The sequence below is a fragment of the Andrena cerasifolii genome, chromosome 4, assembly GCF_050908995.1.
Source record: "Andrena cerasifolii isolate SP2316 chromosome 4, iyAndCera1_principal, whole genome shotgun sequence".
Classification (NCBI taxonomy): domain Eukaryota; kingdom Metazoa; phylum Arthropoda; class Insecta; order Hymenoptera; family Andrenidae; genus Andrena; species Andrena cerasifolii.
Genome location: NC_135121.1, coordinates 10,969,749 through 12,077,637, shown reverse-complemented (window position 1 = coordinate 12,077,637; position 1,107,889 = coordinate 10,969,749). Strand labels below are relative to the sequence as shown.

At 47.8% G+C, this 1,107,889-nt stretch overlaps 43 protein-coding genes and 1 long non-coding RNA gene across 97 annotated transcripts; 24 read left to right on the top strand and 20 right to left on the bottom strand.

The window, feature by feature from the left end:
• Window positions 1-8,248: 8,248 nt before the first annotated feature.
• Window positions 8,249-16,092, top strand: LOC143367975 (maltase 2). 3 transcript variants are annotated; one of them, XM_076810265.1, is made up of 10 exons: window positions 8,249-8,442; window positions 11,735-12,046; window positions 13,674-13,853; window positions 13,928-14,085; window positions 14,150-14,284; window positions 14,371-14,576; window positions 14,658-14,853; window positions 14,933-15,384; window positions 15,452-15,592; window positions 15,733-16,092. In XM_076810265.1, exons 2-10 carry the CDS (start codon window positions 11,881-11,883, stop codon window positions 16,049-16,051), a joined length of 1,953 nt encoding a protein of 650 aa, XP_076666380.1. In that variant the 5' UTR covers window positions 8,249-8,442; window positions 11,735-11,880; the 3' UTR covers window positions 16,052-16,092. The 3 variants fall into 3 exon arrangements, with proteins under 3 accessions (XP_076666380.1, XP_076666379.1, XP_076666381.1); XM_076810264.1 differs by lacking the exon at window positions 8,249-8,442 and adding an exon at window positions 11,105-11,610; XM_076810266.1 differs by lacking the exons at window positions 8,249-8,442; window positions 11,735-12,046 and adding an exon at window positions 13,466-13,599.
• A 174-nt stretch (window positions 16,093-16,266) lies between these two features.
• On the top strand, window positions 16,267-18,095 carry LOC143367978 (uncharacterized). 2 transcript variants are annotated; one of them, XM_076810271.1, is made up of 4 exons: window positions 16,285-16,811; window positions 16,934-17,148; window positions 17,492-17,682; window positions 17,771-18,094. In XM_076810271.1, exons 2-4 carry the CDS (start codon window positions 17,055-17,057, stop codon window positions 17,783-17,785), a joined length of 300 nt encoding a protein of 99 aa, XP_076666386.1. In that variant the 5' UTR covers window positions 16,285-16,811; window positions 16,934-17,054; the 3' UTR covers window positions 17,786-18,094. The 2 variants fall into 2 exon arrangements, with proteins under 2 accessions (XP_076666385.1, XP_076666386.1); XM_076810270.1 differs by having other exon boundaries at window positions 16,267-17,148; window positions 17,771-18,095.
• Window positions 18,096-18,675: 580 nt separating this feature from the next.
• On the top strand, window positions 18,676-23,112 carry Cd98hc (CD98 heavy chain). The gene is made up of 9 exons (XM_076810267.1): window positions 18,676-19,094; window positions 19,585-19,963; window positions 20,045-20,289; window positions 20,362-20,487; window positions 20,977-21,203; window positions 21,290-21,473; window positions 21,547-21,773; window positions 22,297-22,446; window positions 22,893-23,112. Exons 1-9 carry the CDS (start codon window positions 18,867-18,869, stop codon window positions 22,966-22,968), a joined length of 1,842 nt encoding a protein of 613 aa, XP_076666382.1. The 5' UTR covers window positions 18,676-18,866; the 3' UTR covers window positions 22,969-23,112.
• Window positions 22,835-24,607, bottom strand: LOC143367977 (JNK1/MAPK8-associated membrane protein). Its single transcript, XM_076810269.1, has 4 exons — window positions 23,889-24,607; window positions 23,644-23,813; window positions 23,493-23,569; window positions 22,835-23,403 (listed from the first exon to the last, which is right to left on the bottom strand). The coding sequence occupies exons 1-4, from the start codon at window positions 24,359-24,361 to the stop codon at window positions 23,188-23,190; spliced, it is 936 nt and encodes a 311-aa protein (XP_076666384.1). The 5' UTR covers window positions 24,362-24,607; the 3' UTR covers window positions 22,835-23,187.
• A 1,447-nt stretch (window positions 24,608-26,054) lies between these two features.
• Wdb (serine/threonine-protein phosphatase regulatory subunit widerborst) lies at window positions 26,055-64,901 on the top strand. Its single transcript, XM_076810252.1, has 10 exons — window positions 26,055-26,599; window positions 27,063-27,449; window positions 58,688-58,884; window positions 59,375-59,569; window positions 59,657-59,787; window positions 61,111-61,228; window positions 61,310-61,585; window positions 61,677-61,906; window positions 62,042-62,187; window positions 63,332-64,901. Exons 2-9 carry the CDS (start codon window positions 27,311-27,313, stop codon window positions 62,181-62,183), a joined length of 1,428 nt encoding a protein of 475 aa, XP_076666367.1. The 5' UTR covers window positions 26,055-26,599; window positions 27,063-27,310; the 3' UTR covers window positions 62,184-62,187; window positions 63,332-64,901.
• LOC143367973 (uncharacterized) lies at window positions 27,136-28,518 on the bottom strand. Its single transcript, XR_013085120.1, has 2 exons — window positions 28,166-28,518; window positions 27,136-28,078 (listed from the first exon to the last, which is right to left on the bottom strand). It is a non-coding gene; the product is annotated as an uncharacterized LOC143367973 (long non-coding RNA).
• Window positions 64,902-66,876: 1,975 nt separating the features above from the next.
• Window positions 66,877-69,830, top strand: LOC143367969 (protein salvador homolog 1). Of its 4 annotated transcripts, none has more exons than XM_076810255.1 (8): window positions 66,877-67,585; window positions 67,800-68,102; window positions 68,224-68,297; window positions 68,358-68,482; window positions 68,557-68,790; window positions 68,860-69,081; window positions 69,154-69,459; window positions 69,531-69,830. In XM_076810255.1, exons 2-8 carry the CDS (start codon window positions 68,012-68,014, stop codon window positions 69,631-69,633), a joined length of 1,155 nt encoding a protein of 384 aa, XP_076666370.1. In that variant the 5' UTR covers window positions 66,877-67,585; window positions 67,800-68,011; the 3' UTR covers window positions 69,634-69,830. The 4 variants fall into 4 exon arrangements, with proteins under 4 accessions (XP_076666370.1, XP_076666369.1, XP_076666368.1 ...); XM_076810254.1 differs by having other exon boundaries at window positions 66,877-67,712; XM_076810253.1 differs by having other exon boundaries at window positions 66,877-68,102.
• LOC143367972 (uncharacterized) lies at window positions 69,510-71,698 on the bottom strand. 5 transcript variants are annotated; one of them, XR_013085119.1, is made up of 5 exons: window positions 70,363-70,893; window positions 70,081-70,259; window positions 69,829-69,993; window positions 69,672-69,740; window positions 69,510-69,612 (listed from the first exon to the last, which is right to left on the bottom strand). XR_013085119.1 is itself a non-coding variant. In XM_076810261.1 (4 exons), exons 2-3 carry the CDS (start codon window positions 70,247-70,249, stop codon window positions 69,848-69,850), a joined length of 315 nt encoding a protein of 104 aa, XP_076666376.1. In that variant the 5' UTR covers window positions 70,250-70,362; window positions 71,441-71,698; the 3' UTR covers window positions 69,510-69,740; window positions 69,829-69,847. The 5 variants fall into 5 exon arrangements, 4 of the variants coding, with proteins under 4 accessions (XP_076666376.1, XP_076666378.1, XP_076666377.1 ...); XM_076810261.1 differs by lacking the exon at window positions 70,363-70,893 and adding an exon at window positions 71,441-71,698 and having other exon boundaries at window positions 69,510-69,740; window positions 70,081-70,362; XM_076810263.1 differs by having other exon boundaries at window positions 69,510-69,740; window positions 70,336-70,904.
• Window positions 71,180-77,036, top strand: LOC143367971 (putative maleylacetoacetate isomerase 2). Its single transcript, XM_076810259.1, has 5 exons — window positions 71,180-71,384; window positions 71,714-71,765; window positions 71,894-72,042; window positions 72,119-72,323; window positions 72,388-77,036. The coding sequence occupies exons 1-5, from the start codon at window positions 71,367-71,369 to the stop codon at window positions 72,615-72,617; spliced, it is 654 nt and encodes a 217-aa protein (XP_076666374.1). The 5' UTR covers window positions 71,180-71,366; the 3' UTR covers window positions 72,618-77,036.
• Pasilla (RNA-binding protein Nova-1-like protein passilla) lies at window positions 73,090-94,836 on the bottom strand. 8 transcript variants are annotated; one of them, XM_076810250.1, is made up of 6 exons: window positions 91,297-91,956; window positions 89,215-89,361; window positions 88,977-89,134; window positions 88,392-88,743; window positions 87,866-88,320; window positions 73,090-73,731 (listed from the first exon to the last, which is right to left on the bottom strand). In XM_076810250.1, exons 1-6 carry the CDS (start codon window positions 91,640-91,642, stop codon window positions 73,726-73,728), a joined length of 1,464 nt encoding a protein of 487 aa, XP_076666365.1. In that variant the 5' UTR covers window positions 91,643-91,956; the 3' UTR covers window positions 73,090-73,725. The 8 variants fall into 8 exon arrangements, 6 of the variants coding, with proteins under 6 accessions (XP_076666365.1, XP_076666362.1, XP_076666363.1 ...); XR_013085117.1 differs by lacking the exon at window positions 73,090-73,731 and adding an exon at window positions 81,594-85,147 and having other exon boundaries at window positions 85,204-88,320; window positions 91,297-91,958; XR_013085118.1 differs by lacking the exon at window positions 73,090-73,731 and adding an exon at window positions 81,594-85,147 and having other exon boundaries at window positions 85,210-88,320; window positions 91,297-91,958.
• Window positions 94,837-95,718: 882 nt separating this feature from the next.
• On the top strand, window positions 95,719-98,418 carry Mocs2b (Molybdenum cofactor synthesis 2B). Its single transcript, XM_076810258.1, has 8 exons — window positions 95,719-95,860; window positions 95,962-96,108; window positions 96,177-96,480; window positions 96,673-96,922; window positions 97,070-97,155; window positions 97,795-98,039; window positions 98,122-98,175; window positions 98,244-98,418. The coding sequence occupies exons 2-8, from the start codon at window positions 95,968-95,970 to the stop codon at window positions 98,313-98,315; spliced, it is 1,152 nt and encodes a 383-aa protein (XP_076666373.1). The 5' UTR covers window positions 95,719-95,860; window positions 95,962-95,967; the 3' UTR covers window positions 98,316-98,418.
• A 341-nt stretch (window positions 98,419-98,759) lies between these two features.
• On the top strand, window positions 98,760-138,963 carry Ttll5 (Tubulin tyrosine ligase-like 5). Its single transcript, XM_076811247.1, has 15 exons — window positions 98,760-98,970; window positions 113,803-113,976; window positions 115,026-115,106; window positions 115,227-115,350; window positions 131,817-131,923; window positions 132,090-132,303; window positions 133,226-133,482; window positions 133,569-133,768; window positions 133,843-134,072; window positions 134,129-134,324; window positions 134,398-134,563; window positions 134,640-134,780; window positions 134,870-135,020; window positions 135,081-135,247; window positions 135,331-138,963. The coding sequence occupies exons 2-15, from the start codon at window positions 113,810-113,812 to the stop codon at window positions 135,548-135,550; spliced, it is 2,421 nt and encodes an 806-aa protein (XP_076667362.1). The 5' UTR covers window positions 98,760-98,970; window positions 113,803-113,809; the 3' UTR covers window positions 135,551-138,963.
• LOC143368481 (uncharacterized) lies at window positions 107,528-111,257 on the bottom strand. Its single transcript, XM_076811249.1, has 3 exons — window positions 110,669-111,257; window positions 109,758-109,923; window positions 107,528-108,404 (listed from the first exon to the last, which is right to left on the bottom strand). The coding sequence occupies exons 1-3, from the start codon at window positions 110,906-110,908 to the stop codon at window positions 108,028-108,030; spliced, it is 783 nt and encodes a 260-aa protein (XP_076667364.1). The 5' UTR covers window positions 110,909-111,257; the 3' UTR covers window positions 107,528-108,027.
• LOC143368480 (uncharacterized) lies at window positions 115,413-120,409 on the bottom strand. Its single transcript, XM_076811248.1, has 2 exons — window positions 120,367-120,409; window positions 115,413-117,885 (listed from the first exon to the last, which is right to left on the bottom strand). The coding sequence occupies exons 1-2, from the start codon at window positions 120,392-120,394 to the stop codon at window positions 116,126-116,128; spliced, it is 1,788 nt and encodes a 595-aa protein (XP_076667363.1). The 5' UTR covers window positions 120,395-120,409; the 3' UTR covers window positions 115,413-116,125.
• Window positions 138,964-142,111: 3,148 nt separating the features above from the next.
• On the top strand, window positions 142,112-148,692 carry LOC143367827 (uncharacterized). Of its 5 annotated transcripts, XM_076810035.1 has the most exons (7): window positions 142,112-142,675; window positions 142,758-143,095; window positions 143,175-143,315; window positions 143,386-143,448; window positions 143,514-143,578; window positions 144,045-145,042; window positions 145,143-145,282. In XM_076810035.1, the coding sequence occupies exons 2-6, from the start codon at window positions 142,763-142,765 to the stop codon at window positions 145,039-145,041; spliced, it is 1,599 nt and encodes a 532-aa protein (XP_076666150.1). In that variant the 5' UTR covers window positions 142,112-142,675; window positions 142,758-142,762; the 3' UTR covers window position 145,042; window positions 145,143-145,282. The 5 variants fall into 5 exon arrangements, with proteins under 5 accessions (XP_076666150.1, XP_076666149.1, XP_076666147.1 ...); XM_076810034.1 differs by having other exon boundaries at window positions 144,045-145,208; XM_076810032.1 differs by lacking the exon at window positions 144,045-145,042 and having other exon boundaries at window positions 142,113-142,675; window positions 145,143-146,603.
• Window positions 148,693-149,804: 1,112 nt separating this feature from the next.
• Window positions 149,805-151,700, bottom strand: LOC143367860 (uncharacterized). Of its 2 annotated transcripts, none has more exons than XM_076810100.1 (5): window positions 151,004-151,700; window positions 150,585-150,722; window positions 150,340-150,528; window positions 150,082-150,255; window positions 149,805-150,020 (listed from the first exon to the last, which is right to left on the bottom strand). In XM_076810100.1, exons 1-5 carry the CDS (start codon window positions 151,169-151,171, stop codon window positions 149,973-149,975), a joined length of 717 nt encoding a protein of 238 aa, XP_076666215.1. In that variant the 5' UTR covers window positions 151,172-151,700; the 3' UTR covers window positions 149,805-149,972. The 2 variants fall into 2 exon arrangements, with proteins under 2 accessions (XP_076666215.1, XP_076666216.1); XM_076810101.1 differs by having other exon boundaries at window positions 150,340-150,510; window positions 151,004-151,664.
• Window positions 151,701-152,206: 506 nt separating this feature from the next.
• On the bottom strand, window positions 152,207-156,797 carry Saysd1 (SAYSVFN motif domain containing 1). Of its 2 annotated transcripts, XR_013085107.1 has the most exons (3): window positions 156,633-156,797; window positions 153,467-156,418; window positions 152,207-153,364 (listed from the first exon to the last, which is right to left on the bottom strand). XR_013085107.1 is itself a non-coding variant. In XM_076810112.1 (2 exons), exons 1-2 carry the CDS (start codon window positions 156,795-156,797, stop codon window positions 156,086-156,088), a joined length of 498 nt encoding a protein of 165 aa, XP_076666227.1. In that variant the 3' UTR covers window positions 152,207-156,085. The 2 variants fall into 2 exon arrangements, 1 of the variants encoding a protein (XP_076666227.1); XM_076810112.1 differs by having other exon boundaries at window positions 152,207-156,418.
• LOC143367840 (uncharacterized) lies at window positions 153,563-156,489 on the top strand. Of its 2 annotated transcripts, XM_076810062.1 has the most exons (7): window positions 153,563-153,840; window positions 153,917-154,053; window positions 154,124-154,345; window positions 154,416-154,597; window positions 154,667-154,859; window positions 154,928-155,009; window positions 155,106-156,489. In XM_076810062.1, exons 1-7 carry the CDS (start codon window positions 153,563-153,565, stop codon window positions 155,293-155,295), a joined length of 1,284 nt encoding a protein of 427 aa, XP_076666177.1. In that variant the 3' UTR covers window positions 155,296-156,489. The 2 variants fall into 2 exon arrangements, with proteins under 2 accessions (XP_076666177.1, XP_076666176.1); XM_076810061.1 differs by having other exon boundaries at window positions 154,928-156,489.
• Window positions 156,798-156,848: 51 nt separating the features above from the next.
• Window positions 156,849-164,242, top strand: LOC143367826 (L-asparaginase 1). Of its 2 annotated transcripts, none has more exons than XM_076810031.1 (9): window positions 156,849-156,990; window positions 160,134-160,370; window positions 160,530-160,641; window positions 160,757-160,871; window positions 160,932-161,268; window positions 161,695-162,009; window positions 162,113-162,417; window positions 162,510-162,683; window positions 162,778-164,242. In XM_076810031.1, the coding sequence occupies exons 2-9, from the start codon at window positions 160,181-160,183 to the stop codon at window positions 163,141-163,143; spliced, it is 1,914 nt and encodes a 637-aa protein (XP_076666146.1). In that variant the 5' UTR covers window positions 156,849-156,990; window positions 160,134-160,180; the 3' UTR covers window positions 163,144-164,242. The 2 variants fall into 2 exon arrangements, with proteins under 2 accessions (XP_076666146.1, XP_076666145.1); XM_076810030.1 differs by lacking the exon at window positions 156,849-156,990 and adding an exon at window positions 158,513-158,652.
• On the top strand, window positions 156,960-160,106 carry LOC143367844 (ADP/ATP translocase 4). The gene is made up of 5 exons (XM_076810068.1): window positions 156,960-157,101; window positions 157,191-157,561; window positions 157,680-157,939; window positions 158,200-158,425; window positions 158,509-160,106. Exons 1-5 carry the CDS (start codon window positions 157,059-157,061, stop codon window positions 158,731-158,733), a joined length of 1,125 nt encoding a protein of 374 aa, XP_076666183.1. The 5' UTR covers window positions 156,960-157,058; the 3' UTR covers window positions 158,734-160,106.
• LOC143367861 (uncharacterized) lies at window positions 163,790-164,709 on the bottom strand. The gene is made up of 4 exons (XM_076810102.1): window positions 164,533-164,709; window positions 164,266-164,452; window positions 164,023-164,194; window positions 163,790-163,946 (listed from the first exon to the last, which is right to left on the bottom strand). Exons 1-4 carry the CDS (start codon window positions 164,707-164,709, stop codon window positions 163,790-163,792), a joined length of 693 nt encoding a protein of 230 aa, XP_076666217.1.
• Window positions 164,710-165,961: 1,252 nt separating this feature from the next.
• On the top strand, window positions 165,962-167,584 carry LOC143367857 (uncharacterized). Its single transcript, XM_076810096.1, has 5 exons — window positions 165,962-166,102; window positions 166,172-166,257; window positions 166,356-166,542; window positions 166,613-166,754; window positions 166,877-167,584. The coding sequence occupies exons 2-5, from the start codon at window positions 166,172-166,174 to the stop codon at window positions 167,278-167,280; spliced, it is 819 nt and encodes a 272-aa protein (XP_076666211.1). The 5' UTR covers window positions 165,962-166,102; the 3' UTR covers window positions 167,281-167,584.
• Window positions 167,585-167,593: 9 nt separating this feature from the next.
• On the bottom strand, window positions 167,594-173,562 carry LOC143367824 (transmembrane protein 8B). Of its 6 annotated transcripts, none has more exons than XM_076810020.1 (7): window positions 173,040-173,562; window positions 172,455-172,588; window positions 170,784-171,041; window positions 170,426-170,703; window positions 169,725-170,354; window positions 168,811-169,663; window positions 167,594-168,730 (listed from the first exon to the last, which is right to left on the bottom strand). In XM_076810020.1, the coding sequence occupies exons 3-7, from the start codon at window positions 170,957-170,959 to the stop codon at window positions 168,568-168,570; spliced, it is 2,100 nt and encodes a 699-aa protein (XP_076666135.1). In that variant the 5' UTR covers window positions 170,960-171,041; window positions 172,455-172,588; window positions 173,040-173,562; the 3' UTR covers window positions 167,594-168,567. The 6 variants fall into 6 exon arrangements, with proteins under 6 accessions (XP_076666135.1, XP_076666141.1, XP_076666136.1 ...); XM_076810026.1 differs by lacking the exons at window positions 172,455-172,588; window positions 173,040-173,562 and adding exons at window positions 171,334-171,825; window positions 171,888-172,076; XM_076810021.1 differs by lacking the exon at window positions 172,455-172,588.
• A 148-nt stretch (window positions 173,563-173,710) lies between these two features.
• Twisted (Protein O-mannosyl-transferase 2) lies at window positions 173,711-177,126 on the bottom strand. Of its 2 annotated transcripts, XM_076810016.1 has the most exons (14): window positions 176,814-177,126; window positions 176,657-176,740; window positions 176,487-176,571; window positions 176,315-176,419; window positions 176,138-176,246; window positions 175,796-176,064; window positions 175,617-175,723; window positions 175,345-175,537; window positions 175,074-175,277; window positions 174,859-175,010; window positions 174,695-174,783; window positions 174,481-174,629; window positions 174,009-174,418; window positions 173,711-173,935 (listed from the first exon to the last, which is right to left on the bottom strand). In XM_076810016.1, the coding sequence occupies exons 1-14, from the start codon at window positions 176,912-176,914 to the stop codon at window positions 173,830-173,832; spliced, it is 2,163 nt and encodes a 720-aa protein (XP_076666131.1). In that variant the 5' UTR covers window positions 176,915-177,126; the 3' UTR covers window positions 173,711-173,829. The 2 variants fall into 2 exon arrangements, with proteins under 2 accessions (XP_076666131.1, XP_076666132.1); XM_076810017.1 differs by lacking the exon at window positions 176,814-177,126 and having other exon boundaries at window positions 176,315-176,426; window positions 176,657-176,709.
• A 281-nt stretch (window positions 177,127-177,407) lies between these two features.
• Window positions 177,408-182,987, top strand: Spn-e (tudor domain containing 9 protein spindle E). Its single transcript, XM_076809999.1, has 10 exons — window positions 177,408-177,537; window positions 177,635-177,835; window positions 177,905-178,205; window positions 178,278-178,735; window positions 178,830-179,199; window positions 179,271-179,437; window positions 179,519-180,703; window positions 180,769-181,905; window positions 181,981-182,315; window positions 182,397-182,987. The coding sequence occupies exons 2-10, from the start codon at window positions 177,641-177,643 to the stop codon at window positions 182,533-182,535; spliced, it is 4,287 nt and encodes a 1,428-aa protein (XP_076666114.1). The 5' UTR covers window positions 177,408-177,537; window positions 177,635-177,640; the 3' UTR covers window positions 182,536-182,987.
• LOC143367846 (uncharacterized) lies at window positions 182,782-185,351 on the bottom strand. Its single transcript, XM_076810070.1, has 9 exons — window positions 185,102-185,351; window positions 184,661-184,874; window positions 184,435-184,585; window positions 184,254-184,368; window positions 184,117-184,170; window positions 183,850-184,008; window positions 183,645-183,769; window positions 183,236-183,577; window positions 182,782-183,030 (listed from the first exon to the last, which is right to left on the bottom strand). Exons 1-8 carry the CDS (start codon window positions 185,196-185,198, stop codon window positions 183,404-183,406), a joined length of 1,089 nt encoding a protein of 362 aa, XP_076666185.1. The 5' UTR covers window positions 185,199-185,351; the 3' UTR covers window positions 182,782-183,030; window positions 183,236-183,403.
• A 36-nt stretch (window positions 185,352-185,387) lies between these two features.
• Window positions 185,388-188,577, top strand: LOC143367852 (protein FAM50 homolog). 3 transcript variants are annotated; one of them, XM_076810083.1, is made up of 5 exons: window positions 185,388-185,677; window positions 185,915-186,623; window positions 186,733-186,887; window positions 186,967-187,079; window positions 187,154-188,577. In XM_076810083.1, the coding sequence occupies exons 2-5, from the start codon at window positions 185,978-185,980 to the stop codon at window positions 187,272-187,274; spliced, it is 1,035 nt and encodes a 344-aa protein (XP_076666198.1). In that variant the 5' UTR covers window positions 185,388-185,677; window positions 185,915-185,977; the 3' UTR covers window positions 187,275-188,577. The 3 variants fall into 3 exon arrangements, with proteins under 3 accessions (XP_076666198.1, XP_076666200.1, XP_076666199.1); XM_076810085.1 differs by having other exon boundaries at window positions 185,388-185,691; XM_076810084.1 differs by having other exon boundaries at window positions 185,388-185,762.
• A 284-nt stretch (window positions 188,578-188,861) lies between these two features.
• LOC143367862 (uncharacterized) lies at window positions 188,862-196,752 on the bottom strand. Of its 4 annotated transcripts, none has more exons than XM_076810103.1 (3): window positions 196,544-196,752; window positions 190,311-190,410; window positions 188,862-189,654 (listed from the first exon to the last, which is right to left on the bottom strand). In XM_076810103.1, the coding sequence occupies exons 1-3, from the start codon at window positions 196,624-196,626 to the stop codon at window positions 189,172-189,174; spliced, it is 666 nt and encodes a 221-aa protein (XP_076666218.1). In that variant the 5' UTR covers window positions 196,627-196,752; the 3' UTR covers window positions 188,862-189,171. The 4 variants fall into 4 exon arrangements, with proteins under 4 accessions (XP_076666218.1, XP_076666221.1, XP_076666220.1 ...); XM_076810106.1 differs by lacking the exon at window positions 196,544-196,752 and adding an exon at window positions 191,361-191,588; XM_076810105.1 differs by lacking the exon at window positions 196,544-196,752 and adding an exon at window positions 191,184-191,587.
• On the top strand, window positions 193,136-195,856 carry LOC143367831 (uncharacterized). Of its 3 annotated transcripts, XM_076810043.1 has the most exons (3): window positions 193,136-193,503; window positions 193,581-195,034; window positions 195,133-195,297. In XM_076810043.1, the coding sequence occupies exons 1-3, from the start codon at window positions 193,428-193,430 to the stop codon at window positions 195,154-195,156; spliced, it is 1,554 nt and encodes a 517-aa protein (XP_076666158.1). In that variant the 5' UTR covers window positions 193,136-193,427; the 3' UTR covers window positions 195,157-195,297. The 3 variants fall into 3 exon arrangements, with proteins under 3 accessions (XP_076666158.1, XP_076666157.1, XP_076666156.1); XM_076810042.1 differs by having other exon boundaries at window positions 193,137-193,503; window positions 193,595-195,856; XM_076810041.1 differs by having other exon boundaries at window positions 193,137-193,503; window positions 193,581-195,856.
• On the top strand, window positions 196,675-236,207 carry Amon (prohormone processing protease amontillado). Its single transcript, XM_076810019.1, has 12 exons — window positions 196,675-197,296; window positions 207,380-207,484; window positions 208,253-208,511; window positions 212,595-212,632; window positions 215,676-215,752; window positions 218,619-218,883; window positions 222,719-222,931; window positions 229,276-229,376; window positions 231,251-231,484; window positions 231,926-232,090; window positions 232,176-232,293; window positions 233,383-236,207. The coding sequence occupies exons 1-12, from the start codon at window positions 196,934-196,936 to the stop codon at window positions 233,545-233,547; spliced, it is 2,103 nt and encodes a 700-aa protein (XP_076666134.1). The 5' UTR covers window positions 196,675-196,933; the 3' UTR covers window positions 233,548-236,207.
• Window positions 236,208-240,348: 4,141 nt separating this feature from the next.
• On the top strand, window positions 240,349-318,239 carry LOC143367818 (neprilysin-1). Of its 2 annotated transcripts, XM_076810010.1 has the most exons (19): window positions 240,349-240,583; window positions 244,325-244,803; window positions 246,188-246,388; window positions 254,123-254,342; window positions 268,571-268,678; window positions 283,958-284,172; window positions 291,319-291,414; window positions 306,891-307,022; window positions 307,310-307,408; window positions 307,497-307,669; window positions 314,428-314,614; window positions 314,699-314,875; window positions 314,958-315,058; window positions 315,200-315,255; window positions 315,323-315,609; window positions 315,697-315,855; window positions 315,935-316,011; window positions 316,087-316,363; window positions 316,442-318,239. In XM_076810010.1, the coding sequence occupies exons 2-18, from the start codon at window positions 244,801-244,803 to the stop codon at window positions 316,184-316,186; spliced, it is 2,391 nt and encodes a 796-aa protein (XP_076666125.1). In that variant the 5' UTR covers window positions 240,349-240,583; window positions 244,325-244,800; the 3' UTR covers window positions 316,187-316,363; window positions 316,442-318,239. The 2 variants fall into 2 exon arrangements, with proteins under 2 accessions (XP_076666125.1, XP_076666127.1); XM_076810012.1 differs by lacking the exon at window positions 291,319-291,414.
• Window positions 318,240-336,900: 18,661 nt separating this feature from the next.
• LOC143367812 (uncharacterized) lies at window positions 336,901-513,402 on the top strand. Of its 4 annotated transcripts, none has more exons than XM_076809990.1 (11): window positions 336,901-337,091; window positions 354,992-358,435; window positions 459,860-460,050; window positions 461,724-461,913; window positions 472,128-472,736; window positions 473,341-474,254; window positions 481,954-482,237; window positions 492,566-492,920; window positions 500,757-501,069; window positions 509,514-509,723; window positions 510,994-513,402. In XM_076809990.1, the coding sequence occupies exons 1-11, from the start codon at window positions 336,990-336,992 to the stop codon at window positions 511,630-511,632; spliced, it is 7,251 nt and encodes a 2,416-aa protein (XP_076666105.1). In that variant the 5' UTR covers window positions 336,901-336,989; the 3' UTR covers window positions 511,633-513,402. The 4 variants fall into 4 exon arrangements, with proteins under 4 accessions (XP_076666105.1, XP_076666104.1, XP_076666108.1 ...); XM_076809989.1 differs by having other exon boundaries at window positions 481,954-482,243; XM_076809993.1 differs by lacking the exon at window positions 336,901-337,091 and adding an exon at window positions 345,495-345,705 and having other exon boundaries at window positions 354,995-358,435; window positions 481,954-482,243.
• Window positions 513,403-513,584: 182 nt separating this feature from the next.
• Window positions 513,585-517,619, bottom strand: Znt86d (solute carrier family 30 member 7). Of its 4 annotated transcripts, none has more exons than XM_076810076.1 (3): window positions 517,600-517,619; window positions 515,100-517,003; window positions 513,585-514,351 (listed from the first exon to the last, which is right to left on the bottom strand). In XM_076810076.1, the coding sequence occupies exon 2, from the start codon at window positions 516,959-516,961 to the stop codon at window positions 515,909-515,911; it is 1,053 nt and encodes a 350-aa protein (XP_076666191.1). In that variant the 5' UTR covers window positions 516,962-517,003; window positions 517,600-517,619; the 3' UTR covers window positions 513,585-514,351; window positions 515,100-515,908. The 4 variants fall into 4 exon arrangements, with proteins under 4 accessions (XP_076666191.1, XP_076666187.1, XP_076666189.1 ...); XM_076810072.1 differs by lacking the exon at window positions 517,600-517,619 and adding an exon at window positions 517,443-517,593; XM_076810074.1 differs by lacking the exon at window positions 517,600-517,619 and adding an exon at window positions 517,443-517,593 and having other exon boundaries at window positions 513,585-514,348; window positions 515,114-517,003.
• A 342-nt stretch (window positions 517,620-517,961) lies between these two features.
• Rps25 (ribosomal protein S25) lies at window positions 517,962-519,198 on the top strand. The gene is made up of 3 exons (XM_076810116.1): window positions 517,962-518,028; window positions 518,598-518,690; window positions 518,880-519,198. The coding sequence occupies exons 1-3, from the start codon at window positions 518,026-518,028 to the stop codon at window positions 519,141-519,143; spliced, it is 360 nt and encodes a 119-aa protein (XP_076666231.1). The 5' UTR covers window positions 517,962-518,025; the 3' UTR covers window positions 519,144-519,198.
• Tssk (Testis-specific serine/threonine kinase) lies at window positions 519,193-521,899 on the top strand. 2 transcript variants are annotated; one of them, XM_076810094.1, is made up of 3 exons: window positions 519,193-520,084; window positions 520,752-521,417; window positions 521,589-521,899. In XM_076810094.1, exons 1-3 carry the CDS (start codon window positions 520,001-520,003, stop codon window positions 521,760-521,762), a joined length of 924 nt encoding a protein of 307 aa, XP_076666209.1. In that variant the 5' UTR covers window positions 519,193-520,000; the 3' UTR covers window positions 521,763-521,899. The 2 variants fall into 2 exon arrangements, with proteins under 2 accessions (XP_076666209.1, XP_076666210.1); XM_076810095.1 differs by having other exon boundaries at window positions 519,194-520,033.
• A 157-nt stretch (window positions 521,900-522,056) lies between these two features.
• LOC143367821 (unc-112-related protein) lies at window positions 522,057-571,046 on the bottom strand. The gene is made up of 8 exons (XM_076810018.1): window positions 570,455-571,046; window positions 528,094-528,327; window positions 526,806-527,074; window positions 526,036-526,452; window positions 524,204-524,632; window positions 523,352-523,564; window positions 523,041-523,277; window positions 522,057-522,966 (listed from the first exon to the last, which is right to left on the bottom strand). Exons 1-8 carry the CDS (start codon window positions 570,591-570,593, stop codon window positions 522,766-522,768), a joined length of 2,139 nt encoding a protein of 712 aa, XP_076666133.1. The 5' UTR covers window positions 570,594-571,046; the 3' UTR covers window positions 522,057-522,765.
• A 796-nt stretch (window positions 571,047-571,842) lies between these two features.
• On the top strand, window positions 571,843-573,347 carry LOC143367845 (iron-sulfur cluster assembly factor IBA57, mitochondrial). The gene is made up of 2 exons (XM_076810069.1): window positions 571,843-572,010; window positions 572,118-573,347. The coding sequence occupies exon 2, from the start codon at window positions 572,156-572,158 to the stop codon at window positions 573,251-573,253; it is 1,098 nt and encodes a 365-aa protein (XP_076666184.1). The 5' UTR covers window positions 571,843-572,010; window positions 572,118-572,155; the 3' UTR covers window positions 573,254-573,347.
• Window positions 573,348-573,786: 439 nt separating this feature from the next.
• LOC143367833 (uncharacterized) lies at window positions 573,787-576,039 on the bottom strand. The gene is made up of 3 exons (XM_076810045.1): window positions 574,673-576,039; window positions 574,302-574,612; window positions 573,787-574,226 (listed from the first exon to the last, which is right to left on the bottom strand). Exons 1-3 carry the CDS (start codon window positions 576,000-576,002, stop codon window positions 574,026-574,028), a joined length of 1,842 nt encoding a protein of 613 aa, XP_076666160.1. The 5' UTR covers window positions 576,003-576,039; the 3' UTR covers window positions 573,787-574,025.
• Window positions 576,040-576,542: 503 nt separating this feature from the next.
• On the top strand, window positions 576,543-579,270 carry Ttll12 (Tubulin tyrosine ligase-like 12). The gene is made up of 2 exons (XM_076810044.1): window positions 576,543-576,704; window positions 576,861-579,270. Exon 2 carries the CDS (start codon window positions 576,883-576,885, stop codon window positions 578,737-578,739), a length of 1,857 nt encoding a protein of 618 aa, XP_076666159.1. The 5' UTR covers window positions 576,543-576,704; window positions 576,861-576,882; the 3' UTR covers window positions 578,740-579,270.
• Window positions 579,271-588,253: 8,983 nt separating this feature from the next.
• Pxb (putative Hedgehog signaling attenuator pxb) lies at window positions 588,254-874,048 on the bottom strand. 4 transcript variants are annotated; one of them, XM_076810053.1, is made up of 7 exons: window positions 872,190-874,048; window positions 663,504-663,681; window positions 633,543-633,655; window positions 606,379-606,616; window positions 596,545-596,656; window positions 592,715-593,056; window positions 588,254-592,615 (listed from the first exon to the last, which is right to left on the bottom strand). In XM_076810053.1, the coding sequence occupies exons 2-7, from the start codon at window positions 663,663-663,665 to the stop codon at window positions 592,029-592,031; spliced, it is 1,554 nt and encodes a 517-aa protein (XP_076666168.1). In that variant the 5' UTR covers window positions 663,666-663,681; window positions 872,190-874,048; the 3' UTR covers window positions 588,254-592,028. The 4 variants fall into 4 exon arrangements, with proteins under 4 accessions (XP_076666168.1, XP_076666166.1, XP_076666167.1 ...); XM_076810051.1 differs by lacking the exon at window positions 872,190-874,048 and adding an exon at window positions 804,108-804,464; XM_076810052.1 differs by lacking the exon at window positions 872,190-874,048 and adding an exon at window positions 679,681-680,349.
• Window positions 718,311-761,782, top strand: LOC143367955 (uncharacterized). The gene is made up of 3 exons (XM_076810231.1): window positions 718,311-718,361; window positions 718,718-718,879; window positions 761,204-761,782. Exons 1-3 carry the CDS (start codon window positions 718,311-718,313, stop codon window positions 761,780-761,782), a joined length of 792 nt encoding a protein of 263 aa, XP_076666346.1.
• A 187,685-nt stretch (window positions 874,049-1,061,733) lies between the features above and the next one.
• On the bottom strand, window positions 1,061,734-1,067,538 carry LOC143367672 (L-threonine ammonia-lyase-like). Of its 2 annotated transcripts, XM_076809746.1 has the most exons (6): window positions 1,067,335-1,067,538; window positions 1,064,608-1,064,727; window positions 1,064,174-1,064,532; window positions 1,063,941-1,064,103; window positions 1,063,297-1,063,589; window positions 1,061,734-1,063,186 (listed from the first exon to the last, which is right to left on the bottom strand). In XM_076809746.1, exons 1-6 carry the CDS (start codon window positions 1,067,335-1,067,337, stop codon window positions 1,062,829-1,062,831), a joined length of 1,296 nt encoding a protein of 431 aa, XP_076665861.1. In that variant the 5' UTR covers window positions 1,067,338-1,067,538; the 3' UTR covers window positions 1,061,734-1,062,828. The 2 variants fall into 2 exon arrangements, with proteins under 2 accessions (XP_076665861.1, XP_076665860.1); XM_076809745.1 differs by lacking the exon at window positions 1,067,335-1,067,538 and having other exon boundaries at window positions 1,064,608-1,064,954.
• A 2,099-nt stretch (window positions 1,067,539-1,069,637) lies between these two features.
• LOC143367813 (uncharacterized) lies at window positions 1,069,638-1,098,608 on the bottom strand. Of its 3 annotated transcripts, XM_076809994.1 has the most exons (9): window positions 1,098,087-1,098,608; window positions 1,094,693-1,094,993; window positions 1,093,195-1,093,289; window positions 1,081,216-1,081,322; window positions 1,080,737-1,081,032; window positions 1,080,177-1,080,354; window positions 1,077,711-1,077,880; window positions 1,072,539-1,076,044; window positions 1,069,638-1,071,049 (listed from the first exon to the last, which is right to left on the bottom strand). In XM_076809994.1, exons 1-9 carry the CDS (start codon window positions 1,098,131-1,098,133, stop codon window positions 1,069,843-1,069,845), a joined length of 5,907 nt encoding a protein of 1,968 aa, XP_076666109.1. In that variant the 5' UTR covers window positions 1,098,134-1,098,608; the 3' UTR covers window positions 1,069,638-1,069,842. The 3 variants fall into 3 exon arrangements, with proteins under 3 accessions (XP_076666109.1, XP_076666110.1, XP_076666111.1); XM_076809995.1 differs by lacking the exons at window positions 1,093,195-1,093,289; window positions 1,094,693-1,094,993; window positions 1,098,087-1,098,608 and adding an exon at window positions 1,092,101-1,092,457; XM_076809996.1 differs by lacking the exons at window positions 1,093,195-1,093,289; window positions 1,094,693-1,094,993; window positions 1,098,087-1,098,608 and adding an exon at window positions 1,092,226-1,092,280.
• An 802-nt stretch (window positions 1,098,609-1,099,410) lies between these two features.
• LOC143367843 (odorant receptor 13a) lies at window positions 1,099,411-1,103,395 on the bottom strand. 2 transcript variants are annotated; one of them, XM_076810067.1, is made up of 7 exons: window positions 1,102,660-1,103,395; window positions 1,102,109-1,102,417; window positions 1,101,548-1,101,831; window positions 1,100,811-1,100,910; window positions 1,100,644-1,100,748; window positions 1,099,805-1,099,954; window positions 1,099,411-1,099,649 (listed from the first exon to the last, which is right to left on the bottom strand). In XM_076810067.1, exons 1-7 carry the CDS (start codon window positions 1,102,813-1,102,815, stop codon window positions 1,099,593-1,099,595), a joined length of 1,161 nt encoding a protein of 386 aa, XP_076666182.1. In that variant the 5' UTR covers window positions 1,102,816-1,103,395; the 3' UTR covers window positions 1,099,411-1,099,592. The 2 variants fall into 2 exon arrangements, with proteins under 2 accessions (XP_076666182.1, XP_076666181.1); XM_076810066.1 differs by lacking the exon at window positions 1,099,411-1,099,649 and having other exon boundaries at window positions 1,099,715-1,099,954.
• Window positions 1,103,396-1,107,889: the final 4,494 nt, after the last annotated feature.

Below are 1,107,889 nucleotides of genomic sequence, written 5' to 3'. Positions count from 1 at the left end.
GTACCTCGGCGATCGAAGTGCGCAGCGATATTATCGGCGGGAATTCACGGAAGCGGACGATCCCTCTTCGTGCATTTACTCCAACTTACTCTTCATCCACGCGAGTCCTTTCAAATCCCGCTAAGCGTTTCCTGCAACAAAACCACTTCAACCGTTCAATGTTTATAGCCACGAATAGCCGTTCCAACACCCCCTCTCTCCCGTGGACCGTCGTTCCTCCTTTTTTACCTCCATCTTCGAACCACGCTGCCTCTTTTTTTTTCGATCATTCGCAAACGTGACAGACTCTCCTCGAGAGACTCCATTTTCGTTCGCGCGGTCTACCTCCCTTTCCCTTCGTCCCCTTTTCTCAATTTTTAATAGCAATCCCCCAGACTCGCGTCATCACGAACGGCAGCTCGAGGATAGACATTTCCACTCGTTAGAATTAAGACGACGCGGATTAAACGGGACACTCGAGGCGCTTGATTATAAACTAAACCTCCGGAGTTAGCATTTATCCTCGCACGAAATTCTGATTAATTCTCCGTTGTGAATCTCCAGGCCCAGAGACTTCGGGGAATCGAAGGATTGATTTGCCGATTGAAATAGTTTTATATTCAACAATCAAGTCACTGCGAAACACAGGCGAGAGCGAACCAGATCGAAGGCACTCGAGGGTTCCGTTTAATCGGTCGGTGCACTTACTGTTACCGTAGGGTACGTAGGAAGAAATGGCAGCGAGCGGGGAGCGCGATACCCGCTGCTGCGATGAACATTCTGTTCGCTCGAACCTAAGAAGGTCTTTACGCGTGGCCACCCCCTATCGATATCAAGCACCGCGGTATTTCAAACAGTCGCGAGAATCTCGCGACGCGAACCAACGTCCCTTTCCTTTACCCTTTACGTGACCTGGACCGCTCGGTGGGTCCAGTTCAGAAAAAAAAACGAGCGAGCTCCAGCCTCTCGATCGAAAGGACCGAATTTACACGAGAATAGGGAGGAATTAGAAACGTGTCGCGTAGGTTGATTAAATTCTGTAGCCAGGTACCTTTGTTAAGCCCGAGGCCAACGGATATTTGTACGTTTTGTATTTTCTACGGGAGATATCAAGCAAAAGGCGATTAGCTAAATAGACACAGGACATAGGGTTTTAGTTTAGAATTGGCGATTATGATAGATTTCATAACGTAGAGTTTAGTTGCCGATGGCTGGAATTAAACCAGTCGTGCCAATTACGGTAGATGCGGATTCTTCAAAATTACGAGACTCGAATGAGCGAAAGACTTAAAAGTGGGGATCGTCGTTTCGTCTGTTATCAAAGTTTCAGACCAATTCACTTGCCATCACCGTGCATATCGGCGAGCGACGTTTCCGTTCTTATCACGGCTATGAATTCTGCGAAAGTCTCGATTTAATGGGAATTCAGTTGTTTCTTAATGACAATCAAGCAAGGATCAATCTTTACGCGTTATTCTTCTATTCGTAGGAGAGAACTCTGTCTCTCTGTGGGGCTAACTCGAAATAGATTACCACCACTGGTTTAGTTATCTTCAGTGTTTCCACTCCATCGAATTCTTTGCAAACAGACCAAAGTACTGTGGGATCAGGAAGCCCCATAAAAGGGAGCTCGGAGTAAGATACCTCGGAGGATTGGCTTTGGCGACGCTGGTAAGACGGCTGACCAGTAAGCAGAGGATCCGCAAGATCGCAGGTTCGAGTCCCGTCGCCCGAGGTTCATTTTTTCCGAGACTCCCAAACACAGGAATTACAAGACCTCTATTCCTACAGTACGTACTGAATTTTTCACCCTTTAGCTAATTCAATTTCGCTGTCCAGTTAAAAGTAAATAATTACTAACAGAAATCGAATGGTGAATAAATCGGGTTGCTCTCTGGTTAAATTCAAAGAGTAATCTGCATCGAATAAAAATCTAATCAAATCCAGGATCAAAAGTTACGGTCATACGCACACCCAGGACCAGCACGCGAAAACCAAGAAACATCGATGACGTTTTCAAAGCGACATAAATCAAGTAGCTTCAGTTGACGATTTAGAAATTCGTCTGTTCTTCTCAGTACAAGTTTATTCGGTATACACGCTAGTTTCGTCTACGATTAGAGTCAACTGTATACGCGAAACGACCAAAACGTTAGAGGAAACATTCAATCCGGACCAAAACCGAAGGAAAACATTTAACGATCTCGCGTCCAAGCGTCGTCAGTTTAATCCTCTCTGCGCGCGGGATATATCGGAGAGAAACAATTCGACGCCTCGATATATTCCCAATTGTCCTCTCGCGTATCGTTTCGCGCGCAGCAAGGGGAAGAGGAGAGGAAATTCTTTCTTTCGTCCCGCGTACAATTCTCGACGCTGCTCTACCCAGCTTCTTCTCCAAACTGCGTCGTCCTTCTCGAGGCGTTTACGTTCGGTTACATCGACCACGGGGGGCTGGCCACGCGACTCTCTGTAAATACACAGCGTGCTAACGCGTCGTGGTTTCTTATTCGATTTTACCGAGGCTCCTCTATACATATACACTTTTTCGTCTCTCTTTCTCTAAGCTATACACGATTAACTGTACGATTCTACTCCTAATCTATACACCTTAATAATACGTCACTCTCTATCTCTCCGATCTAACGTTCTGATCTTTGTCTTTACTCACGACTCCGACGGACCGCGCGGCTGCTCGGCTAGCGAGCCAGGCGGGGCCGTCGATTAAGTAATAAACGTAGGACCATTTCGAAATTGCGCGCGATCGATTAGGGTGCAGCGCGCGTAGCGTGACGCCTCGAGCGCCCGGCAAGCAAGCCGACCTCCGGGGATTTTGCTTATCGACGGGGCAGAGGTGGTGCGAGCGGGGGCGCGGAGGGGGCGGGGGGCGTTTTTCTAGGGACTTTTTCGACAACTAACGTTACACTGTAAGATAGCTAGAAACGGGGAAGTTTTGTAAAGTACGCGGGAGAAGATGGGCCGCGAGGTAAGGAGACAAGGCAAAACGGATGATGCACACTGAGATCCGAGTTTTGTACCGTCACGCGAAACATACACAACTAGTTCGCTCCGCCAGTAGATAATACACACGTGTATATATTGTATTGTTGCGTAATTGCCTAACGTTAAACGATAGATAGGTTACTAGGAGGAGAGTATCGCGAACCTTCTTCTTCCTTGCCATCAGGAGCATCTGTCCGACGACTTAGGGTGAGTGTAGACTATACTATACATATATATATCAGATTACCCCCGTTGTAAATAGATAATGAAGATCGCTGATTTTTGTGAAATAGCGCGACGTCGACGCGAAATCGGAGCCCCAGCTCTTTCGTTCAACGATCAATTTGGGATCTTCTCTCGCTGACTTGGCTCATTGAAACAATTATAAAACTTCCCCTGCTTTCCCGTCGACGTCGCCATGGTTCTTCGTTTCGTTGACCGTTTCCTCGCAGGTCGCTCAGAGGCCTCGAATATTCTCGCTGTTCGATCGTTTGCTAAGATCCACGGTGGACAACCAAGTGTCCCGTTAGCTCGTAAGGAACTCCGTTAGAACATAAGCCGTAAGCGAAGATAAATCGAAAAGTCGAACGATTGCGTGAGAGGCGAGAAGGACGGGAGAGAGTGTCCGCGGTGATTAAAAGCAGAAGAGAATCGCGAAGGCGGGATACACTGGTCCCCTGAACACTCGACGGACACCATTCTTTCCGCTCTATCTTCGTGCTCCTTTTATCCAAGCTTTCCTAGTCCTCTGATCGTTATTAAATCTGTACAAACGATTACTCCTCTCCTCCTGTTGCTTCTTTTTCTTCTCCCCTGCTCTCCTTTCCCGGCGGAGGCGTTTCGACCTTCTCGCGCACCGACTTCCATTACCCGCCACATTTGCGCCATACAACGAAATGCGATTACGTTTACGTTCTGCACCAAATGTTCGACTAACCCAGGAGGCAGAGGCCGCGGAAAGATCGACGCTCGTCGCGGAGTGTCTCGTTGCTGAAGAAATCTCGCGAGTCGCTGCGCAACCTTCTGTCACGAGTGGTTCCTTCCTTTGCGTAGTGGAATGGCTCTGCGAGTGAAATACGGCGGAACCTCGATCGTGGAATTGCTGGAAATAATTCCTACTCCAAGGATCCGAGGCTCCACTGTATTGGAGACGAATCGACGGGAAGCTGTGTCAATGTTGTTGCAACGATTCACTTCACCTGCCATTTTAATCGGGGGTAAAATCGAGGAACATTTGGTTAATAAGAGGGCATTCCACTGGAGGGACGTTTTAAGATAGTAACGCGGGTTTGCAGCGCGAATTCAGCGAGCTGGAAGGAACAGCGGGCCATTACGCGAGAGTATCGATCCTTCTGCCCGGTTCCTCAGCCACGACGAAGCTTTATCTTCCATCTTCCGTGTATAATTCCCACTGTACAGAAGAGCAAGAATGGACCGGAGGGGGTCCCTCGTAAAATCGTTGTAAGACGTTAAGCCGTTTTATGCCTACGCTCATTATTATTGGCATTATTATACTGTCGGTTCGCCTGTTCGTCGCTGGACGCGCGGACGACGAGCGGGACGGGCAGCGTGTTAATTGTTGATGTACGATCTCGTTGCGAACCCCGTAAGAGAACGAAGCGGAGCCGGTGGTGTGCTCCTCACGAGGGATCGATGGGAGTGCGAGCGATGGGAAGACCACTTGCCCTCGGCGCGACGAAACGGGAGAGAAGGAGATCGTTTGGTCGAGGAACGGCGAACCGGACGCTCGCTGGCAAGCAAATAGTAATATCCGAAGTCGATGATAGGGGACATTATTTTAGGAAGACGCTCGATTGTTCCGCGAGACGTCGTTAATCTGTTGTTGTTAGGTCTCGGCGGATTATCGATCACGCTGAACGGTGCGTGGTCGCGTCGCCTCGTTGCTCGATCGCAAGTGGCCCAGGCGCAGGACACAGAAACATTTACGCGACCGACTAAGAATCAATTAATTGTAATTGAGTCGAAAGTGCAAAATATACATGACATTAAATGTTATTTACACCGGCGTGGCTGTTTATTCCGAACCAGTTTCGGGCCTCCCCTGCAGATCCACCCCCGTGCTTAAGGGGGGAACCCGACAAGCTGAAAGGAAGCTGAAAATCGAGGCATTTTTCGGGAATTTTTTTTTGAAGAAAGTATTTAATCGATCTTTCTGAAACTTTCAGGATATTGTATTGTTAGATTAAGGTAGATAAAAAAAAATCTAATTAAAAAAAATCCGTTTATGCCGACGGTCTACAACTCCACGGAGTGGCGAACTTTCGGATGGGGTAACCGGATGAAGGACTCGCGTCGGGTCGGTCGTATCATTAATTGACGGGTGAATTTTTAATCTACTTTCGCGGGGCACCGGATCAACCCCTGACCGGAACCACGCGCTGTTTAATCACCTTCGTGCCCTCCAGCGGGGCTGAATGTTTAATGAGTCGCGACAGCTCGAAAACAGAAGTTGTTTCCTTGTTTCGGGTTGTTACGATGCGAGGAAGCACGAGTGTTACAACTAACAAGGGAAGATGCCCAACCCGGGAATTCAAAAAATTATGAAACTTTGAGGGTATGTAGAGGAGATATAGGTATGTACCGCGCAAATTTTTTTTGCTGATAAAATTCACTCTGAGGGGGTGAAATTGATCCCTGAAAATCCGCATATTTTCCAATTTTGTGTTATAACTCGCGAACTGTAAGAACTGTAAGTTACAAGATGATAGTCCTGATTAGAAGAAGTAACTTTTGTCTAAAAATTGTCTTCCTATATCTTACAGTTCCCGAGTTATAACACAAAATCGTTTAATAATAATAGTAGTAGTAGTAGTAGTAATAGTAGTAATAATAATAATAATTATAATAATAATAATAATAATAATAATAAAATCGGAAAATTAGCGGATTTTCAGGGTTCAATTTCACCCCCTTAGAGTGAATTCGGGAAGCAAAAAAATTGCGCAATACATATCTACATATCCTCTACATCTACACGTACCCAAAGTCTCATAATTTCCTGAATTGCCGGTTTGGGGATCTCCCCTTGTAAGTAACAAAGTTTACTTTAAATATGTGACACGTTTTTACGCGTGGGAGGAAAAGACCCGAGTAATAGGGTTATGATGTAGCAACACCGCAAGTCGGAATCTAAGTGCCTTTTGGGTTTATCGGGGCCTTATTTACGTGACCAAATGGTAGTTCCATGTGCGCTAGGAATTTTCAAAAGTATTCCAATTATAATAATTCTCCTACATTGGCCAGCAGATAAGCTTAGTCTACGAGGAAACAGTTGGGTTTTCAACCCTTTTTGGGGGAACGCCAGTGAAGACACATCCTTGTTGACACAACTGAGAACAAGGACCCCTCGAATCCTTCTTCGAACTGCTCGATACAGATGCGCACTCAAGAGGCCCTGACACCCCGAAAGTAGATGCTTTGTAAAAAGAAAAGCAAACTAGATTTTATTCTTTAAATAAATTCTTATAATCACCTAATGAATTTCGATGAAATAGTATTAAATAAATTTTTCTTAAAAATATTTTTATCCGTTCAGCTGGGGTCCGCCCAAGATTAAATCCCGAGTGCGCCACTGACAAATTTAGTCAGTTCTTCGTTGACAAATTTAATCGTACAGTTTAAAGTCGCTAAATTGTCATTCCCCTAGCGACCGTTTCGCGCAGCGATTCCAATGTACAAACTCGCCAGCCACTGTGTCGACGCGAAAGTAGGTACTAATTGTTTTTCAGAAAGGGCCGATCGGCGCGGAAATGGCCCTATTGTGTGGCCGGAACAATGGGCGGCTGGTTACTGAATCGCTGCATTCCCTCTATTCAACGACGCTTTCGAAGGGTTTGAGGAGTGTCGACGCGTTTAACTGGCACGATTCACCTGTTGTGCCGTCGCGTAGCCTACTCCTCGATAAATAATAAGGAAGGGAACTGCGGCTCGGGCTCGAAGAATGTCGCTCGTTTATCGCTAAGTAGTTTCCTGTGTTGCAAGAATAATAGCCGAGATATCGCGGCAAAGTATCGCGCGTTCGATCTTTATTCGGCGCTCACTAAAGCGCGTTTCTCCCTTTTCGTTTTACCGAGAATCCGCCCGAAATGTGTGCCGCGGCCGATCCTACGGGCCGATAGAGCCGCCAGCGCGATAACTTATTACAAATAAATAAAAGCGAGATAAGGGGACACGTAACGAGCAATTATTCACTCTAGATCCACCCAACGTGCTCGTTTTTTCCAGCTCGAATGACGACTCCAACGATCATCATTGCACTCTATCTCTATCTCTCCGCCTCCACGCTTCCTCCTACTCGGGTTAATGTTGTTCCCCGATAATTCCGCTTTATCGCGCGTTAAACGAAAGAGCAAAGCCTCGTACCTTTCCCAAGACATTGCGACTCCTAGCTGACCAAGAAACCGTGATTTCTTATCAAGTTCAGCGAAACCCAAGGTCGTCGAATGAAAGGTGAGTAAGCAATTCAATCGATGAAAGACCCATCTCTTCGATCTCTCCCACGGAAAGAAAAAACTCCGCGCGTTTACACGATTGAGAAATGCCCCCAGAAAAAAAATTCCACCGCGAGAATAAATTTCCATCGCTGGAAACAGGCTCGAGCGAGGGTGTATAGAGAAGTCGATCAGTTTCCATTGCGTTAGCGGCGATAATGCACCCGTTAATGGCGTTCACCGCCGCTAACTTGGTTAATTTAAAAGCGAGTCCCGCGAGCGATTGGTTTGTCAGCGATTCATCGCGGTCGTACGAGGCAACGTTCGGTGCGATTTCGTTTCGACGTTTCCCCGTTCCACCTCGATCTGTGGCCGGGAGCAAACAAAATTTCTCGCGATTCGCTGGTTAATTAACGACCGCACCGCGACAAGATATCGGCACCGTCGTTCCGATTGCCAGGCACGAGGAGCGACGGAAAAACAGATAAATGCAGTGTTTTCGCGGCCGGAGATAGCGCGCGAATTAACCCCTGACTTAAAATCCAGCGAGCCTCGGTGGCGCGATTAAGCGCTCTTGTAGTCGGCTACTTGGGCCGAGGTCGGGTATGTATAACTTTTTCAATTGAACGCGCACTTCTCAGAGTATTATTCGCGTGTTGATCGAGAGTGTATACGCAGTTTCTGGCGGGCAGATAGAAAGCAACTACGAGGCATCGATCGTCTGCTGGGTCATCGCTATCTGGCGGCGCTATGCAAATTTTACAGCGTTATTTTTCTCGCCTCCCTTGTCAGGAGTCGGACGATACCGCGGCTGGCACTGTCCACCGAGCGGCAGTGGACATAAAGAATCGTTGCATCGGAGACTACCAACCTCGGGAACGCGACGTTCCATTGTAAGAGTCGAATCTCGCGGTACCGTCGTCAACCGAACGCGATCGGGCGCTCCAAGTGGACACAGTGAACTGATATTTGAGATCGAGGATCTGAAGGCATACTGGAAATCGTTTCTCAGGTGAGTAAGTACGGTCAGAACTTGCAAGGAACGCATCGAACCCGCAAATGCCGATTTTGAGGAGACTCGGCAGATTTTCGGGACAATGAAAGATATTTGGCGTGTACTTTTAAACGATTCTGAAGTAGCTTCGCTCGATTATCCGTTTATTTGTTTGGTTTAATGTTGAAAATTAATTTTAACCAACCTCCAAGATTCCAAAAGACTTGGAACTTTGCAAGCGTATGTAGTTGTGATGGCAATACAAAATTAAAAAAAAATCATCCTCTGGGGGTGGAAATTGCATCCCCTATAATAAACACGCATAACCACAAATCCAAACCACTTGAAATCGGCCTATAACCACAAATCAAAACGTAGAAAAATAAATAAATAAAAAGTATGTAATAAACAAAATTTAAGTTAAAGGATTTTATTTAATTTGATAAAAAATGCACTAAAAACTAAAAACTAATTTAAATAAAATCGTGGGGCAGAATATTTTATAACGGGATATGAACCAATTCCATACAGAATCAAGCGACGAAATATCCTGTCTCACGATTTTATTTAAATTAGATTTTAGTGCATTTTTTATCAAATTAAATAAAATTGTTTAACTTAAAAAAAATTTATATATATATATTGTTTGTCATCGGTAATTATCCATGTTGAGGGGTGAAAAGAGCCCCCAAAGTTGGAGTCGAAAACATATTTTCTGAAGTTTTCTAAAAACTGAGCAGGGGGGTCTATCTGTAAGACACTCACGCTTTCAAAAAAAATTCGTTCTACGCCTAATAATTCTCGAGACACTCTGCTTTCACCCCTGCAACATAGTCGATTGCTGATAACAAAAAAGGTGTCAAATATTTTTCACTACTCTGCAAAGTGGATTCGATATGTTCCCTTGTTAGCTTAGAAGCGAGACGAGAAGGAAACGAGAAATTAGAATAAGTGCGCGCAGTCCCTGACAATATCTCCAAGAAATCACGTTCGAATGGTGAAGCTCGCGGTCGCTATCGATCCGTCGTGGGTCGATTTACAGCGACTAGCATCTCGCGCAATAAAGTTGGCTCTCACCGCGAAGCAGCCGAGCTTCCCAGCGAATTGCGACAGAAAGTGTTCGCGGCGGCGTCGATCGATTATTTTCCAATTTACAATAACTCCCATCGGACGGGATAAATAACGTTGCCGCGGCCGGGAATAATGGAACACACCCGCGAGAGGTTTACGGGGTGAGTTACGCGATGCAATAAGGTATTCGGCGCGCGGCGGAAGCTGCCGCGAAAGGGCCCTTCCGCCCCTGACCGAAGGATTCGCCGCGAAGAGGATGAATCATAGCTGAGGCGCAGGCGATACCGGGGAACCGTGTTTTTTGAAACGCTCCAAGCGGCCGTGTGATACTGCAAGGCGAATTAAAAGAGTGGAGCGTCGTTTTTACGGTGGCGCGCGGAATTTTAATTAAGCGGGAGCGGAGGGAATTAATTACAGTGGACGGCCGCGATGTTTCGAGTCGAAGGGGGCTGGTCGCGAATGAACGCGAAAGGGGGCACCCTTAATTCATTACCGCGGACGCTGATGCTCTAGGTGCATACGTTCGCAAGTCGCTTTCGTTCTAACAAGAGGGTTCGGTTGTGGGAGTAGAGTGGCCCTTATTTTTCAACCTCCGATTTCCTTTGCTCCTGTGAAAAAGTTTGTTGCAATCGGATGTTAAGAAAGGGTGCTGAATTAAAGTTTAGAAATCTATTTCTCAAAAATGGTAAGCGCTACCGAAATTTTGTTCGAATAATATTAAAAGAGCATTCAATTTTCTACAATTATTGTAGATATCATTTTTTCGTGCTTCCAACCATTTTTCAGATAATAGCGTTTGAATAGGAAGGCCTTCGCTACCCTCTACGGCGTGGCGTATTGCCTGTTGCGTTGTTATCTGAAAAATGGTTGGAAATACGAAATAATAATATACAGTGTGTCCCAAAAATGGTGGAGGACCTTGAAAGGGTCTCATGGGGTGATTTGCCCACGCTAGCATGACCGCACGCCGCGCTGCGACTACGAACAGCGTTGCCGGGAAATGGGTTCCTGCAAACTATTCGTGGTGGAGGAGGAACACCTATAGGAGTGGTGGTAATGTGTGCGTGTGGCGACGCCAACGCGAAGCCACCACGAAATGTAGGTATTTCCACTACATTGATAAAGTTTGTTGATCAAAAAAAGTTTCCTGGCAACCCTGCCGATGAAGTCCACTACAAGGCCCGGGACAAAAAACACAACAACTTTCCTTTCGACACCACTTTTTTCGTGGGCATCGTGGACACTTAAAGGGTGGCGGCTCGCGGATATCTCGCCCGGTTTAGCTACGGTTTCAGGGTCAAGGTCCTCCACCATTTTCGGGACATCCTGTATACAGTAATTGTAGAAAAACGAATGCTCTTTTAACATTATGTGAACAAAAATTCGATAAGGCTTACCATTTTTGAGAGATTCTTTAAATCCAAACCATTAATGAATTCTAAATTTTAAGGCCTGGTCGGCACCCGTCCCTGTTATCCGAACGCAATAACCATTTTCAGGGATTATTTTCTCATGAAATGCACCATTCTAGGGGGTGAGAGCAAAAAAATGCAGAAACAAATTCGAGACGTATCAATAACCTCTCCAATTGAGGGGGCACAGGAATATTTGAGATTCAAAGGGAGTGTTCGTTCTCTACCGAAACGATGCTATCTGCCCACGGCCGATCGTTTGAGCTCGCGTCAAAAGTACTTAGGATACAAGCCAGCATCTAGCATGCCAGACGATCTTTCTCTTGGCAACGGGCGCGAGTCTTTGCTCTCGGTCGCCCCCTTGACCAGTTTCTGCGGTGCCATTGCGCGGATAGGTGCTCGGGACGGAACCTACCGCCGAGATTCGTGAATCTCGCAGCGGAAAGGAAACTGTAGAGTGTTAACGGGCATGAACGTGGACAGATGAGACCGCTGCGAAGAACACGCTTCGCTGGGACTGGCGCTGGTGAAGATAACCCGAATGTCCGCGACACTCTGACCACAAGCGCTTTTAAACCGTCTCACGATCAGGCCTCTCTTTCGAACGCCTTTCGGAGAAGCTCCCTCGGGGAGATTAATTAAGAAACAGCCAAGCTTTTCCCCCGCGCTCCTTTTACCATACCGTCGCTACCGTCCCGAGCAGGTAATCGATTGCACGACTTCCCCCCAATTCTTTGCTCAAACAAGACCGTCGCTCTATCACGAGCGAAGAAGGTTTAATGAAAGCTTTCTGTTCTCGGTGAACGTAAACAATGGCGCGGTTCCAGCGTTCTTCTGGGGACAAGAAATCGCGGCGATAAGGGCACGGGAGTACGCCGCGATAGCGGAGATAACGCGACAACCCGCTTTCTGGCGAAAATATATAACAGGACCAGGCAACGGCTGGGCGGCAAGTTCCTTTGAAATCGCCGATATGGCTCTGTTCCGCGGCACCTTGCTGTTGGCTCTGCAACTTCTGGCCACCGGGGCGAACTGCGCCGAGCTCGCCGACAAACAGTGGTGGGAAACCGCCCTGGTTTATCAAATCTGGCCGAGGGGATTCCAGGACAGCGACGGCGACGGCGAGGGTGACTTAAAGGGTACGTTCTCAGCTGGCCAGGTGAATCCACAGGTGTGTTGGTGGCGGGGAGTGTCCAGTTGTAAACGGTCCGAATCCTTTCGGGGAGAACACTGGCGGATATTTGTGACGTAAGGTCCATGGGGGTAGAACTCGCAGCATGGGAGTGCAGGGTGAATCCGGGTGAGTCGGTGGGACAGGAGAGTTGGTGGAGTCGCTGTATTTCAGACTCTATATGGATAGAGAAGGATAGCTTCTCTAGGAGGCAAACAGTTAAATGAACAACGTCATTTCGCTTCCTTCTGTGCTCTTCTCGATTTATAAGCTGCACAAGGTAAGTTGAGGTTTCGATTAATGTTTTGGATAATAAGATAGTAGGGGTATTGAGAGACAATACAGCCAAAGTATTTCCCTTGCTTTCAAAGTTAACGAGAGGGCCATCTCTCCCTGCAGAAAGGAGAGATGGTGGAGTGGAGTTATGATTGGGATAAATGGTTCACTTTCAAATTGTGGGTGCGAGATGATTCACTTTCTAAACTTTTATTCTATCAGTTAAATTTACAATATTTTGCGAGGATTTTTTTTTTATTATTTTTGTTTATTTATTTTATTTATTCACTGGTGTATTCATTTGCTTTGCTAATCGCCAGTAGGTACTTCACTTTTTGTTTCATGTGTTCTCTACTTGCTTAGAGTAAACAAATTAAATATCAATAAGTCTGTAGTTGTAGTATTCACTCATAAATAATTTTTCTTTCCTCCTTGTTGTCTTTTTAATAAATAATTATGCGAGTGGTCTCTCCCAACGACGAGAACCATCTTTCCCGATTTTCAGGAAATATCGTCTCAAAGCCAATGTCGACGAGTTTTTCTGAATCAGCATAAAATTCCCAACATACTAGGTTTATTCTGATAAAATAAGTAATACCGGTATTAGTTTTAATAGCTATTCTATATTAGGTTAATCGACTGTCCTGGACTTACTCTATGTGGGATTAATCGCTGTCGATTACTTTTTAATCGCCCAGAGTGGAATGCATGGAGTAGACGTGATTATTTTAAAAGCATTGATCGAGAAACGCGACCCTTTAGCCTTGGACTATCGAAATCTTTGGTAGAATATAGATGCATTGCACCCTGGCATCAATGTTTCAAAGGAGCACTGCTGGCCGTGGGGGTCTATTTTTAAAAAGTATCGAGAGCGCTTAGCAAATGTCCACCGCGTTAAGAATGAGCTTCTCGATCAGGGTTGCCCGCGTGACTGCTCCCGTTTATCGTTCGCTGGTTAAGATACCAACCGAAGTTACTTCAGATCCCCATTTGCAGCAGTGATAACAGAAGATCGATACATTATCATACGATGGGAATAATTATCCAATTCCACACCCGTGTTATAATCGGTCGATTCTGATGGGAATTAATTAACTTCAGAGCTGAATTTATAGCCATGTCCGTAAGGGATGAGACGCACGTGGAGAAACGAGCGTCATGTAGATTGGAAACACTTCGCACTGTTTTGCATGGGACTTGATTTATGGGCTTGCTCGAACACCCGACGTTGATGCATTGGGAAATGTGGGAAACATATTATGCGACAAAATATTTACATTATCGATTTACAAGTGAAACGAGTGTATTCTTATGCTTAGGCATCATCAGTCGCCTCGATTATCTCCAGGACCTTGGGATCGACGCGATTTGGCTGAATCCTGTTTACCCATCCCCAATGGTCGATTCTGGATTCGATGTTTCCAACTACACCGACATAAACCCCCTGTTCGGTAGCCTAGGTCAATTCGATGAGTTCATAGAAGGAGCACATGACCGCGGTACATACTAATAGGCAAATTACATTAACTCAGCACGAACGTAGCAGGATTGACAGCAGGATGAAATGTTCCAGATCTCAAAGTCATTTTGGATATAGTACCGAATCATTCGAGCGACAAACACGAATGGTTCTCGATGTCTACCAAAGGCGTCGATCCATACAAGGACTACTACGTTTGGTCGAATGGCTCTGTCGACGACAAAGGCAATAGTCTACCCCCTAATAACTGGGTAAGCGACTCGTCATTACCAAAGTACCTTCGGGGAACCTAACGCAACGCTAGCTTTTATTCAGGCGAGTACCTATAGCGACGAGGAGGGATCTGCGTGGACGTGGCACGACTCGAGGAAGCAGTGGTATTACCATAAATTTCACAAATCCCAACCTGACCTCAATTTGAGAAATGAAAATGTGTCGCAAGAATTACTGGTAGGATATTAGCATTACGGCGATGTTACGTCTTGTAATTCAATGAGAAATTAGCATACATTTATGGATCTATTTTTATATCCCAGGACGTGTTCGACTTCTGGCTGAAGAGAGGCGTCGATGGTTTTCGAATCAACGCTGTATCGTATCTGTACGAAGATGAGGATCTAAGGAACGAACCTGTTGCTGGGAATGGAACTTATACGTCTGGATTGCCTGAGAATACAGCTCTGCTGTACAAGTTCCGCATGTTTATCGATGACTGGGTAGACACGAATAATGCCTCCTCAAAGTGCGTGCACAAAGATTAGAAACATCAAGGCAGCTTATTTTTCGATGATTATGTGACGACGATGTAATCGCTCATTTGCAGATTGCTCATCGCCGAGTCTTACGACTCTGATCAAGTACTGATAGACCTTTATGGCAATGAAACGTACAAAGGTATTCCGCCATTTAATTTCCGCTTCATCACTTGTGTTCAAAATACGAGTACAGCTGAAAATATTAGAAATGTTCTGGAGGAATGGCTGGACCTGCTTCCCAGTAATACGAGTACAAATTGGGTGGTAAGCAGTCACCCGTTAAATCACGCAGTGGTTAAGAGTATCCAAGCTAAAAAGACCAATATTTTTCACCCAATTTCAGCTCTCCAATCATGATAATTCAAGAACAGCTACAAGAATTGGATTGAACCGTGTGGATGGCCTTCATATGGTTAGCATGTTGTTGCCTGGTCAAGCGTTTACTTATTACGGAGAAGAGATTGCGATGCTGGACAGAAATATGTCGTGGAATGAAACAATAGACCCTATGGGTTGTGCCAGATCAAACGAAACGTACGCCAAATACTCTAGAGACCCTGCCAGAACACCTATGCAATGGAATTGTAACGTATCGTCAGGATTTTCGACCAACGCAACCACCTACCTCCCCCTTCACCCAGATTATGTACAGAGAAACGTTGAAACGCAACAGGAAGGAAAGAGTAACTTGAACACGTATAAGCTACTCACTGCTCTGAGGAAAGACAAGGTTTTCACCCACGGGGGTCATGAGTTTGCAGGCTTAAACAACGATCGTGTATTTGTTTTGAAGAGGTATGTACGCGGTGAATAAGTATTCAATGCGAGTACTCAATAATCACCTATCTTCCTTTATTATCAGATTTCTGGAAAACTACTCCACGTATATAGTTGTCGTTAACCTGGGCCTGCGTCACGAAATTGTTAATTTAACTTCGTTGTACCCTAACTTGGAAGATTCTATGGAAATTATTGTGGCTTCCAGTAATGCTGTTTATGCTACGTAAGTGTACATTCATGCCTTACATCGTAAATAATTAAATTAACATTAATTTTGTATACAGAATAATACTTAATGTCATAATATTTTTCTATTTTAAAGAAATCTTTGCGAATAATTAAACTTGTAACATTCTCGTGTAGGGATACTGTTTCGGGAGAAAGTCTTACGCTAACAGCCAATGCAGCGTTTCTATTAAAAGCAGAGGAAATACAGGAAAGCACAACAGAATCGAGTACCGAATCAAGCACAGAGCCGAGCACAGAATCAAGCACTGAATCAAGTACGGAAAGCAGCACTGAGACATCTACGTCAAGCGAATCAACTACTCCAGCAGAAACATCTACAATTCCTATCTCGACTTCAACGGAGCCGGCTCCTGGCGCAGCTGCTAAGTCCATATCGACATTACACTTGATAATAAGTACAAGCTTTACTGTGATACTGTTATTCAGACTCTGAGCATTTCTATAAATAAGACTTTAAAGAATAAAAGTTTTAGTTGTGTAAAAATTGAAGTGATTATACCGCTCATTTAGACGAAGTGTTCTCGCGCCGCAACCTTCTAGCTATAAAAAGGACAAACAGATCCATAGCGACGGTTTACCCTACTTGATCTCTACAGATGTCGACAGTGTCCTGCAGTTATTTATAGCGAGAAAGACATTGGTCCCAGGTGTTAACGTTCTGTTCCTGGATCGTCGCTCTAATTTATATTAATGACGATACGAATACTCTCGCTGTCCAAGTACGTTGATAAAGCAATGAACCTGTCTAATGACTCATAATAATCTACATAACGTAGCTGCAGGTGTCAGCGCGTGGCACTTGGAGGCCAGTTGCATGCATGCTAAGATCATGGGTAGCAAGAGTACTTCAGTCTCAACATCCAAGCTAGCAGCGTCGGCAGTTTATCATGGTTCATTCGTAAAGCGAATGGGAGTAGCATAAAAGCAGGAGTGATTAACATATCGAGTACTTGTGCTTTTATTACTTAAATAGATTTTAAGAAATCGCGAGTCGCGAATAATACGTTGCTGTGCGCTAGCAATGTTGTGCATCAAAGTTATCAGTCACATGCGCCGACTGTTTTCTAATTAAAGCGGCAACGAATTTAAATAGACGTAAATACGCTGAACGGTCTCTAACGTATCTCCCCGCGCGATAAGGAGAAAAGGAAAACAATAATAGGGGCGGCGGAGGCAATTTCGCCATTGAATCGGTATCTATTTCTGTCTATATCTATCTCGCGTAATAAATGCCACGTTCGTCTCTGTTGAGCCGTGCCGTGACACAAATCGTTGGCGGTCAACCTAAATCGTGTCACCATTTTGTAAATACCAGTACCCCCGCCGTATCGGGCAGCAAACCAGTGCGCAACGGAAAAAACGATGAGTCGAGGAGACCGTTAGTCGGCTACTCCGATAGCGAAGTGTACGAGCAACAAGGAAAGGACTATGAAATAATGGGATCCGAGGAGACTACTCACCTATTCTGCGGCAAGTCGTTCTACGAGGCCATACGCATCAACGAGTCCAAAGGGAGACAAAAGGACACAGGTTTGACCACAAAACTAAGCACAAAACAAGAGAAGCACGCGCGCGACCGACCCGAACAAACGACACGCGTCTTGAATTCGAATTCGGCCAATCACCGTGTCTCCCGCAATTGCCCACACATCCATGCGCACTGCGCAGTATGCGCTCCTAGACCGGAAGTGCCGAAATTGCGATTCTCGAATCCGGGTTCGATCGATCGATGTCCTTAGATACCGCGGGAAACTGAGTGATACGAACTACGAGTGCATTATCCTGAATAAAAGAAGCATTAAAGTTTTGTCGAATTAGGACGCAATGCTTGGGGGAAGAAAGTCATGAAAAGTGGAAAAAAATTTATTTTCAGAATCGATAAACGATGATCTTAGATACAGCACGGTTGACCCGGTATGGATGAACGTCCGCCTGTGTATATTTTGGTTCTTATGGGCAACGTTGATAGTGGTGATTATTGGATCCATTTTGTCCTACTGTTGCCTTTTACCGCAGACATGTATCAATACAGAGAAGGTACCTAATTTAAATGCTACACCTGCGGTGAGTATTCGAACGAGTTTCACTATAACTTTAATCTGCATGTTACGATCTTCGTATTTTTAATATTTATTCGTTTTAAATATTTTAGGTCACTGCAAAATAATTCGCACTCCTTGTTCCTAATTTGGCGTTACGCAAATAAGAGTGCAAATGGAAAGTCTGTGTGTTGATAGAGATAGCACATTCCCTGTGCTATCAGCAAGACGCAAGATAAGCAATTTAATTCCATGCTGGCGTTGGCAAGGCTACGGTCCAACGTACATATATAAATGAAATTAACCGTGTAACTTTATTAGGGCTGGTAAACTGTAGTAGAATAAATGAAAGTATGGCGGTAAATTAAGGTAGACTTGTATATCGTAATAATAAACATTTCTCTTTATTCTATATAAATACATGTCGTGCATTAATCATGTAACAATAAATATCTTGAAACGCCCGCGGTTGTAACGTTACAACTAGTCAATAAGCACAAGTTCAATGAGCAGGATGCGCACAAACGCCGAAGAACGGTTTGCGCCGCTTCCTTTGTGTGAGTGCCCTATTCATCGTTCGAATCGATTGAATCGGAATCAGAGCATTTACATCAGTTCTGGACTATGACAACACGGAACCCCGCGCAAGACAATTTTTAACCACTTTGTCTATCTCAACGTCCTCTCAAGAAACCTCTCAAGAGCTCCCCGAAAATTGGAAACCTTTTACCCCACGTCGTAACCCTGAACAGTGCTAACTGCGTCATAGAAACGCAAAACTCCACTGCGACCTTCGGACCCTCAAATATTTACGCTCGTTCCCATGAAAAATGTCTCTCATCTGTACTAGAGAGCTCTGCGAGCGTTGTTTCACTCTCGCAACAATGGGTCTCGGTGTTCAGGGCCCTTCCAGTCATGAAACCTTTCAGGGACAAGGGTCGTCCCTGATTGTCTCCTACAATGCGTCTGTGGTAGTAAAAGTAAATAGGTCCAGGGGACAAAAAGGGGGCCGAGAACCCAGCTACGTGTCTTGGAGGGGTGAAACGCGTTTGTCCATTCTTGCAGCTGGAGCGTTAAGGGACGAAGCCGCGGAGCAGTGTTTCGGAGTTATCGCAAAAAGGAGAGGATTTTCTCTGCGATATATCTCGCGCATCCCCCGTCGCATAAGATCGTTGGAGCACGCCCTTGAATCCGTTCAAAGGCCGTAACATGGAGAGTGGGAGGTTGGATTTAGATAGCGCAGAGGCGAACGGTAACGTGAAGAAGACGCCAGTTGCCACGTACAAGGCGCTACCGGACGACGACTCTGCCAGGCAAGACGTAGCGGAAACTGTCGCGATGGGAAAGCCGAACAACGAGAATGAGATCGACGATGGGGTCCACGAGAAAATGCTCAAGGACGAGAGTAAAATCTCTCCCACGAAAGACACAACCGAGGTACTTATGATAATGGCACGTTTTTTTTTCGAGGCACGCCTACTCGCCTGATCTTACGCGCCGATCGATCAAACGCGATCATCCTCGCTCACAGCGGAACTGATTTCTTTTGTCCTGCGAATATTCTTAATATTTTTATTGCCGTCTTGTCCCATGGTAAACAGTTGATCGATTACTTTTGTTCCGCGTGGGAGTTGTTGCTTCAGTATAAAGGCCACTCTGTCTGGCCGATAATGAGCGATTGATCCACTATAAAAAGACTCTCCCTTGCTTTCTGTTCGATCATCGCGAGCGTTTAAATTTATCCCATGTCGGAATGAATGCACTGTAGGGAAGTAAGAATTCCCCTTTCTTGCATCATCTTGAAGTAGAAGGACGGGTCTTGGAATAGATGCTGGGGGAATAACTCTGATTCATTCAGTAATCGAGTGAAACAAGAAAGGTACGTTTGCGCTAGATTGTTACGTTAATGGATGATTCGCATTGCTAGGTGAAATTCATATCCGAGAATGGGGATGCCAAGATTGACATTGAAACGGTTAAGCAGGCTCTCTGCGGAATGGGCAAGGAGGAGCTAATGAAATTCGCTACCGACCCATTCTGGGTTCGATTGAGATGGTTCTTGTTCATCGCCTTTTGGCTACTGTGGCTAGCCATGTTGGGAGGCGCCGTGGCCATTGTCGTAATGGCGCCGAAATGTTCAGCGCCTAAACCAAAGGAATGGTGGGAGAAGAGTCCTATCGTACAATTAGATCCTGTTGAAACGAGTACCCACGACTTGAAAGGAGTAGAAGCTCTGTTGCAGACTTTGAAAGAGCAACATATAGATGCAATTTCGCTTACATCTGTAGTCAAAGAGAGTGCGACAGGTATATACGTTCATATTCTTCTTGCGCACAGTTTCGTTGACTGTGGACTGGCAATGATACGCATCGCGTCTTGACTTACAGGAGGAATAGAAGACTTCAAAGACATTAAGCCTGAATTGGGAACGTTGAGCGATCTAGAGGCTCTTATAAAGGCTGCGAAGGATAAAGATCAGCATGTTATCTTGGAACTAGATCCTACTCGCACTTCAGCCGAGCATCCATGGTTCAGACGCTCTTTGGAGGAAGAGGAACCATTTACGTCTTATTACGTATGGGCAGATGGGAAGACAACATCGGAGGGCAGGCAAACTCCTCCGAACAATTGGGTTGGTTATATTTCTTTTTATACCGCGACCTCTGCATCGTACGAAACTTTTAATAATATATATTACTTTTAGTTGAGCGTATATGGAGGGTCAGCGTGGGAGTGGAACGAACAAAGAGCGCAGTATTACCTTCATCAGTTCAATACAACCGAGCCTGAATTGAACTACAATAACTCAGCAGTAATTGCAGAATTTGCTGTAAGCTACATGCCTTTTAACCTTTAGAGGGCCAGGCTGGCCACTATAGTGGCCACCTAAGAATTTTGATACTTTGCCGGCCATTTCGGTGATATATATGCATAAATTTTAAGTAAATAAATTCAGGCTTTTTTTCTCAGTGAATACAATGAATAACAATGTCATACTTTTTTTTTTCGTTTATTAAGCTACTTGTTGTTTCAGATGAGTCTGTGAGCTGAAATCACTTCCGCCGTCTTTTCAAAGGCGCAATTTTGAACTCCAGATAACATTGAAAAAACACAATTAAACGTGTATTTAAAAAATTGTTCCGTATACATTACAAGTAGCTTAATAATTGAAAAAAAAAGTTTGACATTGTTATTCATTGTATTCACTGAGAAAAAAAGCCTGAATGATGCCGATTTTTGCGGCGTGATTATCAGAATGACCCCTTAACGTATCGCGCCGATAGACAAGACACTGAATAATACGTGATCTTTTATACAGGATGTTTTGAGTCACTGGATAAAATTGGGAATCAGTGGCTTCCGTTTAGCTAACACTGGATACTTAATCGCAGATCCAAAGCTTCGTGACGAGTTCAGGAGCACTATCCCCACAGAAACGGATAATTACGATTCCTTAGTGCACGCTTATACGAGAGATCGCCCAGAAAATGCTGCGGTCTTGTCGAAATGGCAGGAAAGAGTTTACAATGAAACAGAGAATAAGGGGTGAGTTATCTCGTACATTAAGGAAAACTTCCGCAGATATCTCGTGCATTCAATAATAAACACACGAGTTGAAATAATTTTTTCAGATTGTTCGCCCTTCAAGACGACATTGGAAAAGATATTCTGCAAGTCTACAACGAGAAGAGAAGACTGATCGATATCCCGCAGAGTTCGCAATTCCTTGCAGCTGCCGATGCTAATATAAATGCCACTGCTTTGCATAAAGGTATCTCGCAGTGGTTGGAGTTTACTTCCTGGCCTGCTTGGGATGTAAGTTTCTGCAGCGTTGATCGATATATTCTTAACTACGGTATTCACCCACGGTGTCCTGTGTATCTTTCAGCTGACTGGTAAAAAGCGTGGCTTGAGGCAAAGATTGCCTGCGGATATAGCAGACAGCTTGACACTTATGACGCTACTTTTACCGGGAACTCCTATACTCACGCTAAACGACACATTATCTGCGAAGGATGCATTCGCAGCTTTGTCCAAAGCGCGGCACAGTTCGACCTTCCTTTACGGAGATACAGTATTTAAGACTGCCAATGGAAGTGTATTTGTGTACACAAGGTAATGGAATTATCATTAAAAATGTATTATTAACATACAAATAATTTCCCCCGTACCATCGCGATAGAAAGTATCAGTTGAAGATCCTGTAGATAACATTGACAGTTTTCAACAAGCAGAATCGACTAATTGATGCTGTGTATAAGACTCTATGTTAAAGAAACTTGCTGCACTTTAGGTCTCAATTGCTATAAATCGTCTGAATCATCCTTTGAGGCAATGCCCAAAGCTCGAATAACATACACTCCACACAACTCACACATGTGTACTATGTAATTTACTAACTGAAGATTAATTTGCCCTGCTCCACGCTTCCTTCCATGCAACGCAGGAGCTGGTGAGTCCTCTCACTAACATATTGCATGAAACCTCTCGTCCGTAGAAGTAACTTTGTGTGATAAATCGTTATTGTCTTGACTAACTCGAAATGTGTATATTAGTCTACTTGATTGAGCCTGTTTCTCTCGATCTTTCGAACTAACTTTCGAAATAATTGCATTTAAACTGTACATAAATTATCTAGGTTAAAGAGTGGAAATCCTGGCTACTTGGTAGCATACCAATCAGCAGAAGAGCCCACTGCAGTGGACTTATCCACGATACCGCATATTTCGGAAGAAGTTAGCGTGGTTGCGCATAGCCCTAATTATGTGCAAGACGGTGACACGATACGGTAAAGTCGTCTATTTTTTTTCTTAAAGGGCTCATCCTTAAATTACGTAAGGCTTTTTTTTGGGGGGGGGGGAGTCGCGAATTTCTTACGTTTCCTTACAAGGTGGGGAGTCAGGTAGCGTCTTACATAATATTGTTTAACCTAATTTTAAATAAATACAAATTCTATCATTAATGTTCCAGAAAAGTAGTTTTAGTTTAAATTTCACGAAACTGAGTTAAATGAATTATATAAACCTTTAAAAGAATTTTAATAACTAAAAAAATTAAGTGTAAAAAATATTACGTAAGGAGGGGGTTGGAATATCAAATCTTACGAATTCTTATACTAGCGGAGGGAGGGGGTAAGAATTCGTAAAAATTACCCCTACGTAATTTAAGGACGCCCCAAACATGGAAACATTGAAAGAGGATTACTTGATTAATGCAACGTTCTTTCCATCGCAGGACCAAGCTGGCTACTAATAAGGTCCCTATATCGGCAAAGAGTACAGTTGTGTTAACGTTCGTGCCGAAGAATTAATCGCAGCGTGAAGAAACATTCTACTTAGTCAAGCTAATCCCTTGCTTACTGCCCTCAAATAATGGCATTTACCGAATGAAATTGTATATTACCTCTGCGTGCTGAAAACGTGTGTAATAAAATATGCTGCAGCAAACGATGGAATATTGTTATAAGCTCATTGTTTCTCCCGAGGGAAGGGTGTTCATTTCATTAGAATTCTGTCTAGAATAATAAACTTTATTCAATATGAAGTTTATGTGGATCTGTAAACCTTACTGTAACGATATAAAATAACGCGGGTAGAGGAACTAAAGCAATCATCCCTGGGTGAAAGCTGAGCTCGCGAAGAGTTGTTACAGCAACTATGCCATATGCATGTAAGAGCCAATGACCTAAAATAACTATTATATTCTTCAGATCCGACACAGAACTCAGTAATAACGATTTCATTGTCTGAAACAAGATGAAATACATATTGGCAAAAGCTGTAAGAATTGAAATACTCGAATGGTACCTTGATGCAAACATTACAAAGATTTTACCTGATTTAGTTTAAACGCAAAGTGTACCGCATTGGACAGGACGGATAACGTTATTATTATATACGGAAACGAATAATCTACAAAAGAATTCGGGATGTTTAGAAGAACGAATTAGAGATATTCCTTTTAAAATGTAAATTGGTTTACTCACATATTATACCACCGCCGACCGCGTGAATTAATGCCAGACTCGGATAGAAATAAAGAGCGGCATAAATGGAAAACTTCCCTTGCCTCGGTAAACATTTATTCGCTATCAATGGCCTTATCAATAACATAATAACCGTTCCTGAAGCATAAAAAGCAAATACCATAGTGTACCTAGAAATGCAATGATTCATTATCCTTCGACGCAAGGGATCAATTCGATACTTTCATGATTACGCGAGTACTAACAGCGGATAAACAGCTTCCTGAGTGCAATGTAAAGTTTCCTCGTACTTAGGACGAGGATTGTGCAGCAGAGTGTACCAGTCCGAAAGCTTGGTGGTTTTGCACAATTTAATTCCAAAGGAGCCTATGGGATCGGTTAATTGTAAAGTGATGAGAGCTGCGGCGACCACTTCGAACAAAGCAGATAGGTGCAACGCGATCACTTCCTTGGGTATGTTACGCCTCATCGATACCATGTCGATAAAAAACCAATGTAATAGCAACGCTAGCAATGCCATGAATCCGAGGTAGAGCCAGTCATAAACCATTGGGTCGGCGTCGCAGAGGATGCACGCCGAGGACGCGTTGGCCCTAAACCCTCTGGGGCAAGCACCGCATTCGCTCCAATTCCCATCGGGCAATAGCTCTCTTCCACAATACAGACCAGGGCACCCCATGAATAAACTTAAAGCGTTCGCTTTTGATACTAAGCACATGGATAATAAAGTAAGAGGAACGTAATGCTCGCAAAAGTTTCAAATATCTGTATACTTGTCCCCTATCAACACAGTGGAGGTTCCTCTATCAATATAGTTAAGCAGTAGCCGTAATAAGGAATGATACAATAACATGGTTTCGTGAGCATTCACATAACATACCATAAAGATTATAATTTCGCACTGCGAATACACAGCTTAAGGAAGTACTGGGAAGCACTTTGTTTTGAGAATCTGGCAGGACGATTTTGTACCTGCCTAACCACCAAAAGAGGTCACGACAGCGGTTGGTAATGTGTTACCCAGCCGGTGTCGGTATGTAGGAAATGTCAAGATAAAATATTGCTACACGCATGTATCTAAAATAAATAAAGAAAACAGTTCCAGATAATATTTAAACATCCTTTTGAATCAAGATATTTGAATTTTTGCACTTCGGGGCTACTTTTCTTACGCGATCTGGCGGCTCGACATTAAAGCCATCTAACAACCCTGAAATGCCGATTCGGCACTACGAAATTCGTCGCTCGCGTCACAACGCGACCGAGAACACCGATAATAACAGGGCGGCTTTTAGGCATAGAGCGAGACGAAACTAGCGCTCACAGATCACACTCGCTGGTCAATATTAAAACGCACGATGCCAGATCCTACAAAACGTGGCTATCCACAATAATGGATCGAAACGGAAGTGTCTCTCAAAAACCGCGCTCTTCTTTTATTCTCTACGTAACGTCATCTGACGGTCAAATATAGTACGGAGAACATATACGATATAGATCGGTAATATCACATGTTCAATACGAAGCTGAATTAAGGCATGTTCATAAAAGAAAAAGCAGTGGGGCATTATGGGTCGCGTTGGCGAATCGCGCAACCTATGTTGGTAACAATGCGTTTCTCCCTATAGGAGAGATTCGAAAGCAGTATTTTTACGGGGTTGCCTGCCATGTTTAAACGAGTTAAAGAACTTAAAGAGTTGATTCAAATTATCAAAAACGTTGAACCTATAGAGTTATAAATAGGAATAGATAAGATACGTGCAAAAATAAATGTTATAATTATTACTATACCGCGTCATATATTAATCATAGCCGTGATATTAAATACTCGGTCAGAAACAACTGAGAGACAAGTATCATTATTGTAGAATTCTATTTTTCTCGTCTGATGTAGTGTAACCCACTCGATGCTATGTAAATAGAAAGAAATATATTAATTACCGTAGAAACGTAAAACGACAAATGAGGCATACATCGTAAATTCGTTGGAAATTTATAATTGAGTTGACAATTTTGTCCGACGGAATAAAGTTAAATTGAAATTATAAATAAATGAATAAATAAAAGAAGCAGAATGTTTATTTGAACGTTGGCGCATTACCGTGCATTAGCGAGCATGATGGCGGTGAACACTACACGAGCACCAACCCAGCTCTAAAAAATCTGAAATTCGCTGGATAACACGTAACAGCGATAAATGTTAATGAAAGAGCATTAATTAGATACGTAGTGGGATGATTTTCGACCAATAGTTTGGAAGGATATTAAGTGGCGCGATTGGTTAAACGTGCATAGATCCGTGGGTTCCTAGTGAGAAAGCGACGGCGAGCGAGTGAGCGAGGTAAACGACGGTGCATTGGGCGAGGGGATAAAGATTCGTAAAGTGGCGCGATCTGGGGCGTTCGTGCGGGCTCGTGTGGGATCGGGAATCTCCGGCCGACGATTGCCGAGCGCACATTACTATTTTCAGGCACACAAGGCACCTCTTGACGGGTTTTCAATAAGTGAAGAGGGCGACGGTGCGAGGAGCCTGGTTTTTATTCTTTTTTTCATTGAAATTTTACGTGCGGTAGATGCGGGAATAATAGTTGGCCGGTGGGTGCGCGCGATAAAAACGTACGATGTTGGAAGACGTCTCGGTGGGGCTCAACGCCTGACGGTCTGTCGGTCGGTTCCGGCAAAAATGAAAGAAGCTCGTCGGTCCGAGCAGCTGATGGCGGCCGAGTGCTGTTCGAGCCTCTGTGTCGTCCCCCATCGCGGCGTTTAAGTGAGTGTGTGCGTTTCGCTGCGCGTACGGAGTGCGGCCACCGCGTGCGGCGGAAGAAAGATAATCCCCTGTGGAAGATAGATTTCGCGCGGTGAGAGACCGCCTCCTAGAGCCGAGCTACGCGAGCTATTTCGTAACGGTGCTTCTTCTCTCGCGGCTCTCGCCACCCGACACGCAGGCACGACCACGGTAAGCCTGGCCTTTGCTACGGCCGTTCCACGGCCCTCGGCGCCGTCATCCCGAATATCCCCGTACAGGGGGGAATCGAGCGTTAGAGCGAGCCCACCGGGTCTGGCTTTCAGGTAACGCGTAATCCACGTACAACGATCGAGCCAGAGGGACACGGTGCCGTGCCTGCCGCTTCTGTGTTCCGCACGGTGTAGATCCGAGATCCGACGTACGACGACGGGGCGTGCGTTCGCGTGTGACAACGCCTAACAAGCAACCGATCGCGCCCCTTTTCTCTCTCGGCCGATACCGGACCAGCCGCCGGCCGCGGCCGATTCCCTTTACCAATTTTCCGTCGAACTATGAACTTGATGGATCCACTCGATTGACAACCCACCTCGGTTATCGCGCTCCCCTCTTACGCGGATATAGATCCTCGTGCTATGTACGCACTGCAATCAATTCTTACCCCTTTCTGGTTCAGGAACGCCTGAACAGTAGGTTACCGTGCCCAGATACACGCCACGTGCGGTCCTCGTAATTTCGTGCAGTGCTGCTTTGCCCGTTGTGAGTGTAGTGAGTTCATCCCCGTCAACGCGGAATGCGGCCTCCTCGGGGTGGACGCAATCCACTTTAGTCGCGTCCAATGCCGGATAAGTACAACTGAGGCACCAACGTACCTCCAGCGTTCCACACTCATCCAGCTCTCATAGTGCCTCTGTTAATATCAACATGTCGTCTGGCAATTTTGTGGACCGGATAGACCCCTTCGCCAAGAGGTCTCTCAAGAAGAAGTCCAAGAAGTCGCAGGGCTCGTCCCGCTATCGTAACTCCCAAGACGTCGAGCTTCAACAGTTGCCGCAGCTCAGAGGTTAGTCGATGCTCCGCACTCTGCCTCTCTTACCAAGCGCGTCCTGCGTTTACATTTTCATACTAATGTCATCGAGGTGCAGCGAACACGCCAGTCGTTCAAAAGCATCTGCGCGTCGTAGATGATTCCTTTCGAGTAATATTACATTTCTAAATATAACTAAGACTATTTAGTAGCAGCAGAAGTTTAGCGTTTCCTCCAAACGTACAATCTATTGAAAACGATGTCGCGTCGCTTTAATTTTCTTATTCTCTATCATTTACACGCCTTTATTTAAACAGCTACCGTAGTTACATAAATCGCGTACTAGCAAAAGCTTGTCACTTGTGCTTCGATGCAAGATTTTCGAATACCAATGAAATTAAACCTGTTCGAAGTGACATTAAGATATGAAAATGTAAAGTGTGTACTCCTTCTGATAACACTGAATATCGATGCTCTTTTTTTCTGTCTTGGAACTCGTATAAAATGCACGTTCAATGCCATGTATTTAGTAAGAGTTATCATATTGTTGCGTCAGCAAGGTAGGCTGCACTTTGTTTTCACTTTTGACAAGCGTAAAGTTCAAACATCCTTGAACTTGTACAATTGGCAGCGCATCTGCCGCTTCAACATTGAGCAACCATAATCTACGGACAGAATGGAATTACATTCCGGTAGTAAACAAAGTTAATAGTCGGCGCATTAATGATTTCAACATATATTTCCAGAAATACCTCCCTCTTTGATCTTTCTTTCTATGGAACTGTCGGTGTTCGCATCGCGACATATTTCTATGCTTTGGGGGATTGAAAGCTACGTGTGTCATATTGGAATGGTTGAATGACTTCTAGTTACAGTTAACGGATAGATTTATTTCCGTACTTGTAAGAAGTTTGAGAAGTTTATCAAACATGATAGAATTTATTACTAAGGCTTTCAGCTTGATATTAAAAGGAGTGTATAAATAATGTAGATCCGATACTATTTTAACGATCGTGCATTCCGTTGCTGCATATATTGATACGCGAGATTACCGAAGCTAACCTCAAAGCTTGCGAGGAGTAGTACTATTACGAGATGAGAAGAAGCAAGACTACCCACAAGCTGAAATGTTACAGGGGCAAGGGGAATCGCCCGCTCGCTCCACCTTATCCCCTCCAAGAAGTCCTGCTTTTCGGTTCTTAGCGGCTGTCCATATCCGCGGATTGTTGCGATTGGTTTCGTTTGCGTTCTTCGTCACGGGACGAACTGTGTTGGAGGGGATACGTTGACGCGAGCGGGCGATTCCCCTTGCCCCTGTGACATTTCAGCTTGGCGGTAGTCTTGCTTCTTCTCATCTCGCAAAGTACGTTCGCGCTGAGAGCAAAAGTTTCTTTCATGTTTCTAAATAATCGATATTATCTAGCGCAGATGAGAGGAACTCAGATTAATTGACCGTTTTGAGGAATAGCTTTCGATTCCGTGAATACGTGTTTGGCGTACTTAGTATTGACGTATGTTCCTGAAAATCGATGAGGAGCGGCAAACCAGAGGCCAGTTCGCGTTACTCGACCGATTTTCCTGCGATATATATTTCCAAACGCTGTCAGCGATTGTGCGCTGAGAAATTGAAGGATTCGGATTGCACGGCAACGACGTGTAAGAAACTTTGATCGAAAAAAGGCGATTTTATCGCGTCGGTGTGTGACGCACTGTACAAATGGGAAGTGTGCGAGCGTCTGCCTGCATGCATACGTTTTGTTGCTCGCAAATTTCTGTCGCGTCATGTGCGCGTGTTGCCTTATGTCATGTATATATATATATATATATATATATAGTGTTTGTGTGGATTTAGCTTTCGCTGATACCACGGAGTTATATCTTTTCCTTCCCTTTTTGTCTTTTATATCTTGTTTGTTATCGCAGTAATTCTTTTTCCTTCTGGATTTCTGTGTTTCTTGCTTGCAATCTAAAATTTTTATTTGTTTTTAGTTTGTTTAAATGTTTATAATTGTGTTTCCATGCTAGCAAAGGCCTGTACTATGTTGGTTATGATTTCTGTGTCGTCACTAAAAGCTAATGCCCTAATGTCATATGGAGCTTGTATCCCTTTCGTCTGTATGAATTTTGTGAGAGTGTCTGTGATTTCTTTATTTAGAAGACATGAGAAAATCATGTGATTAAGGTTTTCTTCTTCGTAGCCGCATTTACATTTGGGTTCTGGTATGATGGAGAGTTTGTGTAGATGTGAATTGGTTCTATGGTGGTTGCTTCTAATTCTATTTATTGTCGTTATTGTCTTCCTAGTTGGTTTTTTCTGTGAAATTTTTAAACCAATATGTATTCAATTTTAGATCATCATTTGATAGTTTGAAGTAACTATTGTTGCTTATTTGTGATATTGTCTCTAGCTCGTTTTTCTATTTTAGGATGGATGTGGATTTAAGGATATTTCTGACTTCTTTGCTTGTGAGCTTCGTTGAAACCTGTCTTCCTTCGTTTCTTCCCTCTTTTGCCAGTTTGTCTACTTTGTCATTATTTTCTACGCCTATGTGGCTTGGACACCATATGAATAGTATTTTTTTATTTATAGATTGACATTTGTACGATAGAAATTTTATTTCCATTATGTGTTGATTTTCTTGTATGTTGCGATTTAGTTGGTTTAGTTTATTGATGAGATGTTTAGCGTCCGATATTATCCTACAGGATTCATAGGTGCTAGATTCTAAAGTTTCTGGTGAGTATTCGTTTGGTAGGCTGAATGATTCACATTTATTAATTTGATGGACGTAAAATGCAGCGCCTGCTTTTGTAATAACCTCGTTGTCTACATTTCCTGTTTTTTTTTGTATCCTGATCCATCTGTGTATATGTCTATGTCATAATGAGAGAGTTCATTTAATTTTTTGTTGAATGTTTCATTTGGTTTTTCTGCTTGTTTTGTAATTTCTCCAATTTCTATATTTATTTCAATCTTGTTAAATTGAACTTGTATAGGATATTCATGTAGTATCGGTAGGTTTGTGTGATTAATTTTTTCCAGTGTAGGTTTTATACTATTCCATCTTCTTAGTATCGAAAAGTCAACTCTATGGTTTGATGATTTCTTGAGTAAATTGTTAACATATTTTAACTTTGTTTTTAGTTTATGTGATGTTTGTGTATAGCAATTTACTAGGTAGTTGTTTGTTAGCATTTCTGCTCTCTGATAAATGTTCATTTCTTTAGACATGTGCCATACTATTGCGTTTGGAGTAGATTGCGTTAGTCCTAAACATTTTTTTAAAGCTGATTGTGTTAAAGAGTTAATACTTTTTAAATTTGTGTTTGACGCATTGATATATTGTGGTAGTCCCCATTCTATCATAGATCTTATTGTTGCTTTATATATTAGTAATAGGGTTTCTGGATGAGCTCCCCAATAAACTTCCGATAGCCATTTTAGTATAGTTGTCGCTTTAATGATTCTTTCTTTGAGGTATTTAATATGTGGTAGCCAGTTTAACTTGCTATCCATCATTAGTCCTAGGAATTTAGCCTCCTTTGTTGGTGAAATTGTTTTCCCTTCAATGTCAATATTAAAATCTTGGGTATTCCTTTTCCTAGAGAATATTACTAGTTTTGTTTTTTCTGAAGATATATTTAGATTTATAGATGTAAGCCATTCTTGGAGGGTATTTATTGAAACTGTTAGATTTCTTTTTAATATAAGTTTGTCTGCATTCTTACAATAGATCACTATATCGTCTGCAAATTGGAGAATAGAACAGTTGTCTCCTGAGTGACTTAATATTTTGTGTATATATATATTAAATAGAAGAGGACTTAAGATAGATCCTTGAGGGAGACCTTTTCTGCATATTCTTGTATCTATATGAGTTCCGTTTAAGTAAAAGTGGACCGTTCTTTCTGTTATTGCGTTGAGGCTGTCCTGACACGACTTGTTTTTTCTGAATCCGAATTGTATGCTTGGTATTATAAGGTCATTTTCTATATAGTGATCAAGTCTATTTTTAATGATTTTTTCTGTTAATTTTAAGATATTTGAGGCTAGTGAAATTGGTCTATAACTGTTTTTGTTTTGTTTTGGTATCAAAGTGGTGTTGTATATTTTCCAGTCTGATGGTATTTCTCCTTCCTCGATGATTAGTGCTATAATATCCTTCAGTCTATCAATTATGTTATCTGGTAAGGTTTTTAATATTTTGTTTGAGATATTGTCAGCCCCTGGTGCCATGTGTGGTTTTAAGGTTTTAATTATTTCTTTAATTTCTTCTACTGTGACTTCTTGTCTCCATATTGATGGAAGGTCCGTTGAATTGTTATTTATGTGAACGTGGTTTGTTGTTGACGGTGGAGCAAACTTTTCTGTATATATTTTTGCTGCTTTTATTTGTTCTTCTGGTGTATAATTGTTCGGTGCTTTCCATACCTTGCTGTTTTTAAATGATTTTATAATATTCCATATGTCTTTTAGTTTAGTATTTGGGTTGATTTTCTCTATTGTTTCTTTGAAGCTGGTGGTTTTTGTATTTTAAGTATGCTGTTTTTCTGTTGATTGTTGCTTCCTGGCATTCGTCATTCCACCATCTAAGCGCAGGTCTAGTATTCTTATTTTTTTTCGTTGTTCCTGTATTACTGTTGTAAGTAGTGTTGTGGTTTTGTTGCTGGTTGTTTATCTGTTTAGCACCATTGTTAATTAAAATGTCTTGAATAGTATTGACTAGAGCCTTGTATTCTTCTAGATGGTTTGTTTTAAGTATTTTATTTTTGAAGGTTGTTTTCTTTAGATCATCTTGTGTTTCGATCCAATCCACTTTCGTTGTAGTCAATTTCGGTCTATTGCTTGTCAATTCCTGTGGTTGAAAGTTGGTTTCGATAACCATAGGGTGGTGGTCGCTATTCATAGGGTCTATTATGTTATTCACTATGACATTGCTAATTAAGTCTAATGATACTATCTGTAAATCAGGTGCTGTTGGTCTGTAGTTGATTTTAGGAATCATTGTTGGTTCACTCTTTGGTACTATTTCTAGGTCTAGTTTGTTTATTGCAAATATTAAGTTTTTATATCGTAGTCCTGTGCTATGTTTCTTAGATCCTCGATTTTGTTTTTGATGTGACCGTATCTCAAACAGTTGTAACATTTTTTAATGCTCTTCTTTATTGGCACTGCCTTACATTTAACATACCATATGGTTATTGATTGAGGGAGTAAATCTCCTTTGATTACCATTTTTATGGCGTTTGTTGGAGTCAGATTGTCATTTTCTTTATCGTATCTCATTAATCTTTCGATTTCTAGAACTTCTGGGTTAGATTCATGTTCATCTATACCCTGCTTAATGTCATCTATCTTCATTTCCTTGGGAATGTCGTAAACTACTATACGTCTATGTACCTTATAGTCCGGGATGTATGTATACCACTCTGCTAGTTTAGTTTTAGCTTTTTCTACGAACTCGTTTGCGTATATGTAATTGTTAAATGTTAGCTGAACTTTGTCTTTTCCTAACTTATTAATTTTTTGTAGTTGATTTGTGAGAGGTGCAATCTTTTTGCCTATTTGTAAAGGATGTAAGTTTCCTAAGTTTTGCTGCTCGTCTCTTGCAGTCATTTGGACTATGAACGGTCCCGATATGTTGATATCATATTTATTATTCTCCTGCATTTCATAGAATTTATTTTGTTTTATTTTTTTATTTGTTAAATTATTGTTTGTATTGTCAGTTATTGGTGTACTAGTTTCCTCCTGAATTGCTCTTTTTAGTTTATTCTTTGGTTGTGTGTGAGAATTCTGGTATGGTATTAATTCCTACTCAAATTTGAGTAAGGTTTTATAATTTTTAAACTTTTTAGACTTTTTAATTGATATTAATTTTTCGCCACTTAACTTGCCGTGTTCACTCGTTATTGTACCAACCGGAAGTCTTATGTCATGTATTCTTATCTGCCGATCGGGGATCCGATTTTGTCAGAATAGCGTCAGTTCGCTGCGAACTCCGATTCCGCTCTTGTTGATTAGGCCGTTCCCCTGCTATTCGTCCTTCGAATCGTTCTTACATAACCTGCACAACCTTGTTAGCTCTCGCAGTTGGATGCTGCGTACACCAGCGATTGTTCCACGAATGCTACCGTTGCACGTTTAATAGAGAAAACTGCGTTGAAGTAATTAAACAAGATCCAACGAAATACGAGGTGTTTAATCATAAGAAAGTAAATAAGATATCGTGGAATACAGTTGGTTTTCTCCACAACAGTATACCAGAACAAATATTGTATATATTTAACGATAGAGTTCTTCTGATATTGCTCCACGACGATTACATGTTCGTAAAAATTCCGTGATAGAGCTGAAACGTTGAAAAAGGAGGATGACCCTTCGATGGCTCCTCGACGCGGACCCCTTCCAAGCTCGAAGAGAGCCCACACTATTTTCGCGCGAAGGTACTTGAAAACAGTATGTAGTGACCCATAAACTGGTGGCACGTTCCAACGACGAGCGGTTATGCGAAATACAGGCATCCACCTTGCAGTAGGCAGTGTCGTTCACCTCTGCCAATAAAACGGTAGTAGTCCTTAGTATCTCCCCCTCTCTCTCTCTTTCTCTCGTTCGCTTGCACACCGTCTCCTCCGCCTCTCTGCTTCTCCTCACGCACTTGTTCCTGTCTCTTTGCCATCTCTCTCTCTCGCGTGCCCACCGCGCTCGCACATAACCTATACGCACGTGTTTTCCACTCGGGCGTCGTGCACGCACGTTTACGCATCGACGCGAGATGCCACGCGTTTCGCAAACCGAACAATTCTCGTTCGTGAACGCGCGCCTCTCCCGAAACGAAAAGCCCAAGTGCACGTGCGTATCGACAATTCCGATTCGTTTCGAATTACATACGATCCTCAATACCTCGGGCTGCAATCATATTTCGCGGTTTAATTGGAATACCTGAAAGGTTTCGAATGATCGCCGCGGATTCGACGTTGGTAAAACGGTTTATCCAACTAAGCTTGCAGCCGCGTTTCTGAAACGCCCTGTACAACATTCTCCTCGTATTTTTAACCGTAGAACACGGTGCCAATGCGCGGCCAGAAAACCGTCAGACAAGCCAGTGTGCCCGGTCGCGTTGGTCTTTTTATTAATTCAGAATTATACGTGTCGCGGCAGACGTCCTCCGCCACACGGACGCTCGTAATGCCTGGCGGTGCGGTAGGGTCGCTGGCGTAGTAAGCCAGGCTCCGTGCGGGATTTATGGACTGCATAGAGTCTGTGGCGTAAGACCAAAGCGGGGAAATGTGTTTCGGACCGGTTAGGCACTCGGGGGAGCTCGGTGTCGGCGATCGCAGTGCTCGGAAGGATTTTCGGAGAGACAGAGCGGCATCGTCCCGCTGCGGGGAGCCTTGCGTTGCGCGTTAAGCGCGTAGGACTCCGTGGACGGTGAAAAGTGTTAACTGGCTAAGCGTAACCGATTATATTTCCCGCTCGTAGGCGTAGAGAACATCGCGAAAGGAGGGAGCACGTTAGATTTCAGCGGACGATACCGTCGACGGACAGTCCCTCCAGCGACGCCCAGACAAATATCGGCTATTATATCGCGCCGGAGATTCTCGCATTAAGATAATACCGAACGAGTGGTTCACCAGGAGGAAAGATGAGGGAGAGATAGGCGTTTCGGCGCTGCCGGTTGCAGCTCAGCCTACGAACACGACTTATTTAGAAACACGTAGGTGTGCGGGCCCGGTGTCTGCCTACGTCCCGCGACGGCCAGCAGCCGAGGGCGCTTTGAAGTTCGGATAGACGGTAGCGTCGGGCCACGGGGAAACTTTCCTGCGTTCCCGATCGAAGCCCGCCTTAATTAAATCTGACTCGACCGGTCGCCTGGAGTTTGCTTCGAGCCCCGCGCATCTCGCTGGGGTCGCGCGGCTCCAACGGAACGCTCGAAGGATTCCCTGGACGCGTGCTTCCTTTTTAACGATGCGATCAGCTATGTATTACAGAAAGTTGCCTCGACACGCCGCAGAGTGACTGTGGGAGAGAGCGGTGCGGCTTATTGATTTATATGTTTCAGTTATTTACGATGACGCGCCAGTCCCGCGTGTTATCAAAGTAGCCGCGCGAATAACGTTCATGAATCTAGATCGTTCAGGGAATAACGAAGCCCGCTCTAATTCGAGCGTCTGCCGATCGACGCGCAGCCGATCGCGAGTGGAATTCGTAGGCGTCGCCGTCGTTTCAGGCCCCGCTAGATACGTTCGACGTCTTCTTGCCGCCGTATCGTCGCTGTTACAACATCGCTCAGCGATCGCATTTAATCACCCGCCGACAGATAAGAAGCCGTGGATTTATCATCGCGGCTCGGAGCGCTCACTTCTGCTGGCCTTCGCAGTGATTTCGGCTGCTCGTTCAGCGAGCCCTGGCGCGCTGTTGTATTCGGCTTCTGCATCGAGGCCAACGGGGATAATCGATCCCGATTCTTTGGATCAGCGGCGAGCGACTCACCGGCGGATCAGTCGAGGAGGAGGGATCGTTAGAGGAGCCGCAGCGTACACGTGGAAGATGGAGAGCTGATTGCGAAATCAGTTTAAGCTCGATGACGCGCCGAGGGTATTACCTGTTATTAGGCTTTCCAGCAGACTAATCGGGGTTTAAGCAGCGAACACGTACACGCTGGCTGGCCCTCCTAGCGGATTCCCGTGGCGGCACGCGTGTGCCCTCGAGCACCGGCTAGCGGCCGCCGCCGTTTTTCCACTTGTCGCGCACGAAATTGGACTAATTTCGTACACTTCCGGTTTCCTGTAGGGTTCTCACGCGCCCAAGCTCCTTTACCCCTCGGCGATCGGTCGTGCGCTTTTTTTCCCTCACTGTTATCGGAATAAAGCTCGCGCGCAACACACTCGGTGGGGAGCTCTTCAACTCTTCGACGTGACTGGGAATTCTGCTGGATCCCGACAGAGTTTTAAAGATATATTCGCGATGTATAGACAACGAGATATAGTCACTTTCGATGCTGCACATGCTGCACCCCTTTAATGTAATTCGTCGTTTACAGATTCGCAATATTGCTCGCCTGTCGCGTCTCAAGGACCCTCGCGGAGGCGACATAAAACTCGACTCTCGATGCATTAACATTATTACGTCAGGTGAAACGAACTGGAAGCGGTCAGGTATCGCGATGCGTGGCTACAGTCGAGACAAAATTACCTGGCCACTGACCTGCTGCCCGCAATTGTTTCAGTTGTAAATCTATGTCGGAATTAACAAATTCACCCTGTAAATGAAAATTCTTTGATTAATATATTCAAGCATTTGATGTTGCCGCCCGCGTAGAATATCAGGTTCCCACTTTTGGCCCACTACGGGCGAAGGAATCCTCATCGCTGATGACCATCTACTGACTCAAAATGCAACGGCTTCTACTTTAAATCTTCAGACTAACTTACAAGGGAAGATGCCGAAAATTCAAAAAATTCTGAAACTTTCTGAACATATAGGGGATTTCTTCCTGATTACAACGGAATTTTTCTTTGCTGCCCAGATTCACTCGAAGGGAGTGAAATTAACCCCTGAAAATCCGGTTATCTTCCGATGTTGTGTTATAATTTTCTCTTGCTCCGTGGTTAGGCATAAACAGGCGGACTGTTATATGTATTATTAGTAGTATCTAAAAAGTTTATGTTATGTTATGTTTTTGTTATCTATTATTATCTCATCTTAATTTATCTTTGTTATTTTATTTTATATTATATTATTTTATTTTATGTTATTATTTTATATATATATATTTTATTTCTTTCTCTTATTTTTATCTTTCTATGTAGTAATGGTAATAATTTTGTATCTCTGTATACTAAAGGGTTTCCCTTTAATAATAATAATAATAATAATAATAATAATAATAATAACTCGCGAACTGTAAGAGATAGAAAGAAAGTTTCAAGACAAAAGTTACTTCTTTTAATTAGATCTATCATTTGATAAAAGCAATTATTTTACAGTTCACGAGTTGTAACACAAAGTCGAGAAATAACCGAATTTCCAGGGGTCAATTGCACCCCCTTAGAGTGAATTTGGGTAGCAAGCAAAAGTTGCGTTGTAATCAGGAGGAAATTCCCTACGTATTCACAAAGTTTCAGAATTTTTTGAATTTCCGAGTTCGGGATCTTCCCTTGTTAGCCGTCCCTTTGTCGCGAGTTTCTATCTGCATTTTCTGTATCTCGCGCGTATTCCTTTTGCTCCAGCGGAAGAGGGAAAACGATCTCCGCCGAGGAGCGTGAAAATCTCCTTCGGATATGTCCAAGCGGCCGAACGGAGCCGAGAGGCGTACAAACTAGCCCGGTTCATATATTTTCACGGTTGCACGTGGTTCGCCGTCCTCGGCCACTCCGATACACACTGGCTACCGAGCCGTAAACGCGCGAGTACGCGATTCGCCTAATTGACGGCGCCATTGATCGCCACGGTCACTGTCAAGATCATCGCGGTGGCTGAAGAATGATAGCGCAGCTTTCCGCCCGATGAAGAGAGTGGGCGAGAGAGCCGCCGCTTGCCTGCCGATCGTTAAGCCGCGTTCGCAACGATCCTTTCGCGGTGGTATCCTGCTAGCTGCTCCGGCAGCCGGGATTTGCTTCGCTTTTCCCAAGCACTCGCGTCTTCTCCTCTCGTTTCCCACCCATTGATCCGCGAACGTGGCCAAGGCACCCGCGAATCCGTTGCCATCATTTCTGCACACGATCCGTCCGAGCGCGCTTGCGTTTAATCCTCTAACCGCCATCACTGTGCTTACGACGTTTTCTTTCCCGATTTCTCTTCTTTGGCTTCCATGGGCGTGTTTAGTAGCTCCTCCTTTCATCGGCGATAGAGGAACACTGTGTACACTAGAGGACATTATCGTTCGCTCTGACTGAACATATTTGAGAAGCACATTCTTCCTTGACTTCCTTGAATATTACTTGACACACAGCGAAACTTGTTGTGGCTCAAATAATGTCAGAGAAGTAAGTAATATTTTCGTAAAAAAAACTGTTGCTGTAACTGTAATAGTTTTCGCGTAATCGTATTCCAAAGTCAAAGTGTTACTACCGCCCCCGGTCTACCATACTTATATACATATTTATGTATATTTCTTTTCTTACTCAATCTATGCACGCATAAAGTGTTATGTACTCTTGTTACGTAATGGGTTCAAACCCGTTTACGAATAATAATAATAAATAGCAGGTAATACATGTATGAACGTAGTATCAAACTTATAGAATTGTTTTCAAATCACCCATATAATTACTAAATTTTTTATAAAACAAAAGGCTGTTGTTATTCAACACATACCTACAAATACTTTCACTCACTGTCATAAATTATATTTCGAGAATATAATAAAAAATCATTCTTGGGCCGAAATCGGGCCCTGCTCCTATCAGTTGAAACACTTCTTAAGACTCACCCCGTACATCGAGCTGTCCGAGTAAATAATTAATCGACTGATCTATTTGCAATCTGTTTACGATCGGTAATCCGGCATCGTTTGCATCGAGCGTTACGCGCCGAGCGTAATCCCCCCCTCCTGCTCGATAATTATGCTAATCGAGTGGTTTTTCGATCGTAAACAAACGTTCGCAGGTGAAACCGCGCGAGCCTCCGGGCTCCGCAGCGTTTCTGCCATTGACATTGACGCGAATCATTAAGGGAGAGAGGCGTCGCGCTAATAACAGCCACGGGCGTCGCGAGGGGAAGGCGGCGGGCGCGTGCATCCGCGAGCAGAGGCGCATCGACGGGATCACCTGAATAGAGACGCGACGAATGGCGTCGCGGCGCTTAACGTTCTTCGCTGTTCCGCTAATTGGGCTCAATCCGTTCCACATTCTGTTCGCGTTTCTGCGAGGCGAACCTTGTGTCCCTTGGTATCAAACATCCGAGAATAAAGGCGTCCGCGAGGAATCGCGACGAAGACGAAAGTGAACGTTGTCCGGATTGAAATGTTTCCTTAGCGCGGGGGTCGGCAACTCGGGACTTAAGAAGGGGCAAAAAGTCATGAAATACACGTTCTTTACTTAATAAGGTATCGTTTGGCATAAAATTCAGTTCCAAAATCGTGGGACCAAAAAGAGGCGATTTCTTGGGTCAGTCTTTGTCCATTCCTTCAAGTATCAAAGGTGCCCAGTGCCGGATTAAGACCTCCTTCAGAGGGCCGAGCACTAAAAAGAGATTTGGAGGCCTCCTTATATAGGGTGATCACTTCAACGCAATGTTCGTTTCTATAGTTCAATTTTAATTATTCTTCGATTGTCAATTTTCCCTCTCTCTCTCTCTCTCTCTCTCTCTCTCTCTACTGATTCTCACCCTTCCACTGTTTTCTTTCTTTCCTTTCGCACAAACATTTAGCAATATTATTACCACGTAAAAGATGTTAAAATTCAGAATATTTCTATGCGGTCCTCCTTCACCTGATGCCCTAAGCACGTGCTTATTTTGTGTATTAGTTAATCCAGCACTGATAGAGCCACAACCTAGCTCGCGAGCCATATGTTACCGACCCCAGCCGTAGCAATCCAGCGTTTGTCGCGGGACCTTGTTTCTCGATGTTCGATTTCTTCGGGAGTGGTGGTTGCTCAAGGATCGACAGTGGGGCCCGTCTCGCATTCTTTCGCTCTTATCACCCTCCCTCGCGCGACGATAATAGCTGCGTCTTATCGCGTTCATTCCTAAGTCCCTGGCTTCCGTACACAAACGCTTTCCTATTTCTTGACGGTGCTGTTGACGTGACTATCGACCGTAACCAGCGCTATGGATTAACATTTTTCAGACTTCCTAGTGGTCGAGGCTCGTAAATAGCATTCGGCGTGGGCAGGGCGATCCCACTCGCATCTAGTTGCTCCTGAACACGCGGGCTGTTGTTTCTTCCTGAATATTGACCTAGTTTCGAACAGGCCAAGACCCTGCGAAGGTAGCTGGGCCAGTAAGCCACCTGGAAGTCGAAAGGCCGTCGCGCATTTTGGCGAAGCACGGAGATACGAAGAGAAAAGTTTATAAACAATTGACGACCGAAGCGCAGCGACAATTACTTTCTTCGATTCGCTTCGCCAAAATGCGCGACGGCGGGGAGGTTCCTGTATGGAGCCCATAGAAATAGGTGATCTTTAGGAATTAATTAAAGAAAAACTAACACAGTTAATGTAACGAGACTTCTAGCATTGTATTAAGAATGTCTTAAACTATAGAAATATATTTTTTTCCCTGTAATTAATAATTGCGAATGGCACTGAGGATTTATTGAAGTGGAGGCGTCAAAAAATTCCTGCAAAACGGTGGAACTTAATTATTAATGGACATGAAATTCCCTAGTGGACACAGCTATAAAAATGACAAAAAGGACATTTTTGACAAGATAACGGCACTTGAAATTTGAAATCACTTTCAAAACTTAAAAAAACACAAATTTTCAATTTTTTTAAAAAATGTTAGTACTTTCTCCACTGCACAGAAGTGTATTCTTCAAAACAAACAGAGTTTCAATCGAATCGGATAATAACTTCGGCAATTTTTCGAATTTCAAAGAATCCTCTTAAACACTTATTCTTAAACGTTTGAGCATTCGAAAAATGAAGTAAAAAAATCGATTTTTAGACCGGAACCTCCCCTTAACGTTTCGCGGAGGAAGCTGGACTGGGAGCGTGGGAAGTAAGAATATCAGGAGTATCCACCGTATCAGGCGTTAGTAGCTACTTATTTTTACAAAGCAACTTTAGTAGATTTCCTCGCGATTCAGTTCCTCTGGATCACTGAAACGCCTCACCTACGATCGACGTCGTTAAGAAAATGAAAACAACCGACGCGCGGGGTCGGGAATTAGTGGAAAACGATCCGCGATATGTATCGGTATTTATAGCCAGAAAAACAAACAATCGCGATGATTCACTGTGAATCTTGATACCGCGGCCGGTGGTTTGCCTGCTCGATAGTTCGATCCTTCCGCTTCCCGAGTTGGGCAACCGCGAGCTTGCCCGAGGCGAGGTTTCGATGAAAGCTGGATGCCGTGGATTATCGTAGACCGTCTCGATAAAAATTGTTACAAATTAGTAGCGAGCCAGTGATTCGGAAGTCCCGGTGGAACTAGGAGAGAGAAGTAGACAGGGCGGGGTGATCGATAGAGTTTCGACGGTGGCGGGTTGGGTGTGCGCGTCGAAGAAGGTCCTAGGTGAAAGAGGAACGGTCAGCACGGTGACCTATGAGTCATTGCCGAGGTCAAGTCGATATCCAACAGTTGCTGGTCGAGTGGAGGTGTAAGCTGCGACTGCTCGTTGAGCTCTCGTGTAGGCAGAATCTGCTTGCATCTATGCGCCATCGTCAGCAGAATCTCGCGCCACAAGCCGCCGAGGGTAAACTTACGATATGGTAATATCTCACGATCGGGTTTAACCTTGAATCGGTGGGGCGAGATCGAGGCGCGAACAAAAGTCTCCTACTGGAAGCCTTTTTCGCTTCGTCTTCAGTCTCTCGCTAAATCTGTCTTCCTAGCGCTCCTCCGTGAGTTCGATCGGCATAATACGCCTGGGAAATTCGGTGAAATGCAGCGGGGACACCCTGTACGGCCAGGTAGCCAGGGGAGGCAATTAAACGTCCGCTTGCCTGCTCCGTCGCGCGACCAACAAAGCCGTAGCTTGGACGTTAATTGTGTTACTTCCGTAATTAACGGTACACGTGACTCGCGACAGAAAGTGGGCAAGAAAGGACTCTGATTTACGGAGTCAATCATAATCTCGGAAGCATTCGAAGCAGTCATGCGATTCCACATAGACACTAAAGCCGGGTCCACGTTTGTTACCGCACCTCTCTCTCTGTTACGGCGACCTGTTAGCTCGCTAACCGGTCATGGTAACAAACGTAGACAATGTCGGACGAATTAGCGTATACAGTAACAGAACATCGTTAGCTAGGAAACAGGTCGCGGTAACAAATGTGGACCCGGCTTAACATCTCTGCTGCAAAGAAGTCGTCACCCGCAGTCGGTTAATGCAGCGAGTGGTGGTAATTAGGGCGTCGAGACTTGCGACGCATTTGTCAATAACGAAGTGAAGCCTTGCTAAGTCGCCTCATTTTTATTACCCACCCACGTTAAAAAAACTGGAGCAGCATGCCGCGACCAAGACTCCACGCGAAGGTCCCTTGATCCTCGTACCGCGGAATTGGCCCCGGCGTGGATCTTCTCCTTCCGCAATCACGCCCCATTGTAGTCGCGAGCGTCCCCCGCGCTTGGAAGCAGTCCATTCCGCGAAACACAGTTCGCCCAGGATCGAGACTTTTCCCCCCTTAATCAGAGATTGGATTCGCGCCAAGCGTATTGGCCGAGCAACACGGTCGATCGGGGGGGCATGTGCGGCGGTTGCAGGGTCAAGGATCTGCGTCTCGGCGGTGATCGTAAAGCGCTGAGGAACGAGGGTGCAGGATAAGGGCTCGATTTAACGGCCCCGGTCGTTACGAAATCGTAGACACAGCGGTGTCCACGCGGGAGATACCGCTGCTGCTGACGGACGCGCTCAGCCGGGGGTGGTAGTAAGTCGCTCCTAAAGCCGGGTCCAGACCTGAATGAGTATACGCTGAGCAGGCTGAGCGCGCACGAATATTTTGATGTGGACAAAGAAAAAGTGTATAAATGTAAATAATAAAAAAATCTTTATCGCTCGTAATTTTTGTAAGTGCTGTTTTTCGGATAATTTAGTTTCTCATGTATTAGAACGTAAAAGTGCCGAATTTTATATATTAAAAATAAGTTTTGAGCTTCTGACCACGAAAATGGATATAGTTCTTCAATTGGCATTTGTATTAAATTTGTAAAATTAAAAAATTTCACTTCTGTAGTTTTGGCCATAAAATCGCAAAATTTCCCCACTGTGCGTTGTCGGTTTTCTGCCGCACATCAAAGGGAGTTTGGAGTGCATTGCGTTAAGCGTGGAAGACAGAAGCAGATGTGATACTTTTCTAAAATCCTCGATGCCTCGGATTTTCATGATATTGAAATATATGGTAGTTCATATGAAATTAGGGAGGGTTAAGTCCTAATTTTTGCAGATTCGAAACTGTTTAAAAAATACCAATCTTCAAAGTTACCTGCTTTCAGCGATTTTTACGAAACCCGCCTACAGAAATTAATTTTAATGACCTAAATTATTGAAGGTATGGACTTGCGTCCTTTTTTTTGTTAATCATGAAGGATGGATCTATGTGAATGAATTTAACCCATTGTTAATATTGCCATAAACAGTTAATCAAAAATCTAAAAATGACATTTTCAACAATATAATGCAATTACCATATGATAGACTTTAAAGCTCTATTTTACTGAATAATTTGTCTTTCTTTTCTTCACTACACCCTGCATTGTTCTTAATTCGTACAGCCTGATCGACTCGCTGTTGTGTTAAAAAATCACGCGAAACTATTCTTAACGAATTCACCTTGAAATGATATAAATCAATTTTTCACGAAATTTCCTTCATTATGTTCCGAATTACTTCGCTCTTGATGTTAGTTTCATCGGCGAAACATAAGGAATCAATTGAATCGTCGTTTTCGCAAAGATCTGATGAGAAATGCGGAACTCTTGGACACTTCTGACTTTTTAATGGTATTCCAACCGTTTCGAGGGTTGAAACCCATAAAATTCGGTGGCACTGGGGTTGTCCTCGCCACGGGGTACCAGGTGGCACCTCTTTGACAGGCGTCACTGTAGAATCACCCTGTATTGGTAAACAGGATGACTCGGAGGGCTGAGCTGTATGTTTATTTCCCTAATCACACCATCTTTACGACTGCGAAGTGGGCTAAGCTAAGCACAGAAGTTGGCGAAGAAAGTCACTTTCGATCCCACCGCATGCGTCATTCGTGCGCACTCAGCCTGCTCAGCATATACGCATTCAGGTCTGAACCCGGCTTAAGGTGGGAATCCTGATGTAGGAACCTATCCCAGAAGGAGCGCTTTGCTCGAAGGGACAGCTTGCGATCCGGAGACAGATAGACGCAAATGAGACGTATGTAGAACTCCCTGTTGGTCCCTGTCGATCGTCCTTGCGAAGTGGCGATAAAAAGTGATCGGCTATCTGGGTAGAGGATCGAGGACCTCTGGCAGGAAACAAGCCTCCTCGCCTGGCTGCCAAGAGCCTGATACTCGGTGATTACACGATACCATCATAAATTCAATTACTGCGGTTAACTGCTATCTGCGGCGGATCTACATGGCGCTTTGCTCGCGCAACGCGCTCCAAGGATGGCCAAGCGCAGCCGGGGAGGGCGATTTTCATTTGGCGCGGAGTGTTGGTCGCGGTCGAGTGTCGGTTGAATCGGTTTAGAGGTGCCTAATGATTCAGGGATCGGTAATTAGTCAGGTGGTGGTGAGCTTTTGGGTGCTGCCGGTCCTCTCGACCAGTGTTCCGTGGCGGTGGCTGGGAGGTCGATGGTCTTGAAGTGGAGCCCGTGAAACACGAGGTGGCACCTTCGATGAAGGCGAAAGTGGCGGTAGGCTTGGACTACCGAGTCCTAAACAGCCATTTACACAAAAGTTAGATTAGATTCTAAATATTAGAAACCTGCATTCTTGTGTAACCTAAGTGAAACAATGGGGATGATGAGCTCAAGCATTTAGCAAACAAGGAACGCGAATCTTTTCCCCTTTTCGAGACCCAGGAATTACACAATCGCAAGGTTGGTCACAGGGTGAAGGGAAACGGTCGAGGGCAACGTCTCAGCGATGACGCGCGTTACGAAAGCAAAAGGAACTTCCTTTCAGCGGGGACTCCCCTTCGGTGTGCAACGATGGGGAGGACGTTACACCTTAGCGATTATGCAGGAGCCAGCGTAAACCCTATTACCGCGGTTGACCGTTCTTTGAAGAGTAGCGTAACCAGCAGGGGTAGAATAATATACAGGGTGAAGCACTTGAAACTGTAACTTCCAGCGTCTGGTCAGTCTTACGGTCATCCTTGGGAAGGACAGAATCCAGATGGCCCTTTGCCACGGGATGAAGCATCGCTGCAGCTCGAGGCTTTCAGGTGTAAACCGCGATCCTCTCGACAGGGTGTTCTCTAGTGTTACCGCGAAGGGTCGGAAGACACAATCGTGTAGGATTATTTATAGACCACCGAGCTGTACTCCGAAAACTTTGCTCCACTCGCCTCTCCCCTTGGAAGCGCGCGATTTCAGGTGCCTCACCCTGTATAAATAGGTCGTTGCACGAGCCTCGTTCGATCGACCTCCCCTCGCTGAGTGGTGTCGGTCGTTCCGAGTAAATAAAACGCGATCTAGCAAACAATTCTGTTACCCTTTCGGTCGTTCCCGTTGAGAAACGCGCCCCCCCCCCTACCGTCGGGAACTGTGTCAGCTGCTTTAGCTTCGCGTCCGGCGATGCGGTAATTAATTAACATCGCTGAGCGGGCGTTCGGGTGGCGAGTGAAATTAATATGTATAACTGTCGGCGAACGGAGAACAATGCGGGGGCTCGTTAACGGGCGAACGAGGTGAGAGGTGACGTTCTTCCATTACGGTATCACCGTGCCAGCAATTATCGAGAGTAGATCAGAGCCGACGTGGGCTGAAGGAAACCGTTCGATTCTCTCAGCGACAAATTACGCCGGGCGCGTTTACAGAGACGGCGGTTAATTGTCCTCGAGAAAAATAGAGGGAGGGGAGGTTGATAGACGAGAATCTTAATAGAGTGATCCACGGTCTCGTTGCACGCCACGTTCCACGGCGGGTCGTCCCCTGTTGGCGGTGGGCCGGGGCTCGTTAATTCGCGCCCGTTAACTTTGTCGTTGCTTTCCTAATTGAAGAAGGTCAGGGATTTCCCTCTTCGCCGCGGCGATCCTCCAGAAACTTGCAGCTCGTTTGCAGAAGTGGCGGCAGCGTCGCGGCGTCCTCCTTAGTTTAGCATTCTTCGGGATTGATCCCTTAACCGTGGGACCCAGTGGCGGGTTTAGGGAAAAAGGTGGCGAACGTTCTGGGACACCCTGTACATGGGACATTCCATGCGAACTCTCGGACAGATTTCGGAGTAAGTTTTCGTAGATTGCTGAAATTTGAATATGTTGTAGTCTTTAGTGATATTTAAACGTACCTCCAAGGATTTTTCGAAATTTTGAAAAATGTCGATTTTATAGCTGTTTGAAGTTCAGTGCTCACTTTTTTTCAATATATTATAGCTATGAAAGTAGTAAACGGATGGAGATGAGCTTTATGGTGCTTATAGAGAAGACATTGATGTTTTAAGAAAAAATTATTTCAGTTTAAAATTTTTTTTTTTAACCATTTTTGTGCAATTATTTTAAACAAATGCAGGTTTTTAACATCGGGCGCGACTTTAAAAATCTGAAAAAAGGAGAATATTGTTATATCCTTCCCCTTGATGGACAAATTTTCAAAAATATGAACATTTTAAAATTGTTATGAAACTTGTGGGAAAGAAAAAGGATAGTGTTTGGAGAAAATCATAATTTCATTTGGAAGATGGAGCCCGGAGCCTTTTGGGAAGTGGCCCAGGCGGCAACTGCTCATCGGAGACCCGTTAAATCCTCCACTGGTGGGACCCATTTAAAGTAGTGCTTCCTATACGCGACTGGGCGCAACGTGAAGAATTTCAGTCGATTTTCTCGAAAACGAAGCGCAATATCAAAAAATTGTATTCCTTTTTCTCGACTTATTTACTTCTTATAGGTCGAAAAGAAAGAGTAACTTTTTTTAATATCGCGCTTCATTTTCGAGGAAATCGACTTTGAAACTCTTCACGTTGCGTCCAGTCGCGTGTATGAAAACCCTACCTTTACTCCGCGGAATATGCCCATAATATTCAAGCTTCTGTTTGAACCGTCAGAAGTACAGGAAATCCGAGTCCACGAGTAGAACCCCTATCGAAGCCCGGTTTACCTTTCACTTGCGAGCTCATAGGCATTGGGACGTGTCTGAAGAGCGCCCAGAAAATGATGAAAGAGGAATTCTCGGCGCAGGACATTATTCGACGGTGGTATCCATCCATGCACTGGAAACGTCGCGCGATCGGCGTGCGACCGGCCCGAGAATCACTGTGCATAGGTGGGTCGCGAAAGCGAATGGAAAACTCTTGACGGTGGTTCGTTTCGGGGATGCTCGGGGTGGGTCACGTTCCGCGCAAACGAGAGAGGAGTTAACTGTGCCGGGAAAATAAAACCGGTAAACCCAGATCCTCCGGCGTGCAGGGGGTTGAATCGCGGAATCGATCGACGAGCGTGTGCGGGTGCACGCGGAAGGGGAAAGAGAGAGCGCACGGTGACATCATCGGAACGTCGACCTTCCTGCGCGATCTTGGAGACAGTCTCGCGTTGCGCCGTCTCGTCCTGCTAATGAGAATTACGTAACAGACACGTGTGGAGTCGCGGAGACCGTCGGGCGCGTTCTCGGAAGGAATAAAGGCGAACTCACGTACAGGGTGTTACTCTACCTACAGGGTGATTATACAGGCAAAAATCAGACGAAAATCAAGAGTGACGAAATTCCGGTAAAGGCCTTCGTTTTCGAGAAAATTCACTTCGAATTTCAGGTAAACACGCTTGCACCGTAGGCGCCTTAAGGTATGCTTTCAAAGTCGATTTTCTCGAGAATGAAGCGCGATATTAAAAAAAGTTACTCTTTCTTTTCGACTTATAAGAAGTGAATAAGTCGAGAAAAAGGAATACAAATTTTTGATATTGCGCTTCCTTTTCGAGAAAATCGACTTCGAAATTCTTGACGTCGCGTATAGGAAAACCTACCTTGAAATTCAATTTTCTTGAAAACGAAGCTTTTCCTGCAATATCGTCCCTCTTGATTTTCGCCTTATTTTTGTCTGTATAATCACCCCCCGTATCCGTTAAGTAGAGTAACACCCTGTATATCAGTTCCGTGACGTTTCAGCGCGAGTAACCGACACGGACGATATTTCTCACCACTGACATCAACGGCAAGTAGCCCATAAACAGTGAATCCACCTCAAAGAAGATTTGTATTTTCAAGCGAAATTGACCCCGTCGGTTCGCGCCACGTGTTCTCGACCACCCCGTACATCGATCAGCCGGCGGGGAGGAGAACGGGTGGCAGAGGTCCCGGAAAGACGGCAAAAAGCCCGAAGAAGTCGAACGAGACAGATTCACGGATGTACGCGTTCACAGGGGAGAAGAAAGCGGAAAGCGGGCGTGAAAGAGGGAGAAAGGCGAAGGGAGAGAAAGAGAAAGAGCCGGGACACCCGACGAACCCCCAGAGAAGCGGCGGTGGGAGTATTGATCCGGAATGCCGGCGTCCGCCTGCCTGGAACACTCCTCTACTCCTTCGCATTCTCTTCTGCTCCCTCTCTCTGTCTCCCTCTGCGCCCACCCTTCTGCCCTGTCTATCCTCCCGCTTTTCCTTTCCCACTGCTCTTCGTCCTCTTCCTCCGAGCGCCCCGCGAACACCTTCCTCCCGCAGCCCTAACTAGAACCACGAATTACTCGTTTGCCCCTTGCCTCGTCCTCGACGTCAAACCTACGATCATCGTCCCGCCTCGCCTTTCACACCCCCTCGCGACGGGGGCATTAAAACGCGCCCGTGATGATTGCCCTCTGTTTCGTTCCTCTCAATCGTCGCGGTCGTCGCGACGCTCCGTTTCCCCTCGATCCTCCGCAGCCCCTCCCGAGAATCCCGCGTATGTATCTGGGGAACAGTCGATTAAGGGTTAAGCCTGATCTACCTGCGTGCTACTCGAAATGTGCTACTACGCGCCTCTGTGCCACGCTGGTCGGCCGGGTTTTTCCTCCCAGATAGTGGACAACATCGTTAACTGCCCTCGTTGTAGGAGTAGCGTAAAGTAGCTGTACCTAATCGAGCTGGAAGGCAGTTGAAGAGTTTCCGTGGAAGCTTCAGTAATTGGTATGTCGAAGCTTAACTGTATCTCTGTAATGATTCCATCCACGTTAAGACGACTCGAGCGAGTTTCTGCTCCCTGCTGGAAGGCCGTCGCTTCCGGTCCGTAGCGCCGTCGACTGCTCCCCTGATATTGATCGGCAGGGAGGATCGTTCGATTGAGGAGGAACGAGGATCGAGTAAATGGTTTCTCTCGAACCGTCGCCAGTGTTTGCCCCCTGTCTCCTTCGCCCTGTGGCCGAGCTAACGAAGATCATCTTTGCTCTTCCTGTTCGATAAACTTACACTCGGGCGGGTGACGTTTAACTGGGGGGAAAGCGCGGCCACGCAAGGCTGCTCCTCTGTTCTTCCTCGGTCCTCGACGTTTCCCCGGCGCAATCGAAGGATCGCGCGCCGAGGAAACGGGCGTACAGGCGGCATTCACGACGCAAGGCCGCGGAGCTCGTACTACGGGGCGGTAAGAGTATGTGAAAGTACCCGGTCGCAGTTATGAATGAAATTATAAATACGTGCATGCTAGATGATCGTGCACGTAACTCGGGAACGACCCGGCGCGTAACTCTATTTCTGGAATCCTTTCGCGACCAACCGATTATTGTTACCCGACGCTCCTGTCCTCGCCGACTTGTCACCGAGTTTTCCAACCCGCTTTGGAGTCGCTCGGGTTCCTTTCCATTCGGCAGTATTTGAGCGCGAGAATAACTTAAATAACTGTGTCTCTCGCCACGTTGGCCTTCCGACTGGTACAAAATTATCCTGAAATGAATCAGGAATAGTGACGATAATCGGGGTCGATTTAGGTCTCGATCGTCCACCGAGCTTCAAAGACGGAATTATTCGTCCCCTGCGATGCGGAAGATGGTTTCTGATTCGTCGGCCACAGAGCACGAGGCGGCGCGACCCTGATACCGCGACGTAAACCCGATCCGTTAATAACCGATAATAAAATCCCGCTTCCGACATGCGACACCGCGTGCCGCAGCCAACGTGGCGTTGGCGAAATTCTAATTATGTTTTGGACGAGTCGCCAAGCGCTCATTCCGGGCACGGTGTCAATTTGCGAGCCGCGAACGTCGTCAGCCGGGGGATGACGTTCGATCTTGACAATCGGTTCCCTTCCTCCTTTCTTCCGCTCGTGGCGCGTGCCCGTTCTCCGCAGGCGGCTACTGCACGCGGTTGTGCTTTATACATGAGGCTCTCGCGTGGGGGCGCAGTTAACTAGAGGCATGGGGGATATTTCTATGGGAGAATGTTCCTTAACTCTTTGGTTGCTGATAATTAGAATGCTGCGCTTTCACCGCGTGCGGGGCAATTCTAGTTGCATTTCTTATGCATAGTCGCTGAACGCCTAAGAGCGTTCTTCGCACAGAACGTATTCACTGAACGAACGCACATATGAGATAGTATATAAATATAAAATATGAAATATGAAATATAAAATATAAAATATAAAATATAAAATATAAAATATAAAATATAAAATATAAAATATAAAATATAAAATATAAAATATAAAATATAAAATATAAAATATAAAATATAAAATATAAAATATAAAATATAAAATATAAAATATAAAATATAAAATATAAAATATAAAATATAAAATATAAAATATAAAATATAAAATATAAAATATAAAATATAAAATATAAAATATAAAATATAAAATATAAAATTTGAAATATAAAATTTGAAATATAAAATTTGAAATATAAAATTTGAAATATAAAATTTGAAATATAAAATTTGAAATATAAAATTTGAAATATAAAATTTGAAATATAAAATTTGAAATATAAAATTTGAAATATAAAATTTGAAATATAAAATTTGAAATATAAAATTTGAAATATAAATTTTGAAATATAAATTTTGAAATATAAATTTTGAAATATAAATTTTGAAATATAAATTTTGAAATATAAAATTTGAAATATAAAATTTGAAATATAAAATTTGAAATATAAAATTTGAAATATAAAATTTGAAATATAAAATTTGAAATATAAAATTTGAAATATAAAATTTGAAATATAAAATTTGAAATATAAAATTTGAAATATAAAATTTGAAATATAAAATTTGAAATATAAAATTTGAAATATAAAATTTGAAATATAAAATTTGAAATATAAAATTTGAAATATAAAATTTGAAATATAAAATTTGAAATATAAAATTTGAAATATAAAATTTGAAATATAAAATATAAAATAAATAATTTTATTATATTTATATTCACCCCCAAATAAATAGGAAAAAGGAGATTATTATAACCACGACTGAAGTAATTCAAGAGCTTTGTAAAAAGAAAATAAAACTGGATATCATTTTATAAATAAATGTTTATAGCCAACTAGTGAATTTTATTGAATTTGCATTAAAAATATTTTTCTCCCTTCAACTCGGCTCCCCCAAGATTAAATCCCGAGTTCGCCACTGCTAATACACGTAAGCAGAAACACAAAAAATAGCGAAATAAAGAAAGAAAAGAATATTACCTAAATAAAAAACAAAAAAAAAACATTTTCAGAGTAAAGGAATAAAGAATTCACTGAAATAACAACGCTACCGCGAAAAGACAGATTTCTGCAAGGTTGACGTACAACGGCGGGAGAAGGCCACCCTCTCTGTCCCTCAGCGTCTATTACCTCAGACAAGAGAAGTCGCATAATTCGATAAATTCACCGAGGCCGCGGCGCAGCCTCGCAGAAAGCAAAGTTACTTCGGGCCACGGTCCATTTCCCTCGAGATGATAATTATGCGCCGTCGATGCATCGATGAAGTGAAACCAATTAATCGGCGAACGAGGGCCTCGCAATTATTTCAACGCGCCGCCTGAGCGTTGCAAGCCCGTTCTGCAAAATCTCGCCGTATTTCTTTTTTAATTACAACCAGAGAATGTCGGCCACTGCAGCGGCGTGCGACGAGACAGAAAATAAATGAGGCGAAGCAACCGGAGGTCCTGGCTGCGGATGGAAACGCGCGAAATTATCGAGGCTGCACGATCTCGCGAGGAGGAGAAAAAAAAAATCGACTGTTTTCCGCGGCCCGTTGACCGACCTGAAAATAAACCAAAGGAACCGCCTCTCCCGCTGCCTTCCCTCCTCTTTTTGCATTCGCATCGCCGTGGCCTCTATCGACCGTGAAAAGAGCGGAGCACGAGAGGGAGGATAATTTAGACGAACAGCCGTCGATCGACCAGACGTCGAATGCGCTTCAATATTTCAGAAATCTGAGCGACGATTCCTCGTACACGTCTCGGCTCTCCGCTGTGCAAGGTCACTGTAGCTGGAATGCTCGCTCCCCGATTCCATCTAGATACCCCTGCACGGAGTGTCTATACTTACGCGATAAGTATCTGATTTCATTCGGCGCAACAAAGACGAGCTATTCACCAGCCCGTGAACGTGACTCTCGATATCGTTCCGCTCGATCCGGCCTGCAAAAAGGCGGGCAATTATCGCGATCGAGTTAATTCGCAGCTTTGTGGAAACGCGCACCGTACGTCCCCGATACGAAATGCCATTAACCCGGTCCCTCGGCGAGTATTTTAATTACGTGCGCCCACGCGCGCGTCGCCCTCCGTTTTTTTACCACCCCTAGCCTGCACAGTTTCGAAGGAGCCCGGCGCACTCGAAGCGAAAGGGGAAACAGCTTTCCCACCCGCGGAATCATATTCGGGCTAATATTCGGACGGGGCTCCACGGGTTCGTACTCCGAGTGGCCGTCTATCGACTATTTTCGCCGGCCGCTTTAACGGCATTCTGACGTCGTGATTGCAGCCGAAATTGCGGGCTGGAAATTTCATTCACTCGCTGATATGGCGGAGCTTTCTCTGCTCCCTCACCTGTGTCACGGTACGGTTACGCAAATCTCGCGGTGCCGGAGGTATTATGGTGGAAGGGATTAAAGGTGCCGAGGGAGAGAGATCTACATTTCTCCTGCAAGCTTCTCCATTTCGTGGTCCAGTATTTTAATGACTCGTTACTTGGCTGTATGTGCGCGCGTACCGCGCTAGTAGTGGCGCGTGCACCCACGCTTCCGCAAAGTTGCCCTCGCGGGGCTTCACGCAACAGCCCCGACCTGTGCGCGCCTCGTAATTCCCCGCATTCACCTCCGAGCGTCCCTTTCAACCCTAATGGTCGTCGCGCCGCACAGTGGTACACGATGAAATTTTTTGTCGGATCATTTTTTTTTTTTTTTAAATTCTGCGCAGGGTAAACCAACCAGTAATTGACCGCATACCAGTGAATGACCATTAGGCAGAGAAATGTCAATTATAAATTTAAACATTATTATATGTTTATAAATGCAGTGTAGTCGCACTTTTAATATCCTACATTTTTAGTTACGCGTATTAAGCAAACATTAATAAGTACAATTCTTATTAAAAGTATGCGGTCATTTACTGGGCTTCTACGCGTTTTGCATTTTATAATTGTCTTCCTTTTGAATTACGATAAGAATAAGTAATTATTTTTATAGGAATTTCAAGAAAAATAAATTTATATAATTTAGGGTATTTTATTTTATCCGGTGCGCGGAGGTTTTGTACGTACGACCCTTAAAACGAGGTTACTTGACTAAGCATAGGAATAGCACTAAAAATTGCACTTTTTATCCTCAAGATGCAGTCGAGGCAAAGAGTTTAGCTGCTCAAATCCACTTCCCCCACCACAAATTCCTCCAAACTCACCCCTACCAGTTTTACACCCTATCCTCCCTTCAAACTCTCAGACCTGCCAAATAGACCATAACAAACAAGTAGAAAATTACATTATTTAACACCATGATACTTAATAAAAAAAAATAACAGTGTGAAGGAGTGAAAAAAAAAATTGTTGGTCGTAGGATATATATGTACGCCTTTCGTATACTATTGATGGAATTGAGTGCGTATATATACGCCTTTCGCAGGCAAAGGGTTAAAACTGAAAAGTAAATGTCAATTCAACTAACCCCATCATATTTGTCAACTAACCCCACAGCCGGGGTTTGTTGACTTATTCGTCTCACTACTCTAAATATAATACGACGCAGACTCAATTAAAACAATTTTAAACAATTAAGCCTGTGTACCTAATGAAATTTGTAAACTTCTGGTGTGCAACAAGTCAACAAAATACCAATGGTCTATTTATAAAAATTAGAAATGTTAAAAACTTGTCAACTAGCCCCGGTAATCCCCTACCACTGCGCGCCGGTCGTCAAGGTTCTGCTCCCGTTCCCTTTTCTTTATCTCCTTCTTCCTTCTACCTGTGCGTCTCTTTATTCCCGTGCCTTTTTGCCCATCCGCCCAAGTACCCACGACTTTTTACCGTCTTCCGTTCTTCCAGCAGGACGACTGAAAGGCCACGTTAATAACGTCTCCGTCGTGGACGCTCGGTACGAGTTTCAATTACTGCGCGGACCCTTCGGCGGATAAGGATCTTACGTGTAACAATCGTCGAACGGGAGAAACTGGAGCGCGTCCCTTTTTTTTTTTACGCCCGACGGCGCGTTATACGGTCGATTTGTTGCACCGCGGCGCCTACCGATTTCTAGAGCTCAGGCTCGTATGGAAAGAGGCACGCGAGCCTGCACACTTTGTGCGGAAGCGACGGGTCGAATTTAAGCGATCCTCAAAAAACGCGCCCGATCTCTTTCCGCTCTGCCGAGAGTCACGGATTCCGCGTCGGTAATAAACGCCCGGGGCACAGAGTGTCGGAGCGCGGAAGTCCGCTTTAACGAGCAAATAGCGACGTTGCTTTAACGCCGCGGCCTTCCACGTTAATTATCTTGCGCGATAGCGCAATCTGCTATTCAAAAGCGCGAAGGGACGTATCTGCGCGAAGATACGATTATCGAACTGTGATTACAGGTTCGATATGGCAGGCAGTTCGCTGTCGGGGCCTAATCTGCTGCAGGCGGTCGAATAGCAAAGTCGAGAAATCAAGCCGCGTAAGGACGCCGTAAATTTATATACTTCCATCGATTCGGCCTCTCCTCCGCCGTGGAATTTAATCTCCCGCCGTAACGAGGAATATTATTACGCTCTTGCCTCGCGCGACTTCGCGGAGATCTGACCGCGTTAAGCCGGCCAATCTGTCGCGGCGCGGATCCCATTTTCTTTGCGCTCCGATCAATGGATTAAGGCTTAAGATGAATGGGGGAGAACGAGAGTGGAGATGCGAGTTTAAAGTTCACCAGCCGGTTAATCAATACGCCAGGAGCAAAAAGGAGATAGGGACCAGGAAGTGGCAGAGCGGCACCGACGAGTGGGGAAAGGAGGAGAGAAAAACGAGAAAACAGTCTTGTTCGCTCTGTCCTCTGCACCCCATTCGCCGCCCGGCGTGAATGAAAACTTGGAGCCGATGGAACGATCGACCCCTCAAGTACAGCCACGTTAATAGACCAGGGTAATTTATACCGCGGCAGCTATTTTACCGTAAAACATTCTCAATAACACGCCGCCCGGTGCTATTGAGAAAATAAACCATTCCCCAGCCTTTTACGATAGTTGCTTGGCGAGCGTCGAACACTCGAAAGCATTTCTCCGGCGTGCCAATTCGATCCCTCTTGCTGTGGGTTTCCCTTTATCTGCGATAAATAAATATTCGAAACTCAGTACCGCAATTTCCATGTCGAGCGAATTCATTGAAGTATAATAGGATTGTACGTCTGTTTCCCAAAGCAATGTCCAAACGTCCGAACCTCGGACGGTGTTGTGCTTTTTTTCCTAATCACGTTCGGGGAACGGTCGTTTCTCGAAACACACTCGCGCACGCATCCGTGCGAATGTTCGGTCGGTAGTGTCGGTGCGCTCTGCGAGAAAGAATTTAAAAATAAACGCTGACTTACGCACGAGGCGAACGAATCCCCAAGGCGCAGCGAATTAGCGAGAACCGCTTAAATCAACGAACGGACAATTAACGATCAGAGCGAATGTTGCCGAGGAGCCGAGCGTGTGGAAGAAAATCGTTAATTTACACGGCGAATAGAATCGATTGGCCGCAGCTCGCTGCGAAGCGAGCTCCGAGCGTGCGACACCACTAACTACACGATTATTATTGAATGCGGAATTTGCAATTGGGCGGCGCATCTCCTCGGCGTGGTGAAGCAGGCGAAAGGAAGGGAGGAATGCGAAAGAAATCACAAAGCCCCGCGCAATCCCTCTCGAATGGAATGCACCACGCCACAGTACTGCCAATGATCAAGCTACACGCACGCCACATGGCGCGCGCGTGCCGTTCGTACCATAACCTCACCCGACATAACCTCAAATAGGATATTCGATATATTTCGCCGGCACGGTATCAAAACATTATGAAACGAGCATTATATCTGCATAAGTTTATATATGCACCTGCTGGGCCACATTTTCGTAATAGGTTAAGCGAAATTCAATGCGCGCAGTTGTATTTTACATTGGGAGAATAAACGGAATCAGTTGGATACAACAGTCACTGGAACGGTGTTCGCGATTGGCAGAATAGTGAATAATGATTTGAGGAGATCAAACTGCAAGCTGCGTTAAAAAGTGGAACGGAGGAGCTGCGACAACGTTTGTACGCTTTCTGAAAACCACCTCCGCCATTGTTCACGCCTACGAGTGCATTCCTCTCGTATCCACACGAATTTGTGCCAAGATAAGACTCGTCGCTCGGTCCATTACGCTCAAATTAGGCGGATCATTGCCGCGTTGGACAAATGTTTTACAATAACAAGATCGGTATCGCGCGAATCAGATTAAATTGGAGCGATCGTTATCTCGCGCAACTTATTTTCAAGCTGCCTATTACATAATATATTCGACCACGCGGCGATGCTCCCCGAATGTACGTTCGCCGACGCGAGATAGAATTGTAAGCCTGCAAGGGGCCGTCCTTAAATTACGTAAGGGTAATTTTGCCGATTTTTTACCCCCTCCCTCCCCCAGTACAAGAATTCGTAAGATTTGATATTGCAACCCCCTTCTTACGTAATATTTTTTACATTTAATTTTTTCAGTTATTAAAATTCTTTTAAAGGTTTATATCATTCATTGAACTCGGTTTCGGGAAATTTAAACTGAAACTACTTTTCTGGAACATTAATGATAGAATTTGTATTTATTGAAAATTAGATTAAAAAATATTATGTAAAACACTACCTGACCCCTCCCTCCCGTAAGAAAACTTAAGAAATTCGCGACCCCCTCCAAAAGCCTTACGTAATTTAAGGACGACCCCCAAGTCTGCGAGAAAGGATTCCTCGCCGTATTCTAACGGCTGGAAATATAAATATAACTATGATGATGCGGTACACGTGAATTGTACGTGGGCGTCGTCTACTTTTACACTTGCATCCAAGTGTCCGCAACTCTTGGACTTTTCCAAAGCAATATCTAGCCTGCACGTTTCGTCTGTCAACGAGAAATAGGTAAAAGTATTTCCAGAAATACATTTCAATAGGAATTCCAAGCTCTTCGTCATGGAACCAATATACTTTCTCTCATAATACTAAAGCTTCTGATTAAATCTGGCAAAGTAAGAGGCGCGAACCAAGCACGTGCTCTGCGAGATTCATGTAATTAAAGGATCTGGAGTCTGCAGGATTAAAAGTCATATAGAGCATCGGGAATGATTGTGTTGTGGCATTGAGCCGCGGAAGAGAAAGAAAGGGGGCATAGTTGACGACCGTCCGCATTATCGGTCACGTCGATCCGCTTGATAATTGCGGCGTAGGTCTCGGTACAGGGTGTACAGATTCCTATCTGGCCCGAGTGCTCGCGAACCGATCCCGAGGATGTTACGCTGCAGTCCATAGGCGAACCGAAAATAACTCCACAGCCTTCCGATCCCAACTACGCCGGGATTGACGCACCTCGTAGGTGGCACGACGAGTGATTAATATCATGAACGACATAATGACGATACTAATCACAGCGCGGCGCGCTTATCCAGGCTGCTTCTAGCGGCGTTGTTAAATCAACGGTGGCGATAGGCCTCTGTTTAAAGAATCTACTTAAAAATCACTGTTGTTAATTATTAGCAACACGATTAACACACGGGGAGCGTATTTTCCATTAAAAGAGACAGTGGCGCATCCACAGGGGTGGGGGGTAAAGGGGCCTGGCAGCCCAAATAGAAAGGAAAAATGAGATTATTGTAATCACGACTGAAGTAATTCCAAAGCTTTGTAAACAGAAAAGACAACTGAATTTTATTGTTTAAATAAATTTCTGTAATCACCTAATGAATTTTATTGAATTTGCATTGAATGTATTTTAATCCTGAGAGTCCGCCACTGGAAAGAAATTATTGTGCGGTAGTAGTTACTAGGTTCCGCGTTGGTTCTGCTCTTTAATCTAATTACCGTGGAACTAGTTACACGAAGTTTACACGAGATCGTTGGCGTGTTACAGATGCGTTGCTACCGGAACAAGAAGATTTGTTCATCAGAAAACTCCGGCAATGTTGCGTGACCTTCGACTTTATGGACCCGATGGCTGATCTTAAGGGCAAGGAAATTAAACGAAGCACGCTCAATGAACTGGTCGAATACATCACGGTCGGACGCCTTGTTCTTACTGAGCCTGTGTATCCGGAAATCATTAAGATGGTAGGTAGATGGTGAAGATAATACAGTTTCGGGCAAAAATATTGGGACGCCCTTTAAAATAAAATAACTTTTTTAAAATTGGTCCAAACGACTTGAGTTTCTTTTTTCAGAAGCTAGATGGATTAGTTCACTAGGACGTTTTTGCCGTTTTCAAAAAAAAAAGTTGCAATTGGTCGGAACTGCGAAGAAAATAGCGAAGGTCGCTTTTCCAACCTTTTTGAAAATTGATCCTGAGCCTGTCATGAAAACCTGATAATCCCGTGTGTAGACTTAAGCATGCTGTATGCATGCTGAAAATTTTCATAAAGAGTTGAAAAAGGGACCTTCACTATTTCCTTCGCATACCCAGACCAACTGCGTTTTTTTTTCAAAACCATTTTTAAAAATTTATTTCTGTTTTAAAGGGTGTCCCAATACTTTTGTCCCCCACTGTACGCCCGCTTATAATTTGGCAACGGTACGTTTTGCATATAACTATAATTTGTTGCAGATCTCCGCAAACCTGTTTCGCACATTGCCACCTAGTGAAAATCCAGATTTTGATCCAGAAGAGGATGATCCAACACTGGAGGCGAGCTGGCCCCACCTACAGCTAGTTTATGAGTTCTTTCTACGTTTTCTTGAATCTTCAGATTTCCAGCCCACGATCGGCAAAAGAGTTATTGACCAAAAATTTGTTTTACAGGTAAAGCTTGTAGTATAAGTCACGCGGCGTGGCACTACGTGTGCCTCTTTGCCACTCGCTGCCATTTTTATTCGTTTTCTTTCGCAGTTGTTGGAGTTGTTTGATTCAGAAGATCCCAGGGAAAGAGATTTTCTGAAAACTGTCTTGCACCGTATTTATGGGAAGTTCCTTGGCCTTAGAGCCTTCATACGCAAACAAATCAACAACATTTTTTTGAGGTATTTATACAGGACAATTGGAGAGCCGAGATTCATAGAGGTGTGAGTCACTCGCATGGAGGTTCTCGTAAAATAATGTTTTGCGTTTACTGTTATAAAACAACTCTACATTATATATTGCAGTTGTGGAACACATCTGAAGGCTTAAAATACTACCGTAATAAATATGTGTATACTTAAAAATTTTAAAATAATTTAATAATATCAGCACAACGCATGAACAGCATCAGCACATTCGTTATATTAATTTATAAGAGCGACGACACTTGCAAGGAGAGGTTCCCAGGTGTCCGCCTCCGATTGCTTTGGTTTTTGGGATATGTTTTAGAGGACCGAAAGATAAGATATACATGTTTTTTTTATAGCAGCCCGTTTTCATATTTAGAGGGTGAAACCACTTCTCAAAGTTCATAAGGGGTACAAATTGTGTTGAATAAAACTGGATATAAATTTAATTTGCGTTCCATAACTTGCTGTATGGATGATGTTCTTTTCGCCAGTCACCGTTATTAGGGGGTAAACTACCCGTAATCGTTTAACTGCGCATTTGAGAGACTTGAAACGTGTAAAAAAATTCTTAAAAAACCTTGGACATAATTTATTTTAGGATGACATATCAGTGAATTTATGATCTCCCATCGCTACTGACAATGAGAGGCGAACCACCCCTTGAATAGTTTATCCCCTAATAACGGTGACTGACGACAAGAACATCATCCATACAGCAAGTATGGCGCAAATGAAATTTATATCAAGTTTTATTCAACACAACTGTGTACTTCTTATGAACTATGAGGAGTGGTTTCACCCCCTAAACCTGCAAGTGGGCCAAAATAGAAAACGCATTTCTTCTTTTTCGGCCCTCTAAAACATATCCAAAAACCGAAGCAACCTCTTCTTGTTAATCAGACTCGCCAGTATGTTTCGATTCTCGAAACGTTCTGCTCTTGTTAGTTAAGTGCTAAAGAGAAATGATCTTATTTCTTAGTCAAGAATGAAGTTGTAACTTAATTCACTATGAAAGTAAACAGATTGAGCCTTTAAGACTTAAAAGCTTTTAACTGCATTACTTCATTTTTTTCTTTACGGCTTGATGTATTGTTTTTATTATTTTTTTTTATTTTCCTCTTTTCTTTCTTGTACGTATGCCACTGTCTTCTTTATTATACAAATTGGGCTTGTCCCGTAATAAATAAATAAATAAATGAACTCAAATTATCAAAATTTAGACTCATACCAATATGATTCTCAGCCTTGCAATTGCAGCGCGTCTGTATAGATGTCACGCGTGCGATGTATTAAAATTGTTCGCTACTGTTACAGGTTTGTATATGAGACGGAGCATTTCAACGGAGTCGGTGAGCTCCTTGAAATTCTGGGTAGCATTATCAATGGATTTGCTCTTCCCTTGAAAGTCGAGCACAAGCAATTCTTGGTGAAGGTAAGGAAACTTTGCACAAGCGGGAATTACGACCCATCAGATGTCTTTCGAAGTTATAATTCATGATATTTTGTTCCGCAGGTGCTGCTACCATTACATAAAGTGAAGTGCTTATCATTATATCATGCACAGCTAGCTTATTGTGTGGTACAGTTTCTTGAGAAAGACGCGACTCTAACAGAACCAGTTATACGAGGCCTCCTGAAATTCTGGCCTAAAACATGTAGCCAGAAGGAGGTAATGTTCCTGGGTGAGATCGAAGAAATCTTGGACGTCATAGAACCTAGCCAATTTGTTAAAATTCAAGAACCCTTGTTCAGGCAAATCGCGCGTTGTGTATCTTCGCCACACTTTCAGGTACTCGAGACACGAGTCTCGCATTATAATTCCCCGAAGCACGAAAGATTCGCTCGTTCTTACATGAATGAACCTATTTCTCTTTGTACAGGTCGCCGAAAGAGCACTGTTCTTTTGGAATAACGAATACATAATGTCTCTAATCGAAGAAAACAATCATGTAATAATGGGAATTATGTTCCCAGCATTGTATAGAATTAGCAAGGAACACTGGAATCATACGATCGTAGCTCTTGTTTATAACGTTCTAAAAACATTTATGGAAATGAATAGCAAGCTCTTCGACGAACTTACTGCCAGCTATAAGTCTGAAAGGCAAAAGTAAGTAGTGTTTGATTTTAAGAGAGAAGTTCAGGGGACCGGACACGGCCGCCGTTTGTTTCCCTCGGAGCGGCCCGCGATAAGAACCCGTCAATAAGTTTACGCATTGCCTATAGAAATATTTTCTAATGTCAGAGAAAAGAAGAGAGAAAAGGAAAGAGACGAACTGTGGAAGAAACTGAACGAATTGGAGGTAGAACGACGTAACACTCTCACAGGTACCTCCAACAATCCAGTTCCTGCCACTAATGCACCTGCGACGCGAGCCCGCCCCTGAGCTGGTAAGTGAACGATCCTGGCGATCCTTGCGCGGCCATAGCCCACACTCAGATACGAAGGGTAAGGGGAAGAAACTGGGAATGTCCATTTTTCGTGATTTTGCGATTTATAGCATATTTTGTTGGTAGCTACACAGAACTGTCGAGTCACAAAGGGTTGTAAAGTTCAAATAAACCCGTAAGATAACGTTAAAGATTTGGTGTACCGGTTAAAAACAGGAAATGTCCCCACTCTTTGCCCAAGCACAAGCTTCTGTCGTCAAAGTAAAAAAAGAAACTATTTAAGGGTTCATTCCAGTTAGACGGGTTGAAAAAATAGATTTTTTTAAAAACATTTTTCGAAAGTACATATTCTCAAGAATGTACTGTTAAATTTTCATGGAAAAATTCCGATTATTTTAACTTCTACAGAGGCATTTTGTAGGGAGCGCAGAGGCTCGGCCTCTATAGATGAAAACTTTAAACGCGTTTGTCTCGAAACGTCATTTGTCCACATCGTGAAGATAAAATCTCAAAATCTATCGAACCTATTGTTTTATAAATTTTCCTGCTTATTCTGCACACCTGGGACTCTCGCGGGGACTACAACCAAGTATTTTCATTGAGTCTAAACTACTTTTAAAATAAAAAATAGCAAAAGAAAAAAGCGGAAAAAACATTTTTCTTGCATTTAGCCCGCTATTTTGCTAATTTTTAAGATAAATCACTAATTATAGTCGGAACGATAGCGACAGACATACTGATCAAGAGTCTGATTGGATTGTTGGGTTCAGATAAGTCTAACAGCTGAAATCGCCTTCACGAGCGAGGCATGAATTTTTAAACATGTCATCAAGACCACTTTCAAAAGCATTTGAAATGCAATAATTTTATTACTTTTATATTTTTTATTTACTGTAGAAATGTAGTTTAATGAATAGAAAAGAATTTTTCGGCGCGCTAGCCGGCATGACTGCTTAAGAAGAAAATTAAATTCATTGATCCTTGTTTCTTCACTGGTAGAGTAACGTATTGAAACTTAATTTACTCGATAAAGCTGCTTTATGACATTCCCTGTTTCTCCCCCTTACCCTTCGTATAAAGAAAGCGACGCTTCGAACGATGATAATAAACAAGTAACGCGCGCTACAGTGAGTTTTAATTTTAGGTGGAAGTACAGTACCACGCTGCCCGATCATTAGTCCTTAGTTTACGTCGATTGTCCATACACTACCTGCAAAAAATTACTGTTGTTAGTGAAGCAAAGTGTCTCACAAATGGCATTCTTGACGTAATGTAATTCCTTTCATTAGTTACGCCGCCGCGCCTGAACGGCGGAGTGGAGAAGAAAAAGAAGAGAAAAGAAACGAGGGAAGCAGTAATCACACAATTTTATTCTTGGTGATAATTGATGAGTTCTAATATTTTTATTGTGTACATTAATTTCCACTTTTCTTTCTCCCCCTGCCCCCCCCCCTTCTTTTTCTTTGATCAGCAATGATTTAAGTTGTACAATGTACTCAGTGTCAGCACATAATACGAGGATGTTAGTCCCTTCTTAACTAAGGTTTAGCTGTGCTCGGTAGGAGGAGATGATCAAGGTGTAAATTCGAATAGATAATGTATATCGTTATTAAGATTGATTTCTGCATGTGACATTCGCTTCTGTTTCTAAATGGCCGATGTCCTCTTTCGCGACTGACCCACCTTACTCTGATCCTCGCCTCCGACGGAGCCAGCGGGGGCGTTGTTTGAAATGTATCATATATTCGTATTAATGATAATGATAACTATAACAAAACATAATAAAATTAGGTAAATATATAAATATATATATATATACGCAAAATATATATATATATATATAATACAATATATTATAAAAATATAGTAATATTGATGATACAAGTCACACATTCACACATGTACACGAGAATACACCGAGTTGTGGTAAACACGTGTATAACGTACAGACCGATGTGCTACGGATACTAACATTGTGCTGACTGCATGCCCGCAGCGAATGAAAGAAATTTTTTCAAGGAAGGAGAGAGCCGTGACGATACGCCACAAGCGTATCAATGAATAATATTATCGAATGATAAGGTTCAATTCATTGAAGCAAGAAAAAAAAACGTAAAAAATATATGTTGTTTTTTAAATAAAAATGGAGAAAAAATAAAATAAAAAAATAAACGAAGCGAGGGGCAAGTATACAATAAATAAATAAAAAAAAATTTAATTGTACCAAAATATCCATTGCTTATAAATATAATAAATAATAGAGATACAATGCATAAGATTTATTCGGAGCTGTGCTCCCACAGGCCACCGCAAAGACGTGGGATCGTTTTTAAAGTTTCTTACCATTGCATAATAATAATAAACAATAGTAGCTCTTAATAAATAGATGGTTAACAAACAAAAAAAAAAATGAGTGACTGCTTGCTCATATTTTCATGAAGTAGCCGAGAAACACATCCCGACACAATGTTTGTTATAATTTTATTTCTCCATCGTTCCTTTCGTTCTGTTCGTGTCGAATATGTTTCTACCTCATGTCTCATAGTACACATTCGTTTACATTGTACACACTGTTTATCTCCACTTCATGAAAATTAGTTGACAAAGATAAAATTGAAGTATATGATTATTGTAAATGCTGTAATGTGACTCGAGGAGAACAACATAGATAAATTCATAAGAGTTCTATACGCATAAATAGACACTTTATTAAACGAACGTCTAATTTATTTCTACTCTCTGAATTTTGTTTCGACGTTGCTCGGCGCGCAACAACAATAACGACGCCCATGGCGGAATCGTTGCTTACACGTCGCGGCCTATTTTCGCTTAGGTTCTCGCAATTACCCTTCTCCTCCCCCCGTTCGCGCCGATACGAACGTTCTCAGGATCGTTGCGCTTCGGCTGACTTTAGCGTTTCGGCGCAGTTTCAAGTGTACTACGAATAAGGAACTCTGATAATATATTTAGTATTTTTTTATATCGCGAAAACTGCATTTGTACGACAGGCATTGATTATCGCAATCGGGCACGGCACGTTGCTGCCGGGGCGAGTGGTTCCACGAATCTGCGGGAAAAGGAACATAATCAAAAGATTGATACAATAGACATCCTACGGACACAAACGCGAGCTACGCTGTGATAGTCTATTATCGTATGTACTTCATCGTCGGAACGCAATCATTAGCGATTATATTAGTTTCCCCCATTTTTCTTATGCAAAACTGAAGAGCCAGCAACCTCAATATATGCGGCGTTAGCCCGAATTATAGTGACGATCTATGATTTCATTGTATATATAGATTTAATAGATATACTATAGTTCTGATACACGTATTAATCACTGTTAGGGAGCCAACAGTTGTACAGTTGATTTTAGAATGTAAAAAGAGTAACATAAACGAAGGTTCATTAATTTATCCTTGTCATGTTAAACATAAGAATGGCTAGCTATTCGCATAATAAATCTAAGTGCAGTAATTGAATAAGATTCTTAATTCTTTAATTGTACACTCTGGCACAGCTCTGGAATCTTATCTCTGAATCGCTACATCCACGAAAGAATAATTTAATTTTGCCTGAAGTGTAAAAAAATATCCTTCCATTCGAACATTCAATAAATGAGTAGGTACACGGAGTCAGTCGTCTGTTTCGTTTCACAGTGCGCTAAGTAGTGAAACAGTATGCAGGTAAGCTAAAAGAAAAAAAGAACATTATTTTTCTCCATCTACAGAGCCACTCGCAGATAGTTCCATGCTGTATTCGTCGGGATCTATTCAATTGAAACTAACGTAACCAAACAGTTCAATAATGCAACAAAATACACAACGTACAACTCACAAAACAGTTAAAAGCTTTAGCGATGGCGCTCGGGTACTAAAGAAATTGCTCGTTCCAAGTGTCTCCGTACTTCTCTAAACAGCATGCTCTCTCATTCAAGCAGCCACTTCCTCGCATCGTGCTACCCTGCTATCCGGAGCCGAGAAATACAAAGCGAGCATAACAAAATTTGGTAGCACGTACACTATATTTATCCTTGTCGCATATGCTTCCTCTCTCTCTCTCGCTCCTGTCCCTGCCACCTCCGCCAGCATTAAGGTGTTCCTACTAACTTCGCAGAATATCAGCCCCGGTTTGAACGAAACGTCTGTATCGTATGATGTTTTGAATGCGACAGAAATATTACCGCTTTGAAAGATTACATTTGTGTAAGCCGTAACTAGTGTTACTGAAAATTCTTAATTCTTGCCGTTGCAGATTTGCAAAAATTACCGACGAAAACTTAATAAATTAATTACCGAATAATACGAGTTTGAATGTGAGTAAGAACGACACAGGGAGTATCGGATATTTATTAATAATTCAATATTTATACATGAAGTCTGCATAAAAATCATTGCTGATAGTTAGCGGAATGTAAATTTATTCCCAGAAAATTACGCTTTTTGCATCGATGTCCGCGAACTGTTGATAATTAATTACAGGGAAAATAACTGTAAATTTCATATGGAAAAGTAGTCGGTGGTCTATATATATTTTAAGATCCAATTTCAAAGGTAGGTACATAAATTAGTCGCAGGAAATGAGAAATCGTGAATTTCCTAAGCTTGTTCAGTGTTCCTAATGGCGGTGTCTCTTTCCTTGTCGCACATACTATTTCTCTCTAGCATTCAACTACCTGCTACCTCTTGCAACATTCTGTGTTCCTATTAACTTGAGCGAATTTCCTGATCCAAACGTACGTGACGCGTTTAGTTAGCAACGTCGTCGGTAAATTAAACAACTGCCTCAAATACCTTTTTGCAGTACAAACACGGACGATGAGTCCCTACAGACGAGCGTCTGTGACGAAAGTGACAAGTTTGCGCGGCAACCAAGTCTATCTACTTTTAGATTTTGAACTTTAAATTCTGAAGATGTGAATACTGTTCTTGCATTATTAACTTTACCGACTTCACTCATTCAGCCGAATTAGTTCCCAGAGTCACGGCTGCCTGATGTAGAGTGCGCGTGAAAACCACTGATTTTTAACGAAGTCGGTATTTCAGTTCGCGTGACACAAGAAGATCGGATAATAACTAATTAATTATAACCAAAATATATACAAAAGTTATTTTCCGCAATAGTTCACTTCGCTGAAAGGGATTATAGGAAAGCGCGCACGATTGTGTATTATTTAATTTCCTCGGCTTGTAGGCTCCTAAATCTCTTATAGGCTCGTTAACAGATCATCGAGCAATCATATTTATTGACATAATTGCTATCTTTCTACATAAAATATTTGCTTGTTTTGTGATCCAAGGAACGGTGACACCTACGAAGTAAAGCCCCACGAAAACACGCCGATGCCAGGTGGCAGATGGATACTTTAATTCGAAAAGTCATCATCGTCAAACAAGTAAATGAGCTCGCGCTTAAAGTTTTTGAAAAGCCTGTTAAAACGAGCGCGACAAAGCCCTTAGAGTCCTTAGATAGTTTCACTGTTCGAAATTATTGATGTACACGGTATCGCGAGTTTCTCATCGGTACTGCTCACCGTTCACGAATTATTTGCAACATGAAAGCAAGGATACGCGCATACGAGTGCTGTCTAATTTGAACGTTCTTCGTAGGCTTGACATATTCGCCATGGACGTGGTACGTTCGCGGTGACGGTCCCCGTGAAAATGTAAAGAGCAACATTTACCCTTGCGGAGTAAATCTCGCGTTCAAGCGCGCTTGAAATCGCTGTTGCGCTCGCCGTGTCTGTAAACACACATAGGTTACAAGCCCCAAACATCAAAGTCTCATCGATTTGACGTTCGATCGAATATCTGTCGCCACTATGTTGTCGCGAAAGAGCAAGGACTCGAGAACTATCAAAGAAGGTGTCGTTGGGAAATACGTTAAGAAAGAAACTCCCCCAGAAATGCCAAGTAAGTTGCAATCAATTCCACACGCTTGACAGTGAATTCATTCCACTGGATACGCGCTCAGAGTACTCCGCTACCTCTCGCGCGAGTGTACTCTTCGTTCCAAATTATCGTCTGCTTTTAGTTATCAATGTCTGGACCACAGAACCGAATAGAAGACCAAGGAACCGTAATAATCAGGCTATTTCAACATCCATGGTAAATAGTAAATGTGCGAATGGTATGTTGCTAAGGAAGTAAGAATGAATTTTTATGTAGTCCGCTCCACAACCCAGCGTGGTACAGAAATTTGGGAACACTAAAACGACGACGAGCGCCGTGGGCCTAGGTAGTCACGAAGGGAAGTATACTCCTAACAGTTCCGTACCGGATCTAGCTCAGAGGTAATTCAACAGCGCACGAACGTCCGTCTATGATCATTTAACTCCAAAGAATTCCTTTAAACGTGTTTCCTTAGATTCGCCAGCCTTTCCGTTAATACCAACACGAGAGACGCGTTGCCATCTCGCACCGTGACTCCGCTGTACCATTCTGGTCTCTCGCCTGCTATATCCCACACTTACGTTAACCAGTACGCTGGATCCGAGTTTCAGTTAGATAGGGTTCAAACGCCACAGATGCCTTACAAGCCTTTCGATATCGATTCAGGCTACGAGGAGTATAATCATTCCGTGTATCGTCAGAATACGGGGTATAAAGCTAATCGTCAATTTAACGTTTCTAAAAGTGCGCACGCGTGGTTTATACTTATATTTTGAAGACGTAATAGGTGCCAGTCGGAGAGGTCAAGTTCTAGGAACGAGCAACAAGAAGAGCTTCCTTTACCACCTGGGTGGTCCGTCGATTTCACTCTCAGGGGCAGAAAATATTACATAGATCATAACACGAAAACCACTCACTGGTCTCACCCTCTCGAGAAAGAAGGCTTGCCTACGGGTTGGGAAAGGATAGAGTCGCCAGAATACGGGGTTTATTATGTTAAGTACGTATGATGGAAGCGGAGGTGTTGAAATAGAAGACCATTGGTTTCACGAGGATTATTGATCGCTTTCAGTCACATTACACGGCAAGCACAGTACGAGCATCCGTGTTATCCCCACGAAATACAGGCAGTGCGTGTCGTCTCGCCTCCACGTCATACGCACTTTCATTCTCACAGCGTCTTAGTCCCAGCCAATCCCTATCTGAACGAAGAAATACCTCACTGGTTGTATGTATATAGTAGAGCGTCAGTGGCGTTAGATCGTAAGCTACGATGGGAGCTCTTTCGCTTGCCCGAACTCGACTGTTTCAACGCTATGCTCACAAGATTGTACAAACAAGAGCTGGAGGAGGTAGTCATGCGCTACGAAGAGTACAGGTTTGTTGAAAGTCTCGCTCGACGAATAGTTGGATGCTTACACACATTACTCTCCAACGTTGCTCGTCTAGATCAGCTTTATTATGCGAAATGGAACAGAGGTTAAAGGAACTAAATCCAGAAATGCTGAATTCCTCTTCGGAAGCGAGCGCCCTACAACAGTCCCTCCCTTGAATGAGATTTAACAGGAGAAGCGTCTTAAAATATTTTACCTCTTGCATGTCGAGCAGTGTTCCCGCAGTGAGTGGACAAAGTTGACCAAGATATTCTTATAGCTGTATCTGTGAATAGTGTAAGCTTAGCGAAATTCTATTTTTTTAATCTATTTTATTAACTATTACTCAATAAAGTAGTATAAGTTTTAAATACTATATCGTCGCTGCGTTCTCTATTCTCCCATTGTGTCTGCCTGCAAGTTTGGCGGCGTGAGGCTCTTGCCCTGTACATTGCTCTTGCTTGGCATCAGAGTTAATCCGTCCACGTGAAACGTATAACACTTTTGACCCTTGCTCAATCTCTCCAATATCAGAGCTTCTGCAAAAGATTTCACACAGCATAGTATTGCTCGTCAAGGTATAATGAAAGGACCGTGATACGGATTATTAAGCTTGCATCGAATACTTCGTTCCTGTGGATCCGTTGGTTTGTCTTTCATAAACGTTAAGTAAAATAGATATATAAAACTGTTCCATCCGAAGAAGGCGTAGACCATGGCTATCCGATGTTTAATCACCGAGGCCTCCGCAGCATTTTTTGGTCGTAACCATTCGAACAGATACTTCAATTTCATTTTTCAGCTTCTGCGAGGAAATTTGTAAACAATATGACGAGAGCGCAAAAGACTTTTCCGCGGAAGTGGGCGTTTATTAACTTTACGCTGCGATTTCTGAGCGACAGTCGTACCTGAAAAGGGAGTACAATTATCGTCGCCACTACTACAAAGTTTCATAACACGATGTGTTTTTTCGGGACAGCAGAGTAGTCGTGTAATCGGCCTGCCGCCATTAAAGATGCTGCGCGATCACTAAGAAACAACGTGAAAATAAAAGTTGCCCTGTAATTGGTCAGACATCGTCAGGACTGTACACACTAGGTACGTCTGATAACATTTCGATTTCGGTTTAGATGCACTGGAATCTAATAACAGCTATAACGATTTCCGAGATCCACCTACAATTTCAAGATACCCGCATTTTTTAGCATTTCACTTAATTACTCTTTTCTGAAAGTAATTTCAATTGTTATTCTGTATAAGACATGAAAGAAAATTATTATGGAAAGGGGCTAACTATTTAAATCCCATATCTCGCAAATGCAAATGAATTTTCAACGCTCCCTCCGCGTCAAAGAATATTTAACTAGGTTTTTATCTATGGATATCAGTTTTTATACAGCTTATCGGAGATCTCTGCGCAAAAAGCGACTGGTTGCGCGAAAACAAAATTAGAATTTCTAATGATTATGAAAAGGTGTGTCCTCGCTGGCGTTCGCGATTACGAATGTAAAAAATACGAAGCTACGTTGAAGCGTATAGTCCGGGTAATAAAATACAATTGCACGCTATCGCGAAGGAGAATTAACAGATTAATTGTTCGTTCGACTGCTACAGAAATCGTGGGACGCGAATTCGCGATAATTCGTTATAGGATATGAACCTCGAATGTTATACGTATCTTACAGCACTGCTTCCTATCGGAAAGCGGATGGTGATTGGTTGCGCGAACCCCAGGCCAGAATGAAGCATTGGAACGGGACGTCTGGCAATCGAATAAAAGGGGAGGGAGGAGTGATTTCGCGCGTTGAACGGATTCCGAATAATTTCCAAGAGATTCACGAGCCACGGCGTCGTCTCGAGCGATCGAGCAGATAATCGAGCAGGCGAATCCGTCCCGTGAAAGCCTGACGATATGTCCGTCATGGGAAAGGTGAGAGCGAATTAATACTCCTAATAAGTCGAAGTAGACGTCGTTACAAATCTTGCCTTTATTCTTAGCAGCCCTTTATCTCCGGCGAGACCGTTCCTTCCACCGTCCCGTTACAACTCCCCGTATCTCGAGCAATTCTCAATCTCAATCATTCGCGTTGTTTACGAGCCTCTATCGCCGGTGTTTCATCGTTTCTGGGACTCGAGCCGAGTTCCGCTGAACCGGCCTCGAGCGAACCACTGTGTACCTTTGTCAACGTGCTGGCTCGGGGCCGGTAAACATTCGCGAATTTTCATCCAACACTTATTTTTCCTTTCTTTCGCCTACAGCCGGTTCTCTACTCCTATTGGCGGAGCTCTTGCTCGTGGAGAGTGCGAATCGGTGAGTTTTATCTAATCGCAAGATACAATTGCTCTGACCTCTTGGATAAAGCATGCTCAACTGTTATCTCAGCTTTCTTTTTTAAACTTCACTTCGCAAATTACCAATCGATACACACTTTTGAACAGCACTGAATTTGAAAGAAATCCCATACGACATAAAGCCCGTGAGCTTGATAAAGGGCGGAGGGGAGCAGCACTCCAATGAGTTTCGTGAAATTAATCCGATGGAGCAGGTGCCCGCCCTACACATTGACAATCACACGTTAATAGAATCTGTGAGTACATCGATAGCACGTATTCTGGTACCTGCGCCGTTCTAATCTAACCACAGAAGTATCTCGTTCGTCGCAGTTGAATATCCTGCAATACTTGGAAGAGACCAGACCGCATCGGCCTCTGATGCCTGCGGATCCAGTGAAGAGAGCTAGAGTTAGGGAGATTTGCGAAGTCATCGCTAGTGGCATACAACCGCTGCAGAATCTGGTCGTGTTGATCTATGTGGGAGAAGAACGGAAGAAAGAGTGGGCCCAGCATTGGATTACCAGGGGTTTGACGGGTACGTTGACGGTGAAATTGAAAAGATACGACGTTAAGAAATGACCAAGATAATTATCTTTCAGCTGTAGAAAAATTGTTGTCGTCCAGTGCGGGAAAGTACTGCGTCGGGGATGAGATCACATTAGCGGACTGTTGCTTGATACCACAGATATTTAACGCGAGGAGGTTTCTCGTCGATCTGAGACCGTTCCCGACAATCCTGAGGGTGGATCGTCATTTAGAGAATCACCCCGCTTTCACCGCTGCTCACCCAAACAATCAGCCTGATTGTCCTCCAGAGGCGACCAAGTAGCAAGCAAGGCAGACCACCCTCTTCCTCTTCTAATTCTCTAGGAGCCGGAAGGGAGGTGGTCCAATATTTTGTGGTTCCATAGTGACAAAAGGTGTCGCAACCTTGCTTTTATTAAAATTAGTAACATACGATTGCGTTGCACATTTCGATTGTTCGAAGTTAAAAGTGTCGTTGATTTCCTGACGATTCCGTTACACATTCGTAAGTTCATTGAACTTATTATCTGACGCGGCAAGTGACATCGTGTTTTAATCATTTTTATCGATTGCGGTCTACTTTTGTTGTACGAGTATACACCTTTTATCACTTGCGAACTACGTTTAGGTGCTGAAATGGTAAACAGTGCAGGGTAGGGTATTTCCACTCTAATCTTGGAGCGCACGCGACGTCGAATTACGTGCTGTGCGATCTATTCCCCGCGGCGAGGGGCGCACCGTGCCATTTCTGTACTTATTCTCACAGGATAGGAATGTTGGCCTATTTGCTTTTTATTTTTGTTACGTTTTTCCATTGGTTTATACGCACAATCAAAATTAACAAAAAATTTGTCTTCGTACGGTACTTACATATTACTTTATAAAGTGTATTGACCTATTATAAATAGGTTCTGTTGTCTGAAATCAAAAGTTTACTTTTTATACTTATAATATAATTTTTCGGTTACTTTTAGCTTACATAGATTAAGGAGAAGTGTTGCTATTAAATAATAATTAGGTAATAACTTTAAATTCACCAGCGAATCGTAAAGTAGCAGATTCGAACGTCGCAACAGACACGCATACTCACATACACCGAGCGAACAGTAAAGGAAACGTGTAATAACGGGGGATGCGATCTGCTGAAGCTCCGTAAGAAATACCGAGGAATGAAAAGTACAAATCCAGATTCCTTCTCTAAAGCATTTATCATCGGGTACGTTTCATTTCTCCCTGTAAGCTGTATCGGTCCATGAGTAAGTGTTAGATATATTAGACACACCGTAACCTCGGAGTTGGCATATTTTTTAGCTTTAAAAGATAGGTAGGTGTGCTCGATGTTGGCCGCGACACAGACTTGTGATATGTACCTTAGCAAGGGCATACTTCATTTCTCCGGAGCATTCCACGCACTACGACTAGAAACAGAAAAGAAATGGTGGAAGAGAACTGTGACTAATAGTTTGTACTTGAAAACTTATTAGAATGTTTTCGAGCTTCAATCTTGAGCACACTTCGATACTTTTCCAATGTATTTTTTGCAAGACATAATCTTATATAGAGATACATTTTTTATTGTATCGCCTACATTGTATAACTTCTATATATTTTGTAGTTTTATACATGGAATAATACGTTATATCGTGCGACAATGACGACAGGCGTCGGGACGAAACTGAATCATGTGTCAGGCATTGCCAATAACTCGATCTACATGTTGGCATTGTTCCTTATTGCCGGGTTCCTTCTTGCCCGTTACTTTCCACGAAAGTAAAGACTAAGTAACTTCACTCGTAACGGCATCGTGCTATCGAAATTGAAAGTCCGCGACTCGTCCTTGTAATCATCGTTACGAATCGGTTTCATTTTAAGGCATTCGTAACTAAGAACGGAGGGGTATTTGTTTGCATGCTTCGTCAACTAGGCGGCTAGGAATTGTTATAATTTATATTATAACGAAGAAGAATGACAGAGATATACATTTCATACTTAGGCGTGTGCATCATGCAAGTGAGTGGCTAGATAATAATGTATATAATTTTTATACAAGAGGTTCGAATGTTGCATCTAGAAAAACACTGTCAAAAAGTCTGTCCCCATACTGTTTCAGTATCGCATGATGTCTACATACACGATAGTGTTTATAGTGGACACAGGAAGGGATGCAAACAAAGCGACGCCCTTCGGCTGCAAACGCACATTTTCTTCCGTCAGCCTCCATTACGAAACGTAGCCTAGAGTGAAAAGTTGATTAACACGGTGTAAGATTATTAACAAGCTGTTGTGATCGCGACGAAGAGAGCCGAAACCTTTCGTTCTCACCTCCCGTGATACTCGTTACTCTTATAAGCGAATAACGCCAAGAGAAATGGATAATTCTCGCGCGAAGTATTTCAATTCCAAGATACCAATACACTGCTGCGGAATCTTTACTCGATGAAACAAATTCTCCATTTCTCTCCACAATGCTTTCTCGTTTTCTTTTTTAAACGAAGATCCGGCGACTACTTTCAGCGTTACGCTGCTCCTTCAAACTATCAGCTTGTTCGCGGAAAGCGCGTAGGAAACAGGAAATTACGCGATGCGAAAGAAAGCACTCAGTTGTGGGCGCGACACGGAATAACGAACAATAGAGTATCATTGTACGGTCCTGGCGAGACAAGGGCAATAAAAAGTGAACCGTTTTAGAGCCTCATTTACTGACGGTCCTAAGTAGAGTTTAGTTTAGGTAGCGCCGCGTACTATTTGTAAAAGGATGCGTGAGGAAGACTTGTAGGAGCAAATGCGAGTGTGTATAAATAAGGCGAACACAACAATAAAACGGTACGTAGAGGCGTGAGAACTTAAGCAAACGAACGAACCGGTATGATATGCATAGATATTTTGTAAGTGAAATTGAATTATGTACGTTCACTGCTTATGAAGAATAATAAATTCTGTGTCATAGTGTATGCATGTTGATTTGTAGACGCCGAAGGTAAACGTTAACGGGAGCTATAAGTACACTTGTGAATGTGCACTTGTCACTCGAATAAAGATACGTTTTCAATGTAGCCGTACGAATTATATCAACGAAAGGACACGTGTATTTGTAATATGGGCTTGGAGGGGAGGAAGGTGCGTTGAGTCAATCGCAACTAAATCCGTTTCAGGTTAAGATGGACGATTAAGCCTGAAAATCAAAGAGGAACTTAAGATTACACTTAAACATAATGTAACTTACCCGGTAAAAGAGATTTTGGTAGCATACTCTCCCACCGCGGAGCGTTCCGAACAATTTCGAACTGAAGGAACTTTAACCTCGCAGCAATTGGAGAAAGAAATTCGGATTGGTTGACGGAGAAGCGTAAGATGGAAAGCGAAAGTGCCGATCCACAACTCGAGAAACTTTATCGACCAAGTTATTCCCTTCTCTCTTTCCTTGGCCACCATCCGTCTGAACTCGACATACTATTTCGTTTTCAATCGTCTTTATTACAAATCCGTCGTGTAAAAAAATACATTCCCTTATCCTCTATTGACTAGTTAGATAGCACCTTTTTGTACGGAGAATTTGCACGCCGATGGAATGCTTGAGAGTATACCATGTGTTCCGCGTGATATGCTATTCCTGAACGCGAGGTACATACATGCAACAACAACAACAACAGCAACAGACTACTACAGACAGTTTCGTACTAAAGATAGGTGGCGACGAGTAATAATAAAATATCAATCGGACTCCAAATGTACCTCGGCGTCCCACGTTCGTCGTTCGGGGGTATACTTAAAAAATACTGCGCGCGAGAGATTAACCGGCACTATCGTGGTTCCGTTCGACGAACGGAAGGGCACGATAGCCGTTGCGCGTCGCACGCGAGACGCATCCGTTTCTCTCTCGACTTTCTCGTATAGGCGATATAAAAAAGAGAGCTTACAGACTAATCGACTCGTCGCATCGTCGGTATTTACAGGTACATACAACGCCACCGTCAAAGAACGTTCAGCTTTTCGGCGAGCTTTCTATCAAAATTTGGAAGGCTTGAATATCTCTCGGCTGACCGAGCCCGACCATCTGAATGCGATTTACTCGTCTGCCGCGAAGCTAAACGTGATCGCGGGCCAACAGAGGCATTTCCTGAACCCTCCCAAATTTCGACAAAATTACATATTGCACAGGATCCACCCGGACGCCGTGCACCGCCGTACCAGCGAGATCGCGAGGCGGAGAGAGAGAAAAAAAGAAAAGAAAAGAGATGTTCGAAGGGGGGGGGGGCGGGGGGTGGTTGGCTGCGGCGCGACAGTCCCGTGAAGCTCGAGTTTTGTCGGTGAATGAAAGATAGATAGATAAAGAGAATTATGCGTATGGTGATCATACAGCGACACTGAGAATGGACTTTAATGGATGGATCGATGGAGCAGATGGATGGACACGTGTGGCCAGGTCATGAAATGAAGAACAACAGAATGCATTTAATGAGCGATTGTTTATTATGCTCTTATGGTCACTTGTCATACAGGTAACGATGCTTTCTCATGAGTGAAAATAGTTAATATATTATTATGTTCGTAATTATTTTATAATTATTCTTTTCTTTTTTCTTTTTTTTCTTTGTTTTAACATTGAAATGGAATAACTTTGATGATGAAAGAATAACAATTCATGGATGCAAATAAATGTTGGTTAGAGTGTAACGTAATTAATTAAGAGTAAAATTCAAATGCTCTGTGAACTAATCATATATGTATGCGTGTGTGTATATATATATGCTGTGGATATATATATATATACCTCATCGATAACAATAATAGTGGTGCCCAAAGATAGGTCAACGGCTTAGGGGTGGCGGGCGGTCCACCCATGACCCTGCGAACGTTTTTGTTTCAACAAGCGAGAGAAGTTTCGTCGAATGAGAAATAAGAGAAAAACAAAAAAGGAAAGAAAAAGAACGTATCGTTTCGCGCCGTTTCAATGAACAGAGAAGACCTTTCTTTCGCGGGAGGCTTCCTCCGTTAGGCTCGCAAGCCGTGCGACGCGCGCTCGCTTCGTCTAACTGATCTGCACATCTCGGGGTACCATTCGATTATTTATCACTCTGCATAGATAGAATTTCGCGTCGAATCGAGGGGTCGAGGGGGGGGGGGGGGGTTTACATAATTGTCTAAGGGCGACGTTGGAGGGTGAGTGCCCGTCGCGTCGACAGGGAACACGAGAAAAGGCGATAGGTTTCCCTGTCGATTCGAGCGGGAGGTCGAAAGATTTCGATGGCAAGGTGCCATTTAACGTGCGCGCTATCGGATCGAACGATCGGACAACACCATCGGGGAGCTCACGCTCGATCCGCGGTGACGGAGATCGGATCGACCCGCGGGGATACAATTGAACGCCGGCAATTACGTGTGTAGAAAGAAAGAAAAAGGCGACGCGGCTTTTGCGCCCCGTTACAACAACGTACACTCGCCGAAGGAAGCGGTTCGAACGCGTCAGGGAAAGCGGCGCAGAGCCACGCGACATTTCCCTTTGTTTTTTTTCTTCTTCTTTTGCTAAAACGATCGTGAGAAAATAAACGCACGGATGGATCACGATCGATCCGTCCTTCCCTTTTTCGCGGGCAATCGACACACGTATTATCCAAGAATTATTTTTCCTAAACCGACTCGCTCGTGGAACGATCCTCAGTAATTAACAGCCCTAATGGTAGTTTCTTATCCGTCGAGAGAGTCTTACTCGTCTATAGGTATGTATGCGTTAATGTTAACATGTATACACGTATATATATGTATATATAATATGCGGCATATTATATATAGACACATATAGATATACATCCATCTCCGGAAACGTGCTACTCTTTTCTTCGCTGTCAACTTAGCAATTAATCAATGGAGAGCTTCCTGAATTAGATTCCTAGAATTCCTTGTGACCGTTCGAAGCTGAATCGCAATACCCTTTTCGGAGGCGAGACCCTCGGAATATAATCATTTATATGTATATGTATGTATGCATGTATATATATATATATATTAAAAAATACAATTTTGCTCGCTGCTCTTTATGCACCGTATGTATATCCTGACGAAACGAAACAGAAAAAAAAAACGAACAAACAAAGAAACGAAATGACGACCGACCGTGCGGCAGCGTGCGCTCATCGGCTCGCGATGGAGTTGAAAACGCGTTGACCGGAAGGGGGCGAACAATGGGGGGAGCCGTCCTCATACTCCGCTGTTACTAGTGGCACCGTCGCCTAGCTCTGTTGCCATTTAAGCGATCGGAGAAGAGACGCACGGCGCGCACGGTCGTCCTCTGCCCCTCCTATTATATTTATTTACTTTATAGCCAAAGGAATGTAAAGGTACAATACTTGATCGTGTATCCATCATCGATGAACGAGTTCTCTCTATGGTACCTTTTTTTTGTTTTGTATTCTCCCTTTCATACGCAGCCAGCTGCTTATCGAAATTCGAAAACACTCGTGGAAGATAACGCTATTATAGTTTCACCCTAAACGTAACCGGCATGCATCGTGAGGTCGGATGCGATCCTTGAACAAAGGGTAAAGCACAGACGCGCGGCACTGCGCCTCGCGTGAAAGTCCTCTATTTCCTTATCTGCTCTTTTCCCCCATCTTCCGCGCTCTTTCGCGTAAAGTAGGCATGTAACATTTCGCGTTCGACAACTGTATAATAATGTTCTTCTGTGTACGTGTATTGGCGGATGGATGGGTGGGTGGCGGGTGTGTAAGATGATGTCGAGTAGTCTGGATGAACATGAATGTGCAACACAACGCGCGGCACCTCCGCCGAGGCGCGGGCATTACTCTCCTCCTCGCGACTTGGCGATTATTAGTCTACTTATACTCAACAAGGTACTTAATAGTTTTTTTTTTTTGTTTCTTTCTTCGCCCTCCTCCCCGTCGTCTTTATAATTCCCCGAGCTGCTATGTGCTACTTCTACCTCAACAACAACGATCCCGTCCAAGTTCTCTGGTTACTCTTAATAATTTTTTCTCTCTCTCCCCTTTAAATCGTTTTTTTTTTGTTTCCTCTTTCTTATACATACGCTTACCCAAAATAATGTACCGTGTATTAACAGTTCTAACTCTATAGTTTCAATAAAATAACGTTACGCACGCTTTTTGTACAACCCTCTTCTTAATTACTCGTTAACGAACACACTCTAAGTCGTTTCTTTAAATATGCTCTCTTATTACATCCCATCTGTCCGGTCTCCCTCTAAATAGATCTCTCTCGGATAAGTTCCCTCGGTTCTCTCTCTCTCTCTCTTTTTTTTATAGATATTCTGAAGCTTCGAGACGTCGGCGTTCAGCGACCAGGTGATTCCAGTGTTTGTTTCTTTCTCGGGCGTCGGTATGCACTGCTGTCTCGAATACACCGACGCGGGGACTACTAACTCGTTCTCCTTCCACTCCAGCTTTCGAACTCTTGCGCGTGAACACACGCCACAGTGCTTCGCGTCGGCTAATGCCACGCACGAAAGTCGACCAAAGTCAGGATATATTCCCTCGCCCAATTATAGTATCTCTTTCCCCCCGATCTCTGGTCTCGATTATCATCCACCTTCCCTCATCGTTCTCCTTTTAGACAAAAATAAAAGCCTCTCTTTTCGTTTTAATTCCACGCGTATCTCTATAATAGATAGATTCTCTCTTTCTCTATATATTTCTTTGTCTTTTTTTTTTTTTTACTTTATATAAAATATTTACAGCCACGTGATTTTCTCCGCCTCCACCATCTCAATTTTTTGTATATCCCTTTCTATTTCTCTGGCTCATTGTAAGGGCATTGCAATGCAGGCGTATCGTGAAAACGAACGAGACGAAGCTTCGACGAAGAAAATAGAACAAGTATTTCAGAACCAATCAATAAGAATTCTTCTCTACCCTTCTCTCTTTCTTCCTCTCTCTCTGTCTCTCCCCCCTCTCCCTCTCTCTCTGTCTCTCTCTCTCTCTCTTCCTTTTGAAATTGGAGACTCAGAAACGCGACACGGCCGTACGCAAAATGGCAATGCACGGTGGTTAAAAATTCTACGTACGGTGTGTCTAAATGGAAACATCCGGCGAACGAGTTTAGCGATTAAGACAATTTGTTGCTGTTCCTGTTCCTCTATATATAATAATTAGTTTCTCTGCTCTATTGTCGATCAATGCAATGCAATCAATCACTATTTCATCTCATCGTCTTCTTTCCTTTTTCTGTTTTTTTTTTGTTGCCTCGGTTTTCCAGTTTTCCCTCTTTAAACATCTCTGCGACATCTATCGTATCTCTTAATATATATTAATACTTCTTAATGTAACAGTTACGATTTACACGTCAATCTTCCTCCGTGTCATTCCTTTCCCTTCGCCAGCCTCGATTAATGTCAGCTCCTTCTCCATTCGTTTAAACCTTTGATTATGGCGATCGGAAAAAGTGGCAGTAAATGAATGTCTGGAGAATGATGATCGTCCGAATGCCACGTTCCCTCGGGAACAATGGTTCGAAAGCCCTCGCGAAGAAAAAAACGATACTCTCCCGTTTGATAGGCCAACCCTCGCAGCCTCTGCTATCCGGCCTCTCGTTTAACGTCGCGCCGAGCAAGTACTTCGAAGTTCGATTCGAGAAAAGAAAAGAAGAAAGTACGCGTGCATATCCGTCCATCCGTCTGCTAACTCGAGAGACTCTTGCCTTCCTTTTACAAAAATTCCTTCGCACGTTCGTGTGGGTAAGAAGCTCGAGAACTTAGGACTCGCTAATCGAACGGCTCTGTCTCGTCATCGTGGTAATAGTATTATATCTTTTTTTTTCTTTGCTTGCGTTTTGAAATCTCTTCGCAACTGTGAAACAATTCTTTGTACACTGCGAGAACCTAAGCAAGCATATACAGATGTATCGTTTCGTTTCCTTCGTATAATACTTCGTAACGATTTTACATACATATATGTATATATATGTATGTATATATATATATGTATATATATATATGTATATATATGTATATATATATGTATATATGTATATATATATGTATATATGTATATATGTATATATATATATGTATATATATATATTGTAATGAGAAATAAACATATCCCGACTTTATTCAAAACAACCTGCTTATACGCAGAATATACACATCTTTAACAACACGTTCTACCGTCAAAACATCAACAAGTGTGGCTGATGGGATATATCAATATGGCACTAAAGTGATATTGGGTGGAGGGTGTGTATGCGTGTGTGAATGTCGCGCTGAAAGATTTTTGCTCTTTGCCTCCTGTAGTGTCCCTTATTCCCCCCCCCCCCGTTTCTGTCCTCATTTTGCTCGCGGTAACGAATATTCCTGCCGACCCTCTCCTCTCGTCAGCCGTTTCCTTCTCCCTTCCTCCCCGCGGATATCTTTGTACGCGCGTAACACGACGAATGATCGTTACTCTCCTTTCCTTCCCCCTATCGCTCTGTACAAGGTGAAATGGAGTCTATGCGAGTGTGGAGTGATGGATGATGGAACATGAATTATACGATGTAGCCTAGCACACACAGCCAAGTAACGTGACACGCAAGCCACCCCGCGTGGCCACGTGTGTCAAATTCAATTATAGTTACTGTTAACAATAGTCATAATTAGAATTGAGGCGAGTCAATGCAATTCCTACAGTTTCCCTGATTACTACACTCTACATCTCCACGTGCGAGAGTATAATTACATTGTATGTATATGTATATATATATATATATATATATATATATATATATATCTTCTTTTTTTCATCTTTTACCCATTCTGTTAATATTTCGACCTCGATTAATTGGATTAAAATGTTGAACCTGTAATGACGACTTTATAAGAGATTTTTAAGACACTATCTACACATCTACACTTATTAACCGTGTACACAACTATTACACGGCGCGGAACGACCGTGGCCGCGCCCGCAACCATTTACTTAGAGGATGAGTGAACGAAATGTTATCTGAGACTGTACAAAAAAAAAAAAACACAAAAACAAAGCGACGTACGAAACAAGGATCCGTAAAATTGTAAGTATGTTGGCGACTGCCGGCTTAAATTAGTCTAGCACAGTGTCCTCTCGTTAAACAACTCGTAGGTAACATTGACTGGCCAACCAATACTGTCTTGCCACATCGCGCAGAGGTATATATACGTGGGTAATCGCCGTGAAGTTCAACCGAATGCCATTTACGCATAGACTCTGGAAAGGAATTCCGAGAAACGTGAGACGATCTTTTTTTGGGGGGGGAGCCGCGCGACCGATCGCGCCCGCCCCCCCCCCCCTGAAAATCACGATCCAACGTTCCCCGTGCGGCGACCGCCTGTCTAACGCGCATTCGCCACCTAATCAATGAACACTCGTGATCATTTGCTTCATAATATTTACGATTATTCATAGAACACTAACAATTGTACAGATGCATAAATCGCTAAAGGAAATACTTATGTTTAGACTGGCTGATCGCTATGGCTTGTACAATATATTTTTTTCCCTCTGCTCGTTTCTTACCGACAGTACAAGGAGAGTTTCTTGTTTTTTTAGCGTCCCGGGAGGGGGTGGGGGGCGAGAACATTTGGAAAATGGATATTTGCGAATATCATCCGTGGCGTCATTGGTAAAATTCGATCGTACCCGATATTCACTGTGCACAAAATTTGATTTCGTATATATTTTTTTTTTCCTTTTTTTCATACTGTAACACTAACACTATCAGATTATGCAGAAAGTACATCCATTCTTGGCTTCTCCTTGCCGGTGAACTTTCGTGCGCCATCAAGTTTCTTTTCCTGCGCAAATAAATTCTATAATTTTACACACTATCAATGTATCGTGGCATCTTTCACGTACTGGCAGCTGATGAACATATCCCTTTCTCTCTCTCTCTTTCTCTCACTCTCTCTCTTTCTCTCACTCTCTCTTTCTCTCACTCTCTTTTTCTCTCTCTCTCTCTCACTCTCTCTCTCTCTCTCTCTCTCTCTCAAAACTCCATCACAGCTAGTCTTATACATAATCTGTTCTACTAAGGAATGTGTTTACTGAGAAAACCGTAACCTAGGCTAATTATCTTGTGCTACCTACAAGTTGTTTGGCATAGAGATTTACTTGAAAGATATAGCATTTCATTATTCCCACTTGTTTTCTTCGTATCTTTTTCTTTTTCCTTTTTTTTCTGCGGCTAAACAGTGCGCACACTATGACTTGACACTTACGTACTAATCGACTCGAACGAAGGTAATTGATTTGATTTCAGTTACGAGAGATGAGATGAAAAACGAATTTATTGCGACGACTCATCCGGTGTACGGTCGATATCAGAAACATTGTGATTCTAATGGCGCAACGTCAAGTGTGTTAGTCCGTTAACTAAACGCATAACCTCTTTTCACATGCTGTAAAAACGTTTGGAAGAAAAACAAAGAGAAATACATAAATCGTTATGCGATAAGAATCTAGTTGCTCCACTTCACTGTAATAAGAGCGATGTTGCTTGCCGGGTATTCGTCTGAGCATCGCAAGAGCATCGACGAGCGAGCAAACGTTTCGTGGACGGTGAGTCGAGCGCGGACTGAGCGCGAACCGAGCATTCGCCAAGCGGCTCGGGCCAATTCGTTCGCAGTCGGTACATCGAAGGGACCACGTTATCGGTTCGCGCTCAGTGTAGACGTGTTCGGAAGACTGCGTATGACGTAAGAATCTTTCGTTCGAACTTATTGAAATGTACGGTGATCATAATAATATACGAAAGTTAGATTCACGTTGTGGAACAGATAAAAAGGAATATAGAAGATTGCAAAAAGGAAATCGATAGTTTAAAAGGTTCATATAGAACTAGCTCTACCACAGTATTTTTCTTCGTGATTTTTGTTCTCGTTCGGACCGGTGCTCGTGCGGACACTTCTCGGATCGGTGCCCACGAGGACTGTGAACGAATCCTGCACGAGCATCGCACGAGCAGATCGGCGCTCATGCGACGCTGATTCGGGGCCAATGCTCAAACGACTACGCGGTTCGACAACCGCTAAACATATAAAAGATTTTTGTTAATGTGAGAGTGTGCGCCTTTAATCTACCGCGTAATGTAGAAATTTAGTGCGATTTAGGTACGCCAGTACAAGTATCGATGAGCGTTACGAGTGAGGAAAACACGAATTCCGTGTAGAAACGAGTGAGACGCGAAATGTTTTGGTAAGCCTAGACCCGTGGAAATTATGTAGAACGTACCTGCCTACCGGCAGTCGATAGGTGCGAAGTTATGAAGTAGAAATAGAAAGAACGCGATGATAGGACAAGATGGAGATTAGCCAATAATAGATGTTAATGTGATGATGCGAGTAACTCGCGTTAAATTACTGTACGTAACTAAAGTAGAGAAATATTATGCTGCCGTTAGTGATAATAGCGCGGCGGCTATTAAAATAGATTGATTTATAAATTAAATTAATGCTATATGTGACATTCATAACGTGTTCTATTAAAATTCTTTACAATAGATCTATCTACAGCAACCTAATAATAGTTTGCATTCTCTATCGTAAATCTGTGACTTTTCAATGCATTTGGGCAACACAGTGAAGTTTAATTGATAATAGTTCACATAGAATTTATGAATAAACTTAAAACCATGTTTCACGTACGCGGACGCAAAAATATTTTGTCAACAATGTTTATAATATCATTCCATTCCATGTGTATATAATATATACACATATAGTAAATATATATGTGTATATATACATATATAAATATACACATATATGTCATTTATTTTCCTTTCAGATAATATGAATTCTCTTTTTATAATAGTCTAATTCAAACTTCTCATGTATATATATATATGCATCTTTATATATATATATATATATTTAAGAGTATATGTATGTATATATATATATATACATATACATATATATATATACATATACTCTTCTCTCCCTCTCCCTCTCTGTTCAATATATTATTATTACTCATGTTATGCGATATTTATAAATATACAAGTTATTATTTTAAAGAGCGGTGAGCCAGCGCCTCCAGCCGTTAATTGTACTCATGTACATTTATATATTTCATTTGACGCTACAGCTAACGTTTCCAGTTACTTTAACTAAACCCATTATTGATTACCGCCTATCCCTTTATATCACCCCTTCCTAATACCTACCCCCTCCCTCCCTCCCCCCCAAAAAACAATGATTCGAAACGCCTGTTTGTTAATAGATGATAGTAAGGGGATATCCCCTTTATCTAGCAATGAAATATAAGCTTGTATTTCATATCGACGATTATCAACAGAAACAAGACTATCTAAAATCCATTTCACTATCTAACGATTTGATTCAATGTCCAAGTGCGACTGTTAAAGACGTGTCAAAGATTCGCAATGGTTGGCTTAAATAGAATCCCATGTAAAGCAGCATCATACAGAACCCAAGGATGCATGACATGACTGCTGATCGTGGCAGACACTTCGTGTACGACTTGTAAACACGCGTAATAAAATAATCTCAATTTTCTTTTTTCTCATGCTCCGCTTAAGGTACTTGATCATTGCATAGTAAGCGAATATCTGCTAAATAAAAGCGGGACGTTTCCCTTCCTACGTTTCAGACAGCGGTGTCTGTATATGTGTCGATAAAACTGCGCGCGAAGGCTTTCGCGGAAGTAAAGAAAGCTGAAAACGAGCATCTGGCGAGGAAGAAAGATTTGTTCTACGATTCCAACTATCGAAAGCACACGTATATAAATATAAACATTTCAACGCGATAATAAAAATTGTATCTGTGCAACTATAACGTAAAGGAATGACGAGAACGAGGTTTCTATGTCACAGCCCCTTGCCTCCCAGCAAGAGTGTCGACGAAATGTACAACTGCGTTAAATTCGAATTGTATTCAACTGATGTACCTTGGAACTAAAAATAATTAGACGCGAGTTTTAATATACGAAGATTGTGGCTACAGTGTCTGTATCGTGACCGCACTGAATTTAGTACTCGAGGAATCTTCTCTAAACGAATCGAATATGATTCTTATCCTATAGCATCCTATCGTAATGAATTCCCCACTCCTAAGGCATATGTAAGAAAGAATGAGACTCGATGCTATCATATTTCTGTGTACATTAATCTAAACGCTATAAGGTATAGTTGGATGAAGTTCATTTTTTTTCCATTTTCTTTTCCTTTTATATATATAATAATATTTTCTTGAGAAATAAAGGCTTTGGGATTATGAATGAAACTTGGCAATAAGGTATTATGTTACTCGTTTAGCTGGGCCAGCCAGCGTCGTAAATATATAAATATATGTTTATACGTAGAATAGCTCTCCCTTTGTATGTATATTTATCTTCCAGCCAAGTTATTTCTGCTTTATATATGTAAGATCTTTGGTTTTGCCAAGGTATTACTCTGTACTTAAGAGACTGCTTTCGAATAGTATGTTAAGCAAGAGTAAGGTCGCTTAAACAGCCTAATCATTTCATAGTTCAAGGAACAGTTCAATACAATAATCCATGGAATCTCTCTCGTAAAAACGATTGGAAACAGATTTACGGGATATACGTTAAACTACTAATTCCTCAGATCGAAGTCATTCAATTGTGAGTTCTGTATGACCTTGTAACTAAGAGTGTCGTCTCGTATCGATAGTTAAGATTATGCTACTATATATGTATACTATTTTTTAAAAAAAAAAACTCGCTTTGATGAATCGAAACAATTGCCCCGCATATAATATAACATCTCCACCTCGATCTTTCAAGAACAACATCATGGCCGAATTGTGCCATTTCATTTCTAATATAACAATAGACTTCATCATGCCATCTTTCAATATGCTATACCATATACAACTAGATATATTATGTGACTCTGATGTGGTACGTGTGTGTTATTCGTGATAAAGCCCCGTAACGTGGTGTATCACAGAACAATTGTAGTAGTTATCATATATAACATATATATATAAATATATATATCTATATATATATGTATATGTATCATAATAATCTTAAAAGATAGATAAATGTTGACGAGCCATGATGGATGCATGAAACAGTGATGTGAGAATGCAAGCGCTATAGTGATGTAGCGATAGATGACAACGGGTGGTAGGTGGTGGTGGTGGTGGTGGACGAGTGTTTCAAAGAAGGGAAAAAAGAGAGCTACCGCGGCATCATCTCAAGATGCGAAGAGGTGAATAACGGAGCTCAATAATGGGGATGAACAAAAGTGCCGTACTTGAAATCAATGGATCATACTGGCGAGGACATTTTGACGTGCTCGTTTCGCCTCCTCTTCGCTGATCCTCTGCTCAATTAAATATTGAGCAGTACCGATCGCATTAGGATAACCCGTGATAGTCACTATGCGGTTCCTGGTACCAGGAGCGAACATGCCCTTCTTAGAGATTTGTATGTTGGCGCCACTTAGGTGCTGAATCTCAATGAGGGCACGACCGCCGGGTCCCAGAATAGCTCCCACTATAACCTCTGCAATTTCTATGTCTACTTTCTTGGTCTCCTTGTTGTTGGCGTCTACCTGTGTAGGACTCTTACTTACAAGTGATAACTGGTTAGTGCCCAGGCCGAACGAATTGTTGTTTAGATGAATAGCACTGGCGGCTGTGTTGTTTTGCCTGAACGGATCGAACGGCTCGTATCTGTCGAGTGTATTGCGGGGCGTGGGAGACGTGGATCCAAGAGCGGGGACCGTCCCGATCGGCCCAAACACGCCGCCGTTATTGTTCGAGCCGTTCGCGGTGGTGGTGCTATCCATTGGGTTTCCAAGGTAACTCATGCTGGACGGCATCCCGATACCCATCCCGAGGATGTTATACTTAGCGAGAGTGGCGATAGCGGAGAGAATCTCGGTAGCGGCGGGCTCCGAGAAGCCCGATGTCCGTAGATTTAGCTTTATGTGCTCTAACAATTGCGTCGTAACTGGCGCTGTACCCGCCGTTATCGCAGCTCCTAAGTTCAAGTTCAAACTGAGACCAGCACCGTTCAACAGGCTCACTGTAAGCAAAAATCAATGGCAATGTGACAATTATATTCACCTGGCGGCGCGATCTTATTAGCGATCATACCTGTGTTAATTCCAGCTGTAGATGTGTACGTGGGAGTACTCGTGGGAGCTTGAGCGTAAGGGCTGCCTGTGGGATTGTAATTAGCTACAGGACCACTTACATCGGCATAACTAACGTTAGGGCATGTACCACTCTGTGGATCGTCCGCTACTTTCGCTAATATCATCATCAATGCATCGCGGTTATTCTCCTTTTCACCAATCACCGTTATGCACCGCTCTTGCAAAGACACGTCCTTCGCTTTCTGACTTATTTGAACATACGAGCCGGACTCTTCTTTAATTTGCTTAATGTAATTTCCAGCTTTGCCTATTATCATTCCTGCGGTGCTATTGGGCACCAAAATCTTCACCTGAAAAAGTAGGTCAATCATTTTCTGCGAGCGGCAAACCATTCTCTTCTTTCTAGCTACGCGATAAGAGTATTATATCGCGCGCTGCTAGTGTATTAGAATTGTTAATGTTAAAACACTTAATAACTAGGTCATTGCTAACAAGAACAAGTCACACCGTGATACTACCGATTTCTATCGACGCATGCATGGCCTAACGATATTCCCGCACATTATGTGGACTAAACTTTTACCTGCTTGTCCCTTTCTGCCGTAGTTTTCCCGGATTCGAAGTCAACGGTCGTCTTTAACGTGAGATCGGGCTTCTCACGGATCTTGTCCATAATGAAGTCCATGACCGCCATTATGGCTTCCAAACTGCCCGTTATTAAACATACCCTCTCTGTTGTTCCTGTCAAACGTGTAAAAAGAATGTGTACACATGCTGTTACCTTCTGTGAATCGTTACCTGCATAAATCTCTGCAACATACCTGGGTAGAAGTCGTGCGATTTAGACATTTTGACTCTGGCTCCTGTGTCTTTTTGCAATTGGGCAATCGTGTCCCCGCCTTTTCCAATAATGGCTCCCGCAGCCACTCCAGGAACCAATACTTTGAGATGATATGTTCCATCTCCTCCTACAAAACACCAAGTTTGCACGGCGATTAGTAATCCCATGGGAAAGGAAGCCACGTAGGGCAGAAATAAATTGCACGGTCTAAGGAACGGCCTATTATTAGTTGCTATGATCCTAGTGTCGCAAGAATGAAGATATTTATAGACAACAATTGAGAAAGTATCTAGTCCAGAGGAATTTCCAAACATTGCATCTCGAACACTCATCTCTACACAGCTACGGTACTCGTGACATGTATCTCTATGCAGAATCTGACAGATGCACAAGTGACATAAATGACAGCTAATGCTGTATGAAAGTTTCGTCGGTGATAGTGTTTAACAGGGTAGCATCATTGAGAATTATGCATTGCACGAGACACTACGCAATTATGCTTGTTAAATTGAAGTAAACAGAATGGAAACTAGAATGTAGACATCAGATAGTTGGAATTAGAGGTGTCTGAGAGGTGAAAGACAGAGAGGGCATTTAAATACAGCTGTCCCATGAGTTAATAACATACTATTTGCGGGAAATAACGCATTGCTCCAATTAGTGGGTATTCCAACGGGGTGTTGAATCGAGGGTGCGCAGGAGTCACGCGTACGGGCGGGCACGCGGGCGCAGCGGGCCGACGGCAACTAATACGCGTAGGGTACAGGCTGGAGCGAATTGTCGCGTAATCGGCGAACGGAGGATAGGGTGTGCGTGACACGGAACGACACGAAGTTTCTTCTGCGTGGAGGGCAAACAGCTGTTTGACAGATGGAAGCCCTGTATGCGCTCGCTCGCTCGCTTGCTTCGCTTCGTCGACCTTGACCCGCAACCTCGGGCAGCGGAACGGTGCGCCCGCCTGACAACTCACCGATACGCCACATCCTAGTAACCGCCACTCGAAACGGCCGGCAGAGAAGCGCGTTCCTCTGGAGTACGCCGCTTTCGCGACACACACAACAGTGGGCACTGCACTACAGCGGGAATATGGTGGCGGCGGAATGTACACGACGATACGCGTACGGACGGGACGCTCTGTACAGACACTTCCGACAGTCTTGTCGCGAAGTTAGCGGCCCGATGAAACGGCAGGTACAAAGTTGCAGAGTCACGGAGCTTGATCGACAGCCACCGCCGTGGCAGCGATTCTCCATTAACGATGTCCACAAAGGCACGACCGCCCACGCAGGAACAACAAGCGACGGCAACGGCGACGATGGTCACGATGATAGCGAAACGTCGGGGCGAGGAACACGACGAGGAGAAAGAGGACGGTGTTGACGATGACGGTGGCTAGGAGTAGGAGAGGGGGAGGGAGGGAGGTGTAGTGGGCGACGACGATGACAACGGTGACGTTGACGCGACAACCGAAATGAACGTCAACGTAAAAGAAAAAAAAACCACCATCACAGGTGCCCCGCGTAGACGAGACGGCGGTCAGCAGATATCAGAGCTGGCGGATAGGGAACAGATCGAGGGGAAAAAAAAAGGGGGTGACGAGAGTCAGAGGAAAAGAGAAGGAGACGTGGCACGAGAGGATGCGCGAACCGCTGTGCGGTGCACCGTGTTCGCGTTCGCGTTCGCCAGGCGCGTTCGAGAAGTGGGAAACGAAAGGGAACGGCCTAGCTAGCTAGCCAGCGGGCGAGAGCGAGCGAGCGAGCAAGCGATCGCTGTGTCAACAGCAGCACCAGCCAGACGTAAGATTGTCAAAGGCGCGCGAGAGAGTAAAGAGCGCGCGACCAAGTCAGGGGAACGGAGCAGGATGAGAGATACGCGTTGCACTGGGCAAGGAGAGGGACAGAGCGAATTCGTTCTATACGTACATACGCGCATGGGTGTGTGCGTGCGCTCTATCGGTTGCGTGCGAGTGTGTAGAAGGAGGGAACCATGGGACGACGTTACCGTACAGAGAATAATTCGCGACGGCGATGGGAAAGCGACTGACAACGCGCATATGAAATACCTGATCCGTAATGTGACCTCTTCGTCGCGCCATTTTCCGTGTCGCAATCGAGCGGCCGTTTCCTGGAGTCTGCAATCTCCGGGGAGGGACACGTCTCCATTCCTGAGTCGGCGGCCATCTTGGCTGGTTCGGTACGCGCACACACAGGAGAAAGAGAGAGAGCGAGAGTGAGAGAGAACGGCGGAGAGGACGATAGTGCGAGAGAGAGAGAGACAGAGATGATGTACTTGGTCGACACAGAGAGAGAGACGATGGCCGCGACCGGGGGGCAAGTGTCGTCCAAAGTAGCAGAGGCAAGCGGAGGAGACGCACCACTCACAGACCGGACGAACGAACGAACGAACATACGCACGACCCACGATTACTGTTTCTTGGCGGAAGGGAGACCGACCACGGACGTACGTACGCACGTACGGACGAACAAACGACGGACGCTCTCTCGCGGGGTGCCGCGTCTCACTGGCGACTGCTCGCGGCTCCCTTGCCAACCAGCTGGTTGATACTCGATGGTGTGGTGTGTGCCTCTGCCTCTGCCTCGGCCCTCGCGTTCCTCTCTCGCCCTCTCTGTCTCCGTCCTGCCTCTATCACCTCCGATCGCTAGCCCGCGCCTCTCTCTTTCCCACTAGCCCTCGCGGGATCCGTGCACCAGGGACGTATCGTTCGACCTGCACCAGGGGCGTCTTACCTTGGGCCCTCGAGCCTCCACTCGCACCGATTTTTTCCTATTTCAACGGAATATTCCAAACGCTTCGCAATTCTCTCTCGCCGCCACGATCGTTTTTCGTTATCGATTCGAGGTTAGGGGCAAGATTCTCTTCGCCAATTTACTTCGCTCTCACGATCGCCAGTTAACCCGACGTTTTATTATATAATTTATTGTATCGCTACGCCTGCTGTCGTAAGCCCGCCGAGCAGATTTACTGTTCTACCACCAACGATTTAAGGACTTTGCCGTCGACCATGTATCGTCAACTACGGCTTGATCGACGAATCGCTATCGATTGATTTCACTTCTAACGCGCTTGCCAGTTACTGTGGCTCTCTATGGTGTACGGGAGAAAACATGTTTCATAGTGCTGTGAAGACTAATTTCTGGTTTACAGTTCGCTATTCTACTGGGTAATACTCGGTACGTAAGAGGAAGCTGTCTGCGCTGTGAAAACTATTTTCCCCGCCAAGGACGTTAATCTCGCGTTGTCGTTGGTGCGCACTGCGGTATGACATCATGGTTCATGTGCAAACGAACATAGGATGCGTTTGATTTCCTAGCGACCGTTCGAAAAAGTACAATCGTAGGCGCGTTTGTTAGGCGTGCGATGTTTGGGTCGCTTTTTTATCGCTGCGGGTAGTCGGGTGTTATGATAACTTCGCTCGGACGCGCCCGTTGTTGCACTATTCTAACTTCTAACGTGGATAAGTAGGTAATTATCGAGCGTCCGCGACTAAGTTCCGTTATAAATGCGACACTGCCGAAAGTAACGCATTCCGTCGGTCAAAGTATATCCTTTAACTGTAAGTTCACTGGCTACCCCGATTCCTTATCTTTCGACCAGCCCGAATAGATAGACAGCCATTTTTTTCGAGCGCGACAATCGTCGAACGCTTCACTCGTGCAACGATTGTGCACGTGTTGCTGACGAACAATTTCGATGCGCGCATGTAATTAGAATGAAGGAGAACAAATTACTTTTGAAAGCCTTATCAGAGGAAGGAGCATAGATAGCGTACGCTATTGGCACGTAACGAATCACGTGGCTCGAGAATGAGATTACTTTTGCGTTACTGTTCGTGCAATTTCGCTTGCCGCGTATTACGCGCGTTAGAAAATGAACGCTGTCGTTTATGATCGTGTATCAAGCCTCCGAGCAAGCGTGGAAACGAGGAAGATTGAAAGCGATTACGCGTTATCGGTGTTTACAATCGAGTTACGCCCGATACGGCACAATAGATTCGTTTTTAAACAAGCAGAAAGAATGCAGTATTGTCTTCTAAGATCACTAACGCACACCCCTGATCGACGTTTCTGTTAGTCTTCGAGTCACAAAATCTCCTCTCCAGTTAGTACACGTAATTTCCCCTGTGTACAACTGTCGGCCGATTTCACTATCGATTGGAGTAAAGTTCGAAGTTGCAGCGATGTCAAGCGATGCGTAATTACGTAGATAAAAATTTATTTCGCATTACAAATGGTGGTACAAATCCGTGTAAGCGGCCGAGGCCATGTACACACGCATACACGCGGCGCGCACGGGCGTTCGGTAAACAGTGGCGTGTCGCAATGCTGTTACTTGTTAGTCGTGAATGCAGCACGTCGGTTGGACCGACAACAGCGACAATTCGTGAATCGCGCGGGCTCTTCCCACCCGAAAGGTTGCCTTTGAGCCACGAGGTGGCTCCTGAGTGCTATTAAACGTTCACCTGATATAATACGGGACCCACCGTTCGTACACGTGCGCGCACGTCCGCATCCCGGGATCATCCTCGTCTCACCTGTGCGAACAGATTTGTCCATTCCGTCACACTACTTCCCGTCCAGGCCCGTCGTGTCTGTTTCGAACTGGAGGCGCGAACGCGAGCGCCGACTGTCCCTACTCGTGTGCCACGACGTCTGTCCTCACGGATTTCGATTCTGCATAGGTGTACGTAGCGCACGTATATGCTGTCATGAATTTTTCGAGCGATGGCAGGCTACACAGCGTTGCTCGGTATATAATCACCGCACGACCTCGCTCGATTGCACTTCTCTCCTGTATGACGTGCACTGTGCTTCGCTGCCGATTACACTCGTTTCGAACTTCTAACGCCAGATACACATACACATGCGTGTATACGTGTGGCGCACGAGTCCATAGCCATTGCGGGCGTATACTTTGCTGGGCGCTATTCTTGCCGACACGTATATGGGATCTAATCGTTCCTATGACTGGATCCAGTAAATCGCCGCGTTATTCGTCGAGGAACGATAATGGAAAAGGTTACGATCCGAAAGCGTTAGGTCCTCGAATTTTTTGGTCTTTTGAGCCCGACGCTTGAGTAACGATCTTGGAATTTTTTTTCCCCCCCGCTTCCCCCGTTGCGTCACGCGTCCAGCGCCTGGATGAGGTAGCGCCTCTAAATAAATATATATATATCTCCGTAGAACTATTCCCAACCGGTTTATCGTGCGATATCCAGATGGTTCTCAGGAGAGTTACCTAACAGCTGAAGGAATAAGTTCCTTTAACGTATATTGTCCTTGTCCCACAGCGACTCAAGTGACCGAGCTAGATCCCTTGCACTCTTTTAGACTCCGGGTTAGCAGGCTATCCATCTATACTTAAGCGTGAGCGCATATTGTGCTGCACGCACGATGCATACATTTAAATGCTTCTTCAAGGCCGTTGCTTACTTACACGCCCCGGCACTGTGCCGTTAATACATTACTCATAAAATCGTGGGTCATGCGTCTTAATAACTCCCTCATCTCTAATCACGATAAGATTAGATTTCTACACACTCTGTAGCTCACTACTACACGCGGCCGGTATTTGTCTATGCTAATGCGGGCACGTATTATTTCGACGCGCGGGGCGGATCAATGTACTCCGAAACGAAGCATTCTTTAGAAAATATAATTATTCCGAGATAATTCAACAAATACAGCAGCTTCCGCGCATCGAATATTATGCAAGCGGAACAGTACGATTCCTTGCTACGTTGACCTCATTTCTCGTTTGACCTTAATATCGTGCAAGATACTCCAAGTCGATCTATATACACAGTACCTTCGTTCTGTCAGGTTTTTAGGAAACTATTTTACATGCGGGTGTAATGCAAGCGTGAATGGTATCGTTTCCGGACACGTGAAAAAACGGGAATATAAATAAATCACGTATTTCTGCGTGGTTCGTAATTAGGTGTTCGATTATTTTATGTCGCACTACTTAAAAGCGAGCGGCTTATATTACGCGTTGCAGGGCAGTCATATTTTACGCTTATTTACGAAAGCAACTAAAACTGTCAGTGGGATAATAAGCATACGACAAGCGTGGAATATTTCATTTCTATCTTAACAGAGACGTATTATTCTACAAACACAGATTTTCTCGCGAGTCTTCTTGAACCTGTGTAAACGCTATTTTGACTAGTGAGTAACTCGAGGGAAACATAACCTTGTTCCAAGCCTTGCATTACATAGCCTTTAGATAATAATTTAATTATATAACGCGGCGTCTTGATATTATACGTTTCAAGCACTCGCGTCGAAAATGTTGAAGTACTTTACGAGTACATGTCATCACTTTACGCAGACATTCCGTAATGGGTGATAGTGCCGCTGAAGCGCAGGTGAAGATCTTATTTTTCGCCAAAGCGAGGGAATTGACAGGAAAGAAGGAATGCAGGATCACTGTACCGCGGAGATTATCATACGTTGATTTAATAGATGAAGTAATTGGCAAGTTCGAGCTGGAACGTATACGCGACACTTTAATTCTGGCTGTAAACGAGGAGTTCGTTCCTTCGGACGCTACGCTGTCGCTTTCGGAGAAAGACGAGATCGCTGTTATTCCGCCGCTTAGTGGAGGTTCGTCGAATTTCTAGCACAAGTAGTTTAATAAATATACAGACGACGCAGAATAATAGTTTCGTTATGTCACTGGAGAAAAGTACAAATTAAATTTTTAGGTTAAAATGGGCGCGCCGAATGATATTGTTAAATTGCAAGAGGAGGAGCTAAACGCTGGCGAAATAATTGACTTAGTGACATCTCCCAATTGCGGAGCTATATCCAATTTTATCGGTGTCACTCGGGATAATTTTGATGACAAGAAGGTACCTGTACTTTCTTAAAACATTAAGCACGAGTTCGTGTGCGTTACTCATACAAATGTGTTTTCCAGGTCATACGGTTAGAATACGAGGCGTACGAACCGATGGCTTTGAAAGAAATGAACAGTATTTGCGCTAAAATTCGTTCTCAATGGAACGTTCATCGTATCGCTATATATCATCGCCTCGGAGAGGTGCCAGTATCCAAAGCCAGCGTGGTAATTGCTGTTTCGTCTCCTCATAGAGAAGAGTCGTTGAAAGCCGTCGAGTACGCTATCAATTCGTTAAAAGCTTCAGTTCCAATTTGGAAAAAAGAAGTGTACGACACGCAGGAGACTCAATGGAAGGAGAATCAAGAATGCACCTGGTCAAATAGTAAATAACAATTTCACGTTGTTGCAATATTTCGGGGGTGAAATGAATTTATTTTATGTTAAAATCTGGGAATTACTTTTTATATAGATCATATATATGAATGTTAATAAATTGTTGATAAAACCTGTGTAGTTCTGCAACCATTCTCCCGTTTCATAATTGTGTCTTTATCGCAATGCTTACTTTGTATAGCCGACGATGCAAGACATCTACAGGGATCGGAAGATATGATTGCGGTGCCGAATGAGGCAGTAGAAACCGTTGTAGAAAGTATCGGCGTGTGCGAAGAGGAAGAAGAAGAAGAGCCGAGAGTTATAATTGATCCGAGTCTTGTTCAAATTCGCGCCACGAATGAAGAACTGAATAATAGAATAGCGTCTTTCATCGAAAGAAAACGTCAGCAAGTAAATATCGTGAATGTACAAGAGTTCTGTTGCCACAGGTTGGTTCACCATTATTGCTGAAAACGACAAAACTATCGAGTATGTAAACATGCTTAAGGAGTAATATCTATCGTCTGCTACACGTTTATAAAGAAATGTTGCCGAGTTTCTTATGTTGTTCATTAAAGAATTCTTGTATGCTCTAGGGAACAAAATGACGAAACCGAGGATTCCTGTGCAAGAGTAGACGCCATTCTTATTAGAAGAAAGGATTCTAAAAGTCATGTTAAAGGTAAGTTAGATCGTAAATCGCTAGTTAGATCACAATTACAGTACTGACAAAGGGAGGGCACCATGTGGTAGACACCGATTTTGATTAGCCTTGGCATGTAGGATCTATTTCCAAAATAAGTAAATAGGTGTCCGAGCGTTTCAGCCAATAGGCCTTAATAATACAGATATTTACATGGAAATTATTAAAAATTTCATAGTGGCCATGGGGTTTTAGAGGGTAAAAATCCCACACTACCCTGACGCCCGCGGCAGATTCCCTTCTGAAAGCGTCGGGGTGCCTTTTGAAGATGTCTTCACGTTAAAAAAACACTTTACAAATATTTTTTATAAATTTTTTTTTAACTTGGGGAAATCTTCAAAAGGCACCCCGACTCCTTCAGAGGGGAATCCCCCGGGTTCGCCAGGGTAGTGTGGGATTTTTACCCATTCAAACCCCACGGCCACTATGAAATTTTTAATAATTTCCATGTAAATATCTCTATTATTAAGGCCCATTGGCAGAAACGCTCGGACACCTATTTACTTATTTTCGACATAGATCCATCGTGCCACGGCTTATCAAAATCGGTGTCTACCAGATGGTGTTCTCCCCATATGAGTGGAGAGAATTTAAGTTTACAGCTATGGGTTTCTTTAGTGCATAGAGTACTCAATACATGGGGACCGCAAACGGTTGATCACTTCACTTTACGCAAGGCTGCGATGTCAGGAACGAATCAAACGAACAGTTATTCGTCTGTATTAGACGACAGAATCTCAACTACTGAAAAGATTCTCGGAGTAAATCGACCCGTTCCCAAAGATGTGTACGCAAGACTGAAAAAGATCGAAGATCGGATATTGTACTTAGAGGGCATATCTCCAGAATATAAGGACTTTTGGGTAAAATTTTGAAGAACCGTTACGAAATTTTACAATCTGATTAAACATTTCTATGTATTTCGCCAATTCCATCTGTTTTTAGAAGTCGGAAGACATTAACAGCCTTAAAGGAACCTTCAAACCGAGTCGAAAACGAGTAAGTATACTTTTTTTCAAAATTATCTATTTTATACAGGACGCCAGTACGAAATAAATAAATTTCAGACGTATTCCATGGCAGAGCTTGACTCGAAGCTGCACGAACTAGAAGATAAATACGCCAAAAGAGTAAATTAATTTAAAAAGAGAACAGTATGCGTCTGTAAATCGATTTGTACATTATTGATGCACTGTAATTATGTTTAATGCACATTAAACACATGATATACAATTTTAAAAACAGTTGTCCTAAAACCTATTATATAAATCGAACAAGAAAAAGTAACGCTTATTGTATATAACTTTATTAAAAGTTTCCTTGAAGACCGTCGCGCATTTTGGCGAAGCGCGGCAAATCGAATCGAAAAAATTAATAATAATTCTCGCTGCGCTTCGGTTATCAATTGTTTTTAAATTTTTCTCTTCGTATCGCCGCGCTTTGCCAAAATGCGCGACAGTCTTAATGCAATAACGAAAATATAACAAACCACGTTAAAAATACGCGGTAAGCCATTTAAACACGTTTTTGCCATCGAAGCGCCAGCAGTGTACGGGCACAATGAAAGGTGGGGCTACGCTTTCCACAGCAAGGTCAGAACTTTTGTTCGGGCATGTACTTAGCATTAGTTCGTGTTTCGGTTGATAGAGGCAGTCTTCGTCGTGCTGCCATACGGTATGGCTGCGGTTTGTCGGAGTTTTCACCTCGTTCCGATATAATTTCAAGTGAATCGTTGATAGTGATGTTTTACTTGGCCGGGAGTTCAATAAAATATCATCGCCCCACCTATTGCTGGTGAGTACTGTCACGCGATTTATTTAACCACATCCATCTCATTATGTTTACCGAGCACGCGGCCAGCACGTCGTCTGCCAGGGTGACAAGCATCATCCTTTTTCCTCTCAGCTGAGTTGATGGACCGTTCGGTTTGATCGGTTCCTCTATTTTTCGATTGCTTTCATTCCCTGCCGGGCCACCTTACCTTAACGCTTTCCCCGTAATTCAAAAATACCTGCCGCCCGTCCGATCGGCGACGTTTAATCGAATTACGATTGCAGTAAGAAACGGGGCACGCTTATTTTTCAATGGATTTTGACTTTTAGCCATCTTGAAGGTTTTCGGCTCGCGGGGCGATCCTTGTATTCGTGACGTTTTGGGGGGGAGCGAGCCGACCGTTTAAATGCCCGACAACGATACCCGCTTTCGTTCTTACCGACATGTTCATCGTTTATTTTTACGCGTTCTATATTTGTCCCTGGCGCATGGGTTTCTTCTAATAGTTTTCTTAAATGCTAGGGAAATAGGGTGATACGCGTCTGCGACGAATTTCGTGTACCGGCGGCGGGGTTTCTTCGGAGAAACTTCTTGTTCCCTCGTTCGTTCATAAAACAAGGACGTTCATGTTTTGTCACGAAGTCGAGTCGTAGAAGTGAGAAAAGGAAGAGTAATGTCGATATCAGGATAACCGAGACACCCGTGTGTATACAAACACGAAGTGCAGCGAAAGCAAAGACAGTTTCTCTTTGCAATCCCTCTATAAATAATGAAGACACACATCGGAACTGTTTTAGTCTTCCATCAGTAACATATACATTATAGTACTCGCTGGTACTTAAATTCTGCATTTATCTGAGGCAGGGGTTCTCAACTCTCCCAATATAGACTTCATCCTCCGAATTCTTTTGCAATTCAACGCCAATCAAGGGTAAATAAAGAATCGTGGTTAAGATTGCATATTTAGCGAGCTCGGCGATACATCAACTCCTACGTAAGTCGACTGACCACACGGAGGTCAATAACGGCCACGTTGAGAGCCCCTGATCTGAAATAAAATAAAAATGCCCGTTAGCCTCGTTCAGAAGGACCTTTTCCCGGCTCCTGTATCGATTAAAGCCGATATCTTGGGCGATAATGCCTGATTCAAGGAAACGAAGTGCACGCGTGCCGTTTCTATTGCGACACGCCAATAATTGGATCTTCCACTGACGGCCCAGGAAACACGATTACAGATCCATACACGGTAGCGAGATCTCTATCTTGATTAACGAGCGCGCAGCGACTAAAAGAGAAAATCGTGTCGGTGGCGTTACCAGAACAGAAAAGAACGCAATTCGGAAATGTGAAACTAGGCGTCGACGGAGTAAGAGGCCCCCGCGCGGCGCGCATACACGGCTCGAAATTCGCCCGTAAAACGAATTACCGTGTAATTTAGAACGCGTTTCACGGCTCACGCGAGGAAACCCTTCGGCGGGGACGCGTTACGTGGCGCGGTTAAAGCGACAAACGCGTCGTTACGACCTCTTAAGACACCTGAAACACTGAACTCTATATCGAGGACGCTGCATACGTGCGCGAGGGAAGTCTGTGAGCGATCCGTTCCACGCGGTTAATCTATTCTAATTGAACCGAGCCGTCGCTAAATTATGGTTCGCGCAATAGGAGTCCACCTCGGTTCTTATGCGTCCCTCGAATATCGCGCGTATAAAATCGCAACCAGTCGATTTCGTCCTTTCAACCCGGCTCGTTAAACATCGAATTCCCGAGAATTTCCCTGGGCTTTGGCGCGCGGCGCACGGCTTCCCCGAAGACTCCGCTGTGGCAGAAGTAAACGGCCCCGGGGCCGGCAGGGACCTCGTTGAACTTTTTAAATTTTAAAGCGGCCCGGTATTCGTTGCGCCGTAAAACTCCTTACGTATATTGACCGTTCCATATTGGCATGAATCCGTAAATGGGTGAATACATCGGGACGTTGTTCCATACCAGGTGGCCCATATTTGGCGCGTGGCCCCTGTGAACACAGTTTGAATCGCAAACGCGTTCGTAGGGTACCCATTGTGTTTTCTAATGGCGCGCCGCGTGGCAAACATGATTTCTCTTAATCACGGCACGCAACAGCGTGTACAAGTGGCGTAACTCGTTCCGCCTAGCTGATGTAAACAGAATTTCAATAACAACGCTGGAACAGCAGAGGGTACCAAGTACTCCCGAGCCTTGCAGAGCTCTTCGTTATCTGATACGAGCGTAAAATGCGCAACAGCGGTGGGGGGACGACCACTCTTATTTTTCCTCCTGGCGATGGCGGATTAATTTACTTTTTCTTTAATCCCCACACGAACTTGCTCTCGCCTGGTAATTGGGCCCGTTAAGCGAGGATAGTGGGAAGAAAGTTACACGCTTCCGCGGTAACTAGCTGCTCCGCGATCGGAATACGTGATTGCTCGTTATCCGCGAGCTTTTCATCCACCCATTTGTCCACTGTATTCTTCGACCTTGTCCTAGCAACTTTAAGTAGACTACACTTCGCATCGACGGACAGTTGTCGACAGGCTGTTACAAAGAAACTGACGTTGAATTACACCGCAGTGCGTGGATCGACTTTCAAGCTCGAGACCGCTACATTTTTAATACCCTGTACAGTTCGAGTTAAGCGAAAGTTTGAAGAAAAGGTGAATGTAGAGGTAACCACCCCCGTCGAAGCCTACTTACTCAAGGTCTAAATCATTACAGGAAAGATCGCACGTACTTGCGTTCCCGGGACTCGAATCCTCGGACAGTTTAACGGACACGCGTGATCTATCGTGGCTGCGTATACTCGGAAATGAAATGGCTGAATAACTGATCGAGCGGAACAGCGTACAGTTAATTGTCCACCGTGAGAAGCATCGATTCACGATGATGTAACCAAGCAGGAGGGTACCGTTCGTTACGTCCGGGGGCCACTGGATGGGCGACGAGTTAGAGAGGTGGCGGCCGGTAAAGGCCGTTTACACGGTTCACGTTTGCAGCCGGGTACTTTGTTATTCGACGAAGGAGCTATCGGAAATACCTGTTGGCGGTCTCGTGAATGAGTGGGAGGATTACGTCTATATCGCGGCCTGCCGTGATCGTTGCGGGTGCGACCAGGATCCACTGCATTTGCATAGATAACCCTGCAAGCTTCGAAATCGGGCGGCCTCTTCTCCGCGTGCACACGCCCCGCGTGATCGATACTTTGAAATCTGTCGCACCCTATTTACAACGACAGAAGCGTTGCTTAGCAGAGGAGTCGTTTTATCAGTGATTTCGGTCACAAAGTAGCCAATTTCGATCAGTGCTTCTTCCGAGTGGAATACGATCCGAGGAGAAGGAACCAGCAGTTCCTCCTGGAAGCTTGCAGAGTGGTGTCCTTGCGGTGAGAAGCAATCTTCATCTCCATCCACTTCACCGTAATGCGAAGATTGATATGCAAAGTAGAGTCGCGGAAAGCTAGCACAGAATCTGCATTAACCAACGCGAATCGATGGCGATTGCTTCGGCTGCCTTGGCCGCGTCGGATGCCTCGTCTCGGCTACCGTTCCGCAGCTTCTTTGACGAAATGTGTCAAAGTCTGCCGCTCGCTATTTATATCCGCCTAATAGGAAATCGATGATTTCGATAATGGGTGCTCGACCTCCGCGACGGAATTGAGAGCGGACTAGATCGGGCGGTCTTTGTACCGAGCCTCGCGACCGGGGCGCAGTAGGCTTTCTTGCAAGAGTCTGTCGTGCTGGAAGTGATTGCCCGCTCGATGTTGCGGATCGCGGAACGATCGTGCTCTTACTGTCTACTTACCTAACCGTTTTTAGAGAACCAGATCCGATCTATCCCGCCGGCTCTAACGTCGATTTAATAGCGCTACCTGACGTTTAGTGGCTTGATTAATGTCGATATCCGAGAGCACCTGTAGCACCTCGCCGCGGTTGCCCGTGCTAATCCATCCTCGCCGAGCATTTTGGATGTAATTACATACCGCTTGGCGAGGATTTTCTTCCTAAAAATTACCTACCGGCGCGATACTTCCGCCCGTTTCTTGTAGAGGGTGTTTCAACTGTGACGTGCACGAGCTATCTCGTCCGAAGTCATTGGAGACAGTAGCAGTATTCTTTTACTGCGCTTTGCGCTTAAGGGGGTACTCTAGTGTAACTGGCTCGTTTTCCAACGCCACCTTCGGGAATTTATTTAACAAAAACTATGAGTCTATACTGTCTGGCGTTTTGCCTGCATATTAAGATATGTTTCAAGTGATACTCAGAATTTTTTTGAGCTTTTTTATCGCATATATATATTTTTTGAAGAGATATATATATAGATATGTATAAACGGCGGCGTAAGCCTCTTCAAAAAATTATTTTCCGTTGGGCGATGGTCTGGGGATTGTTATAGTCATCCAAAATCGAAAACTAAGATTTATTTTCTTTATTACACAGTTCGAGAGCCATCTGGACTTGTAACATTCAATAGCCGTTTTTTATAGGTTTTCGTGCCCTGAAAACGAATCCGCAAACCGTTTATCGCTATCACCCTCAGGTTTTGAGAAATTTGATTTTGAAGTTTATACTCTCTAGCGTTTTACCTGTATATTGAGGTATGCTTGAAGTAATACTCAGAATTTTTTCAGCTTTTTTATCGCATAAGGTGAATGTCCCAATTTCTGCTTAGGTCCCAATTTCTGCTCATTTCGTATTTTTCTTATTATTATAAGCGTCAAATTTTGATCACAAACAAATTTTTTACACCTTTCTGACGAGTTGATAGCGCAAGCTTCTTTAAAAAAAATCTTTTCCGTCGGACGATGATGTGGGGACTGTAATAGTCATTATAGTCATCTAAAATGGCAAAGCTGAGGTTTATTTCCTTTATTATACTTGTCGCTATGGTTAAAACCCCCAAAAGTAAAACTCGTCGCGGAGGATGCTGACTGCCGAGTTGAAGGGATAACAATATTTTTAATGCAAATTTAATCAAATACATCAGCTGATTACGAAATATTATTTAAAGAATAAAATCCAGTTTCTTTGCTTTCCGCAAAGCTCTTGAATTACGTCAGACGTGGTTACATTAATCTTTTTCCCTTTTTTGGGGAGGGGGAGGGGTGCCAGGGCCGCTTGCCCCCCCCTCTGAGTGCACCGCTGACAATAAAAGTACCCTTTTCTCAAAAAATTTTCCTTCCATCCCCTTTATTACCCTTCCCGGTTTGCTAATTAAGAAATATGGCAGCGCTGATTTATAGCAACTGGAGGAATTTGGAGGAGTTAATATTTTCCAGCGATCCGTGTCTCGATCTTTCGCAGCGAGGCCAGCAGGCCGACAGCGGTTTGGAAAACGCCAGTGCAAGAGGATACGCTCTAAAAAGCCCGAGCGTCGCGGTCGAAAGTGTTCGTTCGCCGGTTGCCGGCGCGGTGCAACGAAATGACGCAAGTTTTCCAGTATCCAGCGGGAAGCTTTCCCCGGGCTGTGCCTCGTTCCATCCCCGTTCCTTCGGCGAGTCCCGTTTTATCGCGTCATTACCGTGGCGCCGTGGCCGGCTCGCGCCTCCTTCTACTTAATGGCACGGTCCCTTGCCTACTAATTACGCCGCTCGTCGGGCGTTTAAACACGCGCCCCCCACCCCCCCCTCCTACGTCATCAATTCCGAACGGTGAATTTTTGGGTCACGCCTCTATCGATCCTGCGGCATTAAATGCCGCCACGCTCCACCTGTCCCTCCCCCTTATTTATTTTATCCTGCGAGGCGCAGCCAGATCCTTCGTTAATCCGTACTTATTGGAGCGCGAGCCCTTTCGAATGGAGAAGGGTGTGGGAAGCACGGGGCCCGTGTTATCGAAGATTCGTATCGCGAGCGGTATGGAAGATTAAAAGCTCGCAATGGGAGAAGCTGGAAGGGGTACAACGGAACAGAGTGTTCGCAGGGTGTGGCAGAGGGATTCGTCGTTTGTTTCCTCAAATTTCCCATCCGAAGGATTGGTTGTAACAATGTTCCGCAACCGGTGGGCCGGGAGACGACGCGCAATTAGAGAATACAATCAAGGTCGTTATTTACTATCCCGGGATCGCGGGATTTTTTAAAGTCTACCTCGGGATTCCGGGATTAATCCCGGGATCGGGTGGTAGAAAATTTCAGTAATTAAAATGATTTATTATGTGCTAAAATTCTAAATCTTTATTTAATGTAAACAAACTTATGTTCTATAGTTAGTCTGAATCAGAAGCTAAATCATTTTTCATAATAAAACAGTAGAACGGTGATGAATGATAACGTCCCAACAAGTAGATAATATCAGTAAACCATTATGAAGATTTTTGGAAATGCGAACGAAGAAACAGCAAAGCACCTAAAGAACGTACATATCTAAAATGTTTCGACTTTACGTGTTCAGGCAAGCTGCGTTTTGCAACTCGCGCGATACCGAAATAGCGGGAAGTGAGAATTTCATTGTAAAAATAAATATGATGCAGTTAGTTATGTGCGACTTAACATTATTATTTAAATAAATCATTATTATTATTATTGTCATTATTATTATGGAACCACTATGTTTATTTATTCTGTTTATTTTTTTATTTTTTCAGGCGTTCATAAAGTAATTCACGTTTTTAGAAAATTCCAAAATTCTCGGGATTAGTTATATCAAATCCCGGGATTTTTGGAATCCGAAAAAACAGCCGGGATCGCGGGATCCCGGGATACCGTATCCCGGGATTGTATTCTCTACTACGCGCAATGCGTCCAAGCGGAGAAAAGGCACAAGTTTTTTTTTAACAAAATTTTTCATAAATAATTGTAATTTCTGTGCAGGGCCCGATCCAGTTTATTTAGCATTTAGCTAATTTAAAATATAATTTTTGACCGAGAGTGAAATTTTGTATAGGTATTTGTTGAATAACAAAAGCCTCTTGCTTTATAAGATTTAATGTTCATAGAAAAAAGTAACAAAATAAAATCAAATGTATAGGTAGGAGGTAAGGTGAATTCGTATTTTTCTTATTATTATATGCGTTACGTTTGTACTACAGTTGCAGCAAAATAATTCTAAATTATTTAAACATTTACGCGAGTGTTGCACGAGCTTGGGACAATACATACATCGCTATTTTTCATGAGCAGAAATACGGACATTTATAGCATTATATAATTAATTACAAATTACTAATAGTTAAACATCTTGAAATAACTTTCTTAAATAGCTTTAGAAGTGGTTGATTTATTATTAAAAAATTAATCAATCACCCTGCAAATTTTGATCACAAAAAAATTGTTTACACCTTCTTTATGACTACTTACCTCCTAAATGAGCAGAAATTGGGATATTCACCTTAGGCGCCTATTTTTTGAATCTGAAAGAAAAGCAGAACTCTTACAAAATATTTTGAAAACTCGATGCTAAAACAACGTGAACACTTTTATTGCTTGTACCGCGGAATTCCGGGAGGGGCTTAGATGTGTCGAAGACGAGGAAAGGTTTGCGGAGCGCTGCGTTATAGGACGCAGAGGGGAGAGAATGATGGGTCGGGTGACGTTTTATGGTACCGCGGTTGCTCCACAGTGCAATCAACGTCCCGTTGCAGAAAATACAATGACATATCGCCCCCGTTTCGCCCTGGTTGCCGGTTCTAATAAACGGAAGTCCGCGTTTACCATCGTTACCGTGAAGAAATCGTTGCGCGATGCGGGCCGCGTGTTGCACGCCGGAACACTCGCAAATTACGTGTAAAATATTATCGCGGTTGCGGGGTCATAATATGGAAATCCGTGCATGCTCGTACGATAAACAGCGGCCGCTGGCGGTCTATGCGAGCGGCGATAGGACAGGAAGCGTCGGGTCGGCGAACCTGTATCGGCGAATATTTCACCGGAACTCGTTACAGTCCGCGTAATGGGTATCGATCGGGGATTCGCCCCCGAAACGGCGATCGCGTGCCCCGGCTGTTCGCCGAAACTTTCGATTTTAATTACCCGTCGGGCACGGGGGCCAACCGACTGCCGTTTAGGTAATCTCCTTGCGCCGTCAACGACTCGCGTAATTGAATAGGCGAGTGGCAGGCTGCACGTGAGCGCGGGAATTCTTTTCCAGGGCTTTCCGTGCGCTGGGACGATCTTGAATCGCGGCCGATTGGTCCGTGTCGCGACTCGCGCGAGCCATGCCACCCTCGACGCTCGCGAACGCTGATAAGCAAGTAGAAATAACTGGCAGTGGACAGACAGGTCAGCTGGAAGGTACACAATGCTGGCCAAGCTTGACAAATGTTCTAAATCGATTGCCTCGAGAACGAGAATTTTATTCCCCACCCTCCTTAATCAGTTGTAATGTTGCAGTAACTAAATATCTTTTATTAACCGACTTCAGAAAGGAGGAGGTGATAGATTCGATCCGTATGTATTTTTTGATTGTCCTCAGCACAAGGACCGATTTTGATTATCTTTTTTTTTTATTCGAAAGAGAGCGATGCTAAGGTGGTTCCATCCTACACTGCATCAATATCGGCCCAATATTTTGCCAGTTCTGGCTCGCGTAATTATTAGTGGAGCGCCTAGTCCTTTACCTCGAAACCGATTCACCTCGCTTGAACGCCGCAAGCTTTCCCTTCGGTGTACCGCTGAAAGCTGACGGGAAGCTTATTCCCGCGTTGGCCAGCAGTCGCACATGGATCGACCTACATAGATCGCCCGGGGATTAGCTGGAGCCTAGATCACAGGAACGATTAAAGGAGCTGGCCTCTAACGAACAAAAGTACGTGTATATTTATACAGCACAGATATAGGGAGTACACAGTGAGATTCTTGACTACGTATCGATCGTTCAGAGGGCGAACCTGGGGAAACGAATTCATTCATTTACTTCAAGCACTGAAGCGCCGTCATCAATCACTCTGCACAATCGTGCCCTCGGGCGAGTATAACGGAGTCGCGCGTAGTGGCTCTTCCTTCGCGGCCTTTGTACAATTTTTACACGACGTCGCGTCGACGCCACGATTCCCCGGGAACCTGTCCAACGGAGATCTACCTCGCGGTGTTGTCCCTCGAAGGGGTGCCTCCCCGTCGATCACGGGGAGCTCTCAAGAGTCGCGTCGCATCAGCACGATGTCGTTCTGGAGGTAGCTGATGAGGGCCGTGGAAACCCGATCCACAGCGGCAGCCTGTTTCGTGACGAAGTAGTACAAGGGCGCCCAACTTTTCGCGCCGATACACGCCGAGCAGATGGTCTCGCGATCGGTCTCGCTGATCTGCCTGGCGTGCTTGATGAACGTGCAGAACTGCGACTTGGTCGCCGGGGCGTACACGGTCCTCAGCCGCTGGCCCATGTCGCCCAGCAGCCGATAGAACTTCCGGCCGCGGAATCTGCTGCCGAGTATATTGATCGTGTGCAAATTGCGGCACCTTTCCAGTATGCGGATCAGGTAGCCCGAGCGTAGGTACAATTTCGACGTCGAGCCTGCGGAGAGGGGAAACTTTGGAGTTGGATCGTTGGGACCGCTGCTCGTCGCGGTCAGCTAATCCCTAATTTGTGCAGAGAACAGAGGCGGAGTCCCTATAGTCCAGTGAAATTAGAGGGGAATTATGGCCAATCTGCGGAATAATTCCCTGCGCGCTAAATTGTTGTACGAGCCTTTATGATCGCCGCTAAAAGCAAACAGTTTCTCGCGAATATCTCGATATCGATCAGATTTACGACAAAAATAGTTATCATGAAATTTGTAGCTTAGGAAATTCTCTACAAAAAAGGTGCTATGAGTTTTTTCGTAGGAGTAACCATCCCCCGGGCAGCTCTTAATATCACTGGACTACCAGGGCGGGTGTTTGAGCTTTCGAGCTCCTAGCATCGGTTGGGTAACAGCTCCCGGTGGCTCAGCGTTCCGCGCCTTCTCCCGGAATTTTCTATCGAACGTTGGTCGACGGTTCTTACGGATCTTATGGAGATGTATGCAAACGCGCGGGAGTGTTCTCGCGTCGAACTTCGTTAGCCATTGAGATGCCATGCAAATGCGGCGGATGGTATCCGAGCTTACGTTGATGCTCAGAAATTTGCCGTCGAACGTTGAGAGACTGCGACTGTCCGTAGCTGCGCGTCTCTTCCTTCTTTCGGGTCGACTGTGATCCGAGTTACAGAGGTCGCGTGATCTCGGTGGATGATCCACCCGCGACCCTTTTCCCTCGAGCGCGACGCGACCCCAGGGACGTTAAGGACGAATGCAATGAAACGCGTTCGGAATACTAATTAGACCCAGCCCGTGGTAAACACGGTTGCCAGGTCGGGCAGTGCGTGGTACCCGTGAATCATACGCGAGGAACCCCACGCGAATCGATACGAATTTTCTACCCTCTGCGGGCCCGGCTGGCCATTGTTGAGGCTGAAGGAAGAGCACGACGAGGCGCGTGGCAACCGGCTGAGTGTCTAAAAGCCGCGATCCGCGACAGAAACGCCAAGTAACGCGACAGAGCAGAGGAAGCTTGATGCGTCATTAGGAAATGGTGGCTGTAGCCACCCTTTTTCTTGCTTGACGCGCAGCCAAAAACCTCCCCCTCTGTCCTCTTATTCTATTTGCCGTCGGTGTAGTTCTCTTTCATCATTTCTGCCGTGCACTGCGGACGCTGCCCATCTGACCGAAGCGCGAAAGAAAAGCGCAGCGACGAGGGGGGGCCGGGGGAAACGAGGGGTGAAAAGGATTCCCCAGGGCGGGGGAGGTTTTTGAACCCGAGCCAAAGGTTTCGCTTTGCCGATGCCACTCGACGGGGAATAAAAACTTAATTAGAGGAAAGACGGCGATGACGACGGACTGAATGGGACCTGTGCAATTAGAGACGTGCAGCTCCTCGAGGCTTTTGTTCGTCAACGAGAGCTGCCGCAGGATATCGTCGCAGTCCGCTCTCATGCTTATGCTGAACTTCTTCAGCAGCGGCATCCTCTTCAGCTCCTTGACCACCTCCACCGTGTCTTGCTCATTGTTCGTCACCTGAAATTGCCAACGAAGGAAGTCACGTTTAGCTTTTAAACCTCGGACGACGGACGGCTCGAGTGATCGCATAAAAATCGACGCTTGGAAAGAAAATTGCCAAACGTATTAACTGTACTACTATGTATATAGAAATAGTGGCGCGCTCGGGATTCAATCTTGGAGGGGAGCCCAGTTGAACGGTTAAAAATATTTTGAATTCAAATCTAATAAAATTCGTTAAGTGATTAGAAAAATTTATTTAAAAAATAAAATCTGGTTTCCTTTTCTTCTTACAAAGCCTCTTCTTTGGGGGTGCCAGCCCCCCTTGTCTGCTGCCCAAATTCACTCGAAGGGGGTGAAATTAACCCCTGAATATTCGTAAATTTTCCGATTTTGTGTTATAGCTCGCGAACAGCAAAACTCCTGAGAATAATTCTTTAAATTATCGGACTGACGTAGAAGTTCGTACATCGAAGCGTATGGGTTGACGCGTAAACGAATTTTCACTTCTTTGACCTTCCATATCTCAGAAACTAATTGTCACAACAACTCTAAAATTTGTTGCGATTGATGTCTCGTCATAAGGTATCATTTGGCACAAAATTCAGTTGCAAAATCGTGGGCCCAAAAAGAGGCTATTTTTTGGTCACTCTTTACCAGGCGGGATAGAGAGAATAGAACTGTTTCTTTAGAAAGAGAAAGTAGCAATCGATATGCTTGGTAAGGAACACCAGAGCACCACGCAGTGTCCCTACTCGATTACCTCGTAAGCTCGCCATAGAAAGGGGTCGCAGGCGAGTCGCCCGAAGAACGTGGACACGCGCCTGACAGTGCAGAGGTCCTTGTATGGCAGATAGGAGAGGATCTCGAAAATGATCTCCACCGGCAGGGACGCGATCGGTGTGGGGAGCAACTCTGCCGGGTCCGCGGCTGGCGCGTCACACTTGTTACCGATTCTGGCACGCTTCCTAATGGGTTTTCGAGTAATTGCAGCCTCGTCCATTCTCGTTGCGTTTCCATTTCCGGCATCGCTACCCACGCGGTGCTCTCACATCCTCTTCTTCCGATACGCAGGGGGGTGGACGGCGTCGTTGCGGATTTTGTCTGCTTTCGGTGCACGGTGATTGCGTTTATACGGATTTTGGGGGGTTACTGCATTAACGCGCCTGACGAGACTAGGAATTTTGACATCTGTCAGATCCTCGCCCGCCGCTTTTGTTTTCCACACTCGAACGATCATCGGCGCCCGTCGCACAGTGGTACATTGTAATGACATTTTTTGTTCAAATCACCCTGCAGGTCGTAGTTTTTCAGAAAACTTGACGATTCTTTTTTTTAAATTCTTCGCGATTAAATCCTCTATCGATCTGTCCGGTCGAATTTTTTAATTTTGTTGCTGATTTTTTTATATTTAGCGAATTATACAGCACTTTTCGAAGATCAGTATCTATGGGCTTTTTTGGCCACCTGTTCCGAATTTAAAGCCAGATTTTCGAAATTGAAGGTGGCGAATCCAATATGCCGAATATAGTTGATTTTTCTGACCCAATATTGATAAGCAGGATTTTTAATTTTTGATATTTTTAAACACGTACATAAACAATAAATCAGAGATTTGCTTCCAGAAACACAAATCCTGCTCCTCAAACAAGATTGCACATAATAAAATCGGATTTCTAAAGGCAACTGGGATAAAACGTTAAGTGAATCAGGCCTTCTAAAAATATCAAACATTAAAAATCTTGCTCATCAATATTGAATCCGAAAAGTCAACTATAAGAACGCGTATGAACACAGCTGACTAGGCTTAAATATGTAAAATCACGTACACATTTGTGGGATGCGTAAAAATTTGACAAAATACGAATGTCCATCCGCCATTTTAAATTTTATAATTTGATCTATAGTATTAGATTTGTGGTACAAAAAAATTTGATCTTCATAATAATTACCTCATATTCGTAATCAGCGTCACCGAAAATCTAGACGCACTATGTTTCTTCCGAATAAGCCCATTTTCTGAAATTTTGCTTCAACATATTGGATTCACCACTTTCAAATTCGAAAATCTGACTTTAAATTCGGAACAGGCGGCCAAATAAGTCCACAGATACTGATCTTCGAAAAGTGCTGTATAATTCGCTAAATATAAAAAAATCAGCAACAAAATTAAAAAATTCCGCCTGACAGATCGATAGAGAATTTAATTGGGAAGAATTTAAAAAAAAAATCGTCAAGTTATCTGAAAAATTACGACCTGCAGGGTGATTTGAACCAAAAATGTCATTATGTACCACTGTGCGTGGAGCTCGCTGTTTTCGCTGGCCATTTCCGCGCATGGTACCTGCGCGTGGGGTCAAGATTTTTCGGTGGTTAATCAGAGGAATGGGGATACTTCCATCGCGCCGGATATCCTCGTTGACTTGGATCGAGCTCACCCTCGTTGTTATGCGAGCCACGGCGATCGCGAAAATCACGATATGTTGTGACTCATGCGCCAACCATTCGTTGTCTGTCACCTGCTTCCCATTCTCGTGGACGGCTGGGGGTACCGTAATAACGCCACCGATTCTGCGTCCTCGATAAGTACCCGCGTGCGTGATCCTAATGGTCGCGTGTCGTGCGTATGCAGCGCAGGAAACGACGCGAGGAATTCGGCTTTGACGATAGAATTCTTCGCAATCCTCTCTGTTCTGCTACTTCTTCATTCTAGCTGGGGAGTTCGATGGGTGAGAGTGAAACGCTCGTTTCTAGTATGAATTTTGAGAGAGATAAATTCTAAAAACTCTTCAGAGAATCTTGAATGTAAGCTTGTGTTACCGATAGCAGATGCTTCCTTCAGTGTCCCGTGGTAAAAATGAAATGTCTTTCGCGAGTAGTCGAATCGGTGGATTCAGGACAGAGAAAGGTGTGCGGCCAGTAATTGAAAGACACGTCGCACCATTCGCCGACTGCTTGAACAACGAACGACCGCATTTATAAGACATTGTACGTATCTTATATTCGAGGAAAGATCAATGAAATCGATAGGGCAGCGTTCCAATATTTCGCCGAGGCGACGTGGGCCGCTATTCCCGGCGACTGTCTCTCAACTTAACGCGATATTTCCAGCCCCGTAATTATCGAAATAGTGTCGCGGTCACGCGACCCCAAATAGTCACGAGCCCGCCGAGCGGTCGCTTCGATCTCGCCTCTAATTTTCTTTCGCAGCGCCCACCTTGATCCGATTACCCACATAAACTCGGCTCGAGTCTGTCAAGAGTCAAGGTGCAGGCTACCGACGCGGTTATATTCGCCGTCCATTAACATTCCAGCGTCAGAAGAGCAAAGTGCACGGCAACGTGGGCCGAGTAATCGATGCACGTCTATAAGTACGATACTTCAGCGAATAAACACGCTAATAAGCAATGTTCTCTCCCCGGACTCTCTCCCTAACACTCTGCGCAGTGCTGCCAACCACTTCCTTCGATCATGGAATCATACGTAGAGGATCATACGCACCAATTGTATCGGCAGCGACCAAAAAGTCGCGTTTATCTACTTTGCCGATGTTCCAAGTGTCAGCGACGTGACGGCGAAAGTTTGCGTTGCAGATTCCCGCTTCGAACGGTTATCGACGTTTCTGTCAATGGACGAGGTGACACGCGTCCTGGGCGAAACAATGCGGGACACGCAAAACAGGTGCACGCTAATGCTCGCCCGTTACGCTCCACGCGTTCTTAACGAGACTGGCATTATCCACTGTGACGCGGTTCAGAGAGTTTCTCGTCGAATTGAATGCTCTCGACCGACGATGCGTCGACTGAAAGAGACCCACGGGGGGGTTATTCTGAATCTCTGTAGACGAGGCTGCCCTTCGCCTTTAAAATGTCACTCAGCGAGGATGTTAAATTGCAGATAAATCATGCTGGCCCAAATGAAGACCATCTCCACGGGAAAGCTGGAGGGGAAACGACCGAAGGAGTTGATGTCGTCGTCCAGTCTGTCTGGTATGTCGCAGCTGTCCAATAGCAGCGAGGAGACCCTGGAGCCTCTTGTCCACAAACCGCACAAATCGGAATCGTCGGCAAGGTATGCCGAATGAAAGTTCGAAACACCGTTCGATTAGAAATACGCCACGAACTTTCTCCTAGACACACCGCTCATTCGTAATTAGACGCCCTTGACTGTCAGCCATTTTTTTTTTTTAACGAGGTTACGAGCAGCCAGCGTACTTGATGGCTACGCGTGTCGAGTTAATTGATAATCACGCTGGAGAAGTTAACTGCGAAGTTGCCAACAATTACTGCGCGTTATAAATAGTTGCACGTGGCAACCGTTACGGTTTCATTAATCCATTTGGAGAGAATCGCGTTAAGTAGTCCGTCGTTTTTTCTTCTTTTCGGAAAGTCTGTGGCTTGAGAGTGGCCGTTAAATGATGGATAATGATTAGCGATTCGAATTCACGCGGTTATCGAGGAGTAGGGGCTTATACCTCAAACAGCTGACCGCGGAGTGGGAACGAGGGTGCCAGCTGATAAGAGTTTAATAGGTCTGTGAAGTTGGCACGCCCAAATTCGATTTTTTAGAAAAACTCGACAGCATTCGTTTGTCAATCGTTTGCTCACACAAAATTTTCGTTTGACCTCTCTTAAAAAAAAAGTTAGGAACAAATTAAGAATTTCCTCTTCAGCACCCTCCATGAACAATTTTAGAATTTTTTAAAAGTAGCATTCGATACTCCGCGATCTGGCCACGATTGCCCACCCTTCAGAATCGAATTAAAAAATAAATACCACGAAAAGAAGGGTACGGAAGACGCGATCACGTTTAAGTTCGATTTTTTTCAAAATAGTTCAACGATGCAGTTCGTTAGTCTAGATACAGTTCTTTATCGTTATTCTCTTGTATTTTAATAATAATTACAACGTATTAGAACAGATCAAACGTTCTCTTTTTTACCGACATCTGATACGAGACTGATGGCGCTACGTAACTGACAGGCAATTTGTTTTGCTAGAAGATTTCGTGCTAGGTGTCGCTTCCATCGTTTTAAATTACTTTTCGCGGGCATTGCGTCGACGAAGAGCGCGCGCAGGGCCACGGGAGTGTAAAATGGTTTGTGCAACGTATTTTTGCAGCACAACGGACAAAAGCCCACAACACAACGAATGGCTATTGAATGGACCAAGCGGAAACAAGACATCTATTTTGCGTTTCAAGTGAGTGCAAGATATGTCTATTATCGCGATACTATTCCCGTAACGTTACGTGGCCGTGGTCATAGGGCGCACTATTGTTGTCAACTCTCTTTTCATTCTAATTTCTTTACTACTTCTCAGATGCTCTGCCTTAGCAACTCCTCCCGAACAATCACCTGCAAAGACGCTGCACATGACCTACAAGATCTTTCAAACGGATACTAAACTTATCAATCTGCTGCTACAGTCGCATGGCTTAACAGAGGTGAGTCATTTGTAACTTATATATACTTGTTAATATGAACGGAAGGAGCGATGTAATCGGAAAGCTTTTCCAAAGAGTTTTTATTGGAATCAGAAATGGCGATATAAATGCATACCGTAAGCTATGCAATATCTAATTATAGCAGTATGAATATGTACAAAGGTTGCGTTTACATCCGATTATTTTTTTAAGTACTCACTAATCCGTAATTACAAAGTAACAGTAGAGCCTATGTGTCGAAAAGGAACACATTTTGTTCGTCGCTATACATTTTACCATAATCACTGGCATTGCATTCTCTACTAAAATATTGAATATAGTACAAGAGCTTGCATACATTTTGATTTATTTGTTAAAGTAGTATTACTGCAAAGTAAGTTACTCGGCATATAGATATACTTCTTTCTTTTTGTGTTATTTCCAGTATATTATTGCATATTACTTCGGCATTAATAATTGCAACAGGACGTATAATCGTACAAGCAAGTTGATTCGAAATTTATTAAATCAAGCGAAAACATATATTTCTATAAGACGATCGGACGACCAATTACTGTTGCTAGTTACATTTAAATTTATATTTAATTCATACGTACTAAACTTCGCAATCACCCGAACGCAAGTTGTCTTACATTTACTAAGATAATTTTTAATACTGACAATTTTACAGTCTATTCATGTATAACAGATTCAAATTAAACAGCAGTCGATAGTGTCATGGAGCGAACATTTTAAGAGCTGCTTCTAATTGTAATAGTAGGTTTAAGAGAGTTTGTTACTGGATACAATTACTCCAGAACCAGTGCGCCCCCGGGCACAAATCCACGTCTAAGTTTGCCCGGGTTAGTGTCGTTCTTAACATTCTTACACCTTCGCAATCTAAACCCCAATTTGCCAGGTTCCCAATTTTTCGCAATCTCTTGCAGCTTTTGAACATGTTCAGCACGGTAGTCGCTGACACTTTACTGGCTTCGTATATATAAAAGCACGTTAAATTTTGTACTAAACTATTTTCACACTTATCAAACCTTCGGGGACTCCTCTGTTTAGTCGATACGATCAGTAACTTTTCCAAGTGTTCGTTCGTGAGATCAAAGCAACTGTGAACGTGTAGCGCCCTTAACTCTGGCGCCAGCGAGAGGACTTTTGTGATAGCATCGGCGCTCACTATGTGGCCCAATTGAATCTTCTTCAGATATTTCAGCGAGGGAGGGTCAGCTCCTTCCGACCACACGATATTTGAGCCATCGTTGGTAAATGTTCTGAGATTGGTGCAGGTGCTGAAAATTTCTTTCAAGTCCACTTGTATAGGATTTTGTTTCTGAATTATTCTGAGATTCAATTCGCGTAGATTGTGACCGTTTGTGCGGAGATACTCGTAAAACTCTTCCAGCCATTCTCTTTGAGGTGGTATGCAGTGTATGCTTAAGGAAGTGACGTTGGGAATTAGTCGCAGAGCTTCAGGAGGATGATAAGGTTCTAAGATATGTAGCTTCTCAACTTTTGGACATGTTTGCGCCAAAAGTTCCAGGTGGAATGACGTGGTTCTGGAGATTCTCGCTTGAGTTAGGCTAAAAGGAGTTTTGAATCCTACCACACCTTTGTGCATGATCTCCATTACTCTTCCCATGTGATTATATTCCGCCAAGGATTCCAATCGTGGGACGTGCACTAGAGCAAAAAGTACTCCCGCACTGGTTACCCCGGTATTGGCGACGTTCAGTACTCTGAGCGTATCGCAAAGGAAGTTTCTACTTTCGTAATATTCCAGTAACACCCCCTGCTTTTCCTTCTTCGCTGATTTAGAGTTCTCCAATTTCAACTTGGACAGTAATGTCTTCAGGCGCGACCAACTGGTGGGCTCCTGCATCGTCGCGTGAGGCACTTTGTCTCGGAGTTCTACTTGCAACAGTAATTGCTTCAATCCTATGTCCGTTACTTGTCTGGAACAAGCTACGTCGAGAAGCATAAGCTTCGGACAAGCTTTCCCCACAACTTGAAGCACCACGTCATTGGCGAAGTTGCGCAGAGTCAGACTTATCAGATTCTTCGTATTCAAAAGCGCGGAGCTCAGTAATTCGCTGTCCAATCTTAGTAAAGCGGAGCGAGCCAGCTCCAAAGACTCTAATCCGATCCCTTCGGATGCGAGCAGTTTTAACAGCGACGTCTGATGGCTACACCCGTAGTAGCAACAGAGATTCACTTTCAAGTGCTTTATATCGTGTCCAAGGAGGAGGGCCAGTAGGTACAGAGAAGCTGGTCCAGAAATTAACGTCGATCCATCAGATGCTGGTCCGTATAACATTTTCGAGGTTTCCTCAATGACTCTGGTTCGTAAACGCGCTGGAAAAGCGTTTACATAGTAAGGTCTGATAGTCTGCATCGCGTAAGCCAATACTTGTGCAGCGGACGATTCTTGCGAAAGCACCTGCAGCCGTCGGCACGTCCCGTCGAGTTGTTGACACACACGTCCCAAGCTAAGCCCCTGTAGGGATTTAGGCTGACGGTGGCCAGGCATCTTCTCTTGTTCATTCACTGTAATGTTCGAGGTGTTGATCAATATATAAGGAAGATAATGGCAAGACGATAATGGATTTAATATTTGCAAGGAAATCAACAAGCCGTTAACGTAAATGTCATTTGTAGATATGCATTCAACTACTTAGGGTACGTAAAACTAACGATACGTTTGCTACAGAAATTTTTTCACATATATTGCGGGAGATTTTCAGTCAGCAGGAAGTTAAGAGTTGGAAGATGAAAATGTAGTTATGGAAGTGTTAGATATCGCGCGTATTAGCAATCATGTATACACGATCAGTAATCGAATTGTATAACGTTAGTATTGTAAGTTTGAGGTTAACTACGTCTGAAACGCGATACGGGGATAGTTTTTACGCGGTTTCCTCCTCTAAGCTCAGACACGAACGTCGGGGACACATTATCGGGACTATGTTAATCGAAAGAAGCTATGCAGAGAACTTTCCTATGCAATTATCAGCGGTGAAAAACTCTCGCTCCTATCCCCGTAAACTTTTGCGCGACAGTGCGCGCCGATGCTTTATACCCGGCTCTTTCATCATTGCCTCACGAAATTACAATTTTAAATTAAATAAATCATCGTATCAAATTCGAAATACATTTACAAGTATAAAAAGATACTTCTGCATCTGTTCCTGGTATACTTTTTTATAAAGAGCACGTAATTTCACTGTAATTTACCGTTTTTATATTGAAATTTAAAGGGGCGCGTGCACCATCGTTTTATCAAGTTTCGAAATTATTCGATTATCGATTGTGAAAGAAGCCGAAGCGCTTCTTGCAACAGTGTTCGCGAAGAGGCGATTAGCAAAGAGGGCATTAATACCACGGGCTCGTCGCATTACGATATTGTCACATTGCTGTGAAAATTGATGAAGAGTGACTCGGTAAGGAAAGTGTATGGTAAACAAGCTCCATCTTCCAGAAAGTCTTCGACGGCAGTTATGGTGTTATTATAAAAACCTGTTGTTAGGAGACATTACTGAAAACTCGTTAAAACCACATTTTCGTGGTCGTTATGTTCTGTTTACGGCGAGAGGCGACAAAACAAATACCTTGACATTTAAATTAAAATGCAAAATTATGCCTCGGCTATCTTCCCTTTCGGAGCCGACAATTTAAGAAAAGAGAGACGCTTGACTCGACGTAATTAAGGAATCACTAAGTAGGAGTGTGCGGATCGTCCCGAGGTTCGGGTTCCCGGCCCTCGGGACGGGTCGGAAAATTTCGGGCGCGATCGGGCGGTGTCCCGATACTCTCATATTGCTCGAGATCCCGAAGTTTTCGGGATCCCGAGACTAAATTTGGGCTACAAGCATGACCGCCATGAGCAGGCAATTTGATTTCAGGTCGGCTCGGCAAAACTCGGACGCGATCGACTCGAAAGCCAGCGATTAACAGGAGACCGAGACGGAAACAATTATGTATCATTTATATCAATACCAGTGATAAGTTTTTACCTTTCTGTCTCCTGTTGAATCATAATGAATACTGGATATATCCATATACGTACTTCAATAAGACGTATAAAATAATATATTTAATAAAATATTATTTTATTAAGATTTTAAAATATTGTCGAACTAAAAATAGTCTTCCTCCCAAGTTCTGAATATGGACAAAAAATAGTCTTCCTCCCAAGTTTTGAATATGGTATTTATTTAACTACGTATATGGACATATTCAGTATTCACAGACTATTTGGAAGCAATGAAAATATATATGTAAATGAATAATAAGATACAAATTATGATTCAACAGGAGACAAAAAGGTAAAAACTGATAATGATATAAATTATATACACAATCCTTTCCGTCTCCGAGTTTTGCCGAGCCGACTCGAAATCAAATTGCCCGCTCATGGCGGTGATGCTTGTAGCCCAAATCGAGTCTCGGGATCTCGAGCAATACGAAAGTATGAGGATCCCAGCCGATCCCGCCCGAAAGTTTCCGGCCCGTCCCGAGCCCGAAATGTCGTATACCCGCACACCTCTGGGAAACAGGTTTCTGGAGTATTCTGAAGAGTCAATTGGTAATAATTGTAGAAGATATTCAGGTGGGCGATCTAATTACTTTCGGGCACTATAATTCCATACTCCCGATTTATAAATTAGACCGCGATACTTAACGACTCTCTCGTTAGAATAGAAAAAGTAGACTTATTGCTTAGTATTCGCCGGAGGCTCGCCAAATCGTACGGAACGAGCGTTAGCATGCACGTGCTCGCCTCTCCTCCGCGCTCTCTGTGTCGCGTTAGATCAATCAGGGAAACTAGGAAACGTGCTTAAAACGTGGCTCGCTGGAACGACGCAGCGCATCGGCGTCGCGCGTTTTACGTTATTATTTTCGTGCCTTCGCCACGAGTCATGCGATTCCACATTTTTTTTCTCCCTCCCCCGTTTCTATAAAAGGAGGAACGCTAATTCCTTACCTAACCCGTCGCGCGTAATCTCGCTGTGATTGCGTAAAAAGTACCGTAATTGTCTAAATCGATCTTATCCATAATTTATCGGATCCTTGGTCGATATCGTGGCCTGCGGTCGTCTCCGTAAACTAACGTCGTTACTCTTCGATCCTCTGCTGTGGTCTCGTCGCGTCTTCGACGGCGCGAAACGGTATAAATAGATCGGCGATAATTCTGCGACTCTTCTTGTCGCACTTTATGGCGCGCGTAATGCGTATTTATTTGCATCGATTTCTATTCCCCCCGCTGCTCTCTCGGTCTCGCGCCGTAAATGCGTGTCAGTCAACGTAGCACGTAGCGTCTATTGCGATAGAGTGACAGAAAGGTGGCATCCAGGCACGCCGCAATTGCGAAAATGCGCGTCTCTCGGCCGCGAGAGCCAGGGAACGGTCCGGCCGGCCTCTCGTTAATTAACTAACGCCTCGTAATGTAATTTCGCGAGCCGACGAATAGCCATCCGCGCGAGCCAACGGGACTGTAGGAGACGCGATGGATTTATGGAATAAATATTTTTTGCGCCGCAGTTACGTAAAGACTCCGGGAAGGAAACGACATTCAGATGACGCTAGTTGCTGGGGAACCGCTACATTCAGATGATATTCGGACCGTTCCATGTAGATCGCCTCGTTCATAACAACGCGGAGGCTCTGTTAAATAAATTGATCGGGAATGATTATTTATCAGAGTCAGAAGTGTTTATATAATTAGGTATTGAATTTTTTAATCTAATCCTTTTTAGTTTATGGGAGACGAGGTTTAAAACAGTAATGAGCAACCCGCGGGCCGCATTTGGCCCGCCAGCCGTTGACCTGCGGCTAAGGAATTCAATCCCGGGATCCCGGCTGTCTTCTGGATTCTAAAACTCCCGGGATTTGATATATCAAGTTATAACTTATCCCCAGAATTTCGAGAATTTTTAAAAACTTAAATTACTTTATGAACAACTGAAAAATATAAAAATGGAATCCAAAAAACAGCCGGGATCCCGGGTTTACGATCCCGGGATTGAATTCCCTACCTGCGGCCCGCCTAAACATTTGCGTATATCTTTCGAACTGTAAAAGATATCGGAGTGAATTTTGCGCCAAAAAATAGGATAAAATTATCCTTTTCTAATGTTGTATAATTATAATTTGCGTGTGAGCAACTATTCTCGGGACTGAAAATTTAAAAAAGCGATCGTCGCAATCGACTCGCTGACGAACGATTAAATAATTGTATTAGAGTAGCAGTTCTGAATATCGCACCCCATATTGAGAAGCTCGCTTATGAGAAACAGAAGCGAGCATCTCATTAAGTAAATTTCACTAGTTATTTAATTTCATTTAACTCAAATTTAAAAAAAAAAAGTTTTATTGTAAATCTATGTCAGAAATAAGAAATTCATCCCACAAATTAAAATTCTTTGATAAGTATATATATGTATTTAATATCGCGGCCTGCATAGAGTAGTAGGTTTCCACTTGTGGCCCACTTCGGACCAAAGGTTGCTCACCACTGGTTTAAAAGGCCAAAAGGAATGCGCGCGAAAATTCGGAGTCGAATCGGCGCCGGTCAGCGTAGAAATCCCGCGCACGTGATGCGGCTCGTCGAAAAACCGGACACAATATCGTAAACGCAGCCGGGGGAGTCGTTCACACGTTCGGTTACATAAAGGCAAACACGTCGAATTCTGACGCACACCGCTGCGACACTTTCACTGGACCATTTTTTCTTTTCTTTTCAATCATTCTGCCTGCAATCGACGGCTGCTACTTTCTAGTAACGGTATTTAAAACGGCTGACATTTGGCGCGAGCGTTTCTACGCCGCCTAGAGTAATTAGACGGCCGATTTTGAACGTAGGATTTTGGTATTTTGGGAATAGTTTGTGGCATGCAAAGTGATCGATTCGGTAAAAATATCGGGGCGTTTCAGTTCGTTCTCCATCAGCTGAACGCTTTTAGAGTCAAGTGTAGCGTATAGGGCGGATAAATACAGTGTTGTCTCTCAAATTGCACGTGTTTTCAGATTCTCTATACGCGTGAAGCTGTCCCCGCTACTTCTTCTCTAGTCGCCGCACAGTCGAAATACCGAGAATCAATTAATTTTCTTCGACTGAGCGACAGAATTTGGGTATCACACATCAAAGAAAACCCCGAAGAAGCCGAACGCCGAACGAAAAAACAACTGCGCGTCGCCCCGTGCCACTCGAGCGCTCGAGGAGGAATCAAAGCAAGCCGCATAGGCTACTCGTCTCTCAAATTGCGTGCGCCCGGCTCCGACGCTCGCGTATATAGAGAGACAGAACTGTAATTCCGTGAAACTATATTCCTTTCATTTTGGACGGCTGATTTGTCTCTCTTCGATCATTTCGAGCGGAATGCCCCCTCGGGTGCCCACGATTCGAGGTACATCGAGTGTATGCTATCCACGTGTCGATACGTCAACGGGAATCCGACGGTCCAAACAAGTCTTTAAATGTTTGAGTGCATCGTTGATAAATTTTCAACGCAGCTTTTGTTTTATTTCAGCTGTCCTGTCTTTGTCTGGAGAAGAGAGCATTTCCACCTTGTCTTTCTTTGCTATCGCATCCAACCCTTCGTGATCCAATTAGCCTGCCCTAGTTCAGTCGCTCGAACGTCGTAGCATCTTCATTGAACATTTAGCTCCTGTTGCGCGTCGCTTTCAAGGTATTGGGTACGACGGGTAAAGGCACTCGGTAAGGCGTTCTTCTGGCTGATCGAAGCAGCGCGGTGGAATAAACACGGGTGAAGTAAAGTGCGAGGCGATCTCAGCGTGGCGAAGGGTTCAAAGTCGAAGAATGAGCATAAGCAAACGAGATGTTAATCTAGCCGTGCAAGGTCTCGCTCGCAGTCGGTAGACGAGGAGCATCGGCCAACTCGGTGGCAGATTTCAGACGTGGCCCTAATGAAGTTGGAATTAAGTGTCTGATCCCGAGACCACGCACGAGGTTACAGTAAAGTATAGTTGAAGGTCTGCTTAGCGAGGGGCACCGCATAATCGCACAGCTAGGAGAGTGGTTAAGTGGCGCTTAATTAGAGGCAAGGCGAGACTCGGCAATCTAGTGGCAATCGAATTATAATCGTCACTTCGATCGTCACAGTTGAATCCTCTGCCAACGATCGCGTGGAAGGGGATAGCGCAGCTAAAACAATGATCTGTTTTGGTAAGATGAATGAGCACAAAGGGAGCCGAGGTGTTTTAGGTAGCCAGCAAGCAGCAACAATTGAATTTGAATGGTCTCTTGGGTAATGGTAATTAAGTGCCATTTGCTAAGTGGCGCGGGAGGTTGCGGTAAAGCACAGCAGGAAGGAGCAGCGATTACAGAGGCAGAAGTAGAGAGGCGTCAGGTGCCTACCTTGAAACAAGCAAGTCCCCTACAGGTGTCTCCTGAGCGGCGGCTCGTGCTAGACTACCGCCTCCACGAAATTGCATGCGTCTGCTCGGCTCCACTCCGCTCCACTCCGCTCCGAGCGGCTCGCGACCTCGTCGTCCGGCTTTCAGCTTGCCCGTCGCACGGCGCGGCGCCACGCTTCCCCGTCCATCGCGGGATGGCTTCGGCTCCCCTTCGGTTCGAGAGGCCTTAAAATACACTCGTCTTTATTTATTTACCGACGCGCCGGCCCGCGATTACGGGATATCTCGCGCGTTACGCCGCCACCGCCGATACCTCGTTATCGTGGAAAGTGCTGCTTCTCCCCCCCCCCCGGGGAAAACCGTTTGCCGTCACTGGGAGGCCGAGGAAAGATATATCTTCGAGACTTTTGCAGAGTCCCGGGGACTCCTAGACTAGAAGTTGCATAGTTCGGAAGATTTCTAGTCTAGAAGGTACCTGGCTCAGGGGAGCCATAGTCCAGAGGTCGCCTGATAGTCTGGAGGGTACCTAAGTAGTTTAGAAGTTACCGAGTCCAGAGGTTTACTAGTCTAGAAGTTACGTAGTCTAGAAATATCTTAGTCTAAAAGTTACTTAGTTCAGAAGTTACCTAGTTCTAAGGTTACCCAGCTGTAAACTTACCTAGTTCAAAAGTTACCTAATTTAACAGTTACCTAGTTCTGAGGTTATCTAGTCCTAAAGTTACCTAGTTCTAAGGTTACCCAGCTGTAAACTTATCTAGTTCAAATGTTACCTAGTTTAAAAGTTACCTAATCCAAAAGTTACCTAGTCTAAAAGTTACTTAGTTAAAAAATTACCTAGCTCAGAAGTTACCTAGTCCAAAAGTTACCTAATCGAAAAGTTACCTAGTTCTAAGGATACCTAGTTCTAAAGTGACCTAGTTCTAAGGTTACCCAGCTGTAAACTTATCTAGTTTAAATGTTACCTAGTTTAGAAGTTACCTAGTTCAAAAGTTACCTAGTTCTAAAGTTATCCAGTTCTCAAGTTACCTAGTTCAGAAGTTAACTACTTCAGAAGTTACCTAGTTTAAAAGTTACCTACTTCAGAAGTTATCTACTTCAGAAGTTACCTAGTTCAGAAGTTACCTAGTTCTAAAGCTATCCAGCTCAGAAGTTACCTAGCCCAGAAGTTACCTAACTCAGAAGTTACCTAGTTTAAAAGTCACCTACTTCAGAAGTTACCTACTTCGGAAGTTATCTACTTCAGAAGTTACCTAGTTGAAAAGTTACCTAATTTAAAAGTCACCTACATCAGAAGTTACTTATTCTAGATGTTACCTAGTACAGAAGTTATCTATGTCAGAAATTACCCAGTCTAAAGATCTCCCAGTCTATCAATTCAAATCGATCGAATCATTTGAAATTCATTCGAATTTACGATCGTCGCTTGGGGAGCGCGTAAATTGCGAATCATCCGACTCTGTCAGTTCCAAGAGCTTGTCCCGCGTACTTGTCACCACTCCTGCTCTCAAAGTCTGAATGCGATGCGCGTATGCGATTCATATCCGTCGATGCCTCCTCGATGATCATGTCGCGAGCGCTCGATCAATCGGCTCAATCTCTAATCGGTCTCGGGTCCTGGAACGTGCTCGACCGCGACAAAAACGGGGATGTTGCGACCTGCACAACTTTAATATGCACGAAGACGCGAACTATGCGGAAATGCATCATTCGCGCTCGCCTCGGACCTTAAAAGGTGCCCGTCGCTATTACGCGAACCTGTCACGATCTGAACAAACATTTTTTTTTGGGATAGAATATCGCGCACGGACTGTCAGCGTGCATTTTAAGTGGCAATAGTCCTCAGCGAGATTTATAACTCGGCCGTCCTCCATTCGAGCCAGAGGATTCGCGAGGAAAAACATTTTTCCCCGTTGTATGAATCACGCGTTGATTACCGATAGAGATATTCCATTTAATTCAACCGCCGAGAGCGCAACACTGTTTTGCTCCTCGTTGCTGCTCCTTTTTGCACACGATCTCGTCCTCGGAAGAATCGCGGCCGGAATCCCCCGTCGACGAGCGTCGTAACCGCGAGGAAAATGCAGCCGGCGGACGGCGCGCGGGGCGAGGCGTAATCGGCCGCGACGGGCAAGGAAAAATCGCCGGGCGAAACGCGCGGAAACGTCGCGAACCTGTCTCTCGCGGCGCGTCGACTGGCTAAAGAGACGTTAATTAGAACGAAGCGGCGCGAGAAGACACGGGTACGTCCACCGTCGCTCCCCCGTCGTCCCTCGCTCTATCTCTTTTCTCTTTATCTCTCCTGAAGGTGCGCAGCGCACCGTGCATTCACCTGGTATTGATCGGCTGCGATCCCTCGCGATTGCGCGAGAACCACGACCACAGTAAACTGCTCCTGGTTTATCGTTCAACTCCGCTTCGAACAGGGGCGAAACCCAGTGGCTAGAGATCGGGAACGTTTTGTCAATGAGGAAGATGGATCGGAGGGTGTATCAGAAACTAACAGACGATGCTAAATCATCGAGGAAACGAGGCGGAGCAATTAACGAGCACGTCGATGGTGTATCGAGAGATTTTCATTAATTGGTTGGGAAAGGCTTGGGGAGGATTCGCAGCGCTGCTCGTCGCCTTTACGCGAGCCACGTAGCGTTGCCGATCAAGGATAACGAGCCTGGTAACTCGGGAGGCTCGGGGGAGCGGAGAGCAGACGTTGGAATCGTCTCTTTCTGATTCTTCTCCGGAGGAATCGCGTACACGACTGCCCCGAGAAAGAGTCACTAGGATTCCAGCAACTCGACCTTAACCTCAGCGGCGCGAATGCTCCAATTTCGAAGGAACAACACCTTTCAAGCTTCCGAGACGCTTTCCTTGCGCTGTCCCTTTGAACAGCGACTGAAATAGAGTGGATGCGTTCGAGAGACCTCGCTACCGAATCCGAGAATAGTCGAATGATTCTTGAGGCCTTTCAGCCCTGATGTATTGGGGCGCCCTGCAGCCTCGAAATTGCCAGAAATAATCCAATGGTACCTGAGCTTGCGGGCCATTCTACAACCTTCAAGTCTACGATAGCAAACAGTCGCTTTGCTTCAGTGTAAAGAACCTGTAATACATGCGAAGGAACACAAGCTCAACGACACTGAAATACTGATCTCGATCGTTTTCTCTTGATCGACGCCCACGACCCCGCAACGCCGGTTCTAAAATTGTCTAGACGCGGTCGCGGCGCCTAAAAACAGGCTAACCTCGGCTCCCGAAGGTGTAAAAAACGGACGGAAGCTCGGGAAGATGAAGAGGAAAGGCAGAAACGGCTGGCGGGGAGCGTAAGCGCGGTATAAAACGGGCGTAATTGCCGGCCGGGTGTATTTCATCCGTCGCGGCCGCGCGGAATTATGGCGGCGAGAGCAGGTGAGGACACGAGAGCGGACCTGGTGGGATAAGGTTTGAGGGTCACGCGTTCCCTCGGAAGGTCCGTGACTGAAAAGCTAACCGGTCGGTCCCCTGGGCACTCGGCTCGCCGAGTGACTCGTCGAAAACGGACAATGTGTACCACGGCCGGCTGCCTCAGATTTCCTCCTCGATTTCCGCATTACTCGGCCGCGCCGTGGCGACCTCGCTGTTCCTTCCGATCGATCCTCGACACCGATCGTGTCGCGCGCTATTGGGAACGAGACGGCCATGGGGGGCCTTCGGAATCGACGTCGATTCCAACGCGGTCCTTGAGAAGTACCATTCTAGCCGAACGACTGGCTTGCTTCCTCGAGTTCTTCGTGCTTTCCGCCTCGAACGTTTTTGCCGTAGGCTACCACTGCCTCGCGTGAATTGTAGGTCGCTGTTTGGAGCTGTGCTAATAAGGTCGATTATTCAGTAGAATTCTGGCATTTAGATTTTAGAACAAATACGAACTGATCTATGTTTTGGGGGAAATTGAGTTGATAGCAATAATTATTATATTATATTTGTTTAAGGATATCAACGGGATAAACACTTTGTTGCAAAGAGTACAAATCGCAGTCACACAAGCATGGAACAAGCAATTAGAAAGTACAAAAGTAATATAATTAAAAGAAGCAAAAGCAGAGAAGTAAGCGCAAAAGTAAACGACAAACTAGGTAGATATAAAAAATCATAGTAATAATAATGTATTTTAATAGGCTGTAGGGGAGAGGTGGGGCGAAAGGGACATTGCAATTAGCTGAAAGATAAAGGATCTCCCCACGATGAAAGTATGTTTGCCGCAGTCTAACTGCAAGTCGCTGCTATTTCAGAGATGGCAGTGAGACACGGTGGAATTTTTTCGCGCTTCAAAGTAAAATTTTTGTTCTTTTACTTTTGGTTGTGTTACGAATGACTGGTTTCTTTATTATTGCATCTGGACTGATAGTTATTCAAGAACAATGCGAGATATGTCAGATAACCTTTTGTTTAATATTGTAACTGTAGATATTAGACAGCCATGTCCCATTCAATACAGTGGACAAAAATTTCACAAATTACACTTTTTCAGAAAGCGAGAAATGAGACATGTAAATATGGAGAGAAGCTTAACATGACCGTGCAGTATTACAGATAACTGATCTTTCTATTCTTACCAATTAGACCTCGAATGGTTATTTACTTAAATAGTTTTCTCACTATCTGCTCCTAAACGAAAATGCCCCCTTCACCCCACCTCTCCCCTACCAATCATATAAAACAGGGAAAATTATCTCAAGGTGGGTGTTACGCGTTAGTACCACCTTCGTAGCCCGAGCTGACAACCCACACGAGCCCAAAGACCTTTCCAAAATTCTTCACAGCCATGAGTTCAACGCACGAGGAACGCGTATGTAGGTGCTCAAGTTTGCCGGTGTATTTTCGGGGTTCGCCCCCTCCGCCGACGAAGAAAGGAAATATGAAGGAGCATTCGGGATGGGTCGTGAGATTATTTCGCATGCTGAACGTTCGATCGCTTAACGATCCTGTTCCGCGGCGGAGGGCACGCGTTCGTGACGCAAAAGCAAATCCATTACAGACGTGAACGGAGGAGTCTGCATCGATAAATGATGAGCCGAGGTATCCGTCGGCGTGACGACGGTCACGTAGCCCAACAGAGGCCTTAACCTACGCACCCTTCTCGGTATTTCACCTGCTCCCTATCACTCTGGAAGACTTTCTTCGTAAACAAAGCTGTCGCTGGATAAGCTCTTTATCTCTCCTCCCTCGTGAAACCAGAGATCGACGAAGGCTCTAGGGACGATGATTTCATGGAAGCGGCGGTTGCGTCAAGCTTTATTAAGGCTCGAGTAGGGTCGTCGGATCGTGACCGAGGACGGTATCGAATTACGATCAGGTCGATCTTCATCGGAGTCAATTGGCGTGATCTACATTCCCGCTGGATCACGTGGACGATCGTGGTGCCTCGGCTGAGGAGCTTAGCCCGACACGCGCGAACGCGACGGTCCCCATTGACTATGCAAATGTAGTCGCGTGGAAAGTTTCGCGGGCCCTAACGAGAAAGGAACTTCCGAGGACGCGGATCGGTCTTGGGCCAGCCATTCGGGACACCCTGTATGCGCGTAGTTTCCTCGGCACGGTGTACCTGACCGTTTTAAAAGGAACTCAACCCATTAACCGCCATTGCCAAGTTTCAATGGTAATGCAGAAGGCTGACGCGGAGATCCGATGCATTTGCATAAATCATTGCCGTAGAAAGTGCGCCCAGGCTTTGCTCCAATTCGACCGGGTCACTGTGCCGGCGGCAGCGCGCTTCATTCAATTGTTTAGAGCTTAGAAGTTTAGACAGTAGTGATCGCGATGACGGTGCCTCTTTGCTAGGGGCCTGCAGAGTTTGTAAGAATGAAACGAATAAGATTGTACAGAAAGTCGATGTGAACAGGAGCGTAGCGGCCGAGCTTGAACGGTGGAAAGTTTTGTTTTGTAATTTGCGCTGCTGTTAGCTAACGTTGCATGCTAACTGTTTAGGTATGCATCTGTAGGTATATATGATTGCCGTGGAAAGCTTTGCTCCAATTTGGACGAGTCACCACGCTGGCACTGGAGGTTACTTGTTTGGAGTGAATAGGAAGGATAGATCTCGATGGAAGACGAAGGGCGTCCTCAAGGATCACGATCATTCAAAGTTGATGGACTGTAATTCACAATTAACGTTCCTTCGATCGTAAAGGGGGCAGTTTTTGCGAATTAAGGGGTTGTAGGTACCTAGTCAGGAGGCCGAAAAGAGGCGATTTTTTTTCAAAAAAGGGAAGCATATATTTTTTACAAAATATTTTTCACTTAAAAGCGCAACATTTAAAGAACATTTGGTAATTTTTTTGTAGAAGAATATTTACGTTTATAATAAAAATACAACGACATCCAAAAAGCCTTTTTAAAAACGGTGAGCAAGAGATCTCAGAAACTACTGCACCAATCTTTCTGAAATTTGGTGGGCTTATTTCTAATATAAAAATCCATTCAATGACTGAAGGATTTTTTTTTTAATATATAGTTTCGATTATATCAACGAAAAATGACTTCATGGTTATCACTAATAGCTGTCTTTCGTTGATAAAATCGAAACTATACAATGGAAAAAAATCCCTCAGAAATTCAGTAGATTTTTATATAAAAAATATGCCCACAAATTTTCGGAAAGATTGGTGCAATAATTTTTTAGATATCTTGCTCACCGTTTTTAAAAAAAGGTTTCTTGGATGTCGTATTTTTATTATAAACGCAAATATTTTTCTACAAAAAAATTATCAAATGTTCTTCAGATGTTGCTTTTTTAAGTGCAAAAAGTTCTGTAAAATATATGCTTCCGCTTTTTAAAAAAAAAAATCACAAACATTCGCCTCTTTTCGGCCTCCTGACTAGATGTAATCCCTTAATTACAAGGAGATGAAAGCAAGCACAGACTTCTCCTTTCAATATTTATTACTATCTCGCAGAGTAAAAAAATATTTTTTTGTCTACATATCTACTTTACAAATGGCGCCACGTGAGGTTGATTATACAGAGGTTTGGAAATAATGTCGTTAGTTTCGCCCTGATATTGAGCTTAAAAATAAATATACAGCGGTTTCCATGGAATATGTTTCTCCTAAAATCTGCAATTTCGGCCTGAACCTCGGAAAAAAGAATTGAACCAAAATTATTAAAATAGCGACCAGGAGAAGTCGATTTGTACGATAAATGTCGATATTCGGGGTGCACAGATGGCTGTTTTTTATCTCAAAAACTAGAGCTTTTACACTTAATGCTCTCCAAAAAGGAATATATTTTAAACATGCTGTACAAATTTCAAGTTGATTCGAACCTCGGTTTAATCACAATCAAGGCAAAACCGCAGAAAAACGCCCTCACATCAGACGCCTGCAGCGCCGTCATATACATATATATATTATCAAAAAAAAAAGTATATTTTATAGTATTAAAAAACATTATCCAAAAGTACTACTCACAATTTGTATTCATCTCCTTGTAATTAATTCGCAAAAAATACTCGATTTCCGAGCGATTTAACCGCCTATTCCCCATAAATACTCTGTGATTTCTGTTGCGACTCATAGTAGCGTATCCACGCAGATTTATCGGCGTTAAAAACGCCACCAATATTAGCAACCGCGCTACCGTTTAACACCTCCACCGTTCATTATCAGTCGTCCTTCCCGGTACATTCCTTTATTTGTCCTTTTAATGAATAAGTAATGAAAACCTTTGAATGAAAGGGACACGGTGGCTGATAGGGATCGTCCTCTTAATTGCTTTTGCGTTTAGAGGAGAAACGACGAAAGAAAGGACTTTGAGCGGTGTCGCGCTCGACGCGTTCCTCGCTCTTATCGCGCAAAAGTGTCCGCCACGGTGATTAACAGTCCGTCTGCGTACATATACATATTGTTCCGACGAAAAGTGACCGCAAGGCCGACGGTGCCGATACGCCGCGAATGACAATGCGCCGCGAATATTAAAATCGCTTCCACGTTCCGGTAAATCCGCGCCCGGCTGTTTACGACGGCCGCTGTACGAGCTGGAAATCCGAAATCGCCGCGACAAACGCTTCGATAACGGCTAGAAGAGCAGAGGAGTAAACAACCACTTGTTAAATCGTTAACTGTTCCTTTCAGGTTCCCATGAACGAGGCGGACTTCAACATCCTTTGGATGGGCAACCACCCGAAGCCAGACATCCTACGCAATCTAATGCCTCACCAGAAAGTGAATCACTTCCCAAGGTACAGAAAGTTAGTTGTGTTACTCAAAGAAAATTTGCGAGCATAGTTTTTCGGAGGAATTAGTCGTTGTGGATGATTTAAAATAACGAGGCATATCGTGGGCTAGTTGCTCCTAGGAAAAGATTACTAGCTGATGTTGAAATTCTAAGGCGTTATTGTTCCGTAGGTCGTACGAAATCACGCGGAAGGATCGGCTGTACAAGAACATCGAGGCCATGCAGCGCAGTAAGGGGCTACGGAACCTGGACTTCATACCGCAGACCTTCCTGCTGCCCAGCGAGTCGAGGGAACTGCTGACAGCGCATTTCAGGTATCGCGGGCCCTGGATTGTCAAACCCAAAGCCAGTTCCCGCGGTCGCGGCATTTATATCGTTAACAGTGTGAGCATAATAATTTCTAGGTATTAGATAACGTGGGCTGCACAGCATGCTCCTCTTCACGCATCGCCAGTAAATCGTGGCGCCACCCCCGCCTGTAATAGTGTAATAATCCCAGTGTGTCGCAATTGCTCTCTGTTTCGGGCAACAGTCTACGATTCAAATTTTGTCGCGTAGTTCTCTGTGGTACAGCTAACATCCAGGAACAAGAACTTTGCGAACTTTGCCGCCATTAGATTTTAAACACACTTTTTCGAATACTTTTCCTCGCTTGATGTTGAGACACGAGTATAGGATGCCGGGGAAGTGATAGTCGTGGGTATTCATTTGGTGGTTTGAAGCGAAATCGCGTTCCATTGCTTAGTATTCTCAGGGGCGGATTTGTGTATACGCTAAGTATTTTTGAGCGAAAGAAATTGGGAAAGGTTTATACACAGAAGCTTCAGACAACTTTAAAAGCAATTCAGTTCTTTTTCATACAGCGAATTAGTATTGAATTAATTTTGAAATTGCCTCGACTCTTTTAAATTAGAATATTTGCCCCTTAGAGTAGGAGCGCCAAATCTCGAAATCGGGCTCTAAGTATTTTGCTGGATAAGAGTTCCTTACTTTATCCTCGAGACCCACGGCTGCGCCTTCTTTTACACCCTGTACAAAGGACAATGTTAAGTCGTGTGTGATATATCCCGAAAAGCTTGAAATATGAGAATTGTAAGAAACAGTATCTGTTTGATGGGCACAGTGCAATGTAATGGGCACACGAACTTCTGGAAGCAGTGCAGGCGCAAAAAGGAAGGGTAAATATATTGTATAGCAATCGCTGCACGCTCGTTTCACTTCGGTGTAGCACACCACTGAACATTGTCCTTTGCATGGAACTTCATGGGAGAGAGCTAATTACGAACGTCACGCGTTGTGCTTGCAGCCAGAAAAGATTCTCACGGACGAGTCCGTGATCGTCGCGCAATACATAAATAATCCGCTTCTGGTCGACGGTCACAAATGCGATCTGCGATTGTACGTCGCCGTGACGAACTACGATCCTCTGCTGATATACCTGTACGAGGAAGGTTTGGTGAGGTTCGCCACAGTCAAGTACGACGGCGGCAACCAGTACGTGTGGAATCCTTGCATGCACCTGTGCAATTACAGTATCAACAAATTCCACGTGGATTACGTGAAGTGAGCAAAATCGTCTCTCCTACCCTTTTATAGTAATTCCCGCGCGGATCCTCCTCGCTAATTGCTTAATTTCTCTTCAACTGCAGAAGCGAGGACCCAGATGCGGAGGATGTAGGTCACAAGTGGACTCTGTCAGCGCTGCTCAGACACCTGCGCTCAATGGGACAAGACACGGAGCTGCTCATGCAGCGCATAGAGGATATCATAATAAAATCGATCCTCGCTACCGCCTCTGGCATTGTCAGCGGTATCAAGCAGTTCGTGAAGCATCCGGAAACTTGCTTCGGTAATGAGATTGAATCCCATCTTCGAATTAAAGCCTCTAATCATTATCCTAACGAAATGTATGCCTTGTTCTAGAATTATTTGGCTTCGACGTCCTCATCGACGACACGTTAAAACCGTGGTTACTGGAGGTAAACTTAACGCCGTCGTTGGGGTGCGACTCGCCACTGGATGTTAGACTGAAATCAGCTTTGATAGCTGATTTGCTCACTCTCGTTGGTATACTAGCGATTGACCCAATATTACGGCCTCAAACCACGCATTTAAACCGTACCACAGTTGCCTCTACCAAAAAAGTAGCTAGTGTAAGTTTCTCGGTACCGGCTCTTTGTCGCGCAAGTCAGTATGTCGGTGTTTCTAGTGTAGAAGAGTGCACTCCGCCGAGACGCTGTCGCAGAGGAAGAAGAACGTGAGCAAAAGCAATATCAGTAAAACTGGGTTGACCCCGGAGCAACAGCGGATAGTAGCGTCCGCGAAGGCGCAATTCGAGCGGCGTGGAGGATTCGTTCGCATATTCCCCAGCCCGAAATCTTGGGAGATGTATTCGCAGTATTTAGGTGAACAGAAATACCCCCTTATTCCTCGCTGTGTGATATTAATCTGTAGCATTGAATGCAACTGTATTTCCAGATCCAACCACGGGGATACCGGTAGTTTCAGACCCCCTGGGACCAGGCAGAGTTCCGCAACACGTAAACACGAATCACAATCTGATGTTGCACGAGCAATTATTCCCCGCGGCTAGTCGCACCACTGGCTTTATAATTCCCGAAGTCACGCTGGACAGGCTGTCTAGGTATTTCTGTGAAGATCTTAGAAAATCGAAAGCTTCTTCTGTGAATGCAGTACATGGCTGATACGACTCGTTGCAGGTACGAGAGATACGAGAGGGCTTTGGTGAAGGGGCACAAACAGAGCTTGGATCGTGGCGACAGTAAGGAGAATATGGACACGGATAAGCATAAGTATAAGACTCAAGTAGTGCAATCCATGCACGATGGAAATAAACTTAGGTAGGTTGTTTAGAATCGTAAAACAAAATTATTCGTGGCATTGCATTCGAGACAACTGTTTACTACATCATTCGCCGAATCCCTTTTAGTCCTGGAGAAGCTAGGAAAGCTTTCGGTTTATACTTAGGGCACGTACTGCGCAAGATATCGCAGCCCAGCGCAGATCCAGCGTGCTGCGATCTCGTGATGAAATTCCTCCAGCAGTCGGCTAGTAACCTAAGAACACCCTTCTTCTTCACGGTAAATTGAACGGATTCTCAAGGTACCACAGCTCTTTAACACCGGCATTCTTTTACACAGCTGCCGAGCAGTAAACTCAGCGACAAAGACCGCGCTGCCGTCACCGCTAAACAACTGTCAGACTTTTTACATCTGTACAATCGGGAAACAGATCTTTACGCAGACACCGTGGATCGTCCACGTACTGTACCTAATCGGCTTTTCCAAAAGTTCTTGGCTGGTGCAAGGTAAGTCCACACACGCGCGCTCCCAATTCAGCTTAATCGCCTGCGTACAATATTCTGAAATGCACGATTTAATCACCAAACAGCGAACAAGACTTGGACGATATACTAATTCTGCAAACAAGACTGTACAAATGCGCCCACAGTTTCTTGGGAAGGAGCGGTTTCGCAGGCAGCCTACCGGGTCCCAATCTATTGGGCTCTCTGCCGCACATTACATCGCGCGTGTACTCTAACGCGGCTACGAGCGAACAATGTAAATGTAACCAGTCCATTACGAGGCCTACGAAAGCCCCGCGTACATAGTTATACAATGTGTGAATATTCGTTATGGCTATGTTTGCTATTGTTGAAATACCAGGTACGGCTGCTCTAGAACTTCCCAGTACAAGTGGACAATCATCCACAAACACACACAACATACACACGCAACATACACACACTTATACATATACACATATACAACCTTGACGTTTCCCATCGTAAATACATATAGCACAGAAATATTTTGGGTACGCTTCGAGGGCGCTTTACTATTCGCTTATTTATTAAGCTAGAAAAGTTCGTTATTACGACACTTCCAACGAATTAATATCTCGAGCCTTCTTAAAGAAGTTTTCTCTCATAGTCTCTCCAATCGAACTCGTACTCGTACGATTACGATTTTATCTGAAAACTAGTCTTCAGCGTCGGAGATTCGTCGAAGCTGAATAGGGATATCTTAAAATAAGGGGGCATGATGGGAGGGGGGGGGGAGGTGTTGGATTTAGGTTTCGCGAATTTTATCGTACGAAACAGGTGGCCAATTAAGATTGAAACATTTTAGGGTAAAGCAAGAATTTTAAACAATTAACGAATCAATTATTAAACTTTAACGAGCACACTTGGTCGGCCTACTCAACGGGCGATTAGAGTTTACTCCTTAAAACGAAATGTAGTGTCAAGTTGTTGGCTCGTTTCTTCGACAATTCTACATGGTAAAAGGAAATGGAGAAAAAAACCTTAATTTCTCTTATTTTGCGGATAAAGTTTGCGAATATCTTTCGTTACATGAATTGAGCGAGCAGCTTCGGTTAATTAAAATATAAGTTCTGTTACCAGAAATTTCAGAGGCACCTCAGTATAAATAACTACAGTTTTTATAGTTCTATTAAACATGTTCCTATTTACGCTATACGTATTTTTTGTTCGGTTAAAAGAATAATGTTTCTATTTATGTTTCGTCGAGTGCCTTTTCTCGTCTAGTCAAATTAAAGACAAAGGCACAAAATTATCGCGCGCTCTAATTCCTTCTTTGTTTACAATTACTTCGTTATCCTTTAAAATTACTTTATATATAACAACACTTCGCCTGAAAGATTGAATTCGTCCATGGAGGAGGCAGTAGTTAGGCATAAGGTTTAGCTAAAGATTTACACAGGAACGTTCAACGAATTCAGTTAATGTAAACACGCAGTAGCGTTAGTCCAATTAAGCGTTTTTTCGAAATCGATTTTTCAAGTGCAATAATTAAGAACAGAGCGGTCGATGAACTTCGAGGAAGAGCTGTTATAATATACAAAATGTACTTTGTATAGTGATAATGGTACACCTGCTCGCACAATAATTTAAGTGGTGATTCAGTGACATACCTAATGATATTATAAGCGCATTGAGTTTGTAAAAGGCGCCACGATTTTTCAGACGTGGCTGCTGATAGGGAGCGGGAAATGTTGGTCGGTATGGTTGGCAGGTACCAATCAATTAGAGTAAAGTAATTACATAGTTCGTATCCATCCATGTAATGCCGTCAGTATTTAATACAAGGATTCGCAGCTTATAGTTCCAAAGAATATATTTCATTTACATCTCGCAAGCTTTGTAACACGCGTCTCGCTAGATTGGATCTGGATCATTGGCTCGCATGAATTTCACTCATTCGCGTGTGAACGAGGGCGTACGTCGATACAGATCGCAAGCTGAACGCAGCATCTCGCGCCGTCATTACTCAATATATTATACATGTTGTCGCGGTGAGTTGATCTCACATGAAGCAAATAAAAAAGGTCCTAACATTATGTTTTAATAGGCACAAAGAGAAGGTTAAAGCGTGAATGAATATTGTTATGGCATTATTGTATTTATAGTGCGACATGTCAACACGAGTATAATCTGGCATTACTAAGTTCTCGTTTTCAAACGAAATGTATTTATACCAACAAATTGTCAACGAGTAGCGTAAAGAATGTGGTACCAACTGCGCTTTGATCGTGTCCACGCGTTAGATATTTTCTTCTTTTTTAATTGTACACTCACAGGAATGATAAGTACACACGTGAAATTATTCAGTTCTCGTTTAAAGATAACAGTTTCATTATAGATTTTTATTTATGACATATTACATGTTTTATTTATAAAGATTCATTGGATAAAGTATTTATTTCATGTATAAGTATCCATTAAGTGTACGATATGTTTAGTTGAATTTATATTGGGACCTTATTTCCCAATCGTGTAAAATATTGTTTAAAAAAACATACGCGAAGATACAGGTCCCATGTTCATTGTTTGCATCCAGCATTTATAGATGAATAAGCAAGCTTAACGCCTTAAATTAAGATTATCACGTATAAAGTACCTACTGCCATTATTTTGTAAACATATCTTTTCTTTACTACTGTAATGTATTTTTTATATCCCGAGCTATTTGATTCACAAAGACACACATATAATATCGGAAATGCAAATCGTGTAAAGATGCACAAAAGTATGCTTGTCCCTAAGATTATACTTCTAATTTCAATAGAAATACGTCGGAACATAACTTTATAATGTTAGTTTTATATATTTCTTAATTTCGTAAGTTAATTGTAAACGCAACGTGTTAGGGAAAAGAAATGTACGCGAAAGTTACTTGTTATATTTACACAGATCCAAGGAGGGTACGGAGATTTAGGTGGCTTTTTAATATTACGTATGGCAAGTGTTATACAATTCATCTCGTATTATTATTGTACTTAAATGTTCGCGATCTGATAAGCGAAGAGCCTTCTGTGCTGGTATATTTTTGTGATGTGAGCTATATATATTGTGTTGTAATACAATGCGCGGTCGAAAAGTGCAAAGAGGGTATAGATCAAAGTATGCTTTTTGTCTTTATGCAGTAAGTTCATCGTTTCGCGAGCGTGACTGCTTGTAAAACTTTGCAGATCATCTTGGTATAATCGCAGTTTCTTTTGTGTCGGCATTGAATCGGAGCAATAGTGAAATTATCATTTGGGATCTTACGATTAGCATGATGTACATAAAGGGAGAGAAAAAAAAATTGTTAATACATACCTCTGTGTTGCGTACGCAACACTCCCTTCCTACCTGTGATTTGTAAAATTTACTAGTCAGCTTACTGCATTTACTATGAATAAAATAATTGCTGTGTACAACTATTTTATTATAATCGAATATACAAATTACAATTTGTTGCTCAGCGATATGACAACTGCACGGAAACATATTTCGAAATACTGTGCATGAGAAATTGCCTTTGCAAGCAAATTCGTCGTTGTTTAAGATCGATCATTTCAGCAGTTGTTGTAGGGCCGAGTATCATACAGCCTTCTTAGATCTTAAATATTGAAATGATATCGAAAGGCATTAATTGTATGTATCTACAAGCATACGTATTTTCGCATTGTAAAATTCTCTTCAAATTCAAGTATTCAAAATAAAACATACTAAGCTAAGACTGTTTCCGCTGAATCTTTCAAATTTCTTGGAACCATTGCTGTATCTTTTACAAATGCCCTTACATCTAATCCCAAATTTTTAGATTAGACGCCTAATGAACCTAAAAAAATGCTGAAAAATGCCGATTGTGCATCGAAGCAGTCTTGGCACTATAATTATATTTTTACTGTAAGTACGTATCATTGTTACTATTGTCCTGAATTTTTTTCAGATTTTTCAATTCGGTGCGCCGCAGTTAAAAAAATTAAAAACCGATTTTTTCGTCGTTTTTTCCGTGTCAGAGTAACTTATACGTCGAATTGCTTCATGAAATAAGTGTTTTATGCGATCTTCAATGTTTATGCGTACAGCAAAACATCATAGGAATTAAAGAAACTGAAAAAACCGAATCATTTGAAACTGTTATGCCCCTGACATTACTCTGACACGGAAAAAACGACGAAAAAATCGGTTTTTAATTTTTTTAACTGCGGCGCAACAAATTCAAAAATCTGAAAAAAATTCAGGACAATAGTAACAATCATACGTACTTACAGTAAAAATATAATTATAGTGCCAAGCCTGCTTCGATACACAATCGGCATTTTTCAGCATTTTTTCGTAGTTTTTTATTTTTCACAGGTTGGTTTTTCAATTTAAAAATCTGAAACAATTCTCTAATATGTGCCCTGATAACATAAATGCCTCTGATTTTTTTAAAAATTTTTCATCCCCTAGTATAGGAGAAATTCGGCAAAAACCTGATTTCCTATTTTTGCCCTTTACTACCCTCCGGGTGGAGATACGAAGTTGAAAATTGCCACAAATCTTTCTTTTTTAATAAGCTTTCCAATGATTCATCGTGAGTCGAATTCGGTTCAAGGACACATTTGACCATCTTAACCGGCTATACCCTTTAGTATACCTCTTTCCACTTCATGTTCTCCTGATACCTGAGCCAAAATCTGGCAAAAATTTTCAGAATGCACAAAATTGGGCTTTGTAACAGGAGAATATGATGTCGAAAGAGGTGGCACTAAGTAACGCCTTCGGAGAGAGAATCGAGGATGCCTTCGAAGCTGAAATTCAGAATACCTCTTTTCGCTTCATATTCTCCTGATACCTGGGCCAAAATCTGGCAAAAATTTTGAGAACGCACAAAAATTCGGCTATGTACTAGGAGAACATGATGTCGAAAGAGGTGGCACTAAGTAACGTCTTCGGAGAGAGAATCGAGGATGCCTTCGAAGCTGAAATTCAGAATACCTCTTTTCGCTTCATGTTCTCCGGATACCTGAGCCAAAATCTGGCAAAAATTTTCAGAATGCACAAAATTGGGCTTTGTAACAGGAAAACATGATGTCGAAAGAGGTGGCACTAAGTAACGTCTTCGGAGAGAGAATCGAGGATGCCTTCGATGCTGAAATTTAGTATACCTCTTTCCACTTCATGTTCTCCTGATATATTGGCCAAAATCTGGCGAAAATTTTCAGAGTGCACAAAATTGGGCTTTGTAACAGGAGAACATGCCGTCGAAAGAGGTGGCAAAAATAGAAAATCAGGTTTTTGCCGAATTTCTCCTATACTAGGGGATGAAAAATTTTGAAAAAAATCAGAGGCATTTCTGTTATCGGGGCACATATTAGAGAATTGTTTCAGATTTTTAAATTGAAAAACCAAGCTGTGAAAAATAAAAAACTACGAAAAAATCGGTTTTTAATTTTTTTAACTGCGGCGCAACTTATTGAAAAATCTGAAAAAAATTCAGGACAATAGTAACAATCATACGTACTTACAGTAAAAATATAATTATAGTGCCAAGCCTGCTTCGATACACAATCGGCATTTTTCAGCATTTTTTCGTAGTTTTTTAGTTTTCACAGCTTGGTTTTTCAATTTAAAAATCTGAAACAATTCTCTAATATGTGCCCTGATAACATAAATGCCTCTGATTTTTTTAAAAAATTTTCATCCCCTAGTATAGGAGAAATTCGGCAAAAACCTGATTTCCTATTTTTGCCCTTTACTACCCTCCGGGTGGAGATACGAAGTTGAAAATTACCACAAATGTTTCTTTTTTAATAAGCTTTCGAATGATTCATCGTGAGTCGAATTCGGTTCAAGGGCACATTTGACCATCTTAACCGGCTATACCCTTTAGTATACCTCTTTCCACTTCATGTTCTCCCGATATATTGGCCAAAATCTGGCGAAAATTTTCAGAAAGCACAAAATTGGGCTTTGTAACAGGAGAACATGCCGTCGAAAGAGATGGCACAAAGTAACGTCTCCGGAGAGAAAATCAAAGAGCGAGAAGTGGCGCAGATGTTTCGAGACAGTGACTGTTTAACGAAGAGACGCAGAATTTTCGAACGCCTTTTGAAAGGCCTGCGCCTCTTTTTTGCAACTTTAAGGCGATGCCTTTGAAACTGAAATAGCCACTAAACATTTGTTGTCATATAGCATATATTGAGGTTATATTTTCTGTCACTTCGAGGAGCCGACCACATAATAATCACGCGCATCCATTCTGCGCATTTTCACTAGCCCAATTCAACATTCAATACAATTTTGTATATATAATGTTTGTTGATAACTGCTTTCTGCAGAGGACGTGTAATAAGTGTATTTCATGTTCTGTTTCGGTGCTTTGCTAGTAAAAAAATGTCTAACCTAACAAATTTCAGTTTCTGGGGACATTCCCTCATCTATTTTCCCTTTTCACTTAGAATTCCTTACTGCTAACGTAGAATATTGTAGCATAAGCACATTTCAAGTAATTAAAATGTACAATGAATTTTCTACGTTTACAGTACCAGCCGACTTTCCGTTTAAATTTTTATAAGTATAACGGAACAGCTGAGAATTTCTTTCCTTATTCAGAATAGAATACAGAAATAGCAAACAGCTCCCTCTCGCGTTCACCGGGTAATCGTCGATCTATCGGTATTACCATTTCTGTACAGAAAAAAATGCTGTAATACCGACCTGCCGAATCGCCGATGTCACGTGACGTTTCTACCTCCTTAAGAACGATCCCTATACATACATAAGACTTTTCAAACAAACATACTTACTGTCTATCAAATCATTCAAATCTCGATATCGCGCTGCTCCGCGTCTATGCGCCTATATTCACACTGATACAACATATATTATCGTGACAAGAGAACGGAACTTACGGAACTCGCAACGCCGTCGGCTACCGTCGGCTTCGCTAGGCTTCGCCAATCGCCATAGAATCTTGCCGTTAATGGCGCGTGCCCGCATAAGTGTTATGTGGATTTAAGACATTCAACGAAATCGCAAAGTGGAGCATTTAAAAGAGATTGACTTAACCAAATGAGCTACGCACTCTGTATACAGGAAACGATACTCCGTTATTCGCCTACTTGATCGTGTAACAACCTTAGGTGGCATGAAGATGACACGCAAACAGCTCGAGTCTTGTAAATATTTATGACGATGGCCCGCAACGCAAGAACTTCTGAAACTGTCCTCTGTCCAACCGATTAATGAGAGAATGCTCGCGAAAACGGCGATCCGTGTTCCACGAAAGTGTATCGAATGATTAGAATGCAATTGGCATAGGATGTTAGGATTTAGTAATGCTCAATAAGAGAACCGAATTCTTGATAAGGAATTTGCTTTGGAGTCTCGAAAGCGCTCGTCATTTATAATTCTACCCAGAAAATATATCTGTTGTGATAATTGCTGTCATTTATTTTAGTAAGTATATCTCAATAGAATTTTAACGAGACTGATGCAATGCGACGATCGAATAACTGCAACGCTTCACTTTGTATTACAGATACAATGGAACCCGAGAGTCCCGTTATGTTAGACTCGTGCGCAGACGATTGCATTTTAATTCAAACCGTGAAGAGCATGGTCACGCAGAACACGCATACCGATTTGGAAAGCGACGAAGAATTCTTTCTTGTATCGGACGATGTTCAGGATGAACAGCAAAATGTAACAGAAGCTACGAACCAGGAGGCCATGGCGATTCAGTCCGAAGAACGATTGCCATGGTCCGCTTTGTGCAGAGTATGCGCCAATACCAGCGATCATTTAATTCCAATATTTGACGGAGAAGGTTTGCAGCATGATTTATGCAATAAACTACACAAGTATCTACCTATACGTGTACGTATTCGAATAACTTCTCATGCGAATTGAATTCGTATGCACGAAACGTTATATTCACATCGCATTCTTGATACAGGTATCTGAAAACGATGCACTTCCATTACAATTATGTTATCACTGCGCCGCTACGTTGCTAGCGTGGCACGAGCTCTTAGAAGGATGTCTGAACGCCGAAAGACGTCTACTACAAATGCAAGTCGCGCTGCAAGAAAAACAGGTACATACAGAACTAAAACGCGAGGCAACGGGTAATGATCGAATCTTATACGTTTATATTGCTTTCGTAGGGTTCGGAAGGACTAGAGGCTTCTATGCAAGACACATCGGTGTCTAATGTTCCAGAATCTCCTGTAAGTGTGAAGACTTTAAAACGATACTGTTTTATGTGCATCTTTAACGGCTGTTTTAATTGTAGCATCAACAGCAGGAAACTGTAAAGGATGAGAGTTGCGAAGAATTGGCTGTTAACGATTCAAACAGGTAACGACTTTGTTTATTTAAAGAAAACGTAGAAACTGATAATACACTGGAACTGTATGGTACATTTAAACGAACGTGCAGAAAGTATGCCCTCTATAAACGAATCGAAACGTAGTAACTCTCGAACATTTTGAATAAATACGATTAAATCCTTTATCTGAATACATAAAAGTATATTTGCTACACGAAACGGACGAACGAATGCTCTTAAAGAAAACTTTGCGCGTTTGAATATTCCTGTCTGGAATGAGGAACGAGGATTATTCTATGCGGATATACAAAGAAAACGAAAGTACATATATATATATGCGTGACTATGAAGTAACAAGAATTAGACTTTAAAGATTATCAAGACCGATAATCCTTCCCTCCCAACTGCCATTGATAATTGGATTGAACAAGAACAATCTTCCGCATCGTTACACTGTAGCTGCAAATTCGGAGTCAAGTATTGACTGTTTTGCAGGTCCAGTAATATGCGAACACCGTTTAAGGTGTTCCTAGACACGCAGAATATATTTCGGAAGCCATACAGAAAAAAGTGCCAGCTACAAGAAAGAAAGCCTGCAGACAGTGGAGATTGCGATTCAATGTGGATCACTGTCATGAACTCGACGCTCAATCAACCGGCAGTAACGTCTGATCCCCTGCAAATTAACGATATGAATGAGAGAGAAGAGGTCCCCCAACTGTACAGATCGAACGGCGTAGAAAATGAAACGAGCAGACCGGCAGACGTTGCGGATGCGAAAGACGGTGATGAAATAACGAACGGAGAGGTTCGTGTCAGCGATATAAGAAACTCTAAAGAGCCTGGCGAGCATGCGAAGCACAAAGCTACCAGCGACGCTCCAGAAACTTATCAATGCGTAGAGTGCGGAAAGTGTTTCAAGTTAAAGGACTCGTTTCTGAGGCACATGAGAATTCACAGGGACGAAAGGCCGTTCACTTGCCACGTATGCGGGAAACAGTTTCGAGATTCCGGTGGCCTTTCCAGGCACTTGAAAGACGTGCACGCGAAGCTGAAGAACTTCACGTGCGATATCTGCGGGAAATCGTTCGCGTCGAAGGCCACGAGAGAGGACCATCGTAGGACCCATACAGGAGAGAGACCGTACATATGCGACTCGTGCGGAAAGACGTTCAAGTCGAAAGCTTCCCTGTATATTCACAGTAAACTACATACAGACGAGTTCCCCCATCCGTGTTCCTACTGTAGCAAAAAGTTTCGTAGAAGACAAGAGATGCTGGCCCACGTGACCACTCACACGGGGGAAAAGAATTATGGCTGCGACGTGTGCTCGAAAAGATTTCGGGTGAAGTCGGAGCTGGTTAGGCATAAGCTAATTCACTCGGAAAGTAAGCCGTTCGTTTGCGTGAAGTGTGGACTCGCTTTCCGACAGAAACGTTACTTGAACAATCACGTTAAAAGCAGACACGTTGAAAGTTTACGAGCATGCTAATGTGCGTCTCTATAATTATCATCTACACAGATAGTTCTTCGACTACTGTCTGATCGTAGAGCGAAAAACATTCAAATCTGGTACATTTATTATTTTTCCAGGTTTGGTCTACCTCAGAAGAAATCCTTCGCGGCATACTGTTCGCGGCATGTGACAGCGAAGTGTGCAAATAGTATAATTCAGACCGATATTAAATGTAGAGTTCCCCGGAATCGCGACAAAGCGAGTGCCGAGGAGAGCGCGAGGGAGAACGCTAACAGCGACGACAGCACGAACTACTCCGCCAATTCTAACAGCGCCGACTTGGATGTGACAGAAATGATGAGAGTCATGCTATCTCCTAAAGAGTGCTCTAATGAAGCTGCATCTTTAACAAAAACAAGTGCTAGTTCGCCAAAGAAACACATATGCGAGAACTGTCAGCGAACTTTTAAAAGAGAATGCCACTTAATGCGGCACGCGCCCAAATGCAAGACAAAAGCGATAGATAACACTAAGACGATTGACGCGCGCTGTAAAGACGGACGCATATCGAGAGATTCCGATAAAAGCAAGGAGGAAAGCACAAAGAACGAAGGTAGAAGGAATTGGAGACTGTACCAGACGTGCAAAAGAAAAAGGCACGAAACGCACCCTTGCATGTATTGCGACTACACGAGCAAGAAGAAGAAGCTGTTGGAGATTCACTTAGCGGAGTCGCATCCAGAATTCACACGGAAGAAAGACAAGAAGCTTCGATGCATCGATAGAGAGCTGGTGATGCGTGCTAAGATGGAGGTAGATGGAAAGGTTTATTATCACTGCAACGAATGTGGCAAGAACCTCTATTCGCCGTACACGTTCTACTGGCACGCGCGGATACACACCGGAGAACGTCCCTACACTTGCCACTTGTGCGGCAAGCAATTTCGCGTGAACCAGGGCCTGGCGAGGCACTTGAGAGACACTCACGCGGGCATCAAGAATTTCCCCTGCGACATCTGCGGCCGAATGTTCACCACGAAACGGAACGCGGAGGATCATAGGCGGATCCATACCGGCGAGCGGCCCTACGTCTGCAACGTTTGCGGGAAATCGTTCAAGCAGAAAGCCTCTCTGTTCGTGCACAATCGCACGCACTCGGACGTGTTCCCTTTCAAGTGCAACTACTGCGATCAGAGCTTCCGCACGCGGCCGCCGCTCGTCGTTCATATAACGAAGCACACGGGCGAGAAGCCGCACGCGTGCGACATATGCGGCCGTTCCTTTCGCATAAAGTACGAGCTGAAGCGTCACCGTCTGATACACTTCGACGAGAAACCGTGGCAGTGCACCGAGTGCGATCTCTCGTTCCGCCAGAAACGCTATTTAGTTAACCATAAGAGAATTAATCATAACACGAACACACTGGCGACTGCCACCAAGTAACCGGTGGATAACTCTCTTTTCAGGTGTAGAGCTCGTGCCGATCTCGACGCGAAACGCCAGTCGAGCGACTCGCTAGACGATCAGCATTCGGAAAGACGAGATAACAATTCGCGACCCCTTTCAAAGACTGATACGAAGAAACGTATACCCTCCAACTGTAACGTCGATAGTCCCGGAGAAGAGAAGATCCAGCGGAAAGAGAATCTGGAAACAGCCTCCGAGAAATTTGCGAAGCGCGTGGGGTCTTCGTCGAAACGAACCCTGCAGCAACGGGACGAACTGGCCCGCTCGAAACTCACGGTGAATGGGTCCGCGCACTATCAGTGTAACGATTGCGGGAAAATACTGTCCACTTCGTACAACTTTCTGGTCCATCGTAACACTCACACCGGGGAGAGGCCGTGCACGTGCCACGTGTGCGGCAAGAGCTTCCGTTCTGCGTCCGGTTTGAATAGGCACGTGCGGAACGTTCACGCGGGGATGAAACAGTTCGCCTGTGACATATGCGGTCGTTGCTTGGCCTCGAAGGCCTCGCGGGACGAGCACAGGCGCACCCACACGGGGGAGAGGCCGCACGTGTGCGAGACCTGCGGGAAATCTTTCAAACAGAAGGCATCTCTGCACGTTCACAAGTCGTTCCACTCGAACCGATTCCCTCACAAATGCCCGCAATGCGAGCAAAGCTTCCGGCGGAAGCAGGAGCTAGACAAGCACCTTTCCGTCCATACCGAGCAAAGGCCGTACCCTTGCGACGTGTGCGGGAAACGGTTCCGTACCAAGGGCTGTATCAATCGTCACAAGCGCGTCCACAGCGGCGATCGAGGGTCGTACGTTTGTACCGTGTGCGACGCGAGATTCAGCCAACAGCGTTACCTGGAGAGCCACCGCAAGAACTTGCACGCGGCTACGCGTTCGATGGCATGATATCGGATGTCTGTTTGTTTTGCAGGTGGAAGACCGAGCCGGGAGGCGTCGCGTGTACACCCACGGCCGAAAATGATAGTACAAACGATGAGGAGGCAGAGTACGTCCAGTGCGCTCAGTGCGATATCGTTTTCGTCAGCATGAAGTATTTCATAGATCACATGAACGCCGAGCACGAGGCTCAGATGCATTATTGTCAATATTGTAAACTGATGTATCACGGCAGAGACAGGGACTTCGAAGAGCACATGACGATTCACAATTTCGACATCGAGGAGTCGAAAGAAGCCGTGAGAGATGTGATTGCCATTAGCGGGAACGACGTACGGAAAGAAGACTTACATGCCGCGGAAGCTCCCAGCAACGAGACAGAGGAGTCCTTCACTTGCAACTTGTGCAGCCGAAGTTTCACGAAAAAGTCCGAATTGAAGAAGCACATAAGCAGGTACTCGTACATGCACCGGGTCCAAAATTCGGACGAAATGGAACTGTTGGATAAAGCGAAGCAGACGATCAACGCTCGGGTCTCCTACAAGTGTATCACTTGTAAGAAAATCATACTCACGAAGCGGGGCTTTCTGCGTCACATTCGCGTTCATTCCGACAAGCGGCCGTGCAAGTGCGACATATGCGGGAAGTCGTATCGAATCGAGCAGGACCTGGCTAGGCATGTGAGGGATGTTCACGAAGGGTTGAAGAAGTACGCCTGCGATATCTGCGGCCGCGCGTTCGCGAACAAAGGCGCCAAAGACGACCATCGGAGGATTCATACGGGGGAACGACCGTACGCGTGCGAACATTGCCCTAAAACCTTTCGCACGCTGAATTCCATTTACATTCACAATCGCGTGCACACGGATTACAAGCCACACAAGTGCTCCTACTGCGACAAGCACTTCAGGAGCAAGCAGAGGCTGACCCACCACGAGACCACGCACACGCGCGTCAAAGCTTTCGCCTGCGAGATCTGCGGCAAATCTTTCTCCGTCAAGGGGGAAGTTGTCCGACACAAAGCGATACACAACGAGGAGAAGCCATTCGATTGTAAATGCGGCATGAAATTCGGGCAGAAGAGATACTTGAGGAATCATATAAAACAGCACCACAAAGAGGCGTCTTCGTGGTTGATAGAGGAATTACTGGGAGATAATAACTGAAGCGCGGGTCGTTGACTATTAGTTTAAAGAGTTTTGTACGAATATTATATACGGTGAAATGTACAGTCAGACGGGTGTATTCTATTTGTTATGTAATTTTTGTATCATAAAAGTGAATCTCAAATATTATACATCGAAAGTCGATTAAATTGCATTAGCGGTACATATCTTATCAAGTCGAACCTGCTCCTGTTGTACCTATGATCGGTTTCTTCGTAAGCGGTTTCTAAAAATGCAATAATTATTAAGACACCTTAACGAACCTTTAGGGGATGTCCAGTTGCTGTGATAAAATGATCAACATTACAGGTTCAATATACACATCAGGGTGGTTCTTATTTACTCTTGATAACAAATTTTTTAAGATTTTCTTCGGAGCACTCTCCTGAATAGTTCCAAATAATTAAAAAAAATCCGTGTAAAGTTTAAGCTCGATCGGATAACGGGAAAGGGTGCCCCTGGGCCCTAAAACATTTAAATCATTATTTAACAGCTCGTGAAGTCGATTTTATATAATATCCTCCAAGTTATTGATTAAATAAAAAAATATGTCAAACAAAAATTGTAGATCAGGACAAGGAGCATCTTTTATGTTTTATTACTTTTTCTCGTGCGACAAACAGTTTTCGAAAAAAGTCCGAAAAACTAAAAAAAAAACTTTTCCTCAAATTTTGGAACTTTAAATGCTTCTAGAACACTTTTTATTTATAATGGCGAACGAAAAATGGATTTTTTATTTTCGAGGACTATTTTTTAAACATTTGGGGAGGGCATATACCGAAATATGTGAAAAAGATAAAAAATAACATTCTTATTTTCAGCGTTTGATATATCATGAATGTTTCCTGAAAATTTGGGACCGAAATTCGCAAAAATATCGAAATATGAGACTCTATATCTTGTCCGGATCTACAACTTTTGTTTGACATATTTCTTTATTTAATCAATAACTTGGAGGATATTAAATAAAATCGACTTCGCGAACTGTTATAAGTGTTTAAGGGCCCAGAGGCACCCTTTCCCGTTATCCGATTGAGCTCAAACTTTACACGGATTTTTTAAAAATTAGTTGGAACCATTCTGGAGGGTGCCCCGAAGAAAATTCAAAAGTCGAAAATAAGAGCCACCCTAATACACATGCATACAGTAGTCGTAATAAAAAAAAGAAACGTAAATTCCCTGAACAGAAACTTTATTATAATTAAAACAAACAGATCTTGTGAAAATATCATTTCAAAAATCATGCATGCATACAAAATAGGTCTCTCCATATCCTTCTTATATTAATAATAGTTATTTATTCGAGTCAAATATTGATAACGATAGTACGTACAAAAATATAAAAAGGATAAGCATGGTTATAAGATTATCCTTATAAACTATAAAGCTTTAAATGTGTTTTGTATAAAAAAAATAATACTGTCATATGGCTTCGGTTCACATCTAAGGCACTTTCTTAATTCTGCATAACATGAGTTTTTGTACCAGGAGCTGCAATGTTTTAGCGTTATTTTAACAGAATACTTTTTATACATAATACGATGTACATTACCTTTTCAATAATTTCTGGCATACACTTTCCTTTATTGGAAGTGCCATTGACATCGCTTATGCGGAGTTTACTAAGATCAATAGTTTTTAGTAAACTGTCGAAATCGTTCATATATAATCTTCTCATATTATGAACAAGGTGTGAAATATTGATATAATTCTTCTGTTTTTGTTTCTGAAAAAGAGGTTCGTATGATATCATTATACTAGTAGAACAACTATGAACATTATTATTCTATACGTATTAAATGAAACATACTAAGCATTTCGACAGATCTGATTTAATTATATCTTTTCCTTCGAGCGCTCTTAATCTCGCGCGCTCCGCCAGTCTAAATTTCTTTTTGAACGACTTTGATCCTCCAATTATGCACCTTATGATGCTCCTTTCCTTAGTACTTTCCCAAGGATCATAAGTCTCTACATATTCCTTAAATATTTCATAATGCTTCAGAACATTCAAGTACTCCAAATCAATGTAAAATTGTAAATATTTGTCAAAACCTCGTCCCAATCCTCCATTATAGGCACGGATAATTTTGCAACCACATCTAAGGGTACTGTTCCTAACTGATGCGACGATTCAAAACTGTACTGATGTCGCCTGATATTGCCACTGCTGGCGCAATTGATCACATGGCTCTGAAATTTTATTTCAAACAAATTCCACATACTGTACCATGTAATTACCTTTACGCATACCTAATTTGACAGAACCAGATATTCTGCAAAACACTTTCCCTTTAAATTATAAGTAGAATACTGAAGGGCAAAGTTGAATCAAATTGTTGTTACTAAAATAAATATTGAACTCGGTCGAATATTCAATATAGCCGGTACACGTGGAGCGGTTACGTCAAATCCGGCATTTTTTTACCAAATCCGGAAGTCCGATCACATGCCGGTATTGAGAAAATCTTTACCTCGAATTCTGTTTCCTCGATTATGTGAAACGCGTCGAAGGGGCAACGTATTTTCGTCGAGGAAGTATTGTTCCGGCCGCATCGCACTAGATGATACGGTAAGACACTCTTGCGAATTCTATGCGATTTCTCGTACGGGCACGTTACTATTGGATCCACCGTTTTCATGTTTACTGCGCAGATGATTTAACGAAAGACACAATAATCTTTCCGTTTCGGATTCTGCTTAGAAATGAGAGAATGATAGATATTTAAGTTTTAGATGAGCCAAGAGCGCGCGGGAAATATCAACACGTGTTGCCCCTGTTGCCCTCCCAGACAAAAGTGAACAAACAGGGACCTGCATGTTTTATGGGCGACTCGCGTTCGCACAGGGTCTTCCGATAGGGGGATCATCATTTTTCGCGACAACACGTGATTCGGGAGGATGAAAGAAATGCCTTTCAGAAAACTAAGAGCGTAGGAGCCAACGGATGGATGATAAATTTGAATTTTGATCGCTAATTAATAAATATTCTCCTTTCGTGTGTAAAGAAACTGTGCCATTTAAAATCTCAATAATTTCTTAACCTCTATGGAGATCTAACGTACAATATTCTAATATAGATACCTGTTAAGTATGTAACAGTTACATATTCCATCAGCGTAGTAGAGAAAGCATGTTAAGCACATTAAAATGTTCAAACACTGTTTCGTTATATATATTTTGTTCAAAATACAATAAGAATTAAGGAACCGTAGTACTCTGACTTTGTTTTTTTATAATAAAAGAAAGGAAAAGATTTAGAGATGCTTATTTCAATCCTATTGTTCTCTTGTTTAGAAACGATATGAATTTTTACGGCGCCGTGGTTCTCATATAAACCGTCATTCGTAAGAGGGAAATCTTTCATTTAGAAATTTATTTATACTTTCTCAGCTTAAATCCATCAACTTTGTTTCGTTCCAAGAGATATATGTATGGGTAACTCATTTCCTAGCTTAACAAGCGTTTGTTTTACTACCGTCTCTAATAATAAAGGGTCCACAAATAGACTATATAGGATTTCTTGCGTCTCTGCTTCCGTAAAGTAGAAACATCGTTGTTGGAGGACATTTCTGTTTCGAATAGAGCGATGACAACAGTCGTCATCGTGTTGTATGGATAATAAATCACAAAAATACATGGTTTAAATAAATTTCGCCGGCAGTCATAGACTTAAGAAAATTGTTATTATCACGTCTTCATTACTCATAGAAAATAAACGATATAATACATATAAGACGAGTAATAGTAAAAATAAATAACTAGAGTAAAACGATACATTTCTTCATAAACTATATGAATATTAGGGTACAGGACCACTGGATAAGTGTTTTTTCCGTATCTTACGATTCAAACAGCATATCTATAGTTAAAACAACCTTGCACGTGCACGTAATACATTGAAAACTATTTATAACCGAAACATCGTCACCGTATTATTGCTCGAAATAAGTTGCTCGACGCAAACGCAGCGACGATGGTGTTACGATTATAAATATCATTTATGAGATCTATCTTTCGTTAGCTCTTTAATCAAGGAGGCCTATACAAACGCAATAATCACAAATTCATATACCTCGGCGCTGCTATTAAATAGGCATGAATATTGTCAACAAGTAAAACATTTGAAATTCTAAAATCATGTACAGGGCCTTCCAAAATACGTAGTACAACTGTAAACGAGGCGATCTCTTATTTCGAAAATGTAGAATAATTAAAAGACACAGTTAATGAGATCATTAAGTTTTAAAATCCGCAGTATACTCGCTCACATACTCGCGCAGTATACTCGCTATCACATGTAAGTCGATTGGGCGCGAGATCCGCGCATTTTCAAACTTCTTTACATTAAGAACGAAGTGTTCGCGCGAGAAATAATCGCTCGACTTGTTTTTTGAAGATGAAAATCACTTCCTATTGCGCTATGCCACGTGTCGTAGCACTCGTAGCTTACTCCGTACAGATTTCAATGAAATGTTCCCTATCGGTACGAAAGATTAATGCCCGCGGTATGAAAATATGTATATACACCGTGTTCTATAAATGTCCACTTCTGGTTTTCCTGCTGGATTTTATTTGCACATGTCTCTATCGAGGATATAATAATCGCCGGACCAGCAGAGAGGTGGAAAGTCGACGAGACGGCCTGACAAATATATCAGTCTTATCCCACGCAGTTTTAAAGCAAGTGGCCTAACGGACACAACGGAAGAGAACAGTCATGAGAATTCGCATCGGCGGAACCGCGGCTCTACAACGATTCCATTCGTGTACTTCATCTTAGAACGAACCCCACGTGCTCTTTAACGCTTGGATTTTCAGTCGCTCCTTCGCTCCTTCAAATTAGAATGATTAATTAAAAATCGCGTAGAGTTCCTTCGCTACTCATTCAAAAATCCCGTCGGACGCTTGAATTCGGGACGTAAGAAATAGCTTACCAGTGTTACCGTTCAAGCTAGGAAAGAGCTGACGCGAAGTATGACTCTGCTCAGTGATTGAATTCTAAGAAACGTGACTCAAGATCGTCAGCAAAGATGCAGAGAGTCCTTAGCTTGCAGATGACTCGGGGCCTCGGCGAGTCGAGCGAGTTCGTGACGAAACGTATGTGCTGCTCGTTCCTCTTCTCCGTCGGTTTTCTTTGTCTGCTGTTCGGCTTCTTGCTCGGTCGCTTCGCCACGCAAAGGGCGGCAGATTTTCGTATAGAAAAGAAGCGTCTTGAATTAGCGGGAAACGGCCTCGAGACCACCGAGTACCTTCAGCATTTATTGCTGAAGCAACTGGAAGGGGCGCCCCTTGATGCTGACTTCCAAACGTACGTTCGTGTTTCACATTTCATTACGAGGATATAAATAGTTGTTGTATTATCTTTAACGGTTCATGAAACCTAGGGACTGGCAGTCTTTTGATCTGAAGAGCGACGACGTGCGCCGAACGAATGGAACCCTGTCCAATTTGTCGCTTGTTCACAGTGTTAATGAATATCAATCGTGTATCACTGCGATCGTCCGAGGATCCACAGAACCTGGTGACTTAAGCTCTGCACGCTGATTTCCTACACATTAATTGCGATCAATTATCCACTGTTAAATGTTCAGACAGGTATGTGGTACTGTCGGCTAGCGGCGAAGGTGCCGGTATTGTCTTGAAACTAGCAAAAGCTCTGAACGATATCAAAGAGCAGCATGGCTGGATGCCGCGTAGATCTCTTATCTTTTGTTTATTCGCGGGAGCTTCTGATCCTTGTTCCGAGCTATTACCCAGTTACATGCTGCACAGAATTGTGGCCTACATCGCTATACATCATCAAGCTTCGCAAGGTTTGTTAACATCCATTCGTGCAAGAAAGTAAAGTACAATCAAATGTTTGCGCATCTCAATCGCTTATAGGTAGGGGCCCTTTTGTCGTGGCTGGGTCTGACATAGTGCAATCTATGGTTCTAGAAGTTGCTAGTGCTGTAAAAGATAAGTTTTCTTACAAGGATCAATTGATATCTGTAAATAATATGCCTCGTAACGCTACAACTTCCCGCCTCACTTTAAACATATCTCACGCAGTATTGTCGTTCGTGGTGAGTAACTACAATAAGCACGAAGATATATCGAATAGAAAATTATAAATTATTCCTATGTACATTTAGAACAACGACGTCGCATCTAACGGAACTGATGTTGAAAGAGGGCTGCGTAAAATAATTTTAACGCAAATACTTAGTCAGACTGTTTGGAGGCTATCCGATTGCTTAATTATGAAATGGAATCCGAGGTATTTGAACGAGACGATTTCCAAAGCACTGGAGTCTGTAAATAGTACAGAATTGTTGCAAATCAAAGGTACTTGAGATGTTTACATGATTCTGCTTTTAGAATATTAAATACGAATGTATATATTTTTTTTTTAGAAAAAACACGGGACACCTCAGTCACGTTGCTAAGTAAGTTGAACATTTTAATCGGAAGAATTGACGCAATCGATAGCACCAAGTATGTAACCTTTATAAGTCGCTACACTAAATCGCCATATTTACATATCTTAATATTTCGGGAGCACCGAGAATCTATCCTTCTCTTATGTTGCAGCTCGCTCGATACGAGGATTTTAAACGATCTGCTGATGGATTTGGATAGAGCTCTTCTATGCTCCGATATATCAGGAGCCAATTGGGCAGAGTTCTTTAGGCTAAATCACGAGTCGTTTAATGTAATCTTACGGTACCTTAACCGGATGGTAATGTGTTACGAAATGGCTATTCGACTTTTACAAGATTGATAAAAAAGGTACAAGAAATTCTAGGGATAAAAATGTCTTTTTAAATGACTGTGGTAAATACGACTTACAAGGGGAGGACACCATGAGGTAGACACCGATTTTTATGAGCCTTGGCAGGATGAATCTATGTCGAAAATAAGTAAATAATTGTCCGAGCGTTTCTGCCAATGGGCCTTAATAATAGAGATATTTACATGGAAATTATTATATAAATTGCTGGATTCCTTTCTGGAGGCGTTGGAGTGCCTTTTGGAGATGTCTCAATGTTAAAAAAAACTTTATAAATTTTTTTATAAATTATGATTTAATAATTTTTTTTTTAACTTGGGGAAATCTTCAAAAGGCACTCCGACTCTTTCAGAGGGGAATCCCCCGGGGCGCCAGGGTAGTATGGGATTTTTACCCATTAAAACCCCACGGCCAATATGAAATTTTTAATAATTTCCACGTAAATATCTCTATTATTAAAGCCCATTGGCAGAAACGCTCGGACACCTATTTACTTATTTTCGACATAGATTCATCGTGCCAAGGCTCATCAAAATCGTTGTCCACCTCATGGGTGTCCTCCCATCGTTAGTTACCACTGGAAGTTTCTCGCGTACTCGCATATTTTTTTAACACTTTTACTATACTCTTTAGCTTAATTTAACATTTAGGAGTTCCTATTTCCTGTTCGCGAATTATTATAAATCATACCGGTATTCACATTTATACACGTGCAAGTACAAAACATGTATTACTTCCGCCTGTGATAAATAAGAGGAACACGAAAGTTCCATAATTTATATTAAGGTATATAAATGCCCGCTATACTATGCAGCACTTCTTTCTCCATCTGCGAAGAATTAAGCGTTCCTTCAATAGATTTGCAGTTCGGATTGAAGACGGAATAGGCGCTGAGCTCGCCGGGCTTCTTCGGTCTGGTACGAGTATTTAGCCAAATAAACGTGAAAGTAGACGCAATGAAGTATATAGCCCCGAATTCGATTTCGATTGCAATGATATATAAGGTAGCCCAGAGAAGGAAATAGAGTAGATAGGTTACTGCCTTAAACACTGTACATTGCGACGGTTGGTGTCCACTGTCATCCGAACAGGTGCTTTCCGTATCCTGGATATCCTGCAAGCTTTCAATCCTTAATCATGCTGATCTATCGTGTACATTTTACAATAAATATTGCTTCAGTTATATTTCGTAAAAGGTGTATTTATTACATAATTACATATTGTAAAGTATTAACATCATTATATCGTTGCGACATGTAAATAAACGTGTGCATCGCTACTGTCACTTGAATCGTTCGAGGGCACTAACAGCAGTAACATAACCTTACCTCCTCATCCTTCGTCGAAGCTACCAGCAGCTGGTCGTCAGTCGTTCTATTTCTACCCCACAGTAAGATATTCTGCATCGTAGTTTTGATCGATTCTGTCATCTCTTCCCTGCGTTTCTGACGTCTATAAGCATTGAGTCTTTCCTTTATGTTGACACTATCCATAACGCGGACAGTCGTGTCGACGTCTTCGATATCAGTGGTTACTATTCACCATTCAGTCGCGTCGCGCTGTGTTCACTACTCAACCTAAATTGACCGAAGTGATAATTTTGAAACGCATCGTCATGAATCATTATCCCCCCATTGAGCTCGTTGTTTCGTATTTAAAGCTCAATGCCATCCTTATATGCAGTATGTAAGTAGATACATGCATGCATATATTTTATAAACTGTCATTGACGCACGTGCGAAACGGTTAACCACATGGAATCGCAATCGCCGAAATGGGTACCTTCGGATTTAAAAGGTTCGTTTCAGACAAAATATTCGCGCGACACGGCGAATACGATTTCGTGTAGCGTTGTCATCTGAGAAATCTCTTGAACGAAATTGTAGTAACGATGAGACAGGAAAGGGATTACGTGATCGACGCGAGAATGCACGAGCCGTGCTCGCATTTAAGCGAAGGCGCTGCCAATTTTGGGGCCTCCTTTTTCATATCCGGGATCCTGGCTATCGTGTTCAAGTCGATGATCGCGCCGCTAGAAAGGATTAAATTGATCCTGCAGACGCAGGCGAGCAGCCGTCAAATAGTGAAGTCGGAGAGGTCCGCTTACTCTGGCTTCTTAAACGCGATCGTTAGAATACCTAAGGAACAAGGGTTCTTGTCTCTGTGGCGCGGCAACTTTCTCAGCATATGTCGATACTTTCCAGCGCAGGCGATCAATTTCTCTTGCTTCGACCTGTACTACGACGCTTTTCGACAAGTACGTCCGTTGCAGCCGAACTGCGTTCTTAATAGTCCGTCTATTTTGCTAGGCGTAAAAGTGGGAGTTTCGAAATGTGCTCATGTACACCGTGTAACAAGGAACAGTGTTATCATAGATGCTCGAGCCCAGGATGAAAAACAGTCCCACCATCCTTCCATTCCTAGCCGGCGGTGGTGTCGGCATGACCTCCTGCGCGCTTTTGTACCCGCTCACATTTTGCAACACTCGAATATCGGTGGACATGGGCGACAATAGGAAGATTCAACGGGAATTTCAGAGTTTGAACGATTGCTTGAGAAAGGTGCAGAGAAACGATGGTTACAAGGGCTTTTACCAAGGAGTAACGTTCTCCGCTACCGGGATGTTCCTGTACAGGTTTAAATGGCCGCAGCTAGAGGTCGTACTAGTTGTGGTCCCAATTGCGATTCCGGAGAAGTCGGTGGTCGATGTTTGTTGATATTCGGTGATGTTTTAAAACCTGCCTTTCATCCTCTGGATCGCATACGGGACCTCCGAGACATTCTGAAGTTGATACGATTATCGCTTTCAGCCATCCGAAACATTCACTTGTCGATAAAAGACTTGTCTGAGCGATCTGAATAACGGTATATTCATCGACTTACCGTGAATTTCAGGGCTACATACTTTGGAGTTTATACTATCGGTAAACGAGCGTACTTGAACGATCTTGCCGGTACAGGGTCTCTCACTGCGAATGCCCCGTTTATGGTGTCCCTGCTGATCGCCCAATTTGCGTCTACAATCGCGACACTTATCGCCTACCCCTTAGACACTATATCCAGGCAGAAAATGCTTTGGAGTGGCCGCGGGCCGAAGAATTATGCGTCGATGCGACAAGTGGTCGGTAAAGGGACGGTGGGAATTAGCGTTAAGATGAAAACTGTCCTTGTTTGAACAACGCAACGATTATTATCTGTCGCCAGGTCGGTATGATCACACACCAAGACGGCCTGCTCGGGTTTTACAGGGGTGTTTTCACGAATCTGTTGACGACGGTTTGCGGATCGTTGCTTCTAGTGTCGTACGACTTGATCAAAGAGCGCTACGACAAGTTTGAAGAATTTAAGGTATACGATCCACGAATTAGCGACGATCCACGGTTCACTTCTCTAAATTATGTTTTTCGAAAGGCTGCTTCTAAGAGTTGAAAATCGTCGAGGAGACCGAACGCCCAGGCACACGTTGACGCCACTGTGTTTCATATTGCGCATCGTCTTGTACGTCTGATCGAAGTTACTGGAATAAAGCAGCTGGCATATTGTTGAGTCGTATAGAGTATTCTTTAAGAACTAATGATATCTACGGAATAAAATATTTATTAACGTGAAGATTGAAGAAATCACAGCGTCACAAATTTATGGTACAATCTTCTCTTTCCACTGTGCCGCCCTGATAAAGTACCGCTGTTTGAAACTTTTTTTTGGCACTAAAAGAATGTTGTTTACTTAATTGAAGTATTTTTTATTTATTAATACGTGCTTTGAGAATACAAAATTATTATTTTTTTCATATTTTTTTTAATGCTTGCTTGCGGCGAAATAGGTGTAATATGTGCTGTAAAATAAAAGACGCCACGACTGCGTTGTCGATTTTGGAGGAACCGTCTCTCTGAAATCAATAAACCAAAAAGATTTGTATTCAGTATGACTGTCGCTATGACAGGGACTAAGATTAATTAGATCGTTGAGAAACTAACAAGATAGTGGGCCGTATGCATACAAATAAGGAAATGTTTGAAAGTAATAAGTATAACAGCAAATACTAGATTTCGTATGCATAATCTTCTATTAGTACTATACAGTAAATGATGGAAAATTTTAAGTAAATACTACTAGTATTTACTTACAAGGAAACACCGCGAACTCACACTCGCCGATTGGAACGCAACTTTGTGGGTTTATAGAGTGACTCAAGGCAAGAACAAGGGTGTGTTTCATTCGGGCCCTACCGCCCTTTAAGGGGGTGAAAACTAATCTCAAAGTCAAATAGGCACTTGCGCGTTTTTCCCGTATAACTCCAAAAGTACAACAGAAAGAAAAAAATGTTCCAAACAAAAGTTTAATGGTGCAATAAGCGCTACAAACTTTCGTTAACAAAATTTTTTAAAAAACTTCTTTTCTTAAAACAAAAATTTTACCTCACGTTATTTACAATACGGCCCGCCATGAATTTGTAAAGATACATTTCGTATAATTATATGTGTACTATCGTTCTTAAGATACTTCGTTGCATTCGAGTTGCAAAGAAGAAATAGCGCTTAAATAGGTAACGAAGAGGAATTCGTTCGACTTTGAAAATGCGATTAAATAGTCGCATGAAACGCTAGCTGAAGCTTTAGGCGAAGGAATGTCTAATCTAACACTTGACCCCGGTAATCCGCGATCCCTCGATCTCTACGCCCTTGTTCGGAAAATACGTATACCTAGAGGCGATTTCTATTTCTACTAATATACATAAAGATCGTGTTTAAAAAGAACGCGGCGCCGGGTGTCGCGATCTCCGAGCACACTTAACCGGCAGGAATTGCATAACAAATCATTCTCGATAGAGGCTTCGCCCCGATAACATTCTAACGCTGACACGTGGAACAACGGCATGTCACTAGCACGTGTAAACACCGCTGGCCGCGAAACGAATCACCTGCTGAGCAACGGAGGAAAACCATCCATGGATCAGCTGAGGAATCACAGTTCCGGTCGCTTAGCAAGCGAAAGTGTCGGCGATGGACGCGTGCTGGTCCTGTACACCGGTGGAACCATCGGGATGCTCAGGAACGAAAATGGAGGTAACACGAGGAGCTGCTAATTTGAATAATTAATTAAGTTCCTCTAATTCTTCCTTCCCTAGTAAGCTTCCCTACAATTCGAACCCTTCCTATTTAAATTCCTCTTCTAAATCTCTCCAGGTAAATATTGAAAAATGGCTAAGCAGCGTTTTATTTCAGTTCTGGTGCCCAAGGAGAACACTTTCGTGAAGAAGCTGCGTAACTATCCAAACATGCACGACCGAGAGTACGCGGAGGAGCGATTTGGATCCATGGGGCCGCTAGTACTTCCGTAAGTGCAGGGGCCCATTTGATATCGCCGAGTTAGCGAGGATTAACAATTGCTAGCAGCAGAGTTCGCGTAATTTCACAGCGCGCTAAACAGTTGTCTTCTTTCTTCTTCAAAGGATGACCGCGACGGACAATCGGCGCGTGATTTACAGCGTGTTGGAGTACTCGCCGCTCTGCGACTCCAGCAACATGACGATGGACGATTGGATTCGGATCGCTAATGACATCAAGGTAACAGGTGGGGCACGAGGGGCCTTCAGAGCCTGGTCTCTTCAGTTTCTATTGTTCTAGCAATCTTACGAGCATTTCGACGGATTCGTGGTTCTCCACGGCACGGACACGCTGAGCTACACGGCGTCCGCTCTCTCGTTCATGCTCGAAGCCCTCGGCAAGATAGTTATTCTGACCGGATCCCAGGTGCCCATCTTCGACACGAGAAGCGACGGCGTGGACAACTTCCTCACGTCCCTGGTAATAGCCGCGAATTACAACATACCAGAAGTATGCGTTTACTTCGGGACGAACCTCATGAGAGGGAATCGCACCTGCAAGATATCGGCCACGGCCTTCGAGGCGTTCGACTCGCCGAATTTTCCGCCCCTCGCCAAGGCCAACGTCAAGATAGAAGGTCAGCGATCGGACGTGATTCGTTTAATTAACTTTTTAACCATCGGAACGCTCGTCGCGATAACGTCTTCGCGAAGTTATGCGCCTTAGAAGCACAGTAAAGACCGTGTCAAATAGTATCGCTTGTATATCACTATCGAGATCTTAATCGCGGTACATCGCTAGAGATAGACTCCGTTATCGGAGGTGTTCGGTAGGAAAGTCACGCCTGGCTAAATCGCCCGAGTAGAATATTAATATTATTCGCTGCGAACTGATTCATCGGGCTACGCGCGTGTCCAGCTTGCGCTATGGACACTTATCGAAGGTATTAGGATCTTCGTGGCGTTATTAACATACAGTTGACGAATATCGTTGTGGAAAAATCAGGATGAATTGCAAGTTCTCCGATCCACCGCGCCACTGTAAGATGATTTTCACGTTGCAGTGGACTATCGAGCGATCTTTCGTTCCTGCGGGCTGGAAAAGTTCCACGTGCACGCGGCCTTGAACAGAAACGTTGGATTGCTGCGGATATTTCCAAGTATAACCACGGCCCTGGTGAAGGCGTTCCTGCAACCCCCGATCGAGGGTGTCGTGTTACAGTCGTACGGGATGGGGAACGTGCCCTTGAACCGGGAGGATCTAATTAAAGAGCTGTGCGAGGCGACGAGGCGCGGAATCATTATAGTGAACATTACGCAATGCTCGACGGGCTGCGTGTCTAACGCGTACGAGCCTGGAAAAGCGCTGGAAGAAGCCGGTACGAATTAATCTACGCGAGCGCTGTCTCCCGAGGGGAGAATGCGACGAAGAATGTGGGTTAATCGTCCCTCCAGATGGTAATAGAATATTTAATGCGCCAGGTGTGATACTGGGCTTCGATATGACCCCCGAGGCAGCGCTATGCAAGCTTGCCTATGTGTTGGCGAAAAAGGATTGGGACGGGGAAACGAAGCGGCAAATGATGCAGACGAACCTGCGGGGAGAATTAACCGCGGGGAGGCCGCCGTCTCTTCAGGATCTGGATCTCGTGGAGGCGGTCGCTAGATCATTGAGGCTTTCATCGACGGCTGAGCTTCAGGAATTGGGCACGATTCTGTTCCCAGCGATGCTGAACGCAGCTGTGCTCGCGCGCGACACAGTGAAGCTCGAATCTTTAAAAGGATACGTGAGTAAACACACCGGTGCCGCGTTTCGCGGGTCCGCAGTCCAGATGTTGCCTCAGCTTGACATTCCAATTAACGCGCGCTTACGTTTCAGGGCGCAGATATCTCGCAGAAGAACGCTGACGGCCGAACGGCGCTGCACATTGCCTGCTGCGAAGGTGATCTGAACATCGTGCGCTGCCTTTTGAGAATGGGGGCGAGCGTTCATATAAAGGACCGGTTCGATCGCACCCCGCTTACCGATGCGATCGAAAACGATCATCACGAAGTAAAATATCGTTCTATATACATACGCTTTGAGATCCACGATTCTAAATGCCTTGGGTCGTAAGTAAGTCGCGTTCAAATTGATCTTTTTATAGATCGTTAAAGTGCTGATGCAGTGCGGTGCGCATTTGCACGGGAGCGCGTACCTGATAGGAGAGAAGCTGTGCGCGGCGGCTGCCGTAGGGAACGTGAAGCGCCTCAAGTCGTTCTACATCGCGAATGCGGATCTCTCGCTGCAGGACTTCTCCGGACGGACGCCGTTGCACTTTGCTGCGTTGCATAACAAGGTGCCAGCCCTCAAGTACCTGCTCGAGCACGGCGCGGAGACGGAGTGCCACGACAAGACGGGGCAGTCGCCGTACGACCTTGCTAAATCTATCGGCTCTGCGGAAGCAATGACGTCGCTGCCGCCTCCTAAATCCTCGGATGTATCGGTCGTTACGGTGGAAACGACGAGATGAAAGCAAAGCTGCCGTTCATCTGCGGGGTAATAACGTGACGCCGTGGCTCCTTGCGATGCTACAATGGCCACGGGAGAGAACACATAATAGGACCTAACGAGCGTATTCTTAAACGATAAATCTTTGCATCGTGTCACGATTTTAACTGGACACGGCTCGGCGGTAATTGTACGATACACAATTACCGTTTTCGTGTTTTAGCGATAGCCCGTGAATGGGACAAGGGGGCCACGTAAACGCGCCCATTTGTCCTACAAGCGTTATTAAGTGTTTCGAACAATGGTCAGCGAAAAGTGAAAGCCCGAAGTGATTATCACGCGGCGACATTTCACACCGCGCGCGCTGGAATAATAACGTATTTCCTTGAAGTAAATTGTAACGACGAGGCTCAGACGAGCGTGCAAGCGAAAGAGAAACTTCAGAAACTTCGTAGAAAAATATTCTCTCTCTCTTGTATTTGCAATTATGTGACAGAGCATATGTTATTGCAGATGGAAGAAATGTAATGAGCCTGATGAACACTTAATACTAGATGGTGTACGCTCAACGGTTCTTCATCTTGATGTACCAAAATTTAAATACACTACCTCCTTTATCCCTAAATGCTTTGACGATAACTATGTTTCTTCCACCCCCTGCCAAATTGTCACACTATACCAAACTCGTTCATCACGGTCTTGAGGAGCTTAGGCGTGATCAGGCAGTCCTGATAAATGCGAGCGCAATCGTGGTTTCCTTTTTGGCCCGCAGCCACGGCGTCTTGTATGATCGTGCCGTTTGTCGCATCCTTGAACCACCTGTGACTGTTTTGAATCAATCGAGGCGTTAAAATCTGTTACGCGATCTGATTATGGATCTTGTTTTCTCTTTTAGTGGTACCTGGATAAACCGTCGATTATCTTGTCTGTGCTCGTCGGGTTGTCAGCGTGCGTGGCGACTGAAACCACCGAGCAGAGGACGCGCTGCATGCACGGGGCCACGTAATTGTTACTAAAAAGCATCTCATTGATAGTATTACCCATTTGCGACCACTCTGTGTTGTCCCCTGAGCCTATTATGTGCATAAAAAGGATAGAAATATACTTGTGAATACAGATAATTCAGGAGTGATCCTTTACTCACGATAATTCAGATGGGGATGCTGAGGTTTTGAGAGAAGAGGCTTGATTACGGTGAACAGAGCAGTTAACAGTCCAATGATCCCGATGGCCTTTGTGTTTACGTTGAGCAGTGGAGCAGCTTCGCCGTGTTCTCCATATTTGTTATTAACTGGTAGCGAGATGAAGGGAATGGTCACGGCCCAATCGATCTGGAAGAATTACAAAGAAATAGAGGAACCGCACTGGAGCCGCAAATTTTCAATTGCAATTTGCACTGGTTAGAACTTACACGAAGCTTCTCGTCTTCCGAATTGAAGGAGATCAGTGAATTGCTCGGACGATGACCGAATGCTTTACTGTGGCCTCTAGAAACCTTCTTCTTCCCAACAATATTAGGATCCATCGCTTCAGAGAGATTGAAGGTAAACAGAAGAAACCACGAGACCGCGAACACCACTGAGTTCATTTTTCTGCAGTCTGAAGCAATTAAAAGTCCACCGTAGAATATATTTCTCTGGCGACTAGTCGAAGGTTTGAAGGATCGATGATACTTTCTTGAACACTTACGTTGTACGGGTAGCTGATGAATTGTCTAATTGCGAGCGACGCTGGGGCACATGTGACGAATCCTTGATACTGTCAGCAGTTTTTGTACAAGAGCCGGCCTTCCCCCTGGGCAAATAGGAAATTGTATTCCCAACGAGCGCAATTAACGAACCCCAAGAGAAATTTTGTGGTCAAATTACGGGCGCGAAATGGGTGTCGCTAACACCGTTATGCCTGTTATCGTCACGGTGAAAAATTTTGTAGACCCACGCGTAGACTCCACGTTTCGTAATTATATTTCTACCCATGGCTCGTATTTTCACCGGGAAGAGACCCGAGGTGTGCACGTTTCAGGAGGACCCTCACAGTTCCGCATGCTTGGTGCCTTTTCCTAACGCAAACCGATAAAAATTCGTTTAAATATCGGTTTCAGTTGAGCGACGTCTTGTCCAGAAGCAATGATTGTTTGCGACTTAATGTTTGATAGATATACACCGAACTCGTAGGGGGTTCATTGAGAGACACTGCTAGCATCTTTTAATTTGTGTGTGCATTCATATGTGAGGTCTGTTACTGCACGCATACGCGGCCCGACTTTCGTGAATTTTCCCGAGCAACCTGCAGAACGAATTCCTCGTCTGAAAATCGGGCAAATGACGAACGCACGCTTCACGAAGCTTCTGCCTGCCGTTCTGTTTCATTTAAAAACAGACTGACATCGAGCATCTCCTCTCCTCCGTTTACAAAACCTTTGACTCTCTGCGTGGCAAACTTCGATTAGCGAGAGCACGATATTTACGACGGAAGTGAGTAAGTCTGATAACGTTGGTAACTTAATCAGCCGATAACGTAATCTCGGCGATGCGGTAGGTAAGAGCCTGCCTTCTCGCGATGCAGCGGAAAGCAATTAATTTCGTTACAGCGAACGTAATCGCGACAGATCTGGGAAGAGACCAACGCGCGCTTTAGTAGATCGTTAACATTCGTTGCGAAAGATGGATTATTTCGGGTTACAGATGCGCAGCGCGACAACAATGCCTGTTACGAGTAAATCACGGCGACAATGGACGCGTCCTCCTGCTTCTTCAGGAGAGACGAACGAGTCACGCACCGTGATAGCGTCCCATGAAAATCTAACAATGAAAGCGAAACCGCTGGGTCCAATTATTGTCCATAGCTCGCCCTGTCGTGACGACCCAGAGTAGGTGCACCGCTATATATTCCAGAAATCACGTAGATGTCGTTCAGTTTCTACGCAAGCGATCTGCGCGACACGCCCTCGAATATCCGCTTCTTTTTCGCCCTCTAAAAAGGTACCAGGTGTAAGGAAGTCAACGTACTTCGTAAATGGCACTATTCTAAACTGATCTCGATTCTTGCAGATGTCGTTCAATTTTCGAAACCTCATTCTTCTACTGGTGTCTTCAGCAGCGGTGGTCAGAAGCAGCCCAAAGTTCGACGATGGAGGGTAAGATTACTCTTCTGGTCTCTCTTGCCTGGGAACAACTAAAAGAGGCGTACGCGTCAAGCAAGATTTTTACGCATGAAAGAATATGTTCTAAACAGGTTCGTACCGAGTTCCATGATCTACTTGGAGAAGAGTCCAAAGTCCCACGATCAAATAGCGATGCCGTCTCAGGTGGATTCGCGAAGCGAGACGCCGACGAAACGCGGTGACACGGATACCAACGGCATCACGGATCGCAGCCAGGAGCCCCGGTTCGGCTTCACTAACGTAGGCAGCACAGGAAGCGTAAGTCACTCCCATCGAACTCACTCCTATAAGAAGACTGAAATTCAGATTGTAACAGAGAATTGTACAGGGTTACGGGGTTTCAAGCTACGCACCCGCGAAGATAGACTTAGGCGGACTGGTCCTGGGCGCCATCATAGGAGTAGGTTCCATCCTCATTATTCCCAAACTGCTCTACGTCCTCTCCGGCACTTACGGCCACTATGCAAGAAGTGAGTCTATCCTCCTCTTAAAAGAAGCATTGGAATATTAGAGGACTCTAAACTTATTAGCTTTTATTGTAACAACGATATAATGAGATACCTAATTGACGTGTCTGTCCCATTGACTCCAGGCGAGGAAAGCGGTGTTTCTCAAGTCCTGACCAAGCTGGATGACGTCCTGGCTCGCCATGGTATCGACACCACCTCCTGTATGCAGCGAGCAGTGTGCACTTACTCGGACCAGGCAGCATCGTCCACGAGGGAGGCAAACAAGCTGAACGATGAGGAGAAGATCTCGTCGTTCGACAAGATGGTAGATACGATCACGACGAATCAGATCTTCCGTACAGCTATGGAAGGAACGGCGATCCAGGAGGCGGTGGAAGCAGGGAGAGCAGGTCGAAGTTGTTCCACGTCTTATCCTCACTGTGGCTTCTCCATAGAGACAATCTTATCCCTTCTGTCCAACGTGATCACCGCTGCTACTAGTGCTCAGACGGGGACCACAGCGCCCACGGGACCTGGAACGTTCTAAATAGATGATATAATAAAGATTAAAATAAGTTCATAGGCGGGCTTCTGCGAGGACACTCCAGAAGCAAGTCTCTTCCTCGTCTCCTCGCTTCAGTATGTACAGAGTTGTGATTGAGAATACACGAACGCCATGTGGCGAGGCGCATTTCAAGCGTGTTTTGTATGCTTCCGTTTGATTACTTAATTACTTAATTCATAGGCTTATTGTAAAGATTGACCAACTCCCCATGGAGCGGTCTTCTCATGTACTTTAAGTAGAATAGCTGCGGGCAACTGTTCGATGCTTACGAAATAAAAGAAAAATTTACAATGTGTTTGGGTAATCTTCTTTTATTTCATCGTCTTACACACGCGTGAACCGAGGAAAGTGAAATTCTGTATGGTTACTCTGTGTACTTTTCCGTGCAGACGCGACAACTCTCCCTCGAGCGTGAACACCTTTTTGTTTACAGCTCTCTAACAAGGCGAAGAAAGCTGTACGGAATAATCATAGGTCGCAACGGTTCGCTATCACTTAGTCTGTGCGCCACGCTACGTTTCAACAACGTGGGCACAGTTTAGTTGAACGTTGAAGGTACAATCTTTCGGAGGCGTATAGAAATATACTGTTCTTTAAATATAGTAGATTCGCGTGCGAGGCTTTCATTCCTAAGAAAAGTGAAACGAATACTCTAAGATCGAGTCGCCGATACTATGAGTGGAACCTAAGCCACGAGATAGTGGTATTTTTTTTATAAATATATGTATGTAATAACGATACGTTCATCTCGTTAAAATGTAATTTTTATCCTTACAGAAAAAATATTGGATATTTTCTATCGTCCCTTATATACACGTTCTTTGGTCCTTAGCGAGATACTGTGAACAATGCAATAAACGCAGCTTATTAAGCATCTTGGGGCAACTCCGTCCGAGTGCCTCTACTTCCAGATAAAAGTATACCTCCATTGTATTACAATGATGCTGCGGTTGCTAATTACATTAATATGCACCGATATATATTAAAATCTTGAAGTGATTCGTACTGCCATAAAATTCGTATTGCACTTAAAATCGTTCGTTTAGGCATAGAACTGTACCTTACCTATAAACGTTAGTTGATTTTTACAGGAATAAGAGCTCTGTTATCTACAACGTACATTCGATGTACAATTTCCTACACATATCCTCACTGTACCCGTTTCCTTCGTTCAATTGGCAACAAATTTCATCAACGAGGCACGAGACTCGTCCAACGATTACCTCTATATATATATATATCTACATATATTTATTTATACTATAACAATCATTTCATGTATTGCCGTTTAGGTAGAAGCAACACGACCCCTATAGCAACGCACACGTGCCACAAACTGTGAACGATGTAATAATTCCTTCGCGTCTGTAGAAACGCATAACAAACGAGTCCGAGGCAAACTAGAAGGAGGCCAGCGGGGAAATATATGCTTCTGCAAATATAAATAAATGCCCATTTACAGGATAAACCAGCAGAGATACCTGCGCAATATTTTCAGCACGAGTTACATACCTGTATGGACGCGAGGGATAACGAACAGTGCCCCTCCGTTTGCACCTCATGCCCCAGGACAAGCCGATCAAAGCTGAGCCCGTGATGGCGGGCAAAAGGAACACCCAGAGGGCCGTGCGGTCCATCTCGGCGCTCATCGCGAGGACAACAGTCCCGGATATCTGGCAGAAAGCGGTGAGCTTGGACCCGAACGAGGCCATCGCCACCAAGGTGACCCAGATGGAAAGAAGAGCGTTGAAGAAGTCGCAGAACTGGAGGACGCTCAGCCTCATGATGCACACGCTGTAGATGTCTTCCCCTGCCTCGCAGGCGTGATAGAAGGTCGAGAAGAACATTACAGCGGCGTAGACGATCGCTTCCGTGAAGTACTCCCTGCGGACCGCCACGTAGACCGACCCGATGAAGGCGAGGTTGCTGAAGGTCAGCAACAGCACGCGGATGATCACGTCGCTGTTACCCAGCACGTAGGTGTCGTCCGCGCAATCAAAGCCCCGGTAGGCACCAGCGCAATGGCACGCGGCGAACACGAAACCGCCGCTCATGTAGTGCATGCACTTGCCCTGGGAGTTGCAGCGACCTTCGATGCACGGCAGAGAAGAGATGCGACTCTCCACTCGGGCGTCGCAGGAGCTCATGCAGTCGCAATCCTCGCAGGCGGTACCGTTCATGCAAGTCGAAACGCAGTGGCAGTTTTCGTCCACGCAGAACGCTTTTAGGCTTATGTGCCAGATACCAGGCTCCGGGAACGGGACGTGGAGGATGGCTGGTCCTGTGGAGTTCACGTAGATGTCCGCCGCGGTTGTGTTGTCCGCGCGCGAGCAGCCCCCGCCAGCAGTGATGTTGGAGTAGTGACCTGTGCGGTAAAAAGCAATGTTTACGTGTCCATAATCCCTCGCAGAAAGATGATTTCTAACCTAAAGAAATGCAAGCGACGACGACGACGTTCTTCTTCTCCTTCTCCTCAACGTCGGCTAGCTTCAAGCCCAACGTCAGCGTTCCACCGATGTCGTATACTCGACCGATTTCGAAACTAAGGACGGAAAGGGTGTCTGCGGTGAGATTGAACGCCGACGGTTTCGTGCCGTTTCCGTGCAGGTGCTCGTAGTCGAAGAGGAAGAAGTCGGGCAACGATTTCCTGATCAGATCTACCGGCTTCACTTGGACCGAGTCGTTCGGCGAACTGTCGACCAATTGCAAGGAAACGTGCGACGACTCCCCGGACAGCAGGCGAAGGGTCACGTAGTGTAAAGTGTCCGAGTAAGGCTTGAAGAACATGCTGGTATTCGTGGTGTTCATGATTGCCCCGGCGAGATGATCGTCCGCGGTGACGTGAACCGCGATCCTGCACTCCTCGCCGCAGGTGGACGTCAACGAGAGACTGGACTCGACAAACTCGTCGGGGATGAGCAATTGCATCACGGCAGAATCCTCGCTTTTGTTTATGTGCACCTCGTACCCCTGCTTCGGGTCCACTAATGACACTATGGACGCTGAATCCAGCAGCAGTTCTGCGTCCAGTACCGTGTCGCACGTCGCGCCGAGGCCTACAAGATTGAAGATTCACAGAAAAGAGTCTTCGTGCGATAAGTTCCATTTCTGGCTATACTAGAGCTACCTTGTTGAGTGATCTTCCCGTTGTCAGGATCGCTCCAGGATCTGAAAGCGATAGCGTACCAATCGCCCGGCGTGGGTGCCTCGATCGTGATCGTGTACTCGTCACCGGTGCTCTCCATCTTCAAGGAATAGTAACGGCGCCTCCCCTTCATAAGCTTCGCTGCTATCTTCGATCCATCCGGGCGCACGAAGGGCAAGCTGCCGGACTTCAAGAAGAGAGAAACGTCCCGTGCCGAGCACCTACCTAATCCTCCAGTTTTCTCTTCTTTTACTGTGAACCTGGCAACAGGGGAGTTACGGTTAGCAATGCCGTGGAATCGCGGGGTTTAAACACGGTAGTATTCTCGTTGGATTTTTACTTGAACGTGGCCGCGACGGTAGAGTCCGGCACGTCGAAGTGGATAATGGCGATGTGCCGGTAGGCATAGTAGTCGTCGAGGACATTGTTCGGTCGTTGAGCGAAGAGTTTGCCGCATAGTCCTTGTTGGGTGCCAAGAATCCATGCCAATGATAGGACTAATACGCTGCCTCGCATATTATAGTCCCTACGATCCGCCACATAACAAGCTACTTTTTCGGCTGGTTGTCCTGGTTAAAAGTTATCCTATTTCTCTACCCTGCGCAGAAGAAATAATTACAAATTTTAGACTAGCGAGAAGAAAGTGTTCGCAGGGTTTACAGGGGCCGAAGCTTGGCAAGGTCCAAGCAAGAATCCTGACCAAGTGAGCTTATCAACTGAGCTTCTCTTCCCTAAGATTGCAGGATGAGACCGTCTCTGTTAAAGACTTAATGGGGAGAAGTCGTGATTACGCGCAACCGTTTTCGAGAAAAGCGGCGAATAAGATAAATGAGGAAATATCCCAATTCACGGTAATTCGCGCGGAGGAAATGAAGTAACATGAGCTACACCTTCGCGCTCAATCTTTACGAGGCTTGTTTCAAGCGTCGAGCAAGATTCATACAGTGTGCATGACAAATTGGGTCAGATTTCATTGCTAATTCGCGGGCTTCCTGTGCTTGCAAGATCCGATAAGCTTATGCGACGGTGACACGGGGCAGAGGTACTCGAACTTCGAAATCTGAATGCCGATACAAAAGAAAATCGTTTGAAATACTATTGTACTGATTATAGAACACACTTAGCATTATACATGCGCGCCAACGATCGTGGAGGAGTACGATATTTATCTCATGACCTATGAACCGATTACGGAGGCATCAATGAAATCGTTAGAGGAAGCGGGACACAATAGAACTAGGCCTGCAATCCTCTTGAACAACTTAAAGTAAATCATTAGCTTCGCAACAGCCCAGCGGTCTTGCTGAATAAAACATGGAGAATCGATTCCCTATATCGTGACCGTTTACCAATAGAACTTCAACAGTTAATCGGCGAATCGTCTGCAAGTATATATGTACTCTCTTTACAATGCATTCGAAGCGCTCGTTAACGAGCAGCGTACCTGAACCTGGTACACAGATCAATTCGAGGATTGTATTCTCCAATTAGTATCACTCAGCCGAATATTTGCATGTGCATGGTAAGAACAATGGAGCATCGAATGTTTAGCTGGTCTCAAAAGTGGAGCAGGGATTAATTAGCATGCTTCACGGTCTTTCGCGAGATCCACGACATTAAGGGACCATTATTCTACTTGAAATAATCGCACCATTCTCTGCGACCCCTCTGAAAATAAAAAGAACGAACGAGTTTAAAAGGTCTCTGTAATTCGGCAGTTACGCGGTAATTTGTGGTGCCCTGTACGAACTCTGCCCGGTGTCAGCACACTGACGCAAACGTTTACGCTCGATTAGCGTTGATACATACATATGCAATTGTCGCACACTCGAGAGATTAAATTTCAGTAGGGTCGAAACAATGTCCGTTCGAAACCAGAGGCAGATAAGGTTCGAGCTGCCGAGATTATATTGGGCCCCTCTCAGCAACAAGTGTCTCAAGCAAGCAATGCTCACTTCCCAGCAGAACTTCGCCAGCCAATCGAACTCGGCGCGGGAAGTTCACTACCCACCTCGTGACCCGTCTCCGTTGGTCGAATACTTTCAATAATGCTAGTCGAACGAAGGGCGACCGCGCTGCTGGCCAACCGAATCAAGCCAGTTATCGTTCAGCACTGACACTACCTCGTAGTCGTCTAAAAACACACTAACAAGAAGGCTGCGTGTAACTTTCAGTCGCGGATCTAGGAAGCACAGTACTCCCGGGAATCGTCGTTGGAACTTTATTACACTCCCTTATCGCGGTATCTCTCTGTTGGACGATCATCGATAAGATTAATCGCGCAGCTTATCGCGAGCGGATACAGTGATAATGAAAAATGAATGAACCCACGTTCGATTTCCGCATTTTTAGCCTCGGTTTATTTTCATCTATTCCCGTGCAATTGCTTCCGATCTATTTGATTCATCATTCACTTCGAATTAGGAGTAGATCTACAGCCGTAATTGCGCTTGACGGTGTACGAATGGGATGTACAGTGTCTACTTCCGATTGACGTGAACGAACAACGTGCAAATAGCTACCTGTTTACTAACAGTCCTGCATGATATGGCACCAAGCATTCGAGTATCTCTTTGGAACGGCAACGTCCTCTTACCAGTGATATCGGAGGACTGGATTCCATATCCTGCCAGGTGTACGCTATTTTTTTTTACTTCCACTGTACACGCGGTGAACACGTACCGCAGCCTTGTAGGAACACGTGGTCACTTTGACAGCTGCTCCTGATCTCACGTGAGAGCGCGTCCGTGGCCGCACGGTGGACTGAAAATCCCCGGGAGGCGTTTATTGATCGCCCTACGCGGTGAGATTCGCGCCACAGATTCACCAGTGACGAACGCTTGTCGAATAGAACTGACCGGCGCAGTGACTGGCGCCGAGTATCTCGTCCTCAACTCACGCTGCTGAGCAAGGCCCGCAGGGAGGGAAAGAATTCGCGGTGATTCAAGATATCCTCCTAACCGGACGTTTAATATCGAATGGAGGCGAAGTGTCGCGCTGCCGTGGGAGGCGCAGCTCCAGCACGTGGGTCGATCAGCTGAGCGGGCGAGCTCGGGCTCGTTAAAGCCTCCTTAAATCAACCGAGCCTCGTTCACGTTCCTACGAAAACCTTCCGCCTCTTCTTAGCCCTCTACAGCCTAATTATTCTGCTCTGCAAGTGTTTTTAATTTGCGTAAAAAGAAAAGCTGACCCAGTGGTTACGGGACTGTATAAATTATTACAATGCTTTAAATAACCCACGTCTCCTTATAGTCGCATTCCGTAATATAGTGTTTGGAAATTATTTATATTGTATTTATAAATTTATAAAAAAAAGTTTCTTTCTATATACAAGTCTTATACAGTGTCCCACCAGAAATAGGGATTTCCTTAAAAGCAGTATTTGCCTAAAATTCCCAAGTATCCATCCACCTCAAAGAATGCATTGGACTCTCGGGGTCCAATGCGGAGGGACCAACCATGCCATATGCCAGTGGAGAGAACAGATAGAAACTGTAACAGAGAGTGTATACTTCCTTATTAAATTCACTCGTAAAAGCTCATTATCTAGTCGAAATATAGTTACCTATATATGGTACTTGAAATTACAACGGATACTATTGTGTGATAGACAACGTGCCCAATTCTGTTTGGGAATAAAATAAGCAAGCTCTCGGTGATATAGTTCAACGTTATCCCAGTCAACATTGAGCTGTATAATACAGCTGGGAAGTAATGGTGGAAATATAAGATCCTGCTCATAGCCCAGAATGGCGCGTAATGTAACATCCAACCAATGAACAACCATTTCCCAGCATTCAGTATCTTGTTTCTTTGTTCAAGCACGGCAGGATGTTCCACACAGCCACGCTGTTGCCGTATACAAGCAAGAGTGTATAATACAATGAAAAGTATTAGGAAGACGATATTGCCCCACCATATAATTGGGTTGCCAAGCAAATATATCCTCAAGCTATTGCCGGAAAAGAATTGACCCTGAAAAGTGTACGGTTCTATTACTTTCGAGCGCTTTTATTTTTAATGATCGTGAAACTTACTCTGTAATTGATTGGCCACTGCCAGGGGCGCGACGACACTTCTCCCTCTTTCACTTTCAAGTCTGAATTCCCTTGCAACATAACTGCGTGTGATTCGAGAAATCTATCTAGAAATCCTGGCGCATATACTTGGAAACTGACGTTTGGCACTGTTAAACGGAGGAAGATACTGATTAATATAATTGATATAGCGTATAAGTATATGTATACTAACATTTTGTATAATTATTATCTTCGATATTCCACAATGCATTCTTGTCTCTCATGTTCGGATTACAAGAAACTTCCTGCTGACTGTATGCCCTGCGAAAGTTGAATTATTTTTTAAATACAACGTCTTTCTCATCGTTTAAAATTTTACGGAACTCGATGACTAACCATTTGGGCAATGTTTTGCCGCTACACGTTAGAACACAATGATGCAGATAGTGAACAAATTTTAATTTACTCGTGACCGTTTGGATTATGTCGCCGTCCTTTCCATTCACCACCAAAACCTTCCACACGTCGTTAGCGTCGCCGGTACCGTTCTAAAGCATAAATATATGTAATTGCGTAATGAACTACAAAAACTGCAAAAAAGTACTTCTTACTTCGCCGTATCCAGTAACTTGATAATGCTTCTTGGAAATAGGCGCGAACTCTTTGTGCGAATGCAAATTTCGCCGCGTGATTGTATGCTCCAATCGTATAATGTCACCGTGCTTTACTAATATTGGCTCGGAGGGAATATCCTCGGTGTCAAATCTTTTTACTAACCATTGGTTATTATCGTCCTTGTGAGAATAGGTTGTGATCTAAATGAAAGGTGCGTATTATTATCTCATTAAAGTGTAATCGTTGGAGCGTATAGAAGATTAATACCTGTTGTTGTCTGGCACCAATGCCTTCTGGATAAAGATGCCAATGAGAATGTAAATATCCTCCACCTGTACGGTGATTTTTTAACGTGATTGTAGCACCATAGGCCAACTGCCGCGGCATTGTTGCGTTATATAAAGAGTTTCCTTCCAACAAAGATTGGAATTCGGAACTATAAAATCCATCCCCGCTTCCACTAAAATATTTTAGATCGTTAATACGTCTTCCCACGATACACATACTTGTCTGATACCAGTAATAAATAAGTCTACTACCTTTTAATCAACACAGAAAGATGAATGTAAAAGAACAACATGTACAGTAATATTGGTAAGATGATGAGACAAATACATCGCGCCAACAACTGTTTTCCCACATACGTCTGTAACGAGTACGCAGATGAATGAGTAATATTTTAAAATTTATACACTGTATTAATCCCGAGCAAACTTACAATGGGCTTTGTGAGATCTCCTAATTCCCTCCACAATTCGAAGGCTGTATAGAGCCCAACCAGAAGCACAACAAATAGGCCAATAAATTTTACGCTAATCGTGCAAGCGAGCGAAACTCCCGTGAATGATAACCAGCCCCACCATTGCCACCTGAACGATTCGTTGCGAAGAGAACCCATACGAGCCATTCCCCATGTAGCGCACATCATGAAACACAGTAGTATGGGATCCAGCAAGATGTATTGATTTAGCGTCAGCATTCCTACATCTAAAATGTATTAATGCTTTGATGTAACATCTTGCCTCGGAGAAATGAACAAAGTAGGGCAGAATATGCATACCAAATAAAATAAAGAACGCAGAGAATGCTGCTGCCTGAATGGATTTTGTCAAGTCCCATACAATGAGGTACGCAAGAGGAACCGTAGTTGCACCCAAGAGTGTGCAGAACTGGAAAATATATTCATAAGCCATTGGATTTAAATGCTTCTCTGTTAACTTGCTTTTATACTACTCACAATTCTCATGCCAACGTATTTAACATTCTCAAACTTGTCCCCCGGCTTTTCGAAAGGAAACGTTCCATCGTATCCAGTTAAGTATCCGGACAGTGCTATTAACATCTAAAAACTAACAATGTAGATTCTTAACACACACACAGGAACAGGAACTCAAGCACACGCTATTTACCTTCCCAAGTGGCGGGTGAACGTCGAAGAAGAATGTCCTGTTAATGTACCAGCTCCCCATTTTACCGAAATGAGTTTCGTCCCAACTGAAGCACGGATACATTGAAAATTTATAGAAAAAGTGTACACATTTATTCCGCAATGATTTCATATTTTTCACGAGAAGCTTACCAGACGTGCCGCGGTTCTGTGATTTTGTAAAATCTTGTCCCCGCTGTGAGTATTATAATGAGTCCGAAAAGTAGCCACCAGTTGCTGCAGAAGTGTAAATAAAATAGTTGCTGTATTATTTAAACTTTGGGATACATAACAGTATAATTTTACATACAAATCTGGCGTCTTTTGTTTCTCATTATTAGAAGACTGTTTATGCAACTGTACATTCTTCACTTTGCATGTAGTTTCACAAGTGCTACTTGTACTCTTCATATTACCAGTCCGAATTACTTTCTTCTCTTCCCAAATTCTCTGATGACTTAGGTTACCTTGTACTAAGTGCTCCTTAACGAGCAGAATGAAATGAAAGAGAAGAAACAGTTATTCAGAGAATTTAGGATTCTTGAATTATGGTGCACACCGCTAGAGCATGGCTACAGCGTAGCCGTGTGACTTGTTGAGCCTGCAGTTCTCCAGGACAAATTCAAAGTACCGCTATCGTTTCGCAGGAGCGTAGCGATTGAAAGAAGAACCCGGACTATTTAAATTCCTAATTTCTTTCTTTGAAAATAATTATAAATTGTTTGTTACAAAGAGAATATTAGCAATGGCAAATAAATACGAAAGTTTATACAATTGTAGCATGTAAGAATCGCAGAAGAAGCGAATCGTGCTTCCATTGTTGGATATTTCGATCGTTACCACATCAATTATTGCGCACAATACAACCCGATAAAAATTAGTGCAAGAATTTCTCCGATTAGGTATTTGAAATCGGCAAGAATTCGAGCCATTCGAGCACGTGTAGCTCAGAGGAAGGGGTGTAACGATTTATTACTGCTTTAAACTAATGAGAAGATGAACAAACTGTAGAAGAAAGTGATATAAGATTCTCGGTAGCAATCTATATACATAGCCACTGTTTTATAACAGCAATTTTACGCAGGTTAATTCGAAAATAAATACAATTGTTTATTATTGCCTTGTGGCTAGGTAAAAATGGACGTTTTGGATCTGTTTAATCCGAAAGGCACGTTTAAGAGAAGAATATTGGCCGGGCCTAGTAGTCGAAAGAAATTACCAACAGATATGTCTTTATTAGACGCGCAATTAAACGTGACTACGAGAAGCATCGAGAGTGGGACAGATTATGTAGCAGAATATATAGAAAAAGAGGAAGCTGAACTGCTGGAGGTATCACACATTAGCTGATAATAGATCGAACAAGAAACGACGGTGTTTGTTAACTTCCTTTCATTCTAGTCGGCGAGTTATCATAATGCGAACGATCAATCTGACTTTGAAGCTGTATCGCTGGGTACAGTTCCCACGCAAGAGAATGCGACTAATGAAGAAACACTAAAGATTTATAAGTCGTACAACTTTGCTTATAGTCCCAAGTCAAATTTAACGATCGTCTCTAAGAAGGATCAAATAGTATCTATGATCGAAACTAATTCGGTGGTAGTAATTCAAGGGCCAACTGGTTGCGGTAAGACTACACAAGTGCCACAGTTTATTTTAGACTCCTGTTATAAAAAGCGGCAGCATTGCAACATCATAGGTAATTCTGTTATATTTAGACTAATGTTTAACCTCGTTCGGATAATTTCACTTATTTACGAACGCTTCGCAGTCACGCAGCCTAGACGCATCGCCGCCATAAGTATAGCGAAACGAGTTAGCGAAGAAAAAGATTGGCCAGTGGGTAGCCTTGTTGGGTTTCAAGTGGGCCTAATAAATAATACATGTCGAGATACACGTTTGACGTACTGCACTACTGGCGTTCTCTTACATAAATTGATAAATTCAAAGAACATGCTGGACTACACCCATGTTATACTCGACGAGGTTCACGAGAGAGACCAAAATATGGATTTTCTTCTGCTAGTTGTTCGTAAGCTGTTGCGCACAAATTCACGTTCTGTGAAAGTTATTCTGATGTCCGCGACGTTCGAAGTCGAGAGATTTGCTAAATATTTTTCTTCCCCTGTGAGAAATAAACTTGTACCTGCGCCTATTATTGACATAGCGAAGAAAAATTATTATAACGTTGCTGTATATTATCTTTGTCAAATGGGTGCACTGGGTCCGGTAAATATATGATTCAGTTATTAAGAATAGTAATACTAATCTAGGTAATTCACTTGAATATATCCATTGCATTATATCTTCACTATATTTTCAGGTGCCTGAGATTTCTGCCACAGAACCAGGCATTTCGAAAAAAATGATGGACTTCTGTGTGAATCTTATAAAAATTCTTGACGACGTAGATATAAAAGCTGATGACGCGAATTATAATCCAGAAACACATACTTACGAGAGACACGTGATTCTTGTATTTCTACCGGGAATCCATGAAATCGAAGAGATGCATAACTTGCTGGTGTTACCTAAACACGAAAAGGCTAAATGGGACGTAGTAGTATTACACTCATCTATTACAAACGAAGAGCAACAACGAATCTTTCAAAAACCACCCCACGGTTACCGCCGTTTGATCTTGTCCACAAACATCGCTGAGAGCAGTATCACTGTACCTGATGTAAAATATGGTACAACGAGCTAACTACATTTAGTTAAAGATCATTCCCATCGCAATATCCTCACGTTTCCTTCTTTTCAGTAATTGATTTTTGTTTAACGAAGCAACTAATTACCGATCCAAGAACTAATTTTCAGTGTCTGGAGCTTGCGTGGGCAAGTAAAGTAAACTGTGAACAGAGAGCTGGTCGTACAGGTCGTGTAATGGATGGAAGGGTGTATAGACTGATACCGCAAGTATTCTACGAGGTGAATTTATCTTCTCGATGATTTAAATGTAAGCGAATGACGTTAATACGAAATGTGCTATAATATCTATAAAATCTATAGACTGCATTGCCACGAGAATCTCCCCCTGAGATGCTGCGAGCTCCACTAGAAAATTTGGTTCTCAAAGCAAAGATTTTAGACATGGGAGAACCTAAAGCCCTCTTAGCGCTTTCGCTGGATCCACCCGATCTCGGCAATTTGGAAAGAACGATACTACTGTTAAAAGAAGCAGGCGCATTGCTCAATAAGAGCAACGAAATACAAAACCTTGATGGGGAACTGACGGACCTCGGTCGAGTTATGGCTAATCTACCACTGGACATTCATATAACGAAATTAATTATGCTGGGTCACGTTTTCAGCGTTTTGAAAGATACAATTATTATCGCTGCCAGCTTGTCCGTGAAGGATATGTTCAGCAGTCCATTCCAGCAGAAAATGTTGGCATACAACGTTAAACTCAGTTGGGCCGACAATTCTTGCAGCGATTGCATAGCTTTCATGAACGTTTACAAAGTATGGATCAGCGAGAAAGCGAATCGCCGGATAGCTAGCGATGATGCAGAAAGGAAATGGGCAAAGAGGAACTTTGTACAGATAAAAGTGTTGCGCGAGGTCAAGGCTCTCGTGACAGAACTAACCGGCAGGTTGGAGAAATTGGGTGTACGAGAGAGCGCCGGCGTCAGTAAAGTCGTGTGGTCGGAACAGGAGCGACCGTTCATTTTGAAAATCGCGATCGCTGGTGCGTTTTATCCGAACTACCTGATTAAACATGTACCAGGGGAAGTCAACGATCATGCTGGAGTGAGGCTATTAGGTGGCTTAGACCCATCCAAAACGGTGTATCTGCAAGGATGGCCCCTGAGACAGCCTGGACTGCTATACGCTCGCAGAATCCAAGATATCTTTACAGAGCACTTGACACCGGCCGTTGGAAAAGTAAAAGTGTCTTTCGACGGCTCTACCCGGGTATATGTTCAGTTTGTGAGAAAGGAAGCATCTGGAAAAGAGAATGGCGAGACGTCAAGCAGAATATCTCCGTCTGTTTATAAAGCTATCAGAATGAGACAGTGTAACCTTCCCATGGAAATACCTATACTGAACGACGATGTGGCCATCTGCCGAGCGGAGGAGATGAACCTGAAGAGAAGATCGTTCTTCGATAGCGGAAGTTTTGTAGACGACAGGATCAGACCTCGGTTGCCGAGTATACGGGTGACCCGTATTCCCATAGTCATACAGCACGTACGTGTTTCTTAAAGTTGCGCGGGAAATATTTCATTTAATTAAACAATGATTCGCTCTTCCAGGTCGAGAGCCCTGGTCGTTTCTGGGCACAAATGTGGGACTCTAGAGTAAAGAAAGGACTAGACAAAGTGCAATCGGCTATCGAAAGAACAGCGAAGTATATGAGCTCGTTTATCACGGCACCAGAAACGGGCACGCTCGTGATTGCGCCGTACGAGCAGAATAATTGCAGAGCATATTTTCGGGGAGTAGTCGAAGGTCACGTGACCTCGCCGGAGGTCCTAGTACAAATATTTTTCATTGACTTTGGATACTCGAGCGAGTGTCGATTGTGCGACATTAGATGCATCAATAACGAGAGCGACATCACTGATACCCCGTCGCTGTCCTTCGAGTGCGTTTTAGCGAACATTCAACCGGCCCTGACAGATACTTTAAAAGATACTTGGTCGGAAACCGCGTGCGAGTTCTTCTGGCAGGAGATTAACAAACATGGCCAGCTATTTGGCGACATTTATTCAGTCGTTAATAGCGTGGTCGCATTGGAGCTGATATATAAAGACGGAGAAGAAGAGATAAGCATGAACCAAAGTCTGACTGATAAAGGATTCGCGATTAAAAGGGAACCAGACTACTTCTCACGGTTTAATAATAGTTTAAGGCTCTGCCAGGAGGACTTGTCGGATGAGCAATGTGCTCACTATGAGAAGCTGCAGTATAGCCAAGATTTTATGCCAGACGTTTACCCAGACCCGCCCCATACGTCCGAATGTTACACGACAGTGAATTTGCGGGGGCCATTCTCGCCGTTGGAAATAGACTTGAAACATCTGACAGCGAGTGGCAGAGATAAGAGGGTGAAGATGGCCACGAATTCTGTGAACTCAGTTCTTCTAGACACTGACCCGGATGATCTCCATCAGCGACTTTTAGTGGCTTCGTCGGTCTCTCAGAACGTGCACGGCAGCAATCTAACATTGTTCAACACAACATTAATGCCACGTATTCCTGGATTGGCTGCTTTCATCGCACTGATCTTTACCCCGTGCACGGAATTGCGGCGGAATGCGTTTGGGACTGATTACGTTGGCGCGTTGTGCGGACTGGGATCTCATCCCGTCACCAAAAAAAGCCTTTTCCCAGAGCACGACATGGAGATTTATTTCGACACTCAGATCACCGTGAACGATTTGCAATATGTAAGTACTTTGCTTAATGCGTGCCGTTCTGCTTTGAATATTCTTTTAAATTTATTATTCCTGTTCTTCCGCCAGATAAACAGAATCCGCCATTGGATGAACATCGGGATGCAAGTGAACCATCAATCTGAAAGCGGGGATAACATGGAGGAGATTATGATTTGTCAAAATAGAATAAAGATTGCTCTTTTCAAGCTGATCGAATGGAAACGGAAGCCGCGCACGCCGGAATTGATTAAGAACTTTGATAGATGGAATCTGTACGATGAGGCTGTATACCGGCAACCTAGTAGGCTGTCCATGATCGCTAATAACATATACAAATTGCACAATGCGTTGCATTTAGAGGAAGCGTCCGAGTTGGAGGAAATGACGAACCATTTGAAAGCCTTACGAGCCTTAACAATCGAGTAAGTGAATTATCAAAAGTGAACGTTTAATTTCTTTTACTTCGTTCCGATTATTGCACAATTTCTTTTTTCATGCGACAGAGATCCAAGGAAGTCTGGAAACACTAACATCCCTTGTAAATTGTGCAAAGTCACATTGTCTGACATTTTCGACCTATGTGGCCATTTGTACACGATGCAGCACAGGGAAAACGAAAACAAATTAGGGTTGCAGCTTTAAGGGATTAGCATAGGATGATGTATAACAATAAAACAATATATATATATATATATATATATATATATATATATATGTGTGTGTGTGTATATATATACATTTTATATATATAATGATATAAAACGTATTATTAGCATTTACTACATGTATTACTTTACGCAATTGACCAAATATTACGTAAATCGAAGTTCTGTTAAGTTTATTCGTACGTAAAGTTTCTTTCACTTGATTTTTTACTTTGTGATAATGGTAATAATAATAATAATAATAATTCATCATCTGCAACAGTACAGTTTTTTTTTACTTTTGTATTCAATGAGGACGGCGATTATGTCGTTGAAGTATTTTTACAAGATTATTGTTGATTATATTTTTTTAACGAATTATATTTTTTAAAAAAGAAAGTAATGTAAAAAAGGTGCAAACAAAGAATAAAAATCAATGTTATAGATCTACTATTGAAATATATCTACATATTTGTATTAAAAAATGTATGTACTTACTGTGGCCCGATGGAAAGAAGAAGATTGAAATGTCACAGGGGCAAAGAGGGGTTCTTCGCTCGCATTGACTCCCGCCGCCCGTATCCAGTTTGCTTACTTTGTATTCGTCGACGTTGTCGCGCCGGCCAATAGGGATATACTATTCGGACCTGATATTCAGCCCCTAGAGTTTCTCGACCGCCTTCTTTCCATCGGGGCACAGTACGTTGTAGTTAATTAAGGGACACATAAAAGTCGATCTTTTTCACAATTCTTACGTAGAACTGACAAATATATTTCGATTATATAGTACGTCGGCGACTGTATATATATATATATATATACAAAGAATGGATTCAGATACCTGAATTCAAGCAAGTGTCAATGCCCTAAACTTCTCTCTGAAGGTATCTCGCGCCGGGTTGTGTGTACAATAGCCGTCCAGGAACATTCGCACCGGACGCGCTAACATAAGTACCCGGCGGCGGAGGCGGATATGGAGCAGGCGGTGGTTGCGGCGCTCTTACTGGAAACCCTGACGTGATTCCTCCCGTCTTTGCACCCTTTCATGAAATCATTCCACAAGATTGATGTATCCCGTAAGTGCTATATGATTAAAATATAAGATACCTGTGGCGGTTGCTGAATTGGGATAGCTCCTCCGTGAACTGTAACATGGCTGCTTGGCCGTAAGTAAAATTTATCCTCCGCGTAGGCACCTTTGTGATCCAATGAATGTAAACTTGTCACGTATGCTAATAAAGAGGGAATCATTGCAACGCTCTTGTTAATTCGTACAATTTACATTCAATGCGAGACAAAGATCTCAGTGTACCAGTTTGGTGTGACGACAGCGTTGCTCTATTCCCTGACAGGTACACCGACTTGGGAGGTTCGGGTTCTCGAGACTGTTGCGACGTCGGCGCGGAATAACTGTAGACACTTTGACCAGTTGGGGCCGAGTAGAAATTAGAGGCGGAGTATTGATTATTCTCTGCAAGAAAGCACGCAACGGCGATGTTAATGATGGAAAACGCAGACCTTACTGTGGATGGCTTGTTAAAGCACGAGCATGGAAATTAATAAAGGTTTATTCACTCACTGTTCCAGAGAACAGCTCGGGAATCGCCAGATCTCCTAGCTGCTTCCTCGGATTCTATAGAGGCACAAGTATCTCCGTTTAATATCTCCCTTTTCTTTATAAATATACACACAGCTTCTACGCGTACATGTACTTACTGGAAGGCGGGGGATTGTAACTTGGAATCGAAGGTGTTGGTTTGTACCCATAACCGGCGTGATACGGGGAGGCTGTTGGAGGTGGAGAAGGACTATGCGTTCTCTTCATCGGCCCCTGAGAAACCAAAGATCTGTATGCAAATCAATTCTTCGCAGAAATAAACAAGTTACACGAACTTACGCTGGGTAGCAAGGTATGAGTCGGCGTGCCGACAGCCACTTTATAAAGAGAACTACTGCTTTGCGGCGATGGGAGAAACACCTGCGGATGAACTACTCTAGGACCTGTTCCAGGATATCCTCCTACCGCTGTCAGTACTTCGGAACAGACGCTACGTAACATAAATGATCAATTACAACTCCGAAATAAATAACACGCGCGACCTCCATGAAAATGTAATACAAACTTCTCCTTAATCAGCTGTCGTCTCCTATTATCACCCTCGTTCAAAACCTTTTTCAATTGCAAAAACAATTGATGCTTTTCATCTTTCAATTGCAGGAGCTCATTCTCAAGATTCGTTATTTGTTCCCTAGTTTCACCTAGGGTCATCACGTCCTGCTTCTGTTGACGTTCCCTCTCTTTCCTTTGCCTTTCCTCCTCAGCATCTGCTTCTTGCTCTACGCATTCACGATAAACAGTTCAAATAAAAATGAAACTTCAACAGATGTATCGTAGCGCGCGTGAAATGGCGCCCCTTATCGCACCACTCAGCAAACTTGAATTACTTTGCAGTCAGAGGTGGAAAATGTTTAATGACAAACCCGTGTACGTGCATTACAAGGAACTCACTCAAACTTCTTGAAATCAACATTTCGTGTGCATTGTTCTGTAATACGAAGGTTACCTTGTTTCTTCCGTTTTCGTTCTCTCGTAATGTGGGCCTTCAACGCTTGCCACATTTGCTCACTACGCTGAGGCGGGCCGACAATTACCGCTGGCATGTCTTTTTTAATTTCCTTCTAATTTCAATGCGACAGAAATCTATTGCTATGCAATGACAAATCCTAGCTACATCTCAAAACGTATATGTATTTTTTGTATACATTATTCTATGGACGCCAAGCAATTCGATGTTGTTATTTCTCAGCACCAGGTGGCGGGTACTTCGGTAGTCAGAAGCACAAACGCGTAATTTATAATTAATTATGCAATTATGTTTGACAACAAAATTGTTTATTTATTACTCTAAAAAACGTATTAAACGTTATTTCATTTTCCGAGAAGAATTGCTGTAGACATCTAGCGGTGATAACTGTTAACTAAAGTTCCGTGAAAACATCTCCATATCAGGATAAAATACAGACTTTTGACGAAAAGTTATCAAGTTATCACTGCCAAAGAGTTAATGGAATTAATCAATTTACTGTGATTTTTTAGCAGTGTTTACGTTATAAATTTCACGTTAGATGAAATAATTGAGGTGGGTTTGATGAGGTGTGCAATTTTTGGCAATTAAATAATTACTACGGATGGCATCGCTCCGACGTTGTTGATATTGTCGCGCGGTATGTCACTCGTGTCTGAATACCATTTCTTTATTATGCTATTCCTAATTTGTAGATTGGTTTCAACAAAGAGTAGCAATGCCTTCTTTCATAACTGCAACACCTTATAATGAATTTGCAGATTCGACTATTTATACGACTTTCTTCCATAGCCCTCCGTTGTAACCTGTGCGAAGAAGTATTCTTTTAAGATTGCAATATAATTGCGAATAACCATGGCGCACTACAAGGGAGCAGCCAGCGAGGCTGGCAGAGCGATGCAGTTAATGAAGAAGAGGGAAATTGCTCAGCAAGAGATAGAATTAAGGAAAAAGAAGATAGAGGATGATTTGAAAATTCATAACATAGAGAATAAGTTTGCGACGCATTACAATGCTGTCGAGCAACAACTCAAAACTTCCACTATTGGTTTAGTCACGTTGAACGAGATGAAAGCGAAGCAGGAGAACATTGTAAAGGAACGCGAACGGAAGCTTGCGCAGAAAGAGCGGGAGAAGGAGCAAGAAAAGGAACGAGCTCTTGCTGCGAAGCAAGCTGAGAAGAATAAGCAGAAGAAACAAATACAAGCTTTATCGTTCAATCTCGAAGAAGACGAAGTAGAACATTCAGACGAAGAGCTAGAGGTAAAGGAAGAGCAAATAAAAGACTGCGAACCGGAAATAAAGAAAATAAAGAAAAACCCAGACGTGGACACGAGTTTTCTGCCTGACAGGGAAAGGGAGGAAGAGGAGAACAGATTGAGAGAAGAATTGAGACAAGAATGGGCCAGAAAACAGAATGCGTTGAAAGAAGAAGAAATTGAAATTACGTTCAGTTACTGGGATGGTTCGGGACACAGGCGAAGTGTTATTATGAAAAAAGGTAAAGGTCTAATTATTACTGTGCCTGACGTGCGTTTCTTTGCTTTATAAAAGATACTTGTTAGGAAAGTAATTTCATATTAATTGTTATTAGTTCGCACTGTTGGCAGGTAATTCTATCTATCAGCTCCTTCAAAGGTGTTTGGAAGTCCTAAGGCGCGAATTCAGTGAACTCAAAACAGTCATGGCTGATCAGTTAATGTACGTGAAGGAGGATCTTATCTTACCGCATCATTACACGTTTTATGATTTCATTGTAACGAAGGTAATATCTTTTGTACGGTATAACTGAAAATTATGCGATTACAGTACAATTGAATGTCATTTATTGGCACTGATTTCAGGCAAGAGGAAAGAGTGGACCTCTCTTTACATTTGATGTTCACGATGATATTCGTGTTATGCACGACGCTTCTGTTGAGACAGAAGAGTCTCATGCTGGAAAAGTGTTGCTTAGGTACTGAATTCTCTAATATAAACGTTATATTTGTGTGTTTTTCTTTATGTATTATTAATTACTTTGCATTTCAGATCTTGGTACGAAAGAAATAAACATATATTTCCTGCTAGTAGATGGGAGCCTTTCGATCCAACGAAAAGTTACGATAAATACACGGTGTCTGATAAAAATAGGAAAAAGGATAAAATTTAATGGACAATGGATTGTATAGGAAGTTATTGTATAAAGAAAGGGATAATGCACATTGTGTTCAGTACCGATGAGTTAATGATTTAGGGTAATTCGAATTTTACTACATGTTTTAAATATTCAAAACATTTTAATATATATTTAATTATAATCACTTTAACTTTATAATGTCTTGGTTCCTTAATGAATAAGGATAGTGAATAGGCACTGCTTAAGCTGGAAGCCGAAGGTCGTAGCGTATTTTGTACATTTAAGACGATGCACGAATATTTCATAAAGCCGTTTGTTAAAAAAATATTTGACGCGTGACGTTTCATTATTATTTCACGTAAAGACGCGACAATACTAGTAGAAATGCGCCACTGTCTCAAAGAGTTGTAAAGGTATGAAATAAATTTATATAATTTTAGAAAAATACATGCGCTCCGCGTGTATTCTATTTAATTTTCGGCGATTTTTAAAATTGACAGTAGTGAGATTTTTTTCAATATCTTGCAAACGTTCGTTCGTTCAGTATTAAGTCTTGAATATATAGTTTCTACTACATGTGCTTTACTATTCGAAATATCGTTCTCTTGATGTGTAGATTGACTCACAAAAACTTTTCTTCTGATGTTCTAGCAGCATTTCTTTCGCCTCTTTGCCCACGACATACGGATTACTATCAAAATTCATTTACATTTCCAACATCGCTCGATGAATTCATTATCCTCCACTTCTCTTTTTCGGAAATATTAAGCGATTGCAAATTGTAATCGATTATCTAACAAAATTGGATAATCATAATTTTTATGTCAATAACACTTACTTTGTTATTTTACATTTTCATCTTTAAATGCTTGCGACTTAAAATCGTTTCTCCGAAGCGATATGTTTGACTTGTTATTGTTACGGAAATCTATTTTTGCAACATTTTGATTTGTTTTCAACGAAACCTGATTTTTTAAATGTGCAAGTAAATATATATAAATATCGTATATATAAATATATTTACTTGCACATTTAAAAAATCAGGTTTATATATATATATGTGATATTTTTCACTTTTGATACATTATCATCGCTTTTCTTTTCTCCCGCGTTGATTGTTATTGTCATACCTTCATCAAGCATCATATACCCTGGGCATAACCGAAAAAACTGCTGCGTATTTCGAGCCAGTTTACCCGTTTCGGATGCACATAATGATAAAGTGTTTTCGAGTCTTTTTCGATTCTCGCATTGATAGAATAAAGTGTTCTCGTTTGCTTTCTACAGTACGATTTAAAATCTTTACAGGCACTGCGGTATAAAGATACATTTCCCGTTTGCACAGTGAAAAAATAGTTACCTTTACTTTATGGCTCATTTCCCGCATAAGATTATCAAGATTTTTCACCTTTAGCATTTCTTTTTCCATCCACCCTTCGTTTTTATCTATACTGCATAAACTAATATCATCTTCGCTTTCGTCTTCGCATAATTCCTCGTCCTTGTACGCTAAATCGAGACTTCTCAAGAATTCTGCATTCAGCTTGGATGTTTGCTCACACGAGTTTAGTTTAGTCAAAGTAATTATCGCTTCTTCAGCATCCGCTGTTTCGTACATTCTTTTCCAATCTAATTATATAATACATAAGATGTCACGCATACACTAGCTGCTCGTTCAAACGCTAGCACGTGTACAGTCCATGCGCGACACCCTATACATAGAAAATCCCCCAACACGAGTACGTGATATATTTGAAACCCTACAAAAATGCTGAAATATGCGCTGAGAGCAAGATGTAATTCAATGTTCGAGCTATTTTAGATCAGGGATTTACGTAAGTACACGCTATACAACACACACTCGTGCCTATGGAACGATCATACTCTCGTAAGAATGCAGTAACGACGATATTAATTATCTCAGCTTATGTCAGCATTTATCTGCCTCCCGTTTGGCGCTGTTACTCGAATTGGGTAACACAAAACTACCTCTGTTTGCTTTCCACGAGATCTCCGAATTCTCCACCTGATCCTCTTCGACGGAGAAATCGGAGGAGTTTAAATCTCTCGTGACCGAGCTGGCAGCCACGTCCAAGGTACGTTGCGAGTCTATCGACAACGAATTCTCAAACGATTTTTCAAACCAAAGAGAAATCTTGCCCGAGACATTTTTCGAGGCAGTCTGACTTTGGATGATGGTATCTTTGGCGATGTCAGTGGAATGGTCCGATTTCGCTTTAGCTTCAGCGGGTGAATGACCTCGTCGCTCGACGCCGGGGTTGGCCGGGGAGGCACTCGGCGATTGATTGCTATTGACTTTGCGACGGGATCTCGTCTGCGCTTTGTAGTCCTCCTCGTCGCTGCTACCCTCCGTGTATAATTCCTCCCCCGATATCCATAATTCCTCCTCTTCCTAAAGAAGACAAGTTCAGAACATATTCGTTAGCTCCAGCTGCAGTCAAGAGTTCTCAACTTCGTTAATTCTTTGATCCTTCTCAGTAATGACCAGTGGCGTATTTAGTGTAAACAGTGCCTAGGGCAAGTGTAGAGTTTGCACCCCCCACCCCCTCCCCTCATGCATACCATTTCAATTCCATCTTTTCTGCTCTACTTCGTCGTTAAAAGTGTTCATCGCACAAAATATTTTATATAGAATTTGGATAATCCTTTTAAAGAAAGTGGAGCGGAAAGGGTGGAAAAGACGAAAGTTGCAGCAAGTTTTTCTCGAAGGTTCTCTAAAGAGGCATGCGAAGCGCACGAATAACAAACGTAAACTACTAATATTAACCATCCAAATAAATTTATTCAAGAAACACTATTTCTTTCGTTTTTTTTTGCGCCCCCTGGCATTGGCGCCTAGGGCACGAGCCCCACTTGCCCCGCCCTAGATACGCCTCTGGTAATGACTTTTGATTAGGTTGAGAAAGCTTGAATGAGATTTTTACATTCTACGCGATGTATCGTACGAGTGACAATTTCAACAATCATATATCTATATACCATAGGAAGCTTCGCAGAATTTATTACATGGGATAGTATCCCTAAATAGAACGAAACAGAAAACCATACCTCCTTTTTGATTCTCGCCAGTTGAGATTGCACCGCGGTTCTCACCGATTGCTCTTGCAATTTCAGGTTGGTCGACGTATTTTGATTGGCCATTCTATCCCTAAATATAACGCGGACGGCGTATGGGTAAATAATTTCGTAGTTGACGGCACGCGAATATTGTATGGGGAACGACGAATATATTTAGCATCGGAGGGCCATCGGCATTAACGCGAGAAGGTTGTCGGTTCAAAGGGTCAATCGAGCCGTGTAATCCCGATACCTTTCCCTCGGTACCTTAAAGACTGGTCGCGCTTTCTTCGTGGCTCTTTAAATAAAAATAGAAAGCCCGTGGAAGAAAAATGCGACTAGCTTCACGCGGGGCATTGCAAACTCCCTTTTTTTTCCCCCACGATTCGATCGACTCGATTGGCGTATGCGTGTGCTCGGCGAGTCCTTGAACTATGGGAATTTCAGCGAGGATGAAATGGGTCAGGGTTACGTGGCACGATAACAGAGTGTTTGAAATTCACGGTCACTGCGAATTATTACGATTCGACGATCCCAACGCGGAAGCACTATTCTCGATACGTTATCACTGTTATTACGTTTCAAGGATATTTGCTTCGATAACACTCCCTGTGTCTTTATGTACTATTTCTTCTACGATCGAGTTTAACGATTCTTCCGCGATTACGTTTGCCATGGAAATGTTACTCGATCGACGAAATGCATTGAGCTCAGGGTGAATTGAAATGTATCGCTGCCTTTTAATTCCCGGCAGAGGCTCACAAGTCGAAAGATCGGTTCGCGGAGATTCAAGAAAGTATACCTCGATCTTATTAATTTTCACGCTTCGCAGGCTCCAACACCGCGAGGAAGGACGAGACTCACGTCGCGGCTTATTCTAGTTCTTGATTATCACAATGACTCTCAGTAATGACAGGTGTTATCGAACCTCATTATCGTAACATTGATCTCCACGATTATCTAAATTCTTTCTTTCGAAATATTTTCACATGCTGGAGACTTGCCGTAGGGCGCCTTTTGCGTGACGGCTCGATGTCTTACGTTTATAAATTGATTCACGAAAACAAGGAGTTTTGACGTTTCTTTTATTCGCCTCCCGCTGTGAGAGAGTATTAGTGGATACTCGTAAGTTGCACGAGACACTGCATACTGACTTTGAAATCAGCGACAGCAGCGGCGCCTATGGCCAGATACAGCTCGATATATAAATAAACGCGTTAGCTCGCTTGCGCGATGGTCCATGTGCTTTTCTACTGTCACTGTGATCTCATTTTTTTTAATACTCTTCACAGGGTCGGTCGAGACGAAGGGAGAAAAACAGAACGCCCACTCGCTCGAAAAATAATGTATATAAAACTGTTGGTGTAAAAAGCGAAGTATTGTTCTGTAGTTAATGTTTCCAGTACGAGTGACACTAATATTAAGTCTGTTACTTATACTACTTGTTGATACTAGTCCTGGTTGCTACAATCGAAAAGTCATAGGTTACATGCAAATAATGTTCATGTTTTCGTAAAGGTTTATGTAATTAATTTAATAGTAAGATGCGCACTCCTACAATCCGGGATATACAGGGTCATCATTTAATCTTACAACCCGCGCGAGCGCGTACAGATAGAGTGGCAACAGGACGCATTCCACCTAACCATTCGCCGAAACTTCCGCCATCTATGAGCTGATGATGAAAATGTACGGTCTTTAGATGCCAGTAGAGAGCGCAGGGTGCTTTTGGCTTCCGTCAGAGGATACTAATTTTGACGTAGCAGACGGGGAAGAAAACGGTGGCCATTTTAAGAGTGCGATCGCACCGCTACCGTTCCGCGTGGAAATATCTATCTTCGCGGCGGTCCAGCTGCGGTATTAGACCACGCTGACGCGTTAATGGCCCGGGCTGAAGAATTTGGGGCCTTTTTCGTATAACATTTGATCTATAAAAGATATCGGAATGCAATTTGCGCCGAAAAATGGGGGAAAATTATTCCCTCTTAATGATGGATAATTTAACATATTTTTCGTTTACTTAATTATCAATATTTTATCCATAATTGCTGTGAAAAGCGTTTGCAAACTGTTTATTTGATACTTTATTTAATGCTTTTTATAAAAATTCACGTTGTTGATAAACAATAGGCTGGTTGCTTCTGTATCATTTCTTTCATAAATTGAGAAATTAAAATTTTATTCAATTACATATTAATTCTGCAGGCCTCAGCATCTAATGTTCTGATTTTCTTTTTTATGATTTTATCTTTAAAGGGTGATTCTCGTCTAACAGCCTCAAAAGTAACTTATATTTAAGAATTTTGTTTGAAAAAACTGTTCGTCATATTGGATTAAACTCGTTTCGGATATAAGGAGGCATTTTTGAACTTGCAGAAAATATTTTTTTTATGCCACAAGTAACAAGTCTGCAAAGTAAACGAGGACGGGAAATATGAGCATTTGAATTTATGAATTTTCCATCTTTTGTTTTTAGTTTGTTGCTACAGTAAACGTTTGGAGAATAAACATATGTCAAATATCTCCGCTGATATTATTGATGCATAACCTCTCGTGTTATCCTTTGAAGTTTGCTCTCCATCCGATCTTCGCGGGGAATTCAAATGCAGAATTCAGGATACTCCCTTCCTCTATTATTTTACTTTATTTTGCGAAAGTCTGTAAAGATATAATTTAGTACGATTATTTCTAGAATTGAAAGTAATATTCTTCTCGCGCTTCTCAATCTTGCTTCAGAAAATATCTACGCGTCGAGCGGCATAGGCGTGAATGTAACAGAAAAGTATTTGTGGCTACTTTCACTTCGTGCAAGGTCTAATGCTAATGAAGAGTGAAGTTCGATGGCGTTACACTTTCTCTTCATTTTGTTTTGGTCGGAACCAGTGCGAGTAATTCGGAGTGAATAAAACAAGTATAAATATAGAGTACTTACATGAGTACTTAAGAGAAAAAGTTGAGAAAGACGGGTAATTTTCATTGTTACGAGCTCATTGAAAGATCAACGTGAAACAGTATTCTTACGTGTATACGAAGTATGTGACAGTTTTGTTCAACCGTTGAGTATTATTAACCTGTTAGTTGATCTGACACTTTAATTTCGTGAGAATAATGAGTAAGAATAGAAAGTTAGCGACAAAATGCGGTATACAGGAGAGAAATAAGAAAGGTGACAACTCAGACGAAGGTACGAAACGCGACTTTGTCGATTTTTTCGTGTTGTCAATTTGTATAAGCATGCGTAAATTTTTCCACATGTTGCAGCGCCCGCCAAAAAGACTATGAAAGTGGAGGTAGAAAATGATTCGCATCAATACTCCTATGAATCGCGTGTCTCTGGCCATAGTACTCCAATTCGGAGGAAAGAGTATACATATAACGTCGAAGACTCCCCAGAACTCGATTATCGATGCAGTCCCATTTCGCTTCCCTGCACACAGGACGGGGGCAATGAAATTGCTTGGGACTGGCAAGTTCCTGGTCGTTCCAGTTCCAACGAAAACGCCAAGACGTCGAACAGTCTAGTCGAAACTCCAAAACGAACGAAGCAGTTGCAAAAGAAGCGGAACTCTAATTCTCCTTTATTGCAAAAGCCACTCAAAAGGAAACAGGTGAAAATGGAGAATATCGAGAACATTGGGAAACTGACTAGGGAATTAATGGCTATAACAGAGAAGATGAAACGTATGCAACAGACGTGTCGAAATTCTACCACTGCGACAGAAGACTCTATAAAACTTGAAGATGAATCTAGATTGTTGAACGAATTGGACGTTGATAGTAGCGATGCATTGTCAGAAGTTGGTATTAATACGGACAAGCCCGAAACAGGCGTTATTCCAATAGATAGTAACCACAAGAAAGGTCCGAGTTATGAAGATTTATTTGATGATTCGGTGGACGACTCGATGATAAAGTGCAGCCAAGAGGTTGAGGAGAAATTGAATTTATGTAAAAGTAAAGGAAATGATATTTTAATAATGTCCACTGTCACCGAAGAAAGAGAGTTGTCTTCTAAATCCGAGAATGAAATTTTGTATTTCACAGCGTCTAATAACTCCGCAGAGAGTTCCAAGAATTCCAGTGTCTCTAAAAGTTCTTCGTCTGTTGGTGCAAGCAGTCGTTTGAAAACGTATTCAAATAATTCAAGTAAAACGACTTGTTCTAGTAACGCTTCGATCTCGAGTTCAAAAGACTCATGTTTCCTGAAACCTCATTTTATTAATAACGCGTTAAATGTACGAGAGAATGACTTGTCGCAGTTTCCAGATGATTCTTTTGATGATTGTTTAGCGACGTGTATGGAAGATGATAAATTATTATCGAAGCTGGCAGAATACGACTTCACTGTCTCAAATGCAGACAATAGTTTGAGTCGTTCTAGAAAGACTTATAAACAAGGTGCCTCCAATACAATGAATAATACAAAAACTTCGAAAATTGTAGGCAATTTGTATAATACTAAATCCAGTAGTCATGGTAATTCTAAGCTTATTACTAACGATTTGGCAGATGATTCCGCAGCGTCGTATAGCTCAGAAGCTATAAAAAGCTCCTTCATCGGCAACTCCCCTCTAGAAAACAGAAAGTTCTTTAAAACAAAAAGTTTATCGGATCAGTACTTTCACCAAAAGAAACCCTCCACTGTAAATGGCACAACCAACCAGACAGTTTCATCGTCTGACAAGCGATTTCAATCAAATTCGTTTAATCTATCAGTAAGTACTACTTCTTCCACTGTAAAAGGTAAAAAGCTGTACGAGAGTAATAAATTTCCATCGATTAATGGCGTGGAAAACACGCGTGCACTAAACAGATTAGAAGAAAAAGATACTGGTAATTGTACCGTTAAATACAAATCCACTAGCAATTTGTATAGCATAAAGGAGGGTGCGAAAGACTCTCAGCAAGTACAGTGTACCCCCCAAGAAATAGAAAGAAAACGACTGGAAGCGAAAATCAGGCTAGAGGCGAAGCGAAAGTTACAGGTGAATGCTAGGGTGGCTAGCACTCCGTCGGAAGTCCCAGTGAAAAAGTCTGTGAAAAGGTGATACGCCAATCTTTGATTAAAGGAACCGATGAGATCATTTGCCGCAACGCTGCGTTGTTTTCTTTACAACTACCAACGTGCCTATTACTCGTATTTCTGTGATTTCAACTGTGTATTAGGTCAAAGTAGACAACTACTCGACAAATAAGTATTAATAGAACACTTAGAGATCGAAATTTTAAGTGCGCTAAGAAATTGTGCCAATAGTTTTAAAACAGAGATATGTATTATGTAGCGACTTTAATTCGCGTTTATCTAACAGATTTTGGTTTGCTACTCTTGAAAATTGTTCTTTCTTTTCAATATATACAGTTGATGAATTAAATTAACCATTTCAAACTAGGTATAGGTATATTGTTGGTTTCTGAATATATATTTATTTGATTAATAACGAACAATATGTATTAAGTCTGCGCCGTAACATGAAAGAAGGTTAAAGGAGAATAAATACTTTGTAAACTTTCCTGTAATAAAGTTTATATATTATACATATCGTGTGCATTAACAATAACTATCAAACTTATACCTATTTCGGCAGTGGCGCACCGAGAGGGGTGGCCAAGGGCGTCTGGCACGACTGAAGTAATTCAAGAGCTTTGTAAAAACAAAAGAAAACTGGATTTCATTCTTTAAATAAATTTTTCTAATCTAATGAATTCTATTGAATTTGCATTAAAAATATTTTGTTACGTTCAACTCGGCTCTCCCCGAGATTAAATCCCGAGCGCGCCACTGTACATATTTGAGTACTCCAATCGAACGCTAAAGTTACTTTTTTAAATCGAACTTCGTACACACGCGTAGCGCTATTTTCCGGCCGAATCAGGTCTCTACCACAGCGAGTGAAAATTCGTTCCCAAGACTGCAAGGCTTTTCAGAAATAAATTCGGCAACGCGTGACCAAATTTCGTACTCAAACAAATAAACTCTTGGACTGCGAAAGCTACGAATTATCTACAGAAATAATCATTCCTAGAAGCATGCAACCGCGTCTGACCAATGCTAAACCGTTACTACTTCCGCGTGGAAGAAAGAGCGCGTGCCGCAGCGCGACTAAAGAGGGTATTGAACACAGATATCGAAATGTCAGACATAAGTGTCCAAGTACTATAAAAAGGCAAATTGACAAGCCGAGAAGGTTATGGTACACGGGACTACAGAAGGCGAGAGAACTCACCGCGCATGTTTAGCAGGCGAGCGAATTGAATCGATAGACAGCCACGTGACGTCACGCTGTGCAGCACTAGCCGTTTCGCGCATCCCTCGAGCACTGGCGATCGGTAAGACATTTTCTCCCGCGGCAAGCACGAATCTGAGCGCACGGTAGGCAGACAATCGACACGAGACCCTACTTTTCGATCGGTTCCGACGGGACTAACGATCGCGCACGCCGTCGACGTCGCTCCGTTGCGCGTGCTCGCGAGCAGCCCCAGCGCGCATCCCGTCGCCGATTGGCCGAGCCGGTCGATCGAGAGCCGACACGAAACCAGTCGGCCAGCGGCGAACGTGGGGAGAGCACGTGTCGCTTAACATTGTTGCGCGCGACTCGTCGACCCCATACGTCGGCATGCACGATCCTACCACCACCGTCGTCGCTCCCACCACCGCTCGGGCAGACGTCAGCAACGCCGCCAGCGTCGCTACCGCCGCCGTGGAAAAATCGTCGGCCACCCCTGCAGAGGTGGCAGCGGTTGACAAGCCGAAAATCGCAGTACCGTCGCGTACACCGAGTACAGTGCCCGCGAATGCGAGATACATTAGCGGACGTCATCGACCCGTCACGATGCTGCTCGCGGTGATCGCGCTCCTATGCGCCGGCTGCAGTGCCGAGGTGTTCACCAACACGTTCCTGGTGAAGATGAGGCAGCCCGCGGAGAGGCACGTCGCCGATCGCGTGGCTGTCAGGAACGGATTCGTTAATCTTGGACCGGTAAGTTGCTCAGCGATAATTTTGCATTTAAGAGCAACGGTGGGGGCAACCCAGTGGCGGGTAGCGGCGCGCTCGGGGTTTAATCTTGGGGGAGCCGAGTTGAAATGATAAAAGTATTTTTAAGAAAAGTTTACGCAATGCAATTTCAATGAAACTCGCTAGGTGATTGTAAGAATTTACTTAAAGAATAAAAACCAGTTTTCTTTCCTCTTTACAAGGCCCATTCTTTGGGGGTGTCAGGGCCCCTTGGCCCCCTCTGGGTGCGCCACTGGTGGAGTTAAGGGAAAAGGCCCAGGTGGCAAACATTCCGAGACGTGTGGTATGGAAATTATAGGAAGCAAAGAAATGTATAGTGTTTGGGAAAGATTATAATTTTTATGGAAGATGGGGGCCCTTTTGGGCAAGGGCCCAGGCCCAATCTACTCATCGGCCGTCCGTTAAATTCGTCGCTGGAGCAAACTGTAGAGCTCTGCTCATTTTCACACTTTCAAATCACTGAATTGAAAGTGGCGGTTGGATATAATATAAGGGAATTAAATTATATCGTCGGAATAAGAATTCGAAGGGGGCCAGTGAATTGTTTGGGATACTGCTAGTGGTGCACAGCACGAGAGCCTCGCACTGGCACGTACCTATCGCCCACTGTAGCGGATACATATGTGTTGCGGCCGCGCGAAGGAAATTGCTTATCAGGGGTGAAACAGAGTGTGGCTTAGGGGCGCGGGTAGGGTGAATACGCTAGGATGAAAATGAAATCTGTCTTAGGCGATCGATAAGTTTGCCTGGAAAAAAAATACTCGGTAGGAAGTGGATGTTTATGTACCGTCGGGTAGGTCTCGGTTGGGTCTGGGTAAAGCTGGGTTTACATTAGTCCAGTCCAGTGCTCCAGTCCAGCACTGGATTGGAACTGGAATAATGTAAACAGTGTGTGCATTCCAGTACAGTGCTGTCGTTCCAGCAGCTTTCGACTGGATCGAAAGTCTACTTTTCGATCCAGTGTTTACCCCCTCCGTCGAGAACGCAACATTCCAGCGTTACTGGAATCGTCTAGTCGGCTCACAAGGCTGGAGACATGGACAATAATGCCTACATTTTTTTGGAAACAATAAAAGTCCAAACTACCAGAAAATTGTCGACGATTTGCTAAAGAATTACGCAAAAATTGGTATGCAATACTCTCATTTCAATTTCATTCTACTCGTAGTTAATTGTAGGTATGTCTTTCATTTTCTTTTATTCTTCCAATAGGTGTAGAAATGTCTCTAAAAATTCGTTTCTTACATTCGCATTTGAAATTTTAAGGGGTGAGTTCATTCAGGTGAAAATGAACTACCAGTTATTTTACAGATAAAAATTTGAAAATACGTATTTGCATATTATTTCTTACGCTGAAATGAATCGTGTAAGAGTTAGCACAGTGAAAATTTTTTCTTCAAAATTTAAAAAAAAATTTCGAAAAAATTATTCGATTGTCAAATCCATACCCTTATCTCTTAGGCATCGACCAATTTCCAGTCGAACCACTCGCTTGATCCAGCGACTGGATTAAGGCTGGAACAATGTAGACACCGAGTCGACTTCCAGTGAAACCACTCACTGGATCCAGCGACTGGTCTAATGCAAACCCAGCCTTAGTCTCGGCTTTCCCTCTGCTGAGATTCAGCTAGGTCGTCAGCTAGACGCGGGTTAAGTACACATTAGATTGGCTCGGACGTTGTTACGAGATGCGTTGAGTTAGGTCGAGTTACGTCGGATTAGTTCGGGGCCTAAATGTCTATTAGATTCCAGCTTCGTTTAAGTTTCATCGCGTTAGGGACAAACTAGCTACGTGTCGGATAATGACGTCTTGTGTTCTAATCGCTAGAATATCATCGCCAGCCGAGTTGTTTACCCTCGCTCCCCTTCGTCGCTGCTTTCTACAAAGCGATATTCACGTGAGCACGCTGGATCCACCGGCGGCATTGATTTCGCGTCCGTTGTCACGAGCACCCGCATTATCGTGGAAACGTGCTCGAAACGGTTGATTCAGCGGCATAAATACTTCGCATGCGTGTCCGCGATAAGATTAGCATTCCCTAAAATAGGTTTCTAACCCGATGGAAAGCGCTATTTAGAAACGAAGTAACGAATAAACGCGTTCCTTTTTAATATTCTATATTGCGAATGCTCAGACATTTTTGGAAATTTGATAACACGGGAGGAGAGTCGTTTTTCCCTCGCTTCGTACGCTTTCGTCGAGCGCAGGATAATTTCGTAGAGCGCCTCGGTTTCGCTGGCTTTTAATCGAAGTGGAAACATCGGTCACTGGTCAGACGACGCGACGGTAGAAGTGGCGCGGACTGAACCGCCGCCTACGCGAGAAACGATGCGTAGGCACCGCCGAACGCGTCCAGCTTCTCTCTCGCCACTTTTCCGCCGACATCTTCTGTACACCGTGTTGATTTACAAGTAAAACGATACATAGTGCCTTCGACGGGATCAGCTCCCCCGAACACCTACGGAATTGTATTCTCTCGTGCTTGATGGAGCGCCCTTGGAGGAAATATCTCGCGTGAGATTACTAGTTTCGCCTGAAACTTTCCTCCCTTCCCTTTTTTTCCTCGCCGAAACAAATTTCATTATCCTTCGTTACGTGACTTCCTGCGCTCGGGGTTTAGTATTCGCGAGCATCGCTGTCTGGTTTCGCGAATTCCAGGGAATTGCGAATAGCGAGGAAGAGTTTGAATGAAAATCCGACGTGCGGGGTAATAGGTAGCAGAGGGATGAGAAAAATGGGATCTCCGCTAAGAAGTCCGCTGGCAAGTTCTGCCAGGGCTATAAGTACTTTCGCGAAGTTAATTTTTAAGAAGATACTGCGGAGCTGTGCCCGCCGCGATGGGAGGTGCGCGTTAAGCGCCGTCTCTGGCATCCCGCGGCTGTTGAAACGATTCTCTGGGTTCCATTAAAGCAACAGAATGGCGAGTCGAAAAGCAGGAAGGCACGGCGAGGCGCGCTTGAAATCTTCGCCTCTGCTCGCGCAATGTTTCTCGAGGGCGCAAGTTCTGGCCGCGCAGCTACGAGCTCTATCTCGCCAAGATAAATTGCGTTAGTCGTTGGCCGGCGCGACGTTAGGGGTTGTTTCCTTTTATTAGGTTTGCTGGACGAAAGCTATTGGCCCGTGCCTGGGTCGGGAGAAGCTTGGAAAGCTGTGCTTCTTCGGTTCAGAGCTGCTTCGCTGATTATGGCGCTCTAGTTTGCACTTTGGATGATTCTGCTACATGCCTTCCAGTGTTTGCGATCGCTGTTGACAATAATTTAACTCCAGTAGCGCACTCAGGATTTAATCCCGGGGGAGCCGAGTTGAAGGGATAAAAATACTATTCAAGCAAATGCAAAAATTTATTTAAAGAACGAAATCTATTTTTTTTACAAACTCCTTGAATTACTTCAGTCCTGGTAACATTAATCTTCTTTTTCCTATTTCTGTGGGAGTGCCAGGGTCCCATTTATATATTACTTTTCTTCCCAGCATCCAGCATTTACTTTAACACATTTAGAAAAACGGATCGATCAGTGTCGTTCTCCAAAAATTCAAGCCTGCGGTCCACCCTCACCTCTGAAGCACCCTGTACAATCGTCCATTCATATTTTACCCCCCTCACCCTCGCGTTCACTGTCACAGTAATGCCACTTGTTACACGTCTCGGTTGTCGGTGTCCTGTAATTCCATACGGCTCGTCGCGTTCGTCCATCTATCTTTAGCCCATTGTCGGATTCGTCTGCCGCCTGTCATCGCCCACGCAATAGGAAGCGTATTCTAATAATAACAATGACCGACCGTGTTCCATTACGCGTTCATTAAGAATACCGTTGTCTTGTTGCCGGGGGAAGTCCGTGTAAGACCCTGCCGATGCTCCTCGAAGCGAGGGTGGCGAACGTCATTCGATCCCTCGGACTGACGGCCGGTCACGCGAGAACCTCGTCGACGTGATCGCCTGGCGATTTTCGAACTCGACCGGACGGAAACTTTATATCCCGCCCGAGCTGGACTGTAAAGTCGATCGGCTGGAAAAAAAAGACAAAGAGGAGATTGGCAGAGTCTGGCGATAGAAACGGGAGAATGAATGTCGAGGGGGATCGATTTCTATGCGAACGATGTATTTACAGTGGTCCGTGACGTTATTTCGCCCGGCCTGCCACGATTAATCGCCCCGTGACGTACGCGCGTCGGATTATCGCGGGGATCGATCGCCGACGGCCGATTAGAACTGTCATCGTCGCTAACGAGGGACTTTCATCGTCAAAACTCAGGGCAAAAAGGCGTCGCGCGCGAAAGCGTATCGCCTTGGGCAGCTAACGGATCGTTGCGCGGACTACTCGCGGATCCTGTCGAAAGGAGGCGGGAGAATAGTAGAGGGCTCCCTTCGAAGCGGGACGGGAGAGGAAAGAACAGTTTGCCAGCGAATAATAAAGAGATTAGTCGAGCGAAGCCGCGCGAAATAATCACGTTAAATAGGTCGATCGATCTGAATGTTGCGGTGGCGATGGCAATACCACGAGCCCGATGTTGCGAAACTTCGCGGAGACAAAGATGAAGACACTGTGCTCTATCATTTCTAATTTCACCGCGCGTTCACTCTCTGCTCATTGAATTTTTAAATGGTTGCATGGCTGAAAGCTCGCGGACGCGCTCGTGGCAAGGGTCGCAGCGACGCGCGCGTGCAATGGCACCGTGGATGTCACAGGGCGCGTTTATTACGGCTCCACGGTTATGCATCGACTATGCAGATTTCTCTCTGCTTTTGACCTCGTGCGCGAGCACCGCGAGCAGGAGGGTAGAGCTCGCACCATGGCCGTAAACTGTGCCTCGTTGTGCAGCTTCTAAAGCGCCCCGGTGCACGCGCCTCGAAACTTTTCCACCCCCTCACTTGGCGTTACGTAATCTCGGCGTCGCGTTATCATTTTCACGCCATTTCCTCCGCGTCTGCGAACAAGGCGAACTTGTCTTTCGATTGAGAGGGCGAAAGGACGAGCCGGCGTAGCTTGTGCACTCGCCAGTGTCGTTCTAAAGCGAAATTGATTCCGAGTTGGGATCTGTGAAGTCCTCTTGATCTTCGATTTTTCCATCTATCTGGATTTTTCAGTCCGAGAGATCGCAGCTTCTCGGCGAGCAGTAGAAAAGGGGAATCGCAGTGGCCGTGTTCCCGGAACGTGACCATGACACGGCTCGTTAGTCAGTTCGAGGGAAGGAGGGCTTGTGTTTCTAATACTTCGCATCTTATCTTGGAAGTAGAAATTAGCACGGCGATGATGAGACCAGGTATCTGTGTGACCGTCCGTTTTAGAGCACGAGCGTCTGTTCCGCGTATGCGTCGCTGTGAGGTCACAGGGATTTCACGATCCACGTGTGCGCCGAGTGGTGCACGGGATCTCGTCGTCATTCTCGCTTCAGATGCACATTACTGGGCTGGACAAATTGCACGTACGTGCAGTAGCCGTGCAAAAGGGAGAGGACAATAAACCTAGGCGCTCGTGTTTACCCGCTCGACCCGGGGTAATAGTGTGCTGGGTGTTACGCGCTCCTCGCGCGTTTGCTAATTGGATTACGCGACACGCGCAGCCAAAAGTCAAGCTGGATTAAGAGACGGTCAGTTTAGGGGACGGCGATGGAAGCGGATAGGGGGATCAAACGGATGTCCACCTTCGTGTTTTCAGATTATTTTTCATCGCGAAGCTTAACCCCGCTGTACCGTGAGCCATGGATTTGGGAATGAAGAGCTTTCGGGAGGATTTTCGTACACCGAATCGTGGCTCGATTAAGGGGGCTCATTTTAATCTGGACCTTAAACTCTAAACGCTGCTTTTTTTCGTTTCGAAACTACGTTCTTCAAATCGGTGCTAATGATGTTTAAAAAAATTACCGAACCGATTTGAATGAAACTTGGCACGATTTGGTTCTCATACCAGTATCTACTTAGTCTTTATCATACGGAATCTTTTGTAATAGTTACGGTTTGGTTTTAATGAAACACTCGTGTCTATTTTAAAAATGAAAATTTTAAAAGTAGCGTATAATAAAGACTAGCTTCTTTTACATACTTTAAGTTTTGAATGATATTTTTGGCATCGCAAACTACTTATTATCGTCATCTCTTTTGGAGGGGAAATATTCTTCAAATCATAAGCTTTCAAGTGCATATTGCGGTTTTTGATTAACAAAATTACTTGAAGGTGAAAAAATTCATAGAAAGTCCCCTCTTTTCACGGTCCTAGATGCGTGTAACCTCTTAACCGTCCTCTAACTTTCAGCGCAGGGGGACTGAGAAGTTCCTTCATTCATGGCTCGCGATCTCTCGTATGTATTAACGATTTAATGGAAACAGTGTGGATCGTCCAGTGGAATCGCTGACCCAAATAAATATCGTTGGAGGTTGATTAAACGGCACCGGGTCACCTGGCGAGTATTGTTTTAAGAACCGGTGCATAATTAAACGACGAACAGGCTCGGACGACGGGATCTCCCGAGTGTTCGCGACGTATATACCTATTTCACCGTTTACGACGTCGTTGGAGCGCAGCCCGCCATTCTGCCGTCGTAAAATGTTTCATCGTCGCTGAAAGTTGCGAGACGCTCAGCTCGGCAAAAACTCCGGCCACCCGACGTCGTGTGTCCCAGGCAAAGGCCACTCATCTATTGGGCTTTCGATCATAACTGCCCTTAGAAATTATATGATTTATCGCTGTGCCAGCTGTTTATACCGGAGATTGATTTCAAGGCATCCCCCGGCGAAGAGCGCTCAAACTTTTCTCCTCGATCTGTTCGCTCTGAAAACCTAGCCGTCTCGACGCCTTGGCGTTCCTTGCGCCCCTTCTTCTCGTCCCTTATGTGTCAATAAAGCTCGCGCGGAGCTTTCAATTTTACAGTGTTTCGTAGCGGAGCAATAGCCGACGAGCTTGGCCCCACGAAATGAGAAAATTCCTTCCCTGCCATCTCGCAGCGCTGGCTTTGGAATTCATGGGAAACCGTCACCCACGGTTTCAGCCTTTCGAAATCGAAGCGCGCTGCTGCGAGGCATCGATCGAGCAATGCGATCGCACTGGGCAGCCGGGACTCGATGCGTGCGTAGAAATTGAACATCCAGGACCGAGAACAAGGTGATAAGGGAACGTCTACCTAGAGTTTCTCTATATCGCGCCTCAGTTGCTCTAAACAGAGGCTGCCGCCCCATTTCCGCCGAAGAGAGGCTGTCGAACCGTATTGGCCGATCGATCGGACACTCCACGCGTCTCTCCCTCGGTCTCTTTCCTTTTAATTCGCCCGGAGAAACGATCCGTTCCCCCTTTCCCTTTCAATCACGCCGAGGAACGGAAAAGGGAGCGCCGATGCTTTGATGTCGACTCCTAAAGCCTTTCCTTGGTTCGAGGAACCTTGTTGGAGGATGGAAAAAAGCTGTCCTATGTTAATTGCATGTTCTTCCTGCCTCTGACAATTCGGAAGCTTGGAAATGAACCTAGCTATTAGAATTTCCCTTGCTGTGGCAGGTGGAAGCGAAACAGTAACCCCTGCTTCTTAGAACAACACAGCTTCGGTGGAATTATCAAATTACTTATAGACTTAGCGAACTTTGTTAAAGTAACGTAAATTGATCCTACTCGCAATGAAAGTTTAATTCCCAGGAGCCTCCTGCTAATTAATGATTTCCCAGAAATAATGCCCCGACCTTTACCGGTTGTTCTCCAGTGGCTCGTGTCGATCGACGTGATGCTCGAGCCGCGACGTCTTCCTAGACACGGGTATATACCACTGGCAAGTGGCTTTGCGCGCGTGTATCGGCAATGGGATTTGGAACGGAACGAAGAACGATGGCAGCGGCTGGCGCAAACGGATTTCGATATCTTAATGAGATTTATAGCGGTCACGTGTAACTAGACATCGATACTCAGCGTGCACGCGCACGGTTTTCTTGCGAGAAGTTGCCGAATGCGGCAGGAACTTGGACGTATTCACCCGCCACGGCGTGGCAACGCGATTCCCTCTGGAGATATTAAAACAATCAGCACAGTGGGCTGGGAATATTTTTTTCTCCGGACACAGAGGGAGAGGATTAAAATCTCGCGATTCGTTGAACGCGGCGGGGTGTGTATTTGAATGCGAGTGGAAAAAGCGGCGGGGAAAACGTTACGAGAAATTGCACGGTGGGTGTGCAACGTTTCTCGATTTCTAGGAACGAATATGAAACTCCTCGGTCGTTTATCTCGCGCCATAAACGACCATTTCGTTGTGCCATGAACGGAGATTCTTTCTCGGCACTGTTGACTGGGGAAGGTGAGCGAGAGAACTCGTCACTTGAAAGTGCCTTCGACTTTCTTCAACGAAATGAGTTTAATTCTTCGTGGGAACTTAATTAATTATACTTACATTAGAGGTGTTTGATTGATTTTAAGTACACGGGGGATGATTAGGGATTAAACAGTTTAGTTTTTATTGAACGATTTAATTCAGCTTCGATCCTCTGTTTGTTTGTATGTTTGTTTTTTTTGTATGTATGGTTCAAATCTGGCAACTCAAATTTAACCCACTTCGAACTATCCAATTGTCTTGAAAAAAAAAATAACCCCGGTGAAAAAATTATCCAGTCATTAATAAATATAAGCCATAACCACAGATCCAAACGACTTGAAACGAGCCACTCGCGTTCTTTACGAAAACGAGAAAAGGCTGCTGCGTTCGGGACGCTAGTCGCATCGCGATTACCGAAAATACACAATTTAGCGAGAAATCATCCGTCAAGTATGTACGAATAGTAAAAATAATAATAGAAATTGTAGTACAAGAAAAGAATTATTTTTTAGTGACTGTAGCACTACAACGTTTAAGCAAACTGTTAAACTGTATACAGCAATAAAAGATATTTGTAAGGAAGTCTGGACTGTGAAATATAAATCCACAAACACAAAAAACTAGAAAATAAAAAATATATAAAAAAATTGTTATGTTAAACGATTTTATTAAAAGTGTAGTAAAACCTGAATTAAAATGCACTAAAAACTAAAAAAGAATTATTTTCTTGTACTTCAATTTTGATGGTGTTACTATCACTTTTAATAAAATCGTTCAACATCATTTTTTTCTTTTATATATTTTTTATTGTAGAAGAAAAAGGAGTCGTCGTCGACTAGGTGCATAAGACTGGGAATCGAACCCGGGATCTTTCGCTTGCCCGGCGACTGTTTTGATCACTAAGCTGCCAGAGTCGACGGCGACGAGTCTTCTCCAAGTGAACATACTTTAAACGAAGCCTGGATGATAGGCCATTTTCAAAATAAACCCTTCTATCATTTAAGACCGTCGAATTAGAAAGTCTACGGTTTATGAGCGATTTGCCCGTTTCGAGTGTGCTTGCCGCCTGGCTCTCGATATCGCGAGCAGGTCGATGTGTAACAGGGGTAAATAACAGGGGCACGTTTAATCTGCCATCGGTGGGATCGATTCCCTATCGCGAGGCGAAAAGTTATTAATCGGATAACGGTCAGCCCCATAATCGAGATAACTTTATCTGGCTGTAATTGGCTCGATTCGATCGACGAAACGATACCTCATCCCCCGACCGTTAATTTACTTCCGTATAATTCAATCGATCCGCCGTATTTACCTACCGGCTCCTAGACCACCATAGGAGAGTCTGAGGTTCCTTGGAGGGAAAGCTCCTCCGCTTCGTGGCCCTCCTATCCGTTCGTCACTCAAGGTTCCACTTTCGGGGGTATTACTGACGTTGGAAACATTAGCAACCCTTCTACTTCTCCCTCAAGCCGATCGAGAGGGAATTAATGCGTTTGCCACGCGGCAGAAGAGCTCGTGGCCAACTTCCCTGTCGCGCGTACCACTTTAGCCTCTCACGAACTTCTTGGTGGTCGACTTCGTCGCTACTAATTCGCTGAAGCGTGTAATTGCTGGCGAAAGTTTCACTACTTCTTGTCCACCGTTTCGTCGACTCTGCCACTCGCTGAGACTTGGGGAATCGAATCACGTTTACATGGATATATGTATCTTACAGGTGACGATAGATGGGTCGAATATGAATTGTTTTTTTTTCTCCTGTTAAGGTGCTGGGCAGCCAGACGGAATACCATTTCGTGCACAGGGCTCTACCACACGCGCGGAGCAAAAGGTCCGTGCCGCACATGAGAAGATTGAAGGTGGACCCTCTGGTAAGCGGTGCCTTCCAACCCCGAGTCCGCTTGAAATTCCTTCCCCGTGGAACGATATTTGCCATCGTCGCAGTTTTCCACTTCATAAAATTTCGACGTATCCAGCGGCGCGAAACAAAGCACGTAGAGCCCTTTCCATCCTCCGCAGCTTTGCCATTCATCCCTCCCTCGCGCTGCCTGTAATACATTTCATTACGAGCGTTTCATACTCCGTCGCACTGTTACATTTAATCCTGCACCTTGAACTCGTGTCGCGTTTTGAGGAAGACCATTTCGAATTTTGAAGCATCTTGAAGGCAGCATCGCTCGAGGCAAATAGTCCGTGGGGTGTGTGCGCTCGAAGCTCGGTTCAAGGACACGGGTCTCCGTTAGGAGGCTGATATAAATGCTAATGAATGTTCAATTTCGAAAGGTGACGAGAACATAATCGGACGAGGTGCAAATTGCTTGCATAAAATTACGCTTCGTCGTTGGAAGAAGATATCCACGGAATCGCCATCGATCCTTGTAAAAGAACGCTCGCCCCCTTCTCACTGTCCCTTAATGCATTTTCATCGCACGTGTCGTTCCTTTCCTCTCATCCCAGCCATGGAGCGCCACACAGAAATCTATCGGTGACTCTGTTTAATATCGTCTAGTCTTTCTTCAATTTCAAATCGAGACTCTAAAAAGGGAACTACTTAGCTTTTGGTTTGCTCAGCGGGAATGCGAGAGCCAACTACGTTAGCGTAAATCGTCGGGGCATGAGGGTTGGTTTAAATGTTTCAGGTGCACACCGCGGTGCAGCAGCCTGGATTCAAGAGGGTGAAGAGAGGCTACAAGCCGCTGAGCGTGGATAATCTCGTGCCCCTTTACGAAATGAAAAATCCTGGCAACAGCGACCCTTCGGACCCTTACTTCCAGTACCAGTGGTACCTGAAGAACACGGGGCAGAACGGCGGTAAGCCGAAGTTGGATCTGAACGTGAAGGCAGCTTGGGCTCAGGGTGTCACTGGGAAAAACGTCACCACCGCCATAATGGACGACGGTGAGTGAAAAATACTGTTTCCCCTGTGCTGGGATGCAGCAGGTCCCACGCAGGTTCCCGTGTCAAAGAGACAATCAGGCCACTGGCACGTAGCACTGAACCTACGTGCGCGTGGACCTTTAACCTTTAACTTTTGTAATTCGAGTCGTGTAGTTGGCGGAGAGAATAGAAACAACTGCGAGGGATGGCAGTGGAGAAATAGGTAGAGGCTGATGGTCGAGGGTTGCTCGGGGTATTCGAGAATAAGATTGCTGAGTTGCTCAACTTTCAAAGGGGTGGTTTTGATGGTACGTCCCACGCAGGGATTATCTAATAAGTGAGAACATAATGTCAGAACCGAAGCTTCCTATTGATCGTGGATCAAAGGGCACTCAACCGAAGGAACAGAATTTTATCGATCGCTTCGAATGCGACGTGGCACGGGGTGGCGTGTAATCGGCGTTTCGCAGAGTGGATACATAGTTAATGGACGCTTCCGCAGATTTAACGGCAGCAATTTTGCTGGCGGCTCTCCTCCACAGATCTCATTAACAGAAACCGCTTTAGCTAAGATTACGCGCCACGTGAGCGTCGCGTTCCCGAGGTTGACTGCATTAATTGCACGCCGGGACAGGAAGATAATCACTCACGGATATTGCCCCGACATGATTTCATTAATTACCATCGCTTGTTACTTTCCTAGATGCCTTAACGCCGCACGTTTCTGGGAAATTGGCGCCAAAACATGCGAGGGGTGACAGTAACATGCTAAATTGTTCGAATGTTCAAGTAGATAGAACGGTGTTCCAGGAAAGGCGAATTTTTGTGGTGACTTATTCCAGTAATCTTGAGAGTTCACGGGGGATTAAATAGTGGTACCGCGAACTGGGGAACATTGGCATGTTTTGGGGGTTTTAAGGGGTTATGCCTACCTGTGAGCTTTGAAAAAACATGTATAGTCGGGAATCTTTGCGGGAAGAACTTGAAGGCTTTTTTAATCAAACCTTTTTGCATTCGAAAGTGTACATGTTAAACTACTTGTAGTAATTTTTGCGATGGAAAATACAAATTAATAAAAGAAATATCAGCGATCTCCTGGCAGCGATTTTTTCCAGTAGTTTGCGGTGATCACCCTAATTTTGACCAGGTTCAATTGAAATAAAAAAATCGCTGGAATTTAGTTAGTATATTAGATTCTCTAGTCCTTAATCGCTTATTATAGGTACCGAAAAATTAATTTGCTACAAAATGGCGGCTTCTCATAGCAAAGTATCGATTTTCGCCACAGAATCGCTCTCATTTTTCATCTGTAAAATAAAAACTACGCAACGGAAATGAAAAAGCCACGATTAAGGACTAGATAATTTGATATACTAACTAACTTTGGTCGAATTATTTATTTCTAATGAACCAGGTCAAAGCTACAGTGGTCACCGTAATAAAAATTCTATTATTTATTTAGATATCGCATTGCAAAAAAAACTACAAGAACTTTAAAATGTATACTTTCGAATATACACCCGTTTATTTAAAAAAGTCTTTAAGTTTTAAAAAAAAAAAATCCTGAAAATGCTTGTATTTTCAGACCTTACACTTTACATAACCGCTTAAGTATCCCATCATAACATTGCATCTTTTGCGATTGTAGGTGCTACAAGTGCACAAATGCATACAATTTTAATTAGCTGCCAATGTCCCCACCCAGTTTACGGTACCCTCTGTCTCTAATCTGTCCAGATATTTTTATACAATTCGATAGCAGACAAATATTGTCCCCTCCACCCCCAGGAAGAATAAGCTGCCAAAGTTTGACTAATTACCCGACCACCACACAGCCGCCCTCGAATTGACCCAGTTGCCCAGCTGTAATCGAGTCGGACGCGAAACAGAATCTATACCCAGGACTGTTGATGCAGCTAGATCGATTAAACCGCGCGCATCGAGCCTCGTCTCGCACAGATAATCGACTGGGAGGCTCGGTAGCCAACAATCCACTGAATCAAAACCGACGTAATCGGGCTCGTCTCTGGGGACACGTATTGACAACTAACCGCCGATCCAGTCACAAGTGACGTTCCCAATCGTCCACAATCGCTGACGCTGATATTCCTTCGAGTATCACAGACGCGCGCCAATTTCGCGTCGCTCGCGGCAACCGCCCCTGGAACCGCGAGCGATCGTTCAGCGAAACAGAAAAAACAGGCACGCACGCGAAACGGTAATTTGTATATAAAGCTGCAGCACGGGCGCGGGTATTGGTTTTCGATAAAATTGCGCGTTTCGTTGGTAGCGAGAATGTTGGGTATTCAATAACTCTGATAAGGTTCGATCCTAAACGTTTGACGATGAATATTTCATTCGCCTCGATTTCCCGCCGTGCCATTTGCTTTGAGTATCCCCCTAGCTCTTTGCAAAATATTTTTAACGCGAATATTGTTAGCACTCCAATTCTGCCTCGCCCGCGGGGCTCCATTGCTCCCGTCGCGAATTCTGTGGCTTCTAAATCAGTACCAACTTCCTGGTTAATGTACGGTCGAAGTTTGGCCCCAACGTCACGTGCCCTCCGCCGACGATCGTTATGCAACGCTGCCACAATGGCAACGGTCGCTCGCGAAACGCGATTATGTCCGAGAATTGCCATTCCAGTAAACACGAATCGATAATGTAGCCGCAGGCAGGGGTGTGTAACCGTTGTACGGCTCTCCCCTGCTTATTAAGTCCTGGGCGACTCGCGATACACCTCTGTTAAACTTGTAATCTCAGATATCCAGGGATACAGCTCGTTAGGGATTCGCACCTTTTGCGGCTTACGTCGCTGCTATCGATTTCAGTTTGACAGTCATCACCTGGCGCACACTCGGAGGTAATAGTCCATGACAATCAGCGTCGATGTACGTGGAGAATTTTATGTACATCTAATATTCAGCTGAAAATTTGTTAATCCTCCGTGTCGACAAATTATTCCATTGTTACAAATGTAAATTTAATACCTGTTGTTCCGTGGGGGTGTTTGAACAGGTAGAATATTGACTCCGAAAGCCCCTTTTCATGGTAACGTGAACACTGTGTTAGTTTCGTCGTAAGTTCGGATTAATTTCGCAGGTAAACTTTAGTTAGAAACTTTGAATTGTAGATGGTGTTGGATGCAGGAAGGACCTGAGAGTGCTATAATTAAAATTAATATCGCTGACTAATTTATTACGTAATTCCCATTGTAATAATGCAACTACCAAGGAGATATATCAACTTTTTAAATATTGTAGACAGTTTTACGATAACTACAATATTTATGAAAAATATCTAACTTCGTAATGTTTACAGATACTTTTCTCGACACTGACTTTTGGCACTGGTTACCTACCGTCAGGAAGTAGGAAAAGAATCGATTCTTTGGGAATTTATTTCAGAAAGTACATGCATATTTTTATGCGATGGTTTTTGTATTCAAATGAGGGATACTTTAACAGGTTATTATATTATGTTTTGGTATAAAAATATTTACTTATTGCAAAATTACAACTGATTTCCCGGAAGCTGTTTTTAAACCGGTGACCAGGATTTCTTCAAAACCGCTTCACCAATCTTTCTGAAACTTTATAGGTTTCTTCTAGGCATTCAAGTCTAGTCTTTAATCGAAGCATTTGTTTTTCCAATTCATAGTTTTTATTTTATGGATGCAAAATAAGTGTTTTTCTACGAAAATCGATCATTTCAGATTAAACACCTGCCATTTTGTCCCAGATTAATATTTTATAAAACGGAACGATTAAAGACTAGACAAACTACTGTACTAATTAAATCTTCTTCGCTTTTTTATTTCAGATAACCCAGTTCCGAATAATGTTGATCACCGCAAAACACGTTTCCAAAACCAGCTTCCGGGAAATCAGTTGTAATTGTGCAATAACTAAATATTTTTATACCAAAACATAATATAATAACCTGTTAAAGTGTCCTTCACCTGAATACAAAAGCCATTGCATAAAAATATGCATGTACTTTCTGAAATAAATTCCCAAAAATTCGATTCTTTCTCTACCTCCTGACGGTAGGTAACCCCTTAAATCTGCTAGCATAACACCAACTGCGTTTCCTCTGTTGCAGGTGTCGACTACATGCATCCAGATCTAAAGTACAACTACGTAAGTATATTCATTATTATGCACCACTGTGTCTGTACCTGTGGAGTTAATTTGATTGAGACCGTTTACTGTCTACTTCTCCGTTCGAGAAACAGAATATTTGTTAGGTTCCATTGGCCGGCTCCATTCTAGCCGAGTGGCTTTCATAAAGTGCAATAGCACAAGCTTATGCCTCTTGAATTTAAATCGAGCCACAAACACGGCCTTTTCACACGTAAATGTGGATGACGATAAAGCGTCGCGACGCTTCTACCTTGCGTCCCGAAGGAGCTCGTCCTCCTCGCGGCTTTCTGTCGAACAGGCGACACCAGGTCGATGCATTAAACGTTAATCAACGTGGAAGTCGAAGGACGAGGAGCTGTGGTCTTCGTCGACGCCCTCGCGCTGGGAAATGAAAAGCGAAACGGTGAAAAATCACGGAAGCGACGCGTTCGAGATTGTGGCGGGATTGAAGGTCCTTCGCACATCTCACCAGAAATTGCAATCGCTTCGAATGTCAGTCGAACCTCGAAACCTTCGAATACCAAGAATTTTTACTGACAAGTGGAATTTTTAGGAGTTTAGGAATAGCCTATGGTGCGATTGGCACATAAATGGCGCACCTTAAGTAGAATCCGAAACATAGCCGGGTATTCATAGTCGCTACTTATTCTTAAGCAAATGCTTAAGCATTCAGCATCCTTTATTAGCTACTAGGTGGTTAGTAGAGGACGCCGCATGCTTAAGAATTTTTTTTTGTATTTGTATTTTGTTTTTCCTGAGTTATTTACACAGGATGGCATTTCAAGCATTTTGCTTATATTGCCCAACGAACATTAGTAAATTCCATTGTTCCCTCTTCTCTCCTTCGGGTCCCAGCAGCAGCAGCGCACCGGGAGAAAGGTGATCGATCCCCGTTCACCCATCTTTCCCCAGTACACCGCCCGTGACGCTTAACTTCGGTGATCTAACGAGAACCGGTGTATTCATCACGGCCACGGCCGCTGGTTTTGCTTAAGAATAAATAGCGACTATGAATACCGGCCATAGAGACCTCGGGGAGTCGACGTTGGCCGAATCGGTTAAGGCGGCTGTTCATCATGCATTGGATCCGAAGATCGTGGGTTCGAGTCCCATCGCCACGAGGTTCGTTTTTTCTTCTACAAATTGTGCGCAAATGTGGCATCAAAGTGCCATGGAGGAAAGTGTTGAAAGATACAAGAATCCCAGCTGTCGATAAAGCGACAATTTGTACGCACTAGGAGAAAAGAGGCCTCGTCTACTCGATTCGGATCACGTATCCTTGCTCGGTCTTCAGGATCATCCACTCTCGACGTCCTAGAGAAGGGAAGCCTGCGCATTAAGCACGGTCCAGTAGCTGCAGGGGGCTCCTAAGGGCCTCTAACATGCACCGAATCGAATCACGCGCATTCAAATAGACTCGATAAACTCCAGCTAATCACGGTCGCCGAGGAGTGCAGGAGTAACGAGGGCAACGCGGAGGAAAAACGTTCGATCAATTCTTCGCACGGCAAACGTGCAACTGGATAACAACGATGGGCACTCGACCTACTTCCAGGTCCTCGTCCAGCGCTATCGAAACAAATATGTATTCGCCGGAGGGACGTGACGAGTAAAAATATCTAATGTTCTCGTTAACAAATACACGGGGCACAGCGTGGAACAAAGAGCGGAATCAAGTGTTGTTCGTCCTCTTCCTCGTTGATTCGACGCGAAAGCGAGCGAATTTGTCCGTTTCTCGGTGAAAGGCGAAACAAGAGAGCTGAAAAGACAATGGGGTCCGCGTTTCGCAGAAGCTCGCAATCAACTTTGAGGACGGGCGGACAATGCGGGGAGGAATATTCGCTCGGCGCTGGAGGCATACAGGAGCAAGTTCGCCGCGAAAAATTCCCAGAAGGCTAATTAATTTCATCACGCTGCCGAGCGTGCTCGCTCTAGCATCGTGTCGCGCGGCGATATTATCGAGAGGCGGGCGGGAGGAATTCAACAGAGGAGGATGGAAATGGGGGAAGCACGTCAAGTTTCATAAAGCGCGTGGTTCGCTTTACGACGTAAAGGGGGCGAAGTAAACAGCAGTGGGTCGAGCTGATTAAGGCACCTTGTCCAGGCATTCTGATATTCTCGGCAGCGAACGCGTCTTTCAATTAGGCGAGTAAAATATGAGGCGACGTGGCCATGAGAGCTGAGCGATGGCCGAGGAGACGAGGGTCGCCACCGAGGGGTTGGTCTTCGAGGAGACGAAGATTAATGGCCGTCCGACGCTGCGCGAGCAGTGGAATTAATAGAGGAAGAATTTTCACCGCGAGCAAACCGCGCCAACCGATCTCATGGTCGATTAATTAACGACATTGGGAAGTCTCCCAGGTATATCACCCCCAAGATTTATCCTGGCTTTCGTTGTACAAATTCGCGGGATATTTCACGGGAGAAGAATTCCCTTGTTAGCGTGAAAAGTCCTTGGAAAATAGAAAAAGGCATCGTGAAATATCGTCGAGGTGCAATTCCATTTAAACGGGGTTTAGCCCTCGTTACGACGGACGCGGAGGAGCCGCGCGAGGGGGAGGTGCCTCCGGAAAACGTGACTCTCTATTCTGCAGCCCTGCGTGAGAGCAGCGGATTCAAAAGTGGCAAGTCTCGCTGGAATTGGAGACACGCTGGAAATCGGGAAAGAGTCAATTATGGGACGTAATCGGAGGAGGGTCAGAAAGCTAGCTACCGCTGAACAAGAAGAGTATACTTGTATACTTGAAATGGGCTTGCGGGGTTCGCCCAACAAGCTCTCTTATCCACTGGGAAAGGCCCGGGGAGCTATCAAGTTTAACGGTTACGGTATCTTCTTTCCTCCCTGACGTACTGCTTGATAGTAAACGTATCGTCCGTTTGTTCTCCTAACGACGGAAAGAGTTCGCGCTGGGAGGGGAGCTAACAAGCTCCATCAGTCTCGCGTTTGGAATCGTCTTTCTGACAAATGGAAGCTTTTTCTCGGTCAACTTCTTCGCTTCCCTCGCAGGGGAATGATTTAATCGAGGACGTTTTGTTTCAGAACGCGAAGGCTTCCTACGACTTCAGCAGCAACGATCCCTACCCATACCCGAGATACACGGATGACTGGTTTAATAGGTGAGTGAAACAACTTGGAACTCATGTAATCGTGGGAGTCGGGGGAAAGCACTTTTCTAAGAGCGGCTGCGGCGGAATTGTTTGGAGAGAAGATTTCCGTTTGGACGCGCGTGCGAGTGAGGTTCTTCGTTCAAAATTTTACTTAGAACTGTTTCATATAAGAATGGTCCCTAGGGAATCCGAGGTGCACTGTTACGGTAACATTTAAGCAAACCAGCATTTATTCCGAGGCAGCGGTTCCGCTTGAAAGTAATTACATTTACGTAGTTGCTGTGGAAAGATCGCTGTTCCTCAGTGTCGAGAAGCAGGGGAAGAAGCCGTTGCGTGGCGAGGGATGGTTCGACGCGAAGGAGAAGGTAAACGCTTGCGATCGCGTAATTACTGATTACTCGGTAGCAATTAGCGTCGACGGTGGCTCGGGGGTTATTAAGAGCAGAAGATTGCACGGAGTTTCTTGTCTCAACTCCTCATTGTTTTTCCCCCGTTGGAACGAAGGTACGACGAGGAAAACCGACGAGGGGGACAATAACGTTCGAGAGAGGGCAAATCGACGTAACTTTTTATCCGATAATGAGAAATCGACTTTCTGGTCGTCCGTGGGAAGCTTCTACCTCGCGGTGGAAGACTCACCAGGAAAACAGTCTGCGAGGCATGGCAGAAATTTGAGCGGTGGGTTCTTAACGAAAGTTCTCCCTTATTGATTCTCACCAGCCAGAGGGAATCGCGCGGAAATAATTCCCGAGCCGGTAGGGTCTCTTACGTAAAAAATTTTCTGCGACGGGCTTGCGTAACCGTCTGAAGCAATTTCAGCGAGCTTGTGCGGCTGACGAGCGTCCGCCTCGAACAAACGCCGCGAAGAGCCTAACGTGCCTGAACGGTGGTCCCATCCTCTTCGGTTCCCCATCGTCCCCGAGCTTCGTTTTCACGTCGGAACTCCTACCTTCCCCCTTAAAGAATATAATTTCCTTCTTTTCCGCTATTCCTCGAAGTGTCTGCCGTGCAGTCTCCCCGGCAACGGAATCTGATATTTCTTCCTCGCAATCCAATTATTGTTCTCGCATTGAAACAAATTGGAGGCGATTGTTTCCGTAGCCTGCGGAACGCTCCATCGGATCCTCCCGAGTGTTAACGAATCTCTCGTCAAACCGAGCGCAGTTATAACTCGATTTCACGGTTAACGAAGGGGCAGGAAAGCCCGTCGAGGGGAGGGCCGTAGAATTGATTAAAACGCTTCCTGGCCAGAAGATTCCCAAGGAATCAGTTAATCCGCGATATTGCACCGTGACCTCGGCTTAATCGACTTATTTACTTATCCTGTACGCGCTTGCAGACGCGTGGGAAGAGGAGGCTCTCGCGATCGTCTCGATGCCTCGGCGCTGGCGCGTGCCCATCAAGAGCTTCTCACGCCTTTTACGAGCTCCGTCTCTCGATTTTTATGGGTCCAATCGGAACGTCGTAATAAAGGGAGGCACGTAAAGCTCGGCCGTTACTGATGAAAGAAACGCAGGGGCGGGCGACGAAGCTCGCTCGGCGAAGTAGCTCGTTTCGAATTGTCGCTGGTAAAATCGCGAATCCCTGCACCCCTCTTGGAATCCACTTTGTCCACGGTGGAACTTTCAGTTGCGGGCTTTGTGCTCCCTACTCGTTTGCTCCTCGCTTAGCGAGCAAGTTTCGAACTGTAACCTCGTTCCGCGCGATTCCGTGAGGAGCAGCAGGAAAATGGCTATGCCATACTCCTTTGAGGAACGCCCCCGTCGCTTTTCTCGAGGAAGCGCGCCGTTATCATTTGTACGGCGAGGGCGGGGAATAGATAAGGGAATCAACGAGTTTGAGTGATCGTGGGAATCCTTCGACGGGGTGTAAAAGAAGGCGATACATTCGCTGAACGAAAATTGGGAAAATTCTTAGTGTATAACTGCCCGCTTTTCAACGGCATTTTCGGGAATTTATTTAACAAAAACTTTAAGCTTATACTGTCTGGCGTTTTGCCTGCATATTAAGGTATGTTTCAAGTAATACTCAGATTTTTTTTAAGCTTTTTTATCGCATATGTACATAGATATAGAACGTGGTACGCTTCTTCGGAAAAAATCTTTTCCGACGGGCGATGCAAAAAAATCGATTTTTTCGACCCACTACACCAGGCTCCCTAAAATCCAATCAGAACGTGGAAACTCGCTGATCCACGGCAAAGCTGTCACAAACTCGACCAGAAATTTTACAATAAAATAGTGTTCGTCGCGGTCCATTTGTGGTGCTTGTTAAAACGGTGGCACCAGATGTGTAACTGGGAACGCAGCTGTTCCGAGCCATCGTTCGCAGACCAATAACGCGGTGAATAAATGGCAGACGTCTTTGGTAATTCTCCCGTGGTCGAGCTGTACGCGTTCGCAGGGCATGCGCTATGAAATTTTCATTAAATCTCCGAGCTACAAAGTGGGACTTCTGTTGCATACCTTCGGACGCTTCAAGCTCTGTCCACTCATAAATTTTCATTCGAAGACGGTTGCTAATCGCGGGTTACCAAGCTCCTCAATTCATCAGGCTCAAAGGCGAACAAAGGGAAAAGGTTTCATCGTCCACCGACTTCGCATCCTTTAAAATCTATGAAACTTAAGAGAGAAAGATGAAAACTCCAGGTAGACAAAGGCGGGGGTAACGAAGTGTTTAAAGCATGTAAAACAGAAGTGCAGATGAAAGGAGCTTCCCCCGAGGAGCTTCATAAAATTAAGTTCGTATCGAGTTTGGAGAATGCTGCACAGTGCTCCGAGGATTCCTGCGGTTCAAATCTAATTCTGTGCGACAAAACAGATGCTCCTAATCCCGTTTACATGCGAAATCTAATGAACCATGTTTCCGTCGAAAGCCACGGCACCAGGTGCGCAGGGGAGGTGGCCGCAGCTCGAGACAACGGGGTGTGCGGCGTTGGGGTTGCTTACGACTCGAAAGTCGCCGGGATCCGCATGCTGGATCAGCCTTACATGACGGACCTGATCGAGGCGAACAGCATGGGACACGAGCCTGACCTCATAGACATTTATAGCGCGTCCTGGGGGCCGACGGACGACGGGAAGACCGTGGACGGCCCGCGAAACGCCACGATGAGGGCAATCGTGCGAGGAGTTAACGAGGTGCGTATCAGTGTCACGTTTTTTCTCCACCTCGACCGCGGCATCTTCTTACCGTCCTTGGTTCGGGCCGCTCTTAAGGGTGGAGGTTAACCTTGGCGCCTTGAATCGTCGCTCTCGGCTGTTTCTGGCCCGAACTCGAGACTCCGGGGGCGAGCTCCCGCCTTCGAGAGGCAGTAGTAGGCATGGCAATTCGATTCGCGCAATTTTAAACTTTAAATCGTCATTCGAATTTGTTAGGATTCAAGGAACACGTGGGCCTAGTTATGCAGGGAGCTACCAACCCTCAATGATCTGGAACAGAGAAAAGCAGCTTCATTTCTATTCGGTATATTTTATTTCTTGTTATTCACTTGCAATGCTTTTTAATGGGTTGTTTAATACAGAGTAGTATAATTAATATTACTTTAAATTCTCTGCAACTCTTGTTGCTTAAGCCTAAAATGGAACTATGCCTTGGTAGTTTTAATAAATTGTATAACGTAAGAGTTGTTCTATGGGTTGGTAATTTTTAACTAATTTTTAACTAATTTTTTGTCATTTCGAGGGTTGGTAACTTTCTACGTTACTAGTTTTTGATTGATTGGACAGCAAGTTTAGTGGGAACGAATCGATGGAATGGTTGCCATAAAACATGTTCCATGAGAGCTCCATCAGCATTCACAGCACGCTCCGAACGCATCCGGCGAGATCGCGTGATTTATTCGGTCTTCAGCTACCAACGGTATTGCAAATAAAACCTCTGCCATACGATCTTAAAAGGAACATGTTTCCTGGAAAATAAAAACGCTGCGTGGTCCCTGGCCGGTACCTCCCCATTGTCCAGCCTGTCTTGGCTATATTTCAGTTTTGACGTGAAAACCCGGCTGACCTTTACGCGCGGTGCTCGGTAGCGTCCTGATTTCTCACGAGAGGGAGATCCACGTGTCCAGGGGGCGAAACTTTTATGGAAGCCAGCAAGTTTAATTTTTATGTTGATCAGCCTCCCTCGAGGAACGATTGCTGCATGTATCCTCTTCAGCTGTCATAGTTGCACTCTGCAGTTCCGTTGTCAAGCAAAAATTCGATCCCGCGGTGGATTTGTTCGCGAACTGGATACCACTTGTTTCTGTGTTGCGAAAACAAAGTGAAATATAGCGGATGGTTACCGAATTAGAGTCAGCTTCCATTATATAAACGCTGCTATTGTGGTTTCATCGTTGTCTCTGGTTACTCAGCTGAAGTTCCTATGAGAACTGATTCTTGGTGCCAGCTTATTTCACTGTTTCCTCGAGGTTCGCTGTTTCAGAAGATTCTCTTTCCACGAACCCTTCATTTAGCAACCCTCAAGTGTTCTATCAACGTTCTCGCGTGTCACCCATATTTGCGCCATTACCTCTTACTCGAGTGATTTAAGTCAAAACTTAGCGCAAAGTGGGTTCGCACTTCTGAGCCACGTATGTCCTCCAGCGAGTAAAACAATTCTCCTCGGTAGCTGCTGACAGTGGCTGGATGCAGTTTCTCGAGGTTTCGCATTTTCAAGCGTTTCTCGAGACCACTGCTTCTTCGTCGCTACATTCCTCCCGGTCTCCCGCGACCAGCATTCCAACCTCGCGTTGCTGCTTGTGTTTGCCTGCACGCGAGTCCCTTTCGGCGTTTCTATAGCCTCCGATCTGTCGTTCTTTTTCCGCTTCGTTTCTGTAACACGTTCTATTTCAATGCGAACCCATCACCCACACACTGTGTCGTAATTTTCCTGGTTTCCCTTCTTGACAGTTTCCCTCTGGAAACACTCGCGGAAAGCGGAAACGCATTTAAAAAAAATTTCTCTTTGAACTTTTTCCCCAGCTTTAATTCGCACCCCGACTGTGTCGTTTCCCCCTCCGTCGCCGAAGGCAATGCAGCGAATAAAAATCTAGCTGCACGTATCCCGCGCTTATTGCCACGATTACCGGTGTTTCCTTTCCCAAGGCGAAAGTGCTCGAGGGCTAATAACGTTGAATCGTCGATTAAGCCTTGCTTCGGTAAGGAAGTGGCGACCACTTAACTTGATAATTAAACCGTGAATATCTGCCAGCTGCCACGTTCGCGGAAGTCGTTTCACTTGGCCCTCGAGTCGAGTGTAAACAGAGCACCCTCCGCGTCGATCGATCTCTCCAACGATTCCTTCGAGCCCCCGCCGAAAACCCTCTGTGTGTCGCAAGATGGGGGAGTTCCCGTGCGTCAGTCATGTTAATGACATCGATCACTTAGAGCCACCCCCCGAAAATTCCTCGATCATGTTTAGTTAAGTAACTTTCCCCGGTGGGGCACACGACACCGAGGCGGACGTAACTCCTTTCAGGATCCACCCTGCAGGAAACTCGAGGGCGAAATAATTTTTCTTGCATGTGATTCTGTTACTCGCGCCACGTCCGCTGCACTCGAGCGGGAGATTGAAGCTGAAAGTAGAGTAGACTCGCCGGGAATTTCTCGCGGAACGACTGTGCATGACACAGGGCTGGTACGAAGACCGAACGAAGCTCGCGCAGTAACGAAGCATGTTCCAAAGGAATTCAGAGGTACCTCGCGCGAGTGCGTTAAATGGATCAGAGAGAGAGAGAGAGTATCGGTGAACTTGTCGAGATCAGATCCCATCGCGAACTACCGCGACGCTCGAGATTTCGAAATTTCTGCGCGCGGTCGCAGGGCAACCAATAATTGCTCCGAATCCAATCAACCTACCCTTCGTTCTGGACGAAAGCGCCGATAATTCATCGGATAGGCGGCGAAGCCTTGGAGATTTAATTATCGAGATAATTAGATCGATGCGTGCAAAGGTCGCGGACGTTTATTAGCAGCGTTTTTGCCGCCGAGTGTCGTAATAATGTTGCTGGAGTAATAAAGGCGCCGCGGGAGAGTGGAAAAAGCGGAGGAATCCCGATTGCCTTCTGTTTCCCGGCGTATCCACGGGCAATTTAATTTCGTATGCAATTTCGACGATTTCATCGAGAGATTCAGGGGTTGGAGAGGCGAGTGGAGGCTGGAGCCAGCGTGTGCGATGGGTCCTATAGCTCGAAATTGTTAATTGCTCTCTTTGCCGCCGTTGTCCACGTTGGCCACCGCTAATTATCCGAGTAATTAGCTCCGCCAGCTCGTACACGCTTGCCCGTTGTTCCATTCTGTTTCGATGGAACTTGCTGCGCCTGTGGTTCTAAAGGACTCGCTGGGCTTTTCTTTGTACACAGCTTCCCTCTGCTCACTCTTTCCTGGCTACTTCGCGTTTATTCTTCGACGAGCTACCATTTTCGCGAGTCCTGTTTCTATTTACGGAAATACCCCAACATCTAATCGCTGTACCACATCGGACTTGCGAAGCACAGTCTTTTGTTCGGAAAGTTTCCTTAACAACCGATCGTTACGTGCTCGAGTTATGACAGATCGTTACGTGATGCCAATAGACAGTCAGCAACAGATGTTCCTCGAGGATAGGGGTGGTAACGAGGATATAAACTCGAAGTAGGAGGGAAAGTTAGAATTTCGGGGAGTACTGGTGCTATTTCTTCGGATTACTTTGATAACGGCGCGTTAAAGGGGATTTATATGAAACGTCTGACCATTACAGCACCTATTCTACTTTCCGAGAGTTCTAGCTTCGAAGAGGAACGTCTCTTGTCATTCCTGTTGTGTTTTTTGGATACGTTAAAGGGGATTTATATGAAACGTCTGACCATTACAGCACCTATTCTACTTTCCGAGAGTTCTAGCTTCGAAGAGGAACGTCTCTTGTCATTCCCGTTGTGTTTTTTGGATACGTTTCGCTCGTGAAAGGCTACCCATTACCATTGTCGATTGTTAAAGAGAAATTTCTGTTTCACAGGGGAGACGTGGGCTAGGCAACATTTACGTGTGGGCGTCCGGCGACGGGGGAGGAGAGGACGATTGCAACTGCGATGGCTACGCAGCAAGTATGTGGACCGTCAGCATTAACAGTGCAATCAACGACGGTCAGAACGCTCATTACGACGAGAGCTGCTCCAGCACCTTGGCCTCGACGTTCAGCAACGGTGCTAAAGACCCGAACATAGGAGTGGTGAGTGTCGATGGCCATTCCCTTCGTCTTCAACACTACTACCAACAGAAGTTTAATTAAACCTGCCCGAAAATCTGGAAGATTCAGAAACTTTAGTCTAACGACTGTTTGTTAGCATCTCGAAGACCTCCCTCGAGGTTCTCGAAAGTTTTAGCCGCAAGTTCTGAGTCTTCTAAGGCAGGGTTTGCCGATACCTTGAAAATTCTCGAGTATTTTTAACGTACAAATTATACCCGAAGCGGTGCAAAGCTTCCGTCGCGTGCTCCAAGTGATTCGAACCGTCTCTGCACGCCTCGGTAGTAATCCTTAAAAATGACGAAACTTCGAATCCAGTTAATCCCTCCTTCCGAGGATTAGCGGCCTTTTTAGCAGCTTGAGCGGAAAGGCTCTCGGCGCTTTAACTTTCCGCTGGTATCGATCGCGAGGGCGGTAACTCGCTTATGCCCCCGTGATAAAATTTTTCGGCCTGTGCCAGGGATGATTTTACGCGGAGATTAATTGAGCTGAGGTTACTGCTATTAGGGGCTTTCAGAGCTCTTTCCTCCTCCCTGGGGATTAACGAACGCCTTGAAACCGATGACCTATCGCCATTATGTTTCTCCATAACACTTTCGGCGTAATTCCTCCTGGTTCCTCGCGTTTTACATCGCTCAACGTTTCACAGCTATTAGACTCTCCTGGATTTTTGAACGATCACTGTGAATTTAGTTTATTCGTGATTTCATTGATCCCGAGAGCTTTCAGCTGCTTTTAAACTGCCACGGTACATGTTGCATCGCGAATTCGCGAAATTCGCCCGGGTCGGTCGACGCAGCTGCAGGCAGCGCAGTTATCCGAGCATTTCAAACGCGTACGGGGTGGATTCCAGCCCCGCCGTGCAAGCATGCGAAGTTGGAGGCAGGTAAAAAATAAAATTAACCCCGCGAACACGGGCCCGGAATCCAGGCGCGCTGCAAGAATGCGCGATTCGAATAACCGACGTGAAATTCTTGGGAACTTCCCCTTTGTGCGTTGATGCGAAACTAAATATCCCTCTGTAGCATCGGGATAATCAGACCTCGACAGATTTAGCGAGGCTATTTCCGCGGGACAAAGGAAGCGAACAGTGATTGCATTTTTCAAACGGCCAGGCGTTCCAATCAGATAGAAAAGCACCTCTCTGCTACTTCATTAGCGAGCAGCGGAACAAAGAGCGCCCTCTTATTGCAACGAGCAGGTCGGAGCTTTTCGAATACGCGCAGCCACGCCTTTATCCAAGCAAGGGAGACGAAGTTGAAACCCTCGGAGAAATGGACGGAGAAAGCCCGAGTGGCGAAGATCGTGTCGCGGTAGACGTGGCATGAATTATAGAAAATTTTAGAAGGTTTCCCCCGGCTCGTCCGCCCACGGGAGAATCGTTGATTTGCCAAAAGGACGCGCACGCGCGTCTCGAGACGGAGCGCGGCTCCGAACCGAATGCCCCGAGAACGAGTATCGTGTTTCCGGCTACAGATTATTAATAACGAACGGTAATTGCAACCAGTCACACGATCCCCTTCAGGACGTCGAATAGCCGCGTGGGCGGTCAAGGACCAGGGGAGGAGCGTACGTGACAGACAGGGACGAGGAGCAGGGCTGAAAGCACGTCCTTTCGCTGATCAAGACGTAACTAATGCTCTATACGCATCTCGCAAGGCGACTGATGCGCTCATCGAAGAAGATCGAGGGGTTATTTGATGTGTAAATTCCACTCCCTATCTGAAGTGAAGTTATTCGCGGTTGGGTAGGGTACTGGGAGCAGGAAGCAGCGGCAGCTCGTGCTTAACCACCGCCTTGCCCGCGCGGAAGAATTGAGAACGCGCGAGGGGATGTTTACAGACGCGCAGCCAGCAGGGAGACTCGAGAAAGGCGCGATTGCTGGTAAACGGTGGTTAGCTGGCTAAATAGAGGCGCATTGGTTTTCCAGAGGAAGAGAGAGAAGCTCCACGGTTGGTGGTGGTCAGTGGGCGGAGGGATAGTTTTAATTTCGTATTAATTTCACGCGGGGGGATCGTTCGCACAGCTGCGAAGCGGATCGCGATAAGAAGGGGCGAGATCTCGCACCGACTGAAATGAATGCCACCCCCGCGATGGCCCGTTGTTATTCAAGCGCGGCGGACGAGATTAGCTCATTGTCCACGACTGCCCTGTCGGGACGCATTGCGAATTCTAGGTTGGATTACTTGCTGATTGGTCCGCAAGGGTGCGATATTGAAAAGTCGCCGTTCAACGAGGGGGTTGGTACAGCGATCGCTTGGTAGACATTGGTAGCCGCGGACCCTTAGCAGGGTGTAACGCTTGTTACTGCTAAGTTAGGGGTAGTTTGGCACCAACTTCAGTGGAGGGAGTTTATGGGGTCCTGATGGGAGAAAGTACTTGGTAAAAGTAGGGGAAGGTGGGGCATGATGGGGTAGCGAGGTGAGATGGGGTATGGTAAAAAGAACAGAATTGAAAAATGCTAGACATTTGATGAAAGTATCAAAAGGAAGGGTATTGTAACAGTTAGGTCGTTGATAAAAATCAGTGGGGGAGCACGCGTCTTTGGTTTAGAGCTGTGAAATCCTCCACATGTTGCGTGGATCTTATTTTGCGTACTAAAAGGACTTATAATAAATATTCATTTAAAACCGGTAAGTCAATTATTTTTGTTACATCATAATCTCAATTTTATTTACTTTAATGCACGATATTAAGAATTGCAATATTTTTTTTATTTGTTTTACAGAAAACACCAGTCTCTGGAAAGCGATGGTTCTCTATTATAATTTGATTCTAATTTTCGTTACTTTTAATTCGGATTTGAAAATGGTGAGAACATATAAGAAAAAAATTGGCGAGGAAAATGGTCAAAAGAAGTTACGAAGAAATCTGTAGATGAAGTTTTAAGCAACAAGATGAGGTATAAGAATGCTGCTCGAGAATGTTGCCTTCCACAAACAACATTGGAACGTTATATCCAAAAATTGAAACAGGGAAATGAAGTGGTTATTGGGTTAGATCCATTTAAGAGTGTATTTTCGCAAACAGAAGAGGAAGAACTTGTCGAATATTTAAAAGATATGGCCCCACCACTCCTGTACGAGGGGTAGGAAGAAAACAATTTAGAAGAAATTCATATTTGCATCGATTGTGGAAATATTTAGGGGAACCGTCTTACCCCATTTTCGGCACCCCGTCATACCCCATGGCAAGATGGTTTTTCATTACTTTCTTTTTAAAGTTTATTAACTTTAAATTTTTATTTAAATGTTGCTCACATTATGTACCAAATGTTAAAGTAATAACTTATAATTATATATCGATTCATAAAAACTTAAATAAAAGATATAATTATCCATTTTTTTGCATGTATGCTCAGCTTCCCCATCATGCCCCCTTCCCCTATTTAAAAAAGTAATAGGAATACTGAAGTCGGGTGCAGGAGGAGGAAGGAGGAGCTGTTTGAACGTCGAAGGGGTGCATCGACGTTGCTAGGCAGAACATCGTGGAAAATGGAAAATCGTGGAGCAGGAGGCGCCTTTCAATAACCTTTTACAAGGTGGTCGTTAACTGCGTGTTACCTAGCGTTCTTTGCAACCCTCGCCCCCGGGCCGCACACGCTTCCGGATAGATTTTCCTGCGGGTTTTCGCGCTCGACAGCCGACACTTTATGGGCGAACACGATCCGTGAGAGCCTCCCCTGCCCCCCTCCCATCGTACCACGAAAATTTCACGCCCGACCGGAGGAGAAAATGGGGAGGAAAGCTGGGGGCGGGCGCGCGTGGCGTAGATTACACGGACTGGCCTTAAATAAGATTTATTTTCACTGCGATCGCCCCTATACGCCAAATGGAAAAGGAGCACTCCCATCACTTTTATTTACTCGACTTCCTCCCGTATTCCTTCCATATTTCCCCTGCTCGAAACGTGTTATCGTAAGGGAGTGAAGGCGAGACATATGTACTTTAGTCACTCGCTCTTGCAACTTCCCCGTCTTAACCCTGCAACACCTAGACCCTTGAACTGCTATTTTAAAATTGTGAGAGTGACATATATGTTGTATCTTCTTATTTTAAAATGGAAAATATCGATATTTTTTTATAATAATCCTCAATACATTTTTCAAGAGACAAGAGACAGGAGCAAAATTTTGACAAATAAAGAAATGGTGAGAGATCAAAGGTAAAGTTACATTTTTCTAAGAGAAAAGGCCACCTTTTTCTGCATAAATAATAAACGAGGAATCGGAATAAAAAAGCCCTCGTTGGACGATGTGGAATCTTATTACGATCCTGCATGCAAAATTGGAAGTGAATTGGTTGAACGTAGCGCGAGTATTTAGGCCCGCCGTTTAGCCGTCTAAAATCGAGACACTTTCGGATATGTATGCATAACTTCCGAAAAACAATATTTTTTTAAGTGAAACTTTTTTTTTCAGTAGTTCATAATACTATGTAAACATAGTAAAAAAAACAGAAAATCTTCATCAAGCCGTTGACTTGTAAAAAAATCCACAAAATGTACACATTTTCCGGGGGTTCAAACGGGTATACCGCCTTCAAGGGATAATTCAACAAAAACTTTCTTGAACCTGTGCACGCGGCGAATTCATACCTTCACCGTCCCAGAAAAGACGAACCCGTTTCCCTTCGCGTTGCATCTTCTTTCGCCGCATCACGTCGAGCTTAGCGAATCGTTCATAAATCCACGTGAAACCGCGTCGGTGTGTAACGAACGTTTCCCGGGGAAACTGCAACGGGCGGTGAAAGACTGCATCCCTCGTCGGGCAATTTTTCACAATGCTCGGGGATGAGGGCACGCGTTCACCACGCGCAGGTAACGCCGCTTACGGTCACGTTTTATCGCGGTTTTATCGCCACTGAGCGCGACCGGAAGCGAAGTTTTGATGTGGAAAGTTTGCTAGTATCCACGGGACACGCGCGGTTACGCTCGATGGAATTACACCGTTCGGCAGTGGTAGGTTTAATCGCCTGTGGGAGTTGCCGCGTCCAGTCGCGTTAATCGGCTCGATCTGCTCGCGATCGTTCCTTAGATCGGCTCGCGGGCGTAAAGATCAATTACCGCGAAGTTCAGTTGAAACGTCCTGGAGGGAAACTGCGTCGAGATGCGCGGATCAGTTCAAGTTGGAAGTTCAAAGGTATACGTAAGAAGGTACAGGGTGTATAAAAAGTAATCGGTTTCAGAGTTGAATCTGCAGTTGCCAGTCGGTAGACGTTTGTGAAGAAAACTTGCGAGAAAGGAAGGAAGAAAGAAAGAAAGAAGGAAAGCCACTAACTGTTGCGTAACCTGTAACAATTTTCTGTTCAAGAGTGACCGTTACTTTTTATACACCCTGTACGAAAGTGTTGGTCCTATTAGGGTTGTTAGTTGAGGATCTCTCGAATAAGATCTAGCTACTGAAGTTTCGCTACTTAAGCGGACTAGGCAGTCGAAAAATTGATTTTTTATTGCATTTTCCGAAAGTACTATCTTTTCTCAATAAAATGCCGCTTGGTTTATAGTAAAATTTGCAAAATTGTAGATTTGGCAGCTAAAAACGTCAAGCGGAAAACTATAGCGTCGCCTTTGCTCAGAAACTTTAAACGCGTTTTTCTCGAATATTTGTTACTCTTCATGTTTTTCCTAATTGCGAACGAATTGAGGTTCAGATCGACTTGGAAAAAATTACAGGACGTGTAAAACATGTGCCATTTCGGGGCAAACCTCTTATAGGGTCCGTAAAAATTCGAGATTTTCATTAAAAAAATTAAGAAGTCACCGAATTTTTTTAACCCAGACCATCGTTGTTTATGCGCTACAAAAATCCGGTGACTTCTTAATTTTTTTATGAAAATCTCCTATTTTTACGGACCCTATAAGAGGTTTGCCCCGAAATGGCACATGTTTTACACATCCCGTAATTTTTCCCAAGTCGATCTGAACCTCAATTCGTTCGCAATCAGGAAAAAATGAAGAGTAACGACGCTATAGGTTACCACTTGACGTTTTTAGCTGCCAAATCTACAATTTTACGAATTTCACTATCAACCAAGCGGCATTTTATTCAGAAAGGATAGTACTTTCGGAAAATGCAATAAAAAAATCGATTTTTCTACTGCCTAGTCCCGTTAAGCTGTTTCAAAGAACGCACTGGAAGCTAGTTAACGAACAAGACTTTTAGGGAATCGTGATTGCAATTCCAACTGTCCCTTGGAGTCATTAACATGCAAATAGCGGAGGGTTTCGTAACTAGGCGCATAGAGTTCTGAAGCAGCGAATACTCCCTTTCGCTAAATAAGCGTCTTACTTGCAATTAATCCCAGCCGACACGGTGCTTCTTGTTTCAGGCCACTACCGATCTGTACGGTAAATGCACGACCACGCACAGCGGAACCTCAGCCGCTGCGCCGGAGGCTGCTGGAGTGTTCGCCCTCGCTCTCGAAGCTAAGTGAGTTTCCAAACCGATTTTAATACCATACCCCCGGCAAAAGGAGCTCTTTGATCTCCTGCGTTTCCATGCCGCCCTCGTAAGAGTTCGCGGCAAACTCGCGGCAGCTTTTCGCTCGCGTCGCTTGGAAGCACGAAAGAAACTCTATCGCTGCGGTCGCGCAATGCGGCTAACCGGCACGAACGCAATTTCACCGGTCATCTTTCAGGGATAAGGACGTCGGAGCTTTTACCTCGCGCTAGTCCGATCGATGGCCGGCGATAAATATCGAATTACCAGCTGCGAGCGGAAATATCGGAGCTTTCAAGCGACACGTCGCGTCGCGGGAAGTTGAACGTGCCTCGCCTGTTGCAGTCGCGGGTATTTACTTTAGGCAAAGCGCTTTCCCCCCCGGGCGTAGCTCCAATTTCTCTCGATTCCCCCTCAAATCGCTGGCACGCCGTTGTGTTTCATCGCGCGGCAATGAAAAACGACGTCGAAGGGTTGCATTGGCCCGGCCCAGTGTTTTCTACGGCCCGAAAACTCGTGCTAGAAGTAACTGTAACCGGGTCGAGCGATCCCCGCTGTAAGCTTCCCTTTTATCGCTTGGAAAGAAAACATCGCTGGTCGGATGATCGAATGGTGGCGGGCGCGACTTCAACCCTTTTTCTGATACTCCCTTTCACGAGAAATAGAAGAAACTTTTCAATAGAGTTGCCGCTGAATTACAGTGTCCTACGTGCTCCGATATTACAAGCGCGCACACGATTGCAGCCGTTCCGCGAACAAAGCAAATCCGATTTTAATTTTGAATCAGTGGGGGACAGAGTCGTGGTGGAAACGGGAAGTTGCAGTGGACGTGCTGCAGTTTATATGTTTGCCGTTCGTATAATATGGGACGATGTTGTAATTCGTGACGCAAATGGAACGTGGGCAGAATGTTTGCTGTTTTGCACGGGCCGTTCGTTGCAATTGGACAGCGGAGCTCGCGTTTCGTTATTCAATCCCGGCTAAATATAATTCCCGCGCACGAGATATCGATAGGACTACTGAAACGCTAACGGGACGGTGTTTAAATCTTTTCATTCGCTGCTGTGTATTCGAATTCCCGTTATGTTCGTGGAAAATATCACGAAGCTAGAATTATTCACCTGCCAACTGAATTTCCTGTTTACGTACTGAACGAGTATGGAATATCGTTGACCTGTTCCACTGAAAAATCGAAAACCAGTGGGAAACTCGGTGGCTGCGCGGAGGATATCGCGAATGTCACTTCGAGCTTCACGAATCGAGGAATTTTTAGTTGAATACCAAGGACGCGGGGCAAAACTGGAGTCGCAAAAATTAGGCAACGGAACAATGGCTTGGCGGAGGCTGAAAGATCGTTAACGGGGCTGGTTCGCTTAGCTCTCGGAGTCTCGTAAACCTCAGTCGCTGACTAGTGACCCAGAAATGGGACTGTACCACTAAAATGCCGAGCTTTGCGGCGAGACATCAACCCTTTGATACTTGCCCGCTCACTGCTCTCTTGTTTTCCTGTTCCAGTTCCTTTGATCGTCCACTGATACCGGCAGGTATCGATTCGCCAGCAAATGCGCGTAAAGCGTTCTTTTCCATTTTCGTAGGTTCCCTTTACTCGATGGGGCGTTCATTGCTACAATCCGCAGGACCGCGAAGTTTTTCGATAAAGATGTAAAACGTGGAGCTGACTTCTTAGAGAGTTTACGTGCCTCTGCTAGCATACTCGAGCGTTGCTACTTTTATTTGAACGATATTTTAAGACCTGGCCTTCTCGAAGCACGCGAACTGCGAGGGGTTCGTAGATGGGGGATCGGAGAGCTCGCGCCAATATTTCCAGGATCCTGGATACCAGAAAGCATTCGTGTCCATTTTAGTCCACAGCTGACCTGGAGGGACATCCAGCACCTGACAGTGCTGACATCGAAGAGGAACTCTCTGTTCGACGCGAAGGAACGATTCCACTGGACGATGAATGGAGTGGGCCTGGAATTCAACCACCTCTTCGGCTACGGCGTCCTGGACGCCGGTGCGATGGTCGCCTTGGCGAGAAGCTGGAAGACCGTGCCGCCGCGGTACCACTGCGAGGCTGGTTCCGTTCTCGAGTCTCAGTGAGTGTTTTTGCAACCTGCTATCGATCCTGCTCGGACCGTCCACTTGGAGGCAGTCGAACCGAGAGGGAGTGGAGCATATTGTTTCCTCTTCCTCGTTGGAAAGTCAAGGAGCATATAAACGTAGGGTGAATGCCTACTGGATTTTATTACTCGCGGATGACTGGAGTATCGATCTTGGTCGCCTCGACTCCCTGCTGTCGCGTGCTCCGTTGCGTATGTGTGTGCCTGTTGTTTTATCGTGCGCGAGGAGAACGCTTAGCATTGTTCCTCCCTGACATTAGAATCTCCGGTTGAGATCGTGACTTTCCTCTTTGGGGAATAGTGCGATGCTTACTCTTTCAGAGTTGGATCTCCAGCTGCGTAGATATTATTTAGCCTTGCATCGAGGAATCCGTACATACTCGTGTTAATCTTCACAGAGGTATCGAACCTTTTCAGGGAGGTGACGAACGACCGATCGATCCTGTTGAAAATAAAGACTGATGCCTGCGCTGGCACCGAGTACGCCGTCAACTATCTGGAGCACGTGCAAGCTGCCATCTCCGTGAACGCCACGCGCCGAGGCGATCTCGAGCTGTTCTTAACTTCGCCCATGGGTACCAGGTGCGTTGCAGAACTTCTTTCGTTATCCAGAACTTCTGCTTTTAAATCCGTGACGAAGAAACGAAGTAAGAGAGACCGGTTTCAGGTCCATGATCCTGAGCCGAAGGGTGCACGACGACGATCACAGGGATGGCTTCACGAAATGGCCCTTCATGACGACTCACAGCTGGGGAGAGTACCCCCAGGGAACCTGGCTGCTGGAGGTAACCCTGAAAATTAAGACTTTAGCTTCCTAACAGCAATCACTAGTTCATTATTAGCTGGGGAAGTGATATTACGTAAGAGGATGGGGGTGGTGATAGTCAGGCCTGGCTCGAGCCTTTTTTTCGCCCTTGGCGAAGCTGCAATTTGCGTCCTTTATTTATAATAAATTTATTTCAGACTTTTCCTGACCTTGTCCTGAAGTTTTATTCGTAGCTTAAAATATTTACAGTAGCGGACAAAAAAGTTACCACATTCTCGATTTGTTTAATATTTGTTATTTTTTTTAACATTAACTGGGAACTCTGGTATGTGTTTAATATACATATTCTGATGGAGAATTGAATTCTGTATAAAACCTAGTTAAAGTTGAATTTATTTAACTAACAAACAGAGTTTTATACGGAATTGAGCGGGACAACACATTTTTGGTACCGTAAAAGGAGTTACCACTTCTCGTAACTTTTTACGTCGGCGTAAAAGCAAAAGGTGCCCCCACAAAATATTAGATTTTTTATTACTTTTCAAAAGTGGGCACTTTTTGGTCGGCTTTAAAAGTGTGCTGTCTTGTTTAATGTTACCTAGGGTTCTTGTTCATTAGTTAAATAAGTTCAACTTTAACTGGGTTCTATACAGCCTTTAATTCTCTAACAGAATATGTAAATTGGGCCCTGCAGTTTTGAGTTGATGTTAAAAAATAATAGAGGTAGAGTGGATTGAAAAAGTTCTGACTTCTTTGTCCGCTACTGTATGGCACAACTTGTAATATTTAATTCGAAACTTTATTTTAAAAAATACCCCCTAATTTTGCCCATATCGACGAGCCGGGCCTGTTGGTAGCGTTTATGATTAAGCAACTATCAGCATCTGTCCACTGACAGTCCATTGGCTTCCCAATATTGATCCCCGACTGGTTGGTAAAATTCCAGAAGAGTCCATCGTTAGGAAATTACCTACACGCTTGGCAATGAAACTCGAGTGTTTAGAAATTCAACGAAAAACCAGCCTTCTCCCACCAAGTAAAGCCACAGAGGAGCACCCAGCTGCTCGCGATTCATTTTCACAGCATATCTAAGAGACGTTTGTTTCAGGTGAGCTTTAATACCCAAACTCCACGTCGCGGGTGGTTCAGGGAGTGGACCCTGATGCTGCACGGCACCCGAGAGCCACCGTACACCGGACTCCCGGCGGCCGATCCCCACTCGAAGCTGGCGATCGTGAAGAAGGCCCACGAGGAGCGATCGACCGCGATGTAACGACCAACTCGAGGACACCTAGGGCCGTTCATATCGACAAACGTTCACGCGACTAGTCTTATTGTTTAAGGATCATTTATACAGGCGTGAAAATTCGAACGCAACCGTGCTGTCTCTCCCCATTGTCCCGCGTACGCTTCGTGTCCCCAACGATTCTAGTCTCTACCCAGTTACGTTCGAATTTTTCAAATCAACAACAACTGCGTTTCCGTACAAGTCCCTGTGATACTCTACCCCGCTAGTTTAGCCCACTACCCCATTCAGCTTCTCGTTGCTTTCGTCTTGGTGGAAGATCATAGATTTTACTATAAGCGGGTGTCGACGGAGGGGAGCGGGGGGCTAAAGGCGTTGGAAAGCTGCGTACAAGATTATTCGAGCAGGTTTATCAGCGATGTGACCGATTCTTTTACAAACATCTCTCTCTAGGCTACTAGCTAATTTAGTGACCGCTTCTGCGTCGCATGGAGCAAGCTCCTCGGGAGCAAGGAGGTTGACATAGCTTGTCGTTCGTGCTCGGGGGAAGCGTCGGTCAGTGGCGGATTTAACGCGCGCACCTATGATTAATCCCTTAGGATTTAAACGTCCCCTGCAAACAATTATTATTTTATCCAAACACTATAATCTTCTCCGCACTACTACGCGTAGCCTGTTTTTAGTAAACCACCTCTTCATTTTCCTTAAATCCGTCGCTGGCGTCGGTGATCGTCGCTTCTATTCATCGCGACGAATCCTTTCGCCGAATTGGCAGGGTGGAGGAATATCGTCGGGCGTGTCGGTAGGCAGGCAGATGACGAAATCGAAGAACCACAAGGTAAAAGACAGCGCGTCCTCTTTTTCAAGAAGGCACCGTCGAGCAAGTTTCTTCTGGGAACAATAATCATCCAGAGTCGCGCTCGCAACTCGACGAGCCCGTCCGTCTCGTACCAATTAAAAGCTCGCGACCTCGTAGCCGAGTTTTTAGCGCGTTGTCGAGTTGGGAGGCGTACGAAACGCTATCGGGTAAAGGAGCGATCACGGCCCACGCGCGCCAACGTCGGTGCATCTCCGCTGCAGAGGTTCAGAAAGAAATGGGAACTTCGCGCGGATCATTCAGGACGTTGTATCTATCGCAGGCTAGATCTCGGATTATATACCGATGACTATGTACACAGAAATCTATTCATCTCTAGCAGAATGAAACGTTTCACTCGCTCGAGCAACGCGAGCTTCGAGTTTCTCGCCTCCCTTGTAGAAACAGACACGAGTGCTCGAGAAGAAGCGAAGGAGAGGGGACATTTTTGCACGTAAATTTTCATTCCTTGGATCTCCAGTTTTTTATACGGTCGATTTTGCGAACATTGAGGTCACCCTTTGCGGAGGATCTTTCCAGTATCAGAACGGCCCTTCAAAGGCTACATAGCCCGACCGTCAGACGTTTCTGTCCCCGAGCCATCGCGTCAAGTGTACTCTTATACACGCGTTATCTATTTACAAAGCAGCTACATATCCACGCGTCTGGGACCCTTCGCGTTACGCACAATGTATTTCTGAGGATGGCCGTTTTTTTACAAAATTCCACGACGCTGGTCGCGACGAATTATATCAGTAGCCGCGAAGTCGAGGGCTTCGTTAGTAGAGTCGAAATTCCTAGAGACAGCCCCGCGTGGACGGAGGAATCCTAGTGGACGTTGGGGCGCGTGGGCCAGCTGGATCCAAGGCACGCAATCGACCCACTTTCCCTCTATTCGTTCCGATTCGTGGACACGTTCCGACAATTCTCGGTGAATTACCTTCAGGAGACGACGTAAGATTCCTGACCTAAGGATTTAATTATTTACTCGCTGAGGAACCGTCTTATGATCCGTTCGCTGTGCGCTTTTGCAAAGCTAAGGGGGAGGATTGTTTCGCGGAGGGAAACAGCGAGACTTCTGCTCCGAGTCGGTGGCGTTCCGACGATCGAGGGACCGAGATTATTTCCCGCGTGTGTGTGTAACGAAGACTCGATGGCGCGATTGGGATCGCGTGGGGTGATCGATTCGGCGACCGTCCCCGCGAGGTTGGGCTCCCAATTTCGCAGCAGAGTCTTCTCAGGGGGACGTGCTCCGCGTGTTTGTGCCACCTCGTTGGAAAGAGCCTCCCTGTTTCCCTCGGAGGAACAATCGCGCGCGTAGAACGAAGACTAACGGTGGCTAGATTGCGCGGCTGGTAGCGACCATAAACGGGTGGATTTCTTACGTACACGCGATACACGCTCCGCCGCAATTACATTGCTACGAAAATTTAAGACGACTTGGCCTGTGCTCGCCGCACTGCAGATACTACCTTGACTCGGGAAATTGGCGATTTTCCGCTCGCGGACGGTGGAAGTGATCGCAGGATGACGCGGGGGAAGTGAGAGAGCGTGTGTGAGACGGGGAGAAACGGGGGAGAGGATAATATACACGAAGGAGGGAGAGAGAGAGAGAGAGAGACGATGAAGATGTGTAGATACACTAGACAAGTAGCGATCAGAGAGTTCGAAGTTTACGGATAAACGACGTCAAGAGCGACATCAACAAATGAATACATATTATATAACACATACGTATATATAAATATATATATATAGTCAAAGTGAATTTAATCAACCTTATTCTGTACGCGATGTACGTGGATGAATAAAATCTTTATTTTTTGGCCTGCATCGTTTTTATATGCTATACCTGCGATCCATTGACGTCACCGCCTCCCCTTCGTATCTCGCGAGCGTATCGGAGCGGATCCAGGGGCGATCGAAACTCTTTCCCACTTCTCCCCCTCACTTTTCCTGCGGCTTACCTCACGATCGCACCAACGGACGCGCGGAAGATCGCCCGCGGCTCGGTCGCCCCTGCTTTATTTCTCCGTGGACGCAGGTTCTCCAGGCGGACATTACAAAATAAGGTTGACTAAAGCAGTACAATGCGTTCTAGGTGTGTTAGACTTAAGTAGATGACTCGTATCAACGTAGAGAAGCTTCGATATGCCCAATTGAGATTTGTTTCGTTCCGAGTACACGGTTTTTCAGAAGCACGCCCATTAGCGCCGAATTTTAGGAGCCCATTCTTTGAGCGCGCACGATTCCTCGGGAGGCCCATCGGGATCCTCGGAAGAAACGATCTTCCACCGACGATACCGCGCCGCGACTGTGCGCCTGATTGATTCATTCGACTGTCGATTTTTATCAAGCTCGAACATCCTAGGCTGGGAAGTTGCGGCGCGTCGAGATTATAGTTTATTCAGGGATCAAGAGCTGGCGATAGAGGCACAGTCGTCGAGCGGGCATTGTCAGTGGAAGTTCACAAAGATTTTGCAAACATTGGAGAATTTTAATGTAGCGGGTCTACAAGCGATTTCGTATGAAAATAAAGATGTCTATTGTCAAATGTTACTCCTCAATTGTCGAAGGTACATTGTTATTTCTCCCTGGATGGAACTTTTTCGTAAGGGGCTCACCTTCGTTTCGGAGGGACGCCACAATTTCGGTGGAGGGAAACGCGTTTGGTAGAGGAATCGCGATTTCTCTCACAATTCCAAGGAGGCGGCTGACTGACAGAAAAGGAATGGGCAAAGTGGATTTCCGTAAGAAGCTACAGCGAAGTAACTACCGCGAGGAGCTTGAATCTATCAGTCTCACCCCCCTCGCGAAGCTTTTCAATCGATATCGGGGATATCAGCTTCTGATAACCAAAAGGAGGAAAGGGAAATAAAAGCGTCGACTACTGAACGCGACCCGATGTAGGTGAAGATGTCGAAACATTTCACCGAATTGTTTGCGCGGTGTTAAGGTCGCCAGTGTAGCTTCCTTTCTTTTGTTTTCTTCTCGTTTTTTTTTGGAAATCGATACTTAAATACAGCCAGCCGTGACCTAAAATAATTTTTAGTTATCCCGCCGCGCTCCAATTACCACTGGGAATATGAATTTTCGTCGACGCTGTACCACTGTCTGGAGTTCCCGGGTTTCGCGGCCTAACGCGAGGGTAGTTCTTTCTTTTTATTATCCCTTTTCTTTTTTTACGCAGAGATGGCTGCTCGCGCTTGACAGATTGCCATCGATCCGTGTAATTAACTGCGCTGAGAACGGATCGCGAGTCCTGCCAATTTGCATAATTGGGTCGGCGCTGTTAAAACGTTATTTACGCGGCTTCGTAAATTCCGCCGTGTCCTCCGACAATTTAACGCCCGAGAGCTACGAATTCGTCGACCAAAGAAGACGCGGCACCGAATTCGGTTCGAATTAAGACTAATTCTTTTCCCCTGCGTCCGATCGTGACGCAATAATATCGCCGTATCAAACAGGCGACAGTGTCGCAGCACCCTAACGTTATAATATTCGCAATTCCGCGACTCCAGCAACCACTCGAGCGACAAATTGTATCGCAGTCAGTTTCAGAGAGAACACCCAGACATGCACTCTGTGCGTGGAGCGTTGAGAAGCGCCAGTTATATTCCTATCGAAAGTAATTTCATTCGCGAAACAGACAATTATTCACGAGTGTTTTCGCAGCGGCTCTTGTCCGCAGCTTTTCAAGCGGCCGTGCTGGAGCGCTCGCACAAACAGGGATACACGGTTCCCAGCTTCCCGAGCACGCGCTCGTTCCCCGCAGGAACTCGCGATATTTACGGGCCGGCCACTGTTCCAGAGGGATCGGGACGACAAATATTCCAGCGGCGGCTGTTAAAAAGAGGACCAAGCGTAAAGTGGCCCCGCGGAAAAATAAGATTTTACTGGCGTTTCATTAACTCGACCTACATACACGCCGGAAATTTCAGCGGCGCCCGTGCATGCGGGGGTGGATATCCCCGTGAATTGATCATCAGCTGGAAACAGCGCTCCTGTTACAAGATTTTCTTTGGCGTCCGGCGTTTCATTCCAGCGGTTTTGTTTCTCATTCGAGGATTATTACTATTATTATTATTAACAGAATATAACCCTGTTGGTAAATTACTGCAAGGGCCGTGGCACCCCCAAAGAAGGGGTGTTGCAACCAGAGAAGAAAACTGAATTTTATTCTTTAAATAAATTCTTATGATCGCCTAATGAATTTTCTTGAATTTGCATTAAAATATTTGTATCCCCTAAACTCGGCTACCCCCAACTTTAACCCTTCGTTGACACTCTGGGCGTGAGCCAGCCACAAGCTGACTTTTAAGCTCCATACCTTCTATAGGTATGCAAAATAAACAACTACGTTTTTATTCAAAGCTGACTTACAAACTATTTCTTTCTCAAAATATTATATCTAAACAACGGCTCTGTAGACTTGTATATTCTAATATTGAAATTCGTAAAAGTTACAATTTTTTAAAGATTTTCTTCGTTTCTTCTCGACATGTGGTAATCTAGAATTTGTTCACAAAAATTGTGATAAAATTTCAATAAAAAGAATATGGGAATATATTCCAGAGACCTTGAAATTGACTTTTTTTCATAACGATTGGGTTCTTTGTGTGAGAATGGCAGTCGTTGAAAAATTGCTCTGGGTGTGAGTCACCCAGGTACGTCGAAGTTGATCGAAAGAAGAGATGCGTGAACGAAGTAGCGTCACTCCCGACCGGCTGCAAGACACCTGATTATGCTTGCCTCGCGATCGATTCGGAGACTTTTCATTTGCAAGTGGAGTCTCGCTAGCTCTACCGCGCTCCTGTATCGCGCTCTGTTACGTTTCAGAGGCGGGCGCCGTTCGCGAGCCGGCGATTTATCGATAGGCAGGCCATCGCGTGGGCCTGGCCGGTCGCTAATCCCTGTTTCGCGAGCGTTCGCCAAATTTGTCCGCTGCAGGGATCTTAAGTGGCGGCTGGCGTGGACACAATGACGTAGTTTCGTTATCTCCTGGAGAGCCGGCCTACGGACGAATTTGCGATGGATTTAATGAGCTGACGTCAGAGTCCGTGCCTGGTGGGGTTCCCCGGAATTGCGAGCACGGTTCAGCGTGGCCCACATTCGGCCGGAACACCGCCACGATTTTCGGCGCTTCTGCGAGCGCGCTCGCGAGGGGAGCCAGTGGGACTTTGCATAAATGGAACGGTGCGGCTGATGAATGGAAGATTCGTCAGGGTGGGGCAGTAATTAATCCCTTGGAATTTAAAACGCTACCAGCTATGCCGTTTCTAGCGAGAGGGCGCGGATATCATCGACCTCCTCCACTGATCTCGACCAACCTGGATTAAAGGGGCTTGATCGGTGTAGGAACGCAGCGAACGCACACGGCGTGCTACATTCTCCGTTAGAGGGATGACGTGGCTTTCTGGCGGAGCGTACTCGAGCTCGACTGTATGGAAAAAAGCCATTATTTACAGCCCCGTGTCGTCGGGCCGACAAAGTTTCCGCGCGGAACAAAAGGAACGCACTCGGTGCTTTCGCAGTGCCACGGCGAGCACGCTCGCAACGTTTGAATATCGAGGGCGTGCGCGTTGCGACCGCGAACTTACGGGGCTTTGGTGGCGAGAGCTGGACGGAGAGAGAGAGAGAGAGAGAGAGAGAGCCCGAGAGAGGGTGGCGTTCGGCGTTCGAGCGGTAGTTGGAGCGGGACGAGGGAGTGGAGAACGAAAGTACACGGGCAGAGACGGATAGGGGTAGTGAAAGGGTTGAAGAGAGAAAGACAGCGAGAGAGAGCGGAGGGGGGAGCAAGGTTGGCTGGGAAAATCGGAGAGGGACGAAGAAACGGAAAGAGAAGGGGCGAGGAGCAGATAGAGAGGGAGAAATGGAATGGGTAGGGGGTGGGAGAGCGCAAGAGATAGAGAGGGAGGGAGAGAAATAGAGGCGGCACGGTGGTTGAGTCTGGCCCGACAGTCCGCGTGTTACCCCCAGCCGTAAAGCAGGGCCGCGATTTCTCGACTTCCGGTTACCTCGTACCCGCCAGACTCTAACCAGAAATCGTCCCGAATGCTTTCGGAAGGTACGCGGACCGCGCTTCGGTGTCCCTCCCGTTCTCGCGGGGCCCAGTGAACCGGAAGTGACACTCGCACCAGTCGGGAGCCCTCCAGTGAGAATCGAGCGAGGGAAATAATCGACAGTTTCCATTGGATTTTCGTGCAGGTAAATGGCATACCGTTCGTTTCTCTTTTAACTCCTATAAGTGGCAAATAGTAGGTGCATGGAACTTGGACGCGCGCGGAGTAACATGCCATTCGAATATTCCGTTTGCAATGTCACGATGTCACATGCCACCATGCACCCATGTGGTCCAGTGTAAGGGTATTGACTGTTTGGTGTTAATACTCGTTGAAAGAGATCGTCACCTTTCCATTTCATTGAAACTCGACGAGCCCGACACCACCCCGTCTCGTCGGATCCTCTACGCGCGGGACCAGAATGCCTACTCGATTGCCTCGGAATAGGTGCCCGGAACTTTTTCAATTTCGAATCGAATCGCTATCGATGCGTTCCGCGAGCAGCAAGAAGAGGAACTGGCACTTTCGGATGCGCCCAATTCTCTTCCGTTCGAAAAGTTTCCTCGACGGCCCCGAAAGTTTTCCGGGTGCAACGGTTTAGCACGATATTTCGAACAGTGGGGGCGTACGAGGGGATTCCGGACTCATGGTTCGATGCAAAAGGAGGCGATTCCTTTAGAAATTGACCAATCGAAGAAATTTACGCTAAGATCTATTTCTGCAAGTAGGGTAAAGGACCCAATTACTGTCACCTTAAGCTATTTTACTTAAAATAACGAATAAATAAATTATAGTAAATAATCTACAGTATAGATTATAGGTTGGATTACATAATTCTTTTTGTGCATGACTTTACAACGTTTATTTGTTCGTTATTTTAAGTAAAATAGCTTAAGGTGACAGTAATTGGTTAGGTGTCAGTAATTGGATCCTTCACCCTATGCTTTAGTGTACAAAATTTATTCGACACCCTTGACTTAGGTTTTCGAAAGAAATCAACCTCCACTTTGGAGCGGCCCGTGTAGTATAATAGATCGCAGCCGTTCGTAACTGAATGAGAAAGTTTGGAAGATGCAGAAGGAAAAGCGGTCAATGGGAGAAGCAGAAGCGAGGGTTTTCCTTCTTTTCTGGATTTACGTTTCACGCTCGATCTGACCCGAGCCGGTTCGTTTGCATTCTTCTTTTCGCCGGCCGTTCCGAGGCCTCAATCACGTACTCCATTGACTGGAAAATGTAATCCCGCCCCGGCCCTGAATATTTTTATCACGCGGCAAAAAATAATCGGCGAATATATCTTCCCCTGTACGTGTCGTTCTATCAATAAACCGTGACGACGCGTCTGCCGTCGTTTTCATAAATCTTCGTGAAGGATCGGCCACCCTCACCTTACCGGGTGGCTCGATATTAGCGTGGTCCGTGATCAAAATTGCCCGATATAGACAAGTCCCGCCCGCAAATCTCTCTGAACGATTGGCCCCCTTATCGTGCTACAATGATAGCGCGCGATGTCCTCGAAATCGCTCTGACGTTGCACGCGAGACCGATGGAATTAATCGTAGTTGGTTGCATGTACAGGCTTCCCCTTAATTGACAGCAACCTGGGCGATATTTTCACCAGTTGTTGCAGCTTTTATTACCAAACGAGGACCTTGCGGCAAGAGGGGTGCAGCTCCATTATTATTATTATTATTATTATTATTATTCGTCTTTATTACTTGACACATCCAGAGAAGAAAATAATACATAAAGACAAGCGAAGAAAATGGCGAGGCTGCAGTACAATACTGTTAGAAGCCTAACCATAACTAAATAACTAACTAAATGACTAAAAACTAACATTAAGAAACTAGAAAGTTATTGCGACGCATAATGTAACCATATATATCGCCGAGCTTTGCATTTAAAATCAGGAAACGAATTTAAACCTCGAATATCAGGTGCGAGGGAATTATAGTAATGAGCCGAAATATAAGCAAAGGATGATTCAAATTTAGATGTCAAGTGTGTCGGAAACTCCATCGTTACCAACTCCATCGTTACCAACTTCGAGTGAATTAGAAAAAACTGTTTGTAAAATTATTGCTTTGACTTAACATTGAAAAGAGAACACTGATTAAAAGTTATATATATTTCCACGGAATAAATAGTGGTTATTGAGTTGGTGAGTTTTTATTTCCCAAATTTTTCAAATCCCGAGCTGCCCAAAACAAAAATATTGCATAAAACAGTAATTGGTGGAGATTCGAAATTTGCAATAAATCGCCCCAAACGATGTAGAATTTTTGTTATCTATATTACACGTCATAATTCAAAAACTGTCAAAATTGGTGTCACCCTCTTGTTGCAAAGTGCCAAACTACCTTCCATCCGCGATAAATATTCAAACTCACGTTTCCCAGAAGTCAGACCTCGTATGGAAGAACTTGACGACCCTTTTTCCTGTAGAATCAACACCCCATTACCAGTTACGAGCCTCTCCGTGTTATTTTCGTCGGTCTTTTACGCTCCATAAGTCGTTATTTCGGAGCTCCTTCAGCGAAAGCCGCGGTAGAAGCATCCCGACGGAAGTTTGTTCTCTATAGCTCGCAGGAGCGACAAAAAGCAAGCCGGCTCGTATTGCATGCGTGCACGATTGTCACGGAATTAGCAATTCCTCTCCCCACGGAGGTATAATTGCCGCGCCACGAGTAGGCAGTCGGTATCCTCTTTTTCCCCCTAGACGTTGCCTCTGTGTTTTATGGCTGCGCCACGTGGCTGGGCCAGCCGAATTAGCGAGCCTGCAGGGCCGTTTAACGAGCAGGGACCTGAGCGTTCAGCGAAACGACGGAGCTTAAGGAAAATTGCCCGTCGACCATGTCAGCCGGCCGCGTTCCTTTGGAATGCAAATTTTCAGCTGCGGCGTGAAAAAAAACAAAGCGGGGAAGAAAGCGGAAGGTCCTGTTAGGTTAATCACTTGCTTGTGTAGATAAATGAGGCGGATAATGCGCTTAGGTCGTGACTAAGGTGCACGTGTAAGCGGACGGCTCGAGAGCACAGCTGATTATCCGTTCGATCTTAATGTAATTTCTTCATGCTACTTTGGGCGGAATGTTTCGGTTCTGGTTAGATTGGTGTAATTGCACGCTTGATAAGGGTAAGGAGAGTCGAGGCTGGGTGAGATATGATCTGAACGTTTGTCGCTTAAGAGGATCACGTTCCTTGGCGGTCTGGGTTGAACTTTCTGTGAAGAGTCAGACGATTCCGCGTCACGTGCAATCGCATAGAACTCGAGGCTAGCCAGGAGATTCCACCCCCGAGATCGGCACCTCGAGTCGAGGCGATAAACGCTCTCGATTCCCTTCCACCTGCTTCCTGGTTCGTCATGCTAGCGTATCTCACAATGACGAATTAGGCAGTGTTTATCGATTCGCGCGCGGAACAGTTGGTCCGCGTTGGCGTTAGACGAGAGACCAAGGGGCGATTACGCGGGATGAGGAGTAGATTGCGGGCGTTGGACAATGGCGCAAACGTTGGACGACGTAAGGGAGTCGCGCGTAGACAAAGGGAAGCGTTATCTGGAACGCCAGCGAGACACCTGACTTGCGTAAAAGTGGCGGAGATAACGGCGACAAAACGCCGTTATTATCAGCGGCTCCTCTTTATCTCTGCAGTGTAACCTTTCGCGGCAAAAGGTTTAGGTATTTTCGGGGAGGAATTGCAGCGTCTGGTACAGTGTTCAGTGATATCGATCAGTTCGCAGCCCCGAGTCGATTGCTTTCCCACATTCCTTCCGCCCGCAACAGGATCTACGAGACTTCCGAGCAGTCACCTTGACATTTAACCCTCCGCTACCTGTCTGAGCGATACTCCTTCAAAACTAATGAAAGTACACCACCTCTGTTTACAGGTTTCGATCAGGGAAGGAGTGATTGAAAAGCAACCGATGCGGAGGTGGAGGAGGGAATCGCGGGTCCTGACCGGCTGATCCAGCACCCAGCGCGCCGCGGGGGTGGGTGCTGGAAGGGCGTGGAAGGAGGAGGGTGGTTCGGGAAGAGCTCCGTTCGGCGGAGGTTCGAGGTTGGCGGGCTTTAGGGAGCTGGTGTTCCGAGGGACCCGGCAAATGTGGCTCTGTGTACGGTGAGCCGGGGTTACGGGGGCCGCGGGGCCCGTGGCGGTGGGGGTAGGACACGTGGCGACGCAAGCGTGAGGCTACCCCTGAGTCCTCGCACTCTGTGCGCCCCTGGGGCCGGAGGAGGCGCACATGCCCACGCACAGGGAACTGGGCCTGGCGCAGCCACGACTGCGGCCACTGGTCCCCTCGCAGCCGGAAACAATCCTGCTGGGCCTGGCACCGACGAGGGATCTGGCCTTCCGGACGAGCCAATGGTAAGTCATTCAACTTCTGTTTTTAAAAGCCTGCTCGCTTAAATACAGCAAACGAGAAGCCTTTGTGAGGGTTTACTTAGAATCGACTTAGGTAAAGCCAAATTCCAAAGAGCTATTGGTTTAATTCCCCTTTCCTTGCACTCTGCCACCTCTCTTTGATATCCAGCAGTAATCTAGTATAGTGTTGACATTCCATTCCCTGTAACATTCCTTTTCCATTTCTTCAATGTGTTCCACGTAAGTGGTCCTTGGCCCAATGGAGAAAGGCTCTTCCTCGACTTCTCCTTTCCCCCTAGCTCCTTTTCTCTGTTACTCATCAGCTGATCGGTAAAACGTTTGTGTTGGCATAGGTTAGGAAGGAAATACAATTCTTCGTTACGTAATACTTTACTTAACTCTAGAAGCACATGTTTAAGAGGTTCATAGGTCGACTGAGAAGACTTAACATATTGAGTATGTCCTGTAAAGTCGGTAGAGCAGATTTTTATATATCAACACATCTCCCCTTTTATAATCCTCAGACCGGTGAACAAATAACATGTTACAATATGCATAAAATTTGTGAAGTTACGCTTGGTATCTCTGGGGTTTCTTTAGTTCGTTTAAAATACCTTATCGCCGAAATTCCCGCCAAATCGCCCCTTCTCGGAAAAGACGCGCCAAGGGCGCAGGGAATAGCTGGCGTGATTCGTCCCAGGGAAATTATCCGACTGGTTGACACCAACTACGTCAACCAATCGGGCAAAGATACCCACCACCGGACTCTTCTGGATACTTCGGAGGAATCCGAAGAAGTCAGAAAAGCGTCTCCCGTCAACGCAGAACGGTCAGCGCAAAACAGTTGAAACCACAATTCTGATCAACGAGTCTCCCACAAATTATTCTTCAGTGTTCACTTCTATTGCGTTTATTTGTTATTCTTTTGTTGTATAAATACAGTGTCATTATTTTTCTCCCATCGTCATCTTTTTCAATTTAATCAGCCCTATCGCTATAAATCGTGTAGGGTATCCACGTAATTCCGGGGTCGATAAAATTCGTAACGTAGATCCACGACCTCCGTTGACTCGACAATCAGAGGTCGAGTCTCTCCGAAGTTACGCGCGAACAATAGGTCTACTGAGAAGACATGAGTATGTCCTGTAAAGTAGATAGAGCAGATTTCTATATATCAACACAACGTTAGAATGGTCCAGCCGAAAGGTTGGTGCTCCGAGTACCTACCTCGATCTCTTCCGCACCCTCGTCCCCAAAGTCCTCCTGTACTTCTCACGCGCCACTTCCCCCCCGGTGTGGCCGCGAGAGCTCGTCAACGTCAACAACAATTTCGTCGAGAAGCTTGCTACACGGCCCTCCGCATTGAAAGCTCGCGTTGCATCCTCAGGTACACGTCGAGAGGGCCGTGCAACAGGGCACCTGGATATGCTGCATGCCGTGCTACTGGCTCCGGCGAAGCAAGGCCGTGCACAAGGCGCTGCTCACGTTCGCCATGCTTCTGGTCACCAGCCTGCTCGTCACCAGCCCGGTCCTCTTCCTTATCACCACGCTGCCCGACGGAGAGCAGCCCCGCGAATGCGCACCCCTGGTGAGTCACCCTTCTAACCTCGAACAAGTTTTTGCCCCGCACAAAAGCCTCCACCGTCGCCAAGTTTTCTTCCAGCGACCGCCCCACCTCGAGGCCGAATTAAGCAGTCGGGAAGCACGCGTCTCGGTGTCATGGACGGGGTTAATGTTTCTCGAGACGCTTAACGCGCGGGAAGCTGACATTAAAACTCTCTCGCGGTTAAGTCCCTCTCGGCGTCGAGGAGAGTGGAAATCTTGAATTGTCGAGAGGGGCGGCTTCGGGGGCGAGGGGCACCGGAGCGGGTCAAGAATAAACCAGCAGAAGAGCGGGCAACCGAAATTCCGAAGGATGTTCCATCGGATCCTGGATAGACACTGTGCTCCCGACTGCCTCGTAAAATAAAGGTCGAACCATAAAACCACGTACGTATTCGAAGGCCCTCGGAGTCGCGTTCTATAGCAGCTCGATCGCCAGGATATTGTTGGCCTTTATCGTTCTCCTTTTGTACGCTGCACTCGGGCATCTTAGTACAAGCTCGCGCGCGTTTCGATTTCGATACGCGCGGACTTGCTTTACGACGTTCTTCGGCGTTTCATTGCTAATCTGACGCAATGGCAGGCGGGGCGCTTAAAAGTTACAGTATCCAGGATCTGTTGCTGTGAAGTGCCCATTTCGCGGGTGTAAAGGTAGCGAGCGGTCCTCTGCCGAGATAATTTTAGTATAAGTCCTACTAACGACTCTGTGATCGCAAATGGTGATTGCGAGGTGCTGAATATAGTAGTGCAGAGGGTTCTTAGGAGGTTATACAATGATCGTCACTAGTGGTGATCACCTGATGTCCAAAGTAATGGTACCAGAGACGCTAAAGAGGCGATCAAGCGATGATCGCAAAAGCTGATTACCTGACGTCGACGGGTGATCAAGTGGAGATAGTATAAATTCAGAAATAATACTACGAGAGTTCTTCAAAAAGCAATCGAGCGCCCATTACGCGAAGCCAGAGCCTATATCTATGCATAAATCTGAGTGATGGATAACCCACGATGTTCCAAATGATTCACACGATCGGACGACACCTTTCCACCCTCCAATTCAACGTTCATCCCACTCGTGAAATATCATAAACGTCCGTGGCTTCCTCAGGGATGGCGCACGCAGGGGGATGAATCTTCTCGATAGGACATATCCGTTGCTCGGTCGCATCCACGAGTTTCGGCGGTCATTCTGCGTCTACGGAGATTCACCTCCGCAGAGGGCGCGTGAATGGAACAGGACGATTTGTAAGCTGTCGGGAAGGGCAGCACGGTGTAACAGGTTTTGTCCGCACGAGTCAGACCGTGAGAGTTTATGTCCTCGTGTAGCCTGTTTCCCTAAAGCGTTATATCACGCGCTTTCACGCTGCCGGAGCTGGACGTCACGAGCAAAACCGAATGCAACCCTCGGAAATTTCGTCCATATACAAAGGGCGCGTTGAAAATCTTAATGCAACCGCGACAGAGGTGATAGCGAGTGTGGAAACAGAAGTATGGAACGAGGTCTCTCTCTTATCCAGGGGCGGATTTGGGTATTGGTTAAGTAGGCTGCAGCCTGGGGCGGCAAATTTTGGGGAGAGATATATTTTGAGGGACGGCAAATTTTGGGGAGTATTAAATTTTCGGGAGCAGCAAATTTGGGGGATCATGAAAGAGTGACCCAAAAAACTTTTGAAGCCAAATGATACCTCGTGATGAGACATCAATCGCAACAAATTTTCGACTTGAGGTGACAATTAGTTTCTGATATATGGAAGGTAAAAAAAGTGAAAATTCGTTAACGCGTCAACCCATACGCTTCTATGTACGAACTTCTATGTCAGTCCGATAATTTAAAGAATTATTCTCAGGTGAATTGCCGTATTGAATTAATTTGAAACTTGTCTCGACTCTTTTAAATTGAAATATTTGATGATATTTCGCGGAAAGGGTGGCGGACGGTTAAGCCTAGGGGCGTCAGATCTTCAAATCTGCCCCTGCTCTCTTCCTCTCTTCCCTGCGTCGCGATTTCACTTTCACCCTGTGCTCTAAGGACGTTTAATGGCGAGCGAAAATATGTCACGTTTGTGGCGAAGCCGAGGCACGCGCAGGAACGGGAAGAATTTCCCAGGGATTTTCCACGCTCCACTTGCAGGCCTCGTCTCGTTCGAAGGATTTCCAAGCGTCTGGTTGCAAACGAGATCAAACGAGCCCCAGACATCCTGGTTTCACCTATGTAACTTTGAAGACGGTGTTCGCTGGCGACAAGAGATGAAGTTTCGACGTAGGCGGAGATTGTCTGATAAAACTCTGGATTTCTCATGATCGTCTGCAGCGAAAGTGCTCGCGAATGATCGAGGCAGTCGCTTGCACCCGATCTCTATTGGATTTGACGCAGTCGTTGTTGAAAACCTTCAGCCGAGCTAAACGCGCTGCAGCCGTGTTGCTCTCGAGCGAGTAATCGCCGTGTAATTGGTATCAGCTCTCAGTTATCCTTGCGCGGCTTCTCCATTAACATTAAGCAACTTATAATTGAGTTAAAGGTCATCGAAAGACGATCGTAATTCAATATATACTTGGGCACGTGTTTGCGTGTTAATTGATGCTGTAATGGATCGAGCTGTGCCGTGATCGATGCATGCTTCCCTCATTAAGGTACTCTCATCGAGTCCAGGGAATTGTTCAAGTGTCTTACGATGCTCTATCCAGGGAAATACAAACTCTTCGTGTACCGCCGCTGTGCTGGGCTCACTTAGGACCTTTAGAGTTAGAGACCCTAAGCACTTGAAAGATTTTGAGGCCCCTTATACAGGGTGATCACTTCAACGCAATGATAATTTGATTAAAAAGTGTTTCTCATAAAAATTAGATCTTTTAAAATTCAGAAAATTCCCCCTGTCTCCTGATATCCTAAGCACGTGCATATTTTCCTTATTGGTTAATCCAGCACTGCCTCGAGGCACGCCGAAAGTACTCTCAATAATAATCCAGAGAAAGCGGGGAGGGACGAAATTAGGGCACCGATGACCCCTTTAAACATTCAGCTTCTTGCCTATTTCACTTTGTCTGACTGTATTATCGAAAGCCTCGTTATTAAAGCCCACCCCGTGCTCGCAGAGTCAACACCAATCTCGTCGCGAGCTTTGCGCACCGCAACGTTCGAGTGTGGTTTATATTCATCTCCGTGATCACGCGAAGCCGGGGACGGTTGTCCCAGCCGGCATGAAAATGAGCCGCTTCGGCTCTCCCTATTTTTCGTCCGTGCCGGGGGATTCGCGAGAGGCGCGGGCGGCTAAAGGTCGGGCGGAGGGACGCAATCGTTAACGCGGGCGCGATCGATCGATCGTCTCGCGACCGGGCCGAGAATAGACCTAGCAGCTTAAAAATAGATCGCCTCTAACGAGCCTCTGTTTACCGTGAATTTATTAAATCCATCGACCGGCCATTAATTAGCCAGAGTTGTGCGTTACAGTGCGGCGAGGGGGCCTTCCCCGATTGCCGCGGCAGCTAGTGGGAACCGCGAAAAAAAAAATAAATAAGCGAGAAAGATCGGCTAATTGGTCCTAGAATAGACACGCGAGCTGGATTTTTCGATTCTAGAGCGAGGCACCTTGACGACTCTGGTGTAACCGTAATCCACCCGCGAAATACACAGGAATAACTTTACCAATTCTGGGGTAATGGTATTTCGCGAGACAGGAGCCTCTGGGACTTGGAATTTACGTGGGAATCTCGTAGATTGACTTCTGGAAACCGTAACAAGCTCGATCGCGGAAGACCCATGGACTTGTTCGTTCAAGACGACAAGGGAGATTGTTGAAGGGATGATGTCAATTATTCGGGGGGATTTTGCGTTCTGTTAATGGGATTGGCGTATGTACGTTTAGGTGCCCATCGGGACAGGCTGTCGTTGAAAGCAGCTCTCCCGTCGTTCTTTCCGCGCGAGAGACGAGATGATTCGGGCACGTATCGACCAATTTATTCGCTGCACTCGTCGGACGGTGCATCGAGCGGCTGGCAATCGACGCCCGCGGGCTATAGATACGCGTTCCAATTAAACAATGATTCAATTTGCCCGGTCAGTGGTGCGGCATGAAAATCCTCTTGTTGCGACCGTTATGGACACTTTTACGGTGGAATTATTCGAGCCAAGTCTGAATTTCTTTGAACCCCTCTGTTTTATTTAAAGCCCCTGTCGGCGCTCGATGCTCGGTTTTTACACGCGAGAGACATCCGTTCGAGTCGATTCGGCTGGGGCGTAATCCCTCCGCGAGGTTACGGTATCGCGATCGGTTTCTTCGTTGGAAAGCCGGTAACGTTTCTTCTCAGCGTCGAAAGTCGATTCTCTGGGATCAATTTGGACGATTGATCGACGAGAGGGGCTTCCAGGTAATCCGCGATCAATTAAGCGGCTCTTTTCGCTACGCCTTCCGCCGGGCTCCAGCCTGTTAATAAGTTTGCCAGTGATTACAGCTGGCCTCTGAGCGTGGCCAGAGAGATTCCAATCAGATTGCCGCGGGAATCTACCGTGGAGGGTCGGAAAGGCGTGGAATAACCTTGGTTACGTCGATGTAACGGGCTGCTGGCGTCCATGGACCATTAAACTTCCTCTAAAGTGTCTTGTAGTCGGAATTAAGGACTCAACATAAATTGACCATTCAACTGAGATTAGAATTCTTGAATATATATTTTCCGGGATACTCTGTAACGCGATTTTCACCCGTCCCGATGGAATCATCACCTCCTTTCAACGCGATCCAGCGAACACGCGTCTCGAAGGAGGATCTGTTGATCCGCGAGTCACGGTAGCTTGGAGGAGTCAATTTGCTTAGTTGTTCTGGATGATTTATTCGGTATTCAATATTCAGAGATGCAAGTGGATGTATTTGAAATGAAAGTCTTCGGTCGTTTGGCCCCGGAGAATCGCGAGGCGGCACGGTGTTGGATAGCTGTATCGCCGACGAAGCCATGCAGCGAGGTAAGGTTTCGAGGCAAATGTCAACCCTGCACGGGGGTCAGGGCTCTACCCTTCATCCCGACCTTTATCTTTCCCCGTTGGGCGCGCGAGAGTCGACGAAATCTTCCAAGATGCCGGGCTCCTTTTGTCTGAGCAGCTAGCTGCCTGCACTACTGAAGTCACGGTCGCGCAAGTAGAAGTAACCGGCAATAGACAGACGCGACCGGGCGAACAGTCTCTGCTTACAAGGAGAGTATTTTAGGTGTCCGCCTCCGATCATTTTGATTTTTGGATATGTTAGAGAGGACCGAAAAATAAGAAACTTAATGCTTCGGGAATTAGAAAAAGAAACATGCATTTGCACGTCTGATTTTGCAGGATTGTAATTTTATCTTATAAATTTTTAAGGCTACAGAGAAAAATCTGGCAAGTAAAAATATCGGCGGGGTAACGCGTAGGACGAACTGAGTTAATTCACCAGTAATGATAAACTGGAGACGTTTCTGATCCAGAAATGACGCAGTTAACAGGTTAAAAACAGGGCTGGTTTTAGAACGACTTTGCCTCGCGCGAAGAATCATTCCTTCCGTTTATCCTCTCCGAAACAGATTGTGTTCTTAATTTTAGAGTAGGAAGATGCCAGCAGGAGCACCCTATAATCGTAAACTAGACGCGTGGGAGAGTCTCCTCGTCGAGACCGTGAGGGGGATTTTCCGTCGTATTAAAGAGTGGAGCGCGACGAAGTTTCATTTGCATAGTACGTTCTCCGGGACGCTTTCTTACGTGTAACCGAAGCGCAAAATTTCCCCGACGTCCCGGGCGAGGCACGTGCCCGCCGCTGTCCCCCTTTAGCGTGGAGTGCGTGCGACACGCTCGGCACCGCCTGCAAACAAGGTAAATACACCGTTTCGGCTGGAACGAGCTCCCCAGCTGCAGCCATCTTTCCCAGCCGGATGTGATTTAGATAGAGCGGTAGGCCGTGCTCGGAATATGAATTGAAAGCTCGTGGATGTAATTTAATTTCACTTAACACGAACTCCTGCCCCAACCTTTGCGTCGAGGAGGCACGGGAAAAGCGACACACGCCTTTCCTCTCCCTCTCTCTCTCTCTCTCTCCTACTCTCGTGGAAAAATATTCTAATTTACATCGCAGCGAGACTCCAGGCGAGTCCTTTCTAGCAATACGCGCGTCCCTCGGGGGCGTGCGACCGAGGACGCGCTCTTCCACGCGAACTTTGATAACGAAACTCGCTTCCCCTGGGAGGCTAGGTCGCCGATTCTATTTCCACCCCCTCCCTATCACTCCAGGCGAATGCTTGATCAAGCTCGACGGCGCGGAGCGACTTCCATTAACGCGGCCGAACGCACGTGTGTCTCGCGAGTTCGTCGCGCGCCAGACGGGCAGAGAGCAATTCAGCGGGCAGCCCGGCGAAAAGAGGGCTCGAAGAAACGTCGCGAGGCTGGCAGAGGGATTTGTCGGCTCTGCTCGGCCCTTTTCACCGCCTCGATAACAGATAAGTCGTCGATAACGCGGGTACCATGATGTTTACGAGCGACCGCGATGCCAAGGGGTGGACCCGAATCGAGCGATACCGTGAACGCGGCCCTACCCGAGGGTGAAGCCTTCCCTGCGACATGGATTTATTACCCCTAATGCTGGGGCCAACTACACCACGGCACGGAGAAAATGACGAGTGTGGTCGTCGAGCAATCGAGTGGCTTGGATTACAGATTGGAGGGTTCCGAGGGATCTAGGTTCTTACAATTCTAATGCGCTTGTCGGGGATGAATTTTGGTTAGAGCCTGTTGCAGGCTTCATTTCGAAATGTGGAAGTTTGGACACTTCGCCGGGCGGGAACTTATCCAGAAGAACTGGGCCAAACTAGCTTCCCCTTATCACCCGTCATTTATTTTCTAATATTCTGAAGAAAATGGATATCCGCTACTTGCGTCTCTTTCTCTCGAAATGCGGCGCTGCGGCGGGTCAGAAATTTAATACCGCTAAGAGAAGATGACGATTGAGGTAGCCGGGTATCGCTGGGTGGATCCCGTCAACATTAATTTCACTTTGCTCGCGTCCGGCTCCCTCGGCTAGGCAAGACTTAAATTGGTCGAAAGGCAGCACTCGAGGCCGTCGCGATTTTCGCAGCGCGATCGTTCGTCTCTGTCAAAAAGGCGCGCGGCTATCTACTTCGCCGGGGAGCAATTGATGACAATGAAAATCGTTGACGCAGCTTCCGCTGGCCCTTAGTCCGTGGCATTTCGAGGACGCCAAGTTCTCCGATTTTTACCCCGCGTAATTTCTGGTCGATTCTTCACCCTCAGCGATCACCCTCCTTCCATCGTCCTCCTTTTCCATTCATTTTTTCCCCTCCTATTTATCTACAGCTAGCTTGGAAGCCCACGCGGCGCCATTCGTCTCTTTCAGCGAAGACGTATGACTCCTGATTCCGCACGAAAGAATTCCGCGGTCCGACACATTAAACAGGAACAGAGGGCGGAAGAATCGCGACGACCTCGTACGGGGGTGGGTGGAAAGAGCTGGGAGAAAAACACTCGTTTTTTCCGTCGTTTAAAGTCGACCTCCGATGACGAATTATTGAAAGAAACCTGGGGCGACGCTTTCAACGCATTTGCTGGCGGATTTACTTGGGAAGGGTGTCGGTGAATCTTCACAGTAGCTTTTATATCTGCGAATGTAGGTTCGATGGATGTGGGAGCGTGAATACTTGGAGAATGTTGGCGACAGGAGGCATAATAAGGATGGAAAAACGATTTCCATTCCAGGACGAAGCCTGCATCAGAGAGCGGGATGGTCCGGAGGGTGTCTGCGACTCGAGGGCCTGCGAGGAAGCCTCCAAGCGGATGGTGGCGTTCATGAAGAAGGGGGTGGATCCTTGCAAGGACTTTTATCAGTTCGCGTGTGGCGGTATTCGCGATCAGCAGCCCTATCAGCCCAGCTCGAGCTTCAACATGCTTCAGGCGAGGGTCGACGATCACCTTCACAGTGAGTGCGCCATTCGATTACAGTTTTCTTTCGATTAAGATATTGCAACGCCGCGGCACAGCTCTCGCAGCAGCTCCCCACCGCGTAAAAATATTTGCTCGGACCTCCACGGTGAAATTCAAAACGTTCGGCTGGTTTTGCATACCCCGTGGCTGGAAGAATTCCATTCTACCCGAAAAATATTACCACGCGATGCCCCCACTGTGCACACCGACGCGCCGAATTAAAGCGATCGATGGACCTGGATTTTCGACCGCGAACCCCACTTCCGCCGGCTGAAATTAATTCGAAAAAGAGAGAGAATATGCTGGGGCTCTTATCGAGAAAATCCACTAGACGTTCGGGTCCAGAAGATTGGACAATCGGTCGGCAAAATGTAGGAAAATTTCTCCGCCATCGTTCCAAGCTTCTACCTGCGATACCGTTTCCCAGAAGAAGCGGCGTTAGCGTTCACACAGAAGCGACTTTGCATCTTGGTAAACTCTGGATGCATCGTTCTTTCGCTGGCGACGATGACTCTTTCAGTTTCGTCATGCCCACGACGTCAGCCTCGTTGCTTCCCCTTCGACGATTTTAATCAATTCACGCCGCGTTCTCAGAAGCCAACGCCGGGGCAGAGGGATCAAAAGGTCGCTCTTGAGAATTTCGTTCGCGCGCTCTCTTTGAGCAATCCCACTTCTCTGCAAGAAAGAGCGCGTAAAGGCCGTTTCGGTGGGCTAGCGTGTCCTTTCATGCCGTTTCCTCGAGCCTCTCTTCGCAATCTGTTGCTCCGAACGCCGCGCTTTTGATGGGCTCGTTAAGCAGTCGGATGATTGAGTAGGTCAGTGGATGTTAATCGGGGGTTTGTAGCTCTCCACTGAGGAAGAAACGATGAGCAGTAGGAGAGATGGAACGAGGGTGGTCGGCGCCCTTATGCGAGAAAATTTTTGGCGCCTTCAATTTAAGAGCCCCAATTTTTTGCATTTATTTTCTATTTACAGTAAATTCTCGCTATAAGCTCGTGTCCACTATGCGTTGTAAGCTCGCCGCCAGCAAAAGAAAAAGAACTACGTTTATATTTTGTTTATGTGGGAGTTGGATTACTTTATTATTAAGCGTGCGATATAGCTTTTTAGCACCCCCTTCGACTGGCGCTGTATAACTTGCACAATGGATTCCGCCGGCCCTGAGCAGTAGGTTGACGATTCACTCTCTGTGACATTCTTTGAAACGTGACTCCTGAAATTAGCCGGGATACAACAAGCTCCTAAATCATCCAAATCTCGGTGTACATCTGCAGCGACGTGCGCGAGTAAACAGAAGACGAGCCAGGGGAGTATGTAGGTCACACGCGATTAAAAGAGTTGGACTTGCATACGTCACGGTGCGCTGACGCAAGGGGTTGAAAAACAACTTGCTGCGTGTCCACCCCACCGAAAAAGTTGTTCCGCTCCGCGCGTTTCTGCGCAGGCAGAGTAGAGCCAGCCACTCTGCTCATAATTCCGACAACTTTCTGGATACTTTCTCTGGCTGTTGTTCGAGACAGTGGCTGTTTTTTTCAACTGCGAAGCAGTAGGCGAACGTGGTTAAACGGTTTCGCGGGCGCAACAGCTGTGTGGCCTAACCGAGGGAACTTTGGGTCTCATTGTTTCGGTGAGAAAGTTGGCTGAGAGGTCCGAGGGACGATAGTTGCGAGGACACTTTCAAATTCGTGGAGTTGTTTCAGTTAGAGAGTGAGCTCGGTCTCTGTCTTCGTCTGAGAAACATTGTAATTCATTCGAAAGCGATGTTTAATTGAAATCAGTCTCGAATCTGTTGAAACTTCGAAGGATATCGTGTTAAAATTAGTAGAAGGGTGATTTTTAATTGAAGCAAAGAAATCACAAATGCAGCAGAGAAATCACTTTAGATTGATAAATTCTTTGAGACTAGTGTTCCTGATTTCTCCATATTTTTTGCTTCTCGAGAAATCAGAAATGAGATCATATTTCTTGAGAATTCTCGAGAAATTGAAAAAAAATATTGCAAAAATTATATTTTTGGAATAATGTCGATAATATTTATCAGAAACACAAGAAAACTTTAACTAAATGATTATTCCTGTCTAATTTATACAAAACTTCTGTAAATGAAAAAAATAGATATTAAATATAATTGGTAAATTTATTTATATAATATAAAATTTGTTCAAAGCGAAACATTACTATTAGGTTATAAAATTTATTTTTAAATAGCACAATGCGTTTAATGTAGCGTCAGCGAATTTGTTTCTTTTTTGTGGCAAAATCTGTTACTGTTATATTTTGACGTTTTATATATATATATCTCTATCTTAGCTGTTAAATGAAGAAATGCGTCTTTTGACCCCTTTGGAAGAAATTCTCCTCTTTTCTATATTTCTTCTTTAATAGCCACAAGAAACTCATTACGTACTTAATTCAGTATTCAATTTTCCTAAATTTTTAAACAAGAATTTAAGAGCACCTTCAGCAGTTAATAATATCGAATCTTCTGTACTGTGATTTTCTATTGGAATTCATACAGGTTCTAATGCTATTAATAAGATGTATTATAAATTGTAGATGTGTTTATACGTCCGCGATTAACTAGTAACACATTCATTTACGAAAATAAATGATATTCATAATATTTTTCCTAGACTATAGTATTTCTCGAGAAATAAGCAATAAGCAATTATAAAATTTCTCGGGAAATTCTCGAGAATGCATTCTCGGGAAGGAACACTATTTGAGACGTATCCGTGACTTTCCTCGTCTTTGGCGTCGCTCTCGCTGCTCTGCCTTCGAATGCTCCCCCTTGACGACGGTAGCCGAGCGCGAAGGGAATAAGGGTCAGCGGAGATGGAGATTTAGAGGGCTCGGCTCTATGAAAAACATGCCGCGTTCTCAAAGCGTGACACACGGACGCGCCGCGTAATAATTCATCGCTTTCCCTGCTCACTTTTTCGCGCGAGCGCCAGTCACTCGTGCCTTCTAAATCGCGCGACGCGGCCCCGGTTCGGCTGCGAAAACGCGCTCGAACGAAGATTAACGCGTATAATACGCCAGGGAAGATCGCCATAAATCTTTCGAACAGTAGGTAAAAAAAAAAAGGAGGCATTTGATAGGTACTTTTGTTTCAAGGGGCGAGAGCACTGGCGAGCGAGCTTGATAGCTCGACCAGGCGAGGGTGAAATATTTCAGCGGAGCAGCTAGAAATCCAACATCTCCCGTGCGTCGATTGCCTTCGGACATTTATTCTCGCTCGAGCAAAATGTTACACAAAAACATCCCCGCCCGAGGTATTCTTCTTCCATTAAAAATATAATCCCCATGTGTCCCTTTCGGTAGCGTAAACACTTGGAGCGACCGATTGTTTCCATTCTCCTCGAAAAGTCCCTATAAACTCCAACTGCACGTCGCAGCGGGGACAAAAAGGCGAGCCCCGTCAGAAGAGGGGCGAACTGAAAGGGGTTGGCAGGGGGTTAAAAATCAACTGCTCTTTGTTCCCTGGTGCGAACACTTGGCGCCAGAATCTTTTCGTGTCTGCTGGTACAGAGGGATCTGCGCGGTCCCCCGTTTCCACCAGACAGCCTTTTTTCCTTCGATCTGTCTTGCGGGGGATCGCGTTGGATCAGCCTCGATGCCAGCTCGGGATTTGCTTGGCCAATTTCCTTCGGGGCTGTCTCACCCGCGCAATCTCTTTCCAAGCTCCTCGTCTCAGGCGACGTCCTCCGCGGGACGTCTTCTTTGCTCTCCGATTTTCCTTCGATACGCTTAATGCGTGTGCTTTACGCCGGCGAAGAACGTAAATTCTTTTATAATACAAACTATGGCCATAAATCACCTTTAAGCCTGGAGGTGTCGGGTACTCGCGAAAGTCTCCTTGTTACTCGGCGATATAAAGTGTCCCTGTGTCCCGCACGTGTTCAGCGCGGAAAACCTTGGCTTTTCCTCGAGACGTCGAACACGCGCGCCTTCGCGGCGGAAAGCGCGTTCGTCTTCGTTGCCGGAACCCCGACGGCGAAGCCTTAGATAGCAGCGGAATTTACGTAAGAAGAACGAAGGGGGTAGCAAACTTGATTAATCCAGGCTGTTTAATGGGTCAAGTTCGGCCTCGGCGAGTTGCACGAGTTACGTGGGGGATCCCGACGATTGGATCGATCCGTCGATCTCTCGACGGGCGGGCCGCGAACGGCAACCAGCCGTATCGCCTCGGAACGAGATAGCAGAAGAGTGGAAACGATTCGTGGTTTCGAACTTTCGAACCTGTCTGTTGTTCCTCGTTTTTCCGCGAGGCAGTTTCATACGTTCCCCTTGGTTTACTGCCTCGTCCGCGGAACACAGCCAGGTCAATCCCGTATCGCTCGTCCCGGCGCTGGAAAAGTTTAACGAACCTGTCGTTTGTTTTTCCTCCCTCCTCCGAGCTATTCCTTCTGATTAAGCGGCGAAGTTGGTTCGTTCATTTGCCCGGCTACGTGAAATCTCTACGTGGATGCGCACGTACACTTGGCCGGCCGTCGCACCGTCCGACCGCAAATTCGATAATCTCTCAGGACCCAGGGAAATTAGCTTTATCGCCGCGAAGGGGGTGAATCTATTTCGACTTCCCCTGGACACGGTATTTGTGCCCTAATTACTTCCCGCGTCCCCCACGAAATGGTATCTACCTCTCCGCAACCAAAAATAGTCCCGTCGCATATCCCAGTGTCGTTGAACGAAACCAATTGCCTCTAGAAGTGGCGAATTTCCCTCCATCGCCCGCCAGCGACGCGTCTCGCAGATAGGACCGGAAGAATTCCACGCGACTTCGGGCGTTTTAAGGGGATTTTTTCCCGGCAACGTTAAGTCGCCCCGTCGAGGACACGTTTGGAGGATGCATTCCTCTCATTTTCCGCTCGGCGAGCTCGTGGCACATGCTAGGCGCAGCCTTGCCCCGCCGCGGCTCCTTGCGACGACGCTAAAATTGGGACACGCTCGCGCCGCCAGCGTGACGTTTCCACGCTCTCGAGCATTAAGAATACAGAGCCGGAATTTAAGCGGCTCGCCGGTCGTTACGTGTGTTTTTATTGCGGTAACCGCATTGAACCCGCGGTGCTGCAGTCCCTGACCGAGGGGAACGCTGTGACGTTCCGCGGCAGCTGAGAATTCGGTGAGAAGCTCTACTTGTTCAGTCTCTGTTTGTCTGGTTTACGTCAAACCGATAGGGTAGGTGTGGGTATTACTGCGGACTTTTAAGATAGGTTCACTTTAGAACGTTCGATAAATCGCTCAAATGAATGAAAATCCCCCCTCCTTTTTTTTTAAAGAAAGTTGGGACCCTAATAATTTCATAAAAAAATGTGAGCGCGGGGTAATAGGCACAGTTAATTAAATATACAGAGATTGAAACATCAATGTCATTGCAGGAGTTACTGCGGACCAAAAATGCCAATTACTGCGCGTGTATTACTACGGACTGATGTTAGGCGAAATATTAGTATAAGAAAGCCAATTGACTTTTCTATTATTTTTTTAAAATTTTTTTCACTTTTATCTTTTCTTGGCATCTTTATAGAGTTGTAATTGTCACTCACGCACCTGGGCTCACTTTGGACGTTAGGTTGACGTACGGTCGGAGAAAAGGTTACGCAGTCGTCACACAGTGGGGAAATTTTGCGATTTTATGGCCAAAACTACAGAAATTAAATTTTTGAATTGTACAAGTTTAATACAAATGTCAATTGAAGAACTATATCCATTTTCGTGGTCAAAACCTCAAAACTTATTTTTAATATATATTTAATATATATTTCTCTTATTTTTATCTATGTAGTAATTTATTCTATGTAGTAATGGTAATAATTTTGTATCTCCGTACACTAAAGGGTTTCCCGTTAATAATAATAATAATAATAATAATAATAATACCCACACTTACCCTACCTCTCGAAGAGTTTTACCACCTACCGAGGCGTTCCGCTAATTAAATCTTAAATCTTCATAGCCACGTAGTTGCGTTGCGTCGTTAGGGTTTTATTGCTGTCATCCGGCCGGTTGCCGGTCATTCGATTCCTGCTTTTTCTAGTACCCACCCTTACCGTGGCTGTCCATGACTCGGTTTCCGCCTTCACTCAGGAGGTCCCCAATGTACATCCTCGTCCCTTCCCACGAGTTCATCCCTTCCTTTGCGACCCAAAGGCTTTTTGTGAATCAACTTAGCAGGCAGTCAACTACGAACGATCACTACGACAACACCTCCGACCATTCTTAATCTTAACTCTTTTAGTGGATTAAGGCAGTTATTGTTCTAAAAATATATTTATGTTTAAGTGTATCCCACCGCTGAATTATTCCTCCTGAACAAGTTCTATTAGAGTAGTTTCCAACAGGACATTCGTTCCCGGTAATCGATAATACGAGATTTACGATCTCGTGAGGTGTAACCGCGAGGGAGAGGGACATAGAGGCAGCATCCTTCGACCCTCTGTCGTTTTCTTTGCCAAACAACTCCCAGGGATCGAGACGAATGGAATTCGGGCAGTGGTAAACTCGGACCCGGGATAAATTCTGTGTAGGAAGCTATTGGGGGTACGAATCGATGCAAATTAAGGTTATCGAGAAAGTTCGGCGCCACGGTAGCTTCTTGTTACTTAAAATTCTGCTGTTCACCGTGATTCGGGGGCGCAGAGTCTTGAGTACAATTCGTAGTATTCCGCGGGAAGTTTCGTTTATGATGGCGGTGGCGACTCGTGGCTCCGGGAACTTTCGTAAAAACTCGCACTGTATAACTCCCTGTTATCGAAACTTCTATCCGAGACGGTGGGCGAGGGAGGGAGAGTCTTGGAGCTTCTAGCTTTGGATACAGGGCCACGCTGTTACGGAATAGAGGACGCGTATTACGAAACGTTTCCGGCGAGTATGATCCGCTGTTGCAGGGACCCTATCGCATACACTCCGTTCCAAATGCCGAAATTCAATCGAAAAACCGATGGAGATCAATGATTGCTGGCCAGCAGAGTGGCTCGCAGGAATGTAACGAGATGGTGGTTTACGGACCGCCCCCCGAGGAGGGTGCAAACAGGGCCGTATCGGTAACTCAGCTCCGGGCAATGAAGAGACCTCCTCTAATTAGCCTCTCGCTCGATGGTCCTTGAAACTCACCTCGTTCCAGCGGAGTCTTAACAGTTGGCAACAATAAATTTCTCGAATTACCGAGGGAAACGGCCCCACCCTCGAGCTCCTCTTTCTTCCGCGTCCCCTTCGACCACAAAGCGCCGAGAAATTCACCCTTCTCTGTATCGACTTTCCTCCCGTTTCCACGTTCAGAAAATCTCTTTATTCCATTCACGATATCGACGTCTCATAGAATCAGCACTCACGAATTCTTACGTGGGAAAAAGCTTTCGAGTTCACTGCCACGCAATCTGGCCCAATGAAACGGTAATCTTGCGCGATGCAAAGAAACTACCGGGGAATTAACGAGCTAGGATATCGAGCACGACCCGGTTTCCCTCGACTAACGCCACCGTCGATACCAATTGTCCGATCCATCGATACCCGAGCGGGGGCGGTTGCGTGCCTGGGAACGCAAACGGTCGATCCTCGCAAATTGTCCTAACGCGTGTCCGATCCGAGTCAAGGAGCCGCTCGACACCGTCGCGGTATCCTCTGTCGTCCTGTTCGTTGACGCGCCAGCGTTATTAACGGGACGTAACTGTTAGCAGTATCGATCCTCGAGGATCTCGATCGACTCCGGCTCGGGGCGAGCAATTTGCTGGTAATTGGATGCGCGAGATATTTAGAGGGTGGCCATAACGAAGCTTCCTCCATCGCTGATAAAAAGCCACTCGGACTTTATTAATGACACCGCGAGACACAAAAATATAGAGAATGGCACTGCGGGGAAATAGAAGGTTGATGCTCTCGCGTCGGCGTATATTTCATTTTAATGGGAGTCGGGGGGGTTGGAATTTCTGGGGTGCCGTATTTTTTCTTCGGTCGTTTCGAAGATTCAGTGGGGAGGGACCGTGCTGTAAAAGCTGACGCGCTCGCGTCTCCTTTCCCGCTTCTGTTGCAGCATAACGGCACGGTGTTACAATGTTTAAAAGCTCCGGGAATGGCGCTGCGATGGAACACGGCTTTGAAGCCATCGGGGACACGTGCAGCAAGATATAAAACCAACCCCGATGTGTCTAACTTCCCTTTTATTCGAAGCTCATCGGGTTGTAATTCCTGGAACGAATTTCCTCGGTTGCCGTTTAATGGCACCAGTAAAGGGAGACGGAATATTTCGCGTCGTCGCTATAATTTTGCAGCTCGGCACGCGTTGAGGGCTAATGAATATGTGTCGCGGCCGGCGTAACCTTTAAGTGGTCTTCTCGGCACGCGGAGTGTTTCGAATAATTAGAAAAGTATTCAAGGTAGCGGTACAATAATTCCCAGGCAAGGTCTCGACGATCCTGCGAGCGGCGAGTCACTTTGCGGCCATCAAGATCGCATTACGACTCAGTTTTTCCTTTCTTCAATCAGATAAGCCCCGGCAATTTCTAGCCCCCGACGTCCTAATTGTATGGTCGTTAGGTGACATTCGGCTAATTAGCAGAGGGAGTGGCGGAAAGGGAACGGAGGATTAACCGTGGCAGCGGTTAAAAGTTTGCATCCGGCCGGCTTTTTAATATCGTCCCTTCCGCGGAACGCATTACACCTTGGCCATTATGTCTCTGCTTATATTACCGCTACGTTACGCCGGAATAATACGCATCCCTGTACGCTAACGTTTCAATGGGCCAGCCTGTAAAAAATGCACCGTTTATACGCTCGCAATTTGCATGTGCTCCGTGGATGTACACGAGCACAATGCCCCATTGAAAATTGAATGCGATATGGAGCCGAGGACGTCCCGGTTTTACTTTAATTTCTGACACGTATGCTGCGGCTCGCGAGCACTTTTACCTCGCACGAAAGGGGATGCATTTAATATTACAAACGAAGGTGGATACGCAGCTACCTACTCTGCCATTCCCGCGACTTCCTCGTTCTGAATATTTCGCAACCCTCCCTTCGACAACTGGACACCTTCGCGTCGCAGCATCTTCATATTCCAGTACTTGAAATCATTAGCGAATGCTCTTGCCATAGGCTGACTTTTCGAGAAAGTAGACTCGATCGCGATAGGGGGACGCCGGAGTATACGGCAGCATTTTACGAACTTCCGTTTTTTAATCAGTTCAGCAGAGTCTCGCGGAAAGTTCTCCGTTCCGCGACTGGCGTCGTCGCAGAAACTTCTCGGCGAATCTCCTTCGATTCGTCGCGAGACGGGGGAAAAGTTCCCCCCCCGGGCAGCCATCCCGGTCGCGTCCTGTTCTCCAATTTCTTTCACACGCAAATTGAATTCGCCCACCCGCGTTCGAAGCCTTTTTAAGCGACGCCTTAACGACCGTTCGATTGCTGAAACTTTCGTTTCCGCGCCCGCAACCGGACGAAGGGGGGAGCCAACCTGGCAAACGGTTACCCAACGGCTGCCAGCTCTGCCGCGGTACGTTCTTCTCGTTTTCTTTTTTTAGCATAGGCGGGTTAGTTAGGCGCGTGCCTTGAAATGGTGGCGTTTTTTTTTTTTTTGGAAAAGCAGCGGAGTAGGGGGTGAGGGACTGTTAAGGAAGAAATGAATGGCGGAGGGAGATGGTGAAGCAGAAGAAGAGGGTTGAGGGAGAAAATGAAAACAGGCCTCGACAAAAGCTGGACGGCTTCTATGTGAGCGACTAGCGCCGAAATTTCGAGTTCTCATTTAGACGGGACAGCGAGACGAGAAAGTGACGACAAAAGGAGGGAAGAACGCGAAGGGGCAGATGGCTGGAAGGAGCAAAAGAACCGACAGCCGCGGACTTCCGCCGCTACTTTGGTCTCGCGACGAGTGGCCACGGAACTCGCCTCGGAGTGCTGTGTAACGAGTTTGCAGATTGCGATTTCGACCCATTTCGCGCATCCGTCCACTTTATTCGCGACCGAGGTCCTCTATGCTCCTCCCTTGTCTCTCTTCCCCCGATTACGACGGACGGTCGGTCTCGGAACAATAACCCAGCGCAGAGAATTTGGGACGGGCTGATCTTTTCTTCGGGCCACTACGACCACGGGCAGCTATTGGCTGCATTCAAATGAAAGGTCACTTGGTCCTAGATTCTGTTATTCCCTTCCACTTCAACTTCACCGTCGCCGCTGGAGAAACATTTGACGAAAACACCAGAGAAGTCTTGCAGATCATAACGTTTGCCTCTTCGAAGCAAACATTCCTTTTCTCAGACGTATTTTTGTGGGCATAACGATGGAGGTATCTAAGAGGTTGGAACGAAGAGGAACACCCTGTGCACAGCTGCGAAGAACTTTGTTGAAATTGAAGAGTCCTTGTAGAAAAGACTGTGAGTGTCAATATTAAAACAAAAACTATGACTTCATGCTGCCGCGCCTTGGATTAATGAGCCTTGATCAACGCCGTGCCAAATCCTTGAAAAACTTACTTTTTATGCACCGGTGCGTTGCCTTAGAAAACATACTCCCTTCCTGAGTCACATCGAACACTCTACGGCTACTATAATAGTCGTATAGGGGGTAGGTTACCCTCAACAGCCCGAAATCAGGCCTTTCTTAAACGCACATTCTGAAGTAATAAATGAATATGGAGATAATTTTTGTTTTAATTGTTAAGCGTCATTTCGTTGACTTTAATGCGCAAAAAAAAGAATTTAAATATATTTATAGGATAAAAAGTTATAAATATAAATGTGAGAGCGTGTACGCGATTCACCGTTTGATGGTGAACACGATTCCGGACAGGTGAATTACTTAAAACACAAAGTAAAGGCATTTTTATAATATGTAAAACAGTATCCATCTTGTGCAGGAAGCAAAATTTTGTTAAAAAAATTAATACAATTGTTGTATTGATGTTTCTGATTTTTTCCTTTTTTGTAGGAAAAATATTTTTTATCCTTTTTTTAAAAAGAATTTATATTGAAAATGTGCTCGCAATACATGGATGGGAATAGTTTCCTGCAACTCCCTGTAAATTTTCATTCAAATCGTTCGAGCGGTTTTCGAGATTTTATGTTCACCGTTTTGGAAAACGTAGTTTCCGGGAAATCGCGTTCAAAGTTGGCCCTCGTTATCCGATCTCACGTACAGGCTCGTACATTTTTTACTGTAATTCCTTCATTTTTTAGAATTTCGGGGCCCGATTGGGCTTAAAATGCGCAGAAAGATGTAGCTAGCGGAATATGCAAACATCTTAAAAAACAATTTTCGAAAATTTTGAGGGTAACCTACCCCCTTAATCGACTTCTAATAACTTCGAATCGGTATTCTAATTCCGTTGACTTCTTCAATAATTCCTACAATTCCTTCAATCACTCTGCTTTGATCGCAGTTCGTGCTTCCCATTCCCCTTCACTTTAACCTTCGCGCTCCCTTTACCTCTCTCCTTTTTCACTTCTCCTTACCTTACCTGTTTGTTTATACTCGTATATTTATTTGACTGTTATGTTTGCTGCTGTTATTACTAAGATTTTTTTATATCTATTTTGTAACTATCGTTAATGGTTCGTTTGCTCTTATTTCTCTGTTTTTCTTTCGTTTAATTATTTTTCTTTTGTACTTTCTAATTGTTTCTTCTATGCTTGTGTGACTGCGATTTGTACTTCTTATAACAAAGGGTTTACCCCGTTAATAAATAAAAAATAAATAAAAAAAATTTACCTGAAAATGTTTAACATGCCAATGGTAATACTGTAGTACAGACTTTTAATGAAATTTTCCTTTGTAAATAAGTTACCAATACTGCTAAAAAAAAAATGGCACCACCGGTACGACCAACTCCACTTCTGTAGAAAACAATGCACGTACAGGGTTTTCTACAAATACAATTCTTTTTTTCATAAATTTGACTCGTCAATTCTTTCGCTGGTGGTCGAACGATCCCTCCGTTCTCCGCGGTGTCAGGCAGATTTCTAACCGAGAGAATCTCAGTGAACGGTCGGCGTTGTGCCGTATCTCGTCTGCCGTCGGATCCGCTGGAAATTAGACACACCGAAGCGAGCCACAAAAGAAGCCACATCCGTGAACAATTTCCGTCTGCCTGCCGTAACGAAGTGTGCATTCTTCGAGTCGGAGTGGTAATTAAACAATGCTTGCGTAGGAAGCTGGTGGATATAGCTGGTGGAGATATTCCGTGGAATTTTTTTTTAGGGAACGCGAGCTCGATTATTGGCGCGCTTTTATCGCGAGAGCACGGTCCATTTGGCTCGTTCTCTCAGCGATAGGCTACTCGAAACGGCGTGTAACAGTTGCGCGATCGCGATTATTCGACGCGAAAGTCTCTACTGAACCTCGTCGCTGTGGAAAATCGGGATAATCGGTGGATTGGATTGATTGATTAACCACGGTCTACGGCCGATTCGTATTGAATTATTCGTGCGCTGGCTCGGCACGCCTGGCGATCGACAAAGGGGATGCATCTCTATAAATAATTGTCGATGATTTGCCTAAAGGGGCGGCTTATTTAGAATACGGCTGGATACTCTGTGCATCGTATTAGCCCTGTAGCATATTTCCGCATTATTCCCGTTGCGGCGGTGGCTTCCGAAAATTCGAAGGTTCCTATTCGATTACAAGTGCCGGTAAAACGAAGAACGCGCCTTCGTTAAATTGTACATCACGCCCGGGCGTTCACGGTGACACCACGGTTGATTGCATTAAATCTTAATTCCCTTTACGGCCGCATGCTCTGGTAGAGAGGAACGACACAGTAAAGCGAGGAGCGACGTAGACGTAATATCGATTTTCAATCTACGCCGCCGTGGCCACGAGCCCCGCATAGATTATTAATCGCAAATTTCCTTGGATCCGCTACCCCCGTTCAGCCGGGAGGTACGTACACGTCGCTCGACCGCCGGAGGAATCCAGGAGCAGCCGGTCGAACGCGGCGAGTAATCGATCCGCGGCGAAATTTCACGGAAACGCGTGGGAAAGTGGCGAAGGTCCGTGGTAACGATCGCGGGGCGACTATGCGCAATGGGGAAAGCGTGAAAGTAATAAAAGCACCGAAAGTGGAAACAAATAGGAGACGTGGAAGTCGAGGACGTCCCGCAGGAGGTCAGCGAAGGCCTGACGGTTGCCGTTACTATAAATATTTCATGTTAATCGATATACGGTGCACACGGAAGTGTGTCATGCACGTTGTCCTATGACTCGACACAATGCTCCACATACGGTGCAGCGATCGTTCGTCGAACGACCTCGAAGAATTGAAAAAGTCGACGCCTGGCTACCCTTCGTTCCTCGTGATCGTCCTCGTTTCCCTCCTCTTTTTTTTCCCTCCTTCCGTTGCTTCGTCGGCGCCTCGACGTTCGCTGCGACGGCCCACGAAGGGGCCTCCACGCGAAATAGAAATTGGCTGAGCTCGAGGGACGAAGATGTTGAAACTCGAGATTGGTAGCCGGTAAATCGGTAGCTGATAGCTTGCACGTGGGCGAGGGAAGTTTATTCGTTGTGAAGGTGGACCAGAACAGGGCGCGATGAATTATGGCAACGGAGTTCATTGGAGTTTGCATGAAAAATTGCAGCGAAAGCAGCTGCGCCGTGGACTCAAGTTCAACCCCCGATGTTGCAACAACAGCAATTTTTCCCCCCGGGAAGGAAATTCCGCAGAGAACTTCCCACACCCTCGTACGATCCTCTTTACAGGCTGTGTTCCTCTCGCGCGGCTGAATTTTCGTTCCTACACGTCCTGCTCGATGCACCGATAAAATAATAGATGAACTTTTAAATCACTTCAGCAGCCATTGCTGGCATTTTAATAGCTGTCCATACGTTCGTCTCCGCGGGGGGGGGGGGGGGCGGAATTTCCGTTCGATCTATTCCAAGTCACCCCCTTCGATCGCTTTCAGCCAGGTCCGAACGAACCTTTGCCATTTTCGGTCACCGAGTGCGAGGGCGAGCCGCGATATATTCGTCGCGGTGGAAATCGTCATATTTCTCTACCCGCATGAGTCCGTGATTCGTGCTCGCTGGCGATACGGAATATTTCTGTCGCGAGGGATGCTCCTCCTGGACGTACGGAAACGTTTGATGTTTCGATAGCCGCGGTGTCTATCAGGGGTGGTTAATCTCGCCCACTTTGATCGTTATTCGCGAGACCGTTCGTTTCGGAATGCACGGGGCGACCTTCGCCCCGATTCGGAGCATGTTCCTCCTCTAACGTGTCCGGAATGTATCTTTCAGAGCTGCTGGCGAACAGGACGGGCCACATGGTCGGCGAGTTTGAGAAGCTGGGCCAGTTCTACACCGACTGTTTGGAATTCAAGGAGAAGCCGGTGAATTTTACACCCGGTAAGTCGATCCCCGACGGACCCGCCGGTCGATGCATTCGACGAGGCTCCGAGTAGCTTTTCTATTAGAAAACGATACCCCGCGTCGCGCCGGGGAAATGCAGGCGGGATATTACGCTGGGTCGTCGGCTACGCTAACATCTCCGTTTCCGCGGGCGATGCGTCGCGTTGTTGCCGGTTTATCCCCGGGATTCGCGTGCAATCAGAACGAGAATGAAACTGGCGCAACGTGCACAAAGACTCGAGCAATCAAACTTTACTGCATAAATCGGGAGCACGTCGAGATGATAATGCTAGGGGTAGCGTTCTTTCCAGCGCTTTAATACGGGGCTTGAAGATGAAAGCGCGGGTGGTAGGAGCAACTAAGTCCTGCGAGCAGGTAGTGAAAACAGTGGAGGATTTTTCACTCAGCTTTTGGGTGCCAGTGAGTATACATTCTGTGAAAAAAGTACCGGGAATTGGTCAATGAAACAGAAAATATGTATTGTTCATTCAAATTTATTGCATCGCCTTCAAAGTAGGCCCCTTTCGAAATAATACACTTATGCCAACGAAGAACCCAATCGTCAAAACATTTTTTGAACGCATCTTTTGGAATCAACTTCAGTACTCGCCGCGAATTCTCTTTTATGTCATCTATCGACTGAAAGCGGGTGCCTCGAAGTGGTAATTTCAGTTTTGGTAAAAGAAAAAAGTCGGCTGGAGCTATATCAGGGGAATACGGTGGCTGCTGGATAAGATTTGTTGAGTTTTTGGCCAGAAATTCGTTCGCGATAATAGCCTTGCGAGATGGTGCGTTGTCGTGGTGCAAAATTCATGACTTTTCTTTCCACAAATCTAGTCTTTTTCGACGAATTTGGTCATATTGCCAACTTACCGACAAAAAGAATTTCAACAATCCCTTTAAGCGAGCTTTTTAAATGATCGATTCCCGGTACTTTTTTGACAGAATGTATGTGTGCATGCGAAGATACGTACATATACAATATAGATTGTAGAACTTGCCGAGTACGTGGCGCAAGTCTCGTTCAAGTCCACGCTCTTCCGTTTATCCGCGCTTCGTAAACTCTTCAAGAGACACCTGAGACACCTGAGAACGGGGAAGACATAACCGAAAGTTGCCAGAATCCCTTATAACTTGGTAGCCGTCAGTGGATGACATTATTGAGAAAAAAAAGGACAGGTATATCCTTGCACGGTCGCACGCCACGCACCTCGAAACTTCTCGATCCCAGTAAAACTTCTCGATCCCGTGCAATCTGAAAACTCGAAATTGCTCTGGACGCGAGCAGACCTCCGATACGATCTCCCGTAAAGTAGACACCGTTCCTCGGCCAGGGTGCACGTGTTGCACATGCATTTTGTTGAGGTTCCGCGGCAACGTAACCATAATGCATCTGTCGCACCGTTCATTCATATATTCAGCCGTCGACGCGGCTACCCTTCGCCCTCTTTCCGCGTTTCCCTCTGCGGATCCTCCGGGGCAGAGTCTCCTCCGGCCGTGGCAATCGATTATTCATACGCACGGGAATCACGGGACGCGCGTGGAGAACGAAACGGGCAGTTTCCACGCGGATCGAAGTCGATCCCTTCGTACTATCCGCCCTCGTATATACATACATACCGCTCGCGTGTCCCCTCGCGTTATAATATTTATGAACGGCGATATTTTAAGCGATATATGTCGCGCCGGGCCGAAATGTAAATATTTCATCGACGGGGATCCTTCTGAGCGATTTGTTTCACGCTCGTTCGACCGCCCGACCACCGGCTCCTTTGTCCAGCCTTTGTTCCCGGTGCTACGGATGCTCTTCGATATTTTCGGGTTCGGTCCCGAGCGTCCTCGGGCGTTCTTCCTCGAGGAATGTCGCGACAGGGAACTGGAGCGTGGAATATGCTGGATAAATGTAAAGGTCCGGTTGCGACCAGAGGGAAGCTGCTTCTCAAAGAGTTCGCGCGTCAGAATTAATCGTAATTGTGCTGGGAAAGTTCAGGGTAGATACAGGCGGGCGTGGGAATCGTTGACTTTCACTACTGCGCCGCGGGCCGACTATGAAAGCAGTGGAAAAGCGCGTGTTCGACGATACGTGTCCCTCTCGGCGCTCTCCGTGGAACACGATTTATCAGCAGCTACCTCAATATTTCAGAGTTTCCTTTTTAGCTGGAAGTACACTGGCGGGTTTCGTTTTAAGAAGAGTAATGACAGCGAGCGAAGAAATTGAAAGCGACCGGGCGGTACAAATAACTGGATAAAACAGAATCACCGAAGTAGACGATATTATCGTCATTTGTTACGGTAAACACCGTATCGATCGGAAGTGTTCCACGATTTATCCAGGGCGTCCAAATCTGGTCAGTCTCACGATTCTCCTCCGTTTCTTCGGGCCCTCAGTATCCGTTACGTAAATGAATGGTACAAGCAGAGGTCGGAAGTCATTGACTCGCACCACTTGGCTAACCGAGAGTCCGAAAACTGGAGCCAGTGGAGGAGGATTTGCATTGAACGATACGTGTATCCGCCTCACGCGATCTCCCGGCACCACGATTTGTCAGGAATAGCTGACGTTCGGCGAGCAGAATGCCAGAACGCATTTACTAAATCGCATTGAAACGTCGCGAACCGCGACTCGTCGTCTGCAGTTAAAACCGCACCCTCGTGGAGGAAGATTGAGAGTCGGTGGTCTATCCGTTTCTCAGCCCTCCTCCCTCGCCCCGGGAGCTTACAGGTGACAATGGATTCCCCGGGACAAGCGACTCCATCGCGCAAATAATAACGAAGAATTTGTTGGAACGCTTTCGCGGGAGTAGAGCTCCGCGGCGAGGGATCGCGGGCTGAAAAGAAAAAGGGCATTTTCCGATGGTGCCCGCTAATGCTTTCGCGTTCCCTCGTTTTTGTATTGTGCACCGGTGCCGCGGAAGACGTTTCACGACGGCAAAAAGGGAGCTGGATGCCGGCTGAGCGAAACAACCCCTGACGGGACGCGGGCTTGGCGGTGGAGGTGGGCGGCGGGCGGAGGTGCTGGAAGAAAAGAATCACCGGACGGGATTGCGGGTGGTAGACACAGCGGGAACGATGAAAGGGTGCCGAGAAGGAGAGGGTACCGCGGGAGAGCCGTCGAAGGGGATGCAATCCACGGAGGGAAGCTTTGGAAATGGGTTGGACATGAATACTCGAATCGTCGCACGAGTTTACGACGCTATAATGGTTGGAGACTGCGGAGGTGTAGAATTGGAAGGAAAGAATTCATCGCTGGACAAGCACGTAAGAGGTCTGGGTTGGAATTCCAGGTCGATCTTTCCTCCCCGCGCAAGGGAGTAAAAGGAAGGTTGTTGCAAAATATATATTTCGAATTTTCGGGCAATTTCTTCCGTCCTGCGAGAAATTAATTTCGGCTGGAAGAGGCTAATATCAGCGGAGCATGACGGTCTCTTGGAATCTATATCGCGATCACCAACTCGATGTACCATTCCGCCGAGTGGCACGTTCGTCGAACGTTGGAGCGAGGAATTTAAGGTGGAGAAAAAAATCCGAAATACCGAGGGCAGAGAAGCAGGTTGGTCGGAGGGGAGGGTGGTCGCCGGACTCTCACGTCATTGCAATACAACCGCACGCTCTAACCCAGAAAGTCAATGTAGGCGGTCTAAGAATAGAAACGGACCGATGTTGGCCGTCGTGGAGCCGATATCGTACGGCCGACAATGCGATTAATCAATCAGTATCGGCGCCGAATCGTCGGCTGGCCGTGGATTAATCGCTGATCGACTCCACGGAGATTCGTCCCTTTTACGTGCGATCGCGAAAACTTTCTGCGGAGCCGTTGAATATAGAACGGCAGGACTTTTATTATCAATAGGACGGGTGACAATGGTGGCACTGCATCCCTTTACACCGACGAAATCAGACGATTCTAAATACACGTAACGCTTAACATCGAATCGTGACACTAGTGAATCGATCGGATTAGAATTCCAATATATTCTATTGAACCCTGACGATATTACAGCCCACTGTTACAATTCAATGGAGATCTGATTACAAAGAGGTCCCACGGCTCTACACACGAATATCCCCTGCGCCCTTTCTTATCGAACGACGACTATATGCAGAGTATGCCGTCAGACTCTTCCGCCAATAATTGTATTTATAGCCAGACGAAGCCACAGCCTGGACTTTAATATCGAAATCGCAATAAAGGGGTAGGAATGACAGTCAGGGTAAACCTGGTCGGTCAACACCGTTCAACGGCAGATTTCGTCGCGGTGGCCCGCGAACCGCCGTGTTTAGTCCTACGGGAGAATCCTCTTATTGCTTTACAATGCAACGTCCAGCGTACGAGCCACGTGGTAGCGGAGTTCCCCGGGAATCCCCGGCCTATCGTTCGATTTCACGTTAGCTCCTTAAGGCGGGAATCGATAGCGGTTACGCAATCGATGCCCGATACCCTCCGCGGCCGTGTTTGCCTGGAAAACAGAGTTCCCGATTCCCTTGCCAGGGGAAATCGATCGTACCCGCGATTTCAACAGAGACAGCAGGGAGAGGGCGGAGAGGAAGACGACGGAATTTATAGCGAGTCCGTCCTTGGCTAAATCGCGAGATCTCGTTACGTATCGATTACTCTCGCGTATGCACGAAAACTTTGCTGAACCTCCGCGTGCCCCTTTCCACCCTCCTTCTAGGTCGTCGCCTAGAAGAGACTCGACGTCGCGGACCTTATTTCGAGGAGCTAGCTCGCCTCACCGACGGACAGGAAACGAGCTTCAAGGCCGTTATCACGCGGCCACGATAACGCGAGCCTTGGAAGTTTGCTCGCCGAGCAGCCAGCGCGTGTCTATACAGGACAAAAACGTCCGAACGCGCTTTGTGCCCGTGAAAAACGCTTGTCTGCTCGCGTCTCCCTTTCTGCGTGGCTGCGCTACGTTCGGCATTGCTTTAAACGATTTTAGAAACAGCTTCAGCCGAGGAGCACGCTCGCGACATGCCAGTAATGCACCCCGTGCGATTCCCTCTTGCATATGGAGCAGTGATATGAATAAACATACGATTAATTATAGTAGAGAGCTCTGTATCTCCGAGAAATCGTTGCGGGCCGCGAAACGGCGTGGCCAGCCTCGCGGAACGCTAAATGCAACACGTTAACCGAACAGCGACGCTCCGCGCACCGACGGGTTTCAATTTTAATTCCTAACCGCGCGTCGACGCCGATTTAATTGGAAGCCAGGATTTCAGTGGCCATGGGCATGATGCGCGTGGCTGTTCCGCCGCGGCTGTGGTTTTCGCTTTGAAAAAGTCTGACGTGACGCCGCGTCGACACCAATCGCTGGCAAAAAAATCCTTCGCCATAATTGAAATTCGGGGGGAAAAAAAAGGAGAGGGAGAGGCTGTGGCGTTGGGGATTGGGCTGGCGATCGATTAGCTTGTCGCCGGTGAAATACCACAGCCGTTGGCCTTTTTCATCGGGACCAGAGGGCCGGGCGGCTGGTTTTTCGGGGTTGATTCGCGGCCGGTGTTCCGCAAGCAAGCACCCTCGAACCGTATGCAACGTTCTCGAGGGGTGGGGCGTAAGCGCCTGGGTGGACGGCTCGCTGGCGGTCGGCCCTGATGCCTTTTTATCGGGGCGATTTGCATTCGGTGACATCGACGGCCGGCCGAAACAATTTTTCTCTTTCGCGGCAAAAATCTATCCCTTCGTCATCGACAACCCCCCGACGATTTACGCTGCCGGGGCGCGCGGACCGCTGGAATTTATGGTCCCCTATCACTTCGATCGCGACCGTCGACGGAATGCTTTGACTCTCCACACGTCCACCATTTATTTACGATGTCGGCTCGGGGGGGGGGGGGGGGAAGTTTGAAAGGCGAACGATAAGGGAAAGACCGTAATTTGGCAAGAGGGAAGTGTATTCGAGGATCCAGGCGACTCTTGGGAAGAAACTTTTGAATTTCTCTCTGGCTGCCGGTGTTCATTTAGAAAGAATCGGATGCCTTTTCGTTTGCAACTGGAGGGCAAAGTTACGGTGAAAAATTGAACTGATATCAACTTAAAGAGTTACTCGTGACGCGGATATTCATCGCGTGTCCAATCTAGTGGCCATTTCGCTCGCAAACTAAATGGAAATGGAAGAGTCGCCGGTTCCGGGATAAACAAGTTTCCCGCCATGAATTAGAGCGAAAGCATCATAATAGAATGTTATAGAAAACACAATAAAGCTTTTCCAATTACAACGGGGCATCCAGCCGCGGCGCGTAGCCACATGCTCTATCTGCAGCAAAATCGACGTTCCGCGATATTCTATTTTGAAATCAAATAACTCGTGTTGCGTTGCCGATACTCGATCGCCGTGATTTATTGGAATTTCGCAGTTGGCTGGGGCGAATTTTTCATAAATTCATATTTCACCGTGGGGAATGTATTCTCTCGTTTAAAAGCATCGAGAACACTTGCACCGGTTACCGACGATTTCCTGGCTCATTAAGAGCAGCTGGAAAATTGATTGCGAAACAGAGAGAACGACGGATGATCAGCACTTGTTATGAAAGACGAACAAATGCCGTTTTCATGTGTATTGGAGACTGTAGGGGAAATGTGGGATAGTTGATCAGCGGGGGTACATGATCACATCAGCTTTTTAATTAATATATTGGCAATTTGTGCCTGCTGTCACGCTATCGTGGTAATGTTTGCATTATCGTAATACTTCACGTTGCAGTTTTCTTTTTGGAGCACAGAATAATGTTGTTAGAAGCTTCGATCTTATTTGCAGCCAAAAAGTTCATATTTCGGTCTGCTTGTTCCTCCTCTTTTCGAGTAAATGTTGCGTTTTCAACGATTTGAAATATATTAAGTAAAACCAACAATTTCTGACCTATTAATACTATTTATTTATTGATCTAAATATTTAAGGTATGTTTAGTTTCTCGTCTTTTTTAAATCGAGTGCATTGAGGGTAGTGTTCCTTCTCGAGAATGCTTTCTTGAGAATTTCTCGAGAAATTTTATAATTTCTTTTATTTCCTATTTCTCGAGAAATACAACAATTTCTCGAGAAACTTAAGTCTAGGAAAAATATTACAAATCTCATTTATTTTCGTAAATGAATGTATTACTAGTTAATCGAGAACGTATAAACACATCTACAATTTATAATGCACCTTATTAATAACAGTAGAACCTATATGAATTCCAATAGAAAATCACAGTACAGAAGATTCGATATTATTAACTGCTGAAGGTGCTCTTAAATTCTTATTTAAAAATTTAGGAAAATTGAATACTGAATTAAGTACCTTTTACCTTTTAGTAGAATTTAGTTCCCGAGAATTCTCAAGAAATATGATCTCATTTCTGATTTCTCGAGAAACAAAAAATATGGAGAAATCAGGAACTACTAATTGAGGGATACTTGATCAGTGTGTGAGGTGGGATACTTGAACAGCTGAAAATGACCCAAAAAGAATCACAGAACGGTTAACGAAACAGAAAAATACGGCAAAGAAAGTGAGAAGGAAAATCATCTCTTCATCATCATCTTAATCAGATGATATGTAAAGTGTCTTTTAAGAATGCATTTATGTTGTTTTATGTCACAGAGTTTAATTCTTCGGTTTTATTTTTTCAGTAATTCTGTCAAGTTAGTTATAGTTTACTTTCTTTTTATGATATTCCCTTTATTTCGTGTTACTGACTAAGACAATAAATATTTTTTAGAAAGTTAATGTGTTATTTAGTCTTAAGGGTCACTGATCAAGTCTCCCTAACCTTTTGATCAAGTCTCCCCTTCAGTGGGGGATACTTGTGCGTAACGTTACTGCAGAAGGTGTTGAAATTCAGTCATTAAAATTAGTCTTCAGCTCTCAAATTTGTACAAGTACATTGAGAATACTTTAAAATCCACAACTTACATAATTAAATACAAACAAAGCAAACCATTATTATTATTTTAATAAAAAAGCAAAACTGTGATCAACTATCCCACCTATCCCCTACGATACAAGATGCTTCGGTGCAGCCGCGATTTATCCTCGTAACCACCGCGGGTATCGACGAATCGACACTGATAGCTCGTGTAAATGACTCTTAACCGACGTTGCCGAAACGACACCGATACGAGGCTCGATAACGTAACCGACAATCACGCGGATAATAATGTCACCGGCGGATTAGCCTCGCTGGTGGGTGGGCGTGTGCGGACGGGCGCGTAATTAATCGCGGGACAATTAGTGGATATATTACGGCAGTCGATGGGGCTTGTGCGCGGCGGCGGCGGCCGTTTACAAATCTCAGAGAATGGGCCGGCTCCGCGAACGACAGCAATTATTCGCTGCATCGAGCAGCCTTGGGCGACTACCTTTATGCCTGTGGAACTGATAAAAATAGTGTTGTCGGGCTATCGATTGCACGACGCAGACGGAAATGCTTTAAACCGGGGGGGCCGGAGTGGCTTCTCGCTGATGCCTTCGCAGCGGGGGAGTCTGGAAACGCTTCCAATTGTGGCTGGCCCGATTAATTTGTATTTTTCTCTGTAGTTTCCCTTAGAGCAGGGGTGACCTGTCGATTCTGAGAGCACTATGATATTCTCTCTGGGGAATCTTTGGAGACGAGCATCGAATCCTTTCCGCCTCCTTTCAGCTAGTTCCTATGGCCCCCGAGCGTGATGGGCTCGAATTTCGGATCCCTTTGAATATTATAGGAGATCAGAAGTTTCTGAAAATTTTCAGAAGCTTCGAGGAGTTAGCTCGCAGGCTTAATAAATCTTGAAAGCTTTGGAAGTTGGAAAGCGTTGGAGTCTTGTGAGAGCGAGGGAAGATGTATACCGACGCTTAAACTAGATAACGAAAACCATTATAATTTCTATTTCCACAGAAACTCGTAGGGACGATAGCTTTAATTTCTCTCCCCCTCAAAAAATAGAAAAGAACAATAAAGCTTCGACGCTCGAGGGCCAGAAAGACTCAAGATCCTTTCTAAATTCTCGAAGATATGAGATTCGAAGTAACGCTCGGCACGATTCCCGAGAAAGTGATTCGTACGCCTGCTCCGAGGTAATGGGAGCCGAGTTAACAGGCAATTACTTGGGAACGGCTGGTAACACGCGTCGGCCACCCCCTGTGCGTAATTATGCAGGTGAAGGCGGCCTAATGCGCATCCAATGACGTCACGGCTCGCGCGCCTGGTCCTTGAAACCGTATCTGGCAGCTTTCGCCTTGCGATTGTGCTTTTTTTTTTGCGCAGCGTCCGATCGCGTGCGTGCGGCAACGATAACGCGATACGACGGGAGGACGGCGAGAGAAAAAAGGCGTACACGCACCGCGGTGCCTCGGGAAATGAAACGAAAACGTCGGCTCGCGTGCGTCCCGACGCCCTGGCCCCGCCATCTGACCCACTTTCCCTCGAAGCCGACTCCCTCGTCTTCGGCATTCGATCCTCTGGAAGGTCGCGCTATTCGTGCCGGCGACGCTGTATTGTATTCGGCTAATACCTGGCGGAGGTGCCTTTTTTCCCCTTTTCCCTGCTTTCACAGAGAATTCTTCTCTGTTTTCTCTCGCGCTGCTGTAACGGATCCACCTACCACCGTGGGGCTTTCGCTACCCTAGCTTTTAGCATCGAGGTGTTCTATAGAAGATACCGTCGCTGTGGGAGTTATTGCTTCCACCAGAATTAGATGAGATGTTTTCGTTTAGTGGTGCGTGCTATAGAATCGAACTGGAACCGAGAATTTGCCTTGGGGGGAAATGTTTACCAGGTGTGAAAATGATCGGTGTGTCTTTGAAACTGCTTCAACGGCAGGTCTGGCTGCGACCGCGTAGCTTTCACTGCGCGCCTGACCTATTCAGCCGGTATTCTACTTAAACATTTGCCATCGCGATTAGTTGGCTGGTAGTTTGGTACTTATTGCCAACGGAAAAAGGGGGGAAATTGATTGTCACCGTTGCACCTGTACCGCGCAAGTCTGAAGCAAGAGGCTAGGCGATCCGTTCCCCCCAATTAACGGGAAGATTAATTGCACTCGGCGAAACCAGCCGCGAAGACAAAAACGACGAAAACGAGCGCGTCACCAGCGCCAGCCGAAAGTCGCCAAGGGTGTCAAGGTTAGGCAATTTGGCCTCGGGCTACCTCCGGGGGATGATTTACTTCCCGGCTAGTCGAGAAACTATTCCGCGCATGAAACGGCGCGGAAACTATGCTCGGATTCGAAGGTGAACTTTGTTCTGTTGCATTCAATTGCGTCACCCCCTTCCCTCGAACTTGGCGAGACGAGGGTTGGCTAAGTTGGCTTACCTAAACGATAGTCGGTCGAATATATCGCGCTCCATGCTGGCGTAGCTTCTTTGTCGAGGAACATAACAACTAGCTACACCGAGGAGCTAATCTGCATTGTTTGCATTCCCTATTATTAAACCTTAAAGGTACTCTTCCATCGAATCACTCCGGGAATAGGTTATATTTAGGATTCTATTTTAAAAAGAGTAAACGTCGCGGGATCAAAAAACTTCTTCAGCTGTATTTGTATACCTTTAAAGATAGTAAATATTTTTGTTTTGAAATTTTATCTAATACTGTTGACTCTTGGTGGCTGTGACTGTCCGGGTGATACAAAAAAAAGTTCCTCATCTGCGGAATTTTCAACGCCACGTAGAATTGTGTGAAATCAACAAACAACGAAAATTCTTAAAGTTTATAAGATTGTTCGTGAAGTCATCTACGGTCATAGCAAGATATTGTAATCTCATGTGTTGACAGACGTTTTAACCACAAGCATCGAAACAGCGGGTAATTTTACGCACGAAAATGTTTATAAAACGAAAATGATTGGTCACACAATTACCCTACCAGTCTAGTTAAGGGGAGAAGCTCGTATAAATGGTTTATTTTTGTATCAATGTTTAGGAATTTTTTGCAAAGATACCAATGCGGTAATCGGAACTTTAAGGGTACTTTATTTAACATTATAAGAAGTAAAAAATTGTTTATAACAGTAAAGTTATAATAAATACGAAAGAAATAGAGCAGTATCTGAAATAGGTTTTTTTTCGAGATGAAAAACGGCGCCGATTGTCTCTGGTAGTTAAGTAAAACAGACCAATAAATTCTTTTTCAATTTATGTGCGAATTGTAAGAATATGAACCACAAATGGTGTAAAAAATTGCATATTTTAATAATAGCGGAACTTCAAACAATTATTAGGTGTGATTTTCGCCAAAAATCCGCGTTTTATTTGTTTAAAAACGAAAAAGTGATTAAAATGAATAATTTGGTTAAACCTCGGGGCTCATATTCTGCGGAACATTATAAACTAAAACTGTGCAAAATTTGAAGTTGATTGATCAAATAGTTGTTAAGTTATCCCCGGCGTCAATTTTGAAAACGTGGTTTCGATACGGAGTTAAATTTCGGCCTATAACTTTGAGAATATATTTTTCAAACGTTTTAGAAGCGGTTTATGATATTTTTTTTCAATTTTTCGGTCGATTTATACGGTCTTCTCCCCTTAAGGTTTGCGAAGTACAGTCGAACCTCGATAACTCGAAAACCTCTATAAGTCGAAAATTTTCTTCATCCCCATCGGCTCCGCTGTAAACACCTCTACAACTCGAAAGCTCGACAAGTCGAAACCTCCATAATTAAAAAATTGTTCCCCTTCCCTTGAGATTCGAGTTATCGAGGTTTGACTGTACTATCACGAGATTCCTCAGTAATTGGGAAGTAGTCAAAGTACCGTAACAGTAGCAGCGGTGCATATTTATTGACTAATTCTACTGTACCCCGAGTCTGTGCCCAGCGTCAAACGCAACCAGCGTTCGACGACGAAGAAGCGGAGAGCCACCGAAGTAGATCTATGTATAGACAGCGGCAGGTCGCGTTAGAGGGTTAGAGCCGTCGTGCAGCTTTTTTTTTAACCCCCTCCCCTACGATGTTAACGCTTGTCCGAGGAACCGTGTCAAGGACAGTCCGAATCGGTCGACACTTCCGTGACTTTGCGCGGGCCCGTTCGAAAGCCCGACCCAGTCGTTTCGGTCGCTGGAGCGAGATCGATGGCAGAGGAGAGTACACGGACGTGGTCTTCTCGTTGAACTTTTCCGAAATATTGAGAGGGGCGGCGGTGTGGCGAGGCAGGCTTCGTCAAAGTCGTTTCTTGCCGCGGAAGAGCGCACTTTCTACTGAAAGCAGGAAGTTCACGTCTCCTCGTCACGAGAGAGCACTGAATGGCACGGCTGAAGAGCGCAAAGCTTGCGAGCGTACCTGCCTGGCTCTGTGCGCGACCCTTTTTCGCGCTTTCCTCGTTTCGCGCCGCACAATTGATTCCGCGCGCTCCTGTCTCGCCCAAGCGGTAGCTTGCGACGAAATTTAAATTTCTGGCAATACCGAGGGGCTATGCGGCAGATTTCTCGGCACTTTTAAGCGCGAGACGCTCCGCTGCAGCGAGCCCTCGTCGCGACTCCACTCTTCGATCCAGCTTACCGATAAATCCCAAGGGAATAGGCTCGCAGCCCGGCGACCGGAGGGCGTCGAAGGCGCGAATTAATCCGGTCGCCCATGGTTAATTTCGAAGCCATAGCCGGCCGTATCTCGATTGAATTCCCCCTGCCGGGGAAGTCGGGGAAGTCTGTGGGTGGCGGAAATGGAACTTCCGGATTGTTTCCATCGCGCGGCGCTCTCGGCGTTTCCCGGAGTTGGCGCGTTTTCGATCTGCTTAGTTTCGCCGTTCGGTCGGGTCGTGCGCGGGGCGCAGTATCTCATTAACATGGCATTAATCGCTAACCGGAGCAGATTAAAATAGTCGAAGTTTGGAGTCGTAACAGTCGGCAATTTCGAATACGAATAGAGTAGAACCCTTTCGCTCAGCAGCGCGAGGAGCAAGGAGAACCCTCTCGACATCGGCGACGTACAACGATTGCTTTCGAAGCGTTGATACGTTTAAACTCGTGTGCACATCGCTCCGAGGGATTCTCCGGAGGATTTGCCGGAATTTCTCGATGACACTGGGCGGCACCATATCAGCCAATGAAACATCCCCGCGGCGTACCCGAGCAAACCGCTGCGCCGTAAATAGCGGCGACGGAGACACGGCGAAATAAAAGCTGGAATTTCGGGCACCGATCGAAAGCAATCCGGCCAGCGCGTGCAGCTTGCGTCATGCAAGGATATAGATGTAACCCCGGGGAGGTGATTGGGGCGGAGTGGCTGGGGGTTGGAGGACGCCCGGTGGTTGATGTCGATTCCGTATATATAACACGACCGCGCGATTGTTCGGCGCGATTGAAATCACGCGAAGCTTTACTTAACGGCGAACTTGCGGATTTCGAGAGCACGGATACACTCCCCGGTCCCCGCGCGACACCCTTATCGACCCCCTCTTTTGGGCCACCCGTTAATGGCGCTCGGGATGCTCCTCGTGCTGGAGTGCCTCTAATCGAAATTCTCCGGCAACGTTTCAGGGAAGCTCGTATAATCTCGGATAAAATATCGCTATATAGGGGCTGGAAAAATGTTTGATTTGGGACGGCGGAGGGGGCGAGTCCGCAGTAAATCATGGACTAAGATGGAGCACGTCTCGCCTCGTTGCGAGGAATCCATGCATAGAATTTAAAAGCGAGGGAATTTAGAGGTTATTCGCTCGGGGGTGTCTAAAGTGTAGGAGGAAATGTACCGTTGTACAAGCCAGATGCTAGAAATGAACCTGTAGGAAAGCTTTCTGATCAGGCGATCTTTATTCCGCTTTATAAATAGCAACGTATTTTCCAACCCCCTGCTTCCAAGAGAAACACCGCTCTACGACGGAAAAAATGATATCGCTAAACACGTCCGTTTCGATTTGCACGTGGCGCGTCGGAAATAAATTGTATTATGAATTGGCGTGATCCTGCCGCCCGATAAGCTCGCCAATGATATTATAAGCGGTCGTATTATATTGCGATGACTATCGCCCGCGACACGCAATCCCGAGGGGCCGTGATTTGCTTTTTTTGTATCCTTCGATCTTGACTGCGTTTATACGCCGCGTTGTTCGGGGGTGCGTTTATTCGAGTCCGCTGCGCGTAAGGAGGAATTGAACGGCGAAGTAGGAAGTGACGAATCGCCCTGGACCAGCTAACTGCCTGACGAATAATAGAACAGTGGAGCGCAGAGATTTTATCTAGAGACGCGGCAGCGTCTCGACGCCAAGTACATGAAAGACACCCTGTATATGTGGACTGTCGCTACCGCTATCGTTTACTCGTCGCACGGCTATTCCAACCTAACCTGAAACTTTTCTGACTTATTTGATTTCATGTACTTGGCGTAATTTTTTTATTGCCATTACGGGGGTAGGTACGTCGCGAGGAATTCACGCTGCAAACGTGCAAGCTCTAGTCCTCCCCTTGGGTGGTCCGGTAATTAATTGTTTTATGAAAATTCTTGCAAAGTTCCAGTTCAGTTCTGTTTCTTATTCAAGGAGGAGCTACCCCGCGATGGATTACTCGCGAACACCGTGATTGCGTTCGGAACAGCCACGATAAATCGCACTCCGCGCGAAGCGTCGCTATTTATTCTTATTCCATCGTCCCATCGTTTAGCGGAGATAAAACGACCAACGAGAGCCAGCAGACAAACGGCAATTGCCCTTGGGTAAACGCAGTTAACTTGCAATTACAGTTGTTTGCCGAAGAAGTTGCTATCAAATTTACGCCGCAGAGTGTACGCAATTTGTCGGCGTCGGGCAAATAATTGCACGATGGAATATATAACGGGGGCGGACGGTATCGTTCCGAGGGATCTCTGACGATTGTCAAATATCGGGGTTGAAACGCGGCCGAGTAACGATGCCCGTTGTATCCACAAGTCGAAGGTCAGCGTTGGCCCTGTTCCTTCCTCAGGGACGAGCCGAACCGAAGATTGCAAAGCTGGATAAGGGTGCTGTTGATCTTTGAAATGGATCGACCGACGTGTATATTCGGGCTTTATTTATAGTTTATCGGTTGCACCCCCGGCGAGAGGGCGGCAGGGAGGGGGTGCGAAGGTCGCTGATGAAAAAGTCGCTCGCAAATAGGGTGGCAGCGATGTCGGGATCGGAACTTTATTCCGCTGGCGAAGGCTCTTTCATTATAACCCGTGAAATCGAAGCGTCGACCTTGGAACGGGACGTTACCTGCCAGCTAGGGTGCTTTCCACCACTTGTTCCTCAAGCTCGTAGTATTTTTTTTTCTCGCTGGCAGGCAGTGGCTCGACGCGTGAAATTCGAGTCCCGACACGTTCCGGCTCGGTGAACCTCGTTAAAGCTTGTTTACGACCGTTTGTTTCAGTTTACGAGCTTTTACGCGAACTCGGCGGCTATCTACCCCCCAGGAGCATCGCGCCCGCAGACATTACGCCGTTGGTCTCGAGGATGTTGAGGGTGAACGGCGCCCCCCTCTTCGACTTCTACGTGGACGTGGATCTGTACGATCGTTCCAGGTCGTCCGTGTTCCTGGACCTGCCTACGAAACACCAGGAGGACGCGTTCTTCGCGGAGAACCTGGTGAGTGGCTTCTACGGATATCCGGCTAAACGGCGGAAGAATAAGGCGGATTTCACGTAAAGTATTATTATACTTGCTAATTGCTCTCGCTCCCTTAAAACTCGCTAAAGACTCTGTGTATCTGTTCTCCCTGAAAACTTTCCGAGGACTACTAATTAGCTAGCTTGCCCCCGCAAAGTGTTGCTCATACTTAGAGCTCCTTCTCTCTAAACAATTCACTGTCTGCTGAGCCACCCTCTCAGTTGCATAATTATGACACTGGCAGATGCGAACAATATCGAAAACCCCGTTATTTAAGTAGGTCTCGTCTAGGCTGGCTACCGATCCTATCGCTGCTCCACCACTGTCGGTCTGTTCATAATGCTCTAGTACTAGAGTTATCTGAACATACTTATTGCACGCAGTAACTCCCGCTATCGCCTTTACCATCAAAGTGGATACTGTTTGTATAAGACCACTATCAGCAGCAGTGCTAAAGGGAATCCCATTCTCGTAGTTGTAATAAAATTCAAGCAAGCCCGTGGAAGTTTTGTGTATCTGTTCCACGGAGATCATAACAACCCCTGCCAGCTAATTGTACATTTTACTGCCACGACGGGCCCCGTCATAACTCTCGTTTTAATTACAGTTCCGAGGGGTAGCTTTACCCACGGTCCGGCCAACGTTTTATTGTTCCCAGATGAGGATCCCCTAAATCTTGGGAGCGCGGCCAAGCCTTATTCATCGATTCCCACGAAAATTAACGATCGGGATTACCGCGTTTGCTTCTGCCATCGAGACTTACGGAGATGAATACTTCTCGGCGGGGGCGCGCAGCCCGCGCAGGCTAATAGATAGCGCGTTTAAGCGGGGAAACCCCGGTTAATTCCTCGGGCAAACATGCGGCGAGTCGCGGCGCGCGCATAAATCCTCGCCGGTGGTCAGGATCGTAAGCATGCTTCTTCCAGACGCAGCGCGCTTGTACACGAATTTTTGCCGCTCGTTTGCGACAGCTTGGCTCGCGACGCGACAAAAACTTCTTCATTATTCATACGGGCCGCTTAATGCCGAGCTTATCGGCGATTCGTGAGCTTAAACTGGCGCACATGGTGTATGCTGGACACCAATGCAACGAAGCAGAGTGACCGCTCTTTTCCCGCCGCTTTGGGATATAAAAAATTGCAAGCCACGGTAAATATTCCAAATGGGCGTGATTCGTTTGAGTCTAAAAATCGGAATGCTTTCGAGTGAAGCACAGTTGCCCACGGTTTTTTTTTTAAAAATCATTTCTCCACGTTGCATCAGAAATCATCGATACGGAACAAAGAAATAAGCTGGATACTCCCGATGGGCGTAGAAGTTCGCAACTTTTCAGCCTGAAGCGCTACGAGTGCGATCTCGAGATACGTGTATCGCGGCGTTCCGCGGAACGTGCCAGGCATTAATTATTCCCTTCGATCTTTTAAACCGTTTCCCAACCGCCTGCACGTCTCGCGATGATCGTGTTCGGTGAACTGCAGGTCTCTCCCGGCCTCTGTCGGCAAGCTTCCAGCACTCAGAGTCCATAATTTATAACCGTGTTCGAACGTTCTCGTCGAACCACGGTTGGGTAACATCCTTACCCGCCAATGCAGAAAAAGATGGCCCCTTTATGAGTGGGTACGTTCGTTTCACGCATAAAAATGTTGCCGGTTCTCTCCGTCCCCTTGAAAGCCCGCTGCGATTGAATACAGGCGGAGCAGAGGCTATTGAAAAGCGCGCGAAACTGGGGAAAGAAGCCGGAGGAGACGCCAGGTAATTTGACGGGGAAATTTCGCGACAGGAATCGGATTATCCAGTGAATTTCGGATGCTAATTACAAGGCTAAGGGACGTAATTGCGCCGCCGAGCTAGGAAGCCTGTCGAGCTGGAACGAGGGACGATGCTTTGAGATTAAAGAGTGCTTCTCACGGTTGAGCATCCCGATACTTTGGCGAACGATCGACGAACTCGATTACCATCAAGCTCGTCGAGTTGTCTGAGCGGCACGAGCGCGGCTGAGAGGCTCGACAACGCGATGTCTCGAGCTAGATTCATTCAGAGAGCCAGAAACGTGGCGTAAGGGTGCCTGTCAGTGGTAGAAAGTTCGGTGAACAGTCTCCGTTGCCGAAGAATCAGACTCCAGTCGCTTCGAGTGTGTCACTGAGGAAGCTGCTTCGCTGGGTAGAGAGCTATCGAGTAGTTTTGTCCCGCTCGACGTTCTAAACAGGGCCTTCTTGGATCGAGGGGCAGGTTTTTCTGGCACTAAACCTTGGAGCGCTGTGTCCTTAACGCTGAGCCGACCGTGCGAGCTTGAAACATGCTTGGAGAACTACTATTGACAGAGTCAAGAGTTCTCCAATTTCCCAGCGATTTTCACTGAATTCTGTTTCAACCAGAGGGGTATAAAGACGGCGGCGGGCTTTCAAATATCTCAGGGATTTCGATCGGACCTCTATCTCCCCCGCGGTGTGTCCCTGCACGGACTGAATAATCCATTCCTGGGAAGACAAATTGCTCGTAAAGGGGATTAATACCAGGATTAAGAATTAAAATCAGCTTCCTATTAAACCTGGGGGTAATTCCCAGCCGACAGAAGTTTTTAATAAAAGCCGAGGGGGCAGGTTAAAGGGGTTGAATGGGTCGGTCGCAGACAATTGCCGGGAGCTGCTGGTCCGAGGACGGAGGTGTCCCGCTGGATGTACGCGCTCCCATCTCGACGCGTGCCAGCTCTTTGTCCGTCGAGCTTCCTTGCGATTGCGACAGGGGCTTAAAGGCCGAGAGGATTTTAATACTTAAGCTCGACAAAAGAGTCGCCGCCGCGGCGGGGCACTTAAACTTGCCCGTTAGCAGGGACAGACGAACGTGGAGCTCCTCGCGACTGGGAGCAGGGTCTTCTTCCATCCATTCTCCCGCCCCGAGTCAAAAGTGGGCGCTTCAAACGTCTTTCGATAGAGCGAGAATCGTCTGCGGAGAATCGAAATCGCTCGCGCTCGAATTGTAAATTGCCGCGGACGGTTCTTTAAACGGCTCAGCCCTGCGCAACTGAAATTTATTCCGAGGCAGTGAAGACGAAATTCTGCCTACACGAGAACTCAATTTCCTCTCCAAACACATCGATTCGAAGTTTGGCACGAAGGCGGGGCGCGGATGCTTGAAAATTCCGCCGGCCAAACAGACGAACATCCGGGTCGCGCGCCTCGTTTCATACTAATAATCGCAGGGAACGTGCCAACTTATTTCACGGATCGCCGGCAACGCGAGCTCTGCCGCTGGGACGCACAATGGGGAAATTTCGCGATTTTATGGCCAAAACCACAAACATAAATTTTTCAATTCGACAAAATAAGTGTAAATGTCATTTGAAGAACTAATATGAGTATCAAATGCCACCAATTTTACTGTTAAATGTTTTAATACAAAGCACGGATAGACTCGCAAATGTTTATGTTCATGTGAAGTTAGACCGATCGCAAAGAATTAATACAGATTTTCAACTTGCTTCAAACATTTATATTGTGTTATCTAAAGATCTGAAAATAATTTCAAGGCATGGATTCAATTCCTGGTGGTGCGTAAGATATATTTTTGTCCTCAAAATAGTTATATTTTGGTTTTTAATACGTAATTTAAACAATTTTTAAAGTTGTGTTTTAGAAATCACTTCTCTCTCGATCAGCTCTCACTGAAAGGGTCCAAACATACCAGACACAGACAATCATTATCATCTGCAGAATTCCTATCCTGTATGCTATTTTGCTCACTGAAGTAATATGTTACTTTCATCCCCATAGTGACGTGTTACTTTTGTCCCCAGCCATGTTTTTCGGAATAGAACTGTTATAACATACAAACTATACAAGACTTGTTGAAATCAAGTACAGGAACTTTTAAAGACATTATCTAAGAACGCTCTAGCAAATAATTGGTTTAATATCTATAGTTGAACTATGAATATTAACAAAAAAAAAACAAAATAGCAAAAATTTACCTGAATGATCTAAATAAGAATTTTAGCTTGCCCACAGTATACGATTTGTGTTACTGCTCAGCGTCACTCACAATCAGTACAATAAAAGAGACACTATACACATGTAACTGTATAAAGCAAACGTTTTGGAAATGTTTGTGGAAGAGGGGAAAAGGTGTGTTACTATCATGACGCCGTTACGTTTGTCCCCGCTCTCCCCTACACCTCACTGTTCCCACAGCAGTATTTCATACGAGAAACGATAAACTCGCTTCTATCACGATATTTCCCAGCTTTCGGCGAATACTTTCCAGGGTCCCTAATCTTATTACCTTTCGATTGGGTGTCGAGAGCGACAGTCTCGATACAATAGTCACGGGTAAAACCATCCGTGGCGGAGGTTCACGCGTACCCATTTCAATTCGAGCTGAGAGCACATGCTCGATAATGCTGGAGCCACGAATTCAATATCGGCGTCGGTGGGCAAGGAGCTCGCACCGCGGTGAATTTCAATCGAACGGCACGCAGCGTGACGAACTTGTTGTAGCTGAATAATGGATAGTCGGCTCCTGATCGACGTGGCAAACATCCCGCTCCGCAAGGTCGATGGTGGATCGATACTCCTCAACGATCGAGGAGAGATTAATTAGATCATGGCGACGGGAGGGAGCGACGAGCAAAATTCTATCCTCTATCCGAGAAAAAGGACTGTTGTTGCAAGATTCGTTAAAACACAATTCTGTCTGTTGTATTACTAAATTATTTGAATAGAACATCCCGAATTTCAACGCCAGGAGAGTTCTTTAATCCCCCTCGAAAAAAAGAAGAAAATTTCACCATCAGTAGAAGCTAGCTTCACTCGTATTTTATAGAGCAGTGAATCGACTCGGAATTAGCTTGCCACAGCTTTCGAAGCGTATTGCATCGATTACAGGCGGCAGCGTCCGTTTATAGAAGCACGAACGCGCACAAGGCGATAGGAAGAGCGATAAGCTGAGCATAGAAAATGCCATAGAGTCGCCGAACAGCAGCGCGCGGAAACTCGGCCAGTGACGGGAAGCCGGAAGGCTGAAAACGAAGAGGAAGTCGGCTGGCGTTCGTGGCTCCGTTAGCTGGATCCTAGATAGGAGCAGCGCGAGCTAGACGCATTGGATAGAGCAGACAGAAGGCTAGGACAGACTGGAGCCAGGAATTTCAGCTGTCGAGGAACAGGCGAGAGTTGAAATAGTTGGGGTTGCTTGGCCGACCGCCAGAATCCTCGGCTGACACCGAAGAACTATCTCCCTAATTTTCTTTCTTTGCCTCACGGCTTGACCTTCCGATTCCTCGCCACCCTCCCCCTCTTCCCTTCCTCCCTGTCTGACACTTCGTCGATTTCCCTCGGCCTCGATCGTCTCCCTTTTTTAACGCGGGAGTTTTTCGTGCTCAACGGTGATGAAGATTGGAGGGCGTAGGAATTTCAGCGGCGGAGAAAGCTCGATAAGGAACGGCTGAACGAGCAGAAGTTTGCCTAGAATTCGACGGGACGTGAACGGCGTAACTGTTGCTGGCCCGATTCGTGGCCATTTCGGCGAGCAGATTACACGCGGCGGCGTCTCGTGCGGCCGTGCCATTTCGTAGCGCGAGTATCGTTTCATTATGCTAACGAAATATCGATTATGATAATGCACGGAAGCGATTGAATTGCGTGGAATTACTATTACGGAGGGGTCGCATGAAATGCGAGCGCCCTTGCGGGCCGTTATCGTGTTTGCCTCCGAGGATCATCGTAACGAGATAACGCGACAGCGAGTGGAAGCAACCCCTAACAGCCGATCCCATCCATTAATTGAAAGTCGAAGGGCCAAGTGCAACGAGGCTCTCGTCGAGGATTTTCTCTGGCAACAGGGGCACAGTTATCGTTACCTCTGGCTCCCCGTTTATGAATGCAGAATGCACTTTTCAGTCGGTGCACGCGCTGCCGCGAAAATACCTCGTTAGCAACTATTTCCTGCACTGTCACTCATCTGCTGCTCGATCTCCATGATTAATGGCGCGCTCGCGTCGAGGGTGCCTTAATATCCCCACTATCTCCCCGACCTTACGAATCATTAAGAAAAATCGATTCCCTCGTGCTAATTGATAACGCGTTTACTAAGCACGACGTTGACGCTTCCTTACGTAATCAAGAAGGGCCAACACCACTCCCGACGGGTCATTAACAACTGATAAGGACGCTTATGGTAGCGCCGAGCGAAGTCACAGAATCGCGTCCGAGTTACTACCCGAAGAACGTAAACCCTTGACGAAAATTGGGGCTCAAAGAAGCTCTGAACGGTCTCCGTTATGAGCCTCAGGAAAAAGTCGCTGTTCCGCCGCTTATCGCCGCGACGGAACGGTGGAATTAGCTTGGCTAATTTTCCTGTGGCGATTAAGCCCGCGCGGAACGGCGGCAACGCGTGACCTCGCGATGCGAAATCCGTTGTATTTTAAGAGGCTCGTGTAAGCGCCTTTTCCACGGCGCGCGATGCGTGCAAATATACATACGCGACGATAAAAGGGACGGCCGTGTGCGACGTGGCTCGATACTTGGCACCCGCCACCCTTGTTTGCCGAATCGTTACACGTTTTAACCCCCTTTAACACGTTTCTCCGCCTCGGTACACCCCCGCGGGCGTCGATTCCGTTGGAAAGAACGCTTAGCACGGGATCGAACGCGGAATCAAAGCGGCAGCTAATTTTCATTTCTCCGCAGGAGGTCTGTACACGGTCTCCGGAAAGGTTACGACTAAATTTGTACAGCACATTAACCTATTTCGATTGGACGACGACCGGTTCTCGTAATTGATTGATCGCGTGGCTATAACATCTCGCAGCAGACTCTGGCCGCTTAAATTCCAAGCTGGAAATAGTCCGCTGTCGAGTGGCTGTGTTCTCAGGAATTTTTTAAACCAGCGGAGGCTAAACTGGTATCCCGTTCACCGTGAATAGTTTCACGTACACGGTTCACGCGTCCTTAAATTATACAGCGATGTCGTGTGACTCATCTTCTGGAATAGGGTGGCGGTCACGCTGTTTGCCGTGTCGGAACACGATCTAAATGGAAACTAAGTGGAATAAATTTTCCGGCGACTGGGAGGTTACGCGAGGCGTGGTATCGGCGGCGGGCAGGTGCTGTAATTCACTGTCTCGGTTCGCAGAGTGAAGAACTACGACGGGCAAAGACGCACTTGATGACGGAGAGGCGACAGAGGAGATCGGTGCACGAGGAAAGTCGAGCTTACACCATGATCAAGGTGCGTACACTCGTTCCTTACTTACCTAGCGTTTAACTCGATCTCCGAGGAAGCGCGCAAGTAGAATAAGCGACTTCTTAACCAGACGCGGCAGGAGGAACGGTTTAAGTAGAATGAGAACGTCTCTGAGCGGACGCTTCGTGCATGGCGACTGGCGTCTACGAGATACGTGGAAGACGAAACGAAACATAGGAGTCGAAACAATTTCCTGGGAGATCTGCCGAGGGAAGGGTACAAAGTTACCACATTCCTTTCCAGCCAGATTGAAACGAGGAGCGTGTAAGCGGATTTTTCGAAAGCCTGGGTTAGGTATTTCGCTCGTGTCCTCTCGCCCGTATTTTTCGGGACCGCGCGACACAGCGTGGCTGTAATATATCACGTTATCAGCTCGCGGTCGAACGAACGATCGCGGTGGTGTCCTACGTGCCACGATTCCCCAGAATTATTCGATAACACGTTTCGCGAAGACAACCATGGCCCGCCATCTGCGCAGCTGTAAATCCCGGACGCTAATAAACGAAATCTCTCCCTGCCCCGTCTCTGCGTCGTTCATGCAGCTCTTCTTTTATGTAAACGAAGCGTCAACGTTCTTCGAGAGTGGGAGAAGGTTGAATTCCAGGTTGCGCTCGGTTGTTTTGTCAGCTCGCGGTTCAGAGTTGTGATTCAATCACGGCCAGGCCACAATTCGGTCAGACATTAATCGATACTGTGCAAATACATACTAAGTCCACACTCGGCTGCAACGAATGCATGCAGCATCGCCATTTCCTTCATCAGAGATGCCAGATACAGTGAAATGATGATTGCATTCTGTTGGTGAATTGAAGCACACTGGGTTCGGTTAACGTAAATCAGGCTCGAATGATAAGACTGGAATTGTTATTAATTCCTCGTTGCTTGGTCTTGTGGAGCACCTGGATCCTATCGCGATCCTCTCGAATGTCCATTAATATATTCGTTATTGATCCTCGTTCGTGGAGAAGTAGCCATCGAGTGTCTGCTACTATGACTGATTGGCGAGTCCTGCGGCCTGTCTTCTTCGGAGTAACTGATGGGTGTTGGCTGAGCTCTTTTTGGCCACCTCCGAACATTGCAAAATGTCATTTTTGCGTTACTCTAAGTAGTCATCTCATCGTTATTCTGCTTGACACTATTTTTTGTCCAATATATAATTATGTGCACATTAATTGAAAAATAAATGCCTAAGAAAAGGCATGTACAACCTTCTTAAAAACCACGTAAGAAATAAAGAAGACAGAGGAAACAAAATTTACATACAACTTTTAAAAAAAACTTATAACGAGGGCTAATTTTTGCGACACATTTTTTTAGGATAAAGTTTGTAGCTCTGAATAGTCACTTGTTTACTAGTTCTTAAATTTGAAACAATACGTCTTCTTTTTCTAACTAATAAACAATTGATAATTTAAAACAATGCCATCTATTTCGTTTAACTTTTTGTGTGGCCGATCCGTAAAAAATAGTGCCCAGCAGAGCCCGATTTTGTCGCCGCAGCTTTCCAAGTGGGAAACACGAAGTGACTGAAAAGAAACTTCTAAACTTTGACTGATATACAAGTCGTTGATAGAAGTCTACTCCATTCAGCCTCGATTCCATAGAAAATTAGCTCATCACGGTGCATGCTTCAAACATCACCAAAATCCCTCCTAACGATCCAATACAGAATTTGCATACGAGACCACGTGTCGCCACGTAAATTGAACGTCAACCAGTCTCGTTGATCGTCCCGTGCACCGAGCGAACGAGAAAGCTCGCTGGATCCACGCTGGCCACGAGCAAATCGTCGACGCAGATTTTTCTCATTTTCCGGGGGAATGTAAATGCGACCCAAAGAAGCCCGGCCCGATCCCTGGCTACAGACGTCAGCCACACTTGACCCACTTGTCAAACCCGTCGAAATCTCAATCCCGATATTAACCGTGATCGGTGCCGATTCGATCGAGAAGTATTCGTGGCATGCCGGCCCAGGCGTGGAAATCGATGGAACGCCGGGAACGTAATTAGGTTACCAATACCGCGACGTATAAACCAGCCGCTCGCTGGGATGCTCCTCGCTATCTCGCCGTTATTTAAACGTACCGCTGCGTTCCGACGGAAACAGAGTGTCGTAAAATCGAAACGGTACGTCTCGAATGGTCCTCGACACGCTCCACTGCGCCTGCTTCGTTAGCCCTAAAGACCGCGAGAATTTTTACGAGGCACGGAAGGACGATAAATTTTGGAAAGTTCGCAGCCGCTGAAAGAAGATTCTGAATGATTCAGGAATGATTATCGCGATACTGTAGCCTCAGCTGCTTGAGTATGCACAGTTACAAGGGAAGATCGCGATCAATACGAGCGGTTTAACCTCCACTGTTAGAAAATAATTTCTTATGTCGCAGCTTCGGATCATCTGACAGTGACGCAACCAGAGGGAAGGGGGCCTAGCACCCCCAAAGAAGGGGTTTGTAAAAAGGAAAGAAAACTGGATTGTTTTTCTTTAAATACATTTTAATAATCACCTAATGAATTTTATTGAATTTGCATAAAATATATATCGACCCCTTTACATCGTGAGTGCGCCAGTTTCGTCACGTATCGAACTCGAGATGCGTTTCACTGCTAAGTTCATTTTCAGATAGTACGACTAAATTTGTGTTACCCTTGCACGCTAGTATAATTGATTCGACTAATCCGTGGAGAGCAGGGTGCGAGAGTTTGCAGCAACTGTGTCGCCGAAAAGGGAGCAGCTAAAATTGCAAGCACTCTAGTGCGGATATTTAGGAAAGAGGACGGCAATAAGGTACGTTTCGCTGGCATCGTATGGCGGCCATCGAAATAAAATCCTTTCACGATCATATATTTCGGGGTTGCGTGGAGGTTTTATCGCTCGATACACGACCGTACGTGTCCCCGTTTCCCGTCGGACTCTGGATAATTACCTGGGTCGGATCATTTGTAACATGGTGGATGAACGTTCTATATTGTCCTTCGTTCACAATTGGTAAACAAGTGGAAACGAAATCTGATAGAGGGAGCGAATTTATGGGGAGGCCTCCCTCGATTCATTACTCGCGCGAAAGGAACAAATCGCGGGGCCGAGCTGCGGTCCCGGAAACAGAATAATAAAATGCATTTTACAGAGTTTGAATGATAAATCGACTTGACAAAGTTCTGACGCGAACTGAGATGCGAGCGTGCAGTTTCCAGCGACGTTTTAGAGAAGTTAGCGGGGTGAGGATGACCTTAACCCTCGTGATTAGTCACTAGACGGGGGAGACAGACTTTGGAGGAATTTAAACTTTGTAATTGAAAGCGAGCTCGGTGATGAGCAACGCTCTCGGGGCACCACTGCCGGGGAGGAGTTGTCAGTGGAACAGCTCCGAGACTCTTCAATCAACACCTGTGCCGACGGCTGGGAACGCTAGCGGGAGAAAAATGAAAATCCTCCATCATCGAAATTCACGCGAAGGTGGTCCGCTGATAGTAATTGCCACTGTTCATCGGATCAAATTATAGTCACTCGGGGAAGAGCTACATCTTCGGTTCCGGAGCTGTTCCCTTTACTCTCCGCGGCTCCCCGACGAAACGCAGAAGAGAAACGATCGGGAAACAAGCGCGAGGCGTGTAACGAGCGCACTCGAGGCGACGAGGAGGAGATTTTACGCGAAACACGACGCCCGCGAGATGATCGAGCGGGCAAATTCGCGGGAGAGTTATTGCTTGGCGCGGAAAAATATACCATAATAAAACATACGCGACAGCAGCTTTTACAAGGACAGGCTGGCGAGCGGGAGCGTCGCGCGTCGCGCTGGCGAGATATGTCTTTTGTCTGAAATAAAGCGCAACGCGGTGTCTTTAATTCGGCCTGCAGAAATACGATCGAGCCGGGCGAGTGCTCTAAATCACACCTTCGGAAACACTGCCTCGCTCCAGGGCTGTGCAACTGAAACGTGAATTATTCGTCGCTGCATCGATTCTCCAGCCCCACCTGTGCCTTTCTTTTTCAAGCTGCCGCTCAGCCCTCCACGGACCTCTCCTAGAAATTCTATAAAACCCGCTCTAAACCTAAACCCTTCGAGCTCTATCCCGCGGGGACGGAGAACATTATTCCCCGCTGGCGAGCAATAGTTACCAAAGAAGCAGTTATGAAACACGACTCAATTCCTCCACCCCATTCAACCCTGTTGCTTGGGTGGCAAAGTTTGCTCGATCGAAGGCCGTGCGTCTTCATCGAAGTTCGCCGGGAAATATAGAGGCGAAAGAGCGACCAGCGTGACAAGCGAAAAGTTGAAAGCAGTTTATCTTGACCCGGGCTGTGGATGGTTTCGTTATCGGGTCGCTGCGTGTACACACGGGCCCTCTTCCACCCTGTCGAATGCGGGCGAACTTGCGCGCCCGCTTGTTCCGCCGTATCGAAACTTCCCAAGGCTGTGCATATCCGCCTTTCGCGGGGAAATAATTAGCCGAGCGAAATTTCGCTGGCACGTACCGCGCGGCCAGCATCGCGGCCCAAGCGGAACGTCGAGTCGTGCAGCGAAGTGACTGACACGCGTCCAAAAGTTGCGGGAGGATTTTATCGTATCGCCTGCTCGTGATGGACGCTCATACCGGCATCGTAAAAAAAGGAACAATGGGTGCAAGAGGTTCGATAAAAGCAGACACCAATTCGCCTCCCCGTCAGAAATTTCACAGGATCCATCCATCGTCTATTATAAAAGCGAGCGGCAACTTTGCCCCCAGAAAAATAGCAATTCCGATAACGACTATCGCGAGACTGAACCGTGAGCTTCCCAATAAATTAACCCCCGCCCCGGTGGCCCCGAAATCCAGCAAACAACGGAATAACAAGTTCACCGTGCTCGCGAGAAGTTTCCGAACACGGGATCGTCGCGATCGACCCGGGAGGAAGCGAATTTTTCAAGCAGTTAAATTGGGATTTATCGCGACGACGGGACGCGTTTCCGTCGCTGATTTATATTCAACCCTGACTCGAGGCGGGGGAACAAGGCAGTGAATTAAGACGAAGAGCCACGCCGAGATTTCTTCGTCTTGGAGCAGTTTGCCCTCTTTCGTTCGGTTTCGTTAGTTTCGTTGGCCTGTTTGCGTCCGTTTCTCCGTTCCCCTTTAGTCGAACAGCGAGAGGAACTCCGGAGCACCGGGTTTATCGAGTGCGATTTCCGTTGACGCGGGTTCGCAGCCCTTGGAAGTTTCCCCGTGGGGCATCCGACTTCCTCGATCAGCAGGAGTCAAGGGGAAAACGATAAACGACAAGCCATCCCGGGGAAAAGTTTCAGCAGTTTCGAGGGCGAAGCGAACGATGGGCATTTATTCCCCTGTCCCGCTCGGCCCTGTGCGCCTTGCTGGAAATTCGAAGTCGCGTATAATTCATGGAGCGGTGGCAGTGCACGGAGCAGCACTGAAGGGTGTGTTATTTATGGCAGCGAGTGACCTTGCCGAGTTGCTTGACGCCGGGGCACATGTAGGTCAATGTTTGCTTGTTTCGAGGGGAACTGACGAGGAAGTTCCATTTGGCCCGGGAATTAGAATAAAACAGAAATCGTTACTGGCAAGAAGGCTTCGCTTCCGAATGCCTTGACGTCGCTCAGCAATCGTTCGCTTGTATCGACGATAGTGGAATCTGGGTGGACGATTCAGGATGCTGGGCGCAGTTTTCGCGAGACGATCGGCGGCGGGAACGGCGCCGTTAATATCGCCGAATGGCATCCGCGAATTGGGCGTTATCAAGGGGTCGTGTTGCCGGGCGAACTTGCCGGAAGAAGTTGGCCAAGTTGCGCGCATAGTTGAGCCGCGCTGCGTCATAACTGTCTGCCTGTACAACACTTAGCTTAGAATTAATTCCCGTGCGAGGCGGTAATAGTACAAGTGATTTGCTAAGATCGCTTCCGACGGCGTTCGAGTTCGGTTAGCGTAGAACGTAGGCCAAGGCATAATGCCAAATAACGCCATAACTGGCTGAATTATTCCCGGCGGGCGTGGATGCCTCGAATTTTGACGTCTCGATGCTCGCTCCATCGACGCGGGCTGAATTTTCTTCGGAACTCGATTAAACGTCCCGGACAGATAGTCGATGGCCCGTGAACACATGATTGTAAATTCTGACGTGATTTGCATTTTATGGCGTTAACGCTCGTCGCTCGCGGGCCCGGAATAAAACGAAAGGAGAAATTTACGTGCTATCGGGAGAATTCCCACAGCAGAGGGCATATCGTTGCACAGAAGGTGCGTTGGTTTTTTAAACCTCTCCTCGAGGTGATCCTATCGAGTCGATGCTTTGATGCACTGTACCGGATGCATCGATGCTGCGAGGGGATCTTTGCCAGGGAGACAGGAACTAGAGATGCAGCGGAGTGTCCCGAATATCTGGCTCGATTCATTGGTCCGCGACGCGACTAGGGTTTATACAAAAACCGACTTTTGACATAACCGGTTTTCGAATTCCACTATTCCCAAAAAGCGGTTAAACCGGTTTTTGAATTTCCACAAAAAATATAATTAAATTAGAAAATAAATATACTTATTTAAACAAATTTCAATTTGTTTAATACTTATGGAATTACAAAAATATAACAAAATTAAATATACTCTAACTATACAAAACCAAATAAATAAAAAAAATTAAAATAACTAAAATCCTTACAAATCCGTAGAATTTTTTAGTTCATTTAATATTTGTGGATCTTCAAAAATATAACACAATAAAATACACAGCATTCAAAACCGAATGGGGAAAAAAACTAAAATAACTAAAATCCGTACAAAATATAAATTATAAACCTTTATTTCATTTAGTATTTTTCTTCTGAAAATATGAACTAATCATGAAGATTAGTTTTACAGTAAACTGTTACCTACTACGATATGCATATGTCCGAGGCGATTTCAAGTAAAAATGTTAACGTTTTTAATCAAATAATTAATTCATTTTTACATATTAAGTATATAAAACCAGTTTTTTTCAAAATTTAACAACCGGTTCTCGAATTCTACAAATTTATGAAAAGAAACGGTTTTTAAACCAGCTTTTTAAAAGCCGACAAACCCTAGAGGCGACGATGCTCTAGAATTAACGGGCCATCATCGAGGGCGCCGAGGACGCTGCAGTCACTTCGACACGAAATTAGAGAAACTTGCTTCAGAATTTTCCTATCGAATTAGCTACGATTCCGAGAGGAATATTTGAACGAATTCATACGGCGGAGGGTGCAAGAAGCGCGCGATCGGTGGGTAGAATCCCGCGCAAGAAGCGAACTGTGCTTGATCAGCAAAATCGCGCGGTTCCGGCAAGCTATTCCACTCGATTTCGCAGTATGAATCAGTAAATGAAGGAGTAGCGGTTGATGAAGAGCGAAGGGAAGGAGTTTACGAAAGGAGGGAACAATTTCGAAGAGAAACGACGCGAAAGAACGGAAGAAGTATGCAGGGGGAAGATGGATAGCACAAGATGTCCGGCGAAAATACGCGGGAAAATCTATATCCTTGCAAACCGCCGTAATAAAGCGCCAATAACGCGCATTTCGCCCGACTCAGCGCCAGTCATCGACTGTTTTCACTTCGGTTGGCACCAAATCGTCGCCGCCGTCGAGGCGTTCCCCGAGGTGGAAAAGGACAAAGGGTAATCGCGGGGAGAAGAATCATAATTTCAGACTTATCGCCCACTCGAGTGAATGAAAACGCGGTGATTATTTGTTTTTGCTGGACACCCACGAGACCGTCTCTGAATGGAAAGTTATCTCGGATCTGCCATCGTAACTCCATCCACGCAAATTGCATTCTGAAATACGTCAGCAATCTACAATCTGTCATCATACTAGTGACACGTTGCACGATCATTTCCTCCAGGGTGTCTTCTAGGGTCTCGTGGCATTCGACCGGTTCTTAGATAATTAATTCGATGGAGGCGGAAGTAGTCGAGCGACAAACGAGAAAGTGCATCGAACGAAGAGGCTAGCTGGCCCTGCAGTGAATTATAGCGAGCTGCGCGGTTAAAATTTCAAGATATCCTAGTACAGTGCGCCAGGTGAAACCCCGGCATGAAATGTTTCCGCGCGCTTCCAGGGCGGAATTTAATTTGCGTAATTGATTCATCCCGCGACGCCGGCCGTCGAATGATGCGCGTTACAGAACAATCGTCACCGGGTCGATGCACAGTGGGGAAATTTTGCGATTTTATGGGCAAAACTACAGAAATGAAATTTTTTAATTTTACAAATTTAAGACAAATGTCGATTGAAGAACTATATCCATTTTCGTGGTCAAACCCTGAAAACTTATATTTATTAAAAACCGAAACACAATTATTTTGAGGACAAAAAGATATCTTACGCTATTTTTGGATAACACAATATAAATATTTGAAGCAACTTGAAAATCTGGATTAATTCTTTGCGATCGGTCTAACCTCGCATGAACATTTGCGAGTCTACACGAGCTTTGTATTAAAACATTTAACAGTAAAATCGGTGGCATTTGATACTCATATTAGTTCTTCAATTGACATTTGCATTTATTTTGTCGATTTGAAAAATTTATTTTTATGGTTTTGGCCATAAAATCGCGAAATTTCCCCACTGTGCGCTGGAACGTTTTCGCGAGATGCATCGCGAAGTGAGATAGCGTAGGGGAAACAAATTTAACCCCTTCGCCGCGCGCAAATAAATTTTTCGCGGCTGCAATTAAAGCTGGGGATCCGTGGAAGCAAAGTTGCAAGTTCGGTGGTAATTTAACTAAAGCAGACGAGGGTTGGGACTCTTCGGTGGAGGATTTAAAAGGGATGTTTCTGTTCGAGCGCACAAAAGGAGGGAGTAGTACGCCGGTTGTTTAAGGGTTGAAGGGACGCTGGCTTGAATTCAGCTCCGCGCTATTAAATTACGGAGCCCCGAAAACTGGAGCGCATGACTACTTACGATTCGACGGGATGTATCCTTTTTAACTAGATTTCTCTGGTAGCATAAGGCCAGCTGAATCTGCGCGTTCGTCCGTCATTTTTCACGAGGCAAAAGGGCGAAGCTAACGAGCATTGTTCGGGCACGGAGTCTCGACACCGACGTCGAATCTACATTCGTGCCGGTAATAAATGATTACGCGCGGGCTTTTCGCAATTTGGCAGCGGTTCTGGCGGAGTCTTTGACCGCGGGCTGCCGAAGGAGCGTCTTTTGTTCGCGCCAGCGGCGAATTGGCAGAGGCAGCGGAGATACCCTGCCACGGAATCGCGTGGTTTAAAGTGGGCGCCAGCCACCGTCGGCGACGGCCCGCGCCCCATCGACCGGCGTGCATTAGCGATAGAGAAATTTCGGGGCTGGTAACAAACAGCCGTCCGCGGGATAAATAGTCTCTGGCTGGCCTACATTCCGCAAGGCGATCGCGTACGTACGCGGCAAATCGTTGCCTTCCATCGCAATCACGGCCACCCCCCTGCAACCGCCCCTTTCATTCCGGATTTTTCAATGGAAACCAAATCGCGCTCGCTTCGCGAGTTTCAAAAGGAGGAAGGTTCGCCTATCAATCCTCCATCCTTTCATTTTCAATTTAGTTGCAGCGCAGGCTGGAGGTCAGATTCTCGTCCTTCGCCGATACTTGTGATGCTCTGTTTCATGGCTGCGATATACGTACATACCTAACCTTTATACCCAATTCATTTCGTCCGAGCTGTTCCAGATAGTTCGAAAGCCATAAGGCTATAAAAGTTTTCCTCGTGGCTCTCCTATCTGGCATCTACTTGTAAATCATGTCGCTTTCGTGCAAGATGTTCAGCAGAAATTTCTGCGATTTATTCCCTATAAATTTCGCAGCCTCCTGGTCAGAGATCATCGCGATTATTTTGATCCGCCTCCCACTCCAGCGACGCACAATTAATTCAGATCCTTCGCTTCTGCCCAACTCAGACATTCCATTCATTCTGGGTCCAATTTAACCGCTCCAAGCTTTTAGACACGATTCTTTCCGTCTTCTTAATGCGACTCCTAAAATTGCATTTCCTTCGGCATGCATAATTCAGTCGATTCATTTACTCCGCACGCAGATCCACTTCGCGGACCTCCGCGATCACTTGAAAGCTTTCTACAGTATCCATCGGCATCCAGCACGCCTGTGTACCAGCTACGATACTGTATTTTATATATTTTTCCCGTAAGCTTAAAGCAGCTGAGCGGATAAGCGAATATTTCAATTTATTCGTTGTAAAACAAGACGGGGATCGTTTGAGGCTTCCCCTTATCTCGGGGCGAAGCTCGCAGACCTAAAATTCACGGATATCTCGTGTCCCCGTTTCGTTTCGCGGCAGAGATCGTTAATTTAGATACAAGGCCCCGATGAAATTTAATAAATGCCGCTTTCGATTCCCGACCGGAGCCACCGGCATCGATAGTAACCCGCCCGATGAATATTAATGTTATGCCCGCACACATCGCGGCAGCAAGTAGGTACAATAGAACCCGGGGCTAATTTCGAAGCCGTGTTTCCCGAAAATTAAATGTCGCGGATGTTTATTTCCCAGCGAGCCTGCGCGGAGCGTGCTCCTTTCTCGATCTGGAAAACTCATTCGACATTTGTTGTCCGCGGGCATATTTTCGATGATTTTGTCCGGGGTGCTCGTGCACCAGGGGCGGCCGAGCCGAGTTCGATCGATTCATCGAGCACGCGAGAACGTTCACCGACGTATTGGCCGGTCGCGAAAGTTTCGTCGGTTTTGATTAATGAGCTGCGGCAAATGGCCCGAGCTTTTGTGTAATATCCCAGCCGTTCTATATGCGCGTATAATGAAATTTCCCGTAATGTACTGTTTACCGAGGGGGAAAGCAAACGAGCGATAATTAAAGGTTGCGGACCGCGGGAATACTATGCAGCAGTGTTCATTTAATGCTTCTTAATTTACCGATCAATCGCAACGAACGATTATTCGACCAGAATCGGGAAAAGGGTAGTCCGGTGATTGGAAACAAGTTCGGTAAGAAATGGACGCTTTGAATGTTCGCAAAGAGATTCCACCGGCACTGCAGCCTGGAACTAAAAGGATTTTTTGCAGGGTAACGATGTCACCCTAGCTTCGAATATCTTTGATTGCTGGAGGTAGGTAATATCTTTTATCCGATTTCCGCGCTGCCTTTTCCGTTCAAAGAAACCGTGGCAGGTCACTAACGCTCGCAGATATCCGAGCGACTGCACGCAGCGGAGGTCGCGTCATTTTGCTTTCCCTCGAAAACCACTTGTACGGATTAAAAGCATCCCCGCCTCCCCTGTGAATCTGCGTAAGCAGTTTTCCCTCTGATTCATCATTTGCGACTCTCGTGCGCTTACCCGTCAATCCTACCTTCCTCCGAACAGCGACTGCCATCCAAATGTTTGTCGGGGAAGCGATGAATCTAGTTACGCCTCGTTGGGACGTTCGTTAGAAACGGATTATTCTGGCAAACTCCGTAGGCGTTAATGGGCGAACGTTATCGATGCATCGCGGAACGTTTCGCGTAGCTCACAGCTGTTTCCACCCGCGATCCTTGTACATCGGGGACGCTGGCTCATAAAAGAGACATTACGGTCTTGCAAGTGGGCCCGCTGGAGGTACCCTCCGTCCTTCGGGAAGGGCTCGACCTGGCACACGTATGGGAAGCGCGCCTGCTCCCGACGAGCGCCGTTCGGAATGATTCATCCCCGATTTATTCTCCAGCCGCGGCCCGATTTCTGATTCCTGGCCATCGTCTCTGGCACATGCTTCGCGATTACGTCCCCGCCATGCTAATTAACCCGAGAGTAGGCGCGCCAAATAATTTACGTTAGTAGGCGCACGTCGGTCATTTCGACCGACGGTAATGTAATCAGAAATAACTTAATAAAAGGACTGAAATAATATAAATAATGCATAACATTGTATTTTACTTACTTCAGAATCGTTATACGTAAATAATTTTCATTTTTAAAAATAAAATGTTACATAAAAATTTGTGCGAATGCAATATATAAAATTACATTGTCTATTTATCAATTTGAATTTATCACTTGATTTTTAATTTTCAATAGTAGCAATTATCTAATATATTTTATATTTATATTTGTTTTTCAAAAAATATACTTATAAATTTATTATTAGTATTAGCCATGATTGCGACAGACGAAATGAGACTAACGAAATGAGACTAACGTTAGCAGGCGCGCTATGGTCGAAAAGACCGACGCGTAAAAATGTATGATTTAAAACCTACACGAGTGCACTAAGTGTCGCTCCGTAACATAAATAAGTCACGAACTCCTTCAAAGAGGAATAGCTCTACGGAAAAAGTAAACAGTCGAACGCTATGGATCATGCATCAAAACGTATGAAATCGTCGGTCGAAAAGACCGACATGCGCCTACTCCCGGGTTAATGACCGAAATTCCGGTAAATGCACCACTGCTCGGGCGATCACGCGCACGCAACCTCCTGCGACCGCCACTTGCAACCTTTCTTCGACCTCCGCCGAGGACGGTCATGGAAATCGAATTTAAATTCAAATTAATGACTCCACGGGGCTCGCGGATGGTCGGGTTTGGAGACGTGGCACGTTGTTACATCCGTTAATAACCCACCCTTGGAAAGGGGGTGTGCTCACTGCCACCGCTGTCTCTTCGCGTCTGTCGCGTATCCACTGTTTGAATATTCAAATTTCCTCTACGCGGGGCTGATTATCACGAAGTGGAGAGCGGTCATTGGATGGAGGTTCGAGGGCGTATTAACTCGTTTCAACAGATTCGAGGAGGATATTCAGGGTATTTCTGTTGGAAATGATCGCCTCGCTAGGATCATCCTGTACAGTATCCCGCGAGTTCTTTGTTTCGCACGTTAATTAGGGTGATTCAGCGTTCTCCAAACACCCTCCACTTTGCTTAATAGAAATTACGAGCGACGAGAGCAACCGCGCCGCGTGCCGGCTTTGTAGCGCGCGGCCGGCCCCGGATTTAATAAATTCGCGTACCACCGTTTCATATACCGACGCGAGTAAACCGCGGCGCGCATTTTACGCGATCCCGCGATATAAAATGCGGCGGCCGTTTTTTCTTCGCGACCACTGCCAGCCTGCGAGGATAAGCTGTTAAGCTGTAACTGGAGCAAATAAACTGGCCGCAGCGAGGAGACAGTGTAATCGGATTCACCTTATTAATTCCATCTAGCCCCGCTGTGTTCATTAAGAGAATCGCGTAACGCGCAACTTCCCCCTCTGTCTGGCTGTAATTCGGAAAATCTCTCCTCCGAGGCGCGATTCGTTACGAGGGGATTATATTTTGATGAGATTGCGGGCGAGAAAGAAGGATCATGGGAAGCTCCACTGTTTTTCATTGTCCTGGCAAACTTTGCACCGGCGACAGTCCTTTTAAAGTCCCTTCGACACTTCATAGCGCAGCTGAGGCAAAAAACCTGGCAGGCCACCGAGACCAGTAATCGAATCCAGTTCATTAAGTCGCTCTCGTTTGCAAGTGGGTATCCGTTTCACGAAACGTCGCCCTAATTTCGTCCCGATCGCTTCCAATGGTCGAGTGGATCTGGAAGCTTTCAGGATCGCTTTTTTCCAGCGTTTTTCCTCGAGAATCCTACCGAGAGGTAGCGGTTGGGTAACATTTTTCCTCTCCTGGTGCAGCCGCATTAACGTTCCTTCCAGATTTGCCGCAACGCTGTGGTTTATTCTTTTATAAGGGCGATGTTTAGGGGAAGGCGTCTCAGCTGTGCTCCTTCCTGTTTGATAATTCATACATGGAAGCAAACCAGCGAGATTTCCAACGGCGTCAGAATACCCAACGTTGCTTCGCCTAATTGAGACCCCCGGCCCACCCCGCCTCGCACCGGATTCTTCCTAGCTCCTTCTTATTTCTTCGTTTCTTCTGGTCCCCAGCGAGTTCTTAGGCGGCAGGCGTCTCGCGCTTGCAATTCCACGGGCCCGTGGCCCGCGAATAAAACACGAGGAGCGAGCGGATATTGCTTTAGTTACCATACCATTCGGCCCCCCTCTGGCCGAGCCGACAAGCTTCCTAGCCGTGACTTCATTTATTTACCGAAGGAGAACCGCGTCGAACCGGTGAACGCCGCTGGAGATCACTCGAGAACGGACCGCCGACGAGGACGTTCTTTCCGCGGGATCGATGCCTCGATCCCCGTGGAAACTTGGGGAATTGGGTCGCGTTCTTTTCGCGGGGGAAGAGGGAGCGAAAGTGGGCACGTCGATTGAACGATATCGAGGAGCAGGATGAGGACGAAGAGGTGGACGAAGAGGAGAGGGTTGGTTCGTACGCGATGACACACCACCGGAAGGGAAAGCGGAATTCTCTGCTTTGTGCAACGCTAACGACTTCGATAACGATGCCCATCGACTCTCCAGCGCTCCTTTTAATTCCTCGAACCTTTAATAATGCCCGCGTTACCGGGCGCCGATGGCTGGCGATGATAATAGAAGGATCCGAAGCATCCACCTCGACTCCATCTTTCGTGCTGGATCACGGGCAACACTGTCCTCCAGGTAAAACGTGGTCTCGAACTCAAGCAGCTTTCGGACGCGGCAACCAGAATATTAACGAAGATCCGGCGGCGTGTAAATATCAAGTCAGATATCGTTGGATCGTTGAAGATGATAGGGGTGGCAGAATCTCGAGTACCTTTTCCCCTTCCGTGGCTAACAGTAAGATTCGGAACGCGGAGAACTTTCAGCCGGGCTGTTACGAAACTACCACCTACACCCTACGGGATAGTCGAAATAAAAGCGCATAAAAGCTCTCGATCGTAAAAACCGTGCCCGTTTCGATTCCGCGCGAGAACTCAGCCAAATTTCTGGATTCTTCGAGAGAACGCCTTTTCGAGCTACTCGGACGAAACTGCCGACGAAGACGGCGGTATATTTCTCTCAGTTCTGCTTCCGTTCTCCACGGGGTGGATCGGGTCGAAAGTGGAGGAGGAGCAAAAAAGGCGCTCGATAGCCTGGCCTGTTCGCGCTGCACCGAGGAACGTACGGAGAGGATTCCCGCGGGCTGGTTAAAGCCCCCCTCGAGTGGCAAAGTTGCGAGGGAAAGTATGCCAGAGATAGGGCCGAGGCGGGTCCTCGATCATGAATAGCTCGATAGTTGCCTTATCGCTACGGGGGCTGAATCAATTTCGCCTTTTTTCCCCGTCGCTGTTCCGGATACTCGGGGCAAGACGCGCCGACGGCAGCGTCCATCGATCTCTCTCCGAATTATTTACGCTCCGGCGATCCCTGGACCCGCCAGGGAAACTCCCGCCGAGAAGTTTGATCGCTGTTATCGCGAGGAATTAATAAACGTTGCCGGAGTCCGTTGAAAGAACCCCTGAGCCAGTATCTTTGTAACCGATCGCGGTTTAATCTCGGAGGAGCTGGAAGGGTTTCAGTAGGATCCGTTTAAGAAAGACGAGCTTTAGTTGGAAGGAGCTGGCAGGGGCTGAGCGTGGCTGGACCCTTTTGTAAATCTGTTGCTGTTACTTTCAGAATAAGATGGAGGAGCAGCGATCGAGGAGGATTCAGAAGATCATCGAGGGCCTCCTCCCGAAGACGATGGATCCGAAAGACAGGGCCTCCGAGGCTGATTTGCTGCAGCAGTTCTGCATGTCCCTTAGCAAGGTAGGGAGCAATACCATCAACGACTCGGTTGCGCCGCTTTTTAAGTTCATCGAACGTTTCGAGTGTCAAAGAGCCTCGGAGCCGACAACTCTCAATGGAAATCACGAGTACAGAAAGCTTCTCGATTCATACGTATCCAGAAGCACATTTCAGTTTCGCGGCACCCTTTTTTAGAAATCATTCGTACCATTTTCTCTCTTGATGAGCTAAAGATCCCAGGTGGCATCGTGAAAGGCCCTTTCACGGCCATTCGGGCCATTGAATGACGTTCCACTTTCACGTGGCAGATCTATCCGAAGCACAAGGACCTCTACAACTGGGTGGACGTCGATCAGAGGGTCTACGTCCCTTTCAACATGTCCTATCTGCAGGAGAGCTTCGGTTATGTGAGTAGCCGTTAACGCGAGGTGGCATCGACGAGGAGCGGCTCGACGCCTCGCCACAAAAAATGATTTGCTTTCGTTCCTGGGTTAGATAAGGTGGGGGACGCTGCTGAACGTTACTATGGGCTCTGCCACTGCCGATCTCTACAATCACAGACGCAACAAGGATCGATCCACCTACGACGATCAGCTGGTCTACGTTTACGTCACCGCTCCGCGTTACTTTCGCAGCGTCGGGAAACTGCTGAATCGCTTCTCCAGAAGGTAAAGCGCGAGACATAGTGGCTCGATAAATTGCCTGGGAATGTCTCATCGGACAATGCTGGGAATTCGTGGTCGCGGGGGTTGGTCTCTCTATTTACGATTAAACGAGATGTAACACGTAGAAAATGATGGAACAAATGTTTCTAAAGGAGTCATTCTACATTGATCGTTAAAAACATGAAGCTATGTTTAAAGATTTTTTACTAATATAATGAAATAAATATTTTTTAAATTTATTAAGCTGCTCTTATATTAGGCAAAAAAAAATAACATGATTGTTTTTAATTTGTTTCATATGTATTTTTGTAGCTTCAATGTGACACCTACAAAAAAGGGTATGTTCGTGGCTTAGGTGATTTCCCAGTTCAGGCTTATCAGAAATACAAAATTCGAAAAGATTCTTAATCTGTATGAGTGTGGCGATCGCCCGTAGCTCGATTAACAATTTTTGTTGAGGAATAAGAGGAGCTTAATAAATTTCGAAAAGATTTATTTCATTATATGTTTCATTATATGTTTTTATTGAGAAAAAATCTTTAAAAATAGCTTCATTTTTTGACCGATCAAAGTAGAATGACCCCTTAAGGGGTTATACCTAAGTAGTCAGACGGCCAAAAAGAGGAGAATATTTGTGAATTTTTTTTGAACAAGCGGAAGCATATATTTTTACAAAACTTTTTGCGTTTAAAAGAGCAACATTTAAAGAACATTACCTTTTGCGGTGAGCACTGCCATTCGGAACCAGATTATCTAAAATCAAAAAACAAAAAAAATTTCGTTAGTATATCAATGTATCTTCCGATTAACGGAGGGAATTTCTAAAATATTAATTGAAAACAAAACGGCGGCTATTTAAAGTTGAAATTCTGATTTTTCCGTACAAAAATCCTGCGAAAAAAATCATGATTTCAACTATAGGTCGTTACTTTATTATAAATGTAAATATTTTTCTACCAAAAAATTACCAAATGTTCTTTAAATGTTGCTCTTTTAAGTGCAAAAAGTTCTGTAAGAATATATGCTTCCGCTTCTTCAAAAAAAATTCACAAACATTCGCCTCTTTGCGGCCGCCTGACTAGGTATAACCCCTTAAAGAAGGAAGGGTATTTCGGATGTAGACAGTGATGATAAGTATGGAGAATACTTTTTCAGGACTCCAAAGAGGTTTAAAGAAAGACAGAATTCTCCTGACAGTTCCGACCCCCGATGTTATCCATTAAACGAAACAGCTGGCAGAAATTCCCGTGGCCTTCCGTCTTGGCGGTTTTTGATAAGAACGAGTCTAGGCCCCGACTCGACAGAAAATAATTCATTGCGGTGGAGAAGCACGAAAACACGCCACCCCTCGACCCGCTCGCGGCGTATCTTCCAGAGGAGCGACGAATTCGATTCTTCTCCTTTCTTCCGCAACATTAAGCTCGATTCGCGGAATATTAAAGGCTCCGACCGCCTCGAGACTTCGTGGCTCGTGATTTCTGGCGTAACAGCTGAGCACACTAATCGGCGAGCGGGGCGAATCGCGAGCCACCACCTCGGGGTAATAATCAGCTTCTCTCTTTAAGACTCCCAGAGACAGAGGTACATTCTTCGCGACAGATGTTTCCTCGTCGTGCTTGGAGACTATCTTAAAAAAATAACTGGAAAAAATAGAGGGAGCCGGTAAGAGTGGCGGGGAATTTAATACGGGGGGTAGTTTCGAGCACCGATAGAATCGTTAAGAGTTCGAAATGCCGCGAAATGAATCAGAGACTTCGTGATTCCGTTCTCCCAGTTGGAGGATTTAAACTTCCTGGTCTCTGGGAGCATGAAATCTCGCAACGCAAGGGAAAACCGTGCAATCGTGGCGGAATGAATCAGTTCGTTAGGGCCCTATGCTCCACGCAGCAAAAATACTTGCGGTTCGATTGCGTTATTTAAAGCAAGGGCAAATTGTGTGTTCGCGAGGCAGGGTGCACGCGAACCTGCGGCCATTCAACAGCTGTTCGCTTTCGCAATAACGAGCAACGACTCTCTTTTTCCATTCTAAATAAAAGCTAACCGCCACTGTACACCCATTATATTATCGTCACCAGCGGCTTGTTTATTAGCCGAACTATCGGCGTGATATTAAAAATAACGATGCCCAATAACTGTCGCTGCGTCGGCGGTTTTTACGATCGCTACTTTGCCACGGAGCTGCCTTTCATATCGACGCGGCGATCTTTTTATTTTTTAACAACGCCTGTGCTCCATGCGTGCCACCCCCTGCCCATAGTTCGTAACTTTCTTCTTTATGGCGGGCATTACGGACAGATTTGCGTGCTCCAGCGTTTCCCTCGGTTACGCTTCTAATTGATTCATCGTTCCACGGTTTATTCTAAGAAAATCAGCGCACGGTAAACAGTTAATGATTTAATGGTGGGAAATGTTTTTACGCTGCAGCGAGTGAAATAATAATCCGATTCCCAGAATCCCGGTGTCGGTCGTCCACAAATGAGGGGATATTTTAAAAGCCAATATTCGAGTCCGCTGTACTTTGATAAAAGCGACGGAAGCCAAACAGAAATATCGCAGTGGTCCCGTCAATATTCCGTACCCTCGACGCTTGCATTTATACTAGCTGGATATTGAAATGTTTACCGCCTCTTAGCTTCGTTTTGTTTCACGTCACAAGCGAAATGAAGTATTAAACATTCCAATATTATGGGTAGCGAGAATTGAACGCGTCGCCTTTCACCGAGTCGCTCGACAAGTACCCTGTTTGATCTCTAGACCGCGGAACGCATTTCGGAGAGCAACGTTTCGAAACGCGAACTGCCTTTCCACCCCTGCGAGTTGACCGAGGCGCCCGTTAATTCGCGCTGATATCGCGGGCGACATTGTTCAGGAAGTTGGAGAGCCGTCGCTCCCGGGAATAAATATCGCTCGGTCAACGTAGATGGGCTAATGAATGAATATTAATGAAACGAAATGCAGTCGGCCGACCAAATGAATTCAATTACGCCGCGGCTGCATTCGTCTTCGTTAGTCTCGTCGCGTGCACCAGAAATATTGTTATCGAACGGGCTCCCCTGCGGCGGGGAGGGTTCGGGGGGAGGGAGGAGGCCGTTTCAATCGCCGACACTGATTCCAAGAAGGGTGGTGAACGCGGTAATTAAGGGGAGGAAAATACGTTCGTTCGTAGCGGCGTTGTTCCGCGATTGGATTCTGCTCGATTTAGTGGCGATCGTTTAATCCGCCGCGCGAGAATGCTCGAGAAAAATGGTCTTCATTGCGGACGTTGAGTTTCGCCACTGTTCGAGCGCCACCCCCCGCCGCGGGGATCTCTCGTTCCCAGAGATTAATATATCGAATTACGCCGGAATTGGGAAGCGCCGGTATTGGCGGAATATTTGTTTGCACGGTAATCGGTGCAACCCGTGGAATAACGAGCACTGGGTACGGTCTTTCTCTGATCGAAACGCAATTAAGTCGCCTGCAGCTCAGTCAATTAGCGAGTCGTTCGGCTATCGTGATTCCTTGTTTGTCGAATTAAAAACTGAAATCGCGGCCGAGGGAGCCGGAAAACGATCGAGCGGAGTGTTCGTCAGCGGGCTTGCGATACGGTATCGGTCGCGTCGGCTTAAATGACACATTGAAACGGAAATCCAATGAAGCGGAGTTTCATACGCTCGGGGCCGTTAATTTGCAAGCGGAGATCTGTCACTGGCGTCGAAATCTACTTATTAAATACATTTTTGCTGGCGATTTTCACGGACTATGTCCTCCGGAATGTAACCGTGGCACAGGAACTTGGATTGAAGAAACGTGCCGCGATAGGTGGATTGCCGGGGTGCAAAGGAAAACGAGGGTAACCAGCTTATCTAAATAGCATCGTGGAAGAAGGTGCCCAATTATTGTCATTTTTACGGCAAAACTCTTTGCATTAGCAGCCAGAGGGAATTTTATCGTGGTACACTGGAAAAAACGGGGATCGTTTAGTTATCTGAATGGTCCAGCAAAGAATTGACCAATTATTTACACGGTGGTCCTCGCGGGAGGACGCAGAACGCGAGCTCGCGTAAAAGTAACTTATATTCTTTATCGGGAGATAAACGAAGAACAGGGGTCACAGGAATATAATGGTATTCGAGGAAGAAAAGAAATCGGCAATTAATTGTATCATAGTCTTCAACGTGGATCCCATGGCATTAGATATAAATAATATAACATTGACCACAAACATATGGGAAAAGCGAAGGTTAACAAGTACCGCAAATGCCCCAGTGATTCCAAGGTATCAATTTAATTCTCTTTCCTGACCGGTACAACATTCTTTAAAAGCAGAAGCGTGGCGGCTTCGCGCACGACAGGTTTCCATGGACCTGAAAGTCGCTCGGACGAGGGAATCTCGCAATGGCTAGCGCGACCGCGAGCTGTTTTTATCGGGGTAGTTGGAGCCCCGTCCCAGGGAGTCATGCCCGAGCTAACTTCTCCAGCGTCGATTACCGAAACGTACTGATTACATTAAACGAACTTCTCGCCACGCTCGGCTGCATTCCACCGCTGTACAGAGGCAGATTGCATGCACTCTGGGCGCGTGCACCGAGGTACTTCCCTCTGACGATAGCGGAGTGACGGATTTGCATAATGCACACTTACGGGCGCGTGCAAACAGCCCACGCGTCGTTGCGCGACAACGTTGCGGCGTGTTCCGTCGATTGATTCGTCCAAAGTCACTGGTATCACCGATACATCGCCGCTTCCGATGGAGCCGTTGTACCTGGACGCCACCGGTGCAAGCGTGCCTAGCCGACGAAGCAAGTCCCGCGGATGCAATCGTTCGAAAAAGCCTTTCCTCCGAAGCACACTTTAATTACACGAAACAGCTGGGAGTCAGGCTCGTTTATCGAGCAACGATCCAACTTTGCAACCGAGTACCGAGAGAGTAGAGGGTTAGCCCGCGCCACAAACGTTTCCCGAAACGGTGGAAGGTTGGAACGAAAGCGTTACGCCGAAAGGAAATGTTTCCGTTGAGGATTGAATTTAATTAGCGAACGCAGAGAGAGAGAGAGTTCGATGTGTAAATTGGTTTCTCGATCCAGTTCCTCGAGCCACTTGGATTGCGGCCATTCAGGTAGCAAGGGGAACGAGAGGAAAAGTTGTAGGCTATGAAAGAGGACCGCGGATACTTTAACTCGCCTCGTTCGGTCTGCGAACGCGAGGAATGCACCCCTTTTCAGGAAACCCGAAGGGAAATTTCGTTCGGCGTACAGCTTTCGTTTAAAGCGGATCTTTCTGCAAATGCGATGGTTTCTTCTGCGTCTCGCGATGGATCGTGGCGGAGCTAGGTATCCGGCACCGTTCCCTGAATATTTAACAAGTTTCGAACACCGAATGCTGCTTGACGGTAGCCACTTCCCGCTCGGCTCGCCAGAAGCCGCGCAGCGATAACCGTGAATTATTGACTTCGTATCCAGTTAGCCTTAATATTGACAGACTAGACAGATAGCCGAGCAAACATTTCGGGATTCCGAAACGCCACTCTATCCAGGCTGCACGCGCTGCTCGCCATTATCTTCCATAGACATACAGACGCGACTGGGGGATGAATACATCCAGACCAGCGCGATAATTACTGCCGAAGGTATTCTGCGCAACGGGAACGAGACTCCCGGATCCTACCGCCAATCTGTGCTCAACCATGTATCGTCCCTAATGCTCGGACTTGTTCTGCCGCGAGTCGAGATGACTATTCGTATTAATTTCGGCCAGCCGAAACACGAGCGCGGCGAGCATCCGCTTCGCTAGTGCGAGGATCGTCAGTGTGGATCGAAAACAGCGGTGCCGAAGATTTTCAGCAGCAGCCTTGACACACGACCTTCGCCTACCTAATTCCGCGCAACATTTGCCAGGGCTCGCGGCGATTAAGAATTTTCAAATACCATTTGAGTTAGTTTCGCTAACAGGTAACCGCAGCGATCGTAAATTGCACAGAGAAACAGTCAAGTCGATGAGAGTTAAGCCGTACTTTGAACGTCAGAGAGATCGTTAGCTCGGTACACAGGCATCCCCCCTAACATTTACGAGCCGAGAAGTCCGTGCGCGGCGTACATCGTTGTAGGCTGCGGTTAATAAACGTGGCGCGGCCATAAATTTTAATGCCACTACCCAGCACGCATCGTAAATCGGTGCGTAATTCGTCCATTACCCTTCGTCGAGAAATTTCAACCCCCACCTGCGTTACGCAGTCAACGCCACCCAGCCGGAAGCTGAATTTCCGCGTCTACGAAATTATGCGCGCCATGAAAAGCTAGCCCCCCGCCCCCCCTTATTAATTCATCCCCGGCGAAGCAAACATTCGAGTCAGCACGAAACAACGAACTCCCTTCGTCCCTGTCGATACAGCGAACGCGAAGTGCATCGTGGCAAAAGGGAATATAAATACCGAGCTTTCTATAAATGAGCTCGCACTTCCGGCTGCCGCGACCAAGGACGCGAGGAATCGATAACGCTAATTCGTTATGCTTTCGAGGGCAGCTGTTCATTATTATAGCCTCGAGGCTATTATCCTTTCGATGAGATATCGCCGATATCCACCGCAGTCATTTAATACGGACATCTAATGGAGATTACGGCCTCCGAGGTCGAACTTTTTACTTTAAAAGAGGGTCCTTAAAGCACCGTGGCTGTCGACACTTCGTCGAGTTCCGATGGAACAGAATCCGCTGCCCGCTTTACACCTGCATGCGAAAGTTGGTGGATCGCAAGTGCACTCACATAGGCGTTTTGTCACTAAGGATCATTCACAATGGATTGTTGCTGCTGTACGCGGTGGACACGCTGCACGACATCGTGAACGTGACTGCCAGCAAGAATTGGGACCTATCCTGCTTCAGACTAACGAAGGATGTCTTCAGCGAAATTGTGGGCGCCCTGTACGTGCAGCAGTACACCCCTCGCTACTTGGAGACGTTGTCCAACAGGGTAAGGCGCTGAGAAATGAAATCACGGTAAAGCGGTGGACGAAGAAGACAGAAAGAAGAAGAAGAAGATGCATTGGGTGGTTAGGTTGCAGGGCTGTTCGAGCGCGTGAAGGAGACAGTAGCGGAACGGATCTTGGTGAAGTCCTGGCTAGACGAGGAGACCAGGACGCAGGCGTTGCTGAAGCTCAACTCGTTGAGGGGAAGATTTCACGTGTGGCCTGGTTTCTACAATGAGAGCCTGCTGGCCCGCGAAATGACCGAGGTGAGGCCTCGTTCAATGTTCCTTCCGTGCAACGCGATGAAACTTCCGCGGGCTTTCCGTCACTGTCTATTACTTCCAACAGGTGGAGATCGACCCGGACAACTTTTTGCGCAGCGTCTTGAAACGCTTTCGACAGATCCGCACCGTCGACGACAAGGTTCTCAGGAGGAACGTGACAGAAAAGTGAGGGGACTAGTTACTCCCTCTTTTAGATCGGAATAGCTCAAGGCTCGAACGATTCTCTTCGGAATAAATTAGAGGCTTGAGTTTGGAAGTATAAGCTGTTGCATAGAAGTGGTTCTATAACTGTGAATTTCTTTGCAGACGCCGTTATCCCTACAGCGTGAACGCCTACTACGAGTCATCGACGAATACAATAGGTAAAGGCGATCGTTATACAATAAACGCGATTGGGTGAGCGATTTTGAAGCATGCGATCAATTTCAGGCATTCCACTGGCGATGATGACAGCCTGGTCCTGGTCCTGGGACGGTGGTCCGGCGTATGCAGCCTACGCAACCCTGGGATCGGTGATCGGCCACGAAATCCTCCACGCTTTCGATCTTCACCGACGTCGACTGCCATTGGACCCCGATCTGAACGTCGATCAATGGCTCTGGATCACTCCGGAGTCCTGGAAGAGGCTGGAAGCGAGGATCGAGTGTGTCGCCAGACTTTACGCGCGGAGCTTTTGGAAGAAAGTACAGTTTTATGGGAACGACGTTGCTGTACAGGTGGGGAACAGCCATTCCAACGATTCCTATTTTGAGCGAGATTCAGGGGCCCTTGTAAGGCGGCAAAAACTAATGATTTATCTGCAGTTCGATTGGAACGTGACGAGGAACGAGAACGTCGCTGATATCGGAGCCTTGCAAATTTCTTACAAAACCTGGCACATACTGACAAACGGAAAGGATCGAACTCTCCCTGGATTAGAGGGACTTCGACCGAGTCAGCTTTTCTTCATAAGCGCCGCCCAGGTAACTAATACCTCGCCCACTGAATTACACTAACCCAGTGACTTGAGATCGTCAGGTGACGTCTTCAACCTTGTTCCAGACTTACTGTTCTAATATGACTGCCGAGGCCTACATTCTCTCCGTTGAACTCGATTATCACACGCCTCAGCCTGAAAGGTGATTTTCGCCCATCAATGATCCTTCGAGTTCGGCCCTGATTGTCGGGAATAACAGTGTTCTCTTTCTGTTCAGGGTCAACGGTATAATGATGAACTCCCAAGCGTTCGCGGACGCGTTTCGCTGCCCGATCGGAGCCAAGATGAACCCCCCGAACAAGTGCACCACCTGGTGATGATCAGGCAGGGACGATCGTTTGCCAGCAACGTCAGACTTCATCTATAACATCAGTTCTTGATCATTGGGATTCGGCTGAGAAAACGGCGTCTTGCAGTTGAAGACCCCAGCGACGAGGGTCAACCATTTTGTCAGCGATTGTCGAGCGATCCTGCGTCGGAGGGAATCGATTCAGGTATCCCCGATTAAAAGACGATTTAATTCATTTGTATACCCAGGAGGGCAGAGAGTGTAATCGTCTACTTTTTTTCAGGAATTCTATCCAGACGGTTGAGCGGAGTGGAAAGGAAAGTATCGCGTGGAAGAAAATCGATGAGGCTCGTTCGATCGCGACGACAAAGGATCGATCGATAGAAAAGCTTGCAGTGTTTCGAGAGAAGAGGGGCGATTGTACGGGAGCCGACCACCATTTGGTGTCGAAGCAAACTCGTTTAAACGCGCCATTAATGTTAATATCTCTCCCTACGACGCTTTAGAGGATCTTAGATTAATTATAGTGAAAGCAATAAATTATACGAAACATCAGACGAGAGAGAGAGAGAGAGTGTATGTGTGATATACGCAAAAGGTAACGGAGGAAGACGACGTACACACGAGGAAAACACACGTACACGCAGAATAAGCAAATTACAAAGCGCTTCGGTCGTTCAGTTTGCGACGAGTCGGTTAGAAATCGGTAAGCTTGCTGATGGAATTAGCGATCAACGTTGTTTCTTAGCGGAACGAGCAGTTCTCGGTAGAGATGGGAGAGATCGCGTCTTGTTTGAACGGAGCACAGGGAAAGTGGAGTGGTTCTCCAAGAGGATGAACTTGGAACGCGATGCTCCGGCCAATTCGAGCTGGGACTGGAGGGTGGCAAGATCGAGGGTTGCACTCGCGTGGAACTTCCGAGTCGAAGTTCTTCGGAGAAGAAGCGGCTGATCAGTGCGTTCGCGAAAACGAGGTCGACGAACGCGAACTGTAACCATCTACGAAGCGGATCTATTTAGTTTCTCGCGCACCGATTGTCTTCGCTCTTGTTAGTCTGTAAACTCTGTAAATAACGTGCCCTTCTCCCACCCGATCCTTCTTCAGTTTAGTTTAGTTGGGCTGGCTGAACGCGATGGAGATCACCGCGTTCAGATGACGCGACGATCCGCGCGGGTCAGCCCGAAAGCAACCGATCTGCTTCGAATCGCGGTCAGCCAACACTCTCGCCTTACGTTGCTTTCGCGAGGGAGTTAGAGACCAGGCTGATTAGCGCGCGCTTTAATTCGCCTCCTATTTCGCTCGGTTCTTAACCCGTACGAACACAAACTCTTCGATTAACGCTTCGCTTTTATTCGTGACACCGTTTCGCTCGGTTCTCGATGGAAAATCGGGTTTCTGTTCACCCCAGCCGATCGCGACGAGCAGCCGGCACCGTCTCGCGGAAACTAACCAGACTTAATAACATCGACACGCACTTCTTTCGTTCCACCGAATTACTGAAGGATCTTACTGGATTGCTTTGCAGTTCAAGCCAGGCGCTGGACACTTCGGTACTGCCGATTATAAGTACACGTTTCTTTCAACACCCCTATCACGTGAATTCATCACTCGCAGGCACGATTTTTCCTTGCCGTTTGCGACACGGTGCGCTGTCCGTCGCGACGCTATTTTCCTTGGTCGTCGAACGGAGATGCTGGTTCTCGCATCCGCGACGGAGAGACCAGCGGTAATCAGCGCTCCGCGAAACAAATTTCCGCGAGCCGCAGAAATTTCATCGTCGTGAGCCGACGACTAGCGAAGGTTGTTACAATTTTAGTGCGTTTACGCAGGAATCGCGATCTGTGATATTCTTAAGCAGTACTTAAGCAACTCGAGGGATCGTTCGGCGCGATCGTTCTCGATGGTCCAGCCGGATGAAAGAAAGTCATGCATCTGTGCGCAGAGCACACCCTGAGACGCGTGGCCATCGTCGGCGACGCTCGAACGTCCCTCGTCGAATCGAAAGCATAAAGTCACGTTATTTAAACACCGTTGTAAATGTAAATGGCTGATAACTCATATGGCAAATAAATATGGTTTATATACAAGTGAAAGTGTCCTGAATGTAGGAGAAAAGCTGCTTTGTAAATGCATGCGACTTTCTTGCGAATAATTGCGATCTCGATTCGATTCCCCTATCGATCGTTCGCGCAGAGGAAACAGACGAGTCTCTCGACGTTCCTCTGCTTCTAACCCCAAGTGGAATATAAACAGAGACGCAATTAATCGTTTTTAAACCAGAACCAGCGCCTCGCAACATTCTCCTCCCGAAACTCCGTTCACACGTGCGAAAGTTGTTGCGCGAGTAAAAGTTTGAGAGATGAGTTCTCTGGCAGTTGACCTACCATGTCACTGGCTGCCTGGCACCTCCTGATCCTCTGGGTAACGCGCAACCTGGTTTCACTATCGCGAATCACCTTGGGCCATTCGTCATCCGGAGGACAAACGGTCGAGGCCTCCTTTGGAAATCTCGGTTATTTATTGCCCAATCGATCTGTGCAGATGCAACTGGTCCATTGTCCCAGAATGAGCGCGGCACGTTTCCCCTACGTGTCGGAATTCCAGTACGTTCCACGGCTTCATCCCTCCACGAATCCAGATTGCCCCTCGCGTTTTCCCAGGAACAAACAAGTTCCCGATCAGTTCAGCGAATGGGATCGACCGTCGATCGAAGTCAAGGCTGTGCTCTCTCCTTGCTCGAAATTCGCGAGGGAAAAGTAAAATAGCTATTTGATAGTGTTGGAATGATAAAGGGCAGCTTCTGCTCTTTCGTTTTCACTTATCACTTTGTAGAACGTTCGACACCTTGGGCGACAGGTTAAATGCTCGCTGGGAACGAAATTACGAGGAAGAGAATCGGGGGACGACGAAGAATTGCACGAGGAAAATTTTTATCAGTCTAAAGTTGATCAATATCGGGAAGGTGAAACTTACACTTTGTCCTCTTTCGATTAAATTGCAATTTGTTCTACCATTCGATGGAATGACAGTGGATTTCCAGTGGATAATGAGTTGATCTTATCGTCAGACTCAAACGGAAGAAAAGTTCGTGGTGATCGACCACGTGCTCGAGCCAGCCACGATGAGAAAAATTCCGCTGCAGAGTCCGTTCGTGATTAAAGTTCGTCAAGAGACAGTGTTGCAAATGTACGGATTAAAATTCCAAAGTGTGAGTATTACAGAAGTCGCGACGCTTGATTTCCCCAGAAAGTTAATTAGATTTTATCGCAGACGAGATATAGAGGAGACCTATCGTTCGAAGCATTTTTCTGTCCCAAGTTGTGGGGTATATAAACTCTGTTTAAACATTTTAGAAAAGTAATAACCATTACTCTACTATTTTCTGAACCCCATTTGCTCGGAACAGAAAATCGCATTGGATGTTCAATTTATTCCATACCACGTCTGTGCTTTTATAACTGACTTTCTACTGGTGGCTCTGCTGGTACCGTACCTCATGCTGGACGCAAGCAGCATCGATCGAAGGTTGCGAAGGTGGTCCAGCTTGTCAGACCTCGATAACTGCAGTGTTATCAACGCGCGGTGAAACGTTTTATCTATCGTTGATGAAGATACCAGCAGAGCAGCTGGCAGAATCTCGCGGGTAAACTTATTGATCGCGCGACTTTCAACAAGGTTGTTAACGCAGAGGCGAGGGAAGAGGTGATCAACAACGGGAGCCCAAATTACATGGGCTGCAACGTTCATTCTGATAGCCCAACATGCGGTCAGACGTTTTACCGCGAAGAGCCAGTCCCGTTCAGTCAGGTAAACGAAGTTAAACACACTTGCCAGCGACGCAACAAGTACTTTGTTACTATTCGCAAATTGAGGCACGTTTCTGTTCGAACAACTTGATATTCCCATATCTGACTTATAAAGAACATCAGGGCTATCGAGTTGTTTGAGGAGGTTGGTCGCACGGATAGCTGGGTCAATTTTCTAGCGTGACTCGCCAGCGAGCAGGGATTCGAAGCTGGGGAAAGTTTCTTTGGGGGAATCTTGGACCGCAGTAAATAACTGGCACCAAACGATTCCAGGGTTTCTGTTGTTCCTGCGATCCGGAGGTAAACGCGAGACACCAGTTCGGAGGTTCGAACGACTCCTTGGAAAGTTTCCACGCCGGGTCCAAGTCAAACTACGACGACGGTACAAACACGCCTCGCAACAGGTTACGAACGGAGACTGAATACACGAGTTTAGACGACAATCGGATGGCACACCGCCAGACGGTGGGAAGCGAAGCTCGATCAGAGACGAAGCCAAACACGGACGCAAATCCCAGTAGAAGTCGAACAATCGGAAGCGGCGAGGCGGCCGTGCCCGATATCTGTCTCGGGAAAGAAGCACGGAGCAAACCGATTGCCGCGATTTCGGCGGAAGGGTCACGCAGAGATGAAGAGACAGAGCAGCTGGGCGGATTTCTCGCGAGGTCGGGCCAAGCTTCGAGTTCACCGGTAACGAATTCCACCTTGCGGGAGAAATATTCGAAAAAGCAGGTTGAGGGTTCGTCGACGTTTGCATCGCCATTGTCACCGGAAGTGGAGGCTGGAAGGCCGCCAAGCGGCGATAAAATAGCATCAAGGGTCGACGTTGCGCAGGATCGAGCGTCGGGGCGGAAGAACGAGGTTCCTGGGAAAGGAAGCGGAAGAACTGGGGACACCGCGAGGAATCAGGATCGAGTGGTGAACGGGGACGAGGGGAGGCATCGATCGAGGCTTGGGGAGAGTGTGAATCGCTACGGATCCACGAGTGCTAAGAATTTACAATTTGCGATGGAAGCTGGTAGAAATCTGCGCGAACCTTCTGCTAGGAAGAAAGAGATTGGGAAAGGGAAGGAAATGGGCATCGCACATGTGACCCGTTTAGTAGATTCGTCAGTGGTCAAGGAGCTAGACGAGGGATCGAATCAATCTCACAGTGTAATTCGTTTAGCAGATCCATTACGTTCGACTAAGTACGGATACAGGAAGAAGCTGGCGACAGAAAGATCGAAAGAGAAGGATGGTACATGGAAGGACGAGAAGGATACTGGAGGAAAGGGTTGTAACAAGTGTTCGTTACCTGAAACCCTTCACGGAGATTCCTTGGTAAAGTCGGGCAAGAAGAGGAACAAAGTGTTTCCCGTTGCTGCGGCAATCGATTCTCCCGCGATTCGACCTGCTATGCATTTAGACGAGGCTTTAAAAAATTTGTCGACAGGCGTACTGCATGGCAATAAGTCTCCAGCGAGTAGTAGGGCTTTGAAGAGAGGTAATTTGAATAGCGTAATGGAAAGTACGTCCCCGCTGTGGGATATTATAGCGAAGGGCTTAACCGAGGAACGCGGAGTGGGCGGATACGTTCCATCGAACGTTAACGAGGTAAATAAAGGCGCCACTGAGGAGGACAGTGTGCTCGCTACCGAAGAGAACGTGTCGCTGGAGAGCGACTCCTTAAAACGTGAGAAGAAGCTTCGTAGCAAGGGGACGATAAAGAATTACACGCCGCAGAAGAGGACCTTGAAGGACTACAGAAGCAATTACAACGCTCCGGGCACCAAAAGCCTTCATAGATACGATGCAAATAGTTACCGGACCAAGACGAACTTCAGACGTTCCAGGAGACATCTTCGTGGTCGAAAAGGGCGGCGGTACACGCGACGTGGATCGAAGATAGTCGGGGATGCGTCCTCGGTGCGCGGTCGGCGAAAGAGGGGCAAGAAAATGGAGGATGACAAAGGGACCACATCGAGGAATCAGAATTCTGGTGCCCCCGTCCAAGTGTACATAGACGATTCCAGGCTCCAAAAGGTTCGCGCAAACGCCGAATCAAGGTTGGGAAAATCGGCCCAGGGTTTGGTGAACAATGACAGGACAGGAACGGACGATGGGGAGGTGCGGGGGGCGGGCGAAAGTAGAGACGATTCGATTTTGGGAAAGGAGGCCAATCGACAGGACAGCGTGGATAAACAGATCGAAGAGAAGTTCAGTCGCATAAGCGACGCGCTCAAGGAGGACGCGATGGGGCCGAAAGAAATCTCGAAGGAGACACAGGAAGAGACGACGAACGTCGACGAGCAGGACGAGACGGAGAGGCTTCTCCGCGGCGGTGTGGAGCTGTGGAATAAATTCAACCAGCCGAACGACGTTCCCACGCGTCTGGGAAATAACGAAAATCCTGGCGAGACGGGTGAAGCCACCGAGACGGTCCTCCACGACAACGCGGGCGAATTCATAGGAGAAGCTCTTCAGGACAGCTTTACTGGCTCCGATCAATCGGTTAAGAAGGACAACGAGCTCGACGCGAACGAGGATATTTACTTGCAGCCTCGGAAGGACCAAGAGGCTGGTGAACACTTGCCTGCTAGCCAGCAGAGCAACCCATCTGTGAATAACTTCGACGGATTCGTGGATAAGAGTTTAACCACGAGCAACTCTGACTTTGTTATATCACCGACGATAGAGTCACCCATTAACGAACCGATTGAAGCGAGTGCCATCACTCCGAGCTCCAGTGCCTTGGAGGAAGTCGAGAAGACGAGGCTCGCTGATTGGAAGAACGACGATAGTGCCCTCGAAACCGCGCCAAAGTGGGTGACAGAAGAAGCAACGTCTGCTAGGACGCAAGCTCTGATCGTGATCGATGTTTTCAAGGTGGTAACCGATCCGCTGCAAGAACTGCCAAGCACGAAGTCTGACGATCAGGTGAGGCAGCCCTCCGAGTTCAAACCAGTCCACATGACCGTCCAACCCATCAAGACCACTACTCTGCTGTTGACAGAGTCGACGGTAGCGACGGAGCGACCGACGGTAGTTGAGAGCACAGCGATGGTTGTTGAGAACACAACGACGAGCGTTCAGGCGACCATAATCACGGACGAGACTTTTCGCCCGTCGCGAAGACCGTCCGAAGACTCGACGCAGACGGGGTCTGGAGGCGCAGAGTTCGACAAGGAGGTGGACATCGGCGACATTACGTTCCCTGACGAAACCGACCTGCCAATCAGCACCGATCGCGCAACCAGCGTTCCTGAAAAGTTCGCCGGCCTGGAATCGATCTCAGGCAACACGGTGGCGATCGAGGGGAATAAGAAGCTCCGAATGGGCTTCCCAGGGAGGAAGAAGAAACGGAGGACGCCCGCTATGATTAAAAGCAAGGATTTGTCGATGTACAGAGGGCATGGTGCTCGCAGGAACGACAGGGGCTTGTACAGCGGTAATCCCGTGGATTACAGGAGGGAAAAGGATTCGACACGGCCGGATTCCACGATGAAATTCTCGCTCGAAGCGGCAAACGTTGACCTCGTGAAGGAGAAGATGGGCGTGACGAGCAGCTTCTTCCGTGCACAGAGGAACTACGTGCAGCTGAGGGTCGACGGTCGGGATAAGCTGAGGGCCACGAAGGACGTTGAATTTTCTGCAGGAAACTATGAGCCGAGGGTGGATAATGTGGCGGAGGGTGGAAACGAAGCGGACAGAAGAAGGGGAGCGTCCTCTGACCGTATGCTGGGGTGGATGCACCCGTGGTCCGTCACGACGGAGACGTCAGAGTACACGGTCAGGCCAAAGTTCCACTACAATCGTGTATTCTCCAGCCATGGTATGCCGCGCGGAAACCCTTCGAATCAGGTGGCTGATGACATTCCAGGGAGAATACTTCCACCCTGCACGGGGGACAGTGGTCTTCGAGTCGAAGACGATGGACCGGAGAACGTTATTTGCGTGGCGAAAGGACATCAGAGAGGCAGACGGTTGCTCTCCGTTCAGAGCTTTAGGGGAGTTAAGAACGCGGCTGACCATCGCTCGACCAAGGACCAGAAGAAGGTCCACGCCGATGAGGACAATTTCATAAACGATCAAGACTCGGACGACGAGTACGAGGAGGGCGCGTCCGAGCACCGGAAGCGCTTGAAATCGGTTTGCGGTAAGGACCAGGAGAAATCGAAGAAACGGGACGCTTCTAGGTCCGCGCTGAAACGAAAGAACAAGGAGAAGAATCGGAGTAAGAAGCAATCGATTTCGGAGGAGGAGGAGGGCCCGTCGGAGGACGACGATTACCTCTTGCCCGAGGAGCAGGAATACGACGACGGGGGGACTTTCCTCGAGGAGAGAGAGGCTGACGCTCCTAACAGTCCCGAGGAATTCCCCGAGAATTACGAAGGAGCGCCAGATTGGGGAGGACATCTCGAGGACGATCTGAACGGAGCCTCGAAGACCTCGGAGGACGCTCAGGAAGATAGTTCGCACAATCGGTTGATCGACGACTCTGGCCCGGTTGGTTTCGACAAATTTGCTGGGAGCCTGGCGGATCTGGGAGCTGGCAAGGATTTCGAGATTTCCCTAACGGGGAAAATTCACTTGGAGAGCGACTCGAACGGTCGACCGGTGTCCATCAGCTTCAACGCCGCGCCCGAATTTTTCGGCAAGGACTCTACCGGCGATGGGGAAATGGACGGCGACGGTAATCGATTTCCATCAGAGTCAGCGAGTTCTTTTATTGGCGCGTCCGACACACTCGCGCCTCTTGGAACAGACAATGCTAATTTTTTGCCGGACGTTTTTGACGTCCCAGTGCCGCTGAACGTTCCCCTCGATTCCATGGCGGGCGGGGGCGATCGATCGAACTCCAAAGAATACTATCCAGGTCCGATTCGCAGCAGGGTTCGGAGCGCGGGGGGGTACGCCGGCGAGCTGGCCGAGAATCGTCCGCAGAGGCTGCTCCATTTGCAAAAGAAATCCGTGGAAACGAGCGGAGAACCTGCCAGGGGAGAAACAGGATCGTCGAAAGACTCGCTCGACGTTAACGGACAGTACAGTGGCCCTAATGGAAATCTTAACCGTTCAAAGAAGGAGTCCTCGAGCCTTGCGCAGGACGCCAATTTCGCCCCCGAGGAAACGGAAGTGGAGGACGACGAGAAGTCGTCCGACATCGACCAGAATGAGTCGTTGAACGTCCAAGATAGAAATCGAGTCGATCTGTCCTCCAGCGAGGATAGCTTAAAAAAAACAGCGGATGAATCTCTCGAGGCCTCGCGTCAGATTTCGTTAGACCTCCCCGGTGTGCCTGAGAACTCCCTCGCGGGCGAGCAAGCTGAGAAACAAAACACCACCGTGCCTGAAATCTCCCTCGCGGGCGAGCAAGCTGAGAATCAAAACACCACCGTGCCTGAAATCTCCCTCGCGGGCGAACAAGCTGAGAGTCAAAGCACCACGGTGCCCGGAAACTCCACCATGGAGATCGTGGTTAATTTAGAAAATGGTACAACGGTCACTTCTCAGGATACAGATACGACTGTGTGCCCAAACAGCACATGGACTACCATTAGCGAGCAGCTTGATACAACTACTACGGTTAGCTTCAGGGATGCAACGGAGAGATTCCAAGAGGTGACAGCGTATCCGAATTACGAGCCAGCTGAAGCGTATCAGCTGCAGAATGAAACTGAGTACAGCACTTTTGGGGGCGAGGACAAGCAGTCGATCGAGAAGAAGAATATGTTGGCGGTGGCGGACTTCGTGAAGAAGCTGGAGAACCTTGTGAACGACACGGGGAATTCGAGCAACGAGGCCGGTCGCACTTTAATACACTTGAAGAAGTTTATCATCGTGCCTGATAATCAGACGCTTTGGAGCGTGAAGGAATTCGCGGGGACAGCTCAGCAGACGACGTCCACGGAGGAAGTAATCATGATTGGAGAGGGAGCGGCTGGTGATAAGAGTAATAAAAATTCCTTGGGGTACACGGAAGGATTGAAGGAGCCTGAGACTGAGACGGACCAGAAATCAAAGGCGGGCGATTCTAATTCGATAAAAGAGATAATCAGTTCCGTGTTCAGGGGGGACAAATTGAAACGCGGCGTGGTACCTGAGAGGACTGACGAATTAAGTAGCCAGAAATCATTTGTCGGGCAAACGACCGATGTGAAAGCTGTCGATGGCTACGCGGAAAATGAGGACAAGGGCTGTTCTGGAAAGCAGGAGCTTGATACGTGTCTGGAAGTCGGGAAGAACTGCGAGGACTCAGCCAAACCAGGAGAACGAACGCCAACGAAGGAGGACGCTTCGTTGCGGAATGTCGGGGAGAATACCGGCGACCAATTTCTTGAAACACATCCCGAGAACGTGAAGGAGCCCTTAAAGAAAGACACCGTCGTTTGCACGGGAAATACGCCTGATGCAAAGGAGAAGAGGGAAGCATCTGCGAGTAATGCTAATTCGGTGAGCCACAAAGGGGGAAACAAGAGCCACGACAAGGGAAAAGATGCGAGGCACGCGAAGAAGAAGCGGCGGAGAAAGAGGAAGAGAAAGATGAAGAGGAGAAAGGGGGGCAGGAAGAAGCAGAATAATAAAAAGGCTAAAAATAAGTGGCCCTTCAAGAGGAACTTACTTATGCTTTCCCAGAAGAAACAAATTGAAATGTCCAGTATAGACGATGGAACTCGATGGAAGATCCCTGACAGACTTCGCGAAGGATACGAAAGGAAAACACGAGCCTCAAGAAAGTTGAGGAGGGAGAATATGTTGAAGGAGCCGCACATTCGAGGCGGTCAAAATTGCAGAGAGAGCAGACACCCTCCAAACGTGGATCTATTCAAATACAGGGAATCCACGCACTGTCTACGCTTCAGTGACTTATGGTTTGCTCTACTGGACTCGTGCACCATTCGTTGTGCTTAACGCGACCGTCTACATTCTTTCAGGTACTCCGTTTATCAGCTAGAGGAGCCTGTGATCGATCACAGGGTTCACATCGAAATATACGAGAAACGAAGTTCGATCGACGGATCGGTCTCGTGGAGGGATTTGACGAACGGTTCGACGATAAGGTAAACGAATCGACAGCCACGAGATGAGCTATGCCTGAGTTCTTGGAATCACTAAATTCACGCTACACAGGACGTTTATCCCATCAGATTGGGCACTGTCGATAGGCACTATAAAAGTAAGGAGGATACGCTGGTGCTTTCGTATAGCGATGCAGAATTAATGCCATATGCCGGGTACAATTTGGATCACGCGAAGGAACGTCTGCTGGTGCCATCGACGCTCACGGGGGACGGATCAACGCACCCTGTAGCCGAAGGTTTCTATTTAACGAGAATGAAATGAAAATACGGCTTTCGTGAATGTTAAAAGTCATTGGAGCACGGAGTATTTTAATCCCATTACGCAGGATGGTCAGGTGAGTACCTAGTGGTGCAAGCAGACATGATCAACGAGGATGCAAACGAGTGTGACAAAGCCGGTGTGGGATTTACTGCGTTCGTCGAGCAACCGGATCGGTGTGGACGTGTCAGGGGAACCTGTTTGAAAAATCAGCCCCTGGCCTATTGGAGGCGCGACATGGTACGTATGACAAGTGCAATAAATGCAGTAATGCTGAAACCAGCCTGCCCTCGAGTGGCGTTTCAGTTTCACATGCACGTACGCGCAGTACTTCCAGCACACTATGTCAAGCGGCGACCCACAATGACATAACGCCCAGTTTACAAGGTTGTTGGGTAGATTTTATCTCGACAGGACAATCGACCGTCGTCATTATCCCAGTGTCAATGCTAAGGGAACTGTAGTCCACTTACGCTAACATTTTGGGATCTGAATTGTAATAACGAATAGACGTAGACGCGAGGGGTATATCAGCCACGAACAGTACTACTCGTCACGCTGCTATGATTTGTTAGGCACGAATTTAATATGTCCCCTCGTAAAATATTGCACGAGCTGTGAGGCGGTACGTGAGCAAATTCGTTGTAGCAACTGCATGCCAAGCACGCGTAATCTCATCTAAATAAACATGATTGAAATTATTACACGCAAAGTGTCGCTCTGCTATTCACCGGGCGTAATGCCCCTTGGCAAGCGCTGTCATATTTTACGCGCCAAATGTTTCCCTTAAAATCCTCGCGCAATCAGTGACATCACAATACCACCTCCGCGCAGTGGTGCAATTAGATTTAGTAAGGTCTGCTCCTTTTCCAACCGGAGCCATTTAAATCATTACCCTGGGGTCCGATTTGCCCCCGAAGGTGTAGTAATGTTAAGAAATCGAAGGGCACGGCGGCACGTCGAATATTTCCTGATTTTCCCGGACATTCCCGCAAACTGGCGAGTGTTATCGAAAGGTACACGTTCGATCTAATGTCACGTGTCGGCAGGAAGCACGGGAGTCAGGGCGGGCTGGTTGCTACTTCTTGAGCAATTTCGCCTGGGTGCCGAGCGAGGCCATCAAGTACAACGTGAACGGAACCGGAAGCCGCGAGTTCCTCGCTCTCGAGTACCATTCGCCGCACGTGTCTGTGATCGACGTCGAGCTCAGGGCCGACTACAATGCCCTCCTCAGAGCAGGGTGAGTTCCAGAGGTGATGATCGTTTCCAGGATATGTTTCCGCTGGATTTCCAAGTCACTTTCACCGGGCCATTTTTTCCCTTTTCCCCAAACCGATCAAACCGTTCCTTGAATACGTAATTTCGAGCTGATTTTATTTGAGCTTCCATATACTTGACGCGCGCGAGATGAAACGTTCCTCAACACAATTCATTACGCCCCGAACGTGGAAATGTAAAGGGCATTCTTGTTCATCTAACTCGACTCGCTCACAAAGACTAATCGTCCGAGTAAACCGTGCGGGCGAGACAATGTCCATGAAATTCCAGGTCGCCGGTACGACTTACCGAAGTGCATGTGGATAATACCGCAATTGATTACACGGTGATAACGGTGCTGATTACAAACAGAGGCTCATCTTCGTCCCCTTACCGAGCACGGATTACAGACTGTCCCAGAGGACTTCCGGCATCGTGGCTGAACGCTGAGAGTCCGACGAAGATAATTTCACCCCACCGTGATCGTAAAATAACGCTGGATCTGCGCGGCAGGCTTTCATTAGACGACTTCTCTTGTTCCGGTAAATGCAGCGACTAAATCAATCTCTCTCTCTCTCGAATTTATTACTTTTTCTTCGTTGAGAAGAAATCTTCTCCACCCTCTCTCTTATCGGCGCTCTTTCTGTCCAGTGGAGCTGTTGAATGGCGACGGAGAACCGGTAGCCACGAGACCAATAAAAGTGCGAAAAATGGATCGCTGCTTTTGCGTGAGGCATTGCGTGTGTTCGTGCATGGCCAACGCCCATGGAACCAGTTGTCAACCGATGTTACTGGAAAATTATCACGCCGCTGGTTTCCGAGGCTCCATCCCGACGACACCTGTCGAATCTCCCATCTGGTCCAATATTATCACCATCCTCGCTTTGTTGTTGACCGCTCTACTGTTGCTCCTGCTGTTTATGGGTAGGAGCGAATACATGTGTCCTCATTATAATCGTAAACAAGAGTGTATCTCGTAATCTGTTATCCCACGCAGTGGGCTGTAAAACACGTTCGTGGTAGCCGCAATTGATTCGACCTCCCTTTTGTATAAATATTTTGAAGGAAACTGTCCGTTTTAGGATTCCTCAAGTGGGTAATTGGATTATTCGTCCCAGCGGTGAGGCGTTGGGGATTGGATGCCTTCCTTAACACGGACAAGATGAGCGAATACTTTGAGAAGGATTTGAAATCAAAACGAGTGGCCTTCGACCAGTTTGGGGCACCCGTGCATCCAGACACGGCTGCAAAAACTGTTAGAATTTGCAATAGGTAGGCATACGAGTTCACTGGAACAGATACAGAATTCATATTTCATATCCGTACGTTCTGCTTTTTTCCAGGAAACTAGAATTCCTCCTGAACCTAATATTCTTCCTCCTTTACCCGTTCGCGTTTTGTCTTGGGTACTCCGCGAAGCTGCAACGACCTAGCCAACCTGATATCACCGGTGAATCCAAGGTAAAAAACATATATCCCGAGAAACTGAAACGCGCTGTCTTTCGCGTAACCCTGTGTCACGCGCAACCCCTGAACCCAGACGAGTCTGATGGCCGAAAAGGACGAGTCTCCCACGATGGTACGCGTCAGCACGTACGGCGACGGCATAAATTCCAAGATGGAAGCGGAGGACACGAGATACGTAATAGACGAGCTGAAGAAATCCCAAGAATCCCTGGAGAATCACAGCAGACAGAAAGTAGGCCGCTTTCGACCGTTTGTTTGTCGTATCAGGAAGGGTATGTTAATAACGCGGATCGTTTGCAGAGCAATCGTGGGATCGTAAGAGAGCACAGCTCGTCCGAGTGATGAAAATCGATGGAAGGCAATCTCCGAAGCCAGACACGTCGAAATCCACCGGTTCAAGTGAAATACGCGACCTAGCGCGCTAGCTAAAGGGAATTATACGCAATGCGGTCGCGCCGCGAGACACAGGGCCAGAGAATTTCTGCACGCTTTTGGCTGATATCTACGGGCGGGGGTGGTGTCCCCGCTTTAACCTATTTTTTTTTTTCCCGCCAGGTTACTATTTATACGCACCGGCTGGAATGTAAATATTCATACCGAATGCACGTATTTCTCGTGCGTCGCGCTTAGTCGCGGCGAATAAAAATAAATGCTTGTTACACCGGGGAATTTCAGCTGCGGGACTACCGCCGGGGAAAATTTCAACCGCGCGCTAATCACGCACCGGGGCGGACAATACCAGCGCGTCCGCGGATTGATTTTCCCATCCCCCATGCCGGGGGCAGAGTCCTACCGCTTCCTCTCCCTCTGCCTCCCGCCGTTTTTGTTTTAAACGGCTATTTTACGCGGCAACAAATCGTGCAACGACAACCGATGGCGATCATTTGCTCGCTTTGATAGCAGTCAATTGTACTCGCGCGTGAATGGAGGGGGATCGCGTGGCCAATGCCTGATTTTATGCACGAGCCTTTGAGCGGAGTGGTGCTCCTGATCGGGTGCTCGAATGGGACAGTGTATTCGAGGAAATTCTTTGAACGACACCGGCTATTTAGAATTCCGAATGGAATACCGAGGCGATAGCAGTCAGTAGTGCGATCGAAGTAGAACAGAGGAATATTTCGCAGACGGGCCCCTCCGTCACCGAGAAATTTTCACTTTACTCGAAAGGGACAAGCCGATCGTTGAGTGCCGGGAGGAATCGATAAAACCATCTCGCATCCAGGCTCGCAGCATCTCAGCGTCTCCTTTTTTTCCCAGTGTCTAGGACATCTGCATAAACGTGCAATTTCTCGGCGACAGGTAGCCATGGCTACCACCTTCTCGTACGTCGAAGCGTGTACGTTTCACCGTGCGGTCGACACGGGATCTCCATTCCTGCCAGACTCGTCCGTTTCCCTTCCTCGTCGCATCCTCGTAACCGGGATTTTACAGGTGGTACATTGTTAAACGAACGACAAACCGGGCGCCGGCTGTTATCCTTTCACCGCCGCTCACTTACAGACGTTTAATTCCATTTTTTTTTTGCCAGAGAATCATATTTCTTTAACGGCGCCATCGGAGGAGGACTACCCCGCGCGATACACGGTTAATATCGCGTAACACGAGGATCATCTCGCGGCACTCTGCTCCGGAATGAAGTCGCGCTTTGTTCGCTCTGATCCGACGCGCTACTTTCCGCGACGGCTTTTCTAATTTATCTTTAAGCCCGGCGCTGACAGCTTTCTGTTGATCGTGAAGAGGTAACTGTTAACGTTGCCGAGAGCAAACCTCTCGACCAACCGTTTCCCGGTGCTCCCCCGTTTCCACCGTTCGCAAACAAAAATTCCAGCGAAGCAGTTGGATTCGCTACGTTTTACTCGCCGTGCCAATTTCTCCCGCGGCCCGTATTTTTAGGCGGTAATACCGGGGACAAAGTTGCGCGGCCGATATTTACATCGCAAATATTTTTCCCCAACAAATATGCCCCCGTTCATTGTTCCGCGGCCTTGTTCCGCGGAGCACGCCCGCCGGGTGAATTTATTTCTTCGTCACCGTATCCTATCCCCGGGTTACTTGGTAATTACATTTCCGCCGATGGAAAGTCGATGGTCGCTTTGTGTTTCCACTGCGCGCGGACATTATTTAAGAGATAATTCGTGCGATCCAGTTACTCGACGCGCGGAATTTCAGCTGTCCTGTTCCAGTAATTACCGCATTACCGCTTTATTCGCAATTTATGAATATTGCACGCGATCCGCGCGCTTTCTCGCCGCGCGGAATTCGCGGAATTCCGCGCGGCTCCCTTGGCAGCGGTGGCGTTCGCTTTTAAGATAGGGCGGTCGCCGGGAGGAAGAAAAAGTCAAGTGCCCCTTAAGTTCTGGCAGCTTGCGCGCGGTCGATGCATTGTGCAGGTACGGTTATCTGCATGCACCTGTGCCCGACTTGGATGGTCGGTTCGTGCACGCCCGCTTCGGAGAGAAAGCCAGTTCTTTTCTCCATTGTAATTCGGTAGCCTCCGGCCACTTCAGATTGACCGTGCCTCGACTGGCCATAGAGAAGCTGGGGGCCAGGAGAGCGCGCGAAAAGGAACAATGCTGGCCACGTCGGCTCACAAAGGAACACCGGCGTGTGCATTTCTTTGCCGAGGAATATTTAATATTTCTCTCCTCCTCTACAGCCAACACCTTCTCCTTCTCTCCGTTCTCTCTTAATGACCTTTACCTTGCGCTTAAGGACGTGAAACTTACTTCTGATGGTTCCAACGACATTTCTGGTACAATGGTCCTCTACTGTATTCCTCACTGTCTTGATCCGATTCGCCATATTTCCAACTCATCCTTAACTTCTGGCGTAGTCTATTCCATCCGGAAACATTGAACAGTTCATCGTATTCCAAAAACTACCGGGCCTTCTAATGCTCATGCAGTAAGCTCGCTTCGTCCTATTTCCTTAATCCCGTTCCTATCCAAACTACTCGGGAGGTTATGTTGCGGGCAACTGCAGCACTTTGTAGAACAGTGTGGGGTTCTTCCGCATCATCAGTCAGGCTTTCGACGTGGGTTCAGTACCACGACCTCTATGCTACGTATCTCTGATACTATTGTGCGTGCGTTGGACTCTCGTCGCTTGGCTGTCATCGCGTCTCTGGACTTTTCCAAAGCCTTTGATACACTTGATCACGGTCTGCTGATTGCCAAGTTGCATCATATTGGCCTTTCTTCTCTCGCGCTTAAATGGTTTCGCTCCTACCTAACGGTGGTCCTCAGTACTCGTCCTCGCGATGCATACTGCGTGGTGTTTTGCAATAAAGACGTTTAATAATAAAAATAATAATTTTCTGCTCACGGCGACGCTCGAAATGTCAGCGGGTGGATAAGGGGTCGCGGGTACCCTCGCCCGTGGATTTTCTGCCAATTACCGAGATGCCACATCGTCCGCGCACACTCGCCCCGCTCAAACGGCACCCTAACGAACGTTCGATCAACTCGACGGCGGAAGATGACATTATATTCTGGTTACGGCTCTCGTCTGCTGTTCGATGAAAAACATTTCTTCCCTCGCGGTCCGAGATGCAATTTAACGAGCAACGCGCGATTAACCGCGCAATCGAGGCTCGCGCCAAGAGATTCCTGGAGAGTAAGCCAGTCATTACAGCGAGCCGCTCCGGGAACAGGATGATTAATGTGCTGTTTCCGGTGAACCGTCGGCGTTCAAGGTTACGAGATAGAGAAAGGTCGAGGAATTTCCACCCCCTTGAAGTAGCGCGAGGAACCAGCACGCGCTAAATATTTACGCCCATGATTATGTCAGAGGATGGCTTGGGTTAAGGGCTGCTGTAGAAGAGGCTGCCTGCTCGAGCACGCGGTCAAAGAAAAATAAATAAACCTACGTCCCTCTTCGTAGAGGGAAGGCCGTTTTCGGTTTCCAGAAGCGGCGGATGTTGATATTTTGAACGGGCCGGCGGAAAGGGAAAAACATTCGGCGTTTATGTAAACTTTCAAAGCACCGCGACTTCTCTTTGTTCTGTTAAAGGGGTGATTATTCTAAGAAAATAGGAAACGTATGTTTTGGAGGCATTGAAATTTGGATTTTGTTTAATGCAATTTATCTCCAATTAGTATGGCGCATTTACATTTTCAATTTTCTGTATTCTGAAATTTTCTTTGTCAATATTGAATTAGCGCGAAAATGAATTGGCTATTCTCATCCCGTCAACCGATAAAACAGAACTGCATTCGGCGTTTAAATGCATAGACTAGCGCGGATAGAATATATTATCTAGAAACGCGTCTTAAGTGTAATTTCATTAGGGACGGCGAGATGGCACTCGCGCTCCCTCTTTTCCCGCGTTTTTTTCGCAGCGCTTCAGCAATTTTATTCACCCGATATGACAACGTAATTTCCCCACAAATTGCGAATGACCGTCTATTCTAATTAACGTGGATGTTCTCGGGATTCTCTAAGATTCTATCGGAAATATGAATATTGTACACCAATGATGTAGCAATAGATGTCTGCTCCCGTCCTTTCTCTCCACGTAAGAAGTTCCGCTATAAGATTTCCCTTCGTTCATTATATGCAAAACACTACTCAAATCTCCACACGCGACAATCCGTTGACTTAGTGGTTCTAAACTCGTTAGCGTCGATCAATCAACACGAATATTAGGCACTAAACTACTTAAGGGGGTATACCCGTTTCAACCCTCGGAAAATGTGTACATTTTGTGAATTTTTTTACAAGTCAACGGCTTGATGAAGATTTCCTATTTTTTTACTATCTTCACATAGTATTATGAGCTACGTAAAAAAAAAGTTTCAGTTAAGAAACTATTGTTTTTCGCAAGTTATGCATACATATCCGAAAGTCTCTCAATTCTAGACAGCTAAACTACCGCTGATCTGTATATACTACTGGATAGTGAACGAGGATAGGCGGCTTGTGCCCAATAGAAGCCATTTTGATCCGAAGAAGATTCTCAAGTGTGACTTCACACAGCGACGCGAAGCAGACGCGAATAGTGATCCTGAAGGGTGCAAGCCAAAGCAAACAAGAATTACCTGTAAAAATTAATAAGTAAAATAAAAATTGTTAGGACGTGTATGTTTTGTGGCGCAAAAGAATTTGGGGACGATTTGACATATCACGGGTAGGTAGAAATAACATTTATATGCTACTTGTAAGTTAAGTGGAACTTCTTACTAATAATAAATATTCCTAAGAAAATAAATAATATTTTTGTTTGTTTCATATAGATTTCCGTTGAAGGCTGCAGAATGGCTGCACCAGATGGGTCTGGGCTCGAATTTCGTGCCTTCAAAGAACGCCTTGTTATATTTGAATCATTTTGAAAAAAAATGTTTCCAAGAAGGCACTGCCAAAGGCTGTCTTCTCCCTGGAAACATTCCTACCATTTTTGGGCAATACAAATCTGATTGTGTCTTCTGTCATGCTACAAAAGGACAGGATAAAAAAAGATCATTTCGCAATATATGAATTATTCAAATTACGCAGCTTATTTTTAAGTTAAAGTGACTAAAATAAAATATTTTATGCTTATTAATCAAATGCAATTGTCTAATTATTTAAAGTACAATAGAAAATGATAACACTCTAATTTAAGAAGTTTTTAGATAAATTATTTTACATAACTTAATTAATATTGTTTCAGTTTTTGACATTAATTTGGAACATAACTTCCTTATTTTGCAGATTTCTATTAAATAATGCAGAACTGCTTCAGAAGTGGATTGCAGCTATGGTTGTAAAGGACTTTGTTCCAAATAAGAGAAGTGTGCTTTGTAGCGAACATTTTGAAAAAGATTGTTTTAAAATCGTTTAAAAAGAGCGTTATTTTACTGTTTTGTGAAGATCATAAAAGCATATATGTAGGGAGTAAATTTTAGATACTATCAGAAACTTCAATTGCTTTCTTTTAAACGATAGAGATAGTTTGTTGCATATTTATGTATTTTCTACACTTCTTACAGCTTAAAGAAATTGATTCGTCTGTTCAATGACATTATATTAGTAAATATAATAATTTCATATTCTAGTTTTCAAATTGTACCTACATTGATTAAATTATGATGTATAATTATAAATCTAATCTTACACCACTTCTTTTAAAAATAAGTAATATTTATTTGTATTTTATTGTATATATTATATTATATTGTATATATTTTTATATTTAGAATTTATTGTATATATTGTATATTATTCTTAAGTATTAAATATGAATTGCACAGTTTTGCACGGTATATATTGTAAATTTACGTCAATTTTTATATCTGTCATATAATTTTATATTTTATTATACGTGTACTTTTATTACATTTAATAAAATTGTTTTCATATTTATATATAATGTGTTTTTATCTTTAACGTAATCAGTTCATTATCTACTTTCTTATTTTGTGCCATCTATACATTTCCTTTTGTTTTATGTACGTATATTTTTTTATTACATATTTCATTTAAAATAATAATTTTCAACTTCCATACATACACTCGGTCGGTACGTATGTCTCCCTTTATTATCGTTCAAATTTACCGCTGTAAAGTGAGAATCTGTCTCGGTTTAAAATGGCGCCCGGATCGTCAAGTCGGTACACGGCTTTAACACGGGATACGCTATCCAGTACTATACATATAGAGATCAGTGTTTACTCCCAACAGAGCCTACGCAGTAGTCGAGCATTCGTTTCACTTACCATGTCCATAGAAAGTAGACTAATTGCAAGTAATCCTTCAGCTGGCGTAGCAGTGTCACTGTGCAGCCTGAACTAACCTTGACTCCGATCTCCTTTTGATCAAAGAAGCTATTTTCATGTCATTACCAATGGAATCACTGCTGTGTACTGGACTGGACGTTTCAGATCTCGCTTCTTGTGCATTCCACAATCACCGTTCGCGTCGCGGATCATTTTCTTGCACTGGCAACGTTCGTGTGTTTATCGTGGATCAGTGTATTTGCGCGGGAATTCGACTGCGGTAACCATGACGACCAAGGCAACGGTGTTCGCGGGCATTTCTCCCGGAAACGCATCAGGATGGGCTGCAGAGGCTGTTACCTTCTCCTGCTGGTCGTCGTCGGCGGAGGTAAGTCACGTTCGAATGATAAATACCGAGGGTACACGCGGCCAGCGTGCACAGGGCCGTATCAACTGGAAATTCCGTTGCACGCAACCGCTACGTCAAAATTATTTCACCCCGACCGAACAACGGGGCTCGCTTCTAATTTATAAGCGGCCCCCGATGAATTTTCTGCCGGCACGAACGTGCTGCTCGAATACGTAGCTAAGGGCCCCCGTGGCATTCCCAATTTCGATGATATTTTAGCACTCCGTACAGATAGGACGATTCGTAACAAGCGGGAGATCTCCTGTCCACTTCTATATAATTTGGCGGGAGAATAAGTCGCGTAAACAGATGGCGCTGCTGCGTATTCGGGGCCGTGAATACACTTTTTTCGTAAATTCATCTGTGAAACATTTGAAGGAAAAGGTAATAACAACAGAAGTATATAAGGCGTTCAATAGTTGAGGGTGCAAATGTTAAACTTCTTCTCTCAAATCCAGACGCTTAAACTCGTTTGCAGTTTCTTTAATTAATACCGGATCTAAATTACAGACTGGGCCATTCGCGAATTTAGTTATACGCGACTCCAAAATGCCTGCCTGGGCAGAGCACGTCCGCGAGCTAATGGAGTGCGTGCATTACGCGGGTGCATTGATTAAAATTCGCTCGCCTTGTACAATCCGACGCGAGATAAGCGTGTAACTCTATTTAGAACAGCGCGGCCGACTATTGGAAACTACATTCCCCCGTCTCTTGCTGGGCGTATTCGCGAAATTAGCCGAGCCGATAAAAGCCACGGTGCATTCCCCGTGCAATGGCGAACATCTGGCGCCCCGGCTCGGCGTAGAATCGGCTCGCACAATGGTGATTACGGGGACAAAAGCCGGGGAACACCATGAATATATCCTTGGTGCCGGCAGCCCGTTGTGTCTTTGTCTTACTCCGTTCCGTCCGCTCTCTCGCGTCTCCGCTTCCACGATTTTTTCACCCCCGTCGCCCCGCGCGCGTCTTTCTCCCTTCGCGCGCAATTTTTCCACCCTCTCCGTCCGCGGCTCATTGTGCGAAATACAGCCGCTGGATGAGCCGCCCACGCTCGGGGACAAAGGCGCGAAATTTAAGGCAGTTTCGTAGTTGCTGCTCCTTGTCAATGATGCAGTCGTTTCGGTGCATCATACACCGCTTACGCTCTTCCGCCCCGACTTGCCCGGCGCACAGGAATAGTTGCAGCGATTCCTCGGCTCGGCCAGCCCGTTAGAGCTCCATGGAAATACCCCGATGGTTATTTATTGCGAGATCGTGGTTTATCGGCGTTCCTTCGTCGCTGTCTGCAGCGATGGAATTCGACGCGTTGCCCGCCAGCGGGGCAACGGCGCGGCTTTTGTGAAATTCAACCGGCAGCCCCGTAATTCCACCCCCGCTGATTTACATTTCCGCATCGTTTAAAGTCCCGCCACGGCGCAGCAAAGGGTCTCTCGTAACCAATTTCGTGCAGTTCGATCGGCAAGCTATTAATTTAGCGCCGCATAATACGCGGCCGGTTATCTTCTGGCAACTAGATAATTGCTGTGTTTTTCCGCCGCAACGTTATAAGATATCGCCGTGGCGGCAATTACGGGGGGGCGGGTGGCATCCCCGACCTTTCCAGGCTTCGAGGAGAACTTCCGCTGGCAATAATTCCAGCGTTCGCTTCCTGCTCTTAGCCTTGTTCCCACTTCTTTGCTCCACTTTGAACGCGCGTACCGCCGCGTCTATTTCTACTGGACCGTTATCACCGGGCGATCTCCATCTTCCCGAGGCTTCTTTTCCCATAATTAAAGCAACGGACCCGTCCGGTGTAATCCGCGATGTCCCCGGTCGTCGCGCGGCGAACGACATTTATTAAGGTATTAGTGTTTCTTCGGCTGGCGTAACGGAGCAGTCAGCTTGTCTTCCTGAATACGTCGCGACGAGACTTCTAGTTAGAGTTGCTAGAGTTGAAATTAAAGTTCGCGAGGAGACGGCAGCCAGAAGTTTCCGGGGCAGTGCAGTCTCGAAGATGGCTGCGGCGTATATCGCGTCTAGATTTATTCCTCCTTTTTGAATGAAATTGTTCCACGCGACATTGCGAGCTGCAACTGTATCGCCGTCCTCGTAACGGTTTCCATCGCGGAGAGAAAAAGGGGGCAGGCCTAATTACGGCTGCTCTCCTAGTTTATCTCTATCGAAGGCGATCATTACCATCGACCCGGGCGAGACTCGAGGTTACCAGTGCTCGCAGCCGCGCGAAACGGGCAAGATTGAAATTTCTAGCTGCTCCTTTTAGCCGCCGCCGTGACAAGGCTCCCGATGGATAAGAAAAACGAGCGAATCGTATCACGCGACCGGTTTCAGAAAATAACGCGTCACCGGCCGTAACTTCCTCTCGGTATTAGCTGTCTCCGCGCGCGCTTCGCCTTTGCCAGGGGAATTATAGCGGTCCATATCTCGAGGATAACGAACGCGATTGAATCGAGCAACTGGCGCGGAGAATTCTGGCGGGGATTATTTCATTTCCCGCAGTTACTAATTCGTTGCGCCAGCTCTCTTTCTACGGTACCGCAACGGTAAATACGCGGCAGGGAAATTTTCAGGATCACGACCACGTAAAGCATTATTTCCCACGCGCAAACTTTGGTACCAAAGGCTCGTTTGCGAAATAAGAAAGCTAACGTTGTACGTGAATGACTTTGTGCCAGCCTGTGCGCAGTCTTGGAGATTGTTCTTTATAGAAGGTAGAACGGCTGCTTGGAATTTACACGCGTGCCCCAGCGGCGCTCCGAGTGTTCCTGGGGGTGCGTTTGCATTCGCGACGCGTCTGTGTTAACGTGCGCCCCTCCCCCCCCCCGCCCTCCCCGAATTACGCAGGTAGATCGTTGCGTGCAGCTGCCGACGCGAATCCCGCATTAGCGCCTCGAACGACACGATTCACGCAACATCGGCTCGTTCCCGTGAAAGCCTGGCAATGGCCCCGCGTTCCACCCTTCACCCTTGTGCACTCGCAACGGGGAACGCTCCGGCTAGTCAGAGCACTCTGCAAACCGGGGCCACGTAGATCTGCACAGTTTCGCAGAGTCTTTTCGCAGGAAACGTCTACGGGGGACTTTGACTACCTGCAGCGTTGCGACGTTGCGGTACAAAGACGACAAGCAAGCTGCTTGGTACTTAATTTGCAAAGAAGCCGTGCAACGTTTCTTGTTATCGCAGTTGCGAGCTGCTTCAACTTTCTCGCGGAGAAACTTCAGCGTTGCATTGAGGGAAAAAAGAAATACAGGGGAGAAGAGAGTCTCGCAAGGGAAATTAAACTTTATTCGCAGCTTTCTCAAGCATTAATGCCGCTGCAGTCCGCTGATCTGCATGCAGGTCAGAATAGTTCTTAATTCAGAGGATCTGAACTTCCGCGTAGCATGTGAGTTAGGAAGGTTGACTAAGGACCCCAGGATCGGTGGCGTTTTTCCAAACATTTCAGATATCCTCGTGCGTCGCTCGTGCATTGTTTCAGCTATCCAAACACAGAGCAATGCGCGCTGTAAAAGCAGCCTGCCTCAAGGCAAACACGCGGGAAATATACAAGAGTAATCTCCGCTATCGTTCGCGGGGATAGCGAAAACTACCACTTCGCACTGAATATTTGACTTAGAAACTCGAAATTAGGTCTTGAACTGTGAACGACGAGCTTTCGACTGCATAGTTTCAACCGCGCGCGCTCAAGTCCTGAAGATTCTCGTTGAATTTTCCGAGTTAAACAGCACGGTCTTCGCGGCACGCTGCAATCCCAACACGAGGAGACAGGAGGACTTGTTTGGCGGAAAAACACGACGACGCTCCTCGTTCTCGGTGGTTTGTCGTTTGAACCACCATAACGTTGCGACTTCCTTCCCGTCAGCTCTTAACCTCCCTCCGTAAACAATTTCGGACCTACCGCAAGTATCGACGAACCACATACACGCTTTCGCGTATTTTCTTGCGCAAATGCTCGAATCCCTTGGAAGGTATCAGAGTACACGGAGAACGACGCGTCCAAGCTTCCCGTTGGTAAAGGTCTGTTTACCGAACAGGCAGGTTTAATTTGTACCGGGTTCACTGTCGAATCAACTTCAGCTTAAAGTTTAGAACTGCAGGCTGACTGGGAAGATTGGTGCTCTTATTTGAACTTGCTCGCGTGCTATTGCGTCACGTGAACTTTCTTCATCATTTGGCTGCGCCAGATTCGCCATCCGACTCGCTCCGATATTTCACGGAACACCCTGTACGAAATTCCAAATTCCACGAACGGCTGCTTGTGATATTCCTCTCGAGACGGAACCGTCACGTCGGGCGGCTCAGACCTGGGAAGAAAGTGGAGAATTAATTAAGAAGCGCGAGCAGGTATGCGGCTGCTCGGGGCCCGCTCACAAAACCGCCGCGAGGGCCATTATAACCGCGGGTGCAACGGTGGCGGGCGCATAATCCGACCCGCGCGCGGAAAAGCGCTCGTTCGAGGCTATTACCGCGCGACAGAAGCAACGAGCTCGAGCCGGTGAATAGGCGATTCGCGTGAAAAACCCGGGGACCATTCAAGCGTCGCGTGGGTGCATTAACGAATTCGCCGAGGGCGATGTAATCGTTGATCGACGTCGTCGCGGAAATTATCCAACAGACGAGCGTGCCCCTCGAAGCGCATGAGACGCGACAGGAGGGGGTTGGTATTTAGGCGGGGGTAGGCAGCGCGTTCGCTCGCGTCGAGTCGCGAATGGAAATGCCAAGATTAAATGGAGGAGAAGCCACGCGGGACTCGCCGAGTCGCAAATCTCTGTCCTTATACGATGCCCTTCGACGTGTTTCCATTCGTTGACTCGCGTGTGTCGCGAGCACAAGCTCCGACTGCGCGTGAAAAAACCGTGGAGCACACCGTGGGCCAGACCAGTCGAGCTCCTTAATGAGGGAGAGGATCGAGCCTCGCTGTGTGCACACCTTGGCCTCCTGTCCACTGGTGAGTGTGCACGCATACCTGCAGGTACGCGGCCATGTGGTACGCAGCTGGGCCACCTCCGTTCGCCCTATCGGAACCAGCTTCGCCGCATTCCCTCCCGACTACCTGGGAACTTCGCCGTTTCGTCACGAGCTCCTCCTCGTCCTCGTGACTCTCGTTTATCGGGGCCCAAGTTCGCGTTCCCTGCTGACCAGTCCCTCGGCGGTACATTCCGACAGCGGCGTCGCGAAGTGACAGTGTCGGTTGTGTAATGGCGATATGTACTTGCAGTGGGTGGTGTTGGTAGACGCTGTTGACCCATCGTTTTTCGAGCATCGGTAGTTTAATTCCGTTAAAACGCCACCCGTGGCCGCGGCCAGGCTGTACAGGCGGGGAGCGGAATTGTGACGTTTCATTAATTTAATTGAAGGGGGCCGCAGCGGCGCGCTGCGCGAGATCCTCCTCTCGATCTCATTCGTCTTCGCCTAGTGGGAAATCTCGATTTTCTCGGGGAGCGAGGCGGAGAGATCTTCTCGCCGACCAGCCGCGCGAAATTGAAGGCACCGAGCGCGATTTATGAAGTGTCGCGGAAGAAAAATAATATCAGTATCGTAACCGCTGTTCTATTTTCCTCTCGGAGATTGTCTTTGAAATTGCTGCAAAATTGCTGTCCCTCTTTACGTTCTTATACATCCTCCGCTTCTTATCGCGGCTTTCCCTCGCGGTGCACCGCACGTAGTTTATGCTTCCCTGCGTTGGAATTCCTTGCGAATGAACATTTATTCGTAACAAACACCCCAGCGACGAGTAAAGCGACTGTAACGGTCCTTCTGTTTGGCACTGGATGAATTGCCTCTGTTTTTTTTTTTTTTTTTTGAAAAAAAGTTTAGTACCTCAAGCTGGTCTGACGTTTTATTATCGTAAATTTTGCAAGTGCACTAGCATTTTCCTCAGACCACGCAATTCTGTTACAAATTTCATTCACTGAAGTCGGACAAGCAACAGCCCAGTGTTTCTTCACTTGCACATCGAGAATAATAAGAGAATTCGCTTTGCATGAAAGGATTGCACCGTTCCCCACGGTCGTCAGCAAAATTTCACGTCCACTTTGCGCTGCAAGGAATTCCTACGCCAAAACAGTGGGCAAAGCGTATACCTGGAAAAGGGAGGGCAAGGAAGAAGGGAAGGGAAGCTCGGAGCAGGGCCCCGAAGGAAACCGGGACCACCGGTTGCTCCGCTCCTGTTTGTCGTCCCTCGATCACGATCCCGATCCACGCGGCAGTCTTGCCGCGCCAGCGCGATCGAGAGGATCGATGCCGCGCATCGCGCCTGTGCCTTGCTTCTCGAAAACCGTCCCTCGGAATAGTTTCTTGAGGAAGCAGTGCAGTGAGAGGAAATTCAGGAAAAGTGCTCACCGCCGTCCCTCGGGGCGAATCGTCTGTCGAATCCCCGGACAATAGTGGCAGAATTTTCAGTGGTTTTGTTGCAAAGGTGATTGTTTATCAAGACGCGGCTCGTCTGCTTCCATTCTCCTCGAGGGCCATTCATTTACGTCCGCTTTTTTCCCGCGTTGTTATTTAAAGTTTCACGAGTCGAGGATCTGGCTTGCCTCTGTCATGTCCGTGTCTCCGTGTCTCGTTTTTCAGTTTGCTCTTGTTTGCTCCCAAGAGCAGTCTCTTTCCCGCGGAATACTTGCGAGCATATATCAGCGGCCGTCACCAGCCGCACTTTTCCACAGTGGATTCTCCACGGGCGAGTAAAATAACCTCGCAGAGCCCGGCTGCCGCCGCTGCTAGCTGTGGCAGACAATTATTTTAATACCCTTAAGATCACACCCCGCTTACAGGATCCTTCTCAGTTAATTTCTTGAGAAGGATATCCAGCTCGCCCGCCCGCTTCTTAAGCTTGTTTAATCTCTTCCTCGTCTTTTAACGGCGCCGCGATATAATCCCGAATTCATTGTCTCCCGAGCTTAACCTCGCCTCCTCCCATCTCGATCCTCTTTCTCTTAGCACAGACAGACACTGTCCGACCTGCTCCTTTTTGCTCTATCGTCGGTCCCTGGTTCGGCCCCCGAGTTTTATTGCCTCTCGATATTACCTTTTTATCTGCCCGCTGCTGGGACAAAGAACTGTTCACCCCCTCCATAACTCCACGTATCGATCGATCGCAGCTGTATCGCCGAATTATCGGGATTTATGCTCGCCCCTCTCCGCTCGTCCGTGACGAATTAGCCGTCGACCGTTTCTTAACGGAGCCCCGTCTCGGTCGGAGCAGTTGCGCGACAGGTTCGATTATCATCCGGGGTGCAGTGATCCGCGTCGATCTCGCGGGTCTGCCGATCGGCGGCGACTCGTTGCCGGCCACCGCGAGACAACCGGAAGCACGGGACGTGACCCAGGCCTGCTGATTAACGCTCGGCGATCGTTTTAGGGAAGACGGAAGACGCATCGCTCTGGCGTGCCGCCGAGCGATAGTGCCTCCGTCCCAGCGGCCGATAACAGTGTTTGAACTGTCAGTTGGTTCGTCGCAGTGATAGTGAGTCGGTTTCACAATTTCTCTTCGATTCAACGGCGTTGTGATTAATCGTTGGTGGACAGGTGATATATGACGACAAGTGGACGCTGAAAATTCTCCGTCTACCGTGCTCGACTGTCGTGGAATCGCCGCGAAACACCTGTACAGAGTTTACAGAGCGTCGACAACTTCTCGGGATTATTATCTTCGCGGGTGGATTCTCAGGAATGTTGGAAGAGGGACGCTCCGATATTTAGGGGGGCGAAATGGTATCGATGGTAGTTACAGCTCGTCCCGAAACTCGTGGCGTCGCGAGGCCGGCATATAGCGCGCTCGACGCCTCCGAAGACGTTGGGAAGAAAAGATCCCGGGTGCAGCGGCGATAAATAACAGTGCTCGAACTGTTCCACGAACGATCTTCCCTCTGCGCTCCTGAGCGCCGCGGTATCTCGGCCGGCTGCAAAAATAGAAACTGCTGATTGATTCCTGCGTCAGTGAAAGAGACCACCAGAGCCTGGTCACGAGTGGAATGTAATTCATGGACGGTGGGTCTACCCAGTCGAATTACAGTGTTTACGCGTAAGGCGAGCCAGTGCGCTGGAATCTCGTGGTCCCACTCGGCGGCGGCCTTCTGAAGAGATCCGCGATCGCGCTTACGAAACGCGAATTCACCGAGTGTGAGACGATACGCTTTATTGTCGCTTACGCATTGGAATCGTCGAAGAAGGCTCGTAGAAGTTCGTGGGACCAAGGCGAGCGTTAAATGGTTGAGCGAGCAGCCTCGATACCGCGACTCCGTCTAGGCAGAGCCTGCTTCGTGTCCTCGATACTCCAGCCAGCGTTCACCTATACCGAATCTGCTTGGCGGTACTTGAAGTTCTTCCACTTGCCAAGGAGCAACGACGAGACTCTTCGTGGACGACCGTGAAACTGTTGTCAGCGCCAGGCGCTCTGAAGTGATACCGAGGATCATTCGACGCAATCAGGAATCACCGATGGCGAACAGCATCGAATGGCTGACAAGCTGCTCCTACAGCTAGCACGGGCTACGACGAAATTACGCTGCGCAGCTAGGCAATTGCCAGGATAACGCAGCCACAGTCGATTAGAGGAGGATAGTCAGCAGAAGATCCAGCGGCTGCGCCGACCTAGGTATGCACCTTATGCGCTCTGCATTTACACGCGCTCGCGATAAAGCCGCTGTCGGAAAGTAGATTTCCCCGCGAGTGATCTATGGACCCCTTCTGGATCTCGGTTTCATTCTACAAGGCGTGTCACGGTGCTTGAATTTCTTTCGGAGAGCTCGCTCGAATACTGATGGTTCCTTAGATTCTTTTAATAAAAATTTATTAGTTTTAAACGAGCTTAATGCCTTCATACTCTTTACGCGAATGCAACGGTGCCAGGGGCGGATGTGGAAATTATTTAAATATTTTAATTCAAAAGAGTCGAGACAATTTTAAAATTAATTTAACATGGCAACTCACATGTGAGTTATTGCTAATTCGCTGTATGAAGAAGAAGTGAATTGTTTTTAAAGTTATCTCAAGCCTCTGTGTTTAAACCTTTCCCAATATCTTTCGTCCAAAATTTGTCGCTTCCCAAAATTTGCCGCCCTTAAAATTTGTCGCTCCCCGAAATTTACCGCCACCAAAATTTACCACTCCCCGAAATTTAGTGCTCCTTAAAATTTGGCGCTCCCTAAAACTTACCACTCTCCAAAATTTGACGCTCCCTAAATATTGTCGTTCCCCAATTTTGTCGTACCCCCAAATTTACCGCCCTCCAAAATTTGCCGCTCCTCAAAATTTTCAGTTTACTTAGCCTCTACACGAATCCGCCCCTGAACGGTGTATCATAGACACTTGCAATTGCATATGTACCTTAGCTGTATCGTACAGCTTGACGACGTGCACATATACCGGATTTGGTAACGTGGAAATGTTATCGTCTCGTAGGAAGGTTTCATAAGCGCTCAGGTTCGGAGCTAATTGTCGGTTCGTTAATGCCGCCGTGATAATCGGCCGCGTTGCGGCAATTAAAGATACGATACCGTGCGTTCCTGACAATTTCTACGTCGTTCTACGGTATCATTCACATGAACCCACGCGGGGAGGATCCCCTCCAGGGCGATACGCGGATCGAATGACGAGATGACGCGCGTGGGCGAGCTACGCTGGCGCGATCGAAAGACGCGAGGCTGGTTACCGTTGCAAAACGAGTAGAAAGAAGGGTCCATGGGCGCGGTAATGAGTTATCGCGGGATTGCTTTCGGCTCTGTCTCACCGTCTCCTTCGGCACTCGCGTTAATTCAACTTAAAACTCAATGATTCCTCTGGCGTTTATGCCCGTCGATAAATTACTGCCGACATTATCCAGCGTAATCAATGTCGTAACATATTTCGCAGGAGACTTTGATCTGCGCTTAACGATCTCGCACAACGATTTTTCCAAAGCTCGTACAGTGGGCTGCGGGCAGTTTTCGTCTGGCAGGGCAGATCGTTCGAAAAACGTCTCTTTCTGTGTGTTGTAACTGGTTACACGTGCGAGGGAGAGTGCGTGGCCGATAAGGCTCGGGCAAACGCTAGCCGCGGTCGATTCATATTCTCCGCGATTATCAGAGTCTGAATGAGGCCCGGACAATACCACGAGGGTGGTGGCTCGACGGTTGGTGCCGGTTATCTTCGTGTGAATGCACTTGCACCGTGGTGTCGGTTAGTTTTGAAAAGAGACAGAGAGAGGGAGAGCCGCGCCATAACGAGTGTATCCGGTACAAAAGCGAGATCAAAGACAACCGAGAGGCTCCTCCGCTTCGACGCGAGGAATCGAACGGCTGCTCTCGCCTCCGCGCCTTCTATCGCGGCCAATATCGTGAGAGCTGGCCTTCGTTAACGTTTTCCCCGCAAGGGAGCCGTGAACTTGACATCCTCCGAGCTTTTCAGCCAGCCAGTTTCGATGAAATTCCATTTCTTCTGTTCATCTATGAAGAGGCGCTAGTGAACGCTCTCCTCGAAGAATCTTCTTGCTAAATTAGACTGGTGGGCGTCTCGAGCCACTCGAAAGTGAATTTGGGGATAAGAGACGCTCGAATTCGGGGCAATAACGCGGGATATAAATAAACGGAGCACGGTGAGGATCCACGAAATAAAAAGCTCGTCTAACGTCGCGGTGGCGCAATATCTCGCACGAATTGGCGACGCACGTCGCGTTGTCAGAAGCAGGCACGTGGTTTATTTGCAAAGAAAAACGAGTGTGTCTGTGGCGCGCCGCGGAAAGTAGAAGCGAAGGGAGGGGAACCGGAGGACCACGGTCTCCGGGGATCACATCTGCGGGCCACGAATCAGGCCCCACGTGGCGGGAACCTCGGTTCCAGTGAAAAAGTCGCGAAGGGTGCTCGTTCCTGGAGCCATCAAAGCTTTCCAGAAAATTAGGGGAGCTTCTGTGAACACAGATTCTAGCCCCAAATTCCCCAGAACTCGATAAGGTGAATGTCCCAATTTCTGCTCATGTCCCCATTTCTGATCATTTCGTATTTTTCTTATTATTATATGCGTTACGTTTGCACTATAGTTGCAGAAAAATAATTCTAAATTATTTAAACATCTAAGCGAGTGTTGCACGAGCTTGGGGCAATGCATACATCGCTATTATTCATGAGCAGAAATACGGACATTTAGAGCATTATATATTTAATTACAGATTACTAATAGTTAAAAATCTTGAAATATCTTTCTTAAATAGTTTTCGAATTGGTTGATTTATTATTAAAGAATTAATCAATTGCTCTGCAAATTTTGATCACAAACAAATTTTTTACACCTGCTTCATGACGAGTTACCTCTTAAATGGGCAGAAATTGGGACATTCGCCTTATAGCGCATAGTTTAAAATCTTTTAGATAGTTTTAGGTGTAAGGGGTGGTTTCTTCTATCAACTGTTTTCGAACGGTGATAGTACAACAACTTCTAGAAGTCCAAACAGCATCGAGCAGCGATGCAAGACAGTGTCTAGCAAATATTGACAAACCTCTGCGCTGCACTCGTGCACTCGTGAAAGCGTAAGGGGTTAATCAGCAACCGTGAAGGATCTACAGCTTCCGATCTTTGCGGGCCATTAACGGCGTAACGGCGAGGGTGGTATTAATAAACCGTGGGCCCCTCGTTCTCGGGGCATCGTGAAATTGACTCGCAAGAATGTTTTCAAACGGCGCGACTTTTTCGCGTTTAATTGTAGCGGCCTCGCGTGTTACACAGTGTAACTGCGCGCGGCGAGTATGATAAATAGTCGAGTAACGATCAAAGGGAGCAAGCAATACGAACAGAAATAGCGATCGTTTCACGGAGCATTTCCATGCGTGCTTTTCTCTCTCTTCCTCGCCCGGTGCAGTTGCATACAGGTCATGCACCTCAAAGGCCAGCCCTGTCAGGGCCGTGAATAGCCCATCGGCTTAGGAACCTGGTGGGGAGGCAGGGAAGAAGGTTGTAAAAGGGCATCGAGTGTTTTCAGAAGGTACTCTGGGGAATAGGGGGCCCACCCGCCTGGAAGAATAGGAACGAACGATACAATATTGCGGAGCCGAAACGATAGACCTATTCAGGGGCGAGGGAGGACTTTTTTCGTGGAAACAGTAACTCGGCTCGAAGGAAATTCGTTTTCATAGATTTTCCGGGAAATTGCAGCCAGAAGAAGGCTCCTTTCCCCCTGCCATTCTCTGTCTTCTGTTAAATGCTTGTGAAAAATCAAAGGCCCCCCCCAATGTTACTCATCTTTAGGGGCAGCGATCTTTAATATCGCAGAAGCGGAGTTGGTTCTTTTTACCGAAATCCATCGGTTACTCTCGCGTAATGGTACGCTAGTTACGCCAGGGCTTTCCGCGGAGGGATTGATATTCGAAACGCGCTTCTCTCGTATTTCACTCCTCGCGGATTCATATATAAAAGTTTCAATCTTCGTTGCAAATCACGCTCCGCGTAAAACGAGAATCCCTCCCGGTGATGTACTTTAATTGCGCCGTGATAAAACATTCGACATTATCAGCGAAAAACCTTGTACGTCATTCTGAGCAACCCTGTATAGCTGCGTCGATCTGTCTCTATCGGGTGCTCCATCGATACTGTATTTTCTATCCTCTTTGCTATCTCCTTCGCATCACTTATCGCTTGAAATTATTCCAAAGAGAAAAGACCGTCCAGGAGAAAACCTCTGTGGGGATTCTATGCTCGATAGTTTAAAAGGATCTTGTCGTTTCCCTCTTTGCATCGTGGATATTGAAACCGCCTGTATAGGTACTAGTGCGCGATTAAGCGATGTCGAGGAGCAACATTATCTCGCGCCACGTAGGTGAACAGCAATCCGTTAGAAAGATTAATGGCTCGCCATTATCAGGCCGATACAGTGGAGTCAACCTGTAGGTTTTTTCAGGTGCAGAAGGACTTCATCGTGATTTGACGTGACGAAAATTCGTTTATCACGTGCCGCAAAACCCGATCGCTTTTTTTTGGCCCCGACCTCCGTCACATTTTTATCGCCGGGCGCTATTCTATTTTCCATTTTCGAGCACTTCGCCGGATCAAACCTTTTCCTGCTTTTTCCTATTCCCCCCCCCCCCCCCCCACTCGGGAGAGAGCTATTGTATACAATTCATCTCGTGCAAATCGAGACGAAAATGATTCGTCGCGCGAAAAAAAAGCACGTTTCACCACTCAGGGCAGATTTCCACTGAGGGGCGCACAATACATCCGATTTCTATTCCGACGGCCGTGTGACAAATTACGCGCCGATGAAGCATCGTCACCTCGCGGCGACCGTGCAACTTGCATATACTGCTTTCTTTATATTCAGATCTGACGGGAGATCGATCGCTCGCCGGTCGAAGATCGCGAGGCGGAAACGCCGAGGCATGTGGGAAGCTCGAGAGGAGAGGCAGAGGAGTCGAAACAAGATTAAAGGCCTCGTCGCGCGATCAATTGACGGGTCAAAAAGGTTTAAGCACCGTGCACAAGCTCCTCGAACGAAGCTCGCTTAACGAGCGTCGCTAACGCGTACGAGTCTTTTCGCGATTGGCGCGTGCAACGATTATTAACCCATTAAAAAGAACCGTGCCACGGTCGGTGGCCCACGCTCTTCTCTCGCATTCTTGGCTTGTTTAATCGCAGCGGAGGCGATCCTCTCGACGATCCTCATCGCCGCTACGCGGCTCGCTTGCTAACACGCGCACCGGTGCCCTCCTCGAGGCGTCACGCCGGTCCTGGAGCACTGGCAACCGTCCAATGGACTGTGTTTAAAGGGCCCCGTGAAGCACGGCGAAAAAACGCTTCCTCGATAGATAGGGGTGCCTTTATTTACGCCCCCGTGTAATCCGGGTGGCCCGGAAGCGAATAAATCGAGAAGCACCCTCGTGGCATACTTTTTCGTCCACCAACGCGCGGCTCTTCTTCTCTCGGGTCTTCTATCATTCATTTCGATAACGTCCACGCGCGATCTTCTTGCGTTGCCTAGGTAGGCGAAAAATGGCACCACGCGAATGTCTCCGTTAATGACCACGTCCGCTTCATTCACCAGTTGGTAATCCTCGGTTTTTGATCCCAACCGATTTCGGACGCTTCGTTCATCCTCTGCTTCTGTATGGATTCACGTGATTTTTTGTAATCTGGAAACTGTCGACGAGTTATTCGTAACCCACGCGTTTGAGGAACGTAGGCCCACGTTCCATGCGAAATAGGACACTTTTCGGAGTAACATTTCGGAGTTTTTAAAACGTATCCATAAAAAGGACAAACAGTGGTATATCCTCAATTTTTTTCAATTTTTAAAAAGGTACGTATTTTGTGTAAATTGCAATTGTTTAAAATAATTGCAAAAAAATGGTAAAAAATTTGTTTTATTACAGTGAAATAATTTTTATTAGGTACTCTAATACCTCCACTGTGAGCTCCCAAAAGCTCATTTTTATCAGTTTTATAGTTCAAAAGTTATAATTTATTAAAAAAGGTAAACACTATATTTCAAAGAGCTGTAAGATCCACAGATTTAAATTTTTTTAAAAATCCTTCGAGGTACGTTTATATATCATTAAAGACTATAACATATCCAAGTTTCGGCAAAATCCGAAATGTTACATCGAAAAGTGCCGATATTCCACACGAATCGACGACTTTGATGCTGCTCCGATGCTTTTCCAGAGAAAGTGTATTCACCACTTGCATAATTAACATTCATGATCGACCGTGCTCGCGATCAACTGGCGATAAAGAACATGAAGACTCGCGTGTGGTCCATCGTGTTTGGCAGTCGTGCTCGCTACTTGATTCAGGCTTCAGGCTGTCGATGATCGAACGCAGACGTTTAGGATGTGGATGATCGATAATAGGAAGAACCGTGTGTGGTATTTTCATGCTGGAACCTTTACCTTTCTCTCTCGTTCAACGTCACGATGGACTTCTTTCTAGTAAGAGCCACACGCCTGACAGTCAATCCGAGTTTCAGTTTGTACGCTTGGAAATCCTCTCGTCGGCTTCATATTCAGCCACCACGGTGTTTATGCAAATGTATTCGAAGGGGAGTTGGTAGGACCAGAAGTTCCGGCGTTTTCAGAGACTTCTTTTGACGGTGGCGCGGGTAAACCGTGAGTCGCGTTAAACCCGCCTTAACTCTCTGATTCCGGCAGACCTCAATCGAGATCCTGCCCATGTCTATCCGCTGGATTCCAATTGAGGCCCAGATTACGCTGATCCAACGGACCTCAATTGAGACGTCGTCTATCATCAACCCATACCGGCTCCCTTTTCCTCCTACCCACGATTTAATCGTCTTCTTCGAATTCCACGATCCCACCGCTTGTGACAGTGTTCCTCAGGGTCTGGACCAATGTTCTTCGAGCAAAGGGGCAGGCCCCCTGTTTATGCAGATCGCTCTGGATCCCGCGGTCAGCAAGCTGCTGACCCTCTCAAGACGAATCTCTCATTTAGTTTGAAAAACAGAGGCCAGAACTTCGCGAGCCGCAATTTTGCATGGAATAATCAAGTATCCAGCGTCTCTCACACCCACGCCGAGGAAGTGAAATAATAATGGTCCCGCTGGTGGATTTAAGATCCGGGTCAGTGCATCCGAAAAATGGGTCCCCGCTGCGGCAGCGTTGGCCATGGAACGTGGCCATTCGTGGTTTCTAGCCACAGGCGGAATGTATTTTGTTTCAAGACGATAATTACGAGGAACCTTCTGTTTCGTCCCTTTCTCTTTCCGTCACCGTTCTTTTCTTCCCTTTCTTCGCTCTCCACCTTCGCTTCTCCCCCCTTTTTTATCACCGTCCAAGCATTGTGCGACGCCTGCATTGTCTCGGGAAGAAATTCCTTTTTTGTTGGCCGTTTAGCGGAGGCCTGTGCTCGCGTTCCCCGCTCGCGCTTTCTACTCCGACGTCTTAATTGTGGGTCAATTTCGGGGAGAGGGAACGGGGCCAGGCAGATCCTCCACGTACGAATCGCGCGGCGGTGGTCCACCGGCGATATCTGGTAGGAACGTTCTAAAAGTAGAATTCCGCCTAGGAGATGCTCGTGGCTTGGTCACGTGGGAATCGTTCACGGGGCCGCGGCACAGAAGCGTGTACACGCTCGCAAGGGGCGAAGGTTTAATTCAATTTACGCCGATCTCGTGACGTTATTCCGTGGCGCGAATTGAAAGTTCGTCCTCGAGGACTGGCGACGAAGCGACGCTGCGCCGCACAGTGGGGAAATTTTGCGATTTTATGGCCAAAACTGCAGAAATGAAATTTTTGAATTTTACAAATTTAATACAAATGTCAATTGAAGAACTATATCCATTTTCGTGGTCAAAACCACAAAACTTATTTTTATTATATAAAATTCGGCACTTTTACGTTCATATATATGAGAAACTAAATTATCCGAGAAACAGCACTTGCAAAAATTACGAACGATAAAGACTACAATAATACAAACAATCAAACAGAGGATCGAAGCTGAATAAAATAGTTTAAAAAAGAATAAAAAGGTTTGTAATGTATAACACGTGAACCAGTCTCGGTCACAGTTATATCATATGTTAGACAAGACACACTGGATCGTGTTTAAAAAAATGCATATAATTACAAGATTAGCAACTATTAGCAATTAATAATTGCATTTATAGAATCAAAATAGTCGAACGTAAAATAGGAATGAAAATCATTGCAGGATATTATGGGATTGATAACTATTTTATGTATTGAAAATTGATTCCTATATGAAAAGGTTATTTCTAAAACATTACTTTAAAAATTGTATAAATTACGTATTAAAAACCACAATTATTTTGAGGACAAAAAGATATGTTACGTACCAGCAGGAATTAAATCCATGCCTTCAAATTATTTTCAGATCTTTGGATAACACAATATAAGTGTTTGAAGCAACTTGAAAATCTGGATTAATTCTTTGCGATCGATCTAACCTCGCATGAACATTTGCGAGTCTATACGAGCTTTGTATTAAAACATTTAACAGTAAAATTGGTGGCATTTGATACTCATTTTAGTTCTTCAATTGACATTTGCATTTATTTTGTCGAAATCAAAAATTTATTTTTGTGGTTCTGGCCATAAAATCGCGAAATTTCCCCACCTGCGCGCCGCTTTGATATTTATCGATGGCATTTTCGAGGTTTCAGTCCCATCCACGTAATCGGAATTACCGCCTCTGCAATTGCCAGGAATACTTCTAATTGCCACGAGGTACCACGGTTACGTCCGCCGTTCCTTGAGCGTAGAAATACGCGATTCAGAAACGAACGGTATCGATCCGCTAGCGTCGTCAATTTCAGCGGATTAATCGAGTCGGGTAGAGATGGTAGTTTCTCCTCGAGTGATCCCTGAATGTAAAAATTGCTGACCATTTGAGGGTCTTTGATGTTACACGGGAACCACTTTGCAGAGGTATTTACTCGGATATCGATCGGTGGGATCGGAGCTCGTAACGAACGACCGTTAAGACGATTAATTTGCCGGAATATCGATGAAATAAATATGCATGACGAGAGCAAATATACTTCTCGATAGTCAATATTCACCGTGCACCAGCCTGACCTGGCATATTCAATTCGAAACGGGCACGTTATGGTCTTTAACGATTCAACGCACGGCGTGTGTTCGCCCATTACAATATCTAATACGCCCGAGGCCCGAAAACCGAATTAATTCCAGTCGGATATCGGCCAGCTACCGGATATTTGACCGGCGGTAAAACGTGTGGGTGCCGCTCTTAGCCGGAAGTCGATCGAAAGAACCGTTTCACGGAAGCGTGTGCCTCCGTGCCGCCATCTCGCCTTTTGAATTACGAATTTCAGTGGCGTTGGTGTTAGTAACGTTGCACAGGGAATCTATAGGTGTGCACGAAATGCCCGACTGATACGTTTCCTTAACGGCACGTGCTACTTTAATTTGTTCTAGGAGGACGAAACGGTGCTACTCTTCAGGATTCACAAAAATGTGACCTCCCCGACCATGACTGACGAAATCATCTTGAAGACCTTAAGCGCCGGCAGCAACATTCCATTCGTCGACGAGGATGGCCCGCCGCTGGCCGTCGACCATCATCGAGCTCGACCCAGCCTCGCGAGGAGAGAGTTGACGAAGGAAACCGCCTCTCCGGGCCTAAGCTCGAGGAACGCGCCGAGTTTCACGACTTTCCGCTCGATAGTCCAGCCAAGAGTCAGCCAGGAGGGCGAAGGGTCCTCCGCCATGCTGCAAAAGGGAGCGATATTTGGTCAGAAGGATTCGCCTCAGCACAGATACGCCAGGCAAGCTTCTGCTTCGAAGAGGAGCAAGGGCGAGGCGGCGGAGGCTGGACTGGAGAATCCTCTGCAGCGTTACGAGAACGCGGTGCTGAAGTACCAGAAAGCTCGTCCGAAACGGCAAGCTAGCCGTGATCGTCAGCAGCAGCAGCAGCAGAGCCACGGTTACTCGAGCAGCGACGAGAGCGTGGCGAGAAACAAGTCGAAGAGCATCAGCTCGATCGACACTCAGTCGGTGAACAACATCCTGGACGAGTACGAGGATCTTGACTATCGAAGGTCGTCGGACCTGAGTGACATTGGGAGCATCAGCGTGTCGAACTTCGAGGCTGTGATGATGGATCAGCAGAAGAAGCAAGACAGACCGAGGGTCCCGGGGACGAGGACGCAGCCCAAGTGTTCCCCTGTCCGCGAGAAGGCGCAACCAGTTCTGAAAGTGAACCAGCAGACGCAAGTGAGGCAACGATCCAGGGAGAGGCAGAAGGAATCCGTCAAGCACGTTCCGGCGTCGCCGACGGAAGACAATCCATCTTCTCGTGTTTCGCCGGTGACGCTGACGGTGGACGCCAGTCGATCCAAAGTTCCAGAGGTGTTGCTTCGCAAGGGTGAAGTCCAGAAGAGAGTGGACGAGTGGCTGAGCCAGACGCAGAGTCAAAATTTCCCTAGCTCCACCAGGGAGAAGCCCCTGACGAGGTCCAACAGCAGCGCGGATCAGAAGAGCCAGAGGAGGTATCGCCAGGACTCGAGGTCCAGATCGATCGACGAGGGCAGGGACAAGCTGAACGGAACGTCCTCGAGCTACGACGATCTGAGTCGCGCTGACAAGAAGCTGGAGCGTAAACTGGAGAAGGTAAACGTCGGCGTGAACACTAGCAGAGGGACCTACAAGGAGTACCTAGCCCTGAAGAGCAGAAACAAGCAGCAGGATTACGGTTTCAGCGCGTCGAGCAGCGTGGTCGGCAGATCGAGGGACATCAGCCCTTCGACCGGTTCCAGGATCCCCCAGAGGGGGCCCCTGAGCTCCAGCTTCAGATCGAGGCGATTAGAATGCAGCAACGAGGAAGGCCAAGCGGACGGAGTCGGTGAATCCGCGCAGCTCGGGCACGGCGAGAAGAACTGTCGCAGCAAAGGTGCAGCGGAGAGCAGGCTGACGAATTTGGTAAGGCCCAGAAACGAGTCGGACCACGGGAGGATATCTGGGGTAAGCGGCGTGGCTATCGGCAGCTTGACACCGACGGGCTCGTCGTCGTCGTTGCCGTCCACGTCACCGTCGCCGTCGGTTATTCCCTGCCGGCGATCGTCGTTCAAGCGGTCGCAGAATCACGATCAAAGCGCGAGCGGCGGGACGAGGCCGCTCGTTAAGGAAGAGACAGGCCAGAGGGCGAGAGGAGGGAGCAGCGGGCCGAAGGGCCCGAGCAACCTTGGTGACCAAGGCGAGGCGATCTCACCAAATAAGGACGGAGAAAGTAGGCGGCCGGCTCTCACGGGCGATTCACCGCGAGCCGGTGATAAAGCAGCCGATGCTGCCTGTAAATCGATGGAAGCATCGAGGAGCGGCGATCGGCCCACGCGGGACACCCAGAGGATATCCGGAGAATCGGCCGAGTCCAGGTACCACCGCCAGGACAACAGAGAGAACAGGATGGAGCAGGCGAGGCAGGACGCTGCTTACGGTGGCGTTGGCGCGCGTGTCCGGACCATCCAAGGCCAGCAGGAGTCCCGTGTCACGAGACCGAGGAATCTTCAAGTCGGCAGCCTGCAGCCAGAAGCTAGAAAGCCACCGGTTCTTCCCAGGAAGGAGCCGATCGCCTGCTGCCCGCAGGACGCGAAGAGCGAGCGGCTGGGCTCGCTGCAGTCCAGCTTCAATCCGAACAATCGCGTGTACGCGGCCCTGCAGCAGCTGAACGAGCAGAACTCGGCCAAGTCGAGGGCATCCAGCGCGAACGAGGCCCCCAGCAGATCCCACTATTCCTCCCCGAATCACGTGGAGAAGATTTACGAGCGCAGCCTGCAGCCGCAAGTGATTCACGCGGATGACCTCGAATCGGTCCTACGACCTTCTTTGCAGGTTTCCGCTTACGGCGAAGGAGGGACCGGCCGATCGGATCTCAAGTCACCTTCCAAAGAAGCGGTTACGCTCGGGGAACGGAACGAAGTGGAGGCGCAGCAGCCGGGGGAGGAGGAAGAGGCTTACGAACGGGTCGGGGAGCCGCGCTACGAACACCTGGAGACTATTGAGGAAGACGATCAGAGGAGCGAGGCGTCCATTTGCAGATACCCGGAGATCGGACTGAGTCAGTGCCTCAAGATCCAGCAGGCGCTGCCGAACGGCAGACCGAGGTGCTCTTCCGAGAGGAAGAGGGACCACGAGACCTGCGGCAGGCGAGATCAGCCGAACGAACCTGCCAGGACTTTCGTCACGTTCCAGTCAGCCGGCTCCCCGCAGAACGCGAAGAGCAGCCAGCAGCAGGGCCGATCCGCCGCGACTGGTTCGTCGGTGTGCAACGAGCACGAGGAAAAACGAGACGTCGCAGAGCCGATCATGATCCTCGAGGACTTCCAGATCCCCTACGATTCCGGGAACCTGATGGATGGGAGCCAGCCGTGTCACACGCGAGAGAACAGCAACCTCTCCACTGCCACTATTCCCCTGGACGAGCTGGAGAGTGAAAGGCAGGCGGGAAAGTTCAAGGTCGAAGACGCGTGCCTTCGTTTGAGCGAGGTGTCCGATCGAGCGATGGAGGCCAGGTATCAGGTCGACCAGCCGGAGGCCGCTGGAAGGGCTGATAACGCGGCGGAGAACGAGAGAACCAGCTTGAGGGAGATCGAGGATCGCGTGGTGAACGAGGTGCTGGTGAAGAACCTCCAGTTCAAGCAGGATCTGCCCAGGGATACGTCGGAGCACGGCGACACGCTGAGGATCATCGAGCATGTCGGTCAGCAGAGGCCGATCGTCTTTCACAACGTTCTGTGCGACAATTACGAGAACCTGCAGGACGCGAGGTTTAAGGAAACCAAGGTGTACGTGACAAAGGAGGAAATGGAGCGTCAGAGGCTGATGGACCTGCTCAGGAAAGGCGACTACGAATCTGCGAGGGCGGTGAGTGATAACAGACTGCTATCTTACCTTCCTTTCTTCCTTCCGTCGTTCATTCGCCTCGCTGATAAAGCCGTCTCTCGCCTGTGAGTCGATTACACTATTAGACGATTGCCAGTCCTCGTCGCCACGGACAGGTTTCATTTCTGCAAATTACACCGTTAGAGCAATCTTTTACAGGCGATAATTGCACACGAGGCCCGCCGCAAAAAGCAGCTAAACGGGGAAAGGCGTTTCGCGCCTTCCTCTGCTTTCTCCGTCGTGAGCCATATTTTAGAGGCCGTGACGCCTTCCGTTCGCAAATTACAGCGCGAGATTCGGCACGGTCGAGTAGCCTAGCTTGACGTAGAATTATAGATACGATAGGGTCTATCGATTTCGATATATCTCTCGCCTCTCGGTTCCGCTGACAAGGGAGGACACCCCGCGATTGATCGCTTCTGAGTAACGTGAAATCCAGCTATTTCTATAAACATAGCTTCTTCATTAAATTATAAGAATTCCGCGGAATATCTTGACAATCCTCGTTCTGACCAGTTCATTGGAAAAAGTAATCCTCTATCTCTTGTCCTCCCTTCGCAACTGGACCGGTGGATATTCAGGAATCGAAATCGACATTGTCACGGTGTTTCATAACCAGCGCGCGTTCCGGTAGCGTTGGCCGGGGCCCGATTTTAATTCGATCCCGAGATAAGCTTCATTGGAAAGATACGGCTGACAGCAAACCAATAATTACATTCGCCGTTTTCCATCGGTGCGCATTGTGTTCCGCGTGCCGAGTCACTGGTTCCTCCCAGTAATTACAAGTTCCGGAATTAACCCGAGATACGTTCCATTTGCCCTTTATCTCGACCACCTCGTACATCGAATCGCCATTTACGCGAAACCCACTTTTCCGCGTTTCACCGTTTCGTCAGTTAGCCCCACCCCCCCCGCCAGTTCTAACAAGCGTAATCCACGGCGGCGTTTCCGGCTGCATATACAAATTTCCAGCGATTTCGACGAGGCACGCGAGCACACCGCGAACGCCGCAGCGTACAAATAGAAAATAGTTGCGAGCGTGTTCCGTGCTGCTGCAGAATTCGAGCGCAGTTGCGCTTGTAATTGCGTAGAATCTACGCCGAATCCGCTTCGCCTGAAATGAAACTTTGTTGGGCGGGAAATTTAGCTGGGAAACGTACTCTCGAATGATTGAAAGTTCCCCGGATATGAATGGATACCGGTGATGTTTATTAGAGTTTGAGTAACGGGTTGACTTGCGCCAGAATCCTGCAAACATGTAATTCGCGTATAAATTCTCGGCACCCTTAATTGTGAGAAGTGGGTAGGCGCTCGATTCAGTTGTGACAAGGTTGAGCTAGTGATTCGTCAGCGCTCTCTTCGCCAGGCCGTTCTTTAGCGGTCCCTTCTTCCAATTAAGATCGAGACGGGTCCCCTGCGATCTTCAGGATCGCGGCTCAAAGGAGCGTGTCTGAGAATACGAGAAATTATTGCCCAGAAGGGGTAGTACGTATCGTTCCTGGACATTCTTGCGCGCGGTTGCTCTTGAAGGTGCACGATCTCGGGACACGACACCGCGTAAGAAACCAGAAGAGGGTTGGTGGAGGCTGAGAGGGCGCTGGAGAGACGGAGAGGGCCGCACGATTTATGATTCAGACGGGCTGGGAAGCGAGCATTAGGTATGCGGTTCATAGTACGCTTTAACGCGCAAGAAAGATGCAATAAATTGTAGCACGCGTGCTAGTACGTCTCGGCCGGAGGGGAGAACGCGAGACTCACCCTTAACGAGGTTTCGGCGCAGCGTCGCTCCTTTTTTCCCTCCTCTTACCCCCTCGAGTCTCGCTGCTCAAGGACAGCGTAAATTAATTTTCGCGGCGCTTCTATTCGGCGAATGGTGGCTCGGCATTCTGATCCTTAACTTCGCGGGACGGAATTACAGCACTCTGTGCTGCCTTTTGTAGCTCGAGTTACGGCTCAAAGAGTTCGGGGTAGCGAGCATGTGGGAATTCAGTCATTTTCACGAAAGTCACGTGATATAAAGGCGTCATTCGAGCGAGAGGCGTTAATTGGTCGGGTAAATAAGGAGTTCTTCACGCGGTGCCCGAAGGGAGAGTCCGACTCGGGGGGTGTTCACAAATTTGTAACGCAAACTTGGCACGCGTGAAGTTCTCATGAAAGTAAATAGAGAAGTGTTAGTAAACAGGGGTGGCGGGATCTAGCGTTTCAACGTTTCCAACACATTCCAGCGGGATCTTCACCCCGGGGAAACCCGTTATTCTTTTTTACGTCACCGTGGGCATCGCTGGTGGTATCAGATTATTGGCACAGCAGCGTTGCATTCGAGCAGGACAGGGGCAACGGAAAAGGCTATCAAAAAAACGAGAACAATTTCCTCGGAGGGCGTTCGAGCGACGCTGTTTCACGTATCGAGCGACGACGGGCGCGAAACAGAGGGATAATCTGCCTGGGACGCGACGATAAATGGAAACGGGCGGGAAGGTAGCTTCCAGACGGAGAGAACGCACGGACGACACGAACTCTCGGTTGTACGCGGAAAGCAGGGTGGATCTGGGCAGCTGCTGTTTCTCTAAATAAATGACAACACGAAGGGTACAAAATGAAGCGAGGATATTACAAGGGTGACGATAAATGGCGGAGACGATGACCCTTTCAGGGACCATCCACAAGATAGGAGACATTGATCGAGTTTCCAGGACAACTTAGAATAGCCAGACAACTCTCGGTCACGTTGGAAAATGGAACGCTTCTTTAATCGCGCCAATGCGACGCGACAATTCCACGAAATTGACTTATCTAGCAAGTGGCCTTCGGGTAGGGTAGCGTCGATCGGATTCGCGTGAAAATTCCTGGACGACATGAACTCCGGGGGATGTTGCTCGTCATATTTCGACCGCGGATTGCATCGAACACCATCTGCTCGTAAATTTTCGTGATCGAGGAGCCTGGAGAACCGACACCACCCCTCGCAGCCATCCCTTCTATCCGTATGCACCGACACGCGCGTGTGCATTTCTGCACGCACGCGCCTATGTACACGCACGCCACGGGCTCGCCTGCACGCGTGCATATACGACAGGCTCGTAGCCTACGTCCAACTATGCGTATCTGTCCGAATATTCCTGTGCACCTGTATTGCGCACCGGTGGAGAACGATGGCACCGCATCCCCAACGAATTATGACTCGATTAATTCTGCTGTGATTCCCGCGCGGTATCTGTAATGCACGCCAGAGATTGTTGGCGGCTGTATGATTCTGAGCTTTGGGGGGTCGAATGTCGCGCGGAGGTGAGAGTGATACCGGGCCTGCGTGAATCCCCAGCGTATCAGGCACAGTTGCCACGGCTCGAAAGGGTATTGTGCATTCGTCGCTGGGAAATATCCGACGGAAGGAAAGTCGATTACACATTTACGAATGGAGGCGCATAACCCATCGCGATTCATCCCTTTGACGAATTCCATCGTGGCGGGGGTTGCGGCGAGCGCGTAAAAATGATTCCATCGGGCTGTAAAGTTTGCTCTCGGCCGTTTCGAGCCACTTTGCTTTTGAAAAGCCAACAAAGCCCGCTCGCTCGCGCCCGTGTACACAGGTTCGAGGACGCTCGACTGCTCGAGCGTCGATATTTTGTAAATCGTGCATGGCCCCTTACGAATTCATGCGCGCGAGTGCGCACAGCCCGGGTACGAATACGCGATAAGGAAAAGCTCGCGACTTGCGGAATTCTGGGAAGCGCGCGTGGACTTCACCCCGCCGCTAGTGTATCGATCTACGGGGGTGCCGATCGATCGCGCCGAGGAACGTGTTTCGCGCGCAGACAACGCCCTATCACCGGCAGCGTGCATCTCGATTAATCCTCCGGTGATTTCGATGCATCGCGGCCGGAAATTATGTATGCGGCTGCACGTGCGTCCGCGGTACAAATTAATTGGCGACCGAGGTCCGGCTACAAAAACACTCGAGAATCCGACGCACCGCGACGAAAACACTGGTTCCGATCGTTTAATTATGGAAATAGGAGTCTGTCGCATTTTAATTTCGGATTCACTCTGCGTCTGTGTGCTCGTGATATAAGTATTCCCGATTGATACCTTCCTCTTCTCGTTTCGTCAGTAGATATTTTAAAATACTGTTCTTCTTAGAAATGGTAAGCATTTGAACAGAGAACTCACTTTCTGGCTTCATTCACCACCACGTTCAGCACTATTTTCAGCTAAAAAATTGTTCATAACATTAAAGTTTTCAACAAATCGTAACATCGATACGACTTTCTATGGAGAGTATAGTTTAGAGGCTGCTGTAAAATTTTCAAGTGAATCGAATAAAATCCGTTTCCGTTAAAAAATTAATTAAGTTGTAAAAACGCGTTTAGACTACCATTTTGAAAAAGGAGGAAAACAACAGCTTGAAGCTACTTAAGGTGAATATAATAAAGACGTTTAAACAAATTTTTCACTTATTCCTTTGTTTATGCTCAAACAATTGTCAAAGCTACGCAACATTTTTGTGTCTCTATAGCGGAGTTACCTCTTAAGCGCTGTGAAAATAGCCGTTACCCTAAATTCTTCATAGTTGCCTGTAAGTTATTATACGAGGAGTGACTCTTGCTCGAAAGTTCTGTCCAATTTAACTTGCAACTACCTGCCAGGTATTTCCCCCGTGGTTAAAGACCCCGTGTCTAATTTTATGCGAATATGAGCGCTAACGCGAGGCGCAAATATCGCGAGTCGAATGGCATTCGGAGGTGGAACATCGAATGCCAATGAGGCGTGAAAGAATTCGTGGTCGGATACAGTGGCGTTCCCAGGTGAAAGGAGGAGCCAGGTGTGGAAAGTCGAGAGACGTCGGTGTCTCGAATGACAGTGTCGATTTACTTATCTACTGCGCCGCCGCTTCTAGTATTCGATATTATTTATTACACACGCCGAGCGCATCATCTTCTGGGCATGAAATGGCTGCCACTGCAAACCCGCTCGCTTCTATCGGTTGCAAAACGTTACTTGTTCCGGGGAACTTTAAGATCGCACTCGGCCTCGTTTCGAGCGCCGGTTTCGAGATTTATTCGCGCTTCAAAGCCCTGCCATAAATCTCGCGAGCACGTCGTTAAATATGCTCCGCGAAATTCATTGTAAATTAGTCGCGACTGAAAGCGGGGGGACGTTTTATGTTACGCGGGGCGAAAAATCGCGCGCGGGCCATTAACCATTCATAACGGATAATCCTTTTAAATATTTCTACCCCGGTGAAGAGCGGGTCGCAGGAGATGAAAATTATTCGGTCAAATTCCCGATGAAACGTTACGCATTATCAAATTTATATTTCCCCGGGCAAAAAATGAGCTCTTTAATCTTCGGTGGCCGGGTCGAGCGGGCGGAATTTATCGTCTTTTATTTCGCAGCGCGTTTCTCTTTCTCCGCGCGGCGGACCCCCTCGCGCACGGGGATATAATAATCGCGTTGTTAATCGTTAATAATGCCGCCGACAAATTTCAACGGCCAGCAAAGAGCCGACAAAAAGAGAAGAGAGAGGAACGTTATATTATTACCCGCTGCTGCGTTATGTGAAAGTTTTCCGCTCGATTCTACAATCTGCCCTGAACTCCATTTTTCATAACACAGTAACTAAGCTCTCCACTATTTCCCCATTTACGTTCAACGATCGAGAATAAAATGTACAAGACGAGCTACTAAATTCAGTATATACAACTGCAAAAGCTGGGCGACTGATCTGGTATGTAGAATTCTACATGCATACGTTGAACCAACGAGACGAGCTCTGGTAGGAAGCAACATTTTCGAGATGGGCGATTTCGGACATTAATCGGTTACACGGGCTTTTCGTTGAGGGATTTCCGCTTAATGAATTTCGTTGCGTTGGAGGCAGAGCGGAACTCCATAGCGAAATGTAATTTAAAATTCTCGTGAAACGTTGATGGGAGCCCGGTTGATTCGCGGTTATACCGAGCCTTTGACCCGCGTGCGCCGTTTAAACTGCTCGATCGAAATTGTTGATAATTAATAATACGTCGTCGAGGGACAAAGGCCTCGCTTGGAATACGCGTAGAATAGGAGCCGTCGGGCGGGAGCACTTGTAGGCTGAGGACTCGGTGTTATTTAGAAATCGACTGGTTGGCACAAAGGGATGACACCTGCACTGTGTCTCGAGTGCACTCGAAGCGCCACGCGCAGTGCACGTCCCGAAGCGCCGACGGTTCATTGGTTTTCAATGGAAAAGCCTCGATACCGCGGCAAAACAGTCGAGCCGTCCAAAGGAGTTCCTTCTACATCGTTTCCACCGAGTGAAACGCGTAGAACATAAATCCAACGTGAATTTAAACGGGCACGGGTAAATCGCTACAAATATCCACCTACAAACACGCGAGACTTCTAATTCCTCTGTCGTGTCAGCCCCACTTTGCACGTCCATCGTAATCGACGGGTCTCGCTGGACACGGAGCATTAAGACGTAGCGAAAATGAGCTGCACACGGTACTCCGCTCCGCCGAGACGATGTATCGATTTCCATCGACGAAGACCTATGAGTCCTCGCGGGGGCCGGGTAACGAATACCCCGGGTATAAATTGGCTGATCCACCGATAGCCCGGCCCGAACATGAAAATACAAACGGCCATCGTCGGGCTGTATCAGTTTCGCGTAGTTTATTACAGTCGTAAAGCGCGCGGAGGCAACAATTCGGCCGGGTGTCCGTTGTCTGCGAGTTTCGAGCACGCCGGAGGATGGACCGGCACCGATCGCTCTTCCATCGCCAGAAATAATGAATGCTCCCCTGAAATATGATTTCGCCGTGGCGAAAGCGCGTCTCGGTTCATCATTGTCCGCGATTCATCAGCTCTATCGCTATTCTATGGCCTGGCGTTTCGGCTGCTGTACTTCAAGTGCAGTTGCATCGAGGTGCTCCTCCACAGCATTGGAAGCGGTGAGATTTCGTAGGATCGATAGCAACGAATCTCTGTTCATCAGTGTCCATCGTTTGTCTTCGGCTTGATTCTATTTCGGTGCCTGCGGTCTATTCAGTTGCTGTATGCACTTTGATCTCCACCGAGATTGTTGTAATTTTAATATCCTGTAACTAGCATGTCCTTCCTTACTCCTATCCAGAATGCTTCCTGGTCTCGCGCGACATCGAAGCCTCGTAGAGGTTTCTCCAGTTGTTCATCGACCCCTAGGAGGTCCAATCCTCGGGAGGATATTATGTGGCCTCGGGGAGTTGGTAGGCAGCTTGTTCGACCCCGGTGAACTTGCCTCGGCAGTGGAGGGTACCGGATGCAAGGACACGCCGACAAGAAGGTGCGAGGATATTACATTCTGCTTGGCAACTTCCCTAGTTCTCGTCTACGTTCCCTCCCTGTGTCTACTTTCTCTATTCCCTGACTGCTCCCCGATGCTCCCTTGTTCGAAGCCTACAGGAGATCATACGTGTGCTGTATGCCCAGGTGAACCCTTCGAGAACATCCATTCGTACATGTTTACGATGTACTTAAAGCCACGCTAGTCTGTCCCTTGCCCGTTTCATGCGTGTTCCTCCTGTACGTGGCCTGCTCGTTCAAGCACGTGGGTAAATGCTTTGACACTGCAGGATTTAGTGGCGATTTAAGGAACATCGACGTGATTCGGGTACTAGGAAGGGTTATGGTCAGACTTGCGATTGAAGCATCCTGGAGAGCCCTGCGATGGTGTGCTCTGGAATACTACTGGACCAGCAACTGGGCCTCTAAATGTTAATGACATAACATACCTTCCGCAATTCACAGCACATTCCTCTACCATTTACTCAAACGGTCCACCTGCCAGTGAATTGTTTCGTTTCGTTTACAGTTACAGAGTTACACGGCGGCTGTACCGCCGGTACTTTTGTATTTTCGCTGGGAATTCCGTCGCTAACAGGGGCCGCCAGCGTTCCACCGATGTTATTTCAAATTTCAGACGTATTCCGAGATAGTAGATAGCACTGAATCCGCGAAAGTTTCTCGTATCGTCTGGAAGTTGGCGGCGCGTCCTTAGCCGAGTGGGGCGAGATAAAATTACACCGGGAACGCTAATTATACCGCGGTGCCTATAAATCGGGCTCGGCTCCGTAACTTCCACGGCCGCGAACGGTGTCCCGCGATTAACTGCAGGTACAATTTTAACCGGGGGTATTCCCGATCGGGCAGTCGACAGTTCGAAAGTGGCTCGCATTTTCTCCGTTTCGCCCTTTTGTTCGAAGAACGTACTCGAGTTCGCGGAACGACTCCTCTCGAAGGTTCGCCAGGGAGGGCGAGAGTTACGAAAGCGTTTCGATGAAACGGAGAACAGTCCCTGCTGGCTTTATCTGCGTGCGATTCCTGGTGGAAACGCAAGCGTGCAAAGGGGAGGAAGAGTTCAGATAAGTAGAGGAGTCGGAAGAAGACGGGGGTAAAAAGTATCGGAGGAAGACGAAGGAGATCTCGCGGAATGTCGTGCTCGATAATCTCGATATGCTCCCCTCGTCTCATTCTTTCATCCACTTGTTCGTCCTCCCTTTCCACGCCCTTCTTCTCTCCTTTTCCACCGCGCGCTTCTGTTTCTCCGTCTTCGCCTTTTATATTCTTCTCGGCCCGTTCCTCCGCTTCCTCCAGCCCGTTCCCTCGGTCCGCGCTCCTCCGTCTTCTTTCCACGCCGCGTACCTGCGGTTTTCCAGCCTCTTTGGTAGCTTCGCGAGAAGCCAGAGGAGACCCCGAAGAGAAAAGGGAGACGGAGCGTATCTCTTGAAACCAGTTCGACCTACAACAGCGTCTTTGCATCGGCTTACGCGAAACGAGAGCGCATTTGCCAGGACTGCGGCCGGAGTTACAGGCGAAACTCAGATTCGAAGCATCTCGCCGACTTTATCGCGCTGCGAGTATAATCTGAAAAGACCCGCGAAATTCTCGAGCCAGCCGAATTCCTTTCGATGGACTTCCCGCTTCGACCACAAAGGACTGCCTTGGAATCGCAGACATTATTTCGAGGAAGAACGAGTTTGCCGTGGAATTCAAAGATCATCTGTGACTGGAGATATCGCGATTAAAGCCAGAGCACGACGACGAACGAAGGAGGCAATATTTGTGCGACGCACGGATCGAAGAACGAAGGACTGTTACAAGTTTTAATAAGGGCAGCCGCCTCTGGCGCGGGCCAAATCGAGGAAGAAAATCAGAGGTGTTCGTAACTCGATAAGGGAAGACAGAAGCAAGCTCAGCGCGAGCGAGAATCTTTTATCGGTGGGGTACACGCGAACCGGAGCCAATTTTCGCGCAGGGTCCACGATCAGCCGGAAAGTGGATTTTCCCTTTACCCCGTCGCGATTTCTCCTTTGTGCACGTAACTCGAAAAATTCCTTTTCGGATTCCGAAAGTTCGAGGTCGCGAGCGCACCTCACGGCCACTTCCGGTTTCGAGTATTGTGCAGTACCCAGCGACACAATCCGCCCATTTCAGCTGCAAATACTCCAGCGTGCGTTGCTTCCAACGAGTTTCACGCGAAGCGCGCTTCAATTCCACGACTTGACGAACTTGATCTAGTTTCACATTTTTCCATTTTATACTTGGGGGCGAATCGAGCTTTTCAAATGGGCAAACCTTTGTTCCCAAATTCTCATTTGCCAATTCCAAGTCTATTCCATATTTCATACTCCCCTATACCGTACAAAACCGCGGAGTTCGTTGTCCCAGCTACGAAATTACCATAAAGCCACCATGTTTATTGGTAAAATCTTATACTTATTCCATAGTATTGATAACTTTGTATATCATACCATTTTTGGGAGAGTTAAAAAACATGACTCGAAGAAGGAGAAAAACGTGGCAATGAGTCGTAACTTCGGTGGTGGCTCTTAATGATTTGGGCTGCATTCAGAGGCAACACAAAGACTCCAATACGTAAGATTATGCATTGATTTTGTCAATGCCGAACCGCATTTTTGATGTTATTCGAAGAAATGGCAATTACACTAATTATTAATATAGAAATAAAGAAAAAAACTATTGTTAATTTTGATTTTATTTATTTAAAAAGCAAGTGGCTTTATAGAAATTTCGCACTTTGTTCTTGTTAAATTCTATTTTTACGTTTTTTTTTAAAATAAACGTTACTTCTATTATTCCAACCGATCTATATGCTGTTTTTTAACTCTCCCAAAATGGTATGATACACAAAGTTATCAATAGTATGAAATAAGTATAAGATTTTATCAATAAACATGGTGGCTTTATGGTAATTTCGGGCAGTGTACAACGAGATTATCAACCACGTGCCTGTCGGACAGTCGATTTCCTCTCGAGAGACGATCCCGAAAAAGGCCGCCCGACCATCCTGGGAGGGATCAGTGCGTGGCCGAAATCGCCATATGGTGCTCGTCGTATTTCCGACTCGCCGATCAAGGGGGTCGGTGTACCGGGAAGATCTTGTCGCTGTCATTCACAGTAGCCCACCGAGGTCGTCGAGCGTTTCATTAAAAAGTCCGACCGAAACAACCGCCCCATTACCCGAATTCCGGTCGGCCGATCCGAGACAGAGATGGCGACATCGCGAACCGTAAGAATATTTGAATTCTCGGAGTAGCGATCCAAATACCGGTCAGCAGGGCTCCTCTCGGTTGATCCGAGCGCGTGCAAGGAACGTGGATCGATCACGGCCGAGTTGGCGGGATTCCGAACCGATTTTATCCACGCCGAGCATCCACGAAGGGGGAGAAACTTTCCATCTCTAACTCAGAGCAAGGGAGTTGTTCGTGGCTGCCAGAAGTGTGTTCCGGGAAAGTTTTGCATGCCGGATCGTCGCGTAACGTCCCTGTGTATCGTCGTAAAATGAAGCTCGACGAGGATACGGTAGCTCGGGATAAGCGATCGAAGAAGACGCGCGATCCGCCCGCGACTCGGCAGCCCGTTTCACCCTCTTCCCTCCGCCCGCCTCTCATCGGTCTAGCCCCGATATTTTACGGGCGGCCGTAGCGCGGCGATAAAGGACGGAGGAGAGCCGGTAACTGGCTTCGCTCGCCGGAAAATTTCATTTTCCGCGGCGAAGGGTATACAGAGCGCGTCTCGAGTATCAGGCGATCGAACTTTCGCCTGGGCGCGAAACAACGAGAGACACTTTGCATCGGACGGCCGGCAGAAGTGGTTTTATTGGGGCTTTAGCTGATTACGCGAGGACAGGGGCGGCGTCAAGCGAGCTCCTCGCCGAACCCCTCTGCGCATCGATCCGTCGCGGGTTCGTTCGATTTCCATCAAGCGAGCCCTTGATGGGAAACGGGAAGGGACGGTTCGCTCGTACGCTGGAAAATTAAATGCCCCACCGTCGGGGATTAGAGTTCTCAGCGACGAGGCGACTTCTTGTGTGTTTTTCCAAGCACGTACCACCGTCGTCGCGGAACTTTCAACTTTTCCGGATACCGCTGGGATGTTACGCCAGAGTGCTATTAAAATTATGCGATCCTCGTGACACAGAACGCCAGGCGACGCAGAGTGACGCCCAGGGAAAGGCGGATTAAGACGGATCGAGGGGAATCGATTAACGGTCGAGTTGCACGGGAACGAATGACGCAGCTCCGACCATCTGTCGTATTCCCTGGTTGTCGCGGCAGATGCAGCTTCGCGAGTCACCGAGCGCCTAATAAACGCGACGGAGGAACAACAACTATGGAACAGAATGGTGGAGGTTGCAAAATCTCAGAGACGAGGATCGTATTACACTCGCGGGCTGTATGCAGAGCATGGTACAAGGAAAAGACAAGGGTCCGGAAAATCGAGTCTCCAGGGTTTATTTAACGGTGGCTCTTAAATCCCAGCCCAAGTGGGAGCGTGCAGGTGGACCGTGTACGCGCGCGTTACAAGAAAATTCAGGGCTCTAAATAATTTCCAAAGATCTCAAGGAACTCTCTGTGGTACTCTGTGGATCAGAGGACTCGTCGCGAATTCATCTGAATCCACGGACAGCGATCCTTTATATTCCTGGTCGGAAGCTGGGAGACATATTTTTCCCTGCTGCAAACCGCCGCTACGGCCCCCCTGCTTCAGTCCTGGCGACGTCGGTGGCGTGCGCCGTTCGTTTTTATCTTTCGCTCCGTCCCGGCCGAACGTAAGCAGTTGTTTAATAATGAATAATGCATGGGAGGATAATGGATCAGAAGGAAAACGCGGCGACGATGAAAGAGCCTGTTTTAAAAAGGGTTCGCGCAATTTCCTGAAGTGGCGCTCGTCCCTCGTGTATTCCTTTGCTCTGTGTGCAGCTGCTGGCGCACTTGGTCTCGCACCACTCGCTTCTCGCCCAAGTTTATTAGAACACGGACTTTGCGGCCGAGCCGCCGCACAGTTAAGTAAACTCGCCCGGGGAAAGTACAATCTACTTGAGGGTATAACAAGAATTAGACGAACCCTCCAGCGCGAGCCGGTTAATTGCTATTTTCATTAATTAAAAACGCCCCCACGAATTGGTAGGAGTTCAGCCGGGCAACGCGGGCTCCCCTTAAATTTCATTAGTCCGGGCGAACTTCGCCACTCGCGCCGCGATCTTCAGTGGTCCACGAATTCCGATCGAGAGGTGGAAATTCAAAGGGCTCGAAACTTTACCTGTACAGTATAAGTACTCCTGGAAGGTCCACCATAATGTGCGAGCTTCACTCCTGCAAAGTGCCCAGTCACTTTCGCATTTTTGTGGCCTGCAGAGAGCTAAGAATCTCCCAAGTCAACGTTGTCTCCGCTCGTAACAAATTACTGAAAGGGCAGTATCTCACCTTGGTACATCCCTATTTCGTGTAAACTTATCGCAAGAGAAGTAGCCGAGCCAACGTTGCTTCCACCCCGTACGCCTCCTATCTAATTCCTGCTCATCTTAAGAGGATTAAGGCAACAGGAATAAAAGCTCAGTACGCGAGTTCGCGTGGCCTTAAATTTCCCCCCACGACGATCTGACAGAGGCTCGGGAATAAAGGCTGTGTTTATAAGAAGCGAATAAGGAAAATTCTTATCTCTCGGACGGGAGGATCGCGTGGGAGGGGCGCGTAGGGGTTAATTAGTATTTATCGCGAGTATAAGCCAGGAGATTGGCTAGCGGCTAGGAGGCGAGTCTCTCGAGTGGGATCCAGGGGTGAATTTTATCGTCCAAGTTTCCCCGCGCCAGCAACTTTATCCAGTCTCTATATCGCGACACATTTTTTACGGCAGGGCCGGCTTTTTCCGGGCGAGGCGCGCGAATGAAAAGACTGGCCGCCTTGCAAAAACGTTCGCGAGGTATTAAAAGGCGTGGATTTTCGCGTGAATTGAAACCACCCGCCGATAGAAGGATGCTGTACAGTGACAGGGATGGAGAGTGATTCACGCGGATCCGCGAGAATTCGCGGAATCGTTTGGTTTTATAGTTCACACCATTTACTACCCCTGTATCGCCGTGAGCTTTGAACTTTGAAAAAATCGTTGATTTATGGGCGACGTCTCGAAAACCCACAGAGGAACGGTTTTCATCTGATTTATCTGAAAGATTTAACCCCGATGGTGTTGGGATTGGGACTAGTGGTAGAGAATTATCGATGGTCGTGACTATCGATGGTGGTCGATAGTAATCGATAGTTTGATCCCTACTATCGGTAATTATCGATTGTTTCCGTAATATAAATCCACTATCATGTATGTACCTACATATTACAAGCGTATAATAATCGTCATATTTATTGGAAAAATTAGCAACAGTTGAATATAAATGATGTTCAATGCCAAATAGAAAAGAATTCAAAATGAAGAATATAGTTTAAGAAAAGAGTAGTGTACGAAAATAGCCATTGATTTTTATTTAAAAAAACGATTAAGTCAACATTTTTGCTTGTATTCTGGACCCCCCCCCCCGGAAATTATTTCTTGAGTTTTACTAGAGATTCTTTGATACTCTGCGAAAGTAACCGGAATACAGAGATATTTCTTGCATAATTCTGACAACGGTTGAAGTTCTTCATTTACTTAAAAACATTATAATAGTTATTATCTAAAGCATGGCTGTCGATCACCATCGATAGTCATATAAAAATATCCATAGCTTTCGATATTGAAAACTATCGATAATTCTCCACCACTAATTAGGACGGCGTGCTCATCTTTGTGATGAGATTTTCCCGAAATCACGACTCGACTGTTTATCGTGATAGGGGTAATCTAAACGTAGCGGATAGAGCAGCGAATTTATTATCGTCGTTTCATCCTGAAATGAAAGGATAATGATTCTTCATCATCGAGGTTCCTCTTCGACCCTAGGCATCCTTCGAGGTGCTCGAAAGGTCGTTCGTCGTATCATTTACCCCGCCGAGGAGCGCGAGTTAAGCTTAACATCCTATCTTTCACTCTCGCTGGCTCTTGGTCTGCCCTGCTCGTTTTTTCGAACCGAGGAACCCAGGAGGTTGTCCGCGGTGGGAACAATGACCACGATTAATCTTCATAGCACGTCATAAGCTGGGAAATAAAAGCAGCTCGGCGGTTGGCGTCGCGCTTGGACCTTCGCAATACAATTTGCAAGGTGAACTATGCATACTTGCAAATTTCAGCCGCGATACATTTTCTGAAAGAACACGAAGGTTATAAGGGGAGCTAAAATGGAAGGCAGACAGAAGTCCCTCCCGCAGCTTCTGCTCGCGTGATCCCGTTACCTCTTTATTCTACGATCGCTTTCTTCCTCGCGACACTTTCCCCCGAACTTCCCCTCCCGACCCGCTCCGCAGTGGCTCTGGGTCTCTTCGCCTCAGTTGGTTCCCTCGGCGCTTTTCACGCCGTGACATTGTTACGGGCTCCACTCTCCTCGCCCCCGAATGCCGGGAGATTGCGGACCGTATTTAGAGGGAGTCCGTAAATCACAAAATCCGCATAACGGCGACGTTATCGCGTGAAAAGGGGGGATCGGCTCGCTGTCAGACACGGTGCCATCGTTCACCATAAATACGCGCGCACCTTTATCCCGTTTATAGTCCGAGTGGACGTCCGATACCGGCGATCCTCATCGGTGGAGAGAGCGCGAGTTTGTATTACCGTATTATGGAAATACCGTGGCCGTGGGAAGCTCGTCTCTCGTCGGCATAAAACCGCGAGGGAAGCACAAAGGAGAAAAAGGACAGGAACTGGAGGAGTCGCTGGACGAACGGCTCGGTGGAAGGATCTGGCTACCGATATCCTCCCAACCACCGATGTCCTTCGAAGCGGAGAGGTATTTATAGGACCTCGGTAGAAATTCATGAGTGTTTAGATCCTCGATCTTTGATTCCCTCCCTCTCTCGCTGGATAAAACCGAATTCCACGAGTACTTACAAAAATCACCCAATTCCGTCGCATCGGCAATATTGATGGTGGATGAATTTTTTCTCGTTTATCACACGGTCACGCGGACCCTCGGCTTTTGCACCAGTTGCATTTCCGGCAGCTCGCCGTGGTGGATCCGCGCGGCGCGGCACGACAAACCGATTCGGAAATTGGAACGTGCTCGCGCGCAGAATATACGGGCATCCGTCTGGCGGTGGCTTAATAAAGCTTCCGTGGTAGTGGTTTCGACCAGACTTAATTAGCTCGTGGCTCGTGCTGCCTGGGATCAACCAGCTCTTCCTCCACCTATCGTCTTGAACTTGCCGTGGAACGCAACACCGGCAACTGACGTGGTTTATGTCGACTTTCTGGCTCGCGTCGAGTCACACTTCGCTCTCCCCTTGCCTAATTGAAAACACAGGATGGCCCCGCCGAAATTGCATCGAGTCGGTGGGAAACTCGCGAAGGACGACGAGACGCTCCTTAATCGAATGCATCGAAATTACAGGCTACCCTCCCAGCAGTTCGTCTAACCGTTTTCTTCGCCCCTCTAATGGCGCCCCCGGTGTTTACTATTAATATCCGTGACCTGAGCCAGCACTCCCCTTGGTACAGGCTACAGGGTGCGCGAGAGCGTTCCTACTGGCAGCTTCGAGTGAAATTAATTAGTTTCTGTTGTAATTAACCGAGACCGCAAACGATGAGCTTCGTTCGCCAGTGTAGCGCGCTACAATCGAAATTAAGTGTGTTACTCCGTGGCGCATGAATGAAATTGTTTCGGGGCTAGATCTTCATGGGCCGCCTCTTCAAAGACAATCCCGCGATTCCGCCCGTGCATGTTTAATTGATCGAATTTCTGAAAACTGTAGCCGCCAGTGGTGTTGCGCTCGCAAGCCGGTCCCTTATAACCAAAGCCTCCCTTAAACTCCACGTAGACGCGCGTAACGAAGAAACTTCGCTGGGTAGCGATCCGCGGCGAGCTACCGTTTCACGCTCGTAAAACCTTGGAAGAAAAGTTGAATTTTTCATAGCAACTTCCGGGTAGGGAATCGGAGAGCAGGCCAATATTAATAAACGTCAAAACGGTCGCTACGCTCGATTTATCCGCTTTAAACGTCCGTCCTGCAGGTAATTTCCTGCTGAAAGTTACTTGGGCATGTACTTACTATCAATATCAGTTGTCGAAAGCGTGCGCATCGATGTCAAGAAACAGGCGATCCTTCGCTGCGTATCCTGATCCCCCGCGAAACTTAGGGCTCAACGATCCCTGCAAGGATATCCTAGGAAGATGGAACTATGGGGCGAGGGGATGGAAGAGGCTGCGAAGCATCCGGGGCAACGGAATATCGCTTAGCACCGTCAAAACTGCCGCGATAACGCCCTGTCGATGCTTAGGAAATGGCCTTTTGCAAACTGTCATCGTTCCTCGCCACGTTTAGCGTACGGGCTTTGAGGAAAGAGATTCGATTGTCTCTCCATTAATCAGGGGGAGGACTTTCAATCGAAAGAGCTCTGTAAATCCTCCATCGTGATTCCTCGAGCGTGGAATCGAGAATTACACTTCGCGCTAGATTATTCCTCGCAGAGAGACGCGGCTCGAATCCCTCTCCATTATCTCGCGCATCGAGGCGCTTTTGCCTCGCGTTCAGAGGTACGAAAGATTCGCGATTCAACTGCTGGGAACAATGCGTTCTCCCCCTACACGTCCATGATAATTCGCCCATTACTCGGATAATATCGGTCGACCGATAGGAATCGTCACGCTCGCATCGGGTCGGCAGGAAACGCGTGCTTCGGCTGCACGCGAGACACGAGCCTGCACGCGTGTAGATCGAGCTCATCGGCACGACCCGAATCGCCCATTTCCATAATAACATTGATGTCGACGGACATGGGTGTTACACCAGCCGCGTTCACTTTTTATTCGCTGCTCTTGCAAAACAGTCTGACGCGGTGCGTCTAGTTTCTAAAGTCTCGAGGTACTTTCTGACGAATTCGACCGCGTCTAACGGTGCGGAAATCTCGACGCAACATTATCGAGTTATCGAATGCTGACGTCTGTAGAGAAGTCTGTAGATTCTATGCATCTTGTGGAAAAGTGCTCCTTTTTGGAGTTCTGTATGACAAATTAAGAGCTCATCCCATCCTTTCCCGCGCAACTACCGCGGCCAGGATATCGTTCGCCTGGCCGCGTGGCGCAATATTCACGGTTTACGTGCAATTTCTGGTTTCGTCAGGCGAGGGCAGGAAAAAACTTGCTAGCAGCGACGGTGAATTATCACGCTTATCTGTACCGCGCGGACTGGAGTTTCCGGCAAAAGCCGTGCTACTCCTCGTGTGCGGGAGATGCAGAGTTATGCGGCGGCGATAATGCGTTGGCGCGTCACGTGCAACGGAAGTCGGAAGTTTATCCCCTAACGTTTGCGTACACGGGTCCTGATTGCAAAAAGTGCTTGATATGCGGCGTCGTCGACTCAAACGAAGCAATTACCTGTGTGTCCTCCATGAATATGGGTCACAAGTTGGAGAGACGAGGATATTAACCCTGTCGCTGTTTTATAAAATCGCAAAGTGATTTTACTTAATCACTTTGATCGCCACGAACTGGGAGGGGCCATTTTTGTGCCACCCACGCAGCTAAGCGCTCGTGAAAGTTGAATGGACTAAACCGAGCAGCTTCCTCGAAAGTAGATCTGCATCCACGAGTCTTGCAGGGTTGAAAGTGTTGCAACTACGGCTCCCTGGGGCCGCAGGCTCCGATAGCATCCACCGCGGTACGCACGCAGTGTGAAGCTGTAACGTGTATCATGCGCGAGCTGATATGCAAGCCGACTTGTAGGCACTGGATCATTGCGGGACCGTGTCCACGCGTGCACGCATGCCACCGTGAAAGCGTCGAAATGACGTATGCGGACTTGTACGAACACCGGTTGTCGGCTCGAAAGTGGTTGAATTATTTCCTGGCACGTGGCGCGATCGTTAAGCCCGTTACGTCGCTTCGCCCCTCCGAGCGTCGTCCTCTTTCTTTCTGGCCCGGCCAGCTTTCGCGCGCGGAAACTCTGAGCCGTTGTTACGATGTAGGAAAACATGTGTGTTTTAACTAAATAACAAACTTTATTTTAAATGTGAAATATATTTCACGCTTGGGAGGAGGAGACGCGAGATGGGGTCGGTGAGTAAGAGAATTATGATGTAGCAACGCCGGAAGTCGGAATCTAAGTTCCTATGGGCTTAATCGGTGCCTTATTTATGTAACTGAATAGGGGTTCAATGTGCACTAGGAATTTCTAAAAGTAACGGTCCCGTGTGCGCGGTAAGTTTCTAGAAATCCATCTGGCGGCTCCAGATTTACTTACTCTTAACCCTTCGTGGTCACACGGGGTGTATCGCAGCCCAAGATATGTCTTTGTTAATACTTCTGTAAATTTTTAGACCTTAATAATAAAATTTAAAAATTTCGTGAATTTTAACAACAAAAAAATCGCTTTATCTACAATTATTTTTTCAAATACAAATTTCAACATATCAAAGTGTACATTTTTAGAAAAAGATTATTACAATTGTCACTGAAAAGTTAAAATATTCAGAAATACGAAAATGGTAAGTCAACAATGGCGCTGGTGTGCACTGAACACCGTGTGACCAATTTGTGATTACAAAAAGGTGTGACCGCGGAGGGTTAATATTGTTATAATTCCCCTACATTGACCAGCCGATACACAATTAGTCAAAGTGTTCCTAACACCGTTCAGATTCCTCCTCGAAAGTTCATTGCGTTATGCGGAGACGAAAAAGTGCAAGACGGTGAGCTTCGTTCCCGTTGAAGAACGCGAGGACATTATTCGAATCGCGCCGGGTCACCCTAGCGAAACCCCGCAGGAAACTTTTCGCCGGGATTCGCGGTCTGTATTTTTACCAAACTTTGCTCCACGCTAAACCCCGGACGCCACTGAAAAAGTATACTCCGTTCGGGACTCGTCTCCAAGCGGTTTGTTCCAGCAAATGCACGGGGAATTGTGAAAATAATTTAGTTCGTGTGCATTGTGCAGTTACAATCCGAACCATAGGTAGAATCCGTAGATATTCTTCCCTTTGTGTTTTTTGTCCCAAGCAGTACGAGTTACAGGGAAAAATACGGTCTAATTCGTGTATACGTATCCGCCTGATCGATACGCATTTCAGCCGTAAAAACTGGCCGGGTAGCAGCGTAAATAAATATTTGTCGGCGCGTCGAATAACAGCGGGGTGAATCTCCATTCGTCCATCATTTCCCGCGCATCGATTCCGATATTAAGCAAACATTTACGATTTCCGTGCTGTTTCCCACGAGGCGAGGCCACGGCTCGCATCGATCCCGCCAAACATCACGCGCTCTCCCTTGGCGCATTCTGCCGATTTCGTTCGATCCGCGCGGCAAACATTTGCAAAAGACGCGGGACACGTTGCATCGTTCACAGCTGGAGACACGTCGGGGCCGTTTCGAGCCGAAACTTTCAACGGACCAAACGGGGCAGGCCCTGTTACGCCTCGTTTCGATTCCGTGGATTCCGTGAGGATTTCGCCTAGTCCCTAAGACGATGGACGAATAAATATTGAGCAGCTCCCCGGGGAACAACGACGAGATGCCGTCTAGACAGCGTCAGACGCAGTCACGATCAGACCGCGTCGTTGAATCGACGATAATAATGCTTCCTTTTGATCCCCTTTCCTCATCCCCTGCTCCGTTGCCAGGAGCAACCGTGGGGACTATTTTGCCAGGGTGTTCTGTAAAAATACTCGCGCAGGAATCGAGGTCTACCGGAATCTTGCATCTTTACCCTCGACGCGACTATTGGGGTGGCTTTTAAGCGAGTCGGTTGCGGATAATTGAAGGATTCCACTCTGAAATTCATTTCTCCTATTCTGAAAGGTTAACTCCATTTATTAGCTACCTTACGATAACACAGGGAGTCTCGAACACAAGTAGGAACGATGAATTGCAGAAAGTCAAATTAGTCCACTGAAAGAAAGTGGACATCCCAGCTCTCGATCGAAATGTTTCTCTGCAAACCTTTCTTCTTTCATGCCCCCTCTGCAAAGTGTCTTCAAACCCATCCTCACCTTCTTCCCCTGCAATGCCCCCATTGAATTCCAACCCTGGAGCGTGTATACCAGGCGAGTCGAAGCTCCAGGCAGGCCCAATTTCCCATATCTCGAGTTCCCCTGCGAACAGAAGTATCGTGGCAGAGGCCACCGGTCCATCATCGTCGCTGAACAACCGCGAGGGTTGTGGGCGCGTGAAAAACGATTCGCGAAGCGGCCTGAGGGGCGTCGTTGCGAGGAAAATGCTCGAGGGTGCCGTAAAGATTCTGCGGGGCTCTAACCCTCCTGCGGGAGAACGAGAGACGGGGAACGTTTTGTGGTAGTTCGCGCGAGCTTTATTTACTCTTCTCGCTGCGGGCCCGCCGTTGATTTTGCTCTTCATGCAGCGTCGTTGTTCCCGGGAACCGCTGTTTGCTCTTTGCACACGGATCGCCCGTGCTTTCCGCGGCCCGCGCTGGCTGCTTGCTCCGTCGGATCGGACAGTGTGCGTCGGATTCGCGCGATACACCTTGTGAAACGCGTACCAGGGTCCATGTAACTCGGAATAACCAACAACTGGATTTTACGCCCCCTGTGTATCGGGCGGAAGGCATTCCCGTTGCGATCGTGTTGCGTTACACGGTCGATGTACCTCGGCCAATGAAAATAAAGGGAAATTGATAATTTCATTGGCGGGAGTTGCAGGAACATGGACATCTCGGCGAATCCGTCACTGAAATGTCGATAATAATGCGCGTAAAGTGTATCGCTAATTACGTGCATATTAAGCGTACTTATAATTATGCGCGGGCCCGGGGCACTGTTTATTATTTCGAAACGGTTCGCAGGATGCAGACAATTACGCCAGTAAAATGTATTTCTCTTAATTAAAGCATCCAGCTTGCGTTATTGTTCGAACCGACGGGACGGCTATAATAATTTCACTCGACAGCTCACTGGGTGTACTCGCGAAAATAAGCGCGCGCTCTTTTTGCCCCCACGTGAAAGGGCCACGGTGACTGGCAGTTGACATTCTTTGTCACAGATGCTATAAGAACTCTTTCCATTTTTAGACCCGTTATTCCATTAAACTGATGCGAATTGTGCCTATATGTACGTACCTGTATCGTCCAATTGGTCTTATTTGTATAACTTAAATATTTACTTATTTATTTATTTACGGGTAAAACCCATTTTGTAACAAAAAAAGAATACATCGAACATCGTAGAGTCACGTTACTACTGAGAACAGAACAGAGTATACAAACACGGCGATCAAAAAGAGACACAAACATTTACATTTCTTGATTTTTATTTTTTTTCGTGAATTTTGAAAATCTAAGTTCAAATTCGTTTGTAGCAGTCAGCAAAAGCCCTGGAAATAATTGTTGAAATTATCGGACTGACATAGAAGTTCGTACATCGAAGCGTATGGGTTGACGCGTTAACGAATTTTCACTTCTTTGACCTTGCATATCTCAGAAACTAATCGTCACCTCAACTCGAAAATTTGTTGTGATTGATATCTCATCATAAGGTATCATTTGACACAAATTTCAGTTGCAAAATCGTGGGACCAAAAAGAGGCTGAAAAAGGCTTCACTTTGGCTTCACTTTTCACTCTTTACCTGATCGCCCGTTCCGGTGCATTATAATTGATTTAACTGGTAAGAGGGGGGCAGCATACGAATCCATTAATGATCCTAAATAAGAAGATTAAATCACTAACAGTCCTCCTACATTCCAGCGTCTGGATACCCATATTTCGCATAACAGGACCACAGTCATATTAATATTATCCGTGGATCCTTCAAGCTCGTCCACAGACTTTACAACGAAAACCCTTAACCGATCCGACAATCCCGACGTTCCTCAGCTTTCTAACGCCCTCGAAGCACGGAAAAACGGCGGCCAAAGCGTTTGTGAAATTTGTCACGCGCGCTTCCGTGCAAATCGCCGCTCCTTTGTAGGTGCCCGTTCCACTCGAGATCACGATTCGTTTGCCCTGGCTGTTGCTGTTTTCGCGGCGACGTTCTTCCTCCATTAAACACCGGCATTGAACCCCCTTTGTGCGCTCTCCTCTTTTTCCCGTCATTAAACGACGAAGCCGGCGCGCGAGAGGCGCTAAGCGGGTGGCGGGCAATTCGAGACGAACTGCCTTTTGCTTATCGAACCGCGTAAATCGGCGGCAGACACGCGACATCTCCTTTGTGCATCTAATGCTCTTTTTCGCGGTGTTGCAACGCCGTAAAGACCTCGCGACAATGGCCGTCATTTTCCAGGCAAACCCGTCACGATCCTTGAGAATTCATTTCTCTTCTCTTCTTGCACTCCCGGGACTGCAAACACCCTCGAGTCCCCATTGTGCGCGCAGCCTGGCGCGGATTTCGATCGCGGCGCGTGTATCCCTAAAGAAATTCATCCTCCCTGCGTGTCGCATAGCGGAGGACTCCTCTTTTCGCCAGGAACCCAGGGAATTCCCGAGCGTTTATAGGCAAACGCGGAGCTCGAAACTCGAAACAATAAACCCGGTTAGCACGCTCGAGCGGAGCGCTATGCAGCCGGATCCCTATGCAGAACGCGCGGTGCCCCTATGCGTATGCACTCGTACGTGCATCGGTGCATTAAAGGCGGCCGTGCCTGTTTCTCTGGGAGGACTTAACGCGCTAATCACCGCGGTGTCCTGGAAACAACGTCGTTTCATAGGCTAATTTCAGGCTTACGAGATCAGTGCGCCACGTCCAGGTCAACGATTCTCGTCGAATTTCCGGCGCACGTGCTCCTCCGGGGACAGAAAAACCGTGCGATCGTTTGCAATTCAACCTCTCCCGAAGGGATTACGAAATTTAATAAGGCAGATGCTGGTGCTTGAGCATTTATAGCCGCCGTTACGTTATTACAAAGTAATGGACACGGTGTGATGTAGACAGGAAACTGTTTGTTAACCCGACAATGAACTTCGCGGAATAACGATTCCTCGCTCCCCCTACGACGTCGAAGCAAAAAGGTGGAGGGAACGTAATCGCGAGCGCTCGCGACTTACGGTAGAAATGTTCTGCTCGCGCCGGATGCTGTAGATTGCGATCGGATGTCGTGACGGCAAAAAAAAAACGGTTTACCTGCGGGTAAATAAAGAGCAGGTGCACGCGGCGAGCTGCGCAGGTAATTGTACGACGTATTTACGCAGGCATGCGCGTAAACGCCACATCCTGCGCCCGTATAATTCACGCTGGACAAGCACAGGAATATTCCATCCTCCTCGTATTCTTCTGCCTCGCACGCGGTGTTCTTTAACCAGGAAGCAGGACCATCGGCGAAAGACGCCAAGTAATTTCTGACACTTGGTCCTTGGCAAGATTGAGCAATTTGCCGAGTGCTCGGAGTTTTCAAACGAGCTCTCCCGAGAATTGAAAGAATTTACCTCGCGTGTACAGGGTGAATTAAAAATCAGAGCTGCGCGAAGACGAAGCGGAGCTCTTTTTCCTCCGCCAGTTTCCAGTTTCATCGGCCGCGGTGTGCTTCACTGCCGGAGCTCCTTCGAACAGGTCACCACGTTTCGTCCATTCATTGTCGGCTATCAGATTGCGCTCTTTCCTCTCTTCCTGTCTGCAATCGTGACTTCGATTTGCATTCTTCTCCCGTCGCCGCTCGATAAGACACGTGCGGGGCGTCGCGATCGACGGGCGGGGTTCATTAAACGTTCGCTCATTGAGATAATTAATTTTCCAAAGTGCAGCCACTGGCACCGCGGCACCCCAGATGTCTTCTCCCCCCCGACATCAAATATCACTGATTGTGCACTCTTAATTACAAATACCGCGACCGATGTTTCATTTCATTAATCGTCATTTGCGCTCCAAACAGCTTCTAAATTGAATTTTCCCTGGTGCACCGATTGCCGCGGAAGTAACGATTATTTGGTTGCCTGGGATAATTGTTATTATAATATGTAGAACTTTACATGGCGCGCTTGTGCCCGCACTCCAATTTTACGGGCGCCCTTTGTAAAACTATTCGACGAACGGGCTCCCGTGTACCGACCTGGATTAACGTCGATCGATTAATTAACCGAACCGGCTCGGGTCAGCGCGATCGCAGAATGTCCGACCGCGTTGTACGCAACGCGTTCCATATCGAATCGAAACGTTCCCGTTCTCCATACACGGTGCACCACTGGCGTGCGTTAAATATTCCATCAAATAACGCGTATCGAATTTTCATTCGTCAGTCGAGGAAAAAGTAACCGATCCACTGCCGTCGTCCATGCCCTAGGGCCTAGGGAACTAGTCCTCCTGTATCAGGACGGTTGTCTAATCGATTATTCGAGATACGCTCCGCGTCCAATTACTGGATCGACTGCCGGGCTTTAGAATGCAAATATCAGTGCTTCTTTAAATCCTTTCTCGCGTCTGCAGCGAGAGTTTACGCGCACAGTGTCGGCGCAAATTTATCAGCGGCGTTGCTCCGCGAGCTTTAGAAACGGCGTTAAGGAACAATGGGAAGGAAAAGTTTCGCGCGGTGTATTCCAGAATTTCTTGGCAGAACGCGGGGCTATGAGGATACATTTAATTAGAGTAAATTCCAGGCGAAAGAAGAGGCCAGGAGACATCCCGCGTGTCGCTGGAGGGAAAATTGGACAGATCCTTAACGAGAAACGCTGCCTGCCCTGGCCTCCTCGGCCCCTTTCCCCTGCCCTCATCGGTTAACACCTTCCGCGTCTCATTCTGCACCCTCTGTTCGTCGCCACCTAGACGTACCTGCCTCGAATAAATATCTCCTATTCAATTTCCCTTCGAATTCGTCGGGCCACCCTATCCACCGCCAAAGAGTCATGAATCCTTAAGTAACGTCTGTCGAATTACAAACGACGTGCCGCGAAGCTCTAATTCCTCCGGGCCTCTAATTTGTCGCCCGAAACACCTTCGTGCGACCTCCAGTTTATGGGGAAAGGAAGGGAAAAGAAGGGAAAAGGCCGGTCATCTGACCAGACAGAAACTTTCCTGCCTTGAAGTTGTATCTTGGCTCCGTGAAGCGGCACTGAGTCCTCGGAAGTTGGGGGTTCGATTCTACTGGGAGTCCACGGGTGGTCAGAACGGTATCGACGGGTTGAGTTCGATGGGGTGTAGCGACAGCTCCAATTAAAGACAGCCGCCACGCGGAGGAGCGGAGATGACGCGATGATCGATGCTCGGGACCGAAAGCAAGGTGGATCAGCTGGCAGAGGCAGCGTTAGGCGATCGTGGCGGGTCCTGATTCAATTTCGCGGAGTTGAAATCGAATGAACCGATAAGTCGGGGATCGATAATTGAATTGCGAGCGGTCGTGCATCAAAACATGCCAGCGGCCTCGTTCCGACTGCTGCCGGGACCAGACAGACCCATAGCTCATGCACGCTGCAAGTACACTCGAGCCTCCATTAATATCGTCGCGTCTGACGCGGACGGTCCGCGAGACCGTTTGTCCTTTGGTCACTTGTTCCTTGTGCCGGAAGTCCCGCGCGTCAACGATCTCGTCTTCCATGCGATCGTGACAACGATACACTGTCTGGATAGACGCTCGCAGTTGGACAGCTGATTTTTCAACGGCCCTTTGTTGTAGACGCGAAAATTCCCATCGGAACGTCGAATATTTATGAAACTCCGAGAGACAGTTCCTGGGATTCTCCTTGCGAGACCCGAGCCTGCGAGAAAGGAAATCGCGCAGGAATGCCGAGAATGATCGCAGCGGAGATCGACAGGGCTCCGAGAGCCGTGAAAGACGTTAACGGGATCGCTGGTGGAAGAAGTTGGACCAGTTTCCTGGTCGCGATTCATCTCGCGCCAGATGGTCGCGTTATCCGCATCGAGCCGCTCGTGGGAAATCGCGCGAATTACCCTGCATCCGATTTGACGCGTTCGTGCAGCGGAAGCTGGGTGAAACGTCGCTTGCCTGTGTAAACAACTCTCTGCATACTGCTGTAAAAAAAAATTTAATTACACTGCGCACGAGTGAAAAGGCTTCTTTCATATGTCGGAAGAATAGCTCGAAAGAAGGTGGTTCAAGGAAACTCCATTCTCCAGCGTGCAAGCTTTTGCTTCTGTTGAGAAAAGAAAGCGTAGTAATTTTAAACCATCGACCAAGAAAGGGACATCGGCGTATTGACGTGTTTAGATTTGAGGATGCACGCCTGTTTTGCGTCGACTCAAGCGTAGGGCTGTTGTCCCGCCATATATCACCGGGGTTCGAGTCTTGGCCTAAGACGGAACTGAGTTTCCCAGGGGATAAGGTTTCCACTCGGGTGGCCTCGCACCAATGTATTTAGATTGTCGCCGAGGTACTCTCGTAAAACTATAAATTAGATCTTCGAGAAACATTGTCCAGGGCAGTTCCGATTTTGGAGGATTCCCTCTCGTACGCCTCACAACCATCCTCGACATCGACACGCCTCCACCAATAGTTTTACGTTCTTTCATCCCTTTTTCTTTAAGACTCCACCCCTGCAAGAATTTTAGAAGCTTTCCGAGCGCGAGCGAATCTTTAATTGTTCAGTCATACCTACTTTTCAAATATACAGTCCACTATTGTTGTTATTGTTATTAAATTGTAATTTTCTTTACCACTCATCCACATCGTTTTCGGCATTCGAGAAACGATTACGGCCTGGCAATCTCGCTCGAGCATATTCGTACTCAACAGCTTCTTTGACTTTCCTAACACCAGCCACTCCGCTGTAAAGGGAAGGTTCCGCGAGATACCGAAGCTGTCAGCGACCAGATACATGATTCCTCTGTAATCAGAGGCGATTGCTCGCGGGTGAAAGGGGCGATCGCGAAGAGGGTGAGAAAGAGGATCGAGGAATTTGGTGGAGCACGCACCAGCCGCGCCGCGTCGTCTGGGCCTTTCGGGGTAGTCTGGGACGCTTGCGTCGCGTCGGTTCCCTCGTACGCCGGCGTTGCTCCGGGCAACCGATGGGGATGAATCTACGCGACGCCCGGCGTCGAGTTTCCTCGTAGCGGGTGGGGCTGTTAGACTCAGTGCGCTCCACGACGCCGAACTGACCACGTACAACGCGACGTCGAACGACCCCCGATCTAAAACCCCCGGTTTCGTCGCGACGATCCCGTGCCACGGTCAGCCCCTCGATCCCTCGATCGATCGCGGCCGATGACCCGTCGCGCCGCAGCCTCCGCATCGCCAGGATCGCGCGCCGTCAACCATCCGTCATCGATCCTCCTCGATCGAGCCACGATCTCAGCTTGAAGACAGTGCTGTGACGGCTACGACGATCTCGTGAATCGTTCCGGTATCCCACCGACAATCGATCTGTCCCCATCGGCGACGATCTCGAGCCAGGGACAAATAGATTCTGAAAGCAACGCGATCTCTCTGTCGTTTCAATAAAATTGCCAACACCGCGCTGCAGTTGCTCGTATTTTATTTTTTTTATTGAGGTGTGCGTTGCTTGAGGTCTCGGTTGAGCAGAGCTTCGAAGGAGCCTGCGACGACGTTTAAACTTGACCTTAATCGACAGTGCGTGACGTGGACCCTTCGGCTAGACTCCGCGCAAGGATCCATTGGTCGAACGTGATTAATCGATCGAGGTGCACGCAGTGGGGAAGGGTTGAACCGATCGTTGACAGCGGCAAGAACGCTCTTTGAATAATGCTGGCATTTGGACTCGCGTCGAAAGTGATTCTTTCCTTGTCATCCGTTAAAAAGATTAATCGACGGACGGGAGCAGGTGTTACGCGGGCCAAAAGGGGTGTTAAACTAATTGGAAAGAACGTAACTTTCCGCGAGCCCGGCGCTCGCTTTTTCTCCTTCAAACTCTCTTTCCCCTCCACTTTGAACAAGCTCGTCCTCTCGCAGCCCGAGCTGCAGCGTCGAAATTAAGCCCATAATCTTCGCAGGTGAAAGTTGGCCTCTTAAAGAGGTGTCCCGTCGAAAATTAAATAGAGGATCCGGGATTAATAAACTCCGCCGCTCTGGGTTAGGGTGAATTGAAAAGAAGATGCAATTCATGTTAAACAGAACCGTCCATTTCTGTTTCGTTCGAGCAACTCGTTGCCTTCGGAATCGTCCCAATGGACACTGAAACAAATCCTTAAAGTCTCTTTGACCCAGTCCCTGTCTCGAGATCGTCGTCGACCAGGGGAGATCGAACGAAATCGAAAAGAAAAGGAACAGTGGCTTCGAGATTGATGAACTGCCGGGGAGATTGGACTAATTAGCCGGCGATCGGTCGAGCGAGGACGCGCGTGCACGTAAAGTCGCATTTGTCGTTTCGAGCATCGATCCTGGACGTGTACGTGCCGTGTGAAGGCAGCAGTCGAACGACTCGTGATCGTGCAATCGAAATATTGATCGTGACAGTTGCAACGCATCATGATAACGTTCGTGCGCGAGCAGTGAGGATCGCGAGTGACGTTTCCACGTTTCCACGTATCCTTCTCGGCTCGAGGCGAGGTAGGATCAAGGACCTCGGGGCTCGATCGTAAGTCAGGAGCAGCAGTAAGTCGTTGCAGAGTTTTTCGCGGCTCGGGGCCGAAGATTTACGAATGCATCGGCGAGGTTGCATTAAATCTTTCGAATCGACTGGGGCCGACGTGCCTCCCCATTTTTTTCTCTCTCCCCAACCCCCATCGTCCTTTTTTCTCGGCTCTTTCTCTACTCCTTTCTCTCTGCCCCTTCCAGCCTCCGAAGCCCATTAAAACTTCGTCGAGCCTGCCGCGTACGTGAAACTCCCTCCGTATTTGATTTATTCTTACTTCCACGGCTGGGGATAATCAGGTCGCTCGGCAGAGCTTACGGCAACTGTTTTTAACGCCTCGGGGAAGGCTGCGGGAATAAGTTTGCGCGAGCGCGAAAAAAAAACGAGGAAAAAGGAGGGGATAAAGGAATCGCATTACGAATTAATTTCAGCAGAAATTTATAATCGCCAGATAATTGCCCCGGGGACTTGTCCGAGCGCTATTAAATTACCGTGAAGCATCGCGGGCTTCGTTCGAGCTTAATAAGCGGTAACTTTAAATTCCAAGCTCAGACGGAGGCAATTTCGAACTGCACCGCTTTCCCAACACCGCGCTTCTTTCTTCTCCATCCTCTACGAGGCTTTAAAATAAAGCAAACAGACGGAAGACAATCGAAATAGATCGCTCGAATGGACGTTAGTTGCCTGAAGCGGGGTTCGTGGACTTGGATCACGTTTGAAGGCTAACGAAACCCTCGTTGTGTAAGAAAAATCATTCCATACTTACTTCTCTTCGACCTTTACCACCTGCATCTCCACTTCCCCTCGCCAGCGTCGCTGGGTCATCAATTAAATCTTGTCCTAACGATTCACACGCGCGTTACCAGTCATCGCGATCCTGTCGAGGGAGCGGCTGCTCCTGGAACTTGTTAAATCTTCGCGGTACGCGTCGTGGAAGTTTCTTTCGTCGAAAGATGTACAAGAACGAGTATCCATCACGCGAGATCGGGTCAACGATCTCGTCTCTCATATCCTTCCGTACTTAGTGTACGCGACTTTGATTTATCCGCCGTCGAGCGTGTCCCTCCCTCGACTAAATCGTTCTTTATTAAACTTCCTGCAGCCGAGTCTCTTGAGCGTGTAACGAAGCAGCGCGAGATCGAAACTTTCTCTGGAAATTGTATCACCCGGTCTCCAACTACGTGGCGCCATTGGCCCAACGAAATATTCTGTTCGTCAGCACAGGAGATTCAATATCGTGGATGCCCCCGTGTCCCCAGCTGCGCACCTTTCCAGAAATCCTCAGCCGAATTCTCCAAAAGTGTAACTAGAATCTAAGCGAAGTCCCCGAAAATTGTATCTCGGCCGGTTTCTAAATCGAAAAACCCACCCGGCTGATACTCGGTCAAGTAACGAGTTAATTGCACGCGATTAAGCACGCGCTAAACTGGCCACGACGATTGCGCGGCGACAGAGAGGGAGAGCTGACCGAAAGCGACCCATTGTTTGCCCGTCGCCATTGTCTTCCATCCGATTGTGGACTCGGCGACATCGATCCCCCGCGCGATCAACACTTTTTTCCACCTCCTCGGATCTCCCAGTCACGGATTTCCTTGAGAAGCTTCTGCAACTTTCCTCGTAACTTCGAATCGAGCTGCTTGCCTTTGAACTCACAAACGATCGCCCATCGATTTCGTCTTTTCCACGGGAAACTTGGCGAGCGATAGTTGGATATTGTCGACGGAGCTGCGCCCTCCGATCCGCAGTTGGCTTCTTCTTGCTACTCAAAGAGCCTTTCAGCTGTGTCCTTTAACGTATGGGCTTTCAATATTTCATTGTTTAATCAAGGTCCGAGAGTCTCAAGCTCCGAATGTTCGTCGCGCAAAACTTCTGCCTTGGTCAGACGATCAATCTTTATCGTTGATCCGAAATCCAGAAAGGTACAGTTCGATGTGTTATCGTGCTCAGGAAGCTGCGCGAAAGCTTTCGGAATTCCTTGCTCCATCTTCGTCCGCGGTGACGAATTCGACGCGTTCTCGGTGGCTGACAGGGAATACGAAGGAACAGCGTGTTCCGGGGCCGAAGTGGAGCGATTGTTGGATAAACGGGCGGAGCGGCGTTGTTCGTTGCAGGGGCTGGATGATGAAATCGCAATTTCCGGCCGCGCCGGAAGCTAGACGTAGCGAGTAGGCCGCGGCGAAAATCGCGGCACAGGCTGGAGGATGATTGCTTTTGAAAAAGGGAGAGAAATAAATTGAAACTGTAGGAGGAGTTCTCCTCGTGCGAAAGCAGTGGTAGTCTGTGGCCAAGAACCCTGAAAATCTTCTCTATCCAACTCCATCGCAGAAAGTCGATGCCCGGGAAAATTATTCCACAATTTGGGTTCGCTTTTCCCAGAAGAACCATACCTTATTCAGGTACAATTTCAGCTTGTAACAAGGAGGGAAGAGGAAACGGCAGAGAGCGAAACGGAACGAGAAAGGGGAATATTTCTGAAAACGATACGAGGATTCAATGGCCCGTGACCAGCCGAGATAACCAACGAAATCGCGTGTTTCCGAGTAAACTCTCTGCCCTCTACGTGGATGCGATAAGCAATAAGGGAGAAATCAGAGGGAAACGGCGAATTAAACAGAGACGGGTATGCTCGAAACGCGGTTCGAAAAACGCGGGCAATTAATGGAGCGAAACACGATGAGGCGGAATGTGCGGAGGGTGGCTGAAAAATTTTCATTTCCGGATACGCAACTCTTTCATCCCCCGGCTACCATGTTGAATTTTCGTCCGGGGTACACGGCCGCGCCGGTTTAAATTTTGCATGTCCGTGAGTGAATGAATATCGAGTAAAAAATCGAGAGCTGGACTCGGTTTCAGCGACGGGGATAACGCGCGAGCGTTAACTTTGATTGAGCATCGCGCCAGAAGCTTTTCGCGTGTTTCCGCGAACGAAAAACTAACCCAGATAATGAAACATTCCATTTCTGGCGGAACAGCGAAAGAATTCGCTGGGAAAGCCGAGGATCGGCCAAGAAGGGGGATGGAACGAGGCATTAACCCGCGGGGATCAAGCTCGCCTCTCGAAGTCCCTCTGTAATGCCGAAGTTTCGAGGAGGATCGGCTGTGGCGGCGGTATTTACATTCGCCGAAGGAAACCGAGCGTAGAAGCTGCGAGTTCGATTGGACTGAGGCTCGCGATCGCGCCTGACCCACATCCCGCTGATTCAGGGGTGCGGGGGGCGCTTGACTGGGGAATACAAGAAGCCTCGTTATCCCCCGCCGTCGGGCGGAATCGAAAGGTTTCGTCGTCATTTGTAACGATTAAGGTCCCCGTCGACGACCCTGCATAATCGCCGGCAAACTGCATCTGGGATTACCAGCGAACACAGGAGCGGGACAAAGGGTAGAGAGGAGGCGTCTCAGAATTAGATCATCCCGGTTTGGCGAGCTTGGAGGAGGAGATGACGGTCAGATTACGAATCCTTGGGTCGACTTAATCCTCGGGTAAGCTTCTGTGTCGCGCGGGGTCCGCGGCCTTTCGCCGCTCCGTGCACATCCGCCGGAAATAAATTCATTAGAGCGGGCCGCGATCGCGTCGTCGCTCGCGGTGTGATTTATGCGACGGCAATTTCGCTGCCGCGCGATTGCTTTTGTTCCCCGCGTGATCTATCACCGGCCCCGGGCTTAATTCGGCCCTCATTTGCAGGATATTTTCGGTTTAAGGGCGCGCAGGGTGTTTCGTTGCACGTGTCAGGCGGGGGGGTAATCTTCTGCTTCCTCCTATTAACACGTTCGTCGATCCTGGTTTAAATGCAGCCAACTGTGTACTCGTATGTACGTGATCAAATGCAATCTTTTCCCTCTGCTTGCGTTGCCTAGGGATTAATACAGCTGTTGGATATGTTTCCTGGCAAGAATTAGGTCGATTTTCACGGTGAATGTGTCAAGAGAACGAATATCGCGTTCACAAGTTGCAGAGTGCGCTCAGGGTATGAAGAGGCGTTTCGGAACAGTTAAACGGAGCCTGTTACGATGGGTCCAGTTTGCTGAAAGGATTGCTCGGAACATAAATACGACCTAGTAGGGAAACACGATAAAGTCGACTATATAGTTACACGGTCTTATCCTATTGTCTTTAAATGTATTGCGTTGTCTCGAACCCATCCTCGAGAGAGAATCCCGTACGTTACGAGACGTTCCCTACTCAAAGTTTTCAGAGACAAATTGCTCGCGCATGGAAGCCAAGATTATGTACGAGCATCGCAAAGTGTTCCACCCTCGCAGTCCTGTTTTTTTTTCCACAGAAATTCCACTCCGGGGAAAGTTTACTCGTATCCTTGATGAATCCAACGATTGATGGAACACGGGGACGTCTTCCAGAATCCTCGTGCCGCCCTGAGCTCCTTTGTCCGTCCACCGTTTTCCTTTTTGTTTGTCGCGCATCGATCTCCAACGCGAGATTGCTTTTTTCGTTCAGCAGCCAGCGACCGAATTACCCTCGAACGGAGCTTAAGAAATTGAGTCCCAAGGACCCGGCAATATTTCGCAGCTCGGTTCGCGTAAATATCGCGAGTAAAGTATTCCACTGCCTTATCTGCTAGGGGAAACGAACGCCGTGCGAAATAAAGGAGGGCGACACTCGGCTGTCGCGACGAAAATAACGCTTCCACCCTTACCGCGGCAGTGCAAGTGAAACGGACAGAGATTCCACGAAAGAAACGGAATTCAGAGTGCCCTCGGGGGAGAGTAGTTCCTTGGTCATCCGTACCAGGCTGTCTCGTTCTTCCTGCCAGGAGGAAGAGCCCTCTGGGGGTGCAAGGGTTCGAGGGATGCAGACAGAACCGCGGCTGGAGTGGATAAAATCATCAGCGACGGGACCAACGCGATTAGAGCTCGTTCGTTAAAGCGTTTAAAAAAATAAAAGCACCGGTAATTCGATATTGTCGACGCTGACAAAGGTTTCCCGAAATTGCTCGCAGCAAATCTCGTGAAGTTGCTTGGAAAAATAAGCAAACGCAGTTAAAGGGATGAACGCGTCTCGCTGGGTGTCAACGAGGAAACGAGGGGAGCGCGAGATCGAGGGTGAAAGGAAAGGAGAAGCGCACGGTCGTGCACGAGGAGGGGTAAGAAGGGGGATGCTACCCCGGCGGACGTCGGTAAATATTGGCCAAAGCTCTCTGTAGACGATTGAATTAACGATTCCATTAAAATCTCCTGCAGGGGGTCGCCCTGTTGGCTACTTCCCTTACAGAATCTATTCTCCGTCGTGTGAATATTCTACGCGGATACTCGAAAAACAGAGGAGAAAATAGTCCCGATCGACTGTACCAGTTACAGCTTGTTCGCGCTCGCCGCACCCACCCCTTGTAAATCCATCGATCGCCCGGCTAATCGATAACGCATTCCCGCGTAATTCAGCCAGCTTAGTGGTGGAGTTAATTACGTTTTTTTTTCTACAACAGACACAGCGGAACCGTATTGTTCCGCGTTTGAAACAATCAGCGGACACAAACGGTACGTTTGTTAGTCTCGTTTGGCACGATGACACGATTCCACCGCGTTTTCGGGCTTGCTTCCATTCCCGCTGGAATCACCGCTGCGCACACACACCGAGCCACTCCATCGCAACGGCGCGCCTTTTATTTTTTACGAGCTTTAATGCGTGCACGCGGGAACGATGTGAATTCGTAATTCTTGAGTCCCGATCCTCCACACGTTTACTCGCGGTTAGACGGCGCTCGCTGGTCCGCGGGCTTTTTCCTGTTTTCGTTTCCTTTCGTTTTATGCAACATTCACCAGTGGACAGTTTGTAAAAATTCGAGGCAGCGGGGGGACGAACGCCTCGTTAAAAATTTTCAGCCTCTGTGTACAATGGGAATTTAATTAACTCCTTTTTTCCCGTGGCAGTTGCACGACTTTTCGCCGGCAAGAACGCTTATTCGGAGCATCCCGGTGCCAGGGACAATTTATAGACCGTACCCCCGACAGACGAGCAGCCCGCTCTTAATTGTTTGCTGCCGTGAAGGACGTTGATACTCGCGCCACGTTACAAACAGGCGTTCGTATCATTTCCTCCGTATTGCACGTGAGACTTTCTGAACGTTGGAGCCGGAGCATCGCGGGGATGAAAGAATTTTGGCACACTCAGCGGTGAATCGTTGCCTGGCAAACAGAAATCGCGATTTCGACGAACAGCTTCTTTCTGATGAGAAGGGCTCTAAAGAAAGGGGCCTTGCGCTGTGCTATTCGACTTCTACTTCAGACCTCCCTTCTCGAGGCAGCAGAGAATCGATACTGTTAGTTGCGACATCTTCGACGCGACGCACCCTGCGTCTTTAGCCGCCTGATCAAACACAGTCGCCGCGCTTCGGCGGATATCAATCACGGTAATTATCCACGCGACGGAAGGTGCTCCGATAGTGTTCACAGTAGGCCGGTCAAACGGGGCTGATATTCCGCGTCTCCGTGTGGAAAACATACTGGAACCAGTTAATTCCCGATCGGTTCTCGATTACACCGGAGTCGTCTGGTCGAACCAGCTGGCCGTTGTCCCGTGATTCGCGGAGCCCGGTCCTTCCCGCGTCGAAACACAGCGAGATTGAGCATTGCACGCAGGCGAAACACAATTATCGTTCGTCGATCGTGAATGGCGCCCACGGGAGGGCACAATCGCCCTCGAGGGCTCGTTCGAGTTCGCCATCGCAATGTTTCCAGCCACGACGCTTTTGATTTCCGCCCCCTCCGACCGCGAGCACCCCTTGATTTACCGTTTACGGTGCTTGACGGCACCTAATGAGCCTGGGCCGATGAATTAATCACGGGTTTTTATGGGGGCGCGGTGTATCGCGTTTGTTCGTGGCAAGCGTGCTGGGCACCTTCCCCTGCGGGCAACTAGAATCGCTCTCCATAAAAATGTCCTCGTTCTTTTGCAATCCAGGATTAAATATCCTTCGATCGCGAGAGGGCGCGCAGGTTAGGAGAGACTTTTGTAACGATCCGGTACAGTGGTAGACAAAGAAATCGCTCCGCGGAAGAAATGAACAATCTGTGTAGCGAGTCGAGATTAATCGTAATTTTCAGGCTCTCCATTTGCACTCGCAAGTGTGCGGACATTCATCGTGGAAATTAATGTAAGAACATAGCGGTCTTGGCCTTTGATTAATTCCTGCTCTAAGAGTGGCGGGGAAACAATTTATTTTGAAACGCGCGCAATCTGGCAGACCTGGCGCTAAATTAATCACTTTGTCCGAGCGTTTGACGCGCCGCGTGTATTTAGCTTTCCGCGATGCTTAACGTTTTCGCTGTTTTGCGTGTCGCTGAATCGATAAACCAGAAGATCGTCAGGTGTGGTACTTGCCTGCCTTCTCTGCCAATAGAAACCGAATTGTACTTTACCGTACCGTAACTTCTTTTTCATAAGAGGAATTCACGTGTTTCGGCTTGTCCCAGTATCCCGAGGCAGCTTGCATAAAATCCCATAGCTATTCAAATGAAAGCTGAAGCTCGCGGCTATTTTGCCGCAAATAAAGTACCCTTTGCGGCCAGATCGCGAAGCAGCTCTTACTTCTCGATTTCGTGCACCGTTCCACTTCTCTGTGCACACGATCGCCCTCAGAGACTTCATTTCCTTGGCTCTTCCTTGCGGTTCTTTAGCACTAAAAATCTCCCTCGTTTTGGTTTTCCCTTGCTCCTTCTTTTTCCTTTCTGACAGTCCCTTCGTCGAATTCTATGTAAACGCCGTACGTCATTTCCTCGGACCGAGGTTTGCTATCGAAAGGACGCCGGTCGACGCTCCTGCTCGGTAAACGGCGCCTGAATCGTCCATTTTGGAGCAAAGGGAACCATCTACTCTGCGCTGTTACGAAACGGGATTCTAGGGCCTTCGTCCTGGCGTCTGTTTGCGACTAGAAGTTTATTTTAAAAAGTTTATTTAGTTAAATCAACCAACTTCATGCACCAGGAAGGACTCGAACAACAACGAAGTACCCTTCTACCTTCGTCGTTTTCAGAGAAATCGACATCATTTTACCTTCGCTCGCGAGAGGGCAGAATTTTCAAGTGCTTTCCGAGAGAGATTAAATCCTCGCGTCTTCCAGCTATCACAAGTGCCCTCGGAGGTTCGAGCAGATCTTTCACCGCTCGAGCTTCGAGGCGCCGAAGAACTTCCAAAGGAATTTGTTAAATAGATCCGTCGTTAAAGGGTAGAATGATTATCGGGGAAAAAGGAAATCGTTATTAGATGGACGTGGACTAAGGGGGACAGAGTCCAACTTCTTTCTCTGATATCGCGTGAATGGAATGCCCCTACGATCTTCCCTCCATTTCCCTCGCCCCCCACCCCTTCGATTCTTCCATTCCCGGCACCATTTTCGTAGCGGTCCGCTCTTTCGCCGAGGAAAATCCATAAGTATTAAGTGGCCCCGCGCGGGCCAGTTCCGCCCAAGAAATTCAATTAAGACCGGGGGAGAAGATTAGCTGGAACTTTCCCTCAGATTTTCCGCCCGGAAGGGCGATTCTCAGCCGGCCAATCGTCTCGCGCTCTCCCTCGCCGATCGCCCACGATTCCGTCGGAACGACGTCCCTGGAACGATCGCGTGGACGGCGATTAACGAAAGGAGAAACTTCACGGGGAAACCGTTTAAACTTTTACTGCCGTGGTCGCGAATTTCCCTCCCCTTTCTTTACGCCTTTTGCAGACTTTCCTTCTTCCTCGACGGAGTACAGAACCCAATTCGCTAGTTCGTATTGGGTCGCGTTAATGGCACATTGTACGCGCTCTGGCTTTGACGACTCGATTTTAACATCTCCCACTTATTTCTTAATGAGTGAAACGACTGTATGCAGTGGACACTTTATCAGCATTATAATGACAAAGTCGAGAGCGAACTGTTTCCTGCTTGCAGTAGAGAGGCAAGTAGAAGTGCTCAGTGAGTGGTCAGACACTCGTGATCAAACATCCACGCGCAGTCTTAGAATTTACTCGACCCATGGACTTAGATCACTTACCAATTCCCTTTTATCTACTATCCTTTCGTCCTTTCACACAGCATACTTAAAGGGTAAGGGGAAAATCGAGAAAATTAAGTTTTAATACTTTAGTCCACCATTAATGAAATAATTTTCTTCTTAAATAATTTCTTGTTGAAGAATGAGTGGGAACATTCCGTACTTTGTTCCAGTGCAGAGTTGATATTCCCTGGTTTTAACCAGTACACCAAATCTTTAACGTTATCTTACGGGGGCATTTGAACTTTATAACCCTTTGTGATTCAACAATTCTGTAGTCCCAGTTGCCACCAACAAAATATCCTATAAATCGCAAAATCACGAAAAATGGACATTCCCGGGTTTTTCCCCTTGCCATATATTCACTTATAATATCCATCAAGCTACCGTTCCACGTGCACTCTGAAAAACATTCAACCGACTGCATCTGAAATCTCTAGTTACCCCCGAGAGAGACACTCGTCCAGTTTCGCTGGAAAAATTCGAAAACACGGGAGACAATGAACCCTCGTGGATGCTACTCCTTTAGTTCCCGACTTTTCTCCTCATCCTTGGTCGAAAGTGAACTTCAGCTCGGTCAAAGCCAGCCACGACGATGTTCGCAGCGCTTTTTAGACGTTAGTGCCGGTTCGTTAGACCGAGGAGTTATTACGGGGCGCAGGCTGGCTGTATCGTAACTTTTCTGCCGGTTAATGGCGCGTGAGAATGTACCGTCGCTGCGCCTGTCGATATTAAACGTCGCCAGCCACGGTAATTAGGCATTTTCCGGATCCACGAGCACACTGGTGTGTGGCATTCTTCTCCTCGTTGATTTATTTGCTTGTTCGGTTCGTGGAAACTTTGCACGGCTTCCCTCTTCCCTCGTCTAGTCACTCTTACGTCGAACAAAGTATGCGAGGTCGTATAAAGTGTTATGGAGCTGATTAACGATCTGGATGAGTCGAATACCTTGGAGCGGTGCAATCACAATCTGGACTAAGTGGAAATAGCTTGGACTAAATAATGGAGCTGCGAAATATTTCAATATTTCCAGGAAAATTTCCCAGTGATCCTCGACATTGAAAAATTTCAGGAGAGAGTTTCCATCGTGACTGGAAAGTTCGAGTGGCTTTCTTCGTCGCAGAAAGCATGCCGCTGGAGCAGCCAGGATTCTCATAAGCTTTTTCGCTCGTGGCCTAATACATTCTTGAGAAATCTGCCAAGATCCTTACTGGGACGCTAACATACTTCCAGACAGACCCTCGTCACTTTCCTCAGAGGCGTGGCGGGGAAGCCAGCGGAGGATTCAAGGAGAATGCAACCGAAAAACTCGGGAGCTCTTGTTAGCAGCCACTCGACGTTAGTCTGGGTTACGGCGCGACATTTACTTCGTTCCTTTTATCTCTCCGCAAGAACCGCGCTTCCGCGATACGGGGCCAAGTGCGCGGGGAATCAAACGCGGGAAAATTTCATTTCCGAAATAATCGAAGTATAGAGACCAGCCGCTAATTTAATGGGTGACCAATGAATTCCGAAATTAAATTAATTAACTTCTATGCACCGTCCATTTGCGTTTCGGCGATTCGTTTCGAGATATTTTCATAATCACTGATTTGATTGGATGCCCCACGATGGCCGTGGCCAATTACGCGAAGCTTCTTCTGTAATTGATATCCCCAGCTTCCTGGAAATTTGAATCGTTGCCAAGTACCTACTTTTATATTTCCTGATAGTGTAGCTTAAATCCAAGACTAGGCGAGCACCAAGAAGATCAGAATCAACCGTAGTTGACGTCCCCGAAAGGGAGACCCTTTTCGTCGTTCTCGTTAGGTGGCCGGAACCGGAAGAAACCGCTGCTGTTTGCTCGGCAGAGTAACTTTTCAAACGTGCGGTATTAGGACGGGCGCGCTGTATGAATAATTGACGATTCATGCCTCTATTAGCTTTCGGGATATTCCGGGGTTCGCGAATTATTCTTCGCGCTGTTAAATAATTGATGAAGCACCGCGTGCTCCAAGATTTATAGGACAGTTCGATGCATCCCGGGCTATCTCGAACATTAGCCACCCCAAATCCCCTTAATCCACCAGGCATAATACCGCTCAACATCTTCGAATCTTTGACTGCCGTTCTCTCGTGCCTTGCCCCTCGAAAGAAGGCTGGGTCGACCTGGATTCTTCGCGAATCGCCAACTTTATCACGAGTTGCATCGCTTTGACAGGCGGCCACGCGCAGTCTGCAGGGAGTCCTATTAGCGGAGACGTTGAAATTCCATCGAGAACTTGCTTCCGAGCGACTCTCTGGATTCCAACTACGCGACCCTTTGCTCCCGATGGACACCTGGGGGGACGGGGACCAAGGAACTCTCGCGTACAAGCGACCTGCGCGTGTAGCGCGCCGTACTCCGCGCAGTTCGGAACTCCTCCGACGGACAATGATACGTTAATCCAGTTGGCTCGGTGTGTAACGCGAAACTGCAGAAACGCGCGCCGGTATCTGGCCCGGTTTACTCCCTCGCTCTCTAACTCTCTCTCTCTTTCGCGCTTATGCCGCGAACCCGATACGTCTCCGCGCTGACGGCGGCGCTCGAACAATTTGCAAATTTATGCACGCTGCCCGGTCCCGCCGGTATATCGGCTTTTTTGCAATTCAAATCGTAATTCAGTGCTTGGAATATCGGCCTCATAATTCCCCGGGACGGAGCGGTTCATTCTCCCCCGGGGGATAACCGGTTGATCGTTTAAATGCGCCGTTCTTGGGCGCGGGACTCGCGGCCCGTTTGATGAGCACCGAGCTACGCGAACAGTGAATATGCATGCCGATGAAATGGGAATTATCTGCCGTAAAGAGGGGAAGAATCGTCCGCTCTCTGCACCCATTCAGGTATCTAGATCGTTGGCCACGTTACGTTTTATGAATGTGACCGCTCGCTACACTATACACGGGGCTACGAAAACACTCAGCTGAAACGAAAGTAGTACAGGTACTCTTTAAAGGATTTTGTAGCGATGAGGCAGATGATATTCAATTGGGTGCAATGCTTTGATAACGCAGGCACTATTTTCTACACCTACGAAATTTTTTCTTGATACGAGATTGTCACGCGGGCGAATTCATATAATTATAGCGCGCCAAATCATACGCTGGACGAGCACGGCATCTGTACCGTCTTCTGTTTTTTTGTGCTCACTACGCTGACTTCAAGTGACTCTGGTTCTGTTCCATTTTCGTCCACGAGACGTGTGAGCTATGTTAGCTACGACTGAATAAATATTTTTTATACTTTTCAACCAACATTTCTTTTAGCTAGCAGTGGTCGATGCGTCATAGACTGTCATTAAAAATATTCGTCCAGCAGACCGACCACCCCCAGTCAATCCGATTCCCGTCTGGTCCATTCGATCCTGCTCGAATTTCCCCAGCGACCGGCTCGAGTATTTTCCCGCAGTGTCACGAGACAAAAAAGCCACAAAGGGGGCAGCGCGCGCGATCCGTCGCATCTCTTGGTGATCCTCCGTTCGGAAAGCTGCTGGTATTTCTGCGAGGTCGCCGCAGGGGCAATCGCAGCTTAGTATAATCCGAGGGGCTGCCCGTTTTTGTTCTATAGACCCGCTGCAGTCGATACACCGACGCAGCCCCCTCGTCCCCGGGTTGCTCGAACCGAGGGGGGTAACTGTTGCTTTAGCATTTTCGCCACCGTAGGATATCTCGTAAATTCACCGCTGCACGTTCCTCCGCGATAACATCGAGAACCCATTCCATTATCCAACGCTTCTTCCCTCTCTCGCGTGGGCAAGATCGCATTGGGAAGACGCGCGTTTCTTTTTGCGTAGCCGCCTCCGTCCCGTGGCGATTTATAATATCGCTAACTGCGAGCAATCTGCTCGCGTATCCTACCATGCGTTCTTCTTTCCTTCGATCAGTCTCTCCGTGTCTTCTTTTTCGCGCAAGCTGTGCTCCTTCCAACTTGCTGTTATCTCTTTATTCGCGAGCCGATCCTTCGGTGGTTGGGTAGATGCACATTTATCGGCAGCAAGGTGGGAGGAAAAGGGTCTGTCGACTTGTTTCGCCAATTAACCTATCTAGACCATCGAGGAATTCTTTTCCCTTTACTTTAACAACCTCGTCGTTATACTGTCTGCTGTAACGTAGCTTGAATAACATTAAAGTAGCTGCAAATACGGATACCCGTCTAAGTGCCTGGATATTTTTCGTTCAACCAAAGGTACACTATATTCTCCCCCCGGCTTTATTCATTACATTCTTTTAACATCGACAGAGTGTATTAATTAAATGCACAGCCCAAGCTGCAGCGCTCTGTACATACGGGATTTAATCTTGGGAGGAGCCGAGTTTAACGGATAAAAGTGTTTTCCAAAACATATTTTTCAATTCAATAAACTTCATTACGTGATTATAAAAATTTATTTAAAGAATACAATCCAGTTTTCTATTCTTCTTACAATCCCCTTCTTTGGGGGGTGCCAGGCCCCCTGGCTTCCCTCCGGGTGCGCCGCTGCATCTCGCTGTCCTAATAATTAAAATCCGCTCCGGTTCTGACGACAGTCCTGTCCATCATCGATTTGTCCTCGTTAATCGCCGTCCCGATCCACAAAACTTTACGTCTTCCCATCGAGTCATTCGCTGACTCGCCACTTTCAAACGAGCCCTTCGGCCGTTCGTCGCGTTTGATATTTACCAGACTGCACTGTGCCAGTAGGGGCGAGGTTGCTCGTACCGTAGACGTCCGTTGTTAGGCGTAACTTTGCACGGTTAATTCGGGACTATCGATGGTTATGCTATCAGGAATCTGGTTCACTACGGAGCGATGGCGTTCCTGCGGTGCATAGTTTTAGGTGTGCAGCACGCGGCAAGTGCGCCACTCCCCGTGGGAATGGATGAGATCAGGTGCTGAATGCATTTAGTAAATGCACGCTTTAGTCAATTGCTTTGTAACCCTGTTAATTACAGCAGAGGCCATTCTCTACACTTGACGCCCAATAACGGCCGTGTAATCGCGCTGGCGAAGAGTTTGTTGCGTTGCCAATTTCGGGAACTGCGAACGTGTGCTGTTTTGCCCAGGAACTTGACAAAATACTTGGTTATTCTACGGTCGGTGTTGGTGAATCAAAAGGAAAAGAGTGTCTTCCCTCTGTCTACGAATGGAAGGTTTTACTTAGAGACCCTATAAAACGAGCTGGCGGTATCGATGTCCTCCATGCTTCCAACAAAATTGCCCTCCGTGTCGATGAAACTCCAGCATCCGTGATTACCTAGTGGTCACAGTTTCCAGCCGACGGCCGTTGAAATTTCCATCGACGTTCGTATTGCGCGACAAAGTCGAAAGCAGGGCTGCGGAGTCGGCAGTCAAAACTCCCGACTCCGATCCCGACTCCGACTCCTTTTTTTTACCACCGAGTCCGACTCCGACTCCGACTCCGACTCCGATAATCAGAAATTCCTTCTGAACTCCGACTCCGCGACTCCGACTCCGACTCTACAGCCCTGGTCGAAAGCAGGGACTATAAACGCGCGATGACATCGAGAGACAGGTTCTACAAGTTCCAGACCCGAGATCAGCTTCCCGCCTTCAGCGTTCAATTTTATTCGCGATAAACGATAAAATGTGACGTTAGTTACCATAGCTGCTGGTCCCCGCGAGACAGTCGGGCTGCAAATTAAACGGCGTCACAGACACGACTCTAGACGATCTCCTCCTCTAAAGCTTTATTGCGGAGCCGCGCGATAGCGTCCAAAGCAAATTAAACGGTCCGCTCGGCTTTTCCGTGGCGCTCTAAGTAATGTTCCAGCGGGACACGGGCACGGAATAGCGTTTGGCGCGCGATTGGTCGATTAGGATCAATGGGTAAAATCAGACCAACGGAAAACGACGCTCGCCTCTTCGCCCGCTAAGGGATTTCCCTTTACACCGAGTTTCTGGCTTCGTACACCCGGAATTCGCAATACAACGTAATTCAATGAAGTGAACGACGCTCGCCGCCAGCCAATTCGATCGAAAGGTCCTCGGCGAACACCGCGCGCAAGTGACCCTTCTCTCCCTTTCTTCTAAAACACTCGTGTCAGGGATTCATAGGTGAATCGAGGCGATTCTGTTTCTTTGACATGGGACGAAACCAATTTTCCTCGCCGAGAAGACAGAGAAAAGCGATGGCGTAGAAATCAACCTCGAAAACGTCACCCTAAATGGTCTCTATCCAGCGTCTACCTTTAGAGGTCTTTAACCCCTCAAGGACCGACCGCTGAAACGAAAAACTGACCGTGAGGCCCGGGCCCTCGGAACGAAAACCTCCACTGTTTTCCCGGTCGGTATAGGAAATGCGGCTTATGGTCTGTACGAGATACGGAGGCGGACACCAGACACTGAGATCGTTGGGGAGTTAAAAATTAGGGATAAGAGCGCGGCAGACTCAGGAGCTGGCGCGCAAGTAGTAGTAACAGATTATAGACAGACGCGTCAGCCAAAGCGTACCATATTTCACGCGTACACAATGTAGGTGCTTAGAATCGTAGATCCTTTCGAAATCGATCTTCACGACAACGAGGTCTTCTCGAATTGTCAAGCGGTTCATTCTGACTTAAGATTTCAATGAAAATTCCATGATGCAGAGCGTCACTGGGTAACAATAGCTGGAATTATGATTAGCGAAGTTAGCGGTGCGCGATAAGTTGCTTCCCCGTGAATCGATATGCAGCAGCTCGGGGAAATCGCGATGAACGCCGCGGGGAATTTCGTTCTCGTCGCGACAATTAATTTTCGCGGACGTTACTGGGGACGGGCTTGCCGCGAGTGTATTCCGCGGGGAGCGGGCGATTAAAATTAACGATGAATAGGTAAGTAAAGGGCGTAATAGGGAACGAGCTCAGGTACGGCTTGCTGGAATTTCGGAGTTTCGAGTTCGGACAAATGATCCACTAAGGAGATGGTGCCTCGTTCGGTCTATATGCCATCTAATCTAACTCGGGCCCGCGTGGCTGCCATTACTCAGCGAGTTCCTCGTGGTAAACGTCGCTTCTCGAGATTACCCGACGAACTAAGCATCTATCCCGTTCAGCCGCCCCGATCCACTCCGCTATCGCTGCAACAAAACCTGTTTACCGGTTTACGCCACCTATTCTAAACGGTGCACGCCGATTCGCGGTGTTTGCTTAATTACTTGGGTGGACTGAATGCGAGATTCGCCGGTATTGATATTAACTTATCAACTAACGTGCACTCACGAACCAGGGCATGTCCCTCTAAGGGTAACATCATTGAACAGGGTCTCTCTCGCGCGCACATCTCTCTCCTACCGTCGCTCAAAGTACCGCAGATTAATTTATCACCGCTCGAAGCCCGGAGTACATAAAAGGGACATTTTTCGCGGATACGCTTCTACAGAAAAAAAGGGACGGAATGTGTGTCACGCGTTATCTTCCTCGGACGCAGAATGAAAAAGCCATCCTTCAAATGTATTTTTTTTTTCATATTTTGGTTTATTTACGGCAACAGTGACGGATGCTTTTTCATGCCTTGTCGATGCCAGCAAAGTCCGTGACGCTTTCATTTTCGTCGTGTTTTCAATGAATTGTGGCCCGTTACACGGGGTCCCTTTCCGAGAGAGGCCGCTTTCATTCCCGGAATAGCGAACGATATCATTTTAAACGGCTCCAACTCGGAATAATAACGATATCGGCCGGATAACGCCTGCTCCCGCGATGGCCGGTCAATGGAGGGACGCGAAATCACGTATCGCCGAGCTCTTCAAACATTTACCGCGTCACTGGAAATTGAAATAATCTGTCGATCACGCCCGGGCCGACAAATATTCCAACTTAATAATTAATCGGGAACGCGGGAACTGAATCGACAGCGCGATTGTGCCCAAATACGTGCCGAGCCCGCTATAATCGGATGTAAAAACGACTGCCTCCAACCAAAGCACAGATATGTACGTAACCATCCTCGTTAACGACCGCGTCTCTTTTATCGACCAGTTGCTTTCGCGCCTGCATTAAAACTGACAAAATACACGTGCCTATTCAGCGGAACGGCTAAAGGGAAGATAAACGCGTCAACTTATTTATCGCGCGAATGGTCGATCCGTGAATGAGCGAATCAATCAGTTCTTCTCGGTTTGAATGCACGCCGCGCTAATGGAGTCCCCGTCGCGCTATCTTTCACACGCCAAGCGCAAACGGTGTTCTATCATAGGGTCGTGGAAAAAAAGAAGCGGATCGAACAATGGCTGAGAGCTCTCCTCGCGACGACAAGAAGATAGATCCATAATGGGCCGATTCGAGTGTTCCGACCGAGCTCCACGTGCGATCGAGTGGTCGGGGGGTGGATTTCAGGGTGAAAAACTCTGGAGGGCGGGCCGGTTTTCCATCGACCGGTTGCGGAGGACCCTAGCAAGCTGTCCGCGCGGTTTTCCAGCCACGTTGGTAGGCTTTCCCCGCGGGATGCGCGGAAACAAACCGAAAACGTGGCCTCTGTCGCGATACAAACACAAAAAGAGTTTGTTTCGTCGCCAGAGAGCCCGCTGACGCGGCCGATTCGTCGCTGGCTGTACTCGCCCTTCATCGCTGTCGTAATTCGCCACGAGAAACCTTTGTCACACACAGAGGACTCGCGATCCGTTCACCGCCGACTAGATTGTAACGAAAAATCAGGTTTGTCCTCCCTGAGTGGAATATTCTCTTTCCTGGCTTTATTTTTTGATGGAATTTTGATGGAATTACTGTGTCCCTGAGCTGTGCCCATTGTTAGCCAACGCCCGTGAACACTTTGGCAACTCACGCGCTGGAGATATCATCTGGAGCCAGTAATACGCCGCAGTATCGCACCACAGAGATTTCGTGCAGCGTTAACCAACCCCGACTGACCTCGCTACACAGCCCGCACCCTTATTCGAGGTAACGTGGATGACCGATACTAACGAGGCGCCCAGATGGCCCACCTGCAAGCACTGTACACTTCATTCCGATGGCTGATATAGCCTGGTCTCCAGCTATCAAGCTTCCCTCCTATCATTCGCTGAATACTAAACTCAGTTCGTTACAGATTCCCTGCATTATGAATTCCAGACCCGTTAAAAGAACTACCGTACGCTCCGCTCTCTCTCTCTCTCTCTCTCTCTCTCTCTTTCTCTCCCTCTCTCTGCAACCGTTACAAATTACTCCTCCGTTGGTATCAGATTTTCAAGCTGGAAGAACTGCTGGCGAACTCGGTAACTGGCGTTTAAAAGAAGGAAACGACAACGGGACAGCAAAGTTGGCAGCGAGACGCGTCAAATACACGTGCTCGCGCAGCACAAATTGCTCCTTGAACACCTCCAACCGAACGTTCCTCTTCTCGTCGAATATGCGACGGAATCCGCTGGAGCAACGCGAATTTAAAGTTTGAAGGAAACGCTGCCGGACAGGGGAACAGGGGAGGGCCAGGATTTATCGCGTCAGCTCGCCCCGCGTAGTATTCCATGTTCCACGGGAAGTTTCGCAACTTCGCGAGGAATGATTAAAATTTTCGCGGGCCGTCTGAGAATGAGATTGGTCGATGTGTCGCGAGCGGCCGGCGATTCGCCACGAGTTTCCAAGGGGGGGGTGAAGTTTTTTGCGAGATCGTTCTCTTGGCCGAGCGTGTATGCAATTACAGCGGCGGGCACGAGCGTGTCCTGGTGGCGGAACGCGCGCGAACCTTTCCCGAGCGACCAACGAAACGCCTCGTAGCAGGCTGCAATTGACAGAACGTTTCCGTGCTACGTGACAGACGGTGATTAACGACCCGTCTGTTTTCCCAATGAACATGTACGGCCGGGTACCTTCCTACTCGCAAGCTCGGTTATTTGCTCGCCCCGAGACAAGCGGACCGTTCATAGGCATTACGTTCTTCTGCTGCGACATGCCCGGCAAAGAATGCTCCTCCCTTGGCTGGAAAAATCGAGCTTGCTCTTTCACGCGCAACGATGGGGTGCGGGAAAGAAAGGAGAGCTCTGTCGAATGTAGCAGGGACATTCCATGCGAACTCTGACAGATTTCGGAGTAAGTTTTCGTAGATTGCTGAAATTTGAATGTGTTGTAGTCTTTAGCGATATTTAAACGTACCTAAAAGGATTTTTCATAATTTTGAAAAATGCCGATTTTACAGCTGTTTGAAGTTAAGTGCTACCTTTTTTTCAATACATTATAGCTATGGAAGTAGTAAACGGATGGAGATGAGCATTGCGGTGCTTATAGAGAAGACATTATAGTTTTAAGAAAAAATTATTTCAGTTTAAAAAAAAAATTTGAACTATTTTTTTTAGACAGCGTCAATTTTCGGCAATTTTACGGGGCCAATTTTAAAATGTCCATATTTTTAAAATTTGTCCATCAAGGAGGAGGATAGAACTATATTCTGCTTTTATCAGATTTTTAAAATCGCGCCCGATGTTAAGAACCTGCATTTGTTTAAAATAATTGCACAAAAATGGTTAAAAAAAATTTTTTTAAACTGAAATAATTTTTTCTTAACTTCAATGTCTTCTCTATAAGCACCGTACAGCTCATCTCCATGCGTTTACTACTTCCATAGCTATAATGTATTGAAAAAAAGGTAGCACTTAACTTCAAACAGCTGTAAAATCGGCATTTTTCAAAATTTTGAAAAATCCTTTGAGGTACGTTTAAATATCACTAAAGACTACAACATATTCAAATTTCAGTAATCTACGAAAACTTACTCCGAAATCTGTCCTAGTTCGCATGGAATGTCCCAGCAGGCCCTGTGATAGTAGGAAGAAGAATTAATAGCGAGATTACTGAAAGGTCAACCACGAGGAAGGTCACTCTATATCCGAAAAAAGGGAAAGCCTGTGGAAACTTGTTTCAGGATGCGAATCCAGGGCTCCACCGCAGGAAAGGTGATCCCCCAGCAAAGATCCTTTCCGTGTCCTTCGACCTTCGAGGGATTTCGTGCGTGAATCCACAGATTCTATAGAAAGTTCTCCCGAAAGCTAGATTTGATTCCGGACCATGGGTCCTCCTGATTCAATTCCCTGCTATACCCATTGTATTTTATCCTCGACCGTTGCTCTTCGCAAAAACTCGTGATACTCTGACATTTAACGTGGGTTTGCTTTCGCCCATTCGTAAGGGAGGAAGGGATCATTGCGTTCATTAGATGGGGATTCAATGGCCCCCTCTGAGTCGTAAAGAATCTCCTCGCTAATAAATCTTATGTACGAAGCACCCAAATGTTGAAACAAGTTGCGACGGGGTGGTAAGTCTTCGGGAGCCAACGGGAACGAAGGGGTGCGGAGGAATACTTTTGCAGCGAAATTTTACTTCAGCTGGCCCGGATTGGATTCCGTTGCTATGGCACTCGGAACCGATTATGCGCGGGTAAACCGAAACCACGCAATCTTGGTTCGAGTTTCTCGCTAGCTGGCTCGCAAATAGTACCCTAACTACTTGCTCCCGGGGGCGAAGTCGCGCTGCTTCAAACTACTTTGATCTACTTTACGTCTGCAGTCCAGATGGGTACCCGTGCAGTCGACTGATTACGTGTTAGCGAGAACGGGGCAGAGCGGCGAGGAAAGAGAACGGCACCGGGGTAGGTACGTTAAACCACGAATTGGCTTAGGGGTTATTAGCAATCGTTAGTGGCTAATTGTGCCGCGGGGATTATGCGGTAGCTCCCAGCAGCTCACCAATTATCGCTGCAAACTTACATGGAAAATACAATAACGGTAATATAGATGTCAATTTTAATTCCAATTAAATCATGGCAGTCTCTTCGCCCACAATTTCCGCCATTCCGCGTCGAGGAAAGCTTCGAGGCCAGGACCAAGAATTTGGGCACGCGTGTCGCTCTTAAATCTCCCCCAAAGTCGACCCCCTCTGTTTCTGTCGGTCGGGTCGCGACGTTCTTCTAATCCTAATGGAGGAGAGGTTCGTACAGTGTGGTCACGTCCATCGAATCCCGGAGGGCAGGCGAGGGTCCTTATAAATTCTCTCGTTCCCCCTCGATCGTGTCCCCGATAGTTCTTAAATCCCCCGCCCGGCCGATGATCGTGTTTTTTCGCCAGGCTGGCCGCTGCAAACTCGAACTTCGGCCGCGGAAGCAAAGGGGGTGAAAGAAGAAAACGCACGACGAAATGGGAAACGGGAAAATTGGATCGCGGACCGTATAGCCGGATTTATCCCGCGCGAGTAGACGCGAAACCCCCCGCTGTGGTGGTCGGATGCAGCCGTGGCGCAACGGGATCCTTGATTATTTATCGCTGACACATTACGCGGGCGAGAATTGCACGCACGCGAGAATTATTTCACCTTCGTTTTCCACCCGTCGCGTCGATTCTTCGCCCGATACCAGCACGGTTTAATATAAAATTTTGCACCCTCTCCTTCCTTTGCACCCAATGTGGGTCGAAACGAGTTTTCGATTTACTCCGCGACCATTTGCAGAGTACCCGAAAACTGCATTCACAAAAGATGCAATGCTATGACAGGATACTTAAAGAAAATGTAAAGATGTTAATTTTTATATTATATAGCAAAATGTTGCGAAAACATGCCAATGTTCCCCCAGTTTACGGTATACTCTGTACACTTCCTTCTTCCTGGGCAATTATTTCCTCGAAGCATGTCCTCAAGACGGGAACCTGCGATCCCGGGGTACTTGAGCTAGTTCACCAGTGCCGAGGCCCTGCAAAAGGGTCACCTGGCAGCGTTCTGTGATCGCGACAGTTCTATCCAGGCTTAAAGTGGAGTAAGGGCGCCAAGAGTTGGGAGGTTAGACCAGAAAAACAAACACCCTCGTCTTCTACCAGTTATAACTGTCGCTTAAACCCGATTAAAGGTTGATTCTCACTATCCGTATGGTGACATTCACATTGTGCCGTCCGACGACCGTCTACCCATTTAAACCCATTGGAGAACGTTTCGACGGACGGTAGCCTGCTGCTGGCCAGACGGATAGTGAGAATCTACCTTAATTCGTTAGAATTCCGCGCGAGCATCGTCAACGTTGCTTCTTCCGCTTTCCAAGCAATAACCATCCTCCCTACGCCGCAGCATCTTCAGGGAGCGGAAGAAGAAACAATTTAGCGCATCTCACGCGGCGCAATTTAAACATGAATATGTAAAGTGCGAGGCGGGGGCGAGATCGCGCTCGATAAGAAGGGCCGTGAGCGCGCGGTATCCATGGAAATGGCAAGAATAACGGGGAAACGTCAACTGGGGAAATACGAGCCCCGTAATAAGAATTGCGAGATAGCAGCCTCGCGGAAACTCGTTTTCACCGCGAGCATCCGCGGAGCGGCGGAAAAACGCGAACGGAAGCGATACGATGGAAAACAACGCCCGCCGAGGGAAGGCCAGGCGGCTGCGCCGTTGTTTTGCCCGCCTGAAAAATTCAACAGGATTCGCCTCTTTCGAATTTATATTTCAATTTTTCCGGCAAACCGAAAGGTCGCGTCGAACGTAAAGCCCGCGGCCGTAGACAATAGCGCGGCCATCAGTCCCTTCGATCCACCCTTTGTCTTCTATTCTTCCTCTTTTCTCCTGAATTATTTTTAACCGCAGACGAGCTTCTCCCGGGCCTTCGAGGTTTATTAAAAACCGTCGCGTCTTGTGCCCGTCGTTTACCCAGCCGTCGACCTTGCTCCGCTGCATCGAACGGCTAATTGATTACTCGCTCGCGACTAATCGCTGCACAAAGGTCGCCGGGCGCCGTATCGATCCGCGTTGCAAAGGTAAAAGGCGGCTCTTCTTCCGCGAACGGAACGTAATTACCCCTTCGGGCCGCACAAAGCGCGCGGTTTCAAACTTTCGCGGGCAATTAAAGTGGCCCGTAACTCGGCTCCGCGAGTTTTACAAGAAACCCATTGTATCTCCCGACTGTTGAAAAAGAGGGTCATAAGTACGGTTCAGTTTCTCGGCAACCGAATCCTCGTTGACTTCTCTGGTTTATCGTTTATTCGTGCTGCAGGCTTCGCGATCGGAATTTCAGTATCGTTCGCACTATCCGGGATGTTCGTCATGCAGAAATCTCATTTGGACGTTGCACAGTTGAGGCGTCCAATGAGGATAATTATCTCTATCGCGCGATCGGCTCGAACATCGGCGATAGGTCGACAGGGAGTCTGTTTACCGGTTTCCCGGTTATCTCCGCGAAGTAGACCGGTGTATATCGTGGTTTACGAGTCGCTTCAGGAGCAACGATAGCACGACGGGGGCACTTCGGCGAAGGTAACGCGAAAACCATAACTCTCGGTCTGTTGCTCGCGTTTCCTTTCGACCGTAAAACCGATCTCGGGGCTCCGTCCATGCCTCTCCTTTACGCATAGCTGTCTATCGTAACTAGAAACGAGCCTTTCTCATCAGTTTAGCCCACTGCGCTCCAATGCGTCCATCCTCCTGACAGGATCTTCCGACTACCCTCCGAAAGAAGCTTAGCTAACAAGTGTGATACCTCTGAGGCCTTCGACATGGACACGCTTAAACTGTTCCGTTAGAAGCACCGCGAACCGAAGTGAAATACGATTCTTCTTCTTCTTCTTCTTCTTCTTCCTTATGTGGTTCTCACGAGCCTCCAAGTTGTTCTTCGCGGCGTGATTTCCGCCATTCCCGTTCCGACGGGGGTGCAACACGTGGCGCCAGACAGCCACGATACCGAGTCTCTATACGAGCAGCCATTAGCTGAAATTTGTGGCGGCACCGTAACTATCACGACTTGGATATTGTAATAGTTGTATCGGCGTTTGCCACGGCGCTATCTACTCTCTCCACAGGCGGAAATAGTAGTAACGTGGAGGTAGCTTGTAACTTTGCGCCAAGTGATGCTGTTTGTCGCATCGAAATTACACCTCATTGTGCGCTCGCTCGAGCGGGGAATATATTTCATCGGGATCCCTATCGCCTTTCCCTCGCATGCAACACATTTCCAGACACTGGGGCCTCGGCTGAAAGTCCTGCAAGTTCGCAGACGTTTATCCGAGCAACGGTATTGTTTACAGCGCGAGAGCCTGCCTAATGTTCCGTTTCGTCGTCCTCTCTCGGTGGGTTCGTTGTTCTTCGGCAGCATTTGTTACGGTTTTGCGCGGGATATCGAGCCGCCGTTCGGTGTTTGCTCATCTGTCGGTAATTGAAGACAAATCGTCGGAGGGCAGCTCGGCCATTACCCCTTTACGGGCTTTCTTCTGGCCTGAACGCCTTCTTCCGCCGCTTCCCGTGATTCCCCAGGCCCTATCAGCGCCGCTGACTGCCGCAATTGACGATAACTGCGAGTTGTTGGCCGACTATTGCCCCGATAAAGGTCTTACGGGAGCACTTCCACCTATACGGATCGTTCCGCTGAGTCACGCGCGCGCTGCGCCATCCCGCTATCGGTGCTCTGCGAAAATATTGTAACACCGACCGTGCAGTTTACCTCCTGCAGCAACTTCCTATCTGCGAACAAAGAAACCGCGCGGTCCCTGGTGAACCGCGGAGTCTATGAACTTCGCCCCTCCTGCAATTTACCAATCCTGTAGATTGTAGATCGTGGTCAGCGCAATTTCGTTGGCTGTATATTCGCAGGACGTCAAGCCCGCGCGATTATTTCGGCAGGGTGAACAGCGACACGAGCAATTAAAGCGATTTAAAGGGATTCAATTGCTTCCATGTCGCGCCCCCGCACAGTCTACGCAGAAGTATCCACTCGGAGAATTAATTGAAACAACATTTTACGGATTAAACGCTGCCGGAAACGGTATTCCTTTCCTACCCTCTTTTCAGGGTAAAGAGTGTACAAAGTATAATACGTTCAGTGAACATTGCCTCTGCCGACCGTTTTCCACCCCCACTCGAGTCACTCGATCCAATCTCTTATCTGCCCCTTTTAACAGACAAATCAACACGACCGTGTTGTAACGGGGTTGTTTACCTTAAACCCTGCAGAAGCTCTCCCTTCACAGTTATTAAGAGCCCATCCAGTTGGAGGTTGCACGTCGGTGCCAAGAATTCCAAGGCCCTGCATGTATTCTCGGCGTGACCCCGAGCAATCCTCCGCTAAATATTCCGCGTTTCATCAGCGAACGCGTGTTCGGAACGACAAGCCCCGGCGCGGACCTTTGAATTCTTCACCGTTGTCCCGCTGCACAGACACGGTCCACGCGGATCGCACAAGCCCCCGAAAAGCAATTTCCAAACGACGCGCTGGCGAGGATGTTCAAAGATAATCTCGAAACGAGTCGTGGAAATTTTCAACGTTTCCCTTCCGCTCGACGGTGTGCGACTCGTCGAAGGGAAACGCGCCGGGTGGAATCCCTCGACGGGCTCCAGAAATTCCTGTCGTTTCGAGAGACGTTAAACATAATTTTCATTCGTCCCGCTCCACAGTGGGGAAGTTTCGCGATTTTATGGCCGAAACCACGAAAATAAATTTTTCAATTCGACAAAATAAATGCAAATGTCAATTGAAGAACTAATATGAGTATCAAATGCCACCAATTTTACTGTTAAATGTTTTAATACAAAGCTCGTGTAGACAAACAAATGTTTATGTTCATGCGAGGTTAGACCGATCGCAAAGAATTAATCCAGATTTTCAAGTTGCTTCAAACACTTATATTGTGTTATCCAAAGATCTGAAAATAATTTCAAGGCATGGATTCAATTCCTGGTGGTGCTTCAGATATATTTTTGTCCTCAAAATAATTGTGGTTTTTAATACGTAATTTATACAATTTTTAAAGTAGTGTTTTAGAAATAACCTTTTCATATAGAAATCAATTTTCAATACATAAAATAGTTATCAATCCCATAATATCCTGCAATCATTTTCATTCCTATTTTACGTTGGACTATTTTGATTCTATAAATGCAATTATTAATTGCTAATAGTTGCTAATGTTGTAATTATATACATTTCTTTTAAACACGATCCAGTGTGTCTTGTCTAACATAGGACATAACTGTAACGAAGACTGGTTCACATGTTATACATTACAAACCTTTTTATTATTTTTTAAACTATTTTATTCAGCTTCGATGAACTGTAGTAGATTTTTGTAAGTGCTGTTTTTCGGATAATTTAGTTTCTCATATATTAGAACGTAAAAGTGCCGAATTTTATATATTAAATATAAGTTTTCAGGTTTTGACCACGAAAATGGATATAGTTCTTCAATTGACATTTGTATTAAATTTGTAAAACTCAAAAATTTCATTTCTGTAGTTTTGGTCATAAAATCGCAAAATTTCCCCACTGTGCGCTCTCACGGGCCACGGGGGGATTCATGCTCGACAAGATATAAAAAGAGAGAAAGGGACGTTTACGTGCGCGGGCGGCGAGGGGAATGGGGGCGTGGAATAAAAGAGGGCGAAGGAGAGGGCAGGTGGAACGTGCACGAGATATTCAACGGTATTTTTCGCGACGATGCGAGGCGACAACTTTCCATCGGATCTAACGCGAAAACAAATGTCCTCGTTGGCAACGACCGGGGAAAAAAGAATACACCGAGGGGGTTGGAATGGGGGGAGGCGGATGAGAGACGGGTCTCGAGGAGTTCCTTTTGCCCGGGCGTCTTCGTGCCCGGAGAACCGCAGGAATCTCCAGACGCGACATCTCTCCTCCTCTTGAAATATTATGCACGAGACCCATGGACCACCGAGACTTAAATTACTCGGGGCTTCCCCCGCGCACGCTCGTCTACGCGCGATATCCATGGAATCCCATGGAAATTGCCTTCATTACGAGCGGCCACGGTGCCCCTACACCCCCGGATCCCCGCTCGATTCTCACCCCGATGTTTCGAGGATTCCTCGGATTCCTTCGCCGCGTTATCGCCATCAGTGCGTCCCATCCACGGATCCCTGTGAAATTTCCCCGTTCGGCGGCGATTTTTTCTCTCCAACGCTCCTCCTTTCTGCCCTTTAATTCAACGCGGTGATAAAACTGACGGGGTGGATTTAGAGGGGCGCTGGTTTATAAATAATTCACGGTTCTCTCCCGCTGACGATATTTCAGAGGCGACTCCGACGTGGATGAGGGCATCGATCATGTTTCGCGAACGATTAGAGGGGTGATGCGTAAAAATAAATGGCCGGCGCTCGTTGAAATTGAAAAAAAAATCACCGAACGGCGACGCTCGCTGCTGCGATCGATTGTCTCCGGGATATTTATCGTGGATGTTGTAAATTTTAGCGGGGATTATTGTTCGGAGATCACTCCCCAAGTTCGCAGTAATATCTATGGCTAGTATGCAGCAGTACTTCAAATTGAACCTCGAGGTGAAAGCACAGCATCGTACTGACCTCCACCACGAGGATGCGTCCCCTAAATTTTCTACGAATATCTTTTCCGCCAAGTTTCCCTGCACTATCAATAACCTAGAACTTTCTTCTCCTCCCGATCTTGCCGCGGATAGAGGGCGAGTCGTCCTCCATTGATCCTTCGCGAATGCCCCATCGATCTCGCCGACTAAACGCTGATTTACAACCCCGCGATAATTCAGCCGTGGGATACGCGTGTGATCCACACACTGCGTGCGCGATAAGAAGTTAAAGTCGCGTAGAGGGGCCGGCTCCTGGCCGTACGAGGTCTCCGTGGTTACGAGAGGATATTCATGGGACATTAAATGGAAATCATGGCTTTACGCGCGAGCCAGCAGCTACATGGCTCGCGAGAGCTGGCTATCCGATACGATACGCCGTTTTACTTATAACCTGCGACCATTTTATAAATATTTAATGGTCGGATGCCCGTACTTTACCATATTCTCCAGCTTCAGCCCTCTTCTCTCCTCTCTCGCGTACATGCACGTGATCCTGTTCCTTATATAACGTAGCTCTCGTCGTCCTCTTCGTTTCCAGTCGTTTCTCCTAGCTTTTTAAAATCCTCGGTGCATTAAAACCGACTCAAGCTCCCATTCTTTAGTAGGGCTTGAAGTTCCTTGAAAAGTGTGCGTATCAAAAATCCAGTACTCGTCGTCTCTTCATGAGCAGGCTCGTATTTCGCAAGAAAAGTCGCAAGATTCTATGGATCCTTCGATCAAACGTCGGCAGCGTGTCTCGCGCCGCGATTCCTGTACAATTTGTTCCGAGTCCGCTGACAATCGTGCCGGAGTCGCGTCTCGTTTCGAGGGGATTCCTCGGATATTGAAAATCGAGAATGGAGGGTATCCTTCCGGGAAGATCGAGGAAAATTCGCCGGGGGAGGGAGCCCGCATCGAAGTTGCAGCGTTGCTTGTCAGGATGGAACTCCGGTCCTCGGAGAATTCCGCGGAAAATCGTTGGGAGGAGACAGAGGGGAGCGGAGTCCGTGGAAAGTGATTATATCGCGAGCAGCCTAATATTTTCCTGTGTCCTATACACTCGCCATGCGCGCGGAGTGCATTCAGCGTCGCGTATGAAAGGGTGACTTAATAAAATGGGTCACCGTGGATCCAAGCTCGACCGAATTTTCGGACGAGAGCGCCTCGAATGCCTCCCGTCCACTTTTAATTCGCCCCGCTTTTGCATCCCCGTTTCATCGGCACCGCGACACACTGGCGTGTCCTGTTTCCGGTTCAGAGATAACTTGGAAAGCCCCTTTCGAAGAAACAGCCGCTATCTCGCGAGAGAGATCTCCCTCGACTCCCTTTTCGGACGTTACATGCGAACTCGGACAGATTTCGGAGTAAGTTTTCATAGATTGCTGAAATTTGAATATGTTGTAGTCTTTAGTGATATTTAAACGTACCTCAAAGGATTTTTCAAAATTTTGAAAAATTAAACTGAAATAATTTTTTCTTAAAACTTCAATGTCTTCTCTATAAGCACCGTAAAGCTCATCTCCATCCGTTTACTACTTCCATAGCTATAATGTATTGAAAAAAAGGTAGCACTTAACTTCAAACAGCTGTAAAATCGGCATTTTTCAAAATTTTAAAAAATCCTTTGAGGTACGTTTAAATATCACTGAAGACTGCAACATATTCAAATTTCAGCAATCTACGAAAACTTACTCCGAAATCTGTCCGAGTTCGCATGGAATGTCCGTTTTACGAACGATCGCGGCGGTGTCGCGACTCCTCTCCTCCGCGGCGCGTTTTCATCGCCGAATGCGAATCACGTAGCGCTGATGCACGACTCGATAATTCGCTAATCACTCGCGTATCGAATACGCTCTGTGTTCGGCGCCGTACGCGCCCGCCATGCAAAAATCGCGTCGAGGCGAGAGGGTATCGCGACCGGCGAATCTCCACGCGTCCGACATTTCCAGCCGGGATGCAAATCTGCCGGGATAACGGCCCGGCATTGCGTACGATGTAATTTATATTAATACGAGAGCGCGTGGCAAATTACCCGCGTAACGACGGTAAGCGCGTTATTAATGGAGGCCCGGCGATATTATCCGACTTTTCGAGCATCGGCCATTAGTTCTCGTTCCTACGCCCGTCTTTCTTATCCCCGGCTCCCTGTTCGCCGTGTATTTTTACCTCGTAAATCCTCATCAGTCGGGCTGGACGCTGGTGAAAGCGTGCCCCGCGGTTTCGATATATCACCGATCCCGTGCAATTACGATTCTACCGACGGATAATGCGGCGACTGTCGCTGTCATCACTGCGCAACTTTCTCTGTCGAGGATCTATATGAAAGCGAAAGAAGCACATGGCCCTTTCAACGTTGTATAAAATCATTTCTGCCAAGAGCCTTTCGGCGATCCACGAGCGTTGAGATACCTACTTTGGAGCAGAGGTGAGAGCGAAGGGTAGTAAAAAGTGGGCATTGACATAACACGACGCTCTCCGCACCGTGATTCTGAGGGGTTGGGTCGCCGGTGGATCGATCAGACGACATCTAAAGGGTTATTCTCGGGGCTCCAAAAAGAGTGCCCCTTCCGAGAGCAAGTCGCAAACAGGGTTATGAAAATAACCGCGAGGGCCGTCGACCCGTTTCCCCCTTGAGCCGGCCACACACCTTTCGATGTAAACACGCCTCCCACTCTGAGCTGGCCGCGCAGGTTGTGTGCTCGACCTCGTGGGCCAAGTCGCGGTCACATCAGTCGTAAATCGTTTGCCGAGACGGGTCGCTGCGCTTGTCGGCTCCGCGCCGCTCAAACAGGGATGCGGGACCGCCTATAAATCATCCGAGGCTCGATCGCAACAGCGTCGGGTAAATAACGAATTACGCAGCTTTCAATTTGCTCGCGCGACTCGACGTTCGGGGGGATCGATCGATTGGAGAATTCGGCTCCAGCCGATGGCGAAACGGACAGCCGTCGCTGGCGGTCTCGTTACTCTTCGTTAACGTCTGAGCTGCGCGAGCTGAGAATACCAGATTCGCTCGAGGGAAAGGGGGTTCGGTCTGGAAAACGACGAATTAAAAGTGCGCTGCGGTAACCAGTCGCGTCTCCAAATTGTCAAGCATTGGGAACGCATTCTTTCTTCTTTCCCTTTGTTTCCTTCCTTTCTATTGTTCCACGACGTTTTGCTTTTCGGTGCAAAATGGAAGACTCTGCAACGACCCTGTCGACCTCGCGACAGTGAAGTTTGGTTGCGGTTAGATAAAGTGCTTCAATTTTCGCCGATGTTCCCGTGGAACTGTGAGCAACCCTCTTGAACGCGATTAAAGTGGCACCGGCAACCAGGATCCAAGGAGTGACCGAGCCTCGCCAATAAGGAGGTGAAAAGTAGAGCGAGGAGGTCGAAAGGGCACAGGAGAGGAAAGGATGAAGGGTCGACCTTGAAGCGGCCAGGCCTGTCAAGGCCAGGGTAGTGGAGAAAGGAGGGAGACGGAGAAAAGGTCGTCAGCCCCTTAGGAAAGGGGTGGAGGCCTGCTCGCAGGTTAAAAGCTCGGTCACAATAGGTTGCCTGCAAAGCTCTGGTTCCAGGGGGTCGGAGGCGGAGGAGGGTGGCGGCGTCGGCGTGGGCGGAGGGGGTGGCACGAGCATGTGCTGCGTCCTTCAGGGTGCCGAGAGGGTGTTCCCCTCTACGGGGGGGAAACACGGGTCGGGATCGGGGAACAACAGGGGCGTAGGGACTCCCGTTGGCACCCACGACCTGCCCCTCGAGTCTCTCTGGGCGGCTGGCCTCGACGAGGGCATGGGCTTCCCTCCGAGGTGCTCCTACGCCAATCACCACACCACTCTCACGAATTCTGCCACGGGCCACGCGTCCGCGAACCCGGAGGAGCTCTGGAGAGAGAGGAACCTCTCTTACAGGTACACTTCACTGGGGAGTCATCGCTCGAGTCGTTTTCTTTGCGCTGACGATGATACCGTTGGGTGAGTGCAAAAGTTCTCAGATCGCGTACTGTAGATCGCCCACCTATCATCCCCGACCACCCCACCTAACATCATCCTAGATGGAACTTTTGCACTTACTTGATATTCCGTGACAACTCTAGGTAAAATCACTCCACGTCTTAGTATCTTAGTAATCGCGCGACTACTCCGAATCGGTAAGCCAAAGGCTACCTATCCAAATCGTGTGTCGATCCTTGGCGCAGAACCCCGACCACCTCCACCGGAATCGACTCGTCGATCACGGACGAGATATGGACGTCCGCGAACGAAGCCAAGTTCTTCCGCACGTCGACCACCTCGACGGGCATCGGCTCCTCGTTGAACCTGCACGAGAACAACCGTTCCCTCGAGTCCCGAGACGGGGACTTCTACTCGACGGACATCGAGGACTCGAAGGATACCTATCGCAGATTCTATCCGAACACTCCTACAACGTCAGGCCTGGGCTCCTCCTCGGACAGGCAGTCTGTGGAGACCCAGCGGGGATCGAAGGATCTTCCGGATCATCTGTGGGCGGCCGCGATAGAGGATAGATTCTCGAGATTCAACGCGATCAAGTCCCTGCAGACCATCACGCGACAGCCGCGACCCAATCACGACTGGGTGAAGACGGAGAGGATCTCGAGGTTCACGAAGCACCGGACCATCAGCCAGTCGCCGAAGCAGGAGGAGGAAATATGGACGTCGGAGCTGACCGAGAACAACGTGTCCACGTACGCGACGCAGAGGATCACGGGGCCCCACAAGTGCCACCATCAAGCCAGGAGGAGCTTCTCCACCTCGATCGTGGCCGATCTGGCCGTCACGCCGGACGGGTCGCAGCAGAGCCTCGGCAGCGGGGAATTTCTGGTGAGTCGCACCCTTCTGTGTCTCGGTGTTGTGTCGTAGAACTTAGAATCTAGATGTAAAAAGCTACTCTTAGAATGCATATGCTCACTCGTCGGAGGAATTATTCTATCACGAGCCACCGATCGTGGCTCGTCTCGTTTAATCCAGCTCACGTGATCCACTCACCTAATCAACTGCCAGCCCTTTAAAATTAAACGAAACCGATCTCAACGAGATCTACTTGCTCGTAACGAACGACGAGTGTCTCCGCACCCACGCAGCCACTAACGAAACCCTAATTACAATTTCAAGGAAACTGTCGCCAGTAATCTCCAGTCGTGTCTCGATAAAACTTTGAACTGGTCACTTGGATCTTCTCCAACGATAATTTCGGTTCGCGACGACAAAGCGGCGACGAGTCATTCGGTTGCACCGTTGGATCAATTGCGAATGATGGATCGTGGAATCTTATGGAAACGCGATTATTTTAACGCACTCGAGCGGGAGACTACGCTTTCACTCTCTCTTCTTGTAGGTATGCTGCTCGAGAAAGCCGATAAATCGTAATTCATCGGAACGTCCCGGATCTGTCTTGAAATTTAGATCGGCTGTCACCGCGAGTTACAGGACGACCTCGAAAACCGCGGGCTCCGTCGGCTGCAGCGAAAAATCAATGCTAGCCAACCTGTTGCCCCGAATTATCGTACTGCATGAATTTTAATCAAAGACAGCGCGCTGCCGGACTCTCTGGCTTCGTTTAGCCTTGACTTTCTAATTGCATCTCCGCTCGTAGCCTTTCCAATGACCTCCCACGGTATCACTTACGGTGATGCTCGTTCTAAGATTGAGCCTTCCACTCTCTGACGATTACCCTCGGTGATTCGGTGCCCGAGGAGGCCTGGGAATGGGATGCACAGGTGTTTTCTTGGTACAGAGGGAGAGTTGACTATCTCTTTTGGTCCAGCAATTCTTTCATTCATCATAGACACTAGAGAAACATTAGGTTTCTTGTATATTTCTTCGCAAACCCCACAGAAATAAATCTTGTGCTCATTAATCACCGATTCTTCCAAAGTATTAAGGGGGTAGGTTACCTTCAACAGCCCAAAATCAGGCCGTTCTTCTAATGCATATTCTGAAGTAATAAATGAATATAGAGATAATTTTTGTTTTAATTTTGAATCGTCATTTCGTTGACTTTAATGCGCAAAAAATAATAATTTTAAATATATTTATAGGCCAAATGTTATAAATATAAATGTGAGGGCGTGTACGTGAATTTTTGGAATTTCGGGGCTCGGTTGCTCTTAAAATACGTAGAATTTTTTAGGGTAACCTACCCGCTTAAGGGATCTTCCTAGTGTGACGGCTGAAAACATTTAATTTTTCCAGAATTAAGAAAAAGAAACAAGTATTGCACTCACCACTTTGCACATTTGTCGCTTTATTCTATCACTTTTTTAAGACTATACAATTTTTGTATGGGTACTTGTTTCTGCAATACTTGTTTCTGTTTTTAATTATCGAAAAATGAAGTGTTTTTTTTTCAGCCGTCACACTAGAAAGACCCCTTAAGTGGCCTTGAGTGCGCCACGGGGTTCGTTATGGAGAAAATTTCCGGTGCTTATAGCGAACACATAGGTACTTATATACGTCGCAACAGCTTCTGTCTAGCCGCAATTATGCTAATTGCTGGGAGTTGTTGGTGCGCGAGGAGGGACAAGGAAGCTGCGCCCGCGAAACGAGTATCGATATTCCCGCGCAATTAGAGGGATCGCGATTGCGCGCAAGAATAACCGTTTAATTGGGTCGAGCTGTGGTCTCGCGAGTCCGCGTCCAACGGATGCAACGCCCGTTCATGCGGATTGCGTGCGATTTTACAAACGTGGCTTAATTAGCATCGCGTGCACTACCGACCGTAATTAGCTGAGATTATTAATTAACGCAACAGCGTCAGTGGGATCGAAGGAAATTAATTTCGATCCGCTCGACGACGAGCCGAAACGCGTCGAATTCAGGCGGCTGAGATCAATTACCAAACGGTATTCGGTGATAGCGCGCTTATTCTCCGCTCCGCGATTATATTGAGGGAAATCGCGGAATGCGTGGTGCGCAGAGGTATTACGGGGCTCGGGAGAGTATAATTCGCGCGCCTGGCGTTGGAACGCGAAAATAATTCGAGGTATGGCACGGGGAAAGCGAACGCAGCTGTTCGACGCGTGCGTTACATGGAAATCCTTTCCCCGACCTTTTTCCTCGCGGATCCTTGGAGGATATCCCCCCTGTTGGTCGAAGGGCTTGCCTGTCATCGGGTTTCCATAACATTCTACTCCGCCTATTCTGACCACGAGTGCTGTTAGCGTATGCTTTCTGCTGTCTTTACAAGTTCCCATAAATCAGCGTCAGCGTTTAACTATGCTGATGGGAAGAAGACCGTGCGTCGGCTGGTGCGCCGAAGAATTTCGCTTTTCCCGCGGTCGTTGGAGCCCCGAGCTATTGGACGGAGGAGTAACGTCATCTTTGTCGGTGTTATTCCAACGCGCGCGTCCTCCGTGTACAAACAGACGTATGTACACGGGGCTCGTCTGTGCGTCTGGGAATTAACGTAAACACGGATTAAACCGGCGGAGCGTCTCGGCCGCGGAACGCGTCTGCCGGATTCACGGAAATAAATTTCGAGCAGACGGTGGCGGTGGGTTAACGAAGAACCAGCGAAATGTAATTAACTCCTTGAACAACGTGGACGAACGAGGCGGCGGTGCTTTGCATCGCGCTTTTCAAAGCCACGCGCCACCGTCCGCGGCTCGGGAATTATTTCCGTGGGCCCTCCTCGCCTCGCGGTTTAATTTTCGTTTCATTCGCGGACTTTTTAACGTTTTCGAAGTGTGCTGGAATTTCAACGAGCCTCAAACCGTACCGTAGACATGGCTGCATTGTTTCCTTAAAGGGTTAGGGTAATTGATGATTAAAGGGAGAGATGCCGCACTGGGAGAGACGCCGCGCCTTCGGTATTTCAGGAATATCGGTAATAAAATACAACACTGTCGATTTTATTTAGTTTAGGCTGCTCGTTTAGCTTACTTTTAAAGATTTTGCTATTTTTTTAGGTAAGCCTACCGCACTTTGCCTCAATAGTTATACGTCGAGTTTATTTTTGCTATCGTAGTAGTTAAAAATTCATAGTGTTTCGTGATACAACTTTTGTAATACGTTAAAGGAACTGTGTGGAATATTTCTTGGCCAGAATAGGTCATATTCGACATAGCACTTGGAAATCTTCCGGGTATTTGGGATAGATGCCGCACTTTTATGCGCACTGTATCGGAAGGTACCTAAGTCGACTGAAAGTTAAAAATATAAAAAGACTGTCTCAAAATAGATACCGCGATATCTCGAGGCAAATTATTTATTTTTTAATGACACATCTGATATTCCAAACATACTTGTGGGCTCTTTACTCTTTATTCACAGTTTGTTATTATTTTATGTGTAATGAATGTGGAAGGAAGAAGAAAAGACAATTAAATTTAGAAAAGCAGAAATAATATCTGCACCTATTTATTTTTCCAATTTTATTGTACTTTATAACTGTATAAGTTAAAAAGATGTTTCATTTTACTTTGCTTTTCATTTTACTATGCTGTCTCACAATTACCCTACATACGTTTAGCCGCGACGAAAATGAATGACTTTAGTAATTTTTTTTTTTAGGGGTTTTATTAAAATAAAATAAAACAATACTTATTACACATGCTTTATTAGTCCGTAAAGTGCGCGAAGAAACGTATTTACGTTAATTTTTGTATTAAATTATTTATGACTTTTGAGGTTCTATAGACCTTTCATATAGATGTTAGCGATACAACTTCAAAGCTTTGTTACGTGACTGATACCCGGCACGATCATCGTCTTAACGAGCGCTCCAAAGAAGGGCGTCTTGCTGGGAGTGCTAACTTTCCTCGGTTGAAGGGATGGCGTGGGATGGAAAGGGGGATAGTGGGAAGCGGGGAGAGATCCAGAGAGTGGAAGTCACGTAGGTAATCTGCGCCCCGTCTGCTCGCCAAGAAGGAAGCTACACACAGCTTGGTCGAATCCTTGGCGGAGGCTTGCCAGCGTGTTCTGGTGCGAACGGAACGAGCGGAACGCCGGATTTCCCGCAGGAACATTATCATTTTAGCCGGCGGGGATTGCGGCGTCTCGATTATCGGTTCGAGGTGGCTCTCGTCAAGTAATCAGCCGCTGGGATTCGACGCTGCTGCTCCCTCCTCCCCCGTTTTTTCCCCTGCTTGTTCTCCCTGGCTTCCGGCGACCGACGAACCGCTAACGAAACGTAAATTTTCGTTTCCAGGGGTCGTTTCTCCCCTGGATCGTTAGCAAGGAATTCCTGCGGTCCGCGAACGCGCTTTCGGGTCCTCGATGTTCGACGCAGGCTAGAATAACGTTGAGTGGTGAACAATATCAGTGTTCTCCAAGCTCGACACGAAGTGGACGAGAAATTTAGGCAAACCGGGATTCTGCTACGCTAGGCTAACGAGCAGACGTGTTGGAATTTTAGTGGAACAGAGAAAAGATAGCATAAAGATAGAAGATGGTGGTTTTGGGGTTGAAAATCTAGTTCAGACGGAGCAAGACACCTCTTAGAATTAATAGGGGAGAGCGGGGACAAAAGTAAAATTTTTTACATTTGGCCTAGCCTACAATTACCTTTTATAGATACAAAAATGACAATTATGCCTTAAGATAGTATGTTTCTTGGTTTCTCATTTGAGCCCAGATTCAGCTTCACGTGATAAGTAGTCAAAGAGTTATGGCAGTTATCCGCAGTGACTTACATTCTTACTTTCGTCCTGCAGGGTTAGGGCGAAAGTAACATACGGTGGGGGCGAAAGTAACACTAATTATTTTGAGGAGAAGTAAAACACTTCTTCCAACGCAAAATAGACGATTCACGGATCAATCTCAATGCTTGCCAAGGAATCTGCACGCGACGTCGTATTAATCCCGCGGAAAGTCTCTTGCCCACGGAGCAAATAAATCTGTCGCTCGGTGAAACCGACGGAAGAAAGTTCCCTTTGAAATCTCGGCGGAACGGCGGGGCTGGTCGAAGGGGTGCACACACATCGGGGCTCCATAAAGGAGCCGAAAATTCTCAAACGGCTCGGAAGAGATCCCTCGTGGATCGCAGGAACCGCGGTGAATCGATGCGGCCCAGTGAAATCGAGTTACCGCTGGCGAAAACGACAAACACGACGCCCCTGGCCTGGCAAACCGCCGCGAAAATTGAAATTCCGAGTCGACGGATCGTTACCCGTGTATTTCGTGCCATCGGGAACTTTTCGTGCGGGCTGGCAAGCGTTTTCTGTTCGACTGAAAGCGGGACGAACCCGAGTCGTGAAATGGTGAGGAGCGACCAGAAGATCCAACTATCCGCGCGATTACGGTCACGTACCTAATACCGGGTCCTTCCTTCTCGCGTGGAGATATCAGGGAACATCTGGGCGAGGATTCTGGATGGATAGTTTAAGATTGTCCTAGATTTTTAAAAAATATCGAATCTTCGGGGACACTGTAACAAGATAATGAGTAAGGCGCGACACATTGAAGATTCACCCTATCCTTACTTTTATTAGAACGGGTGACAGGGAATCTGCGTAGAGAAAGGCACAGTTGATTAATGTTCGCACAATCTCGGATTCGATTAATTGTAAGTTGGTCAAGAATACGATCTGGACAAGGTTATTCATTACTGCACATTTAATTATCGACTTCTACGGTTTTCGTCTTTTGCAATTCGCTCGAGATCGGAGGCTCGCGGGAGCAAAAAGCAATAGACGGGCATAAATCATGGGCTCCTTCGATTAATTGCTGTTCTCAGAACCACCTGTTGTCTGGACAGTAATCTCGTATAGTAAGCGACAGCAGGGTCTGCAAGCATCGATTGCAGCGATAATAGTTATCAGTAGCCGAGTGTATCGATCCCTTCGGCAGTCGAGGCGGAACGAAAGTGTTCGAGCAACTTGCTGGCCAAGCGCGGCACAAGTTCCCCGTCTGTCGTCAAGTTGCACCACTTTATAATCACCTGCTATTCGATTCTAAAGACTCGGAGAAAGACTCCGCGCGTACATTTCTGCCCGTTGCTGTTCCCAACAATATCCGTCGGACAGATCGTTCTCGCTGCTCGATTTTCCGAAAAAGGGAACGAGGAATTCAGCCGGGGCAAAAACGTGGCAGTGTTAATTACGATTTCATTTGCGCGAGGTTGGTTAAATATACAATTAAAGCCGTGTCATTTAGACTGACTCCAAACACACGCCTCGACGCGCCTATGTACGCGTACAAACACCAGCGATGTTTCTAATTAACGAGACAGATGTTACGCTCGTAAATATTTATCGAGATAGTCGTTGTTTCAATGGAGCCTCGTTAAAAACAGGCAATCCCGCCCGGAAAATAATAGCATTTCGTAGTGGCTGCTTCAACTACACCGACTCCATTACGTTACTCTCGCCTGTGCCGCGAATTCGTGGGCAAGAAAGCGAGGGGAATGCCGGTATTGTCGGCGGAGTAACGGATCGGGGATTGACGACCGCGGGACGGATTTTCGACAACGAAATCTGGGGACGCCGGCGCGATCCGCGGCGTTTGAAAAGCGGACAGGTGACAGGGCATGGATGAAAACGTTGATTGGCATCGGCCGATACGTTCGAATGGATGCTCGGAACCGCGCGATAACGGCCTCCGTGCGCGTTATATCAATTAAGTACCCGCCAGCCTCGAAATTGATCTACGCTTAATTGGAAGCGCGTCGAGCGCGCGAGAAACCGCGATTTCTACGCGCCAATCCGCGGTATTATTGCGCGTAATTTTGCAACGGCCATCTCGTAACTCGTCCACCAGGCGAGCTGCTCGTCGATCCGTCAGCGACGAGATAAACGGGCTGACGCCCACGAAATTTTAATCGAATCCCCGGTGCCACGACCATTGGCGACGTTGCTGGAGCTGAATCGATGAAAGATTCGGATTATTGTTATACTGGGGGTGCCGATATGGGAAGTTAAAGATAAGGGGCTGTTAAAATTGCGATGTCACCGTTCAGCGGATTTTCGAGAAACCCTATCCCAGTCATAATCTTAATTTATCTTTGTTATTTTATTTTATGTTATTATTTTATATAGATATTTTATTTCTTTCTCTAATTTTTATCTTTCTATGTAGTAATGGTAATAATTTTGTATCACTGTACACTAAAGGGTTTCCCGTTAATAATAATAATAATAATAATCATCAAAATGAAACCTCAAACTAAGATTATTCAGTTCCAATCGATAGAATGGACAGCAGTAAGGAATTAGGCCTTTTGGATGATACTTTGCGACGGCATAGAGCGTTCAGGCTCGTAGCAAGATGGAAGGCAGGCAGACGCAAGAAGCCCATCGGTTTCCGAGAACATCGCGTTCGTCGAACCCGATACTCGAGCAGGCACGATAATTTTCCAGCGGCGGAAACGAAACAGCCGATAATTTTCTGCCGCTTGGAAGGCTTCTTTACGGTTCATTTGCATAAATACGAGGTCAAAGGGTGTCGATTAGAGGCGGCCCACTGTCGAGGATGCTCGCTAACGAAATTCGAGCCCGCCCGCTCTGCTTCCATTAGGGCATTATGCACCGGTACGAGGGGTGAGGTTTTGTATCTTTCCACCCCTAACTTCGTAACGAACCCCAGTCGCGGGCTGATGATTATTTATAAGGAGGCTCGTTTCGCTGGCGCCCTGAAAATCCTGCTTTCCTTGATACCATTCTGAATACCGTGGAGAGGAAACGCTGATGCTAAAAGCGCGTTAGATAAGATTGAAATTCTCTAGCACAACAGGCAAGGATTTTTTCTGTTTCCCCTCGGCGCGACTTTTATCGCGCTTGTTCAGGTTCAACGACCCGTTCGGAGGGTGATTCTGTCGTAAAAAGACTGCGGCGACGCCTCTCGGTCCCCACTTCTATTTCGCGCTCGAAAATTGAAGGGAATTCCAAATCTCGCCGAGCGAAGTAACACTTGTTTCCCTCGCAGCACCTTCGCCTCTCGTCGTCAACTCTGTATGCATCGTGTGGGAAACCCTGCCTCATCCCCCGGCCACGTTTCCAGCAGTCAAAAAGGGAAATCCGCCGCCCCCTTCCCGCGAGACTTGCCGCCACACGTGCGCGTTGTCGCGTGTCTTCATCCAGCGGGATCCTTTTGCAGGGCTGTACGACGAAAGCGGATCGACTGGCGAATGGAAATCCTACGCGCGCGGCTTCATGGCGGGGATGCGGGATGCCAGGATTTTTCCACGATGTTGTCTCCCCCAGGATTCCACGCGAATATTACGATCCTCACTTCCGTCACGCGAAATGGTTCTGGCAGCGTCGCGAGGACAGTTATCTCGTAATTAGCGTTCCACGTTCCTCTCCGTTTCGAGAGATTCAGCGAGATATTCCGAGGAGGGGAATCTCGCGACGACGGATGGCGAGTAGTTTGAAATTAAAGCGTCGCGACGTAACGTAACTTGCGTTCTCCGGTACAGAAGAGTCTGTAAGCTGGCGCGAAATCCTCTCGAGAAAATTGCCCCGCGAATGTCTTTCGTCTCCTCTAGGCATGATCTTCGAGATTGCGATTTAGGTTGGCAATTATGAGCGTGTCCCGCGACTTTCGTACTCCGTAAGCTTCGCTGACGTCTCGTATCAGCTCTCGACCGTGGCTCTTATCGCTGACGAACGCCGCGGATATCTCTGTGCAAGTTCACTGACGTTTCGCTGCGCAGTTTTGCCTGCCGGAAGGTCGTTCGCCGTCTGCCCGATATCCATCGCATGATTCAAGCCTAAAGCGCCTGAACGGCACAGGGGGCTGCGCGTGGAATCGCCATCCTCTGAGCTTCCGTCGCTTTTATTGCGTTTTATCAGCGCCCCAGTGTGTTGGACGCTGCAACGATGTGCCCAGGAAGAACTATTAAACGAGGAAAAAGGCTGGACCGGGTCCAGCGTCGCTCGCTAACGGGCAAAAAGTCGAAATAAATTCCCTCTGTGTTGTTGCATCGGACGCATAGGAAACACATAAAACCCTGGAAAACACCAGGCCAGACAGATAGTTCGGGGATTGAGCGCGTTCCGTCCCGCCGCCCCTAACCACCCCTCGGTTTACTTTTTAATTTTCCCTCGGCGTATCCCATTTTCGCGGGGACAACGGGGCCGCGACAGAATCCCCGGAAATATTTATTGCTCCGAAATGAAGGCAGGAAAAGGGGGCGAAGGTGGGTGCCGCTTTGGGGGGGTGCACGCGACCATGTGCGAGAATAACGGTGCTATTCTCGCATTCGCATATCGCCTTTATTTCCGGGAACGTCGTGAATCATGGGGTGGCTAGTAAGCCGATGCTTTTAATAGAAGTAGACGTGCACTCGAAGATTCTCCTATCTAGAAACATCTGTCACGTCCTCATTCGACGAGTGGAAGTCTCTGGCGTGCCCTTACTGAAGTAAATTAAGGAGGTCCGATACCGGAGGAAAAATAATGAGAAATCTTTGAAAAGTGTTTCAATCTAATGTTCAAAGTGTAGTCCGCATTGTGTTAAAATTTCAAGTCGATTGACCGCACGGTTTTTGAAAAAATTGAAATCAAAGTTGCGCTCTTATACACAGGCTGTTATGGGGGAAGCGTTACAATTTCTATAAAATGTTACACAGAGTCCTTAAATATAGCGAGAAAGTCCTACAAAATGTTGCAATGAAAAGCTTAAGTATTCCTACGAAATTCTAAAAAAGAAAATCGGACATGAACCGTAGGGTAAAGTAGCCGAATATAACGACCTCTCAATCATAGACGCTCGAAAATGCGACAACAGGCAGAATCACCTAATTTCCTAGAAACAGCTGCCAGCTCGTCGGTACTGGTCCTTTGCGACTCCTTTAGCCCGCGATTGCTTCCCGCGAGAAAAAAAACAGTAAAGAAAGACCTTCCACTCGCAATTAACGAAAGCGAATCTTGACTCTGGTAACCCAGCAAGGGTTCAAAGAAGCGTGACACGGCCAAACAAAACACGGAGCCGTATGAACGCTTCGGCGAGCCTCGAAAATAGAAACGTCTTGTCGTGTTCCCGGCGGTGTCCATTTCCGACCTAGGGCAAAAAGGCAGTCCAGAGATGCGTGCCGCGGCTCGTTATTACTGTTTGCCCGTTCCGAGCTGCCTCCAGAGCCTCGGTCCTTCTGTGACCAAGAAAAGGGAGGAGAGAAAGCTCGCCACCTCTGCCAATAACAGAGCCCTCCACGACGACAGGCGAGCATAAACGTCACACGGATAAATTCGCGCGTCTGGATAAATTTACGCGCTTCCACTGTGCGACCGTATGAAAGGGGCTTCGTTCCTACTCGTTTCGCGCGCATTCTTCGCAGAAATAGCTAAACGCGCTCCATTCCGCGCGCGCTTTATCGAATCATGCGCGTCGACTCCGTGTCATCGCGGTGTGTAGGGGAAAGGTGGGATAGTTGATCACAGTTTTGCTTTTTTTTATTAAAACAATGATAATGGTTTGCTTTGTTTGTATTTAATTATGTAAGTTGCGATTCTTAGAGTATTCTCAATATACTTGTACAAATTTCTGACAACATTATTCTATGCTCTCAAAAGAAAACTGCAACGTGAAGTGTTACGATAATGCAAACGTTACCACGATAGCGCGACATCAGGCACAAATTGCCAATATATTAATTAATAAGCTGATGTGATCATGTATCCCCGCTGATCAACTATCCCACCTTTCTCCTACTTATTTCAACTTCGACGCCAGATGTGGATGGCTGTTCTTCCAAGTCCGCTCCGACACCCAGAGGCCCAGAAATTCTTTGTTATTTTAGAAACACCGTTTAACGTTCGCTGGCACGGAATAACAACACTAGCAACCGCTCGTAAAATCGCTGAAAAACCTATTCCCCGTGGAGCGTTGAATTATCGTGCATTCGCGGGAGCATTAAATTCCGCAGCTTCCGAGAAGCCCAAACTGGCTGAATTTCCAAGGATTTCGCTAGCGTCAGATGCACGCAGGCGAAACATTAGCGAGCGCTCAACACTTGGCGCTAATCATTCGTTTAAAAGCGACGTGATTAACGCGTGGGGCAGGTCGGGAATCGCTCCGCGAGCAACGCGCGTGTTTCTCGCAAGCTAAACGGCTGCCCGGCTCGTAGAACCTTTTTCAGAGCGCAACGATTTGTGGTGACCTCGGTCCTCGTGCAAGGCGCATTGAACCATGACCCCAGCTATCGTCCATCATTCTTTTAAAGCAGTCGGAATTTTTGTTCCCCGGCTACCTTGTAACCGAGCGACGTCGTCCTTTGTCGCGCCGTGATTCACGATTCGCTCACGAACTCTTCCGTGTTTAACGTTAATTCAATCCCACCCACGCAGCCCCTTCTTTTCCAAGCACCCCCGCAAAAAATTGCGCCTGCCCGCTTTATCGAGCGTGCTCGGCAGCCCGTATCTCAGCCCCTCGATAGCCCGAAATCGGTGCATCAATATCCTTAGTATTCGAAACACAATTTCCTTGTCCCAGGCGCGACAGAATAAATCACGGCCGACTCCCGGCCGTTTAAGCCGGCCGAAAGGAAGCGGTTATTAAAGGCATCCTTATCGAGCCGCGTCAGTGGACGATATTTCACCGTGGACGTCGTCATCCTTCAACTTCTCGCAGCGTCCCTGCCGATATCCTAGGCGGAGGCGTCGAGTTCCCTGGCGACAAGTACAAATCGAGGGGAATCGGGGGTCTCGCGGTGCGTGTGCACCACGGGAGACGTAGGCATTCCGGTACGGGGGCCGCCCTCGAAAGGCAGACGCGTTACGGAGCGGTTGGGCTAGGTCAGTGAGAGAAGTCGTGACCGAGGCACGTAGGTGGACACCGCGCCACGCCGCGCCGCGCGCCCACGTACCCAGACTGAACTTCGACGTTGAAAAGTGCGCGCGAAAGTGCTCGGTGGAAAGTCGGAAGCGGCCAGCAAACCAGCCAACAGTTTCGACGATTCCTCTCGCGCGTTTCTTCGAATCTGTAGGACGTACGGGGGGGGATAGCTAGTGCTCGTTCAGCTGCTCGTTTTTGAGCTTCCTTGTCGCGTTACTGTCGCGAGCAATGCGCCCGGTTTCTCTCGGCCGTGAAAGTGGAAACGCTCGGTTGTGTGGCTTCGACTATTGTTCGCGCTTGATCCAAGAATCTCTTGCACTCGTGTCCGTCGTTCTTTTTTAACGAGGCACGATCCATCGATTAGCGCCTCGTAAAAGCCACGAGCCGTAGCAATTTCCCCCAGTTACGTACCTTGGGCTCGAGCCGGAGGTCGGAGCTCGTGGGGAGTTCATCTCGCTGTGGAAGCCAATGGCGGCCGTCAAATCACCGTTCTGGCTATGATTCATCGATGTGTCATCGTCTCGATTCGGTACACGTGCCCCGCGAAAAGTTGCCGGTCCGCTGGCGAGCACACGGCCGCACGCCAGTGCGCGGCGCGCGTTGGCATGCAACGACGGAGTGCTTTTACTCGTAAATAGATTGTATCGAGCAGCGTGCGAGTCGCCAGAGAGAGAGGCGTTGGACAACATTCGAGGCGAGCCTCGAGCGAGCCTGGTCCATCGTCCTGTAACGGGTCTGTCGGAAAATCGGCATCGGTCCCGCCAGTTCGGTTTCGCGTGGCCCCTGTGACCCGCCCGTCGTCGAGTGTCGCGTGTGACTCATCCCTCCGCGTTCCCAATATTTAACAAGGTGAATAATGTGCAAGTGCCTTCGGTGAACGCGCAAGAGGTGCCACTTTGAAGGGCTTTGGTCGTCTTTCCGTTGTGTTCTTTGGTACAGTGTCTGTCGATAGCCGAGGCAGTGCAAAGTGCGAAGTCGCGTGTCCCCGGCGCAGTCTCAAAGGCTCCGTTCCCTCGGCAAGTCTGTCACGGACGACGACGGGCCGTTAAAATTGCATGGCGCACGAGCATCGCGGTAATTGCGGGGCATACATTTTCCTGACTCCATTTTCCGGAGGTTGGCGACCACGGTCGCCAAGGAACGCACCGATATCGCTCGATATCGCTTGATACCGCGCGCGAGGAACAAGCCTCTGCCCGCGGAATAGATTGCTCTCGCGCTGCTGCGCTAGAAATATTCTGAATTTCAAATGCGACCGGCGAGGCGAAAAATAAACTGCTCCGTAATGCGTCGCAAACCGCGAATCAATTCATTCGCCCTCTGCTTTCCGAATAATCGCCAGCCAGCCCGTGTATTTCCAAGGCTTATCCACGGTGCCTCGTAACAGTGCGCAAGGTGCATCGATCTCTCCGCGGACCGATAAAAGTCTTCCTCGGCCCTGCGGTCATTCAAAGACCCTCAGTATTCGAGAGGGCAAAGGCCAACTTGCGTCTGGTAAAGTGATTGGATTCACTTCCATTGGATCGGTCATACAATGCAGAAGCACTCTGTACATTTTCGTTACGTTTGCCATCGGCGTGGAATGACCAGCGGTCATCTTGTCTCGCAGGAGTTTCTCCGTTGCTACGGTTAGATAAAAGGTCCCACATCGTGTTTTCACTCCGGAGGGTCACTCTCCTGTGCGTCGAGATATTTAATTAGCGCCGACTAGCATTGTTACGCTTGTTTCCCGTGATTGGGTGCGTCGGGTTTTCGAGCGGCCGAGTAAATTCTTGCCACGTCCACTCGGCTGCCGCGCGTGCCGTTTCCTTTCGAACTTTCCTCCGTGAATTATTCTCCTAGACCACACACGCCAGCGCGCGTCCCCCGTCGAATTTTCCAATTATCGCGCCGTGTTCTCGTGGACGCTCGCACGCGTACATTTGAATTCCCGCGGAGAGTAGAGGAGAGCGGGCCGAGTCAGCTGAGCGTGAATAGGAAGCCGGCGAAATTAAACGAAGGAGGAATTCCGCTGCTAGAAAGTATCGAAGTGTGATTTTCATTTCTCTTTTCAATTCGCAGACGAGCGCGCCCGTCGAGATTTACGATTTCCTAGACACACTGCCGGATACATCGTCGATACCTCCGCGAGTTTCTCTCGCGCATCTGACGCTCCTCGGTCAGCGTATTAAGCGCGGAGAAAAAGTCGCTTGGATAGCAGCCTCGGCTGGATTGAAAGATATCCCGATAACGAACTCGTGCTCCTCGAGGAAGCTAGGATTGTCGAGGAATTCCTGATTACTTCGAGCCTGATAGCCTTTAATCCCCGATGAAATATGTAACAGTTGCGATAATCCACCGTTACCGGCTCCGTAAAACCAGTAGGATCTGTTTACTTTCCTCTGTTTTGCTGCAATCGTGCAAAAACGAGCTGGTCCGATTACGATCGCTGGTTCGTACTACTTAGAGCCTGGTCGGACTTCTAGCGGCCGTAACTACTGCGCGGGCCAATCCGTTTAGCCTACGGCTAACCGAAAACGGACGTGACTACTTGGAAGCCGAGTTCCATTCGTCCCGTGTCCAGACATTCATGTAGCTTCAATCTACTGATTCCACGGCTGACCGAACACGGTCGCGACTACTCCGTGCCAAAACTGATACAACCGGATCGAATTTGCTTAGCCCTGGGCCGCACAGTGAACGACCGAAACTACTTCACCCTCGATTTCCATTTAGCTTCTAGTCAGACACGTTTCACTTAGGCACATCCACTGGGTTCACGGCTTTACCGAAGACGCACAGTGGGGCACGTAACATAGGATTCACGGAAAAAATCTCGTAACTTCGGTGTTTCCCAATATTTTTGAGTACTTTTTTTATATTATTTGTTAATAGCCAACGGTTATATCGACAGGAACATTCATAAAATTGAAGCATTTTTAACAAATGAAATAGTAATAAACCCCGTAAACATTGTGTTTCATAATTATTTAAACATCCAGTTCAGATTTCACGTGAAACAACGAATTTTAGAAAACATTATTTATATTTTTGTTCATAACTTTTTTTCTAATTGTTTCAACAATTGATAAAACTTTTACCGCTTGATAGATCTAATTAAAAAAAGGAACTTTTGTCTTGAAATTTCTTTTCTATCTCTTACAGATTACGAGTTAGAAAATAAAATCGAAAAGTAGCTGAATCTTCAGGGGTTAATTTCAAACCTAAGTGCGATTTTGGGCAGTAAAAAAAATTGCGTTGTAATCGAGAGGAAAATCTAGAGGAATTCAGAATAAAAATCGACAATCTGGTACGAATATTGACACGTTTCCCGTTAGAATACGAAAGGTCAACTTCAAATCAATTTTTTGAATTAACACGAATATGACATATCTGTCATATACGTCGGTCGATTGACCATCAGGATACAGTGATGGATACACAAAAATGCAGCTTTCATTTTAAGACTTTTTTCCTCTCCAACCCCACTGTGAGACGTCACTATCGTGGTAATTAAGCATTCGTTTAAGCGCGCGTTACAATTCTTCCATAAAGAAACTCGCGTTGAACGACGAAAGTTATAATTATGCGTACACCCCGCAGAATGGGCATTGTGCACCGCGTGGCAATCGCGAACATTCGCGGCGTCTTATGACTCGGTGGACGAATTTCGGGCGAGAGATAAACGCCAGCATCCGGTGTATAATTTCGTGTCCAAGTTCTTGTTAGCTGGCCCGGCCACGTTAATTATTCAACAAGGTTTTGCGCGAGCTTCTTGCCGCGGCCCGCTTTAATAGCGCAGCGATACCGCTATCTCCTATCAAATATGAAAGACGCGACGCTCGTACGTTAATTTTATCAGCGATAATAGTGGACAGTGAAATACTTTCCTGGGACGCTTGTTGCTGCGCGGTGTCTCTGAGGAGTGATAAAGTTCCGTTTCGGACGTGGAATTAATTGGAACGCGGAGCACCGCGCGGGAGCTTATTTCACGCTCCTCTCCGCGATCCTCCGCGATCCTCCGCGCATCTCGCGGTTTTTTGTATCTTTCATTCCAGCAACGAGGAGAATTTCTAAGCACGTATTTAACAGAGATAATCACGCGACTCTCTACACTAGCACGCGTGCTTAAAGAACCGTAAATATCTGTCATAGCACAGTTCGCATCCACGTTAGGCATTCAGATCCGAGCTACTCAGCGGCGAATCGATTTATTCGCGCGTGAAACGGCCGCGATACCAGGAACCATTACTCGCGGAAACGCGCGGCTGGCTGGTCGATTTTTCCAGGAATTCTGGCCGGGAAAACGCGTAAACCCTGCGGGAAGTTGAGCGGATCCGAACTTCCATCGAGCGGGGATTATTAAGTTCGTGATGGAAGGGATCGCGGGAACTCGTCGCCCGCTCGCTGATCCCCCCGGCGATAATGCGACTGCATTTTACGAGGCGCCCCGTAGAAACAGGCTTTAGGCGTGATCGCACGTTTCGCTGGCCAACAAATTCTCCAATCTCGCGGCTCGAATATTTCTCCCTCTGTCGAGCTTCCCGTGGTCCTCTGCCCTTAGAATAAAGTTCAATGATCCGCGGCGAAGTCACCTCACGCGTTTCTCACCTCCGCCGCTGAATTTTCACTCCGTTGTTTCTAGTCGCGCGAGACCGTTCTGCAAGCGAACGCAGAGGTGGCAAGGAAATTTTGAATTCCTTTCCGAGGGACGGATCGCTCGTATTCCACACGTGCCGCGTCTCACGGAAATAAATTCAGAGCCTGTGAAAACAGACGCTCGGTCGGCGTTCGGTGGATCCGCGCGGTCGCGTGTCCCTATAAAATCGGTGGTCTGGAGCGTCCCGGTAAAATGGTCGCGACCTACATAAACCGTAAGTAAAATCCTTCGCCCCTCGACGGACGACCGCGGAACGACGTCGTAAATAAAATCGTCCCCGGGATCGTTTCCGCGTGGCGCGAGTATCCGCGGCTTTTGTTCTCGGGTATCGATTCCCGATCGAGCTCCGGCAGCTCGGGGGGGGCGCGATTCCAGTCACTTTTTGCGAACGTAACGCGCCTGGACTTTCTTTGACAGAAGTAATACCCTGGTATCGACGCGCTCATTTGCACGCATGTGTTAGTCCATTGGTCGCCCGTGCAAATCGATACACAGTCCATTAAGGAAATTCACGTCGCGGAATAGTGTCCGCGAGGTTCTCCAACCGATCCGAAGAGCGTGGCGAATCGGACCCGTCGGTTCAGCTGGATTCGCGACGCTTATCAGGAGATACGGTGTAACAGCACCACCGGTGAACGGTCGAATCATTTAAAAGCGTTGTTAAACATGCCTCGTGGGTTACGTCAGCGAATGCCGACTATCGGGTTCTCTCGAGTCACGCGCGCTCGACCCATTTCTCCGCGGAAAAATCGCCATTGAGTTGGCTTGGAGTAAATCGCGGCGATCGAACGCCGTCGAGCTAACGAGCGTGGCTAAAACTGTTGCAACTCTGCGACTCTTGGTCAGCCGAAGCAGTCGGGGACGTTTATACGTGTCGTAAAGCCGAAGAAACTGGGCCGCGATCGCTTCCTGGAAGCATTTCGAACGACTCGGAGCGAAGTTCCTCTACGGGCGCGACTGAAGGAAAAAATCGAATAAATCCAGCCATTCTTTTCTTATTTCTCGCGGGGGCAACAGCCTCTATCTGTTGTAAATTAACCTAGATACACTCTTCGCCGGTTACCTCTCGTAATACCGTTCGTAATATAAACGAACCGCGATACGCTCGTGATATAAGTGAGCCACGATTTTTAATAAAGCACGAACACGTTATCCTCGTTCTTCTCTCGGAGCATGGGGTCTTTCGTGCTCGCGTGACGAGGACTCCGCGGAATCATTAGTCGGTGGTTTGCTCGTAATTGCCAGGCACACGGTGGAAAATTGGCCGTGCCCATTTGTGCCCGTGCCTCGCGATCTTTGCCCCAGCCATGTAGAGATATAAAGCGAGTCGATGGGGCCAAGAACCCGTCGCCCCTCGGTTCACGCTTTTCCGAGCTCACCTCCGCCTTCGTTTCGCCTTCTATTTATTTGCACGGGCCCCGCCGCGGCCTGTAAATACGAGCTCGCCTTGAAATTGAGATAAAAGTGCGCGGAAAGCTCCCAGCGCAAACTTTCACCGTAATCGTGCAACGCTGGCCGATATCGACGCGCTCAGAACCCTCCCCGCGACGAAGTCTAGGCGCCCTTTTTCTAAAAAATTTCATATTCGAAGCTTCTCCCCTGTCGCAACTTTTCCGTTATACAGAGAAGGATATTTATCTACTTGCTCCAGGAAGAACGATGCGCGAATAATGCACCTAGTTTCGAGTCGAAGCTCCGACTTCTCCCGCGATTAATCGATGCACTATTCCCATCGATAACCTGCCAATTAATTGGCGACTAACGCCAGTGCAAGAAGTGCAGCGACTTCATTGAACGGGCACGTTTCGCAGGTGGATCGACCGCTATCGTAAGTTTCGTGGCTCCTGTTTACGATCCAACTTGGAACTAGCGGTGATTACGAACGGAAAAGCGAATTTATCGCGATGGTAGGGATTAAAGCGATTATCGATCGCTCCATTGTTCCGAGGAATGCAGACCGCTTCGGAAATTTGCGTGGGTGCTTCGAGGAACTGAATACACACGTGCTCGTATGACATAGCGGAAGTTCATATTCCGTTTGATTCATTCGCGCCGGTAGAAAAGTACCTCTCCATACCTACAACTTCGTTAGGAACAATGAAAGTATTAGCGCAGCCTGTACAGTTAGCTCGTAAATAGATAAATAGTCTTATTGTCTCGGAGCAGTTTCCTAAGAACTTTTCAAACAACTCTTCACCTCTGACAAAGCCTTTCGTCGTGCCAAAAGGTGCCCACCTCCGCTCCGGGGAAGCAGAAACAATTTTCTTTACCAAGAAGCTTGGAACCCCTCTGGAAAATCGTAAAAAACATTTCGTTTATTCATGAAAACCTCGGTGCCTCAGGAAGATTCGTGTCCCACGGACACTGTGATATTTCCTGCCCCGAGACGATTTTGCGGCCGTGATTTTAATCCAGATGCCATTTATTTGCAAACGGGGGCGGGGATCGAAGACGGTTGCACTGTCTCGTGCAATTCTCTCGCGTCGGAGTTATTGCTGCCTGTGTAAACCGCGTTAGACATTAGCCGAGCGTTCCCGTAGCCGTGTTACGGGCGAGCAGAGTTTCTCTTTCTTATTGAAATGCTAATAATTCCTCCTCCCGCTCCCGTGATCTCCCCTGCTCCGCCTTATCTCGTTCAGGAGAGGGAGCCTCGCTAACGTTATTAGGTCAAACGGTCGCCTTCTTCCTCGCGGATACGAATTTCTCCGGGCGTTTACGTCGCCAGACGAGCGCGAACCATTATCACGATCTACAGCGATCCTTGATAATCGAAATCACCAGGGATATTACGAATCACCTGTTCCAAACACCTCGCGCTGCTGATTCTTCCCACGATTCTTATCTTCGAAGCTCGAGCGCGTCGATTACCATTAAGCTGGATTATAATTAGACGGAAGTTGCCCGCGACTCGTAATACCGTTTACGATTTATCGCCGAGGCTGGGGGTGAAGGTGCAGTTATTACTTTCCCAGGGAGGAGGGGGGGCTTTTGTGTCTCGTCAGTTTCGCCTGGATTCCCGCGAATCCTTTTATCCGAGGCCGCGGTTAGTTCAGCTAGCAAGCCTCCAGCCAGCTCTAATAAAGTTAGCCTGCTCGTGTTCTCGGTGCACCGCGGATAAGACACTCCCGAGATTGCATTATACCTGTCATGCTGCCGTCGGGACGCTCTCCAGAGACGGCTGTCGACGCCTTGTTCGCCGGGGACGCGCTCAATCTCCTTTTTCCTCGGCGTCACGGTACGCTTCCGTTTGATGCGGAGGAGACGCGCAGAAACGAAGCCGAGAGGAGCTGGCTCCTTTAGAAAGCGACCCGGCGCGAGCAATTTCGTCTAATTTCACGCGAAATTCCCGGTGTCTTCCCCGTCGTAGTCGGGAACAATTACTCGAAACCAAGGCAACGTGCAACCCATCCCTTCTTCGCCGTTTGCCTCCCCTTACTATTATTGTTGCCTCAGTGATGGCTATGTTATACATAAAATTACAAGGCACTGAGAATACAGAAGCGAAAGACGGTATACTAAGTTTCCTTTTACAAAAATAACACGGAAATGTGGGGGGAAAACGGATACATACTATTCTTCTTCATTCGATCAAAGGATCAAAGGATCCTTGCCACAAGGGTCGATCAATTCTCAGAAACACCTGCGCTTGGGTTAGCTCGCCAGAGAAGGGTTGAAACTACAAAATAGTCCAGCAAGATTCTTCCGTGGGAGGCAGATTCTTAGAGCTAATTCGATATTAATAGGGCGTTGCCCGCGACGTGGCCAGCCTGTATAAACCATAAACTGCCCGTCCACCTCTTAATTGCCAGCGAATCCAATTACGGGGCTCGAGGCTTGGCCGTGTCTGGTTGAAAGGACCAAACGGGAGCCGGTACTACGACGAGAAATCAGCCTCGAATGTATTCAATTAGCCGTCGGAACGGCCCTCCGCGAGTAATTAGTATCGGGTCGCGCGCGCGCGTGGTACGAATCGGTTTTTCCTCTCGTTTAGGCGCGCGTGAAATCCTGTTTGCTCCTTTGGACGCGCGTGCACGCCGCGCCCGCCGTGGTCGTAACGATAAAGGCGCGTCTTTATTACCTCTCTGCCCCGACAACGATAATCGCCACGAAACGCACACACGGTTCAGTTGCCATTGCGGCCGGGATCAGCGAGAGCGGGTCGCGGATCACCGTGCTGCTGAACAATTTTGAAGCGTGTAATAATGGCGGGAGCAAGTAGACATCGAAGCTGAAACGTTTCCCGTGGTTTGCTCATCGAACGTCGTGTGCGGCGACGCTGCGCTCTGTTATTACGTTTAGCTGTCTTTAACAGACCCTTGGTGGCGTAAAAATCGACCATTTAAGGGCGCGTTTCAGCTCGAACGCGGCACAGAGTCCCCGACAACCCGCGATTAGGGGTCGTTAAATCTCGGAAATTGCAAGGACGAAACTTTTAAACTTTTCCCGTGCCCTTTCCCGCTAGTCGCTGCGCTTTCGGTAACGCGTGCCCATTACCGTGTATAATTCACTGAAAATATCTCGACGCTCGGTCGACTTGTACCGTGAATCGTAGGAGAGCTAAAGTGTTCTCGCGCTTTGCTGCCGAAGCAAACAAATGAGCAGCTTACACAGACCAAAGAGCAGGATCATTTCCATCGAGAAGGTAAAACACGCGGGAAACGATTTAATTGAGCGCCGCGGGCACCGGAGATTGATAATTAATTTCGGGGAGAAGACCGCGAATAAATTATGAACGCAATTAGGCCGGGACACCAATCACGCATTAAACGATGAATAAATCACAAGCTGGTTACAAATGCGTTCGTTTCAGTTGCCTTTCGAGCAGCAAATTCTTCAAATACCTTCAGATTCGGCGATCGGGGCGGAGAATCCCAGTTGTTATTCGTCGGAAATGCTATTTTTTCACGCTTCACGCGTTGTCTCGACGGAATGACCCAGTCCACCTTCCTCCTGGATATTTTTAAACGTTTCGAGTCGAACTGGCCTTCGACGTGGCTCACCAGTCGCGCGTGGATCATCGCTCGACTTTTCTCGTCGACGTTACAGTCGAATAGTGGTTCTCGAATTGTCACACCGTCGTCGGCGCCGAGTCCCACGGACATCCTCGGTCATCTCGCTAAAACTATCCGTTCTTCTATGATTGCTGGCCAATTCCGAGGCGCTCGATCAGTGGGCGGAGAACCAGAGCTGCTAGGTGGGACTGTACAAACAATTCATCGAGGAGGATGAAGCGGTTCCCCGCGGGTCTGAAGCTTTCAACGGGATCGCTCGATTCTTCAGAGAGCTCTGGAAAGTTTGCAAACGAATTTCCTCGGAGCGTCGCGTCCTCGATTTCTTAAAATATCCGCGCAAACGTGGCTACTTCATCTTTCATTCCTCCGCCGGAAGAGGAGCGTCTGCGACAGAAGGGACTCCTAAAGACGCGCCGCTACTGACGGAAGCAAAGGAAGAGGGAAGGGGTCTGTGTGTACCGTAGCAAGAACTAAGTGGAAACTGTCCGCCGATCTCGCAGAACTGTGCCAAGGAGCCGGCTTCTTTCGATCGCCCCAATTCCCCGCGTTCCTCGTGCGCGTCGCCACGCGCCTTAACACCTTCGCCTAGTGTCACCACCCGCGAGATCTCCACTGTCATCGATTCAACTTTTCATGACCGTGTTTGCGATGATTTCCGCAGTCACTCGAGGCCGTCGCCTCCGTCGCCTCGCTTCTTCTCAGACCTGAAAGTTCGGCCTCTCGTTTGGAACACTAAAGACGCCGAGAATATGTTTGAACTATCCTACCTCGGGCTTCGTGTCATTCAACTTCTGCATAACTTTCACGCGTCGGCTAACTTAAAAGTTACTTAAAGCCCCGAGACCGTGTCGGCAGCCTCGCTTGTGTGCGCGAGGCTTTCTTTACCTTCGAGACCAAGTGGAGTACATCGGAGTTTGATCATCCATTTTAGAAACACGTCGCTTGCACGGAGACACGCCAAATTCGACGCCGCCCCCGAGCAAACCGTGAGACCCATTCACGGAGGAATATCGATTGTCAAAGTCTAAACTGATCGCAGGGTGTGCAAACCCGCCGGCATCGCCAGGAACAGGCAATTATGAACGGTTCAGACCGCCGACCACAGTTCCCCGCAAACATCCTCCGAAACTAATGTCCTGTTAACAAGCGAGGTAGACGCTCGACGGAATAGCATCCAGCGAGAGATCTTGGGGTCCGAACGCTCGAGGAGGATTCGAGAGCGCCTCGGATGCGAGGAAGATGATGAAGAGTGGCGGGGCGGGCGCGAGTTGCAGTTTTTCGTGGAGACGTCGGCGGAAGCCTGTCGGACGCGATGCCGCAGCAAAAGTTCCACTGCGGCGATTGTAAGAGTCGTCTGCCCGACTTGACCAGCGACATGTGTCGCCTGTTGTCCTACAGAAGCTTGAACGGCCTGGTGAGGGAGAGGGAGGGCAAGTGGAGGAGCGAGGAAGAGGGAAAGTCGTCCGGGACCCACGGCGGAGACAAGGTAAGACCCAACAAGTGGACTGCGCTCGGTGATTCTGCATTGGGAACCGAGGAAGTTAACGTATCTAATTCCCCGTGAAATCCGTAAATGGGAGGAAATGTTTTAACGAGCCCAGCTGCTTCGGTGCCTGATTGTTAGGTAAGAGACGCGTGTTTGATGGTGGAATTATTTTAGCACGCAAAACAGTTACCGCGGGGAAAAACGCACTGCGATCTCATTAAGGGGGCTTCCGTAATGGCGGTCTGGGTGAAATTAATGATTTCCACGCTACCCACAATTTGTATTCATTCGAGGGACATTGCTTCTACCCTTAACTGCTGCTAGAAGTTACGGAGACACTGTTTCATCATTCCTTCGAACGTCGCCTCGTTAATCGGTGTCGGGGTGCATTAAAACGCCGTGTTAATTTACAAGAGAGTCTGTAACCCTCGTTCCAATATCAGACGGTGAACGAACAAATCCCTTCTCCGCCAAAGACGCCGGAGGGGCGAGGGGAAAGCGATGCGTGAACGCGAAGCTAGCAGAGGAAATTGCAGCCGGGAGGAATCAATTTCTCGTGAATGAAAAATGGTCCCCGTCTCATGCAGAAATCAAACGATTAAATAAACCGATAGGAAACTGTGTCGCAAAGGTGGAATCAGGCGGCGCGTGAATCGGCGAAACACTCGCAAAGGCTGAGTAAATAGTGCTCTCTCGCAGGTACGAGAGCTTGAGCTTATCGACTGCCGCATGACAGAACGTTTTACTCCGATCGCGAGTCGGGATTGCATAACTCGATGAAACGGTTTGTCGTGGCGCAGCCGGGGGAACGTTGAATCGCCCGATACGTTTTCCCTCCGTCTGCGCCCCCGCCCGCCGCGAGCCGAGTATCCTTTTCCGTCCGAAATAGCGTTTCGTTGGTCGCTCGATTCCCATCGAGCTTCACGTCCCGGTATTCCGAGGCCAGCGTTCCATTCGTTACGGGGAGAAATATTGCGACTTGTACTTTTTGTCGCGGTGCCTCGATAAAAGCATCCCGCTTTGTGGCCCGCGTTCGAGAGAGTCGCCCTCGACTCCACACGAGCATGGAAATCGTCTGATATTCGATCGCCAGTTGCCCTCTCTTTTCCAGCTCGATTGATTCGCGTTCCAGCGAATCCCGCGCTATCAGGGCACTTAGTAGAATGATTTTATTCCGAAAGCGATGTCGGGCGCTCGCTCCGCCGGCGCCGTTTTAAAATTTCCGACCTGTAAAACCATCGACGTGTGATTATCGACAAGGCTATACTCGCAGCCACGAGCAAGGCAATCGAGTGTCGAACAAGCGAAGCGGGTAAAGAGGGTGGCAGACGCAGGTTAAGGGATGAAATAAGGGAAGCTGCGAACGGCACCTACCTTCGAATAAATCGCATCAGCGTTCACGACGCTGCTGGCGGGCTCGTTGCTGCTTTTCACGTTCGCTGTACGTGAATTATTTTGGTAATTTTCTCACCCTTCAGCCGCCTTCTCCGCTACCCAGCGAGCTGGAGCTCGGACGGTTGGAAATTAGAATTATTTCAAGACGCTTTCGAATCAGTTTAAACCTTATATACAGCTTGAAGTTCCTGGAGGCTCTTAGACACTGTTGGTCTTAATAAATCTTGGAAGCTTTGGAATTCTCGGAGGTGTCGGGAAGTTATTTTAGTAGACTTTAAAACGTATCAGTTTCAAGAGTCTCGCCAGAGTACAAAAGCACGTCGAGACTTTCAAATTTCTCGATATTTCTACTCGCCTATTTACTTGGACGAAAATTTCGTTATACACATTCGGAGGCTGATTCGCGATAAATGTCGTCAACCCTGCGAACAGCTTTCCCCAAGCTGCTATCAGATCGATTCTATAATCGAAACTCGCGGCATAGTATTTTACCAGGACGGTCGTATTTTTCTTCATCGCGATATATTCCAGTTCCCCGTATAATGGCCCCGTGAAATCCACTTTCCGCGCTCGGAGACCGCACGGACAAGAAGCTGATTTACCGCTCCGCGAACGGTGATTCGGAAAGTCGAATGGAAAATCCTTGGAGAATAACAGAGTTGCCTTTGTTTCTGACCCGAACTTGGGAAATAATTCCCTCAGGTTTAAACTCTCCGTTTTTATTTACCGCGTCTGCGAAGAGCGAAGAATCGTTTACGTGAAATACAGTTGGGGTAGGGGAGACCTGGGCTAGTTGAACAATTTTTAACATTTCTAATTTTTATAAATAGACTATTGGTATTTTATTGACGCGTTGCACACCAAAAGTTTACAAATTTCATTAGGGATACAGGCTTATTTTTAAAATTGTTTTAATTGAGTCTAGGTCGTAGTTTTTATTATATTTAGAGTAGAGAGACGAATACGTCAACAAACCCCGACTGTGAGGTTAGTTGACAAATGTGATGGGGTTACTTGACTTGACATTTACTTTTCAGTTTTAACCCTTTGCCTCTGAAAGGCGTATATATATATACGCCTTTCGTATATTATTATTATTATTATTATTCGTATTTATTACTTGACACATCCAGAGAAGAAAATAATACATAAAGACAAGCGAAGTAAATGGCGAAGCTGCAGTACAATACTGTTAGAAGCCTAACCATAACTAAATAACTAACTAAATGACTAAAAACTAACTAACATTAAGAAACTAGAAAGTTATTGTGACGCATAATGTAACAATATATATCGCCGAGCTTTGCATTTAAAATCAGGAAACGAATTTAAACCACGAATATCAGGTGGGAGGGAATTATAGTAATGAGCCGAAATATAAGCAAAGGATGATTCAAATTTAGATGTCAAGTGTGTCGGTATGGAAAGGAGACTTTGGTGTCGAGTAGAACGAGAATTAGGCCCCTGGTAAGAAAGATTATTGCGAAGAATATTATAGAGATAAAGCGGGACACGAGATGAGAGTATTTTGTAAACAATACAACGTAAATGGAAAATCAAAATATTGATGGCACTGTGACAGCGTATATATATATAGTCAACCTACCCCGGTTTCCTCTACTGCGACTATTCCGCGGATAAGCTGGAAAGCAGCCTTCGACGCGGCGGCCTCGAATCGAGGGAAAGGAAAATCGGACAGGCGAAGATGGGTAGATTCCATTAGGCGTTTTAACGGCGCGAAGAGGAAAGAGCACGGGACCGGAAGTGGCCCGAGGCGAGTACGAAGGTTTCCCAGTCAGCCCGCGGGCCAGCCCGTGAAAGAATCGGGAACGACGCCGTTCCGGCGTTCGTTAAGCGATCCAGCGAAGACGGGAAGTTTCGTTATCTAAAATGAGATCCCGGGACGCTCCGATGGCCGACGGAAGTGAATTAAAAATTCGCGAGGCGTCCGCGATCGAGTGCGCGGAACGATTCCTCGTGATTGCAGCGGCGTTCGACGACCCTCCTCTTGGAAGATCGGGCCGACGCTCGCGATTTTGCCGAATTTCCGTTGGTACGCTTCTGTCGAACCCAAATTCCAATTACGACCCGTTACCGGGCACGATCTTTGCAGGAACGCTGCGAGGTCCAATACACGGTGAATAGCCGAAAATCGAGGGAAGTGTTTCAATACAAATTGGATTTCAACTTCGAACTCGCGTTCCGTTTGCCGCTTATAAATTTCCGCGCAGGGCAGAACAGTTTCGTGGGAAAAGGAGCGCATGTACGGAGGGAACTCGGGAGAGGTACTCCGTCGCGAATGGCCGTGTAATTTCTCAGATTGACGTTTCGCAGCCCCCGTTCGAATCGTATTCAAAACTCGGGCGCCGCATTCACTCCAACCCCACCGTTTCGTCTACTAAACGGAGAGCGTTGCTTTTCAGTGTTCTGCCTTCAATTTTCACGGTAATCTCCAACTATTCAATCTTCCGCCGCGGGAAGCAGAAACCTTGCTCTGCGCTCCGAACGTAGGTGTATTCTGTAAAACAATCGTCCATTGATTCCTATTGGAAAATCGTCACTCGCCCCCCCACGACGTATGCGGTCTCTCGTTTTCCAGGCAGTCGACCTAGAATTGCGTCTCAACGCAAACAGATGCGCTCGAGGACCTTGAAGAAACTTAACACCTTCCCGGGCGACGGGAACCGCGCGATAAATAATGCATACGGCGTTGTTCGGTTTCCAACCGCGAAATGCAAGATGCGTTTAGCTTTACTGGAAGGCCGTGATGCGTGCAGCGCGCAAAAAGCTAATTCTCCGCTGCGCGACAGCGGAACACGCTTCGCTTGGTGCTCCGTACCCTTGGCGGGCGCGAGATGCGATCGGGAAGCTGACGAACACCGTTGCATAAGTACGATCACGTAAAATCGAGGATCACAGTCACGAGCTCTGGCTCGTTACTTGCGCGATTGCCACCCGTCGATCTCAGCAACGCGATATCGCGTGGGAGGAGATATACGTTGCATGGAATGCGATAACTCGACACTTTTGATTTCCATATCCGAAGGAACAATTCCCTTGTGTCCCGCCTCCGAATCGATACCAGAATTAGCTCGCAATGCCTTCTCAATAGCAGCTGATGATTCGGCCTCGAATGTCGATGGAAGGTGGCGCAGCGGCTCGATTAATTGTAGCCTCGCGTTTAATTAGAAAATCCCGAAACGCGGCAGCACAATCGCCGCTGAACTTTGAACAACGAGCTGCCCGACAAACACAGGGCAGTTGCCCGAAATTACCGAGCCAACTGGGACATCGAAGCCCAATACCGGGCTCGGGTTCGCTGGTCGGTCCGCAAAGTGTCCAGTAATTGCGGTCCTTTATCAACAATCGTCGACAATCGGCGACGCGAGCCGGCGCGAAGTCTCGAAGCGGCGTTCGAGCGCAGCTATTGACGCACTCTCGTGGTTCCGTCCTGAGTGCCACGAAAGAAGATGCAGCTGCCAGAGGGTCCACTCGATTTCTACGAGCGCGTGCAATCGAGAATCGAGGACGACCGAGACCAACGGACAACACCCCGCCAATGGATTTCATGAAATTCCACCCCCTAGGATATCTCGTGTTTATCGACGAGGGGCGAAAGAATCCGTTAATAGCCCGCGAAATGGGATTGAACTGGGGAGAAAAAAGGAAAGAACAGCTTCGCTCGACGGTGGAACGGAATGAATACCTCTCGCTTGGAAACGCGGGGAAACAAAGACGAAAGTGGACGTGGCGAAGAACCGGATGAGGTCGATATCGATACCGCGGCGCTGAGAGACCGCGAGTCGCTGTCTACGATTCCGATATACGAGAACGCGGACACGGCGGCTATCGATCCGCGGGACTCGTATTTTTCCGCACCGTTCCGCAATAATATTGCCATTTACGTACGGACCGCAGAGCCGATATACGCTTCGCTTTACGTAATATTCCGCGAATCGACTTTAATTCCACCTGGGAACGCGCGGAAGCCCACGAGCTTCGATTCGAGACCTCTGTGCCCGGCAGTGTACATATTCAACTATTTGTCGAGTGACAGCAAATGTCGTTACGGACAAACTAGATTTCGAGGAGCTGGTAGTATAGGTTTACGATGGAGTCTCCTAGCAATCGCTACCAGAGCAGAGTTTTCCACGAGGTCCCTCTCAACAGAAGCGCGTAAGTAGAGGGTGGAAAGAGGATCAACTACCTCGAGACCTTTCCATTCTACTCTCTCCCCTTTCATTTAATTTTCGGGTTAAAACTGTGACACGATGAATGCCTACCACAGTTTCGGAGACTCTCCTGCCACGGAGCTCTTTGTCTCCACACATTTCCCAGCCCGAGGAGCCCCTCGATGAGCACAAAGTTTCTGATTAGCAGGCTTCTACCCCTTTCCAGATACACCAGCATTAGTCTCGACCTTTCACCCCTTTTAACGGATGGAGCTAGGACTGCTCATAGCGTAAGGAGATCTGCGACCCTTCTTAGACGAAGTAGATAGATAAAACTACCCCTCCGAGCGTGCACGGTGAATGCAGCGGGCGATAGAATGCATCGAGGCGCAATCGTAGCCTCCTTGATCGCATTAAACTTTAACTCCGTTGTAAACTCGAGGCATGGAACGTGTAAAGCGGCCTGGGCCGCTGTAATCGCGTTCGTTTGTCCGCATTAAAGGGTCTGATGCGGGAAGGAGCATTTGTCGACGTCGAAAACAGTGCTGGTGGCCGCGGGAGAAAACTGCTGGAAGGTGGGAGGGTTCTGGGGGGCGTATAGATGTCGGCAAGCTGCCCCCGTGTACAGACTCGCGCGAGTCGGCGGCCTCTTGACATTTAAAGCCGCGCAAACCTCGTAACGAGGTAAACGACCGACGCCAAACACTCCGCGGCCCTTTTTCGTCGGGCTTTTAAAAAGCTTCGACTTTGGTAACTGATGCGCGAGGAAAACACACCCACCCCCCTTTCTGTCTTCTTCTTCTTCCTCCTTCATCCTCTTGGCAGTCTCTTAGCATCCGAACCAACCCCTAGACTCTCTAACGGATAGTTACGGGGTGGTTAAACATTTTTTTTGGAACTACTCCCTGGTAATTGGCGGAAACGGAGAGCGCCGTTGGGGTTCCCCCTCGGGAGCAGCTTTTCGTAGTAACGATCCTCCCAATTATGAAATACGACACCGCTGAAATTAAAATATTTCCTGTGGCAAGGGAGGATCTCTGGCTGGGAGATAGTAAAGAAAGGAAACAGAAAAAAGGCTGTACGGCAATGCTTTTTATAACCATTCGGCGCATCTGATATCGGATTACTCGAAAAAGTCGCGGCAACCGGGACAGCCAATAGCGGCGTCCCGAAGCAATTTCCGCGATGACGAGCCCACGCGAAACGCGAGGCAGCGCGGCGGGTAATTAATCGAAAAATTCTCTACGTCGAAAGGGGCTGTTGCAAGGCTGCATAGGAAAATAACGAGATCGTTACAGAGAAGCGACAAGCCATAGCTTCGAATCACGCTGCGTAATGAAAGGATATCGGCGTGGATACGCGGGAGCGTCGTTGAGGGGATTGACGGTGCCGTGGAAGCTGATTTCTTTCAAAGAAGCTCTCCTCGCGACGCTGCGGCGCGGTTTACATCGCGTCGCGTGGAACGTATGCGCGTTCCTCGTTTCGGTCAGGTATTTCGTAAATTCTAAAACGCTGGATTTTCTCGAAGGAACAGTGGGGTGTTGGAAATTGATGCGACAGCGCATTGCTGTACTATAATACGGTATTCTCTATGATTATTCTGTTAGGGACAAAGGGATTAGCTAAATTTATGCTGCTGCGTACCATTCAAAGCAAATGGAATTATTAAGAGGGTGTCGTAAGAGACGAGCAGATATCCATGAGCGCATAACGGCTGGAATATGTAGGATGTAGGAAGTTGCTTTTAACGGCGGACGTCATACTTGTTCCTCTCTCCGTCCCTGTTTTATCTGGACCAGAAGGAACACAGTACATACGGCGTACAGGAGGAAGGAAAGGCGTACGCCACTCCCGGCATTTACCGTCGCAATCTTCCTTTCCATCGGGGATTAAGCTCCTCGGGGAAGTCGTAACTCGCGGAATCTTGGAGGAAATTCAGTGAGCTGCTTTCCGTGGATGCATCCCCGTACAGAGCGCGCTTTGCCTGTCGTCGTTGCGCTGCTGTTCAGCCAACGTCCACAATTACGAGGCTACGCGAGCAACCAGGACTCACGTTTATCAGACATCGAATGCCCTGCTCGGCTTCCTCAGCGCAAATTTCCTTCCGTTTCTTTCGCCTCGGCCCCGCTGTCCCTTTCGCTCGTGGCTTCCTTCCCTGGGCGGAGAGCATCCATCGAACCTGCAACGAGAGATACGTTTCACTGTGTGCACGAGCCGTGGGTTACTTGAAACTCGAACGGGGGACCCTTCGATCTTGGACAATCTGGCACCGTTTAAGCGGTGCTGCTCGCGTTTTATGGGTCTCCAAAGCTATCTTTACTCGTCAGACCTGCTATTGTGCGCAGTATGGTGGCTGCTTTTTCTTCTTATTCTTCTTCTGATTTTTCTTCTACTTTTTCTTCTTCTTCTTCTGATTCTTCTCCTTCTTCTTCTACTTTTTCTGCTTCTTCGTCTTCTTCTATTTTTTCTTCTTTTTCTATTTCTTCTTCTTCTCCTACTTTTTCTTCTGCTTCTACTTTCTCTTCTTCTGTTTTTTCTTCTTCTGATTTTTCTTCTTCTATTTTTTCTTCTTCTTCTGATTTTTCTCCTTCTTCTTCTACTTTTTCTTCTTCTTCGTCTTCTTCTATTTTTTCTTCTTTTTCTATTTCTTCTTCTTCTCCTACTTTTTCTTCTGCTTCTACTTTCTCTTCTTCTGTTTTTTCTTCTTCTGATTTTTCTTCTTCTACTTTTTCTTCTTCTACTTTTTCTTCTTCTATTTTTTCTGCTTCTTCTTCTTCTTCTACTTTTTCTTCTTCTTCGATGCTGATGAGAAACGAAATTTCTGCAGTACGTTCTTCCTGCATTCCGAAGAATCCTTCTTTTACCATTTCTAATACAACGTGGATCCCAAGACACATTCCAAGCCTCGAACGAAACGCCGCTTGACATCTTGGCGAATTTGCATAACGCCGCCAGCACGATGACACCTCATTGCACAGGACCCCGCCACAGCGGTCCGGCTGCTTAACTTCCTGAGTGCTCCGTCGGTTTCCGGACGTGCCTCTGAGCCGGAAGACAAGGACACGCGAGAATGGTTCCAGTTGCCTCTCGCGGAACGTTGAAACCGTTTACTCGCTTTCTCATTATTTTCAACAACTCTACCTGCGTATGCGACTGTATCGCTCCGTCTACCTTAGCGAAGTTTACCAGAGGACTGTAGCCTTCATCTGTGCGAGCGCACGTCTGCTTAATTCGTCTAGGAAACTTGTACCCTTTCGCGGGCCCTTCGCGTTCACCCAAGTTTCACTTACATCAGCAGTGTATTAACGAAAGCAAAGCGTTCCCCGCGATACGTGGCCGGTTTCGCCCAGTCCGCACGCCCGTCCCTTAAGTTCCAGCGAAGACTCGCGGCAGGATGTTCGAAGGGAGGGTACGAAGCTCCTTGCGCGGTAATGCACAGCTTCTCTCGCAGTCGAGATGGCGGCTGCACAGGCGGCGGGGAATTCCGTGACCTGGTTGCAAAGGGTTATTACATCGGCGCTGCGAAGGTACGTCGGGCTTCCGTAAAAAGTAAATATCGAACGCGCGGAAAAGTGCGCGCCTAAGGAACGAGCTGAAAGCTAGCTGGCTACGATGAAACGGGGAGGATGTCGTAATGCGCATCAAACGAGAAACGTATTCCCTGTATAAAGGGAACAGTAGTGCTGTCGTTCCGAGCTGATTTCAGAGCAAAAAGGGCAGGGCATTGAAGACGTAAAAACTGTTCGCTGCAGTGGAAATCTGCTGCTGCTCCCACTGTTGGCCTTTCGATCACGTCCTTCGAGCAATTACCATTCACAGCGGCGCGCCGATGCGCAACGACGATCGTACACGTGTCTGGAGCGCGTCGAACCGCGTCACGACGAGGCGGATTACCGCAAGATTGTTCATGAATATTTAGAGACTGGCGAGGCGCGGATAAAGGGCCCTGCCCCGCCACGAGCCTCGAAATATCGGCGGGACGCGACAGGCCTCGCGATCAGGCCGAGCGATTTACGCGCGCCATTTAACGGCCGCCGAAATTCGCGGAGCCGGTCGTCAATCGGGGATTTACGATAATAACCGCGATCAAATTCGAGAACGATCCAGGCTGCGTTTGTCACTCGATCGTTTTACAGCCCGTTACTCGAACCGCTGCTTCCACCGATGGATCCCACCGCTCCGGCGTTAATATTTTTATTATTCGAGATCGCGCCGAGCTGGCTTGTCAATCCCAGCCGATCGATAAGCGATCGTACCTTTTCGTTCTTTATCGTCACCTAGACCTCCGCCCGGGATCATCGAATCGCGGTAAAACGGTGGCGAATCGCTGCTCCCTCTTTCTCGCGGCGCTTGTTAATTCCGCGCATCGGGACGATAGTCGTAAAACGATACGACCGCTCGGCGAAACCTACGCTCGACTTTCCAGCGATTTTAAACGAAGGTATTAACGGGAAACGCGCAACACTACTGGCCACTCTTTTTCGGCTTGCGAGGAAATCGTCGAATGGAAGCTGAATAGTTTCCTTGAAATTTATCCTCGGAGCTTCGCAGGCAGAAACGGTACTTTATTCGCGAGAAATCGAAGGGAACAGCGGCCCGGCCCCTCAGACGTAATTGAAATCGTCTTATTGTCGCGCTCGTTAACGCTAATTCCGGGCTCTCTATCCGCGAGCAAGGAGTTCTCGCTTAATCAAATGGCCCTGTAATAATCTGAGCACCGATCTCTCTTTAATTGCTCCCGTCATCCTCTCTCATTCCTGCCAATCTCCAGTGGCTTTGTTCTCCGCTCCCTCGTAAAAGGCAGGAAAAATGGCCGTCGTTATTTCGCTGATTTTTCATCCACTCGGTGGGGGGTAAGTTTGCTAATTACGGGGGAAGGGATGCGCGGAGAATCTGTCTGCGTGGCTCTCGGATAATTGGCGCGTTCACGGTCGAGTGATCGAGGAAATTGGTAGAAGAGGCTGGTATAATAAAACTCGTATCGGGTGCTTAGTTCAGGGACAGAAGGCGACGATTTCAACCGAGGCGATGCGTCTTCCCTTAAAAAATGATTTCAACGACTTTGCCCCAATTTCTGATGGGAAAATAGATTCGCGTCCCGTTTTAAGCGATATTTACGAGCGCGTGCTCAGCTGCTCCGAAATTATGTGGGCCAGCGAATAGCTCGTGAATCCCGGAATTCACGGGTAGCAGAGTTACGGGGGAGGGTAAACGACGCTTCCAGTTACACGTATGCGCGTAACGCGATTGTTATGAGCGCGATAAAATATACGGGGCAACCAGCCCCCGTCATTTTTCGTCTCATTTCCCTGGCATCATCCGCGCAATTTTTCCCGGCGAGCTTTAACTCCTCGGACTCCCGTTGGTATTTATCAAACCGCGGGAATGAATTCGGTCTCGTCGGAATCGGGACCAGAAATATTCCTCCTTGGAGACATTTTTCACGGAGGAATGCCTGCTATTTCAGTCCTCCTGGGATCTTTTCTTTCGCTCGGAATTCCGCGCAATTTTATTCCAGCCGGCGATGAGAAATTAGGGGGCACTCGATCCTCGTATTTCTGGCTCGCGAGCCCGCCGTGGACGTTCCCGCCGAGAGGAGAATATCGAGACGCGGGGCGAGCGCGAGCACCGTTTCGCGTCAGAGCGAGTCGATTGTTCCTCGCGAGACGGAAGGCCGTGCTTTTCGAGCTTGCGCCAGCCGTCTGACCGGGCACAGACGTGGGCGGGCCTGTATCGCGGCCCATTTGTTCCCGCGACGTTGAAAAATGCCGTTTCTTTTGGCTGGCCCAGCTCACCGGCCGGGTCAATGCCTGAGCGGTACATAAACGCACGGGTCTCTGAATCGCGCGAACGTGCACACAACACCTGTGCGCTCGCGGCGCTTGACGAATGGGGGCGGGATTCGCCCGCGAACGCGATGAAACTCGCGAAAGAATACCTGTGCTGGGGGGAATGTCTCGCGACACTTGGTGACAGAGATATTTCGAGCACTGTGAATCAGAAAGAAAATATTCTCCTGAAAAGGTGCCAGTGAAAAAGGGAAATTTAGCCTCCATTGAAATTTTTGCAAAGTACATGTTTCAGCTTAGAAACTCGTGAACGTAATCCAGTACCTATGGGTTATCTTGCGAGATTGATCCTGAAAATAATGATGATAATAAAATGTAATTAAAACGGAGGACGCGCGAAAAACAGGAGGTAATCTCTATCTTGAAGAGATTGAACTATACCGGTCCGGTGAAGATTACTCAAGATCCCACTGTTAAACAACGAGCTTATCTTAACTATTTAAAACTACTTAGAAATAAAGACTCTAATTGATAGTGGTGTAACCAATAAAGTTGTTAAATACGTTAATGGCATCCCGAAAATAATAGAGGTTAGCTTATCTACGAAGCAACATAACTAAATGAGTACCCTTTGGTATTCTACCAGAATGTTCGTGGTCTTAGACCTGAGCTTAGTGAATTAAGGGGCTCAGTGTTAATGTCATCCTGAAAATATGATATAATTATGCTGGTTGAAACGCGGCGTTGTGACAGTATTTCCAACTCTGAATTAGGTTGAAACGACTTTCATGTTTATAGACAGGATTCCTATCCTATTCCTGTGAGGACAATAGTTTATGTAAAAGAGGTGGTGGTGTTATTATAGCTGTGCTCATCTTCAGCCGTCAAATGGATGTGTCTGTATCGTGTGTTGAGCAACTTTTCGTTAAAATCAGCGTGAAATTCAAATCCAGTATCATAGGTGCTGTGTATTTACCTCCGTCTTACTTCTATTTACGAGGTTCGTGGCATGACGGTTGAAGAAATTCTTTCTTATTCAGTTATTATAGTTGTATAAATCGAATGTCTGACCAAGCTAACAGTGTCCATCGGAATACTGATTTATTTGGGGAATCCATTGCATCTTTAAGATGCTCTCTTGAAGGTATTCTATAACTTATCCTATAATTTGTCATTCTTTGTTCATTTTTAAATTTCTGTAAAATAAAATAAAAAATAAAAATAAAAATTCTCGCGCACGCGCGAAATCAGCACCAAGCGCGAGCGACGCGAGGGTTACGTGACACGACCTCGCGATTCACAGCGTTCTCGTAAAAACATGGGACTCCATAAAGCTTAGAGGGAAGTTCAAGCGACGTCCCTCCGTCCTAGCGGTGTTCCACGCAAATTCTGCGTAACTCGGCTTTGACGACGAAGATAGTCGACACCCGGTCGCATAAATCGAGAGTAATACGACGTGACAGTAAATCGGGCGGCGTTACGAAAAATTACTCTCACCCTTGCCGGGGGTTAGACGACCCCATGCTCTGCGCCTCGTCGAAAGGGCAGCTAACGTCGGGGATAATAAACGGGTGAAATATCGGGGCAGTTTTCGTATCGTATCGATCCTGGCCACTCGTATTTTCGCCGAGTGGTGTTATCGAGACTACTTTCAACTTATTCATCCTCTTGCTGCGGAGCGCGCGTCAACTCGAAGCCAGGGAAACGTCCATCAAAGATGATGAGGTGCCTTGATGTTATCGTCCAGAGAATTACTTCTTGTGTCTCGTTAACGTGATTGATGTAACGCGGAAGCGAAGGAAGTATTCGAGAGGGCGAGATTGAGTCGTTTGGGAATAAGATAACCGTGTCGCTTAATGCACGGGAACTCGACGAGCCTGAACTGTGCAGCTACTCTCCGCAGTGAACGGTTAACAGCAGACGTCTCGAAATTGCGCCCCTTAATTTTTCATTTCCGCGGACCCCGCCTCCGGGACAAATAATGGTTGCGTTACGTGTCGGTGATTCTGTCGGTTGACGCCGCTGCGAAAATTGAATTACGACGCTAATTGTAATTTCACCCGGCGAATCCGTCGAACAAGCGGCGCGGAACGACCGTGCAGTCACGAACGAAATAAAGATTGCTCTCCGTAATTAACATCCATTTCGACGATCAATGGGGCCAGATAGTTGCTGTTTAATCGTCCCGTGCAATTTAATATTCCGCCCGTTCAGAGGGTTGGTCCAGGGTAAAAACTGCTAGCAATCTGAAGCGCCAACGGAGCCACCGTAATTGACCGATTTTCCTGAACCGAGCGCCTCGTGCTCGAATCAACGATACATTATTACAGGGCGCATGGTAATTAAGCACTTTCTGCGAGCAGATCTGCCGGTAAAACAAAAGGGCCCGGGGGCCATGGAGGCTAGACGGAGAACAAAGGCTGGTGGCCGCACAATGGCGGACAAAATTATTGCAGGGGCGGTGAATCGGGTATCAAAATCAGCCAACAAAGATGAGGCTCGCAGGTCGAGCCCAAACGGGGGGCTGGGAATCGATGGTCGAGCGCGACAAGGGTGCGACCAGGACGCGGCCCCGAGGAATCCCTCGCGCGTTAAAGTTCCATCACTGCCGGAAGTTAATTTAATCCCGATCCAATTAAACCGGATATAACGGTAAGCCTGTTGGTGGGTGCAGTTGGGCGCGTCGGCAGTTAACGTGCCGACGCTGGCCGTGGCAGTTAACCACTGCGTAAATTGGAAATTGGCCTCGCGTCCAATAAATATCGGATTAGCCAATAAATCGGACGGAAAACGGCGACGGGCGCGTTATACCAGGCGGAACAACGAGGGAGGTGCACGCGGGGAATTCGCGTCGATGTACGTTTCCGTCGGATCGCGTTCCACCGCGAGCAACCTATCGCGCGCTGTTTAACAAATATCAAGAACACGAGCTCGCGACAGATTCTTGTTAAAGAACGCGTGTTTGCGACTGTCTAGTAGTACGATCGCGGATTACGCAGACGGGCGAGTCAGCTGACTCTAAGGTGGAATACGCTCGGAGTTCCGCAAGGTTCCCCGAGAGTCGGGAGCTTTGAGTTGAATAGTTCGTAAGCTCGCGTTTCCTTTACACGAGTCAGTGGAAATTGCTCGAAGACTCGCTACGGAGATAATTGAACGCCCCATCACCGACACTCCACGCTCTGCGGCATCCCCTGCATCATAGTTGGCGCGCGACTGGAACACCGTAATGACGTATTTGGCCCGGAGTTACCCTCGGCGTGTAACGCGTTACAGGGTACACCGTTGACAAGCACGAAGACGCACGATTCCCGTAATCCCCCGAGGGAAACCCTTTGTCCGCGCACGCTAAGACGACGCGTGTCTCTATCGAGCACGCGGAAGCTCTTTGTCGTCTGCAGCAGAAATTACCTCGAATTAATGCCGTCGACTTTCCCGAACGCACCCCCCCCCCACCCCTGCGCTTTCCCGTCTGCGAGCGTCGTCGAGCTTCCGCGCGAGTCGCGCCAGTTTTCCCAGCCATTGTCCCGAGTCTCGGGTATTGTCTGCCGCTGGCATTCGTCCTCTTCGTTGGCTCGCGTTATAAACATATTCCGAAAGGGACGCAGCCGTTCGAGGAGCCTCGAAGGTTTTTTACGTAGGCGCTGCAACAATACGCGACGAAGGGGGGAAGTATTCGTGACGTCGAAGTGGATGGGACGTTATTAAGGGCAGCGAGTTCATCGGTTAATGAAATTCATGGACGAGGAAGAACTGGCCCTCTGGTAAATGCACTGTCAAAGGAAATCAATTCGGAAGGAAATATCTGCAGGACATCGAGGTCAGGGATAAGCACTCTGAGATACTGGAAGAATTCGAGTGGCGCTGTGATGCTGCGATGTCAAGTACCTGCTCGTTAAATTAGCATCGGATTAGGCTGACATGCGACGTACAAAAGCTACTTACAAGTCGACCGAGCCGGGGGCTCAAGGAAGGCTCCACTTGGATCGTCATTAAAGACGCTTGTTAAACGAGAACTGTGGAAAGGTTACGGTTCGTCGCGCATTCAATTAAAACAGTCTTTATTTTAATACAGCCAACCTGAATGGGAAGATTCGTTATTTTTGTAATTGCGCGGAGCGTCGGCCCGAAACTTTCAACGGTCATCCGCAGTTTTCTCGGGGTGCACAACAGTCGCGTGCCATCTCTTCGTGACCAGGTCGGAAAAGTAGTCCACGATCGAACGAGAGTGGAGACAAAACAGTTAATCCGCGCTGTCGAGGCAGCGTGCTCCAGTTAGACGAAGGAACACATTCATTCCACGCTGATTCGATAACTCGCCCCTTTTTGCAGCCCCCTCTCTTTCTCTCTCTCTGTCTCTCCTGGAGACGTGCATGCACGCTTTTTCTCGGTCCAGGTCCGTCGAAATCAACCTGCTTTCTCTCCGTTTTTATTCGATCCCGCCTCCCATTCCCTCGGTTTGTGTTTCCTGGCGTTTCATTATTTGATCCATCCCGCAGCTTTTTGCGCAGGGCGCCTCGAAGAAACTGGCGAAACGATGACGGCGGGACTTTGCCGACAGAATACACTCCGGGGAGGATAACATGGATGCAGTTCGAAGCTTGTGTATTCGACGATCTTCTTCATACCGATTCCCCGCTTCTTGCATGACGTCCTCTTCCTTCGCCGTTGGGAATACCTTCCTTTTGAGCGCGGAGTGTGTCTTATTAAGTTAGTAACCGGAGGAAACGAGTCTACCTTTCGTGCGTGAACGTAAACTAAATGAATTGTGAAAGAGCATCCTGGTCTTCCGTCTTCCGTCTTTTTCCTCGTCGCTCTTCGCTTTGACCTATCAGATCGATACTGTCGTTTGCTATCAAGGGGTCCAAACTTTAATTACTCGGAGAGCGAACGTAGAGTTTGATTGACCCGTATGAAAACACTCGATGAGACTCGAATGGGTAAACAGAATCGACATTTCGTTCGTCGAGAGATTTCTCTAACAATCGCAGTATCTAGCCAATAAATCTATTCGAAATCTGCACGAGAGCGTGACGAAAGGTGTGAAATAAAGTGCGGGAATAAAGATCGAGGGTAGTCGATAGTCCCCTGGCAGTTGCGAATTCGATTCACCTTCGCGGCGACTAATTTCGACAAGTCGATCCCGTCGCACTTCTCGCCCTGATATCGGGCGCGGTCCAGCTCGGCGAGAACGATAAAGAGCATGGAAACGAGCGCGACGAAAACGATGAGGGAGGGCAAAATCGACGGGGGAGGAAAGTGTGTTACCTCGTGTCCGTGGCGCAGGGAAGAGAATTGGTCGCGAGGTAAAAGCTCCTGAAAAGAGTGAAACGGGAGGCACTCCACTCGCCAAGCTTTCCCTGCTTCTGATCGACTTATTTTCAGTCACGTAGGCGCCGAGAAGCGGTACGATTGAAAGGCGGCCACTATCGCTGACCGTAAGCTCTTTCTTACTCGCGATCGGCGACGTGACCGCGCCAGGTCTCGATAGATCGCGCGAACAAAACCGCGGAGGTAAAGAACGAGACCAGGGAAACGTAGTCCAGCGGCCATGGCAGAGATTATCCTCGATTTACTCCCGCCTAACGAATTCGTTTTCCAGTAGAACTGCCGCGAACGTGACCCGTAGAGTATTTACGAGGCGGTGGGGCTTTTCAGCGTCTCGCTGGATTTTAAGGGGGCAACTCGAAGGGTTCCGGTGGAATGCGAGGACGTACGTAAAAGTCAGTCGAGTGAAGACAGCGACTCGGGCTGTGAGTGACTCGGCAGTTGATCATCGACTGTCTTCGATCAGCGGTGATGGCTCGAGTGTTGGGAGAAGCATGCTCCGAGCCACCGATCATTAGTCTTCCGTTACCCACAGTGGTGCTTCGTAGCCTCTAAGTACCCCAATATTTCCAATAACGACCGACGATGATCACCGTCTTATCACTGTTAACACGAAGCCAGGCTTCTTGGAATAAATGAAGCTCCATCGGCGTTTATTTGTCGATGACTTTCCGCGGGCCTGGTATTCGAGCTGCAAGAGCCAGACGATAGAAAAGCATGATATACCGTGGGCGTATTGAAACGACAGCGGCATCCCAGGGCAAAAAGAGAGTGGAGCTGTTGGAGGGGCCGACTAAAGCCGCTTTTCTCTTCTTTTGTTTCAGGAATTGGAGAGGAGTTATACCCTGTCGACCCCGGGGGGTAGCAGCCCCGTTTGTTGCCCGCCCTGCAGCCCTCCGCCCGCACCGGCCGCATACATATCGAGCGCACGTGCGTCCTCGCGGAGACTCGGCGCTGGAAGTGGAATCGGAGGACCGCCATCCCCGGAACGGGATCCCCTGGGAAGACTCTTAAGGTCAGTTCGATCTTCCATCCACCGAGACGCTATCGCCTAACCTCTTGCTACCTGGCGAAACGTGAAATGCGTTGGCTTCTTCCACGATTTAGTCCTCGAGTCGGTCGAAGAATCCTAAGAGCGGCTCCTCGTCGGGGATAGAAGAAACCGTGCTTCGTCATTGCTCTTTAAAACTGCGACCTTCTCCACCTGCGCGTAATTAATTGTGAGTCACAAATGATGGCGAAATATTGAGACTGTCGACGTTCCCACTTTCCTGCTCCCACCCTCGAAATAACCGCCCAGAGTAAACATACTCGTAAACCGAGAATTAGTTGTCATTAAACGGAAATATTTGCCGAGGTAGCAGATGCAGGGTGGATCCATAAAATCGGTGTTTGGTCCTTTGAAGGCAATCGCCTGAAAGCCGTAAAGCCCTCGGAAGCAGTTCCTATCCTCGTCCGACCCTCTCCACGCTCGATCGCCTCTGTTCGCGCCAGCTCCGCTCAAGATCATCAATCTTGGCGCGGTAAACGTGCGCAACGAATGCATCATTCAACGCGAAGCTGCCACTTAGCGTGACTACGGTTTCGTCGCTTGGGAAATTAACCAGTCACTCGATAAGCGAGCCACTTCGGGGCAAGTGCTCGCCGCGGCGCGGCGCGTCGGGCTGTAACTCCGATTAATTGGAATTTTAGAAGCGCGTTTTGCAAAAGTTTCGTCGCGACGATCGAAAGGGACGCTTTAAAAAGTGTTGCGGGAGGGGGTTTTAGGTGTTCGTCAGGAGTCGCGATTTAATGCAGCCGTGATTGAGGGAAAAAATTGAGAACATTGCAGCAAGAGGGGTGTAACTCTGTTTTTAACAGTTTTTTTAATTATGACGCGTAATATACGTACACGAAAATTCGACGTCGTTTGGGGCACGTTTGATAACAAATGAGCGATTTATTGCAAATTTTCAACCTGCACCCATAACGCCGGGAACCCACCGGGAAGCTAAATTAAGCTCTGCTATGCGATGCTATGTTTTAACGTAGCTTTTGGTGGAAACGGTTCCATAAGAATGTATTGAAGCTAATTTTTTTAAAACGTAGCATGGCATAGCATAGCAAGTCATAGCATAGCTTAGCTTCCCGGTGAATTCCCGGCTTAACTGTTCTATGCAATATTTGTGTTCGGGGCAGCTCGAGATTTGAAAAATTCGCCAAAAATAGAAATAAAAACTTATCAACTCAGTAACTACTACTTATTATGTAAAAACATATATTTTTCAGTTAGTGTTCTCTAGTAATGTTAAGTCAAAGCAATAATTTTATAAGCAGTATTTTCCAATTTACTCGAATTTGGTAAAGATGGAGCTGCACCCCTCTTGCTGCAAGGTCCTCAATTGGCGGTGGTTTTGAAGAATAACTGTGTTGCGAAATGACTTGACTGCGGAACGAGGAAGGCGACGCTGCCTCCGGATAATTGGACTGTGACGAATTACATTTAAAAATAGACGAATGTTCGATGTATTTGGGAAAATTGAAGGAACCAATCGACGCCCCCCGCTAGCAAATCGCGACCGCTTAAGACGCGGCTCTAAGCTTAGAGCGTTCCATTAGCGCGAAGCGTACATAATTAAGTAAATTCGTCGGTAGGGATTCCGTGTGGTCGCCGTAGCCGCGGTTAAACTCGGAACTTGCTGCTTGCAGATTCCTGAAGACCTTCTACAGGGAGCTCGGCACCCGTGATCCACCCCATTTGCCAGCATGGGCGTCGCCTCTTCCGCTTGGCACCCTTTGTCCGGCGCACTTTCAGCCGCACCTGCAGCTGCTCCACAAAGGCGAGCAGGAACACAGGCTCGAGAACATCAAGCCCGACCAGATCTTCGCCCCCGTCAGGGTGAGTGCCATAAATCATCCCGCGGAAACTACTTCGTCTCTCTCGCGGCGTGCCACTCGTTGACGTCGCTCGTAAAACTTCCGCGGCCACCAGTATTCGCGACTGCCGCCGCAACGGGCGTCCCGAGCGAGTGCAAACGAACGTAGGCCAGGGGTGGAATCCTCTGGGAGGAAATTTCTGATAAGAATCCTGGTCTACCGTCGGAATTCCCCGCCATAACGCGCGGAACTCCAGTTCTCAACTCTTCTCCCCTCAACTCTTCTTTTTTCCTTCGGCAAGGGTTCCTTTTTCCCTCGTTACATCCCCGAGGCTTACCGATCTCGCGAACGCGCTCCAACGCCAAGAAAATAGTCCGTAGATCCGAAATTGAGATTTAAATCCATGTTGCACGCCAGACGGAAAGTTTTCGGTGGCCAGTCGCGTCAGGTTTGTCCCTTATCAATTGTACCAACAGAAGCGGATCGTTCGCCGGCTGCGGATTTGCATGATATCGACTACGTAATTGCTAGAGTCGGTCTCCCCCCGGGGACAGCCGGCGTTGCGACGACGATTTTCCCCCGCCGAGCGCCGAAAACTTGCCTCGCGCGGAAACTTCGCGACGTCGCGTGAAAGCCAAGTTCCTTCCTCGCCGTCTTCCCTCTCTGTCAAAGTTCGATGCCAGTGAGTTTCTTCGGCAACTCGTCGCGAACCGCAATCGCGCTGCTCTTCTTTCTCCGCCACTCCACTGGGGAAGTATTGCTTCTCGGCGGTCGGAGCGCCAGCTATTGGAGCTTAAATCAGAGAAGAATGCGAAATTAAGAACGCCTCGCGGGATTAAGGGACGGTCAAAGCGGTGGAAAAAGCGCGGAAGATAAGGGGAAATGCCGAAGACTCGCCGCTACCGAACCATAAACGAAACGCATTACCTTAATGGTGCACTTTCGCCAAGTAGACGGGAGGATGCAGGAAAGTTGGCAGCTGGAGAACCAAGGATCGACTGGAGAACCAAGGAAAGAGGCGAAGGAGAAACAGAGAAGAGCGGATTGGCCCGTGTCGCGTGCAATATTTCACCGTGCCTTTCGGCGTGGTCGCAGTAAATTCGTTTCTGCCTTTGTTTTGACTCCAAGCAGATTTTCGGCGCAGACCGCGCGCAAAAAGCGAGCAGCAAAGAAGATGAGCAAAGAGAAGTAAAACAAGTGAAACCGTTCGAAAAAGAGGATAAAACGGGGAACGAGATTTTTTCCTGGATGCTCATGGAGCCACTAGGAATCCGCTCGAAACCGCTGTTCCGTCTGTCGACGTTTGCCCGCCACGAAAGATAAGTTCTCTACGGCTGGAGCCGGCAAATCACGTAGGAGGCTTCGATACGCTCCGCTTTCTGATCAAGGGAATTCTTTAGCAATCGGAGAGAGAGGTTTTCGGGCACAAGCCGCCTCCTAAACGGAATTCGCAAGTTGGATATCCGATGAAACGTCCTGTTCCATTCCACCAGCCCTAGCCGTCGGGAAGACCGAGGGACTCCGATGGAACATAAACTTCGTGTTTAAACTCGCCCAGAAATTCGGATATTGTATAGCATACGCGACACGTAGAAGACAATTTTTTACTCTCCAATTCCTGCCACGTAGAAACGTTCTTCCTGGAAAGCGCAGACTGCGGAGAACCAGGTGCGCGAGGATTTCCAAAGAGGGGAATGCAAATTTCCCGGGAAAATCGTAGGAACCTTTAACGATCCGAGAACAAACATCCCCGACCTGAATCTCTCGCCGCAATTAAGGACCGCCGCGGCGAGAGGGGGAGCGGCGAAAAATCACGGTGCCAAGTGAAAAGAGAAGGAGCGAGTTCCCGCGACGAGCATCGAGGGCCGAAGACGGCGGTCTTCAAACCGTTCCCAATGTCGCTCCCGATAATATCTTCGACTGTAGTGTCGCCGCAGGAGCGTAACTCTCTCGGTTCTCGAATAAAGAAGGTTTTAATCGCGGAGATGCGACCGACGATCAAGAACCAAGCGCGGGCCGCTTCTCTGGCTCGCGTAACGAGGCATTGTTCTGTCGCGGCTCGATAAGGTGGCCGACTTCGCTTCGTTAACGTTTCTCGAAAGGCTTTTTAACCGTGCCACCCGACGAGAAGCACAGCGACGCTGATAACTCCTGGCGAAATGCGCGACGAGCGGCCGGCTGTCTTGCCTTTGTGTACCGAAGGGCACTCAAAAATCGAGCTCTCATTGAACGGGCCTCGCTTAATTGCTTCGGTATTCCTCCTTGCGTGTTATCCGACCACGAGCGTCCATTTCAATGTCCCCTCGATGGGAGACACTGAATTCATGTCGTGTGTTTGGCAGCTGGCATTCAAGGGCGCGAAGACAAGGGGAGTAGAGTGGCGCCGCTGGGGAGCATTAAATAATAATAATAATGAAACGTCTTTATTACTCCATTTACAATAGAAATATAAATGACGGAATAGGCGAGGCTCAGCGTGGCTGATATTAGGTCTGACTTGAGATAGAATAGAAGAGAAAAAGACGAGGAAGACGAAAGGAATGAGAGGGGAGGATGAGTGTAGAATTGACCTAACGTGTATGAGGATGGTTGAGTAGGAAACTTTTGGTGGCACGTTTGAAAGGAGGTAAAGTGGGAAGTGAACAGATAACATCAGGTAGGAGATTACCCCATAAACAAGTTAAAAAAAGTAAAAAAATTACGCCAAGTACACGAAATAAGTTTCAGGTTAGGTTGGAATAGCCGTGCGACGAGTAAATGATAACGATAGCGACAGTCGGCATATACAGGCTGTCTTTCATGTACTTGGCGTCGAGACGCTACCGCGTCTCTAGATAGATCATTATAGAAATGAGCTGTCAACGTAGGAAAAGAGCCGGAGTATTTAGCAGTAGGTATGGAAGTTAGGAACGGAGAGACGGTGTTCACTTCTCGTATGGTTGAAATTGGAAGAATGGAGTTCAGCGATACGAGGGATTAGGCCACGGAGGTAGGGAGGTGTTTGGGTAGAGAGGAGTTTGTGAACTAGACAACACAGATGCAGGCTCCAATCTATTAAATGATTACTGTTGAGGTATAGCATGTATTTCGAAGTTGTGCAAATCGCTTAAAGTTAGCCCTGACGTTATCGCCGCGGGTGAAGACGCGAGTGTTACTCGCGGTATCGAGTAGCCCAGAAAGCTGCCAATTTACTGACATACATGAAACCCACATCAACCGTCGAAGCTGTCGAGGTTCATTTCGGTTTCCCTGAGCTCCGCCAGTCGCTAAACACCTCAGCCTCCCTCCACTAATGCCAGCGGTATCTACTACCAGCCACGCAAACCAAAGATTTATCGAAGCCACGATAAATCGGTTCCCGGAGTCTCCTTATCCTCCTAGCACACGTGCTTCCCTGAAACCCGAAAGATCTCGCGCTCCATTCGTTCCGATTTCTCGCCGCGAGATACGTACCACGTATATGTGCGACTGCAGGAAAAGACGTCCCTCGATATCTGCAGCCTACAATGCTTCTACTCACTTAACCTTAGCCTCTGCGACAGCCTTTGGCGACGGGGAGATGAGTTGTCGCGATGCAGTCATGAATAATGTCCAAGTTTATTGTCGAGCACTAACGCAGATGGAATGTAGATGGGATTGGAGTCACTGACGAAGCTGTTGGAGGACGTAGGAGGCATGAGAGCGCGGAAAAAGTAGAATGCACGTTTTGTTCCGGTGGATTCGTGTCTTTGAAGGGGAAGTCTCCATTCACGGTCAGACGCGCGGCAGGAGGAAAGACAATCTATGCGACAAGATCGATGGATTTGCCGAGGACGACAGGAACTGGTGGCTGGCGAGGGAGGTGTCTGGCCCAGATACATCGTGCCGCGCGAAAATTACTCCTCTCTATCCCTCTGTTATTTCGCTGCATCCAGCGTCGAGCAGGTCGATAACACCACCGCGTAACGGAGCCACGAAACGCAGACAATGCGCCACGTCGTCCGGAAACGTGCACGTCGAAAAATGAGCCTCGTAACCGTGTCATCCGTGGCTGGGGCCCCTGTACAAGGGTGAGACGAGGCACACATAGACGCGCGGAGGTCGAGAATGCGATAGGCGTCGCCCTATGCGAACGAATTCGCGTCACAGAACCGACGAACGTGTCGAGGGGGAGCAGAATCGAAATAGCGCTTTTTAAGTCTCCTACGCGTCGCGAGAGCCCTTCTCAACAGAATGAATGGCACGCAAGTTTGATTGTGGGTCAGAGGGATCTCTTCCTTGATCTCCCTTGCTGATCGAATTAATTCTTCAAGTAGGGGAGACCGGGGCTAGTTGACTAATTTTTAACATTTCTAATTTTTATAAATAAATCACTGGTATTTTGTTGACTTGTTGCACACCAGAAGTTTGCAAATTTCATTAGGTATACAGGCTTATTTTTAAAATTGTTTTAATTGAGTCTAGGTCGTAGTTTTTATTATATTTAGAGTAGTGAGACGAATAAGTCAACAAACTTACTGTGAGGTTAGTTGACAAATATGATGGGGTTACTTGACTTGACATTTACTTTTCAGTTTTAACCCTTTGCCTGTGAAAGGCGTATATATACGCTGTTCTCTCTTTCACACTGTTATTTTTTTTAAGTATCGTGGTGTTAGATACTGTAATTATTTTCTACTTGTTCGTTATGGTCTATTTGGAAGGCCTGAGAGTTTGAAGGTAGGATAGTGTGTAAAACTGGTAGGGGTGAGTTTGGAGGGATTCGTGGTGGGGAAAATGAATTTCAGCAGCTAAACTCTTTGTCTTGACTGCATTTTGAGGATAAAAAGTGCAATTTCTAGTGGTATTCCTATGCTTGGTCAAGTAATCCCGTGTTAAGGGTCGTACGTACAAAACCTCCACGCACCGGATAAAATAAAATACCCTAAATTATAGTCAATGTATCACGTTTTCATAAAAACGTCAAGCAATACTTAGTGGACAAATATTCATAAATAGTCGAAACAGAAATAACTTCCCGCCGACCTTTTTAAATTTTTCATTCTCACTGATAGAACCCGCAAGTTTTTGTCACGGTGCCACATTAAATGGCAAGCTGGTCATTCATATGCTTCAATATCGAATAGCAGCATAATTTATAACATAATACAACAATTAAAGGGGAATTAGTCAACTAGCCCCGGTCTCCCCTACTAGCTACTAAATTTTTAACAGCGCTAGAATTGGAGAGTTGGAATTCGGGTGATTGAAAGCATGTATCAGTAACGCGGAAAGTGGAAGGTCGCGGGATGGAGATATCTTGGAAATTTCATACCTCGAGATTTCAGCCTTTCATCTAAATAGATTCGAGAGACAAAGGACAGGTTTGAAGTCAGCTTCTTGGGGCAGCCTCGGCCACTCTTTTCACGGGTCACTAATTCAACGAGCAAGCGACGAAAGAATTATCGAGCAACTCCGAGTAGAATGTTGGAAGCAGCGTGGAGCGTAGTCGCGGGAGGAGGTATCGCTCGCGCAGTAATGAGCGTTCTTCTGTGTATCGCGCGGAAACGTCGCCCCCCGAAGAACGATAGCGTTTTTCCGGATCACCGGCGTTACAGGCGTCGACTTTCGCCCCTCGAATATTATTTCCATTCTCTGAGCGACGAATGCGCCGCGCGCGAATGCTTCCCCCTCGATCTGGCCAACTGGAAGCGATTTCTTTGTCTTGGGGCACTCGTCGGGGCTCGTACATACGAGCATCAACTCCTCGGACACGCTCGTCCACCGAAACGCAGACATTGTTCCTTTCGCCTTTCACCTGTTGTCTCGGCGCTCGCGGAGTCCGGGCCATTATGGCCGTTTAGAGGCCTATTTACCGTCAGCTAGCTACAACGCGTAGTAAATACGGTACACCGATAGCGGAGGCTCCGTGGGCTGATTTAACAGACTGCCTTCGCCTGTGATAAGATGTTCAGACGTTGCACGACAGTTTGACGCGCCAGTTGTTTCCCGGTGAATGCAGTCGGTCCGATTCACCTTGTTACGGGGCCAATCGGGAATTGCGATCCACCCTTCTCGTTCCGTTGCTAATTACACTTTACTCCGCGATATTCCATGATCTGGAATGCACAAACCTGAGCCCTTCTATGAACAAGATTGCCTTGTTCTAAATGGGGTAACTCGGCTCGTTTGCCTTTCTCGATGAGTTAAGACACTGTGCTCTTGTATAATATTTTCCGTTATGGAGGAGAAGCATCCGGTATCAGGAAAGCAGTGGCGCACCCAAAGGGGGGCCAAGGGGCTGACACCCCAAAGAAGGGGCTTTGTAAGAAGAAAGGAAAACTGGATTTTATTCTTTAAACAAATTTTTATAATCTCCTACTTAATACATTTTGTCGAAATTGTATTAAAAATATTTTTATCCCTTCAACTCGACCCCTCCACCAAGATTAAATCCTGAAATTCCGCCCCTGTAAGTTCTCGTTTTTGAAGAAGATATTATATTCCATTTACTTGGTAAACAAGCAGTTCTTGAATGTAAATGAGGGATTTAATAGAAGACTATGAACGGTCCTCGCTGTGTTCCTCGTAAACAAAAGACGCCCAGAGGAAACGGGGCTCTCTTGAATCGACGTCTCGCTCGCCCCCGTTCGTCCGTTCATTGCGCTAAGTTCCTACGAGAATTTGAAAGAAAATGGGGTAGCTCCTTCTCGCGATCCCCGAGCAGGGAACGGCTTTTGTATCGAGTTTTTTTACGACGTATTTAGTCGCAAGAAACGGGGCCGTTTTCACGAAATATTCCTCAGCCACGCGCACCCCCCTGGATAGGGATTGAGCGCGACCGGCAGAGGCTGGGACGAAGCGCGGTCAAAACTCCTCGCGAGCAATGAAAGGGATCGATAGATGGATCCGTGTGCGCGCGTACATGTGCCGTGCAAGCGTCGATGGAGCTTATCCTGTAACGAGCTTACGATCCTTCGCAGGTATCGTCGTCGATGTTGCTGGCTCCGTGGATTTATCCGCGACACCGGGGAGAAGGAAAACAGCTTGCAGCAATTCGCTGTTCGCACCAAGAATACGCGACGCCGTTTTCCAGAGCGAGACACTTGCCGGCGATTTATGGAAGTGGAAGTCGTTTGATGTTTCGCGACACGTTTATTCCCGTTCCTTCTCCCTTTTCGCTCCTCGCTCCTTCGAGGAACGTGGGTCGTATATGAAAGCGCAGCTACGCGGCGTTAATGACAGTGCGCGTACCTATCTCTGCGCCCGCTATCGACAGCGAGGCAACAGGGTTACTCGATCCAGTGTAATAGAAACTGGTATGGTTTTCACCGAAACAGAAGCTGGCGCGATGGATACCATTCTACCGCGATTTGGCAGAGCAGGGTTGAGGCAGGCTTGATAAATAACACGTATGAGGTTTCAGATTACAGTGTTCGCTAATGAAGTTGGAATTTCGACTGTAAATTTTTTTTTAAAAATTAAAACATATGATTTCGGCGCACAGTTTCCGTCAATTAAAAGAATAAAAGCTAATTTGCAAATATAAGAAGTATCATCTTTCGAAGTTAGGGTCAATGTTTAGACCTTTATCGAGGAAAGTTTGAATAACTAAGTACTGCGTATGCTTATATGCAACATGCTTGATAGAAGCGTGCGACGTACGAGTCGGTTGAACAATGACTGAGGCAAACAGTACACAGAAAGCAAGAACAATCACGTGGCCAACATCATGTCACGGTTGGAACCGTTAAATATTATGAAATAAATCAAAAGTGCGGAAATCCGAACACCTCGCAACACCACTGCCAATGTACCAAATTTAATAGTTAATGTGGTAAATAATCCGCCACTCAAAGTGTTCTCTGTTTCGATGGCAAGAATTAATACAGCATGTGGTTAAGATATTCCAGAGTTCCTGAACACCTGGGGGGGATTTAAATATCACGCTACGGGAGAACTGAGATCATAGAGACCCCGCGACGAAGGGACTTTGATTGATCAATCTGCCCAAATAGTGGAACGCAGAATGTTTCAAATTATAGGGTAGACTTACTGAATTTGGGCGGGAGATCAGAGTATCTGATCGTGCACTGAAAACCATAGAGTATACTCGAGGAGGCTCATTGACGTGGAGCAGCGGACGTAAGATCCACCGACACAAGAAGGGCACCTAAGTAATAATACACCAAAGAATCACATGGTCTACCCTAGTGGAGACAGAATACAGGACCACGTCATAGACCGCGAGAGGTCTAGGATCGCAGGACGCAGAGGTAATGGATCATAACAGAACCAAAGTCCCGCTGCGAAGCAACCACGCAACGGAGCATGGAAGACCTTCACAATAGAGGGCTTACCCTGATAACGTGTACGATAATAAAAGCTGGGGACATGCAACGTAATAGAGAACTGTTGCGCGAATGCTATGTGATATCAACTCTGTATCAGACCCTTACACCGGTTCAATTCATTCACTACCCATTCATCAACAGAGACCAACTGCAGGCTCGCACATTTTTGCGCGCACGAGCCAGCAATCTGGCGTCTTAGCATCACGTACGACCAACATAGGTAACGACCTCGTCGACCATGATGGATGGCCGCGCGGTATCAGTAAACAATCAGGACGGTCATGGTCGATAATCGTAAAATGTTGCAAGACGGACATCCCATCGATGCACGCGACTCACCCCGATAATCTGCCCCATAAGCAAGTCACATTCACTCGACGTCCACGTAACATCTCTTCCTAGGATCGATCGACTTGGTCGTTAAATCGCCGCGAAACATTTGCGCTCGTTTTCTTCCTCGAAATTCATTCAAGCTGACCGCGCGTCAGCAAACGAAGCATCACTCGAGGGAACAGCCTCCCTTAGCGCTGGCTACATCCGTTCCCAGAGCGAAAGGGGCTCCGAGCGCCCCTCCAGCATCGAATCTTTCTGGCTGTCCCTTTATTTTCCGCTACGCGAGCCGGCGAGCCCGAAAATCGCCCGCGTGGCAATTAAAAGTTGCGAAGTCTCGTTAGCCAAGTTCGAAGCGGTGTTCTCGCGCAGACGTCGGTGGATCCTGGTGGAAAAAGGAGCAGCAGAAGACCTGGTATTGTTCCTGCGTTAATTGCTACGCGTTACCACGCGTTTCGAGTCGCTTATTAAAGGCGAGCAACAAGAGCCGTCAGCAGAACCTGCGACCGAAAAAACGGAAGCTGTGTTTCCCACCTCTCGTTGTTCCTTCTGTTATTTCTTAACGAATCTCGCGCGCGACGCCCAGAGAATTTAAAGGAAATAAGAGCACCGCGGTTGTACGATGAATTACGAGCAGTTTCCCCGTGTACTGGAAGCTTGGTTCGTTGGGGATAGACAACCGCGCAGCAATAAGAAGAAAAGTCGGAGACTTCGTGACCAGCTTCTCGGATACTTCCCGGCTTTCTGATCCCTAGCCGGCAACCAATTAGAACTTAGAACCCCCATGTGAACCAGTATACACGTGAACGACACTGGGCAACAGAAAGCTGGAGAAACCGGTGCAATTGAGGGATACCTGGACAGACCGTATATTCGGCTGGCTAAATCTAACAAGATACTTTTGAGACTCTTCTATTAGGGTGTGTCAATTTTATGGGTAAATTTAAATTTTTTTGAAAAATTCAGAATGACTAGTGACAAAGTAATGCTGTGTTTAATCCAGAACCTGAAACTATCTTCCGAAATTGATTTGAGTGAGGTTTAGCTACTTCAAATCACAGTTGAAGAAAGTGAAAATTAAGTAAGATTTAACTACAAACTACATATTCATATACCGCTTAAAGTGAGTCTTGCTTACATAAAAGCATGAAAATGAAAATAAAAATATGTGGAAATTATTGTTTATTACATTCACATGGAAATGTGTATTTATTACAAAATAAAAATATATGTAACTTTAACAGATAGATCTAGCCATATGTCATTTATGTAGTAAATTTAATGCTATTTAACAAAGTCCACCAAAGAAGCGGCATCTTGTTTGCTTCTGTTGCGGTTCATGAGCTCAACTATTAAATTCTTTTTAATAATTTTAATAATTTTCGTATTTTTCTATAATTTCAAATGAAATTCCAGCTAGGTAAATAATGTATTACACAAAATTTAAAGGTAGTGGTTGATTTTAAACCTGAAATTGTACCGTTTTCTCACTAGTCGTTTTTAAAATTAAAACATTAAAAAAATTGACACACCCTACTCTTCTATTCCACTCTCAGCATGTACTTATAATTCAATGAATTTCTTGAAATTTCAGTTAAGCGACGGCACAGTATCGGAGGCGCCTCGTCGCGTGGCCATCGAGGGTGGCCCAGGAAGCGGAAGGACGACCCTGTGCCTTCGACTTCTTCATCAATGGGCGATCCAAGGCGATGGTCCGGCTCTGGCTTTGATCGTCCCCCTAAGGGAGCTCCGCGGCAGTCCCGTGATGAATTATTTGGCCAGAGAGCTGTTCCCGAGGACGGCCGCCATCGGTGACGCGGTTGCTCAGGTCTGGCGCACCCTCCACTTAATGGAGGACCGTGTCCTCTTCGTCCTGGACGGTTACGACGAGTGCGTGGGCGGCAGGGCGTCCCTAGGCGACGCGGTGGATCTACTAGAGGGGCGTCTGTTCCCCGACGCGAGAATCCTGGTCACTTGCTCGCCGAGCAACTCCGTCGCCCTGTCGCCACTCGTTCAGAGGAGGATCCACCTCACTGGCCTCGAGTGGCCGCACGTCGAGAGGCTCTGCGTCGCGTATTTCATCCACAACGACATCGCCGAGAAGGCCTGCGAGTTCCTCGAGGCCCTGAACGTTCAGCCACAGACCGTCAAGCAGCTTGGTCAGCACCCTCTCGGCTGGATTATGCTCTGCTGCCTTTACCAGGTATTTATATTTATTTACTGTGCTCTAACACAGTGATGAGCAACTGGCGGCCCGCGGGCCACATGAATGAAACCATTCTCTGATGGAGAAATGGTAAAAGAATGTTTATTAGCGGCAGCAGATATAGCCTTTCCTGATTGTAAATCAATGTCAGAAATAGCAAATTCAGCCCATAAATTAAAATTCTTGGATTAGTTATATTTATGTATTTAATATTGCGGCCCGCGTAGAGTAGTAGGTTTCCACTTGTGGCCCACTTCTGACAAAAGGTTGCTCGCCACTGCTCCAACGCGTACTTACATGGCCTTATAGACGCGAGAGTACGGGCTTGTACAGTTAGCACTATGATCGCTGAATTAAATCTAGAGAATTGATAGTCAGGATATACGATAGAATTCGAGTCGAGCATTTTCTATAACCGCTTGCACGGGGTGCGCGCGATTAGGAACTCCGGTAGCAAAGCGCGCGGAAATATGTCGCGGCGGTCGCAATTTGTTAAGAGACTGGCAGTAAAAGCGCCCTTCGTTCAGCCGGCTGCGGCGTAAAAAGGTCTGGGAGCCCATAAAAAGGACTGTTTGAAAGTGCAACCGTCTCGTTTCCCCAGGACTCCGGCAGTTTGCCGACGGAGACTAGCGCGCTGGTCCAAGCCGCGGTGAAGTGCATCGTAAAGAGGAGCTTGGACCCACCGGTGCCCTATAACGAGGAGATTCCAGGCCACTGCAGGAAGCGACTGGAGGATTTCGGGAAGCTGTCACTGGCCGCGCTGAGGGAAGGCAGATGCTGCTACACGGAGGCGGAATTGAGAGCCCGGGGTGGCGGCATCGAGGTCACCAGGCTAGGCTTGCTGACCAAGGGGCTGACCTTCGGGCAACGACGCAAGCCAGACCTCTACACGCCAGTCCACATGGCTGTGGCCGAGTTCCTGGCCGCATACTACTTGACCTCCGTCGCCCAATACGCGAACATACTTCGAAGGGAGCTGGAGGGCCTGCCGTCGGGCATCATCAGCCACCTGGCTGGACTATTGGGACCCAAAACTCACCTGATTCTAAATCAACTCTGCCCGCTGGAGGTACCGCCTCGAACTGTGTTCTCGCTGCTGAAGGCGGCCGGTGCATCCGACGGGAACATCTCCGCTGTGTGCAGATTAGTCGGAGCTGGTCCCGGCTTCGGACCAGCGCCCAACGAGAGACCACCCGCGCCGCTGGTCCACACCTCGCCCCTCGAGCTCGAGGGCTGGGCTAGAATCCTCGAGAGCCCGGCCTGCACCCTGGAAGCCCTCGAGGTGGTGTTCCAAGTGGAGAGGGGATCGGATCCGAGGTACCTGGACGACTTCTTCGAGGCCCTGGCTGGCAACGAGAGCGTGAAGCTCGTCAGGATCACGTCGCTGCTCGGCCAGGAGTTCCCTGCCGACGAGGCGCAGAGGCTCGCTGGCCACTTGAAGAGCGTGCTGGGCAAGAAGAAGCTCAACGACTTCGAGCTGGTCATCACTTGCCTGGAGGAAGCTGCTCACGACAGGTCAGTGATGTTAATCGTAACGAGATTAGGTTTAAAGTGTGAACGGATCACTGATTGTCAGTTGCTGATGGTTCGCAATTAACTTTATAGTTAGGAAACTCCATAGAATGTTTCGAGTTACCGTCGAATCGAATTTTTCCCGAGATATCCGCTGGTTTCCATTACGATAGCGCGACTCTATATGGTGTTCCCGCTTCTTTCATACACCCTTCAACTAAAAACTCATTTCGCGCCGCATCCGACCCTCTATATTTGCACGGGCACCGACGACGACAGCACGAGACCGAAAACTTTCCCCGATACTCGTCGTTATTGCTTCCCTCCGGCTGGATCCCCGGGAAAACACGGGGAAATCTCGGAGTGCCCTTGACACGTTTGAGTTCACGGGGCACGAGGGCCCGGCAAAATTGCCAGATGATGAAAGGCCAGGCTTCCATTGTGTCGATCTTAAAATAACGCGGGGTTCGGGGACCGGGGGCAGAAGGTCTGCGCGAGACGCAATAACATTGCAACGCAACGGGAAGTTTTCGAGGGGCCGCCGGGTTAAAGTGAAACACTCGTTAAGCTGGCGAGGCAAAAACCGTCTGCGCGAACGTTGGGCAATATCGGAAAGTGGATTAAAGAAGTTTACCCTGGAAAAAGGGCCCGTGTACACTGGACACGCAAATAGATCAATTTTTAACTTGCCTCGGGGAACGGAAACTTCCGCGCCGAGTGAAAATACACGGAGTGTTTCTGAAGTGGTTGAACGAACGCTCTAGGAATGGCGAGGCTTCTTCTAATCAGCTTGAAAGTGAGAAGGGATCGTACGCGTTGCGATGAATTCTTCACTCTGGCCGTCATACCTCCGTGTTCTCTGCGGCGATCCTTACATTGAGCGGTGGTCAGAAAGTAAATTAAAAAGTTTACCCTGCTGTCGCGTGACAGGGAAGAAGATATTTACTCTGGCTCGTAGCGTGGAACAGTGGGATGGGAAAGAAGAGCGTGTTTACCCCGCGAAGCGACTGGGAACACATACGCAGGGGGTGGCGGGGTGGCTCGAGGCCGCATTTGCATAACCGCTCTGGGTTCTCGCGCGCTCGTTTATATTGGCCGTGTCAGGAGACCTGGTTTCCAGGATTTTTTTGCAACAGAACGGAGGGATTTGCACACCCCCGCTTAGAGAAATCGAAGCTCGGAGCGCAATTGCGTGGAGCCACAAGGATAATTCCGAAATATCCCGCCACTTGGGCCACTTGCCCTGTGTCGCGGAGTCGAGATTGAAAGAGGGAAACTGGAAAAGGCGTGGGGTTAAAGGCAGTCTTCCCTTACAAACGAGGCAAAGCGGTAAGTTTCCGAGGGAGAATTCGATAGAGAAGTTCACTGCTTTTTGATCATTTTATTACTCGCGATTGCTCGCCATTAGTTGAGATGGGGGAGACTGCGATGTGAACGTAAGCAGATCTCGGAAGGTTTGAATATTAACGGGGACAAAGTTTTAAAGTGCGCCACGGTAAAACGAAATTGAAAATTGCACACCGCTCTCAGCCCCTTGGACCAGGAAGTTTGTTTATTTATCCTGAGGGCGGCACAAGAAGACGCTGGCGCCGGCGGGGCGTCGTTTATTCATTGGAGCGGAAGGCACCGTTCAAATTGCAAATGATGTCGCAGGAAATGTTGACTTGCCGTGGGGGATGATACGTCTCTCGAGAGAGAAATATCGTGGATCCGACGAAACAAAGGTGTTCCACTTTACCCTTTCCCTGTTCAACTATGCCCTGAAGATAGCCCAAATGAAATGCAAGTGGAACATCCAATACCTGCGTTATTAAGGGGGCCGTCTCACTTTTGTTATGGTCGGAATCGATCGAAGCATCCCCAGTAAACAAATGGACCTTAATGAAACTACTGCGGTCGATACAAAGAACTTGTACAGAGGTGACATCTCCCGGTACTCTGGGTAGACAAATTTTTTACGCACAGTTGCCACATGTTCTGTTCTCTCTGTCTCTGCCGCGCTGTTGACACAGAGTTCTATCTTTTTATCGAGAAGTCTTGAAGGAATACAGCACGAGAGCTGCGTCTAGCGTCAAAGTCTCGCTGAACGTAGCAATAATGAAAGATAGAGAGGTCCGGGAGTGTAAGAAGGAAAGCTGAAAAGATACCAAACCTGACAATTTGAACTATCATTATTAACGATATTACACATAAAATTTATTTGCAGAATTGAAAGCCCGTGTCGTTCAAAGCAGTCCGATTTAAATTATTTTCTGTCAATTTAATCGGCAGAATCGCTTTCATATTGATAAGATGAAAACTAAAGAAATTCTGTTTCTTCATAATCGGTGATACATCGTCGCTCGGCTCGAGCTTCGGGGACCTCAAGAACGAAGGCCTTCGATTAAACAAATTATTTGTGGCCGACGGATGAATTCCCGTCGAATAAACTGATTCATCCGTGGCGTTTCAAGTAAAATTAAATCCATTTCTCGAGTCATAAATTCATTGTTATTTCAACGTACGGTGCTTATTAGCATTGAAACGCACCAGACCAGGCAACTATACCCTCAAAAACTTCCTTCGTGCCGATTCCAGGACGAAAGTTGGTTGAAACGGTTTGTTTACTACATTCCGTATACGTGCACGCTTTTCCTAGCTTGTGCGAGCGCACGCGCACACTTCAAGGCCCAATGAGACGGCCCGCTTAAGGCGACACGATAGTTTAATAAACGCTAAGTTGTCGTCGAAACTATGAAATTTCAAGACATCGAAGACAGAAGCGGCAGCAGTGACTGAATTACAACGCAGGGGGGTGACTGGCGAGAAATTTCGAGGCATTTTCAATCCTCCCCTGCTAGCTCACCGCGACTGAACACTCCAAGGCGATGAAGCTTCCTCGGCGACCGAAAATATATACATCTCCGTCAGTTTTTTTCACGCGTGGCCCCGCGGCTGGCGAAAAGGCCGGAATTCGATATTCAAAGCACGACGCGACCCGGCCCGCCGGCGAACACACGCCCCCTTCTCTGGAAACGCGGCAACAAGAGCGGTGTAACAATGAGCAACCGCCAAGAGGGGTTGAATCGCGGCTGCACAAAGTCGCAGCAGAGAAAAAGTCGAGAAAGTGGTGGAACAATATGCCGCGGAAGAATGGGGGGAGCTTTTTTCAGGGGCTGTTCGAGGGTCGTGAAGGGCCAACGCCGTGGCCCGTGGCGAAAAATTAAGGAGGACGGCGGGGGTGGTTTTCATAGCTGAACGCTGGACGAGATACGGAGACCTCTCTGTCTACTTTTTCTTACCCCCCCCCCCCCCCACCAGACTCTCCTCTCTTCCGCTTCCTTCAGTCCTTCGTTTCTTTTCCCGCCTTTCTATCTCTCTCCATTCGCGTCGTGTTTCTTTCCCTTTAATGCCGTCATTTTTTTTCTCGCCCACCTCTCTTTCGTTCGCCCGCCGCGATTCCCTCTATTGCTCCTTTTACTTTTGTCTCCGGGCGTTGAAAGTTTTCGGACTTTTCGTGAAGTTTGCGCTCGGGGGCGCGGCGCGGAATCTCCCTCGCAGCGGGAGCTCGGCTTCGGAACACTTTGACGCCATTCGTCCTCGGAAAACAGCGACCCGAGACTGCAATCAAATTGCTGTCCCCTCCTTTAATCTTATTTCCATCTCTTCCTCTAATTACACACCGTGAATCTTTTTTACTGCACCTCGGGTCTATAATTTCTCTATCTTGCCTTATTAGCCTCTCTTGTTTCCCACGGCTTCCTAGGAGGGTAAAAGAACACGCGACACCCTAAAAGCTCTGGATGCCAACTGCTGTACGTATGTACGGGTAATAATACACTCTTAGCGCTATACAGTTGGCACAAAGGCGTTTATTTACTTAATACCGTGAACTACGCAGAGAGTGTGAACCTTGTCCGAAAGCCCAACAACATCTAACACTTCTGCTACAGTGAACCCAAGACGAGCTCAGGCTACCCCCACTCTACAATATACATTCCTCAAGTTATCGCACTAACTCTGTGGAATGGAGCGCGTCCGTGTGCACCCTCCATCAATTAATTAATTCGCTGAACGCGCGCCTAAAGCAGAATCCAATACAAGAGAAAAAGTCCGCGCGAACACGTGGCGAACCGGGAAAAGGGACGAAGGGAGATGGGGACATCTAACTAGCATTTGCCTCGAGGCGGAACATTCTCGACCCGCCAGCTCATTGTTGCGCATCCAGACGCTCTTACCCCCCCCCCCTTTCTCCGCTCTATTTCCCGGCGTGTCTGTTCCGTCGCTTCTCCGCCCTCGGCGAGAACCACTCAAAATTGGCCCGCGGTCTCCCAGGAGATGAGCAGGCGAGAAAGAGCGCCGACCGATCGATGGATCGAACACAGATACGAGGAGTCCTCCCGCTCGCTGCTCAGCCACGTCGAGTGCGCCGAACGAAGGGGCGAAAAGGAAACACGAACAGCCGCGCCGCCCTAAAGGGGGCCGCAATGTGCTTCACGGCTTGTTCTGCTCTCTCGATTGCCCTGCAATTTCGTTCTCCGCTGCTTTCGAGGGATTCCTCGCGCGTCCGGTCCGATTGTATCGGCGGAAAATTACGAAAACGTCTAGCGGGTAACCAGTCGATACGCGCAATGCAGAAAACTCTCTGCTTTGTTGGGAACCGCTGTGCTTTCGCGCAATTAACGGCCGCGTGGTGAACACGAAAATTACTTTTCCCCCCCTCGGCTTCCACGGAACGGCTTGCCTTTCCTCGTTTGAATAGGCGACGTCAAGGGAGGACGCTGCTGGCACCCTTAGGACGAATAAATTCTTTCGCTTACCTCTTTATGGCCGGACAAGATTTTCCTTCTTGGCAGACGCCGTGTTACGAGGCACGCTAATGCACTGTTTAAATGGTAAGAACCTTTCCGTGGGACCTCCAACTCTGGATGGTTCCAAGAAAAAAGGGTATGGAAAATTTTATAACTCTCGAATGTACTACAGAGTCGAGAATGGCCTTGGATTGCGAAGTGTAATCAGGACCCTGGAAAATAAACACGATCGTACGCATTTGTACTAGGGCTCTTACTATTTCTCGGATTTACGGATATCCGAGTCTTCAGTATCTGAGTCTTGAGTATCCGAGTACTCGGACACCCACAAAATGTATATTCGGATATCCGGATACTTATTTAATTTAGATTCGAGTACCCAAGTATTTAAGGGAAGTTAAGACTAAATTAAATTTCCAAAAATGGCTTCCATAACAAAAAAATATCCATGTGTGCATACCTGCAACATCAGTAACTTCGGAAAGGGTCTTCTTTACGGCGGATAATATTTTAACCACCAAAAGATCATTTTTGTCACCGGAAAATGTAAATAAACTTGTTTTTTTCATAGCAAAATAGGAAGTTATTATCTTAGTGTGTATGTATAACTGTAAATAATATATTAATATAATTCCCATTCCATTTCTTGTTTTAATCACTTCAGTTATACTTGCTCTCTTTAATTAGAATCGATATAAAGAAATCAGCCATGATGATAAAATATCCGAAACCGGGTACTCGGATACTCGGATCCAAGTACGGATATCCGGATACTCAGATCCGGATTTCGAGTTATAACGATCAATCCGGATACTCGGATATCCGGATAGTAAGAGCTCTAATTTGTACCCTTCTGAGTGGAAGCTCATTATAGATATGTTCTATAGACACCATCGATGAGTTCCTCAGAATTTTGGACTCCGGTGACATTACTGACATTGATGAAGTGGCTCCGTTCCATAAAATCGTGGTCGAAATGAACGGACAGTGACAGCTGACGGAATATTTCCAGTGCTGGTGCGTGCAAGTGATAGCGGACGTGCTTGGTCAGACGAGCTCTCGATATTCAAATATGAGCTCTTCGGCGCGGTGGAAAATGGATTTCGGAGCGGAAAATTGAGCGCCCGGTTATACCCCGAATATACATCTGTTAACGACAAAAACCGGGGCCGGAACTGGGTTGTTTACGTTGTATTCATCTGCGCGAGCGATAGCAGATGTGTTTGGTCAGCCCTGTCCTCTGTCTTCAGATACAAACGCAATGGAGAGTGAAATTCTTGTTGGAAAAGTAATCCCGCGATTATTCCACTGGTAAACACATCTGTCAACCTCCAAATGAAACCACAGAGGCTACTGAATTTACATGATCACGTTGTTTTTCTACCGACAAGTGGTAGTAGACGTACTTGGTCAGCCGAGCTCCCGATCTCCATACACATTCGCTTAAACCCATCGAAAAATGACTGACTGTCGTTTCACGAATAGATACACCAGTGAACGTTAAAAACAGGAACGTCCGACCATCTCCCGTTCGCTGTTTACTTTGTGCCTTTTTAAACAAAGCCCTCGATTCGCGAGTTATTTGATCGTTCGTTAAAATTGTATCGTTACTCGGTCGCGCCGCTCGGACGCGAACAATAACAGCTTCGCATACTTTAATTAACTTCGAAAACGCGTTCCCCCCGTTATTTTAATTTCGAATATATCGAAATCGAAGGCGGCGCGGCGCTTTATTTGCTCGAATATAACCACTCATGAATATGCACGGCCGGTTATTTACGACAGAGCCTAGGCGTTTGTTTTCCCGTTGCAAATTGTAATAACGCTCTTCGACGGTATGTCGCGCACAACGGGCGGCAGAGAAGCGTGGTAAAAATTTCTTTTTGATCCCTCGCCCGAAACTGCGCGCCCTGCCGTTGCCCGCGTTGCTTATCGCTCGCCGTAAAAATCCTGAGCGGGCTTGCCCCCCCCCGCGAGCGTGTAACGTCGGAGAAAATCCAGACTCTCGTTTGCAATTCTCCCAGGAGAAGCGACTGCAGTCGGTTTTGCATAACCGTTGCACACACGCGCGCGAGCTGCCTCTCGAAATAATAGCGAATAGACAGCGGAGCGGGCATTATACATGCATAAATCCACCGTGGGTACAAGCGCTGGCCGACTCGCGTCTTGAGCAAATTTACATGGAGGGGCCACTCGAGAGTTGTAAAGAAGCGGCTGGCGAAAAATGCATTCTCCAACTCTCCAAGTGGATTTATGGCCGACCGACGCGATGAGAAATATCGATACTGAACGGAATTTGAAAGGTTTTTGTCGATACTCCCTCCCTCGACAGCACGATGACCCGGTTATGTAGGTCGCCTCTGTCAAACTTGTTCCTATTGATCCGCGAATCCCGGCCACATTTTCAGCTTCTTCGCCCGGCATTTCGCAAACACTGCAGTTCCGCGTATCGGTAACAGTGTGTCAAGCAGCCACTGATGATGGAAACTGCGATGCTTGCGAAACGTTGCCAGGAAAACTGCAGCGGTTCCTTCACTCTAGAAACACCACATTCTCGGCCCCGCTCGCGAAACTGCAGAATCTAGATCGCTACCGAATGCTATCGGCGATCTACATTGACGCAAAGCAACCCTACCTATATCCCTCCGTTTACGGAAGCCAGAATCGCCTTTTACCTCCTCCTCAAAATTCGTGTGTCCATTCGTTGTTTTAAAATTCACTACGCAACCTACGTTCTGCAATCAGTGAAGAGGTAAGAACTCTGCTAGAAGGTAGAACCAGCAAAATATCACGCGAACCTGTAACAATGGCGATTCAGCTGCAATGTGACCCAGTCCAGCTGGAATTATCGAGTCTGGACAGGGACAATGTAGGTATTTGTAACAAACAGAGGCATCGATCGGTTGTTTCAGGCTGGAGTGTGTGGTGAACGCCCTTTGCCGTGGACTGAGTCACGCGTCGACCAGCCTGGCACGGCTGGTCCTCGACATGAATCTGTCGGGCGAGCAAGTGTCCCGGGTCTGCGATGCTCTTCGTGGCTGCGTTCAAGTGCAAGCGCTGCACTTGCCCCATTTGGGCTGCGGCTGCGAGGGCCTGGCCTCCGTCGCCGAATTGCTGAAGGAGAGGCCGTTGCTGGCGCTGAACCTGGCCGGCAGCTGGGGCGCCAAGAACGAGGATCCGTCCAGCTCTGGAATCAGTATGGGTAAAACCTTGCCGTTACTCTTTTTTTTTTGTTCCTTTCCTTTCGCCGTCTCGTTTGCGTCGTTTCGTCTTTCGTCATCGAGGGCCTGTGTTCGAAGCGGACGGTCTCGTTTGGAAGAAACAGCTGCCAGAAAAGGTGCGGTTATAGAAACGGGACGCCTAAAAGTACCTTTGCACTCGTTTCGAACACGGGCCTCGGTTTTTTCTTTGTAGACTATTTCCGCTGCATGCACTTTTGCCTTTCAATTCTGCTTCTTTTGCTGTTGGTAATCTTTGATCGATGAACTCCGGTGAACGCGAACGGAACGATCTTAGTTTGCACGCGTGCGTCGGGGCTTCCCTAAAGGCTGGATTAGATAGGAGGAGCTTCAACTTGACGGGCGCACGGTTCATCGGTCACTCGATCAACACGCATAATCGCGAGCGTGAGCTTAACGAAGCCCCAGGGCTTAAGACGGGCCGGATTAATGATCACGCGGGGACAAACGACCCCGAAATTCCCCGGCTCTGTTTGATCGACGAATTAGCCGGCCGTAGCAGAGAAAAAGCGGAGCGGGCTATTTTAAACTTTTGCGCGCACCACTTCGTCAACGCGGTTCGACATCGAACGCCATTAAGGTCAATTTCCGCGATGGTGCGACGGGATTTATTGCGATCGGGGTACAATTCGGTGGGCTGCAATCGAAACGCGTTTGATCGTAGATCAAACGAATACTCAACGACCAATTTCGAAAGATCGATTACCGAGCGAAGTATCGAAGGGGTGTGGACGAAAAAGCAATCGGCAGACCGAGCAGCACAGGAATGTGGACCCTTAACGAGCGCGCTGTCCAGGAGCAGCGAACGCAACACGGGGACCATTAGCTGGGCACGGCCTCGGAATTAGAAAGTTGGAATTAGAGCAGCTTCCGGCCTGGAGCGCGCGATTCGGGGCGCGCAAGTTCCCGCGGCGTTTTACATCGCGCGCGAGAACGAAACTTCAGCCCTTTCGAACTTTAAGCCGTACCATTTGCCCCGAGTTACCGTGGCTACGTGGCGCGCAAGGGCGGAAAAGGGACGACGTTCAATTTATGAAGCTGGCTGGCTTCTCTCCTCAGCGAAACTGCGAGCCCGAGGAGCCAACTGTCTAATACAGCGATTTGTCCTGGATAACGTATATCGCGGGACATTCTCCAATTTACGTCGGAATTAGTTTCGCCGTTTCATTTCTGGGCTATGTGGAACGCCTTCCTCGGCTGGAGAATCGTTCGTGGCATTCTTACTCCAAATACCTCCCTGCTATCCAAATTCAGAGGAAGTAGTAGTAAGAATCGAAATATCTCAGCCGCTGACATCGACATCGCTTACGAGTCATCCTGGCGTAAAGGATAATTATTCCATCTTGCGCTGTACATTTTTTTCTAGTTTTTTGAATGACTATATGGCGACAATCCCGGTGAATCGTTTGATAGATAAACATTAGACGGGGGAAGATTGCTAAGGAACATAGAGCGGATTCTCCAGCGGCGATAATTGCGACTCAATCAAAGCGGCAGGGTAATCAGCGCTTCCGGGGGAGTTCTAAAGGAGGAAAGTTGGTCGATGCTAATCGCGATCGATCGTGTCGTCGAGTTTCCAGCAGGAAGTCCGACGATCGAACGGCTCCGATTATGGGAAAGCCTTGCGGTGGATCGCGGAGTCGCTCGTAAACCTCCAATCGGGAGAATCAACTTTACGATCGACCCTAGTTCTCGGGCGAGTTTTCCTCATTTGACGGAGCCCCCCGATAAGATCGCCGTTTCCTGCCGCAGCCCTCCTGTTTATACGGGCCAAGGGGAGGGAAAAATCGCAGCAGCCTTGACGGAATAAATCGCCGGGATGTTTTCCTCCGGGATAATAATAACTCCTGACTTGTCTTCCCGAGGAAGATGAACTACGTCCTACAGGGGTGGTTTATACGCGGTGCCTCCGTGCAAACGACACTTTCCAACTGAATTTCCGCTCGCAAATAACGTATTAATCATCGCCGGTAGACCCTGTGGGTCCTTTGTTACCACCCTTGTTCAAACCTTCTCTCTCCACCCACATCCTTGCATTCGACCCTCGCGGACTGAACCCGATGAGGACTCTGTCCTCCAATGGGCACGCACGAGTGAATTCGGCGAAAGAGCTGCGGACATCCGCGAGACTTGACAGTGATCTTAACGTTTCAGGACGCGTCCTCCTAAAGCGCGCTTTGTCCTAAAAGGGAGGGCGCGAGGCGGTTACAAACACTGCTTTCCTGCCTGTGGGATGCAAGAACCGGGGCGTAAATTGAGGAGCAGCAGAGTGGACGTTGAAATTCGAGTACTGTTTGACACAGAAGGGTCGCCTGCATCCACTGCAATCGTCGCCCGGAAAAATAGTGGAAACTATTTCGGTTCCTCTCCATGTCCCCTTGGAAACACCCCAACAACCCTCTGTGGCACGCACTTCTTTATAGGCGTGTAGGCTTCGTAGTACTATTACGCATCCCTCAAACGATTTCCCCAGTTTCCCAGGAACCTACACGACCTACCTCTTGTCTCGTTGCCTTAGACCTTAGACAAACGGTGCACCGTCTCGCGGTTGATGTTATCGTCGTGGTTGGTGCCGGCAAACACGCCCGCGTGTGTTGCACATGCTGTTCCTCGGCAGTCGCGGCTATTACAAACACCTGAGACAACCCCGTCGCCATTTCCCCCGAGCCACACCTCTAAGACGTTGTTCGACGGACGAGGAGCGCTGCAACTTCTGTTTCTCCTTATCGAAAGGGCAGCAAGATTCCCTGAAATGGCCAATCGATTGACTCGCGGAAGACGAGAGCTTAAAGTACCTCGCTGAACCCAGTTTGGAGTCGAGAGGGTTGTATTTCGTGGACTGCGACAGTCGCCACCTGCCCTCTGCAAGAGTTTGTGATTTTAAGGGTGGTTCGCGCAAAGTTTGGAGGATCTTTTCGGTGCTCTTACCGTGAAAGTGGCTCCCGCTGAGAATTCAAGGCCGCCGTAGAATCTTCCGATCGTTTGCGACTGGTGGAGGAACCGAAAGCAGCGCGAATCAGAATTTCGTCTTTCCCCTATTTTCTTTAAACGGATAACAAGTAGATCGAGTTTACTTGTGACGGGCTGAAGGAAGTCCCGCAAGATCCTCCTTCCGTACCCGAGGTCGAATCGAAAGCAATCTTTCTCTTTTCTCGGGGCGACGACGGCGAGTCTATAACGCCGTAGACAAATCAAATCTTTCAGTTTGACGGTTCCTCGAGAGAGCTCGTCGATTCTCCGCCATCCCTTTTCCGGATTGTTCTTCGATGATAGATATATACGTGCGACGGCGGGGAGTAACTTCGATTCACTGGGAGGAACGCTGTTTCCCGGTGTTTCACCGCTCCTCGCCCTCCCAGGGGTATCGGCGAACGTTATTCCTACTGAGTGTCTACCGAATTTTCGTTAAACGACAGAAAAATGGCTCACGGTAGCCAGAGTCGGTGGAGCGAATTTTTCTCGAGTATGAAAGTTGGGGGAGGCGGGAGAGTACAAATTAAAACATCAAATTTCAACACTTTCGAAAAATATAAAATGGTAAAATGCCAAACGGTGAATTCCGCACGCAGTAAAATCTCGTGTGTGGTATACTCGACGCATTCCACACAAATCACGCCAGCCATGATGGTAGGCACTCACGAGGGAAGATCCCGAACACGAAAATTCAAAAAATTCTGAAACTCTGTGAATACGTAGGGGATTTCCTCGTGATTACAACGCAACTTTTGTTTGCTGCCCAAATTCACTCGAAGGGGGTGAAATTAACCCCCGAAAATTCGGTTATTTTCCGATTTTGTGTTATAACTCGCGAAATGTAAAAGATAGAAAAAAAGTTTCAAGACAAAAGTTACTTCTTTTAATTAAATCTATCATTTGGCAAAAAAATTATTTTACAGTTCACAGGTTATAACAGAAAATCGAAAAATAGTCGGATTTTCAGGGGTCAATTACACCCCCTTAGAGTGAATTTGAGCAGCAAACAAAAATTGCGTTGTAATCAGGAGGAAATTCCCTACATATTCACGAAGTTTCAGAATCTTTTGAATTTCCGGGTTCGAGATGTTCCCTTGTCAGTGGATCGCGATCGTCCTGACTTCCTTTTCCACCTCTATGGCGACAGTCGATTGATCGTCGCGTTACCGCAATTTCAATATAGCAACGTCAAATTGCTGGTTCGCCAGCTAAGTGGCCCCTACGGGGAATAATTACCCGCGATTCTAAATAAGATTAACCTCGTCGACGTTGAAATTTCTTGCTTCGCGGCTCGTTTGAAATTACACGGTCTCCCTGTTTTCTTCTTCTTTGCGCGAGTGTCTGTCGTGGACTGCTCAATAAGCTTCGACGTATCTTGCACGCGTATCTAGTTGCACCCAATAACATCGACGAGCCCCACGAACGTCTGCGCAACGGATACTGCAATCTCTCGTCGGGTACTCGCTCTTCCAGGTTCAATAAAGCTTGCCCTGTAGCCGAGCACGCCTATTTGCTTCCGCTACGAGATTCTAATCAATTCCCTTCGTGCCTGGCTTCGATGAATCTCCTGATAACGACGTAGCTACGAGCAGGGAAGCGGCGTAGCCGGGCGGAAAAGAAAGAGGGCCAGCGTGGACTTCGATTCCTCTGGAAATTCAGGATTTTCGGGGAACAAAGATTTCTGCAGCTCTCGGAGGAGGATTGAACGGCGTTGCAATAGCACTTTCGGATAATTTGGCAGATGACCGATGACCTCCCGAAGCCTGTGCACCGAACAGCCCAGTCCTGATTTATTGGTCAACGTGTTTCTTGCACCAGGGCGCTGCATCAAAGTGCTCGAACAGCGACTGCACGCGGGAGTGGTCCCTATAGCCACTATCGATTGTCCCGTTTCTTTGCACGGTTAGTTACGGAACATCAATTCCTCGGATGCAGTCACAACGAAACGGCCCCTCTCCCCGCCGAGCCAAACGGCCTTTATCATTCGAAACGATAACGCAATTAGGAGACTCCCCCTTTGTCGTCGGTAGAAAGTAGAGCCGTCATCCGGTTATAAGTATCAGCAGTCGCGAGGTGAAATTGCATCGCAGAGAAATTGCATCTCCGCGACGTTACAAATTGACGTTCGACTCGCTGTAGCTCGCAGTGTTCGATAATTAATTCCACGGGAGGCAAGAAATGGGACTGCAGCGGCGAAGGGCGAAGATCGATCGCGGCACGAAATATTTCGGACACCTCCGTGCCACTGTTAGGGGGATGAAAAACGGCGGTCCCTTCTTCGTGCTCTTTTTAACGAATCGCGTAATTACCCTGCGATCCGTCACGCCAGCTATTCCCGAGTTTAATGAAATCCGAGGCGAAAGAATTAAGCGGGAAAGATGCTCGGCACAGTTTATTATTCCCCTTTGCTATTCCCGGTGTTCGGCGTAGCGGAAGCGAATGAATTTAGATGCGACACCAGGAGCCCGTAATGTTCTTTGATAATTTGGGTCAAGCCCCCGTTCCGCTGCTCGGCTAAATGGGAGCCCTTAATCCGCGTGTGTGCTTCCATTATCTGCCTTAAGTGGTTATTTAGTGAAATAGTGCCGGCGGCGCGCAAAAACCGGGCTACTCCACTTGAAGTCGGACACCTTTTCACCTCTCCTCTCGATCAAGCGCATCGCTATTCGAGACTGCAGCGCGCAGTTGCGCGTTTTGAATCTCCGAACTCTCGGATCTGCAATGGCAAGAATTCATTTTGTTTCCGGCTGGAATCCGGGTGAAAAGCGAGGCGGGCGCTCGCGAGTTAATAATTGTCGGTTCGTTAGCGCGAGAACGCGTTGTCTGATTACAAATTGCCGATCGATCTGGTTACCAGCGGCATAAGCAAACATCTCGTAACTCGGAGAACTTGAAGCACCTTGGTCCGGAACTATTAACGGGCTCTTCCCTGACATCGTCGAAGAACAACACAGGCGCGTTTGCTGGGCCGCGTTAATGCGGGATCGCTGAACGCTCGCTCGCGATCCAGCCTCGAAACTTCGCGTTATTAATGCCCCGAGTTCGCCAAGTTCCTCGGGCAAGTGATACGCAAACAGAGACGCCGATGTCTGTTCTTTCGTGAGGTCGCGTGATGGTACCTCTGTAGTTTCTGCGATATATACGTTAGAAAATAATGATCATTCAACAATAAACAATATCATGCACACGTTACTAAAGGAACATACAATCTTAACGTACTTGGCTGATACGCTTTTAAACTGTGGTTTACTTCGTATAAAACAATAAAGACGACGTATTTCTTTTAGTTTTCGATATTTAAAATAGCGAAGGCGTCGCGTAATTCGCACGAACGTCCAGCAGCGGCTGGCGACTCGGTGGTCACCTCCGTTTCTCCTCGCTTTTTAGATAGTATACTGCGAAACTCGATACATTTTTTAGGAATAGAGATTTTGAAGTCGGGACTTTTTACCCGCCGGACTTTTAGCCCAACCCTACCCTACTCACGCAAAAAATTGTCCAGAAAATTCATTGTAACAATAAATCGAATTAGAGCCGATCACTGTAACACAGCTGGCTCTCTCGCTCGCGTTAATATCATAAGCAACTCAAAATGTAAATGCAGTCAGGAAAGTGCAGGTATAAACCATGTAGTTTGGCAATGCAAACTCTACGGCCCTCGAACAGTAAAATTAATGAAAAATATGGAAATAATAAAGCTGCATCTTTAGAAAAATAAAGAATGCAACCCGCGTATCTAGACTAATCAGGAGACAAGTAACTATACAAGTTAAAAAACTAAGTAGCGTACCGATAAGGCAAACTATGTAATCCAACCACCCACATATCTATACATACACACCTAAATACACTTACCTATGTCAGAAATAAACCTTCATTAGGTTTCACAAAAAAATGCAGTGTCCGCATACGATAAATTACTAAATTACTAAATTATTAAATTACTCGCTACTCGGCTAAATTACTGTACGTGTTTAAACCAGCCTTTATGCACCAGCAAGAGTACAGAATTTATTCCCAAGGAAAATTTATTTTCCTAAAGAAATAGCCCGCTATTCAAGCTGCTCCCACGTAGCTACCTCTAACATTTAGTCGACCGCGCCAAGGTTGAAAATGAACTACATAGGAAACACATCGCAATAGCCATAGCTCGTACAGCGACTGGTGCATTGTCGATTCGAGGAAGCAAGGGCTTTAGAGACCTCGATGAACCGCGAAGGAACAATTTTTACTTTCCAGCAATTTCTCTAAGCAAGTTACGATCCAGCACTCCGTTACTTCCCCCAGGATTAGTTGTTTCCGCCCCATAAGCCAGGTCGGAGTGCTGCCCGGGGGCGAGAGAAGTCTCGTTCGGTTTTCGCTATTTTCCCCGATAAATTGTTTCCACTTTCCTGTGCCCGCCTTTTCCACCGTGCAATCCCATTCGGGTCACCGCGGTGCCGCGCTTCCAGCGGCTACCGTTGCAGGTAATTAATCCACCGGTGGACACGCGACCACGTTTCACGTGTCCGCTCCTCGTGCACGCGTTTCGAGCGTAACACGAGACGCGCAGATGGAGGAGTTGCGCTTTGAATAAGACGGAAACGCGGCCGACGTGAAACCTAACCGAGCGGGGACCCGTTTCTACCTTGCGGTCGGGTTCGATGATTCAAGCCTCCCCCGGTTTTTCAATCGCGGACACGTCTCTCGGCCAATGTGTCGACGTATCAGGCATCGATCGCGCGGGGAAAGTTAATTATTTAATCGCGACACGTACAGAATTCTTCGAGAGTGGCATTCACTGGAACGATAATAAGAAAAAAGAACTCTCGACGGGATTAAACGAACTCGGAGAGATGAATACTCGATGTTGGTGCTGAGATGCGAGTCGGAATTAAATCAGATTCAGGACCGAGGGAGAACGATACTGTCCAATGTACCGTGGCCGATGGAAACGGCCATTACCGCGCTTTAGAACGGGAAATGGTTTTTGTGCGAGGCACCGTGCACCGAGCGTAAATTCGTCGTCGATCGTACGATAAAAACAGCCTGGTCGATACCAGCCGCGTTAAACTGATTCCTCGGGAAAGAAAACGTCGGGGCAACCGTTTCCCAGCGACTTTCATCGAGCCACTGGAAACTGGTAACACTGTTTCCATTTTCGTTTAAACAACCGTAATACTCGGTACATACCATTCTACTTCATCTATCAAATGGATAAGTAATTAAATAACGCGCAACTAGTCAGGCACAAGTGGAAGGAGGTAGCACTCCTGCTCTTCCCAGGCAGCAACAAGTAGTAGACGGTATTATTGCCACTTGCCCCTTTTAAAGACGTTTCGACACTTCGCTAATACGCGCCCCAGTAACTGGCAGCCAGCAGCAAGCAATATCGCCGCCAGTTTCGGGACTTGTTCCAACGCTATTCCCACTATGGCGCCGTAACGAATAATCAATCCAACCCCTATTTCGGTGTCTGCTCACTACTCTCGTCTACCTGCTCGCTCGTGCTAACCGTTCCCGCCAGGACCTTCCCCGTAACAGGGCTCGACGAGCAGAAATTCCTGGCGCGAGTTCTCCACCGACGCCCTCTCATTTCCTGGCTGGAAGCGGCGCTCTCCATTTTCCCCAGAACGGTGCGGCGGTCGTTGCGCGCGCGGCCGTCCCGTAAAATCAACAGAAATATTAATACGAGGTCCCGTCCGCGAAACTTACGGCGGCCAACGAATCAGCGGCGTGGAGTTAATGAAATTTCGGTCGGAGGGGGTGGATTCGTAAAAATTCCACGGACGAGCGATCCCGGGGACGTTACACGAGTTCCCCGGGCGAATTAATATTCCCGCTCCAGAATTCATCGGCGTGCCCGGCTTTCTCGAATTTCCGGTAATCCGCGGCGGGCACGTACCACTGTCTCTATGAGATCACGTCCAAAAAGGAGTTTGTTAACTCCGCTCGAATCCAGGGACCAGCGGCGAATTAAACCGGCGGCGGGACAGCGGTCCTCGAAAATGCCTGCGGCTCTAACAGGATTATCGTTTCCGCGACTCGAGCGCGATTTCCGGAAACGCTACCGACATGTATACCTCCTCTCCGGGTTAAACGCCCCGCGATCCCGGGGCTAATCGAGTCGCCGGCGAACGCTCTTCCGCGATGAAACGTCCATTTCGACGGATCGTGATTCTCCTATGCGAGGCAGAACGCAGGCTTGGCAATTTTTCTGACGGCGCCTTTTTAAGCGCGTGCATTTTACGCTCGTAAACCGGGAATAGCTTTATCGTCGGCGACGCGACTGTACGCCGCTGCGGCTATTAGTATGCGATCCGGCAGAGACTGGAGGATCCTCGAAAAATAAAGGGCGCGGTTTTTACGGGAGATTGTGTGCGTAAAATTGACAACAGCGAAGAACAACTGCGCAGGGAAATTGTGGGGATTTTGCGAGGCCTAGCAGCGTCGTAAATCCAGGACACTGGCTGACGAACGATGCGCCCTTTTATCTAGCGGTACGTTCACCCGCGCGACGACAGTCCGCGCGCATTGTTCGTCATTGAAGCCATTATCTTGCAGCGGCGTTCGAGTGCGATGAGGAGACGGAGGAGGGCCCTTAATAGAGTTCCCTTCGTAACCGCTTCCTGCCGGCATCCGACTCCGTCCCTTGTTTTACGAGCCGCTTACCGACGTGGAAGCCAACGACGTTACCTTTCTCGCTTGTACACTTCGTTTATATTAATTCCGCGCGGCGGAGGCTTTACGGCCAGTAAACTCGGCTGAGCACGCTTAAGGGCTCGCGGTGTCTCGTCTAATGCGGTCTAACGTCGCTCGCGCTCATGCACCGACGCGGAACCTCACGGTCTTCCTTGCGGGGCTGCGACTTCCTCCACTGCGCATGGACGAATTCAGTTCGAACGAGGAATTTCATTCGGTAGAAGATGGAGGTGAACGCGCTCGAATCCTGGAGCGGCGAGGCAGCACCTCAGCCATCAAATCCCTGCACGGTGAAAAGAGCTCCGGACCATTCCGTCGGTCTTTCGTGGATTCCCTTGTGCGAACTCTAAACTGTCCGACCTCTTGTTTAGATCGGCCGGCGTTCGTCGTGCGATTCGAGTGGACGTTGAATGGGGAGAAAATTGGCAACGGCACCGAGTCGACTAGCGGCCCAATCAAAGTTCACCGACAGCGTCCAATCAGACCCTGCTAACCAGCAATTTAGGTCGATTCCGCGGGGAAACTAAGTTTCCCGAACGCAGCCACGACTTGGACGACGCGAGTCCTGATCGCATTTCTGCTGCTGGGGCTAACTGACTTTGGAAATGAGAAGGTCGAAATTGTTGCGTAGGTTCGGGCTCCGGCTCCGGCTCCGGAAGCAGCGGCTGCGCCTCCAGCACCCTTGGCACGCTACCCCTTAATCGCTGCTACTCGTCCCTGCCTCGCGGTGCTTTGGCAGCCTACGGCAGTTTAACGAGGCCCGCCACCCTCCCGCGGCTGCCCCTCGGGCTTGGACTTGGTCCCGCGCCCGCCACCGGAAACGGGCCACTGCCGCAGAACGACAGGGACAGGGATAGCAACGGGAGCAGCAAGAGGAACAGCGACAGCGTCCTCTGTCATCGTTTGCCGCTACTCCACCCGCTGCCCACTTGCGACGTCAGCAGCCACCAAGGAACCGGCTTCCACGAGATCTTCAACGCTATCAGGTGAGCATTTCCAAGGGATTTTCGCTGCGCTTGATAACCCCGAGATTATTCGTTGATTTCGGATCGAGTCTGGGCAAATTGAATCCCCTTTACTTTTTGCTTCCCTTCCGTTTCCTTCGATGCAGGTATCAGCTCGTTTGGTTCGACGGTTTTGGGGTTATTATTCTGCTTTGATAATTTACCCTCCCTCGTTATTTCACTCGACGCGACCCCGCAGACTACCACCAAGTATTTCACCGTTCAATCTTGGAGACGGGAAAACTGAAAGGTACACCAAGTTTCTCGCAGCGACACGGCCCTCTCGTCGCGGCATCGAGCAACTTCTAACCGTAGGCCGCGAGTTCTTCTGGAAGTTTCCGAGATTCGGCTAGCGAACGGCCGCCAAATGAGTTATGGAAATTAAGGAGACCGACGAGTATGGTCATTCAGGAAATTATACGAACTTCCTGGAGGAAAGTTCCCTCGGGAAGGGCCGCCACCCTTTACGGACGGACGATTGTTAGACGAGGAGAGTTTAAGGAAGAGGTAGAGGATCGCGGGTCAACATCGTTCCCGGCAAGGTCGTCGAAATTGCGAAAGTTGTTCTCGCGCTATCTCGCAGCCGAGGAAGCGATGACTCGGATCTTGCGGAATAACTCTCCCCGACTTTTCTATGGTAGGTTCGAGTTCAATATTCGTCGGGGCTAGTGTTCCTGATTTCTCCATATTTTTTGTTTCTCGAGAAATCAGAAATGAGATCGTATTTCTTGAGAATTCTCGAGAATTCTCGAGATATTGAAAAAAATATTGCAGAAGTTATATTTTTGGAATAATGTTGATAATATTTATCAAAAACACAAGAAAACTTTAACTATATGGTAATTCCTGTCTAATTTATACAAAACTTGTGTAAATGAAAAAATAGATATTAAATATAATTGGTAAATTTATTTATTTAATATAAAATTTGTGCAAGGCGAAACATTTTATACGGGATACAATAGCCTTATCTCCTCTTTTCTATATTTCTTCTTTAATAGCCACAAGAAATTCATTAGGTACTTAATTCAGTATTCAATTTTTCTAAATTTTTAAATAAGAATTTAAGAGCACCTTCAGCAGTTAATAATATCGAATCTTCTGTACTGTGATTTTCTATTGGAATTCATATAGGTTCTAATGTCATTAATAAGACGTATTATAAATTGTAGATGTGTTTATACGTTCGCGATTAACTAAGTAGTAATACATTCATTCACGAAAATAAATAAGATTTAAAATATTTTTCCTAGACTTAAGTTTCTCGAAAAGTTATAGTATTTCTCGAGAAATAAGAAATAAGCAATTATAAAATTTCTCGATAAATTCTCGAGGAAGCATTCTCGAGAAGGAACACTAGTCGGGGCGGACGACCAGCCACGTAGGTCCTTTCGTTCCTCGCGCTCGTTAAAGGCGTTTCAAGGCTTCCGGGCCTCCTCCCCGTGGACAGAACGACATTCTGTCACCTGCTCTTGCTAATTCTAAGCCACGCATGCTCGTCACCTGGGAATCGTTGATTGTTCTCGCGTGCCTGTTTTTCAAGCAGTATACTTCTTTCCATCGTGCAGCCCCCATAATGGAATTCTTTGTTCCTCGTTGCGCGTCATAATACGAATATTAGCATCCCGCGGAGGGGCTGGAATTTCGTACGAATTCCCGGCGCAACCGCGTCGAATAATCCTGCCACCAACGCAGTTTTCACTGGGCACTGTTGTAAACGAATAGCGAACATTTTTGAAATATCGGGGGCACTCGACGGCAGATGGGGAAAACCACTGTGCATCGCGAAGGGCAGACGGTGAAGGCCACGTGCCCTTTCATTTCAAACCCCAGACTCGCTCGCCCACTCGCCTCTGTTTACCCTCATTCTCGTAATTTCATTTCGCACGTGAAGAGGCGTTACGTGGCAGGGACGTTTCTGTGGCCACACACCGTCGGAGCCTGCGGGATGTAGGGAGCACAATGGGGACGGAACGATGTCAAATATGTTTAATATTCCGACGAGCGATATTTATTTTAATCCCAATTTATCCGAGTATTGTCCCAGCCTGCATTCAAACCTGTATTTAGAGACGCGGTAGCGTCTCGACGCCAAGTACAGGAAAGAAAGTATAGAAAAGACACCCTGTATATGTTGACTGTCGCTACCGCTATCATTTACTCGTCGCCGGGCTATTCCAACCTATCCTGAAACTTATTTCATTAATATCTCATCACGCCTGCTATATTTCCTAAATTTAAAGGCATTTTTCTTATGTAAACCGCATATAAGCTTTCGAATAAGACCAATTTCACTATGCAATCCACTCCAAATTTTGACGGCTTACTGTCAAGTTATAACCAAGTTATAAACGTGTTTTTACAAATATATACGTAACTGAATTTCTTTCTAATTTAAATGATAAAAACCAATTTGAACCAATTCCACCAATCGAATTGTCTTGAAGCTTTGCAGGCGTGCGTAGTTTGGATGACAATACAATATATTTAAAAAAAAAATAATCCCGAGAGGATGAAACAAATATCCAGTCATCAATTAATAATATAATAATAATTTATAATATTGAAAATTATCTGAAGTCATTCCCTATGCAAATTATCTTTGTAAAAAGAAGTGGGATATCCATAAAAAAACTTCAAAAAAGTAAAAGAATTACGCCAAGTACATGAAATCAAATAAATCACAAAAAAATAGAAGATACTAATAATTACAAAATAAAAAAAGATATGAAATCAAAATGAGCTGCAAGTACATAAAGGTAAAAATAAATACAAATATTTTAATACGAATAAATATTTTTATTCAATATACTTCAATATATTTTATTCAAAATACTTGGCGCTGCGTCCCGAATTGGTGTCGCTAAACTGAATAAATATGTATAAATTCCATTAATCTTTTTCTTTCTTTCTTGTGTGTGCGTTCATGAATGCGTGTATGTTTGCGTGCGCATATGCTACGTATGACATTATAATTAAATATATGTAGAATAAATCTGACTGCGTTTCTAATATGTCTATGTTTATGTGTCTTAGATCATAAGGTAGTTATTTTAAATTATTAATACGAGGACAATTAACATTTTTCCTGTTTCGCAGCGCCAAGTATTTTGAATAAAATATTTATTCGTATTAAAATATTTATTTATATTTATCTTTACCATTATGTACTTGCAGCTCATTTCGATTTCATATCATTTTTATTTTGTAATTATTATTATCTCCTATTTTTTGTGATTTATTTGATTCCATGTACTTGGCGTATATCGAATTACTGTTCCCCAGAATATTAAGCATATCCGACATTCTTTCTCTGCCCCAGCGTTCATTATTTGCGAGTAAATCTCTGGTTAGGAGCGGGAGAGGCAGAAGACGTCGGAAGCTGTAAAAAGGATCACAGGAGCACGAGGCTTTTCCTCTGTTACGCGACGAGCCTGCGGCTCCGAACCATTTGTGCCGTCGGTCAGATGAAAAGGCGGGACGAAACAGAGCACTCCTGCCTTTATGAATCCGTTTACGGGCCGTAAGCCACGGGCGCGATACATCTCGCGTGGAAACACGCGGCGAAACGGAAGTCGACCGGCTGTAGTTCAACCTCCGCGCCCCATTGTTTCCTCGTTTACGAACGAACCCAGACTCAGCAACCCTTAAACACGAGAAATGACATTCGCTCTGTCCCTCCTCTTTGTCTCCGCGGCCTTTTATTCGAATTCACGGCTCTCCTTCGCGGAGGGTGTTCCTGATGCCTCCAACTTCTGATTCAATTCGGGATCATTCACCCCGCTCGCAACCAACCCCCCCGTACTCCAACTTGACGCAGCACAGAGAGTTCTGCCGTGCCCGACCTCTCTGAGCGTAACGCAATCAGTTCGTAAAGCAACATTCCCAGCAAAATACCATAAACCTCCACTCGACTCTCGCCAGCACCCGACTCCGGGGCAGCATTGGCAAAAAAGCATCGCTGAAACGGAATATTATGTTTCCTCGTTAACGTCCGCTGCGCCCCGGCTAGCTCGTCCGCTTCGATTACTTCCGGCTGCACGTCCGGTCGCAGGCGTTGCGGAATTTCACGGCAGCGTGTTCCCGTGACGAAGGAAGCGAACGAATCGCGTCCGACACGCGACTCGTCCCAGCACGGGCGAATAATCTCTGGAAAATGTTTCCCCGGCGGCGCTGCGTTTCCCCCGCGTCGGGCCGGCAGGGTCCAGTTGCCTTGTTTTTAATTAAAAAACATCAGCCTCGACATTCATACGCGCGCCAGACCCTCGCGTACGCGGGCCACGTTTTCGATTCGCTGGAACGTAAGGGGACAAAAGCGGAGCTGGAAGGAGAGGAGGGAGTCGAGATTGGGGCGCATTCGGAGCGGCGAGACGGGCGCGGTTCCGGCGCGACAAAGCTCGGGGGCCTCGTGGAAACGGTTGAAAGGGCGCGTGGACGGGAATTAAATGCAGAAAGGATCGAACACAGTTTGGTCAGCTCTGGTTGGAACGGGTAGAGGATCCACTGTTACTTCTCTCTTTGTTCTGTTCGTTAATGGGTCACGAGTCAACATCCTCTGAAAGCTCTATTTTTCCATCTCCCCAAAGCGTGCCAAAAGCCACCGCACCTCCCCCGGCCAGCGTGCCAAAAAACCGCGCCAGGTATTCGAATGTTACATCCAGCCCTCAATCAGAACTTTCTAATTAGATTCCAGGGCCGACGGGTCCGGCTGATTTTCCGTTTCACCTCGGCTCGCTGTCAATGCGACTCGTCAGCCAACGATTTCCCACTGTTTGTGTTTCAAATGGAACCCTCTCGCCCCGAACCACCCACGTACGTATTTTTACGCTTCAAACGAAATAGCGGCCGAAAACTTCTCGGCGTTTGCGCTTCAAACAGAGCGCGCGCGCCCCGTTCGAAATTTCCATCGACGGCGAAGTTTCGTTTAAGTTCGCTCTCGAAGGGGGTGGATCCTGGATAGGGCAACGATGCGCGGGGAGGTGGCTCGAGGAAGGAACAAAGTGGAAAGTGGAAAAGTATCCTGCGAAACGCGGTGCAGTTAATGTCGTTGAGCATCCGGACTGGCAGGGTATACTCTGGCCCCGAACTTCCGACAATCTTCTTCGAGCGTAGTTAAAAGGAAACTACGGCAAGACTCGAAGCTCTGACTCGGTGCAATTATCTCGTTACGAGATACAATGACTACGCGTTCCCATCGACTTGTGCTTTCTATCGCGGCGCCTCGTCTCCGCGACCCTTTATACAGCGACGCGACGCGAGCTAGCAACTTCTCCACTTTCATTCGAAGCAAACATTCCACGAAATCTTCATCGCGAGACGTCCGTCTTGAGACATCATGGTCTTTCAACGCTCGGCGCGCACTCTCCTCCACTCGAAACGCCCTCAAAAAGCTGGAGAACACTCGCGAGAGGAACGTTATATCACCAGAGGAGATTGAACTTCGTCCATTCGCGACTCCACGTCGCAATTAACTCTCTGCCCACTTTCCGAGTCAGAAATGAAAGAATGTCTCATTTTAACTATCCGCCGGAGTTACACCTCCGCGAAGCACCTGTCCTTTGTAATTTAAGCGTACCACTTTTTCCCCAAATTTTAATCCATGGTATCTAAATGCCTCGCGAGCAACTCGGCTTGGTTTCGGGCTGTTCCGGGGGTGAAGTAAGTTCGGTAAGGAAGCAGCGAACGATAAAGCGAGTTAACGGGATAAAAATGTCCCGCGACCCGTTGCTCACCCTGCGCTGCAGCCAGCGGGCGCGAAATCCCTGGCAGTAAAGCTGTCGAAACTTAAGCGCGCTGCAGAACGCAATAGCTTCGCGACCGTTTGACTTACGAGCGCAATTTTATCGCGAGAAAGCTCGCTGCTGGGTACCGGCGTGTTTAAATTCTACTCATTCCTCGTTGAACGCTCGTAACACGGAAGAACGTTGCCCGCGAGCGCTCCAACTTCTTCGCGCATTGTACGTATCCGAGGATCCGCTTTCCACCCTCGCGTACCCTCCGAAATATCGCCCCTTGCCCGAGAATTATATCCAGAATGGCGCCGATGAACGACAGTGGACGTGGCCCGAGAGGGAAATCAATTCGCCGGGAGGGAAGGCTGAAACACCGTATCTGAAGCACGTCGCGCTCGCCCCGTGATCCATCGCCTCTCCCGCGGCCGTTTATTTCCGCGGGAGCGTGGGGTTCGAGCGTATTCCTCGTCGAGAGCCAATACCGCGGCTGAAATCGAGAGAAACGGAGGACCGATACGAGCTTTGATTTAGAGTATCACTTTTATTGGCCGAGTAGCTTATCCGTTGGCGGGCGCGGGGGAGGGCACGGGCCGAATAAAATGTTTATTTTCGCTGGCGATTCAAAGCACGGCCCTGGCACGTAGCGCGCGCTCGCAGAGTATATTTTTGCTGCGAGATAGATACGTCGAGAGTACTCGAGCGGATTTACCCGTGCTGGATACCATTAAAGGCGCGCCATTAGCTGTGCCCCCGCTACTGCCGGTGGCCCGCGCCACTCTAATAGCCGAGTAAATATCGTCCGACCGGTGGATACCATTAAATCCAGACGCGATCCCGACCGACCAGACAATCCACCTCCTTAAATTGTCCCTATTAAACGCAGCTACGCGCCCTTGCGCGCTGCGTCACGTTCGCCCACGTCAGGCTTGCCAGGAATTAGGGTGCTGCCGGTGCTGGGAGGCGAACGGATCATGGGCTAATCCTCTTAGGGGCAAGTGTTTAATTTGCCGGAGCCTGATGGTTCGTTTGTTTACTCGGGCGACGGCCACGTCTAGGAAGACTGTACACGGGGCGAATGACACATGCGTTACCGACGCACAGTGGTACATAATGACATTTTTTTGTTCAAATCACTCTACAGGTCGTAATTTTTCAGAAAACCTGACGATTTTTTTAAAAAATTCTTCGCAATTAAATTCTTTATCCATCAGTCCGGCCGAAACTTTGAATTTCGTTGCTGATTTTTTTATATTTAGCGAATTATACAGCACTTCTCGAAGACCAGTATCTGTGAGCTTATTTGGCCGCCTGTTCCGAATTTAAAGTCAGATTATCGAAATTGAAACTGGAATGGTGGCCCCACGGAGAGTCACCCCAGAACCTCAGTAACCGAAAGCGTATTCTTTCCTTTAAAATCTGCCTTGTCAGTTAATGGAATCAAACAGGTACCGAGAGGAGTTACATAATTACATTTATTTCGGACCTCGTTTTGGTAATAGTCTTAATCTCCCCGTCGACTTCTCCCTCTCGTGATTGGGCGGCGGGAACGAGCTTTAATTAAAACTCTATCCACTCAATTATTAAAGGGGCTACCACGTCAGGGGATGGACTGGCAGGATATAATCATCGATCTTGGGTAATAACTAGCTTGTCAGTAGCTTTGATTAAATCCTTTCCCCTCTCCTCCTCGCCTTCGCCCCTTTCCCGTCCTGCCTCGGAGCAGACAGGACGGAAGAATTCTTTGGAAAGTTGTCTGCGCGGATTGTATCGATTTTCTCCGTGAGCCTTGTACTCTAGGAAAATTGGGTACGTTTGATGTATCGCGGCAAGTATATTGGATCGTCGTCGTTGCGGGTTCGACGACGACGCGGGAGCGCAGATTGGGAACGCGTATTAAAATTCGTCCCCCATCTCGTTAGAGGAAACGGAGATGCTTGCCTGTCGTCGTCGTTCGTGTACCTTTCCCGCGGCAGCGTACACGTATACGTCGCGCCGCTATTAGGAATCGAATTCATATGCCACTGTTGATCGATTCTAAATTAACCGAGCATCAGTCTAATCGATGTTGGTTTGCCCGATGCCTCAGAGAACCGAACTGCAAGCTGAGGTCCCTAAACGTGTCCAAGTGTTTGCTCGGCGGATTGGATGCGGGCTGCCTGGGCGAGACCATCAGAAGGGCCCGCAATTTGGACGCCCTAAGGGCTGCGGGCGCGTCCAGGCCAGCGGACGTGATGCCATTGGTGCTGGCATTGACGGAGGCGCCTTGTCTACAACTTCTGGATCTCGCCAGTCCGCGGCTGGCCCTCGACGATCATCCTTCCAGGCTGCTGTGTCACGCCCTCGCCAGGAACACCACCCTTAAGCTGCTCAGCCTCGAGGGATGGACCTTTAGAATAGAGGTGAGTCCATCTCTCGGAGTATTCTCCTTCTCCTCGGAGCAACAATCACCCGGCCCCCTTTTCCTACTTTACTCCCAGCAACTTAAACTCCCGGCTTTCTTAACGATTAACGCGGTGTGTATCTAAGGAATTAAGCGAGAAGTGGGGTGGTAATTTGCAAAGATTGGCCGCTGGCAATTGGCGTTCGCCGGCTAAACCAGGCACGGGGAAAGTCGTGGAAGTCGAGGAAGAAAAATAGGGGGACGCGATTCTCGCTGTTCGAGTAAGAATCGTTGGAGCGCCTAGTGCTCCTCTTTCCCGTTTGGGCGGTCGGCAGCTTGCAATTCCGAAAGTGCTGGCTGGTAATATCTCGCTGCACCTCTGCGCGCTGTCCGAGTATGCAACAGAAAGTTGCATAACGCCCCGGCCACGTCGAGCGAGGGAACAGAATTCCAACTAGTCGTCTCGATAACAATGTCTGAAAAGTTCGCATAAGCTCGCCGGTGCGCGCGCGGTGCAAACCTCCTTCAATCTGATATAGTGGCTGCGAGCACGTCGCTACTTCGCGTTCGAGGATCTTTTATTCAACCGATTACCCCTTTCGGGCTAAATCGATGAAATAGCGAGCGCAGAGCTGCTTGCTCGGGAGTCAAACAATTTAGCTTCCGTGGTTGCAACCGAATCCTTTCTTTCTCGGGCCCCAGTACTCCGTTCTCCCCGCGTCTTCCCGCTTTCAATCGCTTTCGTGAGATCTTTAGAGGCAGACGAGTTAAAGAAACGCGAGAGTAGGTGGTCACTGATGGGAAACCGCATTTGGAATCGGCGGGAGTGTCGAGACTTCTCCGGTTACATGTTCGAGGTTTCGACGAAGTAACGGGAAGGGTGGTGATTCGTGAAAGAAGCTGATGGGGTGTCCAGGGTCTACTAGCAGTAACTTCGTGCCTCGTAAAAAGAATCCCTCGAAGGCTCTGCGGTTTCTTGTCGGGGGAGACCGAAATCACCAAGATTCACGCGTACCGCGCACCTTCTCTGATAGAATTCATCATTTAGTTCAGCTGTAATCCGTGGCCCGGCAGAAGGATGAAAAAAGTAGGATGGATTTGAATGATTTCTTTCGGTGGAGAAATGTTTTTATCAAAGAAACATTATATGCGTTAGAAAGGTCATACTTTTTTCTATAAAATGTGAAATTTTCAATGAAAAAATCGGAGGAAAAGTTGTGTGCTCGTGTCAAATAGTTCGGCTGTATCTACGGTTGCATACAGTTTACTGATAGCCTTCAATTTTATTCTCCTAACTCTCGTCATCGACAAGAAGAGGATGTGATGAAAATACGGGGATTCTCGTTACATTTAATGTTCGTTCTAACTGAAAGCAGCGTTCCGATTGTATTCCACCCCGAATCAATAAGGTCGCATGCGACAGAAAAGTGGCGTGGTCGCTCCAAAGCCCCCGGGCCGTGTGACAAAAATTTACACTGGCTGTACAGTCCATCCTATACCTTGTCTGTGGTAAAACGTTCTATGTACGTACACAGCGCCGCGCCTAGCTGGAGATTTCCGCGCGCACGTGAGCCCTAGGTACATAACATAAATACGCCTTCCCTTTCCTTCCATTGAACCTCTTAACCTTTCCTCCCAGCCTCTATCTTCTCGGGCCATTGTTGGCGACGAGCCATTATCTCCGGTGAAGTACGAGTGGCTGGGTCGGGGGAGGAAAGACACCCCCGAAACCGAGTGAAGGGAAAGAGAACACGGCCACGGGATAATCCTACCTGGTGCATCCTTGGATTACCCCCCCGGAAGTGGGTAATTAATTATCGGCGATTCCACGGGAGAAAAGAGAGATAAAGGGCAAGCGACTCGGGGTATTGTTTGGCCCTCGCACTAATTGCCGAGGAGGAGTCGGCGCGGAAACTTCCACTTCTGAAAGGGGACACCCACTATCACCGGGGGAATAAGATCTGCTTTTTACTCGACGAACCTAGTCTCGTTGCTAGCATCTCAGTTTGCACGGAATTCTGTTTACGTTACGCTCGACTGTGCCCCGTTAACTAACGCGAACCCATAGAGGGATGGAAATGGGTTGCGGAATTATCACCGATAATTGTGGCTGCGGAGCGTTTCGCTAATTAGTGAGCAGTTGCCGTTTCCCAGGTACTTTGGACATCTGAAACAGCTGCGCGAGTATCCAGGCTGTGCCCCACTTTATCGTCACTGTCTCCAGTCGATTCGTCACCGCCTGCGAAGGGGAACACTGCCTCGATACGGTGAAGTTAATCCAGGCCCGAAATTTCTGTCCGAAACGCTGCAATGAAATGTACAGCCTCTGTTAAAATATTTCACGAAAGCACGATGCGCAGCGTATCGTACAGTAAATTTAGAGGACAGTGCTCGCCGAAGATCTAGTTACGATGTTCACGGTCTGACCGTGCACGGAGTCGTTCCACTGATCTCCGCTGCGCCCAACTTTCCGCTGTAATTGGAAGTGCACCATTACGCGACGCGCGACGGGAATGGAAGCCACAAATCAGCCGCGGTTCGCGAAGCAGGCAAGGAGAATTTATGCGTGGTAAAAATTCCCTTTGCCGGAATTATTCGATCGACGTCTGGCCGCGACCGCTCCGTTTCTACTGGCCGAGCATGAAAGTCTGTTTCCACCAGCGATCCACCAGCCAACCACCGTGACTCCTTTGTTCTTTCTGCCTCTCTTCTCCCGATATAAAATGCCATTCGCCATTCTACTTGTCGCGGCGCACGCAGGAGAAGCGGACGGAATAAGAAAATGAGACGAAGGGGATCACCGGTAAGCAGGGAAATGTTGAGAGATTCGAATGTTGACGGTGCAGCAACTCATAAAAGTATTCATCAGGGGTGCATACGCGCCGCGACACGAACCTCGTAAAACGGGTGTAAAGCGGAAAGAGAAGAAGCGAATTCACGACAGACGAGAGGGGAAGTTTCATGGAATTTGGAATTATTGCCTCGCCTCATTCTTCCTCTGCCCCTCGCTTCCACCGAATAGCTTTAGTACACGAGCATCGAATTTACCCTCCCCGTTCGGTTCGGTCTAAAGCACAGGGTATATCGTTCGTTCACGGCGGTGTTTCACGATGATGAAGGCGACGAAGAGCTGGCTACGCTCTAGCGGAGGATTTACACCAAGGAAACGAGAGCAAATACCTCTCCCCGATAAGGCGGGTCACGGTTTGTCCGCGCTCGTCCGGGGCGAGCGTTCAGCGTGCTTTTCCGCGCGAGATTTATGCGAGAACCCGTCCGCTCCATTATTCAGAACGCATCGCGGGTACGTCGCGGCGGTGCAGCCTATTTATTTAAATGCACCGCCTGTCGAAGGGGCCTTTAATGGCGCGCGACGGTGTCTCTGTGAAACGGCGGCTCGAGAGACAGGGAGGGAGTTTGGAGCTGCGAGTCGTTGAAATTTGAAATTTTCAGAGATCCAGATGCTCTTTCTTTGTCTTATTAGAAACGTGTAGAGGCTGCGCTCGATCGCGAGCTCCTTCCTCCGGCGTATTAAAAGGGGGAACGGATTCGAATAGTCAGTCGGACATTGGGGGAGGAGGAGAAGCTGATTTATTTAAAAGCAGGAAGTAAAGTATGATATCGGAACGGATACGCTCGAGGGAAGTGACGGCGAACAAGATACATATCCGCGACACGGCCAAATGGATTTTCCATTATTAAAAATACGCTCGGGAGAGCACGCTCGTCCGTGTGATCCAATTTACTTAAATCTGCCTGGGAGCTACGCGGCACCGCGTAAACCAGCCAAGGGGCTGCATTCTTCCGTTACACCTACACATCTCCCTTGGAAATAGAATACAGGAGAAATGGCGCATTAAGTAGTCGAATCGATCATCGCCGACGAGTCTGAATACCTGCCCATTACTCGAGAATGCTTCTCCAAAGACCCCCTTATTTATAACACGCTCCGGTCCGATGATTTATAAGACCCTCTTTGTCCGTTTAACCAAATCATGGTAAGCAAATCTATGTTAATCGAAAGCGGGAATCTAGAGTGAAAGATCTATCTGGCTCTCTTACTTTGCAATCAGGGAACGATTTGTTCAAATTCTTCGGCCGAAGGTAGTCCGAGGTGAAATATGCGATTCTTAAACGCCATAAAATACTTTTCGGGAAGGCCGCAAGATTCCCCGTTTCGCTCCGACATCGTCGCGATGATATTGCCCGCAATAAATTACGTAGCACCCCATTCTGGCGTTCCTCAACCCCCTCGAACATCATTCCCCGCGGTCCCGACCGATGTCTGCGAGAATCGTTGAAAATTTCCATGAGAATGCCTCAACGTCTAACGAGTATCCCACGCTAACTCCTGGCGGCATTATGCAAACCGAGCTCATAAATGTTTCTTCTAAACAATGTCCTCTCTAATGGATAACACGTCGCTGATCAGCCATGGAAGCAGCCACCTGCTTCGCCTTTTAGCTTGCTTTATGTAGGGTAAAGGCAGGTAATATGGAACGGCACGTAACATGGAACTTCGTAAAATTTCGATAAAGAAATAACGAACTCTTCAGGCAATCGTGTATACTAGATTTCTAGACACAGTAGACGATGATACTGACAATTAACTATCAGTCGGGCATCCATCATTGAAATAGAAACGTTTATATTTTTCGTGGGGTGTAAAAGTTTCTGAACAGTGCATCAAACAATTAAATAAATTTTTATAGTCACCTAATGAACCTTAGTGAATTTGCATTAAAAATGCTTTAACGGTACAATTCGGCTCCCCCCAAGATTAAATCCTGAGTGCGCCACTGACACTTCGAATACGTATCGACACTGTCTTTCATCTCTTAGCTGTCCTAGAAAGAACCTAAGCGCATATCACTTGCGCATATTAATCGGTCACTTAGTGACGCGATAATATTCACAAAACAGCAATACGAGTTCATGAGTATCATGGAACGGGGTTAATCGGGACCCCCCAGAGGTCCTCCTAGGCTTAATCGCGGCAGCAACGAGGGTAAACTACGCGCCAGGGGTGGTCGAGTCGGGGCGGGGCGGAGGAGGGCTGGAATAGCGCGTAATTCGCAGAATATCCCCAGATAAATCGTACAACCGTAAAATCCCACCGTTGGCTCGGTGATATCGCCCGCCAGAACAATGAGGCGGGGGCGGGCAGATTTAATTCAACGCACGAGGGTGATTATAAACAATGCAGCTCGTTGAAGCCTCCCCCATTCCTCTCTCTCTCTCTTAGCCCGGCCATTATTGTCCGGCATGTCACGAACCAGGATGATTTGCATTTAAAAAGAACCGTGCCGCGGCTGCCGACTCGTTGGATTTATGCGCCCATTCGGCCGCCTATTTTTCACGAAATCGAACGAAAGCTGCCGCTCGATGGCATTAGCGGGTGCCGCGGGGGGGGAATCAATTTTCCCGAGCGGGAAGCTTTCCACGGTGGACGCGCTGGCCAGCAGCGACGCTCGCGCGGGCGGCTCCTGTCCCTGCGAATTTCGCGATGACGGCTCTGACAAACTTTGGACACGGGCGTTCACCGGCCGCTGGCAAATTTGCATCGCGATTCGCGTTAAAAGCCACCATCGAAGCGCGACGGCGGGCCGTCGTCATTAATAATTTTGGTTCGCGGATTTCCACGTAATATTTTGGTCCTCGACGTGGAACGAGAATACTTGCACGGCGACAAGTAACAGCGGTTCATTATATTTCACGCGAAAACGAGGTGTAATCGGGCTCCGGCCGCCTCCCCGGCAATGCGACCATAATTTTGGTCAATTTTCCCTGCATTATTCAAGCCGTGGTCGCGCAAAAACTGCCTTCATAAATCCCGACCGTGGGATTACCAGGTATGTGGGTATGAAACCGGAATTTTTGTACAGAAAATACACGTTTATTGTATGAAAATGACACAAAACAGTTTATCCGAAGTATTGCCCATCGGTAGCTGTACATTTTTCTCATCTCTATGACAATTTCTGGATGCCACGCCAAAGAAACTGTTCCTCTTTTATGGCAAACCAGTCGTCGAGGCATTTTCGTACATTTTGTTTTTATTTAAAAATACGTGCATCGTATTTTTTTTATTTAAAAATATTTTTCAGTAACTGAGTTATTGTCTATCACTCGAAGGTTCTCTAAAAAAAAAGGCTTCTGCGGTGACCACTGCTGCTCGAAAGTCGATCATCTGAAATAAAAAATTCAAAAGAATTTACTTATTATATTATATTATCTAGTATTTGAACGAAGGATTTTTTTATCCGCTGCTTAGTTTTCTTTTAATTGGCGAAAATCAGGCAAGATTTATGATAAAAATTGAAACTTTTACTTTAAACATCAGCCATTTTTTCCCAAATCAATATTTCGAAAAAAACCTTCGTTCAAATACTAGACAATACAATATAATAAGTAAATTCTTTTGAATTTTTTATTTTAGATGATCGACTTTCGAGCAGCAGTTGTCACCGCAGAAGCCTTTTTTTTAGAGAACCTTTGAGTGATAGACAATAACTCAGTTATTGATAAATATTTTTAAATAAAAAAAATACGACGCACGGTACTAGATGCAATCCTTAAAAGGAAAAAAGATTTTCTGAGAAATGTGTTATAGCTTTTGAGTAAAAAATTTCCAAAGACCACCCTTTTTTCGGCCTCCTAATTGAGCACGACCCCTTAAAAACTCTGCTGTGGTATGAAACTTGTATGGTTGTGAGTTGAAACTCTTTATCAGATGTCAAGACAAGAGAATGGCGTCAATGATGCGGTTTGACGGTAACTACACTGTCACGTATGGGCAAATTCCGGTTTCATATTTACGGACCTGGTATTTCACGCGGCGAGGGGGAAGAAACGGAATGGCTCTGGAATGGCGGGGAAATCCTTGAATGTGTTGGAACTCGCCGTTCCTGTGAATCGGGAGCACTCTTGGGTATCGTGGAGACCGTAAACCAAATGCGCATGGTTTTTGCGAAAGGTACGTCTCGATGGTTTCTTCTCCGATTTCCAATTGCTCAGCCCCGTTTCGCAGTTGCCGTGATCTAAGGTCGCAAGAAAGTCTCGCAAGGAGTGAAACGGTCGGTTGCAGAGCGGGGACGTAATCGTTTCGCGGTAAAGGTGTACGACACGCTTTTTGCGGCTTCGAGGAGGATTAATTTTGGCAGGAGACCGCAGCTGCGGAAGTAGGTACACACAAGTCGCCGATTAAAATACCAAGCGACACTTGTTGCATCAATAAATGGGGGAGTACATTGAATCGGTGGGAAGAAGTTAGCTGAGAGTGGAAGCACCCGCATTGTGGCTCTCTTCTTCCTGTATCGTCTGATTCTAAGTAGAGGAGATGACGCTTCATATGCACCGACGTAATAAGCTGAAATTCACAAACAAATACCGCCAACTCTGTTGAAAGTGGAGCGTCACAGACACGCTTCCACATTGCTCGTTCTCCAGCGCAATTTTCCAGGGAAAGCTGCCTGTGCTCGCCCTTCTTGGAGGGTGTTTTCTCGACTGCCGTGGAATTCCCCAGGCTGGTTGACTGTACTGCGGAATATTGCATAGGGCTCGGTTACGCCCAGGCGTGTCCCGTTTCCTTCGCGTCACAGGATTCGCGGGAAAGTGGAGCGAAGCTCTTGGTCCCGATCGAGCAGACCCTCGCTTCGAGATCAATTTGAAACTGCCACGCTGCCGCATCGCGCCACTTAATGACGCCTCCCCCTCGAAACCGTGCCGACTAATTAGGTCGCGCTATTTAGAGGCGACGCGTCTCGGATATATCAATCTCCTCCGAAGAAACATGCGGCTTTCCCAACGGGCGCGAAGTTCGACGGACGTCTTCCGGATTCCGCGTTTCCGTTTCAGCACTGTTTCTCCTGCCTTCGATTCGAGCATCAGTGACTCCACCTGGGGGAGTGAAACACTGCAGCGATCAGAGCGATCGTAAAACCGATTCAGGGATTAGTCGCAGCTTGTTACCCCTCGTATTATCGTGGGAGCCTCGTCTTCCCTCGCGGCGCGTTTCATCCTGTAATCTCGGGGCTCGTTGTGCCCGCGCGCCTCGCTTTATTCCCGCCTTACTGCAGAGTAGCGCGGTACCTGCAGCGATTTCGGGGTCACCGCACGTTAGCGTAACCCTGTTCCCTTGTTTAACGCCGTCTACTTCGCGTATTAATGACGGGGGCGAGTGCAAAGGGGGCGAGATCGAAGAGCCCTCCAGAGGTATCTCAAAGGCATCTGTGTCACCCTGCGCGCGAGATATTCTTCTGGGTGTGCGAGGTGTAGGTGACTGACGCTGCGAGCTCAGCTGCGAGCCGGGTTTCACGGTAAACAGAGAGCACTCGCCTGGCGAGAAAGCTACTCGACCGAGGCGCGAAAGTTGCCGAGGGCCCTAACCGCAGTATTTAAGAGCCTTGTCTCAGCAAGTGCTACAGAGGCACCACTTTAAAGCGGAAAATGTGTCCGGGTCCGCAGGAATCGGACAGCTTGGCCGTGTTCTCCGAGCTGCTCAGATACACGAGCGTCCGCGAGCTGAGCCTGTGCAACGCTCGCCTGCATCTGGCCGTCCACGAGGGTCCTTTAGCGAGATTAGGGCGCCGGGACGACGCCGGGGCTGAGCTCCTGAGGGCCGCGCCGCCTCCTGCCTGCCCCGCGATTGTGTTCCTCAGACTGGCCGGTTTTCAAGTAAGTAATCCTCTTTCCAGTCATATTTTCCGAGCGCTGTGGGATGAAAAAGGATCCTAATATCTTCGGACTTTGTCAAGAGCTTCGTAGTTGTAGTTGAGGTCCGTAACTCATCTTGGCACATCGATGAACTTATCGATTCTTAATAACGAGGTACCTGATCGAAAATGGAAGTTCCTTTGGGAGATAAAAGTACGTAGGTATCTTGGAATGATTTAATGTAAGACAGGGCCGTTCCAAGAAGAAGAGCATTCCAGCAAGCGTGTAAGGGAGGCCGGGGCAAGTTGATACGTTTTTCAGCTTTCAATTTCTGTCATTTTTGTTTGAATTAATTACTTAATAACAAATATGCTAAAATATACTTCGGTCCTTCCTCTTTAATATATTGTTAATGAAAACTTGAGAAAATACATACAAAATAAATGAAAAGAATTTATTTGGGTGTAAGCAAAGTGTATCAATTTATCCCACTGCGGGGCAAGTTGATAGTCCTTTGGGGCGTGTTAATACATCTGTAAAATATCCGTTTAATTTTTAACAAATTTGAAATATAAAATTTTAATCTAGATAACTTTCAAACAGTAGAGACTAAAAATTATACAAAGACGTAGTCTAAAAACTACACAGATTTCTTTTTAAACGATTTTATTCCACTTCGATCCTCTGTTTGTTTGTTTGTTTGTATGTATGTTTGTTTGTATGTTTGTATGTTTGTTTTCTTATCAACTTGCCCCGGTCTCCCCTGCTCCGAATTTGCCGTCCGTCAAAGGTACAAGTCTCTTCCATTGGGATTGTTCGACTGCTGAGTTGCCCTAAGTACATACGCGTGTACCAGAAACGGAACGTAACGATGCGTACGGTTGTCGAAGAGAAGGCGAGCCGACGGTATCGGGTTGCTGAGGTTCTGGCCCGTTCGAGACACTCGAGCCCGAGTGAACCGGACGATTCGTAATTCGAGGCTGACGATGATTCGTTCGCGGTCTGGCCGGCGGTCGCCCTAACCGCGGTAGATTATTCATGCTGGTTTGGATACTGGTTTCGTCCAGGGCGAATAAAACGACCCGTCGCTCGTAAACTCGACGAATCGATACCGCGGGCAGTTACAGTCCAGGCAAGTGTCCCCCGGTTCTTTCGTCCAAATGGCCGCTGATCAGAATTCGTCCGCATCCCCCCGAAATTCCCATTCGTCTTCGTTATCTGGCCAGTCCCGGGAAAAGGAGGAAAAATTGTCGCGGGCAGAGCGGGCTGAAAGCATTATTTCTGATTGCAGGTGACAGTGAACGATCGTCTGGCGCTCCGAGGTCCTCTTCTTCTGCCCTTCCTGGCCGGCTTCACCGCCCTCAGCGAGCTGGATCTCTCCCTGGACAAGTCCACCATAGGCGGGAGCAGCGGGTCCCTGCTGTTCATCGACGACAAGATCCTCCAGCAGTTCTTCGCCTGCCTCTCCTCCCATTTCAGGAACCTGCAGTCCCTGCGGATCAATTTCTGGCGGGTCACCTTGGAGGACAGCGAGAAGACCATGAGACAGATCGCCAAGTACGTGAAGCTGTGCAACCTGAGCTTCCTCAAGGCGAACGGGCTGATAGTGACCGACAGCGCGAAGAAGGTGCAGATGGAGCACGTGTTCGTGCAGACGATCCTGACGCACCTTCAGTATCTCACTTGGCTGTGCCTGGACGGGGTGGAGCTGAGGGAGGCGCAGGCATCCAGCATCGGGAAATGCGTGAGGGACCGGTACCCGGGCACGTCCCTGGAAATCAGCGCCAAGGACGTGCACGTCAAGTCGGTGAAGGCTCTGGTGGCCGCGATAGAGGACGGCGGGAGGGCCGAGGTCGTGTACACCGGGGGATCGAACTGTAGACTGAAAATCACGAAGATCCAGAAGAACGGCAAGGGCAAGAAGAAGTGAAGATCCGGTGGAGAACACTTGGTTGTCAACGGCACGGAACTTTCTTGATTGTCTGGCCACGGGGAGCGTGGCCAACGAACGGCGGGGGCTGAAGATTACGGAGAATTGATCCTGGATGGCCGGGGCCAGGGACACAAAAGGGGTAGCGAAGGGGGTAGATCCTTCGATTTTTCAGCGGCCATTGATCCGGTGAAACGGATCCCCCGGGGATGGAAGCGAGGGTGAAGCTAGGACGAGTACGTAAACGAGTAGTATTTAGAGGGAAAGGAGTGGAGCAACGTCGAGCGCGTGTATCGTCGACGATTTTAGCCATAAGAGGCACGTAGGATAAGCAGATTATACATATGCGACGGAAAAGCGTGGGGAAGAAGGTGATCGAATGTCAAGCCGACACTTTGTGGATTTTCGTCTTACTGTGATTTCCTTTTCTGCGCGTCGTCGCTCTCCTAACGATAGATCATAGACCATAGGCGTTAATTAGCTCTCGAGCATTCTCGATGGTCCGTTAAGAACAGCGAGAGAACGTCTCGAAGGAGTAGAGAAGAGATATCTTTGTTTTTAGAACAGAATAGCGCCCGTTCGGGCGAGACAGGATAGGCGGGAAGAAAATTATCTTGCATACGACCAACGCGCTTAACTTACCGAAAGCTATTTAAAAACGAACGAGGGGGAAAAGAAAAAAAAGAGGCTGTTGCAACTAAGTACGTTCGTTGTTGTTAGATGGACTGTAAAATATGATTCAGAGTAATATATTATTATTATTATTAATTGTCCTCATTACCGCGATCGTCATCATCATTCTTATTATTGCTACGAGTATTAGCGTATTCTGATCGGGATTATTAAATGTTGACGATGGATTGAGTCGCACGAGTGAAAATGGCTTTACCGGATACGAATACGGCGCGTTGTTGGAGACTTTGAAGAAATTTTATAGATTATTATATTCTATATATGGTAGCGGGTAGAGAGCGTGCCCAGAGTGGAGGCACGTCGTCGGATCCTCGAATTCTGCGGTTACACTGCGCAGAGAAGCCGCGGCTATTAATATATTGTATAAAAACAAGGCGAAGAAACAAACAAAAGAAATACACTTCAACGAGCAAGAAACGTGCAACACGACTGCCAAATTCGTAAATCGTAGACTATAAACGCGATATTAATCACGAGTTCGTCACTTCTCTAGGATAAGCCTGCCCGTCGATCGCCGGAACCCTTATTCCGCGATCTCACGATTTGCGAACTGCCGCCGACGGCAACCACGAACAACGCGATACTGCCATGCGTCCGTAAATCCAAGTCCGACGCGAAGATCGGTCTCGGTTCACAGTTTCACGCGAAGCAAATGTTCCACAATGGTGTTCGTCCCCTCCCCATTCACTCGTACTCGATTACTTCGCAGGCAGAAACGGACTCCTCCGGTTCCCATCTTATTCCGTGTGTCCATTTAGATAGACAAGGGGCGAGCGTTCCGCACGGTTTTTCATTTTTGATAGTTTGCTATATGTATATAAGAGACACGTTCATTCGCGCCGTACGAGACAAACGAGATATCCCTATCGAAGTACGATCTGTTACATTTGCGAGGCCGTTTCGAGGAGAAAGCTAAATACGCGGCGAGGCCGAAGCTGGTGCCACGCGCGCGACCGTCGAGACGGGCGTCCTGGGTCTCTACCCCGCGTGGACTCAGCTTCAGCGATTTTATTATAAATATTTATGTATTTATATGTGTATACATATCCTTCAAATAAATGTAATACGTGTTTGAAAGCCTGGCGGTCAAGTGATTCCCCGCCTCGACAGGAAGCGGACGCGCGTGGACGGGAATATCTTTCAGGAAGAAGTTGGTCTGGTGGAGAAACATTCGTAATCTCAATGATCCTTCGATTGAAACGATACGAGGGGAACAGCAGTGGTAGAGCGAGAACATTGAGAAGAGGATTCGACGATCGTTTATAAGTACCTTCTGTTTATTATTTACAGTCTGTCGATATTGAGAAGATATTTGCATCCTCTCCCGTCTTCGTTCTATACAGTAATGTTAATAAAACGTAACAATGTTGACTTTCATCTCGGAAATCGCACCGCTCATCGTTAAGTAGAAGTCTCGTCGGACTCGAAACGATCGCAAGTTATCCTGTCGCCTTACGTATATACGATGGTACAGTGACTCAATAGAAAAGTTCTCTATGCTAACATTAGGAGCGCGTGTATAATTTCTATCGACGCTTCGTTCCATCCTATCGGTAGGTTTTGGCCTGTGTCATCACAACTCGAAGTATACGATCCGTATACTTCAGCTACGTGGAATGTCCCTGTCATGCTTACGGCTTATGCTTACACATCTCTCGTTAATCTAAGTCGACGATCGCGTTTCGAAGGTGTTACAATGCTCGTGAGGGTGATGGGCGAACGATGACTGATCCGTTCTATCGCGCATTTATAAAATATGCAATAGAAACTCCTGCCGACCGAGGGAACGCGTGAACTAATAAGTGCCGCAGCTTCGTTTCGATCAATGATGTGGTGCGTGGAGAGTTGCTTTCATCAGCTTTTCGAGAAATCTTCTATGGTATATTTGTTTCGATATTGCTCGCGATCCGCCTATCGAATCGCTCGTAAATAGTATCTCAAAGATACAAATGCATCGCCGCTGAACGATCGTCCTGTACGTGTTAAGCGCTCGCGAATATTCCGTATCGATCAAACGACGAAGCTACTTAAGGGATTATACCTAGTCAGGCGGCCGAAAAGTGGCGAATGTTTGTGAATTTTTTTTGAAGAAGCGGAAGCATATATTTTTACAAAACCTTTTGCGCTTAAAAGAGCAATATTTAAAGAACATTTGGTATTTTTTTCGTAGAAAAATATCTACGTTTATAATAAAGTAACAACCGACATCCAAGAAGCATTTTTAAAAATTTGCTTTTGCGGTGAGCACTGCCATTCGGAACTAGATTATCTAAATTCAAAATACAAAAAAGATTTCATTAATATATTAATGTATCTTCAGATTAGCGGAGGGAATTTCCGAAATATTAATTTAAAACAAAATGATGGCTATTTAAAGTTGAAATTCTCATTTTTTCGTGCAAAAATCCCGCGAAAAAATCATGATTTCAAGTTTAAATAGCCGGCATTTTGTTTTCAATTAATATTTCGGAAATTCCCTCCGCTAATCGAAAGATACATTAATATGCTAACGGAATCTTGTTTGTTTTTTTTAATTTAGATAATCTGCTTCCGAATGGCAGTGCTCACCGCAAAACCAAATTTTTAAAAATGCTTCTTGGATGTCGGTTGTTACTTTATTATAAACGTAAATATTTTTCTACGAAAAAATTACCAAATGTTCTTTAAATGTTGCTGTTTTAAGTGCAAAAAGTTTTGTGAAAATATATGCTTCCGCTTCTTCAAAAGAAATTCACAAATATTCGCCTCTTTTCGGCCGCCTGACTAGGTATAACCGCTTAACGCGAACAGAACACACAAAGTAAATACAAGATTGAGGAAAGCACAAGTTCGTGTAAACGTAAGAATATCAATTTATATTACAATTTATAAAGTTGCATTTATATATAATATACACTTCGTATTTCTTGTATAATAATGACTAGCTGTCTACAGCTGTCTGTAAATTGTTACGGTCGCTTTAGTCGCGTGCAGACGCAGCGGTTTCTCCTCCCGGCACGCAATCGACCGCAATGCTCAGGGTTTAACAGTACAAATTACAATATACAGAAACGTATACAGTAACAAAGAGGAGATAAAAATGTTCTTACAGTTGCGACTTAAGCTAAGCCCTGTAACGGTAAAAAAAAAGATCTAACGCCATGCACCAGAAGTTCTTCTAGATTTTAAATGCATTTCGATACAGAGACTCTAACGGACAATGCAAAACAGTGCTTGTCACTTTAAATTAACACCCTAAGCTGCAATGCTAAAAGAGAATGTTGTGGCGGATACGATCGAGCCGATGTCTGTATATATATACACGATAGCAAAAATGAAGGAATGAAATGGAGAATGAGAATCTAATGTCGTCCTTAGCATAGAATAATCCCGCGGCTTCTAATAACGGAACAGATTTCTAAAGAATTTGCAATCCAAGATGGTATTCGCTGCTACTTAAAACAATGCATCTGCAGAATTTTAGAATGGCAAAAATATTTTGCATCAACGCGATGTTCCTCGCATGCTTCTGGCAGATCCCGCAAATAAATACAGTCTTGGAGCACTTATAAGAACACTTTACGACATGCATACTTTTCGTAGATCACATGGGTGCGTAATCCAATTGAACCGTCAGATGCCTTACTCCGGCCGCTTGGAAAATCATTTGCGTGTGCGCCACGACGTATTTAGGCTCCACCGTTCTAGCCACTTCTAATTTCATGCACCCGACGTACACGTCCGAGCAAAGCGTCCAGAAATGTGGCTCTTGCACACTGTACACCCCAGCTAGTTGGGTCACTTTATTGTAACACTGGGGCAGAACGTGATCCAGCGCCAGCGGCTGTCTTTGCATCAGTATCTCCCAAGAGTCTTTCATTAAAGAAAGCACGCTTAATACTATCAATACTGCGATCAGCATGGAGCAAATCGGATCGGCGATAAACCAACCAAACAGGCGCATTAGTATGGCTGATATAATTACACCTACGGACCCAAGAGTGTCGGCTAGGATATGCAAGAAAACACCCTTCATGATCTGAGAATTTGTACCGCTGAAGGAAGGATCGATTTCGATATCGTGATGATCGTGGCTGTGATTCATGTGGGAATGTCCATGACCACCGTGAGAGTGAGAATGTGAATGGCCGTGACTCATTCCATGGCCGTGACCGTGTCCGTGATGAAACACGTATATTCCTACTAAATTAATTAACAGTCCCAAGATAGACACGTCCAGAAGCCTCTCGTGTTTGATCTCTGGCGGCTCGATGGCCCTTTCAACAGCCTCCGACATAATGAACAGGGCGATGAAGAACAAGAGCAGGGCATTGACAAATCCTCCCAGAACCTCTGCTCTGACATACCCATAGGAGTAACGGTTGTTCGCTCTCCACTTTGTTATAACGGACGCAGCCAAACCAAACAATAAGCCAGTGCAATCGAAGAACATGTGAAAGCTATCCGATATCAAGCCCAGACTATTCGTCCATATTCCGTACAGTAATTCAATGAAGGCAAAGGATAAGTTGAGTATAAGGAATAGAAACAGATTCCTGGTGTTTTTGTCAGAGAATATCAAACGCTTCCATCCCAATACCTTCTCCTTTATCCGACTGCCGATGTTGCGCGAGTCTTTGTGCGAAAGAGGAAGCATTCTGCAGTGATGCCAGGATTGCTTCTACGTGTGATGCTGGTTCTGTAATAAAAATAAAACCGTTCTTTGAGTAGTCCTGGATTTCGCATATGCTTTGTTTGAAACATCGTTCTCCTGAATGAACCTTTCAATTACAACTGTCTGCACGTTAACGCGAGCGTTCAAGCTCGAAATATTCACGTCGACGGAAACAATCGTTGGGGATGATTAAAAATATGTCGAATATAGGTTGCTGATCGCACAGCTGATTAAAAGACACCTTCACTTATCCGTTAATGACAACAGCCGCATACTACTGCTAGGAATTGGGTTCTTAAACAAAATATACCGTTCAAGATTGTTCGCCACGTCGCCGATAATTAACAGATTAGCTCCATGCTTGTCGTTAATGGAGCGAATGAAAACACACCACTGACACGTCTCGGAACGGTGAAAGGGTTCTCTTAACCTAACATTAACAGTTCTATCGTGGGAAGATTACCTTTCTAGTACGAAACTGAATGCGGAGGCGGAGGTTCGTGATCAATTTAATCACACTAAAAGGTATTCCTATAGCGAATACATTTTGTAAACGCGTCAGAGGTTGAAAGACCCGGGACGTGGAAACACTCGGCGTGGCGCCATGCTTAACTCTTTACCTGGCAGTGACGCATTTTCGCGTCAAAATTCTCGGTCCCTTCTCTGGCATTGGCGTACTTTCTCGCCGACACGCTAGAGAAATTTTAGTCACATAAGTTTCATCTAGAGATATTTGGTAGCATTAACTCCTTCATTGGTGCAGAAGCGGGCAGCCGTTTTTACGCGCTGACTGCTATAATATCTGCGGCAATTTAGTTTCGTACCGTCTACTTTATTTAACTCTTTGGTTCATATACCACCGCGACAAGCGAATTGGTTTCGAATTAGCCACTAATTTGCGCACCTGTTAGTATCCTATTTTTGAAATTTTGTTCTATTAATGGAACGCCATTGACGGAAGTAGCGAACCAGAGGTCGCTGATAAGGAGAACTATAGAATATGGCGATTTACGAACTTCCCTTTTCTTTTTGAGTCGACAGCCATCATGGTGAGTATTCGCCGAGGGCTTTTCTCCTTTTATTGTTAATGGTATTCAATCGAACGCAATTTTGTGAGTGCGATAGAAGTTCTCGTTTGTGTACTGTGATACTGTTTTTTGGAAAACTAATTCAAGAATCGCGTGGAAATTTTACAAATACCTGACTGGATAACCTTAGCTCGGCGATTTCGTCCACATGGTGTATACGATGCTCTGGACATATTCCATTAGAAAGCATTTGTATCGAGTTCCAATTACTTTTAGATAGACTAGCAGAAGCGTGCTAATCGTTGTCTTCGATGAGAAGTGAAAATTGTCGCTGGTTTCGGTAACTTGTCAACATATAACCTGTATTTCACGTATATGTTTTGTTGACACGGTAAAAGATTTCTGAAACGCACATTAATCTTGTAAAATGATCTGGCGTAGCTCTGAGCAACTTACTATGATGATACACTCATTCTAGATCAATTCTATGATAGCAACATACTGATTTAATGAGTCTGAACAGCATTGGGTATATAGATCACGCGCTTGAATTCTTTGGACACTTTGTTCACTTCTATTTCCTATTTCAGCCGCCTAAAAAGGATACTAAGGGGTCTTCAAAGCAACCACAAAAGACACAGAAAAAGAAAGAGGGAGGATCTGGTGGCAAAGCCAAGAAGAAGGTTCGTATTATCTTTTTTCTACATCTCTCTCGCATCAAAGAACCTATAAATGATGAGCACTTATATTCTTGAAAAACCATGGATGCAACAGCTGATTTAATGAGTCTGATACAATGTTTCAATAAATATGGATGACAATTTGAATTCAAACTATCGGTCCTAATATCTTGTATTCGTCGGTTATTGCAGAAGTGGTCCAAGGGAAAAGTACGCGACAAGTTAAACAACCAAGTGCTGTTCGACAAAGGCACATATGAGAAACTGTTGAAAGAAGTGCCACAGTACAAATTGATCACACCGTCGATCGTCAGCGAAAGGTTAAAGATCCGCGGATCCCTTGCCAGGAGGGCACTGATCGAGCTGCAACAGAAGGGACTCATCAAACAAGTCGTGCAGCACCATGCACAGCTTATTTACACGCGTACCACTAAGGGCGACGATCCGGCTGCGTAATTCGTTCATACGCAATGTGTAATTACGTTTAATAAAAAAATTCTATAAGACCAAACTCCGATGTGTTCGTTTAACCATTGCATTAATGCATCCGTATTCGATTCGATAAAAAAAAAGTCACCGATGCGTTGAAAGCTTTTTAATTTTTTAGTCCGCCGCTAGCGGTGCCCGGGACTCTCTAGACCCGGGATTCAACTGTTCATTGAAACAGACGAAAGGCGAATGAACGTATTCGCAGTGAATCTTTCTTTACTATACCGAGATGCTTGGAAGAGAAAGAGCGCGGATCAGAAACTCGAGGGTTGAAGTTACGTGTGAAAGCAGCATTGCGTTTAAGAAGATCCGATATACCGCGTGTTTCGAAGGCACGCGCGTATCTGTAAGACTTGAAGATACTTGAGAATCGAAGCTAGTCATGGTGAAGTAGCGCTCGCGGGTCAACTGTTCGTTGTTTCGAAGTATAATGGCTGTGTTCGAATGAGACACGGATCTTTTCCTCTGCCCCGTTCCGTGCCAGGTACAAGCTGGTCTCGACGCTCAAAATTCTAGTGCATGCAGCCATCTGAAATGACAAAACGGATCCCCGTCACGGGCTCATCAACGTAACATTACCACGAGTTGTCCCTCGGCCCCTGACAGGAGCACGAACCACATCTGTCGCGACGAAATTCTATCGAATAACATTTAAGGGACAAGTACGGGCAAACGTTCCGAGGAAGGAAGGTAAAACGAAGCCCTGGCACAGGGTAGAAAAGCGTGACACGGTGGGAAATACCGAAAGGAGGGAGAGAAGCGTGCGAAGAAGAAGAACCAGTTATCTGTTATCAGGCTCGAAAGTCCAATGAAGATCCACTGGCATGGCCACGCGACTCAGCCCCCGAAATTCGGAGGTGAACGCTCTTGAGCAGCGGGGCTATCTCATTGGCAAAAAAATCGGACAGGTTATTTACCCCCAAACCTTTTGTACCCCACCTGTTCGCTAACCTCTCCCGCTGGCCCCCTACCCTTCATCCACTCTGTAACATTGTTTCGTTTGATTCCTTTTTACAACTCGCCGCTCGCTTTCATGTACCGCCGTGTTCTTCTCCCTTCCGTTAAACGGCGGCACGTTTTTTGTGCCGCCTCACTTCTGCAGCCCCCTTGCTTCCATCCCCTTTCACTCGTGGCTTTCTTTTTCTTGGACAATTACTGTAGCGCTCGAATAACGATCCCTCGTCACCCTCTTTTCGACGAATCTATTCTTTATTTACTCGAAGAATCAAGATCTTTATGTTTCCCCCGACCGTCTTCGTTTATCTCGCGTTCTTTTTATTGAACAAATTGGAGTTAACGCTGCTGAAACTGTGCAATCGTTAGGGCTCGTACGCGACCGTGCACCTGGCTGAGTACGTAGACGGAACGAGCTCGAAGAAACTGCGATTAGCCTGTAAGATATTCGACAAAGAGAAAGCTCCCTGTGACTTCCTCAACAAGTTCTTTCCCCGTGAACTCGAAATCCTTACAAAAATAGAAAATCCCCATATCATTCAAGTAAGACAAAGCTGGGCGAAAGATGAGGAGGCTCGAAGCAATGGCTTGCGAATGATTAACGGAACGATAAACTTGCAGGTGCACAGTATACTTCAACGCGGTCCGAGAGTCTTCATTTTCATGCGGTACGCCGACAATGGTGACCTGCTGGACTTCGTCAAGAGAAACGGCGTTGTACCGGAACAGCAGTCGAAGCTCTGGTTCAGGCAGATGGCATCCGGTCTCCACTACCTCCACGGCAAGAACATCGCTCACCGCGATCTCAAGTGCGAGAACATACTCCTCTCTAGGAAATTCAACGTGAAGCTGGCCGATTTTGGGTTCGCGAGGTTCTGCATCGACCATGAAGGTAGGCGGGTCCTCAGTAAGACGTATTGCGGCTCAGCGGCATACGCCGCGCCGGAGGTCGTCTCTGGCACCCCGTACAACCCGAAGCTGGCGGACGTCTGGTCCCTCGGGATCATCCTCTTCATCATGCTGAACGGCTCGATGCCCTTCGACGACGAAAACTTGAAGAAGCTGCTCAAGGACCAGATGTCGAGGAGGTGGATGTTTCGGTCGCGGGTGCGGAACACGGTGTCCGCGTTGGCCAAGAGCATCGTTAAGCATATCTTGGAACCGGATATCACCTTGAGGCTGACGCTGGAGAGGGTGCTGGGCCACGAGTGGGTGCGCACCAAGAAGGAAAAGTCGGGACCTCTCACTGGTCGACTCGTGCATTCGGCGCCGCCCATCCACCCACAAGTGATTTATGGATTTTATATCTTCCCTTGCTTCTACCGCGTGCCGTAGAACCGTGGGTGTAAGCTTAGTGGGACGATGGATAGAATGTCTTAATGAACGTAATTCGATAGACTAGAAAGTAATGTTTGCTGGGAGTACGCGTGTATAACGAACGTCCTTAATTCGTCCCAGGTCTGCGGAGGCGGAGGAAACTTGGTTGGAGCAGGGGCTGCAGGAGGTGGCAACGTGCCCGTGGTAATTAAAGGGTTCTCATCGTTCAAGAACACCGAGAATCAAAATCACGGTATAGCCGTCAAGTCCACGGACAAGCCAGGGAAAGACACGCAATTGTCCGCGGTCGACTGAAGGATGATCGGACCGATACGGATGAACCAGCGTCGTTCGCGCATCGAGCGCCGACAGAGTGTGCAGGCATTTGCACACCGCTCAGGACACGGACCTTTATAATTCACTTTTTACTCTGCTGATTATTGATGATCTATACACGGTTTTTAATAACGCATACTTTAATAAAGGATTTTACCATTTTAACGAGGCACACTGCTTGCTCGATCGCTTACCAAACCGAGCTCGCGCTCCCTGGTTCTTCCTTATTCTTAGAAATCGAAGAGGCAAAGGGTGGCTCCCTAGTCCACGGAGTAATAATAATTAAGTTTATTGTACAACTAGCGTCTATTAATATACAAAACTATAATTTTTCCGATCACGCGTCCAAGAACGCGGCCTGTTATACGTAAGGTCGATAATATGCAGCGGTACAAGTAAATATTTTTAATATAATATAGTTTACATTAAAACAACAAATAATTTACACGATTCGATATACCATCGTCGCGACCGGGTCAATCTCGCTCGGCATAGCACCCCATGCTGTCGAAAAATACATGTATTTGCCGGAGAGAGATTGGTCTGGCCACCGAGAGAAAAGAAATCATAGAGGACATTTTCTAGTGAGGTCGGGGCTAGAGGATCAGGCTCGGGGAGAACATGCTTCTTGGTGTAAAAATATTAATTCGTTCCATGACCTTAATCAATGGCGTCGCGTGTGCAGAAGGGTGCGGCTCACGCTTTCGTGGGCCGGTCGTTGTGCGTGTTTTGATTCGATTGCGAAACACGGGACGCGTTACGCTCTGTCTAGGGATTCCGATGAATCCGCTAATAACGTGTTATTCCCAGCGACGATTTCCTATTTACAAATTATTATAATAAAGCGTCTACGTGTAGAATTAAGTATTTTTTTTACAAATGTCAGCCAACGAGTGTCGCATCGTTTCTCAGATCAGAATTTTCTGTTTCCGGAGTGACAACAGAACTGCACTCCCTTCGGTGTTAAAAGTCTCTTCTCCCCCTAGACCCATCCTCCGGTAAGCTTGTGGAACATTTCCTCGTTCAGCGTCTGATTGGCTTCTTTCGATCGCATCGACAGGAATATGTAGCCCCCGATAAATTCGTGGACGACTTTACAGTCAGCGGATTGGCACTCGAAGATAATATTCTCTTCCTCGAACTGCACCATCATGTGCTTCACCTCCCAGTTTACGTTCCACGCCTTCGCAAACAAAATATTATTTAAGAATGACTCAAGCTTCCCAGAAAGTATTTCCCAATCCAGAATCCACTTACTTTCATGGTGTTGTATCTCCAAGTCTTCAAATGGTCGCCACTGTGAAGCTCCATTCGCATCAGCCTGTTATTAGCGATGCCCAGAAGCTCGTCCTTGCTCTTCCCAGTGAACCTGACCACGAACAGTGAAATACCGTACTCGGGGAGTGATTGCCAGGCTTTGATGTAACTCAGTTTAGCTTCGACCAGAGGAAGATCCTTGACGTTAGCGTGTGCCTCCAGGATCCTCTGAACCAACTGCGGAAGAACCAAACTTTCAGGAACCACGGAAGTGAATTATTACAGAGCAAAGCGACAGTCCTGCTACGTACCTTCCCTTTGAATTTCTTCACGAATCTGGGGGCAACGTAGTCCTCTGAAACGATATCCAGGGAGTTCGGATTGATCGCGGGTGCAGGCGCAGGCCTTTGCAGTTGCAGGAAGGCCGCGATGCTGCTCACTTCGCTCTCGTAGGATGCATCTGCGAGGGTGCGTCCCTTGGCTGCTAGTCTGCACGCCGCCATCCACTTGGCGTATTGCTGTTCCTATAAGGTAGAAGAAAGACTCGATTCACGTAACTGTTGCGTTATAGCGGCAGGGGCGGAGTTGGAAGTTTGGCTCCGCTAGGCTAACAAGCGTCTGCCACCCTTTCCGTGAAATATTATCAAACATTTTAATTGAAAAAAGTTGAGACAATTTTGAAAGTAATTCAATAGGGGCCGTCCTTAAATTACGTAAAGGTAATTTTGGCGATTTCTCACTCCCTCTCCCGTATAAGAATTCGTAAGATTTTATATTTCAACCCCCTCCTCCCTTCTTCAGTTATTAAAATTCTGTTGAAGGTTTATATAATTCATTTATCTCTTTTTACTCTTCTCTTATCTCATCTTTAACTCATTTAACTTTTTTTAGGCTACTCATATTGAAAATTAGGTTAAAAAAATATTTTACGTAAGACTCTACCTGACTCCCTCTCCTCCATTTGTAAGAAAACGTAAGAAATTCGCGACCTCTCCCCCAAAAGCCTTACGTAATTTAAGAACCACCCTATATGACAAGTCAGATATGAATTGTTTTTAAAGTGGTCTCAAGCACTTGTGTCTCTAGCGGGGATTCAAGATCGTCGACAGGAAGATTATGAAAAATCCGGGGGTGCGAAGGAATGCGAAGCCCACGGTACTCACGTTGTCGCATCTGATCCACATCTCGGTCATGCCCTCGGCGCTGGGCACCTCGAGCCTGATGCCGTAGCGACCTTGGGATAGATGGACATCGGGCGTGACCTCGCAGCCACGCAGATTGATCACGTAGGCAGGTGACTCGGAGCTGTTCGTTTCCTCCCGGGTCTTGTACAGCCTGAGCTGAAGGTCCCTGCAGGTGACCCAGTAGCGCTTGAAGGCTTTCAGCGTGAAGCGCTTGGGCTTCAAGAAGCGCAGGTAGTCGCAGAGCTCCGGGACCTGGGTGATGTCGCTGGGCCCGTTGCTGATGTTGCTGCCCTCCAGGGTCACCTGGAGGTCCGTCAAGGCCGCGTCAATGTCGTCCTCGACGGGCGAGGATGCGCCGTTGCTGTCGTAACTCGGCTGCGGCACGCTCGCCTGCAGATTCACTTGCACCTGCAACGCGGAATGCCAATCACGTCCACGTCATTCACCGAGATACAGCCGCTCCTTTTATCGTTATGCACGCGGATCGAAAAGCTGGTAGGCGTGTAGGAAAAGCCACATGAATCGCGAGCCGTTTTCTTGGCCGACATAAGGCAACGACATTTGCATGCGGAACATTGCGTGGGGGGCTCCGCTCAATGTCTTTAAGTGGACGAGTGCCGGAGGAATCGAGCAGTAGGAGTCTTTTACGTCCTTTCTAATTAAGCTTGCTCCTCGGTAGGAGTTAGCGACTCAGTACCGTCCATAACTCTCAACCCCCACTGCAAGACGCATGATACGCGACAAGGTGCACTTGAAGCTAGTACAAGTAAACTGCCATTTCATCTCAGCCATTGGAACACGATCCAGAATAGAGTGATCCTTATTTATCAACTTCCGCTTTTTTTTGTCGCAGCTTTCTAAATTGTGACACTTGGTGAGAAAATGATATGTGCAAAATTTTAAAGTGATTGGACAACGGGAACCCGTGCCACATTTGTGTTAAAGTTTTGAAATTTTAGTGATTTCACGTCAATTTCGCACATCATTGTGTTCCGCTGTTATAGAGGAATTAGTGATTGTTTTTTTAATAAAAGTACGTCCTAATATTACCTTCAATCTATAATGTATAACTTAAATTTCAATGGAGAGTATTTCGTTTACAACTATGTAAAAAAAATTCATTCCTAAGTGCTAATGCTATAATCATTATTACAAAAACAAATAATAAACTTTCCGTGCATCAAAAGAACTATAATTTGACTCGAACAACCACCCGACTGCGTACAATAGCTTATACGCTGCGTTATATATTTCGTATTTATTTTTTTAAGTAACATACATATTATTATTACACATCTAATAAATTGTGCTTTTATTAAAAAATATTCACCGATACTTCAAAAATAGCCAAAACAATTATGTTCGAAACTGACGAGAAATCACTAAAATTTCAAAACTTTAACTCAAATGTGGCACGGGTTGCCATTGTCCAATCACTTTGAAATTTTGCACACATTATTTTCTCATCAAGTGTCACAATTTAGGGTGGTGCGATAAAAGAAAAACTCATAAAAAATGTTGACCCCTGTAGCTAAGGACCACCCTAATCCAGAATCTACACGAAAGATACTTCTGGCGCGCCAAAGTGATAGGAGCGAGTCCTCCGCAGCTTTCTTTCGCGCGATCGCGAGCTATTTCCGTGCGCCAGCTCTGCTACGTATATATAGATCGATCTGGTACACGGGCGCCGGATGTTTGGATCGTGAAAACGTTACCGCGTAAACAATCGGGGGCAGCTGTTTGCCCGCGATCGCCCGCGAATCCCGGCGAGCAGAGAAGGAATCGACGGTGAGTATTCGGTATGTAGGTACCTGCAGAGCGGCGAACATGAGCATCTCCTCCTCGGTGCAGTCCATCTCCTCGGCGAGCAGCTGCCACTTGGCCTGCTCGTAAATCATGTTGATCCTGACGGCGTCGGTTTTCGGGTTCAGATCGTAGAACGAGTAGAACTTGAACTTGAGCCTGAGGGTGTCGAATTCGCGGATCCCCTGCTCCATGATCGACAGGGACGAGTCGAGCCAGGCGACGTTCATCCTGGCCCTCTCCACGAGATTCTTCGGCCTGATCAATTTCCCCCGCACCTCGGGCGAGATCGAGGTAGGGCTCTGCGCCAGGGACTCGGACAGCCCTCCGTTCAACGCTTCCAGGCTCATCGTGCTGTTGTTCGCGTTGAACGATCCCGTGCTACCGAAGCCGGACGAGTTGTTGTTCCTCTTCCATGTGCCGGTCTGTTCGGTGAACGGAAAAGCGAAGGGGATCGGTGAAGTTGGTTCGTCGGGCCTGGTCGTGCTCGTGCCAGAGAAAGAGGGAGCGGGCAATAAACACGGCTAATGCGCTACTCCCGGGGCCCGGAAAACGACCCTCTCGCGAGAAGCAAATTAGTTTTCTCAGACGAGCGACTCCGCGAGCGGTAATGATAGGCCGATACCGATAAATCATAGCCGCGGCAATCGGGTCGATCGGGGATTATTTATTACCATAACAGGTCCGGCTCGCAGGTATTTCCGATCTGCGCAGGCCGCACAGTTATGGGCCCCCGATACGGGCCCAGCGGCCAAGGGGTTCGTAGCTCCGTACTCACCGAAACAGGCGAGCTGATCGGTGTGCTGTGATTTCTGTTGTTGGGTGTGACCGGGGCGCACATGAACGGGCTGCTCTGGTCCAGGCTCCCCGTCGATCCTCTGGGACTCTGGCTCACTGGAATGAACGTGTTCGTGTCCGCTGGTACGTGCCAGTGGCCGTTCTTCTGGTTCTCGATCTTCTTCTTCACCGGCAGGTCCTTCAGGTTGTATTTCAGGTGGTTCGGCTCCAGCGGCTTGCAGAACGACAACTCCTCTGGGTGTCTGATACCTGGAGAGTGCAGAGGACAACGATCATATCCAACACTTTGTCGTCGAGCTCTGTTAGGGTCTCATCTACCTCGGGGACAAATTAGGCTAATTTTGGTCAGCATTTACATACTTTGTATCGTGTTCTGCTGTTTATCAGCGGTTTTACAATTTGCAACATTCTTTTTGTCGCGAGGAAATGATATCGCAGAACGGAGCTTACGTTACCGCGGCTATTTGCGAGTATGACACGAGGAAGGCTATCGGCGAGGTCATCTGTCTGTCCACGACGACGTGGACAAAAACGAGAAACCGAGACTTAATAACCGTTATGACAACGCGGATAAGCTGTTTCGACGATCGCGACTCGGCAATTTTCCGTCGTTTTCCATTCCCACGTCTGAAAGTAATCGAACGCTGGCGGTCGATTAAATAGTATATTCCTCGGCTTGTCGCGAAATAAAATAATTTCTGCTTCTTTTCTTTTCTTAGTGGGAAGCTAGCTAGGCGACGCGATACAATGCTTCTATTATCGCGGCGGACCACTTCCCTGATTAAAAAGCCGCCGTTAGCCGCTGCGGCGAAGTTGAGGCACGATGGCACCCGTGACCTTCGCGTGACTGGGAATTTAACAATTTTATTTCATTACCGTCAGACTAATTAACGCCGCCACGATTACGTGTCGCGCTAGGCAGTCATGTGTTCAGGAATCCCGTTTCGAAACGTCGGCGTCGACCTTGCAATATTCAGGATTAATCTCCACTAGTGCGAAATCAACACGACTCGCATTGCTTGTTGCACCTATAATTCATCGACTCCTATCGGTTAAAAGCAAAAATCTCCAAACATGCTACAAACTTTTCCCTATGTCACTTGGGTATAGAAATAATCTACAAATAAAAATTTCGAATAAAATGAAGTTATCCGAGAATAACGAATAATTTTTTATTCGAGATAAAAATTTATTCGGATAATGCCCAACTCTGGTTATAATCCACACTCCCGTTCGAAGGAACCCAATACATTTCCACGTCGACTTGCCTAATTCTTTGCACAGGTTGATGACAGTGTTGAACGTCTTGACAGAGAAGTCGACTTTGCAGTCGAGGCATCGCATGTCCGGCAGCTGCACCCTCAGGATCTTGTGCATCGGCGTGAAGTGAAGGAGGGCGTCCGCGGCCACGCCGTACTGATCCAGGGTGCTTCTGGTTCTGGTCAGCCAGTGATTCCTTGCGGGCCACCAAAGCGCGTGATCGGACCAGTCCATGGCGATGTCTGCGAGCAGAGGAACGGAGAGGAGAATTAAAAAAGCCGTGTACGAATGTGTGCGATTGATCGCTAGACGGGACCCGCGCGTTTTTTATCTGTAAGCGTCGATCAGAGGCAATTCCGTGGCGTGACGAAGATGGACGCGGTCGATTGGATGATGGTCCGAGGGGGGTCGATTATTTAATGCTCCTTAAAGGGAGGCAGACCAACGTCAATTTATCAATGAAGATACAACGCGACGGTGGCCGTAGACGCGCGCGTTTATTGCCTTCATCGTCGGCCCCTTTGGCCATTTCGCGACCCGTCGACGATTCCGGAAACAGAAAACACCCGTAATTCGGCGCTGGAGTTGGAGAGGAGCATCCAAGGGAGATTCGTTTGTCCGGGTGAATAGCACGTCGATGTCCTGGGACGACAACGAACCACCGTTACGGGGTTATTCCTAGTCAGGCGGCCGAAAAGAGGCGAATATTTGTGAATTTTTTTTTAAGAAGCAGAAGCGTATATTTTTCCAAAACTTTTTGCGCTTAGAAGAGCAACATTTAAAGAACATTTGGTAATTTTTTTGTGGAAAAATATTTACGTTTATAATAAAGTAACAAGCGACATCCAAGAAACATTTTTAAAAATTTGGTTTTTTGATTATCTAAATTAAAAAAACAAACAAGATTCCGTTAGCATATTAATGTATCTTCCGATCAACGGAGGTTATTTTCCGAAATATCAATTGAAAACAAAATGGCGGATTTTTAAAGATGAAATCGTGATTTTTTCGCGGGATTTTTGCACGGAGAAATCAGAATTTCAACTTTAAATAGCCGCCAATTTGTTTAAAATTAATATTTCGGAAATTCCCTCGAGGCTCGGGGCATGCCTGCCAGAGTGTATTTAACCCCCAGAAACATCTTAAGATTCTGTGAATCGAAGAGCGCTGGGGGTGGAGATCAGACAGGATAATTTGAAAAGCCTGGCGAATTTAGTATGCACCATGCATGGAATAGCTCCAAGGGTGCGTGAAACAGACGAGCCTCGGATGATTCCGCGCGACAACTCCGTAGATTTAATTTCTCCTGCGGTTGCGAATGTACGACTTCCCAAGAGTCTGACCGCAGGCTTAAAGCCTGATCCTCGACTCGGTGTCGCGACACCGAGACGACGCGCGAAGACGTCAGAAGTGCGGCCTTTCTGTGTTTTTCTTTCCACGGGTGCAACGGGCCCGTATATCCGGGACATGTGCGTCAGAATTCCACGACGCCTTCCTATACGGGACCGCGTGTCCGATGATATACGCGCGACAGACCTTAACGACCACGTGGTCGTGTCCTGCCGAGCGTCCTGTTTACTTTATACTCCCATGAAACCCTTAAAGTGGATGGCTGTCATCGAAATGGTCGCATCGAGATGTCTAATCAGATAGAAGCATCAAAGTTCGAACCTCCATCGATTCTTCATCCCGCTACGTCTCTGTTACCACCCCTCCGACGGCCTCGACCGTAAGTGGACGGAACGCTATTATTCCCCGCAACCTCGAGGACCCCCGTAATTACTGCGAGTCAAGCTGGCTATCGCGATACACTAATTACGCGTCGAGCCCCCCCTCCCTCTGTTCGGAGTAACTGTTGCGGAGATAAAATCGGTCGGGCGGGGTGCGACACAAAGAGGCATCGTCTTTCCTAGCAGCTCGCGCTTCAAAAGACTTCCTCGAACGTTTGTTTCTGCACGGGCAAAAGCTCGCGACAATCCCAACACGCCCCTCGTCCTCTTTCCCGTCGAGTGGGCTGGCATCCTCTGTTCTCTTCCCTTCGATTCCGCGCGCGCGCGCGTGAACGTGTGCCCGTTCTTTCTCGCAAGGAACTACCTCCGCACGAGAACCGGCTACAATGCGAATCCAACCTTTCAGAATCGGCCGTGCATGTCCCCAACGCGCCCGTACACGCGAAGACTCGTACACGCGTCCACGGGACCTCGCACCCCCGTTCTTTGTGTCCATTCTTTCGCGCCACCGGTCCACTCTCCTTCTCCTTCTCTCGCTCTCTCTCCGTTTCTCTCAGACTCACGGAGGAGCCGCAGGCGGGAGACAACCCCTTGCACGAAGACGTCGACAAGGGTGTCGGCTGGCTCAAGGGTTTCATCCCTCGCCGCCTCTCGAAACCGGGGAAAACCGGTCCGTTTGTGCAGGTCCGGGGAAACACGCACGGGACACACGTGCGGCCGAAAAACAAATTTTCACAGCTGTTCCGCTCCGTGTCCGCTCGATTTAACGACTCCTGCACCCCCCGAAATCCGTGCCGACCGAGCATCCTTCGAACCAAGCTATTAAGGTAAATGTCCCCATTAGCGACCGTCTGAAAGTGTGACTGGTTAGAAATAGTAATTTTTTTTACTAATATACGACAATGCTTGAGTAAAGTATGGATCATTGTATTTTTTTAAGCCTCTAGTTTGTTAATCAAATTAGTTCTAGAGTGATATTCGACTATTTACAGAAAAATTATGGTGGAAGTTATATTGGACCTGATGTCCCCTTTTATTAAATTTGTATTCACGAGTATAGCAAACTGCTTTTATTAACATTTTATGAAAATTAAACAATTTATAATCTGTTTAAGATAATCTTTTATGTTTTCTATTATTTCCTAATAATTTCCGTTTCTTTTCTTCTTCAATATTTTTCTTTCGCTCTTCTGCAGCTAAAACACTTATTCTCTTTTTCTCCTCTTTCTCGTTTTGTTTCTGCAAAGAAATATCTCTGCCCTTTTCCTTTTTCGTTCTTCAACTGCAGCTTCTTTCTCCCTTTTCTTCTCTTCTTTCAGCTTATAAAACGTTTGCCACTGTTCCGAAGATACCACAGATGGTATCGTTTCCTTTAGGTGTCTTATTTCTTATTTCCGACCACAATTTTCTGCTACAATAATGAAAGAAAATGAACATTTACATTTTATTTTATAATTCTGTATATATTTCTAGTTAATTTGAGCAAGCTACTGCATGGATGCATGTATTTTTATTGTAAAATTTGCGAGTTTAGTGATATCAGTAGTATAACCTCGTGTTATTAGAATCTGTCAACATTCATGTCAATGACCAAGTCTTAATTTACATGTGAATTTACTTAAAGACGAACGTACGGCTACACAAATAACGTATGCAACAATAAATGAAATACCTCTAATTATAATTTCTGAACATTCTGGTTGATATTTCGCTTTCTGTGTTGCAATAAACAATAATAAATCAATCACTAATGGTCACTAATGGGGACGCGGGTCGGTAAAGGGGACATTTACTTTAGGACCAACACATGCCAGCTGGACGTGCAAGAGGATACTCGGAACGTGTGTAATTACCGAACTTTCAGGCCTTTAGAAATTATGCTCGCGTATTTAAGGATTTCGGAACGAGGGGGTCGAAATAACGGATAGCTGTGGCTTGCCCTACGGTCGCCACTGGTCGTGAGAGGAATTCTTCGATGCAAGCGTAGGCCAAGCTCGTCGGTCCCCCCCTTTCCTATGCGACAGGCCCGAGGCTCGCGACGAATTCAAAGGACGACGCGGATGTACCGTTAATGGAATGATTTTTTCCACCGGTGACCCGCGTGCCACGCGGTTTTTACGCACCATTACGTTACATCGGCCGCTCGTGGACGTGTTTTCTGCAGCTCGAGCCGAGGGAGCGGCGCTTTCGCGCGCGAGCCAACGAGGAGAGAGAAGAGCCGTGCTCTCACGGCAAGAGGCCTCGCGATTCCGCAGCTGCGGTCTATAAATATTCCGCGAATTTTAGGACTCGACGCGGGGCTCTCCTATCGAGAGCTCGGGGACCTTCGACGCCACCCACGCGACTGCACACTGGCGGAGCCGAGGAACCGATTGTTTTCGCGAAACGAATTCCTGCCGTTCCAGAGAGGCGGGCGAAATTTCATCGCGGCACTCCGGAGTTATACTCCACGGTCGCGTTCCCTTCGGTTGGCTATGACTCTCCTGGCGAGGGTACGCGTCTACCCACCGCCCGTTTAGTATGCATTGTCTTTCGTTACGGCTGCCAAGTGAAGCGGGGGCACTTCCAACCGCGAGATACGAAGTTCTGCGTGTCTCGGAATAAAGTATACGTACGTACAGAGGCCGCGTTGCATGCTACGCAGAGCTCCGTGGCTCTTATGCAAATGGCACGTTTGTTAGGTAACCCCGTTCGCGAGGATTCTCAGAACCGATGAAGTAACATTTCTATCGGCTGCTTCTTTGAAAAGATCTGTATCTTTTCTAGATGATCCCTCGCGAATGTTTTAACGCCCGCAGGCTGCTTGGATGCGCAATGCTATGTCAGTATCACTGGCAAAATGGTACGATCGAAGTGGATCACCTGCAGGCGTAGAGTGCAGCCGACAAAAGCGTTAAGGTCGAGCCGCGATATTTCTTAACACAGCTCGCTGGCCCTCCCGTTTACAAGCCTGACATTTAGCAGCGACGACGGCTCTTCCATGCAGGAAGTTCAACCGTGGAAAGTGCAGTGAGTGCAGCAGGCTTAAAATGAAGTTTAAATGCTTTTAAAAGGACACTTGCTCGGCGAAGAGCCGTGCGTGCATGTTATCGCGAGGAACGAAGAAATCGATCGACCATTAAAAGCGCCGCAGGAAACGCCGCACAGTGGTCGCGGCACGTGTTCAAATTGGAAAATTTGAGTTCTTAAATCTTGCATTTCATTTCATGGATTGGTAGTAAACAATGCTCCGACATAAGAACGTCGTAACTTAGTAACATAAATAGAGGATTTGAGGTCAGTAATTACATTCAAAGTCGAATAACCAAACGCAAGCTGCCACAGACTACACATAGGAAATATTTACCCGTTGCATTTTTGTTGTATTTATAAGTTCTTTTCTTTCTTTCTTTTTGGAAAATAAGCAAAACATATCCTTCTTTCGGTTTGTTAATTAAAAATACTTTTTTTTGTCGCATCTTTTAACTTCTGGAGAGAATTAAAAAAAAACGAAACATATCGGTTCTTTCATTTTTTTACTACAATTAGTTATTTTTAAGCCCTTTAATTTGGTGTAAATTTTATCTGCTCCCGAGTGCTCCCACATAAAAAAAATACACATAATAAAAAAAAAATTAGACAAATCTGTGCTAGAATATTTATTTTTAAGACACCGAGCTTTGAATTCCTTTAGATTCAACTGATAGCGATGAATATGTACAATAAGAATGAATAATTTAAAATTTATTATCAATACAAATTATTTAAAAAAATAATTTTATTTTTTTATAATTGTTTCATATGTCTGTTATTAATTTGTGTTTAAATGTATTTAACAAATTGTATGTTTTATTTGTTTTACAAAAGTATGCACGATATGATTAACTAATAAAAATTATGTTCAAAAATATATTTTAACGAATTACTTTATGTTAAAAAATTACTTTTTCGCGTTCAAATTTGATTAACATATCCATTACATGTAAATAACTGTATCTTATTGGAAAATTGATTTTTTTTTCTTGTGTTACACTGTGCGCCGGGCCAGATGCACATGCAGGGGGAAGAAGCCGTTGATTCGACGACAAGAAAATGTTCTTTGCATAACAACGAGGCACGGTGTACCGCTAGGAGCGGCACGGTGACACACTAACTAGCAAAACGATGTCTCCTCCATGTCCCTTCGCCAGGGAGCTCGTAGCAGCCACCGGAAACGCGCTCTCGCAATCGGCCGTGCGAAAACGGACGACCGGCTTCCTCGAAGACCGTTCCATTGACGCGTGAAAGTGCCTCGCAGCGAATGCAGTTGGAGGATGATTAATTAGAGAGGCAAATTAAGTGTCTAGCATTTTTGCCGGAGAACTTTCGAATATTGAATTTCACGGAGGGAAAACTCTGTCTCCTTTGGCGGCCGTTCGCTTTCCTCCGGAGCTTCGAGTTCCGGACGGCCCCGATGTTTGCAACGAGGCGCTATTTATACCCACCCCGAAGCGGCTATTCTAAAAAGTGACATCGACTGCCGCGAGATTGGCGAGGGCGGGCGTGTTTTCGTCGCGTTATGGTAACATTCGACGCGGCGTAATCGCGCGAAGGAAGTCGACGATGACGGAACAGAAACCGCCTGGGCTTCCTGGTGGTGCTCTCGATGGAGTCGAGTGAGTTCTATTTCGGTGAGACCGCGTCTGGAGTGGCGAGTAAATACCCCGTGTGTAAATCGAGATCGAAACACGCCGGAAGAATTCCAAAGAAACACGCGTGCTGCGAGGAAACTCGACCGCGGGACGTGATTCGAAGATTTGGAGTATTTGGACGGGCGAACGGGTGGTTTTATTAAAATTCCTCGTAGGCAAGGAACGGGGAGAAAGTGGAGGATTAAGTGGCACGCAATTAGGGAAAGGCACGCGTCCAACGGGGGCCCGATTAAGAATTCTATAAAGCGGCCGGGCAATTTGAATAATTAGGCGGGATCGCATTGATATTGCACGCGGCACCTGTGCCCCCCTGAATGCTTTTCGATTGGCTCGAGCGACCGTTACCCTCGGCGTCAGATCGACGCGCCGCGAGAACCGGAGCCCGGTTAAATTGCCAGTCTAAAGGGAGGCGGTCATTAAGGCAGCTTCTTAGCCGAAAATTTATCGCCGTGCAGCGAGGGTGAAGCGAAGCAAGTGAACAGACGACGCCGCGGGGCATCCCTTTACTGAAAAATCCGTGACCGCGTTGCAGGCACGTCCTCGCTATTAATTCAGCCAGCGAGCCTCTTTTTAGCTTTTTACATCAGCATCTATCGCATCGCCTCGCTGCTCCTACAAATATTAAGGGGTCACCCCAGCAAAGATTTCAAAAATTTCAAAAATACACAAATTTTTATTTTTGCCTAAACAATAATTTGAAGCCTTAAAAGCATAATGCGAAATGTCTCGTCGTGAGAACTTGCGTGCTTCGAATCACGCACACCGAGTGGGCATGCAACAAAAGAATTACTACAAACAATGCGCCCATGGAAACCATTATTTTTTAAATGTTATGGTCGATTTGTACAGTCCATATGGGGATTTAATATAAATCAAAACTTCATATCAATCCACTGATTACTTATTTCTTTATAGACTTCTGAAAACCATCTATATTTACGTCTCGGTCCGTCACTAGTAGTCTAACCCTTTAAGTGTCTTCGCGCTAGACTAAACCTCACAAACTCTGTTTGTGCTTCGAGCTGGCCGTCTAAACACTCGCAGCCAATCCAGCCGGCACTTGAAACACGGACAATTAAACCTGCTGCGATCTCACAGCTCGTTATCCATTTTTTTTGTCGAGGATGGCGGAGCTGGCACGACCTGGAAAGCGTAACAGCGAAACTGGGCCGAGTTTGCGATTCCCTCGGCGTGCTTTGCGCATCGAATACTTCGCAACAAAGCGATCCCTGCATCGGAGTGTACACATGTATATACGCCGCGCGTATGTGCATACACGCGACCGAGCACGCCGGTACAAGGCTCATTATCGTCGCTCGTTGCATATCAAGCCGAGACCCCTTCGCCCGCGACCGTTGATCCTGAGCACGGCGAACAGTGTCAACAGCTGACCAAGCAATTCGTCCTGCCCCGTGTAACATGCAGCGAACCACGTCCTCGGCGATTCCGCCTCGAGCGCTCGCCCCGTGCTTTTCCACCGCAACCCCTTTCAACTGCACGCGAGTCGCTGTATCGTTTCATCGCCGCGCGTGCCTCGCCCGGCCCTGTTTTCTTTTAAAATAGCCCTGAAGGACTTACTTCTTAAGCGGCAGGATTATCTCGCTCGCCGCAATATACGCGTAAATATTGAGAAGCCGGGCAGGAGCACGCGCTGGCTGTGTAAACGCGCCGAGAGAACACGCTGCTCGGGGTAAACGCGTAACGGGGAGGACAAAAAAGCCGCGGCGCACGTGGCCACGCATAACACCCCCTTTAGCGCGGGACAAACGATCGACGGAAGTCGCGATACAATATTATGATATAATAGTGGGAACACAAGGAACGCGGCCCGGTGACAATGCCGCGACCGCCGCGGCGCTCAAAGCACCCTCCGGTCCCCCTTTTTCCACGAGTTGCAGCGCGAAAAGCCGAGAAAGGGGTTGCAGGGGACGCAGCCACCCTGCGCCGCTCGCAATTGTGCGGAGAAATGTGGGCCATTGAGAGGGAAGAAAGAGAGGGCCAGAAGGACGCGTGCTGCTGGCTCTGTCGACAAGGACGCGAGCTGGGGTGCGTTCAGGGGTGGCTTCGAACCTCCACGTGGGGAATTTCAAGAGCTTTGCCGCGATACGCCTCGGCTCCTCTTACACACTAATCTATCTTTAATCATGACTTGCCTACTCCAGTCGCTGGGAGATGACAAAATCGAGAAGTCCAGCGCAAAGTTCTTGAAACTAAGTTCGTTCACCCTGCACCACGCTCTTATCTCGCCCTTCTACACACCGAATTCTCGAGGACTCCACGACGAAACGGAACCGGAAGAGATCCGTGCCCGCGAACCACGAACAAGTAGCATCGTGGAATCGACCCTCGTGGTTCTCCGCAACTCCTTCGCTCTACCTCCCCTTGTTTGGCGAGCTCGAGCATTGTCGAGGCACCCTCGAGCCGCGTGGAAAGAAGAGAACGCGAAAACTGCAGGAGCCGAGCGAGTCAGGAGAAAGTCCCGGGCCTCGCACGCCCCTTTGATATCACGGCCGATTAAGCGCGGCGCCGCTTCTTCTCCCGGCGGATCTCGGGACGAACGCTGCGAAATCAAAGCGAGCAGACGCGCGCTGCTCGCGAGGGAGGCTCCGCTTGCCTCCCCGTGGATTCGGTTAACGGGGAGCGCCCTCGTCTACGATTCACCCTGTCGCAATTAAATTCAGACGCTGTGCACTGTACCGGGTGTTCCAACTGTGTGTATGATTAATGCAGATTATGTGTTATGAAGTTTGAAAACGTTAAGGGACTTTGGGCAGCTTCGATGTTAATACAGTAAATAGTTTTGGATTGGTTCCATACGGTGGAACAGAATCACCGGTCTTGCAGGTAGGGTAAACTCCGGTAAGTTCGTGGAACAGGTTACTCCGTGATACTTTGTCCGTTATCTGTAACTCTAAATTGACTGACTCAATTTAGACGGAACAAAAACTAACAGATAGCGTTGATCTTCTAGTTTATGGTGTAGTAAAATAATTAGTCATTTGAAGTTAGTGTGATAGAGTGAGAGCCCATTTTGTCCCAGCAATGCATTATTCGTGACATTTTTCGTGCTAGTTGTGGACGATCGCTTGTTTATGTATTGCTAGCTTTACTACTCGACTTCGCCCGAAATTTAGATTCAGTTTTTATAAAAGAAAAACATTTTTTTTTTAGTTTTTTTTTGTGAAAATAGTCACATTTATCTGAGTTAGCCAGGCATAATGAGCTGAGGTACATTTCGTGACCCCAGAGCTTACCGTTCGAAAGTTTTTAGCCGACAGACAAACACAAACTTGCTTTATAGTATAAGATATGTGGTTTAGAAGATAAATGGGGAGTTCAAACTGCAGGTAAGTGATGGTAAAATAACACTTTAACAAGTCGCACTCTTGAAATTATCATACAATAAGGCATCGGTGTTATTTTTGCTTGTGAAAAGTGACAAAATTCTTATTTTTCGTGTGCCTGAGACTGCGTTTTCGATTGCGCTGTTTGAGAAATTTTGATGGTCAATACCAGAAACAATGTTTCCTTACGTCTCAGACATCTAACGATCATGAAACGATTGATTATGCACAAAATAAGAATAATATAATCTAAAATAATATAAAATAATCTAAAATCATTTAAAATAATCTAAAATCATTTAAAATAATGTAAAATAATATAAAAAAAGTAGCTGATGGCCATATCATGGGCTAGCGAGAACAATCACGGAGTAACCACAATATGTCATGGCAACTTAATTTTGTATATTTTCAATTAAATATACTTAGTGAATTTCTGTTAACCTATTATTTGTTTCTCTGATGTCTGACCTATCATTATATCCTAGACTCACTTTCAGAATATGCAAATATTAGCAGTTAATAGACAAATTCTAAAACTATCACGGACTTACCCGAGTTTACCCTACACATTTGGTACGAATTGAACGGTAAAAGGGTTACGAACCGTATAAAGATTGTGTCACTCGACACAGGTAGCCGGCGACGCGTTTGGTTTCCGCGTAGAGAGCCCGGAGCGGGCACAATGCGCCGCGGAGGAGCGAGCGGTATGCAAATCGACAGGCCTGTACCTGTTGCGTTCTATTTAAGCGCTTCGCGTCGGCTGGCCGTTGTCTCGTGCCCGCCTCCAATCGGCTTTCCCGTGCCGGAGAACCGATCGAATTCCGATCGAAGTAATGACTGCTATCCGACGAGGTTGCCGCGATTATGCAACCGCAGCCGCGGCAGCCAAGTGCAGTTGTCACGGCGCAACCTTTCGTCATGGTTAATGCACGAGTTGGTTCGCGGCGCACGAAACGCGTCGTCGAGTCGCTGCCGGCCCTTAATTGTTCTAAAATAAGCACTGACTCAGGCCCCAACGCCTTTAACTGGGCTTAATCCGTTTGCATCGTTCGTCACGACGATCCAGAACCGACGATCGTCACGCAACACCAACGCGCGAAACGATTCGACGAATCGGCGCGTGGGCAAACTGCGGCGTGTGAAGAAATTCGTGGCGCAATCATCGGGGCGAGCTCGCGTTTCTTAATGGGAATTTCGGAACTGGAGCTTCTCGGGGGACGCGAGGGATCGGTCTCTACTGGCCCCTGTGGGATAATTAGGTTATTATGCAGTCGACGAAGCAAGGTAGAGGTCGTCGAACGACCGCTCGACCGTTTCACGCGCGGTTTAAGAGTGAAACAGTTAGATGATCCGTGAGAAGAAGCTCCCGGAACAGAGCGAACGATTTAAACGCTCGTTACGCGGCGTTACCCCGGCGGTGCTGCGCATTATGCAATTGTACCGTGGGTAACGAGTCCTTCCTCCAAGATGAAAGCTGCAATAAATGTCAGGCTTTTTGCGCGGCGCACAATGGAGGTTAATTTGTTTGTTTCGTTGGCTGCCCTTTCTTATTATGACGACGGCAAGCAGTGAAATAGCTGTGCGAGTAGTGCAACCAAAGTACACTCCATTCTGCTATCTGTCTTTAATTCTCCGCAGAGTAAACGCTACCGTCGCGACGACGTTTCACTGCAAATATCACACCTAAGAATAACTGCCAGTCGGTCAGTGGCGCGCGTGCGACGTTTGTTAAACATGAAATATCGTTAGAATTATTAAGATACGTCCGACGCACGCAACTGGTAGGTACACTTGGACCGAGGTCACGATTAACATAATGCAACTGGTGCGCGTCGAGGAAGCTACCGTTGGCGCCTGGAGAGGCCATCTTTTCCACGAAAGACCAGAGCAACAACGCCGCGCCTAAATAGGCCTCGAAATTCAAGTGTAGCAGAGCTTTAAATAACTCGCCTGATTAAGCTTTATCTGACGTTCCCGGGGGCGTGCGCGTCGCTCTTGTAATTACGCGCGCGGCCCGCATAAGTACACACGCGTAGAGATGCGTATCGCCTATCGCGGCCTCCATTTCGATCCACTTTTGCCATCGGCCGTCCATCAGCGGCCTCGTTGCGGATGAAGCGTTCGAGTCAGCTTCTATTTGAGGAATCAGAAAAACTTTGATACTCGAAAATACAACACTCACGCGGATCGAGGGAAGCGATTCTGCGAAACGAAAAGAAAAGTCCCCGCGGATAAATCTGCGGCGTGCAACAGGTGCTCGCTGGAAACTGTCTCTCCCCCGCCTCTCGATCGATAGCTTTACATTTTATTCTCGGAAAGCGCGACCGCTCTTGACCCGACAAGAAGGGATACAACCGACGCGTAACTGTCTTTCCACCCATAAAAGGGTGGCGTCTGCGTACGTAAGTTTGCCCTCCGTTCCTAGCCAAACGCGGCACCGAATTGTCCTATAAGGGTATCTGCGATTGGTCGGAAAGCGAGGGTAATGAGACGCTTTGCGAAAACGCGCCCCGCGGACGATGACGCACGGGCACGCGTTCCTCTCGTTCGCCCGACGAAACTAAATAGCAACGCGAGGCACGCCGATGACGCTACCTGTGTGGACGGACTTCCTCCGAGCGAATGAATGAATATGTATGCTGAATTTAATTAACGAGTCAAGGCCGTAACTGTTTCCGTTGCAAACGCACCGTCGCCGCGCTCAGCGGGCTCGTTCCTCCGCGTCTTTTTCCATTGAATCCCTTCGTCGCGAAAGTCAGGTTCCTTTCGCACACTCCGACTGCCGAACAGAGGAGACTACACCGCGATAGGTCAACATCGCGCTGCGGTAGCTTCGAGACTATTCGAGCAGAAGACCCTCGCGCAAAGAGGTACCTACGTGGGTACAGTGGATCAGGCTCCGTTGCGAAATGAACGTCATTCACGCCGTTGGTTCGAGTGAAACGTGACCGCGGAGAGAAGGATCGTTAATAACCACGCGGAAGGCGAACACGCAGATTGCATGTCGCCGGCGCCGACACGAGCGTTTTCCGCTGTTAAGAAATACCTTGCCGGGATACTAGGCAAGTATCTATGTCGGTCATCCGAGTTCACAATGCTCGGGACGGTTGCACGTTGATCGCCACGGGCGATACAGGCGTTCTTGTCTGTCTTCGTTTCGTTTGACGTCCGCGTGCACCGCGATTTATATTTCCCCTGTTCTCGCGTCAAAGTCGTTTTGAACAACGTAATAAGCCGAGAGCGGCTGTAGCGCGAAACACGGCGAGACCCCGAGGTAGCAAATAAGTGGACACGGTAGCCGCAGGGCCCCGATCCTAGCGAAGATTGCGCTGGAATTTCGTAAGTGTGGGTGGCCCCTGTGCTTGCCCGCCAGCCAGCGATAGAATCGGGTCAGAGCGGTGCACACCCTTCGTTCGATATCTCGTGTCTATCCGGAGATCGATGCGATAGCGTCGCGTGGGCCCTACCTGCGGGACCCTCCGCGGATTCCCGATGCGATCTTCCGGCTTTCAAAAGCCAGAGATCACGGGGAAACATTCTGGAATTGGCGATGTCAGCGCTCCATTAGAAGCTGAAATATGTACGCGCGTCTCCCCGTGGATCTGGAGTGTGTATTGCGAAACAAGCTAACGACAGGGTTCGTTCGTGTCGAGGGCAGAACGTCGCAACCGGGAATACACGTCGAGCACGCAGAAGGATGCTAGGCGTTGCTCGATGGAAAAAGGGTCGGAGAGGTGGGCAGGCTAGAGTAACTCCAGATAACGCTGCAGCACAACGTATCGATTTCGTTAGGCTTTCGACGCGGGCAGATACATGCGGGCGTGTCTATCGAATTGAACCACTTTTTAACTGGGGAATCCATACGGGTCGCCACGATGGAATTAAACCGTCCTGGTCTGATCAGGCAGTGATTTACGACCGCTGCCTTGGGAGCAATTAAATCGATCTCACGAGCGAATTTTGAGCTCCCCGAGCGCTCGTAGGCTGGTAATTAATTTTATGCTTCCAGAGAGTACTTCCGGGTTTTCTGCTTCGGAGTAGGCTCGAAAGTGTTCACGTTACCTATTTGCACATAATACGATTGGACGCCTTACGTGCGATTCCCTTGCACTTTCCACCTACGTTCCCATGGATGCAACGACAAAAGTGCACTTCCTCGAGATACGCGAGCCAGGTCACTCCGGCTACGCGAGCCGGAATCGAAGGATGCGCGACCGCCCACGCAACCTATCGCGGCAGATGAAAGGTCAGCGAGAGTCCCTGTACACGTAATCTACCATTCGTCGCGAGGGGTGACTTACAGCTGTGGAACGATGGTAATAGTGTTAAAGTGTTTGAATTTCGAGATTCTTCAACTATAAGTTGACCGCGAGTCCTCGCGTGAGGTCCGCGGCGAGGGTCGGTTTTTTAACCTGATTAAAAAAAAAAGAGGTTCTACGTACGATGTGCGTGTATGCAGGGGAAAGGTGGAATAGTTGATCAGCGGAGATACATGATCACATCAGCTTTTTAATTAATATATTGGCAATTTCTGCCTGCTGTCACGTTATCGTGGAAATGTTTGCATTGTCGCAACACTTCAGGTTGCAGTTTTCTGTCGGGAGCATAGAATAATGTTCTTAGAAGTTCCTTACGACTCTCCTTTTTTTTAAGTCGGCGCCTGATCACTTGCACTGTGTAAATCTGGCGCCGACTTAAAAAAAATTGAGAGTAGTAGATTAAATAAGGAACAAAATTATTTTTTACTTTTTAGCGCAATTTTTTTCTGAAAACGGTTTTAATTTTATTTAAAATTTGTTCATCTTCCTAAATAGCAGCAATCAGTGTGTGATACGGATAGTACCTACTTACGTCCAGCAATAAATTAGTTCTGTTTTATCTATCAAAGAGTATTGAATTTATTATAGTAATCTCTTAATAAATAGTTCTTAGTGAAATGGAAAGTACTAAAGGGTGTCGGATGTGATTGAGTATTCTGCTCGCGATTCCAGTCCCATTTCACCGAGGCGGCATATCTACCTTGACATTGCACGATTCAATTTCTTATCATGCCTGAACGAGATGCAAGTTCGAGCAGTGAAAAACGTCGCGGCAATGATCTCGCGAATGACGTTCGGGCACGCAATTATACACAAAGACGGCGAAGGAGAAGGGAGTGGTTGAGCGTGTTGCGAGAGGAGCGCGAGAGGGCAGAAAAAGAGATGGAGGAAGAGAAGAGAGAGAGAGAGAGAGAACTGAGCAGATATAAGAAGAGAGAGGGAGAGACCGAGGGGGCACAATAAATGTCAGAACAACGACCTCGCAGTGGCTCGTCGACCAGGCGAAACCTTGCCCATCGCGAGCGAAATATTCGCTGCGAACCACCGCTTCCAGATTTCCACCCCCGAAAAGTTGAGGCTCGATCGGAACCCCGACTCGGTTGCCTAGATTAATGTGCTTCCTCCGACGAAGCGATTATTCCCATGGAAAACGGGGTGACGCGGCCAGACTCTATCCATCATTCACTGGAAACACGGCAATCCGTTCGCGTCGCCGAGTTTCGGCACACAATGGGCCATACGTTGTGAATTGTCATGCGAGCGGTGTCGGGCACGATCGATGATCGATAGGCGAAAGGGTCGAGTTAAACTTTCGGTGGAATCGGAACGACTTCGTCGCGGAGCTTCTTGGCGCGAATCCTTCAGGGTTAATTCGACTGCGTCGCAGTAAATTACAGTAATATCAGCTTCATTATCCTATAATGAGAAGCAACAGCCTTCGGAAGAAGCAATCTCCTCGGATACCTACATACAAGCCACCTCCTCTTCCGTCCCTTTCTACACTCGCCACGACGAGTTATGGAAATTACGTGCCGAAGAGGTGAGCGGCGAGACGCGCGAGATGGAAACGTCACTCTGTCACAAGTGTCACTTTGGCTTCTCGCGATTCGTCGGGGTGGAGCCCTCGACGTCTCGCTCACACACGCCTCTCTCAACATCCCCGCGACGACCTTCGCGGGTCCGGCAGACCCGCTTCTTTTCGCGAACACCAGAAGCCATGGGGAGCAACGTCACGCGGTAATTTTGGTTTATGGCAACGCATCCCGGTTCCTCTCCCCGCAGCGAAAACTGGGTCGCGCGAAAGTATTTATAGAGCCCGAAAGGGGGTTGCAGAAAGAGCGGAGGTTGGCCTGGAGAAAACTATTATTGGAGCGGGCTGGTTCACACTCGACGTCTGCTTTCGCAAGGGAGTCGAGACGATAGGAAATCTCGCGACCCCGAGCGAGGATCAACCCCCTCGTTATAACGTCGTTTGTATTCCCCTGGCTGACCCAGCTGCCTCCACCCCGTGATTTCGGTTTCGTGGGTGGACGATCTCTCGCGAACGGAACCAGGAGCCCAGGAGACGGATCGCGTGGGTCGAATCGATTTCATTCCTCGCCGAGCTTCGTCTGCAGGCGCTCATTAAAGGCGCGGGGCTCGGTTCCGTTTGCTGAACCTTCCCGTTTCGCGCTCGATGAGAAGGAAAACGAGCGGGAAACGTCGAAGGGGGAAACCAGAGATGCGGAGGAGAGCGGAGCGTACGCGAAGGCGAAAGAAGGTAGCGCCGGCAGGGGAAACGGCGTAGGGGAGGGAAGAGGATCGCAATTAGTCGTTGCACGGGAAATGCGCGCGGTAATGAGGCACGACCGGCTCGCACTTCCGGGACGTCGTCGTTCTACGCAACGAGAGAGAGAGAGAGAGTCGCCTCTCTTCCTGTTTCATTATGCGCGACTTCCTCGGTTTTCGCGAAGAACAGGGGGATGCGGCGATTGTTTCGTCGCCCTGGGCCATTGTTGGCGAATCTGCTTTTTGCCGTTCCCGCCTGGCTGCACTCGGTCGCATCGGAAAGCCTCGCCGCGCTCTGATAATTCCACGCTCTGCACCCCTCGAATCGTTGAAACGCCGGGGACGGATGCTGCTTCTTCGCGTTTCCAAGCGTTTTAAAGCGTTTCGCCTGGCAGGCTCTGAACTGCAACGGCAACGCGACGATTAGTAGCAGCTTCTAATAAGAAACTCGGCACGATGGAGTTTGGATCTGAACAAAAAGGTTCGTGGCGGAGGGAAACATATCCTCACGAGCTCCATTGAACGCAACTTGATATCGACAGTGGCGGTTGCCTTCGTTGTATATCGATCGCGCTCCGTAAATTTTACGGTTCTCGCACGGACGTCGAACGGAGAATTTTAACGACTGTAATGAGTCCCTTCGGCTATAAAGTTTCTGCGGCCAGGGAGAGAGAGTACTCGTTAGGGGGATAGCAAATGCCATATGCTGGCTGGCTAATTAAGTGATTCGTGATATCCGTCTTCTGTCAGAATATCGTCGGCCTTCCTGATGCGTCGTCGGGATGTCCGGTTGCGTCTGGCGCTTGTGCGCTCCTCAATGAACGTCCGAAGACCGTCAGATTGATATATTCCCTGCAATCAACGTGCCAGTGGCGTTTCCTGCTCGTGGCACCACTGTCCTACGCAAACGAAAGCCACGGGAATGATGGTCTTCTTCTGGGAACCCAGAGAAAGTCCACTTCGAATCAATTTACATTTATTGATCACCACTGATCCCCTTAGACGTGTGCAGTAGCGAAAGCCTTATGGATCTACGGTATATCGGAAGTCGACCACCTTCGGAATTAAACGTCACAATCTGCGCGTCGATGTACGCACTGGAATGCGACAGAATGCAACGGCCCCCGAATTCGGCGTGAGGCATCCAGGACAAATTATTCCCCGGGCGTCGAATGACGTAACCGGCCAACAGTGATACGAACTGGCGCCACGGATTTGCATTTCGCAATGGGCAAGTAAAATCACGTTTCCCGCGTGCGCATTCGAAGAAGATATCGTCGAAGGTGTACGCGCGCGTTTCCAACCGAACCGAACTCATGAAACAGCGGGGTGAGAGATGCTGATAGGTAAGGGAAACGTGGGATAATTGATCAGTGTGTGAGGTGGGATACTTGAACAGCTGAAAATGCTCCCCCCCCCAAAAAAAAAACATAGAACGGCTAATGAGACAGAAAAATACGACAAAGAAAGTAGAAAATATTTTCTTCATCGTCATCTTAATCAGATGATATCTAAGTGAAATGTCTTTTACGAATGCATTTATGTTGTTTTATGTCATAGAATTTAATTATTTGGTTTTATTTTATCAGTTTTTCTTTCAAGTTAGTTATAGTTTACTTTCTTTTTATGATATTCCCTTTCTTTCGTGTTATTGACGAAGATAATAAATATTTTTTAGAAAGTGTTATTTACTCTTAAAGTTCACTGATCAAGTCTCCCTTTCAGTGGGGGATGCTTGTGCATGACGTCACTGCCAGAAAATGTTGAATTTCAGTCATTAAAATTAGTTTTCAGCTCTCAAATTTGTACAAGTACATTGAGAATACTCTACGAATTACAGCTTGCATAATTAAATGCAAACAAAGCAAAGCATTATTATTATTTTAATAAAAAAGCAAAACTGTGATCAACTACCCCACCTTTCCCCTACTCCATTCCGCACCTACGCTCACAGTCCCGAAAGAAACCTGGACGAGCGGAGCGCAGAGTGTGCTGTAAATATCGGTAAGTGACATTTGCCGAGCGTGATAACCGTTCGCCAATACGGAACGACGTCGTTTCCCTCGGTTCACTATATTATCTTCCCCCGGTGTGCAAATACTTTCGATTTCAATAAATTCCCAGATGGTGCGGTCCGATAACGAGTTTGAAGCAGTTAAACCCACGCTCTTGAAGCGAATGATCGCACGGTGGTCAGCTCGCGAAGACGTCTATATCGATCTGAATCGAGGAAGCTGCCACCCCTCCCTGACGGCCTGGTCGTATCAGCGAGAATAATTCGCTTCGGATTACGGTGGGTTTCAGGTTTCAGGTTCGCGATGGGAGTGTTACAATTTACAATAACCGAGCTTGAAGTGTTAAAACCCAGCCAGGCCCAGTGTCTCAGGCGACGAGAGCAAGCAGCGGAGAAATATACAGTTCCTAGACGCATTAACTATTTCTGGTGTATATTGGCGGGAGCGCAGTCGGTTCTTGCCGCGTTCCCGGCGATCGAGCACCCCAAGTAATTTGTCTTCGCCGTCGTCCGCGTCCAGCCTGCTCCGGCTCGGCCGTCGAAAGAAAGAAACAGCTCGCTTCGACCGCGAGGTGGATCGAACGACTGGTCTGCAACTCGTGCGCGTTTTTTCTGCGACCGTGCGAGGGACTATAATTTTTTTCCACGGCCGAGTCGCCCCTAGGGTGGCTCCTAGACAGACCGTCTGCCTTTGTGCACGATTCCACGCGAAGCAACGTGGGAGGAGTCCAAGGAGCGCGGATCGATCGGGAGGAAAAGCCGCGAAACGGCGGAGGGCGGTTTATTTTCGCCCGAAACGTCGGAGGGAGAGTTTATGGAAACGCGATAGGCGTCCCTCGCAACGCTGCAACGTTGTTTTCTCCTCCCTTTGAAAAGTTCCCGTCCGGGGACTTTATGCAAAGGTTTACGAGCGATCCAGCGCGGTCGACGCGCTCCCAGACGAGCTGCAGGAATGTCACGCTCGCTTTACAACCGGCGTGTATCGGGCATTCCGTGAATAATCGTCCCGCGGGAAAAATACCGCGGCCGCCTAGCGAAAGTTTGAAATTTTCGCGTATTAAATCTTTTACCGGATCGCCGCTTCCGCTAGACGAGTGAAAGTCACGGTGGCTTCCCGGATGGCGCATAGAAAATCGCCGCAGAGGAAACTCGGCGACAGTATCTCTGTGTGCACGTTTCGCAAGGATGCCGGTCGTTTTATCGTCGCTGTGCATCCTTAACTCTGCACATTCGCGAGTATCATCGCGCTTCCGCTGACGTCAGGCCTCCCCTTTCCCTGTTACGCCGCTTCCGGCTGGCAGAAAGCGAACCCACGGGCCGCGCGTCGCTGCGGCAGCCACGGCGATACAGTCGCCGCGTGTTTCCTTCGAGAAGCAGTTTCTTTCTATACAAGGACCGAAATTGCTACGCCTTCGCTGCCAGCGGCAGCTCTGCGGAGAGACGGAGAATGGAAGGGTCGCAGGAAGCTCGCACGACAACCGAATTGGTCAACCGATTCAACGAAAACGTGTCTGGTCAAAGGTTCGCTGTTCCGCAACCAAGCTGACTCATTATGGCACAGATAGGGGAATTAACCGAGATCTGCGCTCCGCGGAAATTCAGTCCGCGGATGAAATCAATTTATACGCCGCTCAAACTTTCCTGATAGTCGTATCGGCTACTTTGCAATCCTTTCTACCACATGGGAGTCCAATGGCGCCGTATGTGACTGAAGTGCCAGTCAAAGTCCTCGACGTTTCTCGTAGACAAGATTTTTCTTTCTCGAGAGTCTAGATTCAGTACGAAGCGCGAGGAAGAAAATGGATACCAGGCATCGCCGCAGCGTTTCCGGAAGCCCTGTCAGCTAGCGATCCCTTGTTTTTCCTCGCACGCCCGCTGCATTCGCGATCGAGGCGTTCCGCGGGGCCGTCGTGTAAACGCGCATTAATGTATCACGCCCGAAGCAATTATACAATCTCGTTAGCATTCTTCTACACGTGAACTGCTATCGCAATGAATGGCTCCCTTTCATACGCGAGCCACGCGCTTCTTGCTAGCCCGACGCTTCGCGCAAACGCGTGTAGCGGGTATGTTAAACGCCGCGCACTGTGTGTCACCGGCCGCGAGGAATCTTTAATACACTTGCCCCCCCTGCTCCATTAATTATCCGGAGTTTCCCGTGGCAAAAACCGTATCGAAGACGGGCACGGAACATCGTAGCGTTTTGCCGGGTTCCTGCCGCGCGGCGAGACTAATTGCCACGGCTAATTATTAAGCAGCCCGCGCGCTCGCCTTCCTCCAATTACCCTAACAGATCAGGCGCTCGCATATTTCCTCCTCGCTGTATCTGCACTTTTATGAGTCACGCATGCATATGCCATTACGTATGATTTTTCCCGCGTCGACATAGAGATACGCGCGCGGATGAATAATTGCTCGCTACGCACATGCCCGCGGAGCTGACGCCGGATGAGATTCGATACTTCCAAAGCCGGGTCTGGACATTGTTTCAGCGACACGTCAGACGCGGGGACGTCTGTTCTGCTCCGGTGAAGCGGTGCCCCGTATCTTGCTCGTAAAAGTACCTTCGATCGTGAGTAACAGCGCTGCATCGAGATTCGTGCACGTATATGTACATACGCGCAGAGCTTTATGCTCCTGTAAATCTTTCGGGGCGTTTATGGAGGCTGGAATTCCGCCAATGATACCTGGGCGTAAGGAGTTAGGGGAGACCGGGGTAAAGTGAACCTCGGGGTAAAGTGAGCCTCCTTAATTTGTTCTTTAACGAAAGAATAAATTTACAAATTTTAGTGACGTAATAAATGTATGTAATATAAGAATAATAATTATGCACATTCAGATATCGAAAAATGTAAATTCATTTTAAAAATTAGAAATTAATTTTTAGAGACTTCCGATTGGTTTCCTTTTCCATTTAGCTTCTCGGATAAATCAGTCATAAATGTGTTATTTTAACTCCAAATTTTTTCTGCGTGTTTAAAACAAGCTTGTAAACATACACGTACACGCGTGTGCGAAAATATTAATCCGAACATTATTAAATAATTAATTTTCCACTGAGTAGATATTCGGTGTAAAGTGACCGGGGTAAACTGAGCTGCAAATGGCTGCTAAGAACCGATGCGCAAGTGATGTGCGCAATATCCTAACCTGTCAGCTGGCTAGAAAACCACGCGGCGTGGTGGAACAGAAACTAACCCAAAAAAATGAAAAATCTGTCAGTTTTTGACAACCACGGTTGCAAAAAGCCAGAAGCTGCCGTGCTAAACATGTTATTCCAGCGCAAGGGGTTAATATTTACCTATATCCTTAATTAAAGTTCTTATTTTGTTGCATCTCACTTTACCCCAGATAGGAGTTCATTTTACCCCATACCACTTGCATCATTTCTTTCAAGTTGAATTTTAATACACTCTAAGTTTATTTTAAGTATTGCTATTCTTCATTTATCAACAGTAATGTTTAAATTATATTATAAATCTACTTCCACGCATTTTTATTGAAAGGGAAAATTTTTATTCGACTTTAAACTTTTTCGGGCTCACTTTTCCCCTACTATAATTAGAAACCGCGGTGCAGCTTGAACCCCTGTTGGGCCACAGAAATGAGATTTCCAAAGTGACATCCTCGTGGCGATGGCGTTTCTCCTCGGCTATAATAACGCGGTTGAATCAGGCTTCGATAAAGAGACCAGACACCGATGAAACGCAACAAGGGCACAGGGGACGCTCAATTGCGTGGGCAGATAAGCCGCGTTATCAATCGTGGTCGATCATAAACGGGCGCCAGGACAGCGGCGACACGCGTCCCGCGTACACGTGGATGCCAACGAGGGAATAATAAGCGATGGAAAGAAACGGAGTGCGTAGACCGAGCTGGTCGCCGCGCCGGCGTCTCTCCTCATGTGGGCCGAGAAAACCGCGATTTACGGTCATAGACGCGGATCTCGGCAATGATGCAACGTGGCGCAGACATCGGCCGCCGATCGGCTCTAACTTGAGTGACTTATCGGCTATTATTGCCCTCCTTGTCTTCGCTATGCATCACTGTCAGCCATTCCCCTTTCATACGCCATTCAGGCGTCTTTTCTGTAAAAGAGCGTTTAATTATCGCCCTCTATAAATACGCCAGCGCGTTACGCTCCTCCGATAATTTAATATAATGGGCTTTGTACGCCGCGACAATCGCCGCTGGCACGCTAGAAATAATCTGAAAAGTCCCGCCGATACGTCACGAGGAACGTGTAACAATTACCGATCCTTTACTCCTATTGCCTTCGAGTCGAACGCTGCCGCTGGTGTCGATCGAAGCGTGGCGAATATCGCTCACGCCCCCGCCTTCGTTATCCTCCGCGGTATCGATCCTTTGTCGGCCGCCGCGCGACAAGACAGAGACACTGGAAGCCAATTTCGCCTCTAATCTATCAAGTTATGAAGCGGTACGCGTGACAAGAGCCGACACACTGCACACTAAACACCATGAATGGACAGGAAGGCGTTCGAGTGAATGGAAACCGAGAGGCGAGTTTCGCCTACGCGTTAACTGTGAGTATAGGCAGGGACAGGTCCTGCATACATGTGGGGTGGGTACTATACGTGGCCCCCTGTGTATGAATATGGATGGCCAGGGGCCGATCGAACCACCAGACGGACGAAACTACGCGTCCCATGGAAGACGCGCCGTGTCCTGCCGTGCGTGTGTTGTCACGGTAGGTACACGGTGTTAATTGTTTCGCAAAATACCCGAGATACGATCTCGCGATCGTAATCGCGGATGCTTCTCGGCTGTTCCTGTCGTTGGAATTTCAGTAGATGAGTAGATGCAGGGTTCGATCTAAATAGGGAGCGCAAGCAGGGCAACTGCCCAGAACGACAAAACTGGGGGCGACAAAATTAGTGGGAAGAGAAAATTAAAACCAATGAAGAAAGTAAACCTTTTTGAAAAAGCAGTAAAAAGTAGGTAATACATGTTTGAATTTAGTATTAAACTTAGTAATTGTTTTTAAATCACCTATAGGGTAGACCGGGAGCGATAGTAACAGGGGGGCGATTGTAACACGTTAAATATCTCAAAACATATGATAGATAGCAACACAAATTTTAGATATATGATGAAGAATGACATTTCGAATACACACATCGATATCCTAGTAGTATAGATACACAATAGACGTGCATAGTAAAGAAAATAACTTTTCGATACCCTAAAGTAACTTTTCCTTACTGATTTAAAATTGTAATATAAATACTCCCTTTGCAAGTACGTGTTTTTTCTATTTTTTAATATTTAATCTGGCCATTTTTAAAGTAATAGTGATCGCTACTTATCACTTTTAAGTGTCTCGTTAATAAAAATTTATAATTTAAGTTCAAAAACCTGGTCGGAGTCGGTTGTACCGGGACAGAACCGAATAGTGACAAAGAAGATTAATAATATTGTCTTGTTCGCATGGAATCCTATAGCACAACACAAGCAAACCAAATAAAAAGTGGGTGCAATGTACTGAATGTAAGGGTTGATCACACGAAGAATGCCCCAGCCAAAACGTTTTCTATTTCTGCCGCAATAGCGACACCGCATAATTGCTTATAAATTTTACTTTTGACACTGTTTAGCGCGCTCATGGTAATTAGCAAAACGAGCCGCAAGAAGACGATTTTCTTCTTGCGCGTTCAGCGGGGGCACCCACGTCCCAGCCGAAAAGAATTCGGCGAGATAAGAGCGAACCGCTAGCGATACACGCGGAGCATAATATTGATACAAGCTGATAACTCTTCGAGAGATCGTTTGAAGACGTTAAAGAGAGCCTCGGTATCTCGCCTGCTGCTAACCGGAGCTCAAAATCGAATCGTCGCAACTCTACGCGAAAATTTTTCCGGTTAAAGTGTACAAGGTACAGAGAGGTGGAGCATGAACCATATTCTCGCAAGGCATTGCTAAAATTTGATCTCTGGAAGCTGGGACCGATACTTGAAAATAAACGAGAGGGTTGTAACAAGCATTATTTACCTAGATATGGTGTGCGTCGGATAAATATGTAACGAACCGTCATATTCAATCGGAGTTGCCGCTTTAAGGCGGATTCACACATATCAGTTCCGTAACGATCCAGTGGCGCCAGTGTCAGGGGTAAAAAAAGAATATGATTTCCCTGTTTTGGAATGGAGCAGTGCATACTCGTCCACGTGAGTTGCTGACAGAAACAGACCACTGACGCTGACTGCACTGAACCATCACGGGACTGATAATGTGTGAATCCGCCTTTAATTGGCGTGGCTCGTCGCGAAACCCGTTCCATCGATGATAACCGAGGGATTCAGCTAATTAAATGGCATGGTCCGAGAGTATCGAGTCACCGCTGCTTGCTAATCTGCGTTAATGAGTCTCGAGCAGCGGCAATAAATTAAAGCGACTCCTTCGTCAGAGGGGAGGGAATCGAATTATGATTGAATGAAGAGCAGAGAGCGCAACGACTTGGCGCGCTTTGTATCAGCGCGCAGAGATAAACGGCGAGATTGTGGGTGAAAGGGGGAAGCAAGTAAGAGCGAAATGAACGGGTGTGTGATCCAGGTATGCGCTCGGGCGGCTTGCCAAAGACACTAGGAATGCATCGCACAGCTCGCGCCGGACTCGATGAGTAAGGTACACGGCTATGCACTCACCGAAATTGCGAATGCACCGTGCAGCTTTCTGCCGCGGCGTCGTCGGAAACAGAAGCTCCGCGACGAGAACTTTTCTGAATGGAAGCTAGAGGATAACTACAGGCGCAATGCTCTATCGTGAAAATTATGAACGCTCCGCGCCATCGATTAACCGCAACGGGTCTGTAAAACACTTTGCGAGGAATTTCTGATGCCTCCATCTTGATTAAGGCAGCGAGAGTTTTCAAGAGATATCTGTGCCACGGTCGGAACCTCGATCTCGGTGACCCCCATATACATACTCCTGTCCTTCGCGTTCCAAGGTCCAGTAATATATTTTTGGGAAAAGTGGAATGGAGTGCTTTTACTTCCCTCGGAGTAAGCCCGCGTGGCTTCGACTTTCGACGGGCAATAGGTATGATTTTTTCCAGCATATAGGTGTGCACCTTCTTGCAAGGTTAGTCCCAGCGAGTCACGCTGTCGTATTCAAATCGTACGAGCGTCGAGTTGCTTTGCGTACCACGGTACAAAGTGCTCTCCCTGCTACTGACTCTCCTCCGCGCAATCCAGCATTGTCCCTTTCGCAGCGATGTCAGATATGATCGGTGAACGGAGTTACGACATCCACAAATTTTCGCTGCACCTGTCTCTCTGCTCCTTCGCCTCTTGGCGCATACCAAGGAACCCGAAAAGCTGCGATCGCATCTTAATATGCGTCCGTGATATTTCGCGCACCGAGGTGCATTCCGCTCGGACTTCTCCCGAGCTGCACACTTAGAGAAAGAGAGGGATGCTTACGGGAAGCTTCTCCGCGAGGATCGCGAGAGCCGCTGTCGCTTCGAAAGCGGCAAAACAGCGGGCTGTCGCAACGCGTCATTCACCGGGAGCCTCGAGTATTTTCGCAAGCTGGATGCGCCGCGCGCGGATCGCTCGTCGTGACAAAGTGCATCCGTTGCGTAACCGTGCGCGCTTCTTACGGAGAAAAATTTTCCCGCGGGCCTGTCAATGATGCCATTCATGCGAAAGGTCGATTACTCCTATGCTCGACGTACACGCGTCGCTTCCCCCGCTCGGATTGATAAACTCGTTCGCAATACGGCGATCCGACCCGAAGGGGACCAGGCAACTCCGTCTCGCATGATCGATGCGCGCCTGACTCACGCGAGGAGGAAAAGAGAAGACTCCCGGCGACGGGAAGGTGAAACCCACGGGGGGGTGTTCCGTGGAAGAAAGGCGAGGGTCGGGGGGTTTCTACGGGCGTGCAATCTTTACATAGACCAGGGATTTCTCGTTTCGCAGCGAGCTGTTTTGTGCTGGGCTGCGTAGAAATCGACTAGTGACGAAGCGCTTCCGTGGCACCGAAGAAGAGCTATTGTTGAAGAGCCACCCGACCGAGGACATAGTGCCGTGGTTCCCAACGATATTTCTGAATTTTTGCACGTCCGCTCCAACACCCCCGCGATCGAGCAGTGATCCTCCTCCTCGGAGTGTCTCCAGAGATGAAAGTGAAGGTTTCGACGCATCGGGTCTCGTCGAAAAGTTACGAAATCGAGAGTGACGGTAGATCGCAGCAGGCGTCGCTGACGTCACTGGCTATGTTTAAACTCGGCGCGACGTCGGTAGTGCTGCAGATCAGAAACGGATGCGGTGCGTGCACCAGGCCGGCCGTGTTCCTGCCGGTCGACGCACAACGTGCCATTGTCTCTTCCTCTTTCGCGGTTTGCCCGCCTTTCTCCGTCACGGCTGTATTTATTTCCTCTGCGCGTTGCCGGGCCACGTAGGTGCGGGCCCCGTTCAGGTAGGCGTGCGTGCGTCTCCACGTACACGCGCGACGCGTGCGGATGCTGCGTGAATTCGCGGATCTTTGAGTCATCCGCTAGTGATCCTTTAGGGAGTGATCGGTATAACCCATCTTGGAGTAAAACCGGAAATAAACATATCTATCTCTTTCTATCAGTATTTCTGTCTCTCTTTCTGTCAATATTTCTGTCTCTTTCTATCGGTATTTCTATTTCTTTCTATCAGTGTTTCTGTCTCTCTTTCTGTCAATATTTCTGTCTCTTTCTATCGAGTGTTTCTGTCTCTCTCTATCAGTATTTCTGTCTCTTTCTTTTTTACAGTTTCTTTCTCTGTCTACTTTCGCTTTTGCTCCAAAATCGCGGCAACCAATCAGCGACGATACACGTTGTTCTGATTTCTGATCACTCCCTAAAGGATCGCTATCATCCGTTTGCTTCGCGCGCTTCGAAACGGGAGCTGCGGCAAACTTCACCGCGAGATATTGCGTCTCGTTCGCGGAAAGAAGTTGCAGAGGCTTCCCCGTTTGAAATGTTGGAGTAATCTGTTGGTTTTGCAGAGTGCTTGGATAATTCTAGGGGAAGTTAGTTCTCTCGAGCAGTTTTTCTTGAAAACTCGCAGGCACCTGGTTTGTATTTTAGCCGAAGTAACGTTGAAACCCAATTGTGCACGAGAAGCTCTATTTTCCGAATTAACGACGATGTTAACGAAGCGAATCGAGGGATGCGGTAAGCTCCGCCACCAAGGAGGCTTACCGACGGACGCGCAATTCGGGCGATACAGGCCAGGATAATGCGATTCCGCGGCAAAACCCGTGACAAGCGGCGGAGACATGCGACGAGTTGGGGTGAAAGATGGAACCGCGTGCGCGTGAATCATCGCTCTTCCTGCCATTAATGGGGGATTCGTCTGGGCGCGTGTAATGTATTCGGTCGATTTTCGGTCGGATAATCGGCTGCTCATCCAAAAGTTCTCCGTTGTAATTCGACCGGTTCTCGAGGGACCACCGGCGGCGAACGAGCGAAATCCAGTTCACATACATACATTTCGCGGCCGCCGAAGAGAATCGAAGGATCGGTTTGCACGAGCTAGTACCTCGGAGCCGAACGAACCCCGCGTAAAGTCCGCTCCACATCCCGCATCGATCAAGGATGCTCGTTCCTCGATCTCTGCTCCGTAACGATAACAGCCGCGCGCATATATTTATGAAGCGGATCGTTACCGAGCAAGCACGGACAAAGATCCCTTCATACGGGCCCGCTAGGTCAAGTAAAGCCAATGGAGCGAGGCGCACGTGACTCTAGCCCGTGTACACCTTTTTTCTCCCTTCGCCCGTAGAACGTATCCGATCGCGAACCTCGCCGAAGGAGTACGAGCCTCGAAAAGCCGTACAGTGGGCTCATTCAAACGATTCGCCAGTCAATTATGCGCCCCGTATTGCGAAACGCTGCGCCTTCCTCCTAACGAGAATCGTGCTCCCATTCGAGGAGCACAGAGCGCTCGGCCATGTACACGTTTGTAATAAAAGGCCCGGTGCCCCTGTTTCCCTGCATCCTGGATCACCGAGCGGCGTGCGAGTTCAGTTATTCGGGAGGTTGCGAGCTAGGGTTCTCCGAGCCTTCGCAGGGGATCTGGTTGTTTGGTTTTTGTGATCACGGAAGAATAGAAAGGGGAAGGTCCGCTATTGGATAGCGAAACAGAGCTGCCACGACGAAATTCTAAAGAAATCCTTAAGGTTTCGGTAGTCGATCATGGACTAGAGTCTGTAGAATCACATTTCCGCTCTATCTCCTACAGAATGCAGGGGCAGAAGGGTTCGAAGGGGGGGCTGCACGATAGCGAAGTGTGCAAATACGTGGCACGGCGTGCGTCTCTCCGTGGGTTCGATATGTTTGACCGGGTGTCGGATGTCGGTCGTAATGCGCCCGATGGAGAACACATCCGTTATAATTGCCTCGCCAATGGGCGATCGAGAGTCAGCTTACACGCACAGAGGATCGATATACGTTTCGCGTATTTCACTTGAGGCGGTCGGGGGACTTGGAGCGAGTCGAGCGAGGCCTCTATTAAATCACCGTTCATCGCCGCGGTGGAAGCGGTTCGTTTGCGCGAATAAGTTTAAAACGGCGCCAGTTACCCGTCAGTTCAAACAGCGTTTCCGATTATTATGCCCAGGCCTTCCGACAGTTGGCGCAATTGCTATTATTCGACGGGGTAAATGGGACAAGCGGGATCGCTTAGGCATGGCTGCCTTCCAAGACCTAAAAACACGGCACCCGATTCTCCGAAGTCAGTGAAACGTGTCAAACCCTCTCAGACACCTGCATCCTCGTTAGCCGCGGTCGTGCTGCTCCAATTCGAGCGAGCCGCTGACCTGAAATCGCGGCGACGCTCCCGACCGAGCTGTCGAGCGACAACCACGCCGGTCGCAGGGGATGTCGGTGGTTATTCCATTGCCCCCGTGCTCCCAATCACCCGTTTCGCGTATTCGTGGCTTAAAACAATCCGCAACCTACGCGCTCGCTTGCGAATTACGCGTCCACGAAATCAACGGCCGCTGTAGTTCGCCGCTCGTTGATATTCAGACTCGCCGTAATCCGAGACGACCGCCGTCGTTTCTAGCGCATTGTTCTCGCCGACGATAGGACGTGAAATCTGCTTCGCGAGTTCTTTAACGACTGGGAGAAAGCTCGCCTTATATAGGTCCGCGAGGAAGAGGCTCGGGGATCGCACAGTTTCGTCCACGGAAAAGGCACAGCTTCGTCCCACGCCTGACATTTCATGGCTTTACAGTGGGACTCGCGTAAACCGTGCCGAGGATCGACGAAGGGGGAACGAGAGAGGGAATCGATGGTCGCTTCTCCGAGAGTCGCGACAACGGCTGCATAAGCGCGTCTGGTAACAGCCGAAGGGAAGTGACGGATTACGAGCGGCTGCATAACTTCTTAGAGAGCCGCCGGGGAGGCCGGAGTAATTATGGAACGGGATGGAAAAAGTGGCCTTAAAAGAAACGGCGGGAACGACGAGAGCTCTGCTGACTCAGACATTTGAAGAATTATCTTATGAAAGGATTATTTCGAGGCAGAAGCTGGGAAACAGGTACGAAAAGCTCGTGTGATACGCGCAGCCTCCGACTGGTGGAAGATGACGTCAAATGCCAGGAACGGCAGCCGTTGAGATAGGGTTTCAAAGGAGCGTCAGAATTTTACGGGAATCTGAAAAGGAATCTCGGAATTCCTCGCGGCTAACGTCATTGCTTGGAAGAGCACGGTCCAGCATCGAATGGGCCATAAGAAGTTGAGATAATGGGCCGAAACAACGGACGCTCTGAAATTGTTCGTGTCTGGAGTCTGAGCCGTTCGAAACTGGGGTGGTTTTACCGAGAGAACTTCCTGCGTTTCGTGCAGTTAAAAAAATGGAGCAGAGGGATTTATCTTTGTCGAGGCGTAGGGTGCACGTGCAAGGAACGAACGTAGGTTCCAAAGTGGCAATTGACCCTGGCTGCTGCCTGATTGGTCAACTGAACAGATCAGGAGGATTAGCTGGGATTTTAATATCGACCGTGCAGCTTGGTTGCAAATGCATTGGCCGTTCCAAACGGACTAACAATAAGCTATCAAGCGTGCTCCGATTACGTTTACCGATACCCTTCTCGTTAATCTTCGTGATGTGAATATGTTTCTCAGAAGAGCGATGCTTTAGTAACTGAGCAGATAAAACGAGGGGATATAAAAAGATGGAGCTGAAATATCAATCTGTCGGCGATTCTAATTTGTCCCTGAATCCTGGTGTCTGTCATTATAAAGACAGATCACAGCTTGGTTCGCGGAACTCTGCGCTAGCCAAGAAACACGGAAACGTCAGTCATGAAGATTCCATGTTCGCTAAGAGAATGACATCACGGTGTTACGCACATGGAGGGGCCATTTTCTAAAACATTAGGCTCCGCGAAGATCCTGCTAACAGGGGTGCGGTCTATTTGATCTCGTCATCGTCCGAGTCACGCCCGTGGTTGCCTAACCAACAAATTTCCTTCGGTGCTCTCCCTTTCTGTGTCAGAAGGGAGAGACCTTGAAGCGGGCCTCCGAGGTGCGTCTCGGGTTACGACGTCCTTGGAGGAGAGCTTACCCCTTGTTCGTCGAAAGATCGCCAAAAATTCCGAGGCTTCGGTGAAAACGTTAAGAAATCGAAGCTCGCCGTGAGTTATCCTACAAAGCGGACCTCCAGCCTCGCCTACGTAGGCATCGCTTCATTCGCGATCGTCACGAATTCGTTGAACCGCCTTGCGGCCTTATAAGGTCCGTCCTTCGTGCTGTTAAACCACAATAATGAAGTCACTCAGTCAAGGTTTCGGTCGGTTTCCATCAGAGACCAGAATTGTTGTCCCCCTGCTCCCTCTGCGTGGACAGTGGTTGACCCTTTTAAATACTCTTACTGGGCCATCCTCGTTTTAACCGACTGGTGTCTATATTAAACGCGACACGCGTTTCAACTACGAAAACGACGTGGGCATACATTCACGAAATCGCGTCCATTCAACCCTTAATTATTTCTCGATTCTATTCGGAGTCCAGAGGAATGCGTTCTCGAGGAGACCGGCGTAATCGATGAAGATAAATAGAAATATCTTGATTTACGACGCGGTATCACTGCCGGCAACCCATTCACTTCGACTCCTGATGCCGAACAATATTGACCTGTTATCTTATCCGAGGGAACGCAGGCCAGGGCCATCCTGGACGTCACTTCTTCTCCCGATACTCCTGCCCTTTACGCGCGATAAATTTTCACTGCCGGTTTATTTTAAGGACACCCGTTCCGGGGACTTTCTCGCTGGCTAAAGCCAACATCGGGTAGGTATGCTTTTAACAGCCCAACGACTGGCAAACATTACCCAGCGGCTCGCCGAGGATAAAGGAAAAAACTGCGTGGTTCGCGGCTGAAATCGAAGGTCGGCAATTTATTTGCATTGCTGACGTAAGACTGATACGGGAGTTATGTCACTTAAGCATAAACCTCGCTATGCGATTGTTGCGTCAGCAGCGTTCGCAGCTTTCACATTACAGTTGCAAAATTCGCAAGCTAATTCCGCGGCCGAGCTCGCTGAGAGCAGCGATTTTTCCTATAATTTCTCCCGAAGCGCGACGCAATTTCTGCTAATGAATTTCGGTTGAACGTTTCCTTGTTTTGTGGCGGCGTAGGTGACGCAATCCGCGATTCGGGAAAAGCGTCCTCCTCCAGCATTCCGAAAGATGGCAAATACTCGTGAATCAACAGCTATCCGATGACTCAGTGCCGGCTCAACTTTTTTGTGTTCTCGCCGTTGCTGTTGGAGCACCGCCAACTGGCCAGCAACCTCCGTCGAAAACCGTACCGCTGTGGAGGCGCCATAACCGTCGGTGCTGTTATTGAACTTGCGAAACTTTCGCCGCGATTTACTGTCTTCTAACAGCCGCCCCGAATCCGCGATCGACTACATTATTCAGGGGGAGCCATGGAAGAAGCACGAATCCGAAAAGGGAGAACATTCTACCAGCCGAGAGCCGTAACTCTGAATAAACCAGGTAGCGCGAATCGCAATCGAATCTGCGACGTGCATGGCATGGAATCCTCAAGGATCGACTCGTACTACTTTTCTCATTTACGAGTCCAAGGGTGCTTGGCGACCGGACGTGCAAAACGGAAGCACGAAGACACACTCTCGTCGCGCAGAATTATTTTACATTGGGCGGGATTGTTTCTCTAAAGCGGAGCTTCGTCTGAGAGCGGTCTCTGGATAATTAAGTGACTACGTCGCGTCGCATCCTTCGTTCTCAATTCATTTAAAAGGACTCCTCTCTCTCTCTCTCCCTCTCGATACCTCCCTTCCTCCCTATCTCTCCCTGTCCCGCGGATGATTCACCCCGCCAATTACAAAACCCGTCGAGCACGTTCGCCGGACTGTGAAATGTTAAAAACTGACTACTCGCGCCCATGCGCCCCAGGGAATTATTCATATCTGAGAGAGAAACGGCTGGTTCCCGGGCGCCCGTGCTCGTGTAACTTAAAACTGGAGTAAAGTGTGTACCATAGCCGCGGCGTGACTCACCGAATCCAGGGAAATAGCCGGCCGAAACGAGCGGGACGCGTACGCAACGGGATGGAAAGGAGCGTGAACGAGCTGCGATGAATCGCCGCGCGTGTCACTTTCCTCCGCGACGGCGGTTCGCAGCGGCACTCGCAGAAATTGTTCGTTAATGCTTCTCAATTAGCCCGGATCGATGGTTATCGCCACGGGCGAGACTTATTACCGGCGCGGTATCGAGTAGCGGCGTGTAACTTATTAGCATACCTACTTAACGGTTCGAGGATGATCGATAGTATTCAGAGGCAATTATCGCCATCCTCCTACCCTGTGTCCGCTGGTTAATCGTACAGCATTCGCGGCGGGATCAAGGCTGGAATAAAAGGTTATCGCGCCGAGAAGCTAGGAGTAGTTGAAAATAGTTGCGAGGGAAGACATTATCGGCCACGGTATTCCTTCGTGCAAACGGTTTTCAATCGGAGTCGCCTGGCGTCGTGTGTCGACCTGTAATTCCCTGTAGAGAGCAGTAGCTAATCTCCTTAAGTTCCTTCCGAGAAAAGACCAGCTTTTACTCCCGGAGGTATCGCCCCGATCCCATATCCCGAGCAAATAGGATTATCGCGACCCTAAGCCGCGATGGATCTTTCGCGCTTTCTTCCTTCCCACAATCAAAGCGATGCCTTGGCCACTTCTGGGAGATACGCCGAGTCGGTCGAGTGGCTATGATAAACGGTGGAGCTGATTTTTGCGAAAACACGTTCGTGGGGAAACGGGGACATCGATACAGCACATAGTGCTGCGCGAGGTTCGGTAGAAACATTTTTGCACAGGGACGTGCGGATGATAAAGAATATCTTGGCCACGAGCAACGACAGAAATAAAAAAAACTGATAGTAAAATGAGCCAAGCAGTGGTAAATAGTAATGATTCATTCTATACTTGTTACACCGTCCTAGTTCTACCTTTGGACTTGCTAAGTAGAATAGACGTAGGTAAAAGTTTGCACCGTGCGAATTTGATTGTTTCAGTTGTGGCAGTTGCCAGTGGTGATTGACAGTCAATTTTCAATCAAGGTAGAGTCACCAGTGTCGAATTGTGTGGCTGTGCTTCGTTTTGTTATCGTACAATGCAGTAAATACTGAACTTGTTACTTCTGATGTGATATTCTCATTTTTAGGAATCACTATTATTCCTATATATTGACGAGTAAATATTTGAATTAATATGTCGTCTGAAAGAGCTGATATTCTTCTATTCAACAGTACTAGTAGAAGTTTTCAGGTTTCCTCACGGATAACAGGTTTGATTAAACAATGCGAAAGTAGATGTGGGGGCAAGAGTTCGAATGCAAACTCCCCATTTGAAAATCAGCTTGAAGTAAATGAGGCAATGAAAAGAAAATCTGAATGCGAACGTGCAAAGGAATAATTAGCAAAGTAAAAAAAGTCAAAAAGATAATATGTATTTGTGAAAAATTTTAAAAGGAACAAAATAAATCGGTTCTACAAAAGAGAATAGCCCAACCATCAACGTTAGGGTGTTTCAATTTTCCAAAGGTGCTATTTTCATGTATCTTTGCTCGTCCCCTTGGTTCTATTCGTCTAAATGATGTGTATGCCAAATTTTAGACAAATTTAATGATATTTAGGGGTTGCACAGTTTTATCACTAGGGTAGATCTGGGACGACAGTAACACCTTGACTTTGGAATACGATTACGCAGGAACTATCACATTTACAACAAAAACTCTTATACGGAAATGTTACTTACTTATCTGACATCACTGAGTCACAACAGTTTCACTGTATGTCAAATAATATCCAAGTTATTAATAAAAAATGAGAAGCGGAGTTTTACAGCCCTAACGGTACAGTGTAAAAAAAAATGTCGTCTCGCTATATTACGACAACTATTGTACGTAGGAAAATAAAACAGTTTTGTGAAAATTTCTCGTTGCGTTCTTTTACCCCATAACATGGGAACTTTTGCCCCACATATCGGGTAAAAGTTCGCATTTCACACTCTTTGCAAATATTTATTTCATATAAGTTGGGACAGGTAAATTAACACGAAGTCACTGCCTATCGAATAATAAGGGATAGTAGTTATTTCTTACACAATGATATATGCTATCAGTGTAATACCAGGGATTTTAGGGAAGTCTAAACATTGAGTGCGCACTCTCGCTCCACAATACTCTACAAGTTTTCTACACCTCTTTACAGTTATTTAATATAATAAAGATTTTTTGAACGTTGACATTTAATGAATGGATTACCTACTACGGTAATCTAAGCGAGTAATAAAGTCCGTGTCTTATCAGATAAACGTAGAAGAAGGTTGTATCTCCATGCCAACAATCAAAACGGTACTAATTTTTGTGTCGAGATATTACTCCCTGCACTCCATCTGTGCGCTGTTAAAGATATTGAAAGTAGGGGCACCTTAAAGGTCTGCGCACACATATCCGTTCCAGTGGTAAGAAGAAGAGACCCTCTACGCCCCTCTTCTTCTTACCACTGGCACGACGGATACGGAACTGACACGGAACGGATATGTATGCGCAGACCTTAAGAGATCCCTGTATCCTGACTGCGGCACAGATGAGAGTGAAGCAGAAATTTGCATTTTAAAAGAAGGTACCGGTGTCGAAGGGCTGATCAGCATTCTATACGCGGCGGTTTCGACACCTCCGTTGCCACTGATTGCACGGTATTCAGGATACTCGTAATAATAAGGCGGTAACCTGGTTTCAGACGTACGCGCGGGACGTAGGATGATCGATCAAGAGTGATATACGGTGATAATTGTCGGCGGTGTGTTAACGGCACGAAGGTGGCGTCGATCGGCGCGAACGTTCTCCAAGGTAAAAGAACCTCGCACGCCTCGTCCAAGAGTACCGTAACACCGACCTTGCCTCGAAATGGCGAAACGGTTCGGGCTGCACTACAATAAATGCCTTCGATTCTTCTGCGCCTGGTGACTGCAGCACCGGCGAGAGAAGAGAAATGACCGGTATCGGGGACGAGGCCGCCAGAATGAGAGAATTCGGCCAAGGAACGATCCCACCGAAACCTGTCCGATCCTTACGCTTTTAAACTCTTAAATCCTACCTACTTGCCGCGAACATTTAAACGATCGTCCGAAAGATCAAAACAGCCCCTGGCGCAGGAAATAGCGATGATCCAACTCGATTCAACGGAGACGTCTCATCTGCATACCGCCTCGCCTATCGAGTGAAATAACTTGATTCCGCGAACCGAGAAATCAACGAGCGTCAATTAGATACGATTGCGCAACGTTTCGTTAACGATCGACGAAGAATGCCAGCAGAATCTGTCGATACGGGAGCGAGAAACAGCGCCTATATCTATGCAACCTTTGATCTTTCCCCTGGTACCTACATACCTCGCTCGCGGGGACACTGAATTTAGTCGAGGCTCTGCGGCCGAGATGGTGTCCCTTTTCTTCCCGCAGACAGGCAGAATTTCGCAACAAGGCCGTGCTCCGAACGCTGATCCGCGCGAGGTAGCCCGGAATATAAAATTACGTGGCGGGGGAGGGGTAATCCGATCCCGTACACGTAAGCCGAGCAGATAATTCGAGTTAAGTGGCTCTCTCGAGTAAGTCACCGTGCTGGTTCAGCCTTTGCCTCGGTGGCTTGATCGGGTAAAGCTGAAAAATCAGCGTCGAGTCGGTGTGTGCCCACGCGCAGACACGCCGCGCTCTTGCTCTATCCTCTCGGCGTTTTTCTTCCTCCTACCTTGCCAGCTAGCCTCCTACAGAATGGTACGTGTCGTAACCGACTATAAACATCGGCACCTGCGTGCCTGTCGCCTTTCTTCTACCCGCCTGCGCCGGCGACTGCTTCCCCGCGGCCGTAAACTCCGAGGGATGCCCAGCCGCGTTGCGATTGCCCGGGCGAAAATCCGCCAGAAGGCTTTCCGCCGGCTTCCCGCCGAGCTTTCAGGAGAGAAGTTGCTGCAGGTAAGTTCCGCGAAGGCGACGCCGCTCCGAGAAGAAACCTGACCGCGTAACAATGAGGGGAATGCAGACGGGTCGCGACGGAAACGACTGCTTTTGAGTTTCGATTAATTAAACGGGCGATTCGCGGCCTCGAGGAGACGGTCGGCTTCCAAACGCGCCTCCTGCCAACGGCAGCACTGTCTCCTCCGTCGAATTCGCGGAAGCCGCGCAAGAAGAATGTAGTCTTGTCATCGAGTCACTGGTGTACGGTACTTTCGAGCCTTCGACTTCTTTCGCGCTCTTCCTCTGCCCGTGCACCACGCACGTGTCCAGCCGACGCGACGAACGTTAATTATGCGAGCGAAGTGCGCTCTTTTCTTCCGCCCGTGCCGCTTCGCGCCCGCCGGCTAGACCGTCTTTTAGAATTCGAAAGTCGCCACGGGGTAATTGTTCCCCTCGGAGCGAGTATCTCGCCGCAACGGCCAGAGATCCCGGTACCGGCGCCTCTACGTGCGGAGTGTGCTTAAATCTTCAGCCTCGGAGGGCGAAAAATCCGCGCGACGCTATTCCGCCGCGTTGCCTGAAACGCCGGAAGAATATACGCGGCGGTGATCTCAGATGCGGGGTATAAATTTCAGCCGGTTTTTCGTCTAACTCCGGTCCTAAATAGCCGGTGGAACGCGATCCTAAGATACCCGCGCGAGGTGTCTCGTAACGCGCGTGCACCGATGCATTCGTATCGCGCTTAAACGCGCCATTTATAAGCGCTCGCATCCGTTTAAGTAGCGAAACGGCCGCTGCGCTGTCGCGTCCAGCCGTTTCTCCCTGCTCCCAGATTGTCGACCTTCTGCCGCGCCGATGTATCCAGCTACGTGATCCGCCACAATGAGTTCGCGGCTGCGCCCCGGGTACACCCGGTATATATTTACATAGGGATTTGCCACGGGACGACGCGGTGCTCGAAGCGGTGGACGAGCACCTGTACGACTACGGTAACCTGTCAAGCTGGAAGGGCAAGAAAGGGCCGGCTAACAAAAGCTCTTGCTGTCTCGCTGTCCGGATTCCTCCTTACCTGCTCCTCCGTTCCACCGAATCTTACTTTCGGTACCTCGGCACGGCCGATCGGCAAACCCGGGCGTAAACAGCATTCGCTGTTCCGTAAATAATAACAGCCTGATACCGTCGCAATCGCGAACGAGGAGATTCGTGCGATTCCGCGAGAGATAGGAGTTCCTACCTGTCGACGTTGGGTTACAGGAATCGATGCGTGGGTGTATTGGAGCTCGTGAAATTATGGCGATATTCTATACGGAAAGGGCATGTCTCCCAGGTGCAGCTATCCCGCTGGTCTGGTGGAGTTTTTCGCGTTACTTCAAAGAGGAGGAACTGAAGAGTCGATTGGACGTGGGAAGTTCTACCTGTCGAAGCGGGAACGTCACGTTGGCCGGAGCGAGGGTATATCGGCACTCGCGTGAAAATATCGTCGTATTTTACACAGAAGGGGCATATCTTCCTGATACGAGCTATCGCGCTGTCGCACGAGCGACGAATAAACACCGCGGTTGAAATCCTCTTTCACCGGAAGTAGTCTTCTGCCAGGCTCGTTCCGGGGTGGCGATGCGCTCGGTGGCTCGACGGCGGATCGTTGAACCGTCCACGAAAATCGTACTCGAGAGAGCGATGTAAAAATACCCTCGTCTGGACCAAACAAGTGCCGCTTGCATTCTAGCCCTTGAGTTCTTAAAGATAGCGACAGGATAAGAAGGCTGGGAGCCTGTCCCTCGACCAAATAAGTTGCCATCACGAATGGAGGAACACGTTCCCTTAATCAGGAGGGGGAAGGGCCTCAGAATCGTCGGCCTGCCGCGATTTATCGACAACGTAAAAAGACCCGTGACTTAGTTACGAAGCGCAGGGCGAGATTTAATGAAGGGATAAAAGGTGGGACGCCCGTCGAGCATAGGAGGGCCTTTTTAGGAGCGGAGAAACGGTCGGGGCGGAGGAGATCCGGCTCGAAAAATCGGATGGAGGAAACGCCAAGTTAAAATAAGCCTCGTTCGGTCTCTCTCGAGCAACCGCGCAGACAGGAGAGACGGGAGTGTCGTCTTCATAAGATACCTACCGCCGAAAATACCCTGAATGCCTAATAGAAGGCGGGCCTCTGCGCACCAAGGGTTTATACGTTTAACGCTAGCTCGCGCAAACAAACTACAAACTCATGAAAAAAGGAACCCGATATCCATCGCGGGTGTAAATTACAGTCGTATATAAACTGTGCTGCGAAAATAAACCTATACGTGTACAGTTTCAGATATCGTTTCAGTTTTGGAGTAAACTTATACTTGACACCGATTCCCCTTCAAATAGCTACACGAGCTAGCCAGTGATCCTTGAAGGCAGCTTCGATCGCGTCGCATAAACAGAATCGAGATTTTTCAATTAGGGTAAAGGCAGGTAGCATGGAACGGCAAGTAGGATGGAACTTCGTGAGATTTCGATAAAGAAATAACGAACTCTTCAGGCAATCCTGTATACTAGATTCCTAGACACAATAGACGATGATACTGACAATTAAGTATCAGTCGGACATCCATCATTGAAAAAGAAACGTTTATATTTTTCGTGGGGTATAAAAGTTTCTGAACAGTGCATCAAACAGTTAAATATTGTAGCAAAGGTATGTTACAAAGTATTATTTTGATATAATTTATCATTAAATATGTGTGTTCTTGATTATTCAACAATAATTTACCAATAAAGATACTTTCTTCTTAGTATTATTTTTAATTTCTTGTCGGAACATGTGTGTACTTAATATGGAACATACCGAGTAACATAGATGAAGTTGATAATGACGATGACGCGGGATGCTTATTTTGCGATGGTAATTATAAAAATAATGACAATGAAAACTAGACCCAATGTATTCGCTGCTTTCAGTGGGCACACGAGGAATGTGGGGCTTCCGACGTATTATTCACGTGCCCAGCGTAATAAAAATATAAATTCCAAAAATGATGTATATTTATTTATTTTTTGCATCTTCTACTTAATAAATCTTCATTTTTAGTAAAAAAAAGAGTAAAGATTTTTGAGTTTTCTTTACAAATTTCCTAGGTGCTCCATATTGGGACCCATTTTTCAAACGGCACTCTTTTCAGTTTTTTTACTATAATTGCAAAACAATTGATTTTTTTTGCATTTAACGATGTAAATATGATTATGCATTAGTTCCTTCATCCCCTCATTTCAGTTTTATTAAAAAAAAAATTTTCCCTACTTTTGACAAGCTTTTGAAATCAGATGTTCCATATTACCTGCCTTTACCCTATAGGGCTTGCCAGTGATAAATATAAAGTGAGACTGTTTATTTAGCATCGCACGCGATAATGGATTGTTTTAATGGACTTGTGAATTATGGTAAGGGAAAATTTCAGATGCAACCATCAATGGAACTAGTTCACCAACTTTGCCCCGGTGTATCGCTTACGACCGGAAATAAACCGCCAGTAATAATATCAGCTAGCCTATCATCGAGGTCAGTCATCGCAGAAATCGGCCCCGATGAATTTCATGGGCAATTTACACCAGCACGGTATCTTTTTAGGACAGCTGCAATGAGGCTAAGCTACTGCGTGCTCTGCGATATTCTCCAGAAGTCTATTCGGCCGTGCGCACATACGTGGGCTACGGTCCGCTCAATTGATCGAAATTGGCTAATTCGTCGTGGCTGAAACTATCCCGCTCCCAATGTGGCTAATTAGTCGGTGTATTGACCGATAACGCGCAGAACACGAGTTTTAAGCTTGGGGTTCGTGAAAGTTAAAAGTGACCCAAGAAATAGTCTTTTTTTGATCCCACGATTTTGAAATTGAATTTTGTACCAAATGATACCTTATGAGGAGACATCATCGCAACAAAGTTTCAAGTTGAGGTGAAAATTAGTTTCTGAGATATGGGAGGTCAAAGAAATGAAAATTCATTACCGCAGCAGCCGATACGCTTCGATGTACGGACTATTAAGTTTTATGTCAGTGAAATAATTTAAAGAATTGTTGCCAAGGCTTTTGCTGACTGCTAACAACGAATTTGAACTTAGATTTTCAAAATTCATAATGACCGATTTAATATAGCGAATCGTATGTCAAAACATATTCTAATTTTCATAAAACTTTGAATGTTTTGACAACTCTTCAGTCAAAGTTTGCATAAAGAATGCCACCCCGTTCCGATTACAGTTCTCCATTAAATTTAGTAGCATTAACCCTTAGTATCATGATTTTTTTAATTTATTCAGAAAAATTCTTATCGGTAAAAATAAGCAAAAAATTCCTAATGTAACAATTCTTTATATAAATGAAAAAATATGGATATAACACCAGTGTTAAACCATGCATAAAGGGACCTATGTATTGTAATGTTAAGCGAATGCTCGGTTTTGCAGAATGTTACACTAGCGTTACATACATTATAATGTGCGACATCAAATTTATTCACAAAGGAAATTCGAAATAATTGCGAGAAAAATTAGCATTTCCCAGGCATTTTCAGTGGTCCTGGCGAAATGAAGAGTTGTAATCAACAATACAAGACAGTGTATCACAGTAGAATTTCTACAGATGTATTTCTGCCCTAGAGACACTTGTTACGCATAGTAATAGTAAAGTAACGCTTTAAAGTTCGCGAAAAAGCCCCCAAATAGCGCGCATGATTTTATCAATTCGTGTAACACGGGTGGTGTTACACTATGATACTAAGGGTTAACCCAGCGTCCTTTTAGAGATGTTGTTAAGTATTACAGAATTTCGATATAACACTATACTCTTGCATTTGAAATGCTCGGTAGGAATGGTTGAAATTTGGGCGTTTAATGGGTGAAAGATAAGCAGAGAAGAGGGTGGTGTTCATGGAAACAGTCGTTCTCCGGTGGCGATTCGCGAGTGGAATCAGACACCAGCTCGGTTACGCTTATCTACGACAAAAGTGACCGTATAGTGTTCGTTTTACGTGCGGTAGCGAGCCATGGGGAATGGGCTGCCGGTCTCACGTGTCTCTCGTCTCTTTCCGTCGAGACTGTGGGAGCTCCCTTTAGCATATAAAGGAGTAGCTCGGTCGCGTCCGCCGTCATGGCGAAACTAGTTCGACCATCCAGTTTTTCCACTCCCGGTGCACGCTTCGCTCGTGCACTCGTCGCTGGGTGGGAGACCAGGTCTCGAGCAGTCGCGTTCCTTCCAGCGACACGCTAATAATCCCGCAACTTGTTGCTGCTCTGCCACGGCGAAGCGCATCGATCCCCGTCCAACCGCTTGGCCACGGTATTTTCAAACATCAAACCCGCCTTTATTCGCGCCACCGTTTAAGTGCAAATTACATTCCCCATTCAAGCGTCAACGAAACACCGCGTACGGTCTACTCGAGGTATCACGTGACAACTCGCCCGATCACGTGTTAGAAATTAATCGCCAGCGACCGTCCGACCGTTGAATTTTTACGCGCTGACCCGTCAGCGATAAAACGGGAGAACAGAGAGAGATACGTGTAAAACGGACTCACCGAGATCTTCGACCAGACGCAGCATGACACCGCCGATGTGCAGTTCTCCCTTTACACGTAGGCTCCTCTCCATTTGCAGATCGGTCACGTAGACACGCAGGACCCAGCTGCCGTCAACTTCGTGACCATCGGAATACATGTTTCTCGATTGAACGTTGAGAAACGGAAATGAAGAGAAAAAGAACGAACGAGCCCGCTCTCCGCCGCGCGTACGCGCACCTCTCGGTCCCAGGCACTTGAACTCGAAGCGAGGAGGAAACAGTCTGGTTTCAGGGCGCGGAAATCATGATTTATCCGCGGCACTCGACACACCGCCGCGTCAACACACTCGCAAAGATTAAGAGTTGCTCGATAAGGAACGAATCGCGCCGCGTGTAGGTGCAGCTCCACCAAATCTCGCGATTTATCGTATGACTATTTCGGGCACGAACCGTGTGCGCACTTGCGATACACTGGTTACCTCTCGGCGCCGGGGACTCGCACGAATTCGTGCTTCGAATACAGTGCAGAGGCGCTGAGGTCGTGCGCCAACAACTCAGCTGGTTTCTCGACTGGTGTCGACTGAGCGCTCCCGAGTCTCGACTTTGCTACGCTCTCTCGCCGAGAACTATTTACAAGTGACGCGCGCTCGGAATGCGCGCGCAGATCCCCACCTCTGCGCTCCGCGGTGCGGACGCCATCACTATTCCCCCCGCGCAGGCAACTCGTCACACCAGTTCATTTCCTTTCCCTCCGCGTCCGTTGCTCCTTCGCGCTCCCGTGCTCGGCAAATTTTATTTCGAATTAGACTCGAAAATAACGATGAGACGTAACGCTTCGATTCTGCGTTCGCAGTAATCTTACTTATAATCAAACGAAATATCGATGTATTCCGGGCGATGGCTGTTTTAAGTATCCGAAATCTTTAAATCTTCCCAGGACTCCTTCATTTCGAACGCCAATGAAAGAGCAATGGCGGAGATGATCACATCGACACTTTGAATTCATCTTAGCCGAATAACAAATGAAAATGTACATAGATTTCTTGAACCAATCATTCTACTCGTTCGTTTCGTGATGTGATGTTTTAAGGTATGCTATTTTTTAAGTCCACAGGTTTAAAGTCCTTCGTCGTTTGTCCTTTCCTATTTCACTGCCTTCGAACGCCTGTCCTCGGACTTCTGGATGGTACTTATTTATTTCCCTGGAGTCCTTCTTCGGCTGACCATTGTCCAATCTCCCGCATTGGTAAGTCACGTTTGATCGTCATTATTGAAAATCTATTTCGATCAAATATCACACTCAATTCAAAGTTTCGTTGCTATGGTGTTCGCAAATATGTCGTTCAGAGATTCGCCTAGTTGCTTTCCGTAGCGCTAGCGATCGGTTGGAGAAAGTAGCGCAGAGTCCTTCCTTTACCTACGTAGTTGTCTGTTTTACCATTCGTACTGATACCGTTTCGTAAATGGGGGCCGAAGGAAAAAAATATCGATGCGATTTTTATAAGAAAACGTTGTAATTCATACGAAATATTGAGAAAGGTCTGGCGAAATATTCTCGCAGAAACGAATAGAAACGTAAGATTAATTTCTTCTCATCATTTTTCTTCCGCAAACATGTTTTGAGGTTAGAACCGGCGAAGTATTCGTTTTATATTAGTTAAGTGTTTCTCTTCTTTACAAAGGTCGAACTTGTGCAAATATTTTGCTGACATTTGTTGCGATGATTGTCCACTTTAAAAGACTCATTTTACCATTCTGCAAGTTGGATAAACTTGGGAAGTTTCGAAAACAGTTTGTTAGATACGATTCTTCGCAGCCCTCGAAAATATTAGAGCATTTAAAGAATAAGAGTTTATTGCGTATTAGAGGGAAGGAAGCTTCAAATTTTTTACAAGGATTGATTACGAATGATATGAAGCACCTCGAAGAGGGAGCAGCTAATTTGTATGCGTTGTTCTTAAATATTAAGGGTAGAGTAATGTACGACGTTATTGTCTATAAAAGTCAGGAAGACGATGTATATTATATTGAATGTGATTTACAAGCTGCAGACCCGTTACAGAAACATTTGCGAATGTATCGTGTCAGGAGAAAAATAGATATAGACAACGTAGGGGATAATATAAATATTTGGGCCTTATTTGATTCTGCTTCAGATTTAAATAGCGAACAGGGGGATAGCGGTAAGCAAAAGCTTGAAGGATTAATATTTCCATGCGGCACTCTCAATAATAAAGCAAGCAAAGTGGTCGACAATATTATGATCTACGAAGATCCTAGACTTTCTGACTTAGGCATGAGAATCTTAGCGGAATCAAATATTGAAAGAAACAAAATAAAGACATATTTAAGTTCCGATATATCGATTTCTGACAATACACTGAGCTATAGAGCGTTTCGTTATAAGCTCGGAATAGCCGAAGGTACCGACGATTTACCACCAGGAAAACCTTTACCCCTTGAAGTGAATTGCGATTATTTACACGGAGTTAGTTTTCATAAAGGTTGCTACATCGGACAGGAACTTACAGCGCGCACTAATCACACTGGTGTTGTGAGAAAACGTTTAATGCCTTTATTATTCGACAAAGTTCCTAATAAGTCCTTTTCTTACGATGACAAAATTGTAGACGAGTCTGGCAATGCAATAGGTAAATTCAGGGGGAACGAAAAGGAATATGGACTAGGTTTAATGCGAATTGCTGAATCTCTTAGTGCTAAATCTCTAATTATATCAGGTACGAAGATAAAATTGTTAAAGCCGAAGTGGTGGCCGAAAGACTCGCAAAAACGAAGTGCTTTCGCTAATAGAAAATAATTAATATATGCGACGATAGTTTTCATAGAGCTCTGTGCTTCCTACAAAAATGTAATATATGTAAATGTTAAAATAAATCTTCTGCGAGGAGAGATTATAGAGTATTTCACATCCTTGTTGATTTCTAGGATGGAATCTGTTGCTAGTACATCCGTGAATGAAGGTGAAGTTGTGGATCGCAACAAAGGCATACTTTCCACGAATCGGGAGTCGAAGGAAGTAACGGGCGGAGTGTTTACATGTTCTTATTGTTCGCTGCAAGAACGTTTTGACTTCAAAGGTTCCAAACCTCCGTTTGCCCGGCAAATAACGTACTCGGAAGAGTGCTACGTTATGAAAGACCCTTTCAGTTTGCCTAACAAAGGAGAAGTTTTAGTGCTCGGCGGTGATTGTAATTATTGTAATAAACCCGTATGCCTGGGGTGCAGTATTTATTTTGGGAAACGATTCTGTTCAAAATGTGCATCAAGCAACGTCAACCATTTGCCATCGCAACTTCACGCTAAGATAAAGAACTTAATAAAAAATAACGATTCATAAAAATAGTATTTTATTAGATATTAAATAGTTGCTTCCTTTTCACAGCATACGTTTAAAAAAATACATGTGGATAAAAAGTATTACAAAAAATTTCCACTGTCGTGGATACTGTTTTGATTACATACTGTTTCGCTCTTAAAACTATTGGAACAGACGTTACACGTTGTGTCTCTGATACATAAACTAAACGTAAACATTAAAGCTAACATATTAGAATACTTGATGATACCATTTAGTTTATTGGTTTCTTAGGTTTGGCTGCAAGTTTCTCTGCCATAATCTTCTTTTTCTTCTCTAGCTTGTTCTTTCCCTTCTTCTTGTGTCCATCAGTTTTCTGGCCTTGAAATGCACCTGCTTGTTGCGGACTACTCTGTTTCTCAAACTTTTGTTTCTTCCCAGTTATTCTCTGCACGGCATTGTCTCTATTACGGACCTGACAAAATCATAACAGTTTAATGCTCGTCTTTTACTGTTAAAACGTTAGAAGTTAGCAGCTGAAGTAACTTACCCCCACAGCAACTTCTGCATTATTCTTCAGCTTTTTAGGCGAATCATTGCGCCTATCTTCCGTAGAAAGCGATCGTTTTCCATGTTTACCCTTTTTCTTTTTATCTTGTTTGGTACATGGTTTTACTCTGACTTCTCGATTTGCAATCATCGTGCTGTCCAGTTCCAATGCTAAGGCAGCAGCATCTTCAGTTTTGAAATTTACATACCCAAACCCTTTGCCTACGCCAGTCTTGTTATCTCTGATTATACGTATAGATTCTATCTCCCCACAGCCATTGAAATGCTTTCTAACGGTACTGTCATCGATATCTAAGAAGTTATAATAGGTTTTAATGGCAAATCACCCTACGCATTATTCGATATACTTACTAAAATTTAAATTTCCTAAGAATACGCTCTTCTTTAAATTCGGCTTTCCATTTGACTTGCAGGCTGTATCCACTCTTAGACAATTCCCTTGAAATTCTATTCCATTCATGCTCAAAGCTGCGGTAGCAAATGCTTCGGAATCGAACCTAATGTACGCGTACACTGACTTCAATCTAGAATGCAGTTCCTTGGTAATCGCGGCAACTTTTTTAGACACCTTCATGGACTTTGCTACTATTCCCCTCAAACGTATAGTTTCTATGTGCCCAAATTTCTTGAACTCCTTTTTCAACTGTTTCTTTGTTACTTCTTTTGGAAGATTACCAACAAAAACAGTTTTCCTATCCATTTTCAATTCTTCTAAAGGAGCATCTTCCTGATCCGTTTTGCTTTGCCGAGTACTGTTCAATGAACTATTATTCATTTCTTCTTCCTCTTCCTCTTCTTCATCCTCCTCTTCATCACTGACCTCGTCGTCATCTTCTTCCCCTGGCTCAATGAAGTCTTCGTCGTCATCGTCATCAGCGATACTGCTGCCGAGAAGTGCCTTTAGACCCAAAATGGATCGATCTCCTCCTTCTTCGTCTTCTGAATCCTCATCATCATCTGATTCCTCCTCATCGTCATCTTCCGATTCGATGTCTTCGTCGCTATCATTATCGATATCTTCCTCTTCATCGTCATCGTCGCTTGTAGAATCTTCAACATTTGCACTATCTTCAGTGGAGCTAGAGTTTTTAGCATTTGGTTTCAAGCCCTTGAACTTCTGTACCCCTTTCTTTTCCTGAATCTGTTCCTTCTCATCTTCTTCCTCCTCGTAATCGTCGTCATCTTCATCCGAGTCATCCGCCAAACTGTGTCCCAGGATGTTTGGTACATTCTTCCCTTCTTCGCTCTCGTCGTCATCAGACTCATCTTCATCTTCGCTATCATTGCTCTCCTGCACAAAGTTTTGCTCTTCCAATACAATCCCTTCGTTAATATCCTCGTCTGATTCAGATTCATCCTCTTCAGATTTTATGTCCTTTTCCTTTGGTTCGTTCTTAGAAGACCGCTGTTGCTTTTTCTCAGCCTTTGAGGGACCTTTTGTCTTATGTTCTTTGTTCTTTCCGTGAGACTTCGGAGGTGTGGTGCTTTGCTGTCTCTCCACATTTTCCTGCTTCGGGCTGCTATTATTCGCCGTCTTCGATCCATTAATCAGCGTAACTTTCCCCGTCGGGGTTTGCTTAAACTTCTGATTCTTCTTCTTTTGTATAAATCCGTCTTTCGGCGAATGCAAAACGCTTTTCGGCGTTAGTTCTTTGTTTCCTTCCAGCATCGCTTTAACCATATTCTTGAACGATCCGTTGTTTCGTAGAAAAACTATCCTAGTACAGACGAAAGAGAAAATTAACGTTGCACAGATAAGTACGTTACGTTCGTTTACGTTTCAAGCCACTCAAACTTAGCGATGTCACAAAGGTTAATATTCCACGTGCGATAATTCATATAGCGCGTAAATCGATTGCAACAGAAGTACGCAGATAATATCCCAGTGAAATTCTTTATACATACGCGGCTTCAAAGCAACCGTAGCTAATATACTTACCACAAGGTTCTATGTGAAAGTGTAACTGCCTGGGACGAGTTTGCCGTTAAAAATGCCGGCTCGTAACGAAAACACTTTAGGCGCCAACAGGAAGGGATAACTCAGCCATTCGCGCTTTGCAGATTTTTTTTCTAGTTTTGAACTTACTAGTAAGAAACCAAATTCTCTATACAGGAATGCCGGACATGAAAAATTTCCCTATGAATATATTAACAATTTAATCCTAATACAAATTATATTTACAATCATTACGGAAGGCAAATGATTAAAATACAAGATTAGCTAACTAACATGTCATAATAAACACGATAAAAGAATTATACGGGCACGTGGATTTTCAGTCGAAAGAGAGGTTATGTTTACAAATATTATGTTCGATTAATATACTGATTTTCCATGTGAACTGCTGTAAAAATTGATATATTAATAACTGGGAAGATTTAGGTAATTTCTTAATGGCATTCTACATCATATTGTCATATTAATTTTCTGTGAAAATACTTAATTCGTTTTCACAAATAGCAAATGTCAAAAGCATGCGATTTTCTACATAACTTTTCGTTGAAACTCCAACAATCATGGTCTGCGTTAATCTTTCAGATTAGATTCGCACGTGTACACAATGGACGGAATGGAATTGTTTAATACTTTTCTTCTGGGGCATCAGCCTCAATTACAATCGTCCGGAGTGCCAAGGTTATTTTGGGAACCTTTATTTAAGAAGCTCCAGTATCAGACTTTTGATTCTGGGTTTATGTTTCAATTAATAAGAATCGATTTTGATGATTCGCGCAGGGATCCGAAAGATCCTGTTTGGAAACTTTTTGTTTCCTCTGAAAAGGGTGTCTCCGCTCAGGATCCGAATAATATTTATTTGATAGATCATGCATGGACCTATGATATCTCCAATGCTAGACAAAATCTGTCGACTATACCAGGCCTCTTGGATCGTATGTGCGCCTTAATGGGTATTGACACTGAGACCGAAGGAAATGACCGTATAGACTTCGTAATGAATGAAATGTGGAGGTACAATCAATCATTTTCTCTAAGCAGTGGATCCGTAGAAGACAGAATGCCAATTTGGTACATCATGGATGAAGTAGGATCTGCAATAAATCATAGCGATGATCCTAACTTTAGAACAGTGCCCTTTTTATATTTGCCAGAAGGTATAACTTATACACTGTTATTTCCTATAAAAGACGTTAAATACGAAGACGAAGTCACGAGAGATTTTGTCGAGGGACAAACAAATGCTCCAAAGAAACGACAAGCTTTACTCTTACCATGGGTAGACGCGTCTTTCCTTGGAGAAAATTTTGCACAGACGGAGCCGGACGAGAATTATTTCCTGGCCGGTCATCTACGCGAGAGTTTACCAGAAAACGTAACTGCAGGAGGACTTAAAAGGGACGGGACCGCAAAGCTAAAAGTTTTTTCACAGTATATGTATATAAACGATTATTTAAACGACCCAGCGTTCGAGATTGTAGATAACGAAGAGGAGGCTGATATTTTATGGTACACGTCGCACTTTAAAGAATACAATGAATTGAGTATCCGATCGCCGCAGGTTTTCGTGAATCAGTTTCCATTCGAAAATGTTCTGACCATAAAAGATTTACTATCCATCGTATGTAGAAGAAAATCAGGCGGGAAGTCTTACGACCCCGACACTCTTGAGACTTATCCAGAGTGGTTACCGACTACCTACAACTTAAACACGGAAACAGTACAATTTGTCGCGTACTTCGAACAGAGGGAATCAATGGGTTTAGACAATCACTGGATTTGTAAACCTTGGAACCTCGCCAGGGGGCTGGATACCTACGTGACAAAGAATTTGTTCCAAATTTTGCGATTGCCCAGCACGGGGCCAAAGATCGCGCAGAAGTATATCGCGGATCCCGTGCTGTACGAGAGACCAGAGATTGGCAAAGTTAAATTCGACGTGCGATACGTGGTAATGCTGAAGTCCGTGAGCCCCCTGAGGGTGTTCGCCTACAAAAACTTCTTCCTGAGATTTGCAAATAAGGAGTTCGCTTTAAATAATTTCGACGTGTACGAGCAACATTTCACTGTCATGAATTATTCAGAGGATAGTTCGCTTTGTCACGTGAAGTGCGCGGACTTTATCTTGGAATGGGGGAGACAGTATCCCGATTTTTCGTGGAGAGAGCACGTGGAGCCGAAGATCTTGCACATGTTTCGAGAAGCCTTCGAGGCAGCGATCGCAGAAAAGCCGCCGAAAGGCATCGCTGAAAGCCCACAAAGCAGAGCTGTATACGCGGTTGATATGATGCTTGAATGGAAGAGGGCGGAAATGCAGCCGGTCCTGTTGGAGATGAATTTCTCCCCCGATTGTAAAAGGGCATGCGAGTACTATCCGAACTTTTATAACGATATCTTCCGGGGCTTATTCTTGGACGACATTAATCCGGAAGTATTTCACGATCTCTGCCCGAGTTGCAATTAAATTGCTAGATCGACCGGAGTGCAACTGCCCGGGTACTAAGTGCACGCTTGCACCATAAATATCGAGAAGCTATTAACGACGGTTCTACGGTCAGCCTTGTGGCCAGATGCATTTATTTATTCAGAAGCAGCGTGTCGCGCATTTCGTATGCGGTAATGAGCAGAAGTAGCTCCAGTAAATCTGCATGCACGAACGTTAAGGGTACGTTTGCTCCGTAAATAATTACCACCTCCCATAACTTGACGCTAGAACGGCAAGACTACCCGCACCATCTAATGGAATAATAAACGAGGATGCAATTGGAACAGTTTCATGACGGGCCACTTCGGTCAACGCGTAATGTTCGCCTCTATTCATCAGAGAGTGTGCTTAATTCAAGAAGAAATCATCAACGACGCGAGCGGTAATGTTTTTAAAAGGCCAGCTTTCCAGCGGTGCACCGTTCCTCCACCCTCGATAGAGGATTCTCTGAAAGTCCGAAGAATTTGTAATAAACATCCAGCGCAACGGAAAATATATGGTTGTGGCTCCCTTTCTTTTTTATTTAATTGCTATCCGTACACCGAGAGATTGGATTTTTAGCGAATACAGGGCAGCCCGATAAACTGTTATGAAATACGGATTTTCATTTTCTGGAGAACTTTATATCACCGTTTATAAATTCAACGTACGCTTTTTTTTTTCTTCTTCTTTATACCTGCATACTCGCAGCTTTTTATCGCATTGTTTTGCGCGGTCGGGGTAAATACGCTTACGACTTTACCGCGAAGTAACGCGCACCTTCGAGCTTAAATCCGGAATTAGTTTACCCAACGTTTTTATAGAGATTACACGAGTTGTTCTCGAGTCCGTAAAAAATTGCTATTTCAGGCAAGAACGATTAACCGGGGATTCCGAGTTTCGATTACTTTCGCGCGCGTAATTTGTAGTTCCTCCCCCCCCCCCGCACCCGTTGCTCGACAGCGTAATCAACCGCAACAATTATTTCTTTATTTCGCTGTGTACCGTCACCGGTCGAATCACGCGCTGACAATCGTTTGCAATAACAATGAGCCCGGCGCCATCGTGTTCTGTTAATTATCGCGGCGTTCGTTATTCGGTTATGTCGCAATGAGTTTCGCCCGCGGTCGTGCCCATTTGAAAAAGCTTTGTCGCCGCACTTCCTAGCTATTCAGTGCCCGACCGCATGCAATTAAGCGCAAACGTATCGACGCTTGAATGCAACGAATTTAATGCTGTATCGCCCTCGAATAACGTCCGCCTACTTTACTTTACGGCGTTACGCTCGTTACGATTCAACGGATATTGAATTATAATTATCTGCCAAAGAAAATGCGATTCCGAACGGAAAATCGGTGTAACGCTCGACTCTGAGCGTACCGCGGCTTAATCGAACGCATACAGAACGGTCCATCCGAGCCGGGATGCCCAATTATTTCTTCGCGTTCGCTTTAGGTTAACACGTCGCGCAATGCAGAATTTTATTCCACACAGAAATCTCGCGCTCGTTCCGTCGATTAGAAAGCAGCTGACATACAGCTAAATAATCGTGCGACAGCAATGCTATGTCGGTCGCTATTCTGTTCTATTTTTTTTTTCTTTATAAGAGACCGATTATCCGCCCTCTGCTACCCTCTGCTCGCGAAAGGGGTGCGTGTGGCTCCAGGTAGACGGCCTCGTTCCATCGTGCCGTGCATTCCCGAATGTTACCACTGCGGGGGTGGTCGCGCGGCCGTTTCTGCACGCTGCCTCGCTATTCACCCCCGCGAATTACGTATCGGGTAGGCTGGAAAGGTGGGCGCGCACCACCTTCTGGCAAAACTCCTGGCGGGCTTCTCCGACGTCGGCGTCGCCAGTAATCACGGCAATTAAGCAAATGAGTTCTGCGTATAGGGACGTCGATAACGAGGGCGTCACGACGCTCGAGACAAACGGAGTGGTTCCGCGGCCGCGAACCACTCGCCCCCCTAGCTCCTGCTCTCCCTCCCCGGTTCCTCGACCCCTAACATCGTTTCGCCCGCGTCTTTTCCTTTTGTTTCCACCCGTAACGACAGCCTAACCGACGCCGTCGGCCTTATGCTTGATACCGACTACGCGATATTACACCAAGCCCCCGCCCTCGTCGAGATTGATATCGAAAAGTTCCAACGACTGGGCGATCGCGTTGGCCCTTTTATTTCCGCGGGGGCCACGTCGGACCTGTTATTTCTCTGGTTGCGAGTGTCGATCCCCCCGACTCTCGCCCGTCGGCGATTCCGCGCTGACTCCTGGGTAATTTAGTAATTTCGTTTCGACCTTTCTCGCTGGCGCTGGAAAGAAGTGGCCGGCGCGCGTCGGCTGATTATTCGAGAGCCTTCGTTCGTAGGCTTCCGGCCCCCCCACGGGGGAAAAAGAATACGTTTAATCGCGCTGGCGAAGAATGCGAGCAATTTTCCATTTACCTAATGCCTTGCTTCTTCTCTTTCTAAAACGGAGGACCGCGAAATTAGTCCGGCGCATCCACGTGAGCGTGCACCGCTGTTCGCGGTCCTTCCGTTCACCGAAACGCGCGGGAAGGGGCACGGAACGGCCGGTCGCAAAAAGCGCAGGAATAAAAGTACGTAGCGCAATTAGAGTTCCCCTAAGTTGCCGCGGTCTGAGAGCCAGTATGCACGAATTTCGAGTCGCAGCGCGATAAATGTCATTGCATCGCGCGATGCGGCGAGGCTGGGCGCATTAAAACCGACTGTGCTGTGCTGTTGCGAGTTCCCCGGGATGGTTGCCTGGCTAAGGGACGGGGGTTGAATACGTTTCCGCGCTTTACGCGTCTCGAGGAGCGCGATAGCGGCGGTTCTTGTCCGCCGACGCACGGACTGCTGAAATCCTCCGTTTATTGTTAATTAATGCGGTTAATTGTTATTTCATGCGGAATAAGCATGATGCATGCGGTCCATTACGGGCAACTTTGTCCCGAGGACATTGCGGAACAACTCGGTAAAAAGTCTCTCTTTCTCTCTCCGAGGAAACTCGTCAGTGAAGCTCGGGAGATGTGTTTTTTATCGCGTCTTTGGAGCTTGAAACGGCCATCGCGCGTTTCCCTTCGTTTTTTCAACATGTAAATGTGCCCGCGCCTCGACGAAGAACCGCGTTACCTAACGACGCGACTCTGAGACCGAACCTCGTAATTCCAACTTCCACGTTTCGCACGGTAATTCCCTCGTTAATGTTCGACGAGTTTCTCGGGAGCGACGCGCGTGTCTCTCGGGCTCCGAAATCGTCCTAAGTTGGTTAATTCTTTAATATTTGCGCGCGGTAGAAAAAGTTCCGCCACTGAGGCTTGTGCAACGTTCCGAGATGTAGCTCCTCGCGTCATCTTAGTATTATTCGGAAGGAAAGTACGTCGATCGTGCAACGTCCTTGTAAATTTCTAACGAGAGCCACCCTGGAGGAAGCGGCGATGGGGCTGCGTGCTATCCAACCCACAGAATATAAAACAAGCCGCGCGTCGTACCTCTTCCCGTGGACGCCGTGTCCGGCCATTCGACCCTGCATAAATTTTCGTCAAACCAATTTCTTCCGACTGTTCCCTCGCGAGAGGAGAATTTCCTCCAAAGCGTCGTTGCCTTGCTCCGTGTCACGTGGATTCGCGGCCTTTCCGCCCCGTCGCTTCCGCAACGGGGGATGCGAATGCAAATTTTTATCGTTGCGGCCACCATTTAAATTCCGTGTCGCATGTATCTTTGATTATCCTGGATTTTACAAGCGGCAAGTAAGACTGCACCGCGTCCTGGTATTCGATTTAATTCCTCCTCCCTGTTATTTCCCTAAGCGGTTGGTGTGCGGGTCCGCGCGCTTGTGTGCGGTGTTTGCGTTTTATTGAGACTTACGTAGACGACCCTCCCTCTTTAAGCGAGATGCAGCGGAGAGGTAGAAAGGGGCGGTTTCGAAGCGCGCTTCGCAGCAGGCCGTCAACCCCTCTTTTAGGGTGGTTTCAGCCGCGCGATACGCGCTTTACAGTGTCGGACATGTTCAGCAGATGGAGATCTCCCTCCTTGGCCCGACACGCGTTATTGCACCTAAGGAGGAAGCATCTTCCAGCGTTCCTCCTTCGTCTGTTCTCATCCGTACATCCCCTCGGTTCTCGAGGCTCCTGCAGGGAACAGGCTTCATTACGCCCCCATAAATCACGGCCAATGTACCTTATACGCATCGGAGCAGTGGTAGGCATCGCGCCATTATTAATTACCACCACGCGATGCCGATAAAAACGGGGCTCCTGCGGAAGACGTACTGTGCTGCTTGGTGAATCGTTGCGAGGGGTGCAGTGAAAGATCGTGGGGGTTGGTTGAGATGTATAGAGTGCTCCTTCAACGCGAATATATCGTCACGCTGACACGTAAAATGAACGTCACCATTTCGAGAGCTGAGCAAACTTAATTAAAAGAACTCGCACGAAAACGTGTCGTTTTATTATGAAACGAGAGTGATCGGGTTCCTCCGCGCTCGTAACTCTCGCCAAATCATCCAATCCATCGGGTTCTACCGATTTAGGTCGAAACACTTGTCGCCGTGCGTAAATCAGCGATCGTGCTCGGCCACCCACGCGGTCTCTGTTGCGTCGTCATTTTGACAAAGGGTTTACACCAGTGGACGCGATCGAAAAGCGCCGAGAGGGTGGCCGCGATCAAAATATCATTATTTCCGTTTTACACCCTCCGAAACTCGATAATGCTCTATCCGTAATTGACTTGCCTCAATGAATGACCGTGGCACAGGTACTATCGTCATTGTGGGTAATGAAAGGATTAAAACAATGTTCGAACCAATCCGGTCGGCATTTAATTATTAGCGACGCCCCCCTGCTACTCGTCGTCATCGGTGTCATCATATACAGAGTGCCCCAGAAGTAACCGCATGAACTTTCGAAGCTTACTCTGCTCGCGTGAACGGCGAAAATACGCCGCGGCATAAAAGCTGTCTGGCTCGCGAAGTCAAAGTTTCCCGAACCTTTCTTCTTCCCCCAGACGAGTGGAATAGACTTGGAAAGTTTGGCCAGTTGCTTCTGGCACACCCTGTACGCGTATATATTCAGAACGCGGCATTTTATTGACCGACCAGACAATCGAGTCGCATATTTACACGTGCAAGCGACGTGGCTCGCGCTCGTCCCCCTGCCGTTCTATAATTGAAATTTAAAACGTCCCAAAATCCGAGGATTAAACCACGTTCGCGCCGCGCTTCATCGAGCCGCCTCCCTCGTCATCGATTCCGCTCTCCGAATCCGGCTGTGCAAACGGCAGAGAGCGTAACGACAGTTGTCTGCACCGTCGCGTTTGCTCTGCGCGCCCCCTTGAATCCGATCGAACGACTTTCTCGCCTACGTGACGCTGAAGACTTTCCCCGCTGCAAGGATCCTTTGGAAATTCCGCCGGGCGGTGCTCGAGGATCCTGTCTGAGAGGAACAAAGTGGACGGGGCTCGCGTTCCCGCGCTCTCGTGTCTGTCTTCCGAGAACGAGGGCTCGCTGAAGTAGTGATTATCGCGGGAAAACGTACGAAAGCTTCATTATACCGGGGCGGTTACATTAGGTACGCCACTTGAAACGGCCGGAACGAGCACAGTGGGCCGCGAGCTGGACCGTAAGCGTCTGGTCCGCGTCGTCACCTTCCTTTTCAGCCGGCTCCTTGCGTCGCGAGAAGCCAGCCTCTCTGAAGTGTCGCGGTCGTCCACTCGTCCATTGCGCAATTAGCGTCGCCGCTGGCTTCTCTTTTACCCCGTTTCCCGCGCTCCTCTTGGACGAGGATATATTCACCAAGAGTACACACCGCGAGTGAGAGAGCCGGCCGCGCGTTAATTGCGGGCCAACTCTCTCGTCCGCCGTCTCTAATCTTCCGAGCGGGCGAGCGCCAGCCGGCGTAAATACAAAAAGAACTGGGCCACGGCGACGGGGGGAGCTTTCAAAAATGCAAGGCTTCTGCATGCGAAAAGTTGTCCCGACGCGCCACTCCAATCCACGCCGGAGAAGATCGAGCTCTCCCGTCCGCGAAACCCGCCAAGATACGACCGAACCTGGAGATTTCACTCCTCCACACACACACCCGACTATCGTGACCTCTTAATTTCACCCTTAACCTCGCAATAGGGTTCCTCAAGGATCGCATCTAGGTCCTTTTCGGTTCATGTTATTCATCAATGACTTGGCTAAAGTGATTCGCCGTAGCAAAATTTTCCTATTTGCGGATAATCGAAAGATCTACAAACAGATACTGTACCCTGCAGGTCTTATTTTATTGCACCGCGACTTATGTAACTTGGAGCATTGGTGTGAAATTAGGGTGGCTCTTGTTTACTCTTGGAAAATTCTTTTTTTAAGATTTTCTTCGGGGCTCCAGAATAGTTCCAAATAATTAAAAAAAATCCGTGTAAAGTTTGAACTCGATCGGAAAACGCGAAAGGGTGTCCTAGGCCCTTAGTACTGAATTATGCAAAATAGTATTTTATGTGTTGTTCGCGGAGTGCATCCTCGGTAGATGTTGAATACAGGCTCGAGAATGTTGTTCTTCCTCAAGTTTCTGAGATTTGCAATCTGGGACTCCACTATGCTTCGCGTTTCAATTTTTCTCAGCACTACTAACGTATTATTAGTGATGCGTATAAAAAATTAGGGTTTATTAAAAGATGTAGAATCGACTTAGCTAATCCTCGAACCTTCAAATTATTATACTGCACCCTAGTCAGACCTCACCTAGAATATGCGTCCGTTATTTGGTCGCCTAAACAATTAAAATTTAAAATATAAACAGCTCATTGAGAGGGTGCAGCATAGTTTTCTTATCTGCTGCTCCAATTCACTATGCTACCAATTTAATATTCTATTTTCGCATTACAATTATTTATGTAAACATTGAATTTTTTAAAATATATATACATGATGTTAAAAATTATTATTATTATTATTATTTCTATGGTACTTATATCATACTGCTTTATATTTATCGTTTATTACCCAACTCTAATTTGAGTAACATAGTTGGTTAGGAACTACCTTAATTGCCCTCAACTCCTCGATTCACACGGACTTTTCTTCCACATCGTTATATTTCCTCAATGATCAACTCGGACCCTGTAAACCGTAGGGTAAACCAACTAGTAATTGACCGCACACCAGTGAATGACCATTAGACAGAGAAACGTTAATTATAAATTTATATAAACATTATTATATGTTTATAAATGCAGTGTAGTTGCACTTTTAATATCCTATATTTTTAGTTACGCGTATTAAGCAAACATTAATAAGTACAATTCTTATTAATAGTACGCGGTCATTTACTGGGCTTCTACACGTTTTGCATTTTACAATGTTTTTTTTTTAAATTATGATAAGAATAAGTAATTATTTTTATACAAATTTCAAGAAAAATAAATTTAAATGCAATTTCAACAGTTGTTTTGTTGTTACACATAAATATATTCAAGTATTAAACTCAAAGGTCCATAGATTCAACAATTCGGTCATTCACTGGTTGGTTTACCCTATATGTAACGTGGCTAACTGATATTGTGCTGACATAAACCTTTTTGATGGTAACAAAAGCAGCTTCAGAAATTCAGTTCATAGAAACTTGCAAAACATGTGATTTGCCCGTCTCAAATGTGCGTGAACTTTATGTAATTCACATTGTAATATCACTTACGTACACTAATGGAGACTGATCCCCGTTTATCAATTAAAAAAAAAAAATAAACTACTTGAGTTATTTTTCTTTTCCGTCGTCTTCTATTTTTCGTCCCCCTCTCCTGCTTCTTGCACCCTCTTACCTGGCCCGCGAGGCGGCATTTTAACCTTCCATGCTCACTTTAACCCCTTGAATTTACTGTCTTCGGGAAATTGTTTCCGTTTAGCGTTGGTAAATTGACAATCCAAGGAAGTTTATTAGCTACCCATCTGAACCAATTTTATAAAGGTGCTCTCGAATCTGCAGAATCTTCTCGATACCCCGTAAGCTCTTCATTTCCTGAAGATATATGAGAAATGATAGCTAGCGTCTATTTAAACGAGCGCGTTCGCCCTGGCGTGGGGTAGGTTTTATTAGGGGGGATGAAAATACGGAAACGAAGCTGTCGGGCTGTTTGTACGACGCGAAATTCCGTCAAGTTGCCGGGCGTCGTTCCCTGTCGCATTTAATTTAAATAGAAACGTTTCATGGGGAACTACAAACTATTTAATTAAAGGGCAAGTTAGGGCTCGACGGAACGGCGGCGTCGGTGTCGTTGGCGAAATTTAATTTCGGCCAAAATATCGTGGCCGTTCACGGTTAATACTGGTGCGGAAAAGAAAGCAACGGAGGCGGCGTTTCATGCGCGAGCGAGCTCGTCGCTACTCAGCCGTTGCGTCTGATTTTCATTAATATTGATCATCGTGGCTGCTCAGTCATGCGGTTCTTGTTTGCATCCAGCCGTCTCCTCGCACCTTCGCTCCTGGGCTCGCTTTCATTCCCTCTCGCGGGAACCCTTCCCCAACCGCCCGTGTTGTCTTAAGGAACGATAATTAATTTCTTTCCCTCTTACCTTAATTAATAATGTTCCGTTGCTGCAAAGCCGACGACCTGGAATCGTAATGAAAATTTATCGCGGATGCACTCCCCCCTCCGAGCGACTCTTTCTTAACGATATTCGCGCCCGGCGAAATTTTTCGACCCGGGGGAACTGCCGTTTTCCCCGCACAATAGAAAGAGCAAAGTGAGAAGCTCGGGTGGACGCGGTGCTTCGTAAAAATTAGCGGAAACAGCATGGATAGTGGCTGATCCGATTATTTAATATCGCGCGCGCGAACTGACGCACACAATTAGCCTGTGTCTACAACTAATTAGTTATATTCTCGGTTCGTCCCTTCTCGATCCGTACGAACGAACGAACGGACCCCTCGAATATGATGATCGATGGTTGTGCCCGCTGCAATCCCAGCGCTCCCCGCGGGCGCATAATTAGATTCCCAGTTTTTCCTTCCTCTCGTGGAAAATCGGAGCACCGCGGTGCGCGGGGGATCCACGGCATCGCTCGGCGATCGAAACTCGATCTCGGGGCCGTTAACAATGCAATTTCGATCGGGATTCCAGGTCGAATGGCTCGCTAGTATTACTGTATATTCGCGGAATTTCGTAAACGCATTCGGAATGATGAAAAGTTCGTCCCGTGACAAATGATTCCGCAATGAAATTTGCATTCGCGCTAACCGATGCGTGGCTAATGGAAAACATGCGCGCGAAATTGGACTTACGATCGAGTTCGCCCCCCTCCCCCCCCCCCCCGTTATTCCGCGTTGTTGCGAATTACTTACGCGCGCTTGCCTCCATTGATTAATGAATATTTAAACCGTGGCGACAGGTGTTCCTTAGTTTTAAATATCGCTCGGTGAAATTGGTTCGGCCGCTTACCGGCGTGCTAAAGTACTCTGGGACAAGGACGATTGGTGGAATGATAGCGTTGTTGAAACGCAGGTTCGTTGGTGGCGATGAAATGACGTAGACGTCCCGTGAAATTGAATAGTAAATCGTTTATTAGTACGAAGGTGTGATAGTGTCTCGAGTTAGCCTTGGCCGACATTCGTGATTAGAGTGAACCTGTGATACCATAAGGTGAACGAGTGTGATAGAGGTTTGTTTTTTTTTTTCTTTCTTCCTTAAGTGATGTAAGAGATAGATGTTAGAGCTAGTTACCCTGTTCTGCGAGCTGGTGTTCTCCCCATCGATCGGGCCGATCTCACGTGTTCTTTACGATCCCCGCTCCGACTCACAGGCTGTCGCGTCTTTCGCACCCCTTTAGAGACGATCGATCCTCGCCCATCATTCACCCTTCGATTCACCACCCTCCGATCCACGGTTAGATTGCATCGTGGCGCGATGGAAAAGGAGAACGCCCGTGCAAGCTAACTTTCAAGAGTGCTACATTTTGTTACCTTTCCGAGGTACTTCTAGTGCCTATGCCTCTTCTCCTCTCCTCTGTGTTCTGCCTATGTCGCTAAGTCGCAGCTAAAAATCAGCGAGACTGAAGGGGAGGAACGCGACACCCCCGTTCTCACCATCCAACGCAACAATAAATAATAATCTCGCGATTCGTATACGCGCACCGAGAAACGAAAGGAATCGCCCACTCGTTCCTTCCTACGCTGCCTATTTTTCCAATTTCGTAATTCTTCGGTTCTCATTCTCTGCGTGATTCACGACGCCAAGTGATCAGCCAATGGATAATCAAACTATATGATAAACCAAGGGCGAAATACAGGTCTCTAGTTTCGTCTCCACCCATGACGCAATAATAATAATAGTAATAATAATAATAATAATACGTTACATAACAATTATTCGATTGCGACAAAGCACTCGGTGGCGAATATAGATTGCAGGTTCCCAAGGGAGGATACAACCACGTCCCCCGTGTCTCTTTTTAAATAAGAACAATGGCAATAAATTAGGTTCCGTCGTACCTACTGTACACGCGCGCCTGCGTATGTATATTATATTTATATATCGCGTATATATATAAAAAACGATCTTGAAAAACGTTCGACTAACATGGACGTAAAATCGTACAAAAGCGTTTGTCCCATCCCTCGCGAATTCCATCGTGCGTTTTCCCATCATCTCTGGCGTCGCTGGCGCGGGCGTGCGCGCCGCGATCGCCTCGAACGCGACGCGGAGAGCCGCGTCTGTCCTCTCGCACTCTTTGATTGTACGCATCTTTGATCACGCGCGACTGGTCGTGCGCCCTCGTTCCCCGCGATATAAGTACGTGTAACACCGCCTACGGTTCACCTTTATTCTCGCCCGCGAACTCGTCCCCGCTCGGCCACCCGCGCGCAGATCGATAGCGCCCCGTGTTTCCGCGATTTTGATATTGCGTGGGTGAATAACGACGCTCGGCTGCCCCGCCGAGGATTCCGAACTGGCGAATCGTTGGCGAGATGTTCAAGCTCTCCTCGAAGACGTTGCAATTTCGCGAGATCTATTCGCCGAGGGCAGGAACCGGATGCCAGAAGCGAGGGTGGTCGAGGGGGTGGTCTTTGCGCGCCAGGTAGTGCGCTCTCTACGCCGTTTACACACACACCTCATTCCCCGGGTCGTACATATAAAATTATATTTACAACAGAGTGATCTTTGTCGTGAGGTATTCGCCCTACATGCATCTAAAGAGTGTACAAGTTACCAAGAAGCGGAAGGGAGGCGGCGGGAGTCCGCAAGTGTCGTACTTAAATCTCCACACACTGCCACTTTCTCGTCATCCGTACTCGGACGTGCCGTCATCTCGCTCTCACGCCACACTACACACGCGTTGTCGCTATCTGCGCTATACGGGCGCGCTGCTCGTTATAAATAATTTAAAAATTATATACTTTATATATATATATATATTAAATTCAATCTCTGTCGTTTCAGTTGCTCGTCACACGTCGCTCGTTCACGCACACGGGAAAGTTCAATAACGATATGGTACAGCTATGCTACACCGGAAAAATCCGGACGCTTCTCTCCCTTTCTCTCATTTTCTCTCGCTCCCTCTTTCTCACTCTCCCCCTTCGCTTCCTGTTTAATATTTACACGGGATCGCTCGCGAATAGTCGTCTACTTTCGTACACTTACAGTATGTATAGGTATGGTTGCTTCTGTGTATCGTACGCGTGCCTGTACAGCCTAGCGAGAACGCTGCCCCTCGATTATCCTTCTCCCACCTTGGTCTTTCCTCTGGCAGCGTGACCGAGACACCTCGCGAGCGTGAATCCGTGCGACTACCGAAACTTCCAAGGCCCGCTGTCGGTCGCGTACGCCGCGCAGTTTACAGTCATCGTTCTCCACGGAAGGAGGCGCGGCCGTGATCCGACGCGCGTCTACTCTCCTTCCGTGAACGTACTTTCTGAAAGACGATTTCATTTTCATCAAAGGAATCGTTTCTCCCGTATTCAAAGAGACGGCGACGGGGCCGACGACAACGGGCTATCGTAAGTTGATCCGTTCTGAAAGGAAACGTCGCGACACGCGAGCGAACGAACCGTTGTCTGCAGCTTCCAGGTAACCCTCTGCCTTCCGAGGAGCTTTGAGAATGCAGGACGAGCGGGAAAGGACTCGCAGGAGCCGCGCTACTGTATTCTCTTTGCGACATCGAAATCAGCCACCCCTTTTCACCCGGCCTCCTCGATGGTTTTTCTTATTGAAACGCGCGCCGCGGCTTCCTGCGGGATTGCAAAAATAGGAGCAGACTCTCCCATCGAGCGCTCGCGATCGAATGCTATCCGCGGTAGGATAATTACCGTTTGTAATTGACGAGGAAAAATTGCGGCTCGATTATGTGGTGCTTGCTATACTGAGTGAGAAACTACTGGTGTGCGCGCGCGTGAGGGTGTGCGGTTCTAGGTGCACGAGAAGGTATTTAAGGTGCTAGTTTGCAATCTGATCGATGGCGTGTGGAACGTGCGCGTGGGACACGAGTCTCTCGTCCCCTTGGCGTTCGGTGGTATCCGAAATTAGTCTTGCGAGACCAGTTGGCAGTTATCACTCAGTCGTGGGCAGTCTTTGCGGAATTATTTAGGAATTATTTGGCAGTGGTTCGGTTAACCTCTGGTGACACTGTATTCTTTCGCCGCTTAATCGGTATCTCGGTGAAACGCGTGGCAGTTCTCCGGAAAGGTAGTCGCACGTCTCGCACGAAACTCGTCACCGTGTTCGGATGGCCTCGCGAGCAGCTCTACTTGGTATAAATTACAAACTAGAAGGCTAAAAAGTCGAAGTACTTGTTAGCGTCCTTTGGTACCAGCCTGAGTCTCATTGGATTACAAATAATTTGTTAAATAGTCTTGCTAAATCACTAAGAGATCACTGTTTCCGTGAGTGTCCATTCCCCTTCTATAGTCTGACGTCATCACGTTACAGTCTTTCTATTGCTCTGTTGATATTCCTCGAACTCTTTCTCTCTCGTCGAGTACGGTTGCTCGCCGTTCGCGATACAAGATACTAAAATACTCCCTATATCACGCGCGACAATTAAAGGAAAAAAACAAACGCCAAACACCGTCGCCTCGCGTACGAAAAGAAAATACTCCCAGCCTTGGTAAGAACAACAGAAACGATCACTAAAATAAATACGCGGAAAGGAAACGCGGGATCACTACTTTTTAGAAAATCGTTAGAAGCCTGTCCCGAAGGGACGATCGCACCACCGTTCACGGCCTCTTCTTCCTCGCTCATCCTCCCTTCATCGGCCCCTACCTTCGATGACCCGGAAACATGTTCCACGGCGGGCCTCCCTCGTGACCAAACATTAGGACACGATATAGTCCGCGGAATGGTGGGAATGATGGGAGTTTCGGTGCTTGTCCTTCCTGTGGTTCGTCCTCGAGTTACTGCTGCGGGTGCCGGTGGTGCCAGTGGTGCCAGAAGTGTGATGGCTGTATCCACTGTCGCTGCCGAAGCTGCTGTCCGGCTGGCCTTGGTAGAGCCTGCCGGAGGAAATCTGGTCGCTGTCCCTCGGCCCGTAATACACCGGCTGCGTGTACTTGTCCTCGTTGTAGAGGCGGTCGGTGGGCTGCGAATAGGTGTCCGAGTACTCTCCGCCGACTTGCGTGTAGACCGGGGCGGCCTCCTGGTTCTGCACTCCGTAGTAGTCCGCTCCGTACTGCGTCGAGTACTTGTACTTGTCGTTCGACTTGCGCGACCTGTCCTTGTTGCTTCTGCTTTGGCTGGAGTAGTGGTGCAGAGGGCCTAGCACAGGAACGCTCTCGTACGGGTTCTCTTCGACCCTGAGGGCCTGGGTGGCTGGCATCGGTGGCACGAAGTAGGGTAGCCTGTGCGCGACCGACGGGACGGACTGTTGTCGTTGATTGCTATTCGTTCGGGTGCCAGCTACGCCTGGAAATGGAGCGCAGGCGTTAAAGGAAATCATTGGATCGGAATTCTTACTATCGGGTGGGTGGGAGAGTTTGTGGAAGTTGTTGGTTGAAGTCTCACCTGCTACGCTAGGATAGAGCTGAAGCAACGCGTCCAGCAGCATCCCCTCGTGAAACTCTCCGACGTCGTGGTTCTTGTCTCTCCTGCGTCTGTCGAGGCTCCTGGGGCTCCTGCCGCGTCTCTCTCGCGGTGGCCTGCCACCAGCTGGACACGTGCCCCAGGTGGGACCGGTGGAGGTGAGCATCCTGGCCTCGGACGGCTCGCCGACCGACAGTTCGTCCTCGGCGAACTCGTCCTCGCTAACTGGCTTCGACGTGGACGGCCGATGATGATGCCGATGGTGATGGTGCAGCCGGTTCCGTGCGTTCAGCTCGCTCTCCTCGTCCGTTTCCGGATGGTCCCCTGCAACGGATGAATAATTTATAAAGCACCCTGTGGCATTCGGTGCGCGTACCCGGCCCGTATAAACCCATAATTAATTGGACGGCTCGTTAATTAATTAACTGGCAATCTCTTTCTCGCGTCCAAGTTACCATCTCTCGCCGGCTGGATCCGATCGAAATGAATCGAGTGCTTTCAGTTGGCGGGAATCGGTGTCAGAATTAATTGGTTAGAGAGATCCGTTGTTGTTTTATTTAAAAAAAAAAAAACGAGCACATTCGGGTGGAAGAGGGGCAGTCGATTGTTGCGTGCAGCTATTGTTCCTCGACAAGAAAAGCGTCTCATCCTCATTAGCCGATCGAACCATGTGCATCAAACCCCAGGAACGATGCACGTGTCGCGCTCCACGTGACCTCTCGCTTTCGAACGACCCTGCCGAGCTTTTCTTCCGTTTTATTCCCAGTTTTATTACCGTCGATTCTCCACCGCTCTTTCACCTGCCGCGGTTTTAACTTTTGGCCCCGGGTAATTAAATTGCGCTACTCCTGCACGCCGGCCATCAACAACCGGGCGATCGTTAACCGGTCGTATCGTTGCGCGTATCAATTCGACGTTAACGAGAGCGCCGTTCGTTTACGTCGGGATCATTAAAAAAAAAGCTCTGATACGCTCGCGGTTGAAATCAAAACAGGAAGTCTCGATGCCCGGCAACTGGGACGCGGCACCGCGGGCGCATTTTTTCGCCGTTTCCAATTGTTCACGGCTCACCCAATTTCCTGCATGGATTCTCCTCATTCGGGTGAGAATAAAAAAAAAAATCGTATAAACTTTACCTCCCGGCGTTGGCAATCGTCGACAGCGGGAGGTAATCAGAGGAGCGTTCAATTCCTATGCTAACAAGATGGTGGAGAAGTTAAGGGGACTGCCTTGTAAAATATGGATGCGAACGAAGGTCGTGGAACGATGAGACGAAGGGAAAGACGTTGAACGGTGGGACATCGTTCATCGATTGCCTCTGATCTACATTAAAGTTTGCTCTCTCATAATCACTCGAGTCTCTGGGGCGCCCTATCCCCGCGACGCTCTCGCCGCAGCCTTCTTATGCTTAGTCTACACCTGACGAGTGCTCGGCCGAGTGAGTCCGGCGGGCAAATCGGTCAAAATTTTCACTCGGCGGAGTAGCAGACCGAGTTACTCGGCCGAGTCGCTCGTCAGGTGTAAACCCAGCTTTACTTAGAGTAAAAGAAAGAGGAGAGCGAACGGTTGTCTGCTTACTGCGCTTGCACTTTTAATCTCCGTCATCGTATACCTTTTCTTCTTTATCGCCGAGCGGTGTAAGCGATGGCGAGCGAGCCAGGATTTCCCCGGGGACGCTAAATTCCACGAAACGAGAAGGAATTCGTTACCGTGGGAAATAATTTAAAAACCGCGAAATACACGCCCCTCTCGAACGACAACCGACGGCCGCGTTATTTTCCTTCGGTTCGCCTCACGCGAGAGACGGCTTTTCTGGGGCGTCGGTCATTGGAATGAGTGCTCTGCGCGCTTTATCATCCGCTGTTAGGTCTGAAAAAATTCAGACGCGTCTTATCAATGATTTCTCGAAAAAAACCACCCTTTACAGGGGAAGTAATCAACACCCAAGTCGATACTTCTCAAACGTAGCAGTATTCAGAGCGTTCGTATCACCCGGCTCGCTAGAACTCTCAACAGGGCGGAGCACAGTGGGGAAATTTTGCGATTTTATGGCCAAAACTACAGAAATGAAATTTTTTAATTTTACAAATTTAATACAAATGTCAATTGAAGAGCTATATCCACATTCGTGGTCAAAACCTCAAAACTTATTTTTAATATATAAAATTCGGCACTTTTACGTTCTAATATATGAGAAAGTAAATTATCCGAAAAACAGCACTTACAAAAATTACGAACGGTAAAGATTTTTGTATTATTTACATTTATACACTTTTTTCTTTGTTAGAATAATTACAAGATTATCCACTATTAACAATAATTGATAATTGCATTTATAGAATCAAAATAGTCCAACGTAAAATAGGAAAGAAAATCATTTCAGGGTATTATGGGATTGATAACTATTTTATGTATTGAAAATTGATTCCTATATGAAAATGTTATTTCTAAAACACTACTTTAAAAATTGTATAAATTACGTATTAAAAACCGAAACATTATTATTTTGAAGACAAAAAGATATCTTACGCATCACCAGGAATTGAATCCATGGATAACACAGTATAAGTGTTTGAAGCAACTTGAGAATCTGGATTAATTCTTTGCGATCGGTTTAACCTCGCATGAACATAAACATTTGCGACTCTATACGAGCTCTGTATTAAAACATTTAACAGTAAAATTGGTGGCATTTGATACTCATATTAGTTCTTCAATCGACATTTGCTTTTATTTTGTCGGAATCAAAAATTTATTTTTGTGGTTTTGGCCATAAAATCGCGAAATCTCCCCACTGTGCAGAGGTTCAAGCAAAAACTTGCAAAGTTCACGGCGACAGAGTTGAGCCGAAGTTTTTCTCGCGAAAGGGATGAGACCACCCCGCGCGATGACGTTAACCAAGACAAATTATCGGGTCGAAACACGGGGAATACGTTCCGGTATTATATCGTACGTGCGCACAATGGGTTACGAGCGTCGCGCGGCATGTGTATTCGATTACAGCGTCCTCGTCAAACGTCGAAAGTCTCATCACCATGCTAATTAGCCATCCGGACTAATGGGAAGTATAAGTCAGAGGTCGTGTCACGCTTATCTCCTTGCAGCGAAGAGCGAAGTTGGTGGATGGATACGCCCCGAGAGGGGCGAGGGGCCATCAAGATACCCGCCGCGGGAAAGGAACAAGATACACGGGGAAGAAGATGAACAGCTTCCGATTCCGTTCTGACAGAGATTAGACACCGCTCGGCGCGCTTCATTGCCGACGGTTCGTCGAATTAATAGGGAGATAGCGCCAGGAGAAAGGGGATTTTTGACGAGAAAGCGATCTCGTTTAGGAACCTGACAAAAGGCTCCGAGGTTTTTTTGGGGAGCTTGAAAGAATTGCAATTCAGAATTTGAAAACGGCTGGCAAGCTTTGGAAGCAGCATACACAATGGCGAGAAGGGGAGGTACGATTAGATCGAAGGCGGAAGGTGGTTGAAGTGCAAGAAACTCGCAAGCCAGTGTTAGCCTTATAGTTAACGAGGCAAACGTTCAGTCAGTTTCAATTCAGCCACACGTTAATCGCCGGTTATATCCGCGAAAGCGTGTACTCGGATCCTACCTATGTTCTCTCTGAGCAGGATCGAGCCTGAGGATTACGCGACACCCTTCAAAGTCCTCACGGGCACGTCTCATCTAGAAGGAGAGCGTGTGATTGCGTTTCTGCGGGTTCGGGATGTGAAAACTGTTCGCTGTTCTCCGTGGGAACTCGGTTGGCAAGTGTCGCGACGGCAGGGAAAATTCGGAATCGCGATTCTTTCTTTACTCACCGTTGCTGAGTTCCTCGTAGACGGGATTGTAGAGGTCCTGCGACGTGTAAGGATCAGGGCCCGGGCTGCTGCAGACGAACACGCCTCTGTTGTTGTCCTTCACGTCCAGCATCTGCCGTGACAATGAAAAATCGTTAGCCCCTTTCGATGTTCCTCCGCTCGGTTGCGGTTGGCCGCTATTAAAGCTATCGCGCGAGAGTGTCGAAAGGGCGATACGCGCGCCTAGAGCCGCGAAAGGAACCGCCACAACCGCTGCTAAGCGAGATGTAATAAGGAATAAAGCCCCTTAACGCTGTTACTTAACTCCTGGCTTAAAGACGGGAAGCCTCCAGCCTCTGTGTTCCTCGCTTAAGGGGGGATTCTCGTGTAATGGCCCCCGAAATTTAGGAATTTTATTTCAAAAAACTATTGCTAATATTGCATTAAACTCTTTCGGGATATATGGAGGCATCTTTAAACTTGTAAAAATTTGTTTTCATGTAGATCCTTTTTATTATTTATTAATTACTGTGAAATTTTCTTAAAGTTGAATAATTTACCTGGGACTGGACCTAAATTTGAATTTTAGTTTTTATTTATAATACTTTTTTCGCCGATATAAAGAATAATATGAAAAATTTGTCTAAGGAAAAGACTTAAATTTTTTAAACGCTATAACTCTTTAAATCTTTCATTTTTTTTCTTTAAAGTGTACCAATCCTAGGATAAATTATTTAACTTTAAGAAACTTCTATTTTTTTGCAATCGGATGACTTGCGACAGGTGCTACACATTCCGCCAACAGGAGTTACATCATCGAAGAGGTGGACAAGATTCCACAATAATTAATAAATACTAAGAAAGATCGACATAAAAAAAATATTTTCTGCAAGTTTAAAGATGCCTCCTTATATCCCAAAAGAGATTAATCCAATATGACTAACAGTTTTTTAAAAAAAATTCGTAAATATCAGTTACTTCTGTGGCTGTTAGACGAGAATCCTCCCTTAAAGCGGAACGAGCTGTTCTCGCACGCAACCGCTGCTCCTCCGCGGCTGAATTCTTTGCTTCAAACACCTCCAATGTGGTCGCTTATCATGCTTTCGCAAGAGACGCATCGAGTGGTTCGAGTTGTATTAAAGGGAGACAATAGTCTCGAGGCGAAACACGAACCCCGGGGCGAGCGGCAACGCGCTTTCGTTGCGTTTTGGCTCGGCGATTAACTCGTTCCCGCCCTTAAACACCCTCGAGAACCTTCGGCTCCCGTTAGCTGCAGGCGAACCCCGATCACAGAAACGCTGACTCGGTCGCGAACCACACGGAAACGGCTAGGGGGTGCTGAAAGTTAATCCTTAAATCGGCCGAGATCTCGGGCTGACGGGAATAATAAGGAAGCCTGACGCGTGATTTATCCGACGTTAATTCTACTTCCCCGAGTATTTTGCCCGCGGATCACTCCGCGTTCGCTTCCCGTGGCAGCAGAGGAAACGGGCAGACAGGTAGTTCCGGAATATCCAACGAATTCTAAAAACTTCCCCGGGCTCGTAATTAATTCGCCGAACTTCCTGCCCCGCGGACTCGCTGAAAAATTCAACGGCCGAGAGCAGAGACGACCGGGGAACGATGACGCGACGGGATCGTCGCGGCGGGATGATCGATACGATACAGCTCGATTTAACCCCCGGCTTCCGGTTAACCCAGTTTCGCGTCTGTCTCCTCTGGCGACACGCGGCTTCCGGTTCACCCCTGTGTCTCCGTTCCTAGCGCACGGATTCGTCTAATCGATCCCGCGTCGCGTTGCATTCACGGGGATAAATGGCGGAGGCCCGTGCACCATGATTTTCTTCGAAATAATGAGAGCTCGCGAAGCTAGTTTCGCATAGGTTGCCTTGCTCGCGTTTCACGGGAAACGAGAATCGCGTTAGGCTACGAGCGAACTCCGAGCGCCTGGGGCGGTCGAGTTACAGCTTTGCAACAACGACGGCGGGAGGGAACAATAGCGCGGAGAGGGTTCGAGCACTTTCCAAGTATGTACTTCCTAATAAAATTTGATGGCGTTGACTTTCTGGCAGCGCACGCCGCCCGTCGTTCGTTACACAGGATACGCCACGCGAAACGCGAAGGAGCTAGCAAAGTTACCGCTTGTCAATGTTAACGTCGCAGGTTTTTAACGCCCGAAGACGTCCGGAGCCTCCTGAGGCTGGGAGCAATCGCCTACGTAGCCCCAGTGACCCCGAATCGCCGAAATCGAGTTACTCGGGTAATCTAAGGAATCACGAGGGAGCCAAGGCAAACGAAAGCCACGAATTGAGGCCCCCGCTGGTGGCTCTATCATCCACAAAGGAGGATCACTCGATTACTTTTGCCTCGCTCCCGTCGAACGTGAAGGGTTCTACACCAGTGATGAGCAACCCGCGGCCCGCGGGCCGCATTTCGCCCGCCAGCCACTGACCCGCCTGAACATTTGCATATATATCTTTTGAACTGTAAAAGATATCGGAATGAATTTTGCGCCAAAAAATAGGATAAAATTATCCCTTTCTAAGGTTGTATAATTTTATATTTTTTACGTTTATTTAATTTCTTTTCATTTCTGTTAACTTAATTACGATAAACGAAATTGAAACTGTTTATTTGGTACTTTATTTAATGCCCTTTTAAGTAGTTTCTAATACAATTGTTTAATCGTTCGTCATCGAGACGATTATGACGATCATTTTTTGAAATTTTCATTCTCGAGAATAGTTGCTCACGCGCATACGTACTGTCAAATAAGCTCATTATTTGCCTGGAGTGGGTAGCTAGCAGTGGAAATTTATTAGCCGGAAAGTAACGCTTATAAAACTCAATAAGACTAGCATTCTGAAATTTATTCCTTAATTCTGTGTCGTTTTGTAAATCGACTATCTCCATTCGAAATTCTTCGGGAATTCTTTTAGCTTTAGCATTTATATTAAAGGGTGATGAAAAAATATTAAAATTTGTTTGTTTCTTTCCATTGCTAGCTACCCACCCCAGACAAATAATGAGCTTATTTGGCAGTACGCATGCGTGTGAGCAACTATTCTCGAGAATGAAAATTTTAAAAAGTGATCATCGTGATCGACTCGCTGACGAACGATTAAATAATTGTATTAGAGTAGCAGTTTCGAATATCGCACCCAATATTGTCAAGCTCGTTAATAAGAAACAGAATCAAATATGTCGTTCAGTAAATTTCAATGATTATTTAAGTTCATTTAATTAGAAAAATATACATACATATACCTGTTTATATTAGAATATGTAGGTATATATTACTATGTAAATATTACTAATAAACAGTACATCAAATTTATTAACGTTTTATTGTAAATCAATGTCAGGAATAACAAATTCAGCCCATAAATTAAAATTCGTGGATTAGTTATATTTATGTATTTAATATCGCGGCCCGCGTAGAGTAGTGGGTTTCCACTTGTGGCCCACTTCGGACAGAAGGTTGCTCACCACTGTTCTACACCACGGCCCTTCCGCCTGTCTTCTCGCATCTCGTCTAATCACGCGGTTCTCCCTGCGCATCTTTCCCGTTGCCAACTTTTCCTTGGATTGGCGCTAGGCTACTGACGCGTCGATAACCGAATTATCGAGCTCCTTTCCGAGCGCGGGGACTGAAACGTTGTTAACGTCACAGGAGCGGCGATCAATTTCTTCGCAGAGATCGTCCAAATGTTTCTCGCGTCGGGCTGTAGATGCGCACTTGGAGGCACCGACGTGCGATTATCTCCTCCGAGGGGTGAGCCCGTGCTACTATTCTATAAGGGAGGCTGGAGAATCGTAGCTGAGGGTGTAAAGAGACGGCGCGCGCCGCGCGATACCCCGAGATCGTTTGCGGACCAAAATCGAGATGCGGCTCGATGATAGACGTCGGAGCAAACGCCCGGAGCTCTTTGCTCTGAATACAGACTCGAAGGGCGATATTATCGTCGGCGAAAGAGGATCACTCGATTACCGGCGTCTCGTTCGGAGGCGACGGACCCGGACGAAGGTAATTGTCGCCCTTAGCGAGCGCAGCCACGGCAACGTACCTCGAGGGTTCTTTCTAATAGGAGCGCATCGCGAACGAGCGTTTCCTTCTGGAATAATAGGTTCGCGCCGCCTCGCCTGGTAAATTTCGAGGCTCGTGGAATTCTGGACAAAGTTCACGGGGCACGAGACACGGCCGGAGTCGATGAACCGAGGCAGGCTGGCAGAGAGGAAGCGGAAGATGCTCGGGCTGCTCTATCGCCAGCGTGGAATCGACCAAGGATCCACGCGCGGAGCCTAGCCGACGAAAGCGAAAGGATAATCGATTCTCCGTCCGCTCGCCGACAGCTTTCAATTTCCCGGCCAACGGATAGCCTATCATTACCACGAAAGTGGGAAACGATTCAGATATTTCACGGGTATCGGGGGCCGAACGGTAAACACTCTCTCGGAATAACGCGGCCGTAAATCTGCTTTGAGCGTGATCGCTCGCGTAATAGAGGAAATCTCAGCCGCGTTTATTACATCCCCCGTTTACAGAGAAACGCGGCGGGAGATAAAACGGGCGGATAAAGAGCGAGGGCCGGAGAGAGGCTAGATCTAGAATCTAGAATCCAGAGGCAGGAGAGCGAGGAGCAAAGATAGGGAGAAGGCAGAGGAATGAGAGGGAGATTGAGATAGAGCCTCGGTGCCCGTCGTATCCAACAGCAGGAAGCAATATGTCCGTGGCGTAATAGCGTGGAGCACGGAGGTTAATGGGTTGTCCCTAACGCCCCTAACCTGCCCCACGGTTCCTCGTTCCTCTGCCCCCTCTGTCCGGCTGTTCGTCCGTCCGTCTATCTGTCCGCAGAGCACGGCCGTGGGCCCACTGATCCACCTAGCCGTCGCGTCACATTGTATCGCGATAACGTGCCCCTCTAATCGACTAATTTACCGCGTCTCTTCCAATTACCGGATGCTCGAAGAATACGACGCTATCGCCGGGGCTGCTAATTCCCCGGCACACCGTCCATCCTCGGTGCGTTCGCGTTACGATAAACGGTAACGAGTCGAATAATTCAGGCACCTCCCGACCATTAATTTCGACCGTTTGGACGCCACGGGCACGTACAGAGAGACTCCGATGCACGAACGATCTTCCTACTGATTAGCGCGCCTCCGGAGACTAATGCGAAGTTTAACGGATCGATCGGCGGTCTGGATCCAAGCGGCGATCGTTTTTTAAAGAGGCAGCGATTGACGAACTGTTAGAAAGATGAGATACAATCGTAGAGCACATCTTTGATTGCAACGCGGTCACGTTAAGGGAGAACCGATTGACATCCGATTCGAGTGCCGATGTAGCACGATCGCGCAGGCGTGTTCGACGAAACGAAGATCGACCACCCCTCTGACAAACCGGGTGCATCGTCCACGCTGGCCGGCGATGCCGTGCCTGCAGCACGTTACCGTAACCTGCTAATTGTTAGTTACGACGCCAATTGCATTAGGTTCCTAAGTCCGGCCCCTCCTTTCCCCGCCGGCCGTGGTGCATCGCTATTGCCGTGAAGCTGCCGCGGTTTCGTGGCCTAACGACGTGCCAGGGTATGGATTAGAGGGCCGTAATTGAGCCAACAACAGGTGGGACAGCGAATCGATGGTTGACCGCCTCAAGATTGGATGTTTATTGGCTTATCTCGCGCAGAGGAGCGAAAGAAGATCGTAGCGAACGTTCGGAGGCACTGGAGGTGTTCAAGTATCGGGGCACGGCCGAGATCACGCTCGATGAAAAAGTTCCCTGAGACACTTTCGTTCTTGCCAGCACGCCGTCATAGGCGGCACGAGACAGCCATGGCCCCGTTGCTTAACGACGCGTCACGGCGTCGATCCAGCACCGTAAACGAGGCGACAACAGGTGGATATTAAATCGACAGGCTTCCGGTGGCATAGTTTGCCAATTTATTTGGATAACCGGCGCAAAATGCGCGCTTGAAGCCGTGCCATTCAGACCGATCGACTGGCGAGAAACAAGGGCGAGAGCGTAGAAGCGAACGTAGAAATTATCCACGCGGATCTGGAAAAGTTTGCGAAGAAACGGCGGGAGGGAAAGTCTGACGAGCACTTAGGACACCGCACAGTGGGGAAATTTCGCGATTTTATGGCCAAAACCACAGAAGATATTTTTGAATTCGACGAAATAAATGCAAATGTCAATTGAAGAACTAATATGAGTGTCAAATGCCACCTGTTTTACTGTTAAATGTTTTAAGGATGAACTTCAGTAACATTCAAAATAAGCGAAAATCTTTGAAAATATCAGGAATGAATCTTTATGCAATAGTAATACCCCTAGCAAAATTTTAGAAAAGTTGATTCGGTAGTTTTTAAAGTAGTGTTTTAGAAATAACCTTTTCATATATGAATCAATTTTCAGTACATAAAATAGTTATCAATCCCATAATATCCTGCAATGATTTTCATTCCTATTTTACGTCGGACTATTTTGATTTTATAAATGCAATTATTAATTGCTAATAGTTGCTAATTTTGTAATTATATGCATTTTTTTTAAACACGACCCAGTGTGTCTTGTTTAACATAAGACATAACTGTAACTGAGACTGGTTCACATGTTATACATTACAAACCTTTTTATTCTTTTTTAAACTATTTTATTCAGCTTCGATGAACTGTAGTAGAGGCACGATCTAACAAAGAAAAAAGTTTATAAATGTAAATAATAAAAAAATCTTTATCGTTCGTAATATTTGTGCTGTTTTTCGGATAATTTAGTTTCCAATATATTAGAACGTAAAAGTGCCGATTTTTATATATCAAAAATAAGTTTTGAGGTCAATCGACATTTGTATTCAATTTGTAAAATTCAAAAATTTCATTTCTGTAGTTTCGACCATAAAATCGCAAAATTTCCCCACTGTGCACCGTTCGAATCATCGTTTGACCACGAAAATGGATATAGTTTTTCAATCGACATTTGTATTAAATTTGTAAAATTCAAAAATTTCATTTCTGCAGTTTTGCCCCTAGAATCGCAAAATTTCCCCACTGTGGACCGTTCGAATCATCTTCGGTGTCCAAACTCGTGTACCGCAGGGAGAAATAGAAGCGTGCTCGAGCAATTAAATTACGTTCGAGGTAGAGATAGTCGCAGCGGCCCCATTTGCGAAATTAGAGACCGTTTCGTTCGTGCGATCGCACGGGGAGCAAAGGTGACGCTGCACAATGGTGACTCGTCAATCTTTTCCTCCATTTTCCCCGCCGCCCCTTTCTCTTTCTTCCCGTGTCCTCCTTCCCGTGTGCCTTTATCTCCGCGGGAATGCCTCTGACCCCCTGCGGCTGGGGGACCAGCCGAAAAAAAGGGGTCGGGGTGACCGGACGTACATTCTTCATTCCCTTAGAAAAAGTTTGAACACAGAAGTGGTTATTCCGTGTCCACGTGTATTGTGTCGGGAGACGATTGGTCCGCGCGCGTCGACGTCTTCTTCTCGTTCGATTTCGATTAAATGGTTCTTTATTCATCGAGCGCGCGCCACGACTCCACTGCTCTACTATCGATTTCTCGCGTCCCGTTCAATCTCTATCCTTCCCCCGACGCCTTCCTTCGCCCCCGCTACGCCCCACGCTCTTTCGATCTGGATTCCGCGCGCCGCGAGGGATGCGAGGGGATGGGATGGGATTGTGGACCGGGTCAATAACCACTCCTCGTCAAATTTTTCAGTAAAGTAATTTTATTTTCTCAAACTCTCCTCCTTCTTCCCTCGGTACTTCAATATACACAGGACTTTCTCTGGTTTCTCTTCCTATTAAACCGCGAGGCGTACTCTCGCTCGCCTCTCCATCGCGTTTAATCCTAAGTTACTCCTTGTCCTCTTTAACCCGCCCGGAATTTATTTACAAGACACAGTTCGCCGTACCGGCCACGGCAAGAGACACGACAACGTCAATAAATAATAATAATTAATCTGCGCGGGCGATAACAACGATCATCGTGATAATAATAGTTATCGAGCGCCTATACAAATCTGGGATCATAAGTCTCGTAATTTACCGTTCACTCGCGTGCACAGCTACTCTCTGACTTGTTTTAATACTTTTATATTATTATGTATATGTATATATATTCATATATATACGATACTCTTTCTCTCTCTCTCGCTCTCCCGCGCCTCTGTCTCATTCTGTGTATGTTATTTACAATTTTACGAGTCTAATTCTATGTACAACCATGGAGTGCGTCTAACTCTCGCCGTGCTCACACAACCAACCATCTATTCAGGCCCCTCGCCCTATGCACTTTCATCCCCCTGTTCCAGCACCCCCTCTCCACCCTGTGTTTCGGCCGGTTCGCGAAGGAGATTGTGCGAGCACGGCCGCGTAACAAAATAAATACTGACTAGTCCGCGCTAGTGTCTTCGCCGCGTCACTGATCGCGAGCAAAGGAGGAAGGAAAGAAACTCGTCGGGGCTATGTTCGCCCGGAAATTCCACGAAGGAAAAGAACGAAATCGAAGGGACGGGATCGAGTCTCCCGGTGGTGGAATGCAACGTAAAGAGCAACGGTGCCGCACGGAGGCGCGGAGACGTAAAGGAAATCGAACGAAAGAACTTGAAGAAGACGATCGTGAAAGAGGGGACGACACCTGGTGTCTGCTCGCTGAACCCGGAAAGACACTAGACTACCTACGACCTTACGATGGAGCGTAGCTACGACGACGAGTTTACACTGAAACGCGAGGGCCACGAGCGAGGGACGTTGATCCAACGACCTTGGAACGATCGTGGCCGACGATATCACGGGATATGTGAACCGTCTCCTGTGCCCGCGGCCGTTCCAACTGGAGCCGGCCGGGGGCAGACATCCGAGACAGGGCAGTCTCTATAAGAAGATGTCGCTCGCGAACGACATGTGTCACGTGCTCTGCACGTTCAGGTAGATGTCCTCGGGCTTGCTGAGGAGGCTGTGTATCTGCTGCATGGTGCAGAGCGGACACACCTCCTCCTCGGTGCCCTCGGCCACGATCCTCCTGGCTGTGCCCGGCGCCCTCCTAGACCCAGAGTCCACGATGTACGAGTATCCCTCCGAGTCGATCGAGCTCGATCTCAGCGACGACGAACGAAACATCCTCAGGGACGAGCAGACTTTCGTCCCGCCCGTCTCCGCCCGGCTACTATGATTGCTCGGATCGTACCTCGTGGACTCCAACTCCGTGTCCTTGAAGTCTATGTACGAGTACCCCTCGGAATCGACCGACGGCCTCCTGCCGTTCATTACCTCCTCGCGGGGCAGGACTGTTTGAACGGGTCGCTGGGGCTGCGCGGGACAGTCGACGGGGCACTGAGATTTGTCCGAGGGTGGCTGGACTCTGGGTCGATGGGTCGGCGTGATGGGAAGCCGGGAGTTGACGGGCCGGTCGGGAGCGCAGCTGTCGTGTAGATACTTGTCGCTGCAAGTCGTGACGCAGGGGACGCAGGGTACGCAGGGTACACGGGGCGGAGGTGTCGGGGGCAGCGGTTGCTGGCTGGTGATCAGGGCGTTCTGACTGGCCAGCAGCAAGTGACTGTTCCTGAGAACGTTAGTGGCGTTCTGCAGGAGCGGACTGGTCACGGTGCTGCCACGGGGAGGCGCGTGCGTGGCTATCGAGAGCGGGACTCCCTGGGACTTGGCGAGGAGGGCTCGCGGTGTTCGATAGCCGCCTAAGACTGCCCTGGAGGGCTTGTCCTGGACGCGCAGTATCGCCCTGGGGTCCCGGTAGTCGAGATAGTCGAGATGATGCGGCACGGGGGCGCGCGAACGCTGCAACTGCTGCGGCTGTCGTTCCCTTAGGCTGTGTCGCTGATCGGGATTTCGTACCTCGATCGTCGGCGCCTGGCCGGGGTGGTGACTGGGCAGGTGATTGTGCAGCTGCGAGTGCGTCACCGCTTCCGGCAGGTCCTCGTACAGCACCGCGCCACCCGCGCTCCCTGTGCCCGGGTGCGATTGTCCATCCGTCAACACCCTGCCACGACCTCCAGCCGCTGCTGCGGCCGCCGCTGCCGCAGCGCCTGCTGCGCTCTTGCACGGCAACAGGTTCTGCACTTTCCGCTTGTGCCTGCAACAGAAAGTACACGGTTCCTTAGACAAACTTTCTTAAACTGTTGCGCAGCTTCGCCACAGAACACTTCCTCCTAACAATCTCCCTACGTGACAGCGATCGCGCGATTAACATACGTCGAGTACTTGTGCATTCTATAAACTCCCTAAACGTCAACGCGAGCCTCAACTTTCCACCAGTAACGTCGAATTCCGCGGGGTAGGAAGGAGACAGCTGTTCGAACGGCTGCGCTAGAAACTGGGATAAACAAACAGAAAGAAATCTGGCCGCATCGACACGGTACAATTTCGTTTTGGTCCCGTTGCGAGAGCCAGCGTAGAGGCTTCCACTGGCACCCGGACGGTAGAGTTCGAAAAGCTATGTTGATATTCTACTTTGCCTGGTGCACCGCCTTTCAGGGACCGCCACCCTCTCAGCTGCCGTTCGTCGGCACACCAGATTAGTTGAGAGCTCGTTGCAATTGTTTGCACAGACAGGCGTTGCCGTAGCTGCACCCGAGAGCTTTTCTCAATGTAAACTTTAATGAATCGCGATCCGCCTTTGCCTATCGCCACCGTGCTGGCTCGAGCGCGCGTGTGCGCACTCATCACTCTTGACAGGGGTGCAGATCTCTGGACTTGCTCTTCCCGCTTTAAGGGGTTATACCTAGTCAGGCGACCGAAAAGAGGCGAATATTTGTCAATTTTTTTTTAAGAAGCGGAAGCGTATATTCTTACAAAACTTTTTGCGCTTAAAAGAGCAACATTTAAAGAACATTTGGTAATTTTTTCGTCGAAACCGCAAAACCAAATTTTTAAAAATGCTTCTTGGATGTCGCTTGTTACTTTATTATAAACGTAAATATTTTTCTACAAAAAAATTATCAAATGTTCTTTAAACGTTGCTCTTTTAAGCGCAAAACGTTTTGTAAAAATATACGCTTCCGCTTCTTCAAAAAAAAATCCACAAATATTCGCCCCGTATATTCCGGAGAACAAACTGAATAGGAAGTGGAATTTCGATCGCTGGATTTCATTCTGACAATCAGCGATGGCTGCTGTTTACTTCCCACTTTAGGCGATCAAGATCTAGCCATAATAAAACGCCTCCGGTGAGTGACAAAGAGCCCTTCAGCCGCGCAATAATTCACGCGGGGATCGGAAATGCAGGAGAAAGACGGACGAATTTTCCGGCGCTGGTAAAAAGACGAGACCAAAGGAATTTCTCGTTAAGGGTGCATACTGCTATTACAGTGGGAACAGGTAGATCCGGGTATCATCTACGTCCTCGCGGAAAGTTCCCGACGGAAGGTAGAATCGTGGAAGAACCACGACTTGCGGTGCGCCGTCAATCTCGCCTTCCATCTTTCGGGGTGCGCCCGTACACGAGGAGAAGCTTGGCACACGGACGGGGCCCACCTACCACCACGTCTACACGCTTTCCGTCGGTACACCGCCGCTCCGGCAAAGTAGTTTACCCTTCAAGTTTTAATTATCTAATTAACTCCGTCAGTTCGATAATATTTGCCTGTGTAATTAAACCGCCAACTAAGGTTAACAACTTGCGGCGCACTTCCAATAGTAGGTCGTCGAGGCGAATGGCTGACGGGGTACGGGAACAGATATCTGTGTGTATTATGGGAATAGATTGGGGGCTCGAGGGGATATAACGAGCGAATTAATTGCTGGAACAGAAACTGGCGCCTCACCGCCGTGATTTTTTTCACCAGTCGATCGGTTTTCTCTTTCGGGGAAATTCGAGGGAAACCGCGCGTAGGTATACATCGCATCGGATCCTGGACTTTGACCCACCAACTGGAACGTAACTTCATTCACGGCGTAACTCGGATCTCAACGTGACTACGCTATATCTAGAGACACGGTAGCGTCTCGACGCCAAGTACATGAAAGACACCCTGTATATGTCGACTGTCGCTACCGTTATCATTTACTCGTCGCACGGCTATTGCAACCTAGCCTGAAACTTGTTTCATTAATATCTCATCACGCCAGATAAATTTAAAGGCATTTTTCTTATGTGAACCGCATATAAGCTTTCGAATAGATCCAAATTCAATAAAATCGGTCCACGCATGACAGAGATATCGTAATATCATATCGTGGACCTGTCAGAAACGGTACCTAAGATTTTTCTTCTGATTCTCCAGTAAAAATTTTCCTCGACATAATACGTATACGCGTTACACCCACACCTTCAGCTAAAAGAAACTAGTGTATACTATTGAATTTTATAACCTGCCAAGTGTCAAATAAGGAATGTTGTCAAAATAGTTTGAAATGTCACGAGCTTTTACACCACCTAGGACACTGAATTATTGTCTCAATTAACAAGGTAAGTCGCCAAAATTTGTTAATAATAAAAATAATATTAAGCAGATATATTTTTATACAAATAAATATTTTAATACTTTATTCGAAATATTTAGCGCTGCGAAACCGAAAAAATGATAATTGTCTTAGTATTTAATAATTCACAATAACTCTCTTATAATCTAAAATACATAATATACATACTAGAAACGCAGATTTATTCTACATATATTTAATTCTATCATACGTAGCATATACACACGCACACATACACACATTCACGAACGCACGCACAAGAAAGAGAGAAAAAGATTAATGCAATTTATACATATTTAATCAATTTAGCAACACCAATTCGGAGCGCAGTGCCAAGAATTTTGAATAAAATATTTATTCGTATTAAAATATTTATTTGTATAAAAATATATCTGCTTAATATTATTTAATACATTTTTTTCTTTGTATAAATAGCCACTGTTATAATTGGCGCAAATTTTGTATATCATTAATTTTGTGAAGCTATTAATTTACGCTAATGTTTTTAAATGGGATTCTTTTTGATGGGTTAATTAAAATGTCCGCGATATGAGTAACGGAATGTATGAACACAGCATTTTAGTTATGTATATGTACTTGTGTCATCTTAAGCGCAGTTGGAAAGCACCTTTTAGTACTTGCAGCTCTTTTTGATTTCACATTTTTTTTTTTATATAGTACTTATTATTATCTTTTATTTTTTGTGATTTATTTGATTTCATGTACTTGGCGTAATTTTTGTACTTTTTGGATGTTTTGTAGGGGGTTAATTTATAACACAGGCGGTGCACTCGCGCGTAAGTAGAATTACACCGTGCGGGAACGGCCGGCGCGCCGCAGCGACGAACAAACAGAACGAGCGCGACGCTTCAATTATCTCCAAACCGTCGACAATTTCGGTCTTAATTCAGGCGACTATGGTTGGACTTCCTAAACCGTATAATGAAACGCAAAGATGGAGGGAAACGAAATTAGTTCGAGAGGCGGCCTTAAAAGATTATCCCCAGCGCGGGCAAAGAGCCAGTTATATCGTGAAACAGGAGGCAAAGGCGGTTAAACGGGGAACCGAGAGACGACCTCTGGTTTCAGGCTGCTCGCCCGCGACCTGTTTCCCTCCTGCAGACGCTCCTCGCGGAAACGTTGCCGGGTTTCACGCTCCGCGGTCCGAGAGCTGAAACCATCGCGGCAGATTCACGCCGCGCCGGGTCTGGACAGAGGGACGAACGTAAACTAGGCATCCTCTGCCTCCTCCACCAGCAAGACTTCAATTTGCCTAATGCCGTCGACTGTCAGCCATGCCGCGACCACACTTAGCGGTGCTCTTGACGAGCATCGAGCGCCAACACGCTCCGTCAGCTCTCCCCCGGCTCACAAACACACGCCTAAGCTCGCTAGATTCACCATCCGGCGAGGGCAGTGTACCGGATGCGCATGCAAAGTTGGTTCCCAATCGAGCTTCTTTTCTGTCCGCCTCCTCTTTAACCGGTCGCAAAAGCGAAAGAGCGCTTTGTCCTTCATCGTCCACGCGCTCGGATTCGAGGAAATCTTTGGGACTCGTGCGTCCTACCACCACTCGGCGCCACGCAGTGAAATGCAGGCTTGTTCGGCGCAATTGTCCACGTCGTCGCGTGCAACGTTACTATGCTTCAAAGCAACGCGTCAACCCTGTCGTTGGGCGAATCATACGGCCCCATAGGAACGGTCGTAAAGCGTATATCGACTGTGTCGCATGAGAAACACTGGCGCGCTGAATGCACCTGGAACAGGCTAGCCGTGTTGGTGATCGCGTACCCGTGCTAAACATGGTATCGCGAACTTGCGGTCATATAACGGGCCATAAAGCGCTTTGTCGACTGTCGACCCTTCGAGCACCGGCACACGCCTTCCTCCAAGGGCTTCTCCAACCCGCTGCTGCAACCTGCACTCTTGCGAGTGCTCGTTTTTTTTGCGAGTGTTGTAGGGGTGCAGACACAGTAGAAGACGCTACCTTGGAAACTAGTCTGTCTAATGCAACTTTATCCAAGGTCAAAGACTTTAAGTGGACCTTCCGGTCTAGAGCCCCCAAAAAATAGGTGATCTTTAGGAATTAATTAAAGGAAAACAACTATATATAATTTAATGGAACTTTTTGCATTGTATTAAGGATGTCTTAAATTATAGAAATATATTTTTTGTTTTATAATTAATCATTGCAGACGGCACTAGGGAGTCGTTAAAGTCAAGGTGTCAAAAAATTTATCCAAATCGGTGGGACCTGTATCTCCAAGGGTTGTTGCCCGATTCGACTGAAACTAATCTTGTTTTGAAGAGTAAACTTCTGGCTAGGGGGGAAACCAGAAAAATTACAAAAATGACATTTTTTTAGAAAACAACGACACTTGAAGTTTGAAATCACTTTTTCCCCATATTTGTCACCCTTTCAACGCCTTAGAAAATTATAAATTTTCAATTTTTTATATTTTTTTTTATATCCTCCATAACCAGAGGTGTATTCTTCAAGGTAAAAAAGGTTTCAGTCGAATCGGATAGTGGCTTTTGGAGATACAGGTCCCACCGTTTTGAGAACTCTGTTTCGAGAAAAACGCATTTAAAGTTTTACGTGGGCGCCGAGTGGCCGGTTGTTGCCCATGCATTTGCCGGTACTCAAGTGCCTATAACTTCGGAAATTTTGCAAATTTCAACCAATCCTTTTAAACACGCATTCCTAAAAGGTTGAACATGCGAAAAAAGGAATAAAAAAATCGACTGTTAGACCGGAAGGTCCCCTTAATGTCAACTTAACAATAGAGATAGGTTACACTTCACACCCCACTTTACTTCTGTAAAACTTCTATCTAAGGAGATACCCATGAACCGATGAATCAGCATGGCGCGTGGCGTTGGATTAGCTTGAGACTTTCCCTCGCACTATCGAGGGTCCACGCGATCCATGAGTTACGGGGCGCGATTCGCTGATGGAAATTCACGGTGGCGCAGCAATTAGTATTCGGGATTGAATATCGGGACGCGAAGCTATACAAGATGGGCCAAGTTCTGGTCGGTACTCCGGTCCGGGGGCATCGAAAGCGCGCAGGGATTGGATCTGATGGATTTCGACCAGCCGCCGCGTAACAGCCTCCGCGGGAAACAGATGGAAACTTCCGGGGCGCTTCTAATCAAACCCATTCTGGCCAGCCACCGCGCCCTGGCTTTTGTGCTCTCCAGTCCTCTTCCTCTCCGCTCCATATTCTCCCATAGACATCGTAATGATTTTTCATTAAGGTCGACGTCTGCCCCTGCCCCCTTTCCCCGCCCTGCAGGCACTCGCAGCGAGACGTTCCATCTGGTAATGGATTTCATTTAGTCATGACGCGGAAGCTAGCCAGGGAGGACGAGTTCCCCGGCCAAGAAGCTACGTCACCGGGGGAAAGAAGGGATCGGTAAGCCGAGGAGGACGCGTGGGTGGCAGAAGCGTAGGAAGAGGCATTTTGCGTATCGAGGACGCGAGACACAGGGACACCTTGCAACGTGCAACAGCCTCCTTTGACTTTTCCCACCCCTTACGCGACCCATTTCTTCAGAGAGCGAGACGAAGCGAATTCGTCGTGCCGCTCGGCGCTGAATAGGTCATTCAAGCCGAGCTTTTAACTCGAGCTAATTAAATGCCTTTTCTGTTTCTATCTCGGCGCTATCCGGCGCGTACAGCTATCTAGCCTTTCGCCCCGTTCCACAGTGGGGAAATTTTGCGATTTTATGGCCAAAACTACAGAAATGACATTTTTGAATTTTACAAATTTAATACAAATGTCGATTGAAGAACTATATCCATGTTCGTGGTCAAAACCTCAAAATTTATTTTTAATATATAAAATTCGGCACTTTTACGTTCTAATATATGAGAAACGAAATTATCCGAAAAACAGCACAAAAATTACGAACGACAAAGACTTTTTTATTATTTACATTTATACACTTTTATCTTTGTTAGAGCATGCCTCTGCTACAGTGCAGCAGGGCGTAGCAGAAGGGTTAACGCTTCTGACGACAAACAAATATACATAATGCAAACAATCAAACAGAGGATCAAAGCTAAATTAAATCGTTTAAAACAGTTATGTCGTATGTTAGACAAGATACGCTGGATCGTGTTTAAAAAAAATGCATATAATTACAAGATTAGCAACTATTAGCAATTAATAATTATTTTTATAGAATCAAAATAGTCCAACGTAAAATAGTAATGAAAATCATTGCAGGATATTATGGGATTGATAACTTTTTTATGTATTGAAAATTGATTCCACAATTGATAACACAATACAAGTGTTTTGAAGCAACTTGAAAATCTGGATTAATTCTTTGCGATCGGTCTAACCTCACATGAACATAAACATTTGCGAGTATATACGAGCTTTGTATTAAAACATTTAACAGTAAAATTGGTGGCATTTGATATTCATATTAGTTCTTCAATCGACATTTGCATTTATTTCGTCGAATTGAAAAATTTATTTTCGTGGTTTTGGCCATAAAATCGCGAACTTTCCTCACTGCGGCGTTCCAGTCGCTTCCACGGCTCGGCTGCTCGTCGCGTTACGCGCCGCCTGTTCCCGTCGAACACGCCAGGCGATCGTCCTCGCGTCATCGCGCCCCCAGTCATCCTCAGGCTTCCTCGAACATCCCTTTCGAGACGCTGATTCTTCGCGGACGCCTAAGAAGATGTTCGGCGAATCGAGTCACGTCCAACCGAAACTACCTCCGCCTTGTACCGGTTCCAAGATTGAAGTTTTAGTTATTCGGCGGTGGAATAATTCCCCTTAATTGTGGCTCGAGTTACGCGCGTTTGGCACCTCCAAAAATGCCTGCGGAATATTTAGAAGCGCATTAGGGGTGTTACGCCTCGCGAGTCGTCCGAAATGGCCAAGTTGGCGCGCGCGGAACCCCCGCTACCGGAACCACGAACCGGTTAAAGCTGACTCCGTGCCCGCGTATATAGCCTCGCACCGACAAGCGCATCGGATTTTGAAGTTTACTCGCCGCCGGAGTTTCTCGTAAGCTTCTCGAAACTACAAATTTTGCATATCAATGCGCGTGGGTACACCCGGCCTGTCGACTCGATAAACGACTTTCCACCCTTGCCGCCCCTCCGCCCGGTCCCTTTCAGCATCCCGTAGCCGTAACCCGTGGGATTCTCTATTCCTTCGCCCCGTCGTAGGTAATATCGTCGCGCTTCCACCCTTGTACTCGCGGATATACAGCCATTCCCACTTCCCACCACCTCTCGAACTGACGAGAAGCTCTGTATTTGTTTGGACGAGTCTACGCGGGAAAGATGTCATTTCCTCGGCAGGAAATTCAGGCTGGAACGAATAACTTTGGTATTTACCCGTTTAAAGAGTTACGGGCCCCTCGGTCTGTAAGTTGCAAGCGCTCGAGGCATCAGCCTCCTCGGGAAACTTCGATCGTTTACGACTATTTGAAATTTCGGTCGAGAGACAGCGAAGCATGCTCGCCGAACTTTGCTAATCTTTGCGTAAACCGTTTGAAAGTAGTGTTTCGATCCTTTGACTTCACTAGTTACCCCCTGAATGGTGAACGGTGCGCGAGCAAGGTTACGTTACAAATTGCCTGGCGCGGAGACGGTTTATCACCCAGCCTTGCAGGTCTTTATCATTTCTTCGTCCGTTCGAAGATCAGACCGCCGAAGAAACACACAATCCGGTCGTTTATCTTGCCTAACGCGCGTGGCCACGCGTTCTCCGCCCACGCGAGGCCGTGCAAAACCGAACCTACCCCCTGTGCTCGTGTTATACAAGCGGGGATATTGTTTTGCGATCGTGGATGGATTCACGGTTATCAGGATGGGTTGCCGCGGTGCTATTATTCCTATCCGTCCAGTGAAGTAACCTCCTACGGGGTGGTTATCGTTGACGAGTCGATTCGAGCGCCCTGACTTGCTCTTCTCGCGGTCATCCATGCATGTACGACCCTTCACGGGTGAGAAATACATCGTGCAATGACCTGGACACTGTTTTCTGGCAGGATATCAGAGATAACTCGATGCTTGGTGATTGGAAGCTTCACGCGCCCTTGTTTCTAATTTGAACAGGTGTACAGGATAACTCCACCCCAGTTGGAAGTGGCGTAGAGGGTGCGAGTTGCAGAGTTCTCGAAGTTCTTTAGACCCGGGGCTCGCGACGCTGGTTAATATTTAACAGCGTAACGCGCCGACACGAAAATCTCTGGCCGATACTGGAGCAACGAGGGTGTGGGTGCCGATGAAAGTCTAAAGAGAGGAAAGTAATCTCGGGGCCTGTATACAGGCGCGTAGGTGTGCGCACGTGCCGCAGCGGCGCCGCTTGATTGAAACACCGCGGATATTTAAATTGCGAAAGTTTAGGAATAAATTTCGGCGGCTCGCTCGTCGCGTCCCTTCTCGCGCCCCTCGTTTACCCTGCTTTTTTGGGATTTACCTAATGAGCTGGCGGCCACCCGAACAAACACAGCCGACGCCCTTCCCGCTTTTCCTCGGAGAGCGCAGATTGTTCTTTTATCGGTTCGCGTTACGATCAAGGGCGGGCAACTTGCCCTCCTTTCCGACGCGATCGCTTCCGAAGAATCTTCGACACGCAGCCGGTCGCCATTTTCATTTCACGAGCCGCGCAAGGAAGGGAACTCTGATTCGGGTGATTAATCTCTCGCTGGAGAACTAATGAGAGATCAATAGCCCGGCGGGGATAGATAAAAGAGAGTACCTAATCGGAGGTGAACCGAGTTTATTCGACAAACTGATTTTAGTGCCCTGGCTATCTGCTTGTCCCCCTCGGCTAATCCGTTTTATCAGCGATTCGATCGGCAAAGGGACACCTAATCTCTGACCAGTGCTAGCAAGAAACCCACTCGTCTATGACTAATCCGATACTGGCCCCGTGGAGTAGATACGCAGGCTCGAGGGCCATTGAAGATGCGGAACAAGGGAGAAGCCGGTGAACGGGAGTCCGAGTGTTCGGCTGCCGGTCGAATTGGAAGATACCGTGAGAAGAGAGAGGGAGGGTAAGATAGGAAAGGGTCGGGGTTGGTAAGTGAAACGGAGCTTGATTAACCAGCCGTCTGACTGAGCCTCCGCCTCCGCCTCCGCCTCGAGTGGAGGTCGAAACACGGTAGAAGCGAGCGGCGTAACGACCTCAAAGGTGCTTGGGCTCGCGTAGAAGGTGTGCAGTCACGTCAGACATCTACAGAGTTGTACAATGTCCCTCGAGTCCCCACTTGGCACAACCGTCGAGCACATTGTGCATTACCGGAAGACAGGAGCGTAGATGAAGTGGAGGATCCTTTGACGAAAGGCATTAACGTCGTTCCAACAGCCACCGAAGCTCCTTCGGGTGGTTACTCTTGACCAGGAAGGCACGGGCCAGCGATTCCTCTCATTGTTCTTCCCTCCGCGTAACTGATCCTTCGGGGGTAGTTTCGAGGGCGAGGGAGGCGCGTTCAACGCGGCCGGAGTTGTTTCAGAGATGTCAGAGTGTCTTTCCTCGATTGAAATAACGAACGATGCGGGGAAAGCAGCGCTAAAGGGACATTCCACGCGAAATCGGACACTTTCTGGAGTAACATTTCGGATGTGGCACAAAATTGAATATGTTGTAGTCTTTAGGGATGTATAAACATATCTCGAAGGATTTTTGAAAATTTTGAAAAATGTAGATTTTACAGCTGTTTGTAGTTAAGTGCTAACTTTTTTTCAATAAATTATAACTATGGAAGTAGTAAACGGATGGGGATGAGCTTTACGGTGCTTATAGAGAAGACATTAAAGTTTCAAGAAAAAATTATATCAGTTTAAAAAAAAATTTAAACCATTTTTGTGCATTATTTTAAACAAATGCAGGTTTTTAACATCGCGCCCGATTTTAAAAACTGTATTTATTTATAACAATTGCACAAAAATGGATCAAAGTTTTTTTTTAAAAAACTGAAATAATTATTTCTTAAAACTTCAATGTCTTCTCTACAAATCACCGTAAACCTCATCTCCATCCGTTTACTCCTTCCATAGCTATAATGTATTGAAAAAAAGTTAGTGTGCCTAAAGTTTCATACCCTTTGCCCGGCTTCCGCAACAGCCTCGAACAATAGACACGCAGCCTCTGCTTTTATTCAGCTCCGATATCGCTGCGATATATCATCGTTCAGTGACCACCGGAGACAAGATTAAACGAAAGGACTGAAATACCCACCCCGGGAACGCAAGAGCTCCCCAGCGCGGGGGATAATCGAGGAGCACGGAGCAGGAGGTCACTGTTTGTCGCGGCTAAAAGCATCGCCAATATTATGTGGACGTAGTATCGGATGTCGCTGCGTCTAGCTTGTACGTCCTTCGGTGTCCGATTACAGTTTACGTCCCGAAGGAGAATCATACTCCGATTTCGAAGGATAACGGGGCTCCCGTGGCCCCGGACGGAGATTGCGGTCGGATGAGTGGATCGTTTCCTCCTTGGCTTTCCCTCTCGCCCACTGGACACCGTTTTCCTTCCTTCCCCGTCAGCTTTTCCATGGGATTCGTCGTACGGGGGACAGTCTGCTCGCAAATAGAAGGATTCTGGCAGCGGCTGCAATTTCAAGGGTAGCCGTTGATCGAACCCCAAGGCAGAGCGAGGTCTCGTTGCGCGCGTAACGTATTATATTTTCCGCTACCTACCGACGCGTCGTCGACTTCCGGCTTTCGCAATCTGCCCGGGGGAATTAATAAAAATCCAGGATGTCGCCTGTGGACGAACGGCCGTCGAATTTTATATCCCCGGCACTTCCGTGGATTTTCATCGGAGCGATTCAATCTCCGTGTCTGCGCGGGATGTGGGTCAAGGGTCGACACGCTGGAAGGGAATTCGCATTTCAGGAGCATCACGTTGACGTCCTGGCAGACTTTAATCGCGTCTGCAGCGTGCGTTCAGCGGCCTGTCACTCGTCAAGCTCGAGCCTCCAATTCGATTTGCCCGCCTCTCCGATCCCGATCGAGCTTCCCTTTCGCACCTCGTCGCCCGCTGAATATTCAGAAGGCGTCCGTTCGATGAATGGCTTAGCCGGCCCGATAAGGGGAGGGGGGAGAAATCGTGGCGCAAGGACGAGAGCGACGAAGGAAAGGGCGAGGCGACCGGAGGAGCGGGTATTATGCTTGGGAAGACGAGGAAATTAGCTGCCGCCAGTTTTAATATCCGTTTTATTTTATTTCGCGCGGGGAAGATGGCCGACCGGACCCAGGGCGCGGCGTTCCTCGCCACCCTTCTCGCGGAGGATGCCTTCGCGCGCAGTATAGGCGCGGAAGCTCGCGAGGAGGGAGAGGATCCAGGATCGACCAACCAATTTCCTACGCAGGGATTATTTTCCGCCGCGGAGGAATTTAATATTCGCACTTTCCAAACTCCCGGCCCCACCGCCGCGATCCTCTGGCGTCGTAATTCAAGACAGTATCAGCCGCGCGGGAAAGAGTGGGACCGCTTTATCGGGCTTATCGCTTAATTAGAATTTTTAACCAGCCCCGTCTGACCACGCACGGCGTAAATCCTCTTCGAGATTCCTGGCGTGAACTTGCTCGCTCGGATTCACCGGAGACGTCGGGGGGTCGAGGCAAGTGAGATGAAAATTCTCGGGGCGGATGCCTGCTCGCGGAGCCACCCCTGGCCCTTTATTCCGCGCGTAAATTCGCTAAATGAATTTAACTAACAGACGTCGAGGAGGACCGCCGGCTGTCCCTGCCTCTCGACGTTGCTTCAGCCGCCTGTGTTTCTTGAGATTACTAGATAGCCTGCAACGCGGGGGTGTCGGACACGCGACGAGGGACATAAATCACCTCTAAATGATCCTCCCTCTTCGTCACTCATTCTCTCTCTCTCTCTCTCTCTCTCTCTCTCCCTCTCTCTCTCTCTCTCTCTCTCTCTCTCTCTCTCTCTCTCTCACCGCGGCATCCAACTGCTATAACTGACGATCCCCCTTGAAACGGGGTCAGGTACGCTGCCCGGCTTCTCATTATTGCTACGCGAGGAAATAATTAAGCGAGGATGAGATTAAGAGGCTCGTGAGTGTCGGCCGCCATCATTGCGGACATTAACCCGTCCCGAGAATTTTTACCTTTGCAAATTCCTCGGCAAATCGTCGGTTCTGCAGGGAAGGAAGCTGCGAACATGCTTTCGTCGCTGTAGGATTGTGAATTCCTTTCCAAGATTCCATGAGTTTCCTGCTACGAGATGCTCACGCGTTTTGGGGGCTGGAAATGTAGGCTAAACTTGCCTGTTTCGCACCACCGCGAGTAAGCTTAAATCGCACTGGTACGGACATGCAAAAACAATCTAGAAAAAAAGTCGGATGAGGCTAAAAAGAAAATCATAACCAGAAAAAGCAGAGAAGCAAAGGAAACTCGTAAGAGGATCGTAAGAATACCGCCAAAACCAATATACAGAAAAGAAAGAAAAGAAGGAGAAGGAACACGGTGAAAATGAAAGCTGGTTTTGTAAATTGTGTCAAGAAAATGGACAGGGAAATATGACACAATGCTAGTAGGTAATTAAATTTGAAAGTACGAAAAATAAGTATGGTACTTTTTCGATATTAAAAATAAATCGGTTTTATGAATAAAAGTTGATTATTTTTTGTTGTTTGAGTAGATAAAACTTTTTTTATTGTTTGAGTTCATTAACACTAACTTTGTTTCATTTTCCCTGTTATTTTTCATGTAGTAAGTAAACATCTGAAGGGTCGGATGCAGTAAGGGGACTAGCGCTCGAAAATGGGAAAAATTATTGTCCAAACGCTAAGAGAAGATTGGAAAATTAAATATTGTTAAACTGAATTTTAAAAATACAGTGTTGTAAAGCTTGTCACGACACATATTTTCTCTATTTACAGTTTGTTTATCCAAGCATTGCTATTCGAGCTAAAAATTATAAACAAAACATTCTTCGTCGTCCAAAATCGTTATTTCTTTAAACATAAATTGCGATAACAATTTTGAGGTACACATAACTTGCAGCGAAAAAGTTTTTCCTCGATATGCAAGGAAGATTTTCACCAATTTTCACACTGATTAATGAATAATTGTAGAAGATATATACATATATAAATCCCGGGCTTCATTTGTTCTTAAGGGGTACGATTTAGGCAAGTTAACCCTAATTGGACCCTTCTCGTATCTAACGATCGCGTTAGGTACGTCTTCCTCGCGCGATCCTTCATTTTTCCGAGGAACGGCACGAGCGTTGCCTCCACTCGGGGGTGGAGGACGGAGATCGTAGAACGGAGAACGGTGCATTAACGAGACCCAGCGAGTCTCCTTGAGGAGGTTGAACCGAGTCTGAATTCGATTTACCTCCCTATCTCGCCCCGGTGCCACGAGTAGTTAGCATAATTCTGTTTATGAAACTCCGCGAACACTCCGCCGCCGCCTTTGCTATTTTTTCCCTCTTCCCACCCTTTCTGTCCGTTTCATCGTTCCTCGAGGTTCCCGCTCATGTTCCTCGCGGGCGCACCCTGCCGCTCCCTGCTCCTCGCCGTGGAAATTCTTCCCCTGTCGCTTACAGAAGACAAGCCGCGGCTATTAATGGCCGGTTCGACGCGCGAACGCGACCAACGCGATTATTTCCATCCCGCAGTCGCCGGCAATGAGTCGTAATTATCGGTGTAATCGAATCCTATTCCAAGCCAGCGTCGGCTGTTAATTCGACCGGTAACTCGCCAAAGAACTGCCCCCGTCAGATTTCCATTTGTCGCGTTGCTGTTGTCGCAGCAAATACAGGCGCGCGCGCGCGCACGACAAATGGAAATTTTACGAGGGCCTCCGGCGGGCAATCACTTTGTTAACCAAAGTCCTCTATCGCGGTTTCCAATTAAATAAACCCCCTAATGCCGGTGCAACGGGGACACTTTGCAGCTTTTCAGCGACGGATAATTGTGGATGGTAGCACACAAGTTCCGGCTAACGAAATCGTTCCCCCAAAGTTTACACGGAAAAGAGCCTTTCGACGTTGTTTACTAAAGCGTCCAACTTTCAAATTTCCAATGCACTCGGCGCATAAATTCACAATCCAGCTGGACCGACTCCACCGTAATTCCCGGCGGGCAATTCCGCGAAAACGAGCGTCTGCTTGAGAGCCGTCGGCGTCGCGTCCCAAGGATCACGGAGTAAGGTAAATGTCCCGATACGTGGAAGCGTCCCAGTACTTGCAAACTAGTGCAAATAATACTGATTATTACATTTAATATTCGCTTCATCCATAAGAGAACTATTTTATTCAATTATTCAAATATTTAATCAAATATATTCATATACATATTTTTCGCAGTAAACTTGTAACACCCGCAAAAAAAAATTAACTTTCTTCAACTCTCCAATTTACACCATTTTAGTATTGCTCGTGTCTGTTTTGCTAAACAGTTTCTACTTTTTCTTAAGCGAATATTATTAATAATGTTTAGTATATTGGTATAACTAATACATTTTTAGAAAAATGGTGCATAGCGTACACGCTCTCACATTTATATGCATAACTTTTTTCCCCATTAATATATTTAAAACTTCCTTTTTGCGCATTAAAGTCAACGAAATGAAGTTTCAAAATTAAAACAAAAATTACCTCTATATTCATTTATTACTTCAGAATATGCGCTTGAAGAAGGGCCTGATTTTGAGCTGTTGAGGGTGACCTAGCCCCTTAAATTTCCAAGTATTGGGACATGTACCTTAGTCGATAACCGAAGGAATTCGACGCTGCCGGAAGACGATCGCGTCGCGACGGCCAGCCAGACGTCCGGTCGGCCATGAATCTACCGCGGGCCGCAGAGAATAGAGGCGAAATTGCCGGCGATACGCCAATAATTCGCGAAATGCAATTGCGCGACGAAGGGGCGACCGATATGCAGCCGGCGGCGGTCCTTGGCCCGCCATCCGCAGGATAGACCCTGCGGTCCAGGAAGATCCGCTCACGGTTCCTCTCCATGGCCGCGTCGTTCCCCCGAGTGCGGTTCGCATACTCGACATAACATAACTGGCGTAACGTCGCATTAGCCGACGTTCCCGTGCACCAACTAATCGACGCTGCTGCGCACACCGGCTTATATTAACGCACAGCAGGGGGGGAAGGGGATATCCCCGGTGTATTAAACCGGCTACACGGACCAGGCATGCACTCCCAGCCAGATATGCATACAGAGAAATGCCATCGACTTGCAGGTGCACCGATGCGCTCACAGTTCCCTCGCCGACGCAGCCTAGGCTCGCTGCCCGTCCCGCCGCTGTTCGCGGGTATCCTTGAGCGTGGTGTATGAATATGGATGCCCTAGGGCTGATCGAGACGGACGAATCTACATGCATCTTCGCATTGCTCGGATTTGTCACGTTAGCCGCCGCTATCGCAGACCGTGGTGTTTGTTAATTATTTCGCGACATAACCGAGATCGGATTCGGCGATTGCGACCGACTCGCTGCCGCGCGATGTTCCACGATTCCGCGTGTGGTCGCACTCGGTGATGCAATTTCGGGGAGCGCTAGTGCATCGGTGAAATGCAGTTACCGAATGGGACATTCCATGCGAACTCGGACAAATTTCGGAGTAAGTTTTCGTAGATTCCTGAAATTCGAATATGTTATAGTCTTTAGTGATATTTAAACGTGCCTCAAAGGATTTTTCGAAATTTTGAAAAATGTTGATTTTACAGCTGTTTGAAGTTAAGCGCTAACTTTTCTTCAATACATTATAGCTACGGATGTAGTAAACGGATGGGGATGAGCTTTACGGTGCTTATAGAGAAGACATTGAAGTTTTAAGAAAATATTTAATTTCAGTTTAAAGAAAAAATTTTGAACCATTTTTGTGCAATTATTTTAAACAAATGCAGGTTTTTAACATCCGCCGCGATTTTAAAAATCTGAAGAAAAAAAGAGGTATAGTGTTTTTCCAAATCGAATGCATTGGGGGATTGTGCGAGAAGCACTGATTGCCACCTCTTTCGCGGCGGTCTCCCTCGCATGGGTCGTTGCACCGACGCGAATATCGAGACGGTACTGCGAGGCGTCGAAACTCGCTCGAGGTTTCAGTTGGACTCGGTATGTAGGTTGCGCGTGAACTTTCTCGCGGGAGGAGGCGACACTCGGCGTTTTCTCGCATGGTCGAGCATTTTCTTTCCCCAATTACGGGGCCACGAGGGCTGCGTACAAAAAGCCAGGCGGGTGAACGACCGGCCGCGCGCGGAACCGTCGCGTCGAGTGCACCAGGGTGAAAACGTAACGAGGCTGGTGTATACAATGACCGGTGAATGGAGGACGTCTAACGGGCCCGCGAGAGTCGCAGGTGCGTCGAAACAGAACGGGGGAAGCGTAGGCGGGAGGGGGCGGCAATTTTGACTCGACGATGAGGCAAGGTGAACACGAGCGCGGCCGTGGAGATCCGCGAGCGCCGAGGCCAAGCGTTTATGCGTGTTGCGTCGTGCCACGTCGCGTCGCTGCCCTCTGCAAATGAGCCAGACACGACGTCGAGTGCCGCGGAGGAACAAAGTACGCGTGACAGGGGTTCGGAGGTGTCAAGGGTTGCTTCTGTACCATTCACCGGGAGATGCACGCGAGGAGACAATGGCGATGACGTAATTATAGCCAGTTAGGGTAATATCCCCGGCTGCGAAACTGCAATGGGATGGGATTAGAACGATACCGTGGTCCGTCGCTTTAGAGATTCTCAGCTCCGTCCACCGTGAAGCAACTTGACAATTTCCAATGCCTTTCTCCTTCAATTTGCCAAGATTAAATCATACTCGCCGCGGCTCTCGAGACGGTCAGCTGAATTTTCCGACCGCATCGAGTTTCGAATGCGACCCCCGCAGGTCCACTCAAAGAGTTGCCACGTTTGAGGGGCACTGTCTCCCCTGGAAGCTCGCATTCACGGATATATCACTGCGAGGAATGGAATTATGTCTGCGCGCGGAAACACCGCGGAAGAGCATCCAGCGGGCACGACGGGGTTACAGTTACAGAGGGAACGAGATCCGCGCGGTGTAGCGAGCACGGATCGAGCAGCCGGTGTAAGGTGGATCATTCCCGGAACAGGATCCAGCCACAGCTCATCGTCCGGTTAGCCCGCAAACCCAGCTATGCGCGAATTAGGCCAAAGCGTCGTTGTAATTGAATCGATCCATGGATACATCGAACGGTGCCTTGCTTCCCTTGATCCTGCACTGGCTTAGGTCCTCGTCCAATTGATCGTCGTTGGTTATGAGAGCCAGGCAGACGCTCCTCGGAGCAAGAAGCCACGGGGAAAAGACTAAACCGAAGGTGCGGGTGGAAGAAACGCGAGGAAGGTGTCGCGGAAGCCGTGGAAAACGATTACATCGCGAGTACCTAGCGTCTAGAGACTGACAAGCCATTCAGAGATCGCAACTTTCCGCGACACCCGGTTGAATCGCCGTCACCAACACGCAGAGAGAAATCTGGCGGGTGTCTGCGACGTCTGGGGACGACCCAGACCCAGAGCAGCCATCCTCGAGAGCGACACTCTAGCCGCGTTGAATGCTGCCTCTCCTGACGGCCTGTCATCACCAATTATAACCCATTCAGGACTGCCGCGGGTTAAATTACCCATAGACTGCCGTTTCCCCTCTCAGTATCTGCCGCTGCGTATACAGAAACAACGAGCATGATTCACCGCTCCGTGCCCCTCCGCAGCCCCTCGCCGTCTCCCCGAGCCCGGCGCGGCAACGGCAACTCCACGAACCCCCGCCCGAAATTATCCTCTGATGGACGCGCGAGGTGCAACTGCACGTATGCACTTCCGGCGCGACCGTCCACGGTGTCTAATGGCCCCCGAGAACGGTCACAATGGGCCCTTGATTACGCCTGGCTCCGGGGACACGCGTTCGAAAACAAACGTAAGTGAAAAAGAACCGATTCCCCGGTGCAGCTGGAGACGAGAAGCTATCGCTGGCTGCTGAGGGTCGAAGAGGTGACTGGAATTCAAGCGCGATCGAAAGCTGCCAGCAACTAATTCCCGGGTAAATATCAGGAAAAACGGCCGGGCTTTGAGGGTGGCGAGGATTTTTGTCTTCCCTTAATTACCATCCGGTCCTTGAAGCTAACATGGAGCGCGGCTCGCCAGGCTTTCCGGTCACTTCGAGAACGACGCCCCTCGTCGCCCCGGACGATCCTCACGAAACGACCCTGCCATGAATAAATCCTTCTCGCTCGACGCTCTGCCGCGCTCTTCCACCTAGCTCGATCTCGGATTTTACTTTCGCGCTCTTAGCGATTTTTCCAGTCGATTCCATAGAAACAACGGTGGGATCGACGGGGCGTTTTTCCGATCAGCGTCGCGACGTCGCTGCAACCGGGAGATAATAATTCGGAGCTCGCAGAGAATTACCTAGCAGCAAGAAGCGTCGCGATTTACACCAGCAGCGGGGCGCGGAAGGTAAATGTCCCAATTTCTGCTCATGTACCGATTTCTACTCATTTCGTAATTTTCTCATTAATATAAATGTTACGTTTCTACTATAGTTGTAACAAAATAATTTTAAATTATTTGAACATTGACGCGAGTGTTGCGCAAGCTGGGGGTTAAATAAAGTACAGCCTAAGCAACGAAAAAAATGGTAAATAACAGTAAATGTTAAATAATTTAGATGAAAACACTTGTCCAATAAGAACACTTATAAATTATAAAAATTTAATACTGATTTTGTCACAGATATGACTGATTTGATTCCTTTGCCTTTCAAACAATCGCTTTTTTGGCCAACATCTTCATCCTCAGGTATTAATCACAATAAAAAGAAAAGGAAGGAGAAAATTCTTGCTGTAGCAAGATCCGAAAAATGGAGGGAATATCAGAAGTTAAAAATTGCTGGTAAAGTGAAGAAAGAGGAAGAAAAAGAAGAAAGAAAACGTTTCCGATTAGAAAATTTAAACATAAAAAAGGAACAAGATGAAGAGAAAGCTAAATTAAGAAAAAAGAGAGAAGAAAAAGCAGCACTGAAGAGACAGGAAAATATCGAGGAGAAAGCAAAATGTAAAATAATAAGGGAAGAAAAATTAGCCCTGTGGAGAAGGAGAAAAAACGAGGAGAAAGCAAAATGTAAAATAATAACGGAAGAAAAATTAACACTTAGGAGAAAGGAAAAAGATGAGAAAGCTAAGTTTAAAAAAATAAGAGAAATAAATGCAGCAGTCATGAAATAGACGAAGATATCTAACAACACGAACCAATAATTTTAAGTTTAGCCCAAACTAGTACTTTTATTTTAATAAATATTTTTCTCCAAATTATAAATATTTGTATTTATTATTATGTTACAACACCTCTCCATAAAAGATGTAACTTATTCTAACCTGAAACGGCAACATTATGTGAGCAGAAATGGGTAGAAATTGTGAGTAGAAAATTAGAAATACGGGCATCGCTATTTCTCGCGAGCAGAAATACGGACATTTGGAGCATTGTATTTAATTACAAATTAATAATAGTTAAACATCTCGAAATATCTTTGTTATATACATTTTCAATTAGTTGATGTATTATTAAGGTATTAACCAATTTCTCTGCAAATTTTGACCACGAACAAATTTTTTACACCTTCTTTACGACGAGCAACCTCTTAAATGAGCAGAAATTCGGACATTCACCTTACGCGCGAAAGATTTAATTCCTGCCGTTCGAGGTCCTCTAACGACCGCTTCTGCGACGCTCTCCCTGCTTCTTACGCTCGCTGCGCGCCCCGGTAATATCCGTAAGTGCATCCCGCGATTTTCTTGCACGTGCACTTCTTACCAACGTCTTGGCCGCGGAACAGGGTTGAGAAACTGGCTGCGGGTCTGCTGAGCGACAGCAAGATAGAGAGGCACGCCTTCCCTCTGATCATGAGAGGTAGATGGAGAAACGGCAGTACATTTCCAAGACACCCGAGGCGCAGCGTTAACAAGCAATGACTGCAACGACGCCGTCGTCGACCAAGAAGGCCGCGTCGACGACGAAGACGAGCACACAGAGACGCAACGCCCGAGTATGCTAGGCCAGACGGCGGCCACTCTACATAATTGCTAGCTATTGTGTGGTATGTATGCGCTCCGCCCTCCGCCGTCACTAGCTCCGAATCCTTGCGCCTTCCCCGGGGCGAATGTATTTTTTACCGCAGCTCGCGACACCCCTGACAAGCCCCAGTGACCGGTGTCGTTCAGGGTATAGGGGGAAACGGGCGGAAATAATTCTGACCTGGGCTAAACTACTCGCGAGGGGGTTGAAGCTGCGAGTGCCTCGCGAGCTCGAGCGAAAGTGAGGTCCTCCGTGTGGCGACGGAGACGTGGAAGCCGGATTTTCCTTGGAGTTGACGCGCCTTACCGGATGCGGAAGACGAAAAGGGGCACCGGGGGCCGTTTGTTTCGCCGTGTGAAATAACTGGCGGTCCGCGTATCGGGCACAATCACGGGACTGTGGCGATATCGAAGGTTTGAGAGGGTGCAGCCACCCAAGAAGACGAGGAGCGGAAAAAGCTTTCGAGAGAAGGGGGTAGGAGTGAAAGCGAAGTGCTCATGCAATGCAGATCGTTAAAGCATCCCTCCGTTGCGCCGGTGACCCGAATGTGGCTTACGGAGACAAAGTGCGGCCAGAAAGGTGGAGGGAAATACAGACGGGGGAAAAAGGAAGAGGAAACGGACTGGTAGAGAGGCAGCGGCGAGTGGCCCGTTCGCTTCCTCCCTCTCGCAATTCCCTGTTTCCCGTTTACATCGTCTCGAATCTGTGCCGCGGCAAGTGGAACGTAAGTAATGCTATCCTCCCCCCGCGCAACTGGAAAATATCGTCGAACGGAGCATTTCCCGAGAGTCTTGTCCTTCTTTCTCCCATTCTCGGCAATTCCTCGGAACACCCCCGTGACGTTTATCGTTATTGCCGCGCGCGTTATTATTTCGCTGCGAGAAAAACCAAAGGTTCGAATTAACGCGGGCCGCGCGCCCCGCTTGCCTTCGCCGCTTCGAGCGACAAGTCCCGAAAGCCCCGAGTGTGATTATAATAGCTCCGCGATCCGTGCACTCCGGGGAATAGAATGGGAGACGAATCCTGATACGATCGTACCCCGTCGCCGATTCTTCTCCAGCGGAGTCGTTGGAGATAATCGGCCCTAGAAAGGCGCAGCTCGGTTCGATCGGCGGTGGAAACTCCTGACATAGAGACCGAGCGCGTCGGGCCAAGCGCGACGTGACGTTTTACCCGGCGAGAATTCAATTTGGGCCGCGCAAAGTGTCGGATCAGCTTTTAATGCCGTCGATATTACACCAGCCACCGTGTTTTTATCCACCACTCTTGCACGTACACCGACCTCCTACGCGGTTTCGCGAAATTCCGCCTCCATTCAGCGCACCGGCGCGTCTACGGCCCACTGGGAATAGCCTGAACGCCTCTGTCTAGACGTAGTTTCCATATGGAGAATGGTAACCACGCAAAGAAGCGAAAAGATGGCTGATAGCCGGGGCTCCAGGGTGAAACGGAGAAAAATATAGGTTAGATTAGGCGAAGAGGCATTGCTGGGTAGCCTGCACCGTTCAGTCTGCCGGTTAAATAAAGGCTACAGGATCTCCAGACTGCCTCTATTCCCCTCCATGTGCTAGCACCACCTTTTCGCTGCTGCGCGTGGGAGTTTTGTTTGATGGAGGTATTTCCCTGCAATGATTCATCAGATCAAAATAAATGGGAGATACAGGGACTCTGCAGGGTTGCTGACTCGCTATCATTCTTGACAATTTTTGGTATTCTGCATTTCTGCTGTGTTCAGGGTACGCTACGCGTATGCGAAGAATGTCTGACCAGTGCTGCGCGTATCTACAACCCTGGCAGTAAGTTTGGAACCAAACGCAAAGATACGAAACTAACGAGAAATACCAATATTTTTTTATATATAATATGCAACGGTATACCCACAGTCGGTGTAAAAAGTATTCGTACAGCGACTAATTTAAAGTAAAACGTTGCATATCCATGTCAGTAATAAATTTTAACGGAACACAATGATTAATAAATATTCCTCGATGTTTGTAGAATAGATTTTGTGTAAACAAAATTATATTCCCTTTAACGTTTACAAAGATATTAACAAGAACAGATGGACGTGCAGAAATGGACGAGCAAAGAGTATTCGTACAGTTGAATAAAAAATTAGGAAACTATAGAAATAAACTAAATATTTAATGTTTCAATAATTTGTGGGATTGTCTTTTAATTTTATAGTAGCTTCGAGGCTACTTCGTATGGAATTTACTAAGTTGGATTTTATAACAGGCTGTCTTCCCAGCAACAGGAGTGCGGACCAATTTCTGACAGTTTTTGAGTTCTTTCGCGTAAAGAAATCTATATCGTTTGGTGGACGTTTGATGCAAATCCGATAAAAAATGAGCGATTTATTGCAGATAAATAAAAATAGAAATATTAATATTTTTGTTACCTATAGAATATTTCTCGCCAAAAATAGAAAGACAAACTTATTAGCTCAATAACCACTACCTATTCTCTGAAATTGTTCAATTAGTGTTCTCCTTTCAATGTTAATTCAAAGTAATAATTTTATAAACAGTTTTTTCTAATTTCCTCCAAGTTGGTAAAGACGGAGCTGCATCCCTCTAGCTGCAAGGTCCTCATTTTCCTCACCGTATCTCGCTACAGTCGTAAAGCTGTAGGTGTCAAACTACTCGATCATCATTTTATTCCGCATTCGAAAATCCCCTTTACGGGTCATTCTGCCAGTGGACTCGCGCGGGCGTAAATAAGGTGGAGCCGTGGTCGTTTAATCGCAACGAGGACAGCAGAATAACAGCGAAAGGAGCACAAGGCAGGCGGTACGATAGCGGGCGGCGCGTTACATCCACTTACAATTTGTCGCGGCGCTCGATTGCGCTCTCGCCGGAGATTCCGCGAGGAGTATCTCTGCTGGCGTCTCGTTCGCGTGGCCGTTTTGAACAACGGCGCGGAATTATCGCGAATTGCCTGGAACGGTCGCGACGACGCGGCGATGCATCGAGTCTCGGGCAGGAAATAGCATCGGGCCGGAGTGAAAGAGCCCCGCCGCCGGGGCTGAAGCAAACGGAGGACCGAATGGAGAGGAGCGTGTATCGCGCGTCGATGGAACGAGGAGGAGAGAACGCGGAGATGGGAGAACACGGCTCTGATTAGCATACAAACTACGCGCGACCGTGTTGGTTCTCCGCGTTTGCTCGGGACGCGAACGAGAGCCGCGTTCCGCCCGCACGAACGTGCCTGCACGCTCGTACGGGGTGTCCGCGATCGTGATTAAAGGTACGGCGGGGTCTCGAGCGGGAAAACTGTGACCCACTCCGTCCAGCAACGGGGCGAATTTTACTTTCACCCCGCCACAAGGGGAAAACAAATAGCACACGACGATAGTGTCTCTGAACGTCGCTTCGTTAATCGATTTCGAAGTAAAGCAGGAATCCTCTTTGCTGCCTTTCAACTCTCCCCGACGCCGGAGCGTTCATTCCACGGGCAAATCCCGTGACATCCGTTACCAACGAAGGGTACCCGTGTCCTCGGGAATCCCGAGATCGAGAAAGTCCTCGGAACACGCAGTTTACCATCGTGTAAGAGGAGCGAGCGGGAGGAAATTACCACCCACAAAGTCTGAGAGCTCGTAGCGGAGTGCGGCGGTGTCGCGCGGAGCGGTAACACTCGAGATACCACGCTTGTGGGCCAAGATAATGGTCGGCTATTACGATAAACTGAAAAAAGACAGGGTACAACGAAGACTCTGTTTGTACAACCGTCTCCTCGGAGCTTTCGAGCGGCTCGTTCCCGTGCAAACGAGTCTGTTCTCGAATCTGTTACAGTTTCGCCTGTGGGGGATTGTCGATCCGACAGAGGACCAGGGAGAGGGAGGGAGCGGGCGCGCGGCGAGGCGTGGGTACAACACGCGAGGACCAGCGACGCTCGAGATATTACCGAGAGCGGGCGATAATGACCGGCTATTACGATAACCGCGCGAAAAGAGGGCCAGACAGGGCCGGCATTGTCGCGACGAGTGGACCTTGCCGAGAGGTTTGCCCCCGATAAAAATACAACAACGCTCGTGGATGGTGAATGCGGGCCTCTGTACGATCCAAAATCGTCTTGGCCCGGTGCCGATCCCGCGGCCAGAGTTCATCGATCGTGGCCATCATTGCTCGTCGCGCCTTTTCGCCAGCAGCCCCTTCGGTGTACGCGAGATTACTGCTGTCTATCGCCAGACGGCAAAAACTGCCAACGCAACGCACCGTGCGTCCCAGTTTTTCAGTTCCATCCGATATCTAAATTGATATCGTCCCCACGCGTATATACGCGCCTCACGACCGAGAGGATCACAGGAATTTGATCGATGATGCGGCGAAAGGGAAAGCAACGCTAAAGGGACATTCCATGCGAAGTCGGACAGATTTCGGAGTAAGTTTTCGTAGATTGCTGAAATTTGAATATGTTGTAGTCTTTAGTGATATTTAAACGTACCTCAAAGGATTTTTCAAAATTTTGAAAAATGACGATTTTACAGCTGTTTGAAGTTAAGTGTTGAAAGTTTGAAGTTAGAAATGAAAGGAAGAAACTCAATCTACTAGATAGATAGTTCAATATATTTACTTCATTCCTAACCTTTTGTGGCCTTGAAGGTTATAGTATACCATATGGTTGAATTTGTCTTAACAGTCGCTTTCATATTGGGTAATCAAATATATAGCATTCCATTTAAAAAACTGAAAGTCACAAATATTGCGAACACCAAAAATTTAGATACCGTATTATGTTGGATATAAAAAACAGTAAGAGTTTTCCTCCTTCAGTTTTTTTCAATTACTATCAAATTTAATAATATCATTTTCGAGAATCCTGTATAAGAATATCAGGTATAGCCGCTTGGCCGCTGGGCGACGCAGCGTCAACTTTTGGCAATTTTTACAGGGCCAATTTTAAAATGTCCATATTTTTCAAAATTTGTCCATTAAGGGGAAGGATAGAACTATATTCTCCTTTTTCAGATTTTTTAAATCGCGCCCGATGTTAAAAGCCTGCATTCGTTTAAAATAATTGCACAAAAATGGTTTACATTTTTTTTTTTAAACTGAAATAATTTTTCATAAAACTTCAATGTCTTCTCTATGAGCACCGTAAAGCTCATCTCCATTCGTTTACTACTTCCATAGCTATAACTTATTGCAAAAAAGTTAGCACTCAACTTCAAACAGCTGTAAAATCGTCATTTTTCAAAATTTTGAAAAATCCTTTCAGGTACGTTTAAATATCACTAAAGACTACGACTTATTCAAATTTCAGCAATCTACGAAAACTTACTTCGAAATCTGTCCGAGTTAGCATGGAATGTCCCTAAAGGCAGTCTCGAACGTGGCTTCTTTTCATAGCACGCAAGTTATTCTCCTAGCTGACGCGAGGGAACGGAACCACGGTTGTGGCCGGCTCCAGAAACGTTTCTTTCTCCCATTGTATTTCATTTTTTGTTACGACGTGACGCATAAAATAGCAAGAGACAATGTCTGAATGGGCGAACGCGCGGGGCCGCGTAAATCTTCGGGCCGCGCACCACCACGCTCGGTGGTTGCATATTTCTTGCTGCGGGGCTCGATCCCGCGTGAATCTACGAGCACCAAGGAGAAAGAGAAATAGCGTTACGCATGCACTGTGTCGAAGATTATCAACGCGTTGCCAGTGTTCCGTCGCCGCTGGCGCGTGACACCGCCACGGCGCTCGCCCACTTCTTCGATGGCCTATTTTTGGCTAATTTAGGACCCACCGAGCTTCGTCCGAAGAATGCCTCGTGATCGCGTTTCCACGAGCTCCTCAAACGTGCTTGACCTCCTACTTGGAGCATTCGGAAGGACTTCAATTCGTTTAGAACGACTGAAATCATCCCGGTCCGCAAAAGTAGAGCTGAGCAGACTTCTAGCTTCCTCGGTGGCCTATTCTCGACTAATTTAACCGCTCACCGGAATGACAATGACTTCTGCTTCCTCTCCCTCTTTAGAACTCTTCCTTCCTGCCTGTATGCTATCCCCGGCGAGTTAATAGCTGACAAACTTTCCAAGACCAAGAGGCTAGATGACGGAAAGGCCACGGAGTGTAAAGCTCGCTCGTAAAATAGGCCACGGCGTCAGTAGCACGCTCCAACACCAAAGCGAAAGAGCCTATTTTTCGCTAATTTAGTGGCCACTAGAATGCCAATGGCTCGACCACCCGCGCCTCTGTATCCTAGCCGATTCTTTCGCCCTCTTTCCTCCATCCGCTTCGCGGCTCACCCTTCCCTAGCCGATGGCCCCTCGAACCCTTGAAATATGGTTACAACCCGAGCGACCTCGAACCCCAAACACCTTACGATGTCCGGCTGGAATGAAACCTAGTCTTTATTGCCGAGGGGGACAAGACACCGGCACCTCGACGACCCTGAGGAACGGTTTTATGCGCGACCGTCCACATACTCCTATCTCGTCATACGTCCACCGATTCTACTGCCTCCTGCGCGCGTCTCGCTGTCACCAGCTACGTATTCGCGCGTGTAGCTGCGGAGCATGAGAAACTGTGGATTCTACTCACTTCCAAAAGACGACGGACACGATCGCCGCCATCAGGAGCAGCACCACCGCGCAGGTGATGATCAGGGCGGTGCTCTGGAGCGATGGATTCGTGTGGTACGACGCATCGATCATCTGCAAGCAAACAAACAGGAGGTTCGTTAAGTCTTCAGCCTGGAGTAGCTCTCGCTTCACATTTCAGCATCCCGCAACAATTTAGATGCCCTTTGAACGTTCCGGAGCGACGCGAATCGACAAAGCTGCCTCCAGAGGTAGGTACGCGTTCGCGAGGGCGGATGCTAATGTGTTGGACGAATACAAATGAATGAGCAGGTACAGCGGAACGCGGCAAAGTAAGCGGTGCCGAGGCACGTGCGAGCCGTGCACCGACTCTGAACACCGTGTTACACACCGACAGGATTAATTAACGCTTCGCCGGGCCGTTATTATTAGCGGTTGCAGGAGTTGTCGATATACGGCTGATATAAATTGGTAATAGCCTGACGGCAATATTTGACACGCGGCCGATTGATGCTGCGGGTCAATTTGACGCGTGTCAATGTTGGCACAAGCTCGAGATTGTGCGCGACGCCCCTTATGATTACTCGAGCGAATTCGACTGGCACTGCGGGGGAAATACGTGGCACGGCTCCTACTATTTATTACTGCAAAAGTATCGCGAATAAATTATATCAGCTCCGACTGGCGCACGCTTAAGTGAAACAGGAGATCGTTAGATGCATTCCCTCGATAACACTCGCGCCTCGTGGTAGTTTCGAAATACCCGCGCAACGTGTAGCAATCTCGAAACGCAGCAGTCGGTTGCTCGCACACCTTTCTAAGGATATAGGGTAGGGTGGGGCTAAAAGTCCGGCGGGTAAAAAGTCCCGAATTCAAAATCTCTATGCCTAAACAATGTATTGAATTTTGCAGTATACTACAGTGGCCCACAGCCAGAATCGTACACTCTTTAAAATCGTGTAACATTTTTAAAATTGGTCCACACGACTTGAGTTTTTTTGAGAAGCTAGAAGGATTAGTTTGCTAAGTGACATGTTTCATCGTTTTGAAAAAAATGCACTTGGTCGGAGTAGCAAACAAAAATAGTAAAGGTCGTTTTATCAACTAAGTAAGTTGTATACGTGTCTAAAATTTCATGAAAATCGGCTAACGTTACTCTGAGCTATAAAGAAACGCTTAAAGATCGCAGAATAACGTGGAGAATCGCTGATTGTGGGAATTTCCGCGATTCTCGACCTTATTTTATGTATCGAAAACCAAAAGAAACACGTCGTCTTTATTGTTGTATACGAAGTAAACCAGAGTTTAAAAGCGTATCAACCAAGTACGTTAGGATTGTATGTTCCTTTAGTAATGTGTTCATGATATTGTTTATTAATGATAATATTTTCTAACGTATATATCGTAGAAACTATAGAGATACGATTGGGGAAAAAAGTCCCTCAGACTGAAAACATGTATTTTATTATTTGTTTTCATAATAAGATGGCCAATTTTCATAACAAGTTTAAAGAAATGATGTCAACGTTTTTAAATAGTGTTTTTGTTTTAGTCGAGCGATTTCTTTTAGTTTTTAGTTCAAAGTGAGCCTCTGACTTATATTTTTATTTTTTTTTTAAAGAAGTCATGCTTTCCTTTCAGTATTGAATACCAAAAAGAATTGGTTTTATAAATATTTGTTGATTTGAAAACAGTTTTTGACTTAGTTTAATATTACACGAAAGGACATTAGGAACTTTTTGCCCCGTGCGTGGGGCAAGAAGTCCACTTTGCATTGACAAACATTTAGTGGTATAACTCAACAGAAAATAACAATATCAACAAACGAACTTCGTGATCGTAAAGCATAATAGTTATAGTTTATACAAAATAACACCAGATAGCTCTAGATTGTTGTTACTAAATTTTACATAGGTTATGAAAAACGGGACTTTTAGCCCCACCCTACCCTACTGATAGCGGAGGTGGCGAATCACCCCGTTATCCAGGTGTTTTCTCAACTTCCACGATCGACGAGCTGGCGATGGAGTGGAGATAGTCCAGACGATCGAAATTCACATCAAGATCCCCGCATCCCTCTCGCGTCGTCTGGAATTCATCGCGAGGGTCGCGTAGACGCGCGAGCAGCCCTCGGTAAAGGCGCGTCACGCGTGCCTGACGCGAGAAGAAGAGCAGGGCGTCGGCTGGCGGCGTTACGTGGCGCGCCTGCGAAAAGGGAAAGTGATTTTTGCCGCGAAGAATCTCCGGGAAGGAGAAACTTCCTGGCGGGCTCTATCGCCTCGGTCGGTTCGTGCCCATTGTGGCGGCCGCTCCTCGCGGATCGATATCCGCGCGCATTGTGAACGCCAGGAGACTCATTTACCTGGAGGCGTGCGGTGTGCGGTGCGCGCCCAAGAGGGATGCTCGCCGGATCCAAAGGACGACGACGCGGTTTGGGACTGCCGATTTAATGCGTATCGATATGCCCGCCCCTCCACGCCGGGTATTATACTCGTTCGATGGATATTCCGGTGGCTGGCGACGCGCCAGGGAAACCGTTCGATCAGAAGACATTACGGTCGCGGCGATACTTTCTCGCGAGGCTTCGTCGCGAATTCCTACATCGTCGCGCGGCAATTTATGGGGCTCGCACGAATGTTTCCTTTCTTCGTCGAGATCTTTGGAATCTTAGGCAGCTTGTAGAAACGTGGATGGCAGCTTTGGATTATGAAATTTGGGAGCAGCGAAGGCAGACGCCTCCCCGGAGAACGCGAGAGTACGCGCGTTATAGAATACTGTGGCACGCGTGGTTTGGCCATGGGCCAAGGGAGGCATTTATCAAAGCTTTAGCTGGTAAGTGAGAGTTGCTTCGATACGATCGCTACTCCCACATACGCGAGTAGGTTGTCTCATTTTCTTATTTTGATTTTTTTGCGGGTTATGGCTGCAGGGAAGTCTAAACTACGGGAATAATGTAACAACGTTATAGTCAATACTAAAAAACAACCTATACTTACTTGATAGAAAATACGGCGTAATTTAGTTCGATCGAAAACAAACAATGACACATTTTGTCTCCGTGCGACTCCACAACGACTTGTATGATGGGGGAGGAGGCGGAGATATGTTTACGCATCCCCATGGATTGTTAGTTGATTCCTATTGTTTATAGTTTCTTTGATATAGCGGTTGTGACAATCATACCCGGTCTCCCCTATATATGTAAGTTCAAACGAGGTATTAGATAGACCTAACGTCTCGAGGGAGTGGGCGTCCCTCGAACTGAAATATCTTTGCGCGAATTCAATAGTTGCGAGGCGCGCTCCACGTTAAAGAGCAGTGACTCTAGGAAGGCGTCGCGATTGTATTCTATCCCCAATCTATATTGGTTGTTTGGTCTATCCCGTACCTCGTCTGTGATATAAGTCCCCCTTTGCTTGGGAATCATCCCCCTTTCATGGGGCACTTAGAAGCGGCTCGTACTCCTCGTGATTCTCTTCCTTCTCGCGGAGGCTCATCACTCATCATTATAGGGATATTAATGGCGTCAGCTAATGGATTCAGCCGAGAGCTTAGCAGCCAGTCAGAGAATTCCTCCCCCTTCGTCCTCCCATCCTCGCGTTTTTCAGCTCGCGGAGGAATTTCGGAAATAAAGCCCACCAGGATGATGCATTGTCTACGGCGGTGGAGTCTGCCACCGTCGAACAGATCGATCGCGCTACCGATGGTCATTAAATATCCAGTATTTTTTACTTCGGCGCACGTCGATGGAATCGCGAGCAAGCGTACGCGTGTAGATGAAGAAACAAAGCGAAAGGTCGTGGACCTTCCCTTTATCGGAAACCGACGCAACTCCGCAGGGAGGGCGACGTCCAGCTCGATAAAACCGCGAGACTGCGGCGTACCGTCGGACAGGACGAAGGACGAAGTCTCTCCACCCTGGAACCGGAGAATTTGTGGAGCACGCGGTGCACAAGGGGCAAGAAGGTCTCGTCTGATCGGAGGCCCGCTCGAGAACGATACCGGTGCCCACACCTTTCCTTTCTCACGACCCTGCGACAAATGCATCCCTCGGACTCCTCGAAAAAAACGAAGCCCCTGCACTTTCCACGAGGTCGAAAAAGGCTTTCCGCGTCGGGCGGAATTTCCAGAGTAACCGAGGCGAGAAGGAGAGGATAGAACGAGGGGGTCAGTGTATCGAAGTTCGAGGAAGGGTAGCCAATTAGCGAGGAAAAACCGGGGGAATAATTACGAGCTCCTAAGAATAACGGCTCGAGGAGCGCTGGGTCGAGAGGGATGAAACCGCGAACAAAGCCGACGTGTCCGTTGGACTCGCGTTGTTAGAGCCGCCGATGCAACTTTAGCTGATATCGGCTCGAGGGTAGCGCGATATTCTCCGCGCGGGAAACCATACGTTTCAGCCGCGCTACGCGTCGTACTTATGATTGCTCTGATTCAGCATCAGCGAAACAGAAACCCGTAACCAGACTCCAGATCCAATTAATGGAATCCTAGAGGAGAGCTGAACACGTGCCTCTACGAATGCAATAACGATCGTAAATTCCGAGTGGTACGGTATCGCGGGGGGTAAGCCTGGGAACACAGGGGGATGACGAGGACGTTTCCTGATCATCTCCTCCCGGTCTCAGTTTCTCGTGAAAATGAATCACGGCGACGGCAGGCTGGTCGATAACGTTCATTAACATCGTTAGTTCTTCAATTACAACGATGGTAAAACGCGCAGCTCGCGGTAGGGCTGCCGATTGCACAACAGCAATCGCGGCTCTGATAATAGGCAGAGAATCTCTGTCTCCTCGATGGTCGAGCGGTAAACTCGCTAATGCTCGGCGTAATCTACTTAAACGCGAGAACACCGACAGTCCTGGAATCTTAAGCAGAGGCGTTTCCTAGGCGATTCGCGAATCACTGCATCTTTCATTTGTTCGGATATTGACTTTAGCGAAATCTGCGTTCTGGTTTGGATACTGAAGAGTTTTCCCATGATTAATCATGGATGTCTTAGATAATACAGGGTCGACGAATGCCAGAGAAGCTTTCCTCGTTACGAAAACTCGTTGGCCCAGGGAGATGTTTAGGGACGCTGGCTGATGACGAGATTGTGACAGAGAATAACAAGCTCGCTGGGTTTACGCAGCAAGACCCGCTCGACGCGTGTTCTGTTTGCGAGACACACGTGTTCCGCGTGTCTAAATGTGTTTCTACCGATGTCTAAACACGTTCGGGGGCTTCTAGCTCGCGCGCAGCCCCAAAATAAGACACATTGTTAATCGCCGCAGCGGTCGTATAGTTTTTAATTAGACGCTCCGCGTGGAACAGCGAGGGTTGAAAAATGATTTGACGGTTCGGCGATGCTGCAGCCAGTTCTATTTTCCTCGTGACTCTTATCATTCTTTAAACGAAGCATGCGCTGTATAAGGAAGGGCAGCCCCTTTGTGGCTAGCAGTTTACGTGGTGCCGCTATCGCGTAATAAAAGCGATTTTAGGGCGAACGAGGTCGTCATTGCCTCGTGCACTTAATTTGCATAGCGACACACGGAGGAGATCCCTCGGCATTATCGATCGACGTGCAAACGATCCCCGTAATTGCCGCGCCGTTTTCAACGGTCGGAAACTAAAGGCTCCCTGCTGGTGTCGGTAATTCGAAGACCACCCTCGAAATTGTAGCAGCCACGGCAGTGGATGCCGATTAACAGAAAGAAAGGAAGAAAGAAAGAGAACCGTGGGAGTATCGGGAAGGCAGGGTGGACGATCACCCTCTCACGAGCCGAAATCAAAGCGAAGAAACTGGAATGGAACGCCCCGGCGTGCATAGCAGGTACCCCCCGGTACTGTATCTGATCGTTCGGCGACGCAAAGGCGCCTCGATGGTTTCGTTTCCGTGGAGTTTCGGGCCGGTGGCCGAGTTGTTGCCGCGTACCAGACCCAAACAGTTTCGCGGCAGCGTCTCCCGATTAATTAGCGTGCCGTGGTTAATGAAGCCCGGCCGCAGAACGGGGCAAAGGGATGCGAGAGTTGGACTGTTCGCCGGGCCGGGCCAGGCTGGGCCGACTCTGCTCCCGTGCAATCGATATCGCGTAATGCAATCTCGCTGGACGAATGCGCCGATATTATGTTCCCTGGGATTTGTTGGGATTCGAAAAGCGCGCTCCATTCCGGGGGGGTATAAATAATCGTTCGCTGGCCTGCTGTTGTAACGTATATTTTAATGTCACCCCTACCCGCGTCACGTATTCACCCGCCGCGCCGCGCCGCTTAAAACTGCCGCTACTTCCCAAAAAGCTTCTCCTCGTTTATCATGCGAGTGATTCAGCGGCCAGCCCCGAATTTCACTTGATTCCGGTTATTAATGGATTCCGCGTTATTTCGCGTTCAGCGCATCGCGAGGGCTTCGCCGGGATCGCGCAGACGCCCTTAAATGGGGACGCGGAAAACATTAGCCGAGAAGAGGGACGGTAATATAAATACGGCGAATCGCGTTGGAATCGATGTTCATTTGTTCGGTATCCGTATGGTGTACTGTTGCAACCGACCGTTATTTATTACTTCATTGTACGAGCGTGCTTGATGCCGTGGCTCTTTGGCTGCCGCGTCTCAGGGAAAGGCTGCGAACTCTGCAGTTCCTCTTTTGTTCGAATCGCCGAGCGCGATAGCGTAAAACTGTTTGCCTGAATGATTAAAATCGTAAAGAGACGGCCACTAGGGTGGTCCTAGCTATAGGGGTCAACAATTTTTGAGTTTTTTTTATCGCACCCCCCTAAATTGTGACACTTGATGAGAAAATGATATGTGAAAAATTTCAAAGTGATTGGACAATGGCAACCCGTGCCACATTTGAGTTGAAGTTTCGAAATTTTAGTGATTTCTCGTCAGTTTCGAACATAATTGTTTTCGGCTGTTTTTGAAGTATCGGTGAATATTTTTTAATAAAAGCACAATTTATTAGATGTATAATAATAATATGTATGTTACTTACAAAAATATATACGAAATCAATGAGTTTTATCTCTTAAAATTAGTGTATAACGCAGCGTATAAGCTACTGTACGCAGTCGGGTGGTTGTTCGAGAAAGTTTATTATTTGTTTCTGTAGTAATGATTACAGTATTAGTACTTAGGAATGAAATTTTTTTACATAGTTGTAATCGAAATATTCTGTATTGAAATTTAAGTTATATATTATAGATTGAAGGTAATAAATTAGCATATTATTAAATTCTATGTATATTTCAATATATATTCTGTGTTTGCAAATTCGCTTACATTAGTCTTCTATAATCTCCAATTATTTGTAAAATATATTGCTTTTCTTCCTCATTTTTTTGTCAGCAGATTATTATATTCTGATATAAGTTTGACATAACGTTCGGTGGTGTCATTTACCACATATAAATGTGTTGCACTTTGTAAACTTTTCTGATATAACATGTCGTTCTTCCACAATGAGGGGTCCAATGAAAAGCCTGGAATATTCACGTTGTTGCATATAGTAGCTAAACCGCAGATTTATATGTCAAGTTTAACTTCCAGATCCGCGTGGTCGTGGGATTCTACGACACAAGTTTTTGAGTAAATTATTTAAAGTTGTGTTTAAATATCATTATCATACATGTCAGAAAAAACAATAGTTTTTAAGGAACTATTAAGTATTCCTTTATAATAGGGCAGTACCAAATTATTTAAAAAATTGACATAAAATCACTAAAACTTCAAAACTTTAACACAAATGTGGCACGGGTTGCTGTTTTCCAATCACTTTGAAATTTTGCAGATATCATTTTCTCACCAAGTGTCACAATTTAGGGAGGTGCGATAAAAAAAACGGAATTTAAAAAATAAGGACCACCCTAACGACCACTGGCGAATGCAACTTTGCCAGCGGCGCCGCCGCGACCCTCGAGTATCGTGCAACTTCTCCGCACCTTTGTTTCAGTTTCGAAATCAGCGCGGCCCGGCGTAATATTAATATCCGCGTGGAGGGATCCGGACGGGCCCGAAATAAATATGCGCATAGCGGAGTCCGTCAAATCCGTATGAACATGCATGAGCCTGTAAAACATTCGATTTGCCGGCCGAGACATTAGCATGAACGGCACGTTCGCAACAATAGCGGAGCACGGAGCGGGAGGGCAGGGTTCGAGCGATCGAAAATCGTCTCGTTGATTTAACAACTCTCCGCGGCAGTACACAGACAGCCTCGGGGTGGCTTTCTCTTGCCGACCCACCCTCTGGCATGCCAGTCGAACACGTCTCCGCACGGCCAGTCCGGCCAGCGCACGCTAATTACGCATTTGTTCAGGAATTTGCATGCGTTACGCCATCACGCTGCCAAGAGTTTACGTGTCCGCGTCGTAACGAATCGTTACGAGGCAGAACGACCCCCGCAATCGGCGGCCAGGCCCCGATGCTTGCGCCCGATTCCCGCCTGTCCCCGGAGGGTCACGATCGGCACGTTTGCCGTGCGTTTGCAGCGCCACGCTGCGCCAGTCAAATTGTCCTATTGAAAATCGTCTCGTTAGACCGACGATTCTGACCAGCGTACCCCGCGTGGAATCCCCGATGCGTTGTTGCTCTTTTTTTTCACTTGTTTTCCCGATTTTTTCTTCTCTTTTTTTTCACTAGCCGCGCCCTTTCCCTCTGGTCGCCACTGCCGATTCTTCGGGGCGAATCTGTGCTTGTTTTCCCGTCCGAGCTTCGATTGATTTCTGTGCACTTCACCGGCATTCCGCGGAAGATAAACGAGTTGAATTTGGGCCAAGGTATCGTTTACAACGAACGCTGAAATTCTGGTCGAAAGCAGCTTAGGTGTCCGCAGACTAATCTCCTGCGGCATGGTTGGATCCCGAGCGCAGCCGGATGCTCCCCGTAACGGCGAGCGGATCGCAGACGCCTCGAGTACTTTTCAATCAGTGGCGGTCTACTTTTCGAGGCAGCGATCGTTCGCAACGACGCGACGCGGTCGATTCTCGAGCGTCCCGTGGAGAATCCGGTCGGTTGTTTCGGCCCGTCCGACCGGCTATTTATCCAGCAAATATTTCCTCGGTTATTTTTCCATTCCGCTTCTTCTTTATTGTTTTCCAATCACCAGTCCGACATCGATCGTTCCTTTCATCCGTGGAAAACACGGCGCGGTTGTAGCTATTGTCCGGGCCGAGCTTCGTTCTTTTTCCCCTCCCCTCCAGCCCCGCCGCCCATCGACCAGTAATTTGCAGGGAAAATTGCCTGCGAGACACTTCCGACTGTCGCGATTCACGAGAAAAAAAATGCCCCGAGTCTCGAGGAATCTCGCGCGATCGATCTCCCTTCTATCAATTCTCCCCGCTTTCCGCAACCGCCAATTTGACGGCGCACCGCCCCTTCTCCCTCCTCGATCGACTCGCTCTCTCTCTCTCTCTCTCTCTCTCTCGGCATGCGAAGTAACATCGCCGTTCCCGATAGGCTTATTTATTATGGATAATATCGGAATTGGATTCGACAAGATGGAACGTCACTCGCTTTCTGTCCCTTCACGGCCAGCGGATTAGCCGAGAAAAGGGGGAGGGATCGAGGAGGGACGGGAAGACGAAAGTCGAGGAGGAACCGAGTAGCTTCTCCTTGGCCAGGATGATCGGGGAAAACCCTTTTTATCCCGAAGATAGGACGAAAGGTCGGCCATCGGAGCGTTCTTGTTTATTCGCCCTGCTCGGCCGGTCGCAGACCACCCTACCTACTTCTTTTTATCTCTGCGGATTCGCCGCGACGGGAAAAAGCTGAGGCCAACAGACGCGTAAAATCCGTGTACACGCTCTGCCTCTCACCCACCCCCTCCCCGTTCCTTTTCTTCGCCTGCCGATAAAACAACGCGCGTTTTATTGCCGCTGTTTTCTCCGCCGCCGGTGGAGGTAGTTCATAAATATTTGATGCCCCTAATGGAATCTCATACACGGTGCGCAAGCTCGCCGCTCTTTGCGCTTCGATCGCTTTCCGACAGAAGCCGGGACACCCTTTGTCGAACGGACGCTAAACGGATCGTTGTTTTCGTCCGTTCGCGGGGCATGCTGAATCGGCTTCGATTAACCGAGCTGGATAGCTATAAACCGAACAGAGAGCGGGTCCATACACAGCTCAGTAAAGGAAAATTCTGAAACTCGTGCGCAGAAGTGTCTCGAGTCCTTTTGAAAACAATTTTTGCACCCTCGAGGTGGTTTGGGGATATACGAGGGGGATCGGAGCCGACCGGGGAACCGCGAGGGTGGCAAATGACGGAGATTATGCCGGAGGAGGGTTTAATGACGCGGACATCAACATTCCGCACGCGGTTTAATATCGCCGCGTCGATGAGTCTCGTAAATCATTCGGCTGCTAATGGAATTCGATTGTCGGCGGGCGACATTTTCGCGATCGAGACGGGATCGAGCGACCCTTGCAGTGGTTAATCTCCTTGCAGGCATCGTACTCTCAGAAGAAAGAATCCATAGTTATTATTATTAGTACTAAATTAAATGCGTGGGCACCCTTTGGTTACACAAATGCAAGTAAAGGTACAGGCAAAATGAGCGAAGTTATCAGCAATAAATAGCTATACTAAAGTCATGAGGTACGGACAGAGTCACGCAGCGCGCCAATGGCCTGCCTTCTGAAGGAGACGACAGAGTTGTGTGAGAAGAAGTGGCTGAAAAAGGCTTCATTAAGACTTATTAAGTTTTCCAATTTTATTGTATTTTATAACTGTATAAATTAAAAACACGTTTCACTTTACTTTGCTTGTACTATTTTTGTTTTAAATAAAAAGTTCAAATGGAAAATTAAACGTTTTTCGAAATGCGGCACCACTCCCGCATGTGCGGCATCTCTCCTACAAAAAGGATGTTTTTAGTTTCAATCTTATAGGGGTGACAAATATTAAAATTTTGATTTTCTTTAGTGCTAGTAGTAGCGCAAGATGTTCAACTAAATAATATATATCCTTGGAAACAATTTTAATTGCAAAATTTAGGCACGGTGACAATTTTGCTTAAGTTGCGGAAACTCTCTCACAATTACCCTACACTGGACACTCGAATCCAAGTGTACCTGCATACAAAGTTTCTCGAAGGAGGGAACTTGTTGCCTCGACCCTCCCTGAGACTGAAAAGGCTCGATTAACATGGAGGAACAAGCGACTCGTTCCCTGTCCTAAGAATTATCATCGGGGGTGCGCGGAGCCTTTGCATGGCACATTATTGCGAGGAGGTCGCGAAACGGCAATTCGAAGCGTATAATATCTGGTCCCCACGAAATGGCGCAATATCGTGGGGGATGCAGGCGGTGGGATGAGAGCCAGCGGGGATACAAGACACGGGATACTATGTAGGAGTGTTTAACGACACGAAGAGAGCAACATTCCGTGCGTGCTTTAATATCGCCTCCCGTTTCATTCGGGACGCGCGACGCTGCTCGTCATCCCCCGCCGGATATTCTGCCTAAAATCCACTCACCCCAGCCCGCTGCCCCGACGACGGTCGACGGGGAACCGTCAACCCTTCTGGCTGGCCACGTGGCGCCCGTGGGGTGAATTGTTTTTGATATTCGAAACGGAACGAATGCGGTCCCGCTTCGGTGAACGCTTCGCGAAACGAGCGCTGCACCCCTTTCTACACCCTACTCTAGCTTTATCTCTCGCCTCGGCTACACTCAGATTTGTCTCTCGCAGCGTTACACACTTCCCAGCACTGATCCGCTCGTTGTTACCGCGTCGGGGATGAAAATTTGCTACCCAGCGAGCAAATACTTTGACTGGAGGACCCAGCGACAGGCTTCCTTCTCCTAATTAAACGATTCTACCGACGAGATCGCATCTTCGTTCAGATAAGTGATGTGCCTGGTAAATGAAGCAGCAACCCTGCTCGGGGATCAGTCGATGGGGAACGAGTGGCTGCTTCTGGGAATTGGGTGGAATTCTTTCCCAGTGTTTGACGCAGTCGGGAAACGAAAAGATTGGCCATTTGCGGGACGTGAGCTCTCAGGGACCCTTTTCCTTCCCGTGTCGGTTACCGCGGCACCCCTCCGGGCGTTCTTTTTTCCGTCCGCCGTCGCGCTCCGTAAATTTCATAGAGAGGAGCGGAGGAATCGACGATTCGGTGAACTTGGTATTTGGTATTCCAAGTACCGCCACGTCGATGTCGCCAACACGATTTCGTCGCGTCGGGAAAGGGAAAGAGATCGCGTAATAACCGTGCCATTCTTCCGACGCGTAACTCTCTCAAAGGAAGCTCGAAATGTTTCCGAGCGGGGCGACGGGGGATGAAAAGGAAGCCACGAATCCAGCTCGTCGCTGCTCGTGGAAAAATATTATTCGACCGAGGTTCCGGAGCAGCTTGAAAAATGCTCCGAAAGATTGAATCCTGCGTCAGCGAAGCTAGGGACGCGCGAGACACGTAGCAGGCGTGGAATGAAATTTTCATTTCAGAAAAAAATTCGTTATCCACCGCGCCAGCGGTGTGGGACTGACAAGCAGCCAGCGCATTAATACTTGCCTCCCTCTCCACCTTGTTTCGAGTAACACATCCTCTCAAGTCTGGGAGGAAATTCTCGAATAGTCGAATACGCAACGATTAAGTAGTATATCCATAACATAAGTCAGCCCTCGCAAGAGAAGGTTATCCTCTGGCCCCTCTTAATCAATATTCCGATTTTTATACCAATTTGAGTAAATTTCGTGCGGTATCGCGGTGTCTTTCTTCAGTTCCGGTTCGGGGTCTTTGTCAAAGGCACGACGCTGCGCCCCGCGAAATTGCCAGAAACGCGAACTATACCGTGCGTCGTTGGGTTTCCGTATCGGTAAGCCCTATAACGAGCGGTAAACCTCTATTCCCAGGTGCGTTCCGGGAATCGAAGACAAATGAACCTTCTCGATGCAAAGTCTCTCTCCCTCTCTACTTCTCTGGCTGCTACCCCTGTGTGTGTCTTCCCTTCGTCGGACGAAACGAGGTTACGCGACGGGGAGAAGATATTGTTTCCCGGCAAATGGAAATCTTCGCGGAAATGCAAGCTTCTGTAGTATCTCCTCCCCGTTAATTTCTCCTTTGTTGCGCGCGAAAGAAGACCGGGAGGAGGGAACGGTGCTCCTCACTGGGAAATTCAATTTTTGAGCAGTGGAAGCTCGGCTAATGTAGTATTTAGGGAGGTTCATATTTCAAGGTGAAAAAGGAATTGGAAATTTTCAGTGAATCGCGGTCTCACCTTTCTCGCTTCCTTCTTTGATCGATTTCACCGCAACTCTTTCGCGTAATCCTTTTGCCTGCTTCTCGGCGGCACAAAGGGGCGGCAAAAGGAACGAGCGTGTTTTTACGGGGGTTGTCGGGGCTCTTGAGGAAAGATCGACGCCCACTGGCGTGGCACTCGGTGCCGGGAAAAGTTCCAATTTCCCTTTTATCGGCAACCCTATTCCATTTCGGGCGTCGCACATGGTAGTCCCTCGAACCACGGGATTAAAGGACGAACCTAGCGATCCTCTTTGTCCCCTTTCTTCACCGCCGCTGTTTTGGCGGTAGAACGAAGCTAGGGAAGATCTCGCGGTTCGGACTCCTTAAACTTTAAAACTCTTCTGACTTATCTCTCGACTAAATTTCCTCCAGCCACTTCCGAAACACTGTAATTTGTAACGAGCCGAAAGGTACACGGAGGCGTAAGGATTTCAGCAATTCACGTTCGCAGAGTGCTCACACGATCATCATTTTCTCCCCCAGCCTGCTGCTCCTTGTCCCGTCACTCGCCTGCAGAGGTGGCCATTATTTAAATTTCGTCCCCGCTGATTCATCGTTTCAACGTCAATCTCTGCTAGCTCCGTTCGCCGTGGAAATTTATCTACCACGGAACGGGAGGCGAGGGAGGAGCAAAGAGAGACACAGAGAGAGAGAGAGAGAGTCCTCACACCCGAGAAAATCGATCCAACAGTCCGTTTCGAGAAGGAACCCGGGACGCGGTTCGACGAAGAACAGGAGGAACACCCACAATGGCGTCCTCGAGCTCTCGAAAAGGGGATGCCGCGGTTTTAGCTTTAATCCCCCGTGAACAATGTTACCGGCTTTAACGTTCGTGACACGCAACACGTAATTTTCTTCCTCCCTTCGGTCGGCCGAAACCCTTTCGTCCGACCGCGGCAAATACACCCCCGGATCCACGGGGGTTCGTTTGTCTTTGGAGCGCCGAAACACGGCACCGCGCGTTGCTCTAACCTCGATGCTCATTACACCCGCCTTCGATCGGATACACTGACCCAATAACCGCTGTATTACTTGTGTCAATATCATCAGCCCACCCTACCTGCGGCTTACACAGCCCGTTAACCCCCAGTTATTATTAGACGCGTATCGAATCAACGCGTACACGGGCCCGTGATTCCGACCCAGTGCCAACCGAAACGCGAATTACCATGTCTTTCCTAGAATTCGGTGGAACTCGGGAAAGTATCGTGCTTCATTTTTAAACAATAACGAGCAGCCAGACGCCAATGTCCATCAAGGAGAAGGATAGAACTACATTCTCCTTTTTTCAGATTTTTAAAATCGCGCTCGATGTTAAAAGCCTGCATTTGTTTAAAATAATTGCACACATATTGTTCAATTTTTTTTTAAACTGAAATATTTTTTTCTTAAAACATCAATGTCTTCTCTATAAGCATCGTAAATCTCATCTTCATTCGTTTACTACTTCCATAGCTATAATGTATTGAAAAAAGTTAGCAATTAACATCGAACAGCTGTAAAATCGACATTTTTAAAAATTTTTAAAAAATCCTTTGAGGTACGTTTAAATATCACTAAATATCACTAAAGACTACAACATATTCAAATTTCAGCAATCTACGAAAACTTACTCCGAAATCTGTCCGAGTTCGCATGGAATGTCCCGGTAGAGAGGAGGCTGGATTAGGAATTTTTTTCCTCGCAGGGACGAGGGTGGGCGGCAGCCGATAATGAAGTAATCCGAGGAAGGAAAAGGTAGGTCTGCAGGATCTTCCTTTTTCACGGGGCGGCGACGAATCGAGGGGTGGATTGGACGGTGTTGAGCGCTCGGTGCGAGGACCGCCGTGTGATATTCGAGCAGCCGCCAAAGGGATCGTTAGGCCGGGCAGGGACACGATTCTCTTCGAATGTACACATTCTCCCTTTAATCTGGCTGCAGCAGACGTCGCGGCAGCTTCGTGGCCCGGGCCGGAAGGGGTGAATTTCAACCGTTCCTCCCCCCGCGCTTTGCCTCTATCCGAGCTCGCTCCTCCTTCCTTGAATTTGATCAGAGGAGCGAGCGGAGTCCTCTGCGTTTATTCCAACGAAACGTCTCATTTATTAACAGCGAGCATTCCTCTCGAATGCTTGACGGAAACCGTCGCAATGTCCCTCGCGTTATAAAACAGTTGCAGCTCTCTTAGTTCCTCGAATAAATGCATAATTCTCCCCGCGGTGAACCGTGACACATTTCCTCCTTCCGCTCTTTCCGGGGCAAGATTTATGGAGAAACGTTGCCCCTCTCCCTTTCTCCCGCGGCCAGAAAGAGAACCGAGAGAGCTTCCGTTCGAGGAGAAGAGCAGGATTTATCGGTCAGTCGATCTCGCCGAAGACGCTGCCGACTACGTTCGCGAAGTGGCGATTCAGGGGTTCAAGGGCGATCCGAGTCGAAGTAGCCGTGAAACAGGATTCGCGATCCCTGCTGCGGTCACGGGGAGCTTCTCTCCTCGAGAAAGCTTGGAAAGGGGAAGCTTGCTCGCTAATCGCGGCTCCTTCTCGCTCCGCTGCTAAGCCCTTCGCCCAGGAACTCTCGCTTTCCCTGGAGGAATCGTGTCCAACCGAGGATGGATGGCGCGGTCCCCGGCTCAGCCTGGCAGAACGCGCTCAACTTCCGAAGTAGCCTCGTTTACGGAGTTCGAAGCGGCATTAATTCCTGGGGAACCGCGACGGTCGCGTGGTTTTTCACGCGGAAAGCGGCGGCAGAGGCGGGACTCGTGGCGGTTACGCGACGAAAGAAGTGAAAACAGAGAGCAATGAATATCAGCGGTATTAAAGTTTGAACCAACCCCTCCGTTTGATGCTTCGTCGCGAGATTAAAGCTCTCCGCACCGTGCCGCAACCAGGACCAAGAGGAGCACGGCGAAACTGTGTTTCCTCAGGCAAAAACCCACGCCAAGGTTGCGGCTTTGCCGCGCTTCGTCGTGCGGAACGGGACCACCGCGGGACGCAATTAATTGTCGGCCAATGAGCGATGTTTCGACCCTCGGAGGAATAATTACTAGCGTAATATTAATACGCTTGCGGCTTTCTTAATGTCTCATTAGAGGTATAAAACCTGCGTTAAGGAGCTTAAAGTGTCCCCACGAAACTCAACGAAACTTCCGATTTACCAACGAGACCGCGACATCTCGAACCGAATTGACCGTCCCCCGTTTGTCTGTTCCACGCGCAAGTTGCGCGTCGCTGAACCGTGAACAGAACTTGCGAGTATTCCGGAGCGAAGCTCCTCCTTATCCTCTTTTCGTCGTCGCCCTTGCCACTTACTCTCGCCGCTCGTCTCGTTTACCGCAACCCCGGGGAATTAGATATTAGGCGGGTGCGGGATGCGAACGCGACAGCCGGTGCGTAGTCCAAGGGGTGCGTCGCTCTCCGCGTGTTTCCTGCCGGAAAATTAAGACGAACCACGGTTTTGTACGCGTCGGGGCGATATTGTTTTACGCGCCACCCTTCCTCTGTCGGCCAATCAAGGGGCTGCGTTTTCCTTGCCAATATCGAGTCCCCTCGACCCTGATTTCGCGCAGGGGTGTCGTTCTGAACTTCTTTACGCCCTTCACGAGAGGTCGGGAAGGAGACAGGGAGAGGCTGATGGTTTAGTTGAAGGGAAAACAAGACTTTTCCGAACGAGAAAGAATGGTTGCTCAATGGCAATGAAGACGTTGTTCGTCCACTTTGAGATTTTGCTGCTCCCGAGAGGCGTCTTCCGGGATTTCCTGGGGTTTTCCAGGAATTAACAAGGATATAGAGCTGGCTCGTTAGTCATTAAACTTCGTGCAAATGTTCATTAAGAGGTAATGATGCCATTAGACGTTACCCGGGGGCCAGGATCGTTAACGATGCGCTCGGAATACGGCGGGATGGGACGCGTAAAGTCGAGGGCGTTAAGCGTAATCAAAGAATCCAGGGGGGTCTGCTTTTCGAGGTAAAGGGTAATCGTTTCCGGCCGAGGAAGCTCGCGAATTCAACGACGGGAACGGACTCTGTCGCGTTCCACGAATACCTTTATTTCCTCGGGTGTTCAAGGAGGAGAAAAAAAATGGGAGATGGTCCGGGAAGGGAGGCGTAGCTCGCGGGACGCGATTACCGTAGTGATTCCCGGCGAGATTCAGCGGATTCCCGCAAACGTCGTCGCTTTTCCGGTCCTTTTTTATCCCCGTGGAATGCATTTCACTCGGTTTGGCAGGTTTTGACGCTTGGTTTCCCCTGGTTTCCTTCGTTTCCGCCCCCACGCTCTCGACGCCGCGGCTTGGCCCCACTTTTTATCGAGGAGCCACGATTAAGCGTGACACGCGTCAGGACGTCGAATTCCTGTTCGCAGAAAGCTCTTACCGACTTCATTGTTTTCTCCGAGTCCCGCTCGGCGTACTCCTCCTTCCTCTGGCTCATTATTATTCGGCTTCTTGCCTGCTCGCTCTGCACCCAGCTCTGCCGCTCCCTCCTGACCTGCCACGGACGCAATCTGCGTTTTTGCGTGCCCACGAGTTATTAGAGTATGGGTTATTAATTACGCCGGGGTTAATTGGCTTCTGCGCGGCGACCACAGAAAGCAACCGATTACTCCGTACCCGTTTGCGCTTCTCCTTTTCTGCTCCGTCTGGAGCCACCTCCTCGCCCCTCTGCTCCCGCAACTTCCTCCCGTCCGCCCCGTTCTAAGATCGCCCCTCTAGTCCAGTGAGATTAGGATCTGTTTTTCGGAATAAATCCCAGTAAGCTGAATTTTGGTATCGGCCTTCATTTGGTCGTTTTAAACAATATGTCAAAAGTCCCCATCGATCCGACCGCCGCTAAAAATTATATAGAGCGTTGAAAAAAACAACTGTTTTTCGCGAAAATCTCGCTATCTAGCAGTTTTGCGACAAAAATAGTTATTATACAAATTATAGCTGAGGAAATTCTTTACAAAAAAGATGCTATGAGTTTTTTCGTAGGAGTAATGAGAACGTCAGCATCGTCTTGAGCATGTTTCACGTTGATGTTGGCAGCTTCCAATTTTTGAGACAGCGTAGCAATAAACCTACTCTTGTTCTCTCTATTCCCTCTACACGTGCTACATCCATCGATGCTGACGTTCTCATTACTCCTACGAAAAAAACTCATAGCACCTTTTTTGTAGAGAATTTCCTAAGCTATAAATTGTATAATAACTATTTTTGTCACAAAACTGCTAACGAGATAAGGTAAATGTTCCAATTAGCGATCCAGTCCCAATTATTAACACTTTATCCTTTGTATTTAAATATGAACTTTTTTCGCTTCGAAACGGGAGTAAAAAGTATTAAATTCGATTCGTGAATATTCAAAGTATCTTGCTGATGGTTTCGCTAATGTATATCATAACATATAATTAAGTAATTAATAAATGTTTTCGCGTGTGTCAGCTAAAATTTAGTCAGTAAAATTTTTAGCGGCGGTCGGATCGATGGGGACTTTTGACATATTGTTTAAAACGACAAAATAAAGGCCCATACCAAAATTTAGCTTGGTGGGAATTATTCCGTAGATTGGGCAGATTTCCGTCTAATTTCACTGGACTACTCCTCGAGAGCCAGCTAACCATTTCTCGATAGTTGAAGATTTCCCAGGAATCTTCGTCTATAAGTTTCGTTCGAGGCAGGTTCAATCACAAAGCTTCGGAGCCCGGTTCGCCCGCTATCCTAAATCCCCGACTGCCAAGAAAAAGGATCCTTTTGATCTAGCTGGTCGACGAGAGCGCTGCTACTTATAAAATTGTTGGTGCGCCGCGGGAGGCAAATATTTGTCCGAAATCCAAGGGACGTGGAAACATCCCCAGCCACGGAATACCACGGGCTGTAACGAGCTTCTCCGCGGTAACGACGAATCAGCCCGAAATGCGAGCCTTCTTAGTTCTTGGCGCGGATGGCTCGTGCGCGCTGACGATTTTAATGGACCGCAGGTTCGAGAAAGCGAGGCTGCAGATTTTTCCGCATGACCCGCTCCGCGGCGACGACTAACGACGAGGATCCAGCAAAGGAGCGGTCGTTTCGTTGGCGCGTTCGCGCGAACTCGTCGTGCGGAACTTAGCAGTCGCGGCGCTTGCGGTTTCGCTACACCCTCGTTACGATCCCCGGCCAGCCCTTGATTATTCCGGATACGCGTAAACACCGTTCCCGCTCCTCTGGCCCGCGTAACTCGTCGCGCGGAACGAGAGAAACCGTAAACCCCGTCAACATTTGGACGACCAGCGATCCTTCGACGCCTGGATCCCCCCCGTTGCCCACGGAATTCCGACGTCCACCGCAAATTCTGTCGCCCGACGTCCGATCTTCCGGTTACTCGGTTATTTTCTCCTAAATTATGGATCCGTGGGACGAGCACCTGCGAAATTTCCACGCCAATTCTGCCCCAGATGAGCACACGGCGAAACGGGAATTATAACCGCAAAATGTACGTATCTGTTTGTACATTCCCGACACTCGAGCAGTACTTCAGGGTCTCTAAGTCAGCCAGGTTCAATTTGCCTTCATCCTCGTACAGCTTTTGCAACGTCGCAGGCGATACGTGAACTTGAGAAACGGATGCTTCGATTCAAGTTGCTCAGTGCTCACGGGGTCAGGACACTCCCACGTAAGCGTGACCGTCTGTCGTCGGGAACCAGGACGACGTGGCGTCGACAAGGTCGAGAAAGTTTTCACGTGCTCGTTTCCACGGAAGCGGACTGTGTAAACACACCAGCAACGGGTGCAACGACGGGAGCCGATGCAGGCCTGCTGACTTGTGCGGCGTCTGGCTTCTGTGCCGCTGAGTCCTGCCTAGGCTCTAATTATAATTGGTCCCGTCTCGATGGCCAACTGGAGGGAACGCCGTTCTCCCAGGGAGGGGACATTTCGATAACGGAAACGAAGCTTCGTAGACGCCGGCCGAGAATCGCCGTTCCAGACTAAATATTTCTATAAGGGCGGACCACTCGAGATTCCTCGTCTTAAGGCCGCGCTTCCACGGGCCATGAAACGGGAAGCTTCCATCGAGCTACGTATTTATTCTAGCGAGCTTCGCCAGTGGTTTAAATCATCTAGTCCCCGAGGAAGGGGTGCTCGCGTCGATGCACACCCCGTCGATTTATCACACCCTTCCAAGGGCAAAGGAAGATCTTATTACGCGAGCGAAACGGTTATTCTCTGCCTTTATATCGAAGTAAAGCCCGTGAACACCCGGGGAAGACGAGCGGAACGCGGTTACTCGCGAGTATAATAAAGGCGCTAACGACGCGAGATGGTATCGGCCCCGGGAAAAATCTCGGCTAAGGGCTTTTCGCGATCCCCTTTCCAGGGGAAGAATGGAAGCCTCGACATGGGCCCTACGATATATCCCAGATTAGACGACGCATGGACTTACGTCTCGAGCTTCGTCTAAAACCGTGGGCAGGTCTCTTCGGATTAAGCTATCGTAGAATTTTACGCTTATGCAGTCCCGTATCTCAGAATCCGAGCGTCAACACGGCCGCCACTTAAGGGGTTATACATAGTCAGGCGGCCGAAAAAAGGCGAATATTTGTGAATTTTTTTTGAAGAAGCGGAAGCGTATATTTTTACAAAACTCCTTGCGCTTAAAAGAGTAACATTTAAAGAATATTTGGTAATTTTTTCGTAGAGAAATATTTAAGTTAGGGAATAAAAAAATCAGGATTTCAACTTTAAACAGCCGCCACTTTGTTTTAAATTAATATTTCGGAAAATTCTCTCCGTCAACCTGAGGATACATTAATATACTAACGAAATCTTTTTTATTTTGTTACTTTGTTATAAACTTAAATATTTTTCTACGAAAAATTTACCAACTGTTCTTTAAATGTTGCTCTTTTAAGCACAAAATGTTTTATAAAAATGTACGCTTCCGTTTCTTCAAAAAAATTCACAAATATTCGCCTCTTTCGGCCGCCCGACTAGGTATAACCCCTTAAAGTCCTCAAACTAGCACTCACTTGCGACTGAGAGGTTACAGACTACGATCACTTGCAAAGGAAGAAGAATTCTCGTCCCTTTTGGGTTCCGATAAACGCCCATAATCTTGTCGACGATCAAAGGAGAATTTGTTTATTGCGACAGCTCGATTGGCATGCACGATCGTTTACAAACCACGGTGCACTGCGCCTCGTAAACACCTGTCGCTGGGGGCACGCTCCTCCAGTGCTCACACGATGCTGGATGCGACGCTGCTGGTCGCTACTTTGAAGCCACTCGCGCGAAATCGGGCTCGCGGCGAGCGGGCAAGGAAGCCCGATAACGGTAGGCCGCGAAAGCGGCGGATTAGTCGCTGATTTATGCGCGCCGATAAAGCACTGGTTGTAGGGTAGACGCGAGGCATGCGGCATGCGGCCCGTTATGCGCGACTCGACGCGAATGATTTAGCTTCGCCAGGGAAAGTTAATGTATTTGGCGGCGCGGGCCCACCAGGGAAACGAGGCAGCGTATGGGTGCGCGCAAATGGGCATGCCGGACGTTTCAGCCTGTACTTTACGCGCTTACGTGCCGCTCGCGTACGCGCTGATTACGGCCACGCTCGATCGCGCCCCGCTGCGATAGTCGCGATTTAATATCGGCTCTAATCCGCGACACACCGGATATCTAGGCGCGCTCGCGCCGCGGGAGGCTCGTGCGAGGGCCATTTAATTGCCCAGCCAGCTGGCGTCCACCGAAACTGGTCTAGCCTCTTTCATTACGGTCAGATGTAAATAACCAGCTGCGAGTCCTTCGCGCTTATCTAGTGTGAAAAGTAATTTAGCTGTCTTACGTGGTAAGTGCTTTCCGCAGGCTCTGATTTACTGGCAGTTCTTACGGTGATCCTGGCTGTCGGTGCAGAGTCGATCGGCGCGTAATGAAGACCGTGCAGTGATTCGTTTGAGCAGGAACTGGTGGTTGCCGGTGTCGCCGAGTTAAAGAGCTTTCCGCTTTGCAAGGAGTTTAATCGCGGGGCTCGAATGAAACGCGCTCGCGACTCGTCGCGGGGGTGAGCGGTGGAACGGGAAACGGATTTAAAAGCGGGAAGGAGGACGTTCAAGAATCCCTGGCCGCGACGATATGCCGCGGAACACGCGGAGCGGAAAAATATTACCCGTGGCCGGGCACGAGCGGAATAAATCGGTGCTTCGTACGGGGGAACAAAGCGCGCAACTGTCTGCCCGAGTTCCTGCCGCTTTATTCCGCGTATGACAGAGTCTTCGGGCGAGGGAAAATAGAGGAAGACCGAGGACCTTTAGCAGGATCAAAGGATTTCGCGTCCTGCTCGCATACGCGCGCCTTTCCCGCATAATTTCGCTATCCCTCAGCAGCCATTTTCACGCGGCGATGCGCGTCACGTGACTTCTCGTCGTTGACGAACAGACGGACCCGGGGGCTTCGCGGGTTCGACGCTGATGAGCAGCAAGACGAATGCGCGAGAGCGTTGCTGGGTTCTCTAATGTTTATCCGTTCTACGAAAAAGACGAGAGGTAAATGTTTATTTTCCTCGCATCATCAGCGGGAATAAATTTCATAAATCATGGCGGAAGCGGCTAGTCCGCGAGGCTCTGGTCAGTAGGCAATTGCAACGGTTATTGTGATAGGCAAAGCACCCGTTGCACGCGAGCCGACCGACGGAACGGCAGGAAATCCGGGCTATCGACGAAAGAGACGAGACACAATCGGTTCGAGATAATCCGGGCCACGGCCCTCTCTGTCGATGTCCAGGAGGAGGACGTCGACGTCTGGCATCGATTCGCTATCTGGACGCTTCGAAATGGCGATACGTTCCATCTAGCCGCGCCGATAAACGAAACCAATTCCGCTGCTGCTGTAATTAACCGTAGCTCCAGCGATACAGCCTCTCCGCGCGCCTCGCAGAGGGAGACCCGGCAATAACTACCCCTTTTTCTTCCCATTTTCCAGGCCGCTTCACTTTTTAGTCCTCCCAGCGTGCTCCGAGCCGCGCAAACTTCTGTCTAGGGGGAGCAGCATTCTTTTCCCTCTGCTCATCTTTCTTCGCGTCCTTTTTCTCGCTTTTCCACCGCCCCCCCCCAACGCGTTATAACCTCCCCCGTTCAACTCGCGCTCTCCCGCCGACTGAAACAAAGCGGATTCCCAGGCGTAATAAAGAGACTCGCCCTGACGCAAAAACGCTATCACCGAGGACTTCCTCCAGGTCTCAGTCGTCCGTCCGCGTCTCTTTCTTCGATCGAAGGTTACCGAAAGGAGAGAAGGCTCGTCGGAATCTGATACCTGATCGTTTCGCCTCAGTTCGATGCCTCGAATCGTTCAGCTCCACGTCTAATTCACGCTTCTTCCTCAACGTTTTCCTTTCCCGCGATCAGGCGACGGCTGCAACCCCGCGTGGCCCATAATTCAAACGGAAACTCGCCCAATTGGCCGCACTCCTCTCGCATTATACTGGATACTTAATCTAAACTTTCGGCTGTTGTTCCTCGCGTGCGCGGCTGCACCCCTCTGTCGAGGAGACGGGTTTTCCAGCGATAAACCCTGGAGACGAACGCTACCAAAAATGATCACGACAACCCCGCGCGAAGAGGGGAGCCTCAGCGAGGGAGGTTGCGAAGCAACACCGAACTAACCAGCCCGGAGAAGGGTGGCTTAATAAATACCGCGCGACTGTATCGTCCTCTAATAAACCCAGGACAACTTACGCCAACTGTATTCTCCTGCTGCTTTTTAATTACTATCATCCGGCTTGCCCGCCATCCTCCTCACTCCTTTTAATTCTTCCGCACCCTTGCCACCCTCTCGGCGGTGCTTTTTCCTTGTCAGCAAGCAAAACGATTCTTTGCCCGGCGTCTACTTCTTCGCCGTCCTTTTCTCCGCTGCTTCCTGTGGCGTAGGAAGGTCTCCCGACGCACAGTGGTTCGAGTATACTACATGCTAGCTGGACAAAATTATTTTTTCGCGGTATTGGATTTATATGGATTCTAATTCTTAGAAAACGAACTTGATTCGTATTACAGTTTATTATGTCACTAAAAATATTAATAGAATAAAAATATAACTAATTCAATAAAGGAAAAAAACCAAAACGACAGGATTATAGTAGGTTAGTAGAGGATGCCGCATGCTTAAGCATTTGCTTAAGAATAAGTAGCGACTATGAATACCGGCAATAGAGTCTGAAATATATCAACTATGCTATATCTCCTGCCGAGTGTCGCACTCGAAAACAATGAATTTGTGAACAAAACATAGTTTTGTCAATTTTTACAGATCGATCATTTGATTAAAAAAGAACTAGAAAATCTCTACTTTCCGTACGTTCAACCTTTGTTGCGTGGAACATATAGTAAAACACTGTTTTAATAGTGATGCAGAGAAAGCTAATTTCAAAAACCAGGTTTTGTATTAATCTCAAAGGTCCATAAATTCGACAATTCGTTCATTCACTGGTTGGTTTACCCTATACTCGAACCACTGTGCGACGTTCTGACGCGCGTCCTTGATTCCGCTTTGAATCGCCACGCAAATGTCTCTCGAAGGGACGCAGGACGATTCAACCTGAGGGCGAGATAGAGGTTTCGGTGCCCCAGTTTCTTTGCGGGGGGTGACGGAGCTCGGTCAAGGAACACCGAGATAGAGAAAATGTTTACTGCAATTTCGGTAGTTGCTGCTTGCCAGCACGGTTTCGAGGGGACTCGGGGAGGGAGAGAGAGAGAGAGAGAGAGAATTCAATTAAGGACGCCCGATGCGTTTAACGCCCCGTAAAGCCAGACGAGAGGGCGCAAAAAGCAGCGGGGCTCTCCTTCGAAACTCGCGGGATTTGCATGTGCACGGGGCGAAATGTTCGCACCCGTCTGCACCCTCCGCGCCCGGCTACGTGTGGGTGGGTGTCTCGCTCGGTGTAACCAGCTAGCTGACTCGCTCGGCGAGCGCCTCCCGCGCTAAATAATTATTCTAGATTAAACTCTCGCTCGCTGCAAGACACTGCTCGATATTAAGGTGATTTAATATAACGCGCGCCGGGCCGAAATTAGAAATTATAAACGGCTACAGCCGCTCTAAATAACGAGAGTTTTATGGGAAACACTATCTAGGGGGGGATTAAAAGGATACTCTCTCGACGGGTCACTGCGATATCGCCTCCACGGTATCTTCTCTATAAATTAACGCGATAACTGAGTTACCTACACGAAAAGTGTGGGAGCGACAGAGTTCACCGCCGACGAAGCCGGCTGAAAGTAATTTCCTCGAGCATCCAGTGTATACATACTGATATCAGTGCTACAAATTGACAGCGACGGGGAAGGAAATCCACTAATTTGCGACGCCATTACGCGGATACGTTTTGGCTACCCTTTCGGGAGGCCCTGGTTGGACTTTCGGCGCGGCAGGGATCCCCGCGAAATTCCCTCGGCGTTTAATCGAAACGAAACGGAAGATAAATTTCGAGGTGCGGGGGCGGAGAGGCCGGGAGATTCTCCAATTACGAGTAATGATGTAAAATCGTCGGGCGATAATGGGCCCCGGGGTTCACGACGGCAACGGGACACGTGTTCTCTATTAATAGGCCCGCGCCGTTTTTACCCGGGCCGCTCGTCGCGAGAGGAGAAGCTGAGGGTGGACGGAGGACGATGAAAAAGTGGAGGTGGCCGCCAGACCGATGGCGCCTGTCACTGGTAAATACGCTTTTTTAACGGGGCCGGCTAAAGACAATAACAGAAACGCCAGTGTTTCGTGTCGCTCGTGCAGGCGATGTGTGTTCGCTCCCTTTCGTCCGTTTACCCGGAGACGTGAGAGCGTCGCGAGCCGAACCGATTACTCTTCGCGGCCGGTCTCACTTTTAACATCGACCCCCCGATCAACCCTCTCCTCCGTCCTCCATCCTCCACCTCACTTCTCGCTCCGTTCCCTCGATTTGCCCGGCGATAAAGCGTAGGGGAAGGTGTTGCGCCTTTGACCAGTCGTATCTTTGACAACCATGTGTTACACGGCCATCTGTTAAATGTACGTATGTGGAAATAGAGATTTTAGGGCATTTGTTAGGCATCAGATTTGTAATTTAATGGCTTCTTGATCACAGAAAAAAATTATTCAATTTCGTAGGGAAAAAGTAAGTATTCATCCATTTCTACGCAACCTCATAACATTTTAAGAAGTTAATATTTTTTAAGTTTTTTTATACTATTCTGTAGAAAAGTTTGAAGTCGGTCGGTCTAACCTGAGAAACTTTGGCCAGTCAAAGGTGCAACACTCTAGCATGGATAAAGAATTTTACATAAGTCGTGCTATAATTAACGAAATAAAGGAAAACACTTTTTGCATAATGCTCACTTCGCTAAATATAGTCAAATTTACGTGTATGAAATTTGGTGTATTGTTAATCGAGGAAACGTCAGGAATCCAATGCTGTTACTCCTTTAACAATATAAATTTCACATTTCTTGTTTTTATTTTTAATTTTATTTTTGCTTGCAGTTTAGCATTGTCTCGAAGTAAAGATAGTAAAAGGGAAAGAATTGAAAGTAACCAGATTGAAGTAGCTGTAAAATGTATACAGAAAAGATTTTGAGATTATGGATTATTGAGAAATGGACGCTAAACAAAACTGTCCCTTTTATAGCACCTCTCCCCTACTCTCTTAAAAAACCAAAAACGGTATTCACAGACGAAGAGGATCTTTTATTAGTTCAGTATTTAAAAAGCGCTACCAATATGCACTATGCTCTAACGCTCAAACAAGTTAGAGTCTTGGCTTATAAATATGCCGTTCCAAATAACAAGAAATTTGACAAATCATGGACCGATAACAAATGTGCAGAAGAAGAATGGTTGCGGGACTTCCGTAAGAAATACAATGAACAACTCTCTTTGCGGAAACCCGATGGCACAAGCTCTTAGCAAGAGCTTTTAACGGAGAAATTGTTTGTATAGTTTTTAACAATTGCAAACAGCTTTTAGAACGATATAAGTTTGATGCAACTAGCATTTGAAAGAAATAGGTGGCATGGCATCAGGAGAAGGTAGCCAGAATGTTACTTTAATTTGTGCAGTAAATGCGATTGGAAACAGCGTTACACCGATGCTGATATTTCCACGAGTTAATTTTAAACCATTCATGCTCACAGGAGCGCCACCTGGGACAATTGGTGCAGCAAACTCGTCTGCATGGTCCAATGAATTCTTGTTTCTACAGTTTTTGCACCATTTTATAAAAAAAAAATGTTCGAACATGAATTATTGATAAACTTGTTCTGTTGCTATTCGTTAACCGCGATAGTCACGTTTCTATCCCAGTAATTAATTTAGCTAAAAGGAGTGGTGTCGGTTTAACGACATTTCATCCGCAATCATCACATAAATGCATCCGCTTGTTCGAGGTGTATTTGGCAGTTTTAAATCGTTTTATAGCAGTGCGGCTAATAACTGGATGTTCTGTCAGGTAATGCAGGAAAGCCTATTTCAATTTATGAAATTGCAGCACTAATTGGCGCGGCATACCCAAAAGCTTTCACCCCTAATGATATAATTAAGGGCTTCAAGAGTTCTGGTTCATACCCTTTGTTGATGAAGACTACGTCCCAGCAAATGTATCTGATCGAGCATTACCGCAAGAAGATCAATTAGTCAAATTAGTGCAACCACTTCAAGATCATTCTATTCAAAGTACTTATACTATCCCCAAACCTAAATAGTGCAGATTCCTTAGCTATCATTACAAATCTGGATAACGCACCAGTTCCCTCAAGTTCCATATCCAGTCCAGAATACAATTCCTCAACTGAGAAGATAGTCACGCCAGAAATGATTAGACCTTACCCAAAAGCAACAAAACGGAAAACTACCAGGAGAGAACCTCCAAAAGGAAAATCTACCATTCTAATAAATACACCAGAGAAAATTGCGATTGAAGAGAAGAAAAGAACAAAAAATAAGAAAGCAAAGCGTAATATTTTATAGTTCTATGATATTTTATAAGTTTTAACATATTACTGTGACATTATAATAAACAGTTGTATTCATTTAAGCCTGCTTCTTTTTATTATGTATCATTATATACCCACTGGTCAAAGGAACAAGGGACTGTTGTACCTTTGACCAACTTTTCTGTTTTCTTAAACTGCGGTAAAAGATACAATAAAAGTTATTAAAAATATATGTGTTAGTAAAAGCTTAAAAAATTGATATGATCCCTTTTCCGATTTTTTTTCGGAGCAAAACTGAGGTGGAGAGATTTGAAAAACTTCAAACTGATCAAAGGTACAACACCTTCCTCTAACGGGCGAAAGCACCGCGCGAAATAATCCTTACGAGGACGCCTCGCATAAATGGAATTTTAAAGCGGTCGCAGCGAGCGGGGGTAGCGTGCGCGGGGATTACCGGGCGATCGTGAAAGTTGGCGATATTTTAACTGCGAGTTGGCTCGTTAAAAACTGCCCGCGCGCGGAGACGCGCCGAGAGGCGGGGAACAGAGGGACGGGGTCGTTTAATTACTCGAAACAATTCTGCGGACGAAATAATTTCCGCGCACGCGACCACGGATTAAATCGTCGAACTTTCGCGCCAAGAAGAATCCCGACGGGTGGAGCGACGACCAATAAACGAGACGGCACGCGGCGGGGATTAATCGGGCTCGGTGGCCGAGATTTATCGGACCGTAACGAGACCGGGGGAAAAATGAAGCCGTTCGGTGTCGCGAAATCCGCGGAGAATTTCAAAGGTTTGTCGCCGCGGCCGGCAACTTATTCGAGAGTTGAGGCACGCCAGCAGCCCGGGGCTTCCGGCCACCCCCCACACGGGCCACTTTAATTGGAATTCTTTCCCCGTCTTCCGTCTATATCGCGATGGCCCGTAGATCACGCCCAACACCACGAAAAAAGTTATAGAATTGCCGTATCCGTGTCCGCGCCTGGTCACATATTGTGGCTAGCAGTTTCCCGTCTACTCTTTGCGCTGATTCAATCCTCCCCCTGTGTCCGACGACTTCACAGATCGAGCCAAGATCTCGAGAAACGCTTTGTTAAGCAAACCATTTCCGCCGTGGAAAAAGTTACGCGAAGATTAACGGAGACGTGGAGAGGTTTTTGCCCGTCGAGATACCGCGCTCCCGTTTCAATTTGCTGGCGCCGGATAAAGAGATCCGGAATTTATCCAGCGCCGAAATCCCGTCCTTTCGATATGAATCGAGCAACCGTAGAATCATGTGATTCTGCTTCTTCCGACTGTTCTTCTGCGCCACCTGTTCCGCCATTCAATCCCGTAACTCGCGATTCTTATTCCACTCAACTGGCACGCCACCGTCGCTCTCTATTTCATTAACTCCCTAGATAACGGTAAACATCCTTGGTCGATCCTTTCCAAGCCTTGCCCCCGCGACGAGGGAAGAGCAAAGTAGCGGAGTTCAATCTCTTCGAGAGATTCAAGGAACCGTGCTGCGCGAAGACGGAATATTCGACAAGTTTTGGGAACGCGGATTACGTTGGAGAATATTTCATAAGCAGCGAAAAGCCGCGCGTCTCTCGAAGGCGGGCGAGAGGTCCAAGTATCCGGGGGAGTCGATGTAAGCCGCCCATCGGAAGATTGAACGGGAGATTACGTGTACACGTCGGAAGTTGAATCAAGAATTAACGAGCGCGTAATCTAATGGTCGAGCAGAAGCGGTCCGCCCGATGTTAGTAGCTTGAATCCAGCGCCGAGCAAAGTTTCCTTGCGCAGGGAGGGCACAGCTTTTGTTGTTCTCGCGGCATGGACGAGGAGGGACGAATGATGATGAAATAATGGAGAAATCGAACTCACCGGGATGGCGACGCAGTCTTCGATCTCGGTGAGGGGCTCCTCCGAGCAGAAGGTACCGTCGGTGAGGAAGGGTGGCCGAGGGGGTGGCGGCAACCGGAACTCAGGGGGTGGCCCGGGGCACTCGGGGCACTCCGTGCTCTCCAACGTCTCCAGCTCCTCCATCCTCCACCTCAGCGTGCTGAAAACCACACAGAAAATCAACGCTCGATTAATCCTATTGACAGAACTATTAATCGGCGCGGGAAGGATGCTCTATCTCGGCCAGGACCGTGCAGGTAATTTATTCTTCCCCCCATCCCGCTCGCACTCGAGCCGCAACGAATCGCGGCATGGATTTTATCCCCCGCGACCCACGGTGCGGAAATTTTGCGATTTTATGGCCAAAACTACAGAAATGAAATTTTTTAATTGTACAAGTTTAATACAAATGTCAATTGAAGAACTATATCCATTTTCGTGGTGAAAACATCAAAATTTATTTTTAATATATAAAATTCGGCACTTTTACGTTCTAATATATGAGAAACTAAATTATCAGAAAAACAGCATTTGCATTTATTTTGTCGAAATCAACAATTTATTTTCGTGGTTTTGGCCATAAAATCGCGAAATTTCCCCACTTTGCGAACGGCTGAATAATTCCCCAACAGTCGCGTTCAAGGGGGTTGTACGGACCTTTTAAAATCGAATTATCGACAGACAACGACTCCGGTTCCCCGAAGGTTACCAAACGTCTACACGAAAACAGAATGAAACGGTCGCGGAGATCTCGTTACCGCGAACCCCCCAGAAACCACGATCGGAGGGGGGTTGGGACGACGGCAAACCGCCAGGCGTCTGCGGAGCGAGCAAGAAAAAAGCAGGGAGAATCCACGAAACGGAAGGGACAACGAGGGGTCGTCGCTCAGATAAACTCGTTAGCAACCGGGTATCGTCCAGGGAAAACAGCCAGCGGTCTAAGCGAGGCAGTGGAAGCGGAGGAGGGTTGCCTCGCAGGCGCGACGACGCTCGAAAAAAATGGCAGTTTGACCGGGAAAGTTGGCGGCTTGGGGTTAAATTGATAACGGAGACCCCTCGCAGCGGTCGCAGAGTGGATTTCTGCTGGCTAATTAAGAGATACGCGTCTGGTAGCCGACCATTAGCAGCACAGGGCACCGTGACGCTGGTGTAACTCCCTCGATAGGGGGTGAAGGCGGTTTTTCGGCGCGCCACGTACCGTGGAAGACATATCAGTGGGGGTGTCTCGTTAGCATAGCAAGCACCTTCGGGTCAAGTCGTTCCAGTCGGTGCCGACTGCCTACTGCCGTTTGAGCGGTCCGCGGCAGTCGGTATGCTAATAGCGGAGACTTAATTACAGTCTCATAATGAATCAGTCACGCCACCGGTTCGTCTGTCTCCTATCCGTCGCCCCTCGCTCCGGCACACGCGATTGTATTCCCTTGATGAATTGTTTCGGCTCCTCCGCAACCCCCGACGGCGTCGTTCTGACCGAGGATGCGCGATCGTGTATCGTCGCAACGGAATAGGCAATCCGCCGATACGTCATACAGTAAGGGATATCCCCGTAAAAAAGTTTAAAAGAGGAAAAAAATTACGCCAAGTACATGAAATCAAATAAATCACAAAAGAATAGAAGATAATAATAATTAGAATATAAAAAAAAGATGTGAAATCAAAATGAGCTGCAGGTACATAAAGGTGCTTTCCAACTGCGATTAAGATGACAAACATTTTAATAATGTGAAGATAAAATGGACAGATATTTGCCTAGATGTCCGCGGCCTGGAAGTCAAATACTTGGCGTGGCCAGGCAAGGTCAAGGTGTCGATGAATAAGAATTATTTAAAAACGACACTCGACGTATAAAGGGTGTCTTTCATGTACTTGGCGAAGAGACCCTACCGCGTCTCTAGATTGCGGGGTGCCGGAGATGGTTCCGTGACGCATGTGAGGACAGTTTCCAATGCACTTAGGACACGAATAATCAAACGCAAGATACTATCGCGCTAGGATTCTATCTGCCCTCTCGGCTGGGACGCCGAGAGACATCGGCCAACTTCCATCGAACAAACACACCTTGGAAGCGGGCGAATTTTTTTAAAAGCAAAGTTCGACGCCAGTGTTTCCCCGAGTCGTTGACATTCAACTCGGAAGACGGGAGCGAGCTGAGGGGAACGAGGAGCGGCTCGCGTGCACGCACGAGCGAAAGGAACTAGGAGGAAGAGGCGGAAAGAAGGGCATCGGTGATGAAGAGGGTATCGAGCTACTATTTTACGCTAAGCGAGCGCAATAGCGAGGGCCGGGAGTGGACGAAGGCTGGTGAAAAGGAGAGAGGAACGAATGGCACGTAGGTGGAGGAAGCGGAGGAAGGAGAAGAGGAACACGTCCGCGCTCAGTTTAATAAATGCAGCCTTCCTTCCGTTCCGTTTCTTGGCTCGGCCCGATGTTCTACCTCGACGCTCGGCGACGCTGCAACCCCGTCGAGCTCCTCCGTTTCTTTTCCATCCCCCCGCGCCTGCCAGCGTCGCCCTTTCTCCGCCGCTGCTCTCATTCACATGCAGAGCAGAATGCGGACGAGCAGCCAACCGAGCGGCCTGAAGCGCTCATCTCGTTTCTGGCTCGGCTCCGCGCGGACCAAATCTCCGGTTCGCGTGATTTTTATTTAATTCTCCCCGATACACCCCCTCCCCGTCTCGTCCTCGCATCACCAGCCTTCTCATTCCGCGCCACCACGCACGTCCCTTTTCGCCGCGATACGGGCCGTATTCCGTTGCCGTTTCCTACGACGTCGAAATTCAACCGACGCGATTCTGTCGCGGCGATATACCCACCGCCATCGCGCGTGGAAACGAATCGCCGCGACGATGATTTCGTGCAAGGAGATGGTATTCAGTTCGATCTGATTGTGAGTCTGGCGAAGGTTGAGCCAGGCTGACAATGGACTGGGAATTTCTACTGTCAGTGGAATTACCGAGGAACGCGCGAGGCGGACAGTAGATCTACACCGTCTGTGGCGTGGCCATCATCGATCGACTTCTCGCGCGACACGGCATGCGGCCAGGGGTTGAAAACAGTTATGATATCGGTTTCGGTTCTCGAAACAGTTATGAGAACCGAAATAATCTTGAAACAGTTACGATTGAACACGGTTCTGGCCTGTAGCGGTTTCAGTTCCAGTTATACAGAACCGATATTATATCGGTTCCGTAACGGTTATATATCGGTTATACAGTAAACTCTCGCTATGGGCTGGGCTCGCCTCAACCATGCGTAAGCGCCTTTTAAATTATGATTAAATAATAAATCTGTGAAGAATAAATTGATTCTCAAAAGTAGTTTGAAATAATTTTTTTTTTAAGTTACGTTTAAGTTAAACCCTTATTAATTTAATTTTCATTCTACCATCGCACGTTTTAAAATACTTACGAACAATGTCGCATTTCTTTTAGCCCATTATGTCGACATGTTTTTAAATATCACTAATAACTATTATACACTACGACTAATATTAATTTGACGCTTAATTTAAAGTATTGCTAACACTAACAGCAATAACTTTCCTAATATGTACAAACTTACTACTAATTTTCTACTAATTATTTTTCTCTTTTCAATACTTAATTTACAGATACTGTCTTTCATTTCGGCTTCTCCTGCATTGATGGAGTTTTGAAAAGAGAGACACCAGATAGAGAGGACCAGCGATGGAAAGACTTACAAACAAATCGAATTTTCATTAGAAAACATTGATCGTAAATATTTTGGAACGTGCTACGCATACCCGATGCGTAACAGATAGGATACATTACTGTTATAAAACCGATGTATAACCGTTACGGAACCGATATAATATCGGTTCCGCAGAACCGTAACCGGAATCGAAATAGCCAGAAATTTCGGTTCCTTATAACAGTTATTTAGAATATCTGTTCTTCACACCTGTTTCAGTGAGAACCGATATATAACAGTTTGAAACCGTTATTCTCGGAACCGTTTCAACCCCTGCATGCGGCACCTTGGAATCGAACTGTATAAAGGAAGATAGAGGATCGCACAGAAGTAGACGGAGGATTTCATAGAATCAGCCGACACAATGTCGTTTCGTGGAAGCCTATCAGTGTTTTCCACTCGAACAGGACACCCCGATTTCCACGTTCCCGCGACAAACAGACTGATCATGGATTCCTGTATCCGAACTGCGAACGCGAGTGTATGGAAACAGAGCCACGACAAGGGCAGGCAACGGTGTATGTGACGGACCCATAGGAGAAGGCCTGCGAACTCGTCGTCCATTGTTTTGTAGGCCACCAGGAAGCGCGCAGAGCTGAGACTCGGTCAGGAATTACTCGAGAGTTAATTGGAAGCGCGTCGTACGATTTCGCGCGATAAATCTCGCGGTGGCTGCATCCGGGAGCAACGACAAGCCCCCGCTGCTCGAAATAATCCGTGACAACGGGCTCGAGGCCCGAGCTAGACGCCAGCACCGGCTGAAATTCGGCCGAATTCGTGAATTAGAACTGATGTTCCGCGTGCACGAAGGCGGACGTCCCCTCTAATGAAATTGCGAGCTCGCAGGACTGGCGGTCGCCAAAAAAATCGCGTCGCACTGGTCGGTTTTTGGCGGCAAGCAGTGTACGCGCACGGAAATTGCGTGGCGGTGGTAATAAATACGAGTACAGGCAGCGACCGGGTTAGCAGCTCGCGGTTTCGGCTCGGGAAAGCGCGAGCCAGGCTTTATCACGATGCGTAATGTTAGTCGTGTGACAATAGTCGCGTGGAAACGCGTGCTGGGGGGGCCTCACGCGTCCGGTAATTTCATTACGAGAACCTGGAGACAGCCTACGTGTCGCGCTCGCCAGAATAAATACGTACCCCGTATAACGGCAGGGTGAAAAAAAAAACAGAACAGAAATAGGGGGTGAGCTCTAGCGAGTCGCGTTACGCGAAATTTCATAACGTCGCCGTCCCGAAATTCACGACGTTCGCCATTCCTCCCGAAACGAATGTCGCCCCGGCTCGTATTTACGGCTGGCCGGATTCGTTTAATGTACTCGCGAAATGTGCCCGTTTCGCATTTCGGAGGAGCCAGCCGACGAACTATTAAACCCCGAAATGCCTTTCTTCGAGACCCGAGGCTTCGTCAATCGAAATTGGACGATAAAAACGAGCCCAGGACCAGGAGAAGCCGCCATAAAATTGCGTCGCGAACCGACGGCGTAGGCTGCCGTCGATGGTTATTCCAGCGACAGTCTGAGGTCAGATTCAGCGAGGGTGGGTTGAAAGAGAGACGAGGAGACGTGTTTAGACGGGCCAGCTGAGGAATGTCCTTCGGGTGAACCTTCGCGAGACGTCGCCCTTCGCCAACAGAGAGGGAGAGTTTAAATTAACTAGTTTTAATCCCGCGGGGAAACTTGGCGGTTCCGCGAATCCCTTTTGTCGAGCTCCGAACGCTAAGTAACCAGATTAGCGCGAACCAACCCCGAAACGTCGCGGGAATTGCGTTAATCCAGTTCCGAGGCCGCTGACGGCCGAAACGTTTGGCTAATCGTTTTAAAAAAGCAAATTCTCTGCCCATCGGCCGCTCCTTCGCTCCCAAAAGATCGCGGGGAACCTTGGCAGCCGATGGGGCTGGGAGAGGAGCATCTCCCGCGGGGGAGGTGGCCGAAAGTAGACGAGATTAATTCGAGGAGTCCCGAGATTCTGACGCTCGATTCGACGTCAGAAACTTGGGGCATTAATTATTATCATTACTACACTCGCCGGCGGCGCCGAGTTGGTATTTCGTTTCGCCGGGGCATCCATCATCGTTGAGAGGACTAAAGTTTCAAGCGTCCATGAATAACGTTGAATTGACTTTTCAATGCCTTCGAAGTTCATCAGGAGCAGGCTGCACAATAGGGAAGATGGATCTCGATGGGTCGCGAAGCGTATCTCCTGCGACGCGTTTCCCTTTCTGGCTATCGTTGGCTCGACGTTTCACCGTCACAGGAAGTCGATATTATCTAGCAATTAAACTATCAGGGCCATGATACCTGGCGTACCCACGAATCCGCGAACAATTTGCAGTTGCTTCGTGATTGTTGAAAATAGCGGTATTAGGGCGCCGTATCGTAAAGCCAACTGTGTACGGGGTAGAGTCGATAAAAATCAGAAATTCAAAAACGTGTTTGTAGTATGGATGGAACTTAATAAGAGGAGAGAAATTATTTTTGTGAAATTTAATAATTTTTAAATGAAATTTCGAATAACGAATAAAAAAGTTAACTTTGTCCGTCGAATAAATTCTCATCGAATAAAGAAATTAACTTTATTCGTCGGATAATCTAAAGTTAAAGTGACTTTTGTTTGATCCTTATTTAAATAATTTTTATGTAGTTAATTCCCAACTGTGCCTGCAAATAACATACTGGATAACTTCTTCATTAAATCATAGCTTTCTGTTTGTTAGGTTATCATACCTATCCTTATTTACTTTATTTTTCTGCAGGACAAGGTAGAAAGAAGGCTAAATGAACATCTTATAAATTAATTTGAATTACTAACAGATTAAACTTACAGATAAGAAAAATTTGGTCTCTACTGGTTGACAGTCTATTGGTCGGTACTGTACGACAAACACGGGGAAACATTTTAGATCATGATATATTATGTAGAAAAAATATTGTAAAACTAGGGCGTTTTAGTAAACTTAATAGACTAGAGATAGTATAGCTAATAGACCAAAATCATTTACTCACGTGAGAAACACAAGATTAGCTTTAAAAAATAACATTTAACCCACTGAATATCAACGTAGGGTAAACCAACCAGTGAATGACCGAATTGTTGAATCTATGAACCTTTGAGATTAATACTTGATATATTTATGTATAACAACAAAACAATTTTTGAAATTGCATTTAAATTTAGTTTCCTTAAAATTTCTATAAAAATAATTAGTTATTCTTATCGCAATTAAAAAAAAATACAATTATAAAACTCAAAACGTATAGAAGCCCAGTAAATGACCGCATACCTTTAATAAGAATTGTATTTATTAATGTTTGCTTAATAGGAGTAACCAAAAAAAATATAGGATATTAAAAGTGCAACTACACTCCATTTACAAGCATATAATAATGTTTAAATTTATAACTGACATTTCTTTGCCTAACAGTCATTCACTGGTGTGCGGTCACTTAATAAATAATATGACCCCGTAATAGGTTATAGAGAATCGTGATTTTCAATTATTAATAAAAATAAAGTGCTAATATCTGGTCGAAGTAGCGAGAACTCGCTTCGGTCGGTACTGTAAGCTGGTCGGTACTGCACGACTCTGCCCTACGTATCGAGAAGTGGCAGCGAAGCGTAGGCGAGCACTCTGTCGACAGGGGAGTGGCGTTGGCGATTTCGGTCCGCGTAGACCCGGTGCGGCATTATTTCAGTATTAGCGTGGCACACCGAGCCAGGCCGTATCTCCCGGTTAAGTGATACATAGAAACTGGACCGACGCACGCGTTGGCGTGTGCACGTTGCAGTGTACGCAACCACCTCGCTACCTGCAGCTAATACGCGTCACGAAGATGATTATTGCTGTTTGCAAACAGCCGCGGGTAATGCCATCGATGGGCGTCCTCGCGATTATCGTTCTGCCTACCATCTCGCATTTCCTGCAGCGGAACGGACGAGTCGCCGTTTCCAGGGGATACCGACCGGAGTGAATCTCGCCGGACGAGCGTGGATTATGAAATATCGCCGATGCACGGGCAACGTACAGAGCCTCGACTACAGCCGTTCTCAAACAGTATTTTCCTCCCACATCGTTCTCAATTTGTCCGCTTTCTCTGACCCAGCGGCGTCCAGCAACAGTCATCAATTGCCGTGCTCGCGAGTTGAACGCGAGCGACGCGCGCCTCACTCGACCCACGCTAAGGGGGATCCATTTTAGTCGCTTTCGAGCCACGCCGCGTCGCTTTACCATTCTCAGAGACTCTTTTTAAACCTCCTCGACCATGGAGAATCCTCTCTCTCTCTCGATGCTCCCCGCGCGAGTCCAACCTGCGTGAAATCGTTCGAGGATCTCGCTCCGCTCCAATTGCGAACAAAGTACCTACCCTACCCGTCGAAACGATTCCTCCCCCCCCCCCCCCCACCCTCTGTCCGTCTAATCAAAGAAACCAATTACTCTAAACAAAAGAGCGATAACGATGTTACGAGGCCGCGGGGAATAATCGAATCGCATCCCACGGACCATCAAGGGCGAGAATGACGTTCGTTTTATGACGCGATGGTTAATGCAAGGTAATTCAGCTACGTGACGCGGTCGGGGACGAGGAAGCCTGGCGCACGTAGCGTCGGATCACGGCAACATAACTCACGCGGAAAAGACCCAAGGCGTCCTCCTCGTCTCTATGTTAATCTTCCCTTCCCCCGTGGCCCGGCGGACGTCGCTGTAACGCGACCCTCCTCCCTCTTCTTTCCATCCTCTTCGCGGCTCGTTTACTCGAGAATCGCCGATTACTGGCTTCAACTTGTCGGACCACACCGGGCGACAGGCTTCGCGGTACCAGTTTACACGCTTGGAAAGCCGCTGGGCGGGAATCCTTGCGAGAGGAGACAACGCGCGCCGCGATTAAACGCGGAACAGGCGTCTCTCTTCGAGACTGGTGTCACTGCAATCGGCGATAAACGTCGCCAACCACTTCGCGGAGATCATCCCGTTCGCGCGAGCGTCCACGTCGGGGCGTATCCACCACAGTCGTCGAGCAACAAACAGTGTTAGCGCTCCGCTGACAACGCCGCGACAGGGGGGCGCAGGGTTGGCCCGTTCGCATCACCGGCTATCCGATCGCGTGACCGTTGTTCGAAGCGTCGAAACGGGACGCAATCGAATTCAGCCGCGAAACCCTCTCGGAATTTCAATGCGAGTAAAGTAGCCGGGCTCCATTTAGGCGCACGAACGGTTGGAAGACCGTTAACGACTGGAAAGGCCGACGAGACTTTTTCCCGCCATCTGATAACGAGGGACGCGTGTTCCGCCGCAGACGCGCAATTATTTCGCCCGAATTTTCGCCCGCAGCTCGGGCTCATTACGATTATGCATGCAGCCGGGATCGTTTCCGGCGGTATCTCTGCGAGAAAATTGCTCCAACGTGCGTAAGAGATGTTATTTATAGGTGGACGCGGACAGTAGAAAGGGTGGCGCGCGGCTACCGAACAGGAGGGTCGTGCCAAGGGCGCAGCTCTCGATTATTTCCGCAGCAGCGGCGCTGGCCAACCGCAGTGGCCCTCCCACGCCTTCTCGTAACTTTCGTTTTGATTCCGAATCGGCTGCGACTCGGTTTTAATTAGGGACACGGGCTGATTTAATAATTTCCGCCCCTTAAATGGGCGCGACACCCCTCGCAACTCGGCGCACGTGCGAGCGATCAGCGCCCGTCTCGTTTCGGCGGATGCTGGATATTCCGGCGCAACGAGTTGTTTATTAAATTCGCAAATGCTACCGCGACGGGATTGTGCTTCTTTTAAAGCGAGATTGTCGTTTGGAAGATGGCCAAGATTACGGGGTAGTTTCGGGGCAAGAATTCTGGCTGAGGGATACAGGAATAACTAATTACATGCATTCTATGCTTCGTCGTCGTTATTGAAATGTTTCTTCCTGATTACTACTCGTATCGATTCCACGAATTTTACTTGGCACACCGTCTGGCTGTATTTCAGCTCTCCTGTAATACGATTCACTGCCGTGCCGTTGCCCGCGTAGGGGAGACTGTTGTACCTCGGGCATAGTGTACCATGAAACCTTGTCTATTACTGGATAGTGGTGCTATATAAACAGTTGAAACTCATTACAGGTTGTAGAGAATGCCGCTAGGTAAGGTGAATGTCCCAATTTCTGCTCACTTAAGAGGAAACTCGTCATAAAGTTGACACTTTGTCAAGACTACTGGCAAAATTCCGGAATTCATGAAGCGCTTCCTTTCGATTATAAACCAAAATTTGACAGTGTTCGATAGTACAAGAGGTTGTGTTCCATGGTACATGACCATGTTGTACCATGGAACATTTTGCACGGCACTGACATTACAATTTTTAACTTTCAATATCACTGTAAAACACAAAAATAATTACAGAACGTTGTACAGGAATATTCTAATTAAAAAATATTCTAACCAAAAAATGAAAAAAAGTAAAATGGTAAAAAGTGTTTCATGGTACAACAGTCTCCCGTAAACCACACAGCTCGTCCCGTCTAATAAATAATAATAGCAATAATTCCTGTCGGATGGAGGAAAGTTTCTGTACCTCGACGAGCTACCTTCGGACTGCGGGCTCTCGAGGGGAGGCGCGCGACACCGCGCACAATGGAGTCGGGGAAAAAAAGGAGCTCGATGAGGGCCGACAGTCCCACGGACGCGAGATATGAAATTATTTATAAGACCGGCCAATAAGCTATCAGAAAGCTATTAAAAGTTTTCGCAATCCAGAAATAACCTCTGCGCCCGACGATATTCCCCGGAGGGTGATCTCCTGCTCGTAACATTTCCCAAGATCCCCCGGAGCTGCGCGTCGCTACGAGCGATGCGTGCCCGTTCAACGCACTCTTTTCCCCCCTTTATCCTCCGCCGTCTCTGCGACAGTCCTCTTTCCAACGATTCTTCCATCTCAGCCACCCGAAGAAAAAGAAGATTTCCGGCGTCCACGCTGCTCCAGACCGTGTGCGCCCGGGAAAATGGAACGTCTCCTCGGACGTCTACCCCTCGAACCACGTCTGCGACACCCCTCCCTCGAATCCAGACATCTCCAACCCGTCCGTGCAATTTTTTACCCAATTCCTTTGTAGCGGGGCACCGGAGCCTCCTCCTCGATCTCGAAAACCCTCTGCCTCAAATTTCCGCAAAGATTTCTCCCCTCTCTGTTCTGTTACCATTTTTCTGATTAGGGGGCAATCGCGCGCTATCGATCTCGCGAGCAGAGACAATGCTAGCCGGCCGACGAGCCTCCCTCTTCGCCGGAGCTGACCGCAGACGATCGCGCGGGCGTAGGCGCGCGAGCGACGAACAATAAAGCAGAGAGCCAAGCCGCAAATAGCGGTCGGTGAAAAGGAACGTGTAAATTCGCAGGGCTTAACGATCCGTAAATCTGCGGGCATCGGGAAATACGCAGACCGCCTACGCGCAATAATTTTCCCGCGTAACGATCCGCGCGCCCGCGGCCACTCGCGAGGGCGCGTGTCGTAAATAAAGGTCGGGCAAAACGGCGCCTGTCACGAAGACGAGCGACGCCAGGCAGCGCGCTGCCTTTCCAATCCTAACGATTCGCTTACAATTTCCACGCTCGTTTCCACCCCTCTGACTGGCGACCCTCCTCGCAACGGCGAACAAAGATGTTCGGATGCATTGTCTTTGCAGAAACAGGGAAGAATCCTGACTGCAAGCCCAATATTTGCAAGGAGCCGAGAGGACGAGCGTCTTTCACTGGAGGTCGAAGTCCGGGGAGGAAAAATCAGTGCATCGATCGCGATCGCTTACGCTCGCGGATAAATTTGTAGAACGCATGAAAGCGCAGCGGTGGCGGCGCGCTGAGTGCTCTGCAAATATTTGCGCTGTGACGAGTCGCCATCGATCTCCCCGACGATACAACGACAGAGAGTGTTTGCAGACACGCGGAGACAGAGGAGCGATCGGGGGCTAGAATGGCAGCCGGCAATCTCGCAGGATGATCCCCCTCGGGCAGTATCGATACTCTCGTCACGAGTGTCACAATTGCCGGACGCCGTTGCCATTGCCATTGCCGCGGCCAGCCTCGCAAAAGTTGAACGCGATTGGGCGGGGGCCGAGACAGCTCGAAACTGTCGCGAAACTGTCCTCCCCGGGAGCTACAGAAACAAAGTTCGCACCCTCCACCACCTCCAGCATCGCCACCTCGTCCTCTATCCTCTATCTCTTGCTCGGTCAGGTTATGAAGCAGCGAAATTTCGCGATGGTCATTCTTGCCCCTCGTTTCGTTTCCTCGATCGCAGGCCTGGCCTCGCTGTCGCGGAGAGATCCTTCTCCACGGCGCTTCGCGTCCAAGAAACGAATTTGGGGGAGGACCGGCGAAAACCCTGCGGCCGCTCCTGGTAAACGGTGGCACCGTTTCGTTCTGACGTAAGTTCGCAATACGCAATATTGACGTAATTTTCCAATATCCAAGTGTAGCTGGGGAGCAGGAAGCGCGATACGCCCGGCCACTTCCGAGAAACGCTGTAGTTAAACTGTTGCCCCCGTTACCGATATTGGGCTCCACTTCAGCTCCGCTTCCATTTCACGCGGGTCCCTCGATACATTAATTCCATGGCCGCCTGCTCGAAAACTTCAGCCTTCCGACTGTTCGTTCGTCGATTCAAGCGGAATCTCGATGAAAGGGAAGGTAACGGGACATCCAAAACTACTCCCGGCCACCCTTCTCGGCACAACCTAACAACCGCCCTCGTAACTTTCTTCCTTCCACCTTTTCCCTCGCGGAACGCCGTTACACCACCCTCGCGCGCTCCGTGGGGAGAACTTTTGCACGCACGTGTTTCGCGTTTCTCACCGGTGCTTTATTAAACCCCGAGCCCTGCCGAGCACGAAAACGACTTTCGGAGTCCCCGCGAGTCAGGTATTCGGCGGGGGTGGCCAGACGCGGTGCATGGAACGCAACACTCTCGCGACTCTGCTTCCTCGCAGTTTACGATCTGAGCAACGCTTGGCGGTGTATTTTATAGCCGAAACTTGGACTTATGGCTCGGCAGCTTGATTGTGATTAGTGTCACCTCGAGAAGAGGAGTTTTAGCGATCGTATTGAACCGTTTAAGGGGAGGTTCCGGTCTAAAAGGCATTTTTTTTTATTTCATTTTTCGAATGTTCAAGATTTTAGGAATACGTGTTTAAAAGGATTTGTTGGAGTTCGTAAAATTCCCGAAGTTATAGGCATTTCAGTAGCGGTTAATGCATGGGCAACAACCGACCACTCGGCGCCCACGTAAAACTTTAAAAGCGTTTTTCTCGAAACAGTGTTCTCAAAACGGTGGGACCTGTATTTCCAAAAGTTATTATCCGATTCGACTGAAACTTTTTTTATTTTGAAGAATATACTTCTGGCTAGGGGGATGCCAGAAAAACGAACAAAAAATTGAAAATTTATAATTTGCGAAGGTGTTGAAAGGATGAAAAATATTGAGAAAGTGATTTCAAACTTCAAGTGTCGATATTTTCTAAAATAATGTATTTTTTGTACTTTTTCTGGCTCCCCCCCCCCCTAGCCAGAAATATATTCTTCACAATAAAAAAAAAGTTTCAGTCGAATCGGATAATAACTTCTGGAGATAGACGTCCCACCGGTTTGGATCAATTTTTTGACGCCTTGACTTTAACGACTCCGCAGTGCCGTCTGCAATGATTAATTATAAAACAAAAAATATATTTCTATAATCTAAAGCATCCTTAATACAATGCAAAAAATCCCATTAAATTATATGTAGTAGTTTTCCTTTAATTAATTCCTAAATATCACCTATTTTTTGGGGCTCTAGACCGGAAGGTCCCCTTAAGGGGCAGGGAATCCAACGTGGCCGAGGCAATTGGGCTGACCGACAATTAGCATTATCGAAATGGAGCATCGTCCGAATGTCATTAGAGGAGCCCGATTTCTGCACGATAATCGTTACAGTTACAAATATTTCCGCAAACCTTTACGGGAGTTTGCTTCGCCAGGAATTTGTGGGGGTGAAGGGAAAGTCGATCCATGTGCCCGTTGCTGCGCTGGCCGCTGCGTGCTTCCATCTGCCGCTGCTTTCGCGGACTATCGGCACTGTCCACTGCCAAGGGCGCGAGCCGGACGACTTTTCGAGAGGACACCAATTATTCGCGCAGAGGATCGATGTGTGCAGTAACAACGGAAAAAAGGGACGTTTACGAACGATTGATAAAGTGTTTCGACGAATTCGCGATTGAAAACATTGGGAAGAACGCGACCAAAGCGGGTATTTTCGGAGGTTCTCGCGGAGGGCCAAGTTCTGCAGCGCAGTCAAAATAAACCGACCGGTGTCCCGAACAGAAAACGAATTCCATGGGCAGTGGCGTGGCTCGAATTTCCACCGCGAACTCTCGCCCCATAAGTTCCTAATAACTGTCAGCGACAGGCGAGCCGGTTGCCACAGGATCCTGGCGAGTTCGTGGGAGTCTCGAGATTATTTCTAATTCCATCCCCGTTGTGCGGTGCACGAGCACGGTCTCGTCGCGGCTTCTTTAAATCGACCCGAGCGTTTCGCCGCTGCAACGTATTACCGGGGCTTTATGAAAAGAGGCGGCAGCCACCGAAAAGCATCGCGATCACCTCCGTCGCTCACAATTTAGCAAATGGAACGGCCACGTTTCCGCGGAGTTCCGCGATTTACTTAATTAGCGCGATGAAAATTCTCCATTGCGGCGGGCAATCGGGCGTAAACACAACACCGTGATTCGATGGAAATTAACCAACAGGTGAACGAACGGAAGTGCCGTCGCGGCGGTTTGCCAGCGCCGTGATAATTCGCGAAAGGAGCGACGGGAAGAAAACCGCCAGCCTCGACAGAATTCAGAATCGTTAAGGGGACCTTCCGGTCTAGAGCCGAAAAAAAATAGGCGATCTTTAGGAATTAATTAAAGGAAAACTACTGTATATAATTTAATGCGACTTTTTGCATTGTATTAAGGATGTCTTAGATTATAGAAATATATTTTTTGTGTTATAATTAATCATTGTATACGGCACTGGGGAGTCGTTAAAGCCAAGGCGTCAAAAAATTGATCCAAATTGGTAGGACCTGTATCTCCAGAAGTTATTATCCGATTCGACTGAAACTTTTTTTGTTTTGAAGAATATATTTCTCGCTAGGGGGGAAACAAGACAAAAGATACAAAAATTACATTATTTTAGAAAATAACGACACTTGAAGTTTGAAATAATTTTTCCCCAATATTTTTCATCCTTTCGACGCCTTCGCAAATTATAAATTTTCAATTTTTTGTTCGTTTTTCTGGTATCCCCTAGCCAAAAGTATATTGAGCAGAATAAAAAAAGTTTCAGTCGAATTGAATAATAACTGTTGGAAATACAGGTGCCACTGTTTCGAGAAAAACGCGTTTAAAGTTTTACATGAGCGCCGAGTGGCCAGTTGTTGCCTATAATTTCAGGAATTTTACGAATTTCAACAAATCCTTTTAAACACGTACTCCTTAAAGGTTGAACACTCGAAAAATGAAATTAAAAAAATCGACTGTTAGACCGGAAGGTCCCCTTAATCTCGGGCGACGGTTCGCGGGTATCGATCACCGCCGCGGCGTCGGCTCTTTTCAATTCCCGTCGGGGATGCTTTATTTGTTTGCCCGCTGCGTTAAGCTCAGCCTTTCTACGCCAACCCCCGACGCACGCGGAATCCCTCCCCAGCGCTGGCGAATTGAATCCAGTGGCGACGGACCTACCGCGTTACGCAAACCGCGGAAAAATGACTGCACCGTGGATCCTCGAGGGCGATAACCGACGACGCTCCGTGGAATCTGCTCGCGAACGAGCAACGGCAAGATTTCATAACGCGAGGATTAAAGGGAAGCAGGCGTGGCCTGTCCAGAAATTGCTCGTGGAAACCGAGTCACGAACGGTTTAATTTCACTTCTCGCGGCGTGGCTTCGACTTCGAACGAGCAGGATTATTCCGAACGAGTTACCCTCGCTCGGTGAACAATTGCTGGTGTTCAAGGCTCGGGAGCCCAAGCCGTTTCGCGTACGGGCAACAGATTTTCGGGGCGAACCGATCCGACGGCGGCCACTCTGGCAAATCCGAAATCGATGCCTGGTGAATCGCTCGGGTCACTTGCCACTTTCACGCTGGACTCGGTGTCTGTCGGAATAGCCGGTATTCCGAATCGTATCCTGTATAATCCGCTTTCCAGGGGGGAAAAAAGCTCGCGGAAACGCCACGATGTCGGGACTCGGGGGTTGTGTCGCGAGGCCTCCACGTGACGACCGAACGTGGACGCGATTTACACCGGTCGAAAAGGTAAGTTTGCCAGCGAAGCGAGCTTTCCAGCGACACGTCCCATTTCCAAGCCCTATTACCCGGTCACCGAGGCTAGTTTCCACTCGCAATTTTCGCTTACAAGCTGTCGCGACGAGTGGGCAGGAAGGGTGCCTACCTCAAGAATTCGGGCGACACCTTGCCGGTCTGCTAGCAGCGCATTTCCTTCGAGAACACGGACACCTTCCTCGTGGCTGGGAGCGCTGGCACACCACTCGTATCACAGCAAACACAAGGATTTCTGGCTGCCTTTTCGGAGGATGCGTGTATCCTTGTACCTGGGATCACTCCGTTTCTACTATCTCACGAATATCACTCTGCCACGATGCGTGCGTTCTCGGCGACGCGATCACTTTCCCGGGGATCACTGGTCGACCTATTCCTCGTCCTTTCGACGAGAAACGCAGCCACGGATCTCCGCGGCAGATGAGTCGACGAGACGGAGCGATCGCGAGCCATACGCCGGCAACGAGCACGATAATCCAACGTGGTCAAGCACGACGCAACGATGCACTTCTCGATGCACTCTCGATCATTCGTACTTCGCTCTCACTTCGGCTATGCACTCCGAAAGATTTCACCGTTTCGCACAGCAACAAAACTTCGCACTCGTATCCCGTGGTCTCGCACTGTCGATCCTCGTTTTCGACGACTCTCCAGCGAAATACGCGCGACCGATCGCGAAACGCTTCTGCCCCGCGGGTCAGGCACCCTCGATCTCTGAGCAACTTGGAGCACGCGGTGCGGCAACGACGTAGACTCAAGTGACAACGCTCGCTGTCGGCGGCGCGCGGCACACTGTTGCTCGCCGTTTTGTCCCGACCGTTCGGAGGCTCCGTTTCGTGCCTACCCCCACTACCTCGCGCTCTATGTTCTATAGCACGTTCCAGCTTCCCTCTCCGCCGATCATCCCCCACTTTGGTCGCTGCGCTAGCATCCCCCACCGCTCGGCCGACTTGTTTCTTTGTGGTGCGTGGCAGACTCCTTTCACGAGGGTGCAACGGAGAGGGTTCCGTAGGGGTTGAGTATACGAGCCGGAGGGCGGAGGACAGAGAGCGGTGTCGTCCTTTTAGAGCGTGAACACGGTGACTCGACGGGGAAAAAAGAAACACCCGGGGTGTGGAAGGTGTGCGCGTAGAGTCCAGGTTCAGAGGCTACGTTGCCCTTTGCGACGTGCCTGCACCGTGGTGCCCTCCACCGTCCCGACCGCGGCATACAGGGGTGTTTCGTGTCGACGGGCTGGCACAATGCGTCCGCGGGGTTGAATGACAGGACTTCGCGAGTCGAGCCTGTTCCCGCGGGGGTTGCGACGAGACAAAGTCGCCGTTATTCGCGCCGCAGTTGCTTAACTGCACCGCGGACGTTTTCCATGGGGCACTATTCATTACATTATCCACGTCGGGTCTGAAGATCGTCGGAGCGATGCGTCTACAGCCGAGACACGCTTGCCAGGACGATGACGCAACGGGATTGATGCTGTGACCAGATATTTTCTGTTCCAATGCCGGACAAGCAAGCAAGCAAAAAAGAAAAGGGTTAACAGATCCGTGAGGAGATCTTTTCCGTAGCTTGTTAAAGCATTTACAATGTATTTAAAAATACATACTTGTGATTATAAAGTGATACACTGAAACGAAATTAGAAATATTTCTTTTTTCACAATAAATAGAGTAGAGGAAACTCAAAACAAAACGTAACAAAATTCTAAACGCAATATTGACGATTTATAGTTCAAAGAGTTAATTTTTTTCATAGATTCCATTGTTTTGTATCATTAAGATTTACAATTATAATTGTAATACTTAATAAGTTTATTTTTATTAACGCGTCCCTTTCATGACTTATACTCTCCCATTTAAAACCACCTAGTCGTAAAAGGGACGTTTCCCATTTACTTGAAAATCGAAGATTTTGTTATTCTCTACTACAATTGCTGAGTTTGTAATATACTTTTATTGAAGGGAAATAAACACGCTTTCTACTGATGTACTTGTTTTTTAAATACCTATAACGATATCGTCAGAAATGGAGGCTAAACAAAAGTGTCCATTTTATAGCACCTCTCCCGTACTTGGCTATTAACTAGTTTCGTTGCGCGTGCACAGGAAACTGCATTAGAACGAAGCAGCGTTAACGGAACATCCGTCTCCTTATCGTGGCGGCGAGGTCGCCGGCGTTGCATAGCGTGAAAGAGCAACGGAACTCGCGCGTGGGATATAGGTCGCGAGCTTAGCCAGCCACGCCAACCACGTTCTTCCGATCGCGAACAAGTGGATGCCTCCTGCAGCTTAGACAGGGGTATAACCGTAGATGTTCGTAAACGGAGAGTGGATACGAAGGTGTACGACTGATCGAGTATAAGATCTCGCCCCCTGACTCAACGACCACTGGGTTCCTACGACGCCTGCCATCCGTGCCTAGCGTCCAATCATTTCGATAGGATCGGCTTAGCAGATTGAAGAGTACCGAGCGCTATCCCAGCGGCGATACGCTTTGAGCCACCGGCCACACACTTGGCCACGCACTCCCACACGCATAAATGCAACAAGGCGAGCGCATCGTGAAAATGCAGCCGGAATTGCCGACTATGTTCTACAGCCGTAGCGGCGCACTGGATAGAATTAATTAAACGCTTCTTCCCCCACCTCCGTGTCGGCGTAGGTGTATTTACCCGATGGGCTTTGAGGATCGGATTCCAGGCGCCCCGTGAGAGAAGGTCCCGTCGTTTGTTCCCTCCACCCTTCCGCGCGATCCCTCCCTTTCACTCGCCCAATCTCTCCCTTTCTCTTTCGTTCCAGCCTCGCACCCCCGCGTTCACATGTCCCTCTTCGTTCTTCGGCGGCGCGCTGCTCTTCCAGGCATCGGTATTTCCAGAGGCAGCAGGGACTACCGGCGGATATCCGCAAATACCGCGAACGGGTATTTGGAAATCCTTTCGCCGGGCCGGTGGCTCGCGAAGGGAAGCGGTCTGCGGCGTCTGGCGTCGCCTCGCGTCGCACAGCGCCGGGGACTTCAAACGAGGCCGCCTCTGCGGAACAGGTTCATGCCGAAACGGTCCATTGTGGTTATTGTAGTACTCGCGATATTGTGCCGGGCCGCGATGGACGCTCTTCATCGGCCTGGTAGTAGTGTAAATGGCGGATCTAGCCCCCTCGGGGTTTGCGCGCCCCGCAGCTACCCCCGCCGACCGCAGACGCGGCACGGCGAGATTGAACGAAGCGAGCTCGCGCGCAAAAACCTGCACCCCCCCCCTTGCGGACGGGGATGAGTGCCGATCGGGCCGCGAGAATCTACGATCCCTGAGATTATTCGCCGCTGAGGGTGGACGGGCGGACGCTGGCGCCTACCCCGAGCGGCGACAGCTTTTCTGGAAGCGCTCCAAGCGAGGCTTGTTTGCCGAACGCCCAGCCGAAAGGTGATGCAGCGAATTTTCCGAGTGTTTGCTAAACATCCTCCTGGAGGTTGTGCATCGTGTCGCCGAGTGGATCCTCGTCGACACGGCTCCACGCGTCCCCGGAAAGGCGTTAATGCATTCCGTGAGAGAGTGGACGAAAGCGGAGAAAGGGTGGCTGAGTTGCTCGAGGATTTGCCAGACGACCTGCCATGGTTGTCTCGGAGAACCACTCGCGACACAATTCGTCTGCATCGCTGAACGAGCCACTCAGACGTTGAATAACCTTCCAGTCCTTGGATGTTTAATTACCGCGTCATCGAGAATCCACAAGTGAGACGCGAATGTTCGAAGCATCGATCGAAGCTCGTCTGGACGGAAACGGGCCCGTATCGAAGGGCGGCTGGAAAGCAGGATCGAAATCAACGGGACGGTTAAGAGTTTAAAACGCGAGCAAACATAGCTTCGGAGAGCGCGGGGGCGGGCGAGAGCCCTGGCCGCAGCGGTTGATTCCATCGTGGTGGAAGATTGCGCAGTCTGTTTGCGAGGGATGATGCATCGTTCGACAAACACGGATAATCTTCGTCGGTTTTCGGGCGTCAGAAGTTTGTTTAACCTTCCTCGAAAACACGCGAGATAGCCAGTGTATCCATCCGTGAGAGCAAATAGACCGAGCAACTTGTCGTATCTCTGGAGAGGCACTCCCGACAAAAACACGCGATAACCGCGCCGAAACGTAAAGTTCGTTGCTCTTAAAAATCCCTCCGAAAAACGCTGATAAACCTCTAATGACTCTCCGACCTCCTTACTATACAGGTCTCGAAGGAGATATCCTTCACTTCTTCAGAGCCGTTCCGCGTTCTTTCCGAGTTTCTCCGCTTGCTCCTCCAGTCGGTCCCAAAATTGATCGCGCAGGTTATCGACGCGTTATCGGGGGACAAGGTCCTCCAGCGAGCGTACGTATCTCCTGGACCAAGGTGTCCAGTGTCCTCGATTACCTCCAGAACGAGCCGTGGTCGCCGTGGCCCGCGTGCTTTTAAATAAACATGAGAGACGCGTCGTCGAAAGTCACGACTCTTGTCCGTGGAGTTGGACCGCGAGCGGCCCGGGGACGGAGCGAGGATCGTACGAGAGATCGTGTAAAGACGATAACGGGGACATCGATAAGATTAAACAGCGCGGGTACAAAGAGCCGAGTTGTCGTCCGAGACCCGTGTCGACGCTCGAACGGTTTTCCTGGACAGTCTTCGATCCTCAAAGGCGCCCTCGTGTCAGCCGGCACGGTGACCACGAAAGTCAACCACGATCAGGGCTTGAAAACTGTGATAATATCGATTTCGGTTCTCCAAACGGTTGTGAAGAACCTTTATTCCGAATAACTGTTACGAAGAACCGAAATTTCCAACTTTTATCTGTTTCGGTTACGGTTCCTATTTCCTTCCTCATATCGGTTCCATAACCGTTATTTTTTCGGTTCTATATCGGTTCCGAAACGGTTCTAGAATCAATTCTTGTATCGACTTTTTCCTAATTGATATCATTAATTATTGTAGCTGCAGATTACTGCATATGTGCATATTCTTTACAAAATCCTTATAGAAAAAGAAGAAACATGTATCATATATAATAAAGCGTTGATATAAATAAATCAGCTACATATTTTTTACATATACAAACACTATACCATTCAGAATAGGAAGTTAAAAGTTTCTCCTGTTTCTATAAGGATTTTGTAAAAAATATGAACATCTACAGCAATCTACAGCTACCATAGTGAATGATATCAATTAGGGAAAAGTCGATATAAGAATTGATTCTGGAACCGTTTCGGAACCGATATAGAACCGAAAAAATAACGGTTATGGAACTGAAATGAAGAGGGAAATAGGAACCGTTACCGAAACAGATAATAGTTGAAAATTTCGTTTCTTCATAAGTTATTTGGAATAAAAGTTCTCCAGAACCGTTTTAATCGGAACCTTTATATAACAGTTTTAAACAGTTAATTTCGGAACCGTTTCAAGCTCTGACCACGATGGAGGGCGGGAACGCCAAGGGGACAGGGCATTAAAGGATTTCTGACTATAAACAGCGTGAGTCATAGCGTTTTGACCCGCGCACGCGCCCTCTCCGATCGCCACGATAAAATTGATATTAATGGACCTATGAGCGGGACACTTTCAGTTTAATTCGTGGCGGTAATTTTCGGAGCGGCCGCTTTAACCCTTTTACAACGGGTAGCGACGAGGATCGTGCGTTGCTAGGAGTACCGACTTCTTACAACACGTTTCGTCACACTTCTCCACGTACGAACGTTGCGATTGTGATTTCTAGTTACCAGGTAACCCTTCGCTCGTCCATCTACCGTCGCTGCTTCATATATCACGCACGACTATATCCTCCGATATCCATCAACGAGACTCATTTGCAATACCATTGAAATCGTACGAACCTTCCACGTACCTGATCGAAGGCAGCTCGGTTTATCTAGAAGCTACGCGAGATCAGTTGCAAGATCGCGGCGCGATGGTCCCTACAAATCTTGCCACGTTGACGGGTTAATAAACGGGCCACCACGCGCAACGGCCGCGATTTTTATCCGTCCTAAGTATGTATTCGAGGGATACGGCAAAAAATCGCCATGATGGAACCGATGCACCGGCATCTACTGACCTCCCAGGTCTTCCCTGGCGATCGGCTCGACGGAGGCATGCATGCATGCACCGCTCCGACGCGTCTGTCTGCGCTCGGTGCCGAGGCCCAACTGATTTATGATCCAAAAAGAAATTACGAACGTAGGTGGACGATGATTTATCGTCTGGGAATAAATTGCGTATACCTATGCCTGGCAGGGGTCGTCAATCCGCGGAGGGCGTCGCGAAGGTAGCCGAGAGGAAGAGACACAGTCCTGGATGGAAACCGATAAACCGGCGTGGAAAAAATCATCTGGATTCGCAGCCAGTGCGTAGCCGTCGAAGGCCTTGCTCCTCGAGAACGCTGGGCTTCCCTGGGTGGGAATTTCGAGTACAACTTCCGTGGCTCTGACCTGTATCCTCCAGTAATGAATATTTGTTATCATCCATCCATTACTGCCGTTAGAACGAACGGTAATCCAATACGTTCAGTGGATTTTGACGGCACAGTTTGCCCACGGACATCTGTCGGTGCGCGTACCTCGGAGGATGGTCATTTTGCCGGACGAATTCGGGACAATGAAACCCACTCTCCTGTAATGAAAATTTGTCATTTCCCGTCTATTACCGTATCTATTACGGCAGCTGGACGAAATGTACATAGGACGGTGCGTCTGTAATATCGTGATTCATGTTTGCCACCGCGTCCACCAGCTGGTACGCGAGGCGCGCGGCGCGCCGTCTGATCCTTGGCTCAACTCTTCGCACCGCTCAAAGGACTTAGACAGTCGAGTGATTGCTTTAAATTCGCGTTAGCCTCCAAATGAATCTTGAAGGTTGAGCGATGCTAAATCCCCCCCGCTAACATTGAAATATCTCGCTGGACGGGCGAATCGGGCGTCGCTGTTAATCATCGGCGCGCAAAGCGACGGCTGGTGTGTTTGCGGAACGCTCGAAATCAGGGAAAAGCCGCATGGAACATGCCGCTGCTGCTGCATAACCGAAACGTCGCCGCGAATTTGAACCTCGAGCTCCCGGGCACGTGCACGCGGTCGGGATTACAGGCGGGAAAAACGAAGATGCAGGCTCGAGATACCGCGCGATATAATTCATTCTGGCACGGTATATGAAGTGGCTGTTGCGATGAATTTCAAACGTCTCCGTTGCGAGCGGCGCAGGAGGCGAGCATACATCAGCGAGAAGGCGATGCGACTTGGTGGATTAGTCGGCACTACTGGGCTTTGATACCGCGCATGATAAGAAGGGAAAGAAACAGGAGGATCGTAAGATACAAACCGATCTTTGCGATCTGGAATTTCAGGACGTTTGTGTACCTTCCAGCGACCCTAAATATCGCGACAGCATTGTCGGAAGCTGTTTCTATTCTCCTGCGACAGAATGCTCGAATTTAAAAGCCACCTGGAGGCAGGTGGGGGAGCAAAAACCGGGAGGAATGGACGATAACGTCGGATTTCGACGAGCGTCGCTATCGCCGCCATCCAATATCCGTGACAGTCGGTGTTTCGTGAAATGGAGACTTCTGGTGTATTTAGCTCTAGCCGTTAGCCGTCTCATTAGCTTATCTGGACACGTAAATTCTAGGCGTTGCAACCTAGAAAAGGGCCGCGCGTCTTTTTCGGGAGGAATCTCAGTGGAGACCGGTTTCCAGGGTCCAGTCACAAACGACCGACCATGTTCCCGCCCTTTCCCCTTTTATTTCTACGCTTAGGATCGACTAAAGTCCCTCGGTCCCTCCGCGAGGTGTACATAACTCTTTATCGATCCCCAGTTAACGGTTTTCCAGCCTCGTATTAATCCCAGCCGCATAAATTACAGCCGAAAACGATCCGACGAAAGGTTTCGTTCGCTAAAACCGTGGATAATTCACGGTTAGGATGGACGTAATTCTGCGTCGGGATGGATTGAACCTGGACGCTTATGTAGCGCACCGTCCAGGGAAGTGTCCAGGGTCTGAAAGGCCAGGCGGGCAATTATAAATCCGCCTCGGGCCGATCTAGACCGGCAGGAGGACTGCGGGCAGAATGAAACACTTAATGAATCATAATCACGAGTCGTTACGGGGTTACGGTGATCCAGTCGGAAGGTCTCGGTATACCTACGTCGACGTGGAATCACGGCGTCGGACAAAGGGCGCGCCGTTCGAGGCTGGCCTTAACGATGCCCAAGGAAATTACGCCAATTATCGCGACCGGCTGTTTTTCATGGCGGAGAAGGTTCGCGCGTGCACCACGGATCCACTTTCCTCCGGCTCTCTGGGCCGAGCCGGACCGCTTCACGCTGCCACCAATTAGCCCCCCGTGGACCGGGGTGACCGTAAATTCATAAATCCATCAGCCAGCGAGCGGAGGACGTCTTGGAGAGCTTTCAGGACGCGATGAGTACCGCGGCGGGGCGCCTCGGCGCGGAGAACAATGCCTGTGACTTTCGAGACGGGTCGGAATCGCGCGCCCCTGGGGCCCGCGAGTTCGCCACGCTTGCCAGTCGCCCCTTGGAAGGCTGCTGCTGCTGTTTGGGCACGCAACACTTTCAGTTTCCGGGAAGGTCCCTCTCCGCGGGAGAATTTCGGCACACTCGACGAGCTCGGGGGCCTAATCGGCGGTCGACCGTGCAAGAAGTCGTGGGAGCTTTCGTCACGGGGCCCTGGAGAATCTACCTCGACGCGCTAAGGAAAAGCTGCTGCACTCTGGGTAGATCCAGCCGGTTCGTTCTCAAGATCCAGAGTTAAAGGCAGAACGATTAATGGTACATTTAATTAAAGGCGGTAAACAGGGCGAAAATATTCTCGGCTGGTACACAGAGAAGGTCCGGGGGTAATTCGAGGTTTCCACGAAGGAGAAACGGAAGAGTTTCTGGCGGCCGATGAAACTGGAAAGTTCTCTGGAAGTTAAGAGTTTCTCTGCTCGCGGATTAACCGAAAGTAACCGGCAGCACATTCTTAATTGGACCATCGTTCTTACACGCGTACCGCACTCGCGAACCGTACTCTCGTTGGGTCTCTGCGTTATGTAGAAAGTTAACAGCCACTGAATTCCCCTTCAAACGGGTAGCCAATAAGCGATGATCGGCGTTTACGCGGTGCGAAATGCTTGGAGGATCCTTCAGCCTCGGGAACTTCAACGAAACTCCGCGTCGCGTTGCTTAATCGGCTATGAAGAAGCCCCCGTATGTACTATAGATCGAGCACGAATGAAGCGTGGCGCAGAAGAAACCGTAAAAAACTTCAAAAAAAGTAAAAAAATTACGTCAAGTACATGAAAAAGTCGAGGACGAAAAAGAGTATCACAAAAAAGTAGAAGGTAATAATAATTAGAATATAAAAAAAGATGTGAAATCAAAATGAGCTGCAAGTACATATTAATTATACATTCCATTACGCATAACGCGAACATTTTAATCCCATCAAAAAGAATCCCATTTAAAAACATTGTCGAAAATTAATATCTTTACAAAACTAATGATATATAAAAATGGCGCCAATTATCACAATGGCTATTTATACAAAGAAAAAAAATGTATTAAATAATATTAAGCAGATACATTTTTATACAAATATTTTAATACGAATAAATATTTTATTCAAAATACTTGGCGCTGCGAAACCGAAAAAATGATAATTGTCTCAGTATTAATAATTTACGATAACTCCCTTACAATCTAAAATACGTAATATACATATACATACTATAAACGCAGTCAGATTTATTCTATATATATTTAATTCTAATATCATACGTAGCATATGCACACATACATACATTCACGAACGCACGCACAGAAAAGAGAGAAAAAGATTAATGGAATTTATACATATTTAATCAGTGAGCGCGTATGGCAGAATGTCTTGTTGCAAGAAATTTAAATGCTAGTGGTAATTCAGCGAAAATGAACGACGAGATCCAACATTTTTAACGCACAATTTATTGATGTTGGAATAAAATTAATTTAGTATGTTTCTTGGTGAATTGAAATATTGTTAATGGGAAATTAATAAAATTAATGGATAGTGTGGCAACTACTGTCGATTTTATTAAAGTATTACGAATGTCTTTCGCAAAAGATTGAAAAGCATCAAGGGAGATGTGTTTTCAGCGTACTTTCTTCACTAACGTGACTTGCTCTACGTTGCAAGCAGTCCACTATATAATCTATTTTCTTAATAATTCTTAATGCTATGTCCTTTGACAAATTTTGTTGATTTACCTTATTTGGCTACCGCGTCTCTAGATCCCTGAAAATCGATATGCGCGTGTGAGGCTTCGCGCCTCATCCCGAGTGGAATCGGCTCTCTTAACGCTTTAATCCCTCGGCGTGGCTCCGGTGTTGGAGAGGCTCGAAGCTCCCTGGAGGAAAAAGAGCTCACTCGCCTCGGCTTCTTCGGTTATCTCTCTTACCCTCTCACGAGCCATCCCTCTGTCCCGCTGTTCACCTCGAAATTCTCTGTTTCGCCTCGAAAACCACTCTATCTCTCGGCTCTTTGGCTCACACGGCTCTCCCCGTCCCTCTCGCGACCACGCTCCGGCTATCCCCGTCCGTCTTCTTCTGTCGGGGTTGGCCCGCAATCGGCAGTTTATAATCTGGGCCGCTTTGGAAGACGTCAGTTGGCACGCGAGCCCCTGAGGCACTCCCTCGTTCGAACGTCGACGGGTCGATCCTCGTTCACAGGGATCGCCGGGGAATCGAAGGGATGATATCTGAATTATCTGCGCCAGTGTTTTGCCGTGGTGGGTCCGTTAAAACGGCCGAAAAACAAGCTGCAGGCCGGGGCGAGCAGTTGGTTGAGACGCGGGGATAATTGGTGGTCAGGTATGCCAGCTCGCTGGGCCCGCTCCGACAGCTCGCTTTAGCTATACGTCCGCCTCAGCCAAACTCCGTCCCCTTCTGCATTAGGGATCCCAATGTCTTCATTTACGCCGGCATTTGGTGTTTCGAGATGGCCGGTCAAATATGTATGGAAACTCATAATCGAGGGGTTGATCAAGCCATTTCTAACAGCCGACGCGTTCCATTCGGGTTTTATCGGTTTATTGGCCCGCCCTCGGGAAAGCCGCGTTGCTTACGGGAAGACTCGATAGGTTCGCGGGGGCTTTTCCCACGCCGCCGCTGGCTTTCTTGATTTGCATTTTGATAACCGCCGCTGAGAGAACAGTCAGCCGGGAGCTTGGAAACGAAGAGACAAATCCGCGTTATCCGTCGAAAGCGGTCGCTATCGGTGCCCGATGCACACGGGCGCATACGAGAGAGAGTTACGATTTCGGTAATAAACGACTCGGCGTCCACGAAGGGATAGGATATAACGCTTCTCCCGGGAGGCTTCGAGTAAGTACCTGTACCTTCCACAGGCTCGGCTCGGGTACCTTGCACGGGCTGTCCTATTTGCATACACAGAAATTCATCGTGAAAGACCGCTACAGAGTGTGCGCAAACACGGCGGAGTGCATTTACGGAGGGTTCGTCTACAAACATGTCCCAATACGATGGCCCGATGTCGATGTAAATGTGCCTATGCGCGGGATAAAGCCGTCTCTTTGGAAAATCCTCTGTAAACTATACGAGTGTACCGGCGGCGAACGGCTTCCTGGGGACGGCAGGGGCCTCCATTAAAGCCCCTTTCGAGCGGCAGAGAGAGTATAAAACACCTGGACAGAAAAGGTTCGAGGGTGACAGTTTGTCCACGGTTGTTTTCCCGGCTGGCTGTCTTCACGTCCACCGACAGAAGCCGGACGATCTCCACGGACGTGAACGGAAAGTTGCTCGCACATCTTGGCCCACGGGAGGCCAGGAATTATTAAAGCGTTACGGTCATTAATTATCTCGAGATTAAACGGATTAGCGGGCAGGATCGGAGTTAAGGGAAGGAGAGTATGCCCTTTGGGGAGGCTGCGTAAGGCTTCGTGTGGCTTCGTGAGGAGATTGAGCGGTCTTCATTACTCGCCGCCCGCTCATTATGCTCTCAGCTTGAGATCTGGTACCTTTCTACCAGAGCCGCCGCACCGCGCCACGCCGGTATCGTCACCTTCCTGCAGAGTTCTCCGCCCCGCACGTGGATATCCCCCGAAGTCACGAACGACTCTCAGCCAGCCGAGCAACTACGTTAGCCCCGCAGTCTTCGCGTCAGCTCGCCAAACGAGCTTTTAATCCACCGCGCCGTTGCCGTTTATAGGTCTATCAATCTCTCTGCAGAGGGAGGGCGAAAGGGAGAGCCGGAGGATCGGCACTCGCGGGCAGCTCGTAATTGGGACATTCCATGCGAACTCGGACAGATTTCGGTGTAAGTTTTCGTAGATTGCTGAATTTTTAATGTGTTGTAGTCTTTAGTGGCATTTAAACGTACCTGAAAGGATTTTTCGAAATTTTGAAAAATGACGATTTTACAGCCGTTTGATGTTGAGTGCTAACTTTATTTCAATACATTATAGCTATGGAAGTAGTAAAAGGATGGAGATGAGCTTTAAGGTGCTTATAGAGAAGACATTGAAGTTTTAAGAAAAAATTATTTCAGTTTAAAAAAAAATTGAACAATTTTTGTGCAATTACTTTAAAATCTAAAAAAAGAGAATATAGTTCTATCCTTTCCCTTGATGGACAAATTTTCAAAAATATGGAGATTTTAAAATTGGCCCTGTAAAAATTGCCAAAATTTGACGCTGCGTCGCCCAGCACCGGCTGGACCTCATATTCTTATACAGGATTCTCGAAAATGGTAAGTATTTGAAAAAAACCGAAGGAGGAAAACTCTTCAAACAGCTGTAAAATCGTCATTTTTCAAAATTTTGAAAAATCCGTTGATGTGCGTTTAAATATCTCTAACGACTACACCATATTCAAATTTCAGCAATCTACGAAAACTTACTCCGAAATCTGTCCGAGTTCTCATGGAATGTCCCAATTTCGCGGCTTCTCGGTGAAATTGGAGCGCGTTTCGGCTCGTTCTTTCGATGGCGCGCCGGCTATAGATAACGAGCTGTGCAAAGCTGGACGTTTACGGAGCGCGCGATACCCAAGCCAATTATCATCGGCGGAGCACGACGCGACGCGGACACATTCGGCCCAGTATACCCTCGTATCTCGTCGTTCTCCGGAAATGTCCGGATATGCCAATAATCCGGACCAATTTCGGCGCTGCAAGCGGCCGCTTATGAGCCGGCAGCTTGGTCTAGCCGCGCATAATTATCATCGACGCGGTTGTTCAGCCGCGGGTCGAATTGCCGTTCCGCCCGTCCGCCTCATCCCGCGCCCGTTCTTCACCGTCATTCCCGGCATGCCTGCACAGATCCTCCGCAGAGCTCGTCCATGCCTCCTCGGTAGCGCTGAATTCACCATCAAGGGAGGAGGGACGCGCGAGGGCGGGAAGGAAGAAAGCGGACAAGCGAACAAAAGGACAGGACAGACGCGCACCTGACCAAAGAGAACCGACTGTGTACCTGCTGCCGCGACAAACTCGCGGATGTGTCCCGAGCTGGAAACTGAAACACACGCGTGCTTCTCCTCCGCGCCGAATCGCTCTATCCACGCTTCTTATGGAGTGCCTCTACTGACGTCGCGACGACCCACTTTTCTTGGCACCGCGGGAAATTTCATAATAGCAAAAAGTACCTCGACGGGACCTTGGTTCCGTTGGCTGATTACCAATCGCGCTGATCCAACTTAGATAATTAAAGAGTCCTACGCAGAGAAACGTGGAGTTTTCATCGAGTGCGAAGCATCCGCGGGAATATCCAGGCAATTTTCTTCGTGGGAAGTTAGCGAAGGTTGCTTGAGGGCACTCGAGGTCATGCGACGTTAGTTTAAATACTGAACGAGTCAGTTTTAGTACCGACATTCGATGCTACGTCCTTCGATCTGAATACAATGGTTCATATAGCGTAAAGGTCCATCAGCTATCCGAGAATGGTTAATAAAACCTCGAGGAGTCAGTTACAGTGCTGAAAGACTAAAGAATCGCTGGTAATAAAAGAGATTCTGTCAAGACTTTTACGATGGATGAAATGTGTCCTGTGCATTAGAAGCACTTGAAAGGACAGTCTTCGCCGTAGCGACCAAGGTGAAGCACTCAAACTTCTTGAAACCTCGGTAAACGTGGAAGCTGGTGAGAGTTTTCCATTTCTTCAGATCTGGGATCATTGGCGCGAGTCATAATATTTATCGTCAAATACATCTGAAACTGAATTTGTGGCTCTTATTTTCGACTTTTGAATTTTCCTCAGGGCTCCTTCCAGAGTAGTTTCAAATAATTAAAAAAAAATCCGTGTAAAGTTTGAGCTCGATCGGATAACGGGAAAGGGTGCTCCTGGGCCCTTAAACATTTAAATTATTATTTAACAGCTCGCGAAGTCGATTTTATATAATATCCTCCAAGTTATTGATTAAATAAAAAAATATGTCCACCAAAAGTTGTAGATCCATGTAAGGAGCATATTTTATGTTCTATTACTTTTTCTCGTGCGACAAACGGTTTTCGAATAAAATCCGAAAAACTAAAAAAAAAAATTTTCCCTCAAAATTTGAAATGGCACCCTTTCCCGTTATCCGATCGAGCTCAAACTTTACACGGATTTTTTTTTTAATTATTTAAAACTCTTCTGAAGGGTGCCCCGAAGAAAATTTTGAAAAAAGAATTTTACCAAGAATAAATAAGAGCCACCTTAATTTCACCCTATTGTATACCTAAGTAATAATTTACTTTATACTAGAAGAATAACCCCTAGCAGCATTTATTGTTGGCACTTTGATGGCCAACTAATTCCCAACTTGGGAATACTGTGGGCCAACCAGAAATGCTGCTAGGGACTTAACTTTGAAATGGGAATTTATTTTAATATTTTTGTTACCAAAGTATATATTCATTATTATACTTATTGTTCTTATCGATGTATAAGTGATAAAATGTGCCAACCCTCATTTAGGGATCATGGCCCCCGATGGGTTGATAATACCCCATAAATGTACTACATAACATGGAGTTCCTTTGTAAGAAATTAATAAATCAATAAATATAAAAATATTCTACTATTACCTATTTTTTAAAGACCAGTCATTGTGACTGGTTTTGGTTGAAATAGGTTCGTCTCAACTGTCAGTAGTTCTAGTATTAAAGCAGCGGCTCGTATGTAAGCTCGCGGGAGGCATAGAATCGTGCGTGGCGAGCAAACGGAAGAAAGTCTTTTATGCGAGCGCTTTATGCCAGGGTAAACCCCGTAAAAGGCTCCTCCTTCGCACGCTTTTGCGCGGACGTATCTCAGCCTGACGCATACGCCTTATAAGTGGAAAGAAAAACGCTGGTGCCCGGCCGAGGAACGAAAAAGGGGGAGGAACGTCCGCGGACGGAGGAAACGGAAAACACGAAGGGGCGCGATTGTCGTGGTCGCGGTCGTAGCTGACCATAATCCGAAATGCCAGCCCATTCACCTTTCCGGGAACCTTACGCAAATACTTTGTTATTTATGTAAGGATTACCCGAGGCTCCCCTTTTCCCCTAATAAATACAACTTGCTCGATTCTCTCTCCGTACGAGGGGGGGATTTTTTACTCCACGGTGGCGCGACTAAAGCGGATCGGATAAGAACGCCTCTCCGTTTGGTTTGACCGGGCGTGCACAAGTTATCGCGCGTCCACAGCGTTTCCTCGCCCGCAGATAAGCCCCAGGCACAGGCCACCGGTCCCAGAAGACTCGATTTTCTGGAAACACCGGCTTTCGAGTCTCCGAGCGACACGCGCGGCCCGTTTCTTTCGGCGGTGGCCCGTGTGGCTAGGTAGGTACGCGACGCCGTTAGCCAGCGGGGCATTAATATTCTGCCCTCTCGCGACCTGGACTGGCACGTCTGACCCTCGTGTCTCTTCGCGAGACCGAGATCAATCTCCGCACGACCGGTCGTCGAGGAAACGAATCAAAGGTTCCTGTGCGTCGCGTCACGATGGACTTTGTGAAAAATAAAAAGGAATAAAGAGACCGCGGCACGCTTAATTCCTCTCCGCGGTTCACGCGTGGAATGCGAGATCGAGATGGAGGCAATCAGAAGTTAACAATATTTTCAAGCAACCCTTCGGATGCGCGCTCTTCGCGGTGAAATTGCCCTGGCAGGATCGCGGCGCACCTGGCCCATAAATTCGGTGTCATTAGATCCTCTAGATATTATCCGGCCCGTTCGAGGATTCACCTTGGTCCCTATTATTTTTTACGAGCGTCATTATCCCGAATAACCTCGATCATTCCATCGCGAGGGAGGGTCAGCGATCCTCCTCTCCTCCACTCCTCCGTCGTCCACCAAAATCACGGTGCCAAAGTGATCCAATCTTGGTTGGTTTTTCGAATTTCTCCGTGGGCCGGGGTGGACGGGTTGCCGGCGAAAGTTCCTTCGGTTTTGTTGTATCTGCCGTGCACGCCTAGCGCTCCCACCAACTCATCGCGAACAATGGATCCGTCATTTCCAGGCCGGGAAATCCTACTCATCCTACTCATTAATCGGAGCAGCTCGGAAGTCCCGAGTGGCGGCTTTTGTTCGCGTTTAAAATAATACCGCGCCCTGGCCCGCCACGGCTCGCATTTGACGAGTAATTATAAATTTTCCCGGAGATACAGCCGGGCCGTTTGTTCCCTGCGAGGGAGGCGGGGCGCACGGACCAAAGGCGACGATTTCATTGCGAATTAAGTCTGAAACGGTGACGAAACGAACGCCTTCTGCTCGCGACACCAGAATTCACTCCTCGGTCCTACGAACGGCGTTAATGTTCCTCGCAGCAACGCCGGGCAACAGGAATATTTCTAAAATCCCTTCGAGCCTGGCAACGCGATCGACATCCCTGTGTCTTCGCTGCGCGTAGAGGACGGAGGCGCTGCTGCCACCTCTTCACGAAACAAACGTGGGATTTTAGCGCGAGGTGGAAAAACCAGGCGCCGATTCGGATTCGAGGGAATCCAGCAGTCGGCGCCGCCGGTAATTGCTAATTTCGCCAGCAGCGGCGTGTTTTAATTAAATCATACCGCGGTGCCGAACCGCAGGGACGATCGTCGAAGGCCGAACGTCGGAGTTGGGGGCAGAACAGACAGCGGGGGGGAAAAAATAATGAAAGGAATCGTGGCCGTTTCTGGTGCACGTGCGAGCACGGATACGCGGCTTTCCCTTCGTCCCGCTGTTTCTCCGGTGTGTCTCGCCCTGCGAAACGTGCGGGCCACTGCGACCAGCCGAGTACACACACGGGCAACGATAATGCCACGGGTCAAGCGGCGAGCACGTTCCTCGGTTCCTGCTGGCCAGATATTTCTAATTTTCTTCCTGGTCATTGGCGACCGAGGACGCCAGGGCCGCGCGTGCACTGTGCACGTGTGACCACGCTGAAAGCCCTCCGAACAGCCCTCCGCCGAGGACACTCGGGATATGAAGGCTGCTCTGTCAACCAATTGCCGCATTTATCTGGAGCAACATGAACTAAGTAAGTAGACACACGAGTACAGATCTGGTGCAGGGAGTGCATCGAAAGACTACAAGACAGAGTTGGGCATTATCCGAATAAATTTTTATTCGTATAATTTCGAATAAGAATTGCGAATAAAACGAAGTTATTCGAGAATAAGGAGTAGTTTTTAAACGATTTTATTCAGCTTCGATCCTCTGTTTGTATGTTTGTTTCGATGTTTAATGTATGTATGGTTGAAATTTGGAAACTCAAATTTAACCCACTTCCAACTATCCAATTGTCATGAATGTTTGCAGGGGTGCGTAGTTGGATGACAATATAATATTTAAAAAAAAAATTAAGCCCGAGGGGGTGAAAAAATTACCCAGTCATCAATAAATAACCACGAATCCAAATGACTTGAAATCAGCCAGTCGCGTTCTTTACGAAAATTACAAAAAGCCGCTGCGTTCGGGATGCTAGTCGCACAATTTATTAGGAAATGTTCCGTCGCGTATTTTTTAGTGCTATTTATATATGATGTGACCCGGTTACGGGGTAACATCGGCAGGTATTTAACATGTATTAAAGAAGGATAAGGACAAAATTTTTATGCATTTTGACACTTGTAGTGCATTCACAAAAGATGCAATGTTATGATAGGATACTTAAAGCAAATGTAAAAATGTTAATTTTTATATTATATAGCAAAATGTTCCAAAAACATGCCAATCTTCCCCCAGTTTGCGGTATGTATGTAAAATAGTGCAATCAAGACGTAATAATAATAATACCGATACTTGCATAATTTTCAAAATAAGAATGGTATCACCTAACCTAGACCTGATTTTTTTTTATGGTGAACCGAATAGTCCAAGGTGAGTTTTGTCTCAACGTGCAACTTATTCCGTGGCAAAGTTTCGCCAGGATGTATCGATCCCATAAAGGTGTCCGACAGTCTCAGAAGAAGCACAGGTAATCGTAACGCGATTTGCACGCCACTAACCGATTGGTCACGCGTCGAGAACCTCCGTGCCCGAATTGTTGCAGGCGCCAATTACATAGCCGTGCTTCCCAGGCCGCGCGCGCGCGTGTTTCGAACCGGAGGATTCGAAAGTTCGGCCCGTGAACCCAGTGGCCACGACACGAACAGGTGTCGGCCGCACAAATTTCGACCGAGGGAACGACAGGCCCGGCCGTGCCGCTTGTTCATGGTAATGAGATGCATCGATAACATCCTGTTCTCGTTAGGTGCCGAGGGAAACACGCCGTCGCGGTTTTTGATCTTTGGCCAGGGGACTCGAGAGCGGGCAGAAAAGTGTCGCAACCCGTAGCGGCCCTTCTACTCTACTCTGACCCGTGATTTCGTATTCTACGAGCTGCTCCTTGGCGACGCTATCACCGGCACAGATTTAAGGGCCGAGATCGTAGGAACTGTCTCGAATCTAACCGGTTCCTAGCCGGTAGTTTCACGTAGCAGATCTTTCGTGTACCCTGGCCCGATCGGGATCTCTGACTTTCTCATCTACCCTCGGTTAATAATGGAGACCGTTCGGGACACCTTGCGTGCAAGCATGCAGCAACGCGCGTCAGATAATTTGAACACGAGCGATTCGGGACCGGCGAGCCACTCGCTGCGAACCAAATGCTTCTCCCCGAGACAGCTGAATAGAGAAGGTTTCGAGGTGCACTGGCTCCAGCTTGCTCCGCACTCGATTTCAGAGTTGCTCGGGGTGTCGCGTCGCGTCGCGAGGTGACGTGTGACGGGAGCTCATAATTCCGAGGGCTATGGAACGTTTGCTCGCGCGGCAGGTCCAGAGGTAAAAGAGAGGGTAAGGAAGTCCCGTGGAACCGGTCCGGATTTTATTTCGTGCACGTTTGTCTTCCGCTCGGATTACCCTCGCGGCTATAAGCGGAAGATAAGATACGTCCAGGATACCTACGTAAGGACCTCGTGACATATGGCGGGCGTACAACCGCGGGCTCTCTCTCTCTCTCTCTCTCGGGTGCCTCAGTTTCCTCTCCGTGCTGCTATCCAGCCGGAATCCCTCTCCTCGTCCCTCCCACGCAGCTGGACGCGTCCGATCTCTCGTTTCTCGGATCTCCTTCCGTCGGCAACAACCTGCTCACGGATCGGAAGGAAGTTCGCGCCGGTACGCCGATCCGTTTCAGGAAGGATATTCCGCAGAGCGAACATTGACCAGTGAACGAACGTTCGGTCGATTAACGACGGACAGATTTAATCGATCAGATTTCCTGTTACCAGCAACTTCCGCGCACCTCCTGTTTCCTACGTGACTATCGTTTAGTTTTTTTTTTTTCATGGGAAATGGTCGGCTTCCCGTGGATCCGGAAAAGAGTAGCCCCAGGTAGCCCTTCGGTTTCGTTGTTTCCAAACTCCTTTCACGCTTTTCCGAGTGCAAGCCCAGAGCTACCCTCGCCTTTCGTACGGTCCACCAAGAAGAATGCGTAATTAAATCATCTTAAACTGTTCCACAAAGTGTCATCGCAGTCCATGTGCCACCGCGACAGATCACATTCCCAAGGAAATACCCTCGAGGAAAGCGTTTCACCTGCCTGAACGGAGGGAGACCCCCGCGCGTCACGCGCGCCTAGCAAGATCAATGCTCCGTTGCACGGAGACGCGACGCAGTTTTGGAATCGAATTTCCCCGGCGGTCGCCTTATCACGGCGCATAAAATCATGTAGGTATCGCGCGATCTCGAGCGTGGCGAGCACGCGAGCGTCAAAGGACCCGCGCGTTTCCGTGCGGATAGTTCGAGGAGCGTTCTCGTTTTTCCTCCAGCGGAGTGTGTCGTTAAAATCTGCGACTGCTGCCTCCGGTCCCTCCGCAGCACCGATTTCTCGGGGGAAAATGTGGTCTGAGTAGGCGACAGGACCCCGTTACGGGTAACACGCTTATTCTAGCAGACGGAGCAGGAAAGGGACACCGCGGTGAAAAATTCGAGTTTCGATGTTCGACTGGTTTTACGCGCTGAGAGGAGCACACCGGCTGTTTTGCAGCGACGAGGTGAATTTGACAGGGCTCCGTAAGGCGATAATGACATTATCAGGTTCCTTGTTGGCTGCCTCTCCGACGTCTACTTGGTCTGCACAGCTCGGGGCGCAATTTGTCGGAGTCTGTATCTTTGATCGAAAGCGGAGGATCGGTAGCCGCGGCGCGAATAGGCGGAGAAACTATCTCGGAAGCGAGATGATCGAGATAAAGGAGGCGAGTCCCCCTCGGTCCGATCCTGGCCGACGATCTCCCCGCCAGCCGATGACGAGGCGTCGGTCCAGAAAAATTTTAATGGGATCCTCGGGGCCGCTGTTGTCCGAGCTATTGTCCCGTAAAGGCGTTATATCTCTCGCTTAAACGGCGGGATATTGCTCCGAGGCTGTGTCCGACTGCACCTACCAGCCGACCGGGTAACCCACAATCGAGGAGAGACTGCCTTTTTCTTTCCTCGAAGAGGCTGCGTAACGCGCCTTTCGACAGTGCACGCTGCTCTCCGCGACGGAATAAGTATCGCGAAAGCAAGTAGAACACACAATGTTTCGTGGGAATGAAGTAAGTGTACCTTCCACAACGAAGTAAGGTAGTTACTCCGCAGACTGAAGGGTCACTCCATTTAAGTGGTTGTTACCACCGAGCTTTTAGCGAGTATTAATTTTACAACGAACAACTCTCGGCCAGGCTCCTCGTCGAGGAAAGGAAGAGAGCTCGGGGAACTCTAGGGTTCCGTCTGGAGCCGGCGCACGATATCCCCGGCGAAATAATAACGCCCCGCGGTAATTGGAATTCCGGCATGGACGTTTCCGCACGGGCGAAATAATATTTCTTCTCAGCCGTTGTAATCCGTTACAGCGCACGCCGGGGCAGCCGCGTTATCTTCGTTTCACGAGGGAGCTGCGTAAAAAAGGAATTAGAATCCGCGGAGAGGTATCTAGCTTGAAAGGAACCGGCGGAGGGTCGGAAAATAGAAGGGAACGAAACGAAGGGGCGGGAGGGGTGCCAGAGAAAAAGGGAAGGGAGGAGCGCGTAGGTCGATACAACGGGGAACGGCCGGAACAAAAACGCAGCCTTTTATTGGCCTCTCTCCGCAATTGAAACGCGATGTGCAACGACCGATGTGTCTACTCCGGATGAGATAATCACTTAATTACGCCCGATGCTGGTGCTCGTACGCACGCGAACCATCCGGCGGCTGGTAATAAAAAGGTGAGAGGGACAGAGGGAAAGGGAGAAAGAGGGAAAGAATGAAAGAGTGAAAAAGGGGTCGAGGGGATAGGACCTGGTCCTCGAGACACGAACTCCGTTGTTCGCATACTACTGTGTCGAAATCGTTTGCATTTCGTGGAAAACGTGCGATTCGGGGTGCGGGGTAGGGCTGAGCGTACGCCCTTAATAAATACGCGTTGCGTGAGCGTCGATAACAGACACTCCCCATCGGGGCCCGTGGGACACGCAAACGGCAGCGGAGTTTTATCAGCGTGAAAGTGGTGGGTATCGGTGTCGCGTTTATCCAGCCGTGAGCCACGGCGCACACAGCCGAGCTTCTTTCTCGGGCTGGTCGTCTAGTCGCCGCGTAATTGCCGGTTTCGCGTGTTAATGTCTTTATGGAGAGGTGGATAAGTGGGATCGAGTCGCAGCAACCAGTTTACCACATGGCACCTTTTCCCAAAATAAGACGTTTCCCGTGGCGGGCAAGGGCTGCGAGGGAGCACCCGTCGCACGGTCTGCGTCTTTATTAGAGCACCGGGGCCCGAATCGCCCTGGAATCGACCATCGGAGTAATTACACGCTCCATTCCCCCTATGTCGTTCGTTCTGATCGCGTCCTAGCGCCCACGATGAGCCAATTAATAACCGGTGTCAGTTACGTACGCCGATAGGTCGCTCTTGGGCCCCTTTCGCGTAGGGTAGACAGGGGGTAGTAACACTTTGACTTTGAAATACGCTTACGCAAAAATTAATCCAGTTACAACAACAGTTTTTTTTTTTACGAAAATGTTACTTACTTATCTGACGTTATTTGAGCCACAACAGTTTCGCTGTATGTCAAGTAATGTTGCGGTTATTAATAAAAAATGAGAAGCGGAGAAAGTGTTACAATCATCCCTGACCCCGGGTCGGTTGTAACACTGCACGGAGTCGATAGTAGCACAAATTTAACTTTATAAAATTAAAATATTGATTGATTTTAATTATAATAATAAGTGAAAAAAGTAAAATTTATAACCAATTATGCGGTGTCGCCATTGTGGCAGAAATAGAAAACGTTTTGGCTGGTGTATTCTTCGTGTGATCAATCTTTACATTCAGTACATTGCACCCATTTTTTATTTGGTGTGCTTGTGCTGTGCTATATGATTCCACGCAAACAAGACAATATTATTAATCTTCTTTGTCACTATTACGTTCTGCCCCGGTACAACCGACCCCGACTGCCGATGTTACAATCGCCCCCGACCAGGTTTTTGAACTTAAATTATAAATTCTTATTAACGAGACACTTAAAAGTGATAAGTAACGATCAGAATTACTTTAAAAATGGCCAGATTAAATATTAAAAAATAGAGAAAACACGTACTTGCAAAGGGAGTATTTATATTGCAATTTTAAATCAGTAAGGAAAAGTTACTTTAGGGTATCGAAAAGTTATTTTCTTCAACATGCATGTCTATTGTGTATCTATACTGCTAGGATATGGATGTGTGTATTCGAAATGTTATTCTTCATCATATATCCAAAATTTCTGTTAATATCTATCATATGTTTTGAGATATTTAACACACATAACACACTTTCGCGCGGACTTAAGAAATTTCGCTGTCCGAGAATCGTCGTTCAGACATGGCGACCGCCATAGTTTCTAACGAGTGGAGGGAAGTTGGCGGCAGCTCGCAGGCCGGAATATTAGAGGCGGCGTTAGTTAATTCAGCAGAGCGAGCGCCCACTGCGGGCTGTTCGCAAGCCACGCTTGACGAGATCGTGCGAGAGTTGCGCACACGGCAAACACCAAGCCAGGCATAGTTGTCGCGTGGCCCCGGGTCACGTCTATCTTTCAGCCAGCGATCTCATTGCCGCCCAACAACTTCGTCCTCTTCGAGAAGTAACCGATACCGTCGCCCACGCTCGCTACCGTGGCCCGAGATACAGGCCAACCAACGATCCGCTCGTTGATCGACGACCTCTCGAAACCTTAACAGATTTCGCTTGCTGTCAGCCGCTATTACGGCAATAGTTTTCGCGTCGGACCGAGAGATCCATCCATCGTAATAATGCTAGGCTATAGCACGGGGGGGGGTGTGTGTTTCTCTCGGTACGCTCGCCGAACACCACTCTCGCTGGCCACCCTCGACAACTCTCCTCCTCGGATCCTTATTTTTCAAGCGGCACAATCGCGCCCCCTCCGCCGCTGGAAAAGCTTCGTCGCTCCCGCAATGGAGCCGTATCTTTCCTTAGTTACCAGGAAACTCCATTTGCCGTTCATCGATTTGAAATCGAGCGAACATTGTTCGATACAGAGCCGTAGACGTCTCCGCGATCGTCAAAGCGGAGGGGCATCGGTAGGAGGAAGTAAAAACAGAAGACCGGCAGGAGAGACACAACAGAGAGACGTTGTGTATCGAGAGAAACAGTCTTTGCCAATGAGGGATCCTTTCATGGTCGACGGGATTTAAAGATGCACGCGGAAGAGCCTGTCCTTCCCACCGGGCTTTGTCCTCCAGATTTTCTTTCCTCTGCTGCCTCCTTGCTTCCTCGTTTCGTGTCGGATTCCACGCTCCGAGATACTCCTTCGGAATAACAGGCGCGGAAAAGTTCGCTCGGGCATAACCGAGGGCGAGCGATTAATCGAGTTATTCCTTTGCGATTTTCAGTCGGTCCGGGATTTCCAGCAGCTCAGACGTCGAGAGGGGTGGAAAAATGCGTAGGTATATATACGCGGTCGGTAGACGGGTGCCAGGCCGAAGAAAGCTTCTTATCAGGGAGAGAAAGACGCACTGGTTCGCACCTCGATAACTTTGGAACTTTAATCTGCGGTATAGGGGGAAGCTGCCAGGGACGCGGCTCCTTCCACCCTCCTTGTCCACTTCTCCTTGCCTCCGGTCTTTTAAATAAGTAGAAAGCAGCGATCCTGTTTACGTAAAATATTTGTGTGGTGCGATATTCGTTGCGTAAAGAGTACCGCAGGTTAGAACACCTCAGAAACAGAAGCCAACGGCAAATATTTCACTCTCGCTGTGAATCTTGGCTCGTCGACCATATCACCCACAACTTCTCTACGTTGCTTTTTCGGAAAGACGTTGAATTTTTAATCCGCGCGAAACCTGCAGGCAAATTTTCCGCCGCGAATTGCAGACCTCTGCGTTCGATTTTACCATAAGTCCTTCGCTCCGGCTGGAGAAAGTTCTCGAACCAGCTACGAACGTCGAGAATTTTCAGACCTCTTTTCCTTTTCTCGTCTCCTCTGCCGCGCTACCGACCATTCCATCACCTCGTCGAAACAAATCAAAGTGTTATTCTAGCGCCGCCCGAATATGCACCCACATTTTCGGACTAAATTTCTCTATAAATAACGCGAGCGACGTTTCCATCACGAACTTGCGAAACTCGCCCGTACTCGGCGCGCATCCCATTGCCGACAAACTTCCAATTCCCCGTCTAATCATTTTTCCCCCGACCCTACCGGCGATAAGGAGACAACGAGTTTTTCGCCTCCCCGCTTTCCTTTTCTCCCGTTGCTTCGTTACTTTTACCACTTCCCGCCCACGTCGGTCGACCTGAATCAGAGTTTTCGTAAACAGGAATGCTGAGTAGGTAGCATCTTGCTAGCAAGTTGCCGCGAGTGCGCAGCGAACGTCGCCTAAATCAGAGTTTCTCAGCTTCGTTCGGGCGACTCTTCTGCCAGGAGGAAACATCGTTTACCGCCGTCAATCTCGCGAGGCGGAGCTATCGAACGAGTTCGCGGATCTCGCGGTATTCGACGCCGCGCGATAACGAACCACTCGAACACTGAACGGCTAGAGCAAACATTTAATCCCATTGTCTTGGTTCGAAAGGAACGCCGCGGCTCTTCGCACCGTCGGAGGACAACGCAGACGAACGCGCTCCGTGTGCAAGCGGGCGAGCCGCCCCCCGCGTGGATCAACCCCCGAGGTTCTTCCGAATTTCCCAGCGATAACTGTGCCGCCGCGCGTAACCGCGTGCTTGCTTCGCGCGCAGTTGGATCAGAGCGCGAGACTTTGCGGCTCGGTGTAAGATTTCGTCTGGAAACTTGGCAAGGTAAACGGACCCGGAACCATGGCTGCCTGTTAATTCACTTTCGAGCTCGATTAATCGATAGGAATACGACTTCGTCTGCTGGCAATGCGTTGGTGCTTGGGAGGAAGGTAGATGAACAGGGGAAGTGTCTTCTTGTGAGCAGTGTAAAGTGAGAGATAGTTTCGGACTCAAGGATTGAAAAATATTAGGCCGTCGGATTTAAATAAGCTGCTCAAACACGAGATACTGCCTGTCCCTCGTCCCCAGCTGCGCGTAGGAGTGGTCTACAAGGTGTTTGCACGGGGCAGCGATTAGGAAGACCTGCTCCACGGTTGCCGGGGAAAGTCGAAGAACAAAGTAGGAAACAAACGACGTCCGTGTAAGAGGTACGAGCCCTCGGCGGACAGGCCTGCGGTTGGAGCTCTCTAAGGCAGACGGACACGGGAGGCGTCGAGCGAACATTAATCCCATTGTCTTCCTTCGAAGCTGACTGGCGAGAATGGCGCGGGTCTTCTTTCCGCGAAACGAAGACGTACGCCCGTCCCGCGGTGAATATACGCGCGGTTCCTACGGACAGGTAGTTCGGGATGTATGTATGTACGTAGACGGGAAGATGGGGTGTGCTCGTCGGATATTAGGATCGCGTTCGCATTCCTCGCGCGTGCAACACGAAACGGTGCTTCGCTCCGGAAAGATGAAAGGATTGGCCGCAGCGGATCTCTGAGCGCCGCTGATGGACTCGCGGTTAAAAACGCGAGCGTCTCTCTCTCTCGAGATGAGACGAATCGAGGAAGCAATCATGGTGGTTGCGAGATCGATGGAAAAGTTTCGACAGACTTCTCGCGGTCCGACGATATGCGATCGTCGTTGAGGAACGAGCGGAGCGTCTCGGTCGACGTGGTTCGTATTTTCACGGGCGACGGCGCCGAGCTAAGTTCGCCCGCGAAGAACTGGGGGTGTCTGGCGGCTTCCTGCAGGAAATACTGCAGCGCAAACTGAAACTCCGCCGGAGCTGGCCGCCCCATAGCCTTGTCTCGCTTACTTATGTATGAAAGCTACGTGGCCCGCGTTCAGCCTGTCCCTCCTTCGGTCTTTCGCGTCCACCCCGCGCCCGCTGTGCAAACTTCTACGTTATTCATACGTCGCGGATGAACGATGAGTATCTGTCCGGCCGTGTCCACTTCTGGACGAGTCTGTCCATCGGGGGAAGACCGTCGTCTGAACTTCCCGAGAACTCGAGAAAGTCACGGGCCCCGTCTTCAAGGGCAGAGTGTGGAGCTAGCCGCGTGTTTAATCCTGCGTTGCGACAGGGGCAGAGCACCGAGTCTCGTGCGCGTAGCGCCCGTGCCTTTGATTTACATGGACCGATGAGTTGACTAATGTAAACGGGTCGGTGAATGCAGAGAGTAAGCCGATCGATCGGGGCACGGCCGTGGCCGCTGCGCTGCCGGGAAAAAAGGTGGAAACACTTCCCTTAGATTGGTCGGGGCTGGGGAACCGCTTGGAGGAAGAGAAAGTGCCATTCTGGATAAGCAGGAACCACGTGTGTTACAGTTAGCCACGAAAGTGCATTAGCGCTGGACGTCTGGCCGAGTTCACGGAAGTAACGTGTCGCGATAACGTTTCCGAAGGGACGAGAAAGTTACGGCAAATCTGACGCCTGCTAGGTACAAGCGGGATGCTTTCCGAGCAACAACACACGAAACCAATTTCAGCTCGCTCACGGGTGGCCTTCCAACTTTCAACGTTATAGTTACCGCCGCGATATGTAAACCAGACGATGCACGGTGTCGAGAGTTTAACGAAGGCTTGTTCATCTACCACCTACTTTTCCCACTTATTCAACTTTTCCCTAACCCACTCGCATTTCCCTCCACATCCACTCTCTAATCTCCTGGCGTCTCTCCACGCGGTGACGTGGCCGTAGCTCAGAACGTTGAAGCGGACTCGCGCGAGAAGAATGATCGCGTTAGAGGAGGAAGACGAAATAGAGGCTGCCGCGAGCGTGCACGCGTTGCGAAAGAAGACAACGAACCGCAAGCCAGAAGCCAAATGCCTGCTGCGTGCACAGGGGATGTGGGGATGCTGGATTCAGGGCGAAAGAGGAAGGAAGAGGAAGAAGGAGAAGAAGAAGAAGCGGTCGTGGATAAGCAGAGAGCAACGTTGCTGCCGGACAGAGTGAATTATGGGACAATTAGTTCCGGCAGATATATAAGCTTCAGACACAGAAGCAGCCGCTCTGTCTTCTTCCCTCCTTTTGCCCTCGTCTATTCTCTCGGTCCGCGAGTCGCCTAGAGCTGCCTAGAGCCGCCTAGAGGGCAGGTTTTTGGTCTTGAGGGAGCTTTCGCTCGGTGTCCGCGCCGCGCTATCCTGAAAGCTAAGAAGACCGACTGGACGACTCATTAACCACCGTGCTCCCGTGTTCTTTGTGTCTGGTCAAGTTGTACCAGCCGTTCCCCCGTTTTCCACCAACCACCACCCCTCGCGTTCCCAGAATTCCGCGGAAATCTACTCCACTTCTTCGCCTCTCCACTCTTCCTCCAGCTCTACGCGCACACCATTTTGTCATCGCGTCGCTCTTACTTCCTCTAACTCTCCCATCGCCTGGCGCCCGAGAAACCAACGCTCGGAAGCTTTCTCAAGTACATACTACTTACGCATAAATTATAAGTTCGCAAATTCGGCAATTAAAGGAAGCAGACAGCACTAATTGAGTTACAAACGCACAATGCCAACCGAACAGGAATGCAAGTGCGACCTTACCGACCCAAGCATGCCTCGGCTAGCCAGTTTCCTCTGATTTTTTGCTCGACGACCTTACCTCGGCGCTCGAAACCTGTCTACCTTCACAGCTCGGCGATCCGACCCACTTGCCTATTTCTGTTCCACTCTTTCCTATTTCTGCTGCACTCGACATGCACGGTCAGCGATTTCGGAGACGTCGCTGCTCAGAAGGGCGATAAAGTAAACATGCCTTGAGCTCCGGGACAAGGACGTCGCGAAAAAAGCGTGGGAAAGGGACGCGCGAATCTCGCCGAGGCTGACGGGTCGTAGGAAACATATATCACACCTCCCATTGAAGAATGCACAGTAGCTTAAAGTGGGGAACGCTGTGGATGGCCTTAGCGAGGAGTCGGACGTCTCGCTAACTGCCGTGCGTATACGGCATACGATCGCTCCCGCCTTTCGCGTCCTATGCAACGCGCGATTCTTTTACATCTGAACAGAATCATGCGAAATGTGGCTTCTTTGATCAAACAGTGATGTAATGGTAATAAATTTTGAAAGCTGAGCTTTGTCGAAAGATTTACACAATTAGAACACTGGTAAGCATATCCCAAGATGCGATTATCTCGGTTAAGTGTATCTCTCGAAGCTGATCGACGCCGGGTCCGAAATAACGCCCGTCCACGGAAAAGCCGTCATATCTGTCCGTCTGCGGAGCGAGCCAGTGGATTCCGTTCGTCTTCAGTTCCCCCGTTATTCCACTCCAATAAGAGAAAGGCATTCTCCGGCATAGCTCGTTAATAGGACGCACCTCCGTTTCAGGGTGGCTGCCGGGCTTCCTGATTAATGGCCGTGCTAATCAAATAAACAATCCTACATCTGTCGACCGAATGTGCTGCCAAGCTGCGGGTACATCCCTGCTTGCTCCCCTCGCCGCAATCGAGTCGAAAGAAGCCACCGTTCGTGTTTTCGTCCCCCTGGGTCGGCTCTGTCCTCCACGAGCGGCGTTTCGGTAGCCAGACGGGGCAGCGGAAAGAAGTGGGTAGCGGGAGCGAAGAAAAACACACCGCGGCTCCCGAGTGGCAATTAGAAGGATTAATGATTCCGTCACGTGGGCGACGCCGCGCCGCTCCGCGTGGCCGTTCTGTTCGACGTCTTCCTCGGCGGCGTTTGTCATCTTACAATGGCGGGAGGGAAAGGGCCACGAGGAGCTGGTATTGTCGCGATTAGACGGGACTCGTGTACGGCTCTCATCGTGCTGCGGCGAGCGGCTACCGTTCATAAATCAACGTTCCTTCCGCTTAACGCCGCGGCGCACCTCCGCGGAGCCATGGCCTGTCGGCGCGTCACCGCCGCTGTGATTCTTGTCGATTGTTCAGCCACAGGCAAGCGCAAGCTGCGATAGTGCTTGCATCTAAATTCAGTTAAGCTTCATCTGGAATCGTTGCGTTTCGAGTGGTCCGGCCTAATGGGGGTGCAGGTAGAATTACATACTACAAACGTTATGCACCCGCAGCAGGAAGCCAACGAGAGTCGTGGCTATTTCCTGAAATTTCCCACTTGCAATTCCATGAATCCGCAACTCGCCGCGCATATGAAGACACTCGCAGACTCGTAGTCGCGGTCCACGCTCCGACATAGTTTACGATAAATCAGCGCACGCTAGTTAAAGTGTTATTTCATCCGCGGCGTAACTGTAGTCTCAACGAGATTGTTTCGTATTAATTTATGGTGGCGAGTGGGGTACACTGTGCCACAGCGTATATACTTCCACCGACGCACAGTGGTTTGAAAAGAAGAAAAAAGTCATTTTTTCAATGTTAAATAGATAGAATTTTTCAATACAATTCCGTAGTAGGATAGTTGAAGCACCAGAACCAACAAGAATATTCTGTAAATACCATTAATTTGTAAGGAAATTACCACATGAAAGTTGAGGAACAGAACTCCTGCAAAATTTGAATTGTAAATGCACTATCTTACAAGTAAAATTTAAAGTATTTGCAAATTAAAAAAAAATCGCAATTTTGTAATTTGATTATGTTCATACTGAAGAAATAAATTACATGAACCAAGTCAATGACACCATCGTTGATTTCAGTAGGACACAAGTTGAACAAAGAGGTATTTTTAATAATAGAATCGAAGTTTAATTACACATAACTTTTTTGCGGCAGCTAGTGTCAAGGTAAGACTTAGTACCAGTGCTGCATTATACCTTCGAGTGCATAACGAAACAGGTTTCAGCTGCATAAACCTGCGGCTTTGGTGTCGGGAGCATTTTATCTATAACTTTTATCAGTATTTGGAGTATCTTGCTTTCGTTTTTCATAATATCGAAAAATGTTTTCTTGTACCGATACCCTTGCTCCAACGGAATGCAGGAATCTTGATATTTCTACTCTGGATCCTCGATCACTGCAAGTTCATCAATCTGACGACAGACGGTGCGTCGCCTGACGATGGACCGTAGATCCTTCCGTTTCCCGCGCTGCATCGATTAAACGATGCAAGGATGTCGCCAGTCCCCTGTTCTCGCCAGAGACCACTACATCGTCTCGGCGGTGATCCGCGCTCATCCGCGCCACGGTCAGCGGAGGCGTACATGGCTCGCGCACGAATCGCGTCGCACGCTTTGCCAGGAGCGCGGGCATAAATCAATGCTCCGTTCGTTTAACGCCTCGTCGTTCCGGCAAAAGGAAGCCGACGACTCTCCACGCCTCTAGCGTGGTTCGGCTCTAACACTTGCTGCCTCGCGGCGACGTCCCAGCTTCGAGGTAAATGGCCTGATATCGCGTGTGCGCGTTATCGCGACGCTACGAACGCGATGAGAGACGATGATACGCCGCGTCAATCTCGAGGGGGCGATAATTTACAAGTTTTCCATCGTATCGCCGGTCGCCCATGTCGATTATCAGCAGCGGCAGGGGCTGTGTTTCTCGAGCATCAGGCTCCAGGAGGAACAGAGCTCCTCGGGGCATCGAGTGATTCGGTCGGTCGAGCGAAAACAAGCCAACGGATAAGTGTGCGGCAGCGGAGCGCGAGAGGGATGAAAAATGGAAATGCGATTGGCGGGCTACGAGCGTGTCATTAGGAGAAGGAAGAAAGTGCCGCGAGCGTGGTCGTAACAAACGCGGCGATTTTCACGGTTCCAGAAAGCGTGTCGCGACGTCTCTGTTAGCAAGAGGGGGTTCTCTCTCCGCGGAAAGCTTGCCAGGTCGGCGGCGCGGCGTGACGCGTGGCGTCTCAGTTCGCGACGACGTTCCCGGAACGAAATTACCGCGAGGCACGTTCCTCCGCGACGCGATGCCGCGCTCAAAGTAGATTTATGAACGCCGAGATCAACGCGGAACGATATATGGGTAATCTCGAGAGCTGTTGCAAACTCCCTCGAAAGTGAATACTTACTCGAGAGCGACGGCCGCTAAGTTTTCCTCGGGAAACTTGGTCGTTTTGCACGCTCGCGCCATTTACACGCCACGAGAGAGCTTTTCACTCTTTCGCGCCACACTTACCGATCATTTTCGGTACTGCAGCAAAGGGGGCAGAGAAAGCGAGAGGCCCGACGAGTCGCTCGGTGCCTGCCTGCGAGTTCAAGTTGGACGGGGCGTTATCTGGGATGGAATCGTTGCGTTATCAAAGAGGACACCGTTATCGAGGCAACATTTCCCAGAAAGTGACACCGGCTTGCTCTCGTTCCGCGTCTGCTGCCTCCTCATTTCCTCCACGCAGTACGTAAATCACCGAGGCAGAGGCAGCAGCCACGATTTCACCAATCTAAACGATTGCGTCTTGCTTGCTCTCGCGTAGAGAGAGACAGTGGAGCGGCGCGATCTCGGCGAAGATCGATGATGATACGTGGAAACGAGCGGGCGACTGGTTACACGACTGTCCAGCTGTCGCGGCCATGTCGGGGTTAGTTACGTATGCGAGGTGCTCGAGATGATCGCCGCGAGAATCTTCTCCTCTAACATAGCATTCGCTGTTCCTTTGATTGCCGCAGTATTCTTTCTTAGGAAGTTTATTTAGAAAATAAAATTTCACAAAACCTGAGATCTCTCGTACCTACTCCGTTATCATCCGTTTGCAATCGAGTACATCCTTCTATATTCCAACGGCGCTGTCAAGATGCGACAGTTGGCTTTCTCCAAGAGATTTTTCCCTCCTGCACGCGTCCCTCCTCGAGGCGTCTTCGTATCGTGGGCCGTGCTATTTCGGTGGCTGGCAAATCCTCGCGGTGTCGCGCGTGGACGTGAGCGAGCACGCGGCCGGCCTAACCGTGTCGTACAATTTAGTAATGAACGTTGTAACGACTGGTCCGTCGGCGTGACTATTTGCGTGGGCGCTGCGGGATCGACGACAGTCAGCCGAGAATCAGGAATAATGTATCACCGGCTGTTCCGGTGGACGGGGCGATTTGTAAACGTATCTCCTCTCCGAGTGGCAGCTGGACGATCTATTAAGCACCGGCTTAGGGGGACGCGATACGAGTAGCCTGTCTGTTTTTCAGCGGCTGCCCCGAGACTCTGTCCGAAATTGTCTGGAATCGTTCACCGTCGCGACAGACGATTCATAAACAGCTTCCTCCCGAGGAACAACGGGGCACCGTTCGCGCTGAAACGAGCTCGCGTGCTTAAACAAGCGATCAAATTAACGACGAGGCGAGGATTCCCCGGCGTTAGGGGCGGTGGGGCGGAGCGGCGTAAAGGGTAACGAGAATGAAAAGCGTGCTCGAGGAGCTCGTGTTCCCGACGACGGCGCGGCGGAACAACGCCGCGAGTTGTCTCCCAAAGCGGGACCAGGCGCACACCGCCGCTTGCTGGTGACACTGTTGGCTAAATATACCCTCCGAGGCGGTTAAAACTGGAGGAAACGTTTTGTACTCCTCTCACCTCCCCTACGGTTCGTTCGCTGCCTCTTACCTCTTACCTCGTGCACTCCTGCTCCCGCGAGAGCCTGTCGCCCGCTTCCGCGGGTAGTCGCTGCTCCGCAGAGTGACTGGCAGCCCGAGGCACCGGCTTCTGCAGCCGTTGCTCCGTCACCTTCGCTCTACCGCTCATACTTTCACATGTGTGTGAAATTAGCCGCGCATATTTTGAAAAATTAATAACTCTAATAAAAATATGAGAATCGTAGATTAAATAAGGAAAATAAATATTTTTTACGTTGTAGCATTTTTATTCTTTTGACGTTGCTTTTAATTTTTTTTAATTCTTTTTATTTTTAAGTTTTTAGTTTTATATATATTGACACAACATGCTGAGGAGATATGTGCGTACGTGCATAAAATAATAGTAATTACATGACAATAGTCTTTATTATTAACCAGAACTGGTAAGATATTGGGCCAATGTTGATGCAGTGTAGAATGGGAAAAAGATCATCAAAATTGGTCCATATGCTGAGGAGTTGCGGGGACAAACATATAAAAAAAAAATACATACGGGTCGAATCTATAACCTCCTCCTTTTTAAAGTCGATTAAGAATGATATCAATCGGTACGTCCAGGCGAGATGTTTCCAATGTTGTATAGCAATCGCTGTACGCTCATGGGTCATTAATCCCCTCTGGGAATTAACATTGTGTTTCGTTGTTTTATTTCAAAGGTCCCAATTTTTTTATTTTTTTTTTATTAAAACCTGGGTGATATCAAACATTTGTCGGTCGGTACCACGTTGGTACCTGCAACATAGCACAATCCGGTACAACATGGTACATCGCAGAAAATTGTAATATTGTTGATTTCTTAGATCCCAGCCTACTTTTCTGCGACAATTTTTTTGAACGTTCCAGTAGTGCAACAGTGACTTTTAATTTTTCAAAAAATAGAGGGCTAACATCACACACATCGCCTTTACGCCAGATCTCCGTGTTTGTCGCGGAGCCAGAGATCCCGCCAATTACCAGATCTCGAAACTTGCCGTTCGAAAGTTGAAGCGCCCCGAATATTCCCCCTGTACTTTGCTCAAACGTCGCAGCGAGAAAGTTCCCTCGGAGATTTTTAGGGCCACCTCGGGGGTGGACTCGTATTTGCCGGGCGTCAACTTTGCGCGGTGGCTGGAGACACGGTGCGGGGAACGCGCGCAGGGTTGTCGACTGGCCGCTGGATCCGGCGGAAGCGATAAACAGATCGGTGGATAGGGGGCGAGCCGATTAATTCGCCTGTCGCGTCCCTAATAATCGTAATGATAATAAGCATTTCGCCGGTGGCGGGCGATGCTGATTGGGATGGGCGGCCCGTCAATCGCAGATCGCTGCGTAATGACGCTGCGAAGCGACGAGAGACCGCGACTCGGCGCGTGTCGCGCGACAGAACAACGCTCGTCCGCGGTGCCCGCCTATAATTAAGCTGACAAGCTTTGACGACGTACGAGGGCAGGAACAATGCCGGGGTAAGCTCCGGCGTGACCGCAGAACGCGACGAGCAAAGCGCGTCACGCGACACGACGCGACGCGCCCGTGTCGCGGCCGAGTGTATGTAGGTACTCCGCCTAGGCTGAGCGCGACGCCATTATTTCGAATATCCGTCAACGATAGCCCGACGGGCTTAAAAAATACGCCGACCCCCCGGTTCGTCGGGCAAATTCGTCACCATCCGCGACCCCTGACCCATCGTCGCGTCGACTCCACGTCCACGCGGCGTTCCAGTGGTCCGCTGCATCGCGTAATTAATTCATTAGCTCGTGATTAATCACAGGGAGAATGGAATTCGGAGCATTTGTTAGCAGGTCGGCTAGTCCACGCGACTGGCTTGCAACGATCACAGTTTTGAAATAGATTGAACACCACCGTACGTCAGAAGTCCCCGGCCAGGAGTTCTGCACTGACTCGATACCAAGCCGCGAGACACGCGAACTCAGGAGGATAGATCACCCGCCCCTCTTTAAGCCACCGCGAGGTCACAGATAAATAAGCGATCACGCGTCAATGCATCCAGCCTTCCTGCTCCGCGTAGGTGGCCCCAGAGATATCGGAACACTCCACCGGATGTACACCCGAGGGTTGTCAAATCGATAATGCCTCCGAAATAGTGTCGTCAAACGCGTCACCCTTGAAAGTTCGCGCGTCTATTCTCAGCCTGGTACGACAGTTCCTCTCGAGGCTTTATTCCCGTTGAATGGAGGATGAATTTACCCCAAATACATTTTGCAACGGGGAACGAGCTCGGGCGACGGAAATACAGCGAACTGTCAATGAATTCTGACTGTACTGCGAATCATGAATCCGCAATCTGACGTTTCTAGACGGATGTATAGACCGCCGAAAATATTTCGGTCAAGATATTATACACTTCACATGTTCTGCGCCTCAAAAATAGTACGGGAGCTCACTTTTTCAAAATATTCGTATCGGCAAATCTCTGCCCACTTATGACGCCATTAGACGCGCTCAAGTTTCACGCAAATCGGACTCATCGCGCGTCACGCGAATCCTACTGCCATCGCTGTCTCGAGGCCATGAATTTTTCAAACGCTTAAATACCACGCGCTGGAAGCATTGTCCGTCGGCTGCGAGGGAGAGCTCGCCGGGGTGTGAAATTCAGCGTCCCCCCCAACCTTCCATGTGCATTTGCACGTACGGCTTTCGCCACCGTCGACCCACGAACATTCACGAGCGCAGGTGAATTCATCCAGGGGGCGGACTGCTCGCTTCTTTTCGCATTTCTGATTGTGTCGAACCCCTGGAGTCACGCTCGCGCGGCGATAAGTCTCTTTCAACGAGAATCGTAAAATTCGTGAGCGAGAGGGAAGCCGAGTGACGAGCGTCGACGCGATTCCTCGGGAATTCTTGATACCAGTGAACAGGAAAGCGATGCCAATGATTAACTGGTTCGGTTGAAATTAAAAAGCAATCAGGCTGTCGTTCCAATCCGATCGTTTCCTACGCAGCTCGACAACCTCTGCGCGCTTCCCGCTCGACCGTAAATCATCCCCTTGCAAAATAATCGACAAGAAGTTCCCTCGACTCGCTCACCCATGCAATTTACCTTTCACTCGAATCCACCGTTCATTTCTGAAATCCCTCGACGCAGAAGCGACCCAGATACGCATTGTTTATTTGTTAACTTGTTTATTTGTTTGAATACGGGTGGGTACTCTTTGGTAAAATATAAAATACACACGAACAGAAGACGGAGATAAGTAAGTAACAAATCACACAATACAGTAGACGCAAACACGAAGCAATTAGACACAGTTGCCGCGCATTACAGCTAAAAGTTGGTTCTTAAGGCGTTATGCCTAGTCAGCTTTCGAAGAAGAACGAGATTTTCAAGAATTTTTTGTGGAATATTTACTGTATATTTTATTACAACTATTCGCTTATTTTAGAAGTGCATATATGCAGCAACTCTCAGTAATTTTGTTATAGAAAAAACATTAAAACATGAAAGAATAACAGCCATTCTCGCGAAAGCTGTGTTGACATCGGTGAGCAAGATATTTCGGAAACCACTGTATCGATTGGCTTAAACTTTTGCACACTTCTTTTATATACCAAAGACTAGTAGATGAACGAAGGATTTTTTATTTTAACAAAAACTGTATTTTTAATTAACGAAAAACGAACAATTCAGACGTCGGAAAAGCGTGATTTTGCGTCAAACGACCGCCATTCTGTCAAAAACCAACTTTTTGTGAAAATCTTCGTTCATCTACTGAATTCAACCATGTATTAACAGAATGTTTTTGAATTTTTAATTTTAGCTGATCCGGCTCAGAGAAAACTTGCTCACCGCACAGCGCCTTTATCAAAACAGCTTCCACGAGAATGGCTGTTATTCGTTCATTTCTTAATGTTTTTCTACCACAAAATTACTGAGAGTTGCTACATATGTGTACTTTTAAAATAAGCGATTAGTCGTAAAAAAATATACAGTAGATATTCCACAAAAAAATTCCCGAGAATCGCGTTCTTTTTCGAAAGCTGACTAGGCACAACCCCTTAAAAGACCCGCTAGTATTCGAAAAAATTATGCTGTACTCTTTCGAGCGAATTGATATGAACCTGGTGATGCGGGTTCCAGATTGGAGAGTAGTATTCAAAACGATGGAGCACCAGCGCGGAGTATAAGATCCTGATAGTTGTTGGATTTCTAAACTTAGAGGTGGATTTAATAATGAAACCGAGTGCTCTGGAAGCCGCGAGTACAATATTTAACAGAAATGTAATGCTCCACGAAGGATAAGGAACGAGTAGAGGTAACTCCCAAATCACGAACGCTACTAATCACGCTTACAATTAGTGCCGCACCATTGATTCCATAAGGGCATACCATAAGGGCTCTTTTGCGACTGAAACGCATTACGCTACATTTAGAGATATTGAGTGATCTACAGTTGCAAGCACACCATTCGGCGAGATGTGAGAGATCTCGTTAAAAGAGAGGCATCCAAAAGCGATTCTATTCTTCGAAAGATTTTGAGATCATCGGCGTATAATAAAAGCTTACTGTGCTTAAGGACTGCTGCAATGTCATTAATAAATATATCGAATAAAAGCGGGCCTAGATGAGAGCCCTGAGGCACTCCGGATGGGACCATGATACGTCTCGAGCGTGCATTTTTATAACTAACAACTTGAGTTCTGCCGGATAGATAGCTACCAAACCAGGAGAGCATTTCGCCTGCTTCGCATTGGCATGCGAAACTGAAGCACGGTGAAGCCCGAGACGGTTCTTCGCCTGAAGACAGGAGCTGTCGCGGGCAAACAGGAATCAAGCCCGGAGGATCGCTCCGATGTTCATTTCCTCCTCGATAGACATCCGACCGCGCCGCGGAATCGACGATGGAAAAAAATTAGCGCACAGTGGAACGAGTAATTCTCGCTGCGGTCGACAGAAGGGGGAGGAGGAGCGCGAGTGAGAAAGAGAAGCGGGAGAAGGGGGCGCGTGGAAACGGGGGCAGATTTTGAAAGGCACCTTGGTGGGACGAGGTAGAAGAGAGGGCCTCGTGGCTAGTGACCCCGCGCGATTTCTATTGTCGAAATGTCGGGGACTGCTGGAAAAAGAATCCCGGCAACTGGGGAACAAAAGGGACGGCGGACGGTGGGCAGGGCGTAAAAGCTGCGAAGGAAGCGCTCCCCGGCTCTTGGCAGTTAAGACGAGCCAACTTTTCCGCGGTCCTCGATTGTTTTTCCGCGCCGAACGCGCCGTAGCTAAGCCAATAAAACCTCGTCACCCAGCTGGGGGCTGGGGGTGGCTCCTGCAGGAAGTATAAAACTGTAAGAAAGGCTGGCTAATCCCCGGCCAACGACGCCGCTCCACCGACGAGCTGGACATTGTCCCGGATTCTCTGGCCGCTGCGGTCGCGAGGAAAATGGAGCTGCTCCAAAGGCGAGGCGAAACAAAGAGGCAGATGCTGCAGAGGGTGAGTTCTGACCCGTTGCCTCGGCCGGGAGATACGCGGACGCGAAATCGAGCCATTGTCTGCCGTGCAATCCGAGGGTATTTCGACTGTCGCTCGCATGATTGATCGACGAGGAACAGCCATCTCGCGAAACAACCAGCCACGCGAAGCAAGATTTTTTTTCAAGGGAACTGGGCTTCGCTTTCTCCGCGATATTCGCAAGGGATGTGTGTTTTCGGTGGTCCTCTGCGACGCGACACGTCCCGCTACTAAGATTTCAATGGCTTCTGTGTTTCCAATCGCTGGAATCGGATGAGATGGGGACTGTCTCAACTGGAGGGCCCAACTTCGAACACCTCTGTCTGTTGTTTGCGTAGCATCCTTTCGTTCCCAAGATTAGTGAGACCGCGGTTCGAAATTTGACGAAACGTTTCGGGAACACTTGTCCACCGAGGATACCCCGAGAGTTCCTCGAGCATTCCGAGAAGTCTGGTCGACGGACGGGCGTGGACAAAAGGGACTTTGTCGAAATGTACCTGGTGAGCCAGGGAAGCCAAGCGTCGACCTACTCCAGGACCGCTGAGTGAAGCCACTGTGTTCGTTCTCGGCTACTCCTCGCCCACCTACACGGATCTTAGAACTGGTCCCCGCAACTTGTTCTAACGATATCTAAATACGGCGTGTCGCGCGAACCTACCGCTTCTTGCAGCTTCCTGCTTGTTTGCCCCGTGTCTTGTACAAATAAACGGTTCGCCCGAGCGCGAGAAAACAGCATCCGCTAACCCAGTGACGCTCGGCGTCCTCTCATTTACGTCGCCCTTAATCCGTGGAATCGCCGCTAGCCGCGATAACTCTCCCCCTACCGTTCGAGGGCGGTCACAGCGGTGATCCACGATAATAGCCAGCAATTATTCCAGGAGTTACGAGTTCGAGCAAAAGTAAAACTCAAAGGAAAAACGGCGAAACGATAAACGTCGATTCCAGCGAGATAGGCCCGCTTCGAGGAAAAGGAATCGCGTGCGAGTAACGAGTCCACCTTCCATCGTCTAACAGTCTAAGTCTAACCCCCCACTGCGGAGGAAATGGCATCTGGTCCCTTCGAACGTTCAAATAGCAGTTTCTCGATTTCCCTCTAGTTCCAGGACTTTTTCCTCCGTGCAGCCCCGACTTATTAAGCCACTAACAATCATGCGAGTTCTTCGTGTCCCTGATAACATCTTCTCCGCTTCGTTGCCTGCCCACCCCCGTCGTCGAGATTCGTGTTTAGCTGGCCGCCGAATTGGCATTCTGCATTAGAATACTTTCGAACGCAAAGAGGCCTTCCAGAATCTCGTTACCTCATCCCCGGGTATCTACTTTGTCATCGGGGGAACGTCCCTTTCATCTCGGTTTAAGGACATTAAAATTGCTCGCTTCGTCAGGCCCGTCCTCGTGCGTCGCGATCCGCTCAGTGCTGCGACCGCCCGACCTCTCATTTGTATTTCCAGTTCGTTGATTAGAAATGCGAGGCCGAGCCTGGGCCTCTGCGAAATTGATATTTCTGCCTCTCGCTCGTCCGATCGGTAGCGCTGCCTATTTCACTGCTGGGACACCTGATGTCGGTTCTCTGGATCATAGACGACACCGTATCGTGTTCTCGATAGTCACCGCGCGATTCGGAGTTCCGATCGTTCCGAGTTTCGCGTGCTTTCTCAGTTACTCGTTTAAGGGGGTATGGTATGCCCGTTTGAACCCTCGGAAAATGTGTACATTTTGTGGATTTTTTGTTCAAATCAATCACCCTACAGGTTGTAATTTTTCAGGAAACTTGACGATTCTATTTTTAAATTTTTCGCAATCAAATTCTCTATCGATCTTCCCGGCCGAAATTTTGAATTTCGTTGCTGATGTTTTTCTGAAATTTTGCTTCAACATATTGGATTCACCACCTTCAATTTCGAAAATCTGACTTTAAATTCGGAACACAGATACTGATATTCGAAAAGTGCTGTATAATTCGCTAAATATAAAAAAATCAGCAACGAAATTCAAAATTTCGGCCGGACAGATCCATAGATAATTGAATTGCGAAGAATTAAAAAAAAGAATCGTCAAGTTTTCTGAAAAATTACGACCTGTAGGGTGATTTGAAGAAAAAATGTCATGTACCACTGTGCGCCGCGAACTGAATCCTGAATCGGCTATGCGCTATATCGATCTGGCGCGTCATAAACCGTGACGAATGCGGCGCCTATGACGTCCCGACTGGATTGAATAATCCACGAGCGAAGGAACGACGTCGTAACGCATCGGTCATAGAAGATTCTCGGCCAGTAGGTATTTCTGGAAGACGACCTTTCGCGGCAGCTTCGACGTATCCAAAGTAATTTCCCGGAAGTTCTTTCCCTCGGCAGCGGCAGGTACACACGTACATACGTGTATTTTCGCCCGACCAACGATGGGAACGAGGTCGCGACTCCTCGACGTGGATCTGGGCCAATTACCCTGTTTTCGGGATCGCTTCTGTCTATTACCGAGCGCTATTCACGGCGGACGAGCATAATTTATAGTCGACTCCGTTGATTCTAAGCTGTCGTCTCTTTCCACGAGCGGATCGCATGTACAGAGTGATGTAAACGAAAGTGATCGCTTAAACTCCCGCAGAAGGTGTCCTCGGTTTCCGGAGGAGGGAAGCAAAGTGGACGAATCGACGGCACGAGATCGCGAGCTCGCGAGCAATTCTATTCGACGAACTCGATTAAAAATCGCGCGGCCATAATAGCGACAATAAAGATGGGAGGCCTTGGGGATCGCCGACGTCCTTTTGTCACGATCCGTTGGAGAAACTTTCCTCCGAGCGACTGCAATGCGGACTCGCGTTACTATTAATATTCCGCTCATCGATTCCTCCTCCATTCATCATTGTCTTCGCTCCGTTACCTATAATCCAACTTTGCCGCCCCCGGTGGCGGCGTGCTCGTTAAAAATTTCATAAGAGCGTAACTCGCCGCTTTGTTCCCTTTATTTTCGTCTTCTCGGCGGACGGGCAGCCTCGCGGCCGTGAAATATGTACCGGTTAAAAAGAGGAGGAAACGGGACGGGCGAAGCGGGCAGCAGTTCCACGATAATGTATTAATAACGAGGTCGTTCCTCGGGAGCCGTAGCCCCCTCCTACGGCTTCGGATCCGCGTTACCAATATATTTCCCGGGGCCATCGCCTAAACTCACCCCCGCCTCGCGTCGCGACTCACTCGCGCGAGCAACCCGGAGGAGAGCTGCCTGGATACGGTCGGCCGCAAGCGGAGCGGGGACATTAAGCGGAATCAATGAGCGTGTAGTCCTGGCCAGTTTGAATGGCCGATCAATTATTCAAATGATCGAGCTGAACGTGATTTCCGCGGAGTGGAGGAGCAGGTGGCGGGGAGCGTATAGCATGTGCGAGTAATGTTCCCGAGGAGAGTCGCCCTGACGAGCGAGGATCCAGCTGTCGAAAGCACGCTCCGCTTTACGACGTCGGAACGACGTGGCTGCGCTGGTATTCCAGGGACACATCGTGGTTACAAATTGCCGTCGGGTCTCGTCCTTTTTTTTTACCGTCAACCTGTTTCCGCTCCGCCCTCGGGGAAACGCTGCCGCGCCGGGTCCCTTCGATTGCGTTAAAGCCGAGCCTTAATGGTTCTTTGTCGAACTACTTCAGCGACGATCGCGTCTCTCAAAGGCAGCCGTGATTGCTTCGTTGACTTCTCGAGGAGGAGCTTCTCTCGGAATCGAAGTTGGATCGAACAATCGGGAACGCGAGAGGCAAATGAACGAGGGAACGAGTTCCGCGAGGGTGGAAATCGACGGGACGAGGTGATTAGTAGCCGGCTTTAGTCGCCGAAGACAGAATTGACCCCTCGTCGATCCAAGGAAAAGCTGTCTTACTTGCTGCAATCCTTTCCGGGGTACTCCTCGCGCGATCGTCGGAAATTTCGCGCATCAGTGCAGGTGAATTGATTGTACAGAGCGCCGAAGACAGTCGAGGCCACAGCTTTGGTAAAAAGTATCGAGAGGTTCCTTATCGCGTCCCCTCGAGCGGGTTAGCCTGGCTCGTGCTCGTTGCATCGGCGGTCGTTCATAGTGATCCTCTAGGGGATGATCGGTACAACCGCAGCCATTTTCGAGCAAAACCGGAAATAACATAATCTAAACGTTTATCTATCTCTTTTTATCAGTATTTTTTTTCTCTCTCTCTTTCTCTTTCTCTCTCTCTCTCTTTCTCTTTTTCTCTCTCTCTCTTTCTCTTTCTCTCTCTCTCTCTTTCTGTCAGTATTTCTGTCTTTTTCTATCAGTATTTCTCTCTCTCTCTCTCTCTCTCCCTCTCTCTCTCTTCCTATCAGTATTTCTGTCTCTTTCTTTTTTTACAATTTCTTTCTCTCTCTACTTCCGGTTTAGACCCCAATTGGGTCGACCAATAGAAAACGCGGAACACATTTTCCGATCACTACCTAGAGGATCACTAGTCGTTCAGTTTCGGAAGCGACCCCTGGCGCCGCGGCAGCGAGCAATTAATTATGCCAATTGATCGAGTGGGGTATCGGTCCGGCACGGCCATGCATGTTAATGTGCGAAACGACATCTGTTTCCCCTTTCCGTGCACGCACACATCGGTGCCCATACTCGGCCGCGACTTCTACTCGAATCTAAATCGCGTCTCCTCATAACGCTGGCAACATGCAGACAATTAAAATTGCCCGGTTAGAGAAGCGTCTCGCACGATACAGGCTGGCCAGTTTCAATATTTTTTCCCTCTCCGCGGCAATATTTTCCAAACGCTTTCATATCGGAATCCGACGAGATACGCGGTGCAGCAATGCCGTGCTCGTTCGATGCACACCGTGCGTACCCCTATGTATATATTTCTCTGTGTACATTCGTGCAAATATATATAAAAAGTCATCATGGCCCGATTCGTTCGATTGCATTCCGCTTTTAATCGTCCACTTAACGATACCCGCTCCACCGCTCGGTCGGTTATTTTGCCCGTTTTAATCGCGGCCACTGACGAAAGCAAAAAATCCCATGGTCCCTCCCAATTGATTCCCCGATTGTCGCGCTGGCCGGTTAATTGGAAAATCGAACTCGTCCACCGTGTACGCACGCCTAGGTGCGCATAATGCACGCACATGTGCGCGTATCTGATCATATTTGTCGCGACAAAGGGAGAGAGACAGTGCTCCTATGTATAGGAGGCACCGTATGGCCGGTGCAGGAGATCAGGTGGATCCACAATGGTTTCATGGGGGCCTGGCCGGGACGTCCTCGAGCCTAGGGACATATGCTGCGGATTTTTACGGGGGTTCGCCGAGCCGCCCTCGCCGTGCCCAGCGTCATCCCCCTTCCGTTTCCATTCGACCCTCGCCGCGCCAACTCCACCACGGAGCACTAACGTCGCGTCCATTGTGACCGGACAATTCGCGTCGAGACGCGGGATCATCAGCCCTCATTGTCACCGACTAATCGAATCTGGCACCGAGCGAATCGTCCGCACGAATCGCTCGAACATGTTCGGGGAGGCTGCATAGACGCGGTCCTCGAGTGCAGTCGCGCCGCACCGCGTCGGTGTAAACGAGGGCCCGTGCCGTTCGACGTTTCATCGGTTGGAAGAGATTCGGTAAATATTTCCCAGCATTTTTCTAGCCCCGGAGGGTGCGCCCGTGTGCCGACTCCCCGGCACCTTGTTTGCCCGTAATCCAACGCGTAAACACCATCCTCCACGGTTTTTTCGTTCGAAACGATCTCGCGCGATAGTTTCGCTCTACAGTCCCTGCACCCTGCCGAGCGGTGTTTATTAATTGAATAATTAGGCAGGCTGTTTAGCGAGGCACCGTATTTAATTAAAAGAGTAAATTATTGACATTTCGCGCCCCGTTATTCGGTCTTTCACGCGGAACTCTCGAGGGCTCGTTACTGCAGGCAGTGGAGGCCGTGAAACGCGATTCGTTTGCTGGCGAGCGAAACCGATACGCGACACGCACCGGCCCACAGTGGGGAAATGTCGCGATTTTATGGCTAAAACCACAAAAATAAATTTTTGATTTCGACAAAATAAATGCAAATGTCAATTCAAGAACCAATATGAGTATCAAATGCCACCAAGTTTACTGTTAAATGTTTTAATACAAAGCTCGTATAGATTCGCAAATGTTTATGTTCATGTGGAGTTAGACCGATCACAAAGAATTAATCCAGATTTTCAAGTTGCTTCGAACACTTGTATTGTGTTATCTAAAGATCTGAAAATAATTTGAAGGCATGGATTCAATTCCTGGTGGTGCGTAAGATATGTTTTTGCCCTCAAAATAAATATGTTTCGGTTTTTAATACGCAATTTATACAATTTTTAAAGTAGTATTTTAGAAATAACCTTTTCATATAAGAATCAATTTTCAATACATAAAATAGTTATCAATCCCATAATTCCTGTGATGATTTTCATTTCTATTTTACGTTGGACTATTTTCCGGATAATTTAATTTCTCATATATTAGAACGTAAAAGTGTCAAATTTTATATATTAAAAATAAGTTTTGAGGTTTTGACCACGAAAATGGATATAGTTCTTCAATTGACATTTGTATTAAATTTGTAAAATTCAAAAATTTAATTTCTGTAGTTTTGGCCATAAAATCGCAAAATTTCCCCACTGTGCGGCCGAGAAACGTCGACTTCGACGCTCCATTCGTCGAAAGGAGGCGGTGGACGCGTGCCGCGATCGTGTTACGTTGCGTAGGAGAAGTGAACGAAACGACTATTTTACGAACGCGTTCGGGGGACACGGTTGTCGACGCGATGCCAAGCTTCCGTTCGCAGCCGGTGAACATCAAAAGAATTGACGCCCAGCGGTCTTCGACGGCTGGCGCCTTTGATCCGGTCAACCATCCGCTTCTCCAAGCCCTCGGTCGTGACGACACTGATAATCAGCTGCGTAGACTGTTCTCGATTGGATGAAAGGTGTACATACAGTAAAAGAGATACAGCTTTTACCTTGCACCCATTTGTTATCGAAGACCGAGCTTTTCAAATGCATGCGCAGAAGATTTAAACAAATCCCCAGAGCGCCATCGGAGCACACTGAATCGCGCCATCAATCCCGCACCATTCATCCGACGAATCCCAGTAGCAAAACGCTTCCCGAATGCCGGCGTGACATTTTTGCGAGCCTCGACACCGCAGCGTGCTCCAACGGCACGGTACCAGGAATCTCGGTGCATTCCGCGCGGGACGCGTCTCCATATTTAGCAGCGAGAGCCGGGAGCCCGTTTAAAAACCGACAGCTGGACCGCGCGCCACGCAGTTGCAAAGCGCGCTGCTTCTAATCGCGATCGAGCTGCATCCTCGATGACGTATTTCGCGTAATGGCAAAGTAACGAGTAACGCGCGTTCAGATAGCATGCACGTTAATAAGGTCCGCAATGAAGGTGGCTCGTTACGATTTTTACGCGATCCATGGGCAAATAGCTCGAAGGAACCGATGGAGCAGCGAGCCCCTTTATGGAACATCTATGGGGGAAGGTTATGGGACTCGACGGCGCTTAACGAGCACTGGCTGCGTAGCGTACGTACTTCCTGGCGAGTACGCGAGAAAGTGCCCCGTTCCCCTCGGCTTTCCTTTTTCTCCTGCTCTTTCCTGGTTCGATCGTCCACCCTTCGTCTACCCGCGCATACACGCTCCTCGTGCTGGCATTCTTAATGCTAAAGGGCCGGCGTATCCTGCGCGGTCCTTCTCGCATAATACACAACAACGGTGTATAATACGCTTCCGCGTGCAGTAGCTATTAAATGACTGGTTACATGGCCCGATAGGCGTGCCGCGGCTACTTCCTGGACAGAGAGGGGACTCGGGGCTTCTCCCGAAGGGAATCCTTGCCGATGTACCCTGGTTCGATTAGCATCTCCCGAGGACCCTCCTCTTCCCCTTTTGGAACGACTTTCCTTGCGACGCTCGTGTGAAACAGCTTAAGCCGCGTATTCACCTGTGCATTCGCCCCGAATGTGCATTCGGCGCGCACCGATTTTTTGCTCGTCCGGTGTTCGGCGCGTGTTCGGGGCGCGGCGCGCATTCGGGCCGATCCGCTTGTTGGCGGTCCATCAAAGCGCGCATTCGGGTCCGAACAATACCATGAAATGGACGCCGCAAATTTCACTCAACCCCGAACGCGCGCCGAATGCGCGCCGAACGCGCGCTGAGCTCCGAACGAGCAAAAAATCGGTGCGCGCCGAATGCACATTCGGGGCGAATGCGCAGGTGAATACGCGGCTTTAGGTACACGGATATCCAGACATTTGCTCCTCTGAAATCCCCTCGCCGTTTTTGACGATCCCTCGAATCGGATATTTCATCGACCGGCCCGGCAATTAGTCGTGCATAATGCAAGGTACCTATGTCTGAAATAATTGGAGGCGGTTCGCGGTCGGCCCATGACCGTGGCGGGTCGGCTTTCTATTTATTGAATAATTGGTTACGTGACCGGATGCGCGGACACCGAGCGAGAATCAGAGATGTTCTCCCCGGGGGAGGAAAAGTCGTAACAGAAACTCGGGCTACGAGTGTTCGGCCGGTTCTTCGTTCCCCAGGCGCGTATCTGAACGTAGCATCTCTGGCCGAAGAGCAGCGTTTCCGAATCTCGGGAGTGCGAGCCCCTCCGCCCGATGCTAGCGAGATCCTCGAGCTCCTTCGTTCCAGCCGTGGAACGTGCCGATTTTATCAGAGAAACTCCTTTCATCCCCTACGTCCGGCGATTCGGATCACGTATATTCGTCGGCCGTCTCTCGGTTAACGGGGCCCGCTTCCCCCGCCCGAGCAGCTCGACCAGCCAGCCCCACGGCCTTTCGAGCTTTCACTATTTACTCCGGGAGTCAGAGATCCTCTAGATTCGGCTGGGCGATTATATTCGAGGGGCGAAGCGCCGAGCCGTGTGTCGACTAACCGATATACCCAGCCGACAGGGCTGGAACCTTGACCGGGGAACCCTTTTGCCGCGGGATCGCTTATTGATCGCGAATAAACATCTCGATCCTTTTCAAGCTTCCTCGAGGAGGCAGGTAGGCCTGCGCGATACTTTTCTTTCGCAGCACAATGGGCCGTGAAGAAAGGGCAAATGGAGTCGAAGAGGATGCGATTTACGGTGGCCAATCTACGCACTTGATTGCTACTGTGCTCGTTCTCTCTAGCCCCGAATCGTACTTGCATCTGCCGGTAGTAATTGTAAGGGGAATTCGAAGGTGGTTAGAAACGCGGGGACATTTAACAAGATTCCATTTTCGGCGCGATAAGGTTGGCTCGATCGACGACATGTGGTTCGGCGATGAGCATCGGTGGCTGGTAGGTACACGCGTCGTTTGTCTGGGCGCAATTCCGTGGAACTGCGGTGAGGAATCGTACGAGGATCGATCGTCGTACCTTCCAGCTATCTGTTCGGTTGCGGTCTCCAGCCGCGGAGGGAAACCCGAGGAGCAATCGACCTCCGACACCGAAGAAAGGATCCGACCTATGCGGAGGATCACTTTGTCCTCGATATCTAATTTCCTCGACTCTCCTACCAGCCCTATCCTTCTTCGAGCCGCTTCCTATTTCTCAAGAATTTTCACCTGTTTGTCCTCTTGCGCCCCTTCCTCCTCTTGACCTATTTTATGACTAAGGTGCAAACGACCGTCCATATACCACGGATACTCTCTTTCCCGCCATTTGCTCGCGCAAAAGAGTTCCGCGTCGTAATGGGCGACGGATAATAAAGGGAGGATAAGAAGGATATTTTTACACAGCAGAGGTTGACTGACTTGGACGGCGTTACCTCGCGAAGGCATACAGCCAGCCAGGACCCGCGGCTCACAGCAGCATCCCATTTTAATCTCGTTCAGAGACAAACACGGAGGCGATCCGAAGATCGTCCGCGCAGGGTCAGAGGAAGGAGCAGCTAGTAACGATTCCGTGCAATTCGCTGTTTCACGAGGACGACGCGCTGCTCGCATCCGGAAGCATTATTCATCGTTACATCCGCAGCCAGCAGAGGCGCAATACCCAGCCATTGCGCCACGCTCCTCCCTCCCGTCATCGAATTATGGAAATGCACTTGGCACCCATTCTAATTCTTTTTTATTATTTCCCAGCAGAGTTTTCCCGCCATCTCTATGATAATGCGCAACGAAGAAAATTCCCCCATTCTCCTCCGCGACTCCGCGAATCCCTGTGTCCTCTCGCAGCTGCATTATACGCGTCTTCCTTGGTCCGCCCAAGGTGCTCCGTCATGCGCGACTCATCGCTCTATCTCTCCACCGCGTCGTTCCACGGACGCACGAGAAACGCCGCACAGTGGTCGGAATAGTGTTAGTAGGGGACATTTGGCCGAAAAATGTTAATGAAATGGTGGAGCTAAAGCACGAAACACCGATATTTATCCGTCTTACAATACTTTAAAAAATGCGAAAGAAGCTTGTTATCCTGACAAAGACAGCATTATTTACTCGGAGACAATAGCTGAGGTAAGACTGCAGGCACTCGGTGACCGGCTAGAAGACTTATAATGGCCCAAGAAGACCTGCTACAGCAAACAGCTTGCAATTTATCCCGAGGTCTTAATTCAATATATAAATGGAGCTGTGATGGAAGTGGGGGTCAAAAAGTGTATTAACATTATATGATGTTTTGAATGTATGATATCTGAAGTTATATTAGTTCGGTTTTTCTTACTGATATAAATAAACAAATTATTTACATGGAATTTCGTAGTTCCTATGACTACAAACACCCCTAAGTTCAATTTCCTCGAAGATGCTTTTTCTGTCAAAAAAAAAAAACATAATTCAAATGACACCAAAAAGTTGTAAAAAAAATAATTTCGTGATTCAAATCGCCATAAATTTGAAGATTGAAATCTCCCTTTTACAACGATCCGATAAAAGTTGGCATAAGAAGCTGCCCCTGATGAGTATGATTTTTTATTAGCTAGAATCACCGTTTGGCCCGCTGCGCGACTTCCCGACACGAGCCCCATTGTCTCCGGTCGATACGCGGAATTGCGGCGTAACCGATGCACTGAAGCACACTTATTTCTAGCTTTAGGACCTTAAGACGAACCGCCCTCCCTCTCCGCCCACGAACCACCGAAACAGATGACACCGTGGCGTTGCGCCGCTTCGCCCGCGGTCCCATCGATCCTCCATTCGTCTTTCGGGAGTCTGGATACTTTTATCGACGCGGGCTACCTGCGTTCTCATCCTCCGGCGTTGTTTCCCCTTGGATTTACGAAGATCGCAAATCTCTTGCACGCAGAGAAGTCGCGGTAAATAACGCGATACACCCTCCCGTAACTCCTGCCGCTGCGCGCATCGGGAGACGGGGTTTATAACCGCTCAGGCGGCCGTTTCCGCTGGAAACCGAGCATCTGTCGCCCCTGATCTATTTCCTCCGCGTCGATTTGATAAACGACCACCTTGGCCCCAGATTTCGATTAAATTACGCCGCATTCCGCTCGAAGAAGCCCCACGAGCGGAACGGCGCGACGCGAGGGACAAACGGGGATCAGAAACCAACCGTATTCGAACCATCCATCACGCGGGTACTATTGATGGTTGTTTTCTGCAATTGACGCGCTCCTCGTGAGTGCAATTTTCCTGCACAGCCCCTTAGACGTTGGGTGCAGACACCACCGTGGCGCACGTGACTCAACGACCTCAGAGTCCAAGGGAAACCGATATGTACATAGTCAGACATCGCAGTCCCTTTTACAACCCCCGAAACAATCCCTCTTTCCAGCCGGCGAAAATTCCTCCCCAATTCTCACTGGAATGATAATTCCGAATAAATTATCCTCTGACGTCGTACATTTCGGCCGTTCCCTTTTTCACCCTCGTCGGGAATAATTATCCTTTGGAACGAGCGGGCGAGCGCGCGCGCTGTGGTCGAACGCCAAATCGAGCGACGATGTAATTACATAATGTTACGTTCTGTCGCGTTAACGTCACATTGAGACCCATCGAGCCGTGACATTACTCTCCCGACCGGCCGAGGACCCGCCGAGCGGTTTCCCCGACGTATTTTTTTCTCTTTCCCATGCGGCTTCACAATTTCGCGACACAATTTTCCGGCAATAATATCGCGAGCGGCGCGCGACCGGGTAATTTCATGCGCGATTAAGTGCTTTATTAATCGGCAGATAAATTCGGTAACAGTCGGTGCGGGCTGTTTGTGCGTAATATTGATGCAGCCGACGATCGATATCGGGCAATCGAGTCGAGCGTCTGTTAGCGGTTAAGGGGGATGGCGCCCGTAGAAACGGAAGCTCCCGCGAGCCCCGCTGGGACAGGCCAGCGGTGATGTATCAAATTATTGTCAAACCGGTAATGTTATTGCCGCGCTAACGATAATCGATGGATTAGCGACGACTATTATCGCAGTGGCTGATATCGCTGGAGAATCGAGCGAGACGACCGCGTTCGGTAATCGCGTTGCTCTCCCTCGATTTCTTGAACGGCGTCCCATTGATCCCCGAGTGTCCCTGCGGATCCACGCGAGCGGAGGAACGAGTTACCAGCGAATCATCGCAATCTGGATCTCGCGCGAATCGTTTTTCGAATGGGCGATCGCAAGATGGAAGCCCGATAACGCAATTACGATATTAGCATCGCGATATCGCGGGACTTTCTTGAGCAGTAAGCGACGCTCTCTAAGATAATTCCGGGAGTAGATAACGCGGAGGACTTGAACTGTCCCGAGGCGAGAAATTCTGGTATTTCCATTGAATGGTACGGCCGTGTCGGAGGAACGTCATGGCGAAACACTGAAGCCTGAGCACGGGAACTTGGAACCAGCCAGACGACGAGGATGATCGACATTTCCATCGATATGCATCCGAATGCATCTGAATGCAGGCACCCATCCAAAGTGCATAGAGTCTGGCTCGCTCGGTTTGACGTTAATCCAGTCTCGAGCCACGGGAACGCCGCGCCGGGTGCCGAGCAGTTAGTCACCGCGTCGGACGGCTCGGAGGATCGAGGGATCGGGATGCAGCGGATGGAACTCGGTCCCGAGCCAACCCAATTTCCTAAGATTCGTCGAAAGCCCCGTCCAAGCGACGGCGGCAGCCGTCAAGGTCCGGCTGAATCGAACAGCTAACGTCAAAAGTTCGAAACAAGTTGGCTGAGATGACGAGGCATGTGCTGTCTACGGGTTCAGGGGAGGCTAAATTGACGTAGCCTTGTTCCAACTTCTTCTACCTGAGGGAAATTTCCTCCAACTAGTTCAGCCAGTTAGATTAATCGTCCAGAAAATCACTCTCTTGGCGGAACTCAATTTTCGAAGAGCCTGCACTTTCCTGGGCGAAAATTCCTGAACACAAAAGCCGAGAGCACGGGCGGACAAAGTATCCGTGCGATATCTGGAGCGGCTTGAACGGCTCGCCCCGCATATTTTACAGCCCCGAATCGGTGTCGCGAAGTTATTGAAAACAGCGCGAGCATCGGTTCCGTCGTCGGAACTGCACCGGTGTTTTACGAGGCCGGGGCAGAGTCCCCGTCAACGAACGAATGCGAGGGCACGGAGTCGAGTTATCGGCGGTTCTCTCGCGTGACGCGCGACGCGGATGCTAGCTGGCAGCGTGCACGGGGGATCGCAGAAAATTATTGGAAATCCGTTTTTCAGGACACACGACGCTATCTGCGTCGCGATAAATTTTACCGCCGTTCCTTCGACGTCCGTGACACGTCGGCCGCTCGCGATCCATCGATACTTAAACGATCGACCGACGTTTCCCATCTTTGTTCCAGCCGGGGACAAAGGAGCTCGAGCGACCCACTGACTCGGCTGCGCCAGAGCAGCGGAAGCATCTATCCCCGACAAACGTTTCTCTTGCTCGTTTCTCCAAGTATTTCCGCAACGGAATCATCCAGTGGAATCAATCTACCGAGAACGTCTAAATAAAGGTAAACCACGCAGCGACAGACGCGGCAGAACGGAGCAGGCTGTAGGTTTGAATCGTCGAATATAGGACAGCTATCCGGCGCCCGCACGCCAACTGAAACAAAGCGAAACGACGTGGAACGACTCGCAGAATCCCGCCGCTGTAGGGGAGACCGGGGCTAGTTGTTACATTTTTCAGTTTATTATTTTTTTTTTTTGCATTCCATATTTAATGCTGTCAATGACTCTCACTTAAAGTACGTTCTTTCCTCTACCGATGACCGCTATATAAAAAGCTATAAGTTCATACCAGTTTGGTGTATTCTTATGTTCTTGTTAGGAATCTGTAGCTAAAGGAATACTGATTCAAACGTGGTAATATTAATTTACACGCATTTATCTGTCTATTCGGTAGAAAAGATTGAAGTGGAAAGAGAAAAGTTACTATTAGAAAACCGAAAACACAAAAAACTGTAATAAAGTGACAACGCGTGAACCGACTAAAAACAAACAACATACACAGCCGTGTATGGTTGAAACACATCAGCCACTTCATCGTCGAAGTGATAGTCCAAGCAAAAAAAAAAAATTAAACTGCTTTGTAACAACCTGCCCCTGTAACATCTCCTCTACTCTCGCTCGGTAACGAAACAGACGTTTGCGGTCAGGCTAGCCGCGCTCGACTATCGTAGGAGATTTTCTAATCAATTGACGCGCAACAGAAAATATCGAAAGATTAAGCGAGGGCCGAGAATCACGTACAACGCGGGCACCGATCGGCCTTCTGATCTCGAAGGGGGTAGCTTCTGTTTCCGCGCGGGGCACTCACGCTCAGGCTCGAGCAATTTATGCGAGGAACTTCCGAAACGACGCGCAGTTGCAGCGGGAACGCGAGAATATTGAATTCCCTTACGAGTTGCCTTACGATTTGGCCAATAACGGGCCAAGAGCCTGACGCGATCACGATCCACTCGAGCGTTCCCGGAACGAGGCCGAAGCAACGGGTCGAAGCTCGCTGAATTCCGACTGCATCGATGTTGCGCTTTGGTTCACTCGCGCGGAACACCTTACAAATTGAATAATTCTTGGAAACACTTTCCGCAACGTTGAAATAAGGGCGAAAGCGTTTAACCGATTGAGAATCGAACTAGTTTTCCGGACGCTTGCCGAAAGCTGAAAGGAAAAACTCGTCCCCCTCGAGAGATTTCATCGAGAGCGTCTCCAGCGCAGACACCCAGCCGCAGAGCCTCGCGGTCGAAAGAAAGGGGCTCGCGTTCAGGTCTGCCAGTGATTTATCCGCGGCTATTAAACCAGCCGGGCTTTGTAATAGCCCGCGTTCCACCGAGAGTTCGTAATTGCGCGGAAGAAAGACGAATTCTCCGGAACTAACGAGGGCCCGGTCGCGCAGCGTGCTCGCGCGCCTCTCGCTAAACGATCGGATCGACCGCTCGAAAACCTATTTTCGAGCACCGCCGCCCGGCGTGGTGCGTAACCGCGCGTACGTAAAGCGGGACGCTTTCGGAACTCCGCAGACTAATGGGGCCCCGAATGTTTTCGCGTGTCGAGAGTTTCCCTCGTTTGGCGAACGAGCTCGGCCAATTTGCGCAGCATCTCGAGGGCCGCGAACCTCGTTTCTCCGGCGCTGTTCACCTTCTTCGGCATCGAGGGGGATGCGCGGGCGGCTGAGACCCCGAGGCGTCGCTGAACTTTCGGCAAATGCCAGCCGAAGGGCGAACTTGGGATCCACGGCGCGCCTAGCTAATGGCCCGAAACCTCCTGGCAGCGATACCGCGCGGTTCTTAACAACGTCGGCCATTGGACGGGACACCGCTCGCGCCCTGGGACTTCGGCGCACGAAACCGTAACGGCAGATACCGACAATCTGGCACTAATCTGATCCAGCTTTAGCGCCGCCGCTTCGCAGCCCCGCGGATGTTTGTCGCTCCTTGTTCTCAACTTCTGGGAAACCGGCTGCCCGAACTGACGCCCGAATTTACATTTTCCTCGCAGCTGCTAAGGTGGCGGGTCCTCGGCGAACGGAGAGCTGGGCTTAATTACGCGGGGAAAAGCGCAATCGAATATTGCCGCGGATTTAGCAGCGGGAGGGTGGGTCGCCGAAAGCGTTCAAGAGCGAGGAACACGAGTTTTGCCCTATTCTTGCGCCATCGACCCAGAAACGAGTTTTGTTTTGTAGACGTTTGGATTACTGTGCTCGGGAATATTCAGCGGAAAGTTCTGGAATCAGCTTAATTTCGACTCCTTCCCGAAAGTTCGCTCCGGGAAAGGATGTTGCGACGAAATACGCGGCCCATTGTTCGCAGTTTCCCTCACGATTTCTGCTCGCGTCTCGGCGAGCGAGGGTTCGCCGTAAAATACACAACGCGCGGCGCGTAACCCGCGAAGTAAGAAGTTCTGGGCGATGAGGAGATTGTGCGTTCGGTTCTTGTCCAAGGTTTGGTCTAGCCAAGAGGAAGCTTCGAAAAGCAGTGTTTCTGTCTGGTCGGTTCAGGTACGAAGGATTCTCCACCGATGTTCTTATCCTGAGCCACTCTATAAACCCACACACTTGCATTCCAATCGGCGAGTGCGGGTTCGCGGTGTTCCCCTTTCAGACACGATGAAACGTCGAAGAAATTCAATTACCGACTGTAACCGCTCGAAATTTCAAGCTGGTGAAAGTTAATCGCTCCCGAAGCGTTATAATAACTCGAGTGATGGCATGGTCCGCGCGACAGCATTCTGGCGGCTTTCGCGAACAGGTGTTTCGCCGGTGAAAGGGCCAGAGTCAAAGCAATTGGTGATTCGGGGCCAATGTACGGGCACATTGACGCGCCGTGGTATTAATTGGCCGATCGAGATCACTGGGATCGCCGCGCTCGGAATTAACGACCATAAGTCGCTCGTTCGCGTGGAACTCGGGTGGAAATTAAACGCGGCTCCTGCTTCTTTTTCCCCGCGCTCCTCTGCTCCCACGAAATCTATAAATCGAGTCACAACCCGCATCCTCTTTCGCCCAGCTTCAACCGCTGTCCGTTCGCGCCCGCTCTCCCATTCACCCTAATTATCCGTCGAAAGTACGCGCTTTATCGCGGTAAAAAGCGCGCCATGCTCACACACAGGATCGTCGTCAAAGAAGCTAACGATCTATTCGACCCGTCTCTGGCTCGGTTTGCCCAGTCTATTATCGTAAATGTCGACGACTACGGTCATGAGCATAGACGAACATAATACAGAGAACACGATGGAGGAACCTTCCCGAAATACCTACTAATGATTCGCACCCATCGCGGGCCAAGTTCATTCACCCTGCAACATGCTTTTCCCTATCGGCCAAACTGTCCTCTATTTCCCTCCGCGGAACAACATCCTCCTCGCTCCACGCGTGGATAGGTTTCTGGCTGCACGATGCACCGATTTCGAGGCTGCGAGATACTCGATGCAGGCGACGGTATCTCGAGGCCGCACTCGAGGATCTGCAACGTGGTGAATTCAGGCCGCTGCGCGGCGGATGCAGCGTGCTAACAGGAGATGCAACGAGAGTGTAGATGCTGCCTCAGCAGGACGCGTGTCGCGAGCTTCTCTTCTGGCCTCTTCGCCAACGGCTCTGCCGCTTTCGTCGTGTGTCGGGGCGCGAGCGGGTGAAAATCGCTGGGAAGAAGGCGGAAAAGAGGGAGAAGAAGGAAACCGGCGGACGAGGAAGGCATCGAGCCGCAAGGCCGCCGTGAAACAATGCGGGCATCGATCGATCCTCCTCGAGACGTCGCCTGTTCCTTCCCCTATCGATGCTAGAACGCGTGGAACACGTCGCGCGGGACTTCCTACCGGCGGGTCGCGTGATTAGCGCTGGCATCCAAGCCGATCCGAGGCAATCGAGTCCACGCTTATTGCGGTAAATAATCGCGGAGTCGTCTATGAAATTTGCCGGAGATAGCGGAAGCTCGGGGGAAACGTCTAGACTGATTAATCCGCGGCAGTGCGGAGTGTGTTTCGACCGTCTGTCGCACCGGCCCCCTTTCGCAGCGGACTGCCGGGATTAGCGAGGCGTTGGGAGGGCAGGGTGGACAAATAAAAAGGCCGTGGATTTCTATTCGGAGGACGAATCGACGAGTGTGTCGGTGTATCGGCGTAATCTATCAGGGGGATCTTCCTCTATTTTCCTTTTCCTACGCTACCCCGGTTCGGGCTCCTCCGGACCCGGCGTTTCCACGAATGCGAGAGTGGATGTCCACGTTCCGGAATACCTCTCGGCCACTTTTCGTTCGTTCGAGTGAGTAGGTGTCGACGGTGGATCACTGGTTTCTCGACTGGTCAGCTAGTTCCTCTGCTGCTCCCTCCACTCGCCAGCCCCACGATCGGACAGACAGCCCCGAGCAATCGGGAAACGTGGAGGCGAGCATCCCACGGGATTCAACCGGGAGGACTTCGGATAATCCTCGTTTCGCTTCGCCTAAGCGTCTCTCACTTATCGGACTCGTATCTCAGCTCCTTCCGCGGACGTCGGATCTCCCTGGACTCTACCTATTCCCCGTCGGATCTTTAGATCCGCCCCGCGCCGATCTGAATGCACGAACCGCTCCTAAGCAATTATTTTCACCAATCAGTTATTCGCAGGTTTCTTTCAGGGGTTTTGTACCGACTGTGTGATCGACGTAAAAGGGAAGACGTCGCCCTTTCATCGTGCTCCATTGCTATCGGATCTTGGACACAGTTGCCCAACGAGTCGTAGATGGAAAGTTTCGGGCACCGTCTCTCGCGAATCAATCTCTCGCGTCACGATTTCATTTTGGACCACCTCGTAAAACGGAGGACCCTGCCATTCGATTCTCGACTCGATCGACCTTCTCGGCTTCGACAAGACGGAACGCGCGTAATTGTCTCCCGTAGCTAACGCCCAGGGACCGTCGTAAAATGTTTGATAGGCTGTTCAGAGCTAAGCGAGATCCGTGTAACGAAATAGCCTCGGAAAGAATGGCAGCTGCTCGCGTCTGTTGGAAGGCTGTCCTACCACTGTGTCACCGGGCTCGTGTAAACTCGCCCCGGCCAAGATTAGGCGTGTTTACTGTCGCAACGTACCAGTTTGCCCGCGCTTTTACAACGCGCCTTGCCCTTCCGGGCGCGAACGATGACGAGGAAAGATATCGCGATAAGGGCGGCGAAATGCTCGCCAGGCTCCTCCGCGGGAACCAGTCACCCCAGCTACGTAAACCCCGTCAAAGGGGTTTACTGTTATTAAACGGAATCTTGTTTGCCCGATCCCCTTTCAATTTCCTTTCTTTACTGACCGTTTTTTTCCAAGGCAGATAGTCGAATCTTGAGGCCCCGCCTCGCGAGCCTCGAAGCCGAGAGGTGTCCCCTGAATGCGACGGAGTTTCGCATGAATGTTTGAGGCGAGAGTACGAGGGATTCAAAGGTGCTTGCTGTAGACGCCCCGCTTTCGCTCGAGGCATCAAAGATGGCACAACATTCTCGAATATTTGGAATTTTATCGTGGAGATGCAAGCTCCAGATGACTGCAGCTCGCAGAGGGGACATTCCATGCGAACTCGGACAGATTTCGGAGTAAGTTTTCGTAGATTGCTGAAATTTGAATATGTTGTAGTCTTTAGTGATATTTAAACGTACTCAAAGGATTTTTCACCTTGAGGTGCGTTTAAATATCACTAAAGACTACAACATATTCAAATTTCAGCAATCTACGAAAACTTACTCCGAAATCTGTCCGAGATCGCCTGGAATGTCCCAGAGAAGGTGTTGCTGCGAAGCTTGGATGGGTCGCGTGAACGCGCTGCGCTGGCGATTGACCGCGCAGGAAAGCTCGCGATAAAAGCGTCCAGCGTTTACCAGGCTAGACCAGGAAGCTCGGGTAAAAACACAATCGAGTCTGGGCCGTGCACGAGAGACCGGGAAGAAGCAGGGGCGGGAAACGCGAAGAAAAAGGAGGAAACCCGCAGGGGATATGGGGGAGAGGAGCTGGATCGTAAAGCAGAAGTACCTCCTGGGATTCGTATTATTCTTTTGCGGAACGTCGTTAGGAGTGAAAGAAGAAGACGAGGAAGATGGGGATGGTGCTGGGTCGGCGGGGACGCAGGGCTGGCCGCACCCACGGACTCGAAGACGTGGGCGTTGCGCGTGTACGCACGCGTGAAGTCTCTTTATTACCGAAACGAGCGGTAATTGGCGGTGTTTAATGACGGGCACTCGCGGCACTATTCCCGACCGCGATAAAAAGGATATCTATCGGTCATAGATGGGCTACCGGGCGCTTTGCTAGTGCTCTGAGCGAGAATGGGAGTCATCGTGCCGACTAATCGAAATTAATGGACATCGCGAATCCAGCACGAACGATAATAGAGAGTGATTCTTTCGATCGCGGCGGAACTTCTTAAATTTATCTTGCTAGCGAGGGACGTTCGCGGTGCAGGACGAGCGCCGAAATGGCCGGCCGAAGCGTTAATTAATTAAGTTCATCGGAGCGTTCGTTTTCGACGAAGTGTCGGGTGCGCCGGACAAGTCGTCGAAGGGTAACCGAGCGTGAGACCGGAATGTCGTTGGCAAACTATCCTCTCGCCCTTGAAATATCCTGCTGACTCACTTCTCGGTCCCGCGAGAATGGATCTCCTAATAACAAGCTCGTCCACTTCCAATTTCCAAGCCCGGCCTCCCTTTGAGCCTTCCCAGCGATTAGTTGCCCCGTAATTAATAAGTAATCGGTGGGTCGATTCGGAAGGTGACGCGGCCATATTCCGCTATCTTCCGCGGCGTATTCACCAGTCGCGTCCTCTCGCCTCCCGTTCACCCCCGTTCACCTCGTTTCACCAGCACCCCAGCCAGCCGCTGCTAATGAGCGAAACTCCTGCGGTGCTTTTTCCCCCGGAGGTCAATGCCGACGCGCGCCGTTCCCCTCTGGCTGGCTTGTTTTCACCTTTTATCGCGGCCATGAATGCACGTGTTACGTGACTCCGAGCCGAGCGGGCGAGCCGAAAGCAACCACGATTCTCTGGCCTTGATCTCGAGGCTGGGGCTGAAGAAGGGCTCCTTGGGGCTGCTTCGCGTCGCTCTTCGCCCCTCGCTGCCGAGAGCGCTGCCATTTGCCGAACCCTCGATTCACAGGGCCTAGAAAAAGCCGGGGGTGCCTCCCCCGACGATTTAAGGAAATTTTTTCACCGGTTTGGGTTCATTCGTTAGACTGTCCCCACGCTCTGGGTTCTCGTCGGTGGCTGGCAGGCGGGAAACGGCAGCTAGGCGCCTTGACAAGCGTCTCCCTCATCGATCTTCGTACGCAAAAGCGACGGCGGCAAAGAAATTTGAGAAAATTGCCTCTGTCGCGATACGGGCGCTCACGCGACAGGAAATGGGGGTCTTTTAATCTATCCGCGAAACGATTCTTATAGAAACGGGGCAAGAAATACGCAGGAAGCTTCTGTTTAGAATACCCTCGCGTGATTCTTCACCCCAAAATCGTCGTTCAGAGGAAAACGATAAATCACTGGCGGTGTTTGAGCGAGACTACGGTTTGCATCGCGATGAGGACGTTAACCACCCTGAATGGGGGACAGAGAGTCTCGATTAAGCGCTTGTCTCGTTACAGAAACTCGTCAGACTTCTTGAGAAGGGTGGGAAAAGTGTAAGGGCAGTCGGTGTTCGTTATATGTACACGGAGCGAGTTGCAGGCGATTTGACTCATCGATCGAAGGGGGTCAGAGCTCTCTCTGCTTTCCCTGTCCTTGCCGTAAATGGCAATGTGATTTAGGTTAGCGCGGGGCCAAGGGTGGCGTCCGAAGTTGCCGGTGGTCGGAATTCAATTAAGCCTTAAGTGTATCTCAGAGCTATCACTTGGGAGCTCCCTCCGCTAGATGACCGAGCGACCTTCTGGGCACAGACACTCTATCCTAGATACGTACGTACGTACGTCCTCCATTAACGTGCGTGTCCTCCCAAGACCGAGTAAATGTAGTTACCTGTGTATGTACGCGAGTATGCGCGCAGATAGAGTAAAGGTAGGTAAAAGTTCGCAGCGGTTGAAAGTTCGCACTATGCGAATGTTCATTGTTTGAGTTCTGACAGTGGCCAATCGTGATTTTTGAACTGGTTGATTTATTATTAAAGAATTAATCAATTACTCTGCAAATTTTGATCACAAACAAATTTTTTACACCTTCTTTATGACGAGTTACCTCTTAAATGAGCAGAAATTGGGACATTCACCTTATTGCATGTTGGAAAATAAAACACTTTTGTGGAAATTTCTCGTTCTGTTCTTTTACCCCGTAACATGTGAATGTTTGGCCCACATGTTGGATAAAAATTCGCATTTGACACTTTTTGGAAATATTTTTTTTATATAAGTTGCGACAGGTAAATTTACACGAAGTCTCTGCCTATCGAATAATAAGGGATAGTAGTCATTTCTCACAAAATGATATGTGCTATCAGTGTAATACCAAGGATTTCAGGGAAGTCTAAACTTTAAGAGCGCGCTCTTGCCCCACAATACTCTACGCGTCTCGAGTCCTCGCGACGCTAACGTTTCGTTATCGACTCGCGTCGGCTTGAAACTCGGCTGACTCACTGCTCCCCGGGTCCCAGGTAATCTACCCTCTTCCGAGGGAAAGATTCGCCTTATCAGCTGGTCGAAAAACGTCGAGCTAGAAGGCTCGAGGCTACGAGTCCCCTATCGATTCGTGGGAGAGAGTTAACCCAACAGTCGGCCCGATAACTTAAAAAATGAGTTCATCTTCAGTCTTCGGGGACGTTCCGAACGACTCCCCGTGGCAGGCTAAGTTCCGACTCAAGGATTTCGAAAGACGAGGGTAACCGTGACTTCTGGTCCTCGGAGGGCAGCAGGATTTTCCCCTATCACGATACCTAGTACAAACTCGTCGAGGTCGAGGTGCAGAGTCTCAGCTACGTTTAACAAGGGAGAATCCCGACCTGCAAAGAGTTACGGAAACCTCTGTGAAAGCTATTCCCTTCGTTTCCATTACAGCCGCAGGCACGCCGGAGCTTTCTGCTCGGACCCTCGAATCCTGGCTGCGTTTAAAATCCGATCGAGTCCAGCGAACGGCATGCGTTCATCGAGTCGTCAGCCAGCGTACGTATCTGACGTCTGCATCGGGAACAGAGGTGGATCCACGGTAGGAGGATCAGGTAGCGGGAACGCGCGGCGTGGGCGATAAGTACGTGAGAACACGCGAGAGAGGAGGCGGCAGGTAGATCGAGGCTGTGCCTGTACCTGTGCCTGGCAGCTCGCGTTACCAGCGGGCCGAGTTATTAACAGCGGCAGCAAGAGCGAGTTGACCCTGCCGCATGAGTTAACTACGTTACGAGCAGGTCGGGGAGATCGCATTACTCGTCGTGGCCACGCACCCTGAGGGCTGCGCCCCGAGGATCCACGCTAAGATGCCAGAGACGTTCTACGTGATTCTATTACGGCCACTAGAGATCGTATCTAGACGCTGACCCTGCTGGAGCCCCCGCGTTCGATCGGAAGTTCGTGCCATGGGACGCAACGCGCGCGAGCGCCGCGTGGCCTTTCGGTCGGATTTGTTTCGACTGCGACGTAGCGAGACGGGAGAGGAAGGATTCTCGCTCGTTCACGAGATCACGACCGAGGAAGCCGAGGGAAAACCTTCGAGGTGGATGCGTTGGAAGGAAAGGTGAGGATGGTGCGGGGACGAGTTAATGGTTTGACACCTGATAGACTCGGGAAGAGGCCAGTCGTAATTGCTGCTCCAGTCTGACTCTTTTCACGGCCTTTTCATCTCTTTCAGTTCAGTCCCTCTTTTCAGCCGGTCGATTGGAAAGCTAGAAGAGCAGGCGCTACCTATATAGCGCTACACACGCTGGGAGACTAATCGATAACTATAATACTTTTCCTTTTACGTCCGCGTCAGCGTTAATTCGTTCGCCGCCTCGTGTACAGGGCTCGAGTTTCAGTCACGATTCGAATTATCGATCGTACCGTGGGGGTGGATGCCTTCGCTCCTGGATATTTCCCGCTTCGATGGAGATTCTCTTGCGTTCCCAAATCGCCCGACTAATTATTTCTCCCTCTTACACGGCTTGCTCGTAAGCAGACCGCTGCTGGCGCGATTTTCCCGAAATCGGAGAGCGAGACGCAAAGTTCGGCCGTCAAAGGATCGCGGCGGTGGCGGAAGCCGGTTTCAGGGTTCGTTACCTATCGAAATCGGTCGGTTACACCTTGTCAATCGAATTACCTTGGATAGGGATACTATAACCGTCGGCTCAGGTACGCGCATACTTGGAGCATACCTCGAAAGCTTGCTGGAGCGAGCGGTGGCCCTTTCGGAGCCGACGAAATCGGTTAAGCGGATAGGAAAGAGGAACTCGAGTCTGCCACGGGAATGGGGGACGGACGAACAAGAATTCTAACGTATAACCTGGGAAAAATTTAATTTAATGCGGCAGTTCCTTGTAGCCGCCTCAAACAGCCGTCTGATAAAATTCAATCCGCCAAGTTGAACCGTTATTCCCTCGTTTCCGCGGCAAATGTGTCGTTTCGCGGTGAAACACGCTCGATTAAAAATAGAAGCTCGTTAGAAATCTCGGGACGCGGGTCTTGGACATTTAATTTCGCTGTTCCCTCTCCGGCGCGGGCTCGCGCGCGGCGTTACTCTTATCTTTATTAACGGGGATCATCTCCGTGGAGGATTTCCACCTCGCCACGGAATATTCCTGTCCGTACTCACCCCCGTCCGCGTTCCCGTCGTTTTCTTTGAGCTCCTACGTACGTAACGAGGGGATCCTGGACCCAGCGTCGTAATACTCACCTGAAAAAAGAAAGAAGACACGGCGGATAGAAAAATAACGTCGGAACGTCGCGTAAAAAGGAACGATGGGGGTCGGGGGTGGAGGAGGGAACGCGCGGACGTAGCCAAGTGGGTTGCTAGAGGTATGGGTGGGCGACGGAACGCGGGGGGTTGGTACAAAGAGCATCCACGGAACGGCTCGCGTTGTGCTCCTTTCAGGAACATCCGACAAATTCCATGGAAGTGGTAAGCTCGCTGTCGACGGGGAGCCGCTTTGTATTTAAATGCATGCAGAGTAATAAAAGGCACGTCCGCATCGGCACGCTACGTACCTACGAGTTTTTCCGCTCTCCGCCCCAGCTTCCCTCCCTTTTCCCTGCCTTCTGCCGCCAGCGGACAGTCTCGCGTAACGAGTTAATAGAATCGTTTGTATTTAGGCAGACTGGTCCCGTTCCCAGCGCGTATTATTTCGGCGCCGAGATGTTCTCGATTTACCTTGGCTGTCGACGAATTCAATTTTCCCGGGCGCCGCCGCCGAAATCCCGTAAACGTTTACGAAGCTTACCAGCCGATGATCGGACGTGCAACCGGCCTCCGCGGCCTCGTTTTAATTAATAAAAACAAACAAAGCGACCGCGAATTCCCTGGCCGGACTAATGGAATTTTTAAGTAAACGAGCTGAAATTCCTCGGAGCATTTGCTCCGCGGACACCGTCGCGACGACGCGCGCCGCGAATTTTCGTGCAAACACGGCTACGAATTAGCCCCCCGTATTTGCTCTCTGCCCATCGGGTAAGCGAACAGACAGTGGACAAAAGCTTGCTGGCCCCGCTTCGTTTCCTTCCTGCCTCCCGTTGTTTCTCAAAACCAGTCCACCGGCCACTGTCCACCGAATGGAATTCAATTTCTTCGAAACAACCTGCCGATCCCCGCCCGGGAGCCGGAAATCTGTTGCTGGGTGATACGGAGGATTCGTCGAGATATAACTTCAGTGGTACAGACCCCTTCCTAGGCTCCCGTAACTCGTTTAGGACGCTACTATATAGGCTAGTTAATAACCTATATGGTGGTACTTAGTTTATATTATAGGTATTAGTATTTTTTGCTCACTAGCTATTAATTATTGGTTAACTAAGTGTTCAGACTCTGTAATTGCACTTGTCTCTTATTTTTGTACACCATGGGGATTCCCGTTTAATTAATAATAATAATAATAACTTTCTCCCGCAACACAGTGGTACATAATGACATTTTTTGTCCAAATCACCCTACAGGTCGTAATTTTTCAGAAAACTTGACGACTTTTTTTTAAATTCTTCGCAATTAAATTCTCTATCGATCTGTCCGGCCGAAATTTTGAATTTCGTTGCTAATTTTTTTATTTAACGAATTATACAGCACTTTTCGAAGATCAGTATCTGTGGGCTTTTTGGCCGCCTGTTCCGAATTTAAAGTCAGTTTTTCGAAATTGAAGGTGGTGAATCCAATATGTTGCAGCAAAATTTCAGAAAATGGGCTTATTCGGAAGAAACATAGTGCGTCTAGATTTTCGGGGATGCTGATTACGAATATGAGGTAATTATTATAAAGATCCAATTTTTTATTTGTACGACAAATATAATACTGTGGATCAAATTGTAAAATTTAAAATGGCGGATGGACAGATCCATAGAAAATTTAATTGCGAAGAATTAAAAAAAAATCGTCAAGTTTTCTGAAAAATTACGACCTGTAGGGTGATTTGAACAAAAAATGTCATCCGTTTCCTTCCTTCGTTTCGCGTTGCACTGCGCGATAAGCCTAACCCATTGTCGGATACGCAGAGAGTTACTTTCTCCTTAGCCCTCTTAAGAATCGTGCGTCCCCGCCGCGTCTTTGGCCAAAGCGAATTGTCGCGGACCAGTTCGTAAAGCGGCGGTTATCCCGGTCGTAAAATTAAGTCCATCGCCGGGAAACACATTTCACGCGTGTCCGCGATCGCTATCGGGCTCCGTCCACCGTTCCGTTCCCAACGACGGAGCCTCGCCGCGAAAACGGCTAGGCATACCTCAGATTTTATCTCGGCACGAGTTGCGGCCCCGTAATATCCGCGGCGGTACGAAACCGCCGCGCGGTTCAGGCGAAGAATGCGACGTCGCTTTGGTTTGTAGATTCTTTTCCAGCGGGGGCGAGCCTGTCCGTCCTGGCGGTGCTGATCTACGGGCTGCGCCACGTGAAAGTCGCCTACTTTTCCATGTGCATAACTGCATAGCTTATCGGGCCGATGCAGCGGCGTTCGGCGCGCTCCGCCGCGGACAATCTTCGCTGACGTTTATGCGAAGCCACGGGCAACACAGTTGTTTCCCTGATAAAGGCTAACCTTCCACCCGCGACCGTCAAAGTGTTCCCGTTTCAAAGTGCTCGGACACCACCACTTGAGAATTCGATTCGCGCGTTTTCGACAGAACACGGGGGTAAACTTCCGTTTAACCGGCGAACACTCGTGCTAAAGAGAGAAGTTTCGCGGAAACTCGTCCGAGTAATTTTATTCTTTTACGTTGTAAAAAAAAAAAGACGGAAGGACGGAGTGAGCATTCCGGGGCATTATCGACGTTTTGTACTTAAAGCCACGGTTCACGTTCCACGGGAGATCCTGGGAATTCTCGCAACGTTTTTCCTCGGAGGCCCGGCTAAACTGCCACCGCCGAAAGCTACAGGGGGAGGAAACTTGTAACAATCGTGGCGAACTTTCCTCGTGACGCAAGGCAATGGAATGCGACGAGACGTGCCAATGGTCCGTATCGATGCGACATGTGTCTATGCTCTATACACACAGGCATGGCGCGGCCAGCAGGGTGAATCGCCGGGCAAGGAGTCCAGGAGGAACAGTCTTCGATATGACATCCCGAAGACGTTTCGAAAATAGGTCAAACGGGTCCGTGGATTATTTCTCCCGAGGAGATTTCGCCAGACTGTGCGACCCGACAAGGATCACGCCCTGTACAGGGGAAATACGAAGGGCCAATAACCGATCGGAGCAGCGGCCACGAAGCTCGAAATTTTCGACCGGAGTCCGACGCTATATTGCACCGCGCTCCCGACGATTGGAATTCCAATCGAGTCGAATACAGTGGACGATAGATGCAAACAGTTAGCCAAATATAATTACGAGACGAATGTGACGAGACCAATTCCGCTGAGCGTAGCGGGAGTAAATGGGAGGACTCGACAAAAGCGGTACCAAGGAACGCGGGGTGGAGAATTAGGGTGGATCGAGAGGCACGCGCAAGATATTTGCAAAAGGTTTGAAATTTCACAAGTTCCATCCAAAGGAGGAGAATCGATCATTCGTAGGAGCGCTAGGAGGCGCATGGATGACTGTTTCCCGGAGCACTAGAGCAGATTGCCCCGAGTCGACGGGGATTATTTTCCGGAATACTGACAATGGAATCTCGCAACTGTAATCGTTTCGCCGTACAAGGAAACCAAATAAACTCTCCAAGTTTCCCGTTTCTATCTTCCTATCTTCCCGAAGCTGCAACTTTGGTAAATACGGCGTATATATCAGGCTGGCTGAAGAACGGTAAACACATTGGAGGAGCACGATTCGAGAAATGCGGGGAAATTGAAAAATCGCGGTAGAGTGGCGGACGGACGGAAGCAAGAAGCCCGCCCGGCTGGTCTCGAAGCGAAGCAAATTCAGCAACCGTTCGGCTTCTTTTCGAAAAGCTTTTCCAATTCTCCCGGTACGTATCCGGGCAGCGTGAGCTGGACAGAAGCTTCGAGCGAGATGGCCCGGAAATAACGCGGCCAATCGCGTACGGGAGTCCGTCTCCCCTCGATTCGACCGCGGTGCCTTTTACCAAAGCCCAACTTCCTCGAGCATTATTTCCCTTCTTCTGCTCGTGATTCGATCTTGCCAGGAGTTGACCGACAAATCGGCTTTTCCAAGATGCGGCCGCGTCTTCAACCGCGAAACTCCCGGGCAATTACGTTTGATGCGATTACGAGGCCAGGCTGTCTCTGAACGATCCAGAAACCGACCCTTAATTACATCCCGCAAATTGCTTTTTGCGCGACTTTTTACGTCAGGCAAAATGGTATCGCGATTCCAGCGGCTCGTTGCTGACGAACGACCAACGATTATTGCTGGCTTAAGCTAGCAGAGGGGGACGCGTGAAATTATTGCTGGCAATCTGACGCATTATTCGAGAATGACGCGCCTCATTGCGTCCTACCGATAGTCGCCGACGTCTGGCTACGATGCCCGGATATCTTGTCGATTGCCGCGATCACCTGTCGCGCATAAATCTCCTACGATCCGACGACGACGGTATTGCAATAGTGCTTGCCACTTTGTCGCACACTCGCCGGCCAACTAATTCCAGTCGGAAACGTCTGCGGAGAATCAATTTTCATCTCGTCGACGAGGCTCTGCTTTCCTTCGTGCGGACGTCGATAATCGGGGGAATTAATCGCAGCAGCGAGGGAAACGGGTCGCGGGGGAGGAAAGGTGGAGCAGGCGCGCAACATCTGACAACGCATTAGCGCGAGCCCGACAGGCTTTCGATCCACAGCAGCGTGCCACTGTCTCGTCATACCGAGCAGACATTATATTTAGACGGCAGCGTCTTCTCTGAAACGCCACGTCAACCAGCTGTCAATGCACGAGGGACTAGCCTCTGGACAGGTCGGTCGCTAATTTAGCGGTGACCGTGATCGGCGCCGAAAATACGATCCCGAATAAATTCGTCGTTGCCTCGTTCCGCTTCCGCAGCTCTGTTTCCCAGGCTCGGCCAAGATCGACCGCGAGCAGCGGTGGAGCTGGTTGGTCAGATGGAGGAGCGGCATTAAAAGCGATCAGCGGGGGATCCACTTTGGATATTGAACATTTCCATTCCACCGATGAAAATGAAATGTTTATTGGGTTGCTGCGTCGGCGATACGGTAATACGATTTTGCCGGAGGTGCCGCAAGAAACGGAGCGTGATTCGGATGTGATGTATGTAGATCGGATCGGATAACGGCAGAAGCCAGGCGAAATGAGCCGGTCCGAATAAAAATTTCATGCGCAACTTTATTTTCCGGCCGGACGATATAATTCCCCCGATGTACAGAATGCGGGCCGAGATATACGTGTAATTCCGATCTACATATCGGCCCGGTATCGCGGAATTATTTGCTATACGGACAGGGGCGGGCGCATAAACCCCCGATATGTCCCATAAAGCCTCGTAAAAGATACCCGAATACCGGGCAATTCTATTTCGCGGGGATCTTACGAGCCGATCCTCCCGCGGTGTACGATTTCTAGCCGGCAATATGCACGCGCCTGCCTCGTCGATTCTATAATTCACGATATTTATTTACGACGCCCGCCGAATATTCCCTTCCCGCGATACGCTGTAATGGCGTGCCTTTATTGCGCACGGGGGTAGTGCTCGCGCTTGCACGCCCGTGGAAACGATTATTGCGCCCAGTCGCGGCTGGAATTACTCGCGCTAGCGGTACACGCCGTCGCCCTATCGCCGCGGTTCTCGCGTCCCGCGAAATTTCCCGCACGAGGCTCGACGAGGGAAAAAATAGAAAGCTTTTAGTTGAGCCGGGGGCAAGTTCTCGGGAGCGTAGCGCGCGTCCATCGTTAATTCAAGGCCACCACCCCCGACGGGTTTTTACGCTCGCGGAAGTGAATTCACCGATGGACGACGACTGCCGCTTCCGGTTCGGTTTAACAGCCGCGCAGCAGTCACGAGGACGTCGTTACTTAGCTGGACGAGACACGAGACGCCGGATTTCGCGGTATCACCGTGCTCGTGACGACGTGCTGACCTCTCCACAAGGTGCTGACAGACGGGCGCGACGATTGGACCGCTCGCTTGAATCGCTGAACGCTGGGGAAGAGGAGCTCTCGTGGCCTATGCGCCGTGCGCGAGATATCCCATTCTTCCGAGAAACACGCTGCACGGCTGCCTCTTGGTCGGCAGTCGGATATAAATTTTAGGAATTTCCGCTGGCACCGCTGCTTCTGCTTTAACCCCTCGATGCTGACCGCTGCATCTCGGGCGCGGCGCGCTGAATTCTGCCACTGTTTAAACGCGACAAGCATACGAATGCGAACGGTGTTTCGTTATTAGTGGGCATAGCTTCGGGGTGAATTCGCCACGCCAAATATTAGGTCCATTCTGACCTTGTTTCCGAGGTACGGGCGTGTTTGCGTTTCCATAATTCAGGCACTGCTTCATGCTACACGTGCAACACTGCTGACTCTTTGCAGCTACGTACACACGACTAATTAACACATATTGACGTTTCAAACGCGACAGCAACAAGGCGTAATAGAATTCAGCAGTTTCTTTTAATGAAACTCAACTGTAACTTAATTTCGCGACAGGTTTAATTTGCTAAATGCCATCCTAGGCGAGAATTCGCACTCGCGGATCAGCTTTCGCGCCTCCTCCGCGCCGGATAATCGAGCGGGGTTACGGCGGATCCATAGTCGCGCGATGGTTTCCCCTGTGTCGTGCTTTTTACGGCGTCGTGGTGCTCAGCCTGCTGGAAAAGGAGGATATCGTCCAGGAAGGAGTCACTTGGATCGGGGACGTTACGGAAAACGTAACGACGGGATACCGCTGAGGGTTACGGTCCACGTGGGACTCCTTCGACGCCTGTTCAAGTCCAAGGACGCTGGCGATCGCGAGACACCGCCTGCAGCTCGCTTTTCACTAGCAACCCCTCCCGACAACTTCCCGTAAAAGCTCGCGGCAGGCACGAAGCCGAGGAAGAATAGCTGTCGAGGAGCCTCCGTCTCCTTGAGACGGTGAGTCGCCTAATAACGAGACGCACGCCATGTTTAATGTCCGTACTTGTTACACGGCTCGTATAACGCGGTTTCCACCGTTAACCGCGATCCCGCGCGGACCGGAATAACTCGCGCGAGGCAAGAGCTCCGGGGCGCTACTTTTCACGGTCGTGCGCCTCCCTGGTCGCGGTCCAAACCAGAAGAGAGCGATCGTTTGTTACCGGTCTACGCTCCATAACCGGATAACCGGATTCGTACGGTTACGACGCAGGGCTTACGTCAGGGGGAAGATACTGACTCTTAGTCGGTAATAACGGGCAGCATAATAGATACTAGTCGCTGGCGTTCACTGTCCGTATCCTGAATAGATCTCTGGCATAATACCGGTCGTACGGTCGCGGCTTACGCCGATGCCGCCCGGTTACCGTGGACCATAATAACTCGTAATGGTATGGCGTAAGGACGCGCGCGCCGCGGCAGTGCACCGAAGGGGGATGCACGCGGAACGGGAGACGCTCGTAAGGGGATGCGACGATAAAGGCTGAGCGAAAAGAATGAGGAGCTCGGGTGTATGCTAAGGGTATACGCGGATGATTGGGAGTAGTCTGAAAGGAAATTGTTAGCGCCACGGGCCGCGGGACTTTCTAGCAATGTGTGTTAAGTTAGCCCCATTTGTTGAAAAATTGAAAAATCATTGTTGTACTAGATTTTATTGATATTTTTAGTGAAATAATAAACTGTAATACGAATCCGTTTTCTAACAATCTGAATCCCATATAAACCCAAATCCGCGAAAAAATAATTTTATCCAGCTAGTATGTAGTATACTCGATCCACTGTGCACCGTCGCGAATGATTTGCTGCGGAGAATTGTTGCATTATTCATTATCTGTTGTGATAAACCTTGACAAAATCAACTGTCACCTCGGGCTAATCCTCAGGGCGGACCTCCGAGTATCGTGGGTCGAAAAAGTACAGCAAGGTTACGAAAGCTGTCAGGGCTGCAGCGCTTTTTTTCTCCAAAATTTGCATGAGACCTAGACACCCTCGTTGCCGAAGAACCAGGGTAGGTATCGTGAATAAGGGATCGACTTGTTCGCCACAGAAAAAAGTCGAGATTCCTTGTCTGGGTGGTCACGCGTGTTGAAGGGGCAGCGGGACGGGAAGCAATGAAATATTCAGGAAATTTTTTCCGCGCACACGCGTGGGCGCGTGCGAACAATCGGCTACAAATGCGGGGGCGAGTTTTACGATCAGCCCGACCGGCTGCAGTCCGCTCGCATTTTGCGGTTTTGTCCTTTTCTCCGCGTCTGCGCCTCCCATCAGGCTTTCCCCAATTCCAGCGCGAGAGGGTTGCGAGGTAACGCGCGCACGCATGCCATTTTCCACCCGCCGTAACTTTATTTTCCCCTGCGCGCAAACTGGCGGGGCTAGCTATCGGGGAAATAACGCGTAAAAAAAGTGCAAGGGTTGCTCGAGCTCGGAAGTGTAAACCGGATCTCGTGTGTTTTCAAAAAAAGAAAGGAACACGAAATCACGAGAGCGTAGGTACGACAGTTCTCGTTGTCCACGAAACGGGGAACGTGACGACGCAAGTCGAACACGGAGCCACAGAGCATCGCCCCCGTCGAAGGTCCCGTGCCCCTAATTTATGAGGCTGCGTACGTACCCTTTTGTCGCCACCCCCCAGGCCACGGTCTCCCGGCGGTAATAATTCCGCCGCCCCGGGGGATTAAAATAACGTCGCGCGTGCCGAATCTGCGCGGTGGCGAGGCGAAAATAAAAAGCAGCCGAATTAAAAGTTAACGATCGGCCGTGCGTCATGCATCGAAGGAATCTGCCGGATTAAATTGCGCGCCATTCTTCCGCTGAGGGTGAACCGGGGTGCGTCGCTCCACCCTTAAAATAAATCGCTCCCTCCCGAGCGATCTACGTCCCGCCGAACGAAACATCTGCATCGAGGGGGAGAGACGTAAGAAGCGGAACGATACACCTACGGAGCAGGCCAATTAAGACGGCCAATTTACGGAGCTTCCTTAAAAGGGTATTCCTCGGAATCGTTTGCAGGAACGTACGATTATCGCCGGCGAAAAAAGCGCGGCTCGTTTTCTAACCCGGCGGTTCGTTAGTTTCCGCCCTTAAAGGAGGGAGGGCCGCGTTGCTTGGAAATCCGCTCTCACCCCTTCGTGCCCGAGAGGAGGGGAAGAGGAACTCCTTCGAAAGGCTGCTCCCGAGGGAGCTGCTTAAATTCAGGTGCTCGCGGAAAGGAGACTTTTCATTGAGCCGAGCCAGCCAGTGGCCGTTACCGCGTCGGATTGCACGTCGGATATGTATATGCAAGCGGGCGAAGCTCGAGCCGGCTCAAGCGGAATGCGCATATGAAATTTACGGCCACTATAACGCAGGAAATGCGCCCCCGGCCACCCTTGCTTCAGTCACGTCGGGCCCGAGCCTACCTCCCTTTCTCTGCCTCTCTTCTCCTTCATCGTTTCCGCGACTCCCGGTCGTTCTCTCTTGACGACGTCGTATTCCAAGGACGCTCCCAGCCTCCACGCACAGGATCGCGCGACTCGGCGCGCAAAAGTGCCAGGAATTGGACCCGGAGGAACTCGTCGCGGGCGTCGGGGTACGCAGGCAGGTAATTTTATACATATTTCAGGGTGCCAGACTCGCGAGCGCGGCCCTAAGCTCGCGAGATTGCGAGGCTGTAATAATTACAGCCGGATTACGAGCCTCTGTCGACAGTTCCTGTCAAATCACGGTGACACGTTCAATATCGTCACCCATTTCACGCTCGCAGCCTCCAACTTTCTTCGCCTTCGCTTTTCCTCCTATTCTTCGAGTAAACTTTCCGCGCTGCCGACGCGAGGACGCTAAAACCCCGATTTCACGGTAAAAGCTTCGACAGAAGCGCGAACACAAGCCGTACAAATGGTCTCGTCGCCATGTCCTCGTTCTTGGTAGTGATTTGAAATGCGAAACAGTGGAGGGGAATGGCCCGAAGGCGAGCTGACACTCCTGCCTCTGTTCGTATTTCATTACGCTCCTCTCACTCAAGTTTCCACCAAGTTATACGGAAGAAATGGCGCTTCCTAATTAGGTATCCCCGTTTTGCTGGCCGCCGATACGAGCGAGCAAAAGTGCCGATATCCAGTCGCGGTTTTACGAGACGCGCCCTTAACACCGGGCTTGCGGAAAATACGCGGGCGAACAAACAAGCGTGGAGGAAGAGGGAGGATTTAAAGACTCGACGGCGGCGGAGGCTAGGGAACGAAGGTCTCCGCACCTCGTAACCCGCGAGAAAGTCAATTGACTCCCGTGGGATTGAAGGATTTACGGTAAAGACAAGCAGCAGCGTCGTAAAAGGAGGCGAGGCGTGGCGATGTCGTAAAAGAAGAAGCTTAATATCTTTCATGGTTCCCGTAGGCTCGACTATCGCAGCTAAATCTCCTCGACTCATCTCCGCGCCGGGGAATTCGCCTCCTCTTTGGAGAGAGAACGATGGACAATGGTGGAATCGAAGGGAGGAGGAAAAATCAATCTCCGTGCGCCCCGACAAAACGCGATTCCACTGACGGAACGCGGTGGCCGGCATATATTGCTTCACGTAAAACGTCGGAGCCCTTTCTCGCGAGTCGGCGGGCAACGAGACGCGGAAAATCCTAAACCTCTTAGCAGTAGCAAGTATGCTCGAGACCGCTTTCCACGGAAATTTGATTTTTGGCCTTTGTAACTCGCAGCGGGCTCGAGCTACATACGTTTGCTCGGTGATCACGGTATGGGTTGGATGTGTTCCCAAGCTGGAAGCACTATTACGGAACAAGCGAACCGTGTTTTCCCGTAAACAGTTTAAAGTAAACGCGCACCGCGACGCACGGAGTCCGAGAAGAAAATCCCGAACGGGCGCGCGAGCTTTGCTCGGCTTCTTCGCGGTGCCTTTGATTCTCGCGAAGCCTCGCGACAAACCGTTCTCGCTAGGCGAACCTTCACGCCCACTTGCCGCCCATTAATTTTGCAAAACCCGCGAGCGAAAAGGCGACACTCTTTCTCCAGCGAGCCTTCATGCACCTTGACCTACTATTCTGATGTTAGGGCCCACGTGACTCGCGCTTTCACGTAAACGAGTCCTTTGACGCAGCTCAAAGAAGCATCTCTGATAGAGGGAACCTCTAGAGTCTAGCCTCTAGGGAATCCGTCGACCCTGATGCTCCTACGTTTTCCACCCTGTACCAACATATTTCTACGCAGCGCTAAGTAGATTCTCGGATTATATGCACGCGCGAGCAGTTCGTACGGATCGGTGGGATCACGATTGGACGATAATTCCTGTCGATCGAGGAGCGCGATCGCACCGCTCGTAAGTAGGTCTCCACCTCCGAACTTCATGCATATGCACGATCGCCTTCTTCGGCGGAGCTGGCGTTATCGCGCCGTAAAAATGGTAATACCAGAATGGAAAAGCTTGGGAATCCTGGTGGCGGCGGGGTCCGCTTGTCTCGTCGCGTTACCGTCCCGGCCCCGATTACAATCGAGCGTTTTATCGTCGACGTAAATCCGGAGGAGATTTAGCCGGGAGAAATTAACGTCAGGTGGAGCACGCGAGGCGCGGAGCAAAGTCAATCGAGCAGAACTAGGATTGAATGCGACGAACGAGCCAGGGTTACAGTTCGATCGCTTCCACGAGCTCCAGAACGATCGTTACCGCTCATCGGCGCTGTCCATTACAAGGATCGTAACAGCCGAAAGTCCCTCGGCAGGTCCCGGCGTCGCGTCGCGTCCCGTCGCGGCGTAAAGGAACACGTATAACCATCACGTACGAATTATACTCGGGGACGATCGCGCGACAGCGATAATTCCTGCCGTCTGAGAAGTTTAATCGAAACGTACACTCGCGACGGCTCTGTCTTTACAGCGTATGGAGCTGAAGCAGTGGATCTTGGCGCAGCAGTAACCGTGAGCGTCTGCACGCACCGCTTTAACTGCAATTCCGACCGACTCTCCACCACCCCGTTCACCGTCCTTCTCCGTTTCATCCCTTGTTCCGCTCCCTTCGTCTCGCCACCGTTCCATCGCCCGTCCTTCGGTCGATCGACCAATTATAACGGCCCGGGAACTTCTCGGTTCGAGGCTGTTTTCGCAATTACGTAAACGCGGCTGGTTGGCGAGCGACTCCGGGCTTTATTTCGAGGCGAACGAGGTGGATCGGCACGGGTGTAGGTACAGGGGCGCTAGAACAGCCACCGAAAGAGGAAAGTTTTGTCCTCTCGGCCCGTCCCGGGAGAAGTTCCTTTTGTCGAAGGAATCAAGAGAGCTCGTTACCGATCTGCAGCGCGGAACGATGGAAGTCACTTCGCTGAGAATCGGTCGCCTTACCGGCACAGTTCCCGACAATAGAGGCGACTGTAACCTGGCGCAAGTTTCTTCCCCCGCGAGTCCTCGAAGAAACCTCTCGATTTCCCTTCACCTAGCGATTCTCTGTATGGTAACTTCGTTATCCTGGCTACGCTGCTTTCTCTCACCCTTGGCTCTATCGAGCGTGTCTGTACCGCGCTCTCCGCCTAGCGCGAATCCAGAAATTATTCCATCTTATATATCCTGGGCCGCGGAACGCGATTATTGCGAGACTTTCGCAGTCTCTCTGTTTCGCCGCGATCTCAGCGACGAATCGAGGGAGACCTGGGTACAGTGGAGCCTTTTTCGAAATTTGTTCGGTGTACGCGTGTTTCAGCGGATGCCAGAGGTAGCTGGTACGCGGCAAAGATATCTACAGCTGGGGAAATAAATTTCGTCCGAGCGTTTCCCATTGCTCCCATACGCACGGTTACAACGTCGGAACAAAACTTCTCTGCCGATCCCCGGATCCGTCTCCATCCTCCGCCGTCTCTTCCCCCGGTAGTGATCTATTCCTTAATGCATGTAAATGAGATGCGACGGTTGGCGGGTAGGTACTCGTTGAAATACCGGCGTGGGTCGTCTCTTGGCCCGGGCAACTGCCACGAGACAGAACGGCGAACCAGACGGAGAAGATGGGGCTTGTCAGCGAGAGAAAAGGAGGATAAACGGGGAAACGGAGGGAATTTCGAGAGGAGAACGGCACCGTTAGTGGTTCGCGTTCCGTGGTGTTCCGTAGCGTTCGCAGCGCCCGACGAGGAGGCGGGTTTACCTAACCCGCGCGGAGAATGTATCACCAGGGATGCGAGGCACGGTAAATTCGCGGGCTCGCGCTCCGACTCGGCTGTCCTCGTCGTCGTCGTTTCCCAGCACAATGCAAAGGGCGGTCGTGGTCTTCCTCGTCGTTCACGTCGTCGACGTAAACTCGACGCCGACCGCACGGATAAGGGCGCCAGCAAAGTGTGCGCCGCTCCATTTCGCTGGCCGTCCTTCGCAATGAAAACGCCTGGGCCCGACCATTCGTAATTTCCGTCGACGGTCGGATAATACGGACGCGCAGCCGACCTCGCCTCCCCCGCAGTTCGCTACGCGATCCGAGGATCGTGTTGCTCGGTTTAGTGTTTTGTGCCCTCGTTCGTTTTGTTGTATACTGTACACCGACGGGGACGGTGTCCTTTGGCGGCGAGGGACGGAAAGATGAGATCAGTTGCAGTTTGCAGTCGGGCGAGCAGCACGCTCGGGTACGACGCGGAAGAGGATTTTGGTGTACTCGAGTGGATCGGAAAGTATTCCAACGAAAGGAGCAGCGTTGGCGTCGTAACGCGTGTTACTCTCCTCCCCATTTGTCGCGGAACCGTCTCCTCTTATCGAGACCGATTCGACCAGCCTCGATTCCTGCTCCCCGATCGATTTACGGGGCTCAAGTTTTTTAATCCAGGTAGGATTGGCAATTTGTCACGCTATCTGGTACTTTGCATCGGAATATTTCAATGCGGCGAAGCGTTTCGGGCGTTGTGTTTTGCCACTCGTAAATCGCGAGTATCGCGCTCCTATCTCGATTCCGCGATGCTGCATCGCCCGAGAGTGCAGCAACAAACAATGCCGCCAAGGGGGAACGATCCCGCGTGGTCCAGCCCAGATTATCTGAACCAGAAACCCCTATGTGTCCGTGGAATTTTAATCGAGAATCGAGCGCGAATAATCGCCCCGGAACGCCAAGTGCAACGACTTGGCCGCGCGCAATCGGACCCGCTGCAGCTTCGCTTCCGGCGAGTACCGTTGCAGAAGAATTACGCTTCGCTTGCCGCGTGCCCTTCACTTTGCCGCTGAAACTCTCGCGGAATTAATTCTCAGACCCCGGTCCGGCGTAATTTTCGTACAACACGGGCGAATTAAATTTAAATTTTTCTCCGCCCGGTTATCGTGAAATGTGTCTCCCAAAAGGCGCGCGCTGGCGTATGAACTTTGCGGCGGAGTTAATCGTAACTGTTGCTCCGCCGAGGTACGAAGGAGAAAAAAAATTCACGACTCGCAGCGGCGTTTAAAGGAAACTTTTACGCTAGGCGGAAGAGAAGCCCCGCGCAACGAGAGTCCTGGATAATTATAATTCTATTATATCCCGGTCGTTAGCACGGCAGACTCGTATCATCCATTTATTAAGCGTTGTTCCACCGTGCTCGCGAATTTATGGTACTTCCTCGAGTACTTCGGAACGGTATCGAAAGGCAAGCGCCGCTGCAGGTTACGTTTACGACGAGCTGCGGACTTCTTGCAACCCCCGTCCTTCCCCGATACGTTTCCTGGCCGTGGAAAAAAGACGGTCACGGGGAACGAGGGTCGTAAATCTATCCTCGTTAATTTTATTTCGTTCCTTCCGTTTCACGCTGCCCGTTCGCAGCGAGCGAACGACCGACACAGGGACGAGAGCACGGGACCCGTTCGAACGCGAGCGATCCGCGTGAAAAGCGTGTGTCACACACCACGTGTAAAATCCGGCCATTAACTGCGAGGTAAAGTTGTCACGGTTCGCGTTCCGCTGGCTCGTGGTTCATGCTTTCGTGGAAACGCGACCAGGCCCGCCCGTCCCTTCGAACAGACAGCGCGTTCTCACCGAAACCGCGATGTCTATCGCGTGACGAGTGTTTTTATTTGTTCTATTAAAAATCCCGTGCGAATTTCCCATCTGTCGGTGAATCGATAAAGACTCGGCAACGCGTTGTTCGTAGTCGAATATTTCCGGGGCGAAATAGAGTAAAGTAGCCGAATATGAGACCCATTTCTTAAAAACATCATAACTCTTGACTGAGAACAGTTTCATTAAAAATTCGATACACGTTTTAAAAGTAGAATATGTTTTCTTTAGCAACCTACTGGGAAGTACTATAATAAAAATTCGGTTTCTTCATAATAAAATAAAAACGAAAGTCGTTCAAATACGCAGATAAAAAAATGGGTTCCTAATATGAGACCCAGTTTGTTTCTTCCCGAAACTTATTTTTTCTTTCTTTTTTTATAAAGTTGGCATGTGAAATCTATTTCTTCACTAACGAAGTCTTCGTGGGCCCACCACGCCCATGGAAACACTTTATACGTACACTTAAGCCATTGTTCACCTAGCACATCTGAAGAATAAAGACCTGTGCAAAACAAGCATTCTGTATCATAATTTTCTTTCTTAATCACTTTCATCATTCAGAACAATTTCTTCTTCACTTTCATCAGTAGAACTTTCACGGGTCTCATGTTTGGAAACAATAACATGATAACTACTAAGCAGCTTCGAAATTGAGTCTTCATCATTTAATGATATACAACAGTATTTGTGAAAATCATTATACATTTACCACTTTAAAGGCATTTGTAATTTAATCGAACCACTGCAAAAACTTTCTGCAACGTATTTCAGAAATATGTACTTCCTCGAGACGCGCAATCGATTACAATGCCACTGTGCGGACAAAACAACTAATACGCGATTAGTTAGTAAAGAAATAGCATCGCAATTACATTCAAGAGTTCTGTAGCAGAGATAAGATGGGGTCTCATATTAGGAGAGGTCGTCAAATTCGGCTACTTTATCCTACCTTCTAAAATTACGAATATACCTACGAAGGAGAGGAACCGCTTGGAATCGAAATGGCTGGTGAATTTCATGGAACGAAATCGGAGCGAACGCGGAATCGTTGCGGGGGCTGCATTAACGACGAGCGCATGAAAAAACGATAAACGCGTTTCCATTCCGCGGCCGTTGCCATTGTTCTGTGGCGAGGGCCCCGCGTATCGAGGATCCATGGAAACGCGGGAAACAAAGGGCGGCTTCATAACATTATTCAGAGCTTGTTTATCGGCAGACACTGCATACGGATGGTGATGGATGTGTTTTATTTCGGGCCACGCGACCCTTCGTCCCTGGAGAGACGGGCAAGGGCGCGGTGTAGATTGTGCAGACTGTAGAAGGAAGGACGAAGCAACAGCGAATAAAGCGGAGCATAGGGTGCCACGGGGAAAAAGTTGAGCGGAACGAGGAGGCGCGCGGTGATGGATTGGCCAGGGCCAATCACCTCGTTTGTATCCATTTGCGCCGAATATTGTTCCTAAGATCTCTCGTGCCCCTCCTTTCCGTCCGAAGGCCCGTGTGATTCATCTTTGGCGAAAGCAGATAAGGAAAGACAAAAAAGAAATCATTACCGACCGCTCTCCCCGACGGGACAATGAACGATGACAGGGACGAAAGAATCTGCGACGTCACGACGGCGTATTATCGTTTAATCACGATTAATTGCTGCCGCCGAAGTGGTTGCGCGATCGACGCTGAATCCATCATCGTGAAGCTGCCAAATGCTTCTCCATTCGTCAAGGAAATTAAACGAGCTTACGCTGCGAAGAGAATCAATGGATGGCAGGTCGATTCGTGGTGTTTAGTCGTCTTCGACGGTTCTGGGGGCGCATTGCAAGAAGAATGGGATTTTTTCACTTCGTCGTTTCGAATGCTTGCCGCGGAGTGGCAGCCCGAGTTACATTGGAATAGCTGACAATATTGTGGGGGTGGATGGAAGACTCTCGCGGGACAGGGGGTGCGTCAAACAGGTTGAGAATGGCCTGTCTAACGTCCACGAGGGGGAGAGGGTTGTGGGAGGAAGCGGCAGCAGGGGGCGAATGGAAATAACACGGTGGGACACAGCCGGAAAGGGGGTCTCGTAGTTACCAGTTAACGAGTCGACTGATTGTCTATAAAACTTGCTAACAAACTCTCGCCCTCCCACTCTACCCTCGTTCCTCCGTCGCTGCTCGCTCACTCTCGCTTTCCATTCGCGGCGCCAACTGCCGTTCCCCGTGCGACCCTTATCGCGAGCCAGGAATGGTAAAGGACGGCCTTCTCGAACGACTCCGGCAAGTTGCTACAAATTGGAAAATATAAAATGCAAAGTCGCCCTCCACTGCCCACCCTTCCGCGGCTCTGCTTCCGAGAGGTGAATTGTTAACGTATTACCGGAGTACCTGTCGCGTGCTTATTCGATTTGGAATCCTGGCGAGTCCACTTCGATAAAGAAACGTTAGAAGCGCGGAGCACGGGAGCGGCCACCGTTCGGACGAGCTCGAGTATCGTTTTTTAATAAAATCGAATACCAGCGCAGGGCCCTTGGACGGGGAATCCTCGCCGTTCTATTTCCCCGCGAGCCACTTCGTAAACGCCGGAGACTCGGGCGGCTGCAAGTGGCAGGGTAAACATCGAAGAGCGGGGCGAACGACGGCGCGGAAAACATTTATATCGACGCGATCTCGGGGCGAACGGAGAAGGAAGGAGGCTGATCTCTATTCGTCGGGTAACAAGGGAAGACAACGTCGAGTTTCCACGGAAAAAGTCTAAAAAGCGCGTGAAAATTCACTTATTCAGCGCTAACGGAGGGCAGGGAGGCTCGAAAGTCGACGGGATTCTTTGTCACACCGCCACCCCCGCCGTTCTTCCCTTTCGTCTGCGCCAGCTTGCTCTCTCCCTTTCTCCGCGGCGAATTCATGCAAAGCACTGCTTTCACGGTGCGGTAATTTCATTTTCGCAATGAACTTACTGCCTCCCCTCTTTCCCTCCCTCGTCGCTCGTCCTCCACTGTCATTTCCCTCTTCGACGCTGCCGCCCCCGACCGTTGCGAAGGTGAAGGGGGTATAATCATTTGAAAGTGTGAAAAATCGGATTTTTTATACATATTTTCGTAGATTGATGTTTTATAAATATTATAAAACAAGTCCGATGTAAAAATTCGGAAAATTGACGAAGTTATAGGCATTTGAATGAAACAATCCAGATAGCATGAGCAGTGGTTCGGCCGTTCGCGTCGCAGGTACTTATACCTAGGGCTAATTACCCCTGATTAGGGAACCAGCACATTTCGACTACACGAAACAAAATATATAAATTACATCGGAGATGGGGATAGCAACACGTTTGCATGACTATTAGCATCTCCTCCATATGGTGGACCCATAAAAAAAAAAATGCGTTGGACATGCGCAGAAGCGTATAGGAACAAGGCTACGTAATTTGAAAAACAAAACCAAAGGGCTTGGCGGAAAAGGACACGGAAAATTAACAGCAAAGTTAATTGACGAGCTTACGGTTTATTATCGGAAGGCAATTAGGAATAGCTGTAATTCCATTACACAGATGAAAAGAGGAATTTGGGCAACTTTCTACCATAAAATTTCTACGGACAATAAGCCGCAACATCAAAATTGTCCTGCAGGAAACGGTTCCTGGTGTTCATGGCAAAAGGCGAAAGCTGAAAACAAATTGCATGAATACAGACATAACCCTGCTTTAACGAGAGAAGTTATCGAAGCAATATGTCCTATTTATGAAGAACTGAGCAGTGATAATTTATTGGAACCATGTCTAGACGGCTTTACTCAGAATAGTAATGCAAGCTTGAACGCGCTCTTCTGGAAAATTGCTCCTAAAACCATCTTCAGTGGTGCAACAATAATTGAAATAGCGGCAATCTTCAATGATGGACATAAAAGTCTTTTACAAATATTGGACAGTATGAACATTAAAATCGAAGGCAGAGGATCATCACCGCATTACTTTGAGTAAGATTCGAGCGCATGAAGCCACTAAAGAAGCCAGAACTGCTAAACGATTGTCAAGAATAGCTGCTGAAGAAAAGCTTCGTCTGCTGAAGGCTTACTTTATGCCCATGGAATCGCTGATCAAGTCTGAGATACGAAAAATACAGTTTATCAGCAAAGCATCACAGTCAAAACTTTAAACGCTGTTTTCTCGCAACTATATTTTTCATTACGGTGGGCCTAAAAACTCGCGCTACGTTCAAACAATTCACTTCCAATTTTTGCGTGCAGGATCGTAATAAGATTTCACATCGTCCACCGAGGGCTTTTTTTATTTCGATTCCCCGTTTATTATTTACAAAGAAGAAAGGTGGCCTTTTCTCTTAGAAAAATGTAACTTTACCTTTGATCTCTCACCATTACGTTATTTTTCAAAATTTTCAAAATCGGCCCTGTTGGACGATAGTTATTGACATACTTTATAGGAAGAATTTATTGTTTTTTAATTCAGGCACGACATACAGCTGTTTTTACGCCCACCGTTTAGCCGTCTAAAATCGAGAGACTTTCGGATATATACCCATAACTTCCGAAAAACAATAGTTTTTTAACTGAAACTTTTTCTTTAAGTAGTTCATAATACTATGTGAAGATAGTAAAAAAACGGGAAACCTTCATCAAGCCGTTGACTTGTAAAAAAATACACAAAATTTACACATTTTCCGAGGGTGCAAACGGGTTTACCCCTTAAGCGCGCAGTCTCAGTTACACTGTCTTCGACCAGAGAGTGGACGACAAGGATGCTCACGGACTCCTCGAAAACCTTGCTTACTCCAGCCTCTTCTGGTTTATTCATTTTTTCGCGATAGAAGCCCGAACGGCACGGTAGAAAATGACTGGCTGCTGCGTGGTGGAAACCAGTTTCTGGGTCGAATTTGCGGGGTCGAATTAATGTAAATTCGCGTAATCGACGCGCGGTCGATGTTTTGTTTAGGGACGATTACGCGTATCGATTCCGAGCACCGAGGATAATCGATTTCGTATAATTATAGCGGCGACGATGCGCTTGGGGAATGCAAAGGATAATCCGCCTATGGAGCTCCGCGAAGCCTCTCCTATCCAATTTGTTTATTAATGGTATTACCGAGACGTTTCCTCGAAGCGGATACCTGTTTCTACCGACCATGCGAAAGACTTCCAAGCCCTCCCTGTACCTGCTCGATTTCCCTTAATCGCTCGGCGAGTAAATAAGTAAAAACGAACGGCGGGCGAGGGGCTCGACGGGGAATGGAGCCGTGACGCTCGGAATCGCAGCTAATTCATTATTCTAGCCTGCATTCAACGGGGACCAAGTTTTGGAGGGCGATATCTTCACACTCCGGCTGCCACGAATTCACGGCGCGGCCGTGTATTTGGAAGTTGCTCGAGCTCAGGGCAGATTTACACCGACGTACACGTGTAGCCGCACGTACACGCGCACGTACAGGCGAAGTCGATTACAACACCTCGGAGAATCGAACTTTAATCAGTTATACGGTTGAACGGCTTACGACTAATCTCGCGCTTAGCTCGTTATCGTGAATCGACATCGCGGACTGTTAAGTTCCGCGACGTTTGACGGAGAAATACGGAGCAGGAAGTTCGCCCGTGTTTCCCCGCCTGTTCTCACGTACGCGGCCCGCTCCGGAGCGATAACAACCGGCAAAGTTAAAACACGACGGAAAGTAGTTCACGTTAACGGAGTTGCCGCGTAATCCCCGGATCTCGCGCGGTACACAACCCGCGAGATATCAATTGCCACGCCGGTGGATGTCAAGCTGGAGGATAGTTGGCAGTGACCGTTGTATCGAAGCCATCGAACCCGTGGCTGCGCTACAGCCCTTAACGCGTCCACTGTCTCGTCCCCCGCCGCTTGCGGATATTGTTTATTTGTCTGACAGCCTAGAAACACGGCACGACTGACACAAATACACGGGCGCCGTGCCGGCAGGAACGTGGCCTGAAAAGCGAATCGTTGCCGCTTTGCCGGTGCAATCGCGATGCAACACCTCTCGTCGAGCGACGGACAAACGAGCCACAAAACACAGAGAGGCTTGGCTCGGGAAAATTGGTCGGTGGCGGAAGGAAAAAGGGCACGGGGGAGGAGGGAAAATAGGAAAAAGAACGGCGGAATTTAAAGAGCCGTGAGCCTCAAAGGCACCAGCCGGGGGGTTGTTTTACATGGTAATTCTTTACCGCTCGCCCGAGATAACTTGCACCGGGTTACACGGAGATATCCAGCCTAGCTGATGCACTCGCGGCTAGACTGCTATCATGCAAAATTATGTTAACGAATAGGATTAATTATGCGCGGGTATCGCGTGCACGGGCATTACCATTTCTAATTGCCATCGCGGGGCTTGGATAAGTGAAAGCTATACCGACTTTCCATCGGCTTCTCCAAGAGCTGCACTTTATTATCAAACCCGATACCCTTAAAGTCGTTAGGTAGGCGTCGGGGAAAGTCACTGGGGTTTACATTCACCCCTCTCTTTTGGAGATTTTCGCCGGAACGTTTCTCAGGAGATCGAGAACAGAAGAACCACAGGAATCAAGATACGTTCTTTCCTTCCTTTCTGCTAAGAATATCGGTCCTAACGTAGCTTCGCGCTCGATTAGCCGCGTCCGACGTCGGGAGATCTCTGTCCGGGTGTCTGATGGAGTTTAAATCTTTTAACAAAATACTCCAGACCGGTGCGCGATCCTACATGAGTTACGACAACGCAAGGGTGGAAGGGGTTGGGGGATGAGCGCCGGGTTAATTCACCGCGATATTGTGCAGGAGTGCAAAGTTGGTGGTTACTCATCAAGTATGCACCATCCCACACGGCCGACACCTCATTCCTGAAGGTGAGAGTGGTGGATATCGAGCAGCCAGGGTTAGACGAGGGACAGAAGGGGTTGAGCGAGCTGAACGCGTTCGATATACGAGAAGAATTCCCCGCTAGTACATTTCCAACCTCGGACCGTAAACTAATTTTGCAAATTGAAAATTCGTATTCATCGAACAGACAACGAGAATGTAGAGTAAGGGTAGGTAAAAGTTCGCACTATGCGAAATTCATTGTTAGAGTTGTGGTAGTGGCCAATGGTGATTGACAATCAATTGTCAATCACGGTAGAGTCAGCAGTATCGAATTGTGTAGCTGTGCTTTGTTTTGTTATCGTACAATGCAGTAAGTAGGGGAGGCCGGGGCTAAAAGTTCCGATTTCGATAAAACATAAAAAATGACTGGAAAATAATGTAGTTATTCTCTTCACTATTGACTAATTTCTTGTTAAATTTATTATATCTTCTGATTTTACGCTTGTGTTTAATATATTGTAATAGGTTTCCCATAGAAAGTAATTTATTTGTGGCTGATCGAAGCGGAACTTCTTACCCCTATATGGGGCAAGTTGTTATCGCATTGGGGTAAGTTGTTACTATGATATAAGAGTTGCCTTTTAATGAAATATTTCATTTTCTAATGAAATAAAGCAGAATTTTATTAATAATGGTTATTTATGAAGGTTCGGACCAACAAAAATGTAATATCTTTAAAAGAAAACCAAAAGCGACAGTTTTTATTTATCTTTACGCATAACTGCGATCGAAGTCGTGTCCCTTTCCGCCTTTCATTCATATGTTCGCATCTTAAAGCACAGCGGAAACAATTTATACATTTGCGGTAGGTCTGTGACGATAGCACCCCCAAATTCGAATTTTTGGAAAAACTCAACGGCATTCGTTTGTCCATCGTTTGCCCACGTTTGCCCATAAAAAATTTTCGTTTGCCCACCCTTCAAAAAAAAATTATGGCAAAAAAAAATTTTCATCAGCACCCCCATGAAAACATTTTAATGATTTGTCGGTGGGAAATGATTGTCCTTCGTTTGCCCACGTTTGCCCATAAAAAAATTTTTTTTGCCCACCCTCCAAAAAAAAGTTATGAACAAAATAAAAAATTTGTCTTCATCACCCATCATGAATGCATTTCAATTTTTTAATAGAAGGATACGAATGTACCCGACCTGGCCACGTTTGCCCACTCTCAGATTTCATTTGCCCACCCTCCAGAATTTAAATAAAAAATAAAAACCGCGAAAAAATGGGTATAGATGAAGCGATCGCGTTAAAGTTCGATTATTCTCGAAAATATTATCAAAATCGTTCTTTCAACGGTGCAGTTCGTTAGTTTAGATGTAGAAGAGATTTGCCCATCCATTAATTTCGTATGCCCACCCTCTAGAATCGAATTATTAATGAAGATAGCCAAGAAGTGCGGTACCCGTTAAAGCGATCGCGTTAAAGTTCGATTTTTCTGGAAAATATTATCAAAATCGTTGTTTCAACGATGCATATCGTTTGTCCAGATGTAGAAGAGATTTGCCCATCCATTAATTTCGTATGCCCACCCTCCAGAATCGAATTATTAATAAAGATAGCCAAGAAGTGCGGTACCCGTTGAACCGAATACCTTTCCGTTCGTTTTTTCCCGAATGAATTATCAAAATCAATTGTACTTACCGTAAAGGTTGAAGGTGTTTGGTGACATGTTATCCAAAAAATGTTGCACACACTTCTTTCTCACTTTATTGGAACGACACTTAAATTTGTATCGCTCATCGAACACTTCACACTTTTCACACATCTGCAGCATGTGCAGAATATCACCAGAGTGGTTTTCTAGTCATTTTTCACTAATTACCGCAATGATATCGCACAACGGAAAATAATATAATCTCACAGTTACTTCACAAACCGTAAATGAATGCACGGTCTTGCAAGAGTTGCGTCCGAACTCTGTAGACCGACTGACTTTCGTGCGTCGTTGGAAGGAATTCGAGGGTATCGCAGACATCTGTTTACGTTTCGGCACGTTCGATGACGACACGCAGTGTTGATACCCTAAAGGGTAGCAGCGCCGAGTGCCACTGCCGAAACGTAAACAGATGTCTGCGATACTTTCGAATTCTTTCCAACGACGCACTTCTTGGCTATCTTTATTAATAATTCGATTCTGGAGGGTGGGCATACGAAATTAATGCATGGGTAAATCTCTTCTACATCTAAACTAACGGACTGCATCGTTGAAAGAACGATTTTGATAATATTTTCTAGAAAAATCGAACTTTAACGCGATCGCTTCAACGGGTACCGCACTTCTTGGCTATCTTTATTAATAATTCGATTCTGGAGGGTGGGCATACGAAATTAATGGATGGGCAAATCTCTTCTACATCTAAACTAACGAACTGCACCGTTGAAAGAACGATTTTGATAATATTTTCTAGAAAAATCGAACTTTAACGCGATCGCTTCACCTGCACCCTTCTTTTCGAGGTTTTTATTTTTTATTTAAATTCTGGAGGGTGGGCAAATGAAATCTGAGAGTGGGCAAACGTGGCCAGGTCGGGTATAATCGTATCCTTCTTTTAAAAAATTGAAATGCATTCATCGTGGGTGATGAAGACAAATTTTTTATTTTGTTCATAACTTTTTTTGAAGGGTGGGCAAAAAAAAATTTTTTATGGGCAAACGTGGGCAAACGAAGGACAATCATTTCCCACCGACAAATCATTAAAATGTTTTCATGGGGGTGCTGATGCAAATTTTTTTTGCCATAATTTTTTTTTGAAGGGTGGGCAAACGAAATTTTTTTATGAGGAAACATGGGCATACGATGAACAAACGAATGCAGTTGAGTTTTTTTAAAAAATCGAATTTGGGGGTGCTATCTTCACAGACCTATTTGCGGCGGGGCAAGTTTTTACGGTAACAACGTGCCCCAAGTCACGGTAACAACTAGCCCCTACCGACACATGTAGCAATTTCAAAGACTATTCTGCTTATACATGTATTCAAACGATAAACACTATTACACCATGTTCTTAAATGTCATTTGATCCATAAGAACGATTCAATCTATAATATCGACGTTAAATAATTGAAATAGACCAAAAAGTAATGATAGAAAATTTTTTACTTATCTGGTACGCGACTAATAGGTCCTTGCTTACAACCACATAATTCGCTGTCGCGGACGCTATTAAAGTGGGCGACAGAGTGGCGTGATCAACTCACACGGAAAAAATAATTTAAAGTACAACGCTCTTTTTATTTTGAAGATAGAGCCGTCGGAACAACTTACCCCCGGAACTTTTAGCCCCGGTCTCCCCTACTGAATTCGTTAGTTCTGATGTAATATACTCATTTTTAGGAATCAATATTATTCCTATTAATTTATCAGTAAATATTTTAATTCATATGTCGTCTGAAAGAGATGAAATTCAAAAGTGCTAATAGAAGTTTTAAATTCTCCTCATAGATAACAGGATTGATTAAACTATGGAAAATAATGCAGTGGGGCGAGAGTTCGGATGCAAACTTTTGCCCCAAAATAATATGAAGGGTTTTATAAATTCATTAAACTTATTTTATTTCTAATGTTTGCTAAATTAATAAAGAAAACTGATTAAACCGACTATAAGAAATAAATCTGAAATTAATTATCAATCACAAAATAAATTTTGAGTTTATGATAGTTGAGCCACGCTGATATCAGCTTTTCATTTTTTTTATTAATTTTTATTCCACAATATTTTTCCAAAATCCTTTTTAATTAACTTCTTGATTAAATAATCAATTTGACGTAAATGAAGCAATGAAAAAAAATCTGAACGCAAACGTGCAAATAAATAATTAGAAAAGTAAAAAAATCCCCAAAAATTACGTCTACTTCTGAAAAAGTTTGAAAGGAACATAAGAAATCCTTGATTAACACAAAATTAATTTTAAAGTATTAGTCGTTTTGCTATATTACCACACCTATTGCATGTTGGAAAATAAAACAGTTTTGTGGAAATTTCTCGTTCTGTTCTTTCACCCCGCAACATGCGAACTTTTGCCCCACATGTTGGGTAAAAGTTCGCATTTGACACTTTTTGGAAATATTTATTTTATATAAGTTGCGACAGGTAAATTTACACGAAGTCTCTGCCTATCGAATAATAAGGGATAGTAGTCATTTCTCACAAAATGATATGTGCTATCAGTCTAATACCAAGGATTTTAGGGAGGTCTAAACTTTAAGTGCGCACTCTAGCCCCACGATACTCTATCTGGAATATATTTTCGGGATCGAGGAGGAGTCGTTGAACTTCGAGATTGAATGTCTCCTTCGCCCTGATGTGGAGAAATTTTCAACTAGCTTCCACCCCGCGGAGAAATGATCACGAGGTATCGTTTGCAGGAAACAGGGGATCCTGAATAGGCCCTTGATTCGACCCGAAACAGCCTTTATAAATAATTCCTCTCGCTCTACATATCCGAGCCGGCTCCGCTGCTTAGCCCCTCGCGCTTCACCCCCGGCGCGCTCTCGCCGACAGGGGTGACGCGGAAGTTTTCGAGGAGCATGACTTATGTACACGGTGATTTTCGAAGTCGACGGAAGGGCGGCGAAGAAGACGGCAAGGGTGAGAAGCCCGGCGGCGCCAAAGTTTCTGCGCGACGATGCTGCATAAAGTCTCGCCCCTGACGTCGGGCTCCATCGACAACGACTTAATGCACGTCGATTAAGAGTTCCCGGAGCGAGGCAGCGTCTACAACTATTAAACAGGCATGCTAGACAACCAGGGAGGGCTCGAATGGCGGAAGAAGATCGTTTTACAACAGCGATTCTCAGCGCGCCGCGCGATCCAATTGAATTCCCCTGGCGAGTAGAGAAGACCGAAACGAGCCAGGCAGGCGTGGGAAATCCGTTGCTCCTGTGTCGCCGGCGAGCTGCTCCCTGTTTTTCGCCCGGCGAAAGAAGATAATTCCGTTTCTATATCGCCGGGAATCGACGCATGTGATCATCGTGCACGTAGCTGCCGCTTCGAAATGCCAGTCAGGCGAGCGTGTTTCCCGCCTGCAGGCGACATTGATTATTCGATAAGAGGAAAAAAGGCGCCACGGTTTATGAGATAATCCTATCGACCCGTGCGTCGGTGGAAGGAAGACGGTAAACCCGGGGCAGGCTCCTCGGCGAAAAAGAAGAAGAAACGAAAGGAAAGTTTGAGGGTAGGAGGAACAATATCATAAGCGATTCGAGGCACGCTCTCTTCCCCCATCCTCCCACGACTCGCCCCTTGCCACTCTGCCTCCAGAAGACTTTCATCTTTCGTCTGACCTCTCTTAATTCCTCCAACGCTCATCGAACACGCTCTCTGTCCAAATGACACCTCTGTTTCTGCACCTCTTAACGGAGATTCCGAGACGACGCCCCTCGGAATCGACTTGCAGCCACTTTCCCGGCTTTAAGGCCGCCAGCCGAATCCCCGCGAAGGGAGAGAGTTGCGAAGGGTTCGGGGATTTTATTCTGATCACCGACCATTCCTCTTCGACGCTCATCCGTAATACAGTGGCCCCCGTTCGGAGTGGAATTCGAGCCGAGAGAAATGCCACCGGGAGACTGTACGCGATGGAAATGGCAATTTTCGAATGAGCGCTTTTCAGGGGCCGTTCGAGAACATCTCGAGCCCAGAAACACAGCCGCGGAAAGTGTATAAAAATGGGACTCCGAGTGAATCTATTCCTGGGTGGATCGCGGGATAGAGAACATTCGGAGCCTTTAGTTTCACCGAATTATTCCAGAATATTCCTCGCCCCGAATACGATTCCCACCATCCGAAAGCATTCGCTCGGCTGCCAGAGATTTTCGATAACTTTGGGTCGTCATAGAAGCGACGCTTTTTCATTCCCGCGAAACATATCGAGACCCCGGATCCTCGTGGAAGCCTCCTAGACACATATCGCGTCCCCGATATTGGCCGGCTCCATTACGCCGAGGGGATACGTCCGAAAGGTAATCCAGGGTGCAACCGGTGCAAACTCTCCCAAGTATATCCGTGGCTCTCCCGGCGAAAGATACGGGAAACCTATACGCCGTAAATCTTCATTCTCGACCGTGCCGTTTCTGCCGTCATTGTGTGCAAATGTATCCGCGGACGGAGTGTGACGAGCTCGTAAACGTTCCGTATACGAGGCCAGAACGCATACGAGATGCGCTCGGCGCCCATTCGAATCCGCAATTTCGAGGGGAGGTCGAGGAGAATACGCTCGGAATTTCCGTCGTTCCGGCGATATAAAATGCCGATCGATCGAAGACGCGTTTAGAAATTTGTATCACGGAAGACAACCGTGCTGGGCGTGTTCGTGTGCCTTCGTTTCAACGGCGCGACGCAGATCTGATTCTTGCGTTGCGTTGTGGATACAGGAAACTGCATTCAGATGACTTGTCAGACGCTTCAAAAATGTTGTCTCTTAATGTTACATCCGAAGCTTGTACCTATGCGTGACGTGGCAGGTAAATTCGAGGGAAATGGCACGCAGAAAATATGGACTTCGACAAGCAACCAATTACATTGCGACATGAATGCGACCGACACATTGAAAATGGCAGCGTGTTTAAAATTTGTCACGTGCGCTCCATTTTTCATCTCTTTCATAGGTTGCCTTTCCAATTCCGCTGCTGCAATCGCGATCCTCGTGATTAAACCTTAATCAAAATCCACGTTTAATAGATTAACTGCCCCGCGATGGAATCCTGCCGTATCTCGGTACAGCCAGAGCTATTAAATGGCCGCGCGCGGAGCGGGTAATCCTAAGAGAAACTGCCGTTTAAAAAAGTTGCCGTCGGCGACAGAGTTTACGTCTGCTTTGTGCCACAATTCTCGAGCCGCATAGTGAGCTCGCGGGGACCGAAAATGTAAAATTACGACTCGTCTGCGTGGGAGATTGAGATTCTTGCGGGCGTTACGCCACGCGGGACAAGCGTGACTCGATAAGCCAGATGAGATTTAGTAAACTACTTTGCGCGGGATGGCGGTGTGTACAAACGACATTTGCCGGGTACGCGTGGAAACAGGGTAGGTACGGAGGAGGGTGGCGTGTATTTTGCACGGGCAAACTGATAGGGTCGCGGAGCTTGAAAAATATCCCGCGCGGGGCGACTTTGAAAAATATCTGGTTAACGTGTGTCGGAGGGACTGTAATATGAACGGGGCCGTCAAATATTTGTCGTATATACTTTTCATTAAAACAGACTGATGGAAACGAGAGCAAACAACGGCGAACGCCGCGTTATTTCGCGGATCATGCAAACGCGGACAATGGCGGACGACCGTCGAGTCACTTCGCATACGAGACTTTAAAAGTGTTTCATCCGGCTGGCCGATTTCGCGCGACCACGCGCGACGAAAAAGCTTAAACGGATAGCGGCGTGAAAAGGAGCAAAGTCGCGGAAAGAATAGGGCCCGGAGTGTTCCAGTCGTCGCGTAAATATGTATTTACGTGTGTAAGCCAGCATGAGAGAGAAAAAAGGGAAGAGAGAAGCGCATAAAGGACCTCTCTCCACGGGATATGTAGGATACAGCGAAGCGTGAAGCTTGAAACTTCGACACGGCGTTGTCGGGTGTACGTAAGAAGATGCAAGCGCGTGGGGAAAGGGAGAAGGGTGATAATAGCATCGGAACGTCTGAGGAGGCTTTGGGCGGCGTAGGGGTGTTAGAACGCGAACGACCAACATGCATGAGCGACCGAAGAATCGGGAAAGAGGGGAGGGAGAATCGGAAGCCGCTATCTATCGGGATACGGTAGTCAATCGATATTCTAGCCGTCGGTCCGCACGCCCCGCTGGAGCTGAAGCAGGTACACGTAGGTATGCCACCTCTGTGCCCTCCGTCTCCATTTTCCGCCCTATTCCACCACCCGCGCCTCCCTGCGCCAGCTGTCTTCACCGTATCTGGACGCGTTCTATGTTCCCCCCGCGTAATATCGGCCCGAAAGTCGATAAGAACAACGCGACGGACATATTTTACCACGCTGCTGGACAGCTCCGTATTCCAGCGAAATTAAACATTTTCACGGCACGCGGGGCGGTTTCTCCACCCTCTCTCCACGCGCAGGGATATCACGAGGCTATTCGACGAACGCTGCCTGTTCTCTCGCGAGTCCAATGGGGCTGTCACCCGTTCGATAAGAAATGCAAGCGTCGGCGCAAGACACAAGAGTTAATTACTGAGTGTGTTCGAATGCGGTGATTAATCGCCGCGTTAATTACCGCGAGTTAACTCGCTGCGTTATTCCTTGCACGGGTTCATAATGTCGCCTGAATACGATTACTCAGCCCCAGCTGTGCGGACAAGATCTCCGAGGAACGAACGCCGCTGCTTTTAACGCTCGTGTCGCCGCACAGTGGGAAAATTTTCCGATTTTATGGCCAAAACCACAAAAATGAAATTGTTGAATTTTACAGAATTACTGCAAATGTCAATTGAAGAACTATATCCATTTTCGTGGTCAAAACTTGAAAACTTATTTTTAATATATAAAATTCAGCACTTTTACGTTCTGATATATGAGGAAATAAATTATCCGAAAAACAGCAGTTACAAAAATTACGAACGATAAAGATTTTTTAATTATTTACATTTATACACTTAAGCCTATGCAATTATATGCCCTTAAAACTAGTACTGAGCATTTGATGCTCATATTAGTTCTTCAATTGACATTTGCATTTATTTTGTCGAATTGAAAAATTTATTTTTGTGGTTTTGGCCATAAAATCGCGAAATTTCCCCACTGTGCGCCGGGTGAAAAATCTGAATGAAATTTATCCTGGCCTCTCGGAATTATTAATACCATCCACTTTGTTTGTGCTTCCACGAGGCTGAGCCACCTTGGCAAATAGTAGAAAATACACGGTATCCAGTGTGGAAAGAACTGCCACGTAAAGTTTCCCCCGACTCGTGAGAAACGAATTCGCAGTTGCCATTCGGTGTAAGCTCCCAGAACGAAGTAACGGAGCCGTAGCAAACCGTTTTATGCTTGGCGGAGGAAAGCTTGGTTCTTTGAGGACGCGAACAGCCGCTTGCCTGTGGAAGAAGCCTTAAGGATCGGGGTTTACGGCGTCGCGGTTGCAAACCCCCTTGCCTCGCGAGGACCACGAGGAGTCGCGCGCGAGCATCGCCCTAAACATCGAAGCGTATCGCCGACATAATCCAGCGAGACAAAAAGATCGAGCACTCCTGCTCCCGCGAGGGATCGCGGATGGGCAGGAGGAGGAGGAGGAAGAAGGAACCGAGGAGACCAGGGTGAAAAAGAGGACAGAGAAAAGGGGGCGAGTAGAAAAACAGGGGGAAGAAGCAAGGTGGTTCCAACAGTTCGAGGGGTAAGACAACCGAGAAAGAGAAAGAGAGTGTCTTTCCCCGTGGGTCGTCGACGAAGTGGGAGTGACTCATAAAACCTGGAAGCATGTGATTTCCCCCAGGAGGGGTAGTGGCGGAATGCCGTCTTGTTCCTCCTCCCTTATTCTTCTTTCCCTTTCTTCTACTCCCGCGTCATCCTTCTGTAGTTTCCTTAGCACATACGCGCGCACCGCCTCGCTTCACGGTTTTCCGTTTCTCCAGCAAAAACACCGCGACTCCTGCTATTTGCCCAAAGAAAATCTCTTTCTTACATACCCACGGACAAAGTCGAAGTTTCTCATTTGGCTCCTCTATCTGACGCGCCCTCCGATCCCGTGGGACAAGATCGAAGAATTTAAATGTTTTTTCGACGGAACGAGGTGCAAGTGTGCCTTTGAGACACTCGGGGTGCATAACTTTACGACTATCTCGACGTAAGCGCGAGTTCCGTCACCGGTGGCAAAAGGACAGAAATTCAACGCGAGCAACCTAAAAGCGGTGCAATTTTTCCCGAGTCGTTTACGCGCACTCACCTAGTCGATTTGCGAATCTTGGGAAACCAGGTTAAAGGGTCCCGACCGTATAAGAGCGTTTTATGACGCGGAGTATTTCGTTTGGAGCGCCAGCTCGTAGTGCTCGTTCATCCACCGCTCGCGAACTTCGTTTTAATGCTAATAAAACGCTCGCTAGCCTAATCGTCTCCCCTCCGCGAAGCTCTGGGGAACCGACTGTTTCCCAGATTTCTGCTGGCGCGTTGCGTGCCGACCGATCGTTCGTCAAACGATCATCGGCCGAGCGTTTAAATAATCCGTGGCGTTTGAGTCGTGAAATTTGCATCGATGCGCCGGTGGCCAGTGGAATTTTTGCGCCGCGTAAAATCCTACTCGCTTTTCACATCGATACACTCGCCGCTCGATACACTCCCGATTGAATTTCACCCCCTCCCCCCCCCCCCGAGCGTACTCCGACGCACGAATAAATTAACACCGGACAGAAATCGCCGGGTATATTTGAACGCGCCGCGACAATTCGTCCGCTGTTACACAGAAACGGGAGGAAGAGGAAGGAGCGAGGTAGACGTCGCGCAGATCGCGGTTGTCGAGCGAATAAAACGCACCCAGGGAGAGAGGACGGGAAAAAAAGGAGACACGTGGGTGTAAAGCAGAGCGCGGCGCAACGATTCAGAACCGTGAAATGCTCGCGGGAACCTGAAGCGGCGCGATGTTTGCAATTAAAGCCGATTAAGCGCTCCCTCTTTTCTACTCAATTCCCCGAATAGTCTCCCCCATAAAAGGCGGGAGGTTTCGCGCGCTATCCACCACCATCGCCATCGTTGCCGGTGCCCTTCCGCCCCGCAGCCACCCTCGGTCCCTTTCAGGCCGACAGGCCGACATGTATTTCGAAATGGATGCAAATTTACTGTTGCGTACCTCTTGCTCTCCCGGGGGCGAAAGCTTTACGCTTTAACGATCCTTCGCCGCCCCCTCCCCCCGCGCACCTGCGGAACGCATTAATTGTCCGTCGTTTTCGAGTCCGCGGGATTTTCGTCTCGCATTAAATGTAAATCGGATTTCCGACTAACCGCCGCAAATTACTTCCCTCGACCCGCTCTCTGACGTGCTTAAACCGAAACGTTTATCTTTATGTAAATAACCGTCCCCTTTTCTATCTTTCTCTGCCGCTCCGTCTCCCAACCCCTCCTTCGGAGAATCGGAGTCGCGAGGCGAATCGAGGACGTCCTCGCGACATTCCCACGATCGAATTGAATTAAACGAGGAGGAGTCTGGAACTCTGGATGGATCGGTTCGATGGTCGGGAAAACACTCGAGCTCGCAGCGGAGGTTCTCGCGCATCGTTCCGAGGATTTAAAGCGGCGTGTGTCGAAACACGATAGCCCCGATGTCCGACACGGGCTGGATGAAAAGCTGGCCTGGTTGCAAAGTTTCTGGACGATATACGCGCGGGGGTCGTTTCCGTTTCGACGTCGCACGGATGAAAAGCTGGAAAGTTCGATCGGCGCTCGCGACTTTAGCCGTGCAATTCCTATGCACGTACACGGGCGAGGTCCGCGCGTGTGCGTTCGCAGGGCGACGTATAGGTATATCTGGCGACAATGCTCGCCACCAAATGTCGGTGAAGTACTTTTAAGGAGCGTGGAACGAGCACAATGGTGTGAAAGGAAGAAGTTAAAGCGCCCGTACTTCTACTCGCCGATGGATGGGGGAGAGAATCGATGCGAGCGAAAGATGCCCATTTTCTCGCGACTGCACCGAGCTTCCCCTCCCCCCCGGGTTTAGATCCGATCCAACAAACAGAACTTTGAATTTTTGCGACTGGATCGCAGAGAAATGACCGCTATCTCCACCGCCTAAGGTGAATGACCCAATTTCTGCTCATGTCCCCATTTCTGATCATTTCGTATTTTTCTTATTATTATATGCGTTACGTTTGTACTATAGTTGCAACAAAATAATTCTAAATTATTTAAACATTTACGCGTGTGTTGCAGGAGCTTGTGTCAATGCATACATCGCTATTTTTCATGAGCAGAAATACGGACATTTAGAGCATTATATATTTAATTACAAATTACTAATAGTTAAACATCTTGAAATATCTTTCTTAAATAGTTTTTGAATTGGTTGATTTATTATTAAAGAATTAATCAATTACTTTGCAAATTTTCATCGCAAACAAAGTTTTTACACCTTCTTTATGGCTAGTTACCTCTTAAATGAGCAGAAATTGGGACATTCACCTTATCTCTCGAAGCGTTCCAGCGGAATGGAATTCGGGCCGGAAGCTGGGCGCACTCTTCCGTTCGACCAGCCGTCAACGGCGCGCTGAATATCGGTAAATACTCGAAAATATTGGCGCAGCGTCGGCTGGGTATCGATAAGGCTGCCGAAACCGAGGTTGACTCAATTTCGCGGAACTTGCCGTAGTTCCGTAACACTTCCTTCGCTCGATCTACAATTTATCGTCTTCCTAATACAGTTGCGCATGCACTTAACAAGTTCGCAGACAGGATTTGCATACATCGGCAGAGGGGGAGGGGTACCACGAGCCTCGTACACCACGAAACGGATTCCGCGTACGTGTACACGTGGCTATAACACAGTTCTCTCTCGCGTTCCCGTCGGCATGACGGAAATCGGTGACCGTGAGAAAGAGGGTAGAGGAATGAGGCGAGGCGGACAGAGAGCGACGGGGGCAAATAAACGACACTTGGCTGCAGGAGGATGGAACGCGCATTGTGCCGCATGTTGCAACCGCATGCACCGGGACAGAGATGCCCCGGTGCCAGCTCGTTCTCGAGTTTTCAGATTGCACGGAAGAACAGGGCGGCTGGAAAATCGGGATAGTCGCGGATATGACTGGGACGATTTACAAGCGGCCCCGGCGCGTATTAACGTCCCCGTTTCTATTATTCAACGGCAGTAATAGAAGCGGAATTAACAGAAGCCCTGGGGACAGTTGACCCGAGCGTCGCGATTTTCAGTCTCTGGCACCCTCGCGCTCTGGCTTCTCATGGCGGTCTGTTCGTGGAATGGTCCGTTCTTTAATGCGTGAACGAATCAATCAAAGGGGAAAAGAATTTTGACGGTGCTCGACCACCCCGATTCGCGCTGCAGAGCTGTTCATCGAGCCAGCAGGAAGGTTTGAAAGAACTTGGGATGCGCGGCTGAATTTACGATAAGCGGAGCATCAGAATGGCCACGTACGCGGCCGTTGGTGATTTATAAGCGGCACGAACGGCCGCATCGTCGCGAGCATTAACGCGTCTCGTCCGTTATTTAGGGACACCGATAGAATTAATAGAAACGTTAACCGCGTTGCCGCGCGTTCCGTCCTGCTACATTTACGCCGTGATTTCCCATTACTTGACACTTTGTATATCTCAAGTAAATAATGGCCGATATAATTTCACGATCATTTACGCGGCCGGAGTTAATTGCCCAGCGGCCACTGCCTCGGATAATTAATAAGTACAATGAACCGCGCTCGCCAGCTACCATGGGCCCTTCCCACAAACAATCAACGGTATTTAATGCGCTTTTCTGGATATAAAGCTCGCAGATGCGTTTCGCTTTATCTCCTCCTTGCAAGGGAAACGCCACTAGAATCAAGGGTAGCCCTTTGCTCGTCACGGAGAGCCGTGGCGCAGCTTTGTGCCGACCACTTGGCCACCTCGATTCTTCCATTGCAACTTTCTCGAGGAGTTCGCCACCTTCTTAGCGCACGAGCCCCCAAAATTGCGGAGTTCACCCTAGCCGGCTACTTCGCCAACTTCCCTTCCTATTCGTTTTATTAAAAGATACTTTCACCTTTTAAGAAAAGGGACCAAAGCGACGACCTAGCGAATAGTAAGAACCGCGAACCGTAAGAACTGTAAGAACTATTACCAAATGATAGTCCTAATTAAAAGAAGTAACTTTTTCCTGAACATTTTTTTTCTATCTCCTACAGTTTGCGAGTAATAACACAAAATATAAAAAAATCAAGGGTTAATTGCACCCTCTGGGAGTGAATTTGGGCAGCAAACGAAATTGTGTTGTACCCAGGAGAAAATTCTCTAAATATTTAGAGAGTTTCATAATTTTGTGAATTTCAGGGTTCGGGATCTTCCCTTGTCAAATGTATGGGGGTTGAAACTTGGTAACCCGACATACATGAAAATGGTTACTCCTACGAAAAAAACTCATAGGATCTTTTTTGTAGAGAATTTCCTAGGCTATAAATTGTATAATAACTGTTTTTGTCGCAAAACTGCTAGATAAGGAGATATTCGTGAAAAACTGTTGTTCTTTTTCAACCCTCTGTAAAAATTTTAGCGACAGTCAGATCGATGGGGACTTTTAACATATTGTTTAAACCGACCAAATAAAGGCCCATACCAAAATTTAGCTTGGTGGGAGTTATTCCGAAGACAGATCCTAATTTCACTGGACTAGAAGACGGATTGGATTCTCTTTCTTCCGACCTTCCATCCATTTTTCCATACACGTTCGCCTGGCCCAGTGAAATCAGAATACATTCCTCGAAGGGTATAGCTATCGACAACACGTGATCGAATATATACGCCGTGTCTTCTGATACTTTTTCCAGTATTCCGATGCTTGGTCGCGTACGGTTACGCGTTACAGGCTAGACCACCGTGAATCGGCTGAAGGTGTTGGTCGGTGGGTGTCAGGTAGGGATTGCAGCGTGTGCACGTTGCGCGCTCGAGGATGCGGCAAGTAGACGCGAGATACGCCGGCTATAAAACGGTCGCCAAAGAGTGTGTGGCGGGGTCGGCGTGCTCGCGAGCATTCGCGAAGAGGGATACACGACGAAGCCTCACGGGCCATTTCCCAGGAAGCCGTGCTCGGGTTACCTAGCTACGTCCCATGCCGACGCCGACGTCCCTGCTCCTCACCCTTTCCCGCTCCTACGCGGGAACGCCAGACGAAACATCGGTCCTTTCCTCTTTTTCTCGCCAGCCAACGACGACAGATGAACCCCGCGCTTAACGCTTCGATATTCACCGAGGCAGCCCCTTGCTAGCAATTAACGTCGACGTCGGACGATGGTATTTGGCTTGCGATCAACGACGCTTCATCTGCCACCGTTTAACCTGAATTTGCCCCGGTTAAAAGGTTCGGGGAACGTTGCCCCGCGAGGCTAAGCTACCCACGGGTTATATATTGGCTCGGCTGGATAAATAGGAGAGAGGATATTCATCGCTTCCAAGCGTGATAAGCGCAGTTAGGTGCGCGTTAGAGGAAGATAATTTCCTTAAATTCGCCCGGGTTAATGGCAGCGTAACTGTTTTATAATCCTCCAGCCGGGATTTAGGGGGCTCGATTAAAACGCGATATCTCGGCCCGCTAACGAAAATAGTTAAGAACGCGATAAAGCGGTTTACGTCTCGCGGTAGCTGGAGCCTCTGAGTCACTGGCTCTCGCCGTGCAACGATCAATTGGGTCTCGCGTAAAAATTATGGGGGCCCAGCAGGCTAGCAGGAGTAAATACGCGCCAAGTTCAATGTCGCGGGACAGCTACAGTGAAAGGGAGTCTCTTTGCAAATACCACCATGGAAATACAGTAGCTTATGGATTCACGGAATCCGCGCGTAAGCCGGTTTAATTGGCGTGGCCGCCGGTGTACCGCCACTTAGCGCACAGTTAGATATTTACGCGGACGTAAAGCGAGGTAAACGCGCGCTTTATATGTAGTCGCGAAGGGCCAACTTAGGTGGTGCGCACAATTATATGAGAATGTCCGCGCGCGGCCGAACGTAAATACGGCTTTCTGTGTATTTTACGCTGGAAAGTGGCGACCGGTGTTCAGCGTTATTCACGAGTTCCAGGGGCTTCCTAGGATCCTACCCAGCAGCCAGGGGTAACCCATCGATTTCATCGATCAGCTTCCTCGACCACCAAGTTTGCAAGACGCGCTAAATTACCCCTTATCGTCGATCGTTGAGGTAGTGAAATGAAATTTACCCTCGACAGAGATCGACGGTGATGATTCAATGTCGCGATTAATGCTAAGCGTTATCTTTCCAGCGATAGGATTTTATTGAGAGTGCCGGCGTACCGGCCTCTGGATACAGTGACAACGCAAATACCGATGAGCGCGCGGACGTATCTCGTTAATAACGGTAAGTCTCCGGTGCAACGAAGCGGCCGTAATAATTGGAGTCACTCCATTAAGGTGGCTCGAGGGAACGGTTCCTTTCCGAGCGTAATAGCATCGCGATTGATTTACTTTTTAGAGGTGAAACGAGACACTTGACTATAGGAGACGGTCGGACGTTAACGAATAGCGATGCGTAGCTGGCTGGAAGGAAGATTAATGCGGAAGGTGGAGTCTTGCCGAAGAAATCGGTGACCCCCGATCGAGGGTGTTATCGAGCGGTTGGACCTGCGATCTCTCTCCGCGTCACGCGAAAAGTTACCACGTATTCCCCGGACTACCCGAAGAGGGCTCGTAATATTCCTCTCGAGGTGAAGCCAGCGCGCCTCCGATACTCGAACCCGATCGGAGAAGGTGCCAGTGCTCGACTTAGAGCTGGACGACTATTATGCGCCGCCACGATTTACAAGCCAGAGACCGAGGCTCGAGGAGGTCCCTTCGCCTCCAACTGGGTCTTTAAGTCGCTTTCAGTGGAGAAGAGAGGGATCGGTGGAAAAGAGATCGGCGGGTTGGAGGGTCGAGTTCTCGCGAGAGGAACTCAAAGTGGCCGCAGCTCGATTTAAGCCGACACCGTGGAGCACCTTCCGCGGAGAAAGAGAACGAGTCGAGAGGGGTGAATCAAAGAAGAAGACCATTTCACTCTGGGTATTCTAAGGAATCTATGAAATATCGGATGTTACTCTCGTACTGTACACGACACGAGGGGACAAAGAGAAACGGATCACAGAAGGAAACCGAGCACGCGTGTTAATTCGAGCAGGCTACAGTCAGAGGGGAAGGTACGGTCCCCTGGAGAACAGAATACGAAGGGAATAAAAAAAACGGGAGGAAGAAAGCGGAGGGGAAGTCTATAAAGACGTTGGTGCAGGACCACTTGACTTCAGACAGCGCGGAACACCGGAACTCCGATTCCCAATCGTAAAAGCGGAGGATGCGAGCTAACCCATTCCGAGAGGAATCTATTCCGAGCCTACCGGAGCGAAAGAAGTAGGTGCACCGGTAGGAAGGAGCAGAAGCGAGTAGAAGTAGAAGCGAGCAGAAAGCCGAGGCAGCTACGCCAGATGCCAAATTTTACGAGTTCTCTGGTTCCGTCTCTCGACGAAGCCACGATCCCTATCCGCCGTGCTCTCTTCTCTCTATCCTTCCTTTCACCCTTTTTTTCCTCGTCCATTCTCCGCGGTCGAGCGGAGCTTCAATCATAAATCCTGACGTAGTCTGGCCCTGCACGTCGCTAATCCCGATGCGTGCGATGCCAGGATGCCAGAAGGGCAGAGGGCGAGAGCCTGGCTCTTGGCAGAGAGTCAAAAGCCACCCCCGTTGGTCCACGACACCGCTGCTCCCCGTCCCCTTCGGGGGTAGACGGCACGAGGACCCGGGTTCGCGCGCCAGGAAATCCTCGTCCCAGGAGCACCAGGGGTCATCTTTCACGAGGATTTATCACTGGTGCCGCGACACCTCGCCGAACTTCCCATTCTCTTTCGCGCGCGGCTCGGTCGAAAAATTTCTAACCATTCCGGGGTGGCGACGCGCTCCCGCCTTCATTGTTTCGTTACTCCAGACAGACTTCTGGGGGAGAGGCTCGCTCTCTCCCGGGAAATCGAGCGATTTCGAAACAACCCCGCCATAACGGGATGATAATTTGACGGAGAGTAGGCATGACAGTGATGTCGGCTAATCCAGTTAAACCCTTTTTCCCTGCGGCACTAGGAGCCGCCTCGATTCGCTGGTTCCTGCTGGTAAATCGTGTCGTGGATACTGCGAAGGAAGCCAAGGGTTCGATGGCGCTTCACGCGGCCGCGCCAACTGACATCCGTGAGAAAGGCTAGCACGTGTACGCTGTCAAACGCAGAGAACTGACAAGCCGACGCGACAGCCATGTGTGGTACGTGCACGTGACACGTTACCCGTTACAACGACGCGGAGGGCAATGGGCCCGCGATAGCCGAGCAGCTTCTGTGCCGCTGGCTGCTCTATGCGGGATATCCCCGTGACCACTGCCACGACCACCGCGCCGCAACCGCCGGTGCCGTGCCGATCGAAAGTCGCCGGGTCAATGTTAATTCGGAATTAATTTTGCGCAAGGAACGCTGCTGGCTGCCGATCACCGTCACGCTTGGCAACCAGAACTGTTTGCATCGCGTCGCTGCCTATTTCGCTGGACGGCTCGCCGATCCGCGCGTTTCCCACGCGATAGGGATGCAAATACACTCGTTTAATCGTCGGGAGTAGTTGGATTACCTACGAGAGTAATTTTCATTTTCGTTCCGGCGCTGGAGTTTCGGGTTTCGCGAAATGAGTTTAGCTGAATCGGGCAGCAACCTAATCCATCAGGCCGGGCGTGTCCGCGCCCACCAGTCATGGACTTTGTCTGCGCGCACTTTAATCGACGGAAATCGTCGGCCGACGAGGGGGAAATTGAAAACCGCGGCGCGTAGAGGCGATAGCCGACGGGGGTATCTCGTTTCCTAGCGCATTAGGCGAACGATTACAGGGACACGTGTCGATACGTGACGTCACTCGTAACGTCATTAATCGTCGAAAGCAGCAATTTATAAATAATCTCGGCGCAATGGCGATGCCGAGCGAGAAGGTAAAAGAGTAAGACGTCAAAGGGATTCGGGTGCAATGGAAACGTTCTGTTTGCCTTCTAAACCCATCGAAAGTCCCTCTCGAGGAGAGTGCTGCCTGGGAGGACGTTCCCGTCGAATTCCTAACCAAGTAAATTTTCCTCGGCCATTCCGTCCAAGCCACGACGGTTACTTGTTCCAAGTACCGCGAAACTTGAGCGGAAGCTAACGTGTAAGTGGAGCCGCGCGGTTCCTGCCGCTGAATTATCGATATAAGTTTGGTGCTCGCGGTGGAGCCGCGGAGAGAGAGAGAGAGAGAGAGAGAGAGAGAGAGAGAGCGTGAGAGAGAGAGGGAGGAAGAGAGAGAGAGAGTTCCTGTTGGGTGCCTGCGACGCAATGTTCACCGGAAAGGTGCAACGCGATCGATCCAACGACAAAGACAAAATAGCGAGCGAAGCAATCGGTCCGCTGACACACCTGACAGGTAATACCGGTTGCAGGAACTTATTGCTAAGTCCGATCGAATTGTAAATCAAGTCCCGTGCTGGGAAATGTCTCCATTAGATCGGCGCGAGACGTCTCGCGTCCCGACGACGACGCGAGCTCGCTTGTCTCCGGCGCCGGCGCTGCGAGCTGCTCCACCCAATTCACGTCCAGGATCGAATCAAAACGCCATCCGTGGCTTGCACAGCCTGCCAAGTCGGCACGTACGCGTCATCGCGGTTCATACACCAGCGGAGAGACAGACGCGGTCTCGCCCATTTTTTCTGCGGCCCTACGCGTGTCCCGACCATTTGATGCGTATTAAATTGCCGTCCCGCCGAGGGTCGCGGTTCGATCGGCCGTGTCCCGTTCATCGCCGAAACGAGCCAGAACGAATTTCGCGGTATGGACGCATCTTTCACTGGACCCACTGGAGGGGAATATCAAGCAGGCGCGTGGTTACCGTTCCGAGACACGCTTTTCAAACATATCCAATTTCCAGGCGCAACTAGGGATGTTCCGATCCAAGTAAATGCGAGTAGATATTCGATACCGAGTATTTTTAGTATCGATACTTTCGGTTGCGATGCCCACTCGGTATCGAAAAAAAAGTACTCGTATCGAATGAAGCGAGTATCGATACGAACGTGTACAATCAACACCGTGAGCGTAGCTTCAGGAAGTTGCATGTGAGAGATATTTCAGAAGAATCGTTTTTTAATTAATGTAATAGAAATAAATTTTTGTTAAAATATTTTAATAAAAAAGAACTGTGTTAATTTTGATTCGATACAAGTAGATATCAATACTTTTGTTGCGATACTCAGTAGATATCGATACTTCCTTTCGATGCAAGTAATGAGTAAAAGTATGGATACCTTGTCGGTATCGGAACATCCCTATGCACAACGCGGCAGTCGCGTGAATTGTACCAGCACGAATTGAAGTAATCGGGAATCCAGAATCAACTTTTTTCAACGCCCAAGCAACGTTAAACGAGGTGCGGTTAATCGGGCGCGGAGTTGCAGTAATCAGTATGAAAAGTATCAATTTGGTAAGCTGTCAGCAGCGCCTGCGCAGAGGGAGCGCGGACCACTCTGTTTCGCGGAAACTTGCAACCCCCGAAATTCTAATCGCCGGGTGACACAAATTAACGCAACTCGGGCGCAAGTTGGACGTAATCTGAAGTTCCCCGACAACCTACTTGTCGGTTAATCCGGTGCGCGTCATCGCGCGCGGATGCGTGCACCATTCACAGGAGGCCGAAATGGATTTTGGCCAACGGTCGACCATCCTAACCGACGAGACGGAACGGAACCGTAATCGAATCGAGGAGCAGAGGGGACGAAGGGAGCCGTTGCTTCGAGCACGCAAACTAATAATAATTCCGGATAATTTCGATTATCGATAACCGCTTTAATATACACAGTACACACCCTCCCTATTGGTTTCCATAAAGCCACCGCGCGCACGTTCCAATCTGCCCTGACCGATCCTTGTCCCCTTTTTCCTCCGCGACCTCGATAAATGTGCCCGTTTCCCGTTTCTTCCTCTCATTAACTCCTAGTTCCAACCCCCTCCCCCTCCCTTTTCTATTACAGATATTTGCAAACATTTCCACCCCGTTTGATCATTCGCGAGCTTTGTTCCAAAGTTGAAAAATGAGGACGGCGAATTACGCGCTTGCCTCCTATTAATCGTTGATCGGTTGGAAATCTCTCCCGAGGTTTCTTTCATGGAACTTTCGAAACAATAGCGCGGGGGATACAACAGGGCCACCCTCGAACATCCCGCGATCCACTTATCCGCCCGTTAAATTGTATCATCGAACTTTCGCCAAGTTGCACGCGGTTCCGGGGCGTAATTCCGGCGATTAAGCCGCGTAAACCAGGGAATAACGCGCCCACCGACGGCGGCCTCTAAACGCGTTACCGTCATTCGGTTAGCGCGAGTTAAGCCGGCTGAAGAAACGCCGGGCCGCTGGGCGACTAAATGCGCAAACAACCACGAAAAAGCGAAGAGGCGAGGGTGGAAGGAAACACCTCGTGGACAAGAGGAGAGGTGGAGGCGCTTGCGAAACATCCCCGGGATCCTGCTGGGCCTGGGTACCTCTAGGTTTGTCCCCGCTGATGTATACCTGAGGTAGCTTGTTGCGCAGGGCGGCTATGTGTGTGCCCCAAAGGATATGCGCGGCTGCACACGTGCAGCGTGCGGCTTCTAACTCTATTTCCCGCAGCACAACGTTTCGCAACTCGGCAAACAATGTTCGTCTGATTATCCGGAAGTTAAGTGCATTAACCGTTGAAACACGGCTGGTGGCGCGTCCAAACCGACGACCAAATAACGAGCGAGCTCTGGGTGGCCTCGCAGTCGAGTTTCCATCCACGGACCAAGGGGCTTCCTGTCGTTGTGTTTCGTGCGCGAGGTGGGATATCTCGGGAATCGTTCTGATATGAGTGTTACGGAGAGAGAAGGGAGGTTGGGCCAGATGCATCCCGAATTTAAAACAGGAACAGTGGAGATGCGCGTTCGTTGCGAGCTCGCGGAGCGAGATGGCGGTGTAAGCACAGAGGGCTTAATTAATAGAAACAGTCGCGCGTAATAGCAGAAGAACGAAGTGGAATTTTCGAGATAATTCGGGGCCCTCCTCGAAGCTCGCTTCCGTTTGCACGACGGAGCACGGTGCCGGCTCGAGGATTCGGTAACGAGTTAAATGCGCTCTGGATATGCAGTCGATAATCGGCCAACAAGATGCGCTCGACTGCGTTCCTGCATCGAGATTCCGCGAGTCTACGGAGCCTGTTGAGTTCCCGCTAGGGAATGCGGTACCGTATATCGATTCGCAATGCTGTCCGTTATGCAAGCACGATTTCTAGCACCCGCGTGTTCGATTCCCCAACTTCCGTCGACCTCCCCGCCGTCCACGCTCTATCCCGCCGAGTTTCGCTCCACCTCTTCACCAGGAATGCATAATTTAAATGTCCCGCGTCCCAGTTTCCATCCCTTTCGAGGGAATTGCTGATTGCTATGCCGCTTCTTCCTCGTGAATTACAGACAGCCCTTAGTATTCATACTTTTCAGCTGCCACGTTCGCTTCCAACTGCGGCAAGCGAGAACTTTAAAAAGCTTCGCGCCGAATTGCGCATTGTACGCCGAGCGGCAATGATTCCGGAGGAATTAGAACTATCCCGGATAAAGCTGCAATTTATTTTCCAAAGTTGTCCCCCGGGCAAGTGGGGCCCTTCGGAGCGGAGTAGCAACATCTTCGGCGACAAGATGCACGGCAATTAAGTCGAAGAGGAATTTCCGGCGCGCGTCTTGGAATTAACGGGAGCAAGATTTTCATTGTCCGTAACTACCGCTCATCGTGCTTCGGAGTTACTTCGCAGCTACTTAGCTAGTGAACGCGGGTAGCTTGAAAATTGATGGCACGGCGCACAGTGGTACATAACGACATTTTTTGCTCGAATCGCCCTACAGGTCGTAATTTTTCAGAAAACTTGACGATTTTTTTTTAAATTCTTCGCAATTAAATTCTCTATCGATCTGTCCGGTCGAAATTTTGAATTTCGTTGCTGATTTTTTTATATTTAACGAATTTTACAGCACTATTCGAAGATCAGTATCTGTGGGCTTTTTTGGCCGCCTGTTTCGAATTTAACGAAATTCAAAATTTCGGCCGGACAGATCGATAGAGAATTTAATTGCGAAGAATTTACAAAAAAAGTCGTCAAGTTTTCTGAAAAATTACGACCGTAGGGTGATTTGAACAAAAAATGTCATTATGTGCCACTGTGCAGCGAACGGATTGCTCGAATAAACGGTTCTGGGCGATGTTTGCGCGCGTTGAAATAACTGAGAATCGAGCGTGCATGTTTTTCACCGAAATTTTGGTAAAAATTCGATTAATAGCCTGCCGCGGTATGTATTCCACTCACAGAGCGTTATAGAGACTCCGCCACGCGAAAATTTCATTTGCGCGGATGCGTTTATCGATTCTTCGAGCGCGCGGCCGGCCGCGCAGAACTGGCGGGGTAAAAGTGTAACGAGAGGAAGGGCCGACAATAGTTATCGACGATGAATCGTCGCAGGGGCACCTTGCACACATGGGCCCCAGGAGGACAGCCCGGATTCACCGTGGAAGTACGGTCAACCATAAAGTCAGTTAGGTAAGCCGCGCCCTTAACAATGGGAAGCCACGCGCCATATGCGGCCCCACATGCTGAGCGTGTCGTCCTCCTCGACTGCACTTCCACGACGCATGCACCCCACCAAGTAGGGTTACGCTCCTCGAGGGTGTCCGCATTTTTTATCCCTCTGCCATCGACTGCCAAGGGTGCACATAATGAAGACCGTGCCAGTAGGTCACGTTTTTCGTCACGTGATTCATGACTTATCATTCACGATCGCCGTGTACGTGGCCCAGAATCGAGCGCGGGGCTTTCTCCTACATAGCAGCGAGCTTCCCCGGTAGGCCTTTTCAAGCGTTGCAACCCTTTTCATTGGAAAATCTGTTCCACGAGAACTGACGATACCGATTTGACTCGATAATATTCATTAGGTTCGCTCCCCCCTGGCGCGTCGGGCGCAAACACCGTGAATATCTTGCGGAGCGTGGGGCACGCGAGCGGTTAGACGGTTAGAGGGTTAGACCGATGCTTCGTGGCTCCCCTTATCGCGGGAGCCGCGACAACGCATTTACGGACGCATATTCATAAAGCGTATATCTTGGCGACGGGGGATGGTGAATTTATGAACGGAAGGTCTATCGTTGGAGATCGGTCGGGCAGATCGCGGGCCGTATCGGTCAAGGAATGGCTAGGCGACGGTTTCACCCCTCTGGAACGGCTCTAAAACACCATCCGTGCAGAAGGGTCGGTGGATCGGGTAACACGGCCGCATGAATCTCCGACGGTGGGACCGAAATCGCATTCGAACCAAGCTAAACCCGGCGATGTATTCATGACCGTATAGAACGCGTCTGGTATGGGTGGTTGTACGGCGAAGTGTCGCGGCGTGGCGCGCCGCGGCACGGCGGAGAGGGTTGGAGGGTGCGAGAGAACGAGGGATGGGTGTCGGGGTGTTGTGTCGCAGCCGCCTATACACAACGGTATCTCCCGCGTATGATAAATCTCCCGTCGCGGTTCGAGCCTCTATCGTATCGCCGTAGCTATTTTAATATTTTAAAGTTCTACCCTAAATGCGCAGTATATCAAAACTTCTATCATAAATTACTCCTCGTCTCCCCTCAACGACCCACCCCCCCCTGCCAGCCGCCGTTCACCCTCACCTCTTCCCGTCTCTTTGCTCACTCCTCTGCGCGCGTTTCGCACTTGCCCTTTCGGCGGACCAACGCTCGGGGAAATTAACGGGCAACGGCGCCGACGACGCTCCACCCGCTCTGACATCCGCACGAAATATTATCCGCGTAATGCGGAAACGCCGACCGCGTTCGACCGCGTTCAACCGCGTTCAACCGCCCCCATTGTTGGTCCCTGCCGCGGCCGCTTCTCAATTAATACGAGAGAGGATCGACCCTGTTTTATGCCAACAATCGCAACGCGAAATTCCATTGAGGAGCAACGCTTTTGGACAGCGGAGGGGATACCTATCGACGGCCACGAACACCGCGACGCTCGAATGAGGTCAATTTTCAATGGCCCTTTTGTATTCTCAATGGGTCTTATTTGCATTAGCATCCTGCAACAACGCGCACTCGTTCTCGCCACGCTGGAAATTGTTGCGGCCGATTTATCGTCACTGTTTCGTTTCCCCTGTTCCTCGTCGCGTCGAATTGCGCGACCCATCGCGCCACCACCACGGTGGGAATAGTAGGGCGTTAATTAGTCGGGCAACCTTTAATTGCGACTTCGTTCGAAACCATGAAAGATCTAGGAATTCGTCGGTCAACTACTTCAGACATCGCGCTACACGGATCAACGACCGTCGAATTAATTGTCCTAATTATCAGTTGATTTAGCCAACATGCCACGAGATTATGGTAGGGTAGACCGGGGGCGGTAGTAACACTTTGACTTTGGAATACGATTACGCAAAAAGTACTATAGTTACAACAATAGTTTTTTTTTACGGAAATGTTACTTATCTGACATTATTTGAGCCACAACAGTTTCACTGCATGTCAAGTAGTATTCCGATTATTAATAAAAAATGAGAAGCGGAGAAAGTGTTGCAACCGTCCCTGACCCAGGGTCGGTTGTCACACTGCATGGAATCGATAGTAGCACAAATTTAACTTTACAAAATAGAAATATTTATTGATTTTAATTATAATAATAAATGAAAAAAGTAAAATTTATAACCAATTATGCGGTGCCGCCATTGTGGCAAATATAGAAAACGTTTCGGCTGCCGCGTTCTACATGCGATCAATCCTTACACTCAGTACATTGCTCCCATTTTTCATTTGGTTCGCTTGTGCTGTGCTATAGAATTTCATGCAAAAAAAAACAATATTATTCATCTCCTTTGTCATTATTCGGTTCTGTCGCGGTACAACCGACCCCGTCTGCCAATGCACAGTGGGGAAATTTTGCGATTTTATGGCCAAAACTACAGAAATGAAAATTTTTAATTTTACAAATTTAATACAAATGTCAATTGGAGAACAATATGCATTTTCGTGGTCAAAACGTCAAAACTTATTTTAATATATACATTTCGGCACTTTTAAGTTCTAATATATGAGAAACTAAATTATCCGAAAAACAGCACTTACGAAAATTACGAACGATAAAGATTTTTTTTATTATTTACATTTAGACACTTATTTCTTTGTTCGCGCATGCCTCTGCTACAGTGCAGCAGATCATAGCAGAAGGGTTATCAATCAAACAGAGGATCGAAGCTGAATAAAATCGTTTAAAAAATATAATTACAAGATTATCCACTATTAGCAATTAATAATTGCATTTATAGAATCAAAATAGTCCAACGTAAAATAGAAATGAAAATCAGCACAGGATATTATGGGATTGATAACTATTTTATGCATTGAAAATTGATTCTTATATGAAAAGGTTATTTCTAAAACACTACTTTAAAAATTGTATAAATTGCGTATTAAAAACCGAAACATAATTATTTTGAGGACAAAAAGATATCTTACGCACCACCAGGAATTGAATCCATGCCTTTAAATTATTTTCAAATCTTTGGATAACACAATACAAGTGTTTGAACCAACTTGAAAATCTGGATTAATTGATTAATTGACATTTGCATTTATTTTGTCGAAGTCAAAAATTTATTTTTGTGGTTTTAGCCATAAAATCGCGAAATTTCCCCACCGTGCGATGTTACAATCGCCCCCGACCAGGCTTTTGAACTTAAATTATAAATTCTTATTAACGAGACACTTAAAACTGATAAGTAACGATCAGTATTACTTTAAGAATGGCCAGATTAAATATTAAAAATTAGAAAAAGCACGTACTTGCAAAGGGAGTATTTATATTACAATTTTAAATCAGTAAGAAAAAATTACTTTAGGGTATCGAAAAGTTATTATCTTCACTATGCATGTCTATTGTGTATCTATACTGCTAGGATATGGATGTATGTATTCCAAATGTCATTCTTCATCATATATCCAAAATTTCTGTTAATATCTATCATATGTTTTGAGATATTTAACGTGTTACAGTCGCCCCCGGTCTACCCTATCTTTGTAGAATTTACTGTCACACACGCAGGTACGTACTTGCTTATGTGTATGCCCTAGATGTTCTGTATCGAGGAAACCCTGAATTACCACAGGAAAAAAATTAGTATACAAATGGCACGCCGGCAAGTAGCTCGGCAGAGTTGGGGAGTACTTCGTCCCAAAAATCGCCCCGGTTGTTGGAGCAATCGCGAAGGCACGGCCCGGGTTTTACGAGCGTCGAAATTAAGGGAGCCCCGGGCCGCTTTCGTGCATACGAAATCACTTATCGTTAAGCACCGCCATGAAAAGAGGGAAAAGGGGGTAGGGCGAAATGGCAGGGCGACGGAGGGAAATGGAAGTCGAACGAGGCGGTAGGTGGTCCGCATTACCTGAGGGGCGGGAAGTAAGAGAGGGGTGGGTATTAAAGGCGATAAAACAATACTCCAAGTTTCGAGGCGGCAGCGTCCATTATTGCCGCCAAAACTTTGGTGTAACTGGAGCTCTTCAGCTCGGGGGTGAGGTCTAGCCTCCAGAGAGCAGCGGCTCGAGATCCGCGTTGCATTAAGGCATTCTCGAATAGCCTCTACTTTTATTGGGAACTTAATACCCGTCTATTTACCTCGACAGAGGGTTGGAGTGGGTCGAAATGGATGATCGATCCATCAGGTTAGCCGGATCGCTAAGCACACGCCAGTTTACAAACTCCGCCGACGGCTCGAGAATTCCGACCACAGGAAACGAAGTCTGTACAGGGCTCGCGCACAATGCACGTTCCAGAACCGATTAGTCTACGAACGAGCGACTACAGGTATATTGTGAATGGAGATTCAATGGACACAGGAGGATCAGTCTAATAACGTTCAAATGTGATATCTGTGGGCGATCAGAGCCGTCTTTAGATCTCTAGCTTGAAGACGACACGCGAAACATCGAGACACGGTCAAAGAGAATGTAACTTTGAAAGCACGGTAATGACTGCTACCGTTTCAGAAGGATACGCCAGCGAAGAAGCATAAAGGGAGTTATTATCGGTCGTGCTTTCCCCTTCGAAGGAGCGAAGCGAGAATCGAGATACCAGACAGCGCCGTTTCAAGGGACGAAGCCACCCTCTTCCGGTGTCGACCTCGAAGGGGTCTGACTTCGTTGCGTATTCGAGCCGTAGGACGAAGGCGAGGCCGTTAAAAGGGGGCAGAAACACCTTTTAATTCTCTGCGCTGAGACGCGCGTTATATTTTATCCGGAGCTGTTGTCGCTATCAATACCGTCGGGGTTCCTCCTGCCTCTCCTCTCCTCAAGCTTTACCCACTCCGCGATCAACCCTTATCTCGTCCTCCATATTTCCGTGCTCCTGTCCCTTTTTTTCCTTCGCGCTACCTCCCTCCCAACAGTCTATTTAATTTAAATAACTTTCAAAAGTTCCCCAAACCCCACAGATATCAGATTCTCCGTCGCGCATTTCTCCCCGCCCGCTTTCTTTTTCCCTTTCCCTTTCTCGTCCTTCCTACCTCGAGGACACTCGCCTCGCGGTCGACGCTTTGTTCGCCCTGACTTCGTCCCAGGCTCTTTGTTTCCGTCCTTGTTGTCTCTGTTCTGCATTTCTCGAGCTACCCGTCTTTCAACCTTGCCCTTCCCGGTCTGTTCCCCGATTTCGCTCTAAAATAATTCCACGGATAACGACTCTCCAACCCTGCGATGCGTCTTTTCACGTTAATCCTCGCTGGAAACCGGGGGGTGGGAAATTTGTCGCGTTTTGTTGTGCGCGTGGCATTAATATTTGATTCAAGGTGTCGGGACTGAAGTGCCCCTTGGAAGCGGAGGTATCGAAAGTGTACACGGTGTGGGGGAATTCTTGGGGTTTTAAATTGCGGGGGACCGCTTAATGTTTAATGGATTATTCACGGTCCCGAGTGCGAGCCACCCTGGATACTCATTCCTTACTCGCATCTTTCTTACGCGCACTGGCGGGTCAATAGCGACGGAGATACTCCAAAGAAATTGGCCCCCGTTGCTGCTCCGAGGCAAGGACAGATCGATCGATCATCGAAATTGACCGTGCAAGAATGTGGCCACGTCGATGGCGCGCACGTGAATGCAATATTGATCGCGTGGCCGTGGTGCGCTCGCGACCGGCCTTGACGAGGAAGTTCATCGTTGAAACGACGGAAAGCACAAAGTGCATCCGAGGAAAATTGCATTCCTTCGAATTCCCTTCCTGACCCACTCGAGAATCCACTGAGCGCCGGGCATCGTTGAAACGCTTTCCACACGCCTCGCTGCTCGCGCTTTTCCGCTAAGAGTCGATCTAAGATTTGAGAACGTGGCCCCGCTCCGGCGTCCTCGCTCGTGAAATTTCCTTCGCCGCGTCGGAAACGCGCGGAACAGATCAGCGCCCGGAGCCATTTTTCGCCCGGCGATCCCCTACCTAATTGGCTGGCGGTTGTTCGGAGGACGAAAATCGGACGGGGGCGCGTTTTCGATACAGGGAACGGCAGTTGTAACGGCTGCAAATTCATTCCCGCCAAGATACGATCGGAACAACTCGCGAATGGATAATTGAACGTTCGGCAAGTTTGCTCTGCCATTTCGAGCACCCTTTTAGTGGTTCCGCCTCGCTTCATCCCCCCCGGGTGGAGCGCGCTACATGAGCGAGCGAGTCACAAAGCCGCTATCTTTTCTGCCCACAAAAGCGCAAATGACACACGAGGCACATTCACGGTGCGCCGAGCGCGACGTTCATCGATCCCCGGGCTAATGACCTTGTTAAAGACACGAGGCTGTGCTACGAAACTGTTGCAAAATGGGTCTTGGCGTCTATGAATCGAATGGATACGAATACGAGCATTAATATCTCCTGGGCCGTGGCGAATGATTAGCTGATGCAAAGCAAATAGGAACCTTGGTTGAAATTCCGAAAGCCAAATGATTGCATACCGGCGGTACGTACGGCAATCAAAACGAGCGTTGCACCGTCACGGAGTAATTTGTTTATTATTATTATATACGGGTGGCCACCCTTTGGTAAAAGATAAAATATACAGGAGCGGAAGACGGAGATATGTACGAGTGACAAGATGTAGTATACGCGATTACAAGATTAATTAGACAGAGTTGCTGCGCATTAACGTTATCAACTTGTTTTTAAAAGATACGTTGGTGTTCGATGGTGACAGTTAGACTGGATTCGCGAGCAAAACAGAGCGAGCGGGTTAACACTAGGGTGAACCATTTTTGTCGACCATCAGATTCTTTTGGTCCCACCCCCACAAATATGACACTTGTTGTGACTAGGCTTTCCACATTGGGCGAGACGTCGTGAACGGATTAAAAGTGGTAAATGACACTGCTGAGCGTGGCGTTAAACTTATGGAAGAATATAACAAAATATTATCAAAAAATGAAGAGGAGAAACAATTTATACTGTAGAATGTGATGGAATATAAAACGAAGTATCCTGACCTCACAAAACAGAACTTATCTTTAATATAAAGAAACCTCTAATCAATACCTCCGTGGCTATTTGAATTTTTTAGACGCACTTAAGACTGTGTTTGTTAACACAGTCGCGTCTAGGGCAAGAATTACTCGGTCTTATCGAACGTCCACGAGCAGGTCTGGGACGAAAACACTTAAGGTATCCATAATTTAGAAATTTTCATGATAGCTTAAATTCAACGTGAGCGTATTAAGACGTTGTATTGGGAATTGAGACAGGATCTGCTGGGCCTTGCTGACGAGTCCACGAGCAGATCTGGGACGCAATACTTTCATGACATTTCTATTCGTAATTTACATAATAGCTATAATAACTTATTTTCAGTCTTAGAACTGATTTTCTTCTGTATAATGGAGCGTTATAATAAGAATAAGAAATGTTTAATATCTCCATCGTTTATGGATATATGAAAAAACTCTTCAGTCAAAAGTTGTAGTATATAAAGAGGTCAATATAATGGAAGAAAATTTTTTTTTTCAAGGTCACTCTTTCGTGTTCTGAAGGTCACGGAAGTTTTTTTTTTAACAATCGTATATGCTGTGTATGTATTCTTAAACAGAAAAAAAATAAAAGTTCAACGATATATCATGTATATTTATATCAAGGTTTAAAAAGTTAAAAAATTTCAAATTCGTGGCGCTTCGTTTTCCCGTGATCCAATCGGGCTGAAATTGTTTCCAGATCATTTTCCCAACAAGTGTCATATTTCTTGGGGCAAAAAAATCCCGCAAAATAATTTTCGTCAAGAGTATCTAAAGTCCACCCTAGTAAACACGTCCATCCTCCACAGCGATTAATTAGTGAAGCGGTAATATTAATTATCTACCAGTTACCCGGTATCCAGCAAGTTGGTGATCACCTCTGCCTTTCTGATACGAGAGCTACCTCCTTGAATTCCTTTCTGCACTCGAGCAGCCTCGAATACCTACCATACAAAATCTCGTAAATATTCCGCCCCGCCGTTTAAGTTAAATTAGTCGACAAAGCGTTAAATCGTGTTTTCAACGGCGGAATTTAAACCTCGAATTGGGCAGACGTTCGAAAGTAACCGTGCGCGATTTTAATTAAACGCAACGAAATAAATTGCGCTAGAAAAAAGTGGCAGCTGCGCGGGTGTGGGTCCTCTGCGGAATTAGAATTGGAGAGCAAGGGAATTCTCCGCGGTACCGAGTAGTCTGAAATCGTGTTATCTGTTTCGGTTCGCAGCGATTCCGCCGGGAAAGTAAGTGATCGAGTGCGGCGTGGGTGATTTGCGCGTGCAACGGCACGCGACTATCAGGTGAGGGGTGGAGAAACAACTTCAGGTGCGCTACTAACAAACTTTACGGCCGAGTTTCCGGCTCGCCGCAAAATTCACTTCGTTCTGCTGGTACGCGGGCAACGCGTGCGACCGAAACGCTCTGTTGTCCCATCGTTCGAATTCTCTGTGTGTTTTTTAAACTAGCGCCATGCAGTTGTCCCCGTCCCGTCGATTTTCGTTACGCTCCCACGAAACTGTCCCAGCAACGCCAACATCGAACTCGACTGGACGTCCCCTATCGATGCCAAAGCTCCGAACGTCCTCTTGTCGGAAGATCGGATCCTGTTCTCGGTCACGGGTCGCCGGACGGCTCAAAGAACAACTTGGTCCAGGTGTTTGAGAGTTCGCACGGAAGGATCGATCAAACGCGACCGCGGAGCGAATAAAGCCGGCAGCGTGCTAAAGGGTGCCCTTGGCCCTTTTGTCGCGCCAACCCAGAGAGACATCAAGGAGACGTCCTCTGTGATCTTGCGCGGCAAAGGTCGATAAATAGAGGGGGACGGGGCGAAAGTTAGGGTATCGTGAAACTGGAGAAAGATGAAGCGGCAGGCGTCGAGCTCGCGTTACCCCCCCGGATCATCTACCCCACGATCCGGAGCCAGTAATTAGAAGCTGCCCGCAGAATCATGCCGGACGATGGATTTCGCAAATATTTAATATCCACGCGCGAGCGATTCAATGAGCAAACAAACCCGCGGCAGTTATAGGTTTGCGATTTCCCGAAGCCTCGGAGGAATTCCGATAAAATTTAAATGGAAATTTTATCAGACATCCCCCAGGTACCGGCGAAAAACTGCGCAGAATAGGGGGCGGAGAAAGAGCAGCGAGGCGAATGGCGTGCGAAGAGCGAAAGCGCGCAACTTGCCCGGCTGCCAAACAATGAGGGAGCAGAATTTCGCGGCGGAGTTTGATGAATCGAAAGAGGCAGACGGACGGAAGGAAAAGCGGGGGGAGGAGGAACGGGCAAGGATGAAGAGGTACAACGGCAGTTAGCCTACTATCTAGCGTGTTTATGGTAATTCGGGCCATCCCGCTGACCCAGGAGTAGCATGCATATACATCAGCCTCACTTTGACGCCGATCCATCCAGTCACTCTCCAGCGACCAGACCCTCTTGCACCCTCTATATTCTCTCCGGAGACCAAACAGTGCCTGGCACGCCCATGTCTACCCCATGCTACCCTTTACCCTTCCTTCCTTTTCGCCCTTTCGCTCTGTCGTTCCCTTAGCCGCACTCTTCCGATCCTACACCACTCCCTGCTTTGGCCCTCTCGAGCGCGACACGACGAAGAGCCACGCAATTTGCTTGCCGGCCGATGCCTCCATTGGTCAGATAAAGAGACCTCGCGGGAACAAATGGTGGAGCAGGGGTAGGTACATTCAGAATTTTCCTGTGATTTCGTCGTTTCCACGCGAGAAGTTTCCCTTGGACGTCGGGACCCTGTCACCAGAAGACGGCGGAGAAATTTTCGAAGATCCATTCGAGCGGTTCGGTTCCGCCCGACCTACGAGGGAATCGTTGGGCGTCGAAGGGGGTGAGCGATCGATAGAACGTTCGAGGGCGATTCCGGAAAGAGCGTTTCTCATCGGGAAGTCATGGTCTTCACGGGTGAATACGAAATGTCCAGTATTTTCTTGTTCGACGGATGTGACCAGGCCCGCCCCTCCCGCCCGTGCGCAATTCAGGGGGTCCGGCGAATTGAAGCCACCAGGGGTGGAACGGCGGCCGGAGGAAGCGATTCTGACGTTCGTTTTGCCGGCGGGTTTATCGATGCGTTATTTCGCAAATGGCTCGCCATTTGTCGTGTGACGCTCGGACCTCGTCGCCACGTTATATCACGCATGGCTTGGGCCGGGCTGCCCATTCACCGTGCATGTTTTCTCTTTTTCGTCGCCGTTCCGCACACGCGTTTCCTCTTTAGCGCACACGCTTTCCCGATTGCACAAGCTTACGCCGCGATTTTACGCGATGAATTACGCCCGCGATCGTGTCGGCTCGCCCACCCACCTACCCTTCGCGGATAATGTCGAAAAATTCCTGCTCATTTTCAGGTTCGCCCGATTCCACGCGCCAGTTGTCTGTGGATTTTCAATCAAACAAAAATACGAAGAATTCCCGCGTTGCCCACGTGTTACCGATAATTGGTTCAGCACAAAATTCCATTATCGCGTAATATCTGTCGAGCCATGTGTAACTAAGCTCGAAATCTATCTTCCTGCTGTGGGGTCTCATCGTTTTACTGCCCGGTCTCGGTGCTCCAGCACATTTACGCGCAGTTCGCGCGCTGCGCTTTACGCCCCGCGCTTTTAACACACCCTTCGGCGCGTCGTCTCATCAGCCATGAAAATTTCCGTGGAATAGCGCTCGTTCTCGCGCGGTTTATTGTCCATTTCATTACCCCTGATTAAAGGGGGAACATACGGAATACTTGACACCGTTCTTCTTTTCGCGCAAGTTTCCTATTTCTTTCAAATCACCAATTTGTCGGATTGTAATCCTGCTCATTATCGCATTAATTCGTGCCACTCTCTCCCTGTTAATCATTCAGCTCGTATCGTCAACGTTGCTCTCTTGGCCACAATTAGGGTAGGTGTACCGTTTGTGGCCAATGCACTGTTTTTGGCCATGTGCATAATTATCTTATTCTTAAACTGCTTGCAGATCATTATTATGTGGAGAATTTCACATCATAAATATTTTGTTTAGTATACCGCCAGATATGTAAGGTTATATTTATTGCTTACGCGAAAAAAATATTATATTTTTTTAAGAAGTGGCCAAAACTGGTACAATACCTTAAAGTGGCCACAAATGGTGCATCTACCCTACCTATTTTCAGTAATAAAATACGAGGAATCGAATTACAATTTTAACGTTCGAGATATTTGCTAGAACCAACGGACCCCGATTGTGCAATCCGAATTTCAACCACTCTATTTGTAACGGTAGATTATTTGGAAGTACTGCAACGGCGAAGTAACCCGAAAGCGTAGGGAAATCGTGAAAAAAATGTTTGCCCCGTGGCCGTGCGGACGCACGCCGCCGACGGGAAAAGTCAAAACAAACAGCAGAAACGCGCGTACGTTTGCAAAAATTTTCAGTTTACGAGAGACCACCGCGTTGAATGTGGAGAGCCGCAAAGCGCGAGTGGGACCTGCCATGGAAATTGGTAGGTCAAAGGTTGCTTTAGTGGAGCGGTTGCTTATGCGAGAGGATGCGCGAGGAAACTTTTCAACCGTGTACACGCTGTAAACAGCTTAAAGTAGCCACCACGGGATATGCTAGAGAGGAACGCGCGAGCGAGCTCTGCTTTTCGTTAACAAGAGAATTAGCCATTAGCGGCCGTTTCTCAAGAACACCGCGCAACCCCGAGTGAAAGACTAAGCAGTTACCACTGCTCGATAATTGCGAAACATCCGGTTCCCTCGCACAAAATTCGCGTGAGCGATGTCGGAATCGCGTGCCCGCCGACGTTACGTTCGCGAAATCTTTCCGAAGAATGATACCTTGCTCGCTGCGCCGCTCTATTGCCTCGAAAGAAGCTGAGAGCCAACCCGAAAAACGACAATTTCCGAACTTAAACCCGTGCACTCGGATCGTTCTTCATCCATTCGGTGCCACGCGAGGATGTAATACGAGGACGCAAAACACTCGTGGAGCATCGAAGAGAGTCTGAAGATGAAGAAAGGAACGACTGAAATCTCTGGGGGAGCAATCTTGTAATAAGCGATGCCATGCCGCGATCTACGGCGCGTACATTTGTTCTTCGTGAGTGTCGCGAGGGTTTATGCCGGATAAGCTGATTGGCGAACAGAAGGAAGGTGTGTCCACCTCTGGATCGAAGAGTTATCAAGATCGAACGACGCGGCGGTCAGGGAAGCGAGCGCGTCTTCGTGAAACAAAGCGACGGGGAAAATTGATGCCCTCCAGGGCCCAAGAATTCGACGAATCTTTCGGCCCGTCGAGGACGGAGCAAACAATTAAACGACGGCTTGCTGAATAATTCAGCGTTTTGGTAATCGCTTTTAAGAGCGTCGAGACTACTCGCGTGCCGACGAGTCGCTAGAGGGCTGGAGCGCCGCGACGCTCCGCGCATGCTTCTCCTCTCCTTGCATAATTACGTGGTTGTAAAATTCGCGTGGCTCGGGCCACTCGACAGGTGAAAAAGAGACCTGGCCCTGTCGAGATCGAGCCACATCCATATACACACGGTGGCGGTTTTAATTGCTCCCTCTTCCCGCGGCTGAGTCACAAAAAGCTACCTCCACTTTGTCGCTCGCGCGCGAACGCGAGAGAGGCGCTGCTTTCGGATAGAAAATTCGCGAGACGAAAGACGAACGGGGTGAATGAAAGGGAAAGGAGAGAGAGAGAGAGAGATAGAAAAGGGAGGGGGACGAAAAGTCGTGGTCGGCGGTGGTCGTGACCGAGGTCGAGCCAAAATGCAAAGCCGGTAATCTGATTTGGCGGCTCGCAGAAGGCAGCGTACCCTCTAGCCCCTAGTAGCTTTACCCCGATGGTATGCGGATTCCCGTCAATTATACATTATAAACAGTCATAAATATGCAAATTCTGCGACGGCGGAGAGGCCACGGGGTTGGGGAGGAGAGAAGCACCGGCGTGCGTGAGCGAAAGCACGGTTACGCGATTGCCGGGACCTGCGAGCATCTCCCACGCGGATTTCCACCTTCCCCTTACGCCAGGCAAACGCAATCTCTGCCCATTTTACGGCGCAATTGCGCGCAGGGATAGATTTTGCCCGCTCTGTTTTCGCCCCCCCCCCCTTCGATCTGTCTGCGGCGAGAATGTTCCGCCCAACTCTATAACTGTGAAGTTGTAGCTCGTTCGAAAGCCGGAAAAAGCTTACGAGCATAGTTCTAAAATACTCTGTGTAAGGGTTGAAGGACCTCGAAACAGACATTACAACGGCAACGTGAAGAATTGTGCGAGGTATCAACGGCGTTCCGCAGTGGAGGGTGAAGTAAACTGGTGTAAGGAATGCCCGCAGTGAACAACTTTTAAGAACACGATTCCACGCAGTGTAGGGTAAGCAGACCAGTAGATGGACGGGGCCCGTAGATGGACGAATCGTTGGTTAATCGTTAATACTGAGAGAACTAGAGTTTTAATCTATAGTATTGGTTTTTTATTTTGTAGAGAAAACGTTTGTTGTTTTATAAAACATTAATATATTTATTGAAATTTTCTTTTGTATGAAATATTCTTTAGTAGCCATTGCTCAGCGTATTCGTGCCTTCAAGTTAATAAAATACGTGTTTGGACGTATTGTAAAGAGGTATGTAATAGATGATTGTATTGCCATATTAATAATTTATAAATAAACGTGTAAACAAAGAAAAATAAAACGATAGAACTTATAAAAATGACTGTCCATGTACTGGTATGGATTTTATAAACTAATCCCAGTAGATGGATAGAATAGAATTGAACCTTTTGAAGCCGTTTTTTTTTAATAAACAAAAAGTTTACACATTTAATTCTATGTAGGTACTTTATTTTTCTTTTAATTTAGATGGCAAGCAACAAAAAAGATATACCTTATATCAATATACACATAATGATGTACGTAGATAGAGCCTCAGAAAATATTAGAAGAGGAATGAGTGTAGGAAAAGCAGTCAAAGCATATAGAATTTGTAAATCAACATTGCATGCGAAATTATCAGGGAAGGCTCCCGACATTATAAAATGGATCCAAAACTTATTTTAACCGTAGGCGAAGAAAACCGCTTAAAGCAGTGGATTTTAAATAAAGCCAGGCTGGGTTTTCCCCTGCATCCTGACGAAGGGAAAATGATAAGAAATTTCACAAAGAAAATCCAGTACTGCAAATAAAGTTTGTAATCCGTTAATACTACAAGAAACAAATCTAAACAGCGAAGAAGATGGAAATTTCACTGGATTTAATAGTTGCATCTGTTAAAGAAACTAGTCAAATTTTATAATTCCCTGTTAAATTATGTTATTGCTTAGAATAAATGAAAGAAAGTAATAAATTATATAAGCATACAATATTTCTTTCCCCGTTGCAATGTTTTGGCTAGACTGAAGAAACCAGAAATTTTATGTTAGAATGTGTGACATGTAAAAAGAAGCTTATCACATTCGTAAGGACATCATTTTCTTAGTTTATTTAATTATATAATAAAGACATACTTCTGATAAATTAAAACAAAATTAAAAACACTTTTTTTCATAACAAAAAATTAACTACATGGATCATAGAATATCAAAAAGAACTATATGGATATATATATTTTTACTTTGTGCCACTACGAAAATGTTAAAAAGGTTACGTGTGAAATCGGGACAGTCCTACATGATCCAGGACGTCTGATCACTTTAGGATAGATATAACCTCACTTTATTTGCACTCTGGGCCCATAACCTGTTGCACAGTTTTCGGACAATGAAGACTGCATACGTTTTTAATTTTGATGAAATAAACTATATTTTAACAAAAAATGCCTTAATCTAGGTCACTACTATAGCTAATAAGCCTTTTATACGTCTAGCCAGACACCCGTCCATCTATTGGTTCTAAACTGTCCATCTACTAGCCCTATAGTCCATCTACTGTTGATACGGGCTATGAGTAGAATTTTCATCATTTTATGCTTAAATACATTAATTTTTTTACTTACAGTAATTTTTTTCTTTATATACGTTTTTACGCGAAAAGCTTTTGATTTTTTTTTCTAATACAACAGATATTTCTAACAAAAACCATCAGAATCCGCTAAATCGTCCATCTACTGGCCTGCTTACCCTGCCGAGATCATTTTGCCCGATAATCGAAACACCTTCGATGGCCCTTGAACGCTACACGCACGCTCACGCACTCTCTCGCGCCCTCCTCGTTTCCCGCAGTAATTACAACGGATATTAGTTGCTCGTGGCTGCTTTCTACCAAGAGTAATTGTGACCGTCCCCTGTGTATACCCGCGCAACTCCTAAGCGTCTAATCGGGTTCTGGGAAATTACCGCGTTCGAAAAAGGAGCCGTAATCGCGCGACGATTACCCGGGCTGCATCTGCTCCGATCGATGTAATCGAAAAGTATCGAAATTGCACGAGACGCCGAGCAAACTTCGCGTCGGTCGCGGAAATGAGGAATGTCCCCCTGCAGAATTATAAAGAATACTTTTTCACGAATATCCCCCGTGTGGAATGTGGATGGAGCGGTGAAATAGTCGAGGCTCGTAATTTTGCATTTATACGCGTACATATGGGTCACAGAGCTATCAAGAGCGGAATATTTTCATGCAAATCTGCCTGAACTGCACTCGCCAATATGGCGTTTCTTATGCGCGCAGGAATTTCATGACGGACCACCGTTAGCCGGCAAAAACAATTTCTACGTACGATAAAACGTATCGGCTGGGAATCATGGGAATTCATGGCCAGTTGCAGCCAGTTCACCGATTCAAGATCGGCCGCATCGACGCGAGCTGTGTGTGTACGCGTCGCGGCCCATTGCACCGAATGCAGTTTCGTGCCGACGTACACGGGAGCAAAGGGGGAGTTTCGCGGTGGGTAATGCGAAATACTCGAATTACATGCCACGAATGGATCCATTACCCACGCTCGTTTTCGTGTACATCGGACCAGAGGATGAAAGTCTAGTGGCAGATATCACGACGAGCACGCGATCCTTGACTTTCCACCTGCTATTTACCCCGGGAATTACGCTCAAGAGAATACTGGCATTACTTTTATCGGCTTCGTGGCCAGTGTCACGATAGCGTGCTTATTCTTTCCGCTCTAATCTCTCGTTTCGTCTCACCGAGAGAGCTGGCCCGAAGGTAGCGCCGCCACGTTCAATAACACCACGGGGTCGTAAGAAAGTCCGAACTAGGCGACGTGTAGATCGATGGATATTCGACTTACCGAAAAATTGACGCTGCCTTCGCTTGTCCCGAGTTCATCGTACTGTCCGTCGTCTGCCCGAGTGCTAGCCTTCTCCAACGGTCATCCTTTCATGGTAATCCAACAGTATTTTCACGCAAGACACCTATTTTTCACGCGCGAAGTCACATTGCGACCGAACGATCGAACACACGCCATGGGAATGCCACGCTGTTACTTGGGATTGTTAATTGCCGGGGGGGGCGCGAGGTGGCGCGAATCGGAACTCGAAGGAACAAGTGTCGCCGCGTCTGCTTACTTCGGGAAGAGTCGTGCGCGATCTACTTCTATCTGGGAAGAAACTTTCATGGTTAATTGAAGCATCACAGCGAACGCGAGCCGTACGTTTCGAGTGTCGTGTTTCTGGCGAATGAGCCGCAAAGCATTAGGCAGCAAACGCGTGCATAAACAAATGCGGATGAGTGGTCGTGCGAGCACGGGTTGGCGCTATGTGTTTACAATCCATCGTGGCCCTTGGAATCGGTTGGAGGTGACAGGAAACGAGAGGTGCCGCGTTCGCATTCCTGCCGATCCGCCCCGACCCCTTCCCTCCGATTCGTGTCCATGCGCGTCCGCTCACGCTTGTCCAGTTTGGTGGCCATTTTGGGCAATTGTTCGCGGTTGCGCCAGCCGGGGATAAATCATAATATCCAGGCATCCCGTGTCATTCGCGTGAGTAAATAGTAATTACACGTAATAACATTATGATCCCAGCGAACGTTGCATTATAAAACGCTCGCTCGGAGAGCACGGATAATAGTTTCCAAAGGTCCTTGCTCGTGTTCACAACGACACGTCGTCGTTTATAGTTCCCTTGGCGCCATTGTGCTAACGCCGCGATCCCAACTGCTAGGTTTTATAAATAGGCACGACTATAAATCTGAGTTTCATTTAAAAGATAGTAGTCTTATCGTTGATTCATTGCGGAATGCTCATCCGGATCGTGTTTTTTTTTTGTAAACATGACCAAGCAGCCCGGAATCAAGTAGCTCGACAACGTATTCCGCATACGAGCCCTATTACCGATAATACGTGATATATTTCGTTCGATACTTTGCCTTTTCGTGTATCGTGTCGCGGTTACGGTTTTACATTTCCTTTCGTGCCATATCGGCGAATAAATTCAAAGGCCGAGGGTCCATGGCAGAGTTAGACATTCGAATATATGTATATTAGGGGGGGCTCTTATTTACTCTTGGTAAAATTTTTTCAAGATTTTCTTCGGGACAGCCTCCGGAATAGTTCCAAATAATAAAAAAAAACTATCTTTGTAAAGTTTGAGCCCGCCAGGATAACGGGAAAAGGTGCCCCTGGCCTCTTAAATATTTAAATAATTATTTAACAGCTCACAAAGTCGATTTTATATAATATCCTCCAAGTTATTGATTAAATAAAAAAATATATTAAAGAAAAAGCTGTAGATCCGGATAAGGAGCATCTTTTATGTTCTATTACTTTTTCTCGTTCGACAAACGGTTTTCGAAAAAAGTCGAAATAAACTAAAAAAAAAAACTTTTTTTCTCAAATTTTGAAAGTTTAAATGCTTCTCGAACACTTTTTAATTCTGAAGGCGAACAAAAAAATGGAATTTTTATTTTCAAGAACAAATTTTAAACAGTAAAGGGGGAGGGGGCACATGCCGAAATATCCACAACAGATAACAAATTTCATCTCATATTTTCAGTGTTTGTTAGACAGGAATGTTTCCTGAAAAATTGGGACCGAAATTCGCAAAAATATCGAAGACATAGACATCAGATATAGACATCGAAACTAATAAAAGAGGCCCCTTTTTGAGTCTAAGGTGCCCGGTTACCTTAATTATACAGCTGATCTCATAAATAGAGCCATGGATGCGGCCAACCAGTATTCATTCCGGAATAAAGTGCTCAGTCAATTTTCCGTATGACTTTCCCCGGCGCAAATGCATATTACAACTATGTTACTAGATTGACTCATATATCGCTTCATAGTAGTTCCCATGATCTCGTATACTGAAGAGATTTCTGTTGAAATAATAATAGTAATAATAATAATAATAATAATAATAAGAATAATACTGATTTCTCTTTGAAGTCCCATTTTATTTGCACTAGCATGGATGTGCTTGTTCATGATGTTAATATAAACTCTATGCTTCATACTACCATCGATAAAATGTAGAGATTCCACTCCAACGGCATTCATATAGCCCCAGCCAAATGCAGAACCCCCGCAGTATTTCATCGTACGTCGGGAATTTTCTTTTCTGATCTCTATTTTTTTTTTGTCCATACAGTGAAGTGTGTTTTGGACCCAAATATTTCGAATTTGTTCGCGTTAGTGAATTTCTTCAGAGAAGACCGCTAAAGTCATCGATGGAAACATGGTAAGGTATATTTTTTAAGCATGTATAACAGTGTCAGTTGCTTTTAAACTTATTATCGTTTCGTTCCAGGTCCAGCGGCGAGGTCATGCTGGAATATTGCATGGTAAGTACTGATTAAGACAGAATTATTATTGTAAATATATGTAAATTCAAGTAAAAAAGTTGTCAAAACGTAAAGTAGTCAAAAGTTGGGGAAATGTAGACGAACATGTGAGAGCCTAAATTGTTTGTCTGCACATGTACTTCCGAAAAGAATTTGGCATTTTGAAAAATTCAAAATGGCGGACCAAAAATAAGAAAAATTTTCCATTTTTATGTAACTGCACGTACGGGTTCTTTGGGTCTCTCTTTACGAATCCCCTGTCAGATACGTTAATAGTACATTACCTACCGGTACATCTATTACAAACAATTATATTAGGTTGTTACGAAATAATGATAGCATGTTTTAATTTGAATGTAGGAAAATAGGGACGGTACAAAGTAAATGATAAAACTTCAGTTTTCTCAGTTGTTTTAAAATGCTAGATAGGACATTTTAACTAAAGGGCAGAATATGTATTATAAATACGGAAAGCGCCGATGCATTGTAGGAGCTCGCACGCGGGTGGAGCTCGAGCTCCAGCTGAAAGACGGAGCGAGACAAAGTATCATGCTTTCTCTCTTTCGTACTCGACGGCAGCTTCGTGTCGACTCTTTCGTTTCCTCTCGTTCGCTCATAGGGTTTTCTCACTCTCGCCCGAAGGATTCCAAGAAATGGTGGGGATAGTCGCCGAGCTCCTAACGCATAGTAGAAACGGGCTAGTAACGAGTATTTACTGAACCTACGTCATGAAATTTCATTCGAATGGATTTTCTGATACGAAGGGAAATAAAAATGCATTCGTTACTTGTTTCACCTTAAAGATCGAAATTCATTATTTACGAATGAATGTCCCAGATATACCTGTTCGTCATTTGAGATAAAGGTTGCCCAACGCCGAAGTGAAGTGATAGGGGGCGTTAGTACGCCGTTCGCCGTCAAAAATCATTCGTGCCATTCAAAGCGGTTCCCCATCGCGTCCGTGTAGCCCGATTAATTTCGACAGGTGTCAGATCCCCATCCTGCCCACCGACAGATATCAAAATAGCCCAAGTTCGGTCCGTAACGTATCTATCGTTGTCAGTGGCGTGACATCGGTCGTTCATATCCGGCGTCAAACGGCGCGGAACGCCCCGAAGGCATCGGCCTCTGTTCAGGATATTGAGTCCGCTAATAACGCGCCTCCCTCGAAAAACCCTTTGGTCTCCCTGCCGATCGCGTGTCGACTTAAACACACGTGGAAAAAATTCGTGGCTCGTCCGACGGCCGACCGGTCGGGCTGCGAAATTGCGACGACTGGACCGGAGCCAATGTAACCGCTCCTCCTCCTTCGGCACACACCCCGTATACACACAGAGGGGGGCAGTAACAGTGTCGTTCCGATTGAAAACCACGAGAAGGCACGTTCCAGGTGGGGGCAATTATCGCAATTATCCACGGGTGAGATCGCTAGAAACAGAGCCTCCCCTGAAATTAGTTGGCCCCCGCGGCCCGCAGTGCCCTCGATGAATCATCGTCTCGTAGAGGTTGCGCGACGTGCGTGCAAATCACGATGTCCCGCGATTTTCCGCCGCGCTGGTCCTCTCTATTTCCATCCTCGATACCGCCGTCCCGTTACACGCGCCCCCGTGTCGGTGACTCTCCCGCTAAGAGAGACATCGTTGCGTGGCATGCGTGTCGGACGATCTAAGCGGATTATTCTCGCCCTCCCTGTTTCCCTGGCGTTGCTCGCGCGTCTCTTCCTCCTTCCTCCACCGCTGTCCCGCGTCCTCCCTCGGGCTCGTGGGAAACAAGGCGTTGCAACGCATCACCGGACCCTTTCCCGTGTGCGTCAGATGCACGCGTGCAACGTCGTTCACGCGCTCTCGCCGATCGCCCCGATACAGGCCAATCTCTTCGCCAGGCTGTCGTCGACATTGATTAAATCGTCCTTCCATGGGATTTCGCTAAACCCCAATCCGAGGCTCGGGTGTTTCGACGTACAGGGTGTGTGGAAAGTAGGGGACAGGGTTGAGATGAAGTTCAGCCCTCCTTTCGTCGAAGGTATCGATACAATCTTCCAACCTAAGTGCAGCGTAGTTCACGATGGTCTATATAAACGATCTCCCGATTTCTCTTGATCCTCCGACATAAACAGGATGGATGTTGCAATTTACGCGAGGCCAAATAAAAATAGGAAGCCTGCCGTGGAATAGTTTTACGATCGCGAGAGTATGCAACACGAAGGCCGGCAGGAGATCTCCCGGATCGGACCTGCCCGTCTTTTATGGCCCACCGTGAGGTGCTCCCCGATAAGTAATTCATTTCGCGAAAGCTCGCTGCACCTACGCCTCCTCTTTTCCTCCCCAGGTTGCGAGGTGCTCGCCTCCTCTCGACGGTTCGCGCTCGCGCGAAAGGATTACATCGCGATTGGGAGCGTGGCTGGAGCGAGCGGTGTAGATAGCGCGGATAGGAGGCACGATCCCGGTTTTCGGGGTCGATAGGTATAAGGTGCATTGCGAATGGCCCCGAAATGGCCCCATGTCTGCGGCACGTTCGTGAGGATAGCCCTGTGTCGCGTCCATGTACGAATATGGATACGCGCGTGTACATAGCTAATGTATACATTAGGGTATTAACCTAGCCGCACCTATGTAGCTATCCCACTGTAAGACGTTTCCTTAATTAAAGCCATCGATTCGCCGACTGATTAAACTCGGCTCCGGCTGGGGAGGTAGCTCCATGGGTTTAGCCTTGGCGGTGCTCTCTATGTCCTTTCGACAAAGCAGCCTGATATTTCCGCGTTGCTAATGTGCGCGATGTAAGGTTGGAAATTGAAGGGACAGTATCATCGGTGATGTGGCGATAGACGACGATACGCCAGACTCGAAACGAAGAACGCGGAGCGGCTGGAGAAACGAACGGCCCTCGAAGCATGTCCCTGTCGGAGACTAATTAGTGGCGAAAACTGCAATAAGCAAGGCTCGTTTGCTCGGTCGAAATATCTTAATGAAACCCTCGGGACCCTCGGAGTTCCTTGGTACGTCCGGGGGAGAAGTTCCAGCCACTTGTTCGAGTTCAGTGGGATATTAATTTAGAGCCCCCGCAGACACACGCAGACGTTTTTAATCGCGGCCAGTGTTATTATGTAGATTAACTCTCGACGTATTGCCCCGCCGCAGCTTCTGAACTCGGTAACGTTCGTTGCGGTATTCTTTCGTCTGAACACTCGGAGTGTTCACGCGGAACTTCGTTACGCGGGTTCGTGCGGAGACGGACGGATTTTCAAGCGACGAAGTTAGACGGTCGGTAGATCTCGACGGGGCACTTAGCTTGTCTGAATGCGCTGCACAGAGAATGAGAAATGAGACTAAAATATATCTTGCTCGCGGCAGTGGCGGCGCTGGCGGTTCGAGTGCTCCGAAGTATGCCATTAGGGCGACTTCTCGAGCTAATAACCATGACGTGGCCCTCTTTACGGTATTACCATCAATTAATTTCATCGACAAGTTTCCTGATAATATCGATCGGGAAACTTCGCACATGCGGCAAACTTGCCCGGTTACGTAAGCGCCGTAAGTACATGCCGCAAGTGCTTACAGGTCTTTCGGTGTTCGCGATCAAAAGTTATTAGATCGAACGTCTTATCGAACTACCGAAGTAACGCGCACGCCTGATAAGGGACTCGTGGTCCCCGCGCCGAGTATCTCGAGTGTTTCCCGCGGTTACGAGTAAGCGAATTAAATTCCTTCCCCCCGCTTGATGCTTTTTGCTCCTCCGTTCCGCTCGAGGGCCTCGCCGAATGCCGAATAAAACGCCGAGGAGACGCGCCGTATCAAATATAGCCGGTCTTTTGACCGGCCATAAAATTCTCCCGTGTCCTCGCGCGATTCTTCCTCTTTTACGACAAAACAGCGATGATCTATTCCGGACGTCGTAGGAGCAATTATTAACGCTCGTAAGTAATGCGAAGTCGGCGCGGCGACTTAAATTAGATATCGCGAGCGTGCAGAGGGTTCCTTATTGCCGTCGCTATTCGGCGGACACCCTTTGATAAATCTCACGCGAATGCTTAAATGGTGGCGCTAAAAGGGTAAAGATCCGCGGGGTGCGCCTCTTGAAATCGGATCAAAGCGACGTCTTCGTAAATTACTCAACCTGGTGGATTTAAATGGACGGCCGGTTACGTACCAGGGACACTAATCTCGACCACCTTATTTTCGCAGTCTGGCGCCATGCGACCAGTCAAGGCTGTACCAATAGTAGCGGGGGGAGGGATGGAAAGGGTTCGGGCTCTTTACTCACCACCTTCGGAGGATATTTGGGCCAATGGATCGGGACGTGTAGCAGGATTTGCGGATTAGGCCGACCACCGAAGGAGGAACGACGTTACGTCCGCGTCTGGCTTAACCGCGGGAACAGATAACATTGCCGAAGGATACATCGAGGCGGATAGTTATGGGCTAACATTTTATATCACTCCCGCTCGGCCTTCTGTCCTCGACCCACTCTCATCACTATGAAAGACAGCAAACTCGTACAAACTACTTACTCGTGGCCTGGGACAAGTGACTTACAAACGGGACCAAAAAAGTTCGGAAGGACACGGAGGACTGAGTACATCCGGAGGAGGAGCATCTGGCGAGAGAGACAAATCCTGATACCGTAGTGTGGTCGTAGATTATATCAAGTTACGAACTACTTAAGCAGCTATCTTTTTTTCTTATCATCCCTGAACATGCACGGGGTCTTACAAGAGAAGATCCCGAACCCGAAAATTATAAAAATTCTGAAACTTTGTGAATATGTAGAGAATTTTCTCCTGATTACAACGCAATTTTTGTTTGCTGCGCAAATTCACTCTAAGGGGGTGTAATTGATCCCTGAAAAAACGGTTTTTACTTCAAAGTTGAATAACTCGGCCCAAAAAAATCGCACAAGAAATTTGTTACTCTCTTCTTACACAGGAAAGTAGCCGCTTTCGACTGGTGTAAATGGAATTTATGTAAAAAAATTCATGCTCCCCGTGGAACATCGCAAAGTTGAAGAAAATTTTTTCAAATTGAGCAAGTGCTCTTTATATTGCTATAACTTTGCCGAAAAGCGATGCATCTAAAATTTGAAAAAAGCGGCTGAAAGTAGAGATTCCACGCTTTCAAACCATATTTTCAAAATATCGATACGTCTATTTTTACCTGAGTTATGACCATGCGAACTTGCCCCTATTTTTCGGGCTCCTAGAGGTGATCCTTTAATTAATGTGAGGAGTGTAAAAGAGGTAACTTTTTACTTGAAACTTTCTTTCTATCTCTTACAGTTCCCGATTTATAACACGAAATCGGAAAATAGCCGAATTTTCAGGGGTTAATTTCACTCCCTTCGAGTGATTTTGGGCAGCAAATAAAAATTGCGTTTTAATCAGGAGGAAATCCTCTGCATATCCACAAAGTTTCAGAATTTTTTGAATTTCCGGATTCAGGATCTTCCCTTGTTAGTTAGTTCGTAACCAAGTAGGTAGACTGATCGAGCTGTAAAGGGAATCGTATGAATTCCAAACGCGGACAGCGTACCCATATTCATCAAGTTTGATGTAGAATGTAGACGAAGTGGCGTTGTTTGTACGTTTTATGAGATATTCGATGGGATCCTCGCGGTACCATAAGTATTCAGATTGCGCGGCGCTTGTGACGTTTAAAATTCCAAATTCGTCATCGTGCCCAGATTTCATTTGTCGTCGGTAAAGTCGCTCGAACGGGATCGCCCCTTAAATCGAATTGCAGGAACTCGCTCGGGCGTGATGAAAGAAGTTGGAGGTTTCTTCGTTCCGGCCCGGAACGTCGTCGCGCGAGCTTCCGCTCGAACGGCGGATAGACCGGCTTGTTACACTGATTTACTTATGGGACAAGTACTTGGTTCGTTACCCGCCCTCGAGATTCTACAATATTATAAAGGAAGTCGAACGTGTGCATGTAGCTCGAGAGCACTTCTCCGCCGAAGTTTCTCGGGACCGTAGCGGGGTGGTATTTTTGCATCGCGCTGTTACCCGGGCTGTTAAAAAGGCGAGATTAAATGGGGCCCGGTGTATCGATAAATTGGAACGTCAAATTTATTTTATCCCCGACTCGTTATCGCTTCGGATCCGATATAGGTGCCTTCCACTCCGGGAATCGATATGGATTTTCCACTGCGATTCTATTTTCTAAGGAGCGAGCGATTCTTCTTCTTCTCGCGACACGACCTACTTCCCGGGCGATATTTAACGACTCGAGATCGAGGAACGGTGTAAGACCATTTCTTAGATTTCCGCTCGTCGACAGGGAATAAGGCGGCGAGGGGTGAGGCTGTTTATACTTTTCCGCCGTCGGACTCTGCGAAAAATCTGCCACGATCATTTTATCGAGGCGACAGGAATCGAAGCCCGTAAACGGATTAAATGGAAATTCTCGATCGTTCTCTTCATCGGCACAGGCGACCGTGGAACGGAACGTTGCTACTTGTCACTGTTTGTTGTTTACCGATTTGCGCCGCGTCAATCTACCCGGGGATGGTCCGAACAAAAAGGTCTCGCGAATATCGGGTAAGGAGCCAGAGCATGGCGGATATTACTGAAACATAAATCTGAAAGCAGCCATCGGCCGGATGGGTTCTGGCCGGTAGCCAGGATGCTTCTTATAAGTCGCAATACGCACGGGCTTTTACACGGCGTGCGTGCTCAGTCAACGGTTAACGATGTGTCAAAACTATTTTTGTTTCCCCGCGCTCGCGATACATTTATGACGACGCGTACACTCGCGTCCCTATCGCTGTCACGAAATCGCAAGATATATAACTTGTTATCGCGGCCGGGGATTTAAAGTTGCAGGCTGGGAATAAGAGCAAATCGCTCGAAGAGTCGGGAGCGGTCCGCAGTCTGTCACTTTCGACCACGGATTCCAGCCGCGGCCCTGCTCGTGTCTCGCCGTTGCTCACGCTCAAAGGAGCTCGTAATTATTTCGTTGGACTGGCAAAATGGTGGTCTCCCGCCCCAGGGCGTACAGATTGTGGTACAAAGCGTGGAAAATATTGGTGTCGCGGATACCGCGGCGGTGTTTAATTCGTGTCAAAATACGGGACGCAAAGGGACCAACACGGTCGCTCGAAAAAGAAGGAGGAAAGAAGGATGAATGTGTCTAGCAGTTGGCTAACAATACCCGTGCTTCCTCTTAATGCGCGGGCTTGGCTTTTTTAAACTCGAAGCTAGCAACCCTGCGGGGTATTGTTCCGCGGGGTCCTGAAATTATTACGTAAGACGTTGCAGCGGTTCGATCGATCGCGAGGAGGGTCGAGGGTTCAGAGTGAAAAGCGCCGGGGATTTCTAAAATCATGCCGGAGCGTGGCTGGGAATAGTGGACCGTTAATGACAAAGATGAAAAATGCCGAGTGGAGAGGCTATTACTTCCGTCGCGAGCGGAAGGTGGTCTCGATGTTGCGGGGTCGATGCACCGTCGCGAGTCGCGGCGAAATGCCCCAGATATGGAAACGGACCGAGGGGGAGGAATCGTGGAGGGCCCTCGAAGATGGTATTGAAGCCATCGCGAAGAAACAGCGGTGGCTGCGCGCCGGACGGATTTTTGCGAGTTCAAGTGTGGCGCAACTTTGCTGGGGGAGCGGATACAGGGAATGTTTGAGGGCGGAGTAGCTGGGAACGAGGTCTTTTCGCGCGATGCTAGCAACAACCGGCGGAATCGAGCCTTTCCAGTAGCCTCTCGCATAACTTTACGGCTGTTGAAAAGGAAAACGTCTAAAGCAGTTCCACCAACGGGCTTCCCATTTTGCAGCGTCTACCTCAATATCTCTTTGGTTGAAAACAGCTCGACAGAGAATTATCGAGAAAATTTATACTAGCCGCAGTTTACTTGGTGCAGCCTCGTTGCGCAGCAGTCGATCGAAATTAACATCTTCTGAAGGCAGGCGAATGAAATGAGGGGAGAGTGCAGTGGCTGCATAAAACCTGTGTACATACCTTTCGTATGGTGGCGCATTTTGCATTTGTATAGTGGCACGTTAAGAGGGAGATAGAGGTGGAAATTCGGGAGCGTCTAGCGTTGCGCTTAAGCCGCCAGCTGTGTGTGTAGTGTGTATACGTGTGTACATTTGCCATCCAATCTCGTTGCGCAACCCTTTGCTTGCTTATGAAATATCACAAACTCCTGGGGTTGTTAATCAAACAATAATAAGCCTGCACCCGCGTGTTGCGGAGCGATATACAGCTAACGGTGGCAATCCCTTCCGTACTATCGTCGTGGCGCGCCTTTGATAACGATTCAATTACGATCACTGTGCTTCCCTATTTTCCTTACATTTACATGGGCGATAGATTAGGAACTGGCTGTTGGGTTGCTGCACGGTCGGCGTGTTTTCTCGAAATATTTGGGATTGGCGCGGCACCTTGCCGTTTCCGCAAGTAGAACGAGGCCAATAAGAGTGTTCGCTCGATCGTCGATTCCATCGACGGTTCGGAGCTAGGTCGGGAGGTTAACGCGACTCGAAAATTACGTGTTCCTAGGTTATAAAGGGGTAAGGCCGCCGAGATAGGAGATACACACATAAGTACACACGTACGTAGCGTGGAGGGTTTAGCGAGGTGAACGTTGGGAGGACCAATTCAGCAGGCAAATTGTTTGAGGCCAATTGAGGTCAGAGGCTCCCTCTTCTGGCCGATCTCCTTCCTCCTTTACCAGCCACGAAGGCGAGGCTCTAATGAAAGTAACTGAAATACTGCTACTGAATGTCGCGCTTCGGATCTCATTCTCTTAAGGAAATGCCTCCGGCCGCTTGGTTTCTGAGAAATTGGACGCGGCCTTCCTAATTACCAAGAGAGCTTCTAATTTCCCTGGATGCGTTTCATCTCGATCCACCCTCTTTCAGGGAATAATTCTTGCTCCATTAGGCGACCGGCTAATATCGCGCGGCAAATAGCAGCTGCCTCGCGTCCAAACACGCGTCCAATTCTTCTCTACCTCTCCTCGGCCCCGAAAATCTCGAGCAGCCGCAAACTTTGATCGAGCTTCCTTGGCCAAGACACGGACGAATCGAATCGTCGACCTGCACATCCAGTCGGTCCATTTCGACCGGAGGAAGTCGCCGGCAATAAACCTCGTCGTTTCATTACTGTTCCCCCTCGGTCTCGAGCACTTTTTCCGCGAGTCGCCGATAAATCGATGCGGAATTTCCGACACCGAGCAATTATCGGCAGCGGTCGCGTGTCCACTCGGCCTCCCCCGGACCCACGGATCGGTCCATTACTTTCGAATGGGCCGTCAGTATGTGCGGACCCGTTCCCCGTGCCCCGTGCCCCTTTCCCAACGTATTGCCGGCGATGAAGCGACCTATAATTCAATCTTGTCAAATCCATTAACGCCAGCAGCCGCGGTCAGCTCCCATCGCCACGACAGACGTCCTGACTCAGCACGGCCTCCGACATTCGCTAAACGTGCGTGCCGCATGCATTTTTTCTACGCTCCCGCCCATCGTTTCTCAATAACCCCGTACCCGTCGCGACGGGGAAACTGCTCCGCGACCCTTTATTTCCAAGTAAATTTAACGCGTCCTCCGCATCGTCCTTAGCAAGCGCTGTAACACCAGGATTTTGTGTCCCCTCTTTCGCTTACCTGGGATTTCCACCTCCATCCCCGTGTTTGTGCGCATTGCATCCGCGATATAACGGGACATTCTCGGAAAAAAGCGTGGTTTAATTCTGTCCGCAGAGGGTGTGCTCTACACAGGGTGTGTCGTTCACCTTCTATCTGGCTGAATAGGGGATAGTCGTACAGTACCGACCAACTTACAGTACCGACCAAAGCTAGTTCTCGCTCCTTCGACCAGATATTAACACTTTATATGTATTCACAAATGAAAATGACAATTCTCTATAACCTATTTCCAGGTCATATTCGGAGGCATTAAACGTATACGTTGATATTCAATGAGTTAAAAGTTAATTTTTAAAGCTAATCTTTTGTTTCTCATGTGAGTAAATAATTTTGTTCTATTATGTATACTATCTCTAATCTATTAAGTTTACTAAAACGCCCTAGTTTTGCAATATTTTTTTCTACATAATATATCATGATCTAAAATGTTTCCCCGTGTTTGTCGTACAGTACCGACCATCCAACTGTCGTGCAGTACCCACCAATAGACTGTCAACCAGTAGAAACCAAATTTTTCTTATCTGTAAGTTCAATCTGTTAGCAACTCAGATTAATTTATAAGATGTTGATTTAGCCTTCCTTCTACCTTGTCCCGCAGAAAAATAAAGTAAATAAGGATAGGTATGATAACCTAACAAACAGGAAGCTAGGATTTAATGAAGAAGTTATCCAGTGTGTTATTTGCAGGCACAGTGGGGAATTAACTAAATAAAAATTATTTAAATAAGGATCAAACAAAAGTCACTTTAACTTTAGATTATCCGACGAATAAAGTTAATTTTTTTATTCGATGAGAATTTATTCGACGGACAAAGTTAACTTTTTTATTCGTTATTCGAAATTTCATTTAAAAATTAATAAATTTCACAAAAATAATTTCCCTCCTCTTATTAAGTTCCATCTATACTACAAACACGTTTTTGAATTTCTGATTTTTATCGACTTTACCCCAAGATATAACGAAAAAAAAACTTAGAGCGGTCGGTACTGCACGACTCTCCCGTAATAGAGCGGTCGTAAAATCTGTTCCACGATTCCACCGAGCCGTTCTTTCTCGATCCGCCCGCGTTTAATTCGTCGAAAAAGCGGCACTCTCGCAGGTGCGGTGCGCGAGCATCGTTGCCCGCGTAATTGTCTCTGTCGCTGAGCGGCACTTCATTCGGACAATTACGCGCCGGTCGTGTCCCGCTGGTAACTTTACATTAAGATTAATTGCGTAAAGAAGCTCAAAAGCGGGGTCTAATTGATAGAATCGAGCGCGGCTCGTTTAGGTAAGCCACCGCACTCGTTCGTTTATGCACCCTTCGTTGCTCCGTTCCGTTCGTACCCGAGCTTGTTAATCCATCAGCTAGCGAGGATACCAGTTGCCTCTGACGCCCGGTCCAGCGAACGCCTGTCACAATTAGGAGGGAATTTATTTTAATCGCGACATGGAGTTTTTGCGATCCCCCCGCGATATTAGCGGCCAGTTGTTTGTTGGCGTTTATCAGAAACGATGATTACGGAGATTACTGGAGGCACGCAGCGTCGCTCGCTATTAGCGTGATTCACGCCAGCACAGACCGCGCCGCGCCGCCGTGCTTCCAGCGGCGCATTCGTTAATTCCGTGGTTGACCGCGCGGTTCGTGTCCGGGCACAGTAAGAATTAATTAAGAGGAGCTACGTTTACATTATTTATCGGGGAAGTGGCGCTAAGGTGATATCGATTATCGTTACCGGGGCAACTGGTCGTATCCCACCGCTGATTTAATACAGCAAATCCCCGCGGGTATTTATCAAAGTAGACGAGCGTGCACCCGCTGATGGCAGCGACGCCGCCATCGTTCACAATTAGAGCGATACGCGCGGCTCTCGGCGAAACCGCCCGCGCTACAGCTCGCAGGCCCGCCGACCGAAGGAGCGTTGCATTCACCGCGCACCTCCCATTAACGCGAGCAGAGATCCACTCCTGGCTGTGGCGCACGATATAAGTAGATCCATCATCATTGAGAGTAACGCAGCAGGCACTTCACTCTCTACGCCCATTACCGAGCTTTCTTCCCACGATGTGCCCCGCGAATCACCTGTTCTGCTTTCCAGAAACGACCAGCAACGTCTGGAAAACGCTCGCCTCCTCTTCTACCGAACGCTCCCGAATTCGTCATTCAGCCACCGTTTAATCCTAGCTTGCAAATTATGTCGTCAGGGACGTATCCACTCCGCTTCGTCCTGCATCTAACCGCAGCCGCTTCGCGAACACGAGTGCGTTTAAAAATCCGTTGATGGCCGCTTGTATATTTCCACTGTTAAACGTTCGGCTCGGGTCGAAGCTGCGTACGAGCTATTCCACGTCAAAACGAATAGGCGAAAAATTTAGTTTCACCGATTCTCTTCAAAATTACAACATTTGTCGATAACCTTGCAAAAACAAAGTATACTAAATTTCAACGGCCTATGTCAAATAGTTTTCGAAATATTTAATGTATAACCCAGACCTAACCCAGACCAAAGTAGGTGATCTCGAGTCCGCGGAAATGCTGTCGGGGCTGCTTAGCAACCACGCTGCGCCATGTCGAGCTCTCAGCGTTGACGCGTCCAAGTTCTCCGATTTCCGTTTATCTCGACGAAGTCTCGGCGCAACGGGCATTTAGGCGATCCGACCGCGGACGGGAGATCGACTTATCGCGAGCTGCTCGATGCTGGGCGCGAGGGTAGCGGCGTGCGGCGGACGCATGCAAATTCAGGTCGGAGCGATGCGCAGGTATACACCTTTAATTCAACATCGCGCTCCGCCAGCACACGGCACGTTAACAATGGGGTAAACAGAGAAAATTACCGCTTGCCACGAGCATCGAGGCTCTCCTCCACCCTGGCAGAGGTCATTTGGTTGGCGTGACAACCCTTCCACGCCCTTCCCCCTCCCCCTTTCGACGTTCACCTCCGACCCCTGCGTGACGAGCTGCCCCACCGGTCGCACAATGCGCTTAATGAAACTCGATATAGCTCGGACCGATAACCCTACCCCCACGGGTTGGCTCCCGGGCTGAAAGCCCATCCACGGCCACCCCTTTGACGGACGTTCCCGCTGGAGGGGTGTCTAGGAAAAAGGCAAATTAAATTCGCAAGTAAAATCGCCCGACCCCTCGCTGAGAAGGGTGCGAATGGAATCTGGCGGAAGACAGCGTGGGGTTTAGGCGACAATGGCCTTGTTAAGGCACCCACTAATTGCAGCCAGCTCCTTAATGGATCCTTACGAAAATTGCATCGACCTAAGCCGGTTACGGAGAACACGCTCGATCCTTTCTTCTTATTCTTCCCAAAGGCCGCGCCCCTCTTCGCTGTCGGTTTTGTCTTGGCCCAGCCTGATTCTTCCCCCTCGGCTCGTGGCTTTTGAGGGTATCGGGCGCTCTTACGCCAGACGCGAAATAAAACATCCCTGGTGGTATTGGGAAACAGCAGAATTATCCCCCGGCAGCGCACACCCAGAACTCCCTTTAGCTCGGTCCCACCGCGCGGTCCAAATAATTGGGAATCTACCCGACGAGCGTACACGTTTCTGAATAGGCCCTCCGGGGGCTGGACCTCCTTGCCGGCCGTTCTTTCTTCTGTTTCCCGAGGTGTGCGCGCGAGTTTAATCGGCTGGATCCACGTCGGCCCCGTGCTCGCCGCGTTAAACCTCTGCCAACGGCTCGGGCTATTTTAGCAGATCAAAGACAGCGCCGGGGAGATTGATACGCGGCCCGCGGGACACGCCCCGCAAGATTCTCGCCGGCCACGTTCGGCTGGCCGATAAATAAAGTTAGGCCCGCGCTGCATTCCCCGCGGAATTGTTTTGTCGTCGGCGTCTCCGGGTGCTCGTTAACGCGGCCAGAATTTTCGGCATTCTGCCTCACCTTCAGACGCCTTGCAGCTCGTGCAGCTGTTCCGACCAGCATTCAAATTTTTCGCCTCTAGGCTCGCTCGTTTCGTCGAGGAGCGACGACGCTCTTTGTACCGCGCCACTCCAAGTCGCCGGAGTGTTTAACGCTCAGCCGGACAATTATGTTTCCGCGTAGACTCGATAGTCCGCGGTTCGCTCTTCGAAAACCGAAGGACCTTGCCGCGTTTATTGCTCCACAAACGAGCTCCGCGTGGCTACGAACTATCGAATATGCAACTTTACTGCGATTCAACGGTGTGATTCATTGGTTAAAGCGTGGATTGCCGTGTTAGTTTGGTAGTTAGATCATCTTGCGTGACACGCCGACGTCAACTTCCTAGACCCAAACCTCGCGATAACGCGTACCTACATATTTACATTCCGTAGCAGTGACGCGACAGAGACACTCGTCATGCCGGAAGGGCTCGTCCCACGGAATGCTTGTCTATGGCCTATGCATTCTTCGAGCGACAAACGCGCGCGATGGTGTTTGAAGTTGTCGTCGAAAGAATCTAAGGTAAGTGTCCCAATTTCGGCTCATGTCCCCATTTCTGCTCATTTCGTATTTTTCTTATTATTATAAGCATTACGTTTGTACTATAGTTGCAACAAAATAATTCTAAATTATTTGAACATTTACGCGAGTGTTGCACGAGGTTGGGGATAATCAAAGTGCAGCATAAGCAACAAAGAAATTTTAAAACGAGGAACTCATGATTTTTTTATCGTGTTCTAGCTGGTTGTGCTAAGGCACAGCGCCACTATTGGTATTCGATAATTGGGCAGAAAATAGTTTTTGCAGCAGAAGTTGTCATTTAATAACATAAACAGATACCGCATTGTGCTCTGGATTTAGATTTTTTTTACTATTTTTAATTTTTTTGAAGTAGAAAACAGGTGAGCAGGTTTAGGGTGAAGTGAATCACCGTCATGTTCGCATTTCTACTCACCAAAATTTTAGTAACATAACCTGACAATTCAATGTGCGCTGTAACCTTTATTTCTATTCGAAGGCATTTTATTTTTTGTTTATCATTTTTTTATGCTTTACTGTTGTGTTATAAAACATTTCCCTAAAAGGTGTAACTTATTTTAACCTGAAAAGGCAACATATTATGTGAGCAGAAATTGCTACAAATAGTGAGTAGAAATAGGTACATCGCTATTTTTCGTGAGCAGAAATACGGACATTCGTAGCATTGTATTTAATTACAAATTACTAATAGTTAAACATCTTGAAATATCTTTCCTAAATAGTTTTCGAATTAGTTGATTTATTATTAAAGAATTAATCAATTATACTCTGCAACTTTTGATCGCAAACAAATTTTTTACACCTTTATAACGAGTCACCTCTTAAATGAGCAGAAATTGGGACATTCACCTTATCCGAATTGTAACGAGCTCGTTGGAACTTGCGACCTCAGCGAGTCAAGAGTGACATCAATTATTCCCGCGGAGTATCGCGGTCACGCGAGTTTTTGGTGGAGGATTCACGCGGTGCCGGGCGAATTTTATCGTTTTCCAATGGCATCCGGGCTATACACATTGCCGGTGGCCGGATAGGGTTGGAGACGCGTGGCGTCGCGGTCCAGCGGCGCGGAGTCGACGCGTCCCGTCGACTTGGAAATATATGTCCCGCGGAGATCACAGGCCGCCATTCGTCCTCCCCAGCGGCGCTAAAATTAAGCGGCATTCCCAAGCCCAGCCCACTCGTCGGAGCAGAAAACGACAGAGAATTCGCGGAGGAAATGAGCCACCTCAAAAGAAACGGAGGTGGATGCTACGCATTCCTGAATCGACGGCCATCGATCACGGGAGAGGTCCTTTAAACCTCATACGACGCGAAACCACGCTTTTCCTTTGTCCCCGCTTGAGAATGAAACACGAACATCGGGTCCAGTAATTACCGTCAAAGAAGAGGCGTATTAATTGCGCGAAACGGAATTCTGTTAATATTTCACGGTAATCCCGCGGATTAACGCCGCCCTCGACTCAGCAGAATGGGCTCCCGTCGTTTAAATAATCGACCAGTGAATTAAGGCGGATGCTTCGAAGATTTAGAGTGGGCGAAAGAACGGGGAGTGCCACGGCCGCGCATCTCTGCGGCATAATTCGCGAGAAGAGGAAGCAATTGCAGATTAACCGAGCCTTTGTAGCGTCAGAGCTAGAAACGTTTCATCGGCGGCCTCGGTCAAAGGAGAGAAAGACCGGTACGGGCAGTGGTGTGGTCTTTTTACTTGGCACTGCCATAAAGCGATATCTTTCGACGAGCCGCGATAACGTGAAAATGTCGGAGCTTTTTCGTTGTCAGAGGCATCGAATCGGTTGGAGAGAAGATAGGAAGTGTCCCTTTGGATTTTCCCGAGCGTTAGCGTTTGAAAGGTAATCGCGGGACTCTGTGAATTCGCAGTGTTTCGCGTTGAGACCCGAAAGAAGCGTTGCCGTGCCAGAGGAGCTAAGCCTGATCGATCGTTCTCGTTATTTCGTCCATGGGCCAGGCGGGCTCGGGCTTGGCTCATCTTCGGCCAACGAGATCATTTCTTACCTCTACCGGACTCTGCTGCATAACCCGCGATACGATCTTCTCCGCGGCGCACACGTGCCAGGAAAAACCTTTGTCTCATCTCCAGTGGAACCGCTCTAACTCTTTGACGATGTCGCGTGGCCACGCTTAAATCTCGAAACTGGCTTCCGCGGTGCCGCCTCTCCACCCTTCTTTCAAATTGCACGCGTTAAAATGATTTTGCTCCGAGCACGCTGTTAGCAGTAAATCGCGAACCATCCGTTCCGCGCGAAAACGCATTTCCAAGGGGTCGTAAATCCCGGAAACCGCGTCTTCCCGACGTCTTCTTCCCGTTTTTCGTTTAATTGTCTCTCGGCCTGATTCGTCTTCATCTCCATTCGAGTAACCAATGGAAATGTACGTGCTCCCATGAGTAAAACTTTTAGCTAAATGTGAACGACCCTGATGCAGCGGGAATATCGTTATTTTTTTAGAAGAAACGACAAAAGAACTTCCCTCACAGGATCTCTGTTGCATGACGTGCACTCGATTCTGCATTGAGCTGCGCTTACCGCACCCGCGGCACGCTATGTGGGCCAAATTTTGCAAAGGACACTCGACGATAAATTTCAAAGGACCCTTGTTCAATTAGCCGCTCGGGGAATTTGGGTCGCAATTTAGATCGTCACCGGGTGATCACGGGTAATAAGTAATTTATCATTCCCAACCACGAGCCGACGCCACGTCGAACCGAGAGTTTCACGGTTTCCTTAATTACCGTGTAACTCGTATGAAACGCGGTGCGCAAAACTTCCCGCGGTCTATGTCTCTTCCCTTTAAAGTCGAAGAGTTTGTTAACGCATCGCAGGCCAGTGTTTGACACGTTCCATCGTTGTAGGATCGGTATAACCGCTGCAGTACTTTATCGTGTCCCAGGATTTTTGGATCGTCTAAACGCCCGTTTGATCCGCCGTGCATTACGAGTGGGAATCCTGTTTACGATCGGCGTGTAAAACGCGCGGGAGCATAGCCGTGTTCGGATTATAACCGACCGGGCTCGATTCGTTCTCTGTATGTACGAAAAACTGCGGGTCGGACGAAATCGTGGTAAAACGGATTTGGTTTTCGGCCTACGGCCGTTTCAATAATCGAATTTTAAATGCCGCATAATATCGGCTCTCGTATCGTTCCCCATTGTAATCCCGTTGATCGTTTAGTCTTCTATTTTATTTTATTTTAGGCGTGTCGAGCAAACTGCATTAAACCACAGTACCATCGAATTTCAAAATACGCGCAACGAGTAAAGGATTTTCCAATTGGTCTTTCGACCGACCGTTCATCATTGTCGGGACACAGGAAGCAATGAAAATCTCGATCTATATCGCGTCTGAGCTACCCCTAAGCAACGAGGGAAGAGAAAGCTGGAGAGAGGAGAATGGTTTCACGCAGTTTTCGCACCATTACTCTCTGGAGCTCTGTGACAGCCGATAATTGGACGTGTCCTTTGATCCTCGACTCTCAGACCCATCCACGCCTCCCCAGGATTTTAGGAGGTCGCGTTCGGATCGCTGATAGATCAGCGGCACGCGTCCCCTGTCCCACGCGATCCTATCGATCCGATGGATTCAGGGGTCCTCTTCTCTCCACCGCACTCCTCGTCATTGCAAGCTTTTCCACGAGAAGATTAACGACCTCTTACGTAGCCCCTCGCGGGGCGCCGATTCGGGTTTCTTTTTCTTCTCGCCGACAAGAACCGAGGGTCTCTATTCGTCGTTAAATTGTTAACAAAAAATCATTCTCCCCCCGATGAAGAGAGGGATTAAGAGAGCGGAAGCCGATCGCGCCGTTCCAATTAATTTGTTTAACTTAGCCGACGTCCCTCGGACGTCGTGAATCACCGTTCGAAAGGAGATTAGAGATCTGCCCGATCGAGCGGAGATTAAGTCTCGCCGAGAGATTTTTTCCTCCGATTCTCTGGCCCCCAACCCCCCAGGAACGGGAGCAGCGTCTGCGAAACGGGGTTTACGTAAGTGCCCGGCGTGGATAGAACGAAACGAGAAATTTTCCAGTAATCTTCGACGGCCAGAGATTGAGTCAAGACGAACTGAATGGCCGTCGGAGATCGCAGTCGTTGAAGATTCTCGGATTTGGTCGGTCCTCTCTCGAGGAAAGTCGACGTCTCGCTCTTAACGGAGGGGTGGGGGGTGAGAAGAAGAAGAAGAAGAAGCCGCACAGAAAGGGCGCAGGTGGAGGAGGTCGAAGGGGGTGGGAAGCAGTGAAAGAGAACGAAGGCGAGATAGAGGAGGAAGAAGACGAAGGGGTGCCATTGTCACGTGGATTTCCAATTAAAGAGGTTGGACGGCGCGGGGGATCGGGGCTGAGGATTCGACGGATCAGAAATCCATTGCGTCTTCTCGCGGAAGTCTTGGAGAATCCCTCGACTTACCCTTCGGCGGGGAATATCCGCTCGATTCGTCGTCGAGCTTCCTTCGATTCGGACATCGCGAGGAGTACACAGGACGGGGAGGAGCACGCAGCAGCTGCGGCTCCGCTGGCGCGTTTAGTTTTATAATTGAATCCAGTTGTTACCGCCGATGGGCAACCGATTGCTTTCGTTTGGTAAACACTAACTTTTAATTATTTCCTCCCCCCGCCGATGGAAGCCGCCGCGGGGAACGGCCGAAGGGGGGTGAGAAGCGTCGGCGGAGCCACGTGCTGCCGGGATATTGATTCGGCTAAGCAGCCCGTAACAGTAGAATAAACGCTGCCTGGCCGAACTAGAACGATACAGAGCGGAAAAAAAAGCTTGCGCGGGCACCTGCGCGTGGAAAGATGGAAAAAGAAGGACGGGCACGGCAGCCGGCCAGACAAAGAACGCGGGAACAATGCGCACGGTCAGCCTAACTGCGCAAACATTGTCGGCCCGGTGATTGCTTCGACTGCACAGAGCTTTTGCATCCGAAATCGACAGCACCGAGCGTTGGACGAAAGAAAAAAAAATATATTGTGTACACAGGGTGAATTAATGCAAGTCAACACGTGGCAACCAAGGTGGGTCGGCCGACGAAACAAAAACAGCGATTTGCGGTGCGTAACACCCGTCGGTCCGCTCCTCTTTTGTGCCCGTTTGCATCGCTTTGATGTGGATCGTCTGCGAGAACTCCGATACTTTTTCCCCCGCGGAAATGAAATGCTCCAGTTGCTGTTTCGGCGAACGAGGCCCGCGGAAGCCTTTGAGGTTTCCATTCCTGCAGTGGAACGGTGCCGTTGGAAATTTCGCGGTGATTTCCCGGGGAATTCGAAACTCGCGCCGACCGAAGTGGCAGAGGACGCGTCGCTTAACGCGCGCGCGGGAAATTCGAAAGAAAGCGGTGGCACGACGCGTCTTTCAAAGCCGTCGCGCTCGGCGCACAGTGAGCGCTGACAAATTCCGGCGTGCACTCGTGCCGCGTTGCTGACTAATTAAACAGTCAAATTAGCGGCGATTACTGTAATTTTCGGGGCGGCACGGAGAGGGCCGTTTCCCGCGTTTACGGTGCCACTAACGGTAACGCTGGCATATTTCGCTCGGCGCGCGTTGCCTGTTTTACGAAGCGTCTCGTAATTCGCGGCGCGGCGGACGCTAAAGGCCGATTGAAATTTAAATTATAACCGAGCCGGTGTCGCGCGACTAGCAAAAACGACGATAAAGTTCGCCGGCCGGTCTTTCTGCAGTGCGGGCAGCGATTAAAAGACCGCATTAGTCGCAATTCCCCTAATTTCCTGGACAATAAAGCTCGCCCGTTTATTGGCACGCGCCCCTGTTCACGTGTGTTCCGCCGTGCGAGCCAAACGGGTCAGCGTTATTTTTAATTTTTCCCCGTTCAACGGGGCCGACCGTCCCATTAATTCGAAGCGTCGTTTCCTCGGAAACGAGGCTCGCCGCGATTTAATCGCGATCGCCGGAAACGCACGGGACATTAAAGGAGCACGCGTGACCGAGCCCAACTTTTGCGTCGTTTCAATTTTCAATCCTGCGCGAAAAATTCGCCGTCTGCGGAACACCCGGGGTCGGCGAATACACGGACGAATTTGTACGAATGAAACTGTGGCACCGCGCCGCCATTAGACAAATTGAAACGGCAGGTGTTGCGAGAGTCGTCGCTGAGGTGTGGAACGGTATGAACGAGGTAGACGCGACTTTGCAATTCAATCGTTGATGAAATATCGGTTACAACTCATCGGTGTGTCAAGTCGTACCAGCTTGGCGCGAGTGACGCTTCTTAAAGGTGTGCTGGAAAGTGGAGATATTAAAACAAACGTTTTAACACCAACGTGGGACTTCTCTTGTAACGTCGGGATAGACAGGACCCCGGAGTGCGGAGCGCCGATGAATCGAATGTTTGCGGGTGAAAAAAACCGTAGGTTCGTATATGGACGTCCGCCCGGCCGTATGACGATTAACGAACCAAGCGTTTAGCATGGATAATCACTCCCGGGAACGAGAACCGTAGGCCGAACGGCATTGAAGCTCTCCGCATCCGCGATCCCCGATGCAATTATCAATCGAGAGTCCGCTATGCATTAACATAATCAGATCAGGCAGCCGTTCGAAACCGTTCGCCTCCCCTATCTCCCTCTAACCCTCCAGTTCGTCGCTGTCATTATCAACGTCGGCACCAAAACCAACATGGCTCCCCGCTGGATGCGCGGCCGCGCTCACGACATGCAACAATGCAATTATTCCTAAGTGCAGCGCCGAAAGACCGTCTAAAACCGCGCGTCGGTTATCGAGCAATTATCTGGATTCCCAGATCCGTTCGCTGATAGCCACCGGCTCCCTTATCGGCCCTTCGACCTTTCTGGTCGATCGTCGATGCTTTCTCTAAGATTAAACGGGGACACAGGGAGACGCGTGAGCAATAATACGCCGAATGGCCGGAGAAAATCCGTGGTATGGCGTTCGTTAAGAGGTTATACCTAGTCAGGCGGCCGAAAAGAGGCGAATATTTGTGAATTTTTTTAAGAAGCGGAAGCATATATTTTTACAAAACTTTTTGCGCTTAAAAGAGCAACATTTAAAGAACATTTGGTAATTTTTTCGTGGAAAAATATTTACGTTTATAATAAAGTAACGACCCACATGCAAAAATCACGCGAAAAAATCAGGATTTCAACTTTAAATAGCCGCCATTTTGTTTTAAATTAATATTTCGAAAAATTCCCTCCGTCAATCTGAGGATACATTAATATATTAACGAAATCTTTTTTGTATTTTGATTTTAGATAATCTGGTTCCGAATGGCACCGCAAAAGCAAATTTTTAAAAAGGCTTCTTGGATGTGGGTTGTTATTTTATTATAAACTTAAATATTTGTCCACGAAAAAATTATCAAATGTTCTTTAAATGTTGCTCTTTTAAGTGCAAAAAAGTTCTGTAAGAATATACGCTTCCGCTTTTTAAAAAAAAATTCACAAATATTCGCCTCTTTTCGGCCGCCTGACTAGGTATAACCCCTTAATTGATTCGCCGGTATATCTGCCATCGATGCTCGACACTACTGACTTCAATCAAGTCACGGAGTGTCTTGGGATTATCTACCAGAGGATTGTGACTGTAATTGCAGAGGAAAAGGGATTTCTAGGCAGTAGATTACAGGCTTGAACGATGGAAGTCGGTAAACGACGACTAAAATGTATCAGAGTTTGAGCCCGTGTTGCGCAAACGCGACGAAATAGCCGGTAGACGCGCTTAACGATCTCGTTAATGGAGGGCCGCTGGAAAGTGGATAAATTTAGAAAGCAATATGTTCTAGCCCGCCGATGATCGAGACCACGGGGTAGTTTGTTCCCCGTGTTTCCTGCAAGTTATTACGCGTAACTTGTTGCGGTGATTCGTGGGCCGGGCGCACGAAAACGGTCCGCGTTAGCTCGGCGAATGAATTTAAAATAGAACGTTATGAGAACTTAAGGCGTCCAGAAACGCGGGCCGGCTAATGAGGCGGCTAATTAAGCTTCGTTAAGCGAAGAAATTCCTCAAGTGGCGCAGCCGATACTTTAATGGTTCCCACTTTCCGTGACTAATTAGTATTACGTAAAACGTAGCCGTGACCGAGGAGAGTTCGACGGGCTGCGCTCGTTTCGAGCAGCCCAATATTAATTGGAAAGCACCGTTCAAAATACCGCGGTTCGACCTCCCGGTGCTGCCGATACTGTTGTCCTTCGGTGAACACATCGCCACCGTGCGAAATTCATTGCAGATAGGTATATATCCCGGCAAATAGTGCGACCAATTCGTATCGCGTTCCTGCGATACATTTACGGAGGAATTTGCGGGCGGTTTCGTAGTCGATGAAACAATTTGTGACGGGCATTCGCCCGAGGGTGCGCGCGGGCTCTCGGGTCAAGAAATCGACTATTGACGGGGGAAGAAATATGAACGCGAACGGGGCGCATGGACGTAGCAAAGAAACAGGGCGCTCCGCAAACACGCGGAGCGTATTCTTATTCGCTGCCACGCAATATTTCCATGGGCTCCTCTCCGCTAGACGAGGAAAGGATTCGCGAGGGAATTGCGTCTGCTCGTCGGTGAATTCTTCGGCGCGGCGGAGGCAGCGAGATGGGTTTCATGGCCGAGGCTGCGCTCGTTCCTTCAGCCATGCGATACGGGCGACCCTTGTCGCACCGAGATCGCGGGAAAGCGCGGAGAACAAGAGGGAAGAGATCGGTGGAAAGAAGCTGCAGCCCTCCCAGAGGAATCTCGACTTGTACTCCCCATCTTTCGGTAAATTGGAACAAGCCCGGCTTCCGTTTACACCACTGTCTCTCTTCTGTCGCGGCGAACATGCCTCCTCGCCGCCGTGGAAACCTCTCGCGCACGCCGGGGGAGCAAGTGTCGTGTATCTTAAAGATATTCGATTCCCCACGTGATAAAAACATCCGCCGAAGTGCGCGCTTCGATTTCGAGAAGGACGGTACAGGCGCGCCAACGACCTCGAATTTCGTGCGAGAATAAAGCGACCGGTAGGGAGAAAACTCGAGTTGCCGTGAGGGGGCAAGCGGAACTCCAAGGAAGTCCATTGCGGTGGAGGTACGAGCTCTCGCCTCCGGCCTCTGGCCTCCGATTACGTTGCTTTCGCGAATCGTGAAACACTGTCTGGCATTCGGTGGCCAATATCCCACGGGGGCGAAGTACGTCGCTTCCAACAGCGTTCTCGCAAGCTCCGTGGACAGAGTTTCCGACTAAGCGCTGATGTTTCGCGCGTTTGATGACACACGGGCTCGGTGTCCTTCCCGTGGCAAGATTCGCTGGCCGAAAAGGACTCGAGCGAATATCCTTGTCCGCCCGGATTAATCTGGTTTCACGTGGTGGACTTGGTGTCCGACCTCGTTTCACGAACTCCGCGGAGGACATTACCGAAGAAGTAGGTTGTCGTCGGAGCTTGTGCGTTCGCCTTTAATTTAAATTCCTCGAGAAGCGACAGAAGCGCAGGAAGAAGCGGAGTCGTGGGAGTAGATTCGAGATGAACGTTCGATATCGATCGCCGTCGGGTTGATATAAAGCGATGAACGTTATCCAGTTACTGTTACGGTAATATACAGAACTAATGCGGCACTTGATGCGTCGATAGGACGTTACGGCAGCTGCATCCAGCTACTCGAGGCAACCCCGTCGCGCCAAAGGTCGGGCTTCCTCGTGGCAATCCATGAACCACCGCCCGATAGCTCATCTCATGAATCGTGGAATACTGATACCGGCACGGACAGCGTCGGTGATGAAACCGTGCCCGTGTTTAGTGTACACAGTTTGCCACTAAATGCTAATGCCCGGTGAACTGCGAGTTACGGGGGTATAACTTCTCCCTATGAACGGCGTTGGCTACTCTGCTGTAGGACTTGGCCCGTACGTGCCGGCCAAATTACTCGTGGAATCCTAATTGACCGCGTCTCGCGTGACCCCAGGCCCGTTGCATTCGTTCGCGTGGCGAGGATCGATCGAAATTGAATTCGAGTACGAGGGTACAAACGTTGTGTCGACGGGACGGCGCGGGAGCCGCAATTTTATTAGGAAACGGAGTGGGGTGTTCTAGCTTCGCGGGACTCGAGATTCCTTATGAAATATATCAGCTCGTCGGAGTACCTGCACTCTGCAGAGACACGTCGGGCGGATTATAGACTCCACAGTTCGCAGTTTAACGAGCGTGTTAAAGTCGCGTGCTTCAACTGTCGGCAGACGTTGGTAAGGGTCGTACCGCGCCGCCCCGAGTGCAAGAAAATGACCAGCTCTGAAACAGACGGAGAAAGGGAGAAAGGGAGAGGATTTATCGTTGTATAATGAGGAAATTCCTGAGCGCCGCTTATTACGATATCCTGCGCGGTGCATTATGCGGCCATGCATTATCGCTATAACTTCTCGCGGGACAGTCACGTGCTGCGTGTATTTACGTACATACGTGCACGTGGCAATTTTCTCCGCGATACAGAAGCGCATCAGTTTCCGTCTGCGCGCTTTCATCTCTGCCACTCTGTTCTTCTCACTTTCGTCCGCCGTTCAATAGAGCTACTGTGTCTTATATTTTCGCGGCAGCAGAGGACGCTTCGATCAGCTGCGCGAGTAGCCGAAACAGGGGTGAGAGCGGAAGAGGGCTAAAGAAGCGAAGGGAGTGGAGGGAAGCGAGTTAGATTATCTCGCGGCACGACAGGGGATTATGTCTGGCTGTCTGCTGAACTGCTTCTTGCCGGAGCGAGCTTTCCTCTCGCGATTCTCCGCGATTTTCGTCTGCCCGTGGCAGGGGCGCGGGGCCGCGCGCGACTGCATCTTTAAAGCGACCTCGGCTGTATCTCGGCGTGGAGCGCGGCTCTGTCCCGCGTCAGACCGCGTAAATTTATTCAAATTGAACGATTTGGAGTGGGAATAACCCGTCGGGGGATCCAGACTTCTCGCCAGGATTTATTTCGCGTGCGATTTTATGCCGTCCGTGAAAATTACGAGACGGTGATAAAAATTAAAGCGCGAAGGGAGCGGGAAGAGAGCGAGAACTGAAAGAATCGAGGAACCTGACTTTCTGAAAGCTTTCTCCCCCCGCGAATGTTACAGTGGTGGCTGGCGGTTTCGTCTCGCGCTCACCCATAAAAACCCGCGGACTTTCCCCGTCGAGATTTTAATATTTGATCCCGCGACGCGGCGATTTCCACGTACCGCGAGGCGAGCCACGCTAGAAAAGAAAGGGCTGCCAGGGCCAGCGTTAAGAATCACGAGCTTCATCTTTTAACTATTCATTCGGGCCGAGTTTAACCTACCCGTTGCCCCTGGGTAAACCGTGTCTGTTTACTTGGAAACGACCACTTTCGCGGTTGAACCGATTTTACGCCGCTCGTTCAAGAGAACTTTTCATTTAACTTGCGGCAATTACCTCGCCAGCGGTGATTCCGGAAATCGCGGGCATTCCGTGAAAAGACAACCCCGCTTGTTGGCTCGCGGAGACGAAGGGCCGGTAACGGAATGATTTTAAAGGTCTCCGTGGGAGTCCCGTTCTTGCCTCGCCCGTTCAATCTCCGATCCACGCCCGTTTTCTTGCCACGACTTTTTCGCGCCTGGCTCTATTCGATTACTCAATTAACATCGAATTATCTCGCCGCAAAAGGAGCCGTGCGGCGACGCGTCGCGCTCCAGGGTCAACGAACCCACCCCTACCCGCTCCGCTCGCGCGCAACCTTCGCCGGCCGGCTAATGCGGATCCGAATTTGATTTTCCGTGTAGCTGGACCGATAATGCGGATACGCAGCCGTTAAACCAGAAGTGTTCGCATTCCGCGTACTATCCCGCTGAAGGCCTAGCCTTCCATACCTAACGTAATTAAAATGTGCATTACCGAGGCCGCTGCATTATGCAAGAGTCGAACTCGCTTATCGCGCACCTCTCCCAACGCCGCGTCTGTCTTCATTACGAAAGGCGACCAATAATTTTCGGTCCAGCACCCACGGACAAATGAGATCAATTTTTAAACTGCCTTTGAGGCCGCTCGGCTGGACTTTAATTACGGGATTCGTTGCTGAAACAGTGGCAATCAAGAAATGGTGGACAGTCGCCCGCGTAGAACGTAGGGTAAACTCGGGTAAGTCCGTGATAGTTTTAGAATTTGTCTATTAACTGCTAATATTTACATATTCTGAAAGTGAGTCTAGGATATAATGTTAGGTCAGACATCAGAGAAACAAATAATAGGTTAACAGAAATTTACTAAGTATATTTAATTGAAAATATACAAAATTAAGTTGTCATGACATACTCTGGTTACTCCGTGATAGTACTGTGGTAAGTCCGTGATAGTTCTCGCTAGCCCATGATATGGCCATCAGCTACTTTTTTTATATCATTTTACATTATTTTACATTATTTTACATTGTTTTACATTATTTTATATTATTTTAGATTATTTTAGATTATTTTAAATTATTTTAGATTATTTTAGATTATTTTAGATTATTTTAGATTATTTTAGATTATTTTAGATTATTTTAGATTATTTTAGATTATTTTAGATTATTTTAGATTATTTTAGATTATTTTAGATTTGAACTTTCCACTTATCTTCTAAAGCACATATAACACATAAACAAGCGATCGTCCACAACTAGCACGAAAATTTCACGAATAATGCGCTGCTGGAACAAACTGCTCTCTCGCTCTATCACACTAACTTCAATTGACTAATTATTTTACCGCAACATAAACTAGAAGATCAACGCTGTCTGTTAGTGTTTGTTCCATCTAAATTGAGTCAGACAATTCAGAGTTACAGATAAATGAAAAAGTATCACGGAGTAACCCGTACCACGAACCTACCCGAGTTTACCCTACCAGAAACTGTACAACGCACCATCCCTTCGTGCCCTTTCCCACCTTCACTCGACTATCGACCCTGGTGGAATCATTGCCGCAAAACTAACGGTTCGTTTTCACCCCAGAAGCAAAGGGTTCGCTGAATAGGGAGAACGCGTTCACGCCTCAAGTGTCGCGAGTCGGTGTATCTTATCATCGGCACGCACACCTTCACTCCTGCTTAATAGGCAGCAAGCATCCGTACCGATGAAAGACGCGGTTAATGTGTCGTGAACGAGGCATTAATTAAGACCCAGCGGTCTAATCGCCGCCAACAAGGGTGAACGAGTCGAAAGTACGTCGCGATGGGCTACGCCCGATTCCACTGGCGCGTAAACCCGCGCGTCTTTATTGTTCGCGGACCCTCTGATAAGGGCCGGTTCGGATAACCGTGCTTTGTAACGGAGCCACGTGGAGCCCTTCCTTTCGAGCCTCGTAACTTCGCTTATCGCGGCGAAACCGTGACGCGTCGCGAAACAGCGAGGACCGCGGCGTTATCAGCTCGCCGACTGATACCGAACTTTAATTGCTGGAGATGTGGACGAGGCTCGTCCCTTCGTTTCCAAGCCGCGACAACGGGGCACATCGATATTTAATTACCGTTAAACGATCGTCGGTGTTTTCGTTTCCGCGAGAGGACACTTCTGAACGAGAGATTCCTTCTCCCGTGGACTCGATCAAACGTCCGTTTGCCCGTACTCGAAGCGGTTTCCGGTTCGAATAACAAGAGTTTGTTCCAATAGAGACCGCTCCTCGTTTTTACTCGTTCACTTCGCTTCGTTCCTCCCCTGTCTTTCTCGAGTTTTTAAGTCAACTTTGCGCGAACTTGCATGCCCGCGGACGTCTCTTGCCCTGGTTCCTTACCGCTGCACCCTGTTCCCTCTCGCCTCCTCGTCATCCAAGACCCGTTCTCGAGCGTCCTGTGTCCCGGGGACACGTTCCTCGCAGCATGAAGAAAGGGGGCGAGATGTTTTCATTTAAACGAGCCCGTCCACCCCCCTTCGAATGTTCACCGCCTCCGCGCGCTCCTCGCCCCTTGCCATCGCCACTTGCACGTTCCCGTGAACACGGGGATTTGTTCGCCGTGTCGTAATAGTTTGTACACACTTGCAGGAATGTGTCGCGTCGCAGTGGTGCGTTCCTGTGTTTGTCAGCCGGATTCCCAATTCCGAAACTACAACCCCTGGCAATAAGTTTGGAACCAAATGCAAAAATACGAAATTAACGGGAAACACCAATATTTCTTATGTATAATATGCAAAGGTATATGTATGAAACGCGTGGTAATGTTAAATTGGTCTATTTTAAAGTAAAAGCACCAAAAATAATTAAGAATCTTGTTTATTATATAATACAAAATATGGAAGAAACAAAAATGTGTCTGGAAAAAAGTATGTAACCTTATGAATTTGCAAAGAAATTAACAATAATTGATTTAATATTTATATTACCTAGTATTTTGTGACGTTCCCACGTGCACGTATCACAGCTTGTATACGTTTCGGCATCGATGTAATCAATTATATATATACCGTTGCACATTATACATAAAAAATATTGGTGTTTCTCGTTAATTTCGTATTTTTGCGTTTGGTTCCAAACTTATTGCCAGGGGTTGTAGTCCCACGCGTCTCCTTCTTCAACTGCGACGCAAAGGGTGGAAAATGCTCGCGCTGTCTGCCCTGAATTTCCCTTGAATTTGCAGGCTCTGTCGCGAACTTCGAACCGGATGAAGTTACCGTCTCGATCTGTTTGGCTTCTTAATTTCTGCCGCCGCGTATTGTTCGCTTGGAGCCAGTGTACTGGAGAGTGGAGAGCGCGAAGTTTCCTATGCTTCGGGGACGATTCAAACGAGCGGGAAATTTATGGGGAATTTCGACCCCTTTCGTGCCTAATGGCAAACACAGCGCACAATAGCCGCACGCCTGCGTGCGCAAGAAAGATCGTGTACGTGGCAGGTCATTCGGGGAAACTTTCCTGAAACTCACTTCCCCGTCGTTCTCGCTCGATCTAACGGGACTTTAAGTACCTCCTCGGCGGCGAGGAAAAAGTTTCGCGGCGGATTTTTCGCCCAAGTAACGTCACCTGCGCGACGAATGGAAGCAGCCACCCTTCCCTTCCATTTACCCTCGAAACACCGATAGAACGTTCACCGGGATTCTCCGGATTCTGCCCCTTCTAAATTCGTCTGCTCCCTCGCCGGGGATCCCATCGAATCGGAACCTCAGAGGAGATGAAAGGAAAATCCTCCGACCGGTCGGTCTTGTTTCCTCGCAATCAGAAATTACCAATCTCACGGACGCCTCGTCGTCTTGATTTCTTTATCTCGACTGGAATCGTTTGTACCCGGTGAGGAGGGAGAGGGAGCAGAGTCGGTGGAAGAAGTAGACGGTGAAGAGATTTAAAGAAGAGTTTACACTCCCGATACGCTTGGCTGGTTTCCATCCTCTCGGGTTTTCGCTTTTGCAACGGGAGCCGCTCGGCCTCGTCTTTGTCGGCGAGCCGTCGGAAGAGGGAGCAGAGGAAACGAGGAAAAACAGACGGGAGGGAAAGCATCTTTCCTCCCTTGTAGGAAACAATTACGACGGCGCGGTCCTTTCTACGGATACGATAGAGGCTTTCAATTAGTGGGTTGCGGTGAAATCCTTGGTTTGCGGAGGGTGGGCAGGACACGCGTGGGGGGCTGGCTCGGCGGTGCCCTCCGTGGAACCTCGAGGAGCGTGTCGCAGGGTTTGCCGTGTAGGACAACCGCTAACCCTTCGTTGCTTCAACATTATCTCTGTGTACCCAGAGATCCCCGACAATACGGCTGTTCGAAACTCCGCCGTGGTATCATCTAAGCCCTGTCGACCTTCTCTCCACGGCCAACTTTACCCGCTAAACTAGCACGCACTCGCGCGGCCCTCCACGCGCCCACGAGATGAATATTTACACGCACACGCTTGATCGTTGTCGGCTCGCCAAGTTTGCATAAGCGCGACGGGGACGGTCGTAGGCGCGTTTAGGCTGGAAGTTCGTAATTCGTAGGCCGGCTCGTCATCCCTCTGTGTGCGCTCACGCGCGTGTACCCCTTTCAGGACGAGCCTGTGATTACCACGTGGAATCGTCCTGCTCCGGCTCTCTTATCCCGCTGAACGTCCTGCTTCCTTTCATCCCCTTGAAAGCCACCGAGAGGCAGAAAATTTAGGATCGCCTTTCCGAGTGGCTCCGCATCCGGACGGTCGTGGGAGGAAATGAACGAAAGGGGTCGCGCAGAGGCCTTCTGAAAGGGATGACCCAGCGCGACGGAGACGCGCAGCGATCTCCGGGGGGATGCGACGACAGTGGAAGGTCTAGCTGGGGAATTCCTCCGCGGCATTTCGCTCCGATGTTCTGCGCGATTATTGAACACGAAAAGCCACCGCGACCTCCCTCAGCCATTGTGCCAGCGAGCGTTTGCGTTCTTTGCGAGGAATCCGACTCGAAAGGGTGGAAAGCGTTACACGGGCGAGCGTACAAAGGCAGGCAAATAAAATCTCCGGGTACAATATCGAAATGCATCGATCGCTGGCTCAGGGAGGTGATTTAATAAACCATGCGACTGGATCACAGCCAATCCAAAGTCTGTTCGCTCGTCTGCGATCGGATGCAGCTTCAATTTGTTCCGCGAGGAATGCACTCTGCGAGATCGTCTTTCATTTCGGTGGAGAATTCGCCGCGCTGGCTTTTGGCATTTCTATCGACGAAAGGGATAAGGAAAGCAACCCGTTCGTTTTATCTCGTTCGCTGCTCAAGATTAGGCAAATCCTTTTGGGCGTTGATGGAAATGGACTAGGAAGCTGACACTGTGCGCGGCTGGCGTTTCAAAACCGATTTTGACGGTATTTTGCGCGCAGGACAGACGCTTTCACGGTTCTCTCGCTTGAAAAATGGCTCGTTTCCGGCCGCTGTCCAGCGGCCAGATAGTATTATTATATTATTATTGAAAATTAAACGGGCATTGCCCAATACAAAGCACAGTTACAACGACGTGATAGGATTTTCCTGACACAATAGTCTGAAGAGCTTCCAACTGAAAGAGGAACTACTACCGGAAAAGATGTCGACACAGTCTACAGTGACTCGCATTAATATTCGGACACTTTTTAAAATCGCATAACTTTTTTAGAATTGGTCGAAACAACTTCAGTTTTTTTGAGAAGCTAGAAGGATTAGTTTGCTAACTGACGCGTTTCGTCGTTTTGAAAAAAAAAAATGTATTTGGTTGGAATAGCGAAAAGAATAGTAAAGGTTGTTTTTTAAACTTTGTTTTGTGAGCTTGTAATGAAAATTCAAAAAAAACCCGTGCGATCTCGGAGCAACGTTAACCGATTTTGATGAAATTTTAGGCACGTATACAACTTACATTTATTCAAACAGGTGGTATCGGGATGTGAATGAATGCCACATGTCTTACATGTCACAGGTTTAACGACTTGTGCATTACATCCCTTACACATTAGCTTCTTGTTAGATGACATTGTTTAGAATTTATAGATATTGCGTATGGCTTTCACAGGCACTAGCTATATATGAGTTGTTGCCACTGCGATCTAATACAGTAAAAAGAGAATCTCCGAACACACACACACACAACTATGATAATAAGCAGATGTAAACAAAGGCAGCACAGGTGTGAAGCAGCCGAAAATGTATCAAACACTTGCTTACTAGGGAGTTCTTACTGAAAAACATCCAACACTCCAACAATGCAACTGCATTTGCGTGTACAGCAACGAGTAGAACCCTCCTATATAAGTCCCAATTCGAATACGCCACTATTACGGTACTACATTAGCAATTTACCAGGAGTCACCGTAAGAACGTCAACCCTCGATACAGTCGATACAGTGTTTCGTGCTGTGATCGAATTAATGGCGAGGTAGCTTTGACCCAGCCGTTCACGCAACCCTTGTGCGGCAACAGCTGCGCGAGGAGCCGTTATCTCGCGACTCTGATTCCCCCGAGTGGCAAGTCGAGTGGGACGCGTGAAAGGGAAGAGCGCGCGAGATAGTACCCTTCTGGATTTAAGTTCGTCGATCCCGGTGTCCCCTCACGCGCGCTTCTGCAAACACGCCTCTCCATGGTGTTCAGTATTGAAAACGTGGAAATCCCCGATAAGAATCCTCGCTCGCGAACAGCCATGAATTATCAATTCTTCACGACATCGGCTCCCTTCAACGCTTCCCGTTGTTCGCCAGTTTATCGGATGGTCTGATACCGCTGCACCGCAACTGCGAAAGAAAGATGGATTTTTCAGGGAGGCAAGGAACGGCTGGGTCATTGGATCTCCATCAGTTCCACGATTTTCTCCCCCTCGAGGAGTAGTCTTCGCTCCAAGCCACAAAGTAGAATATACCACCGCTAGTCAGACCTACGATCAGTGCGCACGTGTACCTTCTTACCAATTCGCCTTCGCTCATAACCGACGAAAGTATTACGGCCAGGACGATCTCCCTCGGGCGGAGGTATTGTTTGAAAGTCGATAAGTTAGACCCCAGGGGTGGAAAGAAGTAACGTTACGCTGGCTAGAAGGGAAGCGCTACATGGAAGCTTTCCAGAAACCGCGATGCTACCTAAGGGATGAAGGTAGTTCAAGGAAACGGTGTCGTTGAGACACACGAGGTTACCCTTAGCTCGTACAAGGCTATGTACTAACATGCGCCGTCGTATATAGCCGCGGGGTGTATCTAGTATCGCAACTATTTAGACGCTGTGTACAAGGTGGCACCGCGCACACGTCATACGTGAAACATTGGACGATAGCGAAGCGGTCACGAGTTGAGAAGAAAGTGCCGAACGGTGGGGTTTCTGGTTCGGCGTTGAAGAAACTTTTTGCGCGACATGGCTAGCGTTTTGTCGCGTAAACAACGGCGGTCAAGGTAAAGCGGGAGACAGCTTTTAGCCGAAAGAGGGTCGCACCGGCAGTCTCACCCTCTTGGCCAGCGTCGTAGATCGAGCTAGACGGTGGCAAAGAAAGTCGGGCCGCGGGGGTGGGCACCGGGCGGCGAAGGGTGAGAAGGAAGGAAGCACGAGGCCTAGGAAGGCGAGCTGCGAGACAATTTATGGTCGCTGGAAACAATGCGCCGCCGGCCGACAAAGGGTGCCACCTAGCCCTCCTTCTCCCTCGGTACGACGGCGAAGTTGGCTCCGCTGTAACCCTGGCGAACTTCGAGCCACCGTGCCCCAACTTCCTCCCCTGAGTCGCCGATTTTCTGTTACTTCCCGGACCTTTCGTTCGCTGCGAGATCTAAGCTGCGCGCTGGGAACGGGCAGCTTTCATCGATGATAGTTTGATGCACGTTACAGGCGCGCTTTATGGACCGAGTCCACGGTATTCGCTACGATTTCGAGAGTTTCCAATCTCCAGGCTACCGAGAACCCTGAATACTCTAGTATACTACAGTATACCCCCGGGTATCGGGCTCTCGACTACTCGAATACTTTTTCCCGGATGCCTCACGGGATCCGGGGTGAAGTCAATGGCCCCAGTGTCCATCTTCTCGCGTGATTTGACGGCGACGCAGATGTATCGTCGACGGGAGGCTGGCTCCCAGCTTTACATGGCGCCGGGAGAGCGACGACCGATGGGAATGGTGATTCGCTGGAGAGGATCGGGGCTAAAAGGGGCGAGAAAGAATACTTAACCCAAATCTAAAATCCTTCGGAGAGATCGCACGCTCGAATCAAGCTGTTTGAATCCACGCGAAAGGTCCTGTTGCGAGTACCGATCCTCTCGATTCCCTTTAGAATCTCCACCAACATCCACTTCGCCCACCTTCCCTTCACGCCGCAGGGACGTCTCCAGTCTGTTAAATAATAACGCTGCATTCCGCGCGATCATGTTTAAATCCCAAACGGACCTGTCCGTGTCCCGCTCGAAAGCAGTGCTCGTCCTCGATGTCTGGCCAATGCCTCTGACTGCGAGCCAAGTCTCTGATTGCAGATTCATTCTGCGTGGCGGCTGGTTCAAACGCTCGAAACGATGGCTCTGTGCAGCGCCAACGCGTGGGTATCTGGGGGTTGTTGTGTATATAGGTGGGAAGGAGGGACATGTACCGTGTAACTCGGTGTATCTACTTCCATTCGTTTCAACCCCTCTATTCGGGGAATTGGATCGTATGTACAGATACCTCGACTGCGAACGCGACGAGTTTTAAGGGTATCAAAGGACAGGATATTAAAATCTCCCGGTCGCGGAACCGGGAGCAACCGAGACGGGGAATTTCGCGGGCGGAACTGGGGCCCCCGGCGTAAAGTATCTTTACGACGTCGCAGGCACGAGTCATATTTTATGGAGCACGCCCGTATCCGTCGAGCCCCTTCGCCGAGGTATTACGCGATCCAGTTGGAACTAAAACGTGGATCCTATCCGCGGTTTAATTTCGCCCGGTGGATTCAAGAAAATTGCGCCAGTTTGTTAACTTGCACGCCAACTGAGCCGCGATATGATTCCTCGATACTCGAGAAGCTTCTTCTTGTTGTGGCGGGTCGAGGAAGGGTCTCAAGGAAAAAGGAAAGGGTGGAGCGGGATTATTTAAGGGGCAGCGAAGCTTCGAATCGACGAACGGCTCTCCCCGATATCGCCTTAACGAGCGGAATATTTATAAAATAATTACTCGGTCGCGAAGCGCTGCCGGCTATTGCTCGCGAGGGCGCTCGATTTAAACGACGGAATCGCGCCACTTTCTTCCCCGAGACCTTCTTTAAGCCCGAGACAATGAGCATCGGTGGTACACCGGCAAAAGAATAATCCGAGAGAAATACCGTACACTTATAATTGCTCCTCCGGGAGCCGGTGAAATTATTCGCGAGCGGCTATCTTGATCTGGATTTAATCCACTCGACTTAATTATTTGGGTCGCCTCGGGGCACGGTCGCCAATTTTCAACGTTTAACGATCCTTGTAATCGAAACGTCTCCGAGGTTTTTCCATCCGCTTCTTCATAATCCCGCTGAAACGTTACAAAGCGCGGCTGCGACGCGAAAGCGCCGCGGCGATTTGTAGTCGCCGTTCGGAAAGTTGCTGTGTCGCGCGGTGAGTAGAATTCAGAACGAGTTAGCGTTCCGCGTAGCGTGACGGTATCGTTTAACTGGACGAGAGTTGAGCCGGAAACGAAAGATTTGCGAGCCGGCGTTTTCCATCGCGATTGTAGGCGTGTAGCGCGAGGACGACGACGCCGACGGCCGCGCCACGCTGCTGGAATTGATTATTATTACTCGCGATAATCCGCAACGAGGACAGGGGACAAAATAACGCGAGCCAGCCGCGGCAGGGTTCGGGGGCGGATACAAATTTAGCCGCGGCAAAGCGGAGACACTCGAACTCGCCGCTCGTGCGCGGAATTTAGATGGAAAGTTACAGTTTTAATTCAAACTCGCGGCAAACTCCCGTTTATCGCAATGCAAGTGGACGAGAGCCACAACGAAAGTGAATGCCTGCGAGGAGTTAACTTTGACCCCGAAGGGGCGGGCGAAAGCTCACGAATAACACCGATTCCGTTGTGCAACGAGAGTCTGAAACTCGCAGCTCGGAGGATAGCATAAATTTCGCCTCTCAGTTCGCAGGCGTGCTTAGAGATTTTCGTGAATAAACGGTAATCGACGTGTTATTGACACGACGGTTGTGGACCACTGAAACGAATGTAGGTCGGAGGCGATCTCCGCGCCAGTCTGTAGCTTTCAACGAGCTCGTTCGATGGTTCTGGGTGTAATGAATGTTGACGAGCGAAAGCCAGCGCTCGTCTGGGTGAAGCGTGACGGGGACCACCGCAACGATAACGAACGGCTGAAGGGACCAGAGAGGAAAACGGCGAGAGACCAGGCCGGAATTCTGCGAAGATAATTTTCAGCGGAGCAACAATAGCGGGCCGAGAATTTCGTGGCTCGTTGGGAGGAACGTTCCCGAGCCGACTGTTCACGCACGAGTGGCATACAGAGGTGAGATCCTGTCGTGTGTGGCGACCGAAAACATAACTCCGACATTACGCGGCCGTATTAAGACAGACGCATAAACAAAGGGGTTGCAAGGGGCTTGGCGGTAGTTTAACGGTCGGTGGGTGAATCGTGGCGGGAACTCGAGGCTGCCGTTGCTTCGCTCGCGAGACAGTCCCGATTCATTAGGGAAGCTTGTGGGGAAACTCGCGCACAATGCGCTCCGAAGACGCGATATACACGCGTCGCGGCAGAACTCACTTGGAAGCTTGGAACACGATTTCTCGTGTCTTCCTTTCCAACCTTAACCGAATCTGCTGGGATTAGAACGCCGCTGCGAGCTCCATGAGCGGGAACAATCGGCTTTCAGCGATATCGATGCGTGCTGTCTACAATATTGACGTTTAAACTTTAAGCACGCATACGTTAAGGAACCCGGGTCCTCGCTGTGTAGTTTGCTTTAAATCTCTTGCGGAATTCTTTCTTTCTCTGTTGCAAAACACTTGTCAAGTCCTCTCGCTACTTTCGAGATAAGAGTCGCAATCGAGTTACCTACCCTTCTTTATTGACTCGTATTGTTTCGTCTCCCACGCGGCGGAGGGTGGTCTCCCCGAAAAGCAAGATTGCTCGTAATAAAGGAAAAGTAGTCGTAAGTGGTTCTCGCTGGCAGGACGACGGGCGTTCTGATGAAATCAGAGTCAAGTAGCATTATGGGCGTGACATCTGCGAAGTAGCTTCAATTCCACGACAGAAATCGGTGGTAAGGCCACCGAGGGCGAGCCCCACGAACCCGGGGCGCACCATTCGAGGGGCGCACGGTGTGGATTTTAATTGCGGGCGACACGAGCCAGCTCGAAGATCGCATTCGAGATATTCGACGGTGCTTATGGGCTGGCTGAACTGTCGAGACCGATCTTTATCGCACATTTCGATAAGTGCTCCCCAAACGGTTCGCTTCCCGGTACAACGTTGGAAGACCACGGTTATGCGCTGCTCCATTGATTTTCCCGCGAAAGAATTTCCTCGACCTTGCCGCCATCGCGGTAAAAGCATTTTTCATCGCGGCAGGGGCAGGGATGACCTGAGGGAAGAAGATGAGTCTACGATAGACGGCTCCCCGAGGAAACACAACACCTAAATTAACCGTGGAATCTCCCTCGTTGCCCTCGGTGGTTCGCGGTGGCCTGACGTACACCCTCTGTTTGCAAATTGAAGCAACGTCCATCCGTTTCACCTAGCGGCGTCCCTTTCGTCGAGGGTGTCTATCGAACGGAGGAATGCACTAGTCGGTCGCGAAGTCGACGGGGGCGTACGCCGGGCGATACGAGAAAGCGGGGTGTTCGCAGGCTTTCCAGCGAACCGGGGGTGGGAATTACTTGGGGAATTTGGATGGAGTGCTCTTCTGGATTCGAAGAAACGGGAATCCAATTCGAAGGGTCGAAGTTAAAGAAGAGTGGGGCTCGCTGCAACGAAGGGGACGCTAAACACCCCATTGTCGCACAAGTGGCGCGGGGGTGGTACTTAAATCGACCACCTTAGCCCATTTTCCCGCGTCTGGTCCGTGCCGCGGCACGTGTGTATTCATTTGTGTGTAGGGTCTCGCGCGAGGCGGGTAGAGGGAAAAAAGGGTCGTTGGAACGGGGCGACGGAGGAGGAGTGGGACGGTCGTGCGGGAGGTAGAGAAAAGCTCTTCGCAGCTTTGTCGGAGCAGCGCTTTGTTCGGAATCGTCGTTTCGCGCTGTTAACCGTGGCCGAACGGTGGCAAAAGAGAGGACCAGAGGAAATAATGTCCGTTGCGGATCTGGACAGCGGCGGACCGGGGGGAAAGATACGCGGCGGGGCGAAGGAAAAGGGGGCGAGAAAGAAGACGGATAGAGAAAAAGCAGGAATGCCCGTTGGCCGTCGTTCGTGTTCGGGCATTGAGTTTGCCTAACGGACTCCGAGCAAACACTACCCGCGAGATTCTTTGTTCTAAACCGGAGATTTATGCGCGTTTCACGTCGTTGCCCAGATTTATTCTAGCCCGCGCGCCTCCCTCCTCGTCCGGTTTTTCCATCCCTCCTCGCGATAGCCGCGCGAGCAACGTGCAAATAAAGTAGGCGCGCGCTCCACGGTAATCAAACCTGCAGGAACGAAAGGGACGAGATCTCGCGACGCTCGTTCGCGAAACGGAAAAGGCTAACTGGCTTTTACAACTTGCCTCGACTTACAGCCGTCGCGTTAGTCACGAGCACAAGGGTCCATTTACTTACTCGTTTCACTTGCCGTCCAGAATTCATCGTCTGCTCTTTTCGAAAGCTTACCGTCCGAACGCACCATGTGTATAAAGCACACAGGCTGGAAACGTGATCGCAAGTTCAGCAGCGGAAAGCTATGCATTTGGAAAAAGGCATTGGTAGAAACGTTCGTGGGTGTAATTTCACAGCTGGAGAAATCCGCGCGTCGACTTTGCGGGTGCAGCAAGTGGAAGGCGGTGCACATTTCAGGAACATCGAGGCCCTTTAAGGACATCGAAGGGTATCGGGAATCGCGTTTCCTCGCCGTATCAGGGTAACGCGAACGAGCCATCGCGAAGCAACAAAGAATTTCCGCGGAAATGGTCGACTTCTGTCGACTCTGCGAAAATCGTCGCCCGATGCCGTTCGGACTTCTCGCCTCGGTAGAGTGTCTCGTTCGTGCGAGGCGGTCGTTATCGGGAGCATTTCGAAATTCGACTGCGAAAGGATCTGGAATCACGAAGAGCACCAGCTTGGCCAAGCTTCTGTTTCGCGAAAGTCAGCTGCAGATCGCAGCTCGGATGCTGTGTTCGAGGAATTAGTTGCATTTGCTCGTGATAGCTGATAAATAACTAAGACAAGAGCGTGGGTTTAAGCAAAGGAAATGATCTTAACGACTAGTGTAGCGCATGCCGATCTCATAAACAGGATATCCAACCTGGCGAGCAAATATTGCTCTGATTTGGACTTCTTTAATAAGGCTCTAGCGCCCTTTATAACAGCGGTGCATAAAATTATTCCTATAGAATAGCATAGTTAATCTTGTAATTTAGTATCTATGTAATACCTCACACAACATTTTTATTAACTGTACAGTGTGTACTAAGGGCTATTCCCGTTTAAATAAATAATAATAATAATAATAACTGGAAAAAAGTTCGCAGCGCGGGACAAAGGCTCGTTGTACCGAGAGGGAGGCACAAAGCGAACGAAGCGCATCGTTGCTCGCTCGATTAGAAACGCAAGGCTACGTGGTTATCGAATGCAACGCGCGACGGAATTATGCGCCGCGTAATTACGTTCCCTTGAGCTGTTGCCCGAAATCCAGGCCGAGCTTCCTCTGTTTTTCGCGCTAGCTTTTTCCGCCGGTAATTTCAATTTACAGGTAAACAGAGCGCGTGGACAGAGTTGGCCCCGAGGCTCGCGGCCGAAGGGGCTGTAAAATCGGTCAAAATGAAGCCGGCACGGTAAAGTTCGAAGCGCACCTAAAATCCGCATAATTGAAAATACGCCAACTGAGGTATGAAACGAGCTCGCAATAACTCCGTTGTCACGTTGTGCGCGGCTCGGCCGGATTTCCCTCACCGCCACGGGCTGGATAAACTAAAAATGGAATCAACAGAGTTTGCCTTGTTTCGAATAGCTCCTTTTATTATCCTGGTGCAAGGCTCGCGAAAAAGTGTCGCTTCAGTAAATTGATGCAGCGGTTGCTACTTGGATAATAGGTATCACGTGACGTTCTCCGGGTGTTTATCGATTACCCTGTGTACCTTTCGCCTGATCTCTCTTTGCGTTACCTATTCTACAGAAAAGTACGCACTCTTCTCGAAATTTTCACCCGCAGGTTGCAGCGAGCTAAATAAAGGGCGTGTCCGTGGCTTCGACGCGGCTGGTAAGCGTGCAGGAACAATTAAATCCGCGCGGACACAGACCGTGACCGATTCGAGTGGGAGTCAGAGGACGGTTTCGGCCGCGAAATTAGTGGCAACCGCGAGTGAATTGAGCAAGCGTCGCGGGGCTGGTGTCTCTTCCTCTTTTTGCGATAGCGGAAACGCGGTGTCGCGAGCAGGAAAGAGGGAAAGCCGCGGTGGAGAGCGAATGGCCGCTCCGACGGGCGAGCGTTGCCGAGGGAATGGCGACGAGTTGGCACTTACTGTCAGCCTCGAATATTATATACGGGCGCGGGTGGCGAGCACGGTTACATTAATATCCGCGTGAACGCCGCGTCCGGATTTTCGAGATGTGTGCGCGCCGATAGCGACGACACACGCAAAATCCCGGGCAGAGAAACAGGCGGCGGTGCGCGCTCCTGATTTCCCGTGCGGATTCGCCGCGTCGGTGGACGCCACGGATGATTTAAAAGCCGCGCGTAATCGGCTAGCATACGCCAGCCGCGTCTTCTCCCCGCTCGCGCGTTGCCTAATGAAATTTCAAGATACTACGAGCACTTGCTATACCGCTCCGCTAATTCGCCGACGAACTTCACTTGCAGGCTTCAGGAGGCTGTACTGTGTCCGTTCAACTTCGTCGACCGTCGTGTTGCAGGTTGCAGTCGTTAATACGTAAAATGACGTGTGCCAATAATTTCGCAACGCGCGGCTGCGTTCAATTTAGGACACCTCTGTGCAGTGGTGTGCCGCAGAATGCGCAGTGCGTATTTCATTTAAATATGTATATCTACGCGGGATGACCAGTGACCTGAAAATAATCGTCAGACCTAAAGACTCGGAATGCTTAATAAGCTCAGTGTCACTGAAGCGTGAAATTTTCATAGAGAGAGTGTAGTTGCGACGTCTCGGAATAGAATTATCTACACTAAATTACACTTAGGGGAGAGCAGGGTAAAGCGGAACGGGTAGGTAAAACGGAACATCAGTGTTTCTCTTAGATGAGAGCTGCGAATAAGTTGGTATCACGTGATATGGGACCAAGCGGTCCTCACAACGCTCCGTGACAGACCATAGGCCCGTGCACACGTTACTTTTTGATTAACGGTGTTGTAAAGATTTCCGGTATCGGAGTTTTGATATTGCGTTGTAGTTTCGACCACTTTTCGTCACTTGGATTTAGAAAAATTATAACGCCAAGAACACAGTTGGATTCTATAGTCCTTACGCTACATGTTGACGTTTTACCCAGTTTTTTGCCTCACGCTGAAGTGTAAATATTTAATGTTTACTAAATTACCGCATGCGGGGCAAAACGGAACACTTTTGCGTTGGGTAAAACGGAACACCTATTTAACCCACTTCCATGAATTCAATTGTCTTGAAAGTTTGCAGGCGTGTATAGTTATGATGACAATAAAATTATGAAAAAAAACTGGGAGGGATGAAACAAATTACCCAGTCGTCAATAAATATAACCCATAACCACCAATTCAAACCACTTGAAATCAGCATGTAACCACAAATCAAAACTTAGACACTAAAAATTAAATAATAAAAAAATATACAAAAAAAATTTGTAAGTTAAACAATTTTGTTTAAAATGCACTAAAAACTGAAAAATTCTCCATGCACGTGTTGATATTCATGTGAAAATCCATGTGTATTTGATTATTTTCAGTAATTTGTATGTTATCTGGTAATAATAATAATATTTTTTCTTATATATATTATATATATTTTCTTATAGTCTAAGATCTACTTAACCATCCTGAATTCACGTAATTTTCATTGCATAATGACTCAGGTGTAATTTTAAAGGGTGTAACGTACAAAAGTGTGCGGAAAGCTACTGTTGTCATCCTAAGAACTATTTAGGAAAGTACACGGCGCGGGGGACCGGGGTATTAATGATTTCTGAAAAATGAGCGAATTTTGTATTCGCTGGTCTGCGAGACCAACACGCGAGTTCAGGAAGGTTAAAACTCCTGTTGAAGTCCCGTGTCTACTTTTCCTCCCGATTTTATATTATCACCCTCCAAAGTTAAGCGTTCCATGTTATCCTCCCCTATTTGTTCGTTTCATCGTGTATTCTGTTCCTCATAGACTCGTCCCGTAAATAAATAAATAAATTCGAACAGGTTGTCGAGCCCCTGCTCCCCGTTAGAGCAGGTCGCAAAAAGACATCGTTACCGCTTAAGAAAGTCGTTGTCCACGAACCCTGGGATCTCCCATCTGCTAGGATCACAGGAGAATGAGCTTTATACGCCAGCCGTTCCTTTAAGCGACGCTTGCACTCGGAGCGTATCCTCCCGCGAAACAAGCCGAATCCACTAACGCGAGATTGGATAGCAGCGTGGGTGAGCTCCCGACTGCATCGGGTACCACGTACGAGGCCGCGATTCCTCCCAGCGATAAGAATTCTCCGCGGGAAAACGGGGAAAATGTGTCCCTGGATCCTCCCACGTGAACGAAACTCGTTTCCCGTGATCCTGGGTCGCCAGCGTTCCGCGACGTTCGCTGAAACCCAGCTCTTCCGTACGGTCATCGCGTCCAAATAAATTCATATCCAACTCCATCGAACCGGGAACAAGTTAACGATAAAGAATTCCCGCCGAAATCCGCCTGGCTGGCCGTGACGAAATGGATCCCGCGTAAACCTGTAAGCCCCTGGAAATTTTTCGACACTCTATCCTACCGGGATCGGCGGAAATTACTGTTTTCCTTCGTGTTACATAGTTTGCTGGGAAACGTGGAAACGCAACACCCACGCCCCTTCGAAACAGAGGGGCTCTGCAGTTCGTTATTTCCGGTCGCGAGGATCGGTGGTCCGCGCCCGAAGGGCCGCTGCGTTTGACCGCGTCATGTTAAATTTCCCCGACCAACGAGGAAACAAAAACAGAAGAACCGAGATAGAAATCTGAACCCCTTCGAAACCTGTATCGAATCCGCTCTTTTTTTCGCGTGCGATTTTTTTTTTTTTTTTAATTCGCTGCGCAACAATTCCAGTGGCCAATGACTCGAGCAGGGAGTAATGCCGAACAGACGGCCCTTGTCAGGGCTCGATTTTCGTGGCAATCAGTCCATTCACCGTGGTCCTGCTGGAGTTTTTGGCAGAACCACCACCCGCGCGGAATATTGGCGCTCCTGGCCACTTGTTCCCCGGCTCGCAGTCCACGCACTTGGTAAAAATCAAACTTTCCGCTAGTTTACGGCCGGACCAACGCGTCGCCCGGGGCCAGGCTCCGAAATTCGGCTCATTTCAGCCTTGCTCCGACCGCGAAAACAGAAATTAATTTCGTCGACGCAGAGGTAAAACCGACAGCGGCAATGCTCGCGAGCTTTCCACGCTTCTCCGCCGCAGACAGCCTGGACGGGACAAAGTATCGAATTTAAAATGAATTATAAGAAACCAAGTTGCCCATGGAACGAGGGGAACTGCACGGAAGCTTCGCGATGAATCCATCGCGCGCCAACCGAATATTCCACGATCAACTGCTCTCGCGTATATTCTATTAATCGAATAATCATTATGTACCTGTGGCATTGTCGCGGGGATAACCGTTGCGGCCAATTTCCCGGCTGATCGATTCGATCTACCAGGAGTATTGAATTTTCCATACGGACGAAACGAAGGCTCGATCGTAAATTGAAATAACGCGGTAACTCTACCATGTGCAAAACGACAGGACTCAAAGTCTCCGTCGCATTTGAAGCTGTGCCTACGATGCAGCTGATCACAGTTCCGCAGGACACCCCGTGCGTAGCAGAGCGTCCTTCTCTATAATCAACAAATAAACAAAATCATGGCCTGCGCGTTGATCGCGGGTGCACACGGATGACTGTCACAAAGAGTCGATCGGTCGTCGAGCGACCAGTATAGAGGTACACACGACGCAGGCTTATCCGTCCCGCGGATCGGTCATTGTCACCGGTATCATCCACTGGCAACGTCGATATTCGTTGGTGCATTAGATTAATTGGCCCCGGAAGCCATATCAATTCGCGCCACCTTTTGCGGATAATTCGCGGACGAGAATTTCGCGGACGGCCAAACGAGTCATTAATTTGAACGTGGATGATTTGGAAATGCGGGCGTGCAGGCGGGGAACGGTGCGGAGACTACAGGGAAAGTAAAACGGCCCTCGATTCCTGTCGACATTGCTGGGGCTTTGTTTTCGCCCCCGTCGCTTATTATCTTACATCTATTCATTGGCATTGTTATTATAACGCTACGAATCGTTGTTATCGTTCAACCGTTATATTATAATATATAATGAATCGGGCATTGTCCGATGCCCGCAACAGCCACGCGTAACTGCCGCGAATTTTCGGGTAAATTGAAAATCCCCGGATAACCGGGCACGGCCGCCATTTCCTCGTTAGACACCGAGAACTCAACGGGGTAGCGTGCATTAGCTGGGAAAACGAAACGGGGCTGGTGTCGCGTTCGCGGAGATCGATTCGAACTTCGGACCGATTTTTTCGACGGTCGTGTTTTTTTATAGTCAATTACTTTTCCGTTTCACGCGACGGTAGGGCAAGCTTTCACTGGACGTCACCACAGCAAAATCTCTTTCGTTCCGCCGCGGTTCGACGCAGCTGCGCTCCACCGAAACTAATGCAATTGTTTAAAACGTGTATTTCTATTGGGGTTTTTTCAGCATCGAACTCACAAGGAGAGTATTTTAGGTGTCCGCCTCCGATCATTTTGATTTTTGGATATGTTATAGAGGACCGAAAAATAAGAAATACGTGTTTTTTTATTTTTCCCCGTTTTCATATTTGGGGGGTGAAAACTGCGTTCAAAGTTAGGGTTGAAAAATCATTTTTGTGGATTTTTGAAAATCTGGTGGGTCAGTCATATTTCGCATTCAAAGACACAAAATTCGTCCATTGACACTATTCCCCTATCTCTAATAGTTCTCGAGATATTCCACAAAAATGATTTTTCAACCCTAACTTTGAACGCAGTTTTCACCCACCAAATATGAAAATGATCAGTTCCACGCGGTGTGCACTATCGTAAGTTTTATTTTTTTGTTAACTGTTCCCAAACTCTCTCCAATTTTTTGAAAAAGGCATTTATTAGTTGAAGACTTAACGAATTGAATAGTATTTTTTTCAAGCCGGATCGTGGGTGGGAACGACGTCAAATCGCGATTCGAAACTTTGACATCGATTACTGATAAGTTTATTAACAATAAACAAAATATTATATATACGGCTTGAGAAAGCATTCCTTCAGCTTTAAAATGAGCCCAAGACGGTGGCATTATCTTTAAAAACGACCGAGATATTACAGTTTAAATGATGACGCGTCAGCCGATTTTGTTTGAATGTTCAACACTTTAACATTAAATATTTCGAAAACTATTTGACATAGGCCATTGAAATTCAGTATACTTTGTTTCTGCAAAGTTATCGACAAATTCTGTAATTTCGAAGAGAATCGGTGCAACTAAATTTTTCACCTACTCGTTTTGACGTGGAATAGTTCGATTCCAGAATTCGTTGCCGACGAACAAACCCCCTGCACGACGTGAAACCGCGCGTTCCTCGCGCGAGCGCGTATTTCCACGTTATATATTCTCAAGATATAGCTCTACAAATTTTCCCGACAACACGTAATTATTCCGGCCGAGTATCGAGTTCCCCGCGAGCTCAAAGTTCAAGGCTCTCCCCGGCCGGAGGAAAATGCGCCGGCTAAATCACTCTTCCCCCGAATTAACGCGTTCGCGAAGATTATCTTCGCGGAACTACCGCCCCTGTTCCCTGTTTCTCTCGGCTGCATTGGGAAATGAAGGACGGTGAATAATAGGGTGCAACGGACGACCATGGGCGACGGGGTTCTCAAGAAAAATACGAGTTTTAAGGCGCATCCTCGAGGCGTCTCGCGATTATTCCACGTAAACGGCGAGATTAAACTGTGCTCGAAATCCAGTAATGGCGCGGGGATGAAAAGTTGGAGCGCTCGGCCGAGTCGCCCGCGTTCGCAAAGTCGAAATTTAAAGTCTTCGATGCTCTTCCCTCCCCCGCCCACCCGCGAGTGCAACGGGAAGGGAAAGTTCCCTCGCCGCTGCCGGGATTAAGTTTGAACAAAAAGGATTCTTATGCTCCAACTTCGCCGGAGGAGGCGCGGAAAGAAAAGGAAAAAAATCGCTGGGAATTATTCTGTCGTGCATTAATTCCATCCGATCGCCGTTCTGACTGGGATTCCCGCGGATTTACGATCGGGGAAAGTCGAAAACATTCCAGCGCGCATGTTGGAACAACGAACTGTAATTCACTGGCTTCTCTTCGCGTGGGATAATCGAGCTCAAAAAATAAACTCGCTGGCCCGACGCAGGCGCAACTTAAACACCTGACGGGGTAGCTCTCGTAATTCTTCTTTTCATGAAAACTTCATGGACCTTCGGTTAAATACTTCCGCGAAACACAGCCCAGCGGATTCGCGCTATTCATGGTGATTCGCTCTGCCGACAATATCGAAGCCGAGCTTTGTTGCTCGCCCACCGCTAATTGCGACGTTGGCGGGAAATCGAGGTGCTAAAAATTTGCCCGCCGGTAATTATTGCGAGGTGGCCCGATTGATAAGCAAAAACGGAAGAGCCAGCAGGTTGGCCTTTGCCCGGGAATCGGGCCTCGTTAGCCCGCAATCACGATGCTTCCAGCGGAGCGTCGAAGGGTTTCCGCCAGGCGAGTTCGATTGCCGTCGTCGCGCGCGCCTTAATTGCATACACGCGCGTTTTCGCCTGCCTATCGCGACTTTCCACCGCGACGCTTATCGATTCCCCCGGAACATCGGTCGCCGCACGCGCGTTCCAGGTAAACCGAACAAAAGCCTATGTATTTTTCATCGTCGCCCCGCGGCCCCTTGCCCGCAGTAATATCATAGACTCGGCGGAGAAACTCGTTTCAAACCCAAGCGCCGTTGAAAAGTATCCGAAACGGTGTCGTTAGTCGGGAAAAGTACACGGGTAATAGAGCAACTTAATTCGACCTCATTATCGGATAACCCGACTGCTCGAGTTCGTGTTTGTTCTCCTCTCTCGTTTCGTTTCGTTTCGCTTCGTTTCGGCGGGCGACGGTCGTACTTATCGACCGCCGGGCAAATTAAAATAATTTGCAGGCTTCGTTATTCCGCTTGCGTTCATAAACAACTTTTTTACCCCCGCGAGAGGAAACTGCTCGGTTTTTATCGCCACTGGGTCACGCGATCTTTCATTATACAAGCTCCCCGCGGATATAAATATTTATTCGGCTTTTCGCGAGGCGAAAGTTGGTCGTCCCGCTCGCCGGTGCGTTAGCGGGATAGGCGCTCCGACGCCTGCCCGGGAAAATTCGAGAAATACGAGGCACCGCGGCGTCCGGATCGAAAACCGATCGATAATGGATCGCAGAGAAGACACGCGTGCCGGTTTCGGATCTCCCGATGCGGAGGAGTGATCCTCCCGGTTCGGTTGGCGCGGTATATATCACCGTGGCCCGTACGTGCGATATTAAAAATGAAATATAAGCCTCTGGAACTACGCGGTGGACCCCGGCGCGAATAAATCGCGCGGAAACGTTAGCGGGATTGGTCGGTGGGAACGGAAGTGCCGGCAGTTTATTGGAAACGAGACCGTTCCGTGGATGGACGCATTATGCGCGCGGTGAAAAACTTTGCCTGTACGTCGTCCCCCTGACGTTCGCAAAAAATCCCACAGCTCCTACGGCGAATCAGGAGTCCAACCGAGCCTCCGAACTAATGGAATCCATCGTTGCATCGATTTTGATCGGCTGGATCATTCGAGCGGAGCGATAATTGCGACACGCGGGCTAAGGACCTCGTTGAAATTATTTAGAACTCCGAACGACAACGCAAAAGTGCCCCAGCCGTTACATACACACCGCTGGCTATCGACTACCGTTCCCGTTTCGTGGATAAGAAAAATTACGGGCTCCCGGCTGAAATTCTCATCTGAAATTCGTGTACACCGATGCTCTGGCATTTGCGTGGGCAAAGTCAGGACGGAACACGGCACGTCCGGTACACGTAACGGTTACTCGAACATAAATTATTAATGAGTACACACGCCCACGATAAAAGCAGCAACCGAAGGCACCAGCAACAACGACAACGCCAGATAGCCTCTCTCGTTGCCCCGGACTCCAGACGTCCCTGTTGCGCCGTGACGTTTCAGCTATCGTGACGTTCGCCCCCCTGTGCAATGCGCACACCGTCCGCCGAAAGAGTTCTGGTAACATTTAAATCGCTCGTGAGACCGGAATAGGGTCACGTTCATGCTTCGTTATATGTAGGACAATAGTGTCGCCGATGCTCTGTATGCACAGTAGCGTGGGAACAGTGAATGCGTTTGTATACTCCACAGGGGTTTCTGAATAGTTGCCTTCTTAAAATCACACACTTCTCAAGATCAATATCTCGGCTCGTAACCGACTCGCAGTTACTTTATTCTCGCCCCTCAGACCCTGAACAGATTAAAAGGCTCCTGGTTCTTAAAGGGACCTCCGGTTAAAATTTTTCAGAAAATTTATTATATTATATATATACATTTTTGTAGTATAATATAATGAGAATACCCTGTAAAAGTTTCGCACCAAAATTCGTAACGGTATAGACTCTACAGTCACATAACTAATTCAAACTCCGAACGCAGGTATGAGCCGAGAACGCTTTGAACACGATATTTCGAAACGGTAGAGCTAATGGACCGATTCAAACAAACCTTGAGGCATTTGATTCGTAATTGGACTTGCTATCGCAGCAACGTATAACATAATCTTTTGAAACACGATTTTTTTTTATCTGCATATTTGTGTGGAAAATTGCCCGCTTTGTTTGCACTACTTCATTCAAATGTGCACCAACATCGTAGTTTTGGTCCTTTTTGCCCCAGCAAGGGGTGCTGCGATAGCCATTGAAATAAATTTTAAGAAATTGTTTGAATTTTTGATTTTGGACGATCCTGTGTGTAAATTTCGTGGTTACCGTTTTGGCATCTCTTTCTGGCAGCGCCTGCACTAAGTGCCAGCTAGAAAATGCATCAAGACCGAAAACACGAAACAAACAATTCTTTTACACCCTAACGAGTGTATCATTAAATGCGAAAAATATTTTTTAGGATATGTTATAACCTCTTCTTGTAAAAAATTCATAAAGATTGCCTATTTTTTAGGTGGTTTGACCGGAGTGTCACCTTCAGGGGGTATACTCGTTTGAACCCTCGGAAAATGTGTACATTTTGTGGATTTTTTCACAAGTCAACGGCTTGATGAAATCGAGAGATTTCAGATACGTATGCACAACATCCGAAAAACAATAATTTTTTAACTGAAACTTTTTTATTAAGTAGTTCATAATACTATGTAAACATAGTAAAAAAACAGAAAATCTTCATCAAGCCGTTGACTTGCAAAAAAATCCACAATATGTACACATTTTCCGAGGGTTCAAACGGTTATACCCCCTTAAACACCCAGTAAATACCGAAGAATCCCTCGCGGTGCCATCTTCGTGGACCGTTTAGTTCGGAATAATTAAGTATTAGATATCCAGTAGAGGCTTTCCGTGTAGTTCGCACGTTCGTTTGTAAATGAAACATTGAAGTTGTCACCGGCGACCCCCAAGCGTAGCGAATAAAAGGACCGCGTGGAAGAGTGTATTAAGTATATACGAGCGACGCGTGGAAAGCGTGTTGCCCCCGTCCAGTGCCATAACTAAAGGCGGCCACCATCTGCCGGTACTATTTTATAAATATTTATACGCTCGCGGCCTGATATATTTAGTCGTCGACCGAACAGCACCCGTGGAATCCCGGAATGAAGAGGGGCAATAGTTTTCCCGGACAGCCGCGGAGAGGGTGCTCGGTATTTTTAGCGGCGTTTCAACTTTTTCACAGTCACGTCTTGTTGCCGTTCGTTGTCCACCCCTCTTTTCTCCCCGCGGGGCCGTCCATTTGTTCGAAGGTGCTCCGTGGAAGCAATTATGATAATCGATCCGTCAGCGTCGGACGCGACATTCATGGGTGACCATTTAATGCCCCCCCGCCGACGTGCCTCCGCGGTGAATCTTTTTTATCGGGCCCCGTAAAGGTGTCTCGCTCCGTTTGTCGTCGCGTCCGAGCATCGCCGTTCCGGGCGCGACGAGGCGGACGGCAAAACCTCCTGGCCCTGGGATTTCCTCTCGATTTATCGACAAATATTTAACGAGACGGAGCGTGCTCGGCCGTGAGCGGCGTCAAAGCTGCGAAGAAACTCCTCCGGGATTGTTGAGGAACTTTTTAAACGATTAAATTACACGGCGTGCCGCTAGCCTATATCGACTTTCTGTCCCGCGGGCATCGCCGTGACGATACAAACGAGCTACGACAGAGCGTCGATTAGAGGTGTCGTTTTATTAATGGACCGCGTGTTACACGGGGCTAATGCTGCCGTTCTTGTCCACCGTCGCGGCAGCTTCTTCGATAAAAAGGGTCCGTGGAGTCGGGACTTGCTCATCCGGTTTCCCACTGTCATATACCCAGGTAACTCATGGCGGAGCATTGATATAGCCAGTGCTACGCGTATCCCTTGAACATTTGAATAAGGGAGACGAGTTAATAGTAGGTGCTTCGAAGAAGCGACAGATGAGGAGGTTATCAAGAACACGTGACGGTCTTCGCGTAGTAATCAGCGACTTCGGGTTCCCAAAGTTTCTCCACTTTATGGGTCCGATTCTCTCGCTCCCCTCGGTTTAACGAAGGATTAAGAGAAAATCCCGGAAAGCTCCAACTACGACGAGGATATTACAGGAAAGAAAAATTTGGGAAGAAAAATCGCGTCGCAGCCGTCGATAACAGGAAGAAAGTTGCAAGAGGTCGCGATTGATCAATGGAGGTCCAAGCATGAAGGGATACGCTCGTCAGGTTCTTTTTTACGGGTTGGGAGCAAGACCGCGCGGGGCACGCGTCCTGCTGACATGTTGAGCGATGTTTAACAAACAGCAGCTGATGTCTGGAGTGTTCCTAAAGCAGCGTTACCGAAGCCAGAGTTCAGCTACGTCATTCATATACGTGCCGCTTGTATCTATACCCTTGTAATTCGAGGGTCCTGCTCTTGCAGTTGGCGCGATGGAAACATTCGGCGGCCGTTGTTTTCGTTTTGTAGCTAAGTATACCCCGCGGAAAGATGTCGGGAATCGGATATTCTGTTGTCCACGATAATTCAAGGAGGGGGAGAATGTATCTTGCAGCGACTAATTAGGAATGGGAATGTTTTAAGGTAGCGCTAGATCTTCCTCAATGAGCGGTGCATGTGCGCCAATTATTTTTGATGCTCGTGTGCACCCACACCCTCGACGACGGCGGAGCCGAGTCCGTCCGTGGAGCGGAGCAAAGTTATCGTCAAGTTACTGCGCGGCGGTTGGAACGATGAACTTAACTAAACTCCGGCCGGCGGAGTTGGAACGCGATGCGAATGAACTTGATTAATTGCTCGGCTGAGTCACGAATTAGCGTGTGAACGAGAGAGCCGCGGGTAGATGCAGGTCGAGCGAACGGAGGGGAAAGCGGGGACGAGACAAAAGGGAAGAGGAGAAAGAGAGTTATAAGAGAGCCAGTGCTCGTGGAGAGCCAGCAGGAAGTTTCGACCCGGCGACCCACTTCAATCGTCCGCTCGATTATCGAGTGCCAATAAAAAATCGATCAACCGGCGGACCCGTATTCGCATGCCGTCATTTCAGGCGAATTTCCTAGTTAACTGGGGAGCGCCGCTCGAAGAGGTCCTCGCTGTATCGCGAATCTACTCCATGACGCGACGCACAGTCGGGAAATTTCGCGATTTTATGGCCAAAACCACAAAAATAAAGTTTTGAAATAAATGCATATGTCAATTGAAGAACTAATATGAGTATCAAATGCCACCAATTTTACTGTTAAATGTTTTAATACAAAGCACGGATAGACTCGCAAATGTTTATGTTCATGTGAAGTTAGACCGATCGCAAAGAATTAATCTAGATTTTCAAGTTGCTTCAAACACTTATATTGTGTTATCCAAAGATCTGAAAATAATTTCAAGGGATGGATTCAATTCCTGGTGGTGCGTACGATATTTTTTTGTCCTCAAAGTAATTATGTTTCGGGTTTTAATGCGTAATTTATACAATTTTTAAAGTAGTGTTTTAGAAATAACCTTTTCATATAAGAATCAATTTTCAATACATAAAATAGTTATCAATCCCATAATATCCTGCAATGATTTTCTTTCCTATTTTACGTTGGACTATTTTGATGCAATAAATGCAATTATCAATTATTGTTAATAGTGGATAATCTTGTAATTATTCTAACAAAGAAAAAAGTGTATAAATGTAAATAATAAAAAAATCTTTATCGTTCGTAATTTTCGTAAGTGCTGTTTTCGGATAATTTAGTTTCTCACATATTAGAACGTAAAAGTGCCGGAATTTATATATTAAAAATAAGTTTTGAGGTCTTGACCACGAAAATGGATATAGTTCTTCAATTGACATTTGTATTAAATGTGTAAAATTCAAAAATTTAATTTCTGTAGTTTTGGCCATAAAATCGCAAAATCTCCCCACTGTGCGACGCGCTGAAGAGGGCCCCCGTGTCCCCGGGTCGAATGTCGCTGTGATAGCTTCGATGCAATTAATCTCGCCGCGGAAATGAGGTTCGAGAAGCTTTATTTCCCGGGGAGGCGTGCGAACGCGGGGAAATACTGGGGGAGCGGTTTTAAGTCGCGTCGCTCGGGTCCTCGGGGGATCCGTAGCTCGCGCGTATCGCCTGGCAAAGTAAACGGGGAGGAAACAGGAAAAAAAGTCTATCTTCTCGAGCGCGATATTATCGCCCGAAACTATTTTTTATCCGGAGCAGCAGGGGTGAACGAGAGGGAAATCGTTCTTGCCTCGCGTTGATTAGTTCTGTTGCGATATATCTCGACCCCCTGCCTCTCGGTCCCTAGAGGAAACCAGATCGAGGAATGCACACCGTCCACGCCACCCTCTCTCTACCTCTCGCCCCGTTTCTCTCTTCTACTCCCGTTTACGTCGATCCGCTCTGTTTCCCTTTCCGCGCCCTCCTCGCCCGCACCCGTCTGACTCAGGCTCCTCTGGTAAATAACCCTACGCGGAAAGTTAATGCCGCCAGCCGACCATGCTGTGAAACTTCACGCCCGTTCAGATCGGTTACAGGTCGTTCCTAAAAGAACGCGACGACCGCCATTCGTGGGAGGATCTAGAAGCGCCTTTACAAGGCGCAACGTTACCGTGTCCGACCCGTTTTTGCTGGGATTAAAGCGGGAGAACGTGTTTACCTCGCGGCGTTTCAGAGGATCAGCTCTCTTAACGATCCTTAATTTCCTGTATTTAATGTCCGGATTAAAGGGCGTCGCGTTTCGCTTGCACGATGCCTGCGACGCTTTCCTCGATCATTACGTTTCTTTCCTCTGCATTCGTCCGCTCCCGCGCCTGTCCCTCGGTGTTGCGCGTTGTCTGAGAATTTCGTCGGAGCAAAGAAAGGCTAGGAGTCTCCAAAGTCGCTGGACAGGAGGTGCCTCGGGAAATTCGCGTGGACGGGGAAAGTTGCTAGTCTGAAAACTCTCGTTGGTGGTTAGTTTGGAGGGTGCTGTAGGAGACAGCGCGCGTGCACACGGGATATAGAGAGCAGAGTAGCCGGGGTGATAGATAACGGGCTGGTCGTGGCCCCAGCTCGTACTCCAGGCAACTTCGGCCCACCGCCGATAAATTATTCGACGCGCTGTTTTCCGCCAAAGATTCTTCTCCCTTTGCCCCCCGGCGCACTGCTGGGCAGTCGGTGCAGCGAAAGAAAGAAGGACGCCACGGTCGCGGGGGAGGCCGAGTTGCAGAGGGTGTAAAAACTGTAGGGTTGTTGGGGGGCGTTGACGATGGGGGTAGGTAATCCAATGTTATTCTGCCTTTCAGTCAACGACGCACGCCACCCCTCTGTTGCGAGTGCGGGTCGAGTCGCAAAGAAAGACGAATTTACGCCCTGAACAGTAACGTTCTATCTTGCCGGCGTGATGCGCGCACGCCTCGAGTGATATTAAAAACAACCATCAGGCACTGCTTCCCCATCATCGCCGACCAACGCTATGAGTAATGAAGACCTTCTCGACAAGATGAAGAACTTGCTTGATGTTAAATTCTCTAAGTTGGAATTACATATAACTATTAAATCCCCCCGTTACATATAACTATTAAATCCTAGAAAGAGTTCAGCACAAATTCCTTAGGTTTGCCGCTTATAAACTGGGATGTCCAATGTCACGCGATAATCACAATTATGAACAAATTCTTGCATCCCTGAACCTATCTACGTTATCGGAGCGTAGACGATTTGCCGATTTGTGGTGTTTATTCAAAATTGTCAATGGTTGCATCAACTGTCCTGCACTTTTGCGGAATATCTCCCTCTATGCACCATCTAGAAACTTAAGAGGAAGAACATCCTTTTACTGTTCAAGCCCCAAATCTAAGTTTGGTGCTCGCGATCCGGTAAATCGGATCGTCAGCGTTGCCAATTCCTACTCAGACCACATCAATTTTTTCGGTGGATCAATGCAAACATTCAGAAGCAATCTGCTCAGAATTGTCATAGATTAAGTAAGGTGCATTATTTAATTTTTTCTTCACGGCTTGATGTATTGTTTTTATTGTTTTTTTTCTATTTTTATTTTTATTTTCATCTTTTCTTTCTTGTACGTATGCCACTGTTTTCGTTATTGTACAAATTGGGTTTGTCCCGTAATAAATAAATAACTAAATAAATAAATAAAAACAGTGGGAAGGCATCTGATTCAAAGAACGTGGCGTGCCCATGGAACCGGTGCCGTGCTCCGTCACGCCTTAGGGAACTCGAAAGAAAACTCAGCCACTCCGAGATCGATCCATCCCCGAACGGGAAGGGCACGGGGGACAGGGGGAAATTGAAGAATTCGCCGTCTGGAAACGGAGTAGAGGAGCGACAACGTATCGTATACAAACTAGTGTCATTCCGCGAGAGGAGGTACTCGCGCAGAAACAGAGGGGTTGCGAGTCGAGGGGGATGGGTAATCTAATGTCACCGCGCGACGCACTCGACGCCAGCAATTTTAAAAGGGGGATGCCGAGAGTCGCGGGACACTGACTGAATTTGCGCATAAAAAAAAGCCGCGTGCTTCAGAGTGCCCTACTCGAGACTGCTCGAAGGGGGGCGGGAAAAGCGGGCCAGCGGGGCGTGTTCCTTCGGCGTGCTCCGACGGAAAAAGTGGGTCCTCACCCCCGGTGTTTAGTAGCCAGATGCGCATACATCGGATCCAATCACGTGCGTTTATTTAAGCAGTTTGTTCGCCAGACCAGAAGAAAAGTGCGTCGAAGGGTGTGCTCGACCATCGCCTCCGTAATGAGCCGGGGGTACTAGAGCGAAAAGAGTATTCTTCCTTTCTAATCCTGTTTTTCCTCGAGCACTCAACGGAGACACTCCGCGGGACAGGCTCGCCGATCGATAACGCACATTCCTACTTTCCCTTTCAACCTTTTCCCTTCGGCAGTCGACTCGGTAGCTGCCATTGCGTTAGATGACGACAATTCTTAACCCTCGGTGTTCTCGTTTCACTTTCCTCGCTCTTCAAAACCGAGAGCGAATCGATTCGACGAGCAAATGTTGGACCGATATCGACGATACCGCGGTGGTGATTTCGTCCTCTCGTCTGAGGCTGGACGAAACGACGCGGCACGTTGGGAATGCAACAAGAAGCGTGACACACCTCAAGGAACGATCGGGTATCGCGCCACGCGCGTTTGCACACCGATAACAAAGGTGCGCTCATGCGAGCGCGCTGATAAACGGTTCGCCTACCGGGAATTGTCGTGTCGAGACGGCGATAGTCGACACCCCCGGCCTGTCTAACCGATAACTCGTAATCGTTCGGTTCAGGAGCAATGTTTACGGAGCGAGTCGAAGCTTGGTGCCGCGATAGGAATATCGCTCTGTCGACGGAACATCGATCCGCCGGCTACCAGTGTTTACCCTTGGATCCGAGGGGTTTACATCTGCCCGAGATTACGGTCGTTCCGAGGCCGTAAAACGAGGAGCGCGCGAGCCTTCAACGGCGCGAACCGACGCCTCTTTCGACACAATTAATCGCGGCTGGAGGGAACCGCTGGAAAAAAAAGGATAGCCCGGAAAATAAACCGGGAAGATCCGAGAGGATGGAGCGCGGAGAGGAAATTATTTGGCTGCTTTGATACCTCTTAATATGTTCTAAAAGACCACCCGGCGAGATTAAAAAGAGGATCACTCCGCGCGGCCAGGGAGGACGGGAGAGCGAGCTGTCGCCGCTTATATCACTTAATTGCGCGTACCACCGCGTTAAAGGGAGTCTTTGACGAGGTCGATAATTACTGTCTGGGCGAGCGTGTGTACACCGACGTCGGCGTCGACGACGACGCGATTTCGAGCATTCAAGCGTCGTTACTTTGATTATTTCCCTGGTCGGCGGGTGCCCGCGGTTAATTTCACGTTCGTTAGTTGCCCAAAGCACCGAGAGTAACGGGAAAGTTATTTACCGATCCGTCGGGAAAGGCACGGGGAACGTATGTGATACGTTACGTACGCTCGATTTACGAAATTGTTTCGGCTTTTTTGGACGCCCGTGCCCCTTCTCACCCGCGCTCGTTCGCGATCGATTTTCTCGCCGCTCCGAAAAATATACATCCGGGGAAATTGGAGCACCGAGCTTTTTATACGAAACCTCGCGACTCTCTTTCCGCGGCTCTACAGAGCGCTTAAAAAAACTTGGTCGAAACTTTGGATTATGTAACGGTGACTACGCACTGCTATTCAAGGCACGTAGACTATGCACCTACGTGTATCCTCCCTCGCCCTCTCAAGTCCGCCAAACTCTTGACCCAGCTGTTCGCGGTCAGTGCTTAGAAATCTTATACTTCGTGCCGCAATTCCGCGAACGCATGAGCGGTTCGATTACATCGAATGGCGATGCAGTCGTAAGAAAACAAAGGGTATAATATCGCTCGAGTTCAGCGACGTAATCGAAACGGTGCTGCGCGCGTTCCGTCGAGCCTCGGTAAACGCACGTATCGAGGGTGTACACAGGTGATGTCGACGCGGCATCAAAGAGCGAAAACACGTCGAGTGGCCTTACCGGAAATAATCAGTTGCTGATTTATGGGGGCCCTCGAATTCCGCCGCGCGATTCGAGCCGGTGGAAGCGAGGCTCGCGCGGCGTTTACACGCTGGCAAGTGCCGCGCGCCGCCCGAATTCGACGGGATTGTCCAGGGACAAAAGATCCACGATGCAAGGATCCATCGAGGCTTTGCTGCACGGAATGGTTAATGGCGACGCGGGCGACGGTCACGGGTGATTTGTGCACGATTGTTCGCGACCCGTCGCTCGTGGATCGTCGGTTATCATACCGCGCACCGCGTCCTCCTAGTCCACCTCCCCCATAAATCGAAGCCCTCGGCTGACTCTCGACTGAACGTGAGTTTGCCCGGTAAATATTTCCCGAATCCAGATTTTCCGCCAGCTTTTTAACGTGCCTACATTTAGGGAACCCGTGATGGAGTAGTCCGTCTGATTTCCCCGAAACAACTCGGTGATTTGAGCGAGCCAGTTGTGAGCAAACGCGAATGCCCAGTCGATTCTATCGATCGATTAAAGCGCGGACGCCGAGAGGGCGGAGGTGGAGGACATACATGCGCGTGTAAACATATAAAATCGTGTATTATATACGCGGAACGTAGCGTTTCCGGCTCATACATAGAGATGCGAGTGATTTACATACATATCAGTTTCATTTCGTTCGGGCGCGCTACCCTACGGTGGCACTGCATGGCCTCCACGATATCGTGGAACCATGGGGGAGGCGCGAGAGTCACCGCGACGTAGGCGTCTAATCTATGGGTGTACATCGACGTGCTCGACGTTCACCGGCCTCCCATCGGGCGACAGATGTCCCGCTCACAATGTTCGTAACGAACGCGGGAAATATCATTATTCCCTTTTAATTCGATTTCATCCGCATGGGCCGGGCTCGGCGCGTAACCCGTACAACCCACCCCTCTGGGATGCTCGTCTGTTTTGCATGCGTAACTTGAGCGGTGTACAAAGATCCTTGTCGGCATTAGAGTACGGCAAACACGCGATGGGGATGAATCAATCGGCTCGGCGTTACGCAACGAAAGTTGAGTCCCGCCGGTCGATAGTAATGCGATTCGAGGAAGAGAACGATGCTCTTCGCGGGCTAAATCCTCGCGGAAGCAGAAGGCGGATGTTCTTAGAGCGAAGCCAGAGAATCGGGGGCATATATCGAGATAACAGGGCCGCTTCAAGTAATTTTCGGAACTGGTGAGGATAGCGCGGAGGAAGGCAGTAGTTAGATAATACGATCGCACGGACAATTTCCATAACTACCATTGTCTTTGCGCAATCGCGTTCGACGATGCTATCCCGCCTCCGGTGCCGGGCTTCCGCCACGATTCTCCTCTTGGTCCCTCGACCGTTCCACGACGGACGTGTCCCGCGAACAGGGGCCGAGAGGAGGCGTCTTCGACTTAAATCTCGAGAGGTCCGATCGCAAGAGGCAGAGGAGCGTAAAATAAATAACGCTCGGTGGATCTCTCGCCTCGCTGCTCGACCATTACGAAACTTTTCGGCGGAGTCCAGCAAACTCGCCGTGGACTTTCGAATACGTACGAGCTATTCCACGTCAAAACGAATAGGTGAAAAATTTAGTTTCACCGATGCTCTTCAAAATTACAGCATCTGTCGATAACATTGCAAATACAAAGTATGCTGAATTTCAACGGCCTATGTCAAATAGTTTTCGAAATATTTAATCTTAAAGTTTCGAAAATTCGCGATTTGAAACTTTGACATCGATTACTGTTAAGTTTATTAACAATAAACAAAATATTCTATATAGGTTTTGAGAAAGCATTCCTTCAGCTTTAAAATGAACCCAACGCGGTGGCATTATCTTTAAAAATGACCGAGATATTACAGTTTAAGTGATGACGCGTCAGCCGAATTTGTTTGAATGTTCAAAACTTTAACCTTAAATATTTCGAAAACTATTTGACATAGGCCATTGAAATTCAGTATACTTTGTTTTTGCAAGGTTATCGATAAATGCTGTAATTTTGAAGAGAATCGATGAAACTAAATTTTTCCCCTATTCGTTTTGACGTGAATACTGTTCCTTCTCAAGAATTCTTTCTCGAGAATTCTCAAGAAGTATGATCTAATTTCTTATTTCTCGAGAAAGAAAAAATATCGAGAAATCAGGAACACTAGACATGGACGTTGGTGTCAGTAGCATCCTGCTGCTTCGATTTCCTTCCGAGATTCACATCTCTACGAACACATTCGTCGAATTTGTCGCGTTGGTCTAAATGGACCTTCGAGATCAATTAAGAAGAGGTGTAGTACACGAGCACTGATTCCCCAATCCTCGTCGATCATTCGAAGCCCGACTAACCCCAGTGTGTCGCGCCCGTCAGAGGGAAATGAGCCCTCGATGGCGACAAAACATCGTTATAAAATCGTATCAAAGCGTATAACGCGAAATCCCGTAATCCGCGACGACGGAGCGGCGCACCCCGAGCGTGATTGATTCCTTAATAATTGCGCGGAGGGGTCCCCCCGCGGCACGGCCCGGCCTCGCGAGCACGGGGAAGCTCGATAATGCAAATTTCAAGCCGCGAGGGTGAGACGTGTCGGTAGTCGCAGTAATTATGTATGGGGTGTCGGCGTGGCGGGGCCCAGCGCTGCTCTGACAGCGGCAAAAGGCAGGGAGGAAACCGTGGGGGGGGCAGAGAGAGGGAGAAAGTAGCACCGCGACGAGATATGTACAAGTGTCACTCGCAGCTGTTTCAACCCCACGCCACGAGCCACCCCCGAAACGAACGAAGGAGTAACAGCAGTCACTCGGTCATTAAGGGGCGTGATCGTTGTTTGATTGCGGAGGTTGAGCCTACCTTTTTCACCCTTCCACTCCCTCCGCACAGCAAAGGGGCGAAGAAAAGTCTGAGGGTGAGTTTTTGCACCGTGGCTTTGCCAAACGTCCATATTCGGCCGACGAACAAGCCGAGGAAATCGAGTAGGATGAACGCTCGCGTGCCGTCGTTTAAGACTACCTGTGAACTTGTGCGTTCACTGTGATTGGAAAATTACATTATCTCCCCCGCCTCCCCTCTATGCCTTCGGTTCGGGCATCCGATCCTCACCGCGTCGTTGAAGAATATTCTCGGTTTAATGGAAGCAAGGAGAGGGCGCGGGGCGGCGCAACCAGACCCCCGTCGTTCGCTTCGCGATTTGGATTATTTTTGCCCGCGTTTTAACCGAGAATCGATACGCCATTTGCATAATTACCAGGCAACGAGCGGCAATCTGTTCCCGCGCATCCATCTTCCTGTAAAAACTAATACCGTAAATGCGAGGCTCTGACCGGTGCCAACTGCTGACCCCGACGCGCCTGTCATCGGCTTTTTCCCGCGGCCCAACTTCGCCTGGGCACGAGGAGGAAAAAGAGCGCGCGACCTGGATACAAAATTCGCGAACCCATCGCGGCAGTTTGTATCCTCCGATATCGTTAATAATTTAAGGGCGGCCCCGTTGCGCGGCCGATGCTCTCCGAGGCGAAATATCCGGGGGAAGTTTTGTCGGTTATTCCGCGCGGATCGTCGGGCGTAAAATCCGCGGGGAATCACGCGTACGCGATTCCGTGCAGATGTTTATGACCGTCGAGTCGAGCACCGGGTGCGTAGAGTAAATCCCGGAGACGCGGTCGGGCGGGAGAGTTGGTCGAGTCGCTGTGTTTCAGACTCTACACGTAAAAACGCGTTAAAGCGCAGATCAATTACATCTCCAGAAGCCGAACAGTTGAATGAATAGCGTCATTTCGCTTTCTTCTGTGTTTTTCTGGATTTCCAGACTATAAAAGGTAAATTGAGGTTACATTGAACCTCTTTTGTCAAACAGCGGTGTACAGAATTGTATTCAAAATATACTTCAAAGTTTATTTTCGTTTAATGTGTTGGATAATAAGATAGTAGAGATATTAAGGGACGATGCAGCCAAAGTATTTGGCCATATTAAGTCTTCCTCTCAAAGCTAACGCGAAAACCATCTCTCGCTGCAGAAATGAGAGATGGTCGAGTTATGAATTTAAAAATTTTTTTTTTATTTTATTTATTTTTTTTTTATTTATTATTATTATTTTTGTTTATTTCCTGTATTTATTCACTTTTGTAATTATTTGCCTTGCTAATCGCCAGTAGGTAGTTCACTTTTTCTTTGATGTGTTCTTAACTTGTTTAGCTTAAACAAATTAAAAACCAATGAATCAGTAGTTGTATTCACTCATAAATAATTTTGCTTTCTTCTTTCTTATTTTTCCATGAATAATAGACGAAAACCATTTCTCCCGGCACCTCGAGATAGGTGGTCAGATGTTATGACTTCACTTTTCAATACGATTTACAGTAAATGTTGTCTTAAAGCAAATGTCGACCAGTTTTTTTCTGAATCAGCATAAAATTCTGAACATATAGGTTCGTTCTGATAAAATAAGTGATATCTATATTAGTTTTAATAGCCATTTTATATTAGATCGACCACGTCTCCCGGATTTACCCTATAAAAGAGAACGATCGGCGGTGCTCGAGGAAAGATTCGAGCTGCTTGTCCCGGAGTTTTGGAACGCCTCCAGAGGTGGCACGCAGACGTGACGCACTCGTGAACGTTCCACTGGCCCGTGGATATTTAGCGAATCGTCCCGTATTTCTGCGCACATCCGCCCCCGCGCTGGCCGTTCGAGCGGGACACAAATTAAATCGACCTGTCGCAGGCTCCCGTCACTAAATAATACTTAGCAGCGGATTAACGCCCGGTCTTTACCCGAGCGTTAGCAACCCCCCGCGCCTGCGGTTCGCCTCCTATTTCACGCCAGACAAACGACGACCGCTCCAAAGGCCGGTGCCCGTATTATAACAGCAAACAACTCGGAAAGAAGCTGCGCATTGGAGCGCCACGCGAGTCGCAAGAATAAACGCGAGAGTATACGATCGCCTGGATGTTTCTGCCGCGACTATGATCAGCGCCGAATACGAAGAAAGAAACGGTGGGCGTGGAGTGATTCGAAAGTCGCGAATGCTGGTGCAAGGGGGACCGGGGGACACTCGGCCCGGCGCCAGGAAGAGAGGACGCGAGCAGAGGAAGGATAAAGGCGAGAAAAGTTGACTCGTAAAGAGAAACTGAGAAGTGACTAAGGCTGGAGGTCGTTCGGAGGCGGTCGGGTTGTCGCGGCCAGACTAGCCCGTTTCGGAGTTAAAGTTTCCCCGGTGATGACCAGGCCATCGCGCTGCTCCGTCGATGGAACGGCGAAAGGAGTGTTTTACGATAAAACTGCTCGGATCCAATTTATCTGACGCGCGCCGCGGGAAGAACTGGGTCGTTTCCGGGCTATCGTTCCCTCCATTTTTCCATCGACCTTCCCTTTCGCCCTGCGCCTCGCCTATTCTCTGAGAGTGGACCAACGGACGGTGGAATATATTCGGCGACTGGTCCACTGCAAATGGCAGACGCCACGCCGAGTTCCAGCTTCCATCACGGGACATTTACCGGGGTGCCGTCCAAACAACAACGGGATTCAACCCGAAACCGAGCAAGTGCCAGCGTTCAGGCGGTGGCCCTCTTCATCTTCCCCAACTTTCTTCCTCATACCTGTTCCCACGTATTGGTCCAACTTTCTCCAGTCACCTCTCAAGCAGAATCTTTACGATTCTATGTAGGGGAGACCGGGGCTAGTTGACTAACGTGGTTAGTTGACTAATTCCCGAACAACCTTCACTATTCTTCTTGCTATTCAGACCAATTGCATTTTTTTTTCAAAACGACGAAACACGTCAGTTAGCAAACTAGTCCTTCTAGCTTGTCAAAAAAACTCATGTCGTTTAGTCCAATTCTAAGAAAGTTATGCGATTTTAAAATTTCTAAACTTTCTTTCGTCCGCCACTGTATATATACGCCTTTTGTATATATTGATGGAACTGTGACAGCGTATAAATACACCTTTCGCAGGCAAAGGGTTAAAACTGAAAAGTAAATATCAAGTCAACTAACCCCATCATATTTGTCCACAAACCCCACAGCCGGGGTTTGTTGACTTATTCGTCTCTCTACTCTAAATATAATAAAAACTACGACCTAGACTCAATTATAACAGTTTACAAAATTAAGTCTGTATACCTAATGAAATTTGTAAACTTTTGGTGTGTAACAAGTCAACAAAATACCAATGGTCTTTTTTATAAAAATTAGTCAACTAGCTCCGGTCTTCCCTACTCTGTTCCAGAGTCCAGCGTGACTTCCACCCTCCCCCTGGGGCACGACTCCACTGATATTCATTTTCTTTGGTCGTTGCGCGACTTGCGCGGGCTCTGCGGGAGCCCCTGCCCGCAAGATCAATTATTATTCCCCTCGTTTAAATTGAATCCCGATAGCGACTCGCTTGAATCGTGATCGTTATCGTATCGTCGCGACCTCGGTTCGTCTAAAGTCCGCTCGTAAGTAGAGGGAAGTCGGTTTCATAAATGAAACGTCCCCCGGAGGGTTGTGGAAGCTGCAGGAAGAAGGCGATGTCCTGCACGCCGTGAGATTGCCCGTTAGCGGGAGAAGAAGTCTAATTAATTCTTTTCTTTTTCCGCGCCGCGGTAACGAGAAGGATCGGCGATAAAGCGATGATTTATGCGGTAACTAGTGGCGCTGGTCGATCCACGACCGCGCGGCCGTATTAAATAATGACGCGAACGGTAGGAAGCTCCAGTGACGTTGACTAATATCGCCGGTAGGAAGCTTTTGATTAAGGGCTCCTTTACACCTTCGCGCGACCCCCGCTGGGATCAACGGCCCCGCGAGTGAAATAACGAGCGGACAGGAGGTCGCGGCGCAGCGTAAGCGATCGCTCCAAAGATGTCACGGGAAATCCACCGTTTCACGCGCCCGCGTTGGACGGGCGAGCCTCGGCGAGGATAAAAATACAAAGCCCTCGGAATCGCGATGTCGCAACAACGGGCAGGAATTAGTGATTCACAGGGAACGAGCCTATTTACAAGTGTTTTACAAGACAGCGGGATGTTAGACGTTTCCCTCGTGGTTTAACGCTTAACGTGCACCTCGCGTGGGAGTCGCGCCGCTCTCTCTACCAAGATACAGCTTCTTGTTTGATTCACGTGCTTTGTGTATTTATGGGGTGTGCGGGATGAGTTTATTCGATAGGGAAGTCACGTCCCCCGACGGAATTTGTCCCGTTATCGGGCTCCCAGCAGGAGCATTCTAACAAATTGTTGGTCTCGCGGAGGTTTCGCGGAGTCGCGCGGTAGGAGGTGCATTATCTAAATCGCGGAGAGCAGGGAGGGCGTAACGCGGCACGCGCGTCGTCGGTCGGCTCTTAATTAATTATCTCGCCGAGAAACGCGGATAAACAATTATCGAGCGGTCTAACGAGGGGACGGCGGATGGCCGCCGGTGGTTATCGCTCTCCGCGGTGCCTGGCCATTTTTACGAAATTATATTTCTGGCCGGCTGTAGGCTGCGCGGCGTTATCCGTATTAGAGATGCGAATCGGTCCGAGACGGAGTGCCGGTGCCTATCGGTGTCCGGTAACGAGATACCTTAACGAATCCCGCGACATCTCTCGCTGGGCAATCAGCCCGGCCGCTCTCGTTAAAGCCGCGCGATCGAAATATATTTAAAGATGCCGTTAATTTCCGCCCCGTTATCGGGCGGGTTCTCGCTTCGTTTTCGGTTCCCAGACCGCTCCCGTCGCACTGCGAGCGAGTATTTACGGCCGGGTGCGTCCTCACGCACTTAAATACACGGTATCCACGTAATTCCGGTTCGCCTAATGGAGATAAGCCGAAACGTACGACGCGGTTTTCTCGGATGGCGTAATGAGCGAGGACACGAGGTCCTTAATAATGCGCTCCAACTGCTCCCTCTCTCAGCTCCTGCTCGTCTCTCTTCCACCCTGCATTCCCGTGCTCCTCCTTCCCTGTCTGATCCTCCGAGCACGGTGGACGCAGGTGCACCGGAATTGCTCGACCGACTCGCACAATCTGAGCCTCTCTACGGCTTTACGAGCGGCTAAAGCCGAGCTCCTGACGCCGGGGGCGTAAGGTTACTAAGCACTTGAGAGAGATTCGATAACCTCTTTGCAGCGACATCGGTGACGAAATAATTAATCGCCTCTGCCGGGGGAGTCTTTGAACGTCGCCGACAAGTGAGTAGGTACCAGTTTTTCGCTGGTCAGAGATTTCGTCTCCGACATCGTGATCTCGTAGGTACTCTATGGAATAGATTCAGATTTGGTAGTAAAAGTTCGAGAAAGCTGTAGGCTCTCAGCGAAAAAGAAGAAAATAGAGGAACTACCGTGTTATTCGTGTAATCGATTAGAATCGCGGCCAGAAAGTCGTAATGTTTGCGAGATTCATCCCATAGGAAGAGCTCCAGACGATTGGAGCTAAGGGGAAGAATAACGCGAGGCTATTACGCGAACGGTGCTCCCGAAACCGGGGTGGTTCGAGGGTTAGAAAGTAATAGACTGAGAAATTCCTCGGAGACGAAGAAAAGGTCGCGAAGCCAGCTATCGCGTATAAAGAAATTTCTGCTCCGGGCTACGCCGGCATTTCCCGTGGGAGTCCGTAGTCCGTGCTCCGCGCCGCCTCCTCTCGCAATTCTTTGCGGCGGTACGCAGTCTACGCGGAGGAAGAAAGAATCGTTTCCACTAATAAAACTACGGACGGGTTCGACTTACCTCTCGATCCTGAACGGAAGCCCCGTTTGTCACGAGTGCACTGCCAGCATTCTCTGTTCCGCTTCGCGTGTCCACTTTCCTCCCAGCTCCTCTGTCCGCGACGGGGTCTCGCTGGCTGGACGTCTCAGTCGCGGGCACGCATGGAAGCTTCAAGTTCAGGGTCTCCTGTTTCCTCGCGGCCGTCAAGCGACGTCTGTCCTCGCGGATAGACCCTCTGTTCTGTTCCTTCTCCCCTCGAGCATGTAATCTGGGCTCCTTTCACGAGAGTGCTCTTCGTTCCACCACTCTGAACTTTACTCCGAGTCAAAGTCTTGTCATAACTTTCCTCGCTATTCTCATCGCATTTTTCTCCGTACTCGCCCGGGGAAGTGAAACTCCGTGGGCCCGAGCTAGGAGATCAGGACGTTCCTCGGTCCTCGCTCCACGTTCCCTCGTCCCGGAACCCTTATCCGCGAGACGATCTTACCGTCCGCGTAGATGGCGATCGTTCAAACGCCGCTCGAATCGCTGAGCCCGGTGGTAGGAAGAACGCTAGGGTTGTTAATCGATCCTCATTACGCGCCACCTCGATCCTCCTCTCGTCTTCTCGGCTCGAAAGCAGGATCTCGTAACCTCTCACGGCTCTCCTCTCCCTCTCTCCCTCTCGGCCGCTCTCTCCCTCCGTCGATTACGGCGATTTTATTGTCTCGGCGAGATCGAACCGTACCACCGCAGCCAGACGATCGACCGATGTCCGATAAGGCGCTAATGCGCTAATTGGCAAACGGAGCCCGCGTATCCTATCCCTCGAGTTAATTATATTTAATTGTCGGGCCATTAATTGTGTCTTTAATTACCGCTGCGAGATACGTACGCCGACGATGGTCCGTGCTCCTGCCGGCGGATGCTCGTACGTCGAAAACTTAACGAGCCGAATTAGATCTGCCCCTGAGCGCCCCGTTCCGTCTTCTTCGGTGCACTCGACGATGGATAAAGTTGCGTGAACGCTGGATTCCACTGACAATTTCGACGCCCAACGACTTCGCGGCTCTGCGTCGAAGGGAGAGGGGAACGCGAAAGGCGAAGCTACTCGTTTGCTCCTCAACACTCGCAGCCTCTTCGACAACAGTCTCTCACAGTTCTCCGATGCGCTTCAGCGGTTTCCCGAGAGGATCGTTCCTTCTCCTTGAAAGAGTTTCGCGCGGGCAGCTCTCCTCCAAGGGTCGTCCACTTTCTTCTCCTTAGGGTGGCGAGAGCCTTTTTCCACGGACTTCCGTGTCCCCCTGGAACGCACCCCAAAGCAAAGTCCTCTTATTACGAGAATCGATCGGTCACTCTTCCTCTTGCGTTCTTCCTCGTTCGAGGCGATCCGAGGAACGCTCGCACGGCGGGTCTGGTTGCGCGAGTGGAACTCGCGAAAGGCGGGAATCCTGGAAATTACGATAACGAAGTCGTCGCCTAATGAATCCCTCGGTACGGGATCGACGCGACGGCTCCGCTCGCTCTCGCTCCACGTAGTCGGCTCCCCGGTAGCTGCACAATCTCTAGTTCGATTCCGCGAACAAAAGGCGAAACATTCGATCGGACAGATATTCGGGATTACATGGAGCGGCGTCGGGAATCTCGAGCATCTCGATTGGCGTGGCTGGATTGCATCGACGTCCCCGCGAACACCAGCCGAAAGAGAGGAGAAAGCCGCAACGCGTTAGAAAGGGCTCCGGCTCGATTGAATCGAGCTGCTGGCCGTCCCACGCGATCACCTCTCTCCCGTTTGTTCCCGCGACCGAACTCTCTCTCCCTCTATGGGCTGCTCGTCGACGGGAGCACGAAAACCGGAGGTGGCTTCACCGAGGGAGGAGGTGACCCCGCAACGAAGCGGGTTCTCGGCACGACTGAGAGGCTCGAACCTCGACGACGAGATCCACCCCCGCGGGAGGGTGGCAGAGCGAGATATAGCGAGGCTGGAGGGTGGCTCGTCCGCGGGAGCGAGCGAGAGGGCGCGGGAGGGCGCGTGACGCAGAGCGAGAGGAATCGCGCGCAGTCGCAAATTCGAAAGCCGAGCGACGATATTAATTACATCCTTTCGGGCGACGGAAACGAATCGAGCGCAGCACGCCGGAATATAACGAAGCTACGGTGCGCGTTTAAAAGCCATCCGGCCTTCGAAAGGGAACACCGTCCAAAAACGTCCACTCCCTCTCGTCTTCTGCGCTATCCACCCGCGACCTTCTCCATCGCAACCGTCCTCCCCTGTGCGCCTTGCGCCGCGACGCTCCCTCGTCCTCCTCTGCACGCACCCCGAAATAATGGATGGATAATCTGTCCTGGCGTGGCCCGCTGGGACTAAAAGGTTCCTACGAATTCGTCGGTCATCCTCTTCCCACTCTACGATCCTCTTTCTCTCGCTCACGGATTTCACTTTGCTTCTACACCGCGTTCATCCTCACCCTCGAGATCTCTGGGGATCCCCCGAACCCTGTTGATCGCGAACTTTTTGCCTCGATGCATTGCCAAGCCGTTCCTCTCCTTCTCCCGAATCTCCGAGCAAGGCGACAGTGGGTAGGTATCCAAGTTTCGAACGAGTCCACATGATATTTGCGAAAAGCACCGCGCTTCGTGGCCACCTGGAAATAAAGCGCAATAAAATGAAACGGCTCGTTCGGTTCGTTGCGAGCGATCATCGATTAAAAACGCTCCCCTAATAGCTGGCCATACAAATTACGTTTAAATATATTTCGTTTTGTGCAACTCCGTTCGAGTCTGCATGACAACTGAGAAAACTTTCAGCAAAACGAAAGTCCACAGTTTCGATGAAATCCGCGGATAAACCAGCGGTTTTCATCCATTAACACGCAGTTTTATCTGTGATCGATTTATCCAACGTGATTTGTCCGTGAACTTTCGTCGTATGTTAGTAGGTATTTGCAGATTTGCTCCGCCGCAAAACTTTGATCGCAGGTTTGTCCGCGACGGATGAAGACTGCGGGGAAACCTCCCCGTGTGTGGCCAGCTATTAGGCGCGGCGGGTTATTCGATTATTTTGCCAGCGGTCGCGGCCATATTCGGGCAACGTTTCGAGCACTGTCTGAAAATCTCGCCCCCGTATCGGCGGCGGAAAAATTCGAAAAAGAGAGAGACCCGGCGATTACCGCGAATTTGCATAGCGTCCTAACTTCGTTCTTGCGCGGCGAATAAACGCGAGGAGGGAACGAACCGCGCCGATACGACGCCTTTAGTGGCACATTGCGCGTGTCGTTTGCATAGAAACTACGTTTTATGGGCACCTCTGCCGACGTTCGACGCAACGGCCTCCGCTCTAAGGACCTTATTGGCGGTTTTGGTAGCAAGTCCCGCAATTAGAAGTGTACCGACCGCTCCCACACCGTAAACATAAAACCCGTTGCGCTTCGCCCACGTGCACGCCGCTCCGCCCTGCAGCTCGGCTTCTTCACGCGCGTGAAAGTCCAGGGAATCACAGTCGCGTCTCACCTGAACGCGCGTAAAAACGTCACGGCGCCTCGAATTTACGATGAGAAGGAGCTCGCTGCGAGGAACGCACCGTTAAGACGAGCCAGCGCGTCAATGGAGAAAGCTTTACGCTTTTATTTTGTGGCAATTGATGGAGAATTTATTCGCTCTGACAGTAACTCGGAGGCCTCTAATGTGCATTTGGATGCGCGTTAACGAGAAATAAATTGAGTAATCGGATGCAATAAGTAGACTAGCGCTCGAAAATGGGAAAAATTATTGTCTAAACGCTAAGAAAGATTGGATAATTAAATGTTGTTAAATTGAATCATTACTATTCGAGCAAAAAATTATAAACAAAAAATTTTTCATCGTTCAAAATCATTATTTCTTTAAACATAAATTGCGATAACTCGAGTAAATATTAACGGATTGTTATGAGACTTAAATCACAACTTCAGAAAACTCTAGCGAAGCCGTAAAATGTCTGCACAAATTTAATAATATTTCATTAAAAAGTACTACCGCACATAACTCATGTTTTTCAACGTTCGTCGTTAAAAAGTATCGATTTTGAGGTACATATAACTTGCAGCGACAAATTTTTTCTTAATAAATAAGGAAGATTTTCACCAATTTTCACACTGATTAATAAATAATTGTAGAAGATTTGACGATATATATCAATCTCGCGTGTCAACAACAGTCAGCGGCCACGTACCTATAATGCGCTGCTTGACAGTCTTAGCACTCAAGCTGACTGTTGGTGACGCGCGAGATTTATATATATCGTCATATCTTCTACAATTATTTATTAATCAGTGTGAAAATTGGTGAAAATCTTCCTTATTTATTAAGTTTGTCGCTGCAAGTTATATGTACCTCAAAATCGATACTTTTTAACGGCGAACGTTGAAAAACATGAGTTATGTGCGGTATTACTTTTTAATTAAATATTATTACATTTGTGCAGACATTTTACGGCTTCGCTAGAGTTTTCTGAAGTTGTGATTTAAGTCTCATAACAATCCGTTAATATTTACTCGAGTTATCGCAATTTATGTTTAAAGAAATAATGATTTTGGACGATGAAAAATTTTTTGTTTATAATTTTTTGCTCGAAGAGTAATGATTGGATAAACAAACTGTAAATAGAAAAAATGTGTGTCGTGACGCGCTTTACAACACTATATTTTTTAAAATTCAGTTTAACAACATTTAATTCCCCATATTCGAGCGCTAGTCCCTTATTGCATCCAGCCAATTGACGAGCATTTCGATGAAGGAATAATGATTTTCACGCGGAAGTTTCATCAACCAAGGACGTGGTCGGCTAAAGCAGCGAGTTGACGGAAAGCTTGACACGCGGCCAGGGGAAAACATCGAAATGAAGTGCAGCGAAACGCAATAATACTCTGGTCCGTGGCTGATACGCGTAATCCGCTCTCGGTAACATGGCAACTGGCTCGACTTACAAAACCGTATTTCCAGCGCTTGCCGCGTCGATGGCAGAATAAACAGGGCAGCCAAATAAAATATTGATTTCATAAATATTGGGCCGAGTCAAATAAATGTTGCAAATAAAAGGCGGGCATGGCGAGCCAGCGGGCGATCGAAGGGCGAGGTCCTTGCGAAGCTATCGGGAGGGTCGTAACGAGGATTTACACCGTCGAATGGGATTTCTCGTTCGCCTCTGTCGGAGGCCTCGCAGACACTCGTCAACTCGATCGGGACTTTAAAACAATTTTGATATCTCATCTCGCGTGCAGCCAGCCCCAAAGCGTTCGACGCCGCGGCCCGGCTCTAAAGGGAGCCACCGACCAGCCGCGCTCTCCTCGAGCGAAGGAAAGGAACTTTTCAATTTCCTCGGAAAAACCGCATTACCGGCCGACCGAGGATTCGGTGATACGCAGCCGAGGGACGTTTGTCAACGGGGGCCAGGTTTATCAACGGCTTATCCAACGAAACCGAAACAGTAATTCAGCGAGCCGGGTACAGGGTCGTTCAAAAGCGCGCGTGTAAACTTCAGCGACGGTATTTGGTGAAGTTATTACGCACCGTCCCGCAAGCCGCCCCCTTTAATCCGAATAAAAATGTCCCGTTGTTTGACAGCTTTCGCCATGATATTTTCATTCGGATTAAACGCGATCGTGCAGCCCGAAAGGGGAGGGTTACGTGTTTACCGAAACCTTTTTCCGCTTCCTTTTGTAAGCGGCGCGCGTTCCCGAATTTTTTTTACACCACCCAGCGATTCCCAGCAAGCGAATCCGTGGACCGACGTTCCAGCGCGTCCCGAGTAATGAAAATTCGTTTGCCATTTATTATTAATGGCATTCCCGTCGACGCGATTACAATTTCGCGTGCCGATCGCGCTGGGCGGTGATCATGGAATATTTTCCAACGGAGGATTCCAATCAGGAGCCGCGGAACATTAAACGGGGATTCGTCCGCAATGGTTTTCACATTGCTGATGATTTGCGTGCTCAGAGGGAGGCTCTCGGTGTTCCCTCGCGCGGTTCTGGCTGAAATCTGACTGACATAATTTCATCGAATCGCCGAGGAAGATCGCCCGGAGAGGCCGCTGTAACTAACCGGTTCGCGTGGAAACTTGCCACCCCCGAGTGGAGGGCGAACAAGGGAAAAAAGTGGGATGAAAAACGGAGGGAGCGAAATCTGGAAGAGTGCTCGATCGATTCCTCGCGGGGCAGCCTCTTTTCTCTCCCCAAGTCCGCTTCTCGATTCGGTCCATTCCCCCTCTCTCTCACCTCTTTGCTTTCCGCTTTCTCCTGCGGCCAAATAAATTAGTTGTCACGAAGGAGCGGAGGCTGGCCAGCTGGCTGGCAGACGAGCGATAAAATTACCCGCGGCGAGCTTAGCGCCGGGAACAAAGTTGAGCCACGCCAGGAGCATTTGCGGAAAGGGTTTAAGGGCGCGGGGGGATTGCCGTCTCGTGGCTAATTCGCTTCGCGAACGCAGTCGGATTGGCCGCAATTTGGACGGCAAATAGAAGACGCGCATTGTCTGTATTTACGCGTCGATAGTCAGCGACGCGACCGTCCAGGGGGGCCATAAAAGCGGCTGCCAGTTTTAAAACGTAACGAAATTTATCGTGCGCCGCACAGTGGGGTTAAGGGCGGAAAAAAATTTAAAGTTCGTATCTGGAAAAAATTATTATTGTATTTTATCCGTAAATAGTCAAAGAATAAAAATCTCTTCCCTTTTTCCAAAAGCAAAATTTTATAAAGCTAAAGTTATCAAAATTTTCCTTTGTAGCTATAATCTATTTTTTCCTTAAGCATTATATCTGTTAAACATTTTTTGATCTTCACCATTTTGGACGGGAAGGTAGCGCAAGCTGTGACAGGAACTGCATCATCTAGTAACTGCTTCATTTGTAATGCTCGCCTTTCCGAAATGAACGATTTATCTAAAATTAAAAGCAAGCCATCAAATGAAGAAGCTTTGCAACTAGGTTTATCGCCTCTTCATTGCAGAATAAAATGTATGGAGTACATCCTTCATCTCGCTTACAATTTGAGTTTTGAAAAATAGAGAACCTCAAAAGCTACTCTTCCAATTAAAGAAGCCGAAAAAAAAAACGAATTCAAGAAGAATTCGTTAATAAACTGGGGATCCGTTTTGATTTTGTACGACAGGGATACGGTTCATCAAATACAGGAAATACATCGAGGAGATTTTTTGCTGACCGATCTTTGACATCGGAGATAACAAAGATCAATGAGGATTTGATTCGCAAGTTGTCTGTCATCCTTGAAGTTATCAACTGTCATGCAATTGATCCAAATAAATTTGGGTCGTATGCGCAAGAGACTGCGGAATTAGCTATCCAATTAGCTGTACCCATGGTACTATACGCCCTCTACAATGCACAAAGTGTTACTCCATGGTGCCGAAATTATAAGAACAGCAGCTCTTCCGATCGGACAGCTTTCTGAAGAAGCGCAGGAGAGCAGGAATAAAGATTACAAGATCTTTAGATTGAACCACGCTAGAAAAAATTCTCGCTCGACAACGAATGAAGATGAATTTCACAGGATCTTAGAATCATCTGACCCATATATTTCCAATTTGCGACCCGAACCAAAAAAAAAACACTTCCCACTAAGTGCGGAAGCTTTGGAATTATTAATTTAATTAGTTAAAGTATTGTTGTAGAGGATTTTTAATATTTAAAGATAATTATTTTTTGTTATATATACTTTTCTAGAATTTTTGAATTATAACCCGTACAGCACTCGTTTTTCTTTTTTTTACTTTTTTTTAACTTCAGTATTTTTTATGAAAAAAAATATTCTCTTTTAATTATTTTTCGATTCTTTTCTGATTCTTTTTAAAGAACAAAAAAAAATATATATAAAAGGTACTCAGAAATATTGAGAAACACCGATGTCATGAGATTTTTTCCGCGAATCCTACGTTACGTGCCCCACTGTGCGCCGGGCCGCGGAGGACGAAGCCGGGCGCCGTCCGTCGTGAAATAAATCGGGCCGGATAAGTCGAGCTTAAAACGTCCGAATTGAAATTCTCCGTCATTGCAGCCCCGATAATTCCGCTTCCGGGGGAACGGAGGGCGTCTCCTCGCCGGGAGGAGATCGAGTGACACGTAGTTAGGAAGGTAACTCACCTAAATCTCGATGGCCCGGTTTCCTCGGAACCGGAGGCCCATAATTCTGCGAGAGCTAGCCCCGGCTGCGGAAGGATCCGCGGGAAAAGTGGCGCACGGGCTTCGAACTGAAACGCCGAAGGAGCTAAGGAAGAAAACCGCTAGACAATGGGGTCGAGGGACGGCGGCTGACGGTGGTGGTGGGTGGAAGATAAAGAGAAGGAAGAGGGGTTCAGAGCGGGAGAAGAAAGAACCGCGGACGAAGGGGCGGTAGGGGTGGGAAATATCCACGGAAATATGCGCGCGATGGTGGATTCAACCGGTGAAAAGGGATGGAAGGGAAACGATAGAGAGCGGATGAACTACTAACCCGGATTGGATGCTCGCAGGAATCTGGAAATTTGCGAAAAGCCGCAGAACCGAGCCAAGAAGACGCGCGCACGCGGCACGGACGGAATCAGCATAGGAGCGGCATTAATATCCATTATATTTCCAGCGACCATCCGTTCCACCGCGCCGCGGCCGTCCTGCCCGCCCTTCTATCCTCCCGCGCGCCGTTCGTCTTCTTCCGTTCGTTCCTGCAGAAACGGCACATCCGCGTACCGTTTCGTGATTTATAGAGAAAGTTTAGCCCCGTGATTACCCGACGAGGCCCCCGTTCAGCGACAGTTGGCAACCCGTTCTTCGATCCACCCTCCTCCGCAACAACCCCATCGCCCTTCCACTCCCCGTTATCTCGCTTTCCGTCATTCGCTCGAATTAGTCGAAATGCCGTTCCCTGGTCACGTTGTTATCTTTTCCGAAGCGTAGTCTGAAAGAACCGCCTCGGGCTATCATAGTTTGGGTGGCCGAGGGCCTCGGAAGTGGCGATAGCTCGCCACCCCATCGCTCCGCGGAGAAACAGTCTACGGTACATACAATTGGACAGTTTGAGCCTCTCGTAAGAAACTCGGTGCTCTCGAGAGCAACGATACGGTCCCCCGGATGTCACTGTCATAAACTCGATTCGATTCAGCGCCGCCTAGGAAGGACGACGTTTCCCTGACGTATTCGGGACGCGAGGCTAGGTACGGCGGGCTGAGCCCGTTCCTCGATAAAAACGGTCACGGAGCAGATGACATTATTCGAGAGATAAGCGGAATCCCCTGTTCATTTCGCATTCTTTCGGTGGCCGAGGCACGGAGCGCGGCGTATCCAGCCCCGGCCACCGGAATTTTGAGCGCGCGGGACAGAATTGTCGCTGTCAGACGGTGTCGCGCGGCCGCGGAAAAAGAGTAAAAACGGAGAAAAAAGGGAAAACGGGAAAGGACGTCGTAATCCGGGCATAAGCGATCGAGAGATTTTTCTAAGCGAGATTAAACGGCCCGGGGAACACGTCGCCGCTCGCGGATAATGTAATCTCCGCCCGCGCCGCCGCCAGAATCCCGTTCCCGCGGCGTTCTTGCGCGGGGAACCGCTTCGTAGTCCAGTGAAATTAGGATCTGTCTTTGGAATAAATCCCACCAAGCTAAATTTTGATATGAGCCTTTATTTGGCCGCTTTAAACAATACCCTCCCCCCCCCATAAACATGACTCATGTATGAAAGAAGCTAATTCCCTTTAATTCACGAAATAAGTTCTCACGCAAAGATTGTGAAATCAACTTTGCTAATTCCAATTGTATTATTACTCGTGAACTGTAGGAGATAGAAAAAAGTGTTCAGGAAAAAGTTACTTCTTTTAATTGGGACTATCATTTGGTAATTTATAGTTCTTACAATTCTTACAGTTCAGGAGGTATAACACAAAATAAAAAAAAGACGGATTTTCAGGGGTCAATTTCACCCCCTTAGAGTGAATTCGGCAAGCAATTTTATAATTTTTTGAATTTGCGAGGTGAGGATTTTCGCTTGTGAGAAATAATACACTCATTGCCACACCACCTCGGAGGTAGAGTACCGATGTGCTGACGTTCTCATTACTCCTGCGAAAAAAACTCATAGGACATTTTTTGCAGAGAATTTCCTAGGCTATAAATTGTATAATAACTATTTTTGTCGCAAAACTGCTAGATAACGAGATATTCGCGAAAAGCTGTTTTTTCTTTTAACCCGCTGTAAAATTTTTGGCGACAGTCGGATCGATGGGGACTTTTGACATATTGTTTAAAACGACAAAATAAAGGCCCATATTAAAATTTAGCTTAGTAGGAATTATTCCGTAGATTTGGCAGATTTCCGTCTAATTTCACTGGATTATTCGGTATTCCGGAGCGCGGCGCACGCAAAAAAGTGTCCCCTTTGACAGATTCAGCGGCGCGCGCGTCTTTTGGCGTCGAACGCAAGAAAGCCCGGGGACGCGGTTATTTCGTCGACGCGGCACGATAAACGAATTACGTAAGAGAGAACGGTGCCTTTACAAGAGCGAATATTGTGCGAGCATGGGCGCGGCAAGAAACGCGGGAAATCGCGGAGCGCTCGCGCCGAAGGGACAGGGGGGTGGCGTTTTTCGGCCGACGACACGAGACGGGACTAGTTGCTCGCTCGCGAACACGAACCAACACCAGCCAACGTAATGCCTTGCACGCTGGATAATGCGGTCTCGGTGTCGACGGTACTCTCTTCGTCTTCTTGCAACGAAACCACCTCCTGCCCCAGCGCAGATGCACCAAAAACTACGTGCTCCCCCGGCTAGACCGCGCACCCTCACCCCGTCTCCCTCCGCTCGTCGTCTCGCTTCCACCTCGGCTTCCCTCCCGTCCGCGACGTCGTCTTTATCCGCCCCCCTGACTCCGACCCTCGAATCTCGCTCATTCCAAACAGATGTCGCGTTATGACTCTCCCGCGAGCAACTACTGCCTACGACTCTCCCCGCGGCGTCTACGTTCGCCAGATGTCATGTAAAAAGTTCGCCACCGAGTGGCTGGCGAAGGAACGGCGCTTCCGCGAGTATTTGCATCGAGGTTCGCGTGCATTTAAACGGCGGGGTTAATTGCGCCGTCGAACCGAATGGTCCACTCGTGTGGGAGACACTTAGATGCGTCGAGTGAGTTTGAAGGTAGGGGAAGGGGGCATGATGAGGAAGCTAAGCAAAAATGCAAATAAAAATGATAATTATACCTTTAATCTAAGTTTGTATGAATCTTATACTCTATTATTTCCAATATGGTGGGGAAAAACACATAAGTGAACATATAGTCTTGGAGAATCATTGTTTCATCTATTGGTGGTGGTCCTACTTACAAAGTATCTAGTTTCTTGGCTAACATACGTTCCAAGATAGTAGGAAAGTCTTCGTATCACATCGTAGATAGCCGGCAATTTTGCAATGAAATTAGGAGGGTCCAAGTTCCTGATGAATCAATGCGACTGGTATCTCTTGATGTAGTATCTCTTTTTACTAATGTTCCCATTGATCTAGCCATACAGGTATTACATCACCGTTGGATTGAAATCGTACAACATTGCTCTAGGCTTTTGGAAAGACGGATTTATGAGCACAAAAGAAATATCTTTTTATCTCCCCTCCAACACACTGCTTTAACGAAACACTCACTTGAGTTCGACCATAGATTTGACTTTCAAAGTTGTTGATAGAGAAGCCAATCTGAATCAGGTTTTCGAACGGTTTTCCAAAAAGGTCCGAAAAAACTTTTTTCCCTCAATTTTTGAAAGTTTAAATGCTTCAGAATACTTTTTATTTATGAAAACGAAAAAAAAAGAATTTTTATTTTCGAAGACTATTTTTTAAACATTTTTTTGGGGGGGGGCATATAGCGAAATATGCGAAAAGATAAAAAAAATATTTTCATATTTTCAGTGTTTGATATGTCATGAATGTTTCCTGAAAATTTGGGACCGAAATTCGCAAAAATATCGAATATATAGACGTCAGAAGTGAGGTATTCAAATGCATTTTTCTCTATATCATGATGTCTATATCTTCGATATTTTTGCGAATTTCGATCCCAAATTTTCAGGAAATCTTGTATTTAACGGCCACAGAGATCACGGAAGAACAAGCTTCTACCTCTAATTGATTCATCGCTCCCCAGCCCCGTTCGCCAATAAAAGTCTTGGAGGAATCGTTAAGTCCTCGTCCACGAGGCAACACGCGTCGCGAGATCACGATATATGTCTCCCCTTGCTGACCGACCCCCGGAGAAAGAAATTAGCCGCGAGTTAGCCGTGGCGGCCTCAGCCCCCGGTTGACCGGCTAGGGTGAACCCCAAGCCCGTTTACACGCGCGTGATTAATGTCCTTAACGTCGCCCCCGATTCCGCGTAGGCCTGGCCACGGTTTTAATAACCGCCAGCCCCCGGTAGCGCGCGAATATTTACGAGTGGCCGCTAATAGGAGGCCCAGCTGATGCGACGCGGAAATATACTACGTATAGGTATAGTCGGGGCACGCGTGCCGAGGCAATATGCCTGGCGATGTCCCGTGGCGTTGCAGGATCACGCCTCCCGTCACCTCGCGTCTTCCATCCAGGGGGGTGGAGGATAACGCTTGGCACCGCGGGGGTGCCCCTGTCTTCGCGCGAGCAGATGAAAGTTTGATGAGATCCAGGCCACGTGACTGCTCGCCGGGATCCGGCAGGTTCATCGTCACGGATCGTGTCGGTGACACGTGCCGCAGGAATGCCTTTCTGTCGGAACGATGAATTCGTGGCTCAGAACGTTTCTATTCTCGATTCTGGCGATGGATTTTAATATGGGGACAATCTTGCGCACGCTCACCCTCCCGCCTCTCTGCCTCCATTCAAGCTTGGTCGAACGATTAATTTTATGGGTTAATAACACACACCCTCCGGGCAGCTTGAAGAATGATTCTCCCAATTTCCGGGTAGAAATTGTCCCTGTATTGCGCAGCGCAATCTCGCTTTGTATAGGGTAAAGGCAGGTAATATGGAACGGCACATAATATGGAATTTCGTAAAAGTTCGATAAAGAAATAACGAACTCTTCACGCAATCGTGTGTACTAAATCCCTAGACACAATAGACGATGATACTGACAATTGAGCATCAGTCGGGCATCCATCATTGAAAGAGAAACGTTTATATTTTTCGTGAGGTGTAAAAGTTTCTGAAAAGTGCATTGAATAGTTAAATATTGTAGTGAAAGTATGTTACAAAGTATTATTTTGACATAATTTATCGTTAAATATGTATGTTCTTGATTATTCAATAATAGTTTACCAATAAAGTTACCTTTTTCTTAGTGTAATTCTTAATTTCTTGTCGGATCGTGTGTGCAAGAGTGTACGTAACATGGAACATACCGAGTAACATAGATGAAGTTGATAATGACGATGACGACGATGATGCGGAATCCTTATTTTGCGATGGTAATTATAAAAATAATACCATTGAAAAGTAGACCCAATGTATTCGCTGCTTTCAGTGGGCACACGAAGAATGTGGGGCTTCCGACATATCATTCACGTGCCCAACGTGTTGGAGTCACAGAAAACACGAAAAAATTCCAAAAATGATGTATATTTATTTATTTGTATCTTCTACTTAATAAATCTTAATTTTAGTTTAAAAAAAGTAAAGATTTGTGAGGTTTCTTTACAAATTTCCTAGGTGTTCCATATTAGGACCCATTTTTTCGAGCGGCCGATTTTCACTCTTTTTAGTTTTTTTACTATAATTGCAAAACAATTGGATTTTTTTACATTTGACTATGTAAATATGACGCATTAGTTCCTTCGTCCCCTCATGTCAGTTTTATTAAAAAAAAACAAATTCCCCTACTTTTAACAAGCTTTTGAAATCAGATGTTCCATATTACCTGCCATTACTTTAATACATTAGCACGCGTCCTCAGCAGAGACTGAATTTCCAGAGAGACATATACTTCTACCACAGCGAGTTCAGCGTGCAGCCGTAGACGCGGTCGAATCTGCGAGAGTAGATCTCCGCTAAAGCATCAGGGTGGCTGATTTCGCGGGCAGCATGCCGTTCGGGCGGTTATCTCGGTGAACGGTGGTGCCGTAACCGTAGTCCGATTTTTTACGAGGCGGCATTTCGCGCGGCCAACTTGAGCAACAAATTCTATTACACGGCCGGTGTAACGGTCGTGCAGCGAAACAGTAACGAAAACTTCTGCAACGGTTACCGCCGCGGTCGGGGCCACATTGGCCTGGTTGAAACAGAAGCGGTTCGAGGGGAGTAAAAAAATAAGGGCGGTTGGCTGGGCGAGAGGATCGAGCTTGCGGGAGAAGAGGTGAAGGGCGGTGTGGACGTGGAAGAGAGCTCGAACCGAGAGGGCATCGATGGGCTACTTTTCCCTCTGGGTACTCGTCACCGAATTCGATGAAGCTGTATATATAGCGAGGCTTTCGGGAACAGAGTTAATGCAGTTCGATGCTGCCGGGCGATAAAGTTTTTAGCGTTGCCGCTGCGCGCCGGCAATTCCCTCCGCCCGATTTAAACTCCGCCATAAAACGTGGCTCAAGCGTCGCGCGATTAATTTCGTGGCTGTTCCACTGCGTCCCGCCGCCCCTTTTTCAGCCGCGAGCTCTCCTCGCTGGCCCATTCCTTGGACCGCGCTCTTCCCTGGCACACAAATTGGGCAGATATCGGCGGTCGCGTGATTCCAAGCGTCTCTCGGCCTCGTCGAAGCGACTCTGGCGCGGCACAGTTCTTGTTCTCGAGATTTACGACCCCCTCGGTGGTAAACCCCCCGACGATGCTTCTTATCGGTCTCACGCGTGACGTGTCGCTCGCTGAACTTCGCCGGAGCTGTTCTTAGTCGAGGAATTGAGTAGGCAATCAGTGTATGTACTTGGGTTATTTTCTGTTTTGCTAGTAGGAGGGATGCTCAGCAATTAGGGTCGTCATGGTACAGTGTCTCCCTGCAAAGTATAAAGGAAGAGCCGTGGATTATCATACATACGTGGTTACTGTGCGTGATGCATTTGGACGGCCCAGAACGGCCGCGACGAGAGACACGTTTTCCGCGTGCAACGTCAAAGAGCTAAGCTCGCCGTGTAACGCTGCCGAGTAGAAAAAGGAGAAAGCACGGCGACGAGTAGAGGAGAAGCATCGCGTATGATCTCTGAGACAAAAGGAGACGGCTCGACGACTCGTCAACTGGATTTGCTTTGAGCCGCGGCGCGACGACGTTAGACACGCTGCAAACCCACGAAACCGTGTTACCTACGTCCGTACGTATGTAAACTGGGCGTATTACCCCGTGATACACTCCGCTGAAACGTGTCTCGCGCACCTTGACGAGTGCTTCGCGAAGAGCCAGGAGAAGCATTATCTCTGAAGCAAGAAGGACGCGTGGCTCCACGCTGCACCGCCACGGAATAGGGCGCGGGGAACGTCAGTCAAACGATCTGGCGTCGAAGGGACCAGACAATGTCCCGATTTATCTTTAGTTAATGCTTCGGCGATATTAAACTCGTTGCGCGCGCGGCGAACCCAGTTACCCGGACACGTAGAAGTTGGTGGTGCGCCGAAACTCGCGATAAACGCGAGCACACCGAAGGCTCGGGGGATGAACGCCAGGCAAGGCGAGATCGGGAGGGAAGTTTCGCGACAAACAATAACAACAACAACAACAGCAGCACCAACAACACTCGGCAACTGCCACACGCTCTGGAGCTGCACGCGTCGACGATAATTACAACAATAACTGTAACTACGTAGTTGGAGACGGAGAACCGCGGCTGGTTTAATTAGAATCCTCTCTGTCGCTCGGCTTAAACGCGGTCGCGCTTTGAGCCGCGCGTTAAACGTGCCAGAGGAAACAGCCGTTAGGCTCCGCTTACAGCGGCGCAGCATTTTTACAGAACCGACTGGGGATAGTGTGAAATGGCTGGCTTTGCGGGGACTCTTCGATGCGAGTGCACAGACTTTTTCCGAATAGTTTTCAGAAACCATCTTCTCTTTCGTATCGCCGCCGCGCCGGCCTGTTTGCGTTTCAGTCTCATTTCCCTACGTTCGTCTCGAGCCGCGCGATTAATCAAATTTCCTAATTAAGCGCGTAATTAATTTTGAATCCAAGGTAGGGGAGACCGGGGCAAAGTGAACCTCGGGGTAAAATGAGCTTTCTTAATTTATTCTTTATCAATAGAATATAGTTACAAATTTTGGTGACGTAATAAATGTGTGTAATACCATAATGCTCATTATGCACATTCAGATATCGAGAAATGCAAATTCATTTAAAAAATTAAAAATAAAGTTTTAGAGAAGTATCAATAATTTCGTAACATATCAACGTATCGATAATTGATACCAAGTACCTAAAATTTCGATGGGTATCGATATTTCCTATTGAGTACTTTGGTATCGAATTGATTGAATATCATCAATAGTATTGCTATTAGTATCATCACTAGCCGTGATAGAACAGAGTCTAACCTAAAAAAAAAATGAAAAATCTGCCACAGTTTTTGACAGCCCGGTTAAAAAAACACAGAAACTGCCATGCTACACGCGTCATCCCAGCGCAGGGGGTTAGTAATTACCTATATCCTTAATTAAAACTCGTATTTTATTTCAGCTCACTTTACCCCAGATAGTAGTTCATATATGGGGTAAAGTGGTCGTTTTGGCATTTTCTTTTCAAGTTGAATTTTAATATACTATAAGATTATTTTAAATACATCTAGTTGTCATTTATCAATAGTAATGTTCAAATTATATTATAAATTTATTTCCACACATTTTTATCGAAAGGGGAAAATTTTATTCGACTTCAAACTTTTTTCGCGTCACCTCGGTAGCTTCGTGCGTGTGGAATAAATCACGGTAAAGGCGTTATTAATTTCCGAGGTAAGTCGTCGCGGTAAAAACGCAGCGGGGCCGAACACGATCGATCACATTGACAGCGGCTGCGTGCGTTCGAGGATCGCGGCAGGTCGAAGTGATACGCGTTTCGGCTGGTCGAGGAACGCGTCGGCCAAGGGGTTGTCGAATCGATATTTCTCCAGCGAGCGGATAGAGACGCAGGCCGCGGGTTTTAAAGGGGCGAAGATGAGGGGGCGAGTGTGTCGGTCGGGGGAAGAGTGCTTTTCTTGTTTGCCACGTCCATGTCAGGATGTTATTTGTCCCGGATACCCGTGGGACCCAGTGACACAGCCCGTACATCGCGTTATCGCGCTCCCAACCCTGCATCAACCCCCTGGTTCGTGCGGTGGCCACTCGAGACGCCGAATTCTCGGCCGACGCTGCCAGGGGCACAGTCACCAGAAACCCCGTGCACACCCTCGCTCCTCGGGGTAATATTTAATTTCTTGCCCGACTGATTTCCTCCGCTAAACCCTCGGAATACTCCCCCAAGGACCGGGCATCGCGCTCGCCCTGCCGACCCGGAGGACCCGCCATGATAAAATACCGAATGAATGGGGCTCTCCGAGGTATTGCCATTTTTTTCCGAGGGAGCCAATCTTCTGACCATTGCCCACGCTGTGTTTCCTTTCTCCCCGCGGTTGCAACGCAGATATACGGTGGTCCCGAAAGCCGGATCCAAGCTTGAGAATGGGGGTAGATTTTCGACACGTAACTCTGCTCTCTCCTTTAGGAACACCCTGTCTAGTCCGCGCACCGTTCAGGAGAATGCGTCCACCGGGACCGTTGGACGGACAGAAAGGGCCTTCGATCTTATCCGCGTATCAAGGAACACGCTCGTACGGTCGACGTGCCCTAGATGCGTCAATAAAACACAGAGGACGTGGAAGAAAAATTGGTTTCCACGGGAAACAAATCATTCTCGCGCGTCACCACCTCTCATTCACCGGGCGATCTCCCTCTGAACGCGCGTACACGCGACTGCTTTTCCTTCCCCTCTCCCCGCCGCCTCGATAATTGATTCCCGAGCTCAGACGGCCCTTTCTTCAGCGGGTTTTTCAATGTCTAGCGGAGCGGAAGCAACGCAAACTCGACAGACGCGATATCAGTCTCATCCCGTGGCTCACCCTCCTCCCTCGTCCTTTCTTCGGTCGCTCCGCTACCTCTGCCTTCGCGCCCTCTCCGCCTTCGCTCTCTCTTCCATCGACGCTTCGAGGCACCCTCGTTTTGCGCGCTACATTTGCTAATAACGAACGATAAGCTCGACGGTCTCGCGACTGCGTTGTCTAGATAGGGGCGGAAGCGAGCTCGCCCCCGGAACTGCACGATTCCTCCGTCGATGAAGCCGCTCGAGTGTCAATCAACCGCCTTGCACCGACGGGAAGCGCCGGGAAATCGCTCGTAGACGCTGACCAAAAGCTTCGGGTACGAGGAGCGGCTCACGAGGAAGCCGTTTACAAACTGTTTACAATGGAACACACGACGAGCTCCTTTATTCGGGAAGCTTTATGGACGGGGAAACCGTATAATTGTGCCGCCAGCGGCTCCCCCGGCTGGCGAAAATACTTGGGGAAAAGTTGCCCGTGGCTCCTGCGGCGGAACTTTGCCGAGAGAATATCGCGCGGTTAAAGACCGCGAAGAAGCCGCGCCGTTAAGGATGTATTGGACCTATCTTCAAAATGGTGCCAAGTCGATGAAAATTTGTGCGATTGTTCCTTCTAATCTTCCTGGTGTGCTCCCAAAAATTTAAACGAATTCACTAAATGGTTGCTGAGTTATAACGATTTTAATTTTCACTGATTTTACGCGTAGAGGAAGTGCAGCATATTTGGAATACTGTTGGTAATTTGGAATACCGAAGTATCTAATAAACTACTAACGTTATCTAGTTTGTAGCACCGCAGATAATAGGGGCTAACGACCTGTTAAGTAATGACATTTGTGGATGAACCGCCATTTTTTACATTTTCGACTTAATCTGCCGAATAAGAAAACGTGAATCTGTAAAACTTTTTCAGCAAATATTCAATCGTTTCAATCATGGTTAAAATATGTCGAAACTTTAGAGTGAAACACTTTATCTACTCATTTGCATGTCCCGTCTATGGTTCCGTGTCAGTTTTGCGATAATTTCGAGAATACAAAGCGTGACATGAAATTTTAGGTTTCAATGCCATGTTCCTAATTCGGAATACCGAAGGTGAAGGTAATTTGGAATATTCCAACGCTTAGCAATGCTTTTGTTTCACGCGTAACGACAAGTTTCATATGCCTTTGTCTAGTATCGTACGTCCGATACATCCTTAAGGGGAGAGCCGATGCTTCCAGATTAACCGCGGCTTCCTCGCTCCCGTAATTCCGAGTACTTGGCGAATGTTCCACGGACACGTTACTCCGTCAACCGCTTCCTATGTCCGCGAAGCGACAACTGCCAAACGGAGATTGAATTCGCCCTGCTTACAATTCGAATTCAGCTCCTTTAAAATCGAAAACAACCCCCCGCGAACTCGAAGTTCGAGTAGGTATATTTAAAAGAGCGGAGAATAGGGACGATACGTCGCGGTGTCTCGGTAATTAAGCAAACGATACACTGCCGGGTGCGTTGAGGCAAGATAAACCTGGCACGATGACAAGTGCACCAGCTGGAATAATAGCGGTTGCCCGTTTCGTGAACACCTCTCGCTTTATTTTCTCCATCCCCGTGCGCTTCTTTGACGGGCTCCTTCCCCCTCGCCCGGGCTGCATCCACCGCCCTGAGAAATTCCCTTCTTTGTTTCACGAGGGTTTTAACTGGCGCGCTTCTCCCTGCGCTTTACGAGGAGAGCCTGTTCAGCCGGGCCGCGCTGGTAAGAACGTTTAAATTCAAACTGCCGCCGCGCCCGTGCCGCGACGGATTAAGACTCGCGGGATAATATTTTTTTCCCCAGCCCCGCGCTGTTTCTCTCGTTCGCGCCGGCCTCGTGAAAATTCCTAGCCCCGGTTAGCTTATAAATCTCGGCTGTAACGAGAGCGAGAAGAGATGCGAGGTAGCCGGAAGGGTGGAGAAGGGCACTGGATCCGGGGCCAAATTGAAATAAACTTACGAGGCTTCTGCGAGGACCGGGGAATAATTCAGACTGGCTGCGAGGAGTTACAAGTTAGCCAATAAACGTCTCCCTCATAACTCCGCGAGCGTAATGGATACAAGTGGCGCTTGTGCGAGCTTCTGCTCGGCCTCCGCCACCCTCTGGCATCATCGCCGTCTCGCCACCGCGTGCCCTCGCCCGTGTAAAACAAAGAAAAGCATCCGAGGCGAGGAGAAAAGGAGCAGCTAGCCCGCGGGACCGTTAACGGACCTCTCGCGATCGATAATCCACCGTTCAGCCGTGCCTGGCCCCGTTTCCGTTCCAGTTTCACGAGCCCGCCAGAATCTTAGCCGGCCAGAGCTTGTCGTTAGCAAACTTCCGCTGGTACTTCATCTGGGCCGTGCGTACTTACCGGGCATTTTTTCGCCATGGGTCTGTTGCGTTTTCACCTAGGTTTCTCGAATGGAAGGACTGAGAACAGATCTTTAAAAAAAGGGCGTTGCGTTTAGAGTGCAATCTTGCCCGACTCGAGATCGCGGCGCTACTTCGCGGTTCCCTGCCGCGCGGATACGGGCCGAGCTGAACCTCTAGGAGAGTTTCTATTGCCCGGAGGATTATTGGCTTTTATCAGAGCCCGACGCGAGCCAAGACGCGAAGTCTCTTTCCCTCGTTGTATTTGCGTCCCATTTGGCACTGCGCTTTCAATTCGATGCACCGTGCATTCGCTGGATACTCATTCACCGTATCCAGAGCTTATTGTCTTTCCTGCCGAACCCCTCAGCCAGCTACGTCGATTTCGGGTTACTGCCGCGTGGATATAACCGCGGACGCGAATCCTGTCGCGTCTGGCACTGCCTTCAGAACCGGAAACTGCCGCGCTCCTGACGAAACTCGAACGTCTCATTCGACCCGCTGACTCCTTCCACCGATCTTCATCGGTTTATGCCTTCGAACGTCCCAGTCCCTCGAGCCAGAACGGGTAGCCTGGATTTTAGGGTCGCGAAGCCGAGTATACGCGTCCCCCCTTTTCTTCTTCGCGGATCAGTCGGGTCAAAGATTCTCGAGTGCTGCGACTCGCGACGAAGTTTTCGAGATTCGGAAAATTTCTCCAGGTTCATGTTTGCTGCGAGCAGTAAGCTGCAAGGGTTTAGCAGGGACCAGGAGCCGAGCGCATCGATCTTTCTTGTCGGAAAATGTCTATTTCGGAGCCGCTTTGTGTACGAGGAGCGAACGTATCGCCTCGACGGCCTCGTTGGCTCGATTGATCGAAGATTCGAGCAATCCGCGTCGCGTAACGCCCGTATCGGAGTTGGGAGGTCGGTTCGCGTCCATTCTGCCGCTTTAACCCCGTAGTTTGCTATTTGTAGCTGCAGCTCATAGGGGCAGGTATCGAGCACACAGCGTCGCGTATCGGAACACGGTTACTGTACCTGCGCGCGCGGGAAATCACGCGGCTTATAATTGAACCAACCATTTCTATTATTTCGCATCGATCGATCGATCATCGCCACCCATGGCGTATCTATTTTTATTTTATTTTATTTTATTATTACTATTCGCGGGATAAACCCTTTGGTACAAAGAGATATAATTGCGGGGAAACATAATACATATATGACAAATATACATTCCGATGGGAACGAAAGAGAGTATATATAGAAATTCAAAACAGAACAGAGAATGACAAATTATAGAATAAATTATAGAATACCTTCAAGAGAACATCATGAAGATGCTAGGGATTCCCCAAATAAATTAATATTATGATGGACACTGTTAGCATGGTTAGACAATCGATTTAAACAGCTATAATCTAGAGACGCGGTAGCGTCTCGACGCCAAGTACATGTTTCGACACTCTGTATATGTCGACTGTCGCTACCGCTATCATTTACTCACATTTATGATCGCAGGACAATGTAAACATCTTCTGACAATTTTGCTTACAAACATGATTTCAAACAACTTTCTTCTATAGCTTAATGTCTTAATATTGAATTTATTAAGAACTACGTCATAGTTGTGAGAATCAAAAGGCATGGAATGACCACTATGTATGTTTGGCCGCAAGTTTTAAAAATTTATGTTGAACACTCTCAATATTGTTGATATAAGATTTCCAGTATGGAGAGTATCTACCTAGACAAAAAGAAACTCGCGTGTAATTCTGGAAAGTCGTTTATGATTGCGGACATTGAAAATCTAGTCCATTCGCTTGATTTCTGGGAGAAAATGGAGGAACTCTACACCCTCCCTCCTCTTTACACACCTGTGACTGGTGAGGAAATACTAGACACTACTTAGTGAAAACGATTCCACCGCACAGCGTGTACTTTAATCTATTGTTTCTGAAGTGCCCTATACAAACGCGCCTTTAACGATCAGATTTGCCCGAAGCTGTATCAATACATTATAATTAATCAACGCAAAATTTACTGCAAACACTGCCCGTATTAATTTACAATTATGTTTACCTCTAATTTCTACGTACGGCCAGTACCCCCAACCTCGCGCGGTTAATTAATCGATTGACGAAAAAAAAACTCGCGCCGCCGTCGGCGGATTGTCGAACAAAAATCAACGGCTCCCCGATCGGAGCGAAACGATTTCCCGCGTGTCCGTGATCGACCAGCGGCTTCATTACTTTGCAATCATTTTTCTATAGAAATCAATTATCCGTTTGCCCGCGATCCTGACAAACGATCGATTGATTACTATCCCCCCGCGCGTCGCACCGTTTCCCGCGTTCCTATCCCTCGGTAACGTATGATCTCGATTGGAAAAATAGCGCGGCCTCTCGTGCTCGTTGCCGGGGAAAAAAATTAACCCGGTCTGCGGGGGTTGTAGCGTCGAGAGAGAGAGAGAGAGCGGAAAAATGTTGCGGCCACCAGCGGAACGAGCCCTCGTCGAAATTAATGGAGATTCGATCCGCGAATAGGACCGGTTTATACCAGCGCGCGTTTTCCACGCGTGAAACTTCGGATCGGGCTGCTTCCCCGTCGACTTGGACACTATCGAGCTCATTACGAGCGGAGGGTGCTGGACGCACGGTACAGGGCGCGCGGAGCGCGACGTAATCAGTGGAGTTATTACTCGCCGCGAGATGACGCTTTGTTAACGCTAATTAAAATCCTTTACTTTCCCTATACACCTCTGGCCACCCTCACAGCGATCTGTTTTCGTTGCATCGGCCTGGCAGAGAACGAAAACACGAACATCCAGCGCGAAATCCGGGCGCAAAGGCCGCTATTTATCGCGTAAACATTTACTCGGGAAATTATTAATAATCCAAACGGCGAACGGCCAACAACGGCCATGTCGAGTTTTTCGAATCTGTGCACGGTTTCATAATACCCCCGATAATTGGAGTTTACATAACGGTGACGAGCAACGCGACCAATTTATACCTCCACTTGCCCAGAGCTCCGATTCGCACGTTTCGGCGGAAAAGGAAGTCGATGGAGGACTCCTCGGACAGCTCGACGCGTCTAGCCGTTTCTTTCGGATACGTTGACCGCTTTGCGCGGCCTTCGCTTCGGATAAGGGGCCATTTTTCGCAGCACTTTCAGCGAGCACGGGGGCTCTGGAAGCGTCAAACGTTTGGCCGACTCGCAAAGCGGCCGCGCGAGATTTCCCGGCCGAATGGGACGCGAGTTTTCGAAAATGGCTGGCTAAATATTTCAACGCGAGAAGCACCGGCAAACGGGGTCGTCCTCGGTTCTTCCTCGGGATAACCGTTTTCTTTTAGAAGGTGCTGGGCGCATCGTTGCACCGGCCCATATACATACGCGCCGCCCACCACTGTGCATAAATACAGACGCCGTTCGAGTAGACTCGCACGGTGCACCGTGTATTGTGCATGTACGACTCTATAGCTACGTGGCATACATAATCGAGGGACCCGCAGCTCCCCGAAATGGTTCTCTAAATTTCCTCTCCGCTCGAAAACCGTAGCTGCGACGTTTTCGCGCGCCTTAAGCACTCCACCCCCTCGATCCTACTATCGGGGGCGCTTGCGAGCGGGGTCGTTTTAAGGGAAGAACCGTTGCGTTGGTCAACGAGGGTTCAAGAGCCATGGAACAAGTGATTTCAATAGCAAGTAGTCTGACGGACTTAAGTATAGCCTGTATCTATCGGAAGGGGGTTAAACGAAGACGTAGGTATTGATTAGGCGTTCTGACGAGTCCACGAGTAGATCTGGGACGCAATACTTTGATGACATTTCTATTCGTAATTTACATAATACCTATAATAATTTATTTTCAGTCTTAGAACTGATTTTCTTCTCTATAATGGAGCGTTATAATGAAAATCAAAAATGTTTAATATCTACATCGTTTATGGATATATGAAAAAACTCTTCAGACAAAAGTTGTAGTATATAAAGAGGCCAATATAATGGAAGGAAAAAATTTTTTTTTCAAGGTCACTCTTTCGAGTTTTCAAGGTCACGGACCTTTTTTTGTTAACAACCATATATGCTGTGTATGTATTCTTAAACAGAAAAAAATAAAAAATTATTATTATTATTATTATTATTAAATTAACGGGAGAACCCTTTAGATACAAAGTATAGAGCAAATTAGTACAAAGATAAAGTAAATATAACAAAAACATAAAATAACATAAAATAAAATGTAAAACAATAAAATAAAATAAAGTGAAATACAATATATAAAAACAAACAAAACAGTCTGAGCCCTAAGACCTAATCACAGCACCAAAGGTGCTTAAATTAATTTAAATTAAATTAAATTACTGAGATAACAGTCTCCTAAGCAATTGATATCAAGGTTTAAATAGCTAAAAAAAATTCAAATTCATAGCGCTTCGTTTTCCCGTGGTCCAATCGAGCTGAAATTTTTTCCAGATCATTTTCCTAACAATTGTCACAATTTCTGGGGGGTAGAACCAAAAAAATCTGGCAAAATAATTTTCGTCAAGAGTAGCTAAGGTCCACCCTAGTGTGGGTGCCCCCGATATTGATCGATGTAGCCCCGTGCCGCAGTTCCACCGATTTGTCAGACTTATCGGTCTCCATTTCCATCCCGGTGGAGGAACGCGCGTGTAGCCGCCGCGGCGTGGCAATAAAAGTAACCGCGGGCTGGAAAAAGCCGGCTCGATTAATTGCACCTGGGAAAAACGACCAGACGCGGGAAAGGAACCGAAGAGAGCCGAAAGGGGTGGAGGAAAAATGTTGCGACAGTGGCGGTGGCAGCTGTGTTAACGCGATAAGTCGAATTCCACGGGCTAATGAAAGAGCTGGGCGGGCGGCGTTCGATGATCGATCGACAGGCATCGATGTTTCTCTGGAGGCGACGCGCGGACGAGGGGCCCCACCTTATCGCGATATCGGATAATTTACAAGGGCGCGTAATGGAGATTCCTGAGCCGCGAGGATTGACTGCGGCAATAAATTGCCACGAGGCGTACAAAAGAAGGAGAAGGGGAGGGCGAGGGGTGTAGCTGCTAACGAAGAGCGAAATGGTTTCGCGCGAATCGGGCTTAATAATGCCAGAGCGCAGTTAGGGCCCCGAGAACCTGCCCCCTCCCGAGAATGGCTCACAGGAGAGTGAGAAGCTATCGCCAAGGGAGCGTACGCAGGGGGTGTGTGCTCGATCGTTCGCCCTCCTGTCGTACGACGAAAGTAGAATCGATACAGTTTACTTCGGCGCGAGATTAAAGATCGATGGAAAGGCTGACAATGGGCCAGGTCGTTGCGTTCTATAGGCGTGCGCTTTCCCTGTTGCACCCCGATACAAGGGGCCACCCCTTGCGTCAGTGACACGCTCGCCTGCGCCTCCCCCTTTCCGTTCAACTCTTCGATCGAGCTTTTCCTCGAAAATCCCGGGCGATCCGAATCTACTGAATCCTGTTGGTTATTACAACTCCACAAAATTACCTTTATTAAAAAAAAAAAGAAAAAAAAATAATGATATATACAAAAATTGCGCCAATTATAACAATGGATATTTATACAAACAAAAAATGTATTAAATAATATTATGCAGATATATTTTTATTTTATACAAATAAATATTTCAATACCAATAAATATTTCATTCAAAATACTTGACGCTGCGAAACCGAATTGGTGTTGCTAAACTGAATAAATATGTATAAATTGCATTAATCTCTTTCTCTCTTTCTCGTGTGTGCGTTTGTGATTGTGTGTATGTATGTGTGTGCATATGCTGCACGCGCGCGCGTATACTTGGCGCACTTTTTTAAAAAAGGTAATTTTGTGGAGATTTCACACATTTTGTAGTGTTTATTGATGATTGGATAATTTTTTCACCCCCTCGGGGGTTATTTGTTTTAAAAATATATTGTATTGTCATCCAAACTACGCACGCCTGCAAAGCTACAAAACAATTGTATGGGTGGAATTGGTTTAAATTTCAGTTATCAGATCTGAACGAAACATATAAGAAGCAAACAGCGGATCAAAGCTGTATAAACTCGTTTAATTAATATAATACTATGTCGCAATACATATTTTTCTCTGACGTACTTGGCGCGAGACACTACCGTGTCTCTTGATGGGGAAAAAGCAGAAACATGTTTCACGGTAATTCGTATACTAATTGCCGACAAATATCATCGTATACAAACATAATCTGCTTCTCTCCCAAACTCGGGCATTGTGCCTGAATTGAATGGGCACGGGAGCACAACGAGTATTAATATAATCTTGTCAGAATTCGACAAATCGCGCCCAAATTCCCCGGTCGTCACAAAAGCACAGTTTCATGAGCGAGCGATTTTAAACACAATACCGAGGTCGTTGTGCCCCTCGGACCAGCGGTAGTTCTCGCCGCTCGTGCCACACCCCCGTGGGGTCCCGGGCTGCTTCGGGGGCCCATTATACCGGCGACACAATCCCTAAATTGTCAGAATTACCGTGAGCACGGCTAGGGAGAGGGTGGAGCAGCCACGGGGGCAGCTGTCGCGGCGTCAGCTGACGGATTCCTTGGATCGCTGCTCGCGGGAAAACTACTCTCCAGGTCCTCGTAATTAACCGGATGTCTGGTACACAATTCCCCGCCGAAGTTGTGCCGCGAGTCGTTCGCCGCCTCGTATTATCTCGCCCGCCTAAAGCCTGTTATCGATGCCATTGTTCCACGACTCCACAACAGAACCGCGACTCCTCGTGGAGCGTGCACGCGCGTACACCCCTCGGAACAATGCTTGTCGGCGGTCGTCGACGTCGTCGCGAGCTCGATCTTGCGGCAACCGCCGCGCCGACAATCTCTGGCGTCTGGGTTAGGCTTAAAGGGGCGAATTCGGGACGCGAGAGGCGAGGAAAAAGGGAGCGGTATTATCGGGCGAAGACGCGCGGAGTGCGCGACGGTCCTCGGAATTGTTGGAGATCGGGGAAGGAGTCAAACTATTTTGGGTGGGAAATTTGCGAAGGGTGGCGGGACCGTTAACGAGGGAATTGAAACGAGCCGCGCGAGGAAATAGCGGGGAGAGAAATTACCAGAGGGCAGCGTAAGAGCATCCCCTTCCCCCTCGAGGATTATAATATTCGCAGGAGGACACGAGGTGACCATGTAGGACGACGATACCGGGAGCGTTGATGGTGGTTCGTGGGGAACACGTCGGGCGGCCGAGCCAGACTTTACGAGGGTCAAGCATTTTCTAATTAAGCCGGTCCTCGCGCGTAAAACGTTGTGCCACCGCTCGAACAGCGCCCTCGCCACTTCAAGGACCATCCTCGCCACCGTTCCAGCCAGGGTTAATTCACTCAGCCTCCTTCTGGCCATAAACACGCGTCGGAATGGTGGTCCGTTGGGGGCTGTTTGGCACTTGAAAACTGTGAAATCGCGACGAAATTGCTGTCCGGCGATTCCGATCCCGAGTCCCACCCTCCCCCCTCGCCGCGGCGACTCCTCTTGTTTGCTTATTTGTTTCGACGGCCAGCGAAATAGTCGAAACGGAAGGGCGCCGAATAAAACTTCACACGGAGGGCGGATAGAGCGCCGCGCCATTCGGGCAACTCGAAAGTTCCGAGTATCGGTGGATTTTAGTCGGCTGCGAGTGGTGTTCCTTCTCAAGAATTCTTTCTCGAGAATTTCTCGAGAAATTTTAAAAATTTGCTTATTTCTGATTTCTCGGGAATATATAACAGTAACAGAAAATACTGAAAAACTTACGGATCCTCAAAATGAAGAATTACCATTAAGAAAACAATTAGAGTCAGCAATCGCAGAGAGCCTCCAAGAATTTAGTATCAAGCAAGAAAAATATAAATTCCGCACTTCAACATAGGAATTTCATATTTCTCAGTCCACTGGAAGAAGAACACTCAATTTACCATAACTTTTGCGTGTGCTACATACGATGAACCTAACATCCACTCAAAACGAAAGATATTTTTCTACAGCTACAAATTTTCTCACAAGAAAGAGAAAATAAATAGATTAAAAACCTACTTTAAGACAAAAAAGCAATGCTTCGCTTTGCACAAATTTTGTATTAAATAATAATCAATTATATTTAATATCTGTTCTTCCATTTATACAAGTTTTGTGCAAATTGGACAAGAATGAACAATTAGTTAAAGTTTTCTTATGTCTGATAAATCAACATTATTCCAAAAATATACATTTTGTAATATTCTTTTTCAATTTCTCGAGAAAGAAAAAATATCGAGAAATCAGGAACACTAGCCGCGAGTCGATGCTCGGTGCGCTACATTCTGCTTGCCCACGCGTGCGTTACCCGCGGCGGCGACGCGGCCGCGTCCCGAAATATTCGTTAGCGGCGGCAAAGCGGGGGCGAAATATTTACTTACAGACCGGTCAACAAATTATTTTACATGGTCGAAGTGGACTCTGGCTCGGGGCTCGCGCAAATTCGCGGGATAACCCGCTGCCGGGGCTTGTTCGAATCGTCTATTACCTGCGCCCTCGTTAGCGTCTATTTCATCTACAAACTTTATTCGCGCCACTCGGAAAATCGAGTTACCCGCGTCGGGAGGCGGGGGTCGCGTCCGTATCGATGACGCACGGATTCTCGTCCCGGTTGAAATGTTAATGAACGATGGAAATATAACGACGCGGGAGAGGGGTGGCTGGGAGGGCGGGGGATTGAATGCGACTCGCTCGAGAGAATGGAAACGAGTGTCGAGGCAGCGTTAGTTAGTCGGATCAGTAAATTACGCGCGAGCGGCAGGACGCAAGCCAGATGAGAATGGAAAATTAGCGGCGGGAATCGCGCCTCTACCGTAAGCGTAACCCACACTGGCCATTCGTTCGTTCGTTTATTATTTACACGGAAATAATTCACAGGGGGGTGGAGGGTGCGCGTGTTCACCACGCATGAAGACATCCGGTGGAACGATCACCTGGCGATTCGTGAAAACAGGAAAAAACGGGAGAAAAAAGACGGGCGTAATTATCAGTGGCCGTTGGCTATTCGCCCGCGGCGTTTCATTACGCTTTTTAATTAACTTTTAGCCGACCCCCGCCCTGAATATGTGCCGGTCGGAAAGAGCAACCGCCCACATATTCGTAGGCTTACGCACCGGCTCGCCACGCAGTGGGGAAATTTTGCGATTTTATGGCCAAAACTACAGAAATGACATTTTTGAATTTTACAAATTTAATACAAATGTCGATTGAAGAACTATATCCATTTTCGTGGTCAAAACCTCAAAACTTATTTTTAATATATAAAATTCGGCACTTTTACGTTCAAATATATGAGAAACTAAATTATCCGAAAAACAGCACTTACAAAAATTACGAACGATAAAGATTTTTTTATTATTTACATTTATACACTTTTTTCTTTGTTAGAGCATGCATCTGATACAGTGCAGCAGAACATAGCAGAATGGTTATCGCTTCTGACGACAAACAAACATACATAATACAAATAATCAAACAGAGAATCGAAGGTGAATAAAATCGTTTAAAAAATATAATTACAAGATTATCCACTATTAGCAACTGATAATTGCATTCATAGAATCAAAATAGTCTAACGTAAAATAGGAATGAAAATCATTGCAGGATATTATGGGATTGATAACTATTTTATGTATTGAAAATTGATTGTTATATGAAAAGGTTATTTCTAAAACACTACTTTAAAAATTGTATAAATTACGTTTTAAAAAACGAAACATAATTATTTTGAGGACAAAGAGATATCTTACGCACCACCAGGAATTGAATCCATGCCTTGAAATTATTTTCAGATTTTTGGATAACACAATATAAGTTTTTGAGGCAACTTGAAAATCTGGATTAATTCTTTGCGATTCACATGAACATAAACATTTGCGAGTCTGTACGAGCTTTGTATTAAAACATTTAACAGTAAAATTGGTGGCATTTGATACTCACATTAGTTCTTCAATTAACATTTGCATTTATTTTGTTGAAATCAAAAATTTATTTTTGTAGTTTTGGCCATAAAATCGCGAATTTCACTGTGCACCGTGTCCATTTGTTTCCTTTCTTTTCTGGTCACTATTTATCTTTTTGTTCCTCGTCGCCGTAGCAGCCCGCGGCGGCTAGCCAGCGAGCGGGGGGGGGGGGGGCATTCTCGGTGCGGCCAATTTCAGGAGGCACGCTGCTTGATCGCTTCTATAGCAATTTAATTATTTCATTCCCCGTCAAATTACTTTGGCCGTCAGAGTCTTTAACAGCGACCACGCTAAGGTCGCCCTTGAGTCTTCCTCGAGCCCCCCTGGAATTCAAGCTTGTGTCCATTTTTCGTCGTCAGTGAAATCGGGATTAGAGCGGAGGGGATGTACTGGTTGGCGAAGACGGGGGAAAAGTGCGACTGCAAAGCGGAAAGTATCTATGCAGCGGAAGCAAACAGTCAGGGTGAATGGGGTGGGAAGAGGGTGGGTAGGAAGAAGGTACAAAGGGGTCATTCAATAAAGGATTATTAAAAGGTCCTTCTCAGCTGAAGGACCTGGGAAGAATGGGGATTAAGCGAGCACTGGCGGCCTTTATTATACCCATGACCCCCAATTAAACGTAAACTATCGATTTAAGTAGGTCAGAGTAGCTCTACCTTTGACATTAAAGGTATCTGAAAACATCGATATATCGGCGCGGCTGTATTGCGAAACCGATCCACCTCCGGCTACACGGACGTATTTAGTAAACATCGTATTGTGTTCGTTATCGAGACCAATAACGAATTCCCGTTTCTATTATCACAGTTGTGTCACCGCACCAGGCATTCTAATTAAAGAAGCTCGCCAATCTTCCCCGGCAATCAAATTCCGCTTCCCTTTGTCGCGCGCAGCCCCGCAACGCCCCCCACTGTTGCTTTTGCATCGGGCGCAATTATGAATATAACAATTGCTTAACCACGTTGCACGCGGCGAAATCAATTTTTCCGATGTCGTAATTGGGACGGCCGCAAATGAAGCGACGCCGTTCCAGGCGTTTCCGCGTGGCCGACCAGACGGAGACGCGTTCATTAAGCCCGCGGCAGGGGCGAGGCGGTGCGGAGAGCACGCGGAAAGCTGAAAATCCGCATATTCACCAGGAGCACGCACTCCCCTAATCGCATTAACGGGCGACGAGGATCGGTCAAAGGACTCCTTTCCGGTGTTCCGGTGGCTTCGAATCGCTGCACCTTTCCACCGGGTGCTCGGAAATTCTGGGGAATGGTTGGCCGATTCGCCTGCATCGAATTCGAGACTGAAAGAGTCCTGTTCTCGGTATTAATCAGTGTAATAATATCGTTACAGCGAAGTAAGAGTAAAAATTGAAATTTGTTTGACGTTCCACAGGGAAATGACCGCGTCCGTTCGCTTTCGTCTGTTTTTGGTCACCCTGTATAGAGAGTATTTGGCGATCAAAGAACGTCGGCCACTCGACGGGACCATTGTCGCGCTCAACCGCGTTGGTATACACTCACGCGTGGCCAGCTTCGTGTCCGTGCCGATGGCTGCGTGAAAGTCCGCGAGTTTTCATATTTTCACGGTCAATTTGTCCCACCGCATGACCGCACAATGGGCCGCGTCTAAACGGTCGCTTTTCATCCGTAGATTTCAGGCCATCGGGGGCCATTGACGGATTACCGTCGTCTCACGCACCCCCGGCCCCCTCTGTCGAGTTCTTAACCCAGGGAACTGTCCCGACGTGGATGACAGCCAGGGACGATTTTTTTTGAATATTCACTTGTAAAACGCTGATGGAAACCGTTTAAAGCTGGCATTGTTCGACGGCAGAGAAATGTGACGGCTTCTGCCGCCATTCTTCCTCCCTCTGCAAATCGTCCAGCCTCACCCCTTAAGTTTTCGCTTTCTTCTCTCCCCTGCATTGTGCTCGCGCGATAATTCGATCGACGCGAGGGAATCCTCTGAAGAGCCAGAGTAGGGTAATTCCGGGTGAGATGGCTTGGTCACATTTGCGTTCTAGAATATTGCGATTTTCAGTTGTTTTTAGTGGTATATTGCGCGTCGCTCACACGCCGCGTTAATCCTGCTTTCTGTTTGCTTTCAACTGTGAAATCAGGTAAGTTATTTGTAATGTAAAAATTAACTATTCTCCAAAATTTTCTACGTATTCTTTAAATTATTATTTACTGACATTTTACGAAAAAGTAATGACCTTTTTTAATGCAGTGCGTTAATATAATGTTTGGGGGTTATATTTACGTTTTTATGATGAGATATTGCCGATTCGCTTGCACAGAAACGCGTAAAAATCACGGTGCTCGTAGGTCCCCGCCAGAAAGCAGACCAAGACGGTCCCCTCGCTGGGAAGTTGGCCTGTTCCCGAAGCTGCGTCGACGGAGGCGAGCGTGGCGTTCCATTGGCGGGAAATGGAGCGCGTCTAGCAATATGGAAAATAAGCGAAGGGGAACGGGACGCGGCTGGGCGGAAGAAAACAGACCGATTTCCCAGCGGCGGATGGGGCGAAGGACTGTTTTCAGCTGACTGTCGAACGGGAGAAAGGATTACATAGCCGTTCGACGGTAAGAGCATTCAATGGCTGAAAGGAGAACAAAGAAAGGAGGAACTCCGAACTCTCTTGCCCTCTTGATTCCGCGAAAGTCGAACGACCTCCGTCATACGTTTCGTTGGCCTCCTTTCCTCGCTCACTCTCCCTCTGTGCAAGCTTCCAAACTATTCCATCCGTGCCTTCCGACAACCTATATCCTATTCCACGGCGAGGGGATATTCGCTGGACTCTTTTCTTCGTCCGCTTCTCGTGCTGGACCTCTTATTCCTCACGCCGCTGCCGTCGGACTTCCGAACATCCGAACATCCGGCCGAATCCTCTTCTCGAGTGACCGTATTTCCTACTTGGTCCTCTGCCTCGAAATACAGAGAGAGAGAGAGAGAGGGGGAGAGAGACTTCAAAGCACCGTTGTTTCATCGCTCATCGAATTCTCCGGCAGCATCGAATCACGACGCGGTTCGACCCCGACTTGGCGTTTCCACTGAAAATTGGCTCCGTCGCAAAATCGAGCGAGGGACAAACGTGTCGCGGGCGTGTAACAGGGAGGGACAGAGGCTGCGATAACGTTCGAAATATTTAATCTTCATAATCCGTAAAATGGCGTGTCAACCGGCCGGACGGCGCGCGGCGAAAGCACTTTATGATTATCTGCATACGTTATCTGCATGTTATTGCGATGCTGCGCCCGTTGCTCGCGGGACTCAGCGAGCGGCTATCGCGAAAAATTCCTCGCTTGATTCGCAGATTAAATCGGGACATAATCCGAATGCATTCCATTTGCGCGTGAAGTATTAAATATCTCTTCGGGGAGGCTTGCTCTCTATTTCAACGGTAGGCAGAAGCGCAAACAATGGGATGGATAATAAACCAAATAAAGTCTCCCTGCTCTTTCGCTCGCTCGCTCGCTCGCGCGATAATCCCGTAGATGGAACGCGAGCAGGAGCAAGACAGAGCTGGCTTTCGAACGGGCTTCGAACCAATTTTCAACTGGATACGCTCCCTCGTCCGCCGAGTGCGATTCTTTTTTGTTCCGCACCGCAGAACCGTGGAAATATAAATTATTTGGGAATTAAGTTAATTAAACGACAGGCAGCGGGCGCTGGGGAAAATGGAAACGGGATAAAAGTCATCACCGAAACCATGCCACAAAGGAACGTTATCGCCACGTTATGTCATTATTTGTTTGCGCAGCTCAAACCTTTCCCAGTGATTAATCCATCACCAAATACGATACCAGAATTCCCAGCTCTTTAAGGGGTTATACCTAGCCAGGCGGCCGAAAACAGGCGAATATTTGTGAATTTTTTTTGAAGAAGCGGAAGCGTATATTTTTACCAAACTTTTTGCGTTTAAAAAAGTAACATTTAAAGAACATTTGGTAATTTTTTTCGTAGAAAAATATTTACGTTTATAATAAAGAAACAACCGACATCCAAGAAGCATTTTTTAAAATTTGGTTTCGCGGTGAGCACAGCCATTCGGAACCAGATTAACTGAAATAAAAAAAAAACAAAAAAGATTTCGTTAGTATATTAATGTATTTTCAGGTTGACGGAGAGAATTTTCCGAAATATTAATTTAAAACAAAATGACGGCTATTTAAAGTTGAAATCCTGATTTTTTCGCGTGGTTTCCCAGTACGGAAATTTAATTACCATAATTTTTGGAGAAATGGCGGAGCTTAAAGGGGAAAGTTCTAAAATTTCGAGTCAGTTTAAGGAAAAAATCAATATATTTTGAGGTGGAAAAAATAATAAAAATAATTTATTTTTAATTTCCGTACACTTAACTGTAACTATATTAATATAGATTAAAAAAATGCTCTCCTTTTTTCTGGGATGAACGGGACGCGAATATATTGGGAAACCATCAGATCGTGTTCGACGCGTCGCGCTCTACGGCGATCTCTATAACTTGATTAAAACTGCATATTCTGTCGCACAAAAATACTAAAATACTGTCCACTACATGCACATTTAAACCCCATATCAATGACTTTCCTACGAAGTATGGACATCTAACAAAAAATTCAAAAAATTGCACTTTCTTCTGGGCTTCAAGGTGCTGTTCCCCTTAAGTAGTAAATATGTCCTTCATAAGACAATCTTCCTCGTACGCTGATACGTGAATATATTTCCATAATGCCACGATATACACTCAATGCGTATTTGCAATACGGGCATACTGGCGATTGGGGATTCCTAATCCTGTCGAGAGCACTCTGTATCGATTTGGAGACAATCCACATCACTTATCAATGCTCCCTGCCATTTGTCCCATTTCTCTATAGCACTTGCATGCCATTATAACTGTACGGGCGCAGAAAAACATTCCTCCTTCTGTGCCGGGAGTGTTGCAGAGGGGTTCCGCGAACGTCCATCGAAACCTCGGCGATCGATTCTCCCCCGAAAGTGGCGGCACAAAGGAAGGTTACGATAATAATGTATTAACGCGCGCTTTACGAGCGGGCAATTCCGCCCCGAGGCTTATTTGCCCGCATTCGGACCGAAATCCCTAAACGCTCGGATCCCATGAAACGCGTCTCTGAGCGACGATCCTTGCAGCCGGACGGGGATCGATAGAATCCAGCCCGAGAAGTAACTTATTACCCTCCGTGCAGCGGGGTGGAGCGTGTACGTAGAAGCGACTAAATATAACCGTATAATACGCGGCTGGCAAAGAGCGCGGATTAACCGGGCTTTCGAAGAATGGAAGCTGCTCCACGGCTCCCCCTGCATTCACCCTCCGCCCCGCGAATATGACAATATGAGCGCGTCAGCGCGGTGCTTGCCAGTTACAAATCGACAGACCGGAGATTACCACTGAAACTCGCCGGTTAACGCGAGCCGAGGATTAATCTCGAGCCGAGGAAAATACGTTCGCGGCTGTGCAAAGCTGGTCGGAATGAACTTTGACCGTTGAATCGCTCGCAGCCGTGTTAATAAGAGAGCGACCCGATCGCGGCGGGACTCAAAAATATAAAGGTCCACTTTGCTCGACTCCCCCGCGGCGAATGTTCCGCTGGATCCAGCGCATTACACTCGCGGGGCATAAAGGTGAAATTAAACGAGCTCGAAAAGCAATTCATCAGCAGGTTTTTGTGACTCTCGCGCTAAAGGTCGGGAGAGAGCGGCCGCATAGCGAGCTGGCCACCGCGCCACTGGAAATTAGGATTCATCGCGCCTGGTGAATTAAAGTCGAGAAATTTTTTAATTTCGTAATATGCAGATTAGCCCTTCCGTGCCCGTATAATTAATTCCAGCCGCGTATTACGCGCCGTCTAAGTTTTTGCTGATACCGCTGCCCCAGCGAACACGACGTCCTTCTTCCCTTTTTTTCTCGGCCGTGGCCGAACTTGTCTGTTGATGAAATTTTTACGCCGTTGTTTCACAAGGAGCCGCGTCCACTTCCACGGCGCCTAGTGTTGGTCGAAGGAGAAAATTTGGAAAGGTACCAGGGGCAGGTGTAACATTTACTTCTGGGATATTCCATGCGAACTCGGACAGATTTCGGAGTAAGTTTTCGTAGATTGCTGAAATTTGAATATGTTGTAGCCTTTAGTGATATTTCAACGTACCTCAAAGGATTTTTCGAAATTTTGAAAAATGTCAATTTTACAGCTGATGGACAAATTTTCAAAAATATGGATTTTAAAATTGTTCCTGTAAAAATTGCTGAAAGTTGAAGCCGCGTCGCCCAGCATCGGCTCGACTGGTCGGGCCGGTGCTGGGCGACGCAGCGTCAAATTTCTGCAATTTTTACAGGGCCAATTTTAAAATGTCCATATTTTTGAAATTTTGTCCATCAAGGAGATGGATAGAACTATATTATCATTTTTCAGATTTTTAAAATCGCGCCCGATGTTGAAAACCTGCATTTGTTTAAAGTAATTGCACAAAAATGGTTCAAATTTTTTTTTTTTTAAACTGATATAATTTTTTCTTAAAACTTCAAAGTCTTCTCTATAAGCACCGTAAAGCTCATCTCCATCCGTTTACTACTTTCATAGCTATAATGCATTGAAAAAAAGTTAGCACTTATCTTCAAACAGCTGTAAAATCGACATTTTTAAAAATTTCGAAAAATCCTTTGAGGTACGTTGAAATATCACTAAAGGCTACATGTTCAAATTTCACCAATCTTCGAAAATTTACTCCGAAATCTGTCCGAGTTCGCATGGAATGTCCCTTCTACTACTGACAAAGGGTTCAGTGTGCACCGTCGTCGCCTGGTCCAGCAATCTCTCGGCGGCAAATTGCCAGGCGCCGTCGCAGGGATTCGAAATCTGGACGCGAGATTTTCATATCCGCCAGTGAAAGTCCAGCGTCGTCCTACGGGATTCTCGAATCTCCCGGCGGTGCTCGCAAGCGATTAGTTTCGGGCGTGTCAGCCCGAGCTGTTTCAACGTAGTTACGTATGGAGTGCGTAGATAATACGGAGGAAGGCTTCCGCCGCGCCGGCCAGGGAAGGGCTGTCGCGAGAGAGAAAAGGGGATGGTGGCGGCCGAAACAGCCGAGCAAGAAGGGGTAGCTGGCAACACCTTGCACTGATGCCTCGATACACCATAAATTATTATATTCGTATTGTAGCGTCGTCCGAGCGGTCCCTCCTCGCGAGTGCACGCGTCCACCCCCGCGATTCTATCTTCGTAACCCGCGAGCAAGCTGCGGCATCGGGAAAACTGCACCGTTTTGTTTTTCCTGCACGATTTATTGCCGTGCGGCTCGCGCTCCCTGGAACTGATCGCGGTTACGTGCCAGGTCTGGCGACATTACGACTCGTCCCGTCGCTCTCGCTCCACCCTTTCACTCTTTCCACCGTTCCCACCCTTTCTTCCCTTTTTCCCGCGACCTCAAACCGGAATAATCGCTCGGATTAAACGGCGTCTGGGAAATTCAGATGGATTGGTCGTTCGCAAATGTCCCGCGTGTGGAGCTGTTTGGGCAGACCAATTGAAATTCAGGGAGTCCAGATGTTTGGATCCGCGATCATTTGAAGAGACTTAGGATTAAGGGGCGGTTCGTCGTCGCGGCTGCGATACCTGTCGCGTGAAACGAGAATTCCCGTTGCTTCCTGCTCGGAGGCATCCGCGAGAAGTGGAATAGTCTGCAGGCAGGTGTCGAGTTCAGGACGTCGGGGTGATTTCTCGATATCGCGGATATCTGCACGCGGACCTCAGTCGTTCCGCTTTCATCCCTTCGGTGCCCGCGCCGCCATCTAGCTTCCCACCGCGCTCGCTTCCCCTTTCGCCTCCATATTCAGCACGCTTTCCCGTGGATTCTTATAGAATGCCAGGCAGGGTGCCTATCCCTCTGGCCCCGACGTCAATGCCGCGTATATACCAACCCACTGAGCATCGTCCTTATACTCGTACGGCTACACGACTTTAGTATTACGATCTGCGAGAGGCTGCCCCTCTCCCTCTCCCCTCGGGTCGCCTCTCTATTCAGCGCAGCTAATATTTTGATCCGAGATACGTGCTCCGTAATTCCTCACGCTGAAAAGGCTGGTACTTCTGCGAGAATCAGGGAACTGAGCCGCGGTACGAGCTTGATGTTATTTAAATTTTAAATCCGAGATGTTCGCGGGCTGAATAGACGCGACGGATAGGGGAGGAGCAGGGAGGTCGATCGCCGAGGTGGAGGAGGGAAGGCACGTAAATGCATTCCGTGGATACACTTAGCTCTTTCGGTACTAACGAAATCTTCGGGGCCGAGTCATATTTCGAGGCGGACGCCGCCGTTGGCTTCCCAGCGGAAACTTCTGCCGGCTCAGCGAATTTTAAGGACGATCGATCAACGTCCCGCCAGGTGGAAAAGTGCTCGCGTGCCAGAGCAGTCTCTTCGTGACGAAGTTAATAGCGTCTCTCGCGAGCCCCTGCAGCGAACCGGACGAAGAAATTGCCGAAAAACAACCGCCCGGCTCGCCCTCCGAATCCTTTCTCTCTCCGTGTCTGGCTCGTTCCCCCGTTGCCGGGAAAACGCGAAAACATTCATTAACTTGTTCGACGAGTATTTGCCGGGTTCGATGCCCGTTCCGCCCGGCTGCGAGCGTTTCCGCGCACGATAAAACGAGCGTCTTCGAGCTGTCTCCGCTGGCTGCCCTGAATTTCCCACTCGCCAGCTTTTTATCTGCCCTCGCCACTTTCTCGAAAACTTTCCCGCAACACTGTATGTGCTTCCCGGGGATCGTTCCTCGAGGATTGGAAATTGCGCGCGGAAGTTCGGAACGTGTAAAAAGGAGAGGAACACACTATTACGCGAATATCGAAGGCCCTATTAATCATCCGTTACAGAAATGTGAGACGGTTCTTCTAGTTGTCTAGCCTCGAAGCTGCGATTCCTTTGAGCAATAATGAACTCCCTGTCGTTCGAGCCGACTCGTCCTCGGGGTCTTTGGGGCCGAAGAGTCGCGCGACTACTTTGGGGTTGTAAATTTACCGACTTTTTCAATTACCGGTAATTTGGTAAAATTTTCAATTAAATCCCGGTTTACCGGTAATTTACCAGTATTTTTTAAGGTATCGAAAATATAAGAGTAAACATTACAAAAAATACTTCTTTTTAGCTCTAATCGAGCATTTTAATCAATATATGCAAATAAAACTATTCTGAATATAAAATATAAAATGAGATAACACAAAATAGATATATTTGTATAACTATTGACAATACGTATTAATATGGATCTTCACCTATGAAAACAATGAAAAGGATCTTAACTTACATACATCAATTAAATATTTTTTATTCTACAATTCTTTTTAATAAATAAGCACACAAAAAACATAATTTGCCTAAACTTTGGTGTCCTGATCGCGACATAAGTTTTGTACATAATAATCCAGCCACGGATAAAGCGTTCTCAGATTCTACACTTGTTGGTCGGATAGTCATTAAGAAATCATATGCCATGTTTACTTATATATTTTCTCCTTACTTTTTCTACTTGAAAATACGTCCATTTTTTTGATGACTTGATTCAAATTTTCAGTTTTCTTTTGGATCAGAGTTGGTTCTTCATCAGATACTTCGGGTTTCGTCATCATTAGTAATTTAAGTTTTTTTTTCACTGATAACTTAGTAGATGTGGACGGAATTAATGAACGCATATACGCGCTATATTGCTATACGTAATTTAACGAATTACCGGTAAAAATTTGAGAGTATTTCTTGCGATTTACCGGGAAACCAGTAAACCGGGTTACCGGCATCGCAATCCCTACGCGCGACTGTCGGTCGTGCAGCAAAAAAGAGGGGTAATAAATGGCAGGACGTCTTGGCAGGTTCCTTTCATCCGTAGATCTCATATCCCTTTGCCGAAAAGTTGTTCGCGTCGCGTCGCGTCGCGAGCCACGAAGGTAGGCGGGAGGAAGAAAATTAGGCAGAGCCGGGAGGCTCACCCTCTCGATGATGCCGGCGTTTTCTCAAAGAGGAGGTCTAGCGTGAGACGGCGCAGAAGGGGGACACGTCTGATAATCCTTGAGCGGAGGACTGTCGCATAAGTTCCCGTAGGAAGTCACTCTGTTTACCATTCTAAAGACGTCTTTAATATATAACGGGCAATTTTCCTCGCTCTATGCCCGTAAACTTCTTTGAGAAATTGGATGTTCCGAAGAGGGTGGCAGCCGTCTCTCCCCGGCCCTTCCTCCCTCGATTCACGGGGACGTCTACGCTGGGAAATGCCGGCGCGAGGGGGTGGTTGAGAGCGAAGACGCTCCGGCGGAGGAGGGACTGGTTGGCTGAAAAACAGGAGCTCTGATTCCAACGAGCCGCTGCCTCCTTGGGCTTAATAATACTCGCATAATCCACAGAGCCTCGGAGACGCGACGGCGATTCCGTATATTGTGCAGGGGAACCGCGTGCTGGCATCTACTTACCTGCTCCCGCAGTCGTTTTAATATCTGACCTCGTTGCAGCCACCCACGGCTCCAAGTTTTCGACCTCGTTGCCTCCTGTTTACTCCCCCGATTCTCCCGGTCCTTCCTCTTGCTCCCTTCGCGACCCCCGCGCGGCAAGAAAACGAATAGCACGTCATTAGCCTCTGTCAGGCTGGCAGGTCTGTTTACCGAGAAAATCGGCTCCTCCGCTGTTTTTGCCGTGGCGGTCTTGGATTGTGCTTCTTCCGGGGGCCCATAATGCGTTTTGTAGTTCCACTTTTTCGTGCCGCAGCCACGGCACTTGGCCCCCGCGTCGTGTATATTCCCGGCGAGAATGATGGAGGACGCGTTCCATAAAATATCACGGAGCTTCGAGTACTTTCGAGCCGCCCTTGTACCATCCCAACGTTTGGCTCGGCGCGGCGTAAGCGTCAGAGATGACGGAAATGTCATTGTAACGGTACATCGAGGCGTCTCGATATCGACCACCCCCGTCCCGCTATCGTTGTTATCGTTATCTTGAGATATTGTCGCGGAACGCTGGCTTGCAGGCATTGTTTCACGAAGGAGGACACCGGGAGTACGTCGTTGAGACGATCGGTGGCCGACTTCCCTGTGGCTTCCCCACCTACGCGCGAATTTGTTCCATTTCGAGCCAGTACCCCTCTCGCAACGATGGATCCTGCCCCGAATGGCCCATTCCCGGCGACCAACGAGCCTTTTTCGATGCTCGCGTGGCGTTAGGAAGACCTACGCGCGAATTCAGATACTCCGAATGCCGTGGGAACGCGAACGAGTTGTACAGTCGATGAAAAAATCATGCTCGTGCCGCGCGGTGAAAATTTAACGAGGCTATTTTATTAAAGCACCGCTCCGCGGAGTGGTGTGCGCTCGTGAGGGTGTATCGTCACCGGCGGAGGACTCTCCTCGCATAGTTCGCATACTTTCGCCAATCCTGCCGATCCACCGCGCCGGATACCTGAGACTCCAGACGGGAGACATGCCACAGCTTCATTAAGGATTCTTCGGAACGCGTAAAACAAACGATATTATTCCGACGCGAGGTATCGATACCTTCGTCGCCGAATTGCTCGACGAATTCTTGGACTGGCTGAAACAGCACCCACTCCCGAATGAGACGTAAAACTGTTATATCGCCGAACCCTGGGCTCGTTACGAGCCGCCGAACCGAAACTATCGGTAACTGCGGGACGAAGAAATTACAGCCTATCGTTATTCCCCCGTAATCAGCTCCGACGCGGCGGCGCAACGAAACGGAGCGTAGCTGGAGGCGACGCAGCTGCCAAAAGGATCCTCAGGCTCATCAAGAATGCATTACACGAGTCAATCGACCGATCCCCGCCGATCTTCGGAACGAGATTACGCCTCGCGGTAGCTCGCGAGCTGTTGTACCGTATTAACAGTGCCGGCGGAGTCATAATTGACGCGGCTCTGGAGCTCGTTTTCTTCGCCGTTCGTCGGGAGCGATTCGTCGATCAGGGTAACGCGGTTAACGATCGATCAGAGTTTTCCGCGGCGCGACGTAGTTACACGGGACTTGGGATCGCGTTAGCCCCGGACCGTTGTAAATTCAATCGCGTGCTGGCTGCTCCACTCGACTCGAGACTTCGTGAGCTCCGCGAGTTCAAACACCGGCAACGCTTCGGGATTCTGTTGAATTAATCTGGATCTCCGACTCGGTGCTTCATGCGAAGCCAGGTGAGGGGATACTCCGCGCGGGCCTCGAGGGAGCGCGTGTCGTTGGCAGTGATCATCGAGAGGAACACGAGGCGGAATCAGTGGGAAGATCTTCGTGGCTGGACATGATTCACCGACATCTTCCCCGGAGCCTCGCCGGCTCTTTATCCAGGGAGATCATCGAGCGAGGCCCCAGTAGTCGATTGTGTTTTCCGGTATTACCAACAAATACGATCCGATAAATCATCTCGTGAATCGTCGGCGTGGCCCGAGCCACGGCAGGCTTCCATTGTTGCGAGTCCGCAGCTTTGTACAAATTCTTCTTCTTTGGCATCTGTCCGACATCTCGCGCGCCCTTCTGACCGACCCTGGGAGGGGTCGCTCGTCCATTCTCTCCACCGCTCGTCTTTCACCGCTTTCCACCACCATCCCTGCTTCTTCCGACGCCTTTTTTTTTCCAATGTTAGGTTCCTCGTCTCTCGCGCACCAGCTCCTCTGCTGGTCTCCGAGCTCTCTCCTCCCGTTGTCTTCCCCTGCTCCACCCTCGTCTCGCTGACCCGTTTTCTGCGCTCATCCCTCCGCTCGCGCCTATCCCTTCTTCTCACCCTCCGCAGACATCCTGGACGCGAATTATTGCTAAGTAACGCCGCACCACCGGCAGGAGGAGCCTGCCCAGTCTTTTTATTACACCCTCCGATTATAATGTCTCTGTCATCCCCTCGGATAATTTATCGAGGACCTGGACAGCGGGCTGCGGCGGGCTCCTCCCGTGCCTTCTCGTGAATTTATCGACGGGTAGCCTTATAAAACATCCGAACGAGGAGTACGGTGAACCGCAAGGGTCGGAGGAACACTTGCGTTAAGTCGTTGGTTCTCTCCGTTCCGGTATTTACTGGATTAGGGGAATACAGATAATTTAATTAAGAGTCCTGGTCGAAAACTCAAATTGTTAATGGCTTCGCGACTCAGTTCAAGTCATCTTTTCAAGTCGCATGTGACTGTTCTACTACATTTAACGATACCTCTACGTTAGATCTTAATAACTTTACTATTGGCATAGGTGAAGTATTCGCGAGACCTAATTCCTTGGAGATTAACAAAGTTACTTTTGGCATGAACAACTGTGTTGATAGACTGTGTAGAACCTCAAATTCTGTTGCGCATTTAGTAGATTTCTTCTGCCACTCATTATACTCTTTCAAGCACTCTGCAAAAAAAGCGGTTAATTATTCTCGTTAACTCCTATTTATTTCCATTGTATATTTTCTCTTATTCCTTTTGTCTGCACTATATCTCGGCACTGTTTCATTTTGGCTTTAGGTGATCTTCTTTGTGTTTCTACTTTTATGTAAATACTACTCCTCTACTGATCTTTTCTATACGGAAAAACCCTTTGGTACATACGGAATAGAAGAGATCAGTCCTTAAAGATTATCTCCTCTAAATAAATAAATAAATAAAACACTCTAAGTGCCAAAATAAAAGAAACAGATTTTATCGAAAAATGTTCTATGTGCCAATCGTAATACTACCTATAGTACCTATATAATTTGATTTTTGGCACGTTTTCCACAAGAAACTCTTCAATTTTGTTATCCTTGGACGTTGCTGCTTTATTTGTACACCTTGCATAGACTTTCCGAAGGTCAGGTTACGCAGTGGCGCTCTAATCAATTCAGAAACAAGAACGGGGGTTCAGAAGCTTGCTACTCCAATTAATAGGTAAACGACTGGAAAATTCGAGGCTGCCTATGGTCCCACGTGACACTTCACCCCGGGTAACTGTGCAGTTCTCCCGAAATTCCGCGAAAGTTGGCGTAACTGGAGGAACGCGTCCGTCCTACATCGGAAGTTTCGGGCTCAAGCCCGGGCAAATAAACATAACGAGAGGAAAATCGGCATTCGGGCTCGCGCGACATGCACTCGCCACGTGGCGCGCTCCGTAACAGGATTCCCGAGGCTCCCGAAGGCGGAGCAGCGACGGATTTTCTCGAGTTTCGGGATCCACCGTCACCACCCTCCGCCCTCGCGTCGCCTCCCTCGGGGATTTTAGGACAGGTGGCAGCCACTGAAGTCTCAGACGAGACCCACGCTCCAGGAAGCGTCACGGGACGTTTTCCTCGAGACGACTTCCTCGGCTGGAACATGTGGTTGTCGTAAAGCGACGATCATCCCTCAGGAAACGGGCTGGATAAACGCGACGAGCGCGTCGCGGCCCCGCTGACAGACGGTGGTTTCGTTAATTTAATTATCCTGCCCGAAGTTCGCGCGTGAGTTCGTTAAAGACTTCCCGGCTAGACCAGGGGTGGATTTGTGTGTAGGCTAAGTAGCCTAGGGCGGAAAATTTTGGGGGTGGCAAATTTTGGGGAGCGACAAATTTTGAGCGAAATAAATTGGAACAGCTTTAAACACAGAACTTTGAGACAACCTTAACAATTCACTCCTTTTTCATAGTTATAGCAATTTAGCAATAACTCATATGCGAATTGTTATATTGAATTAATTTTAAAATCGTCTCGACTCTTTTAAATTAAAATATTTGATGATATTTCGCGGAAAGGGCGGCAGACACTTGTTAGCCTAGGGGCGCGAAATCTCCGAATCCGCCTCTGGGTGTCTAGCTGACATTCGTGGGAAACGAGAGGAAAGGCACACGGGCTGCAGGAGGCAAATGTGTAGCGGGAAAATTGTGGCCGATGCGAGAAGAGTGCACGTTACATCGCAATTCGATACGGTTTTAAGTTGAATCAGTGTCCTGTTTATATAAAACCAATGATCCCTTATTGAGCACGCCTGTCGGGTGATCGGGTGTACCAAAAGGTGGAAAAATAAAACCGGGCGCACTCGCGGCCAGATTGCCGGCGCGCTAATAACAAAGGTTACTCGATAAAAATTGCAACGCATCACAACGGCGCGCTCGCCGTGGACGTGAAATAATACGGCCAATGGAACGCTCGTTTCCCGTCGCGGCCGATAAAAGGTTAGATCAAATGCAGCGGCTCGAATTAAAACCGTCGCGCGCTTTATTATCGTCCTCCTCGCCGCGATTTTGCCCGTCGATTCTCCCTTCTGCCCCTCGAATTGGCCCCAGCAGCCTTTTGTAGTCGCCGCGCCGACCGACACAGAGGCGAGGCGGTCGCATAGCCAGGCTCTGTGTATGGATTTCGTATTTTCTCGCCATGGGACATTAATAAAATATGGCTTCATTGAATCGGTTATCCTGCGAGCGTGCACCGCCGCGTATATCAATCCCGAACCGATAAAGCATCGCCGCCACGGTTTTGCTGGTTGCCAAACGCACGGTCACCGTGTTTGCCTACCTCACGGGCCATTTTCAAGCCTGCACCGTCAAAATAACAGTGGGGGTGAAGTGAATTTAACCCTCCCCGCGCCCGTTCGTACGATAACGCGTAATAACGGCACGAGTTTGACCGCCCGCGTTCCCGTTTCACTTCCCTGTCGCCTGCCGTGCTCTTTCCCTTATCGATTCAACCGCGCCCGCGTAATTTCACATTTCTCGATCGTTTGGCAGACGAAATCCAAAGTAAGATTCTCCGTCCCGTTCTGGCGAAACGTTGTCGCGTGCGCTTGCGAATCCGAATTAACTCCAATTACCTCGAACGGATTGCTTTTACGAGTGGGAAAGGAATGTTTCCCCAGCAGCCTCGAATTACCGTTGTCCGCGCGATAATCGAGACCCTGGAACAGGGAAATTGATTCGTTTATAAGAGGCCGGGGGCTTTGTTTTAATAGAATGCGGTGGCTAATTGCACACGGATTTTAGGTGGCGCGTACCGGCGCTCGGCATCGTCGAGGTAGCGGGACGGGAGCGGAGTTTGCAAGCCCCGCGCGGAAAGTTCGCTGCAATCGTCTCTGTTTCGTTAAATTAACGTTTATTAGTTTTCTCTTAAGCGGAACGTAAATCCCGTCGGTTATCGTTCGGCTTCGAACGCGCTAATCCGTGCGCGGCGGCGCGATACACTGCAACTATTCCAGAGTTCCAGGGGCTTCCTTTAATCTTCCGTTTTATTCGCCCCCGAAAATCGTTGCCGTCGAGCGGGGCCGGGCGCGCGAGCAACGCTCGGCTGCCTCGATACGTTTCCGATAGCTCGACGATTTAATAACTCGCGCGATGGAACGTCCGGCTGGAACGACGCGAGTTTCAAGAAGTTTCCGCGCGGAAACGTGTCCGGCCGGCGTGCTGCAAAAAAATATTCAGTTTCAATAACAATTCCACCCCCATTCGACGCTCGTCTGGCGTGGCTTCGGTCTGAAAAAACAGCACAATGACTTCGACCAGGGCCAGGTCCCCCGTGGGCATGTGCGTCGCCGAGTTTCCACCACATGCTCGTCACGACCAGCACGTGGCAGCAAAAGGTTCCTCGGCGTTTCCTTTTCGATGATCCGAACCACGTGCTCCAGGACTCAACGAGGAAATTAACGGCTATTAGCGTTTCCTGGAGTGCCGTCTGCAACGGCTTGAATTACTGTGCTGACGATTCGCCGATAAATCAATGCCGCTGCACGGAAAGGTGGCAGGAATTCCTTCGTGCTCTACCCTCCTGTTATTTTTTACATTCCTCTGCTGTTCGTCCAAGTTCCTCCGCGCCTCGCATTCGTTATCCCGGCTAATTATCAGTTCTTACGAGGCTCTTCAATAAATAGACACGAGGGCTATGAAAAGCCACCTTATTCTCTTCTACTATTTCATGAAAGGATACTGTAACTACTCTAACTGTGAATAAGCATCGTGCCTTGATCCTCCATTAATTTATTCATACAACCATTCCATGTGCAAAGAACTTATCCTCTACCATCCATTAACCCTCAGTTCCAGGCTCCCTCGTCGAGCTAATTGGGGCGAGTACTTTTAAATCGTCGTGTACACGATGGCACCTCGCAACCATTCGACCTGCAAGAGTCTTGGTCCTTTCCTCCATCTACTATCGACGAGGAAGTCACGGTACTCGCTGTTTATAGGTTGTTGGCCCGTAAATACGTTCGTCAGTCGGTCGTAACCTTGCTCGCTTCGTCCCGTGGTCCTAAATCACTTTCAGTAGCTACTGTGACTGTCGCGATACTAAACGGCGATTACGAGCTACGCGTTTGTTGTATGGACAAAGCTGCCCAAGGGGTTCTCGGAGGAACACCATAGCACCCTGAGCACCCCCTGCGGACCTGGACTTCCGTCCAGGTCTCCGTGCCCGGTTCCTCCCAGCGGTGAGTCTATTTCTGTGACATCTGTACACTGAGAAAAAATGTGCTTAATTCAAGCTAATTGTTTTTTAATCAACTTATTTGACCGAAGAAACCATATTTTTAATGTAAGGAAATTATTTTTAGAGTACAGATATATTTACTTAAAGTTGAGTACTGCATTTATTTAGAAGAACTTTGCTGAAGTTACGTAAACATTTGCTTAAAATAAGCAGTATGTTTTGGATTATGATAAATCATTTACTTGTATTAAGAAAACGCATGTTCTTAATATTAGTAATCTAATGTAAATAAATATTTATAGCTCATTTGTATCCACCTAAACGGATGAAGAAGTTAAATAAGAAAGCTTTTAAACCTTCTATTGGTGTATCCAAAGATATTATTATAAAATTCGCAACAGTTAGTATAATTTTAATTGTAAACGTTTTACAAGTAAAGGGGTTACCAAAAATGAATCAAAATTCACTAGTTTCAAACAAATGTTTATTTTTCTTAAAAAATTTGGTTCCTTGTTTCGAAGAAGTATTGCATTGCGACTATTCAGATGAATCATTTACTTCGTTCAAATGATTTTTTTTTAAATTCAGCACATTTTCTTCTCAGTGTAGGAGTGTATAGCACTTAAGACAATGCTGCGAGCGTCTCGCGTCGGCGCAACACCCTGACAGGAAGAAATTAGTCTCGGGAGCTGGGAAACCTAGGTACAATGGAACGAAAGCGAGACGAAGGAGCGTCGACAGGTTCCAAAATTCTAGCTACGGCTCAATCGGTGCCTCCCGCGGTTCAGCACTCCCCGTTTGAAGACTCCTCGTCCATTACTCTGCTACGGTTAAATCGTTCGCCTTCCAAAGAAGCACGTTATCTACTCTGCGCCCTGAGAATTCTTCCAGATCCTAGACGATACAATGCCACCGGTTCGTTCTGCGACGCGGCTTAGGCGCACCCGTGAACGTCTTTTTTCCTCTAGCTTGCTGCTTCCGTGAAACGAGTTTTCGTTCCGCTCCCGGACGGCGGGAAAAAGAGAAGCGTGACGGAAGGACCAGGAGCTCGTTGCATAAGTACAGGAGGACCGACAGGGTTGATTGAAGCGTTTCGTTAACTCTGCAGCGCCCCAAGAATCCCTGAAAAATCCAATTTCCTTGCAATGGACTGCCTCGAAGGTGGGATCAGGGCGGTGACTGGCAGATTCCTCTCCCGACGTCGTGTCGTTTTCCCGGGCGTGCGCTATCGTTAGCCGATCGTTGCCGGAGCGGGCTTTAAGTATCTCATCGGGGCGGTTTACGGGAACGGCCGCGAACGTAAACTGACGAGGCGTTAACGCAAATTACCAGAGCGCTCTCAGCGGCGAACGATCGGCCGGGGCAAATGAGTGTTTCGGCCGTGAAAAAGCGGTAGAACGGGGACGAGCAACGGCGGTGTTTGTCGGCAGCGAAGGGGCGGCGAAAATGGGGGTAGTTTTCCAGTGACGAGCGTCTCGTTTGTTCCTCGATCGATCTACGAGCCTGGAACTCTCCAGCGATCCTCGTAATCACCCGTTCCACAGATACGGGCTTTTTTCCCTTCGAGTGGCAACGCATCCCCACGAGTATCTCCGACTCTTCGTCCGCCGTTCTTCTTTTCTCGGCGTTAACACCTCCGCCGTCATCGCGGTGACGTTTTCCGAGAACCTTCCTGGTCTATTCTCCTGCGGGCTCTCTGACCTAAATTATTAAACATTAACGAGCCGGTTCGAGGTTACCTAATGGGCGGTCGAAAAACGAACGCCATAAAACCGACGCTTACACCTGCGAACCTGCGACGGGAGTGGGTCGTTTCTCTCTGTGCCGGGAGAGACTATTAGAGAGGATGATTTTACGAGGGCCCGCTGCCCCTGGGCCTTAGGGTACGGCTTGTTCGAGGGTAACTCGAGTCCCACCCTCGCTGAACGGGCCCCTTTGGCTTCGAGCTGATCTCCAATTTCGTGATTTACAGCGGTTCCTCAGCGCGATCCATTAACCGGCAGATGATTGGCCGGCCGCAAATCGACGCCGTAACAAATAGCGGTGGAGAGGTGTTAAGCCGTATTTAAATTTAGATCGCTATCTCTGGTAACGAGCCCCGCGTTTCAGCTATTACGAACTGACCTTAATGTCCTTGTCTAATCGCCGCTAATGCCGCTCGCGGTTTCTCCGCGTCCTCTGTCACTCGCCCACCCTTTTCCGTTTCAATCCACTCGCCTCGCTCGCTGGTGTCTTCGACGACCTTCCTAGGTACCGATCCGCAACGAGGATTAGCCCGGCTGCTCCGATCCGCGGTATTAATCATCGTTCCCTTGCGCCAAGGGCTGCTCCCTTCTTCCTCCTGCAGCGATCCGGCAAATCACGCATAATGAGGATCGAGGATCGAGGATGAGCCCCTCGCGAGATTTGCGAATTAGCCTGTTAGCGGTCGTGCACCTCGAGATCGTGGTGTTGACGATCGAGGTCGCGGTAACGCGATGTTTTCACCGAGTTCTTGGCCCTTTTGCTCCGGGAGATTAATGACTGTCGGCGCCCGGGATTGCCAGTGGGGACGCAAAACGAGATGTTGTACGAGAGATTAAATGACACGAGGTGTATGGAGATTAAGGTGTTTCGAACATGCTTCGAATTGGAAGTGACTGTTTTCGTTGTTCCAAAATCTAAAATTTTCGTTTCGTTGCTCGGACGAAGGAAGCCGAATAGTTGGCAGGATAAACAGTTTGTCCGAGTCAGACCAGCGTCGTTAATCGACACGATAAATCTGCCAATTGTGTAGCCTACTGGTAACGAGACGTCGTTGCCCGCAATGATATCAGCCGCGTGCTTACGGGAATCTGGGGAGCTGCACACGTTAACCAGGGGGATTTATATCTGTATAAAGGCGTGACTAAAAATCGCCATATATCACCCTGCACCGTGTTGCATGCTGGTTACGGCCCTACTGGGGTTGGTCCACGAGGCTAAGCCGGGGTAAACCACGAGTCGTTTGTCATGCTTTTTACTAATAAGCCGTTCTCCTGCCGTTCTGCGCTTTAATGCGGCCACGGTATTGCCAGCCTCATGCCCGCCTCGAAAATCGTCGACGGGTGGCCCGCAAAACTTTAGCGCGCCTTTCGGCCCCAATAGTTGGTCGGTTTTTCACGCCACCGCGACTCGAACTAGTTTCGCAGAATTTTTCGCTTCCAATGAAGACGAATATTAGGATTGTGCGGATCGTCTCAAGGCTCGGGTCCTACAAGCATGACCGCTATGAGCGGGCAATTTGATTTCAGGTCGGCTCGGAAAAACTCGGACGTGATCGGCTCGAAAGCCAGCTATTAACAGGAGACCGAGACAGAAAGAATTATGTATCATTTATATTAATACCAGTGATAAATTTTTACATTTCTGTCTCCTCCTCGATCGCAGAATAAGGTCGAGAATCGCGGAAATTCACAAAATCAGCGATTCTCGATCTTATTCTGCGATCTTTAAGCGTTTATAGCTCTGAGCAACGTTAACCGAGTCGAGTACTCGAAAAAAACGAGCGGCTCGAATAGGACCGAGTAGCTTGAATAGAGCCGAGAACTCGAATTTTTTCGAGCGGCTCGAATAGAACCGAGTGGGTCGAAAGTACCGAACAGTCCGGTGTGTCGAGTAGTTTGAAGCTTGAATGTTTCGAATATTTTAGAATATGTTTATATACTGGATAATGATTTGTAATTATTATTATTATCTCGACTTTAATTATTTTCAAGAGTTAGAGAATACTTTCATTTGTATTTTACATTTTAATTACTCACATTATAATAATAATAATTACGAACCATTATCAAGTATATAGACATATTCTAAAATATTCGAAACATTCTAGCTTCAAACCATTCGATACACGAGACTGTTCGGTACTTTCGGCGCACTCGAAAAAATTCGAGTTCTCGGTTTACTTCGAGCCGCTCGAAAAAATTCGAGTTCTCGCTTTTCTTCGAGCCGCTCCCTTTTTTCGAGTGCTCGGTTCGGTTCTTCGAGCCGAGTCAGGCTCGGCTCGCTTTTTCCGAATACTTGAACAGCTCTAGTTCCCGCACAACCCTGACGAATATCTATTTGCAATGTGATCGAGTTACCTCAACCTGGCCCGAGAACAGCTTGTCGAAAATTTTCGGCAACAATTTTATCCCGTTTGAATGGAACGAAGAGAGTAATTCAGCACCGACAGAGATTCGCTAATTTTTTTGCGCCACTTTTTCCAGCCAGTCAATAATCGGCAATACGTCGACGGGGAAGACGTATCGTTCGCGGTATCTCTGGCGGATGTGTGGCGCGCGGACGCATTCTAACGCAGATTTCGCGGGCAGATATTCAGGTAAATCTTCGAAATGGCCAGAGATATCTTGCCGCTCTGTAACAGCCGCGAACAAGGCTCGCGGGGCGGGGTGGGAAAAATTGAGCGGTAAATAATTCGGGGTGTCGGAGCGAGGCCGCGTCCGCGTAACAGATACGCTTGAATTTCATCTGGACATACACGCTTAGCGGGTAAACAAACGGCACTTCATAAACCGGCGGACACGATACGATCTAGCCATTATTTATTGACCTTTCGGATTTACCGTCATACCGCGCGCGCTCGTGAAATTAGTTTCCCTTGAATTATCTTTCGACGCAGCCGGCCGATCGCTCGCCGATAACCGCGCCCGCCCAAATTATTGCGCCGTTCGAATCTATTTTTCGATGCCCGCTCCGAGCGACCCGCCTCGAATAGCCCGCGATCGGTATTAGATATTTCGAAACGGTGGCCCAAAGCGCGCAATATTCCTTCATTTTACGCGCGCATACCTATCTCCATTCGCGAATAACTGCGTGCAAGCTCGCAATGCCGTGAATCTCCAAGCGGAGGGATCCTTTCTTTCATTGAAACAGGAACGCGGCTCGATCGAACGAGAGAGTCACAGCCCATGGAGCAGGCCACAGGGTTAAACGCCCGCCGGAATTCGCCAGCCGATCCCAGCCGCTTGGGACGCGAAATTTAAATATTTCTTGGGCCTTCCATCTCGCCGGCACCGGTGCAACCCTCCGAAATTCGTTCCGCTCCGTGTCCGCGTTGCCGGACGTGAAATATAAGGCAATTTCATGAACCATTAAGAATGGAAGTTCATAAGTCGGCAGCACGTGTTTTCGGTGTTAACCCGTGTAGAAGGCGAAATGAGATTTTTCGAAGGGTGGCCCCCGCCCCTGCGTCGCTCTCCCCTCCCGCGCGGGCATTGACGTATAACGGGTGTCCTGCGGGGGTGATGCAGTCGGCGTACGACCGAGTATCCGTCTTTCCCCCGGCGTACGTCGCGGCTGGGACTTATCTGCCCGAAAAATGCCCCCGAACCCTCGCGCCCGCGGGGGTGGAAGCGATTTTTTACGGCGCCGCGTCGAAGGTTAACCTTATGGATGGTTTCAGATTCTTGGGGAGTCTTCGTCCCTTTCCCGCTGTCGCCTCCTCTTTTCTTCCTTCACCCGCTACAGCGACCCTCTGGAACGCGGTGGAGTAAAGCTAGGTAAAAGTTCGCAGCGGGTAAAAGTTTACACTAAGGTGAATGTCCCAATTTCTGCTCATCTAAGAGGTAACTCGTCGTAAAGAAGGTGTAAAAAATTTGTTTGCGATCAAAATTTGCAGAGTAATTGATTAATGCTTTAATAATAAATCAACCAATTCAAAAACTATTTAAGAAAGATATTTCAAGATGTTTAACTGTTAGTAATTTGTAATTAAATATAAAGCTTTAAATGTCCGTATTTCTGCTCATGAAAAATTCATGTAATATTATTCGCATTTTTTGGAATCAATATTATTCTTATAAATTAATCAGTAAATATTTTAATTCATATGTCATCTGAAAGAGCTGAAATTCTTCTATTCAGAAGTGTTAATAGAAGTTTTCAATTCTCCTCATAGATAACAGGATTGATTAATCAATGGAAAAGTAGCTGTGGGGGTAAAAGTTCGCACAATGCAGTGGGGCGAGAGTTCGAATGCGAACTTTTGCCCTAAATTAATTTGACGGGTGTTACAAATTCATTACACTTATTTTATTTCTAATGTTTGCTAAATTAATAACGAAAACTGATTAAACCGACTATAAAAAATAAATTTGAAATTAATTATCAATCACAACATGCAAATAAATTTTGAGTTTATGATAGTTGAACCACGCTGATATCAGCTTTTCATTTTTTTTTATTAATTTTGATTCCACAATATTTTTCCAAAATCCTTTTTAATTAACTTTTTGATTAAAAAATCAGCTTGAAGTAAATGAAGCAATGAAAAGAAAATCTGAATGCAAACGTGCATATAAATAATTAGAAAAGTAAAAGAATCCCCAAAAATTACGTCTACTTCTGAAAAAGTTTGAAAGGAACAAAACAAATCGGTTCCAAAAAGAGAATAACCCAACCATCAACGTCTACGGAAAGAATAATTTGTCGAGCGAAGAAAAGTACACATATTTTATATAATTTGTGACAGGTAAATTTACATGAAGTCTCTGCCTATCGAATACTAAGGTATAGTAATCATTTCTCACAAAATGATATGTGCTATCAGTGTAATATCAAGGATTTTAGGGAAGTCTAAACTTTAAGTGCGCACTCTTGCCCCACAATACTCCACGTACCGACGAAAATATACAGGGCGGCGAGGCGGGGGTGGTGGGGAAGGTTGGATGGCGCGGCGAGGGAGGAAGCTCCTTTATAATTTTACCCCTAATTTATTTTACAACGGAGCTAATAAAAAACCTACCGGCACGATGCACCCTAGCCGTCTGGAGGGTGCCGGGGCGAGAGGGGATGAGGAAGTTGCGCACCTCCTTGTGGATCGAGGAACGCGCATCGAATAAAGGGCCGCGTTGCTTTCCGCCTTTTCACCGACTAGCTATCGATTTTTCCCGACGTAAACCGAGCCCGACGCCGATTGTTTGCGCCCTCAATCATAGTAATTACAATCCCCTTTCGGTCCCGTGTCGATACGCCACCCCGAGCGCACCCTGACTCCTCTCCTTTCGCTACGCGCAACGGCTCAACGATTATTTCTTTCTCTGCTAGAGAGTGCGGTTAATTAATTCCATGAACGTTAAAATTGTTACTGGCCAGATCGCTGTACGCGAAACTTTAACCTTTATTCTTTTTTTTCGTGGCGTCGGACCGGTGATATTTTAATTAGCTCCGCGTACCGAGCAAACAGCTCGTTCGCGACCACAGACCCGGGGCCTCGTCGATTGTTCGCGATTACGTTCGACCGATCGATGAGACGCGCATCAATGCAATTTTATTATAATGCGACCTACATCGAGGCCGCGGAACGCGAAACGAGAGCCGGCCGCGATTGTATTGTATAATGGAGAATTCCTATCGTAGCCGCGTACGGAACACGCGCGATAAAAATTAATTAACACGGCAGCACCGGTGAACTTGCCCCGCTCCCATCCAAACCCCACTGCTCAGTTCGCTCCGATGCACCGCGAATATTTCACGAATAATAAAATAGCCCGGACACGATCGTTAACAGAAACTGCGCGATAACACCTGCGGCACGTTGCCCCGGAGAAGCCGGTGGACCCCGCTGGCCGCGTTACGTGTCCTTTTTAACGCTCCCACTCGACTAACGACCGGGTAATAACAATAATTCTGCCGCCGCACTTAAAGGAATTGGCGAATCGTTAATACTCGATCCCGCTTACCCCGTCGCACGATCTCGCCCGCCCCGAAAACGACGGGGTAATTTAGAATAAAAGAAAACGGCTGCTCTAGACCGTCTAGAATGACTACAAAGTGATCACAGGAATTGGAGCGAATTTGTTTGTAAACGTGGGCTCAAAGGATCGCGACGAGTACCTAGGGTAAAGGTCTGCGCACACATATCCGTTCCGTGTCAGTTCCGTGGTCGTAAAAGTTATCGGTTGCTTGTTTTGGAATGCAGCAGCGCACTAGTCAGTTCCGTGAAGTTCGACGGTCTCTCCGTACCCGTCAGTTCCGGGCCGTGAGGATCAGTGTTAAAAAAAATATCGTATCCGTTCAGTAAAACTAAAATTTGGTTGCCAACGATATTTGGGCATTTGGATTGACGATTATGTAGTGATAGTACTAAGTTTAAATAATAATAAAAAATGCATATGGAGTTGGTTTAATAATTTTCTAAAAAATTAAAGCGAATCCGGAGACTGCGTCAATATTCGTGTTAACTCGACAGTTACCGGATGTTTGTGAACGTTCGAAGGATCTAGCCTATTTTCGAATCGATATAGATGTTTACATTAAAGTAACAATATTTGTGAATATTTAAGAGAATTTTTAACATTAAAAATTTTATTTGGCAGATCTGAATATGAGTAAAACTATAAGAAAGGAATACAGTAAAGATTCGAATAACAAAGCTTTAGAAGTTATAACCTCCCATCAATCTTCGGTAAATGCAGCCAGTATACAGTTTGGCATTCCAAGGAGCACGTTACACGTCAAAATTAAGAACAAATATTAGGACAAAAAACCAGGACAAGAATCTCACGAAGATGTTTTAGTTAAGTGGATAATGCATCTAGACAGTGTCCGGTAGCTCGGGCACGGTAAATAGTTCTGAAGCTTTAAGCGTGTCCGGTAATTACGACAAAATTTTTTTTTACATTTTTACTAATATCTCTTTAATATTTGAGCCGTTTATTTTGAAAGTGGCGTAAGTCCATTTTCCAAAATATCGAGTTAGCTATCTCAATAGTTACATTTTTACATGATCTTTTCATTCTGAAGCAAATTGTTACTAATATATTTAAAATCATGAAAATTTTGTAAAACGAAAATAGGCTGGTTAATGAAGTGATGAAAAAGTTTATTTTGAAAGTGGCGCATGTCCCATTGTCAGAGTTTCAAATGGATATGGAAAATATTGTGCAATGAAATGTTTGGAGATCACAGCTTTATGTTAAATTATCAAGGTAGCAGTTTAATTATCAATGTGCAATAAATTTGTTATAAACCATTTAATCTCAAATTTCACTTTCGATCCTATGACGGATTTATACGGGTCTCCGGATATGCCCTTGTAATTTCCAGCAATTTGTTAATGATTTGTTTATAACTAATTAATTGCATATTACAAAGTAAATCTCTGCGGGACATAAAACAGTCGCAATTAAAACTACAGCAAACAGATAAAATGCACGAAAAATGTATTGGGATGCGCGACTTGGACGACAAAAACGAGACCAATCACAATCTGAAATACATATAAGAACTTAATGGATTTATTATACTATATACCACCTGCACACCATAATTATTTTAAATCACTCCTGCATACAAAAACTGGAGAAGACTGAATAGTAATTAATGAAACATTTATTAATTTTAATGTAAAAATTACTTAACAAAAAATAAAAGTTGAATATTTTTTTGATTTTATAACATAAAAGTATATACATTTATTTTTATTTCAAGAGAAATTTACTTTTCCTATGGACTTGTGCTTTCTTAAGAATTGAAAACGTCATTTCATCGATTTTGAAGATGGCGTAAGTCCATTCATAGCCATCACACATATTATTTCTTAAATAATGTTAATTATGCTAATTGGGATGATAGATTTGACACCCTTGGAAACCCAAAAACATTATACTACTATGTTATCTGTTACCCATATTTTTAAATTTAATCTAATGCAAACCCTTCAATATCTCGATTCGAACATAAATAGACTTACGCCACTTTCAAAATAAACGGCTCATTTCATTATTTATTTCAAACAAAAAATCCTGAACTTACAGAAATGCTTAATAATCAGTTCAATGCAAAAAATTCCCAGAATGTATGAAAACTTATGTTGAAGTTCTTGAATAACTTTCATGCCATCACTAAATGTCCAGTATATGGGCCCTATACCCTACCTACTGGCGTATAAAAAAAAATCTATTTCCTGCAATCGCCAGAACGTGGATGAACGAGCGGGAAGCGATTGCCGGACGGACGGGCGAAGCGAAACGTTCATCGCGACCTGGAAGCGTTCCAAGCTGGACACCTCCGGGCCCAAGTGTACGCGGCCGTTCGATATTCCGCTGGCGTGTAACGAACGTTTACACTTCTGCAGAAACATTACCGGGCAAAACAACCCCTTTTCACCCTTTTCGCCCCGCTCGAGCCTTCCCCTCCTCCTGAAGTGGCGCCCGTTAATTTATTCTATTCTCCGGCCGCGGACTATCCAGCGCGCGCCGCAGTGCGCTGACCAACGGACCGCGGCGAAAAGGGAGCGGGGTATGAATGTCTTTAATAGTAGCACCGTTGGTTGACGCTGCGAGTTTTGACAGACAGCTCCTCGGGGCACAATGGGGGCAGGGAGGCGCACAATACGCCCCGGCACAATCGCACGAAATTATACATGCGCGTACGAGCTCGCTTAGGTAGGTACGCGGAGCATTCACCGCGTTAACGGAATAGGAATACGAAATTCGAATACAATATACGTGGTTTAACCTGCCGTTCCCTCCCTCTCGCTCCGTCTTTCTCTCTGTCCTCTTCTTCTGTCGCGATGAATGCACCGAACATTCTAATGAAGATAGACAGGGGCACCCCCTTGCCAGCCTGCCACCCGTCTCCTCGTCCCCCAAGCCGCCGCTTCCTTCTTTTCTCCCCTCCTTCGCGTCTCCATCCCTCAAGGATACCTGTCCCGTCCCTCTCGTCTCACGATTCCCGCGACACTCCACTGGAGAGTTTCGGTCCTGTCGTTTAACTTCGTTTCGCGAGCTCAATAGAGGAGCCAGGCTTGCGGGGCGAGAGACGGTCCCGCAGGTAGACGGCAAGGGGTGGAAAGGGGATCGTTACCGCGGTAGACGCCGTTCTTATTATCATAGGCGTCGTTATTATTAGTGTCGACCGTGAAAGGATAAGGGGATCGGCGAGAGTCGAAGAGGTGTTTAACGAGTACCAACGCGGTGTAATTCGATAGCGGTATGGGACACGTCGACGTTTCTCTACCCTCGCTCGACGCTACGCGCAAGAAGAAGGGAAGGTGACTTTTGTGCAACCCAGCGACGCTGCAGCCAAACGTCAACCCTTCGCCTCGCGTCTGATATCGCTCTTGTACACGACTCAGGATTCATTCTGCTCCCTTTTATCCTGACACAAGGCTGTCATGGGAATATGTCCAGAGGCAGTTCGGTGGACAGTCCGGAGACAGTTAAGGGTGCAACGAAGCCTCTCGTCAATAGACGAAGCACTCCACGCTCCGTCTCGTGGAGAGGGAGCACTGGATCACCCTGACGCGCTAGATCAAGCCACCGCCGCTGGCGGGATGCTAAAAAGGGGGCACGATGGGAATATCGAAGGAGCCACGCGCGGAGGCTCTATTTCTCGCTCTCGTTCGGGAAGCAAGAACAAGCGCGGCCGATGGTGGAACGATGGTAGGACGGAATCGCGTACGGGACACCGCGGAGGGATGATCGTCGCTTAGGTATGCGCCAGGAGGAGGACGTCGCGTTCTGGAGCATTTCTCTGGCGCAGTCACGTGTGTTTACCTGTACACGTCCGCAGGAAATGTATTCACTGGTCGCGTGTAGCCTTCATCCGTGACGGCAGCTGGTTCATTTATCTTGCAGGGACACTGCTATACGTGTCCCTTTATTTTTCACTCGGGATGACGATCCCAGACGTGCAACCCCTTTATTCCCCGGAGGAGGCGAGTCGCCCAGCATCCTCCCCGATCGACGTGACAGCGATCGGCCCCGAAGGAAGGCCCTTTTGTTTATTGAGATCGCTCGGCCCTCAGTTCGTGCCGGCCCCAATACTGGTCCAGCCCAACCGTGAGAACCTTCGCACATTCCTGAAATTACGTCTACGCGGTGTCGCGATCGAACGCGACCCTCGCACGCTTTTAAACCGTTGGAGTCGCGGGCGGTGAAGAATGGCCCTCGCCGATTCTCGGAATCCATCGGTGCCGCCAAGTCCCGTGGATCGATGGCTGGATAGAGCGCGCCGAATTCGAGCCGAGGCCGAACTGACGGATGAATTTTGCAATTTATCGCTCCCATTTCGACGCTTTGCCCGACGTCTCGATCCACTCGTTTATTCCTCCCCTTTCCATTCGCTCCTTTCTCCCATCCCCTGTCTCCTCTCGGAGCGACTACTCCTCCGGCGCTCCTCCGCGATCGCCCACCGCCCTTTCATTTTCTCCACTCACTTTTTCGCCTGTTTGTTAATTTTCTGCGCCAACGGGAAGACTCGATCGGTCCTCCCGTTCACCCACCTACCGCGTCGACATCCCAGCAGATGAGAATTTGATGAGGTAAACACGCCGGCGTTTTTTATTTTCACTTCCTTTAGCAGTTTCGTCCCTTTCTTCGGTCGTAAACGCCCGCCCTAACGGTGATTTATGCGCCGCGGATCGCAAATTAATGTTGACTCCGCCGCGACACCTCGCCTCCTTTTCCCACCCTCGAGGCGGTTCGATCGGTGGACCGGTGCCCGCCATGTTTCTCCGCGACGTTTTAATTCCTCCGCCGAAGGAGACTTCGGTAATTGGAGCCTCTGTCAACGTTTCCAGCGAGCGTAAATTTGATCAGGTTTGAAATAGGTGAATTTGTTGAATCTGCGAGGCTTTATTCCACCGTTAGTCGAGCATAGAGCGCAAATGCTTTGATAAGGCAACCCGTTCGATATTATGAACTCGCCAGACCACGGAGGCCGATTAATTACCAACGACCGCCTTAATGTTTCATGGCGATCGGCCGGTTTTTCGACGAGCAGCTCGGTCACTCGGTAATAATCGGGAAATCCTCTTACGTCGGAAGGAGGGACGTACGTCGGTGTTCCTTGACGTCGAGTCGGTGTTTTGCTTGGCGGGTCGTTGGATCTTCCGGGGGCTTGCTCGCTCGGACGGTCCGCGTTTAATTATTCCGCGTAAGAGGCTTACCATTAGACACGTCCTTCGGAATTGAAGCCGGCTTGGCGCCGTTCGAGTGCGTAATAACTTGCTTGTAGTGGCCGCCGCGTCACGCGGCCTCAATGCAACGGAAAATGACGCCTGGGGGTGAATATATCAGCTCAACGAAATCTTTTATATTTTTTTTCCTCTCTTCACAGTCCAGTTTCGCTTTATAAAGAACTAGCTTTACTACTCGGTTCTGCCCGAAATTTAGATTCTGATTTTAGGGTAGGTCCGGTATAGTTTGACCACCGGGAGAGTCCGGCCAGTGTTAATATTTTAAGACTAACGCAAGACAGGGCACTGTGTGTCGTTGATACAAAAGAAATGGATGCGCTTGTTGTTGATCTTGCATTGACCATTGTCAGAAATCCATATTTAAATTATAAGAAACACTTAAGACTTTATGCTTTATAGTATAAGATAACTGATGGAATAAAACCAAGATATTCGTGGTTCTTTTCTTGGGTCCTCAAATATATTCTGTCGAATAGAAAGGTAGATGAATTAAAATTTAAAATTCTTTCCCGCAAGATCCTCTCAGTGACGTTGCCCCGCTTCAAAATTTCCGCAGCAGTCGACTTTCAGAGGGAGAGAGAAAGAGAGAGACAGAGAGAGAGAGAGAGAGAGAAACGGCGTAGCTGTCGCTCTACCCCGCCAAGGCGAGTTCATTTGGCACCGGAGGAAAATTAGGGCCGACGGAAAGTTGAGAAATGAAAATTTCGATCGCGGAAAGTACGGTCGAAGGGCGGCGGCGTTAGTCGAATGGGAAACGCAGTAGAATATTACGAAAGTTTCTTTCGCGTATAAAGTCGAGTCTTTTCGGCGCCGCCCCCGCGGTGGCGGCGTTCCCCAGATTAAGGGTGGTCGCTGAAAGAACGCGATCGTGCTTCAGGATTTTTCGCACTTCCAAAGACTTCGCGCACCCCTACTCCGCCCCCTTCCCCATCAGCCGCCATGACTGCCTTCTCCCTTTCGACTGAAAACTTTCCCAGCCACGATGGTTTTCCTATTTGCCGGTCCGGAGGGGCTGGCTGGGGGCGAAGGCTCGCCAGGGTCGAACGTGGACGGTGTTTTTGTATCGGCGCCCTCCGCGAAACCCGCACATTTGATTGTACCCAGACGTGACTGAAATAAAGCTGCCGGACGTGGCCGTGCTCGCATTCCCTATCTCCAGAATCGCGTGCAGATTCGTATTTCAACCGCACCGGTGGCTAGGCAATAGCGCAGAAGGCTGAACACACGCAGCCAAGGGTGATGGCACAGTCGCGAGATTTAAATGATTATCCGCGGAGTGATCGGTCATTGGACGATCCGTTCGTACGTTCGGTACGAGCCGCGCTGGACGAATGAACTTCCGCGGTGCACGTTCCTCGGCGAATGAAAGGCGCCCGGCAGTATTCTTCGATCCTGCTCCTTTCAAGCTCGACACCGACGGAGCGGCAATAAAACGTATCCTCTTGGCGGAATCGAGTCACCTGTGAAATTACTTCGGGCCACGAACGGACGTCGCGGAATTTTTATCGGCGGAGATAAATCGGGCCGGGAGCACGATGGCGGGAAGTGAATTCTCGACGGGCGGGTGTCGATTCCCCGATCCCTTCGACGTCCCTTCGGAAGCTCTTGACGCGGTTCGTTACTCGCCCTCCTGAAACCGTGGACCGACGTCCACCGATCGAAGCCTAATTACTCTGTGATCTTCGATAGGGCGGCCTTTGAACAGCGCAGAATCCACGCGATCATTTTTATCTCAATTGCAAGACGCCTGGGTACCTCGGATGTTGTCGCAAAAAAAGAGGCTGGAGCACCACCAGCCAGGAAGGGTGGGTTCGACAAAAAATCCTTTGTCCCGTGGATTGTCGAATCGTTCGACGGAAGACTGGCCGAAATCGAAGTGTAATTAACGAAATGTCATCGCGCGGTGGCCAATAAAGTTCAAAGGATTTAATCCGGTCGAGCGAGCCCCCGCGAACCAAGGGGCTGGAGGAAGTGGGATTGACGATAGGAGAGAGACACCAGAGATAAAGGTTGGCGGGTAGCTAGTGGCTGGGAAAATAGCGTTAAGTTTGTTTTCTTCCGCTGGTGGAACGTCTAATGCTCGTGGCTCGGCGTCCAACTGGACAATCCTCGGGGTAGTTTTTGCGGGTGGATCCGCCGATTAGGAGCCGTTTACCCTGCGAGCATTAACGTACGATCGCCACTATGTTTTCTCAGCACACGGATCGCGTTGCGCGCCGGAAACCATTACAACCGCCGCGTCCCGATCTCCTCGGGAACAAATCTTCCCTCGCAACTCACCCCTCTGGCTAACGAATGGAGAGTTCCTACGCGAGAACACCTCCTGGGGATCGAACGAAATTTTATGGCAGGCCGTTACTTTCGCCCCGATTTTTCAGCGTGACTAATGCCGCGCGAAGAAAGTAATAAGGAAAGTAAAGGCTCGCGGGCACGACCCCTCGCCTAGGGTGTTTTCTTCCTCTCCTTCCCGTCCAATCAACTGTTTCTAATAAATACGCTCGAGGTCTCGATAATGTATCCACGCTTGAAGTAAACTTGGTAATCGCGCAACTTCCTTCACCCCTGCTCGTTCGTGTAGAATCGTGGTGCATAGAAATGCTGCGGGTAGTCGGTGCATTATGTGTCACCGCAATTCCAGAGCACCGCGCGTGGCTTTGTCCCGTGTCCTGAGCGGCAACAAATTCCCGGACGCCGCCGCGAGAAAGCCACGGTAGCCAAAAAAATCCCGTAATTTCGAGTGATTCGTTCTGCTCGACTGGCATCCCCTGTCGAAGGGAGGCAGAGGAGAGTCCCGGGAATCAGTCAGGCGAACGCCGTCCCCGCGATTCCGTCCGGGTAAATACGTACTTAATATGTAGAGAGGAGTACATAAAAGGCTGATGGGCTGTAATCAGGAACCCGTGTCGCGTCATATTAAAAGATCTATGGCCGGTCGTTTGAACCAGCGCGGATTCTAAAGGCAAGGGAGGGCCGCCGCTCCCGTGTCTTTGGTATTTCGAGGGCGGAAAATTGCGAGCCACTTTTTTTTTCGGCCCGCAGAGTCCCCTCGTTTTTATTCGTCCCGCTGTCGCGTCATATTTTCCCAACCCGCGGGGGTAGTAATCTTCGAAATTAAATTTTCCGTCGCGGAGCCGGCTGAACTCGAGGGAGAGACGCGATACCAAGCTGCGTCATTGGAAAATTCAATATTCGCAGGAACGAAGGGCTGGGCAAGTATCTCGCCCATTGTTTCCCAGCAAGGATTCGAGAATAACCAAGGATCCTTCCTCTTTTTAACGCACACTCGATCATCTTCGGGCATTGTCTGGCCTCTCGCTGATCAACCGCGGTTTCGGTTTCACCGTTTCGAGGCTTGTTTGTCTTCGCTAACGATCCTCGAAAGGGAGGATGTTGTTCGCCGTGGATGTCCGCGTCGGCGTCTTTCCTGGCTTGAATTTGAAAAAGAATCACGAATCGCCCAATGTAACAGGTACAGGGGGGAACGAGTTACATCGTTCGGATGAAATACAACGTCGTACCTCTCGACGAACAAACGAACTCGTCGGATATCGAGCGGTCTGTCCGCGTGTTTTTCCGCGAGTCGGAATGCATCCGTTCGATGAACGAGTATAAGTACCTATCGTTTTATATAAAAAAGGGGAGCACGCGACGTTTCGATACGCGAACAGGAAGGCAAGTGCAACGTCGGTGGATGTACTATCAGAGTGTTCCCGCGCGCGCGATCCCTCTTTCTTCCTTGTTTGCAATTTTGCTCCCCTGTCCTCTTAATGCTGCTGCTAATTAGAGTGCCTTTTAAGCCGCTTCCGCAGTTCCTCCTGTCCATTGTTTTCACTGTTCTTAAAAGGACGCTGCTTCTCGGGAACAAAGTTACCCCGATTTTGCTGGATTATTTTTTATAGGAAGAATGATTCTTCTTAATAGCACAAGGGAAGCGCCGAGGGCTTCGACAGAGAGCTTTAATCTAGTTACTTATTCATTTACACCGTAGTATAAATAATAAGGGCGGAACACGATGCTGCGGGAGTCTTATTGCAGAGTTACAGGTTCCAACGGTGTTCCTTTCAACACACGATCCATACGTTTTTACACTTCAGAAAGGAGAAATGAAAGCGCAAGGGTGGCGAGTATGCCGAAAATGTGGCCAGGATATTCTCATTTATCGAACGGCGCGTCGCAGCAGTTTCGAGGTTGCGAGGGTTGGGGGTACGTTCGATTTTCCACTGTTTCGGTTAAAAGCACGGAACCTCGCGCACGGTGAATTATTTCGATCGGGCAACGAACGGTTAGAATATTTGGCCGCGGGCGGAGGAACTCCGCCATATTCCAACGCATTCTCCGACCCACCGGCGAATTTCGTCCCGGTGTTTGTGATATGCGTCTGTGATCCCTTCAGGTTTCAAACACTGCCGGAATCGTACGTTTCGATAATACCGGGACCGGACGATAATTACGCGCCATATTGTGATCGACAACGCGGCTCGGCGAAAGTACCGCGCCGTAATAAAACAGTCGAGCGGCGTCCCGTAAATCCTGCGATTTTCGCGTGCGCGCAACGAGGCTGGAAAAAATACGGGGCTTTCAGGTGGAAAGCTCGTGGCGCCGAATCTATAGCAGTAGATCTACCCATAACATTGCAGCAACGTCTCTGCAATATTGCTGCAATATTACAGGATCGTTGCCACTCCAATAATGCACAACAATATTGCAGCATCGTTTCTGCATTATTTCAATGCAACCTGCAACAACACAATATTGCAGCAACGTTCCTGCAATACTGCTGCAACGAAGTGTGCTGTATGGGTAGAGTTCATCGACAAGAAGGTCGTAAAATAAGGAATTTCTCGTGGTTCCCACAATGTAGAGGCTATGGAAAGTAGAGTGGAAGTTCTAAAGATCGTTTTGAACGAGTGATGCTGGTCTATATGACGCGTTGCTTAGGCTCGCGGGAAACTGGACGTACTCGAGTTCGATCTGGCCTCGCGAGCGTTTATAATTGCAGCCGAACGGTTCTCTCCAGACACGAATTACCGCTGGAAGCATTAGCGAATAATGGAGAACCGGCAGAAACGGCGGTAAGCACCCGACGTGGGCATATAGGCACGCTTAACACGCCCGCCGAATTTACTCGAGTTAATGAAACCTCAAATCGGTTACGCCGTTAGCGTGCATCCCAATTGATCGCGATCACTTATTTCCCACGGCGGCTGGCCTTCCGAACGTGCATTCGTGTTAATTACCGCCCAGGGATAATTCGTGGGGATGCACCAGGAACGGAGAAACCTTTTCACGATGGAGGAGCATAGGTGTGGCGCTGAATCGCGAGTTTCTTAAAGTACAGCGAAGAAGGTATGTACTTCGTGGATCTTTGGATGCTGCAAGAGCAGATGGGTAAACGAGCAGCGATCTGGTGGCGCTTATTAAACGGTGTGGAACGATTATCCTCGTCCTCGACGTCTTCATCGACAATAAATGCAAAGTCCCGTTGTTATAGCGCATAATTCCGTGCACACGGAGCGCAAGCGTATCGTTGCCGGGCAATCGGGCGGAAAATCCGCGCGCGTCTGCTCGGCCTGGATTTGCCGTGGCCGGCAGCGGCCAGGGTAAAAGCGCGACGCTAGTTTAAACCCGATAGTTGGGGAGTGAAAGCTTTGAAACGGGAGATTTTCTACGTTTATTTGTCATACATCGATATCCGCGACGGCTGGTAATGCACGAGCACAGGAACCGTCGATTCGCACTGGATTCCGCGCCACCTCTCTCCCGCTGGATCTCCTATAAATCTCGCGATGCAATATTGCGGGGGCGGCTGGCAAAAAAAAAAAAAAAATAGGACGGAGAAGGAGACAAAAACGCAACGAGCAGCGAAATAAAAAAGAGAACGTACAATCGTAGTAACGACCGTCAGGACGCCGCAATTTACATCCCACGAACGTCGATCGCCTGGTGATCAAGAGCGCGAGCTAAAAAAATTCTCACTTGCTCGGAGACGATGACGAACGCCAGGCGCACGTGCGATGGTCGATGCTCGTTAATTAGCCGGGGATAATTAACCTTCTTCCCCAGCGTGCACGACGCAAGTCTTGGTTCCTGGAGGCTTTAATCCGCGGCGACGGTTATTTTTCAGCGCCACTCTTTGAGAGGGGCTGCGCCTTTAGCGACGCTTTGAGACGCGTCGCGCCCGATCTCCTGCGGTCCCCGATGAGAGGAGAAGCCAGGCGGACCGAAACCGGCGATAATTTCTCAGAGGGAATATTTTCCTGGGGGTCGGGGACGACGTGGCCGCAGCAGAGGGCACCTCGCGCGCTTTTACCCCCGGCGTGCACTCTCTCTCTTACGTTTTCCATTATGTCCCGCAAGATTTCCCGCATCCTCGGCGGTCCCTTCGAGTGGCGGCGGCCCTGTTCCCGTAGTGCGTGTAAATTGGCGGCTTTCGTCGTGACAACGACGACGGGGAGTGTCACCACCCTCGCAACCCCCCACCGCTGGCCGTTTAATGGCGCGCCTACGCGAAGGGCGTTCAATTTTGTCACCCTGCACAAAGAAGCAAAGGGTGAGAGCATGTATCGCCTAACTCGCACCAGACGCAGCGCGACCCTGAAACCCACCCCCTAGTCTGTCGTTCTCTTTTCACCGCCCTCGCAGCGAGGCCCTGCTGAAAGTCTCTCGCGTTCGACGCGCTCTTCGCCTAACGAGGTTAATAATGATTACGGATTTAAGTAGGAGTTTATGAAATTTGCGAGGCTCGCGCTTCAAACGCAACGTTCACCTCTTGTCTGCGGGGATTGCTGCGTCGCTGCGTTGTCGCTCGCGGGATCTCCTGTCGCCCTCGAGATCGAACGCGTCGCGTCGCGATGTAGAATGCAGATGAGTTGCGAATTAAACGAGGCTTACCGAGTCACGTTTGCTGTTCTCCGCCAGCGAAGGTCTCTTAAAATGCATCGTGCACTTCTGCAGCTAGTTTCAGCACTTCGTTTACGTTAAATTTTAGGCGTCTATAATTCACCGTCCCAGCGACGCACCGTCTGTTCGACTCGAAGACAATGCGGCCGGATCGTTTACACCGAGTTCGAGAGCTTAACGGAGCGTTCGCAGAAGCAGGGAATCCTCAACGTCAGCCTGGTTTAAGATTGATCATAAATGCTTCCGTCCGCGAGCTTGCCAAGCGAATCCAGTTCCATTTCATTTACGTGGACGAACGGCCGGAGGAAGCACGTCCCTCGTCCCTGGATATCGTGGCTCCGTGGAAGCAGTTGCCAGGCTTGGTAATTCTCGAGGAGTGGGGTGCACCGGACATCGGAATTCGGTATCCAATTTTCCTCTCTGTAATCTCAGACCAGGCCGAATCAAAGCTCGTTCCACGACACTCCAGGCTCACGTACACGTGCATAAACGCGACGGCTGCATTATCGAAGTAGCTAGTAGGTGTGCCCCCTTTGACTCGGCGCCCGGCTCCTCGAAACGGCGATACAGGGGGTGGGCGTGAGGAAAAAAGAGGGGAGAGGGTGAAAGGTCGTTAGGTCGGCAGTGTTATTTTACGAAGGACAGTCCATCGAGCCATTTCCCTTCTATTTTGCTCGCCCATCGGAGACGTCGCTGGCGATCCTTTCATTAAGGCGCCGATCAAAGGGACTAGGACCCTCTTACTCGGCCTGTGGCCTGCTTCCCTCGCGCCTGCACCAGGATAATCGTTTTAAAAGTTCGCGCGCACCCGTCGCTCGCCTCGGCAAAGCGTGCCGCCAAGAAAAGCTGCGCAAAAGGAACGAGAGAACTGGCTGCGGCTTGGGACAAAAGAGCGTCGCGTCGACGGAGGAAAAGAGGGACAGAGGGAAAAAATGTCGATGTTACCTCGCTAATCTACATCGTCGCGTATCAGCACTGCGTGATTATTGACCCCTTGCATCCCCTTGCTTTCACTCGGACGAATCTCCTCCGGGGGCTTTTCAACATCCTCCACGAATTCCTCCGAAACGAGGTACGCTCTCGCCTAGATTAAACGCGGCCGTGCATTCACTCGCGGCAAGAGTGTTCGAGCGCGTCGCTTCAGAGGCTCTAATACCGACGAATGTCCCGGAGTCGGTGCACCCTGCTTCGGATATGCCATTTAACGGGGAAGATTAGCGTTTCGTTTAATGTGCCTGGTCGAGCCTGGAGCGTGTTGCACGAGCGCGTTTGCCCACCGCGAAGCGCCAGCTCGAGATCCCATCCCCGGTGAGTAATTAACAATAACGACGATAACCCCTTCTTACTGGGTCGCCGCGTGCTAACGAGCAAGAAGTCGCTCGATCAGCCGAGGTGAACGCGCCGAAAACAAATTCCCTTTCCGGTGGCCCTTCGAGCCTTCGGGCCCCGGCAGCGTCTGGCTCTTGCGTCTGGACGAGAGTTTTATGCGTCGGAGAACACTTGACGGTTACTAGGGTTTATACAAAAACCGACTTTTGAAAAAAAAACGGTTTTTGAATTCCACTATTCCCAAAAAACCGGTTTCGAGTTTTCGCAAAAAATGTAATAATAGAAAATAAATATTTGTAATTATTTTAAAAAAAAAATTAGTACCAAACTGATAAATTGTTTTTAAAGCACCCATATAATTACTATTATACTAGGGAAAGGTGCGTACCTATATTAAAGATCTTGGATTTTTCCCCTATTCTTATATTTATTTTCTTTCATTCGTTGAATCCTTTAAGATTTAAAAAGTATTTTAATTTCTGTTGCTGCTTTTTTTATAAATGTTTAGTTTTCTATAAAACAATAAGCGGCTTTTGTTATTCAACAAATACCTACAAAGTTTTCACTCACTGTGAAAAATTATATTTTAAAATAATTACAATCAAATATAACGGGCAGTAAAATTCATCTTCGCCTAGATCGGCCCCTGCCTTTGCGACCTTGATACACAGGATGCTTCTTTATTATCAGCTGACTCCTTAGTCTATAAGAATGTCCAAGATAAGATAGTGACGATTTATGCTAATCGTGGGAGCTTTAGTGCGATCGAGAAGGCATCGGGGGTGGGTTCACCTGGTTTCACGTGTGAGTTCAGAACGCGGCGATCCGTGCGTAATGAACGACACGACCACGCTCCAAAACACAAGCCAGCCGACCACTGTCGACTGCATATGCACCGATGCAGTTGCACCTGGCTAGAACGATCCTTTGATATCGGCCCGATTATCGTATCGCGACGGATCCTGCGATCCGCGCGCCGGGTCGCTTGCAATCGACAGGCTCGCGGTTTATTTCTCGCGCCAGCGAAGCGGCTTCCACTGCGTCCTTAACGTTTCATTTGCCAATTAACGAGCGTTTTTCCGCCCAGACACGGACTTGCACCAATTCCTTTGACACCGAAGCTCGCGTGGTTGGAATCTAATGAATTCACGGGACTGATTTCGAACGCACACGCCGAGCCACTCGGCCGCGAATACACCTTACGAATTTAATTTTCTGCTCGGTTTCAGCCGCCCGTCGCGCGATTAGCAACTAATCTTCAATTTTATTCGCAGCGTAGATCGTGCACAAAGAGAGCAATACTTATGAAGTCCCATTTAAAATAACCTAAAGGCTATCATTCTGTTCATATTTTAAAAACTAAGGGTCTAGGAGAAAAATTGACTACTCCACGCTATGCAGCAGAAATTTTGCAGAACGAAAAATGTCCGCTGTATCGCGCGGAATGGTCAGATTTTCTCCCAGACCCTTAGTTTTGGAAATAAATTGAAAGATATCTTCAAAAATGAGTGCATTTCAGGTGTACTTTTCCATTTGATCGTTGTTTAAACATATTCAAATGTTCATAATGCAATAATAACTTATATCGTTGTGTTCGGGAGGGTTCATAGAATAAATTAACGGAAAGAGCAACCAAATAACTATTACCGTTTCGACACAAAAGATGTTGAAATTTAAAAATTTGCCGTTTTTTTTAAAAATCGAATTTCTCAAAAACTGAGAGTGATGGCTACAAACGGTTTGCGGATTCGAGTTCAAGGCGAAAAACTCTACAAGAATCGCCCAGTGGATATAGTGGAACAAAAATCGTGTTGGACAGTGTTATTGGAGATTTATTGGGGGGGTTGGGAAATGAGAACAGTTGGAGTGGAAGGGACACTAGAAGAGTTCCGTGGAAGATTCGAGGGTGGAGTAATTCAGAGCAGCGTGTCTCGAATTTCCCAGGTCGTCCCGCGAGAAGCTGGGTCCCGTATAAATTCGTCGGGGGCGTTCCAAAGCGGACAAGCAAGAATTCCCGACGTGTGCGGCGATTATGCAACGCGCGCGGGATCCTCAACAGGTTGCTTTTAAAGGCGCCATCGACAAAGGCGAAAGGGGGTAGAGTCGTCCCGCTGCCAGCCACTCTCGCGGCAAACATTTTTTCCCATCGATCCTAATTCGAACGAGATCGGTCCACCCTCGAAACCGTCCGAGTTTCCAATTAGCTCGTGCCATTAAGGGGGCCATTCTGACCGTTGGCGAGACGCGCCAACTTTCCCCCCCCCCGATAAGTTTCGCGGGACAACGTCCACCTCTAGCACTTGTTCCCTTTACTCTCCCTCTATTGTTCTGCCCGTCCCTGTATAATTCGTTGTACACATCCACGAGCGTAGTTCGCGCATCGGGGTAAACACCCCCGTCCACTGAACGCGTCCCTGGTCTTTGGAAACTGCGAACAGAGAAACTCCCTGACCCCGTTGCTCGACGATCCGATTTATTCCCTGTTGTGACGAATTCGGTGCATCTTTTCGCGAGACGCGGTGCTTCAACCCCGACAAAGCGAAACAGAATTTAGTGCTCGTGCTTGGAGATATCCGTGGCCGACGAGGGTGCTCGTCAGGAAATATGCGGTTGGTAGGAAATCCTAAAATTATTCAACCCCGCTCCTTCAACGCGCTGCACACCGTACTCCTGGAAAGATTCCTAGCTCCGAAGAGACTCGTCGAGAAGATTAGAAACTGTCGCCGAATGGATGTTGTTTTCCCAGAGATTTTAATTCCCCCGAAAACAGGATGCGGGAGCGTAAACACGGCAGAGTATTCTGGATCGTTTCCTCTCTCGCTGCCGATGAATTATGAATCTCCATGGCGTCTGTGAGCACCGCGATCCTTCTATTCGAGCGTAATGCTTTCCCGATACCGCGGTCCCAGCGAATAACTGGTCGCGTAAACCGCGAACCAACGATTCGCCGGCATCTCAAAGGAGAAGTATCTACCACGCCAAGTACGAACTTCCTGGAGAAATATTTCAGGATCGGCGATCGCGGAGCTCGAGGGGCTTCGCGTCTTTGCGACCTATTCTTCGCTTCCTTTCAAAAACCGGGTAGCTGGTAGGAAATATTCGCACATGGTAAATTCTGTGCTGACATCGTCGCCGTTAAAAGTGTTTTAAATGCAAACACTGACAAATAGCCTGCCACCCGTAGCGACGTACAAAATATTCAAAATTTCCTCCGCCCAGGGTTGCCTTCGAGTTGTCATCGCCTCTCCCAGCAGCGCTTTAGGTGAAATTTAACGCGAATCATTTGCACAGGCGAGGCTCCACGGTGGCCGCGTTCCGAGTAGATTTCGTCGCACCCCCTCGTTCGTTACAGTGCCATCGCACGACAGTAATTTCAGTTCGGGCGGAGATGCTCCCTCGGCCAATTTCGTCTCAATATCAATTGGGAGATTTTTAAGCCGCGCCCGAGGCGGTTCTGCGTCGCGACGCCCAACCAACCAGTTCTACCCCCGCGATTCTCGCATTCCTCCTTGCTCCCGTTCCCGCGCCTCCCGCAGCCGGCGGCTTCCATGGTAAATTAAGCAATTTTATCATACGGCCCCGTAAACCTCATAGATCCAAGGGACCGTGGCGCGGGGTAGCCGCGCGTCACTAATGCCCTCTCATTCACGAATTCGGATACCGTCGACCCGTTCCCACCCCTTCAACCGTTTCCTGCTAGCCGAGATGGCGCAACCCCTCTATCCGTAACCGCGGCTCGAATACTCGGGGCTTACCTGAATGCCTTATTGAAATACATCTTAGCGCCGCGAGTTAGCGGCGCGAGGGGCACGCGATGGGGATGCAAGCAGAAAATCCCTACGGGGGAATTTCGGCTTCCATATTCCTTGGGACTTCCGATTATCGATGCTGCCGGCGTTCCGAGCGCACCCTTCGCCGACGACAGAGCTCCCTTCGTGGCTGAGAAATTCGGCCAGAAGCGGCGAATCGCTCGGAGTGGGTGCTTCGAGTACTCGCGAGGAATATCGGGTTTATGTGTACTCGTGCAGTAGAGGAGACCGGGGCTGGTAGGCCAATTTTTCAGTTTTTGATCTTTAATAAATTATATGGGCGAAATATCATTGAACCGGTTACTATATTTGATAGGGCATACATTTGGCTATCTGATTAAATTATTAATGTTGAGTCAATGTGACAACATTTAAGGCATTTTAATGCTTTCTAACACCTTACGTGCTGGTCAACCAGCCCCGTGGTCGGGGTTGGTAGACTAACAGTATGGGGTAGGTTGATTATAGGTGCAATCAGTTGAGAAAATTTTGTTAGTAACTTATCTGAGTGTTAATAAAATAGCACAATATCACAAGAGTTGTTTCATTATAAAATATTTATTACTTTTTAATAATAAATAAAAATTTAAACCTTTATAGTAGCAATAAATCTTATATCTAGTATTATAAAAACATTCGCCATCTTCTATCAACTAAGTACTATCTTCACAATCTGATGTGCAATTTTTGCACTCGTATTTCCTTTTACGCATCTCGAATGCACCTACATCTTGCAAGAAATACACTGTACCCATTCTTCTTAAGGAATACTTTTTGAATAAAATTCAGTGCATTCAATGCACATTGTATCGACTGCGTCATCAGAGGAGTAATTAGGATAAAAGGAATCGGCAGGAGTATGGAAACTTCTCCCTGTCTTCCGACCTGTCGCGCTCCATTAGGTCCCAGGGAAGCAACGATCGCCGCAGGGAAATCGTGGAAAAGATACCTACGGCCCCTGAACGATTCCCGTGAGCAGCGCCAGTCGCTGAATATCATCCACTTAGCAACAATCTTAATCGTATTTAAAAGTTATTCGGTAACCTGTCGGCGGAGGGTTCGTACGAGAGGGGTGGTTTCCCCCCTTTTCGTGGGCTTCCTACGCTACAATCAACCTCTCGTCATTCTCGAAAGCAACCGCACTAAGCGCTCTTTGAAAGCTCACAAAGGAAATTAATTCCTCGAGTGAAGCTCCCTCTCCCCGCGCAAGATTCCGGCGTGTCCGAGGCTCCGCTTCGGATACGCCGAACAAAACGACGAGACGTTACCGTGATGGAAGATGGTTAGACGGTCGGAAGAAAAGCCAGAGCGGTTCGGTGAGCCTGTGTACAGGCAACCCCTCGACATCAGAGGGGGTTGCGCGGGCAGAGGACGGTGGATCGAGCACGGGAAGGGGGAGGAGATGGATACACCGGTAGCGATCCCGTGCATCGTTTCTTTCTGTAATTCGAAGCACCACTTATTACCCTTCAGCGCCACTTCCTCCCCAGCCTCGTTTCGCTCGCAGCTCCGCTCTTGCGCCGGCTTCCTCCTCTCCGCATACCTCCTGGTAGCTCGCGATTTCGATGGCTCGCGTTTTTCTCGATGGATCGCCTTTGTCTTCGTTCCCCCCTTTGTTTGGATTCTCGCGATTCATCCAGAACAATGAAGGGAACTGCTGGCTTCGTATCGCCGCTGGCAGAAGAAAGGAGTTGCGATTTCTCCTATAATTTTTCCAAGCACGCGTATGTGCATCGATATGCCCTGCTTTTCACGGTCCCAAATCTCGCAGGATCGAGATCAAAGATCAAATTTTTTATTTGTACCACAAACATAATACTGTAGATCAAATTGTAAAATTTAAAATGGCGGATGGACATTCGTATTTTGACAAATTTTTACGCATCTCATAAACGTGTACGTGATTTTGCATATTTAAGCTTATTCGTCTGTGTTCATACGCGTTCTTACAGTTGACTTTTCGGATTCAATATTGATCCAGCAAGATTTTTAATGTTTGATATTGGAGCAAAAAGTGCCTCAGACTGAAAAATTATATTTTATTACTTGTTTTCATAATAAGATGGCCAAAGTATAACGAAATAATGCCAAAGTCTTTAAATAGTGTTTTTGTTTTAGTTGAGCGATTTTTTTTTAGTTTTTAGTTCGAAGTGAACCTTTGACTTATATTTTTATTTTTTGCTAAAGAAGTCATACTTTCCTTTCAATATTGTATCTATAGGTACCAAAAAGAATTGGTTTAATAAATATTTGTTGATTTGAAAAGAGTTTTTACTTATTTAGTTTAATACTACACGAAAAGACGTTAGGGACTTTTTGTGGGGCAAGAAGTCCATTTTGCATTGCCAAACATTTTGCGGTATAACTCAACAGAAAATAACAATATCAACAAACGAACTTCGTGAACGTAAAGCATAATACTTATAGTTTATACAAAATAACACCAGATATCTCTAGATTGTTATCACTTTCACATAGGTTTATTTGAAAAACAGGACTACTAGCCCCACCCTACCCTGCTCGCTTCGCAGAGAATGAAACTTTGGTTTCCCTCATTCTGGATAAATCTTTCAAGGCCCCCGGTCAGAGGTCGCGAACGTGGCCTCCACTGGGGCTTCCTCGCCCCGCTGCCCGTCCCTCCGGTATTCGTCGAGCTAACGGCCGCGAAATCGCCTGCGATTAGCGTGGCCATGGGTAAATCGATTCCCCGATCGATTCGCGTTACGGCTCGTCACACTGGGCTTGGATCGATCGTGCCGGTTGCGCGATACCGCAGGGAGTCGCGGGAATTTTCGTTGAAATTCTCACAGCTCTCGTGAGTTCGCTGATTGATTTCGTTTTCCGCCGACGAGCGCGTGGCGTTCAGGGTAACGCGCGTTTACAAAACAGGCCGCGCATTTTGATCGAGCTGGGCCACGCGAGACAGCGTGTTCCGTTACTCCGGGCGTAGTTAAAAGTTGGAGGGAAGTTCGACGTAAAGTTAGCGAGGAAGAAGGCGAGGCGCAGGCATCCGGGATCGCTCGAAGAGCGTACGTAACGCGGCACGCGTAATATCGAAGTTGCACGATAAACAGGATCTTGCGAGAGTCGTTGGAACTACGATAACAGCCTCGGCAACGGCTGCGCTTTTAGCCCTCGGAGGCGATGCTTTATGGCGTCGGTAACGCGAAACGGCCCTCGTCCACATTGTCTTCTCGCGGATGCACCGCGTCACGGAAATGGCCTCGATCCTCGAAACAACCAAGTTGCCTGGAGTGCATCGACTGGCGACGGACGATTTGTCACGGCAGAAGCGCAGCTCGCCGTTCGCCGGCGGAAGAACCGCGTACTTCGCTTCTTCGCGCAACGGGGTGAAGTTTTCGGAATTTTTAACCGAACGAGGGACAGTGGGAATCGTGGACATGGTCGATCCGAGGTGAAAATCGAAGGATGCACGGTCGCACGGTGGAGACGGTGGCCGCGTAGGCAGATGGAGTCAGGACAGCGTGAGATGCGCGTTATTCTCACCTGGCTTCTCCCATAGACTGGTTCCAGCGGGATAAGAGGGAACGGTGGATACCCGTGCCGTTCACCAAAAACCCCTCCGACGCCCCAGCCCCGAGGAGCGTCCTTGGGCCGCTCCGCCGCCCTCTCCCGCCGCTCTCTGTCGTCGAGGATCATGGATGCTTCTTCGTGGAACCGCAGCCATACGATATTACGTAATTGGATTCTCGCGGTGGATCCTCTCCCTTTAAAGGGCCGAGTCGAAGGTTCCATTGACACGGGCCGATTCGAGGATAATTCGAGAAGGGGTTCGAGTGGCTGCAGATGCTGGCCCGCGACCTCGAGGGCCTTCCGCGTACAGCCACAAAGGACAAGAGGATGGCCCTTGTCGGGGAGTCGTCCAAGAGCTCGCCGTACCCTGCCCGCGGATTAAACGGAGCTTAATTCATAGATTAATAATAAGGTTGGCAGACGCACTCGACTCTGAACGTTCGTTCGGTCCGATTAGTCGGCCCTGCTGATTCGATTTGCCGATTTAAGGGACCAGCTCCCTTTGGCCCTGTCCTCGCTGTCGCGATCAGTCGTCGGCCCTGCCGAGTGGGATCGATCGACCCTTTCGACCGCCGCTCTCCAGCGGAGTGCTTGCCAAAGAATCGTCGAACAAGAGAAATATTATCATAACACGTGTATTTACGATGCACAAGTAAATTCGCAAAGGGAGCCCGCCCGGGGTAGCTAGCCGCCGAGCAGGGAGACAAATATTTCCACACTCCGGACCATTAAGCGATACAAGGAGTCGAGCGTCCTTTACCCCGGTGAATGATCGACAAAGGGAGGAAACGGCAGAAGCTCGCCAGGCGATCAGAAAGCGGCCTGTCGTCGCCGTCCGACCGACAAAAGGACATCTCGCGCGTCTCAATAAAACCGCCGCTGTGCGAGTCCACTCCGGAGACCGTGGACCATTATGCCGCTAACCGCTTTTATGAAATGTCGCGAGCAAAGGGAACCGTAGTCAAATTCCTCGCTGTTCGCTCCGCGTATCCTCCACGTTCCTGGCCGGAGACGTTAGCCGCGGAACGATTATGTCGTCCGGCAGCTCCGCCCAGGTCCCCTGGAGTCCTGACGGCAGGGCGAGAGGGGCTAGGCGGAGGGAAGGGAAGTTTAAGAAGAGGAAGAGACGATCTGGAACGGAGGTGGTTGGCAAGGATACGCGGCCAAGCGGAAGCTTATAATTGTACGGTGGACGTGGCTTTCTAGACAGAACTGGATCCAAATTGTGTGACGGGGCGAGGAGCCTGCGGGGCGCCATTATCGAGCGGGCCAGGTGTCCTGTCGTCGACTCAAAGGGCCGGACCGTTCTCCTTTCGACCGAGACTAGTTTGTATACGTTGTACTTTATACCGTGTGTCCTCGGCCGGATAAAAAGAATTAACTTCCTTTCTGGCTGTGGCGACAAAGGTGTCCTCCCCTTTGTGCGGTTGCGCGACGATTGGGCCGTAAGGAGGATGCACTTGCGCCAACTGTACCGTCGCACAGTGGGACGGATCGACACTTAAGTAGGCATTCGCTTCATTTTTTACATATTTCATTATTTATTGATTATAATCTGAGATTACAGGTAATATGTTGTATAATAAATGAAATAATCCATTTTTTTCTCGTCGCTCTTTTTAACAATGGGACTCTTGATGTTGATTTTCATATATTTATATGCATCGGGGTTTATTAATAAATTATTTAGAACATAATTCGCAGTAGTTTTTGAAATATTTATTTCGGGCTTTCTGGGCTTTCTCTATTAAGTATTCTAAAAAAATGTTTAGATTTCCATTTCTAGAAAATGATCAGCTTTTTACATTGGAACGATTCGGATACATAATCAAGTTCTGTATTTTATTTAAGTTTCTTATCAGAGATTTAAATGATTTTTGTATTTATTGTGCAGTATATTACTTGTAATCTTAGATTATCTTAAGTATAATATAATCTGTAATAAAGCAGGAAGTTTATAATTTTTGTGTTTGTATAATACTATAAACTAAACTTGCCAGCGGTAAACTCTTATGCCTGGCTAATCCAGATGAATGTGTCTATTTTCACAAAAAAAATAAATTTTTTTTTATAAAATTAGTATCTAAATTCTGCAATCTAAAGCTAGTAATCACTAAATAATGAAATATGTAAAAAAATGAAGTGTGGATCCGTCCCACTGTGCGCCGGGGAACCCTTGTCCGGGACTGTTGCAAGATACTTGGCCGTCATTTTAAAGAGTCGCGGTTTAATGAAGCGAAGCTCCGACTCTCGTCATCGATCCCGTAAAAACTGGACCCGCGGGATGGGCCAGGTAAATCACCGTCGGGGGTTAGGATTTACCGAATTCGGTGAGCGGTGGCTCGGCAGGGGCTGTCGAGCGTAGCGCCAGTCATTGTATCGATAGCAGGCCTGGAGGTTCACGGGCTCAACGAAGCCGAAACCACGTGTTTTCGTCGTGTTACGATCCTCGTGGCTGTGGCGTGTATGCACGAGGATCTCGGGTCGGCTGTGTGTCTCTGATCCCTTTGATCTTGCCTTCCACGCGACCATCCGACCGTGAGCCTAACGTTTGCCGGAAGCTGATGCGGTCGCGGAGTCGTCTCACAAATTGTCCCATCATCCTCGGTCCCGGGCTTCCTTTCGCTCCTCTGCTCTGCGATGCGTGTCACCTCGGCCGTCGTACGAAAAATCGCGGCGGGGGTAAATGAAAAGGAAGAGAATGGCTCCTCTGACGCCCCGAAATCGACTCGCCAGAGATTGTCAGGGGGGGAGGACGTAAATTATTGCCTGCCATTCGGGGGACTTGCGAGCCTTTTTCCCTGGCTGCATTACCGGCCACGCGATAAATAACGAGGACGTCTCAATCGCCGGCGAAACGTGCGAGAAACTTGGGGAAAGTAGATTAGGGTCTGAAGATGTTTGGGGTGGACGTCTCTGGTGTCTTGTTTCCTTAGGATCTTAAACACTGATTCTACAATTCAATAGAAATCCACGATGAGGCATCAAAGGCACTTTCGGTGTATGTATCTCGGAAGCAAAGTACTCCTGGGATGTGTTACAGGGTCATGGACGACGCAGCTCGCACAGGGAGACCACAAAAGATTTTATCGATCGCTGAGTGTCCCGAATAGACAAAATTCTCCTCGACTCGGCCAACCGACAAACCAGGGGATTACAAACTCGGGCGAAAGCAGAAGCAAAGGTCTCCAGACATCGTTGGGGATTCCAGTCTGAATTCGTGTGCTGGCCGGCTTATTCTTCGCGTTGAAAAAGTTTGGCCAATTTAGCGGTGTGGACCAACAACCGGCCAAGAGACTGGCTGAGTCACTCGGGGAAAAACTCGGCCGGCTTTGCACCTGCGATCCCTCTGCCCCGTGAACGGATCGGCGATTTCGGCGAATCATTAATGACACGAAGCGTTAGGTCGTTAGAAGAGTTATCCTAGCGTGATCGAATCGGTGAATGCGAAAACAGACAATGGGAGCGATGATCCTGTCTCGTGGGGGAGCGAAGGTGCAGGGGCGCCGACTTGAAACGCGACACCTGGATGTCTAATTACCAAGATCCCCTAACGCACAGGTCGCCCTAGCCTCGTTGCTCGTTAAAAAAAAAAAAAAAAACTGCTGTCGTCACGATGGAGAGACGTCCCCTCTTTTCACGGAGGCTGCATTTGCATTTCAGTTTGATGTCGCGCATCGTAGAACATCGAGGAACGTGCTACACAAAGGTGGATGAAGTCGACGGTCCCGCGAGTCCTCGCCTCGTCTGCAAGAGTTTCTCTAGCCTTTAAAACAAGTGTCCCACTTTCTTCGGGGCTTGAAAATGAAGAGAACAACTGGCTGACGGTAATCGCTGCCCGATTCCTCGCAATCGACAATCTTGAAATGCATTCTGCTTCCTGGGGCGCACCTGCGTCTCCCTGGAATCCCTGCTAAGAACAACTTCTTCCATTGGTACGTCAGAAATAGTAAACGTGCTGTAGCCTCCCAAAACCAGACAGACACTCGCGTGATCAACAATCTTGGTCCTCGTGATTCCCCGCGTAATAATCCGAGCACGAGGCAAAATGTCTGCCAGCGTGCTCATTTTTCCCCACAGAACACCCCGGCCAGCGTGACGCGATGTCTCACAATGCAGCCGCGTCCCATTCTCCTCGCCGTTTCGTTCAGGATTCGCTCGTTTTCCCACATTTTCCGGGCTTCTTCGCGGTCTGAAATGAAACTGGGTCCGCCGGGGCGCGGGTGAAAGGACGACAGAAGGTTGGAAACAGAGGAAAGAGAGCGCCGAGGAGGAATTAGTCGAACGCCCGTAGGACAATGAGACCGAACGGAGCGCGTAGTATCTGCCCTGGCCCAGGGATACGCGATAACGCATCCTGAAGGGCCAATCAATATTTCTCCTGGTTTTTTTCGCAGGAAACCTTTCGGGGAGCAGTCGCGGTGACACGCGAGGGTCGAACACAGAGAAACCATTCATCCGTCGAAATGACCCCAGAGGCGCCAATCAAACGCGTCGCCTCACCCTGAATACTCAATAGAGATATAGAGATACTGCAGCCGGTACGTCAATATTAATAGAAGGATGCACCGTCCTCTCGATTCCTCATCGATTCTCGCTTCAGTTGTCCGACCGCCCTCACACTCCACTCCCATTTCCCAATTGCTGCATTTCGTCTCTTCCATGCTTCCGCTGTGTCCTTAAAGCGTCCTCGAATCAGACGGGTTTCTGAACCGAGGATGGAAAGTATTCTCATCCAACTGTTTCCTCTCGATTTCTCCACTCAGATTGTGTGGGATCTATTGGCGACTGTTGGTTAATGACTCTTCCCGCGTGTATTAGACCAATCGATTAATTATTTCCAGGCTTAGAGCAACCGTGAAAGGTACACACAGAGGATCAATATTTTATTACGTAGAGAAGGAGAGCAGTTCGCAATAATTTCCATTTCTCATAGATTCGTGGTATAAATAGCCTTGACGAACGTTCGCGTTTCAACCGCGGTGACAAAGTTATTCCCGTTGCCTGCCGGACATCGGCCCTGCTCTCGCGCGAGTCAAGTGGAATCCTTGAAGAATTCAGTGGCATTTAAAAATTCAATCCCTCGCCAGAATAACGGCCGGTAATTTCAGCGAACTGTCCTCCTTGCGTTCTCGTTCTCGACAGCATCCATTATGTTCTGCGTGATCGTTAATCTATCGATATCGCTGTCGTATTAACCCACACCCTGCTCGTGCGTCCCCTCTGCGCGAGGGTCGATGAACAGACGTCGGTGTGTAAAACAAAAGGGCTGGAGATATCCATCCCTCGGAAATATTATAACCTGCTCTCGATACAAGCAACAACGAACAAACTATCCCCGACATTAATCCCGTATCGAATGAATACATCTTACTTAGTAAAAACAATTTCTAGAATTCTGCTTCGTTAAATCTGCGAGCTGGAAAATCCTGAAAAAGCTCGCAGAATCTTCTTAAAATCACTCTGCACCGAAGCAAACGAATGAAACTGCATCGCAACTCGTAAGGGCACCCCGTAGAACGCTGCCGGCTGGGAAGGGTGGCAGCAAGGGTGGCGGAGATGGAGGCAGAGGTGAAATGTCATCGTGACTCCAGCGGAACGTCGATACCCATATTAATTGAAGCTCGCGTATATACTCCCCGCCGCTATTATGTACGGTTATGGGGGGAGTGGCGTCGCGACGCAGAGAGGCACGTAGCCGAGCGTTAGCATAGAACGGGAGGGAGGGGGTCCATGGAAAGCGATTTCCCGAGGCCCCTGATCCGGGGCCGCATTATCGTGGAAGCCAGTGGCGCGCTCGTAACGAGTTATTTAACGTTATCGTCATCATATAGAAACGACGTCGGCAAACAGGCCGATATAACCCGGCATCGACGCTCCTGCTCGGCGTTTCGGCCAGGAACAGCGCTCCACCGTGCACTCCCTTACACTCTGCCGTCTATTTATTAGCTAATTGCCCTGCTATTTTTCGCGAAGCTTTTAGCGGGCCACATGATAAAAAGTACGAGCGCGGGCGGAGCTAGACGAAGGAATGAACACGGCTAATGGCCAATTCTGGCTCCGATAACGCGTGTTTTTCAGCTATCGTTCCCTAATTTCCTGTTGCGCTCAGGAAGACCCGCGAACGACACTACGTTCTCGTTTCGACGGGGTCCATGTTGCGCTTCCTCCTTGGGTGAGGAGATAAAGGCGCGGGATTTGCGCCGCAAGACTCCGTCAAGTATATATACCCTGCTTGTTCGATGTTAGAACGACGCGTTAGTAAGAAGGATGTCGCGTGACATCCACAGTATCTCCTCACCTTGTGTCGCCACTTGGTGCATCACGATGTTTCACCTTCGTATACCCGAGTTGCTTCTTCCTGTGTCTGGAAACGGAGCGCAGGAGGATTCTGGTACGAGCGCGTCGCGAAAATGTCGTTTCCGGTCTGCCGGACCAATTTCCGTCCCCCGGTTGCTTGTCGATGTTTACGGTACCGATCATCCAGCAGTAACGAGTGCCAGGACGTGCTGCAAGGCGCAATTGTGCACGAGCTACTGGAATTCCTCGCTGTCTACGGCCCCGCAAGTGCCGTGCGAGGCTGCGCCTCGCCCCCCGGGATTTTCTATTCTCCTCACGGCGATCGGGCATTCTCCGCCCGGTTCTCCGGCGGAGATAGCACCCCCTCGACATCCGGTTCTTCGTCGTTCGTTAAGGTCGCCTTTGGTGGCGGCGGGATCGCTCCGGGAAATTGTTACTGCTCGCTTGTCGCTCGAGCTTCCGCGCGTGGGCGTTCTGGTGGACTCCTAATAAGAGGTGTCGGTGAAATTTCAAATGTCCAAGTGGCACCGGCGGTTCCAGGGCTCGGCGTTATTTTTCAGAGCAAGTGGAGAACGGCCTCGGTCATCCTCGATGACTCCTCCACTCGAGGGCCACTCAGGGTGGCGTGTAGCCTGGATGTAGCTACACGTGTCTCGCTTAGAGAAAACCGCACGCTATGAATTTAGGGTCGTGTGAACGGGATCGAGAAACCCTCTTGAAGACACTCGGGGAAACGTTACACTCGGCCACCGAGCACTCGTTTACTGTTACAGTAAATATAATGGAAGCACTGGACTCGATATAACGCGACGTCATTCCGGTCACACGTCCACTGGTCGTTGCATGGCCAATGGGCAGAAAGCATTGTCAGATCGAATCAGCCGAGAGGATTCTAGGGAGGAGATGTTGTTTCACGCGGGAGGCATTCTTCCACTGGTTCGAGTGAAACGGAGGCTAAATACGCCGAATTAAAATATTCTAAAATATTCGAAACATTCAAGCTTCAAACTACTCGACACACCGGACTGTTCGGTACTTTCGGCCCGCTCGGTTTTCTTCGGGCCGCTCGAAAAAATTCGTTTTCGGTTCTATTCGAGCCGCTCGCTTTTTGTCGAGTCTCGGCTCGGTCCGAATTTCAAGTTACTCGAATATTATTATTGTATATCCCTTAATATACACGATATATACATAAAACAGAGCCTATACCGTCTAGAACATAAGTAAATATTAATTAATTAATTAACCACAGGTGAATTTGCTAAATGACTAAATAATCTCGCGCGAAAAGAGCTGAGCGAGCCTATGAAGGGGTCTACCTCATTAAACTGCTGATTAGCGTACCGCATAGCCCTATTAATATTCGAGCACTTGAACAGCCCTACGCCGAATACCAAAGCCGTGAACAAGCCACCGCGGATGTGGCCGAATTAGAGGTGAGTAATAAGAATGCTCGATCGTTTTGGGAGAAGTAAAACCATCTCGTGCCACTAGCCGGGCCGTAATGAAAACTTTCCGCGGGAAATCCAGGTCCGACACACAATCAATATCCGTGGTCGTGGGAAAACAGATTTTGACCGCCTTTCCACGCCGAATCGCGATGACTGTTCTCTTTTACGACCTCCGGCTATTTGCTCTCTTCAGCACCCCTCCTATCGATGTCTTTCAAGCAGCTCTTTCATAGCTTTAACTTAATAGCGTGTTGGTATATTAGCATCGATCCTGTGGCAGGGAATCTTCAAACTGTATGATCCACGTTTCAAACAGTGTGGGAATTAATTCGCTGCACCTCCTGGAAATTCCTCGGCAACCCCCACACTTGACAGAAGCCCTTCTCCTCCACTGCCCGAGCTGACTTTGATCCATCCGTGAAGCTATTCCGCAGCTCCTTTCTGCGCAAGTGCGTTGCACCTGTTAGCGGCACTTCAAAGCTCTGTTGGCACAGTTTAGGCGTCAATTGTGCCCTGCAAACGTGAGAATCATCTCCCCTGGCTTCCTCCCAATTGTCCGCCGTTTGTCGGCAAGATAGCCCTAAGAATCCCCCAGGCCACAAAAGCGAGCCGCCAGGTTTTCACTCTGATGTCACTCCGAAGTCATCCGCCGCCCTTGCGGTGCCTGTATTCTCGCGTGAAAAACCCCTGCGGTGGTGAGCGCGACCCCCGTCGCGCGTCACGTACACCCCCGGCCCTTCCACCCCTGCCTCTCCGCTCGCTTCTCTTTTTTTCTCCGTCTCTATCGGTGGAAATGGGAACGGATACCTGTGGGTGCCCACACAGACGCCGCTCCGCAGGCACGTGAATGCGTTTACGCGGCGTTGCGTTCCAGTCCTGCCAGAATCCACCCCCCTGAACCTGTCCCCGACGTTTGTCCCGTGTCGGCGTGGCTGCGCGTTCCCGGTCTTTCTTCTCTGCTCGCGGTGGACCATTTACGAGCTGCACTCTGTCGATTCGAGCTCCTTTGAAGTCGGCCACCGTGGCACGGAGGCGGAGGCCGGATGGAGCCGGTGAAAGATTGATTCTCGCCGCAACTCTGCTACCCCCGCGCGTCCTCCGTAAACACGGCAGTCGATACTCCTTCGCGATCGCGTCCAAGGAGCAGAGTGGATCGTGTCTCGTGACCACGCGTGTCTAATTAGTTGCTGCGACACTCGTCGCGTGCGCGGAGTGCTTCTAGAGCGTCCAACTCGCGCTCTTCTTCCTGCGTCGAATTCATCCGCGTAGGGTAAAGGACCCTATTACTGCCACCTACCCAATCACTGTCACCCTAAGCTGTTTTACGTAAAATAACGAATAAATCTTGCGAAATGATGCATAAAAAAATTTAGCATACAACTCAAACTGTTATTTATACGATACAAAAAACAGTGCTTAATTTTTTCTTCCATAATTTGAAAAAAACGATCAAAAGTTTTAGGCGGATATTAGGAGAGTGGAAACGATGACTTCCTTACTAGCGAAAGAGAAAATAAGGCGTTGAAGAAAATACTGTAATTGTAATATTTAAGCTATTAACATAAAAAAATATAATGTTCTGAATAATATAAGCATCATAGAAAGTAATAAAGATCCAAATTCAAGGATTCATTAAGTCTTTTTACTTATTAATTGGGTGACAGTGATTGGTACAAGCGTTTCAAGCATTTTGGTGTTACTACTCATGTGAATACAGTATTTTGTCATTGCTGACACCCAACGTGATGATTTTTGGAAAAATGACAGTAAGTGTGATAGCACTATTAGGTTAGCTGGCAGTACTTGGGGTGTCAGTAATTGCGTCAACCACATTTTGAGGGTGTCAGTAATAGATCCCGAAATATATTTTCCAAATTGATGATTTTATACATAAAAATCGAAGTTTTAAGGTTCGTCAAATTTGTTTCATCAAGTAAACATATTAACCAATAATAAATATCAAGGACAACATTATATATTTAGTCTATAAGTACAAAACTATAAGATAATATCAGGGTGAACGCTTAAAGTGTCAGTAATTGGGTCCTCTACCCTATCTCTGCTGTTTCCTCAGTCGCTAAGCTGTTCTAATTGCGCGGGCCTCGCGTGCCGCGGGTCGGTTTTTAATCGCAACGTTTGCGCCTCCCGCGGGACGAACTCGGCCGCGAGTCGTGAGGCAGATGCTCTGCCAGTTTGGCTGGCGATGCAGCTCCAGAGATTAGATAATCCTTCGCGGCGTAATGGCGCGAGGTTATTAGGGAGCGAGGGCGGTTGCCAAACAAATAAGCGGCTCTCTGAATGACAACTTTGCATGCGGTGTACACCGAGTCCCGTGCACCAAGTGCCGTTTAGGGGAGACGTTGGCTCTGTTTCGGGACAAGTTTCGGCGCGGAAGTTCGCTCATCCGCGCGGTTCACGAGTCCTTATCTTTCCGAACCCCGCTGCAAGATAGTCCGACCTACGACTAACGACCACGGGAACTTCGTAAACTTTGCATCCGTTCGCCAAGTCCACCCCCGTACGCTCGCCTCCACCCCCTCTAACCCTCCCGACGACGCGATCCGCGGGGAAGGTTTTAACTTGGACCGTTCGCCGGAGCTTGTTCTCGCGCATCAGCGGCTTACGTCAGCGATCGTCCCGCGAAAATAGACGACGCGGTCCACTTGGACACTGCGAGGCTTCCGAAGTCTATCTGGAATATCGCCCCTCCTTCCGCGAAACCTCAAGCTTCACACTTCCGGCAGACTCGCAATACTTTCCGCCCTATCTATGCGAGCAGGCCATAAATTGCGCTCCGAATAAACGTGCTTCCGCGGGAATCTTCTCGATGAGACATTTCCGATCTGTTGCGTCGAGGACTTCGCTGCTCGACAGGCGACCGAGCGAAGTGAATTACGCCGCGAGGCTGCCAGAGAGAGGGCAAAAATTTGCTGCCTAATAACGCGTTAAAACCGGAAGGAAGTATTCAGGAAGCTCCGCGCCAATTTTCGGCCCGGGAGCCACGGCGATTCGGGGTGGAAATAACTGCTCTCTCGAGCCAACCGAAAAAGAGGGTGCAGCGTGTCCCTCTGAATGGTAAATTAAGCCAACTCCCGTTACTGGCCTTGTTTCCACAAGAAATTCACCATCGACGTATCAACGGAGCATTAAAAAAATACATCCTTTTGGAATCTAATCCTTGGAAGCAACGCAGAGAATGCCAATCTACTTTGAATGAACGTGGAACTCAAGTAGCACGAAACAGGGCGCAACGAGCCAAAGAACCAAAGAAGAGCGCGCGAGTCAGATCGAGTCTTCGCCCTAATCGAGTCTTCTCGTTACCATCTCCCTGTGTTTCTTAAATTCCACAGACTTCTTACCTCTCCTCCCTCCGTCGTCCCTCCTCTTCCACCGGATTCTCGGCCCAGTTCCTCGATCCAAGATCCACCCCCGACCGCGTCGCTGTAAATCGATTACCCGGTGATTTCGATTTGCGGACCCTGAAACGAACCTCGGCGCCGCGAACAGGAAGCAGCCAGCTTCGAGCTAAAAAAATCAGCTCGCAAGATTTTCATTCGATTTCGCTGGGAGAGGCCGCGATCCACTTGCCACGGTGGCGACGATTTCAAACTTTAATTCCCGTCCACGTCGGTTCTCGGGATCCCGTCGCCGGCTGCCCGCTTCGTACTCGGAACGGTCGGTCGGCCAGTTGGATTCCAGGTGAATCGGTAACAGCGTCGTTAAATCGTTAACCGGTCACGTTACGTGCAATTAAGCACGGCCCGGTTTTACCGGGCAAGATGAATTATGCTGGCTTCGCCGGGACGGCCGGCGGCTGTAACAAATCCGTTTTTAAAGGCGGAATTTGATAAATGCCACGGCAAATTTCGCAGACAAGCCGCGCGAAATCCGATTAATCACCGGCACGCCGAAAATCGTTCGTTCAGCCTGTTATCTGGCCCGGCGTGTTTATTCGACGCCGAAAAAGCTGCACGCGACGAGTACTGGCCCGTCCAAAAGACACGCTGTTTGCGTTTCTGCTTGGCTCTCGGATCTGGTGAAATACAGCCTGGGAAAGTCTGTTCTTCCGGTTCTACGCATTCGGTTCGTCGGCCCGCACAATTGCGTTCGATGTTTCCGGGTTCGCTCGGTGTAGAAGGTCATTGATCTCTGTGTATAAAAGTTTAACTACCCCTGGTTGCTACTGCTTGGCGCCTCGAAATATGTCAATTTCTAAATTAAATTTGGGAATCATGTACATAGAGTGTCCTAGAATTCTAGACACATAGATAACTTAGGTCGGGGTCAGATATCTTTCATTCTCTCACGGTTCCCTATGTAAATGGCTTTTTCTTATTCTTATCTTGTTCCTAGTTATTTTATTTTATTGTATTTATTGTTAGTCTATTTGTTTTCTTTCCTTTTCTTTTATCTCCCAACAACTTTTTAGGGTAGGTTGTAGAGCAGCAGTTAATGCTGAACCTCGCCTACTCGCCATTGTAATTTTAATTGTAATGGTGCAATAAATTCATTTAATAACAATAATAATATATTGGCCGGTCTGAAGTTGTTTCCCGAACAGCGATCGAGGGTAAAATGGCCCCCTTCAGTGAGCCTCCTTTCCTTAACGATCTCGCTCTGTCTCGCGCCACGCCTGAAGGCTCACTGGAAAGGTAAAAACACAAAGAAAAAAGCCTTATTAATATCTTGGAACTTGTTTAACTTTTGACTAATATCACTGAAATTCATCCTTAATGGCCCTCGAAAAGGGAAGCAAAGAAGTCCTAATAAGAGTAAAGGTGTGCTTAGGTGTAATCTTTTAAGAAAATAAGGGGGATGAAGGACGCGTAACACCACACTCGACTTCCACCCCGTGTTCTGGATAAACGTTATCTTTCGCCCACTCATCGATCCCATCACGAAGAAACCTCTCACCTGTCTATACACCTCTTCAAATCACTCTGTACGTCGAAATCAACACGGAGCACTTTATCCAATTGGAAATTTCGAAAGGTGGCAAACAACGTGATGAATCGACGCTGCTTAATTACCCTCGCGTGCCATCGATCATAGAAGGTGTCGCCTGTCGAATTGTTAGCTTGCCCCAGAAGTGACGCAACCCCCGTTTTATTATAAATCGACAGTAGGTGTTTGCGAGGCGAGGCTGCGGCGTCGTAAGAGGCAAAGCTAAGCGAAATGGGGGTGGATCTCGTTTCCTCCTGGTGGAAGGAAGCGGGCTGCGAGGTCTGCTTGTTGGAAATGCCGCACGTATCGCGAGACATTTCCAGATAGAGCTTTAAGCTCTTGTCACGCGTTTCTTGCGGCGGCGAACAGAGCCAGCCCGTGCAGTTCGGCCCTCGGCCAAGCCTCCATCCGAACGTACCGCCCCGTATTTCGCTCTTAAATCACGTAACGGTGGAATCCTTGCCAGCAGTTACGTTTCCGAGCGATACGTTCCCAGGGGAGGCCGCGGTTATCGGTGATTAACGGACTCGCTACCGCCGCGGAATTACTTTTTGCGGAATTCATCTCGCCCGATTAGGAGAAGCCATCGTGTGGCCAAAGGGCGGTATCCACCGGTCGAATCGCGTGGATTTTCTACGGTTCACGGAACATTTACTCTTGGCTAAGTGGTCATTATTCGGCACTCGATGTGTCGCTGGTAACGTAGCCAGAAGTTCCCAGGATTCTCACAGAATTTCTGCGAGCAATTTGAAGCTCCGTGGACCTACTGTAGATTTTAGAACCATTAATACCGTGGGTGAAATATCGACTGGATAATTCATGTACGATCGCAACCAAATACAGTGAGATAGATATAAAAGAAATATGTAATTATGTAACATATGTGCATATGCCTTTTAACCGAGCACATGCAATATGCAAAATAATTTTTTCATATCGATATATGTATTTGCATAAACATCCGCAGTCTATACATTATGGGGTTATTCCAGTTAGCGCGTCAATAAATTCAGTGATTTTCAGAAATTGATTGCGACGAAAATAATTATAGTAATGGAATAAATTTGTTTCCTTTTTATTAAACTACATTTCCACAGTAAATAAAAAATATAAAAGTAATAAAATTATTGCTTTTAAAATGCTTTTGAAATCGGTATTGATGACATGTTTAAAAATTCATGCTTCGCTCGTGAAGGCGATTTCAGCTGTTCGACTTATCTGAACCCAAAAATCCAAACAGATTCTTGATCAGTATGTCTGTTGCTTCGCTCGAACTATAATTAGTGATTTATCCTGAAAATTAGCAAAATGGCGAGCAAAATGTGAACAAAAATGATTTATCGTCTTTCTTCTTTTGCTATTTTCGATTTTAAAAGTAGGTTAGATTCGATGAAAATACTTGGTTGTAGTCCCTGAGAGAGTCCTAGGTGTGCAAAATAAGCAGTAAAATTTCTAAAGCAATCGGTTCGATAGATGTTGAGATTTTATCTTCACGATGTGAAGAAATGACGTTTCGAGAAAAACGCTTTCAAAGTTTTCATCTACAGACACCGAGCCTCTGCACTCCCTACAAAATAACCCCTGTAGATACTAAAATAATCGGAATTTTCTATGAAAATGTTACAGTACATTCTTGAGGATATGTACTTTCGAAAAATGTTTTAAAGAAAAATCGATTTTTTCAACCCGTCTAACCCAGACCACTTAATAAAGTGCTTGTAAACAGATTTTTGTGGAGTCTCCTAGCTGACTTTAAAGCTGCCTATATCGGCGAATACTAGTGTATCAACTTAGAATGTGAAGCCTCTCTCCATCCCGCGCAGCATCTCCAGAAGCCAATTGCCCCGGCCGTGTAACCAAACAGCCATTTCTACCACATTTAACATCAACGTCTCCTCCCTCCCTAATGAAGCAAGCTGCACCGCCGACGTAACGTCGGTTTACAAATAACGATCGCGGTTTCTCCCCCCGTTAAGCTCGATTAACTATTCCTCCCCGCGCCGAGGCACGCTCGCGATTCCGCCGTCCATCCAGCGCCCTTATTTCCCCTCGCGCATTTTAAAATTCAGTTGAAACATACTTCACAATAGCGGCCGTCCGTCGGCCTCGAAAAACTGGGAAACGCGTGTGTCGAAACAACGCGTCGAGTGGCGGGTTGCAAGACGGACAGCTAGGGGTGGAAGCGCAGGGGCGGAGAGGGAGAGGATGCAAATATTATTCGTTCGCGGGGTAAAAGTCCATTATTGATTTATTCCGTCGGTGTTTGACCGGTTTAATGGGATTATTGATGGCACGGGGCATTCTTGCCGAGTCTAGGCGGGTAGGTATTCTAACCCGGCGGATAGCGATCCTTTTTATTTCACCAGCGCCTGGGCTCGCCGCGGAAACAGGACAGAGGCCGGATCCGAGGAAAGTAAAACACTGCGTCAATATTATTTCATCCCCTCCTTGGCTCCGCTCGCCCGGTGACTGCTCTCCACGCGGGGGGTTGGAGGGGCCGGATTGTTTTCATAATCAGAGACTAAGAGAGGGATTTCTTCCCGTGGAATCCCCTTACGGCGGCCTTGGTCGGAGCTTTTCCTTCCAACTACACGGATCGTAGCCCTCCCCACCGCTAAAGACGTACCTCGACTAATTCAACCGCGTAATGGTCGGTCCCGCGCACTCTTCCGTCTTCCATTGCAATCGAGAACATCGAGGTATAAGGCAGAACTAAGTACATCAAGGAAGTGCGTTAAATAGATTCTGTCAATACTAAGTGTTCATATACAAATAAAGAGTCTGGGTTGCGTTACTGTTGCGCTTATAGAGCGAGGGGTTGGTCGGTGCGCCAGACGAGCTCCGCTGCAATTGATTCCGAAGTGCGAGCGAACGTGGAACTGGATATTGCGCGGTCTAGCCTCGGAATGCAAAATTTCTATGGTCCAAGAAATTCCCGCCCCTCCCAGTTCAGCCACCCGCTCCGACCACCCCCCGTTGCTCTCGGTTTATCCGATAGAGCCCGATAGAACGGAACTCCACGGGGCCGCCGTGGAATGCCCGGTTCGCTGATTCCTGGAACTTCCTCGGAACTAACGTTTCCAGCCTACTCCGGAAGCGGAATGCAGATGGACGCGGCCGGGTGGTTGCGAGCGCGCGTGCCACAACGGGGTGGAGGTTGAACGGGCGCAAGACGCGGAAACGGAGAGGGTCGAAGTGAATCGAAGGGGAATCTTTGAGCGTGGGCGTAGAATTCGCTTGGCTACTTGCTGCAAGCTGATCCCGGGCCTCGGCTGGTAGTGGTGGCGCTCTACGCGGTGTCCCGCGAAACACAGTCCTCGTCTAAATCATTTTGCGCCGGGGTCAGCAGTTGCGGAGTAATTTAAGTTACCCCGGCTTCCGCGGACCGATCTATATGGAATCTGAGACGGGCAAGTTGGCAAAAGTGTCGAGCGAGCAGTAAAGCGCGGCGCGGCTTCCTCGCGAACGTATCAAAACAAGTTCGAAGCGGTCACTTACCGTTGGACGGCTTGACCCGAGTATCGCGGGCCATGCGCGACTAATTGTTGCCCGCGAGAAGTCGAGGCTCGATTTTAGCAGCGTAAACGCCCCCTGACCTGTGCACGGGGTGTAGCTGCAGGTGCAGCAACGAAAGGCACGGGCGAGAGAAACAACGCGAAATGCCGGGATCATTAACTTGAACATAGAGAAATTTCATATCGTGAGATTTTCGCGTAGTAAGAACCCGGCTACCCATCCCTATGCGATGTCGGACAACATTCTTTCTACGGTAACCTCGGCTCGGGATTTGGGAGTCATTATTGACTCCTCCTTGTCATTTGACTAGCACATACGTGGTATAACAGCTGGGGAAAACAAAGTCGTGGGCTGTATACAGAGATCTTGTTCAGGCTTTACTAATCCTAAAACTTTCCTCCATTTGTACAATGCGCTGGTGCTACCGCGTCTGGAATACGCTTCTGTCATTTGGTCTTTGTAAACGGCGAAGAACCGAAATGTTCTGGAAAGGGTGCAACATCGTTTTCTGCGTTTCCTGGCTTACAAATTGGGTGAACTCTAACCGAGTTTTGACTATAATTATGGGCCCATTATGCGTAGAATAGGCATCCAAACGCTGGAGTGTAGGAGGATAGTGACGGACTTATCTTTCTTATTCGAAATTATCAATGGCACGGTGTGCAACCCACGCGTAATCCGATTAATTAATTTTAAATATATATTTCATAAATATATCAATAATAATTTAAATGTGATCAATACATATTTGTATATATATAAATAATGTATGTATACATAAATATCTATATAGTATTATATATATATTTATATTTATATAAATTATTTAATATAAAATTAATTTATATCAGTGATATAATTCTATTTATTATTACAATAAAAAAAACCTTCTAATATAATTTATAAAGATTATGAGTAAGATTATACACAAATTTATAATTTTTGTGGGTGTTTAATATAGTACAAAAAATACTCTAATTTGCTGCAGTGCTTAAAATTAAACAATAAAATTAAGAATTTGAAAATCTAGAATCTGGTTTCTGGAGGGCAAGCGGTTCCTGGATTTTCACAAATTTAATTTATTCCCTATAGTGCTCTAACTTGGCCAACATGTTTAAGACTGAGATTGATCTCTTCCGGGGATCACTTCCTTCGTGTACAGAGCGACTTCATCGAAAGATATATACAACTTATGTTACGTTTTGTACTTTATATTTTTATATATTGTTACTTTTTTGTCTTTGTTTTGTATTGTTTCTTCTGTTCTGGTTCTGGGTGTTGCAATGATGTGTCTCTCCTCTGTGCCTTTCACATATTTTTCTTTTATTAATGGGTATTGCCCGTCAATGTGAAATAAATAAATTAATTGATTGGATTCCCGAGCGGCAATTTCCGGTATGCCGGTTTCGAGGTTTCCGCCACCTCCTCTCGATGTCTGCCTCGCCTGGTTTCACCCTTTTTGGCCACCGGCGAGCACGCCCGGCCATTCGATTAAACCGTCCCGTCTGTCGTGCAGGATCGGTCATCGATTCCTCGAGGGTGGAATCGCGCGGTTTCTAATCGTCGTCCTTGGACGGTGGCGCGAATGAAGGAAACTGGGGCAGAATAGACAGCAAAGCCAAGATTATCGTGGAAGATTTATCGTTAAGAGGTCCTCGACCATTCTTCCGGCTCATCGAAATTTCCTGGGCCCAGAGGAGGATATAAGAGATTCCAAGAAATGTAATTTCAACGATCAGAGGGCGAGCCGCTTTTTGCGCGAGCTTCCGCTTCGCGGGCGAGGTAATAAAAGGCAGTAGGGCCGAATCAATCGCATTCCTTTTCCCGGTCAGCGGAGCGGAGTATCGCGCCGCTGCGGAATTTTTCCCCGTGGACGCGGCCCGAAGACAGCGGCCAGCAGTAAATCAGTTCCGCGACGCGAAATCGGCGACCGTAAGTCGCAGGAGCCAGCTGTTCTTCAGCCCTCCCTTCTTCCATCTGCCCTCCGCGCGGAGACTGAAATTCCAGGGGCGGCAGCCGTTTTATGGCCCCTCGAAGGGTGGATCAAAGTTTCGACGTCGCGGTGCTCGCGTTTAAACGTCGTCCTTCCAGCGACAAAGGGATCTCCATTCGCCGGGCAAATGGTTCGTGCCTTTTTCGCGGATCGCACAAGTTACGGCGCGCGTCGCGCGATATATCGCCCCGAGGGTCGGCACACCCGAAATAGAGGGGCCGATGATAAAAGCGTCGGACGCCCTGCCGCGAACTTTCGATTCTGGACCCGACCAGCGGACACTTGGGGGCAGAACAACCCCCGTAAAATTTCCCGCGAAAGGACGCGCGAAAAGTGTATTCAGTGACCCATAAAAGGGAAACGTCGAGCTGACCCTAATAGCGTTCCGGGGGCTAGCTTCGAGTTGCCTTGCAGTTGTCTCACGTTCTCTATGGAGCGCGAATTTGGGTGGAACTTCGAAACTGCGGAACTATGGAACTGTTCCTTAGGCATCACCCTTCTTCTTCGATTGGGAAATTCCAAGATGGTTATTATTTTCATTATTATTTGTTCCACGGGTACAGACTCTTTAGTTTACAATAAACAAGTCATAAAGTTAACAAATAAACAGTGTGAGAGAAAAGAAAAGAGAAGAAAAGCCAGTACAAAAATAAGCAAACAGTAAAACAAGAAAGTACCTAGTAGAACTAATCAACTAATAAAATTAAAATTAGAATTAACCGACGTGTACAGAGACGTTACTGCGAGCCAAAGCCCGCAAACGATATTTAAAGATCGCCAATATAGTATTAAAAAAAGTCGACATGTTCGCTGTAAAGATTCGCTAATTTACATATTCTGTTAATGGAGTTATTCGAACCAAACGGAGAGAAACAATAGGCGCATAAAGGTTAACCAGAGCCAAAATGCGCGCGGAGTCGATGTGACCATTAATAATGCTGGAAAGGCAAGTAAGAGCAGATAGAGATCGACAATGTTCCAATGCGAGAACACCGCTGACTTCAAGAATAGAACTATCTTCGTGACACGAATATGGTTGTACAAATGCACCCCCAGTTTTATAAAACGTCAAACTACAAATAGTCACAAATCGATAGTTTCCAAATCTGCCGGCACCGTCGTGTGGAGGGTAGAATTCCTTGTAAGCAGCGGAGGGGATGTTTCTCTGACGTGTGCACGAAAGGGGTAGTGACGTGACCGCAGCCTCTAAGTAAATCACGCGCGATCGCGTGCTCGCGCCCGCAGGAGGGAGCCGATCGGTCCTTTTCCGAAAACTTGCGTGCCACGATCGCCGACAGCCACGCTTTCGGGTTTTCCCGCGAAAGCTCTGGTCGCGGGCGTCGCGTGACCACTCGCGAGAGGGTCGAGGCGGAGGAGCCGAGCGAAAACGAGAGAAAGCCCGCCGCGGCGGTCGGAAGCGACTCACGTGTCGCGAGCGCGCTGGAAAAGTTGCCCTGGCAATTAGTCCACCGCCGGGAGGAATTAAGTCGACCACGAAATTAACTTCTGAATCTGTAAATTAGTTCCCTCTGTTAGAATACCTACTCCCCGACCACGCTCCCTCTTTAAGTACCCACGAATTTCTTTTCTGGCTCGGTAGCGTGGGCTGGGTGGTCGCGGGCCTCGTTCGTTAATTTTTTCGACGTCGGTTAATCATCGCCGTCGAACGATCGCTTTTTGCGGCCCGGGTCGACGACCTGGGGAGCAGCACGAATAACCAAGCGATCGTTGCTAATTTCCGCGCGTTTCTTTCGCAGATACGGAACGTCACGATCCTGGGAGGCGGAAGAGGAAGGCTCCAGTTCCTCCGGTGAAAAGAGTTTTGAACCGCGGCCAACGACCGCCGACAAATGTAATTATGTTGCTGCGGAAAGGTGTCCCTAATTGTCGAATTCGTCGAGCACGCGCCGCGCAACCCTGATGCCCTGCACCTTCTCTTTAACCGTGAGTCACTTTACCGTCACTTTACCTGATTTTCTTTATAATTTAAAAAGAAATCGTTACAGTACTTTATAGACGAATAGTTTAAGTATGTTTGTAAATAATAAACAAAATCGTTTCCCGCATAGTTTTCGTTCTTGTCGCTTTTTTGCTTCGGTGTTGGCAATTCTTGCAGTCTTAAGCAAGCTGAGCGATTCACTTGCGCATCGTAGTTATAAAACACAAGATCAAGTCTGCCTGAAATGCCCCACTGCTCAACAATTTACGCCAATCTCCTCGAACAACCAAAGCTCGCCCCGAGCGGGACTCTCTCCAGCGTGAAATTTACACGGGGTTGGAATCCATGCCGTTCGTAATTAAAGCTTTCGCTGAACGGTCTTATTAAACCTCGCGGCCTCAAGCTGAAAGTCAGGATGCCTGGAAGCATCGCCCTCCCGTCGTCTTCGGACTCTGCGTCGGTTTCGTAACGAGTGCCGCCTGTGTCACTGCTCGCTGCATTTCCGTGGCCGACTCATCAGGGCCATCGAGGTTCCTTCGGCGGTGGACTTTGTTGCGACACCGCTGCTGGCTTTATTAGGGATCTGGCCTCGCTAAAGAGGACAGGCTCCCGTTCACGAAGAAGTTCGGCGGCCAAGGAGAAGACAAGCGGACGGGGACGCCCTGGGAGCTTTGCCCCGTAATACCTCTATTAAAATGCAATCCCACATCTTACTCCCCGTCCCTCCGCTCGCCTGGCCTCCTTTCTCGCCGCTGCTCCGTCTCGAGCGTGTCTCCGCGCTAAGGTATCCCCTGCTCCGCAACGGCCGCCCACATTACCCCGTGTTTCTCGTTTTATTCATTAAATAACCGTGGCGGCGTTTCCGGGCGACGTGCCGCAGTAACTTCTAAACGGCACTTCCGACGAATGCAAATGCGCGCGCCGCGCTTCTGCCTTGTAAACGGAACGCGGTAATTAAAAGGGCACGCGGGGACAAGTTTCCTGATGACTTGGCGCGCCACGCTCGCCCACCGCGGCCACTTTTTTCCCCCGCCCTTAATGGGACCGTTCAAGAGGCCCCGACCGAACACCAGCTTCTCGCGCAGTTACCTTTTTCTTGGTCAGGTGGAGAACACAAAACGCCTGGGGTTTCGAATTCCCTCCCCTCCTACGTTCACTTGGCTTTTTGTCCCCTCCGGAAGTTTTAACGAGAAGTTTCGCGAGCCTCCTTCGAAACCGAGGGCCGCCTTCCGTTTAATTAATTCGCTTAATTAAAGGAGGACGCGGGAACAACTGGGCGCGCGGGGTTTGACCGATTCTCCTAGGCTCGGACGATTGTTCGTTGCTAATGAGAAGCGGGGTTAGATCGGAAAGGCGCGACTGCTTGCGGGAACGTTGGTGGAACACCGAGGCCCTCCGTGTTTCTAATTGCCGGGGCAAATGCCGCGACCAGAACTTGATATTTCGAGGGTCACGAAGGCCTGGAAGTAGTAACTTATTGCTGCGGAAGCAGGGGGTGAAGTTTCTTGCGCGGCGAGTGTGATTACCTTCTGCTTTGGATCTGGAGGAATTTCGTACGATTTCCTGCTCGCCTCGGTGGCTTCTGTTGACTTGCAGTATTGGAAAGTGGAGGAGCGTCTGGCGTGAAGGCATTTTAGATAGATCGTTCCGCGGCACGGTTGATCAATCATCGTTAGAAAAGTCTCTCCGTGGTTAAAGCAGGGACTTAATACCGGTATGACGCTCATACCGGTATTTCGCCAATAAAGCTGTACCGAAACCGGTATCGTACCGATACAGATAAATACCGAAATCGATATCGTACCGAAACAGATAAATACCGAAACCGATATCGTACCGAAACAGATAAATACCGAAACCGATATCGTACCGCAACCGATATGTTACCGAGAACCGAAATAAATACCGGTACTTTTTCGGTATTTCTTTCGGTGACATGGTAGGTTTCGATATTTTCCGGTAATACCTCCATAACCCTTATAGAATTGGAACTATTATATAAAAATACCGGTATAACATTCTACCCTTACATAAAAATATCGAGGTATTAGTAAACATTTACGGTCATTTTTCCGGTTTCGTATTCCATTACGTCTAACTTTCAAGATAATTTTAATTATGTTTTTACGATATTTTTAATAAGATATTTTTAAGGTATTTTTAATTAAATTATGTAAAACAATTTAGACTACAATTTAAAAGAAAGTGTTGGATACATGAAAATGCACAGCAATTGGTGATAAATGTTTGCTATTATCATAATTTATAAATTTACATCTTTGCCGTTAGCTCTAAGCATTAAAATATCACCAATAATGTGATCAGCTAAATTGTAGCATAAATATGACAATACATATTTCAAAGAGGAGAATAATATCTCGACACTAATTTGTGTCGGAGGTACTGATAACGCTATTTTGGCTAACGAACATAATTCCGGTTCATTATTTTTATTTGTGTTCCAAAATTCTAAAATGTCTTCTTTGGAATCCAAACGAGGATATTCTAAAAATTTCCTCAGCATACTCATGATGTCCAAGGTATGTGTAGAAGTATTAGCACCGCGTTTTTTATTGTCTAACTCGCTTAACATTTTCTCAACATCGTCTGCCTCACACTCATCTTTACATGCAGTTGAAGTGCTCGGTGCACAGTTATTATTATTCTGCAACGTCTGATGTTCTTTCTGTATTTTTTGTTTATATTGCCAAGTACGTATCAAATGGTTATTGGCTTGCATTATTTGTTGTCGCGTCAACACGACGTTAAATCGCACGTCAAGAAACATTCCTGCCAGGAAAGCATCATTATTAAATTATTGGCACATTCTAATTTACATCGTGACCACATTCGATAAAAATCTCCAATCACAAGTTGTTCTTCTTGTAATCGTTTCGTTGCAATACGCGCTGGGGTTAGAGACCGCACTAGATCTTCAATTTCTTTTCATGTTTGTGGATGTAAATATTGATCTTTATTTTTTTTTGTCACAGCATTCTTTTAATTCCACAAGTCGTTCCAACATATGCAATGTTGAGTGCCAGCGTGTAGGGCAGTCTATTATGGGTTTCTTCTTTTGCATTGCCTTTAATATACTTCTCACTCCTGGTGCTTCTAACTTTTTGCAAACTCCTCTAGCTTCACTTATTACAGCTGCAGTTTTGTCATCTTTCAAAACATCCGATACAGCTAACAGGAGTGTGTGAGCTGCACAACGGACAGATCTAATTTGATATTTTAATTTTCCAGCGTTCTCATCTGTATCATTAGAATTTAAATTATTTAAAAGGTTTACTTCGTCATCCAATAGCGAAAATTCATATTCTTCATCATTATCACTAAGATTTGCTTCATTGAGAGGTACCAAATTACAGCTATCGCTATCGCCATCGCTATCGCATTCGCTGTCGCTATTGGCTTTACTATTACAATTTTTTATAAATACCGGTATAATACCGGTATTTTACGTACCGGTAGGAGTCCCCGGGTTAAAGTGACCAGCGGAATGAAACTGAAACGGGATTTAATCCCGTTTACTTTATTAAAGCTTCAGCCGGGCGACTCGGCCGGCTGCGACGGTAGAAACGGCTGTCTTTTGTGCCAATCTTCTGATTGATTTACCACGGGCTTTTCCCCCGGTATCGTATCAGAGATTTCCGATAACTCGCCCGCCGTTAAAGCCTCGCGTCCCCTTTCGTCGATTAGCGCGCGATTCATTTAAAATTCTTTCGCCAAATCGGAACCCGCGCCGCGACCGAAGCGTTCCCTGACTTTTCCCCGACGGAAATTCCACGGAGCTTACCCGCGTGTCGGCAGCTTAATTCCCAGACACCAACAGACCTTACTCGCCATCCGTTGATTCGTTATTCCCCAATTATCCAGCGGCTGGACACTCTCCGTCGCTGGTCTCGTTATTCCCTGCAGCCTGGAAATAAAATTATTGGAGCAAAAATCCGGAAGGAAGAGAGGGAACCAATTGACCGTCGCGATAGGAATCAGAAGTAACGACTCCGTTAGCGGCCGGCCAAATCGATCTGTCGTCGAGCCAATTAAAGTTTCCCCGTGGCCGAGGACAATGCGACAGGTCGGGCGGAGCCGTGGATTCACGTAAAGCGAGCGCGAGAATCGGGGAGAAAAAGTAGCCCTGCAGGAGTGGCGGCAGATGGAGAGGAGGAACGAAGGGAAAAGGGGAGGAGAGAGTAGAGAAAATTAAGAGGTGGCCGCGGAATGGAACGAAACGAGCCTCGCTGCGGTGCTGATCGTCGTATTCCGACGTAATTCTTTTCCGTCCGAGAGGAAGTTTGCGCTCCAGCGTAGCATGCAGATGCGGTGCCTCAAGGAAGTGGAGGAGAAGGTCGACGAAGAGATAGGAATGATAAAGAACGAGGGAAGTGGAAGTGCTGGCTGCTCGAAGGCGCGACTCCTCGGAAAACGGAGTCTCAGCTCGCCACTCGAGCCTCGATCGGCGGAGTCGCAGTTCGTTAGAGGGACATTCCATGCGAACTCGGACAGATTTCGGAGTGTGTTTTCGTAGATTGTTGAAATTTGAATATGTCGTAGTCTTTAGCGATATTTAAACGTAACTCAAAGGATTTTTCGAAATTTTGAAAAATGTCGATTTTACAGCTGTTTGAAGTTGCACAAGAGGGGTTCAAATTTTTTTTTTTAAACTAAAATAATTTTTTCTTAAAACTTCAATGTCTTCTCTATAAGCACCGTAGAGCTCATCTCCATCCGTTTACTACTTCCATAGCTATAATATATTGAAAAAAAGGTAGCACTTAACTTCAAACAGCTGTAAACTCGACATTTTTCAAAATTTCGAAAAATCCTTTGAGGTACGTTTAAATATCACTAAAGACTACGACATATTCAAATTTCAGCAATCTACGAAAACTTACTCCGAAGTCTGTCCGAGTCCCTAGAGGCAAGAATGGTCAGACACGAAGCGAGGACGAGGTTTAATGGAAGGCCACGCAACTCTGCAGGCTGGACGCACTTCCTGGCTCGGAGGCGCAGATGCGAGAGGAGCGATTACAGGCTAAGAGCCGTGCGAACTCGAGATACGATAGAGGAGCCGCGTGTTGTAATAACATGCCGTGCGCGTCTAACGGTCCCTTACGCGTGTACATCGGCGTGTATATCTAACCGTACAGTTCTCCTCGCTATCATCGCCCTTTCACCTCCCGTCCGCGCACCCCATTACGCTCGCTGATTATTCGGCATTGTCCACCTGTGAACACCGGTATATCGACGCGGCCGTTGCCGATCCGCGTCCGTCCATCGGGCACCTTCTCCTCCCAGGCCTTTGGCAGAGGTTATGGATCCGCGTGCACAAGCTTGTACGCCCTTGTATCGCATATCACCGCGCCAGCTTCGTGGAACGTCTCTGGGGACTACAGCACGCTTCAGCGTGGGATAGGCAGAGTTGGGACCGTGTAGAAGGTTCAGGGCTTCGTCGGGGGGTGGTGCTGGGAAAATTCACTTCTTCCTTGCTTATGAATGCTGATGGATACCGAAGCTGACCGGGATAGATACCTCTGGCTTTAGAAAATATCGCGTATCCGAGTCAGAAACGCAAGACACCCTCCCTCGCGATGTGATGGATGATCTCGGGACTATTCTAGAGGGCAGTTCGAAGGACCAGTGGGGTCTGATGAAAAATGTACCAGGAATACAAAGCACGAGTATCATCGACAACCACGAGGCTAAAGAGGAACGAACAGCCTGGCGTCTTTGACCCAGCTGGTCCCCCATAGGTGACCACAGATTGTAGATCGAGCATCCCCTTTGCCCGTGGATCGCTGGGCCCCTCGATCCTGTCAATCCGCCGTCCAACCGACCCTTCTGTTTGCACGGAGTATCGCTAATGAGTCGGGCCAGGGCCGATGAACCGCGAGCAAGGACAGGGGAGGGCGAGGACGCAGGATATAGGACGCCCTCAAATCCTGGCCATCAAAGCTAATATAATTATTGCGCGTAGGCCGCGACGAGCAAACGGCTCAGGGATACAATCAGGACAATCAGCATGATTGGCGGTCTCAAGTGTACACACGAGGAGCACGGCCGCCAAAAGCTTTTGGCCGCGAACCATGTCACGTCGTCGCGCCATTGTCGTCTTCCTGGTCGAACACCGTGTCTTCGCGCGCCCCTGTCCGATCTGGGAGCCGACTGCCCGCGTACGGGCAAGAGGATGAATCGAGGTGGTGATAAGTGGTCGAAAGCGCCGGATGCAAACAGTGGTGAACGTCCAACCGAGGAGCTAACGGCAAGGTTGGCTATGGAAGCGTCGAAGCCTCCCTGCCTCGGTGTCCCTGAGACGCAGGCGACCAAGATGGCTATATCTCGAGGACGTACACGTGGGATGATAATCCTGGGAAGCCCCGACTTGGGAAACGATAGCCGCAAACAGCCTGCCGCGACTTGTTGACAGTGACGGGAGGCCGCAGGGCTAACGAATCGAGAGGGTAGTTGTCTCTGAGCGGCTGGGCTCGAGCGCGGAGCCTGACAGGAACAGGGGTGCGCTTTCTCCTCCTCCGCGTGTCCGCGTAGAAATTCGATCCTGTCGGCCTGCTCGGCTCGCCACCGCCGACCACGTTCGTCGCAAAGGGATTCTGGAGATTCCCAGCGAGCAAATCCCAGGGCTTGTTTACGCAGCATATTTGCGCTGATCGATCCATCCGCCCTGCGCCTAATCGAAGGGACGCTTAATGGGATTTGCCGTACAAGGGAATAATTTCCTTAGCATGGGAACCGGCCTTCCGCGATCGATGCCATTTGCCACCTGCGTTTGATTAACACCGCCGCGTAACACGGCACAGTTCGCCCGCTAAATCGCTGATTTACCCGGGGAGCCTGCAACTTCAACGGCGCCCGTACTTTTCCGCTGATCCCTTACCTCCGTTTCGTTCGGCTTTTCAAAGTGAAAGCTCGTCGCGAATCGCTCTCGTCTGTGCGAAGAAACGCAATCGAGCGCGGACTTGTCAAATGGAATAGACTTTGCGGGGACAAAGCCTTCCAATGGCGAGCTGTCGGTAGTCAGAGCTTAATTAGAATTTCGGCGCGTCGACAAAGCACTCGGACCCATTGCCGCACAACCGTGCAAGCTCCGTTAAATTCCGCCGAAGTACTTCGGCATGAATTTTTGAAGGCTCCATTCACGCAGCGACCGCGCTGTAAGCGCGCCGCTCGCGAGCGCTTGGGAACCACGGAATTTCGAAACTTTCGCTTCCCGCGTATTGCATGGGCCGGAAACAAGTTTTGCATTTTTGACAAGCCATTTCGAAGCACTCGCAAAGCCCCGCCGTTTCACCCCTGCCCGTAACGGCGCGACATTTTTCCCCAGTCATTCGAAAGGACAGTGATCCAATCAGACTTCGTTGCCCTGCGCGAAACCGCGATTTGACCACAGTCTTGCGAACAATCGAGGCACCTACATCGCCCGGGGCGCGAGTTCCGCGTTTATTAAAATCTCTCGCCACGTTATTGTCGTCCAATTAACACGCCGGCCTCGCCATTGTCTCTGGCGCATGTACGACTTTGTTATTAAAAAGCACTGGCGGCTGTTTGTTTCGAAGTCTGTTATGAAAGTTCTCCGAGCAGAATAGAGGGGAACATTATGTAATGTTCCCCGTCCGTCCGGAAGGCGAATACCGAACCGCGCTGAAAAATGCAACTTGCAACAATTGGCCGTCGCACAGTGGTACATAATGACATTTTTTCTTCAAATCACCCTACAGGTCGCAATTTTTCAGAAAACTTGACGATTCTTTTTTTAAATTCTCCGCAATTAAATTCTCTATCGATCTGTCAGGCCGAAATTTTGAATTTCGTTGCTGATTTTTTTATATTTAACGAATTATACAGCAGTTTTCGAAGATCTGTATCTGCGGGCTTTTTTGGCCGTCTGTTCCGAATTTAAAGTCAGATTTTCGAAATTGAAGGTGGTGAATCCAATATGTTGAAGTAAAATTTCAGAAAATGGACTTATTCGAAAGCAACATAGTGCGTCTGTATGTTTGGTGACGCTGATTACGAATATGAGGTAATTGTTATAAAGATCGAATTTTTTATTTCTACCACAAATCTAATACTGTAGATCAAATTGTAAAATCTAAAATGGCGGATGGACATTCGTATTTTGTTTTCTATATCTGCTACAGTTTTCAAAATATACAGAAAAATAGGATATCACACATTAACCTTTAAGGGGTGTTTTCCCCCTAAAGAACCGAAACCGGGCACAAAACAAATTTCCTGATACTTATATCGAGGTCCTCCACAAACCTGCGCAGTATAAACAAAAAAAAAATCGGAATGTAACCGAACATGCTTTGCGAGACTTCATCGTCAAATGAAAATCGTTTAATTAACACACTTTTGCCGCATTACGCAATCTACTACGGAATACAGGTGTCAAGGGGGAAAGTCAAAGAAGAAGAAACTCGCGGAGCACAGAGACCCAGTGTACAGGGTACGAGCAAACAGCAGCTAGTTAAACCGAGAGCTGCAAGAATACCTAATCGAGGACTCGCCCCGGGCACCAGAAGTCCCCGAGTCGAGCGTTAAATAGAAGCTAAACTCGAGGATCAACAGCGAGCGAGAACTAATCGGGCGTATTTATCAGATTTCACGGGGATGGTTTATTCGCGGGGTCGTGGAGGGGGCGCGCGAAGGGGTGGAGCTTAAGATCCGCGCGCCCTTAAGTAGCTGGCGTAAGGTGGACTGCCGTAAGTAGCGACGGCGGGGGGCAGTGAACTGGAAAGCAGCCGATAACCACGTACCGTGCTCAATGGGCGAATCCGAAATTTCGCGTGGCGGCTGGCAATTTCGTTTGGGTCGCGACACCGAAGCTCCCATCGTCCTCGGCTATTTCCCGGGCTCCTCGGAATCGGATCTCCCGCGACCGGTCACGTACCCGCGCTACGTTCCTCGCCGGCTTCCTGGACACGGTGTTCGTTTTTAAGGACGACAACGAGAAATTGCGGGGCTTTGAGCGACCAATTCGTGGATCCCCTCGAACCCTCCGATCGCTTCCGGTATTGCCGGCCAAGTGATTCGTGGCGCGCCAAAGCTGTCTGCGATTCGAGGCCGGCGAGCTCCAGAATGAAATATGTTGCCGTGAATCGTGACGGAGGAATCCTGGCTTTATTTATCAATTTCGCGATACTCCGGCTCTATTTGTTACTCTCGCGGTGCTGGAGATTCGCGAGACACTCTATAAAACAACGCGGAACGCGAAGATACATTCGGAAGAGGGCGCTCGAGGATCGAGAGAAGTACCATGCATTCAACATCTCTGCAATGACGCGTCCATTTGTGCCAAAGTCGATCCCGTGATTCACGTGCACGCACCCCTGGCATCTGTTTTCTAGAAACAGCAGAGCAAGGGGGAGGGCGGGTGGAGTCGCAGCTGGAAAATTGACAAAACGTGATTCAAGGGCGGAAATGGCTGCGACGAATCGCGGACGGTGGGATTTTCCGTGAATGGGTGGAAAAAAGGTGCGGGTCCGCGGCGAATCTGTACGCGTCGCACGCGATTTTACGGTGCGGATCGTGCGCTCCGTGGGCTCCGTGACCGTGCTGGGAGGAGTCGGACACGGGGCGCGAATTTTCAATACGATTAACGCCTTCCTTTTGCCGCCCTTCCTTTCCTTTCGCGGAGGACAATGCCGGACCCGTATTATGCACGCTCTTTTCGGCGACGCAGCGTTGCGTTGCGCCTCTCTCGGCCGCCGAAATCTTCCGCTGCGATCTACCACGATGGATCGACTACCTGCCGCGTCGTTCCAGGGTGTTAAGGTGCGTTCGGCAAGCTCGTGCGTAGCTCGCCGAGCGCCCTTTCCCTCTGCAACGCACAATTTTTAGCGAAATCATGAGCGATGGGGGTGAGTATCACTCTCTATTCTTCCGTGGCACAGCCACGTCGCGTATTCGAGGGTAGCTCTGAATGTGATTTCACCAAGCGACGAGTGTGGTTCACAGTTTGCAGCGTCACGGCTAGGGGCGCCATTTATTTAGCGATACAGGGAGAGATTTCGAAAATAGGTAGCATCGAATGAAGGAGAAAGAAGGTATTAGTAAATATGAAGATAAATTGCTGGTTCTCCCGTGATGTACGGCCCTGCCGCCAGCGGATACCAGGCTTCCCTGGCCAGAGTAGCAAGTCACCGCTTTTAAAGGGCTGAAAGGCGATAGAATGGAAGCTTCGATAAAGGGATTTGAATGCAGAGAACTATCAATCGGCTGGTGATCTGTTCTCCGAAGACCCGCGTGTGTTTTGCCCGTAATTGGCGACAGTCTCCCGCGCCTCGCAACAGCGTAAACGTCTGAACGTCTGGCAGGTGGAGTAATGACGAGGATTAACAGCGCAACTGCGAGCTTCAAAGGCACAAAGTGTGGTGTCTGCGGCGCGTACACAAGGCGGGAATCTCTTCGAAATGAAAATACGTCTTTAAAGACGGAATGCCGTGGATCCATGGAGATCCTTTGTCGCCGGCGAGCAGCGGTTGCCGCGCTTATGAATTCAAGTTCGCTGGCTCTCGAGGAGACGAAAATATTCTGAAATTTTAATTAACAGCGTCGGCCAGCGAAGCCGACCCTGGCCTCATTGTTTTCTGTACAATGGGTACATCGGGGAAGCACCGCTGAGAACTCGCCGAGCGAATTCGGTGTGTACCTACCACTGGACTAGGGCCGTTCGAGTACTCGAATATTCGAGTAGCTTGAAATTCGGAGCGAGACTCGGTTTCCGAGCCGAGTACTCGAAAAAAGCGAGCGGCTCGAATAGAACCGAGAACTCGAATTTTTTCGAGCGGCTCGAATAGAACTGGGGACTAGAATTTTTTCGAGCGGCTCGAAGAAAACCGAGCTGGCCGAAAGAATCGAACAGTCCGGTGTGTCGAGTAGTTTGAAGCTTGGATGTTTCGAATATTTACGATCAAAATAGCTGGTAATCCGTTAACGCGACAAAACTAAAATTAATAGTATAGTATACACTTTTAATTCCACCCCTCACTTTTCACTTCTATTCTATTTTCTATGTATTTCTATTTTCATTTTCGTTCTCATTTTCATTTTCTTTTTCATTCTCATTCTCATTTTCGATCTCATTCTCATTTTCATTCTCATTCTCATTTTCATTCTTATTTTCATTTTCACTCTCAGACTGTTCGGTACTTTCGGCCCGCTCGGTTCTTTCGGCCCGCTCGAAAAAATTCGATTCTCGGTTCTATTCGAGCCACTTGAAAAAATTCGAGTTCTCGGTTCTATTCGAGCCGAGTCAGGCTCGGCTCACTTTTTCGGGACACTCGAACAGCTCTACACTGGACCGCATCCTCATGAGCTCGTTGGCGATCCCTCCGCTGAATTTCAAATCATCCGTTTGTACGAAAAGCGAGGAGGATCGACCGTTTTTTCGAGCCTCGGATGCCTTCGGCGTTACCAGCCTCTCCGAGTTCCAAGGGCCACGGAGCTTCGGAAGCTACGTGTTCGAAGTAAGTCACCGAGAAGTTGTAAATTTGAATATAACCCCGCTCCCCAAGTTCTTGGTCGTCTTCCCTGGAAGCCCGACAAATTCAGAGAAGACTCGAAGTTCCAAGGCTACTACTCGGGAATCCAGGGTTCCTTTTCGAGGGCTAGCAGTTGCGCAGGTCTTGCCTAACCGAGACACCTACGTTTTCCGCGGACTGGGCAGAGGCGTCTCGTTCCCATCGCTAGCGTCGCGAGAGGGGCCCCCGCGGTTGGCGAGCGCGATCCAATATGCATGCATGCAACTGCGATACATACATATATGCAGCAGGTCCTGGCGTATACATTACACGTGCGGGAGCCACCTACCGTGCGAATTCTCGCAGGTGTCAGAAGGGTATAGCGCCGAGGGGTACGTAGGTGGACCGATAGCATCGTGACTCGCGGTTCGTGGAATGCCTTGGACCATCTCCACCGGTGGCGGAAGCGTTTGATTCCTCCTGTTCGTACGCCTGTATTAGGTGTAGCTGCCGCGTTGTAGGGGGCCGCACAATGCCCCTCTGGTTCTCCGCTCGATCTCGCGCGGAACACGTGGCCGTCCTCGCGGCGGAAAGGATGGCACGCTGTCGTAGGCAGCGGCAAGCACCGTTACCGCCCGTCGTGAGTACAGCTGCGCTGCAGGCTTTTAGCTCGAACAAATTGGAACGTCCGGGATATCGCGGTGAAGTATGAAAACCACACTAATTTCCAGGCCCTGCCCCGTATCGGCGATTATACTCGTGAGGCCCCCGTCGTGCTCGATACCCGAACACATTCACCCACGAGCTGCGGACGCGACTTCTTCCTACTCACGCAGGCCGAGCTCTGGAACCCTGATTCCTTATCAGAGCGGTCGGGTGGCTCGTATTCCCGGGGCTTGGATCCCTTTGACCGCGCTATCCAAAGCTTTGGGCCGGTTTGAATTACTCCTGGAATTCGGGGGCTTGGTTTTGAGTGTCCTCATTGCAAACGATACATTTGTACGGAGGTAATCTCGAATATCTTCTACTGGAATCCTATTGAAAAGGTGTAATACAAAGACGGTCGGTGTCCTTCTCCAACGGAAATCTGTTGCGGGTTAAACGCGCGTAGGGGGTCAACCCCGAACGGTTGAACCCTTTGATAGCATTGAGTCGCAGGGAACACGAGCCGACACCGTTCCAGTCGGTGAAACTGAAGAAGGTTCGTTAGCCCGCGGGTGCCATTCGTCGATCTCGTGCTGCCCCGTGGCGTGCAGAATAAGGAGCTAACCAGCGGAAGCCTACAGGTACAAATGTTTCCGCAACAAGTTCCGAGTCCGCCTCGCAGCGGCCAGTGCGCAAACATCCCCGGCTGTGTGCGAAACAGAAACCCAGGTGGCCTGTCGCTTCGTAGCCGCGGGCCCGTTACGCGCGCCGCACAGTGGGGAAATTTCGCGATTTTATGGCCAAAACCACAAAAATAAAATTTTCAATTCGACAAAATAAATGCAAATGTCAATTGAAGAACTAATATGAGTATTAAATGCCACCAATTTTACTGTTAAATGTTTTAAAACAATTTCATGTGAGTTTAGACCGATCGCAAAGAATTAATCCAGATTTTCAAGTTGCTTCAAACACTTATACTGTGTTATCCAAAGATCTGAAAATAATTTCAAGGCATGGATTCAATTCCTGGTGGTGCGTAAGATATATTTTTGTCCTCAAAATAATTGTGTTTCGGTTTTTAAACGATTTTATTCAGCTCTGATTGTTTGTATTATGTGTGTTTGTTTGCCGTTAGAAGTGATAACTCTTCTGCTATGCCCTGCTGCACTGTATCAGAGGCATGCTCTAACAAAGAAAAAATCTTTATCGTTCGTCATTTTTGTAAGTGCTGTTTTTCGGATAATTTAGTTTCTCATATATTATAACGTAAAAGTGCCGAATTTTATATATTAAAAATAAGTTTTGAGGTTTTGACCACGAAAATGGATATAGCTCTTCAATTGACATTCTTATTAAATGTGTAAAATTAAAAAATTTCACTTCTGTAGTTTTGGCCATAAAATCGCAAAGTTTCCCCACTCTGCGCCGTTCGAAACTCGAGCCTGAAAGGGGAACCTATTTGAAAACCACTCTAATTTTCTCCGATGACTCCTCCCCCCTCTCTCCCCGCGCCCCATCGAAACACGCGACCGCAAGATATGAAACACCGCGATGCCCATAATCGAGCGTGGCCAACGCGAAATTGGGAGGTAAACGATGCACAACAATGCCACAGATCCGATTGCACCTCGATTGCTGCAGCTTTCAAATTGAAATCAGTCTCACGAACTCATGGTTCCGCCCCACCCCTCGTCGTCCGTCATTAATTTTTTGCGACCCGGTGGAAACCGTGCTCGGATCCAGGCGTCTTCGCGAAACCGATGCTCCAGCTTCCGCGTTGTTCGGGACCGAGGCGCCTGTCGACGTTTCTGTGATTCCCGGGCGCAAGAAAGATTTGTTTTCCAGTTATCCGTCTTCGGAGACACAATTAATCGGCCGATCGGGGAAAAAGCCGAGGATAGTGTCATGATGCTCGGCGGACGTCGAACCGATGCGTCCTTTCTTCGCTGCCCTTCCTGTTATCCGTATTGATATCCACTCGGCACTGTCACGGAGAAAGCAAAGAGTTTTTCACTTCTGCCCGCCGCGCTTCGGTGCACGCGGTACACTCAATCTTCTAGATGGACGCTTGTTTCATCGGTGAATCGATAAGGCAAAAACCACTTCGCCGAGGGAACCTGTCCACCGTTTTAAACGAGACTTGGCGCTTCTTTGGAGGGCAGGCCACACGGAGGAGACTCGAGTACGCGATGCAAGAAAGCTCGATGAACCGTGTTTCGAGTTCTCCTTGGGGGCATTAATTGGCGCGCCTCTGGAAACTGCGCTCGAACTGGCGCAGCCCTGAAGCGCGGCTGCATCGATATTCATAAAAATTTCATCCTTCTGTGCATCTATGCAAAGTCAATCTTCCAGTCAAACGCTCGTCTCATCGATAAACCGATAGAAATGGGGACCACTGTATAAAGCGAGCCCTTACTACCTCTCCGAGCATCCAGCATCTCAAAGGGAAAAAGACAACAAAGAAGATCCGAATAACGGGTACTACTGTACAGAAAGGAGCCTCGATGATCCTCCTGCATCCCCCAAGAGGGTTCCGCCGAAATATTCGAAAGATCGCCTGAGACGATAGCGGAGCGTCACGCGAGCACGTCCGTGTATGTATGTCCCCGGGAGTGACCGCGTCACGACTCCGCGATCGACCAAGTGGAAAAGCCAAGGAACAGGGCCGCCTTTATTCGGTCCACGAGCCGGGGAGCAGATCGCTACGCTCGCTCGCTCGCGACGCGTATTTCGCAAATCCCTGTATTGTAAACTGGTTAAAAACGGTCGAGCAAAGTACACAGGGACGGCGCGCCCCCTCTGGCCCCGATCGCGGTGACACAATGCTCGAGAGAATCGTCGAGGCCCGTTTACATAACCCGGCATCTGTCACAACTATTTATGCCGCATGGACCTAGATTCGTTTCTAAGGTGGCCTTAAGCTGTCGTTGCTTTTGTAACGCGACAATCGCACAATGTCCCCATGCTCTAGTCACGCTCGAGTGCCTCGGATCAGCAAACACGCATCCCCGTTTCTTCCTTAGTGACCCAGGATCGTTCCCTGGCCCCCTCGTAGTCTTTCGTCCCCGAGACACTGGGAAGACCAGCTCCTCGGCCGTTGGAATACAGCAGCGAGAGGTTGTGACGAACGCTTTATCCCTGGCGCGACGATTGCGAACTTGTTTACTGACAGGGGAAGATCCCCAACTCGAAAATTCTAGAAATTATAAAACTTTGGGGATGCGTAGAAGATATATGTGTATTACGAAATTTTTTCTCCCCAAATTCACTCCTTAATGGCTATTCTACGATTTTGTGTTATAACTCGCGAACTGTATGAGCTGTAAGTTATCAAATGATAGTACTAATTAAAAGAAGTAACTTTTGTCTGAAAAGCTTTTTTCCATCTTTCACTGTTCGCGAGTTATAACACAAAATTGGGGAATAGCCGGATTTTCAGGGGTCACTTTCACTTCCTTAGAGTGAATTTTATTATTTATTATATTTTATTATTTTTTTTATTTATTTTATTCATTCACTTTTGTATTCAATTGCCTTTCTAATTGCCGGTAGGTAGTTCACTTTTTCTTTGATGTACTCTTTATTTTTTTAGCGTAAACAAATTAAATATCAATGAATCGGTAGTTGTATTCACTCATAAATAAGTTTGCTTTCTTCTTTGTGATTTCTCCATGAATAATTATATGAGTGGTCTCTGCCAACGATGAAAACCATTTCTCCCGGCACCTCGGGAGAGGTGGTCAGATGTCAGGACTTCAGTTTTCAACCAGATTTACAGTAAATATTGTCTTAAACCAAATATCGACCAGTTTTTCTGAATCTGCATAAAAATTCTGAGCATATTAGGTTTGTTTTGATAAAATCAGTAATTATCTGTATTAGTTTTAATAGCCATTTCATATTAGGTCGACCGCGTCTCCCGGATTTACCCTAGTACCAAAGTGGAGCTGATCTGAAGCGAAGTAAAATCTGGGCACGGTTATCAGTTCCGTGTCAGTACGGTTTCGGCGCGAGTGGGAGCGTAGAGGATCACTTGACATCTAAATTTGAATCATCCTTTGCTTATATTTCGGCTCATTACTACAATCCCCTCCCACCTGATATTCGAGGTTTAAATTCGTTTCCTGATTTTGAATGTAAAGCACGGCGATATATAAGGTTACATTATGCGTCACAATAACTTTCTAGTTTCTTAATGTTAGTTAGTTTTCAGTCATTTAGTTAGTTATTTAGTTACGGTTAGGCTTCTAGCAGTATTGTACTGCAGCCTCACCATTTACTTCGCTTGTCTTTATGTATTATTTTCTTCTCTGGATGTGTCAAGTAATAAAGACGAATAATAATAATAATAATAATAATAATAATAATCTCTTCTTCTCACCACTAATAAGTGTGCCTAGACCTTTAGACTAGCACAGCAAGCTTTTAGTTAAACATACTCCACTGGTCAGCTCTCGTGAAAAGTGAACAGACTAACGGTAGACATGGAATAAGCAAACTGAAGCCACCGGCAACAGTTTCTGGACGCGAGAAGCAGAAACTGGTCCAGGCCAAGTGGTCTATCGGCATCGGTGCACGTATGTACGCGGCCGTCCTGATCCACGACTAGCTTTACTAAAGCAAATGGTAGACAGCGGACGGATTGCCGGTCAAATTACAGGCTCGACGATCCCATATATCCTGGCCACGTACGGAGAGGCAGAAGGAGTTACACGGTAACTGGTAGAATGCAACGGCTGCGCCAGGCTTCATTATATCGCCAGCAGCGTGGCGTCGTGTCATCGAGCCGACAGTCCCTGGCACAGAGAAACAGTCAGCGAACAATGACACGTAAGTCGAACGTTAAATCGGCCGACAACGGCGTCGAATAAAATCCACTGCTAGCCACTAAGTCCTCGGGTGCTCGACAAGCGCGCAGGCGGCGATAAAATTGCTTGTCGCGAGAGTCTTCCAGCAGCTCGGGAATTATCTTCCTGGAGAACGGCTAAATCTCTCTGGCTTGATCCAGGAAGTCAGTTGAAGCCTGATCAATTTTATTCTTAAGCACCGCTAATGAACGTTGCATTGAAATAACGTCCCGTGGTAGGCGGAGGTCGCGTACCCGGATCACTGGAGGGTGTCGCTGCATGATCGATAGTCGGACGGAAACGCCGCGAGTTACGCGCTCCCGGAAGCTGCAACTTTTACCCCTGAATTCCAGGGAGAATCGACCGGTCGATGGAGCGATGCCGCCTCCGAAGGATGCCCATGGCTGGTCCTGATCGATCCCCCGTCGTTCGCCGCGGCTCGGCTCCGCGAGTACGTGCATAACTCGCCGCAGAAACGCATAACTTCCGTCGGGCTGACTCGAGCGACGGCGCGCGGGGAGGGCGGCCAGTAAATATGAGTTAACCATCGAAACGACTGCATTAGCGTTCGCTGCGTCGTTCCGCGGGCGCGCGCTTCCGACGGCGGAACGGTCCTGGGACCCAGCAGACACCGTCTTCCATTACTTTCCCCCGGCTGGGCAGAAGCCCGCTGCGCGGCCCTGTTTTATTTCTACGCGGCCCGCTTTCCCACGGCGAGCGTAAATACCAATACGAGAAAAATAACGCGCCGCGTGGCAACTTATTACGCCGAATATTGCGCGGCCGGCTAATAAGAACCGCGGCCCAGGCTGTTCCTCCTCGTTTTTTCATAATCACCGGCACCGGTGCCCCTGCCTTTCTCTCTGCCTGTTCCCGGTGTCGTTCTCCGCGACTCTCTCTCCACCGCTGGCTCGGAGTCGGGCTAGCCCCCGAGTCTCGGAGCGGCCGGGGAGCGCGATCGTCATTTGCAAGGGTAATTGGAATAGAATAAACGAGCCCGGTTTGGAGTCGGCGTTATTGGATTGTCGAGGAGCGAGCGGGCCCGGCTGAATTCACGGCGAGCCGAATTGGCTGGTGGCGGACGATCGACGCCCTGCCGCGATGAAATAATCTCCACCCTTGGTCGCGATTATTCGCGAAGAAATCAAGGAGGGAGTCTTGCCTGGAGACGCTCGATGATAGTATTTTCGCGACCATTCGCGCGCAGGGTTGTTGGTCTCGTAATAATGGCACCGAGCTTGGTAATTATGCGGGGACTGTGGTGCATCGAACTTTTACCGGTTCTTTTTTTGTTGGTTCGACACTGGTGCGCGGTAGTTTTGCCACGCGTCGCAGGGGGGTGGTTCTCTCTCGGTTCTCCGTTAGTGTTTCATTAATCCTGAATATTGTCAGTTCGGCGCGAGCCTCCTCGAATAGCGGGGCGTGCTCGTTGTCGAGGAGAAAAGTTCACGGATTACTTACCCCATTCGTCCTCCCGTCGAGTCGCGGCTTTTATATTTATCAGTGGCGCAGCGCCGCGGAATATTTTCATCGCGCAAAAAGGGGACTCTTGTACTCCCGCGGGTCGTGTAAATACTAATATCAAAGAGATAGCGGCTTGATGTCCGGCGGTTACAGCCGCGGCGACGTGTTGCGTCGAATATTATCCCGACTTATGTCCCTTTCCCGCTCGTGTTCCTGGCTCAGTGAACGGTAATGGAACGGAGGAAACAAGAAGAGGATAACGTCGTGTCTTACGACTCCTCGCGAGAACGCTGTTTATCTTTCCGGATAAACTCGACTCGGGGAACGCTCCCCACGATCCTCCTCGGGGGATAAAGCAAACGAATCGGTAGCTACTTCCCTTTGCTTGATGAATTGGGAACGAATCAATCGTTCCTCTTAAAATCAATTGCATTCTTAATTATCCGGTATTACGTTGAAGGAACTGTTGGATTACTATGTTCGGTATAATTATAATTTATCTTTATAAAGGTATAGCTATATATTAATAGCTGCGAAGACACGTGTTTACACTGAACAGTTCGGCATTACAATGAATGGTGAGAACAATATTATTATTATTATTATTATTAAATGACTTTATCGCACCATTTCAATTAAAATTACAATGGCGAGTAGGCGAGGTTCAGCATTAACGCTGCTCTACAACGTAACCTAAACAGTTGTTGGGAGATAAAAGAAAAGGAAAGAAAATATTAAACTTTTTTAAAAAAGAAGTAAAAAACCGACTTCAAAGGAGCGCTAAAAAGAATAAAATAATTTTTTTTAAGTCGGTGCCAAAATAGAAACAAAATTAAATCGGCTGGACGCGTGACGTCCCACTAAATTTTTTGGCGCTCTAATTCCCGGGCGTGAGTGTGCTAATGGACTATAATTGATAAAGGTTTAGAAATTGATTTGGTAATTATTTACTTTAGCGATTCCTCACCGATTTTGATGAAATTTGGATATGTTGTCGGGGACACGATTCTGAACAACTTTTACCTATACATATTACCATCGCTCGGTCTTAGTTTCCGAAATATTCGCAAAAATATTATTTTAATTTCTTACTTTGGTGTTATAATTTGGGGTAGTGTTGGGTTAGGTTTAGTATAAATAAATATATGTGCACTTCACATTCAACATTATTTTCAATTATTATTGAGAACCCGAGAACGGGCGAGAGGAAACGAAAATGTCGACACTTTGATACTTTCTCGCTTCCTCGATACTCCGTCTCGCTCGATACGGTCTCGCTCCGTCTTTCAGCTCGAGCTTGAGCTCGACCCGCGGGCGGGCCTACAATGCATCAGCGCAACTTTTCCCTATACCTACATGTTACCGCCGCTTGACCTTCGCTTCCGAGATATTTACTTTTTTTAAAAAGTTCATTACGTATTTTATAATTTTTAGTGACCTTTGTTTGAAGTCGGTTAAAAAACATTGATCATTGTACCAATTGGGGAACATACTGCATACAACAACGAAAGAATCGTCCAAATCGGTCCACGCGTGACAAAGTTAAACGCGGACATGCATTAAAACTGGAATTCTAGATAATCCCAGAGTATCTAGATAATAATAATAAAAAAATGACATGGTACCACCGGCTCTTCACACTCTTTCAAATAAAAAAAAAACTATTATGCTTGAACATACAAACAATGAAATATACGCGATGAATTGAGTAACCTTCTCCTTTTGAAGTCGGTTAAAAAATCACGCAAAAGGATCGTAAATATACAAGAAATGGCACTGAGGTATCCATCTATATAGATAGATTCGTTAAATGGTACACAGCCGTCGCGATTATTAGATATCTATATTCCATCACGAACTCATCGTTCCAAGACACTCCTGCCCAGAAGTCGCCCTGGAAAATCTATTCACTGATTCAAGACACGTGGACGTGGCGATTATCGAATTACCCCCCGCTGCGCATGACTCCTGCAGCGTGCTCTTTCTCGGCGGTGATTCGCAGAACGGCTCGCCATTTGCTTACACAGGAGCTGTAGTTTCCTCCACGGCGCAGGGAGGTCGGGGAAAAGAAATATAATTCAATCTCGCGTCGCGCCGCGGACGAGGGTCAAAGGGTGGGTTGCATCTGCCGCCTCCCACGAGATAGATCTCGCTAATTCAGCTGCACTCTGCACTCCGTATATACGGGGCTCTTTAACGCCCCGAGGGCACACCTACCGTCCGGTACCTACATAATTTACGGGGATTAAAAAACGCGAAAAAGTTAATCAGTCGGCTCCGTCCGTCCCTCTGGCCCCCTCCTGCCCCCCAGGAGCTCTGGCCACCACCTGCTAACCGTGCACCTCGGCATCCGTTCGCGTTCCTGCTCCAGCCTCCGCTTCTTCGTCCCTCGCTCCTCGTTTCGACCCTCCCCCTTCTTCCACTGCTCCTCTTTTTTTTTTGCCTCGCGAATTCACTTTCGCTTTCCCCAACGACAGCCTTGGACGCTGCCTATTAGCGGCTGGGAGCCCCTGTTATTTATCGGGTCGACGTCTAATTAACAGGCCGCTGGGAGCCGAGTCTGTCGCGAGATTAGAATTTACAAGGACGAGATCCTGGCTGACCGAGGGTCGAGTGATCGCTGGACATCGGCACTCCGTTTTGCTTTGTTAAAACGCGAAAGTTTTAACCTTTCTTTGCGGCAAGAGGGCGGCCTCGCTTTCACTGTAAGCTTCTTGCGTGTTTAAACGATATGCAAAGAATGGAAACAGTCATGTTGACAAGAATGCCCGCGGTTTTTTACCGAGCGAGCACCACTTTGCATGCAGCGAACAATGACGATCGATCTTCGATGAGATCTGCCGGAGGAGACACAGAAGAGGCGTGGACGGAGGAGGTCGCGACTCGAGGACCAAACAGCTCCGCGAGGCTCGTTTGTAAAACAGGGTCTTTTTTACTCGTGACCCGAATCAATTACACGCCCACGGGGATCCAGCGGTTCAAAGGGCTCGCGATGGATGAGTGGCATTTGTTTATTCGTACTGCTATCGAGGTATCGCCGTGTAACCTTCAGACTTTGTGCGCGGCACTCGAGTACAGCGTTTCCTCTCCGACGGAGGGAAAGTTTCGACTGGCGACAAGTGGTTGCCGAGGGAGAATTTCGAGTCCCCGGGTCGCTCGAACGCGTCCCCGAAGAACAGAGATCGAGACGTGATTTCGTTTTCAAACTTCCCAGTATCGTTCGACTACGTAACACGGTTCGGAGCGAGTTTCGCGCGACTCGGAACTCAGTGTCCATAATTGCACGTAACTGAATCCGACGACTGTTAAAAGCTTCAGCAATCTGTGGAAAGGCACTGTCAACAGATGAATAATCTATAATCTATTTAAGGGGTGATTTTCAGTGGGAATTCAACCAAGGCCCGATCTAGCTCTTCCGCCGATCTGGGCAAAAATGTTTTTTTGACCGCCTTATATTTAATTATAAATAGTTATTTTAAAATATAACGTTTTACTATGAGTGAAATTTGTTTGTAGCCATTTTTTTAATAACAGGGTAGGAGGTAGGTATCAACTTTTCAAATCTGAAAAAAGGATTTAACGAATGAAACAAAATAAATATTAGAAAAGAGGAAAAATTCAAGATCTTTAATATACAGTAGCGGACAAAAAAATTACCACTTTTTCGAACCACTCTACTTCTGTTACTTTTCAATATCAACTAAAAACTGCAGTATGTACCTATGCAGTTGAACCTCTCTAAATGCCATGTGAAGCGATTCCACCGCAGTTTGCATATTAATATTCAATTTCAGTACAACATTGATGGGAAGTTTCTTGATTCTGTGGATTCCATTCGTGACCTAGGAGTTATCTTCTACCTACTGATCTTTTCTGTTCTAAATGTACCAAAGGGTTTTCCCGTAAATAAATAAATAAATATATAAATAAATTCTGTCGCCCCCAAAACCGCTCTGGGTGCCCCGCGTGCGCCCTCTAGATTGGGCCCTTATTTCAACTGAACTCGAGGTCGATTTACACCAACGATCATTGAGTAAGCGACTCGACACTGCAATTTCGAGCGCAGACTTTTATTTAATTATCTCCAGAGTGAGAACATGGGCGACGAGCGGCCAAAGCCGGATTATTAGTCAGCTCCGCGGAGAATGCTCGAAGACAGGACTAGCGTTCGCTCCTCGTGGGCTCGGCTTAAAGACGGATCATCCTGAAATAAATTTCCGTTCACCGCGACGCTCCGTTTGCCACGGCCGACTGGATCTCCGGGCCGAAAATTTACTCGAGATTACGCGGAAATTTCGGTAGCTGTAACCAACGATCGGAATTAGCGAGGGGGTAAACCGGACCTTTGAGCTGGACGCGATAGCCATTTTCCTCGTTCTATTAAATTCCTGATACGTTCCGCCCCTTCGCTACCCACCGCGGCAGCGTAAGGTATATACACTCCCCGTTCGTTACTTCGTCGATAGACAGGAGCCGAAGCTACCCCGCTGGCAAAGAAATTAAAAGGTCATCGTGAGGAGGAAGAAAAAGGCCGACTGGCAGGAGACACCGCCGAGAAAGGGGGTAAACGAATAGAAAAGAGACAGGCCAGGGCCAATTACTTCCGCTCAGTTACACTCGGCGTAATCCCCGTTAAACTGTTTGTCGAATCATATTGAATTACCTACCTCGGGGAACCGATCCTTTGTGCCGGAGGCCTGAGGGATCGGCGCTCAGATTAGATTAATTCGGCTGATTTTATTAGGACGTTTCCACCGGCTTGGTGCGGCACGCCCCGATGGAACAGAGAGGGAGGGGGGTGAGCCGCTCTGCCCCCTCGTAGATTTCTTCTTCCTCTTGTTCTCCTACATCCACTTCCTCCCCCTCCTCCCCGATCTCTTGCCTATCCGCCGTCTACGTCCCCCGTCGGCCAGGTGCTCCAAGTTTGTTCTTTATCTTAAGGACACGGTGACATTCCCTTCGTGGAAATCTCATTTCGACCCTCCATACAGCCAGCTCTCTTTTTACCTCCGGTTTAAAGCTCCAGAAATTAGTACCGCTTTACGGTTGCTTGCCCGTCACCGTCGTCCTCCCCTCGATCCTTATTCAACACGCGCGCATCGCCGGGCTCACGGACGTGGCGTGCGTGTCGCTCGCCCTTCTAAACCAGTCCCGCCAGGACCCGCAGGTAGCCGAAACACCCCGAGACTCAGCCCCCGGAGACCCGCGGTCTTTATTCCACGTTTATCCTGCGACAATGCACAAAGCGTCCCCTCGTTGCGCCCGTGTGCGCGCTAGTCGGTCCGAAAGGACCTTCCGCGGAAAAGGATAGCCGCCAGAACGATCCGTGACGAATAATTTTTACGCTAATTTCCAGACGCTTCCAACACACCAACAGATGTCCCCGGAATGGGGTTGCAGGCTGCAGGGATGCAGCTTTGCACCGACCCAGATCGACCTTTTCCGCTCTAATGTGGCCGCGTGTAACCGCGGGCCCCCTGATGGGATTCATGGACGCGTTGTTATCCGCGGTCGTTTACAATCTCGACTTTCGAAAGCTTTTCCAGTGGTTATTATCTGTCTCCTATTTTTCATGCAGTCGATCTGGGGAATATGTATATCGTTGCGAAGTCATTCAATTGCTGTCGCAGGCAGTCGTCCCTTTGACGTAGCGACGATCGCCTGGAGGTCTTTAAATGGTAAAAATCGATGACTGTGGAAACTGCGATACAAGGGTTTGAAGTGGGCGATGCGAGGGTAGTAATAACTTACGCGTCTTAATAAAACTCAACAACGAATATGGTTTATTTAAGAATGTAACACCAAAATCTTCTCTAGAATAAAGAATAAACGTATAAAATGTGCTGGTTCCCTAATCAGGGGTAATTAGCACTAGGTATAAGTACCTGCGATGCATTTTTTGAAATTTTGCTTCAACATATTGGATTCACCACCTTTAATTTCAAAAATCTGACTTTAAATTCGGAACAGGCGGCCAAAAAGCGCTAAATATAAAAAAATCAGCAACGAAATTCAATTTTTCGGCCGGACAGATCGATGGAGGATTTAATTGCGAAGAATTTAAAAAAAGAATCGTCAAATTTTCTGAAAAGTTACGACCGGTAGGGTGATTTGAACAAAAAATGTCATTATGTACCACTGTGCGCCGCCTCATGCTATCTGGATTGTTTCATTCAAATGCCTATAACTTCGTCAATTTTCCGAATTTTTACATCATTCATTATATTTCTAAAACATCAATCTATGAAAATATGAATTAAAATCGATCTTTCACACTTTCAAACGGTTATACCCCCTTAAACGAAGCGATTAATACACTGACGAGCACTGGCGCACCGAGGATTTAATCTGCGGGGATCCGAGTTGAACGGTTAAAAATATTTCTAAGAAAAATTTATTTAATGCAATTTCATTTAATGCAAATTAAAAGAAATAGATTAGGTGATTATAAAAATTTATTTAAAGAATAAGATCCTGTTTTCTTTTCTTTTCACAAAGCCCCTTCTTTGGAGGGTGCCAGGGCCCCTTTGGCCCCCCTCTGAGCGCGCCAGTGCTCGCGAGGCTGAGAGTATGTACATATTCCTTTCAATGCGCATTTTTCCGATCACGTCGAGTCGTCCGTTCTCGGCTAACAACCCCCGGAGTCACCGCCCTCCTGAAAGGCAGTTCAAAGAGGAAAAAATTGTTTCTGGATCTTTGATACAACCGCGACGAGGACAACAGCGGGAACAGAATTCGATGGCGGCTCGTGTGGCCACGAACTACAAAGGGGCCACGCAGGAGGTGGAGAACACACGGTTTCCGGTCCTCGTACCTAATATTTTCATATTCCATTCGCGACTGCTACTTTCCGTTCTCTCCCCCCTTCCTCCCGGGCCGATACCAAAGGGTATTGGGATTTATAAGGAGGAAGGAAAACTTCGCCCACTCGAGAGGGGACCGAGCGAGTAAGTGAATTGGGTGGGGGTAGGTAGGTGGAAAAGCAATTTAAATTCCGATCGTTCATAAAGCGAAAGATCGTTCTCTCTCACCTCTCCCTTCGCGACCTTCTTTCTCCGTCCGTGTTTCTCCCTTTCCTTCTGGGGCTCTCCTTATTTTCAAACCGCGCCGGCGAATGAAAGCGCGCGACGGGGGAGCACGGTTAGAGGCATTAAACATTTGATTGCTCTGTTTGTCGCTGACTGATAAGGAGCGCGGAGGAATGAGGGAGGAAAGTTGCGCCGGTATTGTGCAAGGTGGTAAAAAACTGTGAGCGCAAACTGCGGGGGTTGATGAATCTCGCCGAGATAAAAGGCACGCGTAACTTTTCAAAAGTTTATGTACACCTAATCTTTACAGGCGAATGCACTACGGGTGGGAAGTAGTCGGAGTTGCAGGCATATCGAAGCTTATAAGTACAGGGCGAAATGAGTGGCAGAAGATCAGCGTTTAGAGTGGCAGAGGGAAAAATCGAATGGACTCCGCTCGAACGACAGAAATTTCACGCCCGTTTCCTCGATCGGGCGCTCCAACCCGCTTACGTATTCCGAGGATTCACGCTGTGGGCGTACCTCAAAGAACTTCCCTTTATCGACCGATCTATGCTCCTCCGCCGGAGGAAGTAGTTGGAAGCCCACTTTCGGCGTCTTACTAGCTGTAGTCCGAATGGTAACCAACAGCTTACGTCGCCCACCCTTCGAGGCGAACCACCCCCGGCCGCGAGGTGGCGAAAAAACGCGGATAAGGGAAAGGGAAACGCGCCACCTTCGTCTTACGGGAAAGAGGTTGACGGGGAGCCTCGGAGGGTGGGGGAAATAGCGATTACGGTTATTTCTCGTGGGACACGCGCCGCCCTCTCGTCTCTGCCGTTGTTGCTAATGGATCACATCTCTGAATTTCCCTGACATTACGTCCCTCATGTAAGATTTAAACCTGGAGTCCGTTTCCAAGCGTCGAGGCTGCCGGCTAATCTCCACCGACTTCTGCGATAACTCCCTCCCCCTCTCTCCTTCTCTTTCATCCACCACCCCCTGCCATGCCCTAAACGGATCGCGTTTAAAGTGCTTTTCGCGAGGGTAGCGAAGGTTTCTCGGTGAGAACGTGGTGAGAATCAAGGTCTGGCGCGAGCTCGCGTTCTCTTTAACCAGCTAAACGAGCGTCCTCGTCGCAGTGGAACAATGGAACCTCGTAACCGATCACTCGATGCCAAAAAAGCCACAGATCGTCTCGCGATCACCCGGTATGCACATGGTCGCGGCCGTTCAAATTGGATTCAACGTCAGTCGCGATGATTAACCGCGTGCGCGGGGCTCGCGAGGGCGAATTAAAAGCGAAACTTCCGTCCCGCGGGGCTGGAGTCTGGCTGAAGAGGGTGAGGCCGTGGTTACGCGGGATTGATATTCATAAATTCGCGCGGGCTCTCGCGGCAATCTCGATAATCGAATCGAGGAGGAACGGATCGCGTTAACTTTCCGGGTCTCGCGGCGAAACGACTGGGTCTTAATATTGCAGGGGGTCGAAGGGCGGGAGGGGAGGACGCGGACAAAGGGATTAGAGAGACAGATACAGATGAAGGAGGAGGTAGAATAGGGGTGAGATGGGGCAGATTTCTTCTCCCAAAGGCCACAGTTCCGCGGCCAGGCCGAGGGTAAGGCTCGTCGGATTTTCGGGCTGCGCCGAGCCATCTCCCGAGGGGGAAAGCGGGACGGGACGAGTTTCTGGCACTTTGCAGCTCAGCGTCTGTTGAATATTTGATCGTGGACCCTCCGTAGCTCCCATGCACTTCTCTCAGTCCCTGACTGACTGACTGACTGACTGAGCGACGCTGCACGCGTCGCACGCGCGCTCCTCAAGTGCATCCCGTCCTCTCGTTAGTGCATCGATCATCGGGAGTACCCGACACCCCTGCGCACCCTGACTGGCAACGCGATAAACCGCTACCCTCGGACGTCCACCAATTCGTCGGAACCTCTAGCTTCGAACAAACGAGATTGGGCCACAGAGGCTCCGATCAATCATATCTCGATACGTTACGCTACAACTTTAGTTGAGTTCAACCGCTTCGGTTTGAGCTAAGCCACTGTACAGTCGCGTCGTCGCAGGCTACGCTGTGTTATCGAGAAGGATATTATACTCTGGATGAGAAATCTGTTGATACGTTGGAGTGTGTTAAAGCGAGAACCGAGGGAGATGCATTTTCAACAAAGAAAAAAATGTATAAATGTAAATAATAAAAGAATCTTTATCGTTCGTAATTTTTGTAAGTGCTGTTTTTCGGATAATTTAGTTTTCGAATTTTATATATTAAAAATAAGTTTTGAGGTTCTCACCACGAAAATGGATATAGTTCTTCAACTTACATTTGTATTAAATTTGTAAAATTCAAAATTTTCATTTCTGTAATTTTGGCCATAAAATCGCGAAATTTCCCCACCGTGCGACGTCTCCTTTCTCTAGGCCACGCGATCGGAATTTATCCAGCCGGGACACCTTGGAAGTGGAGGCTGGTGCGAGGCGATCAGCAGCCTCGCGATCTTCGAGCGCCGTTTCAATTTCAGACTCATCCCCGTCTGATCGGCTGACTTGGCGGTTTTCCGCGGAGCAGAGATCCCCTCTGCCCTAGCCCCGCGAATCGGGATTAAGAAAATTGCCCCGAGTAGACGGGGAAGGAGAGGATTCTGTGTATTTGGTTACATCTCAAGTTCGCGGGGAACTCGGCGCGCTCGTTCGACACTCCGCCGCTCTTGTTTTATTCAACGGGAGTCCGGCTTCCCTTGGATGGAGAATTAAGCTGTCTCCCCGTGGAACAGCAGACGCTGCTAATTCCCCAGCAAACAAAGAACTCGCTGGCAAATTCGAGCGATTACAAAAATTAAGGGAACGCCGAGTCGGTATCCGCGGACTTTCACTCTTCCATCCCTCCAATCCAATTGAATCGAGACTAACCCAGAACTTGTAGACAGAAGAGAAATTAATCTTACAGCTTCCATGCAAAAATGAGGACCGCCTCGTTTAAGCAAACATTTCTCTAATTCTACTTGCTTTTCGGTTGAAAGAAAATACAAGAAACTCTGTTTCGAGTACGAATCCGTCCACAGTCCTCGCTCTCGGCGCGAGGGAATCCGCAGAAAGGGAAACGAGCCGTGGAACAAGGGCGAGATGGTGAGACGGTGGACAGAGGGAATCGTTTCGTGGCTGCGCCGTTAATGAGGCCCGTTGTCGCGTGTCTGCACACTTACGGGCAACGACTACTGCTGCTCGCAGACCTGTCTGGCCGAGGCCCGCCAAGTAGATGAAGTACGTATGCGATCCGCCTCCGACTCCAGGCGTCCACGAGACCACTTTGTAACCGTCTCGCGTACAAAGTTCCTCGACCACCCGCTCGACATATTCATCGTGCCTTTAACCTCCGAAAGTCTTTCTCGGGGGCACGGTGCAGGGGAACGAACCACGAGTTCAGTGTGCCCCTGCGGTTCTTTTCACCGATGATCCTCGATGAACAGCGCGACGGGATAGTTCTCGTTGTCCTTTATCAATAGTTTCGCTTGCCTTTGTCCAAGTTAATCGAGGCAAATGGAATCCTCGATAGGTTCCTCCTACTTCATCGTTTATTTACTTCGATCACTTAGGTAGCTAAGATTTCCCTCGCAATGGGAAACACCCCACTTCCCTCTCGTTTTATCACCCCCATTCAGGCCTCCGTCGACAAGCGAGATCGTTCACATTTCCCCGAAACTCCGCTCTAAACGTTCCCCACAGCCGCGTACGACGATCTCGAGAAGGTTGGAACCGCCGGGGCGGTCGTAAGAAACAAAGACGCGGCTAGGTCCGAGCGTACCGTGTAAACTTGCCCGCGGCCAGCGGACGAGGGTAAACGAGACCCGCACACAGGCCACCGCGGTCAAAAACTTCTCGTGGAAACAGTCGATGGGGGGTCCGGTCGATAATAAAGGCGGCTTTTCGATCGAAAACTTTTTTCATCTCGACGCCGCAGCCCACGGTATCGAGGCGGGGTGGGATTGGTAACAGGGGATGCCCCTCGAGCGGGGAACCTATTATTCGAGAGCATCGACGGACGTAAGTGTTGACAGATAAGCGAAAGAACCCCCTGGACCAGCGTCGCTGGTAAACGGAATCAATGGTGAAAGGAAAACGCCGAACTCCCGCGGCGTTTTAATCAATCTCCTTCTCGTGCTCGTCCCTTTCCATCCTCTTCCACCCCCCGCCGCATTTATCGGTCCTCTTGCTCCCCACCCTCGGCTGACCGCATCCCTCGATTTCCGTCTCCGTTCCCGCGAGAAACCGGCCCGCTCCGTATCTATCCCGCGGACGTGAATCGGAGAGCAAAGCCTCCCCCGCGATAGCAACTGCGTTCAGGGGCGCTGCCAGGGAGGACGAGACTCGAATCTCCCTGAGAGCCTCGTAGCTTCCGTAGTTTCATTGATCTTGATGCGACGGGACAGTCGATTGAAGGCAGGGTGGCGCGATCTGATACGTTTCGAGGGTGTGAGACGATCTCGAGAGGCTGTCGAATAGAATGGGTCTCTATTTGGTCCAGCCGTGTGGTATTTTGAAGGAAATCGGAGTGCAGAGTGGTCGGACGATAGTATCAATATACAGGGTGTGAAATTAAGGAGTTAGGGGTTTCTCAGTTAGTGTCTCGTTTTGTTTTTTATTCACAAAAGAAGACGAAAACTTAGATCGAAAATCATATTATGCTTGACTTTGCATAGCAGCCATTTTTCAAAAAAGAAATCTTTTCGAAATCGCCGCCAGTAAGCACTGGATTATAGTCTTAAGAATATTCGCGCAAAATTTTATTCAAATCGAGCCAGTAATCGCTGAGATGGTTTTGGTGCCGCAAATGCTGTAATTTGAGAGAAGAGGCTGCTATGGAATCATTTTTTAAGATATAAAATTTCTTTTTCAGGATAATACACCTTAATTTATACCGAACAAGATGTGTATCTTGATTTTTAAATAGCACGTTTCTTTATATGAAAAAAAGACACAAGAATGACCCCATTTTCCAGTCAAGGGTATGTAACCCCTTACGGGGGGTGGTCACTCAGGTGAAAATGAACTACCAGTTATTTTAAAAGTTTGAAAATATGTATTTCCATATTATTTTTTACGCTGAAATGAATTATGTAAGAGTCAATACAGTGACAATTTTTTCAAAATTTAAAAAAAGAAGTCTGCAAAAGTTTAGGCCAATCGATACAGTGGTTTCCGAAATATCATGCTCACCGATATCGACACAGCTTTCGCGAGAATGGCTGTTATTCGTTCATTTTTTAATGTTTTTCTATAACAAAATTACTAAGAGTTGCTGCATATATGTACATCTAAAATAAGCGAATAGTTGTAATAAAACATACACTAGATATTCCACAAAAAAATCTTGAAAACCGCGTTCTTTTTCGAAAGCTGACTAGGCACAACCCCTTAAAAGTAGCTGGCTGATGTCTCTAAAATTAAGGGATGCAGATTTATCTCGGAAAAAGTCTCAGTTCTAAACCAAACGATCTAAAGTACGAACGAGCGAGAGAGACTGAGCGCCCTCAGTTCGGGGCAACACTGTGTACGTATAGTTTTTGGTGAGATGGCTTTTAGGAGTCGTTTGCTAAGCGGGCAGAGTGCAGCGCTGTATCGAGCAATCTTTTTAGAAGCGTCAGGCTCGTGTTACACCACAAGCGGATTAGGAAGCGTTCTTTATTTATTCAGAGCACTCTTTCACGGGGCGCAAACGTTTTTTTGCCACGGTTCTCGGGGGCGCGACGGGGATGGAAGGAGGAGAAAGTAGGCGGGCCGTGGAAGGCGAGACGGCTGGCTTTCACGATGGATAATGGGATGTTTTATGCCCGGGGATACGATACCCTGGTCACAATGTGTCCACGGGCAGGCTGATAAATATTCAGCCCCGTCACTCTTCCCCCGAGGGAAGGGGAGGGCAGGCGACCGGCCCGCGTGCTCTTGATCGATCACTGGCGAAACGGGAGTAGCCACCCCGGAAAATGACTCGACTCCACTCGGGGGGCAATAGAAGAAAGCTGTCATAGCCGCAGTCATTTTTCAGGCTGGGCAAAACGTGTCTGGCGGCAGGCCAGCGCCCGTCTCCCTCGTTAGTCGGACATCTTCTGACCCAATTTCATTCCCGCCGACGATTTCGACTCCGCTCACCTCCGGGGGGCTATCAAACGCGCTCCAATTTCACGGCAAAGTTTCTCCGCGGCCGGGACCGCCTGGGTAATCGAACTTTCCACGGACGCTCGAAAATCTCGAATAGGACGACTTCGGGGGGTGCTCGCTCTGGTGATGGTTGCAGGAATCTGGGAGGCTCCAGGTGCGTGAGGCCTTGATAGGGACGTCAGTGGTACCGTGGCATGATTTCTTTCGGTCGGACGAGGTACACCGAGCCCCGAGACCTCGCGCGTTGAACGTCCGTTCTTTTTAACGTCGTACCGGCAACTTCTTAAAAGCAATTAATTTAATCCCACGGGGGAAGAACGCCGCTGACTAATTCGAGACAACTCTGAGCGTGCTTTACGAAACGGTAACGAAGTTACGATTCCCCGAAGTTACCCCGCGCGAACTCTCGTAACGGCAACGCTCCCGACTATATAACTTGGAACGTCCGCTGGGGAAATGGAAGCGGAGAAGAAAAATCTTGCGGAGGAAGTTGCTTGGAAGCCGCGACACGTTGTTTGCCATTAACTCGCCTCTCGTTGGAGCTCAGCTGCCCTGCAGATTTATCGTTCAATCCGCGAGAGCTGTTATTAGTTCCCTGCACATACTTCTGCAGCTTTAATTAGCTGTTGGCTCGCAGAATTCCATCAAGCATTATATTACTAAATTCTTCGAATATCCCGAGTAATTTCTGCCCGAGGAGTTACATCCGCAACACCCTCGCCCGGAGTTTTCGAACCCAAGATTCCCTGTTCCGCAGCACTGATTTACACGCGGCCCATCTGTCCAGCCCGATGACAGATTCGTCGACGTTTCCCCCCGACACGCTGGCGCGGATTATCGGCTGTTTTGACGAGCAGAAGAAAACCGATGCGCCGCGCGAGATAAAGCGGAAGGCTCGCCGAATGAAACGGTACACGCTGTGGACCGTCGTGGACAGTATCTCCGGACAAGATCAGACACAGGGACTGTCCCTGTCCCGAGGACCGCAAGTCCTGCTGACACGTGAAATCAGATGGACACCCGAGAGTAGTCGTCGGCTTCCATTTTCCCCTGTCGCGTTCGCACCTTACCCCTGTCCGCCCCCCAGGCCGCCCCTTATCGCCACGCACGATCTAGCGTAAGTTATTGCCAGTTTTATGCGTCCCCTGTACCAGAGATCGTTACCTCGCGGCCACTTTTATCGGATCTGCGGATTGACCAGCGTCACGGAGAATCCTTTTCGAGGGACCCGAGCGTAGCAGAGGCACATTTGGGTCAATGGGAAGTCTGGCTGGGTAGAGAGATCTATCAATTAGGCATTGTAAATTTATTGACTTTTTCAATTACAGGTACATAATTCGATATAATTTCAAATGGAACCCGGTTTACCGGTATTTTTTAAGGTATTGAAAGGTAAAAAACTATTCTGAACATAAAATATAAAATGATGTAAGAGAAAATAGATATATTAGCAAACTATTAACAATGCTCATTTAATATGAATCTCCATCGCGAAAACAATGAAACTAATCTTAACTTACATAATTAAATATTTGTTATTTATCAACTCTTTTTAAGTTAACAAATAACCACACAAAAATCATAATTTGTCTTAACTTTGCTCTCCTAATTGCGACCTTATTTTTGTACAGAATAATCTAGTCGTGGAAAAAGCTCTCTCAGGTTCTACACTTGTTGGTTGAGTAGTCATTAGGAAATCATAGGTATGCCGTTTGTATATAATTTCCCCTTACTTTTTCTTCTTGACAATACGTCGATTCTTTTTTCATGATTTAATTCAGATTTTTAGTTTTCTTTTCAACCAGATTTAATTTTTCATGAGTTCAGTTTTCGTCTTTATTTCATTGATAACGTAGTAGATTCGAAGGAATTATTGACCGCACATACGCGCTATATCATTATATATAATTTATCGAATTACCCTTAAAAAGTAATTGCGAATTACTGTTAAAAATTTGATGGTATTTCTCGCGATGTACCAGTATTACAATCCCTACTACCAATGAGAGATCTAGGTGTTATCGAAGTCGACTCAAGTTAACAAACTTTCAAATTCACTTTGTCGATTTTTTGCAAGTACTTAGTCTCTCGGTAGAAGGTTTCGTGCATCCCGACCACTTCTTCGTACCAAGAAAAGAACACGGATTCACGTGTCTCTGAGGCCGCAGCGACGTGTCGTATCTCGTGATCTCGCGAGTCATTCCCCCGTTGTAAGAGGTATTAATTCGTTGGCACGTAATTCGTTCCGAATCGTCCAGAAACTCAGCGACGTATCTGTGACTGATCTCAGACCCAGGATCCCGGATTCGAGTCTGTTCTTTCCGAAGAAAGCACCAAATCGCTTAACAGACGTGCCTGCCTCCATACTTTTACCCAAAGAGGTCTGTCGTCTTCGAAGCGTCCAGTGGTGTTAAACTTTCGCTGAATACTCGTCCATTGCATCCGCCGCAGTCCGATGCACCCACGTTGACCGATCGCGCGGTCTATCTCGGACGCCCACGCGCTCCGGCGTTACGCGTAAATCAAATTTCGCGGCTCTGTCGGGCCGCGGTGCGTTCGGCGTTTGCGGCATCGGGAATCGATATTTTATGTCCAGCTGGCGGTCATTCCTCGGGGAGGGGGAGGGCCCGGTGGTCCAACGGGCCAAGAACTTCAACTTGGAAATCTGCGCTCGCGGGACTGGATTTAATCAATGGAGTTAGAGTCGAACGATCGAGCCGCTGGGGTTTCAGCGATTTAGCCAGCGAGATCTAACCAATCGGACTCTTTTCCCTCGAACTCGGACACGTAATTATCAGCTCGATTGATTCTAAAAAAAATGTGGGAAGACGGAAAGTGGGTCGCGAGGTTTGTTCTTCTTCCACGACTTTCAAAGATTCCACTCTGCCCTCGTTAAGGGAGATTATACCACTGTAATTATAGACCACTTCTCATTTCCACAAAGATGATAAATGGCCGAAAGGACGATAAATGCCCAAAAGGACGTCTGACCCAACCCTCCCTGTACGAAGGTCAAGACGAGGAATGTTGGCTAGCTCTTTGCTTCGCTGCCTCGAAGGGTTCATCTTTCTATTTCATCCGAAGAGTCTGAAGCGACATCGATCCTCGGGGAGGCCGATTCTCCCACCACCGGGGGTCTCCCTCTCTATTTCGAAGGAGGAAGGGGCCGTTATCAGCGATCTCGCGATACGGAGATCCCCGGCGTCAATTAACTGCTCGGTGTCTCCGTATCAAGCGGGCGACGCCGGTCTAACAAGGTTTTTCGTCGGCCAGGCCTCGTCCGCCGTCCGTGGAAGCCCGGTCGACTGATTTAAATAAACCATTACCGGGTGGTATCTTTCATCGGCGGGCCCACACCTCCGTCGCCTTCTGACACTCGTTCCTCCTCGGCGCGGTATGAGCGAGAATAAGAATAAATTGAGAACGAGGAGTGGGAGAGGGACAGGGTGGCCACGAGGGGGCGGTAGGGGGGTCAGGTGGATGCAAAAGAAATGAAAGAGCCGAGGGGGAGGACGAAGGATGCAGGCAGCACCTGCAGCCAGAAGCAGAGCGAGGTTGGAAGCTGGCCGCTACGCGACGCGACGGGGATACGGGCTGCCAACTGCGACATAAACGCTAACGACTGATCGGCACCGATGATAGAGCCTGTTAGCCAAACGCCATGCTCCTTATAGAAAACGAATATGTTCGCCGTTCGGCCCTGTTAACGTAGGCCACGGCTCGCAGCGGCTTCAGAGGCTCCGGGGGCTGATATCTGTGTTCGTCCCGCTGCTGTGCCACCGGGCCTCGGTTATACCTGGTACACACGTCGTGTAACGTCGGATATTCATCTTCGTGGCCTTTGTTCGGCCAGCATTGTCCGTGGCTGCACCCACACCGGCGAATTTCGCTGGAACCGTCCGCGGATCACATACACGATAGCCCTTCGCCTGTCAATTTGGCCAACGTTTTATGGGACACGCGTGACGCGGCCTTGTCTTCGGGTCAGCTTGCCGCGATGATCCGTCGGCTGAGTGTCCGTCCACAAGAAACTCATTAGGCACTTAATTCAGTACACAATTTTTCTAAATTTTCAAATAAGAATTTCAGAGCACCTTCGGCAGTTAATAATATCGAATCTTCTGTACTGTGATTTTCTATTCATTCGTTTACGAAAATAAATGAGATTTATAATATTTTTCCTAGACTCAAGTCTCTTGAAAAATTACAGTATTTCTGGAGAAATGAGAAATAAGCAATTATACAATTTTTGCGACAAGCATGATGTTGCCGCAGCGCACATTTTGACGAAGATTCAAACAGATTTATGAACTCGATTGAAAAAATTGTTTTTTCTTTACCCTTCAATATGTACATATTAACTGTACGAAGCGATAAATTGATTTGCTTGCATTGTTTGGTTGAAATAAATTCCCGAAAACACTCTTACTTTTCGGGCCATTACAGTGGTCTTCCCCTTAAGTAGAATAGGTCTAGCATGCACAGACCGCGAGCAAGACCAACGACGTAGAGAAAAGGAAAGATACTGAGGCTACTAATGAACTCCCTAGAACACCTGTGTCTTACTCATACGGGCGTTTGATTTTAGGACTAAACCAGACCACTTATCCTAAATCTCTGCAGGGTAAATATATTTCAAACTTCGCAGCTGCCAGAGCCCCGCGCCTCAGAAGCTTCCATTTCCTCCAAGTATCCACGCAACCTTCCCCAGAAGCAAACTTCCCACAGCACCGGCGAATCAAGCAAAACAGCTCCAGATCCCCAGCTTCGTACCCCCGCACTTATCAGATTCTGGGCCCCCGAAACGGGCACCCGGCGGAGCGCTTTCTGCTCGCCGGCGGCGTGCAAATTCGACGGCCACGTCATCGAGGATCGCGAGAACGGAAGAACAAACGGACTGGGGACGAGCCCCTGGAGCCGGCCCTCGGGCCCGCGAAGATTACCATTCAATGGATGATCCATCAGGCCCCGGGCCCGTCACTAAATCACGTGGCACGCAACAACACGCCCGTTGCGCGTACACGCTTATAATATACGCGTCCCTTGCGCGCCAGGGCTCGCGCTGGCACATACACGCGCCTCCGGAGCTCGTCGGGTTCCGTGCGCGCGGGATTTATACGCGGGCTGGTTACGCCCAAAGTTTGTTCAGCGACGCGCTCCAACACAGCCCTCGACTACCGACGGACTTATTTATACGCGGAGGAGCTCTGACCGCCGACGAAATCCGTCGCGGCTCGTTCACCGAACGACCGAGATTCCCCGAGATAATCTGCCGATCGAATTTGTTTCTACCCGGATTATTTATTCACCCGGAGACTGCGCGCTGCCACTCGAGGCGGTTCGTACGGAGTAACGCGCCTCCTCGCGTTGCGCGTCTATAAACATCGGGCACCGCGGCTTGTAATTAGGGGGCTAGATCGCCCCGAGTGACGCGGCTGGCCGTAAGTCAATGGCGGGACCCCGCGCGGGGCGGAATCGAAGTCGAAATTTCGGGGGCGTGGACGGCATCGGGAACCCGAAATTTTCACCGGAACCTAGAGGCTCGGAGGACGAAGCGCCGTTGCCCAGGAGGGGCGGTACACCTTCGTTTCATCGGTAATTAATACTTCTGACCGTCGCACAGTGGTCCCAAATCGCCAAAGCTGGGCAAAATTCAATTTTCGAAGTATATAGCAGCTTTATGTTGTTATAGCAAATTTGTTGTATATACATCAATGCATCAGATGCCGCTTGAATTTCTAAAATATGTTCAATGGTTATTGAGATATAGGCCGTCAAAGTTGACGAAATTTGATGCTCCTTAGTGTCTTGTAAATGGAAGCATGTTTAATGTGTCAGAGACAGTTTATCTGAAAAGATCCATATGTGAAACAGTTTACCATTAGAGTAGGTGTTATAAACATAAACTTTCCACAGAGACAAAGTAAAATATATTTGAATTTACCCTTGTTATTCTCTTCTCAATGTGTCATAAATCCAAGTCATGTTTTAATAAAATGGAAGGAAAACAAAGATGAGTGTCACCGAGTGTCACGCTGTGATAAGTTTGTTAATATAAAGTAACATGTCAAGTATGATATCCAATTAAAAAAATTTGCGGTTTTTTAAGATATTTAAATTTAAAGTGCCAAGTGTATTTAGTATATGAATAAAACAGCATTCGTTACTTCAAACAGCATTTACAATTCATAGTTTTCTTTTATTATTTTCGGCAATATACTTGAACTATGTGACCTACTAAACGCAGAAATGTTAAGTTTTTTTCACTAGAATCGAAAAAAGTAAAATTGTCAAAATAATTTTTAAAAAAGTTTCGAAATAAACGTTCATATTAAATTCGACATTCTAATTATATCGTTTTAGTCAAGAATCGGAAAATAATCAATTCTCACAAAAATTAACTTAAAAACAACGTTTATACCAGGGATATTAGATCTGCCATCTGGATCTTTTGCAATTTTGACTTCAGATTCGTAATCAGCGACCTCGGAAACTGTAGGATACCAAGTTTAGACCAAATTTGATATGTTTCTGATATACGGGTCCGCCATATTGGATTCACCATTTTATTTTAAAAATTGTGAATATCAGATTCGTAATCAGCAACCCCAAAAACCCCCGAGCACCGATTTCTGACTAAATTGTAGTACGTTTTGAGAGGTTTGTCGAGTTTTAGCGATTTGGAAACACTGTGCGTCGCCGCGCTCGGATTATCGAACTCTTCAGTGGCGAAGACAGATCGAGAGGATCGTATAAATCCTCGAGATTGTATTGAAGCTTTTGGTCCCCTTTAATGAGGATGCTTGGAAGTCGACGCCGGGCAGTGGGGACATTGGACGTTCTCCAAACCGAAAATGAAACAGCCGGAACACCGAACCGCCAGAATCTTCGGTACCAATAGCATCGGTTGGGCATTAATCATTGTCGGGGGAACGATAGAGGTCGCGATTAAGGGTCGCTGGCTTTGTCGTAACGTGAATAAGGTCGGCGATGACGAGGAAAGTCCTGGAGCAATCAGCGTCAAGGGTTCGTCTTCGAGACAGTCGATTACTGTTACGTTTATTAACAATAAACAAAATATTCAATATACAGTTTGAGAAAGCATTCCTTCAGCTTTAAAATGCGCCCAAGACGGTGGCATTATCTTTAAAAATGACCGAGATATTACAGTTTTAGTGATGACGCGGCAGCCGATTTTGTTTGAATTTTCGATACTTTAACATTAAATATTTCGAAAACTATTTAACATAGACCGTTGAAATTCAGAATACATTGTTTTTGCAAGGTTATCGACAAATGCTGTAATTTAAAAAGAATCGGTGAAACTAATTTCTTCACCAATTCGTTTTGACGTGGAATAGCTCACGTGTGGATCGTGGATTGTCCAAGGGTTGAGTCTGTCGTACCTGCAATCAGAACGAACGCTGGGTGGAGTGGAAGGTGGCGACGTGGAGGGCAAACGCAGAAAGGGCAGAGCCTGTACGAGAATGCGATTCAATACGAAATTGCAGGGCTCTCAAAATTCATGACGATTTATACGCATTGTATGCTGGACGGGGTGGGCGTGCGTGTTGGCCTCGCGGCCTTTTCGCTCCACGCATTCGTCGTATATTAATTGCACCGGCCGTCCTATTCCTCCTCCGTTCTCTTTATCCGACGCGCCCATGTGCGTGTCGCGATCGCGCGCGCTTCCTCCTTCTTCTCCGAGGGGTTCCTTTCGCGGGGTCAAACGGAGCTTGAAATCAGAAAGTGTAACGAAGCCGAGTTTCCTTTGAGATTTGTTGACTCGAGTTTGTGCTGCATTCAGTACCCGTGCCCTTCCTTTTACACCAACCTAACTTTCCTTTGTTTACTGTTATTCGGCGCGCTCCGTTTCCCCAAAATTCCCGTCCTCTTACCAGAGCCCCGGAAGCAATTGCAACCCCCCCCCCCTGGATGACCGCGTTTCGCGTTTCTTATTTCGAGAAATAAGTGGAATTTCTTGCACGGCCATCGACCGGATCGTTAGCCCGAGCCCTGTCGTTCTTTTCACCGGGGCCGCGTAAATTCCGCGTGTTTTCCGAGGTGGGTCGAAGTTGCCGCAGTTCCGCTCCTTCGACGGCCCGAATTCCGAGCGATAAATAAGGGAACTTTCGGGGGCGCGTTGCGCGCTTCAATTTACAAGTTCTTAGGGGTAAGCACGGGCGGAGGGAGCGGGCGAACGGCGGCAAAGATGAAAGAACCGAAACATGGTGAATTTACGGGAACGCCTGAAGGAACCGCGATATTTTCGTTCCGAACGCGACCTCATTCTTCACGTATCTTCTTCAGCGGGCTCGTGGGAGCTTTGCAAATGCTTTCCAAACCGCCCACCGCGCTGACCTTTCTCCTCCTTCGCGAAACCGCCGCGATAGCTCATCTCCTGAATGTACGGTGCGTAGGGGTTGACAGTGGCGACGTTGGAAACGTAGGTGGAGCGATTCTTCGCGCGAGAATTGGTGTTTAACAGAGTAGTACAGTAGGATGAAGAATTTTGTGGTACGGAAGGAGGAATTCTGGGTTCTTAAAGGCAGAGGGTTATTTGATATTTGAGAAGCTTGCTCCGCGATCCTTTCCCATTAGCAGAAGCCCGTAATCGCATAAATACAAGGCTGCGTACCAAAATCTGACGATAAATCAGAGGGCTCCTGGCAATCCTGCGGAATAGCAGCTGCTAGGTCTGCGGGTTCAGCCCACAGGTGGCTATATCTACGTTTATGCGCTATAAACACGCGTATGTGCGTATACTGCGTGGCCCATCCTTGAAGTATGAACGTATATACACGCGAGGGTTCATTGAGTCGCGGGAAAGATGAATATACGAGGGTCAGGGGAGGTTCTGCGCGATATTAGGGTGTAAGGGGAGACGTTGATAAATGGAGGGCAGAAGAACACTCGAAGGTCACGTATTTACTTCTATCTACGCTCGCACCCACTTTCCCCCGATATTCTTGCAGAATTGAATGATGCTACTAAAAGATTCATCGACCTAGCAAGTCACAAGCTTCCAGAAGCCCGAATTTCGTCAGTGAAACTCGGAACTGAATCCCAGACTCGAGTGACGTTAGAATTATCCACCCACCAATTCAGCGCTCCTTCAACGCCACGTCACGGACCAAACCGAGACACCCCGTACATAGGGGTCTACATAACGCGTACAGCTAACCGTATAATGCAGTGGAGCGATCCCAGCGAAGGAGAGAGAGACTCCATCTATCATCCTGATCTCATCCGGCGGCTTAGGCGACCCCGATACGTCATTTTCCAAATCTCGAGCCGGGATGCCACGAGATTCTTGGATCGACGTGACGCCGCGCCGCGCGGGGTGAGTCGGAGGCTGAGAGCCACGAGGGGGAGGAAGCTCGAGAGCACGAAGGAAATAAAACGGCTGCGAGGCTCGGAGTGTCAGCCGCGCCGCGACTCACGCGTTCCTCCTATCCGTCGGGGATGACGTTGTTGTCTGTGCCCCGGACTCCATCCCGCAGATAAATGGTCGCCTCTGCAGCCCTTGGAGGTCACGGCCCTCCAAAAATGTCTCCGCGTGGCGCTTTCGCCGTGGAAAGATATGGGAGGAAGGGATTTAGAGCGTTCATCCTGGTGTCAATCTCGCCCTCGATGGATGAGAACCAGTTGGGAGCTTTAACGGAGTACTGTGATTAACCCTAAAACGATCCTATGGGGTCGATGGCCCCAGAAAAATTTAATGTTCTCTACAAACGTGGCAATAGAGATAGCTTTCACTCCCAAATTTTTCTATTGGTTTCTCCTTCGGTATATTTCGGAATATTTCTTATAAAACAGTTTTTCAAAAATGTTAAGTGAATTTTGAAATAAATATATTATAGAATATTATATTTGAAATATTATATTTGAAATATTAAATTATACAATATTATATTTGAAATATTATATTATACAATATTATATTTGAAATATTATATTATACAATATTATATTTGAAATATTATATTCGAAATATTATATTATCTAATATAATATTTGAAATATTATATTATCTAATATTATCTTTGAAATATTATATTATCTAATATTATATTTGAAATATTATTGTTGGTATTGAATTTAAGTTTGTGTTCCAAGGTGTCTAGTGGTTTCAGAATCGCGACTTCCGTTACCTCCCTAGGTTGTTGTGATTCGAATTCATTGAAGGCACGCGGCGAAGACTTGTTTGCGAATAGTCGGACTGATAGAGTCGCCTTGTCGCGGCACAGGGTTACACGGAGCTGGCGTGAACGAGAGGTATTATAATACGCATTATAGTACACGCCAAGTATTTGTTTCCTACACGAACACTCGCGTGACTCCGTGTTAAGCCCCGTACACTTGGTATCGCTCGATCGAGTCGTTCGCCGTGCTCCGATCGACCATCCGTGAAACAAAGTAGCTGCTGTTGCAAGCGTACGTGGTCGAACAAGTCTGTGCCCTGCGGGGCGGTTCTGGGTCGCGAGTGGTGCGAGAAGTGTTACATGGATCCGGTGTGCTGGAGGTTTATCTTGAAAGTTACGAAGGGTTGAATATTAAGGCGACAGCGTCCTGCGACTGAACCCCGGGACACGTCGATAACCCGACAATGGATCGCGTGGAAAATATTCTCTACACAAATGGAACAATATCTAAATTCTCATAACAGTGGAGGACGATCGCGAATCGATGACGTTATGTTTAACGAGTATTTGCCCAGCTGACGATGCCGGCGTCGACAAGCACTGAACGGTGTCCAGGGAGAAGAGACAGAGGGATAAGGTCGTCACCTTCAGCGCGAGTTTGTTTTCCGGCCAGTCATCTCGGCTGAATACACTTCAAGATTCCCCTGGTGGGTTCCTCGGGTGTTCCCTCGCGGCCACAGTAATTACACGGCGGACAGGTTAGAGAAAAGAGTTATGGCGCTCGAACGAGCGTACGGTGTCTTATGGGAGTGGGTAGTAACTTGACCGAGGCATTAAGACGATCTCCCGCGGCGGGCGCGCATACTTTGCCCGGGGACCAGCGCTTATTCCCCTTTATTTTCCCTGGGCGACACACGCGGGCCCAGGGAAACGGTGCCAGCCCGATTAGCCGCGACCACGATGATGCACGGCATCCTCGTCTTCGACGGAGAGTAATGCGCGTCGTTGAGCCCTAGCTAAGCAGAGTCGGCGAGTTTTCTGCGTTTCCAGCGAAGTAATCGCTATTGGTGTTTCAGTGGAACTCTGCTGCACTCGCCATTCAGGTTCCATGTTCCACCGCGTATTATTGGCCTCGATTAATTAGAAAATGAAATTCTTGAAGGTGTTCGGCTTTCATTCGCCTTGTTAGAAGTGTGGGGACGTTTTAGGAAATTACTTTTGCGTTTTGTATCGATGGGCAGGTTTGTTGCGTTGAAAGAGGATAAATCAGTGGAAGAGTGAGTCAGATTAATGAGAACATTAAGAGGGTATAGAGAGCTGGGATACGATTCTCCGTTTGGCGGCTCCACCCAATCTGTCGTGATTTATCGAAGATTTCTAGTTTGCCTTACAAATTGCTGAGCTTTTGACCCAGTCGATACGATTTAATAGGGTGTTTATTATACTACGGGGTCCTGTAAGAGGCAATGGCCTCATCAGGCTTGAAATAGTTGAACTACTACTCTGCCAGCCTCTGAACACCAAGGAGTCTAAAGAATTTGTCATCGAGCAACTCATTGTAGATATACAGTGGCTCACAGCCATAATCGTACACTCTTTAAAATCGCATAACATTTTTAAAATTGGTCCAAACGACTTGAGTTGTTTTTTAGAATAGAAGGATTACTTTGCTAAGTGATACGTTTCGTCGTTGTGAAAAAAAATTGCAATTGGTCGGAATAGCAAGAAAAATAGTAGGTAAATGTCGTTTCTTCAAATTTTTCCTGAGCCTGTAATGAAAATTCAAAAAACATATTTGTAGATTGAAGTAAGTTGTATACACTGAAAATTTAATTCACTCATTCATTCTTCAAAATTTCAAAATTTCAAAAACTTGAGTTTTTTTGAGAAGCTGGAAGGGTGAGTTTGCTAAGTGACATGTTTCTTTGTTTTGAATTTTTGAAATTTTTAAGAACGAATGAGTGAATGAAATTTTCAGTGTATACAACTTACTTCAATCTACAAATATGTTTTTTGAATTTTCATTACAGGCTCAGAAAAAAAGTTGAAGAAACTACATTTACCTACTATTTTTCTTGCTATTCCCACCAATTGCAATTTTTTTTCAAAACGACGAAACATATCACTTAGCAAACTAATCCTTCTATTCTAAAAAAAAAAAACTGAAGTCGTTTGGGCCAATTTTAAAAATGTTATGCGATTTTAAAGAGTGTACGATTGTGGCTGTGAGCCACTGTAAATAGGCAGGTCGTAAGAAATTCGAAAGAAATCGAGAAGCAATCCTCCGTACTTCTTAGACAACCAAGAAGATACAAAGAAGTCACTGGCAGGGTAAGTGTGATTGGCGTTACCTCAAAGGGTTACACACCGTGACAAACAGCGTCTGTGGCGCTCTTCTTATTCCCCCGAGCACGTCAAGGAACGAAAACAAGCGTCGTCTTCATTAAGAATCATTTCAGCATCGTTTCCCTCCCCCTCGATACTCGATCGTCTCGAATTCCGGTAGGTAGACGATAGTTGAGGAACTCTCCCTTTGTCCCGCGACAGTACCTACTTCGCCGCTTTTATTTGTGCTTTCTTCTCGATACGCCGTGAAATGCCGCCCGCGCGCACCCCAAGTGTTTCCACGCCGATGGACTACCGTCGCGGCTCATTAATAATTTTAATAAGGAATCTCGATGGGAAGGAGCAGTTTGTCTGGGCCAGGGCGATTCGATCGAACGATTCTCATCCCTGATTATAAATCGTCGTTAATTTCCTCGGAGATTCCCCTTCACCGTTTTATATTTTAACGAAGGCAAAGTGGAATGCTCTGAAAGGACAGTCCAGTTTCGTTTCTCATTCGATACTTCACCCTAGTGTTCTTCGACTGGCGATCTGGATTAGGTTTAAATTCCTGCCGGTCCGCAAAGAATTTCTAAAAGGATGAAGCTGCTTTACCAAGTAACCCTTTGATACATCGAGAGAGCCACAGTTACTAACGTTATTGCGTAAGATCGCTGAACAACGAAGCAGCAATTACCTACCCAATCTGCCTCTATTAGGCTAACCATTGGACACTGTTGATCCTCCGAATCGAAGGAGCTCGAAAGCAAGACGCGAGGGGGTCAGTGATTTGCGATCAAAGGAAAGAGCGCAAGCTGACCAGGATTGTATCGACCGGGGGAAAAAGTAAACGACGACGGCGCGTCGGTTCGCCTTCTGGGTGACTCGACGCTCCGCGCGCCCGTAGATCAGTCGAGTCGCTCTCATAAATCGTGATTAAATCGACCAGCCCTCGTAAATATCACCCGTGAAGATCGCCGAACCAAAGAGTGGGCAAGGTCCAAGGGGAACTGCGAAATCAAGAGGGAAGAATGGCAGGGCGACTAGAAAATCGTGGAATTGTATTTTCGACTAGATCCTCGTGATTAACACCTCTGCTGGAAGCTTCGACTATTTCCAAGCGACATAGTTGAACGCTATATCTCTTCTGCCAGGCGGAGAGACCACTGAGCCGAGACTTTACGATGCACCAGTCGGGAGAATTACGTCTTTGGACGGATTCAGCATCGTCCAACGTGCAGACGCGAGGCTCGACTGTTTCCACGATCTTTATTACTCGGGATAGACGTGAATGCCGAAGAAACTGGCCTTGCAACGCGGAACGCCGCGGAGACAAAGAGGCCTGGGTGGTTGACACTCGCGGGGGGGGAACAAAAGCGGCGCGGATAGGAGGGGAAAAAAAGATGAAGGAGAGGCAAAAAGGCGTCCGCGGTGGGACGTTGCTGCAGCAGCAGGCTGTCACGTGCAATTATCCCGTCTTGCCGGGTTCAAAGGCAGCGTGAGAGACCCTCCGGGGTATAAGAGTGTTACAAAGGTTGTAAACGCCGATGAGGGAGTATGACGACCCAGATCGAACGGCCCCAGGAGCGCTCCGAGCACCTCGTGCCTGTCGAGCTTCTTCCTGGGTACCACGAGATCAAACGAGTTCAACGGATTTCGAACAGTTGAGCGCCTTCGTCTGAGACAATCTACCATATTTATCATACTCATTACCCTGGATGTTAATTCTGAAGATCGATAAAACGTCCCGCGCGAAGCGACATGCTTCTCACGGGTTGCTGCAGGATGAAACACGGCTGCTGGGGGGTCTGGTAGCTATAGATTGCCCGTTGACCCGCGAAATCCACAACGAACAACTACTGGCAGGTTGTCGATGTCGCGGGGGCCACCACGAAGAGGCTTTTATACCCTCGGAGTCGCGAGGTATCGAGGGTCGACGGAGATTGTCGGCGCGGCCATAGTCTAAGGCCTTTGATTGACAGGCCCACTACACGTCGATGATACCGGCGTGTCTGAGCTCTGACTTCCATTTCACGCCACTCTGCCTCCGCCTGTCGTCTCGCTTTTCCAGCGTCCCGTGAATCCCCGGATCCACGGGGCCTCGCGATCCGCGCCTTTCCTCCTATAACTCGAGTAGAAGCAGTCCGAAAAGCCTCGTCCTCTCGAGGCCAGAATGAACGCCAGCAAATTCCATAGAAACGATTGCTACGGTTTATCGGTGGAAGTTCAGGATATCTACAGATTGCTTTACATTCGCGAAAATCAGGGCCTAGCTTTTCCTCGTTTTTATAAAAGAATTCAACGAAAATTTTCAACCGCGTGGCCAATTATGAACACGCCCCAAGGTCGTGCATCGATGTCCATTCACAACTCACGCGAGATTTCATTAAGCGCTCGACAATTATTACCTACCGCGATACTTCTGCCCGCGGTTTACAGCGGATTAATATTGAATTTATGGCCAAACTTCAGCGTTATTGAGCCTCGACTCGCGAAACTTCTCTCGCTGTTTACAGCCGCGTGGCAAACGCTCGCAGCCCGGAGGATTCAAAGGGAGATCAGCCAAGGGCTCGCAATTTTTACAGTCTCCGGTCTTCTTAGAAAAGTTAGCATCCCCTTCGCTCGCCACGAGCCACAAATTGCCAGACGTCAACCACCTCGGCATCGACGGCTTCTCCCCCGTCTGCATTTCAACATGGAATATCCAACTTTCAACTCCAAACTTCCAAACACGAGCTCCCAATTACTCGCATCCAATCTCGCAGAGTATCATCGCCGTGTGGCTCTCCGCGGAGACTCGGGCGGGCCTGAAAGGGGGACAACACGCCCCCGCAGATCTCCCGCCCCGTCCCAACCCCGTCGCCGTTCAAACGTTAATCCGTGGTCCGCGGGTCGAAGGGAATTCCCGCGAAGCCCCGACTGGATACGTCGCAGAAATTGAATCCGAGAAAAGGGAGGATCAAGAGCGACGGCCGCGCAAAGGGAGCAATTTCTCAAGTGATTACCTTAAAGAAGCCACGAGATATTCGAGCCGTCGGCGTCGCGCGGCACGCGGGCGCCGGCAACCCTTCGAGTGACATTGAGCCTCGCCTGCGCAGACGGGGCTGAAAGGAGCGAGGAGGAAACGCGGTCGAACGCTGGCGGATCCGCGAATAGCGCGGCTGAGAGCCGAGGCTGGCGGAAAAGGAGAAAAGGAGGAAGGAGCTCAGGTTCCCGGAGGAAATTGAAAAATCCGAGTTAAAGAACGGGTCGATGCGCCGCGTGTCTGCGCTCGCCACCGACCGGCGAGTATTTAATTTAACTTTTTCCTCGTTTTCGCCGGGTACCAAAGCTCAGACGCTCCCGCGTTTCCGCTTCCTCGGGAGCGCGCCGCGCAAGGACGAGGCTAAAGTGTGGCTCGGCTGTGATCGATGGTGGATGGATCCTCCAGTAATAAGTTACCTCCCCCAGCGATTAGGAGCGTAATCTTCTCTTCCCCGATGTCTTTATTCCCCGGCGAGCTTCTATCGTGACCTATAATCTGGATCACGCAGCTCTCGGGGCTTGATAGAAATTCGAAAGGCGAACGCTCGCCGAGCAGGATAGACAGGTGTCGAGGCTAGCCTCGATAGAGTCATTATCGAGCAGGTGAATCCGTGCACTGGCAGAACTCGCGTAATTTCTCGGCCACGCAGAGGGAGAGAGAGAGGAGGCTTGGCGCGCAGCTGCTGGTGGATGATTAGACCGAGCCGTTCCCACTAATAAGAGAAACCGAATCCGTGCGCGCGTTTCGATAGCAGCGTAAAACGAACACGGGAATTGTTAACGAAGTCTGCGCGCAGGGCCGCTGCGAATCAACCTTGTTACGAGTCGCTGAAATTTCTACTTTTGGGGGGGCGAGGAATTCGAATTCGTCGATAAATTGGGGGACCCTTCAACCACCGCTAAGGTAGAAAAATCTTGGAGAAGCTCGAGCTTCTGTTTTGACATTGAGGAGAGATAAGAAGGTGATGTACGTACAGTGGCGCACTCAGAATTAAATCGTGGGAGGAGACGAGTTGAAGGGATAAAATTATTTTCAATGGAAATTCAATAAAATTCACTGGGAGATTGTTAAAAATTATTTAAAGAATAAAATACAGCTTTCTTTTCTTTTTACAAAGCCCCTTTTCTGAGCGCGCCACTAGAAGGAAGAATAGAAGATTTCTTCTGTTAAAAAAACTTTAAATTTAAATTATAAACGATCCTTTGACAAATTCCCCAAACCGCCGAGCACCTCTACCACGCGCAGCGCGTATCGTTCGCCAGAGCTGTTGCACGGGAAAATGCCCGTTTTTCACCATTTCCGTCTTAATTAACGGCCGCGATCGGCTGACCGGTTCCACCACGAGCGCGGGCACATTTTTCCCTCCGTTGACGGGAGAATTGTTGCGATCGTTCCGCCGCGGGGCTTCGTCGGTGCCGCTCGCGCCGATTCCGCACCCGACACCGGTGGCCCTGTCTCGAAAATTCATCGGGAAAAAAGAATGGGATTCGTGCGCGGGCAGAGGACGGCTTTTCGGTCGTTGTTTCGCGGCCGTATCATACGCCGCGGTTTCCCAATTACGGTTCAAAGTAAATCTACCGTAATTGACGGGGAAAGCGCGCGTAGAGAAACTCGTTGTTCTCAAGGGCAATACGGTAATTACCGGCGAGCTGGGAGAGGGAAACACCGGCAAGTTTTAATCATCGGGTTCATTACTGCGCGCAGCCTTTTATTCAACAGGTAACACAGATTTTCGCGTTAAAATTAACAACGTTTCTAGGATCATTAACCCGCGGAACGAACAGACCGGCCGTGGACGAATGCCGTTGCCCTGTTTCCCTCTGCTGGGAGGAGGAAGTGTCTGTTAACGGATAGTTAGTTGCTCGCTATTCGACGGCATGCTTCAGGGTAACTACCGCGTCCTTTCGCCGGGGAAACTTTGTAAAATGTGCCCTGTGCAGTGAAGTGCTGGTTCCATAGATAGCGATTCGAGGAGATTACGTTGTCTACGCTTTCACAGAAGCTGTTGCAATCGCGTATCGACGTGATCGTGATCGGGCAGCGCTGGGGAGAAGATTGACCTGGAAGCTGTACTGCCATCCGTAACCATTCAGATGATCTTCAACTGTTCAGGAGATCTCCTTCCTGTGGTCGTGGAAATCGGTGAGAAAATTGGTGGGCCCCGGCGACCCGAATCCACCTGTCGTAACCCAATTTCTCTTCGGTAAAAATGAGGGATCGGAAATTAGAGAGATCGCCGGTGTAATGTGCGGTATCCCTGGGCCCGGCTCGGATAAAGACCGGATCCTACCTGGCGCCACGGTGATTATGCCCTAACTGCGAGATAATAATGGCATATATCACCTGACGCGCGGACAAAAAAAGGCTCCTCCACTACCTGGTTTCCATGTTCCCCCGTGCGACGGGACCGCCCGCCTCTCCTCGTGCATGGTAATTAACCCCTTCGTTGCCGGCGATAAATCCGTTCGACGACTAGAGCGGACGTTTCTGTGCTGGAAGGTGGAAGAACGATGATTCTTCTTGCCTATAAAGGAGATAGGAGCGTATCTACTCCCCCCGCAGTGGCCCGGGAAAAATGACGTCCCTTTATCGCCCGTGGAGATTAAAAGGGTCGGTCAAAGGTCCGGCGAGTAGATTGGTGTTAAGTGGACGCTCGTTTTTCTCTCGCCTATGACAGGTGTACTAATCACCTGCGTCCCAGCTCTCGATGCCTTGGGTCATCGGGCGCTTGGCTAACCGTTCGATTAAAGAGAAAGGGGGAAAGTCAGGTGGTCGTAAAATACGGGAAGAGTGTCAGGTGATCTTAACCCCAAGAAAGCTGTTCCACGTTGCAAACAAGCGGTCGCCAAGAAAAAAGCAGCAGTAAGGTGAATGTCCCAATTTCTGCTCATTTAAGAGGTTGCTCTCCAGAAAGAAGGTGTAAAAAATTTGTTTGTGATCAAAATTTGCAGAGTAATTGATTAATTCTTTAATAATAAATCAACCAGTCGAAAACTATTTAAGAGAGATATTTAAAGATGTTGAACTACTAGTAATTTGTAATTAAATATAATGCTTTAAATGTCCGTATTTCTGCTCACGAAAAATAGCGATGTAGCTATTTCTACTCACCATTTGTACCAATTTCTGCTCACATAATATGTTGGCTTTTCAGGTTAAAATAAGTTACATCTTTTATGGAGATGTTTTATAACACACCAGTAAAGCATAATCCTCATAAAAAACTTCGAGAAAAGAAAAAAAAATAAGCCAAGTACACGAAATCAAATAACTCACAACAGAATAGAAGATTTTTTTCTACTTTTTTTAAGTTCTTTATGGGGATCTCAATTCTGTTTACAAAGATAATTTGCATAGGGAATGACTTCAGATAATTTTTAATATTATAACTTACAAATTATCACGGGACAGAATTAAGGATAAATCCAGTCAGAGCATCATTTTACGCTTCGATTATCTATATATACATAAAATCCTCAGTTTAATTACAAATGAAAAACATTTTGATGATATTCAAACATGTCGCAATTCAAATTTCGGCAACATACCTTGTGTTTGAGCCTGCATTTTGGTTGCAATTCAATGGTACAACGATACATATTTGTAAAAGCACGTTTATAAAATCATGTCACACGTCGAAAAATCATGAGTCTCTCATTTTAAAGGTACTTCGTTGCTTATGCTGCGCTTTGATTAGCCCCAAGCTCGTGCAACACTCGCGTAAATGTTCAAATAATTCAGAATTATTTCGTTGTAACTATAGTACAAACGTGACGCTTATAATAATAAGAAAAAATCCAAAATGAGCAGAAATGGGAGCATGAGCAGAAATTGGGACGTTCACCTTATTCCTTGAAATCGCGAGATTATAAAATAAACGAGTTTGATAAAAGAGACACTGGCTACAAGACGCGGTGGGTTTCAACGAACCGTTCCACAAGCCGCACGCTCCCAATTACCATTTCCATGAACGGCGAACGCCCGGGCGCGGGCGTTTCACAGGCTCGCGCGGACCTCGCTCGTTTCGCCGGTCCCTCCGCGACTGGGATCGTTTTATTCGCCGACAGCGGGGCCATCGTCGGTAATAAAGACATTAACGGACCCTACCACGGGACGATGGAGGCCTTCTGTTCCAGGAGGCCGGTTAGTTCGAGCAAAAGCTCCGGAGCCTGACGGCACCGGGCCCAGCACACGCTTTCGCCGAAGTGATTTACGCCCCGCGAGCTATAATTATCGAAGCGCCGCACGAAATTGCTTCCACGTATTTCCTTAGCCTCCCTTTCCTTCTCCTCTGCCCTAGCTCTGCCCTCTAAGGACAACGGCGACTGCCACGTACCTCCTCGCAGCCCTCTGGTATCCTGTCGTCCCATCGAATCGTATTTATCCGAGGTACGCGCGATCCCCCGATTTACGTCAGCCAGGGATTACCGCGCGCTCTGGTCCTCGCGTAAACATTTCAATCGGAATTCACTCCGGAGAGCCCCCGCGCTCGGGAAAAAGGGGTGAAACGACGCCTGAGGGAATGGGCGCGATAAAGTGGAGCCGCGGAACCGTCAAAGTTCCAGGCGTACCTTGCGTCCGTCATAACCTGGATTTAGGAGGCACTGGTAACGAACGAACGACGCTCCTGGGTAGATCGGTGCTGGCTCTCGTTCATCTCGATTCTGCGAGCTCTCCAGCACCGTTCAAGCGGACGAGTGTAGAGTATCTAGCTACGTGAGAAACGACGGGTAAAGGGGACAGTGAATGCTAAGCAGAAGTTGTTCTTGGAAGAGATTCTGGGACACTAGGACTTGTTAAAAGAAGATCGAGACCAACGCGATTTTCCTGACGATTCCAGCTTCCATCGGGCCATCGTCCGCGGGGACAGGTGCAGAGAGCAGCGTTACTGCCTGGCAAAGTGCTGGAACCAAGAGGGAAGACTGTTTGGAGGCGAACGAGCGCGATTCCGCGAAGCAGCGCGCCAGACGAAGTTGCGCCGCGGGCATAAACTGGCTTTCACGGTTAAGCCACGGCGAACGGCCAACAGCCGCCCGGGGAAAGTATAAAGCGCGTCCGACGCTCTTCGTGACTTCGTTATATTAACGTCTCGCGGGCCTTCGAGTCGGCTTTATCGATAATTAAACGAACTTTCGCCTGGGCGGAAGCGCGCTGTTCGATCGGGCGGTGCCTTTAAGCTCGGGGTGGCGTCTGCAGGGGTTTAACTTGTCTTCGGAGCTTCGTCACTCGGTGGACGGGTGGCTAGCGAAGAATAAAACTTCCAGCTGGATCCCTCAAGCCCAGCTACGCGACATTGTCGGTAATTAAATCGTTGGCGGGTCTTAAACGTCGCTTTTGAGCCTCGACTGTCGCGTTCCTTGATTTCTTGCAGCTCCACGCGCGAGAAACTCGAGCAAGGAGGTCCGAAGGTCTTGCTTCCACTTGGGGAAGTGGACATTTCCGTGCCATTGAATAGAGCTGGTTGATCAGGGTTTCTCGGAGGCTGTCGCGTGAAGTTCCACGTGAGTTCCGAGGCTGCCAAGCGAGAAGGCGTCGAAATTCTCATGAGAACCGGGTGGCGATGCGTGCAAGAGCGAAGGAGGCGCAGCAGGTTTCTCGGTAAGTGTGGCTTGCTGCGCGCTGCGGAAAGGAACGGTCGTAATCCAAGATAAAATGGCGGGTCATAGAGGTCCGCGATTAGCGTGCTTGGCCAGCTGGCCCGGAGCTACGATGGCGTGATGGATAAACGAGAGGCTCGTTTCGACTTTTGACGACTTTGTCCGGAACGCTGCCGTACACCGACGACCTCCCTGGAATCTTTCCTATGCTAACAGCTGCCCTTCTTCTATCCTCGGGGACCGTCTGTTCCACTTGGTGTTGATTCGTTCTGACTTGGGCGAGGTAATTATGCTAATTCCACGAAAACCGGTCGGCGGCTGGCTACCATTCCGATTAGAATCCATCTGTTTGCTGGGCTGGTCCTGATTTGAAACAGAATCTCTAGGATTTCAGGGAACCTTCGAGCTGTTCGAGGTCTTCTTCTCTGTTTAAAATTCCCGGTCTGTTATATCTGTTAAGATCCACGCGATTCCTTTTTCTTTTAACGTTTTTATGGTACAGAATTTGGATACATAAGAAAGATATAGTTCCAAGGAGAGGTTCAGACATAGAACTGTTTTGCAACCTGGCTGTACACCTTAAATCTAGCGTTAACACTATCGCTGAAATGCGCTTTCCGCTATTTCTCGGTAGCAGTGAAAAAGGAATGCACGGTCTCGGTGTCAGGAAAGGCAAACGCGTATTATTAACGTCCCGGGGGAAGGGTTGAATACGCTTATTGTTAAGTAAAAGCGCGCCCCATTTTCCTCGAGCAGTTTCTCGAGACAGGGCTATTAATGACTGCACGCTGTGTTCCACGTGGAGCGATTAAAGCAATTGCCCGAGAGCCCAGTCACCCCTTCGCGCGCGAAGGGAAAGAATGAGGGATTCTTTGCGACCGTCGAGATCCACGGGGTATTCAGATTACGGTAAAACATCCGCGCTATAACTCCCCATCGTGGAAGTTGTTATTACTATCGAAACAGAGGCAAAATTACGACACCTGCAGAGGAACGGGAGTCCCTTAATTACTGTCATTTCGCCACCGAACGGGGCACCGGGACACTCTGATCCCTGTCGACGCCTCGGAGGGAGAGGAATCAACGCGAGAGTGTCCAGGATCGCGAGTTCCGCGTGGAGTAACGGTGCAGGAAGAAGAAAGGATTGCCGAGGAATGCCACGGTCCAGCAGTTATAATTTTCCCATCGTTACGCTGCGGGCACGGATCTCGGTTGGAGTACAAGGGAAACGGGAGGAATACTTTCCAATAAGGGGTCCTGGAGGGACAGCGTCCTCCGTCCCGCGGTTTCCTACGTTTTTACCCGCGCTGGAACACAGAGCGCGCCGAAGAAACGGACGAGCGCAAGAACCTGCTGACGAGGAGCAGGGGGGCCGAACATGGAAACAGACGCGCTGTAAGAATCGTGGGGGATATCTGAGAGGCTCCTGCGAGCTATGATCAGTCGAGAGAAATAAGCTAGCTGGCACCGTCGCACATTGGGGAAATTTCGCGATTTTATTGCCAAAACCACAAATATAAATTTTTCAATTCGACAAAATAAATGCAAATGTGAATTGGAGAACTAATATGAGTATCAAATGCCACCAATTTTAATGTTAAATGTTTTAATATAAAGCTCGTATAGACTAGCAAATGTTTATGTTCATGCGAGGTTAGACCGATCGCAAAGAATTAATCCAGATTTTTAAGTTGCTTCAAACACTTATATTGTGTTATCCAAAGATCTGAAAATAATTTCAAGGCGTGGATTCAATTCCTGATGGTGCGTAAGTTTTGAGTTTTTGACCAGGAAAATAGATATAGTTCTTAAATCGACGTTTGTATTAAATTTGTAAAATTCAAAATTTTCATTTCTGTAGTTTTCGCCATAAGATCGCAAAATTTCCCCACTGTGCGTCGCGAGCAGTTTCGCGAGATGACACAGTGTGCCCCGAGGACTCCGCGAGGCAGTTGAAGGATCCCGAGCCATCTGCGTGGCTCGACAAAAATTCGAGCCCCTCTTCGGGGACCCTAAGTCATTGTCGTCCTCGAGCGTTCAAGAGAGCCTGATACGTGGAGCTGGTAAACAGGCAACAGGGTAAAATCGCGAAGATTTGAGGAGATTCGCTCTGGCCACCACTTAACAGTTAACGTTATTAAAGTCCTGGAGTGGACGCTTAGGAGTGGCCATAGCCCAGCTACTGTCTTGATGCCTTTCTGTCCCATCCTCGGCTAATATTTGCCATACACGGCGGCCGCCGCGTTGTTATCCATTCCCAGGCCGAAAATCGCCGCTCGATAAACCAATAATCTCGCTGGAAAGCTGGGGAATTGGACGGTGCGACGAGTTAGCCCGAAGAGAGTCGAGAGTCGTTGGAGGCCGCATAGGCAGACGGTTTCCAGCATAGGGCAGCCTCGTAGTATTAAGTCATTACGGTCGGCCCCGGTCCTAATAATACCCTTCGCTCGCTCCGAGTGAAGCGAACCGACCCGAGTCCCCGTCCATCCATCCAGTTGTCCGCCACGACGACGTGCCGCATCCTCTGACTCCTGCAGAGGTTCTCACGTGGATCTTTCCGCTCCTATTCGGTGGACACGGCTCGTCCAAGTCGCTCTTCACGCCCTACTGTAAGGAGTATCGCGCGGAGCGATGGTAGCAGTCAGAATTGTGCCAGGGTCGGGAGCTGTATTAGGGTCATTCGCTTGCAGGAGCACTTTTGGGCTACTTGTGAAGCAATTCCTCTGAGTACATCAGGCCGTCCTGGAATTCCAAAAGACTTCACACGTCTCGAAGTCTTTGCCTTCAGTTTCTCAGAGTTGCTAAAAGGATCGTCCGAACCTTCACCTATTTACTCCCCCATGGTCCCTCGCCAGGTCCCCACATCAGTGACTTCATGAAACAAATTCGAGACAAAGAGGGGAAGCGCACAGAACAATCTAACAATAGTAACAATGAGTTATACTAAGGAATGCTGGAGACACGGAGCGCATTGTATCGCAACAAGCAGCACATAGCTCGCTCTGTGTAAGCCTGGGCGAATAGAATACTCGATGATGACAGACGACGGGGTTTCCATAGGCACGGCGAGCACCATGGAATCGGCAGGGACCACCATGTTCGCTCTCCGGTTATGCCCGTCGGCCTCTCGTGGCTTTGCTCTCGTAATATCTTATTACACGATCGCTGCATGCGCCGCTGGTGCACGCCGACGTGCACCTACACGCGTGCGTGCAAGAGTTGCGCCGAAGCGAGCGAGCCAGTCAGACCCGATCCACCTCGTGCGCTATGGCCATGAGCTAGGGTGCATTACCCGTCAGTGATACTCGCGATCGTATCTTTTCCAGGGAAATTTCTACCGATCGTAAACTCCACGAGAAAATTCGAGGCGTGTTATTATTTCGGTAACAGGCGGTACGTTGTTTGACGTAATGATCGGCTACGTCTCCAGCGAGAAGGTCCGCGGTGCTTGGGCGTAATTTCTTTATGACTCGGCGAGCGTTTATCGCGAGACACTCAGCCACTCTGTTCCAACGACGTCGAAGAAAGTCCCCTGGTAATCCTCCTCTGCCGCGCTGATCCAATTTGCCATCCAAAGACGCTAGCCCTTCGGGCACGGGACCGTGGATGTCGCGATCACGGTTAAAAATCGGAATATTCGAGGACACTGCTCTCGTCGAGCTTTGATCGCAAGGAAGAGGAGAGAAAAGAATCTACAGGACCATTGGAAAATCAAAGGGCGAGACTCCTTGAAACCATGGACCACTGCCTCTGACCAAGTGAAAGAAGAATCTACTTCCTACGGAAGGTGGTTCAGTGACCCTAAGGGAGGCAAAGTGCTCTTTTTTGGAATATGGAGCGGCAGAGTTAGAAATGGCAAAGGGATTCAAAGAGTACGAGGTCCTGTGCAGGGAGGGTAGGACAACGAGACTGTTTTCCAAAGAAGAATGGACCATCTTTAAAGCCTAGTCTACTTCCCTCAAAAAATCCAATTTCAACTGAAAAGGAAGACCCTAGCTAGCAGCATACCTCCGCCACGAGCTAGGATCGCTGTGGCCATTATCTCCCCAGGAATCTCCGTTCCGGTGCGTCTTCCTGCGTCGATTTTGCTCGGTTACACCGTGTACACCGTGCAGAAGGGACCACCGGCGCTTCGTATGAAGTTATTATCTCCAGCGGCCGCGTACAGCCGTGCATCACCTCGACACACTGTCAGCTCTCCTCTCCCCGTGGCGTCTCACGAGTCAGCGGGTCCTCGCGCGAGGACGTGGAAAGAGGACGCCCGACAGAGGATCAGGACCCGCGCGAGGGGACCGGTGGAAGGCGTGGGCAGCCCTTAAAGTCACGTCCTAGAACGGGATTGCCAGCATTAATATCTTATTACTGGTTTATCGACGCGTGCTTTCCGCGCGGCTGGGCTGAGGCTTCGCCGTCGAATACGGAGCCCGTACGACGGGCGTCGTTTTCGGATTCTCTGTAACCTTGCAGAGGAGGAATGCGATCCTCGAGCTGTCGCCCCCTCGAAGCCAACGAACGGGCACCAAGCAGATTCTGCTTAAACTCTACTAAGGGGCTTGAAATTTCAACGTCCTCGTGCTCCGTGGAGCGTGCCTCTATCGCTAAACACTTGCCCAGTCTTCAGCGAGCTATTACGCCTAGCAGCAACCCCGAGTAATTTCGTCACCGTGCAGGCCAGCAGAGCCAGCGACCCAGCTCCCGAGCCGCGTAGCGCGCTGTAAGCGTGCAGGCCATAAATCTTGAGGAGCTGCCGCGGAATCGATACGGCCCGGTTTCTCGGTCAAAGCTCGTTAGCGATTCCCTCCGCGGTGAAGTTGCTCTAATTGGAGATCCCGGCCGTTGGATCGTCCTTCTCCGTAAGGAACCGGCGCCCGGCCGGTCCTCTGTGTACGTTGCATTCGAGAGGCGTTATTATTCGTCGAGGGGATTCGCCGGTGAAGTGCTCATTGTCGCGAATTCTAGTCTACCGGGAAAGGCAGCTCGCCGGAAGGGGCACGGCCCCCACCTTCGTTTTACCGTCCTACTTCATTAACCGTGTCGCTAGGAAGCTGGCTGCTGCCCTCCTTGGAAGAATCAGCTCGGGAATCCCGTTTCGTGTTCCACCTGTGCCGCTTGCTTGCCTCCCTTTGACGATCGACGTCGCGTTACTGAAACTGGACGATGGACATACTGCCCGAGCCTTCGTTGCATCGATGCAGCAGTGACGCGATCGGCTGCATGTGCACCGCAGTGCTGGATTTTTAGCTGTGTACTGTAGGATGCTAAATAAGTCGCAGGGAGGCTGCCTTTTGTGGGAGAGTGGCTCGAGGTGGTTGGTGACTCGAGGAATCCTGATGGAACGGTTGACTGGTAGGAAATATCAGGCATTTCGACCCATCTGTATATTGTTCGCGATTGAAGTAACGAACTTGTGAAAGGCTCCGCTCTGCGTCTGCGGTATTACGTACACCGTAACACTGTTACCTCAAAGACGTGGGGAAAAAGGACTTCGGCGAATGTCAGTCCCCCGGTGTTTCTTTGATCATTCAGAGATTGAACGTTCATCTAGTTAGCTAAGGTGCTTAACGACTACCAAGGCATCCACTCGCGAGGAACCCTATTTGTCTGGCCCCTTACAACCGTTTTATTAGACATCGTTTCGTAGCCCGTTTTCCGAGCATTTTCTTCCTTATTTGTCGACCATAAACCTGGCAGCCGAAGCGCCTTTTCGGACTTGTCGCTTCCCCAGCGCTTTGAACTTCTAATTAGGGATTCGATTCCGTGATAGCATCCACCAAGTCCACCGAATTCCCTGATCCTTGTGGTTCATAAAAAGATTAACACACGCGCTCCATATCAACAGTGGAATCTTTGGTGGTCCACCAGAAGCGGGGTCACATGCACTCGGAGCAAAGTAATTAAATCGGAGCCTAATCAGAAAGTAACTTCCGTTCAGGTTTGAGAAGAACGCAGTAGTTAGTTGTCTCCAGAGATCGGCAAAATTTTTATGTAAATAAAATTCCGAATAACAAATAAAAGTAGTTTAACTTTAGATTATTCGACGAATAAAGTTAACTTTAACTTTAACTTTAACTTTAACTTTAACTTTAACTTTAACTTTAACTTTAACTTTAACTTTAACTTTAACTTTAACTTTAACTTTAACTTTAACTTTAACTTTAACTTTAACTTTAACTTTAACTTTAACTTTAACTTTAACTTTAACTTTAACTTTAACTTTAACTTTAACTTTAACTTTAACTTTAACTTTAACTTTAACTTTAACTTTAACTTTAACTTTAACTTTAACTTTAACTTTAACTTTAACTTTAACTTTAACTTTAACTTTAACTTTAACTTTAACTTTAACTTTAACTTTAACTCTAACTCTAACTCTAATTTCAGCTTCAGCTTCAGCATCAGCTTCAGCTTCAGCTTCAGCTTTAGCTTCAACTTTAACTTTAACTTTAATTTTAACTTTAACTTTAACTTTAACTTTAACTTTAACTTTAACTCTAACTCTAACTCTAACTCTAACTCTAACTCTAACTCTAATTTCAGCTTCAGCTTCAGCATCAGCTTCAGCTTCAGCTTTAGCTTTAACTTTGAAAATTTTTTTCACCGTTGAAATTCAAATGCTCGACGAATAAAAAATTTAACTTTATTCGTCGAATAATCTGAAGGTGAAGTACCATTTACTTCATCCATTATTTAAATAATTTTTTGTTTAGTTAATGCCCACCTCTGACTGTCCCGAAACCACCACGTGATTTATAATACAAAGGTCTCACAATTTGCGCAAATATACCTGCAACTTTCACGGGAATGATACTGAAACCGCATAGCGAGCTGCAGAGCATGAATGTCGAGGGAGTTAAGAGCGACATCGGCCGCGATAAACTCGGAATCACCGGGAGGAAATAACAATGGCGCGTTACGACTTCCATCATCGCGGGTGCCAGGAACGGTTCCGATCTTATTGCGCCGCCGTTGCATTGGTATCGCGTCGTCGGGCGATTTTACGCGGTCCTCGGGAATCAGTGTCTGCCCCTATCGATCCCGGTGACTTCTGTGAATCCACGGAGACGCCTGCAAATCGAATCAGCGTCAGTCTGCAGACAGCGGAGATTTTTCCAGCGATCCGCGCCGCTGGACACAATGGCCAAGCCCGGGCCCAGCAGATAAACACCGTTCACCGGATGCCTTCGACCGGATGATGGACGTCCAAGCCCTTGGCACCGTTCGGACGTGAAACGCTCCAGTCCCGTCATTGCCCTAGCCGATGCGATATCGCACTCCGGATTGTTCACTTCTTATTTCTGGAAAAAATTTCATTTACATGTAAAATTTAAAAAATTAATAATTTGATATCAATTTTTAAAATAACTAATATATAAATAGTTATTTAAAATAATTTAATAATTTATGTAGAATTTGAAACACCTAAGTGGCGAACCTGTGGAGAAACTCTTTTAGAAGGTGACATCGCGCTTAGGAACAAGGAGTTTTCATTTCTGGCTGGCTACTTTGCTTTGGGAGATTAAAATGTGGTGGTCCGAGGGATAGCGTGGTGGATAGCCCTCAGTGCTGATGTATGAACCCTCTGTAATTCTGGAGTCTAGAGACTGAAGACTTTATACCTCCTCGAGACCCCTGGAGAAACTACCGAACCACCTGTTTCGTAAATCCTAAATCAGAAGAATCGCGTTCCTTTGCCCAAAGTTACTAGAGAAAACACTGCGGTGGAGAAGGAAGGAAGAAGAAGCCAGATAATGAAACTGGCGGTAAACAGAGCTCAGTGTCGCTTTCCTGATCCATTTAAGCGCCGAATCCTCTCCCGTTATGAACGATCTTATCGCTAAGTGGCGGTGGAGCTCGCATCTGAGCATCGGGGGTTGCTCTCAGTTTCTCGAGGCGGGGAGGACGGCGAGAGCGAAGCGGTTCCAGGCATGCATCTTTCATCTTCGGTGCGGCAAAGGGTTTAAAAGGGATGGAGAGATGGCTCCGAGGTACTCCGCCGTCAGGCTTGCACCCACAGATGCTGCCTCTTCTTTTGTTTGAGAAAGGGAGAGAGAGAGAGAGAGCCGTCAGGAGAGGCTGCTCATTTGCCTAGTCAAAGGCTGCCTTCCTGCGGACCCCTCTGTCGTTTCCTTCACCCTCTTCCTGGACATCTTCGTTCGGCAGCTTCGCTATTACCGTTCCCCTGTGATCTCGCGCCTCCTTCTTCAGCGTTATTTACATACGTGTCTTGTATTTTCCCGCCGAGAGGAAGAGGGTGGCAATTACCAAGCGATTAAGCTCGACTATGTGCGAGGAGTAGCTCCATCCACTGCCGACTCTACTTCAACTTCGACAATTCTAATCCTAACTCCTCCACTCCTCATCACTCCCTGCGCGGATTGTGGAGGTTCCAGCGATGCTAGTTCTCTTCTTCCTCTTCCGACATAAAAGAAACAGTCGCGTTTCACCTTCAACCTGCACCAGGAATATTTATTAGGAACTGGTCAAGAAGCTTTCGAGAATGTGATCGATGGAAGGCTAGCCTAGCTGCATCCTCCGCTCTGTAACTTTAGATCTAGCACACGTGTCTTCATCGAATGGGCACTGGGCAGCGCCAGGTGTATTCCCAACTCATCCAATCTTTCCAGAAGTCCCTGGAGCGAGTCCTACGTCTCGTAAACGCTCGCTACTCCTGCATATAAACCCTAACACAAATCCCAACAGCCAACCAGCTCCGGGATCCTAAATTTTTGATAGATTGCCGTGGAAAGCGACTTCCCTTTCAGCCGATTTTATCCCCGGGGGGGGGCAGCGGGCGGGGCCGAGGGTTGGCTCAAAGAAGTAGCCAGGCTAGAGTAATCGCTCGGAACCGCGCGCTTCGGTATTCCACTTTGACGATGAGATTCGAATTCGTCTTCGCTGCTAGCGCGGCCGGGCACAGGGGGTGGAAGCTGCTAAATTAAACGCAGTCAACCGTGATCCTGTAAACAGACCATTTCCATGCCAGGAGGTTCGCCAGGCTGCGCGACTAATGGGCTTGATGATCCACCGGGGGTTGACGTCGTGAATTAACATCGGCTACGACGTTTTCCTGTGCAAACGACCTTGGAAGTGGATACATCCGCTCCCCGTCCTCGGCGTTATATATCGCGCTGGCTCGAGCCCCGAGTTAATGCCGCGGAGGGGGAACCCGGTGCTCGTGGGTGTCGATTGTTTGCCTACCTTTCCACGCCGCCTCCAACGAGCATCTGCATTAGGGTGGACCTTAGCTACTCTTGACGAAAATTATTTTGCGAGGTTTTTTTTGGTCCCACCCCCCACAAATATGACAGTTGTTGGGAAAATGATCTGGAAAAAATTTCAGCCCGATTGGACCACGGGAAAACGAAGCGCCACGAATTTGAAAATTTTTAACTTTTTAAACCTTGACATAAATATACATTATGATATATCGTTGAATTTGTATTTTTTTCTGTTTAAGAATACATAGACAGCATAGTAGGATTGTTAACAAAAAAAAACGTCCGTGACCTTGAAAAAAAAATCTCCCTCCATTATATTGGCCTCTTTATATACTACAACTTTTGTCTGAAGAGTTTTTTCATATATCCATAAACGATGGAGGTATTAAACATTTTTTATTTTTATTATAACGCTCCATTACACAGAAGAAAATCAGTTCTAGGATTGAAAATAAGTTATTATAGCTATTATGTAAATTACGAATAGAAATGTCATGAAAGTATTGCGTCCCAGATCTGCTCGTGGACTCGTCCGTAAGGCCCAGCAGATCCTGTCTTAATACGCTCACGTTGAATTTAAGCTATCATGAAAATTTCTAAATTATGGATACCTTAAGCGTTTAGTGTTATCATTTACCACTTTTAATTCGTTCACGTTTACTGATGAGTGCACGAGTAGATCTGGGACCCAATACTTTGATGACATTTCTATTCGTAATTTACGTAATACCTATAATAACTTATTTTCAGTCCTAGAACTGATTTTCTTCTGTATAATGGAGCGTTATAATGAAAATAAAAAATGTTTAATATCTCCATCGTTTATGGATATATGAAAAAACTCTTCGGACAAAAGTTGTAGAATGCCTGCGATATTTTTATGAACCGTGTCCCGAATACAAGTGCAGGTTTGCCTCCTCGTTATACGACAAACGGCAAATGTCGTACCCAAGCTACCATCCCAGTTAGCGTTTCTTTAAACCGAGCTGTTGCGGGATTAAAAAGCTCACAGACCCTCCGCTCAGATCAACAGCGATGAAAGCCACGCAAATCCAAGGAACTTCGATCAGCTTGCCAAATAGCATTCTCCGGCACAAGCCCTTCAACAACGCTGTCAAATATTTACCCCGACATCCCTGCTCAGCCGTTACATTCGTTTCAATTTCTGACTTATCGTTGATTCATTTTACCGGGATCGCTGCACTCATCCACTCGGATTTATGGCTGCGAGCGGGTCTGCAGATTCTACTTATCGGTAGAAAGGAGGGCGGAGGAGGGAGGGCACAGGCGTGGAGGGCCGCGATTAATTTCCTGAGGTTCGCGTTGAACGGCACGCTAAATCAGCCGCGGGGCACGCGCGCGCCTTCCAAATTGTCTACGGTAATGCATCTGCAATTTCCGGGCCCGTTCGTGGAGAGTGTGCTCGGCTACCTGGACGAAACTTCGTAATAACGCCAGGAGGATCCCCGTACCTGATGGCTTCGCCCCTAATATTCGGTCGCGGGTCAGGAAGATCCGAGCGCGGCCCCGCTTCTCTCCGACGTCCGACCAGCGCCGGAACTTTCTACTTGCTGCGCGATATTGCCGTCCCCGTCTCGAAATTGTTGCGCGTCGGAATTTATGCAAATTCGACGTCGTCCCTCGCGATTACACGCTGCAAGGAATCATTCGTCCACCGGGGGGGGGGTCTCGGAGACGAGAGGGCTGGCTCGAAGGGAAGCAGCCTTTCCTTGCCCGGACACACGAGCGAGAGAGGAGCCTGCTTTCGACGAGGAGACTCTGCGCGGACGACGTTGTTCGAAGTTATTTCATACTCTCGGTTTACCTTTTTCTCTCCTCCCCACCGTATGAAGGTAAACTTCCACTATCCTCCCTTCAAGGTATATTCCCACCGGAACGCAGAACAATCAAACATCGCGAAGGATTCCGGGGAAGCCGGCGTTCCGTCGGATCCCACAGAATCCGCAGCCTCTAACGAGAGCAAAAGAACATCATGCTTGAACGACGGAAGCCGGAATATTGATCGACACCCTCCACCTGAAGCTTCACTTCGGCGACTTCGAGCGGCTCGCGCGCGGGTAATTGTGTTTCGATAAATAACCCCGGCGAATAAATATAAATGGAGAGGAGAGCGTCTCGAGAGGACCCTCGAAGGGAGAGATGTAGGAGGCAGAGGCAGAAAGGAACGAAAGGAACAAGGGGTGGCCGATGGGTGAATGTAAATCGGTGCACGCGGCTATCTGTCGCGAAGAGAGTGAGAGAGAGAGAGAGGGGTGGTGGACGGGGGAGGGAAAATCGTGGAATGCAAATTGACGAGAGGGACTCGAAGCCGAGCAGGAGCCGACTGGTGCATTGCAGTGGCCGGCTAAACGGATAATCAATATATACAAGGCGTCAACTGCGACTTCCGGCGTCGAATTTACAACAACGTCGTCCCCGGAACCTCGGCCGTTTTCACATAATTGACCCCGTTTCCCGCCCGCCCGTCTCGGGGTCTCGCGCGCGCCCCGAGATGCCCACTCGAGCACGCCTCGATCGGGAGGATTTACGATAAAGGAATATCGCCGCGTTGTTTTTTCGCCCCTGTGCTCGACCCCGTCGGCCTTACCCCCGTCTCCGTTCGATAGCCACGTCCGAAAGGGTCGTTCCACGGGTGACTCGAATTTGAGCACCGTTCGTCGAGCACCCCGAGCCGCTCCCAGGCTATTAAGTGCACGCGAGTTTTTCAGTAGGTCGTGTTTGGGAAGCCGCGCGGATCGCCGCTGCAAGACTTCCTGCAACGTCGGTGGAGGCTTCCTTGTGAAAGGGCGCGCGAGAGGGGCTACCGTGAAATTCCTTGATTATACGATTTGTAAAAACGAGAAGCCGCGTTCCGCGTTGCCCCGATTGAAGGCGGATCCTTTTTATTGCGCGAAGCGCCCGGTGAAAGGTGTGTTCGAACTTTGAGCGGCTGGAATTAATGCTCGCTCGATTCGACGTTCCGGGGGGCGAGTGTTTTTCCACTGATTCGCTTTGAGACTTGTTGAATGGGCACGCGGGATTGGAGTGAAACGGGGATTCGACGGGAAAGATGCGAGAGCTGAGGAGTGATAAAATTTCCCTGATTTGCATCCCATCGTCTAGTTAGACGCGTTGAACGGGGATGAGGTGCAACATTACTTCCGACCAATCCAATATTATGCTTTCCCAAACACTCGAATGCTCGCTGCACGGTGCCTCGTTAGCAAATAGGGAAACGGACGGTCCGCGACAGGTCAGGGTGAGATGGTCATACGGGAGAGATGGACAGTGACAGTATTTTTTAGAAGGAAATGCCAGATGGTGCTGCGTCCACGTGGGTGTAAAGTGTTATAGACAAGCAACATTCTTAGTTAAAACTGTTGGAATAGAAGTAATAGTGCTACAAAATGTTTGATCAATATTTTGGTCACCTTGTTTGTGTTATTTATGCTGAATATTTTTAGTTCTCAATGACATGGTGCTTTTTCACTTTAAATAAAATCGTGGAGCAGGTTATTTCATAACCGAATATGAAGCAATATAATGCAGCATCAAGCGTCAAAATTAATTTGTTGTGAGTATTCCTGCTCCACGATTTTATTTAAAGTGAAAAAACTCTGCGTTTGACATTAATAATTGCAGAGGATGCGGAGAAAGTTATTTTAAAACGAAAAAAAAAGAAGACTGGCTAAGATGTAAGTTATGTGGTTATTGGGCCCATGAAAATTGTACAGCGTTTGGCACTATGTGTCAAACATGCGAATTAGACGACTCACAGCAAAAGCCCAAAGAAGTTTTGAGCGAGCAGAAACAAAAGTGGACGAAAACTACAAAGAATCTGTGATAACTAGCTAAGATCCACAACTTGTTAGCCTGAAAGGTATATATACCCATCTCTCCCGGACATTAAGGGAGAGATGAGCAATGACCCTTTTTTTCATTTGTGAAATTTCTGTATTAAATAATAATTTTTCGTTTATTGATATTAACGGATATGTAGACAAAGGATTGAAGTTTTGTTCCACATCATTTTCGTCGCTTTATTTCAAATAGGTTGGCTGTAGGAGGCTCGAAACGAAAATATATTTTCATGCAAATGCGGATACCTTTTTTCCCACCGGCGGCTCGCGGGCACGCGGAACAATGGCGGTCGAATTCGTTCCCGGGCGGAATCGCGCGTCGAAATTGTACGGATTAACGCGAGAGGGTGGCCGCGTCGCGCGTTCACGGGGGTAAACGTTTCCGCCCGCGATAAAGAGGCCGGGGGACGCTGCGGCGGGGAGGGGCAACGTGGAGCCTGGGACAGGAAGGGACAGCAGGGTGGTTTCTTCTCTCTGAGCAACGAGGATTTCCGTGTAATTTCACCGGGTAATAAGATTATACCGTTTCCAGCTCGGGGCTACCTATTGTTTTCCCATTCGCGGGGACGCGGATATTGTGTTTCACGTTTCACCCTCGTCCACCCCCCAGTCGGTCTCGAATCTTGCCGGTAATTTTTCTTCCACGCTGCCTCCGTCCCACGCGATGGGTATATAGTTAACATTGTAGAGGAAGAAGACGGCCAGCTCCGAAGTTTAGTCGTCGTCTGTGATGGTCCATAAAGAGCTGTCTGAAATTGCGTCCCGCACCACCTCGAAACCTCTCTACGTGCCCGCCGCCCTCGCCTCTCTCGGGCCCAGCGCCATTCCCTAGCCCGCTGGCGGCCAGGTCTGGCTCACCCTTCGGGTGTAATAGCGCTGCCGGAGCGTATACAACGCGGCGTGGCATAAACTTTACGATGATGAGGAAGGACCGTGGTACCCGGAGTCTCGAAAGTCATCTGGCCGAGAGGGCTCGGTGTGTACGCGCGGGCTCCGTGATACTGGAATTAGATAGCGCCGGGCCCTCATCTAGCCCGGCTTTGTACCTCCTTACCTGGAGATTGTTTTTGCCCGAGACCGCGACTTCCTCACTACCGTTGTCGCCTGGGATTTCGGAAGTTTGCTCCTCTTGTGCGGGCGCTCGCATCCTCGGGGAACTCATGTGTTCAGAGAGAGAGAGACTGGTGTGTGTCTGTGAAACGTTGGACGCTAGAAGTTTTAAACTCGAGGGGCACTAGGCCTTAACTTTTCAGATTTCGTGGCTTAAGGGACGCTTAGTCTGTGAAGTCTGGATTAAGTGATCCGGAGGCGGAGCTTCTAGGTCTAAACTAGGTCTTTTTGATTTTGGTTCGAAGGACCTGATTCCCTGGGCGTAAGGAGTCCAGGTCTGAAGTTGTCGTTACAGAAGCTACTTATCCGGAAGTCGTACAATCTGGAGTCGCCTCTTACCTAAGTCTATCGTAATTCACGCTTATCGCGAACCCGGATCTTATTAACTCCGGCGCAACCTAAACCCCCCCCGTAACCTATGTCCATCATAGCTTACGCGGAGAGCAATCTGGTCCTCCCATAACCTGGGACCCTTAAACTCTCGAGCCGGCGTTCTCCAGGCTCCCCAAGGTCCACGCAGCACCTGCTAATCATTAAACGCGCAGCATCCCGATCCATTCGGCGCGACTGAAACGTCCCGACATTCCTGCCACGTTAAACGGCGGCGGGCTCTGGGAATGGTTGTCCTTGCCGCGGTTAAGCGGTCGTAAAACCGAACGTACCACGGCTAAGTTATCGTTCGTTTCGCCAATTGATTACATGAATTATAGATACACCCCCGCGTATCTTGTATCACGTAACGCCCGCTACGTGGTTATCCTTTTAGGGCTGTTAACGTCCGACTGGGGAAGAATTAGAGTCCGGCCGCCTTTAACCACTGTTTCACGCCGAGCCTCGTAACTCACGGGCCAGGAAAAATACGGGATCCGTGACGAGCTCGGACGCCTCTGTGGCTAACGTTCTATCGCGATGCGACGGGGGAAAAAAAAAACAAGAGGCGGAAAGAAGAGGAGGGGCATGTAACCACCGGGGTGGGTGGGAAACGTCACCTATCCCGACGGTCGTTATTGCGATTTCCAGTTCAGTGGTATCTACATAATACGCACGGGGGTCACCCCCCATCGCGTATGCGCGCCGCGTCGCAATATTTCACCGGGGCCGAGGGGGTGGAACACTTGGAAACGACGCTTTACGTTCTACGCGAATATTTGTATCGGCTGGGCGAACGGGCCGGCCAATTTTGTTTCCATCAAAAGTGGGATTAGCGACGGCGGAGGATCCGATTGAATACGCCGAATCGAATCCCCCGGGGGGATCGGGGATCACCGTTTTTCAAGAAGCCACCCGGACGGACCGGGTTTTTTTTTCCGTTTCGTCGGAGGTCGGAGGTGTGGATTTATTGGCGGGAACGCTGAGAACGATGGTGTCAGCGGCTGTTTCGGAGTAGACGGCTAAGTTTCAGCCAGTCTTGAAGGGTCGATCGTTCGCCGAGTTTGTCAACGCTCCTGTCGCTTTCCAATCATCTGTAAACGAGATTGAATCGCCGCGATAACAACCCCAGAAGTAGAGGCATCGATATCGAGGACCAAACGGATGCTGGTGCACGTTTCGCGATTTTATCGACGTGCGTTACGAAAAGCAGCACGTTTCATTCGTCTCACGAGGACTAGCACTCTGCTCGTTCTGAGCCACGGAAAACAGAATGTTTCGATTTTGTTCTCGAAAAGTATGTAGTATGTTTGTTAGTATGTAGTACATTTCGGTACTTTGCTGCAAAATAATAGCACGGTTTGCCTTTAAAAATATCACGTTTCGACGCGCGTTACGAAGAGTAGCACGTTTCATTTTTTTTCTTACGGACAACTGCATGTAGAAAGTTTTCATTAATAGTTTCCATTAATAAATTGCCATAGGTATGATACTATTTCATTTGAGCCTCTGCATCCAACTGTTTCATTCCAAACATTACAGCGACCCACGTGACCAGCCATTTAAAAAATAGTAAAATTCCACACTCAACGTTTAGACGTATAATATAACGGACTTATATTTGCCCGAGGAGTGGTTAATATCTTTTGAAGATCAAAATTTATACTGCAGACTGATGCATCTTGAATTGATCTCTGCTTATCAAGTTTCATGTGTTCCCTCATTTTTTTTATTGCTTAAGTGCAAATTGTGTTTTTCCTGTTGCAATGCTTCTTCGTTTCCTGAGAGATTTTGGAAAGCTTCACATTGTTCGCACCTGAAATCAATAATATTGTACGACTGTTTGATTGTTCTCGTACTATATTCGAAACATGCTTGTTATCGTCAGGAACATTGAAACGTGCTTCTTCTGGTGATAGATCGAAATGAGCTGCTCTTTGTAAGACAAATGAGATGTGCTACTTTTCGCAACGCACGTCGATTATGTTCTGTTCTTTATAGTGGACGCGAGTTCTGTTAGAAACGAAACGCTCCGGTTTTATTTTCTCGCCAAGACTGGCGCAGAAGGGCCGACCGTAAAAGCGAGAACCGTAAGCTACCGCCGATTTCGCTAATGACAGGGCGTAAAACGAGCCCCCTCTCCAACTCCCCCGTAAAATTTCGTCCTTTATGAGCGGGGGTGGCGGAGGCCGTTTTCCACGAGGGAAAACCGAGGCCGCTGGCCACGCCGCGATTATTCAAGCCACGTTTCTCGATACATCGTCAAACCGACCTTCCCTCCTCAACTTCTTCAATTTCCGTCGAGTATTCGCTGGTAATCGACGATCCCTCTTCCACCCCTGCTCGAGCATGAAAGAATCTTCGTGACTTCTGGAGATGTCGCTCTTCAGTCACTCGGTGTCTGCTCGATGTTGATACAACAAGGAACTCGGATCAACGATGCACCAACCTGAGCTCTTTATTATTTCATCCAATTGGATCCAGTGAAGGGGTTCAGCTAATCCGATTCTCCCTCTCCCCAAACCTCGTACACCCAACGACTGCTGTTCACACTTGAAGGACGAGGGAATTTACGAACCTGCTAAATGTAAAAAAAATTCACCGATTGCGCGTCGGGGAACCGCGACGTCCAGAGGCTCCCGGGCTCGAGATACATTTCCCGGGGAAGACTCCGTGTATCCAGGGTCTCGCACAGGCTCGATGGAATTAACCAGACGCAGCTAAGGGATGGGGCCAGCCAGATTGAGAGATTTACCGTGCTACGGGTGGTCAGGTGGGCGGTTATTTATGAAAAAATCGATGCTCGCTGGTCGAAAGTATATTTCAGAGGGATATGACGGGATATGGCGGGCATATGTGTGTATATGTGTGCTTGTATGCGGGAGCAAGTGCAAGTTGAAAGGAGAGGGTTGGTCCGGGTGAGACGAAAGGTGGAGGCAAGTAGAGGGGATGTTAAAGAGAGACAGGGTAGAGAGAGAGAGAGAGAGAGAGGAGGGTCCATAAAATAGTTGGCGTAACGATATAGCGCGGCGGTTCCCTGAGCGAGTAGAACGGACTCGGCGTTAACTTAGTCCTATGATTGACGGTTTCCGGTTCCGGCTTGCCCCGGCCCTCTACTGATATATCGCGACTCGCCGGAAGTCTGCGCGAAAGCATCGCCGCAGAATTATTGGCCGGCCGCGCGGACCTACCCTTATCGAATTTCCACGCTCGAAACCGAGCCTAATGTTTCCCTGGAACGCGAGCCTTCGAAAACCTAGACGTGTCCCTCTGTCCACTCTGTCTTCTTCTCCGTGGACCATGGTACAGCGCGGCCTCCGGACTGCGAGGGGTCGATTAACGCACAGTTGTCGCAGAAAAATGGGAGAACGACGAGAATGGGCGGCGGTGGTGCGTTCCCGTTCGAAAATCCCCGCTGCGGCGACAGATCTTCGTGAACCGCCTCGTAAAAGCGGGAGGACAGTAACGGTCGCTCGGCGTATCGTCGCACTTAACGCTAACACAGTGAATTGTGCTTTAAAGCCCCAAGGCGGGGGCCTCGCGACGGAAGCCACGAACAACAATGTCGCCCGGCGCGTTTCCTCCTCGACGAAGTATTCAATTACTAACGAGTGCCGGCTATAAAGCAACCCCCGCGCCGGCTGGTAGCACGCGACCAAGTCGCGCCGCGTAAAGGACCTTGTCACGCGTGTATTTTTAACGAGACTTCGCCTGCCCCCTCCGCGAGCTTCCGCGACCCTCCTGCAGGCTTAACGTCGCGCCCGTTTCCACCCCCGCCGACCACCAGCAGACTGCACCTGCGACACTCTCCCCTCGCGGGTGATCCTGTTAACGGAATCGAATAGACTGTCTTTTGATGATGTCGCGTTGTACGAAACTGACGCCATCGGACTTCTGCAAGCTGGCTATGCTCCTGAAGCTTGGATCCGGAGTAGAGTAAGTCTCTCGAGGAGTTTCGGAGCAACAGCGAGGGTGAATAACTCAGGACAGAGCTTAGGAATGTATGAGTTAAGGGATTCTTTTTGAATAGTCGGGATGGTATTTGAGAATACTGATTTCAATGGAGAGAGATCGATAGGGTACGCTGTGATAGTAGTGGAATTAAAGGACGATCGTGTTACAACGTAATAGCGCGAGGAACACGCTGACGTTTTATCCCCAGATTCGTTATTACCAGCGACGTCGGGAGCAGCAGACTGTGCCTCGTGTCGGCGGGGGTAACGTCACTGCCTCTTACCTACCCTCCACCCTCGCAGGTGAGTACGCCCTTCAGAGCGTCTGAGCCTCTGCACCTGGTTTCGCGTACACGGCCTCGTACAGTCGGCGAAACTGCTCTTCGGACTACCGAAGTTCAATGTCCGTGTCGTTCGATCCGCGGGAAACAGAGGGTGGGCTGGAAATTTCCCGGGAGATCCGTCGTTCGAGAGAGGGTGGCAGTGTTTCATCAGAAAGCGAGGAACCGTTTCGACAAATTGATTTCGCGCGCCGTTTCCGTGCATAAAGTTTTCATTCTGACGCGGCGGATTGGCAGCTGTTTCCTGAAAATCAAGCTACATTATTCATCTTAATGTTCAATTATCCTCTATCTGTCTCTATTCACCGAGCATCTTTCAATTCTCGGTTTCGAGGACCAAGCAGGTCTCTACTTGTGCACCGTTTCTTCGATTATGCGCTTTAAATCTTTCGCGGGGAATTCCGTAGCAGTAGCAGTGATTAAAGTCGGTGGAAGCATCTGGCACAGACTGTACGCGAAGGTGATCGCAATCGTAACAGGTGCACGCGCGACGAGACTCGAGTAGTTGGGCCGTTTGATCGAGCTTCCATCCAATCAGCGTTCCGATTCTGCTCGAGACCACTTCGATAACCGCTTGTAAAAATAGTCAAGTATCATTTTCCCTACCCCCCGGCGACGGGGGTGTACAGTCGGGGGTCGCTTAATTTGCGAACACTGCCCTCGCTTCGCGGTTACCCTCGACTTTGAATTCCGTTCGCTGCTGAAAATGCAACAATTTTCTCGTCAGCCTTCTCCAGTGGTCGAAGCCAATCACGGTTGAGAATTCCCCATGATTTCTACTGGACCACCTGCGGTGATTGGATAAATAAGACGTCTCGATTGTCGTGCACATCTAGCTTTCATTAAGGTGTGGAGTAAAGTGTTGCATTTCCAAGACATCATGCTCGACCGAAGAAGACGACCTCATGACGAGTTCCGAGCTGGGCAGCGTGAATTTCGCGAGTGTCGACTTGGTGAGGAGCCCGGCTGCCAGGAATTCGTAAGTGAACCGATGCCGTGCCACCATTAATCACCGGCTGGCCCAGGTATCCGTATTTATTGTGCGGATCAGCCGGATGCCGCCGCGATTATCAGCCGTAGGGAATTACCTGGCATCAGCAGTAAATTGCGCCGGGCTGGACGACATCGTGCTCGGCGGTTACGGGGACGACAGCTCGTTACAAGTTACAACGACAGAACCGTGGAGCGAACGGTCGGCCCCCTGGCCAAATCCTGAGACGAGATATGACTCGATGAAGGTTTAGCCTTTCGATCGATGAGCAGTAAATATCGCCGGCCACCGAGGCGTTAGAGGGTGCCCTTTTGCAACGGGCAGCGGGCCGATCGATCGGATCCCTGATACCAGGATTCGGCTAGCTGGATTAGGGATTTGGATCAGTTATTTGACGACCGTCTGGCCAATTGAGCCGTTTAGATTGTCGGCAGATGTCTTGTGGCTAATAAATTTTTCGAATGGACACAGCGGCCATAGATGGCCCCGCGATGAGAAGTATAGCTGCGAGGGTTGCTGGATCCAGATTCGAACTTGCTTACCTCTGGATATCTTCATGTGTATAGAGGTTTCCTATTTTATGAATTCGTGCTTTGGACGGGCCTGTATAACCAGGCAGTTATTGCAAACGCCGTTGAATTTGCATATTTCGTTGCGTGCTCGCTTCGACGCGCAAAAACGTGCGCGAGAAAAGAGCACGCTATTGGGCCTGATGAATAAAAACTAAGCAATTCCTACAAGCAATTCCTTATTAGCCAAATCAATTGCTCAAAAAGCAATTACTTAAACAAAGAAGGAATTTCTTATTTTCGTATGAATAAAAATCGTAAGGAATTGCCGGCAATTTCTGTTACGCGAAACGGCTCTAGGAGGGTAAACAACCAGCTCGGTGTATAAATCAGCAGCCTCGAGTCGACGCTGCGAGTGCTCTACCGCGGGTGTTAGAATCTTCTACGGAAATAGCCAGCCGCAATTTTCTCGCGGGGACGGTGCTCTCGGACACCTCCAGTTACACGTTAGCGACTGTCACAAAGCCGGGGGGAACATCCGCGGGGATGTTTTACGACGTCGTAGGGCGATATCGAGCCATCAACGCGTCATTACGCAGAGAAATAGAGCGAGGAGATAGGTTTCCGGTTGTCTTCCTATCCGGGTCGTCATCCATGGGGACACGTACCTCGGCGGATTATTCGTTCGCGTCTTCGACAGTAACGTCGAACACCGCCGTCACTTGGGCGACGTTAAAAGGGGATTTCCCGTCGCGAACGAGCGACTTCTGGCGCCTTTGTGCCTTGCATCCCAAACACGGGCACCCCACCACGACCGCTACTTTCCTAGCGATCCTGTCGTTTCCGATCGCTATTGCTCTAGTTGCACGCGACGGTACCAAACTTTATCTTCATTAATAACGAGGCTAACGCCTCGTCGCTCAAACGCTTCAAGAGACCATAAATTGCCAGCTAAAGGTCTACGCACGCGTATCAGTTCCGCGATGGTTCAATAATATCGTTTCCCTGCTTGGAACTGACAGTGAAACAACCGTCGCGGAACAGATGTGTAAGTACGTAGACCTTAATTTATTTCCACCGCGAGATCGAGTGGGGAGAACACGAAAGTCAGCTTTCCGCCCCGCCGAGGAAAAAAATAATATATTTAAGGGAAGGTGAATACCGTAGATTGGGGATACAGTCCCCCGGCTGCTCGTAATGCGGGCTGGCGCGTTTATTCCGTCACGTAGAGACCGGAAACGAGCCACGGATTTGCCCGATCTGTCTGCTCGCGTATACGGGCGCGCCACGTCTTTTGTCGCCGCGGAGAGCGGCGTTTCCGGCGAGATTGAATCGTAATAAACCAGAACGTGACAAATTTTATCAAAGAGACACGTGTGCGCCCGCTCTCCGCGGCGACGTGCAATAAGGCACTGGCATACGGAGCTTTCAAACGGCACTCTCGAAATGAGCAATTAAACCGCGCACGGCCGTAATGGCGTTGTGAAAAAGTGTACTTTCATCGAGCAAATGTGCCGGTCTTTTCGAATTAAAGCCGTTCCTGTGAGGAGCCACGGTCATCGCAGTCAAACATTTAAGCATGAATCCAGTATTTAGGGTAATTGTGGGAGAGACGCCGCACCCTCGGTATTTCAGGGTTATTGGTAATAAAATACAACACTGTCGATTTTATTTGCTTTAGGCTGTTAGATTAATAAGCGAGAACGTGTTTCCATTATTAGTTTTAAGGGGTCGTGCTCAGTCAGGGAGCCGAAAAAAGGGTGGCTTTTGGAAATTTTTTACTCAAAAGCTATAACACATTTCTCAGAAAATCTTTTTTCCTTTTAAGGATTGCATCTAGTACCGTGCACCGTAATTTTTTTATTTAAAAATATTTATGAATAACTAAGTTATGGTCCATCACTCGAAGGTTCTCTAAAAAAAAGGCTTCTACGGTGACCACTGCTGCTCGAAAGTCGATCATCTGAAATAAAAAATTCAAAAGAATTTACTTATTATATTATATTATCTAGTATTTGAACGAAGGATTTTTCGAAATATAGATTTGGGAAAAAATAGCTGATGTTTAAAGTAAAAGTTTCAATTTTTATCATAAATCATGCCTGATTTTCGTCAATTAAAAGAAAACTAAGCATCGGATAAAAAATCCTTCGTTCAAATACTAGATAATATAATATAATAAGTAAATTATTTTGAATTTTTTATTTATTTTAGTTTGAATTTTTTAAGGGTGACAAATATTAAAATTTTGATTTTCTTTAATGCCAGTAGTAGGACAAGATGCTCAACTAATAATATGCATTCTTGGAACAAATTTTCATTGCAAAATTTAGACGCGGTGAGAATTTTGCGTAAGGTGCGGCAACTGTCCCACAATTACCCTAAATCCGGCAATCTTGGCTTCGCTACCTCTGCAGAAGACTCTAAATCAAGTGGCCCAGGGTTTTGGCAATAAAAACCGCGACGGGACGTGGACTCCTCGACGGTCGCAGCTGTGATTTACTCGCGTCGATCTGTTCCCAGCGTTATTAAACACGCAGCAGCACTCTCTGGGAACAAGCGGGCCGCCTCGAGAGCGGGATTTACGCCGGGGCAAATGATCCAGATGCAACGGAGCGCCACTCCGTCGTCTGACGCGATCCAGACGCTTTGATCGTGCCGCGGGAACAGACGCGAGCATCCTCGGCGTTAATCGAACGAATCAGAGGCAGGATGACGCGCTGCCTCCTACGCTGGGACACTTGCGCCCTGGACAGGAGACATTTAACATTCGGGTAACCAGCCACGGAGAACGCCCGTGCATCCAGAAATAAACGAGCAGAAGGGAGCGCAGCCGCTGTCGACGCTTTGTAATTAAATTGCCACGCGATCCCGTTGAAAGGGCTGCTTAGCAGATTATGTCTTCGTCCGCTCTGACTGATCGAGCCGAGGGGAAACGAGGTGGTTCGTGGAGGACAAAATGGACCACGAGGAGGCTCTTTGCCAAATAATATACACTGCAACGCTCTTCTGGAAAGTAACATATTAAAAGAAATCAAACGGCGATACTTTTAACTCGAAGATCGCGGTTTGTTTCCAATAGACGCCCAACTCCTCCGATGCAGCATCGCAGAAAAAGACTGGAGCCGCGTCAAAAGCCACAGCTGTCTTCTCCTACCCCCTGCCCGACGACTAATGGACCCACTAAAAATCGCGGTCGCACCGGAATTCGCGGATCCACTCTTTTCTGCCGCCGTCAGTGTCGTCTTGTCACTCGGTGTTTTGCCCGCCGCGGCGAGCGCTGTCAGAACGGGCGAGCGGATCGAAGCGAAACGGAAGAGGCGCGCGGGGGGAAATGAAAAAGGCAGAAGGGAGGAGGAAGGAAAGGGGTAAGACGCATTAGTCGAGAAACACTGGCGGCGCTCTATCGTCTGGCGTGTACAGTTAAATAAACCCAGGGAAAATGCATTTCTCCGTGTGTCCCGGATAGAACCGGATGCGGCTGTCATCCCCGCGAGCTCGTGCATCATCTTCCAGAGACGCTGGATCACGTCCTCCTTTCCTCGCCATCCTTGCCTACCTTCCTCCAACCCCCTACCCCCCCGGCCCTCGCCCACGCCTCTGATTTTCTCTGCGTCGGCTTCTTGCGCTCCTCTGCCCCGCTTCCGCTCCAACGACAGCGTTATTAATCCTCCGTTTCGAGGCAGATATTTTCGTTCTTTCGCGTCGAGCCGCGTTCAACCGCGGCGCGTTAATCTATCTACTTTCGCCAACGTCCACTGGGCTGATACACGGGGTGTTTCGTTATCAGCGGGGCGAATTCCAAGCGTATTCAGAAGGCAGAGCTTCTGCTGAGATATCGCGGGGTTCTTGTATCGCGTTGGAAGAATGAGGGTAGGAAAAGGTCGAGGGGTGAGGGAAAGGGTGGGTTAAAAATATTGCCACGCCCGGGTTAAATTATATTTTTAACCTCCCACTTTCCAAGAGACTCGGATGTGTACGCTGCCTCGCGCCCAGCTACAGCGGACGACTTTATCTAAGCGCGACATTTATTAATAGCCTTTCTATCTTTAAAAGGAAAGATGACACGTCGCCGTGTCACCGTCGACGCGCCAACTAACGAGACTAAAAGCTCGTAATTGATTCTCTTCCGACGCCCCTGGGCCCTCCTCGTGACCAGGCAAAAAAGAAACTACCTATTAGCGACGTTCATCGGCTGCCATTAAATTATGGCCCTGGCTACTGTCCGGATAACGATGGCGTCGCTTCAAAGCCGTCCCGTAATTTTTTTATCCACCGTCCCATACAGCACACTCCGTTGCGCGAAGCTTGCAGGAAGGTTCCATGGTGGTTGCCGTGAAATGTTCTCCCGGTGCGGACATAGGAAGCTTCCTGGAATATTCCAGCAATGTTGCGGTTGAACATTGCACATGGAACCTTCCTGCAAGCTTCATGGAACGTTCCTGACATTGTCCGGCAATGGTCACGCAACTTTTTGGACAATTTTACAACAAAGGTTCCGCACTAAGCAGGGCTCGAAAACTGTTATAATATCGATTTCGGTTCATCAAACGGTTATAAAGATACTTTATTCTGAATAACTGGTATGAAGAACTGAAATTTCCAAATATTATCTTTTTCGGTTACGGTTCCTATTTCCCTCCTCATATCGTATCCACAACCGTTATTTTTTCGGTACTATATCGGTTCCGAAACGGTTCCAGAATCGATTCTTGTATCGACTTTTCCCTAATTGATATCAATAATAATAATAATAATAACAACAACAACACCAATAACAATAACAATAATAACAGTAACAATGACAATAAGAATAATAAGAATAATAATTATAATAATAATATAGACTGAAAGTATAACATCACAAAAGCACGCGTTGACGTATTGGGAAGTTCCACCAGTGCCAATACTATTATTTTTATTAAAATATATGAATGTTTAATTGTCAATATTTATTGTACAGTGCCAATACTATTATTTTTATTAAAATATATGAATATTTAATTGACAATATTTATTGTAATTTAATCAATTTCCCTTACATTTTCTATCCTCTCTGTAATGTCACACAAATTTTGCCGAAACAACATCGCTGTAAAATCTGCGAACATTTACGGGCCCAATGCTAGAAAATTTCCGGAACGTTCTGTGACTATTGCTAGAGAATATTCGGAACGTTCCGTGAGCATTGCCAGAGAATGTCCGGAACGTTCCACGAAGCTTGCAGGAAGGTTCCATGTGCGTTGCCGTGGAATGTTCCACAGGGGCGGACATAGGAACCTTCCTGCAATGAAGTGTGCTGTATGGGGTGTCGCAGCGCCTTTATAAACGCTCCCGCCATACAGCGCGGGGCTTTTGTCACAGAACCCCGCGGAAATTAATTCGACGAATGACCGGTGTCCGAATCCCTCTCCTGCCACCGGATACCTCGGAACTGTACGCAGTCAGGCGCGATCAGGGCCCGCATTGCCCGCTGGCAACTTTTTGCCATCGATTTCGCATTACGGCCGCCAAGACGAGTCACTCCAGCGGCGATTCCACCCCCGCGCCGCCGTTAGATCCAGCATCCACTGCTCGTTCATCTTGCGCCGCGTACGTGTGGTCGTGATTAAATCTCGCTCGATAACAGAAGCCGCGGAAACTTCGCCGGAAGTTGGAGGCCCCGCGAGGACCCTCCGCGAGAGGTGTCGCCCGATCGCGTCTCGCAGAATCGACGGGCGCGGAGTTCCACAACCGGAAACGACCGACGTAAACTGGCCCCCCGGGGGAAGGGACGTTAACGTCATCTCCATAATCAGCGTAGAGCCCGAGTGACAGGAACGTGATGCGGAAGCTCGAAACCCGGTGGTTCGGCCGGGCTATTGCCAGTCGCGCCATCAATCCCTGCGATTAGGCTAATAATTTCTCTCCCCCCGTCTCCCTTACCCTGAAGGGGTCGTCGGAGGCGCGCCCCGTTTGCGGGCCAGACCGCGGCGCTAACCACGGAAAGGTCACGGTGAATTATAACGCGTCCCTGTCCCATCGTGTTCGATCCACGTCGAATTACCTCCGCATTAGGGCTGTCCGACTAATGGAGGATTCACTGTTCCCTCGCGCGGACTTGGTCCACGAAATTCTCTCTGCAAATTGACAATCACCGGGGAGGCCAGGCTAACGGTGTTAAAAATTGAAGTCAACAATGGTGGATGGGAAGATTCGTCCTGAATGCAGACTCGTGGTATTATTCTACAGCCATGCTGGGAATAAATGGAGATTGAAAGGAACATGGCTACCCTCGCCTGTGATTCTGAGCATAATTCTGTTTATATTCCTCCAGCATCCAAATCATCGAGGTACCTCGATTATTGTCGTAACGTTCCTGTAGCTCTCACGTAACTCCCATGTGCTAATCTATCCTTAGGTATACCTATATATATATATATATCGTCACATGCCGAATAATGTTAATTTTTTTTATTCGTCGAGCTTTTCAACTGCAACGTCGAATAAATTTTTCAACTTTAATTTTAACTTTATTCGACGTCGAATAATTTTCTGAGTTCTTAAGTGAAAATATGCATTCGTTCAAGAGTTATGATGTACACCGTTTCTGAAAATGGTGTTTCGAGAGATGTTTCGGGGTGTTGCCTTTATCGCGCGGTTACTCGCCGGTACACTGTGTTACGTTCGCTGCTATAACTTCGACAATTATTTGAATTTTTTCATGAACGTTTGTTTAAACTGTTCACAAGGGATAAGACTTTCAGAAAAAATGTATTAAATAATATTAAGCAGATATATTTTTATTTTATACAAATAAATATTTCAATAGCAATAAATATTTTATTCAAAATACCTGGCGCTGTGCTCCGAATTGGTGTTGCTGAACTGAATAAATATGTGTAAATTGCATTAATATTTTTCTTTCTTTCTTGTCTCACTGGTGTCTTGTCTTATTTTATTATGTAAACCAAGCCAACTAACATTTTTGGGTCTCCCAGCGCCAAGTATTTTGAATAAAATATTTATTGCTATTGAAATATTTATTTATACAAAATAAAAATATATCTGCTTAATATTATTTAATACATTTTTGTTTGTATAAATAGCCATTGTTATAATTGGCGCAATTTTGTATATCATTAACTTTGCAAAGCCAAATATAGCACATTAATAAATTTACAACAGTTTTTTTCGTTCGTCTGCGCGCGCGAGTATTTGGCGCACTTTTTCGTACCTTTTTTTAAAAAAAGGTAATTTTGCGGAGATAAACAAATACGCGAATATCAAAAGTCTCCCTGCGGAACGTGCTCGCGAAGTCTCCGCGCGTAACAGTGTCATTGATGATTCAAAAGTCCTGCAGCTACGTGTCCGCACTGAAATATGCAGAAACGCCCGCGATTCGCAGGTACTTGAGATAGAAAAGCCTGTCGTGAGACCGAGGGTTCGAAAGGAGCGGCTGAGGACCATTCGACTTCCCAAATGACCGATGCAATCGACCTTGCAAATGGCAACGATAGCCATCCAATCTCGCGCGACACTCTCGAGGGCGGCGAAGTGGACGAGGGCCGACGGACATCGCTCGTATACGTTTCCGGTCGCCCTCGATTGTTTCGAGTGAGCTCGAGCTACTTTCTTCGAGTGCTCGTTCCCCGAGCAGCCATTCACCTGCACTCGACTCATCCAAACGCTCGTGCTCCCCAGGTTACTTTGCCGGCCTGTCCGTCCACATTTCCCTCGACCGTCGATTCTTGTCTATTGACAAACCGTCCCCCACTATTTTTACGCTCAGCGTTCGCTGGCAACGATCTCATCACAGATATCCTCCCAACCGCTTTTGCAACGCCCTCAGAAGCGACGCGAAGGCGCTGAAAGTGAAGATCTCCGATCCAGCGGGAACAGCGTGCGAAAGGAGCGCGTTGCAGCCTTGAGGGACGAGTTTGCAGGCGGCCGGGCGATTGTTTAACAAACCAGTCCGCGGGCACTGTATCTCGCCGTCTCGCAGCGAGACAAGCCGCGATCCTAATTAAGAGGAATGCCAGTCTCACAATCCGTTCTTACGTCTTCGAGAGCGGCTGTCGGGCCCGCGGGGGCATTATCTTTAATGAGAAATTGCGTCCAGGCCGTGGCTGTGCCCCGTGGAATCCTCGTAACCGGACGGCTAACGATCCCAGCGATCGCTAACCGCGCTATTAGTCAACGTGAATCTTGATCCCCGCTAATTAGAGCTCGCCTTACTTTCGTCCTTCGAAACGTCATCGAACGTGTACCCGGTCCTCCGTGCACGGTCTCGCGTGAGAAACCGAAGCTTCCCCATCTTAATGCCTCGACTGTGCTGGCCCCGTTGGCGCGCGTGCGCCGGGATTTTTCTTTCAGAATTCCTCGCGAATGATCAAAGCCACGCAAGATGTTTCCCTCTCGCCAGCGCGCTGGTAACAACGCGACGGGGTTAAATGTTGAAACGGATATATAGGTCAGGCGTGGTTCAGAGGGCCCTTTCAGGTGCCTGAAAGCACCTTCCTGGCTCTCGAAACAGAAATCTCGAGCATCGATCGACCTGGACGGTTCGTGGAAATGTTTTTCCCGGCCCCGTTTCGAGGCCGGGCTCGTTGAGCCGGGCGTGATTGCCTTCCGCGAACCCTGTTCGACCTCGATCGGGCACACCTGGATCCGCGGATCGCTGAAACGAAGCGGTTACGCTGCTCATTAGCGGATGCCAGACGCTCTGGACGTTTTGCTAGTCTGTGTTTTCCAGCTGCACCCTCTCTGTCATATGCGCAAACTATCAACAGTGCTGTGCCGCCAGTTCAAGGGGTTCCCTTCGCCCTGCAGCCAATGAAGCGACCACGAATCTCGGTTCAGTGTGCACAGTTTCCGCGACTTTGAATCGCTTCTCCATCTAGGGTACTGGAGAAAGAGTCGTCCCTAAATTATGTTTTCCCCAAACAGTTTTCTTACCGAGGGGGGAGAGGGTGTCGGGTAGCGTTTTGCGTAATATTTGTTAACCCATTTTTCAATGAAACCGAGTTAAATGAATTATATAAACCTTTAAAAGAATTTTAATAACTGAAAAGATGCAATGTAAAAAATATTACGTAAAGAAGGGGGAAGAAGAGGAATATAAAACCTTACAAATTTGTATACTGGAGAAATGAGAGGTTAAAAAATCGCCAAAATTACCCTTAAGTAATTTAAAGATTAAATTAGTGCAAATTACTACGCGCGATCGAAGGAGGACTACTTAGCTTCCTTTCCTTTCTCAAGAGATTCAAATTTCATTCAAAAACGAAGAACGCTACAATGCGCAGTGGAAAAGTTCCTATGTAAAGGTGGAAATTGGAGCTTCCAGGGCCCAGCTCCAGCGGCTCCGACATTGGATTCCGAGGAGGAGTTGCGCAAGTGCTGGTAGCCTACCTGCAACAGGCTCGTGGCACAGCGAAAGAAAGATCCGTGGCATCTGGAGCTCGTTAAACGGGTTACCTGCGGTCTGGAGACCACGTACAAGTCGCGTGCAATCCTGTAGCATATCATTCATTTATTCCGGGGCCAGCGACAGCGCGCAACGACAGGCAGGATTCCCTCTGCGAAGTCAGCGTCCGAGCGAAAAGGGAGCAGCGGCTGGAAATAAAGACGCGACACACAAAGGGCCAGGGGTGCAGAAATCTCTTGCCCGACTCGTCGCCACCTTTGCTCGAAATTCTGCGAACTCCGACGCATCCGTCGAGCTTTTTTGTTCCCCAGCGACGACTGTTTACATCGCGCCACCCGCCCGAAAATGTAAGTCACCGATGCACTCCGCCCTGGCGAACTTTCCGCGCGGGCTGCTCGAGCAATTTCCCGAGATGACGCTGACAGAAGTCTGCCCGTCAAGCATTCCCACGGTGACCCAGTCCCCCGTCTTCCGATTCCAAACTTCTCCTTACTCGCCGTTTCACCTCCTTTTTTCTGCGCCCCGCGTCTCACGGCGAGATCGTCCCGCGAGATTACACACCTGCAACGCTGGGATCGCAAAGATGCAGCCCTTTGAGCATACGTTTCTTTCACGACTGACCTTTCGACTCTGATTCGCTCCTCGTGTGCTCGTTCAGCCGCGCGAGATCGGGAGCACCGATTTCGTTCTCTCGGAAATAGGGAAGGAGGAGCACACCGAGGAAACACAAACTTCTGCTCTGAGAGCATTCAGCATGTCAGGGGAGTCCACCGAATTTGGGTGACCCCTCCGCAAAGCCTTGCTTCGTTCGCAGACCAGCTCCGGTTCTGAAAAGTGCACCTCTACCTATGTCTTAGCTTCGTTCTTCCTTCCACTGCAAGCCTCCGCGCGTAAATGCCATCAAGACATTCCCGAAACACAGCGCGACTAGGAAAAACTGGGTGGAACGCCCGCAGAGGGTGGATGTCCATTCCTAGTTAGGGTGTGGAAAGTGAACGACACGGTTGCTGCGGCACAGACCGCGGCGTGACTGGTCGGCGCATTAGAATAATGTCCCCTGCACCCCAGTCTGCTGCTAATTACGGGGAGTTTGTATTAATGCGGACGTTAGCATTCCGCCATGGCCATCCGGCTTTCCGCGGCCGTCGACAGACGTCGGTTACGTGTCGACAGGGGCTCGTCGTCATCGTCGTCGACGTTGTTGGTCGCTGTTGGGTGTCGATGACACCCGCACGACCACCCGCGCCGGTTCACCGCCCGTCAGGGGACACACACCAGGTGGATTTAACTGCTCCAAGGTGGTGGTCCAATTTAACTGTTCAATTTCGCTGGACTTACGTTTACGTCGCGGCTCGATTCGGGGGGACGTTTATTTTGTTAGCGATTCTGTTTCGCAACGAACAGAGTATGCAGCGCTGTAGGTAATTTCTAGGAACATTTGCGGGGGAGGAACTGAAGGGAATATTTGCACCGTTAAACGGGGATGGAAAGTATCCCTGTGATCTCTCGGCAGAGAAGCAATTTCCGCGAGGCATTAATACGTTGCAGATAAGATCGGCAATTCCTTGGATCTCGGTGGCGGCCATTACGGGCTGGCGCGATATCATAAAACAGAAGCGATTTTCAATAACGACTGGCGATAATATTGGCAGACAACGAGTCCCGGTTCTTTCCTCCTTTTCCTTTTTAACTTCCCCCTTTCCTCGACTAATTCCCACCATCCTCTTGGTCGACGCCTTTGTCGCCTCCGTCGAGCTTCTTCGCCTACCTCGATCTGGTCCTCAAAGGGCTCTCGGAATCGAGTAAATAATATCGCACGAATGTAAATTAGTAGCCCGTGGAGGCGTGGTAACGAGAAAGTACTATCCTAAACTAGTAGTTTTCTTTTCCATTTTTTTTGGATCGAACACTTATGCCTAGTCAGGCGGTCGAAAAGAGGCGAATATTTGTGAATTTTTTTTCCTGCAAAAATTACGCGAAAAAATCAAGATTTCAACTTTAAATAGCTGCCATGTTGTTTTAACTTAATATTTCGGAAAACTCTCTCCGTTAACCTGAGGATACATTAATATACTAACGAAATCTTTTTTGTTTTTTGATTTTAGATAATCTGGTTACGAATGACAATGCTCACCGCGAAAGCAAATTTTTAAAAATGCTTCTTGAATGTCGCTTGTTACTTTATTATAAACTTAAATATTTTTCTACGAAAAAATTACTAAATGTTCTTTAAATGTTGCTCTTTTAAACGCAAAAAGTTTTGTAAAATTATACGCTTCCGCTTCTTTAAAAAAAAATCACAAATATTCGCCTCTTTTCGGCTGCCTGACTAGGTACAACCCCTTAACCCAGGGACGAGTCACCTTGGCGCAATTAGCGAAGAGCGATCGCGTCGTACACGGATATTTCATCCCTCCCGGTTGATCGACGGCCAGCGCTAAAAGAACTTACTAATTATGCCGCGCCTAAATCCTGCTCCCCTGCCACGGGGGATGAATGAAGATTTAGTGTCGAGGCGAGGGAAAACGATTCTAGGTACAGCCCACGATCTATCAACCCTGCTCGCTACACTCTGCTCGGCAGAGTTAGCGACGTCCTGTCTTTCGGAAGCCTGCGCCTACACTTCGATTGTTAGAGAAAGCAATGAGCCCGGGTTAGGTGGCACATTTAACCCTACGGGTTTTGCGACAAGCAGCCTTAAACGCGGCGGATAAATAGCGCGTTTAATAACGCGGAGAAAGGGACAGTGGCTGGTTGCGTTCCGTTTGCACCTTTCCCCCGGTAGCTCGCCCGAAGCACGCTGGGAAAAAAAACCGGGAACGAAGAAAAATGCCAGCCGGGGGATGGGCTGGCGGGAAAAAAACGCGTACCTTATCTGTCGGGGCGGTACGTTTCGAGCATTGTTTCAGGCGGCAGGGGAAGCGGTGGTGAAAGGGGTTGATAGCGGACGGCGCTGCCTCCGTGCCTGTGCTTGCACGTGTGCGCGTGTACTTTTAACGAGCAAACTTTCTACAAATAAATTTCGCAAATCAGCGAGCAGCTCCTCCTGAGAAGGAGAGCCGACCCGCTGCTACGTACTCGCGCTCTCCCAGCCTCCTGTCCGCCATCCCCTCGCTTTAATCTGGAAGAATAAAGCGAGCAGCGTGGACGGGGCCCGAAACGAAGCAAATATCCGCCTTTGCTGGGAAATGGAAGGACGCGTGTGCCTTTGAAACGGCGATCGGGAACGCGACGGAGGGGTGTAAATTATTCCCATGGGGCTGCAAGTGGTCCTGCAACGATAGCGCGTGCGACGAGCCTGTTCCTCGGATTCTTGGCCCTGTCAAAGGGAAATGGACTCGTCGCTGGGATGTGCACAGATGTGCTTTAATATGCAGCCGAGTTCAGGGGTGGGAGTCATTCCTGGCAAATCGAAAAGCAGAACCGCGATTACACGAGTGAAAGGGGATCATTCGTTGTCATATAGCAAGTTGAAACTGTGAGACGATGCGTGGTCGACTTAAAGTAATGGGATTTGCTAATGGAAACGATAATTTGAAATCTTTTAAGCTCTCTTTGACCTCGCGCATTGTTCATCTTGTATAACACAGTTCGACAGCCATCTGGACTTGTAACATTCAATAGCCGTTTCTTATAGGTTTTCCTGCATTGAAAGCGAATCCGTAAACCGTTTGTCGCCATCACCCTCAGTTTTTGAGGAATTCGATTTTGAAAAAAACAACAAATTTTCAACTTTGAACATCTTTCGTGTCGAAACAGTAATAGTTATTCGGTTACTTGTTGCGTCAAATTATTCTATGAACCATTATAATTTTTGCAAATATCTTTCAACTTATTTCCAAAACTAAGGGTCTAGGAGAAAATCTGACGACTCCACGCGATGCACCAGACATTTTTCCTTCGGAAAACATCAACGGAAGTGGTAAGTCACATTTTGTTTTTAATACAGAAGCGAAATAGTTTGACAAAACGTGCGGCGCTGACTAGTGGTAGTCACGCGCGTTATGCGATTCTGTGACACTGAGCGACAGTGAATCCCCTGCCGCTGTTGACTACCGCTGTCGACACCGCACGTTTTGCCAAACTATTTCGCTTCTGTATTGAAAACAAAATGTGACTTTACCGCTGCTCTTGATGCTTTCCGAAGGAAAAATGTCTGCTGCATCGTGTGGAGTAGTCAGATTTTCTCCTAGACCCTTAGTTTTGGAAATAAATTCAAAGATATCTGCAAAAATGGGTGCATTTCAGGTGTTTTTTTTCCCATGATCATTGTTTAATCATATTTAAATGTTCATAATGAACTAATAACTTATACCGTTGTATTCGGGAGAGTTCATAGAATAATTTGACGCAACGAGCAACCGAATAACTATTACTGTTTCAACACAAAAGATATTCAGATCTGACAATTTCCATTTTTTTTTTCAAAATCGAATTTCTCAAAAACTGAGGGTGATGGCGACAAACGGTTTGCGGATTCGTTTTCAGCACACGAGAACCTATAAGAAACGGCTATTGAATGTTACAAGTCCGAAAAATAATCAAATTTTGTCGAACCGTGTAATTTTGAATACTATACTGCTTGAAGCTTTCGAGTAACGTTCGAAAAACTGCTCTATGGCTCGCGAAGGGCAACCCCCTCGCAGTAACTTGTTTCGAAATTGGGAAAGATTACAGGGGTTGCTTAATTAAGTTGAGCACGAAGGTAAACCGTCCCCTCTGGTCGTTTGGTGCCGTTCCGCGCCGAAATCTTTCCACGGGTCTCGGTTAGGTCTAGGTTAGCTTAACTTTCCCTCTTCGATTCTTCCTCCCTTTCTTCGCCGCCCGACCGTAGAAACTTTCCCCCGGCGGTTGACATTTCGGGTGAACGTTTTATCGAGCACTCCTCAACGTCCTATTTAATTAGAGAACTTTGAAACAATGACTTTATTTAACCTTCGGCCCTTGTTGCCCGATTCGCTGGCGCGACACCGACTACACCCCGCGTTTTCATTAAGTTAATGCTGAAGCGACGGGGGAGGCTCGCTAAACGTCGAGTAATTCATTCCTGAAGGGATAAGCTCGGCTCGCAAAGGGGGTTGAAGGAACGCGGGTGGTGGCTGGTCGCGTTAATTAGCGTACTTTTGGCAAGCGGCTTCAAGGGGGCCTCACCCTGCAGCCAAGTCTTCGAATCACCTTCAGTTGGCCTTCTCGCGAGCTCGACATGTCCTTGGAGTCGCTTCCAAGCGTTCTCTAACTGACCTTGAAATTATCGAAATTCTTTTCGTCCGACGTGGGATTAATTCGCCCCTACTTAGTTACTTCGAAGAAGACGTAAGCCGCTTGGAGATTAACAAGTAACTTCCACCGAGATCTTTTCTTCGCGCCACGTTCACCTCTCTCGTCGCAGATGGACGATAAGTGGCTGGGCGTCCTTGGCCAGATCTTTTGCCTAAATCCTTGACACGAAGAGACTCGTATGATTCAAAGCGGGCCGTTCATCGACCTCGTTGCGTGTAGTTTCTAAGGAGCAAGATGCTTTCTTGATTTTTTGTGGAGCCTAAAAGGAAGCTTCCCAGAAGACCAAAGCCTTGGAATACAGGCCAATTAATCTGCGCATGGATCCACCCCTCGGCAGTGTTCTTTTTGCCCCGAGGCTGTCCTCGCCTTCTTCCACACAGCGCACTCGGAACGGGTGACCAAATTCGGCTGGCAGCTTCTATTCATCGAAAGGGTGAAAAAAGTGTGGTGAAAAAAGTGTCAGAAGCGGTGCTCCTACGAACTTGTTTGCAACAAAGTTTCGCGAGAATGTCCAGCGGGTTCGTAAATTCTCGGCAAACATTCTACTTCAGATACGGGGCCAAACTGTGATTCACCATCTTCTGACAGCTTCCAGGGGATCGCAAAATAAACTAATAGCGAGTGGATAGAGTAAAGGTAGGTAAAAGTTCGCAGCGGGTAAAAGTTCGCACTATGCGAATTTCATTGTTTAAGTTGTGGCAGTGGCCAATAGTGATTGACAATCAATTGGCAATTAAGGTAGAGTCACCAGTGTCGAATTGTGTAGCCGGGCTTCGTTTTGTTATCGTACAATGCGGTAAGTACTGAATTCGTTAGTTCTGATGTAATATTCTCATTTATAGGGATTAATATTATTCGTATAAATTGATCAGTAAATATTTTAATTCATATGTCGTCTGAAAGAGCTGAAATTCTTCTATTCAAAAATGCTAATAGACTTAAACTTATTTTATTTCTAATGTTTGCTAAATTAATAACGAAAACTGATTAAACCGACTATAAAACAGAAATTTGAAATTAATTATCAATCACAACATGGAAATAAATTTTGAGTTTGTTATAGTTGAGCCACGCTGATATCAGCTTTTCATTTTTTGTTATTAATTTTTATTCCACAATATTTTTCCCAAATCCTTTTTAATTAACTTTTTGATTAAAAAATCAGCTTGAAGTAAATGAAGCAATGAAAAGAAAATCTGAATGCAAACGTGCAAATAGATAATTAGAAAAGTAAAAAAATCCCCCAAAATTACGTCTACTTCTGAAAAACTTTGACACTTTATGGAAATATTTATTTTATATAAGTTGTGACAGGTAAATTTACATGAAGTCTCTGCCTATCGAATAATAAGGGATAGTAGTCATTTCTCACAAAATGATATGTGCTATCAGTGTAATACCAAGGATTTTAGGGAAGTCTAAACTTTAAGTGCGCACTCTTGCCCCCCAATACTCTACTACTTAGGTCTGACTTAGCGTCTGACCATTACTGGTTCGTACTACTCGTCAGTGCCCTCACTACTACATGGCTCTAAGTTTCCATTACGCAAAGAGAAAGAAAAAGGAACTTTCCGAAAGAAGAATGCTGCGCTCGTTCTTGGGATAATAAGAGCCTCGTTTGCGCTACTTTCGAAACACCCAGTGGATCCCCAGCACACAGACGAGCATAGAGACAGGGTCGGCTAATTGCTGGGAATGTGTCTTCTCCCGGTCACAAAGCTCGCTCGCGGTCGGCAGAATGGCTCGACAAAGTTAATCCCTTCGCCGAGCTTCGCCTCCCCCTATCCTCGGCCCCCGCCCATGGGCCAGCCGCCCTTCGAGAGCCGAAATCTCATAAATTCGGCGAAGCTCTCGATCCGCTCCAAGATTTAGCTGTAAAAGGAACGGTGTGTCGGGAGGGTGGTGGAAAAAGAGGGAGATCTTTCTTCACCCTCGTTACGCCACCCCCGCCCCACCCCCCTCGAAGCTGGATTATCCACTGGAATTAACTTTCATCTTGGAAAACTCTAGCTCTGCTCTTCGAAAATCCTTCCACCCTTCCACCCTCCCTGCCGACGAGTCTCACCCCCTTCGTCCCAGCTAATTCTGAGAAATCCCGTGGCGATTCCACCCCGCGGACGAAAAAACGCTGGACGATCGCGCAGCGGTTAAACCCCGCCGTGTACGCGAGGAGTATCGACGCCGCACAGTGGGGAAATTTTGCGATTTTATGGCCAAAACCACAAAAATGAAATTTTCGAATTTGACAAAAAACTTGAAAACTTATTTTTAATATATAAAATTCGGCACTTTTGCGTTCTGATATATGAGGAAATAAATTATCCGAAAACAGGACTTACAAAAATTACGAGCGATAAAGATTTTTTTATTATTTACATTTATACACTTCAGCCTATGCAATTATATGCCCTTAAAATTAGTACTCCCAGGCGGAATCGCTTTTTTCTTTGTCAGAGCATGCCTCTGCTACAGTTCAGCAGGACATAGAAGAAGGTTATCGCTTTTGGCGACAAGCTTTTTAATTTTTTATCGGGAAGTTTTCTTAAATTACTAATTAGTGGATTTGACGATAATAGAAGCCAATTGAAAACAACCTCCATAGTTTTTTCCCTTGATCAGTTTTGAGAAAAATTTTGTCGGTACTTTTTAATATCCTTATTCCGTGCTTCTTGAGCTTCCTCCGAAAGCTGTCCAATTTGAAGGGCAGAATTTTCGATTATATGAGTACTATGAATTAAAATTTTGTGTACAGTAGTAGGCATCATGTACCAAAGATATAATCCAACAAATAATTTCGCCGTTTCTGCAGCATATATTTGAAATTTTTTAACATCTACTGCGTAACCACTTGATATTACTTGTAAAATAACATGAAATCTATTAATACAAACAATCAAACAGAGGATCAAAGCTGAATTAAATCGTTTAAAAAATAATAAAAAGGTTTATGCCCTAAAAATAATAAAAGGTTTTTGTATCGTGTTTAAAAAGTGCATATAATTACAAGATTAACAACTATTAGCAATTAATAATTGCATTTATAGAATCAAAATAGTTCAACGTAAAATAGGAATGAAAAGCATTTAACAGTAAAATTGGAGGCATTTGATGCTCATATTAGTTCTTCAATTGACACCAGCATTTACTTTGTCGAATTGAAAAATTAATTTTTTTGGTTTTGGCCATAATATCGCAAAACTTCCCCACTGTGCGCCGGGTGGGAAACGCGGGGCGAAGAAATCGCGAAAAGTTGGCCCGCGAGGTGCACCGCGAGGGTCGGGGGTAGCTGCGGCCGCGCGAGACCTCGCATTAGTTTTTATTCGCTGTTTGTTATACACTGAGGAGGCAGAGGAGTAGGCAGCGTTAGTAACCGGAGTCAGACCGCCCACCTACAAGCCGCGGCAATAAAATGGATTTATCGATGCCACAAAATGGCGGCTCCTTGCCCGCTCTCGGCCCGTCCTCGTACTTCATTTTGCCGATATTAAATGCTGTAAATTCAGGCCGCTGCCGCTCCCCCTCACCCTCTCCCCTCCCCCTCTCTCTCTCTCTCTCTCTTTTCCACCCCCGTGGCTGTGCTCTTTCTCGTTTTCGTTTCGCTACAGTTTTTCCTCGCGCGGAAAAACGGTGGAGCGAGCGGCGGCCGGGCGGTAAGGGGGCGGGGAATGGAAAAATACTCCGCTGGAAACTTTGGTCGCACTTAATCCGCGTCCTCGAAGCTGGTTATAAGTTTAATCTCGGTCAAAAGGCGGCGTGAATTGTGCGCCGCGGGCGGGGAGCCGACAGCGCGACTCGAAAGCGATCGGAATCGACACGGAATTCGAAGTCGAGCTAACGAGAGAAGGACACTTCGCTGGATACGTCTAAACCTAAGTGAGATATGAAATTTTTGTCTTTCGCGGCGGTCCTTTGATCTCCGCGGGGACGTGACGCGATGAAAGGAGGAGTCCTCGCGCGGGCTGTATTCCCGAGTTCCGTGGAGGAGCGCCGTAAGATCGATCCCTCGAAGACTATTCAGGAAAATTCATAAACCCCGAGATATCCGCTATGATTGAAATTCCCAGCAAAGTAGCTTTCCGCGTCGCGCGACGCTGCTCCAGTTTCCCCATCCTCTCACGCCGCCTTTCTCCGTCTCCGCGACGGGCCAGAATAGCGGGCACGTGAAAGGGACGGGAAAAGAAAGCATCCGCGGATCTTTCATCGCCCGGGGCACGCTGCTTCCCTCTCTGGATGGTTCACATATCATAACTCATCCGGGGCGGTCCGATATTAGAAAGGTGACATATCGTCATGTATTGTGGGCTGGGGCTGAAAGGGAACTCTTCAGAAGTCGCGTGCTCCTTTCACGCCGCGCTGCCCTTCCGCGCCTCTCCCAGAATCTCGCGCGCGATATATTATTCCGGCCGTAGCGCTAACGAAACCAGGGGGCGTCGTGAAGATACATTAATCCACGTTGGAAGCGCGCGGAATTCAGTGGCCGCTAACTGGCGCCTCTGCGTCTCGAATTTATTTCGTCCGGGACTCTGGAACGATTTTTTCCCCGAGGACGGGGTTGGAATTGACTCCCACCTGGAGAAATATTAAACATTCGTTTCCATCAAGGTGAAGACAAGTGGAATAATATTATTCTTTGAAGGGAATTCTTCCTCTCCCTGCTCTCGTTAAAGGGCTCGAGTTTGATCTAGGATAAGAAAGACGGGAATTCTTTCCTTTGAGGAGAAAAGAGAGGAGTGGTAATAAAAGGGGATATTAATCTCACAAAAACAATATTCATGAACTGTGTAATATAAGTTACATCGTTGGAAAATCTCTGCTTGCCGAGACGGTGCTCCGCATCGAGGTCAGAGGGTTGGAGCACCGCGGTCCCAGGTCAGCGCAAGAAGAGGCAGCAATTCCCGGAGGTACTCGCCGCGACACACTATCGCCGTTTGCGCGAGACACTCGCGAGGATCGTGCAAGATTCAGCTTCACCTTTCAGAAATCTTTCGGATCGAAGGAGCTCGTCTCTGGCAGAGTCTGACACGTTTCTCCCACTTCCACCTCGTGTCCTATCCATCCCCGAATAATATGCAATCCACTGGGACGAGCTGCTTCGAGTTGTTAAACACGTGCTCGCCGGGCGGTACGAGCGCGCCGTAATCAAGATCGTAAAAGCGCCGCTTTACGACCCGGCCGCTTACGCAAAAACCCAATCATATCCGCGTAAACCGGAAGCATCGAGCAACACGTACGCCCTACGCGGCATAAAACTGCGAAACTGGCGCGGGGGCGGCTCGAATCTCGCCCTCCCCTCGTCCCTCCGCCCAGGGAAACGGCGATAAATTTCGCGGCTGTACTTTTACGCCCCCGCGTTACGCGCGACGCGTGCTCTCGAATTTCCCGCCATCGATCCCCCCTTTGGGATGCAAATTACGCGCGGGCAGGCTCGTTTGAAACGAGAGCGCAACTTGCTTTCCGAATGAAGAAGAATTCCGATGGAACAGTATCTTTATTGTACAGTCGCGTTCATACAGGAGAACTCGATAGTTGAAGATCGATTTCCAACGTGCAGGTACCTTCGAGCTATTCCACGTTGAAAGGGAAATTTAGTTTCACCGATTCTCTTCAAAATTACAGCATTTGTCGAGAACCTTGCTAAAACAAAGTATACTGGATTTCAACGACCTATGTCGAATAGTTTCCGAAATATTTAATGCTAAAGTGTTGAAAATTGAAACAAAATCGGCTGACGCGTCATCACTTAAACTGAAATATCTCGGTCGTTTTTAAAGATAATGCCACCGTCTTGGGTTCATTTTAAAGCTGAAGGAATGCTTTCTCAAACCGTATATTTTTTTATTAACTGTTCCCAAAGTCTCTCCACTTTTTTGAAAAAGGCATTTATTAGTTGAAGACTTAACGAATCGAATGGTATATTTTTCAAGCCGGATTGTGGGTGACAACGATGTCAAATCGCGATTTGAAACTTTGACATCGATTACTGTTAAGTTTATTAACAATAAACAAAATATTCTATATACGGTTTGAGAAATAATTCCTTCAGCTTTAAAATGAGCCCAAGACGGTGGCATTATCTTTAAAAACGACCGAGATATTACAGTTTAAGTGATGACGCGTCAGCCGATTTTGTTTCAATTTTCAAAACTTTAGCATTAAATATTTCGGAAACTATTTGACATAGGCCGTTGAAATTCAGTATACTTTGTTTTTGCAAAGTTATCGACAAATGCTGTAATTTTGAAGAGAATCGGTGAAACTAAATTTTTCACCAATTCGTTGTGACGTGGATTAGCTCCTTCTTGTACGCGCGACGACCCTCTGTTTCATCTACTCTGATACTTTGAGGTTGATTGAAATTAAACTTGCATCTACCGTGCCCGAACAGTGTTACATTGATAACTGCTCAAAGTTCAACATCATCTGCGGCAAATGACACGAAACAATATCAATAGGAAAAGTCTTATGGGGCTTGTTTCACCCAGAAACGCGCAGAATTTAAGCTACGATCACCCCTTCAGTCCCGAGACGTTCGAAAGTCTGAATGTTTAAAATTCAGGTGCCCTGTTACGCGTTGATGGGTAGATTCGAGACGAACGTGTCGCTGGCGCCAAACACTACCCTTTGATAATTCTGATGCAACATGTTCTTCAACTGCTCCGCGTGTTCCTTGTCCCTGGTCTCGCAGACCACCTTCACGTCCACGCTGAAGATGTCCGACATGATCCAAGCCCGCTCGTGCATGATGTCCTTTATCGAGACACCGATTCTGGCCAGCATTTTACATAGCTCCGCGATCCCGCCTGGTCGATCGGACACCGTCACAGTGAACTTGAGGAGACGACCTTCCGCTGCTAGGCCACGCTCCAGGCACCTCCCTAGGATGGTGGTGTCTATGTTTCCTCCACAGAGCGGCAGCACCACTCTGGATGCAGGTGCAACAGAAAGGAGGAAGTGATCGGTTAATTGTTCAGAAGATCTTACCAGCGATTGTCCAATATTTAGGGATGCGAGTACTCCGCAGCGACCTTTTACCTTTTCCCTTTGAGCTCATCCAACTGACCAGCCAAGATGGCCGCCAGTCCAGTCGCGCCAGCGCCCTCCACGATGCACTTTTCGTTCTCCACCAGCTTGAGGATCGCGATAGCTATCCACTTCTCCTTCACCACCACCAGCTTGTCGATCAACGGGTTCGCCGTGGCGAAGGCGTTGTAGCCCACCATGGGAACCGCCAGACCGTCCGCCAGTGTCGACTCAATAGGAGTGTATATCGGCCTGTCTGCCTTTCGCGCGGCATAGAAACTGGGACACCTTTCCGACTCAACGCCCTGGAAGATCGACAAAGAATTCTGGTAAAAAGTGAACAGGCGGAGGCCACCCGCCATGTTCCTCTTCAGCAGTTGAGGAGAAGAGTCGAGAACTCGAGGAGGCAAGTCGAAACGCAGCGGCGGATTTAACGGGCGGCCGATGAGCGGTTGCCGCCTAGGTCCCAGAGATATGATCTTATCCAAACAGTATATTCTTTTTATTTCCCATAATTTTCCTACCACACGCGCGTAAATTTATTTCGTAATCCCGTTATGCATACAGGGTGTTCCAGAACGGTTTCCACCTGGGCCTTTTCCCTTAAATCCGCCACTGTTTCAGCGGAAGAAGCGTTTAGACACAGGATCACTCACGATGATCATGACGCGAGGGTGAAGAGTCTTCACGGCTAAGGCTACACCCGCGATCAAACCACCCCCTCCGACAGGAACGACCACCGCGTCGATGTCTGGCACCTGCTCCACGATCTCGAGGCCCAGGGTCCCTTGGCCAGCCATGATATGCGGGTGATCGTAGCTGTAACATTAAATCGATCACGTGAACTAGCTCACTAAACGGTCGAGTTTGCGAACACAGCTACCCGTACCCGTTTATGTAAGTCAGTCCTTTCTTTTTCGCCTGTCCAAGGGCGATACGCTTTGCTTCGCCCATGTCCATGCCGTCGACGATCACGTCGGCGCCGTACTGCCGGCAGGAGGCGATCTTCATGATCGGCGCCACGACCGGCATCACCACCGTCACCGGTATGCCCAGCTTGAACCCGTGATAGCAGAGCGCGAGGGCGTGATTGCCAAGCGAGGCGGATATCACGCCGATCTCCTTCTGCTCCTCAGACAGCATCACGAGGGCGTGTCGAGCGCCGCGCTCCTTGAAGCTTCCGGTCGTCTGGAGGAAGTCCTTCTTCAGGTAGAGGTCGATACCCGTCGCGTCCGACAGGCGGGACCGCTGAAGCAGCGAAGGGACGTTTCTGTATACGAATAACAGTGCGCCAACTGTCTAAAATCTCTGTAGAGGTCATACCACGCAGGGTGTGTTGGCGATGCCACATTTGATCTTGAAAGCAGCGGACGTGATGTCCTCGAAGGTGATCTTCTGGGGGTTCTCCTCCACGCAGATCGGGTCCACCAGCTCCTCGTTGGTCTGCGGAGAAAAGTACACAGCTTTTGGCAATTCTTCCTGAAGCCTGTCCCCTAGAACTCGATTAGGTACGCGCAGAATCGCAGACAGTATCGCGAGCAGGCGATTGGAGAACGCGAGGCAATGAGACACGATGCTGCTGTACATGGACCGACATAATCGCGTCGCGATCATTTCCTTCCGATCTCCTCGGCTCTACGACTGCCGCGATAGAGACGATCGAGCGATTCTTATCGCCTGATCCGGGCTAAGAGCGACGCAGCGGTAATTACGTGAATCGTCGAGGCCTCGAGATCGTTTGACCTGCGCTGCGAGATCAGATCGAACATTTAGAGCCGGGTCCAGACCTGAATGCGTATACGCTGAGCAGGCTGAGCGCGCACGAATGACGCAGGCGGAGGGGTCGACAGTGTCATTGTGCCGTTCTTCGCAAACTTCTGTGCTTAGCTTAGCCCACTCCGCAGTCGTAAAGATGGTGTGATTAGCTAAATAAACATACAGCTCAGCCCTCCGAGTCATCCTGTTTACCAATACACAGGGTGATTCTCCAGCGACGCCTATCAAAGAGGTGCCACCTGGTACCCCGTGGCGAGGACAACCCTCGCAGTGCTTCACCGAATTTTATGGGTTTCGACCCTCGAAACGGTTGGAATACCATTAAAAAGTCAGAAATGTCCAAGAGTTCCGCATTTCTCATCAGATCTTTGCGAAAACGACGATTCAATTGATTCCTTATGTTTCGCCGATGAAACTAACACTAAGAACCACGTAATTCGGACCACAATGAAGGAAATTTCGTGAAAAATTGATTTATATCATTTCAAGGTGAATTCGTTTAGAATAGTTCCGCGTGATTTTTTAACACACTGGGAGTCGTTCAGGCTGTACGAATTAAGAACAATGCAGGGTGTAGTGAAGAAGAGAAAGACAAATTATTCAGTAAAATAGAGCTTTAAAGTCTAGCATATGGTAATTGCATTATATTGTTGAAAATGTCATTTTTAGGTTTTTGATTAACTGTTTATGGCAATATTAGCAATGGATTAAATTCATTCACATAGATCCATCCTTCATGATTAACAAAAAAAAGGACGCAAGTCCATACCTTCACTAATTTAGGTCATTAAAATTAATTTCTGCAGGCGGGTTTCATAAAAATCACCGAAAGCAGGTAACTTTGAAGATTTGTATTTTTCAAACAATTTCGAATCTGCAAAAATGAGGACTTAACCCTCTCTAATTTCGTATGGACTACCATATATTTCAATACTATGAAAATCCAAGACATCGAGGATTTTAGAAAAGTATCACATCTGCTTCTATCTTCCACGGTGAACGCAATGCACTCCAAACTTCTTTTGATGCGCGGAAGAAAACCGACAACGGTCGGCTCAGGCCATGTACCTTCGCTGGCACCACGAATCACGCGTCCACAGTAGCATATGCGTTCACGCTCACCCTTTCTGACGTAGAAGCATGCGGTCCTGGCTACCGTTTCACCCGTCCACATCAAAATATTCGTGCGAGCTCAGCCTGCTCAGCGTGTCCTCATTCAGGTCTGGACCCGGCTGAAGAGGTCCACCCCGTTCAACTTCTTGTTCGAAATCGACTGGACATTCGCACATCGGTCCACTTTCAGCATAAGTTGCTGAGGCTAGCCATGAGGACATCAGGTCACCCTATGCGGTTTAGTGACCACGATTACGGCCCAGCCATACTAAAAACAAGGCTTCATACTCTTAGCGACCGTCGTGTTTGTTCGGACCTAGTATTCATCTACAAAGTTTTCCACGGTCAGATTAACTGTCAAGAGCTTGTTGCAAGGATTTGTTTTCATGCTCCGCAACGGTCGCTGCGTCTGAGACCCCTTTTTGTATCCCGAATCCCAAATTATCATTATTACTCTGCCGATCCCATTAATCGTGCTATGGAGGAGCTAAACCAGTGCCCTGCTGAATTAGATATTTCCTTAACCTCCTTCGCCTCGTTTAGGACTCTGGTACTTAGGAGACTACCATCTCCTTAATTTGCGCTCAGTTGTTTGGCGATGTCGTTCGTTTTATATTGTTATGTTTTTCTCGTTACTTTATAATTTCCGTTTTATTTTATTTTTTTTCTGTTTCTGTTACGTTATTTTGTATATATTTATTGTACTGAATTGCTCAAGCTTTGTATACTAAAGGGTTCTCCCGTCGAAATAATAATAATAATAATAATATATTTACTTATTCGATCGCGAATACCGCGTATATCGCGCCTATGCTATTTATCGCGATGACCTACGACCTCGTACCTCTTCCGACAGCGAACTCCAAGTCTCGTGATTGCCATAGTTCCCCCATCGACGCGTCCATACACAATTCCTGCTGTCCGTTTTTCGCCGATAACGTCGTTCATTATTAATATTCCACCGGGTGCAACGTGCACGGGGAAATTTACGAGAAACGATATTTAAGCGGCATTCGATCTATCGTCGGTTCACCGTGAACTCTGGGGGTCTCGTGACCGAACGCGTGTACGCGCGTGAAGGCAATGAACGCGGGAATAATTGTCTATGAACGGATCGGCGAAGTTTGCTGGAGGTTCAGAGAATCGTCAACACCAACGAACCATGTTTGAAGTCTCGCGGGTCGCGCTCCACTCGGGCTTCGCTTTTCTCGCTGCGAACCACGCTGCTAGACACCTCGAAATCGACTAGACCTCGGGAATCACGGTCGTGGCGTGGAGCCGAAGATAACCCCCGGTTAGACAGATAAAGCGCGAGCAGTTCCGATAGCGACAGGAAATTTTCACGCTGGAAGATGCCTTCGCGTCTGCTTTTACGATTACGCAGCCATCTGAACGCGTTCGCCCTCTGCGATCCGTGCTGTCCCGACGAGCAATGCTCTTCAAACACTGATTAGTCGCCTGGCAGCTGGATCTCAGCCGTGGAATTTTACTTGCCCGATTATCCGCGGGGAACGCTCCAACGATCACCGCAACATGGATCAATTATATTCGGGTAGACCCGGAACAGATATGACGCTCCGCGCGGCTTTATCTTACTCGTCCTTCTATCCTCGTCACGTGCCAAAAAGGAATCCCATCCGCTAATCGTGGAACCTTTCCTCCAACGATAATGTCACAGGCTTCGCCGAACCTCGTCACGTGCCGAGACGAAGTTGGACAGCCTCATTGATACGTCGCTATCTGCTGTCTAGTTCCGGTGCATTATCATCCTGCGCGATAGTGGCAGTTTACAAACATCTTGGCCGTGTCGTTTGGAAGAGAACCAAGGATTCCCCAGAGAACGGCAAAACAACGCGGCTAGGAAATCAACAAGCTTATCTGTCAGTGCACACTGCACGTCGACTGTAGTCGGAACAAAGTCAATTGATCACGCGACATGTCCATTCTCCCTCCTCTTTCCAGTGAGGAAGAAGAATCCTCTTCAAGGACCAACTGATTCCGTTCCGACTACAGTCAAACACGTTCCTAAAGCGGCAGGGGATGAAGTTTTGGTGGGGCAGGGAGTCGCGAGAAATGGAGACGTGTTCGTCGCTACGCGCCTCGAATTTACCCCCGGTGCTGATGCAAGCGTAACGATGCTCGTTGGCGTGTGCACACCGGGAATATTCGAGTATTCGCCGACAAAAAGGATCTGTATCGGCTTAACTGCGCAGGCGACCCCGTCGATTCCCACGAGCCACCGCGGCGCGCCTTCGTTGGCGAAAATCGCATCGATCGAGAAAGCCGATTTGTCGGCGAGGTATATTTCTCGGTGGACCAGGTGAAAAGCCTGGGCATCGTTACTGTCGCAGTTATCGCCGATCGCACGTGTGCCTCTCCTCGGGAACAGGCCTGAGATCAAGGCTGCGACATGTGCGTCAGCTCTTCGACGGAACGCAAGCTGCGTCGAGCGTAATTCACTCGACACGCGCGTTCGATACTGTACTTTCCACCTGGAAAATTGATGTCCTTTCGATTTTCAGTGGAAAGATACGTTTCTCTTTTGCGAAGGGTGACTTTTTAATCGACTTCAAAAAGAAGGAGGTTATAGACTCGAACTGTATATATTTTTTTTTGTTTGTCGCCGCATAACTCCTCAGCATGTTGTGTCAATAATACAAAACTGAAAAGTAAAAAAATAAATAAATTTAAAAAAGGCATTATTTGCCCAACTTTAATGAAATAAAAATGCACTAAAAAGTGAAAATTAATTTTTTCCCTCATTTAATCTACGACTGTCATATTCTTTAAGTCGACGCCTCATCATTTTCACTGTGTAAATCTGGCGCCGGCTTAAAAAATATGGAAGTCGTATTAAATAAGGGAAAGAAATATTTTTCACTGTTTAGTGCATTTTTATTTCTTTGAAGTCGTTTTTAATTTTTTATAATTTTTTTACTTTAATCTTTATTGTGGAATTTGAATTGAGTAGCATCGACGATTCTGAGTCAGCGATGGCGCGAGAGAGAAACAGAGCGTAGGCACGTGAAAGTCGAAGCGAGACGAATTCATCCCCTCTCGCTCGATCCCGGGTTCTCTCACTCTCGACCGAAGGTTTCCAAGAAGTGTTGGGATAGCGACGAGCACTTAACGCATAGTTGAGGCGAGCCCATAATGAGAGCTTGCTGTATTTCACAGAAAGTTTGTCGGGGGTTGTGAGATGGTTAAAGAGGTAGAGTACGGAAGGAGTGAGGGGGGAACTGAAGGGGTTGGCGTTTCATTTTGGGCCTGCTAGTGGACTCATCGGTAAGGCTCACCTAGCAGACCCTGCTTTAAACGCGGGGATGTTGGGAGGTAGGACAAAACTGGTACATATTGAACTCGGTAGTGGAGGAAGCACTTTCGATAGAGCGTTGGCAGAGTTGGAGGTATCGTTGCATTTCCTTTCGGAAATGTATCGCACAGATGAGGAAGAAAGGGCGCTGTCTCGAGGAAAGTCTTTTAATATCATGAACAGGCTGATTTATACGATACAGCGGGGTCAGAAGAGCGGAACTGAATAAGGTATAGTCTCCGAGTGCTATGACAAACATTACAAAAGACTGGCTCTATTATTTACAAAGGGAGTGACGCGTACGTGGAAACGTTCACGCGGTACAATAGAAAAATATACGGCAAACACCTCGTCGTTCAAGAGGCGCCCGTGCCCCTGCTGCTCTCCACTATCCGTCGTCTCTCCCTCAGAAGCTCCAGGAACCTCGCCCTGGGGCTGCCAGGGTATTTCAGTTTCTCCCTGCAGTGCACAGCCTCGCTCGACCTATCGATACACGGCACCTTCGAGCTGCTGTCCCTAATCTTTCGCGAATAATCGTCGAGTTCGCGAAGCATCTCCCGCACATCGTCTGTCAACGCACGTTGCACTGTATGGTTCGTCCTTGAACTCATTTTCCCCGGTGGAGCATCACCAACGATCCCTGAATCAGTGGTGCCACTTCTGGAGAAGCTGTCCGACGAATCGTCGCGTACAGATATTCTCCCACTTCTTCTGTCGGTGCCACTTGCATCGGCGGACCAAGAAGCAAGATCGAATCTCTTCAAGGGCAGCAAGTCTTCTTCCGCCAGGTGGTCCAGTTCATCGTCCACGTTTCCCTGCGTCGGGCTGCTTCTCGCAACCGACAGGTTCCCCCTTATCTCGTACCTGGTGAAGTCCTGCGGGTCATCCTCCGCGGTCTCGCCAAGGTTCAGGCTCCCAAAGACGTCTCCACTCACAAATGACTCCTTCGTCGATTGCTCGTGTTTCTCGCGAAGCTTCGAGTAGGTAGAGCCTCCGGATCCGATGTCAGAAGGCTTCGAGAAGCGACCTTGGAGTTTTCCCGAGCTTCGATAGCGAGCGGAATTGGCGGCGTTCATCAGCTGATCGAAGATCCTCTTCTCCAGGTCGTCCTTCTCGCTCCATCCTCCGCTGGAGTCAGTGGTCCTGAGGTCGACGAGTCGAGGATCGATGAACTGGTCGGTTTCAGCGTGGGGGACGCCCGTTCCGCGATGGATCGCCGTGTCGTCGGCGATTGGTGCAGCGGGATCTGTGCTAGGACTCGCTAAACTCAGTCTAGCGCCAGCAGATTCGCAGTCGACACCGTATTTCTCTCGAAGCAGCTCGTTATGCCTGTCGGCCCTGCGGATACAGTCCTCCAGCCTCCGCATGCCTCTCAGACACTCCTCGTACGACTCCGTGGAAACGAAGATATCATCGTTCTCCCTCAGATAGTCGTCGGTGTCGTCCTTCGGGCTGACCCTGCGACCCAGCAGTTCCGCGTAATCGCGATCCCAGCCGGAACAGCAGCTCCTCCGTCGAGTCCCTCCTCTTCTGCCACGTCTGCAGCACGTGGACGTGGTGTGCCTTGAAAATGAAACCGGTCACATCATTTGTTTACATCCTGGGGAGTTTGAGAGGAGAAGTCTGTAAGTGGATGTATAAGTGACTAACAAGGGGAGGACACCATGTGGTAGACACCGACTTTAATGAGCCTTGGCACGATGGATCTATATAGGAAATAAGTAAATAGGTGTCCGAGCATTTCAGCTCATAGGCCTTAATAATAAAGATATTTACATGTAAATTATTAAAAATTTAATGTTATTGTAGAACATGCCAACGGAATACGAAGGAAGATATAATCAGCGTAGGAAGTTATGGACAAACGAGGCATTGTTGAAACCCGTATAAGCAGTTCAAAGTGGCAAAATGGGTGGGTTGATGACTGGATTTGCTGTATGAGCTGTAAAAAATGGTTTCGCGAAGGATGTTCAAATTTTTTTAACTTATGTAATGAGAGTGGATTTGTGGAAAAGTTCTGTGCAAAAAAGAAAATTTCGTCTTATTAACCTCATAACATGTCCGGGTTTCGCAGGGATTGCAATTTTATTTTATTTTTTTTAAATGTATGATTATTTTTTTAATTAAATTTTATATTATTTATCTAACTGTATTTCCTCTTGCAAATATATTTTTGTCCTTTATAAAACTGATTGTTTTAAAAACAGTGGGACATCTCTCCCCGACTTACCCTAGTGGGTAAAAATCCCACATTACCCTGGCGCCCGCGGAAGATTCCCTTCTGAAGGCGTCGGGTGCCTTTTGAAGATGTCTCCACGTTAAAAAAACTTTATAAATTTTTTTTATAAATTATTTTTTTTATAAATTATTATTTATTTTTTTAACTTGGGGAAATCTTTGAAAGGCACCACGACTCCTTCAGAGGGGAATTCCCTGGGGCGCCAGGGTAGTGTGGGATTTTTACCCATTAAAACCCCACGGCCACTATGAAATTTTTAATAATTTCGGTGTCTACTACATGGTGTCATCCCCTTGTAAGTAAGGAACTTGAACCCAAAGCCGGGAATTATTTAAATAACAGATGGAATAAAAGTTACTTCAACTTTAGCTTATTCGACGAATGAAGTTAATTTTTTTATTCAACACGTGTCGAATAATTTTCCTAATTTTTATTCGTATTCGAAATTTTTAATGAAATAAAATTGTTACCCATAGAGATGTGCTATGCTATGCTATGCCTCATTGTGGTACACATATGGCACAGCTTAGCTTAGCTGTTGTTGGAAACGGTTCCATAAGGATGTATTGAAGCTAATTTTTTAAAACTTAACATAGCGTAGCTTTCAGGTGGATCCCCGGCTTAAGAAAGAAAGGAAAGGATAGGATTCAGCCCGCAAGAAAAACCCTATCCCCAACGGTACAGCGATCTGAAAACAATGATCGAGGGATCTAACTCGAAGAGAGTAGAGAAACACTACCAGAACTTCCCTAGAGTCTCTTTATCTGTAAAGGGCTCAAAAAAGTATCCTATCCCTTCGCGATCGTTTCTCACCTCTCGATCGTGCTCGCGACGTTCACGTACTCGTTGATGGAGTTGAGGTTCCGCATGAAGGTCACCGCCTCGCTGAGGTACTCCTCTAGGATGTTCCTCGTCGCACGATCGAACGGAACGTCTTCCTCCTCGTCGTACTCCGCGTTCTCGCAGCTGTCGGACTCGCTGCACGTGCTCCTCGATCGATCCTCCACGAAGAACTTCACCTTCTTGCGATTCTGTCTGCATTCTCTTCGTGAGCACATCGACTCCCGATCCTCCCTCGACGTTCCTTTAGAGCTGTTCTCCTGCAGGTCTCCGTAACCCTTCATCGACGCGTCTCTCTTCTCCTGCAGAGAATCGCCCGCCTCTTCTTCGCACGATCGAGCAGCAGCTAAAGTCTCCGTCGCGTTCCTCTTCTTCCTCTTCTTGATGATGGACTTCAGTGTCGACTTTGAATCTTGCTTCGAGCCCGTTTCACTCTCGTCAACCGTTCCCTCTGAGACGCTGCAGCTTGAAAACGACACCTTCTTCTTCCCAGAGTTACTCCCACAATCAATCGAAGCCTCAGCCTCTTCACTGGCGTCTTCGAAGTGGCTGCAAGGCCTGCCCAGGATCAGGGACTTGTAATCGTGTATCAGAGCGGCTTCCATCGGCTCCGTCGGCCTCTTCCTCGGAAACTCCACGTGACTGTCCTCGAAATCACCGCTGGACTCCTCCACGTCGACTGTACCCGAAGGTTTCGCGCAGTCCTTCTTGGTGTGCGCCACCACGTCAGGTGGGCACAGACTCTCGCGCAGCTCGCAGTCCTCCAGCTTTGACACCGTCAACTGCAATAGATTGCTCTCGTTGTAGTCCAGACTATCGTCAGAGAAGCTGTGATCATGATCCAGGTTGCTGTTCAACTCGGCTACGCTGTAGGAGGACGTCTTCATCTCCGACGTTCCATTAATCGTAGTCGACTCGAGCCGCGACTGTAGAAACGAGGATTCGTCCTCATTGACAGAGGAAGTTAGGCCAGCCACAGGGCTCTCGCTGCTTTTCAATCGCCACGAAGAAGGTACCTCCTCGAGCCCCTTGGAGTAATCGACAGAGTTTCTGGCGCTCCCCGGTCCAGCAACTGGCCAGTTCCTCCACGGATTATCATAGACGATGGCGCTGGGCCCCCTCTTGAAACTACTGCCGCGCTTCTTCGTGATGAACGCCTCCGTGATCAATCCCTCCCTGATAAATCCTTCACCGTGAAGCGCGGCCTCCTCTTCCTCCTTCGGCGCGTACGAAGTCCCCAGGGAATTCCTGAAAGTAATGGAATTCCTTATCCTCGACCCTTCCTCTCGATCCACGCCAACCGCATCCACCTTCGAGCCCTTGGACGCATTGTTGGGGTCCTGAAAGATGTTCTCGATCCTGAACACCCTGCTGTCGGTCTGCGTGGGCGTCGATCTGCTCAGATCCTTGCAGCAAACGGCCCCGTCGCAGGCGCCCTCCAACCGAACCTCCTCCGTCTGTGCTCCCGCGTCCTTCGTGCTGGATCTCACCTTCTCCTGCTCGAGGCCGTCCATCACGGCGATCCTGGACTCCAAGAGGTTCGTGCTCTCGATGGTGATGCTGATCGTTTCAGGTAGCGATATGGAAATGACGCTTTTCTCAGGGTGCTTCTGAGGCTCCTCGGCGGAGTTGCAGCACTGTCTAGAGCAAACGGGTGCTTTCTCCGCTGTTCGACGGTGGAACGTGTGCGACAAAGGCGTCTGCACCGCGAAGCTTCGACCGGGGGAGAGGAACGTGTTGGTAGAGCTTTCCACGCGCACCACTCTTCGATCCGCCTCGTGGCAGAGATCGGACACCTCTGTGCTGGACACGTTGCTCTCCGCATAGTTCTGAGTGTCGTCCGACAGGATCCCAGAATCGTTTCTAGGGGAGTGTATCTGGTAATCGAATTCCTCGAGGTCGTTCGCCAAGCAGCCAACATCCTTGCACCTGGCGATGTTCATTTTGGGTTTATCCGTCAACGTGGCGATCTCCTTCACGCGCAGCGTGGGTGTCCTGCGATCGACCATGGTTTCGCAAGCTTCGTGGTCGTCTGTCAGGACCCCGACGTCCTGAAGGATCACCTGGGGCGTCTCTGTCAGGGACGCGGTATCCTTCATGCGAACTGCTCGCGAGGGATCGGTCTGCGTGTCCACGCAGACGCGTCTACGCTTCCCTAACATCTTCCTCGAGATCTCCTGCAGCCGCATCCTCGCCACGGACTTCACGTCAGTTCCCTCTGGCGGGGAGCGAAGCCCGGAAGCATCCTCTGAAGCTTTCCTGCTGGAATACAGCCTCTCCGTAACGGCAGCCACAATTTCAGCTCTCTTAGCCCGCTGTATGGGTGTGTGAGTCCTGCTCTGCGATGAATCCTGATCGGATGAGTCCTTCCTGGACAAGAGCTTCTCCCTCGTCAAGCTTGAAATCAATATCTGCTCGTCCTTGGAACTACTAGAGCTGCTGTCCTTGCTCGTCTTCCTCTTCAGGTTCTCCAAACTAGGCTTCCTCACGTAGTTCTTCCCTTTACCACCTGTTTGACCGTTGCTGTCCTTCAAGCTCTTATCAGAATCGTTGCTACCCTTCCTCTGAAGCTGCTCCTTGCTCCCCCTCCAGATGCTCCTGTTACCAGCCTTCTGGTCATCGATCTCGCGGATGTTGTTGAGTTTCTTCGGCGTGGAACGCCTCTCCAAGTTCGTGTGAGACCTTTCCAGAGGGAACACAGGCTCCCTCTTTCTCTGGATCGCCTCCACCGAGCCGAACCTCTTCGAAGTGTGCAAGTTGGAGGTAATGGAAGGTGACAGCACGTCCACCGAGTCCTGCTTGCGAAACCTGGGCTTCTCCTTTAATCTCGAGGCCGGGCTCGCGCGCGGACAGTCGACGTTCCGATAAACATCCGCTTCGTTGTCCAGCGAAGCGTGACACGAATTCAAGGAGCTGCTCAGCTCCTCGGCGATCTCTAGCTTCTCTGTATCCTCGAACGGCCCCCGATCGCTGCCAGGCCCGATGAACTCGTCGTCGATCGCGTCCACGCTCACCTCGTCCGAGCAAATCTCCTCGATCTGCGCGGACGTCCCCTGAAGACTATCGTCCGGCTTGATCAGCACCGCCACCAGCGTCGGGATGTCCACGAACACCGACTCGCGGAGGATCTCGCCAACCTCGTCCTCCTCCTCGTTCAACTCTGTCACCCTGGCGCGACTGTATCCCGCGAGGCGACCCCTCGCTGCCAGAGACTCGCACGAGCCGTACCGCTTGGCGGAAGGCGATCCCGCCTCGCTCGCGGTCACGCTCTCGCTGGAATTGGACCTCCGAAGGGGAACGATGCTCCTGGACCACCCTCCACCCTCCTCTGTCCTCACTTCCACTGGACCTTCTTGGAATTCCTTCTTCGGATCGCCATCGGTTTCCTTCCTGGACGCTGCATCCTCGGGGTCCTCGCAGTGGACCACAAATTGGCTCCTCCGACAGCAGCACGACGGTTTGCCCGCTGGCTCGACGCTCTGCGGAACAGAATCACACGTGGATGACGGTTGATTGAGATAATTGCGATAAACTCGAAATGAAACGTGGAAATCGATGGCCACACTTTGTTAATAGCAATCATAACGGCGTGGCGCGGGGCAGTGGGAATACGATGAAACTAATTAATGACCGATTACGTAATGCGGAGGGGGAGGGTGGCCGAAGGATATTGTAAAATCTACGGTTTCCGATGAGCTCGATGCCGAATGGAAATGCGGATCACTCATTAAGCCCCACGCACCTGCGGACCGTATTTTATCAACAATCGTTTCGCTGCCCAGCGCGGACCGCGTGCACGGTGGTCGGTCAATGAGTATCAAATAAACGATTCGCACATTTCATTTGCGTAATGACTGGTCCGACGATGCGAGTTTATGCCCGCCGAGGCTCGATAATAAACTTGCTCGATTTATACGCGCCGGGTGTAGCGAACCAAACGCGCACTCGTCAACGGGTAACGCGAGCTTTTGTAACTGGAGTACGCGAATTGGCTTCAGTTTCATACGTGTGCGCTGATCACCGAGTATCCAGCGAGGGATACTCTGATGGATGTTCCCTGAGTTACTCTTTTGTCGCGTTTACCAATTTCTATCTCTTCACGCGGGACGCATCTTACCCGTTCATTCTAAATAAATATATTTATATATGTTTATTACTTCACGCGTGTCCAAAAAAGACATACACCTGACATTACTTAAGGGGGTAGGTTACCCTCAACAGCCCAAAATCAGGCCGTTCTTCAAAAGAATATTCTGAAGTAATAAATGAATATCGAGATAAGTTTTGTTTTAATTTTTAAGCGTCATTTCGTTGACTTTAATGCGCAACAAGAAAATTTTAAATGTATTTATAGGAAAAAATGTTACAAATACAAATGTGAGAGCGCGTACGCGATGCACCGTTTGATGCCGAACACGATTCCGGACAGGTGAATAACCTAAAACAACAAAGTAAAGGCGTTTTTATAATCTGTAAGACAGTCTCCATCTTGTGCAGGTAGCAAATTTTTCATAAACAAATTAATACAATTTTCTGTCGATTCTGATTTTAACCTTTTTTTGTTGGAATTTTTTTTTTTAAGAATTTATATTGAAAATGTGTTCTCAACACATAGAGGGGAATAATTTGCCGAATCTTATATATTAAAAATAAGTTTTCAGGTTTTGACCACAAAAATGGATATAGTTCTTCAACTGACATTTGTATTAAATTTGTAAAATTAAAAAATTTCATTTCTGTAGTTTTGGCCATAAAATCGCAAAATGTCCCCACTGTGCGTTGAAGCGGTTTTCGAGATTGTATGTTCACCGTTTTGGAAAACGTGGTTTCTGGGAAATCGCGGTTAAAATTGAACATCGTTATCCGATCTCACGTGCAGGCTCGTACATTTTTTTACTGTAATTCCTTGACTTTTTTAAATTTCTGAGCCGGGTTGCGCTTAAAATACGTAGAAGAGATATGTAGCTAGCGAAATATACAAACATCCTAAAAACCAATTTTCAAAAATTTGTAGGGTAACCTACTCCCTTAACAGCGAGCGGACGAACTTTTCCACCGACCTAACACCTGCCTAGCGCGAGGAAGATACATCAGTGAGACACTTATACATAGAAAATTTGAAAAGGTCCAAATTCTCAAGCTCACCTTTTCCAGCAGAAGGGACCTGAGCCTCGACACCTCGGCCCTTAACTCCCGAATGATCCTCGCCACGGGATCCTCGTTGACCACCGGCCGGTTGACCACGCTCTGCGCCCTTTGCGCGAATCGCAGCGTGTGCGCTGTCTCGTTGTAACTTCCGCTGGCGGGCGAGATCGCTGCAAATCGAGCAGACTAAAATACTCGAGCTAATTAAGAGAAACGCGATTCGATCCTCCTCGAACCGCGAATCCTTCCACCTCGACCTTCTCAATTTCATTCTCCTCCTCCCACTTTCATCATAGGTATACGACAATCAGAACCCCCTTCCCCCCGATAATTAATCGCGGCGACTGGTCGTCGGGTAAAATATCACCAACAAGCACCGATTCTCGCGTGCGCGACACAATGCGACTAATTGAATTTCGAGGCGGAACGATCAATTAAATAAACGTTTATTTTGCCACGGGATTTAAATTGAAATCCGCGGTCGCGCGAAGCCGGGCCCGGCCGAAAAATCGGCCGAATAGTCGCTCGCCACTTCACTACCGGGTGATGTAAAATCAATAGGCCACAGCATTCAAAAACGCACTTGATATCCGTGAAATAATTACGCGCGAAATGTCCACTATATATCTCGCGATTCTTTCATTGCCACCGATTTCTAGGAGCACGTTAGTCGGGGCACATTTTTGCCTATCCTTCCAAACAAAACGCGCCCCTGAATTCTTGCACCCATTTCCCACATCACCCTGTATGCACGCACAGTTGGAGCTCGGCGTAAAATGAAAAACGTCACGAGCTACGCGGCCGCGATTTAATTCGACAAAGTGTCACGAGCGAACGACGGGGGTGGACCGATACAGGGGCCCTGGAACGTCTACCATTCCGTACGCGGTCAATCATAAACGCAGACACTGAATATTAAACGTCCCACCCCGATAATAAACCCGAATGCTATTAGCAATTCAATTAGCAGTCGATGATCAGCGGTTCGGAATATTTCGCCGCGATTAATTATACGCATCCTGGGTCCCGGTTAGGGATACACGGGGATTCTTCGGCCCCCACCGGCGCCAGTCGGAACGCTAATTAGCCGAACATTTTTCTGCGCCCAGCGAATTATGCTTCGCGATGAATTAGAGATTTGGCGCACCCTGGAGAGAGAGAGAGAGATCGTATAATCCCGAACGAAACGCATTTGCAGTCGTTTCGGGCATGGATTACTGTCGTCGATTAAACGGCGGGTTGATTCAACTGAATGATATGGTATGTACATGTGTTACCTCTGTACAGGATGGCCCGAGGATGGCAATTGAAAAGATAGGGGGAACGAACGAAGCCCTCGTGTCGCGGGAGATCTCGCGTAATCTCCGCGTCAGAATCGAACTCGCGGAGGGCTGGAAGATCTCTGCGATTCTCCCGCAAATGTTCGCCGCGCTCTTCAGCCCAGCCTGTACACAGCCACGCATAGAGAACTTCCAACCGGTGTACAGGAGATCTTTTCTACGGTGCGGAGTGTCTAACTACGGTACAAGATCTACAAGATTTACGGGCTGTTTGCAAAAGTTTGCTAAGCTCTCCAACGAGCGGATCTAGATACCGATTCCACCGTTACGCTACCGCCCCAAGATTTATCGCGGCCAGAACCGAAAGGTAGATCGGCACGGCTACGGCGTGAAAGTGTGGTCCAATTAGATGCCGTCTACGAGTTAATATACGCGTGGAGGGGCCCTGTAACGTCCCCCACACCCCTTCCCCCTGAAAAGAAAATGAGAAGCTGGTCTTTGAAACACGCAAACTTTAGATCGACGAGCTGAAAGAGATTTCGGTATTTACCGATTCCCCGACGGGGGCCTACTCGACGGTTTCTTTATCGAATTTTAATCCCCGCGCCTTAGCTCGCCTGGAAAAGCATTTCAACCAATTACCACCGTCCCAGCACCCGGACTCGCCGCTGCGGGGGTATCGTAGGTATAATTTCACGAATCAGAGACTCGCGATAATAATTCTCCGCTGGCAATTAACTGGAATTTATGGGAAGCTGGAGTTAAGTGGTGCACCGTAGGGGAGGGAGACGGCGACGGGCAATTTTTTGCGTCGCCTCCCGGAAACCGAGTCGTCTTCCCCAAATTAAATATCGCGATCGCGGAGGCGACCGGGGGAAAAGGAGCGACGCGAAGGGAGCAGGGGTGCGAATAACCGTGCACCTCCGTTCCCTGTTTCGACAGGAAGGGTGGAGGATCCGGGGAACGGACCGTAAAACGAATTGGCGACGGGCTAGGATCGAGAAGAAAGTTGCCGGTCGAACGTGTGAATCGTCGTTAAAGTGGATGCGGAATAAGAGGAGGCTTCTAAAAATAAATAACGCTCGCGATAGTGGGGTGCGCAGAGGTGACGGGACGGAGTTGCGGATCGCGAGGGTGGGAAAAGTGAGAGCACGGAGGAGGGAAGATCAAAGGGAGAGACACTTACTGGCGAGCATAATGGTAGTGGCATTTCCGCCAAGTGCGTCCTTCAACAGCCAAGTAAGCGAAGAATCTCTGTAAGGGATGAACCTCCTGCCGGGGCCACTTCCGGTCGAGCCTCTCTCCGCGAGGGCTGATATCACGTTCCCTAGAGCCACTAGGCTCTTGTTTATGTTCGCGCCCTCCTGCAAGCACACGCCCGATTTTCTCTTACGCTATTTCCTTCCCCCTCTTACATTCTGGAACAATGAAACGATTCCTCGCCAGTGTCTGACCCCTAAGTTAATTCATCGGTCGGCACCACCTCGTCGGTAGCGACTGGTGCTAGAGGCCGGTGGAGCAGGTCAACCGTAAAGCAGGCGCGAGCTCGCCCAGTGATCCTGATCAACCGCGCTGAATTTTCCACCGACCGCGCGGGACCTTCCTCTCGTTTCCTTCTCGGTGCCGTCCACCGACGAGGGAATCAAAAAGGTCATCATCACGTTTCGGAGAGCGACTCCGAAGCCTATCGATCCCCGTGCGCCCGCGGCATGCAGCCAAGGATATTATTTTTAGGAAGTGACTCACCTTCAGCCGATGAACGCCGCTGCACGTGGCCGCGCTCTCGCTGCCCGCCAAATCGACCAAGCGTAATTTACTGCCACCGCGTGGCCACGGCTCGCTCTTCCTCCTCGGGGAGGAGGGAGCGGAGGAGGAAGCAGCGGCGACGCTCGACGTCTCCGGCGAGACGGCGATGGTCAGCAGAGCGTGGCTACGGCTGCTGCTCGGGTTCTGCAGGGTGGACGCTGTCTTGCGGGCCTTCGTCCCTTCCTCCACGTAGGACATCAACGACCCCAGGGTGGGGACCACGTGATGGGTCAGACCTGGGGATCGAAGGAAGTTTAAAAGTGACGGGACGTTTGTTCTGTACGATGCTAATGGAAGAGGCTACGGACGAATGGCTTCGGGAGGTTCAGAAAGATGAGCGAGGAGGAGCAAGGTCTCTGTAACATTGCAATTATCGAGGCTCGCAGCGCTCGGAAGCAGCCACCCCCGATTTACAGTACCTTGAACGTAAGGGCCCAGTCGAGGATGCTCGCGAACCCTCAATCCGCTCTTGCTCGAGGACGGCTTCAAAAGGTCTCTCACCCTCTCGTTGTATATCTCCAAGTAGCTGAAACACAGAATTCAGCCGGCGTTACGCTCCAGCTATTGCTTCGATCGATGGTGTTCATTTCGCCGTTTCCCTTCCGACAGCCTCGCGAGCCTTTCAAGCAAATCCTAAGTTCGTAAGAATCCTGGAAAGCTTCGGGGAACATCCCTACTTTTCACCCACTTCTCGTTGCTCCGGTCAATGGACGCCAGGAAGATCGATGCTCGGCGGGACGATCGCCGCGAATCGAGGGACGAAGATTCAGCGACCGACGCGTGCCTCTCGGTGCTCGTGGGCGAGCACGCTGGCCGCAGCGTGCTTCTAGATCCTTTTAACGTCATTATCTGCTCCGCTGTGCCCGTGAAACGTCCGCACGTGCGATCGTAAATCCGCTTAACAGCGATCGGAGGCTGCAGCGCGTGTGCGGGGAAAACAGTTTCAACTTGGATTCCGAGCGGTTTACCCATCCTTCTTCTTTGTTTCTTTCTACCTCTCACGCGACCATCTATCTCGCGAAGTTTCCACCGATTTCGGATGCCGAGGACCACGCGTCGCACAGTGGTCTAATTCGACAAAAAGCTGGCCAGAATGCAATTTTCAGAGTATAAAACAGCGTTTTGCTACTGTGGCACATTTGTTATATATATTGCGATGTAACAAATACTGTTTGAAAAATTAAAATACAGTAATCAGTTATTATTATATAAACCTTCAAAGTTGGCTTAATTTCTCGGTCCTTAATGTCTTGATATTTCTATCATCTTTAATGTATCACAGAAAGTTTCATTGAAGGAATTCATTTGTGAAGTGTTTCACCATTAAAATATGTGTTATAAACATGAAATTTGCATAGCAGCAGTCCAAAATATTTGTACATTTACCCGTGCATTTCCCTTCCCAATATATCGTACATCTTAGTCCTCCCTTAATAAAGAACGAGGAAAAAAGTAATGTTATACGCTTTTATACTGTTATAAAAAAAATTGTATTTTACCCATTGGATGTTATACGGAAGAAGTTCTCGAAACGTCCCACAAACTGTGTGAACTCTATAGGAGAAGTTTTAGTCAAAAGACATCCAGAAAGAAGACAAATCAGGATATCTTTCACCGATTGCTACTCCACTCTGATCCATGTATTACACTGTTAGATATACCAGAAAAGGATAAAAAAAAACTTCCTTTCGATGTTTTGACATCTCATGATAATTTAAGCGTAACCTCAGACAGTTCACTTTCTTCCTCTGAATTGTCGGATTTGGAACCAGAATAAAAATATACATGGTGAAATTGTTATCTAAAGATCGTTTTTTCATTTTGATTTTTTGATAATACCTTTAATCTCATTCCTTAAAACCAAGTGACCTATTTTAACACATCATTGACCGGCAATTTTACGTTAGGGCGTGAAAACACAAGTTAACTCGTGACCGGTCAACAGTAAGTTAATAGAAAAAATGCTTATTTTCCAAAACAAGGTGAAGGAAATCAAATTTGTATGCAAACTATTTTAAAAAATCTTCTAAAATGAAATTATACTTAATTCATTATTTTGATGCTTCTTTTTCTTAGCGAAAACAGAGAAATCATCACGTTTTACGAAAAAAAATACGTAAAAGACAATATTTATGCAAGCGGTATTACATCCTCCATTATGAATTTTATATTTTCGATGACACATTTGATATCAGCGACCACGAAAACTCTAAAGTACTAGGTGTCTGTTAAATTTGATATTTTCTCAGGTACTCGACCACCATTTGTTTTCTTTTAGCAATTTTGACTTCAGATTCTGAATCAGCGACCTCGAAAACCCTTGTATACCAATTTCTGTACAAATCGGTAGATGCCTTTATATTTTCGCCAGCTTTTTGGCGAATTAAACCACTGTGCGTCGTCCCGAGTTCTTCACTCGAGGCGAGGATAAAAAGAAATTTCATTTGAACTGTTAGATGTCAAACAGCAGCAATGAATACCTTTTGGAGAGCACAGCAAAGCTGTATTAGCTTCGATCGTATTACGTTATCGCCTCGGCAAGTTTCATTTATAGTCCATTCCAAGCCTAATTGGCCTGGATCATTTATATTGTTTCAATCAGCCGGCAGCGTTCAAAGGACTCGCGGTTTTGACGTCACGTATTTCGCCCGTACACCCCAGGCCGAGCGGATTCGAGCTCCAAGTAGATACAGTCGTCCGTGGTCTGGCTGCTGCAAGTGTTCAGCAACGGCATGGCGTGAATACGCGATCAGTGTTCATTCACTCTGCCCCGTATGATGAACACGCTTCTGAAAATTAGGGAATCGAACGAATCCTGGCCATCACCTATGCACACGTTTCCTTGACCCTAAAACCTCGATAACCTCCAGCGCGTGGGGGTAAGTTGTGAATCGTAGGTCAAAGAAGATACCGCTTCAGTTCTCCAGCAAATAATTTCAAGGAATATCAAGATCTTCGGTTTCCATTACTTGGCTGAATTACCACGAGTGCCTCGCGTATGTCTTCAACGATCAGCCGAGGGTTCTCCAGTAGCTACCCCGTCAAAGCGGAAGAAGGAGCAACGGGGCCAGCCCTGAGCAGCGATCGAAGGTAGTAGTTTGCATTTACGATCGCGAAATTCGCAGGAACCTGGTAACAAGAAGTGACTCGTGTTTCCACGCTCCAGATGGAAATTGGGCTCGCCCTTTTAAAGAGTAATGGGCTGCTTTGTAAACTCCGGCTCCTTTTTTTTATCGCTGCACCGACCCAGACTCACAGCGAATCGCGAAAAAGCTATTTAAAGTTTCGCGAAGATAACTCGGCACCTCTGTCCAGCCAGCGCTTCACCCGTCATCTGTTTCCTTTTTCCTCTGCTTTCTCGTTTACTGCCCGCGTTATCCGGCGGATAAGTTCGCTTAATAAACAAACGGGGCGGAGGTTCTTCGAGGGACGAGATGAATTCAGAAAGCAAGAAAATAACGTCGGTTACATACCCTTGCCAGGGTGGAAAGTAACGTCAGTTTTAACATTTTTTTCATATAAAGAAACGTTGTATTTAAAAATTAATATGTACATCTTGTAGTGTATAAATTAAGCTGTGTTCTCTTAAGAAAGTAATTTGATATCTTAAGAAATGGTGCCATAGCAGCCCCCTCTCCCAAGACCTCTTCATAGTTACAGCATTTCCGGTACCAAAAATATCTCAGAGAATGCTGGCCTGAATTCATTAATATTTTGCACGAATATTCTTAAGACTATAATCTAATACTTGTTGAAGAAATTTATTTTTAGAAAAGTTTTCATCTTATCGAGGTGAAGCGTGCGGTTTTCGACTGAAGTTTTCATCTTTTGTTAATAAAAACAAAAAGATACTAATCGAAAAATCGTCTGGACAGGTACTAGATTTTAATCTTAAGAATACTCGTGCAAAGCTCTATTCAAACCAGTCCATTAATCTCTGAGATATTTTGGGTACCGCCAATATTGTAACTATGAGACCTTGGGAGAAGGGGCTGCTGCGGCACCATTTCTTGAGACATCAAATTCCTTTCTGAAGAGAATACAGCTTAACTCATACACAACAAGATGTATATCTTGATTTTTAAATATCACGTTTCGTTATATGAAAAAAAAATCCTAAAAGTAACACTATTTTCCAACCTGTCAAAGGTATGCAACCCTTTAAATTGATCCCCGTTCCCGCGACGCTCGGCGCGATACAAGGCGCCAGGCGTCGGGTGGCCAGTTGAGTGGCTGTTAATTAACGAAATTCGAGGCAGAAAAAAGGGTGGCGAAAGTCGTTGGTAGGAGGCTTGAAAGTTCTGGAGTGGCTGGCGAGGCTTCTCGTCGGTCGGCGATGGCACGCCGGAACCTAGCCAGAGAAAACGAAAGCTGGCTCTCGTGCCCATTGGATATTACGCGGACGAGCGGTATCGGAATGAGGATCGATCGGCTTCGTATCCAGCCATCGCGTCAAAAAAGCAGGATTCCCAGCCAGAGCGATGGAGCTCGCGCGAAGCCCTCGATCGCTGAATGTGTCGTTCCGACGAGCCGCGGCGACGGGTCGAAGTCGCTCGGCTATTTCTGCCGTCGATGCTCGCGAAAATTGCAAGCCTCGACGGTCAGGTGAACGTTAACAACGATGCTCCCGCGGCTGGTACGTGGGAGAAGCCGGCAAAGGGCTCTGAAGGGTCGACTTCTACAAAGAGTCGCCGAAGAGTTGACTGACCTGGCTCTTAACCTTACGCAGGATCCACTCTGACCCGTTTCCCTTAATGCGACATTCGCTATCAAGCGTAAATTAATCTCACGGAGAATCCCGAAGAACCGCGAGTGAAGCTGGTGCGATTTTATTTCGATGATGTTTCAGCGACGGTGGGATTCAGGGGCGCCCTTTCGAGCTCGATGTAATTAAAATCGATGAACGGCTCTATTGAGCGGCGGCCGACGACAAACAGGAACTGCGAAATGCGGGTCGAATTGAATTCGCGATCCCAATGACCGGGAATCGAAATCGTGGTCGCCGTCGAATTAAAGCTTCCTACGCGCGCAATGGCGAGGGTGTTGGAGGGGGCAGGGGGAGCAGAGAAAGGGAGATAATCGGAAGAGAACCAAAGAGAGAGAGAGAGAGGGAGAGGAGAGGGTTCTATCGATCAATCAGCCATAAGTAATGCGGAGCTTTTGATCGGTTACCGTTTCATTGCGGATGGGGAAGTGCTGCACGGCATGCTATCGCGTACGAATTCGGCGACTTAATCACGTTAAACGCCGATGCCTAATGACGATGGTTCCTGATCAATTAGCCGCCGACGAATCATCCTGCGCGACGGTCCTCGGTTCCGCGCCTCTGTGCTAGAACGATCGCCGCGCAAATTGATCGCTCGCCGGTGTGTCTAATTTCGGTTCGAATGAAATTAAACGAAAAAGATAGGAAACGCAGACGTGCAACGGCGTGCCGACCGTCACTTTGGCTTCTGCTGGTAATTAGCAGTGACCGGCGATCGTTGCCCTTAGAACTCGATATTAACCATGGGTTCGCTAATCCAGTGCTAGATTAACCAACAAGCAAAATAAGCACGTACTTAGGGCGTCGGGAGAAAAGGGGGCAGCATAGAAATTTTCTGAATTATCAAATCTAACTTTCCTTAGAAACACTTTTTAGTCCGAAACACCTTTTAAATGCCTAAGGAATCGCACATTGCGTTGAAGTGACCACCCTGGATAAGGGAGCCTCAAAATCTTTTCAGTGCTTAGGGCCTCTAAAGGCCTTAATTCAGGTCTTAATTCAGACCTGCACTCGTATCATCGGTAATCTACTTTTTCCCAATCTTTCACGAGAATAAACAGCTTTCCATTACCCCGTTCAGTGATTGTACACTTTGGGAAGTGATCATTGACAGCTATTTTCGTTATTCCGAAATGAACTCGCCGTCGGCGACCGTGAAACCACCACAATATATCCTTCAAGTCTTCTCCTACCGACCTTTAAAAGACCTTCGCGTCCACCAACACACCCTCGAACTTCTATGGAATCTTTGAAAGAAGCCTCGAGCAAGAGCGCGTTGTCGTTGCTCGATAAACGAGGAAAAGGACAGAACGCTTCGTCATCGGCGCAACGATCCAGGACTGGCGGATCGGTCACGGATATCGACGTCACCGGAAACAGCGGCAATTTCCAGGCCGGGTGTCGCGTCCGCCGCGGCTACGTGTCAGTTGTAACGTGATCGTCGGCAGGTCGTAAATTAAATTATGCCCGGGCGTTTATTGACGAGTACGATTCGCTAATATGTATAATTAATTGCGCAACAAAACCTCGGCTATCGATCGGCGTGCACATTCCCGCGTCCCGTCCGTCCCTACGCGGCCGCATTCATAACGCCGCGATAATCGAGCAGCGAACGTGCGACCTGAATTGCAACGGGAGAATATTCCGCGAAAGGAACGCGGTTAATCAGCCCCTCCGCGAACTACTTTCACTCGCTGATAAACGAACGACGACGTTCGCTTTGTGCGAGCTCCGCGCACCGAACACCCCCGCCGACTACTTTCCTCGAGCTTATCCCGGGAATCTTCGATTCCCGTTCGACAGGGATCGCTTTGCGAAGCCCACTCAGCGACCCGCGCAATAAATATTGCAAGCTGCCGGCTAATCTGTCGCTGGACAGGCGACGCTGTTGACGAATAAACGCGAGCGCTGCTGTTCGAGTACCCCGGTACCGAAGGATTATCTGCGCGCCATCAATAATTTCGTTCAAATAATCGCTGTCCGACGGCGCAGGAAAAACGAACCGAACGGAGGATCCGATTTACGAGGCACGGTGGCCGTGAACTTGGGGCGGAACAACGTTGCGGCCACGTCGCTTTCTCCCGACGCGGCGATTCCGGCAAATTCATTCGAGCTTCCCCGTTTTTCCCACCTCTTTTCGCCAGTCTCCCCCTCGCCTTGCTCGTGTATCCGCGTACCTGACTTCCTTTTTATTCACCGATTCTTCCATGAAACAAGCTTGAAAACACACGCTCTGCTGATTCTGTTTTTTATCAACATTCTTTTCCCCTTTTGTTTTAGGCCATTTTCGCTTTCCTCTTCTTTTCACGCTGCATAGTGTTATTGGTGGGTAACGGTTTAATTCTCGCTTAGAGTGTTTTTCACGAATTTTTTACTAGGTGTGTTCCTCATCATTTCTGCTCCTTCCGAATAAAGATGTCAGTGATTTCGGTTGATCAATTTGTAGGAGAAAAATGGATTATTTTTTTTCTCGGGCGATGGGGATTCGATCCCACGAACTTCGGATCCACTGCGCGCTGAACAGCCGCCTTAACCGGTTCCGCCAAAGCCGAGTCCCCGAGATTTGTATGTTTTCGAACTCCACTTAAGCGGACTACGCAGTCGAAAAATCGTTTTTTATTGCATTTTCCGAAAGTACTATCTTTTCTGAATACAATGCCGCTTGGTTTACAGTAAAACTCGCTAAATTGTAGATTTGGCAGCTAAAAACGTCAAGCAGCAACTTATAGAAGTCACCGGATTTGTTTATGAAAATCTCGAATTTTTACGAACCCTATAAGAGGTTTGCCCCGAAATGGCACATGTTTTACACATCCTGTAATTTTTTCCAAGTCGATCTGAACCTCAATTCACTCGCAATCAGGAAAAAATGAAGAGAAAAAAATATATGAGAAAAACGCGTTTAAACTTTCTGGGCAAAGGCGACGCTATAGGTTGCCGCTTGACGTTTTTAGCTGCCAAATCTACAATTTTGCAAATTTTACTATAAACCCAGCGGTATTTAATTCAGAAAACATAGTACTTTCAGAAAATGCAATAAAAAAAATCGATTTTTCGACTGCCTAGTCCCCTCAAGGTGCGCCACCTAGGTACCACACATCCGACACAGTTTTGTGTGGAAGGAGCGATCGTTAGGAATATGTTAGAATTTAACCTCTCCTTAATTACTTCCCATTAGCATCGTCGATCTTTCATCATTCCGCAGAGCACACTGACACTAAAGCATCACTGTTATCACAATCTCCCACGATCCCCATTATGGGGTTCTCATTAAAGTGGTCCTCGTGTCTCTCTGCAAAGCGCAGAAACCTCCCTCCTTCTGTTCCGGGATTAAAAGGCTCGCAGGCGAGTCGTAACTTCGTTTACGCGCTCTTGCCGATGGCGTTCGCAAACACACGTGCCGGCCAGCAATCGTAAAGATCCTGTTTCTTTTCGCGGGCACGCCGGTTCCCGTCGCTTGTTCGGAAATTATTCGTCGACGAGGGAGTAGTCGAACCGCCGCAGAGAGCGGTGTCCTCCTCGGCGGAACGCCTCGGCTTTAAGCGGCGCGACGTGAAAGCCCCGGCCACGTTTTAACATCCTATTATTCGCGATATTAAGCGTCGCGAGATTGACTTTAATTGCGCTGGAGGAGCTCGGTGTCTTAATGGACACCGGTCCGAATGAAAACGCGGCCACTCTCGGCGACTCCCCCCAACCCTTCCGGCAGCGACGGCAGAGGAGACTTTTACGGGGGCAAAGTGGCGGAGGAAGCGTGCCGGTCCGACGCTGAATCTTGAATAATTAAAAGCAGCGAACAGAAATGATATTTCGCGTGAAATTAAGGAGGCGCTATGAGTTTTCGAGTTGACGGCGCGCGATTCTCTCGCTCCGACCTTCCTCCGCGTTCCGAGTGATAGTTTCAAGGGATGAAGCTGCACCCCGGAATCAAATCTTCCAATTCCACGTCTGCGTCGTCTGGAAACTATGGATTCAAATATTCCCAGGACCCCCGCTCGATAAATCGTTTAAGCAGCCACGGGCGGGGGGAAAAAATCCACGCCAGAAAGCTGCTTGCTTATTTATACGCGTTGCGTGCAACAGCTTCTGCGAGACGCGGCGAACGCTATCGCGCTTTATCGTTCGAATTCACGGGATCGGGGTGTCCTGATACCGTCCTATCGACGTTCATATCCTAAGATCCGTCTTTGAACTACGCTTTCTAAAATGCACGAATCCTGCTCGCGAATCCCGCGCCCAGAAAATTATTTCTCCCACCACCCCAAAAGATTTATTTTAAGTTAAACCCCGTATAATTTAAAAAAAAAAACGAAACCTTCAACAGCCGCTAAACCTTCCACGGAGACACCTACAAATCCCTGGACGCGAGGAAAAAAAATAGAACGAAATTTTACAGCCGGGATATATCGAGATGGCATACATCCATTGACAGGAACTGTCCGCTGCACGCGTGCAAGCTTTCAGATACGTTTTAATCTAAAAGATATTGAGAATATTTTAGAGAGCTTTGCGCCATTAGCGGTGGCCGCGTAAACACGACGGACGAGAGACTGCTCGGTGACGCCGTTAGCTGAAAAATCTCGCTCCCTAAATCCCCGGGCGCTGCGCGCGTGGATTTTCGGCCGCAGCTGGCCAAGAGGGAACATGAATGACGATGCTCGCTGGCTTTATGCTCCAAGTCGACGATACGCGCCCCGTGTCCCGCGGCAGGACGCATATTTTTCTCTCGCCCACCCCCTGTCGAACAACGACTCGGCCTGGCACTTTTAATAACTGCCGGTGATCGTATAAACGCGGATTTATAGTATTCCGCGCGCGCGCATCGTCGCTGGCCGACGGTTCTGCTCGTACGACACGCGTAAATCTGTCGTTTGCTCGTTTTTTCGGGGCATTTTTGTTTGAGCACCGAGCGCCGAACAAAGGATGATTCACGGGCCAGTTACGGATGATAAACAGTGTAAAGCCTCCCCTCGACAATGAACGTTGCTTGTTTCCTTGCAGGGACCAGGGAAACGTTGCGCCTACCCTACTGAGTTGGCAAGTGGCGAACGTCGGGTGCAGCTTTCTCGTTCCGTTTGGCGTGCGCGGATAGGTTGTGCGAACCTCTTTATTAGTCGGCAGAAGCGTCGCTCGCTGCGTTAGGCTGTATCGTCTGCCTGGCAATTCTTCGGAAGGCCTCGCGTCCGGCGACAACGTCGAGTTCGACTACTGGCGCATCCGTAACTCTCGGAGCTTTCGCGAGGGTTCGCTGCGTCCCCCCGAAGGATTTTTCCGCTGGCGAACGTGGAAAATCGCTGGGAACTGCGGTCGATGTATCGAGGAGCTACCGAGTCGGTCAGCTCTCGAGCAGCAGTTCCTCTTTTCGGGCTGGCTCCGCGGTCCTCGTCAGTCGTCGACGTAAAATCGTTAAGTGGGTCGAGGGAAGGAAGTTGCCCGTCTGCGTGTTGCCTCTGCGAACACGTTGTTTTCAAGCGTGAATGAAGCTCGCACGGAGTAATTATGCTTCTTCTGTGCTCGCTGAAAGTGACCTTTCGCCTGCCGCTGCATTTCCTTTTGTTCCCTCTTCCTCGTCCGATTACCGAGGATCCTTTATCGCGGCTTCGAGTGCGTCAGCGACCAGACTAAATGCCGCTTGCGTCGTTTAATTAAGAGGGACGAAGAAGAGCAGCAACTTCCCTCGGCGAGAAGCAGAAGAGATACAACCCCGCGGCTGGTACATACTTGGAAAACTTGTTCTTGATCACTATTCTCCGTTCCATTGCCAGATTCACTCGTCAAATGGTCCGCGAGCAATTCAAAGAGAGCTTCACGAGGCCCGTGGCAAAGCGGAGGCAGCGTATTTCCCGCGGCGCGAATTTCGTCGCGTCCCCGCGGCTCCAGAAGCTACGCGACAGAAATGGATTTAACAATTTCGCGAAAGGGCCGCCCCCGTTTCGGTTACACGTACGAATTCCCGTCCAAGTGCCGATAAAACTTGCGTGGAGCAACACTGCGACCCTCCTCTCCCATTCATCCGCGAAACAGGGCGCAAAAAGGACGCGGCAGAATCGACATTCTCCCGCGAACGGCGAACGCATATTTACGAGTATTTTAGCATCGCGCGCGCTCTAAGTTCTCGGTTTTTACCTTTTTCCCTGGCGCCGAGCTCAGGGCGAACCGACGAGCGTTTAATTCGGGAATAAAACGTTGTTTGCGAGGGAAAGTGCGAATAAACGATGGCGAGTTCGTTCGGGCATTAACATGGTGGAAACGATTAAACGCACTCGGTTATTTATTCGCTCCGTATTTTTTACAGGGGAGCGTGACAAAAATTGGAGAATACAGCGGTGCTTACTGAGGGAATAAGGGCGGGGGGAATAATCGAGTTGTCGAGGGTGTATTTCAAGAAGAAGTCTTAGCCGAGCATGGAAACTTGTATCGAGGAGGGATCTGAATTAAAATTAATCAACGCGCCGCGCAATTGCTCCGCGAGGCAACCAGTGACGAAGGAAACAGTGCGAAATAGATAATCAGAGGGTTGAATCCCGAGTTCTTCTTACCAAATTACCGAATCAAGTCGGTCCCGTGCTCTGTGCTCATTTTCTCATACGAAACCCGACGAATCGTGCAACGAGTAGGTGCGAACGAAGGTTGCGAGGGTGCAGTTTGAGGGTGGATTTCTTACCCCAGGTGCAGCGAGCTGGCGCGTCCGCCTAGGATTGCGAGTCACGGGGCACTGAGCTTACAAGACACATCCAGGCCAACAGCGCTAGCAAGCTGGCGACTCCTAAGCTCGACTACTATCCTCCCCCTTCCAACGGCGCCAATCGCACCCTACCCTCCTCCGCGGACAATACTTTCCTCCACCAACCTTCCTCGAAATTAACCCTGGTGACAATCCTGTCGCTTTGGCCTGAGAAACCCGCTTCTGCTCAGTGCTCGGTGCTTCCACTTTCCTTAAAACTCCCCGAACATTCAACGACTTGGACCACTTCGGGTGGTATTATCGCTGATCCTAAAAGGCTGGAGTAACGACCTATTTGATGATCCTGTCGAGAAATCTTCTTAAATTTCCTTGTTTAATAAATCGAAGCCGACGGAAGGAAATGTGCAACGAGGGTGGGCGATAAACTCCTCATCGCCCTAATACCAGTTCGACAAAACTGCTGGCTGGAAAGGGGTTTCGCGAAGCCCTTTGACGCCAGGCGGCACGGCAAGCGAGACTCGCTCCAACAGAGGGATTAGCAACGATCCACTCCGAGCCAGCGACGAATCGAGTGGCAGGGATCGAGTCGATCGACAGCCACGGACGGGACGAACTCGAAGCACGGTCTGCTGAAAACGATAGGTTAAATTGGCCCGATAGCCGGACCTTGACCGAGAGGCGCCGATGAAGACGACGCCGATCGGTGTACGTTCGTACATGTGCCCGTAGACAGCCACGGAAGACGCGGCGAATGGTAAGTTTCCCACAGTTATCGATGCGAACGCTTTATCACCCCCGTAGACGCTCTTAATCTATCCAGGTTATCGGATGCTTCCCTCCAACCTCGATGCCTCGAAATAATGCAAACGATGCGAGTGACAGTCGCTGGGTCCGTCTGTTATTATTCGTCTAACCAGGCTTCTGGGGAACCGGGATGAGTCTCATTACCTGACGGAGACGCGGTGCGCCCCCTCGGTCCCCTTCTTCTCCTCGATCCTGGCGAAAAGGCCCTCGCAGAGTCGTGGCGTCAGTCCTGGGTCCTCCTGTCAAGGGCACATCACCGGAAAGAATCGCATCGTTAATTATTTCCTTTTTGGAAACAGAGGGAATCGAGAGGGGAACGCGAGAGTGTGCGGTCGACTCGAAAATTACGCCTCGTTAACTATCGGTCATCGAGAATGTCCCGCGGCGATCCAACCGCTCTTGTTCCATAATTGAAACTCGGACGAACGTGCTCCGAGTATGATCGCGATACGCGTGCCGGGGCTTTTAAAAATCCACCGCCGTGCCTCTAATGCACGGCAGCTTTCGTTGTCCCTGGGATCGGCTACGTGGCCATGGGGCGATTTAATTAAGCGTCGCTCCGCGAAAACAGTTTCGATCTGCCCCGTTCGAAATATTCCTGCGACAGGAAAACTGGGGAAAGGACACGTCCCGGCTGCCGGCCGATTAGAGGGCTCCGCGAACTTAACAGATTATTTCGTTGGGAATTCGCGCGATACCTAGGATTTCAAGCAGCGAGAAGAATCCTCCCGCGGATAAGTGTGCTCGAGATATAAGATCGATTTCACTGTTTCAACCTCGGTGACACAATTTTCTTTGAGTACTTTGAAAATACAGAGGCTTCATAGACTGCTGTCATATCGCTAATCGAAAGTTAGGGTAAAGTAGCCGAATGTGAGACCCATTTCTTTAAAACATCGTAACTCTTGACTGAGAACACTTTTATTCAAGTTCGATACACGTTTTGAAAGTAGAATATCGTCGGTGATACCGCAACACCGCGTATGAGCAGTTTGTAAATACCGCGGTTCTGCATTTTACCGATTTTACAGGAGGAAGAAAAAACTTAATACTTCAGCCATTTTAAGGGATTTCTTTGACTGAACTTTTTTGGGTCAGTTTTAGCACGCCTTGTAATAAATAGTAACATCAATTCATCATAAAAATGCTTGATTGCTGTGTAAAGTCACTTTCACGCACCAAACGTGCCGTCGCTTCACCTGATTTCTCTGTAAATGCGCGGTTTTGCCGCCAACTTGCTAAGAGAGACAGATTCACGGTATCCTTGAACCTGCTGGTTCCAAGTTGGTAAAAAGGCGGCTTCCTATTGGCTATTTCACATGGCGTGGCTTTTAAAAAAAGCGAAACAGCACTTCAAAAACTTTCTGCAACGTATTTCAGAAATATGTGCTTACTCGAGACGCTCGATTGATTGCAATGCCACTGTGCGGACGAAACAACTAATACACGGTTAGTTAGTAAAAAAATAACATCGCTATGACATCCAAGAGTTCTGTAGCGGAGATAAGCTGAGGTCTCACGTTAGGAGAGGTCGTTATACTCGGCTAGTTTACCCTAACACTTTGGCGGCCGCTGCCACGTGTGCGTGATTTCTCAATTAAGAAATCAATCGAGGCAATTAGTAAGGATTGAAATATGGTACCTTGGTTCCCGTCATCGTGTAGGTCTTCCCAGAAGCGCTCTGCCCGTACGCGACCAGGCACGAGTTGTATCCCGAGAAAGCGGCGTCGAGGACGGTTTGGCCGAGGGTTTCGTAGATCCTCGCCTGGCCCGCGAATCCCTCCGCCTCTGGATCGGAAGAATCGAAGCAGTAGTCGAAACCATATCGCCGCGTCCGCTCGCGGCTGTCCCCAGCTTTGCTCGAAGACACCTTCAGGTTCGTCAGAGAGATCCCGCTCGAGTCCGTGCGAACGACCACCGTCGACCCTGTCAGACTCACCTCCCTGGATCGAACATCACGAACCCTTCAGCTTCCCCCTCGACAGGCACCGGTTAAATCGAGCGCGTCGGTTAATAACGATTCCCGAGCGCACCCGAGTGTTTCGCAATATTCGTCACAGTGACGGGGGGGTGGAGGGCAGCGACGACGAGACACGACGACAAATTTTTGTCGACGCTTTCGTCCACTTTTCACCCCTTTCGTCGAGGCCAGCAGGGGCGCTGTCCCTTGTTTCGTCCCGTGGAGCATTTTTTCACGCTCCGCGGGAATCGATTCATCCAGAAGCGGTGCATCCACCGTGCCTCGCTTTTCGTCGCTTTTGCACTGCAGCCTGCCTTCCCAAACCCTCCATCCCCTGTCACACCTTTATCAAAGAATCTAGGGTCTTTTAACTATCGATCGTCGATCGAACATCACCGGGATTATTTATCGCAGCAATCCAATGAACACGTTGTCGCTTATACCTCTCTTATTATTAGTAGGTACTGGGAAAATATTATTGCAAAAATAAGTTGCATACGAATCATTTTATCAATCGTATTGCCGTGAAAATTGTGCGCACTAGGTAAATATAAATCCCCGTAAAAAAACTTGAAAAAAGTAACAAAATTACGCCAAGTACATGAAATCAAATAAATCACCAAAGAATAGAAGATAATAGCGCAGTTGGAAAGCACCTTTATGTACTTGCAGCTCATTTTGATTGCACTTCTTTTTTTATATATTACACTTGGCGTCGAGACGCTACCGCGTCTCTAGATATAAATATTTCCAGTGCTGTAACTTTATTCCCCCGGCCTCGCGATTCAATTACCATCATGAGCCGCAAACCCACCTCCCAGTACGTATCACCCCCTTCGAATCGCCCGGCTAGCAGAAGGTATCTCCCGATGGAGATCGAGAAAGGGAGCAGATAGCACCGAGTTAACTGTCCCGGGATAGTCAGGCTCTCTGTTCGGAGTTTCCGGGAGATGGTCCAGGAGGTGCGGCCCCTGGGTGCTGGATCTCCAAGGGGATCTATCGGAAAACCGTGCAGAGGCCAGGGGACAGAATGGATCGTCGGATCTACGCGGATCTCGGGGCGATTCCAGCGGATCCGTTCGCGAACCCGTGGTCCTCGTCTGTCGTGACGGGACAAGTAGCAGTACCATCACATACGATCCTCGCGTGCGTGTGACGCGTGCGGTGCTTTAACCTCGGCTCCTCGCGTGATCCTATCGCCCCGATTTCGGTCTAATCACCCCGATTTCGTGCCACCAGTCGCGTTTTTGCGGAGTTAAAGCCGCGGTGCCCGATACCTGGACGAGCGGATCGTTCTGGGTCAAGCCACTAAACCCGATGGCTTCCGGTGTCCATCATGCAAGTTAGTTGCATTTCAGGCGAGCTCCTCTTTCCGAATCACAGCGGATCCATTTTCTGATCGGATAATAGCTGCCGTCAGAAGTACCGAAGTGAATCGACGTCCGCGAAGCTGGGCGCGTAACTCCATTCACGCGAGCCTACCCCCAGCATCGCTCCATCAATCATCGACACCCTGGACGTGCCTGACGGAAGACCAGCCACATCTCTATCGAAACGCGAGTGCTACCAGCAGCGCCGATCAACTTCTGAATGAAGCGCGAACGTGCCCGTTATGCCCGGAGGTGGGGCGGGACGCGTTCACTCACTCCGACCGGCAAACGGCGCGAGGCATCGGCCGGCAGGACGGAGCCGCAAGGAAGCCTCGACGAGGAGGTCTTGAATGAAGCTGGAGGAGGCGCGTACGCGAATAGCGCTCGCTGTTATTATCCGACGCGTCCTCCCTTCGCCCTTCCTCGCCCATGAAGCCACGCTGGAAGCGCCAGGGGACCGACCGAGTCGGGTGTTATTCTAGACGCGGACTCCTCTCGTTGCTCCTCTTGGAGTCGTTAAACCGTCGAGTCGTGTGTCATCCGCGTGTCGCGCTATTCCTACGATGCCGCGTTCATCACTCCGCGGATCGGTCGATCCTTTAGGACATCCCCTGGACCGCGGGCCGGAGCGAGGGACCATTCTTTAAATACACGCGTCGGACGCTGCGCGGAGGGCAGACACGTCCGGCGGCTTGCGGTACAGACGGCGGCAGTTTTATGGGATTTTATTGGTTTCTGGTTCGGGGAAACCGTGGGGGTTTGTTTCTTGTGGCAACGGGGAGAGGGAGTTTGTTGTTTCTTGGAGGATTCTCGAGTGAAAGGGACGCGGGGCTCTCTGACCCTCTGGTCTCGTGGTTCGAAGAGGAACGGTCGCAGAGTTCAGAGATACGACTTGGTTTTTTTAAAAGTGAAAATCACTGTGAGCTTTCTGGAAACTGCTGTTATGCTACTTCGTTTGAGATCGAAGATTTCTCGTAGCCAGCGACTTCAACGTCGGCACGACTTATTACCTCCGTTTCCCGAGCAATTGTTAGTTTGTCTTACTCTCCCCGGCGCTCCGGCCCCTTCTGCTAAGTATAGAAACGAGTTCATAAGTGGCGGCTCAAAGGCGCACCGCGTAGCCCTATAAATCCGCCTCCAGGTCCCTGTCCCCGTTCGTTCCCCGCGCGAAAGCTGGGCCACGATCCGAAATAATTATCTCGGGGCCGTGTGTTACCGCCAGGCACCAGTCGATAAACCAGTCGTAAACGGGCGTAAGGACTGGCGTTTCGCAAAAAAAAAAAAAATGAAATTGCACCGGTGAACCTTGACCTCCGCTTCCAAAGACGCGCTTATATAGAGCATGGGGAAGGAGAGCCGGTAACGCCTCCGTCGCTTTTTGCTGCTTCTTAAAATACACCCAGAACCGAGCGTAAAGTTAATGGCAAAGGCAGCTCGCAAGGAACGTAAAATTTCAGACGGCGCCTCCGTTACCGGGCTCCTATGCCTGCGCAATCCTATTAGCAAGGCTTCAAAACTGCCCGTTCTTCCTCCACCTTGACCTTCGCTGCCCCATTCCTCGCACTCAAGCTTCCACTTTGCTGTGAATCGGAAGTAGTTTATGCTGAAGCACAGTGGCTAAGCGGGAACCGATTCTCTTTCGACAGTTGAGAATTAAATGTGGCTAGTCGAGTGAGAGGTAGGTGCAACCTGGGACGTGTGCTCACCTGGCGGATATCGGTCTTACGCGCACGGCCACTTTGATGTTCGCCATATTGCCATCCCGTGGATCGGTAACATCACCTGGCCCACGTTGTTCGACGACCCAACTGCGACGCGACAGCGATGGGACTCTCGGTTACTCTTCGCTGTTACATTTTTGCACGGCGGACACTGAGCGCGAACGATGCACGGTGGAATAGGAGCACCCGAGAGGTTGCCGTCTTGTGCGTGCACTGGCCGGGTGCACGTGTTGTACTGTTGCGATGAAAATACCCTCGAGTCGCTCCCGAGACCATTCGCTCATGTTTTACCCCACCCAGAGAGAACCAGGCCGAACTCGTTACGTTTCCACCAAACTCCTGCGAGTGCCTGTCTCGATGGCCCGGGTGACATCGCGGGGACTGTAACGTCACCGGAGACGAGGGTGTTCTTCCTGGGGTCTCTCATCCCTTTGGCAGAGCATTCGTTCTAGATTGTGGATGTACTTCATCTTGGAGTAGTTGAAGATGATTGGATTGAAATTCTTTGTCTGCTTTCCAGCAACAAGGGTCTCCGTGTTTATGCTACCATAAAAGTTGTATTCGCCTGTTTGATTACCCTGACTCGTGAGTCTCGTGACCCTAACTCTTAAGGGCGAATCCTAATTTTTGGGTAAAAATATAGCAAAGTTTGGGATTGTTTTTAAAAAACTAGCTATACGATTTATCTGAAATTTGGACCCTGTTTTTTATGCATCTTTGAAGAAGATGCAGTCTCTTAGAAGTTGCATTCCTACGTTTATTAAACAAAAACTGCAACTTCTTCAAAGATGCATAAAAACGTGGTCCAAATTTCAGATGAATCGAATCGCTAGTTTGTTCGAAAAAAATTCCCACAATTTTTCTATGCTTTTAGACAAAAACAAAGGATTCCCCTTAAGGGGTTATGCCTAGTCAGCTTTCGAAAAAGAGCGCGATTTTCGGGAATTCTTTGTGGAATATCTACTGTATATTTTTTACAACTATCCGCTTATTTTAAAAGTGCATGGGTATGTGGAGAAACTTTCACTAAATCTATTATAGAAAAACATAAAAAGAATAAATGAAGAGCAGCTATTCTCGCGGCAATTCCCGAAAATCGCGTTCTTTTCCGCAAGCTGACCACTTAGGCGTAACCCCTTAAGGAAACCTACCCTTATAAATGCTCCCTAACCAACCGACTATTGAACACATATTCAACTAATCACTGACAGCAGCTACGATCGCGACTTTATTGGAAAATCTGTTTACAGAGCAACCCCCACTGTCTATAACCTCGAGCTAGAACCAAACGTCGTCGTCGATACACCTTCGAAATCTGTTTATCTCTACACAGCGGCGAACGCGAAAGCCAACGTGGACTTTGAGAAGCTCGGATATTTTCAGGCTAGTGGAATGACTGTAGTATATTCTCTGCAAGCTGAGTCATTAAGGGACTCCGTGTACAATCGTAAAACCGTGTTGTACGAGCGTCTACGATCATCGCGGCGGCCATTAGTCGTCATTGGCGGCCGTCAGGACCGTGAAGTACGAGAACGACGTACTCAGGACCTGGAAATTACAGGAAATCCTGTCAACAAACGATTCTTCTACCCCTTCCCGATGGGAGTCGTTGATATTGAGATCAGAGAGGGTACAGATTAGATGGTCGGGTATAAAAGCAGGTGGGGTGGCGTCGAAGGGGTTGAAAGAACGTTTCCACTCACCGCTGAGAAGCTCTCCAAGGACATACTGTAAAATTTCGCTGCTGTTATCGTGCTGGGGACCCTCGAGCGCATCATCATGATACGAAGGTTCTGATTGAAGCGGCTGCCTATCCAGCCGCTGCTGTAAGCGGATTGGCCCACTGCAGCGCTCTGTTTCGTTGTTAATTAGCGATTATTTCGATGGAATGTTTGAAGGTAGATTAGGATTAGATAGTAATTCTGACTAGTTTATGCGATACCAAAGCTTGCGATAGAGTGTGCGCAGCAGGGCCGGCCTTCTCTATAAAGGGGCCCGGATGCAAAAAAAGGTAAGGGTGCCCCAAAGAATTTCTCAAAGATAATAATAATAAAGATAATAAAATAAATGAAATCAACAGATAAACGTTAACATGTTTAAATATATGACATTTTCATTGCCATATCATTAATAATATTAGATTATTGTATTATATGATCACATTAGAAATTATATTCTGCTTTCTTTTTGAACAGCCGTCGCATACTATCATATGCTTACCACCACATCGCCACAATTGTGGTGTGCCCATGGCATTGTCAGTTCTATGTTTAGAGCGTGAAATTCAAGTTGGTTTATGAAATTAAATAAATTTTAATCAAATGAAAATTTTTCTGATTTTTTCCTTTTACTTTCTCATTTCTTCGTTTTTCCATTCTCTGGGGCCAGTGTACACCCCCGGCAGGGGTGCCTTGCATCCGCTGCACCCTCCCCGCCCCCCAACCCCGTGACTAGCCCTGGTGTACAGCTTGGACAATGATCTATGAGGGATCTCTGGCGCGACGACGTTTCGTCGGAGTAAAGGAGCAGTTTTCTCTGTCACCTCGTCGATCAGCCCGTTCCCACTGAAGCTGAACATGAACAGCTCGAGGACGGCGGAGTTCAAGAAGGTGGAATATTTCATCAGACGTCCCTTGTCCTCCATCATCTGGAAAGGTTACGTTTTATCGACGACGCCTCGACACCGCGCAACGAACCCACCCAACCCACCGAGGTGATCTGGAATCCCGCGAAGCAGATCAGCCCGGTGCTAATGACGAATTGCCCCAAAGCCAGAACATTAATGATCCTCTCCAGCGCATCTGCGTACCTGCAAACGGATCGCTCCAAATAGTCCCGCGCATTCGTCATCGATAGAAGAGAGGAAAAGGTGCCTCGACATCGTTCAACTTTCACTTAGCTTAGGAATATAGGAAACTATTGCGAGATTCTGTTTGTAACGGTTCAGAGTTTAAAGGAAACGCTTTAACGTTAATAAAGAAAAGTCTGCCGCCATTTGTGTGGAATATTGTCAACATTTTAATTTAAAATAGTTGAGACAATTTTAAAATTAATTCAATATGGCAACTCAGATATGAGTTAATGCTAATTTGCTACGTGACAAAAGATTAATTGTTTTTAAAGTTGTCTCAAGCCTCTGTGTTTGAACAATTTCCAATTTGTTTCGCTCAAAATTTATCGCTCCCCAAACTTTTGCGTTCCCCAAAATTTGATGCTCCCCAAGATTTGCCACTCCCCAGAATTTATCGCTCCTCCCAAAATTTGCCGCTCCTAAAAATTTATCTCCCCTCAAAATTTGCCATTCCCAAAAATTTATCTCCCCTCAAAATTTGCCATTCCCAAAATTTGCAACCTATTTAACCTATATACACATCCACCCCCGTAGACAGCGTCGCGGTGGTATTGGTAATTTAAAATAAATTGCTAAAGGAACAAGCGAAGCCCACTCTATTGCCTCCTGATGGCGAATCACGCAGTCCACCATGGCGGAGGTGGAATCAGGATCCCCGCCATTCAGTGCCTCCAGTCGCTTTCTTAAAACCGCGAACTTCGCCGACCCGTGCATTATCACCACTAGATTAAAGCTGGTCGCGCCCGCGATCATGCTTCCGCCGAAGCCACCCGCTGTCACGTTGAATAGGTAAAGACACTCGAAGATCGGGGACACGGTTTGATTGACGAAGAAGTAACCGCGGAAGGGCAGCATCTTGGTCTTCCCTGCCAAGTAGATCTGCAACAGAAGAGAATTACTCGCAGACTGGTATTCCATTGGATTGCTGATTACGAAGTGAATAGGTGGCCACACCTTCTTAAAATCACGGATTGGTTACATAGGGTCCATTACCCAAATATCGCCACTTACAGAAATATCGGCAAAGGCATATCCTGGGGTACGGACCTATACACCCCGCGTGACCACGAAGGGTTAATTAAACCAAGGCAATTCAATTTATATACGCAGTCTAATTGTAAGTGCCCAAGCGATCTCTTAAAGTTCCTACACTTACTTCCAGAATGGGAGCGCACATGAATATCACAATCGTAACGGCCACAGTGCTGATAAAGTACTTGGCGAGCCGAAAGGCGAACAACGACTTCTCCGCCAAGATACTCCTGTCCTCGTACGAGGACCTCGTCCAATCCGCCTTCATCGTGTTCACCACGTAAAGCATGTCCTTCTGATGAATCGTGTAAACTATTAAACGAACCACGCACAGGTAGAAGGCTGTGCAGATCAAGGCGCATTCGGTCGCCTCGTCTAGATCGTTGAGATTGTGAATCACGTCAGCCGTCACCGCGATCGACATCGTCACCACCTGAAAAGTCACATCCGAATGAATGCGCTCGATCTAGTGGCGGATTTAAGGAAAAAGATGGCAACTGCTCGTCGGGCGCCCGTTAAATCCACTGGCTCAATCTCCACTGACACTTCATTTTGCTATGCTTAGTCGGGAAAGATTCTTAGGACTAGATTTCCAATTATCAAGAGGTATCGTCTTTACACACACCTCGAGATTAACGTTCAATCGAACGCCTCTCGATTCAAGGAAGCTCTTACCAGGAAAAACATGCAGAACAGATGAAACCGCCTGAGGAACACCGTAGACTTGGCACTGTCCTCTGCCAGCGGCCAAATAGAAATTATTCTCCCAGTCAGCATTATGGGTTTGATCAGCTTCTCGTATTCCTCGCCACCGTATAATTGGAAATCCATCGCCCTCAAAGCCACGAATTGAAAATTCGTATCGAAAGAATTTTACCGCCTGTCAAACCGAATCGTTGTCGAGAAGGCACATCCGCCACGGTTCCATCCGTACTTGCCAGGACGACTGGACGCGCGCTCCGTGGAATCAAGAAAAAATATGCCTGCCAGCTGTCGAATGGAACGTCGATCGATCACATAAGTGGCACTTATTGTCTTATGGTGGGAGGATCGCGATGATTGACGGCGATTTAAACTTCGCGACAGCGTAAGTGTTACGTGCGGCTTTGCGAGCACTTCCGTAAGGGGATGACACGATAGTCTAAAATATACGGGGGATATGAGTAGTTCGAGCTATTCTTCGGCAAATGTGCATGCACACCTGCATATTTACTGGAGAAGGTGCATGTTTGTGGAAATTGCTACCTGAAGTTTTTTGCAGCAATTTGAAATTCAGGCACACGGCAAAAGTCGTTGCCCTCTGAATGCCTGTGCACAAATGAAACAGGAAAAGGCATCCAATTGCAATAAACGAGATTGAATGCACGCGGCGATAATGCACGGTAAATATTTGTTGCAATTATTGTGTTATGTGGAAAGTTTCGGAGCAAACATTTGAATGCAGAACTGTTTACCGCCGCAGTTTTTGCCCTACCGGGGCATAGCAGAAGTTTTTAGAGAAACGAATGTCGAGCCATCCTGTCGGTAACATCGCGCGAGAAAGCTTTTTATCACTTGACGATTAAAAGAATTATTAGCTAGCCAAAGGCCACTAAAATTGTTCTTACCACAGACGAGCACCTCCTCGTGGTAATCGGTAAGTACCGAGCCGATGGCTGCAATTGTCAAATATTCTATTTGGATATAAGAATTTCTTTAACTTACAATACTTTTGTAAGAACACAGGCGTGGTATAGGATAGACCTATCGACCAATGCATTTTTCCGTCACCGGTTTGGGGGGTCCTAGGACCCCCTTGCCATTTTAGTGTCGCATGCAACGTTACCGGTGAAGTCTCAAAACAGATTGTAACGCTACGCGTCGTAGGAACTAGAATTAAGCACGAGTAAAACTAGTTTATGTTTTGAGAGTCAATGCCCGCGATTTACAAATGTTTCTGTTAGAGTAACAATTTAAAAATCGTCTTATGAACATATTTCGTTCAACGGAAAAGAACGGAGGAAGAAAATAAAACGATATCACATTCGTCTTTTAACCTTGCTGTCCTATTCCGGTTTATTTAACGCAAAACAAATTTATATAAACAACAACATTTTTTGTGGAAGACATGCTTTCATGATGTAACGTGGAATACCTCGCAAAGGAATTGTAACTTTGTATATTTCAATAAAATGCTGAAGCAGAGAGGACTTTAAAAATTGTGAAAAACTCAACAGTTCCAGTATCTCGCTGAAATATTCCAACTTGCACTTATTCTTCCATCTTAACACTATATTCGTGTTCTGGGGTTCGGTAGGAACAATCGAACAACATTTTAAGTTACATAGTATTGCAAGTTAAAGAAATTCTTATATACGACTAGAATATTTGACAATCGCAGCCATCGGCTCGGTTCCCACCGATTACCAGGTCTCACCGCGAGGAGGTTGCTGCGCTTGGAGACCCGTAGAGAGATAGATGGAATCAAAGTTCCATCGATCTCCCTGTACATGAAGCCTACTAAACCAAAGAGATGGATGGAAACAAAGTTCCATCGATCCCTTCGGTTTAGATATAGAATCTAGGGAACTGCCAAGCAATCACTCGATTAAAAGAAATTCAGGAAAGAAGGAAGGGCGAAGGGTAAGCATGAAACAAGTATTGGACGGCACAGTTCCTACCACCCTGCTGTCCAAGTCGAAAGGGAAAAGCGCTCGGCGCCTCCCAGACGATTCCTGTTGCTCCGATGCGACTCGTCAGGAGCAAACACTTGACCTGACTCAAGCCGTCCAACACTGAGATTGGGTAATCGAACCGGGTGACTTACGCAGGCAGTGTACCAAAAGGTGCACCCCCTACGCCCGAAACTTTTCCCTTTGGACAAGAACACCAAGGGATGAAACTGATCCACCCATACCGATTCCATGCTCAGTCACTTGCTTCCGCAAACGGAAGCAGCGGTAACCTCCTCATCACAGATGAGGAGCCAATAAACGAACAACAAAGTTAATGATTTAGTGACTGCTTGGCAATTTTACATGGGACCTTAAATACTTCATACTATAATAAATTAGCCTAGGCTTCCTTAGATGTCTTCTTTCACTGTCACTTTGCACGATCACTTTTCACTATCACTTTTCACTATCACTTTTCACTATCACTTTTCACTAGTTTCTTTTTAAATATATCGTGTTATTAACTCCATTCCCCGAGTAACGGTGAACCTGAAAAGCTGAAACAATCAACTACTATATGTTAGTAACGGTGTGGTCGGCCTGGAAAGAAATTAAGGAAAAGCTTATTGAGTTGGAGACGATCGAGATAATTTCGACCAACAGCAGAGCACGCACGAGCATGCAAAACCACCGCAGAGATAAGTACTTGAAGGAAAGAGCAGAGAATGTAGACCCATCGATGAGATGCATGACAGAGTGACAGAAGTCACAAAAAAACCATCGAAGACATAGACGAGATAAAATGAATCAGGGAAAACCATCGAAGACATCGACGAGATGATATGAATCAGGGAAAACCATCGAAGACATCGACGAGATGAAATGAATCAGAGAAAACCATCGAAGACATCGACGAGATGAAATAAATCAGGAAAAACCATCGAAGACGTCGACGAGATGAAATGAATCAGAGAAAACCATCGAAGAAATTCACGAAAATGAAATAAATCATTTAAACCCATCGAAGAAATGCATCAAATAAAATAAATCATGCAAACCCATCGAAGAAATACACAAAATAGAACGACTCGCGCAAAATTCTCGAAAGTATGCATGGAAATAGGACAGATGATGGAAAACGACCGAAGAAATCAGATTTGACATTCGCAAAACAATAAAATTTTAAATGACTTACCGAACCCCAAAATTTCATCAGCACCAAGCGAATAAACGAACCCAGGCCAGAGGGGCGAGAGGCTGGCGGAAGAACCAGGGTTGAAATCCTGACCAGGTCCCCAGCAAGTTCAGCAGCTCCGGGGGGAGGGGGAGGAAGAACCAGGTCCCCAGGAAGTCCAGTGGATCCTGGTGGCTCGGCAGCTCCAGGGGGGAGGGGGAGGAAGAACCAGGTCCCCAGGAAGTCCAGTGGATCCAGGTGGCTCGGCAGCTCCAGGGTTCCCGGAAGTCCTTCAAGTCCGGAGGACCGACGACGACTGAGTACATGAAGATCTGTGAGCTCCTTATGTAGACTTCGAGGAATGATGTCCCCCGATCAAAACAAGGTCGACGGTTAGTTACAATTGCGAAATCCAGCGAATTCTTCGGCAAAAATGGATTTTCGGCTAAAATATCCATTCCAGTGGCTATTGCTGTGACAAATAATGTTAACAACATTTACAATAACCGCCCAGTGTAAATAATTATTAACTATAATCGATAGAACTCGAGATATCAAGCAATTTGTAACATTTGGCCTTGGATTTGCAAATGATTTTCTGCGCCGACTGAATTCTCTTTTATTCTCAATGTTTAATCGTTCGATACATTAATGTTAATGCTTATACATATCACGTAGTATTATTTATAATGTATAAATACGTTTTAGTTGAACTTAGTGTAAGTGAATAGTTGCAGGAATATTTGGAGAAATATGAGTGAGATACTTGTTTCTCCCCCTTAGTTACTAACATCGGCGAAGTATAGGCTAAAACGATAGACCTATCACCTTATGGGAATTCGCGTTCACATCACTAACACGTAGAGGCACGGTACTCTATGAAACACTTTTTGGCAGGCACAGGCACTGACTCTACAATCGCGTTGCACACGATTACAAAATCATTTTCTGTTTTTAAACATCCTCCAGTTTCTGAAAAAGTCTTCTAAGTAACGGGTATATCTGAATGGAATCCTGTTAAATTAAAAGGCCTCCCACATGGTCCAGTAATCGATGAAATTGAGAAATCACGAGATAATATGCACTATGCCATGCACACACTTCACTGAACCGATGAATTTCTCAGGGCTAGACAAACTTTTATTTCACAATGCGGGTTTCAAAAGTAACTCGATTTGCAGTTGCATCCATGCACCACGAGACACTCATGCATCATGCAACTTTCTGTGAGACTTTTAAAATTAGATTTTACTGTAAATTTCAGTGTTGGCGGTAAACTAATATTAGGGGCAAACGGAATCCAATTATTATTACTTCACTGGAATGATTAAACAGTGCATTAGAAACTTGTGGGAATATCAGTAACAGCGTGAATTTTTAATACTTTTTTCGGCGCACGATACGTGAAAGGGTTCGCAAGGGTACGCAAAGTGCTAATAAACAATGTCATCTTGCAATTTATAGCTTGCACGGGCTTTGAAGAAATGCCATTTCTGAACGCCATAGTGTCTTGATCCACGAAATGGATTTTCGGAGAGAAATCCGCGTGAGTCGTTGACCAACCGAGCCAAAGCATACCGTAACAAAAGCCTACCCTCTTATGTCAAACTCTCTCTCTAAACAAGTCACACGTATACAAGTACGCAACACCTTTCAGCATTTCAACGCATTTCAGAGTAGTTGCTGAGTTGGACGCTGTTCATTAACAGAGGTCGCTAAATTCAGTCCTGAAATTATGGGTCGGTAACACAGATTGGGTGGCGACACGAAGTCCCATAAGGTGATGGGTCTATTCTATACCTCGTCTGTGATTTGAGGTCTGAATTTAGTGGCATCTGCTCATGAACAGCGCCCAACTCAGCAACTGCTCTGAAATGGGATGAAATGCTGAAAGGTGTGTGCGTACTTATATACGTGTGACTTGTTTAGAGAGAGAGAGTTTGACACAGAGCAGGCATACACAGGACCCCCAGTTCCGGACGCGTGCGCACACTCGAGCTCGTTCAAGGACAAGGGAGTCCGCCAACGGGTTGGGGAGCGGAGCGTCGCAAGCTACCGCAGGGGTTTCCAGAGTTTG

Excerpts from the sequence above, each read along its gene's own strand:
- LOC143367975 (XM_076810265.1), top strand. The coding sequence starts at position 11,881 with ATGGCTCTGTTCCGCGGCACCTTGCTGTTGGCTCTGCAACTTCTGGCC. Across the intron at positions 14,854-14,932 it reads ATACGAGTACAAATTGGGTG|CTCTCCAATCATGATAATTC; the intron begins GTAAGCAGTCAC and ends ACCCAATTTCAG. Across the intron at positions 15,385-15,451 it reads CGTGTATTTGTTTTGAAGAG|ATTTCTGGAAAACTACTCCA; the intron begins GTATGTACGCGG and ends CTTTATTATCAG.
- LOC143367978 (XM_076810270.1), top strand. The coding sequence starts at position 16,848 with ATGCCACGTTCGTCTCTGTTGAGCCGTGCCGTGACACAAATCGTTGGC. Across the intron at positions 17,149-17,491 it reads AGGGAGACAAAAGGACACAG|AATCGATAAACGATGATCTT; the intron begins GTTTGACCACAA and ends ATTTATTTTCAG.
- Cd98hc (XM_076810267.1), top strand. The coding sequence starts at position 18,867 with ATGGAGAGTGGGAGGTTGGATTTAGATAGCGCAGAGGCGAACGGTAAC. Across the intron at positions 21,474-21,546 it reads CTTCCTGGCCTGCTTGGGAT|CTGACTGGTAAAAAGCGTGG; the intron begins GTAAGTTTCTGC and ends TGTATCTTTCAG. Across the intron at positions 22,447-22,892 it reads CAAGACGGTGACACGATACG|GACCAAGCTGGCTACTAATA; the intron begins GTAAAGTCGTCT and ends TTTCCATCGCAG.
- LOC143367977 (XM_076810269.1), bottom strand. The coding sequence starts at position 24,361 with ATGTGCTTAGTATCAAAAGCGAACGCTTTAAGTTTATTCATGGGGTGC. Across the intron at positions 23,814-23,888 it reads CAGGAAGCTGTTTATCCGCT|GTACACTATGGTATTTGCTT; the intron begins GTTAGTACTCGC and ends TTGCATTTCTAG. Across the intron at positions 23,570-23,643 it reads GGTCGGCGGTGGTATAATAT|ATTATTCGTTTCCGTATATA; the intron begins GTGAGTAAACCA and ends ATTCTTTTGTAG.
- Wdb (XM_076810252.1), top strand. The coding sequence starts at position 27,311 with ATGTCGTCTGGCAATTTTGTGGACCGGATAGACCCCTTCGCCAAGAGG. Across the intron at positions 27,450-58,687 it reads ACAGTTGCCGCAGCTCAGAG|ATGCGTTGCTACCGGAACAA; the intron begins GTTAGTCGATGC and ends GGCGTGTTACAG. Across the intron at positions 58,885-59,374 it reads ATCCGGAAATCATTAAGATG|ATCTCCGCAAACCTGTTTCG; the intron begins GTAGGTAGATGG and ends AATTTGTTGCAG.
- LOC143367969 (XM_076810255.1), top strand. The coding sequence starts at position 68,012 with ATGTTGTCGCGAAAGAGCAAGGACTCGAGAACTATCAAAGAAGGTGTC. Across the intron at positions 68,298-68,357 it reads AGGCTATTTCAACATCCATG|TCCGCTCCACAACCCAGCGT; the intron begins GTAAATAGTAAA and ends ATTTTTATGTAG. Across the intron at positions 68,483-68,556 it reads GTACCGGATCTAGCTCAGAG|ATTCGCCAGCCTTTCCGTTA; the intron begins GTAATTCAACAG and ends GTGTTTCCTTAG.
- LOC143367972 (XM_076810261.1), bottom strand. The coding sequence starts at position 70,249 with ATGAAATTGAAGTATCTGTTCGAATGGTTACGACCAAAAAATGCTGCG. Across the intron at positions 69,994-70,080 it reads AACGGATCCACAGGAACGAA|AAGCTCTGATATTGGAGAGA; the intron begins GTATTCGATGCA and ends AATCTTTTGCAG.
- LOC143367971 (XM_076810259.1), top strand. Across the intron at positions 71,766-71,893 it reads CTCGTGGAGAGTGCGAATCG|CACTGAATTTGAAAGAAATC; the intron begins GTGAGTTTTATC and ends ACTTTTGAACAG. Across the intron at positions 72,043-72,118 it reads ATCACACGTTAATAGAATCT|TTGAATATCCTGCAATACTT; the intron begins GTGAGTACATCG and ends CGTTCGTCGCAG.
- Pasilla (XM_076810246.1), bottom strand. The coding sequence starts at position 91,642 with ATGTTCGTTCGTTCGTTCGTCCGGTCTGTGAGTGGTGCGTCTCCTCCG. Across the intron at positions 89,362-91,296 it reads GAGGTCACATTACGGATCAG|GAGGAGATGGAACATATCAT; the intron begins GTATTTCATATG and ends GGTGTTTTGTAG. Across the intron at positions 88,744-88,976 it reads CGGCAGAAAGGGACAAGCAG|GTGAAGATTTTGGTGCCCAA; the intron begins GTAAAAGTTTAG and ends CTACTTTTTCAG.
- Mocs2b (XM_076810258.1), top strand. The coding sequence starts at position 95,968 with ATGGGCGCGCCGAATGATATTGTTAAATTGCAAGAGGAGGAGCTAAAC. Across the intron at positions 96,923-97,069 it reads CAAGAGTTCTGTTGCCACAG|GGAACAAAATGACGAAACCG; the intron begins GTTGGTTCACCA and ends TGTATGCTCTAG. Across the intron at positions 98,040-98,121 it reads CAGAATATAAGGACTTTTGG|AAGTCGGAAGACATTAACAG; the intron begins GTAAAATTTTGA and ends ATCTGTTTTTAG.
- LOC143368481 (XM_076811249.1), bottom strand. The coding sequence starts at position 110,908 with ATGGACGAGGCTGCAATTACTCGAAAACCCATTAGGAAGCGTGCCAGA. Across the intron at positions 109,924-110,668 it reads TTCTATGGCGAGCTTACGAG|GTGACGAACAATGAGCAAGA; the intron begins GTAATCGAGTAG and ends TGGCAATTTCAG. Across the intron at positions 108,405-109,757 it reads GCACGTCTCTAATTGCACAG|GCTCGACGTCGAAATTGTAC; the intron begins GTCCCATTCAGT and ends CCCTCTCCGCAG.
- Ttll5 (XM_076811247.1), top strand. The coding sequence starts at position 113,810 with ATGCTGGCCCAAATGAAGACCATCTCCACGGGAAAGCTGGAGGGGAAA. Across the intron at positions 115,107-115,226 it reads ACATCTATTTTGCGTTTCAA|ATGCTCTGCCTTAGCAACTC; the intron begins GTGAGTGCAAGA and ends ACTACTTCTCAG. Across the intron at positions 135,248-135,330 it reads AAGTTCTTGGCTGGTGCAAG|CGAACAAGACTTGGACGATA; the intron begins GTAAGTCCACAC and ends ATCACCAAACAG.
- LOC143368480 (XM_076811248.1), bottom strand. The coding sequence starts at position 120,394 with ATGGATAAGATCGATTTAGACAATTACG. Across the intron at positions 117,886-120,366 it reads GATCGATTTAGACAATTACG|TGAATGAACAAGAGAAGATG; the intron begins GTACTTTTTACG and ends CGAACATTACAG.
- LOC143367827 (XM_076810032.1), top strand. The coding sequence starts at position 142,763 with ATGGAACCCGAGAGTCCCGTTATGTTAGACTCGTGCGCAGACGATTGC. Across the intron at positions 143,449-143,513 it reads CTAATGTTCCAGAATCTCCT|CATCAACAGCAGGAAACTGT; the intron begins GTAAGTGTGAAG and ends TTTTAATTGTAG. Across the intron at positions 143,579-145,142 it reads GCTGTTAACGATTCAAACAG|GTTTGGTCTACCTCAGAAGA; the intron begins GTAACGACTTTG and ends TTATTTTTCCAG.
- LOC143367860 (XM_076810100.1), bottom strand. The coding sequence starts at position 151,171 with ATGAAAACGGTGGATCCAATAGTAACGTGCCCGTACGAGAAATCGCAT. Across the intron at positions 150,529-150,584 it reads TAATGGAGGATTGGGACGAG|CATTATGAAATATTTAAGGA; the intron begins GTTTTGACAAAT and ends AATGTTCTGAAG. Across the intron at positions 150,021-150,081 it reads TGCCAGAAATTATTGAAAAG|CTCCTGGTACAAAAACTCAT; the intron begins GTAATGTACATC and ends AAAACATTGCAG.
- LOC143367840 (XM_076810061.1), top strand. The coding sequence starts at position 153,563 with ATGCAGAGAGTCCTTAGCTTGCAGATGACTCGGGGCCTCGGCGAGTCG. Across the intron at positions 154,054-154,123 it reads CCGAGGATCCACAGAACCTG|ACAGGTATGTGGTACTGTCG; the intron begins GTGACTTAAGCT and ends TTAAATGTTCAG. Across the intron at positions 154,598-154,666 it reads ACGCAGTATTGTCGTTCGTG|AACAACGACGTCGCATCTAA; the intron begins GTGAGTAACTAC and ends ATGTACATTTAG.
- Saysd1 (XM_076810112.1), bottom strand. The coding sequence starts at position 156,797 with ATGGATAGTGTCAACATAAAGGAAAGACTCAATGCTTATAGACGTCAG. Across the intron at positions 156,419-156,632 it reads CTTCGACGAAGGATGAGGAG|GATATCCAGGATACGGAAAG; the intron begins GTAAGGTTATGT and ends GAAAGCTTGCAG.
- LOC143367844 (XM_076810068.1), top strand. The coding sequence starts at position 157,059 with ATGGAATCGCAATCGCCGAAATGGGTACCTTCGGATTTAAAAG. Across the intron at positions 157,102-157,190 it reads GGTACCTTCGGATTTAAAAG|TAACGATGAGACAGGAAAGG; the intron begins GTTCGTTTCAGA and ends ACGAAATTGTAG. Across the intron at positions 157,562-157,679 it reads ACTACGACGCTTTTCGACAA|ATGCTCGAGCCCAGGATGAA; the intron begins GTACGTCCGTTG and ends GTGTTATCATAG.
- LOC143367826 (XM_076810031.1), top strand. The coding sequence starts at position 160,181 with ATGTCACTAGCACGTGTAAACACCGCTGGCCGCGAAACGAATCACCTG. Across the intron at positions 162,418-162,509 it reads TCGAATCTTTAAAAGGATAC|GGCGCAGATATCTCGCAGAA; the intron begins GTGAGTAAACAC and ends CTTACGTTTCAG. Across the intron at positions 162,684-162,777 it reads TCGAAAACGATCATCACGAA|ATCGTTAAAGTGCTGATGCA; the intron begins GTAAAATATCGT and ends ATCTTTTTATAG.
- LOC143367861 (XM_076810102.1), bottom strand. The coding sequence starts at position 164,709 with ATGAACTCAGTGGTGTTCGCGGTCTCGTGGTTTCTTCTGTTTACCTTC. Across the intron at positions 164,453-164,532 it reads CGGAAGACGAGAAGCTTCGT|ATCGATTGGGCCGTGACCAT; the intron begins GTAAGTTCTAAC and ends TAATTCTTCCAG. Across the intron at positions 164,195-164,265 it reads GCATCCCCATCTGAATTATC|GCTCAGGGGACAACACAGAG; the intron begins GTGAGTAAAGGA and ends TGCACATAATAG.
- LOC143367857 (XM_076810096.1), top strand. The coding sequence starts at position 166,172 with ATGTCGTTCAATTTTCGAAACCTCATTCTTCTACTGGTGTCTTCAGCA. Across the intron at positions 166,258-166,355 it reads CCAAAGTTCGACGATGGAGG|GTTCGTACCGAGTTCCATGA; the intron begins GTAAGATTACTC and ends TGTTCTAAACAG. Across the intron at positions 166,755-166,876 it reads TTACGGCCACTATGCAAGAA|GCGAGGAAAGCGGTGTTTCT; the intron begins GTGAGTCTATCC and ends CATTGACTCCAG.
- LOC143367824 (XM_076810020.1), bottom strand. The coding sequence starts at position 170,959 with ATGCGAGGCAGCGTATTAGTCCTATCATTGGCATGGATTCTTGGCACC. Across the intron at positions 170,355-170,425 it reads CGGGAAGATCACTCAACAAG|GCCTCGGCGCGACGTGCGAC; the intron begins GTAGCTCTAGTA and ends TCAATCTTGTAG. Across the intron at positions 169,664-169,724 it reads CGTCGCTTGCATTTCTTTAG|GTCACTACTCCAACATCACT; the intron begins GTTAGAAATCAT and ends TTTACCGCACAG.
- Twisted (XM_076810016.1), bottom strand. The coding sequence starts at position 176,914 with ATGAAGAGTACAAGTAGCACTTGTGAAACTACATGCAAAGTGAAGAAT. Across the intron at positions 176,420-176,486 it reads TTCACCCGCCACTTGGGAAG|ATGTTAATAGCACTGTCCGG; the intron begins GTAAATAGCGTG and ends GTTAGTTTTTAG. Across the intron at positions 174,630-174,694 it reads AGATAATAATTATACAAAAT|TGCCAAACGTCAGTTTCCAA; the intron begins GTTAGTATACAT and ends TCCGTTTAACAG.
- Spn-e (XM_076809999.1), top strand. The coding sequence starts at position 177,641 with ATGGACGTTTTGGATCTGTTTAATCCGAAAGGCACGTTTAAGAGAAGA. Across the intron at positions 179,200-179,270 it reads TGTACCTGATGTAAAATATG|TAATTGATTTTTGTTTAACG; the intron begins GTACAACGAGCT and ends CCTTCTTTTCAG. Across the intron at positions 181,906-181,980 it reads CCGTGAACGATTTGCAATAT|ATAAACAGAATCCGCCATTG; the intron begins GTAAGTACTTTG and ends TTCTTCCGCCAG.
- LOC143367846 (XM_076810070.1), bottom strand. The coding sequence starts at position 185,198 with ATGCCAGCGGTAATTGTCGGCCCGCCTCAGCGTAGTGAGCAAATGTGG. Across the intron at positions 184,875-185,101 it reads ACGAAAACGGAAGAAACAAG|AGCAAGAAGCAGATGCTGAG; the intron begins GTAACCTTCGTA and ends GTGAATGCGTAG. Across the intron at positions 184,369-184,434 it reads CTCATACCTTGCTACCCAGC|GGGCCGATGAAGAGAACGCA; the intron begins GTAAGTTCGTGT and ends TTGGTTTCTCAG.
- LOC143367852 (XM_076810083.1), top strand. The coding sequence starts at position 185,978 with ATGGCGCACTACAAGGGAGCAGCCAGCGAGGCTGGCAGAGCGATGCAG. Across the intron at positions 186,888-186,966 it reads ATGATTTCATTGTAACGAAG|GCAAGAGGAAAGAGTGGACC; the intron begins GTAATATCTTTT and ends CACTGATTTCAG. Across the intron at positions 187,080-187,153 it reads GCTGGAAAAGTGTTGCTTAG|ATCTTGGTACGAAAGAAATA; the intron begins GTACTGAATTCT and ends TTTGCATTTCAG.
- LOC143367831 (XM_076810041.1), top strand. The coding sequence starts at position 193,428 with ATGAGTAAGAATAGAAAGTTAGCGACAAAATGCGGTATACAGGAGAGA. Across the intron at positions 193,504-193,580 it reads AGGTGACAACTCAGACGAAG|CGCCCGCCAAAAAGACTATG; the intron begins GTACGAAACGCG and ends CACATGTTGCAG.
- LOC143367862 (XM_076810103.1), bottom strand. The coding sequence starts at position 196,626 with ATGCGCGAAACGGCTAGTGCTGCACAGCGTGACGTCACGTGGCTGTCT. Across the intron at positions 190,411-196,543 it reads TCGCCTGCTAAACATGCGCG|GGATAGAATGGCCAATCAAA; the intron begins GTGAGTTCTCTC and ends CGTTATATTTAG. Across the intron at positions 189,655-190,310 it reads TGGCGAGAATCAAAAAGGAG|GAAGAGGAGGAATTATGGAT; the intron begins GTATGGTTTTCT and ends TGTCTTCTTTAG.
- Amon (XM_076810019.1), top strand. The coding sequence starts at position 196,934 with ATGCACGATCCTACCACCACCGTCGTCGCTCCCACCACCGCTCGGGCA. Across the intron at positions 231,485-231,925 it reads GGTTCCGTTCTCGAGTCTCA|GGAGGTGACGAACGACCGAT; the intron begins GTGAGTGTTTTT and ends GAACCTTTTCAG. Across the intron at positions 232,294-233,382 it reads AGGGAACCTGGCTGCTGGAG|GTGAGCTTTAATACCCAAAC; the intron begins GTAACCCTGAAA and ends CGTTTGTTTCAG.
- LOC143367818 (XM_076810010.1), top strand. Across the intron at positions 291,415-306,890 it reads GAGCTTACACCATGATCAAG|AATAAGATGGAGGAGCAGCG; the intron begins GTGCGTACACTC and ends TGTTACTTTCAG. Across the intron at positions 315,059-315,199 it reads AGGAGGAACGTGACAGAAAA|ACGCCGTTATCCCTACAGCG; the intron begins GTGAGGGGACTA and ends ATTTCTTTGCAG.
- LOC143367812 (XM_076809989.1), top strand. The coding sequence starts at position 336,990 with ATGACGACCAAGGCAACGGTGTTCGCGGGCATTTCTCCCGGAAACGCA. Across the intron at positions 474,255-481,953 it reads GAGGAAGCTGCTCACGACAG|GCTGGAGTGTGTGGTGAACG; the intron begins GTCAGTGATGTT and ends CGGTTGTTTCAG. Across the intron at positions 509,724-510,993 it reads TCAGACTGGCCGGTTTTCAA|GTGACAGTGAACGATCGTCT; the intron begins GTAAGTAATCCT and ends TTCTGATTGCAG.
- Znt86d (XM_076810076.1), bottom strand. The coding sequence starts at position 516,961 with ATGCTTCCTCTTTCGCACAAAGACTCGCGCAACATCGGCAGTCGGATA.
- Rps25 (XM_076810116.1), top strand. Across the intron at positions 518,691-518,879 it reads GTGGCAAAGCCAAGAAGAAG|AAGTGGTCCAAGGGAAAAGT; the intron begins GTTCGTATTATC and ends CGGTTATTGCAG.
- Tssk (XM_076810094.1), top strand. The coding sequence starts at position 520,001 with ATGGCCACGCGACTCAGCCCCCGAAATTCGGAGGTGAACGCTCTTGAG. Across the intron at positions 520,085-520,751 it reads TTGGCAAAAAAATCGGACAG|GTGCACAGTATACTTCAACG; the intron begins GTTATTTACCCC and ends ATAAACTTGCAG. Across the intron at positions 521,418-521,588 it reads CGCCGCCCATCCACCCACAA|GTCTGCGGAGGCGGAGGAAA; the intron begins GTGATTTATGGA and ends AATTCGTCCCAG.
- LOC143367821 (XM_076810018.1), bottom strand. The coding sequence starts at position 570,593 with ATGTATTCCGATGGTCACGAAGTTGACGGCAGCTGGGTCCTGCGTGTC. Across the intron at positions 527,075-528,093 it reads CAACCTGTGCAAAGAATTAG|GTATCAGACACCCAGAGGAG; the intron begins GCAAGTCGACGT and ends TGCACTCTCCAG. Across the intron at positions 524,633-526,035 it reads TCATGTTCGCCGCTCTGCAG|GTGCAAGTGAATCTGCAGGC; the intron begins GTACCTACATAC and ends TCCGCGTTGCAG.
- LOC143367845 (XM_076810069.1), top strand. The coding sequence starts at position 572,156 with ATGATTGTCCACTTTAAAAGACTCATTTTACCATTCTGCAAGTTGGAT.
- LOC143367833 (XM_076810045.1), bottom strand. The coding sequence starts at position 576,002 with ATGGTTAAAGCGATGCTGGAAGGAAACAAAGAACTAACGCCGAAAAGC. Across the intron at positions 574,613-574,672 it reads CTTAGGAAATTTAAATTTTA|ATATCGATGACAGTACCGTT; the intron begins GTAAGTATATCG and ends ATAACTTCTTAG. Across the intron at positions 574,227-574,301 it reads ATGCAGAAGTTGCTGTGGGG|GTCCGTAATAGAGACAATGC; the intron begins GTAAGTTACTTC and ends TGATTTTGTCAG.
- Ttll12 (XM_076810044.1), top strand. The coding sequence starts at position 576,883 with ATGGACGGAATGGAATTGTTTAATACTTTTCTTCTGGGGCATCAGCCT.
- LOC143367955 (XM_076810231.1), top strand. The coding sequence starts at position 718,311 with ATGGAGCTGCTCCAAAGGCGAGGCGAAACAAAGAGGCAGATGCTGCAG. Across the intron at positions 718,362-718,717 it reads AGAGGCAGATGCTGCAGAGG|CATCCTTTCGTTCCCAAGAT; the intron begins GTGAGTTCTGAC and ends TTGTTTGCGTAG. Across the intron at positions 718,880-761,203 it reads ACTTTGTCGAAATGTACCTG|AAGCGTATAGGAACAAGGCT; the intron begins GTGAGCCAGGGA and ends GGACATGCGCAG.
- Pxb (XM_076810051.1), bottom strand. The coding sequence starts at position 804,145 with ATGAACTCGGGACAAGCGAAGGCAGCGTCAATTTTTCG. Across the intron at positions 606,617-633,542 it reads GTGTCCGTCGTCTTTTGGAA|GCACAAGCGGAAAGTGCAGA; the intron begins GTGAGTAGAATC and ends TTTCTGTTGCAG. Across the intron at positions 592,616-592,714 it reads GCTCTATCCTAGCGTAGCAG|GCGTAGCTGGCACCCGAACG; the intron begins GTGAGACTTCAA and ends CTCCATTTCCAG.
- LOC143367672 (XM_076809745.1), bottom strand. The coding sequence starts at position 1,064,898 with ATGATCGCGACGCGATTATGTCGGTCCATGTACAGCAGCATCGTGTCT. Across the intron at positions 1,064,533-1,064,607 it reads TCGCCAACACACCCTGCGTG|CGGTCCCGCCTGTCGGACGC; the intron begins GTATGACCTCTA and ends TCGCTGCTTCAG. Across the intron at positions 1,064,104-1,064,173 it reads GGACTGACTTACATAAACGG|CTACGATCACCCGCATATCA; the intron begins GTACGGGTAGCT and ends TTAATGTTACAG.
- LOC143367813 (XM_076809994.1), bottom strand. The coding sequence starts at position 1,098,133 with ATGGCGAACATCAAAGTGGCCGTGCGCGTAAGACCGATATCCGCCAG. Across the intron at positions 1,081,323-1,093,194 it reads GCGCACCGCGTCTCCGTCAG|CTACTTGGAGATATACAACG; the intron begins GTAATGAGACTC and ends TCTGTGTTTCAG. Across the intron at positions 1,080,355-1,080,736 it reads GCGGCGTTCATCGGCTGAAG|GAGGGCGCGAACATAAACAA; the intron begins GTGAGTCACTTC and ends GTGTGCTTGCAG.
- LOC143367843 (XM_076810066.1), bottom strand. The coding sequence starts at position 1,102,815 with ATGGATTTCCAATTATACGGTGGCGAGGAATACGAGAAGCTGATCAAA. Across the intron at positions 1,101,832-1,102,108 it reads TGTGCGCTCCCATTCTGGAA|ATCTACTTGGCAGGGAAGAC; the intron begins GTAAGTGTAGGA and ends CTTCTGTTGCAG. Across the intron at positions 1,099,955-1,100,643 it reads GGAACGGGCTGATCGACGAG|AGCGCTGCAGTGGGCCAATC; the intron begins GTGACAGAGAAA and ends ACAACGAAACAG.